The sequence below is a fragment of the Pongo pygmaeus genome, chromosome 8, assembly GCF_028885625.2.
Source record: "Pongo pygmaeus isolate AG05252 chromosome 8, NHGRI_mPonPyg2-v2.0_pri, whole genome shotgun sequence".
NCBI lineage: Eukaryota > Metazoa > Chordata > Mammalia > Primates > Hominidae > Pongo > Pongo pygmaeus.
In genome coordinates, this window is record NC_072381.2 from 12,042,634 (window position 1) to 13,029,492 (window position 986,859).

General features: G+C 44.6%; 6 protein-coding genes, 1 long non-coding RNA gene, 2 other non-coding genes and 2 pseudogenes across 26 annotated transcripts; 8 read left to right on the top strand and 3 right to left on the bottom strand.

Annotated features, from left to right (window-relative positions):
• Positions 1-1,129: 1,129 nt before the first annotated feature.
• On the bottom strand, positions 1,130-124,670 carry UPF2 (UPF2 regulator of nonsense mediated mRNA decay). Of its 5 annotated transcripts, none has more exons than XM_063669553.1 (22): positions 124,589-124,670; positions 116,740-117,122; positions 110,413-111,192; positions 95,390-95,550; positions 85,913-86,110; positions 83,074-83,223; positions 81,306-81,409; positions 79,101-79,186; positions 60,431-60,539; positions 48,711-48,824; positions 45,053-45,193; positions 40,161-40,346; positions 37,296-37,499; positions 36,198-36,473; positions 33,068-33,251; positions 29,372-29,511; positions 24,090-24,194; positions 23,694-23,792; positions 17,627-17,794; positions 12,417-12,558; positions 10,647-10,767; positions 1,130-2,412 (listed from the first exon to the last, which is right to left on the bottom strand). In XM_063669553.1, the coding sequence occupies exons 2-22, from the start codon at positions 117,102-117,104 to the stop codon at positions 2,403-2,405; spliced, it is 3,843 nt and encodes a 1,280-aa protein (XP_063525623.1). In that variant the 5' UTR covers positions 117,105-117,122; positions 124,589-124,670; the 3' UTR covers positions 1,130-2,402. The 5 variants fall into 5 exon arrangements, with proteins under 5 accessions (XP_063525623.1, XP_054359591.1, XP_063525622.1 ...); XM_054503616.2 differs by having other exon boundaries at positions 45,053-45,169; positions 124,330-124,607; XM_063669552.1 differs by having other exon boundaries at positions 124,330-124,607.
• On the top strand, positions 4,284-4,391 carry LOC129006970 (U6 spliceosomal RNA). Its single transcript, XR_008492156.1, has one exon. It is a non-coding gene; the product is annotated as a U6 spliceosomal RNA (small nuclear RNA).
• Positions 124,671-149,601: 24,931 nt separating the features above from the next.
• Positions 149,602-210,565, top strand: DHTKD1 (dehydrogenase E1 and transketolase domain containing 1). Of its 3 annotated transcripts, none has more exons than XM_054436023.2 (17): positions 149,602-149,869; positions 161,452-161,607; positions 164,358-164,569; positions 167,390-167,584; positions 168,846-169,115; positions 171,436-171,607; positions 174,317-174,515; positions 177,951-178,263; positions 180,562-180,646; positions 181,426-181,565; positions 186,928-187,078; positions 188,581-188,687; positions 193,761-193,925; positions 198,537-198,619; positions 199,613-199,782; positions 203,484-203,569; positions 205,784-208,214. In XM_054436023.2, exons 1-17 carry the CDS (start codon positions 149,716-149,718, stop codon positions 205,883-205,885), a joined length of 2,760 nt encoding a protein of 919 aa, XP_054291998.1. In that variant the 5' UTR covers positions 149,602-149,715; the 3' UTR covers positions 205,886-208,214. The 3 variants fall into 3 exon arrangements, with proteins under 3 accessions (XP_054291998.1, XP_063525624.1, XP_054291995.1); XM_054436020.2 differs by lacking the exon at positions 205,784-208,214 and adding an exon at positions 208,220-210,565 and having other exon boundaries at positions 149,629-149,869; XM_063669554.1 differs by lacking the exons at positions 186,928-187,078; positions 188,581-188,687.
• LOC129006961 (U6 spliceosomal RNA) lies at positions 197,143-197,243 on the bottom strand (annotated as a pseudogene).
• Positions 210,566-215,037: 4,472 nt separating the features above from the next.
• Positions 215,038-253,870, top strand: SEC61A2 (SEC61 translocon subunit alpha 2). Of its 3 annotated transcripts, none has more exons than XM_054436024.2 (12): positions 215,038-215,220; positions 218,270-218,337; positions 221,488-221,553; positions 231,465-231,543; positions 237,971-238,102; positions 238,228-238,337; positions 244,314-244,467; positions 245,443-245,603; positions 246,441-246,638; positions 249,460-249,651; positions 250,740-250,816; positions 252,742-253,870. In XM_054436024.2, exons 1-12 carry the CDS (start codon positions 215,214-215,216, stop codon positions 252,926-252,928), a joined length of 1,431 nt encoding a protein of 476 aa, XP_054291999.1. In that variant the 5' UTR covers positions 215,038-215,213; the 3' UTR covers positions 252,929-253,870. The 3 variants fall into 3 exon arrangements, with proteins under 3 accessions (XP_054291999.1, XP_054292000.1, XP_054292001.1); XM_054436026.2 differs by having other exon boundaries at positions 215,077-215,284; XM_054436025.2 differs by lacking the exon at positions 249,460-249,651.
• Positions 234,042-234,145, top strand: LOC129007027 (small nucleolar RNA U13). Its single transcript, XR_008492206.1, has one exon. It is a non-coding gene; the product is annotated as a small nucleolar RNA U13 (small nucleolar RNA).
• Positions 253,871-256,031: 2,161 nt separating the features above from the next.
• On the bottom strand, positions 256,032-284,582 carry NUDT5 (nudix hydrolase 5). 3 transcript variants are annotated; one of them, XM_054436029.2, is made up of 10 exons: positions 284,445-284,580; positions 278,087-278,210; positions 274,963-275,066; positions 273,625-273,692; positions 267,834-267,883; positions 266,540-266,647; positions 262,103-262,198; positions 261,153-261,254; positions 259,133-259,186; positions 256,032-256,269 (listed from the first exon to the last, which is right to left on the bottom strand). In XM_054436029.2, exons 3-10 carry the CDS (start codon positions 275,023-275,025, stop codon positions 256,160-256,162), a joined length of 651 nt encoding a protein of 216 aa, XP_054292004.1. In that variant the 5' UTR covers positions 275,026-275,066; positions 278,087-278,210; positions 284,445-284,580; the 3' UTR covers positions 256,032-256,159. The 3 variants fall into 3 exon arrangements, with proteins under 3 accessions (XP_054292004.1, XP_054292005.1, XP_054292007.1); XM_054436030.2 differs by lacking the exon at positions 278,087-278,210 and having other exon boundaries at positions 284,445-284,582; XM_054436032.2 differs by lacking the exons at positions 256,032-256,269; positions 259,133-259,186; positions 278,087-278,210 and adding an exon at positions 259,192-259,324 and having other exon boundaries at positions 284,445-284,582.
• A 254-nt stretch (positions 284,583-284,836) lies between these two features.
• On the top strand, positions 284,837-339,370 carry CDC123 (cell division cycle 123). 2 transcript variants are annotated; one of them, XM_054436027.2, is made up of 13 exons: positions 284,837-284,994; positions 287,376-287,447; positions 298,598-298,655; positions 298,923-298,955; positions 304,424-304,519; positions 306,034-306,140; positions 318,148-318,196; positions 322,080-322,155; positions 324,227-324,349; positions 325,534-325,562; positions 332,907-333,035; positions 338,393-338,530; positions 339,095-339,370. In XM_054436027.2, exons 1-13 carry the CDS (start codon positions 284,921-284,923, stop codon positions 339,119-339,121), a joined length of 1,011 nt encoding a protein of 336 aa, XP_054292002.1. In that variant the 5' UTR covers positions 284,837-284,920; the 3' UTR covers positions 339,122-339,370. The 2 variants fall into 2 exon arrangements, with proteins under 2 accessions (XP_054292002.1, XP_054292003.1); XM_054436028.2 differs by lacking the exon at positions 304,424-304,519 and having other exon boundaries at positions 284,862-284,994.
• A 97,344-nt stretch (positions 339,371-436,714) lies between these two features.
• Positions 436,715-919,774, top strand: CAMK1D (calcium/calmodulin dependent protein kinase ID). 7 transcript variants are annotated; one of them, XM_063669556.1, is made up of 12 exons: positions 436,715-437,130; positions 547,856-547,954; positions 640,701-640,832; positions 756,083-756,157; positions 852,101-852,239; positions 860,844-860,970; positions 881,286-881,361; positions 904,226-904,338; positions 906,296-906,374; positions 911,358-911,445; positions 912,568-912,642; positions 915,573-919,774. In XM_063669556.1, the coding sequence occupies exons 1-12, from the start codon at positions 437,039-437,041 to the stop codon at positions 915,663-915,665; spliced, it is 1,188 nt and encodes a 395-aa protein (XP_063525626.1). In that variant the 5' UTR covers positions 436,715-437,038; the 3' UTR covers positions 915,666-919,774. The 7 variants fall into 7 exon arrangements, with proteins under 7 accessions (XP_063525626.1, XP_063525627.1, XP_063525625.1 ...); XM_063669557.1 differs by having other exon boundaries at positions 436,717-437,130; positions 912,568-912,689; XM_063669555.1 differs by having other exon boundaries at positions 436,717-437,130; positions 912,568-912,685.
• On the top strand, positions 545,741-545,883 carry LOC129007014 (U6atac minor spliceosomal RNA; annotated as a pseudogene).
• Positions 641,918-646,843, top strand: LOC129006413 (uncharacterized). The gene is made up of 2 exons (XR_008491988.2): positions 641,918-643,573; positions 644,202-646,843. It is a non-coding gene; the product is annotated as an uncharacterized LOC129006413 (long non-coding RNA).
• Positions 919,775-986,859: the final 67,085 nt, after the last annotated feature.

The following is a 986,859-nucleotide window of genomic DNA, read 5'->3' on the forward strand; positions in this document are numbered from 1 at the left end:
TGGCCCACTTTCTGGTTCCCAAACATATTACACCTGCTAGTGACTTTATTCTTTCTAGATGAAAGGTGAATAAAGGTAAATCATCACCATGCACCTGATTTTCACATTGTCTGCCTGTGTATGACATGAAATTTAAAGGGTGAATTTAGAATTATCCTGGCTCCCTGTAATAAATAATCTGACACCTAGAAGTAATATAAAAATGATAAACTTGTAAACCCAATAAAAGGACAGTGAGTAACAGTACACAAGTCAGTGATGAAGATGGTGATAAGGGCTGGATGATAAGCTTCCAAGTAAGTGAAATCTGGAAAGTTTTTTAATAAATCCTTGTTTTTTTTCAAATGATAATAACTCTCAGATCAATTTTTGAAATTTTAGCAATGGTGATTACAGTAACTCCGTTTGGAGTGTGTAAATCAGCCTTAAAATTAACACCTGGCAAGAGATGACCAAGAGTGGTTCTTGCTGTTCCTTTGTGTTACCTGCTTTGCAGAGGCTCTACCCACACAAATCACAAATGCTGCCCCAGGCTGAACCACGCTGTACCATTTCCCATCTTCACCAGTATTCGGCCTCTTCTAAAAATGTGCATTCGATTGGTCTGTGTAGGCTACTTTTTTTTTTCATTAGCCCCAAAGGTACATTAACTCCGGCACCTAAGAAAAGTCATGCAGAGATGGAATCCTTAAGGTGAACACAACACTAGTCGTCTGAGAATGTATTTTTTTTTTTTTTTTTTTGAGACGGAGTCTCGCTCTTTCGCCCAGGCCGTAGTGCAGTGGTGCGATCTCGGCTCACTGCAAGCTCCGCCTCCCAGGTTCACGCCATTCTCCTGCCTCAGCCTCCCGAGTAGCTGGGACTACAGGCGCCTGCCACCACCCCCGGCTAATTTTTTGTATTTTTAGTAGAGACGGTGTTTCACTGTGTTAACCAGGATGGTCTCGATCTCCTGACCTCGTGATCCGCCCGCCTCAGCCTCCCAAAGTGCCGGGATTACAGGCGTGAGCCACCGCACCCGGCCGAGAATGTATTTTTAAAGCACAAAGATTTAAACTGGGAGATACCAATTTACCCGTTCAATCGGTTTCCAAAACCCAAACCAAATAAAACAACACCACGCCAAATCTAATGACAACACTTTATTGCAGCATTGGCAAAGGTCAGATTTCTGAAGCTGGTGAAGATTGGGCAGCATTTCCATGTGAAATGTTACAACTTTACAAGTTTTGTTTCTTATTTAAATCTACATGCAGAAACTGAAACATGGTAAAAGAAAAAATGCAAAATAGCTAGAAAAAAAGATGTAATCAAGTTGTAGCATACAGATGTGCTCTTCAACTAAATGTACTATGCCTACTGGAAAGCAAACGAAAGACAACTATCCTAAGAAATTAACAGATTGTCAGAAACAGACTAAGAACCCTCATTTCTATTTAGTGGGGGAAAACAAAATGAAACAAAACAAAAACAAAAGCAAAATAAAAGCTCTACTTGTTTCCATACTTTGTTTAGAGACAGAGGCTGTAAACCCATGAAGGTCAACAAAATATTCTCATCCACTTCTTCTTGTCCTTCGTTCGTTTTCTGTGACATGCTGACTGGCATGTTTTGTTTTCAATGATACTTACAATGGGCTCAACTAGATCCCTGTTCTTGGGCTGGTATCACTTTTCTAAGCCATCTGAATTAATGCTCTCTGTATACTAAAATAGTCTCCACATTTTTCTTTTACCTTAATAGGCAATTTTATATCACTGACTCTGATGGATAAAACGGATTTTTCTCCCTCATCCCTTGTTCCTCTTGAAACAAATTCCTAAACAAAAGCCTTCCTGGTGGATTATCTGGTATTTGGATATCTTTCATCATTTTGTTGTCCTGCATGTAAGTTTTACTAGAAGATTTTCCTGCTTGCTCTATACTTTTCTACTGTAGTCCTGGAGCCCCCAAATGTATCTTCTTCCAACGTGGGATGTTCAATTCAGAGACACTGAAACTCAAATCAAGTTTAAAGCTCAAGTTCATTTCCCCCACACCATTACCATCACAACCCGTTTCTTCTCTGGCTCAATCATCTCCTTCACGCTCTCCTTGGTGTAACTGCTCAGTAGTCAAGTGAACCATCTCATTTCTTGACTGCCATTCTCAAGAGAAGATTAACCCTCGCGAGATTTCCATTACAAAAGGCCTTTTCCGCCTTGTCTGGAAGCGTCGGCTTGTTCCGGTGTTGGCAGAGGCTGGTGTTTCTGCCTCCTGGCCCCAGCCTGTCCCAGGTTTAGATTCGCAACTCTCTAGACCGACCTGCTGAGATGTGTCCACTGCTCTCATTCAATTGCTGGAGGACTCCACTATCCACAACATCAGATACAGGACCTAATGAAATGACACGTGCTGCTGGATCAACGTCTCCTAAAGGAACAAACAGGGTCACATCAGAGAGCTTACTGCCACAGGACAAAGTCCAGCAAGACGGCGTCTGCAGCACCACCCACCACCACCAAGTAACTCCCCCAAGTTACAGTTGGCCCTGGCATCTGCGGGTTCCACATCCATGGATCAAAAATATTCAGGAAAATAAAAACCCAAACAATAAAAAATAACATAAATATTAAAAACAATACAGTATATCAACTATCTCCATAGCATCTACACTTTATTAGGTATTACAAGTAATCTAGAGATGATTTAAAGTACATGGGAGGATGTGCATATGTTATACATAAATGCTACACCATTTTTTACCAGGGACTTGAATGTCTGTGCATTTTGGTGTCTGAGGGCGTCCAGGAAGCAACCCCCTGTGGATACCGAGGACAACCGTAGTGCTTTTTTGAGAGCATTCGTGCTCTCTACTGGACTACAACTTAACCAGAGCCACTGGAGCAATGGCTGGAGGGGTGGCTCTGTTCTCTTCTACAACTAATTCTTAAGATGCTAAGAATTCACAGTTTGTGTTATGGTTCAGTTGTGTATCCCCAAAATTCACATGTTGACACTGAACTGCAGACCTCAGAATGTGACCGTATTTGGGAACAAGGTTGCTGGAGATGTAATTACTTAAGATAAGGCCATACTGGAGCAGGGTGGAGCCCTAATCCCATATGACTGCATCTCTATAAAAAGGGAAATCTGCACACAGACACACACAGGCAGAAAAGGCCAAGTGAAGACAAAGGCGGAGACCAGGGTGAGGTATGACAGGTATGGAAGCCAAAGACTGCCGGCACCCCCAGCAGCTAGAAGGCAGGCCTGGAGCAGTCTTCCTCCAGGCCTCAGAAGGAACCAGCCCCGCTGATTCCCTGACCTCAGGTTTCCTGCTGGCGGCCTCCAGTGCTGCGAGACAACAGACATCTGTTGTTTAAGCCACTAGGGCTGTAATATTTTGTCATGGCAGCCCAAGCAGATAAACAGTTTGTTTTTCACAGAGCAAGCTACCTTAGCAAGAAACTTTCAAAGCGTTAAGACGCAAATATGGAAAAGTATATCCTCAGCTGGATAAGATCCATAACTCTTCCAGAAATGAACTGATGGAAAGAACACAAGTATTCCCTGAGAGAATGAAAGAGAAGATTTAAGCATCTCTCCTGAAGTCAAGAAAAGGCAGCTATCTAACCTAGAATACTTTAAATAAATGCAGTAAATGACAGGAAAAAAATGTTCAAAATCTTTGCTAAGTAAGGTACAGTTATATCACTAGTTATAGTGTAAGGTGTCATTCGACTGGTTTATAGGCAAACAATCATCCTGAGTGACTCAAAAATCTATCAGCTCAAAAACTGTTTATTAATACAATATACACTTTGGATTAAATGCAATTCTACAACGGACTCTATTTTATAACAAAACTATCACTAATTTAATCTTACTTAAAGATATAAAAAAAAAATCTGATGAAAAAATGCAGACTCTACTTAAGATAGGTTTACAGGAGTTCAAGACCAGCCTGGGCAACATAGTGAGACCTCGACTCCACTAAAAATAAAAAAAATTAGCCATTTGTAGTGGTGTGTGCCTGTAGTCCCAGATACTGAGAGGCTGAGGCAGGACTGCTTGAGCCCAGGAGGTCGAGGCTGCAGTGAGCTGTGATCACGCCACTGTACTCCAGCCTGGGTGACAGAGCAAGACCCTGTCTCAAAAACAAAATAAAACAACAACAAAATCATTTTTAAAAAGATGGGTTTAAAAGTCAGATAGTAACCTCCTATGCCGCTAAGTGTAGGCCACACACCAGCAGCTCTGACATCACTGGAGATCTTGTTTAAAAGTAACCAGAGCTTGTTGTGCTCACTTCAGCAGCACATATACTAAAAATTGTAGTGATACAGAGAAGATTAGCATGGCCCTGTGCAAGGATGACACGCAGGTGGGGTGCAGTGGCTCATGCCTGTACTCTCAGCACTTTGGGAGGCTGACGCAGGCAGATCACTTGAGGTCAGGAGTTTGAGACCAGCCTGGCCAACATGGTGAGACCTCATCTCTACTAAAAATACAAAAATTTGGCTGGGCGCGGTGGCTCATGCCTGTAATCCCAGCACTTTGGGAGGCCAAGGAGGGTGGATCATGAGGTCAGGAGTTCAAGACCAGCCTGGCCAAGATGGTGAAACCCCATCTCTACTAAAAATACAAAAATTAGCCAGGCGTGGTGGCAGGTGCCTGTAATCCCAGCTACTCGGGAGACTGAGGCAGAGAATTGCTTGAACCCGGGAGGTGGAGGTTGCAGTGAGCCAAGATCAGGCCACTGCAATCTGATATAGTGACACTCTATCTCCAAAAAAAAAAAAATTAGCTGGGCGTGGTGGCACATGCCTGTAAATCACAGCTACTTGGGAGGCTGAGGCACAAGAATTGCTTGAACTCAGGAGACAGAGGTTGCAGTGAGCTGAGATCCCGGCACTGCACTCCAGCCTGGGCAACAGAACAAGACTCCATCTCAAAAAACAACAAAAAAGAATGACACGCAAATTCATGAAGCATTCCACAATAATAAAAAAAAGTAATAATAATAAAAGAAACTAATCAGAACTTGCTTTTTATTAGTTAATATGTATTTTAAAGTTTAAGTTTGAGAAGCATTGAAATAACCTGTATGAATTACTAGCATCTAAGCCATATAAGTATTAACACTGGCCAAAAATGTTAAGCTTCACAGTTTTTCAATACTAGTGCATTAGAAAAACAACCTTGCTCTGCAATACAGAAAACCCTACATAATCGTTTTACTTACAGCACTGCTGCTGTTTCAACTCATTGTAAGCAAATGCCTCTTATTTGTTAAAGGGCTGAAATTTTAATTTATGTCCTTATTTCAAGGATCTCCTGGTTAGAAAATATACAAATACAAATTAAAATCTGGGAGTCCATCAAAAGCTACAGAGAAAAATAGTTTATGCTGGGCGTGGTGGCTGACACCTATAATCCCAGCACTTTGGGAGGCCCAGGCAGGCAGATCACCTGAGGTCAGGAGTTCAAGACCAGCCTGGCCAAGATGGCGAAACCACGTCTCTACTAAAAATACAAAAATTAGTCAAGGGTGGTGGACTGCACACCTGTAATCCCAGCCACTCGGGAGGCTAACAGGAGAATCACTTGAACCCAGGAGGTGGAGGCTGCACTGAACTGAGACTGCGCCACTGCACTCCAGCCTGGGTAACAGAGCAAGATGTCGTCTCAAAAAAAAAAAAATTTTTTTTTTAACTACTTTTTTTTTTTGAGACAGCGTCTGGCTCTGTCGCCCAACCTGGAGTGCAGTGGTGTGATCTGGCAGTCTCTGCTTCCTGGGCCCAAGCGATCCTTCCACCTCGACCTCCCAAAGTGCTGAGATTACAGGCATGAGCCACCGCTCCTGGACCTAAACTACTTTATAATCAGTTTCCAAATAAATTTCCCTTTATCTGCCATATAACATTACCAATATTAATAACTGATTTTTTTTAATAGAGTTTCGCTCTTGTTGCCCAGGCTGGAGTGCAATGCGCAATCTTGGCTCCCTGCAACGTCACCTCCCAGGTTCGAGTGATTCTTCTGCCTCAGACTCCTGAGTAACTGGGATTATAGGTGCCCGCCACCACGACCGGCTAATTTTTCTATTTTTAGTAGAGATGGGGTTTCACCATGTTGGTCAGGCTGGTCTCGAACTCCTGACCTCAGGTGATCTGCCTTCCTCGGCCTCCCAAAGTGCTGGGATACAGGTATGAGCCATCACAACCAGCCTTAAAATGTAAATTTTAAAAAAGGCAAAGAACATCTGGTCCTCTAAAGGGTAAAATCTCATGTTTCCATGTTTGTTAGTCTACCATGTTTATTGCACCTATACTTTAGGAGCACTGACTATAAAAATTCCATTCGTGATACTTTACAGAGTGCTATTCTTAAGACTGATGGACAAGTTAGGTTTTCTTTTTTTAAGGTGCTATTTAAGAAGAGATTTTAAAACAGGTTGAGTGGCTAGCTCAAGAGCTGGGACTCTTACAAAAAAGAAAAACAGAGGGAAGAGCTAGGGAACAGAACTGGAGTGAGAATGTTTATTCAGTGACTGAACACAGACTGTGAAAAGTTCTTTTGTCCATTCACCAAGTATTTACTGAGCATCTACTAGGTGCCAGGCACCAAGAGCTATGAAGGAGACAGAATGGAAACAACATGAGACTTAGTCCCTGCCCTCATCGCCTGTAATCTCATGGGGAATAGAGACAAGCTAAGCGGCACTTAAGGAGGACAAGGTCTGCAGAAATACCGTAAGTCACGGCAGCAGATCCGCACTGATCTATGTCAGACTCGGGAACACCAAGGCAGACCTGAAAGAGCAGGAGTTCTCCAGGGAAACAGCTGGAGACTGTTCCACACAGAGGAGGCAAAAAGAACACAGAACTAAAGGTCAGCTAGGCTGCAGCACGGGAAAGAACAGCAGGAGATGAAGCCAGTAACGTATGTCCACCTGCACCACGGGGCCAAGTCTAAACTTGAGGAGTTTAGACTTTTTATCCTACAAGCCACGAGGAGTCATTGGATGATTTTAAGCAGAAGGGCACATGCAGACACCAAATTTGTATTTTAGAAAGAACACTGGGTCTGTAGGGAGAGAATGAATTGGAAAGGGTTGAAGGGTTGAGACGGAGAGGCTGATGAGGAGGCTGAGGCAGCAACAGCAACCCAGGCAAGAGGCGACGGTGGCTCGACCCAGGGTCTTGGCTATGGGCAGAGAATAGGACAGGCAAGAGTGAGGGCCATTTGGGAGCAGAATGCAGAGGATTTGCTAGTGAACTAGATCTAGGGATTGAGGGAGGAGGAGCTGTCAATAACACAACTTCCTCTTCTTTTGTGGACAAGGGGGCAGACAACGCTTCCTCTCCCTGCACTGGAGACCCTAGGGAAGAGGGGTCTGGGGCAGGGGCACGAGTCTTCCATCTCTGAGTCACAGGTGGGTGGAGAGTCAGAAATGAAAATGTGAGATCTCGGCTGGAGACCTGGATGGAAGCCAGGCCACTGGGAGGGATGACACCTCCTTTGAGAGTGCAGAAGGAGAAGAGGGCCCAGGCTGAGCCCAAGGAACACAGACATCCCTAGGCAGGGCAAGTGCAGAAAGGAGGCAGCATCAGCAGCAGGAGCTGCAGTGATCAGGGGGAAGGGAAAACCCAGAAGCCAGCAGAATCACAGACGCCAAGGAAGGGTCTGTTGGGAGAACAAGGAGGGCCCACAATGCAAAGTGCTGCTGAGATGAGGCCAAGAGATGGCAGGTGGGGATGCCAGCGACGGTAGAAGCTGCCTAGACCTAAGGACTGAGAAGGTTAGAGGAGTCAATAATGAACCTTTCTTTTCTAGCATAGCCACTGGGGTGGGCAACGCCTCCCACTGCCAGCTGTGAATTGGCAGGGGTAAGCCACCCAAGTGGGAGCAAGGAAGAAGGGGCAAGTGTAGCCGATTCTTCAAAGGAGGAATGGAGGGAGGAAGGGAAAATAGAAAGGGAAGGAACTCTGCAAAGTGACTAATACGGTAACCAGGTTAAGAAAGGCTTACCTCTGTTCACACGCACGTCGATGACAGCACACATATGCTTACATATCTCCTGCCTGGTCCTTAACAGACTCTTACCCAAGGTTTTTGAAACAGACAAATGAAGAGGGTGGAATTATCTTTCAAGTACCTGTACTTGGCTTCCCTATTGGACCATAACTTTGCAGGTAAAGACCCTGTCTTGTACTCCATCTTCCACAGTGCAGTCCTGGATGAGTGTACACTGAGGGAGGCAAATCCTACTGGATGCCCCTTATGTCATCCAACTCCACAGTGAGTCTACACAAATTACTAAGACACTATACTTGCAATACATGAATTGTGAAGGGGTTAGGGATTAATAAAAACGTGCTATTCAGAGACGTTAGGCTGCAATATGAACAGGTGAAGATGATGAAAACATCAAGATATTATGCTGGTGCAAAAGTAATTGCAGTTTTTCCCATTAATTTTATTGGCAAAAACTGCATTACTTTTTACCAACCGAAATACAAATATTCTAATAGTTTTGGTCTCTGATGATGAGACAGGAGGGAATAGATGTTATCAAGAACACTGTGGCATATATTTAAAGCTACTCTAAGAAAATGCAAAAGCAGGAAATGAACATTTTTCATTGCCTGTTAACCTAGCTAGTGTCTACATTTTAGCAGCAATAAAACAGGCTTAATTAAAGGACTTTAATAAAGTTTGGATAATTAAAAATAACCTAATATCTTATTATGCCTAATTAGATGGATTTACAGGTCATTTCCTACTTGGATTTTTTTTTTTTTAATTATACTCAAGAGATGCTAAAGAACAGATCTCTAAACTGTCTTGACAAGCCCATTTTCTACATTACAATTTGATTAGTTATCTGAGCAAACAGTTCAAAGAAAGATGCCACCAGAACACATGAATATGTTCAGTGATGTCCAGCGAGTAACAAACACAGGCTCTGATGACTACATTTTCCCCCATGCTACCCTCCTGAATCATGATCTAATTCTGCCATCCCCAGCACACTCCCCATCTACACCTGCTCCCCTGCTCCCAACAACAAAGTGACATCTTGGGCTGTTGTATTGTAGAGCCTCGGTGTAAACACTAATCCACTAAGTGAGATCGGTAAGGGCAGCAGAAGCCACTGTCACTTTAACTTAACCGCCAGACAAAATTAATTGAGGTGGGTGGACCACCTGAGGTTAAGAGTTCGAGACCAGCCTAGCCAATATGCTGAAACCCCGTCTCTACTAAAAACACAAAAATTATCCGGGTGTGGTGGGTGGGCACCTGTAATACCAACTACTTGGGAGGCTGAGGCAGGAGAATCACTTGAACCCGGGAGGTAGAGGTTGCAGAGAGCCAAGATCACGCCGCTGCACTCCAGCCTGGGTGACAGAGTGAGACTCGGACTCAAACAAAAAAAAAAAAACAAACAAAGAACAAAATTAGTTGATGATATGGATCTTTAGATCATGTCCCAGAAAAACTTTAAATTACTTACCCTTAAAAAACATAAAAGAGGTCTTATTAGGGAATATCTTCACTTTCAAATTCTTTATAGACTTTTAAATTATCTTACATTAAACAATTTAACTTTAAGTGGAACTGGTAGGAATTCCATCAGGAAATTTTATAATTTTAAAAAACAGGCTGGGCGTGGTAGCTCATGCCTGTAATCCTAGCACTTTGGGAGGCCGAGGCAGGTGATCACCTGAGGTGAGGAGTTCGAGACTAGCCTGGCCAACATGGTGAAACCCCATCTCTACTGAAAATACAAAAATTAGCCAGATGTGGGGGCGTGCCCTGTTGTCCCAGCTACTTGGGAGGTTGAGGCTGGAGAATCGCTTGAACCAGGAGGCGGAGGTTGCAGTGAGCCGAGATCACGCCACTGCACTCCAGCCTGGACGACAGGGCAAGACTGTGTCTCAAAAATTAAATAAATAAATAAATAAATAAATAAATAAGAGCTTAGGAACAAACTCTACTTACATGGTTGAAAGTCTAGAAAATAGATTTTTAGTTTTTGTAAACATCGATATTAATTAACCCTGACCTGAGAACTTCTAACACAAAGCCTATGATGTCTCTCTCTTGCTCATCTATAACAACTCCTTCCTATTAAAGCAAAAGAAGAAAAAAGAAGTCCACTCAGAGAGGGCAAAAGCCAAGATCTAGCTGAAACCAATGTCTTTGTAAGAACAGCCACATGGGCAGATGGTTTGAACTCAGGAGTTCGAGACCAGCCTACACAATATGGCGAGACTCTGTCTCTACAAAAGACATACAAATTAGCCAGGTGTGGTGGTGCATGCCTATAGTCCCACCTACTTGGGAGGCTGAGGTGGGAGAATCACTTGAGCCCAGGTGGGTGAGGCTGTAGTGAGTTGCGATTGTGCCACTGCACTTCAGCCTGGGCGACAGAGCAAGACCTTGTCTCAAAAAATAAAAATAAAAATAAAAAAAACAGAACAGCCATAACTATAGTATAAAGCAGGTTTTTTCCCCTGAAATATCTATAATTCAAAGATTTTTCTATTTTGCTAAAAATCAGGCCTTTGCCAAAAACTATAATCCAGAATTCTCTAATTTATTCTTATGGACATCATGAAAACAAACAGCTAAGGAAGAAGTAATGACTGCTTTACCTCCCACCAGTCTTAAAGATTAGATCTGCATTAGGTGCTCCCTTCGGATGTTGGTAGCGAGGCCGCCTCTCACGATTGGTGTTTGCTGGAGCTGGGCGCTGTGCAAGAGACTGCAACATTTCTGTAATTAGGAGCAAAAAAAGAAAATGCTGTTAACTCTTAGAAATGTACTCCTCCTACAGAGTGAATGAAATGTTGGGGAGATTAAGTTTATTAGTCCTGTCAGGGAGCTGACTAAAGAAAAATAGCCATTATACAGACTAAAATGATTAAGAAGTTTTAAAAGAGCATTAAGAGAGGAGACTCTTTTAATACCCAATGTTCCCTTTACTATGAATTTGGCCACCACATAGCTATCTTATGAGGCAGTAAAAAAGCCTAAGAGGCAGTGCATTGCAATAGCTAAGAGTATCGTGTGTAGAGCGAGACTACTGGTTAATATCCCAGCTCTGTCACTTTCTAGCTGTGGGACTTTCGGTTCAATTTCCCTCAATGTAAAATGAAGATAACAACACTTATCTCAAAGAATTGTTATGAGGATTATATGCTTTGAAAAAGTACATAAAACAGTATCTGGCCAAAGAGTAAGCACTCAGTGTTAGCTATTATCATTAAGAATGTTGGAGCCGGGTGTGGAGGCTCCCGTCTGTAACCCTACCACTTTGGGATGCAGAGGCGGGAGGACTGCTCAAGCCCAGGAGTTCAAGATGAGCTTGGGCAACATAGCAAGATCCCCTCTCTATAAAAAATTAAAAATTAGCCAGGTATGGTGGCACATGTCTGTAATCTTAGCTACTTGGGGGGCTGAGGCAGAGGCAGGAGGATCACTTGAGCCCAGGAGTCTGAGGCTGCAGTGATTGCGCCACTGCACTCCATCCAGCCTGGGTGACAGAGGAAGGCTCTTAAAACAAACAAAAACACTGTTGGGTATCAACTGGGAGAGAACATTCTACAAGTGAGATTAGAAGATTAGAAACCACAAATACTGATTTACACACACTCTCCTGCACAAACAGCAGTTTGTTCAGTACAGTGCTGTATAAACAACTGTTATGGCTGTAAAATCTGCATACCACAGGAACACCAAAACGCTAGCTTATTAAGTCTCCATGGCCTCGATATGTAAGGTTCCAATTAACCGAAAAATGCTGGGTATGTATGCGTAAAACAAGAATCCTAATTTGAGTATTTCCTCAAATCTGAAGGAACACAGGTTCCTCAAGACCAGGACTCCAAATAGACAAAAGGAGGTAAATACAGTCGTGTACCGTGTGACCATGTTCCAGTCAATGGACAGACACTATACAATGGTGGTCCCATCAGCTCATAACGGCTACACCATACAGCCTCAGTGTGTAGTAGGCTACACCATCTAGGTTGTCAAGTACACTCTATGATGTTTGCACAATGATGAAATTGCCTAATGCCACATTTTTTAGAATGTATCCCTATCATTAAGCAATGCATACTGTTTGTTAAATGAATCTGCACACAACTGGCTGGCAATGTGAAGCAATTAAAAATTGATTATCACCTTGTTTGCAACATAGCCAGCAGTTTGTACTCTAATTTAATTAGAGCAAAATATGGTGAAAATTACATTATTGTTATTTTACAAATAAGTGAAAGAAAAATAAACATGGTGGGATACAAAATGAATTTCTCAGCATAAATATGGAAAAATATGACATGAGAAGGTGAGACAAAATAACAATTTTGATGCTCAAAAGGCAACAAAAATTTCCACTTCTCTTATAGATGATTTTATACCTTGATAATCTTCTTGTTCTTGCCGTTCATTGATATCTAGTGTGAGCTTTTTCATTCTCATCCTCTCTTCTTGTTCTGCCTGTTGCTGGTTCCAATGATTTGCAGCAAGTTGAGAGGACATGGGTACATTAAGGATCTTAAACTGGGAGAAAATAACAAAGGAGTTACAAATAGTTCGAGAACACTGAGAGAAAGAAAAAACAGACTTCAAATAAAATAGCAAGTAGAGGCTGGGCACGGTGGCTCACGCCTGTAATCCTAGCACTTTGGGAGGCCGAGGCGGGCGGATGATGAGGTCAAGAGATCAAGACCATTCTGGCCAACATGATGAAACCCCGTCTCTACTAAAAATATAAAAATTAGCTGGGTGTGGTGGCATGCACTTGTAGCCCCAGCTATCCGGGAGGCTGAGGCAGAAGAACTGCTTGAACCCGGGAGGCGGAGGTTGCAATGAGCCAAGATTGTGCCACTGCACTCCAGGCTGGGCAAAAGAGCAAGACTCCAACTCAATTAAAAAAAAAAAAAGTAGACAGATAATTTCTTAATCATCATGAACTGGAAGTTGCAACTCTACGATGTTTTTATCTAAACACTCAGAAATAAAACAGGGTGGCCATTTTTCCCCCTTTTTAGATTCTTGACAATAAAATTTGAAATTTCCTTCATAATCCACTAATAATAAGCCTAATGATGATGGTACTAATCACAATAATAAAATAGTACAAAACATTGTAAAGAAAATTTCATAATATGATCAAAAAAGGTGAAAAATACAGGCTTTCTTATTCATTTGTAAGATTAACAATTTCTTCGTTTAGTTCTTTTTTTTTTTTTTTTGAGACGGAGTCTCGCTCTGTCGCCCAGGCTGGAGTGCAGTGGCACGATCTCGGCTCACTGCAAGCTCCGCCTCCCAGGTTCACGCCATTCTCCTGCCTCAGCCTCCTGAGTAGCTGGGGCTACAGGCGCCTGCCACCACTCCCGGTTAATTTTTTTGTATTTTTAGTAGAGACGGGGTTTCACTGTGTTAGCGAGGATGGTCTTGATCTCCAGACCTCATGATCCTCCCGCCTCCGCCTCCCAAAGTGCTGGGATTACAGGCGTGAGCCACCGTGCCCGGCCTCGTTTAGATCTTCCAAAGGGAAACAATTATAAATAAAAGATGAACAAAAACACATTTTATGAACTCTGAGACAAGTTCTACAAAAGGCAAAGTTCTCAAGTATTATGTACTTAAAAAGAACATAAAAGAGACAGTAATAAATACAGGGAAATGAAGAGACAAATTTACTGATGGCCACCTTTGCCTACTGCCTTTACTGCAGAGCTGCTAAGATACTATTAACAGAGACACACTACTTTATAGCAAATTAGATGATAAAAATATTGAAGTCACTCAAACTAAATTTCCTGAACATAATAGCAATGAAGGTGATTTAGCTGATATTTTGCAGCTACTCCATGACTGTAGCTAAAATTAAAAAACATATAATCCCAAGTTACTATGGCATGTAACTATCAATTATTCTAGTCAAAATATAACAAATCATAACTCCTTATGTAAATATTAATTGCAAAAATGGTTTGTCTGCCAGTATTAAACTATACCATGTTATGCATTTGTTTGAATAAAAAAGCTTTTTAAAGCATTTTATAACATTTATATTACATTAAAACTTGTTTTAATTGAAATTCATTATTCTAATTCATAAATATTTAAATCTAGAAAGAAATAAATGGCTAAAAGCATTATCTTTTTCTTTCTCTGCAACTACTCACTTCATTCGTGCAATTTTGTTTCCCCTAATGACCACAACAGAAAGTTATTTCTGAGTACAAATTTGATGCACAAAGAGGTCTTTCACTTAAAAACCAAAGATTCCTATAAGGCAAGACATTTCACATTTGTAGAAAAACCGTTGCACCAGAAGGACCAACACCCGAAAGCCAAATAAAGGAATAAAAATCAGAACAAAATCTACTTTCTTTTTCAGACCACAACATACCAGCGATGTTTCTTCAAATAATGTTCCAAAAACTGAACATTTTCCAAAATTCCAAATAAAGTTTAGAAGCATTGAAAATTTACTTAATAACCAAGTACACTGAGTTTTCATTTCATGTCTGCTAATATTTTTAAAATTTAGTAACAATATATCCTTAAAAATTAAAAATTAAACTAAATGCTACATTTTAAGAAACAAGGACTTCAAATTCATTTACATAAAATTACATAAGCCACCCAGTTTATAACCTACCTACTTTGAACCAAAAATATTCCTTCTAAAATACACATAATCTTATTTTGACTCATACAATTTAGAATTTCAGACTGTTGGGGTATACTTATTTTCCAAAGCCCACAAGTTTCTTTTAAGTAGGCATTGATTAATTTATTTTCAATTCCTACACGTTCTATAAGGGCCAGATGGGGTGTAGAGTTTACAAAGGTGATAATGAATATTCATGTACTTCATGAAAGGGAGGAAGAAAAAAAACTCATTATTTACTGTTGTGCAATCTGACCTTCAAAAAGAGATATTCCTAAGCTCTCCTCTAGTTAACAAAAATCATGGCCTTAGTGTGCCGAATTAACAGCATCATCTAGCAGCTGTGCAGGGATAGAGACAAAGGTATATGTAGCTGAAGCTGCCATGTACTGCCCTCCACAATTCAACAGACAGATACGTGCACATGTGCATGCCTTCCAACTTTACAGCCTAATTACCTTTAGAAACTGTGTGCCAGGAAAGCTGGTGATGGGGGGAATGGAGGAGGAAGCTAAGAGCTTTTAAAGACAAAGAGAATGAAGGAGATCTAAAACGTGATAACTGAAATAGTAAAGTCTAGTTCAGAGAACTAAATAGTCCCTAGAAAAGCAAAAATGCTGGGATTTGTGAATCCTCGTAACAGTGGCGAATTAGCATTTCCAGGTGCTCTGAGGACAGCAGTCTTGGCAAAGATCTCAGGACAATGCCAAATTTAGGGCCTGATTTTTTAAAAAGCTCTCATTTTCCTCACAGATAGAGAATGGAGAGTAAAGGAATGGGGATGTGCCAGAGCCCAACCCTGGTCGAAGGTGGGGAGGGGTGTGGCTCTCCTGAAAGCACCAGGAGGCCTGACTGGAGCCTGGACTGGAGGCAACGCCAGACATGGCAGTGTCTGAGGAAGATTCAGCAATGCTCTGATCCTGTCAAAGTTAACTCTCAATACATGAGTCATGCCGTGAAGTCTTTGCCAGCTCCATACTCCATGATTATTTTATTTATTTATTTTTTGAGACGGAGTCTCGTTCTGTCGCCCAGGCTGGAGTATAATGGTGCAATCTTGGCTCACTACAACCTCCACCTCCTGGGTTCAAGTGATTCTCCTGCCTCAGCCACCTGAGTAGCTGGGATTACAGGCACATGCCACCACGCCTGGCTAATTTTTGTATTTTTAGTAGAGACGGGGTTTTACTATGTTTGTCAGGCTGGTCTTGAACCCCTGACCTTGTGATCCACCTGCCTTGGCCTCCCAAAGTGCTGGGATTACAGATGTGAGCCACCATGCCCGGCCACACTCCACGATTCTAATTGGTATATAGGTGGTATCACTGCAGCAAAAAGTAGTATACTGCTCAAGTATATCACTTTCATGCTGCACAATTATATCATTTGTATACTGCACAAGTATACTGCACAATTTTGATCACGGTGTACATGAGAAGTTGCCTGACAAATGCAAGGATAAAATTTAGGCATCATCTGTTTGAGGTTGTGCTAATGGGGAGGACGTCTCAGATGCAATTTATTGTAGGGTCTTCCCTGATCATCCTACCTAAGAGGCAGCCTCCCTCTCCTGGCATCTCATCATCCCTGTCTCTTTCCATCCTCTTACCCTGCTTTATCCTCCTTGGTAGCCACCCCAACGTGACTTGGTGTATTTCTCATATGCCTCCCAACACCAGAATGAAAGCTCGCAGGAGAGGAGGGACTCTGGCTAACTGCCTCTATGTTCTGCACACAGAAGTGCCTGGTGTGTAGCAGGTAAATAATAAATACTTGTTAAATGACTGTATAGATGAATGTGGTATTGGACTTGTCTAAGATAACTGTGGCAGCTGCCATATACAACAAAATCTAACATTCTATTAATTCTAAGATATACCATTATTTTACTTATCACTAAAGCAGAAAGAAATGCTGTCAATTATCACAGGATTTCATGGACTCTAAGAAGCAACTTGATCTCAGAAATGTTGATGTAAAAAATTTTTACAGAATTGACCTAAATACACCTAAAGGTGTATCTGAGAGCTGGTCTATATTCTCTTCATACTATGTTTCACTATCTGCAAATATGTGCATGTGTCTCTCTCGCTCTCTCAGTAGGAGATAAGTTCCACGAGGGCAGGAACATTGTTCTGTTTATCACTGTAGCCTCAGGACCTGAAATAGAATAGTACCTGGCACGTGGTAGATGCTCAATGTTTGACAAATCAACTATGAATCCCTAGATTAACAGCCTGGTAGAGGGGGAAATGGTTTTGAGGGACCATCTTGTATGAAGGGGGAAAGAGCAAACAACAAGAATGGAGAGGGATATGGAGAAGGGTTGGTGTGATTTTCAAGTGACGGCAGCCGAGTCTCTTCCTGAGCTGCATCAGTCGCCATCCTCCTTTCCTTCCCGGCCTGGGGCTTGCTTGTGGAAGTTTGTGCTAGAAGTCAAGGTACTTACATATTCTTACAAATATATATGATTTAAAACACAGAAGGGGCCAGGCACAGTTGCTCACGCCTGTAATCCAAGCACTTTGGGAGGCCGAGATGAGCGGATCACCTGAGGTCAGGAGTTCGAGACCAGCCTGGCCAACATGGTAAAACCCCGTCTCTACTAAAAATACAAATATTAGCCGGGCGTCATGGTGGACGCCTGTAATCCCAGCTACTCGGGAGGCTGAGACAGAAGAATCAGTTGAACCTGGGAGGAGGAGGTTGCAGTGACCCACGATCCTGCCACTCCAGCCTGGGCGACAAAGTGAGACTCCATCTCAAAAAAAACCAAACCAAACCAAAACAAAACAACAAAAAAACCATATAAGGGATGAAATTATTCTACCACTGAATGCTTTAAAACTGTCCAACCCTTATCCCCTTGTAGGTCAAAGATAAGTTAAAACCTAACTGGATAACTCACAATCAGCTATAATTACAGGGCGGGCAGTTTCTTACCTGCTGTTTATTGCCTTTTCTTGTTAACATGACAAACGGCATTGTGTCTGCAGACTCAGCCTCTCCTTCCCCACCTCCCAGTGGGGGCCCTTTCCTCAGCTGGCTTTTGAGATGCAAAGGAATGGCAACATCTAGTTGGTGCACTTTAACAGATTCACCACTTCGTTGCTAAAGGAAATTAAAAAGGATATAATAAACACTCCAAGATATATACGGATATATGTCAATATAAATTGCAAACCCATCCAATGCTGTATTTCTTAAAACACAACAATCATAAGAGCCATAACAGTCAACAATTACAATGACCATAATACTCTTTCTGGAACGTGGATAAATCTAGGGAGTATTTCTCCCTTCACCTAACACCTCTGCCTATGACATGGAAGGAAATGTGGGACTTGGCTGCTGTTGACTGCTCTAGCCTCTCCCAAGCAGGCAGTGCTGCAGGTTCTACCGAATCCCCCTGCTCCTCAAATACACTACACCCTTCTATTCATCTTCCTAGATCACATCTTCCTTCATAATCACCAGGCAAGGTGGGCTCATCACTGCATCCCTTTCTCCCAAGGCTCCCCAGCAGGGCGTTACCCACAGCAGGCGCTCAGGGAGTACTGAAGAATGAATGGAATCTATGACCATTTGGATTAATTCCTTGGTTGGTAATATCAATTATTTTTAACATTTACACTGAATTTTCCAACCAATGAATTAAATGAACCTTCACTGAAGACTTGCCATGTGTTACAGGTTTGGAGATAGTAATGTTAAAAATACTTAGCCTCTACCCTCAAAGAACTCATAAGTTTGTTAAGACAGAGACAGAAACAATTATGATGATACATCATAGGTGTATAGCACCTGTGGAGGAGATGAAGTGACTACCTGTACCTGGCTGGGAGTGGTTGCGTGCCTTTCATGAAAGGCTGAATAGAAATGGCACGTTTGAGAATGTTAAAGACTTCATCAACTTCTTCCAAGCAGATGGTAAAAGAGCAGTTTGGGGGATGTGGAGGGAATCGAGGCAGGGGAAGAACAGGTGCAAAGCAAGGACATGAACCAGCATGGTACACTTAGGGAAATGCAAACACATGACTGATGAATGAGCAGCAAAGAGGGACGAGCTGAATGTTCCACGAAGGTAGGCAGGTCATGCTGAAAGGCCCTCAGTGTCTTGGAAACTGCTCTACCACCATTTAAATAGTCTTCTGATATAGGCCCCATATATTCAAGAGACTTGCAAATCAAGCGAAATCTTGTTTTATTGTTTCTTTTTTAAGGTCTAGTTTATCATAATCTGCTTGAAGTCTTCCCAGGTTCGTAAGATTTATAAAGACTTTTTACTTAAAATTCAAAAGGATCACAATAGACAAATCTTGATTTTTCTCCCTGATTATAAAATTAACAGATTCTCTTCATAAAATATTTAAATACAAAAACGTATTGGTAAGTATGTCCATACTAACTCCTCCAGCGACTTCCCACTGCCCCAACCCCAAGATGCAACAATTATTAAGAATGGAGTATTTTTTTTGGATTTTTTCAACTATTAACAATGGAGTATGTTCTTTCGGATTTTTTCTTGCATATACTAATAATATATACATATAGACACAAGCAACCACTATGCATATTGCTGTATACTCAACATACGTATTTTTTCTTATGTTTAATCCTATATCTTAGTTATCTTTCTCTTTGAGTATATACAGAGCTAATTACATTGATATGCCCTTATTATTTAATTATTGACAGGCAATTTTTTTTTTTAATGCTCATTCCCACACATGGAAGGACTTTCTTTCCCATCACAATGTGACATCTTTGTATATTTAGCTTTATAAAGAGAATTACTAACTAGGGGTAAATTTTTAGACCAACTGGCAAGCCCATTCGGCAGGTTTACTGAATTTCCCTCTAAAAAAGCTGGACTGATAGACATTTACAAATACGTTTACTCAAACAAAACCACACTGGATATTATCACTTAGTAAATCCCAATATCTGATGGTCTGATAAGTGAAAAGGCTCATCTTAATTTGCATACTATTTTATTACTCATGACCTTTGGCATGATTTTGCCACTACCTTTCACACAATAAAAAAAAAAAAAACTAGATCATTCATCATTTCTCATTGATTTGCTATAGCAGAAGCAGTAGGCCTTCGTGTAGACCATAAATATTTTCTTCCTGGCCTGTCATTTCTTCAAGTTTCTTACAGCATCCTGTGCTAGAAGGCAACACAGTAAAATAGTTGAGAACAGACTCCACCACGTCCTAGCCATGTGGCCGTAAGCAAGTTTTTTGGTTTTTGTGGTTTTTTTTGGAGATTGGAGTCTCACTCTGTTCCCCATGCAGAGAGATTGTGCAGTGGCACAATCTCAGCTCACTGAAACCTCTGCCTCCTGGGTTCAAGTGATTATCCTGCCTCAGCCTCCCAAGTAGCTGGGACTACAGGCGCCCACCACCACAACCAGCTAATTTTTTGTACTTTTACTGGAGACGGGGTTTCACCGTGTTAGCCAGGATGGTCTCGATCTCCTGACCTCATGATCCTCCCACCTCGGCCTCCCAAAGTGATGGGATTACAGGCGTTGAGCCACCGTGCCCGCTCAGCAAGTTTCTTGTCTTTCCAAGCCTCTGTTTCTTTAGCTAAAGCAAAGGAATACTAACAGTATCTGACAGCACTAAGCAAAGAATAGATATAAAGTGCTTGATGCAGGGCCCAACAGTCTTCAAAATTATTGGAGTGTTTGATAAATTTGCAATTAATCCTGCTGTGGAAATAAAACAGAACGTCAACTTTATTTTTGTTTATTGTCTGTTTTCCCTTAACTGATTTGCAACGTTATCTTCATCACATTACTAAACGGTCATGTTTTGGGTCTCCCCAGGCTGGAGTGCAATGGCGTGATCTCGGCTCACTGCAACCTCCGCCTCCCAGGTTCAAGTGATTCTCCTGACTCAGCCTCCCGAGTAGCTGGGATTACAGGCGCCTGCCACCATGCCTGGCTAATTTTTTTGTATTTTTAGTAGAGACAGGGTTTCACCATGTTGGCCAGGCTGGTCTTGAACTCCTGACCTCAGGTGATCCACCCGCCTCGGCCTCCCAAAGTGCTGGGATTACAGGTGTGAGCCACAGTACCCGGCCATGTTTTCATATCTTGTAGAGCATTTCACTCATTTCCTGAAAATCTGTTAGCTATTTTGCTTATTCTTACAGATATTTTAAGAAATAATTTTAAATTCATTCTGCATTGATCTCCCTGCTCTTCTCTTTCCCTTGCAAAAACAAAACAAAACACCTTCCTGGTGTGATATAATTAGGATTACACCAAGTTTAAGGGCTTGATTTATGGAAAATTAGTATCTCTAGGATATTGCATCTTCCTATGACAATTTCATCAAAACAAAGAGACTCTGTACGGTTGTTCAGTATTTTGATAATGCTTAACAACTAGGGCCTAATATAGAATTAAGTTTTTCTCCAGCACAAAAAGCACATCTGCAAAACTGTGAATCTGAACTTCCCTCCTCGATTACATCTTCCCATCCTTCCAGCTTGCTTCTTCAAGAACTGTCAATAAGCAAAAATTATTGGACCATATAAAAAACTTCTATTCCTTTGACTTCATCAGCTTTTCTACCTTATTTCTAAATGTTAGGGTTCTTCAGGGCTCAATCCTGACCCTGCTTCTCTTCTCTGTCCACACTTTACACCGGGGATGAATCATTTGTTCTGATGCTTTCAATATACTCTACCCATCACATTTCTGTTTTCACTCCACGTAGCCCTCTGATCTCCATACATTTCCATTTGGACACCTCAAAGGCTTCTCAAGTGGAACATGGCCAAAGGGGAACTTTTGCTCCTTGGTCCCTTGTTTCCTGTCCCACAGATTAGCCAGTGGCCCAATCTGGAAAACCAACTATCATCTTTGATGCCTCGCCCGCTACACACCCATATCCAATCCAGCACCAAATAAGCCAGGTCGTTCTACCTCCGAAATAGCTCAAATCCAGACTTCTCTCCATGTGCCTTGCCATATGCTAGACAGCTGACCATCATCTCTCACCTGAGTCACTACAACAGCCTTCTGTCCAGGCTCCCTGCTTTTAGTCTTGCCCTGGTGGGTACCTCTGCCCTCCCACACAAGATCGTGCCCCGCCCTCTAGTAGTGCTGGCCTTCTTTTAGTTTTTTAAATACAGGTTCTTTTCTCCCTCAAGACGTTTGACACATTGTTCCCATCTTCCCTTAAATTTTCACCTGGATGGCTGGCTCCACTTTACTTTGCCCTGTTTGAAATTCATGACCTCAGAGACTTCTTCCCCATTATCCTATCTAGGAATGTCCTTCCCTTAATCTCTACCAAAGCATTCTGTTCTTAGCATTTATCACAATTTGAAATGATACATTTGTTTAGTTGTTAAATATCTACCTTCTGTTAGAAGAGGAACTACCTCAGTTGTATTTATCACTTTATACTTAGCCCGATGCACACTGTTAAGCACACAATAGGTACCCAATAAACATATCTGCTAAAGAAATGAGTGGCTGAGTAAATGGCTACTGATTCATGTAAGATGGGAAGTTTCTCAAAGAAGTAAACTATTCTCTCCTCCAAGGGATTATAATGATTATGTTTTATTTGATTGCTTGTGCTCCTAAATAACATAAATGTAAGATTGATTTCATAAATTAGGAGCTTTCTGGATATATGAAGACAGGTTATTTTAATATATAAAGAAAGAAGATCACCTAAGACACCTATAACACTAATTTGTACTTGATCATACCTTTGGCTGTAGCAGCATCAAGGAAAGTAAAATCCAATATTTCAACTCTAAAGGACTGCTCCATGAGCATATAAAGATTCCATAATATCTTCTACCAATATTTCAACTCTAAAGGACTGCTCCATGAGCATATAAAGATTCCATAATATCTTCTACCTTTAAAAAAAAAACCCTGTCTTTTAACTCTATTCTATGACCTTCTCTAGCTACCTCCCCGTTTCTCTTCCCTTTCTGGCAAAACTCCACAAGACTTATCTATATCTAGTATCTTCACTCCCTCCCTTCCCATTCTCCACCAAACCCACCCCAATGGGGCCTGCATCCTGCCATTCGAACAAACCCACTCGTCACATCACCAAAGGGTTAACAACAAGTACATACAGGGCTGAAGTAAGCAGTCTAAGATTTTGCCTCTAACTCTAGAAAAATATAGTTACTTGAAATTACTGTGGCATTCAAAAAACTGCTAGATAGTGTTTTTTAGAAAATCCAGTTTATTAATGTTATGAATACATTAAACAACTAGCATTTCTTTAAACATTAAATAACAAACATTTTTCCATTAACATAGAAGCTATTCAACTAATAAATGTAAGAATTTACTGAATTAAATGACCCCAAATGTCTATCTTCTGCACAGTTTGGCTTCCAAACAAACTGCAAGAAAGAAGTCTTAGAAATATGACTTAATAGGCCAGACACGGTGGCTCACGCCGTAATCCCAGCACTTTGGGAGGCCGTGGCAGGAGGATCACCTGAGGTCAGGAGGTCGAGACCAGCCTGGCCAACATGGTAAACACCGTCTCTACTAAAATACAAAAATTAGCCCAGGGTGGTGGCACATGCCTGTAATCCCAGCTACTAGGGAGGCTGAGGCACAAGAATCGCTTGAACCCAGGAGGCAGAGGTTGCAGTGAGCTGAGATCGTGCCAATGCACTCCAGCCTGGGCAACAGAGTGAGACTCTGTCTCAAGAAAAAAAAAGAAAAGAAATATGACTTAAGAAATAAAAGGCAAAGATTGGCACAATGAAATTATTCTGTTCCAAATCTTGTGTGTGTTGCATTTTCACCGACTCTACCTCATGCAAATCAGGATGTGGGATGCAAGAAGAACAAGAAGCTGGCTGCAAGCTGTCTACACATGATCTAGCAAAAGCTGCTGCAGAAGAGACACTTAGATAGGAGAGGCCTTCACATGAACCACAATGTAATGGGCTGCAATGTTTTGTATTGAGAAGAGTCTTTGAAACAAATGACATTTAATACCTGTAGATTTTCTAGCATCATTTTATCCAGAGCTTGAATGAAGTCCTCATCTTCTACACAAGGTACATGCTTAAGTCCACCTCCTTTAATCATTACCTCCTTATTAAAACAAAACAAAAAAATCAGACCGGAAATTTTAACTGTAATGTTTTCTAGGGCAAAGCCTTTTAGTATTGACAACTTGTTTAACATAACTCAAGGAGTAAAGTGAGTAAAATATCTAACATTATTCAATGTTAAAAGAATTTAAAGAAAATGGTTAGGAAAACAAATTGAAAATGAATTTCTAAAGAAATATTTTTCATAATCAAAAGAAACAAAAGTTTAGTGACTAAAATTCAAATACTATAAAAGTGTTGCACAATTTCAAAAAGTATATTTTTCAGCCATACGTACAGTATTCTCTTCATCGGTTTCATTTTCCTTATTGGAATCTGTAAGGTAATCTGTATTCTCTTCCTCCTCTTCTTCTCCCTCATCATCATCATTATCAGAACCCTCCTGAAATTATTGAACATTAGAAGATTAAAGAACTTTTCGAAGTGTAACCATATTTTACATGCCTTAAAAAGATTTCAAAACTTCCGTATAATTGTTTATTATTCTCAAGTTTTAGCTCTTTATGTAGTTGGTTTCCAATGGGAGGGCAAAGTCAGCTAGCAACATTTAAGACAAATCAGTAGTTGAAAACCCATCTCACTACCTTCAACTGTCTAACAATACAGAGATCTATTGTAGAAGCTCTTCCTTGAATTCCACAATGAAGAAGTTTCCTGAGCCTTTTGTGTTCTCCTCCTCCTGAAACAAATCTGGAGAGGCTGAATGTCTCACAGTAGTTCTTTAATACCCATCTAACTGCAATGGAAACCAACAAAAGTTCAAATGTAACAGCATTACCAGCTGAAAGCAATGATACAGCATTACCTTTTATAAAGCACTTCGATTTGGAAGGTGTTCTCATACACTTCATTTTGTTTGCTCTACCCAAGTCTGAAGATGGAAGGACAAGCTTTATTGTTCCTATTTTACACATGAAAAAACTGAGGCTCAGAAAAGTTAAGTGACTTGCCTAAGGGCACACTGCTATTAAGCAGAAGACCTGGCCGTTCAGCTCCCCTAACTGGTAGTTTTCAAGGACTACTTCACCCCATCCTCACAGTCAGTCCCTGCCCCCTCCACTTCGATCAGCTGAAATTTCTTGTCAAACAGAAGATGGGGCAGAGCTCCGAGAGATTTTCAAAGGGCACAAAGCACAGAGTGGAGCTTCATTTACCTCCACCCCAGTATCCCAAGTCACCCCCACATGGTTCCTTAAGAGTAAAAAAAAAAAACAACAACAACAACAAAAACCAAAACCCACTAAACCCAGCTGCTTCTCACTGTGCCAAGATGGCTGAGAAATAATTCCTGGAACAAATACTTAAATGTGTTACATTATCTTTAGTGTATGTAGCAATTAATTCCAAAACCTCAACAGTGTATAGACAGCTGATGATTCTGAGTTCTTAAAATGAAAACGTTTCAAAAATGTATACCAATGGCCCGCGCCATGGCTCACGCCTGTAATCCCAACACTTTAGAAGGCTGAGGTCAGAGGATCACTTGTCAGGAGTTCAAGACCAGCCTGGCCAACATGGCAAAACCCCGTCTCTACTAAAAATACAAAAATTGGCCAGACGTGGTGGCAGGCACCTGTAATCCCAGATACTCAGGAGTCCGAGGCAGGAGAATCACTGGAACCTGGGAGGCAGAGGTTGCAGTGAGCCGAGGTTGTACCACTTCACTGCAGCCTGGGCAACAGAGCGAGACTCCATCCCCCACCAAAAAGAAAAATGTACACCAATACATTACCTTTTTCCCCCCAAATGCATTAATGTTTTCTGAATTAATTTTATAATTCAAAATTAAATTTGCAATAGAGGTGCTCTTAAATTTGCTCTTGAAAAAATGAATCCTTTCTCAACAGTTAGAAGACACTTCCCATTCATAAACTAAGCTAAAATACATTAACTTTTCCCCTCTCTCCATCCTTTATGTTTCATATTACTCAGGGAATGTAGCATGCATTAATTTTTCAAATTAAGATTTTGAACAAGAATTTCATTTGTCCTAATCCCAGTGTACACTGATATAATAATGGGTGGAATTAAGAAGTGCTTGTCAATGGACCACAAAACCTAAGCAGGCTAGGGAAAGCAAGAGGAACAGTGTAGCAAAAGGCAAACTGCCTGAGTTCAAATACCGGCTCTGCCATCACCTGCTCTATGATCTTGGGCAAATTATTCAACCTATCTGTGCCTTTGTTTCCCACCTACTGTAAGGGTAGTATGAGAAATGGTAATACAAATACAGCACTTAGGGCAGTAACCATGAACAATAAATGCTCACTAAATAACTATTATTGCTATTTTAAGAATGAATCTTGTACTTTCTGTTGATAAATTACATAATGCTAGAGAATATTGGAGTTATCACAGAAGAACATTTAATTTAAACAGTTATCTTTAACTTATAGAGCTGATATTTAAGAGAAAATGTTCAGGTTGTTAGGTGCTCAAAGTCACCCCCACTCTTCAAAAGGTCAAATAGAACTTTAAACAGCTGAAGACCAAGATACAAATAGAACACAGCATTTGTTTTTAAGAGCTGAATTCGAACCCTTCTGTCTCAAAGTAAATAACTGGAGAATATCCACTGCTCTTATTACTCGTTACTAAATTTCTTCTCCTTGTGTTTGCAGGGCGGTCATGGGAAACTGGTCTCGGGGTGAAAGAAGTGAACTATTCCAATCCCCTTTCTCACAAAGTGAACCAGAGTCCCAGTTCACTTCTCCCACACACAAGCACTTGGAACCTCCCTCTGCACATTTTGCTTGCATTTTACGTAGCAAACACACATGTATCCTGTGCAATATGCATTCTCCAACTGGAAAAGTAAGTAATGGTTACAAATGATATAACTATCAAAATTATAAAGTTCATGTCTAAAAAGGAGAAAATGCCCTTAGAGGAGGAAACATATCAGAACTCTTCAAATGAGAAATTAATGAGAAAATGAGCGCTCCTTAATATCGTATTTACCAACAATGCTGGATTTATTAGATACTGCTCATGTAATTAGTACAGTAGCCAAATCCAAGACAACCATAAGATTAGTCTGAAAACATGAAATGGAAATACTTTCTCATTTCCCTTTGTTGTTATAAAATACTTAATAAAGTCAACTTGAATTCTATTACTGAATGTTTCTATTACAACCTCATTTTGAAAACAAAGCAATATAATGTTTATCTAGTATACTGAAGCCAATTAAAGAAACATATTCCAGCTCTGAATTTTTACTCACTTATTTGTATCTAAGGAAGTTCTAAGGTTGTCAAGAAAAAGTGGTAGCAAATAACATAAATACTTCATGGTGCATTTCTCCTGCCTATGAATACTAGCCAATTAGGAAAACCATACATTATTGCCTATACAGTCTTTTCACAACCAATCCTTTTTAACTAATGGCAAAGCAATTTGTTATGCAGTTAAACCATTCCAAATATCCAATAAGTTACAAAGCTTTAGGGCTAAAGGAAACACAGCCTTATAGATTTTTACATCTGACCATAGAAAACTTTAATCACCTTAAATTATGAGTCCTTTCTCTTTAATTCTAAATAAAGCTTTTTAAAAATCCAGTTTGCAAATCTGTCTTATGAATGTCATAAACAATTAACATTCCTTTAAACATTAAACCCACATTCTCAAAATATTTACATCCCATTTACTCAAATAAAAACTTTAAAAGTGAAATTAAATTTCCCCAAAACACTTAAGTATTGACTGCAAATTTAAACTTTTTTCAATATTTAATTAAAATCATACTTCCAGTGAAAAACTGCTAATTTCATGACTTACATTTTAATTTCATCAGTATTCTAATCGCAACTTTACTCATTCTAACTTTTTAAACTCTCATTTTGTTTCTTCTATACCCTAACCCATTCCCCAATCTACCTCGAGATTATAAAGCAAATCTCAGACATCCTTTTATTTGACTTTTTTTTTTAATTTAAAGAAACAGGGTCTCACTATGTTGTCCAGGCTGGACATGAATTCCTGGGCTCAAGCAATCCTCCCACCTCAGCCTCCCGAGTAGCTGGGACTATAGATGTGCACAGCTTCATGGAACATTTAAACGTAAGTGAGTTTGGAAGAAAAAACTGAAGAATCATGGGCCAAACGTGGTGGCTCACGCCTGTACTCCCAGCATTTTGGAAGGCCGAGATGAGGGGATCACTTGAGGCCAGGAGTTCGAGACCAGGTTGGCCAACATGGTGAAACTCCATCTCTACCAAAAATACAAAAATTAGCTGGGCATGGTGGCACACACCTAAAATCCTAGCTACTTGGGAAGCTGAGGCACAAGAATCACTTGAACTACGGAGGTGGAGACTACGGTGAGCCGAGATCATGCCACTGCACTCCAGCCTGGGCGACAGTGAAGACTGTCTCAAACAACATCAACAAAACCCAAAGAATTAAAACTGCTAGTTTTAATCACACAGAAATGACATTTTGCTAAGTCAGAAACAGTACAAGAATAATTTCATATGGTTTAACTTAATAGTCATAGATACAAAAAGGGTGTATCAATTACTATCGTATATGTTGAATTTCAGATTTCACATAACCATGAGATCTGGGAAAAATAAAGCAAAGCTCATTAATATCTAGCCAGTAATTTTGTTTTGAAGAGTATAAAATCCACTGACTAAAAAGTCCATATTCAACAGCGAGATTAAGATACACAAGAAGTGGGGTGCAATGGCTCACACACATAATCCCAGCTCTTTGAAAGGCTGAGGGAAGAGGATTGCTTGAGCCCAGGAGTTTGAGACCAGCCTGGGCAATATAGCAAGATCCCCATCTCTACAAAAAAAACCAAAATAATTAGCTGGGCATGGTAGCACGTCCACGTGGTCTCAGCTACTGAGGAGGCTGAGGTGGGAGGACTGCTTGAGTCCAACAGGTTGAGGCTGCAGTGAGCTACGATCACACCACTGCACTCCAGCCTTGGCAACAGAGAGAAACCCTGTCTCAAAAAAAAAAAAAAAAAAAAAAAAAAGACGTGGAGAGCAAACAATTTTTTTCTTTAAATTGCTTATTAAATAAAAATGCTATAATCAGTATTTTATTACTTTCTTTAAAAACTTTTAATTAAACAAGGGGTTTTATGATAGAAACATACTGCTAGTTACATTTACTATAATAAAACTAAGGAGAAGGCCAGGTGCGGTGGCTCCCGCCTGTAATCCCAGCACTTTGGGAGGCTGAGAGGGGCAGATCACCTGAAGTCAGGGATTCAAGACCAGCCTGGCCAACATAGTGAAACCCCATCTCTACTAAAAATACAAAAATTAGCTGGGCGTGGTGGCACACGCCTGTTATCTCAGCTATTCGGGAGGCTGAGGAAGGAGAATCACTTGAACCCAGGAGGCAGAGGTTGCAGTGAGCCGAGATTGCGCCACAGCACTCCAACTTGGGCGACGGAGCAAGACTCTGTCTCAAAAGAAAAAAAAGAAAAAAAAAAAACAACAACTGAGCTCTTATGTATTAAAAAAATTTTGGCTCATATAATCAAAATACTCTTATACAAATGTACTCTATGTTGCTATATATAAAAGTCATCACCTCTTCTTCTGGCTCATTTACTTCACTTTCATTTCCAGACTGTTCTTCTGTTTCAGCCCCACCTTCTTCTTCTTCTTCATCCTCTTCAAGATTTTCTCCTTCTGTCATAGACTCTTTTGAGTCTTTGTCATTTACCAGGCCTTGAAATGAGAAGGTGGAAATGGAAAAATACATTAAAAATAGATACAGGCTAGTTTTCTATACTATACCAATTCATGTAAAAGTATGCATTAAGAATTCAACAGCCATTTTCTCAGAACAAAGGTAAAAGAATTAAAAAATATGGTGAGAAACATTTTAAAAACTAAATGTGTAGGCCTACATTTCAACAAAGAAACACCACTAACAAAAAGCGAGAAAAAATAAGTGTGTGTGTGTGTATACTTTTCCCTCTTTTCTTACAGCTTTAAATACTTGGATGATCTTGTATATCTCAGTCTTGGACAAAGGTAGAAAACAGTAACAGATGAGGTACAGTCTCAGCCATACGTAAGATAGAGCGTTCGCCACACTCTTTACCAAATGAGATTTACAGAGTCTCCAAAAACTCAAAGACATGAAAAAAATCGTGCCACTTTAATGGAGAAATCATATTTGGCTATCAATTTGAATGTATGCAAATTAAGACGGGGGGAATGGGGCAAAACGCCATAGCAGCTTTGTCACCATACAGACTAAATTTTTTTCTTCAATAACAGCATTCTCCTCCTAAGCCTAATGGAACTCCCTGGCCTGAATTTGCTTTCACCTCCTGTGTCCATCCCACATTTTACTGCCCAGTCAATTCTTCTTCCTGTTGGAATTCCAATCTACCCTCTCTACTTTTGGTATGCACACAATGTGGTCTCATCTGATCCCACTGATCTGCTACCCACTCCTCTCTCCTAAGCCCTCCCCTGAAGTTGCCTCAGACGTCTCCTGTCACAGAACACACTGCTTTGAGATCTTGCTTGCCCAATATCCTTCTCAATAGAGAATACCCTTCAATATGCACTTTCAAATCCCATCCACTCTTCAAGTTCAGTTTCAGTTTTACTTCCTGCATGAACTGTCAATGAGTACTTCAATCTATTACTCTTTCTCCTGTTTGCTCCTAAAGCATGTGGAGAACTTACAGCATCTTACATTTGATGATATACCACGTTGCTATTTTTTCCTAATGATCTCATAAATATTACATCAGATTATAAGACCCTTGAGGACAAAGAACTTGTCTTAAATGCTCAAAACTTAAGACAGCCCATATATTAATAAATACACAGTAGGTGTTAAATAAATACCTGTTCATGCATAGAATATTAGAGGATTCAAGCAGGAAGAAACTTTAGTGATAATGTGATTTAACCCTCTCATTTCATGAATACTGCTTTGGACACTTCCAAACCAGAATTAAATAACATTGCCTATTACCATTTTAGTTTTGTTCTTAAATTAAAATAAAAATCGGAGCTAGTAATCTTATCTATCCTGAGAAAATCAGAGGTACACTAAAAATGTTATTTACAGTGGTATAAAACTAGAATCAACCTAAGAGTGAAACAGCTGTATTAAGTAAATTATGGCACACAGATACAAATGAATACAGCCAATTAAAAAACAAAAAATAAAGCTTTAAGAGAATATGCGTAATGTCAAGATAAAATTTCATAATTTATTAAGTATAACCAACTGGTTATAAAATCACAAACACATAAAAAATTTAAAAAGAGTAGAAAAATATGTATCAAAATATTAACACACGATTATCATTCTGTATGGAATATTGGTATTATTTTCTTGGTTTTTAAAAATTACTGTCATGAACACACTACTTTCAATACTATTAAAAGTTATTTTTAAAATATAATAAAATGGTTTTAGTGTTTTCCTATTAACTATTATGTTAATATTGGGATACTATAAAACTAACATGAGACAATGAATTTTCAGGTGTCTGAAAACAAAAAACTACCAAAGGCACAATACTGTATTATCTTCTGGTTTATCAGTAGGAAACTGATTTAATATCGATTTTTCTGCATACGTCTTCTTCCTCAGCCAGGAAGCAAATGGAGACGGGAGTGCACTGATTGCGGCTGCTACCATCTTTAGAGTTTCATTCATAAACAGCGATCTATTTTTACCTCCATATTCTAAACAAGGACAGAGTCCTCACAAGAAGCCTGCAGTCCTTTAGTCTAGCCTTTTGATCTACAAAGGACAAAGCACAACTGTTCTCTTTTCCGTCACCAAACTAGGTGTCACACTAATATTTACTCATGTCCACTATACAGAGAGTACCATTTGTGAAGGTTTTTGGGAAACAAGGCTAAGACTTAACAATTTTCCAAGGATCCAAAGCAAGTGAAATAAGTTCATAAATACTCTGCTTGATATGAGATCATGTATTCAATTAGAAATTTCAAAAGGAAAAGAAAGTAGGTAACTTGGAAAAAGGTTCAAAGAACAAAAAGAATCACATATGCCTTCATGGGTTAAGTTGTAGAAAAAGTTAATACTTGCACAATCAGTAGCAGCACTTATAAAACCTTTACCATGAAAAGTGGTTCTTCAGATATGCGATGTAGTAAATTTATATAATTTGCATAACTGGTGAAAGTAAAGATCCCTTAATGACAGACAGGAATGTACCAAGTTCTAGTGGGAAATCAAATACTAGCTTAATAGTCTGAAAACGCATCACTTTTTATTTATTTATTTTATTTTATTGAGATGGAGTTTCGCTCTTGTTGCCCAGGCTGTAGTGCAATGGTGTGATCTTGGCTCACTCCAATCTCCGTCCCCCGGGTTCAAGCGATTCTCCTGCCTCAGCCTCCTGAGTAGCTGGGATTACAGGCGTGCACCACCATGCCTGGAAAATTTTTGTATTTTTAGTAGAGATGGGGTTTTGCCATGTTGGCCAGGATGGTCTCGAACTCCTGACCTCAGGTGATCTGCCTGCCTTGGCCTCCCAAAGTGCTGGGATTACAAGCGTGAACCACCACACCTGGCCAAAACGTGTCACTTTAAAATGACTACAATAAAACATGCTAATAACTATCAGCACATAAACCAGAATGGTATGGCTATACCTTGTACTGGTTATTTCTGAAGACATACAGGTTCCTGCAGCTCTGGCGGAAGCTGTTCAGGAGTTAACTCTTCTCCCCAAAACAACCTCAGGATACTAAAGTATATAGAGAACCTTCTAATTATCTCTAGATTTTCTCTAGTCCTTAGAAACAGAAGCAACTCTGCCAGTGGGTAAGCTCTGAAATCCTGTAGGGTAGTTCCAAACTTATGACAGGTACTCCCTTCTACAGTTTCTTTGCTTGCACTTTTTAGGAAATAATGCCTGTTGAAAATATACACGCAAAAATGAGAAATGCTTTAATAAAAAATAGATTTTATATTAGCAACCAAAAATTCTAAAATTAAGAGAGGTAGACAGGATTGTGGTGTTTTTTTATTCCCCCATCACTGTCACTTGCTTCAAGTCCTGTCCTGTGAGTCCTGCATAACTGTTGTCCTCCAGTTTGAAATTACTTAGTGAAATCAAGCACACCACACAGGCATTACCTAACACTACTACATAACACTCAACACTGAAAATAGAAAAGATACAATGTAAACTCTGACTGGTAACATTATAAAGCAAATTCCAGAAATAATCTGCCAAATATCACCTTCATTTTCTGTCTGCAATCAATTGCTTACCTAGTTTTATTAAGAATTCTCGTTCCAAGTCTTGTACCTGCCTGATGGATTCTTCCAGAGAATTACAGAGTTTGATCTTTGGTCTTAGCAGTTCTAGTGTATCACTGATCATGTAATCTATATCAATAGGAAATGGATGGTCTTTTGTCCAAACCTCCAAACTTTTCTTCCACCAAACATAACGCTGATAACAAATGAAAAATAAATTTAGCTATAAGAAATTAATAACAAAATATTTAAAAATAATAAACTATATTGTGCTGTTTCCTAGTTATAACTACTAAGCTAAAAGGTTGTAAAAGACACCTACCATTTCTATTAATGGTCAACAGCAATGATCCTATTCCAATCATTTCCCTCTGTCTATACAGGTTTTGAGCTATTTGGTGAATTTATTAAATATCTTTTTTTTTTTGAGACGGAGTCTCGCTCTGTCACCCAGTCTGGAGTGCAGTGGCGCAATCTCAGCTCATTGCAAGCTCCGCCTCCCGGGTTCACGCCATTCTCCTGCCTCAGCCTCCCGAGCAGCTGGGACTACAGGCGCCTGCCACCACGCCCGGCTACTTTTTAGTATTTTTAGTGGAGACGGGGTTTCACCATGTTAGCCAGGATGTTCTCGATCTCCTGACCTCGTGATCCGCCCGCCTTGGCCTCCCAAAGTGCTGGGATTACAGGAGTGAGCCACCGCGCCCGGTCCTAAATATCTTTTCATTATAACTGTCACAGTTTTTTAAAGGCAAGGAAATATTATAAATAAAATACTAAATAAATTTTCAGGTACTCCAAAACAAGGCACTGTTTTCCCACATTTAATTTTACAAATTTAACCAAATTCAAAGCCATCATTGTGATAAATGTTCATTATTTTCTCTGTGCTACTTGCTTTGATTTTTGAAGAGTTAAAGTATCTGAAGATATGGTGTTTGAGAAATATATAAAAATCACTAATCATCAACAAGCATTTATTGAACATCTACTGTGTATATGGCATGGTGTGGATATTTTCCCTCTCTACTCCAAGTCTGGTTCCCACATTCTATTTTATACTTGTTTTAATTCCTAAATTTACATTAACTGAAAGCACAACCCAAGAATTTACTAGTGTATGAACAGGTATTCCTCTGGGAGTTTTACTCTTCCTCTCCAGTTTGTTCCAGGTCCTTGCTACTCCAAGTGTGGACCTCATCTGGGAGCTTGTTAGAAATGTAGAATCTCAGGCCTCCCCCTAGGTCAAATGAATCAGAATCTGCATCTTTACAATGTCCCCAGGGGACATGGATGCACAGGAAAGTTTAGAAGCACTGCTCCAGGTGATCCTTTCTTCCTGACCTTCTAATACTAAACTGTACACACCATGTTCTGGGTGGAACACACAGACCTCATCACCCAGGCCTCACTCACTTCTGACTCCAATTCCTAGGTATGGCTCTGCTACGCATTTTTGTCTGTTAATCAGTTTGGAAAATATTTTTGTCTCTTTTGGCTCCTGAATATTTCTGAGTGTTTCTTTCCTCTCAGCCTAAGATGTCAGAGTGAATCCAAAGGAATCTCTTCTGAGAGATATTCTACTTTGGATGCTGTTATAGCTGCCATTTTGCAGCAAAACTCTGGCTTTTAATACAGTATCCAACTTAAGATGGTCCTTACATACAACAGGGACATCCAACCCTCAAATCTGCAAGTCCTTTTCCCCACTTATTGCTCATCAATTCAGAAAGTAAGGTAGTAAGTTTCCCTCTATTGCAAAAGAATAGTGGTAGGAGCAAGCTAACAGACCGCAATTCCCCAAGAATATTTACCCCCAACTTAACACATGCCACCATGTGGATGTATTTTTGATACTTCAAAGTTGTAACATTAAACTTATTTTCTTCATAATGGGTAAATGAAAATACTAACAATTGTGATTATATAGAATCGAATGGTACTATCACCACTTAGTAAAACTTAAAGCACTTGATAGTGAGTTGTTCACCCTAATTGGCACTTAGAAAATTGTATTTTATGGGAAATAGTAATTGGGCTCCAACTAATCAACCTATAAGTTAACGTCTGAAATATAAACTTTATAGAGGTTGTAGTACTGTCCCTATATTTGTGTATGAATTTAATTTATATTGTGCTTGGTCTAAATCACAAGTTTATATAATTACCCAAAATTAAGATATGGAAAACACAACCCAAGAATTTACGAATAAATGAACAAATATTCTTACTGTATTAAAAATAACACATTTTCCTCAAAAATGATAGGTTTTCTTTTTAACAAAAAAAATTAGGCTGGGCACAAGTGACTCACGCCTGTTAATCCCAGAACGTTGGGAGACGGAGGTGGGCAGATCACCTGAGGTCAGGAGTTCAAGACCAGCCTAACCAACATGGTGAAACCCCTTCTCTACCAAAAATACAAAAATTAGCTGGGTGTGGTGGAGTACTGGAGGCTGAGGCAGGAGAATTGATTGAACATGAGAGGTGGAGGTTGCAGTGAGCTGAGATTGCACCACTGCACTCCAGCCTGGGTGACAGAGCAAGACTCAGTCTCAAAAAAAAATATATATATACATATATATATCTTTTAGAAACAAGAATTTGGGCTGGGCGTGGTGGTTCATGCCTTTAATCCTAACACTTGGGGAGGCTGACGCGGGAGGTTTACTTGAGGCTAGGAGTGCAAGACCAACCTGGCCAACATAGCAAGACCCCATTTCTATTAAAAAAAAAAAAAAAGAAAGAAACAAGAATTTGAGATGTAAACCAGAATATATATGAGTGAGAAGAGAACATTAACAAATGTATTACAAATCACAAGTAATTTAATTAATAAATTACTGTATTAAATATCACGGTCCATAAATTACTAAACCATATTTATAAACTTTATGAAAATGACTCCCAAAATTAACGAGTAATCATTATCAATCATAAAAGTTACATGCAATGAGAATGTTCATATAATAGAATCCATCATATATCTTTAAATTTCCAAAAGCATTCTTACATGAAGAATATAATCTAATTATGAACATATATATAGTATATGAATACCATAACGTTTCTTCTCTAATAGTATTCTTTTAAAACACATGCAATGTGTTAAATGATGCCAAACTGAATATTTCAGCTTATATACCTGAAAATATACAAGGAAACAATCAAGTTTTCGTTTACTGGAACCTCTGTCAAAGTACTGGCCACATGTGTCCAGAATAGTGCATACGAGTCTAATTCTGAAAAGATGCTCAGGTGGGTCCAGGGAACTTGGAGAGCCATCAGGATTAACACCAAATGAGGTAAAAGAATACAGAGTTCTGAAAATAACAGCTGATTCCACCATTCGGTAATTGTAAAGTTCTCCTAAGAACTTGGCACTGCTGATGCGCCTCTGATTAAATTTAGGTTGATTAACCTAAAAGGCAACAAAAACACAGATTTTCATTAAAGAGGAGTACTGTATATGAAAACAGGTTAAACTTGTCTCTGTAACTTGAAAATATCAATTACTGAAAGAACACTGAATAGAGAAATGACAGATCTTTTCTAATAAAGTGGTCACTTCTAGGTGTCCTTTTCTCTCTCTAGGAAATGGTTATCTTTAAAGTGTTTTCATAAAAAGAACATGTTAGGTATTAAATTTAGCTATCATTACATGAATTGTTTCTAAAACAGTTAAAATGTAATTCTACCCTTAACCTATTTTCTCTGCCATCAGTGAATTAAGGAAACAATAAATCTGGGTTTTACAGTAAGAGGAAACTGTTAGGCCAGGCGCAGTAGCTCATGCCTGTAATCCCAGCACTTTGGGAGTCCAAGACAGGTGATCACCTACGGTCAGGAGTTCGACACCAGGCTGGCTGACATGGCAGAGCCCCATCTCTACTAAAAATACAAAAAAATTAGCTAGGCGTGGTGGCATGCACCTGTAGTAGTCCCAGCTACTTGGGAAGCTGAGACAGGAGAATTGCTTGAATCCAGGAGGCAGAGGTTGCAGTGAGCAGAGATTGTGCCAGTGCACTCCACCCTGGGTGACAGAGCGAGACTCTGTCTCAAAAAAAAAAAAAAAAAAAAAAAAGAGGAAAGTGTTTACAGGAAATGCTTATAAAATGATTATCAGCTTTTTTTTTAATTAATAAATTTACAGATTCCTATAACTTGGGTCTCAATAGTAACCTAGAAATAATAAATTCTCCACAAATTCCAGTTGTGTGACATTAAAGAAAGTCTTGTTTACCTCCATTCCTAATCGAATATCTTCTAACACTCCATCCACAACGTGGATCCCAACATCCTCTTGGTAGAGCACTAGTCCTGCTAAGAGGTTGGCTACACAATGAATACTATTATATTTCACATTCCAGATGTTTATCATACAACAAATAACATAGTCTTTCACTTCTTGGTCCTGCCAGGGCAGCTTTCGCATCTGTCTCAAAACCTAAATAAAGAGAATTTTGTTTAAATTATTAAGATAAGTACACAGTAGTCTGACCAAATAATATAGAAATTTTGCTATGATTGTGCAGAGAACTTTTGAAATAGAAAATACATTAGAAATCCTCTATCAGCCTCTTCAGAAATAGAAAAAATGAGACTTTCTAATTATGATAAAATGTATTATCATCTTTCCTAAATCCTTCCATAGTGCTCTCAAATTATCTAGAGTTTTCAGGTCTTCAATCTAGGTGACTGTTCTCAGGTCATTAAAAGAAATATCCAATCAGGAGTCTGGAGTAGGTTTTTTTGTTTTCCCAGACACAGTCTCCCTCTGTCGCCCAGGCTGGAGTGCAGTCGCGCAATCTCAGCTCACTGCAAGCTCCTCCCTCATGGCCCCAGCAATCCTCCCACCTCAGTCCCCCAGACAGACGGGACTACAGGCACGCAATAACGCAACAGCATGCCTGGCTAATTTTTGTATTTTTTTGTAGAGGCAAGATCTCCCTATGTTGCCCAGGCTGGCCTCAAACCCCTGACCTCAAGGGATCCCTGTGCCTTGGCCTCCCAAAGTGTTGGGATTACAGGCGTGAGCCACCATGCCCAGCATGGAGTAGGTCTTTAAAAACAAAAACGGGCCAGGAGCGGTGGCTCACGCTTGTAATCCCAGCACTTTGTGAGGCCAAGGTGGGTGGATAATCGGAGGTCAGGAGTTCGAGACTAGCCTGGCCAACATGGCAAAACCCCGTCTCTACTGAAAATACAAAAATTAGCCAAGCACGGTGGTGGGCAACTACAATCCCAGTTACTACGGTCGCTGAGGCAACAGAATCACTTGAACCCGGGAGGCAGAGGTTGCCGTGAGCCAAGACCGCGCCACTGCACTCCAGCCTGGGTGACAGAGCGAGACTCCATCTCAAACAAAAACAAAAACAAAAACCCAAGGTTTATGAAAAATAACATGTTCTCTTTGGTGCATCATTTGACATAAATAATCTCGCTTTGTTTCTTTCTTTTTTTTTTTTTTCTTGAGACGGAGTCTCACTCTGTCATCCAGGCTGGAGTGCAGTGGCATGATCTCAGCTCACTATAACCCTCCGCCTCCAGGGTTCAAGCAATTCTCATGTCTCAGCCTCCCGAGTAGCTGGGATTACAGGCGTGCGCCAACACACTCGGCTAATTTTTGTATTTTTGGTAGAAATGAGGGTTTCGCCATGTTGGCCAGGCTAGTCTCAAATTCCCAGCCTCAAGTGATCTGCCCATCTCGGCCTCCCAAAGTGTTGGCTCATAGGCATGAGCCACTATGCCAGCTAATAATCTCACTTAAAAAATAAAATCATTAATTTCCAACAAATAAACAAACCCAAAGTCAACTGGCTAAAAGATCCCTTAAGGTGGAGGACACTGTATCAAGACTGACGCTGTACAACCTCAATTTCCTCATGTGTAAAACGGGGGATAACAAAAAAGTACTTACTTCCTAGTTTATGGTAAAGACTAGACAAGTTAAAAATACGTGAAGTACATAGAAAAGTGTCCGGCACATTATAAAAATGTTCGTGGCCAGGTGCAGTGGCTCACACCTGTAATCCCAACACTTTGGGAGGCTGAGGTGGGAGGAGGATTGCTTGAGCCCAGGAGTTCCAGACCAGCCTGTAGAACATAGCAAGACCCCATCTCCATGACATTAAATTGTTTTAAAAAGTTAGCAATTACTATTTCAAAGCCTCTACTATAACAAGATAATCAGCAGAGCTCTAAACCATAATCAAAGTCTTTCCATTTCTCTCCTTATATAAAATGGATACTATTAGCCAATTGCAAAGTAAGCCTTTCATCTCTACTCTCTATTATCATCCACAATTCATCTTTCAAACACTAAACATGACTCTGACATTTCCAATGAAGCTGGTATGAGAACTCGTTTAGCCATTCTATGCTTTTCAAACTTTTAGCCAATTCCAAAACTATTTGAAACAACTACTGCCTCTAACTGAGGAAGCTGGTTTCAATTTTCAAAACTGCAACATCATTCCTTATCACCTTCCATCCTAAAAAGAAAAAAATTCTACACTATATTATATCTCAAGTTGTAGAGTTCACCAAGAAATGTTTTGTTCAATATATCTTACTTAAAAGCAAAGTTTCTAACATGGTAACTACAATTATTAAGATAATAGGTCAGTGATTCTTTACCTTCACTGAAAATTAACCCCTGTTGAGAATCTAAAGAAAGCTGCAGACCCTGTTTCCAGAAAAATACAAATAGCCAGAGACGTTCAAAATTATGAGATTTCAGAGGGATCATGGGCCTCTTAAAAAGTCTACTAAAGGTTAGGATCCTGTGAACTGATGCAAAATAATATTTAAGTACAAATTTATTATGGAATACCAGAAAGAAAGTAATAATTTCAAATATATACATAAAGTCAAAATTTACTAGAGTTACTATTTCAGTTAAAACAAAAAGTTATCATAAAAGGAAAACAAAACCTATGTCCCAAATATTATATATCATCATAAGAATTCCTTCTTAGGGTGACTTACACAGAGCCGATTGTAAAGGAACTTGAGCTCTACCCCCACTTCTCCTAGACTCTACATAAGCTTAGCACTACCACAAATCTCACGTTAACTATTAACTACATGATTTCATAAGACTTACCTTCTCGGTGGTAACCTTAGAGAGATCTTTGTACAAAAGTTTCCGGACATATTCCTGGAGAGGAGGACGTTTCTTTTTCACGGTTTTTTCAGCTGGAGGCGGGTTGCAGTAGTAATATGCATTCTCTACCATTGTGACGTATCTCGCATCAAGATGCATTGCTTGCTTCTTTCTCATCATTTGCTCCTGAAATAAAAAGTCCAAATTAATCAAAACACTTTCCTCCTTCTAAGATTCCTTTACTCCTAACTAAACTTCTATTCTCAGTGATTTGCTATTTCAAAGTAATGGGTTAGAAAGGCAAAGAAAGGACCGGGCACTGTGGCTCACGCCTATAATCCCAGCACTTTGGGAGACTGAGATGGCAGGATCACTTGAACCCAAGAGTTCAAGACTAGCTTGGGCAACATGATGAAACCTCATCTCTACAAAAGATACAAAAATTAGCCAGGTGCAGTGGCGCACACCTGTAGTCCCAGCTACTCGGGAGGTTGAGGTGTGTGGACAGCTTGAGCCCAGGAGGTGGAGGCTGCAGTAAGCCATGATTGGCACTGCACTCCAGCCTGGGCAAGAGCAAGACCCTATCTCTTAAAAAAACAAAACAAAAACACACAGAGAGGTGGGGGTGGCGACACAAAAACAATCAACGGGCATATCAAAGAGCATGTAAGCACACTAACTGTTATACTACTTATCATTTTTAGAACATACTAGCCCATGACTACTTAGCCTTAGGTTTCATCCAATAAAATACTAGAGAACTTTGCTACCAAGGGAACTTCTTTCATAACTTTGCCAAAAAACGTGAACTTTAAGGAATGCAAGGCTCGAATATACAAGTGAGTGACGATAAGGACTAAAAATATAAATAAAGGGCTGACTATAGCTATTCAAAGTACAACTAAGAATTCATTTCTCAAGGCTCCAATGTTGTATCAGATACCTGACATGTCTCTACAAAAAGCTAAAAGTCCCCAAGGTCTTATAATGTGTCTAGGGTTGCTCAGTATCAGCTCAGAAGAGGTAACTAACAAATACAGATCTAGTCACTCACCGTCTACTTCATGGTTTCTCAGCCTCAGCACTACTGACACTTCGAATTGGATAATTTGTTGTGGGGGATTATTCTGTGCCTTGTGGAATGTTTTACAGCCACTCTGGCCTCTACCCACTAGATGCCAGTTGAGAACCACTGACAAGCTGAAGATCTTTAAACAGCACACCTAATTCTTAAAACAGCATCATACCAAGCATTAAGATTACTGAATAATTAAGTCATTTTAAAAACATCTGCTGGGCGCAGGAGCTCAAGCCTATAATCCTAGCAACTCGGGAAGCTGAGGTGAGAGAGTCCCTTGAGATCAGGAGTTTGACACTAGCCTGGGCAACAAAGTAAGACCCCATCTCTACATTAAAATAAAATAAAGTAAAATAAAATAAAATAAATAGCTGGGCACAGTAGTAGGTATCTGTAGTCCTAGCTACTCGGGAAGGTGAAGCAGGAGGATCACGTGAGCCCAGAAGCTCGAGGCTACAGTAAGCTATGATCATGTCACTGCACTCCAGCCTGGGTGATGGAGTGAGACCCCATCTCTAAAATAAAAAATAACAGAATAAAAGAAAAGTAAAGTAAAAAATTACCCAGGCATGGTAGTGTGCACTGTCATCTCAGCTACTCAGGAAGCTGAGATGAGAGGACTGCTTGAGGACTGCCTGAACCCAGGAGTTCAAGGCCGCAGTGAGCTATGATCATGCCATTGCACTCCAGCCTGGAAGACAAGCTTAAGACCTTATCTCTTAAAAAAAAAAAAAAAAAAAAGAAAGGAAGGAAACTAGCCAGGTGCACTGGCTCATGCCTGTAATCCCAACACTTTGGGAGGCCAAGACAAGAAGATCACTTGAGGCCGGGAGTTCGAGAGCAGTCCTAGCAACGTTGTGAGACCCTGTCTCTATAAAATAAAAAAATTAGCCAGGCATAGTGGTGTGCATCCATAGTCCTGGCTACTCGGGAGGCTGACGTGGAAGGATCACTTGAGCCCGGGAGTTGGAGGCTGCAGTGAGCTATAATCACACCACTGCACTCCAGCCTGGGAAACAGTGGGAGACCCTGTCTCAAAGAAAAAAAAAAAAAAATTACTTGGTACTTATTAGTGTTATGCACTATGGCAGGTGCAGGAAACTCATCAGTGAACAGGACAGACATGATTCCTACTTTCAAGAAACTTAACAGTCTGGTGTCAGAAGACAGAATAAAATCAACAAATAAATCAACTACTATTCTTTTCAATAATAATTGCAACAATAGTATGAACAGTAAGTACTGAGATCCAAAACAGAGAACCTACTTTAGTTTGGGGTGGGTTAGGGAAGGTTTTTCTGAGAAAGTGACACTTAAACTAGGATCTGAAGGATAACAAAAGGCTGAAGAACCACAGGAAGAGCACGCATGCAGAGGCCCAAGGAGAAAGAAAGGCAGATGTGGCACGGAACAGAAGGCCAGTGTGTTCCTAGCAGGGAGCAGCAGAAAAGGGAAGAGGAGGTAGGGGCCAGGTAATAGAGAGCACTGCACACCAAGGTGAGAAGGCTGGGTTTAAGTGTGCAGAGGGAGCTCACTGAGGAGCTTCAAGCGGTGTTGTGGACTGGGGTGCTGGGTGGTGGTGGATTTCAAGTTCTGTGTGTATGTCAGCTCGAGGAGGGCGGGGGCTGTATCCTTTCCACTGTCACATATGTAGCACCTAAAACAGTACCTGACAGACATGCAATTCATATTTAACGCATGAATAAATGAATTAATTTTTAAAAACATATTCACTCTTTCCTATGGACTGCTTTTCTATCTGCTCAAAATCATCATATACTAGAAGAAAGTTTTGCTATTTATAAGTTCAACTGTGAGTATACCAAGTTTCAAAACTGTTTCTCTTGTCTCCTAGGATTTCTATAGTACACTGACTGTAGCTAAGCTCCTATACTGACGAATCTTTGTACTATAATTAGTGAATGCCTGTTAGATATTCAGTCTTCCAAACAGACAAGAAAACACTCCCATGTTTAAAAGAGCTAGAGATTTAACGACCACACCCTATAAGTTCTTTGGACAAAACAGAATGCATCATTTAACTTATCACTCATACACAGATAATCCAGCTTTTAATCTCAATTAGTCTCAACCTGTTAGCTGGCCTGCTTTAGAACCTTTTCCCCCTGATGTGCTTCAAACCAAACTCATCATCTGTTCCCTCCCCTTTATTCCCTCATGTCTGTGACTGGCACCATCATCTGCTCAGATGCCCATGGCAGAATTTTAGTCTTATCTTAGAGTACTTTCTGCTTCCTCATCCCTTATATCTCACCACCAAGTCTCCTCAGTTCTACCTCCTAAAAATTTTCATATAGCGAGTCAGAATTCTCCAGCTTCTCCCCAACCATCCATACCCCAATTCATTTCTTCATTGTTGTCCCCCTAGGTTTCTGAAACAGCCTTTTGACTGTTCTCTCTACTTCTGGTCTCAGCAGTTATCACCTCCATACTAATCTTTCTAAAAACGTGAATCTGATCATATCCACCCTATCTGCTTAATTAAAATCCTTCAACAGTTATTCACTGCCACCAGGAAAAAAACTCAAGCTCCTTAGCATGGCACTCTGGGCTACTTATAAGCTAGTGTGTGCCTACCCTCCTCTCCAGTTTTACCTGCAGCTGTTTTATTCAACTGGTTTCTCTTTTCTGCCTTTAAGACTCAGCTTAGGTCTCTAAAACAAAAACTGCTTTTTCCAAGAACCCTTTCCTGATATAGTAAATTAGGTGCCTCTTCTACCTACACCCAAAATACCCTAGGCTTATACATTTACCATAATGTATTTTTTTTTAATTTCCCATAATGTATTTCAATTCTCTATTTATTTGTCTGACTGTCCTATTAGGCTATAAACTACGTAAGGGCAGAAACTCTTCCAACTTTATATTCCAAGGGTCTAGCACAGAGTTCACACCGCATAAATACTATCAAGCCATTAGGGGAGACCTTTCCTACTCTCAGTCTGGTTTAAGTACCTTCTCCATGAGCCCACAGTATCCTCTGCAGCCCTCCATTACAGCACCTACGACGCTGTATTAGAAGTACGTAGTTAACTCTCACCCATTAGAGGTGAACCACTTTGAAGATGATAATTATATTTCATTTCTTTTTATCATCCCTCCTATCCAGCTGTGTGAGTATTCATTCATTCACTCATTCATTCAAAACAGGGTCTCATTCTGTCGCCCAGGCTGGAGTGCAGTGGCGAGATCATGGCTCCTGCAGCCTTGATCTCCCAAGTTCCAAAGATCCTCCTGCCTCAGCCTTCTGAGTAGTTGGGACTACAAGAAAGCGCCACCACGCCTGGCTAGTTCTAAAATGTGTTTGTAGAGAGGTCTCACTGTGTTGCCGAGGCTGGTATTTTGTAAGTGCTGGGAATACAGGCGTGAGCCACTGCACCTGGCCTTAATTTTAAAATTTAATATATTTAAGCTTACATTTTGTGTAATTACATGACACATGAATAATGGTTTGAGATGCACCAAAACATTCATAACATAACAAAAACATTCATAAACGTGGCTCTAACAAAACAGTATTGGGTGCCTGCTCATCTGCATCATTTGTTAAAAGTGTTACAGGTTGAACTTAATTACCCCTTGCAATACTGTGAACTCGCTGGTAGCCAAGTGAGAAAAATGTCTACAGCTCTCCAGGGATGGCAACTCATATGTATGGGATGTTCCAGTTTAGGTAGAAATATTTGTATTCATATGAAAGAATAAGATAACCGGCACTGGTCAATATTTTCATCCTCTGAAGCACAGGTAAATCAAGAACCTCTAGCTCTTACCAGCATCCTCAAGCCCTTACCAAAAGTACACTGGTCCTCAGGTGAGATTCTGGTGATCTGAAAAGAAACCGTCCACATGTCTCCAGCAGGGTGCATGCCATTTCAATATGGTGATGAGAGAAGTCTGACAGAAGCATCTGCAACAGGAAGAATGATGAAAACTACAAAGGCAACTCTTCAATCCTAGTAGAGAAGAAATTATCATACATCTAATGTGTGTAACAACTTGGAAAATGTAAAAAACAGAAGTGAGTCTACTTGGGTTCACTGCTGAGCATCTTTTGTGTTCTGCCATTAATTTTTATTGAAAAACTTCATTATATTTGACGTCTTTCACAGAAAGATATGTGGAAACGAATGTCAAAGCCCTTTCTATATTTATTATTAGATGTTTTGTATTTAAACACATGCCACATACACAGCAGACATTTTATCAATGCCTTTTGTCTTGGTCTATATATTTATTTTCCAAAATTCTCACTACAAAAGTATTATTTGCTCATTATATGAAATACAGATACAACACATCACTAGAACATTTTAGTATTTACCCTCCTAATCATTTACGCATATTTCTAAACTAAAACAGATTGAGACATTTGAGAACTTGGTTTCTATTGTATCATTTAATCACTTGGTTTTTCTGGCTTACTAGGAAAATTTTTTTGTGTCCTTTTTTGTCCTTCTATGGCATGATTTGCAAAGTATATAGTACTACATAATATGAACTAGATTAAAACTTACTTGATTCTTATCCATTACCCCAATTGCCTTCCATTTCTTGCTATAGGTGAAGTATCCCTTATCTGAAATGCCTGGGACCAGAAATGTTTCGGATTTCCAATTTTCTGAGATTGTGGAATACAGTATTAGCACATATACAATGAGACAGCCTGAGGATGGGACCCAAATCTATACACAAAATTCATTTATGTCTCATATAACCTTATAAACACAGCTTGAAAGTAATTTTATACAACACTTTATATATTTTATATGAAATAACGTTTTGACTGTGTTTTGACTGTGACTTGTCACATGAAGTTAGGTGACATGTGTCATAATGGTACTCAAAAGTTTTGAATTTTGGAGGATTTCAAATTTTGGATTTTCAGATTAGGAATGCTCATCAACCTGTATTATAAAAATGGTGGGACACACATCATTGTAGAGAAATCTGTGGACATATTTATGATTATTTCCTTAAAATGAATTCCTGGGAAAGAAATTTCTGTGTCAAAAAAATGTATATTCTTCCTATATATTTTTAAGAATTAGTACAAAGAAATACACCAATACACTTAAACAATTCACAGCATATTCCTTTCAATTTCAGAACTCAGAACATTTTCATAATCCCTTCTATAATGCTATCTGGAATTTACCTAAATATACTTATCAGTATACTAGTTTCCAGAGATGCTCTAAGAAGGATTAGGAAACTTATCCCTTCAATATTTACAATACTTATTAGTATTTTATTTATTTATTTATTTATTTATTTTATTATTATTTTTTCTTTCTTTCTTTTTTTTTTTTTTTTTGAGACAGAGTCTCGCTGTTGCCCAGGCTGGAGTGCAGTGGCGCGATCTCGGCTCACTGCAGGCTCTGCCCAGTGGGGTTCACGCCATTCTCCTGCCTCAGCCTCCCGCGTAGCTGGACTACAGGCGCCCACCACCTCGCCCGGCTAATTTTTTGTATTTTTAGTAGATACGGGGTTTCACTGTGTTAGCCAGGATGGTCTCGATCTCCTGACCTCGTGATCCGCCCGCCTCGGCTTCCCAAAGTGCTGGGATTACAGGCGTGAGCCACCGCGCCCGGCCTGTTTATTTATTTTTGAGACGGAGGCTGGCTCTGTCGCCCAGGCTGGAGTGCAGTGGCGCGATCTCGGCTCACTGTAAGCTCCGCCTCCCGGGTTCACGCCATTCTCCTGCCTCGGCCTCCAGCTGGGACTACAGGCGCCTGCCACCACTCCCGGCTAATTTTTTGTATTTTTAGTAGAAACGGGGTTTCACCGTGTTAGCCAGGATGGTCTCGATCTCCTGACCTCATGATCTGCCTGCCTTGGCCTCCCAAAGTGCTGGGATTACAGGCGTGAGCCACTGCGCCCGGCCTCTATTAGTATTTTAAATACTCTAAGAAGTCATGCATTAAAAAAAAGCTGTTTAATTTTGTTTACCTCAGGATGTTCCAAATGTATTTGAATCCATGAGACCTATTTTGTGTGATATATCTATTAAGATCTCAAGGAAATCAAGTTGATGAAAAATTTGTTACAGAAAAAAACAACCTTAGTAATGGAATGGTCAATTTCAAATACAGAAGAATTATTCCATCTATTCTCCACCAGCTTTACCACATATAATTAATTACTGTTACTAATTAATTTCTACTTTAATTCTATTTGCACAAAAAACTTAATCTGAGTAATTTCAATCTTCTAAGACTTTATGACTGATTTTGGTAAATAATCCATAGGCATTTGAAAAGATTGTAAATTCTGCTGCTGTTGGATATAGTATAAATTAGATCACCATTGGTAACTGTGTTGTTCCAATTCTGTATATACTTACTTATTCTGTCTGCCTGTTGTTTCAGCTATTGAGAGGTGTTTTCAAGTCTCTCACTATGATTGTAAGATATTTATTGTTACTTGCCAATTTTTGCTTTACATATTTTGAAGCCATGTTATTGGTTGCATACTGATTCAGAAAGGTAATCTTTTCCTGTTAAAATAACCTTTTTATCATTACAAACCAGCCTTATTTCTTTTTTTTTTTTTTTGAAGACGGACTTTCACTCTTGTTACCCAGACTGGAGTGCAATGGTGTGATCTTGGCTCACCACAACCTCTGCCTCCTGGGTTCAAGTGATTCTCCTGCCTCAGCCTCCCGAGTAGCTGGGATTACAGGTACGTACCACCACGCCTGGCTAATTTTGTATTTTTAGTAGAGACGCGGTTTCTCCATGTTGGTCAGGCTGGTCTTGAACTCCCAATCTCAAGTGATCCGCCTGTCTCAGCCTCCCAAAGTGCTGAGATTAAAGGCGTGAGCCACCACGCCCAGCCCTTTATTTCTAATAATACTTCATGCCTTTGTCAAAAGTGTTACAGGTTGAACTTAATTACCCCTTGTAATACTGTGAACTCACTGGTAGCCAACTGAGAAAAAATTTCTACAGCTCTCCAGGGATGGCAACTCATATGTATGGGATGTTCCAGTTTAGGTAGAAATGTTTGTATTCACATGACAGAGTAAGATAACTACCACCAGTCAATATTTTTAACCTCTATGATAATACAGAGAAACCAGCTTTCATTTTATTAATATTTCTATAGCATATTTTCCCCATCTTTTTATTTAATTTTTCTCATATTTAACGGTAACTCTGTTGTAGATAGTTCCTAGTAGTTGTTTCAATCAAGTTTTATATTTTTAAGGCTTTTACTTGACGTATTTCACCCTTTTTAGATTTCATGTAATTACTCGTAGAACTGCATAAGTATCTAAGATCTTACTACTTGTTTTGTACTTTGCACACCTGTTTAATGTAACTTTTTCTTCCTTTCTTGGTCTTCTTTTGGATTAATCAAATATTAAATTATTTCACTTTATCCACCATTTATAATTAAAACTTTAAAGTTTTCAATTAAAAACAATCAACTAATTCAGCACTAACCTTTAAACAATGTAGTGTGTCATTTTTGGTGAACATCTTAAACTTAGTTAGTTCTCCTATAAAACGAACAGTTTTATTCTTTGTTTCAATATTGATCTGGTCCTTTTTCCGTACCTAAAAATTAAGAGAGAAAAGATAATGCTTAATCAACATTTTGAATCTCTGTGATAAAAACTATTATTTTAATGCACTCTAATTCACTCCTCCAGATTTTTTTTTTTTTTTTTTTTTTGAGATGGAGTTTCGCTCGTCACCCAGGCTGGAGTGCAATGGCGCAATCTCGGCTCACTGCAACCTCCACCTCCTGGGTTCAAGCAATTCTCCTGCTTCACCCTCCCCAGTAGCTGGGATTACAGGCACCCACCACCACACCCGGCTAATTTTTTGTATTTTTAGTAGAGATGGGATTTCATCATGTTGGCCAGGCTGGTCCCCAACTCCTGACTTCAGGTAATCCACCCACCTCGGCCTCTCAAAAAGTGCTGGGATTAGAGGCGTGAGCCACCGTGCCCAGCCCACTCCAGATATTTTTAATACATATGGGTAAAATTTCTTGCTATAGGCTGGGTGCGGTGGCTCACGCCTGTAATCCCAGCACTTTGGGAGGCCGAGGCGGGCGGATCACGAGGTCAGGAGTTCGAGACAGCCTGGCCAAGATGGCGAAACCCCGTCTCTACTAAAAATACAAAAATTAGCCAGGCATGGTGGCAGGCGCCTGTAATCCCAGCTACTTGGGAAGCTGAGGCAGGAGAATTGCTTAAACCCCGGAGGCGGAGGTTGCGATGAGCCAAGATCGTGCCACTGCACTCCAGCCTGGGTGACAAGAGCAAGACTCCATCTCAAAAGAAAAAAAAAAATTCTTGTTATATTCAAACTGTTGTAAGTTAAAAAAAAATTGCTCTGTATAACACCAGTCCTAAGATGTGCTCTGCAAAACAGTTCCATGGTCAAGTAATTTGGAGAAAAAAATGAATTTTACCCGGCCTAAGGAGGCTCTTAAATAAGGAAAACTTTAAGTCAATGTTTTTCAAATTTATTTGGCAACACGAACCTCCTTTTTGAAATGTTAACTATTAGTTAACATCCCATTAAATTAATACTATACGGAACACACTTCAGGAAATGCTGCTTTAAAAATAAGAATGCCAAGTGCTCACCTAAGCAAAACTGGTATTAAGGCTGGCTAGTGCATCGTAATTATAAACTATGCTGCATTTTTATTATAAATACATTACAAGGAAAGAGCCAATATAATCACTGTTCTTTTTTATCACCAGTCATGGTTGTATGTCAAAGTTTAAGTCCTTTGCACATGTAAGTCCTCTAGTTAGGCACAAATTTCAAGAATTATCAGATGCAACAAAATCCTGCTGCAACAGTACAATGCAAACAGACACATCAAGAGAAATGTAATTGGATTTAACCTCAGAATTCCATTTTCATCGGAAAACCAAACCTACAGTCTAGAAAACTTTCATTTTAACACCAGTGACCATAATATGGTGCCCTGAATTAGTTTAGCACTTTCTTTTCTTGTTTTCTGAGACAGTCTCACTCTGTCGCCCAGGCTGAAGTGCAGTGACACAATCTCGGCTCACTGCGACCTCCACCTCCTGGGTTAAAGAGATTTCTGTGCCTCAGCCTCCCGGGTAGCTATGATTACAGGCATGTGCCATCACGCCCGGCCAAATTTTTGCATTTTTAGTAGAGATGGGGTTTCACAATGTTGCCCAGGCTGGTCTCAAACTCCTGGCCTCAAGTGATCCATCCGCCTACGCTTCTCCAAATGCTGGGATTACAGGCGTGAGCCACCACAATCGGCCTAGAACTTTTTTTTTTCTTTTTTTGAGACAGAGTCTCACACTGTTGCTCAGGCTGGAGTGCAATGGCACGATCTCAGATCACTGCAACCTCTCTGCCTCTTGGGTTCAAGTGATTCTCCTGCCTCAGCCTCCCGAGTACCCGGGATTACAGGCGCCTGCCACCACGCCCGGCTAATTTTTTGTATTTTTAGTAGAGACGGGGTTTCACTATGTTGGTCAGGCTGGTCTCGAACTCCTAACCTCGTGATCCGCCCGCCTCAGCCTCCAAAAGTGCTGGGATTATAGGAGTGAGACACTGCTCCCAGCCAGAACTTTTTTTTTAATGACATCATTTAAGCATACAAAATAGTTTTGCAATTAGAGACAAATACAAAATAGAATGTCTCATTTTTAATATTAAACAAAATGATACTGAATAAACTTGACTGCTTATTATTAGCCTTGTAATTTAGAAAGTACAGCCTTCATAAAGAAGCTTTCACAAATAAATGTTTCATATACATGCACATAAAAAACTTCTCTTATTAATTTACCTTATTCTCTGAGCTTCGAGGATTGATTGAGTGTGCACTGTGGACCAGTTTTGCTGGATTTCAATCCCAGCACTATTACTTACACTTACTGCCTGTTACTTAACCTTTGTCTCAATGCCCTTATCTGTAAATTGGACCTAATAGGGTTGTGAGTCTTAAATAAGATAATACTTGTAAAGCACATAAAACAGTGCTTTGGACCAGTAAGGGTTCACTAAATATTAGCTATCACTAATTTTATCCTTCATTGTATATTTGTATCTCTAATACAAGGGCATTAAATAAATGTTTGCTGAAAAATAACTGAAAAGCTAAAGCTTAATATACATATTGCAGTGACATGAAAGAGCAAAAGTTCTAGAGTTAGAATGTCTGTGCTCTTAAGATCACTTTATGGGATATATTATCTTGAGCAAGTCATATAAACTCCCTGAGCCTGTCTGCCCACTTGGTAAAGTAAGGATAATGATGATGATGGTAGTGACTACACATCACTTGGTACTAAGCAATTAATGTACAGGACAAAAGAAGATTATACAACTTTTAAAATGATGTTTAAGGAGTATTTTAATGACACGGTAAAATGCTTCTGAGAAATAACAGAAAATTATACATAAAATATAATTCATTCATGAAAAACTATAGAGAAAAAAAGATAAAAATAAAACTAAAAAACAAAAAACCACCAAAATGTTAAGAGTTTACTACTAGTAATGAAACTGGGATTTTTCTTTCTTTTTTTTTCACTTTAAATGTTTTCTAAATTACACTGACCTTGTGTCTTTGTTTGGGAAAACACATAAGAAAGCACATCAAAAACTACACACTAAAACTGGCTAGGCATGGTGGCTCACACTTGTGATCTCAGCACTTTGAAAGGCCAAGGCGGGTGGATCACTTGAGGTCAGGAGTTTGAGACCAGCCTGGCCAACATGGTGAAACCCTGTCTCTACTAAAAATACAAAAATTAGCCAGGCATGGTGGCACGTGCCTGTAATCCCAGGTACTCAGGAGGCTGAGGCACAAGAATTGCTTGAACCTGGGAGGGGGAAGTTGCAGCGAGCTGAGATCATGCCACTGCACTAAAGCCCGGGCGACAGAGTGAGACTCGAACTCAAAAAAAAAATAAATAAATAAATAACAAAAAACTATATACTAAAACTAAGTCTTTAGGGTCAGAAGGGTTGGGAAATACATATATATATGTATTTTTTAAATCTCCTTGGATGATGTTGGATGCATATCCTCTTCATCATCTGCTATGGAATATCACACCATTTTAAGCATTACTAAGCATTCTAGTTTTCAAAACATGTTAGCATCCTGTATCATCCACATCATATATTTACATTAATTCTAATTATTCTGAAATATTATAAAGGTTAAGGAGGTTAGATCTAATAAAAATGATAAAATTATACAATATTTAAATGAAGTGTTATAAATCAATGATCTCACTCCCTCATTTTCAGATGAGAAAACTGAAGGCTTTTTAAAAGGTTGTAACTTATAAAAATGGCTAACATTCTCACTCCTCATTCAACATTTTTCACTCTCATTTCTTTTTTTTTTTTTTTTTTGAGACAGAGTTTCGCTCTTGTTGCCGAGGCTGGAGTGCAATGGCACAATCTAGGCTCACCGCAAACTCTGCCTCCCGGGTTCAAGTGATTCTCCTGCCTCAGCCTCCCAAGTATCTGGGATTAAAGGCATGTGCCACCATGCCTGGCTAATTTTGTATTTTTAGTAGAGATGGGGTTTCTCCATGTTGGTCAGGCTGGCCGAACTCCTGACCTCAGGTGATCCACCCACCTCGGTCACCCAAAGTGCTGGGATTACAGGAGTGAGCCACCACACCCGGTCTTCACTCTCATTTCTTAAAACTTTATGATCAAAAATATGTCAAAACACTTCTGGATGAATTCATAATGTAACATTTTCTATATATTTGTAGCTCAATAATGCCTCTTGTAAGATTTTACTTATATAATCAATCATCCATATCAAAAATGTGGCTTGCAACTCTGCTAAAGACAACTAAAATTTAGATTAATTGAATAACAAAGTTTGTATATACTAATTAAAACTCTTCAGGCCGGGCACAGTGGCTCATGCCTATAATCCCAGCGCTTTGGGAGTCCAAGACAGGCGGATTACTTAAGGTCAGGAGTTTGAGATCAGCCTGGCCAACATGGTAAAACTCCGTCTCTGCTAAAAATACAAAAATTGGCCAGGTATGGTGGCCTGTGCCTGTAGTCCCAGCTACTTGGGAGGCTGAGGCAGGAGAATCACTTGAACCCAGAAGGCTAAGGTTACAGTGAGCCAAGGTTGTGCCACTGTACTCCGGCCTGGATAACAGAGCAAGACTCCATCTCAAAAAAACAAAAACAAAACAAAACAAAAAAACACTCTTCAGATATGTCAACACACATGAACTGTAAGGATTTCCTAAGGCCTATCATTTACCACTTTCCTACAGAAAGAACCCTCTGTTCTAATCAAGCTGGCTCCTCTAGAAGGGCCAAATAGATATTCACCCAAATAGAGATTTTCTATCCTCCATAATTTGCTCACTTTGTTTTACATGAAGTTTATTCATTCATCAAACTTTTCTAAAAACCTACTGTAGGCTAAACATAAAATCAGTACTGATTCTATAAATAAGTAAATTTGCCGTGGCATAACTCTTTTTTTTTTATTATTATTATACTTTAGGTTCTAGGGTGCATGTGCACAATGTGCAGGTTTGTTACGTGTATACATGTGCCATGTTGGTGTGCTGCACCTGTTAACTCGTCATTTACATTAGGTATATCTCCTAATGCTATCCCTCTCCCCTCCCTCCACTCCATGACAGGCCCCGGTGTGTGATGTTCCCCTCCCTGTGTCCAAGTGTTCTCATTGTTCAATTCCCACCTATGAGTGAGAACATGCAGTGTTTGGTTTTCTGTCCTTGCGATAGTTTGCTCAGAATGATGGTTTCCAGCTTCATCCATGTCCCTACAAAGGACATGAACTCATCCTTTTTTATAGCTGCATAATATTCCATGGCGTACATGTGCCACATTTTCTTAATCCAGTCTATCACTGATGGCATTTGGGTTGGTTCCAAGTCTTTGCTTTTGTGAATAGTGCCACAATAAGCATACGTGTGTGTATGTCTTTACAGCAGCATGATTTATAATCCTTTGGGAATATACCCAGTAATGGGATGGCTTGGTCAAATGGTATTTCTAGTTCTAGATCCTTGAGGAATCGCCACACTGTCTTCCACAATGGTTGAACTAGTTTACAGTCCCACCAACAGTGTAAAAGTGTTCCTATTTCTCCACATCCTCTCCAGCACCTGTTGTTTCCTGACTTTTTAATGATCGCCATTCTAACTGGTGTGAGATGGTATCTCATTGTGGTTTTGATTTGCATTTCTCTGATGGCCAGTGATGATGAGCATTTTTTCATGTGTCTGTTGGCTGCATAAATGTCTTCTTTTGAGAAGTGGCTGTTCATATCCTTTGCCCACTTTTTGACGGGGTTGTTTGATTTTTTCTTGTAAATTTGTTTAAGTTCTTTGTAGATTCTGGATATTAGCCCTTTGTTAGATGGGTAGATTGTAAAAATTTTCTCCCATTCTGTAGGTTGCCTATTCACTGTGATGGTAGTTTCTTTTGCTGTGCAGAAGCTCTTTAGTTTAATTAGATCCCATTTGTCAATTTTGGCTTTTGTTGCCATTGCTTTTGGTGTTTTAGACATGAAGTCCTTGCCCATGCCTATGTCCTGAATGGTACTGTCTAGGTTTTCTTCTAGGGTTTTTATGGTTTTAGGTCCAACATTTAAGTCTCTAATCCATCTTGAATTAATTTTTGTATAAGGTGTAAGGAAGGGATCCAGTTTCAGCTTTCTACATATGGCTAGCCAGTTTTCCCAGCACTATTTATTAAATAGGGAATCCTTTCCCCATTTCTTGTTTTTGTCAGGTTTGTCAAAGATCAGATGATTGTAGATGTGTGGTATTATTTCTGAGGGCTCTGTTCTGTTCCATTGGTCTATATCTCTGTTTTGGTACTAGTACCATGCTGTTTTGGTTACTGTAGCCTTGTAGTATAGTTTGAAGTCAGGTTGCATGATGCCTCCAACTTTGTTCTTTTTGCTTAGGATTGTCTTGGCAACGCGGGCTCTTTTTTGGTTCCATATAAACTTTCAAGTAGTTTTTTCCAATTCTGTGAAGAAAGTCATTGGTAGTTTGATGGGGATGGCATTGAATCTATAAATTGCCTTGGGCAGTATGGCCATTTTCATGATATTGATTCTTCCTATCCATGAGCATGGAATGTTCTTCCATTTGTTTGTGTCCTCTTTTATTTTGTTGAGCAGTGGTTTGTAGTTCTCCTTGAAGAGGTTCTTCACATCCCTTGTAAGTTGGATTCCTGGGTATTTTATTCTCTTTGAAGCAATTGTGAATGGGAGTTCACTCATGATTTGGCTCTCTGTTTGTTATTGGTGTATAGGAATGCTTGTGATTTCTGCACACTGATTTTGTATCCTGAGACTTTGCTAAGTTGCTTATCAGCTTAAGGAGATTTTGGGCTGAGACGATGGGGTTTTCTAAATATACAATCATGTCATCTGCAAACAGGGACAATTTGACTTCCTCTTTTTCTAATTGAATACCCTTTATTTCTTTCTCCTGCCTGACTGCCCCGGCCAGAACTTCCAACACTATGCTGAATAGGAGTGGTAAGAGAGGGCATCCCTGTCTTGTGCCAGTTTTCAAAGGGAATGCTTCCAGTTTTTGCCATTCAGTATGATATTGGCTGTGGGTTTATCATAGATAGCTCTTACTATTTTGAGATACGTCCCATGAATACCTAATTTATGAGAGTTTTGAGCATGAAGGGCTGTTGAATTTTGTCAAAGGCCTTTTCTGCATCTATTGAGATAATCATGTGGTTTTTGTCTTTGGTTCTGTTTATATGATGGATTACGTTTATTGATTTGCATATGTTGAACCAGCCTTGCATCCCAGGGATGAAGCCCACTTGATCATGGCAGATAAGCTTTTTGATGTGCTGCTGGATTTAAAGAGTTTTTAAACTCTTTAAAAACTTTTGTGAACCAGTGATCTCCAAAGTAGAGTGCATAAGACTATTTACCTACTTGGAGTAGGGAGAGGAAACTGAAAATTCTATTTATATGTTTTATCTCACACATTTCTATTTGTTTTTGTATGGTTTATAATGCACAAAAATATTTGGTACAACTGCCAAGGTATATAATTTTGAAATAAATATACCTATAGTGGGGGTATGTAGTCAACTTATTTTAACAAATAAAACTTAATCAAAAAGTTGGAAGATGATTAATTTTTAAAATGTCAATGACTGTAATTTGCTTAGGTTAAATAAAAGTTGTCTCCCCAGTCAGGCGTGTTGGCATGCGCCTGTAGTCCTAGTTACTTGGGAGGCTGAAATAGGAGGATTGCGTGAGTCCAGAAGTTTGAGGCTGCAGTGAGCTATGATCATGCCACTGCACTCCACCTTGGGTGACAGAGTAAGATACCATCTCTTAAAACAAAACAAAACAAAAAGCTGTCTCCTTCATCACTAAAGAAGTAGGCCGCACTGAAACTTTAGAGAACACAGAAAATTAGAACGGAAAAGAATTCCTCATGTTCCCACCATCCAAAGATTGCCACGTTAACATACTGATATGTAATTGTTTTCTCTTTTCTACTTTCTAAGCATTTTAAGTGTATGTTTATTATATGTAAGATTTTATATCTCGCTTTTGAAAAAAAGCACTTTCTGATATAAAAACTTTGTTGCTGTTGTTGTTGTTTTTTGAGATGGAGTTTCACTCTTGTTGCCCAGACTGGGGTGCAGTGGCGCAATCTCAGCTCACCGCAACCTCCGTCTCCCGGGTTCAAGTGATTCTCCTGCCTCAGCCTCCTGAGTAGCTGGGATTACAGGCATGTGCCACCACGCCCGGCTAATTTTGTATTTTTTTTTTTTTTTTTTTTTTTTAGGGAGACGGAGTTTCTCTATGTTGGTCAGGCTGGTCTCGAACTCCTGACCTCAGGTGATCTGCCCGCATTGGCCTCCCAAAATGCTGGGATTACAGGTGTGGGCCACCGCGCCCCGCCCTAAAAACATTTTTGTAAACATCAATTCTAATGGCTCTCCATCATTTCAGCATTGTGATTAGATGGCCATTTTATTAATCCACTGTTGGGCTTTCAGATGATCAGTTTTCCCTATTAGAGTCATACTGTGAATCACGCTTTTCTGGTACATAGATTTGTTTACTTAGGACATGTCCTCACAGCTGTCCAATGTGTGAATGCCTCTAGGGCTCTTGAAATCTAGTGCCAAACAGCTTCACCTGAAGTATTCCCACCTGAAGTATCTGAGAATGTTGGTTTCTCATTTCTATTACCTTTTCTAATCGTCAGTTAAATTAGCAAACCCATTGTTTCAACTAGAATTTCCTTAACTGCCAGTGACATTTCATACGGCTTTGTTAACCTGCTTTATTTCTCAGCTGAGGTTCTTAGGGGGAAAAACATACCAGACTGCAGAAATATACTGGATCTAGGTAGAAGACAGAGACAGGAAAAGCTTGTTAAAAATCTACTATCATAACTCCAGGTATGGAAAATGAAAGACAGTAGCAGGAGGTATGAAGAGGAGATGCTAGATTTTAGCTGTTTTAGAAGACAGCAACAAATGAATTTAGTAAACAATGGCTCCTAAATGTCTAGGTGCAAAAGTAGAGGTATTTATCTCAGTAGTTGGATAAAATGCATTGTAAATTTACATGGGAAATACAGAAGCAGATTCAAGGAAGTAAAAGACATTTTTAAGAAGAAAATAATGAATTTGGTTTGGGGACTAATTTAGCTCAAAGTACATGAAAACTTTCTAAGTATCATAAGAGAGATTCTGGCAAGATATGTATATTTGGGGTTGTTGAGAAATGATGTGAATTAAAGGCCAGGTAAATGCATCCCATTAAAAAGGAGGCTGAAGGAAGAAAGCTGAGCCAATCCCAACAAAGAAACTCAGCTAGGAAAAAAGGTGGAGGACATTAAGAATAGTAACACAAGTAAGAACCAGGAGACAATGGTGGCATAGAAGGTATAATTATTATTAAAGTAATATTTATGTACAGATGCTATGTGAGGAGCTACATGTGCATTATTTCATTTAATCCTTAAGAACAATCCTATTTTAAAAGATGCAATTATTAACCCCACTTGGTAGACATGGAAACCAAGGTTTAGAACACTTGAGTAAGTTGGCTAAAGTTACGATGCTAGCATGTGGTGGAGCCAGAGGCAGGCTTCCTAAAAAACCAGAGTCCGGCAGTTTTGAGTCTGCAGAGACACCAACAGGCAACTGGAAAAACACTGGTGGTCTCTGCCAGGGTGCTGCTATGATGGCGAATCAAAGAATAAATGTCAGGAGAAACAGAGACAAGTATACTGTAAAATATTTCAATAAGAAGGAAATGAAATAGTTGCGGCGGGGGGAGGGGCAGGGGATGCTCAGAAAAGGTGTTTGTTGCTGTCACTTTGATTTAAGGATGTGAGTGGTGAACGTGTGTTTCTGCCTAATAGAAAATCGTTGGCAAAGTCTATAGATCCTGGAGGAAGTAGAAGGTGATCAAGTATGTAGAGTGCTCTTTCTTCTCTCCTCCGAGAGCACTGGTTCCCAAAGTATGCTCCTGGAGTTCTGATATTCTTCCTTGTAATGAAGCATTGCAACAGTACAATAAAAATGCCAATTCCCCAGCTCTCACCCCCATTTTCAAATGAGAGAGTACATATAGACAGAATTTTCTTAATTTAAGTTTTTCACCAAAAGCGCTAATTATGCTTGGTCCAGTAACTTGTGTTTTAATTTGGGGATTGGCTGAGGGGTATAGGCATATAACCAATATAATAACTCATACTGTCCACTAGTAAAACAGTTCCTTCTTTGTATAATGGGATTAAACATATCAACAAGAATATCACAGCTTCTGCTACATCTGTCTCTGAACTAGCAGCATTTATCAAAGTGTGTTCTTTGAGGGGTTCCATATTCATGCCCCTCCAGGAGATTCACAGAGCACATTACCATATTAATGCTTTGAGAATTCTTACAACAAAACAAAACAAAACCATTTAACTTTATTGAGTTCAGTGTTTCCAACCTCTAAACACAGAAACCTTCCCTTAGGTACTACTACCTATGAAAATCTGAAAAACACTTTAGCAAAAGTTGGCCCAGAAAAATCTTAACCACAAATCTCTTAATAACAAGAAGTGCTTACAGACCATTCTCCTCTGCAAGAGACTCTCTCCTTCCTTCGCACTCAAAGCACCCACTCTCCAATAATTCACTTGGCAATTCAGCATGCAATTCCTTACAGCTATTATATTTAAGGATTAATTTTTATTTAAACCTTATGTCCTCAACTACATTGTGAGTTCCTGACCTCGGAATTGTGTCTGTTCTTCAGAGAGCTTAGCAATACTACTGACTTGTGCATAGTGAGTGAGAGAAAGCACGTGTGGACATTTCCCGTTTTTATTTGCATTCTGAGCAACTTATGATAAAGTGAAGTTTTGTAAACACCACGTTTCCATTGGCTAACAATTGAATTTCATGTTTTTTCACAGTCTAACAATGTCCACTTTCAGTCACCTCTGGCAGTATCATTTCCCCACTATCAAGCCTGTATTTGCAGCAGAAGCACCTCCGTGAAATAACTGGGTAACGTGGGTTGGGAGAACTACTAACACATAGTTTGTTCATACTTCTAGGGTTAGAGAGGAAGGGAAGCCATGTGGTAACAGGCCCCTGTTATTTCCCAGGGTGATCTTTAAAAAGCTCACCACGATCCAAGGTAAAATTTCTTAAGGCAAAATCAAAGAAACACAGGCTATGGCAGCACTTGCTAGTATCAGAGTATTGATGGAAACTTGCAGACGCCACACATTTGGACCCAAGCACCTAAAGAAGCATATCCTATGCGGCACCACACCCTGACTCATGGCAGCCAATGATGTTTCTTTTAGAAACACCAGTTAAGGCTCTGGCTGTCTTGACCTTGGAGAATCATTTCTACCTTAGAAAAGCAAAAAGTGCTGTTCCTGCAATGGGGGAACAAGGTAGCAGCAACGGCTCACCTCCCAACCAGAATATCACTGATCAATTTCAAGCTTCGTTAAGTAAATCACATTTCAAAAATTTAGAATGCCGTAAATTCTAAACTGTTATACCACTATCAAATTTCAAGAATATGCCAACAATTACATTCTTAAAGAATCCTCACTCAATGTATAAGAATATATATATTACAAAATAAATGCTTAAATACATACATGAAATCTGAAATCCCCCCTCAGCATGGAACAAAGATCCTCTGCTACATCAGACATGCAGGGATGCAATGTAGCAACCAATCTTGCATAAAATGGTAGCAAATCCAACCTGCAAAAGTTATATGTGATATGTGTCAAAGGAAAGACATATCAAAAATAATTCATTTTAAAATTTAAACTTTTCAGATGTATTCACACATTAAATGATCTTAAAACTCATAATCATACAGACATGCCTATTTATTGCCATCATAAAGAAATGTTTGAAAATTCAATGAGCCTTCTAAAATTTTATTAATATTCTGGCATTTTCCATTCCGTGAATTTACCGCACATCTGTAATTTTATTATGTAATTTTGATGAAATATGAAACACCACGCACAAAAAAACAGTATGTTTTGACACGACTTAAATTTTTAATCACATAATCACTGAGTAACTGCATATTTACAAATCTCAAGGTAACTTCTTTAGTGCAAGACAAAATCCTTTAAAGCCATTTCCTTCATTTATCTCAGGGCAAGTTATTTGGAAACCTCAAGGTCTAAAGCAAAACGGTAATCAATAGGCTGGGCGTGGTAGCTCACGCCTGTAATCCCAGCACTTTGGGAGGCCGAGGCAGGCAGATCATGAGGTAAAGAGATCAAGACTATCCTGGCTAACATGGTGAAACCCCGTCTCTACTAAAAATAAAAAAATTAGCCAGGTATGGTGGCATGCGCCTGTAGTCACAGCTACTCAGGAGGCTGAGGCAGGAGAATTGCTTGAACCCAGGAGGCGGAAGTTGCAGTGAGCCCAGATCACGCCACTGCACTCCAGCCTGGGTGACAAAGCAAGACTCCATCAAATAAATAAATGAATGAATGAATGGTACTCAATAACTGAAAAAACCTCTACAAAGGCAAAACAATACTACAAAATCTAAATACTAATTTATGGATTTCACTCATTACAGAACCCACTCAGATCTTCATTCAGGATCTTAATTTGGACAGTAAATGGCAAATATGTGGCACTCACACTGCCACCCTCTTCCATTGTCAGAGCACTCTTTCCCATTACACAGGAATGATGCTCCAGAATCCTGCTTAGCACAACACTCCAGGTGGCCACTACTAGCTGGAATCAACACACAAGCTAAAATTTATTTTCCATTCCTGCCATAGATGTTATTTTGTAAAACCTGATTAATCAATGATTCAACACTCAGCAGATCAGACTCTGAAGATGAGAAGTAATGAGCAACTGATAAAAGCAGCTGAACCGACAGCAGCAAATAATGGAGCTGACAGTGAGAGAGGAAGCTAAGAACTATAAAATTACAAGAGCTTAAAAATTATGACAGCTTGAAGCCAATTAGAACAGAAACAAATAATCATACAAGTCTTAATTATCGCTGAGTGGAGGCCGGGCACGGTGGCTCACGTCTGTAATTCCAGCACTTTGGGAGGCTCAGGCAGGCAGATCACCTGAGGCCAGGAGTTTGAGATCAGCCTGGCCAATATGGTGAAACCCCATCTCTACTAAAAATATAAAAATTAGCCGAGCGTGGTGGCAGGTGCCTGTAATCCCAGCTACTCGGGAGACTGAGGCAGGAGAATCACTTGAACCCAGGAGGCAGAGGTTGCAGTGAGCCAAGATCGCACCACTGCAATCCAGCCTGCGCAACAAGAGCGAAACTCCATCTCGAAAAAAGATTATTGCTGAGTACATCACTGTACCATACAATAATATATGAAAATGTTTGATCGTCAGGAAAAAAACCGCATAATTCGATCTGGAAAGCTCCTCAGATGGATACATTAACCCTTAGCTAAAGGGACACAGTGAAAAAAGAAGGATGGAAATAAATTTGAAAGGTATGGTTAGGCTGGGCATGGTGGCCAGTAATCCCAGCACTCTGGCAGGCTGAGGCAGGTGGATCACCTGAGGTCAGGAGTTCAAGACCAGCCTGGCCAACATGGTGAAACCCCCATCACTACTAAAAATACAAAATTTAGCTGGGTGCGGTGGCACCTGCCTGTAATCCCAGCTACTCTGGCCTGGGAGGTGGAGGTTGCGGTGAGCCAAGTCCATGCCACCGCACTCCAGTCTGAGCCACAGAGCGAGACTTTGTCTCAAAAAGATTTTTTTAAAAATTGAAATAAAGAAGAAAAGTATGCTTAAAGGGAGGAAACTGGCTAAATACATACCTAAAAGCCTCAAAAACATGGTACTTCTCAAAAACTTGGGCTACTATAATTTCTAAGCAAGTTAGTTTTTACTAATGTGCTGGGCCCTGTCCTAGGCGTCTTACATATATAACTCAACTTGTTAAACCTAATAACCACTCTATAAGGTGGATATTACACTCACCATTGCAGCAATAAGGGAACAGATGCTGAGAGAAGTCGGCAATATGATAGCTTTGTAGTAATACCGCAATTTTTTTTAAAATAAATCATATCTTTCTTTAAAGAATCAGCAAAAACTACAATCCATTATATAAAAACATTTAATGATAAAATTTAAATGTTGATTTAAAATATTTTTAAGGTTTTATCAATTAAAGTCTAAGCTGCTGTCACATGGAAAATGCACATTAGTAGGTCCCACCACTCTCTAAACATATTACAAAAATAAGCTGTTCTTGTAAGGTACTCTTTTTTTTTCTGAGTCGGAGTCTCGCTCTGTCGCCCAGGCTGGAGTAGAGTGCAGTGGTACAATCTCAGCTCACTGCAACCTCCGCCTCCCGGGTTCAAGCGATTCTTCTGCCTCAGCCTCCCAAGTAGCTGGGATTACAGGCGAGCACCACCGTGCCCGGCTAATTTTTGTATTTTTAGCAGAGACAGGGTTTCGCCATATTGGCCAGGCTGGTCTCGAACTCCTGACCTTGCGATCCATCCGCCTTGGCCTCCAAAAGTGCTGGGATTACAGGCACGCACCACTGCGCCCAGCCCCTATAAGTTACACTTATAAACATGTAATAATTTCCCTACTGTTCCTAGTGTTAAAAAAAAAAAAAAAAGGCCTGGAGCAAATGAACATTTAATGTTCTTACATAATAGATTAATTTACCTTAATATTAAATTTACAAATTTTAGTTAGAATATTAGGTTCTTCATTCATTTTCCACATCCATTTCAACAAATAAAGTATTCTTTTTCAGCTCATGATCAATTATCAAATTCAAATATAGGATTTAAATCTATGCGGAGGTTCTTTTGCTGCCATTGCCACAATTTCGGGTCAGAAAAGTACAGGTACAAGAGCAAAGGTAACAAGATGGCAAAGCAACGCACTGGGAGTGAGGAGGCCCAGGTAAAAACCCTACAGCAGCAAACAGCATCTCCATGACCTCAGGGACTGATCCACCCTTTTCTCCCATACCTCCCAGCTTGCCTGCACCAGGCCCATTGGCTCCTCACTGATGCTCTGACTCAGGGCCTCTGCAATGGTCCTTGCCTTGGGCTGGAATATGCTTTCCCTAAACATCCATATATTTACTCCCTCCCTAAAGGGAGTCCCAGTCTCTATGTTTTGACCCGTTCCGAATACTCCAAGGAAACTGCACCTAACCCATCATACCCCTCCCAAAGCATTTTGTTTTTTTTTGAGACAGAGTTTCACTCTTGTTGCCCAGGCTGGAGTGCAATGGCGCCATCTTGGATCACCACAACCTCTGCCTCCCAAGCAATTCTACTGCCTCAGCCTCCCAAGTACCTGGGATTACAGGCATGCACCACCATACCCATTTAATTTTGTATCTTTAGTAGAGATGGGGTTTCTCCATGTTGGTCAGGCTGGTCTTGAACTCCCGACCTCAGGCGATCCACCCCCCTCAGCCTCCCAAAATGCTGAAATTATAGGCATGAGCCACTGTGCCCAGCCCTACCTGCACTACTTTTAAAAATGGAATTTACCACTTAACATAGTAAATAATTGATTTGTTATGGTTAACTCATTTGTTACCCCTCCCCACCAAAATTGTTCAGTTCTGTGGCAGACAGTTCACCAGCACTCAAACAGTGCCTGGAACATAGGCAGGTGCTCAATATATACATTTGTTAGATAAATGAATATCTCTGGTAACTCACTCTTAAGTACACTGTTAGCATTTAGTCTAAGACATTCTTCCCCATATTAAGGAAGTAGCATCTTATTGTTGTAATAACATTACATTTTATCAAGCAAAAGCTAATTTATCAAATATCTTTTAGCAGCTAATGGGACATTCACATAGTTACTTACTCTCCTACTGATGTTATATATATTAATAGATTTCCTATGTTAGAGTATCCTTCCATTCCTAAGATCAATCTTCTTTGGTCATGCTGGATTCTTATTTACTTATTTTTTTTTTTTAGATGGAGTCTCGCTCTGCTGCCCAGGCTGGAGTGCAGTGGCATGATCTCGGCTCACTGCAAGTTCCACCTCCTGGGGTCATGCCATTCTCCTGGGTTCACACCATTCTCCTGTCTCAGCCTCCTGAGTAGCTGGGACTACCAGTGCGTGCCATCACGCCTGGCTAATTTTTTTGTATTTTTAGTACAGACGGGGTTTCATCATGTTAGCCAGGATGGTCTCGATCTCCTGAACTCGTGATCCGCCTGCTTCGGCCTCCCAAAGTGCTGGGATTACATGCATGAGCCACTGTGCCCGGCCTTGGATTCTTATTTTTAATATACTATGTATTAAATATGATTTGCTAGTGTTTTACTCGGAATTTTTTTATTGACATTCAAAAGTGAGATTGGTCAATGCTTGTGATTTTCTTGCTCCTTCTTCTTAGAATTTTTAATGTATGAAATAACAAGTTTCCTATGCTCGGGAACAAGTGATATTATTTCCTCCTTAAAAGGCTAAAAATACTCAGTTAAGCTTCCTAGTTTTATTCTATTTAAGATGAAATTAATTGATAACTTTTTTTTTTTGAGACGGATTTTCGTTCTTGTTGCCCAGGCTGGAGTGCAATGGTGTGATCTCGGCTCACCACAACCTCTGCCTCCCGGGTTCAAGCAATTCTCCTGCCTCAGCCTCCTGAGTAGCTGGGATTACAGGTATGCGCCACCACACCCAGCTAATTGTGTATTTTTAGTAGAGACAGGGTTTCTCCATGTTGGTCAGGGTGGTCTCGAGTCCTGACTTCAAGTGACCCGCCGACTTGGCCTCCCAAAGTGCTGGGATTACAGGCGTGAGCCAGTGTGCCTGGTCAATTAATAACTTTTAACGCTTTCTTCCATGATTACTGTTCTATGTAGGTATCTTATCTTGAATGAATTTTGAAAATGTGTATATTTTTCAAAAAATTATGTTTCACTGAGATTTTGAAGTGGTTTTAAAATATTTTAAGCATATCATCTGCTCATTTCTTGAACTTTTTAATGTTCTTTTTCTTTAAAATATATTTTCTACACACTTCTCTATTTTGATTTTTCCAAGAACCAGATCTTGAATTTCTAAAACTTTTATCTTAGTTGTCTTTTTCAATGTATTTTTCAACAAAGTTTGTGACAAAACAGCATCAAATATTCTTAAACGATGTCATTTCACTTTTCTTCTTTTTTTCCTTCCTTGTGCTACCTAGTCTAAGATCGTTTCACTTTTCTTCCACTTGTTGGTCTGTCCCTTGCACTTCACTTCATTTTCTTCTAAGTAGCCCAATCTACTTTGAGACTTTTTCTGAGTCCCCCACAAAAAGGCAGATATAGCCATCTTTTTTTTTTTTTTTTTAAGAGACGGAGTCTCACTCTGTTGCCCAGGCTGGAGAACAGTGGCAGGATCTCAGCTCACTGCAACCTCCGCCTCCCAGGTTCGAGTGATTCTCCTGCCTCAGCCTCCCGAGCAGCTGGAACTACAGGTGCCTGCCACCACGCCCGACTAATTTTTGTATTTTTAGTAGAGACAGGGTTTCAACATGTTGGCCAGGCTGATCTCGAACTCCTGACCTCAAGTGATCCACCCGCCTCGGCCTCCCACAGTGCTGGGATTACAGGCGTGAGCCACTGCGCCTGGTCCAGCTATGCATTTTAGAGCAAGACAGTTTTGTGCTACCTGTTCAGGCACAGATCATGAAGTAACAACACGGGAAAATGGTTTCAGCTTTAATAGGGACTTTTAAAATGAGTTAAGGAAGTTATGAGTTAAGGAGTTACGGAAGTAAAGTTAGATACTCCATTTTCTCGGGATCCTCTACCCCTAATAAAAAGGATAGTTGATACAAAATACCTCCCTGCTCTATTTAAATCTTGAAGTCCTGTGTCTGTTCATCCATTACTTCACAAAATAAAATCCTTTATGTTGTAAATAATCAATTACATAGTTGTTCAATGCTAGTCCTGCTTAAGAATGCTTTCTGCTGGCCGGGTGCAGTGGCTCACGCCTATAATCCCAGCACTTTGGGAGGCAGAGGCTGGCGGATCACGAGGTCAGGAGATGGAGACCATCCTGGCTAATACGGTGAAACCCCGTCTCTACTAAAAATAGAAAAAATTAGCCGGGCGTGGTGGCAGGCGCCTGTAGTCCCAGCCACTCGGGAGGCTGAGGCAGGAGAATGGCGTGAACCCGGGAGGCGGAGCTTGTGCCACTGCACTCCAGCCTGGGCGACAGAGCAAGAGTCCGTCTCCAAAAAAAAAGAATGCTTTCTTCGTGTTCTGCCTTCCAAAGGGCACACAAGCTCAAAAAGGGGATGGAGTGCAAAATGTCACATCAGTCACATGAAAGTTATTAATAACACAAAATAAAATATTTTCATCAACATAAACTGCAAATTTGTGCTAAAATTTAAGCCAGATGGATATTTCATCTAATTTGAGTGTTCTGAAAAGCAACTGAAAAATACTTAGATCCTTCCTTTTTTTGAGACTTAGTCTCGCTGTGTTGCCCAGGCTGGAGTGCAGTGGCGCGATCTCCACTCACTGCAAGCTCCACCTCCCGGGTTCACGCCATTCTCCTGCCTCAGCCTCCCGAGTAGCTGGGACTACAAGCGCCCGCCACCAAGCCCGGCTAATTTTTTGTATTTTTAGTAGAGACGGGTTTCACCGTGATAGCCAGGATGGTCTCGATCTCCTGACCTTGTGATCCGCCCGCCTCAGCCTCCCAAAGTGCTGGGATTACAGGCGTGAACCACCGCGCCCGGCCTGGATCCTTCCTTTGAAAACGGAATTCTATAATCTTATAAGATGGTGACAATTACGTTTACTAGCAATGAACAATGAACCACTTTAAAAGAATGCTATTTTCCCTTAAATAATAAAATCTTGTTTATGTTTTTAAGGTCTCCTGAATCACACATTTAATGATTATGAAGTTAGTAAACAGTCTCTAACTACAAGTAAGCAGAAACAACAAGAACGCAGAAACACACAAACACTTTTGTTATTGAGAGGGAAAGAAGAAATTCTTATGGGTTTTTATCTCCTAATCAATTGGCTTTCTAAAAGAAATGTCTAGCTCTCTTTTTCTCTTTAAAATCTAAAGAATTTGACTGTTGAAAGCTATTTAATTTTATCTCCGTGCTCAAAAATGCCTGGAAAAAAATGAATGTGAAAGAACGCTGTTATGGTGCAATTAAAGAATACAAAGGATTTCATAGGAAACACTAAAGCAGAAGATGATTCCTAAACAATGAAATATAATAAGCAAAAGACTGGGGTCATTTACTCTGAAATCGACAACCAAATGCCCTGTTGACATTTCCACAATGTTGCTGTTTCCAACACAACAGCGCCACCAAGTGGTGCAACATACTAACAGATTTCACAAAAACATTCTCTCACAGTTCCAAATTGAGTGAAAGAGGAGGTCCAATCAGAAAATCTCTTACAAAAAGTCCAGCAAACTCTCCTAAAAGCTAGATAGGGGAAGAGCTGTTCAAGAATCAAGGGCAGCACTTCACCTCTGAAGAGTATTCTGTTTACATGAATCTAAAGAGCCAACAACACTTGGCTAAAACAATACCAAGTGCATCTATACTTTAAACATAAGGAAAGAAGAGATTCTTACGTACTTTCCCTGATATTGATTGACTTTAAACTTAAATTTTGGCTTAGGTGAGGGGCCTTCTGGGATGCTGGGAATGTCATATATCTTGATCTGAGTGATGGACACATATGTATACTTTAGATACAAACACCTCAGGAAGAACAGTTAGTGGAGGCTGGGTTTAATACCTAGGTGATGGGATGATCTGTGCAGCAAACCACCACAGTACATGTTTACCTATGCAACAAACCTGCACATCCTGCACACGGACCCTTGAACTTAAACTTTAAAAGTTGAAGACAAAAAAAGATATAAACACTTAATGTGAAATCTCAATTAGCTGTGTGTATAGCTATGTTATAAATTACCTATAAAATAAAATGCAAATATCTAAGGGGATTTCTACATCTCAGTGGAGTCCAAATTAATAGGCTAAGAGAGGCTGGGCGTGGAGGCTCCTGCCTGTAATCCCAGCACTTTGGAGGCCTAGGCGGGTGGATCATTTGAGGTCAGGAGTTCATGACCAGCCTGGCCAACATGGGGAAACCCCGTCTCTACTAAAAAAATATATAAAAATTAGCCAGGAGTAGTGGTGCATGCCTGTAGTCCCAGCTACTTGGGAGACTGAGGTGGGAGAATCACTTAAGCCCAGGAGGCAGAGGTTGCAGTGAGCTAAGATCACACCACTGCACTCCAGCCTGGGCAATAGAGCAAGACTCTGCCTCAAAAAAAAAAAAAAAAAAAAAGGCTAAAGGATATAATGATAGTGTTTTGAGATTTTTTTCATCATTATTTATTTAATGAAGGAAGAATGCAACTGAAAGTTAAAACACTGCTTCAGATCAAACCTTTAAGAACTGTAAAGATGAACTACATCAAACTTTAAAAACTGTGCTGCAAATTATACTACCAAGCAAGTGAAAAGACAACTCAGAAGATGTGAGAAAATACTTCCAAATTATGTATCTGATAAAAGATGTGTGCCCAGAATATATAAATAACTCTTAGAACTCATTCATAAAAAGACAAATACAATTTTAAAGGGGCAAAGGCTGTGAATAGATACTTCTCCAAAGAAGATATGCAAATGGCCACTAAGCACATGAAAAGATGCTCAACGTCATACGTCATTAGGGAAATACAGTCGTCCCTAGGTATCCGTGAGGGACTGGTTCCAGGAACTACTACCGCCACCCAAAAGATACCAAATTACTTATAATGCCTAACACAACGTAAATGCTATATAAATAGTTGTTATGCTGTGTTTATTTTTGTAATTTTCTTAGAGACAGGGTCTCACTGTCACCCAGGCTGGAGTGCAGTGGTGAGATCAGAGTGCACGAACTTCAAATTCCTGGGCTCAACTGATCCTCCCACCTTAGCCTCCCAAAAGTAGATGGGACTACAGGCACATGTCACTATGCCTGGCTTATTTTATTTTTTGTAGAGGATGGGGTCTCACTATGTTGTCTAGGCTGGTCTCAAACTCCTGGCTTTAGGCCATCCTCCTGCCTTGGTCTCCAAAAGTGTTGGGATTACAGGAGGGAGGAAGGAGCATGCCAGAGAGGAGGACGAGAATCTGACTAAAGGAGTCCCAGACAGGCTGGGTGAGTATGGGTGCAGGACGAGGCCAGGATGCCAAAAGGTGACAGTATTTCCTTGCCCCCTCTCCCAAAGTGTTCCAGCCTGCCCCAAGTGTTCCAAAGACTCAAAGTAACTAGCTACCTCCAATACCACTTCACTGCCTACCCAGGAGAATATCCCAGCCTGCTTACTCTACATTCAACTCTCTTCACTCCCCTTATCTCCCCACTTGAGGGCTATCAGTCATCACTATCACTCAAAGGATAGAGAAAGCTGTGTGAATATATGGGGTCTGGAAGAATCAGAAATGGGATGACAGGGAATTGATTGGCACTTGATTACTATCTTTCTACTCCAGGCTCCGTAGGGATCAAGCCGTCCCCATCAGGGATAAGCCAAATCCTGCAGGTAGGGTAGAAATGCACCTGGGAGTGAAGGACAAAATAAGACCTTCAAAATGAAAGGCTTTTCTGATCAATAAAAATATACAGCCAACCAGGAAATGTCAACCTGGTCCAAGTCCCTCCCTATTACCTCATTTTACAGATCTGTAAACAGAGGCCTTGGCTTTCCAAATCCCACAGTAATGAACTTTAAAAAGACTGAGAAAGTTTAATTTAAACCTGAAAAGACTACACAGAGTACTATTAACATGAGAAATGTATAAAAATTAGAAATCTACTTGAACAAATTATAGCTCAATTGATTAAAACCTATATAAAATATAAAAATGTGCCAGGCATGGTGGCACGTGCCTGTAATCGTAGCTACTCAGGAGGCAGAAGCAGGAGGATTGCTTGAGGCCAGGAGTTCAAGAGCAGCCTGGGCAACATAGCAAGACCTTGTATCTTAAAAAATAAGTTAATAGAAATGTAAAGAGTAACAGTCAAAGCTATGTATAAATTACATCCTTCAAAAGACTGTCCACTACCAGACAAACCATGAGTATTTCTTTTATTGTTTTCAACAAGGTAACTTACTAGAGAAATATTAACACAAGTCTACTGACTGAAAACAAATACTTGTATTTCTGTAGCAAGGGACACAATGTTACCCCAATGCTTCACATGCTTCTCTACATTTTCTAAATGCTCTTGTTGTCCTAGACAATAGGCTAAGAATAAAAATGACATGGCACTTCTTGTCCCAAGTATCTAGGACTAAGCTGAGTTCACACGCTTGCCTCCCATGCCACGGCCACCTAGAAGCCATGCTAGTGACATAGATGAAAGTGGTCTGGATCCTTGAGTCACCTCCTGAAAGGGTACTCTAGGGAGCCCACCAAACCCAGAGAACTTCGAGAACCTCAGATTTCAGAGGTTTGTTGTTCCTTCAACATCCCTAACCTATCCTGGCTTATCCATTTTCTCAGGAAAAGTAATAGCCCACACCAATAAAGCTGAAAATAGTTTTTCTGTTATAGGAAGCTAGAATGATATTAATGTAAGAAAACATGAACTTCGAAAAAAAAGTCTGACTGAAGCCACCCAATCTGTCCAGATTTGCTTCAAGGTAAATTACAGCAGGATACACAAATAAAAAGAAAAGGGAAAGCTGGCCCAAACTGCCAAAAAAAAAGGGCAGATCATCAAATATGCAATCAACATGCTTCTTTCAATGATAAACACATATTGTTTCTCTATAGTTTGACCACTTATCCTCAAGTTCTACCTTTCAATGATAAACCCATATTCCTGACATACAACAAACGCTTAGCATCTGGAAAGGCAGGGCAAAGACTGAGCAAAAGCTCCATGAGGAGATGCAATGCCCATGCAGAACAGGGAAATGGCCCCCAAAGCAACCAACATCAGAAACAATAGCAAAAACACGACCTTAAAAAGGGTTAGGAGGCCGAGGCGGGTGGAACACGAGGTCAGGAGATCGAGACCATCCTGGCTAACATGGTGAAACCCCGTCTCTACTAAAAATACAAAAAATTAGCCGGGTGTGGGGGCGGGTGCCTGTAGTCCCAGCTACTCGGGAGGCTGAGGCAGGAGAATAGTGTGAACCTCGGAGGTGGAGCTTGCAGTGAGCCGAGATCATGCCACTGCACTCCAGCCTGGATGACAGAGCGAGACTCTGTCTCAAAAAAAAAAAAAAGGAAACCTGTTGGCTGGGCCCAGTGGCTCACACCTGTAATCCCAGCACTTCGGGAGGCTGAAGTGGGCAGATCACTAGGTCAGGAGATCGAGACCATCCTGGCTAACATGGTGAAACCCTGTCTCTACTAAAAATACAAAATATTAGCTGGGCGTGGTGGCAGGCACCTGTAGTGTCAGCTACTTGGGAGGCTGAGGCAGGAGAATGGCATGAACCCAGGAGGTGGAGCTTGCAGTGAGCCAAGATCGGGCCACTGCACTCCAGCTTGGGCGACAGACAGAGCAAGACTCCATCTCAAAAAAAAAAAGGAAACCTGTTAATAACAAAGCTGAGCAAATCTAACTATCTAACTCATGATACGTAATAAAAAGAGGGTAAGTACAGCATCAACGCAAAGGTACTGTCAATTTTTTTAATTAAAAAAATAAGAAAGAAAAGAACAAAGTCCTCAAAACCTACCAAACAAAATTCTCCAGAAACATACTGCCATGAAATATATGAAAATTCTGGCCAGTTTTCCACGCATTTTTTAAAGAACTGAATGAACTGAAAGAAGAAATGAGAAAACGAGTAGTAGAGGGAAAAGACTTTGCAGAATGCTGAGTAAGAAAAAGACAACACTGAAAAAAGTGATTGGTAAGAATAAAATAGCCAGAAAACAACCAAAGCACAGTCAACATATGCATCATTGGGGTACCTAAAAAAGAAAGCCAAAACAAGAACAGAACTAGTATTTAAATATATTTGAGGAAATAAATAAATAAATAAAATTCCCTGAATTTTTCAATACGAAAATGGAAAGGGCATGAAGAAGGATCCAGAATGACAAAATGATCAACACCAAGAACTCTCTATCCTAGGAAAGTTATTGGATTTACTTGATTAATTAGAGAAAAAATTACTTGGGCAGCCATTTAAATGACCAAGTCAATTTTAAGAGAGGAAAAAAAAAAAGCCAGCTTGCCTAGATTTCAACACAGTAATGGCAAATGCCAAATGACCATTGAGTGACACCTACACGATATTTAGGGTTAAAAGGTATGAGCTGTGGATTCTCCACTATAACCAGTCAAGCAGCCATTCAAGTAACATAGCCCCAATTCTGAACATAGAGAAATTCAAGGCATATTTTTTCCCCAAGAACACTTTTTGAGAAAACTATTAGAAAATGAACTTCAGGCCAGGTGCGGTGGCTCACACCTGTAATCCCAGCACTTTGGGAGGCTGAGGTGGGCGGATCACCTGAGGTCCAGGGTTCGAGACCAGCCTGGCCAACATGATGAAACCTTGTCTCTACTAAAAATACAAAAATTAGCTGGGTGTGGTGGCGGGCGCCTGTAATCCCAGCTACTCAGGAGGCTGAGGCAGAAGAATCGCTTGAACTAGAGGCAGGGGTTGCAGTGAGCCAAGATTGTGCCACTGCACTCCAACATGGGCAATAGAGCAAAACTCAGTCTCAAAAAAAAAAATGAAAATGAACTTCAGCAAATAAGGGCATTAGAGCAAGAAATTTTAATATAAATGTTTTATTCCCTATCAGGATATGTCATCAACATAAAAATAAGTGAAGGGAGATGGAAAAGCAGACAGGAAGTCAGGTGTGCCGCTTGCCTACTTGTAATGCTGAAAGTTAAATATCACTCAAATACAAGAATAAGTACATTTAAACGTAAAAAGGAAAATATTAAGGAAGAAAACATTCTTAACTAATATCAGATGAGTGACTAAAGAGAGTAAGAAAAGAAGATACCACAAACTAATCTTACCATTGCTCATGGTAGAAAACAACAGAGACTGTCTAAATAAATAATCGCTAAGCAAACTTACAATCATAAAGTACTAAAATAATAATGCAAAGCTTCCTAAAACCAAGAAACACACACTCATGCAAGCACACTAAATTAAAAAATATAAAAGACCACATAATGAAAGACTTTTAGGAATTAAACCAAAACGGAAAATATTACAGAACTCAAGCCAATCATAAATAGCCTAAATTACTTTCATTAAAAGAAACATACTTTCAGAATATGTCTGAGAGTAAAATTCAATTCAATTGTACATAAAAGAGACTCAACTAAAATAAAATGATTCTGAAAGACGGAATATAAAATAAAGGGCACAGGTATACCAAACCAAACGCAAATATAAAGAAAGCAGTGGTCAAGCGCAGGTGGCTCACACTTGTAATCCCAGCACTTTGGGAGGCCAAGGTGAGTGAATCACTTGCGGTCAGGAGTTCAAGACCAGCCTGGTTATCATGGTGAAACCCCGTTTCTACTAAAACTACAAAAAATTACCCAGGCGTGGTGGTGCACACATGAAACCCCAGTTACATGGGAGGCTTCGGCGGGAGAATCGCTTGGACCCAGGAGGTGGAGGTTGCAGTGAGCAGAGATCACACCACTGCACTGCAGCTTGGGTGACAGAGTGAGAATCCACCTCAAAAAAAAAAAAAAAAAAAAAAAAGGCAGCAATCATAATCATTAATATCAGATGAGTTGGAATTCAGGCCAAAAGGCATTAAATAAGACCAAGAAGAACACTTTATAATGATAAAAGATGTATGTAATTCACAATTAAGTTTTATCTATACAACAAATAGCACAACAGTAATATACAGAAAGCTGGAATCATGGTAGCTATTAGGAGAAACGCAACACATCGGGAGTCACAGTCTTTAATCCACCTCTCAGGCCATGACCTCTGGGCAAGTGGCCAAAAATGTAAGAAAATAGATCTGAATCATTATTTAATCATGTAAACCTGATCGGATACATTTACTGACTATATAATTAGAGACAAAGTAAACTTCAAAAATTCAAAAAAAAAATAAAAATAGTATTCTCTAATCAAAATGCAATAAAAACATGAATTATTGACAAAGCCACAAAACAAGAAAAAAGCCCCTGTACCCGGAAATTTTGAAACTCCTTGGGTCACAAAGGAAATAAAACTAAAATTACCATGTCAGAACTAACAGATGGCTGGGCACAGTGGTTCATGCCTGTAATCCCTGCACTTTGGGAGGCCAAAGCAGGAGGAGCTGCTTGAGCCCAGGAGTTCAAGACTAGCCTGGTCAATATAACAAGACCTTGACTCTACCAAAAAAAAAAAAAAAAAAAAAAATTAATTTAATGTAAAAATTAGCCAGACATAGTGGTTCATGCCTATGGTCCCGGCTACTTTGGAGGCTAACATGAAAGGATTGCTTGAGCCTGGGAGGTTGAGGCTGTAGTGAGCCGTGATCTCACCACTGCACTCCAGCCTAGGCAACAGAGCAGGACCCTGTCTCTAAAAAAAAGAACCAAGAGACATGGCTTAAACTATGCTCAATGGACAACTCATATACAAAGTGCCAGAAAAGAAACAAAATAAATGGAAGAAACCTAAAAGAAGAAATTAATAAAGAACAAAGCCAAAAATAACAGTAAGAAAATCAATAAAGAGAATAAATAATAAATCTAAAAGCTGAGTTTTTTTGGTAGGAAAAAACTAGGTAAACCACTAGCTATCATAATCACGAGGAGAAAAGAGGAAGTACAAATTCAAATATGGCACTGTTTGTAACGGCAAGACTGGAAAGTCTGAAACGGTTAAATATAGTACATTCATCAAAAGAAACACTGCAGCTTTAAAATAACGAACAAGGGAAATCTTTATGTCCTGAGATGAAAAGATATGTATCAGCTGCCCACTGTGTTAAAAACAGGAAATAAGAATCTATAATTGTATTTTCTTGTACACGCAAAAGAATCTTTGGGAGAATACATAAGCATCAAGATACTGATTTCCTACTGAAAGGAGTGGAAATTGGGTAGATGGGAAAGCAAGGATAAGAAGGATAATTTTCATCATATAATCTTTTCTACTTCAGGATTTTGAGCTATAGAGCCTTATCATTTATTATTTAAAACTGCATATGACCAAGATTAATTCATCAAATATTTTAAGCTTGAACTATATGCCAAACACTATACTTGGTGTTGGAAATGCACAAAATGAAAAGATCGAGTCCTCTTTCCTAAAGAGTGACCATTTCCGCCTATAATCCCAGCACTTTGGGACGCCGAGGCGAGTGGATCACGAGGTCAGGAGATCGAAACCATCCTGGCTAACATGGAGAAACCTCGTCTCTACTAAAAATACAAAAAATTAGCTGGGCGTGGTGGTGCGCGCCTGTACTCCCAGCTACTCGGGAGGCTGAGGCAGGAGAATGGCGTGAACCCGGGAGGTGGAGCTTGCAGCGAGCCGAGATCGCGCCACTGCACTCCAGCCCGGGCGACAGAGTGACAGAGTGAGACTCCATCTCAAAAAAAAAAGAGTGATAGTTTCAAGTCTGGCAGAGAGACAGGAAGCAAACCAACAATCGGAATATGATGTGCCTAATTCTTCGTAAGAAGACGTGAGGTACTATAAAGAACATCTCTATCTACACAAGGGAAAAAAGGAAGGCTGTTCATAGAGGATAGCTCTTGTTAAAGACCTAAAGGTGAGTCAAAGATTTGGACATCCAGATAAAATATTTGGACATCCCAGATAAAAGCAGAAAGCAGCGGCAAAGGCATGGGAGTAGAGAGAGCAAACAGTATTCGAGAAACCATTACAGATCAAGATTCTGCAGGAGGAAGAATGGCTAGAATTAAGACTGAAGAAATTGAAAACCAGCTAGCTAAGAAAGGGCATTACATATCATGTTACCTTAATTTTATCACCTTTTACATGACAGGCATTGTGCTATGTGCTGGGTATAAAGCAGTAAACATGGCCTCCTTCCTGCAGTTTACAGTCTAGAGGACAATGTCAAAGAATTTAAGAAAGAGGTTTGGCTGGCGCGGTGGTTCACACATCTAATCCCAGCACTTTGGGAGGCTGAGGCGGGCAGATCACGAAGTCAGGAGTTCAACAGGAACTGGAACTCCTCTTGGCCAGCAGCCTGGCCAACAGAGTGAAACCCCGTCTCTACTAAAAATATAAAAATTAGCCAGGCATGGTGGCGGGAGCCCATAGTGCCAGCTACCCGGGAGGCTGAGGGAGGAGAATTGCTTGAACCCTGGAGTCGGAGGTTGCAGTGAGCTGAGATTACACCACTGCACTCCAGCCTAGGCGACAAGTGAGACTCTGTATCAAAAAAAAAAGAGGTTTTACCAAGAGTTTGATGCCATGACCTTTCCTGTCTCTGACTCCCTGCACATACTGTTGCCTCTGTCAGCAATGCTCTCCCTACATTCCCAATCCCCACCCATCCCTTATCTAGTCCATTCTTCTCAGGCCTCAGATTAAATGACCCTTGTTCCAGGCAGTCTTCTCTGACTCCTCAGACTCAATCAGTCAGTTCCACTTGGCTCTATGCTTCAAAGCATGCTGCACTTCTTCTTGACAATGGCACTTAGAATTACTCCTCTGTCTTCCTCTCCAAACTGTAAGCTGTATGAATACAAGAACTAATATGGTCTTGTTCACCCCTGTGCTGTATCTCCAGCATGGATCACAGTACACAGCAGACCCGTAATGAATTATTTAATGAATGAGTAAATTTTAGAATAATATAACAATCTTTCCTGATTATCAGGCTGATTATAATACACTTAATTGTATTTATATACTGCAAGTATATAAGACTATAAGATCTATTTCTCGTGGCTCTAGAATTCTCGCATCTTTTTAAATACTTATGATAAACTGTCACTTCATTCGACCTTTTTTTCTGAGATGGACTCTTGCTCTGTTGCCCAGGCTGGAGTGCAATAGCATGATCTCGGCTCACTGCAACCTCTGCCTCCTGGGTTCAACCGGTTCTCCTGCCATGGCCTCATGAGAAGCTGAGTAGGGGCATGCGCCACCACACCCAGCTAATTTTGTATTTTAGTAGAGATGGGGTTTCACCATGTTGGTCAGGCTGGTCTCGAACTCCTGACCTCAGGTGATCTACCCGCCTCAGCCTCCCAAAGTGCTGGGATTACAAGCCTGAGCCACCGCGCCTGGCCTGAAGTATGTAATTTTACGTTATAAAAATATTCACCCATATGACTTCTTCAATTACACAATTCTTAATTACCTACTCACTACATTAACACACTCCCTCTCCCTTGCCCCACTAAAATGAATAATGCTAACAGGAGATTAAAAAACTAATATGAAAGAAGAAAGGCAAGTAGTGATTTGGTTTCACTGAGAAATCTTACCATTATCAAGAGATCATGGACTTCCATCAATGAATGAACCACATTAAAATTCTGCTCAAGAAACCTTCAATGAAATCCCTCAGAATCCTTATCTTTTGGGGAGAGTATCTGTCTTAGCTATGTCATATGTAATCACCTTAATAGTTAACAAAATTATTTAATTATTTATTGTTAAATAAACAGAAATAGATCTCCTCCAGGATTCTAAGGTCAACAGTCTATGAGTGGTCCTGAAATGTTCAGGTGAAGTAGAAATTTTAATTTAATGTAATATAATGCGTCAGAATTCTCTAAAAGTGTTATGCAACTGAATGTGTGTCTTGAATCACTAGCAACATAATCATTAATGTGATTTCCAATTCTATCCGATGAGTCTCTAGGCAGGCTATCATACCTCTAAACTATCATAATTACCTAAATAACTTGAAATTTTTCATTTAAACATAAATCTGAGAACTAGATATATCACATTAGCCTGATCTTTGCACAAAATAAAAACTCTCCAAAAAAATTATGTTCCATTTATTACTTTTTCCTCAGAGGCAAAAATGCAAAACAATTGTTTCTAGCAATTCTTCTTATTCTTCTTAAGCTACTCTTAAACATTTTCTTTTAAAATAATTAGATAGCAGAAGAAATATTCCCATTAGAGCTAACAAGCAATGAACAAACATTAATGGGAAACAAGTTCTAAAAAATATGCTAATAATGCTAATGACCTACAGAGTGAATAAAATCAAAAGCAATATTTTTAAAGAGGTAAGTAAGAATTTTGATCTTACAACCAGCACTACAGAGTAAAAACACTAATAAATTTCTCTTTTATTACACTTACCTTTGTCTAGGAACTATGAAGAGTGCCCGTACCAACTTCTTCCTGTTTGCTTTTGTGTTCATGTTCATGCAAAAATCCATTGCTGCCTATTGGGAAAAAGTAAACTTTTTCTTTAAAAACCTCTATTTAGTTACGGAGAGCAGAAATCCTGCCTACTACAATATTTTTATTTGTTCTTAAACATTTCAAAATGGTTTTAAGAAACTAGTATTGTTAGTATCAGGAAAGTTTTCTGATAGAACTCAAAACTAGCAAGAATAGTTACCAAGAGCCAAGAAAATTACTAATGCTAATAAGGATAACCAAAAAGCAGTAAAGGTGGAAGACACAGGCACAAATTATACCTAAGAAGATGGAAGAAGAAGTATGCTCCCACATTCACTAAAAAAGCTGAGTGTCGACAGTCAGATATGGTAATGTTAGGGTTTAGAAAACAATACCCCAAAATATGGCTCTTTGGATGCTGAGTACTTCATTTGAACTAAGAAAACTGGAAAGCCTGATAAGCAGCCTCAGTCAAGGTCTCTCTGACCATCCCTTGTTTCTCTTCACAAGTGCAGGAAATGGCGCTCAATCTCTCTCCAAGATGCCTTAACTGACAGAGGAGAATTCTTCCAAAAGAAACTCAACTGCCTTCAATCCTCTGTCTAAAATTTCATAAAACAGGGAATTTATCTAGATGACCATTACCACCTCGACAGACTCTTATTTTGAGACAAGGTCTCACTTTGTCACCCAGGCTGGGGTGCAGTGGCGCAATCATGGCTCACTGCAGCCTTGCTCTCCCAGGCTCCAGGGATCCTCCTGCCTCAGCTCCCGGCCAAGCAGCTGAGACTACAGGCACGTGTAGTTAAGGTTGAAACATAATAAAATTCGCTCCTTGGCTGGGCACGGTGGCTCACGCCTGTAATTCTAGCACTCTGGGAGGCCGAGGCGGGCGGAACACCTGAGGTCAGGAGTTCAAGACCAGCCTGGCCAACATAGTGAAACCCCGTCTCTACTAAAAATATAAAAAATTAGCCGGGCATGGTGGCGGGCGCCTGTAGTCCCAGCTACTCGGGAGGCTGAGGCAGGAGAATGGCGTGAACCCAGGAGGCAGAGCTTGCAGTGAGCCGAGATCATGCCACTGCACTCCAGCCTGGGCAACAGAGCAAGACTCCGTCTCAAAAAATAAAAATAAAAAAATTAGCTGGGCGTGGTGGTGCACGCCTATAGTCCCAGCTACTCAGGAGGCTGAGGCAGGAGAACTGCTTGAACCTGGGAGACAAGAGGTTGCAGTGAGCCAAGATCGTGCCACTGCACTCCAGACTGGGCAACAGAGCAAGACTCCACTCAAAAAAAAAAAAAACTCATTTGCATGGACTCAACAAGGAGACTTAAGTGAAAGTGGCACTGTTTTTTTAATTGCAAATGCATGGTGAAAATATAATGGTACTAGTATAATTTGGTACCACTACCTTGAATCATGATAAAATGCTAGTAGCTCTACCCACCATCACTTTTGCAAATGTCAAAACAATAAAAAAGAAAAAAAAATCGGCCAGGTACGGTGGCTCATGCGTGTAATCTGAGCACTTTGGGAGGCCAAGGCAGGCGGATAACAAGGTCAAGAGTTCAAGACCAGCCCAGTCAATATGATGAAACCCCGTCTCTACTAAAAATACAAAAAAATTAGCCAGGCGTGGTGATGCATGCCTGTAATCCCAGCTACTCGAGAGGCTGAGGCAGTAGAATTGCTTGAACCTGGGAGGTGGAGGTTGCAGTGAGCCAGGATCACACCACTGCACTCCAGCCTAGGCGAAAGAGTGAGACTCCATCTCAAAAAAAAAAACCACACACACGAAAAAAAAAACTTAGTATTATCATCAAAAGAATTTTTGACCTCACAGAACCCCAGGAAGTGCCTCAAAGCCATTAAAAATCCAGAAACCATACTTTTAGCACCTTTGATCTAAAACAATATTTTCCAAACTATGGGATCCATATATGAACAGGACAGGATGCTACAGCCAATTCTATACCCAAACAGAGCATCTATGAATTACATCCAATTTTGTCTGCTTATGCTGAATTCCCATCTAAGACTTTATTTGAAGAAATGGTGGACTTTATAGCTCAAATAGTCTAAAAACCATAGACATTCCTTATGAGAGGACTCCTACAAGGTCCATGTGCTTGAATAAAGTTACACAGAGATACCAATACCTTGTCTATCAGATCTCGGTTGACACAGTTGGGCAACTGCTGTAGGAAAGCATCTACTATGAGCTTGAGATGAGATCCAGTGCTGGCTTCCTCATCTTCTTGTTCTAATGTAAAATTAGTTTTTAAATAGGTTAAAAAAAATACACAGAGAACACAGAAGAAAAACATCCAATGATGAATTATTTGGAAAATAGATAATCTAGACCAATTTTTGTGCCCAGGAAAACATTAGTCATTTTTTAGAATATTATCCTAGGAAGTTTAGGTAACTCTAGAATCATAACATCAATTCACTACAGTCTTTCAGGTATCAACGATAAAAAGTCAAACTTTTTGCATTAGGCACAAAAACTTGGTCAGAAAAAGCATGCAGTGTTATGGTAAATGTTATTTGTGTCTGCCCGGCATCCCTTCCCCTATGTTCTTCAATTAACAGCACTCCCAATTCTTGCCTTTGAAGAACTAAGCCTCCCTATTCCATGTGATTCTAAGGAGGGTGGCTGGTTTACATAGAGAAAGAATCTGCAGTAAGATAGGGTAAAGCCAACAGAGAGAAAAGCAATATTGACAGAAGGTATCCTTCTAATAAAGAATCTTGGCCAGGTGTGATGGCTCATGCCTATAATGCCAGGGCTTTGGGAGGCTGAGGCAGGAGGATCACTTGAGGCCAGGAGTCCAAGACCAGCCTGGGCAACATAGCAAGACCTTGTCTCTAAAAAATATAAAATAAAATGAAATAAAATAAAATAAGCTGGGTGTGGTGGTGCACGTCTACAGTCCCAGCTACTTGGAGGTTGATGCAGGAGGATGACTTGAGCTCAGGATTTTGAGGCTGCAGTCAATTATGATCATGCCATGGCACTCCAGCCTGGGCAAGAGTGAAACCCTGTCTCAAAAAAATAAATAAATGAAGGAATCCTAGCTAATCAACTCAAAACTCGATAGGAAGCATTTAGGGAACAAATGTAATATTTGTATTACTGAATACAAAACACAACTCAATTATAAAGACAGATAAAATAAATAGATGAACTGATAAGCTAGTCGTATTCCCACCTAGTAATCATTTCAGAATAACTTTCAAATACATTTATGTTGTTTGTAAAGATTATGTCATAGTATTAAATCAATCAGGAGAATGCTATCAAGTTCTCAGAAAAGTGTAAGTATCTTTATTCCATCACAGAAGAGGTAGCGAGAAAAGTATATTTTAAGATATTTAGGGCCGCGTGTGGTGGCTCATGCCTGTAATCTCAGCAGTTTGGGAGCCAAGGCTGGCGGATCACCTGAGGTCAGGAGTTCGAGACAAGCCTGGCCAATGTGGTGAAACCCCATCTCTACTAAAAATACAAAAATTAGCTGGGCCTCGTGGTGGGCAGCTGTAATCCCAGCTACTCGGCAGGCTGAGGCAGGAGAATCGCTTGAACCCAGGAGGCAGAAGTTGCAGTGAGCCAAGATCGTACCATCACACTCCAGCCTGGAGGACAACAGTGAGACTTAGTCTCAAAAAAAAAAAAAAAAAAAAAAAAAGATTATTTAGAACTAAGGTATTTAAAATGTAGATGATCATTAAAGTTTGTAGACACATAATACTGGGTATGTAGTGTCCTGTTATAAATCAAATTCCAAAAACAGTGATGGACTGAAAACAACAGAAAAACAAGGGATTAAAAAATACAGAACTAAGGAGAAAAGATCTATATTCTTAGGCAAGAGCTCTGTGTGTAAAAACCAATTAAAAATGAAAGCTGGTAAAACAGTTCTTTACCTTGTTCATCAAGAAGTTTCTTTGTAAGATCTTCAGCTTCATCTCCACCCTCTAATTCTAAGGTGTCATCATTAATTTCTAGATTCTCCAACTCAAGTTCCAAATCATCGGGACTTGATACCTCCTTATTATCCTTAGATTCTTTTGCCTCTGTTGAAAAACAAACAAGTATACCTAAATTCAAAGTCATATTAAAATCCTGCTGCACAAAAGTAGATTAAGACTCACAAAATCTGCATCACTTCTTTTAGAACCTGCATGTATACCCGGCAACTGAAGTTAATATATTTAGATTTTATAAAACACATTATACTCGGCTGGGCATGGTGGCTGACCCCTGTAATCCCAGCACTTTGGGAGGCCGAGGAGGGAGGATCACCTGAGGTCAGGAGTTTGAGACCGGCCTGACCAACATGGTGAAAACCCATCTCTACTAAAAATACAAAAATTAACTGGGCATGGTGGCGTATATCTGTACTTCCAGCTACTCAGGAGGCTGAGGCAGGAGAATCGCTTGAACCCAGGAGGTGGAGATTGCAGTGAGCCGAGAGAGCACCACTGCACTCAAGCCTGAGCAAAAAGAGCGAAACTCAGTCTCAAAAAATATATACATTACGCTCATTGAGAACGAAGGCTATATCTTCTCTGATTATGTATACCATTTGTTAACTGAAAAGATGGATGGATGACTGGATGGAGAGAGATATGCGTGGACAAGGACTTACATGGCGTGAGGATCTATCTATGCTAAAGATGAGGGGGAGAAAAGGCTGATTAAAGTGGACTCACATTAAGAAGGGTGTCAAACTCCCAGATGAGGAGTTGAGACTTTCTCCTTTATGCAAGGGATAACATTTAAAAGGGATCTGATGTGAAAATTAACTTAGCAGCAATATATAAAATCAATTAGAAAGTCAGAAAAGGGTAGATGTAGAAAGACCAATTAGGAAAATATCCTTATCATTTCAATGTGAAGGGTTAGAGAAAACCAAAAAATGAGACACAACAAAGGAAAATGGCCATTAATTGGTAAAAGGCAAAATAGGAAGAATAAAAAAGAAAGAGAAACCAAACCTTAACTGAATAAGACTGACAAAATATTAATAATTGAAGTTGAGTGATAGGTAAATGCAAGTTCACTATACCAGCCTTCTTTTGTGTTTTTGCAAATAAAATAAAATTTTCGTAAATAAAAAACAAAAGCCAATACAACCTGAGTTCAAGAATGTATACTTAAATTGAAAGTATGGTATTTCTCAGCTTCATCTCTTACAGTCTCTAATCTCCTAATTTCTGCATTGAACACAGAAATGTCTTACTGATACTTGATGTCATATCTTATTTGGGAGGATGAAAACTCTAACTAGTATGAATCAGTTTTGCTACCTCTAGATGAAAACAGACTACTACTTTCTCATTCATTCATCTTTTCATTCTACTTTTATTGAATTCCTACTATGTGCTAGGTATTGTTCTAAGCACCAGGAATATACCTGTGAGTACAGCAGAGAAAAACTCCTGCCCACATGGAGCACGCATTCACTCCCCAATGTCCCCTGATGTCTGGCTACTAAAACATCTACTAATCAGCTACGTGTTCAGAATGATGCTAAGTTGTCAAACATTCTGAAAAAAGTTTAAAATGTGACCCTTGCTCTCAAAAAACATACAATTTATCTGAGGAAATTAAACTAATATGCATAAGGTAGTCAAACAGGGTATGGTGGGAGACGGTTCCAACCAGAAAACAGAACAATGCAGGAAGGCAAGAAGGCAAGAAGATGGGCCCATTTCAGAGACTCAGAAGGATGGCAAACTAAGGGTAATAGACTTGTAATGGCAAACCTGAGAGAAACTATGCAGGGTCCTAGAGACAATGTTAACAATTTTAAATTATATTCCAAGTACATGTAAAGTTATTCAAGGACATTAGGTAGGCAGGAGAGTAAAATTAATGTTTAGGAATGCATAGGCTGAGCGCAGTGGCTCACACCTGTAATCCCAGCACTTTGGGAAGCTGAGGCAGGTGGATCACTTGAAGTCAGGAGTTCAAGACCAGCCTGAACAACATGGTGAAACCCCATCTCTACTAAAAATACAAAATTAGCCAGGCGTGGCAGCACACTTCTGTAATCCCAGTTACCTGGGAGGCTAAAGCAGGAGAATCACTTGCACCTGGGAGGCGTAGGTTGCAGTGAGCCAAGATCACACAACTGCACTCCAGCCTGGAAGAGCAAAAACTCCGCCTCAACAAAAAAAAAGAATGCATAGAAGGAAACAGAGCAAATATAGGGCAACCAGGTAGGAGGTATTACAGTAACCCAGGTGAGAGAGGATGGGAGTTAGATTAGAATAGCAGCGGCAAATATAAGACAAACCTGAGAAACACGATGTAACTGGCATTCAGAAACTCCCACTCTGTTAACGACCTAAAAGCTCTGACTTCTCTAAAGTCACTCTTCTTCACAGAGTTGGTTCTATCTAGCCTAGAAAGGGCAGTACAGGTAACGAGCATCATAGAGCTAACACCTGCCCTAACAATATGATACCTGGGGGAAATGTGTGTCTTACCAAGACCTCACTTGAATTCAATACAAGACATTATAAACAAACACTTTCAAATTAATTCACATTAACTTAAATGTATTAGCACTGTTAAAAGTATGTCAATTATCATCCTTTAATGCTCCATCATTCCATATAATTCTGTCACTCATTTACTCTAATGACTCAATGTTCATATTACAAAACTAGTAACTACAACTTTTTTTTCCACAAATACTATTTTGAAGCTAATTCTTGTAGCACTTAATGTAAATATTTTTTCTCTAGAATTTACCTTTGGTATCATCTTTGTTGGACTCTTTATTCTGACAACTTTTTTCATTGTCTTTAAACAAGATGGCTGGGACAAAAGCCTTCAAATCAATGAGGTTCTCATAAAAATTCCGAGCATCTTCATCTTCCCATATACCACCTTCCAAATCATATTCTCCAGGTTTACCAGGTGTGAATATATCAATTCCAGGCCCATGTTCTACAATAAAATAAATCACAAGTAATTAACATAACTTGAGGTTATAGCATGATAAACACAACATAAGTTATTTTTTCAGTTTTACATCTATTGAATCTTGAGTGTTTCAACTGACAGGAACTTCTTCAATTAACAAGCACATGTGACCGTTTTCAACACCAAATCACAAACTGTGTTTTAAATAAACCCCTAAAATAAAACAGACTAGAGAACAACATAAAGAATTTTTTCTCTTACATTTGTTTTAAGCAATTAATATGAGATTAAGTAGCCATTTGATAAATCAGGTCTACTTTCATGAAACTTAAAATAAAAAAATAAAATATATAAGCCTGGCCACTCCTAAGACATCCGTTTAAAGTCCCACCTCCCCCATGAGTATTTTTTTTTTTTTTTGGCAACTCATAATCCTCTATACTATTTACATCATACTTATATACCATTTATATCTCCAAAAACAGACCATAAACCTTTAATTAAGAAGCATCCCTCCTTTTGGCATAATCCTTGGCACATGGTAGATTGCCACTGTCAACCTAAAATAATCAAAAAGGTCAGAATCTAGTTTTAAAGAGTTTATTCAATTGCAAAGTTTGAGGACAGCCTCCCAGGAAGCAGAGATTCCAAAGAACAGAAGTCAGTGTTCCAAAGTGTAGAAGTTTGAGATTGTTTATATAGAGAAAGTTTAGGTAATTTCAACATCTTTCCACATAAGGTTTAATGCACAGTTACAACAATCTGATTAGTAGAAGTCATCTTTTTTGGGAAAGATATATACAGGATATGTACTTCAGTCTCCAAGGCTTAATTTCCCCCTTGCTATAATAAATTTAGAGGGTCTTGAAATTTTATTTTTTTTAAACAGTCTTACTCTGTCACCCACGCTGGAGTACAATGGTGCGACATCAGCTCACTGCAACCTCCACCTCCCAGGTTCAAGTAATTCTCCTGCCTCAGCCTCCCAAGTAGCTGGGATTACAGGCACCCGCCACCACACTTGGCTAATTTTTTGTTATTTTTAGCAGAGATGGGGTTTCGCCATGTTGGCCAGGTTGGTCTCAAACTCCTGACCTCAGGTGATCCACCCGCCTCAGCCTCTCAAAGTGCTGGGATTACAGGTGTGAACCACCACGCCCAGCCTTTATTTTTTATTTATTTTTTTGAATTGAGACAGGGTCTCACTCTGTTGACGAGACTGGAGTGCAGTGACATGATCATAGCTTACTGTAGCCTCGAAATCCTGGGCTCATGCAATCCTCCTGCCTCAGCCTCCTGAGTAGCTGGGACTACAGGCATGCATCATCAAGCCCAGCTAATTTTTCTATTTTTAGTAGAGATGGGGTTTCCTTATGCTGCCTAGGCTGGTTCTCAAACTCCTAAGTTCAAGGGATCCACCCGCCTTAGCCTCTCAAAGTGCTGGGATTACAGGCATGCGTGACCACACTCAGCCTTTATTTTCTTTTATGCCATAAATGTCAGTCAATTGATAACTGGAAAAGAAGGGAAGAAAGATGAAGTGTACAGATCTCTTATTAGAGAATGGAAAGTATGTACCTATTTACACACATGCAGTACATACAGCCATAGATCATAAACTCAGAACACTGAAAGTAATTAACTTCCTACTTTATGACTATGAGCCCATTCATGAACTTATCTACTCTCACATACTTCTCTCCAAATGAGAATTATAAATAGAGTGATTATGTAAATTAAAATTAACCCTAAGTTAGATTATTCATTAAATGTGATTTATGAAAATAATAACACCAAAAACAAAACACTGGCTCCTTCAAACTCCTTACTTTCCTTACAGAAAATATATTTAAACACAGACTTATTAGGACACTAAACCCATACACCAAAAAGAAAAACACTGACATATTTACAACTTCCATTTAATGAAAAGTATAAACAAAAGCAAAAAACAAACTAGAAGACAAAATTGACAATATTCAAAGAATACATCCACAATATATAGAGCATAGTATAATAAATATATTTGGTGTTTGTCCTTGGTTCCTGGCAGACCTCCTAAAACCCTTGGAATTTCCTGAGTGAAAGGAATGTATTTTGTTATTCATAACAAGCTTTTTGATCCTACCTCAGCTGATGCTAATGGGGTGACTTAGGGTGGAGTCTCTGGATAGTCTCAGGATGGAGCCAGTCACCAGAAAGACCAAGTGATTACAAGATTAGAACTTTCAGCCCCACTCACCCACCCATCTATGAAGCAGAGTCCTTGCCAGACACCAACTTGGCTGGCACCTTGATCTTAGACTTCCCAGACTCCAGACAGGAGGAATAAGTTTCTGTTGTTCATAAGTTGCCCGGTCTAGGGTATTTTGTTACAACAGCCTGAAAAGACTAAGACAACTATGTAATATTAATCAGGTGTTAAAAGGAATGAGATGTATCTACAAGAACTGACTCAGAAAGCTCTCAAAATAATAATTGAAACAATAAAGGAAATCATGCAAAATATCTCACCTAAGTTAATGAAGCTAGAGATATCTGATTATATATACTTTGTGGAAAAAAGTAAAGTCTGGACACATTACTATCAAGCTGTTAAGAGTGGTTAACTTGGAGAATGTAACGCATCTGACAGTAGACTTTCACTTTTTAATCTATAATATGCATAAATATTTTGTGTATCTAAAAAATAATGTAAATCATAAAAAAGAAATTCAACTTTTGAGAGGTAAAAATACTACCAAATCAAAAGTAATAAAAAATAGGAATATCACAGGCACAGGACAAGAGAAAAACAGAGGAGTGATAGTTGCAATGCATATAAAAAATATAATTTCCGTCAGCCGGGCACAGTGGCTCACGCCTGTAATCCCAGCACTTTGGGAGGCTGAGGCGGGTGGATAACGAGGTCAGGAGATGGAGATCATCCTGGCTAACACGGCGAAACCCCGTCTCTACTAAAAATACAAAAAATTAGCCGGCCGTGGTGGTGGGCGCCTGTAGTCCCAGCTACTCAGGAGACTGAGGCAGGAGAATGGCGTGAACCCGGGAAGCAGAACTTGCAGTGAGCTGTGAACGCGCCACTGCACTCCAGCCTGGGCAACACAGCAAGGCTCTGTCTCAAAGTAATAATAATAATAATAATAATAATTTCCTTAATATACAAAGTGCTTTTTTTTTCTCTCTGATATGGAGTCTCGCTCTGTCACCCAGGCTGGAGTGCAATCTCAGCTCACTGCAACCTCCGCCTCCTGGGTTCAAGCAATTCCCTCACTTCAGCCTCCCAAGTAGCTGGCATTACAGGCGTGCTCCACAATACCCGGCTAATTTTTGTATTTTTAGTAGAGATGGGGTTTCACCATGTTGGCCAGGCTGGTCTAGAACTCCTGACCTCAAGTGATCCACTCACCTCAGCCTCTCAAAGTGCTTTTATAAATCAATTTTTTAAAAAGATACAGGGGAAAAAGGACAGGGGGTGGGGGTATAAAAGATTCAAATAGGAATTTCACAGGGAAAATAATACATTTATAAAACAGCCAATAAACTTAAAGATGCTAAAACCTGACTTCAAATTTAAAAATTAAGAACTGCAATGTGGTAAGAGTGTAAAGAAACAGTCATTCTCGGGCCAGGCACAGTGGCTCACACCTGTAATCCTAGCACTTTGGGAGGCCGAAGTGGGCAGATCACGAGGTCAGGAGATTGAGACCATCCCGGCTAACATAGTGAAACCCTATCTCTACTAAAAATACAAAAAATTAGCCAGGCATGGTGACACATGCCTGTAGTCCCAGCTGCTCAGGAGGCTGAGGCAGGAGAATCGCTTGAACCCGGGAGGCAGAGCTTGCAGTGAGTTTAGATCGCACCACTGTACTCCAGCCTGGGTGACAGAGCAAGACACCATCTCGAAAAGAAAAAAAAGAAAAAAAAAAAAAAAGAAACAGTCATTCTCATATACTTAGTGGCATGTAAATTTTTTTAAGTTTAAGTTCCAAGATACATGTGCAGAAGGTGCAGGTTTGTTACATAGGTATACATGTTCCATGGTGGTTTGCTGCACTTACCAACCCGTCACCTAGGTTTTAAGTCCCGCATGCATTAGGTATTTGTCCTAATGCTCTCCCTCCCCTTATCCTCAACCTCCCAACAGGCCCCAGTGTGTATTGTTCCCCTCCCTGTGTCCATGTGTTCTCACTGTTCAACTCCCACTCACGAGTGAGAACATGTGGTATCTGGTTTTTTTCCTATGTTAGTTTGCTGAGAATGATGGCTTCCAGCTTCATCCATGTCCCTGCAAAGGACATGAACTCACTCTTTTTTATGGCTGCATAGTATTCCGTGGTGTATATGTACCACATTTTCTCTATCTAGTCTATTATTGACGGGCATTTGGGTTGCTATAAATTTCTTTAATAGAAAATATGGCATCATATATTGAAACTTAAAATGCATATATCCTTTTAACCCAAGAATTCTACTTGTAGGAATGTACCCTGTAAATACTAGCACACATACAGAAAGAAGCAGGTTCAGAGATTTTGTTACAGCACCGACAATAACAGCTAAAAGCCAGAAATATTAAGTGTTAATCAACAGAGGACAAGTAAATTACAGAACAACCATACAACACGATATTACTATGTAGCAATTAAAAATAATTAGATGGCACTAATGTATTAAAATGAAAAAAAATCTAAGACATGTGATTAACTGGAAAAAGTGGCTATAGAATAAAGGATATTCTGATCACTGGACAATGTAAGCCTCTTCTGGACAAGATGAAGTACTATATCAGTGACCCAAAATAACTAAAGATTCAAGCAAACAATATTAAAACAATGATTTTCAAACACTGGACATCAGGCAGTATAGGAAAATAATCCGATAGAGAGCAGACAAAAAACTCAGCTCTACAATTGCCCCAGCTTACTTCATAAAGAGATTTTTCCAGGCTGTGGCCAAGTAAGAGAGAAGCCAGGCAGTCTTCCTGAGTTGAGGATGAGAGCTGAGGGTCTGGTAATACTCTACCCAAGGCAGGTAGAGTTCCCAGGACACAGTACCAGAGAGGAGAAACCAGCACAAAGACAGACTTCAAAAGATTTGCAGAGTCTCCTTGAACATTCAGCTGAGTACTGATCAGTTCCTATGTATACGGAAACAAAGTGTTCACCTGAGTACTGATCAGCCTCTATGTCTGAGGAAACTAGGTGAGACTGGGAAAATAACTACTGAAAAGAATTAAGACTCACAGAGAGGCTCATGGGACCAGGAACAGTCTGTATACCCACGAGGCTGACTGGAAGAATCTTCTATGACTCTACTTTATCAGAAAGAGTCCAGAAAGATACTGCCTTAATATTAGGAAAAATTAGCCTTAGATTAAAGGCTGCTCTGGTACCTCCTAACAAAGCATCCTTTCAAAGATGAAACTGTTTCCAAGTAACTTAACTGCACCCCAGGATGACACTTAATGATATTTGTAAGAATACAAAAATATCCAGGACACATCCAATAAAACATGAGCAGGCAGCCAAAGAAGTAGAAAAATGACCAGACATGCAAAGGAGGTCAAGCAACTGTAATCAACTGAAACCAACTCGGAAATCACACAGATGACAAGATTTGTAGACAAGGACTTTAAAACACTTATTGCAACTGTATTTCATATGTTCAACAAGCTAGAAGATTGAACATGTGAGATACAAAGAAAGTATGACAAGATATAGAGATAAAAAACGACTTCTCTAAATGGAATTAAGTTATTAGACCCCGTAGAAGAAAAGATTAGTGAACTTGAAGACGTAACAACACAAACTATCCAAAAGGAAAGGCAGGAAAAAATAATGAAGAACAAAAAGGACAGGACATCAATGAACTGTGGGACAACTGAACAACCTAAAATATTTGTAATTGAGTCCCTATAGGAGAGGTGACGAAGGAGGAAAAGAAAACACAATTGAAAAATAAAGGTCAAGATTTTCCTAATTTGATGGTAACTATGCACCCATAGATCCAAGAAGTTCAAGGAACCTGAAGTACAAGAAACGAAGAAAACCATACCAAGCTACACCATAACTAAGTTGCTTGAAATCAGCGATAATGAAAAAATTTTAAAACAATGAGAGAAAAAAATATAGATTATATAAATAAGAACAAAGGTAAGAAAGGTAGGAGCATTCTTGATGGAACAATGCAAGCTAGAAGACAGAGAAGTAACATCTTTAAAGTACTGAAAGAAAAAAAAAAAACTCTCGCCCTTAACTTCTATGTCTGAAAAAAAAATTTTTTTTAAGAGATAGAGTCTCACTCTGTCACCCAGGCTGGAGTGCCTGGTGTGATTATTATCTAACTGTAACCTTGAACATCTGGGCTCATGCAATCTTCCCACCTCAGCCTCCCAAGTAGCTAGGACTACCGGTTTGTGCCACATGACTGGCTAAATTTGTTTTATTTTTTAAAATTTTTTGTAGAGACAGGGTCTCGCTATGTTACCCAGGCTAGTCTCAAACTCGCCTCAAGCAATCCTCTGCCTTGGCCTCCCAAAGCCCTGGTATTACAGGCATAAGCCACCACGCCTGGCCAAGAAGATCTTTTAAAAACAATGACAGGGCTGGGCACAGTGGCTCATGCCTGTAATCCCAGCACTTTGGGAGGCTGAAGCAGGCAGATCACTTGAGCTCAAAAGTTCAAGACCAGCCTGACCAACATGGTGAAACCCCATCTCTACTAAAAATGCAAAAATTAGCCGGGCTTGGTGGCGCATATCTGTAGTCCCAGTTATTGCTTGGGAGGCTGAGGCACAAGAACTGCTTAAACCTGGGACGCAGAGGTTGCAGTGAGCCGAGACTGCACCATCGCATTCCAGCCTGTCTCCAAAAATAAAAATAAAAATAAAAACAATGACAGAATTTTTTCAAGGTCTATTAATTCTGGAAAATGTCTAAAAATACATTTAAAGTCATGACAGGGTGCAGTGGCTCACGCCTGTAATCCCAGCACTTTGGGAGGCTGAGACGGGCAGATCACCTGAGGTTGGGAGTTCGAGACCAGCCTGACCAACGTGGAGAACCCTGTCTCTACTAAAAATACAAAATTAGCCGGGTGTAGTGGCACATGCCTGTAATCCCAGCTACTCGGGAGGCTGAGGCAGGAGAACTGCTTGAACCTGAGAGGCAGAGGTTGCAGTGAGCTGAGATCGCGCCTTTGCACTCCAGCCTGGGCAACAAGAGCGAAACTCTGTCTCAAAAATAATAATAATAATAATAATAATAATTCATTTAAAGTCATTTAAAATGAAAAGAAAAATTAGCTTAAATTTCAGTATGACAATTAGAGAAAAAGGGTAAAGAAACCAACTAAATCAATACCCAAGTATGCTAATTTTTTTTTTTTTTTTTGAGACAGAGTCTCGCCCAGGCTGGAGTGCAATGGCGCAATCTTGGCTCTCTGCAACCTCCGCCTCCTGGGTTCAAGCGATTCTCCTGCCTCAGCCTCCTGAGTAGCTGGGATTACAGGCGCACATCACCATGCCCAACTAACTTTTGTATCTTTAGTAGAGACACGGTTTCACCATGTTGGCCAGGCTGGTCTCGAACTCCTGACCTCGTGATCTGCCCGACTTGGCCTCCCAAAGTGCTGGGATTAGACGCGTGAGCCACCGCGCCCAGCCATATGCTAAATATTATAAAGAGATTTTGGTTCTAAAATATCTTAACAAATATACTGAGAAAGTTCTGAGAAACAAGCCAGGGTCAACCAAAACACAAATTCTATGATGAAACTTTTTTAAAACATTTAAAAAGTTTGGCCAGGCGCAGTGGCTCACGCCTGTAATCCCAGCACTTTGGGAGGCCAAGGCGGGCAGATCATGAGGTCAGGAGATCGAGATCATCCTGGCTAACACGGTGAAACCCCGTCTCTACTAAAAACACAAAAACTTAGGCGGGCGTGGTGGCGGGCACCTGTAGTCCCAGCTATTCGGGAGGCTGAGGCAGAAGAATGGCCTGAACCTGGGAGGCGGAGCTTACAGTGAGCGGAGACCGCGCCACTGCACTCCAGCCTGGGCAACAGAGCAAGACTCCATCAAAAAAAAAAAAAACATATTTAGAAAGTTTGAGAATGAGTTTTGAGATACTGAATAGGAGGCTGGGTGCAGTGGCTCACACCTATAATCTCAGCACTTTGGGAGGCCAAGGCAGGAGGACTGCTTGAGCTAAGGAGTTTGAGACCAGCCTGAGAAACATGGTAAAACTTTGTCTCTCATTAGCCAGACATGGTAGTGCATACCTGCAGTCCCAGCTACTTCGGAGAATGACGCAGGAGAATCATTTAAGCCCAAGAGGCAGAGGCTGCAGTGAGCCAAGATTGTGCCACTGCACTCCAGCCTGAGCGACAGAGCAAGGCTCTGTCTCAAAAAAAAAAAGTGTAAGAATTATGTACATTATTACATATAAATATAATAAATGCATTCACAGTATATAATAGGTATTTCTTACTGAGGATATTAAATATAAATTTTTCTTTAATTATAAAAGGATATTTTACAAATACTTCACCCTTAAATTTTTTTTTTTTTGAGACAGGGTCTCGCTCTGTCATCCAGGCTGGAGTGCAGTGGCACATCTCGGCTCACTGCAACTTTTGCCTGCCAGGTTCACGCAATTCTCCCGCCTCAGCCTCCTAAGTAGCTGGGACTACAGGCACGTGCCACCACACCCAGCTAATTTTTCTATTTTTAGTAGAGATGTCGTTTCAATGTTGGTCAGGCTGGTCTTGAACTCCTGACCTTGTGATCCTCCCGCCTTGGCCTTCCAAAGTGCTGGGATTACAGGCATGAGCCACTGCACCTGGCCACCCTTAAGATTTCTAAGTAAACAGAATTGCCAGGCAATTCAAAGATATCTATTACACAAGAACCTGAATGAACTCATCATATTACCATATGAGTTAATTATTATTTTCTATGTCCAGAGACTCTTCCATTCAGGGATCATTTCAAATAGCTTTTCAAGGTTATCAACAGGTTTTAATACCATTTCTTTATTTAAAAAAAATTTTTTTAAATAGAAATGGGGTCTCACTATGTTGCCCAGGCTGCTGTCAAACTCCTGGTCTCAAGCGATCCTCTTACCTTGGATTCCCAAAGTGTTGAGGTTACAGGCATGAGCCACCATGCTTGGCCCATTTTGAAAATGTTGAAGCCATTTTAAAAACTTAAATTCTCAATACTGCACATCTGACAAGCCTAAAGGTAAGTGACAGTGCTTATAGAAAACACAATGTTTGTCTTTAAGGATATCTTACCTTCTGGTGTTGGTTTGTCTTGAGGAAGATCTGGCATATTTTCATCCAAAAGGTCTGCTAAGGATTGAGAATTTGCCAGCAGCTTCTGGTAAGACATAGCAAATTCCTCATACTGTTTATGTCTATCTTCACTGAGCTCCCCTTTAGAATGTAGAATGCGCCTATAAACAAATGAAATCATCTGACAGTCTTATCAAAATAGATGTGATCACAAATCGTTATATATGGGAAACATTCCATAATTTGATTTTCTCATATAAATTTAGTATAATCTTCATTTTTATTTAACATTTGAATCTAATATTTTCAAAATGTATCTGAAATGTATAATCAAATTCACCTGAACATTTAAATTTTAACACTGGTTCCTCAAAGACTATGAAGCATGCTTGCTGAAATACAATATTTAACAATATATATCTAAATAATTTTAAATTATTCAGTATTTTATTACAGTCACACTCTTCTCAGATACAGTTAACCAAAACTAGCACAACTACACAAGCCAATTTTCAAAAGCAACAGGTTATACAAAGAATCAATTATTCTTAAACCTCCATGATTTGAATCAGAAATATCATATTTAACAATATATCACAAAATAATCAAAAATTATTTGGTTTTTTATTACTGTCATACTCCCCTCAGACATACAGAGCTAACCAAAAATATTTAACACAACTACACAACTCAGTTTTCAAAACCAACAGATTTTGAATAGGTTCAAAAGCAACAGAATCAGTTATCCTTAAACTTCCATAATGATTTGAATCAAGATTATCTTTTGAAAAAGTCCACAATCTTCCCCACAGCCAATTCTCAATCTACTGTGCAAGTACTGGTTATTTATCCAGGTAACAAATACTGAGAAGTCTACTTACTCAGGCCAGCCCTTATCAAGGAACTAAGGACATAACCACTCTTCTACTTTGCAAGAATACACCAATAAGCCCCTAACTACAAATGCAAAACTACTGAAAACACCAAAATGTACAGAGTAAAAGTCTTATTATATTCCTATAAATCACTGAGACTTATATAGCTGGATCCAATTTTTTACATACAAAATATCCATGTGGTACTATAATATTTGAAATTTATAAACCATAATGCAAATACATTGTGTTTCAAAAAGTCAATTATAAATTATAAATAGTTATTTTTACAAGTAATACTTAGAAGTTTTTTATTTCTTGTTATTTGCGTTGTCTTATGAACAGTGAAGAAAACGAGGCTTTCTGTAATGCCATCTTCCATCTTCCAAAAGTTACAGAGAAAAAGGCAGAAAAATAATGCCTATACTTATTCTTCCCAGATTATTTGAAACAATGTCAAAACTTTCCCATTTTACCCTATTTCTACTCACATAAGCTTTTGTTTAAGTACTATAACAATTCAGCCGGGCATGGTGACTCACGCCTATAATCCCAGCACTCTGGGAGGAGGAGGCAGGCAGATCACCTGAGGTCAGGAGTTTGAGACCAGCCTGGTCAACATGGCAAAACCTCGTCTCTACTAAAAATACAAAAATTAGCCAGGTGCAGTGGCGGGCGCCTGTAATCCCAGTTACTCAGGAAGCCAAGGCAGAAGAATCGCTTGAACCTGGGAGGCGGAGGTTGCAGTGAGCTGAGATGGTGCCATTGCACTCCAGCCTGGGTGACAGAGCCAGACTCTTGTCTCATAAATAAATAAATAAATAAATACTATAACAATTCAAGTAACAATATTTTCAATTTTCCGAATATTAGTTCCCATTACAAATCCATCAGTGCATAGATTCATGAAATCCAGTTACTTCCTCTTTTCAAATCTGGTCTATTAGGGTCTAAAATGAGAAATTTCATTTTCTTATGATTTAAATATACATTAGGTATCATTCTACCAACACATTAGTAAAATGTTGAAATAGTTTAACCATAATAATCCAGGCTAAAAAGTGCTTCTCTAAAACTATTGTCATTAGAGAGCATGTTTCCCCCTCTTCAAACATGTGTTTCAGACTACTGTTACAAACACAAACAACATTTTTTCAGTAATTTTGCGAATGAATTTTAAAAATTAAAACAAAAACCCATATCATTTTAACATATTCATACCTATGAAAGACACAACATTAGCACTCTGAATGAGCTTATTAAAACTTTTAATCAGAAGTTCTAATAGAACTCATCTTGGAAATGAAAAGTCATTAAAAAAAATTTTTTTAAATTTACTTTTATTTTTCGTAGAGACAGGAGTCTGGCTATGTTGGCCAAGCTGGTCTCAAACTCCTGGCCTCAAGCAATCCTCCCACTTCAAACTCCCAAAATGTTGGGATTACAGGTGTGAGCCACACACTCGGCCAAAATTAAATAAAATACTCAAATAAGTAATGCTCAGAAGTAGGTTACTTAGGCTGGGCACGGTGGCTCACACCTGTAATCCCAGAACTTTGGAAGGCCGAGGTGGGAGGATCACAAGGTCAGGAGTTTGAGACCAGCCTGGCCAATATGGCAAAACCTTGTCTCTACTAAAAATACAAAAATTAGCTGGGTGTGGTGGCAGGTGCCTGTAATCCCAGCTACTTGGGAGGCTGAGGCAGGAGAATCACTTGAACCTGGGAGGCAGAGGTTGCAGTGAGCCAAGATTGCACCACTGCACTCCAGCCTGGGCGACAGAGCGAGACTGTCTAAAAAAAAAAAGAAAAAGAAGTAAGTTACTTAAAAATATCTGCAATGTAGGGCCGGGCACGGTGATTCATGCCTATAATCCCAGCACTTTGGGAGGCCGAGGCAGGCGGATCACCTGAAGTGAGGAGTTCAAGATCACCCTGGCCAACATGGTGAAAACTCGTCTCTACAAAAACATAAAAATTAGCTGGGCACGATGGTGGGTGCCTGTAATCCTAGCTCCTTGGGAGGCTGAGGCAGGAGAATCATTTGAACTCAGGAGGCTGAGGTTGCAGTGAGCTGAGATTGCACCACTGCACTCCAGCCTGGGCAACAGAGCGAGACTCCATCTCGGAAAAAAAAAAAAATCTGCAATGTAGTAAGAAAAATGTTAACAGGTAAAAATTGAAGAGTTTATTCCATGGCACTTTAGTTTGAAAAAAAATTAAAGAACAAAAACTGAAGAGTTTATTCTGAAGCAAATTATATTAAAGGGATAATAATGGTTCTAAGAGATTTCAAAACCCCTAATGACAATTACTATGCAACATTATTTCATATTTGAAATCAGAAAATATATCTCAGAATAACATAACCCAAAACTTTATTTCTCCTAACAAGTTCTGACATTCTGGTCATCCAAAGAACAAACATCCCGTCCATTGAGATACATAATAATCACACTAAGGATTTCCAACATATAAGCAGTAGCAAGGTGATGACTACCTTATGAAAACAAAAATGAACTGTCCTTTACCTCACTTTCACATGTGGATTTGCCTGTGACTTTGCGCTGAGTCCGTTAAAAGTGATTTCATTCTATGATGGTTCCCTGAGTCTGCTTTCCAGTTCCTCTCCAGTCCTGCTGGAACCAAACTAAAACTTTAAAGCTTCACTGATACGCCTTACCCTCCCCTTGATTCCATGATCAAATGCATTAACAGCACTAACTTACCTAACTAATGAGTGTGTACTTAAGTTACCATTCAGTGAGAATAGTCCTCAAGAAAAGTTTAGATTTTGGGTTTTGTTTGTTCATTTTATAGCTCCATAAGCCTTTTACTCCCATTTTTTTTAATATTATTATACTTTAAGTTCTGGGATACATGTGCAAAACGTGCAGGTTTGTTACATAGGTATACACGTACCACGGTGGTTTGCTGCACCCATCAACCTGTCATCTACATTAGGCATTTCTCCTAATGTTATCCCTCCCCTAGCCCTCCAACCCCCAGATTTTTTCTTTTGTTTTGTTTTGTTTTTAATGATATCTTATACTGAGCCCTCGGTTAGCAGGACAGAATACCAATTAATACAATATGACTTCTGTTATATATAAAATTGACATATGTAGCCATATATCCTTTCTTTGACATCTAAGTAATACACATTTACTGAACTGACTAAATCCACAGCATGCAGTAAGACAATATACAGACGAAGCAGAGAAACAACTCATTATAGTGCCTGAACATTTAAAAACCCAAGGATCAGCCAGGCACAGTGGCTAAAGCCTGTTATCCTAGCACTTTAGGAGGCCAAGGAGGGCGGACTGCTTGAGCCAACAAGTCCGAGACCAACCTGGGCAGCATGGTGAAACTCCATCTCTACAAAAAATACAAAAATTGGCCAGGTGCTATGGCTCACACCTGTAATCCCAGCACTTTGGGAGGTTGAGACAGGTGGACCACGAAGTCAGGAGTTCAAGATCAGCCTGACCAACATGGTGAAACTCCATCTCTACAAAAAATACAAAAATTGGCCAGGTGCTATGGCTCACACCTGTAATCCCAGCACTTTGGGAGGCTGAGGCGGGTGGACCACGAAGTCAGGAGTTCAAGATCAGCCTGACCAACATGGTGAAACTCCATCTCTACAAAAAAATACAAAAATTGGCCAGGTGCTATGGCTCACACCTGTAATCCCAGCACTTTGGGAGGCTGAGGCGGGTGGACCACGAAGTCAGGAGTTCAAGATCAGCCTGACCAACATGGTGAAACTCCATCTCTGCTAAAAATACAAAAATTAGCCAGGCATGGTGGCATGCACCTGTAATCCCAGCTACTCAGGAGGCTGAGGCAGGAGAATCACTTGAATCCGGGAGGCGAAGGTTGCAGTGAGCCAAGATCGCACCACTGCACTCTAGCCTGGGGGACAGAGCAAGACTCCGTCTCAAAAACAAAAAAAACAAAAATCAGTTGGATGCAGTGGTGGGCACCTACAGTCCTAGCTACTCAGGAGGTTGAGGTGGGAGGATCACCTGAACCCAGGAGGTCGAGGCTGCAGTAAGCCATGACTGTGCCACTGTGCTGCAGCCTGGGTGACAGAGTGAGACCCTGCCTCAAAAAATAAATGAATAAATAAATAAACCCAAGGATCATTTAGAAATTCTAATGAAATTAAACATGTTTAAATGTAGGTACTAAAAATGTCAGGGTATTTTTTGTAACTTTATGAAACTCATAGGAAAAGGTTTTCAGTTTAATTGTTTTTGAAAACCCATGTGAGGGAACTAAATATTACACAACACATCTGACCAACAAGTATCTCTGCTTTACATCAATGTTATCAAAAAACATGACCAAAATTTCTCATGTGAATTCCATGGGAATGTATCACTGAAAATATAACCAAAATCAAGCTGAAAATATGATTTCATCACATATTTTAATTATTGCCTTTTTAGAAATACATCAATTACATAAAGCTGAATTTAAGCCATTCTTTTGAGAATGTCATAAAGTAGAGGTCAGCAAACTTTTTCTGTAAAGGGCCAAACAATACATATTTCAGTCTCTGCAGACCATTTGGTCTTTGATGAAACTACTCAACTCTGCTAACGTAACACAAAAGCTGCCACAGACAATATGTAAACAAATGAGGGTGACTATAATAAAAATTTTATTTATGAACACTGAAATTTGAACTTCAAATCATTTTCATGCTTCCCAAAACATTCTACTTTTGACTATTTTTCAACCATTTAAAAAAGTAAAAACCATTCTTAGGTGACAGGCTGTAGAAAAACTAGTCATAGGCTTAATCTGGCCCACAAGCCATAGTTCGCCAATGCCTGTCACACTACTACATGTCTTATAAATTAGTGCATTCCCTCCTGCAGTATCATTGCATACTAGAGAGGTACTTGTCCCCTTTTACAGATATAAACAGTAAGTAATGAGAACAAAATTAATGCCAACTCTTACGCTTTGTTATAAAAATACAAAAAAAAATTGCCCTCCTTTCTGCAACATACGTGAGACATCACTGTCCAGAAGAATCTCTAAAATACGTCAGTCCTTGATTTTATGGAGTGTTTCTTTTGTTTTGTTTTTGAGATGGATTCTCACTCTGCTGCCCAGGCTGGAGTGTAGTGGCGCAATCTCGGCTCACTGCAACCTCCGCCTCCTAGGTTCAAGCAATTCTCCCTGCCTCAGCCTCCCACATAGCTGGGATTACAGGAGCCTGCCACCATACCCGGCTAATTTTTGTATTTTTAGTAGAGACAGGGTTTTGCCACGTTGGCCAGGCTGGCCTCAAACTCCTGACCTCAGGTGATCTGCCCACCTCAGCCTCCCAAAGTGCTGGGATTACAGGCATGAGCCACCATGCCCAGTTGAATGTTTTTTATATTACTAATTTAATATTATAAAACCAACCAAAAAAACCAGTCAATTTTTGAGTCAAGCATTATACATCATAAATAAGAAAATTCATTAATGCCTAAAAAATTCTAATATTAAGAGAACTTTTTTCTTCTTTTCCATTTTTTCATTTTTATTATTGACTTTTTAATATTTCCTTCATTTTATTAATTTTTGCTTCGTATTATCCTAAAAAATAAATTTTTATTTTTTTAAATTTTTTTGAGACGGAGTTTCGCTCTGTCACCCAGGCTGGAGTGCAATGGCATGATCTTGGCTCACCGCAACCTCTGCCTCCCGGGTTCAAGCCATTCTCCTGCCTCAGCCTCCTGAGTAGCTGGGATTACAGGCATGCGCCACTACGCCCGGCTAATTTTTTATTTTTAGTAGAGACGGGGTTTCTCCATGTTGGTCAGGCTGGTCTCGAATTCCCGACCTCAGGTGATCCGCCAGCCTCAGCCAAGCTACTAAAGTTTAAGAAGTTTAACATAAAAATGTATAAAATCGTAAAAAGACAGAAAGAGAAATTCTCATTCAAATGTCTTTCAGAAAGGTCAGGCAGGCAATCTATTAATAAAAGCTAACTAACATTTACTAAATACTTACAATGTGCCAGACACTGTTATTAAGTGCTTTTACACATATGAATTCACTACATGATTCACATTTACCTCAGCGTTACAGAACTATTGTTATGCCCATTTTACAGATGGGAAAACTGAAGCGCAGAGATGCTAGGCAACTTGCCCAAGATTGCAGAATGTGCAAATGACAGTGCTCTATCTAGCTCCAGAGTCCACGCTCTGAAATATTGGACTATGCTGCCTTTCAAATTATAATTATCCACTTTGTACGTTATAGTGAAGTTAAAATGTCTCTCAAACACGTCCATGAAGGCAAGCCTTCACCACAGAACTGCTTATTTTATTTCCTCTTTTGGGTCCCTCTCTCGTTTGGATTTGACTTGGTAAATACTGAGCGGCTAACATATACACTGTACACTTCAAAAACAAGTGCTAAATGTAAATATGGATGGATATTAAATAATTGTGAAAAGTACAGTATGAAGTGGAAGAAAAGAACCTGACTGTATCACTCACTTTCCATGTTATATTGGGCAAGTCCTTTAATCCCTTTGTTTTACCATCTTCAAAGTATAGGCATTTATATAATATAGGTACTGTTAGGATCAATTAAGATCACATAGGCCAGGTATGGTGCTCATGCCTGTAATCTCAGCACTTTGGGAGGCCGAAGCAGGAAGATAACTTGAGCCCAAGATATCAAGAGCAGCCTGGCCAACATAATGAAACCAAGTCTCTACAAAAAAAAAAATTTTTTTTTAATTAGCCAGGTGTGGTGGTGCATACCTGTGGTCTCAGCGACTTGGGAGGCTGAGGTGGGAGATATCGAGGCTGCAGTGAGCTATGACTGCGCCATGATACTCCAGCCTGGGTGACAGAGCAAGATCCTGTCTCAAAAAAAAGGATCATATGTGTGATTTATTATGTTAATGTAAAATGGTATTTTCATGAGAAAAAAAGTGCCAAAGCCTAATATAGGAAAGGCAAGAACTTCAATGCCAAATTCTATTAATCATTAGCCAAATTAAAAAGGAAAATAGTCTTGACAAACATACAGAACATTCATTTTAACTTTGCCCTTGTGCAGTCATACAAAATTATATATAACACATGGACATAATCTTTAAAAGAATGATCATGAAGAAGATCCCAGAAAAACTGCTGGGTTTTATATCTCCTCCAGCGTTCTGTCAAATTTTAATAAAAATTGGCCTTAGAATTATCTTAGATTTTCTTGGCTGGACGCGGTGGCTCACGTCTGTAATCCCAGCACTTTGGGAGGCCAAGGCGGGCTGATCACTTGAGGTCAGGAGACCAACCTGGCCAACATGGTGAAACCCTGTCTCTGCTAAATATACAAAAATTAGTCGAGTGTGGTGGCAGGTGCGTGTAGTCCCAGCTACTCAGAAGGCTGAGGCAGGAGAATCACTTGAACCCAGGAGGTGGAAGTTGCAGTGAGCCAGGGTCGTGCCACTGCACTCCAGCCTGGGTGACAGAGCGAGACTCCAGCACAGTGGCTCACGTCTGTAATCCTACCACTTTGGGAGGCCGAGGAGGGCAGATTGCATGAGCTCAGGAGTTCGAGACCAGCCTGGGCAACACGGTGAAATCCTGTCTCTTCTAAAACATAAAAAATTAGCTAGGCGTGGCGGCATGTGCCTGTGGTCCCAGCTACTTGGGAGGCTGAGGCAGGAGAATTGCTTGAACCTGGGAGGCGGAGGTTGCAGTGAGCTGAGATCATGCCACTGCACTCCAGCCTGGAGACAGAGGGAGACTCCATCTCAAAAAAAAAAAAAAAAAAAAAAAAAAAAAAATTATCTTAGATTTTCTTTTGGTTTCATTTTAGAATTAATTTGTTTATGGATGTCTCATAATCTTATAAAAAGACTCTAGAACATAGCAAAGCAAAACTGTACCCATTAAAATGGGTACTACTACAGCAAAGTCATTTAAACACAATTAGAATATCTAGGAGATAATTTTAGAGCTCTTAGAACATTACAGCTATAACACTAAATCTAAAGTACAGAGAAGTAACATCTTAATTGTGCTTAAATACTACCACTTAATTAAACAACCTACCTGTGAAGCAAGGTACAACTCACCTGGAAGGAAAGTGAAAGTAAAAGCAGTACCATTTCATTATTGGCTGATGTGTTTTTAAGTTTCAGTATCAGTCAATAATGCCTCAAGAATTAGCATTCATAAAAGAAACTTCTGACTTTTTTTTTTAACAACAGGCAGACGAAAAAGTCTGCATTCTACTTAAATGTTTTTTCCTGAACTTTGTCAACTCACTGCTGTTAGACTAAGCCTGCAATCATGAGGGTACTAAGTCAGGGGTGCTGAAGAGAAACTTGTTACCACTTCCACCAATTAGGGAGAAAAAAAGGAATAAAGATATTTTGAGATTATTCAAACAAGAATTCTGGCCTACTACCTGAATTCATGATTTCACTATACAGAAAGAAACAAATTCTGTAACATAATTGAGTTATAGCCATGAAAATTAAATCATTTCTTCATCCAATTAAATGCCCAAAATATACTAACAGGACCTCTACAATATTTCAAAGTACAAAGCATTTCAAAGCATACAAAGAGCACTTAACATTATAAAAGGCAAAACTCACCGAGAAAGTAAGGCTATTAATTCCAAATAGGCAAACACTACTGGATGACATTTTTAAATTTATAATAATTATAACTCACCAAGTCAATCACTTAACCAAAATGTATAACAAAAAATAATATTCTGCTGGGTGTGGTGGATCACACCTGTAATCCCAGCACTTTGGGAGGCCAAGGCGGGCAGATCACGAGGTCAAGAGATAGAGACCATCCTGGCCAACATGGTGAAACCCCCTCTCCACTAAAAAAAAAAAAAAAAAAAAAAATACATAATTAAAATTAGCTGGGCGTGGTGGTGCATGCCTGTAATCCCAGTTACTCGGGAGGCTGAGGCAAGGGAATCGGTTGAACCCGGGAGGTGGAGGTTGTGATAAGCTGAGACCGTGCCACTGCACTCCAGCCTGGGCGGCAGAGCAAGATTCCATCTAAAAAAAAAAAAAGATATTGGCCAAGCACAGAGGCTCATGCCTGTAATCCCACCACTGTGGGAGGCCCAGGCAGGCGGGCGGCTTGAGCTCAGGAGTTTGGGACCATCCTGGGCAACATGGAGAAATCCCGTCTCCACCAAAAATACAAAAAATTAGGCAAGTGTGGTGGCTCGTGCCTATGGTCCCAGCTACTCAGGAGGCTGATGGAGGAGGATTGCTTGAGCCAGGAGGTGGAAGCTGCAGTGAGCACTTCAGCCTGTCACTGCACTTCAGCCTGGGTGACAGAGTGAGACCTTGTCTCAAAAAAACAAAATAAAATAATAAAAGATATTGAATAAAAGGCTTAAAGAAATTTAACTACGTAGGAATCTTAAATATCAGCTAGCTTAGTTTTCTTGCTTTATCACACCTCAGCGAAACCTTACTGGAAGAACTATTGCCCATTATTTAGTCCTATGACGTAGAAAAACCTCAAAACACCTACTAGATGAGAAGTGCAGTGGCTCACACTTGTAAACCCAGAAGTTTGGGAGGCCATGGCAGGAGGATTGCCTGAACCCAGGAGTTCGAGGCAAGCCTGGACAACAGTGTGAGACCATATCTCTATGTTTACAAAAATTTTTTTAAAGGTTGGGATGGGGGCGGGCACAGTGGCTGATGCTTATAATCCCAGCACTTTGGGAGGCCAAGGCAGGCAGATCATCTGAGGTCAGGCGTTCTAGACCAGCCTGGGCAACATGGCAAAACTCCGTCTCTACTAAAAATACAAAAATTAGCTGGGTGTGGTGGCATGTGCCTGTAGTCCCAGCTGCTCAGGAGGCTGAGGTAGGAGAATTGCTTGAACCCAGGAGGTGGAGGTTGCAGCGAGCCGAGATCACGCCACTGTACTCCAGCCTGGGCAACACAGTGAAACCCTGTCTCAAAAAATTTATTTATTTATTTATTTATTAATTAAAGGTGGGGTGGCACCGAGCACAGCGGCTCACACCTATAATCCTAACACTTTGGGAGGCCAGGCGGGAGGATCGCTTGACCCCAGAAGTTTGAGATCAGCCTGAGCAACATAGGGAGCTCCCTCTCTGTAAAAAAATTAAAAAATTAACCAGGCATGGTAGCACATGCCTGTAGTCTCGGCTACTTGAGAGCCTGAGGTAGGAGGATCCCTTAAGCCCCAGGAGGTCAAGGCTACGCTGAGCCATGATCACACAACTGCACTCTAGCCCAGGTAAGAGGGAGACCCTGTCACACACACACACACACAAAAAAAAAATTAAAAAAAAAAAAAAAACAACACAGCTACTGGATAATGACTGGGAGGGACAAAATGATCATTTTAGCAGAACACCATAATGTACCCTCGCAGAAGGTAGGAAACTATCATTAGGCCAAGTAGGGATTGTGCACTAATCCATTCCTCACGTCTTTTTCACTCAGTCACGTATCTGCATCTTCTCTATAGTGGCTGCTCAAGTTGAAGCTATCCTAAGGCATGAGTGATTTATTAAGCCATATGCCAATTATTTTCTACATGGTGATTAAGATTCTCACATCCTCAAATCATTACATCTAAATGAGCAAAGTCTCCCATCATAAAAAGGCCGTGATGGCTGGGCACGGTGGCTGACACCTGTAATCCCAACACTCTGGGAGGCCGAGGTGGGCAGATCACCTGAGGTCAGGAGTTTGAGACCGGCCTGGCCAACATGGCGAAACCCCATCTCTACTAATAATGCAAAAATTAGCTGGGTGTAGCGGCGCAGGCCTGTAATCCTAGCTACTTGGGAAGCTGAGGTAGAAGAATTGCTTCAACCCGGGAGGCAAAGGTTGCAGTGAGCCAAGATCATGACACTGCATTCCAGCCTCGGAGACAGAGCAAGACTCCATCTCTAAATAAATAAATAAATAAATAAATAAATAAATAGGCTGTGACCATACTAAGGTCAGTTTACACTACGTAAGTAAACTTCTCAAATAACTGTGGATTAATAGTTCTGTATCAAATGGATAAAAGTTTCTAAGGAAAGGCCACAAAGCTGTATTCTTAACTACATCCTTTTCAAATTTTTATCAATGACTTGAATAATAAAATAGAAAAGCTGCTTATCAAAGCTGAATGTGACCAGAAGATAAGCACTATTCAGTTTTTGTTTCGAGACAGGGTCTCTCTCTGTTGCCCAGGCTAGAGTGCAGTGGTGCGATCATGGCTTACTGCAGTCTCGACTTTCCAGGCTCAACTGATCCTCCCACCTCAGCCCCCAAGTAGCTGAGACTACAAGCGCATGCCACCACACCCAGCTAATTTTTATATTTTTTGTAGCAATGGGGTTTCAGCATGTTGCCCAGGCTAGTCTCAAACTCCTGGGCTCAAGCGATCCTTCTGCCTCAGCCTCCCAAAGTGCTGACATTACAGGCGTGAGCCACTGCACCCAGCCAGTACTATTAATAATACACATGTATTCAATATCCAAAGCTTTCATAAAGCTAAAATAATATACCAAAAACATCTAAATAAAGTTTAACAGAGATAAGCAAGTACACATTTAGGCTTTAAAAATTGTATTTCACTAGTTTAAGGTGAAGAAGAAGTAGCTTGTCAGCAGTTCATATGAGAAATAAAGCTTTAGTGCAAATAAGTTTAACAAAAACCAAAAGAACAACAAGGTAGCTATAAAAACTAAGGCAATTTTAGGTCACAGATAGAAAAGAATGCATCCAAAACACGTATCCTAAGAGTAGTGAAGTGTCTGGAAATCATGGAGCAAACTGAAATAACTGGAGGTTATTTATTTAACATGGAGAAGAGAAAAGGGAAACATCACGGCAGTCTGAATATCTGAGATACTGTCATGGGAATAAAAGTGGACACATATGTCCTCTACCGGTGTTCCTCAAACCATCTGTGGTAAAGGGCCACCTTTCCTTCCCCAACCATTGGACACTTCTGTAAAAATACAGTAAGAATACCATGACCACTGAAAATTCCTATAAACTTTATTTTATTTTATTTTTTTAGGACGAAGTCTCGCTCTTGTCCCCCAGGCTGGAGTGCAATGGCACAATCTCGGCTCACTGCAACCTCCGCCTCCCGGGTTCAAGTGATTCTCCTGCCTCAGTCCCCCACAAGTAGCTGGGATTATAGGGGCCTGCCACCATGCCCGGCTAATTTTTGTATTTTTAGTAGAGACGGGGTTTCACCATGTTGGCTAGGCTTGTCTAGAACTCCTGACCTCAGGTGATCCACCCGCCTTGGCCTCCCAAAGTGCTGGGATTACAGGTGTGAGCCACCGTGCCCAGCCTGAAAATTCCTATAATAATTTCTAAATGCTCACTCTCACTTTCTGTGTTTCATTAAATTGTGAACAGGTTAAAAGTTCATAGATTTCCTACTTCAAGTACCTGTATTCCATCCAGACCAGAAAAAAGAATCAAATCAAAGGGAACCATTTTGTGGCAAGTTAAATTTCCACCTGATGTAACAAAGAATTTCTAGCCCATAAGTGTTTGGCACCAACAGTACAATGGCACCGAGAGAACTGAGCTCCTTTGGGAAGTATTCAGAGGAAAAATAATCTTATCTGTTAGATAATCTATAAAATGTATTCCTACTTTGGAAAGGCGAATGGATTGGATTAAAACATCGTAGAATCTCTCCGCTCTCCAAGATTCTGAGTCCAATCAAAAGCAAATACACACACATACACCCTCAAAGTAGCCAAGAACTAATCAATCATTAGCATACTATTAGCATATTCACAAATCAGTTATGATGTATTAGGTAGAATGTATGAGCAAAGGACTATGAAATTCACAAAGCATATGGAAATCATAATTAAGCCCTAAGTAAGTGAGAAGTATGAATAAAGCACCACCATAATCCTTTTTAGTCCATTACTGATGGTACAAGTACACTCTCAGGTTGCCTCTTCAAAGTTTAAACCAGTCCTCGCAAATCAAAACACAAAACAAGGATAAGCCTTTTCCTTTTTCCTAAAAGAACTACTGATAACACCACTGCCATTTTAAATTCTCACCTCTGAGTGACCTTAGCCACAAAGATGTAACCACACAGTCTCCACCTTGAGCCTGCCCTAACTGTACTACTGGCATACACTATTCCTGTTCAATCTTCAGGTCAATCATCTTCTAGTGGTAACTACTTAAACCACTCCTCCCCTACTACAGACTTATGAAACTAGAAAAGGATCTCCTCCTACACAAATTTCTGATCAACAGTAATTTCAGATTCTCAACCATGCAATATAACTAGTTGTCGAAATATTAAAATAGTTTAATACTCAGCCACGTGCTATGGCTATTACCTCTTTTCTATACTCCCTCAGCCCCCCTCCAAATCCATCCTCCATAGAAATTGACCTAATGCCCAGCAACTCCATCAACTTCTAGCTTCTTGTTGCTCCTCAGGTACAAATACTACACAGTAGTCTACAATACCGTGTAACAATTAAAATTGGCCCCAAAGTCAGGTCTTTTCACCAATTACCACAGGCACAGTACATTCCTCCTTTAGAATTTTAAATGAATGCCCCCAGGAAGAAGACTCCTACAAATGAGTTTTGTAGTTGCATTTAAGAAATTTTTTCACAGCTAATTTTGTGCATTATTTCCCAAAACTCTAATCTGAAATACCACTGGTAATTAATGACTCATTTTAAGAGCAACAGTGACATAAAGAACTTAAAATACAAAACAATGAAAGCAAACCTGTTGTAGAGAGAACGTTAAAGCACACAGAAAAATATTAGCAGGTAAGTTTAAGTGACAGAAAAGGAAAATTTACCCCTCAATTATTAAGAAGTGTTTAAAATCACAGAAAGAATACACATCCACAAAGCGAAAATCACCATCTACTTGGCAGATTTTTTTTAAATCAGAAACAAAATCTATTGTAGACTCACATTAAAACATGAGTACTCAGACTGTTCTACTTTGAAATTTTCCTGGAATGTTAAGAAATCACCTGTAAGGAGCCCTTTTCCATAAGTTCTTTCAGTGGCATGAAGACTTTAAACATTTTTAAGTATGAGCTCCAAAATAAATTCTCAACTCTGAGAAACATTTGAAAATCACCTGTTTTGTCTCTCAGTATTCTGGAGCTCCCTGTGGTCCCTTTTCAGGTGTTTGGTCAAAGATGTAAAGTACTCTTTTAAAAGATTCTGGAAGGGCTGTTGTTTCTCTGGACTAATTATCTCACTAGGAGGAAAACTCAAATTAAACTTCTCTGCAGCACTCTTTACTTTCCTTGGTACAAGTCCAGCAATATCATCTCCACAATGTCGACAGAAACTAATCACTACAGAGACATGAGTGTGGGACTCCCGATCAGCATTAATAATATTTTTTAGCTGTTCATAGATTAAGGAAAGACCTTCCTTGTCAGTGAAAATCCCAACTATTGTCAATTCTGCAATAAAACGCAAATCTGTTCTTAACTTGGTGATGTTAGGTGTTTTCTCCTCTTTCCTTGCTTCAAAATGTTTCTTCCAGACCTGAAGAAGTGATGGGGCAAAGTCAGCATAACGCTGGTGAAAGAGAGAGCAGAGGTGCACAGCACAGTTCACATCAGAGATTTTTAGTTTTGCTTCCACGATAGAAGCTACAGCTTCTGCAATGTATTTGCTTAAATTTAGGCCATTAAAATCATGGGACAAGGAGTCTCTCTGTTGTTCCGTAATAGTTTTTAGTTTCTTGACAAAAGCAGTATTTTTCTTCAAACTTGAGTCAAGGCGGCTAAAGAAGTTTTCCTCTGGCCGGCTGTCTGGAGCATTTTGGTTTTTGCTACGAAGTTCCTTTCTTAAATGATGTCGTTCCCAAGCTTCCTGATGAAGCTGAACGGATTCTTCTTTTTCTCTATATAAAAACAAACAAATAAATAAAATACTCTCTATATTTTGAAGCATTATACACAAATCCCCTAAGAGTAAAAAGCCAATGAAAAAAATTATCTAAGTATAACAATCTACAAGATTCAAAAGGCCTTTCACTACTTTTAAAGACATTTTACTGGCCGGGCATGGTGGTTCATGCCTGTAATCCCAGCACTTTGGGAGGCCAAAGCAGACAGATCACCTGAGGTCAGGAGTTCAAGGTCAGCCTGGCCAATATGGCGAAACCCCACCTCTACTAAAAATACAAAAATTAGCTGGGCGTGATGGCGCTCAGCTGTAGTCCCAGCTACTCAGGAGGCTGAGGCACAATGCTTAAACCCAAGAGGCAGAGGTTGCAGTGAGCCAAGAACGGGCCACTGCACTCTAGCCTGGGTGACAGAGCAAGACTCAAAAAAAAAAAAAAAAAAAACACATAAAGACATTTTACTAACGACTAACGATAACAAGTATTATCTTAATGAGAAGCCCAGTACTGTAGGTTGATAACAAATGTCGTAGAGCAGAGGATACTGACTAGATTAAAATTAAAAAACATTCTGCCAACTGGCAAGCTAACTAGGTAAGACATATAATGCTACTATGAAAAATATAGTATGTTTGGGAAGGATATAAAATGTGAAACAAATAAAAGCAATGGGCAAAGAGAAAAAAAACAATTATACACAAAGAATTATTTAAAGAATTAGCACTATAAGACCAGCTGTGGTGGCTCCCAGCACTTTGGGAGGCAGGTGGATCACCTGAGGTCAGGAGTTCGAGACCAGCTTGGCCAACATGGTGAAACTCCGTCCCTACTAAAAATACAAAAATCAGCCAGGCGTGGTGGTGGGCACCTGTAATCCCAGCTACTTGGGAGGCTGAGGCAGGAGAATTGCTTAAACCTGGGAGTCAGAGGCTGACGCTGCAGTAAGCCAAGATCTCGCAACTGCACTCCAACCTGGGCAACAGAGTGAGACTCTGTCTCAAAAAAAAAAAAAAAAAAAGAATTACACTATAAAAGAACGCATTAAAGATGTTTTGAGGCCCGGGCAGTGGCTCATGCCTGTAATCCCAGCACTTTGGGAGGCCAAGGCAGGCAGATCAGGAGGTCAGGAGATCGACACCATCCTGGCTAACATGGTGAAATGCCGTCTCTACTAAAAATAACAAAAAATTAGCAGGGCGTGGTCGCACGCTCCTGTAGTCCCAGCTACTCGCGAGGCTGAGGCAGGAGAATCGCTTGAATCCAGGAGGCGGAGGTTGCCATGAGCCAAGATCATGCCACTGCACTCCAACCTGTGCGACAGAGCAAGACTGTCTCAAAAAAAAAGGCCGGGTACGGTGGCTCACGCCTGTAATCCCAGCACTTTGGGAGGCCGAGGCGGGCAGATCACGAGGGCAGATCTGTTAGCCAGATCGAGACCATCTTGGCTAACACAGTGAAACCCCGTCTCTACTAAAAATACAAAAAATTAGCCGGGTGCAGTGGCGGGCGCCTGTAATCCCAGCTACTCAGGAGGCTGAGGCAGGAGAATGGCATGAACCCGGTAGGCAGAGCTTGCAGTGAGCCGAGATAGTGCCACTGCAGTCTGGCCTGGGCAAAAGAGCAAGACTCCGTCTCAAAAAAAAAAAAAGTTTTGCAACGTTAGATATTGTTTTTCCATACTCAGCACACTAGCCAAACCTTTAACAAAGTACCTTGCTAGGTTTGGGCTCTTAAAAATTCAAGTGATTTAGAAAATTTGGAAAGGAACCAGAAGACAACTATCAAATAAGAAACTTAATAAAAAGTTAGTAGACTTAGTTTATACTGAAAAGAATAACCAAAAACAAATATACCTGTTTTTTCACTAAAAAGACAGAACAAGTTTAAATTGAAGAAGTAATAAAATAGGCAGGAGTGAGGGGTGACAATCTGATTTTGAAGTTTATTGAAGTTTTTGAGATAACAAAATATATAACTTAAATCTCCACTTTGTGAAGCTGAGGTAGGAGGAGCCCAGGAATTAAGACCAGACTGGGCAACACAGTAAGACCCAATCTCTACAAAAAATTTTAAAAATCAGCTGGACATGGTGGCACATGCCTGTAGTCCCAGTTACTTGGGAGGCTGAGACAGGGGGATCGCTTGAGCCCAGGAGGTTGAAGCTGCAGTGAGTCATGATCACACCATAGCTCTCCAGCCTGGGTGACAGAGTGAGGCCCTGTCTCAAAAAATTATACACATATCTATAAATCTCTAAAAAAGTAGATTTTCATCTTTCTGAGATAATCACCCGAGTTACAAGATAATTATTTGATTTTTCCATTAAAAGCTACAATATATTAACAGAAAGGTGGCCTCTATCACTAAGAACATGGACAGCTGAGTATCTCTTTGAAGTCTCCCAGCAACACACAAATACAAAATGAGCAGTGAAAGTACATTTTAAGAAAGTATGTACAAGGCCGGGTGCCGTGGCTCACGCCTGCAATCCCAGCATTTTGGGAGGCCAAGATGGGTGGATCACCTGAGGTCAGGAGTTCGAGATCAGCCTGACCAACATGGAGAAACACTGTCTCTACCAAAAATACAAAAATTAGCCAGGCGTGGTGGCGCATGCCTGTAATCCCAGCTACTCGGGAGGCTGAGGCAGGAGAATGGCTTGAACCTGGGAGGCGGAGGTTACGGCGAGCCGAGATCACACCATTGCGTTCCAGCCTGGGCAACAAGAGTGAAACAACTCTGTCTCAAAAAAAAAAAAAAAAGAAAAAGAAAAGAAAATATGTACACACATTAAATAACTCAATTTTCAGCTGCACTGAAAACACTTTAAGATATATAACGGAGTTTTTATGGGTAAACGCTATGATGCTTTACAATACTCCAGGGAGAAAAAGTGGGTAATTACTGATGCTAGGTAGATGGGAGACTAGTTCACTATACTATTCTATTTTTGCATATATCTGAAATTTTCCCAGGAGCTCAGGAGTTCAAGACCAGCCTGGGCAACACAGCAAAACCCCATCTCTACAAAAAATACAAAAATTAGCCAAGTATGGTGGTATGCATCTGTAGTCCCAGCTACTCAAGAGGCTGAGGCGGGAGGATCGCTTGAGCCCAGAAGGCAGAGATCGCAGTGAGCCAAGACCAGGCCACTGCACTCCAGCCTGGGTGACAGAGCAAGACCCTGTCTCAAAAAAAAAAAAAAAAAGAATCTCTTAAGAATCATGGTTCTGAATATTCCAAAACTAGGCACTACTATAGCTTTGCAGACCTAAGGCTTCTGTTCCTTATTAAAAGAGGTCCTGGCCAGGGGTGGTGGCACGAGCCTGTAATGACAACTACTCAGGAGGCAGGAGGAATCACTTGAGCCCAGGAGTTGGAGACTGCAGTACGTTATGATGGAACCTGAGAATAGCCACTGCACTCCAGCCTGGGTAACAACAGCAATGCCCCCATCACCCCCCCAAAAAAGGGAAGAAAGTAGAAGTCCTAAAGAACAACTCTGAGAAGAAAGGCGGCTGTTCTAGAGATCTATACAAAATTGTGCTTGCAAAAAGCTTTTCAAATTATATATTTGGCCATGCACAGTGGAGTAGTCCCAGATACTAGGGAGGCTGTAGTGGGAGGATCGCTTGAGCTCAGCAATTACAGACTAACTTAGACAAAACAGAAAGACACCGTTTCCAAAAAATGATTTTTTAGTCCAGGCATGGTGTCTCATGCCTGTAATCCCAACACTTTGGGAGGCTGAGGCAGGAGGACTTCTTGAGTCCAAGAGTTCAACACTAGCCTGCGCAACATGGTGAAATTCTATCTACAAAAAGTACAAAAATACCCAGGTGTGGTGGCATGCACCTGTAGTCCCCGCTACCAAGGAGGATGTGGTGGGAGGATGGGTTGAGCCTGGGAGGTCAAGGCTGCAGTGAGCTGGCATTGCACCACTACACTCCAGCCTGGCTGGAGTTTGTTGAGCTCTTGCTATGTTACCAGGCACTGTTCAAAATGTATTAGCAAATATCCTTAAGACAGTACCAATGAAGTTAAATTCTACAAGCCTCATTTTAGAGATCAATAAAATGAAGCTTTAAAAGGGTAAGTTGCCCTCTTAAATTAAAAAAAATTTTTTTTAATTAAAAAATAAATATATATATTCTTTTTATTTTTCTTTCCCTTATTTTTCTTTCCCTTATTTTTTTTTCCCTTATTTTTCTTCACAGAGACAGGGTCTCGCTATATTGCCCAGGCTGGTCTTGAACTCCTGAGCTCAACCAATCCTGCCTCAGCCTCCCAAAGTGCTGGGCACCATGCCTGGCCTAATAAGTTTTATATTTAGAGAAGAGCTTATACTATTCAACAGTAGTCACTGCTGATGCATTTCTGGTGTTTCTCCTATAAGAACTACATTTTTCACTAGTTTATTATTTACTTGCACAGATTTACAAGCTTAAAAATAGATTTAAATAAAGATAAGAATGGAAGGCACTGTGGAATTGTGCTTAATGAACAGTCAAAAGTTTTAAAGTCAGACCAACCTAGCTTTAAATCCCAACAGCTCTACTATTTGCTGTGACCTTAAGCAACTTACCCTCCCTAAGCTTCATTTTATTAATCTGTAAACTGAGGATCATGAAACTCACTTCACTGGGATTGTCCTAAGGATAGATGCTAATATATTCTGTACAACGCCTGATAGATAAGAACTCAACAAACATCAGCCAACTAAAGGGTTTCCATTTTTTTTAAAAATGGAGTATTATCACACCATGAAAAAAAGTTTTATTTTATTATTATTATTATTTTTTTTTTGAGGTGCAGTCTTGCTCTGTCACCCAGGCAGGAGTGCAATGGCACAATCTACACTCACTGCGACCTCCACCTGCTAGGTTCAAGCAATTCTCCTACTTCAGCCTCCCGAGTAACTGGGACTACAGGCACGCGCCACCATGCCTGACTAATTTTGTATGAAGAAAAGTCTTTAAAAAATAAACAGCCAGGCGCGATGGCTCACACCTGTAATCCCAGCACTTTGGGAGGCTGAGGTGGGCGGATCACCTGAGGTCAGGAGCTCAAGACCAGCCTGGCCAACATGGTGAAACGCCATCTCTACAAAAATACAAAAATTAGCTGCATGATGGCAGGTGCCTGTAATCTCAGCTACTCGGGAGGCTGAGGCAGGAGAATCACTTGAACCCAGGAGGCGGAGGTTGGAGTGAGCCGAGATGGCGCCACTGCACTCTAGTATGGGCGACTGAGCAAAATTCCGTCTCAAGATAAATAAATAAATAATTAATTAAAAAAAAAAAAAAAAGATTACCCAGAACCTCAAACAGTACTCATTAAAGATTGTTACTATTATTTAATTTGAATAATTAACGCACCTTAAGCATGCCTCTAGTCAGTGAAACTAACAGAACAAGTAAATTAAGATACTCCCAATTCTTAAAGAGCTGCACCCAGGACGCTACATTTCAAATAATGTTTTTTTCACAAAATATTCCAATCTTCCCATTCCCTCACATCAATAAATACGATCAACTGCCTTACTTCATCTGAGCAGCTGCTTCTTCTTCTTGCTGACGTTTGGCCTGCTCTTCTTGCTTCTTTCTCTCTTCCTCTTGATGTTTCTTTTTTTCTTCCTCTTCTTTTTTCTTTGATTCTTCCTCTGCCTTCACCTTTTCTTCGTCTTTTTTCTTGCGTTCCTTGTCTTCCTTTTTTCTCTTATCATCTTCCAGTCTCTTCTTCTTGTCTTCAGGGGCCTTGCTGACCTCCTTCTTGGCAGTGAGCTTGATATCGTCTTTTGGCCTCTCCTTGCTGCTCACTGGCCGCCTTTCACTGCAGTCTTTTTCCTTGTTGTTTGGTAAAGAGTCTTTTTCTTCCATACTTGCTGGCTTTTTACGCTCAGCTGGCATTATGTGACCCAGGACAATCTGTAAGAGGGAAAGAATGTCAGTACCATAGATGCAGTGACTTTTTAAAATGATATCACACTATTTTTTTAAACAGAACATATTAATGCACCTTGGCAATTGTAAAAGCGTAAATAAAGGCATGTAAAATGAATACTATTTCTGTGACAAAATAAGTTATTCGTCACATTCCACATCCTATCATTATTAGTTAGGCCTATGTCTAAGTACTTGTTTTTTACTGTTTACAAGGAAAAATCAAAGCCCAGACAGAAGTAGAGAGCATAATATAAGGAACCTCCACGTACCCATCACTCAGATTCAGCTACTATCAACTCCAAAACAATATGTCATTTAATTGTAAATACTTCAGAATGTATCTGTGAACATTTTGAGTCAGCTTTAACCCTAGCATTTGACAACCGTGAAAGATGGTGGTTCACTATTTCATATAATATTCAATGTTAGTATTTCAGCTGAGAAAGGAAACAAAAATAAGCCCTTGCCTCCTATATGTCAACGGACAAAACAGAACAGCGGACTCACGAATCTCACTTCATTGCTCTAACCTTACCATCAAACTTTCAGATACAAAAACTGTTATCTCAAACTAGACTTTTAACTTCATCTGTATTAGTTAAAGTTAATTTATAAATAAACATGAACCTAAAATCCATATGTTCTGTGTTATATCTGTCAATACAGAGTAGCTATTAGCCCAGGGTTTCTAAAGTTCAGCACCGTTGACAGTTTGGGCAAAATACTTCTTTGGTTTTAGAGGGAAGGGGTCACCACGTGCTCTGTAGGAGGTTTAGCAGTGTCCCTGCCTGCTATGCAGTGCATACAAGTAGCTCCTCCCTCATTTTGACAACTAAATATAACTCCAGACATTGCTAAATATCCGTTGGAGAAAAAATTATCACCCAAAAACTGCTACACTGGTCATATGTGGTTACTTAAATGTAAATTAATTAAAATTAAATAAAATTTGAAATTCAGTTCTTCAGTCAGTATCTGTATTTCAAGTGCTCAATTCCACATGTGACTAACGGCTTCCATACACAGCAGGGCAGATACAGAACATTTCCACAGAAAGTTCTATTGGATAGCATTGGCCTATAGTACAGGCTTATAGTTAACCGAAAGTAACTGTGGAACAAAAAACTATACTTTGCAAGAAAACTCTGAATTTTTCTTTTCTAAAAATATATTTCTCTACTCAGAACTAGTTGTCTAATTTCTTTTAGGCACGGTGTTTCACGTTTTAATTCCTAAATTATCTAAGAGTTGTATATAAGAAAATCAAAATTCGGCCGGGCACAGTGGCTCATGCCTATAATCTCAGCACTTTGGGAGACCGAGGCAGGTGGATTACCTGAAGTCGAGAGTTCGAGACCAGCCTGATTAACATGGAGAAATCTCATCTCTACTAAAAATACAAAATTAGATGGGTGTGGTGGCGCATGCCTGTAATCCCAGCTACTCGGGAGGCTGAGGCAGGAGAATGGCTTGAACCCGGGAGGCGGAGGTTGTAGTGAGCCAAGATCAAGCCATTGGACTCCAGCCTGGGCAACAAGGACAAAACTCCGCCTCAAGAAAAAAAGAAAATCAAAATTCTATTTTAGAAGTAGAAAATTACCTAAATTTCTTAGTTTTATGTTTTCTTTTTGAAACAGGGTCTCACTTTGTCGCCCAGGCTAGAGTGCAGTGGCATAATCACAGCTCACTGAAGTCCCGACCTCCCGGGCTCAAGTGACCCACCTGCCTCAGCCCCCCAAGTAGCTGGAACAGTAGGTGCTCAACACCACATCCAGGTAATTGTATTTTTAGTAGAGATGGGATTTCCCCACGTTGACCAGGCTGGTCTCGAACTCCTGAGTTTAAGTGATCCATCCACCTGGGCCTCCCAAAGTGCTGGAATTACAGGCATGAGCCATTGTGTTTTTGAGACTTAGTGTTTTTGTTTTTCTTTTTTTTTTTTTTTTTTTTTTTGAGTCTCGCTCTGTTGCCTAGGCTAGAGTGCATGCAGTGGTGCGATCTCAGCTCTCTGCAACCTCCACCTTCCGGGTTTAAGTGATCTTCCCACCTCAGCCTCCCAAGTAGCTGAGATTATAAGTGTGTGCCATCACACATCACACTCAGCTAATTTTTGTATTTTTAGTAAAGACAGGTTTCGCCATATTGGCCAGGCTGCTTGAATTCTTGACCTCAAGTGATCCATCTGCCTTGGCCTCCCAAAGTGCGGGATTACAAGCATGAGCCACAGTGCCCGGCCAGCCCTTCGTTTTTTTTAATTAAAAGCAATAGTATCCTTAAATATTTAGTCTTGTTTACTCCCTTGTTCTATGCATTTATTTTGACAGTGACACCTAAAAGCTGTAGTTAACCCCACTGGTAAAACTCAGAACAACCACAAAAAAGCTGTTGGTCCTATTTTTAAAATCGTCATTAGGGGCTGGGTGTGGTGGCTCATGCCTGTAATCCCAGCAATTTGGGAGGCTGAGGTGGGCGGATCACCTGAAGTCAGGAGTTCGAGACCAGCCTGGCCAACATGGTGAAACCCCATCTCTACTGAAAATACAAAAATTAGCTGGGCATGGTAGCAGGCGCCTGTAATCCCAGCTACTGGGGAGGCTGAGGCAGAACTGCTTGAACCCAGAAAGCAGAGGTTGTAGTGAGCCGAGATCGTGCCACTGCACTCCAGCATGGGCGACTGAGTGAGATTCCATCACACACACACACACACACATACACACACACACACACACAAGTTACCTTTAATATATGAAAAAGCAGGCTGGGCACCGTGGCTCATTCCTGTAATCCCAGCACTTTGGGAAGCCAAGGCAGGTGGATCACTTGAGGTCAGGAGTTCAAGACCAGCCTGGCCAACATGGGGAAGCCCCGTCTCTACTAAATATACAAAAATTAACCAGGCATGGTGGAGGGTGCCTGTAATCCCAGCTACTGGGGAGGCTGAAGCAAGAGAATCGCTTGAACCCGGGAGGCGGAGGCTGCAGTAAGCCGAGATAGTGCCTCTGCACTCCAGCCTGGGCAAAAGACGGAGACTCCGCCTCAAAAATACAAAAAACAACAACAAAAAAATAAAAAGCATTTCTACACCAAGACAACATTAGCATTTATATTATCTATTGTTTTACTTAAAAAAAAAAAACTGTTTTAATAAAATACAGACAAGGTCTCAGTACGTTGCCCTGGCTAGTCTCACACTCCTGGGCTCAAGGGATCCTCCTACCTCGGCCTTCCAAAGTGCTAGGATTACAGATATGAGCCACTATACCTGGGCAGCATTTCTATTATCTAGAAGTGTAGTTATTGATTCTTATACATTTTCAATTAAATATCCAACTTTAATGTGAAAACATCATGGCCTTAAAGCAAGCAAACTTTCAAAGAGACTATAATACTAATACACTACTCATGGTACCATACTAAACATTTTACATATATTATCTCATTTAATACTAAAATCTTTATGAGGTGGGTATTATTTTCCCTATTTTATAAATGAGTAAACTGAGACTTGACCAAGTAACTTGACCAAGGCCTGCACAGCTGGTGACAGAACGGGAATCTGAACCCATTCTCTGAACCAAAGAATCCTAAGAGTACCAAATTGTGAGATGGGAGACTTGCTTGTAAATACTGACTATAGCAACCCATAGAATTATGAATCTCAAGACTAGAAAGAATCCTTCATAATGGTTAAGCAGTTCTCATATAATTTTTTTTTTAACTTTTAGCAGACTCTGGCTGAAACATATGGGGACAATTTAATATCTAAGGTAATAACATGATCTTATTGAGGGATATTAATCATTAAATGAAAAAAAGTTTATATAGATTTCACATTTTCTGATGTGACACATCAACAAGTAACATTTCAGGACCACAGGAATCTACAAAGAATGGCATCAGAACTTACAATTCATGTTTTTTTTTTTTTTTTTTTGAGATGGAGCTCACTCTGTCACCAGACTGGAGTGCAGTGGCACGATCTCGGCTCACCACAACTTCTGCTACCCGGGTTCAAGCCATTCTCCTGCCTCCGCCTCCTGAGTAGCTGGGATTACAAGCATGTGCCACCATGCCCGGCTAATTTTGTATTTTTAGTAGAGATGGGGTTTCTCCATGTTGGTCAGCCTGGTCTCAAACTCCTGACCTCAAGTATCTGCCCGCCTTGGCCTCTCAAAGTTCTGGGATTTACAGGCATGAGCCACCGCGGCTGGCCTTATGTCTCATTCTACAGATAAAATAAAATCTTAAATTCTTCAAAGAAAAGATTAAGAAATTCATGTAGTATCTGACAAATTACAAAGATCATCATTTATTAGTTCAACAAAGTCCCAAACTTTTATGACTCTTTAATAAGATTCATTTGTTCATTAAATTTTAAGTACTTAGTATATGAAATAAAGCTATAGTAGGCATGTAAGAATTAGACTCGGGGCTGGGTACGGTGGCTCATGCCTGTAATCCCAACAGTTTGGGAGGCCGAGGCAGGCAGATCGCGAGGTCAAGACATCGAGACCATCCTGGCCAACAACATGGTGAAACCCCATCTCTACTAAAAATACCAAAATTAGCTGGGCGTGGCCGCACACGCCTGTAGTCCCAGCTATTCAGGAGGCTGAGGCAGGAGAATCACTTGAACCCGGGAAGCGGAGGTTGCAGTGAGCCGAGATGGCGCCACTGCACTCCAGCCAGGCAACAGAGCAAGACTCTGCCTCAAGAAAAAAAAAAAGGATTAGACTGTACCCTAGAGCATAATAAAACAGATTATCCATAAAACCCTTAAGTCCTGATACTGGTATCTTCTTTCAGCCACTTCATCCTTACATTACAAGCATACACCCAAAGTATACTTGGAACTAAATTTCTGCAAACAAAAAAATAAGACAAAAATCTAGAAGTTCATGAAGAGGCAGCAATGCAACTTGTGAAAACGACATACATGGGCTTGGAAGTCGGACTGATTTTAAATCTGCATCCCAACTCTACAGCCTGATAGCTACAGAAATCAGGCAACAACTTCTCTGAGTCCACATATTTATCAGTAAGATGGATATACTGCTATCTATCTTGTAGAGTTCTTAAAATTCTAGCATAGTAACTAGCATGAGGGAGGCATTAATAAATGTTCTGTCACAAAGAACACCGAGAAGTTCAGCATACAATGAAAGATTTGTAAAGTCAGATAAAGACTATTAGATCTTATCTACTTCTATCCTCAATTTTTACATTCCAAGGATAGCAGCAGAGTCACCTCCCCAAGATTACAAGTACAGCTAGTTTCCGTGGCTGGACCAACACTCACTACCCAGTGCTCTTTTTCACTACCTACACTAAAACGAATAAAATATATAAACACCATGATTCACCTCAATACACGTTTGTTTTATGTCGACTTAAAAAACTGAGCACTAAGTGATATTTAATAAAATGCTAAAATTCTTATTTCAATAACTTCAAGCTTTAACAGCCAAACTTTTCATCTAAAGTGTTTCCAAAAGTTTTTCAAGTCCAAATACAATTTGAAATAGGTCCTTTCTCAAGATAGTAAGGAGAAAAAGTCGTGATCTTTTCACTGGAATCCGATTAGCTGTTACAAATTAGTTTGCTGAATACAATTATATTCAGACTACCCTTAAAAGGAAACCATGCTTTAAAACCACCTTCCTAGCTCCCAAAATAGTGTCCTGTCACTTGAACTGTATATTTTATTTGGTATTCTAAATATATTCTGAACCTCCAAAAGAAAGTAAAACTAATTTACTAGCAAAAGTACCAATGGAGTGTATTGGGGGGAAGAGGGCACAAAAGGGGGTGTTTCCCTTTTAAAGACATTCCCTTGCAAAGTACCATATGGATTATGTATGAAATCCCAATCAGAGTGCTCTGAAAACACCCCAGAGTGAGAGAATGCGGTTTTACCTTTCAATTCTCTTATTCAAAATGCTGTAAGGACAGAACAGCACAGGAACACTATCTCCCAGTTTCTGACTTTATTTTTTAAACAACATCCTTAGTATAAAGGACGTGTTAAGAACTGTTAGAAATTGTACCAGCTCACAAATGAGGAGACTGACGATGTTAAGGAACACCTAAGAACTATGGAAATGAGATAAAAGCGTCAGTGAGGGCTTCACTTTGATCTGATGCATCACTTCGTGTCGTGTAAGTCCTCTAAGAAGAGCAAGAGACCTGAAGGTCCGATCACCCCAGCGTGGACCCAGCTGGCTCTGCTCTGCCAACCTGGGGACCAAATATCCTGTGATCACTTCCTTAGTCCAACAGTCCTAGCAAGAAGAGAGTGCTTGGAGCCTTGAAGAGGTGAAGGTAAAGTGAAGAATCAACCAGCCTATGTAATTAAAAGGAAGTCAACCAAACAGCCCATGCCCACCATCCCCAGATACACCCCAAGCCCCTTCCCCTACACACACCTCTCCTACAAACCCCTGCTCTGATGGTGCAGGAACCTCTACACCCACCACACTTCCCCGTCACAACTCCCTTTCCCACAGGTATCCACGGTCACCTTCGCGGACCGTCGCTGCCCCAACCCCAACTTCTCGCCCCACACTCCCTCGCCACAGAAGCCTCCCCGGCCGGTCTCCCCACTCCGCAGCCTCCCACACACGCGCCCTCCCCACTTTCTCGCCCTCGCTTCCCTCCCGGCTCTCGAGGAGCTTCCCCCGACCTCCCCTCGCTCTCCTCCACGCCCCCGAACACCTTCGCCCCTCCACCGCGGGCTCCCCGCCTCCAGCCCCGAGGCCCGGCCCAGGCATGTGGGGCAGGCACCTCCTCCACCGCCCCCCAAGCATGGCCCGGCCCGGGGGCTCCCGCGTTGATGGGAGCCTCGGAGACAGGGAGTCTGAGGAGAACGACGCCGGACCCGCGGTCCCTCCACTGCTCGCCGACCCCGGAGAGCTGGAGTGTGGAGTCGCCTCTGGGGTCCCCCAGGGAGTAGGAGTCTAGGCCGGTGCCCCCCAGCCCCGTTTCCTCCCGATCGTTGGAGCGGAGGGGAAGGAGGATCCCCGGGACTCACCTCGAGCCTGTTGTCAACATTAGCCCCGGGTTTCCCAGCACCAACTCCAGCGCTCGGGCTCTCCCCTCCCCTCCCCCCACCTATCTCGCAGCCGAGGGCCCGCCTTCCCTCAGCTCCCCCTCCTCCCTCCGCCCGCCGGCCCTCCCGCCCGCCACTCACCAGCGCGGCCGGGCTGAGAGTGGGGGCGGGGCGGAAGGAGGCGAGAGGGAAAAGGCCGTCCACGCGACTGCCCGATTAAAAACAGTCCTGATCGTCTTCCCCGCTGCATGACGATGCCCTCGGCTTGACTCTGGGGTGGCGGATCCGGGGCAAAGGCTCATGTGAGTGCCACCCACTTAACGGTTCTTCCAAATTCTCCAGTCTATGAGAAGAGCGAATTTTTCAGACAGGCAACGCGTAAGGTAGCCACTACCAGTACCTCAAATCAGGGCCACAGCGGAGGGGTGGAGTGTTCCGAGGACCCGAGGCAGGAAGTGGATTGGTCGCCAGGAAAGGGAAAGCTCCTGAATTGGAGCTGCGCAGGCGCAGGCGCTTCGCGGGGGATGGGGGTGGGAAGCGCGAATGGGGCGGGGCGGAGCTCACGGGAGGCGAGGAAGGGTGGTGGAATAGTGGGAGGGTTACGGAGCGCCATTAAGGACAAGCCAGGCCACGTGATTCTCCTGGGAGTTTCCTGGTGCGAACCTAAGGAAGAGGTCTAAGAAGAGAAAGTTTGATTGGACTAATTCGAGGGGAGACGTTGAAGATTTAGAAAATTGGAAACTGGAGAAACTAAAGCATATGGCTTGTTTGGGAGGTGGGAGTCGCTTAGGAATGGGTCTAGTTTTAAGAATGCCCTAAAAGACATCGAAAGTCCTGCGGGGGGGATTTCCAGAAGCCCTTCTAGATGTTCGACGTAAAAACCACCCAGAGCGAAGAATCAAGGCTTTTTCCATACACTTCTTAGAAAGTACCCGGTTCTAGCAAGCAAATTTTTAAAAATTACAGTGGCAAGACCTCCCTGAGTTATCAAATCACCCATTTAAAAAAAAAAATGGCTAGCGTCGATATTTCTTCTGAATGCGAACCCAGGCCGACTTTCAAAAATGGGTATCAGTTTATCCACACTGCTTATTTCCTCCTGAATTGCTGAAATGGTGCATCTGGCCTTGAAACAGTACTGGGTTCTGCCAATATGATCCGAGTAGGTGGCTCTGGCTGGTCCGGAGCTAGAGGAAAAAGGGTGCGAAACTGGTCTTGACGTTTGCTTGACTTGAGGGGGCTCCACCTGGGGTCCAAGCCCACGTAATGAACTACTACCAAGCACAAATACTTCAGGCAAGTCTAGGTTCCCTATGGCTCAACCTTTGCCCATTTGCCTCTATTTACTGTTTGCTTCCCCATTTACTCAGCATGCAAATTATCCTCTCATACTGAGTGTTGCTGCTTCCTGTATTTAAAAATATAAATTTTTTATACACTACACATAGGTCAGTCATTTAAAGGATAGTAAAAGAGAACGATGAATACTGCTATTCTGCAGCATTGATAAACAATTATGAGAACTGCCCCAAATACCATATTGGTGATAGCCACCCACGCTTCTCTTCAAGGTTTCCTTTTTCCATTTCGTCGGATTACCTTAAGAAGCTTTACTTCTGGCTGGCGCGGTGCCTCATGCCCGTAATCTCAGCACTTTGGGAGGCCGAGGCTGGTGGATCACCTGAGGTCAGGAGTTCCAGACCAGCCTGGCTCCAACATGGTGAAACCCGGTCTCTACTAAAAATACAAAATTAGCCAGATGTGGTGGCGAGTGCCTGTAATCCCAGCTACTCGGGAGGCTGAGGCAGAAGAATCACTTAGAACCCGGGAAGCAGAGGTTGCGGTGAGCCGAGATAGCACCACTGCACTCCAGACTGGGCAACAGAGCGAGACTCTATGTCTCAAAAAAAAAAAAAAAAAAGAAAAAAGCTTTACCTCTTTGTTAATAAATATAATAAATCCTTCTCATCCTAAATCAAGTCAACCTTTGCCGTTAATCAGGTGTTAAAAGGAAATCACCTAAAATCAAAAAACAGGAGGGCCTTTTTGTTGAGCATTTGCTATTTTACATTTGTGATTTCAGTTAATCGCAATCACCGTTTTATAAAAATTGAGTCAGATTAATTTACTATCACAAAACTAATAAGTATACTATCTGGTATTCTACTCAAATCTAACTCCAAAAACCCAAGTTCTTTCTGCTATGTCTTTACGCAAACTTTTACATAAACTGAGAATGCTGCCAATCATTTTACTTCCAAAGACCTATGTCAAGCTAGCCACCAAAAGCCTGATGTGGGAATATCATTGTAATCTCTTAACTAGAAAAAACACCCCACTCTGAAGAAGCCATCATTTTTTTATTCGGATAGTAATTCAAACTTCATGATTTTCTGAAAATACATTCTCAAGATGAATTTTTGAGAAAAGTCTCAAAAATGTTCATTGTTCTTTTTGCCTGCTCCAGTTGACAGAACTGTTCTATATGGGGAAAAAAGAGAATGAAACTATTTAGTTTTTATTTAGACCTACACGATACTACTCCCTACTTAAAACCTACCTAGTGGCAGCTTCACAGACGAAAGCAAAGGCCAGGCAAAGAGATTACAATTACAGAGCAGGACAAATCCTGAGTTTAAGGAAAAGAAAAATGCATCAGATGAGGCCAACCAGCCATAACTACAGCCTCTGCCCACTGACCTCAGAGAACTGGGAGTGTTCTGTTCCATGAGGAAATCCAGCTTTGATCTTTTAGAAGCCGATGTTTAACTAACCTAGTTTAAGCTGCTTTTTAAAAAATACCCACCTCTTGGTATATCTCTGGTAGAAATTTTTTCAGCGTTTCCTCTATCTGCTTAACAGTTTCCAAAAATAAATGTGTTGAGGTGTGTCCCTTCAATATGAAACATAAGCATTGGCCGGGCGTGGTGGCTCACGCCTGTAATCCCAACACTGGGAGGCTGAGGCGGGCGGATCACCTGAGGTCGGGAGTTCGAGACCAGCCTGGCCAACATGGTGAAACCCTGTCCCTACTAAAAATATAAAATTAGCCAGGCGTGGTGGTGTGCGCCTGTAATCCCAGCTACTCGGGAGGCTGAGGCAGGAGAATCAGTTGAACCCAGAAGGCGGAGGTTGCAGGGAGCCGAGATCACTCCATTGTACTCCAGCCTGGGCAACAAGAGCAAAAATCCGTCTCAAAAAAAAAAAAGAAAAAAAAAGAAATGTAAGTATTGAGGGTGCATTTAAACAAATATAAACATATGAAACATATTAGTACTTATTACCAAATCATGTTGGAATTTCTTGTGGAACTGTAAGATGAAAATCAGTTTACTAACACTGGCTTCTCTGAATTCCACCAAAATAGAACACAAGCAATGTGAGATTAAGCTGTCTTATTTTTCAAGCTTTTAATATGGCTAGTCAAAAAAGTAAATTAATATTGGCTTGGCTGGGCGCCATGGCTGACACCTGTAATCCCAGCACTTTGGGAGGCCAAGGCGGGTGGATCACCTGAGGTCAGGAGCTCGAGACTAGCCTGGCCAACATGGTGAAACCCTGCCTCTACTAAAATACAAAAATTGGCTGGTCATGGTGGCGGGCGCCTGTAATCTCCACTACTCAGGAAACTGAGGTAGGAGAATTGCTTGAACCAAGCAGGCAGAGGTTGTAGTGAGCCAAAATCGCGCCACTGCACTCCAGCCTGGGCAACAAAGCGAGACTCCCTCTCAAATAAATAAATAAAATAAACAAATCAAATGATAAGACTTATAAAGTGCTTTGAACAGCACTTGGCAAGTAGTGAAAGTCCGATGGGATGAGATTACAATCTAATGCAGGAGGTAGATCGTAAATAAACAGATAAAAACTGTGATGGTGAATAAATGCTCAAAGGGAAAAAGGGTAATGTAATGCAGAGTAGCAGGAGAGAGGGAAGAGGGTGGCTGTTTTATAGTCAGGAAAAGGCTCTTGAATGATGTAAAATTTGAGCTAAAACCTGGGGAATTGGAAGTTCCTAGTTATGCAACTAGAAATGTCAAATGGGCACTTGGAACAGAGGAGAGAGCTCCAGCCTAGAGATGAAATTTTGAAAGTCATCCATACAGACAGTATTTAAAGCCATAAGAGTGGATGGGTTCAGGCCAGGCGCAGTGGCTCACGCCTGTAACCCCAGCACTTTGGGAGGCCGAGGAAGGCAGATCACTTGAGGTCAGGAGTTTGAGACCAGCTTGGCCAACATGGCAAAACCCCATCTCTACTAAAAATACAAAAATTAGCCAGGCATAGTGGCACACACCTGTAGTCTCCACTACTCCAGAGGCTGAGGCAGGAGAATGGCGTGAACCCGGGAGACAGAGGTTGCAGTGAGCCGAGATGGTGCCACTGCACTCCAGCCTGGGGAACAAGAGCGAGACTCTGTCTGGAAAAAAAAAAAAAAAAAAAAAAGAATCGATGGGATCACCCAAGAAACTGCAGCAAAAGAAAAAGGTCCAGGACTCAGCCCTGAGAAACTTCCACATACAGAGGTTAAATATCTAAAAAAGAGACTGAATAAAGAAAGGGAAAACCAGGAGAGTGTGACGTCATGAAAGCCAAGAAAAGAGGTTCTTCAAGAAGGGAAAAGTGGGAAGCTGTCTTCTGTGTTACTAGGACAGTGAAGAACATGAGGACAGAGAAGTGCTTGTTGCATTAACAACGTGGGAACCGATGCTTATCTTGCAGATGCAGGTCAGTGACGTGGTGGGGACAGATTGGAATGGTTGAACACTAAGTTGGAGATGGAAACAGTGGAGTAATATTTGAGAAATTATGTTGAGAAGAGCAGCAGAAAAATGTAGCCATAGGAAAATGTGAGAAAAGGGAGGAATCTGTTTGGTTTTGCATCTTTTACTTTTGTATCTTTTTGGTATTTTTACATGACAGATAAAGAGGATATGTGAGGGTTTTTTTGTTTGATTGTTGATTTGTTTGAGACAGAATCTTGCTCTGTCACCCAGGCTGGAGTGCAGTGGCACGATCTTGCCTCACAGCAACCTCCACCTCCCAGGTTCAAGCGATTCTCCTGCCTCAGCCTCCCGAGTAGCTGGGACTACAGGGATGTGCCACCATGCCCAGTTAATTTTTTTTTTTTTTTTTTTGAGATAGAGTCTCACCCTGTCATCCGGGCTGGAGTCCAGTGGCACGATCTCAGCTCACTGCAACCTCTGCCTCCCGGGTTCAAGCAATTCTCCTGCCTCAGCCTGCCCGGTAGCTGGGACTACAGGTGCACGCCGCCACGCCTGGCTAATTTTTTGTATTTTAGTAGAGATCGGGTTTCACTATGTTGCCCAGGCTGGTCTCGAAATCCTGAGCTCAGGCAATCCACCCACCTGAGCCTCCCAAAGTGCTAGGATTACAGGCGCCCGCCACCATGCCCGGCTAATTTTGTATTTTTAGTAGAGACTGGGTTTCTCCATGTTGGCCAGTCGGGTCTCGATCTCCTGACCTCAAGTGATCCCCCTGCCTGGGCCTCCCAAAGTGCTGGTATTACACAAGTAAGCCACCACGCCTGGCCCTGGATTTCGTTCTTAATCATTACAATTTTTCAGTGAAATTTGAGGCACGGTCATCAGCTAAGAGTGAGATGAGGGAGACAGTTGGGCAGGTTTGAAAAGAGAAGAGAAATGTGAGAGAGACTGAAGAGTGTTGAAAGCCAGTGAGCTGCCTCTTAGGGATTTCCAGGTTACGCTGAGCAGCTCCTTCAGCTCTGAGGTCATGAGTTGAAAGTAAAACCAGGGCCAGGCACGGTGGCTCACGCCTGTAATCCCAGCACTTTGGGAAGCCTAGGCAGGTGGGTGCATCACCTGAGGTCAGGAGCTCGAGACCAGCCTGGACAATATGGTGAAACCCCATTTCTACTAAAAATACAAAAATTAGCCAGGCATGGTGGTGAGCACCTGTGGTGTCAGCTAACCAGGAGGCTGAGGCAGGAGAATCACTTGAACCCGGGAGGTGGAGGTTGCACTGAGCGAGATCATGCCACTGCATTCCACCCTGGGCAACAAGATGGAAACTCCATATCAAAAAAAAAAAAAAAAAAAGGAAAGTAAAACTATCCAGCCTCACATGCCAGTTTCTTTGTTTTTTTCTTTTTTTTTTTTTTTTGAGACAGAGTCTCAATCTTGTCACCTAGGGTAGAGTGGGATCTCAGCTCACTGCAATCTCTGCCTCCTGGGTTCAAGCAATTCTCCTGCCTCAGCCTCCTGATAGCTGGGATTACAGGTGCCCAATGCCATGCCCGGCTAATTTTTTTGTATTTTTAGTGGAGACAGGGTTTCACCATGTTGGCCAGGCTGGTCTCAAACTCCTGATCTCAGGTGATCCGCCCACCTCGGCCTCCCAAAGTGCTCGGATTACGGGCGTGAGCCACCGCGCCCCGCTGGCACATGCCAGTTTCTCCAGAAGATATGGAAAGTTAGGTTTAATCACAGTTGGGCTTTTTTTTTTTTTTTTTCATGACGGTAATGACAGACAAAGAGTAAGGGAATCGAGAGTGTTTGCAAGAGAATGATTAGAATGGAGGATCATGGAACCTAAGCTGGGCGAGGAGGGAGGTGAAGGGAAAGGAGGAATGCATGAGTGTGGATAGGGAAGATGGACAGACTGGAGTAAATAAAAGCTGCAAAGAGGCCGGGTGTGGTGGCTCATGCCTTTAATCCCAGCATGTTGGGAGCCCAAGGCGGGCGGATAACTTGAGATCAGGAGTTTGAGACCAGCCTGGCCAACATGGTGAAACCCCATCTCTACTAAAAATACAAAAAGGTAGCCAGACGTGGTGGCACAGGCCTGTAGTCCAAGCTACTCGGGAGGCTGAGGCAGGAGACTCGCTTGAACCCGGGAAGCAGAGGTTGCACTGAGCCAAGATCATGCCACTGCACTCCAGCCTGGGCGACAGCAAGACTCTGTGTCAAAAAAAAAAGAAAAAATTCTGCAAAGAAGACAGTAAGATCCCAGCTACTCGGGAGGCTGAGGCAGGAGAATTGCTTGAACCTGGGAGGCAGATGTTGCAGTGAGCCAAGACCGTGCCACTGCACTCCAGCCTGGGCAACAGAGTAAGCCTCTGTCTTAAAAAAAAAAAAAAAAAAAAAAGACAGGAAGGAGCCAAAACCTTTAGTGAATGAAAGGGGACAGAATTGGACACCAGCAGATGATTCTGAAGAGCTATGGGAGTGTAGGGAGAAAGAACGAGTCCAAAGGACCCAAGGTTTTTGAAAGAGGACAGAAATGACCAGGTCAGGAAGCGAGGAACAGGCAGCTGTGCACTCAGACTGCACGAGTTCAAACTCTGATTCCAATATTTACTCACTATTTGAACTTGGGCTCATTATTCAACCAGTTTAAATAACAGCTTTTTATTCTTAACAATCATGATAATAATAGTACTCTTTTGTGGGGTATTGTGAAGAGCAAAGGAGGTAACTGAAATAAAAGCACTTAGCACCATGTTCTAGAATGTGCTCTGTAAGTGTTGGCTATTACTAAATCATGCTGGAAACCACAAACGTGATCCAAATAGCTTTGCAATTTGAATAAATACTACTTCAACAGCCCTTTCTTTGCGTTTACACTGTTGAGAAACCAATGCATCTGAAACCTTTTACTTCAAGCATTAGGAATCTGTGCCAAGACATTGACGATTAAATGAAGATTAAAAAAGAAGGGCTTACAGCTGGGTGCAGTGGCTCAATGCCTGTAATCCCAGCACTTTGGGAGGCCGAGGCAGGTGGATCACCTGAGGTCAGGAGTTCAAGACTAGCTTGGCCAACATGGTGAAACCTCGTCTCTACTAAAAGTACAAAATTAGCTAGGCATGTTGGCACATTCCTGTAATCCCAGCTCCTCGGGGGGCTGAGGCAGGAGAATCGCTTGAACCCGGGAGGTGGAGGTTGCAGTAAGCCGAGATGGTGCCATTTTACTCCAGCCTGGAAAACAAGAGCAAAATTCCATCTCAAAAACAAACAAACAAACACACACAAAAAAGAAGTGGTTACAAATGAAGATGAAAAAGAAAGGGGAGAAAAGAGGAAGAGTTTTCTTAGCTAAGCAACTGATAATGACAGAGGTTTGTAAACTCTTTCTGCCAAGCCACTTTGGAAGCCACTGGCTTACAGGGTACAATTCAGAGTCCTTAGCAGGAGCTCTTAATCATGGGCTCTTGTCTATACATCTGGTCTCATTTCTTGCTACTTCCCCACATGTCTAATTTCCGGCCATAACAAATAACCTGCATACACAGGACTTCCTCTTCCCTTAGTGCACATTATGCCTTTGCCTAGAATGTCCTTTCTCCCATGAATATTTCCAGACTAGTTAAGTCAAGCATTATTTCCTCAGGGAAGTCGTTTTTTATCACCACCAGCTTACAAATACTGAGGTCCCAGCCCCCAACTGGGTTCCTGCAGCAGCCTCTGATCACCCATCTTACAACATTCATTATCTTATATTGGAATACTCTTTAAAATATCTGTTTTCGACCTGGTGCAGTGGCTCATGCCTGTAATCCCAGAACTTTGGCAGGCCAAGTCTGGCGGATCACAGGGTCAGGAGTTCGAGACCAGCCTGGCCAACATGGTGAAACCCCGTCTCTGCTAAAAATACAAAAATTAGCCGGGTGTGGTGGTGGGCGCCTGTAATCCCAGCTGCTCAGGAGGCTGAGGCAGGAGAATCACTTGAACCTGGGAGGTGGAGGTTGCAGTGAGCCGAGATCACGTCACTGTGCTCTAGCCTGGGCAACAGAGCAAGACTCCATCTCAAAAAAAAAAAAAATCTGTTTTTCTCATGAGACTGTAAGCTACTTGGGGCTATAATTTGTATCTCACTAATCCTTGTGTCTTATGGAAAGCACTTTGTAACATTTTGGTAGAAGGATTAATATAAATGAATGTTTTCTTTGGAGAGGATGAGAAACTTGTGTACTGAAGCAGGAATGTGTAGGATTTTTTTTTTTTTTTTTTTTTTTTTTAAAGACAGGGTCTCACTGGCCTGGCGCGGTGGCTCACGCCTGTAATCCCAGCACTTTGGGAGGCCGAGGTGGACAGATCACGAGGTCAGGAGATCGAGACCATCCTGGCTAACATGGTGAAACCCCATCTCTACTAAAAAATAGAAAAAATTAGCTGGGCACGGTGGTGGGCGCCTGTAGTCCCACTACTCGGGAGGCTGAGGTAGGAGAATGGCGTGAACCCGGGAGGCGAAGCTTGCAATGAGCTGAGATCACGCCACTGCACTCCAGCCTGGGCAACAGAGAGAGACTCTGTCTCAAAAAAAACAAAAAAAAACAAAGACAGGGTCTCACTTTGTCACCCAGGCTGGAGTGTAATGGCACCATCCCAGCTCATTGCAGCCTCAACCTGCCAAAGTTCAAGCAATCCTCCTGCCTTAGACCCCTGCCCCCCACAAGTAGCTGGGACTACAAGCTTATACCACCATGTCAGGCTAAGTTTTATGTATTTTTTGTAGAGATAGAGTTTTACCATGTTGCCCAGGATGGTCTCGAACTCCTGAGCTCAAGCAATCTGCCTGCCTTGGCCTCCCAAAGTGCTGAGATTACAGGCATGAGCCACTGTGCCTGGCCAAGAAAGGATATTTTGGAGGAAACCATTATATTATAGCCTAGAGTTTCATTTTTATTTACCAAGTGATATACTAACTCTTAACAGACTAAACACACCCCTTTTGGTGATTTGCATGAAAGCTATTCAAGTTTTTATCAGTGAGAGGTTGAATGGACACCTCTATCTTAGTATGTGTCAGGCATTAATCCATCTAATGCTTCTATTTCATAGGTGCTATTTTCCCTATTTTTACAGATGGGGCAAACGCGCTTAGCATAGTTAAATAGTGTGCCCAGGATTACACAGCTACTAAATAGAATCTCAACTCAGGGCTGTATGATGACAAAGTTCACACTCTTATATAAGATTTCCTTCCATTCTAAGATGTTTCCCCCACCTTATACAACTGACTACTACATACAGTGGTAATACAGATATCCCCATTAACATAATCAGAATATGGAATAAGAAAAGACATGATTTTACAGCATTCTGGGAGGCTGAGACGGGTGGATCACGAGGTCAAGAGATCGAGACCATCCTGGCCAATATGGTGAAACCCCATCTCTACTTAAAAATACAAAAAATTAGCCGGGTGTGGTGGCGGGTGCCTGTAGTCCCAGCTACTCGGGAGGCTGAGGCAGGAGAATGGCGTGAACCCGGGAGGTGGAGCTTGCAGTGAGCCAAGATCACGCCACTGCACTCCAGCCTGGGCGACAGAGTGAGACTCCGTCTCAAAAAACAAAACAAAACAACAAAAAAAGAAAAGACCTGATTTTATAATCCAGTTCAAACAAGACAGACCAATATATACAATAAAACAAGAATGTCTGCCTGGGTCACACCAGTGTGTTGCTAAATCTATAACCATGATAATAAAAAGGAAAGAAGGCTGAACTGGGAGTGAAAGACGTTTGTCTAGGCTTAGAGCCCAGCCAGGGCACGTGCGACCCAGCGAAACTAGGGCAAGTCATTTGTAACTGCTCCGTGACTCAGAGCCCTCATTTTATAAATCAATGGACTAGACTTCACCGTCCCTAACCTTATTACTTTAATTTAATTTTGGGATGGAGTCTCACTCTGTCCCCCAGGCAGGAGTGCAGCGGCAGGATCCCGGCTCACTGCCGAGGCTGGAGTGCAGTGGAACAATCTCAGCTCATTACAACCTCCGCCTTCTGGGTTCAGGCAATTCCCCTGCCTCAGCCTTCCGAGTAGCTGGGATTACAGGTGCCTGCTACCACTCCTGGCTAATTTTTGTTATTTTTAGTAGAGACGGGGTTTCACCATGTTGGCCAGGCTGGTCTCCAACTCTTGACCTCAGGTCATCTGCCCCATTGGCCTCCCAAAATGCTGGGATTACAGGCATGAGCCACCATGCCCAGCTGCTTCCAAACATTTCAGAGTCCAAGTGAAAAGTGGTTGCATGGGTAGAGTGCGGCTCATGCCGCTACTTCCCCACATGTCTAAGTTCCGGGCATAACAAATAACCTGCATACACAGGACTTCCTCTTCCCTTAGTGCACATTCACTTCTTGTGTCAATTGCTAAGAGTAATAATGTAAAGAAATAGGTGTCATTTCTAGCTGATTCTGGAAGTTTCTAGTTTCTTCTGGAAGGTATACTGCAGACATAATAATATATGCATAATATATCCCTAAAGTTTCTCCATGGAAGCTTGAACCTAGGAGGCACAGGTTGCAGTGAGCCAAGATCATGCCATTACACTCCTGCCTGGGCGACAGAGTGACTGCTTGGTTCGCTGCAACCTCCCCTCCCAGGCTCAAGTGATTCTCCTCTCTCAGCCTCCCAAGTAGCTGGGATTACTGGCACGTGCCATCACGCCCGGCTAATTTTTGTATTTTTAGTAGAGACGGGTTTCACCATGTTGACCAGGCTGGTCTTGAACTCCTGACCTCATGATCTAACTGCCTCGGCCTCCCAAAGTGCTGGGATTACAGGCGTGAGCCACCACGCCCTGCCGGCAGTTCTATTTTTTTTTTTTTTTTTTTTTTTTTGAGACAGAGTCTCGCTCAGTCGCCCAGGCTGGAGTGCAGTGGCGCAATCTCGGCTCACTGCAAGCTCCGCCTCCCAGGTTCATGCCATTCTCCCGCCTCAGCCTCTCGAGTAGCTGGGACTACAGGCACCTGCCACCGTGCCCGGCTGATTTTTTGTATTTTTAGTAAAGACAGGGTTTCACCATGTTAGCCGGGATGGTTTCGATCTCCTGACCTCATGATCCACCCGCCTCGGCCTCCAAAAGTTCTGGGATTACAGGCGTGAGCCACCGAGCCCGGCCATTCAATTCTATATTTTTAAGTGACTTAATTATGTAATCCTCACAATAAGTTATGTGGTAGGCACTTTTTTTTTGAGCCTGAATTTCATTGTCACACAGGCTGGAGTGCAGTGGCTCAACTCAGCTCACTGCAACATCTGCCTCCCGTGTTGAAGTGATTCTCCTGCCTCAGCCTCCAGAATAGCTCTGACTACAAGTGCGCACCACCACACCTAGCTAATTTTTGTATTTTTGGTAGAGACAGGGTTTCACCGTGTTGGCCAGGCTGGTCTCGAACTCCTGACCTCAAGAGATCTATCTGCCTCGGCCTCCCAAAGTGTTGGGATTACAGGCGTAAACCACCTCGCCCTGCCGTAGATACGATTATGAAGCCCATTTTACTGATGTGAAAAATGAGGGTTAAAGAAGTCAGGTAACCTGCCTAAGCTCACACCTAAGTGCCAGAGCTAGGATTAGGAATCAAGTTCTTTAGATTAAAAGTGACTTAGCCAGGCGGGGCACGGTGGCTGACACCTGTAATCCCAGCACTTTGGGAGGCCGAGGCGGGTGGATCACCTGAGGTCAGGAGTTCTAGACAAGCCTGACCAACATTGAGAAACCCCATCTCTACTAAAAATACAGAATTAGCCGGGCCTGGTGGTACGTGCCTGTAATCCCAGCTACTCTGGAGGCTGAGGTAGGAGAGTCGCCTGAACCCAGAAGGCGGAGGTCGCAGTGAGCCGAGATAGCACCATTGCACTTCAGCCTGGGCGACAGAGAAAGACTCCATCTCAAAAAAAAAAAAAGAGAGTGACTTAACCACAACCTTATGTTAGCTTTCTCTAAGATAGGCTTCTTTATCTCCATTTTACAGCTGGAGACCAAGATACGATCCCAGGTCACATAGCTAAGAACTCACAAAACACATTCAAACCCTCATATTTCTCTCCCAAGCCCTGTTTCCTAAAAGTTATGTTGCTACTTCTCATTCTCCTTTGCTGGAACTCCTCATCCCAACCTTTAAACTTCTGAGTTCTTCGGCATCACGAGTCTAGGCTCTCTCTTTCATACTGAGGACCTCAAAAATATCTTTATTTTATTTTTTTGAGATGGAGGCTCACTCTGTTGCCCAGGCTGGAGTACAGTGGCGTGATCTCAGCTAATTGCAGCCGGGAGGTGCTCCCGGGTTCAAGAGATTCTCCTGCCTCAGCCTCCCAAGTAGCTGGGATTACAGGCAGTCGCCATCATGCCCTGCTAATTTTTGTATTTTTAGTAGAGACGGGGTTTCTCCATGTTGGCCAGTCTGGTCTCTCGAACTCCTGCCCTCAGGTGATCCGCCCGCTTCGGCTTCCCAGATTCTTGGATTATAGGCGTGAGCCACCGCACCCGGCCAAATTTTTTTTTTTTTTTTTGAGACGGAGTCTCACTCTGTCACTCAGGCTGCAGTGCAGTGGCATGATCTTGGCTCACTGCAACCTCCGCCTCCCGAATTCAAGCGATTCTCCTGCCTCAGCCTCCCGAGTAGCTGGAATTACAGGCACATGCCACCGCACTGCTAATTTTTGTATTTTTAGTAGGGGTGGGGTTTCACCATTGTTGGTCAGGCTGGTCTCAAACTCCTGACCTCGTGATCTGCCCACCTTGGCCTCCCAAAGCGCTGGGATTACAGGCAAGAGCCACCGTGCCCAGTCTCTCTCTCTGTCTCTCCTTGCTTGCTCTATCTCTCTCTCCTTACTCTCCTCTCTCTGTCGTCTCTCTCTCTTCTCCCTGACCCCTCCCCCCTCCTTTCTCTCTTCTCTGAGAAAAGCAAGCTTCCATGTTGGGAGCTGTCCTTTGGAGAAGCCCACATGGCAAAGAACTGAGGGTGGCTTCTGGCCAACAACCAGTAAGGAACTCATGCCTGCCAACAGCCATGTGACTGAACTTGGAGACCAGTTCTCTCCCAGCTGAGCCTTCAGATGGAATCACAATCTCACCGGAAGTGCAACTGCCTCCTGAGAGGCCTTGAGCCGGAGGCCCTAAGCTAAGCTGTCTGGCGTACTGACCTGAAACTGTGTGATAACATATGGCTGTTGTATCAAGGCACTAAGTTGTGGGGTCATTTGTCACACACCAATAGATTACTAGTACAATGATAATCATTATTTTAATATTACCTATCAGCCGGGCATAGTGGCTCATGCCTATAATCCCAACACTTTGAGAGGCTGAGGCAGGAGGATTGCTTGAGCCCAGGCGTTTGAGACCAGCCTGGGCAATATAGTAAGACCCTGTCTCTACAAAAAAATACAAAAATTAGCTAGGCGTGGTGGTGCACGCCTGTGGACCCGCCTTCTTGGGAGGCTGAAGTGAGAAGATTGCTTGAGCCCCGGAGGTCAAGGCTGCAGTGAGCCATGGTCACGCCACTGCACTCTGGCCTGGGCAACAGAGCAAAATCCCATCTCAAAAAAAAAAGAAAATTACTGTCATATACATGTACTTATATTCATATATTTTTGTAAGTATGATACATTTCACAATGAGGGTGTTTAAACGAGGAAAAAGAGATGATCATGGGTATAAGCCAGAAGAAAGAAAAGAAGTCATCATTTAAAAAATGTTATATATGTATTTTAATTTTATTTTGTGAAATAGAGACAGGATCTTACTATGTTGCCCAGGCTGGTCTCGAACTCTTGGCCTCAAGCAGTCTTCCTGCCTTGACTTCCCAAAGTGTTGGAATTATGAACAGGAGCCATCACTCTTGGCTGAAAATAAGTAGTTTTTTGTTTTTTTGTTTGTTTGTTTGTTTTTTGAGACAGAGTCTCACTCTGTTGCCCAGGCTGGAGTGCAGTGGCTCTATCTTGGCTCACTGCAACCTCCACCTCCCGGGTTCAAGCGATTCTCCTGCCTCAGCCTCCCGAATAGTTGAGATTACAGGCAACTGCCACTAGGCCCAGCTAATTTTTTTGTATTTTTAGTAGAGCCGAGGTTTCACCATGTTGGCCAGGCTGGTTTCCAACTACTGACCTCAAATGATCCACCTGCCTCAGCCTCCCAAAGTGCTGGGATTTCAGGCATGAGCCATCATTTTTTAAGGAATTTCTATCAACCAAGGAAGAAATGAGAATAAGTAATAGCAATAGCAAAAGGATGTTTTTGTCTACCCTAAAGAGTTGATTTGAATAAATCCCATCTTCTCGCCCTTCTGAGTCTGAATAGTTGGTCATGTATACCCTACTCTTCTTAAAACTCTAGTAAGCCGGGCGCAGTGGCTCACGCCTGTAATCCCAGCACTTTGGGAGGCCGAGGCAGGCGGCTCACGAGGTCAGGAGATCGAGACCATCCCGGCTAACACAGTGAAACCCCATCTCTACTAAAAATACAAAAAATCAGCTGGGCATGGTGGCAGGTGCCTGTAGTCCCAGCTACTCGGGAGGCTAAGGCAGGAGAATGGCGTGAAGCCGGGAGGCGGAGCTTGCAGTGAGCCGAGATAGTGCCACTGCACTCCAGCCTGGGCAATACAGCGAGCGAGACTCCGTCTCAAAAAAAAAACAAAAAAAAAAAACAAAAAACTCTAATTAAAGTGGGCAGGGGTAAGGAAAGCAAGTGAAATTAGTCCTCTGTTGTGATAAATAAATTTTGAGTTACATATCAAATTCAATAATACATGTACATGCCCCATCATCATGATCATTTGAGAATTTCTATTAACAAAAAGTTGTTGGTAGAAAATACGGTATGTGGCTGGGCGTGGTGGCTCACACCTGTAATCCCAGTACTTTGGGAGGCCTAGGTGGGTGGATCACCTGAGATCAGAAGTTCGAGACCAGCCTGGCCAACACAGTGAAACCCCGTCTCTACTAAAAATACAAACATTAGCTGGACGTGGTGGCGCGCACCTGTAATTCCAGCTACTTGGGAAGCTGAGGGAGGAGAATTGCTTAAACCTGGGAGGCGGAGGTTGCAGTTAGGTGAGATTGCACCAGTGCGCTCCAGCCTGAGCAACAGAGCGCGACTCTGTCTCAAAAAAGTTTTAAAAATAAAATAAAAGTATAAATTCTAGATGGGTGTGGTGGCTGGCAGGTGCCTGTAGTCCCAGCTACTCAGGAGGCTGAGGTAGGAGAATCGCTTGAGCTCCGGAAGTCAAGGCTACAGTGAGCCATGGTCATGCCACTGCACTCCAGTGTGGGTGACGGAGTGAGACCCTGTCTCATAAATAAATAAATAAATGTGTTATCTTATTTTATTTTATTTATTTATTGAGACAGAGTTTCTCTCTTGTAGCCTAGGCTGGAGTTCAGTGGTGCCATCTCAGCTCACTGCAATCTTCACCTCTCTTGTCCAAGTGATTCTCCTGCCTCAGCCTCCCAAGGAACTGGGACTACAGGCACATGCCACCACACCTGGCTAATTTTTGTATTTTTAGTAGAGACGGGGTTTCACCATGTTGGCCAGGATGGTCTTGAATCCTGACCTCAGGTGATCCACCAGCCTTGGCCTCCCAAAGTGCTGGGATTACAGGTGTGAGCCACCACACCAGGCCGTTAATTTTAAAAAGTGTAAATTGTAGCATGCTCAATGCTTTAAAAAATAAATCAAAGAGTCCAAGCAAACACCTTTCTTCAAAAATAAAATAGTCTTGTGTCTAGCCTAGTGAACTGACCATTCACATATTTGAACACTCTATTAATGAGGAAAAATAAGCCAATACCTAGAATATTCCAGCCCAGACGAGTGCAGTAGCATGATCATGGCTCACGGCAACCTGGGCTCAAGTGATCCTCCGACTTCAGCCTATGGAGTAGCTGGGACTGCAGGTGTACACAACCACGCCCAGCTAATTTTTTTTTCTTTCTTTGCTTTGAGATGGAGTTTCACTCTTGTTGCCCAGGCTGGAGTCCAATGGCACGATTTCGGCTCACTGCAACCTCTGCCTCCCGGGTTCAAGTGATTCTCATGTCTCAGCCTCCTGAGTAGCTGGGATTACAGGCACATGCCAGCACGCCCGGCTAATTTTTGTTTTTTGTTTTTTGTTTTTGAGATGGAGCCTCGCTCTGTCACCCAGACTGGAGTGCAGAAGCGCTATCTCAGCTCACTGCAAGCTCTGCCTCCTGGTTTCACGCCGTTCTCCTGCCTCAGCCTCCCGAGTAGCTGGGACTACAGGTGCCCACCACCACGCCCGGCTAATTTTTTGTATTTTTAGTAGAGATGGGGTTTCATCATATTGGTCAGGCTGGTCTCTAACTCCTGACCTCATGTGATCCACCCAGCTTGGTCTCCCAAAGTGCTGGAATTACAGGCGTGAGTCACCGCGCCAGGCCTTAATTTTTGTATTTTTTGTAGACACAAGGTTTTTCTGTGTTGCTTAGGCTGGTCTGGAACTCCTGAGTTCAAGCGGTCCACCTGCCTTGGCCTCCCAAAGTGTTGAGATTACAGGCGTGAACCATCATGCCTAGCCTCATATTCCTATTCTTACACCCAGTCATTGCTAATTGTCTTGCACGCTGACATACAGATTTGCTCACGGGGCCTCATCCATGTTCAAGATCATTAAATCCCAGGAATCATGCCAAGGGCCACTGTCATGAATAAGACCTTGTTATAATAATAGTTAATATGCCTTAAGTACTTACAATATGCCAGGGACTGTTGTAAAGTGTTTTACATATAGTTACACCAAACCTATCAGGTAGGTACTATTACAACCCCATGTTACTTTTTTATTTATTTATTTATTTTTATTTGCTTATTTTTGAGACGGAGTTTCACTCTTGTTGCCCAGGCTGGAATGCAGTGGTGTGATCTCAGCTCGTTGCAACCTCCACCTCCCTGGTTCAAGCAATTCTCCTGCCTCAGCCTCCCAAACAGCTGGGATTACAGGTGCACAACACCACACCTGGCTAATTTTTTGTATTTTTAGTAGAGATGAGGTTTCACCATGTTGGCCAGGCTAGTCTGGAACTCCTGACCTCAGGTGATCTGCCCACCTCAGCCTCTCAAAGTGCTGGGATTACAGGCATGAGCTACCGTACCTGGGCACAATCCCATTTTACAAATAGGGAAATTGAAGCTTAGAGGGTTTAAATAACTTCCCAAGGCCCCACAACCGTAAGTGCTAGCATCAGTACTTGAATACAGGCAGTCGGGCACTGACATCCATACGTTCATTGGGCAAATATTTACAATCCACCTATTTTGTGGCAATCACTATTCTAGGCACTTGGTTCTTCAGTGATCATCTAGGCACAGTGATCAGTTCATCCAGGCACTAGGCTCATAAGCTCATCAGTGAGCAAGTCCTACAGAGATCTTTACCCTCATGGAGTTTACACGTTAGTCAGGGGAGACAGACAAACAATGATAAGCAGATTATGTAGTATATTAGGAAATAAGTGTGATAATAAAAATAAGAAGTACAGCAGAGGCTGAGTACAGTGGCTCATGCCTGTAATCCTAGCACTATGGGAGGCCGAGGTAGGTGGATTGACTGAGCTCAGGAGTTCAAAACCAGCCTGGGCAACATGGCAAAACCTTGTCTCTACCAAAAATACCAAAAAAAAAAAAAAAAAAAAAAAAGAGCTGGGCATGGTGGTGAACACCTGTGGGTCCCAGCTAGTTGGGAGGCTGAGGTGGGAGTATCGCTTGAGCCTGGTAAACTGAGGTTGCAGTGAGCCAAGATCACATCGCTGCACTCCAGTCTGGGTGACAGAGTGAGACCCTGTCTCAAAAAATAAAAAATAAAAATTTAAAAATTAAAAAAAGTACAGCAGAATCAGGAGACCAGGAGTATAAGGGGTGAGACAGCTAGTTGCAATTTTAGGAAGAGCAGGTAGACCTGGCTGAGAAGATAACATTTGTTTCTTTTTTCTAATTTTGGTTATAATTTTAAAAATAATTTTAAAATGCTGAAAAGCACAGTAAATAAAACAAATACCCATGTTCTGTCTACCTACAATGTGATAAATGTTAACATTTTGCTATATTTGGTTCAAAATATTCTAAAGAAACTAAAGCAGGAGTGTCCAATCTTTTGGCTTCCCTGGGCCATAATGGAAGAATTGTCTTGGGCCACAGATAAAATACACTAACACTATTGATAGCTGATGTAATATACACATATACATATTTATGGAGTTTTTTTGTGATTTTTTTTTTCTCAAGTATATATATTTGAGATGGAGTCTCCCTCTGTCGCCCAGGCTGGAGTGCAATGGCTCAATCTGGGCTCACTGCAACCTCCGCCTCCCGAGTTCAAGCAATTCTCCTGCCTCAGCCTCCTGAGGAGCTGGGACTACAGGTGTGCACCACGATGCCTGGCTAATTTTCGTATTTTTAGTGGAGAGGGGGTTTTGCCATGTTGGCCAGGGTGCTCTTGAACTCCTGGACTCAGGTGATCCTCCCGCCTTGGCCTCCCGAAGTCTTGGGATTACAGGTGTGAGCCATTGCGCTCTTTTCTCTCTCTCTGTCTTTTTATTTTTATCCCTAGTCCTGCAGTCCTTCTTCTGTCTGACCACTTGATTTCCCAACTGTTACCAATGCATTCATCAGACAGGGATGTACTGATGGCTTATTATGTGCTAAGACCACAATACCAGAGTCATTTCCTAGAAGGAAGAAATGGTTTTAACATCTGTGCTTCATCACTTTCAATCCTGAAATACTTAATTTTGTGGAGAAAAAGATTAAAAGAAACTATTTGTAGTAGCACTAATATAAGACCTTGACTTCGGTTATGGTAAGTAATAGAGAAAGACCATTTCGACGGATTTTGAAATCTTTACATTCTTTTCTGAATCCTAGACCCAAAAACCCATCTCTGTTGAATGGAGCAAGCAGATGAAATGGAGTGTAACATGAAACTGTGATACTGTGTATGTCAGCGGAAACTGATGGGTCTTACGAGTTCAAGATTTGCAAGTCTAAACACTTGAAAAGTATGGCCACCTTAATTGTTTTGTGATTTAGCTCCTAATCCTCCTCAAGCAGTATTTATGCAAAAGCATTGCCAGCAGCAGTTGGGAGTTCTTAATTTTCATCCTGTTTTGCTTTATCCTAAAGTACGAGTGAACTCATGTAAGAAAGAGGTTTCTCAACCAGGCATGGTGGCTCATGCCTGTAATCCCAGCATTTTGGGAGGCCGAGGCAGGCATATGACTTGAGCCCAAGAGTTCAAGACCCGCCGTGAGCAACATGGTGAAACCCCATCTCTACAAAAAGTACAAAAATGAGCCTGGTGTGGTGGCATGCACCTGTATTACCAGGTACTCGGTGTAAGGTTAGCTGAAAGAAAGGACGAGAGAGAGACCCAAGGTCAGGCGAGTAATTTTATTAACCTGTCGGGCTGCTCCACCACCATCAGAGGAGGCAGCCCTGAGCTTACAAAATGAGGGGTTCGTATGGGGGAGACAGACCCTGGGGTTGTTTGTTGGTTAACTTTATCAATATCATCGTGTGAACGGCTTACAATACATTATCTTGTGAAAATAGGAATTTACAAGAGGGTGTAATTTAGGTTTATCCGTTTCTTGTGACCTTCCCCGTGCTGCCTGCAGGGCTGTAATAGCAAGTCTGGTGATCTTGCTGTGGTGCCTAGATAAGGGTTCAGGAATGCAGCTGCAGAGTATTCAGGGTAAGGGCCAGCTGCATTGAGGTGGGGGGTTCCTGGGGCAGCTTGTCCCTAACACTCAGAAGGCTCAGGTGGGAGGATCACTTTAGCCTGGGAGGTTGAGGCTGCAGTGATCACGCCACTGCACTCCAGCCTGGGAGAAACAGCAAGACCCTATCTCAAAAAAAAAAAAAAGGAAGCAGCTCATTATTTATTTAATTGGAACAATTCCTAAGATATATATATGTGTGTGTGTGTGTGTTTGTGTGTATGGCTATATATATATATATAATATATATATATATTTTTTTAATTTAATTTTTTTTTTTTTTTGAGACAAGGTCTTGCTCTGTCTCCCAGGCTGGAGTTCAGTAGTGTGATCATGGCTTACTGCAGCCCGGACCTCCCGGGCTCAACTGGTCCTCCCACCTCAGCCACTTGAATAGCTGAGACTACAGGTGTGTGCCACCACACCCCGCTAATTTATTTTTATTTTCTATAGAGATGAGGTCTCCCTATGTTGCCCAGGCTGATCTCGAACTCCCGGCCTCAAGTGATCCTCCCAGCTCAGCCTCCCAAAGTGTTGGGATTATAGGTGTGACCCATTGTACCCGGCCATGCTTTGTTCTATTTTACAACTCCATAGTATTCCATTGTATAGGACTTTTATGTAATCCCCTATTTTTGGATATTTAGGTGCTCACAATCTTTTCTTTTCTTTCTTTTTTTTTTTTTTTTTTCTGAGACGGAGTCTAGCACTGTCGCCCAGGCCGGAGTGCAGTGGCACGATCTCGACTCACTGCAAGCTCCACCTCCCGGATTCACGCCATTCTCCTGCCTCAGCTTCCCGAGTAGCTGGGACTACAGGTGCCTGCCACCATGCCCGGCTAATTTTTTTGTATTTTTTTAGTAGAGACGGGGTTTCACCATGTTAGCCAAGATGGTCTCAATCTCCTGATCTCGTGATCTGCCCGCCTCAGCCTCCCAAAGTGCTGAGATTACAGGCATGAGCCACCGCGCCCGGCCTCACAATCTTTTCTTTCAATTATAGACAATGCTACAATGAATATGTACAAAATTGTGTGTGAATGTATACATGAGAGTCTGTTCTTTGTATGAATTCCTAAAGGTGGAACTGCTGGGTCAAACAGAATGTATTTTATTAATTTTGTAAGATATTGACAGTCTGCCCTCTATATAGTTCGTACCACTTTACATTTTTACCAACAATGTATGAGAGTACCTATTGCCCATACCTTTACCAACACAGTGTGCTATCAAACTTTTAGAAACATTTTGAACTCTGCCAATCTACATCAAGTTTTCTCACCTGAGGTCCATAGGCCTCAAGAAGAGGTTTCTCTCCCTGTAGTACCAATGTCCGCCTTCCATACAAAATCTCAGTTTCAAGCATCCCACTATCTCACCACCAGTTCACTCACACTAGTGTCTGCACTTCAAACTCTCTGCCTCTTGTTACCCACAATCCACTGGTCCTATCAATTTTTCAGTGTCAACCTCCCTTTTGCTTGTCCCCTTACCCAGCCTAGTTTCTATGGCTCAATGCTGTGAACACTCCCTTGCCTAATGTCTTCATCAAACCCGCTAAGCAAAACCCTGTTCTTGGGTAAATTCATCTCCATTCTGCTCTGTACCTGCAAAGGGAGCTGAATATATCTGGAGAAAACTCGAAACCATTCTGACTGGTCTTGAAGCCTCAGTGGGCTGTTGGCAACCCCCAAATCATGACTGTTCCCAATAAGTACACTCTCTCAGCCCATTGTCTCAAAATTTTTTCTTCCCTTTCAAACCTCTTCCCATATCTCCTCACTCCCTCTTTCAGCTGCTGATCTTGCTTTTTCACCAAAATTAGAAGCAGAAAAGAACTCCCATATCCTTCCATGCTCAAATCTATCAATGCACATGAGTATGTATCTGATTCTTTACCTTTCCTTCTTTTTTTTTTTTTGAGACGGAGTTTCATTCTTGTTGCCCAGGCTAGAGTGCAATGGCAGGATCTCGGCTCACTGCAACCTCCACCTCCCGGGTTCAAGCGATTCTCCTGCCTCAACATCCCGAGTAGCTGGGATTACAGGCGCCTGCCACAACGCCCAGTTAATTTTTTTCTATTTTTAGTAGAGGCGGGTTTTCACCATGTTGGCCAGGCTGGTCTCGAACTCCTGACCTCAGGTGATCCACCTGCCTCAGCCTCCCAAAGTGTTGGGATTACAGGTGTGAGCCACCGTGCCCGGCCTTCTCTTCTTATGTCATATAAAATGTCCATGCCCCTGACTAAGATTATCTTTTCGTTTGTGGATCAACTCGAGGGACATTGATCCTGTAATTACCCCCTCCTTTCTACTCAAAGCTCTTTAGATCATCCAGTTATCCCATATCTACTTTTCACTGCCATCTCCTTGGTGTGCTCTTGTCTTTGTACATTTGCCGAACTCCTCATGCCTCAAGATTCTGTTCTAATGTCCCTTCCACTTGCAGGTTCCCCTAACACACTCAGATCTCAGAAATTTTCTTTTCCCACAGCTCCACCTGTCCAAAGAGCTAGGTTCCCACAAGTTCACAACCAAGGAATAAAAAAGACAAGTCCGGCCAGGCGTGGTGGCTCACGCCTGTAATCCTAGCACTTTGGGAGCCTGAGGCAGACTCATCACTTGAGGTCAGAAGCTCAAGACCAGCCTGGCCACCATGGTGAAACCCCGTATCTACCAAAAATACAAAAAATTAGACAAGGCTGGGCATGATGGCTCACGCCTGTAATCCCAGCACTTTGGGAGGCCAAGGTGGGTGGATCACCAGAGGTCGGGAGTTTGAGACCAGCCTGACCAACATGGAGAAACCCTGTCTCTACTAAAAATACAAAAATTAGCTGGGCGTGGTGGTGCATGCCTGTAATCACAGCTACTTGGGAGGCTAAGGCAGGAGAATCACTTGAACCTGGGAGGCGGAGGTTGCAGTGAGTGGAGATCTCGCCATTGCACTCCAGCCTGGGCAACAAGAGAGAAACTCTGTCTCAAACAAACAAACAAACAACAACAACAACAACAACAACAAAAATTAGCTGGGTGTGGTGGCAGGCGCCTGTAATCCCAGCTACTTGGGAGGCTGAGGCAGGGGAATTTCTTGAACCCGGGAGATGGAGGTTGCAGTGAGCCGAGATAGCGCTACTGCATTCCAGCCTGGGCAACAGAGTGAGACTCCTTCTCAAAAAAAAAAAAAAGAAAGGCCAAGCCCTTCAAAAACCAGATCCAAACTAGCAAGATGGGGAGGCCACCACAGTGTGGACCTAAGGGGTCCCAGCTATAGTAGCTGTGCTGGATGACGCTCCCGTGCTTGCAGGGGGCACTTACATGTGCCTACATTAAATAATCTATCATCCTGTGTGCTGAGTTCTATCTACAGCTAGACTGGGAACTAAGGGCAGAAACTGTGCCTTATTAATCTTTGTAACCCAGCAGAGTGCTTTATGAGTGTACTGGTTGAATGAGTAAGAAGGAGGATGTCTTGGGCTTGTATGTATAATATTCCTAGGAGTTTGGGGTATAGCTGCACAGTTTACTGGAACGAAGGATGACTGACCAGGTAAGGATGCAGACTGTCTCCCCTACCATACTGGCAAAGTTAAAAGTAAGCCACAGAAAAAAATCATTTGGGAAACTCACTCAGAGACAGACCAACTAATCGTTCATGTCCAATTTCTTTTGACTCTTATCCCTTTCTTCCCTGCTCCCTTTACCCTATTTCCTTCTTTCTCTCTTAATGTTTTTTGTTTGTTTGTGAGACAGAGTCTCGCTCTGTCACCCAGGCTGGAGTGCAGTGGGCACGATCTTGGCTCACTGCAACCTCTGACTCCAGGGTTCAAGCGATTCTTCTGCCTCAGCCTCCCGAGTAACTGGGACTACAGGCACCCGCCACCACACTCGGCTAATTTTTGTATTTTTAGTAGAGACGGGGTTTCACCATAGTAGCCATGATGGTCTCGAACTCCTGACTTCGTGATCCGCCCTCCTCGGCCTCCCAGAGTGTTGGGATTACAGGCGTGAGCCACTGCGGCCTGTTTTTTTTTGTTGTTGTTCGTTTGCTTGTTTTTGTTTTGTTTTTTTGAGACGGAGTTTCGTTCTCGTTGCCCAGGCTGGAGTGCAATGGCACCATCTCAACTCACCGCAACCTCCGCCTCCCGGGTTCCAGAGATTCTCCTGTCTCAGCCTCCCGAGTAGCTGGGACCACAGGCACCCACCACTATGCCCGGCTAATTTTGTATTTTTAGTAGAGACGAGATTTTTCCACGTTGGTCAGGCTGGTCTCGAACTCCCGACCTCAGGTGATCCGCCCACCTCGGCCTCCCAAAGTGCTGGGATTACAGGCCTGAGCCACCGCGCCCGACCTAATTTTTGTGTTTTTAGTAGAGATGGGGTTTCGCCATGTTGGACAGGTTGGTCTCAAACTCCTGACCTCAGATGATCCTCCCGCCGTGGCCTCCCAAAGTGTTAGGATTACAGGCGTGAGCCACCGCGCCCGGCCTCTGTTAATGTTTCTTAAGAAAACAAAAAAATTAGGGGTATTGATTTTGTAGCTGCGCTAAATAACCTTTGCTTTTTGCGTCCCTTGGTCTCAGTCCTAGCCATTTCCTATCCACCATGTGGCTAATTTGTCCTTTCTGTAACAGACCCCCTAGACTGTGTCTATGCGGTTGGGCAGAGGCGTGATAGGTAAACACTCCTGGCGGGAGACTACAGGCGCTGCAGCTACATCCAGGTTTCGTACTGGGAGCAGGTGCCGCCCCGCGGAACACTTACTTGCCCCGCCCTGCGGTGGAGCAGGGCGGTCTCAGCCGCCGGAACCGCCCTGGAATCCCGCCCCAATCCTGGGCGGTGCTTCGCTGTGAGTGCCGCTGCCACGGATTGGCTTCCAGGGTCCGGCCCCTCGGCCAATCAGGCGCGGGGGCGTTGTCTGGGGGCGGGGCTCTGGCCTCCTCTTGGCGAGTCCCGGATTTACCAGGGCCGGTGGGACCCCCTCGGGCTCCCGCCTTAGCATGCTGGCCGGGAGATCCGGTGAACATGGCCTCTGCTACTGCGGCTGCAGCACGACGGTGCCTCGGCCGGGCTCCCCCTCTCCTCTGGCGTGGCTACCAGACCGAGCGGGGCGTTTACGGCTACCGGCCGAGGAAGCCCGAGAGCCGCAAGCCCCAGGGCGCCCTGGAGCGCCCCCCAGGTCGGGGATGGGGCCCGGGCGGTGGGAGCGAGGGCTGCGACGCAGAAGCCTCCCCTGGCCGATTTGCGGTGGGGTGTCGGGGTCGGGGAACCGGCCGCCGGCCTGAACGCGCGGCCGGTGGGGAGGAGGGGGAGGTGAGGGGAGTAGAGGGTAGGTGTGGGTGCTCAGTGTTGGGGTCATCCCCTGTCCAGCCTCTGTAACTGAGGATCCTTGAGGTCCACGCTTGGGTGGTCTTCCCATCTTGCTGGTCCGGACCTGGTTTTGGAAGGGCTTTTCTTTCCTTTGTTGGAAACGTGTGAGAAACTCTTTCTTTCCTTTTTTTTTTTTTTTTTTGAGACGGAGTCTCGCTCTGTGGCCCAGGCTGGAGTGCAGTGCTGCGACCACAGCTCCCTGCAGCCTCGAACTCCTGGGCTCAGGCTATCCTTCCACCTCAGCGTCCTGAGTAGCTGGGGACACAGAGGGATGAGCACGCCCGGCTTTTTTTTTTTCATTTTTAGTAGAGATGGGGTCCCACCATGTTGCCCAGGCTGGTCTTGAACTCTTGAGCTCAAGCTGATCCTGCAGCCTCGGCCTCCCAACGTGTTGGGATTACAGGCTGAGCCACTGCACCCAACCTAGAAAACCAGCTCTTTAATGAGGCGGAGCTGTGGGAGAAGTAAAGTTTTAAGGTCTCCCAAGGATACATTTCCAGGACCATCTCTGAGGCTTTTGTGTGAGCAGGTGGGGGGTCCAAGACTGCACTGCTTGGGAGAAGTGGGCAGTTAGTTCCAGTCTTGGAAGACAGCATGATATTTATTATGTATTTGTCTCCTTGTAGCTAGTCTATTACTTTAATTTCAGAGTTTAACTCTTAACTCTGCTGAATTTGGAACTATGTGCTGGTGGGGTTTCTTTCTTTTCCTTTTAGCCACTCTATTGACACCTCGATATGTGCTGGTGGTTTTAATGAATTAACAGTCATGAATATCAGCTTTTGGAACTTCTGTTGCATGCTCATTTGCGAGACTAATTTTGAGTATTTGGTTTATGCTCCAAAATTATTTTATCATTATTTATCCTCACGGAGTAGAAGATAAATACAGATTGCTTATTAGAGGAAAATCATTTGGCATCTTTGATCTGATCATTAGATTAACGTTGAAGATCCCCTTCAGCATCTGGGCACCTGACCTTTGAATGTTCCATCAATCACACACTAGAACTTCAATATTTTGCTCTTCACTTCAGAGGGCATTTAAAATAAACCTCATATCTCTGTCTCTCTCTCTTTTTTTAATCCTAAAATGGAGTCTGCTTTGACGCCCAGGCTGGAGTGCAGTGGCACGATCTTGGCTCACTGCAACCTCTGACTCCTGGGTTCAAGCGATTGTCCTGCCCCAGTGTTCCGAGTAGCTGGGATTACAGGCACCCGCCACCATGCCTAGCTAATTTTTGTATTTTTAGTAGAGATGGGGTTTCACCATGTTGGCTAGGCTGGTCTTGAACTCCCGACGTGAAGTGATCCACTGGCCTTGGCCTCCTAAAGTGCTGCGATTACAGGCATGAGCCACCGTGCCTGGCCAAGAGGGTACCTCCTTTTTGCAGAGCCGAATTCCCCTTCCTGTTTACTTGCTCATTAGGGAGCTCCAACTTGACTTCATCTTTCTTCTTGGGCCTTCCTGAAAGTGACAAGAAACAATGAACATACACTCCTGAGCTACAGGTTTCAAGGGCATGTAGTCTGCCTCAGTTTCACCAAGTGTTTTGTCCTGTAGCATAACACTGCCCATCAGCTTTCTAGGTGGAAATACTTGTGTCCTTGGTACCCATTGCCTGGCTGCTAATCCAATGCCATATATATTTTTAGGCTCTGTTAGGGCAGCAAACCACCTCTGGTACCAAATTCTGTATTAGATTGGAAGAGTTCAGGTGCTGTGATATACAAAGAGAAGGGATATCATCTTTCCTTCCCCTTAAGGTCATGACCCAGAAGTTGCATACATTGCTGCTACGTTCTCATTGTCCAAAACTTAGTCACATGGCCACCAGGTTATGGGGAAGGCTGGGAGGTGGCTCTTTATTCTGGGTGGCCATATACTGGGCTTTCTATTACTATCAAAGGGAGGGTTCAGAATGGAAGATGGGAATCGTAGCAGTCTCTGCCACAGAGGTATTATAGTAATCTGAGATGAGCAATCCACCTTTACCTTTTTCACCTCATATTTCACATCAAATCTTTTTATTTTTTAAATTTTATTTATTAGGCCAGACGTGGTGGCTCATGCCTGTAATCCCTGCACTTTGGGAGGCTGAGGTGGGCGGATCACGAGGTCAGGAGTTCAAGACTAGCCTGGCCAACATGGTGAAACCTCGTCTCTAGCAAAAATACAAAAATTAGCTGGGTGTGGTGGCAGACGTGGGGCCAGGCGCAGTGACTCATGCCTGTAATCCCTGCACTTTGGGAGGCTGAGGCAGACAGATCACTTGAGACAGGGTCTTGCCATGTTGCCCAGGCTGGTCTCGAACTCCTGTCCTCAGGTGATATGCCTGCCTCGGCCCCCTAAAGTGTTGGGATTAATTTATACTTCCTAAGGAATGAAAAGAGGGTTCTATATACGCAATTTATTTGTGACATATAGTACATTTGCATTTTGTATGTGCAAACATAACATTAATTATCAAGTATCTTTATATGTTAGGCAACATATTAAACTATTAATGTGTTTTATTTTTATTTTTTGAGACGAGGTCTTGCTATGTCACCTAGTCTGGAGTGCGGTGGTGCAGTCACAGCTCACTTCAGCGTGCGCCTGGTTCACTGGTCTTTCTTCATATGTTTATCTTCTTCATATGTTTATCACCGCGCCTGGTTCACTGGCCTTCTTTCTTCATATGTTTATCTTGGCTAAAATAAATGTCTACATAGGATGACCACATCATTCACTAAGACTTCTCTTGTGTTAAGGCTTTAAAGAGATATTGAGGCTGGGTGTGGTGGCTCATGCCTGTAATCCCAGCACTTTGGGAGGCTGAGCTGGGAAGATCACTTGAGGCCAGAAGTTCCAGACCAGCCTGGTTGACATGGTGAAACCCCATCTGTACTAAAAATACAAAAATTGACCTGGTGGTGTGTGCCTATACCGGCTACTTGGGAGGCCGAGTCAGGAGAATCACTTGAACCTGGGAGGCTGAGGTTGCAATGAGCTGAGATCACGCCACTGCACTCCAGCCTGGGTGACAGAGCAAGACTCTGTCTCAATAAATAAATAAATAAATAAATAAATACAAATAAATAAATAATTAAATAGATATTGAATTTGCCTCTAGTAACCTTTTGGATGGCAGTGGTTTCACTAGTTACAATTTGACCGATGATGAGTGTTCTTTGTAACTAGGTATTTGTAACAGCTTGTACTTTCACCTCTGTAAACCTCAATTTCCAAGGAAACTTGAATTTATTTATCAACAATGCCAATTTAAAATGGAGGTGGGTTTAGGAGTAGTGATTCACGGGTGTTCTTTTTTTTTTTTTTGAGATGTAGTTTCGCTTTTGTTGCCGAGGCTGGAGTGCAATGGCACGATCTCAACTCACCACAACCTCCGCCTCCTGGGTTCAAGTGATTCTCCTGCCTCAGCCTCCTGAGTAGCTAGTACTACAGGCATGCACCACCACGCCTGGCTAATTTTGTATTTTTAGTAGAGACAGGGTTTCTCCGTGTTGGTCAGGCTGGTCTCAAACTCCAGACCTCAGGTGATCCACCCACCTCGGCCTCCCAAAGTGCTGGGATTACAGCCATGCGCCACTGCGCCCGACCTGTTTATTTGTTTTTTTGAGACACAGTCACTCCGTGGCCCAGGCTGGAGTGCAGTGGGGCGATTTTGGCTCACTGCAACCTATGCCTCCTGGGTTCAAGTGATTTTCCTGCCTCAGTCTCCTGATTAGCTGAGATTACGGGCATGTGCCACCCCACCCAGCTAATTTTTATGTTTTTAGTAGAGACGTGGTTTCACCATGTTGGCCAGGGTGTTATGAAACTCCTGACCTCAAGTGACCCACCAACCTCTGCCTCCCAAAGTTCTGGGATTATAGGCATGAGCCACTGCACCTAGTCCATGAAAATATTAGCTCTTTTACTTTTTTTTTTGGACAGAGTCTTGCTCTGTCACCCAGGCGGGAGTGCAGTAGCATGATTTCGGCTACTACAACCTCTACCTCGCTGGTTTAAGAGATTCTCCTGCCTCAGCCTCTTGAGTAGCTGGAACTACAGGTGCTCACCACCATGCCTGGCTAATGTTTGTATTTTTAGTAGAAACAGGGTTTCACATGTTGGCCAGGCTAGTCTTGAACTCCAGAGCTCAAGCCATCTGCCCTCAACCAGGCTTTTCTGAAGACCGCAGTCTCTGGCTAGCTCTTTTCTCATAAGCTATCACTCAATTCTGAGTTTCAAAATCTGGAAAAGCTCAGTCTGGCCCAGCTTGACTCAGCCTTTCCAGCAGGAAGGCAGACTGGAGTAATGCGTGCATCCCCACCGGGCCCCACGGCTTGGCATGGGAGGGTGCAAAGTGAGGGAGAAAAAGCTGCTTCAGCTCTTGTACTCTAAGTTTGAGGGCTCTGAAAAGCTTTTATCATGAAGCATGACTCTTGATCTCAGAACTTCATTCAAATAATAACAAATATTTCTTGAGCGTCTACCATGTGTTAGTCTTCTGAGCCAGAAGCATGCTTCCGATATTCTCCTTTTTTTAAAAATTTTTTTAGACAGAGTGTTGCTCTGTCACCCAGGCTGGAGTGCAATGGCACGATCTCAACTCACTGCAACCTCTGCCTCCTGGGTTCAAGCAATTCTCCTGCCTCAGCCTCCTGAGTAGCTGGGACTACAGGTGCCCGCCACCATGCCTGGCTAATTTTTTGTATTTTTAGTAGAGACAGGGTTTCACTGTGTTAGCCAGGATGGTTTCGATCTCATGACTTTGTGATCCGCCTGCCTCAGCCTCCCAAAGTGCTGGGATTACAGGCGTGAGCCACTGCGCCCGGCCTCTCCTTTATTTTTAAGAGGAGTGCAGGCGTGTTATCTGCTGTTGTTTTCTCTATTCTCTCTGGCTTCGTTAGGGACTTAAACATCAAATCTAATTCCTGTGACCTTTTGCAGATATTATGAACAGTAAACTGTTTGGGCGGTATTACGCCTAACATAAAGGTATTCATTTTTCTCTTACAGTAATTCTTTCATTTCTGCAGTAATAGAAAGTTTTGTTTTTGTTTTTGTTTTTTGTTTTCTTTGAGACACTCTGTGTTGCCCAGGCTGAATGCAGTGGCACAATTACAGTTACCACAGCCTCAAACTCCTGGGCTGAAGTGATCCTCCCACCTCAGTCTCCTCAGTAGCTGAGATCACAGGCACGCGCCACCACATCCAGCTAATTTTTGTATTTTTTTGTTTTGTTTTTGAGATGGAGTCTCAGTCTCACTCTGTCGCCCAGGCTGGAGTGCAGTGGCACGATCTCTGCTCACTGCAAGCTCCGCCTCCCGGGTTCACGCCATTCTCCTGCTTCACCCTCCTGTGTAGCCAAGACTACAGGCGCCCGCCACCATGCCCGGCTAATTTTTTTTGTATGTTTAGTAGAGATGGGGTTTCAGCGTGTTAGCCAGGATGGTCTCGATCTCCTGACCTTGTGATCCGTCCACCTCGGTCTCCCAAAATGCTGGGATTACAGGCGTGAGCCACTGCGCCTGTCCAATTTTTGTATTTTTTGTAGAGACAGGGTCTCACTCTGTTGCCCAGGCTGGTCTCAAACCCTTGACCTCAAGAGGTCCTCCTGCCCCAGCCTCCCAAAGTGTGTGAGCCACAGTGGCCATCCAGTCATAGGAAGTATTTTATGAATAATTCTGTTACTGTGCTCTCATTCTTTTAAATTTTATTTTTATTTATTTATGTTTGTATCCTTCCAGGGAAAAAGAATGAAATCTTTTAATTTCGTTCTTTATTATAAAGGTAATACAGTTGAAGTACGTTTTATCTAGAGCATTTGAAATTGGAACTTGATCAGTTAATTCCATTTATTTTTATTTTGCTTCTTTTTTTTACTTCTTTTGTTTTTTCTTTTAAAACAATTTTGACAGAGTGAGACTCCGTCTCAAAAAATAAATAAATAAATAAAGCAATCTGAATGCAAAATCTCTAGATTTTTCTGATTTCTCCCCCTAATTTTACTTTTTCCCACAGCAACAGTCTTAGGGACAAATAGAACTGATTCTTATAAGCACAAAGTGAACTGATGAGAGCAGTGCTGCATATGCTAGAGAGAAGCCACAAACCAAAGCTTTTAGAGTGCATCAGGCAGCAAGTCCGCTAAATGGCTGCATTTGAAAGAGCTTTATTGCCGGGTGTGGTGGCTCACGCCTGTAATCCCAGCACTTTGGGAGGCCGTGGTGGGTGGATCACGAGGTCAGGAGATACAGACTATCCTGGCTAACACGATGAAACCCCGTCTCTACTAAAAATACAAAAAATTAGCTGGATGTGGTGGCACAGGCCTGTAGTCCCAGCTACTCGGGAGGCTGAGGCAGGAGAATCGCTTGAACCCAGGAGGCAGAGGTTGCAGTGAGCCGAGATGGTGCCACTGCACTCCAGCCTTGGCAACAGAGCAAGACTCTGTCTCAAAAAAAAATCATAAATAAAAAAATATAAAAAAGAGCTTTATTGTACATGTTCACTGTGGAAAACTGCGAGAATACAGTAAGCAAAAAATAACACGTCTGCCTGGGTGTGATGACGAGCACCTGTAATCCCAGCTACTTGGGAGGCTGAGGCAGGAGGATCTCTTGAGCCCAGGAGTTTGAGTCCAGCCTGGGTAATATAGCCAGACCCTGTTTCTTTTTTTTTCTTTCTTTTTTTTTGGGGACGGAGTTTCGCTGTGTCGCCCAGCCTGGAGTGCCGTGACGCGATCTCAGGTCACTGCAAGCTCTGCCTCATGGGTTTACACCATTCTCCTGCCTCAGCCTCCTGAGTAGCTGGGACTACAGGCACCCGCCACCACGCCCGGCTAATTTTTTGTATTTTTAGTAGAGACGGGGTTTCACCGTGTTAGCTAAGACAGTCTTGATCTCCTGACCTCGTGATCCTCCTGCCTCCGCCTCCCAAAGTGCTAGGGTTACAGACGTGAGCCACCAAGCCTGGCCAGCCAGACCCTGTTTCTGATGAAAAAAAAAAAAAAAAAGGAAGAAAAAAGAACAAGTCAGCAATTTCTACATAGGATTATCACTTAAATTTTTGATCGGTTTCTTTTGTTTATGAAATATATATGTGTGCATATATGTAAGTATATATAATTACATATACTAATACATATACTATAAGATAAAATATATATTATAAACTACTCATATGTACATACACAGTGTAACAGTGTAGGTGCATGCTTTGTATATTGTGGTCATTCATTAAGTATTTTTTGTTTTTTTTTTGAGACGGAGTTTCACGCTCATCACTCAGGCTGGAGTGCAATGGCACAACCTCGGATCACTGCAACCTCTGCTTCCTGGGTTCAAGCAATTCTCCTGCTTCATCCTCCTGAGTAGCTAGGATTACAGGCATCTGCCACCAGGCCTGGCTAATTTCTTGTTTTTAGTAGAGACAGGGTTTCACCATGTGGGCCAGGCCTATCTCAAACTCCTGACCTCAGGTGATGAGGTCACCTTGGCCCGCCTTGGCCTCCCAAAGTGCTGGGATTACAGGCGTGAGCCACTGTGCCCAGCCATTCATAAGTCTGGATGCTTTTTCATCAATCATTCTTCTACAATATTATTTTTTAATGGCTGTCGGCAATTTGAGATGAGTTAATGCCATTGCTTGTCCCTCAGAGGATGGGTTTATAAAGAGAGAACTAATGATAGGGAGATGTCAGTGAAGAATGAGGAGGGCCTACCTTTGTCTTCAAGATTGGAGGGTGCGGGTGAGGGCCACTGAGTACCTTCACATTGTACTCATGCTCTCTAGGGACAGCCAAGTTCTGATTAAGCCCAGGAGCGTGAGGAACGTTCAGAGAGGTTTGTTTTTTCATGAAACAGAGTGCCAGAGGTCTTGGTGGAAGGAGGTGGAGACAGAGAGGGAAGGGGTTGGAGATAGGGTTGGTGGAAGAAGAAACCTGCTTGAAGAAATGGTAGTCTGAGGGAGCATGCGTTGCCAGGGTGAATGGAGGATGTGCCTGTCATGAGAGAGGACTTCCTCTCTGCTGGTGCCAAACTGCTACATGCCTAATGTTCTTTGTGGCAAGGAGGGTTATTTTGTGCCAACTTCTGTGTCAGTATTCTAGTGCATCATTAGCAGCCTGGCTAGTGAGTAGTTAGAAATAGAAGCAGTGGGCCGGGCACAGTGGCTCACGCCTGTAATCTCAGCACTTTGGGAGGCCGAGACAGGTGGATCACCTGAGGTCAGGAGTTGGAGACCAGCCTGGCCAATGTGGTGAAACCTCGTCTCTACTAAAAGTACAAAAATTAGCCAGGTGTGGTGGCATGTGCCTGTAATCCCAGCTACTCCGGAGACTGAGATGGGAGAATTGCTTGAATCTGGGAAACAGAGGTTGCAATGAGCCATGATCGTGCCACTGCACTCTAGCCTGGGCGACAGAGCAAGACTCCATCTCAGAAAACCAAAACCAAAAAAAAACCCACAAAAATTAGCCGGGCGTGGCAGCACGCGCCTGCAACCCCAGCTACTTGGAGGCTGAGGCAGGATAATCACTTGCACCCAGAAGGCGGAGGCTGCAGTGAGCTGAGATTGTGTCACTGCACTCCAGCCTGGGTGACAGAGAGAGACTCCGTCTCAAAAAAAAAGAAAAAGAAATATAAGCAGTGATCTCTAGGCGTTGACACGGGTTCTTCTCTAAGGGGATGTTTTCTTTTTTCTTTTTTTGAGACAAGGTCTTGCTCTGTCACACAGGCTGGAGTGCAGTGGCACCATCTCGGCTCACTGCAACGTCTACTTCCCAGGTTCCAGCGATTCTCCTGCCTCAGCCTCCACAGGCACATATGACCACACCCGACTAATTTTTGTATTTTTAGTAGAGATGGGATTTCACCATATTGGCCAGACTGGTCTTTAACTCCTGACCTCAAGTAACCCACTGGCCTCGGCCTCTGAGGGGACGTTTTCAATATGGCCGCTGGTTTGCAATGGGAATGGGGATTGCCCTATATATTTGCTATTGTTCTTATACCACTAATCATGAGTTGGAGGGAGATCGCTCAGAGAGAAAGTAGACTGAGAAGGCGGCCTTGGGCAGAGCTGGGGAGTACCAATATTTTATGTATTTTATTTTTTAGATATGGGATCTTGCTCTCTCACCCAGGCTAGAGTGCAGTGGTGAGATTGCAGCTCACTGCAGCCTCGAACTCCTGAGTTCAAGCTCCTCCCTCAGCCTCTTGAGTCGTTGGGATTATAGGTGTGCACTACCATGCCTGGCTACCAATATTTAGAGATGGGCAAAGAGAAGTCCCCCAAAAGTGACTGAGGTTGAGTGGCTCTGGAGTTAGAAAGAAAACCAGGTTCCTGCAATGCTGTACAGCCAGGGATGAATATGTTCTTAAAAGGAGAGAGTGGGAGCCGGGTGCGGTGGCTCACGCCTGTAATCCCAGCGCTTTGGGAGACTGAAGGGGGTGGATCACAAGGTCAGGAGATCAAGACCATCCTGGCCAACATGGTGAAACCCTATCTCTACTAAAATACAAAAAATTAGCCGGGTATGGTGGCACGCACCCGTAGTCCTAGCTACTCGGGAGGCTGAGGCAGGGGAATAACTTGAACCCGGGAGGCAGAGATTGCAGTGAGCCGAGATTGCGCCACTGCACTCCAGCCTGGCGACAGAGTGAGAATCCGTCTCAAGAAAAAAAAAAATAAAAGGTGAGAGTGGCCCACAGGGACGTGCTTTAGACATAGTCTACTTCAATGACAGCGATGGAGAACTTGAATAAGGTTCAAAATAGAACCCTTAGCAATTTATAGGACTAACCCCCAGGCTGAAATCAGTTTGTTTCCTGGGATGGTTTGATTCATTTATTTGACCTATTATGGCTTCACCTAACTGCTGTATTAGTGCAAACACATCCTGTGTGTGTTCAATACCTCTCTGTTCTTTCCTCACTAAACCTGCTACAAGAGGTGTGCTTTGGCTGGGCAAGGTGGCTCACGCCTGTAATCCCAGCACTTTGGGAGGCCGAGGTGGGTGGATCACAGCATCAGGAGATCGAGACCATCCTGTCTCTACTAAAAATAGAAAAAATTAGCTGGGCGTGGTGGCGGACGCCTGTGGGCGCCTGTAGTCCCAGCTACTCAGGAGGCTGAAGAAGGAGAATGGCGTGAACCCGGGAGGCGGAGCTTGCAGTGAGCCAGGATCATGCCACTGCACTCCAGCCTGGGCGACAGAGCAAGACTCCGTCTCAAAAAAAAAAAAAAAAAAGTGTGCTTTGGCAGTGCATAGAATACAAACCCAAGTGCATGGGTGGCTCTGAAATCATTCCACAGCAACACTTGTTCATAAAATGGACCTTGGACCTTATAAGTTTTAAAATATGTGGGCCGGGTACGTTGGTTCATGCCTGTAATCCCAGCACTTCAGGAGGCATGGCAGGTGGATCACGAGGTCAGGAGATCAAGACTATCCTGGCTAACACAGTGAAACCCCATCTCTACTAAAAATACAGAACATTAGCCAGGCATGGTGGTGGGAACCTGTGATCCCAGCTACTCGGGAGGTTGAGGCAGGAGAATGACTTGAACCCAGGAGGTGCAGGTTGCAGTGAGCCAAGATTGCACCACTGCACTCCAGCCTGGGCGACAGAGCAAGACAACGTCTCAAAAAAAAAAAAAAAAGAAGAAGTTTGAAAATATGCTAACAATTGTCTCTGGGTTCTGAAAATAAAAACACAAATTGTAAAAATGTGTTTTCTTGGCCTTCTTTGGGAGGCCAGGGTGAGTGAATCACTTGAGCTCAGGGGTTCAAGACCAACCTGGGCAACATGGTTAAACTCCATCTCGACCAAAAAAAAAAAAATTAGCCAGGTGTAGTAGTGCACGCCTGTAGTCCCAGCTACTCAGGAGACTGAGGCAGGAGGATCACTTGAGCCCAGGTTGCAGTGAGCTGTGATGGTTCTTGGCTGGGCGCGGTGGCTCACGCCTGTAATCCCAGCACTTTGGGAGGCCGAAGCGGGCGGATCACGAGGTCAGGAGATCGAGGCCATCCTGGCTAACACAGTGAAACCCCATCTCTACTAAAAATACAAAAAAATTAGCCGGGCTACTTGGGAGGCTGAGGCAGGAGAATGGCATGAACCCGGGAGGCAGAGCTTGCAGTGAGCCGAGATTGTGCCACTGCACTCCAGCCTGGGAGACAGAGCAAGACTCCGTCTCAAAAAAAAAAAAAAAAAAAAAAAAAAGGTTCTAACTGCACTCCAGCCTGGGCAATAGAGCAAGACCCTGTCTCTAAAATAAATAAATAAATAAAAAGTAAAGTGTCTAGGGCTTCAAGAGCTTCTTTGAAAAGCTGATTTTTGCGATTTGTAGTCATCTCCTAAACTGTTTGTATTTTTAAATTTTCCCCTGATTTAGTTGATCATGGCCTTGCCAGGTTGGTGACAGTATATCGCGAGCATGGTCATAAAGCTGCCAAAATCAACCCCCTCTTCACCGGACAAGCCCTGCTGGAGAATGTGCCTGAAATCCAAGCCCTGGTGCAGACACTGCAGGGACCCTTCCACACGGCAGGTATGGCTTCTGCACAGCAGGCGGGAGCTCGGAGCTGCACACCAGGCCAGGCTCCTGCCTCTGTTCTTGAAGAAGCGGCATCCCCACTGGAGCTGAGGCTCCCACAGGTGTGAGGAGACCCGAGGGGCACGTTGAAGTACGGTCAGGGAGGAGCATTCTTGGGATTCTAGAAGTTCTGAGGAGGCCTTTTTTCTCAAGGTTCAAAAACATTGAATTGGCTGGGCACAATGGCTGACACCCATAATCTCAGCTCTTTGGGAGCCCGAGGTGGGAGGGTCATTTGAGCCTAGGAGTTTGAGACCAACCTGGGCAACATAATGAGACTGTCTCTACCAAAAAAAAAAAAAAAAAAAAAAATTGCTGGGCATGGTGGTGCACGCCTATAGTTCCAGGCACTCCGGAGGTAGAGATGAGAGGATTGCTTGAGCCTGGGAGGTCAAGGCTGCAGTGAGCCTTGATCGTGCCTCTGCACTCCAGCCTGGGCAACAGAGTGAGACCCTGTCTGAAAAAACAAACAAACAAAAAACCTCGAACTCTAAAGTGCCATATGCTTGGCATATGTCAATTTATTCTCAAAATTACTCCCAAAAGTAGTTATTGTCCTCTTTATTTTGTAGATGGAGAAACAAAGAGAACTTATATAACTCATAGCTGCTCAGTGGCAGAGGTGGGGTGAAATCCAGGGCTGCTTCCATTCCAAAGCTGGCACCCCCTCATTCTGTTTTCTTTCCCAGCCTGGGAACTTAGAAAAAGTTGGGCCTGCATCATCAGTCATGATTTCAGGGTCCTACCTCATGTTACTTTTTGAAGTTAGTCTTGCAAGTATCAAATTCTGATTGTGTGTATCAGTGAGTCATGTTTCAGTCATCTAATGCCGTGTAATAAACTACCCCAAGACGTAATGGCATTTAAACCCTCAACGATCATTTTAGTGTCTCTTCGGGTTTGGGGGGTTACCTGGGCTTTGCAAGGTGGTAGTTTTCTCTCTTTTTTTCTCTCTTTGCAAGGTGGTAGTTTTCTCTATTTTTTTTTTTTTTGATACGGGCCTCCAAAGGCCCTTTTCTTGAGCCTCTGCAGAAAGAACTGATTCTTCAGCACCTCATAAAAGCAAACAAGTTAATGTGGAAAACATTAAGTGACATGATTAATGGCTCAGTTGGAATATAGTGGTGATGCATCTAACTTCCTCAAAAGACCAATACTTTAAATCTTTTTATACAAAAAAGAAATACAATAAACTTTGTTGTAAGAAACCATAAGTTGACCGGATGCAGTGGCTCACGCTGGTAATCCCAGCACTTTGGGAGGCTGAGGTAGGCAGATCACGAGGTCAGGAGATCGAGACCATCCTGGCTAACACAGTGAAACCCCGTCTCTACTAAAAAAAGTACAAAAAAATTGGCTGAGCGTGGTAGCAGGCACCTGTAAGTCCCAGCTACTCGGGAGGCTGAGGCAAAAAAAAGGAGCCTCTAATAGCAAGGCGTGAACTCGGGAAGCGGAGCTTGCAGTGAGCCAAGATCGCGCCACTGCACTCCAGCCTGTGCGACAGAGCGAGACTCCGTCTCAAAAAAAAAAAAAAGAAACCATAAGCCAGAGGTGTCCAATCTTTTGGCTTCCCTGGGCCACATTGGAATTAGAATTGTCTTGGGCCATACATAAAATACGCTAACACTAATCATAGCTAATGAGCTAAAAAAAAAATTCACAAAGAAAATCTCACAGTGTTTTAAGAAAGTTTATTCATTTGTGTTGGGCCACATTCAAAGCTGTCCTGGGCCACATGCAGCCTGTGGGGGTTGGGTTGGACAAGCTTGCTAAGCAATATAAAGTAAAGGTTGGGGCTGGGTGTGGTGGCTTATGCCTGTAATCTCAGCACTTTGGGAGGCCGAGGCAAGAGGATCACCTGAGGACAGGAGTTCGAGACCAGCCTGGCCAAGATGGTGAAACCCCATCTATACTAAAAATACAAAAATTAGCCAGACATGGTGGTATGCATGTGTAGTCCCAGCTACTTGGGAGGCTGAGGCAGGAGAATCACTTGAATCTGGGAGGCAGAGGTTGCAGTGAGCCAAGATCGTGCTACTGCACTCCAGCCTAGGCAACAACAGCAAAAACTCCATCACACACACACACACGAAAGAAATTACTGTAGAAACAAAACTTGGTATAAAGCAGCAGCAGGCTCTGTCCTTGTGAAGGAAGTGGGGGTTTTCCCTCCTTCTAGTTTTACTACTTCATGACCTTTGACCACATTTTTAGTTTTTTCTTTAGAAAAAAATCTAGATAAGCATTAATAATGGCCCAAGTTATTTATTTATTTATTTATTTATTTATTTATTTATTTTGGGACAGAGCCTTGCTCTGTCACCCAGGCTCGAGTGCAGTGGTGTGATCTCGGCTCACTGCAACCTCTGCCTCCTGGGTTCAAGCAATTCTCCTGCCTCAGTCTCTCGAGTAGCTGGGACTACAGGTGCACGCTACCATGCCTGGCTAATTTTTGTAATTTTTTAGTAGAGACGGGGTTTTACCATATTGGTCAGGCTGGACTCGAACTCCTGACCTCAGGAGATCCACCCGCCTTGCCTCCCAAAGTGTTGGGATTACAGGCGTGAGCCATGGCACCCAGCTGATAATGACCCAAGTTATTAAGAACAAAGCACTCTGCGCTGAAGTAATTATTTTGGTATGTTCCAGAATTAACTTGCCACATGATTATTTTTTAAAATGACCCCTTTGATTGTATTTCACAGGATTATTGAACATGGGGAAGGAAGAGGCCTCACTTGAGGAAGTGTTAGTCTATCTCAATCAAATCTACTGTGGGCAGATTTCTATTGAAACCTCCCAACTTCAGAGCCAGGAGGAGAAAGACTGGTTTGCCAAGCGGTTTGAGGAACTGCAAAAGGAGACGTTTACCACAGAAGAGCGAAAACATCTGTCGAAACTAATGCTGGAATCTCAGGTAAAAAGGAGCATCTAGGCCGGGCGCGGTGGCTCATGCCTGTAATCCCAGCACTTTGGGATGCCGAGGCGGGCGGATCACCTGAGGTCAGGAGTTCAAGACCAGCCTGACCAACATGGAGAAACCCCATCTCTACTAAAAATACAAAAATTAGCCAGGCGTGGTGGTGCATGCCTGTAATCCTAGCTACTGGTGAGGCTGAGGCAGGAGAATTGCTTGAACCCAGGAGGCAGAGGTTGCAGTGAGCCGAGATCGCACCATTGCACTCCAGCCTGGGTAACAAGAGCGAAACACCTTCTCAAAAAAAAAAGGAGCATTTAATAGCAAGGGCATAGGTTAGCCTCACTGCCTATAAAGATATATAGCCTGGCTGACATAGAGAAACCCCGTCTCTACTAAAAATACAAAAATTAGCCAGGAATGATGGTGCACACCTGTAATCCCAGCTAATCAGGAGGCTGAGGCATGAGAATCCCTGGAACCTCAGAGGTGGAGGCTGCAGTGAGCTGAGATCGCGCCACTGCACTCCAGCCTGGGTGACAGAGCGAGACTCTGTCTCAAAAAAAAAAAAGATATATAACTACTGAAGAGAGGGAATTGAGCCATTAACTCTAAACTTAAATCTCTCATTACTTCAACACAACAGATCATATAACACACACCATTTTATTATTTTATTTTTCCTCAGAGATCCTTGTTCTGAGCACATCACTTTATTCTAAGTAACAAAATGTTGGTTGCCAAAATATTGACCTATTGGCTCTCCTCAAAGTACTTCTCGTGTATGTGTCTACTCACTCTATAAAAGATGACAAGATCCTTAAGACCTTACTTCTGACTGAGCACAGTGGCTCGTGCCTGTCATCCCAGCCCTTTGGGAGGCTGAGGTGGGCGTATTGCTTGAGGTCAGGAGTTCGAGACCAACCTGGCCAACATGGTGAAACCCCGTGTCTACTAAAAAAAAAAAAAAATACAAAAAATTAGCTTGGTGTGGTGGAGCATACCTGCAGTCCCAACTACTTGGGAAACTGAGGCAGGAGAATCGCTTGAACCCAGGAGGCGGAGGTTGCCGTGAGCTGAGATCACACCACTGCAGTGAGCTGAGATTGCACCACTGCACTCCAGTCTGGGCAACAGAGCAAGACTGTCCAAAACAAACAAACAAACAAAAAACAAACAAACAAACAAAAATAGTTCTTAAGGTTTTATTTATTTATTTATTTATTTATTTTTATTTTTTTGAGACGGAGTCTCGCCCTGTTGCCCAAGTAGCTGGGATTACAGGTGTGTGCCACCACACCTGGCTAATTTTTGTATTTTTAGTAGAGATGGGGTTTCATCATGTTGGCCAAGATGGTCTCGATCTCTTGACTTCATGATCCGCCTGCCTCGGCCTCCCAAAGTGCTGGGAATACAGTCATGAGCCACCACACCCGGCCTTTAAAAAAAATTTTTTTTTAAAATTTATTTTTCTTTTCTTTTCTTTTCTTTTTTTTTTTTTTTTTTGAGGTGGATTCTCCCTGTCGCCCACGCTGGAGTGCAGTGGTGTGATCTCAGCTCATTGTAACCTCCGCCTCCCAGGTTCAAGCCATTCTCCTGCCTCAGCCTCCCAACTAGCTGGGACTACAGGCGCGTGCCATGATGCCTGGCTAATTTTTTGTATTTTTAGTAGAGTGGGGTTTCACTGTGTTAGTCAGGATGGTCTCGATCGCCTGACCTCGTGATTCACCCCCCTCAGCCTCCCAAAGTGCTGGAATTACAGGTGTGAGCCACCGCGCCCAGCCTTAAATGTGTTAGCTAGGATGGTCTCAATCTCCTGACCTCGTGATCTGCCCACCTTGGCCTCCCAAAGTGCTGGGATTAAGGTGTGAGCCACTGCGACTGGCCTAAAATTTCTTTTAATATGTAAGAAAAAAAAGTCTTTTGATAACAGGACATACTGTCACCATTCAGGGCTATGTATAGTTGCAGTTCTTGAGACAGTCTTGCTCTGTCACCCAGGCTGGAGTGCAGTGGCACGATCTCGGCTTACTGCAACCTCCACCTCCTGGACTCAAGCAATTCTCCTGCCTCAGCCTCCTGAGTAGCTGGGAATACAGGTGCGTGTTACCACACCTGGCTAATTTTTATATTTTCAGTAGAGACGGTGTTTCACCATGTTGGCCAAGTCTTGAACCCTTGGCCTCAAGTGATTCACCCACCTCAGCCTCCCAAAGTGCTGGGATTACAGATGTGAACCACCATGCCTGGCCTGGTCTTGCTTCTTAAGAACTAAAGATACTTAAGTTCAGAACTTAACCTAAGATGATCAAAAGATGACATGTGGAAGAGAGGCTCGATACAAATAAATGGAACTGAACCTCTTTTGGGGCTGTGACCAGGACTCTGGAATGTCAAGATGGCAAGAAGCCCCTTCCTAATGGTTTCGATAGTTGGATAGTTTGCAGCCTTGATTCGTACCATAGAGCCCCATGTGAAAACTGGGGTACTGGGAAGAGGCAGCAGAAATCTAAGGCCTGGCTTCCAGTCCAAAAGAACACACATTCTAAGGGGGTTTCCTTGGGGTGAGTTATTCTGCCGCTCAGGTTATTCTCCTTGGCCCCTTCTGCTGTCCGGGATGCTTGGGAAGCCATCCCGCTGTGTCCATGTTATGTCTCTCTCTGGGACATGTAGTATCTCTCTGGGACATGTAGTAAAGTGGCATTGCTATGGCTACTTGGGGAGTGTGAGGCCATCTCACAACACACACCGATTTATCTGCCGTCCACTGGAGAAGCTAGCTGTCTCCTGGCAGCTCACGTCTGATATGATGTTCTGCAGGAGTTTGACCACTTTCTGGCCACCAAGTTCTCGACAGTGAAGCGATATGGAGGCGAAGGGGCTGAAAGCATGATGGGCTTTTTCCATGAGCTGCTGAAAATGTCGGCCTACAGCGGGATCACTGATGTCATTATTGGGATGCCCCATAGAGGGAGGCTGAATTTATTGACAGGCCTTCTGCAGTTCCCTCCAGAGGTAAGGTTACTCGCTGTGTTTCTCAGTAGCACTATATGATTAATTGTAACAGAATAAAACTGCTGGTTTCATTCTGGTGATAAATGATGGTGATGGTGATGGCCGGGCACTGTGGCTCACACCTGCAATCCCAGCCTGTTGGGAGGATGAAGCAGGAGGATTGCTTGAATCTAGGAGTTTGAGACCATCCTGTGGAACAAAGTGAGACTTTGTCTCTACCAAAAATAAAATAAGTTAGCCAAGCATGGTGGCACGCACCTGTGTTCCCAGCTACTCAGGAGACTGAGGCCAGAGGATCACTTGAGTCCAGGAGTTTGAGGCTGCAGTGAACTATGATCTCACCACTGCACTCCAGGCTGGGCAACAAAGCAAAATGCTGCCTGAATATAAATAAATTTTTAAAAAGTAAAACTCTTGGTGATCATTCATTTTAGGAAGTCAACTAAGGCTGGGCAAGGTGGCTCACACCTGCAATCCCAGCACTTTGGGAGGCTAAGGCAAGAGGAGTGCTTGAGCCCAGGAGTTCAAGACCAGCTTGGGTAACCTCGCAAAACTCTGTCCCTACAAAAATAAAAATTAGGTGGCATGGTCTCTACAAACATAAAAATTAGGTGGTACACCTATGGTTCCAGTTACTCAGGAGGCTAGAATGAGAGGATCTCTTGAGTCCAGGAGACGGAGGCTACAGTGAGCCAAGACTGTGCCACTGCCCTCCAGCCTGGAAGACAGAGCCAGATCCTGTCTCAAAAAAAAAAAAAAGAGGAAAGGCAACTAAACATATGAGCAGTTGGTCCAGGAGGTAGCTTAGACAGTTTAGTTAATTGACAGAGCTGGTATTTGGATTGGTTTTCCATGTATTCTTACTTATTTATTTATTGAGACCTAATCTTGCTCTGTCACCCAGGCTGGAGTACAGTGGTGTGATCTTGGCTCACTGTAACCTCTGCCTCCCAGGTTCAAGTGATTCTTACGCCTCAGCCTCTCAACTAGCTGGGATTACAGGCGCCTGCCACCATGCCCGACTAATTTTTTTTATTTTTAATAGAGACGGGGTTTCACCATATTGGCCAGGCTGGTCCTGAACTCCTGACCTCAAGTGATCTTCCCACCTCAGCCTCCCAAAGTGCTGGAATTACAGGCATAAGCCACCACTCCTGGCTTTAAATTTTCTTTTTTGTTGTATGATTTCAACTCAGCACTTCTTCCCTAGTCTCCATTGTGATGAATGCCATTTTTTTCCTTTTGAATGTATCCACAATAGCTGATGTTCCGTAAAATGCGAGGCTTAAGTGAATTTCCAGAGAATTTCTCAGCCACTGGAGACGTCCTGTCTCACTTGACCTCCTCTGTGGACCTGGATTTTGGGGCGCACCATCCCCTCCACGTGACGATGCTGCCCAATCCCTCGCACCTGGAGGCCGTCAACCCCGTGGCCGTGGGCAAAACGCGCGGCAGGCAGCAGTCTCGCCAAGACGGCGATTACTCTCCAGACAACTCAGCCCAGCCGGGGGACAGGGTCATTTGCTTACAGGTACTTGGAGCTTCTGGAAGTGAGGCCAGAGGTGGGGAAAACTGGGAAGAATGTGTGGGTTGGGAGGGCTGAAAGCAGATGGCAGACATTCATGATGAAACTGAGATGACCTCTTGGAAAAAGATTCTGGGATTGTTTTAAAAATTAACAGGAGATTCATGAGGTTTAGTCTTCAGGCAACTGGCTTTAGCCTGGGGCTTCCACTTCTGTTTTCCTTGCTTGGCTCATGAATTAACTTAGGGGTATGGGCTGGCAAACCTGCTCCTTCTGAGAGCATAGATGTCATTATTTCTCTGGAAGTATGGCCTTCTTGGAAACTTTGTGGTATCCATACATCTAACAAAACAAGTGTGAAAAAAAAAAAGACTTTAAGTGTGGTTTTACTTCGTTTCTTGTTTACTTTATTATCTTTTCTTTTTTATGACTATTTTTTTTGAGACCGAGTCTCACTCTGTCGCTCAGACTGGAGTGTAGTGGCGAAATCTCAGCTCAGTGCAACCTCTGCCTCCTGGGTTCAAGTGATTCTCCTGCCTCAGCCTCCAGAGTAGCTGGAACTACAGGCACGTGCCACCACGCCCAGCTAATTTTTGTATTTTTAGTAGAGACAGGGTTTCACCATGTTGGCCAGCCTGGTCTCGAACTCCTGACCTCAAGTGATCCTCCCACCTCAGCCTCCCAAAGTGCTGAGATTACAGGCATGAGCCACTATACCTGGCCTTTTTTTTTTGCTTGTTTATTTTAAAATGAAGGTCTTTGGCATTAAGGCAAATAACAGAAATTATCAGTGTGGTTCGTTCTTCTTCTACCCTGTCTCCCAGTTTTTGGTAACACAACAAGTATCTTTTAGAGGTTTGGGCTGTGGTCATGTTTCTTCTGTGAGTATTCATTTAAATATGAACCTTTAACTACATGAGACCATGAATCCTGGATTTCAGAATCAGTCTTCAAATTCCACAGAAATACATAAATATATGAGGCAATCAAATATTCTATTATGTATATGAATAGCCATGTTATCCTATGCATTTTAATTTTTCACAGGCCAGAAACTTGCAGTGAATAAATGGGGAGTAGGCAGAATTGGATTTCATTATGATATGGCCGGCCCTCCCTCCCTTCCTTTCCTCCCTTCCTTCCTTCCTTCTTTTCCTCCCTTCCTTCCTTCCTTCTTTTCCTCCCTTCCTTCCTTCTTTTCCTCCCTTCCTTCCTTCCTTCTTTTCCTCCCTTCCTTCTTTCCTTCTTTTCCTTCCTTCCTTCCTTTTTCCTTCCTTCCTTCCTTCTTTCTCTCTCTTTCTTTCAACATGGGGTCTCAATCTTTTGTCCAGGCAGGAGTGCAATGGTGCAATCATAGCTCACTGCAGCCTCAAATGCCTGGGCTCAAGCAATCTTCCTGTCTCAGCCTCCCGAGTAGCTGGGCCTACAGGTGCGTGCCATCGTACCTGACTGATTTATTTTATTTTATTTTGGGGAGACATGATCTTGCTGGGTTGGCCAAGCTGGTTTCAAATTCCTAGCTTCAAGCAACCCTCCTGCCTTGGCCTCCCAAAGTGTAGATATTACAGGTGTGAACCACTGCACCTGGCCTGATAGGGTGTTTCTAAATAGAAATCTTGAAATCATTAGCCAGACATTCTGTTTACCTTTCACATAATTTATAATACTCTCTTTTGATCCTTCATTTTTACCCAGTACATTGAGCTGATCTTAAGATTGTGATGGCGGGCTCCTGTAGTCCCAGCTACGCGGGAGGCTGAGGCAGGAGAATGGCGTGAACCCGGGAGGTGGAGCTTGCAGTGAGCCGAGATTGCGCCACTGCACTCCCGCCTGGGCTACAGAGCAAGACTCTGTCTCAAAAAAAAAAAAAAAAAAAAAAAAAGATTGACTTCTGAAATAAAAGGTGAAAAGGCCATTTTCTTTAAAGTGGTGATAAATGAGCCTGGTCGCTGTGGCTCATGCCTGTAATCCCAGCACTTTGGGAGTCCAAAGAGGGTGGATCACCTGAGGTCAGAAGTTTGAGACCAGCCTGACCAACATGGTGAAACCCCGTCTCTACTAAAAATACAAAAAATTAGCCGGGTGTGGTGATGCATGCCTATAATCCCAGCTACTAGAGAAGCTGAGGCAGGAGAATCTCTTGAACCCGGGAGGCAGAGGATGCAGTGAGCTGAGACCGTGCCATTTCAGTCCAGCCTGGGTGAAAGAGCAAGACTCCGTCTCAAAAAAAAAAAAAAAAAAAAAAATTATTCCAACCTGAAAACCTAAATTTCTTAATCCCTTGTATTTCTTTTTTCCCCACCCCTCCCCTTGTCTCGTGATTTAGGTGCATGGTGATGCTTCTTTCTGTGGTCAAGGGATTGTTCCTGAAACATTCACACTGTCAAATCTCCCGCATTTCAGAATTGGTGGGAGTGTACATTTGATTGTTAATAACCAGCTGGGTTACACCACTCCAGCTGAAAGAGGAAGGTCTTCTTTATACTGCAGTGATATTGGTACGTAACACGGGGAGGAAATGATGTTGCTGAAGCCGACATGGAATTCCTAGGGAAATCTCTGGTGCACACACAACAATGAGCCTCACTGGTTATCCCTCCTTTCATTTAATTAATTAATTAATTAATTAATTTTTTTGAGATGGAGTCTTGCTCTGTCACCCAGGCTGTAGTGCAGCAGCACGATCTCAGCTCACTGCAACTTCTGCCTCCCGAGTTCAAGTGATTCTCTTGCCTCAGCCTCCTGATTAGCTGGGATCACATGTGTGCACCATCATGTCTGGCTAATTTTTTTTTTTTTTTTTAGATGAAGTCTCGCTCTGTTGCCCAGGCTGGAGTACATGATCTCGGCTTACTGCAACCTCCGCCTTTTGGGTTCAAGTGATTCTCGTGCCTCAGCCTCCCAAGTAGTTGGGACTACAGGTGTACACCACCACACCTGTCTAATTTTTGTATTTTTAGTAGAGACGGGGTTTCACCATGTTGGCAGGCTGGTCTCGAACTCCTGACCTCTGGTGATCCGCCTGCTTAGGCCTCCCAAAGTGCTGGGTATAACAGGCGTGAGCCACCATGCCCAGCCTATCAGTGTGGTTTTTAAATCCAAAGAAATAAGACAAGGATGGAGTCACAGTGTGCCATCTCAAATTTCTTATAACTGGATGGGTGATCTGGTACAAGTCAGAGATCAGCACAATGAGTACAACACCAGAGTCATTATCTCTAGGATATTCAAACTTGGAGCGCCCAGGGGCTTAGTGAAAAGGGATGTGTTCAACCACTAAACTTGGTAAAATAGTATAGTTAGAAATAAGATGTGAAGGCCGGGTGCGGTGGCTCACGTCTGTAATCCCAGCATTTTGGGAGGCCGAGGCAGGTGGATCACCTGAGCTTGGGAGTTCGAGACCAGCCTGACCAACATGGAGAAACCCCGTCTCTAATAAAAACACAAAATTAGCCAGGCATGGTGGCGCGTGCCTGTAATCCCAGCTACTCGGGAGGCTTAGACAGGAGAATCACTTGAACCTGGGAGGCGGAGGTTGCAGTGAGCCACGATCAGGCCATTGTACTCTAGCCTGGGCAACAAGAGCGAAACTCCAGCCGGGCGTGGTGGCTCACACCTGTAATCCCAGCACTTTGGGAGGCGAGACAGGCGGATCACAAGGTCAGGAGATCAAGACCATCCTGGCTAACATGGTGAAACCCCACCTCTACTAAAAAGTACAAAAAAAAAAATTAGCTGGGTGTGGTGGCGGATGCCTGCAGTCCCAGCTACTCGGGAGGCTGAGGCAGGAGAATGGCGTGAACCCAGGAGGCGGAGCTTGCAGTGAGCCGAGATGGAGCCATTGTACTCCAGCCTGGGCGACAGAGCGAGACTCTGTCTCAAAAAAAAAAAAAAAAGCGAAACTCCATCTCAAAGGAAAAAAAAAAAGAAATAAGATGTGAAGAATCAAAGTCAGCTTCTTTTTTACCTGTGGAAATTGGTAGGTTTTTTTTTGTTGTTGTTTTGAGGGTCTTGCTCTGTTACTCAGACTGGAGTGCAGTGGTATAATCATGGCTCACTGCATCCTTGACATCCCTGGCTCAAGAGATCCTCCCTCCTCAGCCTCCTTAGTAGCTGGGATTTACAGACACATGCTACCATGCACAGCTAATTTTTTTTTTTTTTTTTTTTTTGAGATGGAGTTTCGCTCTTGTTGCCCAGGCTGGAGTGCAATGGCGCCATCTCGGCTCACCACAACCTCCGCCTCCCGGGTTCAAGCAATTCTCCCGCCTCAGCCTCCCGAGTAGCTGTGATTATAGGTGTCCACCACCACGCCCAGCTAAATTTTGTGTTTTTAGTAGAGACGGGGTTTCACCATGTTGGCCAGGCTGGTCTCAAACTCCTGACCTCAGGTAATTCACCTGCCTCAGCCTCCCAAAGTGCTGGGATTACAGGCGTGAGCCACTGCACCCGGCCACAGCTAATTTTTAAAATAATTTTTGTAGAGCTTGAGTCACTGTGTTGCCCAGGCTGGTCTTGAACGTCTGGTCTTGTGTGATCCCTCTTCAGCCTTCCAAACTGCTGAGATTACAGGCGTGAACCACTGTGCCAGGCTGAAATTGGTCATCTTAAGAGAAAGACAGGGCTGTTATTACCCATTCCCAGTTTCACAGATTACAAGGCTGTTTGATGGTAGCAGCTATTCTCCTTTTATACAACCAGCCTGGACTGGATGCCTCTTGGGCTTGTCTATGTGAGTCCTTTATGATTAGTCTGATGAAGATACTGAAGATCCATTCTTGAGCTTCTTTGGAGAAAATTTATCTTTTTCTAGGGTACATCCTTTAATGACCCTTTTATCTCAGGGAGAAAGAGAGTAATAATAATAACAGTAACAAAATAAATATTAACTACTATGTACCAGGCACTGTTAGGCATTACAATTGTGTGTGCATTCACTCATTGAACCTTTGCAACATCACTAAGAGGTAGGAACCCCTATTCCCAGTTTATAGATAAGTAGGCTGAGATTTGTAGCTTTACCAAGGTCACACAATAAGTCCCAGAGTTGGAACTTGCCAGCTGGTCTCCAAAGCTGGGGTTGTTAACCAAACCAATATCTACCTGTGAGGACTGGGCTGTCTTTTGATGCAGGAAGTAGGGCTTAGAGAGGGCCAGTATCATTCTGGGTTAACTGTCCTGTTTCAGCTTGGTCTTCTGTCCTTCAGGGAAGCTTGTGGGCTGTGCCATCATCCATGTCAATGGAGACAGCCCAGAGGAAGTGGTCCGTGCCACACGACTGGCTTTTGAATACCAACGCCAGTTCCGCAAGGATGTGATTATTGATCTGTTGTGCTACAGGCAGTGGGGCCACAATGAGCTGGATGAGCCATTCTTCACCAACCCCATCATGTACAAAATCATCAGGTACAATTATAAACCCTTGTGTGATATGCCCCCTAAAAATTAAAATTATTATTATTATTTTTTTGAGATGGAGTCTTGCTTTGTCACCCAGTCTGGAATGCAGTAGCACGATCTTGGCTCACTGCAATCTCTACCTCCCTGGTTCAAGTGATCCTCCTGCCTCAAGTGATCCTCTTGCCTCAACCTCCCGCGTAGCTGGGATTACAGGCATGTGCCACTGTGCCTGGCTAGTTTTCATACTTTTTAGTAGAGACAGAGTTTTGCCATGTTGGCCAGGCTGATGTCAAGCTCCTGACCTCAGGTGATCTGCCCGCCTCGCCCTCCCAAAGTGCTGGGATTACAGGCATGAGCCACTGTGCCCAGGCAGGACATGAAACTTTCAAAGCTAAAGCTGACACAGTTCTGGGCTGGAGTGTAGGTGGCACAGTCTTGGCTCACTGCAACCTCTGCCTCCTGGGTTCAAGCAATTGTACTTCTTGTGCCTCAGCTTCCTGAGTAGCTGGGATTACAGGTATGCATCATCACGCCTGGCTAATCTTTCTATTTTTAGTAGAGACAGGGGTTTCGCCATGTTGGCTAGGCTGGTCTCGAACTCCGGGTCTCAAGTGGTCCACCCGCCTTGGCCTCCCAAAGTGCTGGGATTACAGGCATGAGCCACCGTGCCTGGCCTCCCATACTCTTCACACTTGACATGGTTCCTCATTGAATAGAGAAAGGGCAATTAGCAACTCAGCAGATGGGAAGATTGAAGCAGGGGGAATTAAGCAAACCTCGCCCAAATCTATTTACTGCAGTGTCGGCAGGACCAGAAATAGAACCTCAGTGATTCATTTCTACAAACCATAGCTGCAGACCTGCCTGGCACCTTGGTGAGAGGTAACTCGGAAGATTCTAATGAATGTTCAGAACCCTGCTGTCCAAGATGGAAGCCACTAGCCATCAGTGACTATTGAGTACTTGAAAAGTGGCTAGTCCTGATTAATGTGCTGTAAGGATAATACACACACCATATTTCAAAGACTTAGCATGTAAAATATAAACCCAAAATAATATTTTTAAAATTTATTAGATATGGAAATGACAATATAATGAGTATATTGACTTAAATAAAATATGTTATTGAAATGCCGGGCGTGGTGGCTTATGCCTGTAATCCCAGCACTTTGGGAGGCCAAGGTGGGTGGATCACTTGAGGTCAGGAGTTTGAGACCAGCCTGGCCAACATGGTGAAACCCTGTCTCTACTAAAAATAGAAAAATTTGGCCAGGCGCGGTGGCTAACGCCTGTAATCCCAGCACTTTGGGAGGCTGAGGCGGGCGCATAACGAGGTCAGGAGATCGAGACCATCCTGACTAACACGGTGAAACCCCGTCTCTACTAAAAATACAAAAAATTAGCCGGGCGTGGTGGTGGGCGCCTGTAGTCCCAGCTACTCGGGAGGCTGAGGCAGGAGAATGGCGTGAACCCGGGAGGCGGAGCTTGCAGTGAGCCGAGATCGCGCCACTGCACTCCAACTTGGGTGGCAGAGCGAGACTCCCTCTCAAAAAAAAAGAAAAAGAAAAATTAGCTGGCGTTGTGGTGCGTTCCTGTAGTCCCAGCTACTCGGGAGGCTGAGGCAACAGAATCGCTTGAACTGGGGAGGCGGAGGTTTCAGTGAGCTGAGATCGTGCCACTGCACTCTAGCCTGGGCGACAGAGCGAGACTCAGTCTCAAAGAAAAAACAAAAAGAAAAGAAATTAATTTCACGTGTTTCTTTTTATCTTTTCTAATGTGACTGCCAGGAAATTTTAAATTACTTATGGCTTGCATTTCATTTCTGTCCCATGGTGCTGATTCAGATGGTTAATATGACAGGGGGAATTTGTTACTTTGGAACTTCCTTTTCTAGATACTAGAAAATAAAATAGATTCCCCTCCTCAAGTTTATTTCCTTATAGATATAAATTAAAGCAGAGGAATACACATTTTATGAGTGTTTCTGATCCTTGATACCAGAAAGAGGACTGCTCTCAGAAGAACTAATTGTGTTCTGTTTAGCTCTGAATTTAGCAGCTGAATGACTCAATGAACCTCAGGGCCCTATTTTATTTTATTTATTTTTTTGAGACACGGTCTTGCTCTGTTGCCCAGGCTGTAGTGCTGTGGTATTATCACGGATCACTGTAGCCTCGACTTCCTGGGCTCAAGCGATCCTTCCGCCCCCGCCCCCGCCCCCGCCCCCGCCCCCGCCCCCGCCCCCGCCCCCGCCCCCGCCCCCGCCCCTTGAGTACCTGGGACTACAGGCGTTTGCCACTACGCCTGACTAGATGGGGTCTCACAGCGCTACCCAAGCTGGTCTCGCCATCTGCCTGTCTCGGCCTCCCAAAGTTCTGGGATTGCAGGCGTGAGCCTCCTCACCTGGCCCCAGGGCCTCATCTTTAAAATCTATCCTGCTTTCTTCTCTCTTTTATCAGGATTAAATATGGTAATATATGTGAATAGACTTTATAGTTTAAAGTGTTACATGAATGTAGAGTGACATTTATTGTAACACCCAGGTGCTGATGATTGTAGTTAAAGGATGTTAGACGCAACCTGAAAGATTGCAACTTTCAGAGACTGGGGCAACTTTGGGTTCCATACCTTTTTAGATAAAGGGGGGTGCTGATTGGATAGACAGTGTGGGTCAGCCTTGGAAATAATTGTCAGAATTTACCAAATCATAGAAAAACTCTGTTAATTATTTATACTTGGATGCAGACAAAAACTTATAAAGATAAATTTGTTTTCTCTTACTTGCCTGGAAAAGCGGTTGTTACTATGAGTGCCTTCATTTATGAAATTAATTTATTATATTTAACATTGTTTGTTTATTTTATGTTTTATAAGCTTATTGAGATGAACGTGACATAATATAAAATTGGCTGTCTTAATGTGAACTCAGTGGCATTTATTTACCTTCACAAAGTGGTGCAACCACCACTTCTGTCTAGTTCCAAAACATTTTTCCTGAATGCCTTTTTATTTTATTTTTATTTATCTTTAATTAATTTATTTATTTTTTGAGACGGAGTTTCACTTTTGTTGCCCAGGCTGGAGTGCAGTGGTGCCATCTTGGCTCACTGCAACCTCCACCTCTTAGGTTCAAGCAGTTCTACTGCCTCAGCCTCCTGAGTAGCTGGGATTACAGGCACCCGCCACCATGCCAAGCTAATTTTTTGTATTTTTAGTAGAGACAGGGTTTCACCATGTTGGCCAGGCTGGTCCCGAACTCCTGACCTCAGGTGATCCCCCCACCTTGGCCTCCCAAAATGCTGAGATTGCAGGTGTGAGCCATTGCACCTGTCGAATGCCTTTTTAGAGTACTGACACTCCACCGCCCTTGACAGTGACTCTCTGTCTCTATTAGATTGTCACATGTCAGATTGATTTGTGTTTCTTCTCTTTCTTGGACAGAGCTCGAAAGAGCATTCCAGACACATATGCAGAGCACCTCATTGCTGGTGGACTCATGACGCAGGAGGAGGTGTCTGAAATAAAATCCTCCTACTATGCCAAGTTGAATGATCACTTAAATAACATGGCCCACTACAGCCCCCCTGCCCAGAACCTGCAGGCCCACTGGCAGGGCCTGGCTCAGCCAGAAGCGCGAATCACCACCTGGAGTACAGGTGTGCCCCTCGACCTCCTGCGGTTTGTTGGCGTGAAGTCTGTAGAGGTGCCGAGACAGCTGCAGATGCACAGTCACCTGCTGAAGACACACGTTCAGGTGGGCAGCCTCCCAATGGCTGGTTATTACTTCTTCCTGTTCAGCAAAGGGACCGATGTTGGTCTGATCTTTTCGGTTGGCTGATTCATTTGATAAATATTTATTGTGTGTCATTAGGTTGTAGGAACTGATCTTAGTGTTGTTTTGGTACTGATAGTTACCTCAGATTTTCTCTTCTTTTTTTTTTCCTCCGTGTATTTATTTACTTATGCATGCATGCATACATTACATATACGTGGAATACATGCACACTATAAAAAATACAGAGATACAAGAATGCCTGTTTTTATTTTTCCAACCAGTGAGTAGAAAACACTTTGTTTCAGGTGGTTTAAATAAAAGAAAAAAAAATCAACACACATACCCCAAAGTAGCCCCTTAAACATGCTGATGTTTTACGTATCATCTTAGGATCACTATAGGATGACAGACCACCCTGGTGGGCCTGGGACTTAGGGGTTTTCTGGAATGGGGGACTTTCAGTGCTAAAACAAGGAGAGCAAAGAGTTAAAGGTCTTTATCTTTCTTAAGCTTGGATGAAGGAACTTTGCCCTCTAAATTATTTTATTTTATGTTATTTTTGAGATGGGATCTCGCTCTGTCACCCCGGCTGGTGTGCAGTGGCGTGGTCTCAGCTCACTGCCTCCCAGGTTCAAACGATTCTCCTGCCTCAGCCTCCTGAGTAGCTGGGATTACAGGCATGTGCCACCACGCCCAGCTAATTTTTGTATTTTTAGTAGAGATGGGTTTTCACCATGTTGGCCAGGTTGGTCTTGAACTCCTGACCTCAATTGATCCATCCGCCTTGGCCTCCCAAAGTGCTGGGATTACAGGTGTGAACCACCGTGCCCAACATGAATTATTTTCAAACACTAACTTGGCCAGGCACAGTGGCTCCTATCTGTAATACCAGTGCTTTGGAAGGCCAAGGTGGAAGGATTGCTTGAGCCTGGAAGTTCAAGACCAGCCTGGGCAACATGGTGAGACCTTATTGCTAGTAAAGATTAAAAAATTAGCCTGGCACGGTGGCACATGCCTGTAGTCTCAGCTCCTCAGGAGGCTAAGGTGGGAGGATCGCTTGAGCCTAGAAGTTCAAGACCAGCCTGGGCAACACAGTGAGACCTTATCACTAGTAAAGATTAAAAAATTAGCCTGGCACGGTGGCGCATGCCTGTAGTCTCAGCTCCTCAGAAGGCTGAGGTGGGAGGATTGCTTGAGCCCAGAAGGTCGAGCCTGCAGTGAGCTGAGATAGCACCACTGTACTCCAGCCTGGGTGACAGAATAAGACCCTGTTTCTCCAAAAAAAGGAAATTAAAAAAAAAAAAACCCACTAACTCTAAGTTTTTATTATAGGTCCAGAGACTATTACAACAAACTATTAATATATACTCATCATCCACCTTAGGAAATAGAATGTTACAAATACAGTTCCCCACATACCCCTCCTTGATCCATCTCCTCCCACCTCTGCAGAGGTAACCACTAACCTAAGCACGTGTTTGTTTTGCCTGTTTTAAAATTGTATATAGGCCGGGTGTGGTGGCTCACGCCTGTAATCCCAGCACTTTGGGAGGCCGAGCTGGGCAGATCGTTTGAGTTCAGGGGTTCAAGACCAGTCTGACCAACATGGCGAAACCCCTTCTCCGCTAAAAAGTACAAAAATTAGCTGGGTGTGGTGGTGCACACCCGTAGTCCCAGCTACTTAGGAGGCTGAGGCAGGAGAATCACTTGAACCAGGGAGGCCGAGGCTGCAATCAGCCAAGATTGCACCACGGCACTCCAGCCTGGGTGACAGAGTGAGACTGCCTCAGAAAAAAATAAATAAATAAACTGTATATGATTGCTCTCCTTCTCTAATGTATCCTTTTGCACTCTGTTTTTATTCAGCATTGTTTTTGATGCTTAATTTTGTTGCTTTTTTTTTTTTTTTTTTTTGAGATCGAGTCTTGCTCTGTCGCCCAGGCTGTAGTGTAGTGGAGCCATCTCAGCTCACCGCAACCTCCGCCTCTCAGGTTCCAGTGATTCCCTGCCTCAGCTTCCTGAGTAGCTGGGATCATAGAGACACACCACGAGGCCTAGCTAATTTTTGTATTTTTTGTAGAGATGGAGTTTCACCATGTTGGCCAGGCTGGTCTTGAACTCCTTACCTCAAGTGATCCACCCGCCTTGGCCTCCCAAAGTGCTGGGATTACAGGCATGAGCCACCATGCCCGGCCTGCATTAAATTTTTTGTACTCATTGTGAAAAAGGAAATGGGCTCTTAGACGTTCCTTTTTTTTCTTCCTCTGAATTTTACAGTCCAGAATGGAGAAGGTGATGGACGGAACCAAGCTAGACTGGGCCACCGCGGAAGCTCTTGCCTTGGGTTCCTTACTTGCTCAAGGTAAGAATTTTCTTTTTTTTTCTTTTTTTTTTTGTTTGAGCCTTGCCCTGTTGCCCAGGCTGGAATGCAGTGGTGCGATCTCAGCTCACTGCAACCTCTGCCTCCCGGGTTCAAGCGATTCTCCTGCCACAGCCTCCCAAGTAGGGCGCGCCACCACGCCCAGCTAATTTTTGTATTTTTAGTAGAGACGGGGTTTCACGATGTTGGTCAGGCTGGTCTTGAACTCTTGACCTCGTGATCCGCCCGCCTCAGCCTCCCAAAGTGCTGGGATTACAGACGTGAGCCACCGTGCCCAGCCAAGGTAAGAATTTTCTGTCTAGCTAGTAGAGAGTACTTTTAATCACGTTTGCTACCTGTTACCTTTGTGGTTTATTTGAGTTATAACTACCTCCCATTGTGTTCATTGACCAGAGAGGTTCTAAAACATGTTAATTTTTCTTTCCTGACAATATTACTTAATTGTATTATAAGTCATGCTGACAACCTTCATCAGAGTATAGACATAGAACAGTTAATGCCTGGGAAACAAAGGGCTAGTGCTGGATGTGCTGGAAAGATAGTTTTCTCTAAAAATTGCAGGGCACATGATAACCTCTCCATTCTTATACAATCTCATCTTAACTATAGACTTTTGAATATCGGACAGCATATATTAATAACTATCTGTTATCCTAAGGAAAATTCTCAGGATTAAGCCAGTATATAAGAATTTAGAGTCACCACACCTTATTATTAGGTTATTTATGGGAATCTGAGGTTTTTTTTCTTGCTTGCTTAAGGTTTTAATGTTCGTCTAAGTGGCCAAGATGTTGGTCGTGGAACTTTCAGTCAGAGGCATGCAATGGTGGTTTGCCAGGAGACCGATGACACCTACATCCCCCTGAACCATATGGACCCAAATCAGAAGGGGTTTCTAGAGGTGAGATGTTTCTATAGCTGTTGTAAAATCCAGGTGCCAACGATTACACTTCCAGGATTCTTAGAACAAGTAGGAACGAGTGCTGGCAACTTTGGGTTCAGTACTTTTGGAAGTAAAGGGGTGCTAAATGGGTGGATGAGGTGGGTCTGTCAATTTGGGATGGAAGTAACCCACTAGAGAGTAGCCTGGAGCTTTCTTCTTCTGGTGACATATCTGTAATCATGTAAATGTCAAATCGATATGTGTTTTGTCAACTCAAAGTTGACATTATTATCTGCATATTGCTGTAATTCATTAAAGTTAGTCAAAGATGTGGATAAGTCAGTATTCCTTGCCTACTTAAGGAAAGCAAAATTGCACATCCTCAAGGTTACCTGTTCCCTAAGGTATGATCGGCTTGACGAATGTACACATAACCGTGTATTTCTTTCTTTTTTTTTTGGAGACTTAATCTTGCTCTGTTGCCCAGGCTGGAGTGCAGTGGTGCCATCTTGGCTCACTGCAACCTCCACCTCCCAGGCTCAAGGGATCCTCATGCTTCAGCCTCCTGAGTAGCTGGGACCACGGGCATGAGGTGCCATTCCTGGCTAATTTTTTAATTTTTAGTAGATGGAATTTCACCATGTTGCCCAGGCTGGTCTTGAACTCCTGGCCTCAAACAGTCCACCTGCCTTGGCCTCCCAAAGCGCTGGAAGTATAGGTGTGAGCCACTGCACCCGGCCAGACATAACCGTGTATTTCTGTGTGGCAGCCTCTGTGTCCTTCTCTTTAGTGCCTTAAGGGTAGTAATGGAGTCTTTTCATTTATTTATCTCAAACAATTATTCAAGTGTCTAGCACATGATGTTTATGAAAATAACTTATTCCTTAAGGTAAGTTGAGTGGCATGTCATCTTCTTTCCTACTCTAGCCATTAGTTTGAGAACATCATCTTGAGTTACTGACACCCTATAAAAAATTCACTTGGCGGCCAGGTGTGGTGGTTCATGCCTGTAATCCCAGCACTTTGGGAGGCTGAGGTGGGCAGATCACAAGGTCAAGAGATCAAGACCATCCTGGCCAAAATGGTGAAACCCCATCTCTACTAAAAATACAAAAATTAGCTGGGTGTGGTGACACGCATCTGTAGTCCCAGCTACTCAGGAGGTTGAGGCAGAAGAATCGCTTGAACCCGGGAGGTGGAGGTTGCAGTGAGCCGAGGTCGCACCACTGCACTTCAGCCTGGCGACAGAGCGAGACTCCGTCTCAAAAAAAAAAAAAAGAAAATTCACTTGGCAAAAGCCACATTTTAGGAAGATAACTGAAGGGATATGGAGCTCATCTTTTCTTTAAGTTAGTCCAAAATCTACCCTTGGATCAAGTCAGATTGCTGAACTAGATACTGAAATGTTTAGCATTCCACTACCTCAGATGAGGCTTTCATTGAATTGTGCTTTGATATTTATTATCAGTTTTGAATTTTGCTATTGAAAAAGTCCCAATTAAATGCCTTGTGTCTGTTTTGTGGATACTGTTGAAGATTTAATTTATTTTCATTCATTCATTCATTTATTTATTTGAGACAGAGCCTCACTCTGTCACCCAGGCTGGAGTGCAGTGGCGTGATCTAGGCTCACTGCAACCTCTGCCTCCTGGGTTGGAGCAGTTCTCCTGCCTCAGCCTCCCAAGTAGCTGGGATTATTTGGCCTCCCAGAGTGCTGGGATTATAGGCGTGAACCACCACGCCTGGCCAAAGATTTAATTTATTATTTAGACCTGGCACAGTGGCTCACACCTGTAATCCCAGCACTTTGGGAGGCCAAGGCAGGCAGATCACTTGAGGCCAGGAGTTCAACACCGACCTGGCCAACATGGCGAAACCCTGTCTCTACTAAAAATACAAAAATGAGTCGCGCATGGTGGCACACGCCTGTAATCCCAGCTACTCAGGAGGTTGAGGCAGGAGAATTGCTTGAACCCAGGAGGCGGAGGTAGTGAGCCGAGATCATACCACTGCACTCCAGCTTGGGCAACAGAGCAAGACTCTGTCTCAAATAATAATAAGAGTAATTTATTATTTAATACCATGTCCTCTATGTGAAGACCCTGGGAGAAACTCCTGCTTGATCTTGGTAGTGAGAGTAGCTGTATTTTCCTGAGTAGTGATCTGCCTTCATTGTCTAATAGTATTGAATTTTGTAACTGACCAGCGTTCCCTTATCAACAGTGGCTTCTAGGAAGGGACAGAGGTCAGGCAGCCTTCATGATAAGTGACTAGGTCCTTGGGGTGTGTTTTTCCCCCAACTCCGTTGTACATCTCGATGTTTGTGTGTGTGTGTGTGTGTGTGTGTGTGTGTGTGTGAGACAGGTCCTCCTCTGTTGCCCAGGCTGGAGTCCCATGGTGCAATTATAGCTCACTGTAGCCTCCAGCTCTTAGATGCAAGCAGTCCTCCCGCCTCAGCCTCTCAAGTAGCTGGGACTACAGGCAAGCACCACCACGCCTGGCTACTTTTAAATATTTTGTAGAGATGGGAGTCTCACTGTGATGGCCAGTGTCATCTTGAATTCCTGGCCTCAAGCAATCCTCCTGCCTTGGCCTCCCAAAGTCCTGGGATTATAGGTGTGAGCGGCTGTGCCCAGCCTAGAGGGTTTTTATTTTTTTAAATAAAAGCTTTATTGAGCTATAACTCATAAAATTCAACCTCTCAGTGTGTACACTTGTGCAGTTTGTAGTCTATTCACAGAGTTGTGTAATCATCACCACTGTCTAATTTTAGAACATTTTCATTACCCTAGAAAGCAAGCCAATGCCCGTTTGCAGTCACTGCCCACTCCTTCCTCCCTCCAGCCCCTGGACACCACTCATCGACTGTTTGTTTCTATTGATCTGCCTATTTTGGGTGTTTCATGTGAATAGAACGGTATAACGTGGCCTTTTGGAACTGGCTTCTTTGACTTGGCATCATGCTTTCAAGGTCCTTCCACGCATGTAGCATGTATCAGTACATCCTTCTTTTTGAGACCAAGCCTTGCTCTGTTGTCCAGGCTGGAGTGCAGTGGTGCAATCTCAGCTCACTGCAACCTCAGATTCCTAGGTTAAAGTGGTTCTCCCACCTCAGCCTCCTGAGTAGCTGGGACTACAGGTGTGTGCCACCAGGCCCTGCTAATTTTTGTATTTGTAGCAGAGACAGGGTCTCGCCACATTGGCCAGGCTGATCTCAAACTTTTGACCTCAAGTGATCCGCCCATCTCAGCCTCCCAAAGTGCTGAGATTACGGGCATGAGCCACCGCACTCTGCCCATCCTTCCTTTTTATTCCAAAATAATAGTCTATAAAGATGTAACTGAAACATATATTTTTTTAAAATTTGAAAGAAACACAAAATTACCAAAATGTTGTATATAGTAAGGAACTTTTTCTCGTCTTTATTTTTTCTTTTGAGACAGGGTCTCGCTCTGTCAGGCAGGCTGGAGTGTAGTGATGCAATCACTGCTCACTGCAGCCTCGACCTCCTGTGTCCAAGTGATCCTCCTAGCTCCCTTTTTTCATCTCGAACCATCTGAGAGCAAGTTGCCATCCTGGTGCCCCCTAGTGTGTATTTCCACAAACAGGGACATCCTTCTCCATCATAACACACCAAAATCAGGAAATGAACACAGACATGACTACCATGTATTTCTCAAACCAAGATCAACAATTTCTTTTTTCTTTTTTTTTTTTTGAGGCTGAGCTCTATTGCCCAGGCTGGAGTGCAGTGGCACAATCTCGGCTCAATGCAACCTCCACCTCCCAGGTTCAAGCAATCCTCCCACCTCAGCCTCTTGAGGCCTGCCACCATGCTCGGCTAATTTTTGTATTTTTAGTAGAGACGGGGTTTCACCATGTTGGCCAGGCTGGTCTCGAACTCCTGACCTCAGGTGATCCGCCTGCCTTGGCCTCCCAAAGTGCTGGGATTATGTATCGCATTTCATTGTCGTGTCTTTTTTTTTTTTTTTTTTTTTGAGACGGAGTCTCACTCAGTCGCCAGGCTGGAGTGCAGTGGCGCAATCTCGGCTCACTTCAAGCTCCGCCTCCTGGGTTCACACCATTCTCCTGCCTCAGCCTCTCGAGTAGCTGGGACTACAGGCGCCCGCCACCACGCCCAGCTAATTTTTGTATTTTTAGTAGAGACGGGGTTTCACCATGTTGGCCAGGATGGTCTCGATCTCTTGACCTTGTGATCCACCCACCTCGGCCTCCCAAAGTGCTGGGATTACAGGCGTGAGCCACCACGCCCGGCCTGTCATGTCTTTTTAACCTTCTCAGAGATGTAATTTGTATTCTGCTTTTTTTAATGTTGACATACCATGATGGTTTTGATTTACTGTGCAAATACGATGTTAGAATAATGATTTTAACCAAAGGCAGGCCTTTATTTTTTAACTTTCCTCACTTTGTTTCATGATGATTTTTTTTTCTTTTTTTTTTTTTTTTTGAGACAGGGTCTCACTGTGTCACGCAGGCTGGAGTGCACTGGTGCGATTTTAGCTCACTGTAGTTTCAACTTCCTGGGCTTAAGTGATCCTCCCACCTCAGCCTCCCAAGTAGTTGGGACTACAGGCATGTGCCACCATGCCCAGCTAATTTTTGTCTGCTTTTTGTAGAGATGGGGTTTTGCCATGTTGCCCAGGTTGATCTCAAACTCCTGTGCTCAAGCGATCCTCCCATCTCGGCCTCCCAAATTGTTGGGAGGCCACCACGCCCAGCCACAGGTTTTTGAAAAGCTTATAAGACACAGTTGTATACTCAGCTCCAGAGGAGGGTCATCTGAGAAGTATATGTGCTTATCCTTGAAGAAACTCAGTAATACCCATATTCCGGCCTCTTTTATCTTTTCCTCTCTTTGTCCCAACTTTTCTCATCTGCATCACTGACACCGAGTAGCAAATCTCTTCTCAAAAGAATGTGGTGATGAGGCCGGGTGTGGTGGCTCATGCCTGTAACCCCAGCATTTTGGGGGTGCAAGGTGGGTGGATCACCTGAGCTCAGGAGTTCGAGACCAGCTCAGCCAACATGCTGAAACCCTGTTTCTACTAAAAATACAAAAATTAGCCGGGCGTGGTGGTGGGTGCCTGTAATCCCAGCTACTCAAGAGGCTGAGGCAGGAGAATCACTTGAACCTGGGAGGCGGAGGTTGCAGTGAGCTGAGATGGAGCCATTGCACTCCAGCCTGGGCAACAAAAGCGAAACTCCATCTCAAAAAGCAAAAACAAACAAAAAGAATGTGGTGAGGAATGAAAGCAAGGCTCCCTCTCCACACCACCTCCCTTCAATAAGTTCCCAGAAACCAGATGCTCTGCCGTGGCCCTCGCATGCAGCGTTTCCTTCTCTTCCCTGGGATTAGGTCAGCAACAGCCCCCTGTCAGAAGAGGCCGTCCTGGGATTCGAATATGGGATGAGCATTGAGAGCCCAAAGTTACTGCCCCTGTGGGAGGCACAGTTTGGCGATTTCTTCAATGGTGCCCAGATCATCTTTGACACATTCATCTCTGGAGGTTGGTGTTAGTGTATAGGGTGGGTACAGGTGGGGGTCCCTGCATTGCCCCAGCCTCACAGGGACAAATGAATGAAAAGGGGCCACTGCTGCCTTGAGACTCCCGTGTGCAGCGGCACCTCCAGGGAGTTGGGGTCACCCTGTTATGACGGGAGTGTGGCCACTGTCAGGTTAATGTGTTATCGGGACAAAAACCCAGGCTCTCTGTCAGCAGGAGCACTGGTGCCACCCAGCGCCTGTGCCCAGGAGTCAGTAGGGCCATGAAAACCCGCTCCAGTGTCTGAAAGCTTCCGAAGCAGTACCTACTCACTGTAAAAATTAGAAGTAGTTGAAGTAAACGTCTAAGTCTCTCCCCAGACCCTGAATCCCATTTTCCAGGGATGCCCACTCTTGGGTTTTGAATACCTGCCTTAAATCTTTCCTATAGTTATGCTTCTCTGTGACATTTTCACTGGGAGGAAGAAAAGTGCCTGAGGGCCTGGACTTCTGACTTGTCCAGAGACTGTTCTGTTGTGCCCACCACCCGCTGTTTCAAGACGGTGGCCTGTGTTGTCAGCTGGGCTGTGAGAGCTGCCCATTTTTTTTTTTTTTTTTGTTGAGATGGAGTCTCGCTCTGTCGCCCAGGCTGGAGTGCGGTGGTGCGATCTCGGCGCACTGCAACCTCCGCCTACTGGGTTTGCACAATTCTCCTGCCTCAGCCTCCCGAGTAGCTGGGACTACATAGGCGTCCGTCACCACACCCGGCTAATTTTTTGTATTTTTAGTAGAGATGGGGTTTCACCATGTCAGCCAGGATGGTCTCGATCTCCTGACCTCATGATCCACCCACCTCGGCCTCCCAAAGTGCTGGGATTACGGGTGTGAGCCGCTGTGCCCGGCCGGGAGCTGCCCGTTCTTGTAAGAGTGGTGCCTGCGGTGGTATTGGAGCAGCATGTGCTGTCCAGGAAGCTGGGAATGTTCCCCTTTGAGTTTGTCTTCCACTTGTAAAAGCCCAGGGCCTGTGCCGTGATAGGTTATGGTTTTCTTTTTTGAGACGGTGTCTCACTCTGTCCCTCAGGCTGGTGTGCAGTGGCATGATCTCAGCTCACTGCAACCTCTACCTCCCGGGGTCAAGTGATTCTCCCACCTCAGCCTCCCGAGTAGCTGGGACTACAGGCGTGTGCCACTACAGCTGGCTAATTTTTGTATTTTTAGTAGAGACGCGATTTCACCGTGTTGGCCAGGCTGGTCTCAAACTCCTGACCTCAAGTAATCTATCCGCCTTAGCCTCCCAAAGTGCTGGGATTACAGGTGTAAGCCACCGTGCCTCGCCCATGATAGGTTTTCATTCAATGAAATGGACATTTCCCTAAGTATAGCATAACAGTTCTAGAAGGTGCATGTAATGAAAGCAGTTTTGGGGGGTCAGGCAGAAAACTAACATTGATTTCCCCGGCTGAGTCATGTCAGGCCACTTTGTCCCCGCTTCGTAGGGCTCTTACTCCCCACATGATACTTTTCCAGGAGAGGCCAAGTGGCTCCTACAAAGCGGCATCGTCACCCTCCTTCCACACGGCCACGATGGGGCTGGGCCAGACCACTCATCCTGTCGAATAGAGCGTTTCCTGCAGGTAAGGGTAATGTCTTCTGGAGTCAAAGAATCATTTTCCTGCTTCCTATAGCTTTTCTACCTCCTGCGGATAGCTTAACACCCAGCTAACTATAATATAGCTTAGTATTTGAGTGAAACAGATTTGATGCAATGTCAATTTTCTTTGGAAACATAATGCCTCAGGTATAATTGTATCACAGTTTTATGGCAATTAAAGTTCTCCTGTGCCAGGATCAGCAGTTCTTATACCAGGCTGATCATCAGAATCCCCTAGAGAGCTTTTTTTTTTTTCTTTTTTTGAGATGGGGTCTCCCCCTGTTGCCCAGGCTGGAGTGCAGTGGTGCGATCTTGGCTCACTGCAACCTCTGCCTCTTCGGTTCAAGCGATTCTCCTGCCTCAGCCTCCCAGTAGCTGGGATCACAGGCGTATGCCACCATGCCCGGCTAATTTTTGTGTTTTTAGTAGAGATTGGTGTTCTTCCATGTTGGCCACGCTGTTCTGAAACTCCTGGCCTCAAGTGATCCACCCGCCTCAGCCTCCCAAAGTGCTGGGATTACAGGCATGAGCCACCAACCCTGGCTGGTTATTAAAACATTTGAAATATCCTCCCAGAAATAGCCATTGTCCTCATTTGGTGTGAATCATTACAGATGTCTCTTTTTGCCTGTTTTTTTTTTTATTATACTTTAAGTTTTAGGGTACATGTGCACAATGTGCAGGTTTGTTACATATGTATACATGTGCCATGTTGGTGTGCTGCACCCATTAACTCGTCATTTAGTATTAGGTATATCTCCTAATGCTATCCCTCCCCCCTCCCCCCACCCCACAACAGTCCTCGGCATGTTATTTCCTTATAGTTTATTATGAAGACTTTCAGATATACAGAAAAGTTGGACAGAATTTACTGTGAATACTCATATGCCCACTCCCTAGAATTCACCATTATTTTTTATTATACTTGTTTTTTTCACATATCTATTCATCTGTCATTCTGGTGTCCTTCAATCCATCTTATTTTTTGATTCATTTCAAAATAAATGGAGACATCAGCCGGGCGCAGTGGCTCACACCTGTAATCCTGGCACTTTGGGAGACCAAGGCAGGTGGATCACTTGAGGTCAGGAGTTCGAGACCAGCCTGGCTAACATGGTGAAACCCCATCTTTACTAAAAATACAAAAATTAGCCAGGTGTAGTGGCTCATGCCTGTAATCCAAGCTACTCGGGAGCCTGAGGCAGGAGAATCGCTTGAACCCAGAAGGCAGAGGTTGCAGTGAGCCGAGATCCCGCCACTGCACTCCAGCCTGGACAACAAAGACTCTGTCTCAAAAAATTAAATAAATAAATAATTAATTAATAAATAGAGATATCAATACATGTCACCCCAAGTACTTCAGCATGCATATTGTTAATGATTTGGCATGTGTGCAGCTAAAATGTAGAAATAGATGATAGCTTAATAGATAGGTAGATAGAACAACAGATAGATGGATAGTTACATTAATGATGACATCGAGAATTTTATTTAAAAAGAGATTAAAGAAATGGTAGATAAACTAAAGAATGACATGTGAAATACAAAACTACTAGTTGTTGAAGAAATAGAGGAACTGAGTAGGTGGGGGATACAGTTTCAGAGTCATCGGCCACCAGATGACATTGACAGTCGTGAGTCTGGATGAAGTCATCGAAGCAACGAGCACAGTGGAGGAGAGAAGGTGCCTGAACTCTGGGCCCTGGGATAGTCCAACCTCAGAGGATGCAGAGAAGAAGAAGTGAGACGAAGAAGGAGCAACCAGTGAGGTGGGAGGAAGAGCTTAGAAAGCAAGCGAAGGAAACATATCAAGGAAGAGGGAGTGTCAGTGTCAATTAAGATGACGAGTGAAGTAATTCCAGCACTTTGAGAGGCCGAGGTGGGAGGATCGCTTGAGCCCAGGAGTTTGAGACGAGCCTGGGGAACATAGTGAGACCCTGTCTCTACTAAAAATAAACAAACAAATAAATAGATGAGGCATAAGAATGAACCACTGGATTTAGAAATCACGAGTCCATTTGTTGGTTGATGACTGTGGTTTTGATGGAGTGGTAGGGACAAAAGTCTGTCTGGGACATATTAAGGACTATCTAGAGCAACTTGTCCAACCTGTGTCCATGGACTGCATGCAGCTTAGAACAGCTTTGAATGTGGCCCAATACAGGCCGGGCACGGTGGCTCACGCCTGTAATCCCAGCACTTTGGGAGGCCGAGGCGGGCGGATCATGAGGTCAGGAGATCAAGACCATCCTGGCTAACACGGTGAAACCCTGTCTCTACTAAAAATACAAAAAATTAGCCGGGCACGGTGGCAGGCACCTGTAGTCCCAGCTACTTGGGAGGCTGAGGCAGGAGAATGGTGTGAACCCCGGAGGCGGAGCTTGCAGTGAGCTGAGATTGCGCCACTGCACTCCAGCCTGGGCAACAGAGTGAGACTCTGTCTCCAAAAAAAAGAATGTGGTCCAATACAAATTCATAAACTTTCTTAAAACATTATTTGTGATTTTTTTTTTTTTTTACCTTATTAGCCATTGTTAGTGTTAGTGTATTTTATGTGTGACACAAGACAATTCTTCTTCCGGTGTGGCTCAGGTAAGCCAAAAGACTGGACACCCCTGATTCCTGATTCTAGAGAAAGGAAAGTGTATTTATTTAAAAATTTTTAATTGACAAAGGTACAATTGTATATATTAATAGTATAAAATGTGATGTTTTGATACAGCTATACATTGTGAAATGATTGAATCAAGCTAATTAACAGACCCATCACCTCACATACTCACCATTTTTTGTGAAGAGAACATTTAAAATCTATCCTCTTAGCAATTTTCAGGTATATAATAGGTTAACTACAGTTACCATCCTGCACAGTAGATCTCCAGAACTTATTCAAGGGAGGAAAGTTGGCCTAGCATGGTGGCTCACACCTGTAATCCCAGCACTTTGGGAGGCCGAGGTGGGTGGATATCTTGCTCAGGAGTTTGAGACCACCCTGGGCAACATGGTGAGACCCCATTTCTGCTAAAAATAAAACTAAAAAAATTAGCTGGGTGGGTGGTGGTGCATGCCCATAATCCTCACTACTTGGAAGGCTGAGGTGGGAGGATCACTTGAGCCTGGGAGGTGGAGGTTGTGGTGAGCTGAGGTTGCACCACTGCATTCCAGCCTGGGCAAGAGAGCCAGACTCTGTCTCAAAAAAAAAAAAAAAAAAAAGGAGGAAAGTCAACTTAACTCTTTTGAGGAGTATTGCTATAAATAGAACAAGAAAATGAGACAGTAGCTGGTGGGAAAATTTGTGTCAAGAGTTCTTTTTGTGTTTTGTTTTCTTTTTGTGATGGCGTCTTGCTCTGTCACCTAGGCTGTAGTGCAATGCTGCAGCCTTGGCTTTCTGCAACCTCGGCTCTCTGCAACCTCTGCCTCCCAGGTTCAAGCAATACTCCTGCCTCAGCCTCCCGAGTAGCTGGGATTACAGGCTTGTGCCATGATGCCCGGCTAATTTTTGTATTTTTAGTAGAGATGGGGTTTCACCATGTTGACCAGGCTACTCTTGAACCCCTGACCTCATGTGATCCTCCCACCTTGGCCTCCCAAAGTGCTGGGATTTCAGGCATGGGCCACCGCGCCAGGCCTTTGTTTTGTGTTAAAGGTAGGAAATAAGGCCTATTTGGTGATAGGCATAATCCAGTAGACAAGAAGAGAATGGTGATGTAGGGGTGCGGATAGAATAACTGAGTGATTTCCTTGCATGGGTAAAATGGGGTGGGCTCTAGTACATGATGGATTAAATTAGCTTTAGACAGGAGCATGGTTGGTGGCAATAAATGGAAGGCAGAGAAGATGGGTGCAGGTGAGAATGTGTGTGTAGATGGTCTGAGGACATGCTGTTAGGTCATTAGCTGAGAGTGGTGATGCAGGAGGAGGTCCTGAGTTTAAAGGTGTGAATTAGTCACTTGGGAAAGAAGGAGAATGAGTGAGTTAGGGAAATAGAGTTTAAGAGTCTAAGGTCATTAAGGGCCCACCTCAGATTGTTGGTCAGGATTCTAAAGTAAGACCGTTCGTGTGATTTTGTGTTGTCTCTAGCTACTTTCTCTGCAGACATGGAACAGGCAGAAAGTGGGGATTAACTAGGTTTATGGGTTGGAGTGAAGGGTCATGGGAATCAAGGGTGTATGCAAAAAGAAGATGATCATGATTGAGGCCAGGCACGGCGGCTCATGCCTGTAATCCCAGCACTTTGGGTGGCTGAGGTGGGAGGATCGCTTGAACCCAGGAGTTTGAGACCAGCCTCGGCATCATAACAAGACCCCATCTCTACAAAAATATTAAAATTAGTCAGGTGTGGTAGCAGGCACCTGTAGTCCCAGCTACTTGGGAGGCTCTGGTGAGAGGACTGCTTGAGTCCAGAGTTTGAGGTTACAGTGTGCTATGATCGTGCCACTGAACTCCAGCCTGGGCGAGAGAGTGAGACTCTGTAACAACAAAAATAATTGTCCAGATTTTGTCAACTCTCTTTCTTTCCTTTCACTGCCTTTGGGGTAGGGTTAGGAGTTATGCCTTGGCTTTCTGTCCCACTGGGATCTTCTGAGATTTAACTTCCTTGCCCTCAATTTTTCAACCTTTCTATTAGCTGCTTTTGATTTTTTGTCTTAAAGCGCACACACACACACACACACACAAAATCGTTTTGTTTATTACATTAGGAAAGTGAGATTCTGATAGTGCTTCCTTCCCCTATCTTAACCCTGTAGTAATCAGAATATGTATTTTTTTTTTTTTTTTAAAGTCCTTTCCAGATGATTCTTGCTATCAGCCGTGTTTGGGAACAATTGTGTTAGATGACACAGAATTGGGCCAGTGGAGAAAGCCATCAGAGCTCTCCTTTGGTTAATACCTCACCGTTCATAAATTCACCTGCTGGTATTTTTCTGTAATGTTGGGCAATAGCTTTTCTGCTATAATCAAGAACACCTGTGTTTCCCTTTGGCTAGCCCATTGTCACTACGACTGAAATAGATGATCTGAACGTTCTTCTCCTTTCTTGCCACTTCTCTCCCAGATGTGTGACAGTGCGGAAGAGGGGGTGGACGGAGACACTGTGAACATGTTTGTGGTTCACCCAACAACTCCTGCGCAGTATTTCCACTTGCTTAGGAGACAGATGGTCCGGAACTTCAGAAAACCACTCATTGTTGCTTCCCCTAAGATGTTACTCAGGCTCCCGGTGAGTAGAAGAAGCTGGCGAACAAGCCTTCCTCGTTTTGTCATTTTTTGCACTCCATTTTTCTCTATTTTCCATATCTAATTATATTTAAATTACAGAAACACCTTTTTAGTTTCAACTGACTTTGCTACATTCATTTTTTTTTGTTTTTTGAGATGCAGTCTCACTCTGTCGCTCAGGCTGGAGTGCAATGGTGCAATCTCGGCCCGTTGCAACCTCTGACTCCTGGATTTAAGCGATTCTCCTGCCTCAGCCTCCCAAGTAGCTGAGATTACAGGCGCGTACCACCACGCCCAGCTAATTTTTGTATTTTTAGTAGAGATGGGGTTTCGCCATCTTGGCCAGACTGGTCTCTAACTCTTGACCTCAGGTGATTTGCCTGCCTCAGCCTCCCAAAGTGCTGGGATTACAGGCATGAGCCACCACACCCAGCCTGCTTTCATTTTTTAAACAGCCTTTTAAGACTACCTGGAAAGATAGGTAGGTTTTCTGTCAATTGTAATGAAGGACAGGGATAGCAGATGTTATACTAGTGTCCTCCTGAGCAGAAATAATATTTAGAAAAGCTTTTAGGCTATTAGGCTGGGCACGGTGGCTCAGGCCTATAATTCCAGGACTTTGGGAGGCCTAGGCAAGAGGACTGCTTGAGCCCAGGAGTTTGAGAGCAACCTGGGCAACATTGCAAGACCCCATCTCTAAAAAAAAAAATTAGCTGGTGTGGTGGCTCACACCTGTGCTCTCAGCTACTCAGGAGGCTGAGATGGGAGCATCTTTTGAGCCCTGGAGTTCAAGGCTGCAGTGAGGTATGACCATGCCACTACACTCCAGCCTGGGCAACACAGCAAGATCTTGTCTGAAAAAGAAAAGAAAAAGTTTTAAAGCCCATATGGTCTAAGTACTATTTTTTTTGATAGCAGCAATTTGGGAATTCAAAGTATTCTGTTGAAAATGAATGGCATTATTTATCATTCTTTTTTTTTTTTTCTTTTTGAGATGGAGTCTTGCGCTGTTGCCCAGGCTAGAGTGCAGTGGCATGAAATTTATCATTTCATCATTTAACACATACGTAGGTTTACCTATTTATCTGTTTTGTGTTTTTCAAATCACAAAAATATGCTAGTTTTCAAATAGAAATTGAATCAAATTTCAAATAGAAATAATAAATACTACTAAGCATATATTTATCCCATCTGCTATAATTTTTTCAGGTTCATATGAGTTTTAATTAGAATTAGTATTAAATTTTTTTTTTTTTTGAGATGGAGTCTTGCTCTATCACCCAGGCTGGATTGCAGTGGCGCTGTCTCAGCTCACTGCAACCTCCAACTCCTGGGTTCAAGCAATTCTCCTGCCTCAGCCTCCTGAGTAGCTGGAATTATAGGCATTCGCCACCATGCCCGGCTAATTTTTGTATTTTTAGTAGAGATGGGGTTTCACTGTGTTGAACAGGTGGTCTCGAACTCCTGGCCTCATGTGATCCGCCAGCCTTGGCCTCCCAAAGTGCTGGGATTACAGGCATGAGCCACCGTGCCCGGCCGGGAGTATTACAGTTTTTACATTTATTTGGATATGACTGCTGAGGTGAAAGAAGACATTTAGAATTTGGCTGTTCAAGAATATCTTGTGCTGCTCACAGAGTTTCGAGAGTGTATATTTGGAATTGAGGGGTACTGAAGAAAAGCTGTGAGTGATTTGCTTCGACCCCTTGGTTGGTTGGTTAGTTGGTTGGTTGGTTGGTTGGTTTTTTGAGATGGAGTCTCACTCTATCACCCAGGCTGGAGTGCAGTGGTGCGATCTCGGCTCACTGCAAGCTCTGCCTTCCAGGTTCAGGCCATTCTCCTGCCTCAACCTCCTGAGTAGCTGGGACTACAGGCGCCTGCCACCACGACCAGCTAATTTTTTGTATTTTTAGTAGAGACAGGGTTTCACCGTGTTAGCCAGGATGGTCTTGATCTCCTGACCTCGTGATCCGCCCGCCTCGGCCTCCCAAAGTGCTGGGATTACAGGCATGAGCCACCGCGCCCGGCCTGTTTGTTTGTTTCTTGAGACAGAGTGTCGCTCTGTTGCCCAGGCTGGAGTGGAGAGCGCGATCTCGGCTCACTCACTGCAAACTCCTCCTCCCAGGCTCAAGCAATTCTCCTGCCTCAGCCTCCTGAGTAGCTGGGATTACAGGCTTGCACCACCATGCTCAGCTAAGTTTTGTATTTTTAGTAGAGACGGAGTTTCATCATGTTGGCCAGGCTGGTCTCGAACTCCTGGCCTCAAGTGATCGGGCTGACTCGGCCTCCCAAAATGCTGGGATTATAGGTGTGAGCCACTATGCCTGGCCTTGTTGTTTAAGCAGTTTTTAGCATTCAGAGGGGAGTAGGGAGGTACTCATTCTCAGGGGCGATATTTTCATGGCCCTAAAATCAGTGCCTCCTTAAACTTTTTGCACTAGGTACCTTACTTGACTCACCCTAGCCCGGCCCTAGGAGTCAGTATCTAGTCAATAGCCAGGAAATGGATTTCAGTAGTCTTACCAATAGCAGCCATTCATTTTTAGTTCACTTATAGTGGTCTACTGGTTCTTTCTCACCCAGTGTTTTGCAAACAATCTTATATATTTCGAGGTGACCTCATAAGCCTGGAAGCATCACCGAACATTTAGGAAGAGTTAATGCAATGCCTTTAGCACCATTTTTCTGATGGGGCTCTTTTTTTTCTTTTTTTTTGTTATTTTGAGAGAGTCTCGCTTTGTCGCCCAGGCTGGCATGCAGTGTCGTAATCTTGGCTCACTACAACCTTTGCCTCCTGAGTTTAAGCAAGGCCTCAGCCTCCGGTGTAGCTGGGACTATTAGGTGTGTGCCACCACACACAGCAATTTTTTTTTTTTTTTTTTTTTTTTGAGACAGAGTTTTGCTCTGTCACCCAGACTGGAGTGCAATGGCACAATATCAGCTCATGGCAACCTCCGTTTCCTGGGTTCAAGCAATTCTCCTGTCTCAGCCTCCCAAGTAGCTGGGAGTACAGGCATGCACCACCATGCCTGGCTCATTTTTGTATTTTTAATAGAGACGAGGTTTCGCCGTGTGGGCCAGGCTGGTCTCAAACTCCTGGCCTCAAGCGATATGGCTGCCTCGGCCTCCCAAAGTGGTGGGATTACAGGCATGAGCCACCGCGTCCAGTCTGATTCTTAAAATTATGTCGTGGCACCAGACAAAAGGTAATCTTTTTTTAAATTCATTTGTCAATTTTTATTTTTATCCTTGTGCAGGGGCCATGCTAATGTTCTCTGTAGTGTTCTAATTTTAGTATATGTGCTGCCAAAACAAGCACAAAAGGCAATCTTTTTACTTTTTTTTTTTCTTGAGATGGAGTTTCCTGTTACCCAGGCTATAGTGCAATGGTACCATCTCAGCTCACTGCAACTTCCGGCTCCCAGGTTCAAGCGATTCTCCTGTCTCACTCTCCCCAGTAGCTGGGATTACAGGCATGCACTGCCACGCCTGGCTAACTTTTATATTTTTAGTAGAGGCGGGGTTTCACCATGTTGGCCAGGCTGGTCTTGAACTCCTGACATCAGGCAATCCGTCCACCTCTGCCTCCCAAAGTGCTGGGATTATAGGCATGAGCCACTGCGCCCAGTCTTTTTCTTTTCTTTCTTTCTTTTTTTTTTTTTTGAGAAAAGGTCTGGCTCTGTCACCCAGGCTGGAGCGCAGTGGCATGATCATGGCTCATTGCAACTTCTGCCTCCTAAGCTCAAGCTATCCTCCCACCTCATCCTCCTGAGTAGCTGGGACTACAGGCATGTGCTACCAAACCTGGCTAATTTTTGTATTTTTTTGTAGAGACGGGGTTTCGCCATCTTGCCCAGGCTGGTCTCAAACTTGTGAGTCAAGCAATCCACCTGCCTCAGCCTCCCAAAGTGCTAGGATCATGGGCTGGAGCCACTGCAACTGGCCAGTTTTGGTTTGTTTTGTTTCGGATCGGGTCTTGCTCTGTTGCCCAGGCTGGAGTGCAATGGTGAGATTTCGGCTCACTGCACCCTCTGCCTTCTGGGTTCAAGCGATTCTCCTGCCTCAGCCTCCTGAGTAGATGGGATTACAGACACCTGCCATCATGTCCGGCTAATTTTTGTATTTTTATATTTTTGTAGAGACGGGATTTCACCATGTTGGCCAGGCTGGTCTCGAACTCCTGACCTCAAGTGATCCACCCACTTTGGCCTCCCAAAGTGCTGGGATTACAGGTGTGAGCCACCGCACTTTTTTTTTTTTTTTTTTTTAATAGAGGCAGGGCACCAGTGGGGATGGTGGAGTAGGGGGTGCAAAGGGAGTCTCGCTGTGTTGCCCAGGCTGGTCTTGAACTGGCCTCCAGCGATCCTCCTGCCTTGGCCTCCCAAAGTGTTAAGATTCCAAAAGGCTATCTTATGTAACCTCAGAAACATAGTTTTACTCTGAAGTATACAGAACTGATATTTTTTGACAAGGCATTGCGTCTATTAGTACATGTGTTTCCTTGCAGTGCTAGGCTAGAACTTTGGTACTCATGTTTGATAGCAACCCTTGTAAGTGACAGCATCACCTCTTTCTGTTGCTTGCTGGATGTGTGGCCTCTTCTCCCTCGTAGGCAGCCGTGTCAACTCTTCAAGAAATGGCACCAGGAACAACATTTAACCCGGTCATTGGTGATTCATCTGTGGATCCAAAAAAGTAAGATATGTATCTCTGTTTTCATACTCTGTGGCAGAATTTTAATTAATGGGAAAAGTAGTTCACAGTAAGAGATCACAGGTGATGCAGATCTCCCCTCTCCTATTTTTATTTATTTATTTATTTATTTATTTATTTATTTTTGAGACTGAGTCTGGCTCTATTGCCCAGGCTGGAGGGCAGTGGCGCGATCTCGGCTCTGTGCAACCTCTGCCTCCCAGATTCAAGTGATTCTTATGCTTCAGCCTCCCAAGTAGCTGGGATTACAGGCGCCCGCCACCACACCCTGCTAATTTTTTTATTTTTAGTAGAGATGGAGTTTCACCATGTGTTGGCCAGGCTGGTCTCGAACTCCTGACCTCAGGTTATCCACCCACCTCCGCCTCTGAAAGTGCTGGGATTGCAGGCGTGAGCCACCATGCCTGGCCTCCTCTATCCTAATATAAGTCCTTTAAGTCAGTGGAGTATGAGTTAAGTGTGAGTGGGAAAGTGGACTTTGTAGGCGCATGTTGCTGAGGAAGGATCTCCAGGAATAGCCTGTGACTGAACTCAGCTGCAGAGACCCCCACCACCTTGTTCATGAGGCCTTTAAATCTGCACTGTCTCCCCTTTCTTCTGACATAGTTCTCTTTTTTTTTTTTTTTTGAGATGGAGTCTTACTCTGTCGCCCAGGCTGGAGTGCAGTGGTGCGATCTCGGCTCACCGCAAGCTCCGCCTCCCGGGTTCACACCATTCTCCTGCCTCAGCCTCCCGAGTAGCTGGGACTACAGGTGCCCGCCAGCACGCCCAGCTAATTTTTTGTATTTTTAGCAGAGACGGGGTTTCACCGTGTTAGCCAGGATGGTCTCGATCTCCTGACCTCGTGATCTGCCCACCTTGGCCTCCCAAAGTGCTGGGATTACAGGCGTGAGCTACCGCGCCTGGCCTCTTCTGACATAATTCTTACTTTAAAAAATTTCTCCCCCACCCTATTGTTCCTTTTGTGTCCAACAGGGTTAAGACCCTCGTGTTCTGCTCCGGCAAACATTTCTACTCCCTGATGAAGCAAAGAGAATCTCTGGGGGCCAAGAAGCATGACTTTGCCATCATCCGAGTAGAGGAACTCTGCCCCTTCCCATTGGATTCTTTACAGCAAGAGATGAGCAAATACAAACATGTTAAAGGTAAGGGGTTCTCATTCGGGTTTTGATGTTCAGATACCCGAAACCCATTTCAGCTCTTTTAAATGAAAAGATGTGGTGGGGGTTATTAGAAAATTGAATCTTGGGCCGGGTGCGGTGGCTCATGCCTGTAATCCCAGTACTTTGGGAGGCTGAGGTGGGTGGATCACGGGGTCAGGAGATCGAGACCATCCTGGCTAACACAGTGAACCCCCGTCTCTACTAGAAATACAAAAAATTAGCCGGGTGTGGTGGCGGGCGCCTGCAGTCCCAGCTAGTGGGGAGGCTTAAGCAGGAGAATGGTGTGAACCTGGGAGGTGGAGCTTGCAGTGAGCTGAGACTGCACCAATGCACTCCAGCCTGGGTGACAGAGTGGGACTCCGTCTCAAAAAAAAAAAAAAAAAAAAAAAAGAAGAAAGTTGAATCTCAGCCAGGGCTGAGCAGTGGCTCACTCAGTGAATCTCAGGCCAGTGAGCAGTGGCTCACACCTGTAATCCTGTCACTTTGGCAGGCCAAGGCAGGCAGACCACTTGAGTTCAGGAGTTTGGGACCAGCCTGGCCAACATGGCAAAAACCCATTTCTACTAAAAATATAAAAATTAGCTGGGCATGGTGGTGCACGCCTGGAGTCCTGGCTACTTGGGTGGCTGAGGCAGGAGGATCACTTGAGCCTGGGAGGCTGAGGCTTCAGCAAGCCCAGATTGTGCCACTGCACTCCATCCTGGGCTATAGAGTGAGACCCTGTCTCTAAAAACAAAAAAAAAGGCCTGGCACGGTGGCTCACACCTGTAATCCCAGCACTTTGGGAAGCCAAGGTGGGCAGATCTTGATGTCAGGAGTTCAAGACCAGTCTGGCCCACATGGAAAAGCCCCGTCTCTACTAAAAATACATAAAATAGCCAAGCTTGGTGGCGGGCGGGTGCCTGTAATCCTAGCTACTCCAGAGGCTGAGGCAGGAAAGTCGCTTGAACCCAGGAGGCGGAGCATGCAGTGAGCCAAGATTGTGCCACTTCACTCCAGCCTGGGTGACAGAGTGAGACTCCATTTCAAAAAAACAAAACAAACAAACCCAAAGAAAACAAATAATCCAATTTTTCAAAATGCAAAAGCTTTGAGTAGGCATTTCTCCAAAGAACTGGATGGCAAATAAGCACTTGAAAAGATGCTCAATATTATTCATGTTAAAAGAAATGAAAATTAATCCAGAATGAGCTATGGCCACACACCTATTAGAATGGTTAAAACTAAAACAAAACAAAACAACAGACTCGCTGTGAAGTGTTGATGAGGAGCAGAGCCACTGGAACCTTCACTCGCTGCTGGTGGGTGAAAGCTGGTACAGCCACCTTGGAAAAAAGTAAGTTTCTTATAAAGTTAAACACCAAGTTACCATATTCCCCTAGCAGTCTCACTCATAGGTATTTACGCAAGAGAAATGAAAACACGTTCACAGCCCAGGCATGGTGGCTCATGTTTGTAGTCCCAGCACTTTGGGAGGTCGAGGCAGAAGGATCACTTGAGGCCAGGAGTTGGAGACCAGCCTGAGCAATATAGCAAGACCCTGTCTCTACAAAAAAGAAAAGAAATTAGCCAGGCGTGATAGCACATGCCTGTAGTTTTAGCCTACTTGAAAGGTTGAGGTGGGAAGATTGCTTGAGCCCAGCAGTTCAAGGCTGCAGTAAGCCATGATCGTACCACTGCAATTCCAGCCTTGATGACAGAGTGAGACCCACCCTCTCAAAAAATTTTTATTTAATTACAAAAAGAAAATAGCCCAGGCACAGTGGCTCATGCCTGTGCCAGCACTTTGGGAGGCCGAGGCGGGTGGATCACTTGAGCTCAGGAGTTCAAGACCAGCCTGGGCAACATGGCAAAACCCCTTTTCTAAAAAACAAATAGAAAAATTAGCCAGGTGTGCTGGCATGTGCCTGTAGTCCCAGCTATTTCAGAGGCTGAGGTGGGAGGATCACATGAGCCCGGGAAGTTGAGGCTGCAGTGAGCTGTGATTACGCCACTGCAGTCCAGACTGGGTGATAAAATGAGACCCTGTCACAAAAAAAATAATAAACAGGTTTACAGAAAAATCTGTGGGCAAGTGTTTATAGCAGCTTTATTCCTAATTGCCCCAAACTGGAAACAACCAAAATGCCCTTCAACCAGTGAATGAACAAACAATTAGTGGCACATCCATATAATGTGCTACTCGGCAATGGAAAGGAGTGAACCATTGCGGTGCATAACAACGTGAATCAATCACAAATGCTTATTACAGTTCCAGGAGCCCCAAGACTGCATGATTTCATTTATATGACATTATGGCAAAGAAAAAACTGTAGCAATAGAGAAAAGATCCATGATTGTCAGTGGTGGGGGTGGGAGCTGGAGTCGACTACAAAAGGTCAGGATGAGGAAATGCTGGGGGTTGATAGAACTGTTCTGAATCGTGATTGAGGTGGTGGATACATGACTGTATTTGCCAGGAAAAAAAGAGACAAGCAACACTATGCCATATTGGAAAAGCATATATTTAATTGAATTCGAATATATAGAGAAAAATCTCTCTAAACATATCTCTAGATATTCCCCTTCCTGTTTTGGTGTACGGATGCTCCTCAACTTACGAGGGGGCTACATCCCAATAAATGCATCATAAGTTGAAAATACTGTTAAGTTGAAAATGCAGGCCATGCGCAGTGGCTCACGCCTGTAATCCCAGCACTTTGGGAGGCTGAGGTGGGTGGATCACCTGAGGTCGGGAGTTTTGAGACCAGGATCACCAACATGGCAAAACCCTGTCTCTACTAAAAATACAAAAATTAGCTGGGTGTGGTGGCACATACCTGTAGTCCCAGCTCCTTGGGAGCCTGAGGCAGAAGAATTGCTTGAACCTGGGAGACGGAGGTTGCAGTGAGCCGAGATTGCGCCACTGCACTCCAGCCTGGGCGCCAGACTCTGTGTCAAAAAAAAAAACAAAACATGAAAATTTGGTACATATACAGCTGGGAATACTATGCAGCTGTAAAAAGGAATGAGATCATGTCTTTTGCAGGGACAGGGATGGAGTTGGAGGCCATTATCCTCAGCAAACTAATGCAGGATCAAAAAACCAAATACCGCATGTTCTCACTCATAAGTGGGAGCTGAATGATGAGAACACGTGGACACAAGGAGGGGAATGACACACAGTGGGGCCTGTCCAAGGGTCACAGCGGAGGAGGGAGAGCATCAGGCAGAATAGCTGATGGATGCTGGGTTAACACCTAGGTGATGGATGATCTGAGCAGCAAACCTCCATGGCCCACATTTACCTACGTAACAAACCTGCACATCCTGCATGTGTACCCCAGAACTTAAAAAAGAAAAAAGAAAATGCATTGAATACACCTAAACTACAGCTTAGCGTAGCCTGCCTTAAACACGCTCAGCACACTCACATTAGCTTATAGTTGGGCACAATCATTTAACACAAAATCTATTACATTTTATAATGAAGTGTTGAATATCTCAAATAATTTATCAAATACTGTACCGAAAGTGAAAAACAGAACTGTTGTATGGGTAGTTGAAGTACAGTTTCTAGTGAATGTGAATCCCTTTCACACCATTGTAAAGTTGAAAACTCCATTGTAGGTGGGATCACAGTGAATTGGGGACCGTCTGCATGTGTCTACTTGAGGTGCTGAAATGAATTTCTTCTCTCATAGATCATATTTGGAGTCAGGAGGAACCTCAGAACATGGGTCCGTGGTTATTTGTTTCTCCAAGGTTTGAAAAGCAGCTGGCCTGCAAGGTAATCACACGTTTTCTCTGGTAGTGTTTTGTGTTTTGTGTGCATGTTGTTTTTCTTTTCTTTCTTTTTTTTTTTTTTGAGACAGAGTCTCACTCTGTTGCCCAGGCTGGAGTGCAGTGGCGCAATCTCCGCTCACTGCAAGCTCGTTCCCCCGGGTTCACACCATTCTCCTGCCTCAGCTTCCCAAGTAGCTGGGACTCCAGGCTCCCACCACCACACCCAGGTAATTTTTTTTGTATTTTTAGTAGAGACGGGGTTTCACCATGTTAGCCAGGATGGTCTCGATCTCCTGACCTCGTGATCCGCCCACCTCAGCCTCCCAAAGTGCTGGGATTATAGGCGTGAGCCACCGCGCCCAGCCTATGCATGTTGTTTGTCTTGGAGTATCAACAAATGGATTTCTTCCCTATTGCCAGTTCAATTCTTTAAAGATAACCAAAATATAAAATCTAATTTCAGGCTGTTCCTGCAGAAGAAAATACTGAGTCTTTATGGGGCTATATATATATATATACATGTTTCTTTCTTTTTTGCCGGGGGGATGGAGTCTTGCTCTGTCACCCAGGCTGGAGTGCAATGGTGTGATCTCGGCTCACTGCAACCTCCACCTCCCAGGTTCAAGCGATTCTCCCGCCTCAGTTTCCTCAGTGGCTGGGATTACAGGCACCCGCCATCATGCCCGAATGATTTTTTGTATTTTTGTAGAGACTGGGTTTCACCATGTTGGTCAGGCTGGTCTTGAACTTCTGACCTCAGGTGATCCTCCCACCTCGGCCTCTCAAAGTGCTGGGATTACAGGCACGAGCCACTGTGCCCGGCCTACATGTTTCTTTTCTTTTTCGTTTTGCTGCATAACAACATTTTGGTCATCAAAATATTAAAATCACGTTTAAAAAAGTGGTTATACTCGGCTGGGCGGGGTGGCTCACGCCTGTAATCCTAGCACTTTGGGAGGCCAGCGCGAGCAAATCATGAGGTCAGGAGATTGAGACCATCCTGACCAACGTGGTGAAACCCCATCTCTACTAAAAATACAAAAATTAGCTGGGTGTGGTGGCCTGTAGTCCCAGCTACTCAGGAGGCTGAGGCAGGAGAATCACTTGAACTTGGGAGGTGGAGGTTGCAGTGAGCTGAGATTCTAGCCTGGTGACAGAGGGAGACTCCATCTCAAAAAATAAAAAAATAAAAAAGTGGTTATATTCAAAAAATAAAAGCCCTTACCTTTCGGCTCCATGTCCCACTACCCTCCTCAGTGTGTCTTATCCAAGCCTTGGACAAGCCAGAGGACGAGCAGGCTGGTTTTACAGCGTGGGACTGGATACACCGAAAACACTCGTTCTAGGCCCATTGTATTAGTTCGTTCTTGCACTGCTGTAAAGAAATACCTGAGGCCAGGCACGGTGGCTCATGCCTGTAATCCCAGCACTTTGTGAGGCCGAGGTGGGCTGATCACCTGAGGTCAGGAGTTCGAGACCAGCCTGGCCAACATGGTAAAATCCTGTCTCTACTGAAAATACAAAAATTAGCTGGGCGTGGTGGTATACACCTGTAGTCCCAGCCACTCGGGAGGCTGAGGCAGGAGAATCTCTTGAACCCAGGAGGCAGAGGTTGCAGTGAGCCGAGATCATGCCACTGTACTCCAGCCTGGGCAACAAAGAGCAAAACTTCATCCCAAAATAAACAAATAAACAAACAAACAAAAAAGAATAGGACAAATTCAAGAACTTGTCTTACCTTATCTCGCGTAGCATTCCATTAGTTGTTAATGGTGACATATTTGCCTCCAATCTATTTTTTTTTTTTGCTTAGGCTGGAGTGCAGTGGCACAATCTCAGCTCACTGCAACCTCTGCTTCCGGAGTTCAAATGATTCTCGTGCCTCAACCTCCCGAGTAGCTGGAATTACAGGCATAGACCACCACGCCTGGCTAATTTTTGTATTTTTAGTAGAGATGAGGTTTTTTCATGTTGGCCAGCTGGTCTCAAATTCCTGGCCTCTAGTGATACACCCACCTCGGCCTCCCAAAGCGCTGGGATTACAGGCATTGAGGCACGGAGCCCTGTCCCTCTAATCTCTTCTGTGTAACTCATTATTTGAAAGAGGTGATTTATGGTTAAACAAGCTAAGAGAAATACATGCACTGTCTTGTTGGAACTAAGCAGAGCTCTGATCTAGTCAAAATGTCATTTTATTTCTTCTCTGTTGCACTTATAGCTCCGTCTGGTGGGCCGGCCCCCTTTGCCAGTACCCGCTGTAGGAATTGGCACAGTTCACTTGCACCAGCATGAAGATATCCTTGCCAAGACCTTCGCTTGATGACTTTTGAAGAAACACTATTTCTCTTTAAGAAAATGGCCATTAAGGCACATGCCTGTAATCCCAGCACTTTGGGAGGCCAAGGCCGGTGGATCACCTGAGGTCAGGAGTTCGAGATCAGCCTGGCCAACATGGTGAAACCCTGTCTCTACTAAAAATACAAAAAATAGCCGGGTGTGGTGGCGGGCACCTGTGATCCCAGCTTCCTGGGAGGCTGAGGCAGGAGAATCGCTTGAATCTGGGAGGCGGAGGTTGCAGTGAGCCAGGATCACACCATTGCTGTCCAGCCTGGGTGACAGAGCAAGACTGCATTTCAAAAAAAAAAAGAAAAAAAAAAGGCCATTAAAAGAGGCCTCCTTCCTCCATTCTCTCAACCCCTCTGTTGGGTAACATGAAAAGACTGTATTCCTCTAAGATGTTGGGATTGATATACTTGATTTAATCTGGAATAGGTGGAATAACCAGGGGAACTGGTTATGAATATGTGAATGCAACCAGCAAATTTATCCTTGAAAGTGTGATGGTAGAAATAGGAAAACAACAAAAGAAAAACAATAACAAAAAAAGGAAGTGTGATGGCTGGGTGCAGTGGCTCACGCCTGTAATCCCAGCACTTTGGGAGGCTTAGGTGGCTGGATCACCTGAGGTCAGGAGTTCAAGACCAGCCTGGCCAACGTAGTGAAACCCCGTTTCTACTAAAAATATGAAAATTAGTTGGGTGTGGTGGCATGCGCCTGTATTCTCAGCTACTCCGGAGGCTGAGGCAGAATTGCTTGAACCTGGGAGGCAGAGGTTGCAGTGAGCCGAAATGGCACCACTGGACTCCAACCTGGGCGACAGAGCGAGACTCCATCTCAGAAATTAAAAGGAAAGTATGATAGAGTTATGGATTTTAGCTCTGAGTGAGCTGGAAAACTAGGTCATTATCTAGATGATTTCAGACTTGACCCTAATTGACCATATATGACCAGGAAACACTTCTGAGTTTACAGCTCTGTGGAGATGACCTCAACACTGCCCCTTGATTTGTTTGATGCATGTCACTTTCATTAATTTTCCCCCTCCTTTTTGAAAGTCCTGTGGCAGTACTAATATTTTCATTTTATGTAATCTCTGGTGCTGCTTTCCAGTCACTGTATGAAGTGTCTCCCCAACACTAGCAAATCTAGGTCCTACTAAATACAAATCTCTGGGTGGATGATCTTCTAGTACTGTATTTTTAAATTAAGGAGTTTTAGTTATAATGAAATTGATTTGTAGTCTGTTTTGCCGTAAACTTGTTTTTCTTTGAATTGTTCTTATAGTGATATCTTACTATTTTTAACTGTCTTGGGTTTCTGATATGGGGATTTCAGCCCCTGGTTAATCAGTCTTGTCCCTACAAGTCCCTGATGCAGTATGTTTATTTGTGGTGTTTAAAGAACATTTCCTGGCTGGGTGCCATGGCTTGCGCCTGTAATCTCAGCACTTTGGGAGGCTGAGGTGGGTGGATCACCTGAGGTTGGGAGTTCGAGACCAGCCCGACAAAACATAGTGAAACCCCATCTCTACTAAAAATACAAAAATTAGCTGGGCGTGGTGGTGGGAGTCTGTAATCCCAGCTACTCGGGAGGCTGAGGCAGGAGAATCGCTTGAACCTGGGAGGTGGAGGTTGCAGTGAGCTGAGATCCTGCCACTGCACTCCAGTCTGGGTGACAGAGCAAGACTCCATCTCAAAAAATAAATAAATAGAAAGAAAGAGAGAGGAAAAAAAAAAAAAAGAAAAGAAGAGAACACTTCTTTATTTGAGGGACTTTCCCAACACCAGGTGCTTGGGGATTTCTTAGAGATCACCAACCGACTCCCTCACTGTGAAATTAAACCGAGTACTGGAAGCATAGCTAAACAGCGAACCATGTAGCTTCACCTGACTCAGTGCTGGGGGCCTGTACCATCTACTGTTCTTGTGTCATGACGCTTTTTCTCTGAAGTGGTGTGGGAAGTACCAGGGGACTAGCAGAAGCCCAGGCCTTCTCTACTTTTACCAGCAACTGATCATGTCTTTCAGAATCCATTGTACATATAGGCTGTTCTAGCCACAGAGGTAGATTTATGATTCACATCCGAAAGTGTGCCTTAGTTATCGATTTAACATTTCTCTAGTATTCATATCCCTTTTCTTACCATATACCTCAGTGCATCCTTCCTGTGTCAAGCCTTATAAATCATGTAATTTAGCACCACTCATGTAAATCAGGAAAATCACAAAGGTCTATTTAATGAAAACAATTTACCAATGTTGTATTTTTTTAACAAGAAAAAAAATAAAAGCACCTTGTCATTTTTTTTCCTCAGGGCTCCTGGATTTCTTGAATGAAAAGATTTCAAAAGTCTAAGCACAAAAATGAGATGGAAGATTAGATCTTTGTAAAAGGTTAGTTTAGGCTGGGCGTGGTAGCTCACACCTGTAATCACAGCACTGTGGGAGGCCAAGACGGGTGCGTCGCCTGAGGCCAGGCATTCGAGACTAGCCTGGCCAACATGGCTAAACCCCGTCTCTTACTAAAAATATAAAAATTAGCGGGGCATGGTGGTGCATGCCTGTAATCCCAGCTACTCGGGAGGCTGAGGCAGCAGAATCACTTGATCTTGGGAGGCAGAGGTTGCAGTGAGCCGAGATCACACCACTGCACTCCAGCCTGGGTGACACAGTGGGACTCTGTCTCAAAAAATAAAGGTAAAAAAATAAAAGGTTGGTTTAAATCTCTCTGAATTTCTTTCTTTCTTTCTTTTTGTTTTGAGACGGAGTCTCGCTTTGTTGCCCAGGCTGGAGTAGTGCGATCTCAGGTCACTGCAACCTCCACCTTCTGGGTTCAAAAGATTTTCCTACCTCAGCCTCCCGAGTAGCTGGGACTATAGGCACGTGCCACAGCTAGTTTTTTGTATTTTTAGCAGAGATGGGGTTTCACCGTGTTAGCCAGGATGGCCTCAATCCCCTGACCTCATGATCCGCCCACCTTGGCCTCCCAAAGTGCTGGGATTACAGGCGTGAGCCACTGTGACCGGTGGATCTCTCCAAATTTCTAATTTTACACCTCACAGTCTGTTCATGGTTTCTTTTTATGTGTTCTCTAACTCGAGCCATGAAATGTGTCTTCTGTTGTCTTAACCTTTCTACTCTCAATCACTACTGCAACATGGATCAGCATTTTACATTCCCTTGCAGGGGGGGATCATTTGAGGAATTCCAAATCAAATACTCATTACTTTTTTTCCCTTAAAAATTTAGTAGGCCAGGCGCGGTGGCTCATGCTTGTAATCCCAGCACTTTGGGAGGCGGAGGTGGGCATATCACCTAAGGTCAGGAGTTTGAGACCAGTCTGGCCAACCTGGTGAAAGCCTGTTTCTACTAAAAAATACAAAGATCAGCCAGGCATCGTTGTGCATGCTTGTAGTCCCAGCTACTTGAGAGGCTGAGGCAGGAAAATCACTTGAACTACTCCAGCATGGGCAACAGAGCAAGACTCCATCTCAAAAAAAAAAAAAAAGTGTAAAAGGGATACTATTTTTATTGTCAACCAAGGAATTTTTTAAAAATAAGAAAATTTTGAAGGTAATACAGTCAGACTAAAGATGTCTAAGCTTCAGAGTATTTTTCCCAAATAGCATGTGTATGCAAGACATAGAAAAGCTGAGCAAAATAGTTCTTAATATTCTTACTAAAAAAGTTTTTATTTTACTAAGAATAATTTGTCATTTCAGACAAAACTAAAATTTTTCCATGATTGCTACTATTTACCCAATTTAAGGTTTGTTCCTCATTGAACATGAAAATGGCATAGATAGATATAAATAATAGATATAAATAAGATACAAATATAAAATTACTAAGGTTTTCTTTTTTTCTTTTGAGACCAAATCTCGCTCTGTGGCCCAGGTTGGAGGGCAGTGGCGCGATCCCGGCTCACTGCAACCTCCGCCTTTCTAGTTCAAGTGATTCTCCTGTGTCAGCGTTAGGCCGCCGTGGCCTCTTAAAGTGCTGGGATTACAGGCGTAAGCCACCACGCCTGGCCCTTTTACAAAATTGAAGAATAAAAGGGTTAACTCGCCCCCCAAAAAAAAAACAAAGATTACACTGGAAGGAAGACGCAGATTAAGGATCAAGACTTTTGATCTTGAGGTTCCAAAAGCTTCACCTATATTTTTCTTATATGTATTTGGATATTAAAGAAAATAAGTCTCATATACACAATGGAATATTATTCAGCCATTTAAAAAAATAAAATCTTGTCATTTGTAGCAACATGGATGGAACTGGAGGTCATTATGTTACACAAAATAAGTCAAGCACAGAAAGACAAAACTTGGATATTCCCACACACGGGAGCTTAAAAAGTGGATTTCGGCCGGGCGCGGTGGCTCATGCCTGTAATCCCAGCCCCTTGGGAGGCCAAGGTGGGTGGATCACCTGAGGTCAGGAGTTCGAGACCAGCCTGGCCAAGATGGTGAAACCCTGTCTCTACAAAAAATACAGAAAATTAGCCGGATGTGGTGGCGGATGCCTGTAAATCCCAGCTACTGGAGAGGCTGAGGCAGGAGAATTGCTTGAACCCAGGAGGCAGAGGTTGCAGTGAGCTGAGATCATGCCATTGCACTCCAGCCTGGGTGACAAGAGCAAGACTCCGTCTCAAAAAAAAAAAAAAAAAAGTGGATCTCATGAAGATAGAGAGTAGATCAGTGGTTACCAGAGGTTGGGAGGGGAAGGGGTGGGGGGATGAAGCGAAGTAGATTAGTGGGTACAAATATATGGTTTGATAGAAGAAATAAGACCTAACTGTTAGATGGTTTGGTAGGTGACCATAGTTTAATCAGTAGGTGACCATAGTTTACAATATCTACTATACATTGCAAAATAGCTAGAGGAGAATTCAAATGGTTCTATCATAAAGAAAAGACAAATATTTAAGGGGATGGATGTCCCAAATACACCAATTTGATATTTACAAATTATATGAATGTATTAAATTATCACATGCACCTTGAAAGTATGTACATCTAGCATTCATCAATTAAAAAACCCCAAAAGCTCTTACTCTATAGAAATAGTAATTCATTGTCATTTTATTTAAATCTGAGAAAGCACAATCTAAAGCAGACTCCTTTCCTCACTGCCAATTGCAATTTTATTTATTTATTTATTTAGAGACAGGGTCTCACTCTGTCCCCCAGGCTGGAGTGCACTGGCACGTTTACGGCTCACTGCAGCCTCGAATTCCTGGGCTCAAGTGATCGTCCCATCTCAGCCTCCCAAGTAGCTAGAACTAATGTGCCTGCCACTATGCCCGGCTAATTAAACAAATTTTTTTTTCTTGTAGAGACAAGGTCTCGCTATATTGCCCAGGCTGGTCACAAACTCCTGGCCTCAAATAATTTTCCCACCTTGGCCTCCCAAAGTGCTGGGATTACAGGCATGAGCCACCACACCCAGTCTAATTTTTAAAAATTATTTCAAATTATTTAAGTCATTTAAATTATTTAAATAATTAATTTTTAAATTAATTATTTAATTAATTTATTTAATTAAATTATTTAAAATTTAATAACTAATAATTATTTATTTAATTAATTTAAGAATTATTTAATTAATGAAAAGTTAATTAAAATTATTTTAAATTATTTAAAAATATTTAAAACTATAAAAATTATTTAAAAATTATTTAAGTCAGACCAGTGGCACATACCTGTAGTCCCAGCAACTCCGGAGGCTGAGGTGAGAAGATCCTTTGAGTCAAGGACTTTGAGGCTGCAGTGAGCTATGATCTCACCACTGCACTCCAGCTTGGGTGACAGAGTGAGACCCATACTGTGAAAAATAATAATACATAAAAAATTAAACAGGGCGCACAGTGGCCCATGCCTGTAATCCCAGCTCTTTGGGAGGCTGAGGAAGGCAGAGCGCTTGAATCGGGGAGGCATAGGTTGCAATGAGCCGATAGAGCGTCACTTCACTTCAGCCTGACAGAGCGAGACCCTGTCTCAAGAAAAAAAAAAAAGGTATTAAATTTATATTACTTTAGTGTCGTGTCCCTGTTTTCTTTGACTCTTATGGGGATCCAGCTAAAATTGAACTGAACACCAGAAATGACCTTTTAAGAGTAAAATGGTATTTCATCAATAAATACTTTATTGGACATCTATTCCCTATATTACATTTTTATGGACCTTAGAAATACACAGAAGTAAAAGATAAAATGGGTTGCCCACTGTCCTCAATGGGCTAACAATCTATTTGAGAAGACAAAACATTTTATACACAGAGACATTTTCTTGTTGGATGTGCTAGAACAATGAAAGATCAAGGCAGAGTGAAAGTCTGGATGGATGTAGATTAGGTGGCACATTGCAGTTAAACAAGGAAAAGCCCTGGGTGGCATGTAGTGGTAGAAAGAATGGTGGAAGGGGCCAGGAGCAGTGGCTCATGCGTGTAATCCCAGCACTTTGGGAGGCTAAGGCAGGCAGATCACTTGAGGTCAGCAGTTCAAAACCAGCCTGGCCAACATGGTGAAACCCCGTCTCTACTAAAAATATAAACTTAGCCAGGCAGGTTGGCATGTGTCTGTAATCTCAGCTGCTTGGGAGGCTGGGGCAGGAGAATCACTCAAACCTGGGAGGCGGAGGTTGCAGCGAGTTGAGATTGGCCACTGCACTCCAGCCCAGTGACAGAGTGAGACTGTCTCAAAGAGAAAAAAAAGAATGGTGGAAGGGTAATTAACAAAGTTTATCCAGAGTGTCAAAGCTCATTTCCAGGCTCTTACTTGAACCATGGAACTATCCCAGAAATAGGCAGTAAAAAGAGGCACAGGATACTCTTCACCTTCTGTGATATTTTCAATTTAGTGCATCATCCACCCCCACCCCCCCTTGCTGGAGTACAGTGGTGCGATTTGAACTCACTGCAACCTCTGCCCCACCCCCTACTGCCGGGGTACAGTGGTGCCATTTCAGCTCACTGCAACCTCTACCCCACCCCCTACTGCCGGAGTACAGTGGTGCGATTTCAGCTCACTGCAACCTCTGCCCCACCCCCTACTGCCGGAGTACAGTGGTGCGATTTCAGCTCACTGCAACCTCTGCCCCACCCCCTACTGCCGGAGTACAGTGGTGCGATTTCAGCTCACTGCAACCTCTGCCTCCATGGCTCAAGCCATCCTCCTGAGGCCTCCTGACAAGCTGGGACAACAGGCACAAACCATCATGCCCGGCTGATTTTTGTTTTTTTACCTTTCTAGAGACGTGGTCTCACTGTGTTGCCCAGGCTGGAATTTAGTGCATCTTTATTGAAAGGATATTGCATTCATGAAATTAGCTCGTAATTTAGTGTCAAAACTGCACTTAAGTCAATCATTTTGTAGGCTATTGTACCTAGTAGAAAAAGTAAGAAAGACCACTGTATCTAGAAGTTTACTGCATAGCAGGGGAGATTAGGCAAGTATAAAAATGACTAATACAAAGTAGAATGAGGTAAGGTTGAATTAGCAGGATGGGAGATTATTACTGTGGCAGATTGGATTTTCCAAAAATTCCCACAGCGGTATTTTGAATCCCACATGTTCTTCCAGAGTCTTGCCACAATCTCCCCTAGAGGTGGTGTCCCTAGGACTTGTGGCTGCCCCTACAGACACAATGCAGTAAAAGATGCTGGTTCAGTTCTGAGGACATCCCTTGGACCCCAGCTGCCACATTGTGAAGAAGCCCAGGCCACTTGGAGAAGCCATCTGGAGGTGCTGGAGCTGACACCAGCACCCAATGCCAGACTGGGGAGTGAGGGAGCCACCTGATCATTCCAGTCCCCAGCCCTGGGACTGTCCCAGCTGACCTCAAGTACAGCAGAGACTCATGCAAGCTGGGCCTAAATTGTACACTCCCCTGAAATATATAATTTATTTCATGGACATAGATCTGAACATTAGAACAGATTATTGAGGCCGGTTTTGGTGGCCCATGTCTAATCCCAGCACTTTGGGAGGCTGAGACAGCTGGATTGCTTGAGCTCAGGAGTTCCAGACCAGCCTGGGCAATATAGCAAGACTCCATCTCTACAAAAAATACAAAAATCGGCTGAGTTTGGTGGCGCAAACCTGCTAGTCCTAGCTACTCGGGAGGCTGAGGTGGGAAGGTCGCTTGAGACTGGGAGTTCGAGGCAGCAGTGAGCTATGATTGTGCCACCGCACTCCATTCCAGCCTGAGCCACAGAGCAAGACCGGCTCTTAAAAAAAAAAAAAAAAAAAGAAAAGAAAAAAAAGAAAAAGAGAAAAAACAGTGGCTTCAGGAAAACTGTTCCACGGTAGGAGGCAAAGGATCCTGATCTCTGTATTTTGGAGAAGATGGAGGGGCCTAGCTTACGTCGAGACAGGGGAGTTCATAACTATTAACTATACACAACGACGTGTCACAAATTTTTACAAACTTCCAAGAGATAACGATTAGAAGGAAGCGGCCGGGCGCGGTGGCTCACGCCTGTAATCCCAGCACTTTGGGAGGCCAAGGCGGGCGGACCACGAGGTCAGGAGATCGAGACCATCCTGGCTAACACGGTGAAACCCCGTCTCTACTAAAAATACAAAAATTAGCCAGTCATGGTGGCGGGCGCCTGTAGTCCCAGCTACTCGGTAGGCTGAGCCAGGAGAATCGCTTGAACCAGGGAGGCGGAGTTTGCAGTGAACCGAGATGCCGCCACTGCACTCCAGCCTGGGCGACAGAGCGATACTCCGTCTCAAAAGAAAAAAAGAAGGAAGCAAAATAAGATTGGTTCGGTCCCGTCCGCTCTCAGCGGCTCAGCCCCAGGCCTCGGGGCCAGAACCGTGTTCCCCGCGCTACTCAGGCGGCACTGGGATCGCGGCCTCCCCGAAGGGTGCCCAGGAGGCCTGGGTCGGCCGTGGGGCGCGAGGAAACGGCGGGTTCTCCACACTGAGTCGCGAAAGCCTGTAGGCAACGAAGAACCCGGCAGCCTTGGCCTCTGCGCGGCTTCCACGCCCCACGACTGCCCGCCCGAGCCCTGCCCCCAGGCGCGCCAGCCCCGCCTCCCGGGGCCCGGGCCCGCCCTGCCCCGGCGCCCGTGGTCACCATGGCAACGCAGCGGACGTCGGCCAACGGCCGACCTGGGGGCGGGGCTGGGCCGGTCGGGCGCGCGGGTCACGTGGTGAAGGGCGGAGCCTGCGCGGGGTTGGGCGGAGCCTGCGCGGGGCTGGCAGGGTCGTTTTGGGAGCCGGTACCGAGGCCCGAGCCGCGGGAGCCGAGCGAAGGCAGCGCCGAGGCCGCGGTTTCCCCCTGGGCCTCCCCAGAAGCAACCATGGGCAGTGAGTAGCGGCGGCTGGAGCGGGGCTCTGGCTGGGAACGCAGGCCCCGCCTGGGCTGCGAGCGGTGGGTTGGCGCTCGCTCGGAGTCGTGGAGGCCGGGGATGCGCGGGCCGCTCCGGGCCTCTGCGGAGGGCACGGCCGGGGGCCTCCGCCGAGGCTCCCCTAGCCGTGCGAGGCCTTGCCCGGCGGGTACCGGGACCCGGAGGCCCGGGGTTTGCGTTCGATAGAGGGCGAGGATGGCGCTGGGAGGCCATTGGTTTTGGGGGCGGGGAGTTAGGCCACCGGGTGAACCTGGACCACTTTTTAATTTTTCAGGAGTTAAAGAAATCCCGTGTTTTTATTCCCTCGTCATCTTTCCTTGGCATGTTGCGTTGAATAAAGCTCCCCTAACTCGTTTAATTTTAAAAAAAGTGATGCATGGCGTGTGTTTTAGGGAGGAAAGCAGTGCGTTGGTAACAGCGTTTTCCTTAAACTGTTCATTCTGTAGCGTTTACTGAAAACTGTAAGGTTGTATAAGCCTTAGGGACAAGGCCTTATGTTATAGGAATGTTTTTCAGGGCTCTCCCCCTAACCCTCAACCCCACATACGTGCACGTAGCTACTTGCATAGCTGTGAAGATGTTCGTTGGATGAATGGGTCGTGCATACCCAAGCAGGGCACCCATTGGCCAACTAGTGGACATTTGGGGGAAATTAGAAAGGAGTAGGAGAGACCCTTGGTAAAATTCTGCATCACAAAGATAGACAGGGGGCAACCAAAAGCTTTGCTTGAACATGAATACCCCTTACAGATGATCATAAAGTGTCAAGAAATCTGAGAGTGGCTTGGATTCGGGTGGGGAGGAAAAGGGATGGAGAGGTTCTAGGAAGCCTCCTGATGTGATTGATACTTGTTTCGCGTTAGCGATGAATGCTTTCATAATTCAGATTTACTTTCCAGAAAATCCAAAATATTAGGTTGCTGCAAAAGTAATTGCGGTTTTCAATTACTTCTCAAAAACCGCATTTACTTTTGCACCAACCTAATAGTACTTGGGTAACAAACATCTGCCCATGACAATTAGTTAATCCTTCTGTCAAACATCAGTGACTGCTGGGGCGCGGTGGCTTACGCCTGTAATCCCAGCACTTTGGGAGGCCGAGGAGGGCGGATCACCCGAGGTCAGGTGTTCGAGACCAGCCTGGCCAACATGATGAAACCCCATCTGTACTAAAAATATAAAAATAAGCCTGGTGTGATGGTAGGTGCCTGTCATCCCAGCTCCCCAGGAGGCTGAGGCAGGAGAATCCCTTGAACCCGGGGAGGTGGAGGTTGCATTGAACTGAGATCATGCCACTGCACTTCAGCCTGGGCGATAGAGCGAAACTCCGTCTCGAAATAAACATACATCAGTGACTGCCCATCATTTGTAGAGGCTTTTTTAAAAAAGATAATATAGTCAACTTTAGGCAACTACGGAAACGTAATCACTCACGTCAGCTTTAAGACAATTTTGGGATGTTAGTATATAGAATCCAGTGTCTGTAGGGGAAGAAAAGCCACAGAGCCTAACTAATATCTAGCTGCGGCCTGTCTTTCTCCACATTGCAGACCCTTTGGCAAAGGACAGAAGCTTGAGAGATTGTCATTTTCACCCTCCAGTTCTCTGGCAGGACTTGACTTAAGCCATGCCAGAAGACAGTGTCTATCCTTAAAGAACCTTGATTTATCTTACCTTTATATATTATAAAAGTAGTCTGGGAAAACAATACTTTATGATGAAATGTAATTGTTAATTCTCTGGGTTGATTATTTTACATAAGCAAGTACTTTTATATTACCTGGGAGAGTAACTAGGCAATGAAATGTGGTCTAATGAAATGAAACAGAGATTACATATTTATTTTTATTTTTTTTTTTTTGAGACAGGTCTCGCTCTGTTGCCCAGGCTGGAGTGCAGTGGCTCCATCTGGGCTTACTGCAAGCTCCGCCTCCTGGGTTCACGCCATTCTCCTGCCTCAGCCTCCTGAGTAGGTGGGACTACAGGTGCCCACCACCACGCCCTGCTAATTTTTTTTTGTATTTTTAGTAGAGATGGGGTTTCACATGTTAGCTGAGATGGTCTAGATCTCCTGACCTCGTGATCTGCCCACCTCAGCCTCCCAAAGTGCTGGGATTACAGGTGTGAGCCACCGCGCATGGCCTACATACTTTAAAAAGGTAACTATAGGGGCTGGGTGCCGTGGCTCACGCCTGTAATCCCAGCACTTTGGGAGGCCGAGACGGGCGGATCACGAGGTCAGGAGTTCGAGACCAGTCTTACCAACATGGTGAAACCCCGGCTCTACAAAAAATATAAAAATTATCCAGGCATGGTGCCCTGCGCCTCTAATCCCAGCTATACACGAGGCTGAGGCAGGAGAATCACTTGAACCTGGGAGGCGGAGGTTGCACTGAGCCAAGATCGTGCCACTGAACTCCAGCCTGGGCAACACAGCGAGACTCTGTCTCAAAAAAAAAAAAAAAAAGTTAACTATAGGAGGTGATTCCATGATTTTTTTGTCACCTATGCGTTTCGGCATCTTTCAGTTGTTTAAGCCAGTTCTCTACAGAAGAGCCCATTTCCCGTTGTGTTTCCTGAGTGCAGAAGGCACCCTCCTGTCTTCCTCCTCTGATACCTGCTTTCTTCTGTCATGCATTGTCTCACGGGTACCACGGTAGAGTACATTTGCTCCCTTTTGACGTCGTGATGCCCTTTGAACAGCCCCTTTCTGTATATGTAAAATGATTGGATACAAGTGTGAGGAAGAAAGTTCTGGAAAAAGATTGCTTAGATTGCTTCACTTCTACTGACCAGCCATCAAACCATTTGGACTTGTTTGTCCCTGAAATGATATCTCTTCCTTTGCATATCATTTGAAATGGAGAACAGTGTGATGATTTAATTTGGGGCTGTAGGGATGGGGTGAATTGCTGGTGAAAGAGAATCTTTGTATTTGATTTCCTAGAAAGATAGATCTTTTTTTAACTTTATAATAATAGGAACATTTATTCTTTTTCTTTTTACAGTCAAATTTTTAGAAGTTATCAAACCATTCTGTGCAGTTCTACCAGAAATTCAGAAACCGGAAAGGAAAGTAAGTATAATATTTTAGTAATATAGAGGGTAGCTCAAGGGCTTATCTTATGATATCAGCAAAATTCATTTCCTTTCCTCAGTCCTTCTCTGTTGGTAATTGGAAAACTGTTGGTGCTCCTCCTGCTTGCAAGAGGCACAAAGTGAATAAAACTAATGTAAATATGTTTAAATCTAGCAGTTAACTCATGCTTTAAAAAATGACTGTTCTTTAAGTTGTGACATTTCCAAACTACGTGTTTCTTCGGCCTGTATGTTATTTAAGGCAGAGTATTCTCCTGTCTGTAGTGATCCTTTATAAATCCTGTAGTATAGGGTGTGTATTGTGTTTGCTAATGATGTGACCTACCGGACTAGAAATAACGCAGTCTGCTGGATAGGTTTCGATGAGTACAGCTGTTTTATGTAAATGAATTACATTTGCGCAAATATATACCTCCCGTTTCTTGATTCATTCATTGGAAAGAAAAATGACAGGAATGCATTCAGAAGATACTGTGACTGGGTCAAATCGTTCTTCCGTCACTGCAAACTTTCAGAGTTAAGGTCTTTAAATTCTGGAAATATTGATAATCCTAGATTGGCCAATTTCTAGAAATTCTTCATCAAACTACAAATTTCTCATCAAACAGGAATAGGGACATAGAGATAGGTAAAAAAATTTTAAACTTACTATTTGATTTAGAATTATTTATTTATTTTTATTTTTTATTTTTGAGAAGGAGTCTCGCTCTGTCACCCAGGCTGGAGTGCAGTGGCGTGATCAAGGCTCACTGCAAGCTCCGCCTCCTGGGTTCACACCATTCTCTTGCCTCAGTCTCCAGAGTAGCTGGGACTACAGGCGCCCACCACCATGCCTGGCTAATTTTTTTGTATTTTTAGTAGAGACGGGGTTTCACCGTGTTAGCCAGGATGGTCTCCATCTCCTGACCTCAGGATCCACCCACCTTGGCCTCCCAAAGTGCTGGGATTACAGGCGTGAGCCACCGCGCCCAGCTAGAAGTATTTTTTTTATTGCTTTGAGATTGTAAAAATAGTTGTTCCATTTACATTTAAGGCATCCTGAGAAACCCTGGCTTTGCAGTCTGTAAAATATTCATATGGCACTGTCACTAGCAGGCCCACCTTCGCACAGTGCGGTGTTCACCGAATCGCGTGCACATTGGATCCCTGTTTTGCTTTGGCTCCTTTTCAGTTTCATTTAACACTGTACAATGCAGATGAGAACTGCCTGTATTTAAATTACCTTTTTTATGAAAAGTAAAGAAACTTATATTTAGGAAGTTCAGCTGTTTGTTGTAGCTGCTACTAAGGTGAAAGGGATATTAAAAAACAATCTAGGCTGGGCACGGTGGCTCATACCTGTAATCCCAGCACTTTGGGAGGCTAAGGCAGGTGGTCAAGAGATGGGGACCATCCTCGCCAACATGGTGAAGCCCTTACTCTACTAAAAATACAAAAAATTAGCTGGACGTGGTGGCGTGCACCTGTAGTCCCAGCTTCTCTGGAGGCTGAGGCAGGAGTATCGCTTGAACCTGGTGGGGGGGCAGAGGTTGCAATGAGCTGAGATTGCACCACTGCGCTCCAGCCCGTGCAACAGGGCGAGACTCTGTCTCAAAAAAAAAAAAAAAAAAAAAAAAGAAAGCTACCCAGGATGGTACTTCAAAAAGGGGCATTTAAGAGTGAATAATAGGATGTCGCGATGGGGAACATTAGTTACGTTTTTGTGTGGATTTGTGCTTTAAATTTGCCGTTTCGAAAACCAAACACCGCATGTTCTCACTCATAAATGGGAGCTGAACAATGAGAACACATGGACACAGGGAGGGGGAACATCACACAGGGGCCTGTCGGGGGTAGGGGGAAAGGGGAGGGAGAGCATTAGGACAAATACCTAATGCATGCGGGGCTTAAAACCTAGATGACAAGTTGATAGGTGCAGCAAACCACCATGGCACATGTCTGCCTATGTAACAAACCGGCACGTTCAGCACATGTGTCCTAGAACTTAAAGTAAAATTCAAAACAATAATAATAAAATCAAAATATTTAAGGTAAAAATTTTGAAGTAAAAGAAACTGAAAAATCTAGATTTGAAAATTCTTTCCTCAGTAAAAGTAGATTTAAAAAAATACAAATACAAGAAGGCTTAATTTTTTAGAACATATTTCTCTTTTTAAATTTGTATAAATATAAGCACAAGTGCAGTTTTGTTACATGGATGTATTGTGTAGTGGCGAAGTCTGGGCTTTGAGTGTATCCATCACCCAGATAACGTTCATTGTACCCATTAAGTAATTTCTCATCATCCGTCTTTTCCTGCCACCCCTGTACCCTTCGGAGACTCCACTTCTGTCATTCCATACTCTGTGTCCACGTGTACACATTGTTTAGGTCCTACTTTTAAGTGAGAACCCACAGTGTTTGACTTTCCACTTCTGAGTTGTTTCACTTAAGGTAACCTCCTCCAGTTCATTCCATCCAGGTTGCTGCAAGGGACATGGTCTCATTCTTTTCATGGTTCAGAAGTATTTCACTATTTATATACAGCATATCTTCTTCATCCAGCCATCAAGAAGCAGCTGTGCATGTGTGTGTGTGTATGTGTGTATATTTCACTATTTATATACAGCATATCTTCTTCATCCAGCCATCAAGAAGCAGCTGTGCATGTGTGTGTGTGTATGTGTGTATATTTCACTATTTATATACAGCATATCTTCATCCAGCCATCAAGAAGCAGCTGTGCATGTGTGTGTGTGTATGTGTGTATATTTCACTATTTATATACAGCATATCTTCTTCATCCAGCCATCAAGAAGCAGCTGTGCATGTGTGTGTGTGTATGTGTGTATATTTCACTATTTATATACAGCATATCTTCTTTATCCAGCCATCAAGACGCATCTGTGCATGTGTGTGTCTATGTGTGTGTGTGTGTGTGTGTGTGTGTGTATATATATATATGAGAGAGAAAAAAAGTTTGTAAAACTTTGTACCTAATAAACAAAAATGCTTCCTTTATGACACATACAGACATTCCCAATTTCTGTGAATTTGGCCCCAAAGAATAACCTCAAGAATCCGCTGCCCCCCAAAAATTTGCTGTTTCTTGGTTTTGATTGATGATTCTTTATATTTTGTTGTACAGATCCAGTTTAGAGAGAAGGTTCTATGGACTGCTATAACGCTCTTCATTTTCTTAGTATGTTGTCAGGTATGTAACTATACTATTAAATAAATGTCTCTACCATTGTTCTAAGGTTTTGATTGGTTAGAATTTGAGAATTGTTTTTCTGTTAAAATAAAAAATACATTGAGCTCAATACATTGAGCATTATTATCCTTTTTATTTTTTATTTTTTATTTTTTTTTTGAGCTGGAGTCTCGCTCTGTCACCCAAGCTGGATGCAGGGGCATGATCTTGGCTCACCGCACCCTCTGCCTCCTGGGTTCAAGTGATTCTTTTTCCTTGGCCTCCCAAGTAGCTGGGACTACAGGTGCCTACCACCATGCCCAGCTAATTTTTGTATTTTTATTTTATTTTATTTTTTTGAGATGGAGTTTCACGTTGTTGCCCAGGCTGGAGTGCAGTGGTATGATCTCGGCTCACTGCAACCTCTGCCTCCCCAGTTCAAGTGATTCTCCTGCCTCAGCCTCCTGAGTAGCTGGGATTACAGGTGCATGCCACCAAGCCCAGCGAATTTTTGTGTTTTTAGTAGAGATGGGGTTTTGCTGTGTTGGTCAGGCTTATCTCGAACTCCTGACCTCAGGTGATCTACCTGCCTCAGCCTCCCAAATTGCTGGGATTACAGGCGTGAGCCACCGCACCCTTTTTTATCTGGCAATTTTTTGTTTTTAAATAGAGATGGGGTCTATGTTGCCCAGGCTGGTGTCCAACTCCTAGGCTGAATTAATCTGCCTCAGCCTCCCTAGTAGGTAGGACTGCAGGTGTGCCCCACCATGCTTGGCTAATTTTTAAATTCTTTTGCAGGGAAAGGGTCACGCTAAAACCAAATTTTTAGAATCTTGGGTTGGACTATGTTTAAAAATTACTAAAATTTGATGATAGTGTTTTTTTTTGTTTTTGTTTTTTTGGTTTTTTTTTGAGACAAGGTCTTACTCTGTCACCCAGGCTGGAGTGATCACTTCAGCCCCAACATCCCCAAGCCCAGGTGATCTTCCCACCTCAGCCTTCTGACTAGCTGGGACTACAGGCACGAGCCACCACACCCAGTTAATTTCTTTTGGTATTGTAGAGATGGGGTTTTGCCATGTTGCCCAGGCTGGTCTCAAATTTCTGGGCTCAAGCCATCCATCTACCTCTGTCTCCCACAGGGCTGGGATTACATGCCTGAGCCACCACACCCAGCCCAATGATACTTTCAAATAAAATGTTGCAGACATATTAAGTTCACAGTGTGAGTATAAAATGTGACCTGCCTATGTTTTAGGGTAAAGATTAAATAAGATAATTTAGGTCAAGGTGGCTGGGCATGGTGGCTCATGCCTGTAATTGCAGCACTTTGGCAAGCCAAGGTGGGCAGATTACTGACATCAGGAGTTGAGACCAGTCTGGTCAACATGGTGAAACTCTGTCTCTACTAAAAATACAAAAATTAGCCGGGCATGGTGGCGTGTGCATGTAATCCCAGATACTCGGGAGGCTGAGACAGGGGAATCACTTGAACCCAGGAGGTGGAGGTTGCAGTGAGCCGAGATGACACCACTGCACTCAAACCTGGGCAACAGAGCGAGATGCCGTCTCAAAATACATACATACATACATACAAACCAGATAATTTAGGTCAAGGTTTTTTGGGGAGTTCAAAAAGCTATTTAAATACTTCTAAGAACTTTTAAAAAATTATATTAGGAAGCAGTAGAACAGATTAGATATATAATCTGGAGAAAAGCTAACTATATTTTCTTTCTGAAGGATGAAATGATCTGATAATTAAAGTACTTTTACTACTGTACTTGCTTTAAATTTGGTTTAAATGGTCAGGGAGAGAAGTTTAAAGACACAAAGAAAAATACAAAGAAAAAAAGAATAGTCATCTATATTTCTACCATTTACTTTCAGCGTCTTAGAAACTCCTCTCCCCACCATTAAAAAAAAAGTCAACCTTATGGAGGTATAATATATATACAGTAAAGCACACCTGTTTTTAGGCGCACATTTTGAAGAGTTTTGACAAATTTGTACACCCACGTGACTATAACCTCTGTGGATATAGAACATTTCTGTCACCCCCGAAGTTCACTGTAACCTTTCTCAGTGAATCTCCACAGGCCCAGGCCGCCACTCATCTGTATCCTGTTACTCTATTTTGATTTGTTTTTTCTAGAGCTCCATGTAAATGGAATCATACAGTAGTATTCTTTAGTGTCTGACTTCATAATCTTTTTGAGATTAATTCATATGGTCGTTACATCAGTAACTCATTCCTTTTTATTTCTGAATACTGTTCTGATGTATGAAGTTATCACAGTTTATTCATTCATTCGCTTGTTAGACATTTGGGTTGTATCCAGATTTTGGCTACAACACATCAATTTGCTATGAACATTCATGTATAAGTCTTTCTGTGGATATTTTTCATGGGTGAGTACTTAGAAGTACAGCTGTTGGGTTTTATAGTAAATGTATGCTCAACTTATAAGAAATTGTCAGCTCTTTTCCAAGTGGTTGACCCATTTTGTTTGTTTGTTTGTTTGTTTGAGATGGAGTCTTGCTCTGTTGCCCAGGCTGGAGTGCAGTGGCACGATTTCGGCTCACTGCAAGCTCCACCTCCTGGGTTCAAGTGATTCTCCTGTCTCAGCCTCCTGAGTAGCTGGGATTTCAGGCACGTGCTACCATGCCCAGCTAATTTTTGTATTTTTCATAGAGCTGGGGTTTCACCATGTTGGACAGGCTGTTCTTGAACTCCTGACCTCAGGTAATCTGCCTGCCTCAGCCTCCCAAAGTGCTGGGATTACAGGCGTGAGCCACCACGCCCGGCCCTTGGTTGCCCCATTTTGTATTTCCACCAGCCGTGTTGTGGAGTTCCAGTTGATCTGCATCCTGGTCTACTTTTGGTATTTTTGATTATTTTAATAGTAGTCATCTTGCCAGGCACAGTGGCTCTCTCCTGTAATCCCAGCACTTTGGGAGGCTGAGGCAGCTGGATCACCTGAGGTTGGGAGTTCGAGATGAGCCTGACCAACATGGAGAAACCCTGTCTCTACTAAAAATACAAAATTGGGCTGGGCGCGGTGGCTCATGCCTATAATCCCAGCACTTTGGGAGGCCGACGCAGGCGAATCACGAGGTCAGGCAATCGAGACCATCCTGGCTAACACGGTGAAACCCTGTCTCTACTAAAAATACAAAAAATTAGCCGGGTGTGGTGGCGGGCGCCTGTAGTCCCAGCTACTTGGGAGGCTGAGGCAGGAGAATGGCGTGAACCTGGGAGGTGGAGCTTGCGGTAAGCCAAGATCGAGCCACTGCACTCCAGCCTGGGCAACAGAGTGAGACTCCGTATCAAAAAATAAATAAATAAATAAAAATAAAAATACAAAATTGGCCGGGTGTGGTGGCAAATACCTGTAATCCCAGCTACTTGGGAGGCTGAGGCAGGAGAATCGCTTGAACCGGGGAGGCGGAGGTTGCAGTGAGCTGAGATTGCACCATTGTACTCCAGCCTGGGCAAGAGTGGAACTCCCTCTCAAAACAAACAAACAAACAAACAAAATAGTAGTCATCCTAATGCATGTAGTTTTAATTTGCATTTTCCTGATAAATGCTATTGAGCAATGTCTTCATGTGCCTATGAGTGCTTGTTTATTTATCAGAAGAGTAAGGTGTCAGATTTGTAAAGTGTCTTTGCAAATCTTTTGCCTATTTAAAAAAATTGATTGTCTCATCATTGAATTATAAACATTTTTACATTTACTGGATACAAGTCCTTTGTTAGATGTGTGTATTATGAATTATTTCTCCCAGTCTGTGGCTTGCCTTTTTTCTTAACAGTGTCTTTTGAAGAACAGAAGTTTAAACATTTATTTTTCTTTTTTTTTCAGAGACAGACTCTTGCTATGTGGCCCAGGCTGTCCTCGAACTCCTGGGCTCAAGCAATCCTCCCGCCTCAGCTTCCTGAGTAGCTGGGACTACAGGCGCATGCCACTGCGCCCCGCAGGAGTTTTAAATTTTGATGAAGTTTAGTTTTTTTTTTTGTTCCTTGGATGGCTTAGAGTTTTTGCTTCCTAAGGAATTTTTGCCTATTCTAATGTCAAAATTTTTGCCTATTCTGATTGTCTCCTGTGTTCTTCCAAACATTTTATAGTTTTAGCTTGTATGTTTTGGTTTGTGATCTGTTCCAAGGTAATTTTTGTGTGTGGCGTGAGGTAAGGGTTGATTTTCATTTCCTTTTACATGAGTATCCAGCACTATTTGCTGAGAAAAATTCCCCATTGAATTACTCAGGCCTCTTTGTTGAAAATTGGTTAACCGTATAAGCACGAGTATGTTCTGTGCTCTCTATTCATCTATGTATGTGTCCATCCTACTGTAAGCCACTTCTTAGTAAGTCCTGTAATCAGTTTGTAATCATTACTCCAACTTTGTTCTTTTTCAGAATTGTTGTGGCTATTCTAGGTCCTTCATATTTCCATATAGATTTTAAAATCAGCTTGTCAGTTTCTACAAGGAAGCCTGCTGGGATTATCATTCGTGTTACTTTGAATTTATAGGTCAATTTAAGAGAATTACCACCTTGACAATATTGAATCTTCTAATCCAGGGCTGAGTGAATTTTTTTCTGTCAAGGTTCAGATAATAAATATTTTAGGCCTTGCTGCTAAAGTTCAAGAATCCAAGAAGAAAACAAAGAATGACATTTCACACGCCTGTTTCTTTTTTTTCGATTCTCCTGCCTCGGCCTTTCGAGTAGCTGGGACAACAGGCACGAGCCACCATGCTCAGCTAATTTTTTTGTATTTTCAGTAGAGATGGGGTTTCACCATGTTGGCCAGACTGCTCTCGAACTCCTGACCTCAGGTGATCTGCCCACCTTGGCCTCCCGAAGTGCTGGGATTACAGGCGTGAGCCACCGCGACTGGCCTTTTTTGTTTGATTTTTGTGATGGGCCCAGCCTCACATGACTGTTTCATGTGATTAATTTATGCATCTTAGGTTACATTATTTCTTCTCTAATACATTTATATAGTTGCCAAACTGTTTCTTTTCATCTTTCTCATGCTTAGGCAGCTCTGCCTAGTATGGGAGATTTCTTTATTCTCTTTCCTCTGAATCTCAAAGAGATTCTAGCCAGTTTTCTTTAGGGAGTGGTAGGAGATGAGATAAACTGAGATAAGTACAGTGCATGCTGCCTGGACTCTGCTCTCTCTTAAGAAAATTATTTTATTTAATTGGTATGTAACTGATGTATATATTTTCAGTGTACATGTGATAATTTAATGCATTTGTATAATGTATAAAGATCAAATTGGGGTAATGAGGATATCCATCACCTTAAATACTTGTCTTTTCTTTATGCTAGAAACATTTGACATATTCCCTTCTAGCTATTTTTTTTGTTTTTGAGATGGAGTCTTAGCTCTGTCGCCCAGGCTGGAATGCAGTGGTGCGATCTCGGCTCACTGGAACCTCTACCTCCTGGGTTCAAGCAGTTCTTGTGCCACAGCTTTCCAAGTAGCTGGGATTACAGGCACGTGCCACCATACCCGGCTAATTTTAGTGTTTTTAGTAGAGATGGGATTTCACCATGTTGGCGAGGTTGGTCTTGAACACCTGAGCTCAAGTTATCCACCTGCCTCTGTCTCCCAAAGTGCTGGAATTACAGGTGTGAGCCACTGTGCCTGGACCCTTCTACTTATTTTGGAATGTATAGTATTTCTTGGTCTTTTGTTAACTGTCTAGAGAAGCTGTCTGCCACATATGACTGAGGGGGCATGTCTTTCATTCTAGGCTCCAGATTGCTGCCCTGTAGTGGAAGAATTTTTCATTCCCAATTCGGTGTAGCCCATTACACTTCACTTCCATCAGAGAGGCTCAGCCAGTTGCTGTCTTCTCTTTCATCCATTTCTTCCCAGCTGCTGTTTCTCTTCCTTCTTATCCAGAGGAGGGAACGAGATAAGAATATCTGCGGTCTACTTCCTCCAGATTTGGAACATTGGTGGGAGGTCTGAGATCCTGTCGACTTCCCGTTGTGAAGGTCAGGAGCAGCTCTGGTGCTGAGTCTCCTTCCTCCTCAGCTGTCTGGAGTTTTTCCCCCAGGACCACCAGGCTTCAAGCTGACAATCCCTTTTCTTGTTTGGCTGCTTCACAGATTTTTTTCTCTTTCCATAGCTTTTTTTCATTCTTGGTAGCTTTTGCTATTTTACATGTTTTAAAAAATGTATTTTAGGCTGGGTGTGGTGGTTCACACCTGTAATCCCCTCACTTTGGGAGGCAGAGGGGGGCAGATCAGGAGTTTTAGACCAGCCTGGCCAAAGTGGTGAAACCTTGTCTCTACTAAATATACAAAAATTAGCCGGGCGTGGTGGCACACACCTGTAATCCCAGCTACTTGGGAGGCTGAGACAGGATAATTGCTTGAACCTGGGAGGCAGCGGTTGTAGTGAGCCAAGATCATACCACTGCATTCCATCCTGGGTGACAGTGAGACTCTGTGTCAAAAAAAAAAAAAGTGTTTTATTATGTGTCAGTGGAGGAAAATGCTGTGATTTAATTTCATCTTGCCATCTTCCCCCAGAAATATCTTGTTTTGTTTTTGGTTTGGAAATCCCTGGTGCTAATTTTCTGTTTCTCCATCTGATTAGTTCAGGTTTCCATTAGGGCGTGGAATGCTTTGTTTCTCTAAGTACTATACAGTATTTTGTCAAGTTTGTTAAAAGAAACTTCAGACAAGATAAACTTAGGGTTTATTTGAGCATTAAAGGATTCATAAACCTGACAGCACTCAACATGGGTAGAGGGGCCGAGAGCTGCTCCACAGGTGTGGGCAGTGAGCTTTTGTAGCAGAAGTAAAGAATTGCAGAAGTAAAGAAATTACTTGATTGGCTACAGCTAGGCGTTTGCCTCATTTGATTATGTTCCAGTGAGAGGTTTCTGTGTAGCCAATAGGCTGGTTGGCTGTCTGTAACTGGCTGAAACTCATTCAGAATTAAATATCCTCTAAGGTCATTTTCATTTTTCTTTTGTGAGATTTCAGGGTACAGAAACAACCACAGGCTAATGGCCACCTGCTTAGAGTGCCTTAACAAGTTGAAACTGATTATTGTATTAAATATAGTGCAAAGTTTGGAACTCTGCAACTGTGACAGATTCATAGAAAATAGGCTCCTATTGTTGCCCACCTGTTGTTGTACATGATCCTCTAGCTATGGAGTTTACTAAGTGAAATAAAATTAGAAACCAATTTTAATAATCCTACTGGCTGCAGGAAAGGAGGGTATACCATTAATTATGGGAGGTTGGCTTGTTCCATTTCCCACAGAGCACCTAACCATGGGAGATTAAGGAAAGTCGTTGGGCCAAGTGACCACTCTCCACTTGTGGAATATTTTAATATGGACTCCCCTGTAATGTTTCTTTTGTTTGTTTGTTTGTTTTTGAGACAGAGTCTCGCTCTGTCACCCAGGCTGGAGTGCAGTGGTGTGATCTCAGCTCACTGTAACCTCCGCCTCCCAGATGCAAGCGATTCTCCTTCCTCAGCCTCCTGAGTAGCTGGGACTACAGGCACGTGCCACCACGCCCAGCTAATTTTGTGTATTTTTAGTAGAGATGGGGTTTCACCGTGTTAGTCAGGATGATCTCCATTTCCTGACCTCGTGATCCACCCGTCTTGGCCTCCCAAAGTGCTGGGATTACAGGTGTGAGCCACCACTCCCAGCTGTTTTTGGTTTTTTTTGAGATGGAGTCTTGTTCTGTTGCCCAGGCTGGAGTTCAGTGGCGTGATGTCTTCTCACTGCAACCTCTGCCTCCCAGGTTCAAGCGATTCTCCTACCTCAGCCTCCTGAGTAGCTGGGATTACAGGCACGAGCCACCACTCCCTGCTAATTTTTGTATTTTTAGTAGAGATGGGGTTTCACCATGTTGGCCAGGCTGGTCTCGAACTCCTGGCCTGAAGTGATCTGCCCACGTTGGCCTCCCAAGATGCTGGTGTTACAGGCCTGAGCCAAAGTGCCTGGCCCTCACCTCTCACTTTAAATGAAGAGTGTCTACAGCTGCCAGGTGCACATAAAATATCCATGTTTCATGCTTTACCAGTTTTATTACCCCGCTAATAAATTCAGACTTTCAGAGAGGTTTAGGTTGACCACGTGAGTTGTTTAAAATTGCTGCCAGCATCTTTTGTAACTTCTGAAAAATCAGTTTCATATAGAGAAGGTTTTTGAAATGTCTTTGTCTAATCCCCACTTGGTTAAGGAGGGGTTAAGGCCAAGTGCTGTATCCTAAACATGGGTTATATAATAGGAAGCAATCTGAACTTAAGGTGTTTTTTGTTGTTGTTGTTGTTTTAATGAAAAGTTAATGTCCTCATTATGGATAATTTGATACATTTGAAAAGAATACAGAAGAAAAAGTCAACCATAATCCCATCATCTACAGGTAATTGCTGTTTAGGATTTAAAAAGATATCTACTCCTAGTTTTATTTTCTGTACATCTATTTACAGTGTCATAGTTTATATATACACTTTCGTACTTTGTTTTTATACTAGGGCTTCTTAACAGTCACACTCCTGAATTTGAGGTAGGATGATTCCTTGTCCCGGGGGTCTGTCCTGTGTATTTTAGGATGTTCAGCAGCATCTCTGGCCTCTACTAGCCATCACCCCCTGTTCTGTGAAGGGGCTGTATATGCAAAATGACCCCCAAACACTGAAGGAGCTGCGAAACCAATGAATGAAGGAGACAAATCCAGTTTGTCAGTGGAGGGTGATTTTATGGACATAAGCATAGTTTGGGGCAGCAGTAAGACAGGGAAAGGCCTGCACTCTTACTTCCAGACCCAGGGCTAATCTATCATAGGGAAAGGGTGTACGTGCTTTGTGCAGGACAATTGAAGGCAGCCTTCCAGAACATGCAAGAATGCTGTGTGTCACAGCCTGTTATTTGTGTAATAGCATCAAGGTTGCTTGGATCTCAGGGCAGGATTTATAGCGAGTACATGTTCTTACACTAAGGACTGTAAATAAAGCAGGAATCAGGAGTTATCCCTGGGACTAGGGTTGAGCAGAAGTCAACCTGGTAGATTAGCATCCAAGATGGAGTCACTTTGGTCTCCACCTCGGCCCCAAGTTGTGACAACCAAAACCAAAAATGTCTCTAGATACTGCCAAGGGTCTTGTGGGGGTGGGGCTAAAATCACCCCTGGTTGAGAACTGCTGTTTTATATTTAGTTTTATGACATAAGTACTTCTTCCATGTTGTTACAGATTGAGTAAGCATAATTTTTAGTGGCCATGTAATATTCCATTGTGGCTAGTCAGTCTTACACTGAGAAGAGTGACCTTGGCTGTCTTTAGTATATGGAGCTTTGCAAAATTATTCTATGACCAGGCAGGTATAATATTCCATAATCTACTGGTGGGAGTGTTTTTTAAATTGTGGTAAAAGTATAGAAAATAGGCCATCTTAACCATTTTTAAGTACAGTTTAGTAACATTAGGAATATTCACATTGTTGCACCACCACACTCCATAACTGATGTATTTACTAGTGAATACACTAAGTAATGATTTGTTGTTTTTATTTTTATTTTCACTTTCTGGTTCTTTTAATTATTTTTTTTATTAACCCTTATTTATGTGATGGAATGTTTTTCTTTTTATTTTCTTTTTAATAAACAGCTTTACCTTGAAGATATGGTTGTTTTCGTTAAAGAACATAAGAATAGTTTTTAAAAAAGTATTGCAAACAGTAAGTGAATACCTTGTAAATTAAGTGCACACTTTACACTTTTTTTTTTTTTTTTTTGGGACAGTCTCCTGTCACCCAGGCTGGAGTGCAGTGGCGTGATCTCAGCTCACTGCAGCCTCTGCCTCCTGAGTTCAAGCGATTCTTATGCCTCAGCCTTATATAATACAGTTTCATAAACTATTCTGTGTACTATTTTAGATCCCACTGTTTGGAATCATGTCATCAGATTCTGCAGATCCTTTCTACTGGATGAGAGTCATTCTGGCTTCCAATAGAGGTATGCGTGTCTTTTCTGTCTCTACACTCCTACTCACAGCAAACAGATGGAAACATGTGGATTAGCAATGAGTTTTCAATGTCTACAGGGAGGGGGAGGATATCATTGCCTACAAAAGCCTAGCATGTAGATAATGACAACACCGTGTGATTACTGTAATCATAGAGAAATCTGTTCTTGGGTTTTCATGGACTAGAAAACCCTGATCTTCAGTGTCAAAGAAGGTAATGTCCAGATAACATTAGAATTGGAGTCCAGGTGGGGTGCTGTGGCTCACCCCTGTAATCCCAGCACTTTGGGAGGCCAAGTTGGGCGGATCACCTGAGGTCAGGAGTTTGAGACCAGCCTGGCCAACATGGTGAAACCCCCGTCTCTACTAAAAATAGAAAAATTAGCCAGGTGTGGTGGTATGCACCTGTAATCCCAGCTACTCAGGAGGCTGAGGCAAGAGAATCGCTTGAACCTGGGAGGTGGAGGTTGCAGTGAACTAAGATCGCACCACTGCAATCCAGCCTGGGTAACACAGTAAGACTGTCTCAAAAAAAAAAAAAAAAAAAAAAAAAGGAGTCCAGTGTGTGAGCCAATGGGGGAGCTCAGCTGGAGCTGAGCCTGAAAATCAAGCAGCACAGTTCATCTGGGAAATTGTGGCTGGGCTGGGGATGCTGGACAGTGAGACTAGCAAGGGGTACGACCAGTCCTGAGGTTTCTTGCATTTAGGAACAGTGGTTGCCTCTTTTTTGGAAACACTTTTTTCAGGTGATCCTCCCACTTCAGCCTCCTGAGTAGCTGGGACTACAGGTGCATGCCACACAATGCCTGGCTAATTTTTGTAGTTTTGTAGAGATGAGGTTTTGCCATATTGCCTAGGCTGGTCTTGAACTCCTGGGTTCATGCCATCCTCCCTCCCTGGCCTTTCAAAGTGCCGGGATTACAGGTGTGAGCCACTGCACCCAGCCTGGACACACTTTAAATAGATGGCAGATTTTTTTTGATGTTTTTAGGTTATAAAGGTAATATTGATTTATTATTTTAAAAATGCACTAGCAATTTATATACAGATTTATATGAAGTGGAAAATAAAAGTGTCACTTCTGAGGGGAGCTCTGGAGGAGTTGGTAGATTGGTGACTATCCATTGAGGCCTTTTCTTTGCACATACATTCACCTACATGTATCTATATACTTCTTATAACTCAAAAGTAAGATGTCCTGTATATACTGTTCTGCTACTTTGTTTACTTAATGTCTTACATGAGCTATTAATGGCCATGTTGTTATTCCATTATAAGGATATGCCATGATTTATTTGATCATTCATTCAGCAAATACTTACTGAGTTCATACTGTGTGTCAGCCTTTGTGCAAGGTGCCGAGATTAGAGCAGTGAACAAGACAATGTCCCAATTGTCATGGAGTTGATATTTGCTGTTTGGGGAGGTACGTGGGGTGGGGAAGGTGCTCTAGGAAGGTGATCTTTGAAGACACCTGCAGAAAGTGAGAGGAGGCCACATGGAGACCTGAGGGAGGCACATTCTAGGGAAGAGCCAGTGCAAAGGCCCTGAGGTGAGCCTGTGCTTGGTGTGTTCAAAGATCATTGAGGAGGGGCCGGGTGCAGGGGCTCACGCCTGTGATCCCAACACTTTGGGAGGCTGAAGCGGGCAGATCACTTGAGTCAGGAGTCCGAGAGCAGCCTGGGCAACAAAGTGAGACCCCATCTCTACTAAAAACACAAAACTTAGCCAGGCGTGGTCGCGTGTACTGTGGTCCCAGCTACTTGGGAGGCTGAGGTGGGAGGATGGCTCGAGCCTGGGAGGCAGAGTTTGCAGTGAGCCAAGATCACGCCACTGCACTCTAGCCTAGGTGACACAGCCAGATCCTGTCTCAAAAAAAAAAGGAACGTTGAGGAGGTGAGTGTGGGGTGGAAGAAATGAAAGAAGAGGGAGGAGTGATGGGACCTGATGTTGCAGATGTATCTAAGTCAGATCATGAAGGGCTTGGAGACCATTGAATGGAGCACATTTTAAGGAAGATGGGAAACTTCTGCAGGCTACTAGGGTCCTTTCTTGTCATATATGACATTTTTCCCCCCAATTTTACATCATTATAAAGAATGCTACAATGAAGGCTGTCACACCCTTCTGTAACTTTTTGATAGAATGAATTTGTAGAAGTTCAACTGTTACGTCACAAGATAGGCACACTAAAATTTTTGATAGAGAAAGCTAAATTATCTTCCAAAACAGTTGTTGGATTTTACACTCTCAGTGACAGTATATGAGAATGACCATTTCTCTTTCAACAGTGGATATTATTATTAGTATTTTAGTCCTTGTCAGTCAGACAGGTAAAAGCTGGCATCAGTTACTTAATTTTGATTTCTTTATAGATTGGTGAGTTTGAACATTGTTTTCTGTTTTTATGGAACATTTGTATTTCTTCTGTAAGTGGACTTTTATTAGTGTGTTAGATTCCTTTTTGTTATAAGTAATAGGAAACCAGATGCTTTCGTAGTCTGTAGATGTTATGATTGGATCTTCATGCTCATGTGTGAGATGTGCCTCTCTCCAGCCTTGTTAGGATGTTGGGACATTACCCATCTGACATGAAAAAAGAAAAAAAAAAGTTTTTAAATAAAGGAGAAAAATTAAGGAATAGGAAATCAGTGACTAGCTTAAACAGAAACATGATACTTGCTGGAAGGATACTGGTTATTTTTTGGAATCTAAAGTGGAGGTGAACAGCTAATTCCCAGGAAGAGGAAGAGCCAGGCCAGCCCTTAGACCTCAGCAGCAGGGATTGGTGAATATTTTCCATTTTTTGTGCGATTCAGCTCCACACTCCCAGATTTTTTTTTTTTTTTTTTGAGACCGAGTTTCACTCTTGTTGCTCAGGCTGGAGTGCAGTGGTGTGATCTTGGCTCACTGCAACCTCCACTTCCCAGGTTCAAGCGATTTTCCTGCCTCAGCCTCCTGAATAGCTGGAATTACAGGCCCAGGCCACCATGCCCTGCTAATTTTTTGTATTTTTGGTAGAGACGGGATTTCACCATGTTGGCCAGGCTGGTCTTGAATTCCTGACCTCAGGTGATCCACCCGCCTCTCCCTCCCAAAGTGCTGGGATTACAGGTTTGAGTCACTGTGCCTGGCCCCAGATTATTTATTAGTTTAAAATTCCAGATGAGCAGGGTTCACACCAGGTAGGATCAGCTTCTGTTAGAGTTCCAGGGTTGTACAGTACAGGTTTGGATGCTGGGGGCCTACTCCTGTGCTGCATTTTCCTGAGAAAGCTTCATCAGGAGCAGACACATCATGTATCTGCTGTTTCCTTTTAAGTTGGTTTGTTCATTTTTTTTTTAAATTTATTTTTTTTGAGACGGAGTCTCGCTCTGTCGCCCAGGCTGGAGTGCAGTGGCGCGATGTCAGCTCACTGCAAGCTCCGCCTCCCGAGTTCACACCATTCTTCTGCCTCAGCCTCCTGAGTAGCTGGGACTACAGTCACCTGCCACCACGCCCGGCTAATTTTTTGTATTTTTTAGTACAGGTGGGGTTTCACCATGTTAGCCAGGATGGTCTCCATCTCCTGACCTTGTGATCCGCCTGCCTCAGCCTTCCAAAGTGCTGGGATTACAGGCATGAGCCACCGTGCCCGGCCAGTTTGTTCACTTTTTAATTGATTTGCAAGAGCTTTTTGCATATGAGAGATAAGAACTTTTTGTCATTTGTGTTTAACTTTTTTTTCTTCTTTTGGGATAGGCTCTTGCTCTGTTGCCTAGGCTGGAGTGCAGTGGTGCAAACACAGCTCACTGCAGCCTTGACCTCCTGGGCCAAGTGATACTCCTGCCTTAGCCTCCCATGTAGCTGGGACCACAACTGGGCACCACCATGTCTGGCTAGTATTTTAATGTTTTGTAGAGACAGGGTCTCACTTTGTTGCCTAGGTTGCTCTCAAAGTCCTGGCCTCAAGTGATCTGCCTGCCTGGCCTCCTAAACTGTTGGGATGACAGGCGTGAGCCACTGTGCCTGCCTAAATAGTTTTATTTTAACCATTATGCTGCCTTTTGCCATGTGGAAGTTTTGTAGTTGTATCTAATCATATCTTCCATCTTTTCCTTTGTGGCTTCTAGATTTTTTGCCATGCTTAGAAAGACTTTCTTCCCCAAGATGATAAGCTACTCACCCATATTTCCTTCTAGTATTTTTGTCATTTATCCTTTATGTTTAAATTTTCTATACTTGGAGGCTGGGCGCAGTGGCTCATGCCTATAATCCCTGCACTTTGGGAGGCCGAGGAGGGCAGATTACTTGAGGTCAGGAATTTGAGACCAGACTGGCCAATGTAGTGAAACCCCATCTCTACCAAAAATACAGAAATTAGCTGGGCATGTTGGCTGACGCCTGTAATCTCAGGTACTCGGGAGGCTGAGGCAGGAGACTCGCTTGAATCCGGGAGGTGGAAGTTGCAGTGAGCCAAGATCGTGCCATTGTACTCCAGCCTGGGTGACAGCGAGACTCTGTCTTAAAAAAAAAGACAAAAAATTTCTATATACCTAGCATTTGTTTTGATGTGAGGCATGAGACATGAGGTAAGGAATCTAGGTTTAATTTCCTAAAAATGGCCAATTTTTTTGCCAAGGTCCATTCTTTTTTTCTCTACTGATTTGAAATGCCATATTTCTTATATCAAATATTCATTAAAGCTTGATTAAGTCTATTTCTGGACTAGAGCTATTTGCAATAATAAATTTTGGTGATTTAACTTAAGAAATCTATCTAATGTCTTTTTTTTTTTTTTTTTTTGAGACGGAGTCTTGCTCTGTCGCCCAGACTGGAGTGCAGTGGCACGATCTTGGCTCACTGCAACCTCTGCCTCCCAGGTTCAAGCGAGTCTCCTGCCTCAGCCTCCAGAGTAGCTGGGACTACAGGCGCCCACCACGCCCGGCTAATTTTTGTATTTTTAGTAGAGACGGAGTTTCACCATGTTGGCCAGGCTGGTCTCAAACTCCTGACCTCATGATCTACCCGCCTCGGCCTCCCAAAGTGCTGGGATTACAGGCGTGAGCCACCGTTCCCGGCCTTTTTTTTTTTTTTTTTTTTTTTGAGACAGAATTTCGCTCTTGTGGCCCAGGCTGGAGTGCAATGGCGGGATCTTGGCTAACCGCAACCTCCACCTCCCAGGTTCAAGCGATTCTCCTGCCTCAGCCTCCCAAGTAGCTGGGATTACAGGCATGCATCATCATGCCCGGATACTTTTGTATTTTTATTAGAAATGGGGTTTCTCCATGTTGGTCAGGCTGGTCTCGAACTCCTGACCTCAGGTGATCTGCCTGCCTTGGCCTCCCAAAGTGCTGGGATTACAGGTGTGAGCCACCACACCCGGCTTTTTTTTTTTCTTTGAGATAGAGTCTCACTCTGTTGCCAGGTTGGAGTGCAGTGGTGTGATCTTGGCTCACTGCAACCTCCAACTCCTCGGTTCAAGGGATTCTCCTGCCTCAGCCTCCTGAGTAGCTGGGACTACAGGCGCCCACCACCACACCGGCCAATTTTTGTATTTTCAGTAGAGACGGCCAGGATGGTCTCAATCTCCTGGCCTCAGGTGATCCGTTGGTCTTGGCCTCCCAAAGTGCTGGGATTACAGTGTGAGCCACCACGCCTGGCCAATAAATCTATCTAATGTCTTAAACACTAAAACATGTTTTTATTTTTTACTATTGAGGAAGTATCTGAGACGACATCAAAAATCCCCCTTAAGGTGGACTATTTTCTCACACGAAGGCCACGTTTTCAGCATTTATGAAAACAGGATTGAAGGGAGTGATGTGACAGAGTGGCCCAGGAAAAGTCTTGGCACTGTAGAATTACTTGATTCCATACCTTCCTTATACAGTTGGCATATTTGACTTTCTTATTTCTCCCTATAAATTCTTTTTTTTTGGTTTGTTTTTGAGACAGAGTCTCACTCTGTTGCCCGGGCTGGAGTGCAGTGGTGCAATCTCAGCTTACTGCAACCTCTGCCTTCCAGGTTCAAGCGATTCTCCTGCCTCAGCCTCCTGAGTAGCTGCGATTACAGGTGCCCGCCACCACACCTGGCTAATTTTTGTATTTTTAGTAGAGATGGGGTTTCACCATGTTGGCCAGTTGGTCTCGAATTCCTGACCTCAGGTGATCCACACACCTAGGCCTCCCAAAGTGCGGGGATTGCAGGCGTGAGCTACTGCGCCAAGCCTATAGTACTTTTTATTCAGGGCATTGCTGCAGGTTTGTGTTAATAAATGAGAACTTTTCTTAGCAATTAGTGTTTAAGAAATGAAAATTTGCTTGTTAAAATTTACATGTGTGTTTCAGTTGAGGTAATTAGAGAGTGCGACACCTCTAAATCAGTTTGTATCGTGTACAACAAACATTGCACACTTCTCTCCCCTTCCTTTCCAGGAACTTTAATGGAATTGGGTATCTCCCCAATTGTAACATCTGGTTTGATTATGCAGTTGTTAGCTGGAGCCAAAATCATTGAAGTTGGAGATACACCGAAAGATAGAGCTTTATTCAATGGAGCCCAGAAATGTGAGCATTAATGCAGTTAAAGAGCGCTTTCCAAATTTGAGACTGCTCGTGGTAAAGATGTTTTCTCTAGTCTTTTCTTGTCTTTGGTGGTAAGCGTGCTCTCCTTTCCCCCCAACTTTCATCAGTGTTTGGTATGATCATTACCATTGGGCAAGCCATTGTGTATGTCATGACGGGGATGTATGGGGACCCTGCGGAAATGGGTGCCGGGATCTGTCTCCTGATCATCATTCAGGTAAGAAATCCTATATTTTCCTATGCAGATAACAAAACAGTTTGATTCCTTTTTCCTTTTCTAACAGTTCTTTAGGTGATTGGCTTATTCATTTTCTTACTTTTGAATTATTTAATTCTAGTATTTTGATCACTGAAGTGATATGTGTAAATTTTTTTTAAAACCTTATGTGACCGTGATGTGTTCAAATTGTGTTGATGTGAACAATTCAAATTTATTCTAATAGCTTCATAACTTCACAGTACAAAGAATTATGGATCAACTGTATTTTATTGATTCTTGAGAGACACATTTGTCACATTTTGATGTCTCTGAAATCAGGATGTTTTTGTACAGTAAGCAGTGCCTTCCGCTTGCGGTCTGCCGGGAGGCAATCATGGTGTTGTCACTGCCTGTGTGTGTGTCAGCCTGTTCAGGTCGTCCTGTCCTTAGTTGGCTGAGTGTGTTCTTCACAGAATGGGTGTTTGAGTTCAATCGCTGTCTAAAGGTGTTCAGAAAATCTGTTGTGATTTGTTACTGAAATGAAAGTTTTTGTTTATGTATAGAAGGGCAAGCTAGATGATAAATATCTACCTCTAGGTCTAAAATACCTTTTTGTAAGTAGAAAATTAAAATTCTTTGCAATAAGGTGTTGTGTCATAAGTTAATTGGCAGTATTCTTTTCTTAGTAGTACACAAAATAATGATGTTTTAAATGGTAATATCTTAGAGTCAGTGAAACACTATTTATTTATACACACATAAATATATTCCATGGGTTTTTTAAATGGATACTTGGGAATGGAATTTTTAAAGGTCAACATAATTATCAGTGTCCTAAGTATCTTTTTTTTTTTTTTTTTTGAGACGGAGTCTCACTCTGTTGCCCGGGCTAGAGTGCAGTGGCACGATCTCAGCTCACTGCAATCTCCGTCTCCCGTGTCTAAGCAATTCTCCTGCCTCAGCCTCCTGAGTAGCTGGGATTACAGGTGCCTGCCACCACGCCCAGCTAATTTTTTGTATTTTTAATAGAGATGGGGTTTCACCATGTTGTCCAGGCTGGTCTTGAACTCCTGACCTTGTGATTCGCCCGCCTTGGCCTCCCAAAGTGCTGGGATTACAGGCGTGAGCCATTGCGCCCGGCCCTAAATATCTTAAAAGTATGTTAAGTTTAGAAGATATTTCTCTGTTGTACAATCCTTAAAAACCATTTAGATAAACTACTCAAGAACAGATCATACTTAAGTTATCTTTCTTGTGTTTTGAAAAGAAGTTTGCTTAAGTTAATAAACAATGGGTATCTGGAGTCCTGATTTTCTTGGAAATGCCTCTTCTTGTTCACTTTATGGAATTGGGATTAGTTTAGGAAATTTTTTCTTTTTCTTTTTTTTTTTTTGAGACAGTGTCTCGCTCTGTCGCCAGGCTGAAGTGCAGTGGTGCGATCTTGGCTCACTGCAACCTCCCATTCCTGGGTTCAAGCGATTCTCCTGCCTCAGTCTCCCGAGTAGCTGGGACTACAGGCGTGCACCACCACGCCTAGCTAATTTTTGTATTTTTAGTAGAGATGGGGTTTCACTATGTTGGCCAGGATGGTCTTGATCTCTTGACCTCGTGATCCGCCCGCCTTGGCCTCCCAAAGTGCTGGGATTACAGGCATAAGCCACCGTTCCCAGCCAGGTATTTTTTTCTATCGGTTCAAAAGATCAAGATCAAGCTGAGAAAAATATTTTTTAATAATCTAAAATACCAGTTTATTAATACATACATAGAAGGAAATTGGACTGTCTCAGACTGGCGTGGTTGAGCATTCTGTTTTTTTTGTTTTTGTTTTTGTTTTTCTTTTTTGAGACGGAGTTTCACTCTTGTTGCCCAGGCTAGAGTGCAATGGTGCAGTCTCAGCTCAGCACGATCTTGGCTCACCGCAACCTCCGCCTCCCGGGTTCAAGCGATTCTCCTGCCTCAGCCTCCCAAGTAGCGGGGATTACAGTCATGCACCATCATGCCCGGCTAATTTTGTACTTTTTTAGTAGAAACGGGGTTTCTCCATGTTGGTCAGGCTGGTCTTGAACTCCCAACCTCAGAAGAACTGCCCTCCTCAGCCTCCCAAAGTGCTGGGATTACAGAGCATTCTGTTTTTTAAATTAGAAACCTTATGTAGGAAGCAAAACATGATTATTTAATGAGTGTGACTTATATCCAGGAAAGTTATGCTGTTCAAGTGTTTATTTAGCATTGTTAACAATAAACATGACTTTTCTAATGAGATGGAACTGTTTTGTCATTTGACCAGGGCAGGAATTTTTTATTTTTATTTTTATTTTTTTGAGACGGAGTCCTGCTCTGTCTCCCAGACTGAAGTGCACTGGTGCATTCTCGGCTCACTGCAACCTCCGCCTGCTGGGTTCAAGCAATTCTGCCTCAACCTCCCCAGTAGCTGGGATTACAGGGGCCTGCCACCATGTCCAGCTAGTTTTGTATTTTTAGTAGAGACGGGATTTTGCCACGTTGGCCAGGCTGGTCTTGAACTCCTGACCTTAGGTGATCCACCCGCCTCGGCCTTCCAAAATGCTGGGATTACAGGCGTGAGCCACCATGCCTGGCCCAGGGCAGGAATTTTTAATGAAAATCAGGTTATTTGGAAGCTTTCTGATCCCCATTGTTTTCGCATTTGGTAGAAGATACGTTTCCTTAAAGAATAACTCTCAGATGTGGTGGCCCACACCTGTAATTCCAGCACTTTGAGAGGCCGAGATGGGCCGTTCATTTGAGGTCAGGAGGTCGAGAGCAGTCTGGCCAACATGGTGAAACCCTGTCTCTACTAAAAACACAAAAATTGGCCGGGTGCTGTGGCTTAACACCTGTAATCCCAGCACTTTGGGAGGCCAAGGCAGGCGGGTCATGAGGTCAGGAGATTGAGACCTTCCTGGCCAACATGGTGAAACTCTGTCTCTACTAAAAATACAAAAATTAGCAGGGCGTGGTGGCAGGAGCCTGTAGTCCCAGCTATTCGGGAGGCTGAGGCCGAACCCAGGAGGCAGAGGTTGCAGTGAGCTCAGATTGCGCCACTGCACTCCAGCCTGGCGACAGAGCGGGACTCCGTCTCAAAAACTAAAATAAAATAAAACCACAAAAATTAGCCAGGCGTGGCAGTGGGTGCCTGTAATCCCAGCTACTAGGGAGGCTGAGGCAGGAGAATCGCTTGAACTCTGGAGTCGGAGTTTGCAGTGAGCCGAGATCACACCACTGCACTCCAGCCTGGGCGACAGAGGGAGACTCTGTCTCAAAAAAAAAAAAAAGATTAACTTTGTCTTTATTTCTCCATTTACTAATCACTTGATTGGCAAATTTATAGCCCTTGGGAATTAGGGAAAGAGGCGCATTGGATGGGGAGAGATGATATTCTGGAGTCTGATTTTAGTATCTTGTAGGGCTTAGGGTTTCTCTTGGTATGCTTTAGGCATTGTTGAGGGTATGGACAGGCCAATTGTTGCCTTAAGTTTTGTTTCTTTACAGCATTTTCTTTCTGCAATCCAGAGTTTAGAATAATCTTGATTTTTAAAAGACACTTAGAACTGGCATGTAGCTTGTAGAACATTATACATCAGGAAAAGCTCTCTAGTATCTTACTTAAGGATCTATTCAGATTCCTAAGGAATCTCCACTGAGCGATTCTCAGCCAGCTGGCTACAGGGTTGACTTCTTGCAGAGTCAGTTATGGATTTAAATTGATATAAAATAGAGTGAAGCTATTTTGCTGTTTATTTTCAGTATTCAGAAATCAGAAATACTTACAGTCCAAGAATGAAACAAGTGAAGTGGATGTATACTGATTCATTTACATGAATTCTGATATACAAATATGTGTGTTATGGTTAATTCTTCTAGTGTTAATGTATAAAGAGGTATGTCATGTTTGATTGTAGGTGGGCAGTGACCCATTTGTGTCTTTTCAAGGGTTGCTAACATTGAAAATATGTGGATACACTGAAGAGCTATGATTGGATCAGTGTGTTTCACCCAGAAACATAGGTTTTGAAAACTGTTTGCATGCCGTTGTGGAAGGTATTTCTCACCTTATTTGTTCATGTTTCATTCACATGGTTAGTGTTTTCCAGCTAGTGAGTTTAGAAATCTAAATAGCAGGTCTTGACTAAAAATTTAAAAAAACTATTAGAGAATATCAGTGTGCATGGCACATAATAAAGGTAAGTATGTTTTGACATACTGAACAAAAGATAGTTTGACAAAACTAAGTTGTGTGTAGGTGTCGTGCAGGGTGAAAATGTTAAGTGCCATGTTTATACCGGCTCATCATACATGTTGTCCATTCCCCGTGAATACGCGGCAGTTAGGGTTCTGGTCCCATCCCTGTAGATGCTGCTGTCACTTCCTGGGTTCTCATCCCTTTTCACAGGCATGCATGATATTTACTGGCTTTTATTCCCTTAATTATAGAAACCGTTTCTCATTTCTGTATGATTTCTTCCTCCCTTTGGAAAAACCCGAGTTTAATTTTCACAGGACATATGTGAACCACTCTGTAGTCCGATGGTCACTGTTCTGAACAGGGGGTGTGGAGAATTAGAGTTGTTTCAGAGCTGCTGTGGGACTCTGGAGAGGTCATTTCTCAAGGCCCATCATGATGCTTTCTGTGGCTGATGTTCATGGACGGCTGTTGCCTCCTGCATAGGATGGGTTTCTCTATTTATGATGGGGAGTCTCTGTTCACTCATTACATTATTGTGGTTAAATAGAATCGGTAGTAAGTCCTAACCTCTACATTATTTTGTCAAAATGTCAAACTTGGTTTTCAAGCAGTAAAGGATTAGCATGGTCTCTCTTAGAAGTTTGGAGAATCGTACCCTTTCTCCCGCCCATTGAAACTCAGACTAAAAGCCTGTAAATAGACAAGTTAGGCTCTGTCCAACTACTGAAATGGCAGTTAAGGAGAAAAACAACACTGTGTAAGGTAAGCATGCCTAAAATGGTCTCATGTGGTTAGTTTGGTCGCTCTTCCAGCAGGTGATACTGGATAAAGTGAGTACAAAATGAGGGTGGGCGGCTTGAGAGCTGGGAGGAATGGAAGTGACTTCCTCACTTCTGCCGGAGGGTGTCTTTAAAGTGGGGACATGTGTGAGGCTGGGGGTATGGAAGCATATTTTCTTCCTGTCTTGATTAGGTGATTCGAGTGCACGGAAGGGGTCATGTGACTGAGGAGGTCACTTGAAAGGCTAGGAACTGTTTTTAATTAATGCATGCCTTTACAGGAATGTCTTCTCCAAGAAGCAAGTTCAGAATTTTCAATATCCCATAAATTAAAGTCAGTATGCTTTCCTTTTTAAAAACGTTATGAGCTCAACCTTAACTGTCTTCAAATTTACATTCAATCTTTGTCACTGTGTACAGAACGCGTTTTTACATTGTTGCTCGAGTACATATTGGAGCACATATTTGTGTTCTAGTTTTTATTTATTCTGTACACATTCTGTAGAGTATACATATATATAATATATATAATGCTTTGTCAAAGGATCAACACAGCCCTTAGACTTATCCTTTGATGGCAGTGTGCATTTCCATCTTGCTATTATACCAGAATTCATCTGACTTTTTACTTCCTTGGAGGTATTTGGGATGTTTTCAGTTTCTTGCTGCCATAAATTCTAGAATACTGTGATCATTTTTTGTTTCAGTGTGCTTTTCAAACAGGCTTTATTTAAACATTGCAAAAGAAACTATTCAGATAAGTGTAAACAGACTTTAAAAGTTGAAATATCTGCTTTATAATGCAACAGTGTTTGCAGTCCTCTTACTGTTCGGGATTGGCCTGAGTAAATGAAAGCAGGTCAAAAGATGCAGTTGCTCATCACAGTGAGACTGCAACGATCAGGCCTTAATATTCAAAACGCCCCTAGCTTGGAGATAGCCAATGGTGTTCCTCTCCCCCTTTCTTGAGTTTGTTCTTGCTTCCGCTTACTTGCATTTCTTTCCCCACAGTTGTTTGTTGCTGGTTTGATTGTGCTGCTGTTAGATGAGCTGCTACAGAAGGGTTACGGCTTGGGGTCTGGGATTTCCCTCTTTATTGCCACCAACATCTGTGAGACCATTGTCTGGAAGGCCTTTAGTCCCACTACCATTAACACTGGCAGAGGTACATCGCACAGTGACTGCAACTGCACGCGTTTTGCTGGATGTGTGCTGGGAACAAACCCATCGTGTCGCAGTACATGCCTAGAGCCGTTCTGGTTTGCTCTCCTAGGGGATAAGGAATGCGAATTCTTCAAAACTTAATGAGCAGAGATTTGTGGAGTAAGCAATACTACCTCAGAGAGGATAGTACCAAAATTTTAGCCTCTGCTTATTTAAAATTTCAGTGGTTGCAAACAGATTTTCAAAATTTCGTTTGTTAACCTTGCTTAAGGCATTGCTGCAGAAGTCATTTATTTGACTGATTTCAGCATCCGTAGGGGGATAAAAAGGTAGTGGATTTTAGATTTTTCAGATGAAAAGACTGTTGTTCATTGAATCCACCTGGAGCACTCCTACTTTGCTGCTCTTCTAATTGGCTTTGTAATAGCACTGAAGTTTTGAAATATTTCATTCTCTCTTTCCCCTTCCTCATCTCCACTTCTAACAGATACTGTCCTAAGTGGTTAATACCTAAACTCTGATCCCAGCCTTAAGAAAACTGTAATGATGATTAATGTTCTTGGTGCGGTAAACTTCGAGGCAGGCTCGATAGAGTGACATCTGTCTCTTATTCTGACATCTCTGCTCTGCTTTGCTGCTGTTTATTTTTCCTAAAAACACTCTCTCCCTTCCCTGAAGTAAAGGAGAGGCAAATCTCTATGAATGATATTTTGCTTTGGTAAATTTTACATTGTATGTTTTCTTCAAGAATAGTCTCTTGAGAAAACTTCGGATTTATGCTATAAAAACATAGATTTGCCTCAATGATCTAAATATTTGTAGAACCTGCTCACATGGCTATATCATAAAGCAAACATTGGTGAATTCTTTTGACTCATATTTTCTGCTGTATACTGGACTTTCACGGTTAGTTGTTTGAGCTTTGGGACCGCTTTGGACGATGAGTCCACAGGTTGTGTCTGTCTTGATTTTACAGGTACTGAGTTTGAGGGTGCAGTCATAGCTCTGTTCCATTTGTTGGCCACCAGGACGGACAAAGTCCGAGCTTTACGGGAGGCTTTTTATCGGCAGAACTTACCCAATCTCATGAACCTCATTGCTACAGTTTTTGTGTTTGCTGTTGTTATATATTTCCAAGTAAGTATGACATTTTCACCAAAGTAAGTGGGATGTAGATTTTTATTTTGCTCTTAAAGAGAATGCCATCCGACATGCTGTTGTTTAACAAGTCAGGGTTTAAGATCAAGGGAAATATGATTTTGCAATTAGAGTCTCCAGACTTTGATTTTAAGGTGTGAAATATTGGAGTCTCTGTACTTTTTTTGTTTTTTGTTTTGACCCATCAGCAGGAAGCAGACTCTCAACACTGTAAAAGGCAGAACGTCTTTGTTAGCATTGTCTTTTCTTTTCTTTTTTTTCCTGAGACAGAGTTTTGCTCTTGTTGCCCAGGCTGGAGTGCAGTGGCGCGATCTTAGCTCACTCCAACCTCCTCCTCCTGAGTTCAAGTGATTCTCCTGCCTCAGCTTCATGAGTAGCTGAGATTACAGGCACATGCCACCACGCCCGGCTAATTTTTTTTTTTTTTTTGAGATGGAGTCTTGCTCTGTCACCAGGCTGGAGTGCAGTGGAGCAATCTCGGCTCACTGCAACCTCCGCCTCCTGGGTTCAAGCGATTCCCCTGCCTCAGCCTCCTGAGTAGCTGGGACTACAGGTGCATATCACCACGCCCGGCTAATTTTTTGTATTTTTAGTAGAGACGGGATTTCACCACGTTCGCCAGGATGGTCTGGATCTCCTGACCTCGTGATCCGCCCGCCTCGGCCTCCCAAAGTGTTGGGATTACAGGCGTGAGCCTCTGCGCCCGGCCGGCATTGTCTTTTCATCCTCCCCACTGTTCTTTGTTTTCCCTCTCTGGTCTCCGTTCTTTTCTTAATGTGTCTAGCTCCCCCACTTACTCTCAGTTTCCTTTTTTAGGGATTTCGCGTTGATCTGCCCATTAAGTCGGCCCGCTACCGAGGACAGTACAGCAGCTACCCCATCAAACTCTTCTACACCTCCAACATCCCCATCATCCTCCAGTCGGCCTTGGTGTCAAACCTGTATGTGATTTCCCAGATGCTGTCTGTTCGATTTAGCGGCAACTTTTTAGTAAACTTACTAGGACAGTGGGCCGTGAGTATTATGTTTATTTATATTATTTACAGTTTATTATAATTTGCATTTTATGGTCGTATTGTTAATGGAATGAGGTCGACATTGGAGCATTTGCTATATTTTCAGATTCACTTACCTATATAGCAGAGTTTAGTACTTATCTGGAAGAACTGGTAAGTGTTGCAGAAGTAAGATGGCCCAAGTGCTTTTTATTATTTTGCTGTCTAGGAAGCACTTTCACATCTCATTTGAATGACCTTTTAAGCTAAAATTGTGGTTGATTTCATAAAAGTAATTTCCTATTTTGTCATCTTATTCCAGTATTGTCCACAATAATGTTTTCTAAAAAATGCTATTTGCTGGCTGGGCGCGGTGGCTCACTCCTGTAATCCCAGGACTTTGGGAGGCTGAGGTTGGATCACCTGAGGTTAGGAGTTCGAGACCGGCCTGGCCAACATGGTGAAACCCCGTCTCTACTAAAAATACAAAAATTAGCCAGGCGTGGTGGCGGGTGCCTGTAGTCCCAGCCATTCAGGAGGTCAAGACAGGAGAATTGCTGGAACCCAGGAGATGGAGCTTGCAGTGAGCTGAGATCACGCCACTGCACTCCAGCCTGGGCGACAGAACGAGACTCTTGTCTCCAAAAAATAAAAACAAAAAATGCTATTTGCTGCTGCTAACATATGAGATACTGGACTCATCCTAACCTTTCCTATCTCCCACCCCGCCTCCAAGCCTCCTTCATTTTTCATGGTCTGAATGGCAATAAACCAGCTTGTGATGAGCTGGGCTAGAGATAGGTGTGCTGTTAACTAGATGGTAGAGACAGTGGTGCTGCTAGTAATATAATCCTGTACATTCTCATATACATCCCCCTTGTCATAATTTTTTCTTTTTTTTTTTTTTTTGAGATGGAGTCTCGCTCTGTCGCCCAGGCTGGAGTGCAATGGTATGATCTCGGCTCACTGCAAGCTCCGCCTCCCAGGTTCACGCCATTCTCCTGCCTCAGCCTCCCAAGTAGCTGGGACTACAGGCGCCCGCCACCACGCCTGGCTAATTTTTTCTATTTTTAGTAGAGACGGGGTTTAACCGTGTTAGCCAGGATGGTCTCGATCTCCTGACCTTGTGATCCGCCCACCTCAGCCTCCCAAAGTGCTGGGATTACAGGCGTGAGCCACCACACTCGGCCCATAATTTCTTCTAAAGCCATCTAGCCACGCTATTATTGAAGCGTGAGTTACTGTGGGACTGAATTTTCATTGGTTTAAATTCTGTCACCTAACAAAGGGGTATTTTCCCTCTTAAAATTATAGATTATAGCCAGGCATGTTGGCTATCATCTGTAATCCCAGCACTTTGGGAGAACAAGGAGAGAGGATACCTTGAAGGCCAGGAGTTGGAGACCTGTATGGGCAACATAGTGAGACCCCATCTCTACAAAAAAATTTAAAAAACTAGCCGGGCACAGTGTTACGTGCCTGTAGTCCTAGCTACTTGGGAGGCTGAGGTGGGAGGATTGCTTGAGCCCAGGAGTTCGAAGCTACGGCGAGCTGTGATCATACCACTGCATGCCAGCCTGGGTGACAGAGTGAGACCGTGTCTCAAAAATAATAGAATTTTAAAAGACTAATGTCCTCTATTCTTTGCCACAGTACATAATTCTAGAATTTGCACCCCACCAAAGAATAGTATTTCTGTATAGTTGTTCTTGAAATGTGGTGTTTATTCTGTGCATTTGTCTTAATATGCTTTTTTTTGCATTATAAGTTATAAAAACTCATACCTTTCTGCTTTTACTGAATGTCATTTAGAAAAAAGTTTTTTTTTAAGATAATGACAGTAACTCATATATTAGTTGAAGGGAATAGGATTCCCTTTATTCATAATACTTCTTTTCCATTCATTTAAGAGAAATGTGATGACCTCTGTTGTATTCTGGCTAATATTATAATGAGGACAGGAAAGTCAAGAGACAGGGATAAGAAGAATGCTGTTTCTCCCCTCCTTAGAATAGCCCAGCAGCAGTTATTACTCTGATCAGAATTTCATAGTGATAGTGCTTTGAGTAGTTGGTCCTGTACCAGTTGTGTTATGATTTTGAGTAAGATTCTTCTGAATGAGAGAATGATTGGGAGACAGTGCTTTTGATCTGGGATTAATGATTCTAGGGGCACAGTAAAGAAATCATTGGTCAGTCATAAATTCAAGAACCAGATACTGTAATCATTGCCACTAAAACTTGGTTTCTCACCCCCATCTGTATACCCGAAAACTTTATTTAATATGAGCAAATAATGCTGTTCCTATTTCTGTAAGACTTAAGTATGTAGATAAAAATCCAATTATTATACTTATTAAAAGATTGCTCCTTATAATAACATAGAAACCACATAAAGTCTAGGCAGCAAGTTAAAGTCTTATGTCAGTGTTTTAGTTGATTGCATTAATATTTTCATATGGAAGGATCATTCATAGGGATCTTAATGTACTGACTGGATACTCTCATAGCTCAGAAAATTTCAGATTTTAAGTATAATCAGAGGTTGATTGTAAATGTAATCATATTCCTATTTTCAGTAATGGAAGACTTTGTAATATATTACAATTTTTAAAAATGACTCAATACTTTCACAGTGTCTTGCATGTAATAGGTGTTCATCGTATAACTTTGAAGGAGTGAAGGTAGTAGACACAAAAGTACATTCTGAAGCTACATAGAATGACTAGCTGTAGACGCCTTGAACTTAAAACACTGTCATTTCTGAGAAGTTTGAAGTCATACAAATGTATTCCTGACTAATCAGGTTGACCACTTGTTCTTGGTAATCCTGTTCTGCAGGATGTCAGTGGGGGAGGCCCCGCACGTTCTTATCCAGTTGGAGGCCTTTGTTACTATCTTTCTCCCCCTGAGTCCATGGGCGCCATCTTTGAGGATCCTGTCCATGTCGTTGTTTATATCATCTTCATGTTGGGGTCATGTGCATTCTTCTCTAAGACATGGATTGAAGTGTCTGGTTCCTCAGCCAAAGATGTAAGTGTTTGGTTTATTTTAAAATAAAACTCTTGGCAGTGCATGGTGGCGCACATCTGTAATCGTAGCACTTTGGGAGGCTGAGGCTGCTGGATCGCTTCACCCTAGGAGTTTTGAGACCAGCCTGGGCAACACAGCGAGACCCCGTCATGACTAAAATAATACAAAAAAAAATTAGCCGGGCATGGTGGTGCGTGCCTGTGGTCCCAGCTACTTGGGAAGTTGAGACGGAGCATTAACGCTTGAGTCCGGGAGGTGGAGGTTGCAGTGAGCCAAGACTGCACCACCACACTCCAGCCTGGGTGACAGAGCGAGATCCTGTCTCAAAAAAAATAATAAAGGCCAGGCGCAGTGGCTCACGCCTGTAATCCCAGCACTTCAGGAGGCCGAGGTGGGCAGATCACAAGGGTAGGAGATCGAGACCATCCTGGCCAACATGGTGAAACCCCTTCTCTACTAAAAATACAAAAATTAGCTGGGCATGGCAGCACGTGCCTATAATCCTAGCTACTCAGGAGGCTGAGGCAGGAGAATCGCTTGAACCTGGAAGTCGGAGGTTGCAATGAGCCGAGATCGTGCCACTGAACTCCAGCCTGGCGACAGAGCTAGACTCCGTCTCCAAAACAAATAGATAGATAAATAAAAAATTTTTAAAAAGTAAAATAAAACTGTTTTTGGAAAATTCATATTTAATTGTCAAAATAGTAGTTGATACACTTCTTTATAACTTAAACTTTAATTTATACATTTTTAATGAGTCAGTGTCACCCCAACAGGCTAAGAAGTGGTTCCCAAAAGGTAAAAAATTCTTAGATATTACAGTGGTTTGCAACCCTCCTGCAAAACAAAATCTTGTTTGGTAGTTGAAGAAGGGTTGAGAAGCACCGGTTTCATAGGGTTAACATGGAGCAGAGTTGCACTGAAGCTTTGGTTTCCTCAGGCTTAATGCGAATGATATGACAGTGCAACTTTCAGGTTATTGTATGTTGTTACTTGTTAGTGTGTGGCGAGCACTTCGCATAGAACGTGGTAGATGTAAGCAGTGAAATGTTGGAGTTGGATTTTGAAAGTAGTTTTTCTCTCGGCAGGTAGCTAAACAGCTGAAAGAACAGCAGATGGTAATGAGGGGCCACCGAGATACGTCTATGGTTCATGAGCTTAACAGGTAAGGCCGCTAGACTAATAGCCCTGTTTGTGTTTCCGTCTTTCAGTGATGGCTAAATGTTTTTCTTTATTCAAGTTCATATTTAAAGCTCTTCTATTCACACAGATGAATCAAAATTTCACACAAAACTTGCTTTCCACGTCAAAACCAACACCTGAATTATTCATTGAAATTGTGAGCACTGCTCTGCTCATCCCAGTGATAAAATCTTGCAGATCAGTGCTGTTCTCAGCATTGGCTGGCTGCACATAAAATCACCAGAGCGTTTCAAAAGGATTTCCCAGGAACTGTGGCTTGCTCGGTCTGGGGTGAGTTCCAGGCATCAGGGTTTTATTTTTTGGTAACAGCTTTATTGAGATAAAATTCACATACCATGTAATTCACTCACTTGAAGTATATTGTTCAGTGTTTTTTAGTATATTCAGACTTGTACAGTCATAAGTTTAAACACATTTTCACCACCCAGAAAGAAACCCTGTACCTACTAGTCCACCGTCCCAACCACCAGCCCCAGACAGCCACTTTTAACTTTGTCTCTACAGATTTGCCTATTCTGTACATTTCATATAAATGGAATCATATAATGTATGTTCTTTTGTAAGTGGCTTCTTTCACTTGGCATCATGTTTTCACAGTTCATAAGCTTAATTCTTTTCATGAATAATATTCCATTGTAGGGCTTTACCACACTTTATCAGTTGATAGAAATCTGGGTTGTTTCCACTTTTTATGAATAATGCTGTTGTGAACATATTTGTATAAATTTTGCGCTGCTCAGCTGTCTTCCAGGGTGGCTGCTCCAGTCCACATTCCCACCAGCAGTGTATGAGGTTCCACTGCTGCCTGTCCTCGCCAGCACCAGCTCTGGCTTTTTAATTTCAGCCATCCTAGTGGATGTGAAGTGGGGCACAATCACAGCTCACCGCAGCCTCTTGGGCTTAAGCGATCCTCCCCGCCTCAGCCTCCAGAGTAGCTTGGGACCACAGGTGTGTGCCACCATGGCCAGCTAGCTTTTTTCTTTTTTCTTTTCTGAGATGGGGCCTCGCTTTGTCGCCCAGGCTGGAGTGCAGTTACCATCTTGGCTCACTGCAACCTTGACATCCCGGGTTCAAGCGATTCTCCTGTCTCAGCCTCCTGAGTAGCAGGGATTACAGGCACGCACCACCACGCCCAGCTAATTTTTGTATTTTTAGTAGAGACGGGGTTTCCCCATGTTGGCCAGGCTCGTCTTGAACTCCTGACCTAATCATCCGTCTGCCTTGGCCTCCCAAAGTGCTGGGATTACAGGCGTCAGCCACCATGCCTGGTGGGATCCAGTTGTCCCAGCATCATTTGTTGAAAAGGCACTGGTATTTTTCCTTGAACTTTTTATTTATTTAGAACACAGACTGCAGAGTAGTATGATGGATCTCCAGCTCCAGTTGTCATCATCCTGCTGTTCTTGTTTCACCTATCACCACCTCTAATCCTTTTTGAGTATTTTAAATCCCATTTTTAAGTTTTCCAGGTGGTTCTAATATGCAGCCAAGGTTGAATTACTGAGATGGATCCTCAACATCTTATGACATAAATTGGTTCATACTTACTCTTCATTCCACAAGAGGGAACGAAAGGTTACTCATTTAAAAATCTTAAACATTTTAATATTTAAATCTGTCCAGGAATCTCATGTCCTGTAAGATTATATATTGTCTTTCTTGGCTGTTGACTGGTTCCTGGAAATTAGGGTCAGAGTCTTTGCCTGGATCAGAGCTCCCGTTCCCATGCCGTGTCCCGCACACCCCTCCACACTGCAGCCTGTTCCCTCTGGAGTTCAGGGAGGCTTTAGACCCAGCTATGGCTGCTGCGCTTCTACCTGTCTTCGTCTCTAGCTGCTGTGCTGTTCCTGTCTCTGCTGCCGCCTAACTCGGGGTTCTGTCTCCTAGGTACATCCCCACCGCAGCTGCGTTTGGCGGTTTGTGCATTGGCGCCCTGTCGGTGCTGGCCGACTTCCTGGGGGCCATTGGATCCGGCACTGGAATTCTGCTAGCAGTCACTATTATTTATCAGTATTTTGAAATATTTGTTAAAGAACAGGCCGAAGTTGGTGGGATGGGTGCTTTGTTTTTCTAAATGTCCAAATATTTCATTTTGTGCGTGTGAAAGGGAAAACACTTTGACGGATCGTTTTTGTCAGATGATACTGGTGGCTCCCCTTTTCTCCCCTCACAGTTTCTTGTTTCAAGTGCTGACTGACCCGTTTCTGAAACGGGCACCGAGCTAAGTCTGTGTGCAGCATTAGTACCCGCTGCCTTAAAACTCAAGTTTACATTATTCATTAAAAAAGTACATCTAGTGTTGCCTGTAATGCTGGAAACCAATGTATCTACCTTGCTGTGTTAAATCATGACAGTGAGATGGTGAGATGGACTCGTTCTGCACACAACATTCAAAACACTTAATATTGCCCCCACTTGTTTAAAAATAAATGTAGTTCAAATTGCCACTTTCCAGTATTTTTGAGCTTATTTAATGAGTTCTGGAACATTTATATCTAATCTATATTTTAGATAATTACTTTTTATACTTTTTTAACTCATGGTGTCCCCACTCCCCACCCCCACCTCATTTTTATTTGTCCTTTCTCAAAGCAGCCACTTAGCCCATATGGGCAAAATCAAGTCTCCAGTTATTTCTGTCACTAGAAACAACTGCTTCTAAGGCCTCCTCCTCCTCCTTCTCTTCCTCTTCCTCCTCCTCTCTTCCCAGTGACAGCATCATCCTGCTGTTTGCCTGTATTGGCTATGCCTTCTAACTCCAACCAGTCACTTGAGAATATTCTTTCAAGATTCTAGGCCCCGATTCTTTTCTGTTTAAATCCCTAAAGCAAAGATCTAATTCTCAAGCAATGTCTGTAGTTCAGTGGGGGTGAACAATGAATATATTCATGCTAGGAATTTGTGTCTGTTGTTGTACTCACAGCAGCAACATGAGTGTAAACAGTAGACAATAAACTTTTATTTAAGAAAACTGATTCAGTTGTGTTGGAAAAAAATAAAGAAATCTGATATTAAACGTTTTCTAAGATCATTTGTATAGGTTCAGTGTATTCATAAGAAGTCCACCCTGAGATGCCTGTAAAAGTCAAATGCAATTACACTTCAAACTTTAATCCTAAATTATTGACAGATTGTGACCAACTGAAGAGTAATCATATATGTGACTAACATTTGGGAGGAAACAGGAAAACAGTGGTCTCAAAACAATATCCCAGTCTCCATTTGAAAGAGCATAGTTCTTGGTAAATCATTTTGAAAACTATGTGCTTTATTTCCCAAAAGATCAAACTTAATTTTTAAAAGACACCCTTTTCAGAAGTATGGGTTTTCATTGCTGTTTAGTTTCTTAGGTGTAGTACGTCTTATGTAGCTTATGCTTACAAAGCCAAATAATCGCAGGGCAAGGCAGATAAAGGCAGGCAGGATAGTAACAGTGGCTTGGTGAGCATCCGCCAAGGGCCTCAGACCACTGTTAACATAAAAACATCGACCCAGTGTTATGACGTCCGATTTTTTTTTTCCCTTAAGAAGGTGGAAATATGGCTTTTAATACCTAGGAAACCTTCAGTTTTTAAATGCAGGGCAAATAAACATTTTTAAACAGTGCCAGCCAGACTGCCAGTTCTCAAACAGACTTAATTTCCAAAGCACAACCTTTTCATGTTTACAAAAAATAGAAATGGCATTTAGGGATACATTCTAGGATTTGGCTCTCACTTCTAAGTTGCACTCTTAGGAAGAAGGAGAGGATAAGCTTAGGTCAGCTGCAGAGGTCATTCCCATGGGGAGTGGCTGGGGAGGAACTGGGCTATGTGGAAAGACTGGGCTGCGCCTGTCTACGGATGCCTTCTCTCTAGATTTCAATGATAGCATGTGGCTTTCAGAGCTAAGGAAGAGTTAGAGCTTTGGAGAATCACAATGCCTGTGATTGAAATCAGGATTTAAAAAAGGGTTAGAGGCATAGGGGAAGGCTACCATTATAGGAAGTAGTTGGATCTTAATTTTCACATGTATAGGGCTAGACAGCTTCATCTGTAAAGTTCTGTATTTCCATAATTGTTTTATCTTTAGTAAGTCCAGTGTAAAGATCTTACAGTTTCACTCATAAAAATATCCTGGGCTCAGACAGTGAGCCTGTGGACAAATGGAGGCTACGGCAGCATTCTGGCATTAGCACTCTGATTTTATCTGGAGAGCCCTTTCATATGGTTCTCAGGGCCTGGCTTACCCGCTGGAGCTAGGCTAGAAACATGACTTAGGGATGGATGAGAATCATCCTGAGACTTCCGTGGGGGCCAGACTGGAAAGTCCTGGAAAATCATGGAGCTGCTGGAGGCCCTAAAAGTCAACACAAAAAGAGCTAAACTCACTCAAGAAGCTGAGAAAATGGCCCAGGAACACTGGTAGAACTGCTGGATGACAGGGTTTCAGGCATGGGAACCAGATCAATCTGTACCTTCTTGCTCTGAAGTACTCTGTATTGGGTTTCAGGTATTGGCTGATCTTGCTGGTTCTGTTCATGGTTTAACATCAAGATATTACTGCCCCAAACCATGTCAGTCTTATGGATTTGTTTTCAGAAACTTCAAGTACTCTTTGAGGTAAGAATAGGAAAAGAGATCCTCAAGTATGTGCAGATGCTTGAGGGATGGACCTGAATTTTCATTAGTCTCCTAGCCTTGGTGTAGTGAATGGAATCAACCATTTTCCTTACTTAAAAGCTGGTTCAGCTTCAGTAAATAGGTGAACTTAAAACTAGTAAAGGATTCTATTGAATCCTACCCTAGTTGGATTCAACTACCCTAGATGAATTTTGCATAGTAAAAATTCAATTAGAAGAGGCCAAAAAGCTTTTTTTTTTTTTCTTTTTAACGCTGTTTTAAACACTAATGGAGTACATGGTTATTTGCACACCCAGCTTAGAATTTTATATTGGGTGTTGAGAGTGGAAATGACCTAATTGAGAACTCAGGTCTATTTCTCTATACAAATACCCCTGTCTACCAGATTAGACTAGAAAAGTAACTGAGCTGTAGTTAACTGCTGTTGAGCTTTAAAAAATTGGAGTAAACATACTTGCATTTATATTCTTTTTTTGTTAATTTTAGCTGGAGTTACAACAAATTTAAAGGAAGGTCACAACCTACCTGTAATTACAATTCCATACCACCACCACATCTGTTCTGTGCTTTTATTTTACGAAAAAGCTAATGGCAAATCTACATTAAACTAAGTTGAATACAAAGTCTTAGTGAAGAAGGCCTGGTGGTCTCGTTTACAAAAATGGCCAGTGTCATATTTGGCCTTAAAATTTCAAGAAGGGCACTTCAAATGGCTTTGCATTTGCATGTTTCAGTGCTAGAGCGTAGGAATAGACCCTGGCGTCCACTGTGAGATGTTCTTCAGCTACCAGAGCTGTGGAAAGCAAAGAAAACAACTTAGATCGTGCCGTTAAGGAAGGACAAAACATCTTATTCAATCAGTGTTTGCGGAGCAGGTACTACTATATGTCAATTCCTATGCTAGATGCTGGTGATACATTTTTTTTCGCCTATAAGGATCTTAAGGAATAAAGACTATAAAGGCAAGATTACATTCCTAGCATGAGACAAGAACATCAGGGATAATGATTTTTTTTTTTTTTTTTTTGGTGAGACAGAGTCTTGCTCTGTTGCCCAAGCTAGAGGGCGATGGCGTGATCTCGCCTCACTGCAACCTCTGCCTCCCGAGTTTAAGTGATTCTCCTGCCTCAGCCTCCCCAGTAGCTGGAACTATAGGTGCACGCCAACACGCCCAGCTAATTTTTGTATTTTTAGTAGAGACGGGGTTTCGTCATGTTGGCCAGGATGGTTTCGATCTCATGACCTCGTGATCCACCCGCTCAGCCTCCCAAAGTGCTGGGATTACAGGCGTGAGCCACCACACCCAGCCAGGGTTGATTTTATGTGTTAAAACAACAAAGTTGGAAGTGTATAGAGCCAATCGCTATACCTCATTTATAGCTGGGGTAGGGATTTGCTTTTCTGAAACTAGATGGTGATGATTATGTAGGATCTTAGGGATTCCATCTTTTCTGCTGCTAGGGGATACATATGTTCCCCTGGCAAGTTAAACTGTGTGCACGTTAGGACTGGAGATACACTACCAAGAATGCGGTCTCAGGACCTTATTACCACAGGCTTTCATTAAAATTTGTTTCACTCAGATGGAGGTTGCCAGATATAAAATCAGCCTCTTGTTTTCCTCGCCACTTGTTTGGGAACAAGCCTGGGGACATTTGCAGGCAGGGAGCATGTCCTACTCACCTGCGTATAGCAGGTGCTTGGTAACTGGCAGATGCTACTCTTTGTAACAAACTGATTTTTTAAAATTTTTTTGAGATGGAGTCTCGCTTTGTCACCAGGCTGCAGTGCAGTGCCATGATCTTGGCTCACTGCAACCTGCGCCTCCTGGGTTCAAGCGATTCCTCCTGCCTCAGCCTCCTGAGTAGCTGGGACTACCAGCATGCACCACCACGCCTGGCTAATTTTTGTATTTTTAGTAGAGATGGGGTTTCACCATGTTGGCCAGGCTGGTCTGGAGCTCCTGACCTCAAGTGATCAGCCTACCTCGGCCTCCCAAAATGCTGGGATTACAGGCGTGAGCCACCGCGCCTGGCCAGCAAACTGATCTTAAGGTGTAATACTTTCCTTCTGACTTCTCAAATGTTGCTTGTTGAATAAACGGTTTGATTACTGTATTTTGATTCTACTAAAGCTAGGCAATTTGGTTCTTTTATCCCTCCTCCTTTATAGCCATAGTAGCCCTCTCTCTACCTCCCCTCACTTATTCTATTTTTTTCTCCCTTTTCCAAGACCAAAAGTGAAGTTAAGAAGGTGGAAGGGAGAAGGAAGACATTTTACAAAAAGGATACTCTTCTACTAAAAGATAACCCCGCATGGCATTTCACACTTTCCTATGTCACCCTGCTTTCCACACACCTCCTCAGAGGGAGGGGCTATCTGTTATTGTTCCTGTTTTATGAAAAAAGCCAAGAGAGGCTACAGAACCCGTTTGATGTGATAGCTAATTATGGTCCGTGGAGCCTCAAACCGAGTCGGGCCTGTGACTCCAAGCTGCGCTGCCTCGTATTGATTGTCATGCCTTTCTCCAAATACGCGCCAGATAAATTATTTTATCTATTCAGTATGATTGTTCTAACTCTGGCTTTGAGCTGTCGAGGTGGCTTCTACCTTAGGTCTAGTTTTTGGAAAGGTGAAGCAGGAGTGGAAGCTCTCTAAGGGATCTGAAATCTGATTTTATCCAAAGAAATCACAGCAGCCTTTGAAAGACACATTCAGATTTTCAAACAAACAACAGACATTTCAAAACCAGGTGCTCTGCTTATTCATTGAAACTGTAAGCTGCTGAAACTCAGGGAAAAGCTTAAGAAACTGGTCTTAAAGCTTCAGGCCAAACAATGCTTCAAATCACATTTGAAGTAATCACTTAAAAACAGTAGAAAAATCAGTTATCAATTACCTAAAACACTTATACCCAATAAAATATTCCCATGATGACAAGTGTCTGCTTCTTTCTAGATGAGTGAAAGGGATTTGCCAGCCCATACACAGGTGCTCCTTGAAGGGCCCATGACATGTCTCCATACAGTATCTCCTCTCGTGGTTTTATGAAAGGACTTTTCTCCCCATAAGCTTACCTACTGTTTACAAAAGTCCCTAAAAAATGGGTGGCCAAGAATGATACAATGCATCTACATGACCAGTGATTTCTAAGGGCCACACAGCTAGTTTGGTTGATTATGTGAAAAGCATATCACACTGAGTATACAGGAAATACCTCAAGTATTTGTTGAAGGAGCATCATCAATTTCTCCTTGAACATACAGCCTCCACAAAGGACCACCCCTCATACTAGCATACTTGAGGAAAAGCTAACAGCTTATTTACCCACACCTTTGCATCGCTATGAACTGAAGGTTTAAAGTGTAGAATCGTTTTGGCTACTCAGCAGGAATATCATCTGGGCCATTCTGTAGGAGAAAAAGCCCCTACCAAAAGTTTGCACTTGACCCAGAATGCTTTGCTCCTATTTTCAAACTCTGTGCCACCCAGAAAGGAAAATTAGTAGTGGTCACCTGCAGTTTTACAAGTTGCTAGGCATTTGACTTTAGTGATATCAAAAAGATAAATAAATGGAGTTATAATTAGTACCCAGCTTGCTGGGATGGGGACGGGGAGAACTGGAGAAACTGGGTGGTGGTCTGGAGAATGCTTACCATCGAGTCTCTGCAGCAGGTCATTCTTGGGTAAAGAAATGACTTCCACAAATTCTAAACAGACAAAGCGCAAGTGAAAACAAAGCTAATGTCAAGAGCCTACCAAAACAACCCAAAATGTCTGCAGCTATCACCACTACACCAAGCCATACATGCTCGGCCACCAGGAGTTGCAGAACATACCTCCATCCCCTGGAAATAAACAGAAGGAGAACATTTCAGCAAGGCCTGGAGTGGTAACATTGGAAGACTTTTATGCAAGAGGCATCGAAAAGGCTTTGAGAATTTCACAGAAACCTGGGTCTCTGCTAACTTAATTTATATACATTGTCAAACTCGAGCAGTATGAAGTTATTCTCCACATGATGTTAAGTAGCAAAATTTAAAGCATATTCGATAGTATGTATATTTTTATAGATATGAATCTGCATATTATGTAAAATATACAGAACATATAAAAACTTACCATTTTAACCACTATGAAGGTACAATTCAGTAGCATTAAATAACATTCAGAACGGTGCACAACCACCACCAGTATCCATCTCCAGAACTTTTCATGACACCCAACAGAAACTCGGGATCCACTCAACACCAATTCCCCATCCCTAGTAGTGCTTCCTCTGCTGTCTTCCTCCATCAGTTTGTCATTCTGGGCACCCAGATAAGTAGAATCAGAGTATTTGCCCATCATGTTATCGCATGTTTCAGTGTGGGCATGTGTTTGTGTGTATACTACATTTTGTGTATGCATTCATCTGCTGGCAGACACTTGGGTTATTTCCACAGAAGTGGCCATGAACACAGGCACACAAGTATCTGAGTCCCTGTTTCACTTCTTCTGGGTGTAGACTTAGGAGTTGAAATGCCAAACATATAATAATTCTGTATCTAATATGCTGAGGAACTGCCAAACTTTTCCACAGTGTGTCATATGTATATGTGCAGTTCAAAAATTAAGATTTATTTATTTATTTATTTATTTTTTGGAGACAGGGTCTCACTCTGTTGCCCGGGCTGGAGTGCAGTGGCATGATCTTGACTCACTGCAACCTCCGCCTCCTGGGTTCAAGTGATTCTTGTGCCTCAGCCTCCCGAGTAGCTGGGACTACAGGTGCGCACCACCACGCCTGGCTAATTTTTGTATTTTTAGTAGAGTTGGGGTTTCACCATGTTGGCCAGGCTGATCGTGAGCTCCTGACCTCAACTGATCCACCCACCTCAACCTTCCAAAGTGCTGGGATTACAGGCATAAGCCACCACGCCCGGCAAAAAATAAGACTTAAAATTAGTTGCAGTGGGATACTGAAACATAAATATGAACAACTGAAGAGGGTAAGAAATTAAAGAATGTCACTGATACTGATTTACTGTGGTGCACATATAAATACCCCCTTTAAAAGGATGGGAGAGACAACACGGAACTGACAGAGACATCACAGCTTCTGAATCCAAAGTTGCTAAGAAATATTAGAGCGAAGACAAATAGTGAATAATCTGCTGCCCCTTAACAATTACTTAGGCCACTTTTTTTTTTTTTTTTTTTTTTTAAGAGAGACATGGTCTCATTCTCTCACAGAGTGGCACCATCAGAGCTCCTCCAACTCCTGGGCTTAAGTGATGCTCCCGCCTCACCTTCCAGAACAGCTGGGACTACAGGGGAATTTAGGCCATTCTTACAATATACATGAAGACAGAAACAAGGGTGATTTAAGTTTCTCACTGTTTACTACTTAAGCCTGCAGCTCATATTACCAAGTGGGAATCCACTTCATATAGATAACAGGGAAATATGTCATTTAACATTTTTTTACAAAGAAAGCATAAAGATGAATGAAGTGGTAAAAGAAAAATGCTAAAATACATGATTAGGAAGATAGACAAGAATACTGATGAAGTCTATTTGAAAGACCGATTCTTTCCATGAAAGACTACATTCTTTTAATAAATCAAACTAGCAGCAAGTTCCAAGACACGTAATGCAACCACACCACCTTCATCACAGCCGACGCACACATACCTGGCTTCGGCTTCGGCCTTGCATTTTCGGCATCATCTCCGTTAATGGTGACTGTCACGATGTGTACGGTACAGTTTGACAAGCCTGGGTCCATACAGACCGCTGTGGAGAGAAGGGACAGGCAGATGTGTCAGTCCCTTTGGCATTTGTTTCACTACGGTCTTAGGAAGATGCGTCTCACAGCTCAGCGTTGATGTGGAGGTGATGCGGGAAAACTAGTTCTCAAATTTGGTAGGCAGATCTGCAGGCTGCAAAGCATCTGGGCACTCACACTCTCCCCAGAGCTCCTGAGTCAAGCTTGCTAGGTCTGCGGGGTTAGATGGTACTGTCAAGTTGTAAAATCCCTTCACCACATCAAACTCAAAAAAATCTTCCAGTGATGAGGGTAGCACATGGATGAGATGGGTGAGCAATAAATCTCAGGGTGGAGGAAATTCCTAAAGGCAATTTATTTTTTGAGACAGAGTTTCACTTTGCTCTTATTGCCCAGGATGGAGTGCAATGGCGTGATCTTGCCTCACTGCAACCTCTGCCTCCTGGGTTCAAGTAATTCTCCTGCTTCAGCCTCCCGAGTAGCTGGGATCACAGGTGTGCGCCACCCGGCTAATTTTTGTATTTTTAGTAGAGATGGGTTTCACCATGTTGGTCAGGCTGGTCTCGAACTCCTGACCTCAGGTGATCCACCCACCTTGGCCTCCCAAAGTGCTGGGAATACAGGCATGAGCCACCACATCCGGCCAAAAGGCAATTTAATTTCATTAATTCTCCCCCAGCTTCAGGCCCTTCTGGCTCCAGTTTCCTCCTGGGAGGGGAGATTCCCTTACACTTGCTGACCAATCCTAATCTATGATTTCTCTTCAGTGAATTCTGAGCATAAAGAACACCCAAATAATCAGTCCCTTCCCACATGGAGGAATCCATCGCCTGGTGAATTTTCAAGCAATACCCACCTGGAGAACATTCGGCAACGTCCCCTTTGTAGCCAGTTTCTTCTTCAAGCTCCCGGAGAGCAGCTGCTTCTGGGGTTTCGCCATCATCTATGAGACCTGCAAGTCCAAATCATTGGTGTGATGGGAGCGGGAAATCTGGTACTTTGAACCCCTCCTTCTTTTTTTTTTTGTCTTTTGTTTTTTGAGATGGAGTCTCGCTCTGTCGCCCAGGCTAGAGTGCAGTGGCGCGATCTCGGCCCACTGCAACCTCCACTCGTCCAGGTTTAAGCAATTCTCTGCTTCAGCCTCTGGAGTAGCTGGGATTACAGGCGCGTGCCACCACGCCCAGCTAAGTTTTTGTATTTTTAGTAGAGACGGGGTTTCACCATCTTAGCCAGGCTGGTCTTGAACTCTTGACCTCGTGATCCACCTGCCTCAGCCTCCCAAAGCGCTGGGATTACAGGTGTGAGCCACCGTGCCCGGCTGAACCCCTCATTCTTCTAACACACCTGCTGCTGCGTTACGTTAGAAGAATCAGAACACTGTGAAAAGTGGTCTTACAGAGAAACCTGAGGATTGGAACTATATTTTTTTGAAGATGGAGTCTAACACTGTTGCCCAGGCTGGAGTGCAGTGGTGTGATCTTGGCTCACTGCAACCTCTGCCTCCTGGGTTTAAACGATTCTCCTGCCTCAGATTCCTGAGTAGCTGGGACCACAGGTACGCACCACCACGCCCGGCTAATTTTTGTATTTGTAGTAGAGGCTAATTTGTATTTTTAGTCTCACCATGTTGGCCAGGCTGCTTTCGAACTCCTGGCCTCAAGTGATTCACCTGCCTCAGCCTCCCAAAGTGCTGGGATTACAGGCATGAGCCACTGTGCCCAGCTTGGAATTTTTATAGAAACAAAAAGGCAAAAGAATAAAACTCTGAGCAGATGAATCAGGTTCTGAAGGCATCACCCGGTCGTCCTATTCAGACCCAGATCCTTCATGATCCTTCATGAGCATCTCCATGCTGCTCTGCACAGCACGGGCAGCATCTGTGAGGAGATGTGACTCGGTGGTGACCAACTGGCTTAGGCCTGGGAGCTTGCCGTGTGGCTGCAGCACAGGAAGCCTGCTCATATTCTGCTTCCTTACATGTGGGATGCTGACAGCATCACCTGTCTTGTCTTCCTCCCTCACAGCAAAACACAGAGGCCCGGGAATGAAAGGCCAGAAAGAAGCAAACTGGTGGCCATTAGGGGACTCCCATGGGCACTGTGAGGAGTGAACAGAGAGGCCAATGAAGAGGGAGGCAGCAGCAACGCAGACTCTTTTTCCTGAAAGGAAGTAAAAAATATAATGAGAGGCCTGACACGGTGACTCACGCCTGGAATCCCAGCACTTTGGGAGGCCAAGGCGGGCGGATCACGAGGTCAGGAGATCGAGACCATCCTGGCTAACACGGTGAAACCCCGTCTCTACTAAAAATACAAAACATTAGCCGGGCGTGGTGGCGGGCGCCTGTAGTCCCAGCTACTCGGGAGGCTGAGGCAGGAAAATGGCGTGAACCCGGGAGGCAGAGCTTGCAGTGAGCTGAGATCACGCCACTGCACTCCAGCCTGGGTGACAGAGTGAGACTCTGTCTCAAAAAAAAAAAAAAAAAAAAAAAAAAGTATATATATATATAATGAGGCTGGGCGTGGTGGCCCACACCTGTAATCCCAACACTTTGGGAGGCCGAGGTGGCCATTATCACCTGAGGTCAGGGGTTCGAGACCAGCCTGGCCAACATGGTAAAACCCTGTCTCCACTAAAAATACAAACAATTAGCCAGGTGTGGTGGTGCGCACCTGTAATCCAGCTACTCGGGAGGCTGAGACAGGAGAATCGCTTGACCCTGTTAGGCGGAGGTTGCAGTGAGCTGAAATCGTGCCACTGCACTCCAGCTTGGGCAACAAAAGCGAAACTCCGTCTCAAAAATAAAAAAAAAATAATAAAATAATGAAAAACTCGGGCTGGGTGCGGTGGCTCACACCTGTAATCCCAACACTTTGGGAGGGTGAGGCAGGAGGATCACTTGAGGCCAGGAGTTTGGGGCCAGCCTGGGTGACAAAGCAAAACCCCATCTCTACATAAAATTTAAAAATCGAATGTGGCGATGCATTGCTGCAGACCCAGCTACCCAGGAAGCCAAGGCAGGAGGATCACTTGAGCCCAGAAGGTCAAGGCTGCAGTGAGCTGTGATTGTGCCACTGCACTCCAACATGGGCAACAGAGCTAGACATAGTCTCAAAAAAAGAGCCCAGGCATGGCGGTTCACACCTGTAATCTTAGCACTTTGGGAAGCTAAGGCAGGCAGATCACTTGAGCCAAGGAGTTAGAGATCAGCCTGGGCAACATGGCAAAACCCCATCTCTACAAAAAATACAAAAAATGAGGTGAGAGGATCACCTCAGCCTGGGGAGGTTGAGGCTGCAATGGGCTGTGATGGTGCCAGAGCACACGAGCCTCAGCAACAGAGACCCCATCTCAAAGAAAAAGTGAGAGAAGAATTTATTAACGTTAATATTAAAAGTTATCAAATAGCCTGGCCAGGCGTGGTGGCTCACGCCTGTAATCCCAGCACTTTGGGAGGCCGAGACCAGCCTGACCAACATGGAGAAACCCCGTCTCTACGAAGAATACAAAATTAGCTGGGCGTGGTGGCACATGCCTGTAATCCCAGCTACTCAGGAGGCTGAGGCAGGAGAATCACTTGAACCCGGGAGGCGGAGGTTGCAGTGAGCTGAGATCCCGCCATTACACTCCAGCCTGGGCAACAAGAGCAAAACTCTATCTCAAAAAAAAAAAAAAAAAAAATTCAAAAAGGGTAATTAAATAGCCTTCAGTAAAATGGTGAGGAAATGAGAAAAGTGATAGTCGTTAACCATATATTACCACTAGCTGGCCTTTTAAAATATAAAACCTTGGCTGGGTGTGGTAGTTTAGGCCTGTAATCCCAGCACTTTGAGAGGCCAAGGTGGGTGGATCACCTGAGATCAGGAGTTCGAGACCAATCTGGTGAATATGGTGAGAGCCCATCTCTACTAAAAATACAAAAATTAGCCGGGTGTGTTGGCTCATGCCTATAATCCCAGCTACTCAGGAAGCCGAGGCAGGAGAATCACTTGAACCTGGGAGGTGGAGGCTGCAGTGAGCTGAGATCGTGCCACTGCACTCCAGCCTGCGCAACAGAGCAGGACTCCGTCTCAAAAAAAAAAATAATAATAATAATAATAATAATAATAAAAATAAAATGTATACCACTAATAACAAATAGATGAGATTTAATCTCTTTAGATGGGAACAATCCAATAAAGTCCTACAATAATATAGGGCAATAAATTCTGGAGAGCTTTAATTACTGTGCAAGAAAAATGTTCTAGTTGAAATGAAGAGTGTCCTTGGCCTGTTTCCACACAGCAGAGCAAACCATCTTCTCCATTCACATTTCTTGGAGTTAAGAGCCTGGCCTAGGCTGGGCGTGGTGGCTCACGCCTGTAATTCCAACTCTTTGAGGGGCCAAGGTGGGTGGATCACCTGAGGTCAGGAGTTTGAGATCAGCCTGGGCAACACAGTGAAACCCCGTCTCTACAAAAAATACAAATATTAGCCAGGTGTGGTGACACACGCCTGTAACCCCAGCTACTCGGGAGGCTGAGGCAGGAGAATCGCTTGAACCCTGTTGCAGTGAGCTGAGATCACGCCACCGCACTCCAGCCTGGGTGACAGAATGAGACTCCATCTCAAAAAAAAAAAAGCCTGGCCTACTTATCAATGGACATTTCCATTAGCAGATGGCTAATGACAAACAATCAAATAAGCTGAGAAGGCGAAGGGCAATTACTCAAAAGGCTGGAGACGGCTGGGTGCAGAAGCTCACGCCTGTAATCCCAACACTTTGCGAGGCCAAGGCGGGCAGATCATGAGGTCAGGAGATCGAGACCATCCTGGCTAACACGGTGAAACCCTGTCTCTACTAAAAATACAAAAAATTAGCTGGGCGTGGTGGCCGGCACCTGTAGTCCTAGCTACTTGGGACGCTGAAGCAGGAGAATTGCTTGAACCCAGGAGGCGGAGGTTGCAGTGAGCTGAGATCGTGCCACTGCACTCCAGACTGGGTGATAGAGCAAGACTCTGTCTCACAAAACAAAACAAAACAAAAAACAAAAACAAACAAACAAACAAAAAGGCTGGAGGCAGCATTGCCAAGAGGAGGCTGGGATGGATGGGAGGTGGCCTCGTGTCACCTTCCTGGGTTCAGAGGGTTGTTGGGGTGTCCTGGGGGCCTGGAGGAGCCTCGCTATGAAATGGTTTAGTTTTACTTAAAACCACAAGGACAGATTAAAAACTGCAGAGCTGAGCTTTGCAGTTCTCAGGCTTTACCCTGGTTCAGGCCAACATCCCTAAGAAGCAATGTTGAGTGACTCACCTGCAGGGAACTCTATGCAGTAGCCCCCCATTGGTGGTCGGAACTGTTTCACCAGAACAATACACTCATAGTGAAGCGTTCTCTGCAGCACGGGGATGACCGCGACACCTGTCACCAGGAAATGGAACCAAGGAAATCCCTAATGAGAGGTCAGCAATGCCAGCACATTGTTTAGAGCAAGCTAATGAAAACCCCAGACTTTAAGAAACTCTGCTTTAATCTACAATACTGGCAGTTAATCTTGGAAGCTATTTTAAAAACGTAATTAAAAATCATCACTTCTATGTTGTTTACACTTTCTTTTTTAAACAAAAAGCCTGTTTAATTGTCACGGTTTCTTAAAACTAAAATCAGAACTAAAAGGAAACATTTCCTACAGGGTCAAGGATGTAAGGTTTCTGACTACACCGACCTTCCACAGAACCACTTTCCAGCGTGTGGCAGCCCTACCACTGGTGAGGCCACAGCCATCCCTGTGCTCCTGGGTCAACTTTGAGCAAGAAATCAAGTAAGTTCCACTGTCTGCAATAAATGCTACCAAGACTGATTTTCCAGTTTTAGGGTAAAAGACCTTTCCTCTCAAGTTACTTGGCCTTCATTAAAACTTAAGAAAAACAAAAACGACTCGGTTTCAGAAAACACAAAGCACCCAGGAGGGTCCCCTGGCTCCCCACAGCTTCCTATCTGTGAAGCCAGCAGCTGCAGCACAGCTACTGTTTACTTCCAGCAAAAACAGAAACCAAAACCAAATGGAAAAATAAGAAAAGCCTAGCGCCCAACTTCCCCTCGACCAGAGTGATTCTCAGGATTGTTTGTAGGCTCTTTGCAGTCAAGGCATTCATGCCTGGAGGGGAGGGTGAATGGAATAGGCTTTGCCCAATTAATTCCGTGTCCTCATCAACCTGTAAAGCAAGTGGTCCATAAGCATAAAGGTGTGCCAAGTAACGTTTCTAAACTAAAGGCTCTCACCTAGATCCTTCGAACAGGACACAAGGATTTCTAGAAGTCATAACACGTCTAGACACAGTGTGTGGCTTCAAACTATATTGATTAACATTTAGTTATAAACATTAGAACAACTTCCCCTCAAAAACACCGTTTTGAGCTTAGATAACAGAAGCCAGAAGTTACTTATAAACAAAGCTTAATTTAGTTATACAGTATGGCAAAAACTAAGCGGAGATTTAAAGATACAACATCATAATAGAAGTTAACTTGGTTCCATTGAAAACCCTCCTATGATCACAAGTGCTAACTTCCTTCCTAAAGGGTTGGAATAGGTTTGCACTCCTACCATCCGCAGTCTGTTCTTTCCTGGTTGTACGTTTCACTGATTCCCAAGTTCTGTTCAGGCAGAGAAGAAAAAAAAGTCATTAGTGCTAAAGAGGAGAATTTTCTTAGGTTTTCTGTGTACAACCAGAACTTCTTAAATGCAATGCATGCAAATGTACTCATGATACTGGTCAAGAAGACAAAGGTATGCATTAAAAAAGCTAATTCTGCTCTCCTATAGCTTCTGAAAATTAACAATGAAAACTCTTGCCACCCTACACCTCACCCTCTGGGTGCTCCTGAAACAGAAAGCCTACTAAGCATGTGAGCTGCCGCTTTCTCAGAACACTTTAGTTTGGATCCTATGTCTCTGGGCAAGGAGCACAACCAGCGATGGATTAATAAGCAGGTAATGCAAATGAAGCCGTAGGAAAAGACTTGCCCTGTCTCTAGGAAAAAAGCTACCGTGGACAACGTGAACTACTGAGATTTTTATATCATTTTAATTTTTAAAATATGTGACCTAAAACACACAATTTAAGAAGGTAGAACCTTCCCATTTATTAATGGAGGAATTATTAAATGTAGGCAAGTGCCCTACTTTGCATGTGTGAGATCTTATCTACAAAAAGTGGGCTGAGTAACAGCACAGTCCTGCTCTCTTATATGGCTTTATTCCTGGTTAGCTATTGGTTTCTGACTGTTACCCAACTCAGCTTTTGGGTAACATCTGTGCTATCCTATTTTCTGGCCTTGAAACATGGGGCACAGTTGTACAGGAAACCCAGTTACTGACACAGTTATGCAGTTTAAAGGGGCGAGGCATAAAAGGAACATTCCCCCTTCACTCTCTTCTCCCTATAACAGAAAAAAGCAGTGGTAAGAGATCAGAGTGGAGAAGCAAACAATTTTAGGATCTCTTTTAAAGGAAGTGAGACGTGTGGGTGGCTCTGGGGCTTGGGATAAAAAGGAGTTACCACCTGCATCTCAATAGTAAGAGCTGCAAGATATCCTCCTCGGAAGAACCCTCCTGCTCATGCTTCCTATCTGGCTGTCCTTAAAATTTGGACCTTGTCATATTTTCATTAAAATTGTTCAAATATTTAATTTGCTTTTTAAAAAACAAAACAAAAAGACTGTCTGGAAATTGTAGGTCTTTCAGCATTGTACCCAAATTCTGAAGGCCAAATATGTCAAAATGAACACAGGAAAATCAAACAGACTTCTATGACAACTCACAGCAGCCCAACATTCCTGTTAGTAGCACGGAGCTGACCAACAAGCAATGCTGGTAAGTAAATCATACAGATTGCAAGAGATGAAACACCTTTTGGCATAGCTCTCTCTGCTGCCTCCTAAGGTTAGTCCTAAAGACTGAAGAAGACAGTGCTGGGAAAAGCACTGAAGGTCCCATCCCAAACACTAGGAATAAGGGAAACAAAAAGAGGAGCATCATTATCGTGGTTAAGGTGAAGGAAACAAGCAGTAACGAGCCATAAATCACCAGCAATAAAACAGAAACGCATTGATAAGAAATCTTGGAATAAGATTGCCCAGTGAGAGCTCCAACAACTTCAAAGGGCCTGTGAGATGCACAGCTGACTGGAAGTCAGCTCTTAGTCTCTACTTGCCTACGAGCTAAGCCCAGGGCTCCAGCCTCCCTGAGGCTCTTCCCTCCTTTGTAAAAAGCAGGAATGAGTATGTTATCTCTAAAACCTCTTCCAGCTTTAGGGTTCTGCTTCCAGTGAGATCATCCTATTCCTAGTCTCCTTTGTTATGGGAAAGCCTGTTGGCCTTCCTCCCTCTAGTTCACCAACACAAGAGGCGGGAGGGTCACAGAGGGTGACTTGGGCACTGTCCTGAATGTCAATAAAGACACAACACTACTGGAATATTTTTATATTTCTAAAATTAACCCCACATCCCCTTTCATGAATGAGATGGTGGAACATAGGATTCTCTAGCTGCTATTTTCTCTCTTAGACTCAGCCCTCCATATCCGTGGGTTCCGCATTCGTGCATTCAACCAACCACCCACTGAAAATATTTAGGAAAAAAATTGCATCTATACTGAACATGTCACATTTTTTCTTGCCATTATTCCCTAAAGAAGAGTACAACTGTTGACACGGCATTTGCATTGTATTAGGTGCTGTAATTACTCTAGAGATGAAGTGCGTGGGAGGGTGTGCATAGGTTAGAGGCAAATACATATTGAATATATATGCATTTTCATATCAGGGACTTCAGCATCTGTGGATTTTGGTATCTGCAGGGGGTCCTGGAACCAACCCCGACAGACACCAAGTGACAGCTGTACAGGTTGGGTATTCCTTACCCGAAACGAGGGGCCGGAAGTGTTTCAGAGTTTGGTTTTTCAGATTTTGAAATACTTGCCTTACCCTCTGGGTCTCATGCAGGCCTTTTTGACATTTTGATCAGTATCTTTACCCCACAGAGCAGGAAATAAGCCAGAGAACCCCACAATGAGTCATGCACATAGGTCTCAGCCCGTGTAGGGTGTTGTGGGGAACTGCTGCTGGGCATCCGGCCTGCATACGTGCCACTTCATGACCCCCTGTGGGCGTGCTGGCGGAGGGAAGTCGCCATGCGCGTGCAAAGGATACATCAGGCCGGGTGTGGTGGCTCACGCCTGAAATCCCAGCACTTTGGGAGGCCAAGGTAGGAAGACTGCTTGAGTTCAGGGGTTCGAGACCAGCCTGGGCAACATAGTGAGACTCTGTCTCTACTAAAAAAATTAAAATTAAATTAAAAAAAAAAAAAAAAAAAGGATATGGCCGGATGCGGTGGCTCATGCCTGTAGTCCTAGCACTTTGGGAGGCCAAGGTGGGTGGATCACCTGAGGTCAGGAGTTTGACACCATCCTGGCCAACAACCCTGCCTCTACTAAAAATACAAAAATTGGCCAGGCGCGGTGGCATGCACCTCTAGTCCCAGCTACTTGAGTGGCTGAGACAGGAGAATTGCTTGAACCAGGGAGGTAGAGGCTGCGTGAGCTGAGACCACACAACTGCACTCTAACCTGGGCAACAGAGCAAGACTCTGTCTCAGGAAATAAAAAAAAAAAAGAGGGACATAGCTGAGCTGAAGGGGAGGGTCGGTCCCTTTTCCCCTGGGGACACTGCCTGTGTTGTATGCCTGTGTTTTGACTGCAGCCCGTCACACGGAGTCAGGTATGGAATTCTCCACCTGGGGCATCATGTTGGCAATGAAAAGGTTTTGGATTTTGCAGCATTTTGAATTTCAGATTTTCAGATTAGGGCTGCTCAACCTGTACACACAGGCTTTTCTATTAGGTCAGAGATAACACATCCTATAACTTATACATCGTGGCATACTGGAAAGTACAAAGATTCATTCTTCAAAGGGTGACATTCTGGTATGAAATATTAGTGCTTTACGTAAGCCCTCTTCAGAGGCCAGGAAAAAAACCCTATGTATGGAAGAATGGACATGACCATGTTATAAATATGGTAGTTTGGTAGATTTTAGAGCCTACTCCTAATCTACTGAAACAGATATTCTGGAAGTGAGACTTCGTCGTATTTTCAGAAAAGTACCCATATGATTCTGATGTACATCCCTGATTAGGAAATGCAGGAGGGCAGAAGACCAGTCAGGTGAAGAGATGAGCTGGTGTGAACACATCTTTTTTTTTTTTTTTTTTTTTGAGATGGAGTCTCGCGCTCTGTTGCCCAGGCTGGAGTGCAGTGGTGTGATCTCGGCTCACTGGAACCACCACCTCCCGGGCTCAAGCAATTCTCCTGTCTCAGCCTCCCAGGTAGCTGGGATTACAGGTATGTGCCACCACGTCCAGCTAATTTTTGTATTTTTAGTAGAGATGGGGTTTCACCATGTTGGCTAGGCTGGTCTCGAACTCCTGACCTCAAGTGATCCACCTACCTTGGCCTCCCAAAGTGCTGGGATTATAGGCGTGAGCCACCGTGCCTGGCCTCAAACACATGTTTAGACTCATTAGAGTTGAGAGCTATGTTTTGTGTTGTAAACTTAATTAGATAGGAAAAAGAGAACCAGACTGTATCACTATCCATTGGGTTCCAACCTCTCTATAGTTTCACAAATATAAATACATTTGAACATATGGTGCTCCCTAAGACTTGGGCCTTGCCACATTTCTGTATTGGGTTTGGGCCCTACTTATTTTGTACATTTAGTTTCCCATATCAAACTCACTTGGCATTTTAAGTGAAGAGTTAGAGTCTTTCATGGTCGATGGATCATACTGTGCTTAGCTTTCTTACTGCTGGGTTTTAATTCAGCAGTACTATCTCTCTCTTAATATGTTTCCCGCAGCTCTCCTAAATTAGGCCTTATTAAGGGCTTTGCTAGTTTAGTAGATATAATCAAAGTTGTTCAGATGACCGGCAAGCCCATGTATTTGCATCTTGACGATCTATTTCATCACAAAGAAATCATGTACTCTTATTGGATCACTTTGCAAATGGAGTTTTCATATTGATGAATTTGTATCACGTGATCTGGTTACTAAATTTCATCCTCATTCTGTTGTACTCCTTTTTATATTTCACTAAGTAAAAAATTTATTTTCACAGTATTTTCTTCTCATAGTTTATAATATCAAAAGATTGCTATGCAAAAATCTGGAAAGTAAAAGAAAAAAGGTTAACCACATAGCTTTTTTCCCATTTTGCTATAATTTTCCTTCCAGCTTATTTGGCAGAGTTTGAAAAGCATATACACACTTTTCTACTCTGTTATCAACTTAGGAGCTCTTCCCATATTGCTAGGCTGTCTTCAGAATCTGCTTTTTAGTTGGCTGCAGAGATTTTACCAAGGGAATACACTATAACAATTCATTTCCTATTTTTAAGATATTTAGGTTGCTTTCAGTTTTTCTTTTAAAATTTTGGTGAACATTTTCTATACATAAATTTAATTCTGAATACTAATTTACTTAATACTTTCTTTTTGCTGTTATTGTTTTTGTTTTTTTGAGACAGAGTCTCACTCTGTCACCCAGGCTGGAGTGCTGTGGTGCCATCTTAGCTCACTGCAACTTCCGCCTTCCGGGTTCAAGCAATTCTCCTGCCTCAGCCTCCCAAGTAGCTGGGATTACAGGGCCACTAGGCCCAGCTAATTTTTGTACTTTTAGTAGAGATGAGGTTTCGCCATGTTGCCTAGGCTGGTCTTGAACTCTTGACCTCAACCAATCCCCCCCCCAACCCACCCTTGGCGTCCCAAAGTGCTGGAATTACAGGTGTGAGCCAACACACCTGGCCCTTAACACTTTGTTAAAACTGGGATTACCAGGTCAAAGGGTACAATATCTTTAGGGCTATTGACACATATTATGAAATAGGGTGTACAAAATGTTTTTTTCCTGATTTGCATTTCCATGAGGCAGGCACGTACCTCAAAATTAGCAATGTTGTTGTTTTCTCTTTATTTCTTCTAATTTAGAAACTAAAAACAGATTTTACTGGAAGGAAGCAACATGTACTGTTAATTATTCTGTCACCTTATCAGCTTAAATTAGGTTTGGCCCAAAAGTTTTAGGTCTACACTTGTCTACTTAGGGAGAATGGTATTAAAATAGTTTTCTGATTAGTTACTGTAACACATTTACAACCCAATTTTATTCAGCAACTATAAATGATCCAAACATCCTAACACTGGAAAAACAGCTAAATTAGATTCTTTATTTAAAACAGAGTTTACAAAAAAGAAAACATCAAAGTTTATGCAAAACACTCAACAGATAACCTGAGAACCCAAATAACGAACATTTTATAAGAAAAAAAAAAGTTTACCTAGTTTTACCAGTAGGATCCATGTACGTTGTTTTTTCAAGCTTGACCCATTTTCCTTCTGAAATTAACTAAAAGGATATCAGGTAATAAGTTGGGAAACTTTCAAACCAAGTTGCTTTTATCTAAAAGGGTTTTTTCTTTCACATTTCCTCTGTCCTTCCCCAGACTCCCAATAATCATGTTTCCTTCCCAATAATCTGTGGGCACGTTTTTCAGTTCAGAGTACGGAGGTATTCAGGGTTGTTTTTTTAAAGGGCACTGCTGGTTCTTTTTGAAATTTCTTGGTAGTAGTAGTAACAGGTGAAAAGAAATGACAGTCTAAAAACTCCTGGGGGTTGGGGGAGGTGTGGGGCATGGAGGTAACCGGAAGGGAGCACATGGGGTGAGGGTGTCCTGGGATGCTCCTGATGGTCTGTCCCCTGACCTGGGTGCATACAACACAGGTGAGTTTCGTATGTAGAAATGGCCATTTCTAGACACTGGTATTTTTCCTGTCAGTGATGACACAGGAAGGCGGACTGTGGGGAAACAAAGTCCGGGATTGGATCTCCTATCATGACACGTGGGTTTCCCACCCAACCGCAGATGGACACCCCAGGTTCGTTCTGCCTAGACACTGGGGAGTTCTGGTGTTGGAGACTAACTTACCTACGGCACTATACTGAACTGAGAGGAAAGCGTCACTGCGTATAAAGCAGTAGCCTTTCTCCTACTATCCTATCTTTCACTTCTTGCCAGCAGCAACCTAATCATTTTCAGCAGATCTGTTCACAGACAACATGGAAAGATTAAACCAAAAGGAATTCCAGAAAGGTGTCAAGATCAGAGTTCCAAGATGAAGGATTTAAAATTTATCCACTGCAATGGTTCCTGCAGGAAGAGACTTTTAAAGCTAAATTGAATAACACAGAGACATACATTGGTTCTAGAATTCATTGGAATTTAGACTACAATTAACAACGTAGGTTTTTATTGTTCTTAAACACTCATGTTGGGCCATAAACAGCCAAGTTGTGACAACTACATATGAAACATCTGAGTCCGCAAATGCATATATTCTTTCTTCTTCTATCTAGGGAAACATAGGAGGGATTAAGAATTTTTCTGTTAAGAGCCCAAATCTACCTAGAGTCTCAATTTCACTAATATACAGAGAGACACAATACTCCTCCCACGCAAGAGCAAAATGTGCCCAAGCCCAAAAAAGGGAGCAGGAAAAACCTTCACAACTGTCTTCAAGAACGAAAGACCACCATTCTAACAACACATAGTCCATGTATTTCTGCTAAACTCAGATTTATGTGGGGGAGGGAAAGGAATGTGAAAAACAAGTTATACCTCCTCTGAAATGATATACTGTTTGCCATTCTGAGAAGATTCCGTTGGTTCTTGGCTCTCCATTTTCAAACTAGTCTTTACAGCCCTCAGGTGAGAAGTTCGCCCTGCAAGATAATGAGATTTGTTTAGGCTAAAATTATTTTTCTGAATTAAACATTCATCCACAGGCCACTAGTCAAAGTACTTAAACGGCAAAAAATTCATCTACCATCAAAGCTGCCTGTCTCAGTATGTGAGGGAAGCGCCGCAGGTGGAAACGTGAACAGGGAGGCCCGGGGATCAGCCAGGAAGGAAGTGATAGCAGTCCCAGTCACACTCAGCCACACCAGCCAAGCTCCTGCCGTGCCTGTTCTAGGCACTTAGAGACCGACCTTCTTCATCAGATTTTTCTTTTTTTCTTTTTTTTTTGAGAGAGTCTCGCTCTGTCGCCCAGGCTGGAGTGCAATGGCATGATCTCAGCTCACTGCAGCCTCCGCCCCCTGGGTTCACGTGATCCTCGTGCCTCAGCCTCCCGAGTAGCTGGGATTACAGGCGCACGTCACCAGGCCTGGCTAATTTTTATATTTTTAGTAGAGACAGGGTTTCACCACGTTGGCCAGGCTGGTCTCGACCTCCTGACCTCAAGTGATCTGCCTTCCTTGGCCTCCCAAAGTGCTGGGATTACAGGCATGAGCCACCGTGCCCAGCCTGATTTTTCTGACTCCGAATCTTAAACTCTTTCCAAGGGAAGACAGCAGAAAGATTATTTACCACTCTCCATGCCCACCTCTTAGTCTTTTATCCATCCATTACACCTAAACTTACTTATTTTTTGAGATGTAAGATCTCACTCTGTTGCACAGGTTGGAGTGCAGTGGCGAAATCATGGCTCACTGTAGCCTCTACCTCCCAAGCTCAAGTGCTCCTCGCATCTCAGCCTCCTGAGTAGCTGGGATTACAGGTGCACGCTACCACAGCCAAGTAATGTTTTAAACTTTTGGTAGAGGTGGGGTCCATGTTTCGCAGGCTGGTCTCAGACTCCTGGGCTCAAGCGATCCTCCTCCCGCCTCGGTGTCCCAAAGTGCTGGGATTATAGGCATGAGCCACTGTCCCCACCTCCCCATTTAAGTTTCAGCACATATCAAAGTTACAGTTGCAGAGACAGGATCGAGTAGTACTACAAGTTCTGTTACGAAAAAAGCAGGCCCTTATCCCATTTATTGTAGATTATTATTTCCTCTTTCTTTATTCCTTCATTTTCGGACTTTGCCTGTCTGAAGGTCAAAGTCTTTTTTTCTTACCCACATGGTTGATAATTCAGCTGTATATAGAATTATAGACCCAAAGCCAATTGTCTATGAAACTGTAAGGCATTGCTTAGTTGTCTTGCTTCTGATGCTACTGCTGAGAAGTCCAAAGCTATTCTTATTCTTGATCTTTTTGCCACGTGACCTGTCTTCCTCCTCTGGAAGCTTGTAGTTAGTCACTTTCATGTTGATGTTATTGTATTGGGAAATCAAGTGGGTCCTTTCAATCTGGAAACTTCTTACTATGCTTCTTTACACTTTTCTTGAACGACTTCACTGATAATTTCCTCCCCTGTGTTTTTCTCTGTTGTTTCTTTTAAGAACTGTTACTTGGACCAGGCACAGTGGCTCACACCTGGAATCCTAGCCCTTTGGGAGGCCAAGAGTCTGAGACCAGCCTGGGTAACATGGCAAAACCCTGTCTCCACAAAAATAAAAAATAAAAAAATTAGCCGGGTGTGGTGGTGGGCACCTGCAGTCCCAGCTACTCAGGAAGCTGAGGCATGAGGGTCACACGGACCCAGGAGTTGGGGGTTTCAGTGAGCCGAGATCACACCACTGCACTCTTACGTTCCACGGTTCTCTAACCTACCCCACCTAACTTCGGCTTCAAAGATAATACAGCCCACCCAGCATCAATTCTCTTCCTAACTGTCTTAAAGGAAAAAGTGAGTCTGCTCTTTGTTTCTTCTGGGACTCAAAGTGATCATACTACCCAACTGATCTTCAATTTGTCCCCGAGACAGCAAGCTTTCCTATCCTAAAATACAATCAATAACAAAACCAACTGTATGAATATTCATACAGTGCCTTTACAAATCAAATATCTGATTGACTATCATAGGTAACCTGGCTGAGCCCCTTGTGGCCAACCTGTGAAAGGTGAGATGATGTTTTAGGAAAGTAGCGGTGAGGCCGGGCGCAGTAGCTCACGCCTCACGCCTGTAATCCCAGCACTTTGGGAGGCCAGGGCAGGTGGATCACAAGGTCAAGAGATGGAGACCATCCTGGCCAACATGGTGAAACCCTGTCTCTACTAAAAATACAAAAATTAGCTGGGCGTGGTGGGGCGTGCCTATAGCCCCAGCTACTGGGAAGGCTGAGGGAGAAGAATGGCTTGAACCCAGGAGGTGGAGGTTGCAGTGAGCTGAGATCGTGTCACTGCACTCCAGCCTGGCAACAGAGTGAGACTCCATCTAAAAAAATAAAAATAAAAAAAAAATAAAAGTGGTGGTGAGTGGGACAAAAACCCTCACCCCCCGGGACCTCACTTCCCAGTGAGGACAAAGGAGAAACAGTAAGGAAGAACACAAAATTTATGTCAAGTGACTCAGCGTTTCATGGAGAAAGATTAAAAAGGATGACAAGTGTGGGGAAGATGGGAAGAGTAATCTACACGGAGTCATCAGGCAAGGCCTGTTTAATTTGGTGACTTCTGAGTGGAGACCTGAAAGCAATAAGGAAGTAAACCACGCAGAAGTTTAAATATTTAGAGACAGACATTAGCATATTGAAACCTGCAGCCCTACTAAGAAAACAGGCACTTATTCCTTTGAAAGTACCACAGATGATAATTTATTAGGTAAACTTTTTTTTTTTTTTTTTTGAGATAGAGTTTCGCTCTTGTCACCCAGGCTGGAGTGCAAAGGCGTGATCTCAGCTCACTGCAACCTCTGTCTCCCTGATTCAAGTGATTCTCCTGCCTCAGCCTCCTGAGTACCTGGGATTACAGGCTCCTACCACTGTGCCCGGCTAATTTTTACATTTTTAGTAGAGATGGGGTTTCGCCATGTTGGGCAGGCTGGCCTCAAACTCCTGACCTCAGGTGATCCACCTACCTCAGCCTCCCAAAGTGCTGGGATTACAGGCGTGCACCACCATGCCTGGCCGCTAAAAGAGAGTATTTCTTTGGAATGCAATCAGCTTCAAAGGCAAACAGTATTGTGCAGCAATCCACAGATTCTGTTAATGACAAAAATGAGCTATTTCAAAAGTATATTCTTTACTATGAGATTCCCAAACATTTCAGAAGGACTGTAAAAGTACCTCAGAAATTTTTAGAAACAGAAAAGGAATGTTGTTTTCAGCACCATTTCAAAAGCAGAAGCCAAATAGTGCCATTCAGGGGCCAGTCACTACCAGCAACATGCTGCAGAAAGAACGAGAAATGAGCTTTAAATTCCATGCTTTGTACGCCAGTGTCTCCACCACTGCAACGGAGCTTGCCTTAACTGACTCAACGTTATTTCAAGATTTAAAAGCAAACTTTGATATAAATTTTATCCACTTCATTAGTTAGAATTTAAGGTAATTTGCATATTGCCAGTATGTGTATGGTATGAAAAAGATAGATGTACACGATGTTGAGTGTTCTACAATTTTTTTTTTTGAGACGGAGTCTTGCTTTGTCGCCCAGGCTGGAGTGCAGTGGCGCGATCTCCGCTCACTGCAAGCTCCACCTCCCGGGTTCACGCCATTCTCCTGCCTCAGCCTCCCAAGTAGCTGGGATTACAGGTACCTGCCACCACACCTGGCTAATTTTTTGTATTTTTAGGAGAGACGGGGTTTCACCGTGTTAGTCAGGATGGTCTCGATCTCCTGACCTCGTGATCCGCCCGCCTCGGCCTCCCAAAGTGCTGGAATTACAGGTGTAAGCCACCGCACCGGCGAGTGTTCTACAATTTCATTTACGATTGTCCTTAGTATTTAAAGTCACAAGCTGTTTTAATTCTCATAAATCGTTTTAACTCAGTTCAGTTTGAACAGTGAAGGTCTAGGATGTGTTGGATGTGCAATTCTCCAGAGCATAAAAGAAACACTAGTGAGGAGAAATGCTGTAAGATTTTTAGACGTCTTGCACAGTGGCAGGCAGAAGTCTCTAACTAGCTTCGAGAGCACCAGCAGTGGAAACGTCTATGTATATACTCAGTGCACACTGACCACTATGCTTGCCCTTGGGCACGTTACAGTTAACAAGCACATCTGGGGCAAAGACCTGCCTCAGAGACACCACCATACCAGGATGTTTTAAAGGAGGGACACACACATCCCCTTGGGAGGCAGTGAGGAAAATGTTAAAGCCTTTTTTTTTTGAGACTGAGTCTCGCTGCAACACCCAGGCTGGAGTGCAATGGTGTGATCTCGGCTCACTGCAACCTCCACCTCCCAAGTTGAAGCAATTCTCCTGCCTCAGCCTCCTGAACAGCCGGGATTACAGGTCTGTACCACCACACTCGGCTGATTTTTGCATTTTTAGTAGAGATGGGGTTTCACCATATTGGCCAGGCTGGTTTCGAACTCCTGACCTCAAGTGATCCACCCGCCTAGGCCTCCCAAAGCACTGGGATTACAGGGGTGAGCCACCACGCCCAGCCAAGATTTTTAAAAGATAGTTTGATGTGAAGACATGGCTTAGAGACCAAGAGTGCAGGGAAAGCATTCCAACTAGAAGACACCACATGAACAAAGGCAGAGACACCGGGGCAAGGGTGAGAAATTCTGAGTGTATGGCAAGCTCTGTGGTTCTCAAGCTCCTCCTCCACTTCCTCCTTTAAAAAACAAAGGAAAGGCCAGGCGCAGTGGCTCACGTCTATAATCCCAGCACTTTGGGAGGCTGAGGCGGGTGGATCACGAGGTCAGGAGATCGAGACCATCCTGGCTAACATGGTGAAACCCCATCTCTACTAAAAATACAAAAAAATTAGCCAGGTGTGGTGGCGGGTGCCTGTAGTCCGGGCTACTCAGGAGGCTGAGGCAGGAGAATGGCATGAACCCAGGAGGTGGAGCTTGCAGTGAGCCAAGATTGCGCCACTGCACTCCAGCCTGGGTGACAGAGTGAGACTCCGTCTCTAAAACAAAAAAGAAACAAAAAAAAAAAACCACAAAGGAAAAACCACCACCACCACAAAACTCCCAAAACAACTCCACATATAATGATTCGCGAACACATTTCTAAGGCCATACACAGATTTGGCTGGATCTCTGCCCCCAAAACTGCAGGCCAACAAAGCACACAAAGCTAACTGGCATGGCACAAATTACTATTGTGATATGAGGTAGTTTTGGGGGCCAGTGCCATGCATTGCATGTGCCTATAGTCCCAGCTACTCGTGGAGGCTGAGGTGGGAGGATCGCTTGAGCTCAGGAATTGAGATGACCCTAGGAAACATAGTGAGATTCTATGTAAAAAACGAAAAAACAAACACCAAAATAAACTAATTTTGGGGTTAGGCAGCAAGTACAGCCCTCTACTGAAAGGGAGGAAGTGATTAATTTTTCACCAACTTCGTATGCCAGTATTAGTAACAACAACTGCATAAAGAGTTAAGTGGGAGTTTAGATTCCAGAAGTTAAACTATGAACTCAAAAGCCTGGTTCTGCAGTTGGCACTGAGGCTCATTACTCAATCACCACACCCGAATCCCCGCCATCTGCTGAGGCTGCAAAGTGAAGCAAAAAATCCTAACAAGAAATTGTATGTTGGCTAGGTCTCTCCCTGATAAAAGATGAATATTGTTAATAACAACAATACTCAACCAAATACAAGATGCAGGAGCCCACATCATAAGCAGAGCCTCTGACTGACAAAAGAGGGTCAGGCACTTGGAACAGTTTAATAATTGAATAGGGAAATCAACAAGACACTTTGAAAGAAATTAAGTGGGAAGCTGAGGCAGCAGAATCACTTGAACCAGGGAGGTGGAGGTTGCAGTGAGCCGAGATCATGCCACTGCACTCCAGTATGGTGACAGAGTGAGACTCTGTCTCCAAAAAAAAAAAAGAAATTAAGTGGGAGAGAGGATCAATTTTTTTTGCAGTAATAACTTACTTTATGATTGTCTTGTTAAAGTCAGGCATCAAATTGGGCATGTCTAAAGTGGCAATCTACATTCTGGCAGAATAATTACAAAGAAAAGTCACTTGATTTAGAAGGAACAAAGAATCAAATAATTTGTAGTTATATTTAATAATTTTGGTCATAGTTAAACATTTTTAAATTCTATTTTTAAAAGATAATATTCTGGCTGGGCTCGGTGGCTCATGCCTGTAATCCCAGCACTTTCGGAGGCCAATGCGGGTGGATCACTTGAGGTCAGGAATTCGAGCCTAACCAACATAGTGAAACCCCCCGTCTCTGCTAAAAATACAAAAAATTAGCTGGGTGAGGTGGCAAACGCCAGTAGTCCCAGCTACTCGGGAGACTGAGGCACGAGAAAAGCCTGAACCCAGGAGGCAGCAGTTGCAGTGAGCCAAGACTGCACCACTGCATTCCAGCCTGGGCAACAGAGCGAGACTCTGTCTCAAAAGAAAAAAAAGGATAATATTCTGATGTATCCTTCTTTTGTGCCATTTATGGTAAAAAATTTGGGTACCCACCATTGAATTCACTTATGGGTTTTTCGGTTTTTTTTCATTCTCTTCAGGTGTGGCAGTTGGGTGGCCAGGGAGGAATGAACGTTTACTGAAATTATGCTACTTGGTGATCTCCAGGAATCATTTAGCAAGTGTTTATAATCCTCACATTTAATTCTGGTTGAGCAAGAGTGAACTGACTGTAATGACCCTTGGGAAGGTGAATTGGTTACAGACGTATAGTAATGAGACTGTAAAGAACGGCTTACAATAGTCCAGGCAGGAGATAACACGTCTGGAGTAGAGTAGTAGCCGTGGCAAAGTGACATTTAATTTCCACGAAGACGGTTTTAAGGGAAACTGGGACATCGAAAGAAAAAAGGGGTGATGCAGGGCTCAAATCTGTACACACTTGTTTGAGGTGATGGCAGACATCCAGATGAAGAAAACCAGCAGACAAGTGAAAATATTAATCTAGGGGAAATGTGTTTTTTCATTACTTCATTAGGAATTGCACAATAAATCTCCTCCCCCATAATCACATGACTACTGACTTTTCAGCATGTAGGAGAAAAAGCAACTATTTCCATTGTTGAAAGGTTTTATTGGAGAAACTTGATGAATACAATGACTTCATGGCTTAGTGAAGACAACCACGGTGGTTAAATACAGTGAACCCTCATTTAGCTGTATCCATTCAAAGTATTTGAGCATCTCCTATCTATAATGTCAATTTATTTGATGCTGGTTAAATGTGTAACAAGTTACTTAAAACCAACTGTAATACCAAAAAGTCATTGAACACACTTCTAAAGTATACTGCCTGAATAAAAGGTATCTATAAAAATTCCTTCCCTGTAGTATCTATATATTTAAGCTTACAAACTTAGCTGCTTTTCTACACACAACTGCAATTCTATATTAAAGCTTTGCAACTGCCTTAACCTTTACCCTCTTTTTATTTTTTTTTCCCCGAGACGGAAAAAAAAAGAGTCTCGCTCTGTTGCCAGGCTGGAGTGCAGTGGCGCGATCTCGGCTCATCGCAACCTACGCCTCCTGGATTCAAGCGATTCTCCTGCCTCAGCCTCCCGAGTAGCTGGGACTACAGGGATGCGCCAACACGCCCGGCTAATTTTTGTAATTTTAGTAGGGACGGGGTTTCGCCATGTTGGCCAGGCTGGTCAAACTCCTGACCTCAGGTGATGCGCCCGCCTCGGCCTCCCGGAGTGCTGGGATCACAGGCATGAGTCACCGCGCCCGGCCTATGCTCAAATGTTTCTTGGGCTGTTAAAGTACTGCTCCTCGCAGAAGGGCTATGTTCCCGGGATCTATTTTCTTCCGTACATTCATTCCTATCTTCATTAGAAAACATCTGACCTAAATAAATCCCCATCTCCTTCCGCTGCAATTTTTTACTTTCTAAGTCAAATCAAAACAATTATTTGAGCGACCGCTCCTGTCTGCCATTAAGTCTTTCTGGCACCACCCTCCAGACATATATACAATATTGTTTCTTTCCCTCAAAACAGAAAGGACTGCATAGTTCCGGATCAAGGCATAAATGAATCATGACGGTCCAACCCCCACCTACATACTCTGCAACATTATAATCTATTTACCTCTGCTTTGAAAATGTATTCTTTAAAGCACTACTTCCAACTAGCCACTTAGCCAGTAACATTTTTGAGAAAAACAAAACAAAACCTAAAACAATGTATATATTCCTGGGGGGAAGAGTTTCTAACTCAAAATACGCAGATAATTCTGTTTATTATTCTAAGGAATACCCTTCTGAAGAGGCCCGCAGTCGGTGGGGCTGTTTCTAATTTAAAACTACTTAGGTGGACCAGGAAGAATGTACATTTAAGGAGATACCTTTAGACATAGATGCCTCGCGCAAGCCTAAAGCTCGTATGGTAAGCGACACGACTAGGGGTTAAAAGCGGCTGGTTGGTAGGCCGGGGGCGGTGGCTCACGCCTGTAAGCCCAGCACTTTGGGAGGCTGAGGCGGGCAGATCACCTAACGTCAAGAGTTCGAGACCAGCCTGGCAAATATGGTGAAACGCCGTCTCTACTAAAAAATATAAAAATTAGTCGGCGTGGTGGCGCGCGCGCTCTCAGCTACTCGAGAAGCTAAGGCAGGAGAATCACTTAAACCCAGGAGGCGGAGGTTGCAGTGAGCCAAGATTGCGCCACTGCACTCCAATCTGGGCACAGAGTGAGACTCCGTCTCAAATAAATAAATAAAAGCAGCTGGTTATTTCTCATTATTTTAACGAAACAAACAAAACTGAACTTTGCTGGGTGACAGGAGTGAAGCAAAGGAAAAAACGATAGTACAAGTTCGATTCGAATTCTTCCAGTCTTATGATTCGATCATTGCAGGAATACCGATAAAAATCTGCGTTTTTTCCAGGTTGACAACTTTTGCGAGGCCAGACTAAACGAATTCAGCGCTCCAAGGAGACTCCTCTTTCCTCTGCTTTCTCAAATTTACATCTCGCCTTTTACCTCCCAAAGTCGAACCCTCCAGGATCGTACAGGCGGTATTCCCTCTACCAAGCATTCTACTCCTCTGCAGATGCTGCAATCTTTACACTGGAACTAACACTTAGCTGTGGTGTTCCCCGCTTCCTTTACTCGGGGTAGCCCAGGCTCTTCCGCTCCAATCCCCAATTTCCCTCCAGTCCCCAGTTTCCCTCTTGGGCGCCTGGACGCGTGCCCAGCCGCAGCCTGGGAGACACCGCGCGGCTGCACGCACCATGCAGATGAGCTCCCTCTCCCCTTCTTCTTCTCCTCCCCAAAGAGATTTTGTGCTGTGACTGGCTTGCCCCGGTTACTTACTCCAAGGTGTAGGGGTGAAGAACGGAAGAGGACGAAATAACTAGCTGAAAGCACCAGTGTCAGCCGATGCCGGTGCCACGGCTCGAAACACCAGCGCCTCTCGCGGTGCTAAAAGGATGGGCGCGCGCCCTCCTCCCGGCATCCGTAGAACCCCCGCCTTTGACCTAGCTTCAGGTGATTACTTTCCGGGTCAACGTGCGTCTAGGGCGAAGACGGAGTTGTAAACTTTTTAAAATTCCTCTCTAGACACTTCGGTAATTCCTCTTTCGAGACTAAAGCTCTTTTTGTATGCGTGTGTGTCAAGCGTATGCCCCGGGATTCTCCTCCGCTTCCTTTTCTCGGTCTTCCTTCTTGTTTTAGGGACCGGAAGAGTCCTTGAACCAAAATAGCTCGGCGGGCACTTCCGGGGCCGGAGCCCAGGGTTCCGGGAGGGTGCAGGCAGGAGAGGGAAAGGCAGCGGCGGCGGCAGCTGGAGGATGAAGAAGGAGCATGTGCTGCACTGCCAGTTCTCCGCGTGGTACCCGTTCTTCCGAGGCGTTACCATCAAGAGGTGAGATGGGAGGGGGTTCGCCCGGCCGACCGGCCAAAGGGAACTGCGACTTCTGAGCGAATCTTACTGCCATCCAAAAAAATGCAGGCCTTCTAGCGACTGCATGGGAGTGTGTCGAGAGGGAAGTAGATCAGCAATTGTCTGCGTCCTGTTGCGAGCCAGCGAGTGTGTTGGCTAGGAGGGTCAGTTGTGGTTTCAGTGAGGGCGGGAGGAATAGTGGATTAACCTGGTTTAGGCTTGGGAGTTCACCACCACTACTTTTAGAATGGCCGCAGGCGCAAGGTGATCACTGCCTAAGTGCACTCGGAGAATTAATTGGTTTTCGCCATCACCCCAGAGGTTGGAGATTGGGAAGGTGAAAGGATACGTAATTACAGTTAGATACGAGAACAAGTTCACAGATCTGTTGTACAGCATGGAGGCTATAGTTAATGACAATATACGTATTCTTGAAAAACGGAGAGTGGATGTTAGTGTTCTCACCACAAAAATAACTATGTTAGGCAATGCATTTGTTAGCTAAATTTAACTATTCCACAATGTATATATACTTCAAAACATCAGGTAGGCGGCAAGTATTGATACATACAATTTAATCTCTCAGTTTTTTTAAAGGTGTTGATAGAAAATCTGGGGTTTGCACTTAACTGATTTTCTGAGCCAACTCAGTAATTGCTGATTCATTATATAATGGTTTCATTCAATAAAGATCGGATATGTACTTGAAAATGTATAACTGGCTTAGAATGGTCAGTTAAAATGTATAAGAAAAGTTTCAAGTTCTTAAATAGTATTGGAATGTCTGGTAGAACCTTAGATTCATTGTACTTAACAATTTCGCTTGTTAGCTTTGTAAGAGTAAAATACTTAGGAAGGCTTATTTGTAATCAGCAAATAGACATATTAAAAAAGAAAACCGAGTGGTTTATAAATAGAATTTAAAATTTTAAAGAGACTTTTAAGTTGCAAAGTTTCACTTGAAATTGGTTAAAATTTAGTAGATTTTCAAACATAATAAGATTTGTTAGAAGAAATTAAAAGCCTGAGGAAGAACAAGGTTTTTTTTTTTTGAGACAGAGTTTTGCTCTGTCGCTCAAGCTGGAGTGCAGTGGCACCGATCTTGGCTCACTGCAAGCTTCGCTTCCCGAGTTCACGCCATTCTCCTGCCTCAGCTTCCCGAGTAGCTGAGACTACAGGCGCCCGCCACCACCTCCGGCTAATTTTTTGTATTTTTAGTAGAGACGGGGTTTCACCGTGTTAGCCAGGATGGTCTCGATCTCCTGACCTCGTGATCCGCCCGCCTCGGCTTCCCAAAGTGCTGGGATTACAGGTGTGAGCCACCGCGCCCCGCCAAAACTAGATTTTTGAATGTGAAATCATACCTTTGATAAATCAAATGTTTATTTTTAAAACCGAAGTTTTTGCTCTGTTGCCCAAGCTGGAGTGCAGTGGCAGCGATCTTTTATTTATTTAAAAATAAATAAAAATACTTATTTTTAAAACCAAAGTAGCCCATGAATACTCTTTTTTGTGCAAAAAACCCTTTGTAATATGCCAAAAAAAACTTGTTCCATAAATAAATGAGACATGTTATAAGTAATTGATGTTCTGTTAACTTCCTGAAAGCAGGCTGTAATCTTTTCCACTTTTTAAAGATGTATATGCCTCAAATTCAAAATAATACCAGCATTCTTAGGTATCTGTGGTAGGGCTTTTTGATAATTTATTATTTCAAGGTAAAAAACAAATTATCCCATAAGTTTTTAAGAGACTTCAAGTATGGCTTTGCCATCCTTAATTATGGTTACCTGAAACAAATTAAGCTAAAGCATGCCCAGTTTAAGCAGCTTTATATCTCTGGTGATCAGTTGAATAGAATGCCAGCAAGACACATCCAAAAGTATCATGAATTCTTAGCGGTAGGTGCTCATTGCCAACCCCAGAATGTTTTCCAGATCTTGACTCTACTTCTGCCCTCTATCTTTAGAAGGTGACCAAATGCTAGTCATCTTCTGGTTGGGTTTGCTGCATTTCCTGTGTTGCAGCAAATATCTGCTGTTCTCTGATTTCTTAAAGACGCATAAATGTTGTGCTCACTCAGAATCCTTTTGAGCTTGTTGCTTTCATACTGTGATTTCCATCTGGTGGTTTGGATTTGGCTGGTTTTTGTTTACCACAAAGACCATTGTGGCAATAAGGTGAACTGCAGTATTTAATCTTATTATTCTAATTCCTTGTCTACTGCTACCAAATGTACATCGTGAACATTTTCTACTTTATATTAAAGACAAATAATTCCAAAATTAATCAAGTGTGGACATTTCTCTCTCTGCTTATAGTTGGTCTTTTAAAATGATGCCTTTTTTGCTGTTTTTTTTTAGTGTCATTCTTCCACTTCCTCAGAATGTGAAGGATTATTTACTCGATGATGGAACTCTGGTGGTTTCAGGAAGGTAAAGTATTTTAGAAAAAAATTTCTTAAACTTTACCATAAAGAAACACATAAAATGAATGAATTAGCTTAGGCATCATTCTTTCCCTTTAGCTCTTTTTCTCTCCTAGCCAAAATGATTTGCTGATCTTTGTCTCATATTCCTTCTCAACGTTCACTTAATATTTTCAACATTAAGTACTTTGCCCTCTAATAATTACAAGTTGTGAAATTGAGCAGTTCCTTTCATCTCTGTCTTTAGAAAACAGTTATGCTGACAACTTTTCCTTCTGACGGTAGCAGGGTGGGGGAAGTACACGTTAAAATTCTTTGAGATCCTTCAGTTTTGGCGATTACAAATTCACTGTTGCAAACAGGCTTTATCATTTAATTCCTCAACATTTTCTTCCCCACTATTGAACTACCGTGTCCCCCCCTCCACTTTCTAGAAGCTATTCAGGTAGTTTCCCTATTTATAGAATAAGGGGAAGAAGTTACTGTGTTTCAGTCTTTTGGATGCAAACTTGAAAACGTTGAAGAATCATAGGATTTAATGAAGTTCTCATTTTTTCATTCGAGTCTGCTCAGAAGTCACGTTATGAGTGTTCAGCCCTCACTAGCCTTTCTAAAATAGCCTGACAGTAACCCTATGCCCTGACCTCCCTTCATTTTTCTGCATAACACTTACTTCCACCTGACAGTTGTTAATTGTTCCATTAGAATGCAGTTTCATGAAAACAGGGACTTGGCCCATTTGTTCACCTCAGCTTGTGGAACAGTGCCTGATACAGCAGAAGTGCTTGATAAACATTTGTTGGATGAAGGAACTATAGAAATACAATAAGAATTGTGTGTTTTCAGTAGTACTAACTGGACCCCATATTTTTGCCTTTTGGGATTTTAGTTTGGTTTTCTGGATTATGTTTCTGTTTTTGGTATTCACAGAGCCTCAATAACCTGAAAATTATTAATGTAGCACCTCATTAACTTTGAATAATTGAGGCTAAGGAAACAGTAGGAAAGTCAGACAAGTCTCAACTTTAAGATATTTACAGATATAATTTTTTTTGTTTTGTTTTTCTTTTGAGACAGAGTCTCGCTCTGTCACCCGGGCTGGAGTTCAGTGGCGCGATCTCGGCTCACTGCAAGCTCTGCCTCCCGGGTTCATGCTATTCTCCTGCCTCAGCCTCCAAGTAGCTGGGACTGCAGGTGCCCACCACCACGCCCGGCTAATTTTTTTTATTTTTAGTAGAGACGAGGTTTTACTGTCTTAGCCAGGATGGTCTTGATCTCCTGACCTCGTGATCTGGCCACCTCGGCCTCCCAAAGTGTTGGGATTACAGGCCTGAGCCACCACACCCGGCCTTTTTTTTTTTTTTTTTTTTTAAGATGGAGTCTTGCTCTGTCAGCCAGGCTGGAGTGCAGTGGCTCAATCTCAGCTCACTGCAACCTGTGCCTCCCAGGTTCAAGTGATTCTCTTGCTGCAGCCTCCCAAATAGCTGGAACAACAGGTGTGCACCACCATACCCAGCTAATTTTTGTATTTTTAGAAGACATGGGGTTTCACCATGTTGGCCGGACTGTCTTGAACTCCTGACCTCAGGTGATCCACCTGCTTCAGCCTCCCAAAGTGTTGGGATTACAGGCATGAGCCACTGTGCCCGGCCGGTTTTATTATTCTCAAAGACGTATACCTATTTGCTTTATAAATGAGCTTATATATAATAAGCTTATGTAAATGAGACTATAAGTAAAATAGCTTTTAATATTAGAAAATAATTGGTAAATCTCAGTAGTGTAAACATGTTGAAGAGCTCCTATGATGATTGTCACTGGCCAGATGTTTGCGTGGCCTCTGGCTTAGGCAAGCACTGTTGTTAAATACTGTTAAACAGGGCTGGGTGCGGTGACTTATGCCTGTAATCCCAGCACTTTGGGAGGCCGAGTTGGGTGGATCACCTGAGGTCAGGAGTTCAAGACCAGCCTGACCAACATGGTGAAACCTCATCTCTACTAAAAACACAAAAATTAGCCGAGCATGGTGGTGGGCACCTCTGATTCCAACTACTCGGGAAGCTGAGGCAGGAGAATTACTTGAACGCAGGAGGCGGAGGTTGCAGTGAGCCGAGATCGTGCCATTGTGCTCCAGCCTGGGCAACAAGAGCTAAACTTTGTCTCAAAAAAAAAAAAATACTGTTAAACAACACGGTATGGTGTTTTACAGTAACCCACAAATCACATAGGGACCCTGTCCTTTTGGAGTTGACAGTTCAGCTTCATATTTTGTGAAAGCCAGCATGGCATGGTGCTGTTTGTTTAGTCAGATTGCCTAATTTTAAGTAATATCTTTGCTATTTTCTAGCCCTTCCCTCTGTGCCTCAGTTTCCTTGTCTGAATATGGGGCAAATGACAGTATAGAACTTACTTTATAGGGTCATTGCAAAGATACAAAGTGATAATATGTAAAATGTTCAGTCTAATTGCCCACTATATTGTATGCTCTTAAGACATGGAACTACTTTTATTATCATTAATCTTAGATGAACATAGCAAACACACAAGAGAATATATAATGAAAATTGGGATAAGTGCTGTGCAGAAAATGGGGTGGTCATTGCCCTTAAATTGTTGGGAGAGCTGAGGATCGCGAGGAGGGTCAGGCAATGCTCCGAAGAAGGATTTTTGGAGCCTCTGAGATGTGAAGATTGGAAGAATGTAGTCAGTTGAAGGGCGAAGGGAAGAATCTTCCAGGTGGGGGGAACGGCATTAATGAAGGCTCTAGGCCTGGAAGATCTTGACATACAAGAAGCTTGGAAAAGGTCATGTAGCTAGAGTATGGGAAGTGAGAGAAGAAGGGTAAGTGACATGAGATTCACAGTTGATGACATGGGGGAGGACAGTTAAGATTAGGGGTGTGTGTGGGAGTCATGTTAAAGATGCTGCAATTTATTCTGAGAATGTCAGGAAGGCATTGAAGGGCTCTGAGCGAGAGAATGACTTGATCAGATTTCAGTTTGCAGCTGTGGCGGGTGACTGTGGAAATGGAAGACGGGTTAGGAGGATATTGCACTGGACTGGGTGAGACCTGCTAGTGGCTTGAACTAAGATGGTGACAGTGGGGTGGGAGGAGGAAGTGGGTTTCAGAAAATTGGGAGCTTGCACCTTCAGAACTTGATGACAGGGGTGTGTCAAGAATTCCTCTCAGATTTCTGATAGAACAACTAGATGAATGAAGATGTCATTTGCTCAGGTTGAGAGAAGCGTTGTCTGTTGAGCCTTTTTGAAACCTCACAATCTGTTGAGAATTTTGAAAGGTTAGTGATTTTAGATTAGGTTACTTCTACAGATAAAAACTTGAAAATTTTAAGTATAATTTAAATGAGGTACATTTACGATAAAATGTATAGGGTCTTAAGTGTACAACTTGGCAAATGTTGATAAATGGTTACACCTATTTCACCATCACTCCATTCAAAACATGGAACACTTTCATTCCCCAGAAAGGTTTCTCTTGTCCCTTTCTTAGTTCAGTTTTGTCAGTTCTAGAATTTCACATAAGTGGAGTTACATAGTATGTATTCTTTTATGTCTGTGTAAGTGGAAAAAATGTAAACCGTTTTTCCTCTGCTCTCACACCACAACAATCAACACAGAAGACCTCTGTGACCACATGTGTGGGGTTTTCTTCCCACCAAGAAGCAATAAGTTCTGCAGCAGATGACAGCTAAGAGTCCTCCAATCCAATTCAGTTGACACTCTCTACCTGGAGGAGCATCAGATCCCACAGGTTGAGGGCTCAGTCTCACAAAGACTGCCCCCCACTCCGATGTCAGCTGCAAGCCCCAGGTTCCTCTACCTGTGCGTCTGACCAGGCAGCTAGAAATGAGTGTCCCCTCCTTGGGTTTGATTCATTTGCTAGAGCAGCTTGCAGAACTGAGGGAAACATTTACTTAGGTTTACCGGTTTATCATAAAGGATGTTACAGCCCTGGTGTGGTGGCTCATGCCTGTAATCCCAGCACTTTGGGAGCCCGAGGCAGGCGGATCACTTGAGGTCAGGAATTTGAGACCAGCTTGGCCAACATGGCGAAACCGCATCTCTACTAAAAATACAAAACTTAGCCGGGTGTGGTGGCGCACTCTTGTAATCCCAGCTACTCAGGAGGCTGAGGTAGGAGAATCACTTAAACCCGGGAAGTGGAGGTTGCAGTGAGCTGAGATCGCACCATTGCACCCCAGCCTGGGCGACAGAGCGAGACTCTATCTCAAAAAACCAAACAAACAAAAATAAAGGATATTAATAATGGATACAGATGAAGAGATGTGTAGGATGAGGTGTGGGGGAAGGGATGCAGGTCTTCCATGCCCTCCCTGCATGCGCCACCCTCCAGAAGCTCCATGTGTTCAGCTATCCGGAAGCTCTTCGTACTTCGCAAGAAAGTGGGAGATGTCTGTGGAGGTCTGCCATGGACCCTAATTCTTCCTGCCTCATCCTCCATTACTTCACATACAGTACATGCCTTTCTCTCCGGACTCTATAAGGTATAGTCTTGTTTACAGTTATAAGTTAGGACATAGTCTGGGTTCAATAAATAACGGTTGAATGAGTGAATGAACATGCTTATCCTACTTTCTCTCCATGGTAACCTCTACTGAGTTCAGTGAATAGAATAGGCCAAGTATGATGGCTAGTTTACCTTGTTTGCCAAGTCAGATCTAATGGTAATGGTTTCCTGGAGTGATATGTAGAGGATTCTGAGGCTGCATCCAGGGTTCAGTGAGAAAGCATGCTTGGTTTGATTCTCGTTGCCTGCTGTGGGTGTAGGAAAGGAGGCTGGCAACGTGCATTTCTGGTATAGACAGTGATTCAATTTCACTGAACAGTTATTGCATGCCTAGTATGAGATGGGCACCAAGCTTGATACTAGCATAACAAGATGAGCAGGGCATCCTACCGTAGGAGTCTAGGCTTATTAGCAAGTCAAACATAAATAAATAAATAAATGTCTGAGTTGCGTTGCGAAAAATGTTTTTGAGTAAAAGCATCAACCAGCTGCGGTGGCTCATGCCTGTAATCTAGCACTTTAGGAGGCGGAGGTAAGAGGATCCCTAGAGGCCAGGAGATGGAGACCGGTCTGGCCAACATAGTGAGGCCCTGTCTCTACAAAAAAATAAGAAGTTAGCTGGGCGTGTTGGCACACACCTATAGTCCCAGCTGCTCAGGAGGCTGACGCACAAGGATGGCTTGAACCCAGGAATTGGAGGCTGCAGTGAGCTGTGATCATGCCGCTGCACCCAGCCTGGGCGACAGAGCAAGACCTTGTCTCAAAAAAAAAAAAAAAAGTATCAGGTACTCTGATAAGTAATGTATTTGGGGTTTAATTAATCACTGTGAGCTGGGGTCATCCAGAAAGTCTTTACAGTAAGGTGATACTTGAACTGAGCCCACACATTGGGTCTGACGCAGGTGGTACCTCTCTTCCAGTCACTAATCCTCATTGTCTCTTTTTGGTCACGAGTTCTTTCCTGACCTTGTCTCCCTTAAGGCTGAATAGTGAAATGAGTTGAGCAGCCCTAATTGGAAAATCTGAAATCTGTCCAGATGGGTGCTGAGATAGTGACATTTTTGCTTTCTGAATATTGTATAAAATTACCTTTGGGCCATGTGTATAAGATGTATGTGACACTGACACATAAATGATTTTTTTTAATTTTTAATTTTTAGTTTTTGTGGGTACATAGTAAGTGTACATATTTATGGGGAACAAGAGATGTTTTGATTAAGGAATGCAATGTGACATAAGCACATCATGGAGAAAGGGGTGTCCATCCCCTCAAGCATGTATCCATTAAGTTGCAAACAATCCAATTACAGTCTTTATTTTTAAATGTACAGTTAAGTTATTATTGACTATAGTCACTCTATTGCTCTGTCAAATAGTAGGTCTATGGTCGGGTGCTGTGGCTCATGCCTGTAATCCCAGCACTTTTGGAGGCCCAGGCGAGCAGATCACCTGAGGTCAGGAGTTCAAGACCAGCCTGGCCCAACATGGTGAAACCCCGTCTCTACTAAAACTACAAAAATTAGCTGGGCGTGGTGGCGGGTGCCTGTAATCTCAGCTACTCAGGAGGCTGAGGCAAGAGAATCACCTGAACCTGGGAAATGGAGGTTGGAGTGAGCCAAGATCGTGCCGTTGCGCTCCAGCCTGAGTGACAGAGTGAGGCTCCATCTCAAAAAAAAAAAAAAGGTCTTATTTATTCTTTCTGCTTTTTTTGGTACCCATTAACCCCCACCTCCTCACAGTCCCCTGCTACCCTTCACAGCCTCTGCTAACCATCTTTTTACTCTATATCCATGAGTTCAATTAGTTTTTAGATCCCACAGATAAGTTTGTCTTCCTGTGCCTGCCTTACTTCGCTTAACATAATGATCTTCAGTTTCATCCATTTTGTTGCAAACGACTAGATCCCATTCTTTTTTAATGACTGAATAGTATTCCATTGTGTATACGTACCACATTTTCTTTATCCATCATCAGTTAATGAACACTTAGGTGGCTTCCAAATCTTAGCTATTGTAAACAGTGCTGCAACAAACAGGAGTTTATGTTTAGACTTGGGTCCCATCCCTAAGATATCTCATATATATGCAAATACTCCAAAATCCAAAACACTTTTGACCCCAAGCATTTTGGATATAGGATCCTCAACCAGTAGATGTCAATTATAAAATACATTAGGCATATTCATATTTTGATTCTTCACAATTCTGTGAAGTAGTTGCTATTTTCCCAGTTTTATAGATGGCATATTGATGCAAAGTTCTTGGCTGACAGTGGCAGAACTGAGATATTTAAACTATGCCTGCCTGCCTCCAGAGCCACTGCTCTGGTGTGCCAGCTCTGTGTAAGTTGTAAGATAGAAAATATAACATCCTAAACATTAGCACCATACTTTATCCATTTAGTTCTCTGCATGCAGAGGGTTACTTTAGAAAGCCAAGTCTAATAAACTTGCACTTTTTTTTTTTTTGAGACAGAGTCTCACTGTGTCACCTAGGCTGGAGTGCAGGGGCGCGATCTTGGCCCACTGCAACTTCCGCCTACTGGGTTCAAGCGATTCCCTTGCCCTCAGCCTCCTGAGTAGCTGGGACTACAGGTGCCTGCGGCCATGCGCAGCTAATTTTTTTTGTATCTTTAGTAGAGATGGGGTTTCACTATTTTGCCCAGGCTAGTCTTGAACTCCTGACCTTGTGATCCACCCGCCTTGGCCTCCCAAAGTGCTGGGATTACAGGCGTGAGCCACCGTGCCTGTCCAAACTTGCATATTTTTATACATTGTCACCTTTTACAGTGAATAAAAGTTGTCATACTTTACAGTAGGCACTGCAATAATTTCTGAAGAACTTATGTGAATACCTTGATAACAAGTATGTTTTTTAAAATGTATGTTGTTATACTAACAAAAATGGTAAGTGATTTTTAGAGTGGCAGAATACAGTTTCATATTTCATCTTATATTGTAAGATGAGGTAAGCCATGCTAAAGGTAACGTTGCATTTAAAAATATTATGTGGCATTTAAAGAGAGACATAAGAGAGAAAGGCTGGCCCCTTGGGCAGGGATTCACACGCTGACAGGGTGTTAGTATTTCCACTATAGAACAGTTCTTAGCTTTGACTGGTTCTTAGCTTTGCGAATCTGGAAAAGCAAGAGTTACAAAGAGTTGATTAAAACTTGGGGAAGGCCAGGTGTGGTGGCTTACGCCTGTAATCCCAGCGCTTTGGGAGGCCGAGGCGGTTGGATTATCTGAGGTCAGGAGTTTGAGACTGGACTGACCAACATGGCGAAACCCCGTCTCTAGTAAAAATACAAAAATCCGGGCATGAGGCCAGGCGTGGTGGCTTATGCCTGTAATCCCAGTGCTTTGGGAGGCCAAGGAGGGTGGATCACAAGGTCAAGAGATCGAGACCATCCTGGCCAACACGGTGAAACCCCATCTCTACTAAAAATACAAAAAAATTAGCTGGGCGTGGTGGTGGGTGCCTGGAGTCCCGGCTACTCGGGAGGCTGAGGCAGGAGAATGGCGTGAACCCGGGAGGCGGAGCTTGCAGTGAGCCGAAATCACGCCACTGCACTCCAGCCTGGGCGACAGAGCGAGACTCCATCTCAAAAAAAAAAAAAAAAAAAAAAAAAAAAAGTGGAAGCATTATTGTATCCATTTTTGCCCATTTAAGGTATTTTTTCTCCGTTTATTAAGTCCTTGGTGAGCCCTTTCATTCTAAAGACTTTAATTTTCCTGTTTTAGGATATTAAAAAAGAATCTTTGATAATTTCCTCTAATTTCTTGCTTCTCTTTCTGGATCTCCTATTATTTTGGTGTTTGATCTTTTGGCTTAATTCTCTGAATTTTATTATTTCTTTTCTATTTTCCCTTTCTTTGTCTTTTTTGTTCTACTTTCTAGGTAATTATTTTTCCATTCTATTGAATTTTAAAATTTCAACTATCATGTTTTCAGTGTCTACAAGTTCCTCTGTTCCTTTTTTATAGCTTCCTGTTCTTCCTTAATGGATGTGACATCTTTTATATTTGAGAATATTAATGATTTTTAAAAATATCTTTCATCTGGTCCCTTTATTGTCTTTTTTTCTTCCATGTGCCTTTTTTCTCTCCTTTTTGAAAACATTTTTCATCTTGGAGTTTTTCGTCTGTTTTCTAATCATTGTAGGCCTTCCTTCATATTTAAGAGTGAGGAGGACACACACAGGTATTTGCAAACTTTGTGTACATGGGTGGAGCTTGATGCCTGAGGGTGCCAGCAGGCAGCAAGCATTGGTGGAAGATTCCCAGATAATGGTGTGTCCTCTGGGGTTGCTCAGTTTCTGCCCAGAAGAATCCTTTAATCTGTCTGTGACATGGGAGCAGCGTGGGAGGAAGGGGACTAGGGGTCGCAGTGTTCAGTTTGTCTTTCACATAACTTGTCATCGTAGTCCAGGTCCAGCATTTCACCCCCATATTCATCTGGGCCATTATGTACCTCAACCCTCTTGAGTTCATTTTTTCCAGAGAATAAACCTGCTTACCAAAGGGATTGAGGAGAATTAGTTGCTAGGATGTGCAAGGTAGGGAGATGGATGTGTCTCACTGCTCCCTGGATGGACTTCAGAGCTTCATTTCCATGTTCCGGGATAACTCTTAAGTTCTAACCTGTTGCTCCTTGACTTATCCCTCCCCTTGACTTCCTGTTTTCCAAACTTTTGTTGCCATCTTTCTTCTATGGTTGATTCCTTTTCACTCAGCATTGTCCTTGGGATCTTTTTTTTAGTAGAGTTTCCAGAGGGAACACAGAGAGAAAAGCACATGTTTAACCAGAATCTTCCTTTTCCTTTTCTTTCTTTAGTCTTTGCATAGCTGCTATGCTAGTTCTTATGATTATTTTTCTCAATGATATGAGTTATTCCTAGGCTAGTTATTTGTAGTTGTGTGTTGAGGAGGGGCCAGAGTGGTGTTCTGAGTCTTCCCTCTGAGTTCTTTCAGCCTCTGATTCCCTCTAGGCAATGAAGATGAGCTGCTGGCTGGCCCTTTTCAGCCCTTGTGTTACAGGTGATCAGTGAGTATCTGGGGCCGATGGTGTGGGTGGTAAGAAGAACCATGACAGTTGGAGGCAGAGAAAGGCAAATTTATTAGAGAAAGTGTGGAAATATGTTGCAAGGGTACGATGGGCAGGTCAGCAAGAAAGGAACTGACTGCAGGGAGACAAAGGCTTGCTGGGGATTTTATAAGATGGTACTTGTGCTGTGTCCTGAAGAGGGCTTTGTGCAGTACTGATAACACCAAGGTTGCAGTGCTCACCTGCATTTTTCTGTCAATTGAGGGTGAGGTGATAGCTGGGCATGGAAAAATAGTGAGTTACTTGAGCAGGAGGGCTGTGTGTCCTGGACCATGAAGAAAGGCAGACTTATAGCTTATCTACCTTGTCTTTTTGTTTTCCCCTGCTCTCGCCAGTCCAACTCCTTTTCCCTAATGAGGACTGCACACCTCGCTTTGCTTCTGTCTTCTTCAAAGACAGTGTGCCTGTTTATTTTCCCTCTCTCTGTCACCCTTTGCTGTGGTTCAGTCTAGATGCAGAATGAATTTCTGACACCAGCCTGCACCCCCTGTTTTCACTGTGCAAAGAAAAGATTCTTGATTTTGCCCCCACAGTAGTTCCATCATCTGTGTAGACAGCTCTTCAGACATTCGCTTCTGGTGTCTTCCTTTATCACATTCCATCTTTCTTTTCTTGAGAGAACTTTCTCATATACTGAGGTTCAGAGTCTAGATGATTCTCAGTATTATCAGAGATGGAGTTTTTTTCCCTTTCCCTTGTTTTTAATGATATCTGAGAACAGGACAGAAAGGTTTTATTCTGTCATCTCTTCATGCAACTGTACTCTCATTTATTTATTTCTTCTTTTTTTGAGACGGGGTCTCACTCTCTTGCCCAGGCTGTAGTGCAGCAGTGTGATCTTAGGTCACTGCAGCCTCAAACTCTTGGGTTCAAGGGATCCTTCTGTGTCAGCTTCCTGAATAGCTGTGACCACTGGTGTTCTCCTCCACACCTGGCTAATTTTTAATTTTTTTGTAAAGACAGAGTCTCTGTGTTACCCAGGCTGGTCTCAAACTCCTGGGCTCAAGCAATCCTCCCATCTCAGCCTCTCAAAGTGCTGGAATTACAGGTGTGAGCCACCATGACTGGCCTTGTTCTCCAATTTTAAGGCTTTTATTTTTATTTATTTATTTTTGAGACAGTGTTTTATGTTGTCACCCAGGCTGGAGTGCAGTGGCACGATCTTAACTCACTGCAGCCTTGACCTCCCATGTTCAAGCGATCAGTCCTCCCACCTTAGCCCCGCAAATAGCTGGGACTACAGGCGCATGCCACCTCGCGCAGCTAATTTCTGTATTTTTTGTAGAGACAGGGTTTTGCCATGTAGCCCAGGCTGATCTCTACCTCCTGAGCTCAAGCAATCCACTCACCTCTGCCTGCCAAAGTGCTAGGATTATAGGTGTGAGCCACCACACCTAGCCTAGTTTTAAGGCTATTTTAAGACATATAGTCAGTACCCCTGAAATTGGGACCACACAGTGCCCAAGTCCTTTTCTTTCTTGATGGTTGTTTGTGTTTTTTTAGGGACGATCCACCAACACATTCTCAGCCAGACAGTGATGAGGAAGCAGAAGAAATACAGGTTGGTACCAAATAAAATAATCTGTTCTGTAGACTGTTGTAATTTAAATGATCTCTGAGATGGTTCTGACTCGTAGATCTTATCTTACATCTGATAAAATGAGAAATTACGTGAGAATCTTACTTTGACATATATTTTCACATATACTTTGTGTTCCGGAAAAGATGTCTCCTGTTGGATTTATAATTTTTAGATGGAGCACTGCTTGTCAAAGCCCAGCGCAGTATTTAAATTTAATGTTTTGGTTTTTTCCTCTTTTTCATGCAGTGGTCGGATGATGAGAACACAGCCACGCTTACGGTAAGAGCACAGGAGACTCAGCGTGGGGACAGCCTCACACTATCACACAAGGGTTAGCGTCAAGGTTTAAGTGCGTACCTCTCTAAATTCCACTCACCATTTCATATATTATTTTCCCTGTGGGCTGTCGTTTTTATTTTGAAAAATAACTTGAAGCATCATTTAGCAGGCAAACATGATTTGCCCTTTTTCCCTTTGATCGCAAAGGAAATATTTCGAGTGCATAGTTGCTGCCTTGACTTATTTCTGTTAAGCTCTGACGCTCTTCAAGAAGGAATTACGCCTAACATTAAACTCTGAGATTCCTGAATCTCTGGAACATAAAGTGAAAATCTGTATTTCCTTATTCAAGTATATTTATTTAGTTAGTTAGTTGTTTTGTGTATTTATTTTTGAGACAGATTCTTGCTCTGTCGCCCAGGCTGGAGTGCAGTGGCGTGATCTTGGCTCACTGCAACCTCCGCCTCCCAGGTTCAAGCTATTCTCCTGCCTCAGCCTCCTGAGTAGCTGGGATTACAGGCACCTGACACCATGCCTGGCTAATTTTTGTATTTTTAGTAGTGACAGGGTTTCACCGTGTTAGCCAGGGTGGTCTCGAACTCCTGACGTCATGTGATACGCCCGCCTCGGCCTCCCAAAGTGCTGGGATTACAGTTGTGAGCCACAGCACCTGGCCTCGAGCGTATATAAATGGCATAAAAATTACTGTTTCTTTCAAGCAAGAGTAGAGAGGTATGTGACTTTTACCAGTGTTTTACATAAAAATGTAGAAGTTATCAAGCATATTACAGTGTTTCAGGATAAGAGTGCTGTTGTGAAAGTTAACCTAAAATTTTTTAAATGAAGTTATTTTTAAAGGAGTGAGTGAAGCAAATGATCTCTTTCTAAAAATAGGTGAATGAAACTCCTCATACCTTGAGTTGAAAGGGGAACGTTTTTAGTGAAACTGCTTACAAGTAAATGTAAAGGCAGAAATATAGAAAACTGGCTTTGTGGGAGGGTTTGTTCTAATCCAGCTGTAAATAAGAAGATACTTGTTTATTTTAATGAACGAGATATGATTGCCAGGGTAGAAGAAAAAAAAAAAGAAGTGGAGCTGCTCAAAACTGACATATTTCTTTAGGTATAAAAAGGGAAGCCTGCCAGCAGGTGCCTAAGTGGAAAGTTTGCGTGTTTCATTTACTCCAGAAATGATCACTCTCCTTGTATGAAAATTCCATTCAGTGTCATGTAAATGTTACTTATCTGCCATACTCAGGGCACTAAACTGGATTCTGTGAGATAAACAAAGATGAATATGATTTGATTCCCCCACCATTAGGGAGTTTGTAAACCGGGGGAAAGGTGACACAGGCAGGGGGAGATGACAGTGCTGTCAGATCAGAGAGAGCAGTTACAGCTGAGGGCACCAGAATGTCTGACAGGACAAGTGGTATGTGACCTGGATCTTAATAGTGGTGGGGAGTATCAGTATCGACTCGTTTTTAAATATGTATAGATGGGCCTGGCACGGTGGCTGACGCCTGTAATCCCAGCACTTTGGGAGGCCAAGGCGGGTGGATCACTTGAGGTCAGGAGTGACCTCAAGTCTGACCAACATGGTGAAACCCCGTCTCTACTAAAAATACAAAAAGCTAGTCAGGCATGGTGGCAGTCACCTGTAATCCCAGCTACTTGGGAGGCTGAGGCAGGAGAACTGCTTGAACCCAGGAGGTGGAGGTTGCAGTGAGCCAAGATTGCACCACTGCATTCCAGCCTGAGTGACAGAGAGAGACTCCATCTCAAAAATAAAATAAAATAAATATGTATAGATGATAGATACAGTAATTGATAATATAAAGGGGTGTGTGTGTGTGTGTGTGTGTGTGTGTGTGTGTGTATTTACCAAACTCTGTTCACTAAGAAGTTTTAGAGTCAATGACATGTAACATCCTGGTAGCAGTGAGCACTCCTGATGCCTTGATCTTGGTTTCTAAATACCATTCTCCTCTAAACAAAATTGAAGCTTCTTGGAGATATTCCGGACTGGGTTTGGGAAAGTAAAAATGAGTCTGCAACAACTTGTGCCAGAAACTATGGAAGTGCTGAAACAATGATGGGACATGACAAAAAGATGCCAGAAGCTAGCTTTGGGCTCTCGCTGTCTAAAAATATGAGCATCATAACAAATACAGTTTGAGCATTCTTAATCCCCAAATTCAAAATCGAAAATGCTCCAAATTACAAAACTTTTTTAAAAGACTGAGTATCACTGTGTTGCCCAGGCTGCACTCAAACTTCTGGGCTTAAGAGATCCTTCTGCTTCAGCTTCCTGAGTAGCAGGTACTGCAGGTATGTGCCAGCATGCCTAGCTCCCAAAACTACGAGCACTAACATGACACCACAAGTGGAAAATTCCACACCTGACCTCATGTGACAGGTACAGCCACAATGCAGGTGCACAACCCAGCTCGTTCAGCCTTCCCAAGGGAAAAATGAAATTACCTTCAGGCCATTTGCATAAGGTGTATATGAAACATAAATGACTTTTGTGTTTAGATTTGGGTCCCATCCCCATTATGTATATTCAAATATTCTGAAATCCAAAACACTTCTGGTCTTACCCATTTTGGATAAGGGATACTCCATGTGTAGTGTAAGAATAGGTTATGACCTATTGACTAAAATAAGAATTGCTGATCCCATAGTGACATACATAAGTGATTAAATAAGTGGGGAAAAAAGGAAGCTTGTCTTTATAGTACTAAAGGCACTAACTAATGCATGTAGAAGGAATGATGGAATTAGGAATTACTATTTGGCAGCCATCGTAATAATATTTGATTGAATAGATGCTCAAACTAGTGAGTGAATATACAGTGAGAAAGAGGATATTTCCATCTTCTCTAAGTATCTTCACCCAAATTACTTACTGTTTGCGCAAAGAAAAATAGTAATGTTACAATGCAAAGACCTGGCAGCCAAGTGATCAGTATTAACCTTGTCAGTGACGGGACAGACCTGTCATGCGTGCCTCCTTGATAAGATACCACCTGTCACAGCTGCGCAGCCTGAGTCTACCTGGGAGGAGACATCCAACAGACTCAACTTTTAGAAATTGTATAGAGTAGTTGCCCTGAACTTTTCAAAAACGTCAAGGTCATAAATGGTAAGAACAACAGAGAGAGGAACTGCCACAGATTGAAGAAGATTAAAGAGACCTGACAACTAGATTTAGTCCATGATTCTGGCTAGACTGGATGCCTGGACCAGAAAAAAAGTTTCAATTTTTTTTTCTATAGAAGACGTTACTAGGACACTTGGCAAATTTTGAATAAGATCTGTATTGTGTCAGTGTTAGTTCCATGATTTTGATAATTTATAGAAAATGGTAAAAGCATGACTCTCATACACATATAAAACTCTTTAATGCATGTTGAAGATGTTATTTAACTCATGAGGGAACCAGACAGATGTTAGAACTGGTTCAAAAGAGAATCCAAAGAAAAGAGATATTTTTAGATCAGGAATATTGAAATGAGTATGTAAATGAGGCAAAACTGGTTTTGCCTCCCTGCAGTATGGGAGAAAAGACAATTGGACCTCTTCCAGATGAGATAGAAATTGCCTGTCCATAAGAATTAGTTCATGTCACTATCACTTACCTAGAATTTGCCAAGTTGTAAAGTAGCTCACAGACCTGGCTAAAAACAGATAACCTAGAAGGTTGTGCTGTATATAAACAGTACATAGTCTTCCACTTAAGACTGTGCATAAGCTTTTTATAATTTAAATTTGTTTTAGGATTCTTATGGCAGGTTTTCCTAAAGTTGAATAATTTTGAGGATTTGAGGGAACTGATCACATCTTTTAAAAGGCATACATGTAAAGTAATCCTTAGATGTCAAGCTTTATGGGATAGGAAAATTAAATTGCTTCGTCTTTGAAGGTTGAATCCTTTCATGTTGTAAAGTGTGTGCAACAATGCCATTCATAGGAAATACTGCCAGTGCCGATCTCACAGAAGTGGGGTTTATGGCTAGAGCGGTAGGGAAGCCAAGTCAGCCGCTTCAGGCAATTATAAGGAAATGGCCTCACGTAAATCATAATTGCTTTGGATGGGGAGAGATGAATGGAAAATAAAGGACTCAGTGCTGCTGTTCATTTTGAAACCCTTTCTAAATTACTCTAGTCTCATTTCATGTATCTAAGCTGAAGTCATCTAGTGGAAGATAGAGGGGCAGCCGATGAAGCAATTAGAAGATACTGTTATTAACCAGTCTAGAGGTCAGATTTATCTGTAACAGAAAGAAAGGCAGCCTAATTGGGCCTTAAGCTCCCGTTTTTATTCCCTAGCCTTTGCTCAAAGCTGTTTCTTGTTTTGGGGGATATATGACCATATTTTAAAACTCATTTCTTTGGTCTTTTCTCAGACTCTTGTCACAGTTTTTTCTCTCACATAGCTGGGTTAGATCTTGGGGATCCACATAACTATTTGATGTCATCTTGGAATGTGTAGTTAATTCAAGATGTAGTCTGTCTTTTTTTTTTCCTATGGGAGAAGTTGATTCCTGGATTTTTTCGGAACTTACAGTTGCCCAATAGGGGGCAGCAATCCTCTTTACAGGGTATAATGACAATTAATGACTGCGTGGAGAATCTGTTAATGTTTTTGTTTTCTTATGTCTCTTGAGGGCCCCACTTCCCCCTCTCTTACTTACCTTTTTTTGTTTCTTATGTCCATAAGCTCCTGTGATAGTGACCTAGGCTCAAGGCAGGACATACTGACATCAGGCTTAATTAAGTTCCTGTTTAACAGCAGTACTGCTATTCACTTCCGGGTCGAAACAAACACATAGAATGTTTTGGTCACTAGCTTATATAAAATATGCATTTTAAAAATCATCCAAAAAGGAAAGAACGTTTTAACTTGACCAAGGTTCACATTTTGAGTTTTGCTTGTTTTAAAACTTATCTGGAAATAGCAGTGTTTAAATACAGTTTGCCACATCATTTATTTTTCATTCTCTCTGTGGCTTTGGGGAATACCATATGTCTAAGACTCTTCCTGTAAGTGGAAGGGCTTCTAGCTCTTCAAATAGGGATGTTATTTCTGACAACTGGAGTTTTGCTACGGGTGATATTCCACCTGTCTCTTTTCTCTTGATGAATGCTGGTTTTATGTCGGTGTACAGAGAACCATTCACTCCTTCCTCACATCCTCAGAAACTAGTGACATGTGTCATTTCAGCTTTGCAGGCTTTGATTGTCTGGAAAATACCATTTAAGCAGCTGATTATTTTATTTCTCTTTTTGGTAAATGTACTTGATCACTGATTTTATTTAGCTGGGTTCAGAAATTCTGATAGTAATTTGTATTCTAAATTCTGTTTTTAACACCCTAAACTATAACCTTGAGATTTTGATCTTGTTTTCCATATATACTGTGATGATATTGACGTGCCCAATGATTTCTTCTCTCTCTGTAGGCACCAGAATTTCCTGAGTTTGCCACTAAAGTCCAGGAAGCTATCAATTCCCTCGGGGGCAGTGTCTTTCCTAAGCTTAACTGGAGTGCCCCAAGGGTAGGAACACATAAGTAATTCTCTTAGTGTTTGAATATTCTTTGTTTTGCTGTTTATTTCATTTCATATCCCTACAGAGGGTCTAATTATATTCCTAATTCTAGGAAAAATACTTTGGAATTTATTATTAATTTCCCTCTACTGTTTTACTTTCTGGATTTTGCTGTACACTTGCCAGGGTCTGTGAAATACTGTATATTCTGCCAAAAGGTAGTTTCCACCTCTTGTGTTGCTGATTGTTTTTGAATTCTGAGGAAATTCATACTCTGCCCTTTTCAAAACTTCAGCTGTTCAGTTTAACAGAGAAATTTTTCTTTGTTGAAAAGTAATAAAAATAAAAGTGTCATAGGCTATAGAAATAGAGTGGCTAGAGAAGTCAACTGATCTTTTCTTAAATTGTGTCTTATTATTTTAATACTGCATTGACAAGATTTTTATAATAGTTAAGGCCTGTGGAAAGATCCGTTAGTTGTTTTAATCCAATAGAAAACAGTTTTATGTCACCAAAGCTTATTTAAGGAATCAGAGACCTATTTGTAATTTCAAAAGTTATCTCATGCCTTTTTTATTCTAAAATGAATGATAATTTGTACTTAATCTAAGTTTTGTTTTTACTTTTATTATTTTTTTGTTTGTTTTTACTTCTAAAAATTAATTATACTCTACATGTACAGAATTTAAAATTTCAAATAGATTTGGAAGCTTGCCATGAAAATCAGCAGGTCTTGACACCTGTTTTACTTCACCATTTCCTACTCCCCAGAGGTAGCTGTTTTCAAATATTTTAGTACTTTTCTTCCATGTAGTGTGGATAACTGGATAGCGGTTTGCAACTGTTAGTTTTCTCAAAATTCTATTATATCCTGTGTCTGATCTGTCTGTGGGAGAGGTGTATTTTTTAAATGACTTAATTATTCTGTAATTTTTAGGCATGTTCCACTGAGCTTTGTGCCTGCTTTGCATTTGCCTTCCCATCTTTTGTTCTTATGTATAAGACATTCCCCATTTAAAGTTGTAGTGGTTCAGAATAGCTCACCTCCTTCTCTTTCAGATTTGATAGATGTGGGATGTGACTGCTCCAGCCGCCAAAGTTCAGGTGTTTGGCTGCCACTCCCCAGAAACGGGAAGGGTGGAAATTGATCTCTCTTTTCTTGAAGAGTAGCTGGTCAGGCTGTTTCTTTACCACCTTAATCTTGTAGCCAAAATGTCAATGTTTCTGATACCTCATTTTCTTCTCTTCTATTATCAGTAAGAAAAACAATGAGAAGTACTTAGGCCTGGGCTGAAATGTGAGGACCCTGACATCTCAGTGTTCATAAACAAGTGTCTGAAATGCAGTGGTGACGCTCTTTGTTGTTAAGCATAATTTAACATTTGACAGTACTGCTAAAATTTACTTGACTTTCTTCTTTAAACCCTTGAGGTGATATGCATTATTGATTCTGTTATAGGTCTGAGCATTCATAGCAGCCAACATGGAATATGGACTAAATAGCATGTGCTTCATTCTTTAGGATGCATATTGGATAGCAATGAATAGTTCTCTGAAATGTAAAACCCTCAGTGACATCTTTCTACTTTTCAAGAGTTCTGATTTCATCACTCGTGACTTCACTCAGCCGTAAGTATCTCTTATTCTCTCATGTCAGTAGTTTCAGTATTTGTGCAAATTTCTCTATAGATGAAATTCCATTACTTATAGTACTATTATAAATCATAGCTCCATGTAACAAAGCTATTTCATATTGCCAAAATGACCTGTTAAAGCAAATCTTTCTTTTCCCTTTATAGAAAATGGTATGTAATGAATATCTGAAAATGTTAAGGACTTTCTGTATCTCTGCCCATTAAACATTTCGGTAATTTTTTTCCTATTATAAAACTGATAAATATTTATCATAGAAAAGCAAAATTAGGAGTTACAGGTAAATAAAAACAGGAAATATAAAAGCACTCATGGCCAGGAGTGGTGGCTCACGCCTATAATTCCAACACTTTGGGAGGCCAAGACAGGTGGATCACCTGAGGTCAGGAGTTCAAGACCAGCCTGGCCAATATAGTGAATCCCCGTCTCTACTAAAAATACAAAAAATTAGCTGGGCGTGGTGGCTCGAACCCGGGAAGTGGAGTTTGCAGTGAGCTGAGATCGCGTGCCACTGCACTGTAGCCTGGGCAACAGAGCAAGACTCCATCTCAAAACAAACAAAAACATAAAAGCACTCATGATCTCGCCACAATTGGTTCTTATACTTCTAGAATTCTATCTATAACTAAATGTAAATATATCTATCTCTACCTATATACAGATTTTTTTTAATGGGATCCTATAGTTTATTTATTTATTTATTTATTTTTTTATTGAGACAGGGTCTCACTCTATCGCCCAGGCTGGAGTGCAGTGGCACGATCTCAGCTCAGTGCAACATCTGGGTTCAAGCGATTCTCCTGCCTCAGCCTCCCAAGTAGCTGGGACTACAGGCGTGCACCACCACAGCCGGCTAATTTTTTATATTTTTAGTAGAGGCAGGGTTTCACCATATTGGCCAGGCTGGTCTCAAACTCCTGACCTCGTGATCTGCCTGCCTTGGCTTCCCAACATGTTAGGATTACAGGTGTGAGCCACCACGCCCAGCCTATGGTTTATATTTCTTAGTGGGCTGCTTTTGCACTTAGCAGTGTGACATCATTGCATGTCTAAATTCATTATTTTCCATTCCCTTAGTGCTGCGCCTCTGGAGAGCTGTACCGTAACGTATTTGACCTACCCTCTGTTCTTCCAGAGCTGCAATGAATATCCTTGAGCTAACTCTTTGTGGACTCCCCTAATTTTTTCCTTAGGATAAGTTTCTAGAAGTGGAATTGCTGCATTTCTTTCCTTTTGCCAGTCACTCTATAGCTAAAGAATTTGACAGTGCAGTCAGCATTGTAGGCAGATGGAATACCTGCCCTGCTGAGCCGCAGGTGCTCTCTTTATGCTGCTTTTGTTGTCTTCAAATAGCAGCTATTTTTCTAGGTTTCTCTTCCTGTCACGTCTTAAACAGACCAGTTATCTCAGGTAAACTCATCTTTAAACTGGTCTTTAAAATAAAGCTATCCCAGAACCTAGAAGCAGGAGCATGAGAGTGAAAATCTTGTATAAGCATGCCACTTCCGCCCTGTCCAGTTGAGTTTGTCCTGCCAGTTCATTCTGTGTCGGACTCAAATCCTTTTTTTGAAGTAGATCCTGGCATGAATAAGTTCACTACATGACGGTTGTGCATCAACTCTGGTGTCTGAGCTCTGCAGCTTGGACATAAGGTTGTAGTATTATATTAATTAAAGAAAGGGAAGTTAAGTAATCAGTGAGTGTGGTTGTATTACATCGTATTACATGTTTATTGTATAAGGATTTTACTTGTATTGGTATTTCTAGTTTTATAGAAAAAAGTGTGTGTGTGTAGTGTGTGTCTGTGTCTGTGTGTGTGTGTTTAAATAGACATGGGGTCTCACTATGTTACCCAAGCTGGTCTCAAACTCCTGGTCTCAAGTGATCCTTCTGCGCCTGAGCAAGTATTGTTTTGACATTTAATTGTCAACCCTCTGGTTGTGTTGGCACAGGTGTTGGTAACCTGTTTTAGTAACCAGTAGTATTTTCATTCTAGGAGATACCCTCTGAAAAATAGAACAAAGTTGTGCCTTTGTTTTCCATTGTAAAGCTTTTTGACATCTAATGCTTTAAGAGGTCTTAAAATATGTTACACTGAAAATACTGTCTACTTGATAATTCAACTGATAATGGTTTTTTTTTTTTTTTTTTTTTTTTTTTTTAAGACGGAGTCTCACTCTGTCGCCCAGGCTGGAGTGCAGTGGTGCAGTCTTGGCTCACTGCAACCTCCGCCTCCCAGGTTCAAGCAGTTCTTCTGCCTCAGCCTCCCGAGTAGCTGGGATTACAGGCGCATGGCTACCACGCCCAGCTAATTTTTTTTGTATTTTTAGTAAAGACGGTGTTTCACCACATTAGCCAGGATGGTCTCCATCTCCTCACCTCGTGATCCACCTGCCTAGGCCTCCCAAAGTGCTAGAATTACAGGCGTGAGCCACCGCACCTGGCCATGCCGAACTAATTTTTGTATTTTTAGTAGAGAAGCGGTTTCACCTTGTTGGTCAGGCTGGTCTTGAACTCCTGATCTTGTGATCCGCCCGCCCTGGCTTCCTAAAGTGCTGGGATTACAGGTGTGAGCCACTGTGCCTGGCCTTTATAAGGATTTTTATATGCCTTTAGTGTCAGTTGCAGTGAGAGTGGGAAGACACTTTTGCCTTTCCAGAACTAACTATAAATTGCTTTTAATTCTGAGGCTGATTTTTTTAAAATCAGCTTTGCAATTTAATGATCAGCTGCCTCCTCTTAAGCTACGTCTTGCTTTTTATCTTTGTTTAACTGATGTTCCAGTGGATGGTATGAATAATAGTCTGTTGTTTTGCATTTTGTACTTTTTGACTTTTGCATGGCAAGGAAGTTAAATCAGCAAGTGAGTTTGAGGTCTTGGATTTAGAGTGTTTACCCACAGAATGCCATCCTTCTGCTATTATAAATAATTGGGAATTGGTAGGAGCAAATGCCAAGCACTGGGCTTTCAGCCTTTTAGCTGGGCACCACTAACGTGTCACTTTGTCTAGAAATAACTGTTGGTAGTTGCTTAGCAATTAATAAATCAGTTGCATAACAGGAAGTGTTGCCATCACATAAAAATTCCTTATTGATAGAACTCAGTAAAGATGAATGTTTGTCACAAAGGCCTTGAAGAGCTCTTAAAAGATTAAATGCCGGGCGCGGTGGCTCACGCCTGTAATCCCAGCACTTTGGGAAGCCAAGGTGGGCGGATCACGAGGTCAGGAGATTGAGATCATCCTGGCTAACACGGTGAAACCCCGTCTCTACTAAAAATACAAAAAATTAGCTGGGCGTGGTGGTGGGCGCCTGCAGTTCTAGCTACTCGGGAGGCTGAGGCAGGAGAATGGCGTGAACCCGGGAGGCGGAGTTTGCAGTGAGCCGAGATCGTGCCACTGCACTTCAGCCTGGGCGACAGAGCGAGACTCCGTCTCAAAAAAAAAAAAAAGTTATAGATTCATTCTTTCCAAAATACTTCCCATTAAAATATTATATAATAGAACATTTAATATTATAATACATAGTTATATATAATATGTATAAATTTATATAACATAAAAATGAGATTATGTTGTTTATACTATTTTGAGGCTTGACTTGACAAAAAAACAAATATGTTACAGTCAGAATTGCAAGTTAACAGAAGCCGAAAATAGCTTACACACGGGATTTAAAAAATACGTTATGTAACGAGGAGCCTGGAGATTGGGTATTTTTAGGAATGCTCAGTGGCTCACCAAGGTCGCCAGGAACCCATGCTCTTTCAGGCCCTTTCCTTCCACCATCCTTGACTTAGTGGCTTGGTCTTTAGGTTTCTCACCTAATGGTTAAAAGATTGCTGCTACAGTTCCAAGTATCTGTCATATGAAGACATGACCATATCTCAACCAGAAACAGGAGGGATAGGTTATGTTTCCTCTCGTTCTTTTCTGTATGTGAACAAGTAAAGCATTCCTGGAGGCCTCCTGGGAGACTTCCTCTCAGCCCTCATTGGTCACAGTTAGCCAGCCTAATCCAGTAGTTGGCAAAGGGAGCAGAATTGCTGTGATTCGTTTAGATCAAGCTTGTCCAAGCTGCAGCAGCCCGTGGGCTGTGGCCCGGGATGGCTTTGAATGTGCCACAACACAAATTCATAAACTTTCAAACGTCATGAGATTTTTTTTTGAGATTTTTATTTTTTTAATTTGTATTTACTTATTTTTTATTTATTAAAATTTTATTTTTTATTAAATTTATTTTTTAAAATAAATTTTATTAAAATTTATTTATTTATTTTTATTTATTTTTTATTTACTTATTTTTTAGCTCATCAGCTATCATTAGTGTTAGTGTATTTTATATGTGGCCCAAGACAATTCTTCCCCTAATGTTTCCCAGGGAAGCTAAAAGTTTGGACACCCCTAGTTAGACCAAGGTTCTCGACACGAGCATGCGTCAGGGTTATCCAGAGAGTTAGATGAAACACAGGTTCCTGGGCCCCAGGGTTTCTGGTCCAGCAGGCCTGGAGGAGGCCTAAGCAGATCATTTCTAACCTGTTCCCAGGCAATGTGGATCCACTGGTCCAGGCCCACGCCTTGGTGGCTGCTTAGATGAGTCAGCCCATGCATCCCAGTGATTAGAGAGGGAACCAGGAAGCACAAATGCTCCCAGCATCTGAACAATCCAGGTTCCATTGGACAGGCTGAAGATGGGAACCCTGGAGGGTAGACAGCTAGTGCTGTCTCCCTGCCTATAATGTACTCTAGAATATTGAGTACTGCTTTTTTCTTCCCTGTTCTTCAAATGGTTACTGTAGACAAAAAGCTTTAAAAAGCGGAGGTTGACATATGACATGTGGCCGGGCACGGTGGCTCACGCCTGTAATCCCAGCACTTTGGGAGGCTGAGGTGGGCGGATCACGAGGTCAGGGTGGGAGGTCAGGAGTTCGAGACCAGCCTGGCCAACATGGTGAAACCCCGACTCTACTAAAAATACAAAAAAGAAAGAAAGAAAGAAATATGACACATATAAATTTGCTGACTGTATTATTTGCCAAGATATAAACATTCTATGTTATTAAACTTGTTGAGTCACAGGCTGCTTTCATTATTTTATTGTCACTTCAGTGGGCTGAGTAGACAAGAAAACATTTTGATACTCAATTGGCATTTAGAAAAAAGGGCTGAGTGAAAAAATAAATTTGTTAATTGTTTCTCTGAGGGGCTCATGATAAAGGAGAAATACATTTGACCGGAGCTCAGGGAATTTGATTTGTCTTAGTAATTTTTTTTTAAAATTTTTTCAAGATAGAGTCTCGCTCTGTCACCCAGGCTGAAATGCAATGATGCGATCTCGGCTCACTACACCCTCTGCCTCCCACAGTCCCAGACCGACATGCTCATCACTGGATATGTTACATTTGTCCTCTTTTTTTCTTTTCTTTTTTTTTTTTTTTTTTTTAAGACAGAGTCTCGCTCTGTTGCCCAGGCTGGAGTGCAGTGGCGTGATCGTGGCTCACTGCAAGCTCCTCCTCCCGGGTTCACGCCATTCTCCTGCCTCAGCCTCCCGAGTAGCTGGGACTACAGGCGCCTGCCACCACGCCTGGCTAATTTTTTTTGTATATTTAGTAGAGACAGGGTTTCACCGTGTTAGCCAGGATGGTCTCAATCTCCTGACCTCATGATCCACCCACCTTGGCCTCCCAAAGTGCTGGGATTACAGGCTTGAGCCACTGTGCCTGGCCCATTTGTCATCTTTCAGTGTGCAAAATATTTGGAACAGCATGAGGGAAACCGTGTGTTGATTATAGTTATTATTCATTTATTTAATTTTATTTTTATTTTTTTCTTGAGACGGAGTCTCACTCTGTCACCCAGGCTGGAGTCCAGTGGCATGATCTTGGCTCACTGTAACCGCCGCCTCCCAGGTTCAAGCAGTTGTCCTGCCTCAGCCTCCCAAGTAGCTGGGACTGTAGGCGCATGCCACCACACCTGGATAATTTTTGTATTTTTAGTAGAGACAGGGTCTCACCGTGTTGGCCAGCCTGGTCTTGAACTCCTGACCTCAAGTGATCCACCTGCCTCGGCCTCCCAGAGTGCTGGGATTATAGGCATGAGCCATTACACCGGGCCTAATTATAATTATGAAGTCCACAAAAAATAACATGTCAGTCCCAAGGCATGTTTAGGGCATAATAAATATACCTATTTATAGTAAGGCCATTTGGCTGGCAGAAAAACTGAGTCTTGTTTGAACTGAGGATGATTTGGGTAGTAATAAAAGAAAAAAATGTGGCACTCCTTTTATTTTTTATTTTTTGGTAAAATTATTTCAGTGTTTATTTTGCTTCTGAGTAAAGACAAGGGATGTGTAATTATCTGTCATTGATGTACACTATGTATTTCCCCCTGTATTTTTATTTTTTATTTCAGTAGGTTTTGGGGGAACAGGTGGTGTTTGGTTACATGGGTACATTCTTTAGTGGTGATTTCTGAGCTTTTGGTGCACCCATCACCTGAGCAGTGTACGCTGCACCCAACGTTTAGTCTTTTATTCCTCGCCAACCCTCGCCCTTTCCCCTGAGTCCCAGAAGTCCAGTGTATCATTCTTATGCCTTTGTGTCTTCATAGCTTAGCTCCCACTTACGTGAGCTCTCACATAGCTCCCACGTATGTGAGAACATACGACGTTTGGTTTTCCGTTCCGGAGTTGCTTCACTTGGAATAATAGTCTCCAATTCCATCCAGGTTGCTGCAAATGCCATTATTTTGTTCCTTTAAAAAAAAAAAAAGACATCTGATTAGTCATCAGTACTAGTTAAGCATATTTCTTTAGTTTGGGGATAGAATATTTTTCTTTTCCTTTCTTTTTTTTTTCTTTCCTTTCTAAAAATTTGTGTGTATAATAACATTGCTTTCCAAAATTCCTGTTAACTGGCAAATTTTAAAGTGTAGTAAAAATATGCTGGCATAATTTCATAGTAGCTTTCATCACAGTAGGCCTTTGGGATTTTGCTTTTTTTTTCTTTGGAATGAAATGTTTGCTATTATTATACCTGAGAATTCTTTTAGTTTGCCACTTACATTGTAAATAATGTAACATTTATTACTTAATCACATTTGTGTTTATTTTAGAATTTTCATAGCTAGCTAGAGGACCTGTAATTATTCTGCCAAGAATTTGAACTTTGAATTCAACATAACAGCCTCCTTTCAGCTTAGACTACAAATTAGTGACTTTAGTTGAATACCACGTTCTGTTGGTACTTTGTTGAAAATTTCAGTTGAAGAAATCTTCCAAATTAATGTTAAATAGTAACCCAGGAAAAAAATTTGGGGAATTTTTTTTGGTGGTTGGTGGTGGTGGTGGTTTTTTGTTTTTGTTTTTGTTTTTCTTGAGACGGAGCCTTTTTGTCGTGGGAAATGTGCTGAGTCCTCCAGTGACCTTGGTGGGATTTAGGGTAGCCAGACTGAGTTTTCCAGCTGAAGCTGCGGCCCTGAAGGCTATGTTTGGGGTCCGAGCCGCTCCAGTTTGATGCTTCCTTCCTTTTCCCTATTTCTTCCTTTCCCCAAGAATGGTGCAGACTTCCTGCTGAGGCCTGTAGTTAGTGGACAGGCATCTCCTGGCCCTTTTCCTAAGAACTTGAACTTACAGAGCTTAAACTGCAGCTACTCCTCAGAATAACCATTTCTAAAATATGGGCCGGGTGCGGTGGCTCACGTCTGTAATCCCAGCACTTTGGGAGGCCGAGGCGGGCGGATTACCTAAGGTCGGGAGTTTTAGACCAGCCTGACCAACTCGATGAAACCCCATCTCTACTAAAAATACAAAAATTAGTTGGGCTTGGTGGCACACGCCTGTAATCCCAGCTACTTGGGAGGCTGAGGCAGGAGAATTGCTTAAGCCCGGGAGACAGAGGTTGCAGTGAGCCAAGATCATGCCACTGCGCTCCAGCCTGGCCACGGAGTGAGACTCTGTCTCAAAAAAAATAAATAAATGAATAAAAGAAAATAAAATAGGTGTCTGGTCCCCATCTTGGACACTTCGGATTGGAATCTCTGGAGAAGTATTTTGAAAAATCATCTCATTCCACTCTCTCATTTTCAAACCTGTGTTCTAGAAGCTCTGACACACCCTGAGGTTCAGCGTGCAGTAAGTAGTTAACTGAATATAAAGACAGGGAAGAAAAAGGGGGCCTGACAAGTTATCTACAGATTTGATTGCATAATGAACTTTAGAAATCGCCCAATACCATCTGCCATTTACTGCTGAGGCAACTACGAGCCAGTCCCAAAAGATAATTGACTTTTCTAAGACGATAAAATACTAGTACAGAGCCCAAGGTCCTGACTGTGATTTTTAACCTCTGGTCTATTGTTCTCTTACATTCATTGGAACGTTTTCCTTTTCTCCTTATGTAGATTATCTAATCTAAAATATTTCACTTGGCTCTATACTGGATATGTGTACAAAAGTAATTTTCTTTCTTTTTTTTTTTCTTTATGAGACAGAGTCTCACTCTGTTGCACAGGCTGGAGTGCAGTGTCGTGATCTCGGATCACTGCAACCTTCAACTCCTGGGTTCAAGGGATTCTCGTGCCTCAGCCTCCCAAGTAGCTGGGCTTACAGGCATGTGCCACCATGCCCAGCTAATTTTTGTATTTTTGGTAGAGATAGGGTTTCATCATGTCGACCAAGCTGGTCTCAAACTCCTGACCTCGTGATCCGCCCACCTCAGCCTCCCAAAGTGCTGGGATTACAGGCGTGAGCCACCGCACCCGGCCCAAAAATAATTTTCTTAAATAATAGAAAACGTATAGTGGAAAGCTCTAGATACATGTAGTACTTATCAATATGCTGATCCTTGGGGGGCGAAAGGGCAGTTTTTTAAAGGATAAAAATAATTAGTTAATTTTTATTAACTTGTGAGAGTTCATGACCTTAATTTTTGAGGCAGGGTCTCATTCCGGTCTAGAGTGCAGTGGTGTGATCATAGCTTACTGCAGCCTCGAACGCTGGAGCTCAAGTGATCTTCCCGCCTCAGCCTCCTGAGTAGCTGGGATTACAGGTGTGAGCCTCCATGCCGGCTAATTTGTATATTTTTTGTAGAGGCGGGACCTAGCTTTGTTGCCCGGGCTGGTCTCAAACTCCTGGCTTTAGGCAGTCTTCCCACCTCAGCCTTCCAAAGTGTTGGGATTACAGGTGTGAGCCCTGTGCCCAGTCCTTAATTTTTATTGACATAAAATAACTGGTAAGCTTAATTTTTATTGAAATAATTTTTAATCGAAAGCTAGTTTTCTAGTTTTAGATGATTAGTCCTCAAGATAATGTACCGTTAAGTTTGTCTGATTTGAAATAAGAGATTTTTGCTTTCCAGAGAAAAACTAGGTTGTTTTTAATTTTGTTTTTTTTTTTGAGACGGAATCTTACTCGGTTACCCAGGCTGGAGTGCAGTGGCGCGATCTCGGCTCACTGCAACCTCCGCCTCCTGGGTTCAAGCAGTTCTCCTATCTCAGCCTCCTGAGTAGCTGGGACTACAGGTGCACACCACCAGGCCTGGCTAATGTTTTTCTTTTTTTGAGACGGAGTTTTACTCTTGTTGCCCAGGCTGGAGTGTGATGGCGCGATCTTGGCTTACCACAACCTCTGCCTCCCAGGTTTAAGCGATTCTCCTGCCTCAGCCTTCCACGTAGCTGGGATTACAGGCATGTGCCACCACACCCAGCTAATTTTGTGTTTTTAGTAGAGATGAGTTTTCTCCATGTTGGTTAGGCTGGTCTCGAACTCCTGACCTCAGGTGGTCTGCCCGCATCGTCCTCCCAAAGTGCTGGGATTACAGGTGTGAGCCACCGTGCCTGGCCACGCCTGGCTAATTTTTGTATTTTTTTGTAGAGACAGGGTTTTGCCATGTTTCCCAGACTGGTCTCAAGTTCCTGAACTCAAGCAATCGGCCTGCCTCAGCCTCCCAGAGTGCTGGGAGTACAGGCGTGAGCCACCGTGCCGGGTCTGCTCCCTTCCTTTCAGTGAGTCACCAAGTGATCTTGCCTCCGCCTCTGTGCTTCTCCTTTCTCTGTCCACTCCCATTCCCTTAGTTATACCCTCATCTCCCCAAGGCTATTGCAGCAAGCCTTCTACCAGGTTTCTCTGCCTCCTAGATTGCTGCCGTTCCCCTAAACTGTCCAACACCATTGTGCCATAGTGATATAGATGCGTTTTTTAAACCCCTGGTACCTGTGAACACAGTGATATTCTTAACACCTAAATGGAATGATCTCCCTTGCATAGCTGAAGACTTTAGGGTTCCCCATTGTCCTATAATGAAGTCCAAGTGCCCTTGCATAGCTGAAGACTTTAGGGTTCCCCATTGTCCTATAATGAAGTCCAAGTGCCCTGGGTGGGCACACAAGGCCTCTCATGACCTGGATACTTCTCTTTGTCCAGAGTTTCCGTCCAGCTCCATCTGTTGCAGTTCCCCCTTGCGTCCTACACTCCATCAGAGCTGATCTCCTCTAGTTATTTGAATGCTCCGTGAGATCTCTCACTGCCCTCCCTGCCTTAGCACGTTTCTCCGTGCTTTAAACGCGGACCCCGTCTTGACTACCACTCGCCTCCGACACACAGCAGCCAGCTAATCAGTTCTTCCTTGCTGCTGCAGAGTATTTCTTCTCCAGTGTTTTTGAAATTGTGTCGATTTTTTAACTTTCTCCACCAGACTCTCCTCATACAGAACAAAGGGGTCTTCATCATTTTAACATTCCCAATGCCTAGCCCAAGCTTTGGCATAGATGGGCCTTTAATAAGCGATATGAAAGAAACATTGTTGATGAAAGTGAGGATTTTTCGAGGAGGAAGCAGTATACTTAATGGAGGGCTGAATGGATCTATCCGAGTTTTAAAATGGCACGTGGGAGAAGGATTCAGTTAACTCTGTGGCTTTCGATGGCCAGCGTTACGTTGAGAGAGAAGTAGGCTGCTGGCTCCACTGTAAGATGCACGCAACAAGAACGTGTACAATGACAGTGCCTTCCTGCCCTCGTTGAGAATCGGGGGTTAGACAGTTTGAGTCTTGGTGTGGCCACTAAATCTGGGCTTTTCTGGGTGTTAGTTTCTTTGCCTTTTGGCAGAAAAATGGAGATTGTACTATCTCTATGATTATAATAGCTCATAACATTGTTTATTTTAATTTTTGTGGTACATAGTAAGTGTATATATTCATGCGGTACATGAGATGGGTGTTTTTTGTTTTTTGGGTTTTTTTGAGATGGAGTCTCGCTCTGTCACCCAGGCTGGAGTTCAGTGGCGCCATCTCGGCTCACTGCAACCTCTGCCTCACAGTTTTAGGTGATTCCCCTGCCTCAGCCTCTCAAGTGGCTGGGATTTCAGGTGTCCACCACAGCCGGCTAATTTTTGTATTTTTACTAGGGACAGGGTTTCACCATGTTGGCCAGGCTGGTGTCAAACTCCTGACCTCAAGTGATCCACCTGCCTTGGCCTCCCAAAGTGGTGGGATTACAGGCGTGAGCCACTGCACCCATCCTGGGGTACATGGCATGTTTTGATATAAACAGGCCATGCCTAATTATCACATCATGTAAGATGGGGTATCTGTTCCACTCAAACATGTATCCATCCTTTGTGTTACAATGATCCAGTTACACTCTGGTTATTTTAAAATGTACAATTAAATCGTTGTTGACTGTAGTCACCCTGTTGTGCTGTCAAATTCTAGGCTGTCAAATACTAGACCAACTATAGAAATGATCCTGGAAAGTACAGTCTTGCTCATAACATTGTTTTGATGATTAAATGAGTTTATATCTCAGGATGCCTAGGCTAATGCAAAGCATTGAATACGGCTTAATAAGTGTTCATCGAATTTGAGTTAGTCTCCTGTTTCTGGATGCTTTTAGTAAAACGCTACTCTCATGTTGAATATATATTATGTGTGTGCATAAACTGGCACCAGTAACAAAAAGATTCATTGCCTTTTCTTCTTCCAAAGGTTTATTCATTGTACTGATGATTCTCCAGATCCATGTATAGAATACGAGGTAAGAAGCTTATTTTCCTTGATAATTGTAGATGAAGATGTGTTGAGAATTGCCATTTATTCTTAAGTGAAATGAAATGAATGAAGTTTCTTGGATTAATTTCTTTGGGAACCTAAAGCCACTGAAATTTTAAATTTATGAAATATACACATAAAAAGATATATATTATATATAGAATGTATATACCAAATACATGTATGCAGTATACACTTGCTACAGGATATACGCAGACACCTTTAATAAAACAAACACCTTTATACGCCTCACAGCTGCACCTAATTGTTTCAGCATTTTACCATTTTTTATATTGTTCACTCACCTTACAAATAACTTAAAAGAATAAGAGGATAGGCCAGGTGCGGTGGCTCATGCCTGTAATCCCAGCACTTTGAGAGGCCGAGGTGGGTGGATCATCTGAGGTCAGGAATTCGAGACCAGTCTGGCCATCATGGCAAAACCCTGCATCTCTACTAAAAATACAAAAATTAGCTGGGTGTGGTTGCCTGTAATCCCAGCTACTCGGGAGATTGAGGCTGAAGAATCACTTGAACCCGGGAGGTGGAGGTTGCAGTGAGCTGAGATGGCGCCATTGCACTCTAGCCTGGGCGACAAAAGTGAAACTCCGTCTAAAAAAAAAAAAAGAAAGAATAAGAGGATAGTGAAAAAACAACTTCATTAGAAATTTTGATGAGTTTAAACATAGTAAACCTCAATTTTTGTTCTGAATTTTCCTAGTTTTGAAAGTATACACACGACACATGCACACATACCCTGATCTGGACCAGGTTCTTAGCTACAACTAACTGCTCATCAACTGTCATGAATGGATCTGAAACATAACTTTTTTTTTTTTTTCTTTTTTGGGACACAGTTTTGCTCTGTTGCCCAGGCTGGAGTGCAGTGGTGCGATCTCAGCTCACTGAAACCTCCGCCTCCTGGACTAAAGCAATTCTCCTGCCTCAGCCTCCCGAGTAGCTGGGATTACAGGTGTGCACCACCACCACCCAGCTAATTTTTGTATTTTTAGTAGAGACTGGGTTTCACCATGTTGGCCAGGCTGGTCTCGAACTCCTGACCTCAAGTGAAACGCCTTCCTCAGCCTCCCAAAATGCTGGGATTACAGGCGTGAGCCACTGCGCCCTGCCTAACTTTCTTTTAAATGCAGACTTCACGTTTCAGCTCTCATTCCTGGTCCTTCTTGCACTTGCATTGTCAAAATGCAAACTTTCAAAAACTTTGACAGCTCATAGTTTGTTGAAAAGAGGATGGCCATCTTTGCTCCATAATTGCATTTTTACGTTTACGTGAAAATTACATTTTCATTTTTGGTCTTATAACACCAATTCGAATTAGTGCAGTAATTTTTAAAATACGTCTTTAGTGTCTGTTTGCTTCTAGCTACTTTTGTATATATGTACACATGCTTTCAAAATTTGTTGACTCACTGCATTGAGTAATTTTTAATGTGTTGACTGTAGATATTGATGTATCTTTTAGGATTATACCATATACATGGAACAGTTAATTTACTAGTTAAGTTACTCCTTACCAAGCCACCAATTACTAGATCTTAGAGCGCTTGTAGGTGAGATTCTTACATACAACTTGTGAGATTTTTTTCCCTCACTTAATAGCATGGTGTGAGCATTTTCCTAGCTTATTAAACACTCCTATAACTTTATATAATATAGTCACAGCTATTGCTTCACGCAGCAAACATCTGTCTGTTAAGGATCTGGCTGTGGTGCTTCCTGCCAGGTACTAGAAACAGATCATTTTCTCACCTTTCTTTTTTTTTTTTTTTTTTTTTTGAGACAGTCTCGCTCTGTCGCCCAGGTTGGAGTGCAGAGGCGCGATCTTGGGTTCGCGCCATTCTCCTGCCTCAGCCTCCTGAGGAGCTGAGATTACAGGCGCCCGCCACTACGCCCAGCTAATTTTTTGTATTTTTAGTAGAGATGGGGTTTCACTGTGTTAGGCAGGCTGGTCTTGTTCTCCTGACCTCGTGATCCATCCGCCTCAGCCTCCCAAAGTGCTGGGATGACAGGATTTCCTTAGCCTTTCTCTGAGGCACAGTCTTTCTTAAGAAGTCATCATCTACCTCCAAGATTTATTTACCAGCAGTTTGCTCTCTCATTGCCATTTTGAAAGACACCATTAACATATGTATGAGATTTAAAACCTAGTTTTAAAAGTGTAGGAAAGTGATACTCTTCAAGTAATTCAAATGAAAAAAGTTGCAAGTAGAATCCTGTGTATCATTTTCTCCTGTCTGTGTGTATTTAAAATACACACACATACTCACACACACACACTCTTTATAGATATGTATATATTCATAGGATAAATCTGGAAAGATGCACAAGAAACCTATAGCACTGGTTGCCTCTGAGGAGAAAGACAGAGGGACAGGCTGGGGGAGAGACACTCCCTATGCCCTTCTGTGTTTTGTGAAAATCAACCACAGTGTATGTATTACATGCACAAAATAGTATTTTGATAAACATTATGCAAATTTTCCACTAAATTGTGTGCTACAATTGCTTATTTGTTGCTAAGTAAAACCACTGTAGCCTATATATATATATAAACATATATAAAATTATGTATGTGTATGCCTGTATGGGCTTTTAATAGATAAGAACTGTGTAGTATTTTAGTTTCAGATTCATTTAATAATTACATATTGTTAAAAAATCAGATAATAAGGCTTGACTAAGAGCTTATAATAAATGAAAAATGAAATCAGTGCCTTTAAAATTTCTAAGGCATATTTTAAACGTGTTTTTTAATACATTCAGAATGCCCACCTGAAATTTTCCTGATTTTTAAGATGAGAAGCTTATTAGTATATGAGAGTTTATATATATTAAATAATTATTAATTACAGTAATAAGACCCATTTGTGATTTAGGCCAAGGGTAGAACCGATTGACTAAAATATTGAGAAAATAGTGAGAGAGTTATTTTGGTGATTCATTGTGACAAACCTCAATAATAATTATATCAAAGTAAGGATTACCTCATGGTACTTAAGGTAGACAACTTTAGAATTATTTTATTTTATTTTTTAGATGGAGTTCTGCTCTGTTGCCCAGGCTGGAGTGCAGTGTGGCACAATCTCGGCTCACTGCAACCTCCTCTTCCTGGGTTCAAGCGATTCTCCTGCCTCAGCCTCCTTAGTAGCTGGGGCTACAGGTGCCTGCCACCGCTCCTGGCTAATTTTTTGTATTTTTAGTAGAGGAGGTTTCACCATATTGGCCTGGCTAATCTCGAACTCCTGACCTCAGGTGATCGGCCCGCCTCAGCCTCCCAAAGTGCTGGGATTACAGGCGTGAGCCACCGCGCCTGGCTGGAATTACTTTATTATTTGATATTCCTCAAGGGGTACAGAACATACGAATGAACATATGGCACTGTGGTGAAAAGATGTGACTACATTCTTGATGGTGTGCTTGTATGTCAGAACTCTGAAAATGGCAGTTACGTGACAAGGATGCATTTTGTCATAGGATTTTAGCACAATTTTCTTGTGGTTATTAGAATAATAGATCCCAACTCTATTCCCTACATCTCATGTTAAGGATATTTTTGTTTGTTTGTTTGTTTGAGATGGAGTTTTTCTCTTGTTGCCCAGGCTGGAGTGCAATGGCGTGATCTTGGCTCTCTGCAACCTCCGCCTCCTGGGTTCAAGTGATTCTCCTGCCTCAGCCTTCTAAGTAGCTGACAGGCATGTGCCACCATGCCCAGCCAAGAATGTTATATGCGTCTTTTTTTAAAACCATTTGATAATGGCAATCATTAAGATACAGTGTTGACCTAAAATTGCCTAGTAGACCTTACCACATAGGTGTGTTATATTAAATATTTTTTCCTTTGTTTACAGCTTGTTCTCCGAAAATGGTGTGAATTGATTCCTGGGGCTGAGTTTCGATGTTTTGTCAAGGAAAACAAGCTTATTGGTGAGTTTTTTTGTTTGTTTGTTTTATCCTTCAAAGTCATCTTTAAAAGAAGACAAGCTTTTGTTGGAAGTAAATTTCCAGTAATTAGGACAGGGATGTCAATCTGTTTTCATCTCAGATGCCACCTCTAACCAGTTGATACTGACTCTCTGGAATGCTGTGTTGACAGGAATTTTGAGCCCAGAGTCACTTGCCACTGGAAACGGTATTGTCAGATAATCATGGCTGTCTGGATTCCAGAGATAAAAATGCTGGTTGTCACTGTTCCTGATTTAGGAATCAGGAACTCTGTGTATGGAATTTTCCTAAGCAGTACTTAGCAATAGTCTGCTTATTTCAAGCGTCATAAAAAGCCAAGTTTTGGAACCTTTATTTCTATTATTGGGGCACTGTTTATTATTCTAGCAAGAGAAAATATGTGGACAAGTAAGTGTATTCTTCTAAGTCACCCATTTTCTTTCCTCTCAGGTTACTATTTTGTTTGCTATGATTGATTTAAGTTAAATATTGAAGATAATTTGTTCTTTATTTTGTTTATGCATATTTTCCATGAAGTAAAATTTATCTTCAACCTAGAAAAGTGTAATTTGAATACAATCACATCAGCACTATTGATGCATTTAATGTGATGTTGAAATGTATTAACCCACCTGAAAGAAACTTGGGGTGTTCGCATTTCTCATATTGCTCGATATTCTTGAAGAAGCTGCAGTGTAAGTACTCTAAAGTGGGGGGGTCCTAATAATAAAAAGATAAAAAAAAAAAAAAAAAGTGGGGGGGTCCTGTTGGCACAGGATTCAGGAATAGGAAACCCATATTTCAGAGCAAAGAACTTTTCCCTAGGACTGGAGCAAATTCAGGGAGTTTGTGTAATAGTCCCGTTAGTGTGTTTGGAATCTTGTCAGCAAGTCACTCTGAAAAAAGGAATGTTTACTTTTCCATGGCTTGAACGAGAGCAGGCTGTGAAGGCCAAGTAGCATGTATGAACAAGAAAAATAGACTGCTTCTATGCAGTACAGTATGAATATGGCAGGCATCTGGTGAAGAATATTCGATATTTTCCCAAAGAAAGTGGAAGAGAATACCAATTTGCAGAGACTCTTTGGAAGAAAGCAAAGCAGCAGCAGTTGATTATGAGTGCAGGTTTAGAATTGCTGCTTTAATTTTTTACATAAGAAGACTTTTTGTGACTTTGAATTCCTTCCATTTTACTAAATGAAAATAACTGTTTCCATGGGCTACGTGCTGTGGCTCACACCTGTAATCCCAACAGTTTGAGAGGCCAAGGCTGGAGGATTGCTTGAGGCCAGGAGTTCAAGACCAGCCTGCGCAATGTAGTGAGACCCCGTCTCTACAAAAAATAAAACGATGAGCCAGGCATGGTGGCACATGCCTGTAGTCCCGGCTACTCGGGAGACTGAGGTGGGAGGGTCACCTGAGCTCAGGAAGTGGAGGTTGTAATAAGCTATGATTGTGCCACTGTACTCCAGCCTGGGCAACAGAATGAGACACTGTCTCTAAAAAATAAAAAAATAAAAATAAAAAAAGGCCGGGTGCGGTGGCTTACACCTGTAATCCCAGCACTTTGGGAGGCCGAGGTGGACGGATCACAAGGTCAGGAGATCGAGACCATCCTGGCTAACACGCTGAAACCCCATCTCTACTAAAAATACAAAAAAAAAAATTAGCCAGGTGCGGTGGCAGGTGCCTGTAATCCCAGCTACTCGGGAGGCTGAGGCAGGAGAATCGCTTGAACTCGGGCAGCAGAGGTTGCAGTGAGCCAAGATCGTGCCACTGCACTCCAGCCTGGGCGATAGCGTGAGACTCTGTCTCAAAACAAAACAAAAAAAACAGTAAATTCTTCCAGAAGTAAGAAGACGTGGCACTGTAGGACTTCAGGATTCACTGGTTCATATGAATCCTTACAGCTGGGTCGTGTGTAATGCAGTACCCATGAGGGTGATATTCTAATCTACTTTAATGGTTCTTCCCACAAAATGTTTAAATCACGTATTGATGTTTTTGAAAAGAATATTGTATAATAACAGAATGTAAAATATTTTCTTGTCAGGTATTTCCCAAAGAGACTACACACAATACTATGATCATATTTCTAAACAAAAGGAAGAAATTTGCAGATGCATACAAGACTTTTTTAAGAAACACATACAGTACAAATTCTTAGATGAAGACTGTGAGTATTTTTTTAATTGATCCAGTAAAATGAAATGAAATATACATTGTTACTGGACCTTATTTACTATGGTGTATATCCTATTAACTAGATTTGAAATACTGTATTTTAAGCATTTTACTATATTATTATTTGTTATTTTTGATAGTTTGTATGTTAATTTATTTTCTTTTTTTTTTTTATTTGGAGACAGTCTCACTCTGTCACCCAGGCTGGAGTGCAGTGGTGTGGTCTCAGCTCACGCAGCCTCCACCTCCTGGGTTCAGGTGATTCTCCTGCCCTAGCCTCCCAAGTAGCTGGGGCTACAGGTGCACGTCACCACACCCGGCTAATTTTTTGTATGTTTAGTAGAGATGGAGTTTCGCCATGTTGGCCAGGCTGGTCTTGAACTCCTGGCCTCAAGTGATCCGCCCACTTCAGCCTCCCAGTGTGCTGGGATTACAGGTGTGAGCCACTGTACCAGCCATGTTAATTTCATCTTACTTAACTAAAATCTATTTTTACTACTAAGTCAGTTCCCTGTCTTGTTTTAGATGTTTGATTGTGTATTTCAAAGGGGCTATCTACAGAGAACAAAGTCTATCTACCTTTCTAGCTTCTTTGAATGATCAAAGACAGCACCAGTTGCAAAGTAAACATTTGTGGGTTGTTTTTAGGAATTGAAAGTATATTGTGTGAGAGTTTTCATACATCTGAAAATTATATCTGCTATGATTTACAATTTCTCTACTTGCCAAGACTGGGCTCTGTGGCAGATTTGACTTAAGATGAATCATGCTTCAAGGCTCATTAGATTTTATGCTTTCTATTATAAGCTTTACTCGTTGCATTCTCCCAGATCAGTGATTGATGCCCCTTTCACTAGTACTTTGCTCAGTGACTCCCGTCTTTCCCATAGAACCAGTCTGTAGTGGGGAACTGGTTGAGATGATGTTGGTGTTTGGTTTGAATTTTTAAATATAGGGGATTATGGTTGGGGAACAGAGAATAGTAAAGCAAAGTTATATAAATAAAATATTGCAGGATGCCTTTTTATGTTTGAAGTTTTGAGGTTCAGAAGCATTAAGTCCTCAGGGTCATTTATATTCTGCTGTCTTTGATTAAAACGTACTTTAATTTTCAAAAGGAGATTTACATTGTGAAATATTAGTTCATTAATAACTGACTTTTTTTCTCCTTTACAGTTGTGTTTGATATATACAGAGACAGTAGGGTAAGTAAAAACTTTCTGATATGCTTTAAAATAAGAGCTGGTTTTATAAGCAGGCAGAGTATGCCTTTGTTACGTGTGTGAAGGATCCACTGCTTAAAAAATATTTTGTCTGGGTGCAGCAGCTCATGCCTGTATTCCCAGCACTTTGGGAGGCTGAGGCAGGGAGATCATTTGAACTCAGGAGTTCGAGACTAGCCTGGGCAACATAGTGAGACCTCATCTCTACTAAAAATAAAAAAACAAATTAGCCCAGGCCGGGCACAGTAGCTCACACCTGTAACCCCAGCACTTTGGGAGGCCGAGGCGGGAGGATCACTTGAGGTCAGGAGTTCGAGATCAGCCTGGCCAACATGGTGAAACCCCGTCTCTACTAAAAATACAAAAAAATGAGCCAGGCATGGTGGCGGGTGCCTGTAATCCCGGCTACTCAGGAGGCAGAGGTTGCAGTGAGCTGAGATCGCGCCATTGCACTACAGCCTGGGCAACAGAGTGAGACTCTGCCTCAAAAGAGAAAAAAAATATATCCGGGCTTGGTGGTGTGTGCCTGTAGTCACAGTTATGCAAGAGGCTGAGCTGGGAGGATCACTTGAGCCCAGGAATTCAAGGCTGCAGTGAGCCTTGATTGCACCACTGCTCTCCAGCCTGGGTGACAGTGAGACTCCATCCCCTCCTCAAATTTTTTTTTTCTCACACCAACTAAGGTGTTTGAAATTCACCATGGTCAAAAATCTCCCCTTAAAATATACCTAACATTAGGGGACTTAATACCTGAAATCATTGTGTACCATAATTTAGGGATTCTTTATTGAACAGGTAGCTAAATGGGCACCTTACATCCTACTTCTCATTTGTGTCAGAGGTCAGGGCCTGCTTAAAATAGTTCAGTTTGTACACTTAAATGTGGCCAGGAGTTTGTCACTTGATATGTATATAATTATTTTGGCCGGGTGCGGTGGCTCACGCCTGTAATCCCAGCACTTTGGGAGGCTGAGGCAGGCAGATCACCTGAGGTCGGGAGTTCGAAACCTGCCTGACCAACATGGAGAAACCCTGTCTGTAACTAAAAATACAAAATTAGCCAGGCATGGTGGCGCATGCCTGTAATCTTAACTACATGGGAAGCTGAGGCAGGAGAATCACTTGAACCGGGAGGTGGAGGTTGCAGTGAGTCGAGATTGCGTTATTGCGTTCCAGCCTGGGTAACAAGAGCGAAACTCTGTTTTTAAAAAAAAATAAAAAATTATTATTATTTTTAGTCAACTAAAAGTGACTCAAAGTTTGAGTTACTTTTATCTTTAGACAGAAGAGGATTAGTTTATTTTTTAAGTCTTAAAAGTGATGAAAACTTCTGTAAGGAAAAAGTTAAAGTGACTTATTAGTAAAGTTACTTACTGCTGACTTAATGAAGAATTACTAGAGCAGAGATTTCACTGTCCAAGACATGTCATCTTTATTAAGAAGTGGAGGTCACTAAATGCTGTTTGGTGCTGAGTGCTCTTTGACATTGTGAAGAAGCTAGCAGATGCGTTTTACCATGTGTCCCCTACACACAAGCAGAATATTTCTCATTCTCCGTCCGTGCTTAGATCAGCCTCATTGTGAGACAGTCATTTGAATCTGAATCACCTTTGGACATCTTTGAATCATCCTTGGACAAAAAGATATGGCCCATATGGTCATGTCCCAGAATAACTGTTAACTGTTCATTTTACTCTTACGTCAAAAGACATCACTATATTTTCACCTCTTTGTCTTCAAAGATGATGGTGTCTGTTAAGAGTTACTAGAAAGAGGGGCTTTAGGCCATTGTTGTGGCTCACGCCTGTATTTTCAGCATTTTGGGAGGCTGAGGTGGGAGGATGGCTTGAGCCCAGGAGTTTGAGATCAGCCTGGGCTCAACATAATGAGACCTCATCTCTACATAAAAATTAGCCAGGTGTGGTGGTTTGTGCGTGTAGCCCCAGCTACTCCCGGGAGCTGAGTTGGGAGGATCGCTTGAGACTGGGAGGTTGAGGCTGCAGTGAGCCATGATCATACCTGTCATGCCTAGCAGTGAACACCAGGTTGTGTCTGGTCTTCTGCAGGCTGCCATGATGACTAATCCCGTACGTGTGTCATTTCACATGCTGCAGGTGAATCTACAGCGTGAATTCCTAGAAGCGGGGTTGCTGGCTCAAAAGTGAAATGTGTTTTAATGTTGTAGTTTACCCTCGGTAGAGGTTACACCTGACCAGATCCCCCCAGGAATGCATCACAGTACCTGCAGGCTTCCTCAGAGCTTGCCATTACAATATAGGGGTACACTCTTCAGGGTTTTTGGGGTTTCATAGAGAAATGATGTTTCAGTATAATTTCTATTTCTATTTTTCTGAGTAAGTGAGAATGAAGTTTATCTTTTCATATATTTAAGGGTTGTTTCTGTGAACCATTGCTTCGTGTTTTTTTTACTTTTTTCTATTGTCTCATTTTCCTGAAAATAGAGGCACTGTTTATGTATTACAGAGATTAGGCCTTTGTCTTTAGTCTTTTCCTGTGAACGACATCACATAGATTATTTGTTTCTTTTCTGGCTTTTGAATTTTAGCCATCATTTAAAAAAATACTTCCCCATGGTTTTTGTCTAGTTCTTTTGTAATTTCTTGTTCTCCATTTCAATATTGGATGTTTGGCTTTTGTTCCTTTGTGTGTTTGGTATGCGATATGGATCCCCCTTAGTCTTTTTGTCTAGCATCAATATATTTATATTATACTGTCCTTCAGATTGATGATGATTTCCCAAGTTCTTGGGGCTTTAAATCCCTGTTGCGTTTACAGACTCATCCGGGTTGGTTGTTTCTTTTTTGTTTTGTAAATCAGTTTATTTATTTACTTTGAGTTCATCTTCAGTGAGCTTGTTCTTTTTGTTTGTTCTTTTTGTGAGAATCCCAAAGATCCTAAATTTTGGGTTTTTCATTTGCTTCTACCGTGTTCCTCAAAACTCATTCGGAGAAGGATAGTGTCATCGTCTCCTGCCCCTTCATTAGAACTGTCTCCTCACACTCCCTTTCCTGAGGCTGTCGCCTTCTGGAGTTTGCGTCTGAGTTCTGATTCCCTTCCTGTGACCAGTCTGCTAGGAGACCCTCCCACGGGTTCCCACAGCGCTAGAGTTGATACACTTAGTTCTGTTCTTCGGGTTCTTCTTGTTTCTGGCCCCTGGGGATTTCCCGGTCTTTCTCATAATCTCAATTACACTTTTAAACGGCGTGTCGTAGCATGTGTTTCATCCTGTTTGGAACAGCAGGGCTTGAGAGTTACCATAGCTGGCTGTATTTCTGGAGCCCTCACATATCTCACACTCCAGCCAAAATAACCTGTTCCCACAACAGGCGGTTGTGGCGTGGCCTCTGCACGTGAGAGCCGTCGTTCTTGTTAAGTGGTCCGCTTTTCCTACCAACACCACCCTCCTCCCAGGGCATCTCTGTTATTCCTCAGGTGCCCAGGTCCTTTGGGAAGCATTTCCAGCCTTCCCTTGCACATGTAGGCAGGCTCTCCTGTGCACCTCTCCGCGCTCACAGTTCCCTGTTCTTGCCTCTCTTGAAGCAAAATACCCTGCACATTGCCATTTTTGGATGGTTTTTGGTTCTGTTTTGGGGAGGTGGAGATGTGTGTTCTGCTCAAGCCTGAGCTCTTGGAAGGAGTCGATTTTGTCTTAGGATCTTCATGCCCTGGTGCCTAACACAGTGTCTGGTCCCTAGAGCTTGATCAGGGCTGGGAGACACTCAGTTGGTACAAGGACAGTTAGTCCGACTGCTCTTTGCTTTTTGGATTGCCTCAAAGCAGAATTAACTTCTCAGACTGTTTGTGCTTGAGATGTCACATGAAAACATGTTATGGCCGGGCGTGGTGGCTCACGCCTATAATCTCAGCACTTTAGGAGGCTGAGGCAGGCAGGTCACCTGAGATCAGGAGCTCAAGACCAGCCTGGCCAACATGGTGAAACCCTGTCTCTACTAAAAATACAAAAATTAGTCAGGCACAGTGGCAGGCGCCTGTAATCCCAGCTACTTGGGAGGCTGAGGCAGGAGAACCACTTGAGCCCAGGAGGAGGAGGTTGCAATGAGCTGAGATCGTGCAACTGTACTCCAGCCTGGGCAACAGGGCGAGACTCTGTCTCAAAAAAAAAAAAGTTATAAAATCCTGATCCTGATCCTCCTAGTTTATAGAAGTTACAGCTGGGTTTTTTTTTATTTACTTACTCATTTTTTGTACTAGAGGATAGCTTCTCAGCTACAGAGTACACTACGAATTAACAGTGGTGGTTTGTTTTCATTTTCATTTAAACTGTGTTTTGGGCTGGGTGCAGTGGCTCACGCCTGTAATCTCAGCACTGTGGGAGGCCTAGGTGGGCAGATCACCTGAGTTTAAGAATTGGAGACCAGCCTGACCAACATGGTGATACCCCATCTCTACCAAAAATAGAAAATTAGCCAGGCGTGGTGGTGCATGCCTGTAGTCCCAGCTACTTAGGAGGTGGAGGCAGGAGAATTGCATGAACCCAGGAAGGGGAAGTTGCAGTGAGCCGAGATCTCACCATTGCACTCCTGCCTGGGCAACAAGAGCGAAACTCCATCTCAGAAAAAAAAAAGGAAATAATGTGTTTTGGTTTTTTGCATTGTGGCATATTCCTATATTAAAGATGTGATTAAAAAAAAATGAGTTAGTTTTACTGATTATAAAAAGCCAAGTAGAGGCTGGGCACAGTGAGTCACGCCTGTAATCCCAACACTTTGGGAGGCTGAGGCAGGCAGATCACGAGGTCAGGAGATCGAGACCATCCTGACTAACATAGTGAAACCCTATCTCTACTAAAAATACAAAAAATTAGCCGGGCGTGGTGGCGTACACCTGTAGTCCCAGCTCCTTGGGAGGCTGAGGCAGGAGAATCACTTGAACTCGGGAGGCGGAGGTTGCAGTGAGCAGAGATCGCACCACTGCACTCCAGCCTGGGCGACAGAGCGAGACTCCATCTCAAAAAGAAAAAAAGAAAGTCAAGTAGAAAAGGTTTGGAGGTTAGAAAATATCCATTTTGTTATCATGACATATATTGGAGACATCTTAGCAGTATTCTCCAAAATAAAGTTGACATCGTTACCAAGAAGTTGTCTGATGGCTGATACTGTTTCACATAGTTCCAGGAATGAAGAAGTGGGTGCCAAATGGAGGTGAGGAAACAACTCAAGCGGTGAGAGATTTGCAGGGCCTCTCCTGGGGCTTGTATAAAATGAGGAACTTACCTAAACAGGGTGTGCTGAAAACATCCTGCGAAAACATCCTGCGACAGGCCTGTGCCACTTAACTAGAGGTTCTTGTATTTGAAGCAAGTCCTAATTAGATGTTTCATCTTTCTTAAAATTTTGCTCTTGCTCAGCTGAGAAACAGTGCCAGCTATTAGGCATGCTGGCTCAGCGGTCTTGGTGCTTGGAATTTCACACACACACACCCGCTCAGGACATGGTGGCAACACATTTATAGAAAAAAACAAATTCATTATTAACCAAATGGCACAAATATATGAATGTTTCAGTGAGAAAAGTGAAAAGGAGGAAAGATAAACCTTTTAAGGAAACATCCATCCACTTCGTGTCAACAGGTGTTTGTGATCAGGTGCCGTGGCCGTCATTCCTGGCGGTGCAGCCCATGTGCCCCCGCTCTGTGCGTGTCAGCACTGGCTGTTTTCTGCTCAGAGGCCCCAGCCCTACGTCAACACAGTGCCCTCAGCTCAGAGGTGACCTTTCCCTGAGGAGAGTCACCAAATTGCCCACCTGTGGTTTCAGAACAGGACAAGGTAGACATTTCTTTCAGAGGTTGGGGTGTTTTTTTTTTTCTTTTTTTTTTTTTTAACCTCTCCTTCATATGCTGTCAAGCTCTATTGTACAGACGCACACTTACCACATTCACATAGAAAGAAAACAGCATCTTCAGGCTGGGTACGGTGGCTCACGGGGAGGCCAAGGTGGGAGGACATTTGAGGTTAGGAGTTTGAGACCAGCCTGGCCAACATGGTAAGACCCTGTCTCTAGTAAAAATACAAAAATTAGTCAAGCATGCTGGCGCATGCCTGTAATCCCAGCTACTCGGGAGGCTGAGGCAGGAGAATCGCTTGAACCCAGGAGGCGGAGGTTGCAGTGAGCCAAGATCGCACCATTGTACTCCAGCCTGGGCAACAGAGGGAGACTCTCACAAAAAAAACAACAAAAAAAACCCAGCATCTTCATACTTGCATATGGTAAAAAAAATCCACTCTTGGCAGCAGCCCTTCCCGAGTCAGAAGCGCTGCTCTCTGGAGTCGCAGGCACTGCCTGGCTCCGTCCGGCTCCCGCTGAACAGAGCACTGAAGGCTCCGGGAAGACGCTTTGGTCAGACCGCAGACCCTTAGCCTTTGGGTGACAGTTCCCTTTCCTGCTGGAATTTTTTTTCTTTTTTTTGGAGACCCGGTCTTGCTTTGTCACCCAGGATAGATGGAGCGCGGTGTTTTGATCACGGCTCACAGTGGCCTTGACCTCCTGGGCTCAAGCAATCCTCCTACCTCAGTCCCCTAAGTAGCTAGGACTACAGGCATGTGCCACCGCATTCAGCTAATTTTTATATTTTTTTGTAGAGATGGGGTTTCACCGTGTTGCCCAGGCTGGTCTTGAACTCCTAAGCTCAAGTGATCTGTCTGCCTCAGCCTCCCAAAGTGCTGGGATTACAGGTGTGAGCCACCACGCCCGGCCCTGCTGGAATCTTTGACTTAAAGTTCCAGTGTGGCTTGAGGCTGGAGTTGGAACGTATCTCTTAGGCAGAGCTTTTCTGGGTCCCTTCTCTCTACATTCACAGGGGGCCCTCCCTTTAGATCTCTGTCTACTCTATTCAGACAGGCAGCCCTTTCTCAGATGGGATATAGACAGATGATCTTTTGAAATAAGTGAGAAGATTTTTAAGATTAGAATAATATGAAGAATATATTTCTGGCTGGGCAATGTGGCTCATGTCTGTAATCCCAGCACTTTGGGAGGCTGAGGTGAGGGGATTGCTTGAACCCAAGAGTTCAAGACCAGCCTGGGCAACATGGCGAGACCCTGTCTCGAAGAAAATACAAAAATTAGCTGCATGTGGTGGCACATGCCTGTAGTCCCAGGTACTCCGGCGGCTGAGGCAGGAGGATCCTTTGAGCCCAGGAGGTCGAGGCTGCAGTGAGCCGTGATCACACCAGTGCGCTGCAGCCTGGGCAACAGCATGAGACCCTGTCTCAGAATAAAAAAGCATTTCTTTCTCAGAAGACAGAGTACAGACTGTGTTTTTGTTTTTTCTCTCTCTGTGCTACAGGGGAAGGTGTGGCTCATTGATTTTAATCCATTTGGCGAAGTCACAGATTCACTGCTGTTCACCTGGGAAGAACTGATATCTGAGAACAACTTAAACGGCGATTTTAGTGAAGTAGACGCTCAAGAGCAGGTACGACATTTTTAAGATAGATACAACGTAAACCTTTCCAGTCTACTGACTGACTGCTTGTTCCTCAGACACATAGGTAGGCGGCATGGCCAGGACCCTTGGGAAGCGCGGAGTGTAACACAGCTTTACTAATAGCTGACTTGCTCGTGGTGGTGATCAGAGAAGACTTAACTTTATATACAGAAGTGAGGATCATCTGATCAGTTTTTTTAGTTCTTTTTCTGAGCTTCTTCTGTCACACCCACCTGGAGGAATCTTGGTCCCAGATCAGCTCATGCATCTGTTGCTTCTGACCCCAGCCCCAGCTGCTGAGGCTGATGGAGAAGTTACACACGTGCAGACCAGCAGATTCCTGTCAGCTTTCTCCTCCATTTCCACGGTGACTGGTTCACGCCTTGATGCTTGTCAGTCTCTCATCATTCCTTCCTTCCTCTCAGCAGATGATTTAACTTCCTCTTTCCAGGAAAAGGGAACCCACTGATGAGAATTCCCTCAATTGATTTCTCATCACACCTACAAGCTTGTCTGTCCCTTCCTGAGTCTAATCTCCCCCCTCCGGACACTGTGTCCCCCTCTGTCATCTCCCCACTCTGGACACTGTGTCCTCCTCTGTCACCTTCCCCCTCAGTATACTGTGTCTTCCTCTCTCACCTCCCCCTCAGGACACTGTGTCTTCCTCTCTCTCTCATCTCCCCCTCAGGACGCTGTGTCTTCCTCTCTCACCTCCCCCTCAGGACACTGTGTCCTCCTCTCTCTCTCATCTCCCCCTCAGGACACTGTTCTCCTCTCTCACCTCCCCCTCAGGACACTGTGTCTTCCTCTCTCTCTCATCTCCCCCTCAGGACACTGTGTCTTCCTCTCTCACCTCCCCCTCAGGACACCGTGTCCCTCTCTCTCACCTCCCCCTCAGGACACTGTTCTCCTCTCTCACCTCCCCCTCAGGACACTGTGTCCTCCTCTCTCTCATCTCCCCCTCAGGACACTGTGTCCTCCTCTCTCTCATCTCCCCCTCAGGACACTGTTCTCCTCTCTCACCTCCCCCTCAGGACACTGTGTCCTCCTCTCTCTCTCATCTCCCCCTCAGGACACTGTTCTCCTCTCTCACCTCCCCCTCAGGACACTGTGTCCTCCTCTCTCTCTCATCTCCCCCTCAGGACACTGTGTCTTCCTCTCTCACCTCCCCCTCAGGACACCGTGTCCCTCTCTCTCACCTCCCCCTCAGGACACTGTTCTCCTCTCTCACCTCCCCCTCAGGACACTGTGTCCTCCTCTCTCTCATCTCCCCCTCAGGACACTGTGTCCTCCTCTCTCTCATCTCCCCCTCAGGACACTGTGTCCTCCTCTCTCACCTCCCCCTCAGGACACTGTGTCTTCCTCTCTCTCTCACCTCCCCCTCAGGACACTGTTCTCCTCTCTCACCTCCCCCTCAGGACACTGTGTCCTCCTCTCTCTCTCATCTCCCCCTCAGGACACTGTGTCTTCCTCTCTCACCTCCCCCTCAGGACACCGTGTCCCTCTCTCTCATCTCCCCCTCAGGACACTGTTCTCCTCTCTCACCTCCCCCTCAGGACACTGTGTCCTCCTCTCTCTCTCATCTCCCCCTCAGGACACTGTTCTCCTCTCTCACCTCCCCCTCAGGACACTGTGTCCTCCTCTCTCTCTCATCTCCCCCTCAGGACACTGTTCTCCTCTCTCACCTCCCCCTCAGGACACTGTGTCTTCCTCTCTCTCTCATCTCCCCCTCAGGACACTGTGTCTTCCTCTCTCTCTCATCTCCCCCTCAGGACACTGTGTCTTCCTCTCTCACCTCCCCCTCAGGACACTGTGTCTTCCTCTCTCTCTCATCTCCCCCTCAGGACACTGTTCTCCTCTCTCACCTCCCCCTCAGGACACTGTGTCCTCCTCTCTCTCTCATCTCCCCCTCAGGACACTGTGTCTTCGTCTCTCACCTCCCCCTCAGGACACTGTGTCTTCCTCTCTCTCTCATCTCCCCCTCAGGACACTGTGTCCTCCTCTCTCTCATCTCCCCCTCAGGACACTGTGTCCTCCTCTCTCTCATCTCCCCCTCAGGACACTGTGTCCTCCTCTCTCTCATCTCCCCCTCAGGACACTGTTCTCCTCTCTCACCTCCCCCTCAGGACACTGTGTCCTCCTCTCTCTCTCATCTCCCCCTCAGGACACTGTTCTCCTCTCTCACCTCCCCCTCAGGACACTGTGTCCTCCTCTCTCTCTCATCTCCCCCTCAGGACACTGTTCTCCTCTCTCACCTCCCCCTCAGGACACTGTGTCCTCCTCTCTCTCTCATCTCCCCCTCAGGACACTGTGTCTTCCTCTCTCACCTCCCCCTCAGGACACTGTGTCCTCCTCTCTCTCTCATCTCCCCCTCAGGACACTGTTCTCCTCTCTCACCTCCCCCTCAGGACACTGTGTCCTCCTCTCTCTCTCATCTCCCCCTCAGGACACTGTTCTCCTCTCTCACCTCCCCCTCAGGACACTGTGTCTTCCTCTCTCTCTCATCTCCCCCTCAGGACACTGTGTCCTCCTCTCTCTCATCTCCCCCTCAGGACACTGTGTCCTCCTCTCTCTCATCTCCCCCTCAGGACACTGTGTCCTCCTCTCTCTCATCTCCCCCTCAGGACACTGTTCTCCTCTCTCACCTCCCCCTCAGGACACTGTGTCTTCCTCTCTCTCTCATCTCCCCCTCAGGACACTGTGTCTTCCTCTCTCACCTCCCCCTCAGGACACTGTGTCTTCCTCTCTCTCTCATCTCCCCCTCAGGACACTGTGTCCCTCTCTCTCACCTCCCCCTCAGGACACCGTGTCCCTCTCTCTCACCTCCCCCTCAGGACACTGTGTCCTCCTCTCTCTCTCACCTCCCCCTCAGGACACTGTGTCTTCCTCTCTCTCTCACCTCCCCCTCAGGACACCGTGTCCCTCTCTCTCACCTCCCCCTCAGGACACTGTGTCCTCCTCTCTCTCTCATCTCCCCCTCAGGACACTGTTCTCCTCTCTCACCTCCCCCTCAGGACACTGTGTCTTCCTCTCTCTCTCATCTCCCCCTCAGGACACTGTGTCTTCCTCTCTCACCTCCCCCTCAGGACACTGTGTCCTCCTCTCTCTCTCATCTCCCCCTCAGGACACTGTTCTCCTCTCTCACCTCCCCCTCAGGACACTGTGTCTTCCTCTCTCTCTCACCTCCCCCTCAGGACACCGTGTCCCTCTCTCTCACCTCCCACTCTGGACACTGTGTCCTCCTGTCTCACCTCCCCCTCAGGACACTGTGTCCTCTTCTTCTTTCTCCAGATGCCCTCTGCTCTTTTTCCAATTCTTCCTCTCTATCAACTCTGTCCATCCGGATTTAGTCATGTTCAGATACCTCCCATCCGAAAAAAACAAAACATTGTTCAACCCGGTTTCTTCACCCAGCCACTCTCTCCTTTCCTGCCAGTTTCACAGCCAGACTTTCCTGAAACAACTTTGTAGTGCTGTTTACTGCCCATAAAAGTAACATGTCCGAGACGGGAGGATCAGGAGGTCAGGAGATCGAGACCATCCTGGCTAACACGGTGAAACCCCATCTCTACTAAAAATACAAAAAAAAAAAAAAATCAGCCACATGATGGCGGGCTCCTGTAGTCCCAGCTACTTGGGAGGCTGAGGTAGGAGAATGGCGTGAACCCGAGAGGCAGAGCTTGCAGTGAGCCAAGATTGTGCCATTGCACTCCAGCCTGGGCGACAGGGCGAGACTGACTCAAAAAAAAAAAAAAAAAAAAAAAAAAAAAAGTAATATGCTCATTCTTAAAGAAAATTATAAAATCACCTATGATTCGAGAACCTTGAGAACCAGTGTTTATATTTTGTTATGTAACGTGCATTTAAACACATACATAGACCTTTGTAAATAAATGAGATCATACTACATACGCAACTACATGTCCTGAGATTTTCACAGTGTTCTCTTGTGAGCATTTGCATTTGATATCTTTTAAAAAATAGTTTTGGGCCAAACGTAGTGGCTCACACCTGTAATCCCAGCACTCTGGGAGGCCGAGGCTGGTGGATCACCTGAGGTCAGGAGTTCGAGACCAGCCTGGCCAACATGGTGAAACTCTGTCTCTACTAAAAATACAAAAAATTAGCCGGGCGTGGTGGCAGGTGCCTGTAATCCCAGCTACTTGGGAGGCTGAGGCAGGAGAATTGCTTGAACCTGGAAGGTGGATGTTGCAGCAGTGAGCCGAGATCATGCCATTGCGCTGCAGCCTGGGTGACAGAGCGAGACTCCATCTCAAAAAAAACCAGGCCAGGTGCAGTGGCTCACACCTGTAATCCCAGTACTTTGGGAGGCCGAGGCAGGTGGATCACCTGAGGTTGGGGGTTCAAGACCATCCTGACCAACATGGAGAAACCCCGTCTCTACTAAAAGTACAAAAATTAGCCAGGCGTGGTGGCGCATGCCTGTAATCCCAGCCACTTGGGAGGCTGAGGCAGGAGAATCGCTTGAACCTGGGAGGTGGAGGTTGCGGTGAGCCGAGATCGCTCCATTGCATCCAGCCTGGGCAACAAGAGTGAAACTTCGTCTAGTAAAAATAAAAATTAGTTTTGGCAGCTGGGCATGGTGGTTCATGCCTGTAATCCCAGCACTTTGGGAGGCCGAGGCAGGCAGATCACCCAAGGTCAGGAGTTTGAGACCAGCCTGGCCAACATAGTGAAATCCCCATCTCTACTAAAAATACAAAAATTAGCCGGACGTGGTGACACGCGCCTGTAGTCCCAGCTACTTGGGAAGCTGAGGTGGGAGAATCGCTTGAACCTGGGAGGCAGAGGCTGCAGTGAGCAACAGAGACCTGGGCAACAGAGATCGTGCCCCTGCACTCCAGTCTGAGAACAGAGCGAGACTTTGCCTCAAAAAAAAAAAAGAAAATAGTTTGTGCTGGGTGCAGCAGCCCACCGAGCCTGTAATCTTAACACTTTGGGAGGCCAAGGCAGGAGGATTGCTTCAGCTCAGGAGTTCAAGACCAGCCTGGGCAACATACTGAGATCTTGTCTGTACTAAAATTTTAAAAACTCAGCTGGGCGTGGTGGCGCATGCCTATAGTCCCAGCTACTTGGGAGGCTGAAGTGCGAGGTTCACCAGAGCCCAGGAGGTCGAGGCTGCAGTGAGCCACTGCACTCCAGCTGGAATTACAGACGTGAGCCACCGTGCCCGGCTCATTTTAACTTAAGAATCTTCCTTTCTCCTTATCAAGTACAGAGGAAAACATGGAGTTGAACTTGTTTTGCTAGGTTCTTTTTTAGTTCAGAGAATAGGCCTAAAAATAAATGATTAACATTCTTTCTCCTTTTTCTTCTTTGTACAGGATTCCCCAGCTTTCCGTTGCACAAACAGTGAAGTGACAGTCCAGCCTAGCCCCTATTTGAGTTACCGGCTACCCAAGGACTTTGTAGACCTCTCTACTGGGGAGGATGCTCACAAGCTAATAGACTTCCTTAAGCTGGTAAAGTCTATGTGCATTTAGTATGCTGGCCATCTTTTCAAATAGACCTTCAAATTGGCTTTTATATAATATTTCATTGGAATCCTGTATCACCTAGACTTTGATGGTTATGAATGGAACCGAGTTACTGAGTTAGAGCAATTTCTAATTAAATATGAAATAGGAGCTGAAGGCATAATTTATTGATTAGGATGACAGAAAATGTTTTTATGCTGTACATGCCTTTTGAACATTTTTCAAAATACTTGTAACTTTGAAGAAAGTAGCAGGTCTCTGTTCTGGTGGTGATTTTACTCAAGAGGGAATGTGAATATTTATATTTTTGTGTGGATTTCTGTGTAGGAGTTTTTGTATGTATGGAAGAAAGAGAAGAAAATACTCAAATACCTGAGGATAATTTGCTTAGGAGTCAAAGTGACAAACTAGTTTAATGAATTAAAGCATGGTTTTCCATGACAATTTTAAATCACATCCTTTGCCAAGACCTCTAGAAAATTACACCTGCTGAGCAGATATCCCAAGGAGCATGTGCTATTTTAACGTCCTCTTGGTTTTCTTTGACAGAAGAGAAATCAGCAGGAAGACGACTGATGAGTGTGCTGGAGCTGGAGAAGAGGAGGCCCTGCCCCGCCGCTCCGGGAGCTGTTCATCAGCCGCAACTTCCTGCTGACCCTGATGCGGGCGGGCCGAACAGTGTGGACATCAGCCGCTTTTTATATTCATGTACATTCACCTGGGGAAAAAAACGGAGGGACTTTGCTACTTGTAAAAATAACATAATAAATAGATCTTAAACATAGGAAACCATACTGTTCTGATAATAAAATGCTTTCTATGAAATACGTTGCTTTTCTACTGAGTCATTATTTTATTTATTTATTTTTATTTTTACGTTTTGAGACACTCTCGCTGTGTTGCCCATGCTGGAGTGCACTGGTGCAATCTCGGCTCACTGCAGCCTCCACCTCCTGGTTCAAGCGATTCTCCTGCCTCAGGCTCCCAAGTAGCTGGGATTACAGGTGCACGCCACCACACCCAGCTGGGTTTTATATTTTTGGCAAAGGCAGGGTTTCACCGTGTTGGCCAGGCTGGTCTGGAACTCCTGATCCTCAAGTGATCTGCCCACCTCGGCCTCCCAAAGTGCTGGGACTATAGGTGTGAGCCACCACGCCCGGCCTGTTTTATTTAGGGACGGTCTTGTTCTGTTGCCCAGGCTGGAGTGTAGTGGCACAATCACAGTTCACTGCAGCCTCAATCTCCTGGACTCAGGCAGTCCTGCCTCAGCCTCCTGAGTAACTGGGACTACAGGTGCACACTACCACGCCCAGCTGATTTTTGTATTTTTTTGTAGAGATGGGGTTTTGCCATGTGGCCTTTTTAAAAGGCCACCATTTTTAAGTGATGATATCAATTGTGCCTAATTTACCGAGGCTTTGTGATGTGCCAGACATTCTACTAAGAGCTCTTTCTGTATTAGTTGACATCACCAAGCAGTTTGAAGGATACAGACGTCACAGTTTCCCAGGGTACCTGCCCAACATGGTATCCCGTGGTAATCTTCGTCCTCAGTACTTGATCTTTGTATTCAGTACATCAGATGCCCTTTCTTTTTTTCTTTTTTTAAGTAGTAGAGATGGGGTTTCCCTGTGTTGTCCAAACTGATCTCAAACTCCTGGCCTTAAGCAATCCTCCTGCCTCAGCCTTCCAAACTGCTAGGATTACAGGTGTGAGCCACCACGTCTGGCCTCAAGTGCCATTTCTGGGGCCAATTGTTTTTTTTGTTTTTTTTTTTGTTAGTTTGTTTTTGAGATTGAGTTTTGCTCTTGTTGCCCAGGCTGGAGTGCAATAGTGCCATCTTCACTCACTGCAACCTCCGTCTCCCGGGTTCAAGCGATTCTCCTGCCTCAGCCTCCTGAGTAGCTGGGATTACAGGCATGTGGCACCATGCCCGGCTAATTTTGTATTTTGAGTAGAGATGGGGTTTCTCCATGTTGATCAGGCTTGTCTCGAACTCCCCACCTTAGGTGATCTGCTTGCCTCGGCCTCTCAAAGTGCTGGAATTACAGGTGTGAGCCACCGCCCTGGCCTCAATTATGTAATGTACAGGTACTTCAAAAATACTTTTGTTTTTTTAAACTGCTTACAGGTGCCTATCCACCTATGATGGATTTAGTATCAAGGGTTGATTTTAAGTTTAGCTCTGGAAGCTGGCTTTGTCAAGATGGCATTTTACCAAGCCAAAGAAAATGTAAATACATTTGATACCAGTTGAAAACATTCAGACTAGGCTGGGTGCGGTGGCTCACGCCTGTAATCCCAGCACTTCGGGAGCCCGAGACCGGCAGATCACCTAAGATCAGGAGTTCAAGATGAGCCTGATCAATATGGTGAAATGCCGTCTCTACTAAAAATGCAAAAATTAGCTGGGTGTGGTGGTGGGCCCCTGTAGTCCCAGCTACTTGGGAGGCTGAGGCAGAAGAATCATTTGAACCTGGGAGGCGGAGGTTGCAGTGAGCTGAGATTGCACCACTGCACTCCAGCCTGGGTGACATAGCGAGCGTCCAACCCCCTGAAAAAAGAAAACTATATTCAGACTATATAAAATAAAAAGACCCAAGCAAAATGTGGCAGAGGGTTCATAAACTGTACAATTCTCATTATACTTTTGCACACATTTTCCTGGGGAAACTGGACTTCAACTCTCAGGTCACTTTCTGAAATGTGATTTTTGTACATTGTTTACTTAGTGTATTTAATTTTAGTTGATTTTCCTGATGTTAATATCAAATGTAGGATAATATGCAGGAAATATTCTCTTAAAGCCCAACATAATTTATGCCTGCCTAAAAATTACTTCTGTTTTAAGACAGTCTCACTCTGTTTCCCAGGCTGGAATACAGTGGCATGATCTCGGCTCATTGCAACCTCCGCGTCTTGGGTTCAAGAGATTCTCCTGTCTCAGCCTCCCGAGTAGCTGAGGTTACAGGTATGTACCACCACACTCGGCTAATTTTTGTATTTTTAGTAGAGATGGGGTTTCACTAAGTTAGGCTGATCTCAAACTCCTGGCCTCAAGGGATCCGCCTGCCTCGGCCTCCGAAAGTGCTGGGATTATAGGCGTGAGCCACCGCGCCCAGCTCTTAAGTTTTGAATCATTTTATTTTACTGGCATTTGTTCTTTCTTTGAGGTACCTCAGGCTTGTGCTTGAGTTTAGAAAATAGAAACCTGTGTGCTTCCTCAGCGTGTCCCTGCAGTCCTCCCTTCTGAAGAGAAGACACTGCCACGGTTGCCTTTGAAGGGTTGGGGTAAATACGTGCTTTGTCCTGCAGGCGGTGTCATGTCGCATGGGCCTCCTGGAGACCGCACGCTTGGCCAGTTTTGTTTTCGAGAGTCTCATTTGATTTGCATTTTCTGAGTTCGTAAGATTTTCTCATCTCAGCCATTTCTCTTTTTGATGATTGAAGATCGTTAAAAAACAAGCAGAAACCTTATGTGACAGTTTTTTGACGAAGTTTGTTACCTGCAAAGTGTAAGAAGAGTTTTCTGGAGTCTGTTAAGTGAGATAACTCATAAACCCGTAGTGTAGTGCACTGCACATCACAGACCACAGACAAATGGTAGCTATTGTCATCATTCTGCTTGGCAGACTGCTGTACAGTATGTGAAAGGCACGTTCTTTTTAACAGAGTCAAGAAAAAAAAATACATATATATAGTAGAGACGGGGTTTTGCCATGTTGGCCATGGCTGGTCTCGAACTCCTGACGTCAGGTGATCCATCCACCTCAGCCTCCCAAAGTGCTGGGATTACAGGCGTGAGCCACCATGCCCGGTCTCTTCTTTTTTAACAGATGACGAAACTGCTCCCCAAAGATGTTGACTTTCCCAAAACCTTCACTGTAGCAGGATCTAAACATTGTTTTATTCACATGTTGTCCTTGGCTTATGCTAAGGAAAGAATAAATCATGGTAAACTTACCACTCACACACAGTGCAGGTATGTATATGCCTTAGAAAGATACAGCCAAGCACGGTGGCTCACGCCTGTAATCCCAGCACTTTGGGAGGCCGAGGTGGGTGGATCACAAGGTCAGGAGATCGAGACCATCCTGGCCAACATGGTGAAACCCTGTCTCTACTAAAATACAAAAAATTAGCCGGGCATGGTGGTGCATGCCTGTAATCCCAGCTACTCGGGAGGCTGAGGCAGGTGAATTGCTTGAACCCAGGAGGCAGAGGTTGCAGTGAGCTGAGATCACACCACTGTGCTCCAGCCTGGTGACAGAGTGAGACTCCGTCTCAAAAAAAAAAAAAAAAGAAAAAAAAAGAAAGATGCTTGAGGACTAGGCCATGCGTGGTGGCTCATGCCTGTAATCCCAGCACTGTGGGAGGCTGTGGTGTGTAGATTGCTTGAGGTCAGGAGTTCAAGACCAGCCTGGCCAACATGGTGAAACCCCGTCTCTACCAAAAATACAAAACATTAGCCAGGTGTGGTGGTGCACACCTGTAATCCCTACTATTTGGGAGGCTGAGGCAGGAGAATCACTTGAACCTGGGAGGCAGAGGTTGCAGTGAGCCAAGATTGTGCCACTGCACTCCAGCCTGAAAGACAGAGCAAGATTCCGTCTCAAAAACAAACAAACAAAAAATGATTGAGGAACAGAAATCTAAGACATCGTAACAAAAATGTAGTGAAGAGATAGCTAAAAGTTACAGGGTTAGGCAAGTAAGTCTGGCATGAATGACCTAAAGAGAGAACACATTCAGGTATGTCTTTTTTTTTTAATCAAAGAAAACCAAAATAAAATGATACTGGCAACATAGTAAGACCCTGTCTCTAAAAAAGGGTTTTTTTTTTTTTAAAGACAAATTAGCCAGACATGGGTGGTGCATGCCTGTAGTCCTAACTACACAGGAGGCTGAGGCAGGAGGATTGCTTGAGCCCAGGAGTTCAAGGCTGCAGTGAGCTATGATCTCACCACTGCACCACCACTCCCCCCCAAAAAAATAGATAAAAAGGAAACAAAGGAAGAGTCCTGGCGTGGTGGCTAACACCTATAATCCCAGCACTTTGGGAGGCCAAGGCAAGTGGATCACCTGAGGTCAGGAGTTTGAGACTAGCCTGGCCAACATGGTGAAACTCTGCCTCTACTAAAAACACAAAAAATTAGCCAGGCATGTTGGTGCGTGCCTATAATCCCAGCTACTCGGGTAGCTGAGGCAGGAAAATTGCTTGAATTTGGGGGGTGGGGGTTGCAGTGAGCCAAGATCGTGCCACTGCACTCCAGCCTGGGCAACAGTCACAGAGCCAGGCCGAAGCCCTAATGTTCTCCAAACTGTCACCCCAGACTCACAATATGTACTAGATAAATTGTAGGTCGTCTTCTTTTCTTCCTTCCAACTGAGTTCATTCCCCCACCCTCCCTCCGTTTTCTCCTCCTAAGAAGTCATTTTGTTCAGCCACAGTTTAAAAGCAGGGCCCGTTGTTTAGGTCTGAGGAACAGGACAGGGTTGTACTAAGCGCTTAGGCAATGATTCTTATCTGGGAAGGGCTGACAGCTTATTCTTTAATGTCTACAAATTGCTTTGAAGATGAAAAATGCTACAAAAATGTCAAGTAATGTTATTGCTTTTAGGAACATTTGTTTTCCATCTTGTAAAAGACATATATCTCAGGCCAATGAAAGCCAGAGCTTCCAAAGCCAGACTGAGTTTCTCTCACAAAAGAACCGTAGCCTCCTCTGCATGTATTGGTAATGCTGAGAGCACTGGAATTCTTAGTTCTTTACCAAAAAAAAAGAAAAAAAAGTCACCAAAGAAAGAGGACACCAGGAGGCCGGGTACAGTGGCTCACGCCTGTAATCCCAGCACTTTGGGAGGCCGAGGCAGGTGGATCATGAGGTCAGGAAATCAAGACCATCCTGGCCAACATGGTGAAACCTCGTCTCTACTAAAAATAAAAAAATTAGCTGGGCTTGGTGGCACATGCCTATAATCTGAGCTACTTGGGACCCTGAGGTAGGAGAATCATTTGAAACAGGGAGTTGGAGGTTACAGTGAGCTGAGATCAGGCCACTGCACTCCAGTCTGGCAACAGAGTGAAACTCCATCTAAAAAAAGAAAGAGGATACCAGGAGCTGGGCGCAGTGGCTCAAGCCTGTAATCCCAGCACTTTGGGAGGCCGAGGCGGGAGGATCAATTGAGGTCAGGAGTTCGAGACCAGCCTGACCAACATGGTGAAACCCCTGTCTCTACTAAAAATACAAAAATTAGCTGGGCATGGTGCTGGGTGCCTGTAATCCCAACTACTCGGGAGGCTGACGTGGGAGAATCATTTGAACTCAGGAGGCGTAGGTTGCAATGAGCCGAGATCATGCCATTGCACTCCAGCCTGGGCAACAGAGCGAGACTCTGTCTCAAAAAAAAAAAAAAAAAAAGCGCCAGGTAGGAACATAGGAAAGAAGGAATGGAGAGGAAGGAATACTCTCAGATACTTTTTTTTTTTTTTTTTTGGAGACTTGGTCATGCTCTGTTGCCCAGGCTGGGGTTCAATGGCATGATGATAGCTCACTGCAGCCTCCAACGGCTGCCCTCAAGTGATCTTCCCACCTCAGCCTCAGATGTAGCTGGGACTACAGGCATACACCACCACGCCTGGCTGATTTTACTTTCATTTTTATTGTTACCCAGGCTGGTTTGGAACCCCTAGACTCAAGTGAACCTCCCGTCTCAGCCTCCCAAAGTGCTGGGATTACAGGCATGAGCCATGACACCTGGCCACTCAGGTCCTCATGGGGAAATAAATGGAGTATAAATGGATACAACATTGTAAACAGACAACTTAAAAGACAGTCCGTGCAGAAAGGGCACAGGTACCTCTCAATGAGTTTATAGGTATGAGGAGTGAAAAGGACATCAGATGGCCCACCTCTCATCACCCTTGGTGGCTACAGACTTGTCTTTTTTGAAATCAAAATGAGAATGTCCAAATGAATCTTTTTTTTTGGCTGGCAGTGGGGAAAGGGGGATGGAGTCTTGCTCTTGTAGCCCAGGCTGGGGTGAAATGGCACAATCTCGGCTCACTGCAATCTCCGCCTCCCGGGTTCAAGCAAGTCTCCCATCTCAGCCTCCCTGGTAGCTGGGATTACAGGCGCCTGCCACCACGCCCGGCTAATTTTTGTATTTTTAGTAGAAACGGGGTTTTGCCTACCAAAGTGCTGAGATTATAGGCATAAACCACCGCGCTAGGCCCAAATGAGTCTTAAGAAAGGAGAGACAAAGATCCCAGGATATGATTTGCTCACTTCTGGATTTTGAATGCAAAATAATGCTCCCCCAAAACTCGAATAATGGGAAGAAGTATGGCCACTCAGTTAAGAAGCTTTGGTTGCAAACAACAGAAACTAACTCTAGTTAATGAAAGCATGTACTGGAAGGATGTGAGGTGCCTCAGGAAATTAGTGCAAAGTGTGTAAGCTCCACAGAGAGAACGGAGACTGGAAAAACTTTGGAGATGCAAAAGACACTATCCCAGGACTTAGCTACTAGAGAGACTCTGGCTTCTGTCCTGATGACACTGGGCTCAAGATTCAGTATCCGGCTGGGTGCCATGGCTCACGCTTGTAATTCCAGCACTTTGGGAGGCCAAGGTGGGTGGATCACCTGAGGTCAGGAGTTTGAGACCAGCCTGGCCATCATGGTGAAACCCCGTCTCTACTAAAAATACAAAAATTAGCCAGGTGTGGCGGCGGGTGCCTGTAATCCCAGCTACTCGGGAGAATGAGGCAGGAGAATTGCTTGAACCTGGGAGGCAGAGGTTGCAGTGAGCCGAGATTGCACCATTGCACTCTAGCCTGGGCAACAAGAGTGGAACTCCATCTCAAAAAAAAAAAAAAAAAATTAAAATTATTTTTTTGTCTCCCAGGCTAGAGTGCAGTGGCATGATTATGACTCATTGCAGCCTCAATTTTCCAGGCTCAAGCTATCTTCCCACCTCAACCTCCTGAATAGCTGGGACTATGGGAATACACCACCACGCCTGGCTAATTTATTTTTATTTTTAGTAGAAACAAGGTCTTACCATGCTGCGCAGGCTGGTCTCGAACTCCTGAGCTCCAGCAGATCCTCCTGCCTCACCCTCCCAAAGTGCTGGGATTACAAGCGTGATCCACAACACCAGGACCCTTCCCAGTGTTCTCTACGATCCTTTCTGCATCTCCATCCAGTACCCTCAGGACCTCACACCTGTCTGTCTGTAATAACCAACCAGTTGGGCTTGCGAACCTGCTTTCTATCTTCCTCGTGCCTTTCTTGTTGGATGTAGATTCCATATACTCCAGGTAATTTCACTCTGACCTGTGTAAACTTATTTTCCACGACCCTTAAAACATCCTCAGCTCCAGCAAATCTGCCTTCTCTGTGTTCTTTCAATATCCCGTGGCAGTCCTGCTGGCTGCCTTCCCTCGAAGCTTCCTGCTCACCTGGAATATGAATGCCCTCCTTAAGCTCATCCATCCATTTAGGCCAGAGATTCTCAGTCTTTTTCTTTCTTTTTTTTTTTTTTTGAGATGGAGTCTTGCTCTGTCGCCACAGACTGGAGTGCAGTGGCACGATCTCGGCTCACTGCAAGCTCCGCCTCCCAGGTTCACGTCATTCTCCTGCCTCAGCCTCCCGAGTAACTGGGACTAGAGGCGCCTGCCCCACCATGCCCGGCTAATTTTTTGTATTTTTAGTAGAGATGGGGTTTCACTGTGTTAGCCAGGATGGTCTCGATCTCCTGACCTTGTGATTCGCCCGCCTCAGCCTCCCAAAGTGCTGGGATTACAGGCTTGAGCCCCCGTGCCCAGCCATATATTCTTTTCTTTTCTTTTTTTTTTTTTAACATGGAGACAGGTGTGTGCATGGGTGAGGGTGGGGGGGCGTGTCTTGCTATGTTGCCCAGGCTAGTCTCAAACTCCTGGCCTAAGGATCTTCCCACCTTGGCGTCTCAAAGTGCTGAGATTACAGGCATGAGCCACTGCACCCGGCCCCTAGTTGTGTATTCTAATTACCTGGAGAGTATTTTTTTCTTATTCAATGGAAAATACTCATCCAGACCAATTAAACTGAAATCTCTGGGGCCCAGTAGTTTGTTCTTGTTTTTGTTTTTTGTTTTTGGAGGGAGTCTCCCCTCTGTTGCCCAGGCTGGAGTATAGTGGTGCGATCTCTGCTCACTGCAACCTCTGCCTCCCGGGTTCAAGCGATTCTCCTGCCTCAGCCTCCTGAGTATCTGGGATTACAGGTGCCCGCCACCACACTTGGCTAATTTTTGTATTTTTAGTAGAGACGGGGTTTCACCATGATGGCCAGGCTGGTCTCAAACTCCTGACCTCAGGTGATCCGCCTGCCTCGGCCTCCCAAGGTGCTGGGATTACAGGCATAAGCCACCAGCTGGGCCCAGTAGTTTGTTGTTTATGTTTGTTTGTTTGTTTGTTTTGAGACGGAGTTTCACTCTTGTTGCCCAGGCTGGAGTGCAATGGTGCAATATGGGCTCATCACAACCTCTGCCTCCCGGGTTCAAGCAATTCTCCTGCCTCAGCCTCCTGAGTAGCTGGGATTACAGACATGTGCCACCATGCCCGAATAAATTTTGTATTTTTTAGTAGAGACGGGGTTTCCCCATGTTGGTCAGGCTGGTCCCCAACTCCTGAGCTCATGTGATCCGCCTGCCTTGGCCTCCCAAAGTGCTGGAATTACAGGCGTGAGCCACCGCGTCCGGCCAAGGGCCCAGTAGTTTTAAACATCCCCCAAATAATTCTAATGTACTGCTGAGGTTTAGAACCCCTATTTAAATATTAGGCCTTACGTGAGCATCTGTTAACCCCTCCTGCTCCTGAGGCCCTCCCAGATCAATGTAGCCACTATACCTTTGTCCTCTTCCTTCTTTGACCTTCTAGAGAGCTACAGTCAACATTGTGAAACCAGCAGCTAGTTACCTGCTTTATTGTATTAATTGCTAGTTGTCTAGGTGTTTGTTTATATGACAAGCTCCTGAGGCAGGAACGAAATGCTTAGATTAATAAGCTTTTCCAGATAATGAAATATAATACAAAATAGATGGACACACCCTCAAGAGTATTCCAAGTTACTGTGAGTAGGCAGGAGAGAGGAAATTGTCCCCACAAAGTTCATATGTTGAAGTCCTATAACTTTCATACCTGAGAATGTGACTGTGTTTGGAGACAGGCCCTTTACAGAGGTGATGAAGCTAAAATGAGGCCTTTGAAGTGGGTCCTAATCCAATATGAGGGTGTTCTTATAAGAAGAGGAAATCTGGACACAAAGACACCCGGGATGCCCAAGCGCAGTGGAAAGGCCACATCCAGGACACAGCAAGAGGGTGGCCATCTGCACACTGTGGAGACAGACCTCAGAAATGCACCCTGCTGACACCCGGATCTTGGACTTCCAGCCTCCAGGACTGTGAGACAATAAATCATGTTGTTTAAGCCACCCTTAAAACCCTGTCTGTTGTATTTGGTTATGACAGCCCCAGCAAACTAACACATGAAGTAAAGGTGTAGGCAAATTAAAATTATAAGTTTAGGGAAAGTAATCGAAATCATCCTTATAAGCTCTGAGCTAGCAGATGCCATTTGTTAACAGGATCAGAAACCACTGTAAATTGCCCTCCCAGGCAATACTAGCCTGATGCACTGATAATGCCAAATGCATCTTTACAAAGGATATTAGAAACACACAAACCCATGCCCATGCATAGAGCACAGCAGAGGAACACCTTCACCTGGCAAAGTAGGGTTTTTGTTTTTTTTTTTTGTTTTGAGATGGAGTCTTGCTCTGTCGCCAGGCTGAAGTGCAATGGCACAATCTCGGCTCACTGCAATCTCTGCCTCCTGGGTTCAAGCAATTCTTGTGCCTCAGCCTCCCGAGTAGCTGGGACTACAGGTGTGTACCACCACAGCCAGCTAATTTTTGTATTTTTAGCAGAGATGGGGTTTCATCATGTTGGCCAAGCTGATCTTGAACCCCTGGCCTCAGGCAATTCTGCCCACCTCAGCCTCCCCAAGTGCTGGGATTACAGGTGTGAGCCACCGTGCCCAGCCAGACTGTGGTTTTAAGAGGGCATTTCACATTGTGAGAGCTTTAGACACCCCAGAACCTGAATCTGTCCTGCAAGATAAAGGCACAAAATGATCAGGTGGATGGAGCTGCTGCTCTTTATAAAGAGATTTTTAAAATTTCAGTCTGAATTGGGATATAGGAGCTTTTCTAGAATGATAGTATGATAATAAACTTGTGGCAGACACCCTCAAGGTGACTACCAATAAGCCCTTGTATAACCTCTTCCCTGGAGTGCAGGTGAAAACTATGACTTGATTCTAACCAATAGATTATGCTTAGAATCCTTGAAGCCCTGACCTCCTGGGATCAAGTGATCCTCCTGCCTCGGCCTCCCAAAGTGCTGGGATTACAGGTGTGAGCCACCGTACCTGGCCACTACATGGCCTTTGATTTCACTTTTCTCCAGCCCACCAACCACATCCTGCCTCTGTCCCTCACCTGATTCATGCTGCTGACTGAGGCTTCTCTGTCTCATCTTTTTTATTTATTTATTTTTTTGAAACGGAGTCTCGCTCTGTTGCCCAGGCTGCTGGAGTGCAGTGGCACAATCTTGGCTCACTGCAGCCTCCACCTCCTGGGTTCAAGCGATTCTCCCATCTCAGCCTCCTGAGTAGCTGGGACTACAGCTACAAACATCCAAACTATGTTAGATGGTCATGAGGTGTCACAATAAACTCTCAGGAAAATAATGGGGGAGGCTGAAAGTGACTTTGAGTGTCAGGAAGGTTTCTGACCTTAACTCTCTGGAAGCCAGGGGTGGGCATAGCTCAAAATATGGGACAAGCTGGGAGCAGTGGCTCACGCCTGTAATCCTAGCACTTTGGGAGGCCGAGGTGGGCAGATCACTTGAGGTCAGGAGTTTGAGACCAGTGTGTCCAACATAGTGAAACCCCATCTCTGCTAAAAATACAAAAATTAGCCGGGGATGGTGGCATATACCACCATGCCCAGCTAACTTTTTTGCATGTTTTTAGTAGAGACGGGGTTTCCATGTTGGTCAGGCTGGTCTCAAACTCCTGACCTCAAGTGATCTACCTGCCTCAGCCTCCCAAAGTGCTGGGATTACAGGCATGAGCCACTGTGCCTGGCCAGTTCATTAAATCTTAATCTGAACAAAAGAACTCAAGAGTTTGAGCGGCTGGGCACAGGCGTTCATGCCTGTAATCCCAGCACTTTGGGAGGCCGAGGTGGGCAGATTGCCTGAGATCAGGAGTTTGAGACCAGCCTGGCTACCATGGTGAACTCCGTCTCTACTAAAAATACAAAAAAAAAAAAAAAATTAGCTGGGTGTGATGGTGCGTGCCTGTAGTCCCAGCTACTCAGGAGGCTGAGCCAGGAGAATCACTTGAACCCAGGAGGCGGAGGTTGCAGTGAGCCAAGATCGCACCACTGCACTCCAGCCTGGGCGACAGAGCAAGACTCTCTCTCAAAAAAAAAAAAAAAAAAAGAGTTTGAGCAAGAGAGAATTCTGATTTAATTGAAAAAAAATATGGTCAAGCAGGTATTTTTTCAAGGGCCGTTATGTCCCAGGCCTTGAGTACTTCTGATGTTGTGATGAGATCAGCCAACCATAAAAGACCATTCACTGAGCATCTTCTGTAAACTTGACACTGTGGTATCATCATCAAAAAAGAGAAGAGTGAAAAAAACAGAGAAGGGTGTTTGTAGCTTTAGGGGGCTGTGGCGTTTCACAGGTTGTTGGATTTGAGGGTCCATTTGCTGTAAGGCTGTAAAGATACCCAGTGGCTTGGAACTCCAGTGCCACCCCCCACCACTACCCAGCCACAGACCCAGCTTTGATTTCATAACCACACAACATACAGACTTCACACCACTCCTAAGCAGTGTGGTTTACTCACTAAATTGAACACTAAGATCTACAGATAAGACTGGGGGACTAAAAACAAGGACATCTTTGTCTCAGCCCTGGTTCTGCAGGTACACAGTCAATTATGTGACCTTTTTCCTAAGTAAATGGGACAGCTGCATCGTTTACATGTAAGATTCATGCAGACAGCTCTGGTTAATTCTTTCTCAAAATAAAAACAGTTAATAGACAAACCCAGACCTCAGGTTCGTTTCAGGTTGTCTTTCTGAAACCAACCTATCCATGACTATGTCTGGAAAAATTCTCTTGCCTCTTAAACCATTCAGACATGAGCTGGTACAACATAGTCTTATGGCTTGAACCTCTGGATGAAGGTTTTTTTCCTCAAAGAAGGAAAAGTAATTTTTTTTTTTTTTTTGAGCCAGGGTCTAGCTCTGTCGCCCAGGCTAGAATGCAGTGGCACAATCTCGGCTCACTGCAACCTCCATTTCCTGGATTCAAGCGATTCTCCTGCCTTAGCCTCCTGAGTAGCTGGGACCAAAGAGGTACACCACCACATCTGGCTAATTTTTGTATTTTTAGTAGAAATGGGGTTTCACCATGTTGGCCAGGCTGGTCTCCAACTCCTGACCTCAAGTGATCAGCCATCTTGGCCTCCCAAAGTGCTGGGATTACAGGCATAAGCCACTGTGCCCGTCCACAATTCTCATTTTAAAACCTTTTTATTTTTTATTTCTGCAGAACTGTCAAACTCCTTCCTCAAATTTTCTTCCTATTTTATGATTGCTGGCTTTGGGGTGGGGGAAGTTGCAGTGAATATTTATTAACTCTTAGATCCAATGGAACATGTGTCATGGACTCTTTTTCAACTAAGAAGTGGAAGCTGAAGCTGTCTTTCTTTTTTGATTTTAAAATTTCACCTTTATGTTAGATTCGGAAGTACATGTGCAGGTTTGTGACAAGGGTATATTGCGTGATGATGAGGTTTAGGGTATGACTGAAGCCCTCATCCAGGTCGTGAGCACAGTACCTAACAGGTCGTTTTTCACACCTTCCCCTCTCCCTCCCTCTCCCCTCTGGGATTCCCCAGTGTCTTGTTCCCCTCCTTCCGCCCATGTGTACCCTATGTTTGGCTGCCACTTAATAAGTGAGAATATGCGGTATTTGGTTTTCCGTTTCTGCGTTAATTTGTTGAGCATAATGCTGTTTTCTTTTTTTTTTCTTTTAGACAGAGTTTTGCTCTTGTTGCCCAGGCTGAGTGCAGTGGTGCAACCTCAGCTCACTGCAACCTCCACCTCCCGGGTTCAAGCGATTCTCCTGCCTCAGCCTCCCGAGTAGCTGGGATTACAGGCGTGTGCCACCACGCCTGGCTAATTTTTGTATTTTTAGTTGAGACGGGGTTTCATCATATTGGTCAGGCTGGTCTCGAACTCCTGACCTCAGGTGATCCACCCGCCTCGGCCTCCCAAAGTGTTGGGATTACAGGCGTGAGCCACCGCGCCCGGCCATGCTGTTTTCTTAAACGAATCAAAAATAGTCTAAATACTGTACTTCACAAAATTTGTAAGGTGGGAAGAATCGGCCTGTGCCTGCTTCCAGCCTGGGAAAGGGATGCGCCACAAGATGGCGCCGCGCGTGCGGCGGTGAAGGCGGAGGCCGCCCATGCCAGGTGGATGCCCGCCCTCCCCCAGGCCCTCAGGCCACGAGCAGGGGCGGGGGCACGGCTCACAATGCCATTTACACGGAGACAAAAGCCTGAATGGCTCCCTGTGCTTTCAGTGACCTAGGCCTTCCTCTCGTATTCTTTCTCTCCTATTCTCAAGTCTTTCTAGAAATGAGCCGTGGAGACATCCCCCAGCCAGTAGCTCCTCCCTCATTCTGAGAAGGCGGTTTAGTGCAGCTGGTCTCTGAAGGCATTGGGTGTTTTCCCCTCAGCTCCCGAGGGACAGCGTGGGAGGGTGGCGCTCTGGGCCTTCTCTCTACCGTGCTTTGTTGTTGTTGATTTGTTTAAGTGCCAAACACTGGGTTTCCTTAATGTACCTGTGGGAAGATCAGCGGCAGAACTATTAGAGGCTGTGTCCGGGCGCAGTGGCTCGCGCCTGTAATCCCAGCTACTGGGGAGGCTGAGGCAGGAGAATCGCTTGAGCCTGGGAGGTGGAGGTTTCAGTGAGCCGAGATCACGCCGCCACTACACTCCAGCCTGGGTGACAGAGCGAGACTCCGTCTCAAAAACAAAACAAAACAAAAAAGAACTAGCAACAAGCAAAGGCTGTGTTGCTTATGATGCTTACTCCTGACAAGGGAAGGATGAACCTGAACTCTTAACTCTAAGGTGTTACCAGAAAGGGGTCCTGATCCAGACCCCAAGAGACCCTCGCACAAGAAGGAATTCAGGGCGAGTCCATAGAGTAAAGTGAAAGCAAGTTTATTAAGAAAGTAGAGAAATAAAACAATGGCTACTCCAGAGACAGAGTAGCCCAGGGGGCGGCTGGTTGTCCATTTTCATGGTTCTTTCTGGATGATATGCTAAACAAGCGGTGGATTATTCATGCCTCCCCTTTTTGGACCATATAGGGTAATTCCTGATGTTGCCATGGCATCTGTAAACTGTCATGGCGCTGGTGGGAGTGTAGCAGTGAGGACAACCAGAGGACTCTCATCGCCATGTTGGTTTTGGTCACTGTTTTACTGCAACCTGTTTTATCAGCAAGGTCTTTGTGACCTGTATCTTGTGCCAACCTCCTATCTCCTCCTGTGACTTAGAATGCCTTAACCATCTGGGAATGCAGCCCAGTAGGTCTCAGCCTCATTTTACCCAGCACCTGTTCAAGATGGAGTGGCTCTGGTTCAAACGCCTCTGACAGAGGGACAGTCATTTCACCTCACACATGAAAGCAAACCTAAAATTTTCTCCATTGGAAGTTCAATCTTGGCTAAGGGCATGATTTAGAAATCAAAGGAGTCTGACCTTCACATGGTTTTGAACACTTGGAAAGGTAGCGGTGGGAAGGGACATAGCCTTTGTAATGCAAGAGGAGAGAATGGGATGTGGGGTGTGTGGCCCAGAAATGACACAGAACTCTGACAGCACTGCCCGGTTGTCATGTAGCTAGGTAAATATTTGCAAAGCACCTACTGCTTCTCTGGACTCGGGGCAAGTGCCTACTGGGCATGAAACCGTCTCGGTGGGGAAGTGAGCCTTACCCAGTTCTTATCTCCCTCTTGAGGCCAAGTTCACAGAACATGACACAACTTCCAGGGGAAAGGGGGGCCTGCCAGTTCTTATCTTCCTCTCTCAGCTGGCATTGGGACATTTTAGTGGCCAGGACCTATGTGTTATCTGTAGGAGCCCTGAAGACAAGAGGTGGTCCCAGAGGCTTTTTTTTTTTTTTTTTTTTGAGACGGAGTCTCGCTCTGTTGCCAGGCTGGAGTGCAGTGGCGCCATCTCAGCTCACTGCAAGCTCCGACTCCCTAGTTCAAGCGATTCTCCTGCCTTAGCCTCCCAAGGAGATGGAATTACAGGCACACACCACCACGCCTAGCTAATTTTTGTATTTTTAGTAGAGACGGGGTTTCTCCACTTTGGCCAGGATGGTCTCGCTCTCCTGACCTTGTGATCCGCCTGCCTTGGTCTCCCAAAGTGCTGGGATTACAGGTGTGAGCCACCGTGCCCAGCCAAGGCTCATCTTCTGGATATGAATTCCTGGATATGTCGTTCCCTGACAGCTCATGATCAAGAGGCATTGAGAGGTAGACCAGCTCGCTGTATGATTGTTAGGGGTGCCAATCTGTAAGGCACGCTACAGTGTCATGGAGCTGCAATGAGATGGAAAATCATAGTTCTCAGAGCTCTTCTCAGGTAGACTATTCTTTTTTAAAAATTTCAAATAAAATTTAAAAACAAGTGCCTGTTTTAAAATGTCATTTACCAAATCAAAAGCCAAACTAATAGAAAAAAATATTTGTAACAAATATGCCAGATCAAAGCTTAATATAGTTAACTTATAAATAAAAGGACTTCAAAATTAAAAAAAATAAGATTGGGTTAAGGATGTTATACAGGCAATTCATAAAGGAAAAAACACAAATATACAATAAATATATAAAAAGATGTTCAAGACAGAATAAAAAATGCATATTACACTGTTATAAAATAATATTTTTATGTAACCGAGTGAGAAATATTTTTAAATGACAATATAATTGGTGTAGAAATGTAATTCTATGTAATTCTGCAATATATATGTTCAAAAGGCTTTTTTTTCTTTTTTAGGAAAGTCCTCTATTATAGATTTGATTTAAAAAATAAATCACAAATAAATATAGCCTGGCGCGGTGGCTCATGCCTGTAATCCCAGCACTTTGGGAGGCTGAGGCGGGCGGATCATGAGGTCAGGAGATCAAGACCATCCTGGCTATCACAGTGAAACCCCGTCTCTACTAAAAATACAAAAAAATTAGCCAGGCGTGATGGTGGGTGCCTGTAGTCCCAGCTACTTGGGAGGCTGAGGCAGGAGAATGGCGTGAACCTGGGAGGTGGGGCTTGCAGTGAGCCAAGATCGTGCCACTGCACTCCAGCCTGGGCGACAGAGCAAGACTCCGTCTCAAATAAATAAATAAATAAATAAATAAATAAATAAATAAATAAATACAGAACCATTTAGATTTTCTATTTTTGTGTATCTGTTTTGCCTTTTTTTTTTTTTGAGACGGAGTCTCACTCTGTCGCCAGGCTGGAGTGCAGTGGCACAATCTTGGCTCAAGGCAACCTCTGCCTTCTGGGTTCAAGCGATTCTCCTGCCTCAGCCTCCCGAGTAGCTGGGACTACAGGGACGTGCCACCACGCCCAGCTAATTTTTGTATTTTTAGTAGAGACGGGGTTTCACCCTGTTAGCCAGGATGGCCTCTATCTCTTGACCTTGTGATCTGCCTGCCTCGACCTCCCAAAGTGCTGGGATTACAGGTATGAGCCACTGCACCCAGCCTTTTTTTTTTTTTTTTTTTTGAGACGGAGTCTCGCTCTGTCTCTCAGGCTGGAGTGCAGTGGCGCAATCTCGGCTCACTGCAAGCTCCACCTCCCAGGTTCACGGCATTCTCCCGCCTCAGCCTCCGGAGTAGCTGGGACTACAGGCACCCGCCACCACGCTCAGCTAATTTTTTTTTTTTTTTTTTTGTATTTTTAGTAGAGATGGGGTTTTCACCATTCACAGGATGGTCTCAATCTCCTGACCTTGTGATCCGCCCACCTTGGCCTCCCAAAGTGCTGGGATTACAGGGGTGAGCCACCGCGCCTGGCCTTTTTTTTTTTTTTTTAGACTGTGTCTCACTCACTCTGTTGCTCAGGCTGGAGTGGAGTGGCGTGATGTCAGTTCACTTGCAACCTCTGCCTCCCAGGTTCAAGCAATTCCCCTGCCTGAGCCTCCCAAGTAGCTGCGATTACAGGCATGCACCACCATGCCTGGCTAATTTTGTATTTTTAGTAGAGATGAGATTTCACCATGTCGGCCAGGGTGGTCTCTAACTCCTGACCTCAGGTGATCTGCCAGCCTCGGCCTCCCAAAGTGCTGGGATTACAGGCGTGAGCCACCGTGCCTGGCCTGTTATGCAAGTTTTTTAAATTAAATATATATTTTCAAAAACTCAAGTCCAAAAGATTGGTCTCTTGGGTCTCTCCTGCTTTTCCAGCAATTGTGGATATATGAATTACCCTGACCTGATCACTGTACATTATGTATATTGCAACATCACTATCTACCCTGTAAATATGTACAGTTATTATCTGTCAATTAAAATGTGTGAGTGTGTGTGTGTGTGTGTGTGTGTGTGTGTAAGTCAGTTAGACTAGGCTGGACATGGTGGCTCATGCCTGTAATCCCAACAATTTGGGAGGCCGAGGTGGGAGGCTCGTTTGAGGCAAGGAATTCAAGACCAGCCTGGGCAATGTAGTGAGCCCCTGTCTATACAAAAAAAAAAATTAAAAATAATAAAATGAAAAATCAGATAGACTGTTCCAAGGGGTAGGAAGAAATACTTTGATAAGTGACTTAAGATGGAGGTAAGACACCCCACTCCCCACCCACCCTACTTGTGAGGACATACCAGAGTGACAACTCCAAGCTGCTCAACTGCTTTCCATCTGAAGAACTTGTTCGCTAAGTGGGGCACACAGTGTGGAGTTGGAGCTAAATTGTTAGGGACAAAAAAGGCTGAGTTATCAGACCTGTGCCCCGTCTGTCTCAGGCACAGATGAGCTGCAGAATCAGCGAAAAAATCCCTAAAGACTATGGGTTTCAGGGAGTGCCCAGTTATGAGCCTGTTACAGCACCGTGTGCCTTCACTCTGCCCAGGTGAGGGGGACTCACAGGTGGGGGCTTCCGCTTTGTTGTCTCTGTCCCTCAGGTCCCTGAGGACAATCAAGGTAGCCATACACCCTGAATTTGCAAGGGCTGTCTGGTTTTAAAGTCTCTCCCTTTGATTCAGGAAAGTCGATTCTTACTTGTCAGTCTCGTCTTGTGTCCTGACTTTTGGCTCAGAAAATCAGTCACCACAGTCTCAAAAACTTTGAACTCAGCACTTCTCTCTTCCCTGCAGTAGGAAATCCCCTATAAGATGATCAGAGACAGACCCCTTGGGAAACTGCTAGGCCAGGGGCTGGAAATCGCAGGTGTCAACTCCCAGTAGAAACACCATTGTGGATACTTAGGTGACTCAGTAGCTGTGGAAGATGAGACGGATCAGAGACCAGGATCAAGGGAGATAAATATTTTCAAAGAGCTTTGAGTTATTCAAGAAAGGACTCCTCAAATGGACAGGTATGGACCCATAAAAACAGAAATTCAGTCTTCTGGCTTTAGAATTTTGCCGCCTGACAACTCCAGATTGTGGCCGCCTTCCCCGCCCTCCTTGCCCTGGCCCCTACCTCTCCTGCACCCCCCACCCCCAACATTACATGCCACATCTTCTGGGTGAGACTTGACAATCCTTCTTTTAAAAATTTAATTAATTAATTAATTATATATATTTTTAGACAGAGTCTTGCTCTGTCACCCAAGCTGGAGTTCACTGGTGTGATCTCGGCTCACTGCAACCTCCGCCTCCTGGGTGCAAGCAATTTTTCTGCCTCAGCCTTCTGAGTAGCTGGGACTACAGGCGTGCACCACCACAGCCGGCTAATTTTTTGTATTTTTAGTAGAGACAGGGTTTCGCCATGTTGTCCAGGCTGGTCTCAAACTCCTGACCTCGTGATCCACCCACCTTGGCCTCCCAAAGCGCTGGGATTACAGGAGTGAGCCACCGTGCCCAGCCAGTCCTTCTTTTTTAAATCCAATTTCTTTCCCTTTCTTTAATTCCTCTTTTGTTTCGTCAAAGTAGTTCCTGAGCAGCTTTTTCATGATGAGTACTTGGGGAATACATCTTCCAAGTTCTCGTGTGCACATCTTAATAGTGTCTCTTTGATTGCTTCACATTTGATCGATAATCTGAGTGGGTAGGGAATGCTAAATTCAAAATAGTTTCCTAGCTGGGCATGGAGTCTCACATGTGTAATTCCAGCACTTTGGGAGGTTGAGGCAGGAGGATTGCTTGAGCCCAGGAGTTTGAGACCAGCCTGGGCAACATGGCAAGACCCTGTCTTTACAAAAAAAAAGAAAAAAAAATTAGCCAGTTGTGGTGGCACGTGTTTGTAGTCCCAGCTACTCGGGAGGCTGAGGCAGGAGGATCATTTGAGCCTGGGATATCAAGGCTTCAGTGAGATGTGATCACGTCAGCCTGGGTGACAGAGTGAGAACCTATCTCAAACAAAAAGTTTCCCATAAAAATTTCATATCCATTGTTTGTCTTCTAGCAAAATTACTTTACATTTGAAAACTTTAGGCCAGGCTCACGCCTGTAATCCCAGCACTTTGAGAGTCCAAGGCAGGTGGATCACCTGAGGTCAGGAGTTCAAGACCAGCCTGGCCAACATGGTGAAACTCCATCTCTACCAAAAATACAAAAATTAGCTGGGTGTGGTGGCGGGTGCCTGTAATTCCAGCTACTCAGGAGGCTGAGGCAGGAGAATCACTTGAACCCAGGAAGCGGAGGTTGCAGTGAGCTGAAATAGCGCCATTGTACTCCAACCTGGGCGAAAAGAGGGAAACTCCGTCTCAAAAAAGAAAAAAAGAAAAAGAAAACTTCAAACAAGTGTTTTCTTTCAGCCATCAAGCCTTTCCACCCCCTCTCTACTTCTGCTTCTTAACCAAAGCATTTCCTCATAATTAGGGTGAAGTAATCTATTTTTGTTAGAACTCCCTATAAAAATGCAACTACCTCAAGAGGATCAAACACTTATGATCGTCCTCGGTGCCAGGGGCTGGAAGTTGGGCCTTATATGGAATTTGTGACTCATCATTCAAAAGCCTAAAAGATTTACTTGCTCTGGCCAGGCTCCTAATTGCATGGGCTGAGCATCAGCTAGACGCCTGAAATTGAACACCTCGACACCTTTTAACTAACCTGGGAACATATTTCTGACTTGGTTCCAGGAAACAGAATACCTGTTTGGTAAACTATCAACTTCTAGGTCTGAAAAAAAGTGCCCACAGCTTCTGTTGAGTCACATCATAAGAGACCGTGAGGACACGTGGATGCCAGCACAAGATACAGGAATAATTCTTTTTCTTAGCAAGAGGAGATATAGCTGATTATAGTTCCTTCCACATAAGCAATGATTATGAATTAGGAAATAACCCAAGGGAGGCCAGGTGTGGTGGCTCACACCTGTAATCCCGGCACTTTGGGAGGTCGAGGCGGGTGGATCACCTGAAGTCAGGAGTTTGAGACCAGCCTGGCCAACATAGTGAAACCTTGTCTCTACTAAAAATACAAAAAATTAGTCAGGTGTCGTGCCACGTGCCTGTAGTCCCAGCTTTTTGGGAGGCTGAGGCAGGAGAATTGCTTGAACCCAAGAGGGAGAGATTATAGTGAGCTGAGATCGCATCATTGCACTCCAGCCTGGGCGACACAGCGAGACTTGGTCTCAAAAAAAAAAAAGGAATTAACCCAAGGGAGCACTTTCTTTTTTCTTTTTTTTTTTGAGACGGAGTCTTGCTCTGTTGCCCAGGCTGGAGTGCAGTGGCACCATCTTGGCTCACTGCAAGCCCCGCCTCCTGGGTTCACGCCGTTCTCCTGCCTCAGCCTCCCGAGCAGCTGGGACTACAGGCACCCACCACCACGCCCGGCTAATTTTTTTTGTATTTTTAGTAGAGACGGGGTTTCACTGTGTTAGCCAGGATGGTCTCGATCTCCTGACCTCGTGATCCGCCCACCTCGGCCTCCCAAAGTGCTGGGATTTACAGGCGTGAGCCACCGTGCCCGGCCCAAGGGAGCACTTTCTTTCTTTTTTTCTTTTCTTTTTTTTTTTTGAGATGGAGTCTCTCTCTGTCGTCAGGCTGGAGTGCAGTGGCACGATTCCGGCTCACTGCCACCTCTGACTCCCCGGTTCAAGTGATTCTCCTGCCTCAGCCTCCAAGGGAGCACTTTCTAACAGTCAGAGCTGAGTAAAAGTAGAATGGACTGCCATGGGAATCTATGGGTTCCTCTCCATAAGCATTTTTGTTTGTTTGTTTCCTTGAGACCAAGTCTCTCTCTGTCACCCAGGCTGGAGTGCAGTGGTGTGATCTTGGCTCGCAGCAACCTCTGCCTCCCAGGTTCAAGCAATTACTTGTGCTTCAGCCTCCTGAGTAGGTGGGACCACAGGCATGTGGCACCATGCTCAGCTACTTTTTTTATTTTTTGTAGAGATGGGGTTTCACCATGTTGGCCAGGCTGGCCTTGAACTCCTGGCCTCGAGTGATCCACCTGCCTTGGCCTCCTAAAGTGCTGGGATTACAGGCGTGAGCCGCTGCACCTGGCCCATGAGTTATTCTTGGCGGAGATACTGTAAATTGGATGCAACAATCTATGGACAGTTGGAATATGTTATCTCTACGTTCTTTTTCAACTATGAAAATTTATGTTTGCTATACCTGGTATGACACCTGGCACACAGTAGATGGTCAATTTGTACTAAATAACATGTCTGTGGATTCATGACATCACAGCCACAGAGACAAATGTCATCGCTGTTTCTGCTTGCTGTAGTTTACACTACGAAGGTTTTAATCACAACTACCATTAGCTACTCATATAGAGAAATTACCAGAATATTCTCTTCTGCAAACAGTGGCTGAATTTGGATTGAGGACTCCGTTTTGGCAACAGTCTCTTTACTGCTTCAAGTAATTGCACCCTCGCAAACCTGGGATCGCATACACGTAACCAACATGTAGAGGGCAGGAAGCAGTTAAACTGCAAAGCCCCATCGAATCATCTAGATTAGGCACAGGTGGAAGGGCTTTTGAATAATAGGACAGAGGCTTCCAGGCAACACTCGGTCTGGAAAACACAGCTTTTCTTGTCTGTGAGGGTTGAAGAAGGCATCCCAGAGCACAGCCCATCGCCTATGGCTCCGTCGCCTACCTGCTCGTATAGAGAGGAACAGAATCTTTAAGGGTGAGAGCAGTAGAGACACAGCTGCTAGTGTCCATTAATGCAGGTAGAAAGCTTAAAAAGATGGGTCAGGCATGGTGGCTCACATCTGAATTCCCAGTACTTTGGGAGGATGAGGCGGTTGGATCACTTGAGGTCAGGTGGTCAAGAACAGCCTGGCCAACATGGCGAAAGCCCGTCTTTACTAAAAATATAAAAATTAGCCAGGTGCGGTGGCGTGTGCTTGTAGTCCCACCTACTTGGGAGGCTGAGGTGGGAGAATCACTTGAACCCGGGAGGTGGAGGTTACAGTGAGTCAAGATCTCGCCACTGCACTCCAGCCTGGGTGACAGAGCTAGACTCCGTCCGTCTCTAGGAAAAAAAAAAAAAAAGATGGGCTGGGCATGGTGGTAATCCCAGCACTTTGGGAGGCTGAGGCAGGTGGATCACAAAGTCAAGAGATTGGGACCATCCTGGCCAACATGGTGAAAACCCGTCTCTACTAAAAATATAAAAATTAGCTGGATGTGGTGGCGGGAGCCTGTAGTCTCAGCTACTTGGGAGGCTGAGGCCGCAGAATCACTTGAACCCGGGAGGCAGAGGTTGCAGTGAGCCGAGATCTTACCACTGTACTCCAGCCTGGTGACAGAGCGAGACTCAGTCCCAAAAAAAAGAAAAAGAAAGCTTGAAAAAATGGAATCTTTTAGATAGGATTCAGAGGTACCACAATAAGCATAACAGTTAGTACCAAGAAGTGACTGCTCCTGGCCAGCTGAGCTGCAGCCAAGGACAGCAAACAAGGAAGGGACCTGGTGGCCCAGGCAAACTGTTGTAGCCACTCTGGATTTCTGAATCAAAAATTGGAATTCATGGTCTTGAATTTATTTATTTTATTTTATTTTTTGAGGAAGTGTCTCATTCTGTCACCTAGGCTGGAGTGCAGTGGCATGATCTTGGCTCACTGCACCCTCCACCTCCCGGGTTCAAGCAATTCTCCTGCCTCAGCCTCCCAATAGCTGGGATTACAGGCACCTGCCACCACGCCTGGCTAATTTTTGTCTTGTTGGTAGAGATGGGGTTTCACTCTGTTGCCCAGGCTGGTCTCGAACTCCTGGGTTCACGTGATCCCCCTGCCTCGGCCTCCTAAAGTGCTGGGATTATAGCCGTGAGCCACTGCGCCCCGCCTTGAATTTATTTTTATGTGTGAAATGACAAGTTTATGGACAATTACAATAGAAAGAAAATGTATCTATGATCTTATCACCCTAACACAACTCTGTGGCACTTGTTTGATGACTTCCAAGTTCTCTGTGGTCACATATAGCTATTAGAGATAAACTATTAGAATTATAGTGCAAATATGGCTTGATTTGTGCCAAAAAGACTTTGAAAAGAATTATACCAATTTATAATATGTAAATGATATATAATTATATATCACCTCCATCCATCTGTAATTTGGAATTGGACTTTTTTTCCTATTTAACATATCATAGTGGCTGGGCGAGGTGGCTCACACCTGTAATCCCAGCACTTTGGGAGGCCAAGGTGGGTGGATCACCTGAGGTCAGGAGTTCAAGACCAGCCTGGCCAACATGGTGAAACCCTGTCTCTACTAAAAATACAAAAATTAGCTGGGCCTGTTGGTGCATGCCTGTAATCCCAGCTACTCGGGAGGCTGAGGCAGGAGAATCACTTGAACCCAGGAGGTGGAGGTTGCAGTGAGCTGAGGCCGTACCATTGCACTCCAGCCTGGGCGACAGAGTGAAAATTTGTCTCAAAACAAAAACAAAACAAATAAAACCGTATCATAGGCATTTTGCTAACTATTTTCTCCCAATTTTTGTTTTATATTGTAGCTAAATGGTATTTGGGTTTTTGTTGTTGTTCTTTGTTTTGTGAGTCAGGGTCTCACTCTGTCACCCAGGCTGGAATGCAGGATGCAATAGTGTGGTCTTGGCTCACTGCAGCCTTGACCTCCTGGGCTCAAGCGATCCTCCCATCTCCGTCTCCCGAGTAGGTGGGACCACAGGCACCACCCCCAACCACGCCTGGCCAAGTTTTTAATTTTGTAGAGACTGGGTTTCATCGTGTGGCCCAAGGTGGTCTTGAACTTATGGGCTCAAGCGATCCTCATGCCTCGGATTCCCAAAGTGCTGGGATTACAGGCCTGAGCCACTGCACCCAGGTGATAAATGGTATTTTGTTAAGTGGCAGGATTAATAATATCGGACGTGGGCCAGGTGCAGTGGCTGACGCCTGTAATCCCAGCACTTTGGGAGGCTGAGGCAGGTGGATCACCTGAGGTCAGGAGTTCGAGACCAGCCTGACCAACACGGTGAAATCCTGTCTCTACTAAACTTACAAAATTAGCCAGGTGTGGTGGTGCATGCCTGTAGTTCCAGCTACTCGGGAGGCTGAGGCAGGAGAATTGCTTGAACTCAGGAGGCAGAGGTTGTAGTGAGTCGAGATCGCAGCATTGCACTCCAGCCTGGGCAACAAGAGCAAAACTCTGTCTCAAAAACAAAAAAAGTCTGGCATGTACTACGTTCATTGTATGCTACGTTGAATGCTGTGTGAGCCCATGCATTAGCTCATCTAATCCTCACAACTTTAGGATGCAGGTGATAGCATGATCGTTTTTTCAGATGAGGAATTTCAGAGAGCCATTGGTAACACAGCCTATTAGTGCCAGGGCTGGGCTTCTCACCACGTTTGATTCCAGGTTCTAAACTCGTAACCAAGCTGCCTAATCAGCCTCTGTCTGTTTAGACATTTAAATTACTGCCTTTTTGTTGTTGTTTTCATTATAATGAACCCTACAAGAAACATCACATTGTTACGCATAGGCTGTCTGCATTGTAATGTTGTTGACTCTGTAAACAAGTGGGTTCAAGAGTGTGAACATTTTGATGACTGTTGAGGTCTTGTGCCAAAATAACTTTGAAAAGAATTATGCCAATTTACAATATGTAAGTTATATTCTCCATTTATATGCTCTCCATCTATAAGGTCCTTCCTTGCCAGTTTTATATGTATATATGTGGGTGTGTATATAGATATAGATATATATATATATATGTAGTTTTTTTTTTTTTTTTTTTTTTTTTTGAGAGATGGACTCTTACTCTGTCACCCAGGCTGTAGTGCAGTTGCATAATCTCGACTTACTGCAACCTCCACCTCCTGGGTTCCAGTGATTCTCCTGCCTCAGCCTCCCGGGTAGCTAGGACTACAGGCACACGCCACCATGCCCAGCTAATTTTGTATTTTTAGTAGAGTCAGGGTTTCACCATGTTGGCCAGGCTGGTCTCGAAGTCTTTTTTTTTTTTGAGATGGAGTCTCGCCCTGTCGCCTAGGCTGGAGTGCAGTAGTGCGATTTCAGGTCACTGCAAGCTCCATCTCCCGGGTTCACACCATTCTCCTGCCTCAGCCTCCCGAGTAGCTGGGACTACAGGCTCCCGCCACCACGCCTGGCTAATTTTTTGTATTTTTAGTAGAGACAGGGTTTCATCGTGTTAGCCAGGATGGTCTTGATCTCCTGACCTCGTGATCCACCCGCCTCGGCCTCCCAAAGTGCTGGGATTACAGGCGTGAGCCACCGCGCCTGGCTGTAATAGTTATATTAATTTAAAATTTTGTTTGGCTGATTTAGCAAAATGAAAATTTAATATTTTAACTTCTTTTTTGATTAGAAAAATTGAGCCTTGACTAGATACGGTGACTTATGCCTGTAATCCCAGCACTTTGCGAGGCTGAGGCGGGCGGATCACAAGGTCAGGATTTCGAGAGCAGCCTGGCCAATATGGTGAAACCCCGTCTCTACTAAAAAGACAAAAATTAGCTGGGTGCGGTGGCGGGTGCCTGTAGTCCCAGCTACTCGGGAGGCTGAGGCAGGAGAGTCGCTTGAACCTGGGAGGCAGAGGTTTCAGTAAGCTGAGATTGTGCCACTGCACTCCAGCCTAGGCGACAGAGCGAGACTCTGGCTCAAAAAAAAAACAAAAACAAAAACAAAAAAAACTGAGACTTATTTCATGTATTTGTTTACTGGTTATAGTTCTTTGAATGATAGCTTTATGTCCTTTTCCCATTTTTTCATTATAGCCTTGTTTTTCCTTTTTCTTTTCTTTTTTTTGAGACAGGGTCTTGTGCTGTAGCTCATGCTGGGGTGCAGTCGTGCAATCATGTCTCACTGCAGCCTTAACTTCCCAGGCTCTGTGGATCCTTCCACTGCAGCCTTCCCAGTAGCTGGGACCACAGGCATACACTCTCAGGCCCAGCTAAATTTGCTTTTTTTTTTTTCTTGAGACAATCTCACTCTGTTGCCCAGGCTGGAGTGCAGTGGCGCGATCACAGCTCACTGCAACCTCCACTTCCTGCATTCAAATGATTCTCGTGTGTCAGTTTCCCAAGTAGCTGGGATTATAGGCGCATGCCACCATGCCAAGCTCATTTTTTTGTATTTTTAGTAGAGACGGGGTTTTACCATGTTGGCCAGGCTGATCTTGAACTCCTGGCCTCAAATGATCCACCCGCCTTGGCCTCCAAAAGTGCTGGGATTACAGGTGTGAGCCACCGTGCCTGGCCCATTGGAGACAGAGTTTCGCTCTTGGCATCCAGGCTGGAGTACAATGGTGCGATCTTGGCTCACTGCAATCTCTGCCTCACAGGTTCAAGCAATTCTGCGTCAGCCTCCTGAGTAGCTGGGATTACAGGTGTGTGCCACCATGCCCAACTAATTTTTGTACTTTTAGTAGAGATGGGTTTTCACCATGTTGGCCAGGCTGGTCTCAAACTTCTGACCTCAGGTGATTCGCCCGCCTTGGACTCCCGAAGTGATAGGATTACAGGCATGAGCCACCATGCCCAGCCTGGAGACATTTTTTAAAAACCAATTAATAAGGATTTTTCTCATGTAATGGAGATATTAATGCTTTGATCAGATTTGGTGCAAATATTTTTCCTGGTCAGTTTGCATTTTAATAGTTTGATTTTTTATTTTTGACATTTTTAAAAGTTCATATACTCAGATACACCACTTTTTTTTTTCTTTTTTTTTTTGAGATGGAGTCTCACTCTGTTGCCCAGGCTGGAGTGCAGTGGCATGATTTTGGCTCACTGCAACCTCCGCTTCCTGAGTTCAAGCGATTCTTCTGCCTCAGCCTTCTGAGTAGCTGGGATTACCACCTAGCATGCACCACCACGCCCGGCTAATTTTTGTATTTTTTAGTAGAGATGGGGTTTTGCCATTTGGCCAGGCTGATCTCGAACTCCTGACCTCAAGTGATCTGCCCGCCTCGGCCTCCCAGAGTGCTGGGATTACAGACGTGAGCCACAGCTGCAATCATAGCTCACTGTAGCCTCGACTTCCCAGGCTCAAGTGATCCTCCCACCTCAGCCTCCCGAGTAGCTGGAACTACAGGTGTGCACCGCCACACCCAGCTGATTTTTCTGTTTTGTGTAGAGATGGGGTTTTGGCATGTTGCCCAGGCTGGTCTCGAATTCCTGGCCTCAAACGATCAGCCTGCCTTGGCCTTCCAAAATGCTGGGATTACAGGTGTGAGCCTGTAATTACTGGCCCTAATTTTTTATTTAATTTTTTTTCCTGCCTCTGTGTCCCCCTACTCTTTCTAGTTGGTTAAAAAATACTACTAGAAGTGTATATTGATGTTTGCTGTGGCGTCTATGCTGAACATACTTAAGGCTGTTTCGTAACCAGCACAATCCATGTCTCACACTCTCCAGCCTTTCACCATCTCCCCACCACCCACTCACGCCTCCACTGGCTCTAGTGTGGATTCCATCCCAGTTACACCAACAGAACAGCTCTTGCTCTCTCTTGACTCACTATTGGCCTTTCTCTTCTTCAGTGGATATTTCTCAAATGCATCTTTTTTTTTTTTTTTTTTCTGAGATGGAGTTTCACTCTTGTTGCCCAGGCTGGAGTGCAGTGGCATGATCTCAGCTCACTGTAACCTCCACCTTCCAGTTTCAAGTGGTTCTCCTGCCTCAGCCTCCCAAGTAGCTGGGAGTACAGGCACCTGCCACAAGGTTGAGCTAATTTTAATATTTTTAGTAGAGACTGGGTTTCACCATGTTGGCCAATCTGGTCTCGAACTCCTGACCTCGTGATCTGCCCGCCTTGGCCTCCCAAAGTGCTGGGATTACAGTGGTGAGCCATAGCACCTGGCCTAGAATGCATCTTAATTGAAGTATTGGAAGAGTTCAGGCCTTTTGTCAACATCCACCTTCCTATAAATCTCGCCAAGACAGGACTCACAGCATAATGAGGAGCTTCTTGCAAAATACATACAAAGCTGGCCTTCTAGCTGGTTGAAGGGCTTGGTTAAATTGAGCGCAATACTAAGCCTAGGAGTGAAGAAAAGACATAGGCAGGCCGGGCGCGGTGGCTCACACCTGTAATCCCAGCACTTTGGGAGGCCAAGGTGGGCGGATCATGAAGTCAAGAGTTTGAGACCATCCTGGGTAACATGGTGAAACCCTGTCTCTACTAAAAATACAAAAAATTAGCTGGGCATGGTGGCGGGTGCCTGTAGTCCCAGCTACTGAGGGGACTGAGGCAGGAGAATGGTGTGAACCCGGGAGGTGGAGCTTGCAGTGAGCTCTGATGGCGCCACTGCACTCCAGCCTGGGCGACAGAGCAAGACTTCATCTGAAAAAAAAGAAAAAAAAAAAAAAGAAAAGACATAGGCAATTCTTTCTTTGTACTCTTTTCCAGTAATTAAAAAAAGAGGTATAGTTTTTGTACAATAAAATGCACAGAAGTCAAGTATACAGTTGGATGAGTTTTGACATCTGTGTACACCTGTGTAATCAACCGCCCAATCCAGATAAAGAACATTCCCATCAACCCAGAAAGTTTCTTCATACCCATTTCTAGTGAATTTTTCCCAGCAGAGGCAACCACTGTTCTGAATTCTATCACAATATTTTAGTTTTGCCTGTTTTAGAACATTACAGATGTACAATCATTTAGTATTTACTTTTTTGTGTCTGGCATCTTTACTCAATGTAATATTTTTGAGATTTATGCATGTTATTGCATGTATCAGTAATTATTTTTATTTTTTATTGCTAAATAGTATTCTAATATATCAACTTTTTTTTTTTTTTTTTGAGACAGAGTCTTGCTCTGTCACCCAGTCTGGAGTGCAGTGGCACCATCTTGGCTCACTGCAACCTCTGCTTCCCAGGTTCAAGTGATTCTCCTGCCTCAGTCTCCCAAGTAGCTGGGATTACAGGTTTGTACCACCACACTCTGCAAATTTTTGTATTTTTAGTAGAGATGGGGTTTTGCTGTGTTGGCTAGGCTGGTCTTGAACCTCTGACCTCAGGTGATCCACCCTCCTTGGCTCCCAAAGTGTTGGGGTTATAGGTGTGAGCCACTATGCCTGGCGTCAACATTCATTTAGTCAGGCAGAGTGGCACGGGCACCTGTGGTCCCAACTACTTGGGAAGTTAAGGCAGGAGGATCACTTGACCGACCCCAAGAGTTTGAGGTCTGCCTGAGCAATGTAGTGAGACCCTGTTCTCTAAAAATAAAATAAATAAATAAATAAATAAATAAATTTTATCAATAAAAAACAAGAAATCTTGTTCCATGCTAGTCATATAATGAGAGATTACCATATCTTAAAAATTTTATCTCATTATCTGGCAATGGAAACTGGATTATCTCTACTTTTGGAATACGGAGCATAAAGCTGATACCTACATGCTTGTACTTGTCTTTTTCAGGAAATATGCTTTCACTGTTCTTGCGTACATTCCTAGGAATAGAATTGGTGGATCATATAGTCAGTGTATGTTTAACTATAATTATGAAATACCACTAAGCTGCTATCCAAAGTAATTGTACCAACACTAAGAAAAGTCCAGTTGCTCTACTTCCTTGCCAATGTTTAACATTGTCAGTCTTTTAAATTTAGTCATTCATGGGTGTAAAGTGGCATGTCACTCTCGTTTTCATTTGCATTTGCCTAATGTCTAATGATTTTTTTTTTTTTTTTTTTGAGCCGGAGTCTCACTCTGTCACTCAGGCTGCAGTGCAATGGCACAGTCTTGGCTCACTGCAGCTTGCGCCTTCCGGGTTCAAGCAATTCTCCTGCCTCAGCCTCCGGAGTAGCTGGGATTACAGGTGCCCGCCACCATGCCTGGCTAATTTTTGTATATTTAGTAGAGATGGGGTTTCACCGTGTTGGCCAGGCTGGTCTTGATCTCCTGACCTTGTGATCCGCCCACCTCGGCCTCCCAAAGTGCTGGGATTACAGGTGTGAGCCACTGCGCCCAGCCATGTCTAATGATTTTAAACACCTTTCCATGTGCTGATTCACTATTTGTTTATCTTTTTTTTTTTCATTCAGCAGATGTTTATCTAGTCCTCAAATGAACTGTCCGGCAAAAGTCTTTGTTACTCTGACTTCGTATATGAGAAAAGTGGTGCCCAGAGAAGTTAGGAAGCTTCCTTAAAGCCACACAGCAGACAGCAGAGCTTGCATTGGATCTCAGGTCTGTCTGAACCCCCAACCCCCCAACCCTCACAACATACCCTTAGTCTCATGCTGCCCAATCTAACATGCTAACAATGTGCCCAGCCTTCTTGTTCAAAGGGAGGAAATGATGATCTATTCACCTTAAGGCTCTAAACAGGATGACTTTAGTCCTAGCCATCCAGACATCCTTCTGGAAGTTCTCCGTGCCCTTGTTTTTGCACTGCAACAGCAGTTCCCAGAACACTTTTTACTTTGTAAGAGTTTTTATTTTTTATTTTTTGTATTTTTTATTTTCATAGGTTTTAGGGGAACAAGTGGTATTTGGTTACATGAGTAAGTTCTTTAGTGGTGATTTGTGAGATTTTTGCACCCATCACCCGAGCACTGTACCCTGAACCCAATATGTAATATTTTATCCCTCACCCCCATCCCACCCATTCCCCCTGAGTTCCCAAAATCCATTGTGTCTTTTTTATGCCGTTGCATTCTCATAGCTTAGCTCCCACTTAGGAGTGAGAACATACGATGTTTGGTTTTCCATTTCTGAGTTACTTCGCTTAGGATAATAGTCTCCAATCTCATCCAGGTCACTGCAAATGCCATTAATTCATTCCTTTTTATGGCTGAGTAGTATTCCATCATATATATATATATATATATATATATATATATATATATATGGATATGTACACAATAGTTTCTTTATCCACTCATTGATTGATGGACATTTGGATTGGTTCCACTTTTTTTTTGAGATGGAGTCTCACTCTGTAGCCCAGGCTGGAGTACAGTGGCACGATCTCAGCTCACTGCAACCTCTGCTTCCCAGGTTCAAGTGATTCTCGTACCTTAGCCTCCCAGGTAGCTGGGATTACAGGCACACACCACCACGCCCAGCTAATTTTTGTGTTTTTAGTAGAGATGAGGTTTCAAAATGTTGCTGAGGCTGCTTTCAAACTCCTGACCTTGACTGATCTGCCTGCCTTGGCCTCCCAAAGTGTTGGGATTACAGACATGAGCCACCGTGCTCGGCCTAGTTCCAGATTTTTAAAATTGTGAATTGTGCTGCTATAAACATGCATGTGCAAGTATGTTTTTCGTATAATGACTTCTTTTCTTCTGGGTAGGTACCCAGTAGTGGGATTGCTGGATCAAATGGTAGATCTACTTTTAGTTCTTTAAGGAATCTCCAACAGTGTTTTCCATAGTGGTTGTACTAGTTTACGTTCCCACCAACAGTGTAGAAGTGCTGCCTGTTCACCACATCCATGCCAACATCTATTATTTTTCGATTTTTTGATTATGGCCATTCTTGCAGAAGTCAGGTGGTATCGCATTGTGATTTTGATTTGCATTTCCCTGATTATTAGTAATGTTGGACATTTTTTCCTTCTTTCTTTTTTTTTGGGTATTATTGTGAGCGTTTTTTTTTTTTATACTTTAAGTTTTTGGGTACATGTGCACAACGTGCAGGTTTGTTACATATGTATACGTGTGCCATGTTGGTGTGCTGAACCCAGTAACTCGTCACTTAACATTAGGTATATCTCCAAATGCCATCCCTCCCCACTCCCCCCACCCCACAACAGGCCCTGGTGTGTGATGTTCCCCTTCCTGTGTCCATGTGTTCTCATTGTTCAATTCCCCCCATGAGTGAGAACATGCAGTGTTTGGTTTTTTGTCCCTGTGATAGTTTGCTGAGAATGATGGTTTCCAGCTTCATCTATGTCCCCGCAAAGGACATGAACTCATCATTTTTTATGGCTGCATAATATTCCATGGTGTATATGTGCCACATTTTCTTAATCCAATCTATCATTGTTGGACATTTGGGTTGGTTCCAAGTCTTTGCTATTGTGAATAATGCTGCAATAAACATATGTGTGCATGTGTCTTTATAGCAGCATGATCTATAGTCCTTTGGGTATATACCCAGTAATGGGATTGCTGGGTCAAATGGTATTTCTAGTTCTAGATCCCTGAGGAATCGCCACATTGACTTCCACAATGGTTGAACTAGTTTACATTCCCACCAACAGTGTAAAAGTGTTCCTATTTCTCCGCATCCTCTCCAGCACCTGTGGTTTCCTGACTTTTTAATGATCGCCATTCTAACTGGTGTGAGATGGTATCTCATTGTGGTTTTGATTTGCGTTTCTCTGATGGCCAGTGATGATGAGCATTTTTTCATGTGTCTTTTGGCTGCATAAATGTCTTCTTTTGAGAAGTGTCTGTTCATATCCTTTGCCCACTTGTTGATGGGGTTGTTTTTTTCTTGTAAATTTGTTGGAGTTCATTGTAGATTGTGGATAATAGCCCTTTGTCAGATGAGTAGATTGCAAAAATTTTCTCCCATTCTGTGGGTTGCCTGATCACACTGATGGTAGTTTCTTTTGCTGTGCAGAAGCTCTTTAGTTTAATTAGATCCCGTTTGTCAATTTTGGCTTTTGTTGCCATCGCTTTTGGGGTTTTAGACATGAAGTCCTTGCCCATGCCTATGTCCTGAATGGTATTGCCTAGGTTTTCTTCTAGAGTTTCTATGGTTTTAGGTCTAACATTTAAGTCTCTAATCCATCTTGAATTAATTTTTGTATAAGGTGTAAGGAAGGGATCCAGTTTCAGCTTTCTACATATGGCTAGCCAGTTTTCCCAGCACCATTTATTAAATAGGGAATCCTTTCCCCATTGCTTGTTTTTGTCAGGTTGGTCAAAGATCAGATGATTGTAGGCATGTGGTATTATTTCTGAGGGCTCTGTTGTGTTCCATTGGTCTATATCTCTGTTTTGGTACCAGTACCATGCTGTTTTGGTTACTGTAGCCTTGTAGTATAGTTTGAAGTCAGGTAGGGTGATGCCTCCAGCTTTGTTCTTTTGGCTTAGGGTTGACTTGGCAATGTGGGCTCTTTTTTGTTTCCATATGAACTTTAAAGTAGTTTTTTCCAATTCTGTGAAGAAAGTCCTTGGTAGCTTGATGGGGATGGCATTGAATCTATAAATTACCTTGGGCAGTATGGCCATTTTAACGATATTGATTCTTCCTACCCATGAGCATGGAATGTTCTTCCATTTGTTTGTATCCTCTTTTATTTCATGGAGCAGTGGTTTGTAGTTCTCCTTGAAGAGGTCCTTCACATCCCTTGTAAGTTGGATTCCTAGGTATTTTATTCTCTTTGAAGCAATTGTGAATGGGAGTTCACTCATGATTTGGCTCTCTGTTTGTCTGTTATTGGTGTATAAGAATGCTTGTGATTTTTGCACATTGATTTTGTATCCTGAGACTTTGCTGAAGTTACCTATCAGCTTAAGGAGATTTTCGGCTGAGACGATGGGGTTTTCTAGATGTATAATCATGTCTGCATATATATATATATATATATATATATATATATATATATATATATATCTGCATAGATATATAATCTGCAAACAGGGACAATTTGACTTCCTCTTTTCCTAATTGAATACCCTTTATTTCCTTCTCCTGCCTGATTGCCCTGGCCAGAACTTCCAACACTATGTTGAATAGGAGTGGTGAGATATTTCTTTTTCTTTTTTTTTTTTTTTTGAAATGGAGTCTTGCTCTGTCGCCCAGGCTGGAGTGCAGTGGCGTGATCTTGGCTCACTGCAAGCTCCGCCTGCCGGGTTCACGACATTCTCCTGCCTCAGCCTTCCGAGTAGGAGGTACTGCAGGCGCCCGCCACCACGCGCAGCTAATTTTTTTGTATTTTTGGTAGAGACGGGATTTCACTGTGTTAGCCAGGATGGTCTTGATCTCCTAACCTCGTGATCCGCCTGCCTCGGCCTCCCAAAGTCTCCCAAAGTGCTGGGATTACAGGTGTGAGCCACTGCACCCGGCCAACGTTGGGAATTTTTTCATGTTTGTTGGCCATTTATATATCTTCTCTTGAGAATTATCTATTCATGTCCTTAGCCCATTTTTTGATGGGATTTTTTTTTCTTGCTAGTTTGTTTGAGTTCATTGTAGATTCTGGATATTAGTCCTTTGTCAGATGTATACTATTTGTGTATCTTTTTTTTGGACAGAGTCTCACTCTGCTGCTCAGGCTGGAGTGCAGTGGTGTGATCTTGGCTCACTGCAACCTCCGCCTCCTGGGTTCGAGCCACTCTCCTACCTCAGCCTCCTGAGTAGCTGGGCCTACAGGTGCATACCACCACACCTGGCTAATTTTCTGTTTTTTCTTTTTTTTTTTTTTTTTTAATAGAGACGGGGTTTCACCATGTTAGCCAGGATGGTCTTGATCTCCTGACCTCATGATCCACCCGCCTCAGCCTCCCAAAGTGCTGGGATTACAGGCGTGAGCCACTGCACTCAGCCCTCTTTTTTATTATTAAAATTTTTTTTGGCTAGACTTGGTGACTCACACCTGTAATCCTAGTAATTTGGGAGGTCGAGGCGGGTGGATCACCTGAGGTCAGGAGTCTAAGACTAGCCTGGCCAACATGGTGAAACGCTGTCTCTACTAAAAATACCAAAATTAGCTGGGTGTGGTGGTGCACACCTGTAATCCCACCTACTCAGGAGGCGGAGGCACAAGAATCGCTTGAACCCAGGGGGTGGAGGTTGCCATGACCCGAGATCGCACCACTGCACTCCAGCCTGGGTGACAGAGCAAGATTCTGTCTCAAAAAAAAAAGAATAATAATAATAATAATTTTTTTGTAGAGGTGGGGTCTTGCTTTGTTGCCCAGCCTGGTGTTGAACTCTTGGGCTCAAGTGATCCTCCTGTCTCAGCCTCCCAAAGTGGTGGGATTACAGGAATAAGCCACCATGCCTGACCATAGGTGGCATTTCTTTGGAGATATTTAGGCTGTTCTGAGAAGACAGTTGAGGCAAGAGCCATGTGGCCCAGGGGTCAGGGTGACTTTCTTTAGCCTTTTTCCCTCCAAACCAAGCAGCTCCTTTGACCTCTCAGGTCAGAAGCGCCTCAGGAGAGCTGTCTTACAACCACAGTGGCTCCTGTGTGGATGAAGGCTCGGTATTTGGAGTTCCCAGGTAGGAGTTCAGGTTTGTCCCCTTTGTCTCTCATGAAGGCCCTGCCTGAATTCCTACTGGGCTGTAAGGGGTCACCCATCCTACAGGTGGGGCCTGGCAGGTGGTCCTGGGAGCAGTGTAGAAGGCTTGGGTGACATGGCCTGGAGCACACAGCACATATTATGTTTGGGACTACACCAGGTCCTATGGTCTTGTTTCCAAACACAGAGAAAATGAAGGTATTTTTCTAGCTGCAGGGACGATGGAGGATTTTTCCATCCAAAGCCAAATTCAGTGGAGCAATTGCAAACGTATGTGAATTAAGAAAAACAAAAGCAAGGGCTGGGTGCAGTGGCTCATGCCTATAATCCCAGCACATTGGGAGGCCGAGGCAAGCGGATCACCTGAGGTCGGGAGTTCAAGACCAGCCTGACCAATATGGAGAAATGCTGTCTCTATTAAAAATACAAAAAAAAAAAAAAAAAAATTAGCTGGGCATGGTGGTGAATGCCTGTAATCCCAGCTACTTGGGAGGCTGAGGCAGAAGAATCACTTGAACCTGGGAGGCAGAGGTTGTGGTGAGCCGAGATCGCACCATTGCACTCCAGCCTGGGCAACAAGAGGGAAACTTTGTCTCAAAAAAAAAAAAGAAAAACAAAAGCAGGAAAACTGGTTAATGGTTGGGGTAAGAAAGAGTCTTTGTTTTAGACAGTTGAAAACCACAAGAGGTAAAGCAGGGAATGCAGGCTCGCCCAGAACAGGGAGGACACGCGCTCCCGTGTTTATTGGTTTCCTAGGAATTACCATCCTTAAAATCTTGTTGAGGAATTGCGCTACCGTGTAGAACGTTGCCTTCATCACGTCCCTCTGTTGCTCAAGACCTCACTCCCACCTGCCATGCGAAGGCTGCCTTTTGCTACAGCCTCAGGCCTGGGCTCTTTCCCAGGCTTTTCACCACCGTTCTTAATTTGGTGCAATCCCATCTTTCTAACCTCCTCTTTGAATTCCTACTGAAAAGAACCTAAGTAGGCCAGGGGCGGTGGCTCACGCCTATAATCCCAGCACTTTGGGAGGCTGAGGCGGGCAGATCATGAGGTCAGGAGATCAAGACAATCCTGGCTAAGACGGTGAAACCTCGTCTCTACTAAAAATACACAAAATTAGCTGGGCATGGTGGCGGGCACCTGTAGTCCCAGCTACTTAGGAGGCTGAGGCAGGAGAATGGCGTGAACCCGGGAGGCGGAGCTTGCAGTGAGCCAAGGTCACGTCACTGCACTCCACCTGGGTGACAGAGCGAGACTCTGTCTACAAAAAAAAAAGAACCTAAGCCTCTTCCAAGGCGGCATCCTCACCTCTCCACACGCCCCATGTCTCTGCTTCGCCCGTTTGCCAACTTAAAGGGCCTTTCTCTTCCCCAAGAGAAACTTCCCATTTATCGTGACCCAGCACCTCTTCTTGATCATGTCAATCCACACTAGACTCGATTTCCCTAACTCACCAGCATTTCCAGGCCCTGCCACCAACTCAGTGCCTGAATATGCATTGTCTTGCATTCTTCACTCATTGGATCTCTGTCTCGCAGGTTAATTCTATAGTAGTAGGAAGCTTGGGATCAACTTCCTTGGGATTCTCCATAAAAGCCCACACAGAGGTCGGGCGTGGTGGCTCACGCCTGTAATCCCAGCACTTTGGGAGGCCGAGGCGGGCGGATCACAAGGTCAGGAGTTCAAGACCAGCCTGGCCAATATGGTGAAACCCTGTCTCTACTAAAAATACAAAAATTAGCTGGGCGTGGTGGCACATGCCTATAATCCCAGCTACTCGGGAGGCTGAGGCACGAGAATCGCTTGAACCTGGGAGGTGGAAGTTGCAGTGAGCCGAGATCGCGCCACTGCACTCCAGCCTGGGCAACAGAGTAAGACTCTGTCTCAGAAAAAAAAAAAAAAAAAAAAAAAGCCCACACAGGGCTGGCTGCAGGGAAAATCAAAATCATGCATTCATTATTTGGTCGAGGAGAGAGTTGGTGTGTTAGGTATTGATGAGCTCAATCAAGGGGTTCACAATGGTGTTTCAAAGAACCCTAGTTGGGCATGATGTTCATTGTTCTGTCTGCCATTCAGGATGACTTTTAACATCTTAGACTGTGGGCGCCCCGCCCCAGGGGCAACATCCTCTTCATGTTAAAGGCGACTGGCCAAAGTTCAAACAGGACAGGAGAATGAAAGTGCAGTGCATGCAGGAGGGGGAATACATTCTGTTCTTAAAATTTCAGTATTTGTCTATTTCGAGGAATATGTAAGGAAATGTGAAGGATAGGCTAATTAAAACCCACTGACTCACATCTGTAGTCCCAGCACTTCGAGAGGCCAAGGTGGGTAGATCATGAGGTCAGGAGTTTGAGACCAGTCTGACCAACATGGTGAAACCCCGTCTCTACTAAAAATACAAAAATTAGCTGGGCATGGTGGCGTGAACCTGTAATCCCAGCTACTCAGGAGGCTGAGGCAGGAGAATCGCTTGAACCTGGGAAGCGGAGGTTGCAGTGAGCTGAGATCATGCCACTGTACTCCAGCCTGGGTGACAGAGTGAGACTCTGTCTCAAAAAAAAAAAAAAAAAAAAAAACAACACTGTAGAGAATTTTTCAGTTTTATGAGAAGTGGCACTTGGTATTTCCCCCAATACACAATGGCTGTAAAATTTTAAAAGGTTCTCAGTGAACATCACATCTCTTAGACATTAGTGAAGTTGGAATGAATAGATCTCACCAACGTCAAGGGGACAGGGGTAGATGGATGAGACGCAAATAGAAACCAGGCCCAGTCCAACATAAAAAAATCTGTGGGCCGGGCGTGGTGGCTCACACTTGTAATCCCAGCACTTTGGGAGGCCAAGGCAGGAGGATCATTTGAGCCCAGGAGTTCAAGACCAGCCTGGGCAACATAGTTAGACCCCATCTCTACAAAAAAAGTTAAAAAATTGTCTGGATGTGATGGTGTGTGCCTGTAGTCCCAGCTACTCAGGAGGCTGAGGTAGGAGGATCGTTTGAACCTAGGTGGTCGAGACTGCAGTGAGCTCTGATTGCACCACTGCATTCCTGCCAGGACAACAGAGTGAGACCCTGTCTCCAAAAAGAAAAAAATCTGTGTATCCCAGGAATGACTACTCTTTCTCTACCACTATTTGCACATCCACACATATCCTTAAATCACCTTTGCTCAACAGAGACAAAAATGACAGCCACATCCTTCATCCATGAAGGCTGGTCCTCTGCCCCTACTTCCTTTTTCATTGGCGATGTTCCTTTTCAAAACTCTGTGACTTTTACTACGCAAATAATATATGATAAATGCATAAATACTAGAAAATACAGGTAACAAAAAGAAAGCATTCACTTGAAATCACATCATCCAGACATAACTATTGTTAACATTTTGCCAATTATATTCTCGTCTCTTTTTTCATGAGTGTATATACAGAACTATGTAAATATGTAAGAGCAGTATGATAATAAACATATCGTTATAAGGTTTTTCACTCATCGGCATAATTTTGATCATATTTTCTTTTTTCTTTTCTTTGCTTTTCTTTTTTCTTTTTTTTTTTTTGGTATGGAGTCTTGCTCTGTCACCCAGGCTGGAGTGCAGTGTTGTGATCTCGGCTCACTCCAACCTCTGCTTCCCGGGTTCAAAAGATTCTCTGCCTCAGCCTCCTGAGTAGCTGGGATTACAGTCACGTGCCACCATGTCCGGCTAATTTTTGTATTTTTAGTAGAGGTGGGTTTCACCATGTTGGTCAGGCTGATCTGGAACTCCTGAGCTTGTGATCTGCCTGCCTCAGCCTCCCAAAGTGCTGAGATTACAGGTGTGAGCCACTGTGCCCAGCTTTCTCTCTCTTTTTTTTTTTTTTGAGATGGAGTTTCACTCTTGTTGCCCAGGCTGGAGTGCAATGGGGCCGTCTTGGCTCACCACAACCTCTGCCTCCTGGGTTCAAGTGATTCTCCTGCCTCAGCCTCCCAAGTAGCTGGGTTTACAAGCATGCACCACCACCACACCTGGCTAATTTTGTATTTTTAGTAGAGATGGGGTTTCTCCATGCTGGTCAGGCTGGTCTCGAACTCCTAACCTCAGGTGATCCACCAGCGTCAGCCTCCCAAAGTGCTGGGATTACAGGCATGAACCACCACGCCCAGCCCATATTTTCATATCACTAATCATCTACGTCATTTTTTTTTTTCAAGACAGAGTCTCTCTCTGTCGCCCAGGCTGGAGTGCGGTAGCACAATCTCGGCTCACTGTAACCTCTGCCTCCCAGGTTCAAGTGATTCTCCTGCCTCAGCCTCCTGAGTAGCTGGGACTATAGGCATGTGACACCATGCCTGGCTAATTTTTGTAATTTTAGTAGAAACGAGGTTTCACCATGTTGGCCAGGATGGTCTCAATATCCTGACCTTATGGTCCGCCCGCCTCAGCCTCCCAAAGTGTTGGGATTACAGGCATGAGCCACCATGCCTGGCCTCATCTACATCATTTTTAATGGTTAACAATAGTTATTTTGTGTGGAGGTATCATTTTGTGTGTGTGTGTGTGTGTGTGTGTGTGTGTGTGTATAGCTGTGGTTGTTGTTTTGTTCTGGTTAGAGACAGTTTTGTTCTGTTGCCCAGGCTGAAGTGCAGTGGCACTATCATAGCTCACTGAAACCTCGAACTTCTGGACTCCATTGATCCTCCCACCTCAGCCTCCCAAGTACTGGGACTACAGGTGTGTGTCTCTACACCTGACTTTTTCTTTGTTTAAATTTTTTGTAGAGATGGAGGTCTCATTCTGTTGCCCAGGTTGGTTGTGAACTCCGGGCCTCAAGTGATCCTCCTGCCTTGGCCTCCCAAAGTGCTGGGATTGCAGGTATGAGCCACTGTACCCAGCCTACCATAATATTTTATCCATTCCCCATTGATAGATACTTAGGATTTAAAAAATTCTGTAGACATATTTTTTACATATATCTTTGGATACTTATTTGATCTTCTTAGGATAAATGTTTAGAAGACTTACTGGCTTGGCAAGGTGGCCCATGTCTGTAATCCTAGCACTTTGGGAGGCCAAGGCAAGAGGATCACATAAGGCCAGGACTTTGAAACTAGCTTGGGCAACACAGCAAGATCCCATCTCTATTTATTTTAAAAAAAAAAAAAGAGGAAGAGGACTCACAAAGCCCTTTTCTTTTTCTTTTTTTTTTTTTTGGAGACAGAGTCTTGCTTTGTCATCCAGGCTGGAGTGTAGTGGCGCGATCCAGGCTCACTGCAACCTCTGCCTCCCAAATTCAAGCAATTCTCCTGCCTCAGCCTCCTGAGTAGCTGGGACTATAGGCACGTGCCACCACGCCTGGCTAATTTTTTGTATCTTTAGTAGAGGTGGGGTTTCACCATCTTGGCCAGGCTGGTGTCGAACTCCTGGCCTTAAGTGATCCACCCACTTTGGCCTCCCAAAATGTCACGATTACAGGCATGAGCCACTGTGCCTGGCCCAAAGTATATGCATTGTTTCAAGACTTCTCCAAATTGCCAAATTCTTTCCTTTAGTGTCTTTTCCTCAGATACTTGCCAACAGTAGGCACTAGTCTAATCTTGCCTTTTATCTGATACGTTTTTCTGGTTTTGACATAAACTGGTGTTTTTACAGCACTAACAACTAGATCAATGTGTACAGAATAAGCTAGAATTGGTTTTCAGTTCCAGGAGAGAATGTAGCGAGAGCTCCTTCCCCCAGGAGATGCTGGCGTAAAACAGAGAGCTGCAGTGTGTATTCGTGCTGATTTCTCCTTTTGTGCTCTAAAGACAAGCTTCTTGATCGGAAGGGTCTGGTCATAATGAAGCCACCATCAGCCACATTTTATTCACATGCCAGCCTCTCGACTTTGCAGCTGTCTTATTTCTTGCTGCCCACCCTTCCCTTGCTTTCTTCAGGCCCCAGCTCTCCTGCTCTTTGTCCCTTCCTTCTTTCTCTCCAAACCTGTCCTCAGCAAAAGATCTGGTATCAGCCATTCCCACCTTGACAGAAATTGGAATCAAAGAGTGCATTCTTCTAGTTGTTTGCATTTATTTATTTATTTTTGTTTATTTGTTTGAGATGGAGTCTCACTCTGTTGCCCAGGCTAGAGTACAGTGGTGTGATCTTGGCTCCTGTAACCTTTGCTTCCAGGGTTCAAGTGATTCTCCTGCCTCAGCCTCCCGAGTAGCTGAGATTATAGGTGTGCGCCACCATGCTTGGCTAGTTTTTTTTGTATTTTTAGTAGAGATGGGGTTTCGCCATATTGGCCAGGCTGGTCTCGAACTCCTGACCTCAAGTGACCCACCCGCCTTGGCCTCCCAAAGTGTTGGGATTACAAGCTTGAGCCACCGCGGCCGGCCACAAGCATTGTTCTTAATGAAAAAAATGTATCAGCTGAAGGTTTGGTTTTTTTTGTTTGTTTAAACAGCCCTTATGTGTCAACCACATTAAGCCTGGCTTTGTAGCATTAAGATGCTCCTGACTACCTGGGGAAGCTCAACTTTCCACATAGACCATTACTGAAGTGGCACTGAGCAGAAGACAGGAGGGGTGTCCACGTGGGAAGGGTGTGTGGTTCTCCTTGTCAAGGGTTTCAGCATCATTCTTCAGTATGCACCCATGGTACTGAAACCAGCCTAAGAGTCCCAGAGACAGTTGTTTCTGGATAAACATAGAAATGAACCCTTCTGCTGTTAAAGCTTGAAACTTGTATTTTTTTTTTTTTATCTGAGTTCCTTCCTCAGGAAAAGACTTTCAGGCCTCTAAAAAAAGTATCTGCCGGGCCCCTTGGCTCACGCCTGTAATCCCAGCACTTTGGGAAGCTGAGGCGGGCCGATCACGAAGTCAGATTGAGACTATTCTGGCTAACATGGTGAAACCCCGTCTCTACTAAAAATACAAAATATTAGCCAGGCGTGGTGGCATATGCCTGTAGTCCCAGCTACTTGGGAGGCTGAGGCAGGAGAATTGCTTGAACCTGGGAGGTGGAGGTTGCAGTGAGCCGAGATCACGCCACTGCACTCCAGCCTGGGTGACAAAGCGAGACCATGTCTCAAAAAAAAAAAAAAAAAAAAAAGTATCAGCTGGGTGCAGTGGCTCATCACGCCTGTAATCCCAGCACTTTGGGAGGCCGAGGTGGGCAGATCACGAGGTCAAGAGATTGAGACCATACTGGCCAACATAATGAAACCCCGTCTCTACTAAAAATACAAAAAATAGCTGGGTGTGGTGGTGCACGCCTGTAGTCCCAGCTACTTGGGAGGCTGAGGCAGGAGAATCACTTGAACCCGGGGGGTGGAGGTTGCAGTGAACCAAGATCCCACCACTGCACTCCAGCCTGGCAATAGAGCGAGACTCAGTCTAAAAAAAAAAAAAAGTATCAAAGAACTGAAACTCAGGGGTTCAGGGTAGCAGGTGCCTCCTTGGCACTCCCTAGTTCCTGTTTTCTTACACATTGTTACATTTCTTCCCTGCTGTAGTAAAGCCTAGTTTTAGTCAGTCAGGGAGATGGATTTGAGACTGAGCTCCCACCTCCTTGGTTGCAGCACCCAATTAAAGCCTTCTTCCTTGACAGTAGTTGAAATCTCAGAGAATGGCTTTCTGTGCAGCAAGGAGCAGGACCTGGATGGAATCCGGGGTTTCTCAGTAACAATATGCTGGTCAACCAGTTCTCTGTGGGAAAAGTAAGCCCACATTTGTATCATTTGCTGATATTCATGGTGTAAATATATGTGGCAGATTTCAGGCTACCAATAGTGTAACAACTAGCTCATAGTATTCCTATTTAACAGCCAGTCATGATGGCTCACACCTGTAATCCCAGCACTTTGGGAGGCCGCGGCAGGAGGATCACTTGAGGTCAGGAGTTTGAGACCAGCCTGGCCAACATGGCGAAACCCTACTAAAAATACAAAAATTAGCCAGGCGTGGTGGTGGGCGCCTGTCATCCCAGCTACTTGGGAGGCTGAGGCAGGAGAATCGCTTGAACCCAGGAGGCGGAGGTTGCTGTGAGCCAAGATTGTGCCACTACACTCCAGCCTGGGCAACAGAGGGAGACTCCATTTCAAAAAAAAAAAAAAAAAAAGTATTTATGTTTACCATTCAGCTCTTTCATTGAGAAAATTTTAGTGGTTTCTTTTACAATAGAATCTTCTTTAAAAGTGGTATTCAGGGATCACACTCAACTCACCTGTTTATCATAACAGACGTGACTAGAGGCATTGCTTCTCACTGTTACACATGTGTCAGGAGCCATATGAAGTAATTCCGAGATCATGGTGGCCAGTGGCTAACATGTCTTTGAAATTTAAGCCTATTTTTTTTCTGAGACAGGGTCTTGCTCTGTAGCCCAGGCTGGAATGCAGTGGCACGATCTAGCTCACAGCAGCCTCGAACTCCTGGGCTCAAGCAATCTTCCTGCCTCAGTCTCCTGAGTAGCTTGGACTCCAGACACATGCCCCACGCCTGGTTAATTTTTAAATTTTTCCTTTTGGCTGGGACAGGGTCCCCTTTGTTGCCCCGGCTCTCTAGTATACTGTATGGTGCATGATATTGGGCTATAATGAGATGCTCATTGAGGCAGGCTCATAATTCGTCATCAAGAAAATTTGGATCTTGCAGCTTTGGGAATGGTGGCCTTTCTTTGAAAAAGAGAGTCTGGGCCCAATGCAGTGGCTCATGCCTGTAATCCCAACATTTTGGGAGGCCGAGGTGGGCAGATCACCTGAGGTCAGGAGTTCAAGACCAGCCTGGCCAACGTGGTGAAACCCCATCTCTACTAAAAATGCAAAAATTAGCTGGGCATAGCGGTGCAAGCCTGTAATCTCAGCTACTCGGGAGGCTGAGGCAGGAGAATCACCTGAACCTGGGAGGCAGAGGTTGCAGTGAGCCGAGACCGCACCATTGCACTCCAGCCTGTGTGGCAGAGTGAAACTCTGTCTCAAAAAAAAAAAAGAGTCTGTGTGAGACCCCTTAATTTTATAACTGTCAATTCTGGTAGCTAGTGTCAGATATCTAAAGCATAGGGAACTCTTTCTAACTGGCAGTGCGGACAATAAAAAAGAAAATGCCAGCTGGGCGCAGTGGCTCACACCAGTAGTCCCAGCACTTTGGGAGGTCAAGGCAGATGGATCACTTGAGGTCAGGAGTTCGAGACCAGCCTGGCCACCATGGTAAAACACCATCTCCTCTAAAAATATAAAAATTAGACAGGTGTGGCAGCACATACCTGTAGTCCTAGCTACTCAGGAGGCTGAGGCAGGAGAATTGCTTGAACCTGGGAGGTGGAGGTTGCAGTAAGCTGGTGTTGCAGTGAGCTGGTATTGCGCCACTGCACTCCAGCCTGGGTGACAAAGGTAGATGCCATCTGAAAACAACAACAACCACAACAACAAAGTAAATGCATGTGGCCATACACACTTATTCTTTTCTACATCACGATGTCTTAAAGTTTAGTGGGCATGAAAATCACCAAGTTGGGACATGGATGAAGCTGGAAACCATCATTCTCAGCAAACTATCACAAGAACAGAAAACCAAACACCACATGTTCTCAGTCTTAAGTGGGAGTTGAACAATGAGAACACATGGACACAGAGAGGAGAACATCACACACCGGGGCCTGTTGCGGGGTCAGGGGTTAGTGGAGGGATAACGTTAGGAGAAATACTTAATGTAGGTGATGGGTTGATGGGTGCAGCAAACCACCATGGCTCATGTACACCTATGTAACAAACCTGCACGTTCTGCACATGTGTCCCAGAACTTAAAGTGTAATTAAAAAAAAAAAAAGGAAAATAATCACTAAGTTTCAAAAATAGAGATTTATGTCCCCTCCTCCCCAATATTCTGATTCAAAAGGTCTGGGTTGGCTCTAGAATCTATATTTTATGAGTAATTCAGGTGAATCTGATGCAGAGGCTCAGGGGACACTTGGAGAGGCTGTGTCTAGATCTTCTGAGTCCCACCCTTGTATGAAGATTGCTCATCAGACATGAATACCTTTGGACCTGTAGAATCACCCTGGCTCAGGCGCGGTGGCTCACGCCTGTAATCCCAGCTCTTTGGGAGGCCAAGGCGGGTGGATCACCTGAGGTCGGGAGTTCAAGACCAGCCTGGCCAACATGGTGAAACCCCATCGCTACTAAAAATACGAAATTAGCCAGGTGTGGTGGTGTGTACCTGTAATCCTAGCTACTTGGGAGCCTGAAGCAGGAGAATTGCTTGAACCTGCGTGCCGGAGGTTGTGGTGAGCTGAGATCGCGCCATTGCACTCCAGCCTGGGCAACAAGAGTGAAACTCCATCTCAAAAAAATAAAAATAAAAAATAAAATAAAAATAATCACCCTGGCTCAGCCCCAAGTCCCCTCTTGGCTTTTATCAAAGGCCAAAACAAGGAAGAGCCAGATAAGGAAATGTAGTGTTTTTACTCATTTTGATTTAATAATAAATTCCTTTTAGAATTTAATTTTATTGTGAAAAAGCTATTATCTGAAAAGAGAGTCATCACATTTTTTTTCCGTTAGTCCCTGTGATGCTCAAAATGAGCTAAATTTAGTGTTCAATAAAAATCTTGTCCCACCCCTGGTTTTTGGTATAATTATGACTGCCTTTTTCTCCATAGTTTCTGATGCCTCAGCTTTTATTTTAAAGTGCCTTAAATCCTTTTTGGAAATGCACAATGTGTAACAAAGCAAAAAATAGATAAAACACAGAGAGCTGTGTTAGATACCATTACATTAACAAGGAACTATCTCTTGGTCCGTCCAAGGTTGTAGATTAGTAGGACTCTTTAGAGCACAGTTTGACTGTACCATTTCATCTGCCCTTTAACATCAAATTCCCCTTTCTACTACCTTCATTAGCATAGGACTGACCAGACCATCAGTAAACCATAAGCAATTGTTCTCGGCTCACTGCAACCTCTGCCTCCTGGGTTCAAGTGATTCTCCTGCCTCAGCCTCCTGAGTAGCTAGGATTACAGGTACCTGCCACCACCCTCGGCTAATTTTTGTGTTTTTAGTAGAGACAGGGTTTCACCATGTTGGCCAGGCTTGTTTTGAACTCCTGACCTCAAGTGATCTGCCCACCTTGGCCTCCCAAAGTGCTGGGATTACAGGCGTGAGCCACTGTGCCCTGGCCTAGTTTTTTTTTTTTTTTTTGAGATGGAGTTTCACTCTTGTTGCCCAGGCTGGAGTACAATGGCGCGATCTTGGCTCACCACAACCTCTGCCTCCTGGGTTCAAGCAATTCTCCTGCCTCAGCCTCCCGAATAGCTGGGATTACAGGCATGTGCCACCATGCCTGGCTAATTTTGTATTTTTACTAGAAATGGGGTTTTTCCATGTTGGTCAGGCTGGTTCCAAACTCCCGACCTCAGGTGATCCGCCTGCCTCGGCCTCCCAAAGTGTTGGGATTACAGGCGTGAGCCACTACGCCTGGCCTAGGTTTTGTTTTTCGACCACACTTAAAATTTTTTTTTTGTTTTAGAGGCAGGATCTTGCTCTAAAGGAGTTGAGGCTGGAATACAGTGGCAAGATCCTAGTTCACTTCAGCCTCGAACTCCTGGGCTCAAGTGATCCTCCTGCTTCAGTCTCCTGAGCGGTTGGGACCACGGGTACATGCCACCACAACCGGCTATTTTTACTTTTTGTTGAGAAAGGATGTTGCTATGTTGCTCAGGCTGGTCTCAAACTTCTGGGCTCAAGCGAAGCAATCCTTTTACTTTGGCCTCCCAAAGTGCTGGGATTACAGGCGTGAACCACCATGATCAATCTTTAATCACACTTTTAAGACAGTCTCTGAAATGTTAGGGAGGGAAGTTGAGGGGAAGGGAAGATGTATCTCGAAAGTGAAGGCTTAAAAGTAAGTAGGGGTGGGCCGGATACGGTGGTTCACACCTGTAATCCCAGCACTTTGGGAGGCTGAGGTGGGTGGATCACCTAAGGTCGGGAGTTTGAGACCAGCCTGGCCAACATAGCAAAACCTGTCTCTATTAAAAATACAAAAATAAATTAGCCGGGTGTGGTGGCAGGTGCCTGTAATTCCAGCTACTCAGGAGGCTGAGGCAGGAGAATCACTTGAACCGGGGAGGCGGAGGTTGCAGTGACCTGACATAGCGCTGTTGCATTCCAGCCTGGGTGACAAGAGTGAAACTCTGTCTCAAAAAAAAAAAAAAAAAAAAGTAACCAGGGGTGATATAGTCACTTAGGTGCAGTTTATCACTCATAGGGAGAGCACACCCCTCTCTCATTTGTATTTCTCTCTTGGTTACTTTGTTCTTTCATCATTTTGACCCGTAGAACTATCTAGAAGATTAGACGAAACTAAGATGGCCAGATTGCCCTGGTTATTTTGGCCACTCCTTTTTTGGGAGACTGAAGGCTCCTGCATTTTCTGCTGCAGTCCTCCAGGCATCTCAAATAGCTTAAAGTCCCGATTCCTCCACTGCTCCAGGCCCAAGGTTAATGGATGAGGGGAGAACTAATTCATTGATTTAGATGTTGGGTCAGAGCCAGGCTTTTGTTTGTGCTGAACTGCACTCAGGACTCAGAAGTTCTGCCAAAAAACCTGTGGCAATGCCATCCAATGTGAGACTGGGACCAGTAACTGGAAATAAAATAAGCTTTTTTTTTTTTTGAGACAGAGTCTTATTCTGCTGCCCAAGCTGGAGTGCAGTGGCGCAGTCTCGGCTCACTGCAACCTTCACCTCTCGGATTCAAGTGATTCTTGTGTTTCAGCGTCCTGAGTAGCTGGGACTACAGACTCATGCCACCACGCCTGGCTAATTTTTGTATTTTTGGTAGAGATGGGGTTTCACCATGTTGGCCAGGCCAGTCTTGAACTCCTGACCTCAAGTGATCTGCCTGCCTCGACCTCCCAAAATGCTGGGATTACAGGTGTGAGCCACTGCGCCCAGCCAAGAAGCTTTTCTAGAATGTTTCTCAGCTCCGTCCATGAGCATGACAGCGGGTCTTCCCCGTTATTCAAAACCGTAAACACTGAGTGTCTGATGAAAACTGGGCCTTATGTAATTGTATTAGTCCATTTTTACACTGCTGCTAAAGACATACCTGAGACTGGGTAATTTATAAAGAAAAAGAGGTTTGGCCGGGAGTGGTGGCTTATGCCTCTAATCCCAGAAATTTGGAAGGCCGAGGTGGGCGGATCACGAGGTCAGGAGATCGAGGTATGTCCTCCTGGACAACATGATGAAACTCTGTCTCTACTAAAAATACAAAAATTAGTTGGGCATGGTGGCGCGTGCCTGTGATCCCAGCTACTCGGCAGGCTGAGGCAGGAGAATTTCTTGAACCAGGGAGTCAGAGGTTGCAGTGAGCCAAGATCATGCCACTCCACTCCAGTCTGGCAACAGAGTGAGACTCCATCTCAAAAAAAAAAAAAAAAAAAAAGTTTAATGGACTCACAATTCCATGTGGCTGGGGAGGCCTCACAATCATGGTTGAGGGCAAGAAGCATGTCTTACATGGTGGCAGGCAAGCAGAGAGTGAAAGGAAAGCAAAAGCAAAAGGTGTTTCCCCTTATAAAATCATCAGATCTCATGAGACTTACTACCAAGAGAACAGTATGGGAGAAACCGCCGCCATGATTCAACCGTCTCCCACTGGGTCCCTCCCACAACATGTGAGAATTATGGGAGCTACAATTCAAGGTGAGATTTGGGTGGGGACACGGCCAAACCATATCAGTAATAATAATCAATATTATAATGGCTATCATTTTATATCATGTTTGACATTTTATAAGCCCTTCTATCTAAATCATCTCATGTGGTCCTGACAAAAATCACTGGAGTTGGTCCTAGTATCCCCTTGTGAGGTTCAGAGTAGATGAGTATTTGCCTAAGAACTCACAGTTAGTCATTTGTCTAAAGTTACAGAAGCAGTGATGGAGCCAGGATTTGAACACTGTGCTTTCAGCTACCCTGGAGAGGAGGTGGTGTGGTGGTTATGAATCCTGTAAGATGTAAGAACAGTTTTTCAGGCTAGGTGCTATGGCTCACGCCTGTAATCTCAGCAGTTTGGGAGGTCAAGGCGGGAAGATCACTTGAGGCCAGGAGTTTGAGACTAGCCTGGGCAACATAGCAAGACCCCATCTCTACCAAAAATACAAAAATTAGCTGGATGTGGTGGTACATGCCTGTAGTCCCACCTACTTGGGAGGCTGAGGCAGATGATCTGTTGAGCTCAGGAGTTTGAGGCTGCAGTCAAACTGTAATTGTGTCACTGCACTCCAGCCTGGGCAACTGAGGAAGACCCTGTCTCTAGGAAAAAAAAATTGCTTATGGAAGAGATCTTCATATAAAACTACTTGAGTTTTGATTTCTTGTTTGACCTCGCAAATCCATTATGATGGACTTTTCTCAGGGTTAGGGCCCTATGAACTATAAACCTAGCACGGATGTGAATGTGGTCCAGACGGTAAGAACTGTGAGTATTTGTATAATTCTCCAAGCGTCCAGCCATTGTTGCAGAATCAGGGCCCAGCACAGAGAGAGTGGTCTTCTTTGCTTCCAGCCTACAAAGTGCCAGTTATCTACTGAGAGGGCCTCCCAGGTTCCACAGTGGAAGGCCAGGGATGAGGACAATGGAGACAAGCTCTGGCCAGTGAAGTGGCTTAGCTAGGGCAAGAAGCAGCTGGGTTTCCAGGCCCTTCTGTGATGGAGCTGGGCCATATGGGTAAGAACTTCCCAAAGGCAGTTTGAACTCTTAGTCTGCTGGGCAAGGAGCAGGTTGCAGGGACAAGGGGCACCAGTCCTGCTGATCACCGGAGACTTCCAATTTCTTCCTCTTCTGGGCTGTCACCTCCCATTCCTGCCCAGTAGGAAGGAGGAAGGCAGATTTCTTCTTCAAATACTGCTTTTGTGAGACTTACCTCTGATTGGGTGACACGTGTCATGAGTATGTACCTGTTTTCCTTTTATTTTATTATTATTATTTTTTGTGATGGAGTCTCCCTCTGTCGCCCAGGTGCACAATCTTGGCTCACTGCAACTTCTGCCTCCTGGGTTCAAACAATTCCCCTACCTCAGCCTCCAGAGTAGCTGGGATTATAGGCCTACACCATATCCGGCTAATTTTTGTATCTTTAGTAGAGACCGGGTTTTGCCACGTTGGCCAGGCTGGTCTTGATCTCCTGACCTTAAGTGATCTGCCCTCCTCGGCCTCCCAAAGTGCTGGGATTACAGGAGTGAGCCACCATGCCCGGCCATGTTTTCCCTTTTTTTTTTTCTTTCTTTTTTTGAGACGGAGTCTCGCTCTGTCGCCCAGGCTGGAGTGCAGGTGGCGCTGGCGCCATCTCGGCTCATTGCAAGCTCCATCTCCCGGGTTCAAGCGATTCTCCCGCCTCAGCCTCCTGAGTAGCTGGGACTGCAGGTGCCTGCCACCACGCCTGGCTAATTTTGTTTTTGTATTTTTAGTAGAGACGGGGTTTCACCACGTTAACTAGGATGGTCTTGATCTTCTGACCTCGTGATCTGCCCGCCTCGGCCTCCCAAAGTGCTGGGATTACAGGAGTGCGCCATCACGCCCGGCCTCCGTTTTTAACAGATGGGTAATGTGCCCTCAGCACAACATACACAAGAGCCTTCCAATCTACCACCACCTTCCCTCTTACCCTCATCTCACGACGTGCCCCAGGGTGCGTTATTCCTGGGCACAGTGGGTGTCTGAGGTTCTCCCCAATACCATGCTCTCTCATCTGTTCTTTTTTCCTGGTGTTTCCCCTGCCTGGAATGTTGCAATTCCAACCCTGCAGCTATAGAGTTCTCACATATCTATGAAGCCCCTTTTAGAAGATCATCACGACCAGGCTCATCTCACGCCTGTAATCTGAGCACCTTGTAAGGCTGAGGTGGGAGGATGGCTTAAGGCCAGGAGCTTAAGACGAGCCCGGGCAACATAGCGAGACCATATCGCTACCAAAAAATGAAAATAAAAAATTAGCTGGACGTGGCCGTGTGCATCTGTGGTCACAGCTATTCAGGAGGCTGAGGTGGGAGGATCGTTTGAGCCCAGGAGGTCAAGGCTGCAGTGAGCTATGATTGTGCTGCTGCACAATTTGTGACAGTGAAACCGTCTCAAAAGAAATCAAAATAAAAAATAAAGACGGTAATCACTTGCTCCCATGCATTCTCAGTGATCTCGGGATACACACATATTATAGAACCTATCAAAATGTCACTTTATTTTCCCATCAGCCTCCCCATTCCTAATCAGGGGCTCTGTATCTTTCAGCTTCCTGGCACGCTTCTTGCACACAGTAGATGCCTCTTATTAGCTATAAGGAATTGATAATATGCAGCTTACAGCTTCAAATGAAAGCCCCCACGGGAGGAAGTGTAAGAGAGGCAGACTAAGGAATGCACTATGACTTAATTCCAACGTCTCCAAGCAGGACATGTCTTTCACTGCCCACGAAGAATAGTAAATAGTCGGGCGCAGTGGCTCATGCCTGTAATCCCAGCACTTCGGGAGGTCGAGGCGGGCAGATCACCTGAGGTCAGGAGTTTGAGACCAGCCTGGCCAACATGGCAAAACCCTGTCTTTACTTAAAGTACAAGAAATTAGCTGGGTGCGTGCCTGTAATCCCAGCTACTCAGTAGGCTGAGGGAGGAGAATTGCTTGAATCTGGGAGGTGGAGGCTGCAGTGAGCCCAGATCATGCCACTGAACTCCAGCCTGGGCGACAGAGCGACACTCCATCTCAAAAAAAAAAAAAAAAAAAAGTCAATAGTTTCTTTTAGAGAAGTCCTCATAAATAAAACGTGCTCTAGAATGTGCCTGTGCTAACATACTGAAGGACTGAGAGGACTACAGCTGTAGGCACCAGGAAGAATGTGCACCAGGGTGGCCCACTATCCCCACCCCAATACCTCCTTCCAGACATTTCTGTGCTCCTGAGGGAACAGTGCATATTTCCTATTCGAAAGGCCCCAATCTGTAGCATCTTAAATTTGGTCTGCATCAGACATCCTTTTTTTTTTTTTTTGAGGCGGAATCTTGTTCTGTCGCCCAGGCTGGAGTGCAGTGGCGCAATCTCGACTCACTGCAAGCTCCGCCTCCCGGGTTCACGCCATTCTCCTGCCTCAGCCTTCTGAGTAGCTGGGACTACAGGTGCCCGCCACCACGGCCGGCTAATTTTTTGTATTTTTGTAAAGATGGGTTTTCACCGTGTTAGCCAGGACTGTCTCGATCTCCTGACCTCATGATCCACCGGCCTTGGCCTCCCAAAGTGCTGGGATTACAGGCGTAAGTCACCGTGTCCGGCTCTGCATCAGACCTTCTTTAATTGGTACTTGGATTTCAGAGAGGGTTTGCATTGAGTGGAAACACCAGGAGGACACTAAGAGCTTTGGAAAGGTGGACATGGAACCAGCTCTTTGCAGTATGAAGGGCTTCTGTCTAAGAAGACTAGGGGAAGCTGGTAAGAAAGGAAACCATCTGACCAGGCACGGTGGCTCACGCCTGTAATCCCAGCACTTTGGGAGGCCAAGTCGGGCAGATCACGAGGTCAAGAGATCAAGACCATCCTGGCCAACGTGGTGAAACCCCATCTCTACTAAAAATACAAAAAGAAAAATTAGCTGGGCGTGGTGGTAGGCACCTGTAGTCCCAGCTATTCGGAAGGCTGAGGCAGGAGAATTGCTTGAACCCAGGAGGCAGAGGTTGCAGTGAGCTGAGATCTTGCCACTGCACTCCAGCCTGGGTGACAGAATGAGACTCTGTCTCAAAAAAAAAAAAAAGGAAACCATCTCACCTCACCTCAGTCTCATCTCAGACACCTGGGCATCTTTCAGATCCATAGCTGACTCTCAGGAGCAGAGAAGAGAAACTATTCCAACACTATTCTAGGCATTTCCATGATCACTCCAAACCCCATGACAAAGAAGGCTGGCAAAACCTACCAAATGGAAACAAGTCATTGGGATGACTTGTTTCCTGTGAAATCTCCAACACGCAGCATAGTGCCTAGCTCGTCATAGCTGCCCAATAAATGTTAAGTAGATAAATGAATGAATGACAACCAAACAAAATGGCCAAAGGATCCATTTGGTCAAAAGGGTTTAAGGATCAAATCAATTATAATTTTAAGCCAAATAAGCCTCCTGCTTGTTTTATTATGAAGACTAATCCAAGATTTGATTAGGTCACGCGCTATTTTACTGTATTCATTGGAATAGTTTGGGTCCCTAGCATAGAATTTAGATCCTTGAGGGCAAGGATTACATCTTATTTTGCCCTCTTCTTCATCCAAATGCCATAGTTGATGATGCTATGAGGTGATTAGATAGAGTAATCTTGTGATGGCAAATATTTAAATCCAGTTTTTCTTTAGTAAATGATCTTTCTCCATTAATTATATTTAACTTAGAGTATTTTGCCAATAGAAATAATCCCAAGTGAACTGAGTGCATAGTTGATGTGACCTTTTCAACTGAAAAAAAGGCCTTCTGTTAGTATTATACACAGAACTTTCAGAGCACTTATGCCTGCAAAACCAGTTGTAGTTTTTGTAAAATGCATCTAACAATGAGAATTTCTCATTATAAAGGAAAAAAATCGGCCCAGTGCGGTAGCTCACACCTGTACTCCCAGCACTTTGGGAGGCCGAGGTGGGTGGATCACTGGAGGTCAGGAGTTTGAGACCAGCCTGACCAATATGGTGAAATCCCGTCTCTACTAAAAATACAAAAATTAGCTGGGCATGGTGGTGCAAGCCTGTAATCCCAGCTACAGGAGAGGCTGAGGCTGGAAAATCACTTGAATCTGGGAGGCAAAGGTTACAGTGAGCCGAGATCGTGCCATTGCACTCCAGCCAGGGCGACAATAGCGAAACTCCATCTCAAAACAAAAACAAAAACAAAACAAAACAAAAAAGAAAAAAAGAAAAGGGAAAAAATAATGCAAGAAAGAGGTAGAGGTTTCCTTGTCTAGGACATAGTAATCTGCCTGAGAAAATTCTCCAGTTTGTGAGGGTGAGTTCTGGTTGGATGCCAGGGGTTTCCCCTGACAAATGTTCTTATAATATTAAGTAGGAAAAAGTTTCCTGACTTGACTTTAATTTGATTCTCAAGGATTTAAAGACGTTTTCTTTGCAACCATGGCAAAGAACAAAACTGGAAACTATGAAAAGGCAAAATGAAACCATGACGATAGTCATATATTCATAAAGAGCAAAATAATATAATATTTTTGTCAAAATTTGAGTCACTTCTGGTTGGGCGCAGTGGCTCACGCCTGTAATCCCAGCACTTTGGGAGGCTGAGGAGGGAGGATCACTTGAGGTCAGGCGTTCTAGACCAGCCTGGTCAACATGAAGAAACCCTGTGTCTACTAAAGATACAAAAATTGGCTGGGTACGGTGGCTCATGCCTGTAATCCCAGCACTTTGGGAGGCCAAGGCAGGCGGATCATGAGGTCAGGAGATCGAGACCATCCTGGTCAACTTGGTGAAACCTCGTCTCTACTAAAAATACAAAATTTAGCTGGGCGTGGTGGCACATGCCTGTAATCCCTCACCCTGTCACCAGGCTGGAGTGCAGTGGCGCATTCTTGGCTCATTGCAACGTCTGCCTCCTGGGTTCAAGTGATTCTCCTGCCTCAGCCTCCTGAGTAGCTGGGATTACAGGCACCCGCCACCACACCCACCTAATTTTTGTATTTTTAGTAGAGATGGGGTTTCACCATGTTGGTCAGGCTGGTCTTGAACTCCTGACCTCGTGATCTACCTGCCTCATCCTCCTAAAATGCTGGGGTTACAGGCGTGAGCCACCGTACCTGGCCCTACCAGGCTTTTTCGTTGCCTCTTAGCATAGCAATAATTGATGACTAGTCCCCCGAAAATTTCCTGTGCAATGGAAGCGCCTTCCTTTCTGAATTGTCTTCATCAGTAGGAGCAGACAGCAATTTTCACAAACACTAGAAATGCCGGTGTCAGCTTCCCGTCCTAGGGCACCCAGGTTAGCCCACCTATGCCCTCTTTGTAGCTTTCATTGCTTTGGGTATAGAAATGGATCCAGGAACTCATGAGATACCGTGGCAGAATGCAGAGAACGTTCTACTGAAGAAGAGGACAATCAAGGCTCCTTCATGGGAGATGTTGCCTAATAGCTCTAAGAGTTGGGATTTCGGCCGGGCGTGGTGGCTCATGTGTATAATCCTAGTACTTTGGGAGGCCAAGGCAGGCGGATCACGAGGTCAGGAGATTGAGACCAGTGGATCACAAGGTCAGGAGATTGAGACCACCCTGGCCGACATGGTGAAATCCCATCTCTATTAAAAATACAAAAATTAGCTGGGCGTGGTGGTGTGTGCTGGTAGTCCCAGCTACTCAGGAGGCTGAGGCAGGAGAATCACTTGAACCCAGGAGTTGGACATTGCAGTGAGCCGAGATTGCACCACTGCACTCCAGCCTGGTGACAGGGCAAGTCTCCGTCTCAAAAAAAAAAAAAAAAAAAAAAAAGTTTGAATTTCTCGGGGAGTCAAAATGAGACAAGGATGATCTCGCAGGGCTCACATTTTCAGCCTTTCTCTCTTGTGGTGTGTGAAGGCTGTTGGTAGTGGTGTTTTCTTTTTCTTTTTTTCCTTTTGTTGAGACAAGGTCTTGTTCTGTCACCCAAGCTGGATTGCTGTGGTGTAATCATGGCTCACTGCAGCCCCAAACTCCTGGGCTCAATTGATCCTCCCATCTCAGCCTCCCTGGGAGCTGGGACCACAGGTGCGCACCACCACACCCAGCTAATTTTTTTTTTTTTTTAAGAGATGGGGTTTCACCATGTTTCCCAGGCTGGTCTCAAACTCCTGGACTCAAGCAGTCCAGCTGCCTTGGCCTCCCAAAGTGCTGTTCTTAACATGGAAGTTACTGATAAACATCCTGCTTACGAAGGCCACTCATATTTTCCGGGCCCAGCACCTAAGGGGAGGCCATTGAAGGGATGTCATGGTGCAAATGAGTTCCTTTGCCTCTCCAGGCTCCAGTCCTCATTAACAAACTGGAAGTGACAGCAGCCACAAGAACAACTCCCTAAAAGCTTTGCTGGCAGGAGGCAAAAGGGATGACGCACCATGCCTGGAACATCCTAAGTGCTCAATAAACGGCCGCTGTGGGAGGCTGCTTCCCCAGGTCCTCCTCCTTCACCACAGGGTTCTTGCACATTTCCTAACTGTCCTTGGAGGCCTACATTCCCTGCTGCGGCCATCCTGAGGCCCCTACCCTGTGACCTCATGGTTTCACAATAAAGATAATGACAGCTGGGCCAGGTGCTGTCACTCACCCCTGTAATCCCAACACTTTGGGAGGTTGAGGCAGAAGGACTGTTTGATGCCAGGAGTTGGAGATCAGCCCGGGCAACATAGCAAGACCTCGTCTCTACAAAAATAAAAAAATTAGCCAGGTGCAATAGCATATGCCTATAGTCCCAGCTACTTGGGAGGCTGAGGCAGGAGGACCACTTGAGACCAACAGTCTGAGGCTGCAGTGATCATTCCACTGAACTCCAGTCTGGGCAACAGACTGTTTCTTAACAAAAAGAGAGAGATAATAACAGCTAATTTATTGAGCACCTGCTATGTGCTGGGAAGTACCTAAACACTTTATATGAATTAACTCAATCTTTGCAACAATGCCATGAGATAGGTACACTGTCATTTCCAATTCAAGGTGAGGAAACTGAGGCACAAGAAGGCTTTATTTTGCTGCCCAGTTGCTGCAACTCAGCAGGGCACTGGGCCCCGGGCTCAGGCTCAGTCCCGGGCCTTCCCCCCAGCTTCCCCTTTAACTTTGGAATCTTTGTGGGCTTGATCTGACAAAAATCCAGCAACTGTGTGGAAGATGGTTTGGAGGAAAACGTGCTTTGCATTTCTAAAGTCAACATCTCCATGAAATTTTGGAAAAACGTTCCTTTATCCAGTTGGGGCTATTGGTATTTGAGGTGGGGTTGGGGCTCCTGAGGTGGGGCTGAGTGTGCTACAAAGTGGTCACCCCAACCTTACCACAGAGCTGCAGCCCACACCTCTGGGGACTCCTTCTGAGACAGAGGGTCTGGTAGGCTTCCAGCAGTTACTTTATGTTTTGGACCATCTACCTCGACTGGCCCAGTTTCCAGTGGCTTCCTCCATGTCACTCTCCAGAGACAGCCGGGATGTTTCAAGTGCTGGCTCCCTTTGAAGGAGGTCTCCTTCACAGACTGGATCTTCAGGTTATCAAATACTCTTGTGTCCAGAATTGGTTCCTTCCAGTGAGTTCTTGGTCTCGCTGACTTCAAGAATGAAGCCATGGACCCTCGTGGTGAGTGTTACAGTTCTTAAAGATGGTGTGTCCGGAGTTTCTTCCTTCCATTGGGTTCGTGGTCTCGCTGACTTCAGGAGTGAAGCCACAGACGTTCACAGTGTGCGTTACAGCTCTTAAAGGTGGCGTGTCTGGAGTTGTTTGTTCCTCCCGGTGGGTTCATGGTCTCATTGACTTCAGGAGTGAAGCCGCACACCTTTGCAGTGAATGTTACAGCTCATAAAAGTAGTACGGACCCAAAGAGTGAGCAGCAGCAAGATTTATTGTGAAGAGTGAAAGAATAAAGCTTCCACAGTGTGGAAAAGGACCCAAGTGGGTTGCCGCTGCTGGCTCAGGTGGCCAGCTTTTATTCCCTTATTTGGCCCCACCCAGGTCCTGGTGATTGATCCATTTTACAGAGTGCTGATTGGTCCATTTTACAGAGTGCTGATTGGTGCGTTTACAATCCTTTAGCTAGACACAGAGTGCTGATTGGTGAGTTTTTACAGAGTGCTGATTGGTGCATTTACAATCCTTTAGCTAGGCACAGAGCGCTGATTGGTGCGGTTTTACAGAGTGATGATTGATGTGTTTACAATCCTTTAGCTAGACACAGAGTGCTGATTGGTGCATTTACAATCCTTTAGCTAGACACAGAGTGCTGATTGGTGCGTTTACAATCCTCTAGCTAGACAGAAAATTTCTCCAAGTCCCCACCCGACCCAGAAGCCCAGCTGGCTTCACCTCTCACTGTCACTATGACTTGTCACTTGCATGAAAGCATTTTCCATTTTGCATGTCCCTTCACCTCTTAGCTGCAGGGAGATGGAGGAATGATTTCATCTTTTCTGTCCCTTATTTATTTACTTATTTAATTTTTTTTTTTTTTTTTTTTTTTTTGAGACGGAGTCTTGCTCTGTCACCCAGGGTGGAGTGCAATGGCACGGTCTCGGCTCACTGTAACCTCTGCCTCTCAGGTTCAAGTGATTCTCCTGCCTCAACCTCCCAAGTAGCTGAGACTACAGGTGCCTGCTACCACGCCCAGTTAATTTTTGTATTTATTTTTTAGTAGAGACGGGGTTTCACTATGTTGGCCAAACTTGTCTTGAACTGCTGACCTCGTGATCTGCCCACCTCAGCCTCCCAAAGTGCTGGGATTACAGGCATGAGCCACCGCGCCCTACAATTTTTCTTTTTTTTTTTTTTTTTTTTTTACAGAGTCTTATTCTGTCCCCCAGGCTGGAGTGCAGTGGCATGATCTTGGCTCACTGCAACCTCTGTCTCCCAGGTTCAAGCAGTTCTCCTGTCCTGAGTAGCTGGGACCACAAGAGCACACCACCACACCCAGCTCATTTTTGTGTTTTTAGTAGGGACAGGGTTTCACCATGTTGGCCAGGCTGGTGTCGAACTCCTGGGCTCAAGAGATCCACCCACCTTGGCCTCCCAAAGTGCTGGGATGACAGGTGTGCCCTGCCTCTTGTTTAATTTTGAATTTTTATTTTTATTTAAATTTAAAATTTTTATTTTTATTTTTATTTAATTAGAGACAAGGTCTCACCAAGTTGCCCAGGCTGGTCTCAAACTCCTGGGCTTAGGTGATCCTCCCACTATGGCCTCCCAAAGTGGTGAGATTACAAGCGTGAGCCACTGCACGCTGCCTAGTCCCTTATTTAGAAGTGGGGAGGTTGGTGCCTCCTTAGAAGTAATTCTTTTTTGCCACTGATGATAACAGCTATGGTTTCTTGTTTCTGTTCTCTGTCCTCAGCAGTGTGCCCAGGTCTTTATGTCCAATCTCGCCATTCACAGATGAGGAAACAGAGGCTCAGAGGACTTATGTGCTAGGCGGAGCTGGGGTTGAAACCCACTTCTGTCTAGTGCCAAAGCCTGTTTTCCTAACCACCAGACTCTCCTGCCTCCAGCTGCCTGCGGTCCTCCGTGGGGATCAAGAGGGTGCGCGTGGGGCTAGTTCAAATGGCAGGTGACTTTGAAAAATCCCTGTTTGAGGCTGGGCGCAGTGGCTCATGCCTGTAATCCCAGCGCTTTGGGAGGCCAAGGCGGGCAGATCACGAGGTCAGGAGATTGAGACCATCCTGGCCAACACAGTGAAACCCTGTCTGTACTAAAAATACAAAAGTTAGCTGGGTGTGGTGGCGTGTGCCTGTAGTCCCAGCTACTCAGGAGGCTGAGGCAGGAGAATCACATGAACCGGGGAGGTGGAGGTTGCAGTGAGCCAAGATTGCACCACTGCACTCCAGCCTGGGCGACAAAGCAAGACTCTGCCAAAAAAAAAAATCTCTGTTTGCCTGTGGAATCCATTATTGATCTTACTTGTTCTGTTTAGGCTAATATTGATGTTAATTTGCATTTTGTGAGCTTACAATAGCTCAAGGTATGGAAGCTGGGAGGGGGAATCAAGGAAGAAGTCAGATGGAGGTTGGAAATCAGCCTTATTGCACCAACAAAGTAGTGGTTATAGAAGTGGGTAACTGAGGCTTGGCCAAGTGTGCAGGTTTTATGGTAGATGATGAAATGATGAATTTTGGTCTGTGATGCAGGTTCATTGAGTTCAGACACTTCTAATTTAAAATTCACAGCTACCAGGCAGTGGCTGAGTTGAAGCCTTTCTGCATTTACTTAGCAAAAAAAAAAAAAAAAAAAAAAAAAAAATTCTTTTCGCTGGGTGTGGTGGCTCACGCCTGTAATTCCAGCACTTTAGTAGGCCGAGGTGGGCAGATCACGAGGTCAGGAGTTCGAGATCAGCCTGGCCAATATGGTGAAACCCCATCTCTACTAAAAATACAAAAATTAGCCGGGCATGGCGGTGTGCGCCTGTAGTCCATGCTACTTGGGAGGCTGAGGCAGGAGAATCACTTGAACCCGGAAGGCGGAGGTTTCAGTGAGCTAAGATTGCGCCATTGCACTCCAGCCTGGGCAACAGAGCAAGATTCCGTCCCCGCCTCCACCCCCCGCAAAAAACAAAAACAAAAACAAAAAAGATCATACAAATGAATACAATAAACAAAGATGTTGGAGACTTCACTGTTTTGGGGGAGTTTTCAGTGCCTTGGTAACATGCATTTCTTTCCAGACAACCATCCCTATTAAGTATGTGTCTTACTCCCGGTTTATTAATGGGGTCCCCATGGGCACCTCTATGAGGCAGCTTTCTGTTAGGCCAGATTGTCACCCTCCTTTTTAAAATGCTAAGATGAAGATTTTCTCCAATTATGATCAATCTTCCTTCTGATTTAATGAGGTTTGATTTGTTTCAGAAAATTTTCATGCCCCTACCTGCCACACTTTAGCAGCGGCCGACACCTAGCTTGCCACGGTGGGTGCACGTATTTATTGTGTGTATAGAGAGAAGGGAGGATGTCACCGTGAACCAAAGAAACCCCAACTAATTGCAACACAAAGAGTGTTCCCTTGCTCAGGACCCCCTTTTTTTCTCATGGCCATTTCTGGAAAAGATGAGCTGCTCCAGGCAAGATATTCTTCAGAAACATCAATTTCTGTGAAAACACAGTCCAAAGAAAATGCAGAGGAAATCAGATGCCTGTGTGCCTTCCTGGGCCAGCACTTGTTTTTGTTTTTGTTTTTGTTTTTAGGTGGAGTCTCGCTCTGTCATCAGGTTGGAGTGCAGTCTCGCGTCCTCGGCTCACTGTAGCCTCTGCTTCCTGGGTTCAAGTGATTCTCCTGCCTCAACCTCTCGAGTAGCTGGGATTACAGGTGCCTGCCACCACACCTGTCTAATTTTTGTATTTTTAGTAGAGACAGGGTTTCACCATATTGGCCAGGATGGTCTCGAACTCCTGACCTCAGGTGATCCACCTGCCTTGGCCTCCCAAGGTGCTGGGATTACAGGCATGAGCCACCACGCACGGCCACCAGCACTTAATTTTTAATGGGGGCATCTGATACTTGTTCCCATCAACAGGCCCCTCTCTCTCCTTCATCTCATTCTTATTTACCCATCTGCAGAAAAAAAACACAAAGCTGCCTCTCTAGCTCCAAGAAGACTTGGACGTGATGCGGCTTGCTTGGCACATATATCTTTTTTTTTTTTCTTTTTTTTAACATTCTTTTGAGTTGTTCAAGATAGAGAAAAGAAATTACAGGCTGGGCACAGTGGCTCATGCCTATAATCCCAGAACTTTGGGAGGCTGAGGCAGACGGATCACCTGAGGTCAGGAGTTTGAGACCAGCCTGGCCAACATGGCAAAACCCCATCTCTACTAAAAATACAAAAATCAGCCAGACATGGTGGTGGGCACCTGTAATCCCAGCTACTCAAGAGGCTGAGGCAGGAGAATCGTTTGAACTGGGGAGGTGGAGGCTGCAGTGAGCTGAGATCGTGCCATTGCACTCCAGCCTGGGTGACAAAGCAAGACTCCATCTCAAAAAAAAAAAAAAAAAAAAAGAAAAAAACGAAAAGAAAAGAAAAAGAAATTACACACATGTTCAGGCCATGTAAAAATTTCCAAATGCCTAAGATCATGACCTGATATTGACTATTATTTAGCCTAGGGCAGTGGTCTAGGCTGTCTTTGACAAGAATGAAGACATGTGAAAGACAGCCTAGACTAGTGTCATTCATTCATGCACGCATCCATTCAACAAGCGTGTGCTGACTGACAGTCATATGCCATTCACTGATGGTGAGGTGGACCGACTTGCCTCTTCCTAGGAGGATGAGCACTTCTAGTTGCTTTCTAGTGATGGCAGTGGGTTTTCCTGACGCACAGCTTGCCTAGAGATTGCTTGTGAACCCGGATATTCATTTCCCAGGGATAGTTGAGTAAGGAATGCAGGGAAGACTGTTAGAGTAGAAGGACAGTCAACCACCCAGGCCTCCTGGCCACCATGTTCTGATCAGTTAGGCTGTTGCACTCAGCTATGATGTGGCTTGTGATGATGGCAAAGGCTCCAAGTCAAGCTGATTTGCAAAGGTTTGTACTTGGATGAAGCAGACTTCCCTAAGTCCTTGACAGTTGACCCCATACTGAGGGAGCTGCACTGGTGATAGGTACCTACCACTACAGACCCTCTTTCTGGGAACATGAGCCCCAGTAGATGACATTCAGTGTGGACTCCATCATTGATTCATGTGTCACTCCTAAAGAATAGAGTAAATGGGCCGGGCACAGTGGCTCATGCCTGTAATCCTAGCACTTTGGGAGGCCGAGGTGCGCGGATCATGAGGTCAGGAGTTCGAGACTAGCCTGGCCAACATAGAGAAACCCTGTCTCTACTAAAAATACAAAAGTTTGCTGGGCATGGTGGCACGCACCTGTAGTCCCAGCTACTCGGGAGGCTGAGGCAGGAGCATCGCATGAACCCAGGAGGTGGAGGTTGCAGTGAGCTGAGATCACACCACTGCACTCCAGCCTAGGGGACGGAGTGAGACTCCATCTCAAAAAAAAAAAAAAAAAAAAAAAAAAAGAAATTAACACACCCTTTCTCAATTAAAAAAAAATAAATGAAACGAGCTTATGCTCAGATTTCACTACTGTTTTGTTTTGGTTTCTTCAATTTAGTAGTGTTTCATTTTAAAAACCAGACCACGCTTTTTATTTTGTTTGTTTGTTTTTTTTCACCCAAGAAGAGGCCCAGAATTGCAAAATCCTTTTCTTAGATTTAGTCCAGACATATGTTTCTGAGGACATTTGCTTTTACATGAGTAATAAGTGGGACAAAAGAAATGAGAGAAATGAATGATCTTTATTTTTACATGGAATAATGTATAAAAGTACATGTAAGGCTGGGCGCAGTGGCTCACACCTGTAATCCCAGCGCTTTGGGAGGCCAAGGCGGGTGGATCATGAGGTCAAGAGATCGAGACCATACTGGCCAACATGGTGCAACCCCGTCTCTACTAAAAATACACAAATTAGCCAGGCACAATGGCGCATGCCTGTAGTCCCAGCTGCTTGGGAGGCTGAGGCAGAATTGCTTGAACCCGGAGGCAGAGGTTGCAGCAAGCCAAGATCGCACTCCAGCCTGGTGACAGAGTGAGGTTCCGTCTCAAAAAAAAAAAAAAAAAAGTATATGCATGAGGTCAGGTACAGCGGCTTATGCCCGCAATCCCAGCATTTTGGGATGCTGAGAGGGGTGGATCACTTGAGGCTAGGAGTTTGAGACCAGCCTGGGCAACATGGGGAAACCCTATCTCTACCAAAAAAAAAAAAAAAAAAAAAAAAAAAAAAAATTAGGTGTGGTGGTGCATACCTGTAATCCCAGATACTTGAGAGGCTGAGGCATGAGAATGGCTTGAACCTGGGAGGCTGAGGTTGCAGTGGGCTGAGATCACAATACTGCATTCCAGCCTGGGCAACAGAGTGAGACTCTGTCTCAAAAAAAAAAATAGGTACATGCATACATGCATGAAAGATCTTTGAAACAATGAAAAGTTCTATAGGTGTATGGAAGATTGCAGTAATTAAAGCAGTGTGTTATTGGTAAAAATAGTAGAATATGGATGAATAGAACACAGAAGACAACCATTAGCAGATCCCAGAACACGTAATGAGAGTTTATGAGAAAGGCATTTTACAAACCATTGCTAAAGGGATGAATTATTTAATTAATGATGGTAAGAGAATGAAATATCTGAGAGAGGTCTCAAGTTATGTTTACCTTCACCATCAGAGATCAAACCATGTCAAGATGAATTCAAGATGGATGAAGAATGAGATGCAGTAACAAAACCATAAAAAAAAAAATCCAAAAGAAAATCTAAATGATCTCAGTGTCAAACAGGACATTGTAATTTATTATTTATTTATTTATTTATTTATTTTTCGAGATGGAGTCTTGCTCTGTCACCCAGGCTGGAGTGCAGTGGCATGATCTTGGCCCACTGCAACCTCTGCCTCCCAGATTCAAGCAATTCTCCTGTCTCACCTTCCCCAGTAGCTGGGATTACAGGCATGTGCCACCACACCCAGCTAATTTTTATATTTTTAGTAGAGATGGGGTTTCGTCATGTTAGCCAGGCTGGTCTTGAACTCCTGACCTCAGGTGATCCACCCGCCTTGGCCTCCCAAAGTGCTGGGATTACAGGCGTGAGCCACCACGCCCAGCCTTTATTTATTTATTTACTGAGACAGAGTCTCACTCTGTTGCCCAGGCTGGAGTGCAGTGGCCCCATCTCTGCTCACTGCAGTCTCCACCTCCTGGATTCAAGCAATTCTTATGCTAATTTTTGTATTTTTGGTAGAGACGGGTTTCGAAATATTGGTCAGGCTGGTCTTGAACTCTTGACCTCAAGTGATCTGTCCGCTTCAGCCTCCCAAAGTGTGAAATTACAGGCATGGGCCACCATGCCCGGCCTATGAGGACGTTGTCATTTTTAAAAATGGAAGTAATTAAAAAGGGAAAGACCCATGGATTACATTATATAAAATGTAAAACATTTTTTCGTCAAAATATCATAAGCAAAATTAAAACACATATTACAACAAACACCAATGAAATATATTAAGAGCTTTAAAAATATAAAACAGGCCAGTGCAGTGGCTCCTATTTGTAATCCCAGTGCTTTGGGAGGCCCAGGTGGGAGGACTGCTTGAGCCCAGAAGTTTGAGAACAGCCTGGGAAACATAGCAGCATCCTGTCTCTACAAAAAATGAAAAATTAATCAGGTGTGGCGACACATGCCTCTAGTCCTAGCTACTTGTGGGAGAATCACTTGAGCCCAGGAGTTCCAGGATGCTATGAGCTATGATTGCACCCCTGTACTCCAGCCTGGGCAACAGGGTAAAACCCTGTCTCTAAAAAAAAAAAAAAATTATATATACATATATATGTAATGAATGTTTGCACCAAGAGAAAAGTAAGTGAAAAGTAGGCAAAAATATAGATAATTCATAGAAATACATATTAATGAAAAATATATTTTAAAGAATTCAAACACACAAGGAACAAAATGATTATTTAAATGCAATTCTGTGATTCTAGTTTTCCCTTATCAAATTAGTAAAGATAAGAAGAATATTTAACTCTAGGTTACATTTGCAGGAAAACAAGCCCTTTCATGTACACTTGATGAAGGTGTAAATTGCTAAAATCTTTTTCAAAATCAATTTGTCAATATATATCAACAGTCCTAAAAATATTTATGCCCTTTGCTCCAGTAATTTCATATCACACAGTCATCAGAGAGATGTAGACCAATATTTATATCCTGGGATTTTATTGCGGCATCATTTGTAATAATGAACAATTGGAAGCAACTCAAATATTCAACAGAGAGCAATTGTAAACAACATTATGATACATCAAGAAAATGGAAGATTATATGGCTGGTAAACATCTTGTGCTACGGTTTGGATGTGGTTTGTCCCTGCCAGACTCATGTTGAAATTTGACACCCAATGTAGCTGTTTTGGGAGGTAGGGCCTAGTAGGAGGTGTTTGGGAGGGGGACAGTTCCCTCATTAATAGATCAGTGCTCTTCTGCGGCCGGGCGCGGTTGCTCACTCTTGTAATCCCAGCACTTTGGGAGGCCGAGGCGGGCAGATCACGAGGTCAGAAGATGGAGACCATCCTGGCTAACATGGTGAAACCCCGTCTCTACTAAAAATATAAAAAATTAACCAGGCATGGTGGTGGGCGCCTGTAGTCCCAGCTACTTGGGAGGCTGAGACAGGAGAATGGTGTCAACCTGGGAGGCGGAGCTTGCAGTGAGCTCAGATGGCGCCATTGCACTCCAGCCTGGGTGACAGAGCAATACTTTATCTCAACAAACAAACAAACAATACATTAGTGCTTTTCTGCAAGGGTAAATGCGTTCTCCCTCTGGCAGGAATAGATTAGTTCCCTTGAGAGCAGATTGAGATTGTTAAAAAGGAAAAAAAAGTCTGGCTGGACACAGGGCTCACACCTGCAATCCCAGCACTTTGGAGGCTGAGGCAAGAGGATGGCTTGAGCTCAGAAGTTTGAGACCAGCTTGAGCAACATAGCAAGACCTCATCTCTACAAAAATAAAAATTAAAAAATTAGTTGGGCATGGTGGCATGGGCCTGTAGTTCCAGCTACTCAGGAGGCTAAGGCGTAAGTATTGCTTAAGCCTAGGGGTTGGAAGCTGCAGTGAGCTGTGATCGTGCCACTGCACTGCAACCTTGGTGATAGTGTGAGACCCTGAAAAAAAAAGTCTGGCTTCCCCAGTTTTTCTTTTTTGCTTCCTTTCTTGCCATGTGATCTTTGCACACCTGCACTTCCCTCCTGTCTTCTGCCTGGAGTGGAGGCCCTCATCTGATGCCCCTTTCCAATCTTGGATTTTCCAGCCACCAGAATCATGAGCCAAGAACATGTATTTTCTTGATAAATCACCCAGCTTCAGGTCTTCTGTAATAGCAACACAGAACAGACCAAGACATTTTGTTTTCAAAGAATATTCCATGTCACGGGGAAAGTCTCATAATATGGTGTTATATGAAAATAGATACACTGGTTCTATTTTGAAATAAATACATATTTAAAATGAAACAGGAAGAAAATATGCCAAAATGTTAACTGGTTCCCTTCCCTCTCCTCCCCTCCCCTCCCCTTCCCTCTCCTCCCCTGCCCTCCCCTCCCCTCCCCTCCCCTCCCCTCCCCTCCCCTCCCCTCTCCTCCCCTCCCCTCCCCTCCCCTCCCCTCCCCTCCCCTCCCTTCCCCTCCCCCCCCTTCCCTCCCCTCCCCTTCCCTCTCCTCTCCTCCCCTCCCCTTCCCTCTCCTCTCCTCCCCTCCCCTTCCCTCTCCTCCCCTACCTTCCCCTCCCCTTTCCTTTCCTTTCCTTTTTGAGAAAGGGTCTTGCTCTGTAACCCATGATAGAATGCAGTGGTGCAATCATGGCTCACTGTAGCCTCGAACTCCTGGGCTCAAGCGATTCTCTCATCTCAAGAAGTTGAGACTACAGGTGTGTGCCACCACATCTTACTAATTAAAAAATATATATATTTTATATATTTATATTGATATTGATAGAGACAGGGTCTCACTATGTTGCTCAGACTGGTCTTGAATTCCTGGACTCAAGTGATCCTCCTGCCTTGGCCTCCCAAATTGTTGGGATTACAGGCATAAGCCACTGCACCCAGCCTAGATTTCTACCATAAGCCTGGATTGTATAATGCAGAGCATAAATAACAATCAAATAGGAATAGGTAGCAACGTTTATTTTCACTAAACTGAAAAGCACTACCTAAGTGCAATTTTATTATATTTATTGTTCTCTAATACAGACTCTAAGCCTGTTATTAATCAATCCAAAAGCCTGTTATCTAGGTAATTCTAGACAATCCAAAGTCCTTCATCTAAAATTGAAGTTCCTTGGAGATCAGGTCCCTGGCTACTTTCCCGTTCCTATTATTTACCATAACAGGCTGGCCTCCTCCCGCTTCCCTAAACACTTCTGAGTCTCCTCTGCTCCTTTTTTGTTGTTTTTGAGATGGAGTCTTGCTCTTGTCGCCTGGGCTGGGCTCACTGCCACCTCTACCTCCCCAGTTTGAGTGATTCTCCTGCTTCAGCCTCCCAAGTAGCTGGGATTACAGGTGTGCACCACCATGCCTAGCTAATTTTTGTATTTTTAGGAGAGATGAGGTTTCGCCATTTTGGGCAGGCTGGTCTCAAACTCCTGACCTCAGGTGACCCGCCTGCCTCAGCCGCCCAAAGTGCTGGGATTACAGGCAGGTACCACCATGCCCTGCCCCTCTGCTCCTTTGCATGTGCTGTTCTCTCCATATGGAATTTTCTCAGTCCTTCTCCCTGCCCATCCAGGTTCCCAGGGGTTCAAATCAAGTCCTCTCTACTCTGAGAACATCTTCCCAGTCAAGCCTCTGAATTCCTACAAGCCTTTGTTATATTAAATAATTATCTGTTATCTAACTTTCTCTGAAGGCGTCTGTTTCTGCAACTGGATTGCAAGCACCTTGTGGTGTCTAGTGTGATGCTTATATATAAGAGTAGTGTTAGTACACTGCAGGTGCTCAATAAATACTGCAGATTATCCTTTTTTTTTTTTTTTGAGATGGAGTCTCGCTGTGTCTCCCAGTCTGGAGTGCAATGGCGCGATCTTGGCTCACTGCAACCTCCGCCTCCTGGGTTCAAGCAATTGTGTGCGTCAGCCTCCTGAACAGCTGGGATTACAAGCGCCTGCCACCATGCCCATCTAATTTTTTTGTATTTTTAGTAGAGACGGGGTTTCACCAGGTTGGCCAGGCTGGTCTCAAATTCCTGACCTTGTGATCCACCCACCTCGGCCTCCCAAAGTGCTGGAATTACAGATGTGAGCCACTGCACCTGGCCAGATTAGCCCATTTCTAAGCTACTTGTGGCAACATGGTCCTCTATGCATTTAGGAAACTGTTTTTTTTCTTTGCGTGTTCCCCTCACCCTTCCCAAACAAAGCCATTTAGAGACCAATGGACCAGACCTTGCGTAATCTCAATGAGCCTGTAAGCATCCCAGACTGAACAGAAATTCAGCTGTAGACCTAGCAGATGTTTATTATCCTCCCTCCTTCTTTTGTTGCTTTTCACACACCTCTGTGCTCGAAAAGAGTCACCTGGTATATGAACTCTACACAGATGCTTGGACTCTTTTCTCCTTTTAACCTAGCAAAGGAAGGAGTTGTAAAGCATAAAGACTTCTTTTTATTACCTTTTAAAATAAATGAAATCGGCCGGGCGTGATGGCTCACGTCTGTAATCCCAGCACTTTGGGAGGCCAAGGCAGGCGGTTCACTTGAGGTCAGGAGTTCACGACCATCTGGACCAACATGGTGAAACCCCGTCTCCACTAAAAATACAAAAATTAGCCGGGCGTGGTGGCATGTGCCTGTAGTCCCAGCTACTTGGGAGGTTGAGGCAGGAGAATTGCTTGAACCTGGGAGGTGGCAGTTGCAGTGAGCCAAGATTGCGCCGCTGCACTCCAGCCTAGAAGACAGAGCAAGACTCTGTCTTAAAAAAAAAAAAATTAAAAAAAAAAAAAATGAAATCATCTTTCAGTTTAGTTACGGAGTTTAAGGAAGGGTGAGGCCTTCCTTACAGAGCCGGGGCCAGCTGTGTTTATACTGAACATCAGGGCCGGGACCTAAGAATGGTGACAGGTGTGGGTGGCCACAAGGTATTGGCAAGAGGTCACAGACTCAGATACCTGCATGGCCAGACATGTAGCAAACTGGGCGGGTGTGAAACAGTAGCTGTGGGTGGGATCAGAGTTGGAAGTACATGATATTTAAGCTTCCTGAGCCCTTACTTGCTCAGGCCTCTGAAGGGACCTTAGCAACTCTGTATTTATAATTTCAATTTATTTTACTTAGAGAAGTCACTCCAACTAATATAAGCTTCAGGCCCGATAAAACCTATCTTTGCCCTTGGTGGAACTCTGGTACCCAACGTGCCCTGGCCTAAATAAGTTGGATCGTTCGGCCTCAAGTGATGACAGCTAATCAGAAGTGTTTCTAGGGCTTTTGGTTTTTCCACAGCAGGAGTAGTCCAGATTTTTGTATGAAATCTCTGACATTTTAAATGTTGGTAACTTACAGCGAGGCACGGTTGCTCACACTGTAATCCCAGCACTTTGGGAGGCTGAGGCAGGTGGATCATTTGAGGTCTCGAGTTTAAGACCAGCCTGGGCAACATAGTGAAACCCCATCTTTACTACAATACAAAAATTAGCTGGGCGTGGTGGCGTGTGCCTGTAATCCCAGTTACTTGGGAGGCTGAGGCAGGGGAATTACTTGAACCCAGGAGGTAGAGGTTGCAGTGAGCTGAGATTGTGCCACTACACCCCAACCTGGGTGACAGAGTGAGACTCTGTCTCAAAATAAATAAATAAATAAAAGTTGGTAACTTAAAACAAAAAACCACTGTGGCCAAACAAGTCGTGTGTATATATAGCGGGGAGTGAACTCGTGGACTGCCAATCTGTGACTTCTGGTTATCTGAGTTCAGAGGAATTACAGAATTGCCAAATTCTGTCATTTGGCTCCATGGCGGGGTCTACCTGCCATCTGTCCTCTGCCCGTTAGAACATGTTTGGATAGGTCTTTGCCAGGGAGCTTTGATCTTTTCTGTGGCTGCAGCCAACAGCCAGATATCCTCTAAATGTCAGCCACTAGTCACAAGGACAGAAAGCCGACCGAGGGTGCAGGTAGACAAATTGGTGTAAATTCATTTCCACAATCGGCAAAGCCAACCAAAGCACGTGGTCCACTGACAATGATGTGGCAGCAAAGTCACTTGAACATGTGAAGACAACGTGGGGTGGCTGTTGTTCTTCCCGGGCACTGATTAATCATGTAGGTGGGTAACTGTGTCGTGCTCCTCCGGAGGGCTGCAGCCAATGAGTTCAGGGGAGATTTATATAAAACTGCTCAGACGGAGAGGAAGCCACTTCCCTCTAGCTCCCAAATCCACTTGAGGCCACACACCCAGCCTTTCATAACTACAGGCTTTCCACCTTGTGAACACTCCTCAGAAACTGCAAAGGGCCCCCAATTAAAGGAGTGACTTCTGTGTGTCATTTCATGTATAGAATATGATGGTTCTTCTAAAGCTCCTGGGATGACAGGGGACATCAGATGGGGCCACAGGCTGGTATTTGGGGGCAGAACGCAACTGTCAAGGATATCGGGGAGAAAGACGAGGCTGATAAGAACAAGGGATTTCGAGTGACAGCCTGTGGGCGTCCTTCCGTTGTCAGCTCAGATTGGCCATAAAGCTGCTTTGAGTGGCTGTGTTTCCATCGCTAATTAGCATGCCGTGGGAGCTGCTTTGCCATAGAGAAGTTTCAGGGCCTGCTGCGTGGTTTTTTTTTTTTTTTTTTTTGAGATGGAGTCTCATTCTGTCGCCCAGGCTGGAATGCAGTGGCCCAATCTCGGCTCACTTCAACCTCCTGGGTTCAAGCAATTCTCCTGCCTCAGCCTCCCGAGTAGCTGGGATTACAGGTGCGCAACACCACGCCTGGCTATTTTTGTATTTTTAGTAGAGACGGGGTTTCACCATGTTGGCCAGGCTTGTCTCCAACTCCTGAACTCAAATGATCCGCCTGCCTCGGTCTCCCACAGTGCTGGGATTCCAGGCGTGAGCCCTGATGCCTGGCCTGCTGCTTGGCTTCTAAGTAACTACCAGGATCTGCGGTGGTGGTGAAGTGTGCTTTGCATAAGGCCAGAGCCTAGGGATCTGTTGTATAAACTCCACTTCTGCTTCTGACTGGGGGGGTGCAATTGCAGAACATTTAAGGGAGCATCCCCCCTCCTGCCCCCCCATGCATGGACTGCTTCTGGAAAGGGCCTATCAGAACACCCCCCACCCAAAGGGGGGCTATTTATTTATTTATTTAGAGATGGAGTCTCGCTCTATTGCCCCAGCTGGAGTGCAGCAGCGCAATCTCAGCTCCCTGCAACCTCCGCCCCCCCAGGTTCAAGCAATTCTCCTGCCTCAGCCTCCTTAGTCGCTGGGATTACAGGCGCACACCACCATGCCTGGCTAATTTTTTTTTTTTTTGTATTTTTGGTAGAGATGGTGTTTCACCATGTTAGCCAGGATGGTCTCTATCTCCTGACCTCATGATCTGCTCACCTTGGCCTCCTCCCAAAGTGCTGGGATTACAGGTGTGAGCTACTGCGCCCGGCCAATTTATTTATTTTTTTGAGACTGAGTCTTGCCCTTGCATCCATGCTGGAGTGCAGTGGCACCATCTCAGCTAATCGCAACCTCCACCTCCTGGATTCAAGCGATTCTCCTGCCTCAGCCTCCCAAGTAGCTGGGACTACAGGCACCCACCACCACGCCCAGCTAATTTTTTTATTTTTTAGTAGAGACTGGGTTTTGCCATGTTGGCCAGGCTGGTCTCAAACTCCTGACCTCAGGTGATCCGCCTGCCTCAGCCTCCCAGTGTTCTGGGATTATAGGTGTGAGCCAGTGCACCTGGCCAAAAAATCTATGTAGTTTTAGAAAAAGCTGCGGGCTGGGCATGGTGGCGCACACTTGTAGTCCTGGCTACTTAGGAGGCTGAAGCAGGAGGATTACTTGACCCTAGGAGATCAAGGCCAGCCTGGGCAATATAGCTAGACCCCATCTCTTAAAAAAAATACAGAAGTTAGCCAGGCATGCTGGTGGGTGCCTATAGACCCAGTTACTTGGTAGGCTGAAGTGGGAGGATCCCTTGATCTCAGGAGGTTGAGGCTGCAGTGAGCTGTGATCATGCCACTGCACTCCAGCCTGGGCGATAGTGTGAGACCCAGACTATAAAAAAGAAAAATAAGAAAGAAAGAAACTGCAGTAGATAATGTATAATGGGAGACAATAAAAGAAGGAAGATGAAGCATTTCTCCCCAGGGAGTTAGACTGTCGTTCTGTCTGTCTGAAACCTTCCCAGTAAGTCAGTATTTCTGGTGTGTGCCTGGTAGAATTGCCTTGCTTTCTCTTCTAATTCATTCATTCACAAAATAATGTATGAATTCCGATTATAATCCAGGCCCTCATTCCCATGCTAGGCATATGCGATGAGTGAAACATAGTCCCTGCGATTTGGAGCACCCATAATGAACAGTATAAAAACTAAATGTCGGCCGGGTGTGGTGGCTCACGCCTGTAATCCCAGCACTTTGGGAGGCCAAGGTGAGTGGATCACCTGAGGTCAGGAGTTCGAGACCAGCCTGGCCAACATGGTGAAACCCTGTCTCTACTACTAATAAAAAAAAAAAAACATTAGCTGGCTGGGCGCGGTGGCTCATGCCTGTAATCCCAGCACTTTGGGAGGCTGAGGTGGGCCGATCACCTGAGGTCAGGAGTTCAAGACCAATTTGACCAACATGGAAAAACCCCATCTCTACTAAAAAAATACAAAATTAGCTGGGCATGGTGGCACATCCCTGTAATCTCAGCTACTCGGGAGGCTGAGGCAGGAGAATCACTTGAACCCGGGAGGAGCAGGATGCAGTGAGCCGAGATTGCGCCATTGCAACTCCACCCTGGGCAAAAAGAGCAAAACTCCATCTCAAAAAAAGAAAGAAAGAAAGAAAGAAAAACATTAGCCAGGTATGGTGGCATGTGCCTGTAATCACAGCTAGCTACTTGGGAGGCTGAGGCAGGAGAATCACTGGAACCCAGGAGGCAGAGGTTGCGGTGAGCCGAGATCATGCCACTGTACTCCAGCATGGTGACAGAGCAACACTCTGTCTCAAAAAAAAAAAAAAAAAAAAACGAAAAAGAAAGAAATGTTCTAGATTCTAATGAAGAATGATGATATAGTTTGGATTAAGTATCTTGGACTGTTTTTTTTGTTTGTTTTTTACTTTATTTACTTTTTTTGAGACGGAGTGTCGCTCTGTCGCCAGGCTGGAGAGCAGTGGCGTGATCTTGGCTCACCGCAACCTCTGCCTCCCAGGTTCAAGCGATTCTGCTGCCTCAGCCTCCCAAGTAGTTGGGACTACAGGTATGTGCCACCATGCCTGGCTGATTTTTGTATTTTCAGTAGAGACAGGGTTTCACCATATTGGCCAGGATGGTCTCGATCTCCTGACCTTGTGATCCGCCCTGCTTGGACACCCAAAGTGCTGGGATTACAGACATGAGCCATGGCCCCTGGCCTGTCTTCAGTTTTTTACATCATCTCTAAGTGTGGACTTTTACAAATTTATGTTGCTTGGGTTTTGCTGGGCTCTTAAAACTGTGAGTTGATGTCTACCATCAGCTCTGGAGAATTCCTGGCTATTATTTCTCCAAACATTGGCTTTGCTCCAATATCTCATTCTTCTTTGTTTCTGTATGTCAATTAAATGTATATTAGATCTTTTTAACACACTCTCCTTTTCATATTTTCCTTTGTTTTTTTTTCTTTTCAAGCTGAATTCTGGATAGTTTTTTCTGACCTGTCTTCTGGTTCACTAATTCTCACTTCAGCTGAGATGATCTGCTATGAAGTCAGCCGTTGGCTTTTTAACTTCAATGACTGTATTTTTCAGTTTGAGAATTTCTAGTTGCCCGTTTAAAAAATATTTTATGTCATTTTCTATAGTTTCCAGTTGCCATAATTGTCAAGCGTGGCTTTTATGTTTCTGAAGGTGGTAAACAGAGTTGTTTTATGGCTTGTGTCTCATAAAACAATTTTATGGCTAGAATTCTCATTTCTAAAGTCTCTGTGAGTTCGTTTGCACTCTTGGCTGTTCCTGCCATCCTAGCTCTTAATGCCTTGTTTTCTTTTTTCTCTCTCTCTCTCTTTTTTTTTTTTGTGACGGAGTCTTGCTCTGTCATCCAGGCTGGAGTACAGTAGTGTGATCTCTGCTCACTGCAACCTCCGCCTCCCGGGCTCAAGCGATTCTCCTGCCTCAGCCTCCTGAGTAGTTGGGATTACAGGTGCATGCCACCACACCCAGCTAATTTTTGTATTTTTAGTAGAGACGGGGTTTCGCCATGTTGGCCAGGGTGGTCTCGAACTCCTGGCCTCAAGTGATCCACCTGCCTCAGCCTCCCAAAGTGCTGGGATTACAGGCGTGAGCTACCACGCTGGGCTGTAATGTCCTGCTTTCCTGAGTGCCTGAATTCTCTTAGGTGGTATCGGCCATTGCATATGTATGAATATATATATATATATATATATATATATATATATATATGAAAAATGGTGGAGTCTTCCAGAGAGGTTTTTAGCTGTCTCTGCCAGGCCTTGAGGCACCACCAGTCTGGAACCACCTTAATCCAAGTTCAAAGTTTGAGACTCCCGGACGGCCCAGATGACCTGAACTTGACTGTGAGCCTGAGGGCTGCATACTTGCCCTTCTCCCCGACCCTGAGGACCTTGCTTGACACGGGGAGTGGTGTATCTGGATCCCCAGCCTTGGCAGGCCCTGGGCTCTGAATTGTGTTCAAAGCCTGTGAGACTATGGAAAGAACAGCTCATTTTCAAAGCTGTTTTTTTTTTTTCCAGATTGACAAATGCCTTAGGATAAAAGCTCTGTGGGCTGGGCAAACCTCTTCTGGGTTTGTCCTGGCCTTGATTTTGGCAGATGTTTCTTCACTACCTTATTATCATTTTGATGCTCTTAAGAAAATTAAACAAATCTTTCAGCCAGCTTTTAAGTTGTCTTTTGTGGGAGGGTTGATCTAAATTACTTAACCTGCTATTGGCAAAGGGAAAAGTACCGGGTGACCTAGGTTCAAATCCTAGGTGTGTCTATCACTTCCAGCTGGCTGATGTCAGCCAAGTTTGTTTCCTCATCTATCTGATGCACACAGTAAACCCCACCTACTTGACTGTGTGGCTGTAAAATTTAAAAGTGAACATTGTTTTTTGTAAAGGGGTATACTCACAGGTTTGTTTATTGTTTGTGTCCCACACTAGAATGTCAACTCCAAAAGAATGTCACTTCACTGTTATTTCCCCAACAATGCCTGATATATAGTAGATGCTCCATCAACAAGGACTACAGGAAAGGTTACTTTGTAAAGATAATCAAGTACTTACCCAGGATACACGTATGTAGGCTGGGTACAGGTGCTCATGCCTGTATTCCTAGCATTCTGGGAGGCTGTTGTAGGATCACTTGAGGCCAGGAGTCTGAGACCAGCCTGGGCAACATAGTGAGACCCCATCTCTACAAAAATAATTTTTAAAAAATTAACTGGGCATGGTGGCATGCACCAGTAGCCCCAGCTACTCAGAAGGCTGAGGCGGGTGGATCCCTTGAGCCCAGGAGTTCAAGGCTACAGTGAGCTGTGATGGCACCACTACACTCCAACCTGGGTGACAGCAAGATTTTGTCTCTGAAACATTTTTTTTTTTTTTGAGACTCACTCTGTCCCCAGGCTGGAGTGTACTGGTGAGATCTTGGCTCACTGCAACCTCCACCTCCCTGGTCCAAGTGATTCTCCTGCCTCAGCCTCCTGAGAAGCTGGGATTACAGGTGAGCGCCACCACACCCAGCTGATTTTTTATATTTTAGTAGAGATGGGGCTTCGCCATGTTGCCCAGGCTGGTCTCAAACTCCTGACCTCAGGTGATCCACCCGTCTTGGCCTCCCAAAGTGCTGGGATTACAGGTATGAGCCACTGTGCCCAGTCTGAAACTTTTTTTTTGAGACAGAGTCTGCACTGTCACTCAGGCTGGAGTGCAGTGGCGCTATTTCGGTTCTCTGCAAACTCCGCCTCCTGGGTTCACACCATTCTCCTGCCTCAGCCTCCTGAGTAGCTGGGACTACAGGCGCCCGCCACCACGCCCGGCTATTTTTTTGTATTTTTAGTAGAGGCGGGGTTTCACCGTGTTAGCCAGGATGGTCTCCATCTCCTGACCTCGTGATCCGCCCACCTTGTCCTCCCAAAGTGCTGGGATTACAGGTGTGAGCCACTGCGCGTGGCTGAAACTTTTTTTTAAAACCAAGCTTTGAACTTGGATTAAGGTGGTTCCAGAATGGTGATGCCCCAAGGCTTGGCAGACACAGCTAAAAAAAAAAACCCAAAAAACAAAAAACAAAACAAAAAAATCCCCACATGTATTTAAAGATAAAACCATATCAGAAAACTGCACTCTTGGGGATCAAGATCAAATCTTCATATCGGCATCTACTATGTAGAAGATCCTGTTTCCCTTTGTTAGTTTCTAAACCTGGTTGTTAGATTAATACGATCATTGTTACTTCATTTTAATTTTTTACTTGATATGATTTTTTTTTTTTTTGAGACAGAGTCTTGCTCTGCCGCCCAGGTTGGAGTGCAGTGGCATGATTTCGGCTCACTGCAACCTCCACCTCCCAGGTTCAAGCAATTCTCCCGCCTCTGCCTCCTGATTAGCTGGAATTACAGGCATGTGCCACCACACCCGGCTAATTTTTGTATATTTTAGTAGAGACCAGGTTTCGCCATGTTGGCCAGCTGGTCTTGAACTCCTGACCTCAGGTGATCCACCTGCCTAGGCCTCCCAAAGTGCTGGGGTTACAGGGGAGAGCCACCGTGCTCGGCCCCTTGATATGATTTTGAACAGGATCTTTATCTTCAGTGAAAGGCTGATATTCCGTTTCTTTATGGAAACAGTCTTGACTAGTTGGGCACTTGGGCTGTTTCCAGTTTTGGGCTATTAGAGATAATGCCAGCTTCTTTGTCTGCTGACGACAGTGAAAATGGTGAAATGTGTCTATTGTCAAACCTTGACACTGTGTGCAGGCCCATTTCAGACGTATCTTTCGGTGCTTGAAGTTTGGCATCCTCTATAGTATAAACAAGATTAACAAAAATTGAGTCCTTTGCCTCCCAAGGGAAAAACTCAGGCTATTTCCAAAGGAGATCAAAGAAGGATGTTCAATATGGAATTCAGAGTCACTGTGGAATCTTAATGATAAACTTGGGTATTTCCTTTGACCAAAATTATTTTAATAACTGCTCTAGCAATCATCGACACTGGTACATTTTTTTTTTTTTAACCAAGGAGTGATTTAGAAATGGTAAGGTGATTTACCTTAAGCCATAGAAGCTGGGGTGCTGACTGCCTCATTCTGTATTCTTCTGCAGCTTTTTAGATAAAGAATTACCATAAATTTTTTTTTTTTCTTTGTGAGACGGGGTCTCACTCTGTCACCTAGGCAGGAGTGCAGTGGCACTGTGTTGGCTCACTGCAGCCTTGACCTCCCAGGCTCAAGCAATCCTCCCACATCAGCCTCCCCAGTAGCTGGAACCAAGGCACATACCATCATGCTCAGTTATTTTTTTGTATTTTTGGTAGAGATGGGGTTTTGTCATGTTGCCCGGGCTGGTATCACTTCTGGCCTCAAGCGATCCTCCCACTTTGACCTCCCATAGTGTGGGAATTACAGGTGTGAGCCACCATGCCTGGCCAAGAATTACCACAATTTTATAATCAGAACAACTAAGTAACCGAAGTATGCTTTTATTTCATGCTCAAATAAAACTGATCAAGTGATCTTGTTTTTCAAGTGAAAATTCATGACAACAACAGTAGCTACTATTTATTGACTGCCTTTGGTTTAGGTATTTTACAGTCACTCACTGTCTAATGTTCTTAAAACAACCTGGCAAAGTAAGTACAGATGCTCCCTGACTTATATGATTGGGTTCTGTCCTGACAAACCATTGTAAGTTGAAAATTATGTCAAGTTGAAAATGCTTTTATTCCATTAATTAATTATTTATTTGAGACAGAGGCTCTCTCTGTCGCCCAGCTGGAGTGCATCTGCTTACTGCAACCTCCACCTCCCGGGTTCAAGTGATTCTCCTGCTTCAACCTCCTGAGTAGCTGCGATTACAGGCGTGCGCCATTATGTCTGTTTTTTTTTTTATTTTTTATTTTTTATTTTATTTGAGACGGTGTCTCACCCTCTGGCCCAGGCTGGAGTGCAATGGTGCTATCTCAGTTCACTGTAACCTCCACCTCCCGGCTTCAAGCGATTCTCCTGCCTCAGCCTTCTGAGTAGCTGGGATTACAGGCACACGCCACCACCCCCAGCTAATTTTTGTATTTTTAGTAAAGATGGGGTTTCACCATGTTGGCTAGGCTGGCCTCAAACTCCTGACCTCAGGTGATCTGCCCGACTCAGCCTCCCAAAATGCTGGGATTACATGCGTGAGCCACCGCACCCAACCAATTATTTTAGTTTTAGTAGAGACAGGGTTTTACCATGTTGACCAAGCTGGTCTCGAACTCCTGACCTCAAATGATCTGCCCACCCTGGCGTCCCAAAGTGCTGGGATTACAGGCGTGAACCACCACTCATGGCTGAAAATGCATTTAGTATAACTAACCCACCCAACATCACATCTTAGTCTGGCCTACCTTACATGTGCTCAGAACACTTACATTAGCCTACAGTTGGGCAAAACCATCTCACCCAAAGCCTATTTTAAAATAAAGTGTTGATTTGGGAGGCCTAGGTAGGTGGATCACCTGAGGTCAGGAGTTCAAGACCATCCTGGCCAACATGGTGAAACCCCATCTCTACTAAAAATACAAAAAAATTAGCTGGGCGTGGTGGTACACGCCTGTAATTCCAGCTACTCGGGAGGCTGAGGCAGGAGAATTGCTTAAACCCTGGAGGCGGAGGTTGCAGTGAGCTGAGATTGTGCCATTTCACTCAAGACTGGGTGACAGAGCAAGACTCCCTCTCAAAAAATAAATAAATAGGCCCGGCAAGGTGGCTCATGCCTGTAATCCCAGCACTTTGGGAGGCCGAGGTGGGTGGATCACCTGAGGGCAGGAGTTCACGACCAGCCTGGCCAAGGTGGTGAAACCCTGTCTCTACTAAAAATGCAGAAATTAGCTGGGCATGGTGGCATGCATCTGTAATCCCAGCTACTCAGGAGGCTGAGGCAGGAGAATTGCTTGAACCCAGGAGGCGGAGGTTGTGGTGAGCTAAGATCATGCCACTGCACTCCAGCCTGGGCGACAAGAGCAAAACTCTGTCTCAAAAAAAAAAAAAAAGAAAAATTATGAGTTAAATTATTGTAAGTAGAGGACTGTCTGTACTACTATTATTTCCATTTTCCAGATATGGAAACTGAGACTGAGAGGAGTTGTGCAACTTGCCGCCCTTAAAGCTACAAAATTAGAGCATGGTGGAGGCAAACCAGTGGTGCCTAATTTACCACTTGCTTATCACCACTGAAAGAAGAAATGACGTTTCCAGGTGTTTTGGGTGCTAATTCAATTCTTTAAGTGCTTATTTAGGACCAGGCAATGTTTGTCCCCCAGGGTAAGGGGTAGGGTATCTTTAAAGGTGACAGTTGGTATCCTTACATACAGGGGAGACTTTGTCTCAGCTTTTATATCCATACAATAGAGTTTTACGGCTGGGCATGGTGGCTCATGTCTGTAATCCCAGCACTTTGGGAGGCTGAGGTGGGCAGATCACCTGAGTTCAGGAGTTCGAGACTAGCCTGTCCAACATGGCAAAACCCCGTTTCTACTAAAAAAATACAAAAATTAGCTTGGCAGAGTCTGCAGTGAGCCAAGATCGCATCATTGCACTCCAGCCTGAGGGACAGAGTGAGACTTTATCTCAAAAAAAACAAAAAAACAAAAAAAAAAACTGAGATAAAATCTCCCCTGTGTGTAAGGATACCAATTGAAATTAGCAACCAAAGCCAAAATTGGTGTATTTTGTTTTTCTGAGTGTACAGAAATAGGTGTATTTTTATAGGTGTATTAGCAACCAAGGCCAAAATTGGTGTATTTTGTTTTTCTGAGTGTACAAAACTTGGGATTAGAGGTTGGAAAATAAAAGATGTGAAACTACCCTTGGCTAGCATCCATCTGCCCCTTCTCTCCACCCTGCATCATTTATCACTTGCAGGGAAGGTAGAGGGAAGGACAAGATGGCAGATGGAGGAAGAGAGGACTCAGAAACCCTCGTTTCTTCTGGTTTGCTTCTGACTTGAACTGAAGCTCATGCCTCCATGAACCTGGGAACATTTTGATTTCTGGAAGGAGCTGCATGCAGAAGGTCTGACTGGATCAAATTAAAACTTTGGGTTTTAGGTAGGCACAGCCACAAAAAAGTTGAAGCTGGCATGTCTTGTGCAAGGCTACCTATCAAGACAGAAATAGAAGTGGATCTCTGGCCTGGCCGTCTGGGACTGCGATGTCTCATTGTGGGGCCTGCCTGTAACTGAAAGTTCCGCATGAGTCACGGACTTCCCTGGTGCAGGGCAGCAACCCAGGGGCTTGGTAACTGGGTTGAGGGAAAGAGAGAAGTTTTTGTTTATGATCTCATTCCAATCAGAATGTGTCCAGACGCCCAAATATTTGATTTGAGCCTGGTTGCTAAGAGACCTCCCACTGGGACCCAGCTGCCTGCGGGCAGGAGGGCGGTATTGGCATCATTTCAGATTTCTGCCAATTTATTTTGAAACCAGAAAACCTAGAACCTCGGCCTCCTCAAGGCAACCAGGGGGAGAGGAGAGATCTGAGTCAGCCAAACTACAGAGAGAAAACCCCCGCTAACCTTCTGCCAGGAAGGTTCGGGATAGAATAGAATGATGACATTGTGCTTGTTTACTTCCTGGGAAATAGGCTGGTAGGGTAATGAAGAAGAAATTGGAGCTCTGTGCTTAGAAATGCAAGTGTCATCTTGAAGAAACCTCAGGGATTCCAGAACAATGCTGGATTTCCGGGTAATAATTGGGCGTCGTGAAGGCTGCCCTGATTGGATCCACACACCCAGCATCTTGGGTTTTAATTGCTTGGTGACTTAAACACCTTAGGGAAATCGTATGAGTAACATTGCCATAGGTAAGTGTTTGCGGGGTCAGTGTACATGGGACAGGTGGTGAAACCTGCTTCTGGCTTCTCTCCTTTCTCAGCAGAAGGCAGACAGGTGAAGGGAAAAGGCCTCGCATCTGTACTGGTATCAAGGAACACTGGGCTTTCCCACGCTAGTAGCAGCAGAACAGAACCTCTGGATGTGATCTCTGTCCCCAGTGCCACTCTCAGGACCAAGCAGTGATAAATACAGACCTAGACATTTTTCCAAGGTTTTGTTTTGTTGTTACCTAGGCTGGAGTGCAGCGGTGCGATCTCGGCTCACTGCAACCTCCGACTCCCGGATTCAAACGATTCTCGTGCCTCAGCCTCCCGTGTAGCTAGGACTGCAGGCGCGCACCACCGCACCTGGCTGGTTTTTGTATTTTTAGTAGAGACGGGGTTTCATCATGTTGGCCAGGCTGGTCTTGAACTCCTGACCTCAGGGCAGGAGAAATTGGATGTCCCAGCTCAAACAATCAGGCAGGAAGGGGAAAAGGAGCAAATTCCTCTTTCCTCCATCTGTTTGCTCTATTCAGGTCCTCAACGGATTGGTCAATGCTCTCCCACGCTGGGGAGGGTTTTCTACCTCATTGCGACCCCGTGGTGCTGTCAAGTTGACACATAAAATGAAGCATCGCAGTCCCTCTCTCAGTGACATTCTCTGGAGCAGGACAGCACAGCGGGTTTTGCTTTCAGATGGGAACTTATTGCAGGCTCCACTCTTTTCTGATGAGCCTTGTGATCTTGGGCAAGTTCTGATTCCTCAATTTCCCCATCTGTCAAAAGCTATCTTGATATAGATTGTTATACCATACAGACATATGTACTCATATGTTAATCGCAGCACTATTCACAATAGCAAAGACATGGAATCAACCTGGATGCCCATTGATGGTGGACTGGATAAAGAAAATATGGAACATACACACCATGGAATACTATGCAGCCATAAAAAGAACAAAATCGTGTCCTTTGCGCAACATGAATGGAGCTGGAGGCCATTATCCTAAGTTAATAACACAGGAACAGAAAACCAAATACTGGCTGGGCACAGTGGCTCACGCCTGTAATCCCAGCATTTTGGGAGGCCAAGGTGGGTGGATCACTTGAGGTCAGGAGTTCAAGACCAGCCTGGCCAACACAGCAAAACCCCATCTCTACTGAAAATATAAAAATTAGCCGGGTATGCTGGTGCACACCTGTAATCCCAGCTACTCAGGAGGCTGAGGCAAGAGATTCGCTTGAACCCGGGAAGCAGAGGTTACAGTGAGCTGAGATGCCATCACTGCACTCTAGCATGGGCCACAGAGCGAGACTCCATCTCAAAATAAAAAGAAAACCAAATACTGTATGTTCTCACTCATAAGTGGGAGCTAAACATGGAGTACAGATGGATAAAAAGGGAACAACGGACAGCAGGGCCCACTGGAGGGTGGAGGGTAGGCAGAGGGTGAAGATTCAAAAACTACCTATCATGACCGCATGGTGGTTCACACCTGTAATCCCAGCACTTTGGGAGGCCAAGGTGAGTGGATCATTTAAGGCCAGGAGTTTGAGACCAGCCTGGCCAACATGGCAAAACTCCATCTCTACTAAAAAAAATACAAAAATTAGGCTTGTCGCGGTGGCTCATGCTTGTAGTCCTAGCACTTTGGGAAGCCGAGGCGGGCAGATCATGAGGTCAGGAGTTTGAGACCAGCCTGACCAACATGGTGAAACCCTGTCTGTACTAAAAATACAAAAATTATCCGGGTGTGGTGGCGCGCACCTGTAATCCCAGCTACTCAGGAGGCTGAGGCAGGAGAATCGCTTGAACCCGGGAGGCAGAGGTTGCAGTGAGGCGAGATTGCACCACTGCACTCCAGCCTGGGTGACAGAGCAAGACTCCATCTAAAAAAAAAAAAAAGTTAGCTGGGCATGGTGGTGCATGCCTGTAATCCCAGCTACTTGGGAGGCCAAGGCAGGAGAATCACTTGAACCTGGGAGGTGGAGGTTGCCATGAGCTGAGATCGTGCCACCGCACTCCAGCCTGGGTGCCAGAATGAGACTCTGTCTCAAACAACAACAACAACAATGTAAAAAACTACCTATCAGTTGTTATGCTGATTACTTGGGTGACAAAATTATCTGTACACCAAACCCCTACAACATGCAACTTAGCCATGTGACAAACCTGCACATGTACCACCTGAGCCTAAAATAAAATTTGGAAAGAAAAAAACCCTAGCTATCATGAAAGAAGTATTTGTTGGGTTTGAAAAGGATGGGTAGTAGTTTGGTGCTTGGAAAAAAAAAGATCAATGGAGAACAAGAGGGAGCTTTAAATTAAATATGGAAATAGGAGACAGAGGGATAGGGCCTGGGTCCAGCACCATGTGGGCCACACAGGAACCAGCTTGTAAATCCTTCTGGATTGACTTTGTTTTTGTTTTTGTTTTTGAGAGGGAGTCTTGCTCTGTTGCCCAGGCTGGAGTGCAGTGGCGTGACCTTGGCTCACTGCAGCCAACCTCTGCCTCCTGTTGTTCAAGCAATTCTCCTGTCTCAGCCTCCCAAGTAGCTGGGATTACAGGCACATGCCACCACGCCTTGCTAATTTTTTTGTATTTTTAGTAGAGACAGGGTTTCACTGTATTGTTTAGACTGGTCTCGAACTCCTGACCTCCAGGTGATCCACCTGCCTCGACCTCCCAAAGTGCTGGGATTACAGGCATGAGCCACCGTGTCTGGCCTGGATTGACTTTGAAGGGCTCAAATCAAGTTTGCTTGACTGGAAAAGGATGAGAAAGGAGATGCATGCATAATTCCATGAACAGGGAAGTCTGGAGGTCTAGAATGAATAGTTTGAATGTAATATGGAAGGTAACGGAGAGTCACCAATGCAGTGCCCAGCTGGGTCTCATGGTTCCAGAAGGTATGAAATCAGCAGCCTCTATCATTTCCATCTTGCAGACCAGCGAAAGATACCCTCAACAAGTGAAATATACTTAAATCCAGGGAGAATGCCCTTCAATAAATAAGCTTTTGCTGATGAAATCTGTGTGCCAAGAAAGTCTTCAAGATATTCTTAAATTTGTTCCCCAGTCTTTGGTTAAATAGACTATGTCATCCAAGGTACCAATGACTTTGCTTCCACCAAGAAAGCTATGATGTCAGTGGTGTGGCATGGTGATGTCATCACAGGATCCCTTAGACTCCAGACCAGACCAAGAAAGAGAGTTTGTTGTCGTGAATGCAGATATCCTTGCTAACCAGAAACATTGGCAGGGAGGAGAAGGCCACTCCAAATAAGATGAATTGCGGCAGAAGGAGGGCCAAATTCTGCATGGAGATCTTGAATATTCCGCAGGCTGTTCAGCCAAAATCTGCCTCTTAGTTTTTCAGTAATGATAGATGACAAAGCCTGGGGTAAAAATAAATCCACTTGCGTGTTAGTTGTTTCTGGCTGGTTCAGCAGGAAACAGCATCGTTAACCTTCAGGGGACTGGGGGATGCTTGAGATCTGGAAGCTGGGGCCTCTTTAGGGGGAATGGTTGGGGAAGGCCGAGGGGCTACAGAGTCACCCTGGGCTAAGTTCCTCCTCACTGTTCTCTTTTCTCAGTTACTGTGTAAATGTAGTTAGGAGAAAGGCTTTTGTGGAGGCTGGTGATTGAAACATCTTTCTTAAATGTGTCAGTTTAAGGCCAGCGATTGCATTAGGTCGGATACCTATATCTCATTCTGAGTGCAGTTGTCATCCAAGCACCCCATAGACTGGTTTATGTCCATCTGAGCGTAAATTCCACAGAAACCTCAATTGGTGAGCAGTGGAAAAAGCAGTTGGACCCGGATTGCTGAGAGGCACTTAGCTTTTGCCCTGTAACATTTTGGATGGCTATTTTCCCTTTACCCTTCCTCCTTTTTCAGAAACACTTGGAGAAGTAAAAGACCCACAGTGGCCCACTAGTGGCAATATCTTTTAAAAAAATTAAAGAGCTACAAGTCATTCGCCTTTATAAAATATTGGTCTTTACTTATAGGTTTATAATTTATTTATTATTATTATTTTTTGAGACAGGGTCTCACTCTGTCACCCAGGCTGGAGTGCAGTGGCGCAATCTCGGCTCACTGCAACCTCTGTCTCCCGGGTTCAAGCAATTCTCCTGCCTCAGCCTCCTGAGTAGCTGGGACTACAGGTGCCCGCCACCACACCCGGCTAATTTTCGTGTTTTTAGTAGAGACGGGGTTTTGCCATGTCGGCCAGGCTGGTCTCGAACTCCTGACCTCAGGTGATCCACCACCTCAGCCTCTCAAAGTGCTGTGATTACAGGTGTGAGCCATTGTGCCCGGCCGGGTCAATAGTTTAAATAAGAAAACTGCTATATGTTTCTGGTGTTAAGAGTCCAAAAGTTTGGGTTTAGAAGAGTTAATGTCTACAGTTCCAACGCATTCATAGGGAATAACATACTGGCAGCATCTTGCTAATTAATAGATTTTCTTCAGCTGGAAAACCCCTGCCAGAAACAAGAATCTTATGATAGTCCAAGATTATTTACATCTAATATAAAATGTGCCCATCTAGTGGAAGTGTTGTGGGTGGATGTGTTTTTACCAGGATATTTTTTCCTTTGAAACCAGTCATTTTATAATCCAGGCAAAGAACAAAGAGCCAGATGTGACAGCTAGTAAAAAAAAAAAATGCATACTATTAATACCTTATGTTTATCTGCTGTCTTTCTTCTAAGAATTCCAAAGTGCTTTGCAGATGCTATCTCATCCCTCTCTGTATGTTATCACCATCTGAAGAATGGGCTGGAAAATGCCTGAAGTCAGGGAGTATGTTAGATGTCAGATGAGACTTGGTTCTTTTATTCTCCACAATGCCTTGCTCTAGTTTGTACTCTATATACAGTGCGCCATAGCATCTTGGGACTTAGCAAGATGCCTTTCACCTAAGTCATGCTAAAAAAAAAATAAAAAACAAGAAAACAGAAAACCCCTCTTTTGCACCCACTTAGTTGTTTCACGTAGCCCTAAGGCAAAAGCCTGAACAAGCAAACAGCTCTCACCAGACTGATTGAGGAAGCCAAATACTTGTTGGTCTGTTTTTTGCGTGAGGCTGTCTGCAAAGTCCTTCTGCATGGTGTACCTGCCCGCTCACCAGTAACACGATTCCAGGGGCACGGCTCTACCGAACTGGAGTTAAGATTTGGGAACTGACTCTGACTATCCCTGAGACTAATGCCGGGAGAAATGCCCCCATAGTAGATTGCATTTCAGAATCTTGGCTGATTACACCATCTTTGGCAAATCCTTTGGACTTGAAGATTTCTTAATGACTAAGAATTGAAATCCATTACTAACATCCAAAGTAGGAAGGGAAGCAACTCTACAATTTTCTCCTGAGCTATTAGGCTGAATTCCTTCACAGGTGTGCAGAGTTCTACTGTGGCTAAGGCTGTGCCTCATGCGGATTAGAAAAGCAATCCACTACAAACCAATAGGTTTCCTATGGGTGACAGGGCCATTGCTGAAATAGAGGGCAGGCTGTTGCTATGTTTTCATCGCTGATTATCACACTCACTGAAGCACTTAACAAAAATTTTGGTCCAAAGGAAGGACCCCTGAGGCCTTTCACCAACAGACCCTTCCTGTTTTCTCCAGCCCCATTGGCTGCTGCCCCTCCATGCTCAATGAACTGTGACCCTGGTACACAAACCACCATTTCCTGAACACAGAGCTTTAGGTGACATTTTTGTAGGAGTCATTAGTGCTGGGGGTTTGCCAAAGATTTCCGGCTTTCCACCTTCTGGGCATGTGATGGGATTGCACTTCCGGGCCCCCTTGAGTGCAGCTGGCCAATAACTTGTGAGAGGACGTGATGGGTATCACTTCCGGGACAGGGCAGTTAATTGGCAGTTCAAGACCTGGATTGAGTTCCTGCCATAGAGACTAGTGGAATTCAAGAGGGCGGCTGCTCTGCCCGCACCTGCCCAACCCATTTATGATGGCAGTGAGAAACAAATCTTTGGTAGTATAAGCCACTAAGATTTGGTGATTGGAACCAAACCTAGACTATGGTGAAGGATAGACCTGTCTTTGATTTTTATGTCTTGGCACGTGCTTTTTCTTCTGTTTGAAATCCACACCCTCCCTTCTGTGCTTGGCAAATTCTTACTGATCCTTCCAGTTTATAAGTAATTTTTTTTTTCTGTGAAGGCTCTTCTGACACCTCCAGGAAGTTGGCCCTCTCTAATCTGTGCTTCCCCACGGCTGTCTGTGAAAACCTCCGTTGTTACCTTAATCGCATTTTTTTCTTGCTGTCTACTTACATGTCTGCGTTCCTTTTTTAGATCTTAACATCTGGGGGGCAGGAACTGTGCTTCATTCATTTTTCTGTTCACAGTGTCTATTTCAAGTACAAGCGAAAAAATGCCTGAGAGAGAAATTAAGGCACTCCAGTTTAGGGGATGTAGGTAAGGTCAGCCCACAGAGTTAGAACTCATAGTCTCAATGACCTCGGATATACCAGCTCGGAATTTACCAAATATTTGAAGATATTTGTTAAAAGATTGGTTTCTCTACTTGCTTCAGCATTATTTGTCTACAGTTCAAATAGTTCAAAATAAACTAAGAACATCTTACAATCAGTCTCCCCTCTCCTGATAATGGCACCTTTTTACAGAACAAAATTAAAAAAAGAGAGATCTCGAATTTTGGAGAAAACGTTCCTGGGCAGTTTTCTTGAGGCCACGTGGTCGTTTAGGCCTGGCTTTGCTTATATGAGGAAGCATACTTGTTGCTTTAATGCCCTAGGTTTTTATAAATGCACTTACGCACATCACCACATGCACCTCCCTCAGTTGTTTGAAATATACTATTAAGATGCAATGTAAATTGATAAGATTCTGTTTCAATGTCTGTGTAGATAAAGTAAAATTCAGTTCAGCGTATAAAATTAGGGAAAATCCCATTTTTGTTTAAGGCTCCTTCCTCATATAAGAGGCAGCATATTTACTGTTGTAGTGTCCTTAATTTTATAAACGCATCTGTGCATATCATGAAATTTGTCAGCCAGGCGCGGTGACTCAAGCCTGTAATCCCAGCACTTTGGGAGGCCGAGGCAGGTGGATCACGAGGTCAGGAGATTGAGACCATCCTGGCTAACACGGTGACTAACATCCTGGCTAACATCCCGTCTCTACTAAAAAATAGAAAAAATTAGCTGGGCGTGGTGGCGGGCGCCTGTAGTCCCAGCTCCTTGGGAGGCTGAAGCAGGAGAATGGCGTGAACCCGGCAGGTGGAGCTTGCAGTGAGCCGAGATCACGCCACTGCACACCAGCCTGGGGGACAAAGCGAGACTACGTCTCAAAAAAAAACAAAACAAAACAGAAATTTGTCTCATTGAGTTGTTAAGAATAGACTCTTAATTCTAATATGAACTGACAAGATTGTGTTTCAATGTGAGTAGTAAAATGTAGGTCTAGGAGAAAGTCTCAACTATTTTCAGGCCTAAGGTAGACAGATACAGGTTAATTCTTCCACTTAAATATCCAATGGGGTGTATTCATTTAAAAGTTCCGTGAGGTCTGAGAAAATGAAATAAAAAAATGGTTTGGTTAAGAAAAATATATACATTTGGGGATTTTTTAAAGAAGTCATTTGATTCTCTTATTTTGGTTTTGAACAACACTCCTCTTTCTTCATTAAAAATGATTTTTATGGTCAAGCATGGTGGCTCATGCCTGTAACCCCAGCACTTTGGGAGCCCCGAGGTGGGCGGATCACATGAGGTCAGGAGTTCGAGACCAGCCTGGCCAACATGGTGAAACCCCGCCTCTACTAAAAATACAAAAAATTAGCTGGGTGTGGTGGCAGGCACCTGTAATCCCAGCTGCCTGGGAGGCTGAGGCAGGGAGAATCACTTGAACCCAGTAGGTGGAGGTTGTGGTGAGCTGAGATCGCGTCATTGCACTCCAGCCTGGGCAACAGAGCAAGACTCCGTATCAAAAAAAAAAAAAAACCCAAAATTTTATACATCATGGTGGACATCTATTGTGGTTGTCTCCTTGACATCCATTTCTCCATCTTCTGGTAACAGCTGTTCAGTGTTTATCTGGTGCCTTTATTTGAGTAACATTTTGACAGAGATTTATGAACTGACCCTGACTATCCCTGAGACTAAGCAGACTGGCCCAGCCTGGGTTTCAGTTACTCATGCTCGGTAACCTAGGGTATATTACTGACGTTTTCCAAATCCTGCTATAAATGGGACTGATGATATTATTCACCTCATAGGATTAATGTGACGATTAGTAAATAAAAATGGGCTGGGTGAGGTGGCTCACATGTGTAATTGTAGCACTTTGGGAGGCTGAGGCAGGAGGATTACTTGAGGCCAGGAGTTTGAAGTTACAGCGAGCTATGATTATGCCACTGATTTTTTTCACCAATATACGTGACTCATTGTTTTTTTTTTCCCCTGAGAAAATGGAAGGGTTATTTCTTTGGAGATGAGTAGTTTTACTAGGACATATCTTGATATTAACCATCCATGTATTTTCTGATACATAATGTGCCTCTTCAGTCTGTGGATTTAAGCTTTTATTTCTGGAAGATTTTCTTGAATAGTATCCTTAAATACTTTTTATTGCATTATTTCAGTCTCTTCATAAGGTATCCCATTTGTGGATAAATTGAGCTTCCTATTTGTTTCATATAATTTTCTAGTTAATCTTGCTCATTCCCATCTTATTTTCCCCCCATTTTTGATTGTGTTCTCTATTCCTTTTGAGTTTTTTTTTTTTTTGCAATTTTCCTTTTGCCCTTTTGCCATTTCCAATGTAGTCTTTATATCTATAGTATTTTATTTCTTGCCTCTTTTTTTTTTCTGCTCTCTTGCTGAGGCTGGAGTGTAGTGGCATATTCATAGCTCACTGCAACCTTGACTTTCTGGGCTCAAGCAAGCCTCCCAGTCCAGCCTCCCAAGTAGCTGGGACCACAGGCATGTGCCACCACACTTGGCTAATTTTAAAAATTGTATGTAGGGATGGGGTCTTACTATGTTACCCAGGCTGGTCTTGAACTCTTGGGCTCAAGCAATCCTCCCATCTTGGTCTCTCAAAGTGCTAGGATTACAGGCATGAATGAGCCACTGCACCTGGCCCTTCTTCTTCTTTTTTTTTTTTTGAGATTGTCACTCTGTCTGTCACTCTGTTGCCTAGGCTGGAACGCAGTGGCATGATCTCGGCTCACTGCAACCTCTGCCTCTTGGGATCAAGTGATTCTCCTGCCTCAGCCTCCCTAGTAATTGGGATTACAGGCGTCCGCCAAAATACCCAGCTAATTTTTGTATTTTTAGTAGAGATGGGGTTTTGCCGTGTTGGCCAGGCTGGTCTCGAACTCCTGACCTCAGTCCATCTGCCCGCCTCGGACTCCCAAAGTGCTGGGAATACAGGCATGAGCCACTGTGCCCGGCTCTTGCTTCTTTCTTGAGCAACTCCAGCTCATGTTCGAATTCCTTCTATTGCTTTGCCCTGTCTTCCCTGAGCAACTGCATCTTTGCTTTAAATTCAATATTTTAAGTTAAAATAAATTACGACATGTTTGAACACAAATTTTATCTATTCTCTAGTGAAGTTTTTCTTGTGTTGTGTTGTTTCTCCACTGCTATTTGTTTCCTATTTCTTTGCTTTTTTTCTTCCTTCCTTCCTTTTTTTTTTTTTTTTTTTTTTTTTTTTTTTTTTACTAGGCCTGCATTACCAGAGCTCCCCCCCGGCCTTTTTTTTTCTTCAATTGGAGAAATTTCATAAAGATTTTGTGCTGGTCCCTCCTTGATTTTTCATCATCTTTGAGCTAGATGCATTCCTGTATGAACGGCTACTTTCAAGAGGTTCATGCTAAGGAGCGGGCCCTGGACTTCCAGGCTAGCTGGAATTCTCCTTGGGTCATGCTCAGTTTTCCTACGACCCAGGTCAGAAGATTCCTTTAGTCTTTACCTCTTCCAAAAGAAATCTGAAACTACAGTGCTGAGTTCTTTGTCTCTGTTGCCTCAGTGACAGACTGCTTTTTGCAAAGGTGGCAGTTTTGTGTGATTCCTCATTTAGTTACGTGTTTCCTTGGTGTAGATTCTAGTGCACACCATCAACAACTTATGTTAACCAGCAGTATATAAGAAATGAGCTCCAGTAACTCTCTACTATTTCTAGGAACTGAGGACACAATTTAAGGTGCTAACAGTTTTTACAGCATTTGTGAGAAGAGCCCCACCCACCCCCAACTTAAGAGTGTTGTCAAACAATATATTTAATGGAGAGGATAATGCCCAACTTATTTTATTTTATTTTATTGAGACGGAGTCTCCCTCTGTGTCCAGGCTGGAGTGCAGTGGCGTGATCTCCGCTCACTGCAACCCCCACCTCCCAGGTTTAGGTGATTCTTGTGCCTCAGCCTCCCAGGTAGCCGGGACTACAGGCATACGCCACCATGCCCAGCTAATTTTTTTTTTATTTTTTTGAGATGGAGTCTTGCTCTGTCACCAGACTGGAGTGCAGTGGCACGATCTCGGCTCACTGCAGTCTCTGCCTCCCGGGTTCAAGCGATTCTTCTGTCTCAGCCTCCCGAGTAGCTGGGACTACAGGCTTGTGCCACCATGCCCAGCTTTTTTTTTTTTTTTTTTTTTTGAGACGGAGTCTCTCTCTGTCACCCAGGCTGGAGTGCAGTGGACGCTCTCGGCTCACTGCCAGCTCCACCTCCCGGGTTCATGCCATTCTCCTGCCTTAGCCTTCTGAGTAGCTGGGACTACAGGTGCCCACCACCATGCCCGGCTAATTTTTTCGTATTTTTTTTTTTTTGGTAGAAACGGCTTTTCACCTTGTTAGCCAGGATGGTCTCGATCTTCTGACCTCATGATCCGCCTGCCTCGGCCTCCCAAAATGCTGGGATTACAGGCGTAAGCCACCGCGCCCGGCCAATTTTTGTATTTTTAGTAGAGACAGGTTTTCACCATGTTGGCCAGGCTGGTCTTGAACTCCTGAGTAGCTGGGATTACATCTCTACTAAAAATACACAAAGTTAGCCAGGCATGGTGGTACGCTATGGCCCATAGTCCCAGCTACTCAGGAGGCTGAGGCAGAAGAATTGCTTGAACTTGGGAGGCAGAGGTTGCAGTGAGCCGAGATCACGCCACTGCACTCCAGCCTGGGCGACAGAGCGAGACTCTGGAAAAAAAAAAAAGTTTGTGTCTTGGCCAGGTGCAGTTTCTCACCCCTGTAACCCCAGCACTTTGGGAAGTTGAGGTGGGCAGATCACTTCAGGTCAGGAGTTTGAGACCAGCCTGGCCAAAATGGAGAAACCCCATCTCTACTAAAAGTAGAAAAATTAGCCAGTTATGGTGGTACGTGCCTGTAGTCTCAGCTACTCGGGAGGCTGAGGCAGGAGAATCGCTTGAACCTGGGTGGTGGAGGTTACAGTGAGCTGAGATCACGGCACTCTACCGTGGCAACAGAGCAAGAATTTGCCTCAAAAAAAAAAAAAAAAAAAAAAAAGAAAGAAAAAAAAGAAGTGTGCTTTTTCTTGAGGAGCTTGTCCAGCTTAGAATAGCTTGATAATGCCAAATGAACATCATTACAGAAAGTTTGGAAAAGAAATAAATCTCCCTACGGCAGTTCCACCAGTACAACAAATACCAAATAGCGATCTTGATTTCATTTCTTTCTTACTTTTTTTTTGAACAGAATCTCACTCTGTTGCCCAGGCTGGAGTGCAGTGGCATGATCTCGGCTCACTGCAACCTCCGCCTCCTGGGTTCAACCGATTCTCCTGCCTCAGCCTCCTGAGTAGCTGGGATTACAGGCGTACACCACCACGCCCAGCTAATTTTTGTAGTTTTAGCAGAGACAGGGTTTCACCATGTTGGCTGGGCTGGCCTCAAACTCCTGACCTTAGGTGATCCACCTGCCTCTGCCTCTTAAAGTGCTGGGATTTTACAGGCGTGAGCTGCTGCTCCCGGCCTCAATTTCATTTCTTTATCCATTCGACACACATTTACAGATCAGTCAGCATGGGTAGGTTACCGTGTCAGGTGCTGGGAAACACTGGCGAGAAAGTTAACAGGTGCCTTGCTCTCAAGGAGCTTATAGCCTGGTAGGAAAAGTCACGGCCACAGAGCCACGTGGAACTTCTCATTTGCTTTCCCTTCATCTTTACTGTTCCTGTAAAATTGCCTTCTTTTTTTTTTTCTAATGATTATTATTATAGATTTAGGGGTACAAGTGCGGTTTTGTTACATGGATATACTGCGTAGTGGTGAGGTCTGGGCTTTTAGCTTAAACATCACCAGAAAAGGGTACATCGTGCCCATTAGTTAATTTCTCATCCCTTCCCCTACCCCACTCCAATGTCATTATTCCACACTCTCTGTCCACATGTACACATTATTTAGCTCCCACTTCTTCTTCTTCTTCTTTTTTTTTTGAGATGGAGTCTTGCTCTGTCGCCAGGCTGGAGTGCAATGGTGCAATCTTGGCTCACTGCAACCTCCTAGGTTACAGCGATTCTCCTGCCTCAGCCTCCTGAATAGCTGGGATTACAGGCATGTGCCACCATGCCCGGCTAATTTTTATTTTTAATAGAGTTTCACCATGTTGGCCAGGCTGGTCTTGAACTCCTGACCTCAGGTGATCCACGGGCCTAGGCCTCCCAAAGTGCTGGGATTACAGGCGTAAGCCACCACGCCTGGCCTTAGCTCTCACTTTTAAGTGAGAACATGTGGTATTTGACTTTCTGTTTCTGAGTTATTTCAACTAAGATAATCGCCTTCAGTTCCAACTGCGTTGCCGCAAAAGACATGATTTCATTCTTTTTTATGGCCGGGTAGTAGAGAATCAGCACTTCTTTAGCTGTGGGGATAAAAGCTGAGAATGAGAATTGTTTTCATGAGCTCCCGCGGCTGTTCCTGAGGCCAGGCAGCAAGGGCAACATAGGAGAGAACCCGATAGGAAAAGAGGAGAAGGAAACACAGTGGGAGGAAGGGAAGGAGAAAGAAAGGATAAGAAGATGCTGATCGTGGGCCTGAGAAAGCGACAGTTGGGATCTTGGTTGACTTACGCCCTGGTTCCCATTGTTTGTATTATCTAACCTTTGGCACAAGTAAAATACATGATAGTTTTTCAAATATGTTTCTTATTGAAGGGGATGCTGTTTGCCTTGAACTCTGGTAATGTGCCTCAAGTATAAGAGAAGTTACTTAGTAATTCTTCTCACCCATGCCTCTTGGAAATTGGGTTTGTGGATTTATTCTATATCTAACCGGCAAGTAAATCCTCGATTTGCTCTTTTCAGTTTGGAAAACCTTAAGCTAACCGTCTTTGAAAGATGGAAACCAGTATGGAGGTCCCAGGAATGGGGATGCCAGGGTGTCGTCTGACCTCTTTAGGGTCAGGGTAGGGGCTGAGGGAGAGGAGCTGGGCTGCCTCCACTCCAGCCAGTGTCAGAACTAGGCACAAGGTGCTGGATGAAGTTTCCTATTCAGGGAGCAGAATTTTTTTTTTCCTTTTATAGTGAAATTGGAACAGTCCTGGGAAAATGGGACAGGTGTCCCCAATCAAGAGACAGAGCTGTTTACCCAACTACGAGGAGAGGCCCCGAGGGAGGGGAAGTGTTGATACCAAGAAATCTAAAATTTTCCGATCAAGAGGTCGCCCCTGCAGGTTGGGGACCAGGGAACTGGAGCACGTGGGCTGCCCTCTGACAGGTGGACACCAGGAGCGGGGCGGGGAGGCCAAAGTACAGCTGGGAGATGGGAGTCCGGAGAGAATTCTCTGGGTTAGTTTTGGCAGTCCATAGGAAAGCAGGTGCCTGCCCCGCCACCCGGACACCCTACTAAGCCAGCCGCGGGTGGGCCCCTCCTCCGAGGGGACTGCGGGGCAGACGATCACTTCTTTCACTGAGTCTCTGGGAGGAGAGAGGGAGATGCCAGAAGGGGCCAGGCGTGAGCCAGGGCAGCCAGGCCGGCCAGGCCCGCCGGCCGCTCCAGCCCAGCACCAGGGCGCCCGTTCGGCTGCCAAACACCCCCGGGAGTTTTGCTCGCAAAGGGACCACGAGGCAGCTGCTGGCGCGTCCTGCGCGTGCCCGCCCAGAGGCTCCCCGGCTTGCTCCTCGCGGGTGCGTCCCGAAACTGACGTGAAACCGATTTGGTGCAATGCGAATGAGCTCCCGCCGCCGCCTCCATCCCAGCCGCCGCCGCCGCCCGTCGCCATAACAACCGGCCCCCCCCCCCCCCACGCCGCGCCCCTCGGGTCCCCCGGGCCACCGGCCACAGCGCGGGAAGGCGCCCCGCCCTCGGCGCCCCGCATCCGGCTGCCGCGCACCCCCGCCCGCCCGGCGCTTCCGAGCCACGCAGAGGCGCCCCCTCCCGCCGGAGACGGGAAAGCCCCGGCGCCCCCAGACTTGGCTCCGTTTCCAGCTCTCGGAGGGGCTGGGGCTCTCCCGCGTGCGCCCCGCACCTGCCGGGGGCCCGCTCCCGCCCTCGCCGGGGCTCCAGGGGGCACGACGGCCGTGGCCCGGCGCTCCTGGGAGGGGAGCGGGACATCCCCGAAGGCGGCGCGCTGGAGGCGGGGAGCGGCCGGGGCGCACGGGGAGGGCGGGGAGCCCGCGGGAGGGGGAGGAGGGGGAGGAGGGGGAGGAGGCGCGAGGTGGGGGGGAGCGCGGCGGGCGGCAGGGAGGGAGCGGGAGGGAGGCAAGAAAGTAGCAGAAAGTGAGGCTGGCAGGCGGCGGCAAAGGAGCCGGCGCGCGGCGGCGGCAGGAAGTCTGTGCCCGAGAACAGCAGAAATAAGAGCCAGGGAGGGACCGCGGCGGCGGCGGCGAGAGCGAAAGAGGAAACTGCAGAGGAGGAAGCTGCGCCGCAGCCCGAGCCGCCCGGCATCCCCGCCGCCCCTGCGCCCGCGCCGCGCCCCCGGTGCCCCCTCCCCAGCGCGCCCCCGGCCGCTCCTCCGCGCCGCGCTCGTCGGCCATGGCCCGGGAGAACGGCGAGAGCAGCTCCTCCTGGAAAAAGCAAGCTGAAGACATCAAGAAGATCTTCGAGTTCAAGGAGACCCTCGGAACGTAAGTGGGGACCGGGGAGGCGAGGGTGGAGGTGGCCGCGGCAGGGGCTGCATGGGCAGCTCCAGCTGCCGCCGCCGCCACTACCGCGGCAGGAACCCAGCCTGTCACCGCGTCCTCATTGTCCCGTTCTCGGCGCTGCGGAGCCCCCCCGAGCGCGCCCGACGCGTGGGCCTGCGACCCCCGGGTGGGCGCCGTTCCCGGGAGGGGGAGGGGGCAGCGCCGGGCTGTCAGGGAGCAGCCCACGCGGGCGCGCGACTTCCCACTTCTCCTGCCACCGCCACCCTCTCCGCTGCCTTCTCCCCACGCGTGACTGTGGGCTGAGCATGGTGGGGATGGCTGTTTACCGGCTGTGTGCGTTTACTCGCCGTGTGCATGGGCGCACCGCGTTGGCGAGACGTGGTCACGAGAAGATCAGCCTCCAGTCGTTCCCATTTCTGTCCTTACATCATGTATTCCTATGGAATTGGCATCTGCACGTACGAGGTGTAGGCAAGACTTTGGGTGGCCACGCGAGGATGGAAGGGAAGGGCTTCGCAGTGCTCAGGGTCACACGTGGGCAGAGCCTCACCGGAGGGTCTGTGCATTTCACGCGGGCTCGGCCGCACGCGCCGGGGAGCGCGTCTCCAAGGGAGGGTCTGTGCGCGTCGCTGCGCGGGCGGTGCTCTCCGGGCTGCATCGAGTCCCATGCTGATGGCTGCGTCTCAAGAAAGCAGAAATAATCCGAAGTCGATGGCAGGAACGCTCCAAGCATGTGCTGCTCAGCTTAGCTGCTGTTCCCTTTCTGCCCAGAGTTGGGTCTTGTTTGTTTTGTTTTGGAGCGGCTCAGAATAGGTGGGGAGGCTGATAGTGAAAGAGAATCAGGACCTGCCGAATGAGTCTGAAGTTCAAGTTATTTTCTTCCCTCATACGATCAGTATTTGTTGTGCATCAGTATCTGTCAGTGTATGTGGATTCGTGCACAGGTGTGCAGTCTGAAATGCCCATTTTGCAGGGGGTCATGGAGGTGTTGATTAGGCTGGGAAGAGAAAGAGGAGCTATTTCGTGGGATAAATCAGTGCGTTGTTGGGTGCCCTTTCTTTCCTTCCTCCTTTTTTTCTGTGTGCTTGTTTTTGCGCTTGGTTTGTTTTTTCCAGCACCACATTACACAGCTTGTCTTCACCTCCAGGCTCGGGGTCTGCTGCTGTTCAGTCATTTCCCCTCACCCCCACGCAGATCTGCAGGGGGTCCCCCGGAGAGAAGTTGTGAGGGTGGCGTTCCCAGTCCTGCTTCTGATTCCCGGGAAGGCGCACGCTGAGGACTAGAGTGGGGTCTCCCTGCTGTGGTTGTTGCCTTTTAGGGAGGGCACCTATTTGCTGTCTTTGTTGGAATGAAAACAGAAAAAGATGTAGCTTTTTAATAAATAGGGGTTTGGGGTTGCCTCTCAGTGCAGCCAGGTAAGGGGTTAGTTTGGGTCAAAACTTTTGAAAATTGCCACTGAGGTTTATTCGGGTTTGGGGTTGTGATTCTGAGATGCTCAAGTTACTGAGAGACAGGAAAGCATGGCCTTTGCTTGTCATCCAGGACCAGCGCTGTGGCCGTCGATGAGGGGGTGGGAGAGCATGGGGACCCACCCTGTGTCAATGCTTTCCTGTGCGTGGCTTGTTCCCACCCGAGCCCCCCACACTGGCTTCCTGCCTGTAGCCTCCGGGTGACTGATGCCCTGTCCCCTAACTGACTCCTGCAGCTGCACCTCTGCAGTGGCGGGGCTGCTGAGCCTCCGAGCTGTGGCTCCCGCTGGAGCATGGTGTTTGGAGATGACTGCGGGTGGTTTCCACCTTGGGGAAAAATGGGGATTTGCCTTCTGGTGCCAGAGCGCATCTCTGGCAGAACAGCCTCTTGGACTCCAGCCATGTTCCCTGTGAGCTTTGGGAATGGGTCTCTCTTAAGGTCCTAAAGCATTGCCTTCTGCCTGGGATGGAATTCTTTGCAAAGGAGCTTCCCACTGTAGCACTGGCAGGGGACCTAGAAGAATGATAGAAACAGTGTGATGATCAAGATGTTTTTACTCCACATAATAATCATGGTAATCATAGGTGGTATTCTGAAATGTATACCCAGGATCAGGTATTATTCTACATGCCTTATGTGTATTAACTCATTTAAATCTCAGAGTAACCTTATGAGGTAGGTATTTACCATTACACCCAATTTGCAGATGAGAAAACTAAGGCAGCAGAGATATTATGTGAGCTGCCAAACCTTAGCTAACTATTAAGTGGCGGAGCTGGTATTCACAGATAGGCAGATCAACTTTTGATTATTCCATACAGGGTTGACACACTTTGTAGATACTGTAATGGCCAATGCTTAGTCAATAATTTGACTTAACTTTAGTATTTGGAACACGAACTTTAATATTAATGTAAAAAAAAACATAATGGGCTGGGCGTGGTGGCTCACACCTGTAATCCCAACACTTTGGGAGGCTGAGGCGAGCTGATCACTTAAGTCAGGAGTTCGAGACCAGCCTGGCCAACATGGTGAAACCCTGTCGCTACTAACAATAAAAAAATTAGCCGGGTGTGGTGGTGTGTGCCTATAATTCCAGCTACTCGGGAGGCTGAGGCAGGAGAATCGCTTGAACCGGGGAGGCAGAGATTTCAGTGAGTTGAGATTGCGCCACTGCCCTCCAGCCTGGGCTACAGAGCGAGACTCGGTCTCAAAAAAATAAAATAAAATAAATAAATGAGAAAACATAATGATGGTAATAATGATAGCATAATGTTATCTAAACTTGGAAGCATTTCAGAGCTTTTGGGTTGTTGTCCTTTTGCCTCTGTGGACTTTCTTTTTTTTTTTTTTTTTTTTTGAGATGGAGTCTTCCTCTGTCGCCCAGGCTGGAGGGCAGTGGCGCAATCTCGGCTCACTGCAAGCTCTGCCTCTCGGGTTCACGCCATTCTCCTGCCTCAGCCTCCCGAGTAACTGGGACTACAGACGCCCGCCACCACGCCTGGCTAATTTTTTTTGTATTTTTAGTAGAGACGGGGTTTCACCGTGTTAGCCAGGATGGTCTCTATCTCCTGACCTCATGATCCGCCCTCCTCGGCCTCCCAAAGTGCTGGGATTACAGGTGTGAGCTACCGCGCCCAGCCGCCTGTGTGTACTTTCTAGAAGTGGTCCCCAGTTCAAGATGCCTGCTCCACCCTGGGCCACGACCGGTGACTCTGTCCTGAGTCTTAATGTGGAGTTGACTTCTGGTCCCTTCAATGTGGATTTTGAGTCTGGGCCTTTCTCTTGTTTTGAATGAAATCTAACACAAATGAAAGGCATCAACAATTAACCACTGGCATTCATTTCCAAAGTATGCCGCAGTCCCAATCACTTTGTTGGCCCCACTGTCTCCCTACGTCTTTAAGATAAGAAGGCAGGAAAGCCTTGCAAGAAGCAAGGCTGTCAGCTCACAGTGTTCACATGCATTTAAAATAAAGCATTGCAAAGGCTGGAGGAGCGCTCACTTTGCCAGACTTTGTAATCTGATATCCACTGCCTTATCCAGGTATCTCACCTCATGGAGCCGAGCATTTACTGTTGGAAGCTAAGGGGTCAAGGCGGTTAGACTGTATGGTTAGAGGGACCTTGCTGGAGAGTGGGGGCCGAATGGGAGCGAAGGTTGGCCCAGGAGGATGGAAAATGAGATTGAGGAAGCAAAGAGCAGCATAAGAGAAAGGACTGGGCTTTGTGCTCTGGCCTGGGTTGTCTGATGCACCTGTGAGTCAGGTCTCAGGGAGAAACCTTTCAACCTGTGCGCTTCAGTGCAGCCTCCTACAAAAGGGAATCCCAGAACATAACCATATCTCTGAATAAGGTGGTGAGATTTAATTATTGTCTATTAATCAACATGTTTTCAGACCCTTGGCACACTATGAGAGCAAATAAATGTTATGTAATGGCAAATTAGGAGGGGTACACATTTCTGTTGGTGTATTTGCCAAGGCTGTTCAGGCCGTCTCTATTGTAGCTATCTTTCAGTGACTACTGAAGCAAAAAATAAAAAAAAAACCCTAAAATACTATTCAGAGAAGTATATGGATGGGAGGAAGGCTTCGGTGTGGTGTCTAGGAAGCACCCCAGACTCATAGAAGTCACTTCTGCAATTTCCAGGCTGTGAAATGCATGTGAATGGAAAGGCCTGGGTACTTGGCACGTTGCAGAATGAGTCTCCCAACAAATCTCATTTCCCCTGGAGTACAGAACATGGCGTGCCCTAGAAAATGGATCTTCATCTCCACGGGGTGTGAACGCATGTTTTTCGTGTAGACTGAGCATTTGAAGTTGAAGTTGTTCCTGTCTGTAGATGGCTGGACAAGGCATCGTGGAGGATTTGAGACTGGGTTTTAGATCTGGTTCAGCCATGAGGAGTTTTGTGGCCTGTGGGCTGCTTGGACATTGACCAACATTACCTTCTTCCTGTCTCAGTTTCTTCATTTATAAAACCAAGGCAGGCTGGGGGTGGGGAACAGGGAAAATGAGATAATTTTCTTTTCTTTTCTTTTTTTTTTTTGAGACAGAGTCTTGCTCTGTCACCAGGCTGGAGTGCAGTGTCGCGATCTCAACTCACCACAACCTCCACCTCCTGGGTTCAAGCAATTCCCCTGCCTCAGCCTCCCAAGTAACACCACCGTACTCGGCTAATTTTTTGTATTTTTTAGTAGAGATGGGATTTCACCATTTTGGCCAAGACGGTCTCGATCTCCTGACCTCGTGATCCGCCTGCCTCGGCCTCCCAAAGTGCTGGGATTACAGACGTGAGCCACCATGCCTGCCCGATGAGAAAATTTTCAAGTACCCTTGCAACCCTAAGATTTTGTGGCTCCCTGTGTAAGGAGGGCACTTGCTTTTGTTCTCGAGGGGCTTTCCTTGTGTGGCTAGGTGCAGCTCATTTCTGTTTGGAGGAAATTTTTTTTTTTTTTTTTGAGACAGAGCCTTGCTCTGTCACCCAGGCTGGAGTGCAGTGGTGCGATCATAGCTCACTGCAGCCTCAAACTCCTGGGCTCAAGTGATTCTCCTTCCTGAACCTCCCGAGTAGCTAGGACTACAGGTGTGCACCACCATGCCTGGCTAATTTTTTAATTTTTTGTAGAGACAGTTTTGCTGTGTTGCCCAGGCTGGTCTCAAACTCCTGGCCTCAAGTGATCCTCCCACTTTGGCCTCCCAAAGTGCTGGGATGACAGGCACGGGCCACTGCACTTGGCTCTGGAGGGACATTTTTGTGACTGTACTAGTAGCACAATAAGAGCTCAGGACAAGCACCCTGATACCACTTCGTGTCAATAGCAGTGTGTCTCCTTTTTCATTAAATGAGTGCCTGCTGGGTGCTGCTTTAGGAAGACTATAAATAGAAACTTCCATGGGTCAAGCACCGTCTTTTCCCACTCATCTCATACTACGCTACTTATTCTGAAATTGCCCAATGAATACATCTGTTAAGGACACAGATGATTGGTTTGTCTGAAAGTCCAGATGGAAAACAGACTCAACTTTTCTTTTTTGGTGTGTATGTGTTTGTGTGTGTATGTGTGTGTATGTGTGCGTGTGCATGTGTGTGTATGTGTGTGTGTGGTGGGGGAGAGAATGCACAGACACTCAAGGTGGTTTGTATATTTGGCTGGTGAATTTCATAGTCGTTTTTCTGGGGTTACTCAGAATTTGAGAGTCCGTGAGAAGCATTAGGAAGAACATTACCGAGAAAAAAGGAGGGGTGGGAAGCCCCTAGACTTCTCCCCGAGGGTATCCCCGCTGTAGTCTTCCTTAGATGTTTGGATTCCCCAGTCCTCTTGTTTTGAGGCTTGATACAAATTCAGCCTCTCATACATTTAAAAATATCGGTTGAACACCTGCTATATTCTAGGCACCGAGGAGACAGCAATGAGCAGATGAGAATGCCTTCTCTCCTGGAGCCACAGAAAATACAAGGGGCAAAGAAGGGAAAGGAACAGCATGATAGAAGCTGCAGGTTAGGCAGGAACCAAGAACCAAAGGGGATGTGTGGGGTGGGGTGATGGCAGCTTGAGGTGACGCTTGAATGCAGACCTGGAACGAGCCATGGGGCTGTCTGAACATAGACTCTTCCGGTCAGAGGGTGGCCACAAGGGCAAGTGACTGATGTGGGAGCCTGCCTGGAATTTTGCAGTGAGCCGAGATTGCACCACCGCACTCCAGCCTGGGCGACAGAGTGAGACTCCGTCTCAAAAAAAAAAAAAAAAAAAAAAACTCCCCGCCCCTGCCTCCGAAAGTGCTGGGATTATGGGTGTGAGCCACCTTGCCTGGCCGAATTCCGGATGTGTTTTAAAGGTGGAGCTGGTAGGAATTGCTGGTGGACTGGATGTGGGGTGTGAGATTCCCCAAGGACCTGGGGTTGGAAGAACAGTTCATTTGGTGGTTTTGTTCAGTTTCCCCAAGAATTCTCGGAGCACCTGCTCTGTCTGCACATTATGGGTGCCCATGTGCTGGGAGGCTCTGGAAACAGTTTATAGGGGCAAGCTCACAGCCTTGGGCTTCTGGGCTCCCCTGGGGAGGGATTTCTGAATTTGAAAGTGAAATTCTCAGAGGGACTTTGAGGTACCTCCTCTTTTGAGGTCAGGAGTTCAAGACCAGCCTGGCCAACATGGTGAAACCTCGTCTCTACTAAAAATACAGAAAATTAGCTGAGTGTGGTGCTGTGCACCTGTAGTCCCAGCTACTTGGGAGGCTGAGGCAGGAGAATCGCTAGAACACCGGAGGTGGAGATTGCAGTGAGCTGAGATTGCGCCACTGCACTCCAGCCTGGGTGACACAGTGAGACTCCATTTCAAAAAAAAAAAAAAAAAAAAAACGGTAAAGATAACAAACTTCAGTGTCCTTATTGATTAGTAAAATGAGATTTGGGAAATGGGAGTTTGGGTAGAGCTTGTTCCCAGAGAAGCTAATGATGACTGTGTCTCAAGTACAAATTTCTGGTTCGAACTTGGCCACTGAATGGACAGTACTTAGGTTTGGCTGGTGCCAGGTGGACATTTGTGTGCTCTCAGGGGAGGATTTCAAGGGTTAACTTGTTGAGTTTTCCTTTGGCTGGGTCTCTGTAAATCTCTTTAATCTTTCCTTTCCCCAAATAAATCTCCTTAAATCCCCTTCAATCTCTCTCCTGCTTCTCCTCCTCCCTCCTCTGGGAGGGCTTAGGCATGGGTCCAGCGGAGAGTTGTCACATTACTGGTCAACTTGCCCACCGGGGATATGTTTCCTTTTTTTACTTTTTAAATTTTTAGTTTATTTTTTGAGACAGAGTCTTGCTCTGTCGCCCAGGCTGGAGTGCAGTGGTGCAGTCTCGGCTCACTGCAACCTCTGTCACCTGAGTTCAAGCGATTCTCCTGCCTCAGCCTCCTGAGTAGCTGGGATTACAGGTGTTTGCTTTTTTTTTTTTTTTTTTTTGAGACGGAGTCTCACTCTGTCACCCAGCCTGGAGTGCAGTGGCGTGATCTTGGCTCACTGCAACCTCCGCCTCCCGGGTTCAAGTGAGTCTCCTGCCTCAGCCTCCCGAGTAGGTGGGACTACAGGCGCATACTACCACGCTTGGATAATTTTTGTATTTTTGGTAGAGATGATGTTTCAACATGTTGCCCAGGCTGGTCTAGAACTTCTGACGCCAAGTGATCTGCTCACCTCAGCCTCACAAAGTGGTGGGATTACAGGCATGAGCCACTGCGCTCGGCCATTATGTTTCTTTAATTAATGAAAGAACTGCTTATGGGCGGCCGCCATGAAGCTGGTGCCTGAGTCAACGGACCCAAGTTATTTTCCTGATGCAAGATGGTCAATTCCGTGCTTATTTAGTTCAGGAGGACACATGGACTCTGGGATAGATTCCAGCCTGATCTTGGTTCACATTGGCTATGTCCCTTTGACTTTCTGTGGTGAGGGAGATCTCTTTTTCTTTTGGGTAGTTTTTTTATTAGATCTCACTTGATTTTCTTTTCTTTTTTTTGGTTTATTATGCAGTGTATTGATTATTCAGGCTCCAGTTAGATCAAAGGTCACCTCCAAATACATGCCATAGGTCAAGTTCATTCCGCCACAGACCAAGTTCATTTTATATCTTCAGCTATCTGTTCTCTGTGTCTTGTGCTGTTTTTCCAAATCTTTCAGCAGGACTTAGAAATGGAGAGATTCCACCCTGGAGTGCTGGCTCACAACTGTAATCCCAGCTCTTTGGGAGACTGAGGCAGAAGAATCACTTGAGGCTGGGAGGTTGAGGCTGCAGTGAGCTATGATGGTGCCACTACACCCCAGCCTGGGTGACAGAGAGAGACCGTGTCCCCATAGAGAAAGAAAAGAAAAAAGAGATGGGGGACCAGGTGCAGTGGCTCATGCCTATAATCATAGCACTTTGGGAGGCTGAGGCGAGTGGATCACCTGAGGTTAGGAGTTCAAGACCTGGCCAACATGGTAAAACCCTGTCTCTACTAAAAACACCAAAATTAGCCGGCATGGTGTTGCATGCCTGTAATCCCAGCTACTCGGGAGGCTGAGGTATGAGAAACGCTTGAGCCCGGGAGGCGCAGGTTGCAGTGGATGGAGATTGTGCCACTGCACTCCAGCCTGGGCGACAGAGTGAGACTCTGTCTCAAAAAATAAAAGAAAAAAGAAATGGCTTCTGTCTCCTGGTGAACGCTGAACCTTGAGAGCAAGCCTTTGATAGGGTGTATTTGCTGAGGACAGGTAGGGAGGCAATGTAACATAACAGAAAGATCGTTCTGGTGCAGGCTCTCATAGTTGAATGCCTCTGGATAGATTCCTTAATCTCTCTGAGTTTAAGAGGGAGAGAGGAGTTGCTGCCTCATGGGATTGTTGTAAGGATTCAGTGACATATGTGAGGTACCTGGCACATAACTGGGATTGAATATGCAGTAACTGTCATCAAGCTGTAGTTACCTGCAGCAGCTGAGGTTGACTTCCCTTGGACTTTTGGGTCTGGTTCCGGTGGGGAAGAACATGTCAGTATCTGTTGGAAATTGATTTTTTGGAAGCTCTCGTTGCAGATAGGCAGGATGGTGCATATTTAACCTCCCCCAAAATTTATGGTTTCAGAAATCATAAACAATTCTTCAGTCAGCCAGGGAAGAACAATCCACAGTTGTTCTTCCTGGTACAGTGAGTAGCTAAGAACATAGGCTCGGAGGTTACACGGATATGGGTGGAAATCCTGGGTCCACAGCTTCCTAGCTGTATGGCTTTGGGCCAATTATTTTACCGTTCTGAGCCTCATGTCCTCATCTGTAAAATAGGATAACACTTGGACCTAATGTGAGGCTTGTGGTGAAGATGAAATGAGGGTGCACGCAAACCACTGAGAGCTGTGTGCGGCACGTGGGTGTGTGCACAGTCAATGCCCGCTCTCTATCATTTGTCCCTGCCCCTCAGAGGCCATTTCCACAGATTTAGAAGGCCCGCTGAGCCATTCAACATTTGCTCCCAACAGGGGTGATTAGTTCATGTAATGCTAGCATTAAGCAAAAGACTGCCTGAAACGTCCTCTGGCCCAGCTCCGGTGCTGGAGTGACCTAGTTAGCTGTGTGTCCCAGGCTCAGCCCTCCCCCTGGGTAGCTTCTCGGCTTTTTTTTTCTCTGCACCTCTCCCTGCACCCTTAGCTGGTTTTAAAAAAATCTGTCCCTCTCTCCATCAGCCTGGGCAAGAGTCGCTTCTCACTGCACAGAGGTCTGCAGGCAGCCCGTGGCTTTTCTTTGATTCAACATGCTTTTCTTTTTGGAAAATTGCTTGTCTTTCTGCTTTGTTTCTTATTGAAACTCATGTTTTGATTTGATGACTCAAGGAACTTACAGTGTCTAACCATCATGGAGTTTCGTAGCTTAAAACCTATAGGTACTGAATTTATTTTAATGCTAGAGTATTTAAAAATGGCAGCATGCATATGTATATACCCCATAAGCATATGTAACCATTTATTTAAAATACCCTTTTGGGGGCTTTTGCATGGGAATTGGGAGAAGATCTCAAAAGCTTTAAATGTCCCAGGTTACAGGATGTTAGCGTTAACACTTGGGGAGCTAATTTCCAAATCAGCCATGATTTCTCCTCTTGACCTGTCCAAATTAGTCCCTGTGGTAGCCAGACAACGTCCGGGATCTTGATTTACTGGTGCCTCTATCACAGGCTGAGCAGAGGAAGAGAAAGCTCCGCCAGCTGAAAGTAGTCAATATTTCTAGTTGTTGAGAGGACCTTTCTCTGTCTTTCATGACCACAACACAGATCACTGAAATTGGTTTTACAATAAATTGGATTCGGTGCGGTAAATGGAATCCTAAAGGTATCGTATTAAATAAAACCTCAGACAGTTTCTGATGTTCAAGTGACAGTCTTGCCTGCCTCCCCACACAACCCTGTCCCTTCGTACAAGGCCCAAAGTGTTGTGAAAAAGAAAAACCCTAGACCTTTGTAGCTTTGAAAAATTTGTGGATGGAGAGAAGAGAAGCTATACCAAGCCAGGAGGTATTGGAGTGACCAGCAGGCCCCCAAATACCCTCCCATTTATGGGCTAATACTTCCTTAACCTTGAAAAAAGACTGCTTCAAATTTGCCTTAAAACTTGAGAAGATATAAATACCTCAAAATAGGTTGAGAGGCTGCCAGTCATTTACTATGCAAGTGATTTTAAGGAAATAACTTTTTCTCAATACTTGATTAGCATTTGAATGGCAGGCAGAAGGAAGAAGAAGTAATTTCGTCCTGGGAGGCTCAAATGGGTCGCAAACTGGGGAGTTGGGGGCTGAGTGAAGCAAGGTGGGAATGATGCATTGAGGCTTTGGGGAAAAGGACCCGCAAGCCAACCTACATCAACTATTGCCAAATTGGGCCCTAAACTGTCCTGGGCTCTGGAAAGGGAGGCTGCTGTGTCGCTGCCTCTCCGATCTTTCTTTCTCCAGGGCCAGGCCAGGACTGCAGGTACCATCACAGCTCTGCCATGGACGCCAGGGCTTCTTTAGGTCGGAATAGTGTCCATGTCACCAGGAAAAATTCCACTTCTGTAAGAAAATATGCCTCAAAACAACAACAGCAACAACAAGCTTTCAATGATCTCTTGGAACAGACTTTGCATATAAGTTGGGGACAGCCTGTATGTGGCAATAACGTACAAGAATTATGCTCCTTGGATTTTTTGGGTGTGTGTTAGCATGGTCAGTAAAAATGGAGTTTGGGGCCCTAGTAGTGATGGACAAACAATGTTGGCTTTCTGTGGCGCTTTCAGCTTCTTTGGCAAATGGATATAATATTCGATATAATAACAAGACTTCCTATTTGACTGTTTTTTTTTTTTTTTTTTTTTTTTGAGATGGAGTCTTGCTCTGTCATCCAGGCAGGAGTGCAGTGGTGCGATCTTGGCTCACTGCAATCTCCGCCTCCCAGGTTCAAGCTACTCTCGTGCCTCAGCCTCCCGAGTATATGGGATTACAGGCATGCACCACCATACCCAGCTAATTTTTGTACTTTTAGTAGAGATGGGGTTTTACCATGTTGGCCAGGATGGTCTCGATCTCCTGACCTTATGATCTGCCTGCCTTGGCCTCCCAAAGTGCTGGGATTACAGGCATGAGCCACTGCGCCTGGCCTTTTTTTTTTTTTTTTATTGAGATGGAGTCTCGCTTTGTCACCCAGGCTGGAGTGCAGTGGCGCAATCTCTGCTCACGGAAACCTCTGCCTCCTGGGTTCCAGTGATTCTCCTGCCTCAGCCTCCCGAGTAGCTGGGATTACAGGCGCCCACCACCACACCTGGCTAATTTTTGTATTTTTAGTAGAGACGAGGTTTCACCATGTTGGCCAGGCCGGTCTCAATCTCCTGACCTCAAATGACCCACCTGTCTTGGCCTCCCATAGTGCTTGGATTACAGGCGTGAGCCACTGCTCCTGGCCTATTTGTCTGTTTTTTAAAAATTATAGTTAAACGCCTCCTCCAGCCATTGAATATAGCTGGCTGATATTAAGTGTGGGGTTCCATCTCCTGGCTTTGGAGCCTCCCCCTCCCCCGTCTGTGTACACGGAAGCTTCTTTCTTTCTTTCTTCCCCCTTCTTTCTTGCCTATTAAACTCTCCGCTCCTTAAAACAAAAGACAAAAAAAAAACTGTGGTTAAAAAATACATAGTATAAAACTTGCCATCGTAACCATTTTGAAGTGTGCAGTTCTGTGGCTTTAAGTACATTACAGCATTGTCCAACCATCATCACCATCCATCTCCAGAACTCTTTCATCTTCCCACATTGAACCTCCACTCCACCGATGAAACACTAGCTCCCCATTCCCTCCTCCCTGACCTTCTGATACACACCATTCCACCATCTGTCTCAATGAATTTGGCAACTTTAGGTACCACGTAGAAGTAAAATCATGTGATACAGTCATCCCTTGGTATCTGCAGGGGACTGGTTCCAGAATCCCCCTGCCGCGGATAACAAAATTTTAGGATGCTCTAGTGTCTGATATAAAATGGTGTAGTATTTGCATATAAATTTTGCACATCCTCCTATGTACTTTTTGTTTTTTTGGTTTTTTTGTTTGAGATGGGGTCTCGCCCCGTCGCCCAGGCTGGAGTGCAGTGGCGCGATCTCGGCTCACTGCAAGCTCCGCCTCCCGGGTTCACGCCATTCTCCTGCCTCAGCCTCCCGAGTAGCTGGGACTAGAGGCACCCGACAGCACGCCCGGCTAATTTTTTATTTTTTATTTATTTATTTATTTTTAGTAGAGACGGGGTTTCACCATGTTAGCCAGGATAGTCTTGATCTCCTGACCTTGTGATCTGCCCACCTCAGCCTCCCAAAGTGCTGTGACTACAGGCGCCTGCCACCACGCCCGGCTGATTTTTTGTCTTTTTAGTAGAGACGGGGTTTCACTGTTTTAGCCAGGATGGTCTCAATCTCTGACTTTGTGATCCACCTGCCTCAGCCTCCCAAATTGTTGGGATTACAGGCATGAGCCACGATGCCCGGCCTTTTTTTTTTTTTTTTTTGAGATAGGGTCTCACTCTGTTACGGAGGCTAGAGTGCAGTGGTGCGATCTTGGCTCACTGCGGCCTCTTCCTCCTGGGTACAAGCAATTCTCCTATCTCAGCCTCCCAAGTAGCTGGGACTACAGGTGCACGCCAGCACACCCAGCTAATTTTTGTATTTTTAGTGAAGACAGGGTTTCCCATATTGGTCAGGCTGGTCTCGAACTCTTGATCTCATGTGATCTGCCCGCCTTGGCCTTGCAAAGTGCTGGGATTACAGGTGTGAACCACCGCACCCGGCCTGTTTTTTTTTTTGTTTTGTTTTGTTTTGTTTTTGAGATGGAGTCTTGCTCTGTTGCCCTGGCTGGAGTGCAGTGGTACAGTCTCGGCTCACTGCTACCTCCCTCCTCCCAGGTTCCAGCAAGTCTCCTGCCTCAACCTTCCAAGTAGCTGGGATTACAGGTGCCCACCACCATGCCTAGCTAATTTTTGTATTTTTAGTACAGATGGGGTTTCACCACGTTGGCCAGGCTGGTCTCAAACTCCTGACCTCTGGTGATCTGCCCTCCTTGGCCTCCTCTCTCATGTACTTTAAATCATTTCTAGATTACTTGTAATACCCAATACAATGTAAATGTTATGTAAATAGTTGTTATACTGTATTCTTTAGAGGATACTGACAAAAAAGGCTGTGTATGTTCAGTTCAGACACAGTTTTTGTTTCCTAAGGGTTTTTTTTTTTTTTTCCCTAAAACAGAGTTTCGCTTTGTCGCCCAGGCTGGAGTGCAGTGGCATGATCTCAGCTCACTGCAGCCTCCACCTCCCAGGTTCAAGTGATTCCCCTGTAGATGGGATCACAGGTGTGTGCCACCACACCCGGCTAATTTTTGTTTATTCATTTGTGTGTTAATGGACACAGGTTGCTTCCACCTCTTGGCTGTTGTGAATTGTACTGCTGTGAACATGGGTGTACAAATGTCTGAGCCCGTGCCTCCAGTTCTTTTGGGTGTATAGCCGGAAGTGGAATTGCTGTATCGGATGGTCATTCTGTGTTTTATTTTTTGAGGAACTGCCATTCTGTTTTCCACAGCTGCTTGGCGTTTTACGGTTTGCAGTGTGGTTTCTGCATCCATGATTCCTTCTGACTCTTAGTGAGTGAGCAGCAATTGCTGACCTCATTTAACAGACAAGGACATGGAGGGTCAGATAAGTGAAATGACTCAGGTGAAGACGTTGCTAAGAGGCATGTGGAAGGTTAGGAGTCTCTTGACTCCAATGCCTGTTCTCTTTTTTTTTTTTTTGAGATGGAGTCTCGCTCGGTTGCCCAGGCTGGAGTGCAGTGGTGGGATGTTGGCTTACTGCAACCTCCACCTTCTGGGTTCAAGCAATTCTCCTGCCTCAGCCCCCCGAGTAGCTGGGATTACAGGCATGCACCACCACACCTGGCTAATTTTTTGTATTTTTAGTAGAGATGGGGTTTCATCATGTTAGCCAGGCTGGTCTTGAACTTCTGACATCAGGTGATCCGCCCACCTCGGCCTCCCAAAGTACTAGAATTACAGGCCTGAGCCACCACGCCTGGCCATCATTCTCTTTTTATCAGGCTGCTAACAAGCTGGTTAGTGGAGCTGATGGGATAGAGAAGTACTGACTGATTAAAAAAAAGTAAAACCTCAGCCTCTGTGCATGCATGTGTTATGGTATGGGAAGAGAAGGTGGCCATTGGAGTCAGTTGTGTGCTGATAAACTGGCCTTGGTGGGACGGCGGTTCTGGTTTGTAGCTCTTGCTGATTGCCGTGGTGTGAATACTCCACCTGGTCTGATTTCAAGCTCCCCATGGTTTAACAACCTACTTGCGAAATTCCTGACTTAGACTTTTAGGAGTCGCTGGAAGGTGGCTGTGGCATACCACTGAAGGAAGAGGAGGTCTGGGTTTGAGTCCCAGCTCTGCCAGTGAAGTACTATGGAATCTTGGTTTTATGCTCTCTGAGTCTTTTTTTTTTTGAGGTGGAGTATCACTGTCACGCAGGCTGGAGTTCAGTGGTGCGATCTTGACTCTCTGGAACCTCTGCCTCCCAGGTTCAAGCGATTCTCCTGCCTCAGCCTCCTGAGTAGCTGGGATTACAGGTATACACCACCACGCCGGGCTAATTTTGTATGTTCAGTAGAGACAGGGTTTCATCATGTTGGCGGGGCTGGTCTTGAATTCCTGACCTCAAATGATCCACCCACCTCAGCCTCCCAAAGTTCTGGGATTATAGGTGTGAGCCACCGAGCCGGCCTATTCTCTCTGAGTCCTGATGACCTTGTTTGTCAAATGGGGATAATGACACCTGCTTACGTTATGGACTTTTTATAGGTCCCAAATGAGATAAGAATGTGTGATGCTTGGTATATATTTAGTAAAGGCCTCACATTAATACATACATGCGCAATTATGATGTTGCAAAGATTATAGCTTTTTTTGTTTTTGTTTTAGTTTTGATACAGTGTCTCGCTCTGTTGCCCAGGCTGGAGTGCAGTGGTGCAATCTCGGCTCACTGCAAGCTCCGCCTCCCAGGTTCATGCCATTCTCCTGCCTCAGCCTCCCGAGTAGCTGGGACTACAGGCGCCCGCCCCCATGCCTGGCTAATTTTTTATATTTTTAGTAGAGACAGGGTTTCACCGTGTTAGCAAGGATGGTCTCTATCTGCTGACCTCGTGATCTGCCTGCCTCGGCCTCCCAAAGTGCTGGGATTACAGGCGTAAGCCACCACGCCCGGCCTAAAGATTATAGCTTTAAAAATGTTTCCTTTTCTGCTGGCTGGGGTGGCTCATGCCTGTAATCCCAGCACTTTGGGAGGCTGAGGTGGACCAATCAGTTGAAGTCAGGAGTTCGAGACCAGTCTGGCCAACATGGTGAAACCCTGCCTCTGCTAAAAAATACAAAAAAATTAGCTGGGCGTGGTGGCACACGCCTGTAATCCCAGCTATTCGGGAGGCTGAGGTGGGAGAATCCCTGGAACCTGGGAGCCGGAGGCTGCAGTGAGCAGAGATCGCACCCCTGCACTCCAGTCTGGGCGACAGAATGAGACTCCGTCTTAAAAAAAAAAACGTTTCCTTCTCCTCAGTGTCAGTGTCACATTCACCTCTTGAAACCTAGCTGTTATCTTTTGGGCAGGCTTCCTGTAGAAGTTGGGTCATACGTTGATCTTGAATCTGAAAGTTATCAACACAAACCCCAAAGTTTCATAGTCTGTTTTCTCTGGCTCTCTTTCACTGTTGTTGTGTTGTTTTCATTTATGGTTTTTAAGTTATGGCACCCTAAGAAAAACTTAAAATTAGAGCAGCAACATGTCATCCTTGTAGAGAATTTGAAAAATATGGAAGAATATAAAGAAGACAATAAGAATCAGTTGTTGGGCTGGGCTCAGTGGCTCACACTTGTAATCCTAGCACTTTGGCAGGCCAAGGTGGGTGAATCACTTGAGGACAGGAGTTTGAGACGAGCCTGGCCAACATAGTGAAACCCCATGTCTACTAAAAATAAAAAAAAAAAAAAATTAGCCAGGCCTGGTAGCGCATGCTTGTAATCCTGGCTACTCAGGAGGTTGAGGCAGGAGAATCGCTTGAACCCGGGAGGTGGGGGTTGCAGTGAGCTGAGATTGCGTGACTGCACTCCAGCCTGGGTGACAGAGCGAGACTCTGTCTTAAAAAAAAAAGAGTCAGTCATTGGCTGGACGGATCCTGGGCAGTCAGTCATTCTGCGGGGTGGGTGGCAGATCTAGGGAGAGACCCCAGAGATTAGTGGTGGGGCTGGACCTGTGGAGGTGGGGCTGTGGTTCTAGACTCATTGGAGGTATTTCAATATTTTACCAGGTGGTGTGCCTGAGTCACTGTGCACTGGCTGTGGATATAGGGGCGGCTTTATCCCCTATAAGATAGAGTCTTCGTGAGCACAGTGGGTGTCAGACTTGAAGTGTGTCAGTACTTTGTGTAGCTTGGCAGTGATGGTGGTGGTGATGGCCTTGCTTGGCTTATTGTCATGGTCCCCATCTCTATCCTCACGACCGCTTCTAAACACATCCCCAGAATCAGCAGCGGGACAGATCCTGTCGCCAAGATGAGACCCGACGCCACAGACTTCCAGAGAGCTAATTATACTTGTGAGAAAAAGGGGATAAAAAATATTCATATCCAAGTGTGGCCGACTCTCCCTGCTTAGAGTAAGACACAGGAAGCCAGCTTCTCCGTTGCTTCATGACATAAAATAAACACTGTTACACGCACAGTCCTGCTTTCTGCTAAGCTGCAGATGCCCTAAACCTTGAAGCCAACCCCTCTTCAGAACACAGTCTTTGGAAATTCTTGAGGTTAGATCAGTGGTCCTCAATCTTTTTGGCACCAGGGATCAGTTTCGCGGAAGACAGTTTTTCCATGGACCAGGGGCGGGGGGATGGTTTCGGGATAATTCAAGCACATTATGTTTATTGTGCACTTTATTCCTATTATTATTACCTTGTAAAAGATAATGAAATAAGTCTACAACTCACCATAATGTAGAATCAGTGGGATGCCCTGTGCTTGTTTTCCTGCAACCCACCTGGGGGTGATGGGAGACAGTGAGGGCTTGTCAGGCATTAGATTCTCATAAGGAGCACACAACCTAGATCCCTGGCGCGTGCAGTTCACAACAGGGCTTCTGTTCTGATGAGAGTCTAATGCCACCGCTGATTGAACGGGAGGTGGAGCTCAGGCAGTACTGCAAGTGATGGGGGTGTCTGTATATACTGATGAAGCTTTGCTTGGTTGCTGGCTGCTCACCTCCTGTTTTGCTGCCCAGTTACTAGCAGGCCATGGATTGGTACTGGTCCCATGGCCTGGGGGCTGTGGACCCCTGGCTTAGAAGGTGAGGTCTTTGGCCAGGCGCAGTGGCTCACACCTGTAATCCCAGCACTTTGGGAGGCTGAGGTGGGCGGATCACGAGGTCAGGAGATCGAGACCATCCTGGATAACACGGTGAAACCCCATCTCTACTAAAAATACAAAAAATTAGCCAGGCATGGTGGCGGGCGCCTGTAGTCCCAGCTACTCAGGAGGTTGACGCAGGAGAATTGCTTGAACCCAGGAGGCAGAGGTTGCAGTGAGCTGAGATCACACCACTGCACTCCAGCCTGGACAACAGAGCAAGACTGTGTTTAAAAAAAAAAAAAAAGAAGGTGAGCTCTTTGCAACTTAGATGATGATGAGCTAGACTGGCTCTCTCATTTTACAGGCTATGAAACAGGTGCATTGAGATGACGTGACCTGCCCGGGTCCCACAGTTCATCTCCATCACCCCCAGGCCTTGGGCTTTGGTGAAGTCATCTTCCTGTTGTGTTATCTGTAAGGATGTGAACTGTGACCATTAGGAAGCGTCATGACAGGGCACCAGCGTAGTGGCAGTTACCAGAGAAGACATAGTCTGTACTGGAGGTTGGGCGGCCTCGGCCATTATGTCTCCATTGCTTTGTCACTCGCTTTGTAGGTGTAAAAGGAGCTCTTGAGGATGTGTCTGGCTCCCGGGAGTTGGGAGCTGTGGGCAGTTGGTGCCCCTGCCCCTCTGCTTGTCTTCTCCCTGCCTGCTGGAGATCCAGGCCGTGTCTCCCTAAGTAGGTGACAGGGAACCAATTCAGGAAGCGGAGAGCAGAGAACAGGCACCTCTGATCCCCACAGGGTCTTGCTGCAAAGACCTGACTTAAGATTATCCTGTGCGTTGGCCGTGTAGAGGCTTTCCCAGGCCCCAGCAGAGCAGGCTGCACACACAGGCAGCGCCTCGCTCAGGTGGGCACCTTTGTGTTTAATAAATGTTTGTGTCTAGGCGCAGTGGCTCACGCCTATAATCCCAGCTACCTGGGAAGCCAAGGCAGGACAATCACTTGAGGTCAGGAGTTCAAGACCAGCCTGGCCAGCATGGTGAAACCCTGTCTCTACTGAAAATACAAAAATTAGCTAAGCATAGTCACAGATGCCTGTAATCCCAGCTACTCGGAGGCTGAGGTGGGATGATTGCTTGAGCCCGGGAGGCAGAAGTTGCAGTGAGCAAGATTGCACCACAGCTCTCCAGCCTGGGCAACACAGCAAGACTCTGTCTAAAAAATAGAAATAAAAATAAAAATAAAAAAATAAATAAAGGTAAGTAAACTAAAATAAAATAGTTTGTTGTCCGGGCACAGTGGCTCATGCCTGTACTCCCAGCTACTTGGGAGGCTGAAGCAGGAGGTTCACTTGAGGCCAGGAGTTCCAGGCTCCTGGGAGATGGCACAGTTCCAGGCTATAGTGAGCCAAGATGGCACTGCTGTACTGTAGCCTGGGTCAAACAGCAAGACCCTATTTAAAAAAAAAAGTTTGTTGGGTAAATGAATGGATAAGTGGAAGGAAAGGAGCATAGGCTTTGATTAGATTCATGAAGTTCAAATCCTAACTGTGTCATTCAGGACCTTATGAAGCTTTGGGTGAGTTACATCATCTTTCTGAGTTTCTCTTCTCTCACATTTAAGTGGGGGTAAGAGTACCTACCTTTCCAGCTTGTTGTGAGGTTTTGTTGCAATAACAAGAATAATAATAAGAATTGTAGGCCGGGCACAGTGGTTCACACCTGTAATCCTAGCACTTTGGGAGGCCCAAATCACTCCACTGCACTCCAGCCTGGGTGGCAGAGTAAGAACCCTGCCTCAAAAAAAAAAAAAAAAAAAAAAGGGATTATAACACATGCCGTGTGTTACAGGTACTAAATGAAAGGGCATTGACTTTATTTATTTATTTTTTTTTGGAGACGGAGTCTAACTCTGTTTCCCAGGCTGGAGTGCAGTGGCGCGATGGCACGATCTGAGCTCACTGCAACCTCTGCCTCCCGGGTTCAAGCGATTCTCCTGCCTCAGCCTCCCGAGTAGCTGGGACTACAGGCATGCGCCACCAAGCCCGGCTAATTTTTTGTATTTTAGTAGAGATGAGTTTTCACTATGTTGGCCAGAGTGATCTCAATCTCCTGACCTCGTGATCTGTCCACCTCTGTCTCCCAAAGTGCTGGGATTACAGGTATGAGCCACCGTGCCCGGCCGAGTTTAATTTTTTAAGCAGATAGGTGTTACACCCCATCATGTGATTGTCATCAGTAAAAAGACCTCTCTGTGATGCCTTCAGGAATACCATTACAGATTCATTCCTTTGGCCTAGAGCATTTTCTGAAGTATGAAATATTAGACACTACTAGCCGTGTATAGATCATTGTAAAGGAATTTATCTTTTGTAAGAATGAGCTGGGAGAGAGCTCTTGAAATCACAAAGGGTTGGACTAGAATTAAAGGGTGGCAGTCATGTTGATTGTGCCAAAGAGGTCAGAGGCTGGTAAAGTCAGCCAGAGGCATAGCATTCATTCGTTTGTTTATTCATTGATTCGCAGTCTTGAAGGCTTACTGTGTGAGAAATGCTGAGAGACTAGTGTGTTCTGTCTCTGTGATTCTTTTTTTTTTTGAGACTGGGTCTTGCTCTGTCACCCAGGCTGGAGTACGATGGTGTGATGGTAGCTCACTGCAGCCTTGACTTCCTGGGTGATCCTCCCGCCTCAGCCTCCCTAGTAGCTAATTTTTGTATTTTTAGCAGAGATGGAGTTGACCATGTTGGCCAGGCTGGTCTCAAACTCCTGACCTCATGTGATCTGCCCGCCTCAGCTTCTTAAAGTGCTGGGATTACAGGTGTGAGCCACCACACCCAGCCAGGATTTTGGACAATTGAGAGACAGATTCCAGCTTTTGTTACTGCAACAAAACCTCACAACAAACTGGAAAGGTAGGTACTCTTACCCCACTTAAATATGAGAGACGAGAAACTCAGAAAGATGATGTAACTCGCCCAAGGCCTCATAGGTCCTGAATGACACAGTTAGGATTTGAACTTTAAAACAACAACAACAATGAAACCATCAGATATGATGGATTGAGTCTACTCCATGCCAGGCACTAAGAAAGTGTTGGTAAACAAAACATGGTTCTTGTCCTGAGGGAGCTTTTTGGGGAGACAGAAAAACATGTAATTACAGTTCAGTGTGACTGTGTATCGGTAGGAAGGTGCACATATGAAGCTGAAAAGAGGGTCATCTCATCGGGATGGGGGCTCAGGGACAGTGAGCTGGGCTGTTGCCTAAGAAAGTTCCAGAAGTCAGAAATTACATAGCATTGCTCAGTGAGTGTATAATGAGTTGCTGTGTGTCAAAGAGGACGCTGGCTTCTGTAAGATAAAGGAATATATAGTTTTAATAATATATTTAAACAGCATTACGTTGGCCAGGCGTGGCGGCTGACACCTGTAATCCCAGCACTTTGAGAGGCCCAGGTGGGTGCGTCTCTTGGGGTCAGGAGGTCAAGACCAGCCTGGCCAACATGGTGAAACCCCGTCTCTACAAATATAAAAATTAGCTGAGTGTGGTGGCGTGTGCCTGTAATCCCAGCTACTCGGGAGGCTGAGGCAGGGGAATTGCTTGAACCTGGGAGGCGAAGGTTGCAGTGAGCTGAGATCATGTCACTGCACTCCAGTCTGAGTAACAAAGTGAGACTCTGTCTCAAAAAAAAAAAAAAAGCATTATGTTGTTAATATATTAAATATTAAATTATTTTATTATTTATTATTTAATAATAATAGCAAATATTTACTGAGCATTTACCAGGTGTTACATACTGTGGCAAGTACCATATAGTGAGCTGCCACCTGTAACATTGTCAGTGATACATGGACTGCATATATGACAGTGGTGCGCTGGGGCGATGATAATGGAGCTGATACATTCCTGTTGCCTCATTGTCACTGTCATGATGTTGTGGTGCCATGGATTACTCACATGTTTGTGGTGATGCTGGGGTCAACAAACCTGTTACACTGCCAGTCGCACAAAAGTCCAGCACATACAATTGTGTGCAGTACCTAATACTTGATAGTGATAATAAACAACTATGTTACTGGTTTATGTATTTGCTATGCTGTGCTTTTTATTGTTATTTTAGAGTATACTCCTTCTACTTATTAAAAAAAAAAGTCTACGGTAGAACAGCCTCAGGCAGGTCCTCCAGTAGGTATCCAGAAAGCGTTGTTATCATAGGAGATGACAGCTCCATGAGTGATACTGTGCGTGAAGACCTTCCAGTGGGACAAGATGTGGAGGTGGAAGACAGTGATATTGATGATCCTGATCCTGTGTCGAACTAGGCTAATGTGTGTGTTTGTGTTGCTTTCTTTTTTTGAGGTGGAGTCTTACTCTGCAGCCCACATTAGAGTGCGGTGGCATGATCTTGGCTCACTGCAACCTTCGCCTCCCCAGGTTCAAGTGATTCTCCTGCCTCAGCCTCCTGAGTAGCTGGGACTACAGGCACATGCCACCATGCCCGGCTAATTTTTGTATTTTAGTAGAGGCGGGGTTTCACCATGTTGGCCAGGCTGGTCTCGAACTTCTGACCTCAGGTGATCCACCCACCTCGGCCTCCCAAAGTGCTGGGGTTACAGGCGTGAGCCACTGCACCCGGCCTTGTGTTTTAATTTTTAACAAAATTAAAAAGTTAAAAGAATAGGAAAAAGTTTATAGAATAAGGATATAAAGAAAATTTATTTTTTTGCAGTTATACAATGTGTGTGTTTTAAGCTGTTATTACAAGAGTGAAAAAATTAAAAAGTTAAGTTACAGTAAGCTAACATTAATTATCATTGATGAAAGAAAAATTAAAAAAATAACTTTAGTATAGCCTAAGTGTACAATATTTATAAAGTCTACAGTAGTGTAGAGTAATGCCCTAGGCCTTCTCATTCACTCACCACTCGCTCACTCACTCACTCACTCACCCAGGATGACTTCTAGACTCGGAAGCTCCATTCATGACTAGTGCCCTATACAGGTTCACCATTTAAAAAATCTTTTTGGAGGCCGGGCGCGGTGGCTCACGCCTGTAATCCCAGCACTTTGGGAGGCCGAGGTGGGTGGATCACCTGAGGTCAGAAGTTCGAGACCAGCCTGGCCAACATGGTGAAACCCCGTCTCTACTAAAATACAAAAATTAGCCGGGCGTGGTGGCACGTGCCTGTAGTCCCAGCTACTCAGGAGGCTGAGGCAGGAGAATGGTGTGAACCCAATAGGTGGAGGTTGCAGTGAGCCGAGATTGTGCCACTGCACTCCAGCCTGGGTGACAGAGCGAGACTCTGTCTCGAAAAAAAAAAAACAAAAAAAAAACTTCTTTGGCTAGGCGCGGTGGCTCACGCCTGTAATCCCAGCACTTTGGGAGGGCGAGGCAGGTGGATCATGAGGTCAGGAGTTCGAGACCAGCCTGGCCAAGATGGTGAAACCCTGTCTCTACTAAAAATACAAAAAATTAGCTGGGTGTGGTGGTCAAGTGATTCTCCTGCCTCAGCCTAATTTTTGTATTTTTAGTAGAGATGGGGTTTCACCATGTTAGCCAGACTGTGGTCTTGAACTCCTGACCTCAGGTGATCCCCCAGCCTTGGCCTCCCAAGGTGTTGGGATTACAGGCGTGAGCCACGGTCCCCCCCGGGCTTAAAAAAGTCTTTTACATTGTATTTTCACTGCACCTTTTCTGTATCTTGATGTGTTTAGATATACAACTACTTACTGTCGTGTTACAGTTGCCTGTTGCATCCAGTGCCATCACATGCTGTACAGGTTGGCAGTCTAGGAGAAGTAGCTGTATCATCTAGCCTAGGTGTGTAGTAGACCATACCTAGGTTTGTGTAAATGCACACTGTGATGTTTGCACAATGACAAAATCTCCTAAAAGTTGCATTTCTCAGAACATACCCAAGACCGTTAAGTGATGCATGGCTGTATTTCGCATGAATTTTCACCCTAAGTCTGCACAGCCGTTCAATAAAATAGATACTCTGGTCACCACCATTTTAGAGATGAGGAAACTGAGGCCCAGAGTGGTTAAGTAACTTGGCCAAGGTCACATCGACCTATCTGTCTTGAATTGGGATTTGAACCTCAGTAAAGGTATCTGTCTGGGGCCAAAGCCAGTGCTCCCAGCCATTGGTTTTCTTTGCCCTGGTTGGTCAGTTTTGCCCCCTGAGCTCTTAACAGAGAAAATGTGATGGACCCATGTCTCCACCATGTACGGCAGCAGGTGGTAGGTGATGTTAGCATGGTATGAAGTGTTTCAGGGGTTCATAGGGAATGGGAATGATTTTTGATGTTAGCATGGTATGAAGTGTTTCAGGGGTTCATAGGGAATGGGAGTGATTTTTATTTTTATTAATTAACGAGACAGGGTCTCACTCTGTCATCCAGGCTGGATCATGGCTCACTGCAGCCTCGTGATCACGGCTCACTGCAGCCTCAACTTCCTGGGTTCAGGTGATTCTCACACCTCAGCCTCCCGAGTAGCTGAGAATACAGGCACATGACACCAGGCTCAGCTAATTTTTTTGTATTTTTAGTAGAGACGGGGTCTCACTGTCTTTCCCAGGCTGGTCTTGAACTCCTGGGCTCAAGTGATGCCCCTGCCTTGGCCTCCCAAAGTGCTGGGATTACAGGCGTGAGCCACTGTGCCTCACGGGAGTAATTTTTAACAGAAGTGATAGATGGAGATGAATCATAAGAGCTGGTAATGGAATTGTTTTTCTGGTAAAGCTTAAATGACCCACTTCCCGGGTGGCCACCAGGTATTCTTTTAACAGACATTTGCAAAGTGCTTGCTTGGGGCTGGTGCTGTCCCAGCTGGGGCTTCAGTGGCAGATGAGAGATATGATCCCCTTCCTCCTGGAAATTGGTACCGTGTCCATGCCTAATTAGCTGGGTGTGGTGGTGCGTGCCTGTAGTCCTAGCTACTCTGGAGGCTGAGGTGGGAGGATCACCTGAGCCCAGGAAGTCGAGGCTGCCATGAGCCATGATCACGCCACTGCACTCCAGCCTGGGCGACAGAGGGAGAGCCTATCTCAAAAAAAAAAAAGAAAAAAAAGACATTAAAAAAAATAAAAACAGGCCAGGAGCTGTGGCGCACACCTGTAATCCCAGCACTCTGGGAAGCTGACGCGGGTGGGTCACCTGAGTTCGGGAGTTTGAGACCAGCCTGGCCAACATGGTGAAACCCCGTCTCTACTAAAGATACAAGAATTAGCCAGGCGTAGTGGCGGGCGCCTGTAATCCCAGCTACTCAGGAGGCTGAGGCAGGAGAATCGCTTGAACCTGGGAGGTGGAGGTTGCAGTGAGCCGAGATCGCACCACTGTACTCCAGCCTGGGTGACAGAGGGAGGCTCCATCTCAGAAAAAAAACAAAAAACACCCCAAAAACTCCCATTCCCTATGAACCCCTAAAACACTTCATAGCATGCTTACATCACCTGTCATCTGCTGCTCTGCGTGGTGGGGACATGGGTTTGCGTCACATTTTCTCTGTTAAGAGCTCAGGGGGCAGTCCAGATGCGGTGGCTCACGCCTGTAATCCCAGCACTTTGGGAGGCCGAGGCAGGCGGATCACCTGAGGTCAGGAGTTCGAGACCAGGCTGGCCAACATGCTGAAGCCTCATCTCTACTAAAAATACAAAAATTATCTGGGCAAGACAGCGACACTCTATCAAAAAAAAAAAAAAAAAAAAAAGGCTGGGTGTAGTGACTCATGCCTGTAATCCTAGCACTTTGGGAGGCTGAGGTGGGCAGATCACTTGAGATCAGGAGTTCAAGACCAGCCTGACCAACATGGAGAAACCCCATCTCTACTAAAAATATAAAAATTAGCCAGGTATCATGGTGGGCATCTGTAATCCCAGCTGCTCGGGAGGCTGAGGTAGGAGAATCAGTTGAACCTGGGAGGCGGAGGTTGCAGCGAGCCGAGATTGCACCACTGCACTCCAGCCTCGTGACAGAGTGAGACTTTGTCTCAAAAAAAAAAAAAAAAAAAAAAAAAAGAAAAGAAAAGGAAAAAAACCGCCCAGGTGGCAAAATTGACCAACCAGGGCAAGGAAGCCGCTTTACAGTAACGGTTGGGAGAGCTGGCTCCTAGCCGTTCCCTGTGTCCTACCATTCCCTGTGAACTTCTAAAACATGGTACCGTGTCCTACAGATCCCAGAGGCTTACCCCAGTCTCTGTGTCCTTGCTCACGTAGTAGCTCCTGCTTCCAGAGCCCACCACTGATTCTTCAGGGCCAACTCAAATCTGATCTCTGCCACCCACTGCTCCCAGATGCTTGCAGCCTACTTTGGGCTTCTCTGTCTTTATTCTTTCATTCTTCAACTCATGCTCTTGAGGGTCAGTTGTCCTATATTTTTCTTTTTTTTAGAAATATTTTTGTGGGCTGGGCGCATTGGCTCATGCCTGTAATCCCAGCACTTTGGGAGGCTGAGGCGGGTGGGATCACGAGGTCAGGAGTTCCAGACCAGCCTGGCCAACATGGCGAAACCTTGTCTCTACTAAAGATACAAAAAATTAGCTGGGCGTGGTGGCGGGCACTTGTAATCCCAGCTACTTGGGAGGCTGAGGCAGGAGAATCACTTGAACCTGGGAGGCGGAAGTTGCAGTGAGCCAAGATCACGCCATTGCACTCCAGCCTGGGTGACAGGGTAAGACTCCGTCTCAAAAAAAAAAAAAAAGAAGAAATATTTTTGTGGAGATGGGGTCTCACTATGTATTGCCCAGGCTGGTCTCGAACTCCTGGCCTCAAGTGATCCTCCCACCTAGGCCTTCCAAAGTTCTGGGGTTATAGGTGTGAGCCATTCACTGCGCCTGACCTGTTTTGCTTTCGGGAGAATTTTCTCTGATGCAACCGAAAGCTTCATGAGAGCAGGGGACACTTTCTTACATGTGATCTCTTACACGTGATTTTCCAAAATACCTTGCACGCTGAGTAATGGATGGAGAGTTTATTTGGTTCTGTTTTAAAAATCCCAAGTAATGGAATTGTGGCCACGGTGGTTTAGAGAGCCTGCTTTTCTAAATGTTTTTGTTACTGATAAGTCCTTGAGAATGTTCCCCCGCTATTTTCTTCCTCTGGATTTCGTCTCTATAAATCATCCCCCGCTTCCGTGTGAGGATTGCTCACTGCGTGGATTAGCTGCAATGAGTGTTTAATCCACGGGGCTTTGCCCTGCCTCCCCCCTCGCCTGTTTACAGTCCCTTTTCCTTGGCTGCCACATTGCTGTGCTCGGGAAAGGGTGAGTTGTCAGGGAAATGTCATTAGGATGCTGCCTTGGTGCTGCTGGTACTCCAAAAAAAGACTCTTGCCCACTAACGGCCCAAAGCTGAACATAAATGACATTTGGCTTCTTCTATCCTTCCATTTGTTGGGTATCCCAATTTCCTGTGTCCTAGGGTATCCTGTTGAATGCCATTACTCTATTATTTCCTCGTTGGGGTTTCCTCCTCTCAAACATGGCTTGTTGTAGTCTTGACGTGATTTATGGGAAGCAGTGTGTATTTGGCGTTTTTCATTTTTTACCCTTACAGACTGTGCTCTTTTGCAGTTTTAGGACTTATGGTTTGTATACCGATTTCTCTAAAACCAGAGCATGCGGCCGGGCATGGTGGCTCATGCCTATAATCCTAGCATTTTGGGAGGCTGAGGTGGGGAGATCACTTGAGGCCAGGAGTTCAAGACCAGCCTGGCCAACATAGCGAAACCTTGTCTCTGCTAAAAATACAAAACTCAGCCAGGTGTGGTGGTGCGTGCCTGTAGTCCCAGCTACTCGGGAGGCTGAGGCAGGAGGATCACTTGAACCTGGGAGGTAGAGGTTGCAGTTAGCTGACATCGTACCGCTGCACTCCAGCCTGGGTGACAGAGGGAGACTCTGTCTCAAAAAAAAAAAAGAATAAAAAGAATAAGATTTCTATGGTGTTTGGATTTCTGCTTGGCATCGGGTACTTCCTTAGACACTTGATGGGGCCTTTACCCCATCACCAACCCTGTGGCTTAAGTACTGTTTGACAGATGAGGAGAACTGACTGGCCTCCGGTCACGGGACTAAAAGAATAAGTCACAGGGCCGGGATTTGAACCTAGATCTGGGTGAAGAAGCTTCCGGAAGGCTGTGCTGACCGAGATGGAACAGACTTTTCCAGAGCCGCCTCTAGGGCAGTTCCTGGGAAACTCCACCACCGGCCAGTGGTCCAGGGAGTGCTGCCAGGGGCAGCTTCATGTGATGGTGTGTAGAGTCTTTATTAGTTTATTATGGAGTCGTCAGACCTGTACTCCTGTCATGCTTCTCCTGAGGTCCGGTGGAGGCCTTGCCTGGAGCCTGGAACTGGAAATCATATTAGGCTCTGCAGGTGAGAATGCAGGGTCTGGATTCCCCTACCTGGCTCACACTCCTGAGAAACCTCTGTGCTGACAGAGGAATGGCCTTAGTAACCTTTTTTTTCTTTTCTTTTCTTTTTTTTTTTTGAGACAGAGTCTCGCTCTGTCGCCCAGGCTGGAGTACAATGGTGTGATCTTGGCTCACTGCAGGCTCCACCCTCCGCCTCCCAGGTTCAAGCGATTCTCCTGCCTCAGCCTCCCTAGTAGCTGGGATTGCAGGCACCCGCCACCACGCCCTGCTAATTTTTGTATTTTTAGTAGAGACGGGATTTCACCATGTTGGCCAGGCTGGTCACAAACTCCTGACCTCAAGTGATCCTCCTGCCTCGGCCTCCCAAAGTGCTGGGATTACAGGTGTGAGCCACTGCACCTGGCCTTATTTTTACAGGTCAAGCACACATTTTGTTATTGCATGGCTATTTCTCTCCTGGCAAATGAAGATAATAATTTTTGAAACATCCAGAGAACCCTGAGATTTCGAATCAGGCTGTTGGCAAACAAAACAAACAAATTAAAAAAAAAACATAATGTTCCTCCCAGTGTTCTGGCAAACAAAATGTAGTATTCTCTGGAACTTTTAAAAAAAGTGTATGATCTTTATAGCTTAGGTATCCATTGGCAAAAGGTCATGGAAAATTCAGTCAGATATCCAGAAATTCAGACAAAGTTGGCTTTATTTTCTCAAATGGCTAAAACATGTTTCTGTCCTTGTCCTCTTATATGAGTGGATGTTGTCCTGGTCACTTAAGCAGGTGACTGAGCAGAACAGATATTCTTTGACTTGGAGCTCAGTGTTCTTCCCTTACTTAAGATTTTTTTGTTTTTGTTGCTGTGCTTGTTCTGCTCGCACTAAAATAATGATTTTTCTTTTCTTGTTACAGTGTATTACAAATGTTATTCAGGAGTTTATTAGATCACATTTACTTTGTTTCAGGGCTTGTTAATTTTAAGAAGTCATTATAAATAAGCTGTGTAATAAAGGACCCACCATATAGGAATGCACTTCAAGTGGTTTCTTCGTATTTTTAATAATTGGAGAACACCAGGAGATCGCACATGGGAAAATTAAAAATCTCAGCGGCTAGGCGCGGTGGCTCACGCCTGTAATCCTAGCACTTTGGGAGGCTGAGGCGGGCGGATCACGAGGTCAGGAGATCGAGACCATCCTGGCTAACAAGATGAAACCCCGTCTCTACTAAAAATACAAAAAATTAGCTGGGCACGGTGGCAGGTGCCTGTAGTCCCAGCTACTCGGGAGGCTGAGGCAGGAGGATGACGCACACCCAGGAGGCAGAGGGGCCACAGAGCGAGACTCCGTCTCAAAAAAAAAAAAAAAAATCTCGAATACCCAGTCTCTTAAGAAAGATGATCTGGGATGATGTGCACAGTTGCTCATTGCTTCTGTTTAGGATATGTTTGGAAATCTCTGTGGCTCTTGTGATTTATATGCAAGATGACCTTTACATGTTGTCACAGGCAATTTCATAGCAATAAGAAGGAGTTTAAACTATATCTTGCATTAGGTTAACATCCAAAGGTATTAGGAGCCAAGCTGTTGAACACTCTAGTTTGAGATTCTGATTTTGCACATGGTTAATTCCAGAGAAAGCACCCCAGGCATCCGGCCCAGCTCACAGGCCATTTCACAGGCTGTGAGGCCTCGTTCCTCTGGAGTCCAGTGTGACCTCTGGGGGACTAGACACCAATTATTTCCCAGGCCAGCCTCATGGGCGTTCACCCTGCCTGGCTGCCCAGGGGCCCATGTGCAAAGGGCTCCATACTTCATCTAACGCACTGCTCTCTCCATCTAAAGCACTTACTACTTTTTGTTTTAATAGATATATTTTTTAGATGCAGTGTCTCGCTCCATTGCCCAGGCTAGAGTGAGGTGGTGCCATCATAGCTCACTGCAGCCTCTAACTCCTGTGCTCAGGTGATCCTCCCGCCTCAGCCTCCTGTGTAGCTGGAACCACAGGTGCACGCCACCACACTTGGCAAACTTAAATTTTTTTTTTTGTAGAAATGGGGTCTCACTCTATTGCCCAGGCTAGTCTTGAACTCCTGGCCTTGGCCTCCCAAAGTGTTGGGATTATAGGCACGAACCACTGTGACTTGCCCCTTAGTATTTTTTTTTTTTGAACAAGGGTATCCCCATTTTCATTTCACACTGGGTCCCACAAATCAGGTAGCTGATCCCAATCCCTTTCAGTTATAAAACTTTCTTCTCTGCTCGTTTTAGCCTAATATCAAAGGCTTTTTAGTGACTAAAATTTTCTTAGGGTTAGTGGTTAAAAAAGTTTATTGAGCGCTAGAGTTTACTGGATACTTGGAGAGGTTTTTTTCTCTTGGGATCTCTATCCAAGTGTGAGCATGCATTTCTTTTTCTTTTTCTTTTTTTTTTTTTTTTGAGATAGTCTTGCTCTGTCACCTGGCTGGAGGGCCGTGGTGCGCTTTCAGCTCACTGCATCCTTCGCCTCCCGGGTTCAAGCAAGTCTCCTGTCTCAGCCTCCCAGGTAGCTGGGACTACAGGCACATACCAGCATGCCCAGCTAATTTTTGTATTTTTAATGGAGACAAGGGTTTCACCATATTGGTCAGGCTGGTCTCAAACTCCTCATCTCAGGTGATCTGCCCGCCTTGACCTCCCAAAGTGTTGGGATTACAGGCATGAGCCACTGCACCTGGCCAAGCGTACATTTCTTTTCGTAGAGCAAGAAAATCTTTGAGGTACGATTTTGAAAAAATTTGAGTTGTTCCTAAAATATGGTGGCCTGCAGGCTTTGTCAGTCAATGGATCTTATAAGTAGACAGTGGTCTCTGGACGAATATAACACTGCTTTGGCCTGAATCTCAGCGTGACTGCTCACCAGGGATCTGTCTGCATGATGCTGAATGTCTACTTACGGTTCATAAAATGGGAATCATAATGGTTTATATTATATAGGGTTGTGATGAGGTTTTCATGAGATAAATCATCAGAGTTTCTTGTTTGTTTAATGCCTGGTGTTTAAGTGCTCAAAAATGTTAGCTAAAATCACTTAATTTGGGGCCAGGCTTGGTGGCTAACGCCTGTAATCCCAGCACTTTGGTAGGCTGAGGCCCGTGGATCACCTGAGGTCAGGAGTTTCAGACCAGCCTGGCCAACATGGTGAAACTCTGTCTCTACTAAACATACAAAAATTAGCTGGGCGTGGTGGTGCACATCTGTAATGCCAGCTACTCGGGAGGCTGAGGTAGGAGAATTGCTTGAACCCTGGAGGCGGAGGTTGCAGTGAGCCGAGATCGTGCCACTGCACTCCAGCCTGGGCGGCAAAGCGAAACCCTGTCTCAATCAATCAATCAATCAATGAAAGAAAATAAAATAACTTAATTTGAGGCCAGTTTTTACCATTCAGATTCATGGCCAGATACGACTCTACTCCTGGTTAAATATCTTTCAAAAATGTGCCAGAAAGTGGATGGATCAGTATAAATCTTTTAGGAGGACTTTTAAAAAAAGGGTGTTGTTGGCCGGGCGTGGTGGCTTATGCCTGTAATCCCAGCACTTTGGGAGGCTGAGGCGGGCGGATCATGAGGTCAGGAGATAGAGACCATCCTGGATAACATGGTGAAACCCCGTCTCTACTAAAAATACAAAAAAATTAGTCGGGCGTGGTGGCAGGCGACTCCAGCGTGGGTGACAGAGCAAGACTCTGTCTCAAAAAAAAAAAAAAAAAAAAAAAAGAGGAGGCATTGCTGATTGATTGAACATCAGGTGAAACCTTTTCTTCCTTAGTTCTGAATCTAGCAGAGCAATTATTATGATACTGTCTCACCTTCCAATTAAAAGGATCAATGATTATAAATATGAGAGTAAAGGTTTTTAAGGCTACAAGGAATCCGTCACACTTGGAGCTCATGTTTTGTAATGATTATTGAGTTTGACAACCCAAAGGAGGCCAAACAAATCCTTCCTTTTATGAAGCTGATAACATAATTGCACTTCAGTTTTTCATGTGATTATTGCCTGGAAAAAAGGGAAAGATTTTTCTTATCATGATGCCACCCAAGTCAATATATGTTTAAGAGCATTTCTTGGCCGGGTATGGTGGCTCACGCCTGTAATCCCAGCACTTTGGGAGGCCAAAGCGGGCGGATCACGAGGTCAGAGATCGAGACCATCCTGGCTAACATGGTGAAACCCCATCTCTACTAAAAACACAAAAAATTAGCCAGGCGTGGGGGCACGTGCCTGTAGTCCCAGCTACTCATGAGGCTGAGGCAGGAGAATCTCTTGAACCTAGGAAGTGGAGATTGCAGTGAGCTGAGATTGCACCACTGCACTTCAGCCTGGGCAACAGAGCAAGACTCTGTCTCAAAAACAAACAAACAAACAAACAAAAAACCCCACACATTTCTCGGCTAATTTAAGGCTCACACATTTAGTAATGATATAATTGGCCTAGTCATTTGTCAGGTTGTTTTTGAGTTAAAATGAATGGTTTGAGGTTGAGATGAAATCAATGAAAAGTATATGCCTGTGTGAAGTAGCTTGTACATTTTTATGACTCTTCCATTTTGATTTAGGTGAAAGCCTGCCTTTTCCCTTTATTGGAAATAAAAAAGGAAGTACGAATGAAAAGAACTGGTCGTGTCTTGAAAATAATAGCAAAAGGAGGTCAGCTTTATACATACATTGAGCAGTGACAATGGGCCCCACACCTTATAAAATTGTAGAATGAATGCAGTTCCCTTCCTAGGGTGGTCACAGCTTGACTTGAGTGATTGCTTCTGAATCCTGCAAGGAGAAATCTTGGGTAGTGGTTCTTAAAAAATGTCGGAAGGACTAGAAAATCATAATGCTTTTTTTTTTTGAGACGGATTCTCCTTCCGTCACCCAGGATGGAGTGCACGATCTTGGCTCACTGCAACCTCTGCCTCCCAGGTTCAAGCAATTCTCCTGCCTCAGCCTCCTGAGTAGCTGGGATTACAGGCGCACGCTACTGCGCCTGGCTAATTTTTGTATTTTTAGTAGAGACGGGTTTCACCTTGTTGGCCAGGCTGGTCTGACCTCAAGTGATCCGCCCGCCTTGGCCTCCCAAAGTGCTGGGATTACAGGCTTGAGCCACTGCGCCCAGCCAATTCTCAAGTTTTTTTAAGAAGACAGTGCAAGCTGCTGAGAATCGATGATACAGTCTGAGTTCTCTGACGGTTGTGGCGTGGCATACAGAAGCAGTCCGTGTTCACGTTCGGAGTCTGGTCAGTGTTCATTGTCTTGCTAATTGGATGATCCCAGATGTGCCAATTAGCTGGTACCAGGGGCATGTTTAATTGGTAGAAATGATGAGTTCGGCTGTGCTGTTGCCTGATGAGTTTTCAGAGCAGAGACATGGCGTTTTAGGTGACTTGGGACTATAAAGCAAGAGTAAAACCTTTCAAAAGAAAAAAACTGTTTTGCTATATACTCACGACACTTCTGACACTCATTGTGTGGATTTTTCCACACCAGTCCATTTTCCTTGGAAACTGTGACTTTAAGTGAAATGATGTAACAAAACCACATTTTTTCATTTTTTTCATCAGTGTTGTAATGAAATGATATTGAACAAAATGATGATATTCGAGTATGTCATTTTGCTTAAAGTCAATTTCCACGAACTGATTGGACATTAAGTGAGGACTCACTGTGCTGCCTTTTAGGGAGAACAGTTGAACAACAATTGTCTGAGCTAATATTGGGAATATATTAATGAAAACCATGTTGTAGAATGTGTGCCCAGCCTCTCACTACATAGTCAGCCCCATGGACACCTTTTATCTGTGTCATATCTTGTAATGATAATGTATGTGAAATCCTTATGGTATGCATCACACTTGTTTATACTAGACGATAAGGTACTTGTGGGTGAACCTGGTGCACGTTTTGGTAACTTACATAGGATCTTTCACGTGAACTGCTCAGAAATGAAAGGTGCAATAGTCTGTTTACTATCATACCCAGACATAAAAATGCTAGTACTGTTTAGAAAGATTTTAGCTATAAAAGTTTAAAAACCAGGATGGGCACGATGGCTCACACCAGTAATCTCAGCACTTGAGAGGCCGAGGTGGGCGGATCACCTGAGGTCAGGAGTTCCAGACCAGCCTGGGAAGCATGGTGAAATCCCATCTCTACTAAAAATACAAAAATTAGCTGGGCGTGGTGGCGGGCGTCTGTAATCCCAGCTACTCAGGAGACTGAGGCAGGAGAATCTCTTGAACTCGGGAGGTGGAGGTTGCAGTGAGCTGAGATCGCGCCACTGCACTCCAGCCTGGGCAACAGAGTGAGACTTCATCTCAAACAAACAAACAAACAAACAAACAAAAAGCTATGACTTCAAGTAATAATAGCACTTTCTGTGTTCCTTCCAAGCACTTTGATTAAATGTGTCATTTAATCTTTACAACATCCCTGCAAGTAGCAATGTTTTTTGTTTGTTTTTTTGTAGTTGGCACATGGAGGAGAAATAGCTTGTCTGAGGAAGCACAGCTAGTAATGGACAGATCTGGGAGTTGAAGCCAGGTCTTCCAAAGTCCACACATTTCCCCTGCACTTCTCTCTATGTATTCTAGCTAACCAAGCTGTTGCTCTAATATAATTTGTTTAGAGCATCAAACCACATAATCCAGGTTTCAGGGTGTAGTTTTTTTATCTGAAGTATTTGGTACTAAATAATTAAATTAGCTAAGTGTCAAATCCCTCTTTGTTTTAGGATTTATAGATTTAAATAAAATTAGAATAGATCTTTCCAGTTTTTTTTGTTGTTACTGTAAAGAGCTTCTTGTGGTGGAACTAATTTTGGTGAGCAACAGAGTAAGAACTCAGGGAATGTCGAAGCAGGAAGATTGATACAGAATTTCAGAACGTGCTCAGAATAAAGCCCTTATTTTCAGCAGTAAATTGAGTGATTTGCAACTCGGGGAAATGTGAAATTGACATGAATGTCCGTTGCTTGGACTTTATATTAGCAGGTGTTTATTTCACTACAGATATTGGGTTTTATTAAATACGCCCATTTCAAGTCTTCTTGAACTTCAAAATTACTCCAGCATGTTATTTTCTCTTTCTTACCTAGTACAAGCATAAAGAATGTTGAAAATCTGTAAGATAACTAAATATTAAGGAAGTTGTGTATTGGGAAATAAGCATACTTAGGTCCTTTTATGAATGAACATAACAGAAAAATAACTTTTTAAACAAATAGTTTTAAAAAGTCTACTCACAGAGCTAAAATCACACGTAACGGAGAAAGAATGAACGCTTTACCTTAACTAGCCTCAGGAACAACACAAGAGTGTCTGCTCTCACCACCCCCATTCAACTTTGTAGTGGAGGTTCTAACCAGCGTAGTTAGAAAATGAAATAAAAGGTATCCGGATTGTAAAGGAAGAAGTAAAACGATCTCTATTTGCAGATGAGATGATCCTGTAGAGAGAAAATCCTAAGGAATCTCCTAGATAACTATTCCATTTAATAAATGAGTTCATCAAGACTGCAAGATCCAAGATCAGTATACAAAAATGAATTATATATGTATATGCTAGCAAGGAAAAATAAAAAAAGAAATTAAGAGAACAATCTCGTTTATAATATCGTCAATACGAATAAGATATTTAGGAGTAAATTTGACCAAAGACATTCAAGACTTGTACATTACAAACTACAAAACGTCATTGAAAGAAATTAATGAAGACTTAAATAAATGGAGAGACATCCTGTGTCTATGGATTGGAAGACTTAATATTGTGGAGATAGCAAAACTCCCCAATTGATCTATAGATTAAACACAATACCTTTCAAAATCCCAGCTTGCCTTTTCCGCAAAAATTGAGATGGTGATCCTAAAATTCATATGGAAATGCAGGGAACCCAAAATAGCCAAAACAGTCTTGAAAAAGAAGAGCAAAGTTGGATGACTTTAGAGACTTACTACAGAGCTACAGTAATCAAGACAGTGTGGTCCTGGTGTATAGATCAGTGGACTAGAATTGAGAGTCCAGAAATAAACTCTCACATTTATGGTTTATTTTCTTTTGACTATCTTATTGGTTAAGATAATTCAGTGATGGAAAGAATAGTCTTTTGAAAAAATGGTGCTGGAGCAACTGGATATTCATATATAAAAGAATGAATTTGGACCGTTGTCTCACACTGAATGTAAAAATTAACTCAAAATGGATCAGTGACCTAATATAAGAACTAAAACTATAAAACTCTGAGAAGAAAACATAGGTGTAAATTTTTATGCCTTGAAAGCACAAGCAACAGAAATAGATACATTGTATTTCATCAAAAATTATGCATCAAAGGATACCATCAAGACAGTGAAAAGACAACTCACAGAATGGGAAATGTGTTTTGAAAATCTGTAAAGGGCTTGAATCTAAAATATGTTAAAAACTTTTATAACTCAATAATTAATAGATAACCCAATTAAAAATGGGCCAAGGATATGAATAGGCATTTCTCCAAAGAAGGTACATGAAAAGATGCCCAACATCTTTAGCCATCAGGGAAATGCAAATCAAAACCACAATTAGGTGTCACTTCATACCCGCTAGGATGACTGTAATAAAAAGATAGATAATAACAAGTTTTGGTGAAGATGTAGAGAGGCTGGAACTCTCCTAGGCTGCTGGTGTGGATGTAAAATGGTGAAGCTGCTTTGGAAAGCAGTTGTTCCTCAAGAGATTCAACATGACATTACTAAATGAGCCAGCCATTCTGTTCCTAGGTATGCATCTAAGAGAAATGAAAATATGTGCCCATATGAAAACCTGTATATGAATGTTCATGGCAGTGTTATTGATGTAGCCAAAGAGCAGAAACAACTTAAATGTTTATCAGTGGATGAATGGAAAAAGAAAGTGTACATATCCATACAATGATGTGATATTTGGCTGTAAAAATGAATTAAGCATTGCTATATGCTACTACTCATGGCTGAACCTTGAAAAACATTTTGTTAAGTGAAAGAAGCCGGTCACAAGAAACTACATATTGTGTGATTCCATTTATATAAAATATCCAGAGTAGACAAATCTATACACACAGAAAGTAGATTAGTGGTTGCCTCAGGCTGGGGGTTGGAAGATAGTTGAAGAGTAATGGAAAATGACTGATCAAAGGTACAATGTTTCTTGGGGAGAAAAGATGAAAATGTTCCAAAATTGATTGTGATGGTCATTACACAGTTCTGTAATTATACTAAGAACCATTGAATTGTACTTTTTTTTTTTTTTAAGATGGAGATTCGCTCTTGTTGCCCGGGCTGGAGTGCAGTGGTGCAGTCTTGGCTCACTGCAACCACCACCTCCTGGGTTCAAGTGATTCTCTTGCCTCAGCCTCTCAAGTAGCTGGGATTACAGGCATGCGCCACCATGGCCGGCTAATTTTGTATTTTTAGTAGAAACTGGGTTTCAGCATGTTGGTCAGGCTGGTCTTGAACTCCTGACCTCAGGTGATCCACCTGCCTTGGCCTCCCAAAATGCTGGGATTACAGGCGTGAGCCACTGTGCCCGGCCTGAATTGTACATCTTAAATTGGTGAATTTTGCATTGTATCTCAATGAAGCTTTTACAAAAAAAGCAATCAATCTATGGAATATTTCCTATGGCAACTGAAAGTTCAAATAGAGCCAAGCATGGTGGCTCCTGTATATAATTCCAGCACTTTGGGAGGCCAAGGTGGACCGATTGCTTGAGCTCAGAAGTTCAAGACTAGTCTGGGCAACATAGTGAGACCCTGTCTCTACAAGAAATACAAAAATTAGTTGGGTATGGTGGTGTGTGCCTATAGTCCCAGCTACTCTGGAGGCTGAGGTAGGAGGATTGCTTGAAGCCCAGAGGTGGAGGTTGCAGTGAGCTGAGATTGTACCACTCCACTGCACTCCAGCCTGGGCCACAAACTGACAAACCCTGTCTCAAAAACAAACAAACAAACAAACAAAAAAATCCATGTCTCAAAAAAAAAAAAATGAAACTACTAATTTAATAATGTAAAATAAACTACGGCACATCAATATTATGGGATACTCTGCAGACTTTAAGTTGCGATGCAGAATGTTATTGAAGGACGTGGGCAGACAATATACTGCTTAATGTAAAAAATAAGTTAGCAAATAATATGATCCCAATTTTGTGGAAGAACATTTGTAATTATATTTATAGGGAGAGGGCTGGAAGTGTGTGTGTACATTCACGATATTAACAGCAGTCATCTGAAGGTGCTGAAATGACAGATGACTTTAATTTTTTCCTTCTTGCCTTGCTGTGTTTCCTAGATTTTCTATAATAATCATGAACTAGTTAGCAGAAAAAGAAGTTTGAAGTAAATTCACATACAATATAATGTTTTGATACTTTAATAAAAAATAATAATAATGTAGAACTACGAAGATAACTTTACTCGGTCGGGCGCAGTAGCTCACGCCTGTAATCCCAGCACTTTGGGAAGCTGAGGCGGGTGGATCACTTGAGGTCAGGAGTTTGAGACCAGCCTGGCCAACATGGTGAAACCCTGTCTCTACTAAAAATACAAAAAAATTGGCCAAGTGTGATGGCGGGCACCTGTAGTCCCAGCTACTCAGGAGGGTGAGGCAGGAGAATCGCTTAAACCCAGGAGGCGGATGTTGCAGTGAGCTGAGATTGCACCACTGCACTCCAGCCTGGGCGACCGAGAGAGACTCCATCTCAAAAAAAAAAAAAAAGTTACCGTTACATATTTCATTTTACAGTTATTGCTATTCATAGAGTAGTGACAGCCTCCATGCTTTGACACACACATTATATGTATAATGGCTAACTTTCATTGAGTTTGATATGTGTATATATATATATAGAGAGAGAGAGAGAGAGAGAGACATTGTAAACTCTTAATGAAAGTTATATTATGTGTATCTCGGGTTTTTTTTTTTTTTTTTTTTTGAGACAGGGTCTGACTCCATGGCCCAGGCTGGAGTGCAGTGGTGCAATCTCGGCTCACTGCAGCCTCCACCCACAAGGCTCAAGTGACCCTTCCACTTCAGCCTCCCGAGTAGCTGGAACCCTGGCTAATTTTTGTATTTTGTTTGGTAGAGATGGGTTCTCGCTATGTTGCTCAGCCTGGTCTCGAACTCCTGTGCTCAAGTGATCCGTCCACCCCAGCCTCCTAAAATGCTAGCATTACAGGCGTGAGCTACCGCACCTGGCCTGTGTGTGTATCTTTACATCATAATAATTGCTCAATAAATGCTAACTATCCTCTATTGGGATGTAAGTTCTGAACTATTTTATTCATTGTGAAAGATTGGGCTCAAGAATTTCCCTTTCGCCCCTGCTGACGCCCTACCAATGCTTAGTTGCTGTCATGCGTGAGTAAGCAGATGGAGCCCATTGTGGGAGGGAAGAAGCATCAGCTCTTTTCTCCTCCGGGAACCTCCCTTTCTGTAGGCATCTTGCCAGCCCAGCATCTTTGCTTGTTCTTTGAGTAGGATGAGGTGACTCTCAGGAGGCTTCTGGGATCTTCTCCAGAAATGCGCTCACCAGAGAAGACCCTGGCTCAGCCTCCCAAGTAGCTGGAAGTACAGGTGTGTGTGTGCCACCGTGCCTGGCTAATTTTTGTGTTTTTAGTAGAGATGGGGTTTTGTCATGTTGGCCAGGCTGATCTCGAACTCCTGACCTCAGGTGATCCGCTTGCCCTGACCTCCCAAAGTGCTGAGATTACACATGTGAGCCACCGTGCCCGGCCCAAGCCCTTATTACTGTAGAATTCTCCCCGAATCAACCTTGAAACTTAACCAGTTTTCTCACTTTCAGCCTTTCCCCCAGACTCCAGCTTCTAGATTCTCTGTCAATAAGAGTGTCGAGGTTTAGAGCAGAGGCAAAAACTGGTTTACAGCAGAGAAAAAAGCCTTGGTCTATGCTGGTGTGCCTTCTTGGCCTGGGTAATGTTTTTGGCAGTCTGAGTGTTTTGTCTTCTCTGTTGGGGGCTGTTAAGAGGCACAAGAAAACGTACCTGTCTGCTAATTGCAGAGGTTAAAAGGCAAGAGCAAAAACACATCGCACCTGACATGCGTTTCAAATTAATAAATTGTTAAAAATGCCTACTTGGGAGACTTCTGCATGGCTCAAAGACAGCTCCGTCGTTACCTGGGGCTAGAGGCTCCAGCAGTTTTTCAGATACTGTGTGGCAATGCGAGGTCTGTCTGCTGTGAAGGGAAAACCATCCCACCGCTTAGGAAGTCCTGAGATGCAGCACAAATGTGATTTTGTTACCACGCTCCCCTGGAGGCACATCGTGCTGTTCTAGAAAACTTGTCGTTGGAGGAAAACACTTGATGAGCCTGCGGTAAAGGCGTGGCTTGCGATTTCACTTGGGAAGCACATTGTCGTGACGTCTGTGTGATTTACATCCCGGAGCTGATGGAGACACAACCACACTCCATGGAAGGTCCTTCCTGTCCGATCTGTCCAAGGTCTGGAGGAAGAGGCGAGATGGGTCAACTGTGAGCTTCCATCAGCTTCTGCTTAGAGAGAGGCTAATTATTTGGGTTTCTGGTGATTCCACCAGCTCCAGATTTAAGTGTTCTCTCTGCTAGGGTGGCGTGGGGGTATGTGTGGTCAGTTACTGCTTAAACTCCCTGCAGAGGGGGCTGAGGGGCTTGGGTGGCAGGTGGTTGGCAGTGGCGTGTGCCAGCCCCGGGTCTGTGCCTAGACCAAGGCTCATGTTCTGCCCATTGCTCTTGGGACAGGCTCTTTGGGACATCAGGGATTCTGAGAACATCCCGACACTGCTCTCCTTGGGATGTGTAGCCAGAGGTGTCTTCAGGCTTCAAGGAGAGGTGCTCAGTGCAGGAGACTCAGCTTCTGCCCAGCACCACGGGTTCGCGAGCTTGGAGCATCCAGGTGGTTTCATCCAGGCCCGAGTGAGAACGTGACCTAGTTACTGTGCCTCTCTGCACGTTGGCAGAATAAACAGACCTTGCTTCCTCCCCTACTCACAGCAAGCAGAATTCTGCTGAGGCTCTTGGAGGCTGGAGGGCCGGTTTTAGTAACGTGCCCTTTCCTGGTTGGCGACCGTCCAGTTATTTTGGGTGAATGTTAATGGCCGTGAGTTTGAAAGTTGTAGTTAGATGAAAATGCCCTCTCTGGACACAGTGTCCTTGTCACCTACTGTCTGAAGGTGCTTCCTTTTTGGGGAATAGGACTGAGAGCAAAATGGTCACAAAATCTGTGGCTTTGGATTGTCATTTGATTTTTTTTTTTTTTTGATGCCTTCTATCTGCATTTAGGTCAGTGGAAGGGATGAATTCATCATAGGCACTTGTAGTAGAAAATCTCCTTGAGCCTCAAAGAGAAGGCTATTTTTCCTGTGGGTCATCTTTTTGCTGTGCATGGGAGGTACTGCCCCATGGGGGAAGGTGAGTTTAACTTTTGGAGGTGGCTGGTGGTCTTGGGTAGAATTTAATTTGAGGACATGTGCATGACCAATAAACTGTTCTGGAGGAATGAATAGTCCTGTGTCTCCCATATTTTTACCTTTTATAAAGCACTTGTACTGCTTGTACTTCTAGGCTGATGCAGAATTTTCATACTGCATTTGCTGGTGATTTGCACCAGTGGCTGAAGAACTATAAGGTAGTTGTCTCTATTTTTTAAAAATTAAAAAAAAGATGGGGTCCTGCTCCATTGCCTAGACTGGTCTCAAACTCCTGGTCTCAAGTGATCCTCCTGTCTCAGCTTCCTAATTGCTAGGATTAAAGGAACGAGCCACTTTGCTCATCCTTAGTTTCTGTTTTATTCAGAATGGAAGGAATTTCTCATATAAGTAGAATTCTAGAGCTAGAAGAGACATTGTATCTCTATCTCTGTCTTTATCTCTGTCGCTATATCTGTCTCTGCGTCTGTCTCTAAACTATCTTTATCATCAGGCACAGAAAGTTAAGCCCCGTTACTCAAGATCCTACAACTAGTTGAGGGTAGAACAGGGTCCATTGTGCCCAGACAAAACCCAGGTAAGAGTGCAGGGCCAGGGCTAACCATGAACTCCGGGACTTGTGCAGCCTGCCTGTTTCCAGTCTCTCTGTTCCCCCTTGGGTCATGTCACATGGGAGCAGAAGCGTCTAGTCTAACGCGTAAAGGACCCAAGAGGAAAGGGGAGCCCAGAAGGGTTGAGAGACTTGCCTGAGATCACACAGCTAGTGAGCAAGTCACCTATCCAAGCCTGGAATACAGGTCCAGCTGTCCCCACGGAGCCATCCTTCTGGCCGACTAGATTCAGAATGAACTCAGGCTCAGCATGCGTGAATAGAGGATGCTGTGCATAGTCCTGACTTTATGAATCAACTTGATGGGATTCTGTGTGAGGTCAGCTAATGTACTCAGAGTCCAGCATTGAGTGAGTAGGAGGTGGGAAGGGGTCCAAACTCAGTTCTGGCAAACTCCAGAGCTCAGTGTTGGGCCAACACCGTCTTCTCTCATGAATGAGGAAAACTCTTTCTCAGGCCATGATATGTTGGTATCTCAGTCTTTTGGCCGAGAAGGGTAGAGGGGAAAGATTGAACTTTTAAGATCTTTGCCTGGATTCTTTTTATTCTCAATACAAAATAAAATACTTTCACTTCAAGCTTATATGGGGCCCTGGGAACAAGCTGTAGGTGTGCGCTTTTTTTTCTCTGATTAAATTGGCATCACTATGTAAATTAACTTTCCAGGGGATTGTCTGTGGGAATTCCTAAAGCAGTCTTAGGTTGATATGACACGTGAAGAAAATACATCAAACAATCAGTCTTAGAAGCTTATCTTCTATTCAGGGTTTCCACAGGAAGGCAGTTTCACCCCAGCTGGGATCACCGGTTGCTTTTCACATTCTTAATTCTTTTGCCAATTTTCCAGATGCCTTTGGAAATGCATGCTGACCGTTTTTTTAAAAAATTCCATTTTAAGTACTGAATATTTTCCTGTCACTACTTAAACTGGCATAAATAAAATATTCCCTTTCAGGAGGATGATTTTCAAATGTTTCTTAAAGAAAAAACACCCTAGTCGGTTAAATTTAGGAGGTCTGTTAAAATGCCCTTACAGTACCAGGAGGTGAATCTGAGAATAAGAATTATATCTTCCTCACACTGCCATATACAGTGCACTGTAATGGCAAGCATAAGGAAATTAGGATGACTAGAACCGAATCATCCAGGACTCAAAATAGAGTTTCTCCCTCAGAACAATCTGGGATATCTATACTAAATTTATGGGATAGTTACTGTCATTAACAGCTCATGTAACTGAAAATGGTGAAATGATTTGAAAATCAGATAAACAGTAATTGCACCACTGCACTCCAGCTTGGATAGCAGAGCGAGACTTGTCTTAAACACACACACACACACACACACACACACACACACACACACACACACACACAAAAACAGTCTGGGTATGGTGGCTCACACCTGTAATCCTAGCACTTTGGGAGGCCAAGGCGGTGGATCACCTATGGTCAGGAGTTCGAGACCAGCCTTACCAACATGGTGAAACCCTGTTTCTACTAAACATACAAAATTAGCTGGGCGCAGTGGTGTGCGCCTTTAATCCCAGCTACTCGGGAGGCTGAGGCAGGAGAATCGCTGGAACCCAGGAGGTGGAGGCTGCAGTGAGCCGAGATGGTGCCATTGTACTCCAGCCTGGGTGACACAGCAAGACTCTGTCTCAAACAAAACAAAACAAAACAAAAAATCAAAAACAAAAAACATAACAAAACCCCCACAACTCCTCCTTCCCTCTCCCCACAGCCCCTGACACCTACCATTCTACTTTGTTCCTGAATTTATCTACTCTAAGGATGTCCCATAAGTGTCATCATACAGTACTTAGCCTGTTGAGATTACCTTATTCTACTCATCATAATTTCCGTACGGTTATCCACATTATAGCATTTGTCAGAATTTTCTTCCTTTTTATTTATTACCATGTACCATATGTTATTTGGAAATACATATACATTGTGGAATGACTAAATTGATCTAGTTAATATATGTATTACTTAAAATACTTGTTTTGTAGTGAGAATGCTTAAAATCTACTGTCTTAGCAATTTTTGAGAACATATACATTGTTATTAAGCACAGTCACTATGTTGTACAATAGATCTCTTGAACTTTTTCGTCCCAGCTGAAATTTTGTATCCTTTGACAAAAGTCTCCCCAACCCCCTGACCCCCAGGCCCTGGTAACCACCATATTACATTCTACTTCTATTTTTTTTGAGGCGGAGTCTCGCTCTGTTGCCCAGGCTGGAGTGCAGTGGCGCGATCTCTGCTCACTGCAAGCTCCGCCTTCCGGGTTCACGCCATTCTCCTGCCACAGCCTCCCAAGTAGCTGGGACTACAGGCGCCCGCCACCATGCCCGGCTAATTTTTTGTATTTTAAGTAGAGATGGGGTTTCATCATGTTAGTCAGGATGGTCTCGATCTCCTGACCCGGTGATCCGCCTGCCTCGGCCTCCCAAAGTGCTGGGATTACAGGCGTGAGCCACTGCGCCTGGCCTTTTCTTCCTTTTTTAAGGAATACATTTTCTTTTAGCTCCTACTGAATGTAACTCATGGTGCTAGGCTCTTTGAGAGAGGCAAAAACGTTTCACTCAAGGAACTCATAGTGTTATGGGTGAAAAGAACCGAAAACACGGCAAGCATTTTAGATATGTGTTATCACCATCTATCCTCCTGACCTCAGTGAGATGGGGTCAGACATTTTAATTTTCTACCCCAGGGACATTCAGCGAATTAAGTGGCTGAGTTGAGCTTCAGGCCCAGCTTTGGGAGACACTCCCTGTATCCTGTAAGCAGAGACCAAATCAATGCTGTGTGAGTTTGGAGATGGAGACACCCAGCCCACCTGGGGGAAGACACGATGGACGCGTGAGCATGCGTCCAAACTTGAGGCATGGGGAGGTGTCCTGCTCTGAAGGCGGGGGCAGTGGCTGAGCAGACATGCCGGCCAGAACACTACCCTAAAGATGACATCAAGGGCGGGAGGTGAAGGAAAATGGCAGCTTACACTCCACACCTCACACACGTGTGGGTTTTTCCTTCTCATTAAGCCGTTCTCCATTTCTTGGACACCTGTGTGTCCTACAATTCACCTGTGACACTATGTGCAGGTATTGCAGACCCCACAGGTAGAGGGCAGTTCCACAAGACCGCTCCCCACACCCCCTCCACTTCAGACACCAGTCACAAGTCCTAGGTTGTGGCTCATGCTTTTGGCCGACTGGCCATACTTTGAGGGTTCGCACCACGCCTAACACAACGTTTGATCGTTTGCCATAATGGCTCACAGAATCTAGGGAGACACTTATGTTTACGGTTTTATTATGACAAATACAACTCAGGAACAGCCAAATGGAAGAGATGCACAGGACGAGGTGTAGGGTGGGGTGGGGTGGCAGGGGAGCGTGCTGTCCTCTCCGGGTGCCCCACCTCCCTCATCTCCAGGTGTTCACCAACCAGAAACTCCTCAGACCCCTCCAATTAGGGTTTTTATGGAGATTCCATGATTGATGTAAATGACTGGTCATTGGTGACTGACTCAACCTCCAGTGCCTCTCCCCTTTCTGGACTGGAAAATTCCAACCCTCTCTCATCACCTGGTTGGTTCCCCGGGTAACCAGCCCCCCTTTTCCAAGAGTCACCGTATTGGCATAAACTTAGGTGTGCTTGAAAGGGGCTTATGATGAATAACAAGAGATGTTCCTTTCACCCCATCACTCCAAATTCCAAGGGCTTTCAGAGGTCTGTGCTAGGAGCCAGAGGCAGACACCAAAGATAGATTTCTTACCCTGCCACACCTGGGAGGTGGTAGCGTTGACTTCAAGGGTGGGAGGAGATTAGCAAGCTGGGCATAAAGGAACCCGTGGGAAACCAGGTTGGAAAGGAGGGTAAAGGTCAGATCATGATGGGTTTTGAGTTCTAGGCTAAAGTGTTTATAGTGTTAACTCGTGACACATCCAGGATGTGGGAACATGAGCAGAGCTGAGCCTTAGAAAATGACCTCAGAGCCTGTAGCAGGGCTGTGATCTGGGCCTAGACTGGTGTGGTAGCAGGCAGGGAAGAGGCTGTGTGCAGGAGGCCTTGGAGGGCAGGGCTGGGACATGGTGCTGGCCCAGGTGAGCTCACCCATCTCAGCATGGTGTGCCTCCAACTTCGGGTGCACTTTGTAGCTGCTTACTGAGGGTAAACAGTTACATTTATTTTTAAAAAATTTTAATTTTTTTTTTGTAGAGACAGGGTCTCACTCTATTGCCCAGGCTGGAGTGCAGTGGTGCGATCATAGCTAACTGCAGCCTCTAACTCCTGGGTTGGAGCAGTCCTCCCACCTCAGTCTCCCAGGGTAGCTAGGTGCATACCACCACGACCAAGTAATTTTTTTAATTAATTTTTTTTTGTAGAGACCAGGCGGGTCTCAAACCTTTGGCCTCAGGTGATCCCCTTGACCTGCAGTCCCCGCCTCCACAGAGGTTTGGGAGTGGGGCTGAAATTCCTAACCCTCTAATCCTGCCTTGGTCTTTGAAGTGCCCAGCTCCCATCCTGAAGCCACCTAGGGAATCTCAGCCACCAGTCACCTCATTAGCCTACAAAAGACATCACTGTGGAGGTTCCAAGGATTGTTGTATGCTAGGAAACTTTAAGACAAAATAAATATTTTTCAGTATCATAAAGGGCCACCAGGATCAGGCTGGAATTCAGGGCTTCTGACACCTAATGTAGTGAGGAATGTTCTATTAGCTTTTGGGGAAAACTTACTGTAGAAGGGTTGGTTTTTTGGCCAGGCGAAGTGGGTCATGCCTGTAATCCCAGCATTTTGGGAGGCCGAGGTTGGTGAATTACTTGAGGTCAGGAGATCGAGACCAGCCTAGCCAACATGGTGAAACCCCATCTCTATGAAAAATACAAAAATTAGCCGGGCATGGTGGTGCGTGCCGGTAGTCCCAGCTACTCAGGAGGCTGAGGCAGGAGAATTGCATGAACCCAGGAGGCGGAGGTTGCTGTGAGCCGTGATTGCACCACTGCACTCCAGCCTGGGTGACAGAGTGAGACTCCGTCTCAAGAAACAAAAAACAAAAGGGTTGTTAACCTCTGCCTCCTGGGTTCAAGCGATTCTCCTGCCTCAGCCTCCTGAGTAGCTGGGATTACAGGTGCCCGCCACCACACCTGGCTAATTTTTGTATTTTTAGTAGAGACGGGGTTTCATCATGTTGGCCAGGCTGGCCTCGAACTCCTGACCTCAGGTGATTCACTCACCTCGGCCTCCCAAAGTGCTGGGATTACAGGCGTGAGCCACTGTGCCTGGTCAAAAGAGTTGGTTTTTAAGTGTTCAGTAGTCCCTGGTCCAGGGCTCCTTAACTCGGAGCGGCAGTGAATTTGGAAGGTCAGCCCCTCTCCTGCTGGGCGCTGCTGGTGTCCTGTCTTCTTTACTATTGTGTCCGCATCATCATCCACTGTTCCTCTTGGGGAGGTAAGAACTTGGGGAATGGTTGCCAAAATCGTCATTTTTCTCGTGACTGCTGTTGGGGTTTTCTCCCTCTGAGGGCTTATGCCCAGTGATAATGGGTTCATTCTGGGCCCTCCAACCAGAGTCTTCATGAGTCTGGCTTAACCCCCTTTTTGCCATATGCTGTGGGGGAAAAGCAGCCCTCCACTGGAGAACACTTCTTCCAGGCCGTCTGTGGTGTAAGGGCTATGTAGAAGGTATTTGATCTCTTTTCTGTTGCTTTGCTATCTCAACTTTCTGTCTAGGCTTCAGCTGAGCAGATCCTTGAAACTGGCTTAAACAAGCACTTACAATCTTCTTTGAGTTAAAGATCAAGTGTGTTGGCAGCTCCTGCAGGCTGTGCCTCTGCTCTTCTCCCCGCAGCAGCTGTTGCTGGTTCAGCTTAGCACTTCCAGCCACGTAGGCTCCCCGTGGCCGTGTCCACGTCCACTGGGCAGGCTCCTTGCCTGGTGTGTCAGAGTCCCACCTTCTGCTGTTCCTGAGGTTTGGGTTTTTAACTCAATCCTAAGGAGCTGAATGAGGGGCCCAGGAAGACGCTGATTTTATGCACCATCTCTGTGTTTGGCCCGCAGCTGTGTTTGTGTGATTTTAAAACAATTTATCGCTCATCTCAACTGGGCCCCGTCGGCTGACCCAGCTCCTCCGCAGCCATTGGTAATCTCCATTTTAATTAATCTTTCAAAGAAGCAGATTAAGTTGATTGCTTCCCAAGCTGAGTTTGGTGTCTACCTTTCAGCTGCCTTACAGAAGTGATTAAAATAAGGATTTTTCTATGAGCTTTGGTGCCCAGTTAAGATTATTTTTGGATCTCGTCTCAATGGTTTATTTCCATCATGTGCCTGTTTTTAACATAAGAGCTGAAAATGAGCGGGGCTGGTTTTTGTCTCCTGCGGGTGTTCTGTTCTTTCAAGCGCCCTAGGATGGCCATGACCTTTGGTTCCGTCTGCTTTGTGGGCCCCTTGACCCTTGAAGCCTTCTAAGGTAGCCCTGCCGAGTCACTAACATGGAGTCACACCTTTTTTCTTCCAGTCCTGGCTTCTCTTTCCCCACACGCCTTTGCAAATAAAACCACTTATTCCTGACCTACCCAGGCGGAGGTCCTGTGGCCACTCTCCCCAGTCCTAACTCTAGCCCTGAATTGAACAGACTGCATTGAAAATGTTGGTTACCTGTCGGTTTCCTCTTCCGCTGTGCCCTCCTTGAGGGGAGGGCTAGTATTTCAGCCGTTCTTGTGACCCTGGGGCCTAGGTGAGTACCTGGTACACCAGGAAGCGCTCAGTGACAGTCTCTTGAATGAGTGAACCTCCTTGAAGTGCACAGAAAAATTGACTGAAGAGGGTGAGTGTTGCTTAGAGCTAAGGTAGTGGGAAAAATGTTGGCCTAAAGATGTGTTTAGTTTGGCTTGCACGCTGTTGAAAAGTTTTTGAATCAACATACCAGTAAAAATCCCAGGTGTAAACTATACGTTGAAAATCCAGATTTCCAGCTTCTCTTGAAAAATGTAAAGACCTGACCTAGGCTGGAACTGAGGGGTGGGCTTCTTTTCGAGGGGCCAAACTTGGCTTTTTATTCACCTGATTTCTAAAATAATTTTGTAAAGCCGTCTACCCCCTCCCACACTTTGAGTTGATAGCCAAAATTTTTCATCGTACTTGAGAGAGGCAAAGGATGTTATTTCCAGGGTATTGTAAATATTGGCATCTTGAAATAAAACAGTTACATCATTATTTTAAGTGTAACCAGTGGAGCTAAATACCACAGAGATTTGATACCCACTGTCATCCATTTAAAAAGAAACTCATCTTTAACCACTGGAATTTCTACCTCATTCTTTTTTTTTCTTTAGAGTCATATTCTATTCTCATTGAATTTTATCCTAGGATATTATATTTGTTCTTGCCAAAAATATGTATATACATTTAAATTAAGTTTCCTGTGGCTAGAGGGCCTACATATTTTCAAAAGTTCTTGTATTTATTTCTTTATTTTTTGAGATGGAGTTTCACTCTTGTTGCCCAGGCTGGAGTGCAGTGGTGCAGTCTCGGCTCACTGCAACCGCTGCCTCCGGAGTTCAAGCGATTCTCCTGCCTCAGACTCCTGAGTAGCTGGGATTACAGGTGCCTGCTACTACACCTGGCTAATTTTTGTATTTTTAGTAGAGACAGGGTTTCACCATGTTGGCCAGGCTGGTCTTGAACTCCTGACCTCAGGTGACCCGCCCGCCTCGGCCTCCCAAAGTGCTGGGATTACAGGCATAAGCCACCGTGCCCAGCCCAAAAGTTCTTGTATTTAGTTATTGTGATGATGATTCTGCATTTGAACAAAACAAAGATATTATAAATTCTGATAAATAAAAGGAGAATACAGAATTTATTTGGAAATATATCTCCTAATAAAAATCCATAGAGTTTTTGGGTTTTTTTTTTCTTTCAGTTGTTTGATGTGGATGAAGATTACTCATTGCTGGGATAAGGAGGTCAGCATTTGTCCTTTTCCTGTTTTTATGTTTTTATAGATGTTAGTACAAAGAAACCAGATGTAACTGAGTAGATGGGATGGGAGTTTTTCATAGCAGTCCCTCAGTGAGTTCTTTGGACTCTTGCCGATTTCTGTGTCACATTATTTATTCTGCCTGCATCACAGTTGCTGCTGTTAGCCTTTTCCTTTCTAGCAGGTCTCTCTTGAGTGGAAGGAGCGTGCTCTACTGGGAATGGTATTGGAATATGCATGGAGGTGGGTGAAGGTGGTATGGGAGTGCTCTCAAACCATGGTCTCCTTAAGGCTTACTGGTGTGAGTGAGTGGGAGGTAGTCCCCAAGTATATCCAGGAAGATAAAAGATGAGGGCCGGCTGGGCATGGTGGCTTACACCTGTAATCCAGCACTTTGGGAGGCCGAGGCGGTGGATCACCTGAGGTCAGGAGTTCGGACCAGCCTGGCCAACATGGTGAAACCCTGTCTCTACTAAAAATACAAAAATTAGCTGGGTGTGGTGGCAGGCGCCTGTAATCCCAGCTACTCAGGAGGCTGAGGCAGGAGAATCGCTTGAACTTGGGAGGCGGAGGTTGCAGTGAGCTGAGATCGCACCACTGCACTCTTGCCTGGGTGACAGAGCAAGACTCCGTCTGAAAAAAAAAAAAAAAGTTGAGGGTCATTGCTGGACTGCAGGGTTCCTAAGGATAGGAGCCACACCATGGCTTAGATCTGTTGGGACACCCCCACTGTGACACCTAATAAAGGGATTTGCACTATATGCCAGTAATGTCATAAGAGTAAAACAAACTATAGTGCTTCCATGGTTTTTGTGGATTCTGTATTTGCAAATTCACCTATTCACTAAAATGTATTTGCATTTTTCTTGGTGATTTTGCTGCTTAAAGTAGTCCCAAGCATAGTTCAGAAGTGTCTAGTGTTCCTAAGTGTGGAAAGGCTATAATGTACCTTGCAGAGAAAATTTGTATATTAGTTTCTTCAGGCATGAGTTGTGGTGCTGATGGCTGTGAGTTCAATATTAATGAATCAACAAAATATGTTAAATGACATGTCTTTAAACAGAAACACACATAAAGCAAAGTTCTATATTGATGAGTTGATGTGACTAGAGAGGCCTGTAGGAACCTAGTCCTGTTTTTCCACTAGGAGCAATGGTTCAGTATTGGCTAATTCGGTGTTCACAGCAACTTTTGAAAACATAACTACTGCAAATGATGTGACGCGATGGGATGTCATTTGCGCCTGGATGTTATGACTTTAGGAATTTAAGAAATAATTTCAGGATAATGTCTAGGTAGGTAGGTTTTTACTCGGAATTTGAAGGGAGTGACAAGCATTTAATTTTTACAAGACAGTCTTTGAAAGCAGTCCCCTAACAGAGTAGCAACTGTTGGAAAGTCTTTTGAGTGCATCCGAAGGAGGATTTCTAATGATGGGAAGTGCCTTTGCCATTTAAACTTCACTGTGAGCTCCCTTCTCGCTGTGTACCTAAAGTCTGAGCAGTCAAGCGAAGTGCTGAGTAAGGAGAAGAGCATCTCAGTGACTCTTTTATTATTTGACTACAGCTTGTGTCACCGGAAGATAAAAGACCTCAGAAGAGGAGTGCAGAGTTTGGAAGCTGCCCAAGACTCCCAATTTACATTCAGAACCATGATTTATTCTCTGATTTCACGTAGCTTAAACTTTTTTCTTAATAGCCGCTAGCTCTGCAAACTTTAATCCCTACTAAATAGTATATAAAATGTAATTGTCGTGATTTTGAGAACTTTATGCTCTGAGGGACTGAGTATATTTTGAGATGTGACCTGATTTCTCTGGAATCCCCACTTGGAGGCTTTATGTTTTCACAGATGGAGACTTACAACTGTACCCAGAGTGTGACGAAGGCCTCCAGGAAATGCGTTCTTCTGGTTTAATTCCTCTCCTCCTTCAGGACAGATCTCTGCTCTAGCAGTACCTTTCCTGGGCCAGGCCCAGTGGCTCACACCTGTAAACCCAGCACTTTGGGAGGCTGAGGTGGGCAGATTGCTTGAGCCCAGGAGCTCCAGATCAACCTGTGCAATATAGCGAGGCCCCTGTCTCTACAAAACCAAAAAAACAAACAAAAAAGGAATGCCTTTTCTGTCTTTACCTTTCTCCTTTATAGATTGTTTTTAATATATAAATATATGTATTATATATATAATATATGTATTATATATATAATATATGTATTATATGTATATATGTATATATTATGTATTATATGTATATATTATATGTATATATGTATGTATATTATATGTATATATGTATATATATTATATGTATATATGTATATATGTATATATAATATGTATATATGTATATATGTTATATGTATATATGTATATATTTTAAATATATGTATTATATATTATATATATTATAAATATAATATATAATATATTATATAATATAAATATAAATATAATATATAATATATTATATAATATATATAATATATAATATATTATATATACTTTATGTATTATATATAATATATAATATATTATATATACTTTATGTATTATATATAATTTATATATATTATATATACTTTATGTATTATATATAATTTATATATATTATATATACTTTATGTATTATATATAATTTATATATATTATATATATACTTTATGTATTATATATAATTTATATATTATATATATACTTTATATTATATATAATTTATATATTATATATACTTTATATATTATATATACTTTATATATTATATATATACTTTATATATTATATATATACTTTATATATTATATATACTTTATATATTATATATAATGTATATATACTATATATACTTTATATATTATACTATATATACATTACATATTATATATAATGTATATATTATATATACATTATATATTATATGTAATGTATATATATTATATAATATATACATTATATAATATATAATGTATATAATATATACATTACATATAATATATAATGTATATATAATATATACATTATATATAATATATATATAATATACATTATATATAATATATAATGTATATATAATATATACATTATATATAATATATATTATATATACATTACATATTATATATAATGTATATATACTATATATACATTATATATAATGTATATATATAATATATATACTTTATTATATATACACATTATATATAATATATATACTTTATTATATATACACATTATATATAATATATATACTTTATTATATATACACATTATATATAATATATATTATATATACACATTATATATAATGTATATATATTATATATATACATTATATATAATGTATATATATTATATATATACATTATATATAATATATAAAGCTCAAATCAGATTCCAGGCCTGATATACCTCCCCAAAGAAATTATAGAACCACCAATTACCTTTCCTTCCCATGTATGTTGTCTCTCCTAATAGCTAATCAATCTGAGCCTCTACTTTGTTCTTGGGCCTGTGTTAGGTGCTGGGGGCACAAAAACAGCCAGTGCTGAGCCCTGGGGTCAGGGAGCACATTCCCTAGGGAGAAGGATCTGCACAACAGCGTGGAGGGGCTGGCAGGTAGGGAGGCTCCCACGAGGAGCCTCAGAAGGGGGCCGTCAGGGTGCCTCAGTTTGTCTGGGAGACTCGGGGAAGGCTTCACAGAGGAGGTGAGCTGGGCCTGTGGCTTGAGGGATGGGTAGGAGTTTACCAGCTGAGCAAGAGAGATTGGGCTTCCAAGCAGGTAGACCAGCTTTGGTCCTGAGACACAGAGGATGGATGAATGAGAAGACGGTCTGTTTTGGCATTCAGGCAAGTATAGGGGAGTAGTGAGAGAGAAAGCTGAAAAGAGGCTTTGGTTGTCCGGGAATATATATATTCTCAGACTATATATATATATCTATATATCTATGGACAGAATCTTGCTCTGTCACCCAGGCTGGAGTACAGTGGCATGATCTCCGCTCATTGCAACCTCCGCCTGCCAGGTTCAAGCTATTCTTGTGCCTCAGCCTCCCTGGTAGCTGGAATTACAGGTGCGTGCAACCATGCCCAGCTAATTTTTGTATTTTTTTTTTTTTTTTTTGAGACGGAGTCTCGCTCTGTCACCTTGTATTTTTAATAGAGACAGGGTTTTGCCATGTTGGCCAGGCTGGTCTCGAACTCCTGACCTCAAGTGATCTGCCTGTCTCGGCTTTCCAAAGTGCTGGGATTACAGGCACGAGCCACCGCGCCTGACCCGACATTTTTTGAGACAGCATTTCCATCTGTTGCTCAGGCTGGAGTGCAGTGGTATGATCACAGCTCACTGCAGTCTCTACCTCCCAGGCTCAATTGATCCTCCCACCCCAGCCTCCTGAGTAGCTGGGACTACAGGCGGGCACCACCATGCCCAGCTAATTTTTGTTTTTTGTAGAGACAGAGTTTTGCCATGTTACTCAGGCTGGTCTCAAACTCCTGGCCTCAAGTGACCCGCCTGCCTCGGCCTCCCAAGTGGGACTTTTTATGACGCACTTAGTCATTTGGTTTTTATCCTGTCAGTGAGGAAATTAAAGAGAAACATGATCAGCTTTTTTGTGTGTTTGAAAGACCACTTTGGAGCTGTTGTTAAAAAGTCTTAAGACTGGCGTTAGGGAGACCAGTTAAATTGCTCGTGGAGCCCTGGAACAGGGGAGTCAGGGAGAGGTTAGTGCCCCAAATCAGCAGTGGGGCTGGAGGGGCAGGATAGACAAAAGGATCCCTGAGGCAGTCACTTCATTGGGATCATTTTGGATTTAGGAGCATCAGTTGGAAGTGAAGGGCTAACAGGTCTCGTGCTTGGGTAATTGGTAATCAGTGCCTTCTACTGAGGATGTACACAGGACCAGGTTTGTGTGGGCGAAAGGTGATGAGTTCTGGATGCGCAGAATTGCGTGGATTGGAGAGACCTCAGCGTGGAGCTCTCCAGGGCTCGAATAAGATACATCATTCTGGCAGAAATATGGCTCCAGGATTATAACCTGCAAGCAGGCTTTTTTTTCCCCCTTTGGTTTTGCTTTCTTGTTTTACCTGCATTGTCTACTTAAGCAATTTATGTTGATCTGTTTGTTAGCAGAAAAGGAACAAGCAGCAAATGTGTGGAAGTACTCAGGAGGAAGGCAGAAGCCCTAATGATGTGATCTGAGGACCACGTTGGACATGTGAAGCCAGATGCAATGAAAAGTTGTGAGCTGGTGTTTGAAAGTGATTTATAACAAGCTGGCATCTGCTTGCCAGCTTGTGTTCACACGGACATCTGCCCTGCAGAACTGCAGAATGGCTTAGAAAACCGGTTCTGGTTTCAGGTGGACGTTGTTCACCCCTTCATGGGTGTGGGACCTTGGGTGAGTCCTCGCTCTGTGCCTACCTGTCTTTCTTGGATAGGGGTGATAATCGAACCCACTTTACTTGTGAGGGTTCAGTGAGATGATTGATGGTGTTTCTTAGCTCAGTTCCCGGAAGAGTGGGCACTCAAAAAAAAAAATTGTCTCTTGAATTATTTACATGAACAGCTATTCTGTAGAGACTCAAAATTTACTACTGAATGTAAATCTGGGATTCAGAATTGGTTTTTTAGGTGATTTATTTTTCATTTATGAAGGTGCGCACCATAGAATTCCTGCAGAGAATGGGGATAGAAACCTCCCTGTTAGTGCATTTAAAAATATTTGATTGCAAAAAATTCAGCATACTTTAAAATAATCTTATTAATAATAATTTGTATCGTAACAACTATATTATATAATGCATTGAACTTCTAAGTGTTTTTTCTCCCCCATCAGCATCTCAACTGTTCTTCCATAATAGGCCTTGAAGTAGGGCCAGTGTTTTGGCCCTGATGTTACCATTGCAGATGTGAGACTCACCCATGTCACAGAGCAGGTCCCTGGTTTCCCAGTTCTTGATATCTTGTGGCAGGTGGTGGTGGTAATACTGGGGCCAGTTGAAAACTTTCCTGTTGCTTTTGGAAAAAAAAGAAGAAAAGATAAAAGAGACAAAAATGGGCATGTAGTTATTTGAGCTTTTCTTTTTCTTTTTTTTTTTTTTTTGAGACTGGGTTTCGCTCTTGTTGCTCTAGCTGGAGTGCAATGGTGTGATCTCACCTCACTGCAACCTCCGCCTCCCAGGTTCAAGTGATTCTCCTGTCTCAGCCTTCCCAGTAGTTGGGATTACAGGCCTCCGCCAGCAGGCCCAGCTAATTTTGTATTTTTAGTAGAGATATGGTTTCTCCATATTGGTTGGGCTGGTCTCGAGCTCCTGACTTCAGGTGATCCGCCCACCTTGGCCTCCCAGAGTGCTGGGATTACAGGCATGAGCCACTGTGCCCGGCCTTATTTGAGCTTTTCTAAAAGCAAGAAATTGAGGAAGAAACTCATAACTGGGCAAATCCAGACCTTTTCTTAATATCTTCAGAGAGTATACAGTTGCGTCTAATTCTTTTTGGAAATATGGTATGCCTTATAAATAGGTACACCTTAATTAGTTGCAAAGATTTAAACAAGTGTAGGAAAGCTAGGAGAGAAAGCTGTTTGTTACTGTTAATTATGTATTGTACAGGGCTATGCTGAGATTGAGTTATTCTTGGTATGAATAACTTCCTTTGAAAGTTAGAATCATAGAGTTTTAGAACGTAAGGGACCTTAGATTTTAATCCATAATGACCAAGAAAACTGTGTTTTTTTAAATTTGTTTTTTTTTGAGGTGGAGTCTTACTTTGTCGCCCAGACTGGAGTACAGTGGCGTGATCTCAGCTCACTGCAAACCTCTGCCTCGCGGGTGATTCTTGTGCCTCAGCCTCACGAGAAGCTGGGACTACAAGCATGCGCCACCACGCCTGGCTAATTTTTGTATTTTTAGTAGAAATGGGGTTTCTCCATGTTGGTCAGGCTGGTCTTGAACTCCTGACCTCAGGTGATCCACCCGCCTCATCCCCCCAAAGTGCTGGGATTATAGACGTGAGTCAGTGCGCCTGGCTGGAAAACTGTATTTTTGAGCATTAACTAATTTCCTTTAAATTTTTGTTGATAAAGGAGAGACCCAGCTGCCAAAGAGGCTTCTGTTCTGGGGGTAAGACTGGTGACTGCATGTTGAATTGACATAATTCAACCAAATGTGGTTTAGCCTGAGCCATTGTATTGTGGGTAAGTGTGTAGTTTCTGTTGTGTCTTTGGAAATACTAAAAATAGGCACCCCCCATACCTTCTTTTGGGGGCTTCCACAGCCGGCTTCAGCCCAGCCAGCTCATTTTGCAGACCTAAGGCGTTTAAGCTCCATGCCCATGGAGATGTGGGGTCAGAGATGTGGGGACTTTGTAAAGTAATATTTCATCTCTAGTGCAGACGTAGTGCCCAGGAAGCTGTTGCACCCATCAGCGAGCCTCGGAGTCATGTCCTTTATGGATGACACAGTGATATAGCTGTAGTATGCACCATTTTCAATCCAGAGACAGGCAGTGAACTAATGAGAAAACTCCACTGTTTGCTTAGACTTTCTGTGTATTGACTCAATGCCCACATTACTAAGCGCCCGTCTTTAAAAATTGGCCACAGTCTAGCAGGTATAAACAGATAGGACAATTAACACCTGAAATTGTCTTGTTCTATAAGTGAAACCAGTGAAACGTCATTAATCAAGACCCTCATACATTTAGAATGCCAAGTGACAGTCAACAGGGTTAGACCGAAGTTGGCTGGAGCCAGTTTCTATGAGACAGGAGTTTGCTGAGCAAACCCGTGATATCAGCATGACATGGTCATATTGTTTAATCTACTTTACAAGAACAAACACTTAGCTTTAATATTGGAATGCGTTGTGAAACATTTATTACAAGTACTTCTTATCAGGACCAACGAGACTTCTGCTTAGCAATAATTTGCCAGCCCTTTAAAGTTGTTTATGAATTTCAGAGCACTTAAATGGTGTTTTTATGTGAATGTTTTGAAATCAACGGGAGAAAGGGCAAAGGCTAGCATCTGATTTGTTTGTATCAGTGCTGCTGGGAAGAGGACTGGGCTTTGAGGAGACACTCAGCATTTCTTGTCGCATGTAGGATTGAATGGGTGCATAAATCAAATGGTGCTGGGATTAGCGGTTAGCTAGTTGGGAAAAAAAACAACTCGTTGTGTTTCTCAGTGGCCGTTCCATTGGCACCACAGCCAAGATGATCTTTCCTTGCTCAGGTTTGTGCTGTGCACTCCGGACATTCAGCTTCCCTGACTTACGCCCCGTGGAAGTTTGTTTCTGACTTGTTTCCAGATACCCCTGGGGAAACAGCTCCCTCCCTGGTTCAGGACCGTCATGTCGCGCCAAACACCAAAACAAATTCCAGATATTAGAAAGTTTGGTGTAAAAACCCATAAAACGAGAAGGCAATACTAGTTAACATCTGGCAAAAGCTTTTTATTGTTATTATTTTTTAATTAAGCTGTTGGCCAGATGTGGTGGCTCATGCCTGTAATCCCAGCACTTTGGGAGGCTGAAGTGGATCATTTGAGCTTAGGAGTTTGAGACCAGCCTGGGCAACATAGGGAGACCCTGTCTCTACAAAAAACAAACCCTCCACAAAAATTAGCTGGGCATGGTGGTGCAAGCCTGTAGTCTCAGCTGCTTGGGAGGCTGAGGCATGAGAATTGCTTGAGCTGGGGAGGCGGAGGTTGCAGTGAGCCAAGATCACACCACTACACTCCAGCCTGGACGACAAAGCGAGAACCTGTCTCCAAAAAAAAAAAAAAAATCAAGCTATTGAACTCTCTGTAAAGTCATGCGTCCAAATCTCCCTGGGCCTCCTCCGTTGCTGCGTAATAAGTCTGTGCCTACAGTTGTCCTTATGTGGGCTATTCCGGCTCTTTCCCTTACAGTACAGCTTGTTCCCTGTTTTCTCTGACCCTTTATAGAGGAGATCGAGGCCATCTAGGGTGACGTCACTGCTTCACGTCTTGATACCGCAGACTTGCTTTCCTTCTAGGGAAGGCTCCCTCTGCTCCACTTCCAAGAGTCCTGCTCCTTCAGACTCCACCCCCATGCCAATTTCCATTTTGCCTTCTCCTCTTCCTCTGTCCCTGCTGCCTATCACCCTCCTTATACTGTAAAATGCCCCTCTTACCTCCATCTTCCTGCACAGCCACCCTCCAGCCTCGCTCATGCCCTGCGTTCATGGCCAGACCTCTCCATGACTTCTTTCAGCCCAGGCTTGAGGAACCTGGGGCAGGAGGCCTGGCAGGGCGGGCAGAGCTGCCGTGAGGGACTGGACTCAGTTGCCCACGGGATCCTGTCACCCAAGCCCCAGCTTAAAACCCAGAAGCTCCCACTGCCAGGGGAAGGGAATTCCAGGAAATCATACCAGCCTTCCTTTTCACATTTCTTTCCTTACCATCTCCTCCCTCAAGCTAGAGGTTTCCTTCTTCCTGAAGCGTCTCTGGGAACGCCCCCATGGTTGCTTTCTCCCCCATCCCTGTCTGCTCCGCTGTGCCACAGCGTTGCCTTCTCTGACTCTAGGTCCCTTCTCTCCAGCTCCCTCCTCCATTACTTCATGGTAGCCCCTTCTTCTGGAAACCTCTCTGAGACCCTGAGGGCAGGGAGTAACCAGCTCCTGTCGCACAGACTTCATCCAAGGATGGAGAAAGAGCTGGTTGAGCTGGTTGATTGAATATTAAATCTAGGAGGAGATTTACTTCCCCATTTCCAGCTGTGGTCCAAGTTGACCAGCATCATCCAAATAGGTGATTTGCTTGAGCATTTTATAATGATTCAAGCTCTAGGTACTTCCCCCCCAGGAAACAAATATCCTGGGAAAAATGAAAACAAATTGCTCCTCAAGGATGTGGTTGGCTGACTCTTTTTTTTTTTTGAGACAGACTCTCACTTTGTCACCCAGGCTGGAGTGCAGTGGTGCAATCTTGGCTCACTGCAGCCTCCACCTCCTGTGTTGAAGTGATCCTACTGCCTCAGCCTCCTGAGTAGCTGGGATTACAGGTGTACACCACCACACCCAGCTAATTTTTATATTTTTAGTAGAGATGGGGCTTCGCCATGTTGCCCAGGCTGGTCTCAAACTCCTCACCTCAGGTGATCCACCCACCTTGGCCTCCCAGAGTGCTGGGATTACAGGCATAAGCCACTGCGCCTGGCCTCTTTCATTTTCTTTCTTTTTTTTTTTGAGACAGAGTCTCAGTCTGTTGCCCAGCCTGGAGTGCAGTGGCACGATCTCGGCTCACTGTAAGCTCCGCCTCCCGGGTTCACGCCATTCTCCTGCCTCAGCCTCCCGAGTAGCTGGGACTACAGGCGCCCGCCACCACGCCCGGCTAATTTTTTTGGATTTTTTTAGTAGAGACGGGGTTTCACCATTTTCACCATGTTAGCCAGGATGGTCTCGATCTCCTGACCTCGTGATCCGCCCGCCTCAGCCTCCCAAAGTGCTGGGATTACAGGCGTGAGCCACCGCACCTGGCCTGACTCTTCCATTTTCAATGTTGTGTTTGAGACACCACAACTATGATTCTGCACGGTACAGTCATGAAAATATTGGAACCAAAGATGGGTGCATCTCCGATCTTTTCCTTGAGAATTGTTTCTTTCCAGTGCACGTTGTGTGGGTGGTGGTGGGGGTGGTTCAGGTTCAGGTGGGTGTGGCCGGCGGAGGTGTGGGAAAGTTTGCCGACTCTGGGATTAGCAACGTGCAAGGCCCCCTTTCTCCTCTTGGATGCTGCAAACAGTACGTGGTCTGTGATGTGCCCACATGTTGGCATTTTCCTGTATGCCTCCTTGTCAGGTGATACAGGTGTCTTTTTCCTCTTTTATGGTTTTTGTCCATTTCTTTTCTTTCTTTCTTTTTTTCTTTTTCTTTTTTTTTTGAGTCGGAGTCTCTTTCTTTCGCCCAGGCTGGAGTACAGTGGCGCGATCTCAGCTCACTGCAACCTCCACCTCCCGGATTCAAGCAATTCTCCTGCCTCAACCTCCCGAGTAGTAGCTGGGACTACAGGCGTGCACCACCATGCCTGGCTAATATTTGTACTTTTAGTAGAGACGGAGTTTCACCATGTTGGCCAGGCTGATTTTGAACTCCTGACCTCAAATGATCTGCCCGCCTCAACCTCCCAAAGTGCTGGTATTACAGGCGTGAGCCACTGCACCCGGTTTTTGTCCATTTTTTACCTTCTCCATTCCTTATTTACCTACTTTATCCCCTCGTTCTTTAATCGTGTATTCAGCACCACCTTTGAGCAGGCACTGAGACCCCTCATGGTCCCTATTACGGTGGACTTGGCGCCTACACTCATGATTGGGAAAGGAAGTGGGCTCTGGGCTCTGAAAATGACTACAGATGAATAAGTTACACATTGTGATAACGGCTGTGATAGAGGATAGAGGGGAAGCAGGTGTATGCTGTTCTAGACAGGGCGGTCAGGGAGCCCTCTGTGCTACTTGAAATCTCTCCTTTTTCTTTTTAGTGGCAGGCTCTTGCTACGTGGCCCAGGCTGCTCTTGAACTCCTGGGCTCAAGCTATTCTCCCGCCTTGGCGTCTGGAGTAGCTAGGACTACAAGTTGACACCATCACACCTGGCTGAAAAAATTTCTTAAAAATAGCTTTATTGAGGTATAAATTCAGAGATCATACAGTTCACTTATTTAAAGAGTACCATTCTGTGTTTTTGGTATATTATTAATTCTCCTTAAATTGTGGTAATATATAAAACACCATGTCTGCCATTTTAGCCATTTTTACTTGCAGAGTTCAGTGACATTAAGTACATCCACAGCATTGTGCAATCATCTCCACTTTCTGTTTTCAAAATTTTTTTTTTCATCATCCCAAACAGAAACTCTGTACCCATTAAGTGGTAACTCCACAGTACCTCCTGTCTCATCACTGGTAACCTTGAATCTATTTTCTGTCTGTAAATTTGCCCGTTCTCGGTACCTCAGAAATGGGATCATGAAATATTTGTTCTTTTGTGCCCGACCTCTTTCACTGGTACCCTGATGTCTTCAGGGCTTCTCTATGTTATAACACGGCTCAGAACTTCATTCCTTTCTATGGTTGGATAATATTCCATTGTATGGATATCACACATTTTGTTTATCTGTATTACTTGAAATCTTGATACATACTTTTTATTTTCTTAGCACTTCCCCATAATTCTCATCAGATTAGTTTGCCTGCCTTATTACAGGCAAATAATTTCTTGATTAATTGAATTTGCTATCAATTTTGAACAAGATGATGGTGGTTACAAGGCAGAAATGCCATTTCCTGTTCTTTCTCTGTCTCTTTCTCTGTGTGTGTGTAACTCTGTGTATTTTCTTGAGTGTGTATCTCTCTGTGTGTCTTCTAAGTGAGGCCATCCAGTTGGTGCACTTGTCTGAGGATAATACAGGTGCAGGGGTGAAACTGCAGGGCCTTAAAACAGTTCACCCCCTACCTCCTGAAGGTGTTGACAGGAAAAGCCAGCCCCGGCCCTCCATTACTCTCAGAGTCTGCTCAAGACAGACACAACTCTGTCTCCTTGTAATAAATGTGTCTCACAGAGCCGAAGCAATGCACAGAATAAAAGGACTTCTCTGAAGGCCTGCTTAGTTGATCAAAAACATTGATCAGTTTTTGTTGTTTGTTTCACAAATCAATGGAGGACACATCCAGTGTGATGAGGCACTGGGGCATATATAGAATGTATTTGACAACAGATATTAGTTCTTCGTTAGCAGGAATGACACACGTTTAATGTGACCAGAGGCAAGGTCATTCTAGACCTTAGGTGTGACCTGAGCTTTGTGGAGCCTCTGTTTTTGTCTTGAAAGATATTCTTCACTCTGCCCTCTTTTATCAATTATTTTTAGGCAGTCTCTGCAGGTATTTCCAGTGCTCTTAGCTTTTCTTGACTTTGTACTAATTGCCAAAGGTGGCAGAGGATAAGGACTTGTTGGGGTGGTCGTGTGTGCCAGTGATGTTTCTAGAAAGTGCATGGTTAGCCTACACTCTTCCTGTCTTCACAGATCCCACTTCACATGAAAATAGGTACTCAAAAATCCACTGTGCTTCTGTAATTGATTAAGCTTCGAGCCCACCCCATCGGCTCCCATCACATCACCTCACCAAACATTGGCTCATGGAGTACCTGGGCCAGCCTGAGTGCCCACTAACCGTCCCTGGGACAGGACGACCTCGACTAGCTCTCCATGTCATGTTTTCTTATTCCATGGTCATATCTAAGGCTTGGCAGAATGCCGAGATTCTGAGCTCAGAAGTTTCTGACTTTTCCTTAAAAAAGAACTGAAACATTAGAGCTTTAGGCTGTGCTTCCACCATGCGCATCCACATTAGTTCCCATCTGTGTGGTCCTGCAGAAGCAGCTCCCTGATCGCTGTGCAGGTTCCTGTGGCCGAGATGGTCGGCGTTTGGGTCAGGCAGCTCCCAGCGCAGGAGTGGGAGCTGGCAGGAGTGCCCTGTGAGTGCCTTAATGAGATGCCACTGCATTCACCCTTCATTTGCCCGGTGCAGATGAAAACAAAAAAGGGTTTTCCAGTAGAAATGTACTGTAAATGATTATTCTAAGTTATAGCAATGGCCTACCTGGCTTCTTTTTTTTTTTTTGAGACGGAGTTTTGCTCTTGTCACCTAGGCTGGAGTGCAGTGGCGTGATCTCGGCTCACTGCAACCTCCACCTTCTGGGTTCAAGCGATTCTCCTACCTGAGCCTCCCGAGTAGCTGGGATTACAGGCACCCGCCGCCATGTCTGGCTATTTTTTGGTATTTTTAGTAGAGACCGGGTTTCGCCATGTTGGGCAGGCTGGTCTCAAACTCCTGACCTCAGGTGATCCGCCCGCCTCAGCCTGCCAAAGTGCTGGGATTACAGGCGTGAGCCACCGTGCCCGGACAAGCCTACCTGGCTTCATATGCTCCTCTTGTTGATAGTAGTTACAAAGTCAAGAATCAAAATAATGACTTCGAAGAAAGGATAGAACATCTGCTGATGTCTTTACGCCAGTCTTGCTTGAGGTTTGAGTCTGTCAGCATGGGCTGGTTTCTCAGGTGACAACTGGCCAGAGACGCAAAGTAGAGTATTGAAGACCAGGGCTCTAGTAATACAGATGTGTTCTTTTCTACCATTTTACAGCAAATGGGGCTTTTCTTTTATCACAGTCCTCATCTCCTGGTGCCCCCTGCAACCCCACCTGTAGTGTGAGATGGTGGCGTTGATGACTGTTGATGGGATGAGTGGAGGGGAAGCTGTCCCGTCTCCGCTTCCCCTAGTCTGCCCCAGTGTGCTGGTTGCCCCTCTTTACAGCGACTAGAAAGAGAAAAGTGGGGCTGGATGCGGTGGCTCATGCCTGTAATCCCAGCACTTTGGGAGGCTGAGGTGGGCAGATCACCTGAGATCAGGAGTTTGAGACCAGCCTGGCCAACATGGCAAAACCCTGTCTCTACTAAAAATACAAAAAAAAAAAAAAAAATTAGCCAGGCGTGGCGGGCACATGCCTGTAATCCCAGCGACTCAGGAGGCTGAGGCAGGAGAATCACTTGAACTCTGGAGGCAGAGGTTGCAGTGAGCCAAAAAAAAAAAAAAAAAAAAGAGTGGGACAGGTGTCCATTAAAAAGGAAACCAGTCGTAAGTTGTAGCAGATGCCTGGGGGGAGGCCGTGGTGAAGTGGGGTGTTCGGTACTGAGTTTTCTAGCCCCTTCCCGCTGCTTCTCTCAGAGGAATCACCGGAGCATCTGTGCTTGGCCCTCCCGGGTCTTTCTGTCCCTGGAAAGGGTTCATGAACGCATCCTACTCTCTTTTGCCACTTGTCTCGTGGTGGGACTAAGATTCCGCCCTCGCCCACTCGGGGTTTTATTCATATAGGGAGGTTCTGGGAGCCCCAGTGTGGGTCCAGGCAGAATGGTGTGTATATTAGGCTGTTCTTGCGTTGTCGTAAAGAAATACCTGAGACTGGGTAATTGATCTAGAAAAGAGGCTTAATTGGCTCATGGTTCTACAGGCTGTACAGGAAGCATGGTCTGTCATCAGCTTGGTTTCTAGAGAAACCTCAGAAGCCTCAGAAGCTTACAGTCACGGTGGAGGGGAAAGGGGGAGCAGGCACGTTACATGGTGAAAGCAGGAGCAAGCGAGAGAGAGGTGGGAAGGGGAGTGCCACACACTTGCAAGAACTCACTGTCAGGAAGAGAGCACCAAGCTGTGAGGGATCCGTTGCCATGACTCAGACACCTTCCACCAGGCCCCACCTCCAGCACTGGGGAGTACAATTCATCATAACATTTGGGTGGGGACAAATATCCAAACTTTATCAGTGTGTTAGAGAGAAGTCAGGCCCTGTTCTCTTCCCTGGGGTGTATATTTTGTGATGATGGCGATGATGACAATGGTGATGATGATGGTGATGATGACAATGGTGATGATGATGGTGATAATGGTGATGATGAGTATGATGGTGATAATGGTGATGATGATGATGACATTGGTGATGATGATGGTGATAATGGTGATGACGAGTATGATGGTGATAATGGTGATGATGATGATGACACTGGTGATGATGATGATAGTACTGGTGGTGGTGATGATGATGGTGATGCTAATTATGGAACGACAGAGAAATGTGGGTTTGAAGGAGAAGTTGCTAATTTGCTGGTATTTATGGATATTGAATCTCTGGATTTGGGATAGTTCTGATTTCAAATATTCCATTCCATTGTCATGCCATATATTTCAGACCAAAATTTTGCCATTGTTTGTTTGAAAAAAGTCTGTTAGCCGTATTTTCACAGTTTGGAGATGTGGAGCTTGGGCCTACCTGCCTTGAATTTGTCACTGGTATGCAGTAAAATGAGAAAAATAATGCAGTGGGGTTTTTAGAAATCCAAATGTATTAAATGGAAGGGCTTATCCCTTTTCCCCTTAAAATGAGGGTCTTTCCTGTTTTCTAACGATGAGATATCTTTTCTCTCATGACATGGTGGTGACAGTATGGTAGTTTGGATGTACTGACCTTACTTGAAAAATTAAGATTTAGCAACTCTCATCCAGTTCCCTGATAGTTGGGAAAATTGTACAGCTCTCTGAAATCCAAAAATCTGAAAACCATAATCTAATAAATGTGTAGTTTAGTTCTTTAATTTGAAATTTCCTCCCTCTAAAGAGGAGATAGAAGAATGGAGGTGGCGAAATAGGAGGCATGCGTTTATTAGTTTTGCTGAGTCTAGGATGTTTTATAATGTTTTCTGATGACAATTGCAGTAAACTTTCTGTGTTGCAAAAACCTGGTATCTTGTAGTAAAGTGAGTTTACAAAGAAGACAGCATTTGTGTACAGCAGCTGTGTTAGTTGTGACATGTTTCATCTTTGAAATTATCTTTTTGCTCTGTGGTTTTAGGGAAAAATAGCTGGGGAGAGTGGTTGGCTGAGAGGAACCTGGCTCGAGTTTCTGATCTGCTGTGTTATCTGTCGTGTCTGAATTTCTCATAGTCAGTGGGAGATGTACGTTTTATACAAGCATTTTGGATTTTTCAAACTTTTTACAGTTTTCTCGAGCCTTGCTGTTGGAATAAATTTAACACTAGTGCCTACTTGTAGGCACCTTTCTGAAAATGTTCTGATGAGCTTTCATCATTGTTTTGGAATATTTTAGGCAAAGTGTTGAAGAAAATGTAGCAACTATTCCCCATTAATTTGAATTTGGATCGTTTCCTTGAGACATGCTGTTTCTTAGTCATGGTGTCCTAGCTTTTTGCCTTGATTAGTTGAATGATTGATTGCCTTAATTCTCCATTTGGCTTGGTCTGTGTAGACATAGTTTTAGTTGAGGTTTTTTACATCTTGCTTGATGGCCAAATTCAGTTCAAATTAAGGAAATAAATTATGGAGAGTGAGTTTCTTTTCTGTTTTCAAAAGGTTCCATTTAACACTCGTTTGGAATTTCTTCGGAAAAAAAATCTAGTTAACTCTCTTTGATTTTCTTTTATAGATACGTCATGTTTCCCAGTTTGATTCTGTTACCTTCCCATGTTTATAGATTTTCCTCTTGTTTTCATGTGTCTGATTATTATAGTCAGGGCCGCCTTTCTTAGTTCATTAACTTTCCTTTTCTTGAAGATTGCAGCTGCCTTTTTCCAAAGGGTTTCCAGTCTATTAATATCACTTAAAATGCATGTGATTTTTCTTTTTAAAAACAAAGTGACTTAGGACATCCGCTAGCCATTTCCTTGAGTATCTTGGAGTATTTGCTGGTGATATATATATTCTGTATTTATTTATTTATTTTGAGACAGAGTCTCACCCTTGTTGCCCAGGCTCGAGTGCAGTAGCACGATCGTGGCTCACTGCAACCTCCGCCTCCCGGGTTCAAGCAATTCTCCTGCCTCAGCCTCCCAAGTAGCTGGCATTACAGGCACCCACCACCACGCCTGGCTAATTTTTTTTTTGTATTTTTAGTAGAGACGAGGTTTCACCATGTTGGCCAGGCTGGTCTCAAACTCCTGACCTCAGGTGATCCACCTGCCTCGGCTTCCCCAAGTGCTGGGATTACAGGCATGAGCCACCGTGCCTGGTCCCCTGTATTTATATTTTCTGAAAATTGTTTCTTCCATGTTACATTTTCATGACTATTTTTCAAGGTCCTACTTCAATGCATTTTGCGTCATTATTCTAAAGTCAGTGCTAAGAAGTCACTTCCCTATGGAAGTGGATTAAAATTACGGTGTTTTTTTTTTGTCTTCTTTTAAAAAAAGATAGACATGGTTGATAATGAGATGGGATTTTTTTTTTTTTTTTTTTTTTTTGAGACAAGGTCTCACTCTGTTGTCCAGGCTAGAGTGCGGTGGCGCAATCACAGCCCATTGGATCCTCGACCTCCTGGGCTCAAGCGATCCTTCAGCCTCAGTTTGAGCACTTTGGCATATGTTCTGAATCTAAGGTTGATTATTACTCTTTTAGCACTAGTATTACCCTGAGACCTGGAAAAAAAGAAAAAAGAAAATGAAAAACCATTCGCATTAGACTATGGGCAGAAATATTTCTAACTATATGATTGTGGGTTATTCTTGTGCTAAGACGTGCAGTATTTCAGAATAAAAGGTGGTATATATAATTCACTTTTTGGATATTATTCTTGTTTTTTTTAAGCATCTACTTTTTTTTTTAGGAGATACAGAATAATCTCTTTAAAAAAACGGCATTAACTATATTAATGGAGAAGTCTCTGGAAATGTCAATTCAGGTGGAAACATTTAGTGTGGATTTAACTTTTTATGGAATTACGCATGTAATGCCATTTGCATTTGCTGAGATTTTGTATTATTAATAGAATAGACAGATCAGCATTTTGTCGGTGTATGTAAAACTTTGCTTGTTTTTCCTGTCTTGATTGCTGGTTGCACATAAAATTTAGAGTTGGAAAAAGAGTGTAGCACAGAACAGGGGTTGGATGACTCAAGACTCCCTGCTCCTGCCTCTGCACTGCTGCAGCTCTGGCTGGAGGCCTTCATTTATAAACTGTCGGATGGGGCCAGGCCAAGAGTCCGTGCAGGAAAATCCCGCAGTTGTGCCCTGGGGAAGCTGCTCACGGTGAAGGGCTTCATTTGCAAAGTGGAATTGCTCTAAGGCCGGGGTCTTGCTGAGCACCGGAGGGAGGGCTCTGACCAGCACTGGGCGGTGGAGAGAAGCAGAACTCACTTGCCATACTCTGTGTCAGTTTCTAGCAAGAGTGAAGTTCTGTTTTTCTGGTGGGTTCTGCTGCGTTCACGGCGTGTTCTGCCCTTTCCTTATTAGTTCAGCTGAGCTTACTCCAGGGCTTCCCCTTTGCTCCCAGCTTTCCAGAGGATGTTCTGCCAAAAATGAGCTTTGCCTTGGGTGTGTCTGATTGTGTTGTTGGTAGACTCCATAAAACCTTCTGGTGCTAGCGATGCTGTAGAGGGCTGAGGCCCATGGAGGTGGTTGTTAATGTCACTGGGGGCCCGGGGTCACACTCCTTGGGCCTGCATCCCAGTTTAATGGTGGGACTTTGGACAAGGTTCCTCAAGCCCCCGAAGCCTCTGTGTCCTCATCTGTAAAATGGGGACAGTGGCAGCACTTGTCTCTCATAGGACATCCATGGGAGAAACTTAGCTCAGTGCCTGGCATATAGCAAGTTTTCAAAAAATATTAGCTGTTAATATTATTTTTATTACCTAGACGCAGGGTGATGGACCCTATGACCTTCTGAGTCTTCTTCCATCTGTGTGTGTATGTAAGACAGAAAAAGAGACCGAGAGAGAGAGAGACAAAGAACAGGAGAACTACACTGTGGATTTGGTTGATGTTCCAGGGAAGTCTGAACAGACTGTCAATGTCATGTTTTGAAGAGAGCAAGGAATTTTGGGGGTACTGCTGTGCCAGAGAAAACAGGTTCCAGAGAAAGAAAATAGAGGCAGGATCCCTTGCAGAGCAGGAGGTGACCAGGAGTTGTTTAGGTGGCATCCAGCCAGGGGAATTGCTCAGGGTTCTGCAGAGGGCAGCCTCTGGGGCTCCGGCTGGGGTGGGGAGATGGCTTGGCCCCGGGCTGTTGGCCTGGGAACTGGGGTTCAGCCACAGTTGAGTTCCAAGCCTCCTAGTGTTTCCTCTACCTACTGGCTCCTTCAGAAATGAGGGCTGGGGGAGGCCCGAGACTGGCCATCTGGGGAGTTGTGTGAGCAAGGAACACAGAGGTCCTGTGATGGAGTGGCCACACTCTTATGTGGAAGGCCAGTGGGCAGTGGGCATCTCTATGCTCTTTATTTTTATAACAATAATAATTATTTTTTGCCTTTTTTTTTTGAGATGGAGCCTCACTCTGTCACCCAGGCTGGAGTGTAGTGGCATGATCTTGGCTCACTGCAACCTCCGCCTCCTGGGTTCAGGCGATTCTCCTGCCTCAGCCTCCCAAGTAGCTGGGATTACAGGCACCTGCCACCACACCCGGCTAATTTTTGTATTTTTGGTAGAGACGAGGTTTCACTATGTTGGCCAGGCTGGTCTTGAACTCCTGGCCTCAAGTGATCCACCCGCCTTGGCCTCCCAAAGTGCTGGGATTACAGGAGTGAGCCACCACGCCTGGCCTCGATGCTCTTTAAAAGAAGCCCTCGCCCTGCTAGATGATGCAGTGAGCAAGAATGAATATGGATCCCCAGGGTGTGGGAGGAGAATGAATTACTTGGTAGGCCTCAGTCCAGCAGGTCAGATGAGGCAGAGAACATACCATCAAAACATATGATTGCAACGTGGCCATGCCTTGTGAAAGAATAAAGCTTGGCTAGCTGTTGACTGATTAGAGATGGAGATGGGCTGGACATCTGGCTCATGCCTGTAATCCGAGCACTTTGGGAGGCTGAGATGGGAGGGTCACTTGAGGCCAGGAGTTCAAGAGCAGCCTGGGCAACATAGCCACACCCTCATTTCTACAAAAAATTTTAAAGAATTAGCTGGGTGCCGTGGCATATGCCTGTAGTCCTAGCTACTGGGGAGGCTGAGGTGGGAGGATTGCTTGAACCTAGGAGTTTGAGGCTGCAGTGAGCTAGGATCATGCACTGCATTCCAGCCTCGGTGACAGAGCAAGACTCTGTCTCTTATTTTTAAAAAATTTATTTATTGCACTCCTACTAGCAATGTGTGAGCATGACCTTCTTATCACATCCTTGCCAGTGATCAGCATTAAATTTTTTTTCTGATTTGCTAGTCCAAAATGAAACCTTTTAAAAATTATTAAAACGAATGAAGGTATTACCAGAAAACACTTGATCGGTCAATTGAGCAAAGGTCCCAGTTGGTGGGTGTGTCTGGGAGTTGCAGACCCCTCCTCGTGGTGGGAGATGGGGAGTGACCGTCCACCCCTGGCGAGGGATGTCCTGCAGAGTGGCCGTAGATGGAAGGCCTCAGCCGAGGGCGTGGTGTGGCCAAAGCCGTTGCTCACAGAACACTTAAGAGCAGCTGCCTGTTTCAACATTGGTGCTTGACTTTCCGTATTGAATGAACTTCTCTGTCTCTTTTGGACCTCACATTCGGAAAGGTGTCCGAGAGGTCATCCGTTTCAAACTTCATCATCTCAAATGAATGGCATTCCCTCCTGGCTTTTAAAACCCCAGGGATGGGAGATTTTATAAGCTGTAATGACTTTACCATATATTTTCCTCAAAACTCGTACCATATATTTTCCTCAAAACTCGACAGCCATAATCTCATGAATACTCACCCCTACCTTCTGCCACTATGAAAAAATAAATAAATAAAAGGCAAAAGTGAGAAAAACAAACACAAGGAGGTGAGGCTGGGAGCCTGGGGCCACTGAACTCAAAGTTCCCAGAATAGAACTGGGTTATCCCGACACCTATGAACACTGCACAGTAACATTTTCCAGTGTTGGGTAGCAACATTTTCCAAGTTACTATGAAAAATGGGAAAATCCACGCGATAACCAGAGCCAAGTCCTGTTTCCTGACTTTTCCACAGCCTTTCTTGACAACATGCAGGGCACATATTAGACATGAGTCACAGCTATGGTTTTCTTAGTGCATAAAACTGCACACCTCACTCCCCACCGGGCCTCAGTGGATTCTGAATGAAGCCAGAAAATGATTCAGTCTTAGATCAAAAGAGAAAATGCCTGCGCGCGCACACACACACACACACACACATGCAAAAATAGAGTTCTTGTTAACTTCTAGGTTGCAGAAAATACTGAGATTAGAAAAACTGTTTTTTCAGCTTCTTAGGACTTTGATTGTATATGTTGGGTTTTCTCGTCAGGTTTTCTTTTGTAAATTAGTGGTTACCACAGTAGCTCTTCCACCAGAAACATGACTCTGGGTGGATCCTGTTTTCATAGTGATTTAATAAACTAAGTTGAGTTTTTAAGAATTTTTCGTAAGCAATGAATAATTAGATAGAATACTTTTTTCAGCCTTAGTGAAAAATCACATCTATGTAACTTTTTTGTTTTTTTTCTCTTGAGACAGAGTCTCACTCTGTCGCCCAGGCTGGAGTGCAGTGGCGTGATCTTGGCTCACTGTAAGCTCCGCCTCCCGGGTTCATGCCATTCTCCTGCCTCAGCCTCCCGAGTAGCTGGGACTACAGGTGCCCGCCACCACGCCCGGCTAATTTTTATATTTTTAGTAGAGATGGGGTTTCATCATGTTGGCTAGGCTGGTCTCGAATTCCTGACCTTGTGATCCGTCCGCCTCGGCCTCCCAAAGTCCTGGGATTATAGGCGTGAGCCACCACGCCTGGCCCACATCTATGTAACTTTAAAAAATATGGTATTTTAGTGACAGAGCTGGTGGCAACTGATGTAGGAGTAGTCCTTTTCATATTACCCTTGATGGTCCACTTCAAATGAATGAACTTTAATGATTTTACTTTAATAGTTCTTACTACTTTATGAATTATTTTGTTTTGTTTTCATAACTCCAACAAGGCATTATTGGCAGTGGATTTTATGGCTTAGTAAGATCTTGAGGTAACTGAGGTTTACTAATTAACCCTTATTGATTTGTTTGGGACTTTTTGGTGGACACCTTAGTCAAAGATATTCTTTTTTTTTTTTCAATTGTCTAGAAAAATGGAAGGTGCCCCCAAACTACTTAGGGATTCTGCATATTTCTAACAGCCTCTGTCTTGCTAAGAGCTGTTGGATAATCTGGGAAGGTTTCAGGAGAGGTGTCAGAGGTTTCAGGAGAAAACGAATATATTACATCACAGCCGTGAAGACCAGTGCCAAGTCACTAACCTGCCTGAGAATGACTCCACTTCTCTCCTATAAAATGAAATGTTACATGTGTTTTCTTGCATTTTTAGAGGGCTGTCATCTCTCCCCTGGGCTCACGTTGGTATCTGGGACAACTGAGGGCTCCAGTACTCAGACAACGAGGAGGTTGGCTGCTGCAGGTGGAGCTCCTGCCGCATCCACCTGCAGCAGCAAGGAAGAGGTGTGAGCTCGCCTCTTCCTTTTATCTGGGAGAGAGACAGGTGTATTGCTTTCCCTCATGCCAGAGAAGTCCTTCTTGCTGGTTTGAACAGCCCCACTCAGAGTCCTGCAGGCTGTATCATATAATCTCCAGCTTTCTACACCTTAGGAGATGGGACAGGCTGAATGACGTGGTGTTCAGGTGAAGGCAAGCCCAGAATCCATCAAGAAATCTAAGACTAGGCGGGTATAAGCTTCAGGTACCTGGGCCTGGTCTCCGTCCCATGTTCATATCCAAGGATAGGAATCTCTTTCTCTCAAGCTCAGATCAGCACGTGCTTTGCTCTGAGAGCTTTACTGTGCGGAGAAAAATCCTATGAATAAAGCATCTAGTTTCTATGGTTAATACCGGCGGTCACAGTGTGTGTGGTCAGGGCAAGCCCAGTGTGCTTTGCCCCATGATGTCCCGGAGCTTCAAACCCAGGTGTTCCCTAGCCTCAGTGTAGCTGAGTCCAGCCAGTACGACCAAACCATAGCCGCTGTTTCAGTGTGGCTCTTGCCGTATTCCACTGTCTCCCCTTGGTCATGCTGGGCCATTTATCCAGGATTCTTTTTTTTTTTTTTGAGACAAGGTCTTGCTCTGTTGCCCAGGCTGGAGTGCAGTGGTGCAATCTGGGCTCACTACAACCTCTGCCTCCTGGGTTCAAGCGATTCTTCTGCCTCAGCCTTCCAAGTAGCTGGGACTACAGGCGTGCATTACCATGCCTGGCTAATTTTTATATTTTTAGTAGAGATGGGGTTTTGCAAGGTTGGCCAGGCTGGTTACCCAGGACTCTTTTTGATAGTTCCTGATCATGCCCTTGTGGTTTTTATTCTATTCCCTTGGGGGCAGGTATTTGGGACTCTTTTTTTTTGAGACGGAGTCTTGCTCTGTCACCCAGGCTGGAGTGCAACGGCTTGATCTCGGCTCACTGAAGCCTCCGCCTCCTGGATTCAGGCGATTATCCTGCCTCAGCCTCCCAAGTAGCTGGGATTACAGGTGCCCACCACCATGCCTGGCTAATTTTTAGTGGAGATGGGGTTTTACCATGTTGGTCAGGCTGGTCTTGAGCTCCCGATCTCAGGTGATCCACCCGCCTTGGCCTTCCGAAGTGCTGGGATTACAGGTGTGAGCCACTGTGCCCAGTCTTGGGACTCTTTTTGATAGTTCCTAATCATGCCCTTGTGGTTTTTATTCTATTCCCTTGGGGGCAGGCATTCAGGAGCGATTTTTTCATTGCTATTTGGTAGTTATACAGTGTGAAAATCCTCCTTGATTCAACTGCTAGCAGGTGCTGAGGGGCAAACGAGTCTGGTGGTGATGACTATAGTCAGGATTTTAGTCATGTATAACAGGAGGAACAAAGAAGGGAGTCTTGCCTTTCTCCGGTTATTCTTGATTTTCAGCGTGTGTTGGTAATGGGATAATTACACAGTGATCAGAAATGAACTCACTAGCTCTGATTGCCGGCGGCCCATGCCCGGGGCATTGCCACCTGAGAACAGGTCTTACGAGGGGATGCCATCCCTGGATACGAATGACTGCTGGATTCCAAGCTGCAGCGTGCCCCCTGAACACCTGGTCAAATGCAAGAGGCCTAGAGCTCTCCCCTCCAAAAAAGAGCTTGTAGAGAAATGGAAAGCAGGATTTGGGCTTATGGAAGTATTTGAGAGTCTGAGCTCTCTTTGGGAAATATGTGGGTTAATATAATTTTTTTTTTTTTTTTTTTAAAGACAGAGTCTCACTCTGTCGCCCAGGCTGGAGTGCAGTGGCACAATCTCGGCTCACTGCAACCTCTGCCTCCTGGGTTCAAGTGATTCTCTTGCCTCAGCCTCCCGAGTAGCTGGGATTACAGGCGTGAGCCACCGAGCCTGGCTATTGTAATGGGTTTTGTTTGTAATAATTTATACACTATGACTTGTTTCTTTTGGGGAGGGTTTGCTTTTGTACATGAAACTTGGGCTTGTATCTAGAAAGCACACGATGTTTTTATGATGCAGAATAAAGGAGGGAAGAAGGGATGTTTATGCCGCTTCTGTGTTCTTCTAGGACTTGGGCGATTTCCTTTTGTACTGTCCATCTCATCTAATATTATACGGGTGACCACTTAGCTGTATCATAAAGAAAGGCCCTTTCGGCCAGGTGCAGTGGCTCACGCCTGTAACTCCAGCACTTTGAGAAGTTGAGGTGGGAGGATCGTTTAAGACCAGGAGTTCGAGGCCAGCCTGGGCAACATAGTGAGACCCCATCTCTACAAAAAAGAAGAAAATATTTACTGGGTGTGGTGGCTTGTGCTGTGGTCCTTGTTGCCTAGGAGGCTGAGGTGGAAGGCTCACTTGAGCCCAGGAGGTTGAGGCTGCAGTGAGCTATGATCGTGCGACTACGCTCCAGCCCAGGCGACAGAGTGAGTCTGTCTCTAAAGAAAAAAAAGAAAGAAAGAAAGGCCCCTTCAGTTCTACCTCATGACAAATAAGTTCTGTTACCTCGGCTCCTGTGTGAGTTGCCTGTGAATATCTAGACTCCCAGGTACAGGGAACCTCTGTTGGTCTGGAAGCGTCAGCGGCAGAAATTCAGTCTTCCTTTTCCCAGTCAGATTCAAGCCAGCTGGAAACGATAGTTTTGAATGTTTCAGAATTGGATACAAGAAGCGTTTCCCCTCAGGTTGTTCAGACAGCCAGGAATGTGTTAGCCTGACTAAGTTGGTTATTCTGGGATTTGGTTTCTGTGGTGCCGAAATCTAGAAAAAGGCCCTGAATGGTGTGTGTCTGAAATGAGAAAAGCCTTGTGCCTGAGCCTCAGTGATTGAGTCTCTGCCGCTCTTCAGGGGGGTCCTGTGCCTTCCTGGGCAGGGTCTTGAGCTGCGTTGTTCGGTCCCCCCATCCCTCATCAGGTGATGTCCTTCAAGGCCACCCGTCTCGCCATCTTTGGCCTCTTCATCCACGCTGTGCGGCTGTTCATCCTAACCGGCCATGGAAACTTCTCCCTGACATGTCCCCACCACTGCCCAGTCCTGGGGCCACTTGGCGGGATAATCCCCAAGCCCCCTTTCCCAGCCCAGGGTCTCTTCTTGAACTCTGGCCCCTAAGTCCAGCTGCTCCTGGACACCTGTAAGTCAGCAAGCCCAGTGTGAATCTAAGTGAGCTCCATTGTCCCCTCCCTCTCCCCGACAAATGCTCCCACCAAGTCTCTAGCTCCGTGTGGCCCCGACATTCTCCTCTTGTCACCCAAGTTGGACGTCTAGTTACAGTTTTGGCTCTTTCCCCTGCCTCTCACCTGTCCTCCCAATCCCCCTTTTCTAATCCCTCCTCCAAGTCTGATTGGTGCAGTTTCTCAGATTTCAATTTAAATCTCTTGACCCTACCTATTTTTGGGAACCCCTCCCCTCACCTAATATGTATACTCACCCCTGAGCCCTCACTGCCTCCTCCCTGAATTTCTGCAGCAGCACCTTTGCTGGTCTCGCTTCCTGCTATCTTGGCCCCAGTCCAGTGTATTTTCCACAATGGGCCCAAAGTGATCCTTAAAGTGCAAGTCTGACCATGTTATTCCTCTGTTTAAAACCCATCAGGGCTGGCTGTGGTGGCTCATGCCTGTAGTCCCAGCACTTCGGGAGGCTGAGGCAAGAGGATCACTTGAGCCCAGGAGATCAAGGCTGCAGTGAGCCATAATTGCACCGTTGCACTCCAGCCTGGGCAACAGAACGAGACCCCATCTCACACAAAAAAACCAAAAACCCATTAGGGACTTCCCATCACCCGTGAAGCTTCAACTCCATCTTGCATCGTCTAATAGAGGGTCCGACCATACGACATCTGGTTTGTCTGAGACAGCCCTGGTATATATAATTTTTCCTGGTTCTTAACACTTCTTGGTTCACGTGATACACTGTGCGGTTTCCCTACTTGTAAGGCCTTCCATGATTGACGTGCCACCCGAGTCATATTCTGCTCCAGCCACACTGGACAGTGGGGACTATGCCACATCTTCGTGTTCACCTCCAGCCTTGACCACGTGGTCCATCTGCATGGAGTCTGACCCATGGTCCGCTCTCCCCAGCTGGCTCCTGGGCACCCTCTAGGCCTCTACTTAAATCCCATACCATCTGGGAAACCTTCCCATTTTCTCTTCAGCACTAGATAAGGTGCCCCTTTCTCTTCTTTCTTTTTTTTTTGAGACAGTCTTGCTCTGTCCCCCAGGCTGGGGTGCAATGGTGCAGTCTCGGCTCACTGCAACCTCTGCCTTCCAGGTTCAAGTGGTTTTCCTGCCTCAGCTTCCCAAGTAGCTGAGACTATACACATGTGCCACCACACCCAGCTAATTTTTGTATTTTTAGTAGAGACGGGGTTTCACCATGTTGGCCACACTGGTCTTGAACTCCTGACCTCGGGTGAACGGCCTGCCTCGGCCTCCCAACGTGCTGGGATTACAAGCTTGAGCCACAGCCCTCAGACAAGGTGCCCCTTTGCCTACACCCTCCAGAACCTCTTCTTAGCCCTGTGCACCACTTACGGCCCGGGATCCGAATTGCTTATTTATCCTACTCCTCATCTAGAGTCTCTTGAGGACAAGGATGAATGTCTTGGGCACAGCTCTCTGAGGTTAGTTGAGTGCCTGCCACATAATCATTGCTTGATACATATTTGTTGAACAAACGAATATATGGGCGAGGCAAAAGTAGGATTCCTCCCAAATAAGAAAATATAATTTATCAGTTGTCCCTCTATATATATGATGACAGGCAGACTTTAAGTCTTGCCCCAAGAACATTTTTGCATGCATTGGTGGAAGAACTGAGAAAACAGACTAGAAAATTCTCATCCTGCTGTTAAGTAATTCAGGTTTACTGGAGAGCAGCCCATGCCAGGTATATGTCACCTCCAACATTAGCTAACTTTAGCTGATCTTGGTATTATTTTACAGTTTCCTCTTTAGTGCACCGTTCATGATAAGCTGTTATTTTGAGGATTGCAGCAATTCCTCTTTCATGAGATGTCTTTGGGCCATGCAGTATTTAGGCTTGACATGGAGTCAGCCCTGGTAATGGGAAGCTCATCCTGCAGCTCAAGACTTGCCTGTTTAGGGCTGTTGTATTTTTGCTGTGAAGGGATTTTTTTTTTTTCTTTTTTTTTTTTGAGATGGAGTTTTTCTCTTGTTGCCCAGGCTGGAGTGCAGTGGCGTGATCTCGGCTCACTGCAACCTCCACCTCCCAGGTTCAAATGATTCTCCTGCCTCAGCCTCTGGAGTAGCTGGGATTACAGGCATGCACCACCACGCCCGGCTAATTTTGTGTTTTAAGTAGACACGAGGTTTCTCCATATTGGTCAGGCTGGTCTTGAACTCCCGACCTCAGCTGATTGCCCGCCTCAGCCTCCCAAAGTGCTGGGATTACAGGCGTGAGCCACCATGCCTAGCTGGGAATTTTTTCTTTTTGAGACAGGGTCTTACTCTGTCACCCAGCCCAGGCTGGGGTGCAGTGGTGGGATCAGGGCTCCGTGCAGCATTGAACTCCTGGGCTCAAGTGTTCCTCCCACCTCAGCTTCCCAAGTAGCTGGGACCCCAGATGCGTGCCACCACACCCAGCTAATTTTTTTTTTTGTTGTTGAGACAGAGTTGTGCTCTGTCACTCAGGCTGGAGTGCAATGGCGCTATCTTGGCTCACTGCAATCTCCACCTCCTGGGTTCAAGCGATTTTCTAGCCTCTGCCTCCTGAGTAGCTGGGACCACAGGTGCATGCCACCATGCCTAGCTAATTTTTGTATTTTTAGTAGAGACAGGCTGTCACCATGTTGGCCAGGTTGGTCTTGATCTCCTGACTTCAAGTGATCTGCCTGCCTCGGCCTCCCAGAGTGCTGGGATTACAGGCGTGAGCCACTGTGCCCAGCCTTAATTTTCTTTTTTTAAAGAAATGAGGTCTCCCTATGTTGCACAGGCTGGTCTCGAACTCCTGGGCTTAAGCGATCCTCCTGCCTTGGCCTCCCAAAGTGCTGGGATGCTGTAGATGTTTCTCAGGACAACTGGGCATCTCTGGCATTTCAGATGGACCCCTGGCAGGAAAGGGAACAAATTTTAGATGGTGAAGATGAAGAGACTTTGATGGAGGGACTGATTCCAGAGGGTGGGTAGGGTTAGGGACCCAAAGACCAGTTCACTCCTAGGCAAAAGGGGCCAGGGGAGGACCTCGGAGAGTCCTGGAGCCATGGCAGGTGGCTGCCCAGAGGGAAGTGGGGTGCGGGGACAGCAGAGTCCCAAAGCATGGAGAGGCTGGGGAAGAATCCACCGATCTCTCTCCTTTTGCCCTCTGCTCTCCTGACAGTGTCTCCCATCAGCCAGCCCCCAAGCTGGAGGACAACTGGCCTGGGTGACACCATCTGCCAGTCTTGGCCTCCCAGGACAGGGAGGAGGTGGGGGACAGGTCTGGGAGGGCAGAGAATAACCAGCACCCCAGCCTGGCCTTCCACTGGCTATCTTGGAACTTGGAACTTGGTTCTCCTTCATTTGGTTTCAAGCAGTTTATTCCTGGAGGAATTTCATGGGGATGAAGATACTTTCCTGGCTTCATTGAACTTACTCTTTTTTTTTTTTTTTTTTTTTTTTGAGATGGAGTCTCGCTCTTTTGCCCAGGCTGGAGTGCATTGGCATGAACTTAGCTCACCGCAACCTCCGCCTCCCGGGTTTAAGCGATTCTCCTGCCTCAGCCTCCTGAGTAGCGGGGACTACAGGTGCGTGCCACCATTCCTGGCTGATTTTTCTATTTTTAGTTGAGATGGGGTTTCACTGTGTTAGCCAGGATGGTCTCAATCTCCTGACCTCGTGATCCTCCCACCTCGGCCTCCCAAAGTGCTGGGATTACAGGTGTGAGCCGCTGTGCCCGGCAGCTCTTTTTTTAAAAATTAATTAATTAATTAATTATTATACTTTAAGTTCTGGGGTACATGTGCAGAATGTGCAGGTTTGTTACATAGGTGTTCACGTGCCATGGTGGTTTGCTGCACCCATCAACCCGTCATCTGCATTAGGTATTTCTCGTAATGCCATCCCTCCCCTAGCCCGCCAACCCTGACAGGCCCAGGCATATGATGCTCCTCTCCCTGTGTCCATGTGTTCTCATTTGAACTTACTCTTTCTCACAGGAAAGAGTTGGGTTGTGTCCAGCCTGCCCAGAATCCCTGCTGGCTTTTCTGAGCCCTCTTGCCTGGGCTTTTTTGCGAATTAGATGGGGAGCTTTTAGGCCCTTGAATGTAGATAGCTTGTTAAAGACTGTCTATTCTTTCTTGCCAAAATTTCTTTTCTTTCCCCACGTTCGACATTCTGTCTCGTGGTATTCCTCAAGGTGCCCATTTCTCTCTCTCTCAGCTAATACCACCTTGGTCTGAGACACCACCTTCTCTTTTCTGGGTGGATCCGATAGCTTTCCTGTGGGGTTCTGCCTTTCATCCCATTCCTCTTCAACTTCGCCTCCCCACTGAGCCAGTGCAGTCCCAGGAAGAGGCCAGCAGGATCTGGGCACTGTCCCATGTCAGGCTTCTGCTGGCTCCCACTGCCCTTAGAACACAGCCCGGCTTCCTTACTGTTAGGAGCTGAAAGCTTGTGTCCCCACGAAATTTCTGTGTTGAAATTCTCACTCCCAACGCGACGGTGTTAGGAAGTGGGGCCTTTGGGAGGTGATTAGGTCATAAAGGGGGAGCCCTCCTGAATGGAATTAATGTCCTTATCAAAGAGACCCCATAGCGCCGCCTCGCCACTGTGTCAGGATACAGCAAGAAGGTGGCCGTCCACACCCGGAAGAGGGCGCTCACCAGAACCCAACCCTGCTAGCACCTTGATCTTGGACCTCCAGCCTCCAACTGTGGGAAGTCAGTGTGTGGTTTACGAGCCACCGGGTTTATGGTACTTCGCTGTAGCAGCCTGAATGCAGGACGACACTCACTTTGGCCAGGAAGGGGAGTATGGTGTGGCCTCTGCCCACCCACTGCCATCTCCCGCATTGTGCCTCCCTCACCGCCCACCCCTGCCACTCTGGCTTGCCTTGAGTTCCCCAGCACCCAAGCCCTCTCTGGTCTCAGGGCCTCACACACGCTCTTTCCTCTTTGCTGACCCCTCATCCCCCACTCTTCTTTCTCATTCTCCAGCCTGCAGTGTGAATGCCACCTCCTCCAGGCAGTCTCTCCTGACCACCAAATGTCCCATGCTCTCTTCCGCTTCCCCATTCTCTCTCTCTTTTTTTCTTTTTGAGACAGAGTCTCGCTTTGTCACCCAAGCTGGAGTGCAGTGGTGTGATCTCGGCTCACTGCAACCTCTGCCTCCGAAGCTCAAGCAATTCTCCTGCCTCAGCCTCCTGAGTAGCTGGGATTATAGGTGTGCGCTATCATGCCCGGCTAATTTTTGTATTTTTAGTACAGATGGGGTTTTACCATATTGGCCAGGCTGGTCTCGAACTCCTGACCTCAGGTGATCCAATCACCTCAGCCTCCCAAAGTGCTGGGATTACAGGCGTGAGCCACCATGCCTGGCCCTCATTTTCTCTTATAACATCTTGTGATGCTGCACGATCTCTTCAGTCATCCACCTTGCTGTGCCCAGCCCTTAGCACCCGGGCTGATAAACATTGGCACTAAGTTCAGGTTCGAGGTGGGTGTGACTGAGACCACCGGGTGCCTGTGGGAGATGGGCCCAGGGAAGTTGCTGTGTGCACCTGCACTCCACACGAGGTTTCACCTCTGGTGAATCCCTCCACCGAGGATGCGTGAATGTTTGCATTAATGTACTTGGTTAGCATCCTTTGGACACATGGGCTGGGTAAATGCAGTTCTTAGAACAACACTGCCCCAGCACTGCCCCTCCCCACCCCGGGGAGTCACTCTCTCCTTTCACTTTGTCTCCCACATTCTCTCCTGCTTGCTTGCTTCTCTCACTGTTTTCCAGCCTTGTGACTTCCTCTGCTTCATGTTCTTTGCCATACATAATGACAAAAACAGTTACATCCCCCACTGCCTTGCTGTTCTCTCTCGGAGGGAAGTCAGTAGCTGGTATAATCCTAGAAAACCCCTGTTCCAATCCTGCTTGTTTGGGATTTGTGAGCATTTGGATGGGACCAAGCCCCTGTTGACCTTTGCATGCTCCGTAAAAGATGGATTGCTCAGCAAAGCACTGTGGTCAATAGTTCCCAAATGAACGCCATCCACTCTCCCAGAGAGAACACAGGTTCTCTCCCAGAGAGAACCTACCAGCTCTGCTGGTAGGTGGGCTTGCACGGAACAGGTCTGTGGGCCCTTTAGCCTCCTGTAGCTGTGAGTTTTTATATCTGATGAACTTGAAGGGGATCAGTGTGCTTCAGAACATCTAGAGATTTCACTAAATCAGATTAGTTTTTATCCCAAGTCATTTGAATTAATTACACGACTTTTTCCTTGTCCTGTCTATGGGTCACACACCAGAGTCTGAGAACGAGGCAGTACATTGCTGATTTTGCAAACAAACTGAGACCAGGCAGCTGCCCAGGCTGCGAATGACCACATGCTTCCTTAGGGCAGAGCTGGAGATAGAATCCACGTGCCAAGTGTTGGATATCTCTCCATTGCAGCTCTCTGGGGCTTTTCAGGCTTGGAGCTTTGGTGCATACATGTGATGATGATGATGATGATGATGATGATGATGATGATGATTTTTTAAGACAGAGCCTTGCCCTGTGGCCCCGGCTGGAGTGCAGTGGCACAATCTCGGCTCACTGCAACCTCTGCTTCCTGTGTTTAAGCGATTCTCCTGCTTCACTCTCTTGAGTAGCTGGGATTACAGGCGCGCACCACCATGCCAGGCTAATTTTTGTATTTTTAGTAGAGATGGGATTTCGCCATGCTGGCCAGGCTGGTTTCAAACTCCTGACCTCAAGTGATCCGCCCGCTTTGGCCTCCCAAAGTGCTGGGGATATAGGCGTGAACCATACGCCCAGCTGATACATGCGATTATTTTTAAATGCTACTGTTTTTATTTTGTATAATAAATTAAGAGATGAGCCTCATTTTCTTATTTAAAAAAAAATTATGCTTTCTCCACCTTGTTCTTACTGCCTTATTCTTGTAGTAGAGAAAGGAAGAAAAATTAAAACAATAAACCAAAATGTGAAAGGCAGTTTTGTCGGGAAGTTATCAAAAACACATCTCACCGCCACTGCTGCCCCTTGGAAGCCTGGGGCTGTTTTTCGCAGCTGCACTGTAATCCCTGGTTATTGAGGGCATAGGTGGAAACGGAGATCAGCTCATGGCTTAGAAAGGAGCCGGGTGCACAGGTGGGTCTGGGTGAGCTGGAGGCTGTGATTGCTCAGTGTCTGAGGAGAGAGACTGGATGAGTGGGGGAGAGAGGCCGATTCTCAGACTCCAGGAGAGTCAGTTATATGCACTCCCAAGAGGTAGATGCAATCCCCTCACTTTCCCGAGGAATAACTCATTGAAAAGATGCACTAATCCTCAGGGGAATCCAGAGAGATCCTTCAGAGCGCCTGCCTATCGTGGCGCACCCGAGGAACCCAGGGTGGGAGGAGTGCGCTCTGTTACTCCAGGGCCAGAGCTGGGGGCATCCGTTCCCTGCTTTAATAAAGCCGCTGATCTCACCCGCATGACCCAGTCTGACTTTTCCCCCCTTCTTTTCTACTTCCCTGAAGGGATTACTGGGAAAGCTAGGAGCGACAGCTATTATCCAGCTTTTCTATATCACATTTTAAGATTTACAACCTTCTCACATCTGCAGAGGATTTGAGGACATTCTTGGCAACCTCTGATGATTCCTGACTTTTCTCCTGGCGTCACAGTGCCTCCAGCCGTGTTTCCCTTTTGGCCATGCAGCAGGGTCTGGAGAGACCTGTCACCCCTGGGGAGAGGCAATCAAGAAGGCCCTACCATGTCTCCTTGAGCAGAGGTCACTGTGGCCAGTCTTTGGCTCAGGTATTCTACATTTGGAAGAGGGGTTTTGGATACATCAGAGGAGCAGTGATTTCCAGATTCCAAGGGCTGTCTGGAGACACGGGGCCGCGTTTCTCTGAGAGCCTGGGAGCTCTGATTTGCCTTTGGAGATGGTAATAGGGAGAGTGGGAATCATATGACCCACAGAGGTGGATTGAAACTTGCCCGTGGTGGTGGGGAGACAGCCCCAAAGAGTTTTTCCTCAGCCCCATGAGGCTGTGATTCTCAAGTTTTATCCCATCACCCTTACCTTCGTTTGCAGGAAACTTAGTCCAAGGTTTATTTGTCTGTTGTCTTTGTGTGTGTGTTTCTAGCAGATCCAGCTGGGGCCTGGTTTGAAGCCTTTTGCGTTCCCACCAAAGTGGGAATGAATAAACAAATGAATGAGTGAGTACATGAATAAATGAATGAATTAATAAATAAATGAGTGAATGGATGAGTTAATGTGTGAATGAATGGACAAGTGAACAAATGAATGAGTTGAATAAATGAATGAATGAGTGAATAGATAAGTTAATGTGTGAATGAATGGGCGAATGAACAAATGAGTGAGTTGAATAGATGAATGACTGGATGAGTTGAATAATGAATGAAGGAGTGAACAAACGAATGGTGTCAGGGTGCCAGCACTTGCCTTGCTTGCCCCGTGAAGATTCCCCATTGTCCACCCTCACCGTGTCCTTGTCACTGGTGTTCTGCCCTCATTGGGCCGGCCTGTGCTGGGCACTCTTGAAGGCCACATTCCACCCACCTGCTCCCAAGATGGTGCCGTCTCAGCAACGGGAGCTGCTGCTCAGCACGGGATGACCGTTTGGGAGAGTCATGTACAAGGTCCCTGGGATTAGAGTAAATGCCAGTGCTATGCAGGGATTTCACTGTCCCTGAGCCAGCTCACAAGGATCATGGAAAAGAACCACAGACTGTGCCCAGATGTGTTCCGGGCATGGGAGCAGGTGGGGCATGAGTTATGTAAGATCCAGGGAAAGACCCATAAAGCACGCACCAGGTGCTCGGTCAGGTTTCCTCTCACAGCCTCAGGATTGCTCTCTTTATGCTGTTCTCCTTTTAGAGATTAGAGGAGCTTGGAGATCCCCCATCTCCCTGCTGAAAACCTTTCCCAGTCCAGCTGCTTTTTTGCCTACCACGTTCGTGGAGCTTTGCTGAGCATTCTCATCCTACCAGCTGCCCTCCCTTCTGCAGACCCCAGGACTTAATTACCAATGCCTGATATCTGTCCCTCTGCTCTCATTTCCTGCTCCAGGTACAGAGTAATTTTTTTCTCAGGTGGAAGGTTTTTTTTTTTTTTTTTTAAATATTTGTTTATTCAAAACAAACAGTCTAGGCTTCCTTAGAATCTTCTCCCTTAATTTCGCTTGGTTATTTAGTCAACAAAAGAAGGATAAAACTGGGTGGAGGAAAGCAGAATCTGGTGGTCAGAATGCGTGGAGTTTTGGAGTGGTTTTTCAGGATTTGCCTCATGTAAGGGGTCTGGAGCCTGTGATTGGCATCTCCCCAATCAATGCCTTGCATGCAGAAAGCTGGCATGCGGTTTATATTTGCTGAATGGAAAACCATAGAAAAGAAAAAACGAACTCGTGGATTCAGAGCGTTTTTGCAGTAACATTGATGAACCTGCCAAATAGCCACGTGCTTGGGCCCCTGCCCCTGGGCATCACTCTGCTCTGCGTCTTCTAGGGGCTGCAGTTTGCTAAACCCTCACTTTGTAAAGGGTTGTGTTTAGAGTCCTGACATACACAGACTCCCTGTCGTTGGATGGGGATTTCAAGTCCCCCAGTGCGTCCTTCTGTCTGGATTTAGTTGCATCTACAAGTCCCTCCTCTGAAGTGGGACTGGCCCCTGTGAGTTTTATTATGATTATTGTGGGGAAAGGGTCTTGCTTTGTTACCCAGGCTGGAGTGCAGTGGTGTGATCATAGCTCACTGCAGCCTTGAACTCCTGGGCTCAAGTGATCCTCCTGCCTCAGCCTCCTGAGTTGCTGGGACCGCACGAGCAATCCATCATACCTGGCTAAGAGCTCTCTTCCTTTTCTATTGCTTGCTTACCTTGAGTAACTAGTCCTAAGATTTTTCTCTTCCAAATTAAAAAAAAAGTCTGTTGGTATATTTCTAAATTGTGACTGGGTACAGGATGATGGCAGAGAGTGTTTGGGGTTTGGAGTCAGACACACCCCTGACTTGTGACCCCAGGCAAGCTGTTTGGCCTTTCCAAATCTCCTCTGTAAACGAGTGCCCTTCAGTGCTTGAGATTTGCTGATCCTGTGTACAAGGGGTCTGGCGCTGAGCCTTGGTGATGGATGCCCACGAGATGTCCATTACCCTAGTGACCAGGAATGGGGCTGGATCTAGGCAGAATTGTGAGATTGGCTTGGCTCCAGGCTCATATAGCCCAGCCGTTGTTTGCGCGAGCTGTGAGCGCTCTCATTACTGGCCTAGAATTAGCTGGTGGCTTTAGGGATAATGACATCCAGCAAGTGACTGCTTAAAGATTCCAAGGATTTAAGGACCTAAATTAGCGAATCTCTTTCCCTAATTGTAAAGTGAAAGACGTCCTTGGGCTGTTTTCAAATCTGTTAAATAATACTCTGAACGGTGTGTAAATACACATTTGATGTTCACCGGGTAATGCTCCCCAATGCTGAGTGGTAGCCCGGTCACCTTGATCACTTTCAGTCTGTGCTGGGTGTTCTGAGACTTGAAGGATGTGGGAATCATCCGTCTAGAAAAGGCTGGCCCTTGGGCATGACCCTGACCTCCCTGCAGGAGAGTTATCTTTGAGAAAGCAGCCCAGGAGGAATCAGGAGGAATCAGGAGGGGAGGGAAGGCCGGGTGCAATGGCTCACAGCTGGTAATCCCAGCACTTTGAGAGGCTGAGGTGGGTGGATCACCTGAGGTCAGGAGTTCGAGACCAGCCTGGCCAACATGGTGAAACACACGGTCCCTACTAAAAATACAAAAATTAGCTATAGGTGTGGTGGTGGGTGCCTGTAATCCCAGCTACTCAGGAGGCTGAGGCAGGAGGATGGCTTGAACCTGGGAGGCAGAGGTTGCAGTGAGCTGAGATTGTGCCATTGCACTCCAGCATGGGCGAGGAGTGAAACTCTGTCTCAAAAAAAAAAAAAAAAAAAAAGAAAAGTTGGGGGGGAGCAGGAGGCCAATTGCAGTCCCTGAACAAGAAGCCCCACTCCACTGACACTGATGGATCCGCCCTAGGTTTCCATATTCCAAGCCTAACTCCAGGTTCTCTGCCGCTTCCGTGGTTTTCTTACCTCACCTGCTCAGCACCTCGTTTCCATCAATTGCACTTCCCCGCTTGTTTTGGAAGGGCCTCCTGTAGATGCTCACCTTTGTGCAACAGGCTGGAGTTCCTGTTACCTCCAGGTAATACCGGCGGGCGTCCTGTGACCTGCTCGCCCCCTCCACTCCCAAGCAGCCTGTCTGTTGGCAGCTCTGAGTCAGAAGGTGAGACCTGCTCTGTGCCCAGCAGGTTGGAGGATGGCTTAGTGGTCATCTCCAGGCTTTTCTGCTGCTTTCCACTCTCCTACGCTTTAATGCCTGGCAGGATTCCAACAAGACCTCTTTTGTTTGCATTTTTTAACAGATGAGGGATGTAGGTCACCTGTGGCTGGGGGTATTTTCAGAGGTGACAGGGAATGCAGTTTTAGAACTCAGTGGTGAGCTCTTTGAATGCTGGTCCAAATCCTTCTCATTGTCCTGTATTCATGCTGCCTCCTGGCTGCCATAAGTCAGTGCTAAATGCATGAGTGAGTCCTTCCTTGCATGTTCCTTTACAGAGTAGGTTAAGAAGGGATCAGATGCTAGAGCTTGCTGAGGCTCCATCCTTGTCTGTAGATGAGCAGAATGGGGTGGTGGGGACAGTTGGGACTGAGTCTTAGGCTGTCCAGCTCTGAGCTGTGATTGCATGCAGGTGAACAGCCTGAGAGGACTGTACCTGTGTGCCACACAGCTCGGGAAGGAAGGCTTGCTTCTAGGGGTGGGAGACTGAGTGCCAATGGCTGTCCGGGCCCCCACTTCATCTGTGACTCAAGCCTGTCCTTGGCCTGAAAGTCACTCTGGTTCCTTGGTCTTCTTCTTCCAAGTATAGGCCTCGCATGTGCCCAGGGGTTTGTTCTAGTTCCCTGGGCCAGCCTGGGCATCCTGTCGATAGAGTCTAGAGTCTGCTGTGGACCTAAGGGTTTGTGGAGTGCCTCCTCCTCACAGTCACTGGAAGCCACATGCCCCTTCTCAGGGACATCCCTCAGGCTCGCTGGATGAAGGCTTGTCCAAGGAGAGTGAAGAGCCATGACCCTCGAAGGAAATCTAGGAAGCTGGTTGGAGGCATTATTCTGGATTTTATTGAGGCTTGCTGACTTTGTTTTTTGAAAGAAAGGACAACTTTTGACTTCTGTGGGGTTCATGTTCACTGGTGGCGAGGAGGTGATGGTAAAGCCTTTGGGGGGCAGAGGTTCCCCTACCTGGTAGGATGCCTGACATTCTGATCTCATAAGCTCGGATGCTGTAGTTAGCCCATCTCAGCCCTCATGGAGGAAGCTGTCTTGGCAGCAGAGCCCCATGGGGGCATCTGTGTGGGCATGCTGGCATGAGGACTTGATACAGGATCCGTGAGACCAACGGGTGATCTCAGTGTGACAAGATCTATGGTATTTTTAGAGCTTAGTTGATCAGTCACAATACACGTATTAAGTGCCCATGAGTTGGTCCCCAAGACCACCCCCAGGTTTGATGATTCGCTTCACGGACTCACAGTTCTCAGCCTATGGTCATAGTCACGGCTAAGATTTATCACAGCGAAAGGACATAGAGCAAAATCAGCACAGGGGAGAGGCACCAGGGGCAGGGCGCAGATCAGGTGGGTACAAATTTCCCAGTGTCCTCTTCCTGGGAGGTGGGCACACAGGGCAAGCTTAGTTCAATCAGCAAGGAGTGGTGGTGACATGTGTGAAATGGCATCTACCAGGGAAGCTTGCTAGACTCAGCAGCCAGATATTTTTTTCTTAAACAGACTCTGTCTGTCTGTCTGTCTGTCTGTCTGTCTGTCTATCTGTCTGTCTATCTATCTATCTGTCTATCTATCTGGACAGAGTCTTGCTTTGTCACCCAGGCTGGAGTGCAGTGGCACGATCTCAGCTTACTGCAACCTCTGCCTCCTGGGTTCAAGAGATTCTCCTGCCTCAGTTTCCCAAGTAGCTGGGATTACCGGCGTCTGCTATCATACGCCCGGCTAATTTTTTTGTATTTTCTTAGTGGAGACGGGGTTTCACCATGTTGGCCAGGCTGGTCTCAAACTCCCATCCTTAGGTGATCCACCCGCCTTGACCTCCCAAAGTGCTGGGATTACAGGCGTGAGCCACTGCGCCCAGCCCAAACTTTAGTTTTTAAAGCATTTTGAGGTTCATAGCAAAACCGAATGGAAGATACGGAGATTTCCTATATACTTGCTGCCCCACACACATGCACAGGCTCCCCTACTATCAACATCCCCCAGCAGAGCGGGGCATTTGGTTACAGCTGATGAACCCACAATGACACGTCACGATCGCCCTGAGTCCATAGTTTACATTAGGGCTTACTCTTGGTGTTGCACATTCTATGGATTTGGACAAATAGCTAATGACATGGATCCACCATGATCGTATCATACAGAGTAGTTTCACTGCCCTAAAAATTCTCCCTCTTCTGCATATTTTCCTCTCCCTGTCTCCAACCCCTGGCAATCACTGACTATTTTCCTGCCTCCGTATTTTGCCTTTTCTAGAGTGTCATGTACTTGGAATCCTGCAGTATATATTCACATCAGCTTCTTGTTAGGGTTCTTACTGAGAGCTGGTCACATAGGCACCTGCTGCCTAGCACAGACCCAAATTCCAGAATCTCAGAAGGAAAGCAGATGTTCAGCAAAAACCACTTTGCTTTCATAAACTGTTTAGGTGCAGTGAATTGCTCTTTAGTTAGGATGGTGGGAACCCTCCTGGAATCCAGGTTCTCAGGTGCCAGCCAAGGGCCAGCCTTGTGAGGGGGCCTTTTGAAGCACGTGCTCTTTTCTGCACACCCCACGATGGACCAGGCTTGGCAAAGTGCAGTTCAGGTGCCTGAAGTCGTGGGTCGTTCACCTTGAGCTTGGGACCTTTTCCTTTTGTTTTTGGCTGCTGCATCGCTGACTTCCTTGGAGAGGGACCACATGTTAAGCTGCTCTTGGTGTCTTTTTTCCATCTCTGAGACTTTGCTTCCCCTGTCATGATGGAATTATACATGTGGCTATTGTCCCCGCTGAATTGGGAAGATGAAAAAGGTATAATCCCCCATGACATTCATTCAGTTTCTTTCTTAAGAAGATTCTAAGAAAACCCTGTTTTTGAAGCACTGGGTATTCCATCAGTTGAAATTCCTGGACATATCTTTCTTTAAAAAAATTTTTTTTGAGGTTACATTCTTGTCTTTACTGGGGCCATTTTTACATGTTGTTTCACTGGTTTGGGAATGAAAGATTTTAATGAAGTTTGCAACGACTGCTGACCTCTTACCCAGGAGTGGCGGTTGCACATTTTTGTTGTTGCGCTAGGAATGACTTGAGACTTAGAATTCTCACCATGACTTTTGAAGGTTGAGGCATTGCGGTAGAGATGCAATAAATTATTTCTCCTTAGAGGAAGCCTTTGTTTTTCTTCCCTGCCTTGCTCCATTCTACCACAGAGTTAATGGTCTTGATTTTAGTGAAGTAACAATAACAGCAAACCTGCCTTTGGACGTTAAATACAAACTGCATCCTTGGACAGCACCGTGTTACTTTAATTTTTTAAGAAAGACTTAATATTTCTAATTGATTTTTTTGCTTCCTATGGAATTTTCCCCAAACCTCAGCTTTCTGGTGCAGGCTCTTTCCTGTCTCTTCGCCTCCTGTTTATTAAAATAGAGTCATATGCCCGTCACGTGTGGGAGATTGTCGCCACGGTAGGACAGACGTCAGGCACTATTGTCTGCGTCTACCAGGGCCTATTATCCCAAGTTCCATTGCGCAGGCTGAGGACTTTGCCTTGTGTACCACAGACCAACATTATTTTTCTTTTTCATAACTCATATTCGAAGTCATTCTTGACAGGTGCTTTCTGTGGGTGAAAAGGCTGCATACGTCTCAGAGCCCTGAGCGGTTGTTTGTTATGGTTTAATATTTATCGAAAGCTCCCATCTATGGGGGCATTTATTGACTGGAGGCTGGACAGGTAGAGCCACGTGTTTTTCAAAATTACTCTGTGCATGTGTATATGTCCCTTTATTTTTTTCAGGGAGCATTATTGCTGTTAAATGGGCATGACTGAAAGGATATACATGTTATTGTTTGCCTGCATTTTAGGGCTTGGCTGTGATGACAGCTGTGGGGTTTGCTCTCAGCAGTCCTCCTCCCTGCTGTAGGTAGTGTCGTCAATGTGCATATTGGTGAAGGGTCCCGGTTGCAGAGCCACACTGCTGAGTGATTTGCAGTTGAATTCACTGTCCCGGGAATCCTGAGAGAGGGATCGAGGACTTACTTGTTTGTTCTGCTGTGTCTTTGATATAAGACGAATCTGAGGAGATTTTGTTTTTCTAAATAAAATGGGAAAGACGTGAGTGGCCTAGAGTTTTCATATTAGCCCATTTTCACGCTGCTGATGAAGACATACCCAAAACTGGGTAATTTATAAAGAAAAAGAGGTTTAATGGACTCACAGTTCCATGTGTCTGGGGAGGTCTCACAATCATGGCGGAAGGCAAAATGCACATCTTACATGGCGGCAGGCAAGAGAGAGAATGAGAACCAGGTGAAAAGGGAAACCCCTTATCACACCATCAGATCTCGTGAGAGACCTACTCACTACCACGAGAACAGTATGGGGGAAACCACCCCGTGATTCAGTGAGCTCCCACTGGGTCCCTCCCATAACATGTGGGAATTATGGGAACTGTAATTCAAGGTGAGATTTGGGTGGGGACACAGCCAAACCATATTACTTGTCTTACTTTCTAGCAGCAGATTCTCTAAGTCAGAGAAAGGCAGATGTGGGTTTGGCCTGGGGTTCATTTCCTTGAAACTCCTCATAAAAGTCTTACTTGCATTATGTCATAACTATGAAACAGTAGGTCTTTTTCCTGCCATTCCTACTATACGTTGTCTTTTTGGATTTTTTTTTTTTTGAGACAGAGTCTGCCTCTGTCACCCAGGCTGTAATGCAGTGGCATGATCTTGGCTCACTACAGCCTCCGCCTTCCGGAGGCAGGAGGCAATTCTCCTGCCTCAGCCTCCTGAGTAGCTGGGACTACAGGTGGACGCCACCACACCTCGCTAATTTTTGTACTTTTAGTAGAGATGGGGTTTCGCCATGTTGGCCAGGCTGGTGTTGAACTCCTGACCTCAGGTGATCCACCTGCCTCGGCCTCCCAAAGTGCTGGGATTACAGGTGTGAGCCACTGTGCCCAGCCAGATATCTATTTTTTTGTTTAATTTGGTGTGACAGCAGTTGAACTCAATGGTACACTTTAAATGAACGCAGTTTATTGCGGATAAATTATACCTCAATAAAGTATATGAGATACGGTGTATGCCAGGTGCAGTGCTCAGGCCTTGGGAAACACACAGGTGATAAAACATGGTTCCTGTCCTGTAGGCTTCATAATCGAAAATGATCTGTATATATGATGGGATGCAGGAAATGCTACCTGAAAATACAGCATCTTGGCATACTAAATATTTCAGGCTGAAGGAAATGGAGGAAACTGCAGAAGCAGGAAGGTCACTCTCTAACCTTCTCTAACCCTTTTCCCCTAAAGTGGGCCAAAAAGAATTCTCTGGCCTGCCTGAAAGTCGGTCATAAGACCCTCATTCCAGTGGGGTTCTGCCCTATTCCCGGAGGCCAAGAAGAATTTGAAAAAGCAGGCCTTGCTAAGTTTCTCCTTGTTTATTACCATTAAATGATACCCTTTCGTCCTCCAATCATACTTCAGCATGACTGTCCATAAAAATAGACAGTTTTTCCTGGGTTGTTTGGGCTTCATTTCTGAAGGCTCTCATGTCACATATGACTTACATTAATTTTTGTTTTCTTTCGGAGACAGTCTCACACTCTGTCACCCGGGCTGGAGTGCAGTGGTGCGACCTTGGCTCACTGCAGCCTCCATCTGCTGGGCTGAAGTGATCCTCTTGCCTCAGCCTCCCAGGTAGCTGGGACTACAGGCATATGCCACAGGCCTGGCTAATTTTTGTATTTTTTTAGAGATGGGTTTTCACCATCTTGCCCAGGCTGGTCTTGAACTCCTGGGTTCAAGTGATCCACCCACTTTGGCCTTCCAAAGTACTGGGATTATAGGTATGAGCCACTGCACTTGGCCTTTAAATAAATTTTTAATGTGTTTCTTTTGTTAAAAAAAAAAAGTCCTTACACCTGTAATCCCAGCACTTTGGGAGGCTGAGGCGGGTAGATCACTAGAGGCCAGGAGTTCGAGACCAGCCTGGCCAACATGGTGAAACCCTGTCTCTACTTAAAAAAAAAAATTGTCTGGGTGTGGTGGCACATGCCTGTAATCCCAGCTACTTGGGAGGCCAAGGAACAAGAATCGCTTCAACCCAGGAGTGAAGCCAAGATTGTGCCACTGCACTCCAGCCTGGGCAACAGAATGAGACTCTGTCTCAAAAAAAAAAGAAGAAAAAGTAAAAAGCCACACTCTTCCCCCCACCCCCAAGGCTAAACTTACCTTTTCTTTTTATATTCTATTCCATACTCAAAGATGACAACTAAAGCCCCCAGATGAACTGAGAAGCACTTGATTATCATCAGTTTCCGTCAAATCTCTAGGACACAGAATGGATTGGAAGTTGTATAAAATAAATTTTCTTGCACAAAAGTGCGGGGAAAAAAGGAAATGTGTACTTTATTTTTCAAGTTATAAAAGAGAATCTCTTTGATGGTATAAAATGCAGCGGTAATAATTCTTCAAGTCTTATTAAAGAATTCAAATGGACCAAAACTCAATAAAATGTGAACTCTAGGCTCAAGGACCTATGAAGGTAGTCTTTCTTAATAACTTGTTTTTCTTAAAACTTTGAGGCCGGGCACGGTGGCTCACGCCTGCAATCCCAGCACTTTGGGAGGCCAGGGCGGGTGGATCATGAGTTCAGGAGATGGAGACCATCCTGGCTAACATGGTGAAACCTCGTCTCTACTAAAAATACAAACAATTAGCCAGATGTGGTGGCGGGTGCCTGTAGTCCCAGCTACTCAGGAGGCTGAGGCAGGAGAATGGCGTGAACCCAGGAGGCAGAGCTTGCTGTGAGCTGAGATTGCGCCACTGCACTCCAGCCTGGGTGACAGAAAGAGGCTGTGTCTCAAAAACAAACAAACAAAAAAACTTTGATTTCTCTTAGACGTTATATGGAAATGGAATTTTATTCTGTGAATGTTTTATTTCAGATAGACTTGCAAAGCCCTTCTATACATAGACACTGTTTTTAGTTTTTTTGTCACCCCAAACCTCAAAAATGCATCTCAGCTTAAAAGACTTTCTAGAGTTTTCCTGAGTCCAAAGTCATCCTGCTGATGTCACGCTTTAGGTTCTGAAAGGTTTTATGTGGAGTGTTTTTTTCTTCTTTCCTAAGAAGGAAAGGATCAGAAAGGAACTTGTAACCATTGTTGAGCATTTTAGGAAAAGTGAAAACCGACTTCATCCGTTTCATTTGTAAGGAGAAGCATGTTAGATGTGAGTATATTTGGAAACGTCCAAAATTTAACCATGACAGGAGACAGCAGTGTGATGGCAAATTTCAGGCCAAAGTCTGGTATTTCTTTGCTTTCTTCCCATTTTGTCTTGTCTTCTCATTTCTTTTACTTTTCTACTTCTCTTTTCTCACTATTTCTTTGCTTTCTAACGTTTCCCTTCCATTTTGAGCCATTTTCTTTATTCCGTCTACATATGAACTCACAGCAGTAGCGAAAACACTGAGGTCTCAGAAATATATTTATCCATGTATCTAAGGACTCTGGAAAACAGATTCAAAGACGTGAAGCCTCAGTAGTGAAATTGACTTGAGGAGGAAAGATGTTTATGTGTGGCAGATCTCGGGGTTTGCCTATTTATAAAATGTATTCAGTATTCATGGAACAGATATGACGGATGCTCACTCTACACCAGGCACCATGGTCAAACAGAGAGGGCTAACCTATGTTGCCTCCATTCTGAGAATCTCTGCGATGACATAGCAGGGGACAGAAACAAGGATAAAAGCTTGTAGTTGCAATATAGCGTCGTGATGACCTTCATGAAGGCACGAACCATGTGTTGTGCTCGTATAGTCGTGTTACAGGAAAGGGGTCCTGATCCAGACCCCAAGAGAGGGTTCTTGGATCTTACACAAGAAAGAATTCAGGGTGAGTTTATAGAGTAAAGTGAAAGCAAGTTTCTTTGGAAAGTAAAGGAATAAAAGAATGGCTCTTCCACAGAGCAGCCCTGAGGACTGCTGGTTTCCTATTTTTTTTTTATTTTTGAGACGGAGTCTTGTTCTTTTGCCCGGGCTGGAGTAAAGTGGAGTGATCTTGGCTCACTGCAGCCTCTGCTCCCCGGGTTCAAGCGATTCTCCTGCCTCAGCCTCCTGAGTAGCTGGGATTATAGGTGCCCACCACCACGCCCAGCTAATTTTTGTATTTTCAGTAGAGACGGAGTTTCACCATGTTGGCCAGGCTGGTCTCGAACTTTTGACCTCAAGTGATCCAGCCACTTTGGCCTCCCAAAGTTCTGGGATTATAGGCATGAGCCACTGCAGCCAGCCTGGTTTCCCATTTTTATGTTTCTTTCTGGATGATATGCTAAACAAGGGACGGATTATTCATGCCTCCCCTTTTTAGACCATATAGGGTAACTTCCTGTCGTTACTGTGGCATTTGTAAACTGTCATGGTGCTGGCGGGAGTGTAGCAGTGAGGACAACCAGAGGTCACTGTCATCGCCATCTTGGTTTTGGTGGGTTTTGGTCGGCCGGCTTCTTTGCTGCAACCTGGTTTATCAGCAAGGTCTTTATGACCTGTGTTTTGTGCCGATCTCCTATCTTATTCTGTGACTTGGAATGCCTTAACCATCTGGGAATGCAGCCCAGTAGGTCTCAGCCTTGTTTTACCCAGCTCCTGTTCAAGATGGAGTTGCTCTGGTTCACATGCCTCTGACAGTCAGGCATAAGAACCATCATGTAAACCTGCGTTTCCTTGGCCTCTGAGGCTTTGAGGAGGTGTATATGCTGATGTTGATGAAAAGAGTCAAACTCTGTAAAATATTTAAGGAGGTTTCTTCTGAGCCAAATATCAATGACCAAGGCCTATGATACAGCCCCAGGACGTCCTGTGAACATGTGCCCAAGGCGGTTGGGGTGTAGCTTGGTTTTATACATTTTAGAGGGACAGAAGTTAGAGGCAGACATCAATCAATATTGTATTTAAGGTGTACGTTGGTTTGGTCTAGAAAGCCAGAACAACTTGAAGCAAAGATTTCCAAAATCTTTGAATGCAGATTTTGGAATAGATATTGAATACAGGTGCATTCAAAGATTTTCTGATTAGCAATTGGTTGAAAGAGTTAAGTTATTATCTAAAGATGTGGAATCCATAGAAAGGAATGTCTGGGTTGAGATAAGGGGTTGTGGAGACCAAGGTTTTTATTATGCAGATGAAGCCTCCAGGTAACAGGCTTCAGAGAGATTAGCCAGTAAAGGTGCCAGACTCTTAGTTAAATCTCTCCTGGAACAGGAAAAGATGTGGAAAGGGGATGGGATTCGCTACAGAATGTAGATTTTCCCCACAAGAGACAGCTTTGCAGGGTCATTTCAAAATATGTCAAAGAAATGCATGTTGGGGTAAAATACTTTGATTTCTTTCAGGGCCGGCTATCTGTCACATGATGCTATGCTAGAGACAGGCTGGAATTTGGTATCTTATTGCTACAAAGCATCTGTTTTCTCAGTCTTAAGATTTCTGTTTGAATGTTAATGCATGCTGGCCAGTCATGGCTGAATTCCAAAGGGAGGAAGGTAGAATGAGGCATGTCTGATCCTCCCTTCCCATCATGCCCTGCACTAGCCTTTCAGGTTAACTTTGGAATCCCCTTGGCCAAGAGGAAGGTCCTCCATTCAGTCAGTTGTGGGGGCGGGGTTTAGAATTTTATTTTTGGTTTACCCTGATTAGAGTTCATGTGAGGGTTCTGAAATGAAAACTTACCTTGGAGAATGAGTAGAATTTAGTCAGACTTAGTTTTGGTTCTGCCATTTTGTTTTGGCTTCCTTTCGCATGAAGACGGGCCATTGTCCTGTTTGCTCTTGTTCCTTGACTGGTTTCAATGTTAGCATCGCCCTTACAGACTGGGCAGAAGAGTAGACAGACTTTTCTTTGGGTATTCAAAATATCGCCATCGAGTACTGTTAACGTGCTTTTTTAGACTGGAAACTTTCCCAAGGCCGTTTTCCCCACCCACTGACTTGCCTTTAGCCATGATCATCATTGCTTTTGTACTGTCTGTAAGAATAAAAAGAAAAAGTCCTTTTAATGTAAAAGTCATAAACCATGTCCTGACAACTGCAGAGAATTATATTGCTCATTTGTTTTTATTGTTAGTATAACTTTTAATTGTCTTCCTTATCTTTGTGCCTGACTGTTGTTTGCTGGCTGAAGTTAACGATGTTTTGAAAGTCAGTTCAGAGGTGAATGAATGGTGAGGTCATAATAGCAGATATAGACATGTTGTTGGCGTTTTTTTTGTGAATGTCAAATGCTAATTTTAACCATAACAAATTTTGAAAAAGAATGAAAAGTTCCCAGCGAGGGAAATAAAGGTACTCTGTGTGAGAGGCATCTGTTATTTGCAGATAGTACTGTTCATTTCTTTTGCAGATATGAAATATAGTCTCTTTGCCTCAATTATTACTTCATCCTTCAGCCTGCCAGTGTTACAGAAAAGGGGTCATGATCCAGTCCCCAAGAGATGGTTGTTGGGTCTCGTGCAAGAAAGAATTCAGGGCAAGTCCATAGAGTAAAGTGAAAGCAAGTTTATTAAGAAAATAAAGGAATCAAGAATGGCTAATCCATAGGCAGAGCAGCCCCGAGGGCTGCTGGTTTCCCACTTTTATGGTTATTTCTTGATGATATGCTAAACAAGGGGTGAATTATTCATGCCTCCCCTTTTTAGACCATGTAGGGTAACTTCGTGACGTGGCCTTGGCATTTGCAAACTGTCATGGCGCTGATAGGAGTGTAGCAGCGAGGACAACAGGAGGTCGCTCTCGTCGCCATCTTGGTTTTGGTGGGTTTTGGCCGCTTCTTTACCACAGCCTGTTCTATCGACAGGGTCTTTATGACCTGTATCTTGTGCTGACCTCCCATCTCATCCTGTGACTTAGCATGCCTTAACTGTCTGGGAATGCAGACCAGCAGGTCTTAGCCTCATTTTGCCCAGCCCCTACTCAAGATGGAGTTGATCTGGTTCCAGTGCCTCTGACACTAGTGTTTGAGGAAGCTCAGATGTTTTTAAAGTATGGATAGTAGCCATGATATAAATCCTTTCTCTTTTTGCAGTTGGAGACATTACAGCAAGCTCTATGCCAGTGATTCCCAAGCCCTTTGGAGTTAGAACTCTTTGTCCTTGTTGTTCTGGTTTGAGTCTACCCTTCCTTCTCTGCTGTCAGATACTGTGTGCTGTATCTTAGTTGGATGTTCACTTCCTTTGAGAATTCTTTGACCTTTTCTGAGAATTACATGAGATACCTTAAATTGGACTAAATGTAGGGAAGGGATTTTGGAATAGAACTAGGGAATGTCCCAACTGGCAGCTTCCCCAGTTCATCCTAAGACATTTCACCATGTCTAGGATGGGTTGTTTAAGACGTCTCCTTTTCTGGGATCTTTGAAACTCAGTGTTTGGGTCTAAGTTTTTTCCACTGTGTCTCTCTTTCTCTGTCTTTTTTATTGAATATATTCTTCTGTAGAATGGTCTGTATCTCATGTTAGCTTCAGAAGGCACCACTTTCAAGAAGTAATTAAATTATAAAGGTTAGTTGAAAGTCATTATCAATATTGGAGAAGTTAGCAAAGGTATTGGAAGGCCAACCAAAATTTATTTCCCATGTCACTCTTTCTGCAGAAACTCACCTAGAGTCCTTAAAGGGAATAACTGATAACTTTCTGATATATCATGATGAGAGGCCTCTGCTGGCCACTGGGCAGCCTTCAGATAGTTTTTTCCTTTTTTAAAATGTTTAAATTTTTAGGGCTAGGTGTGGCGGCTCATGCCTGTAATCCCAGCACTTTGGGAAGCTGAGACAGAAAGATTGCTTGAGGCCAAGGGTTGGAGAACAGCCTGGGCTACATAGCAAGACCCCGTCTCTACAAAAAATTAAGAAATTAGCTGAGTGTAGTTGTGTGCACCTGGGGTCCCAACTACTCAAAAGAGTGAGGTGGGAGGATTGCTTGAGCCGGAGAGGTTGGGACTGAAGTAAGCCAAGATTGTGCCACTGCATTCCAGCCTTGGTGATAGAGTGAGATCCTATTTCAAAAAAAAAATATTAATTTTTAAGTTAATTTCGTAGCTCACTGTAGTCTTGAACTCTTGGGCTCAAGCAATCCTCCTGCCTCAGCCTCCTGAGTAATGAGGACTACAGGTATGTATCACCATGCTTGGCTAATTTTTTTTTTTTTAACTTATTTTTATTATTATTATTTTTTGAGATGGAGTTTCGCTCTTGTTGCCCAGTCTGAAGTGCAATGGCACAATCTTGGCTCACTGAAACCTCTGCCTTTGGATTCAAGTGATTCTCCTGCCTCAGCCTCCCAAGTAGTTGGGATTACAGGTGTGTGCCACTACACCTGGCTAATTTTTTTCTATTTTTAGTAGAGACAGGGTTTCACCATGTTGGTCAGGCTAGTCTCGAACTCCTGATCTCAAGTGATCCTCCTGCCTTGGCCTCCCAAAGTGTTGGGATTGCAGGCGTGAGTCACGACGCCTGGACTTTTTTACTTACTTTTACTTTTTGTATTTTTATTTTTACTTATTTTTATTTTTATTTTTTTGTTTCTCTATATTGTCCAGGCTGATCTTGAACTCCTGGCCTCAAGTGATCCTCCTGCCTTGGCCTCCCAAAGTGTTGGGATTACAGGTGTGAGCCACGATGCCTGGACTTTTTTACTTATTTTTACTTTTTGTATTTTTATTTTTACTATTTTTATTTTTATTTTTTTTGTTTGTCTATATTGCCCAGGCTGATCTTGAACTCCTGGCCTCAAGTGATCCTCCTGCCTCAGCCACCCAAAGTGCTGAGATTACAGGTATGGGCCACCATGCCCGGCCCACAGAGTTCTCTGGAGGAGAAACCGTAGAGCCGTCTGGTTTCTTGCCTAGATTTGTTTAGAGATACTACGGACTTCTTGCCTAGGTCTGTTTGGAGAAGAGAGTCAAGCAGTGCTTGAGTGATTTGAATTTTTGTTGAGAAAAACAAAGTGAAAAAAATTTTTTCGACACAGATATGTTGTTTTAGCCTCTGTGGCAGATTGTATTTTTCTCTTTTACTTTTTGTTTTTATCCTTTTGTACTATTTTTAAAGACAGGAATGAAAAGAAATTATCCCCGGACCATTCCTCCCGGTGAAAAACATGAAATGTGACTATCCGGAAATGGAGTGTGATCACAGGGGCATGTATGGCTGAGTCATCCAAAATGCTGACTGTCGTGTAGGGCTCCGTGGTTTTGGTGGGTTTCTTAACTTCTCTGTGCCCTGGTTACTTCATCAGTGTGATGGAGATAATAATCTCATCGGATGTTGTGATTTACTGAGATCATTATTGTAAACACTTAGAATAGTCCCTGGTACACAGCAAGCAGTTCGTGATTGTTATTGTATGATTCTATCCAGATTCTATTATGTCATGTTACTATGTTATGAAAGATTCGAGCTCCTTGGTGCACTGATGTGATCTTTGAAACTCAGAACAAATGTTACCTGGGCCAGTGTTACATGAGTATTTGGCCATTAAGATCAGATAAAGAGGCCAACCTAGCAAGTTACTCTCATTGAAGTGTGGCTTGTCTGCCATCCTCATTGGGAACACGTAGAACCTCCCCAAGCTGAGTGGGCAGGGTCCGTGTGGCTGTCTGAAGGGCCCTGTCGTCTTGTGTAGCTGCTCCCGTGTTGAGAGTACAGCACATTGAAAACAGCCTTGGCGGGAACCACGCTTGCTGTTAAGCAGCTCGTCCACTAACCAGCTGTGTATACCCTAGGTCAGGCCAGCTGTTTAAAAAAAAAAAAAATTGAAGATATTTGCTAAGAGAGTAGATCTCAAGTGCCATCATCACACGCACACAAGGGGTGATGATGGTGGGTGATAGGTATGTTAGCTTGATCATGGTGATCATGTTACGATGTATACATATATCAAAACATCATGTTACGATGTATACATATATCAAAACATCATGTTGTATACCGTAAATATATACCATTTTTATTTGTCAGTCATACCTCAACAAAGCTTAAAAAAAGACACATGTTGGCTGGGCATGGTGGCCCACGCCTATAATCCTTTGGGAGGCCTAGGTGCGTGGATCACTGGAGGTTAGGAATTTGAGACCAGCCTGGCCAACATGGCGAAACCCCAACTCTACTAAAAATATAAAAATTATCTGGGCATGGTGGCAGGTGCCTGTAATCCCAGCTAATTGGGAGACTGAGGTAGGAGAATCGCTTGACTTGGGAGGCAGAGGTTGCAGTGAGCCGAGATTACACCACTGTATTCCAGCCTGGGCGACAGAGCGAGACTCCGTCTCAAAAAAAAGACACATGTATAAAAAAAAGTAAATTGGAGACGTCTTGACGTTACACCCATACTAACAGTGGTGTCAATCTCTGTTCCTTCACCCAAGGAAGGAAAGAAGGAAGGGAGGGAGGGCAGGGAGAGAGAGAAAGAAGGAAGGAGGGAAGGAAAAAGGGAAAGAAGGAAGGAAGGAGAAGGAAGTTTCCTTATGTAATTAAAATAGCGTTATCACAACTAACACAATTAATACTAATTTCTTAATATCCTCTAATATCCAGTTTATATTCCAGTTTCCCCAGTTACAGTTGGGTTATATACTGAGTTTACAGCTCCACAGTCACTTCATGTGGGGAATGAGGAGGTGGAACTAACTACATGAGCTCTCAGGTTTATATAAGCATGAAAGTTTTATGTTTAATACCATTAGGAAGTGCCGTTGTGATTTTATTAATTTCTTGTTCTTAAAGAAGGATTGAAGCTTTAGAGACATAAACATGGCTCTCTAGCAAGGTGAAATGGAAATCTGGAAGTTATTTGGTTAAGAGAATAAATAGGGATGGGTTAGTGGTGTCTCCAGCTGGGCTTGGCTTGTAGATTGGGCAGATCACGCATGGACAGTGGTTTGATGACTTGTGTACTGGCCAGAGAGAAGGAGGCTGTGTCCTGGTCTGAGGCCCAGCAGGTTTGAGGTCTTGTATTTTCTAGTCTCCATAAATGTTCCTAATGCCATTTCGAGTTACAGTGAGGACTTGGACAGCCCTTTGCATTTAGTTTTGTTTTGTTATTTGAGACTCTGGTGTTTTCTTCAAGGAGGCTAAATGCTGGGTCTATTGGGTTACCTGTCTAAGGAAACTCCCATTGTTCCAGAATAAAAGAAGAATGAAAAAGTCATGCTTTGACTGCCTGGTGGCTATCAGGTGCTGCTGGCCCCAGAGGTTAGAGCCAACTGGCATGTCCTGTGCCTCATGCAGGCTCCCACTGTGAGAACCAGCTTTGAAGACCTCCCACCCAGACCTGCTGCCGTGTAAGAGGCACGGTGCTGGGTGTGTCTGCCACGGGCCCGGGAGTCAGGAGAACCATTCTTTCCCACATGAGCTCTGAACTAATTGAGAAGCAGGGCTGAGGGTCAGGCAGATGGAGATCAAAATGTTAAATTCATTCCTGATGAAAGTTCCATTGGAGGACTGGGGCATGTTTTAATAAAGGACTTCCTCACTCTCAACCTCAGAAGCAGTCCCCCTAGCCCCCTGCAGGCTCAGAGGAGAGATGTAGTCTGTGGGCTTCCAGCGGGTTCCCAAGAGAAAGGAGGGAGAAGGAGCTGGGCTGGTGCCCTCCATCCCCTCCTGGCCAGCTGGGTAAGTCCGTTCTCTTGCCTTGGGAGAAGGAAGAGGTAGGAGGGTCTGGGGGAGATTCTGCTGTAGACATTGGGAACCTGCTCCCTCTTCACTCTTGCCTTCTTCTTGGGACCTGGTATCCCTAGGGACCCAGTGCCCTGGCTCCACTTGAGGTTTTCCACCCTGGGACAGCTCTTTTCCTGTGTCAGCTTCACAGACTAATTTATTTAGAGGGGGTGAGAGAAATGAGATAAATTCTGATAATAGTGGCACTTAATAAATATTAATTGTCATTCATATACATGATATGCATTTCTTGAACTGGTAAATCTTTCAAAGAATTTATTTTACAATTTCTCTTAAACTCTGAGTATTTGTGGAGTAAATGAATATACCAATCCTTTGTTGCGTTGGGAGGCAGAGACTTGAGGATGGTTGTGTGTTTTTGTGTGTGTGTGTTGGAGAGTGGGTCAGAGAGGAAGTGGGGCAGGGAGCTCAGGCTTCTGGAAGACTCCCTGGGGGATGCCCATGTTCTGAGTGTCCCGGGGGCTACTCTGGCCGATGGGCCTTTGACCCCCGGGGTCCCAGGAACCAGAGCAACAGAGACATTGGGGATCTGAAGCAGCACATGTGCTGGGAGCCGCCTCCTTTTCCAAGTGGCCAATAGTCCCTTCATTGAGGGAGAGGAACCATCCAGGTTCAGAGGCAAAGCCCACTTGAGAGGCAAGGAGGAGAGGCTCGTGGAGCAGGCGAGTCAGGTGGGCGGTGTTTGCGGATCCCTTTGCAAGCCTGTTTTCACACTGTTTTCAGGTGTGTTCTGAGAGCAGCGTATGGAACCCGACAATGACCTTTGTTCACATTAATGGAGCAGATGATTGCATTGCATTTCTTGGGTTCTTAAAAACATGGTAATATGTATTATTGTAAACTGAATTTACAATATTTATACAATTATTTATATTGATTTATGTTGTATAAATATACAGTGTCCAGTTTTTCTCACATCTAGCCCCTTTCTTCCTTTCATTTACAAGGAAATCATAAGGAAATTTCTCAGAATGTTATGTGGACTGAATAAATATTTATACATTATAAATAATTATATAAATATACAATATTGTATACAACAGTACAATTATTTATAATGTATAAATATACATTTATTTGTATATGTATTTGTATGTATAAATACTCATTATGGTCCATATATTAATACACATTATAGTAATATGTATTAATGTAAGTTTGACCATTTTGACTTTTTTTTTTTTTGAGGCCGAGTCTCGCTCTGTCGCCCAGGCTGGAGTACAGTGGTGCAATCTCGGCTCACTGCAACCTCCGCCTCCTGGGTTCAAACAATTCTCCTGCCTCAGCCTCCCGAGTAGTTGGGATTACAGGTATGTACCACCATGCCGGGCTAATTTTTGTATTTTTAGTAGAGACGGGGTTTCACCATATCGGTCAGGATGGTCTCGAACTCCTGACCTCAGGTGATCCACCTGCCTCGGCCTCTCAAAGTGCTGGTATTACAGGTGTGAGCCACCGCGCCTGGCCCATTTTGACTGTTTTTAAGCATACAGTTCAGTTGCATGAAGTATATTCACATTGTTGTGCAGCCATCGTCACCATCCATCTCCAGAACTTTTTCATCTTGCCAAACAGAAACTCTGCCCTCATTCAACAGCAACTCCTCATCTCCTGTCCTCCCAGTCTATGGCCGGCCCCATTCTACTTTCTCCCTCTATGAGTTGGACTACTCTAGGGGCCTTGTTGAAGTGGATTCGTCAATATTTTTGCCTTTTTATGACTGGCTTATTTCACGCAGACCTCAAGATCCATCCAGTCCGAAGCATAGGTCAGACTTTTCTTCCTTTTTTTTTTTTTTGAGATGGAGTCTCGCTCTGTCGCCCAGGCTGGAGTGCAGTGGCGCGATCTCGGCTCACTGCAAGCTCCACCTCCCAGATTCAAGCGATTCTCCTGCCTCAGCCTCCTGAGTAGCTGGGATTACAGGCGTCCGCCACCACGCCTGGCTAATTTTTGTATTTTTGGTGGAGATGGGGTTTCACTGTGTTAGCCAGGCTGGTCTTGAACTCCTGACCTCATGATCTGCCTGCCTCGTCCTCCCAAAGTGCTAGGATTACAGGCATGAACCACTGTGCCCGGCCAGAATTTTCTTCCTTTTTAAGGCCAAATAATATTCTGTTGTATGGCTAGACCATATTTCGCTTACCCATTCATCTGTCCATGGACTCTCAGAGTAACCTTTTGGTTATTGTGAATCATGCTGCTAGGAATATCGGTGTATGAATATGTTGCATTACATTTTTAAAAGGAAACTTGTTGAAATATAATACAGGCATTGCATTTTTGGCAACCACAACACACTTCTGACTTACATGGACTTACCTGAACTGCTGGTTATCCAAAACCCCTAAAGTTTTAAATGTAACAACTATGATACATTTTATCATGGAGCCTTGCCTGATTTGTTCTGAGTTGTTAATTTTTGTGCACAATCTTGTGAGATCCAGCTCATTATATCAGCCTGTCAAGATCTTTTAGAATTCTGAGTGTGGTTTAATTTTGCGTTGTCCACAAACATGATGATCATATCCTCTCTCTGTACAAGTCACCAATAAAAATGCTGAAGAGGAAGGGGCCAGCAGCAGAGCTCTGTGGGGGCTGTTGAAACCCTCCCCCTGGTTGGGTCCTGCTGTGCAGTTGTTTATCGGTCCAGTTTTTCTTGCTTCTAGTTCCTGTCTTCATTTCATTTATAAGGAAATTTCTCACTATATTATGTGGACAGCAGGCTGCCATTCTTTTTTTGAATTTAATTTTTTGTTTTTGTTTTTGTTTTTGAGATGGAGTCTCACTCTATCACCCAGGCTGGAGTGCAGTGACGCGATTTCAGCTCACTGCAACCTCCGCCTCCCGGGTTCAAGCAATTCCCCTGCCTCAGCCTCCTGAATAGCTGGGACTACAGGAGCGTGCCACCACGCCTGGCTAATTTTTTGTATTTTTAGTAGAGACGGGGCTTTACTGTGTTAGCCAAGATGGTGTCAATCTCCTGACCTCGTGATCCATCTGCCTCATCCTCCCAAAGTGCTGGGATTACAGGTGTGAGCCACCACTCCCGGCCGAATTTTAATTTTTTTTAGAGACAAGGTCTTACTTTGTCACCTGGGTGAAGAGTGCCGTGGCACAGCATACCTCAATGCAGCCTCAAATTCCTGGGCTCAAGCGATTCTCCTGCCTCAGCCTCCTGAGTAGCTGGGACTATAGGTGTGCACTGTCATGCCTGGCAAATTTTTAAATTTTTTGTAGAGATGGAGTCTCGCTGTGTTCCCCAGGCTGGTCTTGAAATCCTGGACTCAAGTGATCCTCCTGCCTCAGCCCCTAAAAGTGCTGGGATTACAGGTGTGAGCCTCTGTGCCTGTGCTATGTTGCCATTCATCTAATAATCTGCAAACCTCTGGAGAATGGAACTAATCCAGATTGGCTGTCTGCGCTCAGGTTTTTTAGTAGGTAAAATTTTAAGTGAATGACAGTTAGCTGTTCTACATTCTTATTGCCAGGTTATAATGCAAGCAAGTTTCATACCAAATTCACATAAGACCCCTTATTTAGGAAATGTGTGAGCAGGCCGGCCGGCCGGCCGAGTACAGTCTGGGTGGTGGTTCTGTCATCAGGAGTCCCTGCTCTGTGCCTTCCTACGTGCTCTGAGTGCCACTTTGGATGAAAGCTTTCCTCGAGGCAGATTTTCCAGTATTCCAAAACCAGGATTCTCTTACCCTAGGAGGAGCCTCAGGCAGCCAGAAATTTCCCAAACCAATGGCTGGACCTTTTTGGGAATCTCATGTAAGGATAGAGGGTCTTGCTCTGTAGCTTGGGCTGGAGTGCAGTGACATGACCAGGGCTCACTGCAGCCTTGACCTCCCAGGCGCAAGCGATCCTCCTGCCTCACCGTCCCAAGTAGCTGAGACTACAGGTGTGCACCACCACACCCAGCTAATTTTTGTATTTTTTTGTAGAGATGGGGGTTTTGCCTTGTTGCCCAGGCTGGTGTCGAACTACTGGGCTCAAGCATTTCGCCCGCCTTGGCCTTCCAAAGTGTTGGGATTATAGGCGTGAGCCACTGTGTCCAGCCTGGTAATCACGATTCTGACCGTTGTCACCTTAGATTAGTTTTGCCTGCTTTTAAATTCCATATAAATGGAATTGCACTTATGTTTTATGACATTGGTTCATGTTGTTGCATGTAAAAGTTATTCATTTTTTCCCCATTGCTCTGTAATTCCATCATATAAAGTTTAGGTTCCTTTCTATAGTTGATGGACATTTGGTTGTTTCCAGTTTGGGACAATATGAAGCAAACAGCTGAAAACATTCTTGTCCATGTCTTTGGTGGAGGGAGTATGAGTTATTGATTAGGGTAACTGACTGTCCTTAGAATTGACATTTACAGCAACTAGCACATGGAGAATATCATGCTGTCCGTGTCAAATGATTTTAAAGTAAACTGAAGGTGTTATACAAAACCATATTAAACAAAGGAGTGAATTTAGTCTCGTATGACTCGTATTTAGCCAGTCCATGCCAGTATGAAAGCAGATCATTGCTTTGGTGCACCCCGCCCATAATAAATGTTCTAAGTCAGAAGGTCAATTTCCTGAAATCTGAGATTCTCATGTGAAAGTATATTGTTTCCTCATGCCTTCTCCAGAAGCTTGGGTGGGAAAGAACCCTTTGTGGCTTCTGCAGATAGGCACCATTTTCTCATTATAGATTCTCACTGTGAAAAAGTCATGAATTACTAAAAACTCTGGGAATATAAACTAGGTTTGGGGATCCCCTGAATTGGAATGAATAAAGTTTTAAAATATTCATTTATGTTTTATTTCCATGTCATTGTGTGTCTTGTGATGAGAAAAATATTTGCTGCTGATTTAGAATTCCTGAATGCTCTTATAAAAATTTAATTCCACCCATATTAACTAGGCTTTCAAGTCTTTTTGAGAGGGGCTGTTTTCTTCCAATAGGTTGCTAGAGGGGAAACCTGTTAGCCTAAGAGAATTGTTGGATGCAAGTTTAATAGGGAAGGTGAACTCAGACCACCACTGGGGGATGCCGCATTGATTTAAATTTTAAAAGAGCCTGTGTTTTATGAAAGTAAAGAAATAGGTTAACAGTCCCCGAGACAAGAATGGAAAACATTATCAGGACCTATACCACACATATACATTTAAAGTATCACTCAGCCTGGTCAACATGGTGAGGGCCTGTCTCTACAAAAATTTAAATCTTAGCCAGGCATGGCAGCACGTGCCTGTGGTCCCAGGTTGAGGCGGGAGGCTCACTTGAGCCCAGGAGGTCAAGGCTGCAGTGAGCTATGACTGCGCCACTGCACTCCAGCTTGGGTGACAGAGTGAGAATCTGTCTCAAAAAAAAAAAATAAATAAATAAATCACTACCTCTGTATAGCACCTAACAGTATTTTTAAACAATCATACAGGAGGGGCATCTGGAGCCATGAACTATCATTACGGATACATTTACCCTTTGACCCAGCAGTCCTGTTTCTGGGAATCTTTACTGCAGATACACCCGCACATGTGATGAAATGACATTTGCTCACAATTATCATCGAAGCTTTGTAACACCAGAGTGTTGGAAGCCGCCAAGTGGCCATCAGTCAATAAGGGACTGGTTAAAGGAGTGATGATGTGTATCTACAGTGGAACGCTATGCAGCTGTTGAAGAGAATGATAAAAATCTGTGTTTCTGGCCAGGCATGGTGGCTCACGCCTGTAATGCCAGCACTGTAGGAAACCAAGGTGGGCAGATCACTTGAGGTCGGGAGTTCGAGACCAGCCTGACCAACATGGTGAAAGCCCATCTATACTGATAACACAAAAATTAGCTGGGAGTGGTGGCACAAGCCTGTAATCCCAGCTACTCGGGAGGCTGAGGCAGGAGAACTGCTTGAACCCAGGGGGTGGAGGTTGCACTGAGCCGAGATTGAGCTACTCCAGCCTGGGCGACAGAGCGAGACTCTGTCTCGAAAAAAAAAAAGTGTTTTGAAATGGGAAGATTTCTAGGTACATTAACCAGTACAAAACGCAAGGTGAAAAACAGTGAAACAGTGCATGGAGTATGCTGCCCTTTGTATTAGAAAACTGGATGGCTGGGCGCAGTGGCTAACACCTATAATCTCACTGGGAGGCCGAGACGGGTGGGTCATGAGGTCAAGAGATTGAGACTATCCTGGCCAACATGGTGAAACCTTGTGTCTACTAAAAATACAAAAATTAGCTGGGTGTGGTGGTGCGAGCCTGTAGTCCCAGCTACTTGGGAGGCTGAGGCAGGAGAATTGCTTGAACCCAGGAGGCAGAGGTTGCAGTGAGCCAAGATTGTGCCACTGCATTCCAGCCTGGTGACAGAGCAAGACTCCATCTCGAAAGATGGACATATGAACATATGTAGGTGAATTTACTTATATTTGCATCAAGAAACACTTAGAAGGATAAACAAGTTGTAATAAAATGCTCTTCTGTCTGAGGCACAGGGGAAGGGAGTGATTGGGAATAGGTGTTGGAATGTCTCCTTTGCATGGGTCTTTTATGGATTGTGTTGACCTTTGAATCATGTAGAAAAGCAGGTCAGCAACCAGCAAAGCAAATCAGCCAGGAATGCCTTTGACTTTGAACGAGGCTAAGAGCAGGTGGTGGAGAGCGAAGGTGGTTGACTGCATTTCTTAGCTCAGAAGCAAAGTCAGTGCATTCATTCATTCATTCATTCAATCAGCAAATGCATACTGAGCCTCTCCCATACACCGTCTGCTGTTGCACATGCCGAGGATACAGCTGTCAACAGAAGCATTAAGGTCCAAGCTTTCCCGGAGCTGACATTCTTGAGGGGGGCAAACACATGATAAAAAGGTGATTAGTGAGGAAGAGAAGGCTCATGCGGCAGGACCTAGAGAGGAAGCCGAGAGGAGTCCATGCTGAAGCCAGAGTCCCGTTCATTGCTGATACATATTCCTATGTGTCCATCATGCATTTGCAAACAGTATTTTTTAAATTTTATTTTTTAAAGACAGGGTCTTGCACTGTCACCCAGGCTGGAGTGCAGTAGCACGATCATACCTCACTACAGCCTCTACCTCCTGGCCTCAAGTGATCCTCCCACCTCAGCCTTCCAAGTAGCTGGAACTAAAGGTGTGTGCTGTCATGCCCAACTAATTTTATTGTTGCTATTAATATTTTTTGTAGAAATGAGGTCTCACTGTGTTGTTGCCCAGCTGGTCTCTTGAACTCCTGGCCTCAAGCGATCCTCCTGCCTCGGCCTCCTGAAGTGTCAGGATTACAGCTGTGAGTCACTGCGCCTGGCCCTATGAACAATATTTGCACCTAGGATAATAAAGTGGTGTAAAATCTTACATTTAATCTTTTGCTACAGCAGTCAGGATTACATTTTATCATCATATCATTATCACTTCAGATAAGTTTGTTTGTTTGTTTGTTCCTTCCTTTCCTTTTTTTTTTTTTTTTTTTTGAGTCGAAATCTTGCTCTGTTGCCCAGGCTGGAGTGCAGTGGTGTGAGCTCAGTTTACTGCAACCTCTGCCTCCCGAGTTCAAGTGATTCTCCTGCTTCAGCCTCCTGAGTAGCTGGGATTACAGGGATGCGCCACCACGTGTGGCTAATTTTTGTATTTTTAGTAGAGACGGGGTTTCGCCATGTTGGCCAGGCTGGTCTCAAACTCCTGACCTAAGGCGATCCACCTGCCTTGGCCTCCCAAAGTGCTGGGATTACAGGCGTGAGCCACGGTGCTGGGCCAGGATTATATTTTATCATAATATAATTATCACTTCACATAAGTTTCAAATTAAAAAAAACACGTTATGGCAGGTGACTGTGCGCCAGTCCACTACTATGTTGGTGGAACACTGGAATTTAGTTGAATAAATAAAAAGTGGATTTGACCATGATAGTTTGCTTTCACAACAGTCAGGTTATTCTGGGGTTAATGTTATCTAAATGATTTGTGACTATAACCATAGATTATTAGGTGATGAGACATTACTGTGACGAGTCTGGTTTTTTTTTCTATTCAGTAGTTTAAAAAAATTCCTCTTTACTGTGATATATTAGCTACAGAAAATTGAAAAAAACCCACGCATACACTCAGATAAATCACATAGCCCTCATATTCCATACGTCTTCATGACAGTCATTCTCTGAGAATCCCAGGGCAATAGCTCCACAGTAGATAATGTAGATATTTGAAACATATTTCTCTTGTGTTTATTTATTTATATTTTCTCTTCCTTGTCTTTTTAGTGGCAGAGTTATCTGTCATAGTTTCTAAATTCGATGAAAGATTAATGGGGTTATTTTTAAAATTTTTACGATGAAATGATTAGTTTGCAAGAGAGATTTTTCTCTGTCTCTTTGGGTTCAATTAAATGTTGGTGAAACTTGAGAAATAATGAGGAACATGGATCAAAGCTGTGGGGAAAGGCAATGTTATTGCTTCCAGCATCTCTAGGTCTGCAACAGCAAGAGTTAAGTTTTGCTCAGAGAATGAAGGAAAAATAACACAGACTGGGCAGCCAGATTTGCGAGTCTGGGCTTTTCCTGACAACCAGTGCAGACTATAGCTCCATCTGACATGGAACCAGCATATTCACAAGCATTGCTAGATCTGTGATCTAGTTATGAAAACACCAGAAATCAGCTTTGTTTTCAGGGTGAAAAAAATGCAAAGTCATACAGATTCTTATTTCCTAATCATGATAAACTCCACTCTATGGTATATTAAGGAAAAGCTCCAGGAGTCGCAGACATCCTCTGTCATTCTAGGAAAAGCACAAAAAGGTGGTAATGAAAGCTTGTTGTATTTCCTATTTCTCTATTCTTTTTTTTTTTGAAGAGATGGGGTTCCACTTTCTTGCCCAGTCTGGAGTGCAGTGGTGTGATCATATCTCCCTGCAGCCTTGAACTCCTGGGCTCAAGCGATCCTCCTGCCTCAGCCTCCCAAGTAGTTGGGACTACAGGTCTGTACTGCCATGCCTAGCTTATTTTATTTTATTTATTTATTTATTTAGAAACAGTCTTGCACTGTCACCCTGGCTGGAATGCAATAGTGCGATCTCAGCTCACTGCATCCTCCTCCTCCCGGGTTCAAGCAATTCTCCTGCCTCAGCTTCCTGAGTAGCTGGTACTACAGGTGCCTGCCACCACGCCTGGCTAATTTTTTGTATTTTTAGTAGAGATGGGGTCTCACTTTGTTGACTAGGCTGGTCTTGAACTCCTGACCTCATGATCCACCCACCTCGGCCTCCCAAAGTGCTGGGATTACAGGTGTGAGCCACTGCACCCAACCCTATTTTATTTTTAATTTTTGTAGAGATGGAGTTTTGCTATGTTGCCCAGGCTCGTCTTGAACTCCTGACTTCAAGTAATCCTCCCACCTCAGCCTCCCAAAGTGCTGGGATTACAGGTGTGAGCCAGCACTCCTGGCCTCCCAATTCTTAATTGCTTAAAAGGGTTGGACTCTCTTTGAGGACTAGCTGATTCAGAGCTTTGTCAGATCTGTCCTCTTAGAATCTCAGGGTGGACTTGGGAGGATGTGATCTTTGCTTCCTAGTAGATAAAGGAAAAAAGTAGGTAGCGACTGCAGAAGGACCTCCACTCTGTCTCCTCAATTCACCTTACAGGAAGCTTGGACGGCATCTCTGGGGCTGGCCAGGGGAGTTGCTGCAGCCAGCCTGTGAGGACAGGATCGTCCACATCCACCATTGCTGCGAGAGTGAGACAACCCTGCCAGAGCAGGTTTGATTTGCCGTAAGCAGCTGTGCTCAAGGATGTAGAAAGGCACCTGGCCACTCTGAGGATACATGTTCGGTGCTCTGCGTGTTGTGTTATCTTTCTGAATTTACTTTCTAGGTGGGAAATAAGAATAGGGTAGCAAAAGTAAGAAAGGACGAAGGGCAGTTGGGTAGGAGTCGTCTGATTCTTTAATGGTTTTTACTATTTGGGGTAGCAGTTTAAAGAAGAGATGCTTTTGGCCGGGCGCAGTGGCTCACGCCTGTAATCCCAGCACCTTGGGAAGCCGAGGTGGGTGGGTCGCGAGGTTAAGAGATCGAGACTATCTTGAACAACATGGTGAAACCCCGTCCCTACTAAAAATACAAAAATTAGCTGGGTGTGGTGGCATGCACCTGCAGTCCCAGCTACTCGGGAGGCTGAGGCGGGAGAATTGCTTGAACCCGGGAGGTGGAGGTTGCAGTGAGCTGAGATCATGCTGTTGCAATCCAGCCTGGTGACAGAGCGAGGCTTCATCTCAAAAAAAAAAAAAAAAAAAAAAAAAAGAAGCTTTCAAAGTAAGAATACCCAAAAGTAACCCAACAGTGGTGGAAATATTTCACAGTTATTTTTAGGTGTTCTTCTATGATGGTAGCCAAGGTACCTCTTAGAGTAGATGTCTTGAGTGGAGACCGTATTGTTTTGCCACTTATCTTTGGAGGAGGAAGTTTGTTGCTCATCACAGAAACCAAACACTGTTTTTCTTGGGAACTGTTCCCTGTTCTCTGAAACAATGAACACGCTTCTCTCAGATCCACTTCACCAGAATATTCCCACCCAGCGCTTCTTACATCTTATACCAAGACCCTTATCTCCCTTGCGACTTAACGAAAGAATGAGTGTATGCTCCCAAGAGTTTTAGTGTTCTATCAAAGTCCAAATTCTGTTAATTTAATGAAGAATTCATTTATTTTTCATTACTAAATGGATAATTTTAATTTCTGGCCTATTAAGAGTTTTTTTGTTTTTTTTTTTTTAGACAGAGTCTCCCCCTCTGTTGCCAGGCTGGAGTGCAGTGGCGTGATCTTGGCTCAGTGCAACCTTCGCCTCCCAGGTTCAAGCAATTCTCCTGCCTTAGCCTCCCAAGTAACTGGGACTACAGGCATGTGCCACCATGGCCAGCTAATGTTTGTATTTTTAGTACAGACAGGGTTTCACCATGTTAGCCAGGATGGTCTCCGTCTCTTGACCTTGTGATCCACCCGCCCTGGCCTCCCAAAGTGCTGGGATTACAGGCGTGAGCTGCTGTGCCTGGCCAAGAATTATTTTTTTGAGTAAATGGTTATAAGCATTGGACCATATTTGTGAGGGTCTCAAGACCATCTAACAGAATTGTTGTAAAATATGACAGTAGCAGGAACAACTACAAAAAAGAGAGCTGATATTTGTTTATTGCTCTGTGTAGTATGCATTATTAAACATGAGAAGGGTCAAAGTTCAGATGTGACATACCTAATGGGCTGATATGAGTTGTGGAGCTCTCATTCTCTTTTTTGTTTAGAGTTGGGTTCTTGCTCTGTTGCCCAGGCTGGAGTGCAGTGGCATGGTCATAGCCCACTGCAGCCTTGACCTCCTGGGCTCAAGCAATCCTCCCATCTCAGCTCCTGCCCCGAGTAGCTGGGACTACAGGCATGTACCACCATGCCCAGCTTTTGAGCTCTTATTTCTAACCCGTTAAGGTAATGGAGTCCTCTGCAGTGAAGTGGTGTTAGTGAGAATAGCTTGCAGGGCAGAGCTTAGCGGCATAGACAGAGAGCACTCTATCTGGGCTGGAAGAAAAAATGAGCATATGCCAGAGAATAAACATCTTTTGTCAAAATTCTGTTGGGCAGCCAGCAGCTGGCACTCATGTCTAGAGTCCAAGACCGATAACAGCAAACTTATTTTCTATTTGGCTTAGAGAATGAAAATAAGCTCTAAGAGTTTTTTGTTTGTTTGTTTGTTTGTTTCCTCCTGAAATGGAATCTTGCTCTGTCGTTCAGGCAGGAGAGCAATGGCATGATCTTGGCTCACTGCAACCTCTGCCTCCCGGGTTCAAGCGATTCTCCTGCTTCAGCCTCTTGAGTAGCTGAGATTAGAGGTGCACACCACCATACCTGGCTAATTTTTGTATTTTTAGTAGAGACGGGGTTTCACCATGTTGGCCAGGCTGGTCTCGAATTCACCCACCTCAGCCTCCCAAAGTGTTGGGATTACAGGTGTGAGCCATTGCCCTTGGCCAGCTGTAAGAGTTTTAAAAAAATTATGCATAAATATATCATAGGTTGGTACTTACCAGTATTTTAGTTGTTAGTAAATTTGGTGGTTTGTTTATAATGCAACAACTTATCTTTTCAAGTAAACATGAATTCATAATCTGCCAGCACATCTGTGTCTCTATTAGCCAGTTTTCTCACCTCTGAGATTACTGCTCTTTTGTTTTCACTACCAAGTTCTCGGTGCTTTTTTCTCACCTCTTGGTGAGTTGAGGGGGCTGATGTGTATCGCCCCCTGATATAGTTGGGCTTTATTTCCCCACCAGATCTCATCTTGAATTATAATCCCTATAAATACCCATAATCTGCAGGTCTCAAGGGAGAGACCAGGTGGAGGTAAATGAATCATGGGGGAGGTTTTCCCCATGCTGTTCTCGTGATAGTGAGTTCTCACTAGATCGGATGGTTTTATAAGTGTGTAGTAGCGTCTCCTGCGTTCCTTCTCCTTCCTGCCGCCTTGTGAAGAAGGTGCCTTGCTTCTCTTTCCGCCTTGCTTCCTTCCCCTTCCGCCATGATTGTAAGTTTCCCGAGGCCTCCCCAGGCATGCTGAACTGTGAGTCAGTTAAATCTCTTTCCTTTATAAATCACTCAGCCTCAGGCAGTTCTTTATAGCAGTATGAAAACGGACTAATACACCCCTGCTTAGCTGGGGTCTGAACACCTGGTTAAAATATATCTCAAAACAATAAATAAAAGCCCCTGGCTGTTTGTCCCCTCTTTGTCCCGTGGCTGTTGAATGACTAGGTAACAAATTAAATGGGACACTCTGCAGGCACCTAGCAGAGGCCTCGGCAGGTGGATCTTCCATCAGTTGGTATTTCCCCTCTCCTTCAGTAGCGCTTTTCCGATTGCCACAGAGCACTCCCAGGTGCAGAGAGTAGTCAGTAAACGAACCGGCCATCTCCAGAACTTTTGCAGACTCACGTTGAGCAAGGCTGATGCTCTCAGAAGGTGTACCATTTGATCTTGTGGCTTTACCTACTCTCCCCCACCACGTGTACTGTAATTTGAGAGTTTAGTGTTAGTGGCTGATGTCAGACAAGGCAGAAAAGAGTGGTCAAGGCCGGGCGCTGTGGCTCATGCCTGTAATCCCAGTACTTTGGGAGGCCGAGGCAGGCGGATCACAAGGTCAGGAGATTGAGACCATCCTGGCTAACACGGTGAAACCCCGTCTCTACTAAAAATACAAAAAATTAGCTGGGTGTGGTGGCAGGCACCTGTAGTCCCAGCTACTCAGGAGGTTGAGGCAGGAGAATGGCATGAACCCGGGAGGCGGAGCTTGCATTGAGCCGAGATCGTGCCACTGCACTCCAGCCTGGGCGACAGAGCGAGACTCCATCTTAAAAAAAAAAAAAAAGAGTGATCAAATTCATCCCAAATGTATTTTGTTGTATTTCATATTCTTCATATTTGAGCACTTAGGAACCATTCACAAGTCAATTCTCTGAAGCAGAACATCACATTCAACAGCACACACATTCCTCAGACGTTCTGGATATCGGGCAAGGAATAATCAGTCCCAAATTCCATTATGCCTTTCCAGTGGTCATGTTGAAATCTGATGAGAATGGCGGGTGAGAGCTTGGGTTTGTCCGTCACCCATAAAGCACGCAGTTTGTACATTTCAGTTACGTGCAGAGGTTTAATGGTAGATTTCTAATTGAAGGATAAGATAGTGGGGCAGCATTTCTTTACCAACTCTGATAAGCGAAAATAAAAGTCCTGTTCATCTGGGTGTTTCTGTCTCAGCCATTAATTATAGATAATCCCCAATTACCCCTGAATTCACAGAGTTTTGCATATAATTAAAATTCTCTGATAATTCAAAAATTCTACTTTGGTTGTTAATTTTTATTTCTATTGAGCCAATCTTATATTTTTTTTTATTTTATTTGTTGAGATGGAGTCTCACTCTTTCACCCAGGCTGGAGTGCAGCAGTGCGATCTCGGCTCACTGCAAGCTCTGCCTGCCAGGTTCAAACGATTTTCCTGCCTTAGCCTCCCGAGTAGCCCGGATTACAGGCGCCCACCACCACGCCTATCTAATTTTTGTATTTTTAGTAGAGATGGTGTTTCACCATGTTGGCCAGGCAGGTTTTGAACTCCTGACCTCAAGTGATCCACCCACCTTGGCCTCCCAAAGTGCTGGGATTACAGGTGTGAGCCCCTATGCCCAGCTGAGCCAATCTTATTTTTAACAAGCATCACAGAGGTAATGTTTTTAGCAACCACCTCGTATTTTATCCAGGTTGTTGCATTTAATCATCCCTTTGGTGCTGCAGTGTGGTATTACTCCACATTACAGATGAAGAGACAGAGGTTCTGGGGGGCTAAATGCAAAGTCATCTATTGAGTCATGAGCTGGACTGCTACTTCACCTAACTCGAGACCCATACTCTCTCTTTCTCTTTAGATTGCTGCCTGCCCACTGCTAGAAGCAGATAGGAGGAGGCCAGAAAAAGTCTGAAATGATCTTAAATCATCAATTTCTGAGTAACCAGGAATTGACAAATATTTGAGAGAGTTAGCCTCAGTTTCTTCATTTAAAAAATGAGGTTATGGCTGGATGCCGTGGCTGATGCTTATAATCCCAGCTACTTGGGAGGCTGAGGCAGGAAGATCTCTGTAGGCCAGGAGTTCGAGACTAGCCTGGGCAAGATAGTGAGACACCATCTCTAAAAAAATTTTTAGGAAGACCGAGGTGGGCATATCACGAGGTCAGGAGTTTGAGACCATCCTGGCTAACACGGTGAAACCCTGTGTCTACTAAAAATACAAAAAAATTAGCTGGATGTGGTGGCGAGCCCTTGTATTCCCAGCTGCTTGGGAGGCTGAGGCAAAAGAATGGTATGAACCTGGGAGGCAAAGCTTGCAGTGAGCCGAGATTGCACCACTGCCCTCCAGCCTGGGCGACAGAGCGAGATTCTGTCTCAAAACAAACAAACAAACAAAAATTTTTTAAAATTTAGCTGGGAGTGGTGGCACACGCCTATAGTCCTAGCTACTTGAGAGGCTAAGGCAGGAGAATTGCTTGAGACCAGGAATTGGAGGCTGCAGTGAACTATGATCATGCCACTACACTCCAGCCTGGGAGACAGGGCAAGACCCTGTCTCTGAATGTCTTTTTTTTAAGAAGTCAATAGGTTTTCCTAGGGGGAGGTGTTATTTGTAAGTAACAGATGAGATAATGCATTAAAAATACTTTGATAAGTGCCATCAGCAATAAATATGCCAAGGAAGATTGTCCCCCTTTCAAGCCTCTGACCTTGGGAAGGATCTGTGCCTGGGAAATGTGTCTTGGGAATGTTTTTTTATGGGAAGGTCGTGGCGGCAGCTACACAGGGCTTCTTACATGAGCTGAGAGCGACATCTGGTCCAGACAGATGACAGCTGCAAAATGAAGCAGGATGTTTCAGGGATTGTCGTAGCTGGGGCACATTTGCTTGTTTAAAATCTCTGGAACTTCCTGGCCAAAAGGCGTATAGGGTTTTGATGACTCATTTTGAAGCAAAGCAAGCACCCCAGGATGTTGCCCTCGAACTCAGGTTGAAATTTCGCCTCTCTTGGCCAGCTGAGAAACTTGTCATCAATACGTGGCCTGCAGAAGGAATGGGTAGATGCTGCCATGTGGAACGTGTAATAAATATTGTGACTTGGCAATGGGGTGTCTACTCTCATGTTTTCTTTTTTATTGACATGGAGTCTCACTCTGTCACCCTGGCTGGAGTGCAGTGGCGCAATCTTGGCTCACTGCAACCTCTGCCTCCCGGGTTCGAGCGATTGTCCTGCCTCATGCCCCTGATTAGCTGGGATTGCAGGTAGCTGCCACAATGCCTGGCTAATTCTTGTATTTTTAGTAAAGATGGGGTTTTGCCATGTTGGCCAGGCTGGCCTTGAACTCCTGGCCTCAAGTGATCCACCCACCTCGGTCTCCCAAAGTACTGGGATTATAAGCATGAGTCACTGCGCCCAGCCACTTTCATGTTTTCCTGACAGCTGGGACTGGGGTAACTTATGAATTGTGACTTGAGCCATATCAGCCTAAATAGAGCAGTTACTTAATGCATTTTCAAATGCACTGAATGTCAAAATATTTCACCTCTGATTAAAAAAAATGAAATTGTCAGTTATGCCAGGTCTACCTAGAATAGGTGACTTTTCTCTCATCAACACTCATTTTATGAGAGCGTTAGCAGAGATACACTTCATAATGCTTGGCATAGCACATTGTAGGGATGGCATATGTATTTGTTGAATAAATGGGCTGCAGAAGCACCTGCAAAACCCAGGCTGGGTTTGTATAACCATTTGTAGGTAGGATTATCTCTTGATTGGTCTTTGTTCACGTGAGGTTTACAACATATATTCTTTAGGTTTTTTAAATGGAATTTTTTATTGACATAATTGTGGATTTGCATGAAGTTGTCAGGAATAATAGAGATAGCTGCGTACCCTTTATCCAGTTTCCCCCAATGGTAAATCTTACAAGTTTACAGTACAATATCATAATCAGGATATTGAAATTGATAACAGTTCATTCATACGAGCTACTGATTTTATGCAAATATGCTTTTTAATTTTTATGTTTTGAGACAGGGTCTCACTCTGTCACCCAGGCTAGAGGGCAGTGGTGCCATCATAGCGCATTGCAGCCTCGACCTCCTGGGCTCAAGTGATCCTCCCGCCTCAGCTTCCCGAGTAGCTGGGACTACAGGTGCTTAACACTACATCCAGCTATTTTTTTTGTATTTTCTGTAAAGACAGGTCTTCATTCTGTTGCCCAGGCTAGCTCATCTCAAACTCTTGGGCTCAAGCAATCTGCCTGCCTTACCTTCCCAAAGTTCTGGCATTACAGCCATGAGCCACTGAGCCCGGCCTCAAATATGGTTTTTAAAAGCAATTTTAAAGTGGTGAAGTATGATTGGAGAAAATAAAAGCCGTGTTGTGGACCTCAGGGGCGGAGGTGGAACTAGAACTTTCTGGGCATTTGTTGGGATGCAGCTGGTTCCCAGGTGCAGAGGAGAGGTGAGTTTGGAATGATTGGGGTGTCCCTAGTAGGGGAGGAAAGGTTGTCCTGGAGTGGCATGGCATGGACTGTAGTAAAAAGACTCCTTCACAGCCCCACACAGGAGCACTGCCTGTGCTCTCTGGGGAGGGGCCAGCCCTCTGGTGGGGGCCCTTTGTGCCTATAACCCCCCATGACCCTAACCCTCCAGCCCATGTGATGGGTGGATGTGGAGTAGTTTAGGTTTGTCAGGGGCTCTAAGTCTGATCTGCACCCAAATCCCTGACCACACCTTCCCCCTTCGGAACTAGAATTTCCAGAAGGTTTGAGAAGAATTAGCCTCTGTCTTTGTCATCCTTTCCTTTCATGGGGTTGTTTTTCTTATTGGATTCAGGCAAGCAAATAATTAGGTCTTGGAGGGCCGGGGGTGCTTCTTTTTATTCATTATTTAGCAGCCTCTTTCTGGTCCCAAATCTCATCTGCCGTCAGCAGTCCACATAGCGTCCTGCCCGGGCAAGGTGGGGGATTCACATGGGTGGAAATCAAGTGAACGGCTTCACAGGGAGAGATTCTGAGGGGATGGAGACCTGTAGCTCCCCGGATAAAGAGGAAATGGGGTGAGAAGAGGAGGGGGGCGATGCTGTGTAGGGCAAGGAGCCTGTTGTATTCTGGGACCCTTGAAGTCCATGCCTGCTGAGCTTAAAGGGTCTCCTCTGAATGGGAACATGGCCTTGTTTCTATTTAGGGAGAGAAAAGCCACCCAGCATTTCTATATTCTTGAATTAGACCCAGCATTCTAGGTTAGAAGGTAGAGGTTCCCCCACCCTCCTCCCGTTTTCGTATAGACTTAGAAAATATCTGGACTTCAGCCCATACAAGGTGCTCATGCAATTAACCCTTTCTTCCAAGCGAGGCCTTCCCTTGGAGGTGTGCAGATGGCAATATATTTATGGCTTCCACTGGGGCATAACCAAGGAAGGAGACATCTGCATCATATTCTCTTTCTGGGTTTGTCACGCTCCACCACAGTCGTGGCAAATAAACAACCCACCTGCCCCAGGAATTACTAATTCATAAACACATAACTACACAACTACAGCTTATGATGTGGAAACCTGGATAACTTACTTCCGGGAAAAGCTAATATCATAAAAAGCTTTTGTAGATGTGTTTATAGTACATTATTATTTCACAAGCTTTTAAGAATCCAGTTTTAAAATGTACACCTTCTGGAGAAAATGTTATATTTCACTTGGAGAACACTTTAGTGGAAATGACCCTTTCGAAGGATTTGGTAAATGCATGTGTTAAATTCATCTTTTCAGTCATTGTATATAATCAGTTCTTTCAGAACCTTTTTTCTTCCTGGCTGATTGTTTTTTTTCCTGTTGTCACTTTTTTGGTGTATTAGGGTACCGTTCTTCTTAAGTATGGAACACTTTCTCAGGGTATATCCTGCTAGTTATATAAATGGGAGAATACCAGACAGAAGGATAGTGAATATTTGCTTGATTGCTTTAGATTTTTCTTTGGATTTGAAGATATGTCTAAATGATTCTAAATGTTCACTTGTTAATAAACAACCAGATCGTTAGGTTTTTCAGATTGTCTCAAAAATGTCCATGATTATATAAATATAGCTAGCCTTGAGGTCTGCATTTGCCTCCTGGATTTTATAACAATTCTCTGTAATGCTTTTGAAAACTTTGACTTTCTAGATGGTATATTTAGGGCAGCTTTTTTAAATTTAGGAAAGTGTGCCATGCCATTCCTTTGTATGATATATAAAGACTTGACCAGGAGTATAAAAATCAACTCCAATCCCACCACTCAGAAATAACCACTGTGAGATTTTTGATGTATTTTCCAGGCCATTTTTGTGCATAGTTAACAGAATTGCTTTTGTATTGTATGCTGTTTCTTCCCTTTTCCACAGAGTGACATATCTTGGGCATTTACCCATATTGTAAATTTTTCGCTAAAATCTCTAAAATACTGTGTATGCTTCTTCTTCTTCTTCTTCTTCTTCTTCTTCTTCTTCTTTCTTCTTTCTTCTTCCTTCTTCTTCTTCTTTTTTTTTTTTCCCAACATGGAGTCTCGCTCTGTCACCCAGGCTGGAGTGCAGTGGCGTGATCTCTTCTCACTGCAACCTTTGCCTCCTGGGTTCAAGTGAGTCTGCTGCCTCAGCCTCCCGAGTGGCTGGAATTACTGGTGCCTGCCACGACACCCGGCTAATTTTTGTGTTTTTGGTAGAGATGGGGTTTCACCATGTTGGCCAGGCTGGTCTTGAACTCCTGGCCTCAAGGGATACACTCACCTCGGGCTCCCAAAGTGCTGGGATTACAGGCATGAGCCACCTTGCCTGGTCGTGTATGGTTTTTGAATCCCAAGAAACCGTGGCTTGAGGTGTGCTTATGGCCCAGTGTACTGCCACCACCTCTGTACTAAACCTAGCCACATTGTGTGTGTGTATGTGCGTGCGTGCGTGTGTGTATGTGTGTGTGTGTGGTGGGGCTCTGCTCCAGGAGCCCTGGTTGATTTGCCTTCTTTTTGTTAGAGCTCCATTATGACTTCCCCTCTTTCTTTTTTGCTCCTTTTCCTCCTTCCTCCCTTTGTGTCTTTTTCCCATATTATTTTCCTCCATGCTTTTTTCTAGTTCTACTTTCTTGTGTGCCTGTATCTGTACTGATCTGAAGCTTGAGGCTGAGTGGCCACTACTGGTGACTGATTCCCCCACCCCAGTGCACGTGTTCACTGCAGGCTGCAGGAAACAGGCTTTGTCCCACTTTCAAAGTGGGAATCAGCCCTGCTCTGGATCAGCCCCTGGTCTGGATCAATGTGTCTGGGTCCATGTGGGAGTGGCTTCCTCTATGGTTCTCTTTCATGTTTACCTTTGGTCATGAGACCCAACTGCTGTCTGTATTGACCGCTGACTGTAAACAGCACCTCGTTCAAGGTGGTGAACCTGTTTCTTAGTGGCCAGGGTGGGGCTGGCTGTGTACACATCAGGTGACCATGTGAACCGTGTCTGAGGTCCTTTGACTAGAGCTCAGCAGCCTAAAACCTGAGGAGGAACAGGGCAGGAGCTATCCAGGTTGCCAGGGCACTGGCCAAGGGCCCTTCAGCTCATTCCTTCCTGAGAATCAAGAAAGGCAGGACTAGAATGCCTGCCCCTTCACTCCCATCCCTCCTGGTTCTCCACCGAGCCCCCTGCCTGCAGAATGGATCTGATTTCTTCTTTTCCTGAGAGCACAATTTATTCCTTTCCTGCTAAGGAGAGACATGTTGAAAAAGCTGTCTCTGGCCAGGTGTGGTGGCTCATACCTGTAATCCCAGCACTTTGCGAAGCCGAGATGGGAGGATCGCTTGAGCTCAGGAGTTCAAGACCAGTCTGGGCAACATAGCGAGACTCTCTCTCTACAAAAAAATACAAAAAAATTAGCAGGGCTTGGTGGTGCACACCTGTTGTCCCAGCTACTTTGGAGGCTGAGGTGGGAGGATCACTTGAGCCCAGGAATTTGAGGCTGCATTCAGCTATGATTGCACCATTGCACTCCTTCCTGGGAGACAGAGTAAGACTCTGTCTCAAAAAAAAAAAAAAAAAAAAAGAAAAAAGGAAAAGCTGTCTCTGAGTTTGACTTGATTCCTGTTTAATCTGAGATGCGTCTACCCTTAACCTTCTCCTTTGTCGAGTTCACAGTCACCTGTAACTCTCTTTACTAAGGTGTGGGGACACGCTGAGATACAGCGATGCTCTGCCTTCAGTTCCTCCTTGCCTGTCTGTGTATTCATGTCTAAACTTATCACGAGCATGTATAGATTAGGCCTGGTGAGCTCTGTAGGCCTCAGATGGTCCATGTCCCACATTCTGCTTGCTCTTCCTCATGTGCCTTGAGCTTCTTTCCTTCCTGTGATTCAAAACCTTGCTCTGCTTCTTCTTCTTTGAACACATCCCTTCTCCCTCGATGCAGGGAGGCCTCGCTTGTTCGGTTGTTTCTTATTTTTTCCTCTCCCTTCATTCCTAGTCTCTGTCTCACTCTTTCAGTTTGGCACTCAATTCATTCAGCTGATTTTATTTTATTTTTTGAGATGGAGTCTTGCTCTGTCACCCAGACTGGAGTGCAGTGACATGATCTCGGCTCACTGTAACCGCCTCCTGGGTACAAGTGATTCTCCTGCCTCAGCCTCCTGAGTAGCTGGGATTACAGGCATGTGCCACCCCGCCCAGCTAATTTCTGTATTTTTAGTAGAGATGAGATTTCGCCACGTTGGCCAGGCTGGTCTCGAACTCCTGACCTCAGATAATCCACCCGCCTCGGCCTCCCAGAGTGCCGGGATTACAGGCATGAGCCACCGCGCCTGGCCTCATTCACTTGGCTGTTATTGATCATTTTCTATATGCAGGACCCTTAGCTTGAGGCTGCGAGTACAGGGATGAGTGGCTTAGTTCTTGCCTTGCAGGAACTTGCTGCTCCTTACCCAGGGAGCCAGGGAAGCTGAAATATCCAGGTAGGGATTGCTCTAAGGTGGCCAGGATGAGCAGAAACACAGAGGAAAGTGAGCGTATGCCTGATTGGAAGTCAGGAAAGCTGTAGGTGGTAAAGAGATGCCTCTTAGAGTTTGCTGGGCCAACGTGGGGCAGGAGGGGAGAGGGTACACCAGGTGGAAGCAGTGGTGGATGCAGAAGCTGCAGGCACAGACAGGTGTGGCATGCCAGGGCACAGGCCAGCAGCGATGTCATGTGGGAATCCAGGGGGAGAAGTTGCACTTGGAAAAAGTAGGCTGTGGCCACATCGTGAAGACCTTTGCCTATCAAAATCATAACAATAGTGAACTGAGGCTGGGTACGGTGGTGTAATTCCAGCTACTCGGAAGGCTGAGGCAGGAGAATTGCTTGAACTTGGGAGGTGGAAGTTGCAGTGAGCTGAGATCACACCACTGCACTCCAGCCTGGGTGACAGAGCGAGACTCTGACTCAAAAAGAAAAAAACTGTAACAATAATGAACCCTTTCATAGTCCTTATTATGTGCAAGGTATTGTCTGGTATTTTGTAGATATTAATTCACTCAATCCTTTTTTTTTTTTTTTTTTTTGAGATGGAGTCTCGCTCTGTCGTCCAGGCTGGAGTGCAGTGGTGCAATCTCGGCTCACTGCAAGCTCCGCCTCCCAGTTTCACGTCATTCTCCTGCCTCAGCCTCCCGAGTAGCTGGGACTACAGGCGCCCGCCACCGCGCCCAGCTAATTTTCTCTATTTTCAGTAGAGACGGGGTTTCACTGTGATAGCCAGGATGGTCTCGATCTCCTGACCTCGTGATCCACCTGCCTCAGCCTCCCAAAGTGCGGGGATTACAGGCATGAGCCACCATGCCCGGCCTAATTCACTCAATCCTTATAACAACTCTAAGAGGTAGGAACTGCTATTGTCTCCAGTTTACAGATGGAAAAACTGAGGCCAGAGAGGCTGAGATTTGTCTGAGGTCACCCGGCAGCAGGCCGTAGGGCCAGCTGCAAGCCCGGGAAGTCTACACTGGTGACTAGATGGCAGAGTCATAGCATGCATGTGTCTTTATGGTAGAATGGTGCACATTCCTTTGGGTATATACATAGTCATTTTATATGGGTCGAATTCATTTTAATCATCTTATAATGTGTGGTTCGGTGGCATTGGGTACATTCACATTATTGTGCAACCATCACCACCATCCATGTTTTGAACTCTTCCTATCTTGCAAAACTGACACTCTGCACCCGTTAAACAACAAGCCCCCCATTCCTCCTCTCCCCAGCACCTGGCAACCACCATTCTGCTTTCTGTCTCCACGAATTTGACTACTCTAGGGATCTCATATAAGTGGAGTCATACTGTATGTGTCCTTTGTGTCTGGTCTGTTTCACTTAGCGTAATGTCCTCAAGGTTTGTCCATGTTGTAACGTGGGTCAGGATTTCCTTCCCCATTAAGGCTGGGTAATATTCCACTGTCTGGCTGTACCACCTTTTGTTTATCCATTCCTCTATTCATGGGTACCCGGGTTGCTTCTACCTGCTGGCGACTGTGGGTAATGCTGTTGTGAACATGAGTGTACAAATATCTGTTTGAGACCCTTCCTGCAGTTCCTTTAGGTCTTCTGTGAGTTCTTCACCCCTCCTAGGTCTGAGTTTGGGAACTAGGATTAGTTCGTTGATGGACATGGAAGTTGCTTCCTTCTCCCCTTTTTTTGCTGCTATGTCACATGAATCATACTGTATACGATGTTAGAGATGGACTTCAGAGGGACTGTGTTCTGGAACTGGTTCTCCTCACTCTTGTGTTAAATAGGAACCACAGTGAACATATATCATGCTAGAGGTGATGGCTTCCTGAGTGATGGTGGCGCTAGAAGAGTTGAGAGGAGAGGGAGGAGCAGGGAAAGTGGTGATTTGAGTGCAGCTTAGGAAATAGACATTATGGGAATTCATCAGTTTGCACTAAATGCTGATACATGAGGAAGAGAGAAGTCTAGGCCGGGCGGGGTGGCTCATGCCTGTAATTCCAGCAGTTTGGGAGGCCGAGGGGGGCGGATCACGAGGTCAGGAGTTTGAGACCAGCCTGACCAACATGGTGAAACCCCGTCTCTACTAAATACAAAAATTAGCTGGGCATGGTGGCACGTGCCTATAATCCCAGCTACTCAGGAGGCTGGGGCAGGAGAATTGCTTGAACCTGGGAGGCGGAGGTTGCAGTGAGCCGAGATCATGCCACCGCACTCTAGCCTGGGCAACAGAACAAGACTCTCTTTCAAAAAAAAGAAGAAGTCTAGAGTGAATCCCAGATCTCTAGCTTGGGTGACTGGATGACCGTGAGCTAGGATGTCTGGAAAAGGGGGAGGGTGGGTTGAGAGACCACAGAGCGTGCATTTATTTTAGGGCTCCCCAGAACAGGAGAGGAAGCCCCGTGGGATCTACAGACGATCCGCAGGGTAAAGATAATTACAATGTGACTATAAAATGAAGCTGGAAAAATGAAATAAAGATACCGTATAATGAGTGTAAATTTAGATCCTTACTCAGCGAGGATCATTATATTTCCTTACAAAAATTTCTCTTATCCTGTCGGGATTTTTTTATTTCGGGAATCTGGAGTGGGGAGGGTCATATTTTCCTGGTTTGTTTCGAAGGTGACAGATGAAACTGGGAGGATAATTTGATATTAAATGTGATAAGTATTTCCACCTCTTTTCTTTCCCTACTTTGAACTTGAAGTTGGGATTAGTCATGGCAGCTTTTCTCTTACTAGCCCTTCATCATCTGGCCCCATAAGTCTCTTCTCAGCAGGCCTGCCCATCTGTACACTGGAGGAAACCCAGCTCTCCGTTCTCTCTGCTCCAGGTCCTGTTATGTGGGATTGGAGTGAAGCCCACAGTTAGAGGAGTGGCTGTTACGGGAAAGACAGTGAGTTTACTGGCAGATAACTTGCTCTTGCGGTGCTGTTGGAATATCCAGGCAGAGTTAAGTAGGCAGTTGGATGGAGAGGTCTGATGCCTAGGATGGACCTGAAGCTTGAGGGATTATGGAGTCATCGCCAATGCCCGGGGCATGGGATTGTCAGAAAGAATGCAAGTCACAAGAAGAAAAGTCCAGGCTAGGTGTGGTGGCTCACACCTGTAATCCCAGCACTTTGGGAGGCGGAGGCAGGCAGATCACTGGAGGTCAGGAGTTCGAGACCAGCCTGGCCAACATGGTGAAACCCCGTCTCTACTAAAAATACGAAAATTAACTGGGAGTAGTGGTGGACACCTGTAATGCCAGCTACTTGGGAGGCTGAGGCAGGAGAATGCTTGAACCTGGGAGGCGGAGATTGGAGTGAGCCAAGATCATGCCATTGCACTCCAGCCTGGGTGACAGAGCAAAACTCTGGCTCAAAAAAGCAGAAGATTGTCCTCTTTGTTGTCTACTCCTGTGTCCATCTGAGATGACTGGGGAAGACGAAAGGGACACGATTAGGAGGTGGAGTCTGCCCTGTAGTGTGGTCCCATTCTACTCTCTTCATAGGCACCACTGCAGACTCCAGAGCAGGAAGAACAGGATTTAGGTAGACAGGTGAAGGGGCTGGAAGAGACAGGACGACATGTGGTAGTCACATGGGCCAGGGAAGTGGAGCCCACAGAGGAGACTGTGGAGGGAGGGGCGGGCAGGCTGTTCAGATGAGAACCAGGGCCGACAATGTCTTGGAAGTCAAGGGGGAAGAACTTGAAGGCAGAGGGAGTGCTCACCTGTGCGATGCCAGAGGGGAAAGGTGATTGACAAACATCCACCGTATTTGGCTGTGGGGAAGCCCTTGTGACCTCTGCCATCGTTTCAGGCAGTGGTGGTGTTGGATCCCATGGAATCCCGTATGCTTTATTCCAGTCTTGTAGATGGGATTCTTTCAGCACATTCTCTCCTTAGTCTTGAATTCTAGATGCTGTCCATCTGGCTATTGTGCCTCTTTATATCACCTTTTCTTTTTTTCTTTCTTTCTTTTTTTTTTTTTTTGAGACAGAGTCTTGCTCTGTCACCCAGGCTGGGGTGCAGTGGTGTGATCTTGGCTCACTGCAAGCTCCGCCTCCCGGGTTCATGCCATTCTCCTGCCTCAGCCTCCTGAGTAGCTGGGACTACAGGTGCCCTCCACCACGCTCGGCTAATTTTTTTTTTGTATTTTTTTTGTAGAGATGGGGTTTCACCGTGTTAGCCAGGATGGTCTCGATCTCCTGACCTCGTGATCCACCTGCCTCGGCCTCTCAAAGTTCTGGGATTACAGGTGTGAGCCACTGTGCCCAACCTGTACTTATTTTTTGAGACAAGATCTCACTCTGTCACCCAGGCTAGAGTGTTGGTGTGATCATGGCTTACCGCAGCCCCAATCTCGTGGACTCAAGCAATTCTCCCACATCAGCCTCCTGAGTACCTGGGACTACGGACATGTACCACCATCCTGTCTAATTTTTTTTTTTTCTATTTTTTGTAGAGATAGTGTCTCTTTATGTTGACCAGGCTGGTCTCAAACTCCTGGCCCCAACCAGTCCCAGCATTTATAGGCATGAGCCACTGCCCCCGGCCTGTCCTTATTTTAACACTAATATGGGGTGCACTTTTATTTCCTGGAATTCCAAGTCCAAGGTACTTGAGGAGTCAGAGTTTGTGGGGATCTCTGTGGATCTTGAAACTTGGATCACAGGTAACCTGGACTGGTGGCCCCGAATCCTGAGGAACTGTGAGTTTCCTGTCTCTTGAGCACTGTGCAGTAGGATCTTAGCCTCTCTCTCCCACTCTCCTTTAAACTGCTTCCCTGTTACAGATTCCATCCTCCCTGCTGTTTCTGAGTTACTGCTGTTTGGTAAATCTGTTCCGCTGACATGAATGATAATAAGAGTCATCGCCACAGCGTCCTGAGCACCTGCAACGTTTAGGGCCCTCTACCAAGTGTTTGACGTATTTTTTCCTTTAATTCTTACAATAGCCTTGTGAGTTGCGTCCAATTAACTCTTTTTTATGAATGAGGGAACTGTGACTCAGAATCATTTTAGTAACTTTTTTGGGAGCCAGTGACTCTCAAACTTGAAGATGCATCATAGTGCCCTGTGGAGTATGTGAAAACGGCTGCTGGCCCCGCCCATAGCACTGCTAAGCCAGTGGGTCCTGATGATGCTGGAGAAGCTGCATTTTTTTTTCTTTTTTTTTTTGAGACGGAGTTTCACTTTTGTTGCCCAGGCTGGAGTGAGATGGCACAATCTTGGCTCACTGCAACCTCCGCCTCCCGGGTTCAAGCGATTCTCCTGCCTCAGCCTCCCGAGTAGCTGGGATTACAGGTGCACACCACCATGCCTGGCTAATTTTTTGTATTTAGTAGAGACGGGGTTTCACCATGTTGGTCAGGCTGGTCTCGAACTCCTGACTTCAGGTGATCCACCTGCCTCAGCCTCCCAAATTGCTGGGATTACAGGCGCCAGCCACCGAGCCCGGCCGAGAAGCTGCATTTCTAACAAGTTCCCTGGCAGTGCTGCTGCTGCCGCCGCTGCTGGAAGGACCATGCTTTGAGCAGCTCTGTGGTGAGTCTCCCACTCAGCCAAGGGGCAGGACAGGGACTCTCACCTGGGCTTGTCTCTCGCCCCACAGGTGTGCTCTGGCCTTTCGAGTATGTACAGCTCAGGAGCCCGCAGCAGAGGGAAGCCTGTCACTGCCCAGGAGGCACTGGTAGGTTCAGGAGAGCAGCTCTTCTTTCTTCTGGCTGGGATCCTGACATGCATGGGTGTACCAAGGCAAAGGGACGGGGCAGGAGGAGGAGCCGAGGGAGTGCATTGTCTACATAGAACTTAAAGCAACAATAAAATCCACTATAACGCAGTCTGCTGTTTATTATCACTCTGTGCCCACAGTTCTCAACAATGTCCTGGATACACGCTCTGCTTTCTGCCCCCCCAAATGCCACTGCCTGGCAGCCAAAGACTAAAAAAAGGCCTAAGCACCCCTTCGTTGTTGGGGCCCTGGTAAGCTCCAAATTCAGTGACCTTGTCTTCTGCTTCTTGTCTGTTTCCCACACATCTCTGGTCACTGGGTAGGGGCTTGGTCCACACCTGCTTGGCAGATCCTTCCTGTTTCCTCTAGTTGTTGATACCAAAGTAATCTAATTTAAAATACTTGGCCAGGCTCGGTGGCTCACAGCTGTAATCCCAGCACTTTGGGAGGCTGAGATGGGTGGTCAGGAGTTCGAGACCAGCCTGGCCAACTGAAATCTTGTCTCTACTAAAAATACAAAAATTAGCTGGTCGTGGTAGCACACGCCTGCAATCTCAGCTACTCGGGAGGCTGAGGCAGGAGAATCACTGGAACCCGGGAGGCAGAGGTTGCAGTGAGCCGAGATCGCGCCACTGCGCTCCAGACTGAGCGACAGAGCAAGACTCCATCTCAAAAAAAACAAAAAACAAAAAAAACCACTCAAGGAATAAACAAAATACTGTAGAGCCATATATTTGCTAGGTACCTCTAATAGCAATCCCTTTGATATCACTTGCTGTGTGTCAGTTAGGGTCTAACCACTTGGACTCAGATGATCTTGTTGAATTCTTGCAATAACCTCATGGGGTGAGTTCTCTTATTACCCCCATGTTACAGAGGAGGAAAGGGAGGAGCTCAGAGGTTAAGGGACTTGCCCAAGGTCATGTAGGTGATGAGCAGGCAGAACCAGGATCCCCACTAGGCTGCCTAGCCCCAGAGCCCATGCACCCAACTGCTAGGTTCCACCGCCTCTCAGGCATAGAGTTGATGCTTAATAAGTGCACATTGGATGGCCACATGGAAACATATAGGTATATGACATGCAACCATGAAACTGCCTTTGCAAAAATTGTAACAGTGAGAAAAAATAAGACAGTGAAAGAGATCTGATCTAACCAACCGCCATCTTGCCCTTAACCTCCAACAGCCCTTGTTCATTCCTGGGCTTGGGTCAAGCTAACTTGGGGGGAAATTTAGTTTATAGTTTAAATGATAATAGCCTTTCCTCCAAACTGAGCTGCTTTTATAAAACGAATGAAGGGCCACCAGATTAGGAGGATAAGAGGGGCCTGAATTCTGCTAAGATGTGGGCGTAATTAAATGGTTACCAGCCATTATTCCAGAGATCACAAGATTTGCAACTTCCCCAATTACTCCTGTAAATAACATCACTATTGTGATGTTAGAACCTAAGATGGGCCTTTTGAGATATCTTCTCCAGCTTTTGCATTTCTGATGACCAGGTGGCCCCACCCGGACCCTCAACTCTTGGCTCAGCCAGTCCCGTGGCCCCACCTGGAAAGGGACTCAGTGCACCAGGACCATTTTCCAAATCCCTATGATTGCATTCCCAGCCAATCAGCAGCACCCATTCCCTTGGTCCCTGACCCACCAAACTGTCCTTGAAAAACCATGGCCTCTGAGGTTGATTTGAGTAATAACCTGTCTCCCATGTTGTGTGGCCGGCCTTGTGTCAATTAAACTCTTTTTTTTTTTTTTTTGAGATGGAGTCTCGCCCTGTTGCCCAGGCTGGAGTGCAGTGGCACGAACTCGGCTCACTGCAACCTCCGCCTCCCGGGTTCCAGCGATTCTCCTGCCTTAGCCTCCTGAGCAGCTGCAATTACAGGCATGTACCACCATGCCCGGCTAATTTTTATATTTTTAGTAGAGACGGGGTTTCACCATGGTGGTCAGGCTGGTCTCGAACTCCTGATCTGGTGATCTGCCCGCCTTGGCCTCCCAAAGTGTTGGGATTACAGGTGTGAGCCACCGCGCCTGGCCTCACCTCTTTCTTTATTGCAATGCCATGGTCTCAGTGAATTGCTTTTGTCTGTGGAGTGGACAGGAAGAACCCATCGGGCAATTACGAGCAGCCCAGGGAGCTCGGGCCTCCAGTCAGAGCTGGACACTGTGTGGGTCACTCACGATGCTTAATAGTTACACTCCATCAGTCTGCTTAGAATGGCAGCAAATCCCTTCGTGATCCATCACATCTTTCTTGCAGGCTGATGCAGCATTTACCTCCACTGTAATGAAATGTGTTTCCCTTGAGGGGGTGGTTATCGGTATTTATAGAGCATCTTATAGCTGAAGAGCTCCAGAAGCAACAATTACCTCTTTAATCCTCTTAGCTTGTCTCTGAAAGGAGGGACGTGAACCCGTAGCATAGTGCTGGCTCCTGCCTTCTCTCCTGTTGTCACCCCACCCCTGCCCGCTAGAGTTTGCAGACTGTGCCCAGCAGCACATTGGGAAGCTGGGGGTGGTTCTGGAGGGAATGAGGCCCTTCCCGCAGGTCACCTTCGGAGCTGGGTGGAGATGTAGGGCCACGTAGGGGACCTCCGGGTCAGCGCTTGCTTCCCCACTTGTTTTATAACACCCGGTAGCCGAAATGGAGAAGTAACTTTCTTCCTGCTCAAGAAATCTCACCGGCCACTTTCACTCTTTATGCTCCAGGAAAGAAAGTTGGAATAATAGAATTTTTTTTTCTCTTGAAGCAGTGAATTCTTCTGTCTTGGGAGCCAGATTCAGAGGAATAGCAGAGAAAATGAAAAAGGATGAGGCCTGGGAACCTGGGGAACTTTTCCTGAGTGCTAGTGGGTTTTTTCTCCCATATGCGTGTATATGTGACACACACATTTGCATTGATACCTACTGGGCCAGCTTGATGAACACTGTGTGGCTGTGACTGTCTTTTGTTATGCACATGTAATTGCATTTAGTGGTAGCACCTGAAGATAGACCGCCAGGCGATAGGGCTAATTTTGGTCTCTGAACTCACCCATGGGATGTCACAACAGTGCTGGGAGAGCTCCTTGTTCACAGCCGCGCTTTCTGTTACTAAGGGTGGAAGAGACCTCCATAAATAACATTGCTGCTGCTGCTGTGGTTCAGGACGTTTTCAGAAGGTAGGATCTCATATTTCAGGTGGTTAATAACCCTTTCCCTGCCCACATCACGGTGCTAGCTAAGTGTGCAAAAGAGGTAATATGGTTAGAAAAACACTCATTTCTAGATCCCCGTTCCCATTTTTCTTTCTAATCTCCCATTCTAATGCCCAGCTTCCTCTCTGCCCTGCACTGCTGTCTGGGTGGACCTGGGTGTAGCCCCTAAATTCTACCCTGTGGGAGACTCCATTCTGTGTTTGTGGAGCATCATTGTCTCATGCTTTATATTTTAATTTAATTTTTCTTTGAGACAAGGTCTCACTTGGTCACTCAGGCTGGAGTGCAGTGGCATGATCGTAGCTCACTGCAGCCTCAACCTCCCAGGCTCAAGCAATCCTCCACTTCAGCCTCCCAAGTAGCTGAGACTACAGGTGTGCACCACTGCGCCTGGCTAACTTTTGCATTTTTTGTAGAGACGGGGTCTTGCTGTGTTGCCCAGGCTGTTCTTGACCTCCTGGGCTCAAGCAATCTGCCTGCCTTTGCATCCCAAAGTGCTGGGATTATAGCAGTCTCATGTTTAATTTTTTTTAAATTTCTATTTTTTTAAAAATTTATTTATAAATTTTATTTTTTGTAGAGATGTGGTCTTGTTATGTTGCTTAGGGTCATCTCAAACTCCTGGCCTCAAGTGATCCTCTCGCCTGGGCCTCCCAAAGCACTGGGATTACAGGCTGGAGTCATCATACCTGGCCTCTAAAAAAAGAGATCCAATTTTAATTTTTTTTTTTTTTTTTTTTTTTTTTTGAGACAGAGTCTCACTCTGTTGCCCAGGCTGGAGTGCAGTGGCGTGATCTTGGCTCACTACAACCGCCGCCTCCGAGGTTCAAGTGATTCGCCTGCCTCAGCCTCCCAAGTAGCTGAGATTACAGGCATGCACCACCATGCGCAGCTAATTTTTGTATTTTTAGTAGAGACCAGGTTTTGCCATGTTGGCCAAGCTGGTCTCAAACTCCTAACTTCAGGTGATTTACCCACTTCAGCCTCCCAAAGTGCTGGGATTACAGGCATGAGCCACTGTGCTTGGCCTCCAGTTTTAATTTTCTTGATGAGCTGATTTTATAGCTGGTGACCCGGTGACTTCATGGGGGTGTGAGGTTGGTGCCCGCAGCTACAATCCTGGACCTGTAGAAGGCAGGCTTGGGTGGCGTTCCACATGCTTCACTGCGTGCATCCAAGTGTCTGTCACCCATGAGCTTTGCAATAAGGAAGACATAAATATGCACCAGCTGGGCTCTGAGCTCCGGCTCAGCCTCCTCCCTGCTTTCAGCTTCCCGCCGGGCATTGCAATCCCTGCTTCCGGCCCCGCCTGCTTTGCGGCTGGCAACACCAAGTCACCATGTCTCTTCATGTTTCACCTCCAGATAGAGGAAAACGCGTGAACTCTGTGTTTGGAGGGAGGAGGGCCAATTACAGGAGATCCTGGGCTAAAACAGGAAGAAGAAACATGAATTAAGGACTTTAAACACTGATCACACAATCGTTCTTCTGCCTCCTTCCCTGCAGGAAGGCAGAGATCGGAGATGGAGAGCTGTCATTATCCTCCTTAATTATAGGAGAGAGCAGAAGTTCTTGGAAACACCGGCCAAGTCAGGGAGCCACTGGCAGCTGAGCTCACTTGCTCTTCCAAGATGGTGGAAGCCAGGCAGGGAAATAGCTGCGGGGAGGGTGAGCTCATTCAGGGGGACCACTGAGCAGTGGAAGCGATGATGTCCCCTGGCCTCAGATGTGGAAAGTGTCATCCAGGGGGCGGCTTGTGGAGGAGAGCCTAGCTTGTGGCTCTCTTGAGATGTTCTCCAGATTTCTAACATGTGGCATATGACTCCAGTGGAGAGGCCACTCTGCAGCTGCTCCTGTGGGCACAGTGACTCTGGGGGGGGCAGGGGGTGGGGCTGGGCTGGGCATGTCGTGGGAGGGCAGGTGTGAGGACCAGGAAGCAGGGGTACCCCATGGTGTGCCCCGCAGAAATCTCTGCCCTTACTGGCTTCTTCCCTTCTCCTCCTACCCCAGGCCTTTTCTGTAATGTCACCGATTACCATCCGGTGTGGAAAGATTTGCTTTTCAGATTGGTGTGCTGAGCACAGCCGGACAGAGAGGAGGCTTTCGGGAGGGAAAGTCGCCTTCACGTCTTGTATGTTTTCACCGCTCCCCATACGGGTATTTCTAAGCAAGAATGCACACAGGCCTGAAATAGAATGCATTAGTAAGTGTAACCGAGAGGCGAAGTGTATTTTTAGCGAACATGGCTAAGGCAGATTATTGCAGCGAGTGGGTGAGACCGAGCTGGGGAGGAGGAGCTCCCGAGGTAGAGAGATGTGGCTGCCTCTCGGCTGTCCCTGGGGAGCGGAAGGACTGTGGCCAGTGGTGGCTCCTGGGATGGTCAGGGCTTCCTGGGGATTCTGTCTGGTGGTGGAGCTCCTCGTGCCCCCTGTCGTGGGGGAGGGAGTAGAAACAGGCAGCACACTGGTGGTGAAGCTTGGCCCCCAGGTTCAGTGGCGAGGTGCCCCCAGCTGCAAATGTGTCTGCCGCCACCTGCCTGTCCCAGGTGGAGGAGAGGGGAGGGCTGGTCACAGGGAGCCGGTGGGTCTGCAGGCTGCAGAGGCACTGCTCGTTGGGCCTGTAGGTGCTTTGGGAGTCCTGGAAGGGACGGTGGGACTTAGATTGTGACTACCAGATTGTGGCACCTCTGCCACACCGCCCAAAACTCTAATTCAGCTTCTTTATCTGCAAACAGGAAATGTTAACGTTTTTTTGAGGAGTCATGAGTTCAAACAGGGTCACTGATAAGGGAGGGTTGGAACTTTCAGAAGAAAATTGCTAAAAATGCCAAGATGTCATATTATTTTTTTCCCTACATATTAACTAGGGCTTAACACCTGATAGCCCTGTGAGTATGGGTCTGTCTCTTGTAGCAGCGCTGTTCGCAACAGAGCCAAATTTAGCCCAAAGTGAGTCCTTGGTGTGGATCCCAGACTCTGGCTACCATGTCACCCAGAGGGCCTGATTTGAAGGTAGTTTCCCTCCCAGGGACCACGGCAGAGTGCCACAAGATTAGCAGAGAGTCTCGTCTCCAGCTTGTTGACGTACGCTACAGGTCTTGGGATTTGCCAGTGTCTTATAATTCTGTATAATCAAGCACCCATGCAGTGCACACACACATGTACACATGCTGTTAATTCTGTGAGTCTTGGGACTTGCCAGTCTCTTTTTTTTTTTTTGAGACAGAGTCTCACTCTGTCACCCAGGCTGGAGTACAGTGGCACGATCCCAGCTCACTGCAAGCTCCGCCTCCCGGGTTCTGGCCATTCTTCTGCCTCAGCCTCCCGAGTAGCTGGGACTACAGGTGCCTGCCACCACACCCGGCTAATTTTTTGTATTTTTAGTAGAGATGGGGTTTCACTGTGTTAGCCAGGATGGTCTGGATCTCCTGACCTCGTGATCTGCCTGCCTCGGTCTCCCAAAGTGCTGGGATTGCAGGCGTGAGCCACCACGCCCGGCTGGGACTTGCCAGTCTCTTATAATTCCTTATGCGCACCATGTACCCACGTGCGCATGTGCGTGCACACACACACATGCACACACACACACAGAGACACTATTAGTTCTGTTTCTCTGGAGAACCCTAGTACAACTATCTGCCGAGTAAACTCCTTCTTTGTAGCCCAGCCAAAATGCCAGCTTCTCTGTTACAAGATTTTATAAAGAGGCAGCAGTGAAACAGAGCCGTGGAATTTGGGGTCTCTCTCAGTTTAATCTTTGTGTTACAGGCAGTGGGCCAGAGGCTTACAGCCCCGAGGGGCCCACTTTTAAAACTTTTCATGCATTACCAGGCACTGTGGTTCATGCCTGTAGTCTCAGCTACTTGGGAGGCTGAGAAGGGAGGATCACTTGAGCCCAGGAGTTTGAGGCTGCAGTGAGCCATGATCGCACCACTGCACCCCAGCCTGGGTGACAGAATGAGATCCTGTCTCTAAAAATGTAAAAATAAAAAAAATCACACATAAAACTTAAACCTGGGCAAAAGGAGAAATTTAGGAGCTAATTAAAAAAAAACACCTTTTATTTTAGGTTCAGGGGTACACGTGCAGGTTTGTTATATAGGTAAACTCATGTCACTGGGGTTTGTTGTACAGATTATTTCATCACCCAGCTACTAAGCCTAGTAACCAATAGTGATTTCTTCTGATCCCCTCCCTCCTCCCATCCTCCACCCTGAAGGAGGCCCTGGTATCTGCTGTCCCTCGCATTATGTTCATATGTTCTCACCATTTTAGGAGCTAAATTTTTACATTAAAATAGGCTTCTCCTCAAGGTCCCTTTAATTATCGGGTTTCCTCTTTTATATGGAAAATTTTGATTTATGTGAACTCTTCCAGGAATACATGGATTATTTCAGGTGAATTACCCCACACTGCTTCCAGCCTCTAATTCATAAAATTGAGTGACCTTATTAATCAATTCACAAGGCTTATAATTTGATGACTTATTTCATGGACTGTTCTCTAACAGCTAACATGGACCTGGGAGTTGGCCTGTGGCAGAGACAGCTTGAGTTGATTTGTACTTTTGTTGATTTGAGTTTGATTTTATTGGGTTGACTCCAAAGTCATCCTTGAGTCCTTTTCAAATCAATGCCTGCAGCGAGCTCAGCTCATCATTGCAATGCCACAGATCCCAGAAGAAAGGTGTCAGGTAACTGGAATCACTTCTTGTGGATCCTGCAAGGGGCTTTTGTCCTCAGGAAGGTGCCGTCTGTTCTGAGGAGTCACTGGGACTGTGATTTTTCTCTCTATTCTGACAGCAGAATGTTGGTTCTCCGTAGACCCTGAGCAGTATTCAGCAAATGTCAATATTAGCTGAAATGGAAAGTGTGGATTTGGGACAACAAATTACCTGTAGCATAAAAATACCTATTTAATACATGCTTGTTAAATAGACATGGGTTCATGGCTCCTCCAGCCATGTTGAAATAAGCTTGGCATTTCAGGATCTCAACAGAGCGACTTCACTTGATGAACACAAGCCTGGAAAATACGAGGGTATTTCCTAAGGTGCCAGGAAACCTCTTTTCAAAGCTCCACCCCCTTCACAGCCATCATTCCCTCTAATTCTCCCAACACCATTCACTCTAAGTAGAAGTGACTGCTAACAACTTACTCTTGTACTTCATAGAGTTGTAAGTCTGGGTCAAGTTTCCAGTGTTGACTGTTAAATGGGTGCAGATTTTTTTGTCTGAGGATGGAAGCCTTCCAAGCCCCCTGAAATCGCAGAGGTGGGTGCCCAAATCCCAGATGTGATGGTGGTTAACACTCAGTGCTTCCCCTGTGCACCCCGGATGAGTATAGTATGAGGAAATGACTATCTTTAGAGTGTCTTCTGCAGGGCACAAAATGAGGGGTTGACTCCACGGATCAACTCACTATGAACATAAGCAGTGACTCCAGATAGTGCAGATGACAGAGGAGATTTTCGTGAATACAGACTGTTTCCATCAGTGGTCCCCAACCTTTTTGCCACCAGGGACCGGTTTCATGGAAGACAATGTTTCCGTGAACCGGGATGGGGGATGGTTTCGGGATGATTCAAGCACAAGACATTTATTGTGCACTTTACTTCTGTTATTATTACATTGTAATATATAATGAGAGAATTCTACAACTCACCATCATGTAGAGCCAGTGGGAGCCCTGAGCTTGTTTTCCTGTAACTAGACAGTCCCATCTGGGGATGATGGGAGACAGTGACAGATCATCAGGCATTAGATTCTCATAAGGAGCGTGGAACCCAGATCCCTTGCGTGCGCAGTTCACAATAGGGTTCGTGCTCCCATGAGAATCTAATGGCGCCGCTGAGCTGACCGAGGCGGACCTCAGGCGGTGATGCGAGGGATGGGGGAGCAGCTGTAAATACAGATGAGGTTTTGCTCACTTGCCGTCCCCCTCCTGCTGTGCAGCCTTTTATTTATTTATGTATTTATTTTTTGACATGGAGTCTTGCTCTGAGGCCCAGGCTAGAGTGCAGTGGTGCGATCTCGGCTCACTGCAAGCTCCGCCTCCCAGGTTCACGCCATTCTCCTGCCTCAGTCTCCCGAGTAGCTGGGACTACAGGCGCCCGCCACCATGCCTGGCTAATTTTTTTGTATTTTTAGTAGAGACAGGGAGTTTCACTGTGTTAGCCAGGATGGTCTCGATCCCCTGACCTCGTGATCCACCCACCTCGGCCTCCCAAAGTGCTGGGATTACAGGCGTGAGCCACTGTGCCTGGCCTGTGCAGTCTGGTTTCTAACAGGCCCCAGACTGGTACCGGTTTATGGCCGGCAGGCTGAGGACCCCTGGTGTCGAGGGCCTGAGAACATGTGCTTAGAAATGAAGAAAAGTCAGCAGTGAGCCCCAGAAGCCAGGCAGGAGAGGAGGCTCAAGAGGGAGGGAAGGACCAGCTCTCACACATCCTGGAGAGTTGAAGAAAAATAAAGACTAAAAAGTGTCCCCTGGATTTAGTGACAGTGAAGTCATTTGTGTTTCCATAAGGATCATTTTAATCAAGTGATAGGGAAACAGCCAGTGGTGTGCTGGTAAATGTTTAACAACGGGCTCTTGGGGTGGCCTTGGGAGGAGGGAGAAATACAGATGAAGCTTCGCTCGTTTTCTCCCTGCTCACTTCTGTGCAGCTCGTTCCTAACCGGAGGTTGGGGATGTCTGGTTGACATGACATAAATGAATGGGGTAACTTCCACTTTTGCCTTCGTGGTAGTTATGCTGGACGAGCCCTTTCTCCCCTCTGTTTAATCTCCTCCACCATCATTTCTGAGCTGTTATCTGCAACTCTCACAGAAGTTTGCCTGAGGTGGACTCTGTGGTGTCAGCGATTGTTTTTAGGTGAAGCTGGTTCTGCAGGGACCACGGGCTGATGTCCCTACAGCTGCCAGACACCCCGACACCTCCGAGTCTGCATTCCGGCATTCAGCCGAGAGGAATGTGTTGCTGGATGTGATGTTCCCTGGCTCGAGGGAGCATGGGGCAGGAGTGAACGGGGCAGCCACACTCACGGGTCTGGGCTCTGGATGTGTTGGTGGCTCCTTGGCTGGAGCAGGGGAGGGCGAGGGTGCCACATGGGTGTGTCTCCAGCCGCTGCTGTGGGGAAGGTTTTCCTGGGTGCAGTCTCCAAGGGCCTCTGAGTGAGAGCAGCTCGCCCCCTCTACCCAGCCCTGGCCTCTGCTGTGAAGCCTTACTTGGGCCTGGGAAATCACTTGTAGGGTCTTCCCGTTCTGCCTGAGGACATTGTTTTGAGTGGGATAAGAGTTGTGAAACAGCGAGACTGTTCTTGGAACTGTCATTAAAGCTAGCTGCTTGCAGGGCGCTGGGACGGGGTTATTCTGCTGCCCAGGGATGTTAGGTCCTGTGGTGTGGAGGGGGAATTGGGGGACTGGCTCCCCAGCTTAATGGGAAGACAGGATAGTGATATGGGAGAAAGAGGAATTCTGACAGAGGGTGGACAGAGGAAGGGCATTGAGAAAGAGCAGCAGAACATTATTACTTTCTTAGTGTGATAGAATTAGGGCAGTCTCACGGATACCCACTCTATAATGAAAAGGAAAACCACAAAGAGGCTGGGTGTGGCAGCTCACACCTGTAATCCCAGCACTTTGGGAGGCCAAGGCAGGCCGATCACCTGAGGTCAGTTCAAGACCAGCCTTGCCAATATGGTGAAACCCTGTCTCTACTAAAAATATAAAAATTAGCCAGGTGTGGTGGCACATGCTTGTAATCGCAGCTACTCAGGAGGCTGAGGCAGGAGAATCACTTGAACCAAGGAGGCGGGGGTTGCAATGAGCCAAAAAGAAAAAAGAAAAACCACAGAGAAATGGCAAATGTTTGAGCGTGATAGATATCCTAAATACGCTGATTTGGTGATGACACACTGTATGCACACATCAGAATATCACACATGCCCCATAAATATGTCCAACTATTAGGTATCCGTAAAAAGTTGTTCTTAAAATGTTAATGGAACAAAATGATTTCCAGAAATAAACTCATGTATAGGTGGGAATTTCTATGAAGGAAAATAAGGAAAATGGTTCTGTACAGATGCTGGGGATTTGAGAAATGCTGATTTCTGTGTTTTTGCCAGAATCACCTGGCCCCATGCACACTTGGTTGTAACTGCATCACTGGAGCGTATGAGAGTATGTTTGTGTGTGTGTGTCTGTGTGCATGTGTGTGCAGTTGTTTGAAGACAGAACCTCAGGCTTTGCTAGGAAATCCCCGGGAACATTTGGCTGTGCCATTCTGGTGTGTAACTGATGGTGATTAATTGAATTCATCGGGCTGGATATGGTGGTCTTCACACCAGTGACAGAGGTTGAACCAGGTGATAGTGCTTTTGCCAGAAGCACCTGTATTTATTTTATTAACCCCTTTTTATTATTAGAAAATGACTGCTGCCTCACAGGCCAGGTTCATTCAAAAAATATTTTTGGAGGTGATACAAAAATAAGGAAATGTATATGTATATTTTTGTCGTGAGGGGTGGGTGGATGGGAATTTCCTTGTATGAAAGAAAATTCTACCAGAATAAAAGATCCTGTAAGTCAGCCCTAGGTGTCCTGTAGAGCTGCAGGCAATGGGCAGGTTGTGCCTGCCTTTCCTCACCTATGAAGCGGTGAAACACCTCCCAGTATCGCCGAGAGGATGAACTGAAATCATGAGCATTTCCCGCAGAGTCTCGCACAGGGAGGCCGGCCGCCGATTGCTAATTGTTGATAAAGTCATTAAAAGCCCTGTAGCCACGATTCTCAGTCTCCTTCTGTTTAATGGATTTTTTTTCTTTGTTTTTGAGACATAGTCTTACTCCATCACCCAGGCTGGAGTTCAGTGGTACCATCTCAGTCACTGCAGCCTCCATCTCCTGGGTTCAAGCGATTCTCCTGCCTCAGCCTCCCAAGTAGCTGGGATTACAGGCATCACCACCACGCCTGGCTAATTTTTTGTTATTAGTAGAGATGGGGTTTCACCGTGTTGGCCAGGCTGGTCTCGAACTCCTGACCTCAAGTGATCTGCCCACCTCAGCCTCCCAAACTGCTGAGATTACAGGTGTGAGCCATCGTGCCTGGCCTGTTTAATGCATTTCTGACTGGAGGCTTACTTTTTTTCTTCTTTTCACAGGGTCTGTTTGAGAGGATGACAGTGGGAAGCCCCTACTGTGACTGTTGGGGCTGCAGGCCTGGCTCCTTCCACTCTGGGGCTGCCCTTCACGGTGCCACGTTTGTGGCAGAGCCTGAGTCGCCGTCATGGTGAAATTCTGCTATTGCTGCCATGGACAGAGAAATCAAACCATGGGGTTCTGCTTACTAGGAAACTGGAGTAACACCTCATCTCAAAAAAAAAAGAAAAAAGAAAAGAAAAAGAAAAGGCTGGGTGCAGTGGCTCATACCTGCCATCCACTCGCACGCTTTTGGGAAGCTGATGTGGGAGGATCGCTTGAGCCCAGGAGTGTGAGACTAGCCTGGGCAATATAGTGAGACCTTGTCTCTACAAAAAAATACAAAAAATTAGCTAGATGCAGAGGCACACGCCTGTAATCCCAGCTACTTGGGAGGTGGAGGTGGGAGGACTGTTTGAGGCCAAGAGTTTAAGACCCGCCTGGGCAATACGGTGAGACCTCGTCTCAAATGAAATGAAATGAAATGAAACTGTAGTAACAAAAATGCACACACAGCCACTGTTTGATAGTCACAGTATCACATGGTGACACTCACCATTTAAGGGCCACAGGACCTGAGGGCAGATCCTCACCACCCCAAGGAGTCAATTGTGGGCTCCCCGCCACACCTGCATGTCTGAGCCTCCAGGCTGGTAGCTTGAGGTCCCCCGAGCTGTACACAAGAACGGCTGCTCCTGCTGCTGTAGGTGACTCTCCGTCGTTACTTTCTTGGTATAGGATTGTTCATCTTTGGGACTGATTTTAAAGTCCCACTCCCTCTGTCTCTGGCTGATGGTGGATGCCCGGTTTCCCTGGCTCCGCTCCTGTGCTTCACAGACTGTCAACCCTGGCAGGTGCAGGGTACTTTTATTCATGGATGAAACCCTTGCACACTTGCTTTCTGTATTCTTGTTGATAACAGGGCATTGTGGCATGTTTACTGAGCCATGTAGGCAAATCTTTTCATGACACAGTTTCTAGAAACAACCCTTTGCAGTCACCAGTCTGTCCCTTGGGCTACCCCAGGACAGGTCTTGCTGGTGTGTCCTATAAGAAGTGGTGGTGTGGCTAGCGAATGATTTCTATAAGGGTTGAGGAGTGCAGACTGAAGTGTGAGACTGGGCAGGATTACCTTTGGGGTGCTCACAGGGCTCCTGGGGAGATGTGGCCAGCATCACCAGCCTCCCACCTTTCAGTGTGCTGGGGCAGGAAGGAAACTTCCATGATCGCTGAGTCCATGTTCTTAACCTTTTAATGTTGTCTGAAACGTCAGATGGAAGCTATGCATCTTCTCACAAGAAAATGCATGTATACACACATGCCTGCAATTTTCTTTTCTTTTTCTTCTTTTTTTTTTTTAAATTTGAGACAGAGTCTCGCTCTGTCACCTGGGCTGGAGTGCAGGGGTGCAATCTCAGCTTACTGCGAGCTCCACCTCCTGGGTTCAAGCGATTCTGCTCCCTCAGCCTCTCGAGTAGCTGGAATTACAGGTGTGTGCCACCACACCTGGCTAATTTTTGTATTTTTAGTAGGGATGGGGTTTCACTATGTTGGCCAGGCTGGTCTCGAACTCCTGACCTCTGGTGATCTGCCCACCTCAACCTCCCAAAGTGGTGGGATTACAGGCGTGAGCTACTGTGCCCTGCCTGCGTATCTGTTTTTAGTTATCTAGGTTATGTGGGGTGGGATCAAGTGGATCGCAGCTCAGCAGCCACGGGAGGTCACAGTGGATTTCTGTTGGAAGCCTCTCCTCTCAGCCGAGATTTGGAAGGACAGATGGAAAGTGCGTGTTGCTTTAAAATGTGGGGGTTGCCATTGGACGGAGGTGGGGGGCAATACGCTGGTGGATGGAAGAAGATCATCGGACATTTCTCCTGGGCCTTGAGACCTGGATTAATGTAGTGAACATCTCTTGAGTGCAGTGCTGGCGGAGGGGGAAATTCTGAACCTGCTGTGGTGCCCAAAGGACTCATGAAAAGCCCAGCAACATTGGGTGTCTCACGTCTGATGGGTGTTCTGTCATTATTGACAAGAAAAAATCGTAGCCATTTATATTACAGTCCATCAGAGGAAGAGAAATGCTAGAAGAAGCTTAACTTTAGTTACAGAGCCATATTATCTGTGGTGGATTATCTATGAAAAATGTTGAATCCCAAGCCAGTTTCTCTCTGTATTTTGGTACACAGCTTATTTTTAGCCATTTTTCTTTATCAAATGGTGTGTAATTAGGAAATGCATGCTAATTTTAAATATTAGTGTTACACACACACACACACACACACACATATATATTTATATTAGGAAATCATAGGTAGGAAGATAAATCTGATGCCCCTACCCCTGCATTTCAGTTTAGTGCATCATAAAGCCAGATACTTTTGTGTCCATTTCCTATTTGCTTTTGCCTTGAATTTTCTTTCTTTTTTCAGTTTTTCGAGACAGAGTCTCACTTTGTTGCCCAGGCTGGAGTGCAGTGGTGTGATCTTGGCTCACTGCAACCTCTGCCTCCTGGGTTCAAGCGATTCTCCTACCTCAGCCTCCCGAGTAGCTGGGACTACAGGCATGCGCCACCACACCTGGCTAATTTTTTTTGTATTTTTAGTAGAGGTAGGGTTTTTCCATGTTGGCCATGCTGGTCTCAAACTCCTGACCGCAGGTGATCTGCCCACCTCGGCCTGCCAAGGTGCTTGGATTACAGGTGTGAGCCACTGTGCCCAGCCTGGCCTTGAATTTTCTTGTGACTTTTCACCATGATTGGTTTGGTTGACTAGGAACTGAGTATCTCATTGTTTTGGATTTGAGATCTAGTGATACAACTGATTCTAAACGAGATCACTGCGTTCAGAGTGGCTCAGACATGGACGTTCTTCTCATGGAAAGCCTTCTTATTGAGAATTAAAAACACCGCTATCAAAATCGTTCAATTAAAAAGAAAGGTGGACTGTGAACTTCTGGGCTGTGAACTTGTGGGCTGTAAACTTAGAATCTGGTTATTCCAGGTGAATTCTGAAGCAAGCCCATCTTGTCATTGTTGTGAATTTCTCAGAACAAAAATGTATTGCCTCAGGTAAAGCCCATACCATTTGTGCAAAAGGAATATGGCTTCAACTTACTTACTTTTTAAAAAAAATTTTCAGATTCAGGCGAACATCCGTTTCTTCTAATGAGTGTGTGTGCAGATGACCTTATCATAATGCAGGATATAGTGATAGCAATTGTAGTGAGTCTTTAGAATGAGCTAAATGTTATGAAGAGATGTTTCCAGTTAGTTATAACCATGATATGCCTTTTCCGATGATCTAAGACACTTCTGTTTTAATAGGTCAGTTTTTTTCCAGTTTTAAAAAATTTTAACTGAATTTTTAAATTCAAAGACTCTTTTTCTCATAAATGGCACAAAAAATTTAGCTCTGTAAGAAATGCAGAATCCCACAATGGTTCATGTTTGTGTATTCCTCATTTAGCTTTCGACGTCCTTTGGAAAGTGGAGGAATAAACAGCTGGATAGTTTGAAAGGACGAAAATACTCCAACAGGTGACACTAATAGAATCAGGAAGGAAGAATGTCCAACAGGAGTCATTGTTGTCTGCTGTTGAGGATTTAGTGGGTGAAAGATTCAAAAATTGGAAATACATATTCACCTACTATAGGTAAAACTTTTTTCTCAAATATTCCTTTATGTGTATTTTTTTTTTTCTTCTTGAGACAGGGTCTCACTCTGTCACCCAGGCCGGAGTGCAGTGGCACTATCTCAGCTCACTACAACCTCTACCTCCTGGGTTCAAGCGATCCTCCCACCTCGGCCTCCTGAGTAGCTGGGGCTACTTGTGTGCACCACCGTGCCGTCTATTTTTTTGGTATTTTTTGTAGAGATGGGGTTTCACCATGTTGTCCGGGCTGGTCTTGAACTCCTGAGCTCAAGCAATCCTCCTGCCTCGGCCTCCCAAAGTGCTGGGATCACAGGCGTTAGCCCACCGTGCCCAGCCTATGTGTGTGTTTTCTTAAATGTTCCTGGTTCTCTAAAGGATGTAGGCAAATGCATTTTTGGTAAATTACCTTGGTTGCTAATGTCTTTATGAAGCTGGTGTTAAGTTTTTAAACTTGAGACACTTAAACCTTAATGACTATATCAGTTAGGGTGAAGATTGCCTGCAAGTCATAGAACTATGACTGCAAATAACTGTGGTCAAACCAGGGTAGGGGCTGTTTCTCTCTGGGGTCGGTGTGGCTCTTCATGGCGTCTGGGACCCGGGCTGTTTCTGTCTTGTTGCTCTGTCTTGTGTGGCTTGATTGCATGGTCCTAAATGGGGGCATCCACATGTCAGACAGCAGAATGGAGGAGAGGACCCAGAAGAAGGGGCCCAGAGCTGACGTCAATGAGGAGAGGCTTGATGGGCAGTAATGTCCAAGCAAAGGTGGAACTATGGCCTCCATTCTGAGGCAGGTGGGTCTAGTCCCAAACCAGGGGCCTTATGCCCTAGAAGAGGGAATAGCTGGTGAAGAACAGCTTGGAGTCTCTGTGACAATACCAAACTTTCATTAGAAATACAGCAGAAACAATCCATTGCTAATAGCATGTATTTATTCATTTAAATTGTATTTTTATTTTAAGTTCTGAGGTCCATATGCAGGATGTGTAGGTTCGTTACATAGGGAAACGTGTGCCATGGTGGTTTGCTGCACCTGTCAACCCATCACCTAGGTATGAAGCCTGGCATGCATTGGCTATTTTCCCTAATGCTCTTCTTCCCCCCGCAGCCACCTCCCGACAGGCACCAGTGTGCGGTGTTTTCCTCCCTGTGTCCGTGTGTTCTCATAGTTCAGCTCCCACTTATAAGTGAGAACATGCGGTGTTTGGTTTCCTGTTACTGCGTTAGTTTGCTGAGGATAATGGCTTCCAGCTTCATCCATGTCCCTGCAAAGGATGTGATCTTGCTCCTTTTTATGGCTTCATCATATTCCATGGCATATATGTACCACATTTTCTTTATCCAGTCTATCATTGATGGGCATTTGGGTTGATTCCATGTCTTTCGTTAACAGCATTTAAAAACAAGTTGAGCCAGGCATGGCGGCTCATGCCTGTAATCTCAGCGCTTTGGGAGGCCGAAGCCGGAGGATCACGAGGTCAAGAGATCGAGACCTTTCTGGCCAACATGGTGAAATCCTGTCTCTACTAAAAATACAAAAATTAGCCGGGCGTGGTAGCACGTACCTGTAGTGCCAGCTATTCAGGAGGCTGAGGCAGGAGAATCACTTGAACCTGGGAGGAGGAAGTGGCAGTGAACTGAGATCATGCCACTGCACCTCAGCCTGGTGACAGAGCAAGACTCCATCTCAAAAAAAAAAAAAAAAGTTGAATTTCTTTTTATGGTTGTGATGGGCTTAAATTCTTTTAGGTTTAAGATTTGGTGTGTGTTCCCTTATAGCAATACCTGACATAAACTTGCTTAAAATTATGAAATGCAACTACTCCAACTCTAATATATTTTATTTTAATTTTATGTCTGTATCCCAAATGGCTGGGCTTGAAAAGTCCAATTTTACAAAAGCCTGATTCATGAAAATTGACTAAACTTAAGCCTTGGAAGCAGCAAGAAAGTGCAAATTAGGTGACTAGATTGGAAAGTCCAGAGGCTGAGGATAGTAGATGAAGGATGTTGCAGGAAGATATTTATTTGGGTGGGATGGAGAAGTGTATTAGTTTATTTTCATACTGCTATGAAGAAATACCTGAGACTGGATAATTTATAAAGAAAAAGAGGCTTAATGGACTCACAGTTCCACATAGCTGGGGAGGCCTCACAGTCATGGCAGAAGGTGAATGGGGAGCAAAGGCACATCTTCCATGGCAGCAGGCAAGAGAACGTGTGCAGGGAAGCTGCCCTGTATAAAACCATCAGATCTCATGAAATTTATTCACTATCATGAGAACAGCACGGGAAAAACCCACCCTCGTGATTCAATTACCTCCCACCAGGTCCCTCCCACGACACATGGGGATTATAGGAGCTACAATTCAAGATGAGATTTGGGTGGGGACACAGCCAAACCATATCAGCAAGGGTGGGAGGAAAGAGGGAAACAGATGAAGGAAGAATGTGAGGGTGATTAGAGGTAGTGGAGACTTAGTGTTGAGTGGGAACCCTGGACCTGGGGCTCCAAACTGAGGGCCTGAGCCAGACGGAAAGAGCTCATTTGTTCTGTGTCTGAGATCTTAGAGTGAGCACCTGGCACCAGGAGAACGAGGGAGAAGACTTCTGGGTTATCCAGTAGGCAAGGCCTTAGGCCAGGAGTAGGTGGGTGTGGCACAGAGAGAGGTATTCAGGAACTCTCTGGCTAAGATATGGCTGAATCCCATATCCACTGATGTGTTTGATTTTCAGCCTGGATAAAGGCTGGATTCTAAAGAAAAGGAGGAACACTTCAGGAAGCGTTGAGTTAATTCTCATCACTGGATGTCATCAGGGAAGGGCTAGGCCACAGCTGCTTGAAGAGTGGACATGAAACTGAAAAGAAACTCTGGCTTCCAGAGGGAGCTGGGTGGTGGGGAGTGACGGGGAAGCAGAACTCCAAGGTGAGAGAGGATGGAAAAGTAGCCGATATTCAGAACTTGGGGCTCCAAGCCATCATCACAGTCATTGTTGCCATTGAACTCCCTACTTCTTTACATTCAAACTTGTTGGGGGTACAATTTAGTACTTTGCAGATGAAGAGGTCATGAAGAGAAGCAATAATATTGCCTTGCTTTGTCTATAGAGCTGTTTCTTCTGTAGAATGTCATCTAATTAAGGATTTCTGTTCATTTACACAATAGAATTTAGGTAGCAGATACTCATGCACAGTTTTAGCAGTGGATAAAACAAGGCGTAGATTGCAAATGCCTTCCCCTGGGTCGTACCTGAAATCTACTCTCTTGGCTTGTAAATTATAGCTTTTTTTTTTTTTTTTGCATCGATATTGAACTTAGTGCTTTAAAATCATATATGCTGTTTGCTGATTAATGAGCTAGAAGCAAGAGGAGTGGAAATGAGACCAGGAAAATAAAGGCTTCCTGGGCAGTTCTTTCCTATGTGGTTTTTTTCTTATCAATCTCAGTATTCAGAGGCTGAACTGATGAGGTCACTTAGTAACCTTAGTAAGTAACCTTAGTAAGATGCAAATGGACGGTCCTGGGTCTCATTTCATTGCCAGGAGCAGATCCCTCTTTTCTCATTCTGGTAAGAATCCTGCTTTGTCTCTGCTGCCCACAATCCATATCTGCATGCATATTTCATGATTTTCTTACCTTCCAGTTCCTTCTGAAAAAAAAAAAATCAAATGAAAAAAGAAAGATGCGTCAGAACCGAAAGCAGAAATAAACACTTTGATGTGGCTGGCCCTGAGGCATTCGGATTGATATCCCCCCAGGTCCGAATCCCTTCCAAGGAGGCTCAGTGTCTGGGAGGTGGCACACACAGGATTTTATGATAGGATTTGGCTGGAAGCACACAAAGGAAGGCTATTTTTCTGCTCTTCATCAACACAAGGGCTTGAGAGAGAGGGATTTTCACCTTAGAGCAGACCAGGCAGCGAAGAACATAAGGTCATTGGTTGGTTGTCTGCCCTTAGCTGCTTTGAGGAAAGTCTCTCACAAGAGAGTGGTAGGAGTTAGCAGCCCCGTTACATAATGGTGTCTCTGCCAAGCAGAGTTCTGGAACCTTACCATAGTTCTGGGAGAGATTGACACTGGCCATGGTCTATTCAAGGAGAGGGAATTACAGGAAGAAGACCCGTCCACAGATCATTTAGGACCATGACAGCACCAGGATGCTCCAAGAAGGCACGGTCTTTGGCTCTGTGGAGTATTTGGAGTTAGAAGAAAGCTGTCTGGGCCACATGTGGTGGCTCATGCCTATAACCCCAGCACTTTGGGAGGCCGAGGTGGGCAGATCACTTGAGGTCAGGAGTTCGAGACCAGCCTGGTCAACATGATGAAACCCTGTCTCTACTAAAAATACAAAAATTAGCTGGGCGTAGTGGAGGGTGCCTGTAATGCCAGCTACTTGGGAGGCTGAGGCAAGAGAATCGCTTGAACCTGGGAGGTGGAGGTTGCAGTGAGCTGAGATTGTGCCACTGCACTCCAGCCTGGGCAATAAGAGCAAGACTCTGTTTCAAAAGCACAAAACAAAAACAAAAACAAAACCAAAAAACCCACGAAAAACGCTGTCTGACTTCTTTCTTTGTCTCCTGGGTCAGAATTAGTCACTTTGGGGACCTGTCCAGGGCTTGGCTCACCTCTTCTCAGACCTCACTGAGCCCAGAGGTCACTGAGACATAGCATTGCCCAGGGTTAATCTGCTCTGGTGGTGACAGGCAGCCAGCGCTGGGAACCTTTCCCTGAGGGCGTGGAGGGGCCTTTGCTGCCATTGCTGGGGCTGGGTGGCGTGCCATTCCAGAGAATTCTACTGGAAAAGTAAGAAGTTGAGGTATCAACTTCTTACTTTTTTCTACTTCTTTCTTACAGTAGAAAAGATCAGATTATGAAGCCTGACCCCACCCTTTGCCTTGTGACCTTGGACGAGTTGCTGAACCTTTTTGGGCTTCAGTTTAGATACGATTATCCAGCTAAAGAGGCTTGGGCATTCTGCCAATTTGTCCTTGAATCAACCTCCTTTTTATTAGACACGAAGTGTGGATTCTTTGCAAGGGACTTAGCAGTGAAGTACACAGGTATATTGTGCACCTCTTACTTGTTGATTAAAAATGACATGATCAAATTCTCTTGTTAGCATGAAGAAGAGAAAACTGTGCTGTTATTAACTGCCTATTGTGTGAACACTTTCACATAGATTGCTTCAATGCAGCCTCACAATAACCTCCTGTGGTTGGTGTTATATTTCCTCTTAGAGATGAGGAAAGCGAAGCTTCCAGAGGCAATGTGCCAAAAACCTCTGGGCTAATCATGGGCATATCTGGCACCCAGATCCCTGTCCACCTGACTCCAAAATCCATCCCCTTTCCCATACACCACCTCACTCTCAACTCACTCCATTCTGCTCACAAAGCAATGATGGAAAACACAGGGAAAATGGAAGTTGGTAGTCCCAGCCTAAGTGGGTTGTAGCAATTTCCTGTTTATTTTAGTTATCTTTTTTTTTCCTATAAATAGTGCCCTAGGGGCAGAATTTACTTAGTCTTCCCATTTTTATTGAGCCCTTGTATATTCAGAGCACTGTGCACTGGCTGAAACTTACTAAGAGCTGCAGAGATTGAGAAGTTCTGATGCTAGTTTATCATCTGGTAAGGGGCGAGGGGGACTTTAGGTGTGTGGAAGCCTCTGCTTACCTGGGGCATGAGTGCGTGTGCTCAGCGCTGTTCCGCAAGATTGCCATGTCATGTGCCTCACCATGTGCTCATTCATGTGTTCATTTCTTCCAGGTATTTACATAGTGTCTGTTGTATGCACGGCTCTGTGCTAGGTGCTTGGAGGAAGTAAAAAGAAATGAAGAACGTGGACTTTGTTCACCAGGAATTCCTGGCTTATCTGCGGAGATATGCATATTCCAGCAGTTCTCTACTGAGAGTGATTTTTTTCCCGCCAGGGGACATTTGGTGACATCTGGAAACATTTGGGGGTTGTGTGTGCCGCTTCTAGTGTCTGTAGGTGGAGATCAGGGATGCTGCTAAACATCCCTTAATGCACAGCACAGCCTCCCCACCCTAAAGTATTATCCAACCTGAGTGGCAGGGGTGCTTGGGTTAAGAACCCTGGTATGTCTCAAGGGTGTGGTCCGCAAAAGCCATTTGATGCTCTTGGAGTGGTATGTGCAGTTGGTGAGCAGTGCTGCTGTGACCTCCATGGAGGGGAGCTGGCGGCAGAGTGGAAGCGCTCAGAGCTGCAGGCCCTAGGGAGAGTAGGGGAAGCCTGGACTGTGCTGAGCTGGGATAGAACTGAGGCAGCTGCAGGGAGGGCAGGCAGCCACCAGGGCAGGCACAGGCTCAGGGTCAGGAACGAGTGTGGAGCCGGTGGCATGGTGAGGAGGGCCTGTCATAGGGCGGAGGCTCTGTGCCGGGAGCAGCAGGCAGTCTGGACCGAAGGAATGAGGCACATCGCAGACCCTGGGCTGAGTGATGCTGTGGTGGATGCAGAGCTTTAGGAAGGTAATCAATGGTGCTGGGCAAGATGGGGCAGAGAAAGGCCAGTCCAATGGAAGGAGACCCCAGCCAGGGAATGGAAAATCAGGTGGTGATGTACCGTGCAAGCTGGAGGGAACATTGCCAATCCTGGCCTGTTTCTCAGGTTACCAGTGAGAAAATCAGGTGTAGGGAGATGAGGTGTTTTGGCTTATGGGCAGCACTGGGTTCAAGGCAGGTCCTCGGTCGCAGGACCTGGCCTCTACTGACCAGCATCCCATGCGAAACCTCAGCCTGTCCTCTCAGCAGCCCCGCAAGGCAGACACCATCAGTTACCTCCACCATACAGAGGAGGGGACACACACTGTCACACACACTTCACCTGCCCCAGGCCTTGTTCTGGAAGTAGCAGTGCCAGGCTTTAGCCCGGGCCCTCGGACACCGGGATGCTTGCTCTTTAGCCATGGACACTCTCGTTCCAGGTATAAGGCTGGTCAGCCTGCCCAGGGCTGGCAGTGGGGGTGTGGAGAGAGGGAGAAGCCAGAGCGTTGGGAAGGAGGTGTATGTAGGAGCCGGTGCCTGGCTGGGACTCGAGTCCCATGGTGTGCCTGCGACCCTGGAAGGTGTGTTACTTGCTATGCTCACTTTCTCCTTGGAGCCCATCTTCACTGCAGGGTGCAGTTCACTGCCTTTGCCAGTCCAGTGTTGACTTCGCGATGGTGGCGTCTCCACGTTCTCCCCTTTGGCACAGGCTTCATCAGTTGTGCACTGTTGCCGCTTCAGTCTATTCGCATGCACGCGTGTATATATGCATGTGTGTGTATATATGCATGTGTGTGTGTGCGTGCATGTGTGTATACTTGTGTATACATGTATGTATATGTGCATACATGTGCCTATGTATGCAAGCATGTGCCTACATGTGTACACATATACATGTGCACGCATAGGTGAATAGATGCATGTGTATATGTGTATGCATGTGTGTATATGTGTATATATGTGTGTGTGTGTATGCATATATGTATGTGGGTAGACATATAAGTCTGTGTGTGTTGCGTGTGTGCACTTGTGCTGCTGGGATTTTGGGAGGAGCATTTGCTTCTCGCCCTGCCTGATTTGGCCAGGTGGCTGCGTGTAGTGTATTTAAATGCATTCAAAGACATGCGTGAACGAAAAACAACTCCTGGGCACCGGGTTTACAGCTGAGAAGCAGGTCCCCTCTTGGCCTGTGTCACAGCCGTATGGCAGCCTGGGCTACTTTCAACAAGGGAGGAGAGAGCAGGTGAGGCGAAGAGGCCAGAAGAAGGGAGAGCAGAGAGGGGGGTCTGTGAGAGACAAGGGAGTGGGCAAGAGCGGGCTCCCGGGGAGAGGGGCGGGACATTTGTGAGTGGAGATCTTATCACAGAAAATTCAGGTTGGGCCAGACCTAGCCAACTGACTCCACCCTTTATGAATGAATACATTTGATGCGAGGATTAACTGCAGGGATGACTGGCTTGGGGGTTTTTCTTTTGTGATTTCTAACAAAATGATTTTCCCCCTTTTCCATGATGATTGGGCCAACCTTTCAGGGTTAGGTCCATGGGCCCCTGCAGGATGGTGTATAGGATGGAAGATCAGGTCTGAGTATTTTCCCTTGGAGTCCTGCTTTGTGCCGATGTTAAAGTTACAGTGTTAAAAAGTTTGAGTTCTTAGGCAGGGAATATACTGGACTGAGGATAGTGGGTTTTCCTTAAGGAGACTTAGTTCCTCTCTGAGGGCCTCAGCTGGATTTCCTGTGGAAAACAGTTCCACAGGGCACCTGCTTTCCCGTGTCCACTGAGGCATGGATTTCTCTGGTAGAGACCTTGAGCATATTAACCAAAGAGTTGGATGCTTGTATTAGTCAAGCTGCTCCAGTAAACATAAACGGAACCAGTAAGATGGGTGTCTGTGTTTCTATGTGTGTGTGTGTGTGATGTATGTAATATATTCTCAAAAAGTGGATCAGAGTCTTCTAAATGTCACAAATATGTTCCAAATACACATTTTACATGCATGCGTGCGTGCGCGTACACACACACACACACACACACACACCCCCACACACACACACATCTGTCTGGGAGCTGGAGACCCAGGAAAGCCAGCGGTGTAATTCAGTCCAACAGTCCAAGTCTGGAGGCTGAAGAACTGGGGGGATTTGGAGGGAGGTGGTGGTCATGGTGTAAGTCCCGGAGTCCAAAGACCCAAGAATCAGGAGCACCAGTGTCCGAGGTCAGGGGGCGATGGGTAGCCCCGCTGAAGAAGAGAAAGTGCAGTCGCCCACCCTTCCTCTGCCTTTTCATTCCAACCTGGTCCTCAGTGGATTAGGTGATGCCTTTCCACATTGGTGAGGGTGAACCTTCTTGACTCACTAGCAATTCAAACAGTCATCTCTTCCAGAAACACCCTCATAGACACACCCAGAAATGATGCTTTACCAGCTTTTTGGGAACCTCTTAACCTGGTTAGGTTGACATGAAATTAACCATCATGGTGTTCAACCTAGAAAGGCTGAATTTGAGATTCCCTGGGAACATGGCCTGTCAAGACCCACTTTGTACCTTTCTCTTACTACCTCCCGGGACGGGGCTTCTCTCAGGTTTTCCTTTGAGTTCTGCAGTGCACACAGCCTCAGGTTCCATGACCCCTTCCTCTGCTTTCTTGCCCCCTCTGATGCTCTCCTGAGGTGTGGGCCCAGATCTCTTGCAGGCAGGGTCTGAAGCAGTGCTGCTTAGAAACTGGAAGAACATCGGTAGCAACAAAGCAATGCTTCGAAGCACAGGCTGCCACTGACTCTTGCTTCTAACTGACAGCAGGGCAGTCAGGTACCATCAACATTTTGTTTTAGTTCTTGGCATTTTCCTCCCTGTATCGCTGTTTATGTTGGAGGTGCTCTGTGATCATTGTCAACCCCATCCTATCCTGATAGATGCAGAAGCCGTCAGTGTGAGCAGTCTAAGAGAAAAGAGGCGTGCAGCTGTAGAGGAGCAAAGTGAAACTTGGAGACCATGTTGGCCATGTGTGTTAAGAACAGATGGCTCCTGGGAGTCTTCAAGAATTGCACTTGTTTGTAGGTAGAGGAGGTTGTTGACCTCTTTTCTCTCAAGGATGCCAAGGAAGTGAAAATTCCTCTGCAAAACTCAGTGTCGGATAGGAATATAGAGACCATTAGGCCTGCACTATAATTTTAAAGGCAGTAAAATGGGTGTAGAAAGCCTCTCAAAGGAAGATCAAAAGCTTCCTAATGTGACCAGTGTCAGTGCTGCTTCTCATTCAGGGCCCAGGCTCTCCTTTCTGGAGGGTTCTTTCCTGGGCAATTGGTCCATCCGGCTCCTTGCTTGGTCTACAAAATGAGCTTAGATTGTGCTCATCACAAGCAATGTCTCTTCTTTATTGCTTGTCTGGCATATTTTCACAACAAAGAATACATAATATTGAAAGCAAATGGTCCAGCACTCGAATCTGTTTTCTGAGAATTTAATTACGCTTCTCAGAGCAGTCAGATCTCTTCTTTGTGGCTGTATTGCTGTTTGGTCTTTATTAGGGCCAGGACTTGATGCTCTAGCATGTACCAGATGCTAAAGAAGCCAAGGAGGGCTGATTCAATAAACAAATGATTTCAGACAGCTGCCATCTTCCTCCTCCTCCTCCTCCTCCCTTGTTACAGTCCTCCGCACATCACATGTCAATGGAAATCTACCATTTAGAATTCATTCTTTTGAATGAGAGTCATAGATAAGACGGAAGGAGAATGTAGGTTGATTCCAGGCTCCACCATGTCCTAGATGTGTGAAGATGGCAAGTCAGTTAACTTCCTGAGCCTTTATTTTCCCGTCCATGTACTGGATGTATGATGCCTGTTCAGCTTGTTTCCTGAGGTTGCTGTGAGGATCAGAAAACATAATGTACAAGGCTGGGCATAGTGGCTCATGTCTGTAATCCCAGCACTTTGGGAGGCCGAGGTGGGAGGATCACTTGAGGCCAGGAGTTCGAGACCAGCCTGGCCAACATGGCGAAACCCCCTCTCTACTAAAAATACAAAAACTAGCCAAGTGGGGTGCCACGTGCCTGTAATTCCAGCTACTCAGGAGGCTGAGGCTGGAGAATTGCTTGAACCTGGGAGACGGAGGTTGCAGTAAGCTGAAATGGCTTCACGGCACTCCAGCCTGAGCAACAAAGTGAGACTCTGTCTCAAAAAGAAAAGATAATGAATTAGACCATTGTTGGGAAATGTAAGTTTCTCTACACACCATAAAGGAGTAAAGGGAAGATCTGGGCTCTCTCTTTCTTTTTCTTTTTTCTTTTCTTTTTTTTTTTTGAGACGGGGAGTCTCGCTCTGTTGCCCAGGCTCTGGAGTGCAGTGGCACGATCTCGGCTTACTGCAATCTCCGCCTCCTGGGTTCACGCCATTGTCCTGCCTCAGCCTCACGAGTAGCTGGGACTACAGGTGCCCGCCACCACACCCGGCTATTTTTTTGTATTTGTAGTAGAGACGGGGTTTCACCGTGTTAGCCAGGATGGTCTCGGTCTCCTGACCTCGTGATCCACCCACCTGGGCCTCCCAAAGTGCTGGGATTACAGGCGTGAGCCACCGCACTCGGCCTGGGCTCTTTCATGCCCACCCGGCACTTGGTGCCCCCGAGCCCGAGGGTAGGACCTGCCAACCTCGGGTCACATTGTGTCCTTAGTTCCTAGCATGATGCTCCGTGAATGTGTATGGAATTAATGAAAAAGGAGAAAGGAGATGGACTCTTAATATTTCCCATATAAATATAGAACTGAGAACAGTTTTCAAATTAACTGCACCGATTAATAGAGGAAATGATGTATTGGGTTGTTCGTTGGAATGCTGAGTGGCTCATTAAAAAATGTAATGATAGGCAAGGATGAATTTCTGAAAAGTTTTGAGAAGTTTGCAGCTACTGTGCGAACACAACCTGGACTTTTCTTGCAGCCTTATTTCCCCGTGACTCTTTATTCCCAGGGGTCATGTGCAAAATGTATCTCACAAGCTAATACACAGAGTGGAGAAACACAAAGAGGCTAAAAAAGCTCTTGAAGTCCAGGACCTAGTGGCGATAGGTTTCTTATATAAGCTTGGATGGTGCCTGCAGGCTATAGGTTGTTGCTTAGAGGATTCTGTCCTTAGAAACCGGGAACTGGCCAGCAGCAGAGAAGCGCCCTTTTTGTTTTTAATTTCTGTTAATCAGATGGGGGAGTACATTGTGTCTAAGGGGAATTTCACCTCCTGGTTTCTTCTGCTAGAGTAATTTCCCTGTAATATCAGGAAATATCCTATTGTTCCTTTTTCAGGAATGACAGAGGGCGAGTGGGTGATCTAGCAGATTGATTTAGGCCCAGCAGCTGTGTGCCTCTGTGTAGGTTTTCGGCTGAGGGTCGCCCGGAAGAAAGGATGCTTGTTCACGTTGCACAGAGGCACTGCGGATGGGCTTGTGGTGTCCCGAGGTTTGCGTTTCTCAAAAACCACCAGTCCGGTCCCTCCCCCGTTTCTCAGCTGGGCCCTTCCTGTGGTTCTCGATTGTTTAATTTCTCTGGTGTTAATTCCTTGCCGTCTACCTTGCATAATGCATTTGTCTTTTTCTGTCTCCAGTGGCGAGGAATTTTGATCCTTGCTTCTTTCCTGTGTCTGTGGCTGCTTCTCAGGGTTGTATTCTAGAATTCACCCCCTCTTCTCTCATCCCTCTCCTCCCCAAGCCTCTACACACTTTCCAGGCCACATTGTTCCCAGACCTCAGAATGTCCTGGGGAGCGTGTGAAATGCAGAGTCCTGGGTCCTGCATTTGACAGGCCTGGGGTAGGACTGAGACGCTGGCGTTTTTAACAAGCATCCCGAGACACTTGGAGAAACAGCTCTAGGAAGACGATTCCCAAATCCAGATGCTGCCTGTTCTCAGGGAGAAATCCTGCTTTCCAGCTTTGTGCTGTGTATGTCCTTGGCACCTCAGTTGAATCTTTCTGGAAGTAAATGCATCGCTATTCACGAAGGCCAAAAGGTGGAAACAACCCAAATTTCCGTTGACAGATGAAAGAGCAAACAAAATGTGGTCTCTCCATACAGTGGAATATTATGCAGCCTTACAAAAAAAGGAAATTCTGACCCACGCTGCTGCATGGGGGAAACCTGAGAATGCGCTAAGCGAAACAGGCCAGACACAAAAGGACAAATGTCCTATGATTCCACTTACTCAGGTACCCGGAATAGACAACTTCACAGAAGGGACAGTGGTGGTTACCAGGGACTGGGGGGAAGGGAAATGGGGACTTCTTGCTCAGTGGGCACAGAGTTTCCATTTGGGAAGATGAAAAAATTCTGGAGGTGGATGGCGGTGATGGTTGCACAACAGTGTGAATGTACCTAGTGCCACTGAACTGTACAGCTGAAAATGGTAAAAATGGTAAATTTTATGTGACATATATTTTATCACAGTTTTTTAAAAAAGCAAACACGTGGGTCTTCTCCCTTTCTCCCTTCCCAACTAAACTCCCCATCCTGAGGCCTCTCTGCAATTCACATAACCCTGATAAAGCCGAGGGGAGGGCTTGGGGGACCCACTTGACTTATTTTTTGCATTTAAGCTGAAAGTCATGAAAACGCGGTGTCCTTTTTTCCCAGACTCTCTTTAAGAAGATTAAAGGAAACCACATTCATAAGCCACAAGGACACTCCTGGAAAGTTCTTTGACCTGCTCCCCAAATCTTTTATCCTTCCGTTTGTCCTATTCATTGACGGAACCCCGCTGGGAAGGACTGAGGACTGGGCTGGAGTTCTTCTGGTATGAATCACCTTGGAGAGGGGATGTGGGCACAGAGTCTGGACCATTCACAGCTGATTGCCTTTTGTCTTGTGCAGAGAGAGCAGTAGGTGCCCAGAGAGAGAGGTCAGGGGGGATCCTTCCTCTGGATAATTGCACGACTTTCCCTTTAGCAGCCGCCAATGGGAAGGGGCCCCAGGCAGACGCTGTCACCTGGCTTTGCTGAGGTCTGATCTGTACCCTGCTCCAGGCTTCTAATACAGTCATTCTGTGACATGGAACCCAGCTCTTGTTTGAAAAGCCACTAGAGACCAGGTTTGGCCAAACCAGTGTTTCATCATTCCACGAGCTGGTCTGGAATGCCAGCTTCCTCTTAGCTGTGAATTTGCTTGTCTGGACACAGGTGGAGCGATGCCACTCTTTTCTGCCAGAACCTTGAGGTTTTAGAATGGGACTTCTAGGCTGGGTTCAGTGGCTCACACCTGTAACCCGAGCACTTTGGGAGGCCAAGGCAGATGGATCACTTGAGCCCAGGAGTTCAAGACCAGCCTGGGAAACATGGTGAAACCCCATTTCTACAAAAACAAAACAAAATGAATATCTGGGTGTGGTGGTGCCTGCCTGTCATCTCAGCTACTCAGGAAGCTGAGGTGGGAGAATGAATTGAGCCCGGGAGGTTGAGGCTGCAGTGAGCCATGATTGCACCACTGCATTCCAGTCTAGGTGACAGAAGGAGACTCTGTTTCAAAAAGAATGTGACTTCTAAGTGGTCCTTGTCTGAAACCAGGCTCTAGTAAAGTCCTGCCGTTCTACATAATACATGGTAGCAATTTCTCAGTTCACCCAGGACATCATTGGTGATTGTGACTCAAAAGTAGCCACGTGGAACTGGGTGAATTCCATGAAGGCCTGAGTTAAACAGCCTCCTAGGCTGGGCGCCTGTTTCCTATGTGGGCTGGGATCACTGAAAATAAGATTCTGAGGTGTTACCTGCTTTCATTACTATAGGAAGGAAAGTCAGGCTTTTAGACAGAAATCATGTAGGCAAATAAGAACCAAACTCAGCCCTCAGTATCAATGAATGTGCCCTGTGGGCCCTTAGCTCAAGATATCCACTGTTCAGTTTAAGAGAGTTTGGGGTTGCTCACGTCTGTAATCCCAGCACTTTGGGAGGCTAAGGCAGGCGGATCATTTGAGGCCAGGAGTTCGACCAGCCTGGCCAACATAGCAAAAACTTGTCTCCACTAAAAAATACAAAAATTAACTGGGCGTGGTGGCACATACCTGTAATCCAAGTTACTTGGGAGGCTGTGGTAGAATTGCTTGAACCCAGGAGCCGGAGGTTGCAGTGAGTCGAGATTGTGCCACTGCACTCCAGCCTGGGTGACAGAGCAAGACTCCGTCTAAAAAATAATAATAATAAAAAAAGAGTGTGGCCATGTGGGCATTTTGAAGCTAGTTCCAAAGTTGTCTAAAGATCTTGTTTAATCATTTCCTTTTACCTACCACACAAACACTCCTTCGAACAAGCATATCTGAGAACTGAATGTATTTTCACTACCGTGGCTGCACGCGAGTCAGGCAGAATCGGACTGTTTGCCAAGGGAACTTGTGGTCTTGCTGCCAGTGCCATCTCCCGGACCCCCTATGAATTCAGTGCTTCCCAAGAGTCACCAATGACAGGAGATTTCATTCTGGCCACTCTTGAATGAATCACAGGAGCGGCTTCTGCAGGAAGTGGTGGGGACACAAATATACAAGCGTGGCATTTTCCGGATTCCTGTGAATTCATTCCGTAGGGAAGACAGTGCCAATGCATGCAAATGAATGCAGATCGACAAGCCTGGAAAAGCCTTAATTCAGCAGAGCACACACAATTGATTTCTCATTTCTTCAAGGCGGTCCCTGCTCTGCTAAGAAACAGGGACTGGAGGAGGGAAGGGACTCGGCTCTGGGAGGCTGTGCAAAAGACTCAGATTCTCAAGCAGGGTGGTTTGACCCCCACTTTTCATTCTTGCAGCACTTACACAGGATGCGGAATTTTAGTTTGCATTCGGTGGCCTGCTTTGTTGTAAATATGCTCACATTTTTCTTCATTGGTATCTGCCTAGCTCCCAATTTAGTATGCTCTGGGTGACAGGGAATCTGGGTTTGGGCAATGGAACGTCTCTCTTCCTCTGCCTTTATGGATTACCATGCAGATGTGGGAGTCAGCTCAGTTATTGATGACCTGGTAGGGCTGGAGGCCAGAGGTTTTCAACTGTGGCAGCAAATTGGAATCTCCTGGGGAACTTTAAAAAATAATATACAAGGCCAGGCACAGTGGCTTATGCCTGGAATCCCAGCACTTTGGGAGGCTGAGGCTGGACAGTCTCTTGAGCCCAGCAATTTGAGATCAGCCTGGGCAACACAGAGAGACCCTGTCTCTACCAAAAAAAAAAAAAAAAAAAACCAAATTGGTCGGGTGTGGTGGTGCATGCTTGTGGTCCCAGCTACTTGGGAGGCTAAGGCAGAAGGATCACTTGAGCCCAGGACGTTGAGGCTGTAGTGAGTGGTGATCGCTCCACCACACTCTAGCCTGGGCAACAGAGTGAGACCCTGTCTCAAAAAAAAACAAAAAACAACAAAACAAACAAACACGTATCTGGGTCCTACGCCAATCCAGTTGGATCACAGTCTTTGGGTGATGCCCAGACATTGTTTATTTGTTTGCTTTAAATCAGTCCTTTGGGTGATTCAAATGTGCTGCAGTATGCAGAACCCACGGGCCACCCAGAAGGATTGGCTCTCCTGGATAGACACAGACTTTCTTTCCACTACAGCGATCGTGACGATGAACTGTACAACCTCTCGCCAAGCCAGCGGCGTCTCCAGCAGTGGGGAGTATGTACCCGTCCTGTGAGCTTGGAGCTCCCTGGCTCCCGTGCCATGAAGAAGCTGAATGAGTTCACCCACGGAGTGTGTTTTGACTCTCAGTTTCTTCACCTGTGCAATGGGCATAAAGATCCCTGCATGGTGTTCCTCATAGAGCTGTTGGAAAGCAGCAAATGAAACCAGATGTATTTGGAAAAGCAACTGGAAAATGTAACCGGGCACTACGCTAAAGGGACCTCTGCTATACCCTGGCATATTAGACGTGATAAAAAGCCCAGTGCCTGGTGACTTTAGCATGAGAGCACAAATAAGTATCAAAATGTGTCAGCTCATCAAAACATTTATAAAACCACTTCTGAAAGAGGTACCGGAATAAATGGAGCTGCGCTTACACAGGACGTGGACTTTTAGGAATTCTAATTCACTGGGGAGAACTTAAAGCGGTAGAAAACACTACCTTACATTGTCACTGGTTTCAGACAACCCTGGAGTCTCCATCACCAGCAAAAGTCTGCTTTATTAATATTATTATTTTTCTGAGACAGAGCCTTGCTCTGTCGCCCAGGCTGGAGTGCAGTGGTGCAATCTCGGCTCACTGCAACCTTCGCGTCCCGGGTTCAAGCGATTCTTCTGCCTCAGCAACTGCCCGCTGGGGGACTTGGAGCTCATTACTGAAGCATTACTAAACGTGGCATGTCTTTATTTTCATAGATAAGGCTTCATTTGGCTTCCAGGAATTAGACTCCGTAGTGGCTCCTGGGGCATCGTTTTCTGATTTCCAGGTGCCCTTTGTAGCTGTCATCAAGCCTGGGAGTGTGGCACAGTGGATGGTCAATCTGTGTGTTTTGTTCAGCTGAGAAGAGAGATTGTGCTCATAAAAGCTCACTAAAGCTGGTAGGAGTGTTTGCTTATTTCCGAGGGAAAAAAGGTTCCTGGTCCAGGTGATTTCAGGGTGTTCTGAGACTGCAACGGGGAAAGCAAGCCGACCACGTGGGGCTAATATTGACAGTTCCCGTAATACATGGACCGGAGCGAGCACACTTTGTTTGACTTTGCCTCAGTTGTTTTCTTTTTCCGAGCTGAATTAACAGCACACACCTGGAGGAACACGGTGGGTGGGGATGGTGTTGTCTTTCCGTCAGGAGCAGCAGAGGTTTGGATTGACTGCCCAGGCCAGCTCAGAAGAGGAAATTCTGATGGGGATCCGTCTTTGTCGTATTCCCTGAATCAAGTGTTTCTGGCTGCAGCTGCCTAGCCAGGTGTTTTCCTGGCTTTATTGCCTGGCCTTTTATTTTTCTGCCTCTTGACCAACAAGAGGCCTTCTTGAATGTGCTCCACAAGATGTGTCAGGATGGGGAGTGAGGACACAGCCACCCTGGACATGGGCAGCCCTGGGGAAGGCATGATGACAGGCTTTTGAGTTCTTTGGACAGGCCATAAATGAATTGCATGGGTCTTTGCGGAGTAAAGCAACACTGTTGTAAATCTGTAGGCTTTTCAGCCTTTCAGTGCTGAACCTGTAGTTGGCCAAATCATACAGTGTGCAGTGGGTCTATAAAGTAAGGCCTGTTATGAATATGTGAGCTTCTTGAGGGCAGAGCCTTTGACTTTATAAAAAGTACTTAATTAGGCCGGGCGTGGTGATTCATGCCTGTAATTCCAGCACTTTGGAGGCTGAGGCAGGTGGATTGCTTGAGTCCAGGAGTTCGAGACCAGCCTGGGCAACATGGTGAAACTACGTCTCTACAAAAATCCAAAAAAAGAGAAATAAAAAAATGAGCCAGGTGTGGTGGCGTGCATCTGTAGCCCCAGCTACTCGGGAGGCTGAGGTGGGAGGATCACTTGAGCCCGGGAGGTCGGGGCTGCAGTGGGCCGTGATCATGCCACTATACTCCATTCTGGGTGACAGAGGGAGCCCCTGTCTAAAACAAAAGCGAAATCAAAAACGGTATGATCAGTGTTTGCTGAACTGATGATGCATTATCCAGTGTTTAGAGTGAATTCAGAACTCAAAAGTAGGGAAGGCGCAAGTGATGGATGTGGCTATATCTACATTCATCTGTGTTCACTTCAAACATTTATGCCTCTCTTTCGCTTGACTGCAGCAGTGGGCTGTGCTGGATACCACTAGGATTATGAATGATGCCATCTGCACACAGGCATTTGTCACTGCCCCCCTAGAGAGAATAGAGTTTCCCTGACTTGCTATGATGAGGTAATGGCATAATGGATCTGAAAGTGCTTTTCAGCTGGAGTGCGGCGTGGCAGTGGTGAGATTTCATTAATGTGAATGCTCATAGCAACCAGCTGTTTTATCTCGCTGCTTCCACTATGAGGCAAGCGGGTGGTGGAACACATTATAGATTGCTAGCACAAGGCTAACCCTGCACACACATATATTGCTTATAATATCACACTACTTATTATGCAAATTCGGTAGCAATGTAGATCTCCTTTGGGCCACATTTGGAAGTGTGTGCATCAAGTAAATACAAATTTCTAAGGTAGCACAGAGCACTTACCACCACAATGATGAAAAGAATAATGTCCCTTCAGTTCTAGCCTAAATGCTACACACTGCCCTGTGGGCTCACACTAGTGAATTTAATTCCCAAAATGACATGGTGAGATAGGAGTGTTATTTCCTTTTTACAGATAAGGCCTAAAGTCAAGAAGTATGTGGGGCAGGCAGGATTTCAGCTCGTAGCTTGGCCTTGCCTCAAAGTCTGTATTATTAATAATTATGTTATAGTAACAACTTAGTTCCGTGGGTTCCCAAGCTAGCATAGGCTTCAGTCAAAGCTGTCTTGCAGCTTGAAAGAAGAAATGATATTATTCGCTTTCCCCACTCAATAAGAAGCATCTAATACAATGTGTGGTACATGCTAGTGCTGCGTATTTACTGGTATATGTTTATAGCCTTTATTTTATTTTATTGTGTTTTCTTTTCTTTTCTTTTCTTTTCTTTTTGAGACCGAGTCTCACTCTGTCGCCCAGGCCGGAACGCAGTGGTGTAATCTCGGCTCACTGCAACCTCTGCCTCCTGGGTTCAAGTGATTCTCCTGCCTCAGCCTCCTGACTAGCTGGGACTACAGGTGTGCACCACCACTGGCTAATTTTTTTTTTTTGTATTTTTAGTAGAGACGGGGTTTCGCCATGTTGGCCAGGCTAGTCGCGAACTCCTGACCTCAGTTGATCCACCCGCCTTGGCCTCCCAAAGTGCTGGGATTACAGTGTGAGCCACCGCACCTGGCCTAGCCTTTCTTTTTAAAAAAGTTTTCAAATTTATATGCAGTAAAAATGACTCTCACGGTGTGCAGTCTATGAGTTTTGACACAGGCAGAGAATCATGTTACCACCACCACAATCAAGATACAGAACATTCCCATAACTTCTCCTGATTCCCTTGTGTTACTCCTTTGCAGTCCAACTCTCTGTCCAGCCCTAAGCCTTGGCAGCCTTTCTCTATAGTTCGCTTTGCCTACAGTTTTCCTTTTCTTTTTTTTTTTTTTTTTTTTTTGAGACAGAGTCTCGCTCTTTTGCTCAGGCCGGAGTGCAGTGGCGCGATCTTGGCTCACTGCAAGCTTCACCTCCTGGGTTCACGCCATTCTCCTGCCTCAGCCTCCCAAGTAGCTGGGACCATAGGTGCCCGCCACAGCGCCTGGCTAATTTTTTTTGTATTTTTAGTAGAGACGGTGTTTCACCGTGTTAGCCAGGATGGTCTCGATCTCCTGACCTCGTGATCCACCTGCCTCGGCCTCCCAAAATGTTGGGATTACAGGCGTGAGCCACCGCGCCCGGCCTCCAGTTTTAATGATTTTGAATATAGCTGTTATAAGCATTTGCATATAGGTTTCTACGTGAACATATGTTTTCATTTATCTTGGGTAAATAAATAGCTAGGAGTGGGATTGCTGGGTTATATGTAAGTATTTATTGAACCTTGTCAGAAATTGCTAAACTGTTTTCCAAAGCATCTATGCCATTTTATATTCGCACCAGCAGCGTATCATGATGCTATTGCTCTATATTCTTGTTAGCTCTTGTTATTGTCAGTTTTTAAAACATTCTAGTCAAATTAATAGTCATGTAGTGATATCTCACTATGGTATGAATTTTCAATTCCCTAATAACTTATGAGTTTGAGCATCTTTTCATCTGCCTATTTGCCATCTGTATATCTTTAACGGAGTGTGTGTTCAAATCATTTACCCGTGTTTAAAAATCACGTTGTTTTTCTTGTTGAATTTTGAGAGTTCTTTATAGATGTTGCCTTTCCATATAAATGTTAGGACTATCTTGTCAATTTCTACAGCAAACTTGCCGGGATTTGAATTGGGATTGCATCGAATCTGTACCTCAACTTTGGAAAAACTAATATCTTTGTAGTATTGACCTTCCAGTTCATAGACATGATCTGTCCATTTATTTTGGTTTTCTTTGATTTCTTTAATCAATGTTTCATAGTTTTCAGCATATTATCCTGTATGTACTTTGTTACAGTAATGTTTACACCCAAGCATTTTATTTTTGCAGCTGTTGTGAATAGTATTATTTTTAAAATTTTTATTTCCAATTGTTCATTGCTAGTATATAGAAACATAGTTGGTTTTTACGTGTATCCTGTGACCTTGCTAAACTCACTTAATAGTTCTAGATGCTTTTTTTGGGTCAGTTCTTTGAGATTTTTAAAAACATGAACAATCATGTTATCTGCAAATAGAGATATAGTTATATTTTATCCTTTTCAATCTGTATGCCTTGCTTTATTGTCCTCACTAGGACTTTGAGTGTGATGCTGAATAAGACATAGGAATGATGAGAGAGCAGACATCCTTCTTTGCCTTATTCTTGACCTGAACAGAAACCATTCAGGCTTTTACCCTAAAGTATGATGTTAGCTGTAGGAATTTTGTAGATCCTCTTTATCTAGTTAAGGAAGTTTGCTTTCTATTTCTAGTTTGCTGAAGTTGTTTTAAGTCATACGTGGATATTGAATATTATGAAATACTTTTTATATGTCTGTTGAGATGTCGTATGGTTTTTCTTAGTCTGTTAAAATGGTAGATTATATCAGTTGATTTTTGAATGTTGAACCCGCTTTGTATTCTTGAAATGCATATCACATCGTTGTGGTGTATTTTTTTAAATTATATATTGCTGGATCCCATTTGGTAACAGTTTGTTAAGAAGTTTTGTGTCTGTGCTCATGGAGAATATTGGTACTATTTTATATTCCTACCAGCAGTGTATAACTTTTAATGTCTTTGTCTGATTTTGATATCAAAGAAATCCTTGACTTACAAAATGAGTTGCAAAGTATTTCCTTCTCTTCTGTTTTCTAGAAGAAATGGTGTAGAATTGGTATTATTTTTTACTTAAATTCTTGGTGCAATTCATCAGTGAAATTACTTGGACCTTCAGTTTTCTTTTTTGGAAGGACTTTAACTACAAACTGAATTTCTTTACTAGATACAGTAATATATCCAGATTGCCTATTTTTTCTCAAGTGGTAGTTTTTATCTACTAAAGAACTGGTCTATTTCATCTAAGCTACGCAAAGCTAAGCATTAGCAAACTGAAGCCCACAGGCCAGCCACCTCTTTTTATGAATAAAGTTTTATTGGAACACAGCCATGCCTGTTCATTTGCTTATTGTCCATGGCTACCTTTGCACTATAATGGCAGAGTGGAATAGTTATGACAGAGACCATATGACCAACAAATTTTAAATGTTTGCTGTTTGCCCATTACAAAAATATTTGCTCACATCTGATCTGAGTTGTCTCATACATGGGCTTAGGGTCATTCATGATGTTCTTTTATTAGCCCTTTAATGTCTATAGGGTCTATAGTGATATGTCTTTATTCATTCTTAAAATTGGTAATTTGTGTGCTCTTTTTAAAATCAGCTTGGCTAGAGGTTTATCAGTTTTATATATCTTTTAAAAGAGACAGCTTTTAGTTTGATTTGCTGTATTGTTTTTCTGTTTTCAATTTCATTGATTCCTGCTATTATCCTTATATGTTCTTTCCTTCTGCCAAATTTGGGTTAAATTTGCTCTTCTTTTTCTAGTTTCTTGAAGTAAAATGTTATATGTTTTATTTTAGATCTTTCTTATTTCTGATACAAGCATTTCATGTCATACATTTCTCTCCAAGCTATATTCCACAGATTTTTGGTATGTTGTATTTTTATTTCAATTAATTCAAGATGTTTTCTAACTTGCCTATCTTTGACTTATGGACTATTTAGAAGTGAGTTGTTTGCTTTCCACATATTTGAGAATAATGTACGTAATCTGATATTGATTTCTGGCTTAAGTAAATTATAGTCAGATAACATACTTTGTGATTTTTTTTAATTTAAAGTTTGTTTTATGATAAAGTTTGATTTATATCTTGTTGAACGTTCCATATGTACTTAAAAAGACTTCGTATTCTGCCATTAGTGAGTTAGAGTGTAAATTAGGTAAAAATATTTAATAGTATCATGCAGGACTTCTGTATCCCTGCCAATTTTCTGTCTGCTTGTTCTATTTGTTACCAAGAAAGGGGTGTTGAAATAACCATCCAAGTATAATGTTGGATTTGTCCTGTTTTTCTTTCAGTTATTGCCTCATATATTTTGAAGCCCTGTTTTTATACAGGTACACATTTAATATTGTTACTTCTTTGTGGTGAATTTATTCTTTTATCATTATATGACAATCCTCTTTTTCATGGATGTCCTTGTTCTGAAGTTTACTTTGTCTGCTATTTATATTCATTTTTCTTTTGGTTAGCATGCATGATACTTCTTCTCCCATCCTTTTTAACTGACCTTGTATATATCATTATATGTATAGGTGTTTCTTATAGATAGCATATATTTGAACTGTAGCTTTTTGAAATCCAGTCTAATAATCTGTATGTTTTTATTGATGTATTTGAACCATTTACATTTACTCTAATTACTATTAGAGTAAATAGTGGGCCTACTATTTTATTATTTGCTTTGTGTTGATCTCTTCTGGTTTTTGTGCCTCTCTTCACCCTTTCCTGCCTTCTTTTGTGTTATAGGATATATTTAATATCCAATTTAAACTTTATCTCTACTGAGTCTCTACTGACTCTTTCTTTCTTGGTGTTTATGTGTGTGTGTTTTGTAGGGATTTATAATATATATACCTACCATTCACAGCCTCCTTTAAGATAGTATTTTATCACTTGAGGAAAATCTAAAAGTCCTATGAGCGAATAGACTTGTTTACTGTCTCCTCTTCATAGTTTTTATATTTATTACATCTACATACATAAAAACATAATTTTGACCGGGCACGGTGGCTCACACCTGTAATCCCAGCACTTTGGGAGGCCAAGGTGGGCAGATCATAAGGTCAGGAGATCAAGACCATCCTGGCTAACACGGTGAAACCCTATCTCTACTAAAAATACAAAAAATTAGCCGCGCATGGTGGCGGGTGCCTGTAGTCCCAGCTACTGGGGAGGCTGAGGCAGGAGAATGGCATGAACCCGGGAGGTGGAGCTTGCAGTGAGCCAAGATTGCGACACTGCACTCCAGCCTGGGCGACAGAGCGAGATTCCATCTCAAAAAAAAAAAAAAATCATTTTAATTTTTGCTTTTAACGGTCATTCTAATTATGAAGAAGTTAAGCAGAGACAAATCATCTGTCATATTTATCCACATATTTATCATTTCTTTAGCTTTCTCTTTATTCTTAAAGTTCCAAGTTTTCTTTTGCCATCATTTTCCTTCAACCTGAAACATTTAGAGAACATTTTCTGCTGATAAAGTATTTCTCTCTATCTTTTTTCCTTCACTGAGAATGTCTTTATTTCCCCTTTATTTCTAAATGGTATTTTATTGGATATAGACTTTCACTGGATAGAATTTAAAATCTTTAAGGATTTTTTTCCATCGTCTTCTGACTTCCATCATTCATGATGAGAAATTGGACTCATTCTCATCACATTTTCCTGTAGATGGGTCATGTGTTGATTTTCTCCGGCTAGTCTCAAGATTGTTTTTCTTTATTTTTGATTTTTGGCAGTTTGATTATTGTGTGGGTATTCTTTTCTTTGAGTTTATTTTGCTTGGGATTTGATGAACTTCTGTAATCTGTACCTAATGTCTTTCGCCATGCATGGGAAGTTTTCAGCCATTCTTTCTTTAAATTTTTTTTTCTGTACCAATCTCTTTCTCTTTCTTCACTCATTGTTTGACTGCAGTGACATGAATATTGGATCTTTTGATATTGCCCCAGGTATCATTAAGCTCTTTTCACCTATTCTTAATTTTATTTTCTCTACAAGATCATTCTCTCTTCCAGTTTGAGTCATTTTGCTGTCATCTACGTTTTATTATTTTTACTCATCTAGTGAATTTTTTAAAAAATTTCAATTATTGTATGTTTCAAGTCTAAAATTCCCATTTTTTCCAAAATTTTTACTTCTAAAAATGTCTGTCTTTTCGTTCATTTCAACAGTATTTCCACTTACTTAGGGAGCTGCTTTAAAGTTGTGTCTGATAATTCCAACATCTGAATCGTCTGGGGGTTGGCATCTATTGATTGTGTTTTAACTATTTGTTTAGTATGATGAATAAGTTTGGATTATATCCTGGTTTTTTTGTTTGTTTGTTTTTTTGAGATAGAGTCTTGCTCTGTTGCCCAGGCTGGAATGCAGTGGCCTGATCTCTGCTCACTTACAACCTCTGTCTCTCAGGTTCAGGCAATTCTCTTGCCTCAGCCTCCCAAGTAGCTGGGATTACAGGTGCCTGCCATCATGCCTGACTAATTTTTGTATTTTTAGTAGAGATGGGGTTTCACCATGTTGGCCAAGCTGGTCTCAAACTCCTTCCTGACCTCCAGTGATCCACCTGCCTTGGCCTCCCAAAGTGCTGGGATTACAGGTGTGCGCCGCCGCGCCCGGCCCTATATCGTATGTATTTTGAACATTATGTTGTGACATTCTGAATCCTGTTAAAATCTGCTGGAAAAGGTTGAAATTTTTTTCCTTTCCTTTTCCTTTTTTTTTTTTAAAAGCAGGTAGTCAACCAAATCAGGCTTAGAGGGCAAGTCTGTCCTGCCTTTTGCGAGTGGTGGTAACGGTATCAGTTTAGTTTTCAAAACCTTTGCTATGCTGTTTGTATCTGCCGCACATACACACTTTTCAGGAGTTAGTATGGGACTTACATGGTTCTTTAAGTTGTAGTTTAATTCTCGAAGCCATACTTCTTTGGGTGTGTTTTACGCATGAGCATTTCATGGGTGAGCCTGGGACTTGTGCTGATGCATACACAGATTTATAGCATCTCTTTTTTTCAACTGTCTTCTCTCTGGAATTTCTTTCACACCTTTGATCTCGGGGCTCCTTTTTCCCAGGTGTCTTGTCAGAAGTTGGATGTGTCTCAGAGCTTTACCCTCCCATACCACATACGTGATTTTGCTATTTTTCAGTTCTTCATAACTGGAGCTGGCCTCAGAGCAAAACAAGAGAAAAGGAAGATAAAAATAATCAGAGGCCGGGCGTGGTGGCTCAAGCCTATAATCCCAGCCCTTAGGGAGGCTGAGATGGGTGGATTGCCTGAGCTCAGGAGTTCAAGACCAGCCTGGGCAATGTGGCGAAACCTCATCTTTACTAAAAATACAAAAATTAGCCAGGTGTAGTGGTGCACGCCCGTAGTCCCAGCTACTTGGGAGGCTGAGGCATGAGGATCAATTGAGCCTGGGAGGTTGAGGCTGTAGTGAGCCATGATCATATCATTGAGCAAAACCCCTATCTCAAAAAAAAAAAAAAAAAAAAAAAAAAATCAGAACCTTGCCTCTAGTCCCAGCTACTCAGAAGGCCGAGGTGGGAGGATCAACTGAGCCCAGGAGTTTGAGAGCAGCCCAGGCAACGTAGCAAGACCCCATTTCTCAAAAAAATAAAAAATAAATCAAATCTCTCTTACACTCTCTAGACCGTAGAACCCTTTTATTCCCACTTTCTTTGGCCAGGGAGAAGGGTTATTTCTTGGGATTTTAGGGGCTCATATTGCCTAGCAGCAGTGTAACCTCATGACTAGGGCTGGCCCTAGAGCAGGGCAGGTAGAAAGTAAGAGAAAAAAAGAAAAAAAAATTCCTGGGCTCTTCCATCTGACTCTTCACTTTTAGGGACTGCTTGTCTCAGTCCTCTGGCCAGAAAAGGGGGATTTTTCTTGGAATTTTTGGTGTCTTCTTCCAGGGAGTAGTTCCTTGACTTGACTTGCTTTTTTTTTTTTTTTTTTTTTTGAGAGGGAGTCTCGATCTGTCGCCCAGGCTGGAGTGCAGTGGTGTGATTCTGGCTCACTGCAACCTCTGCCTCCCGGGTTCAAGCGATTCTCTTGCCACAGCCTCCTGAGTAACTGGGATTATAGGCATGCACCACTACACCCAGCTAATTTTTTTTTTTTTTTTTTTTTTAGTAGAGACAGGGTTTCACCATGTTGGTCTGGCTGGTGTTGAGGTCCTCCACCTCCTGACCTCAGATGATCCGCCTGCCTCGGCTTCCCAAATTGCTGGGATTATAGGCGTGAGCCACCGCGCTCAGTTTTGACTTGCTTTTGGATCAAAGTCAAGAGATAAAGGAGGAAAAGTTAATCCAGGAAACTTACCAGTGGATACTTCTTCAACTTTTGACTTTGCTCTCAATCTCTCTGATACTGTTTTCTTTGTAGAACTTCAAGTAGTAGGTTTTGTATTCTGTGCAGAAATTTAACCTATAATTAGTGGGCGGCATGGGTTTAGTGGGCTTGCTCCATCTTGGCCGGTCCTGCAAGTCTTATGTCCCCTATATTTAGAACAAATAAGTAGCATAATTTTTTTTGGCGCTTGATTTTTAAAAACTTTTTTATTTGGCCCTTAATAGCAACAACAAGTCAAATAACAGTTATCTAATTCTTACTAAGGGCCAGGCACTGTTCTGAGCATTATGCTTATAGTAACCTGTTTAATCATTGCGATAACCCTATTAGGTGGGTAGTGTTAGTCCCATTTTAAAGATGATGGTACCTCCTTGGAGGAATTAAGTAATTTGCCAGGGTCACATAGCTAGTTTGTCAAGGAATGATCAAAATTCCGCAGACATAACTACAATTATACAATAAGAAGAAGCATGTTAATATCTTAACACTTGACTATCACATATTAGCACATGCTAGCTAGAAAAGTGCCATAGGGATAAATGTACAAATCACTTTCAGAATGAAGTGCCTGCTTAGTGCCTCACATTGATCATCCTAAAGTCAGAATTATATTCATTCTGCATGTAGGAAATCTGAGAAGTCAGGTGACTTGCAGAAGAGGTGCCAATAGCATTCTATAGTACACACAAGCGTGATTTCAGTGATTGCTGCTGTCTTTTCTGGAAGGTGTGGTACATTTACAAATGTACCACATATTCAAATATTGGAATGGTAGAATCATAGGTGCTTAGAGCTGGAAGAGACTCCCGGGGTCTAAGCCCACCTCCTGATTTTAAAAATCACACCCTCATGGGTAGGAAGGCACCTTGTCAAAGGTAAAATGATTTGTGAGTGTCGGATGTTATAGATAAGAAAACAGCTCTAGAGAGGTAACGTGAGGAAATCCTCATCTTTTTTTTTTTTTTTTTTTTCTTTTTGGAGTCAGAGTTCCTTTCTGTCACCCAGGCTGGATTGCAGTGATATGATCATGGCTCATTGCAGCCTCAAACTCCTAGGGTCAAGCAATCCTCCTGCTTCAGCCTCCTGAGTAGCTGGGACTACTCAGGTGCATGCCGTTACACCTGGCTAATTTTCTTATTTTTTGTAGAGATAGTGTCTCACCTTGTTGCCCAGGCTGGTCTTGAAGTCCTGGGCTCAAGTTATCCACCTGTCTTGGCCTCCCAAAGTGCTGAGATTACAGGTGTGAGCCACTGTGCTTGCTCTCTCATCTTCACCCTGATCGTCATAGCTGCATTTGTAAGGCGTAGATGTCCCAAGCACCCCGCAGGGCACATCTGTGATGTTAAAATCACCCTGCAAAGTAGGTAGCATAATTCTCAGTTTTTTCATAGGAGGGAACAAATACTCAGAGAAGGTGGACCACCTGCCCAACCAGGTTGGCACACTGGGGTCAGGGTTCATGGATTCTTCTTTACTGAGGACGTCTTACCTGTGGGTACCTGCCATATACGAATGGTATGTGTAGTCACCATGGAGTGTCTTGTCCACATTGGTACACTTTTCTGGGTGCAGAGGGGCACTAGGAATAATTATACTGGGATTATTCTGGCAAATTGGGACAAGGGGGCTACCCTCCCTAAGAATCTATTTCTGGATTGCATGATTTATATTGACCATGAGTTTGCTTGATTTAGATGACATATGTGCTGGTGCTCATGAGCGTTTAGTAGTGGGTCTGCGAGTCTGTTTTCTAAGGTCATAGAGATGAGCCACACAGTGCCAGGTAGTCCCTTACTCCATGTACAGAGGTCACACACAAATTTTGTTCGTGGTGGCTGAGCAAGAAAGTCTCTTTTAAGCAAATGTAATTTAAAAATACGAGTGCTGGGAAAAGTCGTGAAGAAAGCCCTTAAGGCAATATATATTGTAATGATTTTTTTTTCAGGGCTAGATACCCATGAGTCTTTCAGGATGAATATGATTAAATCTGGGCAAGAATAGTTAAGAAGCCTTTTTTCCCCATATTACACTGAGATGAATGTGGATCTCTTGTCATGTGCTTTGTGGAGGTAAGGCTTTGGAAGTGGAAACAAATGTGAATTTTCTCTTATAAACTAATGAAAAAGACATTTAGCCAACTGGCAACCCTGTATGAAGCTCGGTGATGTGCCTGTGATATACGTAAGCACACAATGTTTATTGTGATTATAAGGGAGGGAATAGTATCCCTGTTCTGTGTAAGGGGAAGCTGCAGCTCTGGTGATGGGCTTTGGATCAAGGTCTGGCCGGCTCCCAAGGCCATGCATTCCTCAGCACTGCCCCCATTGAACCCGGAGGCTGTTGGCATCAACAAAGGAACACAGTGTGGCTGCTTCCTTCAGGCTGCGGGTGGGGGGCTCTAGGCAGGCTGAACTCTCAGGTGGACATGAATATCTTGTTTGGGGAAAGCACAGGAATGAATTATCTCAGTGTTGTAAGCAACTGGGTCTTAGGCAAGCCATTCTTCCTTTCTGGGCCTCAGTTTCCTTTTCTGGGAAATGAGGTGGTTGAACTAGATGATCTCTGCATCATCCAGGTCTGACAGTTGGTGATCTTCCCATTCAACATGGTAGATATTCTGGTGGGAAAAGACAGCTTGGTAATTGACATGCTAATAATTTTGGTTTGTGCAGTCTAACCAATGGAGAAGTACAAAAGTCCTGTTGTGTGTTTTATGGGATCTTGGAGAATTGACGGGGATTCCAGGAAGGTCTTCCTGTGGCCTCGGGGTCTGGGGAGGCAGCGGTTCCCCCTAGTTTCCACCAAGAACTAGTTTTGCAGATTACTTTTTCAGACCCCTTCCTTTCTGTTCCATCATTAAAATTGGAGACTGAGATAATCAGAAGTTGAGATTAGGCTGGGCGCGGTGGCTCACGCCTGTAATCCCAGCACTTTGGGAGGCCGACGTTGGAGAATTACTTGAGGTCAGGAGTTTGAGAACAGCCTGGCCAACATGGTGAAACCCTGTCTCTACTAAAAATACAAAAATTAGCCGGGTGTGGTGGCGGGCGCCTGTAATCCCAGCTACTTGGGAGGCTGAGGCAGGAGAATTGTTTGAACCCCGGGAAGTGAAGGTTGCAATGAGCCAAGATTGTGCCACTGTGCTCCAGTCTGGAAGACAGGATGAGACTCTGCTTAAAAAAAAAAAAAAAAAAAAAAAAAAGTTGAGATTGTCCCTTATAAGACAATTAATTTGAGCACAGGCTTCAAGGACCCTACATGTGAGGCTTCTCCTGTGGAAAATAAAACAGGCAGCAGATGCCTTCACAGAGTTTTTATTCACATCAGTATTCTTGCTTTGAGTTTTCACGCAAACTCAAGAGACCATCGCAGTTTGATGATGATATGCTGATAACTTGTTTGTCTTCAGAAATACGTAGTATATATTAAGGACCTAGTTAGGCACACAGCAAGGCTGGCTCCAAGAGGCTTCCCAGAGTGCATTCATCCCCCTTCTGCCCTGTCCTGAAATGAGATAATGGTTGCCAGGGACACATGGAAATTACCAATGTCAGAAGGTTCTAGTGCCTGGACCTTACTGTGTGCTTCACATTTGCTTAAACATACTGTCTGTGAACAAAGTCCAATTATTTGGAACCAAGTTACTGATGATAAACATAATGATTACAGCATGTACCATCATGAACTGCCACGGAGCAGGAGACTCCAGGGAATCAACACAGTGGAACGAATCCAAACCACGCCTGCCATTTTGCACAGAAAGAGCGTGGGATGGTGCTCACTCCTTCAAGGCATAACTTGCATTCTCCAATAAGAAATACAAAATGCAGACTAATTATAACTGAGGAATAAGACTTAAAACTGCCATCCCCTGACATTGTCTGGCCTTTGTCTGTTTTCTAAGCAATAATGTCCTCATCATGTTCTCTCTGGGTTGGTCACAAACTGAAAAACTGCTTTTGCTGGTCTTCCTACCTGGGTGGTTGCTATGGCAAATAACTGCTAAATGATGAGGACAGAGAATTGATAGTAAAGTCAAAGGAGATTTTCTGTCTCTAATTACAATGATTTATAATCTAGGAATCAGAGAATTCTCTCATAGTAAATTTCTAACAGGTCCCTTAGCCGGCTCTTCCCAATAAAGGCTTATTAGAAATACTGCACAGGAGAGAGCTTTGGCCAGCCCAGCCCATCATTTCCAGTTGACAGCCCTCTCCCTGGGCAGGTTATTGAGCAATTAAATCATTCCTATAACAGAAAAATCTTATTTTGTTCATTTGTAATTAGAAAAATTTATAATTGGAAACTATGATTTCCAATTTATAATTTTCTTAATTTGGTACTTTGTCTCTATTCCTTTATTCAACAGATACATATTGACCACTTGGCCAAAAGAGTCCTGTTTATCTTTTTATTTTCAAGATTGACCTTTCTGGAAATCAGTGTATCAAAGAGATATTTGCATTCCTGCGTCAGTTGCAGCGCTGTTCACAGTAGCCAAGATTTGGAAGTGACTTAAGTGTCTATCAGCAGATGGATGGATAACGAAAATGTGGTACCTATACACAATGGAGTACTATTCAGCCATAAAAAGAATACGATCCTGTCATTTTCGACAACATGGATGGAACTGGAGATCATTGTGTTAAGTGAAATAAGCCAGGCACAGAAAGACAAACATTGCATGTTCTCACCTATTTGTGGGATCTAAAAAGCAAAACAGTCGAACTCATGGAGATAGAGTGGAAGAATGGCTTCTAGAGACTGCGAAAGGTTGGGGAGGGGGGTGGATAGGAAGTGGGGATGGTTAATTGGTACAAAAAATAGAAAGAATAAGACTGATAGCACAACAGAGTGACTGTAGTCAATAATAATTGTACATTTTAAAATAAAAGACTATAATTGCATTGTTTGTAACGCAAAGGATAATTGCTTGAGGGGATGGATACCCCATTCTCCATGATGGGATTACTACGCATTGCATGCTGTATCAAAACATCTCATTTACCCCATAAATATATACACCTACTATGTACCCACAAAAATTAAAACAGTGTTAAAAGACTGCCCTTTCTGACGGCACCACTTTGTTTATTGGCAGTGGTTGGCGTTTCTCTGCACTGAATCATCTTTCCCTTGCATTGTTTATCTGGCTGTGAGCTTATTTGAATGCAAGGAAGTGGCTCATAAGTCACTCCAAGTACCATCTCCTGGTTATCATTCCATAAAGTGATTCTGTCCTCCTTTGCAGACTGACCCAATCATGAGTTTATCCTTTTAAAGGATAATTTTCCTGCCATAAACTTCCGATCTGTTTACTTTCCAGTCACAGTGTAGATACTATTTTCTGCTTTATGGAAAGTGTTAGGTATCAAGTTTGTGTTCTTTTTGAGTCTCTAGTGCCATTATTATAATGCCTCTGTGTTATCATGGTCCACCCTGCCTCCCTCTACTCTTGAAAATGACACAGGCCCTCCAGTCTACCCAGGTCATCCTTTTGGCCACTTTATTACTAAAGAGGGAAAATTGGCTGATAGTAACAGAAAAATTGGTAGGAACAGTTAGTGTTCTGACATGGCATAAATAGATTGTGGGTTTATTATCATCTCATGTAAAATAATTTTAAAAATAGGGTCTGCAAGGCTACTATGGTGACTCTGTAAAGATACAAGAAACCCTAGGTTCTTTCTGTTTATTTCTGTTCCATCACCATTAGAAAGAAACTTCATCCTCAAGGTCACAAGCTGACTGCTGGAGATCCAGCCATCACTCTTATTCCAGGACGTCTCCTGGGCAAGGGACAAAAGAATCTGCCTGATAGCTGAATCAACCCCTTTGCGAGAGTTCTTCTGCAAGGCTCACAGGATGAGTTGCCTGGAGTCTCTTTGGCTACCTCCAGCTGAAAGGGAATTTGGGGACTGTACTTTTGTAATTTGGTGCCACAGGCCAATATTAGCTCTTGTAACAAACAAACCTCCACATCTATCTATCTGTCTGTCTGTCTGTCTGTCTGTCTGTCTATCAGTCAGTCAATCTATCAATCATGGAGTCTCGCTCTGTCACCCACGTTGGAGTGCAGTGGCGTGATCTCGGCTCACTGCAACCTCTGCTTCCCAGGTTCAAGTGATTCTCCTGCCTCAGCCTCCCCAGTAGCTGGGATTATAGGCACCTACCACCAGACCTGGCTAATTTTCTTTTAGATGGAGTCTTGCTCTGTCGCCCAGGCTGGAGTGCAGTGGCACGATCTCGGCTCACTGCTGCCTCCACCTCCCGGGTTCAAGCAATTCTCCTGTCTCAGCCTCCTGAGTAGCTGGAATTACATGCATGCGCCATGACACCCAGCTAATTTTTGTATTTTTAGTAGAGACGGGCTTTCACCATGCTGGCCAGACTGGTCTTGAACTCTTGACCTCAGTGATCTGCCCACCTCGGCCTCCCAAAGTGCTATTATAGACATGAGCCACCGCGCCTGGCCAAACCTCCACATTTTAATAGCTTAACAAAATAAGCTATTATTTTTCTCTCGTCAGGGATCAGTGCGAATGTTGCTGGTTGGCAGTAGGTCTTCCACACGGGGACTGAGACCTGAGCTCCTTGTATCTTTTGGACTGTCCTCCTCCAGGACCTTGGAGTCCTCTGCATTTAGCGAGCAGGTGGTGAACTAGAATAGTGAGTCGTGTGTGAGAGGTGTTTGTGGGCCCATGACATGAGAAGTGTCCATATCATTCATTTAGGCTCCATTGGCAGAGCCCAGTCTTGTGGCCACAGATAACTGCAAGGTTGAGTGGCCACAGATAACTGCAAGGTTGGGAGCTAGAGTCTAGCTCTGTGCCTGGGAACAGAAGGAAACAGGTTTGGTAAGCAGCTAGCCACTGGCCACATTGCTGCCCTGGTGACGTCAGGGTCCTGTTAGCTGGAAAGATGTTAAGATAAGCTGAGACACAGGAAGTGAGGCACAGTCCCTGCTACAGCCCATCATATGCGCCTGCTTGCTTTTCCCATGGGGACTCTGCCTGCTCTCAGTTACCCACCCACCGCAGGGTCCTTTGCACATCTGTGCACAGCCAGGCCAGGCCCTGTCTCTCCCAGCTCTGTCTGCTAACACCAGCTCTGGCTCCAACTTCTTAGGATACCACCAAATTTTACTCTCTATTCTGAAGTGGCTTGTTTTTATTTGTTCAGTGTTTTCTGGGTCTTGGTTTTTTTTCCCTCCCCAAGTGTATGAGAGTGGGGACTTTATTCCCTTCTTCCGTCATCATTAGTGGTTAACTCCACCCCATTAAGTGGTGTGTCCTCCTCATGAGAATGGCCAATAAGTCCTCCGTGAAATCAGCTCCAAGAAATAATGGGGCCAGGAGTTAAGTAAAGTTACTAAAACTGTCTGGCCAGCATCCAGAAGCCATTCTTAGGACCCCTGGGCCTCTTTAGTTAGGTTCTAACAGTGTTGGTCCTGTACTCTGCAAACACGGACAAGTTTACTCTGGAAAATTCCCACTCCTGAAAGATTACTCAAATGTGGCTACTTGGTGAAGGTTTGGTGCTTGATTTTGTTCGGTAAAGTTGAGTTCTCTTGCCTCTGAATTCTTGTAATGTTTTGTGAATAGTTTTATGGTAGGGTCCGTTGCCTCATCCATGCAGTTACTGTTTACCCACCACACTAAGTAGCGAGTGTAGAATTTCCATCTTCTCATTGAATCTCTTCATAACCCCATGGAGTTGTGGTGTTGCCATCTGCATGTCACAGATGAGGACACAGGCTCAGAGGGGATGAGTACCTTGCCCTGGGCTTAACAGTGTGGCTGTTAACTGCTGTGCTGAGATGCTGTACATAAACCTGGACTTTGCATAGGGAGCTGGGACCTAGGGTCTCCTTCCATATGTGTCCTCCCAACTGTGCAGTTTCCTGAAGGCACCATTATCTTTTATGCCTTTGGTTAATTTTTTGAAAATCTTCAAAGATTTCAAATTTACCCAAAAGTGTAGAAAAATAAGTAAACAGATTACCATGTACCCACCATCCAGACTGGGCAAATGTTAATTAACATTTTGCCATCTTTGCTTCAGATTTCTGGGGAAAAAAAAAAAAAAAAAAAGTTATCAATCTAGCCATACTTCATGTCTTTATTTTATTTTTATTTTATTTTGTTTTATTTTATTTATTTTTATTTATTTTTATTTTTTATTTTTGAGACGGAGTCTCACTCTGTCTCCAAGGCTGGAGTGCAGTGGCATGATCTCGGCTCACTGCAACCTCCGCCTCCCAGGTTCAAGCCATTCTCCTACCTTAGCCTCCAGAGTAGCTGGGATTACAGGTGCACACCACCACACCTAGATAATTTTTGTATTTTTAGTAGAGACGGGGTTTCTCCATGTTGGCCAGGAGCTCAGGATCTCCTGAGCTCAGGTGATCCACATGCCTCGGCCTCCCACAGTGCTGGGATTACAGGTGTGAGCCACCGCACTGCACCTGGCCTTCAAGGCATTCCACCTCCTCTTTCCTCTCAAGAGGCAACCTTTACTCGAAGAGGGGGGTGTATCCTAATGCGTGTCTTTGTACTTTCACTACCTATGTATGTATTATATACCCAAACAATGTAGTGGTTAGTGTTGGTGTGGCTGTTTGTGTTTTATAGATTGATATAAAGGGAAGAAATACTGTATCTTTTGGTTACCTTTTTTTCAATTGTAATTATGTTTTCCAGGTTTATCCCTGTTAATGCATGTAGATCTCATCAGTTAGTTAAACTGCTACAGAGTATTCTGCTGAATGACGGACTATCTAAGCTTACTTTTCTCATTTGGGATATTTACATATGGGATATTTACATCCCTCTAGATACATTGGGATATTTATATCCCTCTAGATAAATTCTTTTCTGTAGCCATGTGATATTCCATGGTACAGATGTACCATTAAACTTTTACTAGGAATCTCTTGTTTTCATGGGTTTTCACTTCTTCTCCTTCTTTTGAGATGGTGTCTTGCTCTGTTGCCCAGGTTGGAGTGAAGTGGTGGGATCTCAGCTCACTGCAACCTCCACCTCCTGGGATCAAGTGATTCTCCTTCCTCAACCTCCCAAGTAGCTGAGATTACACATGTGTATCACTGTGCCCGGCTAATTTTTGTCTTTTTAGTAGAGACAGGGTTTTGCCATGTTGGCCAGGCTGGTCTCGAACTCCTGACCTCAAGTGATCTGCCTGCCTTTACCTCCCAAAGTGGTAGGATTACAGATGTGAACCACCGCACCCAGCCTAATGCTTTTATTTTTATAGACTAGAGTTCTTAAAATGTAATTTAACAGGTATAGCCAGATTAGTTTCCCAAAATGTTGTAGCAATTTATACTTAGCAACTCTCCCACATAACTTTACCTTTTCCCAACCTGCTGGGAAAAAACCTGCCTTGCTGAGGTTTTGTTTAGCATTTTCGCTACTGCTAGTGAGTGTTGAGCATCAGGTAATATGCTCGTTGGCCATTCTGTGAACTGTATGTCTGTATCCTTCCCCACATCTGCAGGCCTGGACCGTCTCTGCTGGGCATGATTTCTGTGCACAGTGAGTGCCCCTGGAATTGTGCACATGGCTGTGTTAGTGGGAAGCCCTTGGCATAACAAGGCTATTATCTCTTTATTAATATTGTATTAGTAGGACTTGAATATTTTCCCCTTTCCGCTGAGACTTTTGGGTTTTGCATTTTGCTTAAGAAGATTAACCTATGTATCTCTTCTAATTCTTTTCCCCTAAAATGTTCCAGCGTTTTCATTGTATTTTTTTTTAATTTAGAAATTTAATCAACCTGAATTCTTCAAGGAACCCAGATTATCTTTCTATGTAATTAAGCACGGCCAAGGCTTTGGAACTCACTGACTAAATATCACTTGCTGGATGCCATATCAAATGCTCGGCTGAAGAACAGGGACATGACTTGTGTTCTGTCTTTTCCTTTTTAAAATGTACTCTCTGATCTTTCCTGTTCCGCGCACTGTGAGGCCCGTGGAAAGGGGAAGGCACCGTCAGCCACTAGCTGGGAACACACAGGGAAAGTAGACCCGCTTAGTTTAGATTATGCTGGACTCGGTATTTTTGTTTCAAAATCCAGTAAGGAAACCTGGTCCATATCATTGCCTGTGACATTTACCCTCAGGAAAGATGCCAGGACTGAAGCGTCCTGGAGGCTGACAGGTGATCTCTTTAGCTCTCTGACCCTGGCGTTTGTAAGAGGTGAGACCTGGTAATTTGTTCCTGCAGGTGAAGGGAAGGGAACAGTGATTGGAGAAAGGGAGGTCATTTTGCTGCTGCTTGTGAGATGTATCTGATTGAACGGTGAAAATGATCTGTGTACCCAGTTTTTATGTTTTAGCAGACTTTTCAGAAGCATTGAAGTGTATGGCACATGGGACAGTGTTAAATCATGCTAGTATCACATTTTTGTGCGTGTGGTTTAGATACATTTCCAGAACATATTGCTGACATATGCATTGTCTTGCCATGATGAGGATGGAGTGCCAGTTCCAGGAAGGGCCTGAGGAGGTACAGGCCAGTTGCTAGGCATCCAGCAGACTAGTGATTAGATGCAGAAGAGCATTATTATTCTACATGCAGCCAGCGCTGTGCAGAAAACAAACACACAGACCGTGCATGCTTAAGGCTTTCCCCACTTGGAGGGGGGGTCTCAGGGCAGGTCAGGAGCTCTCCCTCGCAGCTTTTATCTGAAGTGGTGGGGGAGGAAGGCAGTGGAACTCATGTCCATATTGCAGGTGGCAAAACTGAGGCGCAAAAAAAAAAAAAAAAAAGAGAGGAAGAGTGTAGGCAGCCTCATGGGAGAATCGAGACAAGAACAACAGGCCTTTTCATAGCTTAGTGAGGAACTGTAACTAAATCGGTATTGATTCTACTTTTTTTTTTGAAGCCGGAGTTTTGCTCTTTTTGCCCAGGCTGGAGAGCAATGGTGTGATCTCGGCTAACTGCAACCTCCACCTCCCTGGTTCAAGTGATTCTCCTGCTTCAGTTTCCTGAGTAGCTGGGATTATAGGCACGCGCCACCACACCCGGCTAATTTTGTATTTTTAGTAGAGACGGGGTTTCATCATGTTGGCCAGGCTGGTCTTGAACTCCCGACTTCAGGTGATCCGCCCACCTCGGCCTCCCAAAGTGTTGGGATTACAGGCATGAGTCCACTTTTTAAGGGTGTTCAAGAAAAAAATGATCCAATGATACTTGCTAAAGCACAGCAAGGAAGACTTCATTCAGGACGATGGAGATAGGGACTGTTGCCGTGGAATCTTGCAGTGTAGGAGAGAGATTGGGCTCAACTCTGAAAACAGGAGATTTATAATGCCCAGGAGCACAGCTGCGTGGAGGTGGTCAGTGGATGAAAATTACTAAGAAGAACATCAGAGGAAAGGGGGATTCTGGCTAAACCCACCTAACAGGACTCTTGCTGAATACAGGCCAAGGTGATCAGATATCACCTTGGGGGGTTTTGGAGGATGACAACCCTCATCAGATCTCAAGGGGGATCAGGTGTCCAAGGTGGTGGGGGTTTCTTGCTAAACTTAGTTAGCAGCGTTCTTGTTGAAACTGAATTTTATAAGGAAGTGCACAGATGGGCTTAGGAGAAAGTTCGGGAGCCTGATTGACATCTTGTCATTATTAATTTAGCTGGAATTATGACATTTGTGTTGCCTGTACAGGCTGGCTTTTTTGTGCTTGTTTTTACCTGTCACACATTAGAAATACATTTCCAACGACCCATGGATTTGCACATGTCTCAGAAGAAAACCGTCAAGTCTTTGCCACGGCCCACAGGCCCTAAAGCTCTGTCGGGATCTTGTGAACTGCATTTTCTCTCTCTTCACACAGCCACCTGCTCTTCTGTAACCTGAGCCTTGCCAACCCAAAAGGCCTTATGTTTGTGCTTCTGTCCTCCTGATAGAGGCTTCTGCACGCACCCGGGGTTCTCTCCTTGTTCCATTCAATTCTCAGCAAAGAGGCTGGCCCTGGTTATGCGTCTGTAATTGTACAAAAATGCTATCTGTATGTCTGTTTATAAATCTATTCATCTATCTGTTTATCTCTATCATCTATTTGTCTGTTTGTCCACCCATCCATCCAGTCCATCCATCCATCCATCCATCCATCCATCCATCTCACCCACCCATTCATCCACCCATCCATCCATCCATCCATCCATCCATCCATCCATCCATCCAATCTCACTTACCCATTCATCCACCCATCCATCCATCCATCCATCCATCCATCCATCCATCTCACCTACCCATTAATTCACCCATTCATCCATCCATCCAATCCATCTATCCATCCATCCATCCATGCATCCAATCCATCCATCCATCCATCCATCCATCCATCCATCCATCCATCCCACTTACCCATTCATCCACCCGTTCCTCCATCCATACATCCAGTCCATCCATCCATCCAGTCCATCCATTCATCCATCCATCCATCCATCCATCCATCCATCCATCCATTTCACCTACCCATTCATCCACCCATTCATCCACCCATCCAGTCCATCCATCCATCCATCCATCAATCCATCCATCCATCCATCAATCCATCCATCCATCAATCCATTTCATCCACCCATTCATTCATTCATCCACTCATCCACCCATCCGTCCATCCGCCCACCATCTGGCACCCCACAACAGATTAATTAGTCTGTGTGTACCTGATTGAACAGCAATTAAAGCGTTTCACCACAGCCTAGGAGGTATGAACTTTTCTTTCTGCTGGAATGTTAATGTGATTATGTTGTAGGGAATGGGAGAAACTATCAACTGTACTTGAAGATTAAGTTGGCTCTGTGAATCAGGAAGTGAATAATGAGATATGGTTTCCATTTTGGAGGAGAACAAATTAGCAGATGGGGCAACGTAAGGGTCAGTCTTGCATCTTTGGACTTTGGTCAGTCAGTATTTGCACTTTGGAATACAGAGGAAATTAGGATGTAGAATTTTAAGATGTCAAGGCAATTAGATGAGTGCCTAATTCTACAAAGAGTGGCTTAGGAACAGAACAGAAAGTCCAACTTAAAAATTCTTCCACTCTCCCCTAATAGAGAGTCTGGGTTCATAGAAGCAGGAGGGAAGAAAATCTCTGTCTTCAGCCCTTGGGGTTGAAGTGGACAATCATTGTCAGAAACTTAGAAGGAAGAGAATGTCACTGGGGTTTCATTGGAGAATTCTCTGTTAAGAAGATTTCAATGGATTTATTTATCCATTGTAGCCCATTTTGGATGAGCGTTTAGACAGTATTTTGGGGGAGGGGCATATGGGAAGAAAACCTGTGCACCCCCCTCACTTACGTTACTCTTTCTGAATTGTAAAATTATACCCAGTGAGGTGGCATGGTTTAAAAATGAAAGAGCATGACTTTGGCATCAAACTAGGGTTACAATGTCAGTTTAGTGCCATATTAGCAAAATTTTTGACCTTTTTCAACCTCAGCTTTCTCATTTGTAAAATGGACATGATAATGTTATCATGCAGGGTTATTATTAGAATTGGGAAGTAGTTGGCAAATAATTTTTTAAAAATAAGCTTATGCTTATTTAGACTTGGGAGGCTGAGGCAGGAGGATGGCTTGAGCCCAGGAATGTGAGGTTATAGGGAGCTGTGACCATGCCACTGCACTCCAGCCTGCTTGACAGAACAAGACCCTGTCTCTTAAAAAAATTATATACAGTTTTTAATGAGCAGTATTGGTGATGGTGGTGATGTTGATGATGATGATGATGGTGATGGTGATGATCGTGATGATGGCGATGATGGTGATGGTGATGATCGTGATGATGACGATGATGATGGTGGTGATGGTGGTGGTGATGACTGTGATGGTGATGATGACTGCGATGATGATGGTGATGATGACTGTGGTGACGGAGATGATGATGGTGATGATTGTGATGGTGATGATGGCGATGACTATGATGATGGTGATGATGACTATGATGATGGTGATGATGGCAGTGATAGTGATGGTGATGGTGATGATGGCAATGATGGCGATGATGATGATGGTGATGATAACTGATGATGACTGTGATGAAGATGGAGAAGACGATGATGATAATGACTGCAGTGATGATGATGATAATGTTGATGATGGCGATGATGATAATGGTGATGATGGCAATGGTGATGGTGATGATGGTGGTGCTAATGACTGTGATGATGATGGTGGTGATGATGATGATCATAATGATGATTATTTAGGTTAGGGAAGCTTCATTCTTTGCACAATAACCTGTTTTCTTGGGGAAAGGAATTGTTCTCTGTGCTCCAACTTTACACATGTAAGGAAGCACAAAATAGTTTGCATCTTGACCAAATTCTGTGAACAGCCTTGTTTGTTAAATTGCCCAAGGTGCAAGCTCAGTGACCAAAAGATATGCAGGGTGTTTCGGGCTAGTGTAGGGAGATCCAGCCAGTTATGAAGCAATCACTTGCTAAGGTAAGAAGAAAGAGGTGGGAAATTTTTAAAGGAAAAATAGAGAAAGTATTTTTTATACCATTCAGTAGCATAAATAAGGAATATGTAGATTATAAATGAATTTTCTGCCTAGCAGAGGCATACCACTTTGTTAGGTAGGATACCTAGCTGTTTCTGTTCAAAAGGATGTCAGAGAACACAAAAATTATCTAAAACACATTTGATTGAATTGAGAATACTACATATCAGTTGGCTCTGTTTGTTTCTGTCATTTATTCAAGGCCTCGTGCCTTCTCACTGCTGGCTGCACTAAGTGCAGACTGTTCATCTGATGTTCAAAATGTCCACAGTGTGGTCTCAGGGTATGTTGCTAGCAGCAGCATTTCATCAGCCCGTCACACCTGAATCAGAATCCTCCAGACACTGGGTTTGAGATTTGGACAACTTCTTGAACCTTGATGAGTTCAATTTTCTTATCTGTAAAATAGAGATAAATAATGGGAATATAATATACACATTGTTCTGCATCTTTATTTTTGCATTTAACAGTGTATCTTGGGAATAATTCTGTATTAGCACACGTAAACCTACTTAATTATTTTACATGACTGCATAGTACTCCATTGTATTTTTATTTATCTATTTATTTTATTTTTTTAAGAAATAGGGTCTCAGTGTGTTACCCAGGCTGGAGGGCAGTGGTGCAATCATAGCTCACTGCAGCCTTGAACTTCTGGGCTCAAGTGATCCTTCTGCATCAGCCTCTCAAGTAGCTCGGACCACAGGCACACACTACCATGCCCAGCTAAGTTTTTATTTTATATTTTGTAGAGACACATTCCCTGCTAATGGTGGTCTCAAACTCCTGTCCTCAAGCAATCCTTCTGCCTTGGTCTCCCAAAGTGCTGAGATTATAGGCATGAGCCACCACGCCTGGCCTCCGTAGTATTTTTAGATTGTAACTTACTTAACCAGTCCTCCATTAATGGATATTTAGGATTTTTCCAGTGTTCTGCTATTTCATACTTTTATTGATTGTTTTAAGCCAGAATATTGATTTTTTTTTAAACACAGACACAGCCAAATGTCCCTTTAATGTAGTAATTATTTTACCTGTAAGGACTCTGTTTTTTTATGGAATAGCTTGAAGCATACTTAAAGAGTGTATTGATGTGTGTTTAGTTAGCAGGGAGCTTAAAAGAATTTTCCTTTAAGTTACTTGTTGAGACATCTGCCCTGAATGAGAATGAAAATAAGCTCAAAAGAGTGCTTAAAGTCAGAGCATCTGGTGAGTGCGAATGGCCAGATGAGGGATGGCCAGTTGGGATTAATCATGAACGTTCTGTCCCGTCGCCACTTCATCATTCAGGTTTTGCCAGCCATGTGACAATGGAGCTATGTGGCTGGTATTGGGAGCATGTTGGATGTTTGTAGCAGTCAGAGAGCAGAACATGAGCATTTGCTAGGTCTGGTTCCCCCACCATCAGGGATGGGAGTGAGAAAGGGGAGTTCCCCTCTGAAGAGCCACCCCTGCAGGGAGAAATCTGTCTCCAACAGGAGATCTGGGAAGACCATAGTGAGAAGTGCTGTCGAAGAGGTCTGCACAGGTGATGAAGAAAGGGAGCATCCTGGGGGTTGCAGTTTCATCTACGTCAGTACCTTTGTCATCCAAGGAAAATACACCCTGGCAACAAATGCATGCATGGCCCACATGGACACTTTATTTGCCCTGGAGTGTTGCCAGCTTTTTAAGCTGTAGCTATAAGGAGATTTTGTAATCTCAAAAAGAGGTGAATTTTTTTTAAGAGACAGGGTCTCACTCTGTCACACTGTAGGCTGGAGTGCAATGGTGATCATAGCTCATTGTAACTTTGAACTCCTGGGCTCAAGCGATCCACTCACCTCAGCCTCCCAAGTAGGTAGGACTACAGGTGTGTGCAACTATACCTAGCTAATTTTTTCTTTTCTTTTCTTTTTTTGGGGGGGAGTAGGGGATCTTGCTATGTTGTCCAGGCTGGTCTCCAACTCCTGGCCTCAAGTGATCCTCCTGCCTTGGCCTCTCAAACTGTTGGGATTACTGGCATGAGCCACCATGCCTGGCTTGAATATTTTATTCTGCCTCTGCCTTCAAAAACCAGCCTTCCATGGAAGCTCCCTGTTGGTATAAGAAAAAAAATGATTGACTCACTTTGGTTCCATATCAACCTTTAACAAATGGCATGAAAAGAGCAGAGATAAAATGTGGGAGCCTGTCAGAGAAGTGAAGGAGGAAAGGAAGGAGTGCTATTAAATAAAGCATATTTTTTAGAGTGTGGCAGTAAGCACTCATGTGGAATCTATTTGCCTTCCTCATTTGGATCAGTGAGGCTGTTAACAGTAAAGATTTAGTGCCACAGAAACACCTGCAGAAACCAAAGATGTCACAAGCAATAATTCTGTCAGCATTTTGATGCCTTCTCCCTGTGACAAGTATTGTCATAACCTAGACCTGCCTTGGTGGTTTCAGACATAGGATTGTACTCAGAATGAAAATTGATCTGGACAGAAATTAAGCTAATCGTGTGGGTATTTAAGAATGTCTCATCATGGTTCTTGAAGCTATTATGCAGGGTTGCTTATCATTGTGGAATTCACCAGTTAAAGAGGAAGAAGAGAATTTTTTAGTAAGAAAGTGTAACTATTTTGAAGGCTTCTCTCTGCTCCTAAGCATCTACTTAGTAAAGTTAAGGATATGTTTCTAATTTGAACTGGTTGGTCAGGCACTGGTCCCAGTTAATAAGAACCTGAGTTGTAGGTTTTTTTTTTTTTTTTTTAAGAAATAGAATTTTAATACTTTTAGCTTAAGCATTAGCATAAACAAATGTATGGCTTACTGTGTAATTGTCAGGTGGAGGGCTTTAAAAGACACATTTTAATGAATAGACATTGTATCTCAATTGGATATCCATTTTCTTGGATTCATATTTGTTCTTCAAGCCTGTGAAAGCAAGTCTTTTTGCTGTGTTTGCTTGGCAGAACTTTATTTTCCAGATTGGGCCTGGCTTTTCTTCGGTCAGTGTGCTGAATTAGCACTGCAAAATGTCATTAGTGGTGTGTGATTTAGTGAAGATTTTTAGCTGAAGATTCTATCAGAAGGAGTTAATGTCAGTTCTAAAATTGCCAAGTTTCTGCCTGGAGAGTTGCGTAGACATTGAACATTAAGACCATTGACTTCACTACTGGTTTTTTGTTTTTCTTTCTTTCTTTTCTTTTTTTGTTTAAGATGGATTCTTGCTCTGTGACCCAGGCTGGAGTGCAGTGACGCGATCTCAGCTCACTGCAACCTCCACTGCCCGGGTTCAAGCAGTTCTCCTGCCTCAGCCTCCTGAGTAGCTGGGATTACAGGCGTGTGCCACCACGCCCGGCTAATTTTTCTATTTTAAGAGACGGGGTTTCACCATGTTGGTCAGGCTGGTCTTGAACTCCTGACCTTATGATTCACCCACCTTGGCCCCCCAAAAGTGCTGGGATTACAGGCGTGAGCCACCGCGCCCAGCCGACTTCACTACTGTTATGATCCATTCAAATTCTCTGGGGTCTGTAAGGGTTGGGGTTAGCAAACAGGTTTTTCTGTTTCAAGAATTGATTCTGATCTGGAACAACAGGTCTAAAAGGCGCCTGTCTATTTCCTAGACGGTCTCAAGCCAAGTACCACCGACTTCACTTTTTGCTGTATTTTATCTTCCTTCCTTCCTTTTTTTTTTTTTTTTTTTTTTTTTCCCAGGGTCTCTCTTTGTCACCCTGGCTGGAGTGCAGCGGTGCAATCACAGCTTACTGCAGCCTCAGCCACCCAGCCCAAGTGATCCTCCCACCTCAGCTTCGTGAGTAGCTGGGACAATAGGCATGCACCACCATGGCCGGATAATTTTTGAATTTTTTTTGGTAGAGATGGGGTTTTACCTTGTTGGCCAGGCTGGTGTGGAACTCCTGGTCTTAAGTGATCCTCCTGCCTTGGCCTCCCAAAGTGCTGGGATTACAGGCATGAGCCATGGAACCCCAGCTTTTCAGTGTTTTAAAACCAGCCTTTAATATTGTTCTGATGTGACACTGGGGAAAATAATATGCTTAGCAGAAAAGAACATTCTAATTTATGGTCGGAGGCCGGGGGGTAACGTCTGCAGGCCCAGTTACACAGTGTGGTAAGGGCAATAGGCTGGAAGCGATGCTGTTAATAAAGTTAATAACACCATCAGTCTGATTTGTATGTAGAATGACTAAAAAGCATAGAAAGGCAAAGAGCCAATAATAGCTACACTAAGCTAATAGGGCAGATCATTTCAGCACCATCTGATTATTTCTTGGTCTAATTTGGGATGGATATAATTTCACTGAGTGGTTGGTTTAGTGAACTGTCATGAATCAAAAAGACAGCCCCCGACTTCCTGCTTCTTGTTACAAGTCAGAGGAGTCCTCTTCAGGTTTCATCAGTTCCATTCCACTAACAGTTTTGGAGCACCTAAAATATGCAAGTCACAGCAGATTGTTCGGAGGCTACATTTTTGACCATTTTGTGATTAAATTGCTCTTGTATGAGAAAAGAATTTATTTTTAATTGATGTGCACTTATTTATTTATTTATTTGTGAGACTGAGTGTCGCTCTGTCGCCCAGGCTGGAGTGCAGCAGCGTGAACTCGGCTCGCTGCAACAACCTCCGCCTCCCGGGTTTGAGCAATTCTCCTGCCTCAGCCTCCCAAGTAGCTGGGAGTATAGGCATGTGCCACCACGCCTGGCTCATTTTTGTATTTTAGGTAGAGATGGGGTTTCATCATGTTGGCCAGACCGCTCTTGAATTCCTGACCTCAGGTGATTCCCCGCTCCTTGGCCTCCAAAAGTGTTGGAATTACAGGCGTGAGCCACCACGCCCGGCTATTATTATTATTATTTTTTGAGATGGAGTCTTGCTCTGTCACCCAGGCTAGAATGCAGTGGCGTGATCTTGGCTCACTGCAACCTCCACTTCCTGGGTTCAAGTGATTCTCCTGTCTCAGCCTCCCGAGTTGCCAGAATTATAGGCGCCCACTACCACGCCCGGCTAATTTTTGTATTTTTTCAATAGAGACAGGTTTAGCCATGGTGGCCAGGCTGGTCTCAAACTCCTGACCTCACGTGATCTACCTGCCTTGGCCTCCCAAAGTGCTGGGATTACAGGTGTTAGCCACCGCACCTGTCCATTGCCCGATTATTAACAACTTTAGGTTAAATAGTAAAGGTATTAGAAACTGGAAAATATTATGAGAAACTGGGATGGAAACAGATTCTTGTTTCTATTTTTTATAATAATAATTGGTAGTAAGGAGGAAGTTAGCCAGCGTATCTCTGGGCTTGGCTCGGCTCTGAGTTTTGGGCCCAGCATAAGCTGAAGATCTGGAATTAAGATGCTCAGAATGACTCTATGATAATTTTTTTTTTTTTTTTTTTTGGAGAGAGTCTCGCTCTGTCGCCCAGTCTGGAGTGCAGTGGCGCGATCTCGGCTCACTGCAAGCTCCACCTCCCAGGTTCCCGCCATTCTCCTGCCTCAGTCTCCCGAGTAGCTGGGACTACAGGCGCCCGCCACCACGTCCGGCTAATTTTTTGTAGTTTTAGTAGAGACGGGGTTTCACAGTGTTAGTCAGGATGGTCTCAATCTCCTGACCTCGTGATCTGCCCGCCTTGGCCTCCCAAAGTGCTGGGATTAGAGGCGTGGACCACCGCGCCCGGCCGACTCTGATAATTTTTTAACTACTGGTAGGTACATGTCTATCTATAGCACAGGAGAAGGGTAAAAAAAAAAAGTTCACAAGCCCTTAAATGTCTGTTTTTAGCCAAGACATCCTTAGGGCACATGCATTTTGTGTTGCTTTTTCAGGGAACTCAGGAAGAAAAGGCATTCCCGGAGCCCAGGCCCACTTTTTTTCTTTGCCCTGTCACTCACTGGTCGCTTGGACCTCAGATGGTTTCACTCAGAGAGGACTGGGTGTACATTTAGCAGTATGGAGAGCCAACCATGATAACACCACAGTCCATTGAAACTGACTAGATAAAGCAAAGCAAAACAGCTTTTATTTTCCAGAGCCATCATTTATGAAGCTAAAAGCCTAAGTAGTCATTTAGAATTCTTTCATCACTATGGAAAATGGGATGGTTTTCTTTAGTCTTGGAAATTCAGCTCTCAAAAGATTATTTCCTCGCAAGCACCTGGCTTACAATCAGGATGAGCTGCCTGTGGGTGATGATTTGATTTTCTTCGAAATATGGGGAAAAGGAGGAAGGATTCAACTTTTGCAAATTGTACAGCCTATCATCAGGTGAAGAAAACATTTAGCATTTCAAGATTAAATTTTTATTTGACTTTTCCAGTAATTTATCACAGAGATTCCTTTTTGATGGAAATTTCGTGTTTTTTAAATAGAATAATGGCTGTCTTTATCATTCAAATAAATGTCTTGTCACAACTTGAAAAAAATGCAATTTTTGAAACACTGGAATTTTTATTTCTCCCACAGTTATGCATTTTCTAAAGTCCTTTCATCTGTATAAAAATCGCTGTCTCTTTTTACCAAATTTTACTTATTCAACAAGGATGAAGGTTTATAGGGAGAAAATATCATAAATTAACAAATTTAAGACTTTTACCAGTCAAAACAAACAGTGATCTCAGGATTATTCAACTGTATAATATTACTTAAGCATTCAGGCACATAAGTGCATGTTTTAAAATAAATCAGAAAGGACTCAATTTTTATGCCTCAAGAGAAACCTTTGAGGTTCTTTCTGCACAGGCTTGCATGGAAACTTAGAGAAACATATTATGGAGGAGAAAAGAGATAGTACTGTTTTCTAGTACTAGTGGTGTTGAGTGGATAGTACTAGTGTTGAGTGGATAGTACTAGTGTTGAGTGGATGGTACTAGTGTTGAGTGGATAGTACTAGTGTTGAGTGGATGGTACTAGTGTTGAGTGGATGGTACTAGTGTTGAGTGGATGGTACTAGTGTTGAGTGGGTAATACTAGTGTTGAGTGGAAGGTCATTAGGATACATTACTTACTTTGCAGATCTGCAGCACAGGAGAAGGGTGAAGAGCCTGATGGGGAATCAGAGGAGAGCCCCCAATAATGGTGATCGTCAGAAGTTCTTGAGCACCAGTTGGTAAAGTATTATTAGGTCTGGAGACACAGAAACAGAATACATGCACCTCCTGTTCTCATATAGGAAGCGTGTTAAGGACTGTAATGGGATGTGTACATGGGATAGATAATGTACGTTTAAGCCACATTTTTTCAGAATGAGGGCATCATTCTGCCTGGGTGAGAAGCAATTGAGAAAAACCTTAGAGGAGGAAATAAGAGGCCAAAGTGGGCGGATCACTTGAGGTCAGGAGTTCGAGACCAGCCTGGCCAACATGGTGAAAACTAGTCTCTACTAAAAACAAAAAACAAAACAAAACAAAACAACAAAAACTAGCTGGACATGGTGGTATGAGCCTGTAGTTTTAGCTACTCGGGAGACTGAGGCAGGAGAATTGGTTGAATCCCAGAGGCAGGGGTTGCAGTGAGCTAGATGATGCCACTGCACTCCAGCCTGGGTGACAGAGCGAGACTACATCTCACAGTAAAAAAAAAAAGAAAAAAAAAGAAAAAGGAGAAAATATACCATCTGGGCCTTTGAAAAATACGTGGAAATTAGCCGGGCGCGGTGGCTCACACCTGTAATCCCAGCACTTTGGGAGGCCGAGGTGGGCGGATCACGAGGTCAGGAGATTGACACCATCCTGGCCAACATGGTGAAATCCCACCTCTACTAAAAATACAGAAATTAGCTTTCGTATTTTTACATGCGGGCGCCTGTAATCCCAGCTACTCAGGAGGGTAAGGCAGGAGAATCGCTTGAACCAGGGAGTCGGAGGTTGCAGTGAGCCATGATGGCGCCACTGCACTCCAGCCTGGGTGACAGAACAAGACTCCATCTCAAAAAAAGAAAAAGAAAAAGACATGGAATTTTGCCAAGCAGAAAGAAAAAGGAAGAATGACATCAGGGAAGGAGGGGGTGGGCAGAACTTGAACAAAGGCCAGTGGTGTGAAAGGCCATTGTGTGTTTGGAAAAGTGCCTGTTGAGTGGTGTGGTTGGGTTGAGGTGACATGTGTATGGCGTGGAGTGTTTGTATTGGGGACAGTGGCTGTAGTGACAGATGAGCCTGCAAAGTTGGGGTCAGGTTTAGGAAGGCTTTGAATGCCACGGGTAACTTGCAAAGGGATTTGAACTTGATCCCATAGACATGAAACCTCAAAGATTTAAGTAGGGTAATGACATAGTCAAATCTTATTTCCAGAAGAGTAATTTCAGTAACAGATAGGCGATAGCAGGTAGCAGTGGGCTCGCTGGGGGCTACGGGATCAGGAAGGATTGGTGGACGTATTGCAGAAGCGAGAGAAGGAGGACATGAACCAGAGCCACGGTGAAGGGATGGAGGAGCAGGCGGGCATTTGAGAGTCTTGTCAGCGGAAGACCTGAACGTAGTTGGTGATGGAAATGACAGAGGCAGACAGCAGTAAAGTAGACAGGTTTCTAGACCGCATTACTGATTAAATGAAAAAGAGAAATTTTGGGGTGAAGATAACTGTTTCACTTTGGTGATGGTGCTTTTGAGAGGCTGGGAAGGGCCTTTGTGGGTAGAGAAGGTGAGGTTTGCACATGAGAGAGGTTAAAATATGGATGAAGATTACCAACCCAAATGTCCGACAATGATAGACTGGATTAAGAAAATGTGGCACATATACACCATGGAATACTATGCAGCCATAAAAAATGATGAGTTCATGTCCTTTGTAGGGACATGGGTGAAGCTGGAAACCATCATTCTCAGCAAACTATCGCAAGGACAAAAAACCAAACACCGCATGTTCTCACTCATAGGTGGGAATTGAACAATGAGAACACCTGGACACAGGAAGGGGAACATCACACACTGGGGACTATTGTGGGGTGGGGGGAGGGGGGAGTGATAGCATTGGGAGATATACCTAATGCTAAATGATGAGTTAATGGGTGCAGCACACCATCATGGCACATGTATACATATGTAACAAACCTGTACGTTGTGCACATGTACCCTAAAACTTAAAGTATAATAATAATTTAAAAAAATATAGATGAAGGTTAGGAGGCCATCAAAGGACCAGAGGGGGCTGAGACTATGGAAACAGCTGAGATTTCCATGGAGAGGATACAGACTAGAAAGAAGGAAAGGTTGCAGATGAAACCTTGGGGCCCCATTGATGTTTGAAGGGAGGAAGAGGAGATGGAGATGGAGAGGAAATGGACATAAAGGCAGAAGGAGAGAACGATGCTGTAGAACCAAGAAGCAAAGAATTTTAGGAAGGAGGTCAAGGCAAAAACCAGTAGGATGAGCAGTGTGAGAGGAAGCCATTGGGTTTAGCAACTAGAGGACCCCTGGGGGGGCCCAGCCCACGAGGGTCCAGTCAAGTGGTGGTGGAGGAAGAAGGCGGACTGCAGAGAGAAGAGTGGGGCACGGGCTCCAGGCCAGTGCAAGCTGTGCCCAGACGACAGTTTCAGGTTGCCAGTATGATTCAGTCTGGCTGGAGTGCTCTAAATGCACAATGCTTGTGTTTTATAGCCTATAGAGTGCAACCTGATTTGACCTCTTTGTATTTTTAAAACTTTGTCACTCTGTCCCTGCTTTTGTTCTTTCGTCCCTTGGAATTTATGTTCTTGGGTCGGGGGAAGTCTTTATAGGTTTTCAGATCATTTTCCTTGCTGTAGTCTTTCCTGTCACGAGGACACCCCCCCCCCCCACACCCCACAGGCTCTCTCTCTCTCTCTCTCTCTCTGACACACACACACACACACACACACACACACACACACCACTGTGTTATGTAATTACACAGAAAGTGCTCAAACTGTTCATTCGTGAGCTTTGTGTTTGATGTTTCTAATTAAATTTCCTGGAACGGGGAAGTGTCTTCAAGTGATTTCTATTTATTGTGGGAACAATAACAATTTATGGTCATTTTATATCCCTTAAGAAGACCAGAGAACTTTGTCTTTGGAAAGCTTAAAGCAGGTAAATGCACATCGTTTGGCTAAATGATAAAGCAGGTGGATGTGCGGGCTCGGAGCGATGGCAGCTCCTCTGACGACAGGGTCTTCTAACCCCTCCATCCCTGTCACCTGCAGTGCTTGCCACGCACACGCCCTGGTAGCCACGGGTATCAGCCCAGCATGACACATTGAGAAAGGACCTCGGAGGCAATAGGAAACCGAGTTCTATTTTCTGCCCTTTACCACTTGTGTGATGGGACTCAGTATCCTCATCTATAAAATGGAGATGACAGTAACTTCTTGTCTGCTTCATGGGGTTGCTGTAAGGAGTGGATTCACTGATACATGCCAAAGTCTTTTGTAAATATCAAGTCGCTCACACCAGCTGGCACCCTACAGTTGATATAATTTTTTTCTCCTTTAGGGAGGTATTGAGTGAAAAGGTTTATCTAGTTTTTCAAATGTGTCCATCCTCAGGCAACATCATTGATTAGAAGTAAGCAGGCTTTTTATGTTTATCTTTTTATTGCAGTGAAATATACATAACATAAACTTTACCATTTTAAGCTTTTTTTTTTTTTTTTTTTTTTTTTTGCTGGGGGAGGAGGGGACAAGGTCTTGCTCTATGGCCCAGGCTGAAGTACAGTGCCATGATCATGGCTCACTGCAGCCTTGACCGCCCCAGGCCCAAGTGATCCTCCTACCTTAGCCTCCCAAGTAGCTGGTATGACAGGTGTACACCACCGTACCTGGCTAATTTTTAAATTTTTTCCAGAGACAGTGTTTTGCTGTGCTGCCCAGGCTGGTCTCAAACTCCTGGGCTCAAGCGATCTTCCCACCTCAGCCTCCCAAAGTGCTGGGATTATAGGTATGAGCCACCGCACCCGGCCTATTTTAACCATTTTACAGAGTACAGTTTGGTGGCATCAACTACATTCACATTGTTGTGCAACCATCAACCCCATCCATCTCCAGAACCTTTTTATGTTTTATTTTTTTGAGACGGAGTCTCGCTCTGTCATCAAGGCTGGAGTGCATAGGCGCGATCTCAGCTCACTGCAACCTCCACCTCCTGGGCTCAAGCGATTCTCCCACCTCAGCCTCCTGAGTAGCTGGGACTACAGACATGCCACCACACGCTGCTAATTTTTATATTTTTAGTAGAGATAGGGTTTTATCATATTGGCCAGGCTGGTCTCAAACTCCTGACCTCAAGTGGTCTGCCCGCCTTGGCCTCCCAAAGTGCTAGGATTACAGGCATGAGCCACCGCGCCTGGCTTCCAGATCCTTTTCGTCTTCCCAAATGGAAACTCTGTCCACATTAAACAGAACTCCCCATTGCCTTCTCCCCCTAGTCCCTAGCAACCACAGTTCTACTTTCTTTCTCTATGAATTTGATGACTTTGGACACCTCCTGTAAGTAGAATCATATGGTATTTGACTTTTTGTATCTGATTTATTTCCTTTAGCGTAATGTCCTCAGAGTTCATCCATGTTCCAGCATGGGTCAGAATTCCATTGCTATTTATAGCTATTCTGTTATATGTGTGGACCATATTTTATCCATTTGTCCCCCAATGGATGCAAGGATTGTTGCCACCTCATGGCTGTTGTGAATAATGCCTCTGTGAATGTGATTGTCCACGTACCTGTTCAGTCCCCGCTTTCACGTCTGGGTATAGACCTAGGTGTGGAGTTGCATGCTGACTTGCCTTCGCAGAGGATGGGACTGGAACCTTGGCTCCATGACTCTGCTCAGGATCTTCTGATGGAGACTCCTTGGTCATGTGGTGTCAAGCCTGGGCTGTTTAGCACGTGACTCTCTTGACATAACTCTGTGCCGTTGTCCTGCCTTCCCCATAGGGGGCCACATAACCCATCCCCAACTAACCAGGGACAAAGGCAGAAGAATCCTAGCTCCATGGGCACTACTGCCTCTCCGTGTCGTCACCTTCCTGCCGTGGCAGTGCTGGCTCTGAGGAGACCCCTTGGTCCCCTCCCCAATCTCTTGTTTCTCGGGCTGAGTCCTGCAGCAACCTCACTTCTCACTCTGTTTCCTCCAAGCAAGGAAATGCTTTTCTTTTACAGGCTTCCAAGGGTCTGATTGAGCAGGGTGTCCCCTCTGCACTGGCCGTGGTCGTTCCTGATCACAGGGATTCCGTAGAGGAAGGAGCACCTGTGGATGGAGAGTGGAGCGAGGGGCAGCCCAGGACGAGAGGGTCCTGATCGCAGTTCCCAGCCCGAGCCCTTGGCCATGGTCACTGCTGCCAAAGGGCTTTTCCACCTTCTGGAAAATGGACTTAGTAAATCCAGCAAACTCGGGACCATTGGGGTGTCATCAGCATTAGGGACTCAAGTGGCTAACAGGGAAACTGAATGAACAAATGAATGAATGAAATATCTGGTACAAAACCACCCATGGTGCTTGAACCTTGGTCTTTCCCCAGTGATTTTTCTCATACTCTAACATAGTTTTTGTTCTACCTCCTGGAGGGTAGTGAGGGGGAACACGTACCTCCTCATTCAGGGTCATGACCCACCTAAGAACTCTGAGGTGCAGCCAGCTGTCTCCCCCTGGCTTAGAGATGAGTGAGGAGGGATGGTGCGTGGGCTCAGGGGCCGTCTCTGGAATTGTTATGATTTGGGTTTCCTGGACAAAAGCCGTTGGCCATGGCCGGTGTCACTGGGAATGTCTGACTCCATGTATCCCTCTGTGATAAACCTGTGGTGGGTCTTTATGTGTTTATATTTAATGATGATTGTTCTGGCAGGTTCTAGAAGGTTTGCCTTCTGGCGTGTAGTGTTTTGAGGGGAGAATCCTATGGGTGAATAATTTGTGGATTTGGGCAGAAGATCCTGCTTCTGATATTTTTCATCTGGGATGTTTTGTGGAATGACTGTGTTCTGCCCTTGGGTTTGTACAATTAAAAATGGACCATGAAGCTGTAGACAAGCTTCTCTCGTGAGCATCCATGTGCCGGTGGGAACGCTGTCCTGAAGTTAACTGCACTGAGTGGAAGTGAATTCCTCTCACTGGAAACGATTTTTAAAACATGCATTTACCGTCCCTTGGATTGTGACAGAGTGTGCATTGCTGTCAGGCGAGCAAGGAGAGGAGGAGGAGGAAGGGTGTTCCCTCTGTTCAGGAATCTCTTTGACAGTGACTAAAGTAGGGGTCCACAACCCCTGGGCCATGGGCCAATACCGGTAGGGTATGTGGCCTGTTAGGAACTTTGCCACACAGCAAGAGGTGAGCAGCGGGCAAGCAAGCAAAGCTTCATCTGTACTTACAGCCACTCCCCGTTGTTCACGTTACTGCCTGAGCTCCGCCTCCTGTCAGATCAAGGACTGCATTAGATTCTCATAGGAGCGTGAACCCTATTGTGAACTGTGCATGCCAGGGATCTAGGTTGCACATTCCTTATGAGAATCTAATGCCTGATGATCTGTCACTGTCTCCCATCACCCCCAGATGGGACCGTCTAGTTGCAGGAAAACAAGCTCAGGGCTTCCAGTGATTCTACATTATGGCAAGTTGTAGAATTATTTCATTATACATTACTGTGTAATAATAATAGAAATAAAGTGGCTGGGCGTGGTGGTTCACACCTATAATCTCTGCACTTTGGGAGGTCAAGGCGAGTGAATCACTTGAGGTCAGGACTTCGAGACCAGCCTGGGAAACATGGTGAAAATATAAAAATTAGCCAGGTGTGGTGGTGGACACCTGTAATCCCAGCTCCTCAGGAAGCTGAGGCAGGAGAATTGCTTGAACCCAAGAGGCAGAGGTTGCAGTGAGCCGAGATCACACCAGTGCACTCCAGCCTGGGCAATAGAGCCAGACTCCATCTCAAAAAAATGAAATAAAGTGTACAAGAAACGTAATGCACTTGAGTCATCCCAAAACCACCCTCCTTTCCCGGGTCCATGGAAAAACTGTTGTCCATGAAGCTGGTCCCTGATGCCAAAAAGGTTGGGGACCATTGGACTGAAGAAGGTAGGACCTGAAGACCTGGTATTGCCGTAACACTGGGGTTTCCAGTGGTTTCTCTGGATGCAGGAACGTTGGTTTCTTGAAGCAGGAGTTGAAAGTCTTGGGACAGAGAACGACTCGGTGGGCTATGGTACTTCCCTGTGCATAGAGCCCAAGTTGCTGGGATCTGGAGGATCTGGAGATGATGGAGGAGCCTGTTCTATGTCAGGGTTATTAGTGGAGTTCTGCATGCAGGCCTTGCCTGCCGTCAGCAAAGGAGGTGGCCCTGGGGTGCTGGCTCTGGGGCTCCCTGATCACAAGGGGCCCTTCCAGAGAAATGGGCTTTCCAGCCCCAGATGATCTGGTTTTAGTTTGTTGCTCTGGCGTTGCAGAGTGAAATGTGTATTTTCAGGCAGGACAGTCTTCCCCACTCCATGGCCCTTATTTGTTAGTTTCTTTGGTTTAAAAAGGATACAAGCTGCTTGGTGAGCACTTGCACCCACTGACCAATTAATTACCCTGTGTCTTTACCACCTGCAACACCGCTCACACCGAGTCCTAGCGTTACCCAGCTGGGAGGAGTCCAGTGTTTGCAGAGTGCTCTGAAATTTCCTCTAGATGAAAAAGCCTGTGAGGACCTGGGGATTTTAGTGTGACTTTCTAGTCTGTTTGGAGGTGGGAGAGCTGACACCGGCAGAAGGATCCAGTCCTTTGCTATAGGAGGAACCTCTTGTGGGAGCATTCTTGTTGGCTCCAAAGTGATGCCACTGTGTTTTGCAGCAAGTGGTACCGGGAGGTGGCCTAACCATGTTGACCTCCACATCCGCATGTCCCTTTGCAGGAAGGCATGGTGCCCCTGTGTATTTCTTTTTTAAAAAACTTTTATTATCATTATTTTTTGAGACAGAGTCTTGCTCTGTCACCCAGGCTGGTGTGCAGTGGCACGATCTCGGCTCACTGCAACTTCTGTCTCCCAAATTCAAGCGATTCTCCTGCCTCAGCCTCCCAAGTAGCTGGGATTACAGGTGCGTGCCACCACGTCTGGCTAATTTTTTGTATTTTTAGTAGAGATGGGGTTTCACCATGTTGGCCAAGCTGGTCTTGAACTCCTGACCTCAGGTGATCTGCCCACCTCGGCCTCCTAAAGTGTTGGGATTACAGGCGTGAGCCACTGCGCCTGGCCACCCCTGTGTATTTGTTTGCACAAAGATGTTTGGCAAGGAGCCATGGTGGGTAAAAGTAACAGTAATGCTTACAACTGTGCCGTTGTTATTGTTTACTCAAATTTCGGTGGTAGGGTGAATGGAGCTATTGTGAAACCGGACTTCTGCATCTAAGTGTTCTTTTTTCCTTCTTTGTTCACAGCGGGGCCTTTTCCGAAGTGGTTTTAGCTGAAGAGAAGGCAACTGGCAAGCTCTTTGCTGTGAAGTGTATCCCTAAGAAGGCGCTGAAGGGCAAGGAAAGCAGCATAGAGAATGAGATAGCCGTCCTGAGAAAGTAAGTGCTGGAGGGCAGCCGTCCTCCCTTCCCCACCTCCTGGCCTGTGTGTCCTGCAGGAGGCCTGCCCTGGAGGCAGACTTTCCCCGGGGGCAGAGGGCCCCCAGAGGACTCCGGCTGTGCAAATGATAACCAACTTTCAAAGCTCTTTTCCCATAGATCTCTCGTGTCTTATAACATTCACGGTCATGGTTGGAAGTAGTTCTCAATTCTAAAGAGCACAGCTGTCAGGCAGACTTGCTTGTGAACCGAGACCCTGCCACTCACGATATCCGAGTGACCGTGGGCCGGCTACGGAGCCCCGAGTCTTCTCTGTAAAATGGAGTTACTGGTGTCTCCCTGGCAGGGTGTTGTAAAGATTTGGTGAGATGCTGCTTACTAAGTTTTTGTGAAGTGCTCACTGCAGCACTCGCCACATAGGAAGTGCTCAGTGAAGGTCTGTGCTGTCGCCACCGCTATGAGTACTGTTGTTGTTATTACTGTTTTATTTATAATAAGGTGCTGAAGCTCACAAAATAGAGTCATGTGTCCAAAGCCTTGCAGCTCCTATGTGGCAGAGCCTGGAATACCAACCCGGCCAGTGTTATTTCCACACGTTCCAGAGGTTTCTCCCATTCTCTGCCACAGACGTGGCACCTGGCACCCAGCAGGCTGCGCGGAGTTCACTGTTTCAGTGCTTACCTCTTCATTGAGTTTTATTTTTGCTCACTGTGTGTAATAGAAATAAAATAGATTTTTCTTTCTTTCTTTTATTTCCTTTCCCTCCCCCTCCCCCCTCCCCTCCACTCCCCTCCCCTCCCCTCCCCTCTCCTCTCCTTTCCTTTCCTGATAGAATCTTGCTCTGTTGCCCAGGCTGGAGTACAATGGTGCAGTCTCAGCTCACTGCAACTTCCACCTCCTGGGTTCAAGCAATTCTCCCGCCTCAGCCTCCCGAAGCTGGGATTACAGGCATCCGCCATCATGCCCAGCTAATTTTTGTATTTTTGTAGGGACGAGGTTTCACCATGTTGGCCAGGCTGGTCTTGAACTCCTGACCTCAGGTGATCCGCCTGCCTCGGCCTCCCAAAGTGCTGAGATTACAAGATTTTCATTTATTTCTATTACACATGGGGAGCAAAAATATAAGAAAGTCCTCTCTTGTATAATGGCACACATAGAACCATTCATTTTTTTCTTTTTTCTCCAGGCAGGATCTTGCTCTGTTGCCCAGTCTGGAGTGTAGTGGCACAGTCTTGGCTCACTGCAGCCTCAACTCTTGAGTTCAAGTGATCTTCCCACCTCTGGCTCCTGAGTAGCTGGGACTGTAGGCACATGCTATCATGCCTGGCTAATTAAAAAAAAAATTTTTTTTTTTAGAGACGGAGGGCTCACTGTGTTGCCCAGGCTGGTCTTGACCTCCTGGCCTCAAGCAGTCCTCCCACCGCAGCCTCCCAGATTGCTGGGATTATAGGCATGAGCCATGGCGCCTGGCTCCGAGAACCATTCTGATGTGTCTGGATCCACCCCAGCGATGTTCTTTCGTGAGTGTGGTGTCCACACCGTTCCCTACACTGTCATGATTAAGCCATTGCCCCATAATCTCAAAAGGTTTGGGGGAACAAGCCCTTATATGGTACCTGATTTTGCATGTTTGGAGTGTGTCTGAGCAGTGTGCTATGGAAATTTTTAAGAGTTGCTATTAATAAAAGATGTTCGAAATATCCTTGAAATTTTTGGGGTTTGGAATCAGCACATAGCAAGAATCTCTGTACAGATAAGCAAAGCAGAATGAGAACAAGCCTTCTAGGGCCTCAACACAAAATGTCATGCTCCTCACATTCTTTCTGAATAAACCGTCTCGCCCACTCCTCTCTTACTGGGACCAGCAGTGTCCACCGAACGATGTTCAGCCATCATTTGTACAAACCCAGCACTGCTGAGAGGGCCAGGACGGTCTGTCCTCTTCTGACCTTTGTGTAACTCACAGAAGAAGCTACAGCATGCGGGATAAGTGTTTGAGAACAAACAGGTCTCTATAACTTTGTAGCTTAAGGGTTTTGCTTATTTGCTTGGTAGTTTGGTCGTTTCTAGGTTCTCTGGATTGTCTATTAGGAACCCAGTGAGTTTCAGGTTGTCCTGAGGAGGATTGCAGGAAATGATTGTGTGGAAGAGAATCTGGGAAAACAAATTAAGTACATTAGCATCTAGCAGGAAAACATGATGTTAATGAGACATTTATTTAAATTGCTCATTTTCCAATATGAAATCAGTACTTGGAGAAGAAGCTATTTGCTGGTGACATTAAGTTGCAGACACATTACAGATATTTGACATTGTAGATTGAATTCTGGGTGGGCCCAGAGCCTTCCAAAGGTTTTACATTGGGCACAGGGGCTGTCTGCTGATGGATCGAGGGTGGTGACTGTATTTTTGTGTGACTCCCTTAGGGCTGAGAAGTACAAAAGCGGAGGAAGTCAGTTTCATTTTTTAGCGTTATTTTTCATTTGCATGAGCAGAGGCCGTGGATGTAGGCTTTATAAGCCAGTCCTGTTGATGCTGTGGATGGTCTGCTTTAATTGTCTTCACCCTGCGCCTCACTCAAATAATCACTTCCAGGGAGAGGGCATTTAAAACCAAGGAGGGCCAGAGGGCTGGAATAACTTGTTTTGATAGTTTCTCAGTATCCGCTGCTGGAGTGCCTGGAAGCGTGACCGTCTTTCAGGAGTCAAGAACAAAGAAGTGATTTCTCCAGGGATAAGAAGGTGATCTATAGTAACTCCGGCACTGACTTTTATTTATTTATTTATTTATTTGGTCCTTTGCAAATGATTTACATGTGGAATAAGAGGCAGTTCCACATCATGAGCAGCTGAAAGCAAAGTCAATGAGCTAGAAAGAAAACAGTTTGAAACCACTCGGAATGTTGTCATGGAGACATTCATTCATTTAACAAATATTTATTAAATTCTCACTGTGCAGCAGGCAGCACTGCTGGTCACTGAGTTTAGATAAGGTGCTCTCCTTGTCCTCTGGGAGCTCATAGTTTTGTCACTAAGTACGTGCAGTGGCATTGCAGATGCTGTGTAGGAGCGTGGCCAGGGCCTCGACGGTAGGGGTGCTGTCTTCTTCCTTTGGGGTGGGATGGGAGGAGAGGGTTCATGGAGGAGGAGGGCCCGGACAATGAGCATGGTTTGCGGGGTGAGAAACACAGAGGGACATTCCATCCAGAAGTGGCAGCCCAAACAGAAGTGAGGAGATAGGAGGCAGAAAGGCTGGTGTGCTGGGGAACTCTCCAGGGCAAAGGGTTCGGGGGAGGCCTGCAGACACCTAAGGTTGGAGAGGTGGGATTGTGGAGGGCCTCGTGTACCCACTTTCAACTTCATCCTCTAGACACTGGGGAGCCATCGGAGGGTTTTAATGAAGGGAGCAACATGATCAAGATTAACTTTTGAAGATTATTGTGGCAGAACTGAGAAGAATGGACTCGGGGGCCAGGACTCAATGTATGTAGGGAGAATAGTGAGGAGGCCATTGGAAGAATCTGGTGGAGAAATGAAGAAGCAACATATTAACACAGAAGCTCTGGAGTTGGGATGGAAGAAACAGGTATGAGGGTGTGAACACAGTGGAATCTGTAGGACTTAGGGGTTTGGAAGGAATGGGGAGAGCAGGGAGGGAGAAGGAAGGTTCCAGGAGGGCTGCTGAGTCTCTGACATGGATGCCTGACGAGTCTCTGACGTGGATGCCTGGGTGGATGATGACCCCATTCACTGAGAACAGAAATACCAGAGCAGGAAGGCTGGTGAAGAGTCCTGATCTGGACATGCTGAACTTGGGGGTTGGGAGGATGCCCTGGTAGAGAGGTCCGGTTGACTGTCCAAGTCTGGAACTCAGCTGTGATCTGGACTTGCTGAATGGTAAAGTTTTTCAGACACAGCATGTAAGAAAAAAGTCCTGGCCAGGCGTCATGGCTCACACCTGTAATCCCAGCACTTTGGGAGGCTGAGGCAGGCAGATCACGAGGTCAGGAGATCGAGACCATCCTCGCTAATACTGCGAAACCCTGTCTCTACTAAAAATACAAAAAAAAATTAGTCGGATATGTTGGTGGGCGCCTGTAGTCCCAGCTACTCAGGAGACCGAGGCAGGAGGATGGGTGTGAACCCGGGAGGCGGAGCTTGAAGTGAGCCCAGATCGCGCCACTGCACTCCAGCCTGAGCGACAGAGCGAGACTCCATCTCAAAAAAAAAAAAAAGAAAAAAGAAAAAGTCTTTTAATGATTTTCATGACTAAGTCATTGTAGACGGGATCCCAAATAGACTGCCTTAAATTCCAGCATCTTTGTTGATTTCCACACTATTTTTGCTTATTTCCTGACCGTTTGTTGATTTCCACACTATTTGTGTTTGTTTCCTGGCCATTGGTTTATTTCCACACTATTTTCCATGGAAGTAGGCCCATTTGAATCCTAGCCGCTGGACCACCAGGGAACTGCTAAGCTGGCCCATTGGAAAGACTGCCTGCCCCCCTTTATGCTGAATTTATTGTAGGCTGAGAAATTTATTTATTGCACTGGACTGAAGTAATGTAGCTAACATGTCCTTAAGGATGTCTTTGTACTTGCTCTGGAAATTGTTCCAAAATGAATTTTCTACTTGATCAGTAGATATTAAATGAAGCTCAGAGGGAAACATTCTGATAAACATGGAGGTAGGCTGTTGCTCTGCAGCTGTGAGGACCGGCAGCCTCGCTCTGGCATCAGCGGCTGGATCTAGAAAATTCAGCACAAGCTACTCCAGACAGAACAGTTAGTTGTGATCCCACAACAGAGTATTTTATGCAGTATGGAATAAACATCATCGGTGTTATTCTCCTTGGGTTGGATTACAGAGTTTATGATTTCTGTGGCATTATTTATTTCGAGGGCAGGCACTGCTGAAATCTCATTTCAAAACTTGACTGGCACGGTGGTTCACACCTGTAAGGCAGCACTTTGGGAGGCTGCTGTGGGTGGGTCACTTGAGGTCAAGAGTTTGAGACCATCCTGGCCGAGGTGATGAAACCCCATCTCTATTCAAACTACAAAAATTAGCTGAGCGTTGTGGCGCACACCTATAATCACAGCTACTTGGGAGGCTGAGGCAGGAGAATTGCTTGAACCCAGGAGGTGGAGGTTGCAGTGAACCGAGATCGTGCCATTGCACTCCAGCCTGGGTAACAAGAGCAAAACTCCATCTCAAAAAAAAAAAAAATACAATAATTTCAAGGCAGCACTTAAAGTACTTTTGCAGGAGTAGAAAGGCAAATATATCAACAGTCTACATTTAAATGAGAGATGAAGAGAGAGGGGGATGCATAGATTGGAAAGTGGGGGCTGAGAGAAGCAAACCAGCTGTGTTTGGAGCAGCCCGTTTACTAATAGTCGGGAAAACTGAGGCTCAGTTTGGTGGAAGGGTTACTGTCTGAATGAAACATGGCACCAGAATTCAATATGCTGTTCTGATGCCTGCTTTGTAGGCTGCAGAGATTCTCTTGACTTGGGGAAGCAACCCTGGCAGGAACTGATTTGAATTGGCATGTTTTCATCTATCTGGGTACGCTGAGGAGTCTCAGATGATGGTCTCTGCCTCTTTCTCTCCAAATCAGTGTTTCTCAGCCCTGGCTGCACCTTAAAATCACCTAGGAAGCTCTTAAAATCATACTGATTAGCCGGGCATGGTGAGTGGTTTATGCTTGTAATTGCAGCACTTTGGGAGGCTGAGGCAGGAGGATTGTCTGAGGCCAGGAGTTCGAGACCAGCCTGGGCACCATAGTGAGACTCTGTCTCTATAAAACAATTAAAAAACTAGTCAGGTGTGGTGGTTGCCAGTAGTCCTGGCTACTCTGGAGGCTGAGGTGGGAGGATTGCTTGAGCCGAGGAGTTTGAGGCTGTACTCCAGTTTGGGTGACAGACTGAGACACATCCAGTTTGAGTGACAGACTGAGACACCATCTCTAAAAAAAAAAAAAAAAAAAAAAGGAAAAAACAAAAATATTATGCTGATGCCCAGGCCCCATTCACGACCAATCGAGTCAGAATTGGAGGTAATGGCAGGTGCTGGAAAATTGAAAAAGCATCTCTCCCAACCGCCACCCACTGATCCTAACACATAATCAGTGCGATGTCAGAACAACCACTCTCCAGCCCTTGTCCCCTGATTTCACCTCCTAGGGTGGAGCTGCTCTGTATGATGACTAGGAGTGTGAGCAGGTGTATACAGATGTGTCCACAGGCAGAAACACAAGCCAGGCAGTTTCCTTCAGGAGAGAGGCTTCATTGAGAGGAGCGAACTCAGATGTGCTCCCTTGGAAGAGCTGAGTTTTGTTTTGAGAGTGGTGAATTGACTTGAGTCCATCATCCCATCATTGAGGAGCAGGCACCAGCCACTGACTGGGCTCAGGAGTGAGAACCTCACTTCTCAAGGGTGGCTGAAGAAGTACGGGCAGTAGTGGCAGTGCCAGGCCTGGAGAGGCTGGGGTAGGCTGTGGTCGAGTCAGCACGCTGCAGTGCCGAGTACTTCACAAGAGGGTGAGGACTGCTAAAGGCAGCAGGTGCCAAAGCCCAGGATGTTGGGCCGGAGTCCCTGAAATCCCTGGGGCCAAGGTCAAGATGGATGGCAGGATGTGTGGTGGGAGAGTGAGTTAGCACCTCTGTCATGGGAAGGGCGGAGCCTTATCCTCCAGTTCCCTTAAGGCAGACACCTTCCTCTCAATGCGGACCACAGGGAGGGCAGCTTCTGCAGCCAAAGAAAGCAACTGCTTTGGGATTAAGGAACAGCCCCCAGAGAAAGGCTTTGACATCAATGAACTCTGGAAATCTAGCCTGCCCCTGCTCCTGCGGCTTTGTTCTGAAGGGAGGCTGGCCCTGTTCACTTGTTTAAATCACTGCCAAGTGCCAGTCTGTGTGTGTGTTAGAGAAACTGACACTTCAATAGGAATTCATCGATTGGGGTCCGGGCACGGTGACTCACACCTGTAATCTCAGCACTTTGGGAGGGCGAGGCGGGCGGATCACCCGAGGTCAGGAGTTCGAGACCAGCCTGGCCAACGTGGGGAAACCCCGTCTCTACCAAAAATACAAAAATTAGTCGGGCATGGTGGTGGGCGCCTGTAATCTCAGCTACTCGGGAGCCTGAGACAGAATTGCTTGAACCCAGGAGGCGGAAGTTGCAGTGAGCCAAGATCGTACCACTGCACTCCAGCCTGGGCAACAAGAGGGAAACTCTGTCTCGGAAAAAAAAAAAAAAGAAGAAAGAAAAAAATTCATTGATTGGGGCTGAAGATAACCACTTTTCCAATGACTGAAAATGGCTAAGCTGGTAAAGCTAGTACTTAAATTTCTCAGGCACCAATACAGCTTTTTAAGGATCTATCTGACCTGCTTAGAAGGCGATGTTCTAAAAGACAGAAAGCTCCTCTCTGGAAAGCTTGCACGGGAATGGAGGACACAAGCAGGAAATGTGAAAAGTAACGGTTGAAAGCCTTACTTAGGATGACACATAGGGAGGCAGGTACATATCTTACAATTCTAGATGCTTGGATACCTTGGGAAACCATATTGAAAGTTACCTTGATTTCTTTCTTTCTTTCTTTTTTTCTTTTTTTTTTTTTTTGAGATGGAGTCTCGCTCTGTCACCCAGGCTGGAGTGCAGCAGTGCGATCTCGGCTCACTGCAAGCTCCTCCTCCCAGGTTCATGCCATTCTCCTGCCTCAGCCTCCCGAGTAGCTGGGACTACAGGTGCCCGCCACCACACCTGGCTAATTGGTCTGTATTTTTTTTAGTAGAGACAGGGTTTCACCACATTAGCCAGGATGGTCTCGATCTCCTGACCTCGTGGTCTGCCTGCCTTGGCCTCCCAAAGTGCTGGGATTACAGGCGTGATTTCAAATAAAACCATGCAATCCCCATAAAACAGGCTTTGAGGGATGCAGTAAGTTATTTAGTGATGGTGGTGGTGGTGTTGTGTGTGGTTAAAGCCAAAAACTTGCCAAGCTTTGGGCACATACATGTGAGCCTGTCTGCTGAATGAGCTTAGGCCTTCTGGAATCTTAACACAGTACACCCTGGACCTGTGAAAACCAGGCTCTGTGAAAACCTTCAATCACCGAGAAGAGTTGACATTGACAGGTCTTCCATAATGATGGCTCTTCCTTAGCAGTTCAGAGTCCTGCCTTATTTAGTGTACTTCCTCCTTTTTGCTGCATACCTATGGTTTCGTATTCTGGGAGCCGTGCTGAACTTCCCCCTAAGGCCGGAGGCTTCCCCTTCCTGGTTGGCAGTAAACTCAGCTTTGTTTCTGACCATCATTTGGTGATAGTTGTTTATTTCGTCCTAACTGCATGTCTGTAAGATGAAATAGAAGTGGTCTAATGCCAGTGCAACTTTCTAGACAAGAGAGAATATATTTGGTGCTTCCAGTGGCTTTCTCATGGTGTTTTGTCCCTTGCAAAAATCAAAGACATTTTAAATTTGATTTGAGATCCAGAATCAATGCATTTCTGTTAATTTCTTGGACATTGCTTATAGCACTCCCTGAATTGAAGGAAAATACAGTTGGTTATATCCCATACTACAAAACAAGGAATTGAAACTATCTTGAGTAGGCATTTTGGTTTCTCTCTCCAGGGTCCATGTATCTCTGGGGCCTCTTCCTGCCTAGGGTTTCTGCTTCCCAAATAGTGCACCTGGTGTGGCTCTTGTGGAGGTTAGTGTCTTATTCCATTTTCTGTTGCTATAGCCTAATACTTTGATGCTAGGTAATTTACAAAGGAAACAGGGTTCTTTAGCTCACAGTTCTGCAGGCTGGGAAGTCCAAGATCGGGTGGCTGCCTCTGGTGAGGATTTTGTGCTGCTTTATGGCATATGGTGGAGAAGCAGAAGGGCAAGTGAGTGTGTGCAAAGAGAGGGGAGGTGAAGAGACCACCCCGCCTTATAACAACCTGCTCTTGTTAGGGCTAACCTAGTCCCATGAGAACTGCATCCATCCCTACATGATGGCAGATCCCTCATGACCGAAACAATTCCCAGCACTGCTGAATTGAGGATTTACGTTTCCAACATATGAACTGTTGGAGGACACGCTCAAAGCATCGCAGTTTCCTTTTCTTTAGTTCCTTCTCCCACAGCACTGTGCAAATGAGTATTTAAATGCATGTCTGATAGTCACCCTCACTACCTTAATTCCCAAAAGTCCCCTGCTTAATAGAATCCAAACTCCTTTGCAAACGAACCCCTGACTTTGTGATCTACGTCTTTGGTTTTCATCTTCCCACCCCTCACCCCATGTTTCAGTTTAGTTCTCCTGAAAGGAGCAGATAATTGCATCTTTCCTGCTGCAGTTTGACACACACATCCTTCAGGACACCTCTTTTGATTTCCTGTCTGGATGGGCCCTTCCCTCTGAGATTCCATGGCACCAAAGTTTGCTTCTATCACTCCTGACCGTGCCGTGGGATCTCTGCTGCTTCAAACTGTGGACTTCCTGAATGTAGCCCTGAACTAAAGGCAACATGGTGGGAATGGAGGCAAGGATTAGGGGAACTCAGGTAAAATTAAGGATGTTAGAAACCCTCGGACTGGGTGCTGATTAGGCAAAGAAGGTTTAGTGGAAGGGAGGAATCCATGCTGACTTCCAGTTCTCTCTGGCTTTGGTGACTGTATTAGTTCTCCAAAGAAACAGAAGCAATAGGATATATATAGATACACAGAAAGATTTATTATGAGGGATTGGCTCATGTAATTCTGGAGGCTGAGAAGCTCCACAATCCACCGTCTGCAAACTGGAGACCCAGGAAAGCCAATGACTTGGTCCAAGGCCAAACACCTGGGAACCACGGGAGCTGACGTCCAAGGGCAGGAGATGGATGTCCTAGCTCCAGGAGAGAGAAAAACCAGGTGTAGTGGCATGCACCTGTACCTGTAGCTACTTGGGAGGCTGAGGTGGGAAGATCACTTGAGTCCAGGAGTCGAGGCTGCAGTGAGCCGCGATGACACCACCGCACTCCAGTCTGGGCAACAGAGTGAGACTCTGTCTCTAAAAAAAAAAAAAAGGAAGAAGAACAAATCGCTTCTTCCTCTGCCTTTTTGTTCTATTCTGGCTCTCAGTGGATTTGAACATACCGGCTTACACGGGTGAGGATAATCTTTTTACTCAGTCTGCCGATCAGATGCTAATCTCTTCCAGAAATTCCCTCACAGACACACCAGAAATACTGTTTTACCGGCTATCTGGGCATCCGTTAGGCCAGTCAAATTGACCCATAAAATTATCCGTTACATTGGCCAAGTGGATGGCAGGTTCCTCAACCAATATGGTGCATTCCAGAAGAGGCGGAAGGTTGAGAGAGAGAGAGAGAGAGAATTCTTTTATGGCAACAGAGTATACTTAAATCTGGTCTGGCCTCTCCTGCCACCTTGTATACTATATATATTACTCTGTAGATATTTAGAGTAGTTGAAGAAACAATGTGTTTTATCACACTTTTAAAACCAGTGTTGCGTCTTTGCATGTTTATTTCGTTGTGCCATCTCTGTCATCTAATCTGGATATTTACATGGGAGTTCAGCTAATACGTGGACTAGTTGATGGTTTAAATTCCTCTAATAATATATCTTGGCAGATCTTTCCTCTTTCTTCTGTAAACTTACTTAGCTAATGATTTATACAAATTCCACTTAAATGATTTCAAGAGCAGTCTGTCTGTCTATCCATCTAGATATCTATCTAGATAGATCTGTCTGTCCATCTAGATATCTATCTAGATAGATCTGTCTGTCCATCTAGATATCTATCTAGATAGATCTGTCTGTCCATCTAGATATCTATCTAGATAGATCTGTCTGTCCATCTAGATATCTATCTAGATAGATCTGTCTGTCCATCTAGATATCTATCTAGATAGATCTGTCTGTCCATCTAGATGTGTCTCTCTCTCTCTCTGTCTCTCTCTCTCTCTCTCTCATAGGCTAATATTTTTAAAAAGTCAGAATAGCTTACATTGGAGAACCACACTAATGAAAGATTAAATGCAAGTCGGCCTGAGATAGACTAGGATGGTAGATACAGAAAAAGTAATAGACACCAAAGGTTCAATTTTTTTTTCTGTTAAGCTTTAGGTTGTGTGCATTCTGTCTTCTGTGGTTTTGGCATGATTCATATGGCAAATGAATTATTTTAGTGAAGCTTTAGTTATGACTCACTGTGTATTTTAAATTATATGTAATTTGATTAACAAATTTCATTTCACATATGTGAAGTCCAGGGCTATCGTTTGAGTAGTTTGAAGAGTTGTTTACTGTTTTTAAGCTATATAACTCCTTTTCTCAAAGCTTAAAGTTGAGGTCAGAGACTCTGATGATTGGTCTGAAGCCAGGTTTGGGGGAATAAATATTTCCCCCAAAGTAATAGTTGGATAGAATTTGGTAAATGGATTAATATCCATTTTTTAGCTATTTGCATTTTTCTGTTATGAATATTTAAAAAATAGTTTTGACTATATGATATGGATAAGTAGGAGGTATCACTTGGTATACAAACACATAAAAGGGTATCTTTTAAGAAATACAGTGTTGTAATAGATGTGGTGTTTTTGGTTCTTGTCAAAAGCTGTAGAACTGATAAACTAAGTATACACACATGTAAATGTACTATATGTAGGTGTGTAAATAAATATGCATATACACACATTGTAAATATGTCTTGGAGGCCAATCACAGTGTCTCATGCCTGTAGCCCCAGAACTTTGGGAAGCTGAGATAGAAGGACCACTTGAGGCAAGGAGTTTAAGACCAGCCTGGACAACATAACAAGACCCTGTCTCTATGGAAAATCAAAGAAAATTAGCCTGGGGTGGTGGCATGTGCCTGTAGTCCCAGCTACTTGGGAGGCTGAGGCAGGAGGATCCTTTGGGTCCAGGAGTTTGAGGCTTTAGTGAGCTATGACTGTGCCACTGTACTTCAGCCTGGGTGACAGAGCAAGACCATGTCTCTGAAAATGAATAAATACATACATGCATCTTAGTTTTTTTATTTTTATTTTTTATTTTGAGACGGAGTCTCACCCTGTCACCCAGGCTGGAGTGCAGTGGCACGATCTCGGCCCACTGCAACTTCCGCCTCCCAGGTTCAAGCGATTCTCCTGCCTCAGCCTCCCAAGTAGCTGGGTTTACAGGTGCCTGCCACCATGCCTGGCTAGTTTTTGTATTTTTAGTAGAGATGGGGTTTTACCATGTTGGCCAGGCTGGTTTCGAACTCCTGACCTCAGGTGATCTGCCCGCCTCGGCCTCCCAAAGTGCTGGAATTACAGGCCTGAGCCGCCGTGCCTGGCCACATCTTAGTTTTTTATATCTTTTTATTGAAGAGCAAAATGTACTTTTGCTTCATTTAGTAAATGTACCTTCAAGGGTTTTAAAGTTAGCAACAAGTGACTTCTACAAGCATAGTTTTATTTAATCGTCACCATAAACCTGTAAAGTGGATATTATGATCTACGTTTCGCAGATGAGGAATTTGGACTTATTGAAGACATTTTTAGGGGCCGCATAAATGGTAATATGTGGAGAGGAAGTTACCCAGGTCTGTGTGTCTCTTTCCACTATGATTTGACCCATCTGCTGTCTCTGTGTTCTCTTGTGAAGAAAGGGGCCACTTCTCCTTGATATAGGCAATAGCCCACTCTAGGTAGGAGGTGTTCATTAATGGTGAAAGAATAAATCCATAACTGTGACTTCTCAGCTACTAGAAAGGCAGGATACAGTGTAGTAAAGTCCTGAGAATCAGCTCGTCTGAGTTTGCATCAGACTCCTGCTCTTAGAAGCTACTTGACCTTGGGCAAGTCATTTCAATTCTGAGCCTCCATTTTCAGGATAATGGGGATGATAATAATATCTGCCTCCAATAGTCGTTGTAGGGATCAAACAGTCAGTGTGTGCCTGGCACAAAGTGTGGGCTCTCCAAATGTTTGCTGTGTATGTTATTATTATGTGTAAGGGACATCTTGCTAGATAGTGGGAATAGGGGGAAGTTTCCTTCCCAGAAGTCACATCACACAAGTGTCGCCTCCCTAAGGCTCCCTGTTGAAGCCTAAGGGAGCCCTTCTTGAAATAGGAAACAGAGGCAGCAGCGATGAGGTGGCTGGCCTTCTTCCAGGGGTGAGACCCAACACTGCTGCAGAGTTGCCAAGGATACATCAGTTTCACCATTTTTCTTGCTGACTAAACTCCTTTGAAAACTCTTGCTTTCCTTGGTTATCTGACCGTCTGCTTCCTTAATGTTAGAGTCACGAGAGCATTAGAACTAGAAAAGGAACTTAGACATCTTGGTCCAGTTCTCTAGACTTTCAGATGAGGAAAGAGGTGCAGAGAGGTAAAGTGATTGCCCGAGGTCATGGAGCTAAGCCGGGCAGACGCGGAGCCAGAAGGATGGTTTCTGGCCTCCTAATTCAGAACTCTTTCCACATAACCATACTTGTAGAGCCTCTTTCGGGAGAATGCAGGAAAGTAACTCTTCCTCATCTTGCAGAGGTCCTTGGTATGTTGCACAGGACTGAAGAATCTACTCTAGTAGGTTGGCCAGATTCCACAATGGGATATTGAATCTGGTTTCAGAAATTCCTCTGGTGATTTCAATTAGATGCGCTGTTCTTTCTGACTTCCCCTCCCTGGCAGCGATGCAGTGTTTTTTCCAGCTGCTTGGATTGCCGTCGTTTGCTGCTCCAAGCTGCCTCCAGTGCTCTGCTGTTCACTAGAACGGAGCTCAGAGGCCGGTCCCCGAGCCTGCAGTACAGGTTAAACATTGGAGAGGCTTTGCTCTCATTTCAGGTGTATCTAATGATTGTGGCCCAGTGTGCCAGTTTCTTGTGAATACAATGAAGATACTACTTCTCGGAAGTGCAGTGGGAAGAAACCAGTTACAGATTGTGGAATGATCTAGAAAATACGGAAAACGCTACTCTGGTGTGAGGTCATAATCCAGAAAGAACTTTTCCATCCTCTCCTTCAGCTGCAGGCCTGAGAGCTGTGCTGTTCCTTCTCTGTCCTGTTTGATCTTTTGCTCTCTCTGTAGCTTTCCAAGATGTTCTAGAAACAAAGGGAGGCAGCATTCCCATGTACCATGATGGACAACAGAGCGAGTCTGGGGGACATTGGGTCATCCCGAGGGATGGCATGGAGTGGGGAAGGCAGGGATGGGGCAGCCGATGAGCTGAAAACCATCTAGAGACGTTCACGGTTTGGGGGATAAGCCAACCTGTCCAAGAAGCCATGGCGTCTTCCTCCATGACTCATTTCTATACATGTGTATGTGCATTTTTCTAGGTAGAAAAGTAAACTTGCAGAAAGAAGTTTTCACTCCGGTGTTCAGTGTTCTTTCTAATGAGTTCTTGCTGGGTTTAGAGCCAAGTGATAATGCAGCTATTTACTTTAAAATAGTTTGAATTGTGTATCCACAAATCCACACCAGATTCTCTGCCTGTGAATGTGTGGTTTCTTTTTGTTGATGTCGTTGTTTGTTTAATCCTGGTAGGACCTCTTCCAGGACAAAGCCACTTGGGACAGCAACGGGGTGGGCAGCCCTAAAGCATGGCAGAGTGCAAATTTCAGAGAGTGCCTCGAATTTCGAGCTTGAATCAGAATGGTCGGGATACCTGGGATTATGTTAAAATTTAGGAGGCAAATCTGTTTGTGGGCTCCATTTTTGACTGGTTCCATGTTCTGTTGGATTCAGAACATGGCACATTGTAGGTGGGGGCCACTTTTACTGAGTTTTCCTTTAAATATGTCTATACAGTGGTTAGAAGTTTGATTTGTTCTGGGACCCACTGTCAGTTACGCCTGCCCGCCCTCCCACCTTGCCTGCCTACCTTCCTTCCCTCCCTCCCTTCCCTCCCTCCCTTCCCTTCCTTTCACTCCCCTCCCCTCCCCTCCCCTCTCCCCGTCCCCTCCCCCTCCCTTCCCTTCCCTGGCTTCTCCTTCCCCTTGCTTCCCCTCCTCCTCCCTTCCCCTTCCCCTCCCCTTCCCCTTCCCCTCCCCTCCCCTTCCCTCCCTTCGCCTTCCCTCCCTTCCCCTTCCCTTCCCTCCCTTCCCTCCCTTCCCTTCCCCTCCCCCCTCCCTTCCTTCCCCTCCCCCCTCCCTTCCTTCCCCTCCCCCTTCCCTTCCTTCCCCTCCCGTCCCCTCCCCTCCCCTCCCCCTCCTCTCCCCTCCCCTCCCCTCTTCTTCCCTTCCTTCCCCTCCCCTCCCCCTCCCCTCCCCTCTCTTCCCCTCCCCTCCCCTCCCCTTCCTTTCCCTTCCTTCTTCTTTTTCTCTCCTTCTTTTCTTTCATTTTTTCTCTCTCTCTCCTCCTCCCTCTTTCCGTCACTCCCTCCCCCCACCTTTCTTCCTGGTTGCAGAGCAGGGCTAACGCCTAGGCAGTGTGCCCAGAGTCAGCCTCTTTCTTTTTCAATTTTCTTTCTTTTTTTGTTTTGCTTTGAGTGCTTCTTTTCTTAAAACTTTGTAGAAGATTGTAGGAACAGATCAGCAAGCTGCTTTTGAATGACAAGCAGTATCTATAAGTACGCTGCTTATTGAAATAATTTCCTAGGGGTATGTGTCCAGTAGTGTGGACTTTCTGAAACAGTCAACTAAATAAGTGATACGGTGTTTCCTTACATAGATGTGGGTGCTTTCCCTCCTGGAGGAAATTTGTTTTGGGAATAATCACCACTGTTATTATTAAGTCCATTATTATTATTCAGTTAATATAACTTTTTCAAAAAGATAATATGCCTCTTTAAAAGGCGATTTAGAGTGGGAAATTTTTTTTTTCTTTGTAAATATCGCAGTGACAAGGAGTGTAATATAAACTTCCAAATGGAAACTGTTCGGAAGAAAATAGTTACTCAAGAAATCTGCCTGAAGATTTCCACGGTGTTGTTGCTGAGTCGGATGAATGATGGTCTACATGGCAATGAAACTTTTCAGGGTGTATGTTTCACACTTCTGTATTCTCTATACTCAATCGTTCAATTAGTGTGGACATTTAATTTCCTTTTTTTGGTAGCTAACAGCATTCACTTAACTTGCATAAATTGTAGTTATTTTAAATAAAACAACGATCATATCAACATGTCATTTTAGAATTTTTCATAGTGTCTTTTTTGGAATGGCATCTTGTACATTGATTACAGAAAATCTTATTTTGAACTCTGTTTACTCGGCATACAGGTTCAATTGAAGTGTATCTTTTCTACTACTCTTAAAAATTGTGTGGTGCGGGGGTGCGGTGGGTCATGCCTGTAGTCCCAGCACTTTGGGAGGCCGAGGCGGGCAGATCACGAGGTCAGGAGATCAAGACCATCCTGGCTAACACAGTGAAACCCCGTCTCTACTAAAAATACAAAAAAAAAAAAAAAAAAAATTAGCCGGGCTTGGTGGCATGCGCCTGTAGTCCCTGCTACTCGGGAGGCTGAGGCAGGAGAATGGTGTGAACCCGGGAGGCGGAGCTTGCAGTGAGCCGAGATTGCGCCACTGCACTCTATCTAGCCTGGGTGATAGAACGAGACTCCGTCTCAAAAAAAAAAAAAAAAAAATTGTGTGGTGAACATATGATAGAATAAAAAGTACTTTTGAAGGTATTAGAAAACTTACCTAGGAAAAGGAATATTTTTAAGTGCTTGAAACCAGTGAGTCCGATGGCAGTAGTGACCTTGTCACTTAAGTGGATGTGGCAGTGACCCTCCCATAGGTTCAAGACTCTACAAGTACTTGAAATAACTACTTTTAAAAATATTTTAGGCCGGGCATGGTGGCTCATGCCTGTAATCCCAGCACTTTGGGAGGCCGAGGCAGGAGGATCACGAAGTCAGAATTTCGAGACCAGCCTGACCAATATGGTGAAACCCCATCTCAACTAAAAATACAAAAATTAGCTGGACGTGGTAGCATGCACCTGTAATCCCAGCTACTCAGGAGGCTGAGGCAGGAGAATCGCTTGAACCCAGGAGGTGGAGGTTGCAATGACCCGAGATCATGCCACTGCACTCCAGCCTGGGCGACAGAGTGAGACTACGTCTCAAAAAATATATATATATATTTTATTACTCAGACTTTTAAATAATTTAGATTTGTCATCTTCGAATTACTCTGAATCCAAGAGCGCTTAAACCTGTGTAAGAAAGTCACATCACACCTCCAAGATGATTGATATTTTTGTAGATGCTGTTAATTTTTTCCCCTCCTCTTCATTTACCTTTTTAAGATCTATGAGGGGCTGGGCGTGGTGGCTCACGCCTGTAATCCCAGCATTTTGGGAGGCCGAGATGGGTGGATCACCTGAGGTCATGAGTTCGAGATCAGGCTGGCCAACATGGTGAAACCCCCCAGTCTACTAAAAATACAAAAATTAGCTGGGCGTGGTGGTGTGAGCCTGTAATCCCAGCTACTCAGGAGGCTGAGGCAGGAGAATTGCTTGAACCCAGGAGGCGGAGGTTGTAGTGAGCTTAGATCGCACCATCGCACTCCAGCCTGGGCAACAAAAGCGAAACTCCATCTCAAAAATAAAAAAATAAAAAAAAAATCCATGAGGACAGCAGCACTTTGGGAGGCTGAGGAGGGCAGGTAACTTGAGGCCAGGAGTTCAACGCCAACCTGGCCAACAAAAAGAAAATCCAAAAAAAATTAGCCAGGCGTGGTAGAGCATGCCTGTGGTTCCAGCTACTCAGGAGGCTGAGAGAGGAGAACAGCTTGAACCCAGAGGCGGAGGTTGCAGTGAGCCATGATTGCGCCACTGCACTCTAGCCTGGGTGACAGAGTGAGACTTCAAGTCAATTAAAAAAAAGATCCATGAGGACAGGAGTGGTCAGTGTTGTAGGTGTCACATCTGGCTGTTTTTCCATCATCTCCTCTCCCAAAATGCAGTTGTTCCCCACTGATGTGGCCTCAGTGTTGGGGTCTAGTCTTTTGGGCCCTTTGCTACTCTGAGTGTGGTCCTTAGACCAGCACAGCAGTATCTCTTGGGAGTGGATTAGAAATGCTCACAGGGCTGGGTGCAGTGGCTCATGCCTATAATCCCTGCACTTTGGGAGGCTTAGGTGAGCAGATCACGAGGTTAGGAATTCGAGACCAGCCTGGCCAGCACAGTGAAACCCCCGTCTCTACGAGAAAAATACAAAAAATCAGCTGGGCATGGTGGCGCGTGCCTGTAATCCCAGCTACTCGGGAGGCTGAGGCAGGAGAATTGCTTGAACTCGGGAGGTGGAGGTTGCAGTGAGCCGAGATCGCAACACTGCACTGCAGTCTGGGTGACAGAGGGAGACTCTATCACAAAAAAAAAAAAAAAAAAAAAGAGAAAAGAAAGAAATGCTCCCAGGCCCGGCTGCAAACCCACTGAATCAGAATGTGCATGGAAGCTGGATCCCCCGGTGATGCATTTGTATATTTACCTGTGAAAGGCACTGGTGTGGGAATCCTTGCTTCAGAAACCCAGGGTAACCTCGCTGCCTATTCTGTTCCGCAGTAGCATCAGTGTTGCCTCCTTTGTAACACTGTCCTCATGTCAGGTAATGGTCCATTTACTTGTCTTTCTTTCGTAGCAAACTTAAAGCTCCATGAAGGTAGGGGTGCTACCTGAGCTCCAAATGGGTTTCTAGTGCCTGGCAAAGTTCTTGCTACATTGTAGGTATTTGGTATCTTTTTAGGGGCATCAAACTGTGCTATTTTCACAAGAGGAAAGATTAAGGAAAACAACAGGTAATCCCTTCCCTCTAAAACAATAAAAATGCTTTATTTTATAGAAATGCCAAGTATTTTAGATAGTTAACATAAGCACATGTATCCTAACAAAAAGCTTTTGAGAGTAGTAAATATGTATTCATTTCAAAGATAGAAATCAGCACTCAAAAACTAAAAACCAAAAAAAAAAAAAAAAAAAAGTTCTGATAGAATACATGAAATCCCAAGCAGAATTGGTACCAAATTTTCAGTTTTGTTGTCACTTTTTCTCAGATGGGAAGTGGAAGACTCTTGATATGGTTTGGCTCTATGTCCCCACCCAAATTTCATCTCTAATTGTAATCCCCATGTGTCAAGGGAGGGACCTGGCGGGAGGTGATTGGATCATGGGGGTGGTTCCCCCATGGTGTTCTCATGAGAGTGCGGGAGTCCTCACAAGATCTGATGGTTTAGAAGTGGTACGTCCTCCTTAGTTCTCTCTCCTGCCACCATGTAAGATGTGCCTTACTTCCCTTTGTACTTCGTCCTGAAATCATCACAATCTAGGGGTTTGTATTTCATTTGCTAGGCCAAGGGGTAACCATTGAAAAGATTTTTGCGTAGCAAAGGATTGAGGCGGAACGTTGGGAAGATGAGGGATGATTCCTGTGGTGGTGTGTGGGATGGGCATGGATTAGGCAGTTTCAGAATAGAGACCAGTTGGCCACCTGGCATCTGATTGTGAAAGTCCTGGCTGGAGGGGAGGGGCCCTACGCAAGCCAATTTACCTTTTGTTTTAAGTTTTAATTTTTAGAGATAGCATCTTGCTCTGTCGCCAGGCTGGAGTGCAGGAGCGAGATCACAGCTCATTGTAGCCTCAAGCTCCTGGGCTTAAGTGATCCTCCTGCCTCAGCCTCTGGAATAGCGGGGACTACAGGCATGCCACCATGCATGGCTAATTTTAAAATTTTTTTGTAGAGATGGGGTCTCAGTATGTTGCCCAGGCTGGTCTTGAACTCTTGGGCTCAAGCCATCCTCCCACTTTTCTTCCCAAAATGCTGGATTGCAGGTTGACCCTGCTGGATACATTGAGAAGGAAGAATCAGCAGAGTTCTGCGAGTCATAGGATGTCAATAGGAGGGAGGAGAGTGTTTAAAGTCTCATTTAATCTGGGAGAATGTTGGGACCATTGACAGAAATAGAGAAGCAAAGAAGAAAGGCAAGATGTGGTGCTGTTCATTTGGACACTTCTTTCCTTCCAACAGGATATCTGACAACAGAATTAATTAACATGACCCCACAGGCCTGTGAGAATGAGGCCAAGCCTGAAAGCGCTCAGGCCACAGGCCTGCAGCCCTGGGATAGAAAGCAGGGCCTGCTGCTCCGACGCTGGGTTTGCTTCTGTTAGTGATGCCTGTGGGTGTCAGATGTGGAGCGGGAAGGAGAGAGGGCATGATGGAGATGATGCTTTTATCATCATTGCAGAGCTGGTTGACTTAGAGATGACAGGTCGTGTGTTACACTGGTGGGTTACTGCTAGCATTGCTGAGATGCACTGCAGTCGTTGGCACGAAAGTCACCTGTGAGGCAGGTCATTATCATAGTCTAGATATTTCAGGTGGACCAAATGGAGCACACACTTATGGGCAGTGTGAGTGGGGGACTCACTTTCTGCAGTTCTGGCTTCTAGAACAATGGTTTTCACTGGATAGACTGTGATGATTTCAGGGTGTTACTAGCTTTCCTCTTCTTTCCTTCTGTTTTCTTTCCTTCTTTTCTTTCCTGCCTTCTTTCTTCCTTTTTTCTTTTTTTTTTTGTTTTTTGTTTTTTTGTTTTTGAGTCAGTTCTGTCACCCAGGCTGGAGTGCAGTGGCCTGATCTGGACTCACTGCAGCCTTGAAACTTCTGAGCTCAAGTGATCCTCCCACCTCAGCCTTCCAAGTAGCTGGGACTACAGGCATGTGCCACTATGCCTGGCTTATTAAAAAAACTTTTTTTTTTTTTGTGGAGATGAGGTCTCGTTCTGCTACCCAGGCTGGTCTCAAACTCCTGGGCTCAAGCGATCCTCCTGCCTTGACATCCCAAAGTGCGGGGATCGCAGGTGTGAGCCACTGCACTCGGTGCCTTCTTTCTTTAAATTATTTATATTGTATTTTTACATCTGCAGCTGTACTTCATCATTTATCCACTCATTCACCAATCCCTTTATAGAACTTGTCTTTTGACCAACTATTGTACTGAAACTGTTTCTTTAAAGACTGACAATGATTCTTGAGTTGCCAAACATCATAGCCTTTGCAGAATGCAGAGTCCCCATGACTGTTCTGAAACATTGGGCCCTGTTGACCACTTCTTGACCACCAGCCCTGTCTTAAAACTCAGATTCTTTAATTATGACATTGCTTAAGTACATTTGCCTCCCTCTTTCCCTAGGGGATCTTTCTTTCTTTCGGTTTTTTTTTTTTTTTTTTTTTTGTGGCGGAGTCTTGTTCTCTCGCCTGGGCTGGAGTGCAGTGGGTCAATCTCAGCTCACTGCAACCTCCGTTTCCTAGGTTCAAGCGATTCTCATGCCTCAGCCTCCCGAGTAGCTGGGATTACAGGTGCACACCACCATGCCTGGCTTTTTTTTTTTTTTTTTTTTTTTTTTTAGTAGAGACGAGGTTTCACTATGTTGCCCAGGCTGGTCTTGAACTCCTGGCCTCAAGTGATCCACCCGCCTTGGCCTCCTAAAGTGCTGGGATTACAGGTGTGAGCCACTGCACCTGGCCTGGGATTCTTTCTTACCTCCTTTGCTGACTTCTTCTTCCTCATGTTAGTGTGTTCTCACACTGCTATAAAGAACTGCCTGAGACTGGGTAACTTATAAGAAAAGAGGTTTAATTGGCTCATGGTTCTGCAGGCTGTACTGGAAACATAGAGGCTTCTGCTTCTGGGGATGCCTCAGGAAGCTTCCAATCATGGCAGAAGGAGGAGCAAAGTGTCTCACATGCTCCTCAGGAGCAGGAGCCAGAGCGCGAGTGAGGGAGGAGATGCTGCACACTTCTGACAACCAGATCTCACGAGAACTCACTATGAGGAGAACAGCACCAGTGGCATGGTGCAAAACCATTCACGAGAAACCACCCTCCGTGATCCAATCACCCCCCACCAGGCCCCACCTCCAACACTGGGGACCACAATCCAACATGAGATTTGGTAGAGACACAGATCCCAACCATATCACTCCTATTTTTTTCTTTTTTCTTTCTTTCTTTCTTTATTTTTATTTTTATTTTTTTGAGATGGAATCTCACTCTGTTGCCCAGGCTGGAGTGTAGTGGCACGATCTTGGCTCACTGCAACCTCTGCTGCCCAGATTCAAGCGATTCTCCTGCCTCAGTCTCCCAAGTAGCTGAGATTACAGGTGACTGCCACCGGGTCCAGCTAATTTTTATATTTTTAGTAGAGACGGGGTTTCACCATCTTGGCCAGGCTGATCTTGAACTCCTGACCTTGTGATCCACCCGCCTTGGCCTCCCAAGGTGCTGGGATTACAGGTGTGAGCCACCACACCCAGCCATCACCCCTGTTTCTTAGCTGGGGACATTTAAAATAATTTGATACCCTGTCTCCTTTGCTTTCCAAATGTCCATCTCTGGAATCCCCCTTGGTTTGTCTCTCACTTTAATCTGGAGGACGTCCAGGGCAAAATCTCCAGCCTTCATGTCTCTCTAAAGCAGTGGTCTCCAAAGTGGGTATACAAGACAGTCCATTGGGATGCAGAAAGAAAATGTTAGCACTTCCACTTATAATTTGATCTTCTAGAATGAGGAGGAAGTTAAGAATCATGAGTATTGTTTTGGATTGACAGTTTGTCAGGCAGACAGTCACAAACCTGTGACTCATTCCCAGGGACCCGTGGACCCCCCAAGAATTCTCACTCCTCTTCCTAGAGCTTAAGAAGACAGTGGTGGTTTGCATGTGGCTGGTTAAGTGGATTTGTGGGTTTTATCCCCTAGTGTTACCTAAACCAACCTTCACAAAATAGACCAAGAATTTAAGAAGATTCCTGGAAGGAAACCATGGCTTGAAGATAATATTAAAAATGCAAGCGCAAGCACACAACAGGATAATGAAAGAGCTAAGATTTGTACTCCTGGGAGTTCTTTGTCAGTCATGTTACAAGGATAAAACAATTTAGTAACAATACAAATAGAAGTGAAATATTCAGTTTCATTGATCTCACTTAAAATACTCTCTTATTGATAACATTTTTCTAGTGAAAGCGAAAATGTGAATTGCATTGTTCCTAAGTAAAATACAGTTTATTTATGTTGTTTCTTCGATCGAATTATTTAAAGTTTTAAGGCTGTGTCAGTTTTAAATTTACATAAGATATGAGTGCAGTGGTATCTCTGTTATAATTTATAAATCAACATATCAGTATTGGGGGTTTTGTACCTGAGGGTTTTGTACTGAAGGGGGCACATAGTTAATGCAGTTTGGAGACTATTATTCTAGAGCAGTGGTCCCCAACCCTCTTGGCACCAGGGATTGGCTACACAGATGACAGTTTTTCCACTGACCGGGGGCGGGGGAGGGTGATGGTTTCAGGATGATTCACGTGCATTACATTTATGTGTACTTTATTTTTATTATTATTACAGTGTATAATGAAATAATTCTACAGCTCACCATAATGTAGCATCAGTGGGAGCCCTGAGCTTGTTTTCCTGTAACTAGATGGTCCTACTTGGGGGTGATGGGAGATGGGGACAGATCATCAGGCATTAGATTTTCATAAGGAGCACACAACCTAGGCTCCTCGCATACATAGTTCACAATAGGGTTCACGGTCCTAAGATAATCTATTGCCACCAATGATCTGACAAGAGGCAGAGCTCAGGCAGGAATGCTCACTTGCCTTGCCTGCCACTCAGCTTCCTGGTGTGTGGCCCAGTTCCATGGCCTGGTACCGCTGTTCTAGAGACTCGGCTCTGTATTTCTAGAGCTTTGTAGACTAATCCATGCTAGTGTCTGGCTTGGTCCTGTGCATGTCAGCCAGTGAGCATACCTGCATGCCGTCTATCTCAGAATGGAGAGCTGGAGTGTTTGGCAGAAAAGGAACCACATCTCTGTGAGTGACACAGAGCCCCAAAACCCAGCCTGGGGAAAGGGGCAAAGAGAGGCCGTGGAACCAGCTCCAGAACACTTTCACGTGCATCTTGGTTTCTAGCACGGACTGGGGATGCCTTTGTTAATATGTGCCAGGCTGGGGCACTTGCAGGAGGTGACGGCCACCTTGACTCTCTATGCTGAAGCCCTCCGGTCACTCACCCGTGTATGCTGCAGTCCCCCCGGCCAATAACACAAGCCAGCACAAGCCCAGGGGAGGTCTCTGGACACACTGCCAAAATTCCTGGCTGGTTCTGTATGTGCCCGTGTTGGGTTCCCAGCCCAGTTCCAGCTCTAGGCTTGCAGGTCTGTCACTAGGAACCATGCCTCCAGCCCTTTGGTGGATTAACACCTGCCGCCTCCAGTTCTGACTCTGACCTCTCCCTCTAGGCCTGCAGCCTGGATCTACCCAGTTCTGGATTCAGATCGTTGGAGGCCCAAAGCACATTGCCTTTCTTCTTTATTTAAAGAACTAAATTAAGCATGTTAAACCATATAATAAATGTAAAGAGATCCAACAAAGTTCTGTTTCTGCCATTATTACTATATCATAGCTATTTCAGAATGACCAAATAGGAGATTTTTTTTTTTTTTCCAAAAAATCTCTCTCTCTCTCTCTTTTGTTGTCCCTATTTTGCTGCTAAACCACCAGTTCTCGATTGGTTCACTCCCTCTTCCTGCTACAGATTGTCTTAGGGGTTCTATTCGTGCGACTTCTGGAGACCTCAACCCCACTCCGGCCAATGCCGCATAACGGGGTATGATGCTTGGCTGACATCGTTAACTCAGCCCCTCCAAGATTATGCCCATTTTCCTCCTTCCCCACCCACGTGGTGTCCTCCTTGTTACCTTTGCTAATGTCATTCCCAGGATCCCAGTTATCTACTTAAAAAATCAAAGATGGAGTCTCCACCTATTCATCCAATCATCCATGCAGTCCACAAATGGGTATTCAATGCTAACAGTAATATTGGCTAACATTTATTAGGCAAGCACAGCTGCCAACTTTTATATTTGCATTATCTTACATCCTCACAGCAACTGTGCAAGGAAGGTATTGTGATAGTCTGCTTTTTATTTGTTTGTTTATTTTTAGACAGGGTCTTGCACTGTTGCCCAGGCTGGAGTGTAATGGCACCGTCATGGCTCACTGCAGCCTTGACTTCCCGGGTCCAAGCGATTCTCCCACCTCAGCCTTCCAAATAGCTGGGACTACAGCATGCACCACCTTGCCTGGCTAATTTTTTTAAAAATGTTTTGTAGGGCCGGGTGCGGTGGCTCACGCCCGTAATCCCAGGACTTTGGGAGGCTTAGGCGGCCAGCATTTTGGGAGGCTTAGGCAGGTAGATCACCTGAGGTCAGGAGTTCGAGACCAGCCTGACCAACATGGAGAAACCCCGTCTCTACTAAAAATACAAAATTAGTTGTGCGTGGTGGTGCATCCCTGTAATCCCAGCTACTTGAGAGGCTGAGGCAGGAGAATCGCTTGAACCTGGGAGGCGGAGGTTGCTGTGAGCCGAGATTGTGCCATTGCACTCCAGCCTGGGCAACAAGAGCGAAACTCCATCTCAAAAAAAAAAAAAAAGAAAATGTTTTGTAGAGATGAGATTTAGTCTCCCAAGGTTGCCTAGTCTGGTCTTGAACTTCTGGGCTCCAGCAATACTTCTGTCTCAGTTTCCCAAAGTGCTGGGATTACAAGCATGAGCCACTGCACCGAGACTAATAACCCACTTTTAACAGCTGAGAAACCTGACCGTTGCAGAGGTGAGGTGACCTCCTCAGGGCCACCCAGGGAGTAAGTGGCCGAGTGGAAGTTACTTTACCTCTGTGATGATTTGCACCAGTTCAGTTTGACTTTAGAGGCCACAAGCTGAAGCTCTATACTCGATTGACTGTTTTCAGGTGCTACCCGAACATGGTGGGTAGAGACGAATAGCACATGAGCCCCGTGCTGGGGAATGTGCAGTCTAGTGTGTGCCCAGAGGCAGGAGCAGAAGACAGCAGCCCTTTGAGAAGTGCCGTATGCTTCAAGGGCATAGGGAAGTGTGTCTGCCCCAGGGAAGGGGCTTTCACCGAGAAACTCTTTTGAACGGAGCCTCAAAGAGCAAGAAACAATTGGCTGGGTGGGTGTGGGTGAGTGAGGAGTCCTCGGAAGGTGCCTGAGTGAGGCTGTGGGTGTGGAACAGCATGGTATGGGCAGGGAACAGCATCGTGGCTGATGGAGGTTGAGGGGAGCATTCCTCTTCTTGTTCCACTTCCTGGGTCTGCAGTTTGTCCTGCATAGCATTGCTCGTATCTTTCTCTTCCTTTCCTGTCCTTCTTCTGAATCCTGTGTTGGGCCCCCTGGCCTTATCTCTGGACAATTGCAGCAGCCTTTTCTCTCCACTTCTTCTCATCCATCACGTATTACTTAAGCCAATTTAATCATGTAGCTTTCTTTGATCGTCTTGCTCTCTCCATTAAAGAGTGGCTCTCCATTGCCTTTAGAATGTGGTCAGACCATTGAGTCTGGTGCTCCAGGCCTTCTGTATTTGGGGGTCAGTCTGTGTTTCCTGCTGGATCTTTCATGACGTGTCTGTCTCTTCCCACTGGAGCAAACAAAAATAACTTTCTCTTCTCTCCATCTACTACTCTTTTTCCCTGTACCCTTTTCTTTCCCTACCTGTCAAAAATCTTGACCGTCTCTCAAGCTCACTCCAGTGTTACGCAAACATGAAGCCTTCTGGACCAGACCAGTCACAATTGTCTCTCTGTGCTCTTAGATGCCTTCACTGTCATGGGGACCGTGGGCTGCACCACCCTTGTCGTGGTTCACACTCCTTAAAGCGAGAGGTCGGGTCTCGTCTCTGGATCCATCTCCATGAGTTCCCACCAAGATAGGCTGGAGACTCACAGAGTGGCTTTGAGTTTCAAAAGCCACTTTTGAACCTCCTTGTTGCCCTGGCTCAGGTGGAATTCTTTAGAAAAGTGTCCACTCTCAGCCAGGGTGGAATCCTTTAGAAAAGTGTCTGCTCTAAGCTTTTTCCCTTGGCCTTCCCTTGGGCATTTTTCCTTCAGCAGAAAACCCAATGATGCCATCTCCTCTGGGGAGGAAAATATTGCTCTATGGAACCTTGCAGGGCCTTTTGGCACAGCCAGAATTCCCTGGTGAGAGGTTTCCTAAAGGTTTAGTCGTTCAGACCTGGCTGTGTGAGCCAGATCTGTCCTGTCTTGAGATAATTCTTAAGGCTATGATTTGCTTGTCAACATCATCTGTAACTAGTTTGACTAACAGATGTTTAGGAATTGGGCATCTAGGCTGTACCAATGTATTTGGACTAAAATATGCCCCTCCCTCCCTTCCTTCCTTCCTTTTTTTTTTTTTTTTTTAATATAGCTTTAATAGGAGAGTGGTGCCTGCTGTTTCTGGCCCGTGGTCTCCCAGGTGACAGTATTTGGTGTACAAAGCTAGTGACTGCAATTATTGAATTAGCTACAGATTAACTCCTCTGAGAACTTGGTTTCAGATGAGAGTGAAACATATACTTTGTATGCAGAAGTCTTACTGTTCAAACAGGATTTATTAACTAGAAGAAACTTCACTTTGTACTTGAAAAATGGAATGTAAATCATAAACGATTGTACCATTTAAGCCCCACTAGAAAGAGAAAAGCAAAAGTCATGGAGTACCACATCCTGTTCATATGGACACCAGCCTAAGAAGAATGCAGGAGTGTGTGGAGAGGGTCCTATGGGGAACCCCAGGAATGGCCAATGGTGGGAAATTAGGTTCTGGGAAATTTGTGTATTGTTTTGAAAAGTATTATTTTACCTGGAGAAATTGAGCAACTGACATCAGCTAACATATATTTATTATTGTATTGAATGGCCAGCATTCTGTGGGGGCATTGTGCTTTTTTCCTTTATTTTATTTTCATAGGTTTCAGGGAACAGGTGGTGTTTGGCTACGTGAATAAGTTCTTTAGTGGTGATTTCTGAGATTTTGGTGCACCCATCTTCTGAGCAGTGTACACTGTACCCAATGTGCAGTCTTTTATCCCTTACCCATCCCCACCCTTTCCCCCAAGCCTCCAAAGTCCATTGTGTCATTCTTATGCCTTTGCATCCTCATAGCTTAGCTCCCACTTATGAGTGAGAACATACAATGTTTGGTTTTCCATTCCTGAGTTACTTAGTATGATGGTCTCCAGTTCCATCCAGGTTGCTGCAAATGCCATTATTTCATTCGTTTTTATGGCTGAGTAGTATTCCATGGTATATATATATATATACCACAATTTCCTTATCCACTCGTTGATCGATGGGCATTTGGGCTAGTTCCATATTTTTGCGATTGTGAATTGTGCTGCTATAAATATGCATGTGCAAGTATCTTTTTTTTTTCTATAATAACTTCTTTTCCTCTGGGTAGATATCCAGTAGTGGGATTGCTGGATCAAACAGTAAATCTACTTTTAGTTCTTCAAGGAATCTCTACACTGTTTTCCATAGCAGTTGTACTTGTTTACATTTCCACCAGCAGTGTAGAAGTGTTCCCTTTTCACCACATCCCCACCAACATCTACTGTTTTTTGATTTTTTGATTTTTTGATTATGGCCATTCTTGCAGGAGTGAAGTGGTATCACATTGTGGTTTGGATTTGCATTTCCCTGATCATTAATGATATTGAGCATTCTTTTCCTGTGTTTGTTGGCCATTTGTATACCTTCTTTTGAGAATTGTCTGTTCATATCCTTAGCCCGCTTTTTGATGGGATTGTAATTTTTTGTTTTTCTTGCTGATTTGTTTGAGTTCCTTGTAGATTCTGGATATCAGTCCTTTGTCAGATGTATAGATGGTGAAGATTTTCTCCCACTCTGAGGGTTGTCTGTTTACTCTGCTGATTATTTCCTTTACTGAGCAGAAGCTTTTCAGTTTAATTAAGTCCCATCTATTTATCTTTGTTTTTGTTGCATTTGCTTTTGGTTTCTTGGTCATGAAGTCTTTGCTTAAGCGAATGTCTAGAAGGATTTGTTTGATGTTATTTTCTAGAATTTTTATGGTTTCAGGTCTTAGATGTAAGTCCTTGATCCATCTTAAGTTGATTTTTGTATGAAGTGAGAGATGAGGATCTAGTTTCATTCTTCTACATGTGGCTAACCAATTATCCTAGCACATTTGTTGAATAGGCTGTCCTTTCCCCACTTTATGTTTTTGTTAGCTTTGTCGAAGATCAGTGGCTGTAAGTATTTGGCTTTATTTCTGGGTTCTCTATTCTGTTTCATAGGTCTATGTGCCTATTTTTATACCAGTACCATGCTGTTTGGGTGACTATGGCCTTATAGTATAGTTTGAAGTCAGATAAAATGATGCCTCCAGATTTATTCCTTTTTCTTAGTCTTGCTTTGGCTGTGTGGACTCTTTTTTGGTGCCATACGAATTTTTAGGTTTGTTTTTCTAGTTCTGTGAATAATGATGGTGGTATTTTGATGAGAATTGCATGCTTTTGGCAGTATGATCATTTTCACAATATTGGTTCTACCTATCCATGAGCACGGGGGTGTTTCCATTTGTTTGTGTCATCTACGATTTCTTTTAGCAGTGTCTTGTAGTTTTTCTTGTAGAGGTCTTTTACCTCCTTGGTTAGGTATATTCCCAAATATTGTATTTGTTTGCAGCTATTGTAAAAGGGGTTGAGTTCTTGATTTGATTCTCAGCTTGGTCACTGTTGGTGTATAGCAGAGCTACTGATTTGTGTACATTAATTTTGTATCCTGAAACTTTGCTGAATTCATTTATCAGAAGTGTGCTTTTTAATTTTAAGTCCTTGAAGAATTAGAACCATAATCCATCTCTTTTACTTTTTAGTGAAGACAGTGAGTCCCAGGAAAATTAAACACCCACTGTTTACCACAAAGTCATTGGCTGAGCTAGGATCAGCACATGATACTCCAGGACACAGAAGTCCTAGATGAAATTTAAGTTGGATAAAAACAATTTTTTAGCTGGGCACAGTGGCTCACGCCTGAAATCCCAGCACTTTGAGAGGCCAAGGCTGGAGGATCACTTGAGCCCAGGAGTTCAAGACCAGCCTAGGCAACATGGCAAGACTTTCATCTGTGAAAGAACGAGACTCTGTCTCAAAAACAAAAACAAAAAACAAAAAAGCCCAACAATTTCTTATCAGGGGAAGATTATCTAGTATTGGAATGAGGAACTATAGTGTGTTGTCTGGAGAACTTGGAAAATACGTCTGTACAAGGACAGTTGTAGCTCTATCTAGAGAAGGCAATGGATGGGCTGATTTTTCAAGCTCTTCTGCTGGGATGGTTCCATTGATATGAGTTTGGTTTTTCCTTAGTGTGTGATGTAAAAGAAATTGTCCTGGCAAACATATGGTTTGATAATCGTCATTGTTAAAATAGCATATCCCATTTTTAGTCAGCTGTGTTTTAGGATAAACAGCAAAGATGATGCTTTTTTCCTGATAGGCAAATCCCTTAAATTTGATCAGACGTTGTCAATGAGTGAATAGGGTTGAGTGTCCGTGTGTGTTTCTGCCACACTCTGTGCTTTGTAGCATTTCCCCTTTGACGTTTCTTTGGTTTTGTGTGTGTGTGTGTGTGTTTTGTTGTTGTTGTTTTTTATTTATTTATTTTTTTTGAGACGGAGTTTCGCTCTGTTGCCAGGCTGGAGTGCAGTGGCGCGATCTCGGCTCACTGTAACCTCCGCCTCCCAGGTTCAAGCAATTCTCCTGCCTCAGCCTCCCGAGTAGCTGGGATTACAGGTGTGCACCACCATGTCCAGCTAATTTTGTATTTTTAGTAGAGATGGGGTTTCACCATGTTGGCCAGGATGGTCTCGATCTCCTGACCTCGTGATCTGCCCGCCTTGGCCTCTCAAAGTGCTGGGATTACAGCGTGAGCGACCGCGCCCAGCTGTGTTTTAATCTTTTTGAGGCCTGTGTGAGTGTAATTGTACTAGCCAGATTTAGGATAATCAGGACATGACAATAGCCAAGTTGCCTGTCAGCACTCTGGGATGGTTTTTATGTGTCTTCAGTGTAAACAGTTTCTTCACCCTGGGAGCACCTATATTTCTTTTTGTCTTTGCACGCTTAGAGAGCAGGAAGTTGAACTTGTTTATCCCAGGTTCTGGTTAGTGTCTTGTGAGTGCAGATTCTTAAAGTGATGCCTGAACCCTAAGACTTATGTAAGTACGTAACTGACAAGCTAACAAGGGTATATTGATTTTATTTGGAAAAGTAGCAATACATTTTAAGGGATAATTAAGGATAAGTAAAATGTGATTCTCCAGGAAGAGAAAATTGGATTTCCTCACTAAAGCCATTGAGGCCATCATCTAAGAAGTAGGCCATAAATGTGTGATGACTCGGAGGAGGAGAGATAATGACCATGCTGGTGACGATGGTGACAATGGTCATAGCATATTCTACTTGTTGACTACACATATTTCTGTTGCTGTGCATTTTATTCTCAGACTTTATAACAACACAAAGAGGTGGGTATTGAGTCTCCAATTTACTGAAGAGGGATCTGAGACTCAGAAAGGCCCAGTAGACCAGGTGTGGTGGCTCTCACCTGTAATCCCAGCACTTTGGGAGGCCAAGGCAGGCAGATGGCTTGAGTCCTGGAGTTTGAGACCAGCCTGGGCAACATAGCAAAACCACAGCTCTACAAAAAATACAGAAATTAGGCGGGCGTGGTGGCATGCATTTGTGGTCCCAACTATTAGGGAGGCTGAGGTGGGAGGATAGCTTGAGCCCGGGAGGTCAAAGCTTCAGTGAGCAATGATCTTGCTACTGCACTCCAGCCTGGGCGACAGAGCAAGACCTTGTCTCAAAGAAAAAAGAAAAAGAAAGGCCCAGTAGCTTGCCAAAACTGAAATTAAAATCGAGGTTTCTTGAATTGAAGCCTTTTTTTTGGAATATCACATTGCTTCCTAATACAAACATGCTTTACAATTCCTGCATTTAAAAAACCAAGAAAAATAAGCGACAATAACCAACAAAAATAAGCGAGTCACACATAGATTTAAAAGACTTCCAGGAACATTTGGACTGCTGGGCAGCTAGGTTTTGTCCTGATCACATCAGTCATTAGGCTGGGAGCTGATGTTCAGATCAAACATGTTGCCTCCCCTACAAAGAGGTCTGTTGAGGATAAGCCCTTGCTGAGAAATTCTTCACAGCTCAGCCAGGCTTTCTTGGAATAATTGGAGATTGAAGCTGGTAGTTCCTGAAATTTACGGTCATCAGAACCACCCAGAGAGCTTGTGAAAATGCAGATTGCTGGGCCCCATCCCCAGATGCTGGGGCCTGAGACTCTGCATTTCTGGCACTCAGTGATGCCGGGCCTACTGGCCTGCAGGCCAGACATTGGAAAATACGGATTTAAGCTGCCTCCACCTGGGGTCTCCATTCTGACCCTGTAGTTGTTTCTCAGATGCAATGACCAAGTACAGTTCCTAGGAGGGCTCAGTCTGGACCACTGTATTTGTCCGTTTTCACACTGCTGATAAAGATATACCTGAGACTGGATAATTTATAAAGAAAAAGAAGTTTAATAGACTCACAGTTCTACATGGCTGGAGAGGCCTCACAATCATGGCAGAAGGCAAAAGGCACATCTTACATGGCAGCAGACAAGAAAGAATGAGAGCCAAATGAAAGGGGTTTCCTTTTATAAAACCATTAGATCTCATGAGACTGATTCACTACCATGAGAACAGTATGGGGGAACCACCCCCATGATTCAATTATCTCCCACTGGGTCCGTCCCACAACACGCGGGAATTATGGGAGCTACAATTCGAGATGAGATTTGGGTGGGGACACAGCCAAACCATATCAATCACTAAAGCCAGTCTTCAGTGACCTGCCATCTCGATCCTTCGGACATTCCATGGAGGCTTCTGGACGCAGCATCTGTGCTGCTCAGGGCCGTTCCTCTTCTCATTGGCTGATGTGCTCTGTGGCATCTGTCACAAGTTTTAATTGAAGGTCAGCAGTGGCAGGTAAGCCACCAACATCATCAGCTTCTTTCAGCCTTTTGGAACAAGAGAGAAATTGGCCAAGATCACTGCTGTGACAAAGGGTTGCTTGGATGGAGCCCTTCCGAGCACGGGTATTTATAGATCCGAACATTTATGGAAGCCCCACCGTGAATTAATGCACGGTGGCTTTCTCCCACCAAACCTGGAGAAAGTCTTCCAAACATTTTTGGAAAACATTTTAAATATTTTAAAAATTGTTTCTATTCTGTTTCTTAGTAATAGCAGTCTTACACAAAACTATAGCATTTCTGTCATCGCTAAAGAAAGTCGATTCCAGTCCACTGAAGCTGAAGACATCTGGCCTCCTCAGCTGTAATACAGATACTTGGGCAGCTGAGGAAGGAGAGTCACTTGAACCTGGGAGGCAGAGGTTGTAGTTAGCCAAGATCGCACCACTGCACTCCAGCCTGGGTGACAGAGCAAGACTTCCTCTCTAAAAAAAAAAAAAAATTGAAGAAGGGAGATGGATGCATACACGAAAAGTTTGCTTCATCTGGTTAGGAAATCTACTCCCTTGTTAAAAACAATACCCATTCTCCAAAACTAGTACCGAGAGAAGATCCAGGATTAGCCTGACCCACAGGCCACCTGCAGCCTTGAGAGTAAGTTGCTGTGTCCCGAGCTGCAGACAACCGCCACCCTTCTGCTGCCCCCTCACCAGACCTAGGCTGTTGCTCAACTCTTGTATGTTGTTAAAATCATTTCATGAAAGAAAAAAAAACAAAAAACTTAACATCATAAAAAATACGGGATGGATGTAATCTCATAAAAAAGAGCAGTCTTTTAAGTAAATAAATGAAAACAAACCTCCAAGTCCCTCATGTTCCCATACTTATTTTTTTGATTTCATCACTGACAGGTGAGAACTTGTCTGGCCTGGGAGCGGCTTTGGAGAAGTGCTTTTCTAGGTTGCTTCTCCTGCTGATAAGGACCATGACTTACAGGAAGGCTGCTCTGAAACCCCTTAGAGGAGAATGGGGACCATGGTTTTGTTTTCTTGGTTACCTCTCACTTGAGGCATCTTCCCATTAGCGGTTTTGACTTAATTCACTCTGGGCTCGAGGCTCCTCTTTGGTAAGTTGGATAGTTGGAAATGATCTCTGAGTCCCTTGCCCTGGTTTTATGGGTTCCTTTCCTTTTAAGGGAAAACAAACTTCTCTGCAATGTTAAGAGAGGTTGTGATGGTAAATAACCGAAAATTAATAAGCAATGACTGAGGAGTAGCCAGCCCACGATCACTTTCCTAGAATATGCTCTGACTCCCAAAATAAGCAGGCACAAACAACAGTGTGGAGCCCCTCTCATGATATCCTGCATACAAGATTCGGGGAGACTTGGGGCTCAAAACGCATTGACTTCTTAGTTGTCTCCATTTGTTCTGGGTTAGATGATGGATCCACAGTGACTTAGCAGCTTTGCTGACAGCCGGGGCTTCTGGAGGCTTGGCTGCATATTAAAACCAGGTGGGTCTATTCCAGATGGATTAAATCAGGCTCTCTGGGACTGGGGTCTGGACATCTTTAAAAAAAAAAAAAAAAGTCTCCCCAGGTGGCTTCATATGCAGCCAGAGTTGAGATTTATTGGACCAGACTAACAAACACAGCTGGAAGAAGAGGGCAGAGAGGACTCCTTAGGATGTGCAGATGGAGTGGCTCATGCAGGCTGCAGTGGAATTCCTTTTCTTCTTGTAATAAAACAGCTCCTATTTACATATCATTTTAGAAAAATATTTTCCCCCTTCTCTTATTTGATACTTAAGAGAGAATAATTGAGTTTGCCTTAGCATCTCTGTAGATTTGTTTTTTTTAGATGTATGACCTGTCATCAATAAAACCAGAGAGATAAATTAGGGAATGGCTGTGCTATAGAAAGCACTTACTGATGTATTAAAGATTCTGCCTTCAAGCTCTTTTAAATAGTGCCTTTCTCGGTGATTTGGGTTTAAAAATTTAAGGATATATGTACATGCAGCTTTGCGGGAGCACTTGAATATTAAGTGAAGTAGTGCCTAGCTAAGTTGTGTTAAAATGAGTTGGTAGATCGTAGATAATATAAAGTAAGTGAATATTTCCAAGGGAGTGGAAAAACTTGGATGGCTCAGTAATTATGGAAATTGGCAGGGCATTTGGGGACCCCAGCTGCTCTTTGTCCCTTTGTCCCATAAATGGGTGACAGTCTGCAAGGCACGGAGCTCTGCCAGATGTTTGCGATAGTGGTTGGGTGGGGAGAATTTCAGAGCTGGTTTGGCCACAGGAAGATGACGAGCTTCTTAAGAATAATGATCAGACACCCTGCATATTCGCTGACTGCATGCTTAGCAAATTTGCAAACTAGCTTCATCCCTAAGGGCTTTTAGTCACAGAATTTAAATAAGAGGCACACCCATGAGAGTTTGCTGGAAAACAAAGAGAAACCCTGCTCTCAATAAGTGCTCGCTAATTGTTTTGGGATTTGTGACAAACAGGGAGCAAATATTGAGTCGGTACTTGGGTGATTTCTTTTCTTTCTTTTTTCTTTTTGCAAACTGACCTGGAGCCTTGGTCTCCAGGAACTTTCTGTTCCTGGCATGCAGATCTCCTGCCTCACCACCTGCACCTGCTCAACGCTCTCCCACATCCTGCAGAGGAAGGAGTAGAGGGTGGAAGACTGTTATACCTGACATCCAAGAAAACCACAACCCATGTTGCCATTCTCAGCTTCTTTTCAAGAAGTGACAGCATCAAACTCGAGAGAGTTGTGTCAATTTAAAGTGCATATATATATATACACAAACATGCACATACATATGTGCTTGTATATATACATGTATATGTATATATGTGTGTGTGTATATATATATAAATAAAACATGCCCCTATATATACATGTATACACATACACATATTTATATAAAGGTGCATGTTATATACATATATACATACATATATATAAAGGGACATGTTATATACACACACGTACGTGTTTGTGTGTGTGTATATATATATTTGAGACAGGGTCTTGCCTTGTCTCCCAGGCTGGAGTGCAGTGGTGCTATCTCAGCCCACTGCAACCTCCATCTCCCAGGCTTAAGCCATCTTCCTGTCTCCCAGGCTGAATCCACCCAAGTAGCTGGGACCACAGGTGCACAGCGCAATGCCCGGATAACATTCTGTAATTTTTTTGTAGAGATGGGGTTTCATCATGTTGCCCAGGCTGGGCTCAAACTCCTGAGTTCAAATGATCTTCCCGCCTTGGCCTCCCAAAGTGCTGGGATTACAGGCGTGAGCCGCTGCGCGCAGCCTGTATAATTTTTAAAATAGGGAACAGATTGTGCAAACATACAAAATGTGACCCAGAATGGTTTGGTGTCTAAAAGAGGCTGACCACCTTGATGTGGCTGGAGGTGGTTTCAAAACCAAGCCTACAGGCCATGGCTGAGCTTCACTGACCGTGTGTGCTTTGCCTTTTGTGATTTGCATGCATTTCTCTTAAATGAGAGCAAATGGAAGCATTTTTGGATGATACCAGCAGAGCTGCAGAAAAGAAAGAGCAGGCTCCCCAGCCCGGAATGAGCAAGTAACAAATCTTCTCTGGCCCTTTTCTTACCAGTGAAAATGTCTCATCTTCAGAAACTGCCTGTCTTAAAAACCAGCGCCTCCCAACACAGGGAGTAGCTTCAGATAGGGGTGGGCAGGGGGCAGCAGGACTTAGTAATTTTCAGCATTTACCACTTCCTAGGAACAGAAACTTTAAAGAAAATCAGCTTCCTTGGAACATTTGTCCTCCTTCATTGCAGTTATTTAGTAATTTCTGAGTCTGGGATTTTTCTGAACAGAACATCTTGTAAAATACAGAGTTGCTGATATTCTGACATAAACCCTTCTTTTAAATGCCCTTTGCAGTAGAGACCTACTGGGTAACTCTGATGTGCCAAACCTCAGAGCCGAGGGGAAAGAACAGGAGCAAATGCCACTGAAAGCAAGCTCAAGTTCTTTGCCAATTATAATATGCTAAAAAACACAACCGCAAGCTGATCTTTCTCTAGAGCCTGTAGGGAGGCCGTGCAGCCTGTATAGACTATTTGCCATTTTCTCTAGCACTTTCTGTCTCATTTTAGGTCACTGAATACTTTATTTCTTGCTGCGGAGTTAATTATATGCATATCTTTACTTCTCAACTAGGGTTCTTTGGTGCTGGGTCTCAGTGTTTTATTTTTTATTTTTAGAGATAGCATCTCACTCTGTCTCCCAGGCTGGAGTGCAGTGGCACCATCATAGCTCACTGCAGCCTCGACCTCCTGGGCTCAAGCGATCCTCCTACCTCAGCCTTCCGAGTAGCTCGGACTGCGGGTGCACATTACCATGCCTGGCTAATTTTTAAGTGTTTGCAGAGATGGGTCTACAAAAATCTAGCTATGTTGCCCAGGCTGATCGTGAACTCCTGGCCTCAAGTGATCCTCCCGCCTCGGCCTCACAAAACATTGGCATTACAGGTGTGAGCCACTGTGCCTGGCCCTGAGTCTCAGTCTTTGTGCTTTTCCCCTTAGCACCTAGGAGAGTACTTTATTCATAGTTACTGTTCCATAATTATTGTTGAATGAATGCATTTGAACAAAACATGATATGATTTGTTTTGTTTTCCAGATCAGCTCATAATGAATTATATGTATCTAACTGGGCAGACGGAAAGCTGCCGCCTGTAGAATAAAAGAGCCGTCCATGATTAGAATCATAGAAGCAGAAAATTTTAGAACTATAAAGGACTTGAGATTTTAATTCAGTCTATTTATTTTGGAGATGAACAATTAGAGTTCGTGGAGATCAAGTGACTTGCCCAAGGTCGAATTGCTGGTGACACATGAACCAGCCACCCACTTACTTAGAGAATGACCGGTCACATGAGAGCTGACATTGCTGACAATTATTTTAGCTACCTATTGTGGTACATTTAAATTGCATCAATCTTTATGCCTCCGATTTTCCTTGGGGAAGATAGCTAACCGATTTTTAATTTTATCTTCTCTGAATTTGTGGCTCATTCATTTCTTTGTTTTTCGTCTGTCTGTTTTCTAAAATTTCTTTATGCCGCTTTCAAGAAAGCTGACTGGAACAGTCTGTTCTCCCTGTGTTAGACACAGAGGGGTCAGGGACAGAGATTGATTATTCTAGTGGGCAATGGCCAGATCTTATATAAAAGTGGAGTTCTGATTTTCAGTCTGCAGCAGCCAGTCCAGGAAGCCAACCAATAACCCCTGTAGCAATTGGCCCAGCATGCCCAGGACTTGATCAATTACTGGCAGCTGCCCTACTTTTTGTCATGACTTCCAACTTAGGACCAAACGGAGAAGGCCAAATACGCTCCCGTAACCGATCACCCGGATGGGCTGCTTTTGTTATCCCCCTACGGCACCTGCCAACAGCTGCCAACCAGAGCTTTCGCTTCTTTCCACTGAAAAGTGTCACACTTCTCTGCCTGCCTTTGAGTCTCTACCAAACACAGATGACAGTGGCCGACTCCTTATTATAGCAAGCTCTGAATAAGTAGCTTCAGCTTTTCTCATTTTGGTGGGCTTCACATATTTCCACGTAGGGAAAGACCCAGGAAGAAGCCTGGCCTTGCTCACTTGACTGTTCTCTCTGTTTCTGTTCATGTAGGCAGCTCTACATCTATATAATAGGGTTGGTTGGTTGGTTTATTTTTTGAGACAGAGTCTCGCCCTGACCCCAGGCTGGAGTGCAATGGTGCGATCTTGGCTCACGGCAACCTCTGCCTCCTGGGTTCGAGTGATTCTCCTGCCTCAGCCTCCCAAGTAGCTGGGAATACAGGTGCGTGCCACCACGCCCAGCTAATTTTTTGTATTTTTAGTAGAGACTGGGTTTCACTATGTTGGCCAGGATGGTCTTGAACTCCTGACCTTGTGATCCACCCCCTTGGCCTCCCAAAGTGCTAGGATTACAGGCGTGAGCCACTGTGCTCAGCCGTTTTTGTTTTTTGTTTTTTTTTTCCTTAAAAAAGCCAATTTGTCTTTTCTTATTTCAAAAGGAAATATGAAAACGCCCCCGTTGATTGCTTGGCTGAAATTGACATGCACTCTGTTGGTGGCATTCTCCAGACCTGGTCACTTAAGACAGGAGAGGAGGTTGGGCCGGCTTGAAGTCCACACTTTAGTGTTTTCTAAATGCTCGTACAACTTTGATTTCATGACCTCCCTGCTATCTCCTAAGGTGGAGGATGTCAGGCACCCTCTATCTTTCTCCTTTCCGGAACCCATTGTTTTTTCTTGTTTTGAAGATGAGGATTCTTCTTATTTTCCAGTATTTCTCAACATAGATAGAAAGTCTGAAATCACAACTAAGGTTCGTTATTTGCCAGCCAAGAGTATTTTTCTTTTAAATGTCAATAATGAACTTTAATTAAAGTGATGACATTGTCTTGTTTTAGAGACTGTTTTATGTGTCAGTAAGAAATGACATGGCCAGCGTGGTATTTAAAGGGATAGGGGACAGGGATTTAGGCCTCCCCAAGTGTCTGTCAGCCCACCCAACCCCCCATTCTCTGATGTGTCCAATTGACGTTTTCTCAATTTTATGCGAAGGCTCTGCAGATGCAGTTTCATGCCCCTTGTTTCCAAACATAATGAAATCACAAGTGCCTTTGGTATAAAAGAATTAATGTATGTGAAGTGCTCCAGACACAGCCTGGTCCATAGTAATTGTTCAGTGCCGGCCCACTGCTGCTGTTTCTCCCGTAGCTACTAATACTAATACTACTCATTATTAGGCAGAAATCCTGTAGCAGCTACTTTCTCTTAGTCATGTTTGCCTTAGTCTTCAGAATCCTTTAATATGCCAGTCCCCTTTCTAAGAGTCCTCTGCTTAAAATCTCTCTTGTTCTCTCCTGTCTGCCTGACTCCCTCCTCTTCATCTTTCACATACCTCTTAAATGTCACTTTCTCAGGGAAGTCTTCCTAAACTCTAGTCCAAATTAGGGTTCCTATTTTCCTCTTTCAGACCAGGGGTCAGTGAATGTTTTCTGTAAGGGGTCCAATGGTAAATGTTTTAGACTTTGCTGGCCATATAGGCAACTACTCAACTCTGATACAGTCTAAAAGCAGCCGTAGATGATATGTAAATGAATGTGTGGGCTGAGTTCCAGTAAAACTTTATTTACAAAAACAGGTGGTGGGCCAGTTGTAGTTTAACGAACCCGTTTTAGAGCACTCCACTTTTTCTGCACAGTATGATTACATGATGATCAATCTCCCTCTGAACTAAAACTTCTTAAAGGTAAGACCCAAGGCCGTCTGCGCTGGCTCACGCCTGTAATCCCAGCACTTTGGGAGGCCAAGGCGGGTGGATCACTTGAGGTCAGGAGTTCAAGACCAGCCTAGTCAACATGGTGAAATCCTGTCTTTACTGAAAATACAAAAACTAGCCAGGCACGATCGTGGGCGCCTGTAATCCCAGCTACTCGGGAGGCTGAGGCAGGAGAATTGCTTGAACCTGGGAGGTGGAGGTTGCGATGAGCCAAGATTGTGCCATTGCACTCCAGCCTGGGCAACAAGAGCGAAACTCCGTCTCAAAAAACAAACAAACAAACAAAAATCAGAATTCACCACTATAAACTTCATCCCGTTTAACAAAAAACCACTTGTACCCCAAAAGCTATTGGAATTTTTTTTTTAAATTAATAAATCGTGAATAAACAAAATAACATCCCCTGCAGCCTATGGCCTTTATCCTTCCTCCCCTCTCTCCTAAATCCAGCTCCTTCTGGACTTACCTGTCCTCCCAAGCTTGGGCCACTCAACTTGTAATGTCTGCCTTTGGTCAGGCAGTTTTTGTGCTGGATTGCAAGTTGCGTTGCCTTCTTCTCTCATTAAAACATGGCCAGGCGCGGTGGCTCACGCCTGTAATCTCAGCACTTTGGGAGGCTGAGGCGGGTGGATCACTTGAGGTCAGGAGTTCGAGACCAGCCTGACCAATGTGGTGAAACCCCATCTCTACTAAATACAAAAAATTAGCCTGGCGTGGTGGCACATGCCTGTAATCCCAGCTACTTGGGAGGCTGAGGCAGAAGAATCACTTGAGCTTTGGAGGCTGGTGTTGCAGTGAGCCGAGATCGTGCCATTGCACTCTAAAAACACAATCATGGGAGTGAAGTTCTGTCATTATAAGAGGTGAGCTCAGCTTAAGAGCATGATAACATTCACATTACAGGGAGGAACAGTGGACGTGTGAAATTCTCATTGCTGTGATTTGGGGAAAGAAAAAATAACAGGCACCACCTAGCAACCCTACCCCAAGCATCTCAAGATGTGGTAATTTCTTTTATACAAAACAAGTTTGTTTTGTTCAACCACGTTTAAGCCTGTAGGTGTGATCCTTGTTTTTATAGGCAGCTAATTTCCAAGTGGCATTTTGGGATGGGTTAATTGCACTTGTATTTTTCTTGCTTTTTGAATGCCTTACAGTTGAGGCTGTCAGCACTCGGCCTCCACCAGAGCCAAGAGTCAGACACAATGTGGAACCACCCACCAAGTGGGCCAATGACAATGGGCTCTGCGTTTCTGTCCCTTCTCATTTCCTGCTGTAAACTTTCAGGGAGTCAGTGAACTCAAGCGTTTCTGTCAGATATAGAAACATTTCCCATGGTTGGAAAGTTAAAGGCTAGTTTAGGTTACAGGCAGTTTGTCTGCTGGAAAATACATAGTTTTCAGACACTTCCTTTTCTGGTAATAAACAAAAACAAAATCAAGAAACTGTTTCCAGGAGGTTGAACGTGTGGTTCTCATCTGCTCGGCCTCCTCCGGTGTTCAAGTCCCAGGAAGTGGTTGACTTAGGCGGGGCAGCCACATTGCAGCCAGTCCCAGGCTGCAGGAAGGAATTGATTATATAGGTCAGGGTCCACTTGCGGAAAGCAGAAATGATTCCAGCTGATTTAAGCACAGGGTGATGAGAATTTCAAGTGCTGACACTGACAATGAAAGGCTGGGAAGGAGACTCACTCCATGCCGAGGTTCCAGGAATGATCTTCAAGGTGATTGTGGGGGAGACTGGGTGCGGTGCCTCACGCCTGTAATCCCAACACTCTGGGAAGCCGAAGATGGCAGATCATCTGAAGTCAGTAGTTTAAAACCATCCTAGCCAACATGGTGAAACCTCTTCTCTACTAAAAATACAAAAATTAGCCGGGCATGGTGGCATGTGCCTTCAATCCCAACTACTCTGGCGGCTGAGCCAGGAGAATTTGCTTGCACCTGGCAGGCGGATGTTGCAATGAGCCGAGATCACACCATTGCACTCCAGCCTGGGCAACAAGAGTGAAGCTCTATCTAAACAAAACAAAACAAAACAAACAAAACAAAAAAAGAAGACGGTTTTAGGAGAGATACTCCTTTTGCTAAAGCTAGGAACTCTGAGGAATTATCAGAATGTGGGCAGTCACTAAGATGCTCCTGGCTTGTGGAATACACCTTCCCCCGACTCTAGACTCATGAACTCGGGCCTGGTCCCTGAGACCTTTGCATCTGAGGTGGAGTGATTGATCCAGGCCCATCTTGAATGTCTTGATTGTATCTTTGCATTTGTGTTTTGTAAGTCAAGTCCAGTGTGCATGCTCTGGGCCATGGGTCTCCTGTCCATAGGCTGTTCTGTCTCCTACCGCTTGAACATGTTTCCGGGGTGAGTGTTCAGCTGCCCACTTTCTGGTCCCACCCAGAGACCACTGCCACCTGAAGAAGTGTGACATCAGATAGCAAATTTAAAAAATACCATGACAGGCAAATAAAGAGATCACAGAAGAAAGGGGAAAGCATTTCCTCCTGGTTTCTGAACAAGGTGCCTGGCATTTTTGTTTTGCACCGGGCTGTGAAAGCTGTGTAGCCAACTCTGAACGCATCTCATCGCTTCCTACTATGAGTAGCAGCTTCTGCCTTCCCTCCTTTCCAGGGCTAAGTCTCTGCTTGGGGGAGAGTCAGGCCACACATGGAACCCAGCTACAGGGGAGTATGGGAACGGAGTTGTTAGGGTTTTGTCTTCTGGCAAGCAGTAAGTCACCCTAAAAGGGGTGGAGATGAGAGAGCTCTTCAGTCCTAAAAAGGGACATAGCCCAGGAAGACCCAAGAAGGGGGAGCAGGAAGTGAGGAGAGTGTAGGTGTTTGGAGGAGGGGTTGAGTTTATCCCCCTTTAAAAGAAAAGCTGTAGACAAAATAAATGTAATAGAATTTATTTGAGCATTAAAGGATTCATGAGTTGGGCAGCACTCACAACCAGAAGAGGTTCAGAGATCTAGGCTTTAGCAGCATGAGCACTGGGCTTCTATAGGCTGAACTTGGAAGCAAAGTAAAGCATTTATTTGATTGGCTCCAGCTAGCGGTTTGCCTTATTTGGGTATGATCAGGTGGGAGGTCCCCAGTTAGAGGTTAGTTGGCAGTTTCTGATTGGTTAGGCTTACATTTCACTTTACAGTTTACATTGGGCTTCATTTGGCTTACCTAGGAACCCAAGGTGCTGGAGCCATCTCAGCCTAGTGGCCTCCTAGTTAAATATTTTTAACACCTCAAATCTCTTAGCTTGAGCTACTCCTAGGTACTGATTTCTAGGTACAGTCCATCTGAAACCTATAGATGAGAGGTATTCAAACTTAGGGAGCTGTAGAGGAGCTTGTTTGAAATCTTGGTTTCTGGGTCCCTACCCTCAAAGATTTGGATGCTGAAATCCCATGGTGGGGTCTAGAATTTAAACTGGTAGGTTCCTCTGGAGACACTGTGTTCACTGTGCTTCTGATCACTGGTGTCTACTCCTCCTGGCCGCCAGTCCCCCTTTCCCACCCACATTTCTTTTTAGACCTGGTAATTTTTTTTTTCTTTTCTGAATTTTTCTTGTGGTTTTTTTAGGTGTCTTTATCAACATTCCCACTGGTTTAGAGATTGAAAGCAAAGTTCCTATCTTTGCTTTGAACACTAGTGAAACAGGATACTCAAGGTAAATGCTAAGATGAGGCTGTTATCTCTGGAGCTCAGGGTCTAATTCATCCAAAGTTTATTGAGCCCCTTTAAAGCACCCATCAGTGGGGATGGAAAATAAAAACAGACACAGCTCCTGCCGTGTAGGAGCTTGTGACCTTGTGGGGAAGCTTAGCACTTCTGCCTCCCTAGGTTTAAGCAGTTGGAGGAGCAGTATCTATTTGGAAAGAAGAAAAACGCTTTTGAAAACTGCACTTGGTCTGTATGGTGGCTGCTCCTTGTCCTGAATGCAAGGTTGCCCTCCATGGTTGGGGAAGCATCCGTCACCCCCTTGGGAACTGAACTCAGCTATAATGTTTGTGCTTAGGAAACTTGACATTGAACTTCCAGGAATTGAGGCCAGGACCTTCTTGAGGCACTGTCTTGTGGTTCAGTTCTGCCTGCCCAGGGTCATTGGCCTTCTGGGCTGACCATTTCCTCGCTGACTCCCACAGACACGCTGACCATCTGGAGGCTAGAGGATCTTTCTTCCTAGCAGGTCCCTCATGGTAGGGGCTCTGGGGCCCCTACCATGGAAGGGAATGGTTGGGATTAGACCCTACGCAGAGGCACGTGACTTTTCATAGAGGGCCACATCCATGGCCCAGTTGTTCCCTCATTCGGGGCGTTGTGGGGAGCCGGTTCCTTCCTGTGGATTGTAGCCTTCCTGACTTTAAATCCTTGCTTTATTCAGATCCTTGGCCAGTTCTTCTGTACTGGTCTCCTGGGCCACCCATAGGGCTGTCTTCACTTCCTACCATCAGCTGTTCCCTCTATCCAAAGATGAAGGAGCCCTGTATTTGCTAATGTGAGCTGCTTCCTTTATTTATGCTCTCACTGGATCTCTGGGAGATGTACTCTACCATCAGAACACTCGGAGACAGTTACCTGGACATAAAGTGGTGGTGTTGGCATCGTTATCAAACAATAACAGAAAACATGTCAGCATCAACTGCATCTGTCCCTGTGCTTGATAAGGAAAAAACATATGCATAGTCCTGTCTTTGAAGAGCTGACATGAAGATGGACGATGCCGTGAAACACACGCATTTGTAAGTTACAGACATCCTCCTATGCAAGCACTCTAGTCACGTTTCTTTGGTAAAGGATAATCGCTTATTAGCTTCGGAAAGAACTCATTCATGCCTTGATTTTCAGTGTTGCTATGGGAAAGCAATAGCAGAACCTGGGTCCCTGCTGTGAAAATGAAAATACTTAAGGATGTTCAATTGCTTTTCTGTTATTCATGGGCATCCGTGGTAGGACATCATGGCAGAGCAGCTGCTCAGAGCGTGCGGTTACGTGTGGGTTCCCACTTCAGCCTGGGATTGTTTCATTTCCTGCAGCTGTTCTCCAGCATGGTAAAATTCGAACGATGTCGGTAATTTTCCCATAAGGGGCTCTCAAGATACATCAGTTTGTGCTCTCTAGAGTAGTTTAAAGTACTATTTCTTGAGTACTTACTATGTACTGGGCAACATTTTCCATATCTCAGGAAGCAGTCTCATTTTCAAAGGAAAATGAAATCTGTTTCGGGTCACACCACTTCCTGCAGATTCAGGACACCCCACTGAGAGATTTAAAAACCATGGGTGCTCTTTTCAGTCTGAAGAGATGCTTGTCATAGAGCATCACTGTCTGGGCTACAGGGATGCAGAAAGGACTGAAGGTCTGAAGGGAGGAAAAGGGCTCTGTACTGGTGGGTTCCTGGAAAAGCCTTTACTTTGAGGTGCTCCATTGAGCTTGTATAGCCTGGAGGGATAGAAGCAAAATTAAACGAACGTGGGTCAACCTTTTAATGCGTATCTTGCAAATAACATGCTACTGGCTCTATGTGCAATGCCTGGATATAACAAATCTGTTTTTACGAGGCCTACAAAGTCCAAAATATCTCGATGTGTGTGATGTGATGTAATCTCTGCATTTGGGGTGGGAGGTGAGTAGGGAAACAACTACTTTGGAATTAGCACGAATGTACACAATTTCTGAGTAATGATGCACGAGAATGCTCAGGTATTCATAGAATTCAGAGAAGGGGTGTGATCTGCCCATGATTTAGGAAAGACCTTAGGTGTTTCTGGGAATTGTATGTTCATGTGTTCCTACAGCCACTAACTGGCATATAATGATCATCATTATTTGTTGAACAGTTATGCTAACTGAGTATCTTTTTTGAGGTTACTTGGAGCAGTCGCTGTGTTTTCTTGAGTTGTAAAATTATGGTGAAGGTTTTGGGTTAAAGAGTTGAAAGTGCAAGTGATTCCCTGCTGCATCTTATTTCGAGAGTCGAGGGGAGAAATTCCGTCCATTCAGTGAGGCGGGATGCAGCTGCGTTGTAGGTTCTGGTGGAATAAGGTGTCTCCTGGAGCTGGAGGGGTGGTGTGGGGCGGACGAAGGAAGCATCTGGCTCACTGGATCCTGGGAGGTTTTGTGACCTCATGGTGCCCATCTGGCATCACAGAGTAGGCAGTGCAGTGCCTCAAAGGAGAAACCCTCTGGGATGAGACAGATATAAAGTAAGAAGAAAAGAGCCAGTCTTTGGCTCAGCAATGCATTTGTGTTGGTTTCTTATTGTCCCCTTTTAGACAAACCTATTCATGGTAGAAAGAGAGCAACGTGAACATGATCAGGAGAGGGGGAGGAGCAGTCTACCACTTTGGCCTTTGTGTCCTCCATGAAGAGATGCTGGTGTTTTCTGAGCACTCATGAGCTCTTGGCATTTGGGTCATAGTGCCGCTGCGCGTCGGTATTCACAACTTTTCCACATGGGCCCCGGAGGAGGGCTTGCAGCCTTCCCAGTGCCAGCTTCTGGGGATGAGAAGAATTGCAGAATTGTATAAATCTCTTATCATCAGCTAGAGGATTGTTAAATGCACACATTAAGGCAAAAAAACACATTAAGGCAAAAAAACAAACAAACAACAACAGCAACAACAAAAAAACCAACCAACCTGTTATCAACAATTGGCTTTATTTTTTAAGAAAATACAGTAGAACAAGCCAGATGTGGTGGCGTGTTCCTGTAGTCCTGGCTGCTCAGGAGGCTGTGGCAGGAGGATCACTTGAGCTCAGGAGTTGGAGGCTGCAGTGAGCTATGATTGTGCCACTGCACTCCAGCCTGGGCAGCAGAGTGTACCTTGGCTCAAAATAGAGAGGGAAGGAGGGTGGGAAGATGGAAATAGTAGAACAATGGAAGTTTGTAAAAATACCCAAGCTAGAAGAAAGAAAAAACAGGAGAGATACTCAAGGATATTTGACTCCAGTTCCCCGCTTCTTACATGGGAAGCTGGCTGGGCCCCCCTGTTTCTAGTTCAGCATTCTCTTTGAGACCTCTTCAACTCAAGGGGGACTTCAGAAACCATGGAACGAAACAATGGGCCCTACATTTTCACTCAGAGCTCTTGCTTTATGTTGCCAGGCAAAACCTAGAAAGAGTCCCTACTCTGTAACTCACTCACGCTTGGTTTGTGTTAACAAAACATAGAGGGGTCAGTGAACGTGTGTTTTGATTCCAAGGAAATTCCAAGCGCCTTGGTTTGGCAAATGTTGATCTGGTGACACGTCACTTTTCCTTTTTGGCAACCAAAAAGTCCGATAATGAAGGAATTTTCTCTTTAATTTACTTAACCCTGCAAGATGTTTGCTCAGAGATTTTTTTTGTTTGTTTTGTATCAATTTAAGGAGTACAAGTACAGTTTTGTTACATGGATATATTGTGTAGTGGTGAATTCTGGGCTTTTAGTGTAACCATCACCCAAATCATGTACATTGTACCCATTAAGTAATTTCTCCTCCCTCATCCCTTCCCATTCTTCTACCCTTCTAAGTCTCTAACGTGTGTTACTCCATTCTGTATGTTCACATGTACGCATTATTTAGCTTCCACTTGTGGGTGAGAACATGTGGTATTTAGCTTTCTGTTTCTGAGTTATTTCACTTAACATAATGGCCTCCACTTCCACCCACCCATGTCGCTGCAAACGACATGACTTCATTCTTTTTTACGGCTGAATAGTATTCCTCGATACGCATGTACCACATTATCTTTGTCCAATCTTCTAATGATGGATGTTTAGGTTGATTCCCTATCTTTGCAATTGTGGATGGTGCTGTGGTAGACATGAGTGCAGGTATCTTTTTGATATAATCATTTCTTTCCTTTGGGTAGACACCCAGTAGTGGGATTGCTGGATAAAATGATAGTTTTTTTTTTTTTGCTCAGAGATTAAGTCTTTTTGGTGTGAGCTTCTATTTACAAGCATTCCATGTCCTGTAAATAATGTGAGCAAGTTTTCATTGCATGATAAATTTGGTTTCACTCAGTCTTGCCTGTATCTTATGTGAGGATAGACAAGCATGACATGAAAACACGTGACCTGAGCTCTCTAGTTCCTGTGACCTGGCACGTGTGTGGCCTGCCACAGCACCTCGTATAAGTCTGCCACAGACTTATATGAGAGTCTCAAGTCATTTCTTTTTTTTGTTTTTTTTGAGACAGAGTCTTGCTCTATTGTCCAGGCTGGAGTGCAGTGGCACAATTTCAGCTCATTGCAACCTCCGCCTCCCAGGTTCAAGTGATTCTCCTGTCTCAGCCTCCTGAGTAGCTGGGATTACAGGCACCCGCCACCACGTGTGGCTGATTTTTGTATTTTTAGTAGAGACGGGGTTTCACCTTGTTGGCCAGGCTGGTCTTGAACTCCTGACTTCGTGATCCGCCCGCCTCAGCTTCCCAAAGTGCTAGGATTACAGACATGAGCCATCGTGCCCAGCCTCAGTTCATTTCTTAAAGAGACAAATTCTAAACACAGTGGCAAGCATCAGCAGGGCTTTCTTCTTGCCTGCAGAATCGTCTTAGCCTTGGTAGCTCGTTCAGCTCAGCTGGTGTGCATTAGGTACCTGTGGACTAGGCAGCTGAGCTCTTAGGAGGAAACAGGAAGAAGCCCCCTCTACCTGTGTGTCCTGCCCAGGGCAAGGGATCCTGTGGCAGGGGGCCCATTCTGGAACCACTCATAGTAAATGGGACTTCAGAATCTTCCAGAACAAGGGGAATGCCTGTCTTATGATTTGAAACATCTCCCCCGGTGGTTCTGTCTGCCTTCCTCATACTCCTCGAAGAACTGTGGTCTTATAAAGCCACTGCTGAGTCTATCTGAGGCAAAGTTTGATTACAGGAAAGTAATTCAGGAAAGCCCTGTATAAACTCATTTTATATCTCTACTCACAATCTTTTATTTTATCTGTTTATTCATTTTTGTAGAGACAGGGTCTCACTATATTGCCCAGGCTGGTCTCAAACTCCTGGCCTCAAGTGATCCTCCCACTTCAGCCTCCCAAAGTGCTGGGATGACAAGTGTGAGCCACAGCACCCGATCTCCACTCACAGTCTCTCATTTCATGTTCATAGATGGTCTACAGATAGCAGGAAATCTCTCACCGATGACTTTTCCAACCCTGAAAAGATGCGAACAACAACCTGATGAAAAAAAGATTCCTGGGCGACAGGAGCTGTATTTGTAGGAGCAGGTGCCATTTGGGACAGGGCACAGGGCGTGGGAGCATTCTGAATTAGAGAAGAGAGTGGGCAGCTTCACCCCTCCTGGGCAGCAGGTCCATTTTATCTGCTGTGAATTCCTGGCACACCAGAAGCGCCTCTGTTTAAATATAAGTCAACATAAAAGGTGATGGCTATTCTTTGAGCACTTAGGAAATGTTTGTTTGAGGAGGACCTGCATCATTTCAGGTCTGTAATGGCACTGGGCCTGCAGAGACACATGGAGGCTGCTGTGCCTGCACACTCCGCCTCTGTCTGTGTGGGAAGTGGAAGTTGAGGATGTCTGAGCAAAGACCAGTGGTGGATCTGGACCCACAGTGACTCCCATAAGCATCACGTGTCTTTCTAACTTCTTCTTCTTCTTCCTCTTCCTCTTCCTCCTCTTCCTCCTCCTCTTCTTCTTCCTCCTCTTCCTTCTTCTTCTTCCTTCCTCTTCTTCCTTCCTCTTCCTTTTCCTCTTCTTCCTCTTCTTCCTCTTCTTCCTCTTCCTCTTCTTCTTCTTCCTCTTCTTCTTCCTCTTCCTCTTCTTCCTCCTCTTCTTCCCCTTCTTCTTCCTCTTCTTCTTCCTCTTCCTCTTCCTCTTCTTCCTCTTCCTCTTCCTCTTCTTCCTCTTCTTCCTCCTCTTCTTCCTCCTCTTCTTCCTCTTCCTCTTCTACTTCTTCTTCTTCTTCACTTTGAGACAGAGTCTTGCTCTGTTGCCCCCGAGCTGGAGTACAGTGGTGCGATCTTGGCTCACGGCAACCTCTGCCTCCTGATTCTCCTGCCTCAGCCTCCTGAGTAGCTGGGATTACAGGCACGTGTCACTGTGCCCGGGTAATTTTTATATTTTTAGTAGAGACGGGGTTTCGCCGTGTTGGCCAAGCTGGTCTCGAACTTATGACCTCAGATGATCCACCTCCCAAAGTGCTGGGATTACAGGCATGAGCCACCGTGCCCGGCCTCTCACTGCTTGTTGATGTTTCCTAATACAATTCCTGCAGTGACCTCAAGCTCAGCATGTCCGCGTTCTGGATTCCTCCTCCCTGCCCAGACTGGCTCTGCCTGCTGCGTCCTGCTGGGACACCAGTTGCGCAGTGCCTGAAGCCAGGAACCTGGACCTCCTTCCAGGTCACCCACTGCCTGCCACCCTGACCCGTGCATGCCTGTCCTTGATCATTATATCATATGGCTTCAGCCTCTGAAATGTGACTTGTGTGTCATTACCTCTCCAGAACCCATGGCCACTGTCACCTTTTACTTCTGCTATTGTAATAGGTCCTTACCTGGCCTCACCTGCCTTCCTCCAGTCCATCCCGTGCTATTCAACGGAGTGGAACCTTGGGTTGAGAACACGGCTCCAGGACAGCCATGAGAAAGGTGCAGAAGGCAGTCAGCCCGCGGCTGGATTAGCACCTGCTGGGGATCATTCTCCCCTCTTTCCTGCTTGACCCATTCCCCCAATCACACACCTCCCTTAGTACAATCACACACCTCCCTTAGTACAACTCTTTGCTTCCTTTGCTTTTTCTCCAGGATAAGGAACAAGCTCCTTAACATCACACCTCAAACCAGTCACGAAGGGGCCTGAAGTGATCTTTGCTGTTTCATCTTTCCCCCATCTCCAGCCCTGAAACACACCTGTCACACTCTAGCTGTGACTTATTACATCTTACCATTCCTTAGAAACGCTGTGCACCCGGAGGTCTCTGGGACTTTGCAGCACCTGCCTAAGCTGAGGATGCCCATATATACCTGAAAAATCCATGCCTGCTTCATAGCCAGCCACCGTGCCAGTGGCCATATCCCTAGGCAGGGCTGGCCTGTTCCTTCTCTGGACTCCAATAGTAGTTAAGTGCCTCTGTCATACTGTGATCGCTCCTGTCACCTCCCGTCATAAATATTTATTTACCTGTTTGTGTCTCAGACAGAAGTGAGCCTCTGGAGGCCTGGGACCCGTTCTTATGTATCTCTGAAATTCTTAGCACCTAACCAAGCCTGTGCCTGATAGAGAATCTTCGCTCATTGTGAATGAATGTCATAGAACACGGGCAATGCAGGGAGATGGGGGTTGCGCAAACAATTCAGATACAAATTCCAAGGGTGGTGGAAGTTGGGAACAGGGAGTGGTACAAGTGCCAGCGTCTTTGAAGCTGCCAGGCGTTAATAAGGAATCAGATAAACAGAGAAAAAATACAGTGAATCTGACTTCTTAGCAGAAGTGTTTGGCCGTGTTGGCCCTTGGGAAGCTGAACTTTTGCCTCACCCAAGACTCCATCAGGGTGCCTGGCTTCTCTGGAGAACTTTCCAGAAGTATTTATTTGATGCTATTCAGAGTCTCAGAAACTTGAGGGCCACTTTTAATTATCTCCAATGGACTCATTCCCAAGAACAGTAGTAATTTACCACCTGCAAGTGATATTTTGAGCATTTCTAGGGGGTTGCTTCAAATGTTTCAGGTTCCAGTTGACTTTAGAACGTATATCCATCATCTGTCATGTGTCTAGGGTATACGACTCCCTGTAGTTGCCGGGATCTCCCAAAATAGAAGGAAGGAATGACTACTTGGGTAGTATGAGGCATCTTTAAACTTAGTTGACCAAAGCACTCTTTTCCTGGAGACTAGTGTGCCATGGAACCTCACTTTGGGAAATGCAGATCCAATGCAATCCTTTTTTTTCTTTTTTTTTTTTTTTTTTTTTGAGACGGAATCTCACTCTGTCACCCAGGCTGGAGTGCAGTGGTGCAATCTCAGCTCACTGCAACCTCTGCCTCCTGGGTTCAAGTGATTCTCCTGCGTCAGCCTCCCAAGTAGCTGGGACTACAGGCACCTGCCACTGCTCCTGGTTAATTTTTTGTATCTTTAGTAGAGACGGGGTTTCACCATGTTATACAGGATGGTGTCGATCTCCTGACCTTGTGATCCGCCCACCTTGGCCTCCCAAAGTGCTGGGATTAGAGGCATGAGCCACCGTGCCAGGTACCAGTGCAGTACTTTTATTTTACAGAGAAAATAACAGGCCTGGCCCGATGAAGGCCATGAGGCTAGGAAGGTCTGGCTCCTAGGTCAGGGCACCTCCCTGTGAACCATATGGCTTCTAATGTATAGGGTGATGGTGGATAGAAACCATTCAAGTGTGCGTGTGTGTCAAAGAGAGACACACACACACATATATACACCCCTTGGCCAGAACTTCACTGATGTGGCAGATAGTATTTGCATCTGTGCCATCTTCCAAAAGCATTCGGCCCCGGTCGCCCATTCCTGCCCAGTACCTGGTGATTCCAGGCCACTCAGGGGCCCACTCTGACCCTCGGTGGCTCTTCCCCACCCTCTTCTCTGTGATCCAAGCAGAACTTCTGCAGTACAGTTTCTGCCCACTCACTTCAGAGAGATGATACAAAACACTTCTCAGGAGTGAGCGGGTGACAGTTGGGGAGGAAGGAGGGGAGCCCTGGGGGCTGCGGTGCCACTGGCAGCCCCAGATAACACTGCCTGCATTGCCCAGCTCTGCCTCGGCCCTGGGCTGCTCTTGGACAGGGCCATTGGATGCCACTTCCCTCTCTCTCCCTTTGGCAGAGAGCCCTCGGAAACAGGAGTTATTGAGAAACCAAAAGTAAACAGCTCAGCCTCTCCCCAGGGCCTGTGGAGCCTGTTGCCCCGGATGGAAGGGGTTAGTGCCAGCAGCTGCTCAGATGATCTGTGGGGCATGTTCTGGGGTGGAGGGGGCTGGGAGCCACGGGGCAGAATTTGGCCGTGAGAGAAGCATTGCAAAGGTCATCGTAGGCCTGACTTCTAGGGGCACATCGTCAGATCGAGGTCGGAGAAAAGGCAAAACTGCAAGCCCCTTCCTCATGTTTGCTTCACAGCCATGCCACTTGGAGTTGAAAGCAGCCAGAATAGCCGTTTCCTTTGAGTTAACAACGCAGGTGCCGTCATCCTCCTGTGAGCCGCGGCTGCTCAGGGGACCGCAGGGGAGGGAGCGCGGGGCCTCTGAATCAGGCATCACTTTCTGCTCTGCCCCATGGGCCCCTCACACACAGCACCTTCTAGGGACAGACAGTTCAGGAGTCAGAGACAGGGATGCTGGGCGACCCCAGCACCGAGTCGGTCACGCACGTTTCCTCCACTGTCCTGACCTGCCTACTTCCGCCTAACCCATTTGGCTGAGCTGGTACTGATGTTCTTAAGACAGCAAAAATCAGTCGATGGGGCTTGGGCTCTGAGATCTGCCTGATACTTGTAGGAACCACGGACAGCCCTCTCAGGGCAGGGCTCAGAAGGGACGGCTGGATTTTAACTTGTGGTTTCCTGATGGTGTGGGAAGACATTTGAAATAATTCTTCTGTGGAGTCTCCCTTTGCCCCACGCCTAGCACCAGGGGCTGCACGTGCTCATTTCCCTCCTGCCATATGTATAATCAGGGCTCCCATGCGTTGATCCCTGTGGTGTCTTGGGCACCACGCCCAACTCTGAAGTCTGTATGTGCCCTTTAATCACTCAGAGATTGCTGGGGATTGGATATTATCATTCACAAAGTGTAGATGAGAAGCCTGAGGCTTGTCTTGCCTGTGTTCTCCAGCAAGGAAATGACAGATAATTTTTTTTTTTTTTGGAGATGGAGCCTCGCTCTGTCACGGGGCTGGAGTGCAGTGGCGCAGTCTCGGCTCACTGTAACCTCCGCCTCCTGGGTTGAAGTGATTCTCCTGCCTCAGCCTCCTGAGTAGCTGGGATTACAGGCGTCCACCACCATACCCAGCTAATTTTTGTATTTTTAGTAGAGACGGGGTTTCACCATGTTGGCCAGTATGGTCTCAATCTCTTGACCTCGTGATCCACCCACCTGGGCCTCCCAAAGTGCTGGGATTATAGCATGAGCCACCACACCTGGCCCGGAAGTAACAGATAATTTAAGCCCAGTTCCATCTCGCTCGTCCACATATGCAGCCACCTGCCAGTGGAGTGAACACCCATTTATGCTTCTTTCCCTTCCGGCCTCCCTCCCTTTCTTCTTTCCTGCCTTTCCAACTGGGCTTTAAAGCCAAGTAGAAATGTATCATCTGCATGTCTCATACTATGCATTGGTGAGGCTAATCCAGGGTTTACTGTATGAGAACCTCCTAGTAAAGTGTCTGACAGCATCGCTGTAAAGGATAAAAAGGTCATGAGAGGTGTTGTGGGTTCTAGCGAGAGACATTCAGAAAACCACCTAGGCCATTTAGTGAGGTGTTAGTTTTCCAATAACATCTCCCTGCACTGTTCACATCCCCGAGCGGGTCCCGTGTCTGTCTGTCTGCTGAAGAGGCAGAAGCATAAACCTTCTAGGAGTTCCTGCATCCTTTAACTGCCCTGAGGATGTAAAACAAGTAACAACTTTGAAGATGGTTCAAATGTATCCTGGAACTTTCCTACCCAGACGCAAAGATGCTTTTGCTTTTAGAACTAATAGTGCACCTGGTGCAGTGGATCACACCTGTAATCCCAGCACTCTGGGAGGCCACAGCGGGAGGATCACATGAGCTTAGGAGTTCCAGACCAGCCTGAGCAACATGGTAAAACCTTATCTCTATAAAACATACAAAATTTAGCCAAGTGTGGTGGCAAGCACCTGTAGTCCCAGCTACTTGGGAGGCTGAGGCAGGAGGATCACTTGAGCCTGGGAGGTGGAGGCTGCAGTGAGCTGTGATCACATTACTGCGCTCCAGCCTAGGTGACAGAGGGAGACCCTGTCTCTTTAAAAATAAATAAGTAAAGAAAGAAAGAAAAGAAAACAGGAGCTCAAATCCAGAGGGTACTTACTATTTTTATATTTTTGGGAAAGTGAGATTTAATAAAAACAGATTCACTAAAGAAAATGTACAGACATGAAGGGAACTATTAACATATTTACATGGTTTAGGCCAGGCATGGTGGCTCGCGCCTGTAATCCCAGCACTTTGGGAGGCCAAGGCGGGTGGATCACTTGAGGTCATGAGTTTGAGACCAGCCTGGCCAACATGGCGGAACCCCATCTGTATTAAAAATACAAAAATTAGCAAGTGTGGTAGCGCACACCTGTAATCTCTGCTACTCAGGAGGCTGAGGCAAGAGTATCACTTGAACCTGGGAGGCGGAGGTTACAGTGAGCCAAGATTGTGCCATTATACTCCATCCTGGGCAACAAGAGTGAAACTCTGTCTCAAAAAAAAAAAAAAAACAAAACATATTTATGTGGTTTAAAGTGTTTAGCTGTGTGTGGAGGGATTTCAGACTGTCAGCTTTTAAGTAGCAGCTTTTCTTCTTCCATGATGCATTAATATTTGTCACTCAGGCACTGGAAGGAGGGAACCAGAGGCTGTGTTCTACAATACAAAATCTAGCCCCATGGGCCTGAAAAATGGCATCTGCAAAGAGCCACCGCTACAGATGAGCAAGATGTTTAAAGTCAACTGGAATTAGGAACTATCTTATTTCTTCACTGAATATAATAAACAAGAACTTGTATTGAATCTGCAGAATATCAAGTTTTATAAAATCCCCCGTCTCTTCTATCTTTGCTTTTTTACTTCAAACATGTTAGACTGAGTTCTGGAGATATACAAACTAGAAAGGGCATTGTAGAAAATGGTTAAGTACGTTGGCCCTTCGGCATTCATGTTGGTCTGTGTAAACGTGGGCAAGTTATTTCAGCCTTACCAGGATCGGGAGTCTTATGGGAGAAATCACAGGAGTGGTGTAGAAGTAAATAGAATAATCTATTGAAAGCTCTTGGAATGGTGCCGGGCAGATGATGCATGCCGGTAGCAGCTGTTTGTCACTATTGTTTTGCTTATTGTTGCTGTAATTCCAACTTCTTGCCTTCCAGGTTCTGGTCTTCTTGCCAAGGGGCCATGCATGTGCATAGACACTCAGCTGTGATGGAGATAAAGGGTACTGTAAAAATAAGCATTACCCAGACCGTGTGGGTCAGGGAGGGCTTCCTGGAGGAAGTGATGACCCAGCCTTGTCTTAAAGGACACATTCAGTGACCAAAGAGCTGTGAGGAGCACGAACATTTCAGGGCCTGTTGGGGGAAGGGGACTGTGTAGAGCATCGCTCCCCAATCTTTTGGGCACCAGGACTAGTTTCGTGGATGACAATTTTTCCATGGAGACAGGGTGTGGGAAAATGGTTTCGAGATGATTCCAGTGCATTATATTTATTGTGTACTTAATTTCTATTATTATTACATTGGAATACATAATAAAATAATTCTACCACTTATCATAATGTAGAGCCAGTGAGAACCCTGAGCTTGTTTTCCTGCAACTAGACAGTCCCATCTGGGGATGATGGGAGACAGTGACAGATCATCAGGCATTAGATTCTCAAAAGGAGCGTGGAACCCAGATCCCTTGCGTGTGCAGTTCACAATAGGGTTCGTACTCACATGAGAATCTAATGGCACCACAGATCTGAGAGGAGGCAGAGCTCAGGCGGTGATGCAGGCGATGGGGAGTGGCTGTAAATACAGATGAGGCTTTGCTCACTTGCCGCCCCCCTCCTGCTGTGCAGCCTGGTTTCTAACAGGCCACAGACTGGTACCAGTGCATGGCCCGCAGGCTGAGGACCCCTGAAAACATGTGCTTAGAAATGAAGAAAAGTCAGCAGTGAGCCCCAGAAGCCAGGCAGGAGAGGAGGCTCAAGAGGGAGGGAAGGATCAGCTCTTCAAACATCCTGGAGAGTTGAAGAAAAATAGAGACTAAAAATTGTCCCTTGGATTTAGTGACAGTGAAGTCATTTGTGCTTCCATAAGGATCATTTCAATCAAGCGATAGAGAAACAGCCCAGTGGTGTGCTGGTAAAGGTTTAACAACGGGCTCTTGGGGCAGCATTGGGAGGAAGAAGAGGTCCTGATGTGTAGCTTTTACCCATGTCCATGGTGTGAAGACTCTCTGTGTGACTAATTTAAAGCCACCAATTGAAGTCATTGAATCCAGATTAGGAAGGGATGTTCGTAGACCATGTGGTTCCAGCTGTCTCCAGAGCATGCCTGAAACAGCCTGATCTCCGGAGTCATGGTGATGGCCAGGTGACGAGGCAGAGATGGGCAGGTAGCTTGATGTTTCAAGTTTGTAAGCTTTCTGTATCATTCATTTAAACAGTGTGGTAATATATCTGCTGTCCTCTGCTGCATCTCAATGCTGACATTTGTCCCTCACCTCCTTTCTCTGGGCACATTCTGATACTATGGTGCTGTCTCCTCCTCTTTCTCAGCAGATGTCTCTGCTTCCATCTGCCTCTCAGAAAAACCCACCATGTTACCGTGAAGAAGCTTACATCCCCCTTGCCCGGTAGTCAATGTATAATGGGATGTCAAGAACAGAATGGAAGGGTTTGAGCGTAGAGCCTTGTGGGGTTTATCACTACCACAGTTCAAGGCAGAAGGTGTCCTCACCAGCTGAGATGAGTGCTCAGGTCCACTTGTCAGGGACAGTCTTCACAGTGGAAGGTGACTTTTCATCTCTGGGCCACCCAGATGTGTGATCTGACTTTAGGCTCAAAAAGCAACCTTTTGGTCTTAATCTGGCCCCTCAAGTAGACTTCCCTTACTTGAATGAAAATACATATACTTCCCAGCCTAAGCTGACTTTTCCTGTCTTATTGTTGGTGAAAGGTTTCTATTCAAGGTTATGTATGCATTGACTTTCTGGCTAATACATCAGTGTTCTGTGAGTTTAGTTAACAGGATTGGAGACCCGAGAACCCCTTAAGGGAACAGGTAATAGCAGCAAACACTTACATAGCCCTCAGTATATACTAGGCACTCTTAGGAGTACTTTATTTGGTATTCAACCAAATAACAAACCCATGAGCTATCCGTTTTATTGATGAAGAAACTGAGGCATAGAGATATTTAGTGCTTTGTCCAAGGTCACATAAGAGAGTGTCAGAACCAGGTTCTGAATGTAGGCCTTTGGGGTTCTGGAGTCTGTTTCCAAATACCACCTTCTGCTGGTTCCTGCCTGGTGAGTCCCAGAGCTGAGAATGAGACCCTGGACCCGGGGACCCCATCAAAGTGCAGGCAACCTGGAAGACTCCACCTCCACTAAACACAGGCCCTGTGCCCATCCCTGGAAGGAAGGGACGCAACAGAGGCCATCCTAGAGCCTCGAAGAGCCCCCTTCCGTGCTGACGTTCTGACGTTCCCACTCCTGCAGCTCCTCTACCCTCGCCTGGTTTCTTTGGTTTCTGGGGACGAATCCAGGCATTTTCCAGCTCCAGATCTACTTCCAGGTGAGGAAGCTCCGCCTGGGCCTGAGAAGACATCTCTGGTTGGGAGGAGCTCTGCTGTGTGGTACCTGCCTGCCCACTGAATGAAACCTGTCCTCTCTGTACCCCCAGTTCCCTGAACGTTTCAGAATGCCTTTTTTTTTTGAGACAGAGTCTCACTCTGTCCCCCAGGCTGGAGTGCAGTGGAGCAATCTTGGCTCACTGCAACCTCTGCCTCCTGGGTTCAAGCAATTCTCCTGCCTCAGCCTCCCGAGTAGGTGGGATTACAGATGCATGCCACCACGCCCAGCTAATTTTTTGTATTTTTAGTAGAGATGGGGTTTTACCGTGTTGGCCAGGCTGGTCTCGAACTCCTGACCTCAGGCGATCCACCCGCCTTGGCTTCCCAAAGTGCTGGGATTACATGCGTGAGCCACCGCGCCCGGCCCAGAATGTCATTCGAGTTTTATTTTTGCCCCAGGTTATCCTGCTAATGCCTTATTTCTCCATTTCATGAAGCATTTCATTTCTGAGGCCAGTCCATTAAGGGGCTAATAAAAAGGGAACTTGCTGGACACGGTAGATAAACTAAAAAGCACTCCCTCTTAGGATACTCCTCCCTGACTCTCCAGTGCTCTGTGAGAAGATAAATGAGGTGTTTGCTTTCTGTCCTCTCTTTCTCTGGGACCTTAAGGGAAAGCTGCTGTGAGTTGCTTCAGGGAGCTTCCACTACTTCCAAAACTCCAGCCTGGAACAAAGGTCTACAGACACCTTCAAGGGTTGTAGAAAGACTTCATGGAAACACAAAAATAACTTTGGAGAGGGAGGGAAGGTTTCGTATTCTCAGGCACGTTTAAACATCTGTTGTTCCAAATTGGGCTTTAATTAATTAATTACTTTTTGTTTGTTTGTTTGCTTTTTTTTTAGAGACAGAGTCTTTCTCTCTTGCCCAGGCTGGAGTGCAGTGGCATGATCATAACTCACTGCATCCTCGAACTCCTGGGCTTAAGAAATCTTCCTACCTCAGCCTCCCAAGTCGCTGGGATTAAGGCATGAACCACCATGCCTGGTGGCCTCAGGTTGGGTTTTAATACTGTGGGTTTAATGGTGTCCTGGATGTATCAGGAAGTTGACAGGATCAGGGCAAGAGTCAGTTGGATTTTCCCCAGCTGTTCCTAGTAAAGGAAGAAGACCTTTGCAAAGAGAGAAAGTTGGTCCTGGATGGGCATGGAGGTCGCATATTCCTCTCCGGGTGCAGCTTGGGCAGGTCAGTCTTCTTCTTTGAGCACGTGTATCATCATCTATATAATGAACAGCTGGAACCAAATGTTTTTCAAAACACCTAGAGACCTGAAAGTTCCATGATTTTGGTGACAGCGTAAAATTGTAATACCTTTTGTTGTTAGTATTGTTGCATTTTTAAAAATCCCTCAAATTAGTGTAGTCTTGGCACATGGTCTTATAAAGCAAATACATGACAGGGATCCATTTTTGGAGACTGTATCTTTAAGGAATATGATTGCTAAATAGAATGAGTGTCCGCATCTCTGTCTCAAGACCTGACTAGGTGGTGTTTGGGGTGGTGCCTCTGTCCCTCGATCATTGGCAGGAATAAAGGTAGTTGAAGCCAAAGATTGAACCTTCACTTTTCTCTACAGTTGAGGGCTAATTAACTCCAGCCTTGTCCAAGAACTCAATTTATAGCATCCTTAAGCTCTTCTTCTAGCAACCTCAAGGCTCCAGGAAACTTTTAAAAGAAAGAAAGCTCTTTTCCACAAACAGAAGTTTAGGAATCCATATCCAGAATTTCCACCTTCTAAATTGGCACCTAAGCGTGATAGATGGCTCCCTATAACGGGCAGCTCTTGCTCACTACAGCAGCACACTAGTGGTAATATCACAGCCTGTGGCATTACACGAAACTGTGACAAGCCATTAAGAAAAAAATAGGCCAGTGTTATTGAAAAGCCTGATTGCATTTCCATCTTCTGAAATATGTGAAGCAGCCTTGTAAACTACAAACTTTTTCTGTTTTAGAACTTTGGAACCCATTTCAACACTTTGTCCATACAGTGGTTGAGAGTTGGTATCTACCAATTTGCATGTCGATATCTACCAGTTTGCTCTGTTAGCTTTTTTTTGTTGTTGTTGTCTTTTAGACATGATCTCTGTCTGTGCCCAGGCTGGAGTGCAGTGGCACAATTCCAGTTCATTGCAACCTCTGCCTCCAGGGTTCAAGCGATCCTCCTGCCTCAGCCTCCTGAGTAGCTGGGATTACAGGCGCGTGCCACCACGCCCAGCTAATTTTTGTATTTTTAGTAGAGACGGGGTTTCACCGTGTTGGCCAGGCTGGTCTTGAACTCCTGACCTCAGGTGATCTGCCCACCTTGGCCTCCCAAAGTGCTGGGATTACAGGTGTGAGCCACCGCGCCCGACCTCTGTTAGCTCCTCTTCTTCCAAATGGACTGGCTATGTCTTTATTATTAAAAAAAAAAAAAACAACAAAAGCATTAAAAAGTAAATAAAATGAAGATCCATGACAGGCATAGTAAGAAGTAAGGTTCCCTTGCCTGAACTGTACCGTAGCTGAAGGCATAAGTTGTATGTGTTTCATCCCACTGTTATTTCTGTTTACCATTTGTTTATGTGTTTCTACTTGCAATGGTGTAGAATCATTGACTCATAAGAACGTCAGATGAAAGGGTCCTGGACCATCTGGGTGAGCACAGTCTAGACATGGGAATGTTGTCTGTTGACTCCTAGACAGGACTATCAGCAGTGGTGCAGTTGCTATCTTACAGGACAGCACCCTCCATTTGGGGACAACTTAACTATTAGGAAATCCATTTTTGTGTTTGAATCTCTTGCTTTATAAACTTTTCCTGTTGGTACTGTGTCATAATGATGACAGTGATGGATAATTTCATGGAGTGCTTACTATGAAATACTGTGCTTAGGACTTAAGATAGCACCTCATTTAATCTTTGCAAGAATTTTTCAAGGCAAGCAATAATATCCTGATTGTACAGGGAAGAAAACCGAGAGGCAGAGAGGAGAAAGTGACTTGCGCAGCAAGTGTGGGAGTCTGATGGCAGAGGCTGTGTAATAATACCATGTTCTGATGCCTCTTCTTGTTTTCTCTGGCCCCTCTTCTATACTCAGTTTCTTAACCCCCTCTCCCAGCCCAATGAGGTATTGTTTCCACAGCCCTGTCTGTCTCTTTCTGATAATTTTCAGTTTTGTAACATTACTAGAGCTAACTCTCAATACTTTAGATGTGAACTGATCTCTGTAACAGACAGACAGTGGAACCCTTTCCTGGCTAGTTCTGAGCAAAGTGTTCAGATGGTCTAAGGATCACATTTACTTTTTTTTTTTTTTTTTTTAATTTTGAGACAGAATTTCGCTCTTGTTGCCTGGGCTGGAGTGCAATGGCGTGATCTTGGCTCACTGCAACCTCCACCTCTGGGGGTGCAGGTGATTCTCCTGCCTCAACCTCCTGAGTAGCTGGGATTACAGGTGTCTGACAGCATGCCTGGCTCATTTTTTGTATTTTTGGTAGAGACGGGATTTCACCGTGTTGGCCAGGCTAGTCTCGCACTCCTGACCTCACGATCCGCCTGCCTTGGCCTCCTAAAGCTCTGGGATTACAGGCGTGAGCCACCGTGCCCGGCCTAGGATTACATTTCCTTTTGTAGGGGCAGAAACATCACAGAGTTTTGGGTACAGTTGAGTTGTGTTTTTTTTCTTCAAGGTAAGCAATAATATCCCGATTGTACAGGGAAGAAAACTGAGAGGTAGAGAAGAGAAAGTGACTTGGCCCATAAGTGCAGAAGTCTGATGGCAGAGGCTGTGTAATAATACCATGTTCTGGTCATCACCCCCATCACACAATCCGTATTAATTTACGGCTGCCCCATACTCTGCTTTTCTCCTTAATTATTATTTTTTAACCCAAGACAGGTAGGGTAGGGTGATGTTAAAAGAGCCAGACTGCCTTGATTCTCACACCAGATTTTCTACTTTGTAGCTCTTGTCACCTAGAGCACTGGACCTCTCTGAGTCTCGGTTTCCTTATCTCCAAAATGGGCATAGCAACAGGAGTTCCCTCCTTGAGTTGTGAGGATCGAATTAATAAATACTTGGAAGCCCTTCACACACACACTGCCGTGTAGCAAGTGTTCACTTGGTGTTGTCATTATGCCCTAGCTTTGTTGTTGTTGTGTGCACATGTAATCCAGATTGCTGACAAAAATAGGCCACTGTGGATTGACATTATATACACATTTAAGCAAATGCAACCATATGCATCTCTCTCTCTTATGAAATTAAAATAGTGTACAGTTATATTTTGCATGTGTTCCGCATATTGTAATAGCCATAGTTTTATATATTACAAAGTGCTAAATATGTATTCACTTTATGGGGTTGAATGCACATAAATATGTACTCCGTACTCGAATGGGCAATTGAAATAATTTTCGAGGGAAATTTTGATGACTGTATAATAATTTTTGCTTTTCTTGCTGACTTTATATTCTAGCTTCTTTTTAAATTTTGACTAAGTCCGTGTTGAGAGGCCTTGATAAACCCTTGGAAACCTCCACCCCACCTACCCCAGGATATCTGGTTACTAGGGTGCGCCCTCACCCTCCACAAGGCTTATTCACCATGTGCTCTAGGGCTACCAGCTGTTGTTATACAGGGAATCGGATGTGTCTCATATCCTCTGATTCTTTGAGTACCAGCCATACCAGCTATTGTGTTAGAAACTGCTGACATGGAGTAATCAGCCCCAAGTCGCCATCCTTAGAAGTGTGTGTTCAAATTATAACCCAATGTGGCCCAGCAAGCACATTACCAGCTAATCAACTCAGCAGGTGCCTGGACGTGGGGCTTCTCAGTGAAGATAACGTTGGAGATGGGTTTACGGGGTTGGAAGGGGCTGGGAGCTGGAGGACTGAGAACCCATTCTGAGGAGGAATGGCAGGCAGAATGCCTGAGAGCCCCAAAGGGTTCCTGAGCAGGGAGTCGGTGGGACCGGAGGATGGCGAGAGGAGGCAGAATTGGTGGAGTTAGATGAGGGGGCCTCCTGGGCCACCCCTAGGAAGGAAGACCCAGGCCCCTCAGGTGATTGGGAGCCATCAGTAGCTTTCAGCAAGAGGAACTCACTATTTTTGACTCTCGATTAAGATTTGTTGCATTTTATATTCCATTTCCATCTAAGTAAGAAAATATATTGGAGTAATTAATTTACTCAAGTATAGGTTCTGGAAGGAAGTTGTTCAAATTCTTTGCCCCTCTTTGGAAATGGAACTTAGGAAAGGAGTCTGAGTGTGTGAGTGTGTGCATGTGTGTGTAGGTGTGAGTGTGTGCACGTGTGTGTAGGTGTGTGTGTGCATGCATACATGTATAGTTATGTGTAAGTGTGTATATTGGTGTGTGTGCATGTGTGTGCATGTGTGTACATGTGATTGCAAGTATGTATACGTGTGTAGGTGTGAGTGCATGTGTGTTTGTGTGTATAGGTATGTATTTGTAAGTGTGTTTGTGTATAGGTGTGTGTGGTTTGTAGGTGTTGATATAGGTGTGTGTAGGTGTGAGTGTGCATGTGTGTGGGGAGTGTGTATAGTTGCGTGTGTAGGTGTGTACGTGTGTATAGGAGTGTGTGGTGTGTAGATGTGTGTTGTGTGTGCGTGTGTATAGGTATATGTGTGTGCTCGTGTGTGTATAGGTGTGGGTGTGTGCATGTATGTGTGTAGGTGTGTGTCCATAAGTGAGTGCATGTGCTGGTGTGTATAGGTGTATGTGTGTTTGCAAGTGTGTTGGTGTGCGTATAGGCGTGTGTGCGTGTGTGTGGGTGTGCATGTGTGTATAGGTGTGTGGGTGTGTGCGTGGGTGTGTGCGTGAGTATGCACGTGTTGGTTTATGATAGGCTTGTTTGTGTGTGCATGTGTTGGTGTGTTTAGGGGTGTGAGCGTGTGTGTATGTGGGTGTGTATATGTAGGTGTGTGTATAAATGTGTTAGTACGTGTGTGAATTTCATATGAGTGTGCACATATGTGTTTAAAATATGGTTAAAAGTTGGTAAGGAAATAGGAAGAAATGAAATTAGTTTTCCAAGTATGGGCAGCCTTGAATATTTTAGTCTTATATAATGTTTCAAAATTGATTGCATAACAAAACGAGTTATCTTGGACAGTAATAGGAGTAGCTAACATTTATCGATGCTGCAGCGAGACAGACTGTTCTAAACCCTTTACATGAATTAGCGCATTAAATCCTCGAATCAAACCTCTCAAGTAGCTACTGTTTTTACCCACCCTTTACGGAAAAATCTAAAGGACAGAGAGGTCAAGTATCTTTTTTGTTTGGTTGGTTTTTGTTTTTTTGTTTTTGTTTTTGAGACGGAGTCTCGCTCTTTCACCCAGGCTGGAGTGCAGTGGCGCGATCTCGGCTCACTGCAAGCTCCACCTCCCGGGTTCACGCCATTCTCCTGCCTCAGTCTCCCGAGTAGCTGGGACTACAGGCGCCCGCCACCACGCCCGGCTAATTTTTTGTATTTTTAGTAGAGGCGGGGTTTCACCGTGTTAACTAGGTTGGTCCCAATCTCCTGACCTCGTGATCCGCCCGCCTCGGCCTCCCAAAGTGCTGGGATTACAGGCGTGAGCCACCGCGCCCGAGGTCAAGTATCTTCTCACCAGCTAGAGTAGATGAGGCAGGGCAGGAACCCAGGTGGTCTCTGTCTTGAGTCCATACTTAATATAACCTTTGAATTATCGGACACCCACTTCAGTGGCGTTTATTCAGCGAAGTGTTTGGGGTGTGGGGAAGGGGTGGTGGTGACTGGGGGATCGCCTTTTTAACATCCCTGTCTAGTCACAAAAATTCAAGGCATGTTCTAATCAACTAAGCACTTCACCATGAACTTCTCGTAAGCAAGGTGAGTGGTAGATTTTTTTTCCTCAAGGATGCAAGCAGCTGAGAGAATTAGGAAGAAAGTTATTAGTTGCAAAAACAGTTAAGCTTTGCAGTAAGATTACTAGTGCACCAAAGGAATCGTGACTGTTAAGCCCTCTAGCTGATTAACTGGTGCTGTTATTTTATTTTAAAATGTTGTAATTTTTTCACAACAAGAAAAGTAATGTGTATTCCTAGAAGACAAATGAGGAAAAATACATAAGCAAAAAGAGGAAGAACACTCATAACTCCACTAGCCAGAAATTCCCCGTGTTAACTCTGGCGTCACTTAGGGTAAATATCCCCATTCATCTCTTCTTGCTCCCAGAATAAATTAGCAGCAGCTTTTCCTAGGAGCAGGGGAACAAGCCACTTTTGTGGTGGGCAGATATGCAGGCTATGATGGCCAGAAAATAAGTCGCCCCAGGTCGTGGCAGTTTGTATTTTCTGCTTTTGGGGGAGCCTTTCTTCTCTTTGAGGAGAGAAGTAATTTTCTGTCCCACCTGCATCTGTTTTCTGGCCCTGGGACCAAATGTCAAGATCCCGAGTGGCGAGCACACCCTTCCTTCGGCTTTTCTAGTTGCTGAGATACCTGCCGGGTTAGCTTTTTCTCCTCCAGATTGCATGTCTCTGATTCACCAGTGATAAAAATATGGAATAGTCACAAAAGACAGAAATGAGGTGGGGAGAAAAAACATGTCACTGAAATGCTGGTTTCCACTGGTGACCTCCTTGACATCCTGATAGAACCTTTTCCAAATGAAACCGTGAAGTGGTATGCTCTTCAGACCATTAATTTTATTAAATAGCCAAACAATTGGATTACAGCAGTTTATCTGTACTGATTTTGCATTGTCATTTCAGAATTACGTCTTTAATTGCTACCTCCTCAATAAGGTTCGGGGTGGAATGCTGTCAGTATTTACATAATCATTTACATATTTTGTATTAATTCGCATTTATTTTGGATCTAGGCATTGAGAGGTGACTTAATTAGATCCAACGGTTCATGATCAGCAGCCGATTTAGGGCTCTGTGTCTCTCTCTCCTCTTAATCATTTCCTCATTTCCTATTCCTGCCTCCATAGATATCCACTATAATGGACTTGCTAAATCTCTTTGAATACACAGGCATCCTCCTAATTTTTTTTCATTTTGTGGTGTGCATGTATGTGTGAATATTTGTATTTTTAGTTTACATGAATGGCATTCTTTGATAGATTTCATTCTGTTACTTCGCACTTTCAACGCATGCTCTTTCTAACATCTGTCCGTGCTGCTTACTCTGTTTTATCTAGTTCATTGTTTATAGCTGCTTTTACCCCATTTTATCTTCATCTCCGTGGTGATGGATGACTGAACCGTCTTGCACTTGTGTGTCCATAAAGAATATCATGGATGAAAACCCTTGTTCATGCCCCTTCAAAGACTCATGGGGGAATTTTTTGGGAGCCTCATATTCAGAAGAAAGCATACAGTTACTTTTCATTTAAGTATCAGGTAATACTTAATTTCATTAAGCATTGCCAGAATATTTTATTTTTTACTAAGTATTAATTGAGTACTTTCTATTTTCATCACATTAGGCTTGGTATTTGGAGGGATTCATGAGAAAAAAAAGAAACTCTTCTCAAGAAGTTTAAAATTTGTGTAGGAAGAAAGCAACAAAAAGAGAATATGTGGGTAGTAGTAATAATAGTTGCAGTTTATTTGTCATATACCAATCAGTGAAATATATCATCTTAATACGCATAACCCTGTGAGGGTATATGATTAATTCTGTTTTACTGTTAAAGAAAAGGCAGTTCAGAATGGCTAAGTAAATTACCTAAGCATGTACAGCAAAGATGGTGGCAGTGCTGAGGTTTAAACCCAGGTTTCTCTTACTCCAAAGTCTCTGCTCTCTCAGTGCTATGCAGTACTACTACCTGAGATGTCTGTTTTTAAAGAAGCCATTGAATCTTTGCATATAGCAGGAGCTCAATAAATACTTTTGAATTACTGATTGAAATAATCATGGTAAATGTGTTTGAGTGCTATCTGCTAAGCAGTTTAAGTACTTTATGTCTAGTACTTTATGTCCAATTTCACAGTAATCCCATAAAGCTGGCATTACTGTTGTCCCTATTTTTCTCCTGAGGTTAACTAAGGCATAGAGAGGGTGAATAATGACCGAATTCACATAGAGCTGGATTTTTTTTTTTTTTTTGAGATGGGGTCTTGCTCTGTTGCCCAGGCTGGAGTGCAGTGGTACAATCATGGCTTACTACAGCCTCAGCCTGATGGTCTCAAGTAATTCTTCTGCCTCAGCCCGAGTAGCTGGGACTGTAAATGTACACCACCACGCCTGGCTAATTTTAGAATTGTTGGGTAGAGGAAGGATTTTACTATGTCGCCTAGACTGGTCTTGAATTCCTGGCTTCAAGTGATCCTCCTGCTTCAGCCTCCCAAAGTGTTGGGATTATAGGTGTGCGCTACCATCCTCTACTTGGATTTTTAAAATTATTAAAAATTACATTTTAATTGTAACATTTTAATTTCAAGATAATTGTAGATTCACATGCAATTATAAGAAATAATATACAGTGAGATCTCATGTACCCTTTACCAAGTTTCCCCAAATGGTAACATCTTGCAAAACTATAGTACAGTATTACAATTAGGATATTGACATTGATACAATCAGGATACAGAAGCTTCTGGAATTCCTCATGGTGCTCTTCTGTAGCAAACCCACTTCCCTGCTACATGATCTCACCCCCTGCCTAACCTCAGGTAACCTGTAGTCTCTTCCCCATTTCTATGCTTTTGTCAGTTCAAGAATGTTATATAAATTGAATCATACAATATGTAACCTTTTGGGATCTTCTTTTTCACTCAACTTTCACTGGAGATTTATCTAAGTTGTTGCATGTATCAGTAGTTGTTCTATTTGATAACTGAGAAGTATTCCACAGTTTGGGTGTACCACTTTGTTTAACCATTCACCAGTTGAAGGACATCTAGTTTGTGTCCATTTTTTGACTATTAAAAAATAAAGCTGCTATAAATGTCCATGTACAGGTTTTTGTGTGAACATAACTTTTTATTTCTCTGGGATAAATGTCAGGAGTTAAATTGCTAGGTTGCATGGTGATTACATGTTCCATTTGTAAAGAAACTGTTCGGCACTGAGTGGCTGTGTCACTTTACATTCCCGCCAGTAATGTGTGAGTGATCATTTCCCTGCATCCTCGCCAGGATCTGACGTTGCCGTCATTTTGTGATTTTAGCTATTCTCATAGGTGTGTGGTGGTGTCTTATTGGAATATAAATTTGCGTTTCCCTAATGACCAATAATGTTGAACATCTTTCTATGTGCCTACTTGCCATGTGTTTATCTTCTTTGGTGAAATGTCTCTTCGTGTCTTTTGCTCATGTTCTATTTGGGTTGTTCACTTTTTTTGCTGTTGAGTTTTGACAGTTCTTTATATAGTCTGAATATTCGTCCCCTGTGGGGTATGTGGTTTGCAAATATTTTCTTCCCCTCTGAGTTTGTCCTTTTGTCCTCTTGATGGGGTCATTCACAGAGCAAAAGTTTCTAATTTTGATGAAGTCCAATTTTTCTTTTTGGAAAAAATGCAGGATGCTTTTGGTTTCCGTTGTAAGAACTCTTTGTCTTGCCTTAGATCCTAAAGGTGTTCTCTTATTTTTTCCTGTAAGTTTTATACTTCAACTTCTACGTTAAACTCCATGACCTATTTTGAGTTAATTTTTGTATAAGGGGTGAGATTTATACAAAAGAAAAGGTTTACTTTTATTGTCTGTTACTCCAGGTTTGCCTGTTGCCCCAGTTGTTCCAGCACCATGTGTGTATATAAGAGGCTGTCTTTCTCCACTGAATTGCTTTTGCATCTTTATCAAAATTCATTTGGGCTTAGACATATGGGTTTATTTCTGCTTTCTCTATTCTGTTCCATCAATCTGTGTGTCTATCCCCCTAACAGTACCACACTGTCTGATTGCTGTAGCCATATAATGGGTCAAGTAGTCTTATTCCTCCCACTGTTGTTTTTCAAAGTTGTTTAGCTATATTCTAGTTCCTTTGCGTTTCATATACATTTTAGAATAATCTCGTTCATGGCTACAAATATTTTTTGATAGGCATTGTGCTAAACCTGTATGTCAGCTTGGTGAGAATTGGCATCTTTACTATGTTGAGTCTTTGAATCCATGAATATAGTATGTCTCTCCGCTTATTTAAATCTTTGACTTCTTTCATCAGCATTGTGTGGTTTTCATTATGCAAGTCTTATAAATGTTTGCTTAGATTTATACCTAAGCATTTTCTTTATTTTCAATGATTGCAAATGGCATTTTAAATATTGGTATAAATGTTTGCTTAGATTTATACCTAAGCATTTCCTTTATTTTCAGTGATTGTAAATGGCATTTTAAATATTGGTATAAATGTTTGCTTAGATTTTTACCTAAGCATTTTCTTTATTTTGAATGATTGTAAATGGTATTTTAAATATTGGTATAAATGTTTGCTTAGATTTATACCTAAGCATTTCCTTTATTTTGAATGATTGTAAATGGTATTTTAAATATTGGTATAAATGTTTGCTTAGATTTATACCTAAGCATTTTCTTTATTTTGAATGATTGTAAATGGCTTTTTAAATATTGGTGTCCATATGTTCATTGCTAGCATACAGGACTTCAGTGGACTTTTGCAGATTGTTCTTGTATCCTGCAACCTTGCTGAACTTACTTTTTAGTTCTAGTTGTGTGTGTGTGTGTGTGTGTGTGTGTAGATTCCTTGACATTTTTGTATTATCTTAGGAAACCCTGTGTGTTAACCTTCTATGTTAGATGGCTTTTGCTGACACTGCTCCAGGAGAAGAAGGGAGTGGGTATTGCCTTGTTACTGCCAGGTGGGGTGAAACCCAGGTTTCCCACTAGGCTTCCATGGTCACCTGCTCGTGGAGCTCCTTCCCACTGTGCAGTGAGAGTAGAATTCTGGCTTCCTCAGTGTCTTCATAGACACTGCATGTGGCAGGGTTAGGCCTTGTTACTAGCCATTAGGGACAAAAGTCTCAGTTTCCTCTTTGGCGTCTTTGACTCCACCATGGTTGACACCACCAGGCGTGGGGGTACCCTTGGTACAGCCTTATGAGGTGGACACCTAGGCCCCTGCTTGGCCTTTGCTGCTGGTGGTGGGCTACATTTTGTTTCTGTAGGATTTGGCTGGAGTTGAGCGGTTGTTGTCTGAAAGTTTGTCTTGCTAGGCTGCCTTCCCCTGGTCACTTGGCTAGAGAGAAAGTAGGCTTTTGTGGGGGGCTGTTTTTGGTCTGAGCCCATTGGTGTTTCTGGATTGTTACCTTTTCCAGCTCCATATCTTGGATACGGGAGGCAGAAAGTAAACTCAGGGGTCTCAGTGCAAGGTTCTTCTTTGGATCCCAAGATCCCTAATCCCATCTCTCCACCTGGCAGCATCATCTTACATTTGGGGTGTGTGTGTGTGTGTGTGTGTGTGTGTGTATAATGTTCAGAGTTTTCAGTTATACTTAGGAAGAATAGAGAAACATACTTCTACTCCTTTTTGCAAGTGGAGGCAGACAGCTGGATTTTGAGCCCCAAAGTTTAGCACCCAGGTCCATGTCCTTGTCCATGTGCTCTCGGTCCCCCTGCAAGGAGACAAACGCTGCCCTGGAGCGGCCCAGGAGGCTTTGGTGGCATCAGTCAGACCTAAGCTCGTCAGAAAACTTCCCAGCTTTTGAAAAGCTGGGGAAGAAGGGGAATTTTTCTTCCTGAAATAGCCTGAGTAGAGGGGAGGATGTAGGAGTGAGTAGCGTGTTTGAAAGAACGGGAGAGAACTCGGCCCACAACAGTCAAGGCTTGTGTGGGGAACAAGCACTGTGGTGTAGAGCGCCTTGCTTCAGAGACGAGGAGCCCAAGGTGGGAGTCACTGCCCTCCCTCCCTCCCATCATCCCTCCCGTCATCTCATTTCTCCCATCTGCCCTTCGCTTCGCCCTTCCCTCCCTCCCTCCCACTCCTTCCCTCCCCCTCCCTCCCTCCCTTCCTCCTTTCCTTCCTTCCTTCCTTCCTCCCTCCCTCCCTTCCTCCTTTCCTTCCTCCCTCCCTTCTTCCATCGCTCCCTCCCTTCCTTCTTTCCTTCCTCCCTCCCTCCCTCTCTCCCTCCCTCCCTTCCTCCCTTTCTTCTTTCCTTCCTCCTTTCCTTCCTCCCTTCCTCCATCGCTCCCTCCCTTCCTCCTTTCCTTCCTCCCTCCCTTCCTCCATCGCTCCCTCCCTCCCTTCCTCCATCTCTCCCTCCCTCCCTTCCTTTCTTCCTCCCTCCCTTCTTCCATTGCTCCCTCCCTTCTTTCTTTCCTTCCTTCCTCCCTCCCTCCCTCCCTTCCTCCCTTCCTTCTTTCCTCCCTCCCTCCCTCCCTCTCTTCCTTCCTTTTTCCCCCTCAACATTTTCCACATTTATTTTTCCACGAAAACTTTTGTCATATAATAAATAACATTCTGAGGAACAAACTTGGGGAAACCGCATCATGAAACAAATGTTTGCCCTGGAGAATGTGGGCCTTTACTGGTAGCTTAGGCTGAGTGACACACATTTTACGTGCATGCTCCCTTCTTTTCCCCTAAAATAGCATTTTACTTTATTTTGCAAAAGTAATAAATGTTATTTAGAAACGCTTTTAAATTGTAATTAAGGGCCGGGTGTGGTGGCTCACACCTGTAATCCCGGCACTTTGGGAGGCTGAGGCAGGCGGATCACTTGAGGTCAGGAGTTCAAGACCAGCCTGGCCAACTGGTGAAACCCCGTCTCTACTAAAAATACAAAAATTAGCTAGGCATAGTGGCGTGTACCTGTAATCCCAGCTATTCGGGAGGCTGAGGCAGGAAAATTGCTTGAACCCAGGTGGCAGAGATTGCAGTGAGCTGAGATCTTGCCACTGCACTCCAGCCTGGGTGACAGATTGAGACTCCGTCTCAAAAAGCAAAACAAAACAAAAAACTGCAATTAAGGAAAAGACTAAGAATCACCATAATGCAACATCTTAGAAAAAAATCAGTCTTAGCATTTTGATCTCTATCATGAGTATATCCCAATGAGAGAGAGAGTGTGTGTGTGTGTAATTTTTCTTATTCTAGTCTATTTCAGTAAGAACCTGTAATAGATCTACCCTATTTAAATTTTAGATGTGCAATACATTATTGTTGACTACAGTACAATGTTATAAGGCCGATCTCTAGAACTTATTCATCTTGCTCAACTAAAACTTTATGCTGTTGATTAAGTAACTGCCTAATTTCCTTCCCGTCAAATCCCTGAAAACCACCTCTCTCTGCTCTCGGATTGTATGAACTGGATTATCTTAGTTACCTTAAGTGGAGTCATGCAGTATTTGTCCTTTTGTGACCGGCTCATTTCAGTCAGATGATGTCTTCAAGGTTCATTCATGTTGTCACCCTGCAGAATTTCCTTCTTTTTTAAGGGTAAATAGTATTCCACGGTTTACCACATTTTCTTTCATTCATCTGCCCTCGGACATTTAGATGTTACACCTCTTGGCTACTGAGAACCTCCTTCCTTTTTTTTTTTTTTTATGGGGGAGCCTGTCTCATTTAGAGAAATACATTTCATTTTGATCCAGGTGAGGCCAATTCAGCTATAGTGAATTGTGCTTAGAGGAGAGAGTGACAGAGATGTTTGCTTCCCATTTCTCTTGAACCGCTTTAAGCCTTCATTTCTTCATTATACTCCTTTTACGGTTGTTGTGAAAATTAAATGGCACAGCAGGTAGGGTATCCAGGATCATGCCTACACACAATGGGTTGCCCAGGTTTCCTGGCTGACAGAATCTTCTCATACCTATGCCCCATTTCTTTCCTCCCCCTTCTCCTCCTTCTCTTCCTCCTTCTCCTTCCTCCTCTTTCCTCCTTCTGCTCCTCCTCCTTTCTTCTTCTTCTTTCGAAACAGAGTTACCTGGCTGGGCATCGTGGCTCATGCCTGTAATCGCAGCACTTTGGGAGGCCAAGGCAGGCAGATCACCTGAGGTCAGGAGTTTGAGACCAGCCTGGCCAACATGGTAAAACCCCATCTCTATTAAAAATACAAAATGAACTGGGCGTGGTGGTGCATGCCTGTAATCCCAGGACCTGGGAGGCGGAGGTTGCAGTGAGCCGAGATCACAGCATTGCACTCCAGCCTGGGTGACAAGAGCGAAACTCCATGTCCAAAAAAAAAAAAAAAAAGAAAAGAAACAGTTACCCAGGCTGGAGTACAGTGGCATGATTATCGTAACTCACTGTAACCTTGAACTCTTGGGTTCAGGTGATCCTCCTGCCTCAGCCTCCTGAGTAGCTAGGACTACAGGCATGAACCACCACACCTGACTGATTTTTATTTTTATTTTTGTAGAGACAGGGGTATGCTGCCCAGGCTGGTCTCCAACTCCTGGGCTCAAACAATCCTCTCGCCTCCGCCTCCCAAAGTGCTGGAATTATAGGCATGAGCCCCCACGCCCCGCCCCTCTGCCCCATTTCTTACTGTGTAATGGTGTGTGGTTTGCCTCAGCTCTCTGGTTCCAGCCACCCTCAAGGAAATCTGTGCAGGGCTAGGTTTTTTAATGTGTGTATTCAGTCAGTCAGATTATAGTAGACTCCTCAGATGTCTTCACTTGAAGTTTTAAAAGATTCGTGAAGATTAAATTTGGACATGTCTAGGATAAATGTCACATTACAGTAAATCATGGAAGTCTAGACTTCTGAGGCAAAAGCCATGCACTTGTATAATATTAGACCTGTAGGATCTGTGGAAAACAGCCAGCTTAATCCCTTGGGTTCGATTTTTCTTGTTTTGTTGATTTTTAATAGGAACATTGATATATATTCATCATAACAAGTCAGATGACACAAATATATACATCAAAAGTTATATCTATTGCACCATCTCTGTAATCTTTAATTCCTCTTCTCTGAGGTGTCTGATGTTAACATTTTGTTTTTAACCAGTCTTTTTTTAATACTCATAATTCATATGCATATGTGATTAGTTTTCTTTTATTTTAAATGAAAGCTATGTCATACTCATGACACCAAAACTAGCTTTTTGCACTTAACAATACATCATGAACATTCTTGTGAGCCTTTTGCATTAATTTAAATTTTAGCTTTATTTTTATCAAATCAATATACATAGTTTTAAAAATCAAATAGTGTTGCTAGACTTACAATGAAAAAGAGTTCTTTGCTCCATTCCTTCCCAGCTCTTTGATTCTGTCTCCTCAAAGAGATTCACTTTGAATTCTTTACATTGTTTCTTCTAGTATTCACCAATTTTCTTTCTTTCTTTTTTTTTTTGAGTTGGAATCTCATTCTGTCTTTCTCCTAGGCTGGAGTGCAGTGGCGTGATCTTGGCTCACTGTAACCTCTGCCTCTCAAGTTCAAGCGATTCTTCTGCCTCAGCCTCCTAAGCAGCTAGGATTATAAATGCATGCCACAACACCTGGCTAATTTTTTGTATTTTTGATAGAGACGGGGTTTCACCATGTTGGCCAGGCTGGCCTCGAAATCCTGACCTCAGCTGATCTGCCTGCCTCGGCCTCCCAAATTGCTGGGATTACAAGTGTGAGCCACCGTGCCCAGCCTATTGTTAAATTTCTTAAAAATTTATTTCTACTGCTATTTCTTGATTGATCTGTTTTAGAACATCATCTACTGATGTTGTACTAACTAGAGGATTTTGCTCATTTATCCAGTCACACAGGCACACGCAAACACGTGTTGGTTAAATCAAAGATCAGCATGTGCATTATTATGACTGTGTTAATAATGTTCACAGCAAAATCATAAGGTATATTGATTATATTTTCTTGCTTGAACCTCTTTTATTTTCCTTTGTAGTTACTGATTACCTTTGTAAACATTGTAATGACCTCTATGGGTTGTATGGGTTATAATTTTTTTTTTTTTGAGACAGAGTCTCGCTCAGTCACCCACGCTGGAGTGCCGTGGCGCGATCTCGGCTCACTGCAAGCTCCGCCTCCCAGGTTCACACCATTCTTCTGCCTCAGCCTCCCGAGTAGCTGGGACTACAGGCACCCGCCACCACGCCCAGCTAATTTTTTTGTATTTTTTTAGTAGAGATGGGGTTTCACCATGTTAGCCAGGATGGTTGCGATCTCCTGACCTTGTGATCTGCCCGCCTCGGCCTCCCAAAGTGCTGGGATTACAGGGGTGAGCCACCGTGCCTGGCATATGGGTTATAATTTATATATAATAAAATATATCCACTTAAAGTACACAGTTATCTGAATTTTTCGACTGTTACATACTTGCAGATAATCATTACCCCAGTCAACGTATAGAATTTTTTCATAGCCTCAAAACATTCCTTTATGTCTCTTATTAGTTAATTCTTTCTACTCACTGTCCTGTACAACCACTCATCTGATTTGTATGGCCATAAATTATTTTTGTCTGTTCTAGACTTCATGTAAATGGAATCATAGAGCACATTTTTTTTTGTATCTTTCACTCAGCATAATGTTTTTGAGCTTCATTCATGCTGCTGGGATTGTTCTTTTTCACTGCATGTATGATATTCCTTTGCATAAATGTAACACGAGGTGTTTATTCATTTATCTGTTGATGAACACAGAAAAAAACAAGGCCAGGCGCAGTGGCTCATGCCTGTAATCCAAAATTTTGGGAGGCCGAGGCAGGCAGATCACAAGGTCAGGAGATCGAGACCATCCTGGCTAACATGGTGAAACCCCGTCTCTACTAAAAATACAAAAAAAATTAGCCAGGCATGGTGGCGCGCACCTGTAATCCCAGCTACTCAGGAGGCTGAGTCAGGGGAATCGCTTGAACCTGGAAGGCAGAGGTTGCAGTGAACCGAGATTGTGCCACTGCACTCCAGCCTGGGCGACAGAGCAAGACTCTGTCTCAAAAAAAAAACCAAACAAACAAACAAAAAACTGGGTTTTTCCCAGTTTCAGGCTATTATGTTAAAGCTGTTATGAACGTTTGTATTCAAGTCTTTGTGTAGACCTATGTTTTCATTTTTTTGGGGTAAATATCTACGAATGGAATTGCTGGGTAATTTGGCACGTATGTGTTTAACTGTTTTCCAGTGGGGTTGTACTATTTCATTCCCTCCGGTAATGTAAGATAGTTCTAGTTGCTCATTAATCCTTGGTGTTGTTGGTCTTTTAAATTTTAGCCATTCTAGTATATTCTAGTGTGGTCGTGGCTCATTGTGCATGTGTCTAATTAATAACTTTATCTTATTTTTACTTCCTCATAGTCTAGCAGTTTTCAGTTTTGAGAAAAATTGAGTGGAAAGTACAGGGAGTTCTCAGATACCCCCAACCCAATTTGGCCTATTATTAACATCTTGAATTAGAGCGGTACATTTGTTATAATTGATAAGCCAATATTGGTATTGATGAGCGGTGCATTTGTTATAATTGATGAGCCAGTATTGGTACCTTATTATTAACTAAAGCCCTTAGTTTACATTAGGGTCCACTCTTTGTGTTGTACATTCTGTGGGTTTTGACAAATATATGACATGTATCCACCATCATAGAGGCCTGCAGAATCATTTCACTGCTATGGAAATCCTGTTTTCCACCTGTTCTTCCTTCCCTTCCCCTTCTCCTTCCAGTCTTTGGCTGCCACTGACCTTTTCACTGTCTTCATAGTTTTACCTTTTCTATAAGGTCATAGAATGGGAATCATACAATATGTAGTTTTTCAAGATTGGCTTCATTCACTTAGAAATGCACAGTTAAGTGGCTTGATAGCTTATTTCTTTTTAGCACTGGATACTGGTCCATTGTCTAGATGTACCACAGTTTACCTGTTCACCTATTGAGGGACTCTCAGTTGCTTCCAGGTCTGGGCAGTTGTGAATAAAGCTGCTCTTAATGTCTGTGTGTATTTGTTTGGTGGGGAGAGAGGCCAGCTGCCAGCATTCTGGGAGCTGAGCTTGGGTGAGGTGGGAGCTTTTGTTCAATGGCTTATTTTCTCTAAAGGCTTTAATCTCCCCTCTACTGTATGCAGTAATCTTCTTAGAGAGCAAACCTCTGGGCTTTCTTCAGGACAGGAGGGGAATCTGAGGATCTGAAGAGTCCTTTTAAAGACTGATCCAGTCCTGGTTTTAGCCTTACCTTTTGGTTTCTAAAACTATGACTTTATGCAATCAACTTTGCACTCGACGTAGTAAAAACATTTCATGCCAAGGTGTTGAAAGGCCAAAATGACAATAAACACATTTACATAAAAATATAATGTGCATCCGGTGAAGATGCAGAGCTAAAGGTGAATCCTTTCTTCCAGATTCTTGTGTGTTGTCCCCATGTCGAGGTTGTCAGAATATTACAGGGAGCAAAGTTAGAGGCCTCAGTGTGGCTGTGAAGTGAAAAGCTGATTGTGTGGGAGGGTCCTGATTATAGTCATCACAGACAAGGACGTGTTCTCCACCTGTGATTTTGTTTCAACCTCTACATTATCTCGCAGAAATGTGCCAGACTGTAATTCTCACAATATCCAAGCTGATGTTTTTTAGTAGTAGGTTTCCTGATAGCGTTATAACATTCATTTCTCTGGGCTCAAGCCATTGTTTCCTCGTAGCATCCTCAAAAGCAAGGGGTTCTGGATACAGAAGGAGGCGAACATCCTTTGAGACCTTCAAGTGGGTCCTGCCCCTGTGATTGTCTTTGATTGTGTCTGTTGATGCCTCCCAGGGCAGTGAATGAACAGCAAGAGGGGACAGTGATGAGTTCAGTCCAGTGATGTATACGATAGACTGCAGTGGATGGAGGCAGGGCTGTAGCTCTCTGAGAGATGGTCTTTTCTGGAGAGGCTGAGGTCAGAAGGACAGTGGGACAGGGAGGCACCTGAGCCCCCAGGGTGGCCTCTTGGCTTGGTTTTGGGTGTGATTGGACGAGATGGCCTCTGCAGTTCTTTCTAGCCATAAGGATGTAGGATACTAAAAATGAAGCCCAATCTCTTTACCCTGATATTTGAAGCCGCTTATAACCTGGTTACTTCTTACCTAACTTTCATGCTCCTTCTTCTTCCCAGCATCTTCTCCTTAGTGAGCGCATCTTTGTCCTCAAGACCTTCTCTCTTTTGTTGCCCCTTAAATCCCCCTGCCTGCCCACCCCCACCGCGTATATATTGTGACTTGTTTTCTTATCCAAATTCTGCTAAGATTTACTTTCTTTTTCTTTCTTTCTTTTTTTAAAAAAAAAAAAAAAAAAAAACACAGGGTCTCACTCAGTCGCCCAGGCTGGAGAACAGTGGCATGATCATAGCTCACTGCAGCCTTGAACTCTTGCACTTGAGTGATCCCCCTGCCTCTGCCTCCTGAGTAGCTGGGACTATAGGTACTCACCACTCCACCTAGCTAATTTATTTTATTTTATTTTGTTTTGCTTTGTTGTTTTATTTTATTTTATTTTATTTTATTTTCTAGAGATGAGGTCTCACTATGTTGCCCTGGCTGGTCTTGAATTCCTGGCCTCAAGTGATCCTCGCACCTTGGCCTGTCCTCCCAAAGTGCTGGGATTTCAGGCGTGAGCCACTGCCCCTGGCCCTTTGCTCTGTTTATCTTACCAGTGGAGCTTTCCCTGTGACCTCACGTCCTCCATACCTCCCTTCTTTGAGTTCTTATTGGACCTACTTCCTGCACTGCACGATGTAGCAACTTGTAAAATGCCATTTTTAGGGTGGGAGGCTGTGGACTTCAGAGGGTGCACCCAGGGATCAGTGAGTGAGGGACAGGAGGACCAGATTGCCTTATGATCCTCAGGATTCCACTTGAATGCTTGGTGATGCATTATCTTACAACATAAACACACAAACAGAAGGTAGGAGAAGCTGTCTCGAGGGTGCAGCCTTTCCTCGGAAAGTATGCAGTGATTTAAGTGTTCAGAGATTGGCACAGACCCTTTGAATCTATGCACAGCCATTCTCACAGTGATTTTTGTGTGTATAAAATATTGGCCATGAAACTGGGTAATGGAGTTGAGAATAGATACCTTAAGGAGGGTGGCGCTGCTTAGGAAAAAAAGGTTTCAGACTATTGAGTGTGACTTTTGTGAGAAATGGGAAAGTTCTTCAAAGATTATAAAAAGTCATAATTTCTTACTATAAGATTGCTATCCTCTATTATTACATATATATGTATTCCAAATCAGCTGTCCTAGCTTGCTGCAGCATGCCTGGACAGAACGAGACAAGCTCCGCCCATAGTGCATGCCATTCCTTATTTGGAGATGCTCCCTTAACTATCCCTGGGCAACTTCGCTTTCTTTCTTTGTTCTGTTCACCTTACCTAATTAATAAAGTTTTAAACTAATAGCCAATCGGCTAAAGTGTAAAATGTGAGATCCTATTCCAGCCAATGGAAACTGGACACAGCAGTAGGGTAGACGCGTCAGGTTATAAATAACTCTGTCTCCTTTGTTCAGTGTGCTCTCGTGGCTGGACAGCTATTGAGTAGCACCCTTTCTGCAGAAAGTAAAGCTCTCCTTGCTGAGAGATCACTTGTTCCCATGTTAATCTTTTTTTTTTTTTTTTTTTTTTTTTTTGGCGACACCAAAAACTTCATTCCCAACACTTTGAAAAGCCAAGACATAGTCCTTCATCATGTAGGGGCCGTCATTCAGAATTGGGAACAATTCTGATCGTGTAAGTGCTCCAGGAAAATAAAGCGATATGACAGGATAGAGCTTGAGGAAATGCACTTTCCACTACCTGAAAGTTTCTCCAGGAGGCTGCAAACACATGAGAGCAGACCGTGTTTCTGTCTCTCTTCCCAGCCCTGGCACACAGGAGGCGCTCAGTAAATATTTGTTGAATGAGTGAGTGAATGAACCGAGCTCTAATGCACCATGCAAAGGCTAATTGTTGTCAGTCCAGCTAAACCCATCCCTCTGTGCTGAATGAAGGCCCCGTTGCTTTGGTTGATGGGCAGTGTCTCCACCTAACCAACGTCTCATTCAACTCACTACAGCTTCCTGGTTTGCAGACTTTGTTGCTAAGATTCACATCCCTCCTTGAAATACCTGCTCCCGAATCTTTCTCTCCCATTTAACAAATGATTATTTTAGATGAGGGGAGGGGAGTCAGAGACTGTTTATGAGCAGAAACTGGGAATTCAGGGAGCCAGCCATGCAGGATCTAGGGAATGAGACTTCCAGGCAGGGGAATAGGAATGTCACGGCCCTGAAAGGGCGACAACTTTGGACCCAATTGGAGAACAGCAAGAGGGCCTGCGGCTGGAGCAGAGGGAGGGAGTTGAGTGGCAGAACAGCTGATAGGGTCGGATCATGGTGGGCCCTTGCAGGCTATTGGAAGGAGCCTGGATTATATTCTGATGGCAGAATATGACCTTTCAGGGCCATTGTCTGATTTAACTGTTTTCTCATATATATATTTGAACCTTACAGATGCCTGGGGTAAATAAGTCAGGTGTATTTATTTCCATTTTAGAGATGAAGAATATGAAACTCCAAGAGTTTGGAGGGCTGGGACCCAGATCTTTGGACCACTCATGCGTTGAGTGTCTTGTTTGTTTGGTTTTTTTTTTTGTCTTTTTTTTTAGACAGAGTCTCACTCTGTTGCCCAGGCTGGACTGCAGTGGCACGATCTTGGCTCCCTGCAACCTCCAACTCCCTGGTTCAAGCGATTCTCCTGCCTCAGCCTCCTGAGTAGCTGGGATTACAGGCACATGCCACCACGCCCAGCTAATTTTTGTATTTTTAGTAGAGACGGGGTTTCACCATGTTGGCCAGGCTGGTCTCGATCTTCTGACCTCGTGATCCGCCCACCTTGGCCTCCCAAAGTGCTGGGATTACAGGCCTGAGCCATGGTGCCCGGCTGAGTGTCCTGTCTTTATGATGCCTCTTGCTCGGGTTGAAATGTGAGTGTTGCCCAACTTGGTGTCCCCTTGAGGCCCAGCAGGCTGACCTGCAGTGAGTCAGTCGTTCCTGCTCTGATAGTTACACAGGAGCTGAGTGTGGTGGAGAAGCCATGCGTTTTGGGTATTTGTTTCATCACTGGAGTGTCATGTTTAGTTGTGGCTGCCACACTTTGGGAGAAGATGGGGAAATTGGAGAGGTACCAGAGAGGAGCAAAAAATAGATGAAAGGATGCATTAGTGGTCCCATGGGAGGAGGTTAATGGAATCCAGGCGTTTGTATTTCTTTTTCCCTGAGAAGCAGCACTGAGTGGTGAGGCAACGGTGCTCCTCAAATAACTGAGGTTTCTGGCTGGTTCCACCTCATCTCCACGGAAGATTGACCTGGAGAAGGTCAACTTCAAGTGCAGTGAAAGAGAGCACCTGGGCATGATGCACTTATTAACAGTGAGCATCCTTATATCCCTGAGCAGACCACTCAGGGTGGCTGTAGACACTCGGTTCCGAGGGCTGCGTGAAAACTGAAGAGTTACTCTTTTCTTAATTTTTTGAGATAGCATCTCACTCTGTTGCCCAGGCTGGAGTGCAGTAGCACAGTCATGGCTCACTGCAGCTTCAACCTCCTGGGCTCAAGCGATCCACCCACCTCTGCCTCCCCAGTAGCTGGGACCACAGGCATGCACCATCATGCCCAGCTAATTTTTATTTTTTTGGTGGAGATGGGGTCTCTCTATGTTGCCCAGGCTGGTCTCGAACTCCTGGGCTCAAGTCATCCTCCTATCTCTGCCTCCCAAAGTACTGGGATTACAAGCGTCAGCCACCTTTCCCAGCCAGGAGTTACTCTTTTTCAAAGGTAGGCACAGGCCTTTGTGAGGGATGCCCTGACCCTTTTGCAGTGGTTTGACTCTCTGAGGCCGTGGTCCGTGGAGTTTGAAACCTGCACAGAAAGAATATTTCCCGAGTCTGGCACCACCTGGCTTTAGTCAGAGGGATCACCTGAGCTGCTCCAGTCCTCTCTCAGCGGCTCCTGGGGAATTGGGAGGGGGGCTGAGGCATGCTGGCGAGATTCAGGGTGCACTGGCATCCACTCACAGGAGTTTTTTCTGTCTCTTGAAGAGTGACTTTCAGGCCCATCCTGGGTGAGAACAGCTGTTTTGCATGTTGCTGAGTAATTTCTTTGCAGGTCCTTGTGTCCTAGCATCGTCCTTTCTCACCTGCCTTTATTGTGTTTCATGCTGCACAGTATGGAGTGTGCAGTGATTCATTGGGGGAGAGAAGAAAATAAAACCAAAAAGCCCATCTGCTTTGTCAGGAGACACCTCCAAACACAGATGCTCCCTCATCCCCCTACAGCAGCTGTTTTCAGCCACACCTCTGGGCTCAAGCCATCCTCCTGCCTCTGCCCCCAAGTGATCATCCTGTTGTCCCACCCATTGTCCCGTAAGCAGTAGTTCAACAGGGACAGAGCGCGGGGTGGGAGGTGGCTGGAATCATCCCATAGCTTAGTGGTGTGGGGACTAAGGAACTGTTGTTTCCTCTCCAACTGGAGCTGCACATCCATTTTCTGCTGTCAGATGCCATCCATGTAGGAGACACTCCTTCCAGACAGCCCCCCAGAGCCGCCTGGCTGACCTTCCACTCCCGGGCTGAGTGTCACTGCGAGTCTTGACTTTCTCGTCATGCTGGTGTTTCACAACCTTGTAGCTACAGTCTGGTGCAGCTGTTTTTCCTGCCGGCCCATCGGCTTTCGCTTCTCTCTGCTGCTGGGAGGCAACATCTCGGGGTTCTCCAAGGGGAGGTCTTACCTTGAATGAGCCTGGCATTTTGAGGTCATGATGGTGGCTAGGACTTGGGTGGCAGCACAAGCAGATGAGGCTTGGTTTTGTTCCGTTCTTTGTTCAGTTGTTCACTCATTCTTTCATTTGGCAGATGCCATATACTGTGCTGGGAGAGAGGATGCAACAGTGACCCAGACAGACAAAGTCTCTGTTTTGATGGGGCGTATGTTGTAGAGTGGAGGGGCAGGGACAGCGGATGTTCAACAAGATAATTTTGGAAGCTGATAGGAGCTGTGGGGAACATGAGAGAGGTTGATGTGGGGTGTGGTGGAGGAGGAGAGTTTGGGGAGGCCTTCCTGTGGGTGGCATAGTGAGAGCCTGGGTATACCGGCCCCGTGGCTGCCCAGGTCTGGCCCAGAATCCGGTTGTGTTGGATGGCATCATTGAGAATCGTCATTTCCTGGGACTTCCCAGCCTCTTTTCTTGAGAAACTCACTTCCCTTTTAAGTTGCTTGTTTGTTTTAGTAAACGTAGTCAATTAAGCATTGAGTCAGTGCAAAACTGTTCAGACGTCACCGATGGGAATAGGTTAGATACAAAGCTGTGTTCATTCACCAATGGCTTGTTGAGTACCCCCTAAGCCCACGGCGCAGTGCAGGAGCTCTTAGATTCAAAGAACTCCCAGTCTGGGAGAAGGTGGAGGTGTGAGGATTCCTTTAGAAGAGAGAAGGGACCCATGCGATCTTGCTGGGAGGGAAGAGGCCCTCTGCCTTTCAGATCTATCGGTTCATGGCTCTGCAAATGTCAGTAGTTGCTAAAAATGAGGCCTACAGATTTTAATGTGGCAAAACGGATTTTATTTCTGAATGTTAAACCAAGTTGAGGTTAGGAGAAATGATCTGCAATGCTAAAAGGGGGTTTTTATCTTATAATGATTAATTCTTTTCTTCCTTCCCTTCTAAAAAAATGTGATTCCTGATAAAACCTGATATTTCAATTTATATTTAAATGATACTCCATTGAGCATTTTATTAGTAACAATTCAGTACTTAAATTGCATATTTCAGTTATAAGAGACAATTCACTAGGCTTGCAAGAAAACTATCCTATTTAAAGTAGGAGAAATCTCCCTCTTGATTACTGTGGAGGTTTCTTCATTTAGACATTTTAAACACTTTCCAAACAGTCCTTGCAGTTTTTCTTTTGTATTGTGGCAAAATACACATAACATACAATTTACTGTCTTAGTCATTTTTAAGTATCCAGTTCAGTGGCATTAAGTACATTTCACGTTGTTATATGATCCTTACCACCATCTGTCTGCAGAGCTCTTTTCATCTTGTAAAACACCCTTGGAGGTTTTACAGTTTCTCTTGCTAATAGGTATGTTTTAGTTAAGGCAATACACCAGGTTTAGTTAAGGCGCTATACCAGGTATTTTACACATAATCTGACTGAATTCTCACCATAATCCTATAAGGGGCATATTATAGATGTGGTTTTGTTTTGTTTTGTTGAGACGGTATTTTGCTCTGTCACCTGGGCTAGAGTGTGGTGGCGCGATCATAGCTCGCTGCAGCCTTGACCTCCGGGGCTCAAGCGAGCCTCCCACCTCAGCTCCCTGAGGAGCTGAGACTACAGGTGTGTGCCACCACACCAGGCTAATTTTTGTATTTTTTGTAGCGACGGAGTCTCGCTCTGTTGCCCAGGCTGGCCCCAAACTCCTGGGATCAAGCATTTCTCCCACCTCAGCCTCCCAAAGTGCTGGGATTGCAGGCCTGAGCCACTGTGCCTGGCCTTATGTGCAGTTTTCACCAATGAGAAAACAGACTGAGGGGGTTGAATAACTTGTTTGAAGTTGTACAGCCAACAGATGTTGGAATGGGCATTTGGACCCAGCTTCCTCCAAAGCTGAGGCTTTTTCTGTTGTTCCACAGTGATTTTCAGTTAGAAGTTTTGATTCTGGCATCTTGCCTTCTGTCAGTAACTGTTTTCAGCACAGAACAGAATACTGTTCACATTTTCTCTGAATATTGGACATGCTTCCTGTGTACTTCAGTGTTCTTGCTCAGTAAATCTGAGGAGCCACCGATCACCAAAAGAACAGGTATTTGTAAAAGCAACTAAGAATTAAGACCATACTTTTTTTTTTTTGTTTTTTTTTTTTTGATACAGTCTCCCTGTCATCCAGGCTGGAGTCTAGTGGCTCGATCTCAGCTCACTGCAACCTCCACCTCCCGGATTCAAGCCATTCTCCTGCCACAGCCTCCCAAGTAGTTGGGATTATAGACGTGCACCACCACGCCCGGCTAATTGTTGTATTTTTAGTAGAGACGGGGTTTCACCATGTTTGTCAGGCTGGTCTTGAACTCCTTGCCTCATGTGATCCACCCGCCTCAGCCTCCCAAAGTGCTGGGGTTACAGGTATGAGCCACTGTGCCAGGTCCATACTTTGTTTCTGAAGATAATTTGGAAACCTGTATTTCTAAAATATGACTACTGTAGATACTTCTAGAACATTCTCCCTCTCTCGAAAGTCATGCGTTTGTTCTCAACTCTCACAGAAGGAAGTAGGTCCCTTCAGTGTTGTGATTACCTTCCTGCCTGTTGAAGACAGCCTCTGCTTTCTTTTATGCAAACGCATGGACGTATGACATCCATTCACTTCTTTATCTCATCTGTGGCCAGCAGAGTGTATAGAGGCAGGTTGCAGAAATGCCAAGTATTTTCCAAGGTCCCAGGCAGAATTCCTGGTGGTAGTGCTACTGGATTTGCTAATGTAAAGATGTCCTGATTTTGGGGGGGGGGGCGGGGGTGGGAAGTAAGCATACAATTGTGCAAATATTAGTAATCTCTTTTATTCTTAGAAGATACAGTCTGTTGAAAAACATGGTGAGGAATTGGCAGGAGAGCATCCATGACTCCTTTAGCCTTTGTGAGGCTGTGGTGCTATATTGAGGCAGATCACTCAGATGGGAACACCAACCATATGGTGGAGAAGGGAAGGAGACGTGTTCTTTCTCTAGTTTGGCATACAAATGAGAAGGAAAGCGCTGCAGAGGCACAAGCTGGCTTCTCATCTCAGCAAGCAGAGGCAGGCCACCGATGTCCCAGCCTTGTAGCCTCATCCTATCCACAGCCCAGCCCGGTAGCCTCATCCTATCCCCACCCTCACCTCTGCCTCTAGTGACCATAGGCAGCTGAATGGTGGAGGACGGGGGGATTCAGATATCCTTGTGTTAGGAGGGGCCTCAGAGAAGGGGAGCCCATCTTCTGGGTTTGCTAGAAGCCCTCTCTCCACCCCAGTAACAACTCATTCTTTGACTGGAAGTACAATGAAAAGGGCTAGGGGGTGGGAGGGGCCAGGCTTCTAGCAGATGTTTCCGTTTGCCTCATAGGCAGAACCACAGCTTCCACTGCCTGGCCCTCCCAGGTCTCTTTAGCAGCTGGGCATGGTCTGGATAAAGTCCATACTCTAAGCCTACTTGCTCTTCACTCTAGCTGTTCTTTACTGTATCCCTCCATATCTACCCAGCCTCCTCCTCCTCTCCCCATTCTTTTATAATCACACCTCCCTAAACCACCTGCTGTTCCCGTTGCACTAAGCTTTCTACCACCTCGGGCCTTTTACAGAGGCTTTTCCCTCTGCATGGAAAACTCCGTTCCCTTTACCCCCTCGCTCTCTTTCCTTGGATAAATCCTGCTTGTTCTTCCTCTCCATGCGGAAGCCTTCCCTTGGCCCCCGACCCTGGCCAGCCTCCCCCTCTGCAAGCTCCTGCAGCACTGCACCCTCAATTGGATGCCGCCTCAGTCAGAATAGCTTGCTGGCTGGAGTCTCCTTAGATGTCCTGAGGGTGTTAGTCATAGTCATAGCCCCAGAGTGCAATCGTGTTTGCTGCAGGGCTGGGCGACTGTATCCCACGTAGGCTGTGCAGCCCTCTCTGTCTGCCCCTCATTTTGTATCATCAAATCTATAAATGTGGAAGAACAGTGGGAGCGAGCGAGGGGGTGAGGTTCCCCATCTTCCTTCTGGGAGGGTGGGAAGGCGTTCACCTCCGAAGTCCCCATTGGTGTCCCTCTCATCCCCCCACTTCTCTCTGCATCCTTGTCACAGTCAGCGGTGGCCCTGCGTGGCTTGCTGTCTTTCTTTCCCCGCTTGGAATGTCATCTTCGTGAGGGCAGGAACCTCATTCCTCTGGTTCCTGCTTTGGCTTCAATACATAGCTCATTCGTGGGCCGTGGAAAGTGATCAGTATCCATTTGAATGTGAATTCATTCAGTGGGCAGTGATGTACAGGACCTCCCGCCTCAGAAAGAGAAAGTCCCCTTTCTATTTTCCTGCTTTAGCAATATAGAGAAGAAGCTTTTAAAAAGACCTAATCAGGCCAGGTACAGTGGCTCACGCCTGTAATCCCAGCTCTTTGGGAGGCCAAGGCGGGTGGATCACTGAGGTCAGGAGTTCAAGACCAGCCTAATCAACATGGTGAAACCGTGTCTCTACTAAAAATACAAAAATTAGCCGGGCATGGTGGTGGGTGCCTGTAATCCCAGCTACTCGGGAAGCTGAGGCAGGACAATCACTTGAACCCGGGAGGCGGAGGTTGTAGTGAGCCAAGATCGCACCATTGCACTCCAGCTTGGGTGACAGAGCAAGACTCTGTCTCAAAACAAACAAACAAACAGACCTAATCAGAACCAGAAAGGGCTTTAAGCTCATCCCTGCTTAAATTTTTACTTTTAATTTAATTTTTCCCCCCAAACCCAAGGAAGCCTCAGGAGCATTTTCGTCTGCATTTTCTCTAGCGCACAATCACGTGTAACCTTGTTTTCAAGGAGAGCCTAATGTTTATTTACTTTATAATTAACATTTTGTTTTTCGGTGTCTTTTATTTGTTTAGTGATATTGATTTGCGTACTGTTGCTTTAATTGCTTGATAATGTAAGCCCTTAGATGCTTCTCATGATAATGCTTCTGGAAACGGATTGTTATTTAACAATCGGATGAGTAAGTGGATATATATATATTTTTTTATTTGAGAATTCTTTTTGTGTCTCTGGAGTTCAAGGGGAAGCTTCTGTGCACCTGGAATTCTACATGAAAACTCTTGTAGCTCTGCTAGCACAATTGCTGATTTCTGATAGCACCAGCTTCTCACATTCTGTGACTTTAATGAGAAGGAAAAAACTTGTCATGTCATGTTCTACGAAGCTCCCCTTTTGGAAGACAGAAACTGACAGATGTCCTTATTTTTATTCTGCAAAATAGCTCCTTCCTCTCGAAGAATCAGCGCTCCTAGCCCCAGCAATTTCTCCTCTTAGAAAACTCTTCATTTGCTTTTCTTGAGAGACTCCAGCTTGGGAGTCTGTGTCTCCAAATTTCTGATTTTGTTTGCTGGCAGCTTGCCCCCACCCCTTCTGGTTCAGCAGAGCTTTGCCCAAGTTGCAGGTTCTGTCAGCAGGAGTGGGGAGAAGGAGAAGGAGTTTAGAATCTCACAATCCTGGCTCTGTGGTATTCAGCAAGTTAATGAACCACTGTCTGTGCCTAGGTCGCCTCACTGCAAGAATAGGAATTGTAATATCTTCGTCACAGGTAGGCCCTTGATAAGCTAGCACGGTGCTTTCAACACATTGAGTACTCTGTGTATGTTGTATGGATGGAAATGAGCCTCATTTGGGGATCTTATTTGCAAGCCTATTGAACAAATAACAGCTATGAAATTTCAGAAGCAAATGGTCCTTTATTTTCTCTGTGGAAACCTTGAAGGAAACGGGTAAACAGATACTTTTTTTTTCTTATGTGAGCTATAAGTAGACTATTTGCATCTCCCTGTAACTGGTAAAAAGAACATTTTACACATTACACAGTCTCAGAGAATATTCCTGACCGAAGCTGTCATCCATGCTGTGCTGTGTGACATATTGTGACCAAATTTGCTGTGGGAGGCCTGCCTCAGCCTTTACTCCAGTGAATTCTGCAAACATGATTTTTTTTTTTCAGTGTGTGGAAACAGGAAAAAGATTTGGAATCTCTGCTCTCAACTGCATATTCCAAGTACATTCTTTCTTTCAAATCAATTATGAAGAATAATTTATCGGTAATTACAGATGTCTTTTGGCTTAAAATACAGTTTTTTTTGTTTGTTTGTTTGTTTGTTTTGAGACAGAATCCCACCCTGTTGCCCAGGCTGGAGTGCAGTGGTGTGATCTTGGCTCACTGCAACCTCAACCTCCCTTGAACCTCCTGGGTTCAAGCAATTCTCCTTCCTCAGCCTCCCGAGTAGCTGGGATTACAGGAATGTGCCACATGCCCTGCTAATTTTTGTATTTTTAGTAGAGACGGGGTTTCACCATGATGGCCAGGATTGTCTCAAACACCTGACGTCAGGTGATCCACCTGCCTTGGTCTCCCACAGTGCTGGGATTATAAGCGTGAGCTACCGCACCCAGCCTTAAAATACAGTTTTGATAAACTATTTTGACTTTTAAAAAAATTAGTGAATGTTTAAAGTAATAGAAATGTGGCTGGGCACGGTGGCTCATGCCTGTAATCCCAGCACTTTAGGAGACTGAGGCAAGAGGATGGCTCAAGCCCAGGAATTCGAGACCACTCTGGGCAACATAATGGGACCCCATCTCTACTAAAAATACAAAAATTAGCTGGGTGTGGTGGTGTGCACCTGTAGTCCCAGTTGGAAAGCTGAGGTGGGAGGATCACCTGAGCCTGGGGAGGTCGAGGCTGCAGTGAGCCATGGTCTTGCCACTGCATTCCAGCCTGGGTGGCAGAGTGGGATCCCCATCTCAAAAAAAAAAAAAAAAAAAAGGGGGGGGGGCAGAGAAAAAAAGAGAAACATTTAACCTGATGACAAAGTTATGATGGTAAGAAATAAGTTGGTCCTTGACAGATACTAAAAGTGTGTCACTGAAGAGATGAGTGTTCAACACCTTAAGAAAAGGACGCAGGGGGCAGGGGCAGTAGCTCACGCCTGTAATCCCAAAACTTTGGGAGGCCAAGGCAGGCAGATCAGTAGAGCCAGGGATTTGAGACCAACCTGGCCAACATGATGAGACCCCATTTCTACTAAAAATACAAAAATTAGCAGGGCGTGGTGGCAGGCACCTGTAGTCCCAGCTACTCTGGAGGCCGAGGCAGGAGAATTGCTTGAACCCCGGAGGCAGAGGTTGCAGTGTGCCAAGATTACGCTACTGCACTCCAGCTAGGGCAACAGAGTGAGACCCTTTCTCAGAAAAGAAAAAAGAAAAAGGCGGCAGGCTTTTGCTTTTTTACCTGCTAATTAGATTGCTAAATCCAGAAAAATAATGTGCATGCAGTTATATTGAATTTCCAGCAAAAGGTGGCACAGGTGAAATCTCATGGGCTGTGCGATGCTGCGTCATGCTGCGTTCATCACATTTCTGTAATAATTATGTGCTGGCCTGTGGATGGGTTCAGAGTGATTTCCTGGAAGTCAGGGCCAAATGCTATTTATTCCAGCACTTTCAGGGCCTGACATATAAGTGTTCAGTGGATGATTTTTGAATGAATCGTTGACTGTCCTTGTAGATGATAGAAAAAAATAGGGACTAAATAGCACTGCAATTAAACAGGTGGATGATAACTGAGCTGCCACACGCCAAGGCTGCTGAGCAATGGATTGTGTCAGGGTTAGGGGGTGGCAGATAAACCCAAAAGGAAATTTCTTGGGATTTTCCCCAGGACTGGGTCAGAACATATTCTTTCCAACATAGAAAGAAAATAGCTTGGATCTACCTATGGAAGTCCTGCTTATGAAGTTTACATACAGCCAGAAGGTGGATCCAAAAATTTCTACCAATAATGAGAGATACCATAAATTACATTTTATCTAATACTGATTTCTTTTTTTTCACATTTTTATGCTTTTATTTTAATTTTACCGCTCACCCTCTTTTCAGTTTATTTTAGGGTTTGTAATTCTGATTGGGTCTTGACAGTGTAGAAGAATGTTCTAGAGTCATTTCCAGTGAGTGTCGGGAAATATTCTGTAAAGAAAACCTAAGAGTTTTTCCCAGTATACTTGAGATAAAATATATGTAAAAATGATGAGTTAAAAGTAGTCCTGGGAAGGTCAGTTACAGACCTTTTTTTTTTTCTTAAATGACTATGAAAATTAGGGGTAACTTCTTTATTCTCCTGACTAAATTACATTTTGGTTTGTTGTTGTTGTTTGTTTGTTTGACACGGAGTCTTACTTTGTTCCCTGAGCTGGAGTGCAGTGGCGCGTTCTCAGCTCACTGCAACCTCCGCCTCCCGGGTTCAAGCGATTCTCCTGCCTCAAGCAGCCTGAGTAGCTGGAATTATAGGCGTCCCCCACCACACCTGGCTAATTTTTTGTATTTTTAGTAGAGATGGGGTTTCACCATGTTGGCCAGGCTGGTCTTGAACTCCTGACCTCATGATTCACCCGCCTCAGCCTCCCAAAGTGCTGGGATTACAGATGTGAGCCATCGTGCCCGGCCACATTTTGTTTTCATGCAGTCTGTGTGAGCTTGCCTTATTGGGCCATAGCAGGGGTCCCCAACCCCCGAAACCCCATGTGTGGGCTGTTAGGAATGGGGGTTGCACAGCAGGAGGTGAGCGGCAGGTGAGTGAGCAAAGCTGCATTTGTATTTACAGCTGCTCCCCATCCATCACTCGCCTGAGCTCCGCCTCCTGTCCGATCAGTGGCGGCCTTAGATTCTCACAAGAGCATGAGCCCTGTGATGAACTGCGCATGTGTGGGATCTGGGTTAAGTGCTCCTGATGAGACTTTAATGCCTGGGGCCAGGTGCGGTGGCTCACGTCTGTAATCCCAGCAATCTGGAAGGCTGAGGCGGGTGGATCACTTGAGGTCAGGAGTTCGAGGCCAGCCTGGCCAACACAGCAAAACCCCGTCTCTACTAAAAATACAAAAATTAGCCAGGCATGGTGGTGCATGCCTGTAATCCCAGCTACTCAGGTGGCTGAGGCACAAGAATTGCTTGAACCTGGGGGGCGGAGGTTGCAGTGAGCTGAGATCATGCTACTACACTCCAGCCTGGGCGACAGAGTGAGACTGTCTCAAAAAAAAAAAAAAAAAAATCTAATGCGTGATGATCTGTTACCATCTCCCATCACCCCCAGATGAGATTGTCTAGTTGCAGGAAAACAAGCTCAGAGCTCCTCCTGATTCTACATGATGGTGAGTTGTAGAATTATTTCATTATACATTACAATGTAATAATAATAGAAATAAAGTGCACGATAAATGTAATGTGCTGGAATCATCCCGAAACCATCTTCCCCTGAGGCCCCTCCTGGTCCATGGAAATATTATCTTCCGTGAAACCGGTTTCTGGTCCCAGAAAAGGTTGGGAACCACTGGGCTGTTGGAGTTCCCCATGAACTTCCTGCCCTGTGGTCCCTCTCACTGTAGCTGTCTGAGTAAAACAAGCAGGGCAGAGTTAGCTGTCTCAGTTTCCCAACAAAAACAAATGTTCCTTTTTCCATTAATGTGAGTCGAAAAAATAAGTACAACCCAAACCCAAGGATTATCTCAAGTGACTGAGCCTTTGACACCAGAAGTCAATTCCTTTCATTTTTTGTGACCCATCAAAGAACTCACAGCATCTTAATGTGCCATAAAAATTAATCTTTCCTTGCCCAAAGCACTTGACCCATACACTGGAAACCTCGATGCCTCTTCTCAGAGGTTGGCTCTTCTTAGTTTTCTCTCCCTGGTCACTGCACCTGTCGATGCTTAGTTCTTGCTTAGTGGGGTTCCTGCTGAGCCGCAGGATCCCCAGCTCTTAGTCATCTGGGCTTTGGAGCTTCCTCTAGAGCTTCAGGAACCTCCAATATGGAGGCTTCCCTCTGCTTCTGAAGGGGCTTCTAGCCTTTTATACTGAATTATACATTTTCCTTACTGGCAGTGCAAGCTGTGATTCCTATCTTATGTAACTCCACAGAGAAAATGACTTTCAACATTATTTTTTCATAAGCCATTACAAGTTAATATTAATATCATGTTAATATTCCTATAAAGCTATGTTAAAAGTATCTCTTCTTTTTCTCCAAAGAAAGTAGAAATGTGTGTCCAATGGCTCACCTAGAAATTTCATGTTAGGAATAGATGACTAATATACAGAAATCTAAGTGGGTTTGTTTGAGGGTTAGGTAACCTTCACAGTGGTTTGAATTTGTGACTTTTTTTTTGCAAAGCAGTTGCTTTCTTAGCATATCTGATCTTTCCCATTTACCTCAGTTGTCTTAGAATCACTCCAAAATTCATATCCTCCTCTGCCTTCTTTGTTCTTTTCACATTTTTAAGTGGTTGAATGTTTCCATGAAGTATATGAGGCTCAGTGAACATGTTCCCACACTTTGTGCTTGACAGGAGCAATCATTTATCCCCTACTATTTTTGGTCAGGACTTATAATGACATTCATTATTGGGCTATTATTTAAAATTTTTTTCTAAGCCCACATGAGACATAGACTTCTATTTTTGTTTATACTTATGGAACAGTGTAAGAAGTGTGTGAACGTTTTCACTTGCTGTCTGTATTAATTAGGATGTCCTTGATCATAAGCAACAAAGTACAAAGGTCAGATTGGCTTAAGTGATATGTGGGATTCACTGGTTGACGTATCTGGTCTCCCAGAGATAGGATGGGCTTATGTTAGAATTGATTCAGTAAAACAACGAGATGAAGAGCTAGGTCTCAGCCCTGCCGTTTGCCTGCTCTCCACAGCTTCCGTGACATAGTCACTTCCTTGTTGGGGTCACAAGATGGCTGCCAGTGATGTCCAGACCCATTGCTTTCTTGTTTAAGGCTGGCACCAAATGCTCTAGTCCTATGCAGAGGTGGAGCTAGCGTTCCCCAAAACACAAGTTGTGTGGGGGTGATGTGACTCACCAAATGAAAATCAAGAATTTACCAAAGGAAAAAGAGTTGGACAGCTGATGGGTGCCGCCATCATGTCTGCCGCCATCATGTCTGCCACACCATCTGAGTATTTAAAAAATAACTTAGCAGCGATGCATCTAAAAATGCTGCCTGTGAGATCAATGTTCCTGAGAAAATGTAAAAGTTAATTTCTTTCACCATGAGGCTGTCTGACTTTAAACTATTTTCATACTACTGGAAGAATTTCTGTGATTTCTCATAAATGGCTAGTTTTTTTTTTTTTTAAGTAACTGAAACATTGTAAATAGTATTTCTGTTTAGAAGCTTCCGCTGAACAGAAAATAAATTGCTATGGGAAGAATTACTTACTTTAAAAAATTCTGTCAATCCTTTTTATGCAGAAGCTGGATAAAAACTTGAGTCCTTAGTATAGGAGGTGATTTCTGAAGCAAAATATTCTTATAATTGATTTTAAAAGATTTTTCCCTAGAAAGTTATGTTGGGATAATAATTTCCTAAAATGTTAGCCAGCATTTGAATATTCTTTCATCTTAATGTTTCATAGCTTCTGTCTCCCTTCTATGGCTCCAAAGAGAACCGTCTCTGACCACAATTACAAACAAAGTAGAAATTTTTACAAATCTTGTTACATAGCTTGTATTATTATAATATTACAGAAATAGTAAACGTTTTTTTCTCTGGAAGAAAATTACTCATCTTAAAGAAACGTGGAGAAATATATCCACATTTCATTTCAGAGACAGTTGATGGGGCCAGAAAGAAGTGAGCTTAAGAATGAGACAGTCATAGGTTTCGGTCCAAGATGTGCCAGAGAGCTAACAGTGAGACCTTGAGAAAATGACCGAACTTCCTTGCATCTCAGTTCCTCCTTGTAAAATAGGGATAATAGACCCCTCCCCTAGGGTTTCCAGTTGTCCACATAAGATACTGAAATGAAACGTGATTAGCCTGGTATCCTGCACATACTAAGCTCTGAGTAAATGATAGTTATTACCAAAAACATAGAAAAGAAATAGCAGAATCCAACTCAATTATAGGACATTACTTGATTACCTAAAAACTATCATTCAGTTGTTGTGTTGCAGTCTTTTATTTATTTTTATTTTTAAGTTTTAATTTTTTATTTTGTTTGCAGACAGAGTCTCACTCTGTCACCCAGGCTGGAGTGCAGTGGTGCGATTTCGGTTCACTGCAATTTCCTCCTCCCGGGCTCAAGCGATTCTCCTACCTTAGCTTCCCGAGTAGCTGAGATTATAGGCATGTGCCACCAAGCCTGGCTAATTTTTGTGGTTGTGGTAGAGATGGGGTTTTACCATGTTGGCCAGGCTGGTCTCGAACTTCTGACTTAGTGATCCGCCTGCCTCAGCCTCCCAAAGTGCTGGGATTATAGATGTGAGCCTCCTCGCCCAGTCTAGTCTTTTTTTTTTTTTTTTTTTTTTTTTGAGATGGAGTCTCACTCTTGTTGCCCAGGCTGGAGTGCAGTGACGCGATCTTGGCTCACTGCAACCTCTGCTCCCAGTTCAAACGATCCTCCTGACTCAGCCTCCCAAGTAACTAGGATTACAGGCCCCTGCTACCACACCTGGCTAATTTTTGTATTTTTAGTAGAGATGGGGTTTCACCATGTTGGCCAGGCTCATCTCAAACTCCTGACCTCAGGTGATCTACCTGCCTTGGCCGCCCAAATTGCTGGGATTACAGGCGTGAGCCACCGCACCCAGCCCCCCAGCCTAGTCTTTTACTTTAGAAACATATTACAGTTTCCTTAAAATTTTTCTGTATACCAATGCTTTGTAGAAAAGCAGTTGTTGTAAATATATATATACATATTTCCATCTATGAATATATATTGAGAGGGAGAGAGGCTGACTTTCAGTTGGGCGGGAATTGTTCTGTGTTCCAGAAGAATGTTCCATTCTTAGACCTGGGTAAGAGGAGTCCCTGCTTTAGGAGATTCTGTCTTGGCCATGAGCCAGCCATGCCCTTCCCATGGAATGAGATGTCTGCAGGGTGAAGGACACAGGGCCAAGGACATCTTTCCACCCAGTGCTTGTGGGTGTATGCTGCCTCAGAAGTTCTTGACCTCAGAAATTCTTCTGAAGCAACTTTGAATACACTTCCGGGGCCCATATGGACTGCTTCCTGGGTCCCTCCTCCTAGGAGCCGGCAGCACTGTTGATGGGGTGTCCTTAGGCCGAGGCGGGTCTGTGTGCAGGTGTGCAGATGGAGGTTGCATCTGCAGGCCAAAGTTCTGGACAGTCAGAGATAGGATGCGAAGCGTCAAGGAGGCCACTCTTGCCATGACGCCATCTTGCCAAGAGTCCAAGAATTCAAAATTAAAACCTGGTAGAGGGTAGAACATTCTTTATTGAATCATTTTCTGTTTTGATTTATAACTTTATAAAAAAGCTATTTTTTATAGACCTTAAAGACATTATATTCCAGGACATACAGCCATTGTGACCAGCTAAGAGTTCGTGGAGCACTCACTTAATTCTCCCATCTGTAAATGGAGGGCTGGCTAGAATATTGGTTTCCAGATTTACCTAATCATTAGAGTTACTAGAGACTTTAAAAAATGTTCCTGATTCCCAGGTCCCCCCTGCCTAGTGATGGCGTTTCAGTAGGACTGGGTAAGAGCTGGTAATGGTTATGTTTTCAGTGCTCCGCAGGGATATTGATGATCAGTAATGGCTACTCCGCTAGATGGACTTCATTGTCTTTCGCTTGCTATTTATTTATTTATTTATTTATTTATTTATTTATTTACTTACTTACTTACTTACTTTTTTGAGATGGAGTTTCGCTCTTTCATCCAGGTGGGAGTGAAATGGTGCGATCTTGGCTCACTGCAACCTCTGCTCCCCAGATTCAAGCAATTCTCCTGCCTCAGCCTCCCAAGTAGCTGAGATTACAGGCATGCACCACCATGCCCGGCTAATTTTTGTATTTTTAGTAGAGGTGGGGTTTTGCTATGTTGGCCAGGCTGGTCTTGAACTCCTGACCTCAGGTGATCCACCCACCTCAGCCTCCCAAAGTGCTGGGATTACAGGTGTGAGCCACCACACCCGGTCTCTCTTTTTATTTAATCTTCACTTCAAAGATCCTTTTTTAGGATGTGTAGAGATCAGGGGCTAGTGTTCATCTGAAGACATTTTGTATAATAGGCATCTGTTTGAATTTATTTTTTAATTTTTTGGAGACAAGGTCTTACTCTGTTGCCTAGACTGGAGAGCAGTGGTGCGATCATAGCCTTGACCTCCTGGGCTCAAGTCATCCACCTGCCTCAGCCTTCTGAGTAGCTGGAACTACAGACACCCACCACTATGCTCAGCTAATTTTTAAAAATGTTTTTACAGACCTGGTTTTACTATGTTGCCCAGGCTGGTCTTGACCTCCTGGCTTCAAGCAGGCATCTCACTTTGCCTCTCGAGTAGCTGGGATTGACAGGCGCGTGCTGCCACACCCAACAACTCAATATCTTTTACAATCTGTGCTTTGCCAAGTTGGGGTACACACTATAACACAGAGAGGCAGTTTATACAGAGAGTTCTTTACCTTGACTTTGCGCTGTGTTGTCAGGTTCCAAGTGTGAGTGAATGTTAAGATAGGAAGAAAAGAGCCAGCAGATAGATGGACGTGGACGTGTGTCGGAAAGAAAGGGGAGGCCGGCTGGCAAATGGCCAGGAGCTGTGTGTCGGGGGAGCCCATGGGAACTCGATATGGGTTAAGGCTGGTTCCCTCTGCATCCACGGAAATTCCACCAAGTAGCTGGTGCCTTCTGCATTCAAGGCGTTTGTTGTTAAAGAGGAGAAAATCTTTCAGACACGTACAGGGTATTTTCTGAAGACACAGGTATTCAGTCAATGGTATTCTAATTGTGGAGATATAGGAATACACCAAAGAAAGAAACCCCAGATAATGACAGATCATGTTTTTGATTTTTTTTCCTCTGGCAGTCCCCCTTTTCTTTAGAAACAAAAAAAATGTTGGTGAAAAGAGTAATGAAGTTGACATTTTGCAGGATGCGTTTTTCCATCATTACCTCTGAAGAGCTCCTAACTCCAACTCATTCTCCAAGGAAATCTCGACATTGACACTCTGGTTAAATCGACTTTCTCCACTTGTTCATGATGAAAGAAAAGTGTATATGAACTTTTCACTTGGGAAATTAAAAGTGGAGTAAAGTGAAGTTCCAAGTTTCAAGTGACCCCATGAGTGGGAGCGAGAGGGTCAGGACTCCAAGCAGGGTTTCCCAGGAACGATTTCACCGTGTTCAACTTCAGCATCTCTGCAAGAGAAAACACCGCCTTTAGTTTTCCTGGAGTTGAAGTTTTACACTTGGCGTATTACTTTTTAGTTCCTTTAGGATAAAACCCGCACAGGTGACCTTGGTGACAAAGCCCCTCACAGTAGTCCCTCCTCTACACTTGGAGGGGCTGCCCTCCACCTGAGTGTTCTGTTTGGCTGCAGCGCCCTCACGCTTCTCTGCCCTTGCTGATGTGGTTCCCTCTCTCTGACATGCTCTTTTCCTTTGCCTTCCTGTGCAGGGCTCACCAGCCCAGACTGGAGTGCAGATTGATCCTGGGGAGCAGACCGACCAGCATACCCGGGGCAGGGTCAGATGCCAGGGCAGGGCTGTGCCCGCATAGCCTTGTGTCTGGCTCTCTGGCAGGACATTGGTCGTGCTGTGTCATGATGTTTATGTACACCTCTGTCTTCTCACATTGGCCTGGGAGCCACCTGGTTTCAGGGACTGTGTTTTATCTATCTTCAGGGCCCTGCTTCCTAGCCTTATGCCTGGCACTCCTGGGTCCCTTCTCTGTGTTTTATGAAGCCTAGGTTTGTGAGTTTTATGTGAGCTGTCTGCACACAATGTGCCACGATGCTGCTCCAGGGGCTCTCTTGCGCAGTGGACATGGCGAAAGGGCAGTGGGGACCATAACAGACTGTGCCGCCCTGTCCCTCCACTGCGCACTCCACCCGCCCCAATCTGCAGCGCAGCTGGAGCCTCCTTGTGCCGCGTTCTCTTGTGATGTCCTAACGGCTGTTGTATTAAGCAGAGCTTTCATGTGTTTATTTGTTACCAAAAACATTAGCTGTGCAGACACTTAGTCCACCAGCAGCATCATCCCTCACTCTACAAGATTAAAAAGAGGAAAAAGGATGCATGGGGAAAAAACCCATCAGGGGGTTCATCTCGCCCTACACCCTTACTGTAGGGTCCCACACCTGCCAGTCTTCCTTCTCCAGATTCGAGTTCACTTCCCCTAAGGCTCCCTGGATTAACCATCACACATCCCCACGGTGCTTCATGAAACTGGGAATGAATCTGGACACAGGCTTTTGCCAGCTTTTTGGAGGCACCGCACTTTGCTCCCACCTCCACCTTCCTCCGACTGTTTCTTTACCCCGCCGCTATTCTCAGCATCCTCCCCCTGAGATAAATCATTCTGCCAGGTTCTCTGCCTGCCTAATGAACTAAACAGTACAGGCTGTCACCCCCGAGCCCCACCTCTGATGAAATAGCAACTCGAACACTGTGGGTCTAGCAACTGTGGGACTTTAAACTGGGCTTAAGGAGGGTGGCCAGACATTTATGCCTACATACAGACAGGTGTGTGTATGCGCACATCTCCACCTTTGGCGCACTGTTGGCTTCTTCCTGATTTTAACACAACTTTTAATTTTATTTTATTTATGTTTTTGAAATGGAGTCTCACTCTGTCACTCAGGCTGGAGTGCAGTGGTGCAGTCATGGTTCATTGCGGCCTCAACTTCCCAGTCTCAGGCGATCCTCCCACTTTAGCCTCCTGGGTAGCTGGGACCACAGGCACGTGCTGCCACGCCCAGCTAATTTTTGTATTTTTTTTTTCTTTTTGGAGAGACAGGATTTCACCATGTTGTCCAGGCTGGTCTCAAACTCCCGGGTTCAAGTGACCCTCCCGCCTTGGCCTTGCAAAGTGCTGGGATTACAGGCCTGAGCCACCGCGCCGGAAATAACTTTTCCAGGGAAGATCTTCTCTTTGTATTTGAAAATGTGTCAGTAATAAGTCTTTACTAGTTGGAATGGGAAAGAAAGCTTTTAATTTCACTTTTGAATTGTTGATTACACTGGTTCCCTCCACTCCCTTGCCCCCACCTTTATTCTGTTTTTTGTTTGTTTGTTTATTTTTCTTCACTTTTTAGTGGCAGAGTCTTCTTTAACAATAAATTCCCTAGGGCCGGGCGCGGTGGCTCACGCCTGTAATCCCGGCACTTTGGGAGGCCGAGGCGGGCAGATCACAAGGTCAGGAGATCAACACCATCCTGGCTAACACGGTGAAACCCCGTCACTACTAAAAATACAAAAAAAAAAAAAAATTAGCCGGGCGTGGTGGCGGGCGCCTGTAGTCCCAGCTACTCGGGAGGCTGAGGCAGGAGAATGGTGTGACCCCCAGGAGGCGGAGCTTGCAGTGAGCCGAGATGGCACCACTGCACTCCAGCCTGGGCGACAGAGCAAGACTCCATCTCAAAAAAAAAAAAAAAGAATATTAGGTGAATAGTAATGAGTTTATTAGCCACAACCTATTTGTAATGCCATTCCTGAGAATTTGCAAATAGCCCTGGAGGTTACACTGGGAAGTTTCTTGAGTGACATCCTTGATCATACTCTTTTATTAGCAGGATATAATAAAACTATAAGCTCAGACCACCTTAGCATTTAACACTGATCTATCATAAAACTGCAATTTGGAGAGGTGGATGTGTATTACACACCCCTCGCTTAAAAAAAAATCAACAAAGCAAAACATGCTGCTCTTTCTAATTGTGACTCTTATCTCAGTTATGAAGAAATTAATTCTTTCTTAAGAAAGAATACGGTGTCTTAGTTCGTTTTCTATAACTTATAACAAAATAGCTGAAACTGGGTAATTTATAAAGGATCTTTTCTTTATTTCTTGCAGTTGTGGAGGCTGGGAAGTCCAAGGTGGAGGGGCTGCATCTGGTGAGAACCTTCTTGCTGTAGGGGACTCTTTCTGCAGAGTCCTGAGGCACTGTGGGGCATCACATGGCTGGGGGGCTGAGCGTGCTCATGTGCTAGCTTAGGTCTCCCTTCCTCTTAAAAAACCACTAGCCCACTCCCATGATGACCCATTAATCCACAAATGGGTTAATCTATTCATAAGGGCAGAACCCTCGCGATTCAGTCACCTCTAAAAGTCCCCACCTCCTGATACTGCCACATTAGGGATTGCATTTCGGTGTGAGTTCTGGAGGAAACAGAATATCAAACCATAGCACAGAGTTGTCCTTATTATGCACACTGATAGAAATGATCAGAAAATAAGATATTATGTTTAAAAACACGCATACAATGAACCACGAACACCCTCATTCATTCCCAACATGTGAGTGCTTGAAAGATGTTTTCTTCCATTGGAATGTGCCTGGTTATCTGAAGCCTGAGTGTGACCTGAGCCGACCATGTGACAGCGTTAATTACTGATGTGCAAAAATTAAAGAACACTCAATTCTGCACCATCGTCTCTGAATGTGGGCACTTTCCTAGAATGATGAGGAACATTATACAGTATAAGTTCAATCTCTCTAAGTCTGACAGTGAACTGATGTTAGATGGTTGTTCAAAACAGACTTCCCTCTCTGTTTTTCATCTTACTATTTTCATCTCATCTTTTTCTTTTACAATTGGCTTCTCACTTTCTAAATAAATGTTGCCATACCCCAGTAGCTTTAGTGCAATGCCTAGGATCATTTTGGCCTGTGTTCCTGATGCTTCATTATCTTGTTTGAATAAAAGAGCAGCCCTGGGTCCTCCAATTTCAGGAGGTGCTATTCAGGGCACCTACTGGCTTGATATAGTCATGGGTTTGATTTGTGAAATACGGACCCTTCCATGTGGGTATCAGCATGGAGAAAGCACAGGACATTAGTGGTAGGAAAGAAAAAAGAAACAATACCTTTCCCCTAGATTCCAGTGCGTTATTTTTGTTCCCTTCCACTTACTTATCCTCATATAAATGCAAGTGTTCAGAGCTAGAAGCCTCGAAGATGCTTCCTGAATTCAAGCCCAGCATCTTCAGTCTGGGGTACAGAGTATGTGAGGAAGCTGCAGGATATACCCCAGCAGTTCTGTGTCATTAACAGTATTTCATACAGGAATAGCTTCTAAATTCACGTTGTAAGTATCCACAGTGAATCTGAAACAAGCTTTCTGAGATTTCCCTTTCTAAGGTGATTTGGTGTATGTGTGTTCTCACATCAGTGAAGCTAGGAAATCCAAGCTACAAGAGTTAATCTCTGTTCCAAGGCAGGTAAACACCTTAATGGTTTCTGAGACTCCGGGTGCTTATTTTCATGTTTAAAATGCCCACAGAAATATATATTACCCTTCGACAAAAAGTTACCAAAAGATTCAAAGAAGGAAATGACAATATTCCTTTAAATGTCTTCAAAGTCTTACTAAGAAATAGTAGAAGAAATATTACTAATACTACTTGCTAAGAAATATTAGTTGCTAATACTATTATACTTGCTAAGAAATGTTATTTTTTTTCATAGTCTTATCCTGAGAGGAGTAATGGGTTGGCCATGTAGCCTTAAATCTTTATCCTTAGGACACCCTGGATCTTACCTTTAAAAATCAGACTTATTATCAAATAAATGTATTCAGCCTAGATAAATTTAAAATGGGCATGGAAGCCGTGAAGTTAGCAACTCTGAAGTATCTAAAGTTGAATCCTTTCCCATGACCTAAGGTTCTCAGTAATTTAGTAATAAATGATTTACCAGTGGTTCTCAAACTTGGCTGCACATTTGAATCACTGGAGAAACTATGAAGAACTTGTTACGCCTAGGCCACGCCGCAGGCCAATCAAATCATAATCTCCAAAAATGTTCCAGTTATTAGTACATTTGGAACTCCTCAGATAATTCTAGCACGTATCTGAGCTTGAGACCCATTGGATTAGGCCGTTCTTGCATTGCTATACAGAAATACCTGAGACTGGGTAATTTATAGGAAAAGGGATTTAATTGGCTCACAGTTCTGCAGGCTGTACAGGAAGCATAGTGCTGACATCTGCTCGGCTTTTAGGGAGACCTCAGGAAACTTACACTCATGATGGAAGGCAAAGGGGGAGCAGGCATGTCATATGGCGAAAGCAGGAGCAAGAGAGAGTGGGAGGGGGAGGTGCCACAAAAGAAGCCACTGTCGCAAAGACAGCACCAAGCCATGGGGGATCCACCCCTATGACTTGAACACTGCCCTCCAGACCCCACAATCAAGCATTGAGGATTGAAATTCAAGATGAGATTTGGGCAAGAAAAAATATCCAAACTGTATCACCCATTCACTGGTAACTTCTCATGGATGGTAACAGAAATAGGAAAGAAATACACAGTGAAATCTTAGAACCTTTTTTCATTCTGGTGTGTAGCTTTGGAATATCTGGAGTCTGTAAGACTTTTGGAAGGTGAGAATTAATTGTTCATTCATTCATTCATTCATTCATTCAATCATTCTTCCGTAAACATTCCTTGAGTGTTGGTATGTGCCAGGTACTGGATTTTTCACACTGAACTGGACCTAACTTATTTCTCCTTTGGTCTAAAGACCACCAGGCCTCAGCTGGACCTCTGGAGCCATTCTAGACAAGACCAAATCACTTGGGCATTTCTGTATTAGTCCAGGCATTGTGGATGCTGATGTGGGAGAAGGAAAAGTAGGTCTTTTCTGTGTAAACAACTTCATGTCTCAAGGAAATTCTGTTCTGTGTCCAGCTGACAAACTTGTCTGTGCAGATAAAGAACCTATTGATGCACAAGTTGTCACCAGGCTTCTGTGTAGCAAGGACTATTCCAGAGAACACTGAATATGGACTTAGAGTCAAAGTTCATGGTTCTCATAGATACCTTAATGCACTTTGCCTCATTATAAGTTTAGATCATTGATTGTTAGGTTGGAAAAGACCTTGGGGACTTTCTAGTCTAGCTGGTTGGTTTCTAGACAAGGAAACTGAGACCCAGGAAGGTGATGTGACCAGAACATGGTCATAGTGTCAGAGACAGAACCAGCTCGTTGATGCCCCTCCTGTGGGACCATTACAGGCTCTAGCACTGCATCCCTACACATATGAATGCTGGCTATGCCCCCACACTGGGTATGCTGCATTGTACTAAGGAGGCCTGGGGTGCTCTTAAGAAAATACCTTCAGGACCAGCCTGGGTAACATGGTGAAATCCCATCTCTACAAAAATATGCCAAAATCAGCTGGGTGTGGTGGCACATGCCTGTGGTCCTGGCTACTTGGGAGACTGAGGTGGGAGGATCACTTGAGCCTGGGAGGCAGAGGTTGCAGTGAACTGAAACCACACCACTGCGCTCCAGCCTGGGCGACAGAGCAAGAGACCCTGTCTCAAAAAAAGAAAGAAAGAAAAGAAAAAACCGCTATTTGTGCACAAGGGTTTTTATTGTCATTTGTTTGTTTGTTTATAAGGATTCAAGGAAAAACTCATTTCACAGTCAGTATCAACATGTAGTACTTAATCTTTAAAAAACAACAACAAAACTAGCTTACAGACTTAAGAGCTTAGTTGATTTAGGTATCATAGTCTTGGCTCCTTAGTTGCCCATTGAGTATAGCTCCATCTTCTGGCAGCAAAGCGAGGTGATTTGAAGCTTAGGATTTTGAATTCTGCTTATTTCCTGAAGTGGCCTATGGTCTATAACGCAAGGTCTCTAACTATACAGTAATATGTTACATATGTGTGTGTGTATATATATATATTTTTACGTAAACACACATATATATATATATACATGTGGATAGATAAATAACAAGATGACATATTTTGATGTTCATTTAACAAATGAGGAAATCAAATCAGAAAGTATTTAACGACTTGTTCAAAGTCTTGCAGTTAGATGTATCAGAGCTAAGACGCAAGCTAATGTCTTGATTGCTTCTGCAATTCTGCTATCAGTATGCATTTATTTTTGTGTGCACCTTTATGGATATATTTTGGTAAACTTGGTGAACTTGGTTAATGATTTTCATCAAGAACTTTTTAAAAGCACCTTTCTGGTTGGGCACGGTGGCTCACACCTGTAATCCCAGCACTCTGGGAGGCCGAGGCAGGCTGATCACGAGGTCAAGAGATCGAGACCATCCTGGCTAACATGGTGAAACCCCGTCTCTACTAAAAATACAAAAATTAGCTGGGTGTGGTGTCTCACGCCTGTAGTTCCAGCTGCTCAGGAGGCTGAGGCAGGAGAATCGCGTGAACCCAGAAGGCCAAGGTTGCATTGAGCTGAGATTGTGCCACTGCACTCCAGCCTAGTGACAGAGCGAGACTCTGTCTCATAAAAATAAATAAATAAGTAAATAAAAGCACCTTTCTATAAAAGTTGGGCAATACAACAGTTTAGCAACTTGACTGTCCTTGGGTTCAGTGAGAGAATGAAGCCCTAATGCTTAAGACATTTATTGTCTACACTAAATTAACTTCTCTCCTTTGCAACTAGAATGGTGCTGTCTTGGAGGATTGAGAAAGTAGTCACTTGAATCATTTTCTGTGTTCTGTGGTTCAGATGAAGAGCCCCAGTTGAGGAAAAACTGGAAAGTGAGAATCTGCTCCTACTCTAGTACTTTCCGAAGTGTCTACTCACTAGTTTGATATGTATCCCTCTAGATGTTTTACTCTGCCTGTAAGATCATTTAAATATATACACACACATTTACACACAAACAGATACCTGGATACAATGCAGTATGGATGGCAAGGTGATCTAAGAACTGGGGTGGGCCAGGTGCGGTGGCTCACACCTGTAATCCTAGCACTTTGGGAAGCTGAGGCGGGTGGATCAACTGAGGCCAGGAGTTCGAGACAGCCTGACCAATGTGGTGAAACCCTGTCTCTACTAAAAATACAAAAATTAGCTGGGCATGTTAGCACGTGCCTGTAATCCCAGCTACTCGGGAGGCTGAGAAGAGAATTGCTTGAGCCCAGGAGATGGAGGTTGCAGTGAGCCGAGATCGTGCCACTGCACTCTAGCCTGGGTGACAGAATGAGACTCTCTCTCAAAAAAAAAAAAACAAAGAACTGGGGTGACCCAGAAGAAAGGTGATTGGTGCTGCAAGCTGTGAGAAACAGCAAAGGGTTCTCAGTGGAGGTGATAGAGAACTGAGTCTTAAAGGATGAGTATTTTCATAAGAAGACAGGAGAGTGATGAGCACACTCAGAGACGAAGGTGTACATGGCTAGGGAGGACGGGGTGTGCGAGAGCTGCTGGGGTTCAGTAAAATGTTGGTGTGGGGCAGGGTGGAAGTTGATGTGGGATGGACGAATAAAGACCAAGTGATAGGGGATGGGGGCAGGGAAGTGCTTGGGAAAGGGAAAGTCATGATCCGTGCCTAGGGCTCCACTCCCAGGCCTGTGTGCATGAAACTAGGTAAGGACAGGCATTTCTGTTTTTGTGCCCAAATGTTGCATTCCCCAAGACCACCCTGGCCCACCATGTCCCCATCCGTGCCTATAAAAACCCGCTGAGACCCTAGTGACACACACACACAAATGGCTGGACATCGAGAGGAATGCGCCGGCCGACCCACAGGCACCAGAAGACACCATCAGGCCATCAACCAGCAGAAGGATGTGAAGTTTGGCTGGGACAGTTGGAGGAGAGCCCAGCCGCTGGGCAGCATGACTCCAGGGGAAAACCACCTTCCCATTCCATCCCCCTTCTGGCCTCCCCATCCACCTCACCGAGAGCTACCACTCCATAAAAAACTTTGCACTCATTCTCCAAGCCCACGTGTGATCCAATTTGTCCGGTACACCAAGGCAAGAACCCCAGGATACAGAAAGCCCTCTGTCCTTGTGATAAGGCAGAGGGTCTAATACAGCTGATTAACACAAGCCACTTACAGATGGCAAAACTAAAAGAGCACCCTGTAACACATGCCCACTGGGGCTTCGGGAGCTTTAAACATTTACCCCTAGATGCTGCTGTGGGATCGGAGGCCCACAACCTGCCCATCTGTGTGCTCCCCTAGGGTTATCAACAGCTGGCACTGAGGAAGTGAGCCAGTCCCCCTGTTGCACGCCCTGCGAGTGGGATAAGGGAACTTTTCCCATTTCACAAGTAACAAGCGACTTGTAAGCCATGCCAGTTGTTTGAACTTTCTCTTGTACTACAGGGAGCCAGTGCTGGATTTCATGCTAAGAAGTTTTATCAGTTTTATATTTTGGAGAGATCACTCAGGGGACAGCATGGAAAATGGATAGGAAGAGAGTGAGACCAGAGGGAGTTGGGGAGAACAATTAAGTGGTTATAAACTGTGAGTGATCATCTGTGAGATAGGAATAATAATGCCTACTTTATAAGGCTGTTGCAGAATGAAATAACACCTGCCAATGTGCCTGTTTATTAAAATGAAAGGTATTACTTTTAATACCATCTGGCCAATATTTCAGTGCTATCACTGTTCTTGTGACTGAAAATATCCCAATTTTCTCAGCATTATTTCCCACCCTGATTATAATGTGAGAAAACAAGAATTTGACCCTAGTAAGGAGGAAATGATTTTTTTTTCAGTTTTGAAAAAACATAAGCGTTTACTTAGATAAACGAGAGAGTTTGCCAAGACATCACAATATTCTTCAAGTACTTTTGAGGCAACTCCATGCCAGGGAACCACGCCTCTCTTTTTGTGTGAATAAAATTTCAGCTTTCTGGGCTGCTTAGAGTGACAGTGGTGAGTAGTGAAAGACCTGGTCCTCTATGGCCTTTGCCTGTGGAGAGAGGCCTTTCCCAGACTAGACTGTGAACCCGGAAGTGCCTGAAAAATGGACCGGAAGCTGATTGCGGCTCATTGACGTAACTTCCTCCTTGCACATTGCAGGGCAATCTGTGCCTCGCTATCCCCACCTCATCCTCTCTTATAATCAGTTTCACTCTTGTCTCTCCCTTCTGAGTATATTTTCTTCCATCCCTTGTCTTCATCTGGCGTCCATAAGCTAAGTAGGTCAATGCCCATTACTAGAGAATGGCAATACCGAGGAAAGGCATTTTGTGGTCTTTTCCTTCCTCTGAATACCTCATAATTGCTGCCATGGATGCCTTGCAGGTCAGTAAAATGATCGAATAGAAAAAGTGAGAAATGCTGAACTTTTTTTCTCCTCTCCTCTTTTGTGCTTTGCTTTTTCTGTCTTTTTCTTAAATTTTCTTCATTTGCCATGGAGTTAAAAATTTGTGGATCCTTGAACTGGGGAACATGAGGCTGGAGGGGAAGATGTTACTCTCACTCCACAGAAGCATGTGTAGTCAGTAGCAGGCTGACGATTTGGGTCCTGACATTCCCTCGCAAAGCTTGGGGGTTTGTAACAGGGCCTACTTGTACATTTGGTATCAGTTATTTTTTATGCATGGATTAATTTTAAAATGTTTTCTTGGCTTTTTCTGGCGTTTTCTTGCTTGGCTGCCAGTTACTATATGGACAGAAGTCGGCTTCAACGCCCATGTGCTGTTTTCCCATTCAATTAGACTCTCTCTGCCTGGACTCACTTCCCTCTACCATTTCTGTGCATTATTGGAGATTATGGAGGCTTTCATGTAGGTTGCCATATAAACCATTTTCTCTCTGTGTATAGATGTGTCAGCTCATGCTTACTTTGGGCCTGGTAAATGATAAGTGACGACAATTAAGTTGAAGTTCTTTTTATCACCTGAAGTTGTTTTCAGTGACATTATTTTGGCTTTGAATTGTGCACATTTCAGGACATTTTGCTGTTTGAGAGTCAACATCCCTTATGGATGAAGATCCTCTTGGCCATACCTTGGAAAGAGTGTTGACCTCTGGGATTTCGCTGTGCTAGTTGACAGAATGTCCATTTTCCATTTGCCTATAACTGACATCTCTGCCTCTTTTCTCTGTTCACTTGATACTCTTTTTTGATGATACTAGCAGATATGGGCTAAGGAGAGCCTCTTTCTAATTACTCTGGACTTCTCCCTATTCCTTCTGCTTTTCAACATCTCTTTTTCTGATTTTGTCTGACCCACTGGAATTTCATCTGTTAGGATGTTTACAACCGAGTATCTTAAGCACATCCACTAGATTCAAGATACTTCAACAAATCTCTGCACCCACAGAAGTGGATATTATATTGTTAATGATGGCATTAATACTTTGACTTTAGATGTTATAATTTTATAGAAATAACAAATTTATATGAGCTCTTGGATATTCTCATAACTTAGTTAAGTTATAGCGTAATTGCTTTAACAGGGGCTTGGGAGTGAGAATAGACATAGATTGAATTTCAGCAATGACAATTATGAGTTCTGTGATCTTGGAATACTTACTTAGCCTCATGGAATCTTAGTCTCCTTCCTTATTTTCTCCTCTTTTAAAAATTGAGAAAATAATACCTACTGCATAGGCTTGTTGTTAATAGTAAATGAAATAATTACAAATACTTAGCGCAGTCTTAACAAATAGTTAACAATAAATGGTATAATAAAACAGCAACGTAAGCAAGGCCTAACAAAAGTTATAAAATTAGCTCATCACTAGGTTTAGATCTGTGACATCCCAGGGGACTGAGGAAATTGCACTTATCACAGAAGAGTCACAGCTGAAATGTTTGAGAAAACAATGTAAGAGAGGTTGTCAAAATTCCCAAACATATAAAGGGTAGAAGATGAGATCTATAGACTGGAAAGCTTGACTTCAATGCACAGCAAAATTCTGGAACAGAAAATTAAGCAGATGGTTTGTGATCATTTAGTAAAGACTGTAGTGGTTGCTAGGAGCTAACATGGGTTTACTAAGAACAAATCTTCCCAAACATCCCATTTCCCTTTTAAATAGTATTATGTGGTGTGTAGAGCTGAGGAATTCTACTTCTACAAAGCATCTAATTGTCTCCTTGTGGATGGGATGGTAAAACACAGGCTAGATGATGGTACTGCTAGGTTTGCAGCTAGACAGCAATTGAAGCCAGCTGATTAATGTCATGGTTATCTTGATGGGGGTCTCTGGTGGAATACCATGGAGCTCTGACATGTAACCTTCCATTTAAAATTTTAATTAGGGATTTGAATGAAGACACGTGGGATGGATATTTACCAAATACACAGATGGCGCAAAGTTGGGAGGGATAATAAGAGCAATAGATGAGTCAATCAGCATTCAGAACACTGCTGATCATCTGAAACGCTGCATGGAATCCAGAATGATTGGATTTAATGAAGCTAAAGGTGAAGACATTAAGCTCTCACAGTATCAACCCGAGTAAGAAAGGAGATTGTGGGCTGGGTGCGATGGCTCAAGCCTGTAATCCCAGCACTTTGGGAGGCCGAGGCGGGCGGATCACGAGGTCAGGGGATGGAGACCATCCTGGCTAACACGGTGAACCCCATCTCTACCAAAAATACAAAAACTCAGCCGGGCGTGGTGGCGGGCGCCTGTAGTCCCAGCCACTCGGGAGGCTGAGGCAGGGGAATGGCATGAACCCAGGGGGCGGAGCTTGCAGTGAGCTGAGATTGCACCACTGCACTCCAGCCTGGGAGACAGAGCAAGACGCCACCTCAAAAAAAAAGGAGATTGTGTTTGGTAGAAGTTCGGATTAAAATGATCTGGTGATTTAATTGGCCCTAAACTGGATATTCAGTAATTAACTATGTGCCATGCTCTTTGTTTGGCACTGGGGTGACTGTAGTGAAACAGTCAAAAATCCCTACCTACCTGGAGTTTATATTTTCTGTGTGCCAGTGGTTATGCATTGGCTCAAAACTACAACAATGAACTTGTTAGGTTTTATTGGTAGAAGTATAATATCCAGTTCATGTTGGTTACTAGTTCTCCTTTCCTTTCCTTGTTTTTTTTTTTTTTTTTTTTTTTTTTTTTTTTTTGAGACAGAGTTTTGCTCTCATTGCCCAGGCTGGAGTGCAATGGCACGATCTCAGCTCACTGCAACCTCTGCCTCACGGGTTCAAATGATTGTCCTGTCTCACCCTCCAAGTAGCTGGGATTACAGGCACATGCCGCCACACCCAGCTGATTTTTGTATTTTTAGTAGGAGTGGGGTTTCACCATGTTGTCCAGGCTGGTCTCGAACTCCTGACCTCAAGTGACCTGCCCACCTCGGCCTCCCAAAGTGCTGGGATTACAGGCATGAGCCACCGTGCCCAGCCTCTACTTTACTATTTAATACCATATTCATGATACTGTATTTTACCCTGGGATCAGTATTTCCAGATCTGAATGCTAGAGTCTGGACGAATGAGTGATGATAGAGCAATGAGAAGAATATGAACCATATTGTAAGAAGACTGGTCAGCATTGAGAAGACTAAGCGGAGGCATTATATCCCTCAAATCTGCACAGGATATATGGGAAGAAGGTGGAAGCTAGTTCTCTGTTGGTCCTAGGAGTCATTACTAATGACCAGGAGGCTGATTTCTGGTAAATGTGAGACAGGCTGTCTGAGAAGCGTTCTAGCTCCAGCCACTGCATGAGTACCAGGAGGGCTGAGACTGCCTTTCTTGTGTCTCGTTCTCCACCAAATTCAGAGTACCTAGGACTGTGCCTGATACACGGCAGGCACCCAACAGATATTTATTGAATGAATAATGAAAAGAGGGCATTGAGTATGAAGTGAGCCTTTGCATGGAATAGGCCCTCATTTGGTGCTTGTGCCCTACTCCTAAATGCATGGATAGTCATATGACATTTTTTGAAAATAACTCATGCGCTAAAATAATGTTAAAACTTTACGTTCAGATTTTGCACATTGTAAGGAATGTGAGGGTGGAATAAAGTACCTGAGAACAGATGTGGGAGGCCAGAATAATTTTTTTTTTAACCATGTTTGAACAGCTCCAAGTTAATTAAACCACTTTTCTTAAGAGACATTAAGAGGCCATTTTAGGATTTATTTGAAATTTCTCAAGTATGCTTATTCAAACATTACTCATTCCAGCTCAACTCCCATCATCATCTTGAGGCCCTCTCCATAATTCTGACCCATTCAGGGTTCTGCTTTCTCTGAACTTAAAGGCAATTCTACAGAATTTAGCATTTGATTCTTTTCTAATTTCTTCCTGAGTTTCTCTGCCTAGATGATAAGCTTCTTGATAGCAAAACTTTATTTTTTATTTTTGTTTTCTTCCAGACACATAGCAGAAACGCAGCAAATGACAATTGCTTGATTGGTGGATGGAGAGAGATTAATAAAGTGTCTTTCCAGCCACTGTGAAACTGCTATTTGGGATTGTCCCTGCTGTGTGCAATACTTCTCTGGAATGCTGCAATGGATTAAAAGCAGTTTCTAGTCAGCAGTCATGTAAGACATAGCAGACTAAATAGGCTTTAATTCTCTATCCCATGTATCAAAGGAGGGGACTATAGTCCTAATTTATTGGGGTCCGCAACGTTGGCTAGGCAAGGGCTTTGCGTTATTGTTGAATCTGAATGAATGACTGGACTCTGGGGCTCAGACAGCCTTCTGGACTCAACCTCCAAGGCAAGCCAGGGCTGCAGGTGCCAATCTCTAAGCCCAATTTGGAGATTGAGTGATGTAAACAGAGTGATTGGATCTAGCACGTGAAAATACAGCATGCCCCGTTACCTCTGAATTTCAGATAAACAACCATATAATACTTGGGACGTACTTAAACTACAAAAGTATTCACTGTTTTGCTACAGTTCAGATGTAACTGTATGCCGTGCATTTTCTCTGGCCACTCTTCATATAATCCCATTCCTCCTATTTCTTCAGAAATCTAGGCTCTTCATTAACTCTCAAATGAGCTGGACTAAAAGAAAATGTTTATGAGCATGAGAGTGATTCCAATGGCAAATTAAAACAGTTTTTCCAAAAAGGGAAAACCTATATGATGCCTACTTTTTGTGGGCATATTCTTTTAGGTATGTCCAATAATGATAATGCCATTATTTGTAGGATCTTGGTAGTCTCAAGTTAAGCTCTCTTGGTTTCCTTGGTGGCATAGTTTATTTGGTTCATATGCTGTATGGCTGATAGTATCTTGCTCAGGCCGTGTAGAAACTATGGCTGACAAATAATTAGACTCTATTCTTTGGAATCAGGTGGAAGGTGAATTTAGTATAATCTATTGTTTTAGCTCCTGCAAAACAACTGCATTAAATACTACGAGCTGTAGAATTCAAAGGAAAGCTTTACCAGTCTTTGTTAATTATCTTGTTCTCTTTCATCTCAAAAAGAAGATAATATTCTTGTTTGTTTTCCACCTTATAAACTTCTTTTCGCGGGGAAGACATCACACATTTAGGAAAATGGTTTCTGTTTTTCCTAACTAAATAAGGTTTCTTGCTGTTTAGCGGCAACAGCCTTTCTGTATCATTCATTCATTCAGCAAGCATTTATTAAGCAGATCTGTGCTAGGCACCAGGAGCAAACAAAATGAATAATGTAGTTCTAGCTTTCAAGAGGTTCACAAGAATCTGCGTGTTCTGTGCTTGTCTTTAAATGGTTCAGCAGTCATTTCAATGAGAGGCTTATGGTAAGAGCTAATTATCACCTTGAGTAATGAAATAATTTTTTTTCTGTCAAATGTTTTAAATAATATCAAGCCTTACATTTTGAGCAGAAACTGCTCTTAATGGATAGTGCCAAGGGCTAGAATTCAGCTGTTTCCTTCTGCCCTGGTTCTTTAGTTAGAATTTGGTTATTCAGAGTGCAGTCTGCAGATCAGCAGTACCAATGTCTCCTGGGAGGTGGTTGGAAATACAGCCTTCCAGGCCCCAGCCAAACCTGCTGACTCAGGGTCTGCAGTGGAGCCAGATCCCCAGGCGATTCATTTGCACATTGAAGTTTGAGCAGTGCTGATCTAATACAGTATTTCTCAAGCTCTAGCTTGCACATGTAGATTGAGCATCTTATTACAATACTGATTCCTGGGCTCTGCCCTCAACTTGTATACTCTGTGCTTGTTGTGGGGCCTGAGAATTTGCATTCCTACTAAGCTCTTTGGAGATGCTGGTGCATCTCCAAAGTTAGAGAACCACACTTTGAGTAGCACTGATCTAGTTTGCTTGGGAAGCTGAAGTGACATTGGGTAATGAGGTGGGGCGAGGGGAAATGAACCCCAATGAAGGAGTCAGGTTGGTTTTTTTTTTTTTTTTTTTTTGAGACAGAGTCTCGCTCTGTCACCCAGGCTGGAGTGCAGGGGTGCTATCACAACTCACTGCAAGCTCCGCCTCCCGGGTTCACGCCATTCTCCCGCCTCAGCCTCCCGAGTAGCTGGGACTACAGGCACCCACCACCAAGCCTGGCTAATTTTTTGTATTTTTAGTAGAGACGGGGTTTCACCATGTTAGCCAGGATGGTCTCGATCTCCTGACCTCGTGATCCGCCTGCCTCAGCCTCCCAAAGTGCTGGGATTACAGGCGTGAGCCACCGCGCCCGGCCTCAGGTTGGTTTTTTTTCCGTTACACTGGCCCCATGAACATGCCAGAGAAACTTCCCTGGAACATATATATTCTCCAGTGTCTCACCGGGTCTCCCTGCTCCCAGATGTATGCCTGTCATGGGGGACAGATTTTTATATAATTAAGTGGTCAGGCAAGTCCATGGTGGCCACTGGGAGACAAAAGAAGAGGGAACAATTCTGCCCAGTGGCCCAGCCCTCTGAGTTGGGCCCTACAAGATAATAGGATGTGGGTAGGTTTGGCCCATTTCTGGGATTCACATGAAGCAACAATGGTTGATCCACTCTTGCTAAACCGTAGGGTATTGAGCCTTAGGAACAAAGAATAGTGGAGATCAGGGAGGGACTGTTAGGAAATGGGTCTGGAAAAAGTTTGGGAACAACATTGTGAAGTCTGAAATCTTTTTGTTCAGGAATTTGGATTCTGTTTTGTAACTTTTTGCTACAGTGCTGTCTGTTTTGAAACATTTTCCTGTCTAATCGTACTTACTATTTTGTGTGTCTATTTTTTTTCAGGATTAAGCATGAAAATATTGTTGCCCTGGAAGACATTTATGAAAGCCCAAATCACTTGTACTTGGTCATGCAGCTGTAAGTACCTTGTTTGATTGATGAGTTTTGAACCAACTTGCAAACTCCCATGTCTAAAGGGATCAGGTGGGAAAAGAAATGCTTGAAGTGGGCCAGGTAAGGCAGTAGGGAGCAGGGAGGCCTGTGGGATACCAGAGAGGCCTGTATCCAACTAAAGACGGTGGGCTGCACACAGGCGTCTACAGGCCTCCCTTGAACCAGCCTGCAGCTGCTGGCTGGACTGATAACCTAGAGCCTCAGCAGTGAATGTGACGTTCCTGTTGCAGGGTGTCTGTATTGCTTTCTAATATGCCAGGGCCAAATGTGGCTGCCTGAAGACACTTCAGTGGGCCCACTGTAAGGTACACTTTGCTCCTGTCTCTAGGAGAAACTCCCACCCTTGTCATCCTTTCCAGGGATGCCGGGGGAGGGAAGCAGATGGTAACTGTGTATACCCGTTTCTTCCCTTGTATTCTTCCTTTGACAGATAAGAGCACATGTGATTGAAAAGGGAATTTGTGCCAGACATAGGAGAAGTATAATTGGCGTCAGACCGTGACATTATCCCCCTCATTAGGTTATTTTTGCATTCCATTAACATTGGAGATTACCAAAAGAGGGAAGAAATCAGAAAGCCAGATATTCGAATAGAGACTTTACTTGAACATGCATTTTTAAAAATTTAAGCTGAAATTAGCCTCCCTGCCTGCATAAATGCTTTCCTCTAAGTGATAAGAGTCCTAGGAATATCCCAGGGCTGCATTTAGTAGAATTAACTGATAGAAACTGTGTCGGAATATTATGCTTTAACCATTACCTGATAAATAAATGCTGGAACATCATATGATTAAGTTTAACGACTGAGGAGATTTTTGTTGAAGATTAGAATATAGACTTAATTTCATGATTTATTAATGATTTTCAGACTTTGGATTGTCGAGGGTATGTAGAATTGATGATTAGGCTCACAATTTCTTTTCCGTAGATTTTTCTTTTCCTTATGAATGTTTAAACAACACATTAACTTGGAATCATGTTAGGATGCAAATAAGTGTTCATCGGTGCATTTCGTTAACCTTTCGTGATCTTCAAAATATTTTTGTAGGTTATGATATTTTTGTATAAATATTTTAAAGCTGTCTATGCTAGAAGCATATGTATGATTTCTCTCTGTCAAATGGCAGTTCTAGGTGATGACTAGCAGTTTTAGAGATTTGTATGTTATAGTCAGCCATGATATAAGTCAAAGAAGTTTTTTTACTGCTTGGTTCCATGTTAACTCGCGTTACCTAAGTGTGATCTTTTCTAGTTCCTTGTTCTTCTGTTTGCATTACAATATGCCATATTTCTGGTTTTTCCTAGAGAGTGCTAGTTCTCCCCAAATTTGGGAGCGTGCCCTAGAAGTTCATGTGACTTTGCTTTATGCAAAGTCTGCTCTATAAAGATGCAAGTGCATCACTTTCTCATCAAATATTATTGCCTAATTGGAAGACTATGAGATTCCAGTGCAACCAAATGCCCCGCAAAATGTTAGCTGTGTATTTAAATGTGTGTTTTTTCATTGGTAATGCAAAAACTACTAATCCTCAAATCCAAAGCTATATGGATTTACTTGTTTAAGTTTTGTGTTTATGGGACTATAACCAAATATCAGTTAAAGCACCTCAAATGTGTCAACCTCAGCTCTGCCTCTTTCTAGCCAGGTGAACTGGGGCTTCTCTGAGTATCAGTTCCCATAATGGGAAAATGGGGATAATAATATTTTCATTAGAGGATTATAGTGAGTAGTGAAGGAGAAGCGGGTAGGAAGTAATCTCACAATATTAGGTCTTCAGTACACGTGGTTTCTGTATGGATATCTGTATCATTTCATCACTATGTCTCTACAGATGGTTTTTAATTTTATGAGATAAAGTTCAAGTCGATTTAGAATTTGCCTTTCTAAGCAACTTGGGGTTGTATACTACCAACAAAAGTTATCGCAAATATGGGTTGACATAAAAACATAAAAATGTCTGGAACAAAACCAACCTCAGAACAAAGCCTGGAAGTCATATGAGGACACTGCTATCCCTGCCCTTCCCTGAGCTTTTCCTGTCAAGGAATTCCTCCTTCTTTTGTGTTATGAAAAAAAAACAAAAACAAAAAAAAACCTTATTGGCCCGGCACGGCGGCTCACGCCTGTAATCCTGGCACTTTGGGAGTTCGAGGCAGGCAGATCATTTAAAGTCAGGAGTTCGAGACCAGCCTGGCCAACATGGTGAAACCCCATCTCTACTAAAAATGTAAAAATTAGCTGGGCATGGTGATGGGCACCTCCAGTCACATCTACTCAGGAGGCTGAGGCAGGGAAATCGCTTGAGCCTGGGAGGCAGAGGTTGCAATGGGCTGAGATCGTGCCACTGTACTCCAGCCTGGGCGACAGGGCAAGACTCCATCTCGAAACAAAAAACAAAAAACAAAAACCACCTCATTAATATGGAGCACACTCATTAAGAATTTTTAGTAAGTCAGAGAGGAATTAGGGTGGGATTAACCGTTGGGGGATATTGTATGAGATTTGTCGAGCAAATTAATCACAAAATCCAGTTTAGAGGCAATGAATGTTTGAATTACCTAAGGAAAAAAAATTTGCGCAGTAGTTCAGAAGGTTTATTTATACAAAAAATTAGATATGCTAATTTTAAAAATGTTAAATTGTATTCTTTTTTTATTGGTTCTCATTACTTTATACCAATTAACTTTATTGGGGTATCATTTGCATACGAGTCAGTGTATCCATTTAAATGGACACTTCAGTGATGAACGTCAGAGAATCATACCCATAAAGCCCCTACCACTGTCAAGAGACAGAAAATTTGCATGCCACTCAAGACTCCTTGCACCCCTTTGAAGTCTTCTTTCTCTCCCTCATTCATGACCCTAGTCAACCAGTGACCTACTTTACTTACAAGAGATGATCTTATATTTTATAAAATATAATATAAATTGACATATATAGCATGTGCCTTTTGTGTCTGGCTTATTTCACTCATCATCATTTTGACATTCATCCATGTAGCATGTCTCAGTGGTTCGTTCCTTTTTATTGCTGAGTAGTATTCCATTGTTATGAATATTCCACATGTTTTAAACTTTTGTATTTGTAGACACTTGGGTGATTTCCAGTTTGGGGACTCTATTGAGTGAAGTTGCTGTGGACGTTCATGTACAGGTCTTTGTGTGCATGCACATTTGAGTAAAGACCTAGGAGTGGAATGAGTGGGTCATATGGTAGATGTGTTCAACTTTTTAATAAACCACCTGACAGTTTTCCAAAGTGGTTGTACCGTTTTCCATTTTTTTTTTTGGCCAGTGGTATATGTCAGTTCCTGTTGCTCTACATTCTGGCTAGCCCTTGAGGTTTTCACTTTTAGCCATTCTAATGGGGTGTAGTGATATTGCAGGGTGGTTTTAATTTGCATTTCTCGATGATGAATCATGTTGATCATCTTTTTATGCCTCGATTGGCCACTTGTGTATCTTCTTTTATAAAGTGTCTGTTCATATCTTTTGCTCAATCTTTATTGGATTATCATCACATTCTTGGGTTGAAAGTGTTCTTTATATAGTCCATACTTTGTGAGATACATGTAATGTGAATATTTTCTTCCATTTTATAGCTTGCGTTGCTGTTTTTTTTAATGGTGCCTTTTAAAAAATTCATTGGAATATAATTTACATACTACACAATTCACCCGTAAGGTGTACAATGAAATTTTTTTTTTTTTTTTTTTGAGACGGATTCTCTCTCTTTTGCCCAGGAGGAGTGCAATGGCGTGATCTTGGCTCACTGCGACCTCTGCCTCCCGGGTTCAAGCGATTCTCCTAGCTCAGCCTCCATGGTAGCTGGGATTATGGGCACCCGCCACCATGCCCAGCTATTTTTTGTATTTTTTAGTAGAGATGGGGTTTCACCATGTTAGTCAGGCTGGTCTTGAACTCCTGACCTCTGGTGATCCACCCACCTCAGCTTCCCAAAGTGCTGTGATTACAGGTGTGAGCCACCGCGCCCAGCCCGGAATGTTTTTTGTTACAGTCACAAGGTTATGCATCCATCACTACAACCTAATTTTAGGACATTTTTGTCCCTCTAAAAGACACCCTATACTCATTAGCAATCACTCTCAATTCCTCCCTCCCTCAGTCTCTTGCAACTACTTATTTTTGGTCCCTATGGATTTGCCTGTTTTAAACTTTTCATATGAATGGAATTATACAACATGTGATCTTTCATGACTGGATTCCCTCTCTCAGCTTATTGATTTCAAGATTAATCCATATTGTATCATGTATTAGTACTTCATTCCTTTTTATTACCAAATAATATTTTATTATCTGGATATATCACATTTTGTTTCTCTGTTTTTCAGTTGATGGACATTTATGTTGTCTCACTGTTTGGCTAATATGAATAATGATGCAGGCATTTTCATGTACAGGTTTTTTTGTGGACTTGCTTTCATTTCTCTTGGATATATACCTAGGAGTGAAATTGCCGGGTCAAATGATAGCTCTTTTTTTTTTTTTTTTTTTAACATTCTGAAGAATCATCAAACTATTTTCCAAAATGACCGTACCATTTTACAATCCCATGAGCAGCGTATGTGGATTCCAACTTCTCTACATCCTTATTAACACTTACTCTCTGTCTTTTTGATGATAGCCATCCTGTGGGTGTGAAGTGGCATCTTGAGATTTCGGTTTGTATTTTTCTGATAACTAACGATTTTGAACATCTTTTCCCACGTTAGCCACTTACATATCTTCTTTGGAGATATATATATATATTCAAATCCTTTATCCTTTTTAAAATCAATTTGTCTTTTACTGTTGTGTTGTAAGACTGCTTTATATATTTTGTATACAAATCTCTTACCAGACATGATTTGCAAATGTATTCCCCTATTCTGTAGATTGTCTTTGTACTTTCTTGATAGTTTCATTTACAGCACAAAAGTTTTTTAACTTTGAGGTGGTCTGGTTTATTTTTTCTTTTGTTGCTTATGTTTTTGGTGTTATACTAAGAAACTATCACCTAATTCTTTTTTTTTTTTTTTTTTAAGATGGAGTCTCAGTCTGTCGCCCAGGCTGGAGTGCAGTGGTGCGATCTTGGCTCACTGCAAGCTCTGCCTCCCCAGTTCATGCCATTCTCCTGCCTCAACCTCCCGAGTATCTGGGACTACAGGCGCCCGCCACCACACCTGGCTAATTTTTTGTATTTTTAGTAGAGACGGGGTTTCACCATGTTGACCAGGCTGGTCCTAAACTCCTGACCTCAAGTGATCCGCCCGCCTCGGCCTCCCAAAGTGCTGGGATTACAGACGTGAACCACCGTGCCGGGTCAGCTTTTCTACCTAGGTATATATCATGATCAATTTCAGGTTAATTTATATATATAGTATGAAGTAATGACAATATTCATTTTTGTCATAGGGCTATCCAGTTTTCAGCATCATTTGTTGTAAGTTCTCCAACTTTTTTTTTTTTTTTTCCTTAAAATTGCTTTGGCTATTCATGTAAGTTTTAGAATAGACTTGCCTTTTTTTTTTTTTTTAAGACAGAGTTTTGCTTTATTGTCCAGGCTCTGATGCAGTGGCACAATACTGGCTCACTGCAACTTCCGCCTCCCGGGTTCAAGCAATTCTTATGCCTCAGCCTCCTGAGTAGCTGGGATTACAGGCGCCCAGGTCATTTTCTGTATTTTAGTAGAGATTTGGTTTCACTATCTTGCCCAGGCTGGTCTGGAACGCCTGAGCTCAGGCAATCCGCCTGTCTCGGCCTCCCAAAGTGCTAAGATTGTAGGTGTGAGCCACTGTGCCTGGCTGCCTTTTTTAATGCTTGTGGGAATTTTGTTTGGGCTTACATTGAATCTGTATATCAATTTGAGAACAATTGACAGCTTAAAATACATAGCCTTTTGATTAATAAACATAAGTGTTTTCATTTTATTTAGGTTTTTTATTGCTCTCAGTGACATTTTATAGTTTTCAGGATGTAGGTCTTCATATACTTGTTCAATTTATTCTGAAATATTTTTATTCTATTGTCAATGGATCTTCATTTTTCCAGTTGCTTGCTGCTAGCATATAAAAATATAATTGATTTTTGTGCATTAGCCTTTGATCTTGCTAAAATTCACTTACTAGTTCCAGTATTGTTTTGTGGATTTCTTACCATTTTCTATCTCAATAATCATGTCATCTGAAATTTACATTAATTCAAGTTAGTCCCTGAAGGAATCCTATTTGGTAAAACTTTGATAATTTAGTTCTAAATATTAGGTGTATTTTAATGGCATAATAATATGTCTTAAAATATTTTATGTTCGATATTTTGAAAATTCAAATTAGCCTCTCTTATTCCCTTTTTGCCTCCATTAGTTATCCAAATGAGTATAAAAAGAAAAAAGCAATGACAGAAAGCCCTGGATATATCAGAATTAACACTACTGGGAAAGTCTTTGGTTTGGATTGAGGATTTTGTAGCCTGTGTTATTTTTGGTTGTTGTATTTTTTGTTTTTGTTTGGCAAGGCTCAGTGCTTTATGCTCCTGAGAATCCATCTGTTTTTCTTTTTTTTTATTAAAAAATGTTTTTTCAGTAGTTGGGGTCTCACTCTGTCATCCAGGCTGGAGGGCACTGGCATGATCATATATCACTGCCGCCTCCAACTGCTGGCCTCAAGCGATTCTCCCACCTTAGCATCCTGAGTAGCTGGGACTGCAGGCATGTGCCACCATGCCTGGCTAATTATTTTTACTTGATGAGTCTTGCTGTGTTGCCCAGGCTGATCTCAAACCCCTGACCTCAAGCAATCCTCCCAGTCTCCCAAAGTGTTGGGATGTGTGAGCCACTGTCCCTGGCCACCATCTTTTCTGTCTGGGTCAGTGAGAAAGTAGAAAGAGTTTTTGTTTTTATTTTGTTTTTGTTTGACTAAAGAGCTAAGAAAGTCTTCAGCTTCTAAATATATGGGGAGGATCTAAAACACAACATTTTGGAGGACTGTATTTTACAATGTTTGTGTCTCGGAAAGTTTTAGTTTCCTCGGAAACAGCATCGTGGGCACTGAGATACAACCAGGGATGCTGAGCACCTTAATATTATTACCTGTCTAATTGCTATTTCAATTCTGAGTATTGCAGTAGATTTGCTCCTGTACTGCTGCAGCAAGAGTCTTAATTGTTTCCAGAAGTCTATATTTAAATTTTATTTGGGTTTTTGGAAAAATGCTTTTTTTTTTTTTTTTCAGAATTCTGGTTTTGGAACATTCTGCTTTAGATAGTAGGAAGTCATTATGACATTGGGAGAAGTGATAGATGGAAAGTCAGTTCATTTGGAATTTATTTCTCATCTGACTTGACTTGTAGACTATGAATCCAGGGTCAGGCGCGGTGGCTCACGCCTGTAATCCCAGCACTTTGGGAGGCCGAGGTGGGTGGATCACGAGGTCAGGAGTTCAAGACCAGCCTGGAGAAGATGGTGAAACCCTGTCTCTACTAAAAATACAAAAATTAGCTCGGCATGGTGGCAGGTGCCTGTAATCTCAGCTACTCAGGAGGCTGAGGCAGGGAATTGCTTAAACCTGAGAGGCGGAGGTTGCAGTAAGCTGAGATCACGCCACTGCACTCCAGCCTGGGCGACAGAGCGACACTTCGTCTCAAAAAAAAAAAAAACATTAGTCCATATATTCGGAGATAAGAAAGGACACTACCTCAACTCCTCCCCCTTTAGAAGCGTAACAACTTAGGAAGTAAAATAAACTTCAGGCTGATACAATGCAAAGGATAAATCAGAAATATTTTTTAAAAGAAATAGATTATATTGCTGTGAAATTAGAACATATTTCCAGTAAGACTTCTATTTCCATATGTGGGTAACTCCTCAATTTGTATCTCCAGCCTGGAGCCCTGTCCAGAACTCTAAGCTTGTATATCCAACTGTCTTCTCAGCAGTTCCACTTGGCCAGGTAATAAGCATCACTCACATACCAGATCCAAAATTAACTCTTGAATTTTCCACAAAATCTGCTTCTCCTGCTGTCTATCTCATCTTAGCAAATGGCAACTCCATTCTTCCAGTTGCCTAGGCCAAAAATCTGGAGTCATCCTTGACTTATCCTTTTCTCTTATACCCAACAATCCCATCCCTTGGCAAATCCTGTGGCCACCAGCTTCAGAATTTACAACAAACACAACCACTTTTCCTCATCTCTATACCTACCACCCTTTTCCAAACCACCATATAAAACATCTTTCTTCCCCCAGTCTTACCCCACTGTGCTGTTCTTTTTTAGTGTGTTAGCCAGATCTTATCATGCCTTTGTTGAAAAACTCCCATTGGCTTCTCATCTTCGAGTCAAAGACAAAGTCATTATGGTGGCCTCCAGGGCCCTATGTATCCTGGCTTCTGGAAACCTCTCTGACTTCCTGTCCCACCTTTCTCTCTTTCTTTCATTCAGCTGCAGCCTGTCTGGCTTCCTTGCACTTCCTCAAACATACCAGGCCAGTACTGCCACAGGGCCCTTGTTTCTGATATTCTTTCTGCTGGAATCACTTATCTTTTTTTATGTTTTTTGTTTGTTTGTTTGTTTGTTTGTTTTGAGAAGGAGTTTTGCTCTTGTTGCCCAGGCTGGAGTGCAATGGCGCGATCTCGGCTGACCGCAACCTCTGCCTCCCGGGTTCAAGCGATTCTCCTGTCTCAACGTCCTGAGTAGCTGGGATTACAGACACCTGCCACTACGCCTGGCTAATTTTTGGTATTTTTAGTAGAGACAAGGTTTCACTGTGTTGGCCTGGCTGGTCTCTAATTCCTGACCTCAGGTGATCCTCTCACCTCTGCCTCCCAAAGTGCTGGGATTACAGGCATTAGCCACCATGCCCAGCCAGAATCACTTATCTTAATGCTATCATGGAATAACGGAAATATGAGAATTTCTGCCAAATGTCACCTGTTCATTGACATATACCCCAAGTTCCCCTGTATAAAATAGCAACTCCCGCCACCACCTCATGCCACACATACATTAATTCCTTATCCCCCTCCCCAACTTTGTTTCTCTCTATAGCACTTGTCACCATCAGAAAAGTTGTCTCTGCTTGTTGTCTGCTGGAACAGTGCTTTCACGTTATGCTAGGCGGTTAACAAATGCTTAATTGATATGATCACCTAGGAATGTAATAATGGTTAACATATTTCTTTACTCATTTAGTTCTTACAATAAACTCAGGAGTTACTGTGATCCCAGTTTTCAATGGCGAACCTGAGCAGAGAGGTTGGATCATTTACCCAAATCAGTGAGCAACCCAGTGTACGCCCTTGACCAGCCTAATACGATACACTGATAGCATTTTCTAGAAAAAAAAGAACCTCGTAGGTACCATTAATGTGAATAGTTCAGTTTACCTGGAAAATGTTATTCTTTATGATTCAAGAAGTATTTTAAAAGCAGAGCTAACCAGAAAATATCCTATATTTTGTGGTGGTTTGTGAGGGGGAATAAAGTTTACTCAGCAATATCACAGGAATTCACTAGAACAATCTTGTTCCATTTACAACAATCATTATGTTTATTTCTTATATAATTTTTTACCAATGTTGTGAGTTTTTTACCAGTGTTGGGATTTTTTACCAGTGTTGTGATTTCCTGCTGAGCTTGAAAAGCTAAGGACAAAACACCCATTCTTTAAAGAATATTAATTTGGTTCCTGGTACCCCCAAGGCATGAAAATAGATCAGCTTCCAAGAGAAAATATGGTCTCTGTACTCTGTTGGCTTGTGCAGTAAGCTGTTTGCACAGTTCCCTGTTTGTGGGGGTCACCGCTGTTAGCTGTCGTGTGGATATTGTATTCATAATTCATAGTCTGTGTTCCCAGAAACAGTTTTAATTAGAACACAAATTATTACTTCGAATAGAAAGCCTTCTGTAAGTAGCCAAGCATATTAATGAAGAAAAAAAAGTTTCTGAATATGACACCTTAATATATTTATATATAAATTACCAAAATCTTATCTTTGTTCACAGCAGATACTGATTGAACACCTAACAGGCCTGTGGTTTCTGTTCAGCATTGCGGGGGTGGGAAGGGGCTTGGGGGATACAGACAAGACACAATCGATGCTCCTCAGTAGTGCTCCTTTAGAGGAGAGATTATAACCCTCAGAGGTTGCTTTCCTTGAGGACAGTGCAGGGCGCTCTGGGAGGAGACACCTTAAATGGAGGGTGATTAAGAGTCAGCCAGATGGAGGTGCTGCCACGAGATAGGTAGCTGGGCTCCAGGCAGAAGGGCAGGTACCACCAGAGGGGTTAGGGAGCCTGGGAGGGAAGAAGAGTCTGTGAGGGGCTCAGTCTATGAGGGGCTTTGTCTGAGAGAAGGGCTGAGTCTATGAGGGACTTTGTAAGGAGAGCTCAGTCTGTGAGGGTTTGGTCTGTGAGGGATTTAATCCATGAGTGGTTTTGTCCTGTAGGAGTTCAGTCTGGCTGGGGTCGGGGGTAATGTGACATCTTGGTGGGAGTTATGGCTGGAGATGCCAGCAGAAGCTAACTCAATACCTCTGGTTGCTACTGCTGCTGCTTTGTCCTTCCCTAGACAAACGATTGAATATGCTTTGTTATTTATTTTTTCTGCCACTGGAAAACCCGCTGATACATAAAAGATTTAGAGAGTTAAGAAGATAAAGAAAAAAAAAGGCATAATCTGGAGCCAATCTTACTAGGTTCAACTGTATGAAATTGCCAATACATAATCATGTTTTTCGAGGTCTTCTTTTTTAATGTAAGCATTTATAGCCATATATTTTCCTCTTAGCACTGCTTTTGTAGCATTCCATACATTTTGGTATGTTGTGTTTTTATTTATCTTAAAATATTTTCTCTGGTGATTTCTTTTTTGACCCAGTGGTTGTTTAATAGTATGTTAATTTCTGTGTGTCCCTGAATTGTTTAGTTTTCCTTCTACAGTTGATTTCTAGTTTCCTTTTATTGTGATTGGAAAGATACTTTGTATGATTTCAGTCTTTTAAATTTAATTGACACTATTTTGTGGCCTAACATGTGGTCTGCCCTGGAGAATATTCCACACGAACTTGAGAACAATGTGTATTCTGCTGTTGTTGGATGAAGTGCTCTGCATATATCTGTTAGGTCCAGTTGTTCTCCAGTGTCGTGCAGGTCTTCTGCTTCCTCATTGGTCTTATGTTTGGTTGTTCCATCCATTATTGAAAGTGGGGTATTGAAGTCTTGTAGAGCTATTTCTTCCTTCAGTTCTGTTGATGTCTGCTTCATATATTTTGGAGCTCCAATGTTTGGTGCACGTATGGGTATATTTGTTACGTCTGCTTGGTGAATTAACACTTTTATCATTATATAATATCTTTCCTTGTCTCTTATAACAGTTTTTGACTTTTTATAATCATGTTTTTAATCCAATAATTTTTTTTTGAGACGGAGTCTCACACTGTCGCCCAGGCTGGAGTGCAGTGGTGCAATCTTGGCTTGCTGCAACCTCCGCCTCCCAGGTTCGAGTGATTCTCCTGCCTGATTACAAGCATGCACCATCATGCCCAGCTAATTTTTGTATTTTTAGTAGAGACAGGGTTTCACCATGTTGGCCAGGTTGGTCTCGAACTGCTGACCTCGTGATCTGCCTGCTTCAGCCTCCCAAAGTGCTGGGATTACGGATGTGAGTCACCGCACCCAGTCCAATGATTTTTGACTTAAACATTTTCACACTACTTTTCTAAATACCATCTTACCCATTTTAGCCAATAAGAGTGACAGTCAACATCTTTCATCAAATATCTAAGAAGTTCTTTAAGTATGTACAGTTTAAAAATTCCATACATTATATGAACAATTGTAACCTTTTTGAAAAGTTAGATCTGGTCGCTAATATTCAAATTTAAGAAGTCATAGAAAGTACATTAAGAGTCTGTTCATCCTTAGAATATAAAGCATCACTTTCAGAAACTATCCATTTATTTACTTATACATTTATTTGATTTAAGGATATATGTAATGTCACAAAGTCAGTAAGATGGGGCTAGTAAAATATAAAAAAAAAAATACAGATAGTATCACCATGGACTTCATTGCTCCTGACTCCCTAGTAGATAAAAACTTGGGGCTTATAAAAAGAGCACCTACGCGCTAATAAATTTCAGAATATATCAGATTAGGCATTCTAGTTTGAGATGCGCTTGAGTTGCATTTCTGTTTGACGACTTATTAAACAAACAGCACTCTGCCCCAACCAAACTAATTTCCTCATGCCCTGCAAATACAATGTATCCATTCCTGCTTTGGGTTTTCTCTCATGTCTCCCAATTTCCATAATGCTCCTTCTACTCCTTTCAGTCATCTAGAACCTCTCATTTTTTTGCAGCACCACAGCAGACTAAATCCCTCATAATCCGACCCAGGCTTCTGAATACCCATCTGCCTGGAGCACGGCCCCACCCAGCACCCGGGCATATCCCCCTGGCTAATTCTTCATCATCCTCTCCTCAAGGGTGTCTGCTCCACCAGGGCTTTCCCTGTGATAGCAAAGCATGCTGCATAATCCCCAAGGAAAGCAATCATTGCGAGTTACAGTGCCTCCTCTCTAAAATGTAAGCTACACGTCCTCTCTCATCCCAGAAGCCCCAGCCACAGAAATTTTCTCTTTCCTAAAATTCTGTAACATCTTAAATCTGTACTAATCATGATGCATCATCATATTCATTCATTCACTCAACAAATATTTATGGAGCCCCCACCCATAGAGTTGAGGCTAGAGGTGTAAACTTCCTAGTGTTCCCGTTTGGAAGATTTTTGCCAGGCACCTGGAAAGAGATTTGGGGGAGATCTTGCAGAGTTTATATAGGAAATTAATTTAGGAATGTTGTTAATTGGTAAGAGCATTGAATGGACTGGAGTAGAGAGCCACAGAGTCTAGGCTCGCATCTGCATCTCATGAGGTCTATGATAGCTCAGCGCCTGACCTATCTAGGTCTACCTATAAAGTAGAGGGGTTTTAGTTGTTGTTTGTTTGTTTTAAATAGGCCTGAGGTTTCACGTCTAAAATTCTGTGGTCTCGTGTTGTTGTTGTCCCCATTTTCTGAGTGTTAATCTCCATGAAACAAGCACAGATGTTAGAAATCCAGTTGTTGGGTTTGCTGTGTTTGCTAGCAAAGTCTATTTCCTGAGGTGGTATTTCCAAAACCGGATCTCATCTCTTTGAATCCTTGGTGGTTTATGAATAATGCATGTTGGTGATGATGCTGGCGTGGCAGCCCCAATGAATGTATGAAATTTGATGTTTCCCACGAGGAAGGAGGGGAGTGGCTGGGATTATTGAAAGGCTCTCTCGTTCTGGGTTTGAAGGAGGCATTTAGAATTCTGCTAGATCCCCTTTTGCTACATCCGGATGATTAATTTTACATCTTAAATCCTTGCTCATGATTGCTCGCACCCAGGAATTCAAGGTTACAGTGAGCTATAATGGCACCACTTCATTCCAGCCTGGGTGACAGAGTGAGCTCTGTCACCAGCTCTGCAGCCAGGAGGATCACTATGTCAGTGTCCACAGGACAACCCACATCATAACCTCCTGTGTCCTTGACCATTTTCTCTCCTAAAACTCTGTGGTTAAGCAGCACAGACCCACAGCCACGCTCTAGAGTGGTGTTCCCCAGAGCTGCTACGGCTCTATCATCCTGATTGCCACCACTCCATGTCTGCCCTCAGCCTTGTTGACAACAACCCCTTAATTTCTTATTTTGATGCCTGTTCTCTGATGCTTTGAGAACTCCTAGTGCCTGCCCCAACCCTGGGCTTCCGTATCTAGCCAAATCACTTCCAGCCTCCCCATGATCACTCTCCTGCCGGCATGGTTCCTTCTTTGCCTGCTGCATTCACTCTGCAGATGCAACACCTGACCGCAGCGCAGCTGCCTGCATCCTCCGCTCCTGCAGCAGGGCTGCTGGGTCCAGTGGAGGAAACCGCATTGTCGGATGAATGGCAGCTGCTGAAAACTGAATGAAATGAAATCTCAGCCCATTCCTCAGCACCATTCTGCTCTCTTCTGCTGTGATCCTAGATAGATGTCCTTCTTTTCTCTTTTATTTCATTTATTCCAAATACTTATTATGCATTCTAAGCTAACTGCCCCATAGTCTTTGAAGAGGTACACTGGAAGTCAGTTTAGGCAGACTAACATGGTATTAAACTTATTTGTAAACAAATACCCCATATTTTGGTATGTTGGTTAAAAAACAGTTGGAAATCTTTAATCAAAGTATTCAGCAAATTAAATGCCCCAAACAGTACATTTTGAAGTTTGTAGCGAATAGTAATCATTGAAAACAAAACTTGAAATATATTCATACAAAGGAAAGAAAGAAAACAATTAAATGATGAGAGCTTAAATGATGTATAAGAGTTAGTTGGCCGGGTGCAGTGGCTCATGCCTGTAATCCCAGCACTTTGGGAGGCCGAGATGGGCAGATCACGAGGTCAGGACGGTGAAACCCCGTCTCTACTAAAAAATACAAAATACAGAAAATTAGGCAGGCGTGGTGGCGGGCGCCTGTAGTCCCAGCTACTCGGGAGGCTGAGGCAGGAGAATGGCTTGAACCTAGGAGGTGGAGCTTGCAGTGAGCAGAGATCGCGCCACTGTACTCCAGCCTGGGCTACAGAGCGAGACTCCGTCTCAAAAAAAAGAGTTAGTTTTGACATTCTGTAATTGTGTCTTGTGGAAATTGTCTTTGTGGCGCCCCTATTTTTAATTGGATAATTTTATGTCTGTACAGCAATGGAAGGAGATTGAAAAGGCTGATTATTTTGCAGTATCCAAATTTGGGGAAATATTAAATCATTAATTGGAGAAGGTTTATGTTGTAAAATTATTTACTTGTCAAAAGGTAGCAAAATAATCATACCTATAAAAATATTTTGAAGGCTGCACTACTTATATACTTGAATTAAAAATTTACAATTCAGAATTTGCTCATTTAGCAAGATTTGCTGTGAATATAGATATTGCAGCAGTTGTAGAGAGTATTTTCCAAGTTAAAAATATTATGATCAGTAGAGAAGAATCAAGTGAAGAAGGTGTGCACAATTTAAAACTTAGTAATCATCAAATGCAACTTTGAAGAAGATTGAAGAAAATTTTATGAAAAAATAAAAATAATACATGTTAAAAAATGAATTTCCCAGATACGGGTTTAGAAACATATAAATTAAAAATTTGATTAAAACATGTGGGGGATATGTGCCAAAACGAATTATTCTGCTTATGTTATTTTCTGACATTTACTTAGTCAACACAAAGAAGTTAAAAATTTTTTTGCTTTAATAGAAAGTTATTTTAATTTTTGGAAAATTTCTATTTTTAAAAATAGTGATTAAGTAAGATTTTTTTTTTTTTTTTTTTTTTTTTTTGGAGACAGAGTGTCTCTGTCTCCTAGGCTGGAATGCAGTGGTGCAATCTCGGCTCACTGCAACCTCCGCCTCCCAGGTTTAAGCGATTCTCCTGCCTCAGCCTCCTGAGTAGCTGGGATTACAGGTGCATGCCACCACACGCAGCTAATTTTTTTTTTTTTTTTTTTTTGAGATGGAGTCTCACTTTGTTGCCCAGGCTGGAGTGTAGTGGTGTGATCTCTGCTCACCACAACCTCCGCCTCCCCAGTTGAAGTGTTTCTCTTGCCTCAGCCTCCCGAGTAGCTGGGACTACAGGTGCGCGCCACCATGCCCAGCTAATTTTTGTATTTTTAGTAGAGATGGGGTTTCACCATATTGGCCAAGCTGGTCTCAAACTCCTGACTTGGGTGACTCGCCCTGATTGTTCTCCCAAAGTGCTAGGATTACAGGCATAAGCCACTGCATCTGGCCATAAAATTCTTTTTATAAGCCTACCAATATGATAAAAACCGATTTATCAATTCATAAATTAAAATTTCAGATATATGGTGCTAACTTCAGTGGCACTTTTTACTCTCAAGATGGACCGATGGATAATGTTACACTGTTGTTCTTTGATAGCCTTTCCTGTCTTTTTTCACTGTGCTCCTTATGTGGTTTTATCATGGTTTACTTTGCTCCCATTTAGTCTGTCTTTTGTGACTATGAGCTTCTTGAAAACAGGATCATTGTTTTAGTAATTTCGCATCCTTAAGGCCCAAGATGCACAATGCCTGGTACATAATAGGTTCATAATAGATTATGAAGTAAATGAATTTAGGAATCCAGGGGTGTGTGTGTGTGTGTGTGTGTGTGTGTGTAACATGAACTAATCTATCAGTACAATTTTTAAATTCAACATTATACCTTTATTTTCGTCAACCCCTCCAATAACCACTTATTCAGACCCCTAGTGACTAAGCAAATGAGACTGAAAACATTTCAGGGCAACTAGACATGTTATTCTTCACTCATCATAGATGCATGAGTACACTCTGAAAATGATGAGGTTTCACTGCATACAAATGTGACATTTAATGCCATTAAAACATACAGATTAGGCCATAAGGAATAGCAAAAATTAAGGACAGGGAATTTCTTGTCTTTGAGAGTAGTGATGTGTACAGACATCACTAGTATACACTTGCTGTAGAGCCCAGCGGCCAGTTTGTGCTGCTTAAGACAAGTCAGAGAGGCCTGTGTGCAGGGACCTGGTGGCAGCAGTGTTTTCTAATAGTATTTTAAGAAGCTAACATTCTCCCTGGAACAGAGGAGAACTTTGAGTTTTGTGACATTGAGAACTTTGATGTTTTTGGTGGATGGATTAGTGATACCCAGTGGCATCTCTGTAGGGTCAGATGTGCTAAGAAAGGAGAGAAACTGTGTTGGGTCAGAGAAGGGGGTATCTCAGGAGTAGCCACAACCAGGATATTTTGTGCTGAATTATGCCAAGTCCTTTGGAAGAAAAGGCTCCAGGTATTTTAGGTTATAAGCCCTTGGTAAGGCTCCTCAAAGAAGAAAACTAATTTAAGAAAAAAATGTATTCCTCAATATAGTAGAAGATGATCAATTCATGGTCTAAATACTAAAAGGCATCCAAATCGTGGGACTGTTTTAACATAATTTTTAAGCGATCACTTATTTTTTAAAAATCACATCACAGTATGAATTGAACAAGTTCCTATAGCTGTGGTTGGTAAAGACAATGTGACTGGTCAGCTTCTTGTGTGAATATATATTATACATCCCTATTTGTAATTCTTGTAATGAAAAGAAAAAACTAAGAGAATATATTCAGAAGATGTTGGGAGTTTGGCCAATTTTTTTTTTAATCATCATGCTATTTATTTAGTGTCAAGATCTTTAAACTCTAGAAACAAAGTTTACTGTATAAAACAGGCAAACATTTATCCAGGGTGGTTCATATATAATGCTCCAACTAGAATCGGAGGAGAGTAGCTGCCTCCCGAGAGTTCAACAAGGTCTGTAAGTAAATAATGTTTTTCAAAGGTTCCTAAGGAGTTAAGCCTTGTCTTCCAAAGGTCTTTAACAATAGCTATTACTGGCTGGGCACAGTGGCTCACACCTGTAATCCCAGCACTTTGGGAGGCCGAGGTGGGTGAATCATTTGAGGTCAAGAGTTCGAGACCGGTATGGCCAACATGGTGAAACCCCGTCTCTACTAAAAATACAAAAATTAGCCAGGCATGGTGGTGCATGCCTGTAGTCCCAGCTACTTGGGAGGCTGAGGCAGGAGAAACACTTGAACCGGAGAGGCGGAGGTTGCAGTGAGCTGAGATCACGCCACTGCACTCCAGCCTGGGCGACAGAACGAGACTCTGTCTCAAAAATGAACAAACAAACAAAAGCAACAGTCATTACTAACTCTGCTGTACTAGAACCTTTAGTGACCTTTAGTTGTAGATATGTGTTGGAACTATTTGGAAACACCAGATATATCTGAGTTTCTGCATCTTTTACAAGGACTCAGTACTGAGTGACTGTGCCTCTCAGGTTTAGAAGCGCCGCCAGGACTCAATAATAGCTGCAGTATTAAGTTAGGTCAAAGATACGCCTTCCTAAGAAGTACGACTTGCTTAACCAGTAGGAAATTGACCCTAGCCCTTTATAAAGAGCCTGGGCTGTTCATCATCTGTTTCCAGGAATAGTTCTCCAGCTGCTGAATTATGCATATTTTTATTCAGAAAAGTCACCCCAGGCCTTCTCGTTGGTGATTCACTGTCTCCCTGTGCTCAATCATCCTGGGCTGGAGAGATTGAGAGAGAAAGGATGGCATTTTCGAGTGGAAACAAGTCATGGAAGATGAAGGACTGGCGAGCGCCTAGAGACAGATAGACTCTCACTTTCAGAACAGATGAGTGGGCAATCATGGGAATTTTCGGCTCTTCAGGAAAGTTGTGCCGGAGATTATGAGGATTAGGTGGGACTTCTCTGCCTTTTCTGCTCTGCCCTTCAAAGTACATCTTACTTTGTTCCAGCACTTCCAGACTACAGCTGCTCCCTCTGCTATGGCCCAGGGAGCTGATACATTCACTGTGTAGATAAAGACACACAGTTTTCTGGATTAGAATCACAGTGGCTACAGTGAGAGCCTTGAAATGTACAACTACCAGCTGGAACAGCAGTAGTTGCAGGGGTTCATTTTGTTTCTAAGGCTCTTTGCTGCTCACTTTAGCCTGTTTGGAAGTTAACATTGTTCACACATTGACAGTGACATCATCTGTGCCATATACATATTTGGGAATATGCCCTGGGTGAGGTTACTTTGTACGTGTTGATATGGAATGATTGCGAAGATATGATGTTAATGAATAAGTACCGTGCGTGATGTTGTAGTAGTACATGCTTTTTATTTATTTATTTATTTTTTTTTTTGAGATGGAGTTTCGCTCCTGTTGCCCAGACTAGAGTGCACTGGTGCGATCTCAGCTCACTGCAGCCTCCGCCTCTCAAGTTCAAGCGATTCTCTTACCTCAGTGTCCCAAGTAGCTGGGATTACAGGCACGCACTACCACGTCCAGCTAATTTTTTGTTATTTTTAGTAGAGACAGGGTTTCACCATGTTGGTCAGGCTGGTCTCGAACTCCTGACCTCAAATGATCCACCCACCTCGGCCTCCCAAAGTGCTGGGATTACAGGCATTAGCCACTGCACGTGGCCATATATACTTTTATTTATGGCTTAAAACAGAGTTATATAGAAACATATCTGCTTATTTGTACAGGAAGTGTCTGGAAGAATATATAGAAAACTGCTAGGCTTAATTCTCAGAGGGAAGATTGGGTGTTTGGAGTGGGAAGCAAACATTTTTTACTGTATACACTTGTACTATTTGAATTTTTTACCATATTAAAAAAAATTAAACAGGCTGTATTTGCACTTCTTCCCATGGCTTTAAGGCTTAATTGTAAAAATCACTTCCCAGATCCATAAAAACCTTTAGTTCCCTCCAGCAGACTGGATCTTTGACTACCAACCTCAAATAGTAATTATTTTCATACCACCAATAATTCTCACAGCAGTGAGAGTCAGTTATCAATATGACAAAAAAATTCATTTTGCTGGCACAATCAGAGTGTAAAATCTTCCTCTGTAGAGAGATATGATTGTGAGAAGGAAGTAGCTACAGGGATGTGTAATATACTTGAAATAGGAAGAGACCTGAAGTGGTCTGCTCTCAGAACACATTCATTTTTAATATCAGCCTTCGTACTGAGCCCTTAATGACTTGGGTCTTTAATTATCTCACTGAACAATTTATGTTGATTCAGGACCAGCCATTCTCTTTGATTTATTGATACTATGCTCAGAAAAAAAAAAAAAAAGTTACACAGCGTGTTTTGACAAAGTGCCTTTTAACACAATGCCTCCTGCGTTGTGCCCCAAAACCATGTGCCAGGAATTTTTTACATCTGTTTTCTCCCTACTGGGTTTTACATTTGTAGTAGATGAAAAGATGCAGTTTGATTCCCGTTACGACTTTAATATATGATTGTGGAATCTCTGTGAGTTGACGAGCTCCTAATTTTGTTGTAATGTGAAGTGGCTGATGGATGGTCGTGATTGGTGTCTAAATTCTAACTAAATTATATTCTCACATGATCAAATCTTGAAACCAAAGGCACATGATCAAATCATTAAACCAAAGGCATATGTACAGCTCAGAAGTGTCCAAGACAAAGGGGGGAAGGCATCACACTAGGACAGGAGGCACCATTTGCCCCAGTGCAGACAAGAGCCATGACTGAAAGCAAAGCCACATCTCTCAATTCCGGAGACAAATCAAAAAGAGGGGATGCTGAAGTTCACAGCTGCTGCAGGCCGCAGGCTACAGTGTCAGGAATTTTCCTTCCCATTGATGAGCTCTAAGGCTGTAATAGATTGTGCTTTCTTGCCAATATACCTCCTGTTCCTTCCTCCCAAGGTTCTCAAGGTCTCAGGAACATCTTGACTCATAGGCCCAAGAACAGCGTGTTTCAGTGATCAATAGACTTTGAGTATAGCCATAAATACAACTGATTAATGACCTGTATCTCTGATGTAGGTGTTAAAGTTAGTTGAAAACAATCGCTGCCTACTAAAAATGGGCATGACACAAAACAGGAGGGAATTAAGGTGAATGAAATATCCATTTAATGCAGGCTCTGCTGACAAAGTATTTCATGTTCTGATTTGTTTAGTAAGGTTAGGCAATATCCTGTGACATGTGTCATTACCTTTTCCAGTCTACCCTTTAAGGACCTATTTAGTTCTTTCTCAGCCTAAAGTCTCTCCTGGGTACTGGCTGAATACGTGGCTTATGGTTACACCTGTGGGACTCGGTTGGCAAAACTCTGCTTAGTGTGAATGACTGAATCTTAGTGTCGTAGCATCTGGAACATGGTTCTGCTTTCATCCCCAAAAAACTAAATCATTTATTGAAATATGATTAAATACAAACCAATCTAATTACTAACTTCTATGTAGCCTCTGGAAAAAAGGTACATGTAGGAGAGAAAGATTTAAAGAATTAAAACAGCTCAATAGAATTTGGGGCCTTAATTTTACCAGTTTTTTTTCTTGCCACGTTTGCAGAGAAAATTCCTTCTGAACCCTAAGATCCACAAAGGAGGTGGTGACGTTGTGCAGATCCTTCAAGGGCCTAGAATTCCTTTAATTTCCAAAACCCTGGCAGCATTAGTTTAGCCTCAGATGTCTCTGAAATGAGTTACATTCTTTTATTTTTTATTTTTTTTTGTGACAGAGTTTCGCTCTTGTCGTCCAGGCTGGAGTGCAATGGTGCGATCTCGGCTCATCACAACCTCTGCCTCCTGGGTTCAAGAGATTCTCCTGCCTTAGCCTCCTGAGTAGTTGAGATTACAGGTGCCCGCCACCATGCCCGACTCATTTTTGTATTTTAGTAGAGCCAGGGTTTCACCATGTTGGTCAGGCTGATCTCGAATTCCTGACCTCAGGAGATCCACCTGCCTCGGCCTCCCAAAGTGCCGGGATTACAGGCGTGAGCCACCACGCTCAGCCCATTCTTTCATTTTTGAGAAGGTGATTCAGGCTTCTGAGGGAGAAAATACTAAGTCCCTTCTCTTCAGTCCCATAGAGTGCTTAGCAGTGGGAGGATGGCGTTCTATCCATTGCCTTCCTGCTTCATACAACTTGGATTAAACTGAAAGGAAGGACATGATGCTCACTCTGTTGGGGTGACTCTCTCTTGTCTCAGGCGGTTTCCCTAAGCAACCAGCTTGGGGAACCAGCTTTAGTCATTTACTCAATTCTCTCCTCCGGCCCACCCCTGCTGTTTCAAGCAGAGCTGAATCAATATTAATTAGTTAAGTATACTCATTAACTAAACAAACTATACTCTTTAGTAACCTATTTCGCCTTTTAGTAGTTTGACCACCTGCTTCATAAAGAAGTCATATTTCTCTGTCACCCTCATCCCACATTTAAAATGCATTTGAACAGAAAACTCAGGTAAAAGTACCCATAAAGTGGTTTTCTCAGAAGAGTAGATATTAAGAATTGGTTTGAACTGGCCGGGCGCGGTGGTGATGCCTGTAATCCCAGCACTTTGGGAGGCTGAGGCGGGCAGATCACCCGAGGTCGGGAGTTCGAGACCAGCCTGACCAACGTGGTGAAACCCAGTCTCTACTAAAAATACAAAATTAGCCAGGCCTGGTAGCGCATGCCTGTAATCCCAGCTACTCGGGAGGCTAAGGCAGGAGAATCGCTTGAACCCAGGAGGTGGAGGTTGCATTGAGCCGAGATCATACCATTGTACTCCAGCCTGGGTGACAGGGCGAGACTCCACCTCAAAAAAAAAAAAAAAGAATTGGTTTGAACTGAACCTGCTGTCTATAATTTAAAATGTCTTTATATTCAGCTTATTATTAAGTGGGGGGAAAATGAGGTCTGTGTTGGGTGAATTCATTTTTATGGTTCTTTCTGGTTTGGAGTTCAACCTTTGATCGAAAGGTTTATACAAAGTAAACAAGACATTAACATACGGAGGGCTGTCATGTACAGAGATCATCGGTGCTGGTAAGTATTTATATTGTTTTGTGACTTGGTGTTGACAGTAGCACTGTCCTGTGGCCTGAGTACGGCCTCGTGCTCTGTGGCTGTGGCTGGTCATTTCTCTTCCATCTCCGTGTGGACCTGATAGCTTCACTCAGGCCTCGTGTTGAACGCCTATCTCACGTGACTGTGGACCTGCCAAAAATACGCATAGCCACCATTTATGGAGTACTTCCTGTGCCAGCCGTTGTTCCATATACTGTGTCTTGACTCATTTCATATTTTGGTATCTATTATGGAGGTTGTTAATAAAAGACCATGAGATTTGTGGAGGAAGAGTTATTTTCTATAAGAAACAATCTGTAGATTGGAGAGACGCAGCCTCCAGTGTAAAACAGAAGCACAGCCTGTAGAAGGGAGGGCAAAGCTGTTATTTATGCCTTATGAGACCTGTCTTACATACGTATTTAGTCGATTTGGGAGACATCTATGAATATTTATGAGGGAGGTCAAGTGCCTGCGTAGTAGATAAACATATATGTGACAGACATCTCATGTTCACTTTGAGGCTGGGTTTTAGCCTCACAGTGAGGTAGAATTTGGCTCCTATGTCAGGAGATGAACTGCAGACACACAGTTTGTGTGCAGTCTCTCTAAGCTGGCTGAAACTGGCTTAAGGTCTGCGGCTGTTGATGAGGAAAGATTGTTTATAAAGCCATGAGGCCAGTCCTCTGAGTTGTTGCAGGACTGCACGGTGCGGGGGTGAGTGTCATGGGGATTGGGAGAGCTGGTGTCAGGCAGTTGGGGGCAGTTGGGAAAGTTTTCACTGTGCTTGTTTTGACGATGTTTTTTAGTAGCTGGTTTCTGTTTAATTACAGGAAAGAAAGCCTTGTGGCACTTAGTAACACAGGATACGTGACGAACCCCTCACCCTGTTATGGCCACTAGGTGTTGTTTTTCATGTGTCATTTTGGCCACAGGGAGCCCTTTCTGTCTGTTGGCTGGGAGCATCGTTTCACAAAGTCAACTCAAGTCAGATGACAGGTCAACACCATAGTTCCATAATGCAAACAATCACACCTGCATGGCTGAACCACGAATCCCTGAAACAGCAAAGAGGGTATCTGGAAACTTGCTCTTTCTTTCCCTCAACTTACTGAAGACGGACTGTAAAGGGATGCTTGAAACTGAAGAAAGGCTGGGGTAGGTGAGCTTTCTAGAAGCTGGACTGCTGCACGAAATAGTAGCAAATAGGAAGGCAGCCTCCAATGTCGGTATCAACTGGCACTTGTTCATGGGGAGGGAAACTCTGTGGACAAGAGAGGTTGATATCTGCTACAGGGCTGAAATTTTATATATATATATATATATATATTTTTTTTTTTTTTTTTGAGTCAGAGTCTCACTCTATCGCCCAGGCTGAATTGCAATGGTGCGATCTCAGCTCACTGCAACCTCTGCCTCCGGGATTCAAGGAATTCTCCTGCCTCAGCCTCCCAAGTAGCTGGGATTACAGGTACCCGCCAGCATGTCCAGCTCGTATTTTTTGTATTTTTAGTAGAGACAGGGTTTCACCATATTGGCCAGGCTGGTCTCTTGGCTAGGCTGGTCTTGAACTCCTGACCTTGTGATCCGCCCGCCTCGGCCTCCCAACATGCTGGGATTACAGGCGTGAGCCACCGCATCTGCTCCTCTATATTTTAATATGCAATATATGTGGTGCATCCCCTCTGTGAATAAAGTGAAGAGGAGGAGGGGGAGAAAGCCTTGAATAACCAACCAACACTTACATGTAAATTTACGTGTAATTTGCATTACATTTACGTGCATGTTATTACTTGTAAATTACATCCTATGGTATAAATGTTGAGGTGGCCAGCAACAATGAAGGCAAGTGATACTGATTCTTCTGCAACTGTGGGACCACCTCTGCCCTTCCTGTCTAGCCCACTTTGGCTTTTATGACTGACAGAGTTTAATGATGTCAGGTTTGATTCCAAAGAGAGACGGTACAGACCTGGCAGCTTCTGTTTTGCTCATGATTTTTTTTAAAGGTAAAATTATTTAAGCCAAATGGTTGAATTGTTTTTCTCTAGCACAAAGGGCTGTATTAAGAGCACCTGTTTGATTTCACGCAGCAGGCATTGGATGGCCCCTTCATAGTTGATTTCAGCTGCAAAATTAGCCTATTGAATAATCCGGTCATAGAATGTCACCTGCTTCTTCTGTTGTGCTATTGATGGAAGACAAATGAGACAAAGGAAAGAGTTCAGAAATAGATGCTCCTTCTCAATTACACAAGAATACACACATATACACAATTTGGTATATGTTAGGGAAAATATTTCAGGCCAGTAGGAAAGGTAGTTTGTTGAATAAATAGTGCAAGTAATTTAGGGAGAACAGATGTTTATCTTGCTTTTTCATGCAAAAAGATGTACCTAAGATTTAACTATAAAATAATAAAATATGAAATGTCATAACATTGTTTATTATATGGAGTTGCAAAATGCTTTCTAAGCATGAAGTAAACTGAGAAGCCATAAACAATAATGTTGGTAACCTTGACTTCATACAAATGAAAGAAAAAACTTCTTCATAGCCAAAACAATTTAAAAATAAAGGGAAACAAGATACATGTTGCAAAAACATTTAACTGACCAAGTGTTACTTTTTATTTTAATTAAAGTGTTCTTTACAAATCAGTAAGGAAAGTATAAGGTATTTAAGTAGGAAAGTCAGACAAAGGACATAAACAATTCCCAGGAAAGAAATTCATTGATTCTCTGACCACACAAAGATGGAGCGTCTTCTAATGTTGTAGGTAATAGGAATTAGCAGTGAATAAGGCAGGCAGGGGTCCTGTTGAAGGAGCTGTGATGGCAAATTTTATGTGAAAACGTGGCTGAGGTGTGGTGCCCACTTGTTGGGTCGAACACTAGGCTAGATACTGCTGTGATTAACATCTCAATCAGTAGACTTTGAGTAAAGCAGATCATCGTCTATAATGTGGGTGGGCTTAATCCTATCAGTTGAGGTCTTAAGAGCAAAGACTAGCTGGGCTTGGTGGCTCACACCTGTAATCCCAGCACTTTGGGAGGCCGAGGCGGGCAGGTCACTTGAGGTCAGGAGTTCAAGACTAGCCTGGCCAACCTGGTGAAAGCCTGTGTCTATTAAAAATACAAAAGATTAGCCAGGCATGGTGGCATGTGCCTGTAGTCTAAGCTACCTGAGAGGCTGAGGCAGGAGAATTGCTTGAACACGGTAGGCAGAGGTTGCAGTGAGCTGAGATTGCACCACTGCACTCCAGCCTGGGCAACAGAGCGAGACTCCATCTCTAAAAACAGAACAAAGACTGAGGTTTTCCCAAAGAAGACAGAATTTGGCCTCCAGCCTGGGCAATGCAGCAAAACCCCACCTCTACAAAAAATACCAAAAAAAAAAAAAAAAAAAAAACCAAGCAAACAAAAAAAAGCCTAGGTGGACATGGTGAGGGGGTCCTCAGAAGGTTGAGGTGTGAGGATCACCTGAGCATGGGTGTCGAGGCTGCAGTGAGCTATAATTGTACCACTGCACTCCAGGCAGGGACAAGGGGTGAGACCCTGTCCCCACCGAGAAAGAAACTCTGCCTGAGTTTCCAGCCTACCTGGCCCGCTCTGTTGATTTCATACACAAAACTGTGATATTTCCGGCCTGCTGGCTTATCCTACAGGTCTTGGACTTGACAGCCCTCAGAATTGTGTGAGCCAGTTCCTTAAAATAAATCCTCGATTCACTTGAGCTCAGGAATTGGAGGCTACGGTGAACTAAGATTGCACCATGGCACTCCAGCATGGGTGACAGAGCAAGACCCTGTTTCTAAATATATATACAAAATATATATAAAATATATAATATATTATAAATTATATATACTATATAAAAAATATAATATATAATATATTATATATTCTATATAAAATATTATATATAATATATTATATATTCTATATAAAATATAATATATAATATATTATATATTCTATATAAAATATAATATATAATATATTATATATTCTATATAAAATATAATATATAATATATTATATATTCTATATAAAATATAATATATAATATATTATATATTCTATATAAAATATAATATATAATATATTATATATTCTATATAAAATATACACTATATAGTATATTATGTATTATATATAAAATATACACTATATAATATATTATATATTCTATATAAAATATACACTATATAATATATTATGTATTATATATAAAATATACACTAAATAATATATTATATATTATTTATAAAATATACAATATATAACATATAATATAATATAATATAATATATATAATATAAAATATAATATAATATAATATATAATCTAACATAATATAATATATAATATATAATATAATATAATATATAAGATATAATCTATTATATAATATATAATCTATAATATAATATATAATCTATAATATAATATATAATATATTATTTATTATATATAATTAATATAATATATATATATTATATATATATATAATATATATATATAATATATATATTATATATTATATATAATATATTATATATTATATCATATTATATATAATATATTATATATTATATCATATAATATATAATATAATATATTATATAATATATTATATTATATATTATATGATATAATATATTATATAATATATTATATTATATATAAACATATATTAGATATAAATTACATATATTATATGTATAAAATATGTAATATATGTAATATATGTAATATATAATATATAATATATATAAAATATGTAAAATATATTATATATGTAATATGTAATATGTAATATATAATTATAAAAATTTTATACACTATATAATATATAAAAATATATATTACATATATGTAATATATGTAATATATAGATTATATAATATATTACATATATTACATATATTACATATATAATATATTTTATATAAAATATGTAATATATAATACATATATTATATATATAAATTACATATATTATATATAAAATATGTAATATATGTAATATGTAATATATAATATATAATGTATAAAATATGTAATATATATTATATTACATATGTAATATGTAATATATTATATATAATTATAAAAATTTTATACACTATATAATATATAAAAGTATATTATATATTACATATATGTAATATATGTAATATATAGATTATATAATATATTACATATATTACATATATAATATATTTTATATATTATATAAAAATATATTTTATATAATATATAAAATATGTAATATAATATATGAAATACATAATATACATTATATATAAAAATATATAATATATTATATATAATTTATATAAAATATATGATATAATATAATATATAAAATGTATAATATATAATATATAAAATATATATTATATATATTAAAATATAACTGTATAATTTTTCCACAATTAAAGTTGGAAGATGTAAGATCAAAAGGCTCCTAAACTGCCATAGAGGATGACACGTTTATTTTAATCACCCAAGACAGAAAATTATGAAAGCATCCATTCAGGGAGTAAAGGCCTACAAAGGAACAGGCAGCAGATTACTGTCAGGTTTCTCAAAAGCAACACTGGATACAGAAAACACAGTGGGCAAATATTGTCAAAGTATTACAAAGAAACAAACTTTAAACCTGTAATTTTGTATTTTGCTAAACTGTCATGGATGTGTAAGTGTACAATAAAGATACACCCACGTATAAAAAATAAATAAATAAATAAATCCTCGTGTGAGTGGACCAATTCCTTAAAATAAATCTCTCGATAGATAGATGATAGATAGATAGATAGATAGATAGATAGATAGATAGATAGATATAGGGTAGATTGATCCTGTTCGTTCTGTTTTCTGGAGTCTGGAGAACCCTAACATAGGAGCTTATATTGTAGTACAGATGATAAAGCAGGACATGATACATTAACAAGAAAAGATACCATTAAAGTATATGGGATGGTAGGACAGACAGAGAATGACTTGGAGTTTCTTTTAGGACTGTGGATCAGAAAGGCTTCTCTGAAGAGGTGACCTTCACATAGAGGGCGGACTTAAGTCCCCACCCTTCCAATATGGGCTGCACGTTGTGACTTTCCAAAGAGCCATGTCCTGCCTCCACAGCCTCTGTCCCCAAGACCTGCCCTTCATAGGCCAGCTCCTTGAGCTTCAGCACTGCCTACTTCCAGCTCGGCTTCCTCCGTTCTCCTCCCTGGCCCTGTAGCCACTGCATTAGAACAAGCGCATGATGATGGAATAAGGTCTGACATGGTTAAGTATTTTAAGTAAAAGTTACTATTTCACATCATGTAAAAGGGTATGGTGCTGTAGTCACTGTGGGATGCAGTGCCGTGAAAAAGTGCCCAGAGACTTCCTGAGGGGTCCTTTGGGCTGTCTCCGTTTTGTTACTAATGACCGTGTTTTGGTTACCCTGGATAGAGGTGTTGAAGTCCCACCCAGCTTTTAAATTTAATGGTTCTGTGATACAATCCATGCAGAATGTAGTCAGTTAAAAAATAAAGGAATACTGACCAGGCGTGGTGGCTCACGCCTGTAATCCCAGCACTTTGGCAGGCCGAGGCAGGTGGATCACGAGGTCAGGAGTTCGAGACCAGCCAGGCCAACATAGTGAAACCCCGTCTCTACTAAAAATAGAAAAATTAGATGGGCGTGGTGGCGGGCGCCTGTAGTCCCAGCTACTTGGAGGCTGAGGCAGGAGAATTGCTTGAACTGGGGAGGCGGAGGTTGCAGTGAGTTGAGATTGCGCCACTGCACTCCAGCCTGGGTCCAGCCTGGGCAACAAGAGTTAAACTCCATCTCAAAAACAAAATAAAATAAATGAATATTATTTGACCTCTTTGGAAATATTGCCATACTTTTGTCTTGTAAGTAGACATATGAGCCTGAGTATTTATGAGATTTTTCAGTAATTGTCCTGGGGTGGAAAAAAACTTAAAAATCACTGCTTTAAAAGTATTTCAATTGGCTGGGCCTGGTGGCTCATGCCCGTAATCCCAGCACTTTGAGAGGCCGAGGTGGGAGGATCACTTGAGGTCAGGAGTTTGAGATCAGCCTGACCAACAAGGTGAAACACCATCTCTACTAAAAACATAAAAATTATCTGGGCGTGGTGGCATCCACCTGTAATCCCAGCTACTCAGGAGGCTGAGGCAGGAGAATTGCTTGAACCCAGTGGGCAGAGGTGGCAGTGAGCCTATATCGTGCCATTGCACTCCAGCCTGGGCGACAGAGCGAGACTCCATCTCAAAAAAAAAAAAAAAAAAAAAGTTATCCCAAGACTCGGAATGCTTTCACAAATAGCCATCTCCTTCAGTTGTATATTCATATTCATGTTCAACAGTAATTGTATTAATAGATGAAAATGTCATTCTCTAATAGCTGCCATTACTGGCGCAATTCCACCTATAATTCTTGAGGTTCTTCTTCATTGTATTTGGAAGCCTCAGAATTTTCTACTCAATAGAACAAGTAGTTCTGGTAATAAATTTCAAATTCTTGCTTTCATAGGAAAATGGGACCTTCGAAGAAAATAGCTTATGAAGATGTGTCAGTTTTCTATAAATACACACAGTTCATGCTTAGAAACTTCTCCATCTTTGCAGTCTTCTTTAATATCCTAGGATATTTATCTGCCTGGATCCTTTCAAAGTAGATCAGAGGGTTCCCAGCTAAGCAGTGTTTGCTGTCACACTTGTACGACTTCTCACTGAACTTAGAAAGGAGAAAAAAATGACACTAAATTCGATATGAGTTGCATTAAAAAAATAGCCCGCCTTAGGGGCAATCCATGGAAGGTATGGGTCAAAGTAGGGTATATTTATAATAAACAGATTTTCACCCAGAATTTAGAGGGAAATGTGGAGGCAAATTTGAGTTAAATAGTCCTAAAATCTCTCAAAATGATTTAACCTTTCATATGTCCAAGAACCAGAGCTATAAACAGACTAGAATTTGTCTACAGATTCTCTAGGGACCAGAAAATGTTTCTCTACTTTTAACCTCCTGGCTTGTTACTTCATTGGTAAACGTAAAGCAACAAAGATGGAGAATAGGAGACTAGATACAACTTCAGCAGCAGCGTTGCTAAGTATTTTGAGAATGCAAATATTTTTTTCCTTTGGTGATGGAGTCTCGCTCCGTCACCCAGGCTGGAGTGCAATGGCTCAATCTCAGCTCACTGCAACCTCTGCCTTCCCAGTTCAAGCGATTCTCCTGCCTCAGCCTCCGGAGTAGCTGGGATTACAGGTGCCCACCATCATGCCTGGCTAATTTTGGTATCTTTAGTAGAGACAGGGTTTCACCATGTTGGCCAGGTTGGTCTCAAACTTCTGACCTCAGGTGATCTGCCCGTCTTGGCCTCCCAAAGTGCTGGGATTGGCGGCGTGAGCCACTGCACCCAGCCAAATGCAAAGATGTTTTTTTAAAATCAAGGACAAGTGGAAGACCATTGACACGGGCACATTTCCTGCATTTCACCGAAGTTCCCGAACCTCTGCCGTGAGTCTGGATTTTGGCCAGGCGTTGCTGAGGGTCTGGAGTGGAGGCTGTGGGCTGTGTCCATTTCACAGTCATGGGGTGTGAAAGGTCAGTAGGCTTTGCGGGCAGTGGAAGGCGGCCTTTCTGCAGGAAATGGCTCTTGTAATTTTCGGCAGTTGGTTACTAAATCCTACGAAGTCCATTCAGTTTACTTGGCAAGAATTGTTGGTTTGACAGGAAAGCTGTGTGGCCTTGGAATGGCTGCCATTTACTGAAATAGTGATACTGGTTGGGCCAAGTTTTCTAAAAGTAGTGACATTATAAATACTACTCTGTTGTCAGGCATAATACAGTTTTTCAGTGTGCCTAAACTGCAGAAACATAATACTTGCCCAAGGGTTTTACATAGTGTTATTTGATGCGTAAACTCATGTACTCATTTGATGCATAATAGTTGTTCATGAAATTTAAAAATAGCCTCATCCTCTGGAATGTTTAAGATATTTAAAGTTACCATGTATACTGGATTAGTGAATACCGAACCATTGCTTCTAGGGGAAATACAGGGTTAGTTCCCTTCGAGCCTCTGAGAACACATTTTTATAACCTTGTTTTATATATGTCAATACATAACCTGTTTTATGTGTGTTTCTGTTTAAAGACACCTCATTTAATATATGAGGAGACTTCAAAAAGTTCATGGGAAAATGGAATTAACAGGTAAAAAATTTAAATGTGAACTTTATTTCTCAATATAAGCTCCATCAAGGTCAGGAGACTTGTAAGTGCTGATAGCAACCATTTAGTTCATCCCTAAAGAACTGAGGTTCCTGGGAACTTAACCATGTGAGTGTGGTGTTTTTTACATTATTAGCTGAAGAAAAATGATGCCCTTTGAAGATTTCTTTTTTTTTTTTTTTTTTTTTTTTTTAGACGGAGTCTCGCTCTGTCACCAGGCTGGAGTGCAGTGGTGTGATCTCAGCTCACTGTATCCTCCGCCTCCTGGATTGAAGCGATTCTCCTGCCTCAGGCTCCCAAGTAGCTGGGACTACAGGTATATGCCACCACTCTTAGCTAATTTTTGTATTTTTAGTAGAGACGGGGTTTCACCATGTTGGCCAGGATGGTCTTGATCTCTTGACCTCGTGATCTGCCCGCCTCAGCCTCCCAAAATGCTGGGATTACAGGCGTGAGCCACCGCATGGCCTAGAGGTTCTTTTTTTTTAAGATAAGGAAGTAAAAAGAAATCAGAAGCAGCCAAATCAGAGCTGTAAGGGGGATGCCTGATGATGTCCTACTGAAATTTTCCCCAGATTGCCCTTGTGTGATGAGAGGAATGAGCAGGAGCCTTGTGGTGGTGGCCAAGGACTCTCTGGTGACCCTTTCTCAGGCATTTTTCTGCTAAGACTTTGGTTAACTTTCTCAAAACACTTTCATAATAAGCAGATGTTATTTTATGGCCATCCAGAAAGTCAGCAAGCAAAATGCCTTGAGTGTCCAAAAAAACTATGATCATGACTTTTGCCGTTGACCGGTCTGCTTTTGCTGTGACTGGACCTCTTCCACTTCTTGGTAGCCATTGCTCTGATTGTGCTTTTTCTTGGAAAAAGCATTGTAGTGGGAAAGCCGTGTTCTGTTTCCTGTTACAGTTCTTCAAGGAAATGCTTTAGGATCTTGATCCTACTTGTTGAAAATTTCCGTTGAGATCTCTGCTCTTGTCTGAAGCTGAGCTGAGCTCAGTGGTTTTGGCACCCATAGAGTGGAAAGTTTACTCAGCTTTAATTTTTCAGTCAGAATTGTGTAAGCTGAACCAATTGAGATGTCTGTGGTGTTGGTTGTTGCTTCTGCTGTTAATCATTAGTCCTCTACAGTTAGGGCACAAACAAGATGATTTTTTTTTTCCTTGCAAATTGATGTGGACGGTCTGCCGCTGTGGGCTTCATCTTCCACATCAACTTCTTAAAACAGGTTATTCATTTGGAAACTGCTGATTTCTTTGGGGCATTGTCCACATAAACTTTTCATAAGGCATCAATGATTTCACCATTCTTCCACCCAAGTGTCACCATAAATTTGCAGTTTGTTCTTGCTTCAATTTTAGCAGAATTCATGTTGCTCTGATAGGGGCTCTTTTCAAAATGACGTCTTTTCCTTCTTACTGTCTCAAACTAGATCCTGTCTAAACATGTTGTAACCAGCTAGTACACATTTATTTTGGTGCAAAAAAAAAATGGAAATTCATGCATAGTTTTTTCGTAATACTCATTTTCCACGAACTTTTTGAAGTCCCTTCGTATATTTTTGATTCATTTAGCATCGAGTTCACAGCCAACAGCACAATTTAACCCACAGCTGAGCAAAGCTTACATAATGCACATATTTTCTCTGTAAGGCATCATAGATTAGTCTCTTCTCATGCTGCTAATAAAGACATACCAGAAACTAGGTAATTTATAAAGGAAAGAGGTCTAATTGACTCCCAGTTCCCCAGGGCTGGGGGAGGTCTCAGGAGACTTATGGCAAAGGGGGAAGCAAACATGTTCTTCTTCACGTGGTGGGAGGAAGGAGAAGTGCTGCGCAAAAGAGGGAGAAGCTCCTTATAAAAACCATCAGATCTTGTGACAACTCGGTATCATGAGAACAGCAGCATGGGGGTAACCGCCCCCGTGATTCAATTACCGCCCACTGGGCCCTCCCACCACATGTGGGAATTAAAGGGAACTACAGTTCACGATAAGATTTGGGTGGGGACACAGCGAACCAATATTACCCAGCCTTTCTGAGCTTAGGAGCACTAGGTAGCTCTGTAGCACTATGCCTGGGGCCTGTTTCAAACAAAATCTTAAACAAAAAGCACACATGTATGGAAGACATGGCACTAAATAGCCCAAAGGACCCTTGTTGACAGTAGAAGAGCTGAAGCAGGAAGGCACAGTGTCATCTTGTTTGACCTCAGCCTGGAATGTGCATGTCCAGTAACTCGAATTTTCTCCCCTCTGCTCCCATGTCCAGGAGTGACCACAAAATTGCCACAAGTATTGATTTCTAAGTTTCAAAGAAATTTTAGCTAGCAGGTGAATTTGTGAATACAGATCGGTGAATAATGAGGACTGACCATACTTACATTCTAATGTTCTTTACTAAATATCTTTCTCCAAGTATGTATAAAGCATAAAATTTTCTCCTTTCCAGTCTAAAGGTCAGTGTCTAAAGGAGTGAAATGGTGAGAAGGGGCTGGATCCAAGCTGTTATTGGGTATGATTGAAAATTTACTGCTATTTTAAAGTGCATATTTCCACTTTTAAGTTGCCCATAGGTTATTCTTTTTTTCTTTTTTTCTTTTTTTTTTTTTTTGAGATGGAATTTACTCTTGTCACCCAGGCTGGAGTGCAATGGTGTGATCTCAGCTCACTGCAACCTCTGCCTCCTGGGTTCAAGCGATTCTTCTGCCTCAGTCTCCCGAGTAGCTGGGATCTCATACATTATTCTTTAGTGTCCAAAGGGTTTTTACTTCCAATGGCTTATTCGTGGAATTTATAAACGAAAGTGATTTGCAAACAACCAACAAAAAGCACACCAAAATAACCTGCACAAGGATTACAAAGACTTTAATAAATTAATTACAGTTACTTGTCATCATTTCCCTGTTTTAAGTACACCCCTGAACAGGCCTCAGGCTTCTTCCAGTATGGGCTGGCCTGGGGATGGGGAGGACGAAGGTCTACCCCAGCCCTCTCTGGCCAGACAGGCTGCATTGCCCCCTCTCTTTCAGTTCAATTTTGTTTAAGGCAGTGTGGCTTCTTAAGTGACATGTCTGTGATGATCACCCCAGGCTTTCTACATCAAAATGTTTAAGTATCTATCTTCCAGTGACCTTCATGTCATTTCCCAGTATTCTTTTTAGGAGACTGACTGCCATAAATTCAGGCAGTTTGAGCATTCTCCAAACATACTCATTTGCTTCTAGAAAGGAAATCTATGGTTCTTTTCTCCGAGAGTGGATACATTCCAGATCTTAGGGGCTGAATGTGACAGAAGCGGATTTCTCATCCATGTACTATTGGAAGCTTGGCTGGGGGCCAGGGGTTCTTCTCCAGCCATGCATTCGGAGCCCCAGGCGAGATCCTGCCATATTCCACACATAGGTATAGATATCTCTAGTCAGCAGAAGGGAAAAGGAAATGAGTAGATTGGGTATGTGGGGCAGGGGACGCGGTTATGAAGACCCTGGAAGCAATGTACATCACTTCTCCCCACATTCCTTGGCCAGAGCTCATTTGTGTGGCTCCCCATTGGACGCACAGGTCAGGGAGTGGGGGTGCTGGAAATGTATGCCTAGGCTGGGAACCCACTTTCTAGAAGCAGCATTCTGTTCCATCATAGGGGAGCAGGAATCGTGCAGGGACAGCTGGTCGTCCCTGGCACACAACGGAAGACGGTGGGGGACACTGCTCTTGGTGCCGAGGAAGTGAAATTTGTCTAAGCTCTGAGGTCAACCTTGAGGAGGTGAGGTTGTTGGAAACATTTCTGTCAAATCATTCTCATATTCTAGCTAAGCCCCTATTAAATATGCCACACCTCGAAGGCTTAGAACCCTTTTAAGTTTCAGGCAAACACAGTACAGGGTGTGGGATCTGTTTCTGACACTCTTGAGAGCTACTTGAAGACGGGCTCCATCTGTGCCTCTTGCAACAAGGACACTCGATAAAGGCACATTGAACAAACAGTGATGCAAAAATGCAAGTTCCTAGGAATAACAGTAGCTAACTTTTCCTATGAAAGAGTGTGGGCCGCACCTGTGCCTAGCACTTTACATGTATATCTCATTTCATCTCTTAAATCCCCACTAGGAGGTAGGTTCAGTTATGATGATCCCAGTTTTACAAGAGAAGGAACCGTGTGCACAGAGGCACATATGTTGCTTATAGCCTCGTGGCCATGAGCAGCAGAGCTGGTATTTAAGTCCAGGCCATCTGTGAGCTGGGGAGAGAGAGGTAAAGAAGATGGGTAGCACTGGGGATGAGAGGAGCACATTGTCCCGCTGGTATTTAAGTCCAGGCCATCTGTGAGCTGGGGAGAGAGAGGTAAAGAAGATGGGTAGCACTGGGGATGAGAGGAGCACATTGTCCCATTTTGGTACTTCCTGAAGATTCCACAGTGTGCTTCCTAGGGGCTGAAGGTCATCAGGAGTGCGCACGATCTGAGATTATTGCCAGAGAGCATTGTTCCTCTCAGATTATAATGCCAGTAACTGGGGCCAATGGGGATTTTATAATCATACAGTCCCCATTACAGAGAAACTGAGGCTTAGTATGTAAAAGGGATGCCCAGTGTTACATTACAGTAGGTCAGAGTTGTTTCCAAAAAAGTTCATCTGATTGTTTTTGTTGTTGTTCCTTCCAAGCAGTAGCTGGTTACTATTAAGAAGATAGCTAACTAGTTGTCAAATACACCTGGGATTTTTCTAAAGTTTAGCCACTTTAAAAATAAATGTGTCATTTGTCACATATTTGTATAATGAGCAGCTTTGGTCAATACCATAACCTCAGTCTCTCCAGAATTTAACACAACTGTGGTACCATTCCTATTGGACCTACACACTCCACCACAGAATGGAGTCGGGTGAAAGATTGGGTGACTGGATTTGCCATTTCACTGAGTGCTGTGAATGGGTCTCACTCGCAGGGCTCGGAACAGAAGCAACCAGACCCACAGGCCATGGGAGTCCAGTCCCGCAGCTGTCTTGGCTCCTGGTGAGCTAGGTCAACTGCTAATACCTTAGTGATAGACACTGCCATTGCACAGACCTGGCCATGAGGCATAGTTAACAGCTCTGTCAAACAGCAGCAGCACCTTTCATATGTCGCCCAGATACTTTCAAGACAAATTTGAGTGAGCCGGGCGCGGTGGCTCATGCCTGTAAACCCAGCACTTTGGGAGGCCAAGGCGGATGGATCACCTGAGGTCAGGAGTTCGAGACCAGCCTGGCCAATGTGGTGAAACCCCGTCTTTACTGAAAATACAAAAATTACCCAGGTGTGGTGGCATGCGCCTGTAGTCCCAGCTACTCAGGAGGCTGAGGCAGGAGAACTGCTTAAACCTGGGAGGCGGAGGTTGCAATGAGCCGAGATCATGCCACTGCACTCCAGCCAGGACGACAGAGCGAGACTCCATCTCAAAAAAAAAAAAAAAAAAAAAAAGAAGACAAATTTGAGTTCAATAAAGGAGAAATGAAAAGCTGTCACAAAGTAAACTCTCATATTTATTCAAAGGTTTGCATTCCATAGATGAATCATGCAGGGTTGCATACTTGAGTCACTCTTCTTGGTGAGCCAAAAGTCACCCAATACTGGGAATAATTTTCCAGCTATTTGAAACGTGTGTGTGTGTGTGTGTGTATAAATGTGCAAAGGGTAAGTTATTCAAAAGACCCAATTAGTGGAGTTTATTAACTCTTACTGCAGGTATGTCCACAGCTGTGCTATATTCATCCCTTTTTTCCAGCCTTTTAAATATAATTTTAAGAAGAAGCCTCATTAGGGCAAGGTTAAAAAGTAGAATATTGTTTATGTAAAACTCTTGGCTGTTATCAGCATTTCATATAAATGTAGCTAATTACAGTCAGCAGGCCACCATCATTGCTGGAATAGAAATACGACTTCATTGTAACCATGATCATTATTATCTTAGTTTTGTAGGAGACATTGAGTGAAAATGGCTAGGGACCAGTAAAAATGTGGGTATGTTGAGACATTTATCTGCTATAGCTGGCCCTCCCAGATGATACCCTGTTTTCAAGAGTCTCATGTTTTCCATCTCTAAGATGATAACATTCAAAAAGAAGAGGCTGTTTCATGTTATTGTGTTATATTTTTTAAAAAGAGGAAAAAAAAAAGAAGAGAGATTACCCCAAGAATGATTCATCAGGTTTTGAAACTCAAGGGAAGTGGATATTATGGATGATTGACAGTTTATAAAATGACAACTGGGAATAAAATGGGTTCTGTCAAGCTTTGTGAGTGGGGCATGGGGTGGTGCATTGCAATCTGCGGTGGCAAACATTGTGGTTTCTGTCATTCCTTTAAATGTTTGAGAACAACCATTTAATGCATCTCCCATAGAAAGTCTATTTCTTATTGTATGAGTATAATGCAAGTTAAATATCACTTATTTTTCTTTTTGTTCTATTAAAGTGTTCCCCTGCAGTGGTGGTATTGGCAATAATATTGGTTCTAGGAACATGAAATAAAACCTGATAAATATCATTGGGCAGAACCAAAATATAGAGGCAGTGGCTAGGCGCTCTTTCATAGTCTAGTGTTCCTTCTCTGTAACGATCAAGGATCAGTTAAGTTAGTTGACATACACACTGCTTATCTAATGGGTTTTAGACAATAGGTTTCTTCATGCCTGGGTCTTGACCCATCATTGGATACTGAAATCAATTTGATGAGTTATGACTGGCTTAAAATAAAAAGAAAATAGAACAGAATAGAAAATAATAGGCTGGGCACAGTGGCTCACCCCTGTAATCCCAGCACGTTGGGAGGCTGAGGCAGGCAGGTCACCTGAGGTCAGGAGTTTCAGATCATCCTGGCCAACATGGTGAAACCTCGTCTCTACTAAAAATACAAAAATTAGCTGAGCATGATGGTGAACTCCTGTAATCCCAGCTACTCAGGAGGCTGAGGCAGGAGAATCACTTGAACCCGGGAGGCAGAGGTTGCAGTGAGCCGAGATCGCACCACTGCACTCCAGCCTAGGTGACAGAGCGAGACTCCATCTCAAAAGAAAGAAAGAAAATAAAATAATAGAATAATAGTGTACCATGCATCATAACGATAATAACATCTTGTTTTATGCACCTCTTATTTCACTTACATGAACGGTGTGTTTGTATAAAGTATGCTGGTTTAGGGAGACCAGCCTGGTCCTCGATTGTGAGTATGGCTCCATGTAGACAATCCTACTCAAGGTAAATGCAACCAGGAACAAAGGACATTGCCCCTAACAAGGACTTGGGCCTGAATTCCGTTGTTCAGCCTTCTTGCCAAGGGCTGAGACATGCTTTCTGTCAGTATCATTGAAGTATGATGGATGGTTTGTTCTAGTCTAAGAACAGCTATATCTCACGTCGCTGGAGTGTCTAGGGACAAGAATACTTTTATTAAACAGCTGCATTAACTAAAAGTGATGCTCACTGTTAACCATTGGTTTCATGATGCCAGGCCATACTTGAACATCTTCACGGGATGTATTATAATAACTTACATCCTTATTTAGCACTGAGTTATACTGAATTCATTTAATCCTTATCCATTTAGATAATTACAGTGCAGTAGTCCTACCTTATCTGAGGGGGGTGTGTCCCAAGACCCCAGTGGATGTAGAAATGGCAGATAGTAGATGTACACTAAGGTTTTTTAATCCAATAACTGAGATGGCTTCTAAGTGACTAACTGGCAGGTAGTGTAGACAACGTGTGGATGGATGGGCTGGACAGAGGGATGATTCCTATCCCGGGTGAGACAGAGTGGGACGGCACAGGATCTCATAGCTACTTGGAATGGCTCACAATTTAAAATTGTTTATTAACTGTATTAATTGTTTATATATGGAATTTTCCATTTAATATTATCAGATCACAGTTGACGGCAGGTAACTGAAACTGAGGCTAAGGGGGCTACCGTATCGTCCTTCTGAAATTCAGCACCACAGCACAGCAGTGTAGATGGAGATAGAACGTGGAAAGGGCTAGGTGTGGTGGCTCACACCTGCAATCCCAGCACTTTGGGAGGTCAAGGCAGGAAGATCGCTTGAGCCCAGGAGTTCAAGACCAGCCTGGGCAATATAGTGAGACCTCATCTCTATAAAAAATGTTTCAAATCCTTAGCTGAGCTTGGTGGCGTGCGCCCGTAGTCCCAGCTACTTGGGAGGCTGAGGTGGGAGGATTATAATCATGTGTTTTTGTTTTAAATAGCTTGAGTCTGGGAGGCAGAGATTATAGGGAGCCAAGATTGTGCCACTGCACTCCAGCTTGGGCAACAGAGTAAGACCCTGTCTTAAAAAAAAAAAAAAAAAAAAAAAAAAAAGAACGTAGGAAAGATCTCTGTTTTCCATTCATTCCCTCAATTATTCTTTGAAACAAGCAATCTTTGAGCACCTGCTTTGTGCTGTGCTCTTGGAACACAGAAGTAGGTGATACCTTGGCCCTTGGCCCAGAAGAGGAAACAGATATATCAGCATGATGGCCATTTAGGGTGGGACGTGCTAGAATAGAGGGAGATACATATGAAGGTATCCGGGATTTTAAAGGAAGATGGACAAACTGTGTGGTTTGGGAACACATTACCCATCACAAAGATATTTAAAATACAGCTTAACAGACAGATAAAAGAGTTTTCCAGCTGGAGAGAGATGGGAGTTGTGGAAGGAGAGGGGGACAGATCTCAGCCCCAGGACATAGCCTGGGATTTGCTCCTTTCAGCCAGCAGTGGATGTACTTTAGCTGTCTATTGCTTCTTTTGCTTTAAAATAGAATTCAGAAAAAATTAATTCTGAATTATTTTCAGAATTATTCAGCGTGCCAGTTATTGGAAGCCTGACTAATTAAGGTTTCACTGTAAGCTTGGCATATCAGAAGCAGTATTATAATCGTGTGTTTTTGTTTTAAATATGTTAAGTTTTTGTTGTTCTATTTGTGTTGACTGGGGTAAAATGTGATCTGTGTCATTTCGATTTTGAGTTCTCACTTAGTAATCCAATTTGGCATCCCATATCCTCTTCCCAACAAGAATTTAAAGTGTTTATTAAAAAGGAGAGGAGAGGTAGAGGGTCAAATAAAACATTGGCGGCAAGGCAGGTGGCCAAAGCCTGCGGAGGAAGGACAGGAAATGTCTGCTGGAGCTTGTTATAGAGCAGACGCAGAATGAGCACAGTCAGAAAATAGAGAGATAGGGAAGGGAAGACTTGCTCAGCTCTGGGGAATTCCAGAACATAGAGGGCAGAGGCCGATTTATTCAACATGATAGTTTCTTGTCTCTAATCTCTCTCGGATTCTTCGAGTATGAGGAGGACAAGTAAATGTTTTGAGGAAGCGTGGCATAGCAAGAACACCAGGGGGCCTCGCATACCTGCCTTTGAAGTTTATTACGTTTGGCAAGACCCTCTCAGAGCCTACAGGTTCATAGCTGTGAAATTAGCCATAAACATGCTCCCTCCAAGGCCTTCTGTTGGGAGGATTTATAAGGATTTAAATATGCTTAGCACAGAGTGCAGGACATAGGAGATACTCAGTAAGTGGGTTCCCCCCTCTGCCTGACCTGTAACCCTACATGGAATCCTATGATAGACTTTGACTAAGAGTGACCGAGGCGACATTGCCATTGCCATGGCTAGTGCCCCCATTGTATTTAGTTTAACCTTTGCTCTCTAAAGGTCAGAATACATTTCTACAACACAATACATTTTAGTGCTGCACACACAGTGGTTTTAGTGAGGGCCTTCATAGTCCCCCCAGAGGTTCCGCGTATGCGCCCCATGCACTCTGCCACCTGTGCTGTGGGGCTAGTATCCCACAATGACAGTGCACTCCCAGCTTACGCCTGGGAGACGTTTTTAAAGTCCCAGTGGCGACTGATATGTTTACATGCTGTTTATGGAAGAGATGGAGTTTGGGTGGTGATGGGAGGGAGGGAAGGAGAAGAAGGAAGCGCCGTAACTCCATCTGATGGGCACAGAAGCAGAGGAAGAGTAACACGTGTGCTGTGCACAGCCCCTTCCCTTCTTGCCACCTAATCCCTGATCCCGGCTGGATCTCAATATAGAATAATAAAACTGTGATTAAGATCACGTAAACACAATTTATTTTTTCATTAAGCTCCATAATATACTTTTGCACTTGTTTCTATAAAGCTTCAGACGACCTCAGCAAAAGAGTTGACGCTTTGCCTGTAATATAATTTGCATGTCCCTATCCTCTTTAAAAGTGCCAGTTTCCTTGAATCATTTTGCAGATATTAACTCCCAAGACAGTATAAGCATCATGGCCTTTTGGACAGGTGGGCTGTTGTCTTCTATTCATTTTGAGGTTGTTAGGGACTCTTTGGGTAATAGGATCTTCCTAATCTATGATATTATTGGTTATTAAATATGGATGACTTGTTTGATGTAGTGGGGCTTGTTTTAAATGATCCCATTAGGCCAGGCGTGGTGGCTCACACCTGTAATCCCAGCACTTTGAGAGGCCAAGGCAGGAGGATCACTTGAAGTCAGTGAGCCACCACACCCGACCCGGAGTTGCACCTCTTAAGGGCATCCCAGTTCGAGTCTCAGCCCAGGGAGTAGGCATCCATGCCCTGGGGCCTGAACTGTGGTATGGGAGCGGGGGGCACAGATCTTTTGGCAGAAGGTGGCTACCCAGGTCCAAGCCTCAGACATCTTTCCTCCTTGTCAGACCTTCCTCCTGGATGAGTCACCTGTGTGGGGGGGCGGGTGAGAACCTCTTTGTGGAGGCTCTGGGAAAGCCGACTTGGAGCTTGGAGCCTCCACAGTTATATAAATGGAAAATTAGAAAAAAACAAAAAGGCTTTGTGGGCTTGTAAAGATGGAATACATTGTAGCTGAGAAAATTCTTGGCTGAGAAAATGTGAGGAGTGCTAAGACGGTGGTTGGAGGATTTTTTTTTTTTCTTGGTAAAGGGAGACAGTGGCTGCAGAAGGCACCAGCTGTCCCCACCTCTTTGCTGTTGTTGAAACAAACACTCAAATGGAAAGGACTTTGCAATGCAGAGTCTAAGGAGGGAAAATGAAAATATGACAGATACAAAGAACTGAATGCATTCTGAAATCTTAGGAGAATAAAAATATCTAGTATTGAGACAGCCCAAAGCTAAGAGTCTGCAAACTCAGAAACAGCAAGAAGCTTTTTCACAAGAAAAGGAAACTCAGTGCTCTAGGTACATAGAGGTGGAGAGGAGGGCCTGTGTGTTTTAATCTGTCAGCCGATGTCTTGCATAGCTGTAGGATTATCGAGTGATTCAGTTTCCTCTCTGTAGCAACATCCATGAAAATATCTATTTACTTAATGCCTCGGGAAAACATTCAAATTTATGATTTAATCAGTTTCAAAGTATTTCTGCTGAGTTTTGTTATTTTGTTTAACTTAACTTTTTTATTATGTGGTAGCTGGTGGATTGTAGGCATATTTAGCGGTTGGGAAATGTCTAAGGAAAGATTACCTTGGATAAAAAGCCAGTAGGAAGGGAATTGAAGGACGCAGAGTCGATGCCTGCAGTTTCTTGTTTTCATTTCCCCAGCTCTGGAGTCAGACTGCATAGGTTTGCATCCTGACTCTTCAAGTTACCGTGTGACTTTGAGCAAACTTCTTAACTTCTCTGTGCCTCAGTTTCCTCTAAAATGTGATCATAGTTGTATTTACCTCACAGATTGTTATGAGGATTAAATGAAATACTATATAAATGCTTAGAGCAGTATATCATCTTTCAAAAGAAAATTGTTACCATTTGTAACTATCAGCGTCAAAGACACTTAATTTCTTCTTTAGTTTTCCCACTTAGAACCCAAAGTATATTGCTGTAAATGGGCACAACAGCTGGATCCTGATGTAATGACATTGATTTACGTTGTAAGTAACACGCTACTGCCACCAGAGTATTTCTGGACAATGTCTTGATAACTTTCAGTAATTTGGCTGTACCCTGTCATTCATTCCGTACATGTTTATTGAGCATCTATTATATGCTAGAAATGACATGAGCTATGGAAAATATGAACGTGAAAAATAAAGAGCCCACAGATTAGTGACAAAGACAGAGAAGAAACAAATGCCTTTCATACAGTCTTTTGTACATCAAAGTTCTTAGCCCTCTTGACGGTGGCTTGAGAGACCAGGTGCACAGACTTCTTTCGGGCTCAGGTCCTGCAAGCTGTGGAATGGGGGCTGGGATAATTTGCCACCAGCAAGCTTGGATTAAGCCACCTGCTGCTGCCCAGAATGCGATCCAACCCATGCAACCTTAGGAGTCAGGACCCAGGCAAGAGGGGGAGTGTGTAAAGAACTACACTGTATTCCACTAAGAACAAATAACTAATCACACAGCAGAACCGCTAATGTATAAACAAAGACATCCAGGCTGAACACAACCCCACCAGCGACACGTACCTCCGAGTGTACACCAGGGTATAAAAAGTTATCCAAATGTCTGTTGCGTTTGACATTTGATCAATCACTATTGGAGTTTTCATCAACTTGTTCAGACTATACCATGGATCTTTGCTGGGTGGATTAGGATTTTGAATGTATTGCTTGTCTGTTTCATCACGCAGTCAAAATCCACCTGCCACATAAGCCTGTTGTTGGATAGAGCTCCCAGTCATGAAAGTCTGTCCTCTTTTTCTCCCCTTCTATTTCTTGGTATTAATTTCAGCTTAATCAAGTCTTCTGGCCCCGTGATTCCAGGAACAGTTGGGTTCTGGCTAAAAGCAAAAGAGAAAACTGCCTGTTTCAGTCGCATAAGGTGATGTGGCAAGAACTTGTTTCTGAGGAGTCCAAGATCTAGCCATTTTCAGTGGTGGTCGTAGCGGACTGGAACGGGGGCGCCACCTGCAGGCTAAGGGGGAAAACATAGAGCGAGAAACTAGACCTTGCTTTACGGGACTGGCATTTAAAGGCAAAGGAAATTCAGTCCCTCTGTGATAGACAGTAATGAACTCAGCAGGCTCTCTTGTAGATAAATATGCATGAGAATGCATCGTTGGAAGAGTTCTCACGTATTCCCTTCATTCCTGCCTTTTGGAGTTTCAGAATGTTTTACATTTTATGTTCATTTATATTTTTCTTTGTCAGAGTATGGAGATCCTAAAATCATCTCCCAGGGTACTTGCTGCTTCTTGGTACTGCTTGCTGCTCTTTTCAGAGAGAGCAGTGCCAGGCAAAGTATTCTGCACTCTCATAAGAAGAGGTGAATGTCATTGCGTTCCCTGTTAATATGAGGCAGGGAAGGAAGCTCTGGCCCTGAGCCAGAGTCCTCACACCGCTTTGGTCTCTGTCCTTTCTAGCAGATCTCAGTATCTACTCCATCTACACCCTGTTTTTACAGAAACAACAATGCTAGTCTAGAATGAAGGCAACATTGACAGCAATGATGATCAAACATTCATTTTTCAATATGCCATGAAAAATAACTTCTTCCAAAATAAAATTCTGTCCATCTATTTCTATTTAGATGCATACCTCCCATAAAGGTAAAATGTTTTTCTTGGACTCAATTTCAGATTCTCTGTGTGCCCCACCAACAGATCAGGTTTCTCCTAAGTTTTTCAGTGGAAAATGTGATTGGCAGATGTATCAGCTGTTCCTCTGTTAGCTTTGTTGATTGATGCTTTTGAGGGGCAGTGTAGGTTTATTTGCTGATTTGTGCATTTTATCAGGTACAAAGGACATAGCAGATGTGGAAGATGCTTTTAAGAACTTCACCAAGAAGCTCAAGGGCCACCCTAAGGGAAGCTCCACTCTCCTTCAGCTGAAGCTCTCCACGGACAATAGGAGCTGATGTTTTTGGAAGCGTCACGCTGCCGGGGTCAGTGTCGCAGGTTCAGGAATGTCAGGATGCAGCCCTGTGTCTAGAGTACTTACGGCTAGGACAGGCGCACATAACTATAATACCAAGCCAGCCTGCAGCAGCGCCATGGGGGCACACAGGGTGAAGAAGGGTGTCTTAGCTGGAGTTGCTACAACAGAACACTGTAGACTGGGCAGCTTAAATGTGGATGTGTGTTTCTCACAGTTCTGGAGGCTGGAAGTTCAAGAGCAGGCGGCGGCTGATTCACTTCCTGGTGAGGGCTCTTCGTGGTTTGCAGACGGCCTCCTTCTCACTGTGTTCTCACATAGTGGACAAAAAGAGGGCTCTGGCATCTCTTCTTATAGGGACACTAATCGCATCATGGGGGCCCCATTTGTTTGACATCATCTAACCTGATCATCTCCCAAAGGCTCCAACCTCCTAATAACATCATACTGGGGGTTAGGGTTTCGTGTGTATTTAGGGGTAGGGGAGACTAACATTCAGTCCATAACGGAGGGGAAGATTCAGCTGTAGGATTATCAGGCTCAGAGAATTAGACTCTATTTATCTCCCCCGCCTACACACACACCCCTGTACTGAAGAGAAAAATAAAGCCGCGATTGGGAGGGTACTGAGCTTAGCAGCAGCCAACTTTATTGTCAGTTCCATACCTGGGAGAGCCTCAGAGCCCACCCTCAGTGAAAGGAGGAAGGCATGAGCATGTAAAAAATATATACTTCTCCATGGAAAAGATGGTTTTGACATTCCCGGAGGCATGGTACCTATTTCAGGTCTCTAAGAGTTTCTGTTAAGTGGGTGCCTCCCTTCTTTTTTTGAGATGGAGTTTCGCTCTTGTTGCCCAAGCTGGAGTGCCATGGCGCCACCTTGGCTCACTGCAACCTCTGCCTCCCAGGTTCAAGCGATTCTCCTGCCTCAGCCTCCTGAGTAGCTGGGATTACAAGCGTACGCCACCATGTCCGGCTAATTTTTTGTATTTTTAGTAGTAACAGGGTTTCACCAAGTGAGTGCTGCTTTTAAGAAGTCAAATGATAGGCAACGTGTGGACGATGCCTTTAGTTTATCTAAGTCCTGTTTCGGCTTTGGGGTTCCCATGAGTTGCGTTTTACCCTGAGGTTGGTGAAGTGCAGCATTAGGTTAACATTGCTCCCACGAATTCCAGGGGTGCCCCTTGCTAACTGACTTCTCACAGCAATGATATTTGAGGCCGGAATGGTCTCTCTGTCAGCACGGTACACAGTTGTTCACTGGTGGCTTATTGGTTAAAACAAAAACCAAAAAGAAACAGGGAGGGAATGCAGACTAGGATCCATGTTTGTAGAAATCTGAGCAGGGAGAAAGGAAGAAAGGAGGGTTGGGGCACCCCTACATGTCCTCCCTTCAGTTGCAGATGTTTGTTAGGATGTGGTCAGACATGGGGAAGGGCAGGTGGCCATGGAAGCGGGGACCCCAACAAGTGGCATTCACCTGGATGGATGCCCCACAGCCCATCAGCTGGTTTGTCAACACACCAAGTGTGGATCCTTTTGTTGGAGCAGAATCCCTCAACAGAGACAGAATGCCACTATTATTGATTCATAATAAAATGTATAATTATCCAGTGGGCTCATGTTGGCTAAGTAGCATCATCTTTCCCCTTTAGGGCAAAAATACTTAGAAAGGCAAACTGTAATCAGAAGATCGCTTGGATGGATGGGATCAGAGCAGGAGGAGGGAATGGGGTTATGTTGACAGCTGGTGCCATCAGGCTGTGAGAGCTGGTCTGGAACCCTCACCTCCACTGTAAGGACATCCCTGCCACAGCCCGTGGTCACCGTGTGTAGCCAGGACTCTGCTTTCCCAGTGGTCCTGTGGAGGGGCTGCTGACCGGGAAGGTGGTGGGCTTCTCTAAGTCTCTTATCCATGGTCCCCATGCTGACCGACCCCACCGTCACCCCCCACCCCCGTAGGCATAGACATGTTATATCTTTAGAATATGAATCCAGGCAGTCGTCTACCTTCATACATGGCATAGTCCCCAAAACATGCATCCCTGTGCAAAATGGAACAGTACACTTACATGCTCCCAGCCCAGAGAGGTTTAAAAGTATATTTATATTTTTAATTATAATTTTAAAATAAAAAGTATATTTATAGATTTATAAATAGGTGCATTAAGGCCAGGTGCAGTGGCTCACGCCTGTAATCCCAGCACTTTGGGAGGCCAAGGCAGGCGGATCACGAGGTCAGGAGTTAGAGACAAGCCTGGCCAACATGACGAAACCCTGTCTCACTAAAAATACAAAAAATTAGCTGGGCTTGGTGGCAGGTGCCTGTAATCCCATCTACTCGGGAAGCTGAGGCAGGAGAATCGCTTTAATCCAGGAGGCGGTGGTTCCAATGAGCCGAGATCACACCACTGCACTCCAGCCTGGGCAACAGAGCAAGACTCCATCTCAAAAAATACATAAATAAATAAATAAAAAAATAAATAAAAATAGGTACATTAAATTACACACACACACACACACACACACACACACACACACACACGCAATGTCTAATTATCCCTGGTCTTTTAGTTACTGTTTTTTTATTGATACATAATGCTTGTACCTATTTATGGGGTATATGTGATATTTTGTTACTCATATAGAATGTGTAATGATCAAGTATCATTACTTCAAATATTTGTCTTTTCTGTGTTGGGAACACCTCAAGTCCTCTCTCCTAGCTATTTTGGAATATACAATGCAGTATTGTTAACCAAGGTCCCCCTACTCTGCTATGGAACATTAGAACTGTTCCTTCTATGGAATTGTATGTCTGTATCCACTCACCAACCCCCCTCAGACGTCCCCCACACCCTTCCAGCCTCTGGTATCTATCATTCTACTCTCTACCTCCATGAGATCCACTTTCTCAGCTACCACATATGAGTCATCACAGTTTGTGATGATATATTTCCCCATGCCTATAGCTTTTTGCTTTTCATTCTTTTATAACTAAATCTGAACATTGGCCCTACGTAGAGTCCAGTGAGCATCCAGTTGGTCACTTCTGTTCTGTGTGATCAGTTCCATCTTTGTCTCTTCTCAAATGCATGACTATTGCGATATCTTCATTTCTTATCACTAGCTGCTTCAGGTGCATTTTATCATTTTCCTCTTTTAAAATAAATAATAGGAAAATGCCCCAAATATTCAACAAACAGTTGAACAAATACTGCTCTGTAGATGGATACAGCGATTCTGTGCAAACTTAACTTTTGGCTTGAAGTGATTGGCACAATACAAGGCTCAAATTATTTGTAGGAAAATCTAGCTTTTGCATACAAAACGTGATGTCACCTTTTATGTTATGTGATATAACATAGTAAGGTATGTTTTCAAAAGTTAAATATACACAAGTTAGGGAAGTTGATAACCACAATCAGATTATACTTGGATCTCAGGGGGAGAAGCGTGGGATGGCGTTTGGCTTTTTTTTTTTTTTTTTTAGATGAAGTCTCTCTCTCGCCCAGGCTTGAGTGCAGTGGTGCAATCTCAGCTCATTGCAACCTCCGCCTCCCGGGTTCAAGCCTCAGCCTCCCAAGTAGCTGGGATTACAGGTGCACGCCACGACGCCTAGCTAATTTCTGTATTTTTAGTAGAGACAGGGTTTCACCATGTTGGCCAGGCTGGTCTCAAACTCCTAACCTCAAGTGATCCACCCGCCCCAGCCTCCCACAAGTGCTAGGATTACAGGTGTGAGCCACTGCGCCCGGCCCATTTTGCTTATTTTAATAAATTCAGTAAATAGTTATTGAATGCTTGCTGTGTGTCAGGCACAGTGCTAAGCATCTATCGTCAAGTTCTACGAAGGGGGAGAATGAGGGGACACCTTCCTGGTGCCTTTATGATACCACCTCGCACTTTATCTCTCTGAAGTGGTTTTGAAATCCCTTAGACCAGGGATTCGTGCTTAGACCAGCCTTCGTGCTGTTGACATTTGGGGCTGGAGAATTCTTTGCTGCAGAGGATGTCTTGTATATTGTAAGATGTTTAGCAGCACCCCTGGCTTCCACCCACTAGATGCCAGTAGCATCCCCGGTCTCCAAACATTGTCATATGTCCCCTGCGGGGCAGAATCACCCCAGCTTGAGAACCATTGCATCAGACCCTCCGGCTTTCCTGACTTTGCCAGAAAAATTTGCACTGGGCCTGCCTACTGTTCCGTCTAGTGTTGTACGTGTTGAGCCAATTTGTTCAAAAGCCTCAGAGTGGTACATGGGAGACAGACGGGCTCTGAGAATGAAAATGCGGTTGGTTCATAGCAATAAGTATGTGCCGCGTCGTGAGAACTTGTCACACCTAGTGTTTTGCACACCCAACACCCTGCACCTTCTTTGCCCCATTTCCATCCCCCGAGATGAAGGCTGCGACTGCGTCATGTGAATTGGAACAATTCAACTAAATTAACGGTATGGCATCATGCAGAGAGTGGGCCTGGAACATTGGCTGAATTTTTTTTTTAACTATATTTCTGGAATTGAACTGGTATCTTGACCCAGTGTGCACACTTAGCGTGGTGTTCACTGCAATTCAAGATGGGAGCAGAGGCCAGGCTGGTACCATCAGCCGCGGCCCAGCTGTCGGGACTGTCTTATTAGAGCAAGGAGGGGAGCAAGGGAAAGCGTGAACTGGCAGCACCAGATCCCGTGAGCAATGCTTCTACCCAGATAAATCAGGGTATATGTATTCGCTGAGGATACACTGTGACATTTTCTCATTTTAAATGTATTGGTCAGTGTTAAAAACAGAATGCCATTACTTGAGGAGTAGTCCAGTGATAATGTACATTTCATAGTCTTCTATTACATTTGGTTTAAAGTATTATTCAGCAGACATAATATCTTTTTAAAAAGCAGTCTTTGTATTGGTTTTGTAAGTAATTTAAAAAATTACATTTTGATTTTCAACATTTACTCCAATTTTTTGGTACATTTTTGTAGCCAAGTTATGCTTTCACAGTGAACTATAAGGGAAATAATGAGGAACTCTTAACTGCTTGTTCCTCGTGGTTGCCAGTAAAATCAGTATAATTAGGCTTTCATGAAAGCCACCAGACAGTCCTCATAAAAAAAAAATCACCACCATTCCCAGTAATATATTCACTGCCGGGCAGCTTGGAGTAATGGAGACATTGGAAGAAAAATTGGCGAAGTTATTGTTAGCAGAACTACCTCTTACTCAAGGCAACTATCTGAAGTTTGGAAGTGGTCTTTTCTCCTTCCTGATGAGAACTATATATGTACATTTTTCTCCATGAAAAAAAGATTTTGACCAGCCCAGGCAACATAGACCTTTTCTCTACAAAAGTAAAAAAAATTAGCCAGGTTTACTGGTGCATGCCTGTGGTCTTAGCTACTCGAGAGGCTGAGGTGAGAGGATCACTTAAGGCCAGGAGTTCAAGACCAGCCTGGATAACATAGAGAGGCTTTGTCTCTACTAAAAATTAAAAAAAAAAAAAAAAAAAAAAAAGCTGGATGTGGTGGTGCACACCTGTAGTCCCAGCTACTTGGGAGGCTGAAGTGGGAGGACTGCTTGAGCCCAGGAGTTCGAGGCTACAGTGAGCCACGATTGCATCAATGCACTCCAGCCTGGGCAACAGAGTGAGACCCTGTAAAAAAAAAAAAAAAAAAAAGATGGTAAATAAAGAAATTTCAGCATTGAAAGATATAAATGCTATACTGAAATCATTAACGAGTGCAGTGTGTCATTATAGACCTGAAAAAAAGGGTATATTTCATACTAAATTATTTTTATTCACAATGCTCAGGAGTTGAAATTTTCTTTTTCTAAATAGGAGCTTCTCTTCTACCGTTCTCTTCTGACCCCTTACAAAGTAAAAGCGGGACCCAAAGCTCGTCAAACCTGTGTGTCATTTCAGCAAGCCGTTGACTCATGTTTTTTGGTTCGATTTCTAGTTTTGTAATGATTGGGTTGTCTCATGTTAAAACATACAGTCTTGAAATAGGGTTTGAAAGACAACTTTTAATGATTCACAGACATTATTTGGTTTCTTTTAAGCAGGTAGAAAAAATACCAGAATTACCATTCACCTTGAATTTTGGCTTGATTTTGTCTAAATTGCAATATTTGATTTTTATACAGCATAAGAAAGTTTCTTGTCAACTCTGGTGTATCTTACGCCATTTACTTCAGTGATGGTACCCTCAGGGTGGGAATCTTATGCCTGAAAGAAGGATTCTAATTAGTAGACACTCAAGCCACCAGATGGCTCCCTTAGGTTTAAAAATCTCCACCTGGGGGAAATAAATGGACTTTTCCCAAGTAAATTTAGAATAATGCCCTAAAGTTGTAATGTGAGCAGGTCTTCAGAGTTTCGAGCTGAAGTTCCAGGTTTAGAGTTGTCCATTGGAGGTTTTTGTTTCTTTATTTAGTGATTTAAAAACAGGTTATGATACAAGATCTTCATGACTTAGAATCTTCGTTGGCTCTTCTGGTTTTTTTCATTCGAAGTTGAAATGCCTCACCTCTTGTTTCTTTTTCTCTGTACTAACTATTTTCTACTGAGCACACCGTACCTTATCAGTCTCGTAACTGGGCCACTGAACTCTCCCTAAGACAGCACTAGGAGTTGACACCCAGAGAATTTGTAAGTCATGTGCTGCTCATCTAACGAACAGTCCCTGCTAGCCTTGCCTGCTTCTTTTGCATAGACCCCGCTCTTGGGCACTTCCACATCTAAGTCCACTGAAACCCAGTGGGGTAGGTTCATCTCATCAAAAAGAAGTAGAGACGAGGTACAACAATTACAGGATTTTTGACCGAAGGTTCTCATGGGAAGTTCCCCATTAAAATTGTTGAAGAGGCCGAGCACAGTGGCTCACATCTGTAATCCCAGCACTTTGGGAGGCCGAGGCGGGTGGATTACCTGAGGTCAGGAGTTCGAGACCAGCCTGGCCAACATGATGAAACCCCATCTCTACTAAAAAGACAAAAATTAACCAGGCGTGATGGCGCATGCCTGTAATCCCAGCTGCTTGGGAGGCTGAGGCAGGAGGATCACTTGAACCTGAGAGGTGGAGGTTGCAGTGAGCCGAGATCACACCAACTGCACTCCAGCCTGGGCGACAGAGTGAGACTGTGCCTCAGGGGGAAAAAAAAAAAAAAGAAAAAAAGAAAACTGTAAAAAGAATTTCCCTCATTTCATGAATGCACCACCCTAGGTCTCTTGTATCAAAAGAAATCTGGGAGGAAACACTTTCCTGGCGCCTGTAGGCAGGGGTGAGGTAGAAAGGAGTGAGTAGGCTGGATTGAGCAACCTTCAACAGAACGCTTTTTCGCTTTTTAGGGTTAGACCCACTTTGCACTAACCTTTCCACTGACAGAACCACTCACTAGGAAACTGAAGGAACTCAGGAAGAACCCAATGCCAGCACTGAACCACTGCGTCCCTGCCACTCTTACTCCTCCTCCTTCAGGGAGCACTTTTTACCTGGCAAGGCTGTTTCACAGTTATCCCAGGGTGAAACCTGTGGATAACCCTCTTTTAGCAGGTGTAGAGACTAGAAAATAATTGCTCATCGCATCCCAGCCTTTAGATTCCAGTCCTCTGGGAAGTGTGGCTGAGAAATCAATATGGGGGGGACAGTGGCGAGCAATCCAGCTCAAGTTTTAGCGCACGGAAGAATCACCTGAGGATATCGCTAAAGCAAAGGTTGCTGGGCCCTGCCTTCAGAGATGCCGATTCAGTGGGTCTGGGTGGGAAAGGGGGCGTGAATTTGCATCTAGAACAAGCTGCCATGTGATACCAAGGACTAGTCCAAGGACAACCCTTTGAGGAGCAAGACCTTTAAGAACATGCTTCTAATACCCAGCTGTTGTCACCTGGAAGGAGGGATGCCTTTGGAGGTGAACAACAGAGCCACTCAAACCCTTTTCCATCTGAACCACAGAGGACTGGATGTCACTCAGGACTCATGACTTGAATTAGGGTATAAAAGAACCCAGCCTGGTCCATCTGCAGAATTCCTAGCGAGGAGTCACTGTTAGGGTATCAATGAGAGAAGAGGCTGGGCATCGGAGCATCATGGAGACAATGCATCTCTTGGTTTTAGGCCTTCATTTACGGATGATTTTAGACAGTCCCATTAAAGACACAGTTCCCTTGAACTTCACAGACATGCTGAGTGATGACAAACCTTGGCAGGTCTGTGACCAGTCTCTTCCAACAAGTTTCTTCAAGGTCCTACTAATCTTTCAACCCACTTATTGCTTAAGGGTAATAAGATCTAGAGGTGACGTGGTAGATAAGACTGTTGACACATTCTCTAATCTCAACTAAGCAAACAGAGACTCATTGTTCCAAGCCAGTGGCTGGCACGGTGCCCTGAATGTCTTAACAGAGTTTGACAGGGAAATAGGAGCCCTTCAACCCTTTTTTGGGACTGAAACTACAATAGTGAGAAGATTATTTTTCCCTCTCGAATGGCCCCGAAGAATCAATAAGGATTCAAGGGTTTTCCTCTCCACGGTAAGGAGATTGTTCTTGGCAAGTTACGCTGAGAAGCCTGTTGTATGCCTTGTCCTCCCTCAGTCATTTCAGCCTTAGAATTGAATTAACTGCAGGCCAAGGACATAAATGAACCACGAGTCATTTTTCAAAAGTGAATGACAGGGCACCTGTCTTCTGGAATTGGTGAATGCATTCAGCGGAGACTCTTGGCGAGGCTTTGTGTGAGATGATATAAATAGGCCCTGACCTGCGGGGCTTGTTGTCTTTGGGTGAGACAGAGAGATTTGTACACAAATAATCACAAACTGGCTAAACTGTGCCATGCGATTAGCTAACATGCGCATGCCCAATCAGTGAGATCTTCACGGTCAAGGGACTAATGTCTGGAGAAGCTTGGATGTACGGAATAGCATGGCCGTTAGTCTCATATCGTGTCGTAGTTCCCCGCACATTTCAATTACTCGATAAGTAATTCGAGACCAGTCTCAGGCTTTTTTTCTCACATAATGGACAGCCTTGATGAGGGCTAGCAATTTCTTCACTTCTTGTTCCACATACATCCAACTTATAAAAACACCTTCTGGAACTTCATACAGGGAAGAATAGGATTTAATCACAGGAAATGTATTGGCGGGCTGTGCATTACTCAATTTAGCACTGTTGGGAGCAGATCAAAATCTGGGATTCATGGTAGTAGATGGCTCCAAGCTTCAAAATTTTGTGTTGCTTTCACTGGCTACCATCCACCATCCATCCATCCATCCATCCGTCCATCCATCCAAAAAATATTTACTGAGCAGCTACTAGGTGCCAGGGCCTTTGTAGGCATCAGGAATATAGTAGTGAACAAAATAGACAAGGACCCTGTGCTCACAGAGCTTATTACCTAGCAGAGGGTAACCCGTAGTAACAGGTACACACATGCATGAACTAGGTGCCTCCAGATAGTAATCATTAGGCCACATGGCTCGATGGCAAATGACTAGGGGGAGATTAGGGTTGTGTGGACCAGTGCCTCCTTTGATAGACAAGCACTGATTACGGACATGGTCCTAGACTCCAGGTGTCAGAATTACCACTGTAGACCTAATGTCTATAACAGAGGTTTTTTGTAGGAGTTACTGAAACCCCTCACTGCATTCTAAGTGCAGCAGGCTCTATAACGAGAGGGGGCTCTGTTTCCCTAAGTGAGGTAGTTTTCTGAGGTCTCTTTTATAAGGGTGTTAATCCCATTCACAATGGCTCCACCCTCATGACCTAATCACCGCCACAGGCCCCCCGCTCCTAACACCGTCACCTTGGGTGTTAGGATTTCAGTACATGCATTTTGGGAGACAGTCCATGGTCGACTTTAAGATAACTCCAGGCCGGGCGCGGTGGCTCATGCCTGTCATCCCCGCACTTTGGGAGACTGAGGTGGGTGGATCACGAGGTCTGGAGATCGAGACCATGCTGGTGGTAACACAGTGAAACCCCGTCTCTACTAAAAATACAAAACAATTAGCCGGGCATGGTGGCGGGCGCCTGTAGTCCCAGCTACTAGGGAGGCTGAGGCAGGAGAACGGCGTGAACCCAGGAGGCAGAGCTTGCAATGAGCCAAGATTGTGCCACTGCACCTCCAGCCTGGGCAACAAAGCGAGATTCCTTCTCAAAAAAAAAAAAAAAGATAACTCCAAAGAATTTGAAAAGGAGTATAAGTTACAAAGTTATCCCCTAGAAGTTATAGAAATTTGCCCTTCAGCATCCTCATCTGTAAGTGGAGAAAATGATACTTTATAGAGAAGTTATGAGGAATTCTTAGCCAAGCACTGGGCACACAATAGCCATCTGGCAAATGTTGGTTTCTTCCCCTCCAGCCTACCAAAGGATTTGGACCAGGTCAGTTCAGAGGTCCTTACCATTTACACTTGAAGCTATAAGATTAAAATCGCTGTCCTTACAGAGTTTCTAGCATTAAGGCAGAAACAAGAGAAATGTAAGGCATGGCCCTGATCACTGAAAAGGATGTGATCTACTGGGAACTACTTGGAACAAGAGTGAGAAGTAGAAAAGAATAAACAGTCAGGAAATGTGATTTAATAAGTATGTGACAGAATATTGAAAGTGTTCATTAGTATATCTCTAACAGAGGTATAATCAGTGCTCTCGGGGCAGGTGGAAAATGGTGTGGGCTGGAATTTGAGTGTGGATGGGAAAAGGTAGAAAGGAAGGTGTTCCGGAGTCCACGTGGGAGGAAGAACTATGTGAACACAGCATGGGGAAAAGAAGAAACGGACATGAAGAGGCCAAAGTCCCAGGGTGTCAGGCAGTGGGTTTGTGTATTGCAGGCCCACACATCTTAAAGCAATCTCATTGAGTCACACTTAATTAATTTAGAATTTATCATTATTTAGAAGGAGACAGGCTACAGTTTGGGAGAATTGAGATTTATGAGGTGTTTGAACGGTCTGAACGGGAGAATTGTAGAATTTTTGCTTTAAAAGGAAAAGATGTCTGACCTCTTCCATGTAACAGATGAGGCGTCTGCAGCTCACAAGGTTAGGAAGCTTCCCTGACCTCACACAGATGGTTAATGACAGAACCCAAACTAATTAAATCCTGCATTTCCCTGAATCGTTTTTGGGGCATCTCATCTCAGAAAAGGAGGGGAAGGTTATCTACTTAAGGAAGGTTATCTACTGAAAATACCGCAGTAGTATTGATTACATGAAGGCATACAGGTATTGTAATACGGTACAGATGAACATGCATCTTTTGCTACTGTGTAAGCTCATCACTAATCAGCCTACTTATGAATGAAAGCAAGACCTCCAAGAGGCAGAATAGTTACTAAGTAAATTGAAAGGCAGTTTTTTCTATTAAAATACATCATAAATCATTATGTTTATATCCTTGCAGTAGTTTAAAACTCCATTAGCAGGTTTTTTGTTGTTGTTGTTGTTGTTGTTTTGACATTCTTTTTTAATATTTTTTATTATACTTTAAGTTCTAGGGTACATGTGCACAATGTGCAGGTTTGTTACATATGTATACATGTGCCATGTTGGTGTGCTGCACCCATTAACTCGTCATTTACATTAGGTTTATCTCCTAATGTTATCCCTCCCCACTCCCCCCACCCCACAACAGGCCCCGGTGTGTGATGTTCCCCTTCCTGTGTCCAGGTGTTCTCATTGTTCAATTCCCACCTATGAGTGAGAACATGCGGTGTTTTGACATTCTGTCGCCCAGGCTGGAGGTCCAGTGACGTGATCTCAGCTCACTGCAACCTCCACTTCCCAGGTTCAAGCAATTCTCATGCCTCGGCCTCCCGAGGAGTTGGGATTACAGACGCCAGCCACCATGCCCGGCCAAATTTTTATATTTGTGATAGAGATGAGGTTTTACCATGTTGGCCAGGTTGATCTCAAACTTTGACCTCAAGTGATCCACCCACCACAGCCTCCCAAAGTGCTGGGCCTCCATTAGCAGGTTTTTAAATGTGTTTCTATCTTTTTGTCTTGGGCTGCCTTCTATTTTAACAGAGTGAGGAAAATGGCACCTGTGTGCATGGAGAAGGGACTCTGGGGCCAGGGTTTGTGTTCTGGGGCTTTCCGAGTCCTTGAGTGGGTTCTGGAGTCACTAAGGATAGGAGTCACTTCACTTAGAGGAGTTTTGCTTGTGCAGAGGTCTCATCTGCTTTGGATTTACTACACCCATCACTCTGCGTCTTCTGGTATAAAAAATGGAATGTGATTGCTGGACAAAAGCAAAACATTGTAAATCCACTTTAAAGAAAGCAAGTGAATACATCCCAGTTGTCCTAGACACTGAGAAGTCCTCACATTTAAATGGCTGTTTGGGAAAATATTAATACTTTGAGGAGCTTGACACAGGCAACCGCTGTGTGAGCTTCGTAGGAAGGAGATGCCTCTTTGTGAATGGAATAAAGCCCAGCCCAGGGCAGCCTGACTTCTCTGGGCCTTCACTTGGGTCTAGCCAGGTGACAGAATGTGATCCGTCTGAGTTGGAGGCTGCAGTGAGCTACGGTCACACTGCTGCACTCCAGCCTGGGTGACAGAGCCAGACCCCATCTCTTAAAAAACCAAAAAAAAAAAGTGATCTCTCTGTGTCCCAGCGTCTGCCACCTGTGATGTTTGATGTAACTGTGAAAAGAAAAAAGGCACGTTTCTTTCAACCACATCTCTTTCAACAATCTAAACTTCACAGATGATAACCAGGCACATCCATCTAGTATTTTGCAGCAGAAGCAAGGGTCCCACTGTGTTTCTTCTTAGCCGTGTGGACTGGGGACAGCTAGGGAACCCTCAGATCCGCAGTCCTCTGTGGACTCAGCTTGCAGATCCCTGCCTGGTACCTGGCCACATTGCCACAGGAGCCAGTAAGAAAATAACAGCAGGGGCTCTTTGTCAACCATGGAAATCGGCACCCATGGAACGCATTAATATTAGGTTGGTGAAAAAGTAATCGTGGTTTTTGCCATTACTTTTAATGGCAAAAATTAAAAGTAATGGCAAAAACTGCAATTACTTTTGCACCAGCCTAATATATTCTTACGTGTGAAAGTATTTGTAGCTTCTTTCCATTAAACTCAAAAGTAGGGGGTTTTCTTCCTCAACACTAAAGGACGTCAAAGTAGTAATTTTCAAGAGAGAGTAAAGTGCAATGTCAACTCAAATACATGAATCCAAACATGATTTCTAAAAAGATGATTTAGCCAGAACAGTTAGTAATCTGACAAAGTTTAACAGCTTTCTTAAAAAGTCATAAGTACCCACTGGCAATGTCAATTACTACTTTATTTTCTCAACAGTCTTCTCTCATTTGGGCATCTTGCAGGAAAGAGCAACATCTTGAGGTGTGTCTACATGTGCTTCTGCGGGAGAAGGAATGCACGGGATTCCAAAACTGGTCATATTCCTCTAGCCAGCTACATACTGCTGAATAATACGGTTTTCTTTGCTGTTTTTGAGATGGAGTCTCATTCTCTTGCCCAGGCTGGAGTGCAGTGACATGATCTTGGCTCACAGCAACCTCCACCTCCCAGGCTCAAGCAATTCTCCTGCCTCAGCCTCTGGAGTAGCTGGCATTACAGGCGCACACCACCACACCAAGCTAATTTGTGTATTTTTAGTAGAGACGGGGCTTCCTCATGTTGGCCAGGCTGGTTTTAAACTCCTGACCTCAGGTGATCTGCCCACCTCGGCCTCCCAAAGTGTTGGGATTACAGGCATGAGCCACGTCACCCGGCCTGGTTTTCTAGTATATAGACTATTTCTCTTTTTACTTAACCTATAAAATAGAATTGATGACTTGGTAATGTTACAAAGGGAATACTGGGCCGGGTGCAGTGGCTCACGCCTGTAATCCCATTACTTTGGGAGGCCGAGGTGGGCGGATCACAAGGTCAGGAGATCGAGACCGTTTTAATCAACATGGTGAAACCCTGTTTCTACTAAAATATAAAAAATTAGCTGGGCATAGTGGCACATGCCTGTAGTCCCAGCTACTTGGGAGGCTGAGGCAGGAGAATCACTTGAACCCGGGAGGCGGAGGTTGCAGTGAGCCCAGATTGCACCACCGCACTCCAGCCTGGTGACAGAGCAAGACTCTGTCTCAAAAAATAAATAAATAAATAAAATAAGTAAAAAAATTAAAAAAAGAAGGGAATACTGTAGTTAAGCGGAAAGCTGACTTACATATTGTCAACTTTAATTAGACCTAGTTCCGCAGTAGAATTAAGAGACATATCTCAGAAAAGAATTCTACAGAAGCCACGACCAGGACATGCCATCGTTGTTATTAGTAATTATTTTTATACCTGCTGTATATAGCGCAAGGCTGTGCTCAACGCTTTATATAATTCATTAAATTCTTACACTAGTTCCATGATGATTGAAGAAACTGAGACTTGGAGACACGGTGACTTGCCTCAGTGACGGAGCTTGGATTTGCTCAAATGTCTTCTAGATTCTTGAGCCCACAACCTTACCTACTATGACTGTGGTTTTCAAACATGGGGCAGAGTTTTGAGTTCTCACTTTTGTTTCAACGGGATAGCTCATTTCAAAAATGCTTTGCACGTGTTTGTGCGTCCACGTGAGAATTCATTTGAACCCAGCTCCCTCCGCCCTCTGTGCTCCCAGCTGCCCAGGGCCATGGTGAGGAGCGGCTGTATTCAGTCAGGCCTACGGCAAGCCATGCCGATGACCACACCCAGACTCCCCTTCCGCATTGTCCTCAGCCTGCTTAGCCCAGGGGCTGTGTAGCATGCATGGCACATGTGCTGATGGAGGCTTGTGGCTCATGGGGGCCAAATAGCCAGGAGCTGGGGCTTTACTGTTTTGAAAAAACTCATCACCTGAGCAAGAGAAGCAAAACTAAGCCTCGTTTTGATGATGCTAGGCTACAACTTAAAGGCCTCTGAAGAGTTTTTAAAACAATCCCTTTCAAGTCCAGAAATGTTAAGAAGGTTATGACTCAAAAACATCAAAGCAGAATGGATTTGTGGATCTAAGGTTAAATTATCATTTAGGGCAAAGCAGGCATCACTGGTCTGTGCTTATATAATGATGTTTCTCACTAGCTTGCTTCAAGAAGCATTTTTACTGATAGCATGTGACTGCCTAAGGAATTTGTGTTTTGACAATGTTTGCACTGTGATTGTGAATAGTGTGCACTGGCCCACGGTGTTTTATGGAAGAAGCACCATTGTTGGGATGATAAAACATTCAGAGGCATAAGGTACACACAACAGATAACAGTGTCTTCTGGGCACAATCTTTCATATCATGGAGGTTCCTGGAAACATACCACAGCCTGAAACACAACTGCCAACATCAACGCAGTGAGGGTTTTTTATTTGATTACGTACAAGGGCAGAATCTGGCGTATCACAATATATCATAGGATGCACCTAAGAGCCAGGAAATGTTTCACATGTGTCAGGCTTCTAAACTGATCACAGCCTTTTTTTTTGAGACTGAGTCTCGCTCTGTCACCTAGGCTGGAGTGCAGGGGCGCGATCTCAGTTTGCTGCAACCTCCGCCTCCTGGGTTCAGGCGATTCTCCTGCCTCAGCCTCCTGAGTAGCTGGGAGTACAGGCATGTGCCACTATGCCCAGCTGATTTTTGTATTTTTAGTCGAGACGGGATTTCACCGTGCTGGCCAGGCTGGTCTCGGACTCCTGACCTCTGATGATCTGCCCGCCTCGGCCTCCTGAAGTGCTGAGATTACAGGCGTGAGTCACAGCTCCCGGCCTTGATCATAGCCGTTTATCCTGACAAATGCGTCAAATGCTTCCCTGTGAGTAAAACAGAGATGGTGCCTCCATAGCACTGAGTTGCAATTCCAGATTTGTCATGTGTGTTAGAGGGCTTATGGAGTCACTGCATTGCCCTTCTTAGTAAATGCAGCAGCTTTGCATTTTTGTTCAATTAAAGACACAAGAAGATGCTGCATGTTTTTCTAGCTACCCTCTTGGTGCTAACATCTTGCAGGGACAGCCCAGTTTGCATTGTGAGCCTTCTCGGCTGCGTGGACAGATTCTTGGGCAGCGCTAGTTACATCGGTACAAACATTTGAATTGTGTTATAATGTTAGTCCATTAGCAGAGCCCTTAGCTGGGAGTAATTGGTCACTACAGGGCCAGAGTAACCCGTTATTGTGCACTGGCATCAGAGAGCAGTGTTTTAAGTGGTCTGATGGGATCTACGTTTAGAAACTGCAGGTTGTGAGTTACTGTGTGTTGGAAGAGGCGATCCAGCATTGCACTGTTGGTGTAATAATAAGACTGAGCCCGAGACTTGGCTTCCACATTCATCATAAGGGGATAATGGCTTTGCGCTGTGGACAGCTGCGTTAGATGAGGCAGATTGGTTTCTCCAGCTGCCCTTTCAATTCCACTCACCACCCTCACCCCGTATTTTTCATGCCACAGAGATGCATGCCTTGGCCGCTGAAGTCCAGTGACTCCCTGGAGGTTGCTGCTGGTGTCTGGCTTTGGGAGTGCGTGTGTGTGTGTATGTGTGCGTACGCACACGTGCGTCTGCCGTTGCTCCCTCTTCGGGCTTGTGTCTGCCTACAGAAAAGTCTAAAAGACATTTCAGTACTGAATGTGATCATTTGCAGCTCACTTCTGAAATGAACGATAACTGCTACTAACTGTCACAAGAGGGAACAAGTTAAAAAAGATACTGCAATGCATGAAAAAACGGAAAAGTCACTGAAATAGTTCTTCCTTACTAAAGTTATTAATATTCGGCCTCGTGCTGTCCTTTGTGCCTTCATGTCATCGTGGTTGGGCACCATAGAATTCCAAGAATAAAGGAGCTTTGGAGCATGGGCAGGGCAGTCCTGTGCGTGTTTTTTGTTCAACGCGTCTGGCTGAATATGTGCTGAGTGCCCGTGGCTGTTCTAGGTTACAGAATTCAATAAGATCTCCACTTCCATGGAGCAGGGGGAGATAGACAGTACCAATAAACATAATAAATAAGCAAATTCTGTAGCATGTTAGAAGATGCCGAGTACCTATAGAACAGATTAAAGTGGGACCGAGCACAGTGGCTCATGCCTGTAATCGCAGCACTTTGGAGGCCAAAGTCGGGGGTCAGGGGTTCAAGACCAGCCTGGGTAACATAGCAAGACCTTATCTCTACAGAACTTTTTTTTTAATTAGCCAGGCATGGTGGCGTGCACGTGTAGTCCCAGCTACGTGGAAGGGTGAGGCGAGAGGGTCACTTGAGCCCGGCTGTAGTGAGCTATGATGGCGCCACTGTACTCTAGCCTGGGCGACAGAATGAGACCCTGTCTCAAAAAATAATAATTTGTTTTTAAAAAGGATTAAGTGGTGTAGAGAGATTAAACGTTCGAGGAGGAGGGACGGTTAAACTTCAGGGAGCAGGTGACAGCTAAGCAGCCTAAAGGAGCCACATGGGTAGAGGTTGCAGATATTTTCAGGAAGAGCATTGCAGGCAGGGGGAATGGTAAGTGAGGACACCCGAAGTGCGAGGGTGCCTGGTGTGGCCAAGGCCCAGCGGAAGGCTGGTGTAGCTCATGCCGGTGAGGTCAGGGACAAAAGACAGAAATAGGGGTTGAGATGTAACGGGAGGCCTCGTCCCATAGAACATTTTAGGCTCCCCAGGATTCCTGGACTTTGGGCTGACTTTGAGGAGGATGCAGAGCCGCTGGGAAATTTGGACAGAGGCGAATTGTGATCCGACTTGTGTTTGAACAGAACCACTCTGGCTGCTGTGCTACGTTGAGAAGGGACAGCAGGGGACGGTGGTGGAAGCAGGGAGAGTGTTGGGAGGCTACGGCAGTGACCCAGTGACTGAGGGACCTAGTTAGGATGTGTTTTAGGCCAGGATGGTTGCCAGGGGAGGTAGGGAGATGGGGTAGGATTCTGGATGTATCTTCAGGGCCATTAACATTCCCTGGTAGCTTGGAGATGGGCCAGTAAGGGAAGAGAGGGGTCAAAGGTGATGCCAAGATTTTTGCCCAAAGCACCTGGAAAGATGGAGTTGCCCTTGACTAAGATGGGGAAGGATGGGGTCAGCGCCGATTTCGGGGGAAGATCAGGATTTCATTCTTGGATGTGCTGAGTTTGAAACATCCGAGTCATATCCAAGTGAAGAGTTTGAATAGGCCATTGGATATATTTAGGATAAAAGCCTGGGCTATAGATACACATTGGGGGTGGAGGGGACCATTGGTGTATTGATTTGAACCTTCATCCACGAGCCAGGATGAGAGCATCAAGGTAGTGAGAGTAGATAGAGGGAAGGGCTACAGACTGAGCTCTGGGGCTGGCCAACATTAAGAGCTGGGGAGAAGAGGAAGAACCCGGAAGGGAGACTGAGAAGGGGTGGGTGGTGGGATAGGCAGAAAATCAATAGCAGTACCTTGGAAGGTAAGTCGAGAAAGTGGTTCAGGGAGGAAGGAGTGGTCTCCAGGGTCCAGCCCCACTGGTAGCTCAAGTAAGGTGAGGACTGAGAACTGACTGCTTTGTTCAGCAACATAGAATCATGATACTGGTGATTCTGACAAAAACACTGTTAGTGAAGTGCTAGGGCCAGAAGCTTGATTGGAGGTGAATATTCTAGAAAGTCTCCTGGGGAGAGGATTTAAATGTGAGAATGAAAGAGTATGTTTGAGACACTTTGCTGCAAAGGAGAAGAGAGAAATAGGGTAGTCGCTGGCAGGGGAAATGAGATCAAGATAAGGTTTTGGTTTGGTTTGGTTTGGTTTGGTTTAATGAGAAAAAGTACAGTGTATTTGTGTTCCAATTAAAGTGAACCAGCAGCGAGAAGGGAAGGCAGTGCTATCAAAGAAAGTGGAGAGAATTGCTCAAATCAGGTCCTTGAGCACTGGAGCGAGAATGAGATCTAGTGTACGGTGCAAGATTGGCTGTAGAAGGATCACGCGTCCTTCTCTATGAAGGGAGAGAATGTGGAGTCACTTGGTGCAGATGCTTCTGGTGGTGAAAATCTGTGGGAATTCTCTTCTGACTGTTTCTGTTTTCTCAGTGAAAGTGGAAGCCAGGTCATCTGCTGAGAATCTTGGGAAATAGAGATTGGAGAAGAGGAGAAGTTGTGAAATAGTTGTCGGAGAAAAGTCATGAAAGTGAGTGGACTAGAGAAATAAAAGTATCAGGGGTCAGCATGATCGGGAGTTTAAAGCAAGCCTGTACGTCTTTCCACCTCATGTTCAGCTGCACTGGTGCAGGCACGGAGGAGGTAGAGTTGGGTCTAACCAGAGCCATGGCTTTGCCAAGTAAATAAGACAGGAAGAAGAGGGACAGTGTATGGAAAGGAGCGGCAGTGATCGGCTGTGGAATCTAAGGGAGCAAGAGAGAGAGCATCGAGTTGGCAGGTAATAGTGAAAAGATGAGAGATGGAAAGGTGGATTGGAGGTCTCAATGGGACTGGAGGATTATTGGAATCTGGGTATTAGAAGGAGTGGGCTGGAAAGATTGAAGGTGGAAATCAGAGAGGAGGCTGCCCGATGGTGAGGTTTAGGATGGGTTTGCAGTTCCTGGTAATGACAAGGTCTAGGGCATGACCGCAAACCCAAATGGACGATGGGGTAGGGAGGAGGACTGAATTGGACTCCATTCAAATACCTTAGAGATGCTGGGCATGGTGGCTCATGCCTGTAATCCCAGCACTTGGGGAGGCTGAGACGGGTGGGTCATGAGGCCAGGAGTTTGAGACCAACCTGACCAGCATGGTGAAACCCCGTCTTACTAAAAATACAAAAAGTAACTGGGCGTGGTGGTGCGCGCCTGTAATCCCAGCTACTCAGGAGGCTGAGGCAGGAGAATTGCTTGAACCCGGGAGGCGGAGGTTGTGGTGAGCCCAGGTTGCGCCATTGCACTCCAGCCTGGGCAACAGAGAAAGACTCTGTCTAAAATGAAATAAATAAATAACAAATACCTGAGAGGCTCAGATATGGGCAGGGTCATCTCCATGCATGTTGAGGTTTGTAGGTATCAAGATAGGAATATGTATGGACAGTATGTCATAGGACAGTATGACAGTGAGTGAGGAGCTGAAATCATTGAAAAATAAGGGACATGATCTGTGTATTATTAGTCCGTTTTCATGCTGCTGATAAAGACATACCCAAGACTGGGAGGAAAAAGAGGTTTAATTGGACTTACAGTTCCACATGGCTGGGGAGGCCTCAGAATCGTGATGGGAGGCGAAAGGCACTTCTTACATGGCAGCAGCAAGAGAAAATGACGAGGAGGCAAAAGTGGAAACCCCTGGTAAACCCATCAGATCTCGTGAGACTTATTCACCATCACGAGAATAGCACAGGAAAGACAGGCCCCCATTGTTCAATTACCGCCCCCCCCCCGTCCCTCCCACAACACATGGGAATTCTGGGAAATACAATTCAAGTTGAGATTTGGGTGGGGACACAGCCAAACCCTATCAGTCTGGTTCACAGCAACACTGAGGGGCAGTGGTACTAGCATCTGATAGGATCATCTAGAGCCTGTAATTACAGTGCAGTTGAGGGAGCCAACAGGGCCCTCATTTGAGATCTTCACTCCACCACTTACATCTGACAAGCCACTAACCTCCCTCCTTCTCAGTTTCCTCATCTGTTGAATGGAGGCAATAGTACATGCCTCAAAGACAGAGCAGTTCTGAGGGTTAAATAAGATAATGTACAAAAAAATGTTAAGCATGCTTCCCAGCATATAGCAATTACGATATATACGATGTCACTCCCTGGTCCAAATCTTTATGCGAGACCCTGTGCCTCCAGTCCGGAGCAAAGTGGCAGTTTACCTTTCTGTTCTTATATGGCACCAGTTGTTTTCTAAATAAGGTTTATTTGCCACCTTTTCTGAGCCTTTGTTCCAAAGTAGTATGAAGGTAAATTGGAGGAGGATGAGTCATTCAGGGTGAAGCTAGACAGATATTCTAACAGCTGAGAGAGACCAAGAAGACATCTTCCTTAGTAGCAGTGAAGATGGAGTTAGAAGGAGAGAATAGTAATATTTTAAGAGAAAAACTGCAGAATTGAAAACCCGAGTTAATGTTGGGTGAGGAGTCATAGACAATCTCCCAGGTTTCTGGCTTCATTGACCAGGTGGATGTCATTAAAAGCACAGCAGGAGATTTTCAACACTTCCTGGCATAGAGCGGCTTCTTTAATTAATTGAATTTCCATCAGACTCGGCAATAATCAGATCATGGGCTGGTTTCATCAATCCTCAGTGTTATTCAGGATTAACCATTCCACAGCGTGTACACCCACAGAAGAATTATATCACCAGGTAATGTTCTAGAAACATCAGAATTAAAATGCCAGCCAGTGGCTCTTCATTCAGTAAATTTCATTATGTTATGCCATACGCCCGAATCCAATTTGTTATGAATGAGTGTGCGTGTTAGCATTTCTTTGAGCTATTTGGCTCAAATGGTTCGATGGTTCCTGAATTGAATTTGCTTTTTTTGGCGAAAGAATTGAAAATGTTCATTTTATTGTAAATTTCAAAGCCATACATATCTATTATCTATAAAGTCATTGTATGTATACTCATTTTCTAAATTATTTAACCGTTCTTGAAGGACCAGAGATTTCAAGGTGAGATGATCACATCGTAAGCATCTCCAAGACTGTGGATGAAGCCCCCTGTGGTGGGCTAAATCCTAGATCTCTTGTGCTTCCCCTGAGCAGTGGTTTGTGTTAAATTATAGACACAGGCCAGGCGCGGTGGCTCCTGCCTGTAAGCCCAGCACGTGGGGAGTCCGAGGCGTGTGGATCACTTGAGGTCAGGAGTTCAAGACCACCCTGGCCAACATAGTGAAACCCTGTCTCTACTAAAAATACAAAAAAAGTAGCCTGGCGCATGCCTGTAGTCCCAGCTACTCAGAAGGCTGAAACAGGAGAATCGCTTGAACCCGGGAGCTGGAGGTTGCAGTAAGGCCGAGATCACGCCACTGCACTCCAGCCTGGGCAACAGAGCGAGACTCCATCTCAAAAAAAAAAAAAAATTATAGACACAAACCTCTTTGACTTGGCTGTATCCCTCTTTGACTCTGATACTAGAAAAATCCCAGAGTCGTGTTTGTGACCTGCTTCCACCAAGTCCAGACAACTTCATGGCCTGGCTTTGGGTACCAACCTCTCCCTACTCCTCATCTTAGATTTCATCCTCTCTTTAGCCCGATTTTTCTTACTTGTATCAAATTTGCTTTCTCTTTCTATGTTGTCTGCATCCTTTCAAGCTGCCTTTCAGGCCTGCTCTTTGCAACAGAGTTGGCCAGAAAAAGTAGCTCATTATTGGTGGATTTGGGCGTTTGGACAGGTCTCTCCTCACACCTCGAAGAGTCACTGCCACAGAATCAACATTCAGTAAGCGTTTGTTGAAATGGTAAATATTTACTTGTTTCACATCTTTGCAATGGAGGTGTGATTCCAAGCATTTGCCTAGCCTGACGTGCCTTAGAATAATAGGATATTAATAGTAATAATAATGGCTAGCCTTTGTCAAGTGCTTTCTCTGTGTCTGCTTTTCATAGATCTTCCTCAGTCCCCTGATGATCCCAAGAGATAAGTGGAATAATTTTGCCCGTTTTACAGATGTGAGTTTAAGAAAGGAAAGTATCGGCCGGGCGTGGTGGCTCAAGCCTGTAATCCCAGCACTTTGGGAGGCTGAGGCGGGCGGATCACGAGGTCAGGAGATCAAGACCATCCTGGGCTAACACGGTGAAACCCTGTCTCTACTAAAAATATAAAAAAATTAGCCGGGCGTGGTGGCAGGTGCCTGTAGTCCCAGCTACTTGGGAGGCTGAGGCAGGAGAATGGCATGAACCCGGGAGGCAGAGCCTGCAGTGAGCTGAGATCACACCACCGCACTCCAGCCTGGGCGACAGAGTGAGACTCCGTCTCAAAAAAGAAAAGAAAGGAAAGTATCTTTTTTTCAATTCAGGCAGCAAGAAGCGGAGGGGCAAACCTTCGGTCTCTTCTCCACTGCCCTTCGATGCCATGTCCAAGGGACAGCGATGGCAGAAAACTGGCTCTCCAAAAGGAGCTGGTCATTCTCACCTCTAGTGGTACCAACCCTCTCTCTCTACTAGACCCGATGCTGAATGTCCTGCCATGACCTTGTCTCAAGGAACAGCAGGCTGAGATACGGAGCTGGCAGCCTGGCAGGTTCTAATCCCCGAAGAGTTATGGGGTGGCACAGTCAGCATCTTTTTTTTTTTTTTTTTTTTTTTTAAGAAATAAGAAATTAAGAAACTGTAACCTCTCCTTGCCCTCCAGATACTCCATTGCTGTGGGGTTGAGAGATGGCTGGCACCACACTCAGATCGCAAAGGAAAGAGAAGGATAAGCTGATTTTGATTGAAATTCCACTGTAGGCACATGGAGGAATTTGAACGTAGCGCTGAGCCAGTGAATACTGTGGCTTCCTCTGGTTGAGACTTGGCACTGGCTGCAAGGCCCTGCTGGCAGAGGGAGCTCATGCAGGGGACAGCCAGATCTGCAGCAGGTTTTGAAATGTGGCCTTTCTTCATCCAGAAATTTCCATCATGGCGCCAAACACCAGGACTTGCAGAGAGCCTCTGATGGTTGCTCCAAGCAGCCTATGAATTTCTTCCCCAGTGAGGAAGACCACGCTCACTTTCCTCCTCTCTCGCCTCCCCTCAACTTCTCCTCTTCTCTGTTATGGCACGGCCCTGCCCATGTGTCCTGTCTCCTGCCACCACCTTCCCCTCAGCGTCCCCAAGGAGTGGTATAAGAGCAATGTGTACCGCCAAGTGGCCTCCCCCAGAGGCTCAGGTCTCTGACTGTTGACTAGATAAGCATCGTAATTGTGTTCAGCTGGATAATTCTATTCGGCGAGTTCTAGTAACAGCAATACTGAGAATTTATTGATTTTTTTAAAGCAATTTATTTCTAGAAGTGCAAAACAAATTATAATATCATTAAAAGTTTTCTGGCACTTCTTAAATAAGATTTGTGTTTTACAATTTTGGAAAATATTTTAATACAAAACCCAACAGAGAATACATGAAAAATGAATAAGAAATCAAGTTCATATGCTTAGGTAGAAGTGCCTGCTGTATGCATTTACTGGTATATGTTGACACGATGTGCTTCCAAACTTTTTTTCTTCCTCCTGTATTGCTTCTCTTGATGAATAGCACCACCATCTCCCTGGCCGCTCTCGCCAGAGCCAGCGTGGTATTTAATTTAGTCAAGACTCCTTTGGTTGCCAGTGAGAGAAACCCATGAGGAACTGGCAGAACTGAGCATCTGCGTCAGGGACAAACAGCCCTTGTGTTTCTCTCTCCCGATCACTCTCTGGCTCTCTGGTCTTCTCCTCTCTGCCTGTTGGTTCCTTTTCTGCTCCCCTGTAGGAGCTGGACACAGCCACGAGTTGCCCCAAGGTTGCTTCATTCTAGCTTAGGGACCCAAGAGAACAGCGAGCATCCCTTGACCAGTCTCAATGCGCGCAGCTGCAGGGGAGGGCACGAGGATGCGTAGCCTGAGTCCCAGGGGCCAGGGGCTAGACAGACACACATCGGCCTCTCTAACACTGTCCCCGGGCCTTCTTCCACCCTCGCCCCCATCCATCAGCTACTGCCTCTGACCTCTCACCTCTCTCTCCTCAGGGTCTTCACTTTCTTTCCCTCCCTGTTGTTCCTGTCCTGGGCTGGCCTTGACTCTCTTTCTGCTGGCCAAGGGCAGCAGCCTCTTGACAGTTTCCGTACCCCCATTATTTCCCCTAACCTGTGCTTCATACCAGAAGGATCATCCTAGACAGAAATTGAACATGCGATATTTCTGCCCAAAGTGCTGTGTCTCTGTCATCATTAGAATGAAGTTCCTAGTCAGGCCCCTTCCTGAGCACTCCGGGCTGCACTGCCCAGTGACACAGGCTGTCTTGGTATTCCCCAGACCCCTGCCCTCTTTTCTCCGAGCTTTGGAGTCTGCTGTCCTCTCAACTTGCAAAGTCCCACCCGACTTTCCCCAGGTCCTGGCTGAAACCTTCCCTGGCCTCGTCTCTTACTTCTGCCTGTGACCTTACCCACTGCTCTGCCATCCCTTCCCTTGAACACTTCTGTTCTTGGCATTGTGTATTGGAAATGTTCATTTGTATCGTTGTTGAAAATTATCAATAATTGTGATATGACTAAATCCTAGATTCTACAGCACTTTACTCACTTTGGGGCAAAGAGGATGTGACCTACAAGATAAACACAAGTAAATATGAAATACTCTTAAGAATGCCTGTTGTAGCACCTAAAATAAACACGAGTTTATTGAACTCATATTCCAGTTGTATAACGTGAGACTACTATACCATACATCAAAATAAATTCTAGATGGATTAAAGAATAACTAGTCATAAATTCACAAAATGTATAATAAGTTAATAAAATCTTAAAGTAATATACTAGTTAGTATAAAATCAAAAATTAAATCACAAAGTCTTTGGGAAGAAATATTTGTAAGGTCTTTGAAACAAAAACAAAGACTCTTCCACAAGAAAATAAATAGTAAAGGAATGTGTGGACAAACCTAATTACCCAATAAAATGAAAAGCATCTGTAGGTGACAATGTGTGGAAAATATAATTAAAAGATAAATATTGAACTATGACAAATATTTCAGAAATTATGATAGACCCCAGGATTCATACCCTTATACCATAGTAAGAGCTTATAAGAATTTCTGTCAATAAGAGGACATTTTAACCCTGTGTAACTAGTGAACAAGAGATGCAAAGAGTCACGTAGATTAATCAGAAATGAAGACTAAAATAAAGCGAATGGATTCTCTGTTAGACTGTTGGTGGGAGTGAAGGACACATGAGCTCTTTCCTGTCAGTCGTTTGTCCAGTGCTAGAATTCTTTTTCTAGGAATAGCATCATCCAAAATGTAAACAAAGATATTTATGCCAACTTGATCTGTTCATTTTTATTTATAATAACAGAAATATCCATAGGGAATATATCATTAAAAATAAATTATTCTGGCCAGGTGCGGTGGCTCACACCTGTAATCCCAGCACTTTGGGAGGCTGAGGCGGGCGCATCACAAGGTCAGGAGATTGAGACCATCCTGGCTAACACAGTGAAACCCCATCTCTACTAAAAATGAAAAAAAATTAGCTGGGTGTGGTGGCTTGCACCTGTAGTCCCAGCTACTCGGGAGGCTGAGGCAGGAGAATTGCTTGAAGCCAGGAAGCAGAGGCTGCAGTGAGCTAAGATCGTGCCACTGCACTCCAGCCTGGGCAACAGAGCGAGACTCTGTCTCTAAATAAATAAATAAATAAAAATAAATTATTCTATAACCACATGTAAGATTATGCGAATTTCAAAATTACCTTATGAGGTAATGCACTATTACCTCATAATTAAAAGATAAATATTGAACTATGACAAATATTTCAGAAATTATGATAGACCCCAGGATTCATACCCTTATACCATAGTAAGAGCTTATAAGAATTTTAGTTTAGAGGACTTTTTAGTGCACTATCAATTAGTGCACAAATGTTTCCCAAAATCTGTGAATTTTGGGAAACATTTGTAATATAACATTAATTGAAAAGTTTGGCTGGGTGCAGTGGTTCACGCCTGTAATCCCAGCACTTTGGAAGGCGGTGGATCGCTTGAGCAGAGAAGTTTGAGACCAGGTTGGACAACATGGCGAAACCTTGTTTCTGCAAAAAATACAAACGTTACCAGGCATGGCAGTGTGTACTTGTGGTCTCAGCTACTCAGGAGGTTGAGGCAGGAGGATTGCTTAAGCCCAGAAGGTGGAGATTGTAGTGAGCCATGATTGCGCCCCTGTACTCCATCCTGGGCGACAGAGAGAAACCCTGTCTCAGAAAAAGAAAAAAGATTAATACAAAATGAGATAGTTAGGTTTTTTCACCCCCGAGACAGAGTTTTGCTCTGTTGCTCAGGCTGTGGAGCACAGTGGCGCCATCTTGGCTCACTGCAATCTCCGCCTCTTGGGTTTAAGCAATTTTCCTGCCTCAGCCCCTGGAGTAGCTGGGATTACAGGTGCATGCCACCACACCCGGCTAATTTTTTTTTTTTTTTTTTGTATTTTCAGTAGAGACGGTGTTTCACCATATTGGCCAGGCTGATCTCGAACTCCTGACCTCATGATCCACCCGCCTCAGCCTCCCAAAATGCTGGGATTACATGAGTGAGCCACCGCACCCGGCTGAGATATATACTTTGATCTCAATATAACTTAGAAAAAAAAGAAAAGAAAAAAGATTGAGAGGAGGATAAAGGCAAAATATTGATTCTGGGTGTCCTTTGGTGGTGGAGTTTGGGATGACATTTTAGTTTCGTGTACTTTGTATACATTCGATATTGTCCGTACTGAGCATGTACTATTTGTAATCAGTAATTTCAAAAGACCCCTAATTGTATGGTGCTCTCTCGGTCTCAGTTGATTATAGCTCGGCTAGTCACCCATCGAATCATTTTTCCTTCCTGTAACCTGGTTGCCTTACCCTTAAAATAAGACCAACAATAGCTTTCCTGTGAGAAGCAAGTGGAATTTGTACAGTTGCACAGATATTTTTGAAAAGCCAAAGATTTACAGCAGTAATGAATTGGACGATGGTATTACTTAGGCCAGATATATTTCCTAACTTGTAAAAATAGTATCTGAGGTAGGAACCGAGTAGTTCCCGTGTGCTGTTTCATCCCGTCATCTGGGATATTATTTCTCCGCCTTTCTTCTGTGAATCTTTCTGTCTGTGCTCAACTCTTTCCTGGGGCCTCACCTCTGCCCTCCGTTTGTGTAGCCCTCCCTGACACCCCTGGTGTAGCTGCGTGGAAAGGCACCCAGAGGCCACCCCATGAAGGAAATGCACAGAGCTTGTTTTGTAAATAAATGACTGTTTCGTGGGGGTACCACATCAAGGGAGAGAGACAAGATCAGAAACCGGGAGATGGGCCAGGCACAGTGGCTCACGCCTGTAATCCCAGCACTTTGGGAGGTGGAGGCAGGCGAATCACCTGAGGGCAGGAGTTTGAGACCAGCCTGGGCAACATTGTGAAACCCCATCTTTACTAAAAATAAAAAATTAGCCAGACGTGGTGGCGAGTGCCTGTAGTCCCAGCTACCCGGGAGGCTGAGACAGCAGAACTGTTTGAACCTGGGAGGTGGAGATTACAGTGAACTGAGATCGTGCCACTGCACTCCAGCCTGGGCAACAGAGGGAGAATCCATCTCAAAAACAAAAACAAAAAAAAACTGGGAGATAGAGCCAGAAAGGCAGGTAGGATGGACTGATGAGGCTAGAGAGGCTGAGAGTTTGAACAAGACACAAATAGCTGAGCCAAGGCAGTTCAAGATTTTGGGAGGCAGTGCCTCTTTTGGAGAGATCTCTGTTTTTGTGTTTTTTTGTTGTTTTTTTTTTTGTTGTTGTTTTGTTTTTTTGCATAGGACAACACATTCCGTAGTACTGGGTACTGAGTTGAACCTAGCATAACAAAAGCGGTCACTCACATCCCTTTGGTTGAGGACTTTTTAGTGCACTACCAATATTCACCTCATGTGCCAGTGGGAGTTAATAATCATGAGCTAACCAGAAATTTCGAATGAGATTTGGAATTTCCTTAAGCAAGGCAATTTCAGATAATTGGTAGTTCCTGGACTGCCTAAAGGAAGGGGATTTTCCACATCATCCTTTTGATGGAAGAGACTGAAAATGTTGAACGCACTCAAATTCTCCTGTATCTGTGACTTTAAATCATTTAATCACCAAAATCTTATCATCCTCCTGCCTCCAAGCTTTCTAGCAGAGGGTGCAAATGTATTAAATGAAGGAAATGCATGGATTCTAAATTCAAATGTGGGTAGACTTTCCTGTCTTCTCATCACCTCTCTGAGAGCCTGAGTACTCTCAGATTTTCCCATATTCCTTTCTTCATGCTTAGCAGAGACCACGTGCTCTTGTAACAGTTACGAACCACCAGGTTAGACCTAAGTTCAGCAAATCCCTCTGCACAGATGGGTAAATGCATCTCGCAGTCCTTACAGGACAGCCAGGAAGGCACTGACCACGCTGAACCACGCTCCTGACCCTGAGATTCAGGGGCAGTGAGGGCTACCCTCTTGGCTTGCCTTGCTCTGTTTCCATGGACAACAAATTTTGTATTGGCTACAGTCTGTGAAACATCAGATATGTTTTCCCTAGAGTTTGTGGTGCTTCTGTTCAGGGAACTTTTTGGTTTTCTTATTTCTTATGAAACATGTTCAGCATTTACAAATGTAGAGAGAATATGTCAGGAGCCTCGGTCTTGGGTTGGTTTCCCTGGAAACAGCCTCTGAAGCCGAGGTTTGGTAGCAGGTGGTTTTCTGCAGACAGTCCCCAGGATACGCATCTGCTGGGAAGGGAGGGAAGCAGGAGAGGGCTGCGGAAGGAATTGGGCCACAGAGCAGGCTCAGCAAGGCCTCAGCCATCCCAGAACTTCGGAACTGAGATGGCTCTGCAGGGATTTCTCCTGCTTTGGGACAAGGAGGGAGGATGGACATTTACATCCTCTCATTGTCTGGATGTGAGCTGCTCCTTGAGAGGGATCTTTAGCTCTCATATGGTAAAGGTGAGGGATTCAGCTAAGAGCTGACCTCAGCCAACAGTGCCAGCATCTGGGGTGTCCTGAGGGGCAGAGCAAGTCCACACCCAGCAGCATCCCCTCCACGGAGGGGACAATGTCCACACAAGGCCCATCTTGCCCTCTCTCTGCCTACACCCACTGCTTCCCTTTGTTTTTGTGTTTTAACGCGTTCTTGAGGTGTATGTGTATTTTTAGACAGGATCTCGCTCTGTTACCCAGGCTGGAGTGCAGTGGTGATTGCATAGCTCACCACAGCCTCAGACTCCTGGGCTCAAACCGTCCTTCCACCTCAGCCCTCAAGTAGCTGGGACTATAGGCACGCGCCACCACGCCCAGGTAATTTTTAAATTTTTAGTAGAGACGGGATCTCACCATGTTGTCCAGGCTGGTTTCCAACTCCTGGGCTCAGGCAATCCACCTGCCGTGGCCTCCCAGAGTGCTGGGATTACAGGCGTGAGCCACTGCACACAGCAGAAGTGTAATTTATGTACCATAAAATCCACTCATTTCGATGTACAATTGAATGATTTTCAGTAAATTGGCCGAGTTGTGCAACCATCACCTGAATCCAGTTTCAGAACATTTTCATCACCTTAATGGCACACACACTCTCTTTTTAAAATTATGTCTGGTAGATTTTGAAGCAAATCACATTTAGTGAGGTTTCAGCTCAATGAAGTTCTTAGCTTGGAGGGCTCTTTAGGTGGGAATAATATGAGTGAGTGAGGTGCCGTTGAACAGTTATTTGAGATCACATCATAGAAGATCTTGGGAGATGTAACTAACTGAAAGCTATTTCCAAAGAGAATGACTCCAGCTCCCTGTGTTAAGTGGTTTATTCCCCGAGGTCGTCTAAGGATACCACATCTGACAAAGGGCTCTATGCTTTAGAGTTCTTCTACTTTATTCTTCAAGAGGAGAACCCGCGTCAGAGACGGGGACTGTTTAAACACATATGGATGTGTGTGAGACAGCAGGTGTTAAAAGAGGAAGGGTGTGTGGAAAAGGACGCATAGCTCTGATGAGAGGCCATCTTGGTATGTCACCAGAAAAGAGGAAGAGTAAAGACAAAGAAGATTGAACAAGAAACCAAGACAAGGCCAGGTGCAGTGGCTCACGCCTATAATCCCAGCACTTTGGGAGGTCGAGGAAGGCAGATTGCTTGAGGTCAGGAGTTTGAGACTAGCCTGGTTGGCCAACATGATGAAACCCCGTCTCTACTAAAAATACAAAAATTAGCCGGGCGTGGTGGCAGGTACACCTGTAATCTTAGCTACTTGGGAGGCTGAGGCAGGAGAATCACTTGAACCCAGGAGGCAGAGGTTGCAGTGAGCCAAGATTGTGCCACCGTCCTCCAGCCTGGGTGACAGGGTGAGACCCTGTCTCAAAAAAAAAAAAAAAACAGAAAAAGAAAAAGGAAAAGAAACAAAGACAAGGGAAAACTAGGCTATTTCTAAGGTTGTATAAAAATTTGCCTTCATTGGTCACATTTCTGCTCCTGTTGATGAAATAATGGGTCTATAAAAAAAGAGAAGAACGCATTTAAAAAATAGGTATAAATCACATACCATAAAATTCACCCTTTCAAGTTGTACAACTCAGTACAGTACTTTAGTATGTTCACAGAGTTGGATAACCATCACCACTACAGAACTTCAGAACATTCCTATCACCCCTAAAACAACCTCTAAACTCACTAGCAGTCACTCCCTATTTCTTTCCTTCCCAGCATCTGGCAGCAGTGAATCTACATTCTGTCTAAAGATTTGCCTGTTCTAGGCCAGGCGCAGTGGCTCACGCCTGTAATCTCAGCACTTTGGGAGGCCAAGGCAGGCAGATCACCTGAGGTCAGGAGTTCAAGACTAGACTGGTCAACATGGTGAAACCCCGTCTCTACTAAAAATACAAAAATTAGCTAGGTGTGGTAGCATGCACCTGTAATCCCAGCTACTCCGGAGGCTGAGAGAGGAGAATGGCTTGAACCTGGGAGGCAGAGGTTGCAGTGAGCTGAGATCGTACCACTGCACTCCAGCCTGGGTGACAGAGTGAGACTCCGTTTCAAAAAAAAAAAATTTGCCTCTTCTGGATATTTCATATAAATGAGATCATATAATATGTGGCCTTTTGTGTCTGGTTCTTTCCCTTAGCATAATGTTTTCAGTGTGTTTCTCATGTCGTTTGTATCAGTACTGCATTTCTTTTTATGGCTAAAATATTCCGTATATGGATTATGTAAATATACCACATTTTGTTTTTCCATTCATCAACTGATAGACATTTGGGTTGTTTCCACTTTTTGGCTATTATGAACAATTCTGCTGTGAACACTGATTTTTGTATGAATGTGTGTTTTCAGATCTCACAGGTATATACCTAAGGAATGAAATTGATATGTCATCCCATAATGCTATAGCTTCACTTTTTGAGAAATTGCTAAACTTTTCCATCATGGCTGCCCCATTTTACATTTCCACCAGCAATGGATGAGGTTCCACTTTGTCTGCATTCTCATTGCCAACACTCGTTATTTTCCGTTTTGCTGTTTTGGTTTTAAATTGTAGCCATCCTAGTGTGTGTGAAGCAGAAAGGCATATTTTAAAAAACACTGGCAACAAAGGCGAACCTTAAAAACAAAAGTCAAGATACAGTGGCTCACACCTGTAATCCCAGCACTTTGGGAGGCTGAAGTGGGAGGATCACTTGAGGCCGGGAATTTGAGAGCAGCCTGGGCAACATTGTGAGAGCTGGTCTCTACAAAAATAAAAATTAAAAAATAATAGCCAGGCATGGTGGCTCATGCCTGTAATCCCAGCTACTCGTGAGGATAAGGGAGAAGGATCACTTGAACCAGGAGTTCAAGGCTGCAGTGAGCTGTGGTCATGCCACTGTACTCCAGCCTGGGCAACACAGTGAGACCCTGTCTCTAAAAACAACAAAACAAGTCAGGTTCTTGCTTGAGGCTCTCAGTTCTGTGCCCACGAAACTTCATCCCTTGTGCTCAGTGATCAGGTATAGTGGCCGTGGCTGCTGAGAGCCACTGTCATTCATAGAACCGTGGGGATGTCCATTCTGGACTCCCTCATTGAACAGTCTCGCCATCTCCCAGGCTGGAGTGCAGTGGCGCGATCTCGGCTTATTGCAACCTTCGCCTCCTGGGTTCACGCCATTCTCCTGCCTCAGCCTCCCGAGTAGCTGGGACTACAGGTGCCCGCCACCACGCCCAGCTAATTTTTTGTATTTTTAGTAGAGATGGAGTTTCACTGTGTTAGCCAGGATGGTCTTGATCTCCTGATCTTGTGATCTGCCCGCCTCGGCTCCCAAAGTGCTGGGATTACAGGCATGAGCCACCGTGCCCGGCCATTCTGCTGTATTTTTTAAGACCCAGATTGACCAAAGCTTATAGTTATTTTCAAATAACATAAACACAAGCACACAGGCATGCGCGCGCGCGCGCACACACACACACACACACACACACACACACACACACACACACACACACACACACACACACTAGAATACTAGAAACAGAATGTGCTGAAGGGAATCAGACAGGTCGACAATTCTGGTAGTGCTGAAGAAAGCATCTCTATCTAAGGTCACTTTCATGAGTTTTTCAAGTGTTGCTGTATATGGATTTTTGTTTTAGTTTTGTTTTTCCACATGCAAGAAACTCTGACAATTTTCTTTTTTTTTTTTTTAAGACAGAGTTTCGCTCTTGTTGCCCAGGCAGGAGTGCAATGGTATGATCTCAGCTCACCACAACCTCTACCTCCCGGGTTCAAGTGATTCTCCTGTCTCAGCCTCCCGAGTAACTGGGATTACAGGTGCCTGCCACCACGCCCCGCTAATTTTTGGTATTTTTAGTAGAGACGGGGTTTCACCATGTTGGCCAGGCTGGTCTCGAACTCCTGACCTCTGCTGATCCATGCACTTCTGCCCCCCAAAGTGCTGGGATTACAGGAGTGAGCTACCCTGCCTGACCGACGAAATCTGACAACTTTCTTCCAGAATACCACAACTCAAGAACAGTCACTTAGTTGAAAATATGTTCCAGGGCCCCTTTGGTAGTTAGACAACATCTTAGGCTTCTAATAGGTTTGCATCAAAGTGTTTTTGTCATCAAAGATACATTTAATATATGTCCTGATGCTGACTGTATCTGTCCTGATGCTGATGTTACCTGGAAAGCTATTAAAAAGTTACTGACGAGGCGGGCGGATCCGCGAGGTCAGGAGATGGAGACCATCCTGGCTAACACGGTGAATCCCCGTCTCTACTAAAAGTACAAAAAATTAGCCGGGCGTGGTGGCGGGCGCCTGTAGTCCTAGCTACTTGGGAGGCTGAGGCAGGAGAATGGCGTGAACCCGGGAGGCGGAGCTTGCAGTAAGCCGAGATTGCGCCACTGTACTCCAGCCTGGGCAACAGAGTGAGACTCCACCTCAAAAAAAAAAAAAAAAAGTTACTGAATCTGAAATCTGTCTACTTAAGGCTAACACATTTTAGAAAAGATTGCCAGAAATTGGGGGGACATTGGAACGTTAGGCTTATTGTTTAGAAATGTGAATTTTCTGTGCCATTCGTTTCCATCCACATTACAGGAAAATGTTTTGGGGGTCTCTGAGCAAGCATACAGCTCCTGGAACACCTTCTCTTTCTTGCTTCGCTGACCTTGCCGTCTCTCCTGTTCTGCTTCTTCTCATTCCTGTTCTCTTTTCACATTATTTTTTCTGCCATCTGCTTTCCCTTCTATAATCGTGACCAGAGTTACTGAGGAAAGGAGCGTTTCACAGGAAACAGCATGAGGCCATGCCCTTGTGCCACACTGAACTGTGTGACGGGGGCGGGGGGAGGGGTGAGCCACGCCACAGCTGGGGGCATCACTTTCGTCACTGTGAAATGTGGGGTTTAACTAAAAGGCGTCTGAGGTTCCTACATTTTAGAGACCAGATCAGTTTATCCTTCTGATACTACAATAGATGCCATTAGTTGGGGTTAATGGAACCCTAGAAGCAGAAAGCCCCTGTTTTATGGTTCTCCAAAGAAACAGCCAATAGGATGTATATAAACAGACAAATAGATGGAGAAAGAGTTGTTGTTTTTTTAAATTTAATTCTTTTTGTTTGTTTGTTTGTCTTTTGAGATGGAATCTCGCTGTGTGGCGTGATCTCGGCTCACTGCAACCTCCGCCTCCTGGGTTCAAGTGATTCTCCTGCCTCAGCTTCTCTAGTAGCTGGGACTACAGACGCACACCACCATGCCCAGCTAATTTTTGTATTTTTAGTAGAGACGGGGTTTCACCATGTTGGCCAGGATGGTCTTGATCTCCTGACCTCATGTTCCACCCGCCTCAGCCTCCCAAAGTGCTGGGATTACAGGTGTTTATTTGGTTTTTTTTAAGAGACAAGGTCTCACTCTGTCACCCAGGCTGGAGTGCAGTGGTGCAATCATAGCTCATTGCAACCTTGAACTCCTGGGTGCAAACAATCCTCCTGTCTCAGCCTCTTGAATAGCTGGGACTACAGGTGTGCACCACCATGCCTGGCCAATTATTTTTATTTTTTGAAGAGATAGGAGTGGAGGGGAGCAGGGACTGGTCTTGCTGTGTTGCCCAGGCTGGTCTTGAACTCTTGGCTTCAAGCGATCCTCCTGCCTTGGCTTCCCAGAGTGCTAGGATTATAGGCATGAGCCACTGCACCTCTCCAGAAAGAGATTTATTAATATAAACAATTGACTGACATGGTTAGGGGATGATGGGTCCCAAGATCTGCAGGTGGCAAGCTGGAGACCCGGGAGAGATGATGGTGTGAGTTTCAGTCTGAAAGCCAAAAGGCTCGAGTCCTGGGAAGAGCGTTTATTTCAGTTCACGTCCAAAGGCAGGAAAAAGCCAATGTCCCAGCTTTAAAGCAGTCAAGCAGGAGGGATCCCCTCATATTCCGGGTGGGAGACACCCTTTTATGTTCTGTCCGGATCTTTGAATGAGGCCCATTCTCATTAGGGAAGTCAAATCTGCCATACTTTGTCTACCAATGTAAATGTTAATCTCATCCAAAACGCAGACACATTCATCTAGAATAATGTTTGAACCAATAATTGACTACTGTGGCCCATTCAAGTTTCATAAAATTAACCCTCATGGCTCCAGTCAGAGGATGCAGCAAAGGGATGCTAAGAAGCCATTCAGAAATCTGGTAGGGTCAGAACGATGCAATTTTATTCCTCTCTTCACCCTCCACAGCTCATGGTATTTAAACTCTTCCTGTTCTTTTTGTGAAAAATTGTTCAAAAGCAAGCATGCTTAGTGTCTTTCAAAATAGTCTCAATAAGAAATACATTTCTCAAGGGTCTCTTGTAAAACCTCAGTGGCAGGGAGCCGTCATGTGCTAAAACATTGAGAATAAAGAAGGGGAAGAATGCATGAAACTCATGCAGTTGCAGGCATGAGCCAGGGACTTGGACTCTGGCTAGAGGGATGCCGAGGGTCGGGAGGGGCCCACGGGCAGAGATGGGGGCACTGGCGTGTGACTCAGAGTTTTCCTTTAGGACCGTTGAAAAACTTGAAAAGACAAGAGTTCCTGCAAAAGGCTTGCTTTCTGGAACCTGAAAAAATCACTGGTAGCTGCTGTGAGCTTTGGGTTTTGGGGTCCTCAGCTGACCAGAGTAACTCATCTGTTGAGAAGGAGAGTAGCTAGTCCCACAGCACACCAGAAGATGCTGTTTACTGTGCCCTGCCTGGAAAGCTCCTGCTGACAGTGTCCATAGCAGGGAGAGCCCCGAAATGTCCATCAGTCCATCAGTGGGGATTGATAATAAGCAAAGCAAAATTAGCCAGTTGTGGTGGTGCACACCTGTAGTCCCAGCTATTCAAGAGGCTGAGACAGGAGGATTGCTTGAGCCTAGGAGTTCAAGGCTGCAGTGAGCTATGATCGTAGCAGTGCATGGCAGCCTGAGTGACAGAGTGCTTTGATGAAAACAGAGGAAGAAATCTTAAGGGGCTGAGGAGGCTGCACATTTTTCTGTGACTTGTTTCTCTGTTCAATTTGATAGTAACTAATGAATGTTTCTACAATTACTTTAATTAGTGATTGGTTTTTATAGAGAGACAATTACAAGTGTAAAAGCGTGAACTTTAGGTCTAACCATGCTCCACACCTTGACTGATAGTCTTTGCTGGAAGGCAGCTCCTGAATTTTGGGTGTGATGCCTGGGAGCTATTCAAAATTACAACCTAAATTTCAGGACAGGAACATTCACATGGTCGCTGTTCATTCTTAGGGAATAGTGGTATCCATCCTTAGTAAACCTTATAAATATTGGGGGAAAAAAAAACTTTGTCCTCTTTTTTAACATTAAGGCTAGTGCATACTATTAATACCAACATAATGTGGTTTTATAGGTTGTTAAAAATGTTGTCTTGTTGCAGTGTTCCCATTCGGTGTCACGTCGTATCTTATTTTCCTCTATACTAAATGTGGAGGATGAATGTGTAGGTGCTAGAAAGTTAAAAAAAAAAAAAAAAGAAAAAAAATCCATCGTAAGAATGGCTTTTGTCCAATAAGGGACTGGAACACAGAAAGTGTGGATTTTTTTTTTTTTTTTTTTGATGAAGTCTCGCTCTGTCACCCAGGCTGGAGTGCAGTGGCGCAGTCTCTGCTCACTGCAACTTCCGCCTCCTGGGCTCAGGAGAAGCAATTCTCCTGCCTCAGCCTCCCAAGTAGCTGGGATTACACGTGGCCACCACCATGCTAAATTTTATATTACAGGTGCCCACTAACACCTGGCTAATTCTTGTATTTTCAGTAGAGACGGAGTTTCACCGTGTTGGCCAGGCTGGTCTCAAACTCCTGACCGCAAATGATCCGCCTGCTTCGGCCTCCCAAAGTGCTGGGATGACAAGTGTGAGCCACTGTGCCCGGCCAGAAAGTGTGTTTTGTGGGGTGAGGGGAGCGGGGAGGGATAGCTTTAGGAGATATACCTAATGCTAAATGACGAGTTAGTGGGTGCAGCACACCAGCATGGCACATGTATACATATGTAACTAACCTGCACGTTGTGCTCATGTACCCTAAAACTTAAAGTATAATAATAATAAAATAAAAAAATAAAAAATAAAAAAGCTGCCTACACCATAGCTATGAGTAGAGGTTTTGTTCTGTTCTCGGGTTGCAGCCATTTGCGCTGAGTGAGAAGGAGCCGAGGACAGTGGATGCTTACCTGGAACGTCTGGCAGCTGGTCTGTTTCCTCATCTTAATTCTAAAAGAGCATGTCAATTGACAAAGCCATTTCAGCACATACTGTACATTTGTGCAATAACGGGAAGGCTTTAAAACTATTATCTGTCAAAATTCACAGCTGACAAATTGCCATGATTTAATTGCTTTTTTTCCCAGGCACTGAGTATGTGTGTTTTGATTACCCTGCCCTGTCCATGTGGCACAGATTGGGCTATGACATTGCCAGCCAGTTTTCCCCCCCCGGGGGTCACTCCGTGCCCACATGCTATGCCGTATCACTCACTCACTCACCCTTTAGCAGATCATTCTAAGTGGTTTTCTGGCATGATTTTTGAAATGGATGATTATTAAAATGTGTTGAAGGGTTCTTTTGTTTAGATGTGACCTTCAATTGCAGAGGGAAGTCACCAAGTCTAGTCTGCTCGGGGTCCCTGCACAAAGTCAGGACCAGCCAGGTGGGACAGCCGTTCCCTGGGTGGGCTGGAGGCTCTAGAATATTATTCTGAGTGTGAGGCACCCACTCCAAGCTAAAAGGCCAAACTCAGAGCAGAAGAGGCCGGGAGGAGAGACTATTGGTGGAACAAGGGTACAACCTGCAAACCACTATCAAGGTTAGGGGGTGGGGAAAGTCAAGAATGAATGATGAATGAATGAATGAAGTAGAAGTTGAGGGAGGATTTTCTCAGCAGCCAGTCAGCTAAAGGAGGTAGGCAGGCCAGATGCCGTGGCTCACACCTGTAATCCCAGCATTTTGGGAGTCTGAGGTGGGCAAACCACCTGAGGTCAGAAATTTGAGACCAGCCTGGCCAACTTGGCAAAACTCCATCTCTACTAAAAATACAAAAGCTAGCTGGGCATGGTGGCACACACCTGTAATTCCAGCTACTCAGGATGCTGAGGCTGGAGAACTGTCGGAGCCCGGGAAGTGGAGGTTGCAGTGAGCCGAGAGATCACGCCACTGCATTCCAGCCTGGGTGATGGAGTGAGACTCTGTCTCCCCCAATAAAATAAAATAAAAGAGGTAGGCTTCAGAAGGCTTCTTTCGTGAGCTTCATGCTGCATGCTTTGAGAATTTACATGGCTGCTTAAGGTCACCATACCCAGCCAGACCACACCCCACTCACTATGCAGTTTTGTGCAAAATATTTATTTATTTGTTTATTATTCTAGAGACAGAGTCTTGCTCTGTCACCCATGCTGGAGTGAGTGGCACGATCATAGCTCACTGCAGCCTCCAACTTCTGCCTCAAATGATCCTTCCATCTCAGCCTCCCAAAGTGCTAGGATTATAGGAGCTCCACCCCGCTCGGCCATCATCTTTCTTTAGTCAGCAACTATTTAGTTCACTTTTTCTCTGTGTAAGGATCATGCAAGGCTCTGGGTAAACAGCGGTAAATGAGGCAGGCGTTGCCCTGTCTTGGTGGAGTTCACAGTCTGGGATAGGGTGGGACAGGAGGAGGAGCCTGATGCAGCTAACTCTGCTAACACCTAAGTATTACTGGTGTGTGCTGTGCAGAAAGACAGGTGCTAAGAGTGAATGTATTGAGGGGTCTGATCTGGTCTAGGGGTCAAGAAAGGCATCTCTGTAGTAGCGACATTCAAGCTAGGACCTAAGCGATGAGTACGGGTAGAAAGACAAAAATGTATGAGGGCTTGGCAGGTCCCAGCCTTAGCAGCTGGCACGGAGCCAGGGAGCCATGCGGTGGGCGGCTGGGGCCATGCACCTTTGTCAGGGCTGCTGATAGAAAGTAAACCCGGAAGCCACTGAGACTTCACCAACAAAGGCAGTGAGTAAAGTTTTGCAAGGCTGAGCAATAGACAGGCAATATTTGTCTTGTCTTTGCTCTTTCAAAGGCATCGTTAGGTCTTTCTTGGATTATCTTTTTTTTTTTTTTTTTTGAGATGGAGTCTTGCTCTGTCACCCAGGCCGGAGTGCAATGGCGCAATCTCGGCTCACCGCAATCGCCGCCTCCCAGGTTTTCAAGCGATTCTCCCACCTCGGCCTCCCGAGTAGCTGGTGTTACAGGAGCCCACCATCATGCCTGGCTAACTTTTGTATTTTTGTAGAGATGGGATTTCACCATGTTGGCCAGTCTGGTCTCAAACTCCTGACTTCAGGTGATCTGTCCACAGGTGATCTGGGCGGACAGCACCCAGAGTGCTTGGATTACAGACGTGAGCCACTGTGCTGGCCAGATTATCTAAATGCATGTGCCTACCCACACTTGTGCTAGAAGAGTTTTAGTAGAGATCCCATTGGGTGAGAAACACCAGAACAAATATAAATACTAAATAATGTGTACATTGGACCTAGCATGTGGAATTATAGTCATTGGAGACTTGGGAGGGTAGAAGGGGGACAAAGGATGAGAAATTACCTAAGGGGTACAAGGCACACTCTTTGAGTGATTGTTACACTAAAAGCCAGACTTCACCACTACAGTAATTCCATGTAACAAGCTGCACTCGTACCCCTTAAATTTGTCCAAATAAAAAAACATATATACATACGCATAATAAACTCCCATTAAAACTGAACAAAGGAATTAAAGGAATCTTTTAGGCTTGTCATAGAATCGGGGTCCTATCAATTTGTCTTCACATTCTGAATCTGTTGAGTGTATGTAATCGCATAATTGTTCTCCCTAAGTTTTCAGTAGAGTCACTGACCCAAGAGAGACCAGGACGTGCTTACAGCCACTGGCAATTCCCTTCCCAGGAGCCACTGGTCTTATGAACTGTCTGTAATCAAGTCATATTCTGAGGCCTACGACAGAGCCATCTCCTGTCTCTTCCACTTGTCATCTACTCAAGGAATATCAAATGACTTTAGTATCGGAAAAAGTATAATTGAAAAACAATTGGCTGGGTGCAGTGGCTCACGCCTGTAATCCCAACACTTTGGGAGGCTGAGGCAGGCAGATCACAAGGTCAGGAGACTGAGAGATTGAGACCATCCTGGCCAACATGGTGAAACCCCATCTCCACTAAAAATACAAACATTAGCTGGGCATGGTGGCACGCGCCTGTAGTCCCAGATACTCGGGAGACTGAGGCAGGAGCATCACTTGAACCTGGGAGGCGGAGGTTGCAGTGAGCAGAGATTGCACCACTGCATACCAAGGGCAGTCATCCTAACTGGAGCTAATTGTAGAAAGGCCAATATGTGACCATCAAAGAGCTAATTGCAAAATATTTGCAAAAATTAATACATTCGAGAACATCTGTTAGTGCAAAGCTCACGCTGGCTCTGTTCTACCAGAAGGTCACAAGCTGGGGCTATGCCATGTCAGTGACCGGTTCATTAACCTAGGACCCCTCAGGAAATATATCATGCTAGGTTGATAGCTTTGAACCTCATCTTACAAGCCCTCATTAGACTAAAAGTTTATAGAGAGATAACCAATTAATGCAGAAGTCACAATACTCAGTTGTGAGATTTTTTTTCCAAATACCATCCCACCCATGCGGTCCTCAGGATCTTAGAACAGGCTGCCTCACCCTTCTGCCTGGAATGCTTTTCCCCTGACCACACGTGGCTGCCTAGTTCCTGTCGTTCAGAGGGGCCATTGCTGAACGCACTCAACAGTGGCTGCACCAGCTGCCCACTAGACTGTTTCACCTCTCCGCCCAGCATTTCTAACCCTCTGACACTTTCAAATGTATCTATTTATTCATTAATCTACTTATTTTCTTTTTCTCCCTCTCCCACTGGAATAGAAAAGTTGTATGTGTTGGCAATTCAACATGAATAAGTTATGGTTTTTACCCTCTAGGAATACCAAAAAAAATTAAAACGACTTGTCATTTAGAATGTGAACAGGTGCTTTGAGTTAGACAAGATTAGCTATTTTCTGTTGAAATCTTGATCACACTAATAATTTCTTAACAAATCCTTTAACTTTTTTTTATAAGTAATGCAAAAGTAGAATTTCTTTATCAGTCTTGGCAAGCAAGTCTCCCAAGAAAAGTTAGTGTCTTTAGTGCTTTCTTATGCACCGTTTCGGTTTTGTTTCTTCGTTTGTTTGTTTCGAGACGGAGTTTTGCTCTGTTGCCCAGGCTGGAGTGCAGTGACATGATCTGGGCTCACTGCAACCTCTGCCTCCCAGGTTCAAGTGATTCTTGTGCCTCAGCCTCCTGAGTAGCTGGGATTACAGGCATGCACCACCGCGCCCAGCTAATTTTTGAATATTTTTTAGCGATGGGGTTTAGCCGTGTTGCCCAGGCTGGTCTTGAACTCCTGACGTCAGGTGATCTGCCTGCCTCAGCCTCCCAAAGTGCTGGGATTACAGGCGTGAGCCACTGCGCCCCAGCTGTGCACTGTTTTGGATATAACCACACTCTTCCTGGCCAGCCTTGAAGGGCGGCCACCTGGAAACTGAGAGGGCAGAGTTAGAAGCAGGTGATAGTAATGAGTCACTGAGGTCCCATCCAGGGCAATGTGAGCTTCTGCCTGGATGGCTGGAAGATCAGTGTCTACTTCAGAGCTGGCCGATGTGGATTTGTTGTTTGGAGCAAACCTGAGAGAAGAAAACAGCGAGGAACACAGCAGGGGGCTTATGACGGCAGCTGCAGATCTCTGTTGAAAGACAGTGGACATATCGAGGAAAGGGCCCTTATTCCATGATGCCTCCACCCCATACCCACTCCACAGATCATAACCCCTCTCGGTGGCATCTCTTTCGGAAATGGGAAACTTTAGGGTACAAGCAGCTTGGCGTTGACTGTCATCTGAGGCAGCACATCCAGCCTCCACTGCTTGAGTTTCAAAACTCTTCCTGACTTGACTTCATCCTCAACCAGTTGCATTTTCTAGATACATCAGTTCTCTTCCCATATCTGCTTCCTTCATGCCTCCACCCTCGTCTTCCTGCCTCTCATGCTCTTCTCCCTAACTCCTGTCTCTCTGAGCCTCCTCTTGCTTCAAGAATCAGCTGAAATGTCTGCAGTTCAACAAGTGCTCTGCTGGACTCCAGAGACACAAAGGTAGTGGAGACATCTCCAGGAAGCCTTTCCTAACCCTTTAGGTTCTCCCTTCTGCCATGTCCGGGCCTGCATCCTGCTAGGGTCACAGGTGGCAAGTCATTTGTCACTGGTGTCTTGACTGTAAACCAGAGCTGCTTCTGTAGCTCCCCAGACAGAACAGTCCTGCACCCCAAGTGGCGGGGTTCTACCACGTGCACGTTTAGCCCTTCTCTCACGGCCTGTATTCTCCAAAAGAATGAGTTCTGGCTGCTGTCACTGGTTCCCCTTTTTCAGTATAATTCCATTTACTGGGCCTTGGCTGCCCACTGGGCTTCTCTTCACTTAACTAAATACTGCTCCTCCTTTTTAGTTTTATTTCTTATTTTTTTTTGAGACAGAGTTTCGCTCTTGTTGCCCGGGCTGGAGTGCAGTGGTGTGATCTGGGCTCACTGCATCCTCCACCTGCCCGGCTCAAGCAATTCTCCTGCCTCAGCCTCCCGAGTAGCTGGGATTACAGGAGTGCGCCACCACACCCGGCTAATTTTTGTATTTTTAGTAGAGATGGGGTTTCACCATGTTGTCCAGGCTGGTCTTGAACTCCTGACCTCAGGTGATTAACTCACCTCAGCTGCCCAAAGTGCTGGGATTACAGGTGTGAGCCACCACGCCCAGCCTGCTCCTCCTTTCAGGACAGCTCAGATTCACCTCCTCCTGCCCCATCCCAGGGGTCCCTTCTGGGTGCCCTTTTGAAGTCTTCCAAAGCACACTCACTACTCTGCCTCCCTCCACCCTCAAAGCCATTCACACCCTGGTTTACTTGGCTGTGTGTGTCAGTCTCCCACACTGGACTACACACCCATTGGAAACAGAGACGGCATATTGTCTGGCTCCATACAGGATCATTCCATGATTTGGTGAAGAAACAAAGCACAATAAAGTAGCAAACATGGTGGGTGGGTTTTCCCCAGTAAACCTGGGAAAAATATATAAAGAGAATGTATATTCAAAGACACATTGCATGAGTATGGAAGATCCTTTATGTTGCCTGGTGTATTTGTTTGGGCTAATGTAACAGAATACCACAGACTGGGTGGCTTAAACAATAGGCATTTATTTTCTCACAGTTCTGGAGGCTGGAAGTGCAAGATCAGGGTGTCAGCAGGGTTGATTTCTCTTGAGGCCTCTTTCCTTGGCTTGCAGATGGTTTTCTTCTTGCTGAGTCCTTACATGGTCTTCCTTGTGTGCATGGAATTCCCAGTGTCTCTTCCTCTTTGTGTAAGGACACCAGTCCTATTGGATTAGGGCCCATCCATACGACCTCGTTAAACCTTAGTTACCTCTTTAAAGGCCCTAACTCCAAATACAGTCAGATTCTGAGGTGTACTGGGGGGTCAGGACTTTGCCATATGGATTTTAGGGGTACTCAGTTCAGTTCATAACACCCAGATACAGAGAAGGCAAAATGCCCAGAATCAGAGTGTAACCGAATAACGGTGGCTAAATATAGCCAGTCTATTAGATGGAAAGACGTGTGTTTATATTTTGGAAATTTCTGAACAGATTGAGGCCTGGAAGATACTGTGCAATGGAATTCTAAAGAATAAAGATTTTAAAAAATTATTAAAGTAGGATTTGTTGAAGGAGGAAAATATTGAGGGGAGAGGTTGCATGAAATGAAAACTTAATCTCTGAGAAGTGGGTGAGGGGGTGCCCCCAGGAGCAGGGAGTGTGTGTAGGTGGGCACCAAACCTACGGAAGTTATGACGATCATAGGCACCAGTGTGGGATGATGGACAGCTGCGTTTCGTGGGAAGAGGGGAATCTCAGGTTCAGCCATGGTGGATCTTGATTGAGGAAAAGATCGAGAAGATGGAAACTAACTTTCTCCAAGCCAGGTTAAAAATGTAAATATCTATTGTGGATAGTGCCGCAATAAACATACGTGTGCATGTGTCTTTATAGCAGCATGATTTATAATCCTTTGGGTATATACCCAGTAATGGGATGGCTGGGTCAAATGGTATTTCTAGTTCTAGATCCCTGAGGAATCGCCACACCGACTTCCACAATGGTTGAACTAGTTTACAGTCCCACCAACAGTGTAAAAGTGTTCTATTTCTCCACATCCTCTCCAGCACCTGTTGTTTCCTGACTTTTTAATGATCGCCATTCTAACTGGTGTGAGATGGCACATGTACCCTAAAACTTAAAGTATAATAATATTTTAAAAAATGTAAATATCTGCCTTCTGGACCTTGGGGTTTCTCCGTTGGAAAATGCTTTGTTTGCAGCCTTTCTTCATCACAGCCTACAGATTTCAAGAGTATCTTCCCCTTAGGACTAAATATAAAGGAGAGAAAGGCTGCTTAGAAAACACATTTATAACCAGCCTTGCTCTGGGGCCCATTGAGACCTCACAGCTCTTGCAGCATGCCCCTATGTCTTCTCCACTCCCCTGGCCTTGTCAGAGGGCAGGCTTTGTGAATTTCAAAGGTATTTCGAAGGTGAATTTCAAATATTTGCTGTGCTGCTACTTTTTATTACCCTAGCATCACGGCTGGTATTTCTCAGACTGCTCTCACAGCATTGTACTGTTTGGCCTTCTTCATATTATTTTATTACATCTAGCTTCCATTCTAGAATAGAATGGATTGTTGGAGCCTGCTTCCAGCATTAGCAGAAGTGCTTCCTTTTAATGAATGTGTGGTTGATATTGTTCGAGACATAAAATACTTTAAATTACAATTAGCAGTAAATTGTAAGATAACAGGATATCTACCAAAATCAAGATGGAGAAGTTTTGAATGCACGTAAACAACAGCATGGCTGGCCAAGGACTAACAAGGGAGACATTGCATACTGACTCTATTAGACTGCATTGCAGTATACCACTGTGTCATCAGAGCTGAGTTTACTCGGTCCAGCAACTTCGAAATGATGTTATGTTTTTTGACAATTCTTAATTTGAAAGGAATGGGATCATGTAAAATTTGGCAAACATACTGAAATTTTACTGAGATTATTATATCAAACATTTCATATTTGCATAGTTAAAATTTGCACACAATACAATAGCATTATACTGTCTTAGGCAAGGAAGATTAGAGACTGAACAAACCCAGCTGGGTGCGGTGGGTCACACCTGTAATCCCAGCACTTTGGGAGGCCGAGGTGGGTGGATCACAAGGTCAGAAGATCAACACTATCCTGGCTAACACGGTGAAGCCCCGTCTCTACTAAAAATACAAAAAAAATTAGCCGGGTATGGTGGCGGGCGCCTGTAGTCCCAGCTACTCGGGAGGCTGAGGCAGGAGAATGGCGTGAACCCAGGGAGCTTGCAGTGAGCTGAGATTGCACCACTGCGCTCCAGCCTGGGTGACAGAGCGAGACTCCGTCTCAAAAAAAAAAAAAAAAAAAAAAAAACAAAAGAACTGAACAAACCCAAGTTCAGTGCAGAGGCAGGCTGTTCTAAATACACCTCAAAGTTGGAATTCAGAAGAGTGGAGAATTTTCAACTATCTCTTCTGTCTTCTGCTTCCTAAATCTTTGCCAGCCTGTTTACCTTTCCAGATCTGCATCCTACAAAGCTGAGCCTCTCTCCTAATAGCTATTATGCCATTGATTCACTTTATTTTTTTTGAGACAGAGTCTTGGTCCTTCACCCAGACTGGAGTGCAGAGGTGCGATCATAGCTCACTGCAGCCTCAGCCGCCCTGGCCTCCCAAAGTGCTGGGATTACAGGTGTGAGCCACTGTGCCCGGCCTCATTTATTCATTTTAATTTATTGACATATTCCTGTGGTTCTACTCCTTTTCCCCAATCACTTGACCCCTGTCCCTTCTAACTTCATTCTGATGCTTTGCATGTTTTAATTGGGGAACTTTATTTCTGATGTGGAGCTTTCAAACATGCACACAGGAGGCTTGACATAAAAGGTGTCTGACTCAAAAAAAAATCTGTCAGTCAGCTCAGTAACCAAACAGCCAACCTAAGCATGGTCTGCAAGCCTAAAAATGAGATGTGCAGTTGCCGTGATGCCAAACTTATCTCCCCAGCATTGATTCTGGGATAGTGTCTCCCTCACAAATAGCTTTGTGAATAAGTCAGTGCTGGCTGCCACAACAAAATACCATATAGATTGGGTTAAACAACAGAAATTGATTTTCTCCCAGTTCTGGAGGCTGGAAGTCTGAGATCAGGGTGCTAGCATGGAAAAATTATAGTGAGGGCTCCATTCCTGCCTTGGAGGCAGCTGCATTCTCCTTGTGTCCTCACATGGTAAAGAGAGAGTTCTGGTCTCCTTCTTCTTACAGGGATACTGATCCCAGCATGGGGGCCCTGCAATTTTTTTTTGTTTGTTTGTTTGTTTTTTTGAGATGGAGTCTTGCTCCATTGCTGGAGCGCAATGGCATGATCTCGGCTCACTGCAACCTCTCCCTCCCCAGTTCAAGCAGTTCTTCTGCTTCAGACTCCCGAGTAGCTGGGAGTACCGGCACCCACCATCATGCCCAGCTAATTTTTGTATTTTTGTAGAGACGGGTTTTCACCGTGTTTACCAGGCTGGTCTTGAACTCTTGACCTCAGGTGATCCACCCTCTTCGGCCTCCCAAAGTGCTGGGATTACAGGTGTGAGCCACCACACCCGGCTGCATCCTTTTGACTTCATCCAAACGTAATCACCTCCCAAAGACCCCACCTCCAGATGCCATCATCACATTGGGAATTAAGTCTCCAGCTTATAAATTCTGGGGGATGTAAACATTCAGTCCATAACAGTACCATAGGTTTTTGAAATGCAGGCTTAAGGAGAATTTTGAAAAGTACAAAGAGATTTGCAGATTTAAGATATTTTTATTAGTCATAAAAATATATGACAATATCATATTGTCGTATTTCTTTATTGGCAAGATTCTAAACTTTCCCCTTGTGCCTCGGTTTCTAAGGAGACCAGATTCTTTCCAAGCAATGTTCAGAAAAATAGAGCCCTGGTGCAGTTTGAGATGTAAGAAGCAGATTATTAAATGTGCAGAGCATTGAGACTCTGCAACAGTACATACTACCCTTTGATGCTTCGGTCTTCACTGCATTGCTGCCCTGTGGCACTGCTGTAAGACAGAAAATACTTTAAACAGGTATTTTCCTTCAGTAGAATTCGTCCATACCTTATATATCACATAATGGGGAAAAAGAGGACCTTGACAGAATGGGAAGCAGGACAGGTAGGTTTTGAGGGAGGCAGGTCGGCCAGGCTTGGATCATGGGGTCCTAAGGGCAGGAGGTGGTGGGAGCAGTGGAAGGGGTAAGCGTTCTTGCCAGAGGTCATCCAGCAGTTGCAGAGGAGAGGAGACAGTAGTGGGCGGAACAGTGAGAAGCAAGCCCTGGAGACAGCAGTTAGGGAGGCCTCTACGGGAAGGGGGCCTATGTGAAAGGGCGTAATCGTAACAGATGTCCCTCCTTCAGAGCGAAAGCTGCCTCGATTGCCTCCCACTGGGCATGCTCGCTGGCAGATAATGGGCACCCAGGAAATGTTGAGTGAGTAGTTGAGTAAATAATTAAGTGAATGCAGCCCGGGTGCAGTGGCTCACACCTGTAATCCCAGCACTTTGGGAGGCCAAGGCGGGAGGATCTCTTCAGCCCAGGAGTTTGAGACCAGCCTGGGCAACATGGTGAAACTTCGTCTCTACTAAAAATATGAAAATTAGCCGGGCGTGGTGGCACGTACCTGTGGTCCCAGCTACTCAGGAAGCTGAGGTAGGATGGGAGGATGGCTTAAGCCCCGTAGGTCGAGGCTGCAGAGAGCTGTGATCATGCCACTGCATTCCAGCCTGGACTGCAGAATGAGACCCTGTCTCAGAAAAAATAAGAAGAAGAAGTGAATGCCTCCAGGGCACCCAGACTCACCTTGTCCCTAACAGCAGTCTACCTCTTGTGGTACATTCTCGAGCTCTGCCAAGTTTCCGATGTTGAAACTTATTGGGGGAAAGTTCTTGAAAAAATGATGAGCAGAGAGAAGTTGGTGTCAGGAGGAATATCTTGGGCTCTTGGCTTACCTAAGCATGGATCATTGAGACAACATGGTCGTCAAAATGTAGTTTCTCCCAGTTGTTTCCATTTCTTTTCACTCTTTGAATTGCTTTTTTATTTCTCCTGAGCACCTTTTCTTTCTTACCTAGATTGTCAGTTTGCCTTGAAAATGAAACATTATCCAAGCACAATATTGCCTGCTATGACTACAGGTAATGGAAGAGACAAGCACATAGGCCTTTTACAGCTGCAGTGGTTGTTTGATTAGTTTTTTTAAAAGAAGGTTTCAGTGGATCAGTTACTGCACATAAATTGCCGTGCCTTGCGGAAAATGAATCCTATCTTTGTGTGTTTGTGTATGAATGTGTGTTACCGTAGGGCTTGTCTTTTGTTGTATCTGTGAAAGCTTTAAGGGTTGTTTTTTTAAGTTGCTTTTTGATTTTAGCATTTCAAATCTGTCTCATCTTGTTTTTGAAAAATGTTTCTTTCTTTTTTTTCGGTAGTGTTAATAAATCCCTTGAAATTTATTTCCAAGATGGCTTAATGATTTGAGATGATTTGGAGAACACTAGTTGAGTTGTTTGTATTCTGGCTCGTACACTTCCATTATTTTGTTGAACTCAGAGTGGCATAAAATATCAGAGCTGAAAGGTGCCAGAGAGGTTGCCCACCCAGGGCTTCTTGACCCTTGTCAACCTAGTCCCATTTTGAAAAATGTTTAAAAATGTTAAATGCAATCTGAAATACAAAGCGAATAAAAAGGATACAGCATCGCTAAAACCAAAGCAAAGTAATGAAATACAGTCTTGATTTCTTGCCTGCTTTTTCATAAATCACAAGTGGCTTTGAGGTTCTGATCATTCCGAAGGCATGCTCCTACCCACTGTTGAAAAGGTTGACCAGATTCATCCCCTAATTTTACACGTAAAAACATCAAGGTCCAGGGATTCAGGGAGTGTTCGTAGCTCAGTATATTAGGAGCAGAACTTGGTCAAAAACCCAGACATCCCGTTGGCAGGCCAACGTTTTGCCCACAACGCTCTCGGTCATTTAAGGATACTGTCTCATGCAAAGGAGACATCTTATTCAGGGTCATCTTCCTGTGTCCGAGGACGCTGGTATTCAGGAAGTGTGTTTTTAAACTTTACATTATCACAGCAGAACAGAGGCAGAGGCCTGGACAGACCCCAGCTGTGGCTGGTCCGTGGATCGTGTTTTTTTTAATTCCCTTTGCTTGGTTCCAGACATTTGCACTGCTGTGACATGGAAACATTTCCTGGCTATGGCCTCTGAGGAATAGGGGGGCAACATCTCAATCTGAAGATGGATTCATTTTTGCAATAAAGTTTGGGATTTTTGTCACATTGGAAGCTTTCCTTTCACAATTCAACAGATCCTTTCAAACTTCTAATATGTTCTTTTTTTGCCAGGGTGTCCGGTGGAGAGCTGTTTGACCGGATAGTGGAGAAGGGGTTTTATACAGAGAAGGATGCCAGCACTCTGATCCGCCAAGTCTTGGACGCCGTGTACTATCTCCACAGAATGGGCATCGTCCACAGAGACCTCAAGGTGAGGCCATCGCTCAGCAGCATCCTGCAGCCACTCTGCAGCCCCCGATGCACACGTCCAAGAGGGCTGATGCCAGTGGGGGCATGCGGCTGCTCTGATGTAGAGTGGGTGCAGCAGATGGTGGGCATTTGTGTACTTTCAGTTGTCAGGGCCTTTGGGATCCAAACCCAGAAGTATCTTGGAAGAAGATGAAGATTCACACGGCTGGCCACTTGTTCATGAGATTTTTACAACCATTATGTAGCCAAAGGGTTACAGGGAGTTGGGTTATATATTGCTTCAAGCCCATCTAAGAGACGATTTTGCTCAAGACACGTAGGCTGCAGAAACCCTCCTCCCGGTGCAGTTCCGCAGCACCTTTGCCAATTCCAGCCCCATTGCAGCACAACACACTGTATAAAAGAAAGAGAGCAGTGGTCAGACATCATGAGAGGAAAGTGAAGGGAAACAGAAGGTAAGCAGATATAGAGAAGGGAGAAGAGAAATAGAAGGGAAAAAGACAGGTTAAGAGAGCTATGACTGGCTGGGCGTGGTGGCTCAGGCCTGTAATCTCAGCACTTTGGGAGGCCGAGGAAGGCAGATCACGAGGTTAAGAGATCAAGACCATCCTGGCCAACATGGTGAAACCCCGTCTCTACAAAAATACAAAAATTAGCTGGGTGTGGTGGTGCATGCCTGTAGTCCCAGCTACTCAGGAAGCCGAGGCAGGAGAATCGCTTGAACCCAGGAGGCGAAGGTTGGGGTGAGCCGAGATCGCACCACTGCACTCCAGCCTGGCAACAGAGTGAAACTCCGTCTCAAAAAAATAAACAAATAAAAATACTGTCCTGCAGGTTCTTTTCTTACAGTTTCCTAATGAGGTTTTGGTATATTGACCCTTTACCCATTGGCACAGAAGGATCTGGGCCTTACTTATATGGGCATATATGCCCCTCCCCAGCAGGTCTGTGTAGACACTGAAGGACAGATGTCAAACATACAGTACTAAAGGGTAGATGTCATACATATGGTACCAAAGGTAGGTATCAGACATATCAACTTGAGAAACAGTAGAAAGCAGTGTGGTTGACACAAAGCTGCAATGTGACTTCATTCTAGGATGTTTACAGGTCCAGCCCCCCGAGCTTAACTGCACCAGTCAAGACAAAAATTCCACCCCAGCACATATACCCACCACTCATTATAAACATGAGGATCATATTATCTTGAAGCTGTGCTGTACACAACTGTGGGATATCAAAATCAATTTAAAGAACCAGTCGTAAACATTTGTATAAACAGAGTTTCCACACCTGGCCATTATCTGCTACTGGGTATTAAGGAATAAAGTGGTGTAGCTTTTTCTTTCATAAAGACTCACTACCATGGTTTTTCTGCATGTTGTCATGTTCCATTGACCCAGGGAGTGGTTCCCGAATGTTCGCCCATATCAGAATTGTCTGGAGGGCTATGAAAATAGAGACTGCTGCCCCATCTCCAGTGGTCGGATTCTAGAGGTCTCTAGTGGGGGCTGAAAACTTGCGTTTCTAACAGGTCTGCCCTTGATGAGGATGCTGGTCTGGGAACTGTTCTTGAAAAACCACTGGGCGAGGATATTTGGGAATCTTGGTGGATCCCTTTGAGCCTTCATCCTCTGCAGGCTTCTTGACATCTGAAATGGCTGTAGGCATGGTCAGCTCATGTTCAGGGCCTGGAGTTACTTCAGAGGGCTAGGTAGGGGCTAGCTCAGCCCAGCTGGCATCTCTATGCCAGGCCTCCAGGACTTCTCTGCTCTCTTGTGCCCCCACAAATGCCAGTTCTGTGATTCCAGAACACCACAGGCAGCTATCTCTGAACACGTTCATGTGGTGACCACAGGGATGTGCTGTGATGGGCTAGCTGTCTGTACTTATTAGAAAAATAATTTCTAAGCAAATAAAGCATATCCAGGAGGGGCAGTGTTTCTCTCTCCCTTGGAAAGGCTGATTGGCTGTATGGGAGATAATGTTTTTAATTAACCTACGTAATGCTTTTGGAGAAATATTTGCAGCTTCCATCCTGTGGCGCCTTAAGATCACCGGGCCTGTCGTTATGTAAAGAACACCGGGCCTGTCGTTATGTAAAGGTCCTAAAACTGCCATTTTAGGACCTTTCTGTGATCTCTTTTCAGAGGCACAAAGGAGTTTGATCTGTGAGGAGGAAGTTGAAATTGGACTACGAAATTTGCGTAAACACCTAAGAAAACAACCTATATAACCAAGCCCAGAGCAATAGAGAGAGGATGATCGTGTTGATTTAAGCTTAGTGCGGCAATGGGAATACTGCCCCCAGCCTACCTGCAAATGTACCTCCTTCTCTTTGTAGAAAGCTATGCGATATCTTGTTGCCCTGAGAAGCTATTAGAGACAGTTACTCTTTTTGCAAAATGAAGTGACTGAGACTGGAAGTGCCTGGTCCTGCCTCAGTAGATTAGGATTGGGTTTCTCAGCCTCTGCACCATTGGCATTCAGCCCTGGGCACTGTGGGATTTAGAGCAGCATCCTTGGCTTCTGCCCATGGATACCAGTACTACGTCTGGAATTGTTAACAGCTACAAATGTCCCTAGGCATTGCCAGATATCCATCCCCTGGGGGGCAAAATTGCCCCTAGTTGAGAATCACTGGAGTAGGAATGTGATTATGGATAACATTAACATTACCAGAAGTGTGTTGATTCTGATCTTTTTAAAGCTTATTATGTGGATTATTATAAAGTGTTGGGGTTGATACTCCAACTCAGGTATTGGCCACCAGTTGTCTTGCAAAGATGCCATAATATGCTGGAAACTTAATTTTTCCAGTGAGTCCCGGACCTCTTTGGATACCAGGAGGAATTGTGATGCAATGTGGGCCAGACCCTCTCCCTGTGGCCCGCACCCCCACAGCCCTCCTGTTGGGATTGGGGATCGGGGCCTCCCACCCAGATGATACCTGAACCTACCTCTCCCCCACCGTCTTCCCTCCTCCCCCACTCCCATCCCCCAGGAAAAGCCCTGCTGTCCTTACTAAGTCTTGGGCCTATTAAAAGTATTGATCGGTCGGGCTTGGTGGCTCACGCCTGTAATCCCAGCACTTTGGGAGGCCGAGGTAGGTGGATTGCGTGAGGTCAGGAGTTCGAGACCAGCCTGACCAACATGGTGAAACCCCATCTCTACTAAAAATACAAAAATTAGCCAGGTGTGGTGGCAGGTGCCTGTAATCCCAGTTACTCGGGAGGCTGAGGCAGGAGAATTGCTTGAACCCGGGAGGCAGAGGTTGCAGTGAGCCGAGATCACGCCACTGCACCCTAGCCTGGGTGAGAAAAGTGACACTTCGTCTCCAAAAAAAAAAAAAATTTTTTTGATCTAAACTGTGAATGACCAGTTGATTTAACCCTCCTTGGGCATAATTGGTCTTCAAAAGAGCGTTTTATTGACCCAGATGAATCTTTTCTAGGAGGGATGTGTGGATGCGCTGGGCCCTTTGGCCACCCCTTGCCAGGATTATGCCTTGTTTAGCAGTGTGAAATCACTTATTCTCCGCTCCTTATCACCTCCTGGGACAAGGAAGATAAAAAATCAGAAACAACAGCATTGTCCTCTCTCTGCACCCATGACTGGCTCCTTATTGTTTAGCAAAGGATGATCCCTAAACATCCAGAGAAAACATGAACCACGTGGACTTTATGATTCGAGCATTCCCACCCCTTTTCTAAGCATGACAGTATTCTTGTTTCAACTGATTGGCCACTTTACTTTCTGTTAAAACTCACTGGGGCCAGCGTGGTGGCTCATGCCTGTAATCCCAGCACTTTGGGAGGCCGAGGTAGATGGATCGCCTGAGGTCAGGAGTTTGAGACCAGCCTGGGCAACATGATGAAACCTTATGTCTACTAAAAATACAAAAGTAGCCGTGTGTGGTGGCACATGCCTGTAATCCCAGCTACTCTGGAGGCTGAGGCAGGAGAATTCCTTGAACCCAAGAGGCGGAGGTTGCAGTGAGCTGAGATTGCACTACTGCACTCTAGCCTGGGTGACAGAGCAAGACTCCATCTCAAAAAAAAAAAAAAACAAACAAATCTCATTGGAAGCATCCTTCAGTGCACAGTTGATTTTCTTCTACTCTCCTGCTTCATCCACAAAATTAATGTCACAGTGACTCTTAACTGCCATCCCTTTTTGTGTTGTTACTTGAGGTGAAGGATAGTATTTATTCTTTAGTTTCTATTAAAGAACAGAATTATTTTGACACTACTTGAAATGGTAAGGAAGGTTTTATTCAAGACCATTGCAATGCCATTGAGCTCAACTTGGAATACAGCAAGACGAGTAGGGATTTATAGCCAAAGAAGAGAGGGGAGGGGGTAGTGGATGGGAAATCAGGGGGATTTTTGCTAACCTGACCTGGCAGGATTCCTGCTAAAGGCAGGCTAAGGACTTAGACATTGACAAAGGCCCGTTTGAGTCCTCTTTCTGACTAGATCCTGCTCTCTGGCTGTCCAGTAGGTCCAGTTTTTAGCAAGAATCCTGCTGAATCAGTTGAGCCGAAATCTTCCACTTGTGATCTCATCAGATCCCTAATGCCTTTGAAGTGGCCTCGTTGTCTGGGGTGATACCCGAGATTCATTGTCTCACGCCAAGGAAATCAAGGATGCAGACACACAAGGAGTGAGCTTCAGAGCGGACATTTAGTAGGTGAAAGAAAGAGAAGAGCTCTCTCCTGTAGAGAGAGGGGTCCCAAGCGGGTTTCCGGTCTGTGGTGAAATGCAGGGGGGTTTTATAGCTGAGCTTGAGAAGGTGGTGTCTGACTTACATAAGGCACAAAAGATTGGTTGGACCAGGTGTGCCGTTTGTATAGGACACAAAAAACTAGTTAGGGCTAGGTGTGCCATTTCCATAGGGTGTGAAAAGCTGGCCGCCCCATCCTAATTTTTTTTTTGAGACAAGAGTTTCGCTCTTGTTGCCCAGGCTGGAGTGCAATGGCGCAATCTCAACTCTCTGCAACCTCTGCCTCCCAGGTTCAAGTGATTCTCCTGCCTCAGCCTCCCTAGTAGCTGGGATTACAGGCATGTGCCACCATGCCCGGCTAATTTTGTATTTTTAGTAGAGACAGGGTTTCTCCATGTTGGTCAGGCTTGTCTCAAACTCCTGACCTCTGGTGATCCGCCCGCCTCAGCCTCCCAAAGTGCTGTGATTACAGGTGTGAGCCCGCTCGGCGCCGTGCCATCCCCACCCTAATCTTTTATGATGCAGATGGGTTCTCTGCCTGGCCAGCCCCATGTTGCCTGTTTCTTTTTTTTTTTTGAAACAGAGTGTTGCCTCTGTCCCCAGGCTGGAGTGCAGTGGCGTACACATGGCTGACAAAGAAAAGGGAGATGACGCCTCCGTGTTGGACATACCTGGCCCCCAGGTGGCCCTTTTCTATTGGCACAGCTGCTAGCATTCACCGGTGAAAGCTTCCAGCTTGCTTATTTATGTTTGCAGCTTGATTTTTCAGGCTGTTCTTTGTTAGAAAAAGAAATAATAATTTATTGGGCTGCTTTTTGTTAGAAGGGAAGCCTTGCCGAGGACTCTTTTACCCTCACTATCTGCCTGAATAATTTCTTTCTAGCTCCTGTGTCACCCCAATCTCAGTACCGAATCACCTTGGCCTGCCTTCAGCAGGAGTCCTGTCAGTGGGGGTGGGGTGGGTGAAGAACTTGATCAGATACCCGTGGTGGGGGGATTCTCCGACGTAGCCGACTCGCTAAGATAGGGCTGCGCAGGCCTGGCAGGGCGCGGGATAGACAAGGCCAAGGTCACGGCCCAGGAGAACAGGAGACTCAGAGGAACCTGCCTCAAGTTTGATCAAGGAGGGAGTCTTGGTGAGTTCTGAAAATTTCTTCACTGTGATGTTGACGCATCAGAATGCTGCTTGTGGAGCTCTGAAATCCAGAGCCCTGGGCCCCATCTCAGACCCACTGAAGGGCAAGATCTCCGGCCAGTGAATACCTTCACAGGTGCCTCTGCCTCACAACAGGCCGAGAACCGCTTTTCTAAACAAGTCTGCTCACTCTTGTGAACCCAAAAATATCTGAGACAGGTCTCAGTCAATTTATTTTTATTTTTTTATTTATTTTTGAGACAGAGTTTCACTCTTTTTGCCCAGGCTGGAGTGCAGTGGCGCAATATCGGCTCACTGCAACCTGCGCCTCCCAGATTCAAGTGATTCTCCTGCCTCAGCCTCCTGAGGAGCTGGGATTACAGGCGCCCGCCACCATGCCTGGGTAATTTTGTATTTTTAGTAGAGACGGGGTTTCTCCATGTTGGTCAAACTGGTCTTGAACTCCTGACCTCAGGTGATCCACTCGCCTCAGTCTCCCAAAGTGCTGGGATTACAGGCGTGAGCCACTGCGCCCGGCCAGGTCTCAGTCAATTTAGAAAGTTTATTTTGCCAAGGTTAAGAATGTACCCATGACACAGCCTCAAGAGATCCTGATGACAGGTGCCCAAGGCGGTCAGGGCACAGCTTGGTTTTCTACATTGTAGGGAGACGTGAGACATCAATCAGTATGTGTAAGATGTACATTGGCTAGGTCTGACAAGGCAGGACAACTCAAAGCAGAGGCTTCCAGGTCTTAGGTAGATAAGAGACAAAGGATTGCTTTCTTTTGAGTCTCTGATCAGCTCTTCACTGAATACACAATTTACGGGAATAGTCACTCACGCCTTAGTCTGGCTCAGTGAAATGATAAGGCAGAGGAAGCAATCAGGTATGCATTTGTCTCCCGTGAGCAGAGGGAGGACTTTGAGTCAGTTAGTTAGCTAGTTAGTTAGTTATTTTGAGATGGAATTTCACTCTCGTCGTCCAGGCTGGAGTGCAGTGGCGCGATCCTGGCTCACTGCAACCTCCGCCTCCTGGGTTCAAGCAGTTCTCCTGCCTCAGCCTCCCAAGTAGCTGGGATTACAGGCATGTGCCACCACACCTGGCTAATTTTTGTATTTTTAGTAGAGATGGGATTTCACCATGTTGGTCAGGCTGGTCTTGAACTCCTGACCTCAGATGATCCACCTGCCTCCACCTCCCAAAGTGCTGGGATTACAGGTGTAAACCATCGCGCCTGGCCAGACTTTGAGTTTGTCTGTCTTTTGTCCACAAGGAATTTCCTTATTGGCGAATCATGAGGGAGGAATGTGGCTTTTTTATCTTTGTAGCTATGTTATTTAGGAATGAAATGCGAGGCAGATTTGCGTAGTTCCCAGCTTGACTTTTCCCTCCGGCTTAGTGATTTTGGGGTCCTGAGATTTATTTTCCTTTCACACTCTACATAAGAATAGTTTCCAAATCTGAAACCCAAGATTCACCAGAAACCCCTGAGGAGAGAGAATGTGGCTGTCCCTGCTGGGGCTGGGGAGGAGAGCTGGGTGGGAAATGCTGTGGGAAAGTGCCTTTCCCACGTCAGACTCTTCATGCTGCGCCCCCTTTAAGGTTTGGTGTAAATGACGGAAACGATTCCTCATTCGTTGGGTGGGGATTATCCTGGAGGGCGGACATTCCTGGACAACAGCAGAGATGACAGTCCTTGACATCGTCTCCCAACGTGATAAATCATCACCATGATGATGAATCGAGGAGTCATCAAGTCCAGCAGCTCTTCAGAAAAAAAAAAAAAAAAAAAAAATGCAGGATCCTCTCTGTTCAAGGTCCACCCAGCAGTGCAGGGACAAGCTCCAAGGCTGTAGCTTCTCAGCCTCCATAAGCCCCACCCCCGCTTCCTTGCTAGGAACAATGAGATTCCCCAATTCTACATAAAACACGATGCAAATGATACTTCACTGGCTCCCATGCCAACCCCAGGACTGGCACTCAGCCCCTCCTGTATGTTGCAGAACTGTAGTGAAGACAGGAACACGGGGGCCATAAGAAATGGAGGAAGGCCTTTGCTGTGCATTCCTGCTGCCCAAGCACTGTTCGGAGGAGCAGACAAAGGATGAAATCAACCCATGCTTCACAGAAAGGCAAACAGAAGTGCGGACCCCTTAAAGGTACATGGCTGGAAGTGCTGCGTCTTCCAATTCCAGATTCATTTATTCCGGGATGGCATCCCTCTGCTTTCCTGGCAGGGGAGCGAGCAGGGGTCAGCTGGCCTTCGTGAAGGGCGCAGTTCAGCACATCTCCCAGAACTGCAGGGCAGCAGGGCATGTTGCTGAAGGCAGAAACAGAGACCCTTGGATTCAAGAAAAATCACTGATAAAAAGGAGCAGAGAAGCACCTGCAAGTTATTTCATTTCCTGGAATCTCCCTTCCCTAACCCCAGACGTAAATCCACAAGTCTGTGAGGCAGTCAGCTTTCTAGATTGCCTCAGAATATGGTGAGTTTTTTAAAGTAGACAAAATATTAGTAAAGGAAAGAGACTAACGTTGATTGAAAGCCTGTGTGTGCCAGACACACTGTGCTGGGCTCTCTGCACTGTTTCTATTGGCTGCTGCTTTAGTTGATGCATCTACTATGTCCGAAGGTCAAGGACATCCTGACGTTGTGAATAGGTTTTGCAGTTGAATGAGTCTTTCACAATTAACCCAGCTTTACACGTAGTTTGTAATGGTTTTTTCTTATTTTCTTTCTAGCCTGAAAATCTCTTGTACTACAGTCAAGATGAGGAGTCCAAAATAATGATCAGTGACTTTGGATTGTCAAAAATGGAGGGCAAAGGAGACGTGATGTCCACTGCCTGTGGAACTCCAGGCTATGTTGGTAAGGACAGTGCATGTGCACACGTGTGCCCGTGTGTGTGTGTGATGGCCTCATGTGGGGTGTCACCACGTGTCAACTCATCAGTCGTCTGAAGCATATGAGCTTGGCATGTAATCACAGCTGCCTTCACTTCCCTTGGGGGAAAGAATAAAAAGATTGAGGGACACTGGGATGAATAATTCATAACAGGGAAGTGATTTCCCCTGAAAACTTTTGCACAGTTGGGTAGAAATCCCATTTGATTTGGTTGTGGGCCTGACTGGAGGCTGGGAGTTAATTTGGATGAATCCCAGGTTCCATTTCCAGAGATACTGCATACATCTGTTTCTCAGTGATTTACAATGAGACACTGAGATAACAGTAAGGTGCACACACAAGAAAACATTCCAATTACTGAGATAGGAACATTGATGGAGGAACCCGGTTTAGACCTTGACCAAGTCACTCTCATCAATCAGTCAACCGTGATCTGTGCTGCGATGCCAGGCATTCAAGTTTTTCCTTAAATCACAACCGCCAATTCTTTGTACTAAACATCCAAAATGCAGAGAAGACTACTGACAGATCTGAACACTTAGATTCTGATGTTCATCTTTTGACTTCTGGGGTCCTGGAGGAACACCATTAGAATACTTGTGACTGTTCTGAGGCCTTCATTGACATCAGTGCATTCATTCATTCATTCATTCATTCATTCATTCATTCAGCAAATGCATGTAAAGTTGCTACTATGTACCTGATGCTGTACCAGGCACTGGGGTTAAGGCAGTGAATGACACAGACACGGTGCCTGCCCTCATGGAGCTTACATTTTAGTTGGAACAAGTAAGCAAACAGGGTCATTTCAGATCTTAAGTGCTATGAAGAAACTAAGCCTGGGGGCCTGCCATGGAGTGAAAAGGAATCAGGACTGGGCTGAGAGGACAGTGGGGAGACTTGGGCCTTGGTCTCAGTGGCAAGAAGAAGCCAGCCATGTGGGAGTTACAGGACAGCATCCCAGGAAGAGTAACCAGTTTGTGCGAAAGCCTGAAGGCTGGGAGAGGGTACGAGCTAGGGATGTCTGAGAGCAAGAAAAAAGATGAGGTTGGAAAAGAGTTATGGAAAATGGAGTCTGAGGCTGAATTCTTTTTTTTGGGGGGGTGGGGGGTGGGTGTGGTAGGGTACTGAATCTAGCTGTGTCACAAGGTTGGAGTGCAGTGGCGCAATCCCAGCTCACTGCAACCTCCGCTTCCTGGATTCAAGTGGTTCTCCTGCCTCAGCCCCCCGAGTAGCTGGGATCACAGGTGCCTGCCACCGTGTCCGGCTAATTTTTGTATTTTTAGTAGAGATGGAGTTTCGCCATGTTGGCCAGGCTGGTCTCAAACTCCTGACCTCAGGTGATCCGCCCACCTCAGCCTCCCAAAGAGCTAGGATTACAGGCGTGAGCCACCGCGCCTGAGTGAGGCTAAGTTCTTGTCGTGCAAAGTGCGGTGTTCTTCATGAGAATAGCCAGTGAGCCCACCTGAGAGAGGAGGTATGTTATGTGACCAGCATCACCCTGTGGGTCTTTGGGGACATCCACAGAACCTTCCCAGGCAGGCTGAGGAGAGCCAGCCTCAAACTAAAGGAGTTACAAGGGGTACTGTGGGAAACTCCAGATGACCTTGGGGCCACTTTGTGGCCTTTCAGGTCCTTGCATATAATTACAGAGCCATGTCAAGCTCGAGTGTCATAGCTGTTCATTTTCAGAGTAACTCAGAGGAGGAAAGACAAGAGCAGGCTGAGGCGGGCAGAGCACAAAATAAGGGGAAGGGAAAGAAGCAGCAGGGTTTAGAAGCGGGGAGATGCAGGTGGAGGAAACGTGGCTGGGGAGGAGCTGTGTGGATACCATCACAGGGGGGCTCAATTCCCTGGATTGTGTGTATGCAGAAGGCACAGAAGAAGAGGTTGCTCTGCTCATTTTTGAAAGGTCCAGTGCATGGCCGGGTGCAGTGGCTCACGCCTGTAATCCCAGCACTTTGGGAGGCCAAGGCGGTTGGGTCAGTTGAGTCCAGGAATTCAAGATCAGCCTGGCCAACATGGCAAAACCCCATCTCTACTAAAAATACAAAAATTAGCCGGGCGTGGTGGCACACGCCTGTAGTCCCAGCTACTTGGGAGGCTGAGGCAGGAGAATCGCTTGAACCTGGGGGGGGCGGAAGTTGCAGTGGGCTGAGATTGCGCCACTGCACTCCAGCCTGGGTGACAAAGCGAGATGCTATCTCAGAAAAAAAAAAAAGCCAGTGTAGGCTTTGATAGAGATTAACAGCATAGTAATCGATGATCTCTTCTAGGGTAGCGTGATAAAGGTTGCAGGAATAGCATGGTCCCTGGCTGGGGGACATGTGCCTGGGGTGGTGATGGGGGGAAAGAGTGTGTGTGGTATACGCATGGAATTTCTCCAGCTCGGTCTGAACCATCAGGGAAGCCGTGAATACATGAGAAGAGACAAGCTGAGTGGGGAGAGCCTGTTCCAACTCCCAGGAATCCCAGACATTAGAAAATGAAAAGGTCTGTTAGGTCACGGTGCTGGTCCTCTTTTCAGCAGTCTCCCCAGGCTGAGAAGGTGCTGATACTGTGGCCTGCCCATCTCTTCCCTTCAGGAAGTTGACCCTTGGTCTGTGATTTAAATGCTCTGACAACCAGTGAAGGCCCCTAGCTACGTGCGCATCACGTGCATCCCATGTTTGGCTGGAAAGCTCCAGCACTTTCTAAATTGAGTTTTACTTCTCTGTGTTTTGGCAAAGCCCACGGAATGGCAGTTTTTCTGGTTTCTAAGTGGCTGCCATCCGCGGGGTCTGGGTCTGTTGATTGCTGTGTCTGGCACTGATGTGTCAGGAATGGTGTTGAGAAGAGTCCATTGCTCTTGCTACTCTAAATGGCAGCCAGTGGGAGCCATTGGGTAATGGTGTTATGAGATACTAGGTTGTCCTGGAGGAGGCTGGGGGAGAGGAGGACTGAGCAATGGCGCTTTTCTATTGGTTTGTGTTGACTGAGCCCTGAAACTCCACCAAGAGTGTGCCTCTGGAGTGAGTCGTGTGGAGGGGACGCGACTTCAGAGTAGGAAAGGGGCTGCTTTGAAGAGCTTGTGTCTAGAGGACATCCCTTAGGCAGTTAACAGCTGAGCTTGGGCTGTTGCCTCCCTTTCAGTCTGCATGGCAAGCTCCTATTCAGCCGCCAAAGCCCAATTTAAATGTTACCTCCTTTGACTGCTTTCACGTCACCTTGTCCTCTCCTTTGACATGCTGGTTCTTTCTGTGACCCTTTTCTTGTGATGGTCTGATCACATTGCATTAGGGTTCGTATCAATCTGTGTCTCTTGCTGCACTGTGAGTCTCATTAAATCTTTGTGCAGACACTTACTGAATTTAGTAAAAACACAAAGCTCATGAATCTTAGCCATATTTTCTTTCTCTCTTCTCCTTCCATTCACTCAGCATGCATTTATTGAGTTCCTGCTGTGTACTGTGTGCAGTCGTCCCATGGTATCCACAGGGGCTGGGTTCCAAGATACTTCACACTCTGCAGATACTAGCATCTTCAGATGGTCAAATTCCTGATATGAAATGGCATAGTATTTGCATATAACCTAGGCGTGGCCTCTGTGTACTGTCATTGCTAGATTGCTTACAATACCTGATGCAATGTAAATGCTGTGGAAATAGTTGTCATAGGTGTTTTTATTTGTATTATTTATATAGTTTTTTCAAATATTTTTGATCTGTGGATCCACATATTTTGAGTCCATGGATACGAGGGCCAAGTGTACAGTGTTTGGTTTGAGAATACAAATATGGGCCGGGTGCGGTGGCTCGTGCCTGTAATCCCAGCTCCTTGGGAGGCTGAGGCAGGCAGATCACCTGCAGTCAGGAGTTCCGACCAGCCTGGCCAATATGGTGAAACCCTGTCTCTACTAAAAATACAAAAAATTAGCCAGGCAAGGTGGCAGGCGCCTGTAATCCCAGCCTCCGTACTCAAGAGGCTGAGGCAGGAGAATCACTTAAACCTGGGAGACAGAGGTTGCAGTGAGCTGAGATTGTGCCACTGCACTCCAGCCTGGGCAATAGTGTGAGACTCATCTCAAAAAAAAAAAAAAGAGAGAATACAAATGTGAATAAGGTACAAACTCTGACCTCAGTATTGTGAGAGAGAAAGCAAACAGGTCAGCTTAATGTATGCTAAGGGCTACATCGTTCAGCCCTTCAAGAATTATTTATTTATTGTCTGCCTTCTGTTCTGGGCACTGGTAGGGGGTGGGGAGCGGGTACATCAATAGAAATAGAAGAATAAAACATAAAAATCCCCTCCCTAGTGGCACTTACATCTGAATGAGAGAGACATAGGCTGTAAAGCAAATATTGATAGCTAAGTTCATTCGTGTGTTAGGTGGCCTTCAGTACTATGGAGAAAAATGAAGCAGAAAAGATGATAAGAAGTTGGTGTGTTGAGAGGGTGGTGGCAATTTTAACTACAGTGTGCAGGCAGCTGTCACTAAGAGGGTGGCCGTGGTAAAGATTTGATAGGAGCGAGAGAACCGACCATGCAAGTATCTGGAGGGCACTCCAGGCGCAGTGCAGACGCCTGAAGGCAGGAGAATGTGGGCAAGCAGCAGGGAGCAGGGGAAGCAGGAAGGAGAGGAATAGGAAAGACAGTCGGAGAAGTCCTGAGTGGGGGTATGTGGACCAGGACTTGGAAATCGTTGTATAGACTTTAGCTTTTACTCGGTGATAGGATGCCGTCGGATGCTTCTGTGTTAAGGCAGTGACATATTGTTTTTAACAGGATCCCTCTAGGACAGGGGTTCCTAATCCCTGGGCCTTGGACTGATACTGATTCAGGGCCTGTTAGGAACCGAGCTGTGCAGCAGGAAGTGAGAGGCAGGCTGGTGGGCATTCCTGCCTGAGCTCCGCCTCCTGTCACATCAGCGGCAGTAAATTCTCATAGGAGCTTGAACCCTGTTGTGATCTGTGCCTGCAAGAGATTTAGGTTGCACGCTCCTTTTGAGAATCTAATAATGCCTGATCATCTGAGGTGGAACAGTTTCATCCTGAAACCATCCCCAATACCATATCCTTGAAACAATTGTCTCCGTGAAACGGGTTCTTTGTGCCAAAAAGGTTGGGGATCGCTGCTCTAGGACACAAGCTGGGATCAGGATAGATGGTGGGGGTGGGGTGGAGGAAGGAGATGTGAGAAGGCTCTGGCAATGAGCAGCAAGGGTTTAGGTGAGATTGGTAGCAGCAAAAGTGATGAGAAGCTATCAGATATCAGGTATATTTCAAAGGCAGTGTCCTCAAGGTTTTCTGAAAGATTGAAAGTAGGGTTTGAGAGAAAGAAAGAAGGCAAGGATAATTCAAAGGTTTTTGGGCCTGATAACCCCGGGAGGGTGCAGTTGTCTTTGCTGGAGGTGGAAGAGCCTGTGGGATGAATAGATTGCAGATGCCTTAGGAGGAGCTTGGTTTCAATTTGTTAAAGTTGACTAGGCCAAGAGGGCAGCTGGAACGTGACCCTGGAACTATGTGCAGTCGATTCTCGCTGTTCACAGTCATCATGTTCTATTATAGCAAATAGCTGAAAGCACTGAATTAATCGATACTGAACCATTGCTCCTAAGGGAAACACAGGCTGGGTTCCTGTGAGCCTCTGGTCACATTTTCATCAACCGATCAGTACATGACCTTTTCAGAATGTGTGCTTCTGTTTAAAGACACCTTATTGAATATATGTTGTTGAATCATTAACATTGATTCACAGCCCACAGCACCGTAACTCCTGCCTGAAGGAAGCTTCTCTAACCCACCGATTTTCTCTGAAAGGCACATCGCGGCCTCTTTGCTGTTAGGAAAGCTAGACAGACTTCAGCACTATGCTTGGGGCTGTTGTAAACATGGAGATCTCCAACAAAACACAAAAATGTGAAAAACACGACACCAAATAGAGGGTGAGAAAAGACCGTTGTTTACAGTCTGAGCTGAAACATGGAGGAGGAGCACCACCTCATTCCGCCTCAGCTTGCAACTTGCACATCAGGCAACTCAAGTATTTGGTCACTCTACGCATGTCCACAAACGACCACAAAGTATTGATTTGGGGGTTGCAAATAACTTTTAGCCAGTAGGCAGATTTGCAGATACAGAATCCTTGAGTAATGAGGATCAACTAGATTTGGGAGATGTTAATTTATGGCTGCGTTTTAAAGCCATGAACCAGGATAGGCAGTGAAGGAGAGGAAAGATCCCAGAGCTGAGTCCTGGGGACATCAGGGTGGAGAGGTCAGGGGGACAAGCTGGAGCCTGCAGAGGAGACCAAGACAGAGAAGGGGCAGTGGGTGAAGTAGAAAGAGCACCGGCAGAGAGTGGCATGCTCCCCATCAGACATGGAGAAAGTGCTTCACGTAGAAGTTATCACATGTCAGTTGCTGCTACTGAGTCAAGTAAGATGAGGATTTGGTTGAACTTTTTTTTTTTGAGACGGAGTTTTGCTCTTGTTGCCCAGCCTGGAGTGCAGTGGCACAATCTCAGCTCACTGCAACCTCCGCCTCCCAGGTTCAAGCGATTGTCCTGCCTCAGCCTCCCGAGTAGCCAGGATTACAGGCATGCACCACCATGCCCTAGGCTAATTTTATATTTTTATTAGAGACGGGGTTTCTCCATATTGGTCAGGCTGGTCTCGAACTCCCAACCTCAGGTGATCCACCCGCCTCGGCCTCCCAAAGTGCTGGGATTACAGCCATGAGCCACCGTTCCTGGCCCTGGTTGAACTGTTAATTAAGTGTGGTGGCCCTGTGTTCAGAGGAATGGCAGGAAGAAGGCGAAACGGGTCTTGATAAGTACACCAGCATGATGTCCACCGTGGGGCTCGCCCCAGCCACTCACCTCCTTCCCCAGCCATGGTTTCTCCCTGCAAGGCTCTTGAGACACCATTTTGAATCTTGAGCAAAGAAACTGCTGGAAAGTTTTCCATCTGAACAGGGCAGAGCCCAGCCCCATTTGGCAGCTGCGAGGGAGGAGGGAGAGAGAGCTGCCACTTGTGATTCAGGGACCACACTGTCCCCTGGGCCCAAGCCAGGGCAGAGGGTTACTGTCTGTTCCCAGCCTAGCATGGTGTCTTTGTATTTAGAAAGAAATGTGTGAATAAAGATGAGGAAAAGCTTCCATTCCCCTCAGGGCAATCTATAGGTTTATAGCTTGAGTTCAGACTTTGGATAGGTCGAAGTGTTGGTTTCAATTTGTGAATCACCATTTGATTATTATCTAAATGACTATTCAGCTGAATAGTTAATTCTGCCAGCATAAAGCTATGACTTCAATTTAAATGAGCTCTCTAACAATGAAACCGAAAATGGTGCTTTTTCCCCAAGTATCCCAATGCACAGGGTGCCTTAGGAGGAGGCAAGAGGACTATAAGCACTTTGAATTTCACCCTTTTACATGTGGCGGCTGCCTGGATTGTACACACCCTTCGCAAGGACTATGGCCTGTGAAGGCGGCACATCACTTCACTGATAGCAGGAGATGATGGGCATCCCCATCCATCCATGACACTGAGATGTGGGCGGCTCATAGGGCTGGCTCTGCTAACACCAACAGGTTCTCCAGTAGATTGTGGTAGATGGGCACACAGATTCATGTGAGGCAGTGTATTTCAGAAGCAACATTAAAATACAGGTGTGAAGGCTGGGCACAGTGGCTCATGCCTATAATCCCAGCACCTTGGGAGGCCAGGGTGAAAGGATCACTTGAGTCCAGGAGTTTGAGACCAGCCTGGGCAACATAGTAAGACCCCTGTCTCTTTAAAAAAAATAGTAGGTGGGTGTGGTGGCACGCACCTGTGGTCCCAGCTATTCAGGAGGCTGACGCAGGAGGATCACCTGAGCCCAGGACTTTGAGGCAACGGCGAACTATGAGCACACCACTGCACTCCAGCCTGGGCAACAGAGTGAGACCCTATCTCTAAAAAAAATACAGGAGTGCGAGGGATCATCAAGGGTCGGAATGACCAGGGGAAAACTGGAGGACATGGATTTGGAGGAAGGGTAGGACTTGAGCAAAAGTAAGGAGAGTCACAGGTGCAGAGCAGGCAGGGGGAGCAGAGGCCCGGAGTCACGGGCTGCTTCTTGGAGGATCTGGGAGAAATGAACAGACTCACTGGGCCTGGAGAGAGGGCTGGCGGAATAGTACTTGGTGATCATTTAGGAGAAACGATGGGCCCATCTGGTGGAAAGTGGCTCCTCAGGATACCATGGGGGCTGTCAGTATGGTATTGACCAAGATTGGGAATCCATTTAATTAAGTCAAGCATAACATTCCCCTTGGTCTCGGCAATAAGAGAGAAAAGTCAGAGCTAAGGAAGTTAGGAAAATTATGTATATTGCCTGCTCAGCTGCATTAATTAAAATATCTGAATCACTGAACATCAGTAGTAAGTGACAGAAAACATCCATATCAATCACATAATTGACGAGACAGATGAGAAACTCCTATTTGGTGGAGGATGGCCTGTTTTCTGTCTTTATCTTTTCTTTTTTCAAGAGACAGATCTCTGTCCCCCAGGCTGGAGTGCAGTGGCATGATCATAGCTCACTGCAGCCTCGATCCCCTGGGCTCAGGTGATCCTCCCACCTCAGCCTCCTGCAAAGCTGGGACTACAGGTGCACACCACCACACCTGGCTAATTTTTACTTTTTTTTGTAGAGACAGGGTCTCACTTTGTTGCTCAGCCTGGTCTCGAACTCCTGGGCTCAAGTGATCCTCCTGCCTCATCCTCCCAAAGTGCTGAGATTACAGATATTAACCACTGTGCCTAGTTGAGAATTTTTTTTTTTTTTGAGCCTTGTTCAGTGACAGTTCATCACCTAGCAGTATTTTATGTGGAGTGCACAACCACAGCCACACTATTCCATTACGGATGTCACTCAGAAATAAGAAGGAACATGTTATGGCTGGTCCATCGTTCTGTCTAGAAGCAGAACTGCACCTTGATGCTTTAGATGGTGGCTGACTGTTATGTTCCTGAGGCTGTCGGGGACGGACTCGTTCATTTCCTTCTGGAACTTAGTTGCTGTGTTGGCTGCAAAGCCACGATAGACATCTTTGGTCTAGCTTGGCCTTAACTTGCCTAAAATAGTTTAAACGTGTTTCGTCTTGTTCTTCTCTAAAAGGAGATGGAGAACAGTTGGTCAACATTCTTTGTGTATTTTTTTCACTGAGTTAGAGGATTGGTGTTAATTCAGGGATCACTGCACTTCTAGAAGTTGATGTGGGACGTGGAATTATGATGAGCTCTTGGAAACCCAGGGGTTCCAGCCAGCACAGTGTTGGGGCGAGGACCTCTATCCTCAAAGCCACCCAGCCTATAGTTGGTGGCAGTCACAGCAGGGGACTTGAATGTCAGTGTCCTCCTCTGCCGTTGATTAGATATGAAGGAGGCCTGCGCCTTTCACATAAACTTGGGGATTCTCAGTTTCTTGTATATAAAATAAATGTGCTGGGCTAAATATCTCCTGTCAATTTTTTTCTGGTTTTAACATTGTATGTTTCTATAGACTTGTGAGTTGGTATCCTTTAAGTATGTAAATATCTACGTGTCAAGGATACTGGCCATCATTTTTCCCGTCTTCAATCCATACAGCCAAGAAGGAGGATTCAGTCGATGGACCTCCCCACCGTCTGTCTTCTGAGTGATCTTGATTCTTTTCATCTTTCCCCATAGCACCTCTGTTCCCAGTCCTTTCGTCTTCACTCCTCGATGTGGTTGCTCCCCAACAGAGCTTGCTTTTTATTTGTTTCTCACTTAAATGCCATATTTTGGTCCGTGACTATAAGCATTACATCATTGTTCTCATCCTCTCTGACTGTTAGTGTCAAAACAGGGTTTTATGTAACTGAGAAATTGTCATACAGGGCACAGATGAGTAGGCGGAACATCCAGATGAGAATTTTCTCTCTTTCTCAACAGCTACTTGGTGACAGCCCACAGTGAACATTTTATCACACCGTGGGCTGCAGCCAGACCCCCTGTGTTGGACAGGACAGGGCCCCCTAAGTGGAGAGACTTGTAGGGCCTGCTCCTCTTCATGGACCTGACTCATTGCACGTGGGCGACATAAACTCAGCCCGGCTTTGAGGAGCCCCATCCCACACATGGCAGCCCCACAGAGTCACTCTGAATACAGTGTTTTTAAGGCACTTGTCTTCCTTCTGGAATTGCTTCTTTAGATACTTGATGTGGGAAGGAGGTCACGTTTTGTCGTGGTGGGAAAGAGGGGGAGGGCAGCATTGTAGAGCTCCATTTGTTCTTTGTCATGATTAAAAACTAAAACCCTGGAATGACTGTAGCAGTCTTCTTAATCAGATTTCACAAGGAAGGCTTGACTTAAGTACAGAGTAGGCGTCACGCCGTGATCACACACCAGGTAGGCCCCCATAGGAGACCCCAGAAGGGCCGCACAGCAGTGCCGTTTGTGGCCACATTGCTCTGAAATGCCTTCCTTGGCACAGTTGACTTCCTCCATCCCGTGGAGTTCCAAGGTCCTCCCACATTTCAAAAGCCCAGCGGCCCCAGCTTCTACCCCCTCCCCGTTCCTTAGCCTCACTCCTCCATGATTGGCTCTGGGAGCATTTGAACAGCAGTCCCAGCTCAGGTGAGAATGGTAATTACATACCAGTATGGTGCTTTCATGGGGACTTCTCATGCCTGTGGTGAAACTTAAGGCTACTGGAAAAATCAGGGTAAGCTGCTCTTTGGCGATACTTTTTTTTTTTTTTTGAAATGGAGTCTTGCTGTGTTGCCCAGGCTGGCGTGCAGTAGCACAATCTCAGCTCACTGCAGCCTCTGCCTCCCAGGTTCAAGCAATTCCCCTGCCTCATCCTCCCGAGAAGCTGGGATTACAGGCACGCACCACTGCATCTGGCTTTTATATTTTTAATAGAGACAGAGTTTCACCATGTTGGCCAGGCTGGTCTCAAACTCCTGACCTCAGGTGATCCGCTGGCCTCCGCTTCCCAAAGTGCTGGGATTACAGGCGTCAGCCACCATGCCTGGCCTGGTGATACGTTTTGAATTTAATTGGTTTTTTGTTTGTTTGTTTGTTTGTTTTTTGCCATCCTGATCTATTGCTAGAGGCAATTCATTCCTCATGAATGACAGCTCTAGGTGAAGGATAATAGAGACCAGAGGAGGAGGCTATCCCAACAGAAAAGATCAGAGCTGTCCCAAAAGCCTTCTGCTCAAAAGCCTTCTGTGACTTTGGATGGAAGACAGACTTTAGGCAGAGAATGCTCCTGTGTTTCAGCCTGGTTTTTACTTGCCAGCAGTCTGGATTGCAATACTGGAAACGTGGGTGAAGCAACAGCTGTTTATTAAGATGCTCCTGGTAAAAGTCCCTCATCGTCTTAATTTTTTCTTTTTTAATACCCCTGCTGCTGCAAATTCTGCTGCTGACAGGAAGCTGACCTGACCAAGCATATTCAGTATCACCTCCTTGTCTTGATGTCATTCTTACTGAGGCCAAATTCTCCCCTGAAATGTGTGTCTGGGGTTCTAACAACACGAAGCTTAATTTTATTTTTCGTGATCTTTAAGTTCTGTTTAGCATCTCTGAAAAGGCCACTGCTGGGTAGAAATGTCATCTTTCTCTCTCACTGTTTGAAAGAAATCTTCTCGCCTCTTCTCTGATACTCAGTATCACAAACTCTTAGAAACTCGATTGCAGTTTGATTTAGTAGCTGGTGTTCCTTCCCCCACCAGCAGGGAAGCATCGCTTCTTCCCGCTTCCTGGTGGAAGTTCCTCAAGGACCGGAAGACCAGCTGTGATGCGAGCGTCTAGCCCTGGACACAGATACCTACTGGCATTGTTTACAATGAGGGGCCATGTGCAACTCTTCCAAATTGAGCTCCAGTTCTTTTCATTGCAGGCATAACTCTAGGACACAGTGGCAGGTGCCCATCAAGGCAGGAAACTGAGGCATAGGCAAGATAATGAATCCTCTAGTTTACTGTGGCACAGAGCCCAGCCTATAATCCTGTCCTCTGATTCCATGCTGGATCTGAGATAACAGACTTGTTTTTTAGAGTAAATTCAGTATTTTCAGTTTGGTTTGGTTTTTTTTGTTTGGTTTGGTTTTTTTGAGACGGAGTCTTGCTCTGTTGCCCAGGCTAGAGTGCAGTGGCGCAACCTTGGCTCACTGCAACCTCCGCCTCCTCGGTCCAAGCAATTCTCTTGCCTCAGCCTCCCGAGTAGCTGGGACTACAGGCATGCGCCACCGCGCCTGGCTAATTTTTGTATTTTTAGTAGAGACAGGGTTTCATCCTGTTGGCCAGGCTGATCTCGAACTCCTGACCTCAAGTGATCTGCCCACCTCAGCCTCCCAAAGTGCTGGGATTACAGGCACGAGCCACCACACCTGGCCTGGTTCTGGACTGTTGGCTTTTATCTTCTGGCATCGAGGACTGCCCTTGTCCCCCAGGCTGCTCCCTCCTGATGTGTCACCATCCTCCGCCCACTGGAGGCGTCGTGTGTGAAGGACAGAGAGGAGAGGCCACACAGACTTCCATGGAGGTGAGCAAAGCACCCTGAACGTGGGCTTCCTAGGAGGGTGAGGGCTTTGCTGTTTCCTCCACCCTCTCAGCAGAAACTGCTTCTTGGCACGTCCTCGGGGCTCGGGAAAGGGAAAATTCTTTTCTATTTCAGAAGAGCATGAAGATTGATTACCGCGAGCCCCACACCCACAAGACAGCTGCTGTCTTAGTTTTCAGTCCCCTTGGTTACGCCTTGTTCTTCTCTCTTCTTTGGTAAGGAAAATGGACAATTTAATTGTTTTAAAAACAAGATGAAAGGTTTCTGAAACTCTTTTTTTGTTTTTTTTTGAAGTCTCTCGAGTCTTTCCATTCGCCAGGAATACTTGCTCTAAATCAATATAAAGTAGCTTGGTTCCCGCAAAGTGGAATTTTCCATAAGTGGGCTGGTGGTGAGTCTCACAGTAGTAAATCCAATTATTTTGAATTCTCAACCTAGTTTTATAAAGAGCATGAGTTAATCGTGGTCTCTGAGAAGGACCACATCTGTCCAGAGAGGTCTCTGATGGCTCCTGGGACACTCTAGTGAGGCTGAGTGATTTGCATGGAGCTTAACTTTTATTTACTGGTGTAAACTTAATAAGATGATGGGATATTGTTTTGTCAGGAATAGCAAAGAAAGCTGAGTTAATAGCACCCAAGATCTGACCAGGAGGAGGTTCTGAGAGATCGTGTAACAAAGTATTTCTTTCTGCCCTTTACCCCTAAACCTGGTAGTCCTGAACTTCCTTGGAGAAAAGGTTTTTTTTTTTTTTTTTTTTTTTGAGATGGAGTTTCACTCTTGTTGCCCAGGCTGGAGTGCAATGGCAGTCTTGGCTCACTGCAACCTCCGCCTCCCAGGTTCAAGCGATTCTCTTGCCTCAGCCTCCAGAGTAGCTAGAATTACAGGCACCCACCACCGCGTCTGGCTAATTTTTGTATTTTTAGTAGAGACGGGGTTTCACCTTGTTGGTCAGGCTGGTCTCAAACTCCTGACCTCAGGTGATTCATCTTCCTTGGCATCCCAAAGTGCTGGGATTACAGGCGTGAGCCACCGTGCCGGGCAGAGAAAAGGTCTTAAAGGGAGAGTAACATGAGTGACAAGCACATTCACACACTGAGAGTTAGGGTGAATTCTGCCTCTTTTCTCCTCGAAGTTCCTGTCTGAAATCATGTGTTCATGGAAAAGTATTTAGCAAACTGCTCTTGCTTTTACCTAATACAGGTACTTGCCAATTGGCAGTTGCTTCCATTCCCAAATTCATTTGTTCCCTGCCCCCGCCCATCCTGTGTTATTTTTTCTTGTACCTACTCACCAAAAATATTTCAGGCAGCAAAGTTGACTTGTAGCCCAGTTGTGTGGAATTTGGAAGACATTTTTCCGTAGAAATAATGGTGTGTGGCGACTAGGTTGGGTTCAGTTGAATCACCAAGTGCCGACCAATCAGGACGTAGAGATGAGAGCTCTGCCCTGCCCTCCAGCAGTGTGAAGTCTGATTTGACAGTGGGATTTATGTAGCAGTAAAGGAGCATCGGTGGTGCAGAGGGAGTCACAGGAGGCCATTGTGTTACAGGATTTTGGTGAATGCACCTGGGAACCCAACCGTTGTGCCCAATGCGTGTCAACTGAGTACAGCCGCCCCCATGCTAACCCCACTGTCTGCAGCTCCAAAACGCTGGCTTTGGGCAAGCCTAAGGGATATCCTGAAGGCTGGACCTGCTGACTGGCTTGCATAGGTCCCTTTCAATACCTCCAGGTGGGTGGGTTTCCCTACAGCCACTGACAGAGCCCCCAGGGACTTTGCCTTCTCATTTGAGAGGATGTCCCTTCTGTCATGGCTGGGCCAGGAGAATAGGCCCTTTCCTGCTTTGTCTGGAGGCTGGGGACATCTTACACAAGCCATGGAGCCTTTCAGTGACTGCCTGTCTTTGTCAGTAGCTCCAAATAAGCAAGAACTCAAAGCATCCCTCTTGCAGGAGGCATGGGAGCAGCAGGGAGTCCTTGTCAGGTTCCCCCATCACACTTGAATTCTGCTGCATACGATTAAAAGAGAACATGATTTCTCCTTGACTAGGAAGCTCTCAGGTATCTCCAGGCAGCACTGGCCAGGAGATGGAACCGTGGCTGCGTAGTTCAGAGCCCTCATCACTTTCCGAGGCCCCGGAGGGACTGTGCTCGGCACCTCCTGGGTCTGGAAGCTCGTTGGGCTTCTGCAAGTTTGTAAGTTGGACGCTGTGATTTTTTGGAATTAGAGCAGAGTTCTTGCCACGCGGCGTTAAGACTGGTAACATAACACTGGCCAGTTCGGCTGGTTCTCAGGCAGGAAAACTGGCATCTGAAAAGATCAGAGTGAGAAGTGGACTCTCCACCACAGCTGAAACAAGAAAATGGGTGGGTTGGGGGCTATGCTAGAAAGGCCAGGTGAATTCAGCAGGTTGGTGAAACAGTGCAGCCAACTGCCGATCACAGGAGGCGAGCAGGAGAGAGAACATCCTCGTGGATCTCCACGGGTTGGCCTGGTTTGGCCACCGTATCAAGTTGTCAGGAGGGTTTTGAAAATTGCCTGAGAATGTTCTATTTTCCATGAATTTCCGTGAGATGAAAAATAGCTATTTGAAGTGATCTTGGTGGGCTTTTTCAAACAATGTTTCAAAGGACCCTTGGTTCTAGCAATCACAAGTGAAATTAGAATTTAGGGTATGGGTGTGTGTGCCATTATGCAGTTTTAAAAATATTTCATGTTGGTGGAAATGTCATTTCCAAATCAGTTTGCTTTGTCTTGTTTGCTGGGTGACATGTCACTTCTATGTTCACCCGCTGGCTTTGTTTCCAAGCGCGGTTAAGACGGTCACCAGAAGACAAATAGTTTACCCACCTCTAATTGGTTAAAAAAATTTGTATTTTGTTAGTCGATATAACACAGATAATACACGACACCAAAAAGTGCCAGAAATGTGCATTCTTATTCAAATTCTTGACACAGATATGTAACTTTCCATCGCCAATATTGTCATCCTGATATTTACTTGTTTATAATTTAGAACTTTTCCCCCATAACAACCATGGTGTTACCCAAAGCAGAAATCTTATTTATTTGTTTGTTTGTTTATTTATTTTAGAGACAGCGTCTCACTCTGTTGCCCAGGCTGGAGTGCAATGGTGCAGTCATAGCTCACTGCAGCCTCCAACTCTGGGCTCAAGTGATCCTCCTGCCTTAGCCTCCCAAAATGCTGGATTATAGGCATGAGCCACTACATGTAGCCCAGGAACCTTTTCTTAACCATATGCTTGATGTCATAAACTTTACCATTTAAGCAGAGTCTCGTGTTTTAAAAATTATTTAAGTGTAGTTAGTCTGTGGCTGCAAGAATCTAAACATCTCGGCTGGGAATGGTGGCTCACGCCTGTAATCCCAGCACTTTGGGAGGCCAAGGCGGGTGGATCACTTGAGGTCAGGAGTTAGAGACCAGCTTGGCCAACATGACGAAACCCCTTCTCTACTAAAAATACAAAAAGTAGTCAGGTGTGGTGGCACACATCTGTAATCCCCACTGCTCGGGAGACTGAGGCGGGAGAATTGCTGGAACCTGGGAGGCGGAGGTTGCAGTGAGTTGAGATTGTGCCACTGCACTCCAGCCTGGGCGACAGAATGAGATTCCTTCTCAAAGCAAAAAAAAAGAAGAAGAACAATCTAAACATCTCAAGTAACATCCAAGCATAAAAATTAGCCCCTTGCTTTTCCAGCCTGTACATGCCTTGCACCACGGCCCAGTGTGTCGGCAGATTTGCCAGATTGAGGGTGAAATGTGTCATGTGCCAGTGTCCCTTGATGTGTGGATTTCTAGAAAAAACCATGTTCTTTATTCTTTCTTTTTCTGAACAATGGATGGTGGCCAGTATGTTCCTCATTCTAACAGATGATGAAGACGGGGAGGAGGTTGTTCTTTTAAAGAATCCTCCCTCCCACCATCCACGATGCTGGAGAACTGTGAGCATAGAGCACTCACGAGAACACAGAGTATCCGCACTTCCTAGGCAGGAAGCCTGCTCTGCGGTGGCTGTGGCCTCGTATTCCTGCTGTCTTCCTTGGCTAGGGCATCCGCCGGGTCTTTGCTCAGAGGCTGTGTAAGCAGCTGTTGGAGGCACCGCAGCTTCCTTGTCTGTGCTCCTTTCTCGTGTATCTGTTGCTTTGGGCTTCTTTCTTTACCCTCTGTGTTTGTTTCCAAGCACAACTAAGAAGGTCACCAGAGGCCAGGTGGTGGCTCATGCCTGTAATCCCAGCACTTTGGGAGGCTGAGGCAGGTGGATCATGAGGTCAGGAGTTCGAGACCACCCTGACCAACATGGTGAAACCCCATCTCTACTAAAAATACAAAAATTAGCCGGGCCTGGTGGTGCACGCCTGTAATCCCAGCTATTTGGGAGGCTGAGGCAGGAGAATGGCTTGAACCCGGGAGGTGGAGGTTGCAGTGAGCTGAGATTGTGCCACTGCACTCCAGCCTGGATGGCAGAGTGAGATACCATCTCAAAAAAAAAAATTGTTGGTTGATGTGACACAGATAAGGCACAACACCAAAAAGAACAAGAAATGTATATTCTTGTTCAAATTCTTGACACAAATATGTAAATCTCCATCCCCAATATTGTCATCCTAATATTTACTTGTTAATAATTTAAAACTTTCCCCCATAACAACCATGCTGTTATCCAAAGCAGAAATCTTTTATTTTATTTTTATTTATGTATTTATTTTAGAGATGGGGCCTCACTCTGTTGCCCAGGATGGAGTGCCATGGCGTGATCATAGCTCACTGCAGCCTCCAACTCTGGGCACCTGGCACAGGGCAGGAGGTCGTGCCCTGAAGTTTGCCCTGAGCTCCCAGCCCCTCTGTGCTGTTTGATATCTGGTTCGGTGGAGTGGCCAGGCCAGGCTTCTGCGCCATCTTGCTGAAGAGCTTTGCAGATTCTTGTGATATGGAACCTAGCGCCTCCACCCCCTAACTTAGCTCTTCCCTCCCAACACACGCTGTCAGCTCTGCAGGAGGGGAAGCTGGTCAGCTGCAGGAGGGGAAGCTGGTCAGCCGTTGCTCTAGGAGCCTTCTCTGCCTCAGGGACTCTTTCCATCAGGCCACGAGGCTGGCCCTGGAGGGTCCTTGCGGATGTCATTGCTTCTCACGCCATCTGTGCCCGTTTGGCCACTGGGACCAGAGTGCCAGCTCAGGGAGAGCATGCCTCATAAATCAGAAAGACATTAACTGTGGTAAATGGTTCCCTTTTGTCAGTTCCCATAAGACAAGAGTCTTGAGAAACATGCTCTTAGCAGTCGCGGCGGACGAGTCAGCTATCGCCCAGCCAGCCAAGGGCAGCCCCTCCCTCCCAGGTTGAGTTCCCTCACTTTGTAGTTCTGTCTCTCATTTTGCTGCCGCATTGAGGGTGAACATGGTGAAGAAAGGATGTGCAGATGTATTTATTTTGCTCTTGTTTAAAAAAAATAAAAATCGGATAGGAAGTTTGGGGGCATTGCAGACTAAAGCCGGTTTCGGGGATTATCTGTGGAGTGCATCCCTCACTGCCGTAAGCAGAGGCGCTCAGCAGTGGTTTGTCTGCCTTCCTGTTCTTGCTCAGGAGTATATTTACTGTCAACAGGATGAAAGAGGATTTCCCTGTTCGTTTTTCTGCAAAAGAACTTTTCCTTTCCAAGTGTGTCCAACCCCCGGAGGACAGCTTTGGGTGTGACCCAACACAAATTCATAAATTTTCTGAAAACATTATGAGATTTTTTGGCGATTTTTGTTTTTTAGTTCATCAGCTACTATTAGTATTAGTGTATTTTATGTGTGGCCCAAGACAATTCTTCCATTGTGGTCCAGGGAAACCAAAAGATTGGACACCCCTGTAAACCTAGACTGAAGATGCTCTCACCTTAGCAAACAGTATGTTTGAGTGAAAAGAGCTGGAACAAGGATCAGATTGACCTGGTTTCAAATCTCAGCTCTTTCCTATCTAGCTGTGTGATGTGGGACAAGTTACTTAACTTCTCTGAGGCTCATTTTTCTCACCTATCAGGTGCACATCATGATAGTTGTCAGAGTTCAAAGCATTGCAGTAGAAAACGTTTATGAATGACTCACCCAAGACCCAGTTCCTGGCAGACAATATAAATGAAGTCTCTTCTGAAAGGAAGTTCGTGTAGACGCCACATTCCCACTGGGTAGCATTGGCCAACTTTCCTGACCTCTCTCATACCTCTGCGTCCTCCCCTGTAATTTGGGAATAATAGTGACCATGCTACTAGCACTTCCCGTCAAGGATTGTTGGGGTGAGTGAGTGAATACATCATAAAAGAAGACCTAACTCAGCATCTAACAAGTATCTTGTCAGCTCTAGCTATTTGTCTCTATCCTTAAAAATGTTCTGGAAAGTCTGTGCTAAAGACACTGCCATCAGATGTGTTTGGGGGCAAAGGAGATTTTACTCAGATTCACTGCCTCTTCTTGTATTTAGCTACTCTTTGCACTAATATATACTGAGTGCCAGCTGTGCCAGACGCTGCTGGTCGCCAGAGTAGGTGGGTAGCCAATGCTGGGCAATGGCCACAGGCCAGGAACAGGGAGTCAGGATCAGTATAAACAAGCCCCAAGGCCAGTAAAAGAGAATCAGTATAGAACAAGCCACAAGGCCAGGAACAGGGAATACAGAGCAAGCCCAAGCCCCCAGCATGGATGACTCTTGATGAAGAGTGCTTTAGAACCAAGAATGCAAGGCTGAATTGCAGTTTTTCTGTTTCACAGATGAGATGGAAAAATGCAATGAGCTTGCTGACACCCTCCCCAAACCTTAGAGAAGGAATTAGGGGCAGGCCTGAAGCGGGAATTTCAGAGGGTAGGCCTTAGCTCTGAGCTCCACTGCACTGTCAGCTCCAGGAGGGCCCAGGGAGGGGCTTCACCTTTGTGACCCCACAGCACCCAGAAGGCCCTACACAGAGGCCAGAAATGTTGCCTTGAGCTGACTTGAGGTGACGTCACAGACTCCAGACCCCAAAATGAGTATTTCTTTTTAGGTCAGCCTGATCTGAGTTACAGCGCTTAGTACGGCACTGCCATAAAATAGCCACGTATTATGTGTTTGTTGACTGAGTTCCATCAGTCATCTCGCATCTCTCTCTCACACACACACACACACACACACACACACACACACACACACACACACCCCTTCATTATTTTTTTATTTACATTCTTTAGATACTGTAGCATCTTCATATTTCTTTCTAGTTAAAAATGCCTGTTGAGTGCAGTGACTCATACCTATAATCCCAGCATTTTGGGAGGCTGATGGGGAAGGATTGCTTGAGGCCAGAAGTTCAAGACCAGTCTGGGCAATATCACGAGACTTCATCTCTTAAAAAAAAAAAGAAAAGAAAAATTAGCCCGGCATGGTGGCATGTACCTGTGGTCCCAACTACTTACGAGGCCGAGGTGGGAGGTTTGCTTGAGCCCAGGAGGTCAAGACTGCAGTGAGCCATGATTGTGCCACTGTACCCCAGCCTGGGCAACAGAGCAAGACCCTATTTTCCTTCCTTTAAAAAAAATTTAAAAAGTCAACACATAAAATGGGTTATGTCTCTGTACTCAGTTTTTATACTCACTGAAAGTTCAGGCCAAATAGCAGACCCCAAAAACTGTCTTCAGTCTGAGGCATATAAATTGTCAGGCTGTGTCTTTTCTTTGTCTTTCTGCAGCTCCTGAAGTCCTCGCCCAGAAACCTTACAGCAAAGCCGTTGACTGCTGGTCCATCGGGGTGATTGCCTATATCTTGTAAGTACTGCCTGCTGCCTTGGGTTCTTCCTCTACTGGCCTTTTTTTGTTTGTTTGGCGAAATATACATGAAACAAAATTTACCATTTTTAAGGGTACAGTTTAAGGGTACAGTTCAGGGCCATGTTTAAGGGTACAGTTCAGTGGCATTAAGTCCATTCACAGTGTTGCACAACCACCATTACTATTCACTTCCAGAACTTTTCTATCACCCCAAACTGAAACTGTACCCCTTACATAAAAACTCCTTTTCCTTCTCCCCTAGCCCCTGGAAACCTCTGTACTATTTTCTGTCTCTTTGAACTTGACTCCTCTGGGGACCTCATATAAGTGGAATCACACAGTATCCATCGTTTGATGTCAGGCATATTTCACTTAGCAAAACATCTTCGAGGCCCATCCATGGTATAGCATGGGTCGGAATTTCCTTTCATTTTAAAAACTGAGTAATATTCCATTGTGTGGATAGACCATGTTTTGTTTATCCCCTTGGTCCATTCATAGACATTTGGGTTGTTTCCACCTTTTGAGTAATGCTGCTGTGAACACAAGTGTAGAAATATCTGTTTAAAATCCCTGCTTTCACTTCTTTGGGGTTTCTATCTAGAAGTGGAATTGCTGGGACGTGTGGTAGTTCTACATTGAATTTTTGAGCAGCCACCATGCAGTTTTCTGTAGCAGCAGCACCACCAATTTACATTCCCAGCAGCAAACACAAGGGTTCCAGTTTCTCCACATCTACACCAACAGTTGCCATTTTCCTTTTTTTCAATAATAGCCCCCTAATGGGTGTGAAGTGATATGTCACTGGGGGTTTCAATTTGCATTTTTCTAATAGCTAATTAAGCCTCTTTTCATGTGCCACTTTGGTTTTTTAGTGGATACAAACCACTATGGAAATAGTACATCTCCCAAAGAAATCATAATGAGAAAAAAATGCAATGAAAATCTCAATTTCATCTTTAGATTTCTCATTTCTTCTGAGACGTCTTATCTCCATAACCCAGGAAATGCAATTCTAGGCCATAGGCTTGTTGCAGTTATTTCAGGATCGTCAGTTTTGTTTCTTATTTGTTTTGCTTAAGTCTACTGTAAAGTTATTTTTAAATTACAATTTCTTTTAGAAGTTATACTTTCAAATGCTTATTATGGAACATACTTTTAGGGTAAGCTTAGGCCAACTTGTTTCTGCAATTGCTAGGAAATGAATTTCCCCATTTCATCATCCCCAAGGAGGGAACATTCCTTGCAGAAAGAGCCCCCTGCACATAATAAAAGACTGCAGGGGATGGTGATTGGAGAAAGTTCTGGCAGTGTGTGGCATCCTCTTCTCCTCCAGGAATGCTGGAAACATCCCCCCACTACACCACCACCACATTGGTTTTGGTGCAGTATCTGAGAAGCAGATGGCCTTTCTCCAGCATTCAGCTGGGCTGCATTTGTAGTTTACTGTGGATTTAGGTCACAGTGCCTGTAGATTCTTGCTGTGATCGCAGGAGAATTTCATCCATTGCGATATACTTGGCCTAAAGGACTCTGGTTTATGGAAATTGGTAAAGGGCAGATTCATCTGAGCTTTAAAACTAACATATTGCACTTACAGAATGCTTTCCCTTTCAAAGGACATTGATCACCTTTTGCAGTTTTATCTTTCTGTGGTGTGTTTCACATCCTTTTGAGAATCTAATGAAAGTCGTGGATCCTATCCCCTAATAAAATCACATGTGTGTGCACACACACACACACACGCACGCACACAATTTTGCATACCATTTTCTCAGGGGGTGTGGTCGTTGTCCTGGGTAAGCAGACACTGGACAGGAGCCCTGTGTTATTCACCCTGGCTCTCTAAGTCCTCAATTAGAAATCTTATCAGAGGTCCTGCCTCATCCAGCTTGACTATGGAAGGCTTAAGGAAATAAATGCTAGGCCAGGCCTCTTCCTGCAAAGAACTGAAGCTGGTATCAGTCGTCTAGAGAAACCTTCCCTGGGGCTCGGGAAAGTAGCCTTTTTTCTGGCCTTCTGGTTATTTGTTCCTTTATGTCTATCTGGACCTTGAACCATGACTATGGTCTGCACGAATGTCTGTGGACTCCCTTTGGGTTTGTTTGTATAATTATTTCCCTGAAGTTACAGCCTTGGGGTGGGGCATTGGTACAGCTCTGGGTAGGTACATATTGACAGATGCTGACAGATGTTTCTTAGAATGACTGGGATAAGCAGTTTAAAACTAAGCAATGATGTCTTAGTCAGATCAGGCTGCTACAACAAAATGCCATGTGGTTTAAACAACAGATATTTATTTCTTACGGTCTGGAGGCTGGAAGTCCAAGATGAAGGTATCAACCAATTCATTTCCTGGTGAGGGCTCTTTTCCTGACTTGCAGACAGCCACCTTCTTGCTGTGTCCTCACATGCTGTAGAGAAAGTACAGAAGAGCAAGCTCTCTGGTATCTTTTCTAATGCAGTCACTGGCAAAGCAAACAGGATCATCATGGTTGGCCAAGTGGAGCAGTTGACAGTGGGGAGAAGCCTTGAGTGAAAGCACAGTTCTTCTAGTGAAGAAGGAGGCAGGAAATGTGTTGGCAGTAGGCAACTAACCACCTTTACCATGGACCATAGGTAGGAAGATGTTGGAAAGAGGGCCAGCATGGCTACATAGTATCAAGACAATACATCAGAAAGCGACATGCAAGAAGTAACCTAGTGCCAGAACAAAGAGAGACTGAGTAGAAAGTTTGGATTTTAACCCAAGAGCAGTAGGAAGGGTTTTGAACAGTGTTATGATCTGATCTGATTTATGTTCGCGTATTATCCCAGCCACTCTGAAGAAAGCATTGGAAGGAAAATGTGGAAGGTGGAGAATGAGTGGGAAGCTCTGGGCAGAGGAGCAGTGAGAGGCGCTTCTCCTGGGGAGGCAGTGATTATGGGCAGAGTGGTGAAGAGATCTCAGATATATTTTGGATGTGGAGGATGAAGGAGAGGGAGTCTTCAAGTCTCAATCCAAGGAGCTGGCTTAAATAACTGTGTTGATGGTTAAGAAAAAAGAGAGAGGAATTGTAGAGGAGCCGATTTAGGAGGGTGGGTGAGATCAATAATTTGGTGATTTGCGGGGGGGGGGATGAGATCAATAATTTGGTTTTGGATACGTTAAGCTTGAGACCCTTGGGAGATACCCACTGAGTAGTGTATGCACGTGTGGAGTTCAGGAAAGGTCCAGGATAGAGATCCTGGCAGGTACTTCTGAGTATGATTTGACAAGTGGTGCACCCAAACCCTTATGATTTCCATACACACTGCAATATTTACCAGGGTTCAAGTGTAGTATTAAGCAAAGACATGCCGTATTCCTTTGAGTATAAATTTGGTAAGTTTCTACTTGATGGTTTCCTGGTCACACTAGCTTTGCCCCAGAGACTAGTCCCAGATCAATTTCATGACTGTGTCAGACTTCAAGATGGCAGCCTGGGCTTCTGTTTCCCCTGGTGCCTTTCAGAGCTCTGTGAGTCCCAAGCAGAGAATGAATGGACTCTTGGCATCTCAGTTGTGTTCTGTAAGATGTTCAGACTCCTATGGGTGATAGGTCAAATCCTGGGTATGATTGAGTATATAACACGGCTGCACTTGGAGAACCACCAGCCTCAACTTTATTATCAGTAGATTAATCTCCTTATGAATTCATCTTTTCTCACCATACAGATGGTTGGTACTCTGTTGAGAGGCATCGAGTCTGTATCATCTTTCCATGTTTCACCCTTTGCACGGTGCCTGGAATAGAGAAAGTAATCAATAAATGCTGGTTGTTGACACTAAGAATGATAAGTTTGAGGCTGAGGGTCTGATGTACAGGGAGGCCCGTGCACAGCTATAGTAGGTCACACAATGCAGTGGTCATTGAGGACAGGGAAAAGCACCATCAAGGCGGGTCTAGAAGGTTGGATAAGCAGAGAGATAAGAGCATCAGACAGGACAGGGGGGAGGGAGGCAAGGACCGGAGCAGGGTGCCGTGGCCTGTGTGAGGGCTCATGAAGCTATCCTCTGACTGTTCTGTAGCCTGGGTTTGTGTCGATGTCAGAGGTGGGCGCTGGATTTAAGCAGCGTTAGACATCAGAACTCGTGTGTTTCATTCTCAGACTGTTTCTCCTTCCTGTGGGTCCACCGTGCCTGGTCTCCCATTCCTGTCTAAAGACTTATGCACAAGGCCACTGAGCGGTCCATGACCAACAGGCAGCATGCCAGGGAGGCCACCTCCCCACAGGGAAGTCACGGAGCACCTCATTCTTCCCAGCCACTGTAATGGAAAAGAGGTCAGCCCCTGCAGTGTTTTGGAGCATAGCACTCTTATTTTTTATTTTTGTTTGATAAACCTGTCACGCTGAGATATCAGACTGCAGCCAAAGTGGCCGTGACAGGCCGTGGCACCAAGTTTTCTCCTCTTGCACGCCATATAAACATTCCTCCTTTTGCTGGTGTGTGCACTTGATAAATTGGCCCTCTTTTGGTCTCCATTTATCTACTATTCATCATTTGGAAGGAGAAGTATTTTTTCCTACCAAGGACACTCATTTTTAAAAACCCATGTGATTAGTTCTTATCCTGCCAGGAATCTTGCTTTGGGGATTAGGACTTGCAAAAAACATCTTTGCTCAAATAGCTTATGCTGCCGGGAAGGGCTGAGGACGGCGTGGGTTGCACTTTGTGATAAGCGTGTTGGTGTCCAGTGTGACGGGCTTGGCTCAGCCAAGACAGCATAAGGTCCAAGGCACAAATTTTCTCAGTCAAAACGAACCTCAGCATCTCACAAATCAATCTTGATTTTGTGATAACATGCGGCCCACCTTTCTTCTCAGAACTTGAAGGATACTCATTTTTTAAATGATTATTTAATGATCATTTGCCTAAATTATGCTCAAGGATGCTACATATTGTGAGGAGTCACCGTGAATGTGGGCTAACAGCTGAGAAGGATCCTAAAGAGATTCCCACTCCCAAATTGGAACAGGCATGCAGAGGCACAAGAGCAGGCTGGACGGGTGGGCTGAACTTGGCCATGGGTGGGGAGACCTCAGACCTCTCTGCCTAGAAGAAACTCTAGGCAAAGAGCTGATGGTACTCCACTTTCTTTAGTGAGCCTCTACATTGCTCACTTTTTAAAATTTGCTCACATAAATGTCGATTTGCCCGTACATGCAGCTGAATTAGCTTTGGAAGAATGGAACAGGGAAGGCCTAATCTGCATACTTATATCCATGTTCTGAAACAAAAGATGATCCTCGCCAAGGCAGTTCCCATCCCTTTGAGCAATTGACAGCTGGCGGCTCTTGATGGAATACATATGTTCCAAGGAGAACTTGAGCCCAGGCATCCCCCAAAGAGAATGCAGCATGGTCACTGAGCCCCAAGCCTTGGGGGGTCGTGATGGCTGTTATTCCTATCAGTATGAGGAGTGCTGACTTTAATAGGGCACTGATGTGGCCAGTGGGCAACAGTCACCTGGTTATATTCATGAGCTTTGTGAGATGGGGCATGGTGCCTCATTCAGGCCACTGTGAGCCTATGGTCTGGATTTTGGCTTTAGAAATTTGGAAACTCAGTTTGATCTGTTTATTCATCTTGTTCAGACATCTTTGTGAATTGATTCACACTAACTAGACTCAGAGGAAAAAAAAAAAGACTGGACTGTCCATTTACTAAATCATAATGCAGTTTGTGCCTCACAAGGTAATTGGATATGCATGTCAACAAACAAACATGTTCTCTCCCCTATAGTAAGTGATCCATGAGAAACAAAACGAAAAGCAGAAGTTTTCTTTCTTTTGGGACAGGGTATCAGAGCAGTGGAGGCGGGTGGCCTTAGATACGTTCACGAAGCCTGTGCTGGTCTCCAGGCCACCTTCTCCACAGAAGGATGATTCCACTGAGCAGCTCTTTCTATTGGCTGGGTAGCACAGCTGACCAGTTCCTTTTTTTTTTTTTAGAGACAGGGTCTTGCTTTGTCACCCAGGCTGGAGTGCACTGGTGCAATCATAGCTTACCGCAGCCTTGACCTCCTGGGCTCAAGTCGTCTTCCCACCTCAGCTTCCAAGTAGCTGGGACCATAGGAGTGTGCCACTATGCCCAGCTAATTAAAAACAAAACAATTTTTTTTTTTTTTAGAGACGGGGTCTCACTATGTTGCCCAGGCTAGTCTTGAACTCCTGGCCTCAAGTGATCCTCCCAAAGTGCTGGCATTACAGTTATGAGCCACCATGCCCGGCCCCTACTGACCAGTTCTTATGACCCCTCCTTTCTTCTGCTTTAAAGACCAGCCACCAGCCACCCACCCTTTCCCATTATCACTCCAGCATCGTTGTTCGATTTCATCAGGCATTGATTGTTTGTTATGATTCCCAGCTGACTGATTTTAGTTCATGGATTGCATTTTGGTTTGGCTGCTTTCCAAGGGTTTTCAGAAAGGACCTCATCTCCCCATCACATTCTCTGCCGAGTCCATCCTGGGGATGCTAAATGCCACCTGTGGGTTGTGAGTCCCTGCAGCTTTAGTTGCAGGCAGAAGTTGGGCCATATTTCAGCTTTGTTAAGCTGAGGCAAGGGTCTTGAGTCATTGTCTGTGACAATTGGTTTACTACCTCTAACCCCTCAAAATACTCTGGTGTCAAAGAGCAGGTGCAGGAGGTACACAACAGTGAGGGGGGAAACTTCACAAGCAGAGCGGTTGAGGGAAATCGGGCTTTTAGATGGTGAGGGGAGCAACTCCCTGCCGGTGACCTCAGGCTGAGTGGAATGCACCAACTTCTGTGGCTTTGCCTTCAAAGGCTGTGAGGTAGAGAGGGCACCACAGAGCGAGAGGTCAGAAGGTAGTGGCTCACAGCCGTCCCTTTTGTGCCCTGAATGGCGTGGCTTCAGGCCAGTTGGAGAAACATTTTTCTTCCTGTGCTGTCTTATTTTCATCTTAACCCCATCTCCTAGAAGCCATAGTTTATATAGCAGCTAAATGCTTTGGGATATTTAGCCTGAAGAATGGAAGGCAGGAGATTGACATCCATTCACTTAACTCACATTTATCGAGCCTAACATGTGTCAGGCAGTGTGATGGGGATGCAGAGATGGATGTATCGCCGGCCTGGCCTAGGAGGCACTTACTGTCTGCTGCAGGTGACAGACAGTAAACAGATAAATTACAATCTAGTCTTACCTGCTGCCTGAAATGGGAGGGAGGTGGTGGGGCAGCTCCTAGAACAGAGCTGGGACTCTGCCCTGGCCTGAGGAAGCCTTCCCAGGATAGGTGACAGCGATCTGGGTTTGGAAAGATGGGTGAGAATCTGCCAGGAGAGAGCTAGTCCAGGCCGTGGGAAGGGCTCTGTCTTCAATATCTGCCAAGAGAGATTGATGGTTTCTCCTCTCAAGACCCAATTATCTAAAGATAAAGTGTGCTGTTTGTGTATGAGAAAAGAGGTGCCATTCTATTAGAAACATAGTGTTTAAAATAGAGTTTGAAGGAGTTGATCGAGCTTTGAACTTTTAATATCTTCAAACTTGGGGATGGGGAAAATATAGTCTCTGAATTATCAGGATTTTTCATTCCCCTAGCAGGACACTGTGCACACAGAAGAATCAGGGGCTCTTTATTATGGTTTTAAATATGTATTGGAGGTGCACAGAAGCAGCACTCAGCAGAACAGGAGCAGGGCATAGATGGTGAAAAGAACCAAAGAACATGCACGGGGGAAAATGCCCACCTCCACGGTGGGTGGCACAATAGCAAGCAGGTGGCCTTCAGGCCCCATTTGTGACGAAGAGAGTAGAGATGGAGGCTGGGAAGGGAGGGTTTCCACCGTACACCAGCAAGTCAGGGAAACCCTGGAGGACACGGGTGGGAGGATCCTTGGAAGAGTTGATCAAAAGCCCACGACTCAACGCAACACCATGTAATGTGGTGCACGGTGCCACCTTCCCGCTTCTGGTCTCCTTGCCGTCCACGTTCCAAGGGCTTGTTTTCTAGTCCATCTCAGAAGTGCATTGTGAGGAGTCAGCGAAGAGGACACCCCGAAAGTGCAGTGAAAGGCCTCAGCCAATGGGATGGAGGTAGCAAGACATTGCCCAGGGGGCCATTGTCAGCCTATGCAGATGCATAACTGCTTACCCATGCAAACTAGGCGGAGGGAGGGAAAGAGGGAGAAAAAGAAGGAGAGAAGGAAGGAAGCCGGGGAGGGAAGGAGGAAGGAAGAACCTAAGCACCAAATAAGCAAAGTCAAGCTGCAGAAATTGAACTCGGAAATCCTCCATGGGTTCCGCGTCATCGGTTAGCGCTTGGTGCTAATCGCCTCCAGGTTGGATGTCTGCAACCCTCGTGCTTTGGTGTGAAATCCACCCCTCGTGAGAACTAACTCATCTGCTTTGTCCGTGGTGTGCACTCAGTTTCACTGTTAGCATGAGCTGCGATGAAAGTGGTTTTTTCCCAACTTCCTGCAGATGTGTTTGACCCTTTAGGAGGAGGCTTGGTGCTCTGCACAAATGCCCCAGGCTTTCTTGAGGTGGTGTCCATCTGGCTAACGCAGGAATCAAAACGTGGATTTTGCCGCTCACTAGTCATGCTTGGGGATGTGTTTTGTTCTCCCTCCCCTCCTCCCCGCCAGTGTTCAATTTCAGTCGTGCATCAACTTTCTAAGGAATGGGTTTCCTTTTTCCTCTCCAGTATTCCCTTTCCTTTTTCCCCTAAATCTTTTCCTAATCTGCTTACTCCTTCTCAGTTTTCAAGGCATTGTCTAAACCTCAGGTGGTGCAGCAGGCATTTATCCCCCTTGCATTTTCATCACCAGTACTTTGCTGGAGTCACCCTCTGCATGGTTTAATATGTGAACCATTCCTAGTTTCCCCGGCCTGCTCTCTTGTAAGTTTGCAAGGAGAAAGCTCTGGAAACACACACAATCAAATATATGGTTACTGAAATCACTAGATTACACTTTTATAATGATTCAGGTCTCATTGACCATTAAATGCTATAAATCCAAGTAATATGCTGAAACCTGTTTTGATTACTAAGTTGGCCTTGCAAATAAGTACAAAAGATTTATCAGCTTTTAAAAGCTTTGCTTTATTTTATTATTTCTTAAAGTCTGTCATATTATACAGAGTAAGATGAATACAATTCAGATTTCTTCCTACACGGTGCAGACATTCATTCAATAAACATTTGTTAAATATTGACCGAGTGCCAAGGCAGAGGACAGACAGTGGCCACCCAGTGGTCGCTACATGTGGACACACTCTGATGTCCAAAGGAGCAATGCCCAGAGTTGATTGATTTTGCTCGTGTTTTTCAGACCCCCATTGGGCCTGGGTTGGCCTTGAAGCTTGCCTAGTGTGTAATATACGTGGAGATTTGTTGCTTCGGTCATTTTTATGGCACCTTGGCCTAACTGCATAAAAAATACTCCTTAACAAATATGTCTTTGAGCAGGCGTTCTCAGGAAAGCTTGAGCTGTTCTTAGAATTGAGCCATCCATCCTTGGCTAAGTGTTCAGAAATACTGGCACACAAAGATCAAACTTCTAAAGCAGGTCGAGTGCATTCTGTCATCAGGTTCATAGTACAGAGCTCAGAATAATGACCAGAGGCAGCATCTCCCTCTTTCCCTTCTGCAGCAGCTTAGAAGGTTATGTCAGGGTGTACAGTTGTTAGTGGGTGGTTCTGAGATGTTGGCCAAAATTTTAAAGTATGTTGTATCATTTTCATGGGTAGAGTGTGGGACATTGGGGTGAGTCCTCAGGGCTCATCTGCTCCTCTCTCCACCTCAACATTGCTCTTCCTGATGCTGTGTGGCTGCCCTCGCACTTCAGCATCTTTTAGCTGGAGGAACCTGAGAAGGAGAAGATGGAGTTGGGATGAAAAGGAGAAGAGGGAGATAAGGGTGTGGGAACCAGCATTTAATGATCACTGTGTCACTGGAACTTTCAGATGTTAAATCTCTAGTATCCATCCATCCATCCATCCATCCATCCATCCATCCATCCATCTGTCCATCTCATCCATCTACCCATCCATGCATTCATCCATCCATCCATTCATCTATCTATCCGTCATCTATCCATTCATCCATCCATCCTTTTATCCATCTATCCATCTTCTATCTATTTATCCATTCATCCATCCATCCACCCATCCATCCATTCACCAATCCGTTCATCTGTCATCTATCTGTCTATCCATTCATCCATCCTTCCATCCATCTATCTATCTACCCATCTATTTATCCATCTCATCTGTCTATCTTCCTACCTATATCTATCTTCATTATCATTATCTATCATCTATCTCTATCAATCTGTCATCTATCTGTATCTCTCCATCACCTGTCTGTATATCTATGTGTGTTTTATGTGTCATACATATTAGGACATGGAATACGTGACATATGTTCCAATATTTATATAAAGTGGGTGTTGTTATCCCCATTCACAGAATAAACCGGACTCAGAGTGGGTGACTCATTTCCCCAGTGTCACTCACACAGTTCCTGATGGAGCTAGGCTCTGCACCTGTGTCTCCTTTCCTCTGACTTCCTGGCTGAGGAAGACTTGCCACACAAGGAAAAAGTCACCCTTTTTCCTTTATAAAATCACTTCTGTTCTCCTTCATGGCCTTTTCTCCCAGTTGGATTAAAACAGACAGTTCTGGGTTGCCATTAACTAATGATTATTCAGTTATCAGTGTGAACTGCTACGTTCAAATATTTTTTCATAAAATATTTTAAAATAAGTGTCAGCACTTTCACAGGTGTTTAGAAAATTCACTTATATCTATTAACTTTATTTCCCAATTTCTCCCAGTCAGCGAGGCACTCCTGTCCCCTGGCCAGCCTCACAGAGCCCTGCAAGGTCTCGCCAGAGGGAACTCTTTTGCCTTTGTATCCTCTTGCAGGTTTGCATGGGAGCGTAGCGCTGAAAAAGGCTTCTCCGTCCTGTTGGGATTTTCTCAGTGTAGACGCAGCCTCGTTTTTCTCCAGGCCCTTTCTCCACAGACAGGGCCATCATGATCCTGGCCATTCTCCTCCCATCTGTCTTCAGGAACGCAGACTGGGTAGAACATTCCGCATTGATTTTGGAACTGCAAGACCTCTGGGCTGTTCTTCATTTCTTTCTTTTTTTTTTGAGACAGAGTCTTGCTCTATCGCCCAGGCTGGAGTGCAGTGGCACAATCTCAGCTCACTGCAACCTCCGCCTCCTGGGTTCAAGCAATTCTCCTGCCTCAGCCTCCCAAGTAGCTGGGATTACAGGTGCGTGCCACCAGGCCTGGCTAATTTTTTGTATTTTTAGTAGAGATGGGGTTTCACCATGTTGGCCAGGCTGGTCTTGAACTCCTGACCTCATGATCCGTCCACCTCGGCCTCCCAAAGTGCTGGGATTACAGGTGCGAGCCACCACCCCCGGCCTGTTCTTCATTTCTTTGGCAGGTCATGTGGCTTCGTCTCTGGCTCTGTTTCCAAAAGTATGGTATAGAAAAATCACGACAGTCTGACTGCAGAGGCAGGTTCTGAAAGAGAAAATGCAGGTATGGTGTTTCCCCATCTTTGCAGTGGCGCATCTGGATGGAGGTCCTAAAGGTTAATATGACCTGGCTCTGGAGTTGGACAAATAGAGTAAAATTCTGTGCTGTCCCTTAGATGTAAGCAAGTAGCCTAATATTTCATGCATTTAATTCCTCATCTGGAAATTGAAGATTGAAAAACTTAGCTTAGAACTATGCATTAAATGAGACAATAATGTATGTAAATTACATAGCCCAGTGCCTGGCACGGTGACAGCTCAGTACATGGTAGATGTGGTTATTAACTTTTATAGGACGCATTCACCAGAAGTGGTTTCTCTACTGTATAAAAGTAAATGTTCCACTGTCGCATTTAAATAAGGCTGGACTCTGGAACCCTGAGGGGCAAGACCTGGGTTTGTCTTACTCACTGCTCCATGATCAGCATTTCACGCAACACCAGTGCTCTATCAGTATCTGTAGAATTGGCCAAGCGCGAGTGTGGCTCACACCTGTAATCCCAGCACTTTGGGAGGCTGAGGCGGGCAGGTCACTTGAGGTCAGGAGTTCGAGACCAGACTGGCCAACACGGTGAAACCCCATGTCTACTAAAAATACAAAAATTAGCCCAGCTACTCGGGAGGCTGAGGCAGGAGAATCACTTGAACCTAGGAGGCGGAGGTTGCAGTGAGCCGAGATCACGCCATTGCACTCCAGCCTGGGCAACAAAGGGAGACTCCATCTCAAAAAAAAAAAAAAATTAAATTAAATTAAAAAAAAAATATATATATATATATATATATATAGGCTTGAAGTAGCCTTTGTTTTTCTAGACCAGAGCTCTGGACACATGCCCAGGTCTCTTCTTCAGCTCCCTGGGACTCACCTTCCCTGTCTTCTAAACAAGGGGTTGGACCAGGTGATAGCTTCTGGACCCCAGAATAAAATCTTTGACTGTGTGAATCCCCTTAACTGTGAAAAGCACTTCTTCAAACATATTTTTCAGCTTCTGGTTTGGGGACTCAGGCTGGGAGAGGGAGGTGCCACCTGTCAGCTGTGTCATCGGCTGCGTAGTTGCTGGTGGGAGGAGCTCCGCAGCAAGGAAGTCCCTGGAGGCCGTTGTTGGGGCCCTGGACGGGGTTTGCCCAGGGCATGTTTGTCGAAGTTTCGTTGTGTTCATTCCAGTCTGCCTTGAGGGGTGTCATTTACAGTGGATGCCATTGGCCATCAGGAGGCTTTACTGCAAAAATAACTGAAAAAGTACTACACTTGGGAAAATTTGGTTCGATTTTCCTTTTTCAGGGTAAACACCTATTTTGGGATGTTCAGTACAACTTCTTAAGTCAATACACACACACAAGCATAAAGATTTTACACAAAGTATTTCTTGTTCATCAAAGAATAATCGATCAACAAATATTCATTAAATAGTATCGAGGCCAGGCGCAGTGGCTCACACATGTAATCCCAGCACTTTGAGAGGCAGAGGCAGGCGGATTACCTAAGGTCAGGAGTTCAAGACCAGCCTGGTCAACATGGTGAAACCCCATCTCTACTAAAATACAAAAATTAGCCAAGCGTGGTGGTGGGTACCTGTAATCTCAGGTACTTGGGAAGATGAGGTGGGAGAATCGCTTGAACTTGGGAGGTGGAGGTTGCAGTGAGCCAAGATCGTGCCATTACACTCCAGCCTGGGCGACAGAGCGAGACTCCGTCTCAAAATAAATAAATAAATAAATAAATAAATAAATAAATAAATAAAATACTATTGAGTGCTAATGAAAGATACGGGCTGAGTATGATGGCTCATGCCTGCAATCCCAGGATTTTGGGAAGCCAAGCTGGTAGGATCCCTTGAGCCTAGGAGTTCAAGACCAGCCTGGGCAACACAGCAAGACCCTGTCTGTACCAGAAAAAAAAAAAAATGGCCCTGTATGGTGGTGCACGCCTGTGGTTCCCACTCTTCAGGAAACTGAGGTAGGAGGATTGTATGAGTCTGGGAGTTCAAGGCTACAGTGAGCTATGATCATGCCACTGCACTCCAGCCTGGATAATAAAGCTAGACCCTGTCTCAAAACAAAAAAAGGAAGATACAAAAGAAATACTAGGCCGGGCGCGGTGGCTCACGCCTGTAATCCCAGCACTTTGGGAGGCCTAGGCGGGCGGATCACGAGGTCAGAAGATCAAGACCATCCTGGCCAACATGGTAAAACCCCATCTCTACTAAAAATACAAAAATTAGCTGGGTGTGGTGGCGTGTGCCTGTAGTCCCAGCTACTTGGGAAGCTGAGGCAGGAGAATTGTTTGAACCCGGGAGGTGGAGGTTTCAGCGAGCCAAGATTGTACCACTCCACTCCAGCCTGGCAACAGAGCGAGACTCTGTCTCAAAAAAAATAAAGGAATAGTAGATATGGCACAGTCTTTGTCCTTCAGGGACTCATTGTCAGGATGTGAAGGTAAACATTATAATCATGATTATAAGCCATAATATCTTTACATTTCTTTTTTTTTTTTTAAACGGAATTTTGCTCTCGTTGCCCAGGCTGGGGTGCAGTGGTGCGATCTTGGCTCACTGCAGTCTCCACCTCCCAGGTTCAAGTCATTCTCCTGCCTCAGCCTCCCAAGCAGCTGGGATTGCAGGTGTGCGCCACCACGCTCAGCTAATTTTATATTTTTAGTAGAGATGGGATTTTACCATGTTGATCAGGCCGGTCTCAAACTCTTGATCTCAAGCGATCTACCCACCTCAGCCTCCCAAAGTGCTGGGCTTACAGGCATTCGCCACCCCACCCAGCCAATAGGCCGATATCTTTACATTTCTTAAGAGAACCCAAGAGAGAGATGGGCTGGACTGTGAAGAATGAGAACTGTTTGGAGAGGGACCAAGTCGGGTGAGGGATGGCAGTCCTTGAAACACAGGCATTTAACGACTCGGGCATCTAGCCACCTTTTGCCGAGCACATGCTGTGTACTGGTCTAGGACCAGGGTTGCAAAAAGGAATGAGGCATCTCCACCCTTGGGGGGCTCAGACTCTATCAGAGAAGACAGTGGGACATAGACAGAAAGCAACATGCATGCCATGATGGTGGTGCCTAGGAAACTTGGAGAACACCGAGCTGGGGGCCTGCCCTGGCCGGGTGGGATCAAGAAAGACATCACTGAGCATAGACCCATGCACGGGGCTTTGAGGGTGAGCAGGTCACGTCTGTGCACAGCAGGACAAGAGCAGCCCTGGGCATGGAGAACGGTGTGTAGAAAGGAATTTTCTCGATTGAGGATGCAAGGCTTCTCCTGACCAGCTCCAAATTACCTTTTAAGGGTATTTTTTACACTTCCTGTTTATTTTGAAGGTTAGTGTTGGGTATCTGTCCCCCAACCCCCAACTAGAATGTAAATGGCATGAGAATGGAGACTCGGACCGTCTGTTCCATGCCTGGGACCTGGTCAGTGCTCAGTCTTTGGTGACAGCCAGAGGAGTCCCTAACAGGCGGTTTTATTAATATAAGCTTCCCAGCCTGAATCACTGCTGTAGATGCAGGTCACACCTCCTCCAGGGAGCCTTCCCTGATTACCTGTCAGACTGCTCTCTCTCCCCTGCCTTCCTGCAGCAGCTGTGGAGGAGGAATCCACCTGCTCCGTAGCGTCCAGCCTCTGGGCCCTGGCCGGCAGGGCTCGCCCCTTTTGTGTCCCTTTTGCAGCTCTGCAGCCCAGCAGGGCCTAACAGTGTTGAGGCTCCTCCCCTCTTTCAAAGTGTCCGTCTCCCGAGCTCCACCCTTGACCCTTGACTCAGAGTCACCAACTGAGCAGGTGGAGGGCCAGGGAGATGACCTAATGTGTAATCAGCTAGGTGATTTTTGTCCCTGCCAGGGGCTTGCTGGCACACAAAAAGAAGCAGATAAACTAGCTGTTCTTACCCAGCCAGCCAGCCATGCCATGCTTCCAGGGAATTTGAGTCTGGTCCCCATCCACATACATACATGCTTGAATATGCCAAGACCGTGGGGACTTTGGGGGCTGTGGCGATCTGGCTAGATCGACACCTGTCTCTGGTCACTCAAAGTCACATCTGTTTGGAATTGCTGCTGGCCAAACACATCATGGGCCAGATCAGGTCTGTAGAGGGTCTGTGTGCGACCCCTGAGCTGAGTGATCTTATCTGCTCTGAGTGATCTTATCTGCTGTCCCGGTTTTCATGCACGTGCTGATGGCTGTATTCCAGCACCCCCATGATACACCTGTCCCTGGCATCAGGCCTCTAACTCCAGTTGCCTGCTGGCTGCCTTCACCTGAATCTCTCACGTGTACCTGGTCCCACTCTCCCCGGCCTGAAAGGAATCGCTCGTTGATATCCTTTGTGGGATGTTGGCAGTTCTGGGTGCATGGAACACATTCTCTCCAGTTGCCTTAAGGAAGAGGGATTTGTTGCACAGCTTCGTGTGGAATGAACTGGAAGGCCTAGCACCGATGCGGCAGCGAGCATGGGTTCCTCTCACAGCCTCACCACTGAGTGGAGGTCTCTCCTGCTGGCCCATGCTCTGCCCTCTTCCCCGGCTTCCTTTTACTGTTCAGTTGAAACCTAGGCAAGATCCAGTGTAGTTATCAGAGCTAATTACCAGAGATGGCGCTGCCTCGGGGAGTTGGCTCAGCTACCCTCTCTCCTACTCACCCCGCCTACAAAGAACTGCCTGGAGCCACCTCTCTGAGTAGGCAGCATCCACTGAAGAGGGAGCTGGAATTACCAGGTGCTGTGGTTGATACAGCCAGGCCACCCCGGCCACCTGCCCTTTGTCCTGCATTCTTCACGCAGTGGGCATCATCTGTAGTCCATGCTGGGGACCTTTGAGGCATCCTGGCCTTTGCTATTTAAACTGTCCTACACAGATCTGCCCAGTTCTGTCTGAACTGTCTGTTCCTCCGTCCAGCTCCACCGCAGGCCGCCCTGTCTCCTCTGGCTGCAGCAAGTTGGCCACTTGTCTTCCTGCCTCAAACCCGCCACATCTCTGCTCCAAAGCCAATTGTCCCTATCGCCCCTCTGTCTACACCATTCAGGGGCTTCCTTCTACCTGCAAGATAGACCACCCACCTTAGGGTGGGGAATACAGCCCTGCCAGGCCTCACCTCAACTCTGGCTGCACACCAACTTACATGCCGCACCGCAGCAGCAAGCTGCTCTTCTATGCTCGAATAAACTGCTGTTTTATGCCCCGTGCTCTTATTCCTGGGCAGCCACTCCTGCCCGCAGCGCACCTGTTTCTCCCGTAAAATTCCTGCTCATCCCCTGAGACAGGGCATAGGCATCTACCTCCTCCACTCCCACAAAGCTGCTTGGCTTGCATGCCCTTGTATACCCAGAATAGCCTCTGCAGATTTCTATTGTTACTGTCACCCATGTCATTATTATCTCTTTATGTGCCTCTCTCACCCACTCTGAGCTCTTGAAGGCAGAAACTGGTTCTTAACTTAGCATTGTATTTCCAGTATCAAACTCAGTATCTGGTATCCAGTAGGTACAAAACAAATACTTGACAAGTGAGTGCTTGGTATACCTCCTCCTGGCCTTGGTAGGCCTATGTAGGCCAGGAGGCACCAAGTGACTATGTGTATGTATGTCGGCCGATTAAAAATGAAGACAGTGGCTGAGCGCAGTGGCTCACACCAGCACTTTGGGAGGCCGAGGCGGGTGGGTCACTTGAGGTCAGGAGTTTGAGACCAGCCTGGCCAACATGGTGAAACCTCATCTTTACTAAAAATACAAAAAATGCCGGGTGTAGTGGCAAGGTGCCTGTAATCCCAGCTACTCTGGAGGCTGACGCGAGAAAATTGCTTGAACCCAAGAGATGGAGGTTTCAGTGAGCCAAGATCGCGCTACTGCACTCCAACCTGGGCAACAAGAGCGAAACTCCTTCTCAAAAAACAAACAAATAAACAAAACGAAAACTGTGAAATACTGTAAGATCCATACAGGGCTGGGTGTGGTGGCTCATGCCTGTAATCCCAGCACTTTCAGAGCTTGAGGTGGGTGAATCACTTGAGGCCAGGAGTTTGAGATCAGCCTGGCCAACATGGTGAAACCCCATCTCTACTAAAAATGCAAAAATTAGCCAGGTGTGGTGGTGCACACCTGTAATCCCAGCTACGCAGGAGGCTGAGGCAGGAGAATTACTTGAACCCAGCAGGCAGAGGTTGCAGTGAGCCAAGACTGAGCCACTGCACTGTAGCCTGGGCAACAGTGTGAAACTCTGTCTCAAAAAAAAAAAAAAATCCATACAGAAATGCTTTTTAAAAATCACTGCCTGATAATAGCCATCCTAACAGGTGGGAAGTGGCATCTTCTTGTGGTTTTGATTTGCACTTCTCTGATGATTAGTGATATTGAGCATTTTTTCACATGCCTGTTGACCATTTGTATGTCATTGAGAAATCAAAAAAGCAAGGGCTGGGGAGGATATGCGGGTTTAGACTCTATGGAAAACAGTGTGGCAATTCCTCAGAAGATTAAAAATAGAACTACCATATATAATCTAGCAATTCCAAACAAATGGAAATCAAGATATTGAAGAGAGATTAACACTCCCATGTTCATAGCAGCCTTATTCACAATAGCTGAATAGCTAAGTGTCCATGAACATATGAGTGGTTAAAGAAACTATGGTAGATGCATACAATGGAATACTATTCAGCCTTTAAAAAGGAGGGAATTCTGCAACATGTGACAACATGGGTGAACCTTGAGGACATTGACACAGTGCTAAGTGAAACAAGCCAGGCATAGAAAGATACTGCAGGATCCCACTTATACAAAGTATCTAGAATAGTCAAACTCATAGAATGAAAGAGTGGAAATGGTGGCTGCCAGGGACCGGAGGGAGGGACATGAGGAGTTACTAATCACTGGGTATACAGTTTCAGTGAAGCAAGATGAATGTGTTTGAGAGACCTCCCGTGCTACGTTGCACCTATAGTCAACAGTACTGTAGTGTACACTTAAAGATGTGTTAAGATGCCAGGCACAGTGGCTCACACCTGTAATCTCAGCACATTGGGAGGCAGAGGCAGGTGGATTGTTTGAGCCCAGGAGTTTGAGACCAGCCTAGGCAACATGGCAAAACCCTGTCTCTACAAAAATAAAAAAAAATTAGCTGGGTATGGTGGCGTGCACCTGTAGTCCCAGCTACTTGGGAGGCTGAGGCAGGAGGATCTCTTGAGTCTGGGAGATGGGAGGGTGTCGTGGGCCAAGATTGCGCCTCTGCACTCCAGTCTGGGTGACAGAGAGAGACCCTGTCTCATTAAAAAAAAAAAAAAAAAAAGGTGTTAAGAAGGCGGATCACATGTTAAGTGTCTTTACCACAAAATAAAATATAACAGTCACCGCCTGGTGTCCCACGTGGCTGTGGCTGGTACTCCCCTAGCATCACTGTTTTGTTTTTTGTTTTTTTTTTGACGGAGTCTCGCTTCATTGCCCAGGCTGGAGTGCAGTGGTGCGATCTCAGCTCACTGCAACCTCTGCCTCCCGGGTTCAAGTGATTCTCCTGCCTAAGCCTCCCCGAGTAGCTGGGATTACAGGCACCCGCCACCACGCCCGGCTAATTTTGGTATTTTTAGCAGAGATTGGGTTTCACCATGTTGGCCAGGCTGGTCTCGAGCTCCTGACCTCAGGTGATCTGCTCGCCTTGGCCTCCCAAAGTGTTGGGATTACAGGCGTGAGCCACCACACCCAGCCCAGGTAGCATCTTATTTGTTAGACCCTGCCTGTGGGAAATGGGGGTGGAGAGGCAGGGTCCCATGAGAGGGTTCCACTTGCAGATACAGGGGCAGGTAGCGTAAACCAAATGCCCCACAGAGAGAATACAAAGTCAGATTGACTTCAATGCCCAAAGTTCAATTCTTGAGTCCCCTCCCTTTAGTGCATAAGCAAAATAGTTAAGAACACAGGCCTAAAAATCCAACAGAATAGGCTCAAGCCCTGATTTTGCTGCATTTTGGTTTCTTTGCCTTTAAAAAGAGGGATGTACAAGGACTGTATATGAAAAGGGAGGTGTGGGAACCACAAGGAATAGCACCCGTGACCCTGGGCTTCATTGCAGCTGAGCTGTGAGCACCTCTAGACCCAGGGGACTGAGGGGAGAGGGGAAAAAGGCAACAGGAAAGACAGTAAGATGTAAGAGCTCTTCCTGGAAGATAGACCCGAGGCTGGGATGGAGGCAGTGAAGAGTGCTTTGAAGGTGAATTGCCTTGATTGGGTGTGACAGTTGCAAACACCAGTGTTATTCTGAATCAGGAACTTTGAAGCCTAGAAAAATTGGGACAGGCATTATTGCCTTTGAGGACCCTTGGCAATATAATTTGTAGATTATTTAAAGGGTTGGATATGTAAGAAGGCACACTTCTGGAACATTCGTTAATAACCCTGGGATTACCAGTGTGAATGGGCGGCCCCACGGTCACAGAAGTCCTCTGTGTATCAAGTTAAACAGCCCAAGGTTGTTACTTCTCTTAGATCACCTCCACACAAACCTGCTAATGACATAGCTTGGCCAGGGAGCTCTCTGAAATTTCTAGATCTAAGGAAGATTTTGTAACTTCTGTTTGTCCTTCTGTTATTTTACAATCCTTATTTTTAAATCTTTTTTCTTAATTTTAATTTAGGCTCCAAGCTCAATCCATTTCCTTTTCCTGTGTCCTCAGTTTAGCCGCGTAAACACAATATCCTATAATACAAAAACACGGAAACAAAAAAGAGCTAAGACCAGAAGAAACTGGAATATACATTAAAAAAACTGGCACCCGGAGAATAAATCTTTCTCGGAATTTTCTTAAAGAATTTTTTCCTTGCAAAGAAAGCCAAACCCTAAAGAAAAACACACGCGGTTGTAAATAAACAAAAACCTCACATATCTAGAATTTAGTTTTTTCTCCAGGATGAACTAACATTTTGCTCTGTTTGTATTCCCTAATATGCACATTTCATTTTGCCTGAATCCTCATCATGGGAGAAATGGGCAGACCCATCTTGGGGCTCCGGGATTTCCGTGGGCAGTGAACTATGTGCCTGGTGGTTTCGGAAGCCCTGGCTCTTGTTCATTTCACTAAAAGCAGCACATCTTTAAAAATGAAATTTTCCAGGCTCTTAGCCCCTAAGGCAACCTTGTGGGGAGAGATTATTTTGATTCTTATGGGCCCACAGAATGTCTCACAGCCTTTAAAAATGTCATCAGGCACGTCCGTGTGCAGCGGTGGCTGGCGATGTGCGTTCCACGGGAGGAACAGCTGAGGAATGGCAGTACCAAGGTGGTGTTTCTAACCTGTATTGCATTTCTTACGTGCTGACAGCCTAATCCCTCGCAGTCCTGCAGTCTGTTGATTCTTGTTAATTTGTTCTCATTAGACTGGTGCCTAGGCTGTGGCTGTGTGTTGAACAATGTTGATCTATGTGGTACAATTCAGGGCTTGTTTGGGTCAGAGCTCCCACCATGGGCCGGGCGCAGTGGCTCACACCTGTAATCCCAGGACTTTGGGAGGCTGAGGAGGGTGGATCACCTGAGGTCAGGAGTTCGAGACCAGCCTGGCCAACATGGCGAAACTCCATCTCTACTAAAAATACAAAAATTAGCCCAGCATGCTGGCAGGCACCTGTAATCCCAGCTACTCGGGAGGCTGAGGCAGGAGAATCGCTGGAACCCAGGAGGTGGAGGTTGCAGTGAGCTGTGATCACGCCATTGCACTCCAGCCTGGGTGACAGAGGGAGACTCCATCTCAAGAAAGAAAGAAAAAAAAAAAGAACTGCCACTGTGGCTGCCACCCTCTGGGTTGTCGCAGCCCGAGAAGCAAGTTCTGCACCACGCAGCATTGCCCCTGGCCTTCTGGAATCAAGCTCCGCCTTCCTGCAGCCTTAGGCCCACCTTTTCCTGGCCGTCCAGTGTCAACCAAGGCCAGCCCCTGCCTCCACACGGGCCCCAAGCATGTTCTAGGTCTTTTCCTGAGTGTTTTAGCCAGCCAAACTGAATCATAGAGCCACAGTATCTTAAAGCTGGAAAAAATATTAAGGATTTTCTAGGCCAGCCCTTCGTGTTTTCAGGGAAGGACATTTTGGTCCAAAAAAATGCATGAGTGGTAAAAGTAGCATTGAAACTGATTTCAGAACTGAAATGAGAATTCATGATTTTATGGAATGAATTGTAGTGGGTCTAGTTAATCAGAATTTCTACTCCCATTATGTGTGTCAGATGACTGTTGTCCCACCAGAACTCTAAATTATAAGTCACTTGCACCAGCATCAATATGATCCGTTAAAAATCAACCTTGAAATGGTTCCATGGAAAAATGTGTAGTATTGTGATATTGCAGGCCTACAATGTCTGTCAGCCCTGCTGATACTTACTGCATGTTAATGGGCAAAACCACAACCCTCCGCGTACTCAGTTTGGGCATGGTAACGTGCTGATGTGCCGGTTATGTGCGTGACAATGCGCAGGTTATGGTGTCTTGTGGGAACTTGAAACTCAACATCATAAAATATCATTTTCTTCCTCTGGTGATTTCTGAAATAAACTGAACCTGGAAGTGCCCTGAAATGGATATTAAACATATATTTTGTTTTCTCCATCAGCTCATCCTCTGTTAGGGACAATATTACATACAGTAAGATCAATAACGTTTATGTGAAGAAGGCTATCTGGTAGGTTTTTAGGGCGTGTGGGATTCTGTGGTTAATTCTGTGCAGAGAGTTAAGGGGAACTTCAATAGTTGTATTTACCTTTGATCATGACCTGAGTTGACCCTTTTGGCTATTTATTAAATCGCAGTTTTACTCCTGTGCCACCTATGCCTGCGGAATGTGTGTTTTCTTGGTTGAGATTATATTTGCAATACACGCGGTACAGATTTTCTTTATCTTTTTCTTTTTTCTTTTTCTTTTTTTTTTTTTTTTTTTGGAAACAGAGTCTCGCTCTGTCGCCCAGGCTAGAGTGCAGTGGTGCAATCTTGGCTCACTGGAACCTCTACCTCCCAGGCTCAAGGATTCTCCCTTGAGGCTCTCCCACCTCAGCCTCCCAAGTAGCTGGGATTACAGGCACCACCCACCACACCCAGCTAATTTTTTTTTGTATTTTTTAGTAGAGACGAGGTTTCGCCATGTTGGCCAGGCTGGTCTGGACCTCCTGGCCTCAAATGATCTGCCCACCTTGGCCTCCCAAAGTGCTGGGATTACTGGCGTGAGCCACCGTGCCTTGCCAGATTTTCTTAAAAAATCTTGGTAATGTCTCTTCCTTCCAGGCAAAGTGTAAAATCACCACATTGGTTATGCAGATGTTCCAGCTTTTACTCTATTTTGTCTCCTAGGCTCTGCGGCTACCCTCCTTTTTATGATGAAAATGACTCCAAGCTCTTTGAGCAGATCCTCAAGGCGGAATATGAGTTTGACTCTCCCTACTGGGATGACATCTCTGACTCTGGTATGTCTCCCACAGGCAGCTCCCAGTGGGCAGCCCCCACGACACTTACACCCAGACCACGTGACCCTTACAGGCCCAGGGGACCCTGGGGGGCTCAGAACAGTCCTGAGGGTCCTGTCTTGGTTGGCTGCGGTAACAAGATACCATAGATTGGGTGGCTCAAATGGCAAACATTTATTCCTCATAGCTCTGGAGGATGGGAAGTCCAAGATCAAGTCACCAGCACGTTGAGTATCTGGTGAGGGCCCACTTTCTGGTTCATAGACTGCTGTCTTCTCACTATGTCCTTCTCACCATGTCTTCACATGGCAAAAGGGTCAAGAGAGCTCTCTCAAGTCTCTTTGACAAGGGCACTAATCTCATTCATGAGGGCTGCACCCTCATGATCTAATTACCCCTAAAAGGTCCCATCTCCAAATACCATCACATTGGTTGGGATTTCAGCATATGAACTGTGGGGGGATTAACACACTCACAGCACACAGTTCATAACAGCTCTCAGAAAGCTTCATGAGCTACATATTTGCGTTTGACTTGCAAAGAAAGAGGACAAGCTTGGGACATCTGGCTCGAGCCACGCTGAGAGATGGGGACCCACTCATCCACCTCTCCTAGCCATGCCCTGTTCTGGGAGCTCCAGGAGTGAACCAATAGTAGCTAACATTTATTGAGTGCTGACTGTATGCTGAGCACAAGACGCTCTGTATGTGTGCTAACTCACTCAGTCCTCAGGACAGCCTGTCAGGCGGGTATTAACTATTATCCCCATTTGACAGACGAGGAAACCGAGGCCTCAGAAAGTGAAATAACTTGACCAAAATCATACAACTGGTAAGGGGCAGAGCTGGGATTTGAAATGCCACTCTGAAACGTTCCTAGGGAAGTTCACTGTTCCTTCCTGAGGGATAAAGATCAAAACCAAGGCCTGTGTAAATTAATGAAATCTCTCTAAGCCTCAGTTTCCTCACTGGTAAGATGAGGCAGGTAATAATATTCCATCTCTACCATAGAGCGTAGCAGAAGGATGAAATGAGATCATGAATGGGACAATGCATTCTAGTCTCCATGAGCTATTCAAAGACAGCATGTTATTATTCATGTTACTTCATCCTAAGTGGAAATGCCTTGGTTTCATCTTCAGCGTTTGGAAACCTGGGCCCAGAGTATAGTTGTACAAGGCTCACAGCAAAGAGCCACACGGGAAATATTTTCCTTCTGAACTCAGAAGAGCACAGCCTTCCCCCAGAAGCCCAGTCCTGTGGGCATTGAGGGGCCGCACCCTGCAGTGCAGCAGGTTTTGGGCCTGACCCATGATATCTTCAGTTCTGCCACCCGGCCCCTCACTTTCCCAGGGTCCTGCTTCTGGGCCATCCCCTCTCCTGGGCTGCCAAGTACTCCCCACTTCCCCCAGCAGGGCACAGCTCACTGCATCGCAGTTTCCTGCTCCAGGGTTTGTAATAGCCCAAGTAGGCCACACATGGTGCTTTCTGGGGACTGGGGACTTGGTATCCACAGCACCTAGCCCAGGACCTGATGGGCTGAGCAGGTGCTCAGTAGGTTTAGTTGAATCAGCCACATTTAACACATGGAGATGATGTCACCAAAACAGTTCTCTAAGGCAGTGATGAACTGACTAATTAGAGGCACATGATTACAAAGATATTTCTTCTCTTCTCTCAACCAAAGGTATCACTAGCCACTAGAGGTAAGGGCCTTGGAGCTGGAAGTCAGGGTCCCAGGCCACCTCCTCACTACTGGGTCACCCTGGAGTGCCAAGCCCTGGCTTTCCTTTTCCCCACACGCTGGTGCCTTTGTGTCCAAGATACAGTAGTCTCTGTGGAGAGCTGGTCTCATATTTTTCATGCTACACATGCTCCTCCTGAAGACCTGGTGGGATCATATTGTCACATCTCAAGTCGCAAAGTGATTCCTTCCCTTGTGCCTTCTTTTTGAACAGCAAAAGACTTCATTCGGAACCTGATGGAGAAGGACCCGAATAAAAGATACACATGTGAGCAGGCAGCTCGGCACCCATGGTAAGGAAATGCACCCGCTCAGCAGACCGTGCCATTTAGTGCCACCCAGTGACATCTCTTAGGCAGGGTGCTGAGGTTTGATTTTAGAAAACCCAATCTGGTGGGAGATGGAGTGTGGGAGTGTGGCCAGAGGTGCGGCCTAGAGGACGGTGACAGTGGCCTGCATGGGGCAGCGTGGCAGGGATGGAGCGGGGCAGGGAGGACTGTGAGTGACTGTCAGGGATGGAGAAGCCATGGACATTGGGCAGAGCAGTGGCAGAGTGAGGTAAGGAAGAGAAGGGTCTAGGATTATTCCCAAGTTTCTAACTTACGGGACCGGGGGGATGATTGTGCTAGGAGGAGGGGCGGGCTTGGAGGAGTGAGTCCAGCCTGGGCCACGCTGCGCCGGAGGTGCTGGGAGCCGTCTGGATCGACATCCGTGGTGGGCGCTCTGCTGACTGAGTCAGGAGTCCAGGAAAGAGGTCAAGCTAGAGACAAAGACTTCAGCGTCATCAGCCTGTGTCACGTTGCAAGATGTGTAGCCTGTGAGCCTATCAGTGAATGCCTTCATTCAGAGGTGACTTTTTTCCAGTGCTTTAGCATTTTTACAGGACAGGTTTTTTTTTTTTCTTTCGAGACGGAGTCTCACTCCGTCGCCAGGCTAGAGTGCAGTGGCACAATCTCGGCTCACTGCAACCTCCGCGTCCCAGGTTCAAGCAATTCTCCTGCCTCAGCCTCCCAAGTAGCTGGGATTACAGGCGCCCACCACCATGTCCAGCTAATTTTTGTATTTTTAGTAGAGATGGGGTTTCACCATGTTGGCTAGGATGGTCTCGATCTCCTAACCTCGTGATCCCAAAGTGCTGGGATTACAGGCGTGAGCCATCGTGCCTGGCCTACAGTACATTTTAAACCTCCCAATAAGTCAAACCCTGGAAAATGATGAAAACTAATGCACTTGACCCAAGCATTGCTGAAACTCTCGCTTGCCTGCATTTATGATATACTTGTCTCTTTTTATGTAACATTGCTTGGGCAAAGAAGAACATAGATTCAGGTGAGAGCTGGCAGAAAGTGGAGTCATTCCTCCAGGGGGCCCCTCCTCATCAGCAGCATCATTCTGGAAACTGTGGTCTCCGCCCATCCCTGACACCCCGAGAGCATCATCTCTTACTCCACACTTGCTCTTCTGACTTCATCAGGGCCACCGAGGGTGAGGGAGGCCTTGGCAATCATGGACACCTTCCTTAGCCCCCAAACAGACCACTTCAGACAGGAGAGGGCTCTTTTCAGAGCACCCCCTTGGAAGGCAGCCGGCCTCTTAGCAGATGGTTCCTGCCCCTTTCACTGAGCATTGCTGTTCTCTCTGTGGTGTGTGCTCAGGTCCCAACAGGCTGCCGACTGATGGCCACAGTGTAGGGAATGGCCAGGGCCAGGATGGGAACCCAGGCCCTGTTACAGGGCAGCCCTGGCCAGAGCTCATTCCTCCAGCTCAGTGGTTCTGAGCATTCATCTCTAGGCTCATTGATAAGCAAACTGAAGTGATAAGAAGAGACGCTGAGAGAGAGAGATTAATTTATTTTAAGGATTTAAGCCTGTTTCCTGCACTTGTGGGGACTAGCAAATCAAAAATTTACAGGCCAGGGCAGCAGGCTGGAGACCCAGGGAAGAGCTGATGTTGCAGCTCAAGTCCGAAGGCAGATGGAGACAGCAGTTCCTCTTCCTGTTTTTCATGAGGGCCGTCGACTGATTGAACGAGGCCCACCCATGGCATGGACTCTAGTCGGTTTGACTCAAAGTCTACTGATTGAAATGTTCATCTCATCTAAAAAATACTTTCCCAGCAACATCAGGCTAGTATTTGGCCAAATATCTGGGTACTGTGGCCTAGCCAAGTAGCCAAGCTCACATTCCTGAATGTTCGCCGAACCCGCGCTCCCATCTTCTGGGCTCCAGCCACCAGAGCTCCAGTTGGCTGTAGGAATTGCGAGTGGCCCAGGACTGGCAAGTGCTGTCTTGGGTACACACCAGGCACCACCAAGCCCATCTCGAGCAGGTGCAGAAAAGCGCAGACTCAGATCCAGGAAGGTAGAGGAGACCACACACAAAACACAAAAGCACGAAAGGCAAGGGAGACCAGGCTATGGTCCGTGAGTGGTGGATAGTGAGACAGGCTGTAAAAGGTGTGATTATGTAAATGCTATCTGCATTATTCTTGTAGGTATTAAAACCAGAAAGCTGGCTGGGTGTGGTGGCTCATGCCTGTAATCCCAGCACTTTGGGAGGCCGAGGCGGGTGGATCACTGGAGGTCAGGAGTTCAAGACCAGCCTGGACAGTATGGTGAAACCCCATCTCTACTAAAAACACAAAAATGAGCCTGGCATGGTGGTGCATGCCTGTAATCCCAGCTACTCGAGAGGCTGAGGCAGGAGAATCACTTGAACCCAGAGGCGGAGGTTGCAGTGAGCTGAGATCGCACCACTGCCCTCCAGCCTGGGCGACAGAGCAAGACTCTGTCTCAAAAAAAAAAAAAAAAAAAGAAAACAGAAAAGCAAGGGAGACATGAATGAAGTGTGTTCACCCATAGTGTTGCCTAAGTGTGTGTATACGGATTTATAAAGCAATCCTGCTGTATCGGAAGCATTGACTACTAGGATCCCTTCCCATGTTTAGACTCCATGCCTCTGGTTTTGTTGGCGAAGCGTGCTGAAGTTAGTGACACTGAGCATCAGCGCTGTCCTGATGTTACTATTGCAAGTTTCCTAGCTTATCATGAGCATGGGTCACCGTCGTCATTGCAGCTTGTACTTGAGGTGGGCCACGGTGTGCTATTGTGGCCTGAGGTGGCTGCACTGCTGCAGGAAGACTGTGTAACACAGAGCCTGGGGGCCACCTTCTGCCCAGCTGGACTCCCCACTGCTGCACAGCCCAGGACTGTGGGAAATGTGCATGAAGCTTCTGTTTTCTTACATCTGGGCCCATATGAACCCACAGATATAGCATGGGACACAGAGTACAGGCAGCAGGCCGCAGGCCACGGGGTCTGAGACCACACTGCAGATGAGCAGGTGGACCCCGAGGCCCAGAGTCTCCCCGACCCCAGCACCAGCCTGTTTGCTTTGGAGCCTGGCTCTGCCCTGCAGCAGTGCTCAGCCCGAGGGATTCCAGACTCCCCATCACTTTGGCCTTGTCGTTTCTAAGAAAGAGCTGGCCACTGCAAGCTTGGACTGGCATCCTTTTCTGAGGATGTAGCTTTTCCACAGGGTCCAGGAGGAATCACGCCCTTAGGCTCTCCAGGAGAAAAAGCTTAATAAAGATGTCTCTCATTCTGTCATCCTCCTTGTCTTGTTACTCTTGTTTCAGATGTAGTTGCCTGTTCAAATACTCTATTTCTGTTTCAGGAATATGTGTCTGGGAAGGAAGGCAGTTGACAGTTGTTGGAAATGAAAACCTAGTTCGCTTGAGATATTTCCTGCATGTCCCCTTGGCTGTGTGTTTGCAGCCCTGCTGGGAAAAGGTGGTGGGGGAGAGTTGTTTTGAGCTGGGAACATCAGCCTGGATTCTAAACTTAGACCAGCCTGGCACCGATTTTGTATCGACTCTGTCCACCCTGTTTGCAGTCCTGACGGGAAAGAAAGTCTGGCTGGATGCTCTCTTGTCTGAACACGCCTGAGCCGTGTTCCTTTCATCTCCTGAAGTAGCTGGAAGTGATGGTTGCTGCGTCTGGGCTGTTTTGTGTCCAGGGCAGTCAGTGTCTGGGGAGTGAGAGGTTTCCTCCCTTACCAGTTAGCTTCCAGCCCATAACGTTGGTTTCTGACTCTGATCCCCTTAACTTCTGCAAGATTCATGAAATTCTTTCTTAGGCATCAGATACTAACCCAGAATTGAATAGTTTGGTGCTGGAGGGAAGGGAAGAGGGAAGGATCGAAGCCCAGGAAAGGCTGGGAGCAGAGCACAGAGGCCCAGGGGGAAAGGCCAAGTGGATGCCTTTAGGGAGAGGAGGAGGCTGTGATCAAGAAGGGCGTGCATGAGGGAAGGAAGAGCTGGGAGACTGCCAGTAATTCTCAGCCTGGAGATTGTGAGCCGAGAGAGAGGAGGAGGCTGTAAGACCCAAGAAAGAGACAGCAGAGGGAGGAAAGAGTGGGATGGCGGGGTACTGTCAGGAGAGAAGGCCAGGAGCAAACCTAAGTTCTTCCCTGCTCGTGGCAGGCTCAGGAATCAGCTAGAGTTAAATCAAAGCTTATCCGGGGCTGCCAAGGGCTCAGGTGAATGCAGGGTGGACGCTGTCCTTGAAGTTCTAAGAATTTCTAGGAGATGCAAGGGTGGAGGATGTACCAGGCGGGGTTGAGTGGAGCTGGGAATCCTGTCACCCAGTACAGAGTTGGTGGGGGGCATGGGCTCACAGGTGTTGCCAAGCAGAGTGTGGCAGGCTCAGCTCTGCTGAGATGAAGCTGAGAGCCCACGGGTGTGAGTGGTGCCCTGGGAGCAGCGCCCCTGGGGAAGACAGAGAGGAGGGACCTCGGGTCTGAGGAAGCTGGGAAGCAAGGCCGGGAAGGGGTATGGTGCTGAGACCAGTTGGGGAACAAGTGTGAGGCCTTGGAGGTGGCGCATGATGGCTCAAAAGCTTGTGTGGAGGCAGAGGGGATGAGGGGGAGGGAGAAGGATGGGAAACATTGTCACTGTGGATTCTGATGTTGCAGGAATTGGGGTCAAAGAAGGAAAAAATGAGAGCCGGGGAGCAGTCAACCAGGAGGGTGCTGGCGGGTCTGGGGAGGGCGCAGAGTGTAGAAGCTGGGATAGGACTTTGTGGTGAGGGGTTAGAATGGGTGGGTTTAGGGAATGGCCAGGTGATGACATCAGCAGCCTGGAAGGGCAGTGGCCAGCCACCCTGTCCCCAACTGAGCCTCGGCTCTCCTGAGGCTAGGGTAAGACTCCCCTTTATGGGACGCAGTGTCGGGGCCCAGAAGAAGCACTTCAGAGAAGCACCTTTGCCTCTGTTTCAGGATCGCTGGTGACACAGCCCTCAACAAAAACATCCACGAGTCCGTCAGCGCCCAGATCCGAAAGAACTTTGCCAAGAGCAAATGGAGAGTAAGTGTGGAATATATGAAATTCCCCATGGATTAACCACCTCGTGACACTGGCCCTCCAATCTGAGCATTTCTGAAATCCCCAGAACCTCACCTGAATAATTTTGCTAATTTTAACCGCAAGTAATAAAGACTTAGAGGGAATATTATCGTGTAAGAGGGATGGAGTGTGCGATTCAACACTTCCCCTCTGTGATCAAAGACAGCAATAGTGCCAGCTCTTCCTCATCTGCTTTTTCTTAACCAACATCATCCTTGTCTTTCTTCACCTTGCTAGAACTTTGAATAGCTGACTTTTATTAAAGCGGTATGGAGGGGGAAAAAAACAGGAAATCTGAGTTGAACTCATCAATGTTTCCTGATGAAAGTTTGACAGATTCAAACCATGGAGGTTTAGTGATCATCTTTTGATTACCTAACTTCCTAATCTCTTGATTACCTAACCTCCTCTCCGTGTTCCAATCAGCAATGGCAATTCAGAGCTAGCTATTTTGCCGTGAGGGCCAATGGTGAAAGATGAGACAGAAACAAAATTAATTTCACTGGCCTGCTTTATTCATAGGAAATGCTATCATTAGGTTGGTGCAAAAGTAATTGCGGTTTCTTCCATTAAAATTGCCATGAGATTTGAAAATAGTTTTTATTTTCCTAGTATTGGTACTTTTGTCTGAAAGATTTAGGTTGGGGCAAAAGTAATTGCAGTTTCTTCCATTAAAATTGCCATTACTTTGGCACCAACCTAAATCTTTCAGACAAAAGTACCAATACTAGGAAAATAAAAATTATTTTCAAATCTCACATTTTTAAGGTATTATAATATGCCTTTTATTCTAAAGGCCACATCTCTTAAATTACAGAGAGAATTGGTTTACATTTATTCTATGTATTTATGATGTCAGAAGAAAACTATTTTAAGTCTCTAAAATATTTAGTTGGGGAAAGGGTTTAATAAATCAGTGTACTTTTAGAAGAAGGGACAACATAAACTTTCTTTCTTGAGTAGCATGAGAATGATGTAAGGAGTTTGAAATGCTTAGGCTAACGTGATAAACAAGAGAACACAGTTGGATCTTTTCCGATTAGCTGAAATATTTGTCGGCTTTTTTCCTTTCTGAAATTTCAGCAAGCATTTAATGCCACGGCCGTCGTGAGACATATGAGAAAACTACACCTCGGCAGCAGCCTGGACAGTTCAAATGCAAGTGTTTCGAGCAGCCTCAGTTTGGCCAGCCAAAAAGACTGTGCGTATGTAGCAAAACCAGAATCCCTCAGCTGACACTGAAGATGAGCCTGGGGTGGAGAGGAGGGAGCCGGCATCTGCTGAGCACCTCCTGTTTGCCAGGCACTTTCTATACTTAATCCCATGTCGTGCGACCCTAGGACATTTTTTTAACATGTAATCACTGGGCTGGGCGCAGTGGCTCACGCCTGTAATCCCAACACTTTGGGAGGCCGAGGCAGGAGGACCGTTTGAGTTCAGGAGTTTTAAGACCAGCCTGACCAACATGGTGAAACCCCATCTCTACTAAAATATAAAAATTAGCTGGGTGTGTTGGCGAGCACCTGTAATCTCAGCTACTTGGGAGGCTGAGGCAGGAGAATCGCTTGAACCCAGGAACCGGAGGTTGCAGTGAGCTGAGATCACACCACTGCACTCCAGCCTGGGTGACAGATTGAGACTCCCTCTCAAAAAAAAAAAAAAAAAAATCATTGAACACTCGTGGAACCCTAGGTATTGCTATTTCCATTTACAGTTGAGGAATCCAGGGCTGAAGTCCTCGCAGCCATGTCTGTCTGGATAAAGGCCTGGACTCTTTCTCATCTCCATCCTTCCCTCTGATTTACCTGTCATTGTGCAGTCACTCTTGCAGATTGAGGAAGGGACAGCAGAGCCTCAGGACAGCCTCCTGTCATTGACTTCCATAATGTATATATTTTGGATGCAGACAATGATAATTTGAGCTCATTTATATGAAGTGCATCGACTTTGCAATAAAAGTAATAGTATTTCATTGTCCTTCGTCTTTGCATGGACTATTCCATCATGGAAGGCATACTTACTCTCCTTATTGCTCTCCCCAACTGCTCCTCTCTCTGTGGAAATAATCCCCTGTTTGGCCCTTCCCATGGGTCCTCTCCACGTCACAGCAGTGGCCCTGATCTCCCTAACCATGGAGCAGCCCTGCAGCCTGGTCTCACCCTGGGCATCATGCTCCTTCCCATTTGGCTCAGAAAAGAATTCCCTTCCTCTCTAAGGAATCTTCCCATCTCATTTGGGACCGTCCAGCCCTTAAATTTTCCCAAGAAATCTCTGTGAGTGTCCCCTGACATACCATAGCCCCGCTTTCACCCTGAATCTTTTCTACCCTCTGGTCAAAGGGAACCCCACGATGGATCCCTTCTTTACAGATTCATACACTGGCATCGGCAGCAAAGCCCGTCGGGAGCACTCCTTGTATGGTTGTTTGTCCCCATGTCTGAGCACACAGACTCCCTGGGGGCCTGCACCAACAAGCTCAGTGGCAGCTGAGGCCTCTGATGTCAAGGCTTTTGATGCCTGCACATCCTCTGGGGGAGGGCTTCAGCACAGCCTCTGAGGAACTCCACTAGGCCAGGGACTGCTGAGCTCACACAGGAATAGGTGAACATCTCTATTCTTGCTCTTTTTTCTTTTCTTTTTACTTTCCTTTTTCTTTCCCTCCTTTATTTCCCTCTTTCCCTCTCTCTTCTCTTCTCTCTTTTCTTTTCCCTCCCTCCCTCTTTCCTTTCCTTCCTTCTTTCCTTCCCTCCCTCCCTCCCTTCCTTCTTTCTTTTTCTTTCCTTCTCTCTTTCTTTTTTCTTTTCTTTTCTTTCTTTCTTTCTTTCTTTTCTTTCTTTCTTGTCTTTCTCTCTCTCTTTCCTTCTTTCTTTCTCTTTCTTTCTTTCTTTTGTTGTCTTTCTTTCTTTCTTGTCTTCTCCTCTCCTCACCTAACTTGCCCTGCCCTGCCCTGCCTTCCCCTCCCCCTCCCCTCCTTCTCTCTCCCCTTTCCTCTCTCCCCTCTCCCCTCTCCTTTCTCCTCTCTCCTCTTCTCTCTTTCTCTCACTCTCTGTCACCCAGACTGGAGTGCAGTGGCACAGTCGTGGCTCACTGCAACCTCAACCTCCTAGGCTCAAGTAATCCTCCTGCCTCAGCCTCCTGAGTAGCTGGGACAACAGGCATGTACCACCGTGCCCGGCTAATTTTTGTATTTTTTGTAGACCCAGGGTTGCCCCAGCTGGTCTGGAACTCCTGAGACTCAAGCAATCCGCCTGCCTTGGCCTCCCAAAGTGTTGAGATTACAGGCGTGAGCCACCATACCCTTATTTCAAAGTGCTCTGCGTCACAAAATGCTTTCTAGCCAAGAGTGCACACAACACACCAACCAAGGGTAGGAAGGTAGTATCATTCTTTACTCCTTCTTAAAATACCTGCTTTACAGAGCTATTGTAAGAAGTGGACAATTTGTATGATGACAGTATGTAGTCAACACTATCCTGGTGCCTGCTACATATTGAGTGCTCCGTACATGGAACCTGTTGTACCACGGTGGTAAAACCATGTTGTTTTCAAACACAAAGCAGTTAAAATTATACCAAAAAAAAAAGGAGAGGAGAGGTCTAAGAATAAAGCATTTTGAACCCATTGCAAAGGCTTTCCCACAGGTAGGTAAAAATAGTCACATGGGTAAAAATTTGGGTCCCCGCAAGTTGGGCACGGTGGCTCACACCTGTAATCCCAGCACTTTGGGAGGCCGAGTTGGGTGGATCACCTGAGGTCAGGAGTTCGAGATCAGCCTGGCCAACATGGTGAAACCCCATCTCTACTAAAAATACAAAAATTAGCCCAGCGTGGTAGTGAGCCCCTGTAATCCCAGCTACTCGGGAGGCTGAAGCAGGAGAATCACTTGAACCTGGCAGGCGGAGGTTGCAGTGACCTGAGATTGTGCCACTGCACTCCAGCCTGGGTGACAAGAGTGAAACTCCATCTCAAGAAAAAAAAAAAAATTGCCCCCACCCCCCATAAACCCAGCCCCTGTGACACCTGGCAGTGGGAAGCGGGTGAGAATTTACCTCTGAAACTCTGAAGCCCACTTCTGCTGTTCCCTGCAGGTCTGGCACCTTCCACGCTCTGTAGTTTCATTTCTTCTTCGTCGGGGGTCTCAGGAGTTGGAGCCGAGCGGAGACCCAGGCCCACCACTGTGACGGCAGTGCACTCTGGAAGCAAGTGACTGGCCCTGGAGGTGGGGCCCGGGGGCGGGGCTGGGGAAGGGGAGCCCCAGGGTCGCCAGTGCCGCGAGCCACTCCAGCGAGACCCCACCTTGCATGGTGCCCCTTCCTGCATAGGACTGGAAGACCGAAGTTTTTTTATGGCCATATTTTCTACTGCAATTCTGAAGTGTTCATTTCTCACAAACTGTACTGACTCGAGGGGCGCTGATTTCATAGGATCTGGTGCTGTATATACGAATCTTGCAAAGCTCTAACTGAATGGACCTTCTTATTCCTCTCCCCCAACGCCATCGTTTCCACTCTTCTCAGTGTAGGTAATCGTCTATGGTGTGTTTTTTCATTAATGACAAAAAAAAAAGGTTTCAACTGGATTATTTAAATATTGGTAAATATTGTGCATTAGGGTTTGTTTTTCCTTTTAAGAAGTATGTCCTTTGTATCTCTAAGTTACATGACCTATATCTTTTCCTCTTTAATAGTAGTTTTATGTTAACCTTTAAGTGATTTGTTTTTCCTCCAAGGAGAATTTAAAGGTATTTTTAAAAATTCTAATAAGAGGATCAGCCGGGTGCAATGACTCATGCCTGTAATCCCAGCACGTTGGGAGGCCAAGTCGGGCGGATCACGAGGTCAGGAGATCAAGGTCATCCTGGCCAACATGGTGAAACCCCATGTCTACTAAAAATGCAAAAAACTAGCCGGGCGTGGTGGCACACGCCTGTAGTCCCGGCTACTCGGGAGGCTGAGGCAGGAGAATTGCTTGAACCCGGGAGACGGAGGTTGCGGTGAGCCGAGGTCGTGCCACTGCACTCCAGCCTGGGCGACAGAGCAAGACTCTGTCTCAAAAAAAAAAAAAAAAAAAAATTCTAACAAGAGGATCAAGAATCTGTCTCCGAGGCTAAGAGTGCACTTCACCTCTACTCCTTCTCTTTCTCTCCCGTTCCCTGGGATGAGGGGCCCCTCAGTTCTGCGAGGCTCTCTTCTCTGCGGGGGGCTTTGGTAGAGAATCTGCACAGAACTTTTGCTGGCAACCCATCCAGCAGAACCCGCACCCACCAGAGACCCTAGAGGCCTCTTGCCATCAGCAACCAGAAATAAAGAAGCCTGCTCCCCCGAGACGCAGGGCTCAGCTTCACAGGCCAGACTTGCTGTGAGTGAGATGCCCACACTGCAGAGATGCAGGACCCTCCCTTCCAAAAGGAACCAGCTGCCATGTTGCTGAAAGTGGGCCCACACACAACCCTCATTTCTCACGAGAGCTAACAGATGAAAGCTCAGCTATGCAGTGTTAAAATTCATCTCTTTCTCTGTGGTTTTTAAAAAAATGCGTTTCTAATCTTACACTTCCCATGGCCTCCAACACAAAGTCCTTTCTCCACATTTTTACCCTCTTCTCACATGAATGTTTTCCAAGGGAAGGAAGGGAGGGAAGCAGCCTTGGGAAAGGATCCATTTCTGGTGGTAAGGAGAGGGGGCCCTGCCAGGCTAATAGGACTTCAGCCGCCACAGAGATGACCAAAGACCACCTCCGCCAGGCCCAGCCGGTGCTTGCAGCCCTCCTACTGGTCAGGGGAGTCTAAAATCAAAGACACATGGTGGTAGGGTCACCAAACACCCCGTTTGCCCGAGACTGAAGGATTTCTCAGGCTGTGGACATTTAATGCCAAAACCAGGACTATCCGGGGCAAAGCGGGCTGTGGTGGTGTTCACCTTTGTGGAGCCAGGCAGCGTGTGGCCCAGGGAAAGCTGCGTTTCATGGAGGCTTCCAGGAGGCTGCCCTGTAAAGCCAGGCAGGTAGCTTCAAGTGCCGGTCCTGCGAGTGCCCCGGTCCTGCGAGTGCCCCCGCTTCAGCTCTCAGGCCCATCCAATGCCTCGAGCCCACCGGGGTGTCCCGGCAGGTCTGCCTCATCACGACCCAGTAACGCTGCTGGCCGTGTTCTCATGCCCTCTTCCTGTGGCTGGCTAGTCATGGGAAGTCCTGTTGGTTGAGTCATCTTTGTCACTTCTACACATTTGACTGTGTACAGGCTGAATGTTGAGTGATGCCTCCCCACCGTCTCAATAAACACACACACACACACACACACACACACACACAATGTTATTAGGCACAGCAGCTCCATCCTGCTCCCTGAGAATGGCAGTACAGGCACAGAGAAGAGCAGTTGGGAAGACAGGCAGCTGGTCTACCCTGTCCCCGCACGCTTCACAGGCGCTCCACTGCTTGGCAGGAATTCTGCATGGCATCTGCCACACGTGCTCACAGGGTGAAAAATCAAGCTGTCACTCTGCCAAATCTAAAAACCGTGGAAAGGTCTATAAGATGACATTAGACCCAGTTAAGAAGCAAGTGTCACCTGAGTTGGCCATGCAATGAATGAATATTATAAGCAGTATTGGAGAACTAGGCGGTTGCTTACTAAGAAGTGTCTTGGAAACATTCGAGTTCATACAGTGCATGACAAAGTAATAGAAGGCTGCAAGCGCTGAAAATGCACCCAAATCTGGTACCTAGGATGAGTACATGAATAGTGATGAATAGCCCTTTGTGCTGTGTGCTATATACAACCATTTGCATTCAGAAAGCAGCATTTGAAGCTGAGTTCCATTACTGGTGATTGAAGTATTTTCAGGAGCAGATACATGCGGCGCATGATATGCCCTTAGTTTGAAAGTATCCCTCACCCAAAAAGTGCAGAACCTCTGAAAGGTGAGCCGTGGTGCAGGTGCCCCCTTCGCTGTTCGGGTCAGTTCTTGGCCGTGCTTGGCCTGTCACACGCCAGGTCTCAACAACATCGTGCGAGGAGACAGTGACTGGTTTCAGCCCAAGAGTCGACTGTTGAGCATGACCTCAGGAAGGCTATACTGTCATGATACCACCAGGCTTCGGTTAATTTCCTATTGTTTTAGAAAGACAGGAGTTCTTGTGCTTTTGAGAGAGCTCTCCTGGTAAAAAGAGGTTGTCTTTGCACTGTGCTGGGTATGATTTGTTTTCTTATAAAACAGGAAGAGAACCTAGAATGTGCCTTTCATGAAGGTCTGACAAATGGGGTCGCAGAGTCCTAGAACCCGCACCGAGGTCAGATTCCACCCATAGAGGCTGAGCATTTCTACGTGCACCCAGGGTGCTGGGCTGAGGCTAAGGGTGGACGCATGGACCCCATCATAGGCTTCCTTCCCGAGCCCAAGTCCCCCATTTGGTCACTATCCCTTCTCAGAGCAAGTGGATTCTCTTTCCCTCACTTGGAATATTCAGTGTTGAAGTAGTGGCCTGGAGTGGCCTTTCCCTCAGCTGCCTGTCTGGGCCCCCTGGCTTCCCGGATCTTCATCTCATACCTGAGGGAATAGGAGGAGTTTCCATTCATTGAGACAAACAGTGAGCAGGCACCAGCAGGCCAGCAGCTTGGCCCTCTTCACAGAGGTGGTCTTGGAGTCTGGAGTCTGGGCAGCTCTCTGCCTCCCTACGGCTCTGCTTCCCAGAGGGCACACGTGTCCGGAGCCTCAGAATGAAGTGGTGCAGAGGCACAGGGCACACCCAGGAGAAGCACAACGACCACCAAAAGCCCTTGAGGAGAGACGGGGTTGCTGTGTTAGAGAAACGGCAACCCCCAGGACCACGCACGGCTCTGGCAGTGCGCAGTGGCTGATTTTCACCAGTTCCTCCTGCCCCTGCCTCTGTCGGAGACTAGAAAACATTCTCCCCCTTCAGGTCTTCTTTTGAAAGAAAAGAGCTATGGCAAAGCGTGCCATACAAAATTAAAAAAAAGAAGAGTGGCTTTGCGTTCTTGACCATGGCCACAATTCTGGTCACTTCTAGCATCTGACCTTGAGAACAGGGTAGAGGCTCTGAGCCACCGCTGGCCTTTGAGAGAGCCTCACTCTCCAGCTAGCTCTTCGTGTAGTGTCCAGGGTCCCGGCAGTCAGGATAGAGCGAGCAAAAGAAGATGGACAGGGCGCAGTGGCTCACGCCTGTAATCCCAGCACTTTGGGAGGCCGAGCCGGGCAGATCACAAGGTCAAGAGATCAAGACCATTCTGGCCAACATGGTGAAACCCTGTCTCTACTAAAAATACAAAAATTAGCTGGCGTGGTGGCGCATGCCTGTAATGCCAGCTACTTGGGAGGCTGAGACAAGAGAATCGCTTGAACCCAGGAGGCAGAGGTTGCAGTGAGCCGAGATCGTGCCACTGCACTCCAGCCTGGGTAACAGAGCAAGACTCCGTCTCAAAAAAGATGGCCATGCTGGCCAAGGCTGGGCTCATAGGAAACATCTGTAGTAGGATGAAAGGAATCTGGCCTAGGGAGCCCCAGACTCGGTTTACCTACCCCGTACTCATCCCACTCATCTGTCTACCCTAGTGTCCAGCATGCCCCGGATGAATTGTAGGTGGGAGGGACACAAGCCAAGAGCACCAGGCACACGGGGTGGGGGGAATGGGGGGAGCCCAGGTGATCCCCTTTGGAAAGTGGATTGATCCTCTCCCCTGTGGAATGACAGCTTAACCTGACTAACCCACCGGGGCTTGCTATTTTATGAGCATTTTTAAACAAAGGAAAGATGATATCCCAGTGCTGGTAGACTTCATTTTTGAAAGCATCGTGGCCCCTCACCCCTCCCTCTCCCCCAGAACCTTGGCCAGAATTGAGTCTTCGCACTGGGGAGGCCACACTGGAACCATTGCTCTAGGGCTGAAGGTGGAAGTAGGGCCACTGCCTCAGCTTCAGCCAGAGCACTCGCTGCTTCGCAGAATTTAACAAGTGCACGACTGGGATTCCTTTGGATATGAGAAAGGAAGGCAAGCGCGGGCAAAGGGAAGCTCCTCCCATTTTTCATAAACAGAAATAAGATGTCCTCTTTCCCAGGTTTGCACAATCACTTCTGGCAAATGAAGGTCCTCAAATTCAGCCAGTGCACGAAACCTTTGCATGTTCTTCTGAAACTGTACTTCTTCCCCATTCTGTCTACCCATACTCTGCAAACTTTGCCTTTTCCTTAAACACATTCCAGACCAAACACTGTTCAGTTTGTTTAAAAAAAAAAAAAATATGTATATACCTGTATGTGATCCACCACCATTTTGAGGGGCACCTGGTCCTAGGTTGGGGCTGCAGGTGTGCCTGACGTTTGCAAAAGGTATTCCAGTCTTTCGATGTTCTGAATTGAAAATGTGGAGATAGAAAAGCTCAAACAGACTCCTAAAAGGAGGGTTTCTTTCCTGAAGACTCCAAGAAAATGAGTGTGGAGATGAGTTAGCTTGACACCCTCAACTCTGGGGAGCAGGCAGGTGGTCTGAGGAAGATAAGGGCCCATGCCCCACTCACCTGGCACCTGCTTGGTGGTCCCGGGGCATCACGGTCTGCAGCTCTGGGCCCCCAGCCCCACTGTGAAGTCAGTCCTGCATGCTGGCCGAGGCCCGGCCACCTCCCGATGCCTCCAGAGTCAGTGGGAAGGAGTCAGCCCTTCCCAGACTTCCCCGCCACCTCCAGCAGGAGCAGCTCAGTTTGTGGCTCTGGGAGCTCCGCTTTTGCAAACCCAAAAAGGCTGTGCATTTGGAAGCCAAACGCTCAGCATGCGGCTGCCGAGTCTGGTTTTGTGGACAAAGCAAACTGTGGAATGGCTTCTTGGTGTCTGTATAAAGGGACAAACGGTTGCATTCACCCTTTGTACTATAACACCGCTTCTGCATTCGCCATATCCGTTTTTTAACCTTTTTGTCTCTGGGGAACTTCTCATTCGATTATTATGTCTTCTGATGATTTGCCATGTTATTTTAAAGGTGATTTTATTTTCTTATGGACAGGAAAAAAGAAAATGAGGAGGAGTTGGTTTTAGTCTTAGAGATAAGACTTCAGCAGGGACTCAGAAACCCCAAACTCTAGTTAAATTGCTTCTCGGAGGAAAATCTTAGTCTAGAGAGATTCAGATTCCCAGGCTCTCCTGGAAGCCCTGCACTTCGGGGCACAGGGGCCCTGGGACGTGTTTGGCAGCCAGGCTGCGAGAGAGCTAAAAAGGAACAAGAACATCAGCTCGGATGTTTGTCTCTCAGCCCTGACGCCTGCCACTCTCCTTCCCGGGGCACTTGGCCCTATCAGAGGGACATGAAATGCTGTCCAAATGGTGGCAGAAATGCAGCAACATTGCATGCAGCAGAGTCTTTGCTTTGAAAGATGGGGCGCCATGTTTCAGAGAACATTTATCTTAGTCCCACGTTCAGGTGAGAAGACCTCAAAGATACCCTCTGTCCAGAATAAACATTGGAACAATCTCTCAATTGGCTTTGTCACTACACATAATGTAATCTCCCTTCTTTCAGCTCCCCCAACAGTGAGCATGCTTCCCAAAAAATTACAACATCAAAACCAGGAATGTCCCCGCATCTACTATTACCAGGCTTGCAGTTGGTTCAATTTTCCCATGAAAACATGTTTGTCCAAAAGAAGGGAAACTGTGAATTTATTCCATGCATGTAATAAACTCTGCAAGAAGTTTAACCCACATAGGTTTGCGGCACTGCAAAATTGTTCATGGGTCTATGTAGCAAATGATTCTCTGCCTTGACAATCATGTATACATATCAAGATTTCTATCATAATGATAATGAGATTGATGACTTCTTGTTTTCCTCCAATAAAGACAATTAATCACCTTCAGATGCTCATTTCCTCTGTAATGAGAAGGATGTGGAGTTTCAGTGTCTCTATCTTCCCTCTGCTTCCTGAAGTTTGGATTTGAAGGAAGGAGTTTGAATGGAGACCCCCCCAAACTCATGGAGTCCCCCTTAAATATTTCAGGTCACCTCCCCAGTGAGCAGGGAGTGGCAGGGATGGGTGAAGGGATGGTACATCATGCCTTTGGGGTTGGGGACAGGTGCCCAGGTTCCATGATCACTGGACAGGAAAGCTCCCCCTTTTCCCTGCTGCTGCAGAAGGGGGCTGGAGGTGAGCCTGGGAACTCAAATCGCACTAACTCGATATTCCTAAGTCATTTGGAGGAAAAGCCAGTGCTGATCCCCAGGAAGCGCCTCTGAGTCGTGGGTGGCTTGGCAGCCTCAGGCTTCAGCAGTACACACCCACGTTCCTCCATTTCCTCGGCATAGCCTGTATGTTCAGTGCCCAAAGGAAGATTCTTTCCCAGGCAGAAGGCTGGCTGCTGTCTTTTGTGGGGGTTTGGGGGAGATGCAGGAGGAGGAACTACAGTTCATAGCTCATCAAATGTATTGTGGGGCTCAGGTCTGATGGCCAGACAATTCTTCCAATACAAATAGGGATGGTGTAGGGAGAAAAAAATGAACTGGACATGTGTTATAGAAATGTAGAATTAAAACTGTCCCACACTGCCAGCATCAGATGAAAACAGCATGGGTGGGCCTTACTGAAAAAAGGCTATGAGCCCAAAAGAAACGCAGTGCCCACTGTCTGATGTCTAGTTCTTTTTTTTTTTTTTTTTTTTTTTTTATTTCACTTTTCTTTTTTTTTTTATTTATTTTTTTTTTGTCACTCTTTTTTTTATTTATTTTTTTTTATTTATTTTTTTTTATTTTTTTTAATTTATGAAGTATTTATTGATGATTCTTGGGTGTTTCTCGGAGAGGGGGATATGGGAGGGTCATAGGATAATAGTGGAGAGAAGGTCAGGAGATAAACACATGAACAAAGGTCTCTGGTTTTCCTAGGCAGAGGACCCTGCGGCCTTCTGCAGTGTTTGTGCCCCTGGGTACTGGAGATTAGGGAGTGGTGATGACTCTTAAAGAGCATGCTGCCTTCAAGCATCTGTTTAACAAAGTACATCTTGCACCGCCCTTAATCCATTTAACCCTGAGTTGACACAGCATATGTTTCAGAGAGCACGGGGCTGGGGGAAAGGCCATAGATCAACAGCATCCCAAGGCAGAAGAATTTCTCCTAGTCAGAACAAAATGGAGTCTCCTATGCCCACCTCTTTCTACACAGACACAGCAACAATCTGATCTCTCCTTCCTTTCCCCACACTTCCCCCCCTCTTCCTTTCAACAAAACCGCCATCGTCCTCATGGCCGGCTCCCGATGGTCGCTGTCTCTTCGGAGCTGTTGGGTACACCTCCCAGACAGGGCGGCCGGGCAGAGGCGCTCCTCGCTTCCCAGACGGGGCCGCCCGGGCAGAGGCGCTCCTCACTTCCCAGACGGGGCCGCCCGGGCAGAGGCGCTCCTCTCCTCCCAGACGGGGCGGCCGGGCAGAGGCGCTCCTCACTTCCCAGACGGGGCCGCCCAGGCAGAGGCGCTCCTCGCTTCCCAGACCGGGCCGCCCGGGCAGAGGCGCTCCTCACTTCCTCCCAGACCGGGTGGCAGCCGGGCAGAGGCGCTCCTCACCTCCCAGACGGGGCGGCCGGGCAGAGGCGCTCCTCACTTCCCAGAGGGGGCAGCCGGGCAGAGGCGCTCCTCACTTCCCAGACCGGGCGGCCGGGCAGAGGCGCTCCTCACTTCCCAGATGGGGCGGCCGGGCAGAGACGCTCCTCACTTCCTCCCAGACGGGGTGGCGGCCGGGCAGAGGCGCTCCTCACCTCCCAGACAGGGCGGCCGGGCAGAGGCGCTCCTCACCTCCCAGACTGGGCGGCCGGGCAGAGGCGCTCCTCACTTCCCAGACTGGGCGGCCGGGCAGAGGCGCTCCTCACTTCCCAGACTGGGCGGCCGGGCAGAGGCGCTCCTCACCTCCTAGACGGGGTGGCCGGGCAGAGGCGCTCCTCACTTCCCAGACGGTGTGGCGGCTGGGCAGAGGCGCTCCTCCCTTCCCAGATGGGGCAGCCAGGCAGAGGCGCTCCTCACTTCCTCCCAGACGGGGTGGCGGCCAGGCAGAGGCGCTCCTCACTTCCCAGAGGGGGCGGCCAGGCAGAGGTGCTCCTCACTTCCTCCCAGACGGGGTGGTGGCTGGGCAGAGGCACTCCTCACCTCCCAGACGGGGCGGCCAGGCAGAGGTGCTCCTCATCTCCCAGACGGGGCGGCCGGGCAGAGGTGCTCCTCACTTTCCCCCAGACGGGGTGACGGCCGGGCAGAGGCACTCCTCACCTCCCAGATGGGGCGGCCGGACAGAGGCGCTCCTCACTTCCCATACAGGGTGGCAGCCGGGCAGAGGCGCTCCTCACTTCCCAGATGGGGCAGCTGGGCAGAGGTGCTCCTCACTTCCTCCCAGACGGGGTGGCGGCCAGGCAGAGGCGCTCCTCACTTCCCAGACTGGGCGGCCGGGCAGAGGCGCTCCTCACTTCCCAGACCGGGCGGCCGGGCAGAGGCGCTCCTCACTTCCCAGACCGGGCGGCCGGGCAGAGGCGCTCCTCACTTCCCAGACCGGGCGGCCGGGCAGAGGCGCTCCTCACTTCCCAGACCGGGCGGCCGGGCAGAGGCGCTCCTCACTTCCCAGACCGGGCGGCCGGGCAGAGGCGCTCCTCACTTCCCAGACCGGGCGGCCGGGCAGAGGCGCTCCTCACTTCCCAGATGGGGCGGCCGGGCAGAGACGCTCCTCACTTCCTCCCAGACGGGGTGGCGGCCGGGCAGAGGCGCTCCTCACCTCCCAGACAGGGCGGCCGGGCAGAGGCGCTCCTCACTTCCCAGACTGGGCGGCCGGGCAGAGGCGCTCCTCACTTCCCAGACCGGGCGGCCGGGCAGAGGCGCTCCTCACTTCCCAGATGGGGCGGCCGGGCAGAGACGCTCCTCACTTCCTCCCAGACGGGGTGGCGGCCGGGCAGAGGCGCTCCTCACCTCCCAGACAGGGCGGCCGGGCAGAGGCGCTCCTCACCTCCCAGACAGGGTGGCCAGGCAGAGGCGCTCCTCACTTCCCAGACGGTGTGGCGGCTGGGCAGAGGCGCTCCTCCCTTCCCAGATGGGGCAGCCGGGCAGAGGCGCTCCTCACTTCCCCCCAGACGGGGTGGCGGCCAGGCAGAGGCGCTCCTCACTTCCCAGAGGGGGCGGCCGGGCAGAGGTGCTCCTCACTTCCTCCCAGACGGGGTGGCGGCTGGGCAGAGGCACTCCTCACCTCCCAGACGGGGCGGCCGGGCAGAGGTGCTCCTCATCTCCCAGACGGGGCGGCCGGGCAGAGGTGCTCCTCACTTCCCCCCAGACGGGGTGACGGCCGGGCAGAGGCACTCCTCACCTCCCAGACGGGGCGGCCGGACAGAGGCGCTCCTCACTTCCCATACGGGGTGGCAGCCGGGCAGAGGCGCTCCTCACTTCCCAGATGGGGCAGCCGGGCAGAGGCGCTCCTCACTTCCTCCCAGATGGGGTGGCGGCCGGGCAGAGGCGCTCCTCACTTCCCAGACGGGGCGGCCGGGCAGAGGTGCTCCTCACTTCCTCCCAGACGGGGTGGCGGCTGGGCAGAGGCGCTCCTCACCTCCCAGACGGGGTGGCCGGGCAGAGGCGCTCCTCCCTTCCCAGACGGAGTGGCCAGGCAGAGGCGCTCCTCACCTCCCAGAGTGGGCGGCCAGGCAGAGGCGCTCCTCACTTCCCAGAGTGGGCGGCCGGGCAGAGGCGCTCCTCACTTCCCATAGGGAGTGGCAGCCAGGCAGAGGCGCTCCTCACTTCCCAGATGGGGCAGCTGGGCAGAGGTGCTCCTCACTTCCTCCCAGACGGGGTGGCGGCCAGGCAGAGGCGCTCCTCACCTCCCAGACGGGGCGGCCGGGCAGAGGCGCTCCTCACCTCCCAGACGGGGCGGCTGGGCAGAGGCGCTCCTCACCTCCCAGAAGGGGCGGCTGGGCAGAGGCGCTCCTCACTTCCCATATGGGGTGGCAGCCGGGCAGAGGCGCTCCTCACTTCCCAGACAGGGTGGCGGCCAGGCAGAGGCGCTCCTCACCTCCCAGATGGGGCAACCGGGCAGAGGCGCTCCTCACTTCCTCCCAGACGGGGTGGCGGCCAGGCATAGGCGCTCCTCACCTCCCAGACGGGGCAGCCGGGCAGAGGTGCTCCTCATCTCCCAGACGGGGCAGCCGGGCAGAGGCGCTCCTCCCTTCCTCCCAGACGGGGTGGCAGCCGGGCAGAGGCGCTCCTCACATCCCAGACGATGGGCGGCCGGGCAGAGGCGCTCCTCACTTCCCAGATAGGGCGGCCGGGCAGAGGGGTTCCTCACATCCCAGACGATGGGCGGCCAGGCAGAGATGCTCCTCACTTTCTAGACGGGGTGGCGGCGGGGCAGAGGCTGTAATCTTAGCACTTTAAGAGGCCAAGGCAGGAGGCTGGTAGGTGGAGGTTGCAGCGAGCCGAGATCACACCACTGCACTCCAGCCTGAGCACCATTGAGCATTGAGTTAGCGAGACTCCGTCTGCAATCCCAGCACCTCGGGAGGCCGAGGCAGGCAGATCACTCGAGGCCAGGAGCTGGAGACCAGCCCGGTCAACACGGCGAAACCCCGTCTCCACCAAAAATACAAAAACCATTCAGGCGTGGCGGCGCGCGCCTGCAATCCCAGGCACTCGGCAGGCCGAGGCAGGAGAGTCACCGGAGCCCGAGGCAGGGAGGTTGCAGCGAGCCGGATCATGGCAGTACAGTCCAGCTTCGGTAACAGCGGGAGACCGAAAAAAGAAGGAGAGGGAGACCGAAGAAAGGGGAGAGGGAGAGGGAGAGGGAGAGGGAGGGAGAGGGAGAGGGAGAGGGAGAGGGAGAGGGAGAGGGAGAGGGAGAGGGAGAGGGAGAGGGAGAGGGAGAGGGAGAGGGAGAGGGAGAGGGAGAGGGAGAGGGAGAGGGAGAGGGAGAGGGAGAGGGAGAGGGAGAGGGAGAGGGAGAGGGAGAGGGAGAGGGAGAGGGAGAGGGAGAGGGAGAGGGAGAGGGAGAGGGAGAGGGAGAGGGAGAGGGAGAGGGAGAGGGAGAGGGAGAGGGAGAGGGAGAGGGAGAGGGAGAGCTGATGTCTAGTTCTTTTGTGGTTGATTCTTGCTTCTGTAGCCCAGACCCTAATGATGAGTTGTATCAGTACAAAGCTATCATTCAGTGGGTGAATGTGCAATGTCATTATTGCAGGTTTTATGGAACATTTTGATGGCAAAAAGGAGGTACAAATCGTGTGGGCCCAAATCCCCCTGACTCTCTCTGCCCCCAAGGAGGGTGACTGTGCCATCAAAATCCTGTTTCATAGGCCGGGCACAGTGGCTCATGCCTGTAATCCAGTACTTTGGGAGGCCAAGGCTGGTGGATCACGAGGTCAGGAGTTCGAGACTAACCTGGCCAACATGATGAAACCCCGTCTGTACTAAAAATACAAAAATTAGCTGGGCGTGGTGGTGGGCGCCTGTAATCCCAGCTACTCGGGAGGCTGAGGCAGGAGAACTGCTTGAACCCAGGAGGTGGAGGTTGCAGTGAGCCGAGATCGCACCACTGCACTCCAGCCTGGGTGACAGAGTAAGACTCTCTGAAAAAATAATAATAATAATAATAATAATTCTGTTTCACAGAGAAAGATTCTGATAACAGAATTCCATAAGTTCATCTGCGTGTTGCGTAATTTGGCTGGGCTGGATGTGGTCTTGGGCATATGTATACGCTTGGCTTGGACCAGTGCTCTTTAGCTCAAGAAAGACTGAGCAAGAGGTACTGTGCCCAGCCTCATATTTTACATACTTGGTTGCAACACCTGTGCTGAGCCCCCAGAATGTGTAATTCCCAAAAGAGCACCCCAATTTCACATTCTCTTCCTAACACGGAGAGTATGTATGTGTGTATGTACCATGTAAGGGGCTTCAAGCTGAGGGAAGTGGGGAGGTCTGATTTCCAGTCCATATCCTGCATGGCAAGCCATGCACCCTGGCTCAGGGGAAAAGATGTTTTTGGTTTTTTTTCCCATCCAGTTCATACAGAGGCACTGTATGGGGGCCTACTGGCTTGGTGGGCCCAGCGGACCTTGAGCATTAGGCTGTGAGCTGTGGGCCAACTGCAACTTTTTATCAGGTTTTCAAAGCTGGAGAAAACTTCAGCCAAGAGCTGAGAATCGAGCAGGCTCTGAGGGAGTTCATCTGGCCTCTTGTGTAGGGATGTGCGAGTTGAAGAGTATATTAGCCTTCAGGAAACTATCACTAAGGGGCTGGTGCATATAAGAGCACTTTACAGAGTTCATTAGACATCACACTGTAGAAAACAGGTTGGCCTCCCCATCTCACTTCACCAAGAAACCCAGGAAGTCTTCCCTTTCATTCAGGACGATTGGCAGCAATGACATGAGACCTCAGCGCCCTCGGAACCCACGATCCTCCCTGATCTGTTCCCCCTACAGGCTCCCATCAGTGCCCTTCCATCAAACACAGTCATAAGCTTTCATTCATTCATTGATTCCCTCCTTCATTCACTCAACATTTGTGAACACCCCTTATATTCCAAGGGTTTTCGTTCATGCTGAAAAACACCAAAGTCAATCTGACATGAATCCTACCCGCGAACACTGCATAAAACAGGAAGCACTCGAGTTAAGCCTGGGAGGAAGGGGAGAGTTTAGACAGGAAGGATTGAATAGGAGCAATGTGAGGGAGAGCTTGGAGGCTGGGAATGCAGCATTCAGGTGGGCTAGTCCATAGTTCATCGGGCCAGAGCAGAGGGTGTGAGCAAACCCGGGAGGAGAGAGAAAGGTGGGCTGGAGAGGCACGGGAGTCATTGTCAACAATAACTTCTGGAGCTAACACCATCACATATTGACCATTTACTGCGTCCTGGACACTGTGCCATGTACATTCCATTCAATGTCTCATTTCACCACCAGCCCTCAATAGGGAAGGCGCCCTGATTATCCAAGTGGCTTCAGAAAGGTTTGATATTTACCCAGCTGTAGCTGTGAGCAGAGTTGCAGATTCCTCCCTGATTGATTGACACCAAAGGCCATTCTGCTGTCTTGTGTCTCACGGCTTTGTGCAGGTCACTGAATTCCAAACTATGAAATTTGGATTTTTTATTTATTAAGTGACTGGGAGCCATTGAAGGTTATTGAGCTGAGGAGTGACATGATCACATCAGTTAATGTTTGGAACAGCACCATTATGAGGGACCATTGTATTATCTTCAAGAGAAATTTATCTCCAGTAATAGCTCAGTCTGGTCTTACATGAAGCCCAGTAACCCAGGGTCTGCCGAGAACATACTCATTACCGAGGAACCGGCCCATTTATTTTCTGACGTCTGGTTCCATTTCTCAGGAGAAATATCACAGAAGCTGGATTTGACTTAGAGTCAGAGATGCAGACCATAATGATAACACTGCTGGGTTTTGGCTTTTTTAATTAATTAATTAATTAATTAGAGACCGAGCCTCACTCTGTCACCAGGCTGGAGTGCAGTGGAACGATCTCGGCTTACCACAACCTCTGCCTCCCAGGTTAAAGCAATTCTCCTGCCTCAGCCTCCTGAGTAGCTAGGACTACAGGCACACGCCACCACTCCAGGCTAATTTTGTTGTATTTTCAGTAGGGACAGGGTTTCACCATGTTGGCCAGGATGGTCTGGATCTCTTGACTTCATGATCTGCCCGCCTCGGCCTCCCCAAGTGCTGGGATTACAGGTGTGAGCAAAATGCTGGGATTACAGGCGTGAGCCACTGCACCTGGCCTGGCTTTTTTATTTTTAAAGTTAGGCTAGCCCCTCATCCTGATGAATAACTCCAGGAAGTCCGGTGCGTGCACACGGAGGTTCATTGCTGACTCGCAGCCTGCCTGGCATCTGCTTTTCTCCTCCAGATTACCCTCAGAGCTACTGACTTATTTTTAAGAAAGTGTCTCAGATCTCTTGTGTTCTTCCAGCCTACCCTGAGAAGAACTTTATTTAGCATGAGCTCATCTGCCTGACTCTCTAGAAAGGCTTCGTGGGCCAGGGAAAGGCAGTTGTTGGTCCACCAGTGAACCCCTTTTCTTTTGTCCGCCTGTGGGTTCCCTCTCTCTAACACTTCTTTATCTTCAACATTATGTCTTCTTTCTTGAGCACATCAGAGCTAAATCTTTCTAGTGGGAGCTCGCTGGGTCAGGCGGTTTATATCAGCAAGTGGAGAAAAGCTCACGAGATACTGAGCTGCCGGTACCTGAACCCTAACCCAACCTGGCTCTAATCACGCATAAGAGTGCAGTGACTGGCTGGGTGCGGTGGCTCACGCCTGTAATCCCAGCACTTTGGGAGGCTGAGGTGGGTGGATCAGGAGTTCAAGGTCAGGAGTTCGAGGCCAGCCTGGCCAACATGGTGAAACCCCGTCTCTACTAAAAACACACAAATTAGCCAGGCATGATGGTGTGCGTCTATAATCCCAGCTACCTGGGAGGCTGAGACAGGAGAATCGCTTGAACTCGGGAGGCGGAGGTTGCAGCGAGCCAAGATCGCGCTCCAGCCTGGGCAACAGAGCAAGACACTGTGTCGGGGAGGGGAAAAAAGAGTGCAGTGACCTACTCCTCTAATGAGGGCCAGCTGGTTCCCAGCACAGACATGGGAAGACAGCTGACTTTTGCTCTCACCTAGTCCAAGGGGCTTGTCACCTGGCGCCCCCAGGAAGAAGACAGTGCTTACTCCGGAGCTGACAAAGGCATTAAATAACCCTGCAGGTGGGAAGGACTTCACATCCCTCCAGCTCCCCCTGGGCAGAGCCCCACTTCCTCAGCTGTGTTCCCAGCAGGAGCCCTCCAAGCTGCCCCTGCTTCAAGAGCTGCAGCCCAGGGCTTCTCACACTTCGGCCCCACAGGGATCTTGCTAGACTGCAGATTTTGATTCAGCAGCTCTGGCCTGGGACCAGAGTATTTCTAAGCAGCTCTCAGGGGGTGCCACAGCTGCTGATCCCTGCACCACACTTTGAGTAGTGAGGGACTCTTTCTGTGGTTCCCATTCCTGACTGCATATTCCACTCATCTTGGGAGCATTTTACAAATGCTGAGGCCTGGGTCAATCGAATAAGGATCTCTGTTATCACATAGCCTTGAGCTGAGAGACAGAGCAGCTGCCTGGAAACCCGGTAACTTCCAGCTAAACAAATCTGAACTGCAACTATAAGTGATAACCAGCCTTTCTCTCGACAGTCCAGAATTAATTCTAGGCCTCCCAGGCTTTGTTTCAGCCAGAATATGGAACATCCTCTTATCTGAACTAATCTTCTGCCCTTCCCAACCCTCCGGAGCCCTCCCATTGTGCCTGCCTTCCGGAACTCATCGACTCCTCAGCAAAGCCCCCTAAAGTTTATGTAGATGGAAAAGGACTGAGAGAAATGCCCCCCAAAAGCAGGGAAGGACCCACAGACCTAGCTACTGGTGGGGATCATCATAGACAAGCCTGCCCCTGGCCCATAATGTATGTCAAGTACCACATGTTAGAAACACTGCTCACAGGTGCATTCTAGAAGACGGATTGATTGATTGGTTGATTGATTAACAGACAGAGCCATGTGCCAGCCACTGTTTTAAACACTCTTCTAATATTAACTCCTTCAATCTTTGTAATAACTCCATCAGATAAGTACAATTAGGCTGGGCATGGTGTCTCATGCCTGTAATCCCAGCACTTTCGGAGGCCAAGGTGAGAGGATTGCTTGAGCCCAGGAGTTCAAGACCAGCCTGGGCAACAGGGCAAAACCCTGTCTCTACAATAATAATAATAATAATGCAAAAAATTCACCAGGTGTGTTGACGTACCCCTGTAGTACCAGCTGCTCAGGAGGTTGAGATGGGAGGATAGCTTGAGCCTGGGAGGTAGAGGCTTCAGTGAGCCGAGATCGTACAACTGCACTCCATCCTGGGCGACAGAGCAAGACTCTGTCTTAAAAAAAAAAAAAAAAAAAAAAAAAGAAAAGAAAAAAATGTTATATGATTATATCCCAGTTTTATAGATGAAGAAACTGAGGAACACGGAGGTGAAATGACTTGTCCCAGGCACCACCACTAAGTGGCTGTTGTGGGTTAAATTTTGTCCTCTGCCATCCTGAAATTCACATATTGGAGTACTAACCCCTAATACCTCAAAATGTGACCTTATTTGGAAAGAGGGTCTTTCGGGTGGGCTTTAATCCAATATGAATAGTATCCTTATAAAAAATGGGGGTGGGGCGGGGAATTTGACCGTGAGATAGAAAACCATCAGGGGCTGGGGGGAGGCCTGGACAGGGGCTCCCGCAGACATCAGAAAAAGCCACCCTCACCAACACTGGCTCGGACTTCAGTGCTCCACACCTTGAGGCAATGCATTCTGGGGGGGTTGTCAGACCCACCTTGTCTGTGGCATCTCATTAGGACAGGCCCTGGCAAACTAACGCAGCAGCAGAACCAGGACTCAGACCCCAGCCGTCTCAGGCCAGAGCAGGGGCCCTCACCATGGCAGCAGGCAGTAGCTTTGGGTCCTGCTCACAGGGACCCACTCCATCCTTCTTTCCCTCCCCTCACTCTTTCTTCACTTCATTTTCTCCAATTTCACCATTTCTCCGTTTCCTCATTTCTTTTCATCCACGTTAATTATCTATTGGATGTGTAACAAAATGTTTAAAACTAAATGACTTCAAGCTACAAACAGGATCTCGCAGCTTCTATGGGTCAAAAATCGGTGCACTTGGCTGGGTGCCTCTGGCTCCGGGACGCTCCAAGGTTAAGGTCAAGCTGTTGTCACTGGGGTTGCCACATCCCAGGACTTGGCCAGGACTGAAGGCTCTGCAAGCTCACTCTGTGTCTGGGGACAGCTTTAGGTCCTCTTGACTGTGGGATCAAGGGCCTTGGTCTTTCGTTCTCACTACTGTGTGGGCCTCTTCATAGGGCTGGTCCCTACAAGGCAGCCTGCCTTCCCCAGCCCGAGTGATGCAAAAGGAAGGGGTGGGTGGAGGGGGGGGGAGAAAGAGAGAGAGAACAACAGGTACCCAGGATGCCAGCCAGTCTTTTTAAAACCTAATCTTGGAAATGATACCCCATTGCTTCTGCTGTACTCTTTGTTAGAACAAAGTCATTATGTTCAGCCCACCCTCAAGGGAAGGAGTTACCCAGGGCAGAAATACCAGGAACATGGGGCCAAGCAGGGGCCTCTAAAAGGCTGTCAACCACACCGTCCTCCCTGTGTCTGTGTCCTTGTGGCTGACCCTTGCTGACGGCAGGGGTAGGGGAGCCTGGGCTGTGGATCTGTGTTCTGCGTGTGCATGGTGAGGCCCAAACCACCCTGGGATAAACCAACATGATGCCAGAGAGAGCCCAAGCTGCTCTCAAAGCTACATCTATCTCATGTCTTTAAAGTCTTTTATTTGCTATAAGAATACAGCACAAAACACCAAAGCATTAGCAAACTTCCCTGAGGACACTTCAAGCTTCAAGAAACAACATTTCCTATGTATCCTGAGAAGGAGCTTTTAACTCATCAGAGAAAAAATAAGCTTTGGCCAAAGGCCTCCAATCCACAGGCACATCCCACCCACCAAAGGGTGTCAACACATGCTTATTTATTTATTTTGAGATGGAGTCTCACTGTCTCCCAGACTGGAGTGCAGTGGCGTGATCTCAGCTCACTGCAACCTCTGCCTCCCAGTTCCAGCAATGCTCATGCTTCAGCCTCCTGAGTAGCTGGGACTACAGGTACGCACCACCACACCTGGCTAATTATTTTTGTATTTTTAATAGAGATAGGGTTTCATCTTGTTGGTCAGGCTGGTCTTGAACTCCTGACCTCAGGTGATCCTCCCACTTGGCCTCCCAAAGTGCTGGGATTATAGGCATGAGTCATGGCACCCGGCCTGAGTGCCTTTTTAAAGAACATGAGGGTTCTGATGCTCCACGGGGAGGTGGGAACTGAGTCCTCCCCCGCAGTGAATGATTCTGAGAACCGTGGATGAAACCCAGGCACAGAGGCTGCTCGGAAAACAGCCAGTTAGGCTGGATTTCCCTGAAGAAGGGCAGGGAAGCTCACAGGCAAAACGTGCAGCTGTACCCAATAGAGGTGACCCCACCCTCCCATGCACACGTGCAAAGGGGTTTGCAGTGCCTGAAGCCCCTCCCCAGAAGTCATCATCCAGCCCCGCGGCAGCCCAGGAGGTGCGTGGCGATGGCCTGCCTCCTCATCCCTGCTTGTGTTCGGGAAGATGGGGCTCAGAGAGAGGAAGCCACTGGTGTAAGGGCCCCTCCGGCCCAAGCCAGTGGCCATGCAACCCAACAGGACAAGAATTGGCAGCAGAAACCTGGCCAAGCAGAGGGCTGGAAGGAAAACTAGAAGAAAAATATAAAATGAGTGTTCACTGAGGCCTCCTGGGCCTATCTTGGATATGGCGCGGCCTACAGCAGGTCAGCGCAAAGAGAGACGGGCAGACTGGGCTGTCTCTTCCTCACTATGCTCGTGGCCGGACACCCAGCTCCTAACCCTCTGGCCACCCTCAAACCCAGCCCCAGCAGGTGAAAAACTTAGGTCTCTCCACTCGTCTCTCCCCCACCTTCTCAGGTGAGGCGTTTTTTATTCAACAAAAATTTCTGGGCCGGGCATGGTGGCTCGGGCCTGTAATCCCAGCACTTTGGGAGGCTGAGGTAGGAGGATCGCTTGAGCCCAGGAGTTCAAGACCATCCTGAGCAAACACAGTAAGACCCCGTCTCTACAAAAAAAATAATTTAAAAATTAGCCAGGTGTGGTAGTGTGTGCCTGTAGTCCCAGCTACTCAGGAGTCTGAGGTAGGGGAATCTCTTCAGCCCAGGAGGTCGAGGCTGCAGTGAGCTATGATCATACCACTGCACTCCAGCCTGGGCAACACGATGAGATCCTGTCTCTTAAAAACAAAGCAAAACAAATAAAACAAAAAAAACACCTGGCCAGGTGCAGTGGCTCTCGCCTATAATCCTGGCACTTTGGGAGGCAGAGGTGAGCAGATCACCTGAAGCCAGGAGTTCAAGACTAGCCTGGCCAACATGGTGAAACCCCGACTCTACTAAAAATACAAAAATCATTCACGTGTGGTGTTTGGTGCTTGTAGTCCCAGCTACTCCAGAGGCTGAGGTAGGGGAATCTCTTGAGCCCAGGAGGTCAAGGGTACAGTGAGCTATAATCACACCACTGCACTCCAGTCTGGGTGAAAGAGCAAGACTCTGTCTCAAAAAAAAAAAAAAAAATCTGAGGACCTCTTACGTGTCAGGCCCTGTCCTAGGCACTGAGGATGGATACGGCAGTGGGGAACACACACACCCATCCCCACCTCACTTCAGGTCTTCCAGACCTTTTCTATATGTTGGAGCCGTAGACACCATTAGAAGAGCTGGACTTTTGCAACCACCGTCCTGTACAAAGATTGTTTCTAGGTTGAAGAAGCTGCAAGTGAGCTTTCTACTTTCCAGAGGCAGGCAGTACCAAACAGGCTTTCCCAGACGGGGGACCCCATGAATCTCTCACCAGAGACCCCACACAGGCACCCGGGTTAGAGTGGATGGAAGAGTTCTGTCGAAACGCTGTCTGGGATCTACCACCACCAGACGTTGTCCAGCCGTGTCTCATCACAAGCCAGAAACTCCCCCTGCTCCTCAAGCTGTCCCTCCCCCACATCAGTCACAGAGGGGGAGACTGGAGAGACTGGGTGGTGGTCCCGGATGTGCCACTAGCGTGCTATGTGATCTTGCATCGTTCATTCCAACTTTGTCCTTCTGTGTCCCCCTCATATAATGAGGGGTTTGACCAGAAGATCCCTGAGGTACCTGCTTGCTCTTTAAAACTCTCTGGCACCCAGACACAGCCCAAGTTCCAGTGAAAACTGCACTGAGGTCCACACCCCTGCTGCATTTTGCTCTTTGCCTGGAAAAGGGTGTTGCCGTGTCAGCCATACCGTTTGCTTCCTGAGAAACATGGAGAAAAGTCTCCCTTGAATCTGTGAATTTCATGTTTTTTCGGAGTTGGATCCCAGCCCGGAGCAGGGAAGAGCGTGAGGTAAAATTGTTCGAGTCGTCCAGAAATGCACATTTCCTGCAGTTTCTTTCCAAGTCTGGTGTTAAATGAACAAGCTCGAATGTGAACATGAACAAGGATGACTCAGGCTTAAAGAATGTTGGTAGCACGACACTGGCTGTAAATAATGGCAATGAAGGGACTTCTCTGACCCATTTGTTGACAAAAGATGGTAAGCAGTATTAATCTAGTTCAGGGATATCTAAACAGTTTTTGTTGTGCATCCTTATGATAAAATATTTTTGAACATTGTGCTCTGAATATATGAATATTTATATTTCTGGAAATTATAGGCATATACTATACCTACTTATGAACATATAAAACATACACAAAGAAAGAAAATTAGAAGGACAAGACCAAGATAAGAGAAACTGTTCAATAGAACAAAATGTTTACCTTTGTTACATTAATGTCATCTTGGGTTTCGTTATTTTTATTTTTATTTTTATTTATTTATTTATTTTTTTTTTTTTGAGACAGAGTCTCACTCTGTCGCGCAGGCTGGAGTACAGTGGTGCAGTCTTGGCTCGCTGCAACCTCTGCCTCCCAGGTTCAAGTGATTCTTCTACCTCAGCCTCCTGAGTAGTTGGGATTATATGCAAGTTTTGATGTTTTTTTAATCGTGATTTAAGGCTTTGTAATACAGCAATTTGAAAACCTGATTTCAAGTCTAGTTTACTTAATTGTTTTTTTTTTTTAAGAGACGAGGTTGCTCTGTCACCCAGCCTGGAGTGTAGTGGTTCAATCATAGATCACTGTAGCCTCGAACTCCTGGGCTCAAGTGATTCTCCCATCTCAGCCTCCCTCGTAACTGAGAATACAGTTGTGCATCGCCATACCAGCTACCTTCCTGGGTTTTGTGCTGTTGTAACGGAAAAAGTCATAAGGCAAAAATACATAGATCTAAATGAAAGAAGTCTATTTTGGAGGTGCTTTTCATTAGGGACATGAGCAAATGCAAATTGGAAACTGAAAAGGTTGAAGGTAGGGATTTCACAGGTGCTTCCTTCCTTCTCTCCCATCTCCTCCATCTCCTCCTCCTACCCTTCCTGCCAAGGATCTTTGTACCCTTCTAAATCGTGTTACGTAAACAAGTAACTGTGACCCACGTTCAAACAGTTCCTCCAAAGACCCTATTTCTCTGTAACACAATGAGTTAATGTTTATATTTAACTCTTAATAAAGACCTAACTTTTTTGAAAACTCACAAGTGAATGGAAAATATATACCAGTGTCTTTCTTTTGGTTAGGCAGTCTTAGGAGCTTGGAGCTTCAGACCACTAGAGCCATGGTTCCCAAATTCTTGATGAATATGGCCCCTTTACATGGAACACAGCATCTTAGTGACTGGAACTAAGAAAAGACACTGCAAAAAGTTTTCAAAATGAATTATTAAAGTGCATCTGTATCTCTATAATAATTGAGTAATAGTAATACATGTATGTGATATATTTCTGTGTTTCTTTCCATTTTTTTTTTTTTAGAGATGGGGTCTTGCTATGTTGCCCAGGCTCGTCTTGAACTTCTGGACTCAAGCTATCTTCCTGCCTCTGTCTCCCAAGAGGCTGGGATTACAGGCACATGCCACTGTGTCTGACTTGTATGTGATATATTTAATCAATCCTCAGATAAGACTTGGGATACTTAGGGATTAGGCAACCCTGGCAACCACTCCACAACCCTAGACCATAACCAAGATGCCTTGAAGACACTCCCCTAGTGGGAGGGAAAGGACTTAGGAATGAATATCCAGACCTCTTAGTGATTGTTTTGAAAACTCAGACCTTTTACTTGGTGACCAAACTTATACTAACCTAAGAGCCATATGCTAAGGCAGGCATGGTGAAATTGTCAGTCTTTTTCTAGCTGCAGTCTGCATGACGATTGATGCTTGTGACCTTGTAGGGCAAAAAGTGAAATGAGAGAAAATGAAGAGGTGCAGATAAAATGCTTGCACAGTAAAAGACCCATCTGCGGGGTAACTGAGGTGCAAGGATGTCTGCTAGTGCAGTGCTTCTAAACTTAAACCTACATGGGAAATACCTGTGTATCTTGATAAAATGCAGATTATGACTCAACAGATCTGGGCTGGGGCCTGACATTCTGCATTTCTAGAAGCTCCCAGGAGACGCAGACGCTGCTAGTCCAAGACCATATGCCCTGAGTAAGGAGGCCCTAGCCCGTGTTAATTCTCACTGGGAGTCCAGTCTTGCTTGAGCCTGTCTCGTTTTGCTGACAGCCAACGGGTGTGAGATCTAAGCAGAGGCTGGCTTTGGCGAGCTACAGGGAGTAGCTAATGATCAGATTAGCTGCCCAGCCAAATAGCAGCACCTCAGTGTCACTTCCAGCCTAATGTCATGGCACCTTTGGGTTAAGTTTCAGTCCCATCTTCTCTGGGGACGGACGGAGCAGTCAAGCCAAGGAGGAGCAGTGCTCGTGGGTCCCACAGCGCCCCGCGCTGGCAGGAGGACACTCCAACGGGAGACCAGTCTTAGGGGAGAGGCGCAGCCGAGTCTCTGGCTGAAGATGAGGGCTGGAAGCAGGTGAAGCCAGGGAAGCAGCCCCTCGGCATGGGCTGTTGGCACCCAGCACACCCACTGAGGCTCCTCATGGAACGGAAAGTCCCTCTGTGACCGGAGCTACCAGTGTCACAACTGTAGCAGGGACAAGCGGCTCAGGAGTGCCCAGTGGGGCTGGTTCCAGCAGCATCTGCACGTGGAAGGTAAGACCGGGTGGCCATTTCTTTCAGGGCCGCCATGGCTTCTCCCCGTCATCTTGTTTGAGGAAATCTAATTTCTGTGATTCCAAGGTGATCTCCTGGCCCCTACTAACTTCTATTGTCTTAAAAAGACAGGCAGGCGCAGTGGCTCACACCTGTAATCCCAGCCCTTTGGGAGGCTGAGGTGGGCAGATCACCTGAGGTCAGGAGTTCGAGACCAGCCTGGCCAACATGGCGAAACCCCGTTTCTACTAAAAATACAAAAATTAGCTGGGCGTGGTGGTGGGCATCTGTAATCCCAGCTACTTGGGAGGCTGAGGCAGGAGGATTGCTTGAACCCAGGAGGTAGAGGTTGCAGTGAGCCAGACCGCACTTCTGCACTCCAGCCTGGGCAACAGAGCAAGACTCTGTCTCAAAAAAAAAAAAAAAAAAAGAGAAAGAGAGAAAGATGAGTCTATTCTCTGGCAGGGCCTCCCTTTAGTAGTGATCCCCTCCACTGCGGGGTGGAAGACTGCAGACATTAACCTTGGTTAGATCAGAGCAAGACACCCCCCACACCCCAGAGACAAAGGGGTGTGAACCAGTATTTCTTAGGGGAAATGAGATGGTTTTGAAAGTTTCCTAAAGTAGCTGTGAATTAGCTTGTGATGCTCTTAAAAGCGTCCTCCCACAGATTCCCGCGTGGAGCGAATGTGCTAGGGAATCATTTCGGGTTAATTTCCCTGTTCAGGAAGAACAGGTGTTCTCTTGTCTCCTTCTCACCCTGGCTGTTTGGCTGCAAATCTAAATAGTGGAGTGGGAATGGGAGGGGCACAGCAGCAGGGACCGTGACAATTTTGCCCACCATCATCGTGTCCCCCATGTACAGGTCAGCATTGTGTGCACTCAGGATGCCTAGCAGAACGCCGGGGGCTTTGGGGACCCAATTAAGAACAGGCAGGGTTTGGGGGGATTGGGTGTCTTCATCCAGAATCTGGGACTGACAGGGGCTGCTGGTTAAGAGCCACTGCCCCTGTTCCGTTCACTGGCTCAGTAATTCCTCCAAGAGATAGTTACCTAGTGCTGACCTGCACACCGGGGACATGATGGTGGTGAGCAAGGGGGAGGGTGAGCTGGAACAGAGGCTGTGTGGGCAAGGAGAGGCGTGGGAGATTCTGCCTCCAGGAGGCACTTTCTGCCAACTCCTGGAGACTTGTTGGTGATTTTGAGGCCCTGAGGAGGGTCTGTTCCTCTGAGAATGAAACGCAGTAATGAAAAGCCGTGAATCAGGACCTGGCTCCAGGAGGGATGTGTTCTGGCAGATCTCTCAGGGCTGAGCGGCGAGCTGGTGAGAGCAGAAAGAGAAGCTGTTATTGGTTATCACAGAAAGCCATCTAGCACATATTCTCCCCACCCTGCCTCACCCATCCCTCCCTCCCTCCTTCCCCCCAAGCTTCCTGGTGGGAATTCATCTTTGTTCTGGAACCATGTGCTGAGCTGAGCTCAGGCATGAAACTCACATTCAACCTGCCAGATGCTGTGTTTATTCTGGCACAAACCATGAGCTCAGGGAGCCTCCTTGTCTGCTTCTCTGTGGCCCAAACACCTGCCGGCTACACGGCCATGCGAAGGCAAACCTGAAGCTAAGGCCCACAGCCCTGTGGCAGGGTCAGCAAGGTGGCCCAGCAGCCAGCCTACCTGTGCGCTACTTCCCATCTGCTCCCAGTTCAGGAGGGAAGACAGGTGGTGAGGGGAGGACCCTTCTCATTTCTTGTTTTAACTCCTCCAATTTGGCTGAATCTTCTCAAGGGCTTAGCTCAGTGGTATCAGCCTTGGCTGCACATTGGAATCGCCTGTGTGGTCCCCTGGTTCTGATTGTATCTGTCTGGGCGTGCCATGGACATTGGAATATCTAAGCTTCTGCAGGTGATTCTAACGTACAGCAAAAATGGATACCATTGGTCACTGAAGTATTTATATATCTGATGAGGACTAAATAGCCTGACCCTGGAGCGTCCACCTTCCTTATCTGGTTTATTCAAAGCAGGAATGACCTGGAGAAGAAAGATTTAATTAGGATGTTTCTGTCTGTGGCTCTGCAGAAAGCATCTTTGTTTTTTCTCCATGTTCTTTAAGGGAAAATCCACCTGCCGATTGCTCTCTTCTAAGCAGGGAATTTTATTTTAAATTATAAAACAAAATTTATCTGGCTGGGCGCGGTGGCTCATACCTGTAATCCCAGCACTTTGGGAGGCCAAGGCGGGTGGATCACAAGGTCAGGAGATCGAGACCATCCTGGCTAACATGGTGAAACCTTGTCTCTACTAAAAATACAAAAAAAATTAGCTGGACGTGGTGGTGGGCCCCTGTAGTCCCAATTACTCGGGAGGCTGAGGCAGGAGAATGGCGTGAACCTGGGAGGCAGAGCTTGCAGTGAACTGAGATCGCGCCACTGCACTCTAGCCTGGGTGACAGAGCGAGACTCCGTCTCAAAAAAAAAAGAAAAAAAAATTTATTTTAATTAACTTTAAAATATAGAATGATAGAATTGAGAATATGTTGAAAAACTAGCCACTCCTGATTTCTTTCTTTTTTAAATTGTTATTTTACATTCAAGGGGGTACATGTGTAGGTTTGTTACAAGGGTAAATTGTGTGATACTGAGGTTCTGTTGATCCCATCACCCAGGTGGCAAACACTGTACTCAGTAGGAAATTTTTCAGCCCTGACCTCCCTCCCTCCTTTTGGAGTCCCTAGTATCTGTTGTTCCCATCTTTATGTCCACATGTACCCAAGATTTAGCTCCTACTTAAAAGTGAGAACATGCGGTATTAAGTTTTCTGTTCCTGTGTTAATTTGTTTAGGATAATGGCCTTCAGCTGCATCCATGTTGCTGCAAAGGGCATGATTTCATTCTTTCTTATGGTTGCATAGTATTCCATGGTGTATATATACCACACTTCCTTTATCCAGTCTACCATTGATGGACACCTAGGTTGATTCCATGTCTTTGTTGCTATTGTGAATAGTTGAGCAGGGAATTTTAAAACACTGTTGACAGAAATTATGTATCCCAGATAGTGTTGTCAGATAACTAATACAGGATGCCAAGTTAAATATGAATTGAAAATAATCAATGAAATTTTTTAGTATAAGTATATCCCATGCAATATGTGGGATATACTTATACTAAAACATTATTTAAATTTAACTAGGCATTCTATATTTTTATTTGATAAATCTGGTGACTGTAATAGATATGTTAATCAGAATAATATTATTTTGTTACATGTGACAAAAACCCTACTCAAACTCAAAGTGGAGAAAATAAATTTATTGGTTTACATCACTGAAAAGTCTATGTATTTAGGCTGTATTTAGATGTATCCAGGGATCTCTCTTCATCTCTTAGTTCTTTTCTCCATCCAGGTCTTTCCAAATGTAGGGCAAGAAGGCCTCTGGTGGCTCAGGCCACAAAGCTCTAAGGGCTTATGACCCCAGTAGAAGAGAGAAAATCTCTCCTACAAAAACAGGGAAGACTGGTTTTTCTGGCTTGAGTCACATGTCTACTCCTGAACCACTGTGCCCAAGGAAATTAGATACAGTAGATCTCCCATGTCCATGGATTCTGCATCCCTGAATTCAACCAACTGCAGATTGAACATATTTGGGGGAGAGCTGGGCGCAGTGGCTCACACCTGTAATCTCAGCACTTTGGGAGGCCGAGGTGGGCAGATCACCTGAGGTCAGGAGTTCAAGACCAGCCTGGCTAATATGGTGAAACCCCATTTCTGCTAAAAACACAAAAAATTAGCCAGGCATGGTGGTGTGCGCCTGTAATCCCAGCTACTCAGGAGGCTGAGGCAGGAGAATGGCATGAACCCAGGAGGCAGAGGTTGCAGTGAGCCGTGATCACACCATTGCACTCTAGCTTGGGCAACAATAGCGAAACTCCATCTCAAAAAAAAAAAAAAAAAATTAAAATATTTGGGGGGAAGGAATTCCACAAAGTTCCAAAAAGCAAAACTTGAATTTGTACACACTGAGTACTACATTGAATCCACGTGAATGAAGAGATGTGTAGGCATTGTATTAGGTATTGTAAGTAATCTAGAGGTGATGTAAGGTATCCAGGAGTATGTGTGTAGGTTATATGCAAATACTACGTCATCTTACATCAGAGACTTGAGTGTCCTTGAATTTTGGTGTCTGTGGTGGGGAGGGGGTGGGACCTGGAAACAATCCCCAGATCACATAGTCAGCATTGTAATAGACCAGGGTGTGGGTGGTTTTCTAAGGGAAAGAATTTTGAGCAGACATATGTCTACTACATCCTACAGAAGAAAAGGAGATGCTCTTCTTACTCATCTCATACATGTGCACAAGTATTGCTTAAGAAAAGGAAAATCTAAATTAGGAACATCTGTGAGATCAGAGTGTGTGGCTCCCCAGGGGCGTCTATAATGGACCTGCATGGTTTCTCAGTGGTTCTAGCAGAAGAGCACCCAACACCTCACCCAGCTGCTGCCCCAGCAAAGTCGTCTGCATGTAGAAGTCTTTTTTTGAGACAGAGTTTTGCTCTTGTTGCCCTGGCTGGAGTGTAATGGCGCCATCTCAGTTCACTGCAACCTCCACCTCCCAGGTTCAAGCAATTCTTTTGCCTCAGCCTCCCAAGTAGCTGGGATCACAGGCACCCGCCACCACACCAGGCTAATCTTGTATTTTTAGTAGAGACAGAGGTGCACCATGTTGGTCTTGAACTCCTGACCTCAGGTGATCTGCCTACCTCGGCCTCCCAAAGTGCTATAATTACAGGCATGAGCCACCACACCTGACCACAACTTTTTTTTTTTTTTTTTTGACGGAGTCTCGCCCTTTCACCCAGGCTGGAATGCAGTGGCGCTATCTCAGCTTACTGCAAGCTCCGCCTCCCGGGTTTGCGCCATTCTCCTGCCTCACCCTCCCCAGTAGCTGGGACTACAGGCGCCCACCACCACACCTGGCTAATTTTTTTTTGTATTTTTAGTAGAGATGAGGTTTCACCGTGTTAGCCAGGATGGTCTTGATCTCCTGACCTCGTGATCCGCCCACCTCGGCCTCCCAAAGTGCTGGGATTACAGGTGTGAGCCACTGTGCTGGTCCTTTTATTTTTTTAGTATATGTATTTTCATGTTTATTTCTTTTATATATATATATATAATACTTTAAGTTCTAGGGTACATGTGCATAATGTGCAGGTTTGTTACATATGTATACATGTGCCATGTTGCTGTGCTGCACCCATTAACTCGTCATTTACATTAGGTATATCTCCTAATGCTATCCTTTCCCCTGCCCCAACCCCACAACAGGCCCCAGTGTGTGATGTTCCCCTTCCTGTGTCCAAGTGTTCTCATTGTTCAATTCCCACCTGTGAGTGAGAACATGTGGTGTTTGGTTTTTTTTCCTTGCGATAGTTTGCTGAGAATGATGGTTTCCAGCTTCATGCACATATACACCATGGAATACTATGCAGCCTTTTTTTTTTAAAGAGAAACAGGAAGCTAGGCATGGTGCCACTTGCCTGTAATCCTAGTTACTTGGGAGGCTGAAGCACGAGAATCACTTGAAACCGGGAGGCAGAAGTTGCAGTGAACAAAGATTATGCCACTGCACTCCAGTCTGGGGGACAGAGTGAGACTGTCTCAAAAAATAATAATAAAACAAATAAAGAGACACAGGATATCACTCTGTCCCCCAGGCTGAGTGCAGTGGCACAATCATAGCTCACTGCAGCCTTGAACTCCCGGGCTCAAGTGATCCTCCTGCCTCAGCCTCTTGAGTAGTTGGGACTACAGGTGGGTGCCACCACGCCCAGCTAATTTTTATGTGTTCTATTGTTGAGGTGGGGTCTCCCTGTGTTGCCCAGGCTAGTCTCCAGCTCCTCAAACAATCCTCCCATTTTGGCTTCCCAGAGCACTGGGGTTTCAGGTGTAAGCCACTGCACCTGGCGGCTTTGTTGAATGTTCTAAGTTGCCGAAACGATGAGGGAGACATCTCTATTATCCTTTAATCTCCAGTTAAGTAAGTCAGCATTCCTACTTAACGTACATCTCAATCAGGGATATACAGCAGACTCAGCTTTTTCAGAACAAAGTTGCCTGTCTCATACTTCAAGACATTCTGATTGAGAAGGTAGAGGTGGAGGGCTAGATTGGAATATATATATTTTGGTTTTTAAAGAACCCCACAAATACTTCTGATAAACTGCTATCTACTTCCCACAGTTATTTCAGAAATTAGTTCTGAAACACTTCTCTCCTATTGCTTAGAATATCAGAACGAATTCTGCAGCAACAACGCCTCTGGTTTGATGTCACTGCCTCCTCACACCATTGCATACCACAATTGTATTGTGAACAATTTAGTATAAATATCAGCCAACCTAACGTTGCCTGCTGCTAACCAATTTTAATCTCATATTTAGAAATACCTTTGTGCGTGCACAAAAAGACTTTGAAAAAGAGGTTTCTTAATTAAAAGAGGTGGTCCCCTTCTTCAGATGGCTTAGGTTTGGTTCTGGCAGAGGTTGGGGATGGAACCCAAGAGAAACACATCATTCTTTCTCTTCTCACTCCTAGAAACATGTTTTGACAGTCATCCCTGTGATATCTTGGGGGTGGAACTGCCATTGGTGACATGATTATTAAATGTGGTGATGGATGAATGCTTTGCTTATTTTACCTTGTGTTACCACTGATATAAATCAAATCCTGCCTGACAACATCAAAAAGTGCTGGGATCCTGGAAGCCCACAGCCAAACAAGAACCATGGGGTGGCTTCAGTAGTGGGTTGCCAGGCTGGTAGGATAGCAAAATGGGGGTGAGTGTTTGGAGAATAGAGACAGCCACCACCTAAGGCTGCTGTGAGCTGTATGTAGATACATATGCAGGTATGTAGATTCATACCTGTCCACTCTGAACTCATTTCAACATTCTAATTATTAGCAATTATAAAATAGTTTTCTCATACGTTAGTTTCTTCCAGTCCTCCTCCTCTCTCACTGTCAATTCAAGGTAAACTGCTCCACTTGTATTAGTCAGGGTTCTCCAGCGAGACAGAATCAACAGAATGTAGAGATATAAACAGAGCTACGAGAGGGGGATTATTAGGGGAATTGGCTCACATGATTATGGAGGTTGAGATGTCTCACAACAGGTCACCTGCAAACTGGAGACCCTGGGATGCTGGTATCATGGCTTAATCCAAGTCCAAAAGTCTCAGCACCAGGGGAGCTGCCATTCAAAAGTTAAAGAGCCTCTCCCACCCCTACCCCTTATCCACCCCCAACTACTGAATGAAAGTGATATTTTCCAGTTAAGTTTCCACACTGCAAGATTATACATAAAAGTATTAACATCTAGCCAAATCCATCATTTTCAGATTCATATTTTAGCTGAAATGATAATAATTAATTTTTTTTTACATTGGATTCCTTTTCTAGCAGTGGAGACCTCTCCACTGAAATACCACTAAAGACGTAAGGGGCTGGGCATGGTGGCCCACATCTGCAATCCCAACATTTGGGAGGCCGAGGCGGGCAGATCACTTGAGGTCAGGAGTTCGAGACCAGCCTGGCCAGCATGATGAAACCCTGTCTCTACTTAAAATACAAAAATTAGCTGGGCATGGTGGCAGGTGCCTGTAATCCCAGCTACTCAGAGGCTGAAGCAGGAGACTAGCTTGAACCTGGAAGGTGGAGGTTGCAGTGAACTGCGATCATGCCATGCACTCCAGCCTGGGTTACAGAGTGAAACTGCCTCAAAAAAAAAAAAAAAAAAAAAAAAAAGGAAAAAAAGAAGACTACGTTCCAAGATGGTCAAATACGAACAGCTCCGGTCTGTAGCTCCCACCGTGATCGACGCAGAAGATGGTGATTTCTGCATTTCCAACTGAGCCTCTGCTGGTGATACCCAGGTAAACAGGGTCTGGAGTGGACTGCCAGCAAACTCCAACAGACCTGCAGCTGAGGGACCTGACTGTTAGAAGGAAAACTAACAAACAGAAAGCAATAGCATCAACATCAACAAAAAGGACATCCTCACCAAAACCTCATCTGTAGGTCACCAGCATCAAAGACCAAAGTAGATAAAACCACAAAGATGGGGAGAAACCAGAGCAAAAAAGCTGAAAATTCTAAAAACCAGAGCGCCTCTTCTCCTCCAAAGGATTGCAGCTCCTCGCCAGCAACGGAACAAAGCTGGACAGGGAATGACTTTGACGAGCTGACAGAAGTAGGCTTCAGAAGGTCGGTAATAACAAACTTCTCCGAGCTAAAGGAGGATTTTTGAACCCATTGCAAGGAAGCTAAAAACCTTGAAAAAAGATTAGATTAATGGCTCACTAGAATAAACAATGTAGAGTAGACCTTAAATGACCTGTTGGAGCTGAAAACCATGGCTGGAGAACTATGTGATACATGCACAAGCTTCAGTAGCTGATTTGATCAAGTGGAATGAAGAGTATCAGTGATTGAAGATCAAATTAGTGAAATAAAGCAAGAAGAGAAGTTTAGAGATAAAAGAGTAAAAAGAAACAAACAAAGCCACCAAGAAATATGGGACTATGTGAAAAGACCAAATCTACATTTGATTAGTGTACCTGAAAGTGACGGGGAGAATGGAACCAAGTTGGAAAACACACTTCAGGATATTATCCAGGAAAACTTCCCCAACCTAGCAAAGCAGGCCAACATTCAACTTCAGGAAATACAGAGAACACCACAAAGATACTCCTTGAGAAGAACAACCCCAGATTCACCAAGTTTGAAATGAAGGAAAAAATGTTAAGGGCAGCCAGAGAGAAAGGTCGAGTTACCCACAAAGGGAAGCCCATCAGACTAACAGCGGATCTCTCGGCAGAAACTCTACAAGCCAGAAGAGAGTGGGGGCCAATATTCAACATTCTGAAGATAATTTTCAATCCAGAATTTAATATCCAGCCAAACTAAGCTTCATAAGTGAAGTAGAAATAAAATCCTTTACAGACAAGCAAATGCTGAGAGATTTTGTCCCCACCAGGCCTGTCTTACAAGAGCTCCTGAAGGAAGCACTAAAGATGGACAGGAACAACCGGTACCAGCCACTGCAAAAACATGCCAAATTGTAAAGACCATCAATGCTAGGAAGAAACTGCATCAACTACGAGCAAAATAACCAGCTAACATCATAATGACAGGATCAAATTCACATATAACAATATTAACCTTAAATGTAAATGGGCTAAATGCTCCAATTAAAAGACACAGACTGGCAAATTGGATAAAGAGTCAAGACCCTTCAGTGTGCTGTATTCAGGAGACCCATCTCACGTTCAGAGACACACATAGGCTCAAAATAAAGGAGGAAGATCTACCAAGCAAATGGAAAGCAAAAAAAAAAAAAAAAAAAACAGGGGTTGCAATCCTAGTCTCTGATAAAACAGACTTTAAACCAACAAAGATCAAAAGAGACAAAGAAGGCCATTACATAATGGTAAAGGGATCAATTCAACAAGAAGAGCTAACTATCCTAAATGTATATGCACCCAATACAGGAGCACCGAGATTCATAAAGCAAGTCCTTAGAGACCTAGAAAGAGACTTAGACTCCCACACAATAATAATGGGGGACTTTAACACCCCTCTGTCAATGTGAGAAAGATCAACAAGACAGAAGGTTAACAAGGATATCCAGGACTTGAACTCAGCTCTGCACCAAGCAGATCTAATAGACATCTACAGAACTCTCCACCCCAAATCAACAGAATATACATTCTTCTCAGTACCACATTGCACTTATTCCAAAATCGACCACATAGTTTGAAGTAAAGCACTTCTCAGCAAATGTAAAAGAACAGAAATCACAACAGACTGTCTCTCAGACCACAGTGCAATCAAATTAGAACTCAGGTTTAAGAAACTCAAAACTGCACAACTACATGGAAACTGAACAACCTGCTCCCGAATGACTACTGGGTAAATAACGAAATGAAGGCAGAAATAAAGACGTTCTTTGAAATCAATGAGAACAAAGACACAATGTACCAGAATCTCTGGAACACATTTAAAGCAGTGTGTAGAGGGAAATTTATAGCACTAAATGCCCACAAGAGAAAGCAGGAAAGATCCAAAATTGACACCCTAACATCACAATTAAAAGAACTAGAGAAGCAAGAGCAAACAAATTCAAAAGCTAGCAGAAGGCAAGAAATAACTAAGATCAGAGCAGAACTGAAGGAGATGGAGACACAAAAAACCCTCAAAAAATCAATGAATCCAGGAGCTGGTTTTTTGAAAAGATCAACAAAATTGATAGACCACTAGTAAAACTAATGAAGAAAAGAGAGAAAAATCAAATAGATGCAATAAAAAAGGATAAAGGGGATATCACCACTGATCCCAGAGAAATACAAACTACCATCAGAGAATACTATAAACACCTCTACGCAAATAAACTAGAAAATCTAGAAGAAATGGATAAATTCCTGGACACATACACCCTCTCAAGACTAAATCAGGAAGAAGTTGAATCTCTGAATAGACCAATAACAGGCTCTGAAATTGAGGGAATAATTAATAGCCTACCAACCAAAAAAGGTTCAGGACCAGAATTCACAGCCAAATTCTACCAGAGGTACAAGGAGGAGCTGTTACCATTCTTTCTGAAAATATTCCAATCAATAGAAAAAGAGGGAATCCTCCCTAACTCATTTTATAAGGCCAGAATCATCCTGATACCAAAGCCTGACAGAGACACAACAAAAAAAGGGAATTTTAGACCAATATCCCTGATGAACATTGATGCGAAAATCCTCAATAAAATACTGGCAAACCAAATCCAGCAGCACATCAAAAAGCTTATCCACCACGATCAAGTTGGCTTCATCCCTGGGATGCAAGCTCGTTCAATATACACAAATCAATAAACGTAATCCATCACATAAACAGAACCAAAGACAAAAACCACATGATTATCTCAATACATGCAGAAAAGGCCTTTGACAAAACTCAATAGCCTTCATGCTAAAAACTCTCAATAAACTAGGTATTGATGGAACGTATCTCAAAATAATAAGAACTATTTTTGGCAAACCCACAGCCAATATCATACTGAATGGGCAAAAACTGGAATCATTCCCTTTGAAAACTGGCACAAGACAGAGATGACCTCTCTCACCACTCCTATTCAACATAGTGTTGGAAGTTCTGGCCAGGGCAATCAGGCAAGGGAAAGCAATAAAGGGTATTCAATTAGGAAAAGAGGAAGTCAAATTGTCCGTGTTTGCAGATGACATGATTGTATGTTTAGAAAACCCCATCGTCTCAGCCCAAAATCTCCTTAAACTGATAAGCAACTTCAGCAAAGTCTCAGAATACAAAATCAATGTGCAAAAATCACAAGCATTCCTATACATCAATAACAAACAGAGAGCCAAATCATGAGTGAACTTCCATTCACAATTGCTACAAAGAGAATAAAATACCTAGGAATCCACCTTACAAGGGATGTGAAGGGCCTCTTCAAGGAGAACTACAAACCACTGCTCAACGAAATAAAAGAGGACACAAAAAAATAGAAGAACGTTCCATGCTCATGTATAGGAAGAATCAATATCGTGAAAATGGCCATACTGCCCAAGGTAATTTATAGATTCAATGCCATCCCCATCAAGCTACCAATGACTTTCTTCACAGCATTGGAAAAAACTGAAGTTCATATGGAACCAAAAAAGAGCCCTCATTGCCAAGACAATCCTAAGCCAAAAGAACAAAGCTGGAGGCATCACACCACCTGACTTCAAACTATACTGCAAGCCTACAGTAACCAAAACAGCATGGTACTGGTACCAAAACAGATATACAGACCAATGAAACAGAACAGAGGTCTCAGAAATAATACCACACATCTACAACCATCTGATCTTTGACAAATCTGACAAAAACAAGCAATGGGGAAAGGATTCTCTATTTAATAAATGGTGCTGGGAAAACTGGCTAGCCCTATGTAGAAAGCTGAAACTGGAGCCCTTCCTTACACCTTATACACAAATTAATTCAAGATGGATTAAAGACTTAAATGCTAGACCTGAAACCATAAAAACCCTAGAAGAAAACCTAGGCAATACCATTCAGGACATAGGCATGGGCAAGGACTTCATGACTAAAACACCAAAAGCAAAGGCAACAAAAGCCAAAATAGACAAATGGGATCTAATTAAACTAAAGAGCTTCTGCACGGCAAAAGAAACCACCATCAGAGTGAACAGGCAACCTACAGAATGGAAGAAAATTTTTCTAATCTACCCATCTGACAAAGGGCTAATATCCAGAATCTACAAAGAACTTAAACAAATTTATAAGAAAAAAGAAAACAACCCCATCAAAAAGTGGGCAAAGGATATGAACAGACACTTCTCAAAAGAAGACATTTATGCAGCCAACAGACACATGAAAAAATGCTCATCATCACTGGTCATCAGAGAAATGCAAATTAAAACCACAATGAGATACCATCTCACACCAGTTAGAATGGTGATCATTAAAAAGTCAGGAAACAACAGGTGCTGGAGAGGATGTGGAGAAATAGGAACACTTTTACACTGCTGGTGGGAGTGTAAACTAGTTCAACCATTGTGGAAGACAGTGTGGCGATTCTGCAAGGATCTAAAACTAGAAATACCATCTGACCCAGCGATCCCATTACTGGGTATACACCCAAAGGATTATAAATCATGCTGCTATAAAGACACATGCACACGTATGTTTATTGTGGCACTATTCACAATAGCAAAGGCTTGGAACCAACCCAAATGTCCATCAATGATAGACTGGATTAAGAAAATGTGGCACATACATATCATGGAATACTATGCAGCCATAAAAAATGATGAGTTCATGTCCTTTGCAGGGACGTGGATGAAGCTGGAAACCATCACTGTGAGCAAACTATCACAAGGACAGAAAACCAAACACCACATGTTCTCACTCATAGGTGGGAATTGAACAATGAGAACACTTGGACGCAGGGCAGGGAACATCACACACCGGGGCCTGTCATGGGGTTGGGGGCAGGGGGAGGGAAAGCATTAGGAGAAATACCTAATGCTAAATGATGAGTTAATGGGTGCAGCAAACCAGCATGGCACATGTATACCTATGTAACAAACCTGCATGTTGTGTACATGTACCCTAGAACTTAAAGTATAAATAAATAAATAAATAAATAAATAAATAAATAAATAAAACCAAAAGAAAAAAAAAACATAAGGCAGTGGGCTATGCACTCCCTCAGGGTCTGAAGGCAGGATCTGAAGAAGGCATGTACCAGCCCCACCTTTCCCTACAGGCTGATGGTTCATCTTGGAAACTAATGACTTTTTAAAATTTTAATATAAGGTTTTAAATTATTTACCATCAGGAAAGCTGAAATGAACAAAGATTGACATCATATAACCCTGGCTTAAGGTCACCAAATTTTGAGAACGTAGACTCACATAAATAAGTAGATTTATATACATAACAAGTAATTTTTTCACTGCTTCACAAGTTATTACAGGTAATTATTAAGGAAAGCTGACCAGAATACTGCCAGAGTTGCTACAGAATAACATTTGGGGCCACGTTTGTTGGAAATTTACGGAGGCAGATGAGTTGAACGGTAGACTGAGAAACTTCTCATCCACTATCTCTTTTATCATCTTGCAAAGTATTCACCAAGAACATTTCCCATAAGAAAAATGACTAGATAGCATCCTTAATTTTACTATCAAGGTAATGATGTTTTATTCACATCGAACAATGAAGAATGTCAAACTCTTCAGATTTCTTACGACCAATTCTCCTTCTCAACTGTCAAGACTTTTTCATTGCAGGGATCTTGTCATGTTTAGTGTTTTTAAGATACAGTTTTCCCTTAAAATTGTTGACAGCATGAAGCTGTGAAAACATATCTGCTTCAATAAGCCAATTTTGTGAGTCATATTTTTAAAAAATATGTTGTTAAATTTAACCAGTGATGTGTCGTTAAACCCACTCTCCAGAAAGAAAAAAGAAAAAGAAAGAAAAAACAGAAAGTCCTGATTTGTTGTGTTTGCCAATTTCTGTGATGTAAATCATCCCTCTGTGGCTGATTTCAAGTGACAAAGTAGTGTCACCAAATGCAGAGTCGGGAAGAGGCGTGCATGGTGGATTCTCACAAGTTGGTATGAGCCAGGAAGAGCAGGATTCAGGACCCCATGGATTTTTAACTACACATGAAAAGATGCATGCTGTCTATGTGTGAGGTCTAACAAATGTTGTAAAAGAGAACACCCATGTTTACTCCACCAAAGTCACGAAACAACATTACCTGCACCCCAGTAGTCCACCGCATGCCCTGTATAATCTTCTTCCCTGTTAGTTAACCACTTCTGTCACTTTTCTGCTATTCTTTTTACACTTTTCTTCTTTTTTATCACATAAGTGTGCATCTCTAAATGTTCTGATTTAATTTTACCTGTCTTGAACTTTATATAAATGAAATCGGCCAGGCGTGGTGGCTCATACCTGTAATCCCAGCACTTTGGGAGGCCGAGGTGGGTGGATCGCCTGAGGGCAGGAGTTCAAGACCAGCCTGGTCAATATGGTGAAACCCCGTTGCTACTAAAAATAGAAAAATTAGCTGGGTGTGGTGGCAGATGCCTGTAATCTAAGCTACTCAGGAGGCTGAGTCAGGAGAGTCGCTTGAATCTGGCAGGCGGAGGTTGCAGTGAGCCGAGATTGTGCCATTGCACTCCAGCCTGGGCAACAAGAGCGAAACTCCATCTCAAAAAAAAAAAAAAAAGAAAAAAAAAAGAAATCATACTCTTAAGTATTCTTTTTGGCGATTTTTTTGTTTTGTTTTGTTTTGAGACAGGATCTCACTCTGTCACCCAGGTTAGAGTACAGTGGCCTGAACTTGGCTCACTGCAACCTCTTTCTCCTGGGCTCAAGTCATCCTCTCAGCCTCCCCAGTAGTTGGGACCACAGGCATGCACCACCACATCTGGCTAATTTTTGTATTTTTAGTGGAGATGGAGTTTCACCACGTTGCCGAGACTAGTTTCAAACTCCTGAGCTCAAGCAATGTACCCACCTTGGCCTTCCAAAGTGCTGAGATTATAGGCATGAGCCACTGTACCCGGCCTCTTTTGTGTTTTATTTTGCTCAACATTATATTTGTAAGATTTATCCATGCTGTTGCATCTAGCTATAGTTCATTCTTTTTTTTTTTTCTTTTTTTGTTTTGAGACAGGGTCTCACTCTGTTGCCCAGGCTAGAGTTCAGTGACACAATCATGGCTCACTGTGGCCTCGGCCTCCTCAGCTCAAGCGGTCCTCCTGCCTCAGCCTCCCAAATAGCTGGGACCACAGGCACACGCCACCACGTATAGCTAATTTTTTTGTATCTTTTGTAGAGATGGGATTTTGCCATGTTGCCCAGGTTGGTCTTGAGCTCTTGGGCTCAAGCGATCTGCCTGCCTTGGTCTCTCAAAGTGCTGGGATTACAGGTATGAGCTACTGTGCTTGGCCTAGCTCATTCATTTTTATTGCTACACGGTATTACAACATAAAAATATCCTCAGGGGTGTACTGGAGGCAGCTTATACAGACTCATGAGCGTTGATTGTTAAATGTTCACAAATTTTGTAAGCTAGTTAATGTCATGTTGGGAGCTTGAAATTGGCCATGATGAGTGTATTTGCACCATGGAAATTAGCAAATGCTACAAATCAGGGCTTTTTCTCCCTGTTGTTAAACATCTGCCAGCATGCCACTGAATATACAATAATGTATTTATCCATCCTACAGTAAACGGGCATTTGGTTTGTTTCCAGTTTTTGACTCTGAATATTCTCTTCCATGTATACTGGTAGACGTGTGCTGACATTTTTAGAGGACAGAATATAGTGCAGAAGTGAAATTGTTAGGTTATATGGTATGCCGTGTGCAATTATAGTAGATATTGTCAAAGAATTTTCCAAAGTGTTGGTACTAATTTACATAGAGTCCTGGTTTTGTTTGAGAATTCTTATTACTCCTGTTATTCCTATTACACCCATGATATTGCTAGAGTTTCAAACTTGTGCCAAACAAATCGTTGTATACTTAGATATGATTATGGCTTTAAGTTGTATTTTCCTAAATTTTTTTTTTTTTTTTTTTGAGTTGGAGTCTCCTTCTGCCACCCAGGCCGGAGTACAGTGGCACGATCTTGGCTCACTGCAACCTTTGCCTCCCAGGTTCAAGTGATTCTCCTGCCTCAGCCTCCCGAGTGGCTGGGATTACAGGCGTGCATTACCACACCCAGCTTAATTTTTGTATTTTTAGTAGAGATGGGGATTTCACCATGTTGGCCAGGCTGGTCTTGAACTCCTGACCTCAGGTGATCTGCCCACCTCGACCTCCCAAAGTGCTGGGATTACAGGCATGAGCCACTGTGCCCGGCCACATTTTCCTAATTTCTAATGAGGTTGAGCACCTTCCTTTATGTTGTTTGGCTCATTTGAATTTTTTCTTGTGTAAAGTACTTGTTCAAGTTTTTGCTGATTTTTTTTTTATCTGCATTTTTCTTATTGGTTTTTCAGAGTTCTTTATATATTCCAGATATTCTAATATAAGTGTCTGCTGTTATACATTTCCCTCTATTTCTTTTTATCTCTTTCCTGAACAAAAAATATGGTCTATGGTTAATGTGGGTACAATTGTACAGACTCTAGATTTATTATGATCTTGTGTGTATGATTTTTTGCTTGGCCCTGTTTCACCTTCTCTGGAACCACTTTGTTTCTCTGATCTAGAGTTACAATTTTAAGATGAAGTGTAGAGATTCCTCCATTTCTCTGAGACTCAAAGGGTCATGGAGAAGAGGGGATATTCACCTTGGATTATGCATGCAGTCCTGTGCTCCACTCTTTGTCCTGGCTCAGATTCATTCATTCGTTTATTGAGACAGAGTCTTGCTGGAGAGAGTCATTGCGCTCTCACCCAGGCTGGAGTGCAATGGCGCAATCTCAGCTCACTGCAACCTCCACCTCCCGGGTTCAAGTGAGTCTCCTGCCTCAGCCTCCTGAGTAGCTGGCATTACAGGCGCATGCCACCACGCCTGGCTAATTTTTCTATTTTTAGTAGAGATGGGGTTTCACCATGTTGGTCAGGCTGGTCTCAAACTCCTGACCTCATGATCTGCCCAACTCAGCCTCCCAAAGTGCTGGGATTACAGACATGAGTCACAGTGCCCGGCCGGCTCAGATACTTTTAGATGCCCTAGGCCTACTTTCTCTAGCCAGTCTACTTCGTTCTATTGGATTCTGGAAACTTTCTGAAAACGCAGCACACTGCCCTGGAAGACAGCAATCCTTACTGCACTTTCTGCAGATGGCTCATGGCAGGGTAATGGTAAAAGGAAAGAAGCAAAAGATTGTCATATGATCAAAAGACACACCTCTCCCCTAAAGCTTTCATTTATTAATGAAATAGTACCACATCATACTTATAGGAGAGGGTGCTCTTCGTCTGAGACACCTGAAAGGTATTCTTGTCTGTAGAAACACATAAAATGAACAAAATAGGAAGACAGTATCTATTTAAAGCTTCTATAAAAAGAAAACAGAGGCCAGGCATGGGGGCTCATGCCGATAATCCTAGCACTTTGGGAGACTGAGGTGGGTGGATCGCCTGAGGTCAGGAGTTCAAGAGCAGCCTGGCCAACATGGTGAAACCCCATCTCTACTAAAAATATGAAAATTAGCCTGGCATGGTGGTGGGTGCCTGTAATCTCAGCTACTTGGGAGGCTGAGGCAGGAGAATTGCTTGAACCTGGGAGATGGAGGTTTCAGTGAACCGAGTTCACGCCATTGCACTCCAGCCTGAGCAATAGAACAAGACTCTGTCTCAAAAAAAAAAAAAAGAAAGAAAGAAAGAAAGGAAAAAGAAAAAGCCACTCTCATTTATTGCTAGTAGGAATCCAAAATGCACAGTTGCTATGGTGTGGAATTTGGCAATATCTAGCAAGAGTACACGTAGACTGCCCTTGACCCAGCAATTCCACCTCCCAAACAAAGTTCATGCCAGGACTTTTGCATAAGGCAGCACTGTTTGTTGAAAGACTGGAAACAACCGCCGGGCATGGTGGCTCACGCCTGTAATCCCAGCACTTTGGGAGGCCAAGGCAGGCGGATCACGAGGTCAGGAGATCGAGACCATCCTGGCTAACACAGTGAAACCTCGTCTCTACTAAAAATACAGAAAAAATTAGCCAGGCGTGGTGGCGGGCGCCTGTAGTCCCAGCTACTCAGGAGGCTGAGGCAGAAGAATGGCATGAAACAGGGAGGCGGAGTTTGCAGTGAGCCGAGATCATGCCACTGCACTCCAGCCTGGGCGACACAGTGAGACTCCGTCTCAGAAAAAAAAAAAAAAAAAAAAAGAAAGACTGGAAATGACCCAAATGCCCATCTATATAGAAGATGGTTGAATAAATTTTGGTAGAGTATTTTGCACTGATAAAAAAAAAAGAACAAGGAATATCTCTCTGTATTTTTGTGGAATGACCTCCAGGATATGTTGTTAAGTAAAAAAAAGTAAGGTGGTTACAAATGTATGTACGTTATAGAGGGAGGGAATACACATAGTTATATATGCTGTCTTGCATTACAAAAAAGCAAAGATAAACCAAAAGCAACAGAAAAGTTAACCTACGGAGGAAGGAGGAACGGAGGGGAAAAGTTGGGAATAAAAGCTGGACTTCTCTGAATATATCTAATTTTATAGATTGGACATAATTATAAAAACCAGATTTAAAAATTTTAAAGCCATCTCTAAAAACTTAAAATGAAAACAAAAAGCCTACAAATGAATTGGTGGTATAAAAACACAAAGAGGAATTATTCTCTTCCAAGGTACTGTAAACAGTTGACTGTCGTCCCTATTGGGATATATCATGAAGACAAAAAATACTGCAAAATAAATCTTAAATATTTCTCAACGATCATATTGTTGATGATAGTCTTGATATCAGAGACTGTTACATATGTACTGTGGGGAAGCAAACTCTTATCTTGTGTCATTGGAAAGTGGGATTTTTACTAGCTGAGAAAGAATCAAAGAGGTTAAGTAAAAGATAGTTTGAATTTGAACTGGAAATTTTAATGCAAATTTAAGATGTGTTTCATTTTTAAAAATTTGTGTATTTCCTGTTCTTTCTTCAGACAAAGTCTATAAACGATAATATAGCCAGTAGCAGTGAACACCGCCAGTGCTCAGACTATGGTATCTAAATGCTATTTCGGACTATGAAAAAACATAGTGTCTTAGAGAAAATGTTGATTCCAGGAATTGTACTAAATGAGCCCAAATGTCTTCTCATAGAAGTTATCAATAACTACTTGGGTTGTGTCAAAGGACTTAGAAGCTAAATTACCTCTGGGTAGCTAAATAATTGATGGAGTTTGGGGGTGGTTCTTTATAGAACTATTCTAATAGAATTAGCATATTAATATTTGAAACCCTAATTAAGTAATGGACCTGAGCAGTAATCATGAATGGCTGCTAACATCGCAGAAAAGGAGATAAGCAGATATTCTGTCTTGCCTGATAAAAAACACAAATACAAAGTAATCATATTTAAACAAATGTCTGAACAATCCTTTAGCTCCAACTACTGAAATGAAGAGTCAGAGGGCTAGGATAAATTTTAATCTCTCCTAAGTAGTGAGTTGGGATATGGAGCAAGAGCCTATCTAGTCTTTCTGGAGGGAAGGGAAAGAGGAGAGAAGAAATTTAGGAGCTTAGCACAGGAGCTGCCTTTGCCAGTCTCTCTTTCACCTTCACCTCAGTTTTGTTAGCATCAGAAGAGACATGAAAAGGGAGAAAACGGTAGTTGTGGTCAACTCTGTGGTCAGCAGCGTTTACAGTGGCAGGCTGCTTACAGGAGTGAAGAGGGATGCCTTCCGTTCTCCCTTGGCAGAGGCCAAGATTGAACACTCAACGAAGAATAGCATTCTTACTGCCAGAATGTGTTTTGCTGGCCCAGCTAGGCCTGACAACCACCTACTCAGCTTATCCCATGACAGGCCTACCTAGTTGCTGGCCGCAGACTTCTCTTAGTCAAATCCTGCCTTCCACGGGCCTATGGATAGCAAAATCCCCTAGAACCAAGGACAAAATATCATTCCCACTGTCAGGATTTCTGGATTTTTTTGTTTTTTGTTTTGTTTTGTTTTGAGATGGAGTTTCACTCTTTTTGCCCAGGCTGGAGTGCAGTGGCGCAATCTTGGCTCACCGCAACTTCTACCTCCGGGGTTCAGGCTATTCTCCTGCCTTAGCCTCCCAAGTAGCTGGGACTACAGGCATGCGCCGCCACGCCTGGCTAATTTTGTATTTTTAGTAGAAACAGGGTTTCACCGTGTTGCCCAGGCTGGTCTCAAACTCCTGACCTCAGGTGATCCGCCCGCCTTGGCCTCCCAAAGTGCTGGGATTACAGGCGTGAGCCACCGCGCCCAGCCCCCACTGTAAGGATTTTTAATATTTCTCAGTGTTTTGCCCTTTCATTTTATTTAATTAATGTATTAGTCCATTCTCACACTGCTATAAAGAAATATCTGAGACTGGGTAACTTAAAAGAAGTTTCATTGGCTCACGGTTCTGCAGGCTATACGGGAAGCATGGCAGCGTCTGCTTCTGGGGAGTCCCCAGGAAACTTACAATCATGGCGGAAGGCAAAGTGGGAGCAGACATTTTACACGGCAAGAGCAGGAACAAGAGAGCGAGCAGGCAGGTGCTACAAACTTTTAAACCAGGTCTCAGGAGCACTCACTATCATGAGAACGGCACCAAGGGGATAGTGCTAAACCATTCATGAGAAACTGCCCCCACGATCCAATCACCTCCCACCAGGCCCCATCCCCAGCACTGGGGATTACAATTCGACATGAGATTTGGGTGGAGACACAGATCCAAACCATAGCAATTTATTTATTTGAGACAGGGTCTTGCTCTGTCGCCCAGGCTGGAGTGCAGTGGTGCGATCATAGCTCACCACAGCCTCCAACTCCTTGGCTCAAGCGATCCTCCCGCCTTGGCTTCCCAAAGTGCTGGGATTATAAGTGTGAGTCACTGTGCTCAGCTCACACAACTGTTTTCAGAGCTGGTGGTTGTTAGGGCATTGACTTGGCTGCTTTTTTCTTCCTACAAGTGAAAATAACAGTGTCTTGAATAAGGTAGAAGTTTATTCTTCTTTTATGTGAAAATCCAACTGCTAAAGAGTCCAGAAAGATAGGGCAGCTCCCTTTCAGGAAGTCTTCTGAGGACTTAGGTTCTTCCTATTGTGTTGTTCCGCCATCCCATTAATGATGCCCTCTCTACCTGCATAGTCAAGAAGAGCTCAACACCATCACCTCCAGCCAGTGAGAAGGGAAAATAAGTGATGGACAAACAGCTCCCATTTGAGCATCCAGCCAGAACCACAGGCATCACTTGCACTCATCCCATTGGACAGAACTTAGCATGTGGTCACAACGAGGTACAAGGAAGGCTGGCAATTGTGATCTACAGCTAGAGAGCTGAAACTTAAGGGGTTGTAAAAATACATGAAAGAAGGGGCTGGGTGTAGTGGTTCACGCCTGTATTCTCAGCTCTTTTTGAGGCTGAGGTAGGCAGATCACTCGAGGTCGGAAGTTTGAGACCGGCCTGGCCAACATGGTGAAACTCCGTCTCTACTAAAAATACAAAAATTAGCCGGGTGTGGTGGCATGCACCTGTAGTCCCAGCTATTCAGGAGGCTGAGGCAGGAGAATTGCTTGAATTCAGGAGGTTGAGGTTGCAGTGAGCTGAGATTATGCCACAGCACTTCAGCCTGGGCCACAGAGTGAGACTTTGTCTCAAAAATAAATAAATAAATAAATAACATAAATGGGAGAAGGGAAGAAGGTCTGCTGGGTGCCAACTCACAGTCTTTTCCATAGCTCATCAGCCGAGTTGCCTGGTGACAACATTTGGAGATAATCAGGGAAGTGGACTGTGACTTCATCCTAACTCACTCTCTCATCTCATTTTCTCCCCTAAGTTTTCTCTCCTTTTCCTGTATCTCATTTTATCTCCCTCTCAGTTGCCGATGCTCCTTTGGGATAGCATGTCTTTAGAAGTAGCTAGGGTCACTGTAAACATACACAATTTTTTTTTTTTTTTGAGACGGAGTCTTACCCTGTCGCCAGGCTGCAGTGCAGTGGCGCAATCTCGACTCACTGCAACCTCCGCCTCCCGGGTTCATGCAATTCTCCTGCCTCAGCCTCCCGAGTAGCTGGGACTACAGACATGTGCAACCATGCCCAGCTGATTTTTAATACATACAATTTTTGTTTGTCAACTCTACCTTAATTTTAAAAAGAAAGAAGGGAGAGAAGAAGGAAGAGAGGAACATATAGCCAAGGTACATTTTATCAGAGCCCCCAGGTGTAGCATTCACCTTACAAAGTAGGAACCACGGAGAATGCAAGGATGTTCTTGAGGCAAATTCTAGCCCACTGTGTTTTGTGACCTTAGTCCTTTGGTTGCATGGTGAGCATGGAGGACTCTTGTTTTTATTTTCCTGATATTTGGGTTTTGAACTTGGAAAATGAGGAAGGAAGAAGGAAGAGAGATTAGTGAATGAGATGGGCCCATCTTCTCTTAGAATCACCCAGGGAGCTTCAAGGTACTACCATGGTTGAGAACCACTAGTGGAGCTTGCCAAGGAGACACCACACATTTTGCAAACCCAACTGCACATGGTAGTAGACAAGAAAGGCAAGGGCCACCACAACCCATCATTGATGGTGTCTCAGCTCAGGCAGCTCAGATGTACCTCACCCAGGCCCAGGAGCCATCTATAAATGCTTACACATGCTAAAGACCATTGAGGATATGAGACAGAAACCAGAATCCAGTGAGATAATTCAGCCACCTGGGAAGAAAATGAGTGCAGCGAATGGGATTCCTGTTTCGGCTGCTACGTCTGGCCAGGATGTCTTTGTTCTCTCTTTTGAGCAGTTCTCATGTCCCTAGGGCGATCTCTCATGCCCAGGTATTGTCACCAATGGAAAGAGAAGAGATGCAGAGAGTTGGGACTGGGTTACTGAGAGACCCGGGATCATCCTGGAGCAGCACCCATGTCTGCGTCGTCTGTCGCCTCTCTCGGGTGCCTGGCTCATTGCTAGCAGTGTCCCTTATCTTACAAAATGAATGGGGGAAGGGCAGAACGTTGCTATTTTAGGGTTCACTACAGTTTGGGCTGGTTGCTTTGACCGAGCAGCTGAGCTCCTGTGAGGAAGAGGAAGGGCTGGTCAGGGGCCCTTAGAGCTCAGAGGACAGCACAGGGCACTTCATTACGTCCCCACCATAGAGCCCTCCAGAATGTGCAGTGTCCACTTAGATGGGCTCCAGGGAACCAGTGCTGCCTTGTTTTCTCTCTCCTTCCTTCCTTTACACCCTTACACCCTCCTGGCTGATCCCAGGTCTAGTCTGCCTTCATTCTTATGTCTGAGTCTGGGCCACCCATGCCTGGCTGTACCCTGGAAGGGCCATGGCTGGGCCTCAGGCAGGAGCCTCCTCAGGACCCAGCCCCTCGGTTTCCAAGGCTTCCTTCATGCTGCATGATGTCAGGGATCACTGTGCCCATGCGATGGACGGGGCAGGACGGAGCAAGGAAGGGACATGGAGGAGACAGGAAGTAAAGAAGTAGGACATCATTCCACCTCACACCCTCCCTGTGTGACACAGGAGAGGGCTTGGGTGACAGCAGGGGGTGACATGCACCAGAGAGCCAGAGCCACCTGCGAGAGCATCACTGAGCTCCCCGGGTGGAGCTGCAGGGGAGGGCTGAAGGCAGAGCAAAATCCTTTTCTAGGAATTCTTAGGAAAGTGGGTGCAATTCATGGGCTTTCACAGAATTTTCCATTCTGGGAGATTCATGGAAGAGAAGCATATGTTATTTCCATTAAAGAACATCTCCAGGGGACTTCGAGGTATTCAAATTATAGATCCGTTCTTACATAGAATAAAGCCACATTAAAAAAAAAATGTGCAGCAGGAGACAAACATCTTTAAGGGAACCATTTTATAGAGTGAGCCACCCCATGTGAAGGCAGTCCCCTTTTGGGCAGTGATGGGGGTGTTGAGAAGCGCAAACCTCTACAGATCCCACATCCGCCAAACAGCATGCTCCCAGTACAGAGCTTTCTCCCTTTGACATCTGAGCAGTTTCCGTTTGTTTGTTTTGAGATGGAGTATTGCTCTGTTGCCCAGGCTGGAATGCAGTGGTGCGATCTCAGGTCACTGCAACCTCTGCCTCCCAGGTTCAAGCAACTCTCATGCCTCAGCCTCTCTAGTAGCTGGGATTATAGGCGCCCACCACCGTATCCAACTGATTTTTGTATTTTTAGTAGAGACGGGGGTTTCACCATGTTGACCAGGCTAGTCTCGAACTCCTGACCTCAATGATCCACCTACCTCAGCCTCCCAAAGTGCTGAGATTACAGGCATGAGCCCCTGCACCTGGCTGGTTTCCATTTGTTACATCCATGCCCCCTGCATATCTCATTTCACTAAACATCGGCTCTGTTTTTGCGTCTGTGACCATTCGTTCTTCTCCTCTTATGATTCTGAAAGTGACCTTCTGTCTCCTTCCAGTTGCTTCCCTCCCATGAGCCCAGGGCAGATCTCTGCTCATGTGGCTCTTCTCCCAGTTACAGTCTCCACTGAGGGGAGACTTTATCTCTGTTTTACATAAAAATCTCCTGAAATCTACGACATGGGCAGACTTCCACACTGTTCAAAGTGTTGTCTGTGCCAAGAGACAAACACGGAAATCGAAGGTAAACATCTAGAAAGCTTTTAGCAATTTGACACTGCTGCAACACCCAAGGAAGTGACTCTGAACATGACATGATATTGCCAGACAGCAGCCCTGCTTCTGTAGTAGGGGGCCTTGGAGCTGCTAAGGCAGCGTGGTGGTGACAATGACCCCCGTGACATGCAGGTGACCACACCATAGCTCAAGATGTAGGAGGTAGAACGGTCTTATGTCTTGGTTTGCCTGGGACAGTCCTCTTCATGACCATGGGCTCAGCATAATTGGATGTTGATGCCCCCTTTCCACTCTTAGAAGTGTCCCAGCTTGGCTGGGTGTGGTGGCTCCCAGTACTTTGGGAGGCGGAGGCGGGCAGATCACCTGAGGTCAGGAGTTCGAGACCAGCCTGGCCAATATGGTAAAACCCTGTCTCTGCTGCAAATACAAAAATTGACTTGGTGGTGCATGCCTGTAATCCCAGCTACTCGGGAGGCTGAGGCAGGAGAATCACTTGAACCCAGGAGGCGGAGGTTGCAGTGAGGTGAGATTGCGCCATTGCACTCCAGTCTGGACAATAAGAATCAGACTCCGTCTCAAAAAACGAACAAACAAAACCATAATTCAGCCCACCAATGGCCTCAGGTTACTGTGTGTACAAGGTGTTTGTGGGATATTCCTGGTCTCCCACAATTTCAGCTGATGTCCAGAGTTAAAGGGCTCTACTTAAGTACCCTACCTTCTATAAAGTGTTGCTAAGGAAAGCCCCCAATGCTGAGGCTTTGATACAAAATGCCATTGCTCCACCTTCCCCTCAATCTTTTTGTTTTGTTTTGTTTTGTTTTTGAGATGAAGTCTCGCTCTGTCGCCAGGCTGGAGTGCAGTGGCGCCATCTTGGCTCACTGCAACCTCCGCCTCCTGGATTCAAGTGATCCTCCTTCATCAGTCTCCTGAGTAGCTGGGATTACAGGCATGCCCCACCAAGCCCAGCTAATTTCTGTATTTTTAGTAGAGATGGGGTTTCACCATGTTGGCCAGGCTCTTCTCCATCTCCTGACCTCGTGATCCGCCCACCTCGGTCTCCCAAAGTGCTGGGATTGCAGGTGTGAGCCACCACTCCTGGCCCCCGTCCATCTTTTTGCATCAGAAGAGACATGAAAAGGGAGAAAATGGTAGTTGTGATCAACTCTGTGGTCAGCAGTGTTTACAGTGGCAGGCTGTCGACAGAGGTGAAGAGGGGTGCCTTCCCTTCTCCCTTTGCAGAGGCCAAGTGGGGAAGGTTGAGGAGCAAGAAAGCGAGACCAGCATTTCCATTTCCCAGTTGGGTTCCCGTTTGGGCACCTGCCTGTCGGGCCATCTGCCCAGCAGGAAGCACTTCCTCGATAACTGTGCAGCAGTGCCTGACCCCAATTCATGCGGCTCAACTGGATTTCTCTCTTTAGTATGAGGGGTACTTAGCAGAGTATTTTTTTTTTTCAGATTTGGCCTTTAACTGGCAAATTCTGGGTCAGGAAGAGCACCCCTCAACATTTTTTGATGCTAATCCTTTCCCCTCAAATCTGCCACTGGTTACAGTAACTCAGCTTTCCCACTTGAGCAATTTGAGGGATGCAGGGTCTGACAGGAGCCCAGAGGCCGTTCAGAGCATGGGCACCAACAATGCCCTGGCTCCAAACAGGGCAGCCAGGTGTAAGGTGGGCACAGGGCTTAGCAGGGAAGGTGGGCCGGCAAGGCCAGGTGCATGGCAGGAGTGGCGGGGAGCCTGGTGGCCTGTGGGGAGTAGAGGTAGTTCATGGCCAGCCTGGAGCTGAGAACATGGAGAAAGAACCCCAAACTCTTAATTTTTCTGTAGAACTTGGCTGGTGCTCAGGGCTGCTGGCAACCTCAGCTGGAAATCTGTTTACCCAGAAAATGAAGCATCAGATAAGCTTCCATGATTCTCAGTGTAAATGTTGCAATTAGAGGGAGAGGCAAAGGGAATCCAATGGAACTTGTGGCTGGTGAAGCTCTAGTGAGTCTGAGGTAGTGACTTGGGTCTAAGGTGAAGCCTTATTTATGGAGAAGTGATCCCAGGCGAAAACAGCTGTTGGCCAGAGTTTTGGAGAAACATGAGTTGACTCAGAATTAGGCCATGAACTTAGGTTATTATTTGCCTTTTTTCCCCTTGATTTTTTGTTTTGGGTTTTATTTAAATTATGTTTGGTAGAAGGAGACTTACAAATAGGCAGATTGTTATTTTTCTTAACTTTATAGTATGAGTTCCATTAGGAGATATATATGACTAAGTGGTGTTTATGAACATATTAGGGTTCTCCAGAGAAACAGAACCAATAGTATCTATTTTATATACACACACACACATATATGTGCATATATACACATACATTTATGTTGATTTTTTATTTTTTTGAGACAGGGTCTCACTCTGTTGCCCAGGCTGGAGTGCAGTGGCACCACCACAGCTCACTGCACCCTCGACCTCCCAGGCTCAAGTGATCCTTCCACTTCAGCCTCCCGAGTAGCTGGGACCACAGGCACGTGCCATCATGCCCAGCTAATTTTTTTTATTTTTTTGTAGAGACGGAGGTCTCCCTGTGTTGTCCAGGCTGGTCTCAAACTCCTGAGCTCAAGCCGTCCTCCTGCCTTGCCCTCCCAACATGTTGAGATTACAGGCATGAGCCACCATGCCTGGCCTATTTATATGTATTTATATGTGTATATAGTATGTAGAGCTTTACCGTGAAGTATTGACCCATGCAATTATGAAGGCTAAGAGGTCCCACAATCTGCCTTCTGCAAGTAGAGATCCAGGAAAGTCAGTGGTATACCTCAAAGGCCTGAGAGCTAGAGACCTAGTGGTGTAGATTCAAGTCCAGGTCTGAAGGTCTGAGAACCAGGAGAACCGAGGGAAGGAGGTGACCCACCCGCCAGCTTCAGCAGCCAGGTAGAGAGCAGATTCCTTCTTCCTCTGCCTTTTGTTCTGTTCAGGCCCTCCATGGATTGGATGATGCCCAGCCACGCTGGGGAGTGCCATCTGCTTTATAAGTCCACCAAGCCAAAGGCAAGTCTCTTCCAGGAACATCCTCCCAGACACAACCAGAAGTAATGTCTAACCAGCTCTCTGGGTGCCCCATGGTCAGCTTGACACATACAATTCCCCATCACAGTGAATCATGGATTGGGAGCTGTGCTTTGCTGGTGAAGCAGCTCTCCATGGGGAACAATAAGCCCCGATTTGTAGCACTTGCTGACCTTAGTGGTATAAAAGCTCCCACTTCCACTCATTTCAAGCTCTCCATGAAGTCACTGAGCAGGGAGTGGGAGGAGATACACACGATCACCTCTCACAAGCCAGTCCGAGCTGGCTCCAGCACTCCACAGTGGGAACCAGACGTCTGAGACCAAACAAAACGTTTAGGCTCGCAGTTGTCTCTACTCTCTTAGAGTAGGGTGGGAGGACAAATTCTGGGATTCTATATTTTTGTGGTAGGTGTTTTATTTTATTTTTTGCTTTTTGGGTTTTTTGTTTTTTGTTTTGTTTTTTGAGATGTAGTCTCACTCTGTCACCCAGGCTGGAGTGCAGTGACGCAATCTCTGCTCACTGTAACCTCCACCTCCCGAGTTCAAGCAATTCTCCTGCCTCAGCCTCCCAAGTAGCTGGGATTACAAGCGTACGCCACCATGTTAGGCTGATTTTTGTAATTTTTTTAGTAGAGACGGGGTTTCACCATGTTGGCCAGACTGGTCTCAAAATCCTGACCTCAGGTGATCCACCCACCTCGGCCTCCCAAAGTGCTGGGATTACAGGCATGAGCCACCGTGCCTAGCCATATTTATTTATTTATTGAGACAAAGTTTTGCTGGTTCACCCAGGCTGGAGTGCAGTGGCCTGATCGTGGCTCATTGTGAGGCAGGAGAATAAGGCCTGGAGGCAGGGAACTTAAGGCCAGCCAACCCATGCTGACTTCCTAGAACTAAATCAAACTGAAAGCACTTTAGCAATGACAGGAATATGAATGGCTTTGTAACTTCACTTCAACCTCTCCATTTACATAGACCATACACACCAAGTAATATCCTCTCCATTTACAATAGGGTGCCTTCTGAGTAAATGACTCTGTAACTTTACTTCATTCTTGGTTACATGCCAAGTAACCAATGGGAAACCTCTAAAGTGTTGAAACTCCAACAAGTTCTGTAACCGGGGGTCTTGAGCCTCTATAGTTGGGCCACTCCCACTCTGTGGAATGTACTTTCATTCTCAATAAATCCTTGTGCATTTTGTCCAATTCTTTGTTAGAGATGCCGAGTACCTGGACACCTTCTGCCGGTTACAACTGCAACCTCTGCCTCCTGGGTTCAAGCGATTCTCCTGCCTCTGCCTTTTGAGTAGCTGGGATTACAGGTGCAAGCTACCACGTCCAGCTAATTTTGGTAATTTTAGTAGAGCCAGGGTTTCACCATGTTGCCCAGGCTGGTCTCGAACTCCTGGCCTCAAGAGATCCACCTGCCTTGGCCTCTCAAAGTGCTGGGATGACAGGTGTGAGTCACTGTGCCCCGCCAGTGTTTTAGAATTTTTTTAAACAACTACCTACTATTTCTCTCTGGTTCTAATAGTAATTTCTTTCCCAATCGTCTAGGGAGTTGGAGAATTCAATCCAATCTGTCATGTGGAAATTTACATCAATCTAACATTCCTCAAACTGGAAACGATCTTATGAGTCTTCTACTTCAACCCATTCATTTCAAGATGTGGAAACTAAGGTTCAAAGAGATAAAGTGACTTGTCCAAGATCCCAGGTAAAGTTTCCAAAGAAATCAGAACTAACATCTAGTTCTGATATGTGTGTGTGTGTGTGTGTGTGTGTGTGTGTGTGTGTGTGTGTGTATGTGTGTGTGTTTCTACTACAATTTGCTGCTCCTCAAAGATGTAGCTGTCAAAGATAGAAACAGGGGCCCTGCCTCTGAGCAATACATGAGAGGGAGCCCATGTATTGTTCTGGATGGGTTAGAAGTGGACATCAGCCACCAATGTACAGTACATTATTACCCCTCTTTACTTTGCTATGGTACAAGGAGTAGCAGCCTGGGAGGAAGACCATAAACCTATAGCATTTGCCTCGAAATCAGATTGAAGAAACCCTGACAGAACTGAACTCTGGAGCCCCGAGTATGCGTTCCTTGGGTCCAAGGAAAATCATGCCTTCCACCAAGCTCCGTAAGAGGCAGAATTGCATGGCACTTTGTAAATTGATAGGGGATTTTTGTTTGTTTGTTTGTTGGGAGCTAGAGGTGGTAGCAGAGTCAGCTGCAACAAGATGGTGGTGAAAAATAGCAAGCACATGGGGAAAAAAGGAAGCTGCACATTTCCTCCCAAAATGCAGAGGGTGCCTTGGCCCTAAAGTCACCCCGGGGAGAGAGAACACCTCTCCCTGGCAATTGATTTTGAGTCAAAGTACAAAACAATTGAAAGACAAGAGGCAACAACTGGCCATTGTTTGCATCTACAATCATTCAAGTGAAGTTTTGTCTCCTCTGCATTTTTACATAATGCTAAGAAAGGCTAGGATTATCAAAGATGGAAACTAAATGATCTCACTCAGGATAGCCTCCTCACTGTTCTTTACAACACCAGCAGCGTTCTTGCCCCTCAGTAGTGCTTACCCTGAGAAGCAACCATTTTCCATCCTTGATATTCAGCTCAGTGCAGCCCTGACAACCTCTGAGGGCTGGAATCGATTTTGTTGGACCTCCTTGAGAACTATTGACTGAGGAGTATGGGAGCCTCTGTGGACTGTGTGGGGTTCATGTTAACTTCTACAGTTGGTTATAACGGAGTCAGTTTAGTTTTTTCATATCTAAATTGATTTCATTATTTTATATTCTCAAGTGAAGAATGAAGTTTAGGTAAAAGCAAGTCCTGGCTACATGTCAAACTCAATCATCAGCCTTTCTTCTCGAGGCTCCTTTCTTTCCCACGCATATGGTGAAGATGCATATATTAGTTTCAGTCTTTCCCGAGTGGCCTGTCAGCTGTGCTCCTGGAGTCTGTGGGCTCTCTCATCCCTCTGGGATCCCCCTTTACTGCCAGCTGGGTGCTAACACACCCTTTGATAGGATGGCATTCCCTGTCCCTGGTACCAGTGGGGAGATGTGACTGCATTAGTAATTAAAAACTTAATTTGAATTAAAGTTTCCTTTTTAGTTTAATGTAGTTTGAATTAGGTTTTCTAACATTTGGAACCAAAGAATCCTGACTGAGTTCACTTCACTGCTGTATATATTTAGCTTGTTTCTATCAACCTGGCAGGTATCTATTTCTCAGATGTGACACAATCAATGTAATTTTTTTCTTTTCACCCCCTAAGTGAGCTCTATGTGGATTTTTCCATGTTTCCACCTGTTCCCTAGTGCCTGCTACTAAAGGGTATGGATAATTAAATAAAATTTCATTGTAGGGGGTGAGATGCATTTTGTAGTAATGTGCTAACTATGACTTTCCCCAGTATCCAAGAGAAAATCATTTAAGAAGTGAAGCCTTCCCAATGGATCCACTCAATGGCATATTCCAGTTCCTACCCATTTTCCAAAGTGCTTCATCCCTACAATCTTCCAACACCATGTGGACTCTCTACCCACCTAAAGTGTATCCTGAAGTGCCTCAGCCCCTAGAGAGAGCTCCCCAAATAGTTGCTCTTATTAATATGCTACTCTGCAATTAGCTTGATGGCTTTGGAAGCAGACAGCTCAAGGTTCACAAACCTAGCTCCATCGCTTCCTAGGTATATGAATGAGGAGGAAGTTAGCCTTTCTGACCTTTATTTTCCTCATCTGTAAAATGGGGCTCCATTTTTTATGTAAAATACTTGCTCCAGGCCAGTTGTGAAGATTCAATAAGACAATAAAGGAAAACAAAAAACAAAAAACAAAAAAAAACCCCAGAACCTGGTGCAGACTAAATGATAGCCCAGGGCCTCACACTGGTGGGGCCCCCTCCACGTGGGTCAAAGCCATTAGGTATAGTTCTGTATTCATTTGAATATTGTCAGCCAGTCAGAGTGCACCTTGTCAGTGGTGCTGAACTTCTTTTTAATAGCATGGGATTTAAACCATGCTGACCTTATTCTAGCCTTCAGTTTCTTCACTCACAGCACCCTTTTAAGGAAAGAACAACTTGGCAGTATCAAATAAGACCAGCTGCCCTAAATTAAGATTTTAAACATTTAGTTTAGTTCTAGTTTGAAAAGGACCAAATGTCTCCCAAAAGCTCTCTGATGTCTGGAGAAGTATTTTTATTTGGAAAGGGCACCATTTTGTTCTTTAAATGCCTTGAGGTTGGCTATTCATAAGACACTGCATTTTTAAATTAAATAATTAAAATCTAGGCTCTATTCCAATTGCTCCTGATATGGTTTGGCTCTGTGTCCCCACCCAAATCTTATCTTGAATTGTACTCCCATAATTCCCACATGTTGTGGTAGTGACCTGGTGGGAGATCATTTGAATCATGGGGGCGGTTTCCCCCATACTGTCCTCGTAGTAGTGAATAAGTCTCACGAGATCTGACGGTTTTATCAGGGATTTTTGCTTTTGCATCTTCCTCATTTTTCCTTGCCACTGCCATGTAAGAAGTGCTTTTCACCTCCCACTATGATTCCGAGGCCTCCCCAGCCATGTGGAACTGTAAGTCCAATTAAACCTCTTTTTCTTCCCAGTCTCGGGTATATCTTTATTAGCAGCAAGAAAAGAGACTAATACAGCTCCCTACAATTCCTCTTTAAGATGTGGTTTTCCCTGGGATGTCAAGCTCAGTTCTACTGAGGAAAATACATCTCCTGGGAGAAGAAATGGGATTTTAGGGTTGTGCTCTTTCCACTGTTGCTATACTGTCTGTGCTTTTAGGGATAATTAGATCAATAAAAGACATTGCTAGCTGGGTGCGATGGCTCATGCCTGTAACCCCAGCACTTTAGAAGGCCAAGGTGGGAGGACTGCTTTGAGCCCAGGAGTTCTAGACCAGTCTGGGCACTATAGTGAGACCCTGTCTCTACCCCTCAAAAACAAAGAAAAAAAATAGCCAGGTGTGATGTTGCGTGCCCATAGTCCCAGCTACTTGGGAGGCTGAGGCAGGAGGATCACTTGAGCCTGGGAGGTCCAGGCTGCAGTGAACTATGATTGTACCACAGCACTCCAGCCTGAATGAAAGAGACCCTGTCTCAAAACAAAACAAACAAAAGAAAAACATATTGTTTTTTGACTCTTGGGCGAAGGCCTATAAGTTAGAAACTTCTGTCCATCTAGGTTCACTGGAATTGTCTTGCAGAAATGATAGCTTGTAGAGAGCATGAAGAGGGGTGAAGGAGATTGCTGAGTTTGGAGTCAGCAAATGAGGCTTAAGTGACCTGAAGACCCTTGCTGGGAGGGTCCCCATATGAAATCAATGCGAATCACCATGGGCCGATCTCCCACTAGTGGTCAACCATGTGGGAAGTTCTTACCATTCATGACCTCATGGACCGTGATGCTTTTAGTTCTGTTTCACAGATCCATTCCAGGGCTGTCTGACGCGAAAGCCTTATCCTTGCTATTGCTCTAGCCAACTTTTCTAGGACTGAGGTGAGACAACGACAGTGCAGGTCTACTCGGAAAGTCACCAGTTCTGCAAAGAAAGATCTCACATCTTCCTATATCACTCTGTACATCATCTGATGGCTACGGTAAACAGGGAGGAAGCTTTGGGTAATGGAATGAGCAAACCCTCAAGGCCCTGGGGGCAAGTCTCAGCTCTGCAATTTACTAGTTGCATGACGTTGTGATGATAATAGCTGAATGAACTAAACTGTGTACTCCCAAAATTTGTATTTAGAAGCCCTACCCCCAATGTGATGATACGAGATGGAGACTTTGGCAGGTAATTAGAGTCAAAAGAGATATAAAGGTAGGTGCTAATATAATGGCATTGGTGTCATTATAAGAGGAGGAGAAGATACCAGAGAGTTTGCTCTCTCTGCCCAGGCAGAGGGAAATGCCATGTGGGTGTATGAGGAGAAGGTGGCTGTCTACAAGCCAGGAAGGGAGCCCTCACCAGATAGAATCTTCCAGCATGTTGATCTGGACTTCCAGCCTCCAAGACTGTGAGAAAATGAATTTCTGTTGTTGAAGCCACCCGGTCTATGGTATTTTGTAATAGCAGCCTAAGTAGACTCATACAACGCTGAATACCATTCTAAGCACTTTAGAGACATCATCTATTCTAATGTGTAACTACAAGGAAGATATTATCACCTGTATATTACAAATGAGAAGCCAAAAGCTTAGAGAGGCCATATGTCTTAGGGGTGAAAAGTAGTTCAGGTAATACACAAAAAATATGAGCACCAGCAGAAAGAGATCAGGAGTTGCCCAGTGCCAAGGATGACAGAGATTGAATGCAAAGGGGAACAAAGGAAAGTTTTGGGGGTGATGGCAATATTCTGTATCTCATTTTATATCACAGTGGTGTCACATGGGTGTATCTATTTGTCAAAACTTACTGAGCTATGCAGTTAAAATGGTTATATTTTATTGTATGTAATTTATGACCCAAAGATGATTGAAAATTTAAAAAAAAGTGGTCGCAGCCAAAAAGAAAGATAGGAACTAGAGTTAGAACATTTGTGTCTGAATTGAATTCCAGCTCCATCACGTATTATTTATGTGCTTTTGATCAAGTTACTTAATCTCTCTGGGTCTCTCAGCCTTCAGTTCTTCATCTCTTAAATGGTAGTAATGTTTTCTCAATATATATTTTAAGACTGTTATGAAAGTATTTCATACTGTCTTTTATTAATTTATGCATTCATCCAACAAGCATATAATGAGCACATTCTGTGAGTCAGGCACTGTTGTTGGTAGGCAGGGCAGATGCACCATTCTGGCAAGTAGAGCAGGAAACCAAACAGAAGGGGGCCAGGAGGCCAAGGTGGGGGGATTGCTTGAGCCCCGGAGTTTGAGACCAGCCTGGGCAACAAAGTGAGACCCTGTCTGTATTAACACACACACACACACACACACACACACACGTTTGTATGTATATGCATAAAATAGACAGGGACTCTGTGCCCATGGAGCTAATTTTCTTTTTTCTAAAGAAGGATTTATTAGCTTTTTTTTTTAAAAAAAAAAAACAACTTTTATTTTAGGTTCAGGGGTACATGTATAGGTTTGTTATATTGGTAAACTCTTGCCACAAGGGTTTCTTGAACATATTATTTCATCACCCAGGTACTAAGCCTTGTACCCAATAATTATTTTTTCTATTTCTCTCCCTCCTCCTACCTCCACCCTTTGGTAGGCCCCTGTCTCTATTGTTCCTCTCTGTGTATCCATTGCTTTCATTATTTAGCTTCTACTTATAAGTGAGAATATGCAGTATTGGGTTTTCTGTTTCTGTGTTAGTTTGCTAAAGATAATGGCCTCCAGCTGCACCCATGTTCCTGCAAAGGACATGATATTGTTCTTTTTATGGCTGCATAGTATTCCATGGAGCTAATTTTCTAAAAAAGGAAAGACCATAGACAAGTAAAACAACAATTGCAGGTAGAAATACATGCTGTGAATGAAATTAAAAAAAGTAATGTCATTACCTAGGGCATATATTGGAGAGAATGCACAGGGAAAGGCTTCCTGAACCTTCAGGGGGTGTTTGAACCAAGTTTTAAAGAAGGAGGAGGAGATCATGCAAGGATCTGAAGGAATGGGTCTCTAGGCAGAAGGAATAAGAAGTGCAAAGGCTGGAATGAGCTTGGGCAGTCAACGAACAGAAAGTCCAGTATGACTGGAGAGGAGTGAGCCAGGCTGAGGGTTAAGGAACAGGAAGAATAGTTCGAAGTGGGTTTGTGGCGAGCATGGATCAAAGGCTATGTTGTGGAAAATTATTCATGGTGGGGACAACGGTGGAAGCCAGCAAACTTGTAGGATGTCATGACACTAGCACAGGCACCGGGGGCTTGGACCAGGCTGGTGGTCTTAGAGAAGGAGCAAAGCATGTGGACTCTGGATACACACTGGCGATTGGGTCAACAGGGCAGGCTGCTGTATTGAGGGAGGGGAATGAGAAAGAAAAGACTCAAGAATGGCTCTGAGTGATTTTAACTTCTGCAACTGGGTAGATGTTGGTGCCCTCTGCCGAGGGAAGGAAGTGTGAAGCAGGAAGGCTGGAGCTCTGGTTTTGACTTGCTAAATTAGACATGCCTGTTAGACAACCATGTGGAGATGGCAGGTCTGCAACTGGATATGAATCTGGAGCTCAGAGGCAAGCTCAAGGCTAAAGATGTAAGGAAATGCCCAGAGCAACGTACAGCGTTTTGTTGTTGCCTCTTCTTGCATTCACTGCAGGAACCACCACTTCCTCCTGTCACCTTCTAAAGTATATTTCATTCTCACTAGAGGCCTACAGGGGTGGGGGTAAGGGAGTGGGAGCTTAAGTGTGGGGACAGGAAAGGGAGGTGAGCACAGAGGTGGTCCTCCTCATGGTTCTCAGTAGACATGAGACATGATAGCCAGTCACTGCACTCCAATGAGTAGTCCCTTTCCGGGGAGGGATCATATATATTTGTAGGCTCCCTGTAAGGAGACAAGGTCTAGCTCTGTCACCCAGGCTCGAGCACAATGGGGCAATCATGTCTCACTGCAGTCTTGACCTTCTGGACTCAAGCGATTCCCCTGCCTCAGCCTCCTAAATAGCTGGGACCAAGTCACGTGGTGCATGCCACCATGCCTGGCTAATTTTTGTATTTTTTGAATAAACAGGGTCTTGCTATGTTGCCCAGGCTGGTCCTGACCTCCTGAGCTAAAGCAATCTGCCCACCTTGGCCTCTCAAAATGCTGGGATTACAGGTATGAGCCACGACGCCTGGCCAGTCCTTCTCATTTTAGACTACCTTCTGGCTGGGCATGGTGGCTCACACCTGTAATCCCAGCATTTTGGGAGGCCAAGGCAGGCGGATCACTTGAGGTCAAGAGATTGAGACCATCCTGACCAACATGGTGAAACCCCATCTCTCCTAAAAATATAAAAAATTGGCCCAGCATGGTGGCTCACACCTGTAATCCCAGCACTTTGGGAGGCCGAGGTGGGCAGATCACGAGGTCAGGAGTGTTTGAGACCAGCCTGGACAACATGGTGAAGCCCCATCTCTACTAAAAATACAAAAATTAGCTGGGCATGGTGTCAGGTGCCTGTAATCCCAGCTACTCAGGAGGCTGAGGCAGGAGAATCACTTGAAATCAGAAGGCAGAGGTTACAGTGAGCCGAGATGGTGCTATTGCACTCCAGCCTGGGCAACAGAGCAAGACTCCATCTCAAAAAAATAAATTAATTAATTAAAAAAACCCAAAAATTAGCCAGGTGTGGTGGTGCGCACCTGTAGTCCCAGCTACTCGGGAGGCTGAGGCAGGAGGATCACTTGAACCTGGCAGGCGGAGGTTGCAGTGAGCCAAGATTGCGCCATCCCACTCCAGCCTGGCAACAGAGTGAGACTCCATCTCAAAAAGCAAGCAAGCAAGCAAACAAACAAACAAAAAGACTACCTTCTAAGAAGCACTTTCTAGACCATCCTATCTAAAATGGGTCTCCTCCCTTAGCTTCCAGTCCCATGGCAACATTTCCTCAGCAAGCACAATGTTGGTTTCATTGAAAGCAGTCGTTTGTAATGATAATAACTAGTTCAAGTTCATTGTCTCTCTCTCCACCATTGGAGAGAGAGTTTGACTCTACGTTGGAAGGAAGTGTGCCTGTCGTGGCAATCCTTGTCAGCCAGAGCTAGCACAGTGTCTGGCACACCCTAGGTGCTCAATAAATATCTGTTGAGGAACTTAATGAGCTATCTCTGAGATATCATGGTTCAGAGTGGATTAATTGAAGCTCCAAGCATGGGCTGAGGCAGCCTTATTCCAGATCACCAGGCCTTTAGCCCAAGGCCAGAAATGGGTTTTTAAAGATGGCATAGGGAGCAATTATCAGGGAGTATGGAGGCAAACAACATGGCAAATTTCCAAGCCTTGCCAGCCACTGGGCACCATTTACATTCATCACTGAGCACCATGGCCTATGCAAGCTTGTTAGCAGGATCATGGGCCAGAGATGGATGGATCTACTCCAGCCTCCTGCTAAGCTCCTGAAATGAAAGATTTTTGTAAGTGTTTTGAGTTGTTCTCATGAGATGTCATGGCCGGCAAGCTGGAAAACTGTGTGGCTCTTTGCCAGTTGCCTGGTTTTAAATCTGGTCTTCCATGGAAAATGAAATTGAGAAAGAATTTAAGATTTCTAATTGGGATCTGTCCCCTGGAGGGGAGAAGGTTATTTTTATGTTCCAACCCAACACACTGGAGAGATCTGGGAATGCAGCCTGTATCCAACTTCTTTTTTTTTAAAGACTGAGTCTCTGTTGCCCAGGCTGGAGTGCAGTGGCACAATCTCGGCTCACTGCAACCTTCGCCTCCCGGGTTCAAGCGATTCTCATGCCTCAGCCTCCCAAGTAGCTGGGATTACAGGCATGCTTTACCACATCCAGCTAGTTTTTGTATTTTTAGTACAGATGGGGTTTCTCCATGTTGGCCAGGCTGGTCTCAAACTCCTGACCTCAAGTGATTCACCAGCCCCGGCCTCCCAAAGTGCTGGGATTACAGGCGTCAGCCACTGCGAGAGAGACTGGAATGAGAAACTAAGCACTAGCTGTCCTCCAAAGAGGAAGCCGGAAACATCACCCAGGTCTCAGCTTCTCAGCAAGGTTAATCCTCCAAGTCTATTCAGAGATAGGAAGAAGGGATTCAGTGGGTCCTGATAAGAAACGAAGGCTGGGCATGGTGGCTCACACGTCTAATCCCAGCACTTTGGGAGGCCAAGGCAGGAGGGCCACTTGAACCCAGGAGTTCAAAATCAGCCAGGGCAACAAAGTGAGACCCCATCTGTACAAAAATGTAAAAAATTTAGCTGGGCCTGGTGGCCCATTGCTGTGGTCCCAGTCACTCATGTGGAGGAGGTGGGAGAATCACTTGAACCCAGGAGGTCGAGGCTGCAGTGAGCTGAGATCATGCCACTGCACTCCAGCCTGGGCAACAGAGTGAGATCCTGTCGAAGGGAGCGGAGGGGAGGGGAGGATTCAGACATTTGTTATCTTGAAATAAGAACCTCTTTCTATGCTGAAGAGTATTAATTTATGCATGTGAATTACCCAATAGGGAGGCATGAAGGCAAGGGAGAAACCTACATGATTTCCATCACTGGAGAAGAGGGCAGAGTTCATGAGTTAAGAGAAATCGTGATGAATGCAGGGAGATGCTAGAATTTGTTTCTCTTTTGAAATATTGTATATGCCTCTTAGTGAGGGAAAAACCTGTCTCTCCCTCACTAAATAGTGTGATAAAGTGCTAGAAGGATCTGCATGTATCAGTCACAGTATGTTGGGAGAAAAGGGAGGGGTTAAATGTTTGCAGCCCGAGGAAACAGAAAAGAGGAACTGGTGACTCCCCAAGCCCTAAACCTCAATGATATTTGATTATTTAAGAGCTGGAAAACGATGTGTATGACACACCACTCGGGCTTGTTGGCATTTGGTGTCTGGCACCAAAATGGTCAGGGTGAGTTGAGGATCGGGCCCCTTCCTCAGAGATGTAGAATGGTTCTTTGTGAAATGCTGTCTGGTTACTTTCTGGGTGCTCTGATTTGTGGGTGATAATGTTCCCTTTTCCTGCCACCATCCAATCCTTGAAAGTCCCACTGTAAAAGGAAAATGAAAAAGAGACCAATGGCATGGGTTGAAAAAGTGCAGCCGCAACCGACGGGATTTTTAAAGCAGAAACAGGTTCTGTGCGATGCAAGTGAGCACTGTAGGAGAATCCTACCATTCTTTCATATGCTTCCTGAGCCAAAAGCTTTCCCACTCTTCATGTTCCCCACCCCAATCTGGGTCTCTCCTCTGTGCCAGGGGGGCCATCAGCCACAGTGCGGAGGTGAGGAAGGGCTGCGGGAGCCCTGGCCCTTGCTTGCTGGGGTTCAGGGTGGGATGGAAATTCTACACTGATGCCAGGACAAATATTCTGCTCATCATCACTGATGCTCATGGTCAAAACAAGAAAAAATTGTGGAAAAAAAAATCATTTCTCTCAACATGATGTGTTGCTTTCCTCTCTGAAGTCCCCCCTGGTGAATAGTTCTTGGCATCAGGCAGGCTGGGTGGATCTGAAAGGTCTGTGCCTCTGGGACACAGACAGGGCTACCTGGATGGATGCCGGGGAGGCCAGGCCAGCCCCTCCTTCCAGCTGATGCTTAGAAAAACTTTCCATGTGGCCTTGGGTTGGGTAACCCAGAGATCTGCGGCAGCCTGCTTCTTCCAAACTAAACACTCGGGTCTGAGTTGTTAACTCCAACTAAAGTAATGGCTTTGGGGAACCCAAAGCAAAATCAAACTTACAAAGAAAACTGGTTTTAAACACAGGCTACAAACAACAGTGTGGGATTTAAGCAAAGCTATGCCTTGGAAGAGATCCACACACTTGAGCAAGTGTAAAAAATCAATGCCCTCCACCTATTTTCAGGGGCCATACTGGAAAGCAAGATAGAAGTGAAGATGATAGTAGGATGGATGGGTGGCTGGGTAGATGGACGGACGGATAGATAGATAGATAGATAGATAGATAGATAGATAGATAGATAGATAGATAGATTTTAAATTTACTCATGGAGAAACCAGTGCAGAGAAGCTAAGTCATCTCTAGGCATCACAGCGAAAGCACTTCCGAGGAAGAAGAATAAAAGTCAGCATTGTCCTTTAGCCTCTCACAGCAATGGCCTTCTCCTTATGAAACATTCTTTGTCACTGTAAATTTCCCCACTGAGCCTGGGTAGCCAGCAGAGAGGGTGCTATGACCTGCCTGTTTGTGTCCCCCTAAAATGCCATGTTGAAGCTCTACCCTGCAATGTGATGGTATCGGAGGTAATTATGGAGGTAATTGAGTCATGAGATTGGAGCCCCACTTTGGGGTTAGTTCCCTTAGCAGAAGAGACAGGAGGCCAGGCACAGTGGCTCACGCCTGTATTCCCAGCACTTTGGGAGGCTGAGCTGGGCACATCACAAGGTCAAGAGATGGAGACCATCCTGGCCAACATGGTGAAACCCCATCTCTACTAAAAATACAAAAAAATTAGCTGGGTGTGGTGGCGGGTGCCTGTAGTCCCAGCTACCCCGGAGGCTGAGGCAGGAGAATTGCTTGAACCCGGGAGGCAGAGGTTGCAGTGAGCCGAGATCGCAGCACTGCACACCAGCCTGGTGACAGAGCGAGACTCTGCTCAGAAAAAAACAAACAAACAAAAAAAAAAAGTAAGAAGAGACAGAGGAGAAACTGGTTCTTCTCTCTCTCTGCTCTCTGTCATGTGAAAACACAATGAGAAGATGCCGTCTGCAAACCAGATCTTGGACTTCCAGGCTCCAGAACTAAGAGAAATCAGTGTTAGTTATTTAAGCCACCCAGTCTATGGTTATAGCAGCCTGAACTAACTAAAACAGAGGGCTATTTAAAGAAGGGGTTTGAGTTTGGATTAGAGTTGGCCTGCAGAGCTCTTAGAATTCCTTTTTATCCTGGATTTCTCTGTGCTTTAATTGAGTCTTATACACTCTTTGTTGGATGTTGGACTACATCAGGGAGACCGTGGATGACTTACCAGTGCTTCTGTGATTTCCAGATACCGTGGGGGGGGTTGCCAATTGCCCCTCATAAAAATACCAAGCCCCTAGTGGTGGTGGAATGGAAATAGTGGAGACAGTGATAAAACTGTGTCTGTGGGTGTGTACTTGCCTCACCATAGGCCGTTCTTTTATATGGTTAAGTTGAATTATGAAAGCCCAGGTGTGGCAGGCCAACTAAGCTGGCTCCCCTAGGTCCTTAGCTCCCGGTATTCATGTCCCTGTGAATTTCCTGCCCTTTGGGCATGCATGGGACCTGTGACTTGTTTCTAGTCAGCAGAATATTGCAAAAGTGATGGCACGTCACTTCCTTGATGAGGTTACCTAAGATTGTGACTTACATCTTGTCGCAGACTTTCTCTTTTGCCCTCTTAGTCTGCACACTTTGATGAAGCAAGCAGCCATGCTGGGGAGGCCCACTTGGCAAGGAACTGAAGGCAGCCAGCAGCCAGGGAGGAACTGAGGGCTTCAGTTCAACAACCTGCAAGAAACCAAATCCTGCCAACCATCACGTGAGCTTAGAAATGGATCCTTCCCAGTCGAGCCTTCAGATAAGACCCTAGCCCTGCCCGATATCTTGACTGCAGGCCTGTGACAGACCGTGATGCAGAGAACCCAGATATGCCATGCCTAGATTCCTGAACCACAGAAACTGTGAGATATTAAATGTGTGTTGTTTTGAACCACTAAGTTTGTAGTAACTCGTTAAACAGCAATAGATAATGAACATATCAGTCTAGAGTGTTTGCATCAGTTTACTGATATTCAGAGCTACTCCAAGGGCCTTAACTTACATCTTCTTATCAAGGGGACTCCCCAAATAATTTCTCCCAGAATAAAGTGTTTATTCCAAAGGGAAAGAACCTCTTTTACCCTTAGAGCAGTGATTTTTCAATCCTGGCTGCATAGTATCTTTATGCAGAAGGTGGTTGGTTTTGTAGTGCTTTGCTTCGTTTTGTTTTTAATGCCTATGCTGGAGGCCCATTCAGGTAGGAAGGGGGAAGTTGGCAGGTACCCTTTCATTTACAGCTCCTAGTTGTTCCTGTTGGGCAGCCAGGGTTGAGAACCATTAGTTTAGAGTCGCATTATGTAACTGTCTGGCACTTTTATAGTGGCAGTCTTGTCCCTGTTTCCAGCATCCAAAGGTCCAGAAATATTGAAGTCTACTCCCAGTATACCCAGCTACACAATAAAGACATGTTTTTAATAAAAGGACATTTCTGTGTCTGGTTTAAATATTCTCATTTTATTGGACAGGAAGAAATGAAATGCCAGGCCATTTAGTTCATGCCCAAGCATCTGGCAACTGGAGATTCATCTCGTAGGGGCAGAATAATGCAGCCAACTTGTGATCCTTTCAAGGGAAGCAGGATTAGTTGGAAAAAAAATAACAAAAATGTTTCACTTTAGTTCTCTTTTCAGCCTCCTTTCTGAGCCCTTAGCAAAAGCGGAAGAAAGTCACAGACAAGCTAATTAGAGTTTTACCCCTTCACTACGTGCAGCCTGCAGGGCCAAAGCCAATATGATCTGGAGACACCCAGGGAGTGGCAGCAGGAGGGCAAAGTGGGGAGAAAATCAAGGGGCTTTCTAATCCCCTCCCTGGAGAAGCATTTACTGGGAAACCAAGAAGTGAGTTTGCCATGTAGCCATGTTACTGTGTAGTTGGTCATGCAAGGTGGGGAGCCAATGGTACTATTGGAGGATGTTTCACATGATCTTATAGTCCAGGAGAGTTGGAAGCTAGAAAGAGTTGGAAGCTAGAAAAATCTTTATACATAGAACAAACAGTTTTGAATCATAGCAGTTCAGCTGCTAGAGGATTTAGCCATGAAACTATTCTGGTGTAGGATTTTTCTTGAGGCCAGCCACTGATGAGACCCTAGGACCCAAGGAATGATGGTCATGGCCCCTGCTTTTGGCCAGGGCTCAGGCTAGATTCGAGGCCAGGATGCAGAGGAAGAGGAGGAAACCTGAGTGGTGAAGAGTCCTTCTTTGTCTCCTTCACTTCACACCTCCAGTTCTTATGATGCTGGCAGCCTCAGTACCTGATGCTGCCATCTTCATCCCTTTATTCTTTCCTTGTTGAGCATTTAGTTAGTGTCACAATGTGCAGGCCATGAAGATCAGAGGTGAATTAGCCACAAGCCCTGTCCTCAAGGAGCTCAAAAATTAGTGAGAGGAACAGACACAAGAGCTAACTGGAAAGAAATGTGGTCTAGAACAAGAGCATGCCCCAAATGCTATAGAATTACAGAGGGAGGAGTCATTGATTCCAATTAGGGGGTTAGGGAAGACTCCACCAATCAAGATTTCAGTGATACTCAGTTGTTGCACAATGGTATGAATATGTTTAACACTATTGAACTGCACTCTTCAATATGGTTAAGAGAGTAGTTTTATATTATGTGTTTTTTTTAACCTGCAATTTAACAAATTGATACTTAGCAAAACTTTCCAGTTGGGCTTAGACTGGATAGCCCAGGTCTTCTCAATAGCTATCCACTTCCAAACTACAATATTTTAAAGAATTACAAAAGTTGTTATGAGGAATGAGAATCATGATAGCATTTGGGCAAGATTTTTAAACTTGGGTAGGATTTTCTCAGATAGAGGTAGACAAAGAGAGGTCAAGGCAAAACGTAGAGGAAATGGTACAAGTAAAGACATTGGTGCTGGGTAAGTTGCATCCAGTGAGGGTTTATATTGATGAAGGGAAGGCAGGAGGAACTGAGACGATGATTTTCTTTTATTAAGATAAAATTTGCATACAAAAATTCACTATTTTAACCATTTTTAGGTGTATAATTAAGTGGTTTTTAGTGTATTTACAGTGTTGTAAAATACTACTGCTATCTAATTCTAGAACATTTTATCACTCCAAAAGAAACCCTATACCCACTCCCCATTCATGTCCAGCACCTGGGAATTCCTAATCTACTCTCTGTCCCTTTCTTTTTCTCCTCTCTTTCTGGGACTCTCAATATGTGTACGTTGGTCCACTTGATAGCATCCTATACATCTCTTAGGCTCTGTTCATTTTTCTTCATTCCTTTTTATTTCTCTTTCTCAGCCTGGATAATCTATAAGTTCACTGATTATTCTGCTTGTTCAAATCTGCTGTTGAGCCCCTCTAGTGAATTTTTCAGTTATTTGTACTTTTCAACTCCAGATTTTCCATTGGATTCCTTTTTATAATTTCTATCTTTTTGCTAATATTCTCCATTTGGTAAAATATTATTCTTCTGGTTTATATTTTATTTACTCTTTATCTACTTTAGCATTACTAACAAATTGGAGTTCCAGGGTTTCCTCTTGACCTTCCCTGACACAATAACCTTAACCCCATGGTTCAGAGAGCCAATGTGGGCATCTGCCCGATGCCAAGAATGTCTATTCTGACTACTTACTCAGGAGCTGGGGAAAATAGCCACAGAATGGGTTTACAGACTCATGAGGCTTAATGTGAGGTGGATTTGTGCCTGAGCACCATTTACTCTCTCACCCCCATAAGCATCCCCTCTAACTGTTGTCTCAGTAAGAGCTCAGCACCAGCATCAATAATCTCTCAAAGGTTTTAGGATTTCCTTTGCTGTGGTGCACATTTACACTGGTGAGCATCTGAAGCTCCCTTTCTAGTAGTCTAGGAAGATCCATAGCATCCTGTAATGTTACCACAATGTCTTTCTTCAAGGGTTCCTGACCTTCCTTTGATCAAGGGGCTCTATGACCTCTGTCTTAGGTCTTGGAATTGGTTGAAGGGCCATGAATTTCCCATACATGTAAGTTCAAGTCAGGCTTCTGTCTGCCAGATCTAGAGTTCTCTTTTTTCAAGAATCTTGCTTTGTCACCCAGGCAGGAGTGCGGTGGCACAATCTCGGCTCACTGCAACCTCTTCCTCCCAGGTTCAAGTGATTCTCTTTCCTCAGCCTCCCAAGTAGCTGGGATTACAGGCACCCACCACCATGCCTGGCTAATATTTTGTACTTTTTTAGTAGAGATAGGGTTTCACCATGTTGGCCAGGCTGGTCTCGAACTCCTGACCTCAAATGATCTACCTGCTTCAGCCTCCCAAAGTGCTGGGATTACAGGCTTGAGCCACCATGCGTGGCTTAGATCTCCCTCCTTCCCTCCCTCCCTCCCTCCCTTCCTTCGTTCCTTCCTTCCTTCTCTCCCTCCCTCCCTTCCTTCCTTCCTTTTCTTTTCTTTTCTTGCCTTTCATGCATTTCTTTTCTTTCTTCTTTCTTTCCTTATCTCTCTCTCTTTCTTCTTTCTTTCTCTTTCTTTCTCCCTTCCCTTCCCTTCCCCTCCCCTCCCTTCTTCTCCCCTCCCCTCCCCTCCCCTCCCTTCTCCTCCCCTCCCCTCCCTTCCCCTTCCCTTCCTTTCCTTTCCTTTCTCTTCCTTCCTTTCCTCTTTATTTCCCTCTCTCACTTGCTCGCTCTCTTTTGCTCTCTCTCTCTTCTTTCTTCTGTCTTGCTTTCTGGTATACAAATCAGTCCAGCCTTTCCTATGAGGTCCATCTATTTTTCAGTCCTAGGAACTCTATGATCAACCATTTGGATGACTTCCTTGGCCCTGCTTCCTATTACAATGACCACATCCACTTTGTGTCTGCAAGTTGAGCATGGCTACACGGTGTTTGTACCCTAGTACTCCATAATCCACACTGAGCTCAGGGACCCAGGTTAATGGCAGCATCTCCCACATTCATCTTTAAGCTTCTAAGTATGGCTGCCTCTGTGCTTTTCAAGGATGCCAACACGTGATACTTTTTAAAGTGAATGTGTTCTGGGTCTTCTCAGGTGCCAAGTTAGGAACTAGCTGACTAAGTTGCAATTAGAACCTTCCTGTCTCCCTAATCCTTCGGATCATTTTGTCTAAATTATACCTAGCAACTTCTGGCATCTCATCTTCATTCAGCATAGGTTACCATTGAGTCTATAGTTCAAGTATCTGAGCAAGAACTACCTCCAGCTGCCTGAGTTAGCTAGCACATTGAATCCTGACACTATCAAACACACCCATATAAATAAATTCTGCACAATCTAAACTTAGGTTTCCCCTTTGCTAATCTAGGAAAGACACTAAATATCCATTCCCACCATATAACCACTATAAATTAGCAAAATCTTGAAATTACTTTGGTGTGTAAGCAGTTTTCTGAGTGTGACTTGGTGAATTTCCCTATGTTCAATTAGTCTAATTCTAGATCTAGAGGTAAAGATGGAAAGGTAGCATGGGCAGGGTCAGTTTCATGGGCCTCTGACCATGCAGTCACACAGAGCCTTCTGCTTCAGAGGGTCCCACACTTGGTTTAATGCTTTGCTGTTGCTGCCTTGAAATTCTCAATTTTTTAAATAACGGGCTCTGAATTGTCATTTTGCACTGGGGTCCTGCAAATCATGCAGCTGGTCCCGAGAGTGGGGCGTGAAGACAATTGGGCTCTTCATACACAGTAACTGTCTCAGGAAAGGCCACGTGTGGTCCTTAAGCAGGGTAAGGACAGCTTCATCAGACAGGGAGGGAGCTGCTGTTTCTGCTAGCAGGAAAGCCCAATAGGGTTTATGAGTTGAGGGGAATTGGACTGAATGTATCTATTAAGGTTTTTGAGGTCCCCCTCATTCCCAGTGAGTTACTGAGATTTTTCTGTGAGTTCTGGTAAGGCTATGACTTCAACCTAAGTTGCCCTACGTCTGATTTTTGGCTATGTTGGCTTTGTGGTTAAATAAATGGACTTTCTGGTTTTTTTGGCCATGGCTTAGGTCAAGAAATATTTTTCTTTTGTTTTTGTCTTTGTTTTTGTTTTGAGATGGCATCTCACTCTGTTGCCCAGGCTGGAGTGCCGTGGTATAATCTCGGCTCACTGCAACCTCTGCCTCCCATATTCAAGTGATTCTTCTGCCTTGGCCTCCTGAGTAGCTGGGACTACACACCACCACGCCCTGCTAATTTTTGTATTTTTAATAGAGATGGGATTTCACCATGTTGGCCAGGATGCTCTCAAACTCCTGTAGGTCAAGAATTTAAACCCATGCTAGCTATGGCCCACATGCTG

Coding starts and splice junctions, on each gene's coding strand:
- NUDT5 (XM_054436030.2), bottom strand. CDS start 275,025: ATGGAGAGCCAAGAACCAACGGAATCTTCTCAGAATGGCAAACAGTAT. Junction 266,648..267,833: donor GAAAGAACAGACTGCGGATG/GTAGGAGTGCAA, acceptor TCCTGGTGACAG/GTGTCGCGGTCATCCCCGTG. Junction 256,270..259,132: donor CCTGCTGCAGAGACTCGATG/GTAAGCATTCTC, acceptor TGCTTTCCACAG/CTCTGGTAGCTGAAGAACAT.
- CDC123 (XM_054436027.2), top strand. CDS start 284,921: ATGAAGAAGGAGCATGTGCTGCACTGCCAGTTCTCCGCGTGGTACCCG. Junction 287,448..298,597: donor ACTCTGGTGGTTTCAGGAAG/GTAAAGTATTTT, acceptor GTGTTTTTTTAG/GGACGATCCACCAACACATT. Junction 304,520..306,033: donor TTAACTGGAGTGCCCCAAGG/GTAGGAACACAT, acceptor TTCATTCTTTAG/GATGCATATTGGATAGCAAT.
- DHTKD1 (XM_054436023.2), top strand. CDS start 149,716: ATGGCCTCTGCTACTGCGGCTGCAGCACGACGGTGCCTCGGCCGGGCT. Junction 167,585..168,845: donor TTCTGCAGTTCCCTCCAGAG/GTAAGGTTACTC, acceptor TATCCACAATAG/CTGATGTTCCGTAAAATGCG. Junction 203,570..205,783: donor AAAAGCAGCTGGCCTGCAAG/GTAATCACACGT, acceptor TTGCACTTATAG/CTCCGTCTGGTGGGCCGGCC.
- SEC61A2 (XM_054436024.2), top strand. Junction 244,468..245,442: donor TACCATTAACACTGGCAGAG/GTACATCGCACA, acceptor TTGATTTTACAG/GTACTGAGTTTGAGGGTGCA. Junction 246,639..249,459: donor ACTTACTAGGACAGTGGGCC/GTGAGTATTATG, acceptor CCTGTTCTGCAG/GATGTCAGTGGGGGAGGCCC.
- CAMK1D (XM_063669555.1), top strand. CDS start 437,039: ATGGCCCGGGAGAACGGCGAGAGCAGCTCCTCCTGGAAAAAGCAAGCT. Junction 547,955..640,700: donor GAAGTGTCAGGATTACAGCT/GTGAGTCACTGC, acceptor CTTTGTTCACAG/CGGGGCCTTTTCCGAAGTGG. Junction 911,446..912,567: donor TTGCCAAGAGCAAATGGAGA/GTAAGTGTGGAA, acceptor CTGAAATTTCAG/CAAGCATTTAATGCCACGGC.
- UPF2 (XM_063669553.1), bottom strand. CDS start 117,104: ATGCCAGCTGAGCGTAAAAAGCCAGCAAGTATGGAAGAAAAAGACTCT. Junction 83,224..85,912: donor CAACAAAGATGATACCAAAG/GTAAATTCTAGA, acceptor GTTTTTCAACAG/AGGCAAAAGAATCTAAGGAT. Junction 33,252..36,197: donor GTTTCCTTGTATATTTTCAG/GTATATAAGCTG, acceptor ATTTGTTATCAG/CGTTATGTTTGGTGGAAGAA.